The 988,392-nt window shown below is 39.9% G+C and overlaps 1 protein-coding gene, 2 long non-coding RNA genes and 1 pseudogene across 9 annotated transcripts; 1 reads left to right on the forward strand and 3 right to left on the reverse strand.

Moving 5' to 3' along the window:
- Nucleotides 1–170,678: 170,678 nt before the first annotated feature.
- Nucleotides 170,679–286,169, forward strand: LOC307179760. The gene is made up of 3 exons (XR_013825546.1): nucleotides 170,679–170,794; nucleotides 265,822–265,982; nucleotides 285,292–286,169. It is a non-coding gene; the product is annotated as an uncharacterized lncRNA (long non-coding RNA).
- UNC5D (unc-5 netrin receptor D) lies at nucleotides 197,193–794,537 on the reverse strand. Of its 6 annotated transcripts, none has more exons than XM_079909328.1 (18): nucleotides 794,128–794,537; nucleotides 463,810–464,028; nucleotides 449,933–450,076; nucleotides 442,237–442,305; nucleotides 418,123–418,226; nucleotides 317,086–317,266; nucleotides 316,084–316,251; nucleotides 314,147–314,311; nucleotides 296,261–296,293; nucleotides 278,699–278,884; nucleotides 274,254–274,631; nucleotides 269,087–269,171; nucleotides 246,114–246,282; nucleotides 244,225–244,452; nucleotides 235,358–235,507; nucleotides 227,965–228,129; nucleotides 214,403–214,581; nucleotides 197,193–202,177 (listed from the first exon to the last, which is right to left on the reverse strand). In XM_079909328.1, the coding sequence occupies exons 1-18, from the start codon at nucleotides 794,228–794,230 to the stop codon at nucleotides 201,973–201,975; spliced, it is 2,931 nt and encodes a 976-aa protein (XP_079765454.1). In that variant the 5' UTR covers nucleotides 794,231–794,537; the 3' UTR covers nucleotides 197,193–201,972. The 6 variants fall into 6 exon arrangements, with proteins under 6 accessions (XP_079765454.1, XP_079765458.1, XP_079765456.1 ...); XM_079909332.1 differs by lacking the exon at nucleotides 794,128–794,537 and adding an exon at nucleotides 546,195–546,264; XM_079909330.1 differs by lacking the exon at nucleotides 442,237–442,305.
- Nucleotides 497,840–499,244, reverse strand: LOC307179809 (transcription factor BTF3-like; annotated as a pseudogene). The gene has a single exon. The product of its transcript is annotated as a transcription factor BTF3-like (transcript).
- LOC307179694 lies at nucleotides 631,059–632,449 on the reverse strand. The gene is made up of 3 exons (XR_013825514.1): nucleotides 632,399–632,449; nucleotides 631,438–631,650; nucleotides 631,059–631,130 (listed from the first exon to the last, which is right to left on the reverse strand). It is a non-coding gene; the product is annotated as an uncharacterized lncRNA (long non-coding RNA).
- Nucleotides 794,538–988,392: the final 193,855 nt, after the last annotated feature.

The raw sequence follows: 988,392 nt of genomic DNA on the forward strand, positions 1-988,392 counted from the left end.
ATGATAATGTTGGAAGTCGTAGATGAGTTAATCTCTCTAATAACTGAAGAATTTCGATGCTGGAGCCTGAGGGCAGTGACTACTGAGACACACGGACACACACACAGGTAGAATTTACTTTATGGGTTGAAGGGTTGGTTTCTGCAGTAACTAGGTTATTAGTTAATTTAGAATTAGATATTGAATGTTCAGAATATTCAGGTGTTGTCGCTAGAAATGAAAAGTGGGTGAGGGCAGAAAATTTGAGATGCTGTTTCTACAACTCACAAATTGCATTTGCCAATTTCTCTAAGGAAATATTGAGACATGAATATGCCATGTTCCAGTTTACACAATTAACTTTGTACAACCCCAGATCTCTAAACTGACCTGCTTTTCTGGGGAAAGTACTTGCTAGGCAGCTTCAGGTATTTGGACCTCAGTTTCTTAATCTGTAAAATGCTGGGCTCTTTAAGGCATACTGAATATCTAAGATGCTTTAATTCTCTGATCTTTTATATTCTGCCCCCTCAAAGTAAATATAATTTAATTTTTTCGTGAAATCTTCATGACTATGTAGAATAATTGGGCAACCATTCTCTTTGATCTCCCTATGTGGATTACTTGGATTTGACTTTGAGATGATCTGCAATCCCTAACTCTCTTTCGTAACTCAATTTTTTTATCAAAACCTCAGGTGAAACTGATAGGTGCCTTTGGTCCGGGCTTCAGCCAAAGATATATCCAAGAAGAATTTGCTGAAAAGAAATAAGAAACTTTCTCGTCTGCCAAACTTTCTCATGCCTGCTGCTCTCGAAAGCTATTTCTACAGAGAAAAAAAATCTATAAACACAGATTAAAAAAAGCAACAGTTGCTTCTATTCAAGTTCTCATCACATGTGACCTGATTTTTCCATCCTCTGCGATGTCTGGACTCTGGTTTCCCAGCGAGGGCCAAAGCAAACTGCTTTCAAGAGTCTCCGTCTCTGTTTGCAAACCAGACCCCGTTTGCCCATTAGGCAGACATCTGGCATGGAGGCCCAGCACAGCTTCCTTCTAGAGTCTCAGTCTGAGGCAGGGGCCAAGCTGTACTCTGTCAGATCTCATCTGAAGATGCAGAGGTCAGTGTCGGGTAGGATAAATGGACTTGTTTCTGACACTAGGACTAAACAGAAAACATTTGGGGACAATGGGTGGCCTGGGGCTGATACTGTTTTCTGGAGAAGGGTAAAGAGGACTGTAATCTACCAACTGCCCTTGGAAAAGCTGTGACGGGGAGTGATTCTGTGTGTGGTGTGTGTGTGGTGTGTGTTTTCAGTGTGTGTGTGTGGGGGTGTGGTGTGGTGTGTGTTTTCAGTGTGTGTGGGGGGTGTGAGGGGGTGTTTTCAGTGTGTGGGTGGGGTGTGTATGTTAGAGTGAATATGAGTAATTAATATCTGCAAAGTATCATCAAATCATTCTCCAATAATTCCTCTGCTCTTTCAAATCCTTGTTAACATTTTTTTAAAAGACTTTGCAAGAAATAGCCGTGTATGACCAGTCTATTGGCTATCATTTATACCTGCTCTCTGCTGTAGTTGTTTATTGCTGCTACCTCCTAACATTTTGGACAAAAATAATACTTTCAGAGACAAATTAAAATTTTGTGTAAAGATGCTTCTATACTCTGAAAAAGAAAATTCTGCTGATCTCCTTCCTTTTTTTTTTTTTTTGCGGTACGCGTGCCTCTCACTGCCGCGGCCCCTCCCGTTGCCGATCACAGGCTCCGGACGCCCATGCCCAGCGGCCATGGCCCACGGGCCCAGCCGCTCCGCGGCACGCGGGATCCTCCTAGACTGGGGCACGAACCCGCGTCCCCCGCATCGGCAAGCGGACTCCCAACCACTGCGCCACCAGGGAAGCCCTGATCTCCTTTTTGTGCGTGAGAAAATTACGATGTCTGGAGTTGTTTTAACTTAAGGTAATGTCCTTGATCATTTAAACACTCTAATAAAAATACTGCTTTGTATCAGTTCATTGTTGCCGCCTGATAGATCATCCCAAAACACAGTGGATTAAAACAACACGCATTTTTTGGTTCACAATCCTGTGGGTTGGAAATGTAAGCCGTTTCATCTCCTGTTTTCTCTGGCCTTGGCTGGCCTCCCTCTGCAGTCAAATGCATGTTAGCTAAGCTGTGCTGCTGCTAGGGTTGTCTGGCTTTTGGATGGAGTGATGACCGTGACTGGGCTATGTTTCTGTCTCCTTCGAGAAGGCTAGCACTGGCATGTTTACATGTGGTTACAAGAGTCCAAGAAAGCAAGCAGGGGCCTTGATTCAAAACTGGTGTAATAACTGTTAACCCAAAGCAAATCACAGGCAGAGTCTCAATTCACCACGTGGCGAATTAGACTTATGGTTTGACAGTACCACAGCGAAGTTACCTCCCAAATGCTGTGGATTCAAAGAGGGGCATTTTTTCAAGCTACCTCACTGCTCAGTACTACATACGACACGCGAGGTAGCTTACATAATTCTCACCAATTATTACAAGAACTCAGTAAGTTAAATATCATCTTTGCATTTTAGAGTTGAAAAAAATAAGATTTAGAGAGACTCAGTAGCTTGTCCAAGATCATAAATAATAAGCGGACCAGCTCAGTCTTGGACCAGGACTTGGGTAACCTCAAATCTTTAATTTTTGTATTGCTATGTGACCTGTTTTTCTATTTTCACAGTTAACAAATTCTGTTAAATTCTGTTATCAAATTTTAGCATCTTTGTTCCTTCATCTCTTTTCAAAAGTTCATTTAACTGTATTACTGCAACTATACAATTTATTCCAGTGCTCTCTCATGAAAAGAAAATTTGAGAGTTGCTGGATTTGGTAAAGACTGAAATAAACATTTTAGTCTTCTTAAGTAAAACCTAGATAGTCATCTATACCAGGGGTCCCCAACCAGTGGGCTACTTAGATGGTTTGCCCACCCCTTTGGTGGTGGTGTGTGTAGGGGGCACGTGTAGTACCTACTTTTGCTCCCGACACCCTGTTTTTGTTCCCAGCTCTTCAGAAGTGGCAGTTGAGGTTTTTTGGTCGTTTCTTATCTTGTTGTCCAGAATTTGCCCCAACTGTGCATGCACGCAATTATTTTTAGTCCTCCTAGTTTCTTTGCATTTTGTTGCTCGTGGAGACGTTTGTCCAGGTTCAAGCACTGCAGCAAAGGGTCTGAATGGCACTAGGACACCTGGAGGAGGGGACTTCTAGGACTGAAATTCAGCCAGCCTGGCATATTGGGCTCTGCCTATCAGAATCAAAAGCAATCTTTTCCAAACTTTTCAGAGGCAGGTTTTTATAAGAATATGAGTGTTCCACGTACCTACCAAAAGGGATGCCTTTTTTAATTCTCGTAGATTGCCGTATGGTTAGCCTTTGTACTGCCCTAAATGATCTCTACTCACTGTCTCCAGCAAAATGGAAGTGAGACTGGTACATGTTTTATGTTCTCCTCTTGAACCGTGCATTCACATAATTACCACTTCCTTCTAATGGAATAAAAGCACATGGTGACAGCAGCCATGCTTCGTCCTCATAAAACCATCACCTAATGTTCACTAATTGTTAGTGACATCCTCCCCGCTTCTGCCTGATGTCTGAGATCAACTTCCCTTTGGAAGGAACAAGTCACGAGAAGGCCTGAAGGGGATGTTTAGGGAAACATGGGTCAGGCAACTTCTGCTCTAGTCTTCAGGAAAAACACTCTAGCCTCCATGCCTTTTCTGGCTTTTATCATCAGAGCAGTAAGAACTTAGCATTCCAAATGAAGGTGTGAGCTGGGGGACAAGACCATGAAGAGCATAGCAAGGCACAAAGAATCTTCATGCCCAGCAGATGCCCAGATTTGGATCAGGACTAGGGTTCCACAGAGCGCTCGGGACCAGAAAATCAGCTTTTCATAAGAATATTCATTTGCTGGCTCTGTGCCCTGTGCAGAACCCACTCGGGAGTCTGTGACAGCAGCAGACACCTGTGAGGTTCATGGCATCAGATCCTGGTCAGTTCGGGCTCAAAAAATATAAATAAGTACTCAGAGAGGATTACCTGTGTAAACCCTGTTTGGGTAAAGTCTTACTGCTGTGAGTCCTGCTAATACTGCACTTTGCCACATCTGTAAACTAAGCGTTTCCATTTTTTAATTTGCTTTAACCATCTTAAGTTACTGTTTTTCTAAAGTGGCTACAATCTATTAAAATAGCAATACAGAGTTGGTATTCTAGTTCTGAGTTTTGTGGTAATTTTTTTCCAAATCAAATGCTTACTTTTTAATAATAAGGATAATAATAGCTGTTACTGTATTAGTCTGCTAGGGCTACCATAACAAAATATCACAGATCGTGTGGCTGAAACCAGAGAAATTTATTTTTCCACAGTTCTGGAGGCTAGAAGTCCAAGATCTAGGTGTCAGTAGGTTTGGTTCTTCCGAGGCCCCTCTCCACGGCTTGCAGATGGTCACCTTCTCACTGTGTCCTCACGTGATCTTTGTGAGCAAGTGCCCCTGGTGTCTGTCTGTGTCCTAATCTCCAGTCGTATTGTATTAAGGTTCACTCTAAAGACCTCCTTTTAACTTAATCACCACTTTAAACACCTTCTCTCCAAATACAGTTATATCTGAGATACTGGGGCCTCGGGCTTCAACATATACATTTGAGGGGACACAATTCAGGATATTACAGTTACCAGTCTTCATTTCTGCTGGGTATGATTCTAGTTGCTTTACATAAATTAGGTCCACAGTTTCTCCAACTCAGCACTAGTGACATTTTGGTCTAGATAATTCTTTGTGGGTGTTGGATGGGAGGCTCCCCTGAGCATTGTAGGATGTTTAGTAGCATCCCTGGCTTGTGCCAGTGTCAACCCGTTAGATGCCAGTAACATCTACCTACCTCATCCACCATAGTGACCGCGAAAAACGTGTCCAAACATCATCAAATCCTCCCTGAGGGACAAAACAGTCCCCACTGAGTACCATGCATTAAACCTATTCTTTACACAGCAGTCCAAGTTAATGTTTAATACCCCCACTTCATAAAGAAAGATGCTGAGATCAAAACAGGAATCACTGGCCAAAGACACACGGAGACTAAGTGGCAAAGCCAGGATGTGAACGCTAGTTATCTTTTCCATGACATGAATCTACTCACTAATGGCTACCCTTCTCCTCTTTAGCCTTCACCTTTCAACCATTTCTAATCCAGTTAACTCAAGCTGTGAAACACTAGGCTCAAAATAACCAGTAATCAACCATGTGGTGACACCTTTTTATGTCTCTGTGAAAATCCAAAGCATAAATTGCTTGTGCCTTCCCCAAACACTGAATTATCAGTGTGGCTAATTGTCAACATGACATGGTACCAGCACTACCCTCTAAAATGGTCATGAATTGTTGAGCCCTGGATTGGAGGATATACTTCAAGAACAACAGATTATAAGCCTTAGCCTAATCCAACCGCCCATCCACCCCTAAAATGTACGACACCTCATTTTTAAAGAAGAAAATAGGAGCTAGAGAATTTGAGATATTGGCCGTTGACTATGCAAAGATGTAGGTACAGAACTAAAGCTTAAGTTCTGCCTTGAGAGAAATTGTTTAAAGATGAAAAATGCTTGGGCAAGGCACCCCGGAAAATGTGACAGCTTCAGAGTGACGCTCACCTTTTCTTTAAAGCCCATAGGTTCATCGAATACTCTCTGAACTTCTAATAACTCCCAGCGAGGAGTGAAAACTAAGTGACTGCCCAGGTGTGTATGCGGAGGGGTTCTGGGAAAGACGCCTCCCGAACTCTCAAGAGGTAATCTTTGCTTCCCCACCACGAAGCGCAGACTTAACTTTATCTTAGCATACCAATAAATGTTGTACTGGCCATAAAAACAGTCAGCTCTAATATAAATCCAACTCCAGTATTTAATTCCTTGACCTTCCGTGCCAGCGATTCCTGCAAGCAAGATACATGCCCTGTGAACTGTCTCCTTTTTATTGGCTCTAAATTTACTGTCTGATCACTTTGGAGCTCCTACACTCATCACACCATGAGACAACATAAAAAGGCCTGTTCCAGAGACCTTCATATTTTGGAACATCTTTATCCTACTCTGACTCTTCCCTCTGCCCCAACTCTTTCATACGGTAATGAATCTCCTGGGGAAGGCATGATTTTTTTCAATCCAGAGTTGAAGCAAATAAGAGAAAATCATCATTTCGATTGAGACTGAATCCTCTGGAAATTAGGAAATAATAACTTACCTTAAAATATTTCTAATTCCGGGCTTCCCTGGTGGCGCAGTGGTTGAGAGTCCCCCTGCCGTCGTGCCCCTCTCCGGGAAGATCCCACATGCCGCGGAGCGGCTGGGCCCGTGAGCCATGGCCGCTGAGCCTGCGCGTCTGGAGCCTGTGCTCCGCAACGGGAGAGGCCACAATAGTGAGAGGCCCGCGTACCGCAAAAAAAAAAAAAAAAAAAAAAAAAAAAAACCAGCCTGACAGACCCCATAAAAAGCGGAGTCCCAGGAGCTTATGGAGACTTCCCTTGCTTTGCACCGTATGACGGAGGCGGGAACGTTCTCTCCTCCTTTACTTTTATAACAGACTATTAATGCCAGAGCAGGACTCAGGGCTCTGCAGCCAATAAAAGAAAAGGCCAAATTCCTTAAATCTTATCTGACTTTGCAGATAATCACTTGCCCAGCTGCCCAAGGCGAGTGAAAATTGAAAGGGTCCTCACCTATGGTAAAGACAAGTTGGTTCCTCCTGAAAAATGCCTAAAATATATATGTGAACTTTCCTCCTGTGGCTTGCTACCCTGCTTCTCATCTGAATACCCTACTTTCATTCTTTGAGTCCCAGAGCTCTTAAAAGTCAGTGAAAAGGAAAGACAAAGTTGGCCAAGTCACAAATGAGGAGAAAGTTCTGTTTAGAGAAAGCCTTGGGTAAGATTACACACACCTGCATGAGACCTGAAATTGGAAAGCAGATGAGCGACCACAGGGAGGAAACACTCCAGTTTGGGAGGAGCGCAGGGAACACAGAAACCCAGGGAAAGTGAGAAATGCAGTTACCCAGTTGCTCTGGGGCTCCCTTTGTGGGTTCCCTGCACTTCCCTGGAAGCAAAGTGGGTACTGGGACTAAAATAGCAAAGGGGGGGCACTTTTTTCCCTTTCACCTACTAGAGCTCCTATCTACAAAATCACAGAACTGGGCAAAACACCTTGCTAGAATTTGTATTAAATTATGATCACAAAACTTAACAGAGCAATGACAAACTTACGGCATTGAGGTGTCCCCATCGGAACTCAAATTCCCAGATGTTGTCAAAGCTAATTTTGCTTCTCTGTTTTCTGGCTGCTTCTGAAATCCTCCTGAGAGAAGCTGTGACTTTTAGAATGACTTGGTGGATGGTGAAATGAATGGAATTTATGAATATGCCCTCTCTTCTAGGGATGTTCCCTATGCTGAGGAATTGAACAAACTAAATCTAAAATTGGGGCAAGGAGCGACTGCGGTCAAGAGTGACTAGTCCAATGGAAAGAGCACCCTGTGACGGCACATCCTGTGTTCTGTTACTGACTGTGGCAGTGACTGCCGTGTGCTCGCCAAAACTGGTCTCATTTCCCTCCTGGCCACAAGCTAGGCTACATTTGCCAGCCTCCTTTGCTGTTAAAAGCGGCCATACTACTGAGTGCTGGCCCATGGAATCATGGAATGTGAGTGGAAGTCATATTTTCCATTTGCATGCTTGGCTCATAAAAATGAACTTGCTCTTCCCCTATCTGCAGAATGAAGAAGACACTGTGAAGATCGTCTAGAGAAGGGTCAGGTGGAAGGATGCTGGGCCCCTGAATGGCCCCGTGGAATGCCTCTCCCGGATTGCAAACATATACGTTGAACTCTGTGTGAATGTGAAAGTTTTATATATTAAGCTACTTGGATTTAAGGGTCTATTAGCACAGATTGCCTCATATACCATAATGAAACTGAGTACTCATAGGTTGAACTTCATGGCTTCAGTTTCTTCATCTCTAAAAGAGGGCTACTATCCCCTTTAGCACAGTTTCTGGGGGCTATTAAGTGAAAGAATATAAATATCATAGTTTGGAAACATACAAAGTATGACATAAGGCATTATTGTTTTGTAAATTGAGGCAAGATAGTACAGTCTCCTAAACATTTTTACTATCCCATTTGCCATCCCAGTGTTCCTCAGCCACAGCCCAGACCTATTCTCTGCAATGGGGGCGGTTGACTTCCAAATGCAACCAGGAGGTAGTCATGGCTTTTTTGGTTCTTATCCCTGCCTAGTTTTATTTGCTTGTTTGTTTGTTCAGTGACCACAGTGACACTTAGTGGTGAATGCATTCATCGAATTCGTTCCTGAAAACAGGATTTGGTTTTGTTTGTTTGACTTTGGGTTTTGAGAAGAAGTAAGCAAGCAGATTACTGCAGACAGGTAACAAGGGCACTGTTGTGGACCGAGAAACATCTGGACCTGGCTGCTTGCCAGGACGACCACTTCGTCTTGACCAAGAGCAAGCATCCAAGAGAAACATAAGGCCAACCAGTCACAGTAGTAAGTGAATTAAGGGCAAACTTCTGTGATTTAATCCAAGGAAAGCAAAAAAAGGATACCTAGTTTCTAAAATGTTTCCTATGTTGGCAACAAAATTGTCCGATGCTTTCTCCAACATGCATGGTGGTTTTGAGCCCCATGAGTCCCTTATTGAAATGCATAGGTTACCTTTAGGAGTAGTCAAACTCTAGCCTATTCTCATACTATTCAGGCTGAAGAATCTTAGAAGTCATCTAGTTCTTTTTTCTCCCTCCCCTTTTGCACATGTGGCCCAATGAGAAATGCTTTGTGCAATATCACACAGTCAGCACCAGAATCCAGATCTCTAGACATCTTGTCCAGGGTGCTTTTCACTTCAGCACACTCTCTGCCATCCAGAGAGCAGTAATATTCTGAAAAGCAAAAATTAAAATAGTATTATTTATCCTTAACCTTGCAGATGTTGTTTCTGTGCCTGCAACTACCTATGTCCTTGAATGTCGCATATGTCAGCTAATATAGTTGCTCACTTTTTGTGTAAGTGGGGTGTGGAGATTTGGGGTAGATGTAGCAACAGAAGCTACCGTACATTCCCTTCTATGTGCAGTACATACGAACATTATAGAGGACAAAATTACCTTATGTATAGGGAAAAAGTAAGCATGTTGTAGGTTCTTACTGAATAAGAAACACATTCTAAAAAAATATCAGATCTGCTTGACAACAGTTAGCCTTTCCATCAGCCATGGAGAAGCAGTTGGAATAGGGTAAACTTTAAGTTACTCCACTGATGGGCAGATGCCTGGGTCCTTTGATGACATAAGACACAGGGAATGACATTGTCTCTTGGCTTTTGGCTGCTACCGGCTGGCTAAAGTTCCAAGTACAGACGCATCCATAACAGAGGGCTGAGTGTATGCTCAAACTTAAATTGCACTAACCTGTACACGTTATCTGCCTTCCTTCCCAAATACGCTCCTTCTAGATCTTCCCCATCTTGGTTAGTGCCAAACAGCAAAACTGCTCAAAAAAAATTAGCCTTGCCCTTACTCCCCTCTTTTTCTTACACTCCACATCCAGTCTATTAGTAAATCTCATCAGCTGTAGCCTTAATATATGTCCCAAATCTGACTAGTTCCTATATCACCTGTACCACAATCCAAACCATCATCATCTCTTTCTTGGATTATTTTAATAGCTTCTTCATTGGTCTCTCTGCTACTAATTTGGTCCCCATCCATCTATTATCTATTATCTACAATCAGAATCATCCTGTTAAAACATAGGTGAGATCTCTTCATCGCTTTTGGCTCAAAACCTTTCATCAGCTTCCTGATTCTCTTTGCTCACAAACCAAGGTACTTGCAATATAATCCAGGAAGCCACACCTGAGCTGGTGCCCCCCACCTCTCTAACTTTATCTCCTAGCACTCCTTCCCTCACTCACTCAGCTTTCATCACACTGGCCTTCTTCCTGCTGCTCAGACATGCCCCTCACTCTTCCATCTTCAAACGCTGTACCCTTGCCGTTTCTTCAGCCGCATAACCTTTTTCCTGCAGGCTCTCATAGCTTGCCCCCTCGCCTCTGGCCTTTTCTCTCTGTCACCTTCTCAGTGAGGTCTTCTCCAGCAATTCTATTTAAGATGGAAACCTCTTCCTGTCTTACCTCCCCTGCAATCCCCGTCTATCTTTCTGTGCTGTATTTTCCTCCATTCTTCTTATCTGATGTTCAGTATCATCCATCATCTTCTCACCTCATATTATTTATTTTGTTAATTGTCTGTCTCACCTCTCTAGAATGTAACCTCTGAAGGCACCAATTTTCCTCTGTTCTGTGTGGTGGTATCTCCAGCACTTAGAATAATACAAGGTAGACACTCAAAAAATAGCTGTTGAATGAATAAATGAGCGAATGAATGAGAAATTAATGAGTAGAGGAGAAGTTTAGGATACCTTGGGATTTCAGCAAGTCTTTATTTTTCTGCTGATCTTAGAGATTAATTTTTAGGGTAATGAGTTCTACAGTGGCAGCCTCCAGACTGAAAAGGTAAGCAGAATGGTCTTCTGTTCACATAGTATTGTTTCTGGTGTTGTTTCCATTGAATTTAAATGCCTTTTAGGCAGGTGATAGATGCTACTGTTCACCACTCTACCTGTGTTCCCATGTCTTATACTTGGCTGACTTACACATATCTTACCTGCCTGCCTGGTTCTTGAAGGCATTTGAGTTTGTGACCCTGTTAATTTCACTTTAAAGACCACCCTGTGGAGAAATATTACAGAGGCCAAAGCCATCCTCAATATTACAGAGGCCAAAGTCATAACTCATTGCTTCTTCTCTTGTGAATTGAGCATTTGTCATGAACTGGGCTCATGCCAGGGAACCAAAGATGAAGAAGTCCCTTCCTCAGAAGCTGGACATTTAATGGAGCTGTCACAGAAAGTCTGAGTCCCACATCCAGAGGACCCTTGGGCTTAACACAAACAGCTTTCTTTTCTCCCCCAGAAGGGTACATTTCAGAGATGCTATCATACAAACTTATCATTAAATATTTCCTTCTTTGTTTCTCACTCTCATATCTCAGATGTGTTTTTCCATCTTAACTGAAAAATAGATTTCTCTCTGAGGAGTGTGGCTCCAGGCCGATATCTTTTGTGTTGTGATCTTTTAGGCCCAATGAGGCTTTGCCTGTCAGGCCTCACAGAGAGAAACTGCCCTCCCCAATCCAGACTTGGTGCAGTCAATGCACCGTAGTTTCCTGGAGAGATTTGCACACAAGGACTCAAATATCTGGGCCTGGCCCAGCCTTGCCCATATGCATATCTGCCTGCCTAACCCGGGTACCTCTACTCAGAGGCTGATTTCCCAGGGGCCTGGGCTGGGACACTTTTTTCCACTTTGACTCTGTACCTTTCTACTCCTGGCCTCCCCCCGGCACATGGGTCCATACAGAGACAAGAGCCTTCTGTTTGGGGCTTCTCAACAATGAGATGATTTCCCTTACCTTCCACCTGACCCTTGCCCCTTGCCGTTCTGGGGAGAAAATGGAACACAAGAGGGCCAACGCCTCTTTCTGGCTCTGCTTGCACTGTTGAGATACATGAATAAAGGCTTGATTGTTACTGATTTTTTGACACTCTACATCCAATAAAGTTATGGGAAACAGATACTGACTCCTAATTTTCCCGTGTCTCCCCACTTCTCTCCCTTTACTCTCCCTCAATATCTTGTGACCAGTAGAAGGTGCAGCACTTTCTTGGCTATTACCTATCATTTGGAGAATATGACTTTTCACTTCTATTTGAATTTCACTTCTATTTAATAATCGCTCCATCCCATCCGCTGAAAGCCATTAATGAGTCCCAGTTGAACCTAGAATGACATTTAAATTATTTATTATGGATAATCATGCCCCCAAACGTCTGACCCTTGCTTCTTTTCGAGCCTTACCTGCTATCAGTTTCTGCCTCATTCATTACATTTCAGCCATGCTGGCCGTCTTCGTTCTTAAACACAACAAATTCTTTCCTGTCTCAGGGATTTTATACACATTTTTACCTCCTCCAAAAATACTTTTCCCCAGCTTTTAGCATGGCTGTCTTCTCATGTCTCAGCTCACATGCCACCTCCCTAGGGAGACGTTCCTTTTCTGGTGTGTCCCTCATTCAGTCCTTCTAAATTCCATTACCTTGCTTCATTTTGATAACAGTTGTCACTACCTTAAAGTATGTTATTTATTTGTTGACTTGTTTACTACTAGAATGTAGCTTTCCTGGACCTCATATTCTAGGGCCCAGGACAGTGCCCAGTACATCAATAAATGCACTTCCTTCCCATCCTCATAGTCAACATCCACCAACTTCCAGATCACTCACTGTGATCCTAATGTTCTGAATGTGTGTCCAGGTCACATTAATGGCCTATCCAGTGCTCTGTTGTATGCTTCTGTAAATTCCTCTCCTTAAATGTATTTCACCATTACTCTTATCTCAATGAGCCATTCTCAGAACCATAATTTTCCATCATCTCAAACTTCTAAAGCCTTCCTCTCTTAGACAACAATTACCTATCTTTCTACCACACCCCTTTCTCAATTCCTACTGTTTTTTTCCTTGAAGCTTTTACTGAGTTTAGATCTTGAATCCTGTTTCTTCTACTTCCTAGGAAATCCTTTAAATTCCATTTCCTCTCTCACTTGCTTGGAACTCATGACTAAACATTTCAGTGCATTCTCTCAGGCTTTTAAAAGATTCCTTTGTTACCTGACTATACATTGGGCTTACTTTGGCAATGTACTTGGACTTATGCTATCAATGTACTAGACCTTACAAAGACAATATTCTTTTCCTCTTCTCCTGTTCCAGGGTAGAGAGCACAGCTAGAATCTCAGCTCTGCTTGGTAATCTTTTAATTCTCCCCTAATGTGTTCTTTCTTACCTTTCAAAACAGATTCTCCTCTTTCCTCAAGCCTGCAATTATATCCTAGTGTTTAGCATAAGGCCACATATTTTCTATTGAAAATTTTAAAAAATATATAGATTCCATCAGACATGGATTATTTCAATTCCTTATCCACTTAACTACAAACTTATCAAAAGCATTTCCTGCCCTATTTATTTATTTTCAGTACCTAGTACACTTTCTGGTAGACATTTGTTATATATTGATTGAATAATGAACAACAGCAAATGGGCAGTTCAAACTTTATTAGCAGAAACGGGAAAGACTAATGTGAATGTACTCAACAGATCTGTGGTCTAAAATAGAACAAAGCTTGAGAAAGAAGAACAGAGCTGGGGGTATCATGCTTCCTGATTTCAGACTATACTACAAAGCTACAGTAATCAAAACAGTACAGCACTGGCACAAAAACAGACACACAGATCAATGGAACAAATACACCAGAAATGAACTCACACTTACATGGGCAATTAATCTACAACAAAGGAGGAAAGAACGAGGAAAAGGCAACTTCTTCAATAAATGGTTTTGGGAAAACTGGTTAGCTACATGCAAAAAAGAATCAAACTGGACAATTTTCTCACACTATAGAGAGAAATAAATTTAAAATTGATTAAAGATTTAAATGTAAGACCTGAAACCGTAAACCTTTTAGAAGAAAACATAGGCAATGCACTCTTAGACATTGGTCTTAGCAATAACTCATTGGACCTGTCTCCTCAGACACAGTAAACAGAATCAAAGATAAACAAATGGGACTACATCAAACTAAAAAGTATTTCACAGGGAAGGAAACTATCAACAAAACGAAAAGGCTGCCTACTGAATGGGAGAAGATATTTGCAAATGATATATTCACTAAGGGGTTGATATCCAAAATATACAAAGAACTCATGCAACTTAACATCAAAAAACAAACAAACAACCCAATTGAAAAATGGGCAGAGGATCTGAATAGACATTTATCCAAAGAAGACATACAGATGGCCAGCAGGCACATGAGAAGATCCTCAACGTCACTCAACTCACATCACAAGGAAAATGCAAGTCAAAACCACAATGAGATGTCATCTCACACCTGTCAGAATGGCTATTATCCAAAAAACAACAAATAAGTGTTGGTAAGGTTGTGGAGAAAAGAGAATTATTGGTAGGAGTGTAAATTTGTGCAGCCACTATGAAAAACAGTATGAAGGTTCCTCAAAAAATTAAAAATAGAACTACCGTATGATCCAGCAATTCCATACCTGAGCATTTACCCAAAGAAAACAAAAATACTGAATAGAAAAGATACATGCTATGTTAATGTTAATTGTTGCATTATTCACAATAACCAAGATATGAAAGCAACCTAAATGCCCATTGAAAGATGAATGGATAAAGAAAATGTACTTAGAATAAAAATAAAATGAAATCTTGCAATTTCTGACAACATGGGTGGACTTAGATGGTATGATGCTAGGTGAAAATCAGAGAAAGACAAATACTGTATGATATCACTTATATGTGGAATCTAAAAAACAAAACAAATGAACAAACATAACTAGGCAAAAACAGAGTTATTGATACAGAGAACAAGAAGGTGGTTGCCAGGGGAGAGTGTGAGAGAAGGAAAGAAATAGGTGAGGGAGATTAAGAGGTAGAAATATTCAGCTACAAAATAAGTGAGTCACAGGTATAAAATATACTGTGTGGGGGATATAGTCAATAATTATGTAATATCTTTGTATACTGACAGATGGTAACAAATTACATTGGTGATCATTTTGAAATGTATAGAAATATTGAATCACTATGTGGTATAAGAGGAACCAATATAGTGTTATAGGTCAGCTATACTTCAAAAACAAACAACAGTCTAATAAATAAGGAGATCAAACTTGTGGTTATGAGAAGTAGCAGGTGGGGGAGTTGGATGAAGGCAGCTAAAAGGTACAAACTTCCAGTTATAAGATAAGTACGTACTAGGGGTGTAATGTACCTAGTAAATAAAGTTAACATGGCTGTATGTTACAATATATATGAAAGTTGTTAAGAGACTAAATCCTAAAAGTTCTCATCACAAGGAAAAATAATTTTTCTAAAAAATAATAATAATATAAAATAAAATAGAACAAAGCTAAATACAAAATCTTTCTGACTTAGTAAAATTAGTAAGAGCACATAACCCCATTGTCGCGCTGGGTCATACGTGACTGCATCATTTAACAGATGCCACATTTGTCCTGGAGTTGCGACACATAAGTTCTAATCTTGACTCTGGTACTAACTGTCATTAGCTCTCTAGACTTTGACAACCTCATCTGAAAATGAGGGGCCTGATAGTCTAATTCTTCTTCTGGCTGTAAAAGTCTATGACTCTTTTACTCCGTTGCCACTGTATCAGATTGACAGCTGAAAGTGGGGACTTCATTATGGAATGGGTGAACCTAGGTGATAGGGAAATATCTCAAGTAAGATTCTGGAAGGAAAGAAAACACCAAGGACAGACTGAGTTTATCTTATTGTTTCATCTGGGCCTGCGCATGGAGTAGACATGAAAACTCGAGGCCTGAACCTCAGTCTCTGTACTTCTTTTATAAAGCAGCAAAGTCAACAGTCAAGAGGTGGATTCGGGGAGGAACATATATTAGAAAGGCTTTGCACGTCATGCAAGTGATCTTGTACTTTTAGTCTTGATGAAAAAGGAAAACATTGAAGGATTTTACACAATGACATAGATTTTCATTTTAGATATCATAGATATAGTCTGGCTATGGTGAATACAGGGAAACCTATCAATTTTCCAATGATTTCAAATGGACTATATAACAGAGCTAATTGTTGATTTCGAGTGTGAAAGCTCTTAATTTGCTATTTACTCACTCTTTAGTTATGGCTAAGAAACATGAAGGAAAGGAATAAGGATGGGTGAAGTCATCGTTCCCTATTTTTCTAAGAGTATTAATTAACGTTCTCACCCATCACAGACTCAAAAAAACATGATTTTAATTATTACTCGTAAAACTTGTTACATTTGACATTCTTTTCTGTCACTTAGTTCTAACCTAACGCTTCATATCAAGACCAAGAGAAATCTATTTAGAGCTCCATATACTGTTACTGATAAGCTCTGTTAGGACCAAGAAGATACAAATAAGCAGTAGTAGAAGATACAAATAAACTGTACTTCCCCCTTCTCAAGCATATTGTTTCTGTGTAGTTCTGAAGGCTGAGAGTAAACTCAATAACAAAGCTAGTGAGGAAGAACTTTTTCTAAGTTATTATTTCTGTGTGTGTATGTGTCTGTTTATTCAGAGATACAAGTTAATAGATTTTTTTGTATAATCAGATACAAAATGTTAGGCACCTTGTTTGGGAAAGGAAAAGAACGTGTGAGGACTCTAACTGGATTTGTTCATGCAAATGGTCAAATTTGGACAGATAGTTTCACATACCTATGAAATGCACTTAACTAAATACTACCTGGATTGAGCACAAATCAGGTCAACTCTGGATGAATAAAAGTGGTAAAAAGCAAACCAGACTTTGGTTTAAAAAAGGCGATTCAATCACCCTTTGATTGTCTCCTTAAGAGCACTAAAAATGATGTAACATGGATTTCCTCATTGTTCACTTGAAGGAACATTTGCATCATTATCCCGAGGTATTCCTCTCAAATATCCAGGAGCCATGTATTTTAAAACACCTATAAAATGACCCAATCCAGCTCCCTCCGGCCCACGGTACCTGAAATGCCAAATAAAAACAAAAACAATTTCCAGTTTCTTCCTTTCCCTAACAAGCAGGAAACCTATTCTAATTCAGTTGTAATGTGTGTAATTTTGTAGTCCTGCCGTAAAGAATATTTCTCCTCCTTGTACAAAGCCATAACAGATGCAATTAGAGGATATTATATTGTCATATGCATCAGAGGAATAGAGTTGATATTAAATCTTCCACCTGGCACTCAGGCAAGAAGGATCAGAAAAGGAAATGGCATTACTCAGAACCCCTTTCACCTTTCAACCCCAGGGGGCCTCATTATACCTGGGGGAAGGTATTTGCAAAAGTCAAATGCACAATGGGCTGTAAGTTGTCATGGGGAGTGGTGGGGAAGGGAAGAATGCTCACTTCAGAAGTAGCATCCTCTCAAGGACTGAGTGAAGTGCTGATTTTACATGCTTTGTTGCCCTCAGATACTGTGAGGATAGGATGGAAGGTTTGATAGATGAGACAGCCCATTTAAGATCGCAGATAATGGTAGGTGATGGCATTGAATAACAATGACCAGAGAACAGTTCACACACCGTCACCTGCAAATCCTGATTGCAGACAAGACACCTACCAATGACTCTGAGATTGGAAGGTACCACATTCCATGTTTGATCAGCAACTTGGAGCAGCCTCTGTAGGGTCATCAATGGCCAATCTTCACTGTATGAATATTCTAGGTTTCATATTCATTCAGCTGAAAAAGTGATGAAACTTCAGAACAATGTAATCATATGATGGTATGTCTACACCTACCTTCTAAGACACCCCCTGTGCTTTGGAAAATGCTTCGTGTCATTCAACAAGATGTTTTTTCATGCGACATTAGATTTTGTCAAAAGCCAGAGAAATAGCAATGTCTGTGCAACTTTTCTGATGGATGTTTCTCAAGTCATGAAATATATTCTTCTTGTATAGAACTTTCTTCTCTATAAAAGGGAAGAAAAGCTGATTTGAAAGGAGATTGACTACATTTTCTCTCACTTTGAACTGGTATCCCAAAATGTATTCTTTAATTTATTGAGCACCTACTAAATGCCAGATATTTTTACATAAGCTATTTATTCATTTAACAAATATCTGTTAAGTGCCGGACACTGTTGAAAGAACTAATGGTATACCTATAAACAAGGCAGACCAACTTCCTTCCTTCATGGAGCTTGTCTTCTATTTGTGGGAGGCAACAAATGAACAAGTAAGCAAATAAAGACAAACAGAGACTGTGAGATGTACTACACTGGAAATAAACTGAGTATGCCAAACATTCATTGAATATCTATCAATAAATCATGTGCAAAAAAAAATGTACTGGGTGCTTTCAGAACACAGTAATGAATAACAAAATCACATTCCTGCCCTCAAGAAGCATACAGAAGTGTAGGAAAATACAAATCACCAATCCCTCTGTTCATGTTAAAGTATTTTGCATATGATCATTTATGTGGTTTTATCTCTAAGCTCAATTCCATAAAATCTCTTCCACAAAAAGTTCGTATATGATAGTGTCATAATAAACAATAGCTAAATTTTAAAGGAGTTGCATGCAAATCTGAATTTAAATCCAAGAGAGGAATTATCTGAATTTCAATCTAAGAATCCAATCAGTTATCTGAATTTCAGTCCAGGAGAGGTGATTCATAGAAAATTTCATAAAGAATAATTTCGTAATGTCAATGTGTGTTGGGGGACAGTACTGTAAATTTCTCACTTGTTTCAAATGTTGATATGTTGCTTATCTAACAATCAAAAGTGGTGATTTTTCTGATTTTGTAAGAAAGGATAGAAGTTAAGTTGGTTGTGGCAGGGGTGGAGATGCATTATAGGTGGTTGAAATAGCTGGCATGTATAATGGCCCTGGGTTGATTGGTTTGGGGAGAGTGAAACTTTCAAAGAACTGAAAAAAGGGGAAAGTCAAACAAAATAAAGCTGCAGATGGAAAGTTGCATAAGAGCAGCACACAAATGACTTTGTTATATGTGTTAAGGATTTTGATCTCTCTTTTAAGACCAATAGGAAGGCATTATACTGTTTTAAGCAGGATGTCAGTATGAAAACATCACTATATTACAAAATAGAGAACTAATTGATGACCAGCACAATATGTACAAATAGAAGAATTAGGTGGCTCTTGAGGTCATCCATTCAAGGAATAATAGTAGCTTAGGCCAAGCTATTGGTAGTATACATGGAGAATGGTGAATATTTGAGCGATAATTAAGAGGTGGGGTTGATAGGATTTAGCGATGGATTGCACGTGGAGGATAGAGGAAAAGGAGATGCCAAAAAAGACATTTTTTTTCTTTCATTTTCTTGCAATGAAGTTTAACAGTACAGAAAAGTTACACGACCTTGGTGGGTCAGCATCTGGTTTTTAAGTTGTATAATAGGATAAATGGTATTGCCATTCACTGAGATGACTAAATTTGGGTGAACAATAAAAATTTCCAGGCCATGATGAGTTTGAACTGCCTTTTAAACATTCAAGTAAAATTAACAAATTAGCTCTGTTCCAGGAACTCTATCACTCAGGGTTTAACCAGAAAATCAGAATGAGTAGAAGATATATCTAGATATCTATATAATGTGTGTGTGTGTGTGTGTGTTAGAAAAAGCTGGCTAATGAAATTTAGGGAGCTGGTTAAGCAGTCAAGTCTGTATAAGAATGTTGTCTCGGGCTTCCCTGGTGGCACAGTGGTTGAGAGTCCGCCTGCCGATGCAGGGGACGCGGGTTCGTGCCCTGGTCCGGGAAGATCCCACATGCTGCGGAGCGGCTGGGCCCGTGAGCCATGGCCGCTGAGCCTGCGTGTCCGTAGCCTGTGCTCCGCAACGGGAGAGACCACAACAGTGAGAGACCCGCGTACCGCAAAAAAAAAAAAAAAAAAAAAAAAAAGAATGTTGTCTCTGTATCTGATGCTGGAACTTGAAATTCAGAGGACAGTCAGGAAGGGAAGATCACAGGTAGACTGGAATCCACAAGCATGAAGAGCTGGAACCCCATAAGAACAGACTGATTCCCATGTCTGTCTTATTCCTCTGTCCTTGTTTATAAGAAGATCTTATAGAAGTCAGTACCCTTCATCACAGAGCTACACACACACACACACACACACTGTCACACTCACACCTGGTCCAGGAGTCTAAGCGGCCGTAGGAGGATCCAGGGGAAGGTAGAACAATTACAGGCCCAGCGGCTGCTTCCCGCCAGCAAGGTGGGTCAGCAGGTCGACAATGTGTGTAAGCTGCAACATGGGTGCTGCTGCTCTTCTGCCTCCCAAACGTCCCAAGAATCTCCCTTGTGGCCCACCCTAACAGGAAATACACTAGAAAGAAAATTCTGGAAAATGTAGTTCAGCCTAGCCATGTTGACACACCACAAAGCCATCAGAGGCACGGTGCTATCGGGGGGGAGTACCATGAAGACTAAGGCCATCTTTCCTATCTTGGCATAACTGACCATTTTTATATCACGTGGTGGGTTTAACAGTAAAGGTATACACTCGTCTCTACGAGTGTAGGCTTTTCTCTCAGCCTGGGAGTCCAAAGCAAACCTTCTAGACTAAGTTAAGTCTTAAACAATATGTATGAAATAAGAACACAAAGAATGGTAAGAATGGAGTCTCAGACAAAGAAAGCATCAAACACACAGGGGGTATATATGTCAGGTTGCTATATAGGGGATGCTATGACAAATTGCAAAACCTCAATGTAGGTTGTGTTTTGCTCACATTAATGTTCAATGCATTTGGCCGCCATCTCTCTTAGTCTTCTTCATTCCAAGCCCCAGGCTGAAAAAGCAGCCTTCACATAAGACATGCCTGTCTTAAGGGAGAAGAAAAACACAAATAGCCAAATGACACAAGGGCTCTTAAAGCTACTTGTGAAAATTACAGAATTCATTTTCTCTCATATTTCCTTGGCCAAAGAAAGTCACATGGGCAGGCTTGACTTCAATGAAGGAATATATAATCATCTAAAGGAGGGGTAGCAAATATTTCAAACAAGTAAAACGTCAGTGTCTTGATCACAAATATTTACTTTCTTCACTTTTGTACACCAATTTCGCTCACTCTCCCTCCTTCCAAGGGAGACAACCCAAAAGTCTCAATTAGACTCAAAATCTAGGATGTTTTTGGTAGCCTTTTTGTTAAATCTAGATGTGGCTCTTCTTCATTCAGTGACCTGTAAACTACAAAGATAAGTGATGTTTCCTCATATGTGCAATGCGTAATAGTGGAACAGGAAGATGTAACTAAAATAGACCCTCCCATTTGGAAAGAGGCAGAAAGGAGACGTCCATTGGCTGCTGTTCAGTAGCAATCCAAAAATTCCACGGAGTAGATGTTGTAAGGGGTCCCTACCTTGGAGATCTGAAACTTTTCTTGATTTTGCCCAAGTTCTATAACCTAGGAACAGCTCTTCAGTTTATCATTGTCTATGACCTCTGGATCCACTCTTCAGAAGGTCCTTTTTCTTCCTTTTATCATCATTGGCTACACCTGAAGATCACACTGGAGAATGTGCCCATCTTAAAGGCTCAAGAGCATTTTAAGCCTGCTTCCTACCTATAAAATCTTTGGGGCCTAAAATTAACTAGGTTCTCCCTATCAATTCAGAAATGTTAACAGAAAGTTTGTTGGCAGTACCCTAAATTTGGACTGTGCCATTAGTCTGTATTAACTGGTCCTTGGTGTTCATAGACTTAGATTTTATATCTTACTAGTTGGAAATGACAGCCAGTTACGTCTTCAAATTCTGCAAGTCTCATAAGTTCTGAATTTTTTATATTTTTTAAAAATTCTGTGTAAATCAATTGGTTCTTTTCTGAGCTCACTTTTTCCCTACTGTACTTTGTCAAGTACAGCCAATAGCAAACATGTTACCAACATTCTTTTTTTCTCTTTATTTCCCTAAAGCCACAAATTCATTAGGTATATTATTTGCCTCCGGAGTTCATACAGGTGACGGTTTTACAAAACGGAGGCTGGAAGAATAATGACAGAACACTTTTCCTTCATTTCACCAAACCCCACTATGTGGCCTAGAAGCCAAAGCTATATATTTTAGTTCTCTTTTTATTTATTTTATTTATTTAGTTTTTTTGAAGCATGGTTGATTTACAATGTTGTGTTAGTTTCAGGTATACAGCAAAGTGATTCAGATTCTTTTCCCTTACAGGTTATTACAAAACACTGTATATAGTTCCCTGTGCTATACATTAGGTCCTTGTTGTTTATCTATTTTATATATAGTAATGTGTATCTGTTAATCCCAAACTCCTAATTTATCCCTCCCCACCCCCACGTTCCCCTTTAGTAACCGTAAGTTTGTTTTCTAAGTCTGTGGGTCAACTTCCGTTGGTATATAAGTTCATTTGTATCATTTCTTTTTTTTTTTTAGATTCCACATATAAGCGATGTCATACACTATTTGTCTGCTTTAGTTTTTCTTTCTCTCTTTTTTTTTTTTTAGTTTTTCTTCTTTAAATGGAGGCACCAATTTTCATATTAGTCTGATTTCCCTAGATTATGCTACATAACAAACAGCACCCACACTTTAATAGCTTACAACAATAAAGGTTTCTCCTCACATTAATGCTCATTGTTAATTAGCTAGGGCTGTGTTCCACATCCTCTTTTTTTTTTTTTTTTTTCCTGCGGTACGCGGGCCACTCACTGTTGTGGCCTCCCCCGTTGCGGAGCACAGGCTCCGGACGCGCAGGCTCAGCGGCCATGGCTCATGGGCCCAGCCGCTCCGCGGCATGTGGGATCTTCCCGGACCGGGGCACGAACCCGTGTCCCCTGCATCGGCAGGCGGACCCTCAACCACTGCGCCACCAGGGAAGCCCCACATCCTCTTTATTTTGGCACAAAACCTGTAGGAGCAGCCCCCATGTGGGACATGCCAACCTAATGACAGAGGGTAAACGAGCGAATGGTTACATGAATCAGTGACTCAAAGATTCTAGCTTGAAGTGGCAATTGTCACTTTCACCCACATTCTACCGACTAAAGAAAATCACATGATTAAGCCCAACATAATGAAGTAGGGGAGTCCTAGCCTCTCACAAGGAAGGGCGACAAACATTTTAAACAAATACTGCCATCTCCCATGAAATTGAAGTGGAAGAGGGAGACTCAGCAGCAGTAAATCATAAAAAGAGAGGACAGGAATGGTGAAGATAATACATTAGACGGCATTAGGTGAGACGCGTATTTGGAAGGTGCTATACGCAATGCTAAAGATGGATTTTTGTGTTGGAAGCAAAGGGGAATTATCGAAGGTCTTTAAGCAGTGACATAGTGATATGTTTTAGTTTATATGCAGTATTCTAGCAATGGTAAATACAGGGAGACAAGTTGGGACATTATTCCACAGACTCAGCGAATGATGATAAGGGCATGATCTAGAGCTAGGAAAAGATGGGGGTATGTTGTAATAAGAAAAGATGGGAAGGTGTTGTATTCTCATTCGGTCGATAGAAGATTCGTATACAGAAGGTAAGGATAAGGAAGGGAAGAACGTTGGCTATATCGAAAAGAGGATAATTGATCATCTTAGAGGAGGACATGGCTGGCAGTAAGTGCAGTTAAGGATACATTTCATAGGTGGTAGAAGGATCAGGCTGTTTGCTCCTGAAGGCTTCAACTTTCTATGTGAAATGTGGGATGTTCACTTCAATGAAAGGGTATAGGAGCTGGGTAGGGGGCTTGAATAGAAGGCCAAAGACACAGAGTCTCTGAGAGAAGTGGGAGAGAGAACAAATATGTTAAAACTGTGAGTAATTAAGAGCCTTGCTCACTGTGAGTTTGTAATGACTTGAAAAGCACATGTGACGCCAATGCTAAGCAGCAAGGGGGATGGGAGGGAATATAACGTCGGGATTATGAAGGAGGGCATAGTGGAAGTACTGGGTTTCAAGGTAATTGAGGATGTTAGTGAGAAAGTGATTGAATAAGGTAAGTAGTTTAGACTAGTTACTTAGAGAAATGAGTGAGCCAGGAGGCTGCTGGTAATCTGGAAGACAAGGACCCATCCCGGGGCCCTTACCCATCTGCAGTGGAAGAGTAGACATAGTTGGAGTGAGGACACAAGTATGATTGATCAGAGTCTGAGATTAGAGCATGGAATATTTGCATTAACGGTTTCTGATTTGGTCCAGTTATGATTTCTGGCTGGTAATGAAAATTAGGTCAAGCAAAGCATATGGCTTAAATGGTGCTTAGGAAAAAATTTTTAGAATTGAGTAAATGAAAGATGTGTGAAGATAGTTTGTTGACTCCAGTGACCCACACTCTGGTAGAACACCCCCCCACACACTGCACTCTTAAGTGTGGATGAGACCTATAATTTCTTCTGACCAAAAAACATGCAAAGGTATTGGGATATCATTCCCATGATTCTGTTAAATTATATGGCATAAATGAGGGATTTTACAGATGTAATTAATATACCTCATCAGTTGACTTTAAGTTAATTAAGAAGGAGATAATCCTGAGTGAGCCTGACGTTTCAGGTGAACCATTAAAAGAGGCTCTAAAGGTCAGGCATGGAGAAGTCAGGGAAAGTTTCTTGCTGGCCATTGAGAAGCCAAGAGCCTCCTGATGGATTTCCAATGAGCCAATGAGCGGGGCAAGGGTGGGGCAATAGCCTAATTTAGGAGCTAAGGACTGCCTTCCTACAAACACAAGGAAGTAAATTCTGCCAAGCACCATATGAGCTTAGAAGAATACTCAAGCCACGCGTAAAACGCCAGCCCTGGCTCATGCCTTGTTTGTAGAGGACTCAGCTAAGCAAGGCCCAGACTCCTTACCCATGGAAACAGATAAATGTAAGTTGTTACACAGCAACAGAAAATATTGTTGTTGTGAATAGTGCTACAATGAACATTGGGTTGCATGTATCTTTTTGAATTACGGTTTTCTCTGGGTATATGCTGAGAAGTGGGATTGCTGGGTCATATGGTAGTTCTGTTTTTAGTTTTTTAAGGAACCTAGAGATTGTCATACTGAATGAAATATCAGACACAGAAAGACAAATATATGATATTGCTTATATGTGGAATCTAAAGAGAAATGGTACAAATGAACTTATTTACAAAACAGAAGTAGAGTTACGGCTGTAGAAAACAAACATATGGTTACCAGGGGGTAAGGCGGGGAGGGATATATTGGGAGAGTGGAACTGATATATACACACTACTATATATAAAATAGATAACTGGTAAGAACCTGCTGTATAGCACAGGGAACTCTACTCAATATTCTGTAATGGCGTATATGGGAAAAGAATCTTAAAAAAAAACCAGTGGATATATGTATATGTATAACTGATTCACTTTGCTGTATACCTGAAACTAACACAACACTGTAAATCAACTATACACCAATTAAAAAAATATTGCTAATATACCATGTTCAATATGTTAAGAGACTAAAGTGTTTTCCTAAACCTTTGTAAGTTTCTATTTTTAAAAGTTTTCAAATATTTCTTTTGGCCTTAAACTTGTACTCACAGAGACACACATGAAATGGTTCCTAAATTAAGGCTGTAGATGAGAGCAGGAGAAGCAGGCTGTGCGGTATATGGCTATAAAACGATGGGACAGATCTCAGTTCTCATCACTCCTACTCCTCTTTAGCCAGCTTGTCTGCATGGAGCAGAAACAAAGGGAACAGGTGCGTCCAGTCAGAGGGGCTGGATCTGCTGACAATCAACGCCTCAGGAAAGGAAGCTGGGTGAGGGGGCGGGTAAAAGACTAAGTGAATTTGGCTGGGGACGCTGAGGCTGAGAATGAGAAGAAAGAGGCAGAAAGGGAAACAGACAAAGGAAGGAGAGGAGAGCCTCAGCTCCATGGCTACTCGATAGACACACGAGTTCAGGATGGCTTTGCCGTTTACTCTCTTCCAACCAGCCTGGGAGACCCTGCCTCGCCAGCAAGTGGTGACTATGCAATTTTCCCTCACATGCTGAGTTCCGCCCCTGCAAGGTTATTCAGCCATTTCAGGACACCAAATAGGTCTGTCTAAAACCTTCTTCTATTTTCTTTTATCCTATCGTGCCTTATGGGCTCCATTATAAGTGAGCAGGAAGGGGCTTAAGATCTGTTGGTTACAACAAAAATTAATGGCCCTGCAGGAAGAAAGCATTAAAGGTTAAATGGAAAGAAGTATAAAAACGTTTAGTAATGTATGAATTCACATCACTTCTACTTACATAAAACACATTTAACATTTCAGTTCTGTTCTAAAGGCTCGCTGTAGAGCCAGAATGCAAAACTTTATGAAATTGCTAAATGTTTCAGACTAAATTATGAGTAATACTTTGGGACATGGTGAAAGATTTGTTAAACACACCAGAGAGCAGTTTAAAGTGTGTGATGATTCAATAAGGTACAGGAGATACAGTGGGAATCTTGGATTTATTATTTATAGAAATCACTCTTGAGCTATGGCTATAGAGTGATTTTTCAATGGTAGGTATATATTTTTGACTGCTATGGCTCACGGTTATGGGTAGAGGGAAGGTGGAGTTGATTACCAATTCAAGATGGAAAAAAACGTCTTCATTGAACTCAAAATAATCTGGTGACCCACTGAGAAAAGGTAGAAATCTGGACCTTAGCCAGTATGAACTTTTCACCAGTAGGTGATTTGAGAGTAATTTGCATATTTAAGATACTACCTTTAAAACAGTCTATTCATTCATTCAACAAATGTTTTATAAATACATATATTCCTTTATTCAGAGTGATCTTGACACATCTTTCATTCAGTCAAAGAGATAATTAGTCTCTTTCCTTCTCCGTTTATAAAGCTATTTGACTAATTACATTATATAATGGTTTTGTCAAAAGACCTATACCTAGGAGAGAATTCAATTAGGTGGAATAGGCAGAATTAATCACTAATACTTTTTACAGTCTGTAGCTATCTCCTTGGCAAGAATAGTGAGGGAATGCAGTTGGCCAGTAAATTAAAGCTACTTTTGTTGCTTGTCTGCAGTATATAATATAAAATGAAGAACACTGGTGTTTATAAGTATATGGTTTGGACTGAGCAAGAATTCAGATTCCCATACTTTATAAAGCTCCATCAGATGTTTTAAATCTAATTTGTTAAGTAGATGTAAAATTAGTAAAAAAAAAAAAAAAATCCCCTCACGCAGGACTAGAAAAAAAATTATAATCCATAAGAGTCTGGTAGAGACCATGAATAAGTATCTGGAGGAAATTACACCAAGACTGACAAAAGGCCAAAAGTTAATTGTGGAGATGCCCCAGTGAGTACCAGTCCTGCCTCTGAGACCAGTGATTTTCAAACACTAGGGGGAAAATGGCATCCTTATCACCCTCAGCAATAAGGCATTTGAAAAACTTTCACACCAGAGAACACATTTTCCTTACCCTGTATCTAAACTCAGATATTATGTACTGTCTCCATGTACAACTTCTCAATCTACCTTTATAATATTTTGTCATGAAAAGGAAGATGATTTTTTAAAAAACTTTCCAGCTCCCATCTCCCTCAGAATAATAAAAAAAAAAATCCCAATCTTTTTAGATTTTTCTAAGAACTAGTATTTTCCCTACCATCTAATCATCGCTCTTGTTTTTGCCTCTGGACTCTATCCAATTTCCAGACATCTCTTTTAACATACTGAAATTAAAATTGGTGCAGTGTTCTGTTAAGGTCTTGGCCAACTTTGAATAGCATCTCTGTTCTGTGTCTTATTAAAACTTCAGAGTCATTGACAATGAGTCCTTTTCATGCTCAGGGTCAGTATAGCCTGGCTGAGCCCTCTTCAGACATGAAGAGTGGAAGTGAGAACTCTCTGTGTTCACTGACCGAGGAAGTTGCTGTGGGTTCTTAGAGAAACTCAGGCTCTCTCTAGATATCACTGACATTGTTCGCTCATCGGCAAAGGACCTTAAGCAGTGTTTATTTATAGGCTCTTCTTCAATGAAGTGACATGAGGCTCCCAAATGCTGCTCAAATCGCTGCATGACGAACTGTACATTAGATGATCTTGTGGCACTTTTGATATTAACTCCCAAGGATCACTTTAGACGTGTGTATCTTCTTTCGACAGACTGTGGTTAAATCAAATAAAGGTTGTTCGACTTCACAGGATTTAGAGCTGATCCACAGTATGATTTTGTGCCTTGTGGATATAGTCATTGGCTGGAATTTTCTCTGGCAAAATAAAGCTGCCCGGGAATATGCATTCACAGCCTAAAGGGGAAAAGAGATCCCAATTATAGGGCCTTTTACATGTGTTTTTACTTCTCTCTAATGGTCATCTGCATGCATTGCATATTGCTGTATTTTTTTTTTTAATCACAAGATGTTTACATTCCTTTTAAGATGTTCTGACAACGGATTTGGAAAGAATCCTTGACTCAAATATTGCACAAGTATGAAATGTTTTAAAGGGGTGATTACAGATAGGATTTGCATTCAAGCCATTATCCCCAAACAAGTTCTCAGCTGCAGAGGCCACTTAAGTGCAGTTAATTCATTAGAACGAGAACTTGAGTTAAATACATTAGCGTTGAACTGTTCATCTGTAATAAGACTGACTCATGCTGGTAATTTCTTGCATAGTTATTATTCAACGTGTGCTCTAGACTCCAGGCAGAAGGAGAGGGAAACAATGAGAAATACAGCTTGTCTTTTAGTATCTGGGTTTGAGAATAGTCTTTCCATGGCGCTAACCTAATTTGAGCACGGCGGTGTTACACCTCATAGGCAGGCCACAGTTAGAACAGGCTAAGCGCATTTCCATAATACCAGGCCACTCAGGGAAGGCTGGAGACCCAGGAAATTTAAAAAACAATATTAGAGGATGGGTGAAGGCATTTTTAAAGGCTCATGCCTTCAACTCTGGGTTTTGGAATCATCTCTTTACAACGAAGCAAGCCCTTCGTAGGGCTGGTGACTCACCAGCAGTCCCTCGTTCCCTGAGCAAATGAATTAATTGGGCAGTTGCTATTCCTCTCCCCAGACCAGACATGTGCTCTAATTGCCTATTTCCTCCTTCCCAGTTTGGAATGAAATATCTCCCCATCACTTCCCATATGAAATCGAAGCATGTGTCAGCATCTGGTGGCCTGTAACAAATGTTCCCACTTGTCCTACTCCTGCCCCTCCCCCATGCCTTCCACACTAGTCACTGGATTCAAGCCCCTCTCTCCTCATTTCATGCCCTGTCTAGAGACTTCGAATTTCCAGGGTCAGGTCTCCCAATCTCGTTATTTCTTCTCTAGGTACTGTGCCTACAAAACTCAAAGTTCTAAAGTAGTCATCAATAGAGATACTTTCGTTTTAAAAAAATAAACAAACCATGATTGCAACTTTAAGATCAGCGCTTTCCTTGCTAGGGGCTTAATAAGGCTCTCTAAATCTCTCTCCAGTCCTAATCAGATATTTAGAAATGTGTGCGTTACAGGATCCCTATTATCAATAGGCAAACCTTGCACTACCCAGGGTTAATCTCTAATTGTAAGCAAATCTTATCATTTCTCCCAAAATGTAACTTTAAGAAAACACTATGTAAGAAGTATTCAAGAATACTTCTTAATATTCTTGAATATTAAGGACTTAAACAGCATAACCAAGCAGGACTTAAACAGCATAACCAAAATGAATTAAAACATGTTTAGAGGGCTTCCCTGGTGGCGCAGTGGTTGAGAGTTCACCTGCCGATGCAGGGGACACAGGTTCGTGCCCTGGTCCGGGAAGATCCCACATGCCGTGGAGCGGCTGGGCCTGTGAGCCATGGCCACTGAGCTAGCGTGTCCGGAGCCTGTGGTCTGCAACAGGAGAGGCCACAACAGTGAGAGGCCCGCATACCGCAAAAAAAAAAAAAAAAAAACGTTTAGAAGGAGTCAGCATTCTCTAGTACAGTGGAGTCAAGTCAAGACCAAGTACCAAAATGCTATCTGGGATCCTTGTTTAAAAATATAGATACCGAAGCTCCACCCCGTAACCTACAAAAGCATGATCTTTGGGGCTAATACCTGGGAATCTTTGCTTTTACACCCTTCGGTTGACCATTTTGTCTGTCTCCATCTTTTAGGATATAGACTCTTTTTGTCTGTTTTGTTCACTGCTAAATCTGCAGTGTCCAGACCAGTGACTGACACATATTGTTTGTTCAGTATTTACTCATCGAATGAATAAACTCTTTTCTGGAGCCAGGTTTGGAAACTATTGGATCGGTGGATGAAACTTTAAAGTCAGATAGTCCTCAGTTTGAATCCCACCTCTGACAATGATTACCTGTGTGACCTTGGGCTAGTCTTTAATCTTTTGAGGTTCAATTTCCTCACTTCAAAATGGTGATCATAGGGGGCTTCCCTGGTGGCGCAGTGGTTGAGAGTCCGCCTGCCGATGCAGGGGACGCGGGTTCGTGCCCCGGTCCGGGAAGATCCCACATGCCACGGAGCGGCTTGGCCCGTGAGCCATGGCCGCTGAGCCTGCACGTCCGGAGCCTGTGCTCTGCAACGGGAGAGGCCATGGCAGCGAGAGGCCCGCATACCGCAAAAAAAAAAAAAAATTGTATGATTAAAATGGTGACGCTAAATCCTAAAATAAATATTTTTTGACTCAGTGAATGGAGCTCTCAGGTCAGTGTAGGATTGGGAATGGTACGTGTTACAAACAGTGCCACGCTCAGTAAAGGCAACCATTGCTGTTATTTGGATATGAAGGTGGAGAGGATTGGACAGTCAGAGGTCATTTTTATAAAGACATGGGGAAGCTCGTGGGAAGGCAAACTGGACATAATGAGGTAAATAACTGGCCCTGAAAACTGAGACTGCCATGTCTGGTAAAAGTCATGTAAAGAACCAAATAATCTGGTTCTCTCTAGTGGCAGGAGTGTAGTGTAAAGCCACGCAGGAAGTAAGAAAGGAGGGTGATCAGTCTCATTGGTAGAGCGATAGAGTCTCACAGAGACCTGGGACTTTCACACACCGCTGCGGCCCCAGGATCCCCACAGAGTCTAACCGTCCACCTTTGCCCAACTCCATACTCTCTGCTCTGCTTTCACTCGGCAATGGCCACGTGCTGGTCTACAGAGTCCAGTATTCCTCTTGCCATTCCGTTTCCCTTTCCGAATCTGTGCCTTTCTTTAGCACGTTATCATCTCTCTACGTGTCTCAGGTGTGACTGATAAAATTAGATCCTCTCTTAGAAAGTTCAGTCATTGTCTAGATAGACCACCCCTACTGAGTTAGACTTTTCAGGTCCCACTGCCTCAGACTTCCGGGCAGCCGCAAGAGGCGATTGCTTGTGACAGAATTTCAACCCACGGCATAATCTCTGGTGGGCAGCGTGGCAGAGTCAAGCGGCTCGAAGTTTGATAACGTGTGGAAGGAGTTAACTTTGGTCATTTTGCCAAGGAGAACTGAGGTTGTCAATTTGCTCTCGTGGCTTGGAGATGGTATTTAACATGTATCTATGCAATTCTGAGTCCTTATCAGCCTACTGGTCCCTTCAGGACAGTTTCTGCTGAGGAAAGACATTTTATATCCTTATAAATAACCATTTATGGCAATCCTAAACTTTATGTACCTTTCAAAGAAGTCGTCTGGTAAGATATTTTAGATCATATCACACTTTGCATTTATTAAGTTCTTAAATGTAAAAAATCTCTTTCCCCTCCATAGTCATATCGTTGTACATGTGTTAAGCTTGTAGATAACACACACTTAATTGGATTATTCAGAGAGAGGTGATATAGAGGCACCTGACCCGGTCAGTGGTTGTAAGCAGAGGGTAGAGAGGACACGAATGCCTTAGGCTGTGTTGTCTCTCAGACTATCTTCCAGCCTCGCCCTTCAGGAACAAACTGTTAGCTTCCTAGTAAAGAAGGGGCTGAAACCAAAAGCAGGTAAGTAAGAGTGACATTCTTAGAGGCCAGGATATAAATTAAATACATTTTAAAAATTGCCTTTCATGGCTTTAGGGATAGACTGTAACACAGGTGAGAAGGAAGAAACTTTCTCCAGCTCAACGTGACGCGTATTGACACAAATAAAAGAATATCACTATGACAGCCGCCTATGGGGTGTGGCGGAGGACAGAGCCTCCCGCAATCATAAGAGGAAAGCCAGATGGAAAAATGAGAAGTAGCACCATTCATGAGCCATGGAATTCTGCCCTATCCCCGTCCCACACGTGCACATACCCCTAGAGGGGAATTTAGAGGCCAAGTTTCCAGGGATCCTGCTAGAGGGTGAGGAGTCTTCTTTTAGTTATCTATGACTGTATATTTGCCCCAAAACTTTGTGACATAAAACAACATTTATTATCCCACCGTTTCTGTGGATCATGAATTTGAGTGGTTCTGGCTCAGGGTCTCTCATGAGGTAGAAATGGAAATGTCAGCTGTCTTCAGCCATCTGAAGTCTTGACTAGAGCTGGGCGACCTGCTTCCAAGCTCACTCAGTGGTATTTGCCTGGAGGCCTCAGTTCTCACTTCATAAAGCTGTTTGAGTGTCCTTATGAATTGGCCGTTGCCTTTCCCCAGGCAAGCAATTCAAGAGAGAGAAAGAGAAAGCTACAATGCCTTTTATATCCTCATCACAGAGTCACACTGTCATTTTCACTTAACTCAGTTCATTAGAAACGAATCACTAAAGTCCAGCCACACTCAGGGGGAAGAGTATTAAGCTCTACGCGTTAGAGACATATTAAGAATCCACAGACGTGTTTTAAAACCACCACAATTTATACTCTGGCCATAATTTATTTACATTTGTCCCACATTTACTGCCCCCTCCCAAGAACCCCAATGCAGTGTTAGCTTGAAATCCAAGATGATGTCATATAAATGAGATCGAGGCACAAATGCAGGTTCGCAGATATCGTCCTGTAAGATCCTTGAGTACAGTTCCTCTTGACTGAAGACCTGAAAACTAAAGAGACAAATTGTTGCTCTCTCCCCTTGCCCTACACTCAGTGGTGGGATAGACATGTGATAACCGCTATAGACATGGAAGATACCCAGGAGTCACTGGTCCATACCAATTCTGAAATCCAATCTAACAGAGTGGGCAGTTTGTTCATTGGGACTCAAAGTTTGGGAATAATTCTCCACGGCTCTTGGTCCTATTCTTGTTTTTGCCTTCTTAGCCATCTTTCCTTTCTCATGAAAGGCAACATGTGTTTGTAGCTGAGTGGTTTTCTAAGCCTGATTCCTGTCAGTAGAATTTGGGGATGGGGAGGGGCTCAAAGACCTCTTTTTATGTAGCGCTCTCTCTCTCTGTTTCAGTCCAAGCTGACCGTGTTTCTGCTGACATAATTCTTTAAACTTTGTGGGTCTTCTGTGAATGTTATTGGGCTTCAAATCATTAGATAAATCTACACCTATAAATCAAAATAAGCTCCTCTCTATCTAGGGCTTCTGCTGAGGGACAAAGTCCTTAAGCTTCTTGGAAGCCATATTGTTTGAGGAGAGTTATGAGACATACAGGTCTTCAGGGACCCTTTCTTCTGAGGTAGCACCGTTGATCCTTCTGAAATCTTAAGAGGTTTTATAGCCACATCCTGAGCTTCAACATCAGACCTGGCAGAGCCTTTGGCTTCATATTTATACAGAAGCTATTTCTTCGTTTTAACATCTTTCACCATCTGGAGAGGCTGGGAATTTTTAAAGCCAGAACGCTAGCTTCCTTTGGCTTGGCAGACCTTGCATAAATTTATGTCTCTCCTCTCACATTGTACTCTGAGTAGAAATAAAGCAAGAAGCACCTTCAACATTCCCTCTAGAAATTACTTTAGCTTATTCACTCAGTTCATTAAGTCATTTTCTACTTGCCATGTTATTGTAGGTGACAGTGTCTTTAACCTCCCTGACAGTACTTAACAAGGATCCCTTCCTTTCAGTTTCCAATAAGATAGTTCTCTTTCCTTTGAGCCTCTTTGACCGCCCCAACTTCTACGACAGTCTGTTTAAGGTACGTAAGCATTCACGAATACTCTCTTCAAGGTCTTTCTAGCTTCTGGCAGGGTAAAAGCCAAACTCCTTAAAATGACCCCCATGAGCCTACACTAACCTGATCTCATCTCTACAGAGATCTCACCTCATCTCCAGCCACATTCCCCTGCCCAATCTTGCTCCAGTACCACGTGTGATTGTACCTCAGGGCCTGACGCTCCTGCCTCAATACTCTGTTCTTAGGTTTCCATACGACTTGCTCCCTCACCTCCTTCAGATCTTACTGAAATATCATTCTAGGTGAGACCTACCCTAACTACCTTATTTAAAGTTGCCTTCACGACAGTCCCAAATCATCTTTTCTGCTTTATTTCATCCATAGCACTTATCTAACAGACCATTCCTTTTACTTCTTTTTATGGAATGTAAACTATAAGGGAAGTGATTTTTTTTTCTTGCTTTATTCACTGTATGGTTAGCACCGAGGACTACTTTTGCCATGTAGGCATCATTCAGCGTTTTTTTGAACGAATAGATGAACTGTCGGTTAGTTTCTTCATCCTTATCTGCATGGAATTCTCTTCCTTCTTGCCTCAGACCATCTAAATCCTGAATTAACTCCACACTTAGCCAATCAAGACTAGTCCCCCCCCAGAAGCCTTTCCTCACTAATTGAGACTCACACTGACCTTTCTTCATTTTGACTTTCCTCGGCACTCCTGGTCACAGCCCACATCACAGTATTGTATAGTTGTTTGTGTGCTCCATTTTTCTCCATCTTGCTCATATATTTGGGTCACATTTGTCTCATTAGATCCTTGAGAAACCATATTCCTTCCTCTTTTTGAACCATTCTTTTGCCCCTTTGTAATTATGCAACATGCACTTTATAAGTCCCTGCTTCGTAAACAACTGCTAACCCATATGACATTCCTAACCTCACACATCTGATGGAAGATGCTACTTCAGGACAACACAATGTTTCTGTAAAATGCATACAATCATTTTCAATTTGTACAGTAATAAGTTCCAGGTAAAACCAGCTGAGCTACACAAGCAACTCTGTTCTAATACTCACATACTTATTACATTCTCTTTAGGAAATAGAATCCACTTTTCTACATGGACTGGAAATCCTTAGACGTTAAAAAAATATTTAAAAAGCTCCACTGAGATTTAGATTCTTGCCATGATGCTCTAAATCATTTCAGCATTGTGTAAGGCATTATAAAACACTGTACTGTAACGTATATGCGCCTGAGCATGTGCCTCTTAAAAAGGTTCACCAGTCAGTTCATTTCAGAACCTGCTTCTGATATCCCTGAAGGTAAGTGAGAAAAATCCCTTCATATGCAACCTGAGTATAAGACAATATCAAAATTAGTTGTATCAGCTAAATATTGTCTTCAGAGCAGCTCTGAATTTTCTGATATTTTGAAATGTTAGTCCATTAAATGTATATATGAAGAATTATGCACATTTATGTGCATAATTATAAAAAAATTATGCACATTTTTCCCTCTGTAAATTTTACATAATCCTGTGTCTTTTTCTTACAACAGCATGACTCAGATGTTGCTTAGGAGTGAGATAGATTGAAACTGTCTTAATTAGCTCATCTTCATCTCTCTCACCTTACCTTTGATACCATGTGTGTCTGTTTTGGTTGCAATCAGTCTTCTTAGATTAATACACCCCTGCACACAATAAGTCTGAATCAGGAATATTATAACTTGTAACTAACTCTTTAAAGAAAAAATGTATTTTAAAAGGAAAAAGGTATTCTAAAAGGAAAACAAAAAGTTCCTCCACTATATTCACATATTGAATTAGGACTGTCATTTAATAGCATCTGACTCTAACTCAGAGTTCATTAAACTCTTTTATTGAGTTTATTCATAAATAAACTCAACTAGGTATTTCTTTTTTCCCATGAAGAAAACTCCTTAATCTGTTCTTTTATGTTGAAACATTTGTTAATTTAGTGTTTTAAATAATTTGGTGGAATATATGAAGCGAAACAACATGAAAAATATTGAACCTATATATCAGTTTAATTTTACTGTAAGTTCCTGGCATTGTCTCATACATAGAATTGGAATCTGTTACTCCTGTTTTCATCAAAGTCATTTCTAAAGCATCATCTCAGAGGCTGTTTTGGGGGGGGGGGTTGGTTTATTTCTTACTGACGTATAGTTGATTTACAATGTTGTGTTAATTTCTGCTGTACAGCAAAGCCATTCAGTTATACATATATATACATTCTCTTTTTTTATATTCTTTTCCATTCTGGTTTATCATAGGATATTGAATATAGTTCAATATATTCTCTGTGCTATACAGTAGGACTGTGTTGTTTGTCCATTCTATATATATATATATATATATATATATATATATATATATATAAAATAACTTACATCTGCTAACCCCAACCTCCCACATCATTCCTCCCCCACCCCCTCCCCCTTGGCAACCACAAGTCTGTTCTCTATGTCCATGAGTCTATTTCTGTTTCATAGATAGGTTCATTTGTGTCATATTTTAGATTCCACATATAAGTGATATCATATGGTATTTGTCTTTCTCTTTCTGACCTACTTCACTTAGTATGATAATCTCTAGCTGCATCCATGTTGCTGCAAATGGCATTATTTTGTTCTTTTTTATGGCTGAGTAGTATTTCATTGTGTATATATACCACATCTTCTTTATCCATTCATTTGTCAATGGACATTTAGGTCGTTTCCATGTCTTGGCTATTGTGAATAGTGCTGCTATGAACATAGGAGTGCATGTATCTTTCTGAATTATAGTTTTGTCTGGATATATGCCCAGGAGTGGGATTACTGGATTGCTGGATTGCTCTAATTTTAGCTTTCTGAGGAAGCTCCATACTTTTTTCCACAGTGGCTGCACCAACTTACATTCCCACCAACAGTGTAGGAGGGTTCCCTTTTCTCCACACCTTCTCCAGCATTTGTTATTTGTAGACTTTTTAATGATTGCCATTCTGACCAGTGTGAGGTGGTACCTCATTGTAGTTTTGATTTGCATTTCTCTAATAATTACCAGTGTTGAGCATCTTTTCATGTGACTATTGGCCATCTGTATTTCTTCTTTGGAGAGATGTCTATTTAGGTCTTCTGCCCATTTTTTGACTGGGTGTTTTTTTGTTGTTGTTGTTGAGTTGTATGAGCTGTTTGTATATTTTGGAAATTAAGCCCTTGTCAGTTGCATCATTTGCAAATATTTTCTCCCATTATGTAGGTCCCATTTGTTTATTTTTATTTCTATTGCATTGGGAGACTGACCTAAGAAAACATTGGTACAATTTATGCCAGAGAATGTTTTGCCCATGCTCTCTTCTAGGAGTTGTATGTTGTCATGTCTTATGTTTAAGTATTTAAGCCATTTTTAGTTTATTTTTATATATGATGTGAGGGTGTGTTTTAACTTCATTGATTTACATGTGGCTGTCCAACTTTCCCAATACCACTTACTGAAGGGACTGCCTTTTTCCCATTGTACATTCTTGTAAGGCTAACTGTTAAGACAAGGATTTACCACATGTAGCTACAAAATACATATCATACCTATGTATATGATAATAGAGCTAAGCAGACCTTAGAGATTGTCTAATCCATGGGTTTATGATGTTTATTTCGCTCAGCATACCTGAGAAACACGCTGACCATCAACAGAAACTCACCGTGGTAGTGTATTAGTTTCCTATTGCTGCTATAACCAATTACCACAAATTTAGTGTCTTAAAATAGCACAGATCTATTATTTTACAGTTCATATGTTAGAGTCTGAAATGAGTCTCATGGAGCTAAAAATCAACATGTTGGGAGTGCTGCATTCCTCCAGGAGACTCCAGGGGAGAATCTGTTCCTTGCTTTTCCAACTTCTAGAGGCTGCCCAGCCTGCATTCCTGGGCTCCTAGTAATGACATCCCTTGGACCTTCCCTTCTCTGACTTTGACACTCTTGCCTCCCTCTTATAAGGACCTGTGTTTACATTGGTTCACCCAGATAATCCAGGATAATCTACCCATTTAAAAATCCTTACCTTAATCCTATCTGTAAAGTCCCTTTTTCAACATTTCCACTAGTTTCAGGGATTAGGATTTAGACACCTTTTAAGGGAGGAAGAACGTTATTCTGCCCACTACAGATAATGTTCTCAAGAGAGGGGAGAGCATAATAGCACATGTTATTTGAAAAACAAGCAGTATTGCATCATGGTTAAGACCGTGGACGACGACGTGCCAGATGCCTGACTTCACATCCCAGTCTTGCCACTCAGTAGCTGTCAAATCTTAAGCAAGTTATTGAAACTCTCTGTTTTGTACTCTATAAAACCAGAATTGACAATATTAACTACCTCATACTGTTGTTTTTAAAAACTATATGAATTTACACATGTAAGTGCACTTAGAAAAATTCCTGACACATAGTTAATGTCCAATAAACATTTACTTTTATTATGTGCCCTCGTGGGTCTGAAAGGATTCATCCAATCCAAGGTCCTTTTACAGATGAAAAAATTAAGTCCCAAAGAACTTAACTGATTTATACAATATAGTGGCATTAGATTTTAAAACTTGTCACATTAAGATTATTTTGTATTGTTGAACCAGCATCTGATATATCTACGTTTTCAGTCGTGTCAGAATTTTAAAAGTACCTATTTTCTTATCACTAATAATTCTTAATTAACCTGATGATGTTATCAATAACACACTTCACTTTGCTTTAGTAATGGGAATCCCATGAACATACTTCTTTCTCAATTTTCTGTAGCTTAATAGGATTATATAACATCCTGTATTGGATAAGATATTTTGACAAACTCAAGGATTTGAGAGACCCCAAGGCCTAGCATTTCACATGATGAACTTGTCTTTGACTTTTTGTATGTAAATAATAGTACATATTGCCATTAAAATGATTAGATGATTTTAAACCTCTACTTGAAATGTTTGTGAAATGTTCCTATAGATTTGATGTTATCAATCTATTAATTCTGCAACACAATCAATTAACTGTTCCACACATCAAACTGACCATTAGAGTGTCTGATTAAACAACCATTCAAGATGATGAATTTTGATAATTTTCATTATGTAGAAATTCTCATTGTTTCTTAATTTTAAAATATCTTTGAGAATCCTTCCAATCTAGGATTAAAACTCTGAGAGTAGATGTTTTATCTTTTATACTTATGATCCTTCCACCTCTATCAGGCTTGAAATGAATTTTTTTTAATCTCTTTTTACTGATGTGTTAAGGAAAACTACAAAGAGAAAACTATTTTATATGAAGAATTACTAAGTCAAGGGCATGTTGTTTTATCTTTCGGTTGAAATAGAATTTTCCTACTAAAAGTTAAATCTCTCTTTTTCCCCCTTAACTAACAAATTGAATAGAGCCATGAAATTTAAGAGCTGGAAAGAAACACAGAGATTATTTCGTCAAAAGCCCTCATTTTGTAGATGACGAAGGGTACAGGGGGCGGAAAGAAAATTGAGCAAGTTAGTTTTCGGCATCTGAAAAAAATTCAATGACAGAATTTTTTTTTGGCTCTAAGCCCAAAACATTTCATTTGATTGTGAACAAAATACATTTTCATTCACTCTAAGCTCTCTCCTCTCACTGCTCTATTCTTCCAAAGGAGGCAAATAAGTGGTAAATGTCAGACAGGACTTGATGGTACTGTACCCTTTTTCTAAATGATTTTTGCTGTGGTTTTGCTGCCAGCTAAAGATAGCCTTGTGCTCTTGAGATATTTTCAATGACTGTTCTACAAGAAATATTTATATATGCCTAAACTACTGTGCTTATTCAGTTGTCAGGCATCAACTTTGCATTTTTCTCCTTTTAATATCATTCTTTTTTAAAAAATCAGCTCTGAAAGAAAAAGTGTAAGCCCTTCCTAGATTCTATAAACAGCTCTTTTTTTTTTTCCCCTGAGTGACCTTGACAGGTTACTTAAACACTATGTTCGACTTTCCTTCTCTGTAAGATGAGGACAATAACACAAACAAAATGGGGTAATTGTAAGATGAAAGTCGGCTGCATATGTAACTGTGAGTAGTCATTCCTATTAGTTCTAATTGCCAATTAGATATATTTACTGTGGGATGGCCTCTCCCCTAAAACCCACTGCCCAGTCCCCCATCCAGTTTTCCTTCCTTACTGAGTACCTGTGCTGTGTTCCCCACTGACCCTCCAGGAAGTCACTGGCTGTGGAATCACAGAATTAAATATTCCCTTAACTCTTTCTGTTCCTCTCTTTTTAATTTTTTTTAATTTTACTTTTTATTGAATTATAGTTGATTTTTTTATGTCCCTCTCTGTTAGGTCTTCGCACCCTTGTCAGCTTCAGTGAGGCCTTCCTGGACATCCTTTATAAATGTGTAATTCCCATCCCCAGAAAATGTGTCCACCTCCCTGATTTATTTTTCTCCATAGTACTTATCACCATCTAGTATGTCATGTATGCTTACTAATTCTGCACGTTGAGGTATCCTCCCATGAGAATAGGTAAGCTCCAATGGGGATGGGGATTTTCGTTGTTGGTTCGTTCACTCTTATATTCCAGAAATTAACACAGTGCTTGGCATATAACTGCTAATCAATCATACTGTTGGAAGGTGATTATGGGACATCTTTTTTTTAACCATGATCTGCCAGAAACTATAAATTTTATACATACTGTTCTGTTTCTTCCTGAACCATGATTTTATTCATTTAGCATTCATTCAACATATGCTTTTACGTGCCTTCTATGTGCTATGAATACTCTTTGACAGATAACCCCACACAAATTACTGTATAATTATGAATTGAGCTAAGTGTTTTGTAGGAAAGAGGATAGATTTAGAGGACATTTAACAAAGAAACCTGACATAACTTGAGGTAGAGAAAACTTAGTTAAAGACATGTCATTTGAGCTGAGATCAGAAGGATGAGCAGGGAGATGCATTTTCAGATGCAGGAAACAGTAAGTGCAAAGGTCCTATGATGGGAAGAGCACAGAATTAAAAGGAGACCTGGGTAGCTCAGGTGTAACACAGATGCTGAGAGGGAGAATAGTGTAAGAAGAGCCCAGAGAGGTTTGTAGGCACCCTAAAGACCATTTTAAGGATTTGGTTTTTATCCTGAGAGCAATGGGGAAGCCATTAAAGACATTTCAACATGGGAAAGCCCACACCAGGTTTGTGTTTTTAGAAAATAATTCTGAATATGATAAAGGATGAAAGGAGAGCTGGAAAGATACATGGAGACTATTGTAAGAGTTAGGATCTCCATATGGGAATTTCTCAGGACATTTGTTTTTTCTGAATCCCAAGAATAATCAGTCAAGAGGTCAGGAAAACAGGAAAAAGTCACAAAACCCAACTGATAGAATTAAAGCTCCACGATCCACGTAGATACCGCTGGGTTGAAAGAATCTATTGACATCAAGTGGCAAAGCCAGAGCAGGAAACGCTGACAGCGACACGCAGAGTGGAAGGCAAAGGGCAACATTTCTAGGAACTGAGACAGGAGCCCATGGGAGAGAAGTGGTCACAGTCTGATCAGTCAGTCTTGCTTGTAGCTCTTGTCACATTGCAAGGGTGTATCTGTTGCCCTGTATGCTGATAAGGGGGACTTGTTCTTACAAATAAAAACAATTAATAAATTTATTCACATAGTATCCTTTATACAAATCCTATGTTTGATGTTCCAAAAAATAACAAGTTTTTGATGCAAAGTCCTTAACTAAGCAATTTTGACACATGATTCCGAGTATTATTAAGCTTGCTAGGAGATCTGTAGTCATGTTATTTTAATACTCTGCAATAAATTATTCACTAGTGTTTTCTAGTGTTTGAATATTTACTATGGGTTACGGTTCAATGTAAATACTTTAACAGAGGCTGTGTACAGAGAAGAGGATGTTGAAGACACTTCAACACAAAATTAGAAACTGATCTAAAAGTCTGAACTAGCAAAAGCAATATGAATTTCATGGCAAAACCAAAATTGGGGCAAGCAACAGAATACTTTTATTGATAAAAAAGGAAATGAGTTTATAGGAAGCAATGTGTACCTTAATGCCCACCTTAAAATTCTTCTGGACAAACTCTTAAAAATTTGACTGCCAGTGAACAATGTAAGAAAATTGTCTACATCTGTAATATTTGTTATGAGTCAAAGATCTAGGCTAACAGGGCAATTCATGCTTTGTTTATTTTTAAATTTCACTTGAAGAATAATTTATTTAATATTTAAGATTTCATATTTCAATTTTTAAATGATTTTTATTTGGCATTTAATTTGTAATAATCATCCCTTTATTTAATGTTTTCTGTTACTAAATGTCTTTATCAGGCAGAGATCAATTTTATATATATATATATTTTTTTTTTTACATCTTTATTGGAGTATAATTGCTTTACAATGGTGTGTTAGTTTCTGCTTTATAACAAAGTGAATCAGTTATACATATATATATGTTCCCATATCTCTTCCCTCTTGTGTCTCCCTCCCTATCCCACCCCTCCAGGCGGTCACAAAGCACCGAGCTGATCTCCCTGTGCTATGCGGCTGCTTCCCACTAGCTATCTACCTTACGTTTGGTAGTGTATATATGTCCATGCCTCTCTCTCGCTTTGTCACAGCTTACCATTCCCCCTCCCCATATCCTCAAGTCCGTTCTCTTGTAGGTCTGTGTCTTTATTCCTGTCTTACCCCTGGTTCTTCATGACATTTTTTTTCTTAAATTCCATATATATGTGTTATCATACGGTATTTGTCTTTCTCTTTCTGACTTACTTCACTCTGTATGACAGACTCTAGGTCTATCCACCTCATTACAAATAGCTCAATTTCGTTTCTTTTTATGGCTGAGTAATACTCCATTGTATATGTGTGCCACATCTTCTTTATCCATTCATCTGATGATGGACACTTAGGTTGTTTCCATCTTTATATATTATTGAAATGTAGAATCCTGTCACAATATGTTGGCTCATAAAAATGATAAAGCATGCATTTATTATCATATTTTTGTAGAAAATCTCTGAAACTTTTAGTATAATCCTGTCACAGAAAAATGATGCATGCTTTATTAATATTACCATTCATTATTTTTAAGTACATACCAAAGTTGTTAAAAAGTATTATTACAACTCCCTTACCAAAAAACACATAAATTGTTATGAAAAATAAAGAATAATTTATGATTTCAGGATTTCCAAAGAATTCCCAGAATTCTGATTTCTTATTCCTAAATCCTGAAGTTTAATATCTGTCAGGAATTTAAAGCACTAGCAAAACTGCAAGAAAGAGATGGTAGTATCTTGAACTATAGTGGTAGCAATGGAGAGGGAGAAAAATAGACAAATTCAAGAAATATCCAGGAAGTAAATTTCATAGGAGCTATAGATTAGCTGGATGTGGGGAATGAGGTAGAGTAGTGTCATGAATAACTACTAATTTCTGATTTTTGTGGTGGTGGGTGCTAATATAAAGATAAATAGCACTAGAAGACCAGTGAATGCATCAGCTCAGTTATGCTTCAAAAACAAGCATCCAATTATTACTTATGTAGATAATGGAGGTTCTGAGATAGAAAGCAAATAAGTGATCCCCTGGAACTGGGGTTTGGGGTAAGTGGGGACAGGAAATAACGGCTGATGAATATGGAGTTTGTTTGGAGGTATTGAAAACTCCCTAAAATTACATTGTAGTGATGGCTGCACAACCCTGAATATGCTAAAAACACCACTGAATTAATTTTATGGTATGTGAAATGTACCTCAAAAAAGTTGTTAAAAAACTGGTTCATTTCTCATTCACACCACATGGCCATTTCAGGTTAGACAGGGGCTCTGTTCCGTGACATACTCATGTAGGAAACTAAGTTGATGACATCTCCACCATCTGAAATAGTGATTTCTTTGGCAGGATGGAAGGGAATATGACAAATTTTACAGCAGCTCTTAAAAGACTTGTACTTGGAAGTGATTCGTGTCACTTCTGCTCTTATCCCATTGAACAAAGCAATGTCATATGACCACACCAAACTTCAAGGGCACAAAGAAGTACAGTCTGTGCTTATCTGGACCAGGGATCAGAGCACTATGGCCCATGGGCTAAATCCAGCCCACCTACTATTTTTGTAAATACAGTTTTATTGAACACAGATACACTCATTTGTTTATGTACTTTTTACATCTTGTCTTTGGCTGTTTTCACGTCACATGCATGCATCCTCTACAAGTGGTTGTGCTTTTGTGTACTTTAGAGTACTGTGTAGAGTACAGTAGTACAGTATCTTTATTTCAAGCCCAGGATGTCCAGAAGCAAGCGTAAAAGGAGTGGTATATAGCCGATTGTGTTAGTTGGGTACCTAGGATAACTTTGTTGGACTCACAAACAAATTGGACGTACGAACGCACTTTCGGAACGGAATTCATTCATATGTAGGGGACTTACTGTATTTAAATTTCACAGACACGGAAGAGATTGCAAAAGTAGATGTCATCTGTCAGTATCCTGTAAGGTCCTATTTCTCCATGTCTCTCTCTCTCACACACACACACACACACACACACACATGCAACTATATCACATTCTATCATGACTTCTCTCCTGAGCCGTCTGGAATTATAACTATTCAGAGAGATAGAGAGGCTGTCAAAAATCTCCTAGGTGTCTTAGAAACATTGAAGGTAACTAGAAAGCAATTGGTATTTTATGTCTGTCAAACTTTATTTGAAAGGCTACCTGCTCAATGAAACCACTATTACATATGCACACTTTGCTTTTCAAATTCCATAACATTTTATTTAGATCTTTTTTATAATAAATTTCATACTCCATCACTAAATGTGTTTATATGCTTGCTTTACCCCTTCTACTAGACTGTAAGCCTCTTGAGTTAAGGTCAGTGGGGTTTTTTGGGGGGTTTTTTCTCAACAAATGTTCATTTTTATTATTCACTTGTCCTCTTGATCAAACAGAAGTCTGTCTCAAAACTGTTCAAAAGTTCATCCTGCATTAGATTTATTGAAAAGTGATATGATACAGCAATTTATCGGAAATTTTATTTGATAGTAGACATTTAATAAACATTTATTGAATAAATGGTATCCTCCAAGGGAAAAAGTTACCTTTCCTTTGGACAACATTTTCAGAAAATACCTCTTTAAACTTGAATAATTCAGCCTATATATTCCATAATTTCTATTCCTATTCACGTCCAAAATAATCAGAATCCTTATCAATGAGGTCCTGTGTTCCTAAGACTTCTGTCCTTCAGGCTAAACACCTACTGTCCTTTCAAATACTCTTTACACTACACAGGATTTAGCTTCACACTGATTATTACCCTTCCGAATGGCCTCAGCTTATCTAGCCACCAACAGGCTCCAGATGCCATGGGCATAAGGTCTGTGTTTTAATCTTTTTTATAGCCATCAAAACATTCTACATGGTAGTGCAAAACAAAACAAAGAAGTACATTGCATGAACTTTCTGCTTACCATAATGAATTCTACATAGTTGGTATTGATAAATGTATTGATGGATGAATTAATTCAGAGAAAAATCAAAAGACTTTAGTACATTTTTTGAGATTATTTGTGTTGCCCCCAGGTGAAAATATATGTACAGAAACACCTATACTTTCCTTTCACTTTTCAACAATTCAAACTTAAAGGGTCAAAGCTATTAGCTACTATCAGCACAGAATCAAAAATAAATTAGCCTTCTCTATCTCTGAAGTCTCAGGCAAATAAGTTATCGTTTTGTCAGATACTTTACTTCTTGGAAGGTATTCCATGTCCCTGAAATCCCATATTCAAAATTTTATAACAATGCTCATGTCATTAGTTCTCATAGATTAAATTTTTTAAAGTAAGTATTGAATATATTTATGTATTACATACACTTGTGCACATATATGATGAATAATATCATTATTTAAGGCATCACAAGTGACTTAATTTGTAACTACTTTAAAATATAACAAAATGCTAGAGTCACGTAGACTCAACATAATTATAGTGTAATGTAATTTTTTTATTGGGGTATAATTGCTTTACAATGTTGTGTTTCTGCTGTACAACGAAGTGATTCAGCTATATGCATACATATATCCCATCCCTCTTGACCTTCCCTTCCACCCCCTCATCCCACCCCTCTAGGTCATCACAGAGCACTGAGCTGAGCTCCCTGTGCTATACAACAAATGTAATTTAATTATATAGCACATAATAATTATAATTGATAGTAACAATAAGTTCAAGAATATAAAAATGTGAGAAGATAAATGCTCAAGTAAAACAACTCACCTTGTAAGAATTATTGTTGAAAAGTATCAATTTAACTGTGATACCAAAATGTTATGAAAAATGGCATAAAATATAAGAATAAAAAAATAAGCAAAGTCATAGATAAGGTATACAAAATCTAAACCATATAGTTAAGGCTAGGAGACTAAATTTTATTTGAATGTTTTATAGAATTTTGAAATAAAGCCAAAGTCTAGAGACCCAGTGGTATGGTCGTAATGATTTAAAACTAATCAGCTAACTTGTAATTGTTGCATAATCTGCCAAGCTTCTTGAGAAATTGGAAATTATTTCCTCCATAACAGCCTCCTAAGACAGACTTCCTTTTTGATTTGCACTGCTTCACTCATTGATTTATAAATGCAATATTCGTATAGCTGATTCACTTTGCTGTACAGCAGAAACTAACTCAACATTGTAAAGCAACTATACTCCAAATAAAAAAATTTTAAATAAATGCAATATAAATAAATCTTTATGAATTAATAATAAATTTACATTTATATAAATATTTAAAATATACAGATATTTAAAATATATAAAATATAATACAAATAAATGTATATAAGTAAAGATAGCCACCCAGAACAAGCTTTCCATTGTAAATTCATCCCTGTGGGTATTGAAGCACAGGGAGGTGGGATTGAATTGGACAGTACTGAAACAAGTTCATGGAACAAAATTCTTACAACTCTGAATTGTGATTTGGCTTTCTTTTCAAAATCATGCTTCAGTGAAATACTGCAAATCTTTATTGAGTACCTAGTGTGTACCAGTTACTCTTCTGTGATACAAAAATGAAAAACAGAATACAGTTCTTGCCCTCAAGGAATTTGGACCCTAATTCCATTGTAAAGGACAATTACTTTGAGAGTTGATTTCCTTTCACTAAAGACTTTGACATTCTAGTTCTCGCTTCCTTACAAAACACCAGCCCCTCACCTCCCTTGGATGGTGGGTTGATTGTAGATCTGTGCATTGCATTTTATTAAGCAAGATAGGTAAATGCTGACTCTTCCATTTGGCAAGAAGACAGTCTGAGGTGAGGCTGTCATCCTTAAATATGCAGAAATAACCAACTGTCATACTGATCCCAACAAAAGATTAGCTCTGTCAAGCTTAATTACCTTAGCTTTAGCCCAATGGAAAAAAATTGTGTCACTCCTCCCTTTTTACATATAAGCTATCCAGGCTGATATATCCTGAATGCCTTAGCAGGGCCCTCCAGGCCCCCCGAGACATCCAGTCACATATAATGAACTGTAATGGAGCTAGCTGCTAAACTAAGCCTGATAATCCCAGCCCTTGAGATTTATCCAGCTGTGCAGCATGGACTAACTCTCAGTCAGATCCCAGCTCAGCATTTGCTCCTGAAGTCAAATGATTTCCAATTACCAACCATGTCTAAAGAGAAGCACCAACAGTCACCTAGTCATACCCATGTGCATACATGGAACAGATGGAGCACACACATGTACACACGTTATTCCCGAGTCAAAACCTAGACCTGCAGAGTTTGAACAAGTCAACAAACGCCATGAAGCTGAATCTTGGCGATAGATGCTCTTGCTATCAGAAAGGCAGGGTTTAGGCTGACAATTTAAGGCTTAAATGCCTTTATTGCATTTGGCACATGCCTTTTAAGAAATGTTTCCTCTCTGTTCCACCTCCATTACCCGATCATCAGCCCCCAGGGCCTTCTACCAGCACCTACTGAGAGACTGCGGGTATCACAAAGTTAAATCTCTGGACAGGGACCACATTTTATTAGCAGGAAGCAACAAAGGGAGTTTGCACTCAAGGTCAGAAGTCCTGAGTATGATTCTAAGCTTCTTGCTTTACCAGTTGGGTGAACTTGAGGAAGAAATATAACATCACTGAGCCTCAGTTTTTTCATCTATGAAATGCCTATAACACTACCTAATTGGAGAAATTCTAAAATGGGAATATAGCCAAAGAAAATTTTCATAGAAAATATTTAGACTGCTGCAGCCAGGTCCCCATGAAGTTGCATTGTTATGAGAGTTACAAAGTCTCATTCTCATCTCCATCTTGCAGGCTCAGTGACAAAGAGAAAGACAGTTTTCCCAGTGAAGCTTCACATTAGCCATTCACACAGTGATGAAGGTGTAACTCCTGAAGGCCTGTGTTTCATTTAAATTTAAACTATAACTGCCAAGGGGCCCTGGGGTTCTCTGACCAGTGCACTCTCTCCCTGAAGGCAGGGTCTATCAGAAGCTGGATTATTATTAGAAGGGTGCTTTCCGAAGATGCAGAACTTTTAATTATCTGAGTCTAGATATTTTAGTGCAATACACTCAGATCCATGAACCCAACCTCATAACAAGGACGTAGTTGCCACAAAAATTGGATGGGTCAAGTTCTTGGGGCCTCTCTCTCCTGGATAGCGCTTAGCGGTCACTGACAAAGAAGGCCTCGGAAATGCGCCTTTGCCTCGGCTTCTGTCGTTGGTGGCAGATCTCTTCACAATTGGCAGATTCAGTCCTTAAGAAATTCAGTCCAGTTGATATTTAAAGTGCAATCAAGTGTTTCTACCTGGAAACATTCTTGATGCTGAGCGGGGATTTTGCATACCTTTGTTTTGATTATATGCTGATTTTAAAGACATGCCTCAGAGGAATCTCTTATTTCCAAGTTTTATATACATTTGTGAGATTTAAGATGGGGGAGGGTGTTAGAAACTAGATATACAGAATCTCATTGATCTATTTTGAAGATTTAATGAAATATATGAAACAGTTGTGAGCTCCTATGCGCTTTCTATATTGAAAGCTGTAGAAATACAACTTGATAATGCTGTTGTAGTGCTTAGGCATTTATTCTTTGGGATAAAGAAGCGTGTGTGTTTAGTGGGTTGTTTTTGGTTTTGTTTTTTGAATTGACAATTACCTGCATATATTTAAAGTATAAAACTTGATAGATTTGAACTATGTATATATCAGTGAAATAATTACCACATCAAGATAATGAACATATACCCACCGTCAACCAAAGTTTCCTTCCCCTTTTACCCCTTCCTGTCTTGCTCTCCCCCAGGCAAACACTGATCTTTCAATCACTATAGATTAGTTTGCATTTTCTCAAATTTTATATAAACCGAATCGTACTATATATGTTCTTTTATTTTCTGGCTTCTTTCGGCATTAATTATTTTGAGATTCATCCATGTTTTTGTGGTTATCAGTAGTTCATTTCTTTTTATTGTCGAGTAGCATTGCATTGTATGCAGATACAGTTTATCTAGTTACATGTTGATGAGCATCTGAGTTGTTTCCAATTTTTGTCTATTAGGAAAAAAGGTGTTATGGACATATGCTTTCATTTCTCTTAGAGAAATACTTACGAGTGAAATGGCTGGATTAATGATAGTTATATGCCTACCTTTGTAAGGAAAATACATAACTTTTCCAAAGTGGTTATCCTGTTTTACATTACCACCAGCAGTGTTTAGGAATTCTAATCCTTCCACATTATTGCCAACATTTGCTATGATCAGTCTATAATTTTAGCCATTCTAACAAACATGTAGTGAAATATCATTGGGTTTTAATTTGCAATTCCCAAAACACTAATGATGTTTCATGTGATTATTTGCCAGCTCTATATCTTCTTTGATGAAGTATTTGTTCCTATCTTTTGCCTATTCTATAATGGGGTTTTGTTATTAAGTTTTGACAGTTCTTTATGCATTTTGGATACAGGTCATTCATCAAATATGATTTGCAAATATTTCTCCCAGTTTGTGTCTTGTCTTTTCATTCTATTAACAATGTCTTTCACAGAGCAGAAGTTTTTAATTTTGATGCAATTCACTATATAAACTTATTCTTTTATGGATCAGGCTTTGGTATCATATCTGAAAAATATTTGCCTAGCCCTAGGCCATAAAAATTTTCCTCTATGCTTTCTTCTAAAAGTTTTGTCATTTTAAGTCTTGTATCTAGATTTATGATTCATTTTCAGTTACTTTTTTGTATATGGTGTGAAGTACGTTTCAATGTTTTTTGTTCGTTCTTTGTTCCTTTCCTCATTTCTTTCATATAGATATTCGGTAGTTTCAGCATTATGTGTTGAAGAGACTTTAGTTTCTCTGCTGAATTATTTTTGTGACTTTGTTGAAAATTAGTTATCCATATATGTGTGAGTCCACTTTTCAAATTTCTATTCTGTTCATATGTGTCTATATTTTCACCAATATCACTCTTTTATGATTATTGTAGGTTTATAATAATTCCTAAAATCAGGCAGGATTAGTTTTCCACCTTTGTTCTTTCTCAAAGTTGTTTTGGCAATTCTAAATCTTTTGCAGTTCCATATGTTTTTTAGAATCTAGAAATTACTTCTGTGACTGACTTGTGATTTAATTCCATTTTGGTCAGAGGGCAAATCTGTATGATTTGAATTATTTTAAATTTTTGAGGTTTGTTTTATTGCCCAGATTGTGGTCTACTTTGATAAATGTTTTCTGGCCACTGGAAAAATATGTGTATTCTCCTGAGTGGACTGTTCTATAAACGTTCATGAGATGAAGCTGTGGATGAAGTGGTTCAAATCTATATCTCTAGTGATTTTTCTGGTCTAATTGGTTGATAAATTATCAAGAGAGGGATTAAAATCTCTCTTGATAATTGACACTTTTATTATGAAATTCTGGAGTTTTCTTGGCTTGATATAAATGTGGCCACTCCAGGTTTTTTTATTAGTGTTAAAACAGTAGATATATTTCTATTCTTTACTCTTAAGCTCTTTGTGTCTTTATATTTGAAATGCATTCCTTCTAGAGAGTATATAATTAGATCTTACATTATTTTTAATCCTATGTGATAATCTCTGCATTTTAATTTGACCATTTATGTCTAATCTGATTAATTATATGCATGAGTTTAAAACTAATATCTTGCTATTTGTTTTCTATTTATGTTTTTGAATTTTTGAATTTTATTTTATTTTTTATACAGCAGGTTTTTATTAGTTATCTATTTTATACATATTAGTCTCTACATGTCAATCCCAATCTCCCACTTCATCCCACCACCACCTCCCCGCCCCCTGCCACTTTCCCCCCTTGGTGTCCATACGTTTGTACTCTACATCTGTGTCTCTATTTCTGCCCTGCAAACTGGTTCATCTGTATCATTTTTCTAGGTTCCACATATATGCGTTAACATACGATATTTGTTTTTCTCTTTCTGACTTACTTCACTCTGTATGACAGTCTCTAGGTTCATCCACGTCTCTACAAATGACCCAATTTTGTTCCTTTTTATGGCTGAGTAATATTCCATTGTATGTATGTACCACATCTTCTTTATCCATTCGTCTGTCGATGGGCATTTAGGTTGCTTCCATGACCTGGCTATTGTAAATGGTGCTGTAGCGAACATAGGGGTGCATGTGTCCTTTTGAATTATGGTTTTCTCTGGCTATATGCCCAGTAGTGGGATTGCTGGGTCATACGGTAACTCTATTTTTAGTTTTTTAAGGAACCTCCATACTGTTCTCCATAGTGGCTGTATCAATTTACATTCCCACCAACAGTGCAAGAGGGTTCCCTTTTCTCCACATCCTCTCCAGCATTTGTTGTTCGTAGGTTTTCTGATGATGCCCATTCTAACTGGTGTGAGGTGATACCTCACTGTAGTTTTGATTTGCATTCCTCCTATAATTAGTGATGTTGAGCAGTTTTCATGTGCTTCTTGGCCATCTGTATGTCTTCTTTGGAGAAATGTCTATTTAGGTCTTCTGCCCATTTTTGGATTGGGTTGCTTGTTTTTTTAGTATTGAGCTGCATGAGTTGTTTATATATTTTGGAGATCAATCCTTTGTCTGTTGATTTGTTTGCAAATATTTTCTCCCATTCTGAGGGTTGTCTTTTCATCTTGTTTGTAGTTTCCTTTGCTTTGCACAAGATTTTAAGTTTCATTAGGTCCCATTAGTTTATTTTTGTTTTTATTTCCATTACTCTAGGAGGTGGATCAAAAAAGATCTTGCTGTGATTTATGTCAAAGTGTGTTCTTCCTATGTTTTCCTCTAAGAGTTTTATACTGTCCAGTATTACCTCTAGGTCTCTAATCCATTTTGAGTTTATTTTTGTGTATGGTGTTAGGGAGTGTTCTAATTTCATTCTTTTACATGTAGCTGTCCAGTTTTCCCAGTACCACTTATTGAAGAGACTGTCTTTTCTCCGTTGTATATCCTTGCCTCCATTGTCATAGATTAGTTGACCATAGGTGTGTGGGTTTATCTCTGGGCTTTCTAACCTGTTCCATTGATCTATATTTCTGTTTTTGTGCCAGTACCATATTGTCTTGATTACTGTAGCTTTGTAGTATAGTCTGAAGTCAGGGAGTCTGATTCCTCCAGCTCCATTTTTTTCCCTCAAGACCGCTTTGGCTATTTGGGGTCTTTTGTGTCTCCATAAAAATTTTAAAAGATTTTTTGTTCTAGTTCTGTAAAAAGCGCCACTGGTAACTTGATAGGGATTGCATTGAATCTGTAGATTGCTTTGGGTAGTATAGTAATTTTCACAATATTGATTCTTCCAATCCAATAGCATGGTATATCTCTCCATCCGTTTGTTATCCCACTGTTTTTATTCCCTTTTTTCCTTTCATTCCCATCTCCTTTTGGACTTTTTTTTTTAATTTTATCTCCATTTTTGGCTTATTAGTTAAAAATTATTTTAATGTTTTTTAAGGGTTTATAGTATATATATTTTTATTTCAGCTTTACTGAAGTTTAACAGACATATAAAATTGTAAGATATTTAAAATGTACATCGTGGTGACTTGACATACATATACATTGACATGCTTGACATACATTCCTCCCATCTGATTAATTAGCACATCCAGCACCTCACATATTTATCTTTTTTTTTGATGAAAACATTTAAATTCTGCTCTCTTAGAAATTTCATTTATACAATACAGTGTTATCATTTATAGTCACCATGTTTTGCACTAGATCCTCAGACCTTATTCATGTTATAGCTTAACATTTGCACCCTTTTACCAACTTCTCCTAATCCCCCAACCCCTGGTCCCTGGCAACTACTTGTCTACTCTGATTCCATGAGTTTGACTTTTTTTTAACTTTTAAATTCCATATATAAGTGATACCATACAGTATTTATCATCCTCTGTCCGGATCACTTCACTTAGCATACTGCCCTTGAGATCCATCCGTGTTGCTGCATATAGCAGAATTTCCTTATTTCTCATGGCTGAATAATATTACATTGTACGTATATACCACATTCCTTTATCCATTCATCCATTGACAGTTACATTGCTTTCATATCTTGGCTGTTGTGAATAATGCTGCAATGAACATGAGAGTGCAGACATCTCTTCAATATACTGTTTTCATTTCCTTTGGATATATACCCAGAAGTGGGAATCCTAGATCATGTAGTAGCTCTATTTTTAATTTTTTTAGGAACTTCCATATTGTTTTTCATAGTTGCTGCACCAATTTACCTTCCCACTAAAAGTGCACAACAGTTGCCTTTCTTCCACATCCTCACCAACACTTACTATCTCTTGTCTTTTCAATGATAGCTGTCTATCTTTCTATGTGAGGTGATTTCTCCTTGTGGCTTTGGTTTGCATTTCCCTGATGATTAATGATGTTGAGAACCTTTTCATGTGCCTGCTGGCCATTTTTATGTCTTCTTTGGAAAAATGTTTATTCAGGTCCTTACTCATTTTTAAAATCAGATTGTTTGGGGTTTTTTGCTATTGAGTTGTATGAATTCTTTATATATTGTGGATTTTAACCCCTTACCAGATATATGATTTGCAAATATTTCCTCCCATTCATTAGGTTGCCTTTTAGCATAAAACTTTAATGTATCATAGTCTACCTACAAGTGATACTATAACACTTCACCTCTATTATAAGAACCTTACAAATGCAGACTTTCGTTTCTCCTGTCCTGACTTTTGCACTATTGTAGTCATATATTTTAATTTTATGTAAATTATAAAGCACACACTATATTGTTATTTTGTTTAAACAGTTAAAAATTATCTTTTAAAGATATTTAAATAATAATAAAATATGTTATATTTATCCATGTAGTCGCCATTTTAAGTGTTTTTTCATTCCTTTGTGTGAATATCATGGTTCCATTCTATCCTTTTCTTTCAGCCTAAAGGACTTCCTTTAGAATATCTATAGTAGTAGTCTGCTGGTGGTGAATTCTTTTAGCTACTGTATGTCTAAACTTTTTGGTTTTGCCATTGTTTTTGAAAGAAAGTTGTGCTGGGCATAGAAGTCTTTCCTTTAAAAATGTTGGTTCTGGGGCTTCCCTGGTGGTGCAGTGGTTGAGAGTCTGCCTGCCGATGCAGGGGACACGGGTTCATGCCCCAGTCCGGGAAGATCCCACATACCGTGAAGTGGCTGGGCCCGTGAGCCATGGCCACTGAGCCTGCGCGTCCGGAGCCTGTACTCTGCAACGGGAGAGGCCACAACAGTGAGAGGCCCGCGTACCGCTTAAAAAAAAAAAAAAAAAAGTTGGTTCACTGTTGTCTCACTTGCACTGTTTGCAAATAAATACCTTTGTTAATCCATATATAGCATCTTTTTTTTTTTTGCTGATTTGTTTTACAATTTTCTCATTATCACTGGTGTCTGCTATTTGATTATAATCTGTTTTGGTATAGTTTTATCCATGTTTCTTGTCTTGGCATTCATTAAGCTTATTGGATCTGTACTATCGCTTTTATAAAATTTTGTTCGTATTTCTTCAATTATTTCTTTTTTTGCTTACCCACCCACCCACCTGTCTCTCTTTGGGGGATTTTAATTACACGTATATTAGGTTGCTTGAAATTGTCTCACAGCTCACTGATGCTCTGTTATTATTTTTTCTTAATATTCTCTTTTCTTTCTGTGTTTCAATGTTAATATATTCTATCACTGTGTCTTTACTAATACTTTCTTCTGTATTGTCTAATTGGCCATTAATGTTCTTTTCTGTTAATTCTAACATTTGTGCTTGCATGGAGTTAACATTTTCTAGGCAATGATTTGGGACAATTGTAGAGTTTACCTCATCCCTGGACTTCGTTACATGTTGTTTCATATATTTTGTTCATTTTTTGGTTGATTCAGGCAGGAGGTAAATCTGATTCTTGTCACTATATCTTGACCAGAAACAGAAATCGTTGGCATGTGGCCTTTTTAGTAATATTCTTCATAACCAAAAAAAAATAGGTCAGATAAGGAAGATGAGGATTTCCTCTGCTGTGTATAGTAACTATAATTTTTATCCATGGCTTGAACTTTCCTAGAGTCCTGAATCTCTTCACTAGCATAGATGGCTCTAGGGCCAATGTCTATCTTCTTAGATACTAAGCCAACACTTAGGGAATTCAGATGATCTCTCTCGGTGCATTTTCAAATTACTTAAGTAACTCCATCATAAGCAGTTAGTGAATACATTGGTTGAGTTAGGTGTCACTGTGAAAATGTCATTAATTCTTAAGATGCTTTCTTCTCTACTTTCTGAAATGTAAAGTACATTTTCAGTCAGCCTAGTTTCATGGAAAGGGAACTAAGTTTTGGAAAGCACTAGCCACTTCTTTCCCTGCCTTTTCTCAGTCATAGAAGCTGGTTCTGTCAGCATGCCTATGTGTGACATGAGATGGACATGTACAAAAAATAAGTAGGTTGCAACTAAAACAACTCGTTCTTTGAACTTTTGAATGGACAACAAAAAAACCACTGTTTTGCTGAACAAGTTACTTCTTGGGCCTGATGAATATAAGGCATTCATGGAACCTGCACAGAATCTTATCAGAATCTGTTTCCTGGAAGTTGGTCATAGTCAATATGAATCTATCAAGTCTCTCTGGGGAAACATTGAGTGAATTCTTCATGCATAGTATTATTATTTTTTTTTTTTTGGTGGTACGCGGGCCTCTCACTGTTGTGGCCTCTCCCATTGCGGAGCACAGGTTCTGGATGCGCAGGCTCAGCGACCATGGCTCACGGGCCCAGCCGCTCCGCGGCACATGGGATCCTCCTGGACTGGGGCACTAACCCGCGTCCCCCGCATTGGCAGGCAGACTCCCAACCACTGCACCACCAGGGAAGCCCCATGCATAGTATTTTTTGTATATTCTTTTAACTTTAAATATAACCCTGGTATTATTATTCTCAGTTAGCAGATGAAGAAAGTGAATCTTGGAAAAATCAAGCAACTATTCCAATGTCATATAGCTGGAAAGTGGCAGTATGCAGGTTGGATTCCTGAAGTCCAATCTGGCTTTGAATTTCTCAGTCTTTCTGCTGGATCATGCTGCCTTCAAGATAAACATAACTTTGACTCAAAGCAGATGTTTCATTGTTTCACTTCTATTATATCATTTGGAAGAGGCATGGAAATTTCATCCAGCATATGTGTTTTGTACTGAATAATTACAGCTTTTCTTATTATGATTGATTAAAGCTCAGATATCATTTTTTTAATTAATTTATTTTTTGGCTACATTAGGTCTTCGTTGCTGCACGCAGGCTTTCTCTAGTTGCGGTGAGCGGGGGCTACCCTTTGTTGCGGTGCGCAGGTTTCTCATTGCGGTGGCTTCTCTTCTTGAGGAGCATGGGCTCTAGGCACGCAGGCTTCAGTAGTTGTGGCACGAGGGCTCAGTAGTTGTAGCTCACAGGCTCTAGAGTGCAGGCTCAGTAGTTGTGGCACACGGGCTTAGTTCCTCCACAGCACGTGGGATCTTCCCAGACTAGGGCTCGAACCTGTGTCCCTTGCATTGGCAGGCGGATTCTTAACCACTGTGTCATCAGAGAGGCCCTAGATATCATCTTGACAGTGATTTTTTTTAAAGTTGTTTGACTGTTTATTTTGTCTATGAACCTTATGAAAAAAAAGACTGTCGTGGCTTTGGTTACAACCTGTGATCCCAAAACATGCCATTCAAGAAACCACTACAATTTTGGTATTGATAGAAGCCCCAGCAATAGAAGAAACAAAGTCTTGTCCATGTGAGTGACTTCTTTTGTATAATATAAACTTTCATGCTGAGGATGAGGAAATTTTCAGTAATTTCAAAAGTTAATCAAATGTCAAATCTAAGGAAAGTAGGAAAAGATAGATATCTCAATATGGCATTGTAAGAGGATTTCATAAACTAAACAGAGCATTATATGCCTCCTTTTAAGGTCTGTTCTCTTTTCTAAAAGCAAACCACATAATGTAGATGGAAAAATATTTATATAAAAATGCAGATTTAACTGACAGTGCTTTTAAGGAGGTATATGACCTTGGAAAGTCACTTACCTAGTTGAATTCCTTCATTTCAATCAGGAAAATGAGGATAAGTGAGGTTAAATGGTGTCTTCCAACATTATTATTCTGCTCTTTTAAGGTAAAATAAAAACCTGTCAACACATAAATCCAGGAGATCAAGCTTGATGATATCACGTTCTTCAGTAGATACCAAAGCAAGCCCTTTATATAGAAAACTTATTTGGTTCCAACATGAGGGCAATTTTCAACTGATTGTCAGAAATATGTAGAATTTTCTTTACTCCACATTTTGTGGTCAGGTTATCCAAGAGCATCTAAGCATAATAACCAGATGTTTGGGTCAGTAATAACAAAATAGAGAAAGCAAGCAGGGCATCAACTATGTATGACTCAATTACTGAAAAAATTTTACTCTGGACTTCCCCGATTCTAAATCACTGTAGCATTCTGATACGTTCCTGTAGCATTTCTTAATTTCCTATATGCCTTCAAACACCCTGATATTCACAATTTCCATGGCCAAGAAGGATTCACAGCAAGGACATAATCTTAATTCTTACATAGAATATCCACTATATAAACACCAGACATGCATATGACAAACACATGGTGAAATTCTCTGTCTTCAAAATAGCTCTGCCAAATACTGGCTAGTTTCTGTTCTCTCCCCATCAATTTAGCAAGAGGCTGGGAGCACAAGCTAACAAACAAGAAACAAAACAAAACAAAACAAAACACTCTAATAGAAAGCCATCTAGGGGCTTCCCTGGCGGCGCAGTGGTTGAGAGTCCGCCTGCCGATGCAGGGGACATGGGTTCGTGCCCCGGTCCGGAAGGATCCCACATGCCGCGGAGCGGCTGGGCCCGTGAGCCACGGCCGCTGAGCCTGCGCGTCCGGAGCCTGTGCTCCGCAACGGGAGAGGCCACAACAGTGAGAGGCCCGCGTACCGCAAAAAAACAAAAACAAAAACAAAAAAAAAAAAAAAAAAAGAAAGCCATCTAAAAAACCACCAAAGAAATAAATTCCAAAAGGAGTGTGTTGTCACTAAAACCAAATAAAAACAGTACAGCATCAGTGACCTCTTCCAAGAACAGGCAAATCACTTCCAATATTTGTTCGTAAACATCATTCTTTAATTCTATTTAAGCCTCTATTGAGTAGCTACTGCATGGAAGGTACTGTACTCTTTGTAACGGGGAACAAACTGTGGTCTGAGATCCTAAGTAATTTACCATGTAAGAAGAGAGGCAGACATTTACATACATTATAAATAAAAACAAAATGTGATGGAGGAAAAATCACAAAAAGTATACTTAACATACGATAACTTTATAGACATGTTAAAAGAATTTGAGTCATAGTCACACAATAATTATTCGATAAATCAGTGGTTTGGAACTATAAGAATACATTATAGGGCTTCCCTGGTGGCACAGTGGTTGAGAGGCCGCCTGTCTCTGCAGGGGATGTGGGTTCGTGCCCCGGTCCGGGAGGATCCCACATGCTGCGGAGCGGCTGGGTCCGTGAGCCATGGCCGCTGAGCCTGCGCGTCCGGAGCCTGTGCTCCGCAGCGGGAGAGGCCACAACAGTGAGAGGCCCGCGTACAGGAAAAAAAAAAAAAGAATACATTATAATTACCTGAGGAGCTTTTTAAAATTATCAGTACCTGGGCCTAACACTTAAAAGAATCTGATTCAGTTGGACTAAGGTGAGGCACAGGTATTTTTTAAAGGCTACACAGGCTGTGCTAATAGACTGGCGGGGTGGAGGACCAGAGCATTAAACATTCTGTTGGTTCCTACTGAGAACCAGATGCTCTGCATTCCCAACATCTGGCAAAGATGAATAAGTTCTGGTCCCTGCCTTAAAGGTAATCACAGCCTAAAAGGGATATTTGGGCAGCTGTTTACATCTGTAACCCATTGGATAACTGAGCCCTTATGGACTTGAAGGGGACTTCTCATGGAATCGGACAGGCTCTGTCTTCTACAATGACCTGATTTAAAAAAAAAAAGTTAGGGCTTCCCTGGTGGCGCAGTGGATGAGGGTCCGCCTGCCGATGCAGGGGACACAGGTTCGTGCCCCGGTCTGGGAAGATCCCACATGCCGCGGAGCGGCTGGGCCCGTGAGCCATGGCCGCTGAGCCTGCGCGTCTGGAGCCTGTGCTCCACAACGGGAGAGGCCACAGCAGTGAGAGGCCCGCGCACTGCAAAAAAAACAAACAAAAAAAAAAAACAAAAAAAAAAGTTAACATCTGTGGATTATCTGAGACTGGTTTCTCTGGTGGTGCAGTGGTTGAGAATCTCCCTGCCATTGCAGGGGACACGGGTTCAAATCCTGCTCCAGGAAGATCCCACATGCCGCGGAGCAACTAAGCCCATGCGCCACAACTACTGAGCCTGTGCCCTAGAGCCCACAAGCCACAACTACTGAAGCCCGCACACGTAGAGCTGGTGGTCCGCAATGGGAGAGGCCACCGCAGTGAGAGGTCCGCGCACCACAGCAAAGAGTGGCCCCCACTTGCTGCAACTGGAGAGGGCCCGCGTGGCAATAAAGACCCAATGCAGCCAAAAAATCAATTAATTAATTAAAAAAAATTTTGTATATTTGGAATAATTTAAATCAAAATTCAAGAATATTAGAACACAATAAAAAATGAGATAAATCTTCAAAAGATCCAATAGGCCTAAAATCAACAGAACTAAGATCATATACCTGGGTCCCAGAAACCGACTGCATAATCACATCACAGATGAGACATAGCTTAGCAAATGCTAGAGAATCGATGGTGAACTCATTTGGAGTCAACAAAAGGCTGTGGCTACTGAAAAAATTGTGAAATCATAATCTGAATTAATAGAACTATAAAATCTAACGTTACTGATAACATAATCTCACCATCTGTCTCGTCAGACTAAACCTGGACCGAGGCCTCTGCTCATGCCCTCACTCTTAGAAAGAGATACAGATAAATGTAAGAAAAACAAATGGACATTAACCAAGGCTGTGAAAAGTTTTGCACCCAATTTAAATAGAGAATATTGAAGGAACTGGAGGAGAAGTGTAAGAGTTAGGATTCCTTTGGCTGAAAGTAACAGAATGCTCAACTAAAAGTAGCTTCAAGAATTGTCATGACTGAATGTTTGTATCCCCCAAATTTATATGTTGAAGCCCTATCCCCTTTTCCCCAGCATGATGGTACTTGGGGTTGGGCCTTTGGGAAGTAATTAGGTTTGGACGAGGACATGAGGATGGAGCCTCCATGATGGGATTAGTGTCCTTATAAGAAAAAAGAACAGAGCTCACCCTCTCTTCACCATGTAAGGACACAGCAAGGAGGTGGCCATCTGCAAACTAGGAAGAGGGACCCACACCAGAGCCTGACCATGCTGGCTCCCTGATTTCATACTTCCAGCCTCCAGAACTATGTGACAGTAAGTTTCTATTGTTAAGCCACACTGTCTGTGGTATTTTGTCATAGCAGTCCAGGCTGACTACAAAAATGGTACTTTATTATCTCCAAAAACAAGTCTAGAAGTTGGTACTTCATGCATTGGTTCAGTTCTTAAATGATGTTATCAGGGATCTAAATTCATTCTATAATTCTGCTCCATTATCCTCAACTTTCTGCCTTTTATCCTGTGGTTTGGCCCCTCATGGTTGCAAGGTGGCTGCTACTTTATCTCTTCACATACTCATGTCCAAATCAGAAAAATGACTTTCTCTTCATATGCCTTTATTTTTTAATTGGGAAAAAATAGCAGAATGCCCTGTATGTGCCACTGTCGGAACATGTGTAGATACCCCCCCTAGAACCCAGAGAATAAAGCAACCATGACGAGCTTGGAACAATCATGATTTGTTTCCAGAGACCAGGAAATTCCTGAATATGATGAAATCCAGTATCTAAATAAAACGGGGGAAAATGAGGAATGATTGTTGAGCCAGAAAATCACGTATTTTTTGTGATGTTACAGAGAAGAAGGGCCCAATAGCTGCCTTCAAACATTTTAGTGAAATACACTGTGAAATATAAATTGGCCGTATTCTCAAAGGTAGAACTAAGATCAATGGGAGAAACCCATAGAGGGAAAGATTTTCTTCATAAATCTGTGCAAATTTCCCCAAGTATTTTGGATTTGCTATCATCAGCGATGTATAAGGATGAAGAAATTCAAGCATTGAAAGGTTTGTTGATTCAAAAGGCCTTTGAGATAACTTTAAACCTATACTTCCAGAAATGAGTTTAACAAAAATATAAATAGATTTTTCAGCATGTGTATATGCCACTGAGCTCATGAGCACTAAATAGGTAAAGGAAATTGGTAATAGAAATTCTTCCTTTTTAAAAACACTTCGCATTAGTTTCCTCTTGCTGCTGTAACAAATTACCACAGATTTAGTGGTTTAAAACAGCACAAATGTATTTTCTTACAGTTTTGGAGGCCAGAAATCTAAAATGGGTCAGCAGGAATGTGTTCCTTCTGGAGGCTCTAGAAGAGAATCTATTTCCGTGCCTTCTCCAGCTTCTAGAGACTCTTCTTAGTCTCGGCCTCACAGCTCCACATCACTCTGACCACTGCTTTCCTCATCACATCTACTTTCTCCCTCTGCTTCCATCCGCAAAATCATCTCTGACTCTGACCCTCCCACCTCCCTCTTCTTATAAAAGCCCTTGTGATTACCCTGGACCCACCCAGATAATCCAGATAACTTTCCCATCTCAAGATCCTTAATCACATCTGCAAATTCCGTCTTGCCACATAAGGTAACGTGTTCACAGGTTCTGGAAATTAGGACCTTTACAAACCCATTATTCAATTTATCATGCACTTCAAATAATTTGATCTGTTTAGAATAGCCTAAAAATTCCTAATTTCACCCTAGACAGCCATCATATTATAACCACCCTTAATGTTTTACATTGATATTAAGGAACTGAATCAACATATTTTGAGATTTTCTATAATACGGATGCACTAGACGTTACTGGTTACAAAATAATTACTGTCACCAGAGAAACTGTATTTCTGAAATAATCTATTACCTTGTAAACACGTTTTCCTTCTTCGGGCCACACTAAAATATTAAATATCAGGAAAAATGTGTTCCGTGAGTGGTCACAGGAAGAAGCTATTTCAAATGTCTGTGTTATTACCTTGAACCATAGGAAATTGCTATTTTTCATGGGACAAACACAATTGAAGACAATGAATTCCGTATAATTCAACTTTAATATTATGATTCTTTCCATAAGCATCTTCTATAATATTTTATTATGAAATATTACAAAGATACAAAAAAAGGAAGATTATAATGAAAATCCATGTAGCTACCACCAATCTTATCAAATATTATATCAATAATGTAATATATTTCCTTTTGATAGTTTTTAAATAACCAGAACAATACAGTTGTACACTTTTCCCAATCCCAGCCTCTCCTGGGGAGCTACAGAAAATATTCTTTAGGATTTTAGAGCTTCTGAACGGGACACAAGTTTATCTTTCTTCCATGAAAGCAAGACCAATATGTAGTTTCTTTTTGTCCATTGTGCATCAGTTTTTTCATGAAAACTATATTTTGTACGCTGGCTTAATTAGATTCGACTCAAAACATGGAATAGCCTTAGAACAATCTATCATATGTGGTGGAGGGAAGGGGCAAAGGTCATCCTAAAGCCTGCTCTAAAGTGATCTGATTGAATATTCACACTGATCCAAACCACTCAACCATCTTTTGTCAGGTAGTCTCAAAAACTTGTGAAAGAAGGATTAAGATTAGAATGAAAAAAAACAGTAGAATGAGAACAGCGTCTTCAGATAAGTAGGTGATAAAATAGATCTAATATCATTAATTTGTTCTACTTTCTTCTCATTATTGGCTTTGTGTTTACATAAAGGTTTTCTCTTTTTATCCCTCTTGTCTACCTGGTATTTAACACACATTTGTGAGATTATCTGCTTTTCCTGGTCATGCCATTTGGGACCCTGGTTTTGAGATACACAATACTTCCTCAACACAAATGGAAAAATCAGTCATGAATATTAAGGGAAAGCATTCACAGGGCTCTGAAAAAAGTCAAACAGTTGGGGTTTACCTGATTTTATCCAGAATACAGTGTTCATATACAAATGTATGTCTGCATCTATAAGTACAGCTACAGAATTAGAGGTAGAATTTTTTTTAATAAAAGTTTATTGGACTGTAGGAAATATCTACCCCTTGGGCAGAAATAGTTCAAATATCCTTTTCAATCTTTAATTTTGATTAAAGCTCACATCTTTGCCTTAGGTCTGTGTGCAAGTAGCCATTTCATCCTGAATTATTCTGGCAGCCTTCAAAATTTAGTGAAGGATAGTGAGTTTCTGCTGGAAATGAATGAAAAATTGAAGTTCCCAATGAAGCATATTCTAATTGGAGTTTAAAAGTCTGCAAACTTTTCTTTGGTATTTGAAGTCTACAAACTTGTTTCTTTTTTAAAGCTTTCCTTGCCATAAACCTAGACACTATCACACTAAGTAAAGTAAGCCAGAAAGAGAAAGACAAAATATCATATGATATTACCTATATGTGGAATCTAAAAATAAAAACTGATACAAATGAACTTATATACAAAACAGAAATAAACCCACAGACATAGAAAATGAACTTATGGTTACCAAAGAAAAAAGGGGAGGAGGATAAATTAGGAGTTTGGGATTAACATATACACACTACTATATATAAAAGAGATAACCAACAAGGACCTACTGTATAGCACAGGGAACTGTATTCAATGTTTTGTAATAACCTAAAAGGGAAAAGAATCTGAAAAATTGTAATATACATACATACACACACACACACACATATATATATATATATCTGAATCACTTTGCTGTACACCTGAAGCTAACACAACATTGTAAATCAACTATACTTCAATTTTTTTTAAAGCATTCCTTGCCAAGGAACCCCTGCATTTCAATTGTGATAAAAAAGACTTTCAGAGGTCATGAAGTAAGAGAATTGGCTTTTGTAGCATAAGACAGACAAAGAAGAATATTTGGTTACTCGTGTTTTAATATCCATTTTTTAACTAGATTTGAGGGGAAAATGGTCATAGCTGCTTCTGATGCAAAAACACCATTTATTTCCACTGAGATAATTTGAAAACTGCTGAGCTAGTTATCACCAAACTTTTCAATGTAATTTGTCACCAGCACTGGAGCAAAAATGACTGTAGCCTTCACACTCTTAAGACTGTATATGTGGGTGTGTTTCAATGCATACAGTCTTCATAGAATTGTACACTGATATATGTAGAAAAGCTTTCATTTGGCAAGTAATTTGATATATGATGAGACTTTCTGATTGAGTGATTGAATCTTTAGAATAAATGGACATGTAAGGATCTGAGGACGAAGCTTTTCAAAATCTCAATTGCAAACATCCCACACTTCAAATGCCATCTTTTGTTATTCTAGTCTGTTACCTCTGATTTGCTGACTCCAGCAATCCATGGACCTCCTTAGGACCTACGATCCAGTGAACCACCACCTCTTCACCTCTTATGTCCTCTTCTTCTCATTACCTGTCTAAATTCCATGGTCTCTCTGAGCTACCTCACCCTCTCTAGCTTCACCTTTTCTCGCTGTAGAGCCACATCCAGATCCCTGCTTCAGGACACATGCATCCAGTCACCCAACTGCTAAGACTGCTGGCTGTTCTTGGCCCACAGTTGAGTTGCTCCCTGCAGGAATCGCCCTCTACCAAAGGGAGCTGACTTGCCCAATGTTACACCTTGTCCCCAGGGTCTTATGTCCAATGACTGACTGATGGATGTAGGGATACAAAGACCCAGAATGGTCTTTCATCTCTGAATGGCCATCCCAACTCTGTTGTCCCAGTGAGATCAGCTAAGGACTCTGCTCTGTTGCAAACACTTTGCATTTCCACTTCACCCTCTGCCTAATCCTACTCCCTTTACCCCCATGCAGTTTTATTCCCCAGATCGCTGCCCCAGAAAACACCTGCACACACATCTTCATCTCAGAGTCTGTTTAGCAGGGAAGGAGACTTAAACAGTTAGTGTGAGGAGTGGTGCTAGAGGGCAGATTCTAAATATCAGATCTTGGAATTGGAGCGTCAGTCTCCAAGTTGGCATGAAGGACAGAATCACAGGTAGAAAGTGCAGTTATTATGGGTCCTGATCATGTTGCCATGGTGCAGTTGTTAAACTACCTTTGATAGGGTATATCCATGGAAGAGAATGCCATGAAAGACAAAATTTCTCAAGCACTTGAGAGCTATAGGAAATACTAATTATAAGAATATAGAATTGGAGAGCAGCTACTTGGGGTTGTTACAGCATTGTAGAAAGATAATGAAAGGCCAAGGGTAATAAACCACCAATTTAAGGCAAACAGTGAAGGCTTCCTTGGCAACATGCAAAGAATCTCTCATCTGCTGCAGTTGGAGAAAAAAGAAAGCAAAAGATCAGGTCCAGGACTTAACTCGTAGTGGAGTATCATATAAGGTTTACTTCTGAAACCTGGCAAGTCTGCTACACCAAGGTTAAGACCTTGATTGGGAAATAATGTGACTCTGAGATGAGATGGGAACATATGGGCATTTGAAAATTTTGAATGTCCAGATTTCCCTGAACATTCTGGGATTGCAAACATGACCCATTCCTTTCTTTTAAAGGCTAGCACTCTCCCCTGGCTTGACCAGAGAAGAATCAGCTTCCAGACTGCACTGAGGTTGTTGGCAGGATTTATTTCCTTGAAACTGTAGGACTGAGAGCTTCAGCTTTGCTCTGTTATCAACCAGAGGCTGCCCTCAGCTACTGGAGACCAACCATAGTTCCCTGCCACAGTCCCGGATTGCCAAGATGAGCAGAAAAGCAAGAGTTTCTACTGGCAATACAGTCTCATATATTGTAATGAGTCTTTTTTTTTTTAATTGGGGTATAGTTGCTTTACATTGTTGTGTTAGTTTCTGCTGTACAACGAAGTGAATCAGCTATACGTATACATATATCCCCTCCTTCTTGGCCTCCGTCCTCCCCCCCACCCCCATCCCATCCCTCTAGGTCACCAGAGCCCCGAGCTGAGCTCCCTGTGCTATACAGCAGGTTCCCACTAGCTAGCTGTTTTATACACAGCAGTGCACATACGTCCATCCCAAACTTCCAACTCATCCCACCCTCACCCACAGTGGCCACACGTCCATTCTCTAGGTCTGCATCTTTATTCTTGCCCTGCAAATAGGTTCATCTGTACCATTTTTCTAGATTCCACATACATGCGTTAATATACGATATTTGTTTTTCTCTTTCTGACTTAACTTCGCTCTGTATGACAGACTCTAGGTCCATCTACATTTAGTCTTGAGCCCATTCCAGTAAGGCTTTTACCTTCTCCACTCCTGAGAAACTACTCTTTTCAAGGTCACCAAAGACTACCATGTTACTAAATCCGGTAGACAATTCTCATTCTTCGTCTTGTAATACAAGAAAAGTGGATGGACCTAGAGTCTGTCATACAGAGTGAAGTAAGTCAGAAAGAGAAAAACACCATATGCTAACGCATATATATGGAATCTAAAAAAAAAAAAAAATGGTACTGATGAACCTAGTTGCAGGGCAGGAATAAAGAGGTAGACACAGAGAATGGACTTGAGGACACAGGGTAGGAGGGCGAAGCTGGGGCGAAGTGAGAGTAGCATCGACATATATACACTACCGAATGTAAAATAGTTGGCTGGTGGGAAGCAGCAGCATAGCACAGGGAGATCGGCTCAGTGCTTTGCGATGACCTAGAGGGATGGGATAGGGAGGGTGGGAGGGAGACGCAAGAGGGAGGGGATGTGGGGGCATGTGTATGCATATGGCTGATTCACTTTGTTGTGCAACAGAAAGTAACACGGTATTGGGAAGCAATTATACTCCAATAAAGATCTATTTTAAAATTTTAAAAATTAAAAAAAGACATTTGACACAGTTAATCACTCTTTCTTGAAACACTGTATTCACTTGGCTTCTAAGACTCCATAGGAGCCAGGATTTCCTTCTACTTCATTGGACACTTTCTCAGTCTCTTCTACCAGTTCCGCCTCATCTTCATAATGCCTTATTGTTGGAGTACCCAGTGATTCATTCTGTTGACTTCTTCTCTTTTATCGACCCTTCCTCCTTTGATAAATTCACTTGTATGGCCCCCAAAACAATATAAAAGCTAAGGACAACCATATCTATACTTTTTACCCAGCACTTTCCTCTGGATTCCACACTCATATATCCAATAACCTTTGCAAAATTTACACATGAATGTGTAACAGACATCTCAAACTTATTATATCTAAACCTAAAATCCAGCTCTTCATTCCCCAATCTTCTCCTTCTACAGTCTCTCCCATCTCAGTTAATGACTGTTCTCGCTTTCCATTTTCTTAGTCTAAAACTCCTGGAGTTATTCTGGAATGCACTCATTCAGGCACTGTCTTAGTCCATTTGGGCTGCTATAACAAACTACCATAGATTGAATGGCTTATAAACAACAGGATTTTATTTCTTAAAGTTCTGGTAGCTGAGAATTCCGACGTCATGATAGATTTGGTGTCTGGTGAGAGCATGCTTCCTGGTTCACAGATGACCATCTTCTAGCTATGTCCTCATATGGTGGAAGGGGCCAGGGAGCTCTCAGGGGTATCTTCGGTAAGGGCACTAATCCCATTCATGAAGCCTCCACCCTCCATACTTAATCACCTACCAAAGGCCCCACCTCCTAACACCATTACATTGGGAGCTAGGATTTCAAAATATGAATTTTGGGGAGACACAAATGTTCAGTCTATATAACACACATATCCAATCTAACAGTAAATCTATCAATTGCTTTCTTTCGAGTATTCAGAAGATGACCACTTCTCTCCTCTGCCATCTCCCTGCTCCAAGCCACGAAATCTCTCCACTTGATTATGGCAACAATGGTCTCCTAATTGGTCTCCCTGATCCCACACTCACTCCTTTATAGCCTATTCTCAATACAACTTCTGAAGTAATCCTCTTAAAACAGAAGTTTCATATATTATTCTTCTGCTCAGTACTTTCCAAAGGCTCCCTGACTTACTCCAGTGAAGGTCAGTCCTTCTAACGGTTTATCTGCCCTGTGCATTCTGGCAAACGCCTTAGCTCTCTGAAATCACCTCCCAGAACTCTCCCTCCCTCTCATTTTATTCTAGCCACACTGTCCTCAAACATCCATGCATTCTCTGCCTTTAGGCCTTTGCAGCTTCTATTTAATCAGCCTAGAATGCTTCCCCCACTTATCTACCTTGGTTTTTTTCTCTTCTCCTAAATCTTTACCCAAATGCCACCTTCTCAGTGAGACCTTCCCTAACCACATTATCTAAAATCACATCATGTCTCTTCCTACACACACGCTTCCTACCCTTTTCCCTCCTTTATCTTCATAACACTTTCCACTTTCTAACATTTCATAATTCAGCTACTTCTTTTTGGTATTGTCTGTCTCTCCTGACTAGACCTAAGCTCCGTAAGGGCAGAGATTTCTTGCTGGGTTTTTTGCACAGTGTTTATACTCCTAAGGCACAGAATAGCATAGAATACACAGCACACAGTAGACATTCAATACGTGTTGAATAAATAAATCAATAAAGGATTAGATGAATGAGTAAATGAATGAATGAATATAACTAAACTCTCCTGTATCAGTCAGGGCACCAGCAGGAAGCATATGGAAAATTCAAATGGGGAAATTTAGGTAAGTTTAAAGAAGGGAGTATTTACAACATGGAAGGGACTAATAAGGATGGTGAAATGCCCAAGAGCCAGGAACCGTGGGGTGGTGGTGTTATCTCTGTACCTAAAGGAGCAAGGGCAGGAATCAGATGCTAGAATAAGAAGAGAGTAGCTGTAAGAAAAGTCTACCCAGCAGGAGCTGTGGACTTCAGTTGAGGGATGCAGCCAATCAGAGGTGACCCAGTAGAAATGGAGCCTGGAAGATAAACACCCAGACCTCTGCTTCCTCTTGCCTCATGTATCCTGTTGATACCGTCCATTGGCCAAACCCAACTGCAGGTCATGGACCAGGAAGGCTCTTAATATAGCCCCAAACAGTCAGTGCCCAAGCACAGAGCAGGGTAGGAAAGGTTGGAAAATGAACTGGAAAGGAAAATGGAAACTGTCCTGGACACCTGCTTTTACCCTCTGTCACAATATTTTATAGGATGGGATAGAACAAAAGTATTCTTTTGAAATTAGCATACATTTACTATACAAGGTAAATTTCATTTATGCTGGAAACTTCATCTCAGACTTTCATTTCCCATTGCCTGTTGGTCATTTGTTTCCTTTTGAAATAAAAATACTCAGTCCTTGGGTGATTTGGATTATCTTCCTTTAAATCACTACTGTTGAGACTGTTTTCCCCAAATCAAATACTAACCTTTAAAAGAACGTCTAGAGGCTACATTCTTTGGCCTATTGTATTTAGGTGACTAGGAAGAAATAGCATTGAAATTTGCTGAAAGCTTCTTTGGAAATTTTTTGAAATAAGCCTTTTTAAAAAAATGGAAGCAAAGTAAAAGCAACTGAAAGCAACAGCCCTGCTTGGAAAGATAAAACTCAGCCCTGGCTAAAAATAGAATCTATAACTGCTGATGAGCAAGAGGAACATCTGGTAGAAAGAATGTATTTATCAGGTGATACTTTTGAGAAAGTGCTTAAAATATTTAGGACATCGTAACCACACCAGTATACAATGCCCCTAAGAAGGTGGAACAGAAAAAGAACAAAGGTTTGGCATCACTCATGATACTGAAGGTATGATGTAAATGGCCTTAGCTTCCTGTCATGTTGTATTGGGACTTTCTACCTGTGAAAGGCTTCCTCTGTCTTCATTGTGCCTTTACTTTAAGGAACTTAAAAGAGAGAGAGGCGAGAAACATACAGAAACACATACAAAGAAAGGGTAATTACTGACACAACAAGGAGGTTAGGAGGCGAGGTAAGAGTAATAGTCCCTGGAAGGACTGCGACCCAGTTCTGGAGGCTGCAGTGTGAGTTCTCTAGACCTGAAGGGCACTGGCGTAACACAGAATTGAGTAATAAGTCTAGAGATCTCTAGGGATTTTGTTTGGGGCTATTGACTGTGGTGGTGCTACCTGGGGATGCAGATAAGCATGCATTTGCCATGGAAATGCTCAAGAGGACTCTTGTTTTCCTTCTGAATTTCATCACTCTGCAGTGTAGCTCACTCTTCTTTATGTCCTGAGCTCTGGGGATCTCTATTTCTCTTTTCTCTCATTTCTTTCTCACAACTCGAGCATGCTACTTTTTGCCCCCTCTTTTTGGATCTGTGATTCTCTCTCTACCATTTTTTATCAGCAAAGAACGTGTGCTCAGTGTGATGGCTACTACCCATTAATAAATGGTGGTTAATTTCCAGTAAACCCACTGCCAAACCACCAGGTCACTTTCTACCCTTTCAATGAATTCTTGGCCTCTCTGAATCAGTGACTTTACCGTATTGTCCTTCCCCATCCCAGTAAATCTTAACTGTAAATGACAAAGAAATGTATCCTTTCTCACTTTTTTGAGCCTCAGAACTCCCTTTTCTCCCTGCAGCCCAGACTCCTGCTTCTAGCTATCCAGGCCTTTAATTGGTTTGTATCTAACTTACTTCAAACCCTGTTCCATCTGTTCTCTGTAAATCTTAGCCAGATTATTTTCTCCATTGTTGTCTACAAAATTGGGTAATAACAGAAGACTAATTTAGGACCACTTTGGGGAGCTATTGAATTGGATGCCACTGCTTGTGTGCCTATGTAGACATGCATTTGCCTATGGAAACAGCAAGTTTTTTACGTCTAGGACCTGCTCTATTAAGGATCACATCTGACCTTTATCACTCTGCAAAGTAAAGTATTGTTCTCCCCATACCAGAGATAAAAATCCCGAGATTCAAATTAAGATCATAGTGTTGGTAAGTGGAAGAAACATATAATGAAACTCGTGATCTAATTTAGTGCTCCTCAACCCTCATTGCTCGTTGGAATCATCCGTATCAGTCTTTTTCAATATTGACTGCACACACATCACCTGGGGATCTTAGTAAAATGCAGATTATGGTTTAGTAGGTCTAGCGTTAAGTCCCAAGTTTCCAAATTTCTAATAAGGTTTCAGGTGATGCCAATGCTGCTGGTAGTCATGGGACATATCTTGAGTAACTTAGAGTGCTTGTAAGAAAATATTTTTGCCAGACCCCAACACACTAATTAAATCTTTGAAGACGGGGGCCAAGCAAGTCAATTAGAAGTGCATCAGAAATACGATAGATTGGCAACTGTACTCCAATTAAAAAAAAAAAAAAAGACAGACTGATGGATGGCTACATAAATATGTGATAAAGCAAGAATATAGCAAAATATAAATTTTGAGAGCTAGGTGGATATATGGCTATTCACTCAAGTTCTATACATTGAAATTTTTTACAATAAAATATTGGAAAAATGGGTTAGGAAGAAAACCTTTGGGGGAACCTTGAAACACTTTCTCCCCTATGGTATATATTAATTATCCCTCCTTCCCCTCAACAATAATCCTACCTGTTACACCTTTAAACAATGTTTATTTTATTTTTTCTGTAAAGTTATTTATTCCTGTTTCATTGATGGAGACAGTTCCAGTCTTTGAGATGATTTACTATATTGCAGAACATGAAATTTGGGGCCGGCAAAACATACCAGTATTTAAAATTTAAATCTACTCTGCCCTTTACTCATTAGTGTGCAATTTTAGCCAAATTAACTTCCCGTTCTTAGTTTTATAATCTGAAGTTTGGTATACTGATAAGAGTAATAATACTTTCTTCATAAAACCAATGTGGCAAATTGACATATTTTAAGGCATTTCTTCTTCCTATCTACTTTTTAAGACACAGAACCCAACCACATAGTCTTTGCTGTCCCAAACAACTAGGTTTTGTAGCACATGGCTTGTTACTGAACTACTACCACCCTCCCCAGCACACTCAACACAGAGACACGACTGGTGGACAAGTTTTAGACTAATAGCCAGTAACCCTGACCAGCCAGTGACATTTGGCTTGTAACCTGGTTCAAAAAGATTCACTAAAATCATAAATCTCTCTCTCAATAATATAAACCAGGAGACTCAGAGAGAGGTGACAGTTGGTAGTGGGTTCCAAGCTAGAAGATCATATGGACACGAAGGCTTGAGATCATCTTCATTTGGGTCAAATTTATGATTGCTACGTATAGAAAGTTTATTGAGGGAGGAAGAGAGAAGTAGCATGTAAGCACTGAGAAGCAGAAATGTGAGGCAGCTTCTAAGCTGTGAATAAAATAGCACCAGTCTCTGACATTTTCGTTTCTTGTTCCAGTGAAACCTAAGTGGTCTTGGTTCTAATCTAGATCGTGCCTAAGATTCCATGTTGAATCCTTTCACTGAACTCCCCTTTGTTTGAACTAGGCTGAATGGATCTCCAGCAATCAGGATAGACTGCAGTATGCTCATCTCAGTGGTTTAAAATAACAAACATTTCTATTCCTCACTCTGTTCAAGTTGGCTAGGGCTTGTTCCATGGTATCTGAGGTTTCAGTTAAAAGAAACTTCTTTTTGAAACATATCAATGATCAATTACATGGCAAGCCACCGTGCATTGCTTTGTAGCTACTGCATCAAAGTCATACTTGTCATTTCTGCTCTCATTTCACATGACCATATGTGAATGCACTAGGGCAATACCCTCAAAGGGGGCACTGAATATTAGCCAATAAAACAGTCTATCTATCACAAGATAATTGTTTTTTTAATTTTTTTCCATAAAAAGATCATTAAATGAGAGATAATGTACAGAAAATGGTTGTACATATGTTTTTGTTTTTGTTTTTGTTTTTTCGCGGTACGCGGGCCTCTCACTGTTGTGGCCTCTCCCGTTGCGGAGCACAGGCTCCGGACGCGCAGGCTCAGCGGCCATGGCTCACGGGCCCAGCCGCTCCGCGGCATGTGGGATCTTCCCGGACCGGGGCACGAACCCGTGTCCCCTGCATCGGCAGGCGGACTCTCAACCACTGCGCCACCAGGGAAGCCCGGTTGTACATATGGATAATAAATCAGTGTGATATTTGTCCTTGTGAAAGTCTTTGTCTATCGAAGGCCTTTCTCAAAGTGTCAGAATGATTTTTATTCATTCATTCTTCAGATATATGGAGTGTCTGCTATGTGATAGGCAGGGTGCTAAATGCCAGAAATAAAATGAAGAGCAAGACAGACGTGGATCCTACACACACGGTGCATAGAGAATAATGGATAATAAAGAACAAAAAATAGGCAATTCCAATGCCTATTGTGATGCCTTAGATAAGACAAATACTGGGTGTTTGAAAACATACGAGGTGAATCTCATTTAGATCTGGGACACACAAAATGTTTCTTAGAGGAAGTGGCAACTGTTGCAAACCAGAAGAATGGAAGGAATTAGGCAAAGGGCAGGAGACAAGGAGAGTTTTCTAAATAAAGGGGCCAGCAAATTTGTAAACCCAGATGTGAAGAGAGCATGAACAATCAAGGAACTGCAAGAAGGGAGAAGAGAGGGGACAGGCAGGTGTAAGCTGCGCTGTGGAAGTTGGGCTCTAACCTAGACAATGAGGAGCCATTCAAGGGCTTTAATGGCTTATAGGTATTTAAGGTTTAAGGAAAGGAACTGCAAATCTGTGTTTTTCAACACTGAGAACATAGTAAGTTTCTAGGGCCTAAGGCCCACTGTGAAAGCCATGCATTTTTAGCCCATGCGTATCTCCAACACACACACCTGTGTTGATTAGAGGAAAAAGAATGGACTCATGTTTCAACAGAACTATGTGTTCTCTCCGTTTCTCATGGTAACTATTTTGTAGGTGGGATACAGTGGGTGGAAGTGGGAGCAAAAGCAGTGAAATGGAAATCAGACAGACAGGTTCCAGCCCTAATTACTTCCTCAAAATGTGCTTTGAAGCAAGTCACTTAACTGCTCTGGAAAATGGTGATAAAAAGCTAACTTAAGGTCTTTGAAAAATATAAATCTATTTAATATGGGTGCCGTTATTGGGACGTTTTGAATACCATTAAGTTTTTTTAAAAAATCTGTGTAATAATCTATTTGTGAAACAAACTAGATTAGTGTGGCATAATATTGACTTGTATCTTATGGATACATTTTGTTACTAATCTTTGTGAAATAAGATACTCAGGTGGTACTCTTTAGGTATTACTATTAATACCTGCAGCGATACAGTAAAACAAGAACCCTGGGGAGACTTGACTAGCCTAACCCAGGAGCCATTTCAGAATCCTGAACTTAGTCCATTTACATGCATTGTCCTTTCCTAGTTTGGGTTGGATTTTCCAATTTGCATTTGAAATTCAAAATGTCAGGCCTAATACTCCGGCTTCATCTCTGAGGGCATGACACGGCCTTTATAACTAAATGTTAAAACATAACTCGATGCCTGATAGCTGCAATTCCATTTTCCAGTCCTTGGTGCTGTCAGAGGCACTGTGTGATGTGCTGTCAAGCCAGATTGGTTAAGCTGCACAGAAGGAAATCTCCTGTCTGGATACTATTCTTGAATAAGGAGCATCTCATAGGGACTCCACTTGTCTCACAGCATACCGGCAATGTCTAGGATTCATTTTTCTCTCTCTTCCTTTAGAATAATTCACCAGAGAAACCCTTCTGGACGATGCAGAGAATCAAGCTCCACAGAAGGTGCTAAAACTCATTTTTTTTAAAATTTTCCCTATTGAGCAAATAATTTCTTTTTCAGGTGAAGAATCTGCACAATAGAAAACTGTCCTGCAACTAGGTAGGTTCCTGCATTTGTCAAGAATGGCCTTCCAGGGCTTCCCTGGTGGCGCAGTGGTTGAGAGTCCGCCTGCCGATGCAGGGGACACGGGTTCGTGCCCCTGTCCGGGAAGATCCCACATGCCGCAGAGCGGCTGGGCCCGTGAGCCATGGCCGCTGAGCCTGTGCGTCCAGAGCCTGTGCTCTGCAACGGGAGAGGCCACAACGGTGACAGGCCCACGTACCGCAAAAAAAAAAAAAAAAAAAAAAAGGCCTTCCATAGTCTGCAGTGATTTGCTTGGGTGGGAGCAGAAATATAGTTAACATGTTCCAGTATAAAGGCAGCTTAAAGATTCAAGAGAAACAAATAGTTATCAAATGACTTTAATAAGAGATGTTCATGGAAAAGCTAGAATCAACATTATTTTTCAGTTCAATGACCTAGTTCACTATGGTGATTATCAAAAAGCTACCTTAGTAGGTGCTGAATAAAGACAAATATTTTTTTGTTTGTCTTATTCTTTTTTATTTTTTTATTTTTCTTGTTCTTTTTTAAAAAATTAATTTATTTATTTTTGTCTGTGTTGGGTCTTCATTGCTGCACACGAGCTTTCTCTAGTTGTGGTGAGCAGGGGCTACTGTTCATTGCGGTACGCAGGCTTCTCGTTGTGGTGGCTTCCCTTGTTGTGGAGCATGGGCTCTAGGCGTGCTGGCTTCAGTAGTGTGGCACATGGCCTCAGCAGTTGTGGCACGCAGGCTCAGTAGTTGTGGCACACGGGCTTAGTCGCTCCGCGGCATGTGGGATCTTCCCAGACCAGCGATAGAGCTCATGTCCCCTGCATTGGCAGGTGGATTCTTAACCACTGCACCACCAGGGAAGTCCATATTTTTCTTATTCTTCATAAGATTCTTCATCTTCTTTTTCTTAATATGAGTGATCTATGATGATCTTTTATTTATTTATTATTTGCCACGTGGCATGTGGGATCTTAGGTGCCCAACCAGGGATTGAACCCACGCCCCTTGCCTTGGAAGCATGGTGTCTTAACTACTGGACCACCAGGGAGATCCCATAAGACAAAAATATTTTTGCTGACGTATGATGAATCTTGATGAAACCAAAAACATAGTAGAGGTTATGGCTTCTCTTGAAGTAAAGAACACAAAGTGGGGAGAGGGGAAGTCAGAACAAAATGCATATGGTCCTGACCTGTCAGTGAAACTTAACTAAATGTGGAAAGTTAGGAAAATGGAAATAATGTAATGAAGAATTTTCCCTTCTGGTAGTAGCAGATTTTGTTGCAAACCAAACGTCTGTCTAATAAAAACTAGAAAAACCGGGCAAGTTTTAAAAATTGTGTTTGAAGGCTTTATGTCATTACCATGACAGCCAGGACCTGAAGGCGTGGGCTTCCAGAGAAAAGCCATTTTCTTCTCATTTCTTTCAGGCATTTATCAGGGATCCAGGACAAAAAGACAAAGAAGCTAAGGAAATATCAGTGGGTAAGAGGTTAGGAAACTTAGCAGAACTTTGGGAAGTCTCATGGAAACAGAGTAACAGAAATATATTTCAGAGCCTACCAATTTGTGGAAGGGCTGGTAAATATCACAGACTGCTAGCTAAGACCCAGAACACCTGAACAGACCAAGTATCACAAATTCTAAAACATTAACTTGAAAAAGCACAGTCCTCAACTCAAACTGCCTGCCCCAAAACAAAAGTAAGTCTTCTCTGGAGAAGGACGACCCGAGCCAGAGTCTCAAGACATCCACACAGTTTTTCATAATGATGTCTGGCATTCAGTCAAAAATTATTAGATATGCCAGGAGTAAGTGCCAAATGACTGAAAGCAAGGTCAAAAAATATTCAATACAAGGAGGTTCTTAGGTGATCCAGATAGTATAGTTACCAGGTGTGAGATATAAAATAGCTGTTACTAATATGTTCAAGATAATAGGAAACAAGTTAGAGATTTCACCAGAAAACTAGAATCTGTAAGAGGAGTCACATAGAAATTCTAGATCTGAAAAACAAATAACATTTAGAACTTAATAAATGTGTTTAAAATAGATTAGACCCAGCAGAAGAAGAGTGAACTCAAGATAGAACAAGAAAAGGACCTAGGAAAAAAAAAGAATGTAAAAGATACTTGTGACACAATGAAAAGCTTTGGTAAATGTGTAATCAGAGAGGAAAGCAGGGAGAAAGCAATTTATCAACCAAGATTTTTTCAAAACTGATTTTTAAAAAATCACGCCACTAAAGCAAAAAACTCTTTACTCTCCCCAAGTGGGTTAATTTTAAAAAGCTACACCTGGTCATAGTGTAGTAAAATTCCTGAAGGGCAAAGACAAAGGGGAAAATTTTTTAAGCAGCCAAGGAGAAAAGATATATATCCTTTGCAGAAGCAAAGCAATGGAAAGGAGTATTTTTATAAGGATGGAGGAAAAAATAACTATCAACATAGAATTCTATATCCAGTAAAAGTATAAAAATATACTTAAAGAATGAATACCCCAAAAAAATTTTCAAATAACCAGAAGTCAAAACCAGGTGATGTTTTTCACCAGTAGACTTGCATGAAAAGAACCTATTATAGTGACTACTTCAGGCCAGAGGAAAACAGTCCCAAATGAAAATGTGAAAATGCAGGAAAAATGAAGAGCAGCTGGAAGAGTAAATATGTGAATAAATATACATAAATACTGATTTTATGAGATCAGTCTTTGGGGTAGAATATAGGTGAAATACAAAACATGACAAAATTGCACAAAAGTTAAGAAGAGCAAAGAATTAAGTGTTCCTAGGTTCCTGCCTCATCTGGAAAATGGTAAATATTCCAACTTATACCAGATTAAATAAGCCATGCATTCATTCTGTCATCTCTACAATAACACAAAATGAAGAATTAAAAATATAACTTGCAAACTAATAGAGTGGGAACATTGAATCATAAAAAGAATACTAATTGATCCAAAAAAAAGATGAAAAGGAGAGGAAAGGAATAGGATGGGTGGGATAAAAGAAAACAGATAAAATGGTAGATTTAAAACCAAATTCATCAGTAATTAAATTTAAATAGAATGAGTATCCAATTTAAAAACTACAATTACCAAGCTAGATTCTTAAATACATTCAAGCATATGTTACCTATCAGAGACACACTTTAAATTTAAAAAAATATATATATATATATATGTATATATACACACACACACACAGAAAGATTATAACAGTAACCAAAAGATAACTAGAGCAGATCAATAGTATAAAAAAGTAGACTTTAAAGCAAGGGGTGTTACTAGAGATAATGAATGAAATTAATGATGAAAGTGGTAATTCACCCAGAGGCTGGATTTTTTATGAAGATAGAATAGTTGATTGAGTTTTGAGTTCCTGTCAAGTTTTTTCAAGAGTTCACAAAGTTATAATTTATTAAACATTTGTTTCTATAATTATCAGTTCATAATTTGTCTCACTAAGGATAGAAATTCTATTCATTATTGTATACTGAAGACCTAGCATAGAGCTGAGCACAGAGTAGGAACTCAATAAGTAATTTTTAATTGAATAAATGGGTGGATGGGATTGATGGGTAGATGGTCAGTTTGGGCCTCAGAAAAACATTATATATTGTCTACATGATAAATAAGAGTATACTGTTCCTAGACAATGACTACATAATTGCAGATTTTTTTAACTCTAATTATAGATTTTAATAATGTAGTGAGGAAATACCAGGGCATCTGAGTTATAAAAATAAAACAATAGATTTAAGAAATTATAACAACTTGACTTAATGAGTATGGCATGTTAGAAACTTTCTCAAACCTGATTAAACTTCCCCCCTCACCTTCTATTTATTTCACTTGCCACTAGTTCTTTGTATACATCTTTTCAGCATCTTCATGGGAAAACAGGTTGTTAGTAGGAAAAATGCAGGAAATCCTGGGTCCTCTAGCCAAATGCCATCAATTTCCCACAATTTCCTCTAACAGTTACTTAGTTAAATTTATTGGTTCTATGGGATATTTTAAATTATTTTCTCACTGCCAGCTGCTTCCCTCTTATCTCTTATACTGTTTAGACCTCGGTTATTTAGCTAATGAGGTAGTCAAACACAAATGATATATAGAATTAAGATTCTCTTTCAGTAGGAATCACAGCTTCCTATTTCAATCATTACCTAGGTTTTACTGTTGATCGTGTTCCTAATTCTTCTTGACCCATCTTGGTCCATGTCACCAAACCAAGTTGTTATAAAGAAAGAAAATCAAGACATTCGTTAAGGAAATCCATCCTGATAATGCTGTGTTCTCTAGAACATTTGAAATCTCTAAGCATCTGCTCAGTTTTAGTTTTTGCACAGAAAAGTACCTGCTTCGTAGTCATAAATACACTGCACATTCCTGCAGACCTATAATTGAGCTAGTTTGGTTTCCCTGGCAACCACCACGATTAATTAGAATACTTGAGCATGGTAAGTTTATAGATGCAGAAAATATTTCATGTATAAATAGTGCAATCTGTTTATGCTCAAAGGAATTTTCCCCTTCAGTTGAGAAATGGGTTTTTTAAAATTCTTTTTGTGTGGATTAATCACATTTTCTTCCTCATAAACTCTGTAAGTAATATTCAGAGATTAATGTTGATTGAACTTCTTCAGCCAGTGCTGGTACTTGGTGGGTGTTTTTTGGCCTGAGTCCTGGGCCCCTGCTGAGTGAGGCATGATTGTGTCCACAGTGCACTTAGTGACAAAGCTGATGAAAGCATCCTCTGGGTCCCATCGACATCCCTGTTCTTTTCATAAATTAGTTTTTGGTACAAACAGTTGAGTGTAAGAATGCATGTGTTAAAATTGGTTTCTCCCTATGATAAACCTTTCACAAAACCAAAAGAAGTTCATCCATCTGTTAAAAAAAAAAAAAATCCTCCAGGCAATTAATATTTGGTTCACATTAGAAAGTAAGATACAGAAGCTTTCATTTATTAAATATTTCCTTAATGAGTCAGTCATTTATCCCAGTGTACCATACAGGCTATTTTATTTAATCTTTGCAGTAATCCTGTGAGACTGAGACTGTGAACTTCATTTAGAGATATGCAAGCAGAGGCCTTAGTAAGTTAAGCAAATCACTCAGAGTCACTTACACATTAGCAAGAAGTTTGGTGTTTGAACCTATGGAAGTTCATCTAAATCAAAAGCCTATGGGCTTCCCTGGTGGCGCAGTGGTTGAGAGTCCGCCTGCCGATGCAAGGGACGCGGGTTCGTGCCCCGGTCTGGGAAGATCCCACATGCCGCAGAACGGCTGGACCCGTGAGCCATGGCCGCTGAACCTGCGCGTGCGGAGCCTGTGCTCCGCGATGGGAGAGGCCACAACAGTGAGAGGCCCGCGTACTGCAAATAAATAAATAAATAAAAAAGCCTAGGCATTCGTACCTCTGTGCTGACTACCACCACTTTTCCTCTGGAGTGGCAATGGAAGAAGGAATAAGAGAGATTCTGACTTTACATCAAAATAGGACACCCTGGCTCTTGGTTTACACAGAATCCATCTCCACCCTTCTTCTGAAAGGATGTGGAGTACATGTGTGATGTGTCAACATTTCCTTTTCCTGAGACATACCTGACCCCAAACTGACTTTTCTTAACCAGCTAACTTAAAATCCAGTTAAACTGGATTTTAAGTTGGCTCTCAAGCAATATTTTTCAGCATGTGTGAGTAAATCTTGTCCATCCACATGGCAGTGAGTAGAGTGGAAAACGCACTGAGCTGGTGGTAAGGAGTTCTTTCCCCAACCAGCTGTTTATTTTAGGAAAGTACATTTTTCCAATGTTAAAAAAAAAAAAAAGATAACATCAGCTATTACCACTTAGAATTTTAGAGCTGGAAGAGGCTCTAGGAATTTCTCTTAGAGGTAACAGTATAAACTCCCCTCCATTCAGTCTGCCTAGAAAATACTCCCTAGGGTTCTCCCATTTCCTTCCAAGCTTATAGGCACAGTGCTACCTGGGGAAATTCTTCTTTCTCCTGCCTTGGCTAAGTTCAGTGCAACCCTAAGAAACAATGGGGATTCTGAGCTATTGTTTCAATAATTTACATATTGGAACTAGCACAAAGACACTAGGAATGGTTAATCAACAGTCCTATCTCTGATCACTTTTCCATTTCACCATTTTCCTCTTGTGTTAATAATAATTTTACTATTTATCATATAATATCTAATTTAAAGATCTAGTTCATTTTATTAAATTCCAATATATGTTATTCTGAGACCTCCTGAATATTTTTTAAATTAATTTTTATGGGAGTATAGTTGTTTTACAGTGTTGTGTTAGTTTTTGCTGTACAGCAAAGTGAATCAGCTATACGTATACATGTATCCCCTCTTTTTTGGATTTCCTTCCCATTTAGGTCACCTCAGTTCCCTGTGCTATAGAGTAGGTTCTCATTAGTTATCTATTTTATACGTAGTAGTGTATATGTGTCAATCCCAATCTCCCAATTCATCCCACCCCTCCTTCCCCCCCTTGGTAGCTATGTGTTTGTTCTCTGTGTCTGTACTGAGACCTCCTTAATCTTAAATGGGATTCAGGATAACTAGTTTTTACCAGAAACTTGACAGAACTTCCTTTTATGTAAGCTAGTCTCAGTTGTAACTATACATTTCCTACTATTATATTTTAAACTAGGAAATGCATTCACAACATTTTATTTTATTTTTTATTGACACTAAGTTTATGTTTTTAATTGAGGCATAATTGACTTACAACATTATGTTAGTTTCAGGTGTACAACATAATAATTTGATATTTGTACACAGTGTGAAATGACCACCATAAGTCTAGTTAACATTTGTCACCATACATAGTTCGAAAAAAATGTTTTGCTTGTGATGAGATCTTTTAAAATCTAAGTAACTTTCAAATATGCAATAATACCATATTATTAACTATAGCCAAATATGCTGTACTATATGGCCACGTGACTTTTTATCTTATAATTGGAAGTTTGTACCTTTTGACCCCCTTCATCCATTTTGCCCGCCTGAAACCCCCTGTCCCTGGCAACCACCAATCTGGTTCTCTGTATCTATGAGCTTGGCTTTGGGTTTTTTGTTTTTAGAGATTCCATATGTAAGTGAGATCATACAGTATTTATCACAACATTTTAGACACTAACTTAACTGCTCCAACATTGTTGGTATTTCTTGTCTTGACATTAGATTATGTTTCTAGTATAGACAGATGCTCACTTTTAAGGTTATCATCTAAATTGACTTTTGCTAAAAACATAGAAAGTTGTGAAGGTTGTTCTCATTAAATATTGCCAGCACCCAGCATCTGTACAGTGCACAGAATATCTAGCCTGTTTGTCCCCTCCCTTCTTTCTTCCTTCCTTCCTTCCTTCCTTCCTTCCTTCCTTCCTTCCTTCCTTCCTTCCTTCCTTCCTTCAACAGATGTTTGTTGGATTGAAATACCAACATTTAAAAGAATACACTAAAAGTGTTTATTTCTAGGAAATTTAGAAGCATATTTGAGGAATTAACCGGATGAATTAATGTAACCAATGTGGTTTTGCTCAACAAGATGGGGCTTTAGTTTGCTTCAACAAATATATTCATAAAAAAGTTAATCCTTTGGACATTTGAAAGATTATGGGTTATTAAGATGGTTCTGAGAAAACAGTTTAAAAAATTGTAAAGACCAACCCTGATTCTTTCTGTGATTCATCCAACTAAGATTACGTCTATGACAATTGCGTCAGGCACAATGTGGAGAGAAAATGGTCATCTTCCATGGAATCAACCTTAGCCGTTAAGGACATCCTCAGATCATAAACATCTACACTCACTCATTACCTAAAAAAATTTTAACTATATTTTCAAAAATGACAAAAAATAATACTGGCTAAAAGCTCTATAAAGAATTTGGCATATTAGTTATCACTTCTTATGTCAAATGCGAATGAAACAAATGACTATGTATAAAATAAAAAAGCCACAAGGATATATTGTACAGCACAGGGAAAATAACCAATATTTCATAACTTTAAATAGAGTATAATCTTTAAAAATATTGAATCACTACGGTGTACATTGACTATTCTCTCTTATTTGTGTTTTTGTAATTTTAAACGATACCCCTTAATTCTTTTAGCCTATGCTTTGGTAGACATATGTCCATTTTATCCATGCACTTTGCTTTTTTATAGATATGTTATTATATCACCTTGTGCCTTGTCTTTCTATACCTAAGACTCTTCACCATCTATCTCCCTTCACACGGCAACCCCCAAACCTATGAACTCTTGTCAAATTTCATCAGATTTCTTCATATCGTGAATCTATAGTTTTTGACCCCAGAAAAAGGACTAATTTCACTCATGGTTCAAGGAATGAATCCCATAGAAGTGCTTATCAGCAGGTCCAAGGCAGGCTCCAGGTAGATAAAAACCGGTCCTGACAATCTAAAAGTCCTACTTAATGAGAAGCAGGATTTACCAAAGAGTAGCAATCCTTCTTCATCAAATAGGTGGCGGAACTGTGGCTCTAGGGCAACACAAGTTCTCTTGGGCTCAATAGCCTCCAAATATACAACAGAATGATATTTGTCCCCTCTGGTGTCATTAGTCTTGTTTTGTTTTCCAATAGTTTCCCAAACAGTACCTCAAATGTACCCAAAGATCATTCATTTGGTTATAAGCATCACACGACATATGCCCTTATGTACCCTGGCTCCCAGCTGTCACATCCATGAAGTGTCCCTGCCACAAGTGCTCAGACTGACTGTCATGAGAATCCCAATACACGAGACAGGCGTACAGCCTTCAGGGGTCCCAAAGCTGCCATTTCTCAGGAGCCAAAACAGAGCTGGGTTCTGTGTAGAAAGCAGAGGGAGCATCTTCCTTTCTAGCTCTGAGCTACATTTTGTCACCTGGTACCTAAATCAGCTTTGCTTAAGAATAGAGACCCAACATGTTCTCATAAATAGTGTTACAATTAACAGACCTTGTCTCTTAATCATGGAGCTCCCAACCCAGTCCAATGGACCAGAAAGAGAATTGGAGTTAAATGTAAGTTTTTCTCCTTATCCTTCAGCTTACATTAATAAGTGTCTCCCCAAAAGCATGATCTCCCCCAGATACCAATTTTCTGTCTCTCCTTTTGGATCAGAATTCTTAGATATCACTATTGTGGCATATCTTTTTTTTAAATTCAAGTATAGTTGATTAACAATGTTGTGTTAATTACTGCGGTACAGGAAAGTGATTCAGTTAAACATATATATACATACACATTCTTTTTTAAATATTCTTTTCCATTATGGTTTATCATAGGATATCGAATATAGTTCCCTGTGCTATACAGTACGACCTTGTCGTTTATCCATCCTATGCATATAAAAGCTTACATCTGCTAACCCCAGCCTCCAACTCCATCCCTCCCCCGATCCCCAACCCCTCCCCCTTGGCAACCACCAGTCTGTTCTCTATGTCCGTGATTCTGTTTCTGTTTCATAGATAGGTTCATTTGCATAATATTTTAGATTCCACATATAAGTGACATCATGTGACATTTGTCTTTCACTTTCTGACTTACTTCACTTAGTATGAGAATCTCTAGTTGCATCCATGTTGCTGCAAATGGCATTATTTTGTTCTTTTTTATGGCTGAGTTATATTCCATTGTACATATGTACCACATCTTCCTTATCCATTCTGTCGATGGACTTTTAGGTTGTTTCCATGTCTTGGCTATTGTAAATAGTGCTGCTATGAACATAGGGGTGCATGTATTTTTTTTAATTCTAGTTTTGTCTGGATATATGCCTAAGAGTGAGATTGCTGGATTCCATTTTTAGTTTTCTGAGGAACCTCCATACTGTTTTCCACAGTGGCTGCACCAACTTACATTCCCACCAGCAGTGTAGGAGGGTTCTCTTTTCTCCACACCCTCTCCAGCATTTATTTGTAGACGTTTTAATGATGGCCATTCTGACCAGTGTGAGGTGGTATCCCATTGTAGTTTTGATTTGCACTTCTCTAATAATTAGCTATTAAATATCACTATTTTAGCAGAGTCTTGGTTTGGGGGAAATCTACAATAACTGAGCCTCTTAGTTATACAGAAAAGAAAATTAAACTTCCATATTTGAAAAAGCAGGACATTTTCATGGAGCTTTTAAGCAACACATTTTTCAGTGCCTACTAATCTAGAATTCAAGAAAAAAATCAGAATCTAGAACAGGGTCACCTTGCAGAACAGGATCACCATGGAGAATTCTTTGAATCCTGAAGGTTCCATTTTTTGAACTGAGTTTAAGATACTATGAGCAGGATCTACTTCCTGTAAAGAAGAGAGAGAGGAGCTAAGTCACAACACTGGGCTGGGCTCCAGCCACTGAAGGGAACCAGCATACAAGCCTGGAGCCAGGAGAGAAACCCAGGCACAGAGACTGGACTCCTCCCCTGGGGAAGAGTGGGAGGGGCCATCCCTGGAAAGGGTCTACCCAGGCTCAGCATTCATTGACTCACACTTAAGACTGCAGATTTCTGATCCTCCTCTGTGACTATTGGTCCTTAAGCAAGGACTGACCCTCCAGCTGTGTCATACCCTCTTTGACATGTAGCAATCAGAATTGAACTTGTAATCACAGGTGAGGAGAAGCCCTCGCCAATACCCAGATGGTATTGTATAAAGACAGCAGTATTTGCTTTTAGGTTTTCAGCATGCCTCATGGTTGGACTGTGCCTCTGCTGGCCTGTAAATTGATACTTTCATTCCAAAGTCATTGGTTCTGTAACACCTCAGAGTGACCCTCAGCTGGAGGTCTGATACTGCTTTTGACGGGTTCCGAGGTATTTACTGGATATTAAGTATTAAATTAGTAATAAAATAATACTAATATAATCTTAAAATTAGTAATAATAAAATAATGGTAAAGTTAAAATACTAATAGATGTTACCTTTTACTGGGTCCCTGCTTTGTGCAGGTGCTTTGGAGAGTAGGGAGAGCGCTGGGCAAAGGGCGTCAAGACCAAGTAGCCCCCAAGCCACGGTCACAGGAAGGAGATTGTCCTCTTCAGTACACTCTCTGTGAGCAGCACTTACACCTGAGTCAACCTCCCACCTGTCATTTGAGTTGGCATTGCTCATGCCTAATGATTCATGACTAACGTGGGAAGCACACAGTTTACAAAGCCCTTGCACACACAGCATCTTCCTTAATACAGCAGTGCTGAGAAGTACACTGTATAACCATCTCTTATCGTTTCCCACTCCAGCTCTCAACACACACACACACACACACACACACACACACACACACCCCTTTTTTTCCAGAAGAGGTAACTAAGACTTAATGAGTAAGGTCACACAACACAATGAGTGTGGCAGCTGTGTGGTGACTGGAATCTGTGTCCTTCCTCACATACATCCTCTCCTTAACGTTGCTTCCTCCTTCCCCAGTATCTGCCTTTTCTTTTAATTTAAGGGTAGCTGATTTACAACATAGTGATTCAATACTTTTATAGGTTATAGTTCATTTAAAGTCATTACAAAATAAAGGCTAGAGCTTCTCTGGTGGCGCAGTGGTTGAGAGTCCGCCTGCCGATGCAGGGGATACGGGTTCGTGCCCCGATCCGGGAAGATCCCACATGCCGCACAGCGGCTGGGCCCGTGAGCCATGGCCGCTGAGCCTGCGCGTCCGGAGCCTGTGCTCCACAGCGGGAGGGGCCACAACAGTGAGAGGCCCACGTACCACTAAATAAATAAATAAATAAATAAATAAATAAAAGGCTATATATCCCTGTGCTGCACAATATATCCTGTTGCTTATTTATTTTTTAAATAGTAGTTTGTATCTTTTAATCTTGTATCCATATTTAGCCCCTCCCCCTCCCAACTGGTAACCACTAGTTGGGTCTCTATATTTGTGAGTCTGTCTCTGTTTCATTATATACATTTGTTTGTCTTATTTATTAGATTCCACATACAAGTGATAACAGAGAATTTTTCTTTTTCCATCTGACTTATTTCACTAAGCATAACACCCTCTAGGTCCATCCATGTTGTTGCTAAGGGCTGAATTTCATTCTTTTTTATGGCTGAGTAATATTCCATTGTATACATACCACAGTCTTTATCTATTCACATGTTGATGGACACTTGGGTTGCCTCTATATCTTGGTTTTGGTAAATAATGCTGCCATGAACATTGGGATGCATGTAGTTTTTCAAATTAGTGTTTTCCTTTTCTTTGGATATATACCCAGCAGTGCAATTGCTCAATTATACGGTAGGTCTAATTTTAGGTTTTTTTAGGAACCTCCATACTGTTTTCCACAGTGGATGCACCAATTTATCTACATTCCCACCAATGGTGTGCAAAGGTCCCCTTTTCTTTACATCCTTGCCAACATTTGTTACCTGTGGTACTTTTTTATGATAGCCCTTCTGACAGGTATGAGGTAATACCTCACTGTGGTCTTTATTTGCAATTCTCTGATGATTAGCAATGTTGAGCATTTTTTCATGTGCCAATTGGCCATCTGCATCTCTTCTTTGGAAAAATGTCTATTCATGTGTTCTGCCCATTTTTTTCCTTTATCTTTTTCTTAACTGAAATAGAGTTGAAGTACAATATTATATAAGTTACAGGTGTACAATGTAGTGGCTCATGATTTTTACAGATTATACTCCATTTATAGTTATTATAAAATATTGGCTATATTCCCTGTGTTGACAACATATCCTTGTAGCTCATTTTTTACATAATAGTTTGTACCTCTTAGTCCTCTACCCCTATATTGCCCCTCCACCCTTCCCTTTCCCAACTGGTAACCACTAATTTGTTCTCTATATCTGTGAGTCACTTTCTTTTTTTGTTATATTCACTAGTTTGTTGTATTTTTAGATTCCACATAGAAGTGGTATTGTATAGTGTTTGTCTTTCTCTGTCTGACTTATTTCACTTAACATAATACCCTCCAAGTCCATCCATGTTGTTGCAAGTGGCAAAATTCCCCCATTTTTTATGGCTATGTAGTATTCCATTGTATATATATATATATATATATATACCACATCTTAATCCATTCTTCTGCTGATGGACATTTAGTTTGCTTCTGTATCTTGGCTATTGTAAATAATGCTGCTATGAACATTGGGGTGCATGTATCTTTTCAATTAGTGGTTTTGTTTCTTTCAGATATATACCCAGGAGTGTAATTGATGGGTGATATGGTAGTTCTATTTTAGTTTTTTGAGAACACTCCATACTGTTTTCCAAAGTGGCTGTACTGACTTACATTCCCACCAACAGTGTAGGAGGGTTCCGTTTTCTCTGTATCCTTGCCATCATTGTTATGTGTTCTTTTTGATGATAGCCATTCTGACATGTGGGTGAGAAATCTCATTGTGGTTTTGATTTGCATTTCCCTGATGATTAGCTGTGTTGAACATCTTTTCATGTGCCTGTTGGCCATCTGCATGTCCTCTTTGCAAAAAATGTCTATTTAGTTCTGCCTGTTTTTTAATTGGGTTTTTTTTTTATGTTGAGTTGCATGAGTTGTTTATATATGTTGGATATTAACCACTTATAGGTCATATCATTTGCAAATATTTTCTCCCATTCAGTAGGTTTTCTTTTCATTTTGTTGATGGTTTCCTTTGCTATGCAAAAGCTTTTACATTTAATCAGATCCCATTTGTTTATTTTTGCTTTCATTTCCTTTACTTTAGGAGATGGATCCAAAAAATATTGCTGCAATTTATGTCAAAGAGTGTTCTTCCTGTGTTTTCCTTGAGGAGTTTTATTGTATCTGGCTTTACGTTTAGGTATTTAAGCCATTTTTAGTTTATTTTTGTATGTGGCATTAGAGAATGTTATTAGGCGTGGGTTTGTAATAAATGGCCTTTATTATGTTGAGATATGTTCCCTCTGTATCCACTACGATTAACATTTTTATCATGTGTAGATATTGAATTTTATCAGATGCTTTTTCTGTGTCTATTAAAATGATCATGTGATTTTAATCCTTCCTTTCATCAATATACTATATCATATTGATTGGTTTGCAAATATTGAACCATCCTTGCATCCCTGGAGTAAATCCCACTTGATCATAGTGTATGGTTCTTTTTTATATAGTGTTAAATTTATTTTACTAATATTTTGTTGAGGATTTCTGCATTTATATTTATCAGAGCTATCAGCCTATGATTTTCTTTTTCTGTAGTGACTTTGTCTGGTTTTTGGTATCAGGGTAATGGTGGACTCAGAATGAATTTGGGAGTGTTCCATCCTCTTCAATTTTTCTGAATAGTTTGAGAAAGCTAGGTATTAGCTATACTTTATATGTTTGGTAGAATTCCCCTGTGAAGCTGTCTGGTCCTGCACTTTTGTTTGGTGGGAGTTTTTTAATTATAAATTCAATTTCACTACTAGTGATCCGTCTGTTCAGATTGTCTATTTATCCATGATTTGGTCTTGAAAAATTGTATTTCTAGAAATTTGTCCATTTCTTCTAGGTTGTCCAATTTGTTGGATTCTAACTGTTCATAGTATTTCATCTGCCCTTTCAAGAAGGCATTCTTTGTTGAGTTGTAATGGGAATGGGGGGGATGCTTCTGACCATCTCAACACTAACAGACCATTCCTTTGCTTTCCTTTTAAAATCACATCTTTGAAGTCAAAAATAAACTCTTTGGCAGGTTTTTGTGTTTTATGATTTGTGTTTTTGATCCTCTATCCTGGGTAGGACAAGAAGTAGGCACTCTATGTGCATTTGCTTAATATACGCTTGACCAGCTGCAGAGATGCAGAAAGTTTGTGCAACGGATCAGCTTTAAAGGGCATATCACTCAGCCATAAAAAGAAACGAAACTGAGTTATTTATAGTGAGGTGGGATGTCATACAGAGTGAAGTAAGTCAGAAAGAGAAAAACAAATACCGTATGCTAACACATATATATGGAATCTAAAAAAATAAAATCAAAAAAAATGGTTTTGAAGAACCTAGGGACAGGACAGGAATAAAGATGCAGATGCAGAGAATGGACTTGAGGACACAGGGAGGGGGAAGGGTAATCTGGGATGAAATGAGAGAGTGGCATGGACATATATACACTACCAAGTGTAGAATAGCTAGTGGGAAGCAGCCACATAGCACAGGGAGATCAGCTCGGTGCTCTGTGACCACCTAGAGGGGTGGGATAGGGAGGGTGGGAGGGAGACTCAAGAGGGAGGAGATATGGGGATATATGTGTATGTATAGCTGATTCACTTTGTTATAAAGCAGAAACTAGCACACCATTGGGAAGCAATTATACTCCAATAAAGATGTTAAAAAAATAAAATAAAGGGCATATCTGTGGCAGAGCTGTCTGCTTCCTGTTTGCTAGCTTTCTGTGTTATCTGTCCGCATTATTTAATTTAAATTACCCAAGTACCCCTGCATCAGGTCCCATTTCCAGTAACTGTTGCTATGTGTTTATGCGCCATAGTTGTTATCAAAGCACAGAGCATAAACAAATTGCTTAGTAAATACTTTCTGAAACTAACACAAAAAATTGTTCAGCGGTGTGGAATCAGATGCTCATTTACTCCCTGAGAGCTTCTGAACACAAGGTTTAGTGCCCCATGATAGAAGAATGAGGAGAGGAGTAGCTATTTGGTAGAGGGATGCGAAGTGGAGTTACAAGTCTAATTGTCCCAAGTGTCCATCAACAGGGAATCAGGTCATTCCCACCACCTGGCCACAGGGCAGGTGATGCTGAGTTCATCTCCTCACTGCAAATGCTGGGATGATGCAGGACTGAATTACCACACTCACCCATGACACAGCCAGAAGTGGCTCAGTAGCATCGCAGAGGGGAGAAGCAGCTTGAGAGCTTCCAGCACCCTGGATAACATACATTTCCTCCAGGCCATTCTGGGTCACCTGCATGGGGACAAACACAGCCCTGGTGCCACATGTCTGTGTGAGTGATCACACACACACACAGAGGCATAAACCTCTTGACAGATATCAGCCAATGTGTGGCTAAGGCAGTCCTCAAACAACAGAGAGATATATTTCATGCCTGAAATGGGACAGATCTTCCTCCAGCTTACACCTTGAACCGATACCTTTAAGAGATTTTATAGGCCATGCAGTGATGATTGGTGCAGAACAGGTGGTAGAAACACGTTGTGCCCAATATCCCCTGTCCACCAACGACACTCCACAAGCATCAGGCCTTTAAGCATCTGTCAGGAGGGAAAAAAATTGAAACAGCAACCATCAAGACTCTCTAGCCCAAACCAGTAAAAAAAAAAAACAATAGTCCTCTTCCTGTAGCCACCTATGAAGGGAAAATCTTTTATTACCGTTCTTTCATGATGCTTAATGCTATTGTGTGTGAGATGTTCTACAATTTGCTTTCACTATTTAATACCACCTCAGTATAAAATTGAGCTGAATTCTTGACATTCGTTAGCACGCACAGATCCATTTATCTCTGTCCCCTTTTTTGCTTCAGGAACCAACCTTGCATTGCAAAAAAAAAAATGTACACAGATCCCATAAAGACCCACTGATAGAGTGATAGATCTTTTTTAAACACTGGGACATTACAGGATTTTATGAAGCAGTAAAACTTTCTCCAGGCATGAGAAGTACAGGCTGACAGAGACCATTTTATCTATAAGGCATTAAAGTGTAAGTGCCACATCGGACAAGCATAATAGAAGAGAAGAAAATAATAATTTCAGGAAAGGTGGCCAAGTCCTCAAGCAAAAAGAATCAGACCAGGAGGTACCTAATGATCTTCAAGAAACCCGAGAAAGAGCTACTCTGTACAGTGCCTGAGTTTTCAATCAGAGGAAAATTCGCTGCCGCTCTGCCCTCTAACTCATTGCAAAGAGCAGCAGAAAATTGAAGTAATTCCAGAAAGCCTTTTCTGAAGTGAATAGTTTAGACACTAAGAGAGAGGATACTATTTTCTCATCCCATCCTGCCTCATTCTCCGCATCACTTTAGCAACAATATATGTAGTTCTATTTTTCCACAAATATCTATTGAGCACCTACTATACACAAAACAAGGCATTATATGCTGGGTAGGTAATAGCCAGGTCTTTGCCCTCACAGATTGTACATTCTTATGGGGGAAGAGGCACAATACTAACTAAACAAAATAAACTAGATGATTTCAGATTAGCCTACGGACTGTCAAAGAAACGAAGGGGGGTATTATGGGTTATTGAGGAATGGTGGGGGAGAAAACTTCAGATAGTGTGATTGGAAAAGAAATGTAGGAAGTAACTATATTATGGGCTTACCTGGATGCCTTCATTCCTTTGTCTCATAAGAATCTCATTTCTGGAAGGAATCTCCAGTGTTTAATTCATTCTAATTCTCTCTCTTCAGATAGTTTGGCTCATAAGTCTTTGCTGTTACAGAGATGTCTGTCCTATTTTAAAGGAAACAGATTCCAAATACTATTTTTTTCTATTCTAGGTTTTAACTGTCTTTATTTGTGACCTTGAGTTTACCTTGAGTTTCCTCATTGCTTAATTTAAGCATCTATCTGGGTTTTTCAGTTTTAGTAGGGGACCTAAAAACTGTTATTATCTCCATAGCAGGACTTCTGTTCTTCAAATGTTTACTTTCTTTATTTAAACTTTAGATATCATTACTATTTTCTAAGCTTTGGTTTTGCTGAAGCGACCTCTTCTGAGACATCTCAAGTACTCCAGCTTGCCGTACGAGTGCTCCATTTGGACGAAACAGTAGAGTTCTTGATCCAAACTCAGCATGCAAAGCTCAGCCACTTGGAGATGGACTCAAATCACCACTTCACCCAAGGATACAGATCATATCCAGGACCGCCTACAACAAAACTGTTCCCTATGCTTCATTTAATCTGTGTTTCCCTTGATATGACACTAACAGATTGAAGTTTGAGTTGGGGAAGCGATTCCTTAAGACTTGCTTCGTGATTTCACTTCACTGTTCAAAATGTCCAATGACCTCTTCTTGTCTGAGATATTATGTCCCCCTGACCTCCAAACAGCCATGAGGCTATTCTTTTTTTTTTTAAACATCTTTATTGGAGTATAATTGCTTTACAATGGTGTGTTAGTTTCTGCTTTATAACAAAGTGAATCAGTTATACATATACATATGTTCCCATATCTCTTCCCTCTTGCATCTCCCTCCCACCCTCCCTATCACACCCTTCTAGGTGGTCACAAAGCACCGAGCTGATCTCCATGTGCTATGCTGCTGCTTCCCACTAGCTATCTATTTTACGTTTGGTAGTGTATATATGTCCATGCCACTCTCTCACTTTGTCACAGCTTACCCTTCCCCCTCCCCATATCCTCAAGTCCATTCTCTAGTAGGTCTGTGTCTTTATTCCCATCTTGCCCCTAGGTTCTTCATGACCTTTTTTTTTTCTTAGATTCCATATATATGTGTTAGCGTATGGTATTTGTTTTTCTTTTTCTGACTTCACTCTGTAAGACAGACTCCAGGTCCATCCACCTCACTACAAATAACTCAATTTCATTTCTTTTTATGACTGAGTAATATTCCATTGTATATATGTGCCACATCTTCTTGATCCATTCATCTGTTGATGGACACTTAGGTTGCTTCCATGTCCTGTCTATTGTAAATAGAGCTGTAATGAACATTTTGGTACATGACTCTTTTTGAATTCTGGTTTTCTCAGGGTATATATCCAGTAGTGGGATTGCTGGGTCGTATGGTAGTTCTACTTTTAGTTTTTTAAGGAACCTCCATACTGTTCTTCATAGTGGCTGTATCAGTTTACATTCCCACCAACAGTGCAAGAGTGTTCCCTTTTCTCCACACCCTCTCCAGCATTTATTGTTTCTAGATTTTTTTGGTGATGGTCATTCTGACCGTTGTGAGATGATACCTCATTGTAGTTTTGATTTGCATTTCTCTAATGATTAATGATGTTGAGCATTCTTTCATGTGTTTGTTGGCAATCTGTATATCTTCTTTGGAGAAATGTCTATTTAGGTCTTCTGCCCATTTTTGGATTGGGTGTTTTTTTTTTTGATATTGAGCTGCTTGTAAATTTTGGAGATTAATCCCTTGTCAGTTGCTTCATTTGCAAATATTTTCTCCCATTCTGAGGGTTGTCTTTTGGTCTTGTTTATGGTTTCTTTTGCTACGCAAAAGCTTTTAAGTTTCATTAGGTCCCATTTGTTTATTTTTGTTTTTATTTCCATTTCTCTAGGAGGTGGGTCAAAAAGGATCTTGCTGTGATTTATGGCATAGAGTGTTCTGCCTATGTTTTCCTCTAAGAGTTTGATAGTGTCTATTGAGCACCTACTATATACAAAACATTTAGGCCTTACATTTAGGTCTTTAATCCATGTTGAGTTTATTTTTGTGTATGGTGTTAGGGAGTGTTCTAATTTCATACTTTTACATGTACCTGTCCAGTTTTCCCAGCACCACTTATTGAAGAGACTGTCTTTTCTCCATTGTATATTCTTGCCTCCTTTATCAAACATAAGGTGACCATATGTGCGTGGGTTTATCTCTGGGCTTTCTATCCTATTCCATTGATCTATATTTCTGTTTTTGTGCCAGTACCATACTGTCTTGATTACTGTAGCTTTGTAGTATAGTCTGAAGTCAGGGAGCCTGATTCCTCCAGCTCCATTTTTTGTTCTCAAGATTGCTTTGGCTATTCGGGGTCTTTTGTGTTTCCGTACAAATTGTGAAATTTTTTGTCCTAGTTCTGTGAAAAATGCCAGTGGTAGTTTGATAGGGATTGCATCAAATCTGTAGATTGCTTTGGGCAGTAGAGTCATTTTCACAATGTTGATTCTTCCAATCCAAGAACATGGTATATCTCTCCATCTATTTGTATCATCTTTAATTTCTTTCATCAGTGTCTTATAATTTTCTGCATACAGGTCTTTTGTCTCCTTAGGTAGGTTTATTCCTAGATATTTAATTCTTTTTGTTGCAATGGTAAATGGAAGTGTTTTCTTAATTTCACTTTCAGATTTTTCATCATTCGTGTATAGGAATGCCAGAGGTTTCTGTGCATTAATTTTGTATCCTGCTACTTTACCAGATTCATTGATTAGCTCTAGTAGTTTTCTGGTAACATCTTTAGGATTCTCTATGTATAGGATCATGTCATCTGCACACAGTGACAGCTTTACTTCTTCTTTTCCGATTTGGATTCCTTTTATTTCTTTTTCTTCTCTGATTGCTGTGGCTAAAACTTCCAAAACTATGTTGAATAATAGTGGTGAGAGTGGGCAACTTTGTTTTGTTCCTGATCTTAGTGGAAATGGTTTCAGTTTTTCACCATTGAGGATGATGTTGGCTGTGGGTTTGTCATATATGAGGCTATTCTTAATTACAGAGCTTTCTTCACATACAGAGCTGTGTCTCCACATAGCCTACTCATTTCTCTCACCCTCTTTAATCCTGTATCCCTCTACCTGTCCTCTACCATGAAGCCATGGTTGTTTGTTTCACCATATTTTTCTCCATTTTTCTGAAATCCTACTGTGATTATTATCTGAATTTCTCTTTCAGAGTACTTCATGTGTAGCAACATAAATTCTCTTATATAACTGGGGATTGAAGATCCAGACAACATACAAACACCATGCATATAACTATATGAACATAAGTAACTATATATGGAATGCACCAAAGTAGCTATATATGAAATGCACCAAAATACAAGTTTAGATAATAACAGGTAACTATATTGTATATACTATATTATGCATTATATATTAGATGTTGCACATTATACATAACTCTTATTCTCCTGAATACATTCTGTGGCATACAGTAAGTATTCACCGAATACTTACTGAATAATAAAGATTTTCAATGTTATTTTAAAAAAAAAACAATGACTGGGCTTCCCTGGTGATGCAGTGGTTGAGAGTCCGCCTGCCAATGCAGGGGACACGGGTTCGTGTCCCAGTCCGGGAGGATCCCACATGCCACGAAGCGGCTTGGCCCATGAGCCATGGCCGCTGAGCCTGCGCATCCTGAGCCTGTGCTCCGCAACGGGAGAGCCCGCACAGTGAGAGGCCCGCATACCGAAAAAAAAAAAAACAACAACAAAACACAACTTATAAATACAGAGAACAAACAGATGGCTGCCAGAGCAGAGGAAGGTGGGGAGAGGGGAATAATAGATGAAGGAAATTAAGTAGTGCAAACTCCCAGTTATAAAATAAGCCATGGGGATAAAATGCAGCATGAGGAGTATGGTCAATTATGTTGTAAGAACTTAGTACAGGGGCAGCTGGTTCCTAGGCTTGTGGTGATCATTTCACAATGCATGCAAATGTCAAATCACTATGTCATACACCTGAAGCTAACGGAATGTTGTATGTCAGCTATATTTCAGTAACACAATGTTTCCACTGTTACACCTTATTTTGAAACTCTTGTTGGTTTGGGTTTAAACAAATGGGTACAAATCTTTTCACAGAAGACTTTTTCCCACTTGGAAATTGTTTTCACATAAATTCATTTGTAAAGGTTATACAAGAAAAAAAAGCCTATTTTAATGCATGTTGATTGGAAAAAATATATTACATAATATCTGTGTCTTACATAATATCTTCTGAAAAATATTTAGGAAATAGGGTACCAGAAGCACAGCCTAGTCTGACTATAAGACTTGTTTGATAAATGTCACAGAAGGAAACCAGAGGTCACCAAATTAATTACATAACTATGTGACGTTCACCTGTCCTGGACTCTGGCTAGACATACAAAGGTGACTTGTCCACTGCAGAGACCTGGGTATTAGCCACAGTGTTGGTGGTAGTTTGAGTGGGACCTCTGCCCCTAGACTAGCCATCTCCATCCCAGCAGGGCGCTTTAGTTACACCAGTGCCAGTTGGTGGGGAGCAACGTGGCCAGCGTCTGGCATAAACTTTTATTTTCCTAACACTCTTGTCGGTCCTCATATCATTTAGCCGTTGTATTCGTCATCCTGTAGTCAAACACACCAGGGAATTCTAAATGGTGTGTAAGGAGAGCATCTGTCCACTGCAGGATGGGCACATCTGCACCCATTAATTTTTCATCATTTCCTCAAATCAGAGGTCAGATGTTCACAATGTGCTAATGTCCTGGCATCTCTTCATGTCTCGGAAGCAGATCTTGCAATTATAAGAAAATGATGTAGCTGCAGCAGGGAACATGGAGAGCTGTAGGGAGACTACCTCCCACTTTCAATGGGGGGAAAAAAAACATTTTAAAAGATTATAGGAGGATGGAAACAAGGAATCAGCTCGCTGTTTATTAAACATGGGATAATCATCTTTGTTATTTCCTATATGCTTGTTTGGAATAAAATAGGCACGATTTTCTTGCTTGAAAGCTCCTTCTTTTGTATTGTTCTTAGATGTAATGGCCCATAACATTATCTTATTTTTCTTTTACCTGCTAATAGAACTGTCTTACCAACTATTATCTTTTTTCCTCTAGGTATTTCTTAGTTTTTTACATTTACATCATCTTTCATTTTATTCCAAGAGAGGAAAGCAATGATCAGGTGCTTTTGGACACCTACCCTTAGCCACTGTATTTGCTGAAGATTTCTGATCCCTTCCCTTTCATTCTGCCACTTGGGGTCGGGCACAAGGAAGGGAAACAATTTAGAGAAAGACAGATAATCTTGACCTTTGTAAGTGGCTGGCAGGGATTAAAGTCTTCCATGAGCTAACAATCATTTGCTGTAGGGGAGAAAAACCCTTATGCAAATATTACCTTTGTATATAGAAGCAAACTATTCTCAGAAACATCACCTTGGTTAATTACCAATCTCATGGTGTGTTAAATATCTAAAAATAACTGTTGATTGTCCTTCTTTGCAGAGAGTTGAAATCACAGCAGGAGGACCACAAAGAGAAAAGATGTTTTTAAAACTTGGATGACTTCCCAGGATTTTTTTTTTTTTTTTTGGCTTCTCACTTTCCAAAAATACAAGGTAACTTCAGAGATTTCCCAAGCTGTCATAAGGTTTGGAGAGCATGTGCCGGCTTGCTCATCGCCCCTCAGGAAACAGGCTCTCTGGTTTTCTTCCCAGCCTTGTAGTCCATGTAAGCATTTTGCTAACAGTAGGTCAGCTGTTCCAACTTCGCAGTGGCTATCAACATAAACCTCATTATCAAGGGTAAGAAAATGCTTTATTTCAAGCCTGGTTTTCTTGAAGTCTCCCCTTTGTTAGAAACCATAGCCATCACTGCTCTTGTGAATATATTTCATCCAACAACCTTCCTTCCTTAAATAAAATTGCCTGGATCCATTCCAGAATTTTCACAGCGACTCTAAACCACTGCCAACAGCCGGCCCTGGCACCCTCAAGGTAATTATCCAGTGGACATAGTTGGTACAGCACGTTTTTCTGTTATTAAAAAAAAAAAAGTAGTTTGGCATCCTGGCATCCATTGAACTGTTTGAGTACTTGCTCTCTTTGCTCTTTATCAATCAATCACTACAGACTTTCTGTTTGTTTCTGGGGAGCTAATGTTGATCCAGGTGTTACAGGATGCAAAAGGACACACAAGGATGGCATTTTAGATTCGCACAGCACTCTAGTTTGTGAAGCACTTTTATAGGTGTCGTGTTTTCCTTCCAGTCACAGATTAGACAGTATTAGAGACAGTAACCATCTATTTTGGGTGATAGGACTTATACACATTCACATTTTTTTAATAGGGAAGGAAGCTAATATTTACCTAACATTGCCCTAGATATTGTGGTAAATTTATATATACATATATATTATATAAATACATATAAAATTAGATATACATATATAAATATATAGTATAGTAATTATATATTTATATATACATATCTGTTTATTATATATACATATAATCTGTATTATATGTATATATGCACATATATTTATTACATGTATAAATTTACATATATATATTCTAATTTCTCCTCCCAACAGCCTTTCAAGATAAATTTTACTGCCCAAATCAGCCTCAGAGAAATGAAGTAACTTGTCCCAAGTCCAAACCAGCTCCAACATCTGTGTTCCCTCTACTAAATCATACAATTTATAACAAATATTTTCTGTAGGAATTTTTTAAAAAGGACTACTGCCACAGGGTAGTGGTATTTCAGTGCTCCTCGTACATAGTGATGTTTGTAAGGTCAGCTACGGGGAGGGCCAGATGGGGTTTCACAGAGCATGGGGATCTACTGGGTCATAAGCCCAGGTTTTGATTCTCCCCTTCATTATATGACCAAGTGCAAATGAAATTCCTGTCCCAATTTCCATGCCAGCTTCCTGTGTTAGTGGATGGGTTCAAGTTCCTGACCTACCCATGAGACTAGGCAATTTGTGTTAAGTACCAATTTAGATAACTCAAAGAAGATTCCAATTGGTAGGTTTTGACCAATGATGAATAATATAGATAGTCCTGCATATGAATCCTTTCTTTTATCTTCAATCCCATAAGCACTAATTCCCAGAACCAGACACTGTCCAATTTGGGAATTAGTTGGTTCTGTTCTATCTACTAATTTACCCAGAAAAGAATTGTACAGGTAAGGTGAGTTTAACTCACACTGGTATAAAAGGATGCCCAGATGAAAGTAGCTTCCCAATTGTCAGAAAACAAGCATACATGTATACTGCTAGTGGGACTCTAAACAGTAAGGACAGTTATACAATATGTGCTCAACTCCCTAAAAAGTTCATACCACTTTTCCCCCAAGAAGATAGCCTCTAGGAATATGTTAAAGGAAACAGAGTTTTGCAAAAATCAATTTATGAATTCAGTTGGTCATCCCATATCAACACATTATATTCACACCTAATTGTGGAGTTTTAAAATTACTGTGGTATTATATATGTACACTAAACAATACATAATTAAAGTGTACAACTCAATGAATTTTAGTTTATGTTTCCACCCATGAAACAATCAGAAAAATCAAGATACTGAATATTTCTATCACCTCCAAAAGCCCTCTCATGTCCCTTTGGAATCCATACTTGTCTTTAGGCAACCGCTGTCACTGTAGGGTGCTTTGTAGTCTATAGAATTTAACGTAAATGAAACCATACAGCACATGTTATCTGGTATCTGGATTCTTTCAGTCTGCACAATGATTTTGAGATTCTCCCTTGTTGTTTTATGTTTCAGTAGGTCTTTCCTTTTTATTGCTAAGTAGTATCACAGTATATGTATATATACCACATTTTGTTTATTCTCCTGTTGATGGGCATTTGGGTTATGTTCAGTTTGGGATATTACATATAAATCTGCTATGAATATTTGTATACATATAAGTCTTTGTATGGACAGATGCTTCATTTATCTTGGGTAAATATCTAAGGAGTAGAATGGCTGTATTATATGGTAGGTGTTAACTCATTAAGAGAAAATTTTCACACTACCTAAACAAAAAACAATTAAGTAAATTAATGCTATCTCCAAATGGATCACTATGTGATAATTTATAATTAAAAATGATGATCCTGAGGAATCTTATGAACATGATATAATGTTTACAATATATTGTTAAGTGAAAACAAATGTAGACTCAAATAATATATATGATTTTTAGAAAAAGGATTTGAACTATGTACAGTAATGTCAACAATGATTATCTGTAAGGATAATTTTCAGTTTTTTCCAGTTGCCTTTCTTTTCTAAATATTCTAAGACAGAAATGTATTATCAGAGAAATACATAAATATAGTTATAAATGTGTCTACCCTTTTACTGTTTACCAAGCGTTTTTCACATATATTAACTCTGGTTAATCTGTACAACCACCCTGTAAGTGGTCCCAAAGGAGTTTATTGCTGGAGTAAAACTATAAATTGTGAGTTTAAAATTTGCTAGCAGATAATAAAGCTCCCTCTTCAAGTGTTTTATTCAAAAGTATAAAATGTTAAAAAGCTCACTGCATCCTAGGCTTACCTGGCACAATCTGTGTGTACAGGTGCTTGAGGAGAAAAAACATCATGGTGTGTGCCCGTGAAAGAGTCGTTCTGAGATGCCTTTGTGTTGCTATGAGTAATCGTAGAGATGGAAGCAGGGGTGTAGGTTTTGGTCTCTCCACTTCTATAAATAGGCACAGGGGATCTGTACATAGAAGATGAAGGATGCTTTTTCTTTGTATACCTCCTCTTTTCCTTCAATCCAACATCTTCTGCTCTCTCCCCATCTCTTATAATGTTTTGCTCAATGAACGATGAGGGATCCCAACTCTAAGACCTAAGTTAGGTAACTCCAGGCCAGTGCCACGAAGGCCTGCTGGTGTTTAGATACTGTAATGAATGCTCTCTCAAGGTCCCTGCTCTGACCTTCCTTCAGAGAGAGGCTTCTTCATGAACTTTTCGTTGGAAGTGTGCAGACTAACGAGAGATGTGGAACTCACACAGATGGAGCCACAGTAAAGCAATGCACACACCTCACTTCCTTCCTCCAAAACGTCTAATCCCTTAGTACTTGGCGCCTCTTTATTTTTACAGCACTTATACAATTTATTTAAATTACTTTATGCAAATTGCAATATGATTTGATACAAAATGTTTCCCACCCAAAGTATAAGCTGCCTCATTTCTCTTCTTAGTCATCTCTGCGTCATTTGTAGAGCTCAGCATAGTGGCTTCGCGCCTAGTAGGTGTTCAATATATTTGTCGAACTGAATTTGTTTCACTGATTCACAGTCCATCTTACAAAATGCTAACGGATGAATGTACCTTAACAAACTGTTTTCATCATACTTTTTCTGGCATTATGATCTTCACAAGCACACCCGCCCCCGCACTGTCACCTAACGTCAGTCTTCTTAGTGCCAGCCCAACGCGGACAGTGGACTTCCTGTTTGCTCTGTAGGTTCACTCTATGTTGCCCCCCAAAATTCCTGTTCCTCCCACCCCAGCAAGAGAAGTACCTGCAGAGGCCTTAGCATCTTTAGTATCATAAGTCTTGGGTGTGATCTAGTTCTGGCATGGAACTCCTCCGAACAGTATCAAGAACTGAGAAATAGTACTCGCAAGCTAACGAGTTAACCTGCCACATTTTCGTGGATTTGCTGATAGAAAACATAAGTGTCTTGTGTCAGAGACAAAGGACATTTATTACTAACAGCACGTGCCAGAATATTAGCATTTTAGCATTTGTGCTGGTTCTCTGACACGGGGACAGGAGGAAGGCCAGATGAACCCATCACATGCAGTAGATTCCATTCCAAAAGAGGAACCCTGGGCTTAGGGCACTGGAGTCTTCTACAATGATCAGAAAGCATGCATACATACCCTTTGCTCCAGGGGGAGACACTATCACTGTCCTCCAAGACTGTAAGTCAATCTGTCCTTTGCTGTGGAGGGGAATACAAGCTCTACCTTTCAAGAATGTTTGTTGTGCAAATCTAGAATGAAGGACTTGCTTCCTGAGTTGTGCAGAAGTGCAAGAGACCCATGGAGAATTGTCTCCCAACAATATCCACCCCTCATTTCTATGTCATCCCTGCTTCTCATTTCTTTGCCATGCGTATCTCATGCCAATGCTACTCTGATTAATCTGACCAACAGAGTCTGGAGCAAAGTCCATTCAATTTGTATCATATAGCATTTAATAACGGCAACTGTGAACAGGACTCCAGGCAGCAGGATAAGGCCAACCTGCAATAGTAACCTCAACTATTCCTCCCAGGATCCCAGATCCAGCCAGCTGAACCCACCATATAAGCCGCCAGGGTCTACTTTAGAAAGTCAAGTAGCTTTCTTTCTTTCTACGTTTCTATATTGACGTTTCCACTTGACCTGAGACATCCAGGCACAGCAGGACGTATGAACATTTGCCCAGACTCTGTGCCTTGGCCCATAAGGAGGAAGACTAGAGCAACCGCATCATCTTATCAACTCTGGCCAGTGAACTGGGGTAAAATGTATACTTTCTAGGGTAAAGTTTTCATTGTTGATGACATCAGCCCATGTCAGAGACAAATTTCTTACCAACTTTTCTAATCGCATGGTGCCTATCCTATGAATAACTACATCATATGCATAAATGTCTACAGAGTGAGCATAAATAATGAATCGGTTATGCCTCCAGGAAGTCTCCCCCACCAATATCTAAGGGTACCTTTATTTTAAAGGCATCTCGCCATCACCTGGGGCTACATGATTTGTTGTTGGTGTTTCCTTAAATACTTGAAGGTCTGTTATGAACACCTGTAAAGTACAAGTCACTATGTTTTTAGAGAGAAACAAGTCAATGAATGCCAGGCTTTCTCACAATACAGTTCTGAGGTCACCCATGGTACCACTTGAAAGAATTTATAATTGCTAGGGCCTGCCAAGTGGAAACCACAAGTCTGATGGCAGAGGTTGACAGTCCCTTCAGTATGACCTCCTAGTCAGATGGCAGGTCGTGGGTCTTCCAGCTCAGTTGGAATAATTGTCTTGGAGGGCCTCCAAAGAGCAATCCAGCCAATCTGTCATGTTTATCCACACCACACACTGGGTAGCATTTGCCTGCCCTATGGAATGACGGAGAACAGGGTAGGGAAGACATCAGAAGGTGATGACAGGTGGACCCTGGGACCATCCCCTGTTATTTCTAGTAGGCTTGGCAGCAAGGTTAAGAGGAAATGTGATCAAATCATGGTCAGGACTGTCTGGTTGGGAATGGCAGACCCAACACTGGGTTAAATATATGGTACTTGCAATAGCTTGGGAGAGATGCAACAGGGTAGTTTTTTTTGTTTGTTTGTTTTTTTTGAGAAAGTCTCCAATGGTAACTCTGGAAGACAGAGGTCATTAATATCTGCCCGCCGTCACATCTCCCAGGGTCTAATGTTTTCCCTCCCCACCCCTACCCCCGAGATTGTTGTTCTCATTCCACTGCCACAAATGTGGCCTGGTCCCCACCTGCACTCAGAACTTTTGTCTAGGAGAGTCAAGTGCAAGAGGGAAAAGTGAATTTTTATAAATCTCACAGAGACTCATTATGCCCCCAGTTTTGGCCTGCGTGGGCCTCCATCAGGGATTCTGTGAGCAGTACACACAACCAAGAGGTAACGTTTTATCTTTACAGATCTTAGACCCTCTCAGTCAAACGAGACTCCAAAACCTGAACCAGAATTAAGTTTCAATCTCCTAGGTTCCCTTCAGGCTGGCCTGTCATCCAGCATATGGGCCAACCAGGCTGACCTGGGGCTGTCATCAGGGAAAAGGAAAAACATCATGCCCAAGAATAGTCAGGGAGGAATCCCAACTTTACAAAATAGGTCTATATTATTTTCTAGTCCTCTTATCCTAATCATAGGAAGCAGCTAAGAGAAGATGAACTCTCTCTGAGGAGAAGTCATTTGGGGAACAAATGCCTTACTAAGGTGCAAAGCAGGTAAGGGGGTGGATTCAGAACACCTTTTCTGGCAAGTTTTGAGGAGCCATTCCAAGCTTGGTAATAGTAGGTGCGTGTGTATGACAAGCAATGTGGGAAGTCCATCAAATATCCTTACTATACTATACTATACTATACTATCCTTACTATACTATACTATACCTTACTATACTATACTATACTTACTATACCATACTATATATGAAGGGTTGTTGCAATGCAATGTGTAACAACGCACCTCATTTTCAGTCTAAAAATGATCTGGAAAGCTGAAAAGATGGCACAATTAGTTTCAGAGTCCACATAGTATGGCCAGAGTCAGCTGACTGGACTGGTACACAACGTGGTTACCTGCATCAGCAACGTAAAGTCCTTTGTGCCCAGTCTATGGAGACTGGTGCATCACTGCGTATGGTGTGATGAGGGACCCAGGCAGATGTGTGGATTTGTGTAGTTCAGGTTCCATGAGCAGCTAGATTACAGTTGGTGTCATCAGAGAACAGCCCTTCCCATGGGCATCTTTGTGAGTGACATAGACGGTTCAATCAGCAGTCCCCAAAGTACCTTTAATCTGCTCCAAAGGGTGCCTTTAATTTGCCCAAAGTTTGTCTTTAATCTGCCTGCCTTTGGTTTTCTACGTGACAGACCAAACAGCCAGACTCTCGGCAGCAGCTCAAGAATGAGTAAAAATATACCACAGTTTACGAAGGCAGGCTGTGGCCAGAGCTAGGAGAACAAGGCTGTGTTCTGTTCACTCACTGGCACAACTGCATCCGTTTTCACTGCTGTGTAGCTGAGTGGACACCATCGAATATCAGCTTGGCCAAACCACCCGATAACCACTTCCCAGTATCCAGGAGAACCTCTGGAAATCGACGGTTCCACTGAGCCAGTGACTCTGCTACAGGTTGAAGTTGGGAATGACATTCCCCCCAAATGAAATAGCTGTCACTTTTTTGCAGACACTGCTGGAGCCAGGCCCTCTTCATTGTTGAATATGCCATTTTCCATTGAAAAGAGCCTTGTTGGGCCCTCCTACCTTGTCACTCGGTAAGTAGGAATTGATCCACCCCAAAATAGAAATATCAGGCAACAGAGTATCAAATCCTGCTCCAGTTCAGGGTTCAGTGTTGACGAAAGCCCAACAGCAAGTCAATAGCTGCTCTTCAAAAGGGAGGCAAGGAAAAAATCCCAAGGAGGGACTTCCCTGGTGGTCCAGTGGGTAAGACTTCCTGCTCCCAATGCAGGGGGCCCAGGTTCAATCCCCGGTCAGGGAACTAGATCCTGCATGTATGACGCAACTAAGAATCTGCATGCCACAATTGAAAAAAAACGATCCCGCATGCCGCAACTAAAAAAAAAAAAGCTTCCCGTGTGCCACAACTTAAGACCGGGCGCAGCCAAAAATAATAATTAATAGATAGATAGATATGTAAATAGATAGATAAATAAAATCCCAAGGAACATTTCCAGGTAGAGGCTTGGCTCCCTTTGCCAAAGGCTCCAACTGGTAAAATCCTAAATCATAGAGAATTGTAGTTCAAAGTGGTCTTCAGAATTAAGGACCCCAAAGGCATGATTACCTCTCGACATGCAACAATTTCTGATCAGAATAATCCTGTCTGGCATTTATGGGACAGAATTAAAAGCATATGACACATTAATGCTTCCTTTACATCAGATGTAGAAACAACATCAGTACATTGAATGTGCCCAAGGCCCCACCCACAAGGTCATGCTGGCTTTTCTTTCCCACTGAGACCCGTGGTTGGAGTTCAGGTGCCCCCTCCCTTCGCAAGATTGAGTAAGATGGAGACCTGGATGCCTATATCCAACAGAACCGTGGGAGTTTAAGTCCGTTCCCTCCCAGGAGTTCCCTAGCATGTTTATTCTGGTATATATGGCCTTTGGTAGTCTTTGGGGACAGGGAGATCTCAGCGCTACCTCTGGTCATCTTCTTAAAGTCTGGTCATCTTCTTAAAGCAGCTGAGGTTGGAGTAGAAGAGGAGGAAGGAGTCAGGTGGCACCAATCACAAGGTGTGTTTACTTTCAGTTTTGAGCAATATGGCGTCTTCTCGTGGCTCAAACAAATAAAATTCGTTTTGGGAACCATAGGCACATTATTGTCTGCCTAGGACCACAGGGTTTACATTTTTTGTGGACTTGGGCTTGACTTTCATAATAGCACCTTTTCTGTTTGTTTGTTTACTAGATAATAGGTATAAAGATTTATCAAACACTTTTATGCTTTATGGGTACTGGGTAACTTTCTACTTCTTAAATAGGTAAAATTGTTGTCCTTTTCATAGTACTTTGATTGAGATATAATTCACATGCCATAAAATTTACCTTTTTAAAGTATACAATTCAATGGTTTTTCTTATTTTCATACAGTTGTGCAACCATCACCACAATCAGTTTTAAACCATTTTCTTCACCCCTAGAAGGATCCTCATAACCATTATCAGTCGCTACCCATTTACCACCACGAACACCACTCCCAGCACTGCCAACCACTCACCTACTTTTTGTCTTTACAGATTTGACAGATTTGACCTTGTTATTTATCCATTCTCTATATAAAAGCTGACATCTGCTCACCCCAGCCTCCCACTCCATCCCTCCCCCAACCCCCAGCCCCTCCCCCTTGGCAACCACCAGTCTGTTCTCTGTGTCCATGATTCTGTTTTTGTTTCATAGTTAGGTTCATTTGTGTCATATTTTAGATTCCACATATAAGTGATATCATATGGTATTTGTCTTTATCTTTCTGACTTCACTTAGTATGGTAATCTCTAGGTCCATACATGTTGCTGCAAGTGGCATTATTTCATTCTTTTTTATGGCTAAGTAATATTCCATCGTATATATAAACCACATCTTCTGTATCCAGTCATCTGTTGATGGACTTTTAGGTTGTTTCCATGTCTTGGCTATTGTAAATAGTACTGCTATGAACACAGGGGTTTGTGCATCTTTTATTTATTTATTTATTAATTTTTTATTTTTTATTTTTTGCTGTACGCGGGCCTCTCACTGTTGTGGCCTCTCCCGTTGCGGAGCACAGGCTCCAGACGCGCAGGCTCAGCGGCCATGGCTCACGAGCCCAGCTGCTCCATGGCACGTGGGATCTTCCTGGACCGGGGCACGAACCCATGTCCCCTGCATCGGCAGGAGGACTCTCAACCACTGCGCCACCAGGGAAACCCTATGCATCTTTTAAAAGATAATTTGAACAAAGGCTGGTCAATGTGTCACTTTGCAAGATGTACAGAAATATGAAGGACCTATAAAGGATTGTCTTTCAACGAACAGTGAGTACCAAAGTTCAGAATGTTTTCCTCCTGCTTGTGGGATTTTTCTTAAGCTCTTACTGTAAAAACATGAAAAACATACATTCTCAGAATGGCAATAAACTATGGGGCTATAGATCCTACTTAGTTGATTTATCCTTTTAAGTTTCTCTAATAGAGCCTATTTAGTGCCTAAACCAGGAGATTTTTTTATAGCATTGGGCATTTTATAAGTGTCCTGGTTTAACTACCCCTCTCCTGTTAGATATTTTAGTGGATTTTTGTTTGTTTGGTGATAAAGGAGGGATTGTGAAAGGTGTGTGTGTGTGTGTGTGTGTGTGTGTGTGTGTGTGTGTGTGTTTTTACTGTTCTTTGACTTTATTATTTTTTTGACTTTATTTTTTAGAGTAGTTTTAGGTTTACAATGAAATGGAGAGGAAATTATTCACCCCCAAACATACATAGCCTCCTCCATTATCAACCTCACTCAACATAATCGTACATTTTAAAAGGATGAACCTACGTTGACATATTATAATCACCCAAAGTTCACAGTTCATCTTAGGGTTTATTCTTGGTGTTGTACATTCTGTGGGTTTGGAAAATGTATAATGACGTGCATCTATCACTATCATATCATACAAGTATTTCCACTACCTTAAAAATCCTCTGTGCTCCACTGCTTTTTATCATCTCCATAGTTTTTTTTGTTTTGTTTTGTTTTGGCTGCGTTGGGTCTTCGTTCTGTGCGCAGGCTTTCTCTTGTTGTGGCGAGCGGGGGCTACTCTTCTTTGCAGTGCGCGGGCTTCTCATTGCAGTGGTTTCTCTTGTTGTGGAGCACGGGCTCTAGGCACACGGGCTTCAGTAGTTGTAGCTTGCGGGCTCAGTAGTTGTGGCTCGCGGGCTCTAGAGCACAGGCTCAGTAGTTGTGGCACACGGGCTTAGTTGCTCCTCAGCATGTGGGATCCTCCCGGACCAGGGCTCGAACCCATGTCCCCTGCATTGGCAGGCAGATTCTTAACCACTGCACCACCAGGGAAGCCCTGTCTCCATAGTTTTGCCTTCTCCAGAATGTCACATAGTTTGTATTATACAGTGTGTAGTCTTTTCAGACTGGCTTCTTTCACTCAGTAATATGCATTTAAAGTTCCTCCATGTCTTTTCATGCCTTAGTATTTAATTTCTTTTTAGCACTGAATGATATCCCATTGTCTGGACATGCCACAGTTTACCCATTTGCCTACTGAAGGACATCTTGCATCCAAGTTTAGGCAATTATGAATAAAGTTTCTGTAAACATCTGTATGCAGGATTTTATGTGGACATAAGTTCTGCATCTATTTTCAAACTTAATCAGATCTGTATGCATTCCTCATGATTTTGCAGTCTTTGAGCTAAAATTGCAGCTATCTTTAATACTGTCCACTTACAAGGTATGGAAAAAGTAGGACCATCACATTAAAAACTCCAATATAGAAAAGTGGAACATGGGAAATAATATCTAGTCCCATATCCTGCCTTCTAGGAAAAGCACAAACTTCTTGTTGAAATAACCTGGTGCCCCTGAGTTTTATTCTTTGGAAGAATTTCTCTTGGCCACTATCTTTCATGGCTTAGAAGGGTACTGAGCAGGGCTTTCTGTTAGGGGCCATTCCCCATAGCAGACTCTTTACTGTTGGCACAAAAGTTGCCTGAAAGAAAGGGAAAGTTATAAACCTTTAAGTGTGGTGCTAACTGAGCCAGGGGTAAACATAAAAAGTGAGAGACAGTGTCAGGTATATTTCATTTACTTCTTTTTAAAAAGAAAAATTTATTTATTTACTTCTGGCTGAGTTGGGTCTTCGTTGCTGCATGGGGGCTACTCTTCATTGCGGTGCATGGGCTTCTCATTGCGGTGGCTTCTTGTGTTGTGGAGCAAGGGCTTTAGGCGCACGGGCTTCAGTAGTTGTAACACGTGGGCTCAGTAGTTGTGGTGCACAGGCTTAGTTGCTCCATGGTATGTGGGATCTTTCCGGACCAGGGCTCGAACACGTGTCCCCTGAATTGGCAGGCAGATTCTTAACCACTGCGCCACCAGGGAAGTCCCTATTTCATTTAATTCTGACATGGAACTCAGTCCTATTAAAGCACACCTTGGTTCATCCAAGCAATGGCTAGTTCTCTTCATAGTCTGTGGGAGATCATAGCCATTGAAATCTGTGATACGATAAATAAGAGAGCAGAAACATTTCTTAAATATTCATAAATTTGCCATGATGGATTAACTGTTCGTGAACATATTCCTACTTTCAGGCCTTGGATATAGATTACACATGGTGAAGAAAAGAAACTGTGTAAAGGGATCATTTTCTAAGTTTAATTGATCCCTTATTATAGGCCACTCTAGGGAGGAAAAAATTATCAGCAACTCAGGATCCTATAAAAGGGAAAAGAGAAAATGATCTACAGAATTTGATTCTAATAGAGAGCCTGGATAATTTTGTAAAATCCATGGTGCGCGCACACACACACACACACACACACACACACACACAAATAAATATATATACACACACACCCATATAGACACATACACAAACATACACATACATTTATGGTAAAGTTCATCTAATAATCCATCCAAATAAATAAGTGGATGTCCTTATGCCTCAACACCTAAAAATATATTTTCTTTCCAAGTGGCTATTTATTTAGATGTTGGCCAGTAGCTCTGATACTTCTTAAGCCCCTTAATCTTTTTCTAGTCCAGTGATTCTCAAAATTTGTAGACATATAATCATATTTGTAATAAAATACACAAAAATTCCCAATAAATAAATAAATAAAAGCATATTTATGAGTACCTTTTACATTTGCAAGTATTAAATTCGAATTTATAATATATACTTGTAAAGCTAATCAATAGGTAGTCAAGTTAATGCATTGTTTATCTGCAATGGGTTAATGTTCACATAACACATCTGCATGCGCATTTTTTTCTTTTTAATTCAAGTTTTTAAATAGTTTGAAGTAAAGAAGAAAAGGAGATTTGAAGCATTTGTGGAACCTAAAAACACCTCTGAGGAATAAACATAGCTTGAATGGCGCAGTCGATTTCACTTAAAGTTTCTGTGAAGCGGTGTCTGTAATGGTTTAACCTGACTGCGGTTACAACGTCTTCCTATAATTCCCTTTAGAGCAAAGTAACTTCAGAGCTATTAATTCACTTTAAAAAAATTATCCTGGCTAATTAAGTGACTCCAAAACTCATCAGTGAGTTGTGTCTAGTAGACGCTAAGGACCCACTGATCATAGGTCTATCATATTTCCCTTTGAGACACACTTCTTTGAAATTTGTCCACATGGGGATTGCTATTTCCAATTTCCCATTGCTATAATCCTATTAAATGTTAGCTTATAAGGGAGTGTATTTGATGTCCTATATGAACAAGCCAGCATACCCATGTTTATATAGGAAACTGGAACGCTGGGTGGTGTATGTGTGTAAGAAGATATATGGATAACCATTGATAAAATGAAAATCAAAATATCAATAACCTCCTAATATAGAAAAATTTGGATATTCTTTGGGCAAACATATTAGACAACTTAATATTTAGAATATTTTTGCTCTGTTGCACTCCCAAAGAGAAGTGATTGTAAAACTTAATTAATAAAATACAACAAAATAAACATGATTTAGGACTGGCTTAAGAAGAGGGTCGGAGTTCAAATTAGCTCTGTGACCTTGGGAAGCAATTTAATTTCTCAGGGCATCCCCTTTTTCAGTTGCATAATAAAATGGTTTCACACCCTGTGGGTCTCAATACGAATCACCTGGGGTTTCTTAAAGATCCTGACTCCTGGGGCTCATCCCACATCAAACAAATCAGAATTTCTGGAGCTGAAGCCTAATTTTGGTGTTTGATATTCTTCTCCTCAGTAGTTGTGATGTACAGACTGGGTTGAGAACCATTGCTCTAGCTTGGTTCTAGAATCTAGTTGGCCACGAAGATCCTCTTCCATGCTAAGTCTCTTCTATTATTTTAGCTCAGTGTCCCTCAAACTTTAATTTGCCTCAGAATCCAATTACCAAGATCAAGAAACTAGAAAAAATATACAATAAAATAAAAGAAGTAACAAGAGAAGAAATAAAGATAAAAGCAATTAGTGAGGTAGAAAAAACTAAAACCACAGACCTAATTAACAAATCAAAATCCTTTTAAAAAATATAATAGTCAAACTACCAGCCAACTTGGAAGGAAAAGAAAGGGGAGAAATCACAGTATGCAAAATACAAAATGAACTGGAGATACAGTCAGAGAAATTTTAAAACAAACTCGTAAGATACTACTCATAAGGTGCAGACACCTCTGCAAGTAAATTTGAAAACCTAGATGAAATAGATCATTTCTTAGGAAAATACAGATTACCAAATTTGAACCCATTGGAATTAGAAAGATTAGCCAGACTAAATTCCATGGAAAAAATAGAGAAAGTTATTAAGAAACTATGCTACCAAAACCACACCAGATTCAGATGATTTCATATTAGAAATTTACCAAATCTTTAAAGAACAGATAGTTCCAGTGTTCCATATATAGTTCAAGTGTATTCAAAGTGAAGAAAAACTCCCTAGTTATTCTTATGAAGCAACTATAATATTGATACCTAAACCTGACAAAAACAGTATAAAAGAAAAGAAAAAGACCAATATCATTTATGAATATTAATGCAAAACTGCTAGGTAAAATATTAACAAACAGAATTCAATACCACAATAAGAATTAACAGACTATTACCAAGTGGAATGTATTCCAGGAATGCAATTTAGGTTTAATATTAGGAAATCCATTGATATCATATATTAATATATCTAAGGAAACAATTACATATTTCCACATATGCTAAAACCTCCTTTTACAGAATTTGACACCCATCCATGGTAAAAACATTCAAGAAAATAGGGGTTGAAGGCTACTTTCAAAAAATCATGAAATATGTGTACCTCATCCTAAAGCCAGTATCTTTCTTAATGAGCGAACATTAGAGGCATTTCCACTAGAGTCAGAAACAAGTCAAGGAGGCTACCCTTGCCGTTATTCAACGTTGTATTTGAGATATTAGCCAATTCAGTTGGACAAGGGAAACCAGTTAGAGGCATAAAGGAAGGGGGTTTACAAGTAAAACTATCTGTATTTGCAGAGTGAAGGACATTCTACAAAATATCTGAACAGTACCCTTCAAAAGTGTCAAGTTTATAAAAATTAGGGAAAGAATGAAGAACTCTCACAGAGTTGGGGGTACTAAGGAGAATATCAACTAAATCGAATGTGAGACATTGAATTATATCCTGGGAATGGAAAATAAAAAGGACTGTAATTGGGGAAATTGGTGAGATTTGAATAAGGTCTGTATATTGGCAATATTATTATGTCAGTGTTAGTTTCTGTGTGTTGATCATTGTGCTTTGATCAGGGATAACTCGGAGAGTATAAGGGAACTATTTTTTCAACTTTTCTCTAAGTCTAAAATTATTTCAAAATAAAAATAAATAGCAGTAGCAGTCCCTCCAGTCGATTCTAATGCATGCTAAAATGTGAAAGTCAGTGCACTGGAGTTACAGTCCTGATCTCTTCCCTCTTGTTATTTTTCCCCATGGAGGTGATGTTCACTTGTTTCTATTTCTCAAGTGGGACTTTAAGAACCAGATGACTCTCCCTTTTGCTTCTCTCTCCGCCGTGGATCTGTGAGATGTCTCGCTCTATAGAACCAATCTTTCCCTCAGGTTGGCTTCCCCCAAGTCTAGACTTTGGATAAGGGTGGGAGGGAATGTTACAAAACTATTTTGACCAATGTTCTAGAGTCACATTTTCTAATCACCTTATCAGTAATAAAGCTAACACCTGCCTTCACCTGCTTCTGTCTTTCCAATGATTCTGAACTTGTGGAGAGGAGACCTCCCTATAAACCCAACACCTCAGTCAATCAGATGTGATCAAGGGCTGTGAAGTCACATGGTCAGTATAGAACATCTGGTTCAGTGCAGGCAGTAGGAAGGGCTGTTTCCTAAATTCATTCCTAAGTGCAGGTAGGAAGATACATTTACCAAGGGATAATAACTTGTCATTTAAAATAGATTAGGGAATATATCTAAAGCAATAGAGAAATGTCCTGAAAAATTCCACATATATAAATGCATGGTAGAAAGTTATATGCAAGTCAATGGGGAAAAGAACAGTTTTTTAATGTGTGCTGGGCCAACTGGATATCCACATACAAAAGAATGAAGTTGGGGCTTCCCTGGTGGTGCAGTGGTTGGGAGTTCGCCTGCTGATGCAGGGGACACGGGTTCGTGCCCCGGTCCGGGAGGATCCCGCATGCAGTGGAGCAGCTGGGCCCGTGAACCATGGCCGCTGAGCCTGCGTGTCCGAGCCTGTGCTCCGCAACGGGAGAGGCCACAACAGTGAGAGGCCCGTTACCGCAAAAACAAAAACAAAAACAAAAGAATGAAGTTGGACCCTTTTCTTACATCATAAGCAAAAACTAACTCAAAATGCATCATAGACCAAAATGTAAGAGCTAAAACTTTGAAACTTTTAGAAGAACACACAGGAGTCAGTTTTCATGATCTTAGATTAGGCAAAGCCTTCTTAGATGTGACGCCAAAAGCACAAGTGAATAAAGAAGAAAATAAATTATTTGAACTTCATCAAAATAAACAACATTTGTGCTTCAAAGAAAGTGGAGACAATGTTCAGGAAAGTAAAAAGATAGCCCATAAAATGGGAGAACATATTTGCAAATCATTTATCTGACATGGGAATTGTATCTAGAATATATAAAGAACTACAATTTATTCACAAAATGATACACGAACAAATGTTAAAAGAGGCAAAGGATCTGAATGGGCATTTCTGCAAAGAAGCTATATAAATAATCAACAAGTATATGACTTGATGCTTAACATCATTAATTATTAGGGAAATAGAAATCAAAACCACCATGAGATACCACTTCACATCCACTAGGATGTCTACAATCAAAAAGTTGGATAACAAGCGTTGGCAAGGATGTGGAGAAATTAAAACCCTCATACCTGGCTTGTAGGGATGTAAAGTGGTACAGCTTTTGGAAAGTTGTTTGACAGCTCCTTAGAAAGTTAAAAATAGAGTAACTATAAGCTACAGGAATGCTACTTCTAGGTATGTGTGTGTGTATATATATATATATATATATATATATATATATACCCAAGAGAATAGAAAACACATCCACACAAAAACTTGTACACAAGTGTTGAAGGCATTATTCATAATATTCAAGAGGTGAAAACAACCCAAATGTTCTGCTGATGGATGGATAGATAAACATAGTATATCCATACAATGGAATATTATTCAACAGTGAGAAGTAGTGAAGTACCGATATGTGCTACAACATGGACGAACCTTGAAAAAATATAGGTTAAGTAAAAGAAGCCAGTCACAAAAGAACATGTATCGTATGATTCCATTTCTATAAAGCATCTAGAGTACGTAAATCTGTGGAGACGGAAAGTGTATTCGTAGTTTTCCATGGCTGGAGGATTGGGTGGGAGAGGGGAGGGGATGGGAGTGACTGCTAAAGAGAAGCTTCTTTTGGGGTGAAGAAAATGTTCCCAAATTGATTGTGGTGATGTTTCCACAGCTCTGTGGATACGTGAAAAGCCATTGAATTGTACACTTTAAATGGGTGAATTAAATGGTATGTGAATTACATACTCATATGAATATATGAATCAATAAAACTGCTTTTAAAAAGAGACTTGAGGAAAAAGAAAAACTTACACAACTCTGTTAAACAAAAACTTAACCTCAAAATCTTTAAAATATTGACCATGATTATTTCTGGGTGATAAAACTAAAAGTTGTTATTTTCTTCTTTACATGGCTACTGTTTTTTCAACAGGCACAAATACTAGTTTTAAAATGAAAAAAATTAAACCTTTATTTTAAATGATTAAAATGTAAGAACAAACTGGCTAATATAACAAGTTTCTCAGCATGCCAAAGAGAGCCATTTGCGGTGAAAAACACCAATATGAAAGACCTATTCATCAGATCCTGGGATGACGATGTCTCTGGCCTGGAATACATTTGACCCAAGTTCTGGTTAGCTGTAAATGGCCTACTAGGGCCAATCTTGAGAAAGATCTCCTTTCCAAACACCACTTTGACTTGCATCACGTAGCCTGGAACTGGAATCACAGCTCCTGGAGCTGCTTATTTCACAGAGGCTTCTGTTTCCTCATCCATAAAAAGTGGAGAGAAAATAAATACATACAGTGTAATGCTGCACTTGGATTAGATCAGCCTGCAGAATCAGCATACCCTGTGAACTTGATGGAAATGTAAACTCCCGGCTTCACCTCAGGCCTCCTGAATCAGAAGCTCTGGGAACCTGGGGAAAAGTCCAGCGATCTGTGTTGAAGCAAACCTGCCCCACGATTCTGATGGCTGCTGGGTTTGAGAACTGCTGATCATTACAGATCTTCCTCGGTTTACGATGGCGTTATGATCCAATAAACTCATCGCAAGTTGAAAATATTGTCAAGTCAAAAATGCATTTGATACACATTAACTTACCGAACATCATAGCTTGGCCTCACCTACCTTAAATGTGCTCAGAACATTTACATTAGCCTAGAGCTGGGCAAAATCATCTGACACAAAGCTAGTTTTATAATGAAGTGTTGGATATCTCATCTAATGGATCGAATACTGTACTGAAAGTGAAAAACAGAGGGGCGGAATGGTTGTGAGTGTGTCAGTTGCTCACCTTTGCGATGGCGGGGCTGCCTGGGAGCTGAGGCTGCTGCCCTGCCCAGCATCACCAGAGAGGATCATACTGCCTATGGCCAGCCCAGGAAAAGCTCAAAATTCAAAATTCGAAGTACACTTTCTACTGAATGCCTATCGCTTTTGTACCATCATAGGGTTGAAAATTTTTACATCAAATCATCTAAAGTCAAGGACCATCTGCATTGCTAAGGGGTTGAGAAGGAAAATCATCAATTGGTACCCAGGGAATATTTTCACATCATGCATCTCCAAACCGCACGCATTCTGCGATGTCCTTTTAAGCCCTTTTATTCCCCGCCCTCCCCCCGCCCCCCGCTCGCGCACGCGCTCTCTCTCTCTCTCTCTCTCTCTCTCGCTCTCGCTCTCGCTCTCGCTCTCGCTCTCGCTCTCTCTCGCTTTCTCGCTTTCTCGCTCTCTCGCTCTCTCTCTCTCTCTGTCACACCCACACACTTGAACTGCTGTCATAACGAGTCACCATTACTTATGAGCTTGTGTCCCCCTCAGATGTCCAGGGATATAGTCAAAACAGTTCAGAACTTTCATACAGATTTCCTCTAATTTCTTTCTGGCAAAGGCCAGTAGGCATCTTTTCAGTTGGGAAGGCACTTGAGTGCCCCTGAATTCATACCCCTTTCTTTTTGGATATGCCCCTGTTGGAAATACCTACTCCTACCTTTCATTTTGGTTATTTCTTTTCGCACAACATTTTTCATTTCTTACACTTAACTCTAGATTTTTTTCAAAAACTTCCTGCTGACAGATTAAAATGTCCTTACCTCCTGCTTTCTTTCTCATCCAGCTCTCCTTTCCTTCTTGTCTGTTGTAGAGTTTGGAGGCCAGAAGCTAGCTGTGATTTGGAGGGAAGTGATATGTCATTTGAAATTGACTGGAAGTCTGAGCAGGGGGTCAGGGAGGAGTTAAGTTTTTTATTGTAACATTGGATAAAATACACACACATAGCCTCTCTCTCTCTCATGCACACACACACACATGCCCCATGTGCACACACACACTTAAAGGGAAAGGTGATATAAAGAAAGAAATTCCAAAACAAATTACTTTGCCCATCTGAAGGAATCTAAGTTCATATTTTGTTTGTTTTCCACCAATTCTCTCTCTGCTGAGAGACCTGATTTCTCTGCCCAGCACATTGGTGACGCTCAAGACCTTCTATGAGTACCTTGATGTGAGAACTACAGAAAAGATTTGCAGGCTGAGCAAAAAAGTGAGAATGGATCTCAAGTTAAATCTCTTCTCCCACCTTTAGAAAACAACAAAAATAAGCAGATGCACTTTGTTACACTCACCATGTTGACAAGATTACCACGAGTGCTACGGGCAAAGACAGCAGCAAAGAGCTTCCTTCGTTTGCCAGCTGTTCTGTCTTAAGGGAATGGGTTGACTCTGAATGACTGAACTAAGTCATTCTGCAGAATATATGAATCTCACCTCTGATCCTAGCGCTTAATGGCTGCATTACGGGAACGCATTCTCCACGTCAGACATGATCTGTAACATGATAGCAGTACCATCTCCTTTGCTCTCCTTATTTTTCTAAGGCTAACGAGAAAGATTCTGTTACCTACCACTAATGTTTGGATCTTTCACCAAGTTTTCTCAATTCAGCCTAGAAGAGGTTGATGGACCTTACCGTTTTGTAGGTTTTGGCAATAATTTCTCATGCTCAGAGAATTTCATCATAATAAGATGGTGTTTGTTTATTTGTTCACTCCTGTCAGACCAGAGAGCTGAAAAAATATGTCCATAACATGTACGAAATCAACTGGGAAAGGCAATCACATTCAAATACACTTATTTTGTTCTCTAAAATAATCTGGTAGCCCATTTTAACAAGGGACACAATGTGACGTTGGTTTGTATCTGAAATCCCTTTACTTCCACTTCCTTAGATCTTTCTGGTCTGTCCACTGTCCCCAGTGGAAATACTCAGGGGCCTCAACTCTATCCAAGTTCCTTGCTTTCTTCTGAACACATTTAACATACTCCAGGGATATTTTTTTTTTATTTCTTTCCGACCCAGAGCCTTCTGGAACCAAAGGACTGAAACAGCCATTTGGGGGAAGTGGAACCACATTGGGAGGGTTTGATGTCCTATCCTGTGCCCACAACTGAACTCAACAGCAATCTGTTGACCCGGAAGACTGGCCCAATCATCCACCTGGTTATTTAACCATCTCCTTGTCTGTCTTGGAGATTCCTGGATAGAAGTCCTGTATCTTTAGTAGTTTCACAGGTTGCCAAGGAATGTCTGCCTTCTGGATCTGTTTCTCTCTTTCCTCACATTTGCTATAGAGCATATCCTCATTTTTTCACTGTCAGCACAATCACAAGAGAAATGAAGCTATGGAGTTGCATCTCCCCTCAGGGATCCTGGATGGTCAGTTAGCTCTCTCCCTGCAGTGAAACGGAATGACATCAGGGCTTTACATCTTAGCTCCGCCCCACGGAAGCTTTATGAACCTCTCTGAGCCTTAGTTTCTCCCTATCTGTAAGACCCTGACGGTAATACCAATTCTAAGGTATTGCTGTTAGAATTCAGTTGTTATTTTTAAAGTTCCAGGCAGCACATTCGGTAAATATTATCTCCCTTTCTGTTCCCCCCAAAATATACCATTAATAAATATATTTATGGCATGGTATCAAACATCATAACAGAATTCCGGACCTCAAGGAAACTAACAATGGCATAAAATGAAACTTCTTTTAGTGGTAGAGTAATTTTTAACAATATAGCTCTAAGGAAAATAATTCATTTCCCCTTTCTTGCCTCTCTAAGCTTCCCAGAAAAAACAGCTAGCTGCAGGAGATGTGATCTGCATTCTCAACCAATCCCTGTTACCTGGTTCAAGCTTTTCATTATAGCTAAACGTGTGTTTCTTCTATCTAAGAAATTACTGACTCTCCTGGATATCTTTATAAACCTTATTTTGCCTTTTCCACCGTTAGTGTGGAAATTAAATACTTGTGCTACAGATGTGAGTGCTATTAAAACTGCAGGTAATTTTTTAAGCCTCATAATCCAAAGATTGAACTCTCCATCAGCTTATATATTCTCTGACTTTTGACCAGTTATGGGCTGAAATGTGCTTCATTATTGAATCTCAAGGCCAGGACTTTTCTCTGAGCATCTGCAAGGCTGCATTTATATACTGTGTCCAGCTCATCAGGGTAAACGTAATCATCAGGACATGGTTTGCAATTGTCAGAGCTAATGTTCCTCAACGTGACCAACTAACACACTTTTGACAGTTATTTAGTTGGAGTAAGTATAATACTGAAGAGCAAGAATCTACTTCTCTGGGTCCGAGAATAGCAACTATGCACTAAGATTTTTAAAAAGAAAAAGAAAGAAACTGAAGCTCTCCGTTGTTATAAAACCTACGGACTTAGTTTTTCAGAAATTAGTCTCATACGCTACTATATGTTGCCCCATATTTAAATTCGTGAGATCATTCATAGGAAACTTAAAACTCTGGCAGTCATGTGGGAGGCACCTGGTTGGAGAAACTTCCACTTCTGAATGACCAGCTTCTGTAACATGGCAGAGAACAGTGTGCAAAGCCCAGGGTTATCGTGTCTAGCTTGCACTAACTGGCCCTCTCTGCAACCAAAGCCACGACAGGCAGCACTTGCTGGTTTTCAGGGCCGCTGAAATACACACAGAACAATAAACACTGTTTGCCTGGTTCAACTCTCATTAGTCAAGCTTGGAGAATATCACCTCCTGTCCTAAGGGTCAAGGTTTATTTCTTTTCCAGTCAAATCTGCGGGCCCAGCAGATCGATTTTTCTCTGTGAATTTTTTCTGGAACGAGATTTATTTTTAAAGATAACATTAAAACTGTGTCAAGTTAGGTACGATACTTACATGTGTGACTGAATTCAGAAGAGTAGTCAGTTCTTCTAAGCAGTCATTTCTGACTGTCACGCAAGTCCTCTGTCCGCCATCTTCCTCCAGAAAGAAGTTGTATGTATGAGGAAGCAGAAAAAATCATTTAACTGAAAGGAAAGTTTGTCATAAAAAGGTACAACTTGTCATTGAAAGGCAGGAAGGGAGGGAGGGAGGGAGGAAGAGAAGAGAGGAAGGAAGGAAGGGACGAGAGAAGGGAAGGAGGGAGGGGGGAGGGGAGGAAGGGAGAAAAGGAAGCAAGAAGACAGAGAGAGAGACAGAATAGAAAAGAAAGGGAGAGTCACTCCTTCTGTTTGTATTCCATGAGGTTGTCAAGTGTCAGAACTGACAAGCCCTGTGCGACATTTAATTCAACCTTCTTTTTAAACTATTGGGCTTATATTGATGCAATGAATGCTCTGTCGTCAATCCTTTGAATGTAGATGGTGGATTTCCAGTGCTGAGTTCAACAGAACTATTAAGAAGAAAGTTAGGATGTTACAGGGTTCACCTATCACCTTTTCTTTATTGAGTGGCTGAAAGATGACAAATTTTCTTTTATTTCCCGAATTGACAGGATTATTCAAATTCTAAAGGCAGAAATATAACTTTAATTTGGACTGAATGCTAATGTTTTGTCTACAAGGTAATTCCAAAATGGTCATGTTAATGGGCATTCTCTTTCCTAATCTGATCAAGAAATGGCTCTTTGAATTTCTCCAGAGACCCTGTAACATTTTATACCTGCTTCATCATTCTTCATCAATATTCGTAGACATGTTTATAATTTTCAAGACACCAAACAGAGCCCTGCTGGTGATGCAGAATCGTCCCTGTAAAGGTAGTATCGTGCAGGAAGTAAAGTGTGCCCTTAGGGACCTTCTCCTCCTGCCCGCCCCTACCTCATCAACCAGGTGAAAGGCACCCTCCCCCCACCGCCCACTACTACTCAGAGCTGGCTATAACGTGCCATGTCTTCCGCTTCCCTTCCCCTCTCTTCCCCAAATATCTTGCTGCAATTCTCACATGATTGTAATAATCTCATCTGCATGCACTGCACATGTTAACAGTTCATCAGAGTTTCATGTGTTCCCCTCCCAGGCAACATGCTTACATACTTGGATGTTTGCTTGAACTTCCAGGGCTTTCATGTCAAGGAGAAACCTAACATCCTCAAGAGGGTATTTGCTGATTTTAATAGAGTTCAGGGCTAACTCACAGAAACCATTGAATATCCAGCCATTTGCAGGAAGAGCAACTTCTATTCCACCTCCTTTTTTCTGAAATATGAAAAAATCAATAACCAGCTCTTCAAAATTATTCTGCAATGGTGCGTCCACCTGGAGCAACAGAAGCACACTGTTCAGGTGACAGCCTCTGGACAAACACAGCATCCCTGCGTAGCACGACTGGCAGAAGTCTGGATGTATTTGAACTCTGACAGCTCTGCCGAGTGAGTGCCCCTCAGTCACTATGTCTGATGAAAGGTGCAGGTGTCCCAACCCAAACGAGGAAAAGCACCTTCAGTAGTTATTAATTCCAGGGGAGGAGGATTCAGAAGAGCGTGCACTCTCTGAGTGCCCTAAACCAAAATTTGCTGGGGCTGAGAACAGAAATATCTTCAGGGGTTCATCTGCCATTACTCTGACCCTCCCCTGCTTTGCAAACTCCCTGGTACCACCCCTTTACCCCTCATTCTCCAGGATCTTAACAGTGGCATGATAATAGGACCCGCAGTTTTTAAAGGTATCCAAGAAATCTGTCCTTTGTTATGCAGAGCTTTGGGGGCTAAAGAATGAGGTATTTGCAGGCCTGATTATTTTTCAAAGAAAGAAAGAATCTGCAACTACTTAGGAAGCTTGTCTTTTCTCCAAGTCCCCCAGCTTCAGATGTCCATTATATAGAACTATTTGGTGGCATCATTTTGTACCAAAGACTCTGTTTTGTCGATATCTGTCCATCCCCAAGTAACTGGGGCCATCTGGCACGCAGCAAACAGGCTTGTGCATTAACTGTGCTCAGGAAACCTAGCAGTTAGCAATTAACTTTATCCCTGAATAATGCAGTGGAAATGATAATCAATGGGACAAAAATGGACAGCATTGGAAAACAGCTCGGAAAACACTTAGTGTGTCCAGATATAGAGGTTCCTATGCATTCACTCAGATGAGAAATCAAATCCATGTCAGATTATCTTGCAGTTTATGGATCCTAGCTGGTTGCATAAATGGCAGCCCACTGGTCATAAATTCCACACCGACTTCCCTTAATGACCTTAGCGGGTTGCCGTTGTTTTACTGTGCTATCATTCAAAAAAAGCCCATCTGGTATTCATAAATACATGCAGAGGAGGGTGGACTTTGACATTTATAAATGCAACTGAAAATATCTTCAGTTCAGGTGGAATCAGGAGCTTCTCTGATAAAACAATTTTTTTTTTCCTCTGTGTTTCCATGATTCTTTCATTAGATGCGTGAACCCAAATGCCCAACATTAGGGACTAGTTAAGCAAATTGTCATTCTTTTACATCATGGACAATTATTTTACAATATGTTTACTTAAATTCAAGTGTTATGAAAATAGGAAAGCATGATACAAACTGCATTTGTACCATAAACTCTACTGTCTAACAAAACTTCATAGACCTATAGGCAAGTGACTTTTACTCTCTTGGTCTCAGTTTCCTCTTTTGATTTTTTAGTTTTAATATTTTTTATTGAAGTATAATTGATTTAAAATGTGTTAATTTCTGCTATACAGCAAACTGATTCAGTTATACATATATATATATACATTCTTTTTTAATATTCTTTTCCATTATGGTTTATCATAGGATATTGAATATAGTTCCTTGTGCTGTACAGTAGGGCCTTGTTGTTTATCCATTCTATATATAAAAGCTTACATCTGCTAACTCTAGCCTCCCACTCCATCCCTCTCCCAACCTGCTCCCCCTTGGCAACCACAAGTCTGTTCTCTATGTCTGTGAGTCTGTATCTGTTTTATAGATAAGTTCATTTGTGCTATATTTTAGATTCCACATATAAGTGACATCATATGGCATTTGTCTTTCTCTTTCTGACTTACTCCACTTAGTATGATAATCTCTAGTTGCAACCATGTTGCTGCAAATGGCATTATTTCGTTCTTTTTTATGGCTGAGTAGTATTCCATTGTATATATGTACCACATCTTTATCCATTCATCTGTCCATGGACATTTAGGTCGTTTCCATGTCTTGGCTATTGTGAATAGTGCTGCTGTGAACATAGGGGGCATGTATCTTTTCGAATTAGTGTTTTGTCTGGATATATGCCCAGGCGTAGGATTGTTGGATCTTATGGCAACTCTATTTTTAGATTTTTGAGGAAACTCCATACTGTTTTCCATAGTGGCTGTACCAACTTACATTCCTACCCACCATGTGGTAGTGTTCCCTTTTCTCCACACCCTCTCCAGCATTTGTTATTTGTAGACTTTTAATAATGGCCATTCTGACCGGTGTGAGGTGGTACCTCATTGTAGTTTTGATTTGCATTTCTCTGATAATTGATGACGTTGAGCATCTTTTCATGTGCCTGTTGGCCATCTGTATGTCTTCTTTGGAGAGACGTCTGTTTAGGTCTTCCGCCCATTTTCCAATGGGATTGTTTGTTGTTGTTGTTGAGTTGTATGATCAGTTTCCTCTTTTCTATAACGAAAGGTGGCCAGGTTTGAGTGCCTCCAGAGCACACCCTGATCAAGGGCTTAAATACAAGTAGCTTATTAGTGCTGTGACTCCAGGAAACACAGTGAAGAGTGAAAAAGTGAGATTCAGAAAAGAAAAAGGGTGTTAACCAATGAGCTGTAATTAACTCTGTAGAAAACTGGAGACGAGTCCTGCTGGAGACCCTCTGAGATGATCACTTCTCAGAATTATTCACCAGGGTATTTATTCATCAACACCCATCCCTTATTGCTTGCCAGTTACTCCTGGGACACTTCATCATATTCCATATGGACCAAGCATACTTCCACCACCAGAGAGTAGCAAGAAATCATCTGAGCATAAGAGAACTGCCTCTAGGGTGGGCCAAGGAGATGCAGGCAGGGTACCAATGGCATCTGCTCGAAGGTAATTGGATTCAGTGACCTCTAACATGCTTTCAATCCCTGAAAGCTTACTTAGCAGACAGGGATATTACTGAATGATCTTGCACTGCATCTTTAGAATTTTCTACAATAAGCTTAGAAGGCAAAAAAAAAGTAGGTGGTAGGAAGTTGGTAAAATTGTCGTCTTTGGGTTCCCCAGAGCAGACCCGTAGTCAGAGACTCAAGTAGAAGTTGTTCAGCTGGGAGGTTATTCCAGGAAAAATTATAAAGTTACAAGGAGATGAGAGAGGAGAAGGACACATCCAATAAACAGGGTGCTATTCATTAGTGCTTAGTTATCACCGTTATAAACTAACCCTCAGAAGTCAGCCAGCCTGTATGGAAATGTTGAGGACAAAAGGATGAACGGGAACACCGAGAGCATCTGCTGTAGAGGAAGTCATTTCTCTTATGGTAGCACTCGAGGGCCCTGTGACGTGTCATGTACACATCCTGCAGCTTGCGCATTAATCTAGGGAGCCACTGGGTGGAAGGGGACCTACCGCTTCCATCAGGGGTCTCCTCACCACCACAGCCAAGCATCTTCATCTTCTTCAAACCCTTCCCATGACAGTACTGTCTCTACCTCCCATTCAGAACTTATAGCACCCTTTTTGCTTCTATAAGGTAATGAATGACTTGTCTTCCTAACTATACTGTAAGTTTCTGTGGAACAGAGCCTCTGTCTTACTAGCATATTTTATTCTCAGGGCATAGTACACAGTCATGTTCCTCAAATACTTGTTGTCTTGAACATACTATAAAAATTAAGTACAGAAAAAGCTAAAAGGAAATATGCTCTTTGAAATGGAAACTGTGGCTGGTGGAATTGTTTTGTGTTTTTGCTTTTGCTTCCTTTTATTTTTAACTTTTGTTTTTCATAAAAGCAGTATGTGCTTTTTTCGAGAATTTGAAAAGTCTAAAAAGAGTCATGTTTTTAATCTACTTGTCTTACAATGATGAAAGCAAGAAAACAGACTCCTTCTTAAAAATCTAATTTAGCCCTATATCCATGACTGGATCTGTCTAATACCAGAATGTTTCAGCTCTCAGGGCACATAGTGTTTGGTTATTTAAGTGATAATTACTTTGTATGCCCACCTAAAATAATAATGCCATATTTCAGCACAGAAAAGAAATGGTAAGATTGAATAGATGACACAAATAACCCATCCATGTTAATTTCCAGCCTCTAACGTGTTCTTTATCTTGTTGCTTCTGGATCCCTCCAGATAATATAGAATACTTCCAGGTGCAAAGTTTGCCTGATTTAATTTAGAAGTCAGGATACAGTATAGTATAGTGCTCAGCTTGAGAACGCGCTTTGAACTGTAATGACCTTCCTTAATCTCAATACATCATTATAACTACCTATATAATTTCTCAAACCTAGAGAAACCTCGGTTTCAGTCAGCCCATTATTAACAACTAATGGTTAGATTTAGGATAGGTTATTCTAATATTCATAAAAGGCTTCATAGGAAAGGTCAGTGAACTCTACAGAATCAATCATTTATGAGCAGTCTTTGGTTTTCACTGAAATATTTATGAATGATAAAATTATTTTGACAAGGCAGAGTTCGATAGGGAGGCCATTTCTGACAACATGACATGGTTTCATAGAAATTCCTGGGTACAGTTAAAATAAGGCACAAGCTAAGCCAGAGGAAATGGATAATTCCATTTTTTCCTCTGCAAGGGACAGCAGGCACTGAATGTGAACATTCACATGCTCCTATGTGCCACACGCTGTCAGCATCAGACCAAAAGAGGCAGCCCAAAATAAAGCTTAAAATAAATATATGAGAAAATAAAGCTATTCTCCAATGTCTTAGCAAGCAGATGTTTGGATATTTCTACCGTATAAGAATGACATTCGTTATTACTCAGCCATAAAAAGAAACGAAATTGAGTTATTTAGAGTGAGGTGGATGGACCTAGAGTCTGTCATACAGAGTGAAGTAAATCAGAAAGAGAAAAGCAAATATCGTATGCTAACACATGTATATGGAGTCTAAAAAAGTAAATAAATGAAGGTTCTGAAGAACCTAGTGGCAGGACAGGAATAAAGATGCAGACATAGAGAATGGACTTGAGGACACGGGGAGGGGGAAGGATAAGTTGGGACAAAGTGAGAGAGTGGCATGGACATATATACACTACCAAACGTAAGGTAGATAGCTAGTGGGAAGCAGCCGCATAGCACAGGGAGATCAGCTAGGTGCTTTGGGACCACCTAGAAGGGTGGGATAGGGAGGGTGGGAGGGAGATGCAAGAGGGAGGGGATATGGGGATATATGTATATGTATAGCTGATTCACCCTGTTATAAAGCAGAAACTAACACACCATTGTAAAGCAATTACACTCCAATAAAGATGTTAAAAACAAAATGACATTCCATCAAAAAGCTGGTTATGCACATGAAGAATCAAGTGACTTGATTATTTTTTAACAAAGAATGGCCCACCCCTCCCGCGACCAAATTGCTATAACAGAAACCAACTGCATTGTGTATTCAATACAACAGTAGCAGAGATCACGGACGGTTCAATTAAGAATGTGTACATGATGGGCATAGTGAATTAGGGCCACCCCCCTCGGGGATCACTAGAAGAAAGAGCTGGCTTCCAAGCTCCTTTCTATAACATATGTATAAAATTAGTCCCTATACCCTGGAAGCATCGCCAAACAAAACAGTGGTTGACGTTTGTTTCAATCTAATTTCACATGTGTACAAACAGAAATCCAGGAGAAAGTCATTCATTCATAAATGAGTGAGCTCATGACCCTCCCTCCAACCCCAGGTCCCATGGTAGATCAAATCACAAGGCCTTAGAGTTCAGCAAGAACTGCCTTTTATTTGGGGAGCAGAATTAGCCATGCTTAAGTGACTTCAACAACCTTGCAAATCAACGGCTTGCTTTACTTTCTTTCTGTATCATCCCATAATAGAAAACATATCCAGACAAATTGAAATCAGTGAAAACTTTCCACAGTTAGTCTGAACTTGTTTAAACTTGTTTAACTTTGCTTAAACACAAGACCCCTTGAGTACGTGGAATGTTAGGAAAAATTAAAATATTTTATGGATTTAATCTATAGATTTACAGTGTCAGTAAACTCTAAACATTCTGAACATTAATTTAGAATAATTAGGCAGAAGGGAAATAACCAGAAAACAAAAATGTTCACGTTATTCAAGCACATGTGTATAATGTAGTATGTAATTAAACTATTTCCAACGGGAGGCTGTGAAATACTCTAGTTGTAACATTAATGAAACTTCTGTATTTTTTAATATTAACCACATGCCAGGGACTGTTGTTCTAGTGGCTTCAGAATACATGCAAACAATCAATTTCCTTGAGATATTTTTAAGGACAAGGCTGGCCTGCCTTTATTAGTAATCTGTGTAAGGAGTAATTATTTTCTACAGATGGTACAGAAATTCCTAACTAATAGAGATGGTACAGAAATTCCTAACTAATAGACCCTCTTCAAGTGATCACAGATTTCAAATTAGTAAAAATAGAGTTTATCAGAGTATTTATTCCATTGCCAAGATGATTTGTTTCTGGAGGAATAGAGTTCAGAGGCCATCATGACAATTACTCATGTAAGATTTAATTTTCTGAACTTATGGAAAATGAGTTTGAAAAAATGGAGGTGCCTCGAAAATTAAACAACCTGTTTCTGCCAACCTAGAGGGAGCTCCCCCTACGTTTCCCAGTGCCAAGCCCTCCCTCATCCCAAGCGGGTTCTTCTCCAGTGCATCTGCGCTTTCTCAATTGAAGTCAAAATCAACCATCCTTTTGTCTTCATGCAAAATCCCACTAGCTCAGCCTCCTGTCCCTCCCAGGGACCACCCCTATCTCCTCCATTAGCTCCACTGGGGATATTTCCCTAAGCCCAAATTCTCATCTTGATATTTCTCTACTCAGAAACCTTTTGCGGTCACCATGGCCTGAGGCGTAAACTTCCAATTCATGAACATTAAGTGAACACAGGTTGAGTAAGACAGTTACCCATTTGTGTTAGTAAAGGGGACAAAAATTGCTCTTGTTTTGGTGATTTTGCTGTGTGTTAGTATTCTCTTCTTTTAAAATGGGATACCAGCATCACCGGCTTTTCAAAGTAATTGGGAACATTAATTAAAAGTATGGAAGTGAAAGTACTCTGAAAAGTGTAACACTCTGAACACATTGGGTGGTCACTGTAAGTAGTTCCGTAAAGCCTGTTGGCTTCTTTCCTCACTGGTAGTAGCAGGTTTCTTGGGTTATCAAATACAACATGAGGTGACGTGCTTCCTTCACTGGTCCTTAATTTCTGTTCTGCCTCAGAGGTAAATAAGCTAAAATCAGACACACTTAGCCCCTTGCTGTGAAAACCATTACTACTTTTTGCATAATTATTGCGCTTACAGATTTTATAGTTCTTCCTTTGCGTTTGACATTTTACTTGGTACTCTGTATCCAATTGTCGTGTAAATCAATTCAATTTAATCTCACCATCAGCCTCTTGAAACAATGGTTTGCCAACACCAGGCTTCAAAGCCTCTCTCATTTTCTCCTTTCTCTGATTCTTTACTTGGTATTTCCAACATTCGTATGATCTCTTTGGAGATCACGGCATAAAAAGAAGGATGCAAAAAGCCCAACAGGAAACATTCCAAGATGCTTGTAAACCTAATTTTCTGGGTCCTTATTAAGAGTCACATTTATAAAATGTGCACTAACAAAATCTCAGTTACCTGTTATAGTGCATTAAACTTAATCCTCTGTGGACTTTTCTATTAGACCGACCTCCAATTTGATTAGGCAAAGGAGATCCCGAGACATTAAAGCTGTCTAAAATGGATGGACACACACACACACACACACACACACACACACACACACACACACACACAAAATCGAGCGGTTTGAAAACCTTGCAAAGCATTCTCAAGGTTTGAACTTGGCAGTTTTGACCTTCTGCATTTATGTGGATTCCCATGTAGCAGGTAATTTTGTTGTATTTTATTTTTTCCCCACCCAAGAAGAAAAGATGGAAGGAAGAAAGGAGGGAGTGAGAGAGGAAGGAGGACAAGGCAAGTGAAGAAATAAGGAAGAAAAGAAAATGGCAATGAGTAAATGATAGAATTTTTTAAAATTCAAGAATGAGATAAGAGCAAAGGAAATATCTCTTTGAAGGGTCGACTTTAATGCATCCCCTTAAAAAGGACAACTTAAGCAGTCATTCATTTCCTGAGTTCAATTCAATTCTGATTTTCATTTCCATTAATGAGAAAGAGGTTCTCTCTGCGGCTGAGAAATATAAGAAAATAATGAGAAAATAGTGCTGTTAACATGCATATTTGTGAATTAGCACAAGCCAACCCTGCTTTTGCATTAAGGCTCTGAGTAGTTCACCAGGTTTAAAATTTATTGAGGGCTTTCCTGGTGGCGCAGTGGTTGAGAGTCCGCCTGCCGATTCAGGGGACACGGGTTCGTGCCCCGGTCCGGGAAGATCCCACATGCCGCAGAGCGGCTGGGCGCATGAACCATGGCCGCTGAGCCTGCGCGTCCGGAGCCTGTGCTCCGCAACGAGAGAGGCCACAACAGTGAGAGGCCCGCGTACCGCAAAAACAAAAAAAATTATTGAAACGCAAACACTTAACCTTTGCTCCCTTCCGTTCCTCAAGTAGAGTTATTTGGTAGTTAGGCTAGAAGCATCAATATACGTCTGTATTTCCTGATGTTCACCTTCTCTGGCTGCTGCTAGCACTTTCCATTGCATTACAACGTAACGACAAAATATGAGTTGTGTTCAAAGTCTTGACAGAGAACATGAAATATAAATTTCAAAGGAAGGGAAGGGTTAGGACCATCTGTACTACTTCAAAAGGACCTTAGTAGGTGCATTTTGAAGTACCTATTATTAATTTGTTTGGTCTTTGCATTTGGATGATATATTAAAAGGGAGATGCAGTGATAAACAATTATCATTAAGATAAAGTATGTTTCTTCCCTAAAAAGAGTATTGAAAGTTATTCTAGTTTATTATGCACCTGAATGACACCATGAACAAAGAAACTGAAATCAACAAACAAAGGGAGGAAAGTGAAAACCTACTGAATTGCATTATAAAATATAATCTACATTACAGCAGGAGTACATTCATTTAGTAGAAAATTAGCAAGGTTCTGTTAACAGAATAATGAAGAGTTTCAAAGGTGTACCATATCAAAGAAAGCCCTAATTGTGTTCATTAATTCCCAGCCCAACATTACTGTGGGAAAACTAAATGTGAACAAAGCAATAAGATGCCTCATATTCTCAGAAACCTGCACAAATGCTTGCCATCCATTAAATTTACTTCGGTATGTCCCATCTTAATTATTATAGCAGTATAATGAAGGCAACAGTCTCTAAAGATGAAGACAGGCATTGATTTGAAATATGACTTTCAAGAGTTGTATGGGGAGCGGTAGGAGGGATATATGTGACCTTAGAGGTCAAGATAGAGTCACTGAGGAAAAAAAAACAGGAAGTATAAATGAAGAATTTATACCGAATAGTATATATAGATTTCAATACACTATTGAAATACCTAAAAATGCTATTGTACCCTAAATAGGAACAAGAATCTAGGCTCTCAGAGAAGAACTGAACTTATACAATTAGGTAGGAAAATAAAATCAGTCCAATTGGTAATTTAAAGACGTGGATGAAATGTCCAGATGAGAGACTGGCTTTTTCCCTTCTCAAACTTGTTGTCTGGGCAATAGTAGATGCGATATTTATGTCTGTGTTCTGGGGGAAATCAGTTTCTCTGTTGCAATTTTTCATTTTTAATAATATTAGTATGAATTTCTCCAGTGCCTTTCATTCCATTAGCTCAAAGCACTTTTCAAACCACTAATGAATTATGCTTCCTGAGATTCCAGCAAGGCAGAAAGCATCCCATCCATTTTCGAAGCAAAATACTTCACTTCTAGCAGCATCAGCCATTAGAGAATAGCCACAATTTTTTAAAAAATATTTTTATCACTTTCTCACTTCCCATTTTGTCTCCTGCTTAATAGGTACATCTGAGGCATTAAGAAATTTAACGAGATCACCCAAAGAGGGAGAGGTCAAGCCCTTGATTCTCACTAATGTTTTCTGTCCTACACCTTAAAGTATCCACAGGAGATGGATCTACTCAAGTTTCCAGAACTCTCCATGGGAGGACAAAGAGCAAAGAGGGATGCCCTCAAATCCAGTCTCTTATAACTAGGCATCTCCATTATCTTTTCAGTATTCATCAGCCTGAACCATAAAGCGCTGAAAAGAACAGGTTAGGTGACAAAAGTTTTTTCCCAAAACTGAGTGACTCATGGACAACATCATTCATTACACCCCGAGAGAGTAGGAAATTGCCAAAGAGAACGTTAATTTCAGGTCCATTTAAATTCCAAGTCACTTCTTTTTAGAAGTCTATCCTGAGTGAGTCCTTTTAGGTGTCTAAGCAAACAAATGAGATGATGAGAGAAACTGAATGAGTCCATTTGTTTCCACTTTAAACAATAAATTATGATAAGTTCTACCGTTACCATTTCTGAATTTTTTTATTTTTAAAACTTTTTATCAAGGGTAAAGGGTGACTTCTGTCTGTTCTGTGTCTACCATATTGACCATATTAAAATATGAAAAATAACCATGATATTGGTGCCTGCGACTTACCTCCCACAATTACTGCATTAGAATATTTAATTGTATGTTTCCATCACTTGAAAAGCAGACACTGTGTTCTTTTTAAAGCACATAGGCCTTACATTTTTCCAAAACGAGTTGGGAGAGGTCAAGATATTTCTGATCTGCACAAAGTGGAGCAGAAGAGAAGAACAGAGCGAGAGGACTCAGTGGGAAAATGGAACGACCTGCTAGAATCTTCTGAGGCAGAACTTTATGTAACATGGTCAAAATATAAATAAAATCTCAAATTATCAGTTATATCCATAGCAAAACGGTCCTTCAAACATATTCTGAAGTCAAATCTAAATCCTATAAAAATTATACCATAACATAATGAAAACAACACCAGAAAGGTACCATAACTGCACCCAGTTTGCAGGGATAAGAAAAGGCAGGCGTACAGACCTGTCTGGATGTGCAGAGCCCTTCTCAAAAAAACACACACGCGAAAGCAGAATGAGGTGGGAAACACATTTCCTAAGCTTCCACATAAGCCCATAGTTACTCCCTATCGACACCAGATGGCCTTCCATAGCCAAGTGTTCACTTATTTTATCCCCAACGTTAAAAAAAAAAAGACAGGCTGCTGCAATAAATACTATATATAAATGTGTTGTAAGCATTCTTAGATAAGTATATCAGCCAAATTTAAAACTATAGAAAAGCAAAGACTGTATAAAGTTGTTTCCTTTTGCATAAAGAGCTCAGCCTATTAGTTTATGGATCTAATTCTAGTACATCATTGATAGTTATAATAATTTCCTTTGGAAATAAAAAAATGGCTATAACTCTATATGACTAACATAGATCAATGAGATACACAGAAATCAAATTCAGAGCTAGAAGTCAGTAAAAGAAAAAAGAAAGAATTCGGGGGAATAAAAATTACTTGAACCTTGGAAATCTTAAAAAATGGATTAAAATAGAATAATAAAGTCACCAATATGTCATTTTCTATCTTCTTTTTGAAATCACCGTTCAAAGAAAGATCAGTCTCAGGCCTCAAGCAAAATAGGTTAAGATCCCAGAACAAAGCAGACTTTTTTTTTTTAATACAGCAGGTTCTTATTAGTTATCTGTCTTATACATATTAGAGTATACATGTCAATCCCAATCTCCCAATTCATCCCACCACCACCCACCCCCGCCCCCACCACTTTCCCGCCTTGGTGTCCATACATTTCTTCTCTACATCTGTGTCTCTATTTCTGCCTGGCAAACCAGTTCGTCTGTACCATTTTTCTAGATTCCACACATATACGTTAATATACGATATTTGTTTCTCTTTCTGAATTACTTCACTCTGTATGACAGTCTCTAGGTCCATCCACGTCTCTACAAATGACCCAATTTTGTTCCTTTTTATGGCCGAGTAATACTCCATTGTATATATGTACCACACCTTCTTTATCCATTCATCTGTCAATGGGCACTTAGGTTACTTCCATGACCCGGCTATTATAAATAGTGTTGCAATGAACATTGGCGTGCATGTGCCTTTTTGAATTATGGTTTTCTCAGGATATATGCCCAGTAGTGGAATTGCTGGGTCATATGGTAATTCTCTTTTTAGTTTTTTGTTTGTTTGTTTTTGCTGTACACGGGCCTCATACTTCTGTGGCCTCTCCCATTGCAGAGCACAGGCTCCAGACGTGCAGGCTCAGCGGCCGTGGCTCATGGGCCCAGCCACTCCACAGCATGTGGGATCCTCCCAGACTGGGGCACGAACCCATGCCCCCTGCATCGGCCCGCAGACTCTCAACCACTGTGCCACCAGGGAAGCCCCTCTTATTAGATTTTAAGGACTCTCCATACTGTTCTCCATAGTGGCTGTCTCAATTTACATTCCCACCAACAGTGCAAGAGGGCTCCCTTTTCTCCACACCCTCTCCAGCATTTGTTGTTTATAGATTTTCTGATGATGCCCATCCTAACTGGTGTGAGGTGATACCTCATTGTAGTTTTGATTTGCATTTCACTAATAATTAGTGATGTTGAGCAGCTTTTCATGTGCTTCTTGGCCACCTGTATATCTTCTTTGGAGAAATGTCTATTTAGGTCTTCTGCACATTTTTGGATTGAGTTGTTTGTTTTCTTAATATTGAGTTGCATGAGCTGATTATATACTTTGGAGATTAATCATTTGTGCATTGATTCATTTGCAAATAGTTTCTCCCATTCTGAGGGTTGTCATTTCATCTTGTTTATAGTTTCCTTTGCTGTGCAAAAGGTTTTAAGTTTCATTAGGTCCCATTTGATTATTTTTGTTTTTATTTCCATTACTCTAGAAGGTGGATCAAAAAAGATCTTGTTGTGATTTATGTCATAGAGTGTTCTTCCTATGTTTTGCTCTAAGAGTTTTATAGTGTCTGGCCTTACATACAGGTCTTTAATCCATTTTGATATTATGTTTGTCTATGCTGTTAGGGAGTGTTCTAACTTCTTTCTTTTATATGTAGCTGTCCAGTTTTCCCAGCACCACTTATTGAAGAGACTGTCTTTTCTCCATTGTATATCCTTGCCTCCTTTGTCATAGATTAGTTGACCATACATGCATGGGTTTATCTCTGGGCTTTCTATCCTGTTCCATTGAGCTATGTTTCTGTTTTTGTGCCAGTACCATATTGTCTTAATTACTGTACCTTTGTAGTATAATCTGAAGTCAGGGAGTCTGATTCCTCCAGCTCTGTTTTTTGCCCACAAGATTTCTTTGGCTATTTGGGGTCTTTTGTGTCTCCATACAAATTTTAAGATTTTTTGTTCTAGTTCTGTAAAAAATGCTATTGGTAATTTGATAGGGATTGCATTGAATCTGTAGATTGCTTTGGGTACTATACTCATTTTCACAATGTTGATTCTTCCAATCCTGGAACATGGTATATCTCTCCAACTGTTTGTGTCATCTTTGATTTCTTTCATCAGTGTCTTATAGTTTTCTGAGTATAGGTCTTTTGTCTCCTTAGGTAGGTTTATTCCTAGGTATTTTATTCTTTTTGTTGCAGTGGTGAATGGGATTGTTTCCTTAATTTCTCTTTCTGGTCTTTCGTTGCTAGTGTATAGGAATGCAAGAGATTTCTGTGCATTAATTTTGTATCCTGCAACTTTACCAAATTCATTGATTAGCTCTAGTAGTTTTCTGGTAGCATCTTTAGGTTTCTCTCTGTATAGTATCATGTCATCTGCAAACAGTGACAGTTTTACTTCTTTTCCAAATTTGTATTCCTTTTATTTCTTTCTTGTCTGATTGCCATGTCTAGGACTTTCAAAACTACGTTGAATAACAGTGGCAAGAGTGGACATCCTTGCCTTGTTCCTGATCTTAGAGGAAATGCTTTGTTTTTCACCATTGAGAATGACATTTGCTGTGGGGTTGTTGTATATGGCCTTTATTATGTTGAGGTAAGTTCCCTCTGTGAACACATTCTGGAGAGTTTTTTTATCATAAATCGGTGCTGAATTTTGTCAAAAGCTTTTTCTGTATCTACTGAGATGATCATATGGTTTTTATTCTTCAGTTTGTTAATAGGGTGTATCACATTGATTGATTTACATATATTGAAGAATGCTTGCATCCCTGGGGTAAATCCCACTTGATCATGGTGTATGATTCTTAATGTTTTGTTGGATTCTGCTCACTAGTATTTTGTTGAGGATTTTTGCATCTATATTCATCAGTGATATTGGTCTGTAATTTTCTTTTTTAGTAATTTTCTTATCTTTGTCTGGTTTTGGCATCAGGGTGATGGTGGCCTTTTAGAATGAGTTTGGGAGTGTTCCTTTCTCTGCAACTTTTTAGAACAATTTAAGAAGGATGGGTGTTAGCTTTTCTCTAAATGTTTGATAGAATTCACTGTAAAGCCATCTGGTCCTGGACTTTTGTTTGTTGGAAGATTTTTAATCACAGTTTCAGTTTCATTACTTATGATTGGTCTGTTCATATTTTCTATTTCTTCCTGGTTCAGTCTTGGAAGGTTATACCTTTCCAAGAATTTGTCCATTTCTTCCAGGTTGTCCATTTTATTGGCATAGAATTGCTTGTAGTAGTCTCTTAGGATGCTTTGTATTTCTGTGTTGTCCATTGTAACTTCTCCTTTTTCATTTCTAATTTTATTGATTTGAGTCTCCTCCCTTTTTTTTTTTGTTGAGTCTGGCTAAAGGTTTATCAATTTTGTTTGTCTTCTCAAAGAACCAGGCTTTAGTTTTATTGATCTTTGCTATTGCTTTCTTTGTTTCTATTTCATTTATTTCTGCTCTGCTGTTTGTGATTTCATTGCTTCTACTAACTTTGGGTTTTGTTTCTCCTTCTTCCTCTAGTTCCTTTAGGTGTAAGTTTAGATCGTTTATTTGAGATTTTTCTTGTTTCTTGAGGTACAATGGTATTGCTATAAATTCCCCTCTTAGAACTGCTTTTGCTGCATCCAATAGGTTTTGGATCATCGAGTTTTCATTGTCATTTGTCTCCAGATATTTTTTTAATTTCCTCTTTGATTTCTTCAGTGATCTCTTGGTTATCTAGTAATGTATTGTTTAGCCTCCGTGTGTTTGTGTGTGTTACGTTTTTTTCCCTGTAATTGATTTCTAATCTCATAGCGCTGTGGTCAGAAAAGATGTTTGTTATATTTCAATTTTCTTAAATTTACTGAGGCTTGAGTTGTGACCCAAGATGTGGATCTATCTTGGAGAATGTTCCGTTCGCACTTGAGAAGAAAGGGTAATCTGCTGTTTTTGGATGGAATGTCCTTTAAATATCAATAAAATCTATGTGGTCTATTGTGTCATTTAAAGCTTCTGTTTCCTTATTAATTTTCTGTTCGGATGATCTGTCCATTGGTGTAAGTTAGGCCTTAATGTCCCCCACTATTACTGTGTTACTGTTGATTTCCTCTTTTATAGCTGTTAGTATTTGCCTTATGTATTGAGGTGCTCCTATGTTGGGTGCATAAATATTTACAATTGTTATATCTTCTTCTTGGATTGATCCCTTGATCATTATGTAGTGTCCTTCTTTGTCTCTTGTAATAGTCTTTATTTTAAAGTCTATTTTGTCTGATATGAGAATTGCTACTCCAGCTTTCTTTTGGTTTCCATTTCCATGGAATATCTTTTTCCATCAACTTACTTTCACTCTGTATGTGTCTCTAGGTCTGAGGTGGGTCTCTTGTAGACAGCATATATATGGGTCTTGTTTTTGTATCCATTCAGCCAATCTGTGTCTTTTGGTGGGAGCATTTAGTCCATTTACATTTAAGGTAATTATCGATATGTATGTTCCCATTCCCATTTTCTTAATTGTTTTGGGTTCGTTATTGTAGGTCTTTTCCTTCTCTTGTGTTTCTTGCCTAGAGAAGTTCCTTTAGTATTTGTTGTAAAGCTGGTTTGGTGGTGCTGAACTCTCTCAGCTTTTGTTTGTCTGTAAAGGTTTTAATTTCTCCATCAAATCTGAATGAGATCCTTGCTGGGTAGAGTAATCTTGGTTGCAGGTTTTTCTCCTTCATCACTTTAAATATGTCCTGCCAGTGCCTTCTGGCTTGCAGAGTTTCTGCTGAAAGATCAGCTGTTAACCTTACAGGGATTCCCTTGTGTGTTATTTGTTGTTCTTCCCTTGTTTCTTTTAATATGTTTTCTTTGTATTTAATTTTTGACAGTTTGATTAATATGTGTCTTGGTGTATTTCTCCTTGGATTTATCCTGTATGGGACTCTCTGTGCTCCCTGGACTTGATTAACTATTTCCTTTCCCATATTAGGGAAGTTTTCAACTATAATCTCTTCAAATATCTTCTCAGTCACTTTCTTTTTCTCTTCTTCTTCTGGAACCCCTATAATTCGAATGTTGGTGCGTTTAATGTTGTCCCAGAGGTCTCTGAGACTGTCCTCAGTTCTTTTCATTCTTTTTTCTTTATTCTGCTCTGCAGTAGTTATTTCCACTATTTTATCTTCCAGGTCACTTATCCGTTCTTCTGCCTCAGTTATTCTGCTATTGATCCCATCTAGAGTATTTTTAATTTCATTTATTGTGTTGTTCATCGTTGCTTTTTTCATCTTTAGTTCTTCTAGGTCCTTGTTAAGTGTTTCTTGCATTTTGTCTATTCTATTTCCAAGATTTTGGATTGTCTTTACTATCATTATTCTGAATTCTTTTTCAGGTAGACTGCCTATTTCCTCTTCATTTGTTAGGTCTGGTGGATTTTTATCTTGCTCCTTCATCTGCGGTGTGTTTTTCTGTCTTCTCATTTTGCTTATCTTACTGTGTTTGGGGTCTCCTTTTTGCAGGCTGCAGGTTTGTAGTTCCCTTGTTTTTGGTGTCTGTCCCCAGTGGCTAAGGTTGGTTCAGTGGGTTGTGTAGGCTTCCTGGTGGAGGGGACTATTGCCTGTGTTCTGGTGGATGAGGCTGGATCTTGTCTTTCTGGTGGGCAGGTCCACGTCTGGTGGTGTGTTTTGGGATGTCTGTGGACTTATTATGATTTTAGGCAGCCTCTCTGCTAATGGGTGGGGCTGTGTTCCTGTCTTGCTAGTTGTTTGGCATAGGATGTGCAGCACTGTAGCTTGCTGGTCGTTGAGTGAAGCTGGGTGCTAGTGTTGAGATGGAGATCTCTGGGAGATTTTCACCATTTGATATTATGTGGAGCTGGGAGGTGTCTTGTGAACCAGTGTCCTGAAGTTGGCTCTCCCACCTCAGAGGCACAGCACTGACTCCTGGCTGGAGCACCAAGAGCCTTTCATCCACACGGCTCAGAATAAAAGGGAGAACAAGTAGAAAGAAAAAATTAGTAGAAGTAGAAAGAAAGAAACAAAGAAGGAAAGAAAGAAAGGAGGGAGGGAGGAAGGAAGGAAGGAAGGAGGGAAGGGAGGAAAAAAAGAAAGAAGGAAAGAAGATAAAGTAAAATAAAAGAAAGATAAAATATAATAAAGTTATTAAAATAAAAAATAATTATTAAAAAAAACTGATGGATAGAACCCTAGGACAAATGGTGGAAGCAAAGCTATACAGACAAAATCTCACACAGAAGCATGCACATACACACTCACAAAAAGAGGAAAAGGGGGAAAAGTATATCTTGCTCTCAAAGTCCACCTCCTCAATTTGGGATGATTCGTTGTCTATTCATGTATTCCACAGGTGCAGGGTACATCAAGTTGATTGTGGAGCTTTAATCCGCCTCTTCTGAGGCTGCTAGGAGAGATTTCCCTTTCTCTTCTTTATTCTCAAAGCTCCCGGGGCTCAGCTTTGGATTTGGCCCCGCCTCTGCGTGTAGGTCGCTGGAGGGCGTCTGTTCTTCGCTCAGACAGGACGGGGTTAAAGGAGCCGCTGATTCGCGGGCTCTGGGTCACTCCGGCCGGGGGGTGGGGGTGGGGAGGGAGGGGCATGGAGTGCGGGGCGAGCCTGCGGCGGCAGGGGCCGGCATAATGTTGGACCAGCCTGAGGCGCGCCATGCATTCTCCTGGGGAAGTTGTCCCTGGATCCCGGGACCCTGGCAGTTGCGGGCTGCACAGGCTCCCCGGAAGCGGGGTGTGGAGAGTGACCTGTGCTCGCACACAGGCTTCTTGGTGGCGGCAGCAGCGGCCTTAGCGTCTCATGCCCGTTTCTGGGGTCCGCACTTTTAGCCGCGGCTCGCGCCCGTCTCTGGAGCTCCTTTAAGCAGTGCTCTTAATCCCCTCTCCTCGCACACCAGGAAACAAAGAGGGAAGAAAAAGTCTCTTGCCTCTTCGGCAGGTGCAGACTTTTCCCCGGACTCCCTCCTGGCCAGCCGTGGCGCACTAACCCCCTGCAGGCTGTGTTCACACCGCCAACCCCAGTCCTCTCCCTGAACTCCGACCGAAGCCCAAGCCTCAGCTCCCAGCCCCACCCGCCCCAGCGGGTGAGCAGACAAGCCTCTCGGGCTGGTGAGTGCCGGTCGGCACCGATCCTCTGTGCGGGAATCTCTCCGCTTTGCCCTCTGCACCCCTGTTGCTGTGCTCTCCTCTGCGGCTCCGAAGCTCTCCCCCTCCACTTCCCGTCTCCGCCGGCGAAGGGGCTTCTAGTGTGTGGAACCCTTTCCTCCTCCACAGCTCACTCCCACTGGTGCAGGTCCCGTCCCTATCCTTTTGTCTCTGTTTATTCTTTTTTCTTTTGCCCTACCCAGGTACGTGGGGAGCTTCTTGCCTTTTGGGAGGTCTGAGGTCTTCTGCCAGCGTTCAGTAGGTGTTCTGTAGAAGTTGTTCCACGTGTAGATGTATTTCTGGTGTATCTGTGGGGAGGAAGGTGATCGTGTCTTACTCTTCCACCATCTTCCCCTTGTCCCTAAAAAAATTTTTTTAAGATAGAGTAGCAAAATCTCTAGGACATGTTTAAAATTTTATACTATCATTCAGCATTTGTCTACCTGTTCTTTATCACCAGAGAAGTACAGTGGATTCAACCAAACCTGGGATCAAAAACATTTGCGGGGGAAAAAAAGAGTAATTCCAGAAAGTTCCAAAAAGCAAAACTTGAATTTGCCGCATGCTGACAGCTATTTACATAGCATTTACATTGTATTAGGTATTATAAGTAATCGACAGATGATTTAAAGTATAAGAGAGAATGTGCATGTTATATGCAAATACTCCATAGGGGTCCAGGAACCAATCCCCTGAGGTTACCCAGAGAGTATTCTTTATTCTATGGCTTTCTTTTTTTTCTTTTTGGTGGTACGCGGGCCTCTCACGGTTGTGGCCTCTCCCGTTGCGGAGCACAGGCTCCGGACGCGCAGGCTCAGCGGCCATGGCTCACGGGCCCAGCCGCTCCGCAGCATGTGGGATCCTCCCGGACCGGGGCACGAACCCGTGTGCCCTGCATCGGCAGGCGGACTCTCAACCACTGCTTCACCAGGGAAGCCCTACGGCTTTCTATTTTAATAAACACAGTCAAAACCTTCCTGTTAAAAGACAGCCTCCTCTCACTCACTGAAGTAAATGTGCTATGCTCTGCTTGAAAATACACCATCCTTGTGCCATGATTAATGTTTACCCCTGGGCTTAGAGTGCTCATGCAGACTGCCAGGGCTTATAGGCACAAATCACGAAAATACAGCCACAAATCATTCTCCCTAAATAAAAAGGTCAACTGGTATTAAATTAGTTCATTTACAGAACTCATTGAAATTAGCAGCATGTTCTTAAATTGCTTCTTGTTTGAGGACATTTGCCTCATTAGTTCTAAACAACTTGAGAAGACTATTAAAGTCTCATAGAAAAAATTGACCAAAGGACAAGATTCACAGTACACTTTACCTAGAGGACAAATGGTAAATCCCAGAAAATGTATACACAGAGGGAGAAGTGCAAGGTGAGGGAGTTTAACTTCCACATTCTACATGGAAATCCTCATCTTTTTTCCATTTATTTGTGCTTTCATTTTTCCAGCCAGGGAGAACTTTCTTTTTTTTTTTTGAATGGTCTCATTGACTTCATTTTTTTGTTTTTTTTACATGTCTATTCTTTTTCAAATTCTTGTTACAGAATATTGAGCAGAGTTCCCTGTGCTATACAGTAGGTCCTTGTTGGTTATCTATTTTAAATATAGTAGTGTGTATATATCAATCCCACACTCCCAGTTTATCCCTCCCCTGACCTTTCCCCTTTGGTAACTCCGAAGTTTTTTCTAAGTCTGTGAGTCTATTCCTGTTTGCAGCAACATGGATGGACCTGGAGATTATCAAACTAAGTGAAGTAAGTCAGACAGGAGAAATAAATATTACATGATATCACTTACATCTGGAATCTAAAAAAAAATAGTGCAAATGAACTTATTTACAAAACAGAGAGAACTTTCTAAAACATAAACCCAGTTATGTAATTCTCCAATTCAGTGGTTCCCCTTTGCCTTTAAATTGAAGATGTGGATCTGGTTTCCCCTCCAGCTGCCCGGTTACTCTTCACCACACCAGACCCTTTCTGTTCCTTGAGTTTGCTATTCTCTGGCTCACCTTTGAGCATTTTTACAATATTTTCCTTCTGCTTCCTTAGCCTAGGCTAATTTCTACTCATCTTTTAGGACTCAGCTCAAGTACCCCTTTCTCTAAGAAGCCCTCCCTGAATCCATAAGCCTGCCATAGGTGCCCCTTTGCTGCACCTTACCGTAACCTGTCACCCTAACACGATTGCCGGCTAATTCTTCTGTGTCACTTACTCTAAGATTTGTAAAGATAGAGACTGTGTCTTATACACCATTTTATTCCCAGAAGAGTTGCCCGGGCCTTATTGGGAGCTCAATAAATAGTTAAGTGAATGAACAAATGAATGACTTGATTAGCTTGACACTTCTTGAGCCCTTTCCCTGTACAAAGCTGTGTTCTTGTGGAGGACTCGCGTATCACTCTCCTGGAACATACCCTCAGTAAGCACTCAGCATTTTCCTGGAGAAGAGTCACGCACTCAAGTTACTACAGTGTAAGACACCAAAAGTTTCTCATAATGAGAGTTCTAAGGAGGAAGCAGTTATTTTCACTTGGAGACACCAAGGAATCCTCTGGTGTGGGAGAAGGTGGGCAGTTCGATACAGTTCATTTGAATATCAACTGATGCTATGTAAGATTTGGATAAGAAAATGAGGGCGCTGGGAAGGGCATTCTGATTACAGAGAAGGAACAATAGGAGGAAAGACTCAAAGGGAGAGCATTATTCATACTTTCCTTCATTCATTCATAATATGCAAATATTATTCATTCTTAATCAATCATCAACAAATTATTAAAGGTTCTTGTCTTTTAATCCAACCTGCCACTCTATGTCTTTTGATTGGAGCATTTAATCCATTGACATTTAAGGTTATTATTGATAGATATGTACTTATTTCCATTTTTTTAAACCTTGTTTTCCAGTTAATATATGCAATGGAATACTACTCAGCCATAAAAAGGAATGAGGTAATGCCATTTGCAGCACCATGGATGAGCCTAGAGATTATCATACTAAGTCAAGTAAGTCAGAAAGAGAAAAACAAATACCATATGATATCACTTATATGTGGAATCTAAAATATGACACAAATGAAATTATCTATAAAACAGAAACAGACTCACAGACATAGAGAACAGACTTGTGGTTGCCTGGGTGGAGGGGGGCATGGCTTGGGAGTTTGGGGTTAGCAGATGCAAACTATTATATACAGGATGGATAAACAACGAGGTCCTACTGTACAGCACAGGGAACTATATTCAATATCCTGTGATAAACAATCATGAAAAGAATATGAAAAAGAATGTATATATGTGTAACTGAATCACTTTGCTATACAGCAGAAATTAACAACATTATAAATCAGCTGTACTTCAGTTAAAAAATTATTGAATACCTCCCTGCAATAGGTAAGACACTGTGCTAGGCACTGGACATTCAGTATTGAGTTAAACAAACTCAGTCCTTGCTCCATAAGACTTTTACTACGAGAAAAGAGAAACGTTATATGACTAATTTTATAATTATTATCTACCTATAATCATAAAGATATACTATAGGTAAGACGAATGTCATGCTTATCAGGAAAGTGAGATTGAGGGAGGGGATTTTTTATAATGGATGAAATCTAAGTGTGTTCTAATCCTGATAGCAGGGATCTAGAAGATAAAGTTAAGATACAAATGAAAGAGCTAGTAACCATAGGTTACTATCGCATAAAATGCAGAAGAGAATGGTGTCTGGAGAACGTGGATGACCTTAGATTAAAAAGCAAAAAAAACCAAAAAAAAAAAACCCAGAAAAGCTAAAGAAGGTGAACCTGAACATAGGGTTTGGAGGTTTCACCAGCGGTAAGTTGAAGTGACACCTGTGGTTTTTTTCTCTGTGAAATCGGAGACCAGATTTTTTCCTGATGGTAAAAAAAGAAAGTTAGAGAAAGGGAATGACTGAGAGGTTTGAAGAGCATGACAATGGGCACTTGTGGCAAGAAAGATGCAGTTCACTTTGGCTCAGGGTTTGAGCTGTGGGAAATTAAATTGGGAGGAGAAATCAGGGCAAAACTGTGCGGGCATCGGCTATACAGCTCAGCATGCCTGCCCTTCAGCTTCTGACTGCCTTACTGGAGAAGAAGTACGATAGGAACTGTAACCAAAAGCTACTTTTTTTAACTTAAATAAAGGAGATCCTTTTTTTTTTTAACACCTTTATGCGTCTTGGTTGTGCTAGGGGAGAGGAAAAGCTCTTGTCTTTCACTCTGTGCTATTTCTGGACTTGAGAGAAATCCTTGGAAGAAAGGATATCACAGAGCACCTCTTGCTGAAAAAGTACATAGACCACCTCACATCTCTGCATCATCAGTGATTGGAGATGGCCCTCATCAGTGTCCATCACAGATGATCAGATGGTACCATCACAACAGCTGGAACAGAACTTAGAGACCATTTCATTCATTGACCGCATATCCCAGCTCACAAGGCACTGTTGGGAAGTGAAAACCCACTGCAGCCTGCATCAGCGGATCAGGGTTCTGGAGCACTTTCTGTAGGGCATGAAAAAAGATCACTTAAATCCTGTCTTCCTCATTTGTACAAAGGAATCCTTTGATTCGTCCAATTTTGAGTACTTTAAATTGCAAATGTTGTTAAATCTCTGCTTTTATCCCCAGTGCAACCTCCAGTCAGTCATGTTTTAGCCATGACTTTCTACAATATACAGTTCAAAGAATTTTCCTTGGCCATCTTATAGCAACCTCTTAATTCTTCCAATCAATTTAGTGCCCTTCTCTTCATCCTATTAAGAGGTTATATCTATTTTGAAACATGATCAAGTCTATCATCCAATCCAGGAAAGGCAAACATGGTTTGGGAGAAATGTAGGATTCTGTTTTCTAGTTTCAGGCTAACCTAGCACCATGTCTTTCAGTCTACAGAACAGCTGTAAGCGAGTGTCTTCAAGGGGCCTATCTATTATGTCTCCAAGGTATCATTTTTACTGTCGTTCTTTGACATTCCCCCCCGCCCCCCCCGGGAGCCTTCCTCTAACATATGTACAACTGAAAAATACAGGTAAATAGTCAACCATATCTTTAACCTGACTTTGGGAAATTATCTCAATGTTCCTCGTCCTGAAATGCAAAGAAATAAAGTAAAAGAAAAGCACAGTCATAAGTCCAGTCAGCATCTTGCTCTGCTCCTGAGCTTTACCTAGACCCTAGCTGACACTGACTTTGCAGGGAATCATTTGGAGAGTAACTATAGAACAGATGCCTGTTTGTTTGCACATATAAATATGTGCAAGATCATTATTAATTTTTTAAGACAACACATGGGCACACACATCCTGTGGACTGAAATATGCAAGTACATTCTGGGCAAAATTTGAATAGTGGTTGTCTCACCAACCCCTTATTTTCTGCCCCCCAACAAAAGGTGATACTTGCAATGGAATAGTCTCAAACATTTTTTTCTGTCATATCTAGTGATCCTTTTATGTCAGACTACATAGTTTCAACCCTAGAGGATACAAACTTACTGTAAAACGGCAAATGTCGGGTTGAGTCATTAATTTAGCCCCAAATTTCAATTTCAGGCAGCCTGAGGCTAGCCTCCCTAGTTTCCAATGCTCTAATCACCTAAAAGCCCTTTGCGCCCCCTATAACCTTTGGCTACCTCATTACCCTCTTTTGCATAAATATGAACATCAAGTAAATGAGTTGGAGAGAAAATGGAGCAAAGCAATGCATGAGACAGCCTGGAAGGGGTTCTCTACTCCACCACCCGCAACTTGGTGACAAACCGGTCAGCATAACGTGAGTGCCAAGATAATAAGTGGGAACGCGCTTTGTGGCTGCATAATTTCTAGCTCATCTTAAAAAATATATCTCCACCTGACACTGTGTTCCAAGGTTACTTTTTTTAATGAGCTGGTATGTGTGAAATATTAATCCTGACACATAAAAATGGAACCACCGCTGACAAGCCCAGTGTGGTTTTTCAGATCTTTATTATTTTTAATTCTTCGTTTTTATATACATATCATGTGATCTGGAAACATAAAAGATGCCAAAATCCAAAACTACAAATTCAAAGTGTTCAGACCAATTGAGTGAGTTACATTTCATGGTTTAATCACAGCAGGATTTTATTCATGCACTGATTGAGAGTCTGAAAATCCCTTCCTTTTGGAGAACAACATGCTTCTGCTGCCCCATAATTTCCACATTTCTTCTTGCAAAGAAGTAGAAATACATAAAGATATGAGTCCCATCTACAGCTGATATGTTTTCTTCTTCACATGACCCAAGCATGATATTTAGTCAAACTACTAATCACAAAAGACAGTTGAAAGAAAACACTGAAAAAAAGAAACTCTAAAATAGTCTTTGGATTCATTGATCTAATTCCACCTTATGGAGATGTGGCACTTGGGAATGCTTCTGGTTGTATGTCTAAGAGTGGAACAAACAGTACATATACTATATGATCTCCTTTAAGTGATCTAGTGGTAGACACGCCTGGGCTGATTGTTACTTCACTAGGGGCAATGGGATTGTTTTCACCATTCTAGCTACTCAGCCTCATGTGTGTGGTCTCTTGACTGTATGACAGCTACCAAACGCCTTCTACAGTATAGTCAAGGCAGGACATAGGAACTGGGAAAGGCTTATTCCTAGAAAGGGTCTGTCTTTTTATCCTGGAAGTGAAGTCCCCGCATCTTCCATACCACACTCTATGTCTTGTTGGCCAGAGTTGGACCTTGAGCCCATACCTAAGATGATCACTGGACCAGGGGATGGGATCGCCATGCCTGAGTTAGACCAAGCATGGTTCATCCCCAGAACTAGGAACAGGGCTGACTTCCACTGGGATAGAGGGCCTCTTTCTATCTTAAAATACAGGAGTCTGTTGCCAGAAAATAAGAGAAGGTGGCTCTTGGGTAAACAATTGCGTCAGCCACACAGGGTAGGTATCGTGTCTCCAATCACTTGGGTCGTTAGGCAGTTCTTTCCTCCGTTGCACACTGGGTGTGTGCCTTCACCCAGTAACTTGAGCTTGCAGTTCGCTCCTGGCAGACCCTGGAGCTTCGCAACCAGGACCCTCATTCTCAAGACTTCCATTACTTAGATTATAACATCAAACGCCTTCTCACGACATGTAGTGATCCTCTCCCAAACAGCACTCACCGATAGAGCATCCAGGAGATGATGCTTGAGGTTCCTATCAACGATCCTCTGTGAAGATTTTCATAAGCGTTATTTCATTTTACAATGAAAAGAAAGAAATTGCAATTTAGGCGAGACCTAAACTCAGGGGAAGAAATTGGCTTGCTTGTCCAAGGTTAAAGAGCTGTTTTGTTACAGAGGAAAAGCTGTGGTTATTGGAGAGTTCACAGCAAATAGAATGACCTTATAACTTATTATCCTGATTAGGACATTTTTAAATTTATTCAAGTATAATTGATTTACAGTGTCATGTTAATTTTGATTGGAATATTTTTTTATATTTTATTATAGTTGACTTACAATGTTGTGTTAATTTCTGCTGTACAACAAAGTGATTCATTTATACATATACATATATATATATACATAGATCCTTTTTCATATTCTTTTCCATGTGGTTTATCACAGGATATTGAATATAGTTCTCTGTGCTCTACAGTAGGACCTTGTTGTTTATCCATCCTGTATATACTAGTTTGCGTCTGCTAATCCCAAACTCCTAATCCAACCCTCCCCCTCACCACCCCTTGGCAACCACATCTGTTCTCTATGTCTGTGAGTCTGTTTCATAGATAAGTTCATTTGTGTCATATTTTAGATTCCACATATAAGTAATACCATATGGTATTTTCCTTTCTCTTTCTGACTTACTTCAGTTAGTATGGTCTGATTGGAATATTTTTGAAAATAGAAGAAAGTGCTTTACTAAATTATATCAGGATAACACGTGTAAACAAGAATTGTCCTAGGAAAATAAGGACATATGGTTGCCTGAACTACAAACTATAAAAAATAAAAGCTTACAGAAAACAAAACCTAAGAAGGACAAAATCAAGAAATATCCAATTGAAGATTCTGGCATCGATGTTCACTTTCTGTGCTCCAATTCTATCTCTAAGAAACGATTTCCACTACTGCTCCATGTACAAAGTGCATCTGAATTGCTGTTACAGAGTGTAACTCTCCTTATAGGATTTAAGTCAGGGATGTTCTGGCTTTTTTGTTCTAGCAACTCTTGTTTATCTGCCTCTCCCATCTCCCCAGCCTCATTCTGCAGGACAAGCTTTTAGGGAGGGGAGGTTCCAGGAGAACCATAGGTTGAAAAGAGCTTTAACCACTGAAACTGTGGGAAGCAGGCACCATGGATCCGAAAGAGATTTTAAGAGTTGTGTTTGTGCTGGTTCAGTGCGCTCTGGGGGAAACTCTCTGGGCAAAAACTTGGCACTTGAGCCTGACAGGATAGTGGGAAGATCTTTGTTCAACTTTATAGAGCGTGTTGAACTATTTGGGGGGCTTTAAGGAAATCCAGCTGGAAGGGAGCTAGCGAAGAGCCCCTATCAGGTGTGATTCAAGAAAGATCTAAACCCTCGGGGGTTTTTTGTTTGTTCGCATTTTGTTTTTCATGTCTCACTGACTGTGTAGTGAAGTGAGTGCTTTCGGTCTTCTGGTTGCTGGGAAAATGGGGAGGGGACGAAAACATCTAGTGGTCTGACTTTCTGGAAATGCTGGAGAAAATCAAAGGTACCGGTGCCAAAGGCAGCTCTGAATCAGACTGTCCAGGATGGAAGTTGCTGGCTGAGGAGAGGCACGTGCGCCAAAGACAGAGGGATGATTGAGCTCTCTGGTCCCGTTCACTCTTCTTACGACTGTGGTGGCATCTCATATTCACGCCAGCCCTGACTGCAGAAACGGGATGCCTTGATCGGAACAGTCCAAGCCCTCCGTGGTCCTGCAGGGATGGACGAACACACTTAGGGCTCTGAACAGGCCTGCCGAATGTTCCACATGCTGCTTCCCTGCTCCTCAGCCCCTGACTGATGAGAGAAGGTGGTTGGAGGGGAGAGGGAGGGGGTGGGGAGGGCCTCAGGTGCTCCAAAATGGGCCTAGTGCAGCATATTAGCCCAATGAAGTCAAAAAGTTAATTTGTAGCTGCCAGCTGTTGAAAAGAAGGTTATAAAGCTCCCCAGTCCCGTGCAGCCCAGTGGGGGGGAACACTGAGGGAGAGCCAGACACACAGACTTTGAATAAACACAATCCACACAGTCAGCTGAGAAGAGCCGGCAGTGGCCAGGTGGCTTCATGGAAGAAGAGATAATGGAAATAATGACAGTAGGTGGCCAGAGCTCCAGTGGGGAGAGAAAGGAGTATTTCTCTGCCCTGGCACTGGATCAAGTCCCCGGCTTACAGCACACTGTTGGCAGTTGGTGCCAGGCTTAGAGGCCCTGCTACTACACGGGTAACAGTCAGTGTCAGTTCTTGGTCTCCCGCCTCCTCCGGCAATTTATATTCAGCTCTCTTATTCTCCTTCTATTTTTTTTTTTTAAATCCACCGACTCGATGCTTGTTTAAAGTTGGCTTATTCCCTGCACTGACTCAGGACATATGCATTCTAAGACAAAAGCAAATTTGCAGGTGTCTTGTAGGAAAAGAGAGTGGGTGCTTTCCTAGCTCCTTGTTAGGTTCGGGGCACTATGGCTCTTGGACTTATCATTCCCTGTCTCCATGGAAATCCTACAGGGCATCTAGGTGGACTCCTACAGAAAGCAATTATCCACCTTATTTTTGACCCTAGAGAAAACACAAGTGGTCTAGGAAGGTAGTAAGTGCACTATGCTTCACAAAGTGTACAGGGGAAGAAATTAAAAGAAAGCCTGCTTCATCTGTAAAGATGTATTTTAAGTCTCAACCCCTTCACAGCATTTGGTAAATATCACTAAGAAAGCACATGGCCTATTGTATTGAGTTTATGTGTCTATGCATGTTTCCCTCTAGTATATTACCATTTCCTCCAGGGAGTTCCAAGGGCCTGGAATTAAAAAAGAGGTCTGAATAAATACCTACTGAAAGATTTAAAAGAATCTCTTTAGATGTCTCTGTGTGTATAAGCCATCCCAATCAACCCTAGTCCTTATCTTTTACTACCTTCGGATATGGAAAGCTGTTCACAGCATATGTTTGAACATTTAATCATCCACAAAAGTTGTCTAATTGCCTTGTATCCTCCTCTGCCCTGAATACTGCTCCTTAAGAGAGTTGCAACATATTTGAATGCCTATTTAACTGTCCTGCTGACTCTGGACTGAGCTTGGGTCTTAACCTTAGATAAGAAAAATGCTTTTATTAAATCAGGGACTGGTCCTATGCAAAAAGATTACCCCCTTGCTTGTTGGAAAGTCATGTAATGTTGTGGTTATAAAAGTGGGTCTTAATATCTGGCTGGTGATTAAGTCTATAATTGCCCACTCAGTGCAGTGATTTAGGAACTTGGTAAACCTAACTGTTGAGGCTTTTTCGCTGGGGTGAGAGGCTCTGCCAGCTGCACTGCTTGTAATGGCAACTGAGAGTTTCATAATGCTTAGATCTGGCCGGGACTTGGTCTGTTTCAATTCATTAAGTCCTTACCATACTCCACAGTGTTGATTTTCTCATGTGAACAGTGAGAATGATCATCATTTTACAAGAAAGAAAAATGGAGTTCAGAAAGGTTGAGTAAATTACCCATGTGTGTGTAGCCTGTAAGTTGTGAAGCTATCATTTAAGCCCAGAACTATGTAGGTTCTAAAACCCCATTATATCTATGTCTTCTAATCTGGGGCACAGGACTCCTATTCCCTCAGGCCAGTGAGATCTTTAATAAAATTTGTTAAGTTGGGGATTAGTTATAGTGATCATCTACATGAAAAAACATAGACCCTTTTATCATCACTTTGTCCATCTACATAACCATGTGACTTCAAAGTCTGAGTTTCTGAGCATATTCCTGCCAAGTGATAATCAAATAATGTCAGGAAACACCTTACAAATGAGTATTTTACTTTGATTTAAATAGGGAAAAGGAGTGAACAAATGGAGCCGTCCCAAGCCTTGCAACTTCATACACCTGAAGCTGTACCAAAGCTGTGGGGACCACAGGCAGATGGATGGCCAACATCCTGCAGAGATGCCCATCTCTGTGTATCAGCACAGTAACGTAAGGTAGTAGTAAAAATGAAATGGTGATTATTTATGCCTAGCAAAAATTGATTATTTGAAAGTAGATTTCAATAATGCAGCAATGCTATGATTACCGGGATCTGTAATCGAATAAGACAACTCTACAAAATCAGATTTCATTAAAATTTGCAATCCTGAATTGATTGGTGGCAGTTTTAAGTATGTGGTCTGATGAACTTGAGCTTGCCAACAATACCTTAAAGGTATTAATACTCATTTGTAAAAACACAATTACAAATTAACATTTTTTGTACTACTGAAGTAAAAACACTCAGAGAAATTAAGTTTAGGCTCAAACTTGAGGCTATGTCATTCAATCATTAAACCAAATGTTAGTGATTTAGTTTCATCAAAATAGCACCATGCATCATATTAAATTAATGTTATTAATTTGAATTTTATTGATTTTACAGTGTTGCTTCTATATTTAATTTATAAACTTGCTTTGGTTTTACGTGGGAGTGATAAACATAAGAAACCCATAAAGTTATACATTAGTATATATTAAGTTACATTTTAACAAAATCACTAAAGTCAGTACTCAGGGTTTACAGTAATTGTATTTTTACTTTAAAATAGGTTCATAATACTCGAGTTTGAGAGAGATTGCACTGCTTCCTTCAGGAAAAACACAAATAAGCACTGGAATCTCAACTTGAAAATGAAGCAAACTGAAGAATGTTATGGATAAACTATTATATTATATACCAGATTAATACCCTGGTTAGAGAAGTCACGTTTTTGTTTATTTTTAAAGAGCTCCAATGATAAAGATAGCATTTATCATGCTATCCTCTTTCTGTAAAAAAATTATAATATATATATATATATACACACATACACATACATACACACATGTACAAATACATAAAGAGATACATCTAAGGATGATCACCAAAATGCTGATATGGTACCTTAGGTGGTGAGATTTTAATATCTCTTATTTTTCTTTTCATATTATATATGCCGTTCATTTAGTTTTCAAGAAGCATAATGGTTGGGGTGGGGGGAGAGGGGAGCCAGTTTCACTGTGGAAAAACTAAGCCAAAAAGTGAAACATAAATGTCATATCTATGTTATGTTCATGATTTTAAGATCGTATCTGCATATGAATAATGGTTGGGAAGGAACCTTGGATGTTGAGATCAATATGGGAAGGTTGAGCAGGTGAGAGTGGCGTTTGATTTTGTTACGTATAGATTTCTATTAATTTTTCTGTGCCATTATCAAAACGAACACTTATTTCAAGGGCCATCGCAGAGAGAAAGGGAGTGCGGGAGGGAGGGAGGAGAGGAATGATTAAAAAATGAAGCAGCAATTGGATTCCAGAACAGGTTCCCCAACTGTAAGTCCAGAGTACTTTTCATAAAGAACTATTATTCATTCAATAAGCATGTATTGAATGTCTGTGCTGTTGTAGGTATCCAGAGACCAAAATCCCTGCCCTCATGGGGCTTAATTGTAGTGGGGAGAGAGATGATAGGCAATAGTAAGTTATATAGTACATTAGAGTCCAGTGTTCTACAGATGTAGAGAACAAACGTATGGACACCGGGGGGGAAAGTGGTGGGGGGTGGGTGGTGGTGGGATGAACTGGGAGATTGGGATTGACATATATACACTAATATGTATAAAATGGATAACTAATAAGAACCTGCTGTATAAAAAAATAAATAAAATAAAATTCAAAAAATAAATTCTTCTTCTGCTAAAAAAAAAAAAAGGAATCCAGTGTTCTATGAAATAAAATAGCTGGGAAAGCAGGCTTGGGAATGAAGGAGGAAGGGGGATATAAAGTCTTAAGCGGGGACCTCATCTGGTTTTTGTTTGCGGTACGCGGGCCTCTCACTGTTGTGGCCTCTCCCGGTTGCAGAGCACAGGCTCCGGACGCGCAGGCTCAGCGGCCATGGCTCACGGGCCCAGCCGCTCCGCGGCATGTGGGATCTTCTCGGACTGGGGCGCGAACCCGCGTCCCCTGCATCGGCAGGCGGACTCTCAACCACTGCGCCACCAGGAAAGCCCTGGAATTATTTTGAAGTTGGACCCCACGTTGATTACAGATGAGTTGGATCTGGAGTTTGAGGGAAAGTGAGGAGGCCAGGATGCCTCCAAGGATGTAGGCCTGAGGTATGGGAAGGTGGGCTTGCCCCAAATGAGGCTGACCACAAGAGGAAAGCGGTTGATGAAGGGGTAAAGACAAAGAACTCAGTTTGGGATATGGGAAATTTTACATGCCTGCTAAACATCCAAGAGGTGGTGTCTATTGTTCAATACACAGGTCTGAAGTTCAGAGGCAAGCCCTGTATTGGAGAGAGAAATTGGGACTCATCGGCCTACAGATGATATTTGAAGTCCTGAGCCTACCCAAGACCACTATGGGACTTAGTGTAGACAGAGGAGCCAAGAGGTCTAAATCCCACTCCCGGCCATTTTAAGAGCTTTATACATAATTCATTCTCACAGTAATCCCATGATGTCACTAAGTTATTATCCCGACTTTATAGATAAGTCAACTATTGTTCAGAGGTCAGGCTAGTCAAGAGTCATGCTCCTATGAGTATTCCAGTTAGAATTTGAACTTGACTCCAAACTTCAGAGCCTATTTGTTGCCCTGTAAGGTTTGCCATTTCACAACCCCAGGCAGGACCCTCAGGGTCTGCGACTCCCCAGCCTCATTTCTTAGGTTCTCCCTGCGTCTCTTGGTGTTTTTTCTGCTCCAATATACACCTTCTGTGAGTTCTTCAGGTTGTCAGCTGAAGAACTGAGTGTGAAAGGAAGCAGAATTAATGAAAAGAAACAAGGAAAGGAGGCGAAAGATAGAAAACATATATTTGGTTACAATAGCATGCTCTCTAACTTACAGTAATAATGCTAATTTTTATAACATGACTATTAAAACATCTGTGAAGAGGGGTTCCAAAATGTGTTTGCATGGTCATCGGATGAGTGGGTAGCTTCTCAACTAAGCTATACTACAGGTGAAGTCAATTTGCATGTAGATGCCATACACACATATACAACAATATATATATATACTGAGACCTCACCCCAAAAGGCACTGAAGGATGACGATAATACCCAACTATACATCAACACGTAGAGTCTCTGTAGTTGAATTGGTAAGTGTTTAAAGTTATGACATCAGAATCAATTTCAGCACTGAACCCTTTGGAGATGTTTTGCTATTTAAGCTAGCAGTATGAGATCCCTCCATAACACCAGAGTGTGAGGCTAAGTATCTAACATAGATGAGATGACAAAGTAAGAAAACCAAAGGGCATTCCGTTCAAAAGCAGAAGAACCAACACAATGTCTAATACCTAGTTTTACTGCAGGATTCAGTAAAGTACAGAGACAATAAGATCTCAAAACAGAACTTTGTCAGATACTCATAAAGACATGATGGGGCTCTGAATATAACTGTCAAACTTCCTCAAAAACACCTGTGGAGATATCTAAGGAAGCCATTCATCAGTTCTGATAAACTTCTTCATTCACCTTCTTATTAACAAACAGTTTAAACTGAAAATTATTTTGGGGGGACTTCCCTGGCGATCCAATGGATAAGACTCCGTGCTTACACTGCAGGGGGCATGGGTTCGATCCCTGGTCGGGGAATGAAGATCCCACATGCCATGCTTCTCAGCCAAAAAAAAAAAAAAAAAATTATATTTAATAGACTGTCAACTAAAAAGAAAGCACAAACGAACAATAAGAATTGTATAGTGGTTCAGATGACCCTGTGTCTCACTGAATATAAAATTCTACAACTGCTTATGATACTGTCTTTTCTCACCAATTTATATACAATGTTTGTAACCCATACAATATAATATAAATTATATATATTATATTTTTAGATTATAATTGTAATATAAATGTGATTTGATGACAGTTCTGGAAACGTTGCTCCTTGGCCCCTTAGCCAGAGTAACGAAAGGCTAGTCTCACACTATATTAGAGTTTCTACAGGAAAACCATGTTGATAGAGAGCATGCTATGTGTTGGGGGCTCCTCTCTCTTTGCACAAGTGCTCCCTCAATCAGCATCGGCCTGTTGCAATAAAAGAAAGTCAGCCAGCTCAAGTCTGCCACCTCTACTACAAGGATATATGAAGACTCCTGCCTCCGGATCACCAATTTATGCTCACCAGGCACATAAGACTGCCTCCAGGGCTCTCACGCCCGGGGTCTGTGTGGGAGCAAGTGATGGCTGTGCACTCCCCTGTGCCCCGCCAGCCAGATTGCGTGAGGAGAAGTCAGCGGAACGGCTGCAGGTCCAGCTGCTTGGGCTGGTGTTGAAAAATGTTGAATAATCAAATTGCCCATTTCTGCTCAATTGCTCTAATTTATTATCCCAGGCATTGTGAATGCTAATGAAATCTGCCTATCCTGCCAGTCCATGTCACTCTACTTTATGATCTTATTAAAATCTCAGAATTCCTTAGCCCGGTGACATCAGGTAGAGAGTGGGACAGCTGCCCTCCTGACTCTGGTGTGGTTCAGACACCCGCCCTGATACCTCTAACGGCTGAATGATTTAGGCCCAATGAGCAGCCTTGGAGTGATATTTTTATACCCCGTGACAGGAGAAAGGCCATTAGTGAACACAAAGGAATAAGCAGGAGGGGGGAAGCAGGTGAAAAATGGGCAAGTAAATCTTTGGATTTGACTCTTCATAATAAAATGCCCTTCACATGTAGATTTAATGAGCTGGTTATCTCACCAAAAGGGAAGGGGGAAGCTGTCGCCTGGGCTTTCCAGCTTTCCTCAAGATATACCCAATTACAAAAAAAAAGGGGGCTTCCCTGGTGGCGCAGTGGTTGAGAGTCCGCCTGCCGATGCAGGGGACACGCGTTTGTGTCCCGGTCTGGGAAGATCCCACATGCCGCGGAGCGGCTGGGCCCGTGAGCCATGGCCGCTGAGCCTGCGCGTCCGGAGCCTGTGCTCCGCAACGGGAGAGACCACAACAGTGAGAGCCCCGCGTACCAGAAAAAAAAAAAAAAAAAAGATATACCCAATTACAAAGGGGAGATGCAGTAGACAATGGATGCCTGGCTCTTTCTAGTTCTGGGTGGCATTGTAGCCAGAACACAGCCCTGTGGGAACGTTAGCCGTCCTCGGATCTCAAGACGGTGACCGGGAGGGGACCCCGGAGTTCATGTGTGTGACCCAAATATGATATGAAGCTAATGAACTGTAGGCTGTTTAGGCTTTCACTGTGGTTGCCAGTTCTTTGTATCCGCTTCATTGAAATGGAAATAACACCATTTCCCTAGCAGCATATGGTGGGAGCTATTTGACAGAGAGTCCTAAAGCCATCTGACCCCAGGTGTGTTGCAAGGGTTCCGGCCCCCCCGCCCCCGACAAACCATTTCAGTATTAACTATGAAAACCATACGCTGTGAAAGCTTCCAGAGAAAACGTATCACTGCCATTCAAGTATCATTTGAATGGAAAGTATCACTTTCCATTCAGCAAGTACATGCATTTTGTTTCCTCCTGGACGTTCTTTGTCAAAGAAAGATAATATATTTGAAATTTATGTGCACATGTTACATTTCTCAAATTTCTTTGTTTTTTAGTTTTAGAGCAAACATTCGCCTTTGTTTTAGCTGAGGCTCATATATAAAGCTGTGTCGTTTTTATTGTAAATGATATCTAAGTAATATATTTATTTGTGTGTGTGTATGTATAAGTAATAGATAAAACTCTTTAATGCCCCCTAAGCTTACCGGCGTATGGGTCCTAAGTCAGATTCCTGTAGTCATCAGACCCTACGTCCATAATATTAATAATCTTCTCTTGCTGAATAGCTGCTCATTGTATTTCTCCAGGTGTTCAAAGACAGTTGTAAACAGGACATGGAATCTGACCTTTATTTGGGCCCTGGACTATACCTTGCTCTTCTTGCGAGCCCACTATGCTTTCGTGCTTGCCCCAGGTGATACCACCTACACCTGCTCAAAACGGGCAGGGCCAGTCTTCTGGCTTTCTATCCCCCCGGCCATCTTCACACTCCCTATTCACAGACCTCTGGCCTTCTGTGCTCACCTCTTTACTGTTTGGAATTTTTATCTCTTTTCTCCACATGTCTGACGTTCATCTCCTTCTGGCTTACAGGCAACTTCCTTCTTTTCTAGCATCGTCATTTTTACTGAGGACGTGGGTGATGGTTAAGCAGTAGGGCATCTCCCAGCACAGGTGCTTGCCACCACCTGCAAGGGATACAGTCTGAAGTTTAACACAGAGACCTCTCCTCCCAAGGGAGCTGAGTCACCTTCAGGGCGCTGAATTGAGATGCTTTCCAACGTAGTGTAGTCAGAAATACTCTTCCCTCCAAGTTGTGCCCCCGTTATTGGGCCAGGCTACTTCCTTCTTTATGCTGACGCTTTTTTCCTCAAACCCCTGTAGTGCCTCCCTGCAATCTGGTTTCTATCAGGCTCTATTTAATTTCTCATAAATATCTGTACTACACTGAATCCCAGTTGTGGTCAGGGTTTACATCCTTACCCATTGGCTCCTTGATCCCAGGCAAATCATGGGTTGTGGCTATTCTTAGGGGTGAGGCTTAAGAGAATGTTTCCTTAACTCCACACTCTTGCACATCCTAGACTGAGCTGTATCCAGCTGGAAGCATTACTAGATGGGGAGAGGGCATAGAGGAAAAGCAAATAGAGCGAGTGAGTCTAGAAGTAGCTAGCCCTGAAATTAAATGTTTTATCTGGACAGTCACTAAGTGATATATTAAGATCCAAGATAAACAAGGCGAAATGTGATCATGTTAGCTGTGTGATGTTAAACCTTAACCTAATGGTCATGTCGATATTGACTTTGGGGATGTTGCATTCTCAAATTTGTCAAATTTAACCAAAAACAAAGTGACCAAGGGAAATACAGGTTGTTTGTTTTCACCTGAAGATCCAACTTTGTTTTACATGTCTGAAGGTACCTAGGTGGATACCAGGAAAGCAAAACTGTTTTAATGTTAGACTTTCAGCTTTTTCATTCTACTAACTCACTACTGGAAACACTGCCATAGAAGGAGAAAGACAGGATACAGCATGAGTTCTTACTCAGCGGGCCACAATCAAGCCCCCACGTCTATTTCACCTCTCTTTGGGTGGCTCTGTGTGTGTAGAGGTATGTTTGTGTGTGCATGCATGAGTGTATTTGTGTGTATGTGTGTGCACGTGTGCATGAATCATCATTGACATTCACCCATGAAGAGAAATCTTCAAAGAGAGATGAGACTAATAATTGTGGCCTTTAAAGTCAAAATCCATTTTATTGTTCCTTCCAGAGGATGAGATGCCATAAATGTTACTCTCTTAAAACTGATACTCCCTCCTTTGCCTGGTGCTTCAACACGCGTATAGAGCCTTATGGTAGAGCTGGGCAGGACGAGTCTGCAATAGGAGGAGCTACCTTCCCTTTTTTTTTCTAACATCTTTATTGGAGTATAATTGCTTTACAATGGTGTGTTAGTTTCTGCTTTATAACAATCAGCTATACATACACATATATCTCCATATCTCTTCCCTCTTGCATCTCCCTCCCACCCTCCCTATCCCACCCTTCTAGGTGGTCACAAAGCACCAAGCTGATCTCCCTGTGCTATGCGGCTGCTTCCCACTAGCTATCTATTTTACATTTGGTAGAGTATATATGTCCATGCTACTCTCTCACTTTGTCACAGCTTACCCTTCCCCCTCCCCATATCCTCAAGTCCATTCTCTAGTAGGTCTGTGTCTTTATTCCCGTCTTGCCCCTAGGTTCTTCATGACCTTTTTTTTTTTTTAGATTCTATATATATGTGTTAGCATATGGTATTTGTTTTTCTCTTTCTGACTTACTTCACTCTGTATGAGAGACTCTAGGTCCATCCACCTCACTACAAATAACTCAACTCCGTTTCTTTTTATGGCTGAGTAATATTCCATTGTATATACGTGCCACATCTTGATCCATTCACCTGTCAATGGACACTTAGGTTGCTTCCATGTCCTGGCTATTGGAAATAGAGCTGCAGTGAACATTGTGGTACATGACTCTTTGAATTATGGTTTTCTCAGGGTATATGCCCAGTAGTGAGGTTGCTGCGTTGTATGGTAGTTCTATTTGTAGTTTTTTAAGGAACCTCCATACCATTCTCCATAATGGCTGTACCAATTCACATTCCCACCAGCAGTGCAAGAGGGTTCCCTTTTCTCCACACCCTCTCCAGCATTTATTGTTTGTAGACTTTTTGATGATGGCCATTCTGACCAGTGTGAGGTGATACCTCATTTTAGTTTTGATTTGCATTTCTCTAATTATTAGTGATGTTGAGCATCCTTTCATGTGTTTGTTGGCAATCTGTATATCTTCTTTGGAGAAATGTCTATTTAGGTCTTCTCCCCATTTTTGGATTAGGTTGTTTGTTTTCTTGATATTGAGCTGCATGAGCTGCCTGTATATTTTGGAGATTAATCCTTTGTCAGTTGCTTCATTTGCAAATATTTTCTCCCATTCTGAGGGTTGTCTTTTCGTCTTGTTTATGGTTTCCTTTGCTGTGAAAAAGCTTTTAAGCTTCCTTAGGTCCCATTTGTTTATTTTCTTTTTATTTCCTTTTCTCTAGGAGGTGGGTCAAAAAGGATCTTGCTGTGATTTATGTCATAGAGTGTTCTGCCTGTGTTTTCCTCTAAGAGTTTCATAGTGTCTGACCTTAAATTTAGGTCTTTAATCCATTTTGAGTTTATTTTTGTGTATGGTGATAGGGAGTGTTCTAATTTCATTCTTTTACATGTAGCTGTCCAGTTCTCCCAGCACCACTTATTGAAGAGGCTGTCTTTTCTCCATTGTATATTCTTGCCTCCTTTATCAAAGAGAAGGTGACCATATGTGTGTGAGCTTATCTCTGGGCCTTCTATCCTGTTCCATTGATCTATATTTCTGTTTTTGTGCCAGTACCATACTGTCTTGATTACTGTAGCTTTGTAGTATAGTCTGAAGTCAGGGAGTCTGATTCTTCCAGCTCCGTTTTTGTTTCTCCATATTGCTTTTGCTATTTGGGGTCTTTTGTGTTTCCATACAAATTGTGAAATTTTCTGTTTGAGTTTTGTGAAAAATGCCATTGGTAGTTTGATAGGGATTGCACTGAATCTGTAGATTGCTTTGGATAGTATAGTCATTTTCACAGTGTTGATTCTTCCAATCCAAGAACATGGTATATCTCTCCATCTGTTTGTATCATCTTTAATTTCTATCATCAATGTCCTATAGTTTTCTCCATACAGGTTTTTTTCTCCTTAGGTAGGTTTATTCCTAGGTATTTTATTCTTTTTGTTGCAGTGGTAAAGGAGACTGTTTCCTTAATTTCTCTTTCAGATTTTTCATCATTAGTGTATAGGAATGCAAGAGATTTCTGTGCCTTAATTTTATATCCTGCTACTTTACCAAGTTCATTGATTAGCTCTAGTAGTTTTGGTAGCATCTTTGGGATTCTCTATGTATAGCATCATGTCACCTGCAAAGAGTGACAGCTTTACTTCTTCCTTTCCAATTTGTATTCCTTCTATTTCTTTGTCTTCTCTGATTGCTGTAGCTAAAACTTCCAAAACTATGTTGAATAATAGTGGTGAGAGTGGGCAACCTTGTCTTGTTCCTGATCTTAGTGGAAATGGTTTCAGTTTTTCACCATTGAGGACGATGTTGGCTGTGGGTTTGTCATATATGGCCTTTATTATGTTAAGTTCCCTCTGTGCCTACTTTCTGGAGAGTTTTTATCATAAACGGGTGTTGAATTTTGTCAAAAGCTTTTTCTGCATCTATTGAGATGATCATATGGTTTTTCTCCTTCAATTTGTTAATATGGTTTATCACATTGATAGATTTGCGTATATTGAAGAATCCTTGCATTCCTGGGATAAACCCCACTTGATCATGGTGTATGATCCTTTTAATGTGCTGTTGGATTCTGTTTGCTAGTATTTTGTTGAGAATTTTTGCATCTATGTTCGTCAGTGATATTGGCCTGTAGTTTTCTTTCTTTGTGACATCTTTGTCTGGTTTTGGTATCAGGATGATGGTGGCCTCACAGAATGAGTTTGGGAGTGTTCCTCCATCTGCTATATTTTGGAAGAGTTTGAGAAGGATAGGTGTTAGCTCTTCTCTAAATGTTTGATAGAATTCGCCTGTGAAGCCATCTGGTCCTGGGTTTTTGTTTGTTGGAAGTTTTTTTTTTTTTTTTTTGTGGTACGCAGGCCTCTCACTGTTGTGGCCTCTCCCGTCGCGGAGCACAGGCTCCGGACGCGTAGGCCCAGCGGCCATGTCTCACGGGCCCAGCCGCTCCGTGGCACGTGAGATCTTCCCAGACCGGGGCACGACCCACATCCCCTGCATCAGCAGGTGGACTCTCAACCACTGTGCCACCAGAGAAGCCCTGTTGGAAGATTTTTAATCACAGTTCAATTTCAGTGCTTGTGATTGGTCTGTTTATATTTTCTCTTTCTTCCTGGTTCAGTCACAGGAGGTTGTACTTTTTTAAGAATTTGTCTGTTTTTTCTAGAATGTTTTTCTAAAATGTTGTTCATTTTATTGGCATATAGTTGCTTGTAGTAATCTCTCATGATCCTTTGTATTTCTGCAGTGTTAGTTGTTACCTCTCCTTTTTCATTTCTAATTCTATTGATTTGAGTCTTCTCCCTTTTTTTCTTGATGAGTCTGTCTAATGGTTTATTAATTTTGTTTATCTTCTCAAAGAACCAGCTTTTAGTTTTATTGATCTTAGCTATTGTTTCCTTCATTTCTTTTTCATTTATTTCTGATCTGATCTTTATGATTTCTTTCCTTCTGCTAAATTTGGGATTTGTTTGTTCTTCTTTCTCTAATTGCTTTAGGTGTAAGGTTAGGTTGTTTATTTGAGATGTTTCTTGTTTCTTGAGGTAGGATTGTATTGCTATAAACTTCCCTCTTAGAACTGCTTTTGCTGTGTCCCATAGGTTTTGGGTCATTGTGTTTTCATTGTCGTTTGTTTCTAGGTATTTTTTGATTTCTTCTGTGGTCTCTTGGTTATTTAGTAGTGTGTTGTTTAGCTTCCATGTGTTTTTATTTTTTACAGATTTTTTCTTGTAATTGATGTCTAGTCTCATAGCCTTATGGTCGGAAAAAGATACTTGATATGATTTCAATTTTCTTAAATTTACCAAGGCTTGATTTGTGACCCAAGGTATGATCTATCCTGCAGAATGTTCCATGACCACTTGAGAAGAAAGAGTATTCTGTTGTTTTTGGTTGAAATGTTCTATAAATGTCAATTAAGTACATCTTGTTTAATGTATCATTTAAAGCTTGTGTTTCCTTATTTATTTTCATTTTGGATGATCTGTTCATTGGTGAAAGTGGGATGTTAAAGTCCCCTACTATGAATATGTTACTGTCGATTTCCCCTTTTATGGCTGTTAGCATTTGCCTTAAGTATTGAAGTGAGGAGCTACCTTCTGTACCATTGCTGCTGGCCCCTTTCTTAGCCTATCCATGCCTCCCCACTTCCTCTGCCATAGAGGAAAAGGTATGCATAATCCAGTCATGCTACCATGTGGGTTATTCAAATTGTTTCTTCTATTAAACGTGCCCATATTTTCAAAGAAGGTCATCAGGAGAACTTAACAGCTAATAGGAGGAAAGCAAGTGTTGAAAGTAAAATCCAAAATATCAATAAAGATAGTAAGGTAGGCACCTAGAGGGGTGCAAAGAGGGACATGCTGCCATTCCTCCAAATTCCACTATGGAGGCTATCAGTTCCTTTGCCAACATCGATATGCTGGATGAAAAAAAAAATGGAGCTGATAGATTGTGAGTCTGACTATACTGAGAGGTTTTCCAGTTTTGGCAGAGAGCTTAGAGATAAAGCAGTGACATATATCTTAAAACAAAACTACACAAAGGAAAAAACTAAGATGATTGTGAACTCCAGGTAAAACAAGTGGTATAAAAAGACAATGTAATATATTGTCTTACTCAGCTCAGCTGTAAACACCAAATACTTATTTAATTAATAAATATATTGGGAAAATAGAGGTGGTGGTAAAAGTTGTGTGGAAGTTTGGTGTTAGAGTTATATCCTCATCTTTCATCAAGGGACTTTTAAAATGTCTAAAACTGAAAATTGAAGAAATAACAATAATATTTAGAAACATGGAAGTAAAGAAAAATTAAATGAGTTTAAAGAAGCTGCGTCCACTGAATGAATGAGTGGGAATGAGCGTGTAGGGAGCTTCTGTTTATCATTAGAATAATTGTTGCAGATCTTTTTCAAGTACCTACATGTATTTTGATAAAAACTAGGTTAAAATGTTTTTGGAAGGCCTCAAGGCAGGGAAGGCAAGGGTTTCCATTTACAAAATATGCTATAGTTCCAGAAATCCAGACCAATGGAAGGAAAAGGATTGTGTTTTCCTTGTGTCTCTTTTTAGGAGTGAGGAACGAGAAAGCCCCTTGCAGTTCTCTTCTCATATCATAGTGTCTAGAACCGGTCAGCTACCCATCTTTAAACCAGTTGCTGGCAAAGAAATGAGATACTATGATTAACTTGGACTAATCAGTTATTAGCTTTGGGTTATACGGGGGAAGGAGGAGGAACTCCCAGATGCAACAGATGCCCTGCAGGTAAGGAAGAACAGAGCCGAGTCAGTTGGGTGGTCAACTAAAACCATCTGTTGTCAAACAAAAAAGTTTTATAAGACCCCTCCTTCATTGCCTTTTCCTTTTTGTTTTTGTTTTAAATCAATGGAGAAATGCTGGAAGGAGTAAGGTATATTTGGAATCTTACAATTGTGAGTATATAAGTATCTGATGTTCATGGGCCTTGGACCTATACTCATAATGAAGGAAAGGTGTCACATACCTAATGCCAATAGGCCTACACCTGGAACTGTGTGTTATTCAGTTTTCTCTAGTTTGACAAAGGGCATCTGCCTTTTTTTTTTTTCTGGTTATATATTGGTTCTCAGTGTTTATAGAGTTAAACAGTCCTATGATTTTCACAACTAATATTAGTTCACCAACTGCTTGAGGTGTTTAAAGGATGTGTGAACCACTCATCTGTGATATGTACCTCGAGAGGATCTTGACTTTTAAAACCACACACTTCCAGGTAATGCTTTGCCGTAAATGAGGCTGAAAACTGGGCCACTGTGCATTGGTGCCAAATCAAATCTCAGAGGCAGAGTTTTGGGTGAAGTAGAAAAGCACAGCTCTATTGCTTTGCCAGGCAAATGGGAACACAGCAGGCTCCTGCCCTTGAAAACTGTGTGTCCTAACCCGGGAGGATTTGGTGAGGAGTTTTATAGCAACGGTTCCAGGGTAGAACTGCTGATAAGATTATTGTGTGTGCAGGGCCTGCACTCCTTTAATTTGGTTTCAGGTAATCTCTTGATGAGCTTCTCTGGTTCCTTTAATCTGGCCTCAGGTGGGCTTCTCTGGAATGAAGAATGCTGACATCTTCCACTTGTTGGGTTTTCGATCTATAAAGAGCTCAAAGATATCGTTATGTGTATCCCTTGCGGTGGAACCAGGACCCTGTCCCAAGGCTGCACTATTCTTTCTTGGCTACTTCTCCCTTTTCTCTGCATTCCCTCCCTTCCCTGATTAGCAACTGTTCAAATCTGCCCTTTAGAACTCAGGGAAGGTCATGGAGGCTGGAGCCTGTTCCCTACAAACAAGGAACGAGGGACACAGAAGGGCTTCCATGCCCTGGAGCCCCACAGGGTCCTGCTCGGTTTCAGAAACCACACTTCCTGAAAGACCAGGATAGTTGTGTATGAAGTTGCATGGCTTTGGGGCATCGTTCACTGCCTAGACTACACAGCACACAACCTGTGTAGCTATGCTCAGTGGCCCATGTGAAGGCCATCTCTTAGAGACTCATTGTAACCAGTGAGGGCGAACTTGAAGGCATGCTTGACAGTTACTTCATGCAACATAGAATTTTGATAACAGGCTCAAGGTTGGGTAATAATGCACATTTCTTGTAAATATTTTGGAAAATATTGAAGAATGTCAGGAAGTATATAAAAATCAATAGGATCCCACCACCCAGAGAAGACACCATTAATGGTATTAGCATGTTGAGGAATTTCCCTCCTGGTCTTTTAACGGTGTGTGTACTGCAACACTGGAATAGGAATTTGTAACCTGCTTTTGTTTTTTCCAGAACTACATGAACAGTTTTCAAGTCGTTAAAAATCTCTGACAACACAGCTTTAAAAACATAGAGCAGAGAGGAAGACAGCCTGATAGACTGAAATTATCCAAATATAAAATAAAACTTGAAATTGAGGACACCCAAGAAATTGACCTCGTAACTCAACTCATCACGTATCAGTATTAATTGTAAAAATAATGGGGTAATGCCTCACTTAGGAAATCAGATTTCAGGTGTCATCGACCATCTGGGACAGAAGAATGACATTTTTTGAAGAGAGAGAAATCCAAACACAATATACTGACTGTGTAAATGATTCTGTTTCATGAGGTCTGTAGAGATGCTTTTTTTTTTTTTTTTTTTTTTTTTTTTTTGCGGTACGGGGGCCTCTCACTGTTGTGGCCTCTCCCGTTGCGGAGCACAGGCTCCGGACTTGCAGGCTCAACGGCCATGGCTCACGGGCCCAGCCGCTCCGCGGCATGTGGGATCTTCCCTGACCAGGGCACGAACCCGTGTCCCCTGCATGAGCAGGCAGACTCTCAACCACTGCGCCACCAGGGAAGCCCCTTTTTTTTTATTATCATGTGTTATATGTATACTGAATTTCTTTTAGTAAACAGAAATTAACTTCTGTGTATATTATATGGTTGTCTCAGATCCTCTTAGTGTTCTCTTACACAGATGATGGTGGGGATATCAATGATGTCTCTAAATGTTTTTCATAGTATCTGATATATGCTAGGCATTCCATAAAGTGTACTTATTTATTTATTTTTGTATATACCATCCCAGTACTTGCAGCTGTGCTCAGTCGCCCATGTGTTTTCAGGTCTTTTAAAAAATATATTGTTAATACCAAGTCCTTACAACAGTCCGATAAGCAAGGTGGATCTCCTGACACTTCCATTTTGCTGATGGAGAAGTTGAGGTGCTAGGAGAGTGAGTAGATTTTATAAGCTTATATTGTTGGCAGGGCACATGGGTATGACAATAATCCAGGTTCCATGGCCTCTAGCAGCGAGACGTGCTTGGAGCTATAATGATCTCTACACGCAATACAAGACTTGGGACAAAAATTGTCCTTAGCCCTAATTTCACCCCAATATGATGCTCAATTTTATGTTATTAAAAATATAACTGTGTTAGAAAGCTCAGCCTCTACGTCATAGAGGTAATAATGTCTTTAAATTATACCTTGGAGCCACCAAACAGGAGAACGACAACCACGGTGCAATTCCTGGGTATTCTGTGGGCCTCATGGTAATAACAACTAACATTTATTGAGTACTTATTGGATGCCTATCACTATGCGAGGCACGCTATGCAAGGCAAGATACATCCTCTTAGCAGGTCCTTAAATAAAACAAAACCTCATGGAGGCATGCACTATTATTTTCCCCAAATTGTAGAAGAGAAATAGGGCTTTTAGAAAGGTTAAATAGCTTCCCCCAGGTGAGACATTTAGTAAGTGGGATGGGATGGGAACTCAGATGGAGGTTTTTTTCACTTACAAAAGCCAGGGTCTTAAAACAACTAATTTCTAGTTCTTCCTGCCTACTCTATTTCTGTAAGCAACATCCCCACTAAAAATGCTATTTAGGTTCAAATTTCTCTGCTAGATTTCCTGAACCTTGTCTTGATTTTCCACTTTTTTTGAGACACAGTCATCTAATCTTCATGGATTTGCTCTACAAAAGCTAACGAAAACACAGTTCAGGTGTTTTTAGGTGACCATCCAACTCCAAACCCACTGTCTAAAAACTCGATACTTCTTCATTTACACTGACTTTACCCTGCTTTGATCTAGTCCTGTTAAGCTGTTACTAAGGTGAAATGAGGATCTGCTTACTGTATTCCTTGTGATATTGTGATTTAAAATAAAAATAGTATATATCAATATTCGGTCTTCCTCCTGGTTTCTGGCACAGAGCTGCTAAAACCTTTGAAATTTCCTATGATGAATGTGATAAGGTGCCTTTTGTTACGTTAATGAGGCTATCTTTGGAAAGCACCTAAGGCTGGGGGCTCGTTATCAGTGGAGCCTACCAGGTGATTAGAGCATTGGAATTATCAGCCCAGTCCCCGACCTCCTGGGGGCAGGGGTGAGGGGCGGGGAAGGGTGGGAGGGACTGGAGGCGGAGTTCAATCACTATTGGCCAATGACTTCATCAATCGTGACTACGTACTGAAGCGTCCATAAAAACCCAAAAAGGAGCATCTGTGTTGATGAAGACTTGGAGGCGGAGGTGGAGTGGCTCGCTCAGAGAGAGCACAGAAGTTCTGCGCCCTTTCTGCAGACCTTGCCCTGTGCATCGCTTTCACTGGACTGTCCCTCTTTGTAACAGAAATAAGGTACGAAAAATGTTTCTCTAAGTTCTGTGAGATGATCTGGCAACTTAATAAGCCCCAAGGAGGGGGTCATGGGAACCTCTAACCTATAGCCAGTTGGTCAGAAGCCCAGGTGACAACATGGGCTTGCGATTGGCATCTGAAGTGTGTATCGGGTTGCAAGGGTGGAGGTGGGGCGTCTTGTAAGACTGAGCCCTTAACCTGTGGGTTCAGCCTTGAGGTAAACTGTCGGGACACCCAGCTGGTGTCAGAGGATTGCATGGTGGTGTGAGGAAAAACCCACCCACTGGAATTGGTGTCATAGTTGAATATCCCTCCGTGTTGGATGTTCCTTGTCGGGCGTTGCAGCATTTTGTGTATTTTGTGTATTATCGTCCTCGGCTTAATATTGGGCTTCTTCTCTGACGGTCTGTCTTGCTCAGATAGCTTGTACTGCTGCATTTTGTCTACCATGCAGCAGACAGTGTTAAATTCTTTGGAAAATCTACTTTGTTCCCCTGCTACCCCAGGTTTCCTTTACCACTAAATTTAGTAATTAAAACAATCATCATTATCCTAAGAATGTCCAGGTTCGCATTGAAAGAAACCCCATGTATACAACTTCCCCTTTTAGGTAGGAGTTCTTGCCAGAAACTTTTTAATTTTATTGAAGTATAGTTGATTTACAATGTTGTGTTTCTTCTGTACAGCAAAGTGATTCAGTTATACATATATATATATTCTTTTTCATATTGTTTTCCATTATGGTTTCTCACAGAATACTGAATATAGTTCCCTGTGCTATACGGTAGGACCTTGTTGTTTATCCATCCTATATATAATAGTTTGCATCTGCTAATCCCAAACTCCCATTCCTTCCCTCCCTTACCCCCTCCCACTTCTTGCCTGAAACTTATTAACACTTAATGTCTCTGGCTGTACCTTAAGCAGATCTGAGAACCTAAATAGACCCCTAAGGCTCATACCTAAATTAGCTTATCAACCTTACCTGGGCAAAGACAGGAATGAAAGTACCCGAGATACGCTGAGAGGCAGTTTGAGGGACTGTGTAGTTGAGAGAAGTCAAAATAAAAGTTACAATGACCACAAACTCCAGGCAAGTGTTTCATAGGGTCAAGATATACTCACCCAGTTAATAAGAAAGGGGTAGTGTGGGATGCCTCTCTCCAGAGCCCCTTATTTCCAGCCATCAGGAGACTTCCATGAAGCCATTTTATTTTTATCACTTGACTAATCTTTGCAAATATCTTAAAATCTCTTTTTTCAAATATCATAAAATTGGGTGTGACGGAGGGCAGAACTCTGAATCTGTATTATTTATAGACTAGCAGCAGATCAGTAGAAGTGTATCGTTTTTTTTCCTGTTTAGCTGCCACCCATTCTTAACTAATATATAGATGGTTTAAATAACAGCACATAGAATCGAAGAACAAGTGGATTGAAATGGTTCAGAGAAAGAGCTATCGTTCCTCTCTTTATTCAGCTTGTCTGATTAATCTGAAAATAGAACTACGCGTGATTTACTTCTATAGGACTCCATGATTTCTTCCAGTTGTCTGCAAATGTGAACAGTGATTGGATTCTGGAGAGTTCATGATGGCCCATTCGCACCTGCTAGGGTCTCAAAGGTCTAGCTTGTACAGAACGATCCCGCAAAAGGCCCAGGGGAGGTAGTACACATGTTGCTAATGGAAATAGCTGGACCTTGGAGAAGTGACATTCCCACATTGTGGTTAGTTTCCATCTATTTTGTTTAAAATTAATGGCTGAACACTCTCAATGCATTCTTGACTTTCTGACCCCCAACTTTCTCCTAGATGAACCATTCAGTGGTGTGTTTAAGCCTGTACAGTTGACCCTTGAACAACACAGGTTTGAACTGTGTGGTTCCACTCATACTTGGATTTTTTTCAATAAATATACAGATTTTTTTCAATAAATATACAGTTGGTCCTTTATATTTGCTCTACAAAAGCTAACGAAAACACAGTTCAGGTGTTTTTAGGTGACCATCCACCTCCAAACCCACTGTCTAAAAACTCGATACTTCTTCATTTGCACTGACTTTACCCTGCTTTGATCTAGTCCTGTTAAGCTGTTACTAAGGTGAAATGAGGATCTGCTTACTGTATTCCTTGTGATATTGTGATTTAAAATAAAAATAGTATATATCAATATTCGGTCTTCCTCCTGGTTTCTGGCACAGAGTTGCTAAAACCTTTGAAATTTCCTATGATGAATATGATAAGGTGCCTTTTGTTACGTTAATGAGGCTATCTTTGGAAAGCACCTAAGGCTGGGGGCTCGTTATCAGTGGAGCCTACCAGGTGATTAGAGCATTGGAATTATCAGCCCAGTCCCCGACCTCCTGGGGGCAGGGGTGAGGGGCGGGGAAGGGTGGGAGGGACTGGAGGTGGAGTTCAATCACTATTGGCCAATGACTTCATCAATCGTGACTACGTAATGAAGCGTCCATAAAAACCCAAAAAGGAGCATCTGTGTTGATGAAGACTTGGAGGCGGAGGTGGAGTGGCTCGCTCAGAGAGAACACAGAAGTTCTGCGCCCTTTCTGCAGACCTCGCCCTGTGCATCGCTTTCACTGGACTGTCCCTCTTTGTAACAGAAATAAGGTACGAAAAATGTTTCTCTAAGTTCTGTGAGATGATCTGGCAACTTAATAAGCCCCAAGGAGGGGGTCATGGGAACCTCTAACCTATAGCCAGTTGGTCAGAAGCCCAGGTGACAACATGGGCTTGCGATTGGCATCTGAAGTGTGTATCGGGTTGCAAGGGTGGAGGTGGGGCGTCTTGTAAGACTGAGCCCTTAACCTGTGGGTTCAGCCTTGAGGTAAACTGTCGGGACACCCAGCTGGTGTCAGAGGATTGCATGGTGGTGTGAGGAAAAACCCACCCACTGGAATTGGTGTCATAGTTGAATATCCCTCCGTGTTGGATGTTCCTTGTCGGGCGTTGCAGCATTTTGTGTATTTTGTGTATTATCGTCCTCGGCTTAATATTGGGCTTCTTCTCTGACGGTCTGTCTTGCTCAGATAGCTTGTACTGCTGCATTTTGTCTACCATGCAGCAGACAGTGTTAAATTCTTTGGAAAATCTACTTTGTTCCCCTGCTACCCCAGGTTTCCTTTACCACTAAATTTAGTAATTAAAACAATCATCATTATCCTAAGAATGTCCAGGTTCGCATTGAAAGAAACCCCATGTATACAACTTCCCCTTTTAGGTAGGAGTTCTTGCCAGAAACTTTTTAATTTTATTGAAGTATAGTTGATTTACAATGTTGTGTTTCTTCTGTACAGCAAAGTGATTCAGTTATACATATATATATATTCTTTTTCATATTGTTTTCCATTATGGTTTCTCACAGAATACTGAATATAGTTCCCTGTGCTATACGGTAGGACCTTGTTGTTTATCCATCCTATATATAATAGTTTGCATCTGCTAATCCCAAACTCCCATTCCTTCCCTCCCTTACCCCCTCCCACTTCTTGCCTGAAACTTATTAACACTTAATGTCTCTGGCTGTACCTTAAGCAGATCTGAGAACCTAAATAGACCCCTAAGGCTCATACCTAAATTAGCTTATCAACCTTACCTGGGCAAAGACAGGAATGAAAGTACCCGAGATACGGCGAGAGGCAGTTTGAGGGACTGTGTAGTTGAGAGAAGTCAAAATAAAAGTTACAATGACCACAAACTCCAGGCAAGTGTTTCATAGGGTCAAGATATACTCACCCAGTTAATAAGAAAGGGGTAGTGTGGGATGCCTCTCTCCAGAGCCCCTTATTTCCAGCCATCAGGAGAGTTCCATGAAGCCATTTTATTTTTATCACTTGACTAATCTTTGCAAATATCTTAAAATCTCTTTTTTCAAATATCATAAAATTGGGTGTGACGGAGGGCAGAACTCTGAATCTGTATTATTTATAGACTAGCAGCAGATCAGTAGAAGTGTATCGTTTGTTTTCCTGTTTAGCTGCCACCCATTCTTAACTAATATATAGATGGTTTAAACAACAGCACATAGAATCGAAGAACAAGTGGATTGAAATGGTTCAGAGAAAGAGCTATCGTTCCTCTCTTTATTCAGCTTGTCTGATTAATCTGAAAATAGAACTACGCGTGATTTACTTCTATAGGACTCCATGATTTCTTCCAGTTGTCTGCAAATGTGAACAGTGATTGGATTCTGGAGAGTTCATGATGGCCCATTCGCACCTGCTAGGGTCTCAAAGGTCTAGCTTGTACAGAATGATCCCGCAAAAGGCCCAGGGGAGGTAGTACACATGTTGCTAATGGAAATAGCTGGACCTTGGAGAAGTGACATTCCCACATTGTGGTTAGTTTCCATCTATTTTGTTTAAAATTAATGGCTGAACACTCTCAATGCATTCTTGACTTTCTGACCCCCAACTTTCTCCTAGATGAACCATTCAGTGGTGTGTTTAAGCCTGTACAGTTGACCCTTGAACAACACAGGTTTGAACTGTGTGGTTCCACTCATACTTGGACTTTTTTTCAATAAATATACAGTTGGTCCTTTATATATGCGGGCTTTGAATCGCGGATTCAGCCGACCGTGGATGGAAATTTTCATCCACGGTCGGTTGAATTCACAGGTGCAGAATTCGTGGATACAGAGGGCCAACTACGGGGCTTGAGCGTTCGTGGATTTTGGTATACCTGGGGGCTCCTGGAACCAATCTCTTGTGGATACAGAGAAACGAACGTATTTGCAATGAGCAGTGATTTTTACTGGGGAGATGCTTTTAATATTAAAAAAAAATCACCATTGCACTAAAGGAAAGTTAAAACTAAAACAACATTGACAAGTGCAGTGTTAACCTTGTGGCAGCTGGTGGGTATTAGGTAATTAACGCGGTCATTGTCTCCCAAATTAAAAGCTAAGGAAAGGGAAGGGAAATACATCCAAAATCTAGAGTAAATTGATAAAAGTAAACATGATACACTTGATTCTGACCACTTCTCTGTTTTCCCCAATCTCTCCCCCGCCTCCCCCCACAAACAATGTAGTTGCTTCTAATTTCTGAACTACAAATTCCAGTTTCTAAACTACAAATAATTCAAGCCTTTTCCGGTTACCAGCCCAAATCCCTAGCCCCTCCTCAAAGCCTCACCGAAAGCCACTTTTTCTAGGAACCCTGTTGCTCCTAATTCCCTTTCTCTGAGTCCTGTGTCAGACACATTTGCCTTTGAATTTGGTTACCTCTTATTCATTAGAATTTCCAAATCCTTTCTTTACATTTCACACATTCTAGTCATGTCTCCCCTGTTAGACTGCATGCTTCTTGAGGGCAAGCACCGTGTCTTATATTTCCTCTATTTCACAAAGAACCTAGCACAGGTAGAAAGAATATAGGTGATTTTTGCTGCATGATCCAATTTCTTGTATAGCTCATGTCTCTTGATTAGACTACCTGAGCATTCACCTTCTGGGGCTTGAAATACCTTTTTCAAATCATTCAGAACAGAGAGATGTTTGATGTATGATGGGATACTCGGTTGTTTTTGTTTCTGGTTTATAGCTCCATGTGATTTTTAGGCAATTTATTTTTCTTGCTGCTATTCCAGCTCTTATCTGTCTCGGCTCCTACAGCCAGAAGTAATGTTACATCATTGATCTGACTTGGGTTGAATCTTCTGTGTGTCAGAAAAAGCTATCTACCCCTAGAATATTTTTAATCAGGTTTAATACATGTAACAAATCCTAAGAACATCATGGAGATTGGGGATAATTCTAATTTTAATTGCATCTGTAAAAGTGGGCTTGGCATTGAGTGTGGTGGGAGAAGCATCTAAAACCTCAGCGTAAAGATGATCACACAGTTAATCTTTGGTCTCTTGTTGGTTTCTGCTTCGCTCAATCAAGATTAAGTGTATTGACATAATTGGAAAGCTCCTTTCCCCCCCAGTCTTTAAAGAGAACAAACACACATTGCGGCATTCTACTTCAATTAGGCACTCATTATTTCCTGCTACCATGAATTGCCTTTGCCATGGAAATTTGGTCTAGTCATGGTCTAGTCATGTATTAGTTGTTTTTCTTTTTTTCCCCTCTTTCTTTACATAGTAAAGTATAAATATAAATTTAAAAATGTTAAATAGTACTTCCAAACATATACTGAAAAATAAGTTTTCTTTTCCATCCTATTCACTCCTAATTCTCGCTACCCTGAGGAAACCCCTTTCAACTTTTTAAGCTATTCTTTTTTTAAATTTTAAAAAATAAATTTATTTTTATTTTAGGCTGCATTGGGTCTTTGTTGCTGCGTGTAGGCTTTCTCTAGTTGTGGTGAGTGGGGGCTACTCTTCCTTGCGGTGTGTGGGCTTCTCATTGCGGTGGCTTCTCATTGCGGTGGCTTCTCTTGTTGCAGAGCACAGGCTCTAGGCTCGTGGGCTCAGTAGTTGTGGCTCACGGGCTCTAGAGCACAGGCTCAGTACTTGTGGTGCACGGGCTTTGTTGCTCTGCGGCATGTGGGATCTTCCCAGACCAGGGCTCGAACCCGTGTCCTCTGCATTAGCAGGTGGATTCTTAACCACTGTGCCACCAGGGAAGCCCCCTATTCTTTTATATTTGCTTCTGTATTTGCAAATACTGTTTCTATACTATTCTTTCTTGAATGTTTTAAAGCTGTATATATTCTCCATTGAATGCCTAGTAGGAAGCATGAGAAACTAGTTCTCTTAAATACTTAACACACCCACTCACACACATACAGAATGATACGCACATACAATGCAATCCCATTCACTCATAAACTGTTCTCTGTATATAGTTATTCTCTTCTTCTAATATACTTACATCACATTTTTCTTGTGAGATTAGTATTATATGTTTATATTACTAAGACTATGAAACATTCACAGCTGAACAGTGTTGTACATCCCAATCACATTTTCTTTCTTGGAGAGTAAGTCCTTCTTGAGATCCCCTCATTATCACAATTTAATTTTTCTTAGTTCTTTCTGTATTGATTACAAATCTATTCCTACAGTCTCTAACAGATTTGACGATGTCCCCTGAATATATTCAAATATATTAGGTATTTTTTCTGTTTTGTTTTCTTACTGGAATTATTGCTTCTAGAACCCACAGATTTTCTCTCCACTTTTTAAAAATTGAAATATAGTTGATTTACAATATGACACTAGTTTTAGGTGTACAGCATAGTGATTCAAAAGAGATGATACTCCATTTAAAGTTATGTGTAAAATATTGACTATATTCCCTGTGTTGAACAATAAATATACCCTTAAAATTTATTTTATACCTGCTAGTTTGTACCTCTTAATTCCCTACCCCTACCTTGCCCCTCCCCTCTTCCCTCTCCCCACTGCTAACCATAGGTTTGTTCTCTGTATCTGTAAGTCTGTTTCTATTTGTTTCTATTTTTCTATTTTGCTATATTCATTCATTTTACTTTTTAGATTCCACGTGTAAGTGATAACATACAGTATTTCTCTCTCTCTGTCTGAATCACTTCACTTAGCATAATACCCTCCAGGTCCACTCATGTTGTTGCAAATGGCAAAATTTCATTAGTTTTTATGGCTGAGTAACATTCTATTTTATGGCTGAGTAACATTCTGTTGTGTGTGTGTGTGTAGCGTATGTGTATATATATGCACACATATATATTACATCTTCTTGATCCATTCATCTGCAGATGGACACTTAGGTTGCTTCCATGTCTTGGCTATTGTAAATAATGTTGCTGTGAACATTGGGGTGCATGTATCTTTTCCAGTTAGTGTTTTTGTTTTATTTGGATATATACCCAGTGGTGGAATTGCTCAATCATATGGTAGTTCTATTTTTAGTTTTTTGAGGAACCTCCATACTGGTTTCCGTAGTGGTTTCACCAATTTACATTCCCACCAATGGAGTACAAAGGTTCCCTTTTCTCCACATTCTCACCAACATTCGTTATTTGTGTTCTTTTTGATGATAATCATTCTGACAGGTATGAGGTGATATCTCATTGTGGTTCTGATTTGCATTTCTCTGATGATTAGCAGTGTTGAACATCTTTTTATGCATCTTCTATGGAAAAATGTCCATTCAGGTCTTCTGCCCGTGTTTTAATCAGGTTGTTGTTGTTGTTTTTAATTGAATTGTAGGAGTTGTTTATATATTTTGATATTAACCCCTTGTCAGTCATAACATTTGTAAATATTTTCTCTCATTCAGTGGGCGGTCTTTTTGTTTTGTTGATGATTTCCTTTGCTGTGCAAAAGCTCTGAAGTTTAATTAGGTCCCATTTGCTTGTTTTTGCTTTTGTTTCCTTTGCCTTAGAGACAGATCCTAAAAAATATTGCTAATGGTTTATGTCAAAGAGTGTTCTGCCTATTTTTCTCCTAGGAGTTTTATGGTCTCCTTTTCTTGCATTTAGGGCTTTAATCCACTTTCAATTTATTTTTATATATGGTGTTAGAGAATGTTTAATTTCACTCTTTTCCATGTAGCTGCCCAGTTTTCCCAGTACCACTTACTGAAGAGACTCTTTTCTCCATATATTCTTGCCTCTGTTGTTGTAGATTAATTGACGATAAGTACATGGGTTTATTTCTGGGCTCTCTAGTCTGTTCCATTGATCTATGTGTCTGTTTTTGTGCCAGTACCGTACTGTACTGTAGCTTGATTACTGTAGCTTTTTAGTATAGTCTGAAGTCAGGGAGCATGATAACCTCCAGCTCTGTTCTTCTGTGTCAAGATTGCTTTGGCAATTCAGGGTCTTTTGTGCTTCCATTACAAATTTTAGAATTATTTGTTCTAGTTCTGTGAAAAATGCCATTGGTATTTTGATAGAGATTGCAGTGAATCTGTAGATTGCCTTGGGTAGTATGGTCATTTTAACAATACTGATTCTTCCAATCCAAGAACACAGTGTATCTTTCCATCTGTTTGTATCATCTTCAGTTTCTTTCATCAGTGTCTTATAGTTTTCTGAGTTCAGGTCTTTGCCTCCTTAGGTAGGTTTATTCCTAGGTATTTTATTCTTTGTGATGTGTCTGAAGCACAGCAGTCATCCTAGAAGTTTAATCATCCTGGGAATCTCTTTCACTTCTCCTTTGTTTTCTAGATTCCAGATTTTTCTCTTTCTAGTTTTCTCTCTTGTTTTCAATGTGCATATCTCCCTGGATTTCCCTAAGAATGGAAAATTTTGAGACATTTTCTGTCTGAAAATGTCTTTTTCTATCCTCTAATTTATTTATTTTAAATTTTTTATTGAATATCCTCTAATTTGTTGATAGCTTGGCTACGTATAAAATTCCAGGTTATAAATCATTTCCCTTATGATAGAGAAGTCCAGTGAATTCCTTTCTGATGTCCTTTTGTGTTTTTTTTTACTCTGGGAACATCTAAGAACTTCTGTTTCAGGTGTTGTGAAATTTCAAAGTAATATGTCTAATTGTGGATCTTTTCTTTTATACAGTATGTCACAAGTCTTCTCAATTTATTTCACGGTCTGCAATCTGAGTTGTTTTTTCTCTTTTGTTCCTTTGGCAGTTCTTTTTTAATGTTTTATCTGCTTTCTCTGGAATTGCTATTCTTTGAATACTAATTTCTAAGTTTAATTCCTTAATGTATCTCTAATTTCTTGTCTAATTTCATATGTTTTGTTTGAGATTTGATGTTTTCTTAACCATTAGGTTGAAACTACAAATATTTCTATGGAATTATTTTAATTTTGGTGTATTTTTCATTCTCAGAACTCTTCTCTTACTTTTTTAATAGAATCTTTTTCATGTTTCATAGTTTCATTTCTTATTTCTCTATAAAGATTAGTCATAATTTTTAAAGTTTTCTTTTTAGTTTTAGTCTTGATTTTCTTCTCCATAGATTGTCTTTTCTTATTGTTATTCTATACTCTCTTTGACTTTTGGTGTTCCTCTTTTGGTATCTTGAGGCTTTCATCAAATGTCTGGTCATCAGTGATTTTCTGTTCATATTTTAAAATGAGGCAGACACACACACACACACAAACACACAAAACCCTACTCAAAAGCTTTCTGAATGGGCAGGGCTTGTCAACTGATAAGCTTCATGACCGGGTAATCAGGTTGCCCTTGCCTGTCTTGTTTGAGGGCCTCCAAATGTCAGTATCTAATGTTCCTTTCTCTCAGCCTTGTCCATTTCCCCAGCGAGGAATCCACCAATTTCCTGCCTGGGTGATATAAGTATTGTAGGAGGGGAGTGGGAGGGGTATATGGCTGTCTCACTATTCAGTATAGTCACTGTCATTCTCACTGTTCTAAGCATGGTGCACACTCCTTTCAGTAGCTGTACATGAACTCTTTTCTTTAAAGCTTGTTTGTTTCAGCTTCTTCAAAGTAAAAGCAACCTCTGTGTGGTGGGCACAAGGCAGCCAACTGGTGTGATGGGGAAGGTATCCAGGAGTCAACCTGCAATTGTTCAATCCTGTTTTAGGAGTTGTTTAAAGCCAATCCTGCTTGCTGATTACTCTGCATCCCCACTTTTACTCTTTGTTCACTGTGTATCAATACTCTTAGAACAGTACTTGACACATATTAAGCACTCACTAAATATTTGTTGAATTAATGAAATAAATGACTTTAAAAATGCTCAGCAATCAGAGGCAACAGTTATAATGTATTATTGTAGACTCCTACTTGATAGGTGCAGAGTTCAGCTTCTCAGATAGACTACTTCAATTACCACTCCTCTACCCAGAGTAATTTCTCTTTACTGCTCTTTGATCTTTTCTTGTTCTTCCTGTCTTTGGGGGTTTATAGCCTATTTATTCTTTTGCTGTCAGTTTTGTAGGCACTGGAGATAGGAGAGATGGAGAGTAATATGTATTTAGTCTGCCACATAGATACATAGATATTCTGCTTTAATTTTGTCATAATTATGTATATATTTAAATATTTCAAGCATCGATAAAGTATAGAAAATAACATACGTATCCACATCTTTGAAAAGTCTTATCATAGTCATCTTTGCTTTGGAGTTCTCTCTCTTTCTCTCCCTCTTTTATTTATAAAGAACCAAAATATCACACAGATGTATAGTTAAAGTCTCTTAACATTCTTCAATTTCAGTCTTTTCCCTCACTCCTCAGAGGCAGATACTCTAAACTCACTTGGTATAACTTATTCCTGTCCATGTTTATATCTTAATGTCCATGTATATACCCCTAAGTAATTTGTGATTTTATTTTGCTTGTTTGAAAGTCTGTGTAAGTAGTGTCATGCTGTATTTATTGTTCCATAAATTTTTTTCACTGAACACATTTTAGTGATGTATACATTTTGATGCACTCATTTTAACAGCTGTAAGGCATTCTGTGGGTATATTCTATATCCTTTATTTATTAAAAAAAATTTTTTTTGACGACCATTTTTTGTGTTGGAGTATAATTGTTTTACAATGTTGCGCTAGTTTCTGCTGTACAATGAAGCAAATCAGCTATATGTATACATACATACCCTCCCTCTTGAACCTCCCTCCCATGCTCCCCATCCCACCCATCTAGGTCATCACAGAGCACTGAGCTGAGCTCCCTGTGCTATATCACAGGTTCCCACTAGATATCTATTTTACATATTGTAAAATTCATACCACCCTCCCCTTCCACCCTGTGTCCACATGTCTTTTCTCTACATCTGTGTCTCTATTCTTGCCCTGGAAATAGGTTCATCTGTATTATTTTTCTAGATTCAACATATATGCGTTAATATACAATATTTGTTTTCCTGACTTACTTCACTCTGTACAACAGACTCTACATCCATCCACATCTCTACAAATGACCCAATTTATTTTTTTATGGCTGAGTAATATTTCATTGTATATATGTACCACATCTTCTTTATCCATTCATCTGTTGATGATCATTTAGGCTGTTTCCATGACTTGGTTATTATAAATAATGCTGCAGTAAACATTGGGGTAATGTGTCTTTTTGCATTATGGTTTTCTCTGGGTATATGCCCAGTAGTGGGATTGCTGGGTCATATGGTAGTTCTATTTGTAGTTTTTTAAGGAACCTCCATACTGTTCTCCATAGTGGCTGTATTAATTTACACTCCCACCAACAGTGCAAGAGGGTTCCCTTTTCTCCACACATGCTCCAGCATTTATTTTTTGTAGATTTTTTGACGATGGCTATTCTGACCAGTGTGGGGTGATAGCTCATTGTAGTTTTGATTTGCATTTCTCTAATAATTAGTGATGTTGAGCATCTTTTCATGTGCCTCTTGGCCATCTGTATATCTTCTTTGGAGAAATGTCTATTTAGGTCTTCCACCCATTTTTAATGAGGTCTCATTTGGTTTTTTGGTCTTTTATTAATTTACTTATTTTTGGCTGCATTGGGTCTTCATTGCATTGCGCAGGCTTCTCAATGTGGTGGCCTCTCTCTTTTGTGGAGCATGGGCTCTAGGTGTGTGGGCTTCAGTAGCTGTGGCACATAGGCTCAGTAGTTGTTTTTCATGGGCTCTAGAGCGCAGGCTCAGTAGTTGTGGCTCATGGGCTTAGTTGCTCCATGGCATGTGGGATCTTCCCAGACCAGGGCTCAAACCCATGTCCCCTGCATTGGCAGGCAGATTCTTAACCACTGAGGCACCAGGGAAGTCTCAGTTCTCATTGGTTTATTTTTGTTTTTATTTTCATTCTCTAGGAGGTGGATCAAAAAAGATCTTGCTGTGATTTATGTCAAAGAGTATTTTCCCTATGTTTTATAGTGTCCGGTTTTACATTTAGGTCTTCAATACATTTTGAGTTTATTTTTGTGTATGGGGTTACGTGTTCTAATTTCATTCTTCTATATGTAGCTGTCCAGTTTTCCCAGCACCACTTATTGAAGAGGCTGTCTTTTTTCCATTATATATTCTTGCCTCCTTTGTCATAGATTAGGTGACCATAGGTCCGTGGGTTTATCTCTGAGCTTTCTATCCTGTACCATTGATCTATATTTCTGTTTTTGTGCCAGTACCATATTGTCTTGATTACTGTAGCTTTGTAGTATAATCTGAAGTCAGGGAGTCTGATTCCTCCAGGTCTGTTTTTATTTCCCTGAAGACTGCTTTGGCTATTCAGGGTCTTTTGTGTTTCCATACAAATGTTAAGATGTTTTGTTCTAGTTCTGTTAAAAAAAAAAAAAAAAAAAAAAAAGGAAAGAAAGAAAATGCCACTGGTAATCTGATAGGGATTGCATTGAATCTGTAGCTTGCTTTGGGTAGTATAGTCGTTTTTACAATATTGTTTCTTCCAATCCAAGAACATAGTATATTTCTCCATCTGTTTGTGTCATCTTTGATTTCTTTCATCCGTGTTTTATAGTTTTCTGTGTACAGTTCTTTTGCCTCTTTAGGTAGGTTTATTCCTAGATATTTTATTTTTGTTGCAATGGTGAATGGGATTGTTTCCTTAATTTCTCTTTCTGATATTTAGTTATTAGTGTATAGTAAAGCAAGTGATTTCTCTGTATTAATTTTGTATCCTGCAACTTTACCAAATTCATTGATTAGCTCTAGTAGCTTTCTGGTGGCATCTTTAGGATTTTCTATGTGTAATATCATGTCATCTGCAAACAGTGACAGTTTTACTTTTTCTTTTCCAATTTGTGTTCCTTTTATTTCTTGTCTGATTACCATGGCTAGGACTTCCAAAACTATTCTGAATAATAGTGGTGGGAGTGGATATCCTTGTCTAGTTCCAGATCTTAGAGGAAATGCTTTCAGTTTTTCACCATTGAGGATGATGCTTGCTTTGTCATATATGGCCTTTATTATGTTGAGGTAGGTTCCCTCTATGCCCACTTTCTGGAGAGTTTTTATCATAAATGGGTGCTGAATTTTGTCAAAAGCTTTCTGCATCTGTTGAGATGATCATATGGTTTTTATTCTTCAGTTTGTTAATATAGTGTTTCACATTGTTTTGATTTGCGTATATTGAAGAATCCTTGTATCTCTAGGATAAATCCCACTTGATCATGGTGTATCATCCTTTTAATGTGTTGTTGTATTCTGTTTGCTAGTATTTTGTTGAGGATTTTTGCATCTATATTCATCAGTGTTATTGGTCTGTAATTTTCCTTTTTTGTGATATGTCTTGTCTGGTTTTGGTATCAGGGTAATGGTGGCCACGTAGAATGAGTTTGGGAGTGTTCCTCCCTCTGCTATATTTTGGAAGACTTTGAGAAGGATGGGTGTTAGCTCTTCTCTAAATGTTTGATAGAATTCACCTGTGAAGCCATCTGGTCCTGGGCTTTTGTTTGTTGGAAGATTTTTAATCACAGTTTCAGTTTCATTACTTATGATTGGTCTGTTCGTATTTTCTATTTCTTCCTGATTCAGTCTGGAATGTTTTACCTTTCCAAGAATTTGTCCATTTGTTCCAGGTTGTCCATTTTATTGGCGTATAGTTGCCTGCAGTAATCTCTCATGATCCTTTGTATTTCTGCAGAGTCAGTTGTTACTTCTCCTTTTTCATTTCTAATTTTATTGATTTGAGTCCTCTCCCTCTTGATGAATCTGGTAAAAGGTTTATCAATTTTGTTTATCTTCTCAAAGAACCAACTTTTAGTTTTATTGCTCTTTGCTATTGTTTTCTTTGTTTCTATTTCATTTATTTCTGCTCTGATCTTTATATTTCTTTCCTTCTACTAACTTTGGTTTTTCTTTGTTCTTCTCTCTCTAGTTGCTTTAGGTGTAATGTTAGATTGTTTGAGGTTTTTCTTGTTTCTTGAGGTGAGATTGAATTGCTATAAACTTTCCTCTTAGAACTGCTTTTGTTGCATCCCACAGATTTTGGGTCATCGTGCTTTTGGTGTCATCTGTTTCTATGGTTTTTTAAATTTCCTCTTTGATATATTCAGTGATCTCTTGGTTATTTAGTAATGTATTGTTTAGCCTCCGTGTGTTTGTCTTTTTTAGTTTTTTTCCTGTAATTGATTTCTAGTCTCATAGCGTTGTGGTTGGAAAAAGATGCTTGATATGATTTCAGTTTTCTTAAATTTACCGAGGATTGTTTGTGACCCAAGATGTGATCTATCCTGGTGAATGTTCCATGTGCACTTGAGAAGAAAGTGTATTCTGCTGCTTTTGGGTAGAATGTCTTATAAATATCAATTAAATTTATCTTGTCTGTAGTGTCACTTAAAGCTTGTGCTTCCTTATTTATTTTCTGTCTGGATAATCTGTCCACTGGTGTAAGTGGGGTGTTAATGTCGCCCACTCTTACTGTGTTACTGTTGATTTCCCCTTTTATGGCTGTTAGCATTTACCTTATGTATTGACATGCTCCTGTGTTGGGTGCATAAGTATTTATGATTGTTATATCTTCTTGGATTGATCCCTTTATCATTATGTAGTGTCCTTCCTTATCTCTTGTAACAGTCTTGATTTTAAAGTCTATTTTGTCTGATATGAGTATTGCTACTCCAGCTTTCTTTTGATTTACATTTGCATTGGATATCTTTTTTGATTTCCATTTGCATGGAATATCTTTTTCCATCCCCTCACTTTCAGTCTGTCTGTGTCCCTAGGTCTGAAGTGGGTCTCTTGTAGACAGCATATGTATGGGTCTTATTTTTGTATCCGTTCAGCCAGTCTGTGTCTTTTGTATCCATTCAGCCAGTCTGTGAGCATTTAATCCATTCATGTTTAAGGTAATTATTGATATTTATATTCCTATTACCATTTTCTTAATTGTTTTGGGTTTGTTTTTGTGGTTCTTTTTCTTCTCTTGTGTTTCCTGCCTAGAACAATTCCTTTAGCATTTGTTGTAAAGCTGGTTTGGTGGTGCTGAATTCTCTTAGCTTTTGCTTGTCTGTAAAGCTTTTGATTTCTCTGTTGATACTGAATGAGATCCTTGCTGGGTAGAGTAATCTTGGTTGTAGTTTATTCCCTTTCATCACTTTAAATATATCCTGCCACTCCCTTCTGGCTTTCAGAGTTTTTGCTGAAAAATTAGCTGATAGCCTTATGGGGATTCTCTTGTATGTTTTTTACTTGCTGCTTTTAATATTTTTTCTTTGAATTTAATTTTTGTTAGTTTGATTAATATGTGTCTTGGTGTGTTTCTCCTAGGATTTATCCTGTTTGGGACTCTCTGTGCTTCCTGCACTTGGGTAGCGATGTCCTTTCCCATGTTAGGGAAGTTTTCAACTATAATCTCTTCAAATATTTTTTCAGTCCCTTTCTCTTTCTTCTCTTCTTGTGGGACCCGTATAATTCAAATGTTGGTGCGTTTAGTTGTTGTCCTCGAGGTCTCTGAGACTGGCCTCACTTCTTTTCATTCTTTTTTCTTTATTCTGCTCCTTGGCTATTATTTCCACCATTCTATCTTCCAGGTCACTTATTCATTCTTCTGCCTCAGTTATTCTGCTATTGATTCCTTCTAGAGTATTTTTCATTTCAGTTACTGTGTTGTTCATCACTGTTTCTTTGTTCTTTAGTTCTTCTACATCTTTGTTAAACATTTCTTTTATTTTCTCGATACATACCTCCATTCTTTTTCCGAGATTTGGGATTATCTTTACTATCATTACTCTGAATTCTTTTTCAGGTAGGTTGCCTATTTCGTCTTCATTTGCTTGGCCTTTTAGGTTTTTGCCTGGTTCCCTTACCTGTGACATAATTTTCTGTCGTGTTTTTTTTGATCAGTGGGGCTGTGTTCCTGTCTTACTGGTTGTTTAGGCTGAAGCATCCAGCCCTGGAGTTTTCAGGCAGTTGGGTAGAGCTGGGTTTTGGTGCCACGATGAGAACCTCTGGGAGACCTCACTCCGATTAATATTCCCTGGGATTGAGGTTCTCTGTTAGTCCAGCAGTTTGGACTTGGCACTCTCACCACAGGCACTCAGGCTCAACCCCCATCCCAGTCGCTTGGGGGTTCCTCTCATCCCCTTTGGTGTCCGAGGTCCCCCACCAGCACCTGGTGGGTGCCGTAGTTCTCTGATGTGGACTATTTCTAAAGTCTTTTATGAATTTCTGACAATATTTTTTTGGTATTTTGGTTTTTTTTTTTTAATGTTTTGGTTTTTTGGCCATGAGGCATGTGGGAACTTATGTCCCCAACCAGGGATCGAACCCACACCCCCTGCGTTGGAAAGCAAAGTCGTAACCACTGGACCACCAGGGAAGTCCTCTGTATCCTTTATTTTTGTCTTAGATTAAAAGCTATCAGGCAGCACAAATCAAGTCCTTAAAGCTCATTGAATTCTACCACTACAAAGAAGCAGCATAGTTTTAAGAGCCTGGACCTTGGTGTCAAGTAGATCTGGAAACAAATCTTTTGTTTACTAGCTCTGTAATTTAGGGCAAGTTACTTAACCTCATGGGTTTTGGTATCATTTATAAAGTTGAAATACTAAGTAGTGCAGATCCTGTCATTGTGAGTATTAACTAAGTATGTAGATTTCAGTACAGTATTTTACAATATTATGTAGTCAAATAAGGGAGCTGCTATTATTATCATATTATCTGGCTAATAATTCATTGACTCAAAATCTTAGAACTATTTTAGTTGAGTTCTCTTTACAAAATCCCCTCCAAGTAGTAGTCTGACGTCTGTATGAACACTTTCAGTGACTTGAAATTCTGAGAGTTTATCCTAGTTCTAAAGAGCTCTGTAAAAATTATGCTCGCTATAAGGAATTAAAAACAAACAAACAAACAAAAAAACACCTCTCCCTGGAGTTTCTGCAGAATTGGTCCTATTTCTACCACTTGGGACCAGGCAGAACAAATCTAATCCCTGTTCCATATGACAGACTTTGAAATACTTGAAGACAAATATCAAGTCCCCTTGAATCTAATTATTTTGAAAATAAAAAAAAATAGAAAGAAAAGGAGGGGAATTGGTTCATGTCAGTGATAGATGAAGCCTTACACATTGAAACAGGTAAAAGAAGAGATAAGTACCTTAGAACTTCCCCTCTACTAGTTGCTCCAAAATGAAAAGCTGTCTCCAGAACCTCCCTTTGAAGAAATCTTGTGAGCATTATTGCAATACTTTGTCACTACATTTTGGAGACTTACCTTGACGGTAATAACATAAGTGCTACCAAATGGTCTGGGAAATAATCTTTAAACATATCTTATTACCAGAATGTTTATTTTCATCTATTATTATACTTTAAGCCTGAAATGGATAATAATAGGAGATGCTCTGTTTTTACAAGGCAATAATGTGGTGTCTGAGCAGTCAAACTTTATTGTGAGGGAGATAGCAGAGTAGGTTAGCCCAAAGCCTGCCTCTCTGACAAATGTAGACCTGCTAACCCTCTAGAGGTCTGATCAGTCTCAAAGTTTTGTTAACAGATTTAGTTCTTCTTCCTACTTCTGTACTTGAGTTTCTGACTTTTATTCCAGGTATTGTGTTCGAAACATGCACACCTATCATCATATCTTCAACTGAAACCACTTTTAAAACTACCCACTTAGATAAAAACGTGGAGCTATGAAGACTTATGACTGAACCCTAGGACTGGTCCTGTCCCCCAGCTCTCAGCAGATTCTCAGCCTGTAGGTTCTCCTTTCAGATCTCAATGCATCTGATTGTGTCCTTCCGACAGGTAGTCCCTCCTTAGGGTCTATAATGAGAAGCTAAGGCGGGAGGTGTAGACTATAGCCCTTGGGCCAAATCCAGCTGGTTACCTGCTTATGTACAACTTGAGCTAAGAATAGTTTCTTTCCTTTTTATTTATTTTTTTAAGGTTTAAACATTTTACTTACATATTTATTTACTGAAGTATAGTTGATTTACAATGTTGTGTTAATTTGTGCTGTACAGCAAAGTGATTCAGTTATATATATGTACATATATATACATTCTTTTTCATGTTCTTTTCCATTATGTTTTATCACAGGTATTGAATATAGTTCCCTGTTCTGTATAGTAGGACCTTGTTATTTATCCATCCTATATATAATAGTTTACATCTGCTAATCCCAAACTCCCAGTCCATTCCTCCCCTACCTCCCCTCCCCTTTGGCAACTACAAGTCTGTAATTTGGGGTGTGCAGGCTCAGTAGTTGTGGCACATGGGCTTAGTTGCCCTGCAGCATGTGGGATCTTAGTTCCCCCACCAGGGATAGAACCTGAATTAGAAGATGGATTCTTTACCACTGGACCACCAGGGAAGTCCCATTTTGTTCTTTTTTTTATGGCTGGGTAGTACTCCGTTGTATATATATGTACCACATCTTCTTTATCCATCCTTCTGTTATCGGACATTTAGGTTGTTTCCATGTCTCAGCTATTGTGAATAGTGCTGCTGTGAATGTAAGGGTGCATGTATCGTTTTGAATGAGTGTTTTGTCCAGATAATATGCCCAGGAATGGGACTGCTGGCTCATGTGGAAACTCTATTTTTAGATTTTTGAGGAACTTCCATACTGTTTTCCACAGTGGCTGCACCAACTTATATTCCCACCAACAGTGTGGGAGGGTTCCCTTTTCTCCACACCCTCTCCAGCATTTGTTATTTGTAGGCTTTTTAATGATGGCCATTCTGACTGGTGTGAGGTGGTACCTCACTGTAGTTTTGATTTGCACTTTTCTAATAATTAGTGATGTTGAGCATAAGAATAGTTTTAAAATTTTTAAATGGTTGCAAAAATTTTTTAAATCATTCTTATGTGATACATAAAAATTATATGGAAATCAAGTTTCAGTGTCCATAAATAAAGTTTTATTGCAACACAGCCACACTCACTTGTTTAAACATTGTCTGTGACTGTTTTCTTGTTACAGTGGCAGAGTTGAGAAGTTTTAACAGAGACCTTGTAGCCTACAAAACCTGATGTTTACCCTCTGATTTACCAAAATGGTTTGCTCATCCCTGGACTAGAGAATGAAGATCTGGTTAGTGAGAGGAGTCAAAAGTCTCGATCTAAAGGAAAAGAGAAAAAAAATCCAAGTGTTGCCTTGGGAGGGAGGGACTTACCCCAAACAAAAAAAGTGTCAACAAAGAGAGCATGACACTGTTTACATGTTTCAATGAAAGTCATGAATAAAAAATGACCAGAATCTTTAAAGATTCCTTAAAAGCTTATCCCAAGTTTAAACAGCTCTATGAAAATTATGATCCCTAAAAGGAATAATAATTTTAAACAGTCTCCCTGTATTTTCTGCAGAATTTATCCTATTTCTACCTCTTGGGACCAGGTAGAACAAGTCTAATCCCTCTTCCATATAACAGAGTTTCAAATATTTGAAGACAAATCTCAAGTCCCCCTGAGTCTAATTATACTGAAAATGGGGGGGAAATAGGAAAGAAGGAAAAGGAGGGGAATTGTACCTGTCAGTGATGGATGAAGCCTCACACATGGAAACAGACTCCCTCCCCCGCCACAGGCTCTCCACTTTATATTAACTGTGAAAAACAACCCTCAAATTCAGGATTGGCAACTGCTTAGATTTACACAAGGATGGAGATAGGAGACTTCTGTTTTTCCCTAGTGGCTTCAGATGTTGAGTTATTGATGTCAGTGACAAAGAAGGGATACCGGCCTGCCAATCATTTTCTATCCTTCAGTGCAGAAATAATGGATCCTTTCTTCACGGTGAAATGTGGAGTAAGTCTTTCCAGGAGCACCCATACTATTTGTTTTAATGCAGTGGCTCTTAGATTTTATTGCTCCTAAAGATCTCCGGGTAAGGTTGTGGAAATGCAAGATCAGTATGATTATTAATCTCTGGTATTCATTCTAAAGTGATTGTGAGATTCAATCTGAGGTGTAAGACCCAGAAACCTGCATTTTTAATAAACACTCTAAGTGAGTCTACTTCAGAGGGCTCATGCTTTGAAAAATACCGCTAAATTGCTTAGATGAAGAAGACAAGTTTAAGTTGCACCCTGGTTCCAAACTCACTGCCTGTAAACTTTTGTATTAAAATGTCCCTAGGTACATTTTAACATGGTTACTCAGACCAAAACCTTGGGGTCATCATTGATTTCTTCCTTTTCTTTCCCAACATCCATCCATTGTATAAGCACGTGCTGCCAGCTGTACCTTCAGAATATATCTGTAATTCAAACTCTTCTCATCACACCTAAGCAACCACTTTGAACCAATCCACAATCATCTCCGCTCCCCATCCTTCAACTAAGTGGTAATTGTCTTGCATCTACCTTTTCGTCCCTACAGTGTATTCTCAAGCCACGCCAACACTGCTCAGATCCCTCGAGTGTCTTCTCACTTCACATGATTACAAGCGCAAACCTTGTGGGATCATATGTGATCCACCCCCTGACTTCTCTGAGCTCATCTCCTCCTACTCTCACTCAGACTGCTCCAAGCCACCCAGACTTCCTTGCTGTTCTTTGAATAGACCAGCATACTTCCACCTCAGGACTTTGGAAGTGACATTTCCCCTGTCTTCAGTCCTCTTCTCTCAGGGATGATCTTGATTCACTTGTCATCTCCTTCAGCTCTTTAGTCAAAAGTTGCCTTCTCAGTGAGACCCTGCCTGACAACCGTACTTAAAAATACAACTCGAATCTCACCCCCAGAAATCCCATTCCTCTTTCCTATGTGTAACTTACTCTATATTTAGTTTTTATTCTTTGTCTCCCCCTCCAGAAGAATGAAACCTCTGTGAGAGTGGGGTACTTAGCTTTTATTTATTGTTGTAGTCCACTGCCTAATATAGTGTTTCCCTGATAGTTGGCAATAATAAATATCTTGAATATTTTTAAAATATATATTTTTCAATAAACCCAACATTTGGGTAAAGCAGTGAGCCAGTAGAAGGCACAATTTAATGGTAAGTTGTGTTTCCTTTTTTTGCCAAGATTGTAAAGGATGATAAAAAGAAATGATAGTTTGTGCCCATAAAAGACAGAAGAGAAGTATTAACCTCTTTCAGGGATGATAATAAATGTAGAGTTGACCTTCGCATTTTATATAATTTTTCACTTATGATGTTGTCAAAATACATTCATATTGATGATCCTTCCCAAAGTATTTGGATTTTGAGAGCAGTGATGCTAGGAGAAGAGATCATCTCTGTTTTTCTGGGCATTTTAACCAAATTATTTAACCCTAGGTATCAGCAAAGATGAAGGAACAAGTATGGGTCACTTAGAATTTTTTACCTGCATGTCTAACAATAATTTGGTCTAAAAACATTCATTTCAGATCTTTTATCATTGACAGTAAGTGTGCAGTTCTCATTCTGTTAAAATACCTGCATAGCATTTACTGGAATATAAAGTTATTTTTCACATGCGATATTTCTTTTGATCCCTGCTGTAGACATATATGGGAAGTGGGACAGGATATTCATGATGCTGATTTTACAGATGTGGAAATTGAGACTCAAAACGTAAAGTGAATGGTCTGATACTCCACTGGTAGGCCTGAGAGCTAGGAGTAGAATTTTCTTCAGATAGTGCCTTTTTTTTAAAAAATTGAAGTATAGTTGATTTACAATGTTGTGTCGTTAGCGCCTTCTTAATCTACTCTGGGCTCTGTCCGTTTAACTTCACAGCATCTCATCCATGGCTGGACACCAAAAACACCTTTTTTGAAAGGAAGTGTAGATTGAATTTTTCTCTGAGCTTAAAGAAACCAAGGTTATTTGATGCAAATCATTTCATTGTTTGTAAAGGTGCCTCCAGCTTTTAAAAGTGGTCTTTATAAGATTGAACAAAATAGAGCTCATCCCCACGAGTTTTAAGGATGCATTTTTAATTAGTTTTAGAGGAACTCAGTTAAATCAAGCATTCAGAGGCAAGAATGAAAATGTTAAAAAGGTTGCCATGGGTTTATCATATGTTTGGAGATAAGAAATTTTGCAAAATGCAAAGAAATGGGTTGATAGATGAGAAAAAATGAAAGATAATCTGGACTAAATTAATTTAAGATGGAGGACCCAATTTATTTCTTATATGTCTTTAGCAAAGTGGATCCCAAAATGTGAACTGTGAGATGTTACTACATATTCATTAAATGGGAGTTAGTAGTGATATATATTTGGAAAATGTTGTAGACAGTAGGCTTGGCTGAGTGATTAAAAATGCACATTAGCATAACTTCTTTCTTCAAGTTCCCTACTTCCAAAATGTGAACAAAACTTCATTGGTTGCTAGAGGATTAAATGCATGAATCCATGTACAGTGCCTAGCACATTGAAAGTATTCAGAAAGTGTTGATTACTGTTATTATGCAGAAACCTTTGAGAGGTCTCACAATAAAGAAACATCTAAATGTGATGAACTCAGCTTTTCCCGAACATGGCTAACCATAGGGTCAGTACCTAATAACAGCATAGAAGTTTGGAAAGTGCTATTGTAGAAAATCTAGTGGGTCCTGAGGACTAGAGGCATGAAAAACAGTATAACAGCCTCCTGAATAACATGCTTATTATATACTTATCAATGCTAATCTTCCTGTTTGAAAGCTCTCCCTCCTTTATCTTTTTAATGATTTTTTATTGAAGTACGGTCGATTTACAATATCATGTTAGTTTCAGGTGTACAACAGTGATTGAGATATACAGTTTTTTCCAGATTCTTTTACCTTATAGGTTATTAGAAAATATTGAGTATAGTTCCCTGTGCTATACAGTAGGTCCTTGTTGATTATTTTATATGTAGTCATGTGCATATGTTAGTCCCCACCTCCTAATTTACCCCCCATCCCCCATGCCTTCCCCATTTGGTAACCATAAGTTTGGTTTCTATGTCTGTGAGTCTTTCTGTTTTGTGAATAAGTTCATTTGTATTTTTTTTATTCCACATATTGATATAAGTGATATCATATATTTGTCTTTCTCTGTTTGGCTTACTTCACTTAGTATGATAATCTCTAGGTCTATCCATGTTGCTGCAAATGGCATTATTTCATTCTTTTTAACGACTAACATTCCATTGTATATATGTACCACATCTTCTTTATCCAGTCATCTGTCAATGGACATCTAGGTTGCTTCCATGTCTCTCCTCCTTTATTTTTTTTTTCCCCCTCCTTTATTTTTTGTCTGACAAATTCTTACTCATCTCTGATGGAGAAATTGAAACCATGACCCAAATTCTCCACCCCTTTCTGTATCCACACTCTTTGCACTGTGATTTTGCAGCAATTCTCATCAAGAGGTGGATTCTATTTCCCTATCTCTTGAATGGGCTGGTCTTGTGAGTTATGTTGGCCATGAGACTATTATAGAAATGGTGGTGTTTCAAGACGGGGTCTCCGAAGACTTGACATGCTTCTCTCCCTCTGCCTTTACTGTGAGAACATAGCCAGCCTCACCTATTGGATCATGAGACACATGGAGCAGAGTTTAGTTGGTTCTATTCTAGCCAAGGCCCAGACATGTCAGGAGTCCAGTCTGGAAGAGCCAGCCCAGCTAACCTCCCTGCTAACTGCACATACATGAATGAGTCCAGCTGAGATAGCCAAGCCGGGATCAGGTCAGTGGGACCCCCCAGCTGACACATAAACCTGGAAGAATGAGAAATGTTTATTTTAAGCCACAAATTGTAGGGATTTTACCAAGTATTATTGAAAGAGCTATATTAATACACCATCTTTAAATCTTAGCCCAGTAGCAACTTGACCATGGAATGTTCCCTCATACAACACACCCTGGTCTCCTCCCCCATTCTCCCTTAACAATCTACACTCACCTCTTTCATCTGATGGTATGATAATCTTCTGGATTATCAGAGAGTGTGAGCTTCTTGAAGGTCGAGTCAATGTCTTTCATGTATGAATGCCCAACTTGTAGAAGAGGGGTTGGCACATACAGGTGACAGTGCCCAGGTAACTCTTTGATGTTGAAATTGTGAACACCGTCATGTTTTTAAGGCCCTTGTGTTGTTTGAAAACCAGAAAATGGGTCATCTCACTGATGGAGCATCTATTCTATGCCATATTTCTATCATTTTAAACAAAATGTTATGTGTCTTCATGAAAGCTACCCTTTTAATATGGATTTGCCTCATTCTTTCCCGCCTCAAACCATTCTATATGGGTGGAAAATGGGACCTCAGTAGAGTTTTTTTTTTTTAAGCTCATTGTATTAAGCCTTCACGTTTATATTTGAAAACAAATTTCATTTAACTTACTTCAGGGATAGTTTAAGACATAGTTGTTTTTTTTTTCCTTAAATAGCTTTCAGGTATCAGAACGACACTACAGTTGAGTACGTCTTTGGCCCTTGTTGTTACTTTACTATGTTTATGCAGTTGGTCCTCTGTATTTGTGGGTTCCCCAACTGTGGATTCACTCAATCAAGGATTTAAAAAGCTCCAAAAACCAAAACTTGAATTTGCTGCACACCAGCAACTATTTACCTAGTATTTACATTGTGCAGTTGACCCTTGCATAACGAGGGGCTCAGGGGCTCAGTTGAAAATGTTTAACTTATAGCCGGCCCTCTGCATCCAGGGCTCTTCTGCATTCACGGGTTCAACCAATCACGGATCATCTAGTACTGTAGCATTTACTACTGAAAAAAACCCCGTGAATTAAGTGGGAGCCACACAGTACAAACCCATATTGTCCAAGGGTCAACTGTATAGATATTATAAGTAAGCTAGAAATGATTTAAAGTATACAGGAGAGTGCTCGTAGGTTCTATGCAAGTACTACGCCATCTTATATACGGGACTTGCGCATCCACAAATTTTTGGTATCTCTGGAGGTCCTAGAACCAAGCCCCGTGGATACCGAGGGACAACTATATAATGAACACTCTAGGGCATCTCTGTTCAGAACCCGAACTCGCCAGTGACAGGTGGACATGCTTTTATCACTACACTGTTTCTTGAACATTTACTTTGTGTCCAATGAGCTTGATATGATCATCTCCTTTTAATGATAGTTTCTTGATGAAGGTCATGTATCCAGAGAATGGCAGAATTCGGATTATTCCCCCAGACTGTGCTGATCTCAAAAACATTTTGTTGGGCTTCCCTAGTGGCGCAGTGGTTGAGAGTCCGCCTGCCGATGCAGGGGACGCGGGGTCGTGCCCCGGTCCGGGAAGATCCCATGTGCCGCGGAGTGGCTGGGCCCGTGAGCCATGGCCGCTGAGCCTGCGCGTCCGGAGCCTGTGCTCCGCAACGGGACAGGCCACCGCAGTGAGAGGCCCGCGTACTATAAAAAAAAAAAAAACCCAAAAACATTTTGTTAACTGCTATGCATACTGCCTCTCTAAAATAACACAAAACCTAACTCTCATTGGTTGCTTACTATTATGTAGTGCGCTAAGGGCTTTACATGTATTTTTTTCCTCTCATTTAATATTCAGACTTTGGAAAGAATCTAAACTTCTATTATCATCCCTGTATTATAAAGTAGAAATGCCAAGTGTCTTGCTTGATATCAAATGCTACTGGTAGAGTGAGAATTTGATCGTGGACTCTGTTATCTATAGAAAATGCTAAATATTTTTTAAATGAATGAGTAACCCCTATCAGAGTAAGTTTGATCAAATTCTAACAAATGAATATTGGCTACATCAAACAAACCTAGATTAGCCCAAAGTAGCTTAAATCCACTCAGAATTAGTTCTTAACTAGATGAAACATTTTTATAATTTTTAAAAATTATTTTGAACAGTTTATTACAGGTTGAAGCTGATCTGTTAAGTTTTCATCAGGATGAGCTAGTTATATCCGGATCTGTATGCCAGCCCACAGCCTCCATCTAGTTGAAACTTGTTCTGACCAACTCAAATTGGATTTATTTGCTCTAATGATACAAGTAATTCTGAAATTTTTGGTGTGGTTCTGCCTCATCATACTAATTTACCTAGTAAGTTAATTAGAATCACTTAACATTCTATCAGTAACTTAAATACGTTTTAATCAGCTTGAAAGCGCTGCCTACCTTAACACGGTCAGAAAGAACAGTTGAAACCACTCACAGCCACTCTGTGAATATTCATACCCATTCCTAAGTCCCATCAGATGATCCCCCAAAAGCTGAGGAAATGTTGCCTGTACTCCCCCCCTCTTAGAGCTCCATCATATCCAGTAGATCGATCATACACATAAAGGTGTTCAGAATCTAGAGCAGAGAATGATATTTTATTCTGTAGATTTCCAACTTGGGGAAAAAAACTGTTACCTTTCTGTGAAAATGGTTTAAAAAACCAAATTTGGAAAACACTTGGTTTAAGCCAACTTTTGACCTTTTCATTGATAACCAACTAGTTGAAGCAGATCAGAAACCATCTTCTAGTAAATCATACTGTTGAAAATGGCTCCAACGAGTTGTAAGTAGTTACGATTGAATTCTCGGGAACTTCTGGCATTTTAAAAACCATTCAAAACAGATTCGGTCTGTGAAGATGTATTTGAAATGTGCAGCACTGTACTTGTTTTCTTAACCTTTTCCCATGGAGAGGCAGAACACTTTCTAGAGTGTCTGTAAAAATAATGCAGGCATTTTGAGGAAAAAGATGAATGGTATCCCAGTTATGGTACGGCGGGTATCTCAGAGTACATTAAACTATATCCCAAGGATAGTGGTATGTGTGTGCATTGGAGTGGAGTAGGAATATTTAGAAGATCATCTCAAAAAAAAAATCATCTCATCTTTGCTTCCATTTGCCTCATTTTAAACTCCTTCTTGAGGACAGAAGGAGAAATTAGGTTCAATATATAGCAGGTATTAGGAAATTGACCTTGATGTGAAGGGCATTCCAGCCCCTGGCTGACTGTGGCAGGAGGTGTGTAGAGGGGATCCTCATTGGCAGTTCAAAGTTCCACTCTTGGAGTATCCTAAAATGTCAATAAAAGACTCTTTATTCATAAATAACTGATATGCAGTAATTTATGTCTGTACATTTATCTCGAAAAGTCTGTCATCATCCAGTTTTTTGCAAACTCTACATAAAACATCCAAACCGTCCATTTTTGTTCAATACAATATAACACAGCTGTTTGGCATTACCAAATATATATGTATATATATTTATAGATATGTACATGTGCTGAAAAAGAAGCCAGTGCAGCCTTTTCTAAGAAGTCCATCCAAGTATTTACTGTACAACATTCAGAATTTACATTGATAATACAAGGCACAAAAAGTGTGGTATGAAGCCAAGGCCATGCTTTATTCAAACTCTCTCCTCTGGCTTGTTCACTCCTTCAGCTTCATGTCAAATTAAGTATTCAGTTCTGCTTTTTTTTTTTTTCGGCTTTGAACACATCAAATGAAAGTTGAGAGTGGAATGGGTTTGAGATATGAGTCACTTGAAAGAGCTACCCTCCCCATCCCCGAGACACACACACACACACACACACACACACACACACACACTTTCCCAAAATAAAAAGAACAAAATGAAGTCTGTTTTTAAAATTCTTCCATACAGAAATGGAGGTAAACCATTACTCATATATATATATATATATATATATATATATATATATTTTTTTTTTTTTTTTTTTTTTTTTTTTTGAGTTTGGGTCAGGAGAATCAGCCAGTTTTCCTCTAACTGCTTATATTTGCAGTATTTCTAGGTCGAGACTTACTGGATTGCATGCACCAATTAGATCCAATTCTGAAGAATGGGAAATGTTAAGTCAGTCTTTATTCCAATTTAGAAAGGGAGAAAACTGTTTTCCTTACTGGAAAATTAATTCCCACAGATGGAGTGTTTCCCACCTTCTTATAGAGAAGTTTTGAATGGGAGTGGCCAGCATCATCTAGGGCGGGCCTTGGAAGGTGTTTCTGATTGAAATATTTTAGTCACCCTCTGTTAAGGCTTAAATGGAAGCCTCCTGGGAAGGGGTGAATCTCCCTTCAGTATCATCAGAGCTGCTAATGGAGGGATATTAGAATTATTAGATCTATTTCTGATTGCAATATCTGTTCCAGTAATGGGACAGCAGGCATGATATTCTGCTTACAAACTCCCCTCAAATATCATGATTCAATAGAATCACAGTCAAGTTTCTATCCTATATATCCAATTTTAATGGAATTGTATAATTTGTCCATTTTGGATGTAAGTAATGCTTGAGATAGGGAAATACTTTTGGGGTGAGCACAGTTTGAAGCAAAAGGACATTTTCACTGTAATCATGCCTTTTGTAAAATTATTTATCACACATTTCCATTCATGCAAAGAACTACATTACCAAATTTAGTTATGTATTTTCTAATTCAACTTTTTTTGGGGGAGAAAAAAGTACCCCTTGCTGAACTCAATAATAGGGATGGGGGAGGACATTTTTAAGCTTAGGCTTAAACATTGAAGCTTACTGCCTTTTTCATCTTTGGGTTCAGATGGAGGGTGGGTTCTAAGACTTAGAGCTTAGTGTTACTGTCTTAAATCCACCTCGTGAAGACATTCCAAATCCATGATCTTCACAGAAGAAGGAAAAATCAAAGTAGCTGCTTCAAAAACCACAATTATTCTATGTGAGTTAAATTTCCTACTTCAGATCACAGTACTACACACTAGTGACTAACGGCCAGGTCTGATTTCCATCCCCTTTTCTCTTTTGAAAAAAATCACAGCATACAAATTGTCATCTCGATTTTGTTGATGAGACCGGAGCTGGGGATGTGAAAAGTCCATGGTAGACACTGGCTCTCCTAGAATTACTTTTGCAAAAAACACCACATGCTGTCAACACAGCCAAACAGCTTTATAACTGCAGCTTTTGAAAGAGTTTGGAAAGTAAAAACACAAAATATGCAACACATCTAAGATTAGTAACATTTTCACTTTGTGACATTTGACGAAATACAGTTTTGCTTGTAGTTCAGGAAAATTCTATGCAGACGAAACAGTGGAAACGGCGGAAACGGTGGCCATTCAGCGTTTGGCTAAAGCAGCGATTTTGCAAATACAGTGCTATGGTAACTAACACCAGAGGGATAATAAAATGTGTCACTATCTGTAGGACAGTATATTTTGTTCTCCCATTTGCTGTAGATGTCACGCCTAGTCCAGTCAATGGGAGTTACCAAGGATTCAGAACTCTGCAGTGTTTCATGAGGAAACTTAATGAAAATGAGCCACACAGTGGGCTGGAAAAGCACGTTTCTCAGCTCCTTCACGGTTCCTGTGACCTTCAGGGCTCTGGAACAAAGACCCTCGAGAGACCTTCACCTTCAACACATCTGACTCAACACCTTTACAGAGGGACTAAGAAATTGAAGAGAAAATGGCCAAAAAGGAAAACCAAAAGCACATCAAAAGATTCTGTAATGTTTTGAAATTCACAGGTAGATTGGCCAGACGTTTGGCAAGTGGAGAATACCATCTTCAACCAACTATCTTTTTAACATTCTGCCTTTGCTTATCAATCCAGATGTTGAGAATTTCTATCAAGGGAAACAGCTGCAATAAATCCAGAACTTTTAATCCAAAGAGAACCCTGTTTTAGTGATTGGATTTCACATCCTCTCTCAAAGTCAACTGAAAGGAAAATGACAAGGGGTGTGGCAAAGGAGAACACCTGCAGCTGAAGATAAAAATAACAAAAAAAGAGAGAGAAGTTCCCCTCCTTAAGGAGAACTGTGTCAATTCCTATTCATCTCTTACAAAAAGACCCTTAAAATTTTTGTGGCAGTACATCTGAATTTTATGAGACTTCCTGCGCCGGTAAGGGAAGTTTGCCTTTAAATCCGTAGCGTGAGCTTCCTTTTGGCTTAAAGGAGTTTTAATGTAAACTAGGAGGACTGCACAAGCGACGCCGTAAAAACTATAAATTAACTTTAGAGACTGCAGTCTGGTTAAGCTGGGAAGTGCAACATTTTGGTGGCATCCTTTTAAGTCATGTTTAAAGCAGGACTATTAGACTTAAATGCTTCTGAGGATTGAAAGATTTGGCATTAAGTGGGTTATTCTGTAAAAATTTGAAGTAACCTACCAAGTATGAAAGACCACCTTTAATTTCTTTTTTCATTTTGCACTAGGACAATAAGACTTCGAAAGTAAGCGCTTGGGCTGATGAGTAAGTAAATCTCTTTCAAGAGAGGCATTTGTGTTGTGATATGAAAATATTAAAATTGAACCAGGGTTTAGGTTACAGTGAGTAACCGCAAGTTCAAGTGCCAGCTAAGTCTATCTGATCTGCAGTTTCATGCTCCCTGCCCTCCACCCTCGCACACACACACACACACACACACCTTGGTCTGTAAATCTCAAAAACATGGGTTCTCTTTGGAATCCTTTTGTAAAATACTGCATAATCCTGACATGCAATGGCCATAGAATCTCAAACTGTAGAAAACCTACAGAAATCCTACGTATGGTCCTAGCAGAAATAAGTAGGAGAAATGTAAAGAGGAAACAATGGACTGAAAGATGGATTTGAACCTTGGGCTGAAATCCGAGATGACTCATGTTCCTATGCTTCCTTTATCACTCAAAGGGATATGGTGATCAAGTGCATTTATTTATAAAACCCAGGCCAAAAAAAAAAAAGAATAAACACATGGGCGGAAATTCTAGACAGTCAGGGATTGATAATAAATTCTTATCTTAAAATAATCTAGATAGAATCTAGGGGAAACTTTAACATTTTTCATCTGTTTTAAAATATTAAAAATATATCAAAAATCTAAAAAAGATCTGTGTGGATTCACAGAATAGATAAAAACAATTATAAGGCCAATTAGAAGGGAAGAGGAAAAAAGGATAGGATGTTTAAAACAAAAATCCTCCAAGATGGACAACAACATATGCTCCACACTGTACTTTCTATAAGTTCCTATTCATTATAACAGTTTAATGCAGATTCTTTCTGCATACCACCCATGCCAATCAACCCTCTGGTTTATTTTGGGTGGATGACCATCTACTTCCACTTCTATCTCAGAAATTATATCCCATCATTATGTTAGATGATTAACACTTTGATGCTTTCTGTCTTTTGCTCCCTGGAAGGAATAAACAAGTTGAGTATACTAGCAAAAAGGGTATTTTCCTGATCTAGTTATGGTATTTTGAAAATATGCTCAACAGTTCTAAGAGGACTTTAATATGCCTTTGGTTCCTGAGAAAAGCAAGATGCTTTTTGAATTTCATGCAGCAAAGCCTTCCATCGATTACAGGGGACCTTCTATACCACACATTCATTAGAGAGAATGGCCAACACATTCAAGAGTTACTTCTTCAATGCCTTACCCAGGATGTTATAAATTCAACCTATTTTAAGTCTTTTTCACTTAGGTGGAGATTCACAACATTTTTTTAAACATGGGATCTACAAAAACATTGTTTCAAAAGTGGATCACATCCCTACTGCCAAGTACTCCCTACCTCCCCCATTCCCTGACTGTATTTATTCTAATGGGGCCAACCTCTAAGTAGCTAATCAACCTTGTGGTTAATCGAGGTCCTTGACTTTGGTTGTCCTGATTCTGGACAGCTAATTAAAACATCCACCAGAAGATATTCAGGAGTAAATCTGTTCATCTGTAGTCTACCAGGACATCCTGTCAAAAATGATTAAATAGGATAAAAGATGGAGTGAAGTGTAAAGATGGGGGTTGTGTATTATCTGCAGATTTCAATTCTCCACAGTATCACTGCCTCTCATTTAAAATGTAAAACAATATATTAATGGTCCTGGAAAGAAAGCATGCTTGGTGAGGTTGAATTATCAGAGCTTGAAGACTCCTTGAACAATGCATTTGGTTTCTCAGACATTGTGGTAGAGGTATCCCTCAGGTCTATGTACTCGGATATCATTTAGAGCAAAGACCATCGGCTAATTTCCCAAGAGGCAAAAGGAGGATGACCTATAGCCCCATGGAGAGATTCTGTGATAACATAGTACCAAAAGGCTAGAAAATTCAAGAAGTGGATTGTGAAGGACAGTAAACCTCCTAATCCCTTCGTAACAACTGCGCTGGGGAACTAAATCAACATCTGCATCCTAGAATAACAGCTTATTTGAGGCCTAAGGCATCTGCAGTTCATGTTTCCTTGGACCTGATTTGACCTCCCTTGTCTCTGAATCTGTATGATAAGCTGCGTTCTGATAGCTCTTGCAATTTGAGTGGCTTAGCTGGGAATAGAGATGGTCCTGCTTTGAGTTAGAAAATAAGAAATTTCCATATTGAAAAGTCTATGCTCCTTGAAACTTTCCCCCTAGTGTAATTCATAAGGAAGGGGAAGAAAGAATGTGGATAGATTTGGTCCTTGGAGAAAATGAAGGAGGGGTAGGTACGCTGCTAGAGCTAGCTTGTGATCTCTCTACCTCTTGATCTTGTTTCCATTAAGTGGCTAGGATAGATAGGGAATTGGTGCTGGTGTGGTGTACTCAGATTCGAAATTCTAAATGCCCTCCTTGACGTTGTTGAAGTCCTACAGATAGGTTGGCAACCGTGTTTCACTTCTAAAAGCCAGTTGACAATGATTGCTGGCATCCCGATGCCAGTTGGTAGAAAACTCAGACAATCTGGTGCCAGAATCAGCTGGTACTTTGGGGCACATCATTAAAAATCTGTTGCAAAACATGCACTTATTGAAGCTCTGCCTTCCCAGCTTTGCTGTAGCTCATCTTTTCCCACAGTTACTTTTATCTAGATACGCCCTCGCTTTTATCCTTGCCACTCCAAATCTGAGAAGTTCCTCAGCTGTGAACCTGAGTGTGGCTTCAGAGGAGACACATATATTTAAGAGAGCTTGTACTTTTCCCTATGAACATATTTTACCTATATAAAATGCAATTTCTTCAATCAGGGATGCTCACTGATTGTAAATGAAGGCTGAATTCCCCAAGTGCCACTGGGCAGAAACCGCCTCTTTCTTCCCCCTGTAAAACAAATGTCCCGAAGTTGGCCATCACTCTCTCATGAGAGGAAGTGGACTAGAGTCCATTTTGCCTGCTGTAGCTGAAGTCGGCTTCATCCAGCTGGGATTCCTTAATGTTCGAGAGTTTCGTGTGTGTCCTCCCAATCTCTTCAAGGGCACAGGCCAGGGAGTCAAGGTCACCATCGTGCTGATGACGAGCTTCCCACAGGTTCAGAATGACAGCAGACGGGCTACTTTGTGTAGCAAAATAAGATAAATTCCTGGACAGAGAGTTAAATAAACGAAATGACAAAAATAGAAATAAAGGAACAAATACAAATCACTATAAGGGAATTAAAAATGAATTGGAACAGATATTATTAAAATAGGAATAAAGAGCTCCACGAACGCAGGTCTGGGGACAGTCCAGTTTGTATCCCAACGCTAAACTGAAACTGTACTTTGGAGGGTTACCAATGACCTTCTTAATCCTCCATGTCTCTTTTAGTCCTCACTTTCCTTGAGTTGTGTGTGTGTACATGTACGTGTGTTTCTCTCTTGAACACCCTCTTGAAAAGCTCTACTTCATTAGCTTATGTGATGATAGAACTCATTCCTTTATTTTTTCCCCAAAATATCTGACCCCTCTTTATGTCTCTCATAGTAAACCTAAGGGCTGTGAAAATTTTATCTGTGTCTTCTTGGGTTCGTATACTAAATGGAGTACTTATCAGCTCCAAGTGGACAGTGTCTAAGTCGGCATCTCCTGTTTTATAGGTTAATAATGAGCTAGTCACAGATCTCTGAACGACCTTGGGACTGCTCCAGTTAGATATAGCTTTCCACTTCCTCAGACTCGGGGCATCAGGAATCCATTGGCCTCCATTCTAACTATAACAAATGTCCCAGTAATTACAACCATCCTTCTAATCTCTCACACTAGGACATTTATTTCTGAGTCTTCTCTTTGTTTCTTTTTGACAAACTCATCAGCTTCACTCTTCCTCTCCATTCATACTATTTGTATTTAGTTTATGCTCTATCATTTTACGACTGAATTCTAGCAGAAGCCTTACGGCTCTTTATTTCTCCAAACTCTCTACTATACCTTGCATTCTATTTCATAAATCATCATATCTACTCCACTTGTTTTCAGTGCCTGCCTTGGTCTGGCATCAAACTAGCTCTGGTAATATATATATATATATATTTTTTTTCCCCTCAATATTCTTTTCTCCTTTGAGCCATGAACACTGGCTTAGGTAATACTTTGTTCTTGCTTTCATCTAGTGTATTCTGTTCACTAGGAAATGCCCACTTTCCCTCTTTCCCCTCTGTTTATCAAGATCCTATACTCCTACAATGCCTGGATTGTAGATAATTCTCATGTCCTCTCAAAGTAATTTATTTCTTTTCTCAACTCTTTTTACGCTTCTGCTTAAATTTTCATGTGAGTAAAATGCTTATATATTCCATGTGTGTGACCTCTGCCTTCTCAGTGTGACTGCAGACACCTGAAAGAGAAGGGTCATAGCTAATCATTTTCTGATTCTACAACAGCACTTATAATACTATGACAGGTATTTATTCCATATCCATCAGCTGACTAGTTGATTGCTAGGAGCTTGTTTCAGATGATATGGGATCTTCAGTGAAAACAAATGATAACCCTTTGGACAATAACTTTGCTCTGATGAAGATTGAGACAACACAAAGGATTAAAAGGTCACAGCTTTTCACAGGTACTTTTGCAGCAGGGATAGAAATGTCACCTCTGGTAAAATTCTGATGAGTTGAAAAGGTTTTCCAGAGTCGACCAAGAATTGCCCATTTTGAGGATGGTACAACTTTGTATCACCAGACTCGGCATATAATCACAAAGCAGACTCATGTAGCCAAGAGCAAGTGGAAGAGAAGACAAGCTTTTAAGGGCACGTTATCATTCACAAGCAACATACACACATAGTAATTCTGAGTGAATAAAGTGCTATTTTATTCAAAGGTCTTACGACACTACTTAAAGCTAGTTGGTTGCCAGATAGCACAAACATCAGGGTATGATATATGCTTTCCACTGCGTCTGAATCTTTAATTGAGAGAGGGAGAAGGCCAGCTTAAAACTATTCTCTCCAGTTTCTTTTCCTTTTATCTTTCCTTCCTTCTCCCCTTCGCCGCCCTCTCCATAGCTGGCCTTCGAATCAAATATGGTTATTTATTTCTCCACTAATAGAAATGGCAAAGCAAATGTTGCTTCTGTAGTTGAAGAGATCCTCGTTCCTTTTATTCAAAACGTTGTTTTGAATGCTGCCACTTCCTTTTAGCTGTAGGGAGCTGTTTTGGGGGGACGTTGCTGTATCTCCTGGTCTGTAAATAGATCGGTACGCCCCAACCAACGTGCAGGCAGAATACAAACGGGAGGAATAGCTGAGAAAGAGGCAAAAACTGAGAGGCTGTGTGAGTGGATTCTGGGTGGGCTGTGTGATAATGTCTTTCCATGTAATTTATGAGAATAGACCATGGACACACATTGTTTCCTGGAGTGGGGAAATAATTCTTTATGCTCTCCATGGTCATTTCAAAAGAAAAATAATGCTGGCAAGCACAACAAAAAGCAGCACAGATTTCTCATAGTATTGAAGGTTTATATTTTGTATTTCCTACTGAACCACAATGGACTAGTGTCTGTTGGAGTGACTAGATCCTTGTGATCCTATTAACCCCAAAGCTACCCTTTATTCTATACCAGGGGTTGACAAACTCTTTCTTTAAAGTTCCAGACAGCAAGTATTTTTGACCGTAGGGGCCACATCTGGTCTCTGTAGCAGCTACTCAACTTTGCCATGGTCGTGTGAAATGGCCATAGACAATACATAAGTGAATGTGCATGTCTGTGTTCCAATAAAACTTTATTTAGAGACACTGAAATTTGAATGTCATACACTTTTCACATGTCACACCACATATATCACTCTTGTTTTGTTTATCCTCCTGAAACCGTTCTAGCTCTGGGGCTATAGAAAAGCAGGTGTTGGGCCAGATTTAGCACCTAGGTCATGGTGCTGACCACGTTCCATGTTGTCTTATAACCCAAACTAGATTTCCAGACATACTAGCAATTTCAGAGAAGATGAGATTGAACTTTCATTTTGTGCTGCATCTGAAAATAAGCACCTAGAGGGTGAACGTTGCTGGGTCCTCAAGCTACATGTCCTGCCCCAAGCACTCTGAGACCTTTATCCTTGGTATCATTTGGGGAGCTTTGACATTTCAGGACATGAGAAGAAGATCTGGGCATGAAAATGCAAAAACAAAACTTGAGGAGAGGCATACAGACTATGTTTTGGAGGTTGTGATGAATCCTTGTCCCAACATGCTATTCAAAATATTCATGAATCCAGTTGCAGTGTGAAGGTGTTTTAAGTGCACCTGCCTAGAAGAAGAAGAGAAGAGCTGGAGGATGACTCTTGCCAGCCACTTGGTTCTGAGAAGTCCTGCAAACGCCCTGATTTGTAGACTAGGCACCCAGGCCAACAGGAAGCTAAATGATCAAAGAGGCAGAAATAGAACTCTCCCTTGGCATGGTTCTCTGAACATACTGTAGCAAGTGAAATGTGCTCCCCAAAGCACGTTCCAGATTGATGCTCTGAATTTATACAAGTACACTCGGCAACACACACAAATCCCAAATTCCACTTAATGTTAGTAAATACGCGTAGGAGCATATCAGCCTTATTAAAAATGATTCAGTCAGCTTTGTGATAAACAGACATCCTATCAAACTACACTTACTTGTCTACACCAGAAGAGTTAATAGACAAAAGACACTAAAGTGCTAATGCTATAGGCTGTTTCTCAAACACAGTTGGGTTATTTTACTGCTTACATGTGTGCAAATGCATTATGATTTTTTTGAAAATTGGCATACCCTATATCCATTTGGTTCTCTCCATACCTCCCTTTTGAAATTATTTTGATCCCAATCTGTGTGACCCATTTCTCTTCATAATAATGCTGGTGCATTTGGACACCAGCAGGTAAATGCATCCACAATTCAGGGAACATTGTTAATACTAGAAAGTAGAATTCATAGCAATAGTTGATTTCCTGAGTCTTTGATTATTATTATGGTTTTTGAAATGAATAAAGAACATTTGGCAAAAGCAGTCATCTTGAAATTCCGGTGGATGGCTCAAAACAAAACAATTTTTTCCTTTCTCTTTGGAAAATGTTTAAAGAAGTAAATGTTTATTATGCTTGCCTTAGACGCTTCATAGTGTTACTTCTTTATGCACTGAATCTTTTGTCATAGCCTTTTCAAATTCTGATCGACTGAGGTAATTCTGAAAGATAAGATTTATTTTTTTGTGGTTCATAAAGATGCTGCATACTGTGTACATAAGGTTATTTACTCTCTAAATTTAAAGAATTTACTTTAGAATCATCCTGTGTCTTCAGTTTATTTGTCCTAAGTCCTGCAGACTCAGTGACTCCATCTTTTTCTTTGGAACGCTCACTGAAAAAGTCCAGATGAACTAAAAAACCACATGCTAAGACCGCTGAATAGATTTATCCGTGTAAATTCACTGAGTAGTAATAGTTAATTAAGTTTAATTTCGTTTTCTTGAGCCTACATGCTTTCTATTCACCTGAGCCCCTGAGGAGTTGTTTTATTACTATGATTAATTTCTTCTTTCTGAGACTTCCTTATCTGCGCTGCCCCCAGCCCAATTAAAATTCCATTCTTTTATGCGGAAGCCAGGGCAGAATTGGGAACATGAATCTTTAGCAATTTCACTAGCTAGACAGAGGCCAACTTATAATGGTGTATATGGGTCAACCACCAAATTTTTATATAGAATCTGTTTTCAAAATACATCTTCAAATGAATGGCCACATTAAACTAATAACGAAAATTAGGTTATTTCGAGAATTTCTGGAAATAGTTATTGTGCCATCTGTTTTCTTTTTTGGGTACAAAGAGGAAGAGAGAATTGAGGACCATGATAAAATTCTGCCATATAAGTCCTTATATACTGTTGCAGTGCAGGGCTCATGTTATGGAAAGGAAAGGTGTCTAGGTGGCCAGTGTGAATTGAAAGATACCACCCTTTCTTTAGTACTTGAAAGCAGTATTCAAATACAAATGTCTTAGGGAATAGTAACATCTAAATCCTCAGTCAGTTAACAAAAAGATTAGATAACAGTAACAGGACGGGGCATAGGTCTGAGACTCTGTCGGAGCCCTGGGGACCTGCACGCAGGAAGAGCTACCAAGGGCACGTGCGAGCTTAAAGCTGGAGTCTGCCTGCTTAGGGTCTTAGTTCTGTCTGACTATGTGTGGCCTATAAAGGACTCCCTTTCATTCTGAATTCCAGATAACAAAGCTTTTATCTTAGTTACTCAGAGCCATGCTACCAGGGGGCTGACATGCCTATTTGAAAGCTGTAAGCTCTTCTTTGTAACTAATGGTGAGAATGAATTTCCTCTGTAATAAAACCTAGCAGGGGACCACATCTGCACTGCAGCCTAACATCCTTAGCACAAGAAGACGCCTCATCCCAGGTACCTGCCATACTTTCATGCAGAATTTAGGATGTCACCCAGCACTTCCAAGTACAAGGGAGCACTTGCACCTGTAACATTCAGGCAGCAAGTATGTTTCTATTCTATAAGCTGTTGCCATTTATATCTAAGTCAACTTTTTTTTTTTTTAAAAAAAAGCATATTTGAAAAATATCTTCCTGGTAGGTTGGCAGCATAGAAGGTGAAAACTAAGTTAAACTGCCTATAATAAATTGGGAGACATCAATACAAGGACGGTGCATAGTCCTACTGTATAGTACCAAATAGGGAACTGAAACATAGTCATAATGAAAAAAAAATTAATATCCCCGCTATCATCGTAATTGTCTCATTTAATGAAAGCCTCTTATGTGACCAAAACCAACCCTCCCTATGGTTCTTTAAATGCAAATAGAAGAGAAAAGCCATTTATACTGGACAGCGGTAACTGGACCACAGCATAAGCATTTGGTCCATTCCTCAAGCTTTCATCCCCAAACTTCATCCTCACTGGGTACTCAACAGCAGAGAGCAGCTTTCAGGATAAAGCAAGTCTGTTTCATTTCCTAAAGATTAAGCAAAAGATGCTTGCCATAACGTCACCTCTGCCTATTGCCCCCCTGTGCCTTCAAGTGAAAGGAAGCTGGTATGGGAAACCCAAAAGGAAAAGATACAGGCAGTTGAAACCAGGCTGAGTTCCACTCTGCTGTGCCCCAAAGGTGGTACATTAATTCTTTTGGACCAATGAATTTGGCAATAAAATTCCCCTCATAGTTCTTCCTTTTGCCTATTTCATTATCTGGCTCCTGAAAGGGACCAGCAAGGATTCTTCCTTCTTTGGAAAATATATGTTAGCCCTGGAGCCTTCAGAACCCGCTGTGGGTTTCCAAACAGGAATAAAAACCAGTTGTAGACTCTCGTTTTCAATTCTCCAGTTTCATTCCTGGTAAGGCTCTGACAGTTTCTCATATTTGGCAATGAAAGGCAATGAAAACTGCAAAATCAAAGCTCAACTTTTCTTTGAATTGGGATATAGCATAGAAAAATACGTCTCCTTTAATGTTCCTCTTCAATCATGTTGAGACATTTTCAAGAATCCTGAGGGTAAAGGAGAATGACCACTATTTGTTCCAAGAGAAAAGACCAGAGTGCTAATCCTGAAGGGGGAAAGGGAGAAATATTGATATCTTTCCTTTTGCAAAATACTCAGTGTGTTTCAATAAAACCTCACAAATAATCGCAAAGAAATAGTTAAGCACTTTATCAAAGGACTCTCTAATGAATTAGGCAAAATCCTTCCCATAATTTCATTTTCTCAAATTATGAAAACATCACATCCGGGGATTGTGACTTTGTCAGCTTTTCCAGGTCTCTCTGAGACAGACCCGTGAAGGGGATTATTTTGGCTATAAAGGGGCTTGGGCATGTCCATCTTATCTGAAAACTACATTAGCTTAAAGGAGGGAAACCTAGTCCTTTAAAGACCAATGCAAACTTGCCCCTTGTCACCACCCCTGCAGCTTAGAGTGGGAGCGCGACTTTGGTTCTCTTGGAGGGATACAAACAGCTTCTCTCCCTTATTGCCTTTAGGAGAAACACCTGCCACTTATAAACTATATACAGTTTGTTCATGGCCAAACTGGCCCTAGGCTGTCTTCAGATTCATATTAGTAGGCAGTTTCATGAGTCCCTAACTTAAGTGGAATGAAGCCTGAACACCCACCACTTGGCTGTGTTGGGTCCCTCTGGCTTCACACTGAGGGCTCTTCAAATCCAGACTCTGCACAAGTCCATTGGGCCAGAACCAGAAAATCTGATTTGAGCTTTATCATATTTTGCCTCCAAGGATCTGTGTGATGAATGCTATCTTCCTGTGCATTAATTCTCCTTAGAAGAGTCATGAATATTGATTTTTGGAAATGGCAGCCTCACATCCATTTTTATTATTTAAAGGTTAGGATGTGTTTTCTAGCCTCTAGTCTGCAGAGCCCAGACAGCTTCATTTGGTGTAATCCTAGCAAATCCCAAAACACAAGAGTGAAAATATCTAGTCTCACGGGTCCCTGGGTGACCACCCTTGGCAGTCTGCCTGTGAAGCAGGCATTCTGTATATATTTTGTAATCACTTTCTCTCACTTTTTTCCTCCTCCTTCCTTCACCCCAAAAGAAAGCTGGTCCTGGGACTTCCACTTCTAGTGAATTCTCAAGAGTTACCCAGACAGATGAATAAACTGTCTTGCAACCTTCCTCTGTCCTTTCCCACTGCCCTCTGGCCATTCACTGTTCCTGTGTATCCAATTAAGAGGGTGGACAGAGGGAATGAAAGGATTTGACCTCAACTGAGAAGATTCTGCTTCTCATTAGAGGCCCTGTTAAAAGATTTGGTGGAAAAACAAGTTACTGCAGCACTGCTGATGAGCCATGAAGTTTGAGAAATTTCATTTGCTCATGATTTCTCTAGCATCACCCAAAAACATTAACATCCAAAATACATTTGAACTGTTTTACCCAACTGACCAATAATAACTAGGTTTCTCTGGCAGTGCTTACGCAGTTTCAAACAAGCGTACTATTATGAGAAACTGTTAATAAGGTGTGGTTCATCTGCTCCTTTCCATCTTGGAATCCTTTCTTCCATTTTGGTCACTTCCCTTCTCATCCTCTTGTATCTCATGCACTTTATCCAGCATCTGTTCCCACGGCAACTTGGTCAAGCTGGCTATGTTTTCACAAGGGTTTCTGGAATATGAAAATCGTGAGGCCTTAAAGAAGAAAGATTCAATAGTAGAATTTCAGGTGCCGAAGGATAGGAAGCCTCCACAGTGTCAGCCATGTAACCTGCTCTCTTTTGAGACCAACTTGCAAAATCCTTTGACACTTAATTCAGTTCTATTAGGAGGCAAGTTTTTTGTTGGTTTGTTTATTCGTTTTGTGGTACGCGGGCCTCTCACCGTCGTGGCCTCTCCCGTTGCGGAGCACAGGCTCCGGACGTGCAGGCTCAGCGGCCATGGCTCACGGGCCCAGCCGCTCCGCGGCATGTGGGATCCTCCCGGGCCGGGGCACGAACCCGTGTCCCCTGCATCGGCAGGCGGACTCCCAACCACTGCGCCACCAGGGAAGCCCCAGGAGGCAAGTTTTTAAGGTCAAGTATACTATCCAAAGAAAAAGTTCATGTCATTCATTCAAGACAAATTTCTTGAATTTCCCCGAACTAGACAGTACTATCTAGGTATGTCTAACTGTAATTAAAAAATAAAAAAGTATCATAAAAATACAAAGTGCTATGGAAGTTTAGATATGGAAGATTACTTCTAGCTGAAGCAGTTAGTTTCTGATATTATTTAATTTGTTTAGTTCTCAGCAAAGCTCCCCACCATCTACTCCTACATGATCAACTCTTTATTAGTCCCACCTACCTACCAATCACCTGTGACCAAGAGCACTGAAGAGGAGAGTTATTGCAGCTGGATCTGTAGAATAAGTGTGCAGTCTCAGCTCTAAAATGCAGCAAGCATGGACTCTGAGTAATCGTCAGTTTGCCCACAGAAACTGTCATTGCAACTGTTAACTATGACATTCTTTGCTAGGCTGTGTGGCTTATTTATCATGATCGATATGCCAAGCAAGTTGCAGAGCCACCTGCGTTGCTGCCTTACGTGCACCCACTGACATGTCTCACATTCTAAGCCTTTAACTTCCTATTTCATGTATCTTCTCTCCTATTCAGATCTAAGTAGAAACTTGTTAGGCAAAAAGGCAAATTATCATCAGTGACATTTGCATTTACCGAAAGGAGAACATTTCCACTGGCAACGCGATAACAGTGAATGTTTCCTTCCACTCCCTTTGAAAGTGCTTCCTTCATGGTTTGAGGGCTGTTGCTTTACTAGCTTTTCACTTTTGGAAATTGAAGGGAAGGGGAGAGTCAGGTAAAGGTGCTGTCACAAGATCACGGTAGGTGAATTCCCTAATAGCAGACCGACTCTGTGCTTTGTGATCATCTTTCTCTCGTGATCCCAGGGTTGATGAAATCTCAAGCTATCCAACAGCTTTCTTACCCAATAATACCGGCATATTGACAACGTCAGATTTCTGTGTTTTAACACACATTAATGATCACATTAGTGACTGATGATTATGTAGTATAATAAGTACGATATTATTTGTAGCCCTAAGAGAGCAAGCCCAGTGATTTGGGATTACACAATAAGTTGTGACAATTTAATTTAAAATCTCCTTCATCTCTGTCCCGTATGTTTCTTCCCATGTAGGAGAAGATACATTTCTGCTACAGTAGTGGAAACGTTTAATGAACTTGACAATTTCTGCAAAATGAGAATGGGGATTAGCTGACATGGTGCGAGGTGATTTTCCATCATCTTTCTCTTTTGGCTTCTCTGACTATCTTCGTGGCCATCTCTGCCGGAACAACACCAGCTTGCAGAAAGGGGCCTTATCTTGTGCCTTAGCTTAGCCGCAGGTGTAACTCTAACTGCAGCAATAGGTCCTATGAAAGTTTTACTAAATGAGAGCAGACTCGTTTAGATGAGGGGTCAGCAGACTATGTACTGTAGGCCAAATACATTGCTTCCTTTTGTAAATAATGTTTATTGGGACACAGCCCCGCCTGTTTAGATATTTCCTGGGGCTGCTCTCACACCGCAGAAGCAGAGTTGAATAATTGCTGAGTAGTTGCAATAGATCATATATGGCCTAAACTATTTACCGTCTCTGGTTCTTTAACAGAAAGAAGCCTGCTAACCCCTAGTTTGAATCGTTCTTACTCCATAATGAGTTTCCTATTGGAGAGTTAAGCTAGAGAGTAAAGAGGAAGGAAATGCCATTCACTGAAGGTGAATATGGTAACTAAGTAAGGGTTAAAGATGAAACCTTATTTAAATACAAAGATTCCGTGCATTCATGCTATTCTAACTTGCTGTTAATTGTGAACATTTCAAAGGGACTAACTAACATTTATTTAAAATGGACATTTTCTTAGAACCATGTTAGAAACTTTCCATAAAGTAGGTTGTTTGAATTTTGTATACGAAGGACGTTTAGGCTTTCCTGGAGAGAGGGGTCTTAGGGAGAAACAAAAGCAAGCAAAAGCAAACAGGCACATCCAATGGTTGCCTTTTTTGACCCCCGACATTGGAGGGGACAAGCTTGCTCCTGTGTAGCTATTTACTGCTCATTAGAGCCCAGACACAAAAGGATGCTAACCTTAGTCTCCCAGTTTGAAATGCGTTTTCCCTACTGTGCAAGGTCAGAAACTGATGGCTTTGGAGGCAGCCTGTGTAGTTCTCATATGTTTACTGGAAGTGGAGAATAAAATGAACAAGGCAGGAACGTGCACACGCTTCTTTAGCAAATGAAGGCCAGCAGCCATGAGTAGGTAGATACTCTGTGGCAATTACTTTCTTGCAAGTGGTGAATTAAAAATCATAAACTCTTATGGCCAGACTGGATTAGAGAGTTAATGTAGTTTGAATTCTATGAATTGCATCTGTAGAAAAAGTAACATAGGGATGGTAAGTGATGTGTTTGGGCAGACTGGTATTAGCTGTAGAACCAGAACAGAGCTTCTGAGTCCCCTGCCCAATGTTCACTTTCCTTTCTTTAGACCAAATTCTGTCCTCTGGCTTAGTTTTTCATTCTTGTCCCCAGGTTGATCAGAAAGCGAACCTGACATAGTCATGGTGTTCATGGGTTACACATGACACATCTCATCCTTTATCAAAGCTGCTGGGAAAAATTCAACTGAATTTTTTTTCCCCTATACCCTCAGACATTTTTGTATTCTCTCATTTTCACTACCTGCCTTTTTCAAGAATGTGTTCTTTTTGGGCCTGCCTGTCTGTAAATTCCATTTTCTCTTACAGCCATGCCTTCTCTCTTGATTTTCCTCTCTGAGTCTGACTGCTTTCTAGTTGGGCCCTTCGTTCTCGGCTTCCGGATCCCTTTTGAAACAGGGAGCAGCCCTCTATCCTTTCTTGGCAGACATCTACCTTCCTTTCAGAGAAGAAAGAGTCAGGTAGGATGTCTGTGAAAACAAAGAACAAAAAAAATGGAAATGACAGAGTAAGCCAAACAGTGAGAAAACTAAGGCTTTGTCTCAAAAGACATAAAAAGTACCAAAGGAAAGGGAAGGAAAAGGGTGCTGGGAAAACGTGTTCTCTTTTCATTCTGGGGTTTGCGGGGTGGGTTAGTGAGAGAGGAGATCCTATTTGTCAATGCCTTTTCCCCACCAGTCATCCCTCAAGCTGAGCCCTAACTGGCCTCCCCGTCAGTGCTGCTCTGAATAGCATCACCCTTGCTTTTTCTCATCAAAGTACGAGTGCCCACTATGAATCTCTCTATTCTCCTTTCAACTCAACCACAACAGTAGCCCAGCAATGAATAGTGTCGGTTTAAGCAGCAGACCGTTGCTTTTGCTTGTTTAATGCCCTCCGCCTTCAGACCTGAGAGGTATCATCTCAAACTTCCTTTTTTATATTCACGCACCCACTTCTTCAGGCTGAGCATATCCTTATTAGGGGTTAAATAACACTTAAGGTTACCCGATGGGAGGGAGGAGGTGTGAGAAACTTGCTTCTTTGTTTCTCCATCACTGTCTCAAGACTCTGGGATCCCCTCACCAGCACCAAGATGACCAAGTCTAAACCTCCATTATGGTGGCCCAAGTAGCAAACCTGGAGATGGGACCAGGACTCAAGTAGGACTTTTCCGTAACGTCCCCAAAGGCAGAGTGGGGTGGCAGGAAGGGCCACACACTGTGTCATATTTTTGTTCTTTTCCCACTTCCCTGTCCAGATTTCACATGAAATACAGCCAGAGAAATCCATACAGATATCAGGGTCTGGAAACCACGTAGATACACCCGCCCCATTTTAGTTTTCAAGCTCTTTTAGTAAAATCCTCTTTTTGAAGTTGCCCCCAGTTACCTGTTGATGCTGTTTTTCTGTGCTAACATCTGCCAGTCTTTGCCTTTGGCGTTGGGGGTGTCAAATGTAGCACAAATCCGCTCTCTGATGGAGTAGGGAATTTTGAAGGCTTTGGGGCCAGTCTGTGCAGGGAAAGTGCTGTCCTCTTGTGCAAAGAAAGTGATGGTCTCTCTTTCATTCTATAAACAAAATAAGGAAAGCAGGATCAGATCTAAGTAGAAGCCTTACTGGTCAACACTTTTATTTTTTTTAAGAGAAGTTGTGTTAACACACATGCAAAAAATGCTTGCCTGTTGTGATGGAGTCTATAAAATACACTGACAAGTTCCCCTTTCTTCTAAAACAGTAAATAATGTCTCTAGTAGCCTAGGAAACCGTGTACTGGAGCTTTCAAAAGCCTCTTCCACTCAGGGAAGTCACAATCTTCAGCTTCCTACATCCAAGGAGGTGTCAGGTGAGAGCAGAATTAGATTTTTTTTAATTCTCAAAAGAAAAAAAAAATCTAGAATCAGTAGGAAGAAGCTTCCAGATGACAGATTTCAGTTCACTGTAAGGAGACCTTCTGAGAGTCAGAGCTGATCAGAGAAGAATGCGCTGATCAAAGGAGCTGGCCGGGAAGCCACGTGTCGGGAAAGCTACAAAGGGGACCTGATTGTATGTTGATCATTTTCAAGTGTGTGTTTCTCCCAGGCCTCAAGTGTGATTCTATAGGAAATATTTTGGTTTTGTTTCAGAATTAAATTGCTTTTGTAAAATGGGAGGTAGCCGCGAGTCAGCGACGAGACCTGGACTAGCCGGCGGAGTGCTGCAGGCTGGAGAGCTTCTGCCTGCTGTCTGCCCACTCTTCTGACTTAAGAGCTGTCCAGTGAGGATTAGTTATGCATCATAACAATTAGATCATCATATCCAATGTGAAATCACACATCCATCCATCATATCAGAATAGCTGCTGAAAGTTTATATGGACTAACAGAATTTTAAGGCTTGAAAGGCAGCTGAATCACTCCTGTGATTAGGATGGGATACAAGGCAAAAGGGATTCTGCAAGTCCCTAATCAGTTGACTATGCATTGACGAAGAGAGATTTTTCCGGGTGGACCTGACCTAATCAAGTGGCTCTTAAAAGAGAGAAGATGCAGCTCCTATCTGGAGGTATCTCTCCTGCTGGCCTGAAAGAAAGCAAACAGCCACGCTGTGAACTGCCTGTGGTTGGGGGTGGGAGGGGCTGAAGCTAGGAACTGAGGGTGTCCTCTAGGAGCTGAGAGTGAGCCCTATCCAACAGTCAGCAAGACATTGGGGACTTCAGTCCTACAGCCACAAGGACCTGAATTTGTCAACAACCCTAATAAATGGGACAGACCTCTGAGCTCCAGATGAGAATGTCCTGCTGCCACCACCACCTTGACCTCAGCCTTGTGAGATCCTCATCAGAGAACCCAGTTAGGCCATGCCTAGGCTTCTGCCCTCAAAAAAGGTGGGACAGTAAGCGGGTGGTGTTTTTTTCTGATAGATTTGTGGTAATTTGTTATGCACGAGAAGAACACTAACGCAAAGGGAAATTAAAACACAAATCTGAGGTCGGGTTAAGGGACTAGTTAGCACTGTTTAAACGCCAAGAAACTATCCTTTGCATTAGGAACTTGTCGACTTGGGCGGTCCTTTAAGTCAACACATGCCCTTCCTGAACTGCCCCTGTGAGCTTCCCCTGATGTTTTTCTGACCTTTTACACATCTCCTTCTGTGGACACCACAGCCATGGAAGCCCTTCTTGGCTGGGGTCCAGGCTCATGGAACTTTAAGCCTTCAGACTTGGTGTGTCTTACATCTTCAAAAATCTGTTAATTGAGGAAACTAGTTCATACAAAGATCTTATTAATGAATGATAATGTGTTTTGTCTTTCTGTAAGCATTTAACACAGTTACATAAGGGGGGATGTTTTGGAAACACAATGCCTTAACCCAGTATTCCCACAGGGTATCTCAGATGTTCCAAGAAAGAGCAGTCATGTGGTCAAATACTTTCTGAGAAATGCTGCACGTTATATCTTACTCTTGGAACTTCAAAGTACATGTTATCAGATTAAACAGATTCTACTTACTGGTTTTAGTTCTATTCCCTGGACTATTATAGAACAACGCTCATCAAAATTCGTCCAGTTTTGGAGGTTAGGATGGACTAACAGAAAAAGTGTGGTTTTCAGAGTCAGAAATGTCTTGCTTTGGAGTATAAGTTCACATTTCGTAGCTCAGTGACCTTGGATGCTACAGGACTTCCCTCAGCCTCAATTTCCTAATCAGTCTTTGACATTTTTTATAGACTCCACAGGGGTATAAACTTTGGTAGAAGTTATCCAGGTAATTGGTGTCAGAGCTAAAACTAGAATTCCGATACCCTAATACCTTTACCAGGACTCACTTCACTACATTACCCTGCATCAAGACAAGTACCAAAAATCCACAGAGCAGGGTGGTTCAGAAAAACGCTCTCTGAGTGATATTGGCATTGTATTTCAAGAATTAAGAGCAGTAGAGCTTCATGGAGGAGGCATGTGAGTTGACCTTGAAGCATAGGTAGCTATTGAGTGAACAGAAATTGTTCTGTAATAAGCAGTTATTTTGGGCAGAGTAGTCAATTCCTTTCTTTTTTTTTTTTGCCTTTATTTTATATATTATTTTATACAGCAAGTTCTTATTATCTATTTTATACATATTAGTGTATATATGTCAACACCAGTCTCCCAATTCATCCCCCCACTTTACACCCTTGGTGTCCATACGTTCTCTACATCTGTGTCTCTGTTTATACCTTGCAAGCCAGTTCATCTGTACCATTTTTTTTGGATTCCACATATATGTGTTAGCATACAGTATTTGTTTTTCTCTTTCTGACTTACTTCACTCTGTATGACAGTCTCTAGGTCCATCCACCTCACTACAAATAACTCAATTTTGTTCCTTTTTATGGCTGCATAATATTCCATTGTATATTTGTACTACATCTTTATCCATTCGTCTGTCGATGGGCATTTAGGTTGCTTCCATGACCTGACTATTGTAAATAGTGCTGCAATGAACACTGGGGTGCATGTGTCTTTTTGAACTATGGTTTTCACTGAGTATATGCCCAGTAGTGGGATTGCTGGGTCATATGGTAATTCTCTTTTAAGTTTTTTAAGGAACCTCCATACTGTTCTCCATAGTGGCTGTATCAATTTACATTCCCACCAACAGTGCAAGAGGGTTCCCTTTTCTCCACACCCTCTCTAGCATTTGTTGTTTGTAGATTTTCTGATGATGCCCATTCTAACTGGTGTGAGGTGATACCTCATTGTAGTTTTGATTTGCATTTCTCTAGTAATTAGTGATGTTCAGCAGCTTTTCATGTGTTTCTTGTCCATCTCTATGTCTTCTTTGGAGAAATGTCTATTTAGGTGTTCTGCCCATTTTTGGATTGGGTTGTTTTTTTTTTTAATATTGAGCTGCATGAGCTGTTTATATATTTTGGAGATTAATCCTTTGATTCATTTGCAAATATTTTCTCCCATTCTGAGGGTTGTCTTTTCGTTTTGTTTATAGTTTCCTTGGCTGTGCAAAAGCTTTTAAGTTTCATTAGGTCCCATTTGGTTATTTTTGTTTTTATTTCCATTACTCTAGGAGGTGGGTCCAAAAAGATCTTGCTGTGATTTATGTCAAAGAGTGTTCTTCCTATGTTTTCCTCTTAAGAGTTTTATAGTGTCTGGTCTTACATATAGGTCTTCAATCCATTTTGACTTTATTTTTGTGTATGGTGTTAGAGACTGTTCTAATTTCTTTCTTTTACATATAGCTATCCAGTTTTCCCAGCACCACTTACTGAAGAGACTGTCTTTTCTCCATTGTATATCCTTGCCTCCTTTGTCATAGATTAGTTGACCACAGGTGCGTGGGTTTATCTCTGGGCTTTCTATCCTGTTCCATTGATCTATTTTTCTGTTTTTGTGCCAGTACCATATTGTCTTGATTACTGTAGCTTTGTAGTATAATCTGAAGTCAGGGAGTCTGATTCCTCCAGCTCCATTTATTTCCCTGAAGACTGCTTTGGCTCTTCGGGGTCTTTTGTGTCTCCATACAAATTTTAAGATTTTTTGTTCTAGTTCTGTAAAAAATGCCACTGGTAATTTGATAGGGATTGAATTAAATCTGTAGATTGCTTTTGGGAGTATAGTCATTTCACAATATTGATTCTTCCAATCCAAGAACATGGTATATCTCTCCATCTGTTTGTGTCATGTTTGATTTCTTTCATCAGTGTCTTATAGTTTTCTGAGTACAGTCTTTTACCTCCTTAGGTAGGTTTATTCCTAGGTATTTTATTTTTTTGTTGCAATGGTGAATGGGATTGTTTCCTTAATTTCTCTTTCTGATCTTTTGTTATTAGTGTATAGAAATGCAAGAGATAACTATGCATTAATTTTATATCCTGCAACTTTACCAAATTCATTGATTAGCTCTAGTAGTTTTCTGGTAGCATTTTTAGGATTCTCTATGTATAGTATCATGTCATCTGCAAACAGTGACAGTTTTACTTCTTCTTTTCTGATTTGGATTCCTTTTATTTCTTTCTCTTCTCTGATTGCCATGGCTAAGACCTCAAAAGCCACGTTGAATAACAGTGGTGAGAGTGGACATCCTTGTCTTTTTCCTGATATTAGAGGAAATGCTTTCAGTTTTTCACCATTGAGAATGATGTTTGCTGTGGCTTTGTTGTATATGGCCTCTATTATGTTGAGCTAGGTTCTCTCTATGCCCACTTTCTGGAGCGTTTTTTTATCAAAAATGGGTGCTGAATTTTGTCAAAAGCTTTTTCTGCATCTATTGAGATGATCATATGGTTTTTATTCTTCAGTTTGTTAATATGGTGTATCACATTAATTGATTTGCGTATATTGAAGAATCTTTGCATCCCTGGGGTAAATCCCACTTGACCGTGATGTATGATCCTTTTAATGTGTGATTGGATTCTGTTTGCTAGTATTTTGTTGAGGGTTTTTGAATCTATACACATCAGTGATATTGGCCTGTAATTTTCTTTTATTGTAGTATCTCTGTCTGGCTTTGGTATCTGGGTTATGGTGACATCATTGAGTTTGGGAGTGTTCCTTCCTATGCAATTTTTTGGAAGAGTTTGAGAAGGATGGGTGTTAGCTCTTCTCTAAATGTTTGATAGAATTCACCTGTGAAGCCATCTGGTCCTGGACTTTTGTTCGTTGGAAGATTTTTAAGCACAGTTCAATTTCAGTGCTTGTGATTGGTCTGTTTATATTTTCTCTTTCTTCCTGTTTCAGTCTTGGAAGGTTATATCTTTCTAAGAATTTGTCCATTTCTTCCAGGTTGTCCATTATATTGGCATAGAGTTGCTTGTAGTAGTCTCTTAGGATGGTTTGTGTTTCTGTGGGGTCTGTTGCAACTTCTCCTTTTTCATTTCGAATTTTATTGATTTGAGTCCTCTCCCTCTTTTTCTTGATGAGTCTGGCTAATAGTTTGCCAGTTTTGTTTATCTTCTCAAAGAACCAGTCTCTAGTTTTATTGACCTTTGCTATTGCTTTCTTTGTTTCTATTTCATTTATTTCTGCTCTGATCTTTATGATTTCTTTCCTTCTACTAACTTTGGGTTTTGTTTGTTCTTCTTTCTCTAGTTCCTTTAGGTGTAAGGTTAGATTGTTTGAGATTTTTCTTGTTTCTTGAGGTAGGATTGTAGTGCTATAAAGTTCCCTGTTAGAACTGTTTTTGCTGCATTCCAACAAAAATGTGTTTTCATTGTCATTTGTCTGTAGGTATATTTTTATTTCCTCTATGATTTCTTCAGTTAGCTCTTGGTTATTTAGTAATGTATTGTTTAGCCTCCATGTGTTTGTGTTTTTTATAGTTTTACCCTGTAATTGATTTCTAATCTCATAGTGTTGTGGTCAGAAAAGATGCTTGATATGATTTCAGTTTTCTTAAATTTACTGAGGCTTGCTTTGTGACCCACAGTATGATCTACCCTGGAGAATGTTCTGTGTGCACTTAAGAAGAAATGTAATCTGCTGTTTTTGGATGGAATGTCCTATAAATGTTTTTGGATGGAACGTCCTATAAATGTCCTATCAATTAAATCTATCTTGGTTTATTGTGTCATTTAAAGCTTGTGGTTCCTTATGAATTTTCTGTCTCGATGATCTGTCCATTGGTATAAGTGAGGTCTTAATGTCCCTCACTATTATTGTGTTACTCTCGATTTCCTCTTTTATAGCTGTTAGCAGTTGCCTTATGTATTGATGTGCTCCTATGTTGTATGCATATATATTTATAATTGTTATATCTTCTTCTTGGATTGATCTCTTGATCATTAGGTAGCGTCCTTCTTGTCTCTTGTAACATTCTATGTTTTAAAGTCTATTTTATCTGAGTATTGCCACTCCAGCTTTCTTTTGATTTCCATTTGCATGGAATATCTTTTTTCCATCCCCTCACTTTCAGTCTGTATGTGTCCCTAGGTCTGAAGTGGGTCTCTTGTAGACAGCATATATATGGGTCTTGTTTTTGTATCCATTCAGTGAGCCTGTGTCCTTTGGATGGAGCATTTAATCCATTTACATTTAAGGTAATTATCGATATGTATGTTCCTATTACCGTATTCTGAATTGTTTTGCGTTTGTTTTTGTAGGTGCTTTTCTTCTCTTGTGTTTCCCACTTAGAGACGTTCCTTTAGCATTTGTTGTAGAGCTGGTTTGGTGGTGCTGAATTCTCTTAGGTTTTGCTTGTCTGTAAAGCTTTTGATTTCTCTATCAGATCTGAATGAGATCCTTTCTGGGTAGAGTAATCTTGCTTGTAGTTTCTTCCCTTTCATCACTTTAAATATATCGTGCCACTTCCTTCTGGCTTGTAGAATTTCTGCTGAGAAATCAGCTGTTAACTTTATGGGAATTCCCTTGTATGTTGTCATTTTCCCCTTGTTTCAATTTTTCTTTGTCTTTAATTTTTGTCAATTTGATTACTATGTGTCTCAGCGTGTTTGTCCTTGGGTTTATCCTGCCTGGGACTCTCTGCGCTTCCTGGACTTGGGTGGCTGTTTCCTTTCCCATGTTAGGGAAGTTTTTGACTATAATCTCTTCAAATATTTTCTCGGGTCCTTCCTCTGTCTCTCCTCATTCTGTGACCCCTATAATGCGAATGTTGGCATGTTTAATGTTCTCAGAGGTCTCTTAGGCTGTCTTCATTTCTTTTCATTCTTTTTTCTTTATTTTGTTCTGTGCAGTGAATTCCACCATTCTGTGTTCCAGGTCACTTATTCGTTCTTCTACCTCAGTTATTCTGCTATTGATTCCTTCTAGTGTATTTTTCATTTCAGTTATTGTATTGTTCATCTCTGTTTGTTCTTTAATTCTTCTAGATATTTGTTAAACATTTCTTGCATCTTCTCGATCTTTACCTCCATTCTTTTTCCTAGGTCCTGTATCATCTTCACTATCATTATTCTGAATTCTTTTTCTGGAAGGTGGCCTATCTCCACTTCATTTAATTGTTTTACCTTGTTCCTTCATCTGGTATATAGTCCTCCGTCTTTTCATTTTGTCTTTCTGTGAATGTGGTTTTCCTTCCACAGGCTGCAGGATTGTAGTTCTTCTTGCTTCTGCTGTCTGCCCTCTGGTGGATGAGGCTATCTAAGAGACTTGTGCAAGCTTCCTGATGGGAGGGACTGGTGGTGGGTAGACCTGGGTGTTGTTCTGGTGGCCAGAGCTCAGTAAAAGTTTAATCCATTTGTCTGCTGTTGAGTGGGGCTGGGTTCCCTCCCTGTTGGTTGTTTGGCCTGAGGCAACCCACTGGAGGCTACAGGCTCTTTGGTGGGGCTAATAGCAGGATCTGGGAGGGCTCATGCCAAGGAGTACTTCCCAGAATTTCTCCTGCCAGTGTCCTTGTCCTCATGGTGAGACACAGCCACCCCCCACCCCCGTCTCTGCAGGAGACCCTCCAACACTAGCAGGTAGGTCTGGTTCAGTGTCCTATGGGGTCACTGCTCCTTCCCCTGTGTCATGATGCACATACTACTTTGTGTGTGTCCTCCAAGATTGGAGTCTCTGTTTCCCCCAGTCCTGTCGAAGTCCTACAATCAAATCTCTCTAGCCTTCCAAGTCTGATTCTCTAGGAATTCCTCCTTCTGTTACCAGACCCCCAGGTTGGGAAGCCTGACATGGGGCTCAGAACCTTCACTCCAGTGGGTGGACTTCTGTGGTATAATTGTTCTCCAGTTTGTGAGTCACCCACCCAGTGGTTATGGGATTTGATTTTATTGTGATTACGCCCTTCCTACCATCTCATTGCAGCTTCTCCTTTGTCTTTGGATGTGAGGTATCTTTTTTGGTGAGTTCCAGTGTCTTCCTGTTGATGATTGTTCAGCAGTTAGTTGTGAATCCAGTGCTCTAGCAAGAGGGAGTGAGCGCCTGTCCGTCTACTCCGCCATCTTGAACCAATGAGCCCAGTGCTTTTCTGATATATAAGATGTTCATAAAATAAACCACCTCAGGCTTATTACTGCATAAGATAGGTTACAAGACATGTCACTTTTCATCATGGTATGTAAAATTTCTTCTAACCTTTAAAAATACAAATCAAGTAAGAATCATTTCTTTAAAAATTTTCCTGACTTAAGGCAGGGTAATGTCCTTAAAAAGAATAGTAAAAAAACATTGAGAGAGAGAATAAAAGGAATTCTGTACAGGATAACATGGTAATTGTCATTGTAAAATGGCACTAAAGTGTGTTAACGTGAAAAGGTGGCTTGCCAATGAAACTGAAAACACAGTGTATCCATGTGAAAAGATGGCAGTAGACAGAGACAGATGCCCTCATGGCATCTATGATTTGACCAATTCGACCAAGCTCTGTCTTCCCTGTTGGCAGAAGAAAGAGCACCCTGATACACAAAGTCTTCAGAAAAAAATGGACAGAGTGGTATGATTTAAAGGTGAATAAAGTATTACATGAGACTGACTTGTAAAAATATGTATTTCTTCTACTTACTACACTTTAATAAATGGGCCCCCATGTCCCTCACAAAGTTTCCAAATTTAAATATTTCCCATGTGTAAGGATGACACTTTACATAACGTTTATGATACATTCTAAAAGACATCTGGGCCGAGTAATAAGACTCCAGTGGATGCATCACATCTTCTGACTGTTTAAATTAAATATGCAGAGGAACAGGAGATTTTCATGCTCTGAACACAGGAGATAAGGTGCTGCTACCTGGTTAACGTGGGAGCTGTAAATCAGTGAGGAATTCCAAGTATTCTGTCTACTTTGTAACAGACACATCATCCCCCAACTTCTACCACTTTTAGAAGAAAGATAAGAGAATTTCTTGAAGGGAAAGTTTTAACATGCAAGATTCCCATTTTAAGTTGTTTCTACCAAAAGATAGATTCTTTAATATTATTACATTCATAAGGATGAAGGAAGTAAATGACTTGGGGATTCTTCCCTTCTGCTCAATATTAGCAAACTTACTTAGCTTTAGTCCACAATACTGTCGCTTTATAGAGTATCAATTGGCTATCATCATTAGGTAATGTAGTTGGGTTAAATTTAAGGAGAACCAACCTGCTTCCAAAGATTGACGCAATAATGGCTACTCTAAAGAACAGAAAAGATATATTACTTTGATCACTGAAATAATTTTTAAATTTGAGAAGGATATGAATGATTATTTGGAAAACCATTTAGATAAGAGGCATGAAGGAATATGATGGATGTGGAGCTGAACGTAAAGAACCAAATGCCTTCACTGAGGGTGCTCACTACATTAATTTAAAATCAATGTTTTGTATTTCATATACACACACACACACACACACACACACACACACACACACACACACACACACAGACACATACATATTTTACCTCTCATGGTTCCATTGCTAAAATCTCGAAATATAGTGAGACTAAGGCAATCCATTTTAAAGTAAGGTAGGAAGGGGGAGCTCTGAGCCCAGATATGTGAGGATTCTTTTTTCTTTGGTGGGTGAGATATTAAACTACATATTTCAAAGATATCTATTGAACGTTTCAAAAATTTTAGTTCTTTATTATTATTAATCAATGACACCTTATTATTAACTTATTAAAACCACCTAAAGCAGAATCTTTCAGCGTAGTGGCCATGAAGTATGATGACCTTTAATAACTGATCTATTATTCTTGACTCAGTAATTGATATAGACCCATGTCTTGAATATATCCTGCCTCTTCTCTCCAGCTATTCCCAATTTCTCAGAACTTTATGTATCTTCAATTTTCTCGAAACGTCTACCATAAAAACCAAGTCAGTTTTAGGGAGAAGAAGATGGTTTTTATCACCAGATATATGCTTTTCCCAGGAATGAAACAATCCCAGGGTTGGAAGGGCCTTGAGTGATCATTCAATCAAGACATCCTTTTGCAGGCAGATCTACATGTAGGGAATCAATTCTATTTGTGAAGATGTATAGAATGAACACTTATTCTAGCCCAACACACAAACAGGTACATCTCATCCTTCTGCAATCTTGAGGAAAGAGCTCCCCAATTTTCATCTACTTTTAGACTCAAAGGCAAAATTGCTGATGCTGTGATGTTTGTCACTAGTGCCTAAGGCCCCAAAGAGAGGGCTTATGTTATGGACAAGGCCCATGGTTAGGACGAATAAATTAAACCTCCTCGGTTGGGTTCCTGGAGTGGTATTGAATAGAAATCCAGACTTTGGTCTTAAAGTTTAGTATCTCAGCTGGGAACTCTGGCTACCCATCTTATTAGCTCTATGATCTTGGATAAGAAGGTTGACTTCCTTGAGACTGTTACATCATGTAAAACTGTGATGATATAATACTAATCCACAGAGCTGTGATGGTTATATGTGAAAGCACATGAAGTGGTGCCTGAAACATAGTGGCTTTCAAAAGTTATTAATTTTCCTCTGATGTAGAAAATGATGGCCAACAAAATTTGCCTAAGAAATAGAGTTTGGTACAAAGAAATGGGGATGCACTGGGCCAAATTTCAGCAGGGACACTTAAAGCAATTAAATGATCCTTACAGGATCAAACAAGTTAATAAAGCTTCTAAAATGCAGTAGCCTACAACTTAGATTGCTGTAGTCCACCACTGAATGTCTAAATATTCTGCTAACTCTGCCTCCATTTACCAAGAGGTACTGTGATGTCATGTTCTTTAAGGCTTTCCAAAGTGATCGTAAACTTTGTTAAGCATTAGAAAAGGAACTGGAGAGTAAAGAAGATTATGTTTATTAGCTCATTTTCTATTTTTTTAAATTAATTCATTTTTGGCTGTGTTGGGTCTTTGTTGCTGCGCGCGGGCTTTCTCTAGTTGTGGTGAGCAGGGGCTACTCTTCGTTGCGGTGCACGGACTTCTCATCGCGGTGGCTCCTCTTGTTGCGGAGCATGAGCTCTAGGTGTGCAGGCTTCAGTAGTTGTGGCTCGTGGGCTCTAGAGCACAGGCTCAGTAGTTGTGGTGCATGGGCTTAGTTGCTCCGCAGCATGTGGGATCTTCCCAGACCAGGGCTCGAACCTGTGTCCCCTGCATTGGCAGGCATATTCTTAACCACTGCGCCACCAGGGCAGCCCCTATTAGCTCATTTTCTTTCCATGCACTTTATTAAGCAAGGAGCAAAGGTGCCAGGATGTGTCAACCTTATCACATTCCTTTCACACAAATATCCTGTAATAGCTGAAATTGATCCTCAATATCTGGGTACCTTAGATAGTAAAAACCTTATTTATTTATTATTATTCTTTTGTCGACCTGTTGACAGGTATTTGGGGCAATTTTCATCAGAGGCATCTTTATGTCCTGCCTTTTCACTCTTCCTTCTGAAGTGCAGCTCTTCTCAGATTTTCTTTTTTGTTTTTATTTTAAAACTCCCATACAATTTGTATTTTACTTTGAAATAAATTGTCTTAAATATGCCATGACTGTTCAAGAAAGAGACTCTAAATAAATACCTTGCCTGAGGTTTCTGGATCTACCTTCCCTGTCAGAACTATGTTAGCACATAATGCTAACTGGCAATAACAAACGCAAATATGGTAGAAACATGTCAGTTAAGACAGCTATCAATTTTGAGATACGCTTCTTTGGAAAGCCATCCGCACTTTAGAGAAAACTATTTGGGGAATTAGCCACACTCATTTTGCATAAACAGTGAACTGCAATGAGAAAGGAGGGAAGTGATAATGCTTGTAGGCTACAAGTTTTTGTTTGTTTGTTTGTTTTGCGGTATGTGGGCCTCTCACGGTTGTGGCCTCTCCCGTTGCGGAGCACAGGCTCCGGACGCGCAGGCTCAGCGGCCATGGCTCATGGGCCCAGCCGCTCCGCGGCACGTGGGATCTTCCCAGACCGGGGCACAAACCCGCGTCCCCTGCATCGGCAGGCGGACTCTCAACCACTGCGCCACCAGGGAAGCCCAAGGCTACAAGTTTTGAGGAAAAAACCGCACCTGAAATTGAGTTGTACGGATACAAAATGCATTAAACCTTCTGCTGAGCTTATATATTATTTATATATGTATACGTGAATATGTGTGTGTATGTATATATATGTATATATACACATACACGTTCTAAGGTGAACGATCCAGTATGTGTGTTTTTCTAAACTAGCCAGGGATTACCTTGGAATTGCTAAACAGTGCGTTACCAGCTCCCCTGATTCTCCCCCTCAGCTACTCTCTCCCTCTACCCTCAAATAACCATTCAGGAGGGAATGTCATTGTCTACTTGATAAACTCAAGTCCAGAGCCATGGAGTCATTCAGTGGTTTAGGGCCAATCAAAGCCATGGCATTTCAGGTATCTTTTTGCAAAAGTTGCCAAGTGAATTCTCCTCTGACTCCCATTCTAACCCTGCCCTTCAGTTATATGACCTTGGAGGAAGTCCTGTCCTTTTGCACTGCTGTGTCCTTACTGTGTAGAATGAGATTATTATCTACTCTGCCTTATATTATTGTACTGATGAAATCTAGGCTTAATGGAAATGAGGATGTGTAGAAACCCTGATCCTGGAGGGTAAGAGAAATTGTAAGGCAGTCAGGAACCAAGGCCTTGAAAATGAAATAACACAGATTGGGCAACTGACTTCTGAACAACTAGTCAGAACTGGCAGAAAAGCAGCCCACTGGTGACCTTGTGTCTTCTTAGGGTATGTGTCTCAGTTCAATAATAAATCTCAGCTGATATTCCATGTCTGCCATGAGCTGATAGATTGATTGTAGTTTTGTGTGTAGAAAGCCCTGGACAAATGCCTTCCCCAAAGGTCCCTCCACAGAGCCTATGCTCTGATGGGTTGCGTTTCCCCGCCCCAGTGGGCAGCTCAGTTCCATCCTCAGCCTGAGAAAAAGTTAATTTTCCCTTATCAGTAATGAGGATTGAAAGAGTGAGTGCCTTTCGAAGCTCTTTCATGCTATATGTATAGCCCAACCGAGACAGGTATACAATCCTTAATGTCCTTTAGAAACGGGGTCGGATGACCTGTAGACCAAGGACTCACCTCAAGGATTGACGTCTGCACTTGGAGGATCTGTTCATGGCCTTTGAGCTGCCGAATGCAGATTTTGCAGGACAGCTGGGTGGTGGTGGGCGTGTAGCGTTCCAGGGAGAAGGCACAGTGCAGGGGCTGCCGGTTACCGCACCACACGCGGGAGAATGGGACTTCCTGCGGGGGAGACGGGGGAGAGAAGAGGGCAATGGTGTGCAGAGCCCGGCTGAAGAGAGCAGAGAGCAGGAGGGACCTAATCACAGTAATTAGGATGATGATGATGGCGGTGATGGCAGGAGAGGTAATTGCCTAAGCGACTCCGGTGGAATTGTAGAAATCATGTTCCAGCATATGCCGAGCAGCACAAAAGTAATTAACGTCAATTCCAATGGATAACATTTGAATTCCAAAACCACACTGCAAGAGCTCAGCTTTCACTTGGTGACTCACACAGTTAGAAAGAATACCATCAAAAGTTAATCGTCGTGTCTTTCCATGACAGAAATATTCTAAAAGACTCCTATGGGTAGATTCCTAGGATTAGATGCCTACTCCGTCCTCCTACCTAAGCCCGGGGTAGGATGACATCTTCTCACTTAAATGAAAATTATGCTGAAGAACTGACTGGCCAGAACTTATGCCCATACCACAAACAAATGCCAAATCGTATAAACATAATGTTGCTAATGTATCCAGCATAAAAATTATACCTACTGCAGAATCATACACACACATACACACACACCCGAGAGAGACACACACAAACACAACAGGCTACCCCAGAACGGTGTAGTTTGCCAACTCCTCATTCATTCAGTTCATCCATTCTACAGTTACGTGTACAATGCCTACTAACAACCAGACACTGTACTAGATAAACAAGAAAAGAACAGTAAGAATTGAGGTCTGGTCCCCACTTTCAAGGGATTTATAGACAATTGAGTGGCAAAAGCAATTTTCACTAAATGAGGGGGGAAATTGTAAAATCTATACACATTCCCCTTTTCCCCATGACCAGCTGGTGCTTGCCACCAGTGGCTCAGGCACGTGGCTTTACACTAATGTGAAGTAGAGGTCAGTCACTGATAATCTTCCATGTACTAAAATGTCTTTCATTCCTACTCAGATCAGGCTGTGGTCCTTGGCAATGACCTCATATTTCCAGCCTATAGTAATCTTCATTCTCCCTTCTTTCTCTTTTCCGCATCCCATTCATTTGCTCTTTCACCTGTTGCTACAAATACAATTTTCCCCAATACTGATGCTGAAAAGCAGCAAAAGATGTATCAAGTCTGGAAGTCTGAGTCTCTGAAGTGTGACTGGCGATGGACTCAGCAGGTGTTTTAAGACCAAAGGCCATGATTAGAATTCAATCTACCCACTTTGAGGAACTATGAGTTACCTAGTTATCCCTGAGCTCCAATCTGTACACTTGTTGGTTTCCTCATTTTCTCTATAGGAAGTCTCACAGACCCGGATTTTGGATACTTGCTGGGGGGGTGGGGACCAGCAGGGAGGGTTGGAGTTTAGATTGTTGCAGACTTGAGTACGAGAGAGCCAGCTTTAGGGATTATGAAGGAACGAACTCACGCATTAAACCCTACCACACATCCCGGCAAGGGATGTAAGGGTGTCGTGCTTTGTTTTGTTTGTTCTGAAACCTGAACCAAGGGAAAGGCAGTGGATCTTTGTCTCAAGAAGTAGAGACAGGGACTCAGAGAAGGTCTATATGTTGCCACTGCAGACTTTCATCGACTTTATCCCCGTGCAGAATGTGCGCTGTTAGGAGGCAACTCTCTCTCCACCATCCTCAGTTCTCCCCTACATGGCAGGGGCTGGAAGCCTGAAAACTACATTTCACAGGTCTCTCCAGCAGGGAGTTCACATTTCCGTTCTGCCAGTGAGAAGTACTTGTTTCAAACTTGGAAGGAAGAGGAGGGAGCAGAAGCCTCTTCCTCGCTGCTCCTCTGACAGCAGCGAGCAAACCCAAAGGGTTCAGCTGACAGCACATGTGAGGTTTGCAGGGGCTTCTGAGAGCCATCTGCTTCAGGGGACTTGTGTTTTCCTGAAATCACCAAACTTGCTGGTTTCCTTATATCACTAGTGGCTTTCTCTGCCCTTGGCTCTCCTAGGCTTTCCAAAGGCTTTCTAAGCACATAAATCCTTTGATTGCATTTCCCCTTGATTGAAATATCTTTTCTTGACCCAAACCATTCTCCAATGAAACACCAGTGGCTTAGAAGACGTTCTCTTAGAAACTAAGATGAGCTGGGCAGCGCTGGAAGGTTCACTAGTGGGTTCCACAGAGAGGCTCTCATCCAGGGGCAACTCTGGGAGAAGCGTGAAGCTAATGGTCACTAAGGAGGCACGTGGCTGCCGCACAGCTTGCTTACGCCACCAGCAAGACAGCACAGGTCCAGCCCACTTTCTTCCTAAACTGAGAGTTTTTCTTATGAGCTCTTCCCTCTCTCTCCTAGCAGCAGAGGGCACTTCGGATCGGCGTGGGCTCCCAGCAGCCTTTAGAGGAAGTCATTCCCTAAAACACTCAAAAATGACTTTTCACCTGCCCCCAATCCTATACCAGAGAAAACAGTAATAATACGTATTTACAAGGTCTGCCGTTTCTCCTCATTGTGTAATCCGACGCTTTTCGCGCTCCTCCATGGTTTAGTAAACCACGGGTAACCCTCACTTCGTATCTCAGCCTCCAGCTCTTGTGTCTCTGTCTCCTGAACTCTTCAAAACCCCATCTGCTCACGTACACCCAACTGCCCATTTCTCTGTGGAGAACTCCAACAGCTACATCTTTGGTTTTTATTTCATTATCACCCATCACTGACATTATACCCCTAATCAATTATAAACATTATAAACAATTATAAACATTATACCCCAAATCAACCAACAATTTTAGCTGGCCTTTCCCTTCTCAGACAGGTCTACCTTTTGAAAACGGATCATCACCATCTCTGTCTCATCGTCATTCTCCTCCAATTTTTCTATCTCCACGCGTAATCTTCTCTGATGTCATCATAGCTAACTGGGAGTAAAGTGTTCAGCAACCTTCCTATCTTCAGTCTCTACTACACGAGTTAATGAGGGGGTTGAGGCTTGACTGGGGAGGAAACAGGAAGCAGTTGATTGGTATTCTTTAGGGAAGAGCTTATGGTCTCTCTTTTACCTGTAATCATGAGTTGGCGGGGGGGGGGGGCACTGATGTGACCACATCACTTGGGAACTCTGCTTTCATTACATGATTCCTCTGCTTGGGGGACCAGGATGGCCCCAGGATGCCTGCGTGATAAATACAGCCCCCTGGGACTTCCCTGGTGGCCCAGTGGTTAGGACTTCGCGGTTCTGCTGCAGGGGAACTAAGATCCCACATGCTGTGCGGCCAACAAAACAAAACAAAACAAACACAGTCCCTTGCCTGGCCTTCAAGGGCTTCTTCCATCCTCGATCACCTCATCCTCACTCTCTCCAGTCTCAGTGTACAGACCCTCAAACTCACTCCCTTCCCCAAGCCAGTACGTTTTGATAGAGTTACTCTGCACCATCCCCTTCAACGAAAGTAACTATAACAGAGGGCGCTACGGTTCACAGGTGTTTTTGCCTAACTAAGTTAACTAAGGAGGTTTTTGTTTTCTAAATCTGACATTTGAGTCATTACAGTGTAATATCAATGTTTGCGCTTCAGGGCTCTAGACAGAGCTGAATTCAAGGTCCAGATCTTAAACAAACCTACATTTTTTCTGCAGTAGCTTTGAATCCTAGGTAATGCTTACCTTCCTTAAAAAAAAAAAAAAAAAAGGCACTGACCACTTACTGAAAAGTATCTTCTGTGGTGTCCCTTGCTAAATTTTGTATATTTTCTCCTGAGAACACTGGAAAAACCCACCACAGAGATAATGTTTTCTTGCAGAAAGACGTGAGAATCAGCAAACACAAAAATTCTTCTCTTTTCTCTTTCCATTCTACCGCACACAATCAAAACATTTTAAAAATCTGATATTGAGACAGTGTCAAAAGAATATCTTTTAATTGTTGAGTAGCAGCTACCAGTAGTGCTCAACAAAACACTGAAAAATAACAGAATTAGAAGCACTGTGATTAGTGTGTTTTCAGGGCAATCACCTTTGCTTTCATTTATTCAAAAAAAAAAAAAGGCAAAACACCAAGCTGCTCACTGAGCTGGGAGGAATTATGTGGAAAGTAATACAAGAGGACAAAGTGTAGCAAAGTTCTGGGTGTTTAAAGAATTCCGGAAATGTTTTCATTTTGAGTCCCATTATAATTAGTTTCCTAGCAGATGGGGACCATGTAAATCATATCCTAGCAGGAGACAGACACTGGGTTCTCCAAGATACGGAGCATGCTGTAAGACAAGCTGCTTTTATCCTACAGAGGTGACAGCCTGGCTTGGTGTTTTGTAGGATTTAGAAAATAAATTAATATTTTATCGCATACTGTTTACTACAGCTTCTTCACCCCACAGGCAGCAAGGAATGAAGGAAACAATGATTAAGTAGCTCTCAGGTGCCAGTAACCTACTGAGAGCAGAGTTATTTCCCTCTAAAGGAGGGTTGCTAAGTCTTCCAAGGGGACAACAGCATATCACTAATTGTGGTAAAATCTTAAGAAAAGGGGGCATAATTAATTGTTTATTTTGGAAGGACTAGTGTTGTGGGCTTCATTTTTTTCTTTGAATCAAGGTTGGTGGGGGCTATGGTAACCAGATCTCCTAAGAACTCACATACCCTTCCCTTTCACCCATCATACCTGGTTTCACAAGCAATAAGGGTTGTGGCCTAGCATTTTATAAACTGTCGTCCTCCAGAATCGAAACCAACAAGATTTAAAATCTAGTTGGTCCTAATATGTAGGCTCTCATCACATAACTCTGGACCCAGTCTTGAACTCACATCATTCTAAAAACATCTCTTGGTTGGTGTCTGAGAGCGCAACTATTCTATGCACTAGATACCTCCCTGAGAAATTCCACCTTTCCCGGAAGAGAAAAGGAAGGTTGTTTTTAGGAGAGTAAGCTTTGGGTACCACCTGGAATATGTCAATTCCCAGATTCCTGATTTGAAGTTAGAGAAAGGGAGAGAGGAATAAGAAGACAAGAATACCAGAGGTCTTCTACCCACTGACTTGGAAGATGACAGGGACATTTACCAGTTGAAGGAGAGACCTATCAATGATGTCAGGAGTAGTGAGGTTTTCTGTCTCCACAATAGTGCTCTGTGAGTTCTTATCCACTAAGCCGTAACAAAAAGCCATTCTCTATTATCCACACTGAGTTTGTCAGCGCACATGATGTTCTCCATGAAGTTCAAGCATTCTGAACACAAACCCTCCCCAGAGTGTGAGAATCTGATGCCTGGGGCAAACACAGCATGGCCATTAAGACAAGCACAACATGTAGGCGTACTGCTGGGGGTTCAGTGATCACAGGAGCAAAGAAATTGGTTTTAAGGGTGGTGAAGAGAAAGGAAGAATAGAGCAGAAAGCCATTTGTGGGGAAGAAAAATGAAGTGGAAATGAAAACTCAGTGGCAAGCCTCCTGGTGCAGAGGAAATTAAATTGTTTCTCAGCCTTCCAAGACTCTTTCAAATGATGCTCAATTACAGAAGGCAAATGCTTCTAGTTGTTCACAACCTCTATGTAATCCAACCCATCCTGGCAGTAAAGCTGGTTGGGTTTTCTTGCTAGCCAGTGCCCTTTGCCTTTGGCCGTCCCTGTTGCATCCTCTGGGGTGGGCAGGCATTAACCTCCACCAAGCCTTTTCTGCCTGAGGCTCTCTTTGGAATCCCTGGTGTTGGAATTGTTGTTTAAGTGCCACTGAGAGGTGATGGTTCTTTCATCTGATTTTTTTTTTTTTATCTCCAAGCATTAAACTTAATAGTTACTTTGGACTGAGTCACTTGTACCAGATCCAGTGAAATGATGCCCTTAAATCAATAAAGATTAATACACAGAGGAATTTGCATGACTCAAGGGTTTGTTTTAATAATACCCTGAAGTCCAATTTGGACTAGAAACTTTGACTACTGCTTTCTGGGAAACAGAGACACCTAGGTCTAGAACATCATAAATAATACACTTATTCATAGAAAACCTATCTCCATAAAAAAAAAATATGGTAAAGTTTTCCAAAAAATTGTACAGGGCCCTGAGAGAGATTCTTGTTGCTTTGAATGTGCTAAAGTTATACACAGAGGGGGCAATTCCCAAGGTCATGAGAAATCTGAAAAGTAAATATAAAAATATGACCTGAACCAATTTGAAAATTCTGAAGTTTAGAAGTGTAAGGTGTTGGTGATACAACTTTTTTCTAACTCTCAGGGCATGGTCGAGGTTTTTCTCTTTGAGATTTGGCTTATTTCCATTCTGACAAGCCAGTATATCTTGTGCATGGTTTTTAGAAAATGAGTGCTGTAAAGGTGGAAAGGTCAAAGAACCACAAGGCTCTGCAGGTTATGCTGATGGGAAGAACAGAGAAGTCTGAAAGCGTCCTGTGAGTCCAGATCGATATGCATCTCCCAGAAGCTTACCCAGAGTGAGGGAAATGTCCTGTCACTTGAAGCACAGATGACTCTAGCTTAAGAAATGGTGGTAGACCAGCTGGCTGCTTCTGATGACAATACTTATCACTGGAAATTTTCATAGAATTCAGTGACAAGATCACAAGTTGATATCTTTTTGTGCTAAGCAACTACTCAAAATCGCTAAAAATGATCCAAGGAGACTCGTAAGTCATCCTGCAGTTCTTTTTAAAGTCTCTAATGATGAGGTGTGTGAACAATCATACGTAAATATTTTTATAGTTATAAAAAGATTCTAAGAGGCATTGACATTGCTTTGTTTTTCAATTTGTGATTTCTTCTTCCCATCTTGCTCAATTCATCTGGTAGCAAGCACTTCATATATACAGGACAGAATCTCTGGTTCCCATCTGGTTGGCCAGAGCTCTCTACAACTCAAAATGATCACCCTTAAAAGGTTTCTCCCTGACATCCGGTTCATTTGTACTTGAACAGGATTAAAACGGTGTCTCATAATGAACTGATCTGAATCAAAACAAACCCACAAACATCCTGCTCTAAGTTGTTAAATGACCACCTTCAACCTATCCCGAGTGGTGATTTAAGCAGGAGAGAGAAATGTCACATTACCTGACACACAAGCCCCTTTTTCCCCCACGTGTTAGAAACCCACGGATTTATGACAATAGGTTTCATTCCCTGGGTGTAGTCCAAACTGTTACATGTCTGTGACAGTTTTGAAATTAAATCCATAGTTTTAAAGGAGGAGGAAAGTCAAGAGTACCTTCACCGGGGCTTGTGATCTACTTGCTGGTTAAAGCAAAGCTATTTCTGTCAGAAACCCATTTGGCCAGTACCTGGCATGCAGTGAATGGTTTAATTCTCCAGAGGAATGGGGGGATATCAAGGACAGAGATCTGAAGACTAAAGGTATTCCCTTTGAAATGCAGCAACTTTGGTTCTTCCAGGAGTTGTCCGCCTTGATGCCTTTCATCTGAAACCACTTCCTAGAGGGCAAGAAAAAGAAAGAAGCACAACAATAAAGTACCCAATTTCCTCCACGTTTTCCTTCCACAGATTCGTATACTCCCTCTCATGTGTCTCCCAGGAATCGACAAACAGCGTGATGAGCACGCTCTACTTTTATACCCCACCCCCATCCTTGCAAGGTCAGGACTAAGGGGCTACATACAGGCTGCTGAGAAATAAGGATCTGGACACAAAGAAACAATTGTTCTTCATTACTGTATTGTTGAGGCTTTTACACACAGCGTGCCTGTCTTTAAAACTGGAAGACCTCCTTTGCCCCAAGCAAACTGTCATACTGTTGAGTTTCCAGAACTGTGTGAATTTCATCCTGATATCACCATAATCGAGGGATGTATTTGTACTTAACCTAACGCATCATCATATTTCGTGAGAAAGGGAGACACAGCCCCTCCTCCGCTCTGGTTCCCTTGTTTGTCACTAACACAGGCATCATCCAATATTTATCCTCTAGCTCAAAATAAATGTTGCAAATGCATGTATCATGTTTATTTGTAGTAATGTTCCCAGAAGTTATGCCAAAAGGCCAAGAAAAACTAAGTTGCCAAGTCAGTTTCAGCTCAGAAAAAAAAAGGAATCAAATTCCTGAGATAAATACTCCTTTATCTTTCACTGACAAATCTTTATATCTCATACAAACACAGTTCACATACATTCTATTAAGCAAACCATTTAACTGGTTTCAAATTTGTGGCGTTTAGAATCATCTCCATAAGACAAGTGAAATAACAGAACAGACATGAGTGCTATAAGATGTCAAACTACTGTAGGGGGTGAGGTTTTCGGTGTTAGTGGAGATGAAAGATTTCCCTAAATCCCCATTTAAAAAAAATCACCGTTAACTGACTTATAATTTCCTTGCAGAGCTAGGATAAATAGGAAAACTGAAATCCTTTAATGATGTCCTATAATCTTCCCAGAGTCTCAAAAAGGTTGTAAGAAGCCAAGCAAATAGGTTTATAAATACAATGAAACTTACATTTCAATTATCAGGGAGTGAAAACAGCTTCAGAAGTTATCTTTCCCATCTCTTGTCTATGTATAGATTAACATTAATGAAAATGTTTCTAAGAGGCAGCTTTCCAGCTTTTATCCTTCATGTACACACAAACTGTTAACAGGCTACTAGTGTCTCTTCTCAGGACTAAACGATTCCATTCCAGTGTCATTTTCTCCAACTCTTGGGGTGTGGAAGGGGTGTGCCTTGGGGCCCTGAGTCAGCACTGAACTCGCTGCGATGATGGAAGTGGTCCATACCTGTGCTTTCCAATATGGTATCCACTAGCCAGAGTGGTTAGAGTGACTAAGGAACTAAGATTTTCATTTTAGTTAATTCAAATGTAGATACGCACACATGGTTGGCAATTACTGCACTGGACAGGGCAGTGCTAGATGATTCATTACCTTGTGGGTCTAAGCGTTGGACATAATAACACAGTGGTCAGTGTCTAGTGAGGGCTGCAAGCAGTGGAAGGAAAGAGGCAGGGTGGGAGGGAAGGGAATTAATGCCAGACGCTGGCTTTAGGTCTTTACGGATCCTGGTCTGTTCCCTCTCTTGAGATTTAATGAGTGTCCAGTGGAGCAGTGCTTGAGCTGGGCACTGGGTGGACAGAAATGAAACACCAAGGAGCGCACAGTCTAGAGAGAGGGTCAGAACAGCAAGCATATGAGTATAATATAGTGTCTAACTATTACAAATATGTATATTCCCAAAGGTTAAGGCAAGACAGAGGGTGCCTAACCCAGATGGGCAGAAAGGCCAGGAAATGAATTGGGAAATTAATAGAGGAAGTGATATTTGAACTGAGCCTGGAAGTAAATATAGGGGCTACTCATGGGAAAGGGAGGGAGAGTGCATTCCAGACACTGAATGGGCTCTGCACAAAGGCACGGAGGCCAGACAGAGCTGGGATAGAAGGTTAGGGTGGAAAGTGTATGGCTGGAGGTGATGAATATTATAGGGCAGGGGCCAATCACGAATTCTCCCTTACCATGCTAGGGACTTGTATTTTTGTTTAGAGTAATGTTGTTCGGGTTTCAGGGAGTAGGAGAATTTTCTGAGGGTTATACATACTCAAGAGGGCACTCATCTTGTAAGCCAAAAATGGAAGCACAGGCTTCTAATCACATTTCTGCATGGTCTTGGGCAAGTCACTTAATCTTTAGGCATCAGTTCTTTACTTGGGTTTACCCACAGCCAAGCAAAATCATTAGCATGGTAATATACTACCTGCTTTTTGCCATTCAAGGTTAGAAACAGGGACACATAAGAAATTGGCTTATTCAAACCATATTAAAGCCATGGAATAACAACGATGTTGACTTGTCAAAGTATATTTGACTGGGTAGGCTCTCTGAAGTGTATCCCTGTTCTTTAAATCCGACTTGCCTGAAAGTACAGAGAAATAAACCGAGGTCAGGCGATGAAGTGACTTGTTCACTTGGTGAATTACTTGGTGTAGAGCTAGTCTATTTTAATATTTAGAAATGACATAGCATCATCACACTTGAAGGGAACTTAAGGTAGTTAGTGATTTAAAACTTGATTATTTACAGAGGAAACCATGGAGACCCTCCCCCTTACCCCCAAGAAAGTGATTTGCCTGAAGCCACATGGCTAGTGACAGAGCTACTGTATCAGTACCTGTTCATGGTCTAGTATTTTTTCTACTAGATTTCCCTGCATTTTCCTATACTGTGCTTGATTTTTTTAAGAGTCATGTGAAGGTCAGACTGCTATTAACACTGTCCCATAAGTAATTTTTCATTACTGCGAGATATATGTAAAGATGACATAAGTCAGTCTGTTTTTCAATAAATGCTGGAGAGGGTGTGGAGAAAAGGGAACGCTCTTGCACTGCTGGTGGGAATGTAAATTGGTGCAGCCACTATGGAGGACAGTATGGGAGGTTCCTTAAAAAACTAAAAATGGAGCTACCATATAACCCAGCAATCCCACTCCTGGGCATGTATCTGGAGAAAAACATGGTCCAGAAGGAGACATGCACCCCAGTGTTCACTGCAGCACTATTTACAATAGCCAGGACACGGAAGCAACCTAAATGTCCATTGACAGAGGAATGGATAAAGAAGATGTGGTACATATATACAATGGAATATTACTCAGCCATAAAAAAGAATGAAATAGTGCCATTTGCAGCAACGTGGGTGGACTTAGAGATTGTCATACTGAGTAAGTCAGACAGAGAAAGAGAAATATCGTATGATATCACTTATATGCGGAATCTAAAAAGAAATGATACAAATGAATGTATTTATAAAACAGAAATGGACTCACAGACTTCGAGAGTGAATTTATGGTTACCGGGGAGTGGGGGGTGGGCGGAAGGGTGGAGGGAAGGGATAGTTAGGGAGTTTGGGATTGACATGTACACACTGCTATATTTAAAAAGGATAACCAACAAGGACCTACTGTATAGTACAGGGAACTCTGCTTAATGTTATGTGGCAGTCTGGATGGGAGGGGCGTCTGGGGGAGAACGGATACATGTACATGTATGTCTGAGTCGCTTAGCTGTGCACCTGAAACTATCACAGCATTGTTAATCAGCTATACTCCAATATAAAATAAAAAGGTTTTGCCCTGTGGTTATATATACTATCTAAGCCATCCCTGAGGATATTAGGAATTTTTAAAATGGATATCCACTTACAATTATCACCGAGGAAAATGGCACCTCTTAAAGATTTCTGCTTTAGGGCCTCCAATTTAAATATAACCATAATTTATTTTTACTTTTTTTTTTGATTACTTTAATCTCCACATACTGAACCAGCTACATACAATTAACAGTGTCTTGTAACCTTGTACAAAATATTAAGCAATTATAGCTATTTTGTAACAAACCAATTACTTATTAAAATGAAGAAGCCCAATAATGAACTCATCACTGTATTTATATATTTGTAAAGGCACAACTGGCTTCAGAGTGCAAGCTTAAATCCCTCTCCAAATAGGATAAATTGTACTTAACGCAGAATTCCCAGTTACGCCCCTTAAACCTATTGTATTCCGCTCAGGGGCTGGGCCTAGACATTGTATTTTTAAATACTTCTCAGATGACGCCAATGTCCAGCCAGGTTTGGGAATCAGTGGTACAAACAACCCTGCTGAGCTCCTTTGGAGTCATTCACACGGACGCATCACCCTGAGAGTGGAATCTGATATCCATTTGACTTTTTCCTATCTGCCTCCTATGTGATAAGGGCCCTTGGCCAAACCTCTGAGTCTACTGTTAAATTGATATCTGTGTTAATTAAAGTAGAAAGTAGGGTCTGGCTGGTTTCTTGTATATAAGATGCACCTAAAGGCTATGGTTGGTGGTTTTTCTGTCTCTTCTGTTTCATCATTTCACATTGGCGGTTGCTAGTCAGCCAGGGCTAGGAGTTGTGGCCAGGAGAAACTTGTGCTTTGTGCCTCACTGAGCCATTTATGTTGATTTAATGAGACAGGCAGCGACATTCAGGTGTGCTTCAGGGATACTAAAACAAGCAGGCTGAATTTACATATTTATGAGACAAAACTGTTGAACTTAAGTGCGCACACACACACACACACACACAGAAGTTATGTCGCTGTGGTGTTTTCCTTTAACTGCTTTACGTGAATGATATTTTCCAAGGTTGTATTATTGATAAACACAAGAGCTACATCTGGAGGAAATCCTCTGAAATTAGATTCTAAATCTCCATTAATGCCAAGTAAGTAATGAGGACCCAGAGGTACTGAATAGCAGTGCTGGGAGAAATTGAGAAAAAAATTAGTTGTGTTTTTTTTTTCCCCCTAAGATAGGGCAAGTGCTTAATTCCTTGCTTTCCCTATGTTAAGGTTTGTTTGAACTGTGTGTGTGTGTGTGTGTGTGTGTGTGTGAGAGAGAGAGAGAGAGAGAGAGAGAGAGAGAATGTAATAAAATACAATAACAAAAACCTAGGTCTTAACATGTTACAACTTTGAAAATATATCACCGTTCCTCAACCTTTAGTTTGAATTCATCAAAAGTGCCAATGTCAAACACAAACATAAAATTGCAGCTCTAATTATTACAGAAATACAGGAACAGGAAGGACAAGAAGTCATTGGTCCCTTTCTCACCTTAAGGCAGATGGCATTTGTATTTTTTTAAAAAAGCCTATCTGAGCGGATTTAATTTTCCATTGAGATGGTTTTAGATGTATTTATTAGAACATAGCTTCAAAAATCTGACACCAAATTAATTATGCCTTACCAAGGTGCATGAGGCATTTTGCTTTTGTGATTCAAAGAAATTGCTACTAGGATTCAGATGAAACATCCCCAGAGCAAATGGGAAGCAGCCCTGCAGGAGGCAAAGGAGGGCATGGCAAAAAATGAAGAATGTTTGTTTGATTACTAAAATCCTATAAAGGAATATTTTTGGTGAGGCCACTGTCTTGCCAGGTCCCCACCTAGTTCTAAGAGGACAGGAGAGTTGGGTCTAGAAGCTGCCCTTCTTCCAAGCACTTCCAGTGAGAAGGTGGGCTTTTGCGGGGACATAGTTTCCCAGGGAGATGGAAATGGCGTGAAAATGCAACCATGTCCTTTAACCAGGCTTCCTTCTTGGTTACAAGCCCAGGTCTAGCTGGGCTCATAGGTATCATTACTTTGAGCTATGAAAGATGTACTACAATAAATACAGCAACTGTCACAGCCACGCTTGGTCTCTATTTCCAAATCATGACGAACATTTTCATTACAGTGATAACGGAACAGAGGCAAATTCCAGGGTAGGCAATTTCTGCAGAAATGCTTCATGAAAAAAAAACTACCTATGAATTTTGATTAAGAAGTTAGGGTTCTATTTGAGTTAAAGAAGGTGAGTCATCACTGCATACAAGATGTTCAGCTCACACCACACAAGTTGGGAGGAGCGGATATTAATGTGTGAAGTCTTTTAGAGGTTCCAAAAGTGTCCTGTTGCTACGGCTTTCTTCAAGTGGAACTGTTTTAGTGGGTTAGTAACTATATAATATTTCCCTCTAATTAGATACCATATATGAAGCCATGAAAAAATATGACATAGATGATTTGGGATACGAAGGACGTTTAAATGAACCTGGGGAGGAGGTCCTGAACACATTCACTTTAGCAAGATAAAAATCCAGAAAGCAAGATTCCTTTCTTGCACAGAACTCAGAGACTAAGACCGCGGAGTAAACGGCTGTGTTCAGAAAAGCTACAAGTTATGTTCTAATCTTTCTGCGGGCCAGAAAAGTTATTCAAGCAAGGCTGATGGTCTCTCAGAAGCCCAGGGGAGAAGCATACCCTTTGCTGTTCATGACAGCTGTCACATACATCCTGTCAATAACAAGTATAACCCAGCTCAACTTTAAAATCAGCTTTATTTGACATAATAGGAGAGGGAAGAATCACTGGAGGTAATCAGATTCCGATCAATGGGGCCAAAGGTATCTCCACTGGAGAAAACATTTCTCTACAGCAAAATTAAAGAATTTTAAGAAATCTCTCTCAGTGATGAAATAAAGACATTTATATTCAATACGAGGGAGCATACCAGTTTCTCGAGCATTGATTAAGAGGGGTCTACTACCCACAGGGATGGTAGTGGTTTGAAAAGCTGTGGTTTGAGCCTCACTTTCATGATTCCCACTGCAATTCAGCTGTTAACAGTTGAGCTCTTCTAGAATCTGAGAGCAGTGAATGGGAATGAAAATACATTATCTGCAAGTCCCTTAGAAGAAACTCCTTGGGCAAATGTCTAACTCACTGGTATATACATCAGCAGTGAGACTGTTATTCAAAGAAAATTCCAAACCGGTTATGATGGCTGACTTCCAAGGCAGTTGTGATGAACAGATCCTCAACAGTAACCCTAGTTAGCAGTGGGTTACTCATATGAGCCCAGGAGATTGGAAACCCTCCCCGCCCTCTATGTTTACTCAGCTTTCAAAACCTGTCCGAGTTACTAAACATTCAACTTGTGTGATGGTGCATTTTACAACTATTCAGTGGCGGTAGGAACCTCAATTTTCTTTCTGAAGTACAGTTGATTTACAGTGTTGTGTTAATTTCTGCTGTACCGCAAACTTTTTTTTCTTATTAGTTATCTATTAGTGTATACATGTCAATCCCCATCTCCCACTTCATCCCACCACCACCACCACACCCTGCTCTCCCCGCTTGGTGTCCATACATTTGTTCTCTACATCTGCGTCTCTATTTCTGCTGCCTTGCAAACCGTGTACTGCAAAGTGATCGTATATACATATATATACACACACGTTTTTCATATTCTTTTCCATTATGGTTTATCACAGGATATTGAATATAGTTCCCTGTGCTATACAGTAGGACCTTGTTGTTTATCTATTCTATGTATAATAGTTTGCATCTGCTAATCCCAAACTCCGACTCCCTCCCTCCCCCCATCCTCTTGGCAACCACAAGTCTGTGAGTCTGTTTCTGTTTCGTAGATAGGTTCATTTGTGTCATATTTTTAGATTCCACATACAAGTGATATCATATGTCAATTATTTTGATTACTGAATGTCTGTCAGGTATTTTATCTTGGAGAAATCCTCTGATTGGGGGGTCTCAGAAGCAGATGAAGAGTTTAAAATGCCATTCCTAGGATGAAGTTTAACTGCTTACACTGAAGTTCTTTACAGAGAGGCACCCCCTTATGAAAAAGGTCCCTTTTGTGAACAGCCAAGTATGAAGCGTGCCCTTTATAATGACCTGTGCTACTGAAGAGGTAGTCAGGGAAGATCTGGGCACATAGGTTGGCACTGTGTCACCTTCATTGGTTTATATTCAGGATTCAGGTCACTGTATCTCTTCTGTTGGTAAATATGAGTTTTCCAGCTCAGTGTCTTAAAAGCTAGTTCCTGAGGAAAAGCTCTGCATCATGGACTTAATGATCCAGAACTGGAATAGCTGGCATCTGGGATGTGTCAGGAGAGCTATTTATATAAGGGCAGAGCTTACACAGGCACTTCTGCATTATCTTTGCTGCTATTAATAAACTTGCAGTCTTTGTGAGTAGCTAATTTAAAAGGAATCATGCATGATTAAAAGGACCAAAAATGGAAAGGAACCATCTCTGCCCTAGTAACCCTAAAAATGAATAGACTGTGTGTCCAGGATGTCACGTGACAGCCTGCTGAGAGGTATGCTTTTTAATTGCTGTTACCCAACTACAACCTTCAGGTGACCAAGCACTTTTCTTACTGCTCGCCGTACATCAAATAACTCTTGTTCCTGTGGTTCACGCCATTCTCTTTTCTGGACATGGTATCCCTTCCTCTTTTGCTCTTAAATCTCATTCATGCAAGAAAGTACCCTGAGGGTCCGCCAAAACTCTTCTCCAATTCCTCTCTTGCAATTGGGTCTCTGTTTTCTGAATCTCAACTATACTTCTAGTCAATTTTCTCGTTTAGCACACAGTGTTCCTTATGTGTTAATTTAACTCTTCTCTCGACTGGCAAGTATCTTGTACCCTCAGCACATTGTTGGACACATAGTAACACAGCTCTTGTTTCGAGAGAGGTATCCCCATCTAGCCAGTGATGTGGGTTCATTTTCCAGACCCTCTGCAATCAGATTCTCTATTGATACCGATCTTCAGGAAACCCCATGCTTTCATGACACCACAGGAAGAATTATAGAGAAAAGGCTGACCTGAAATGCACAAGGGGTATTGTCCACACAGTAGACCCTCAAGTTGTAGTCCAGAGAGTTACAGGACATGCAGCCAAAAACCGCAACCTTGAGCTGCTTCACGGCACAGTCTGTGATTGGTTCTCCGGTGAGGGCGTATGTCCCAAAGCTGTCTAGGAGCACGTGGCACGCAAAGGGGTCCAAAAGGCAGTAACAGGATGTGGATTCATCCTCCACCGACATCACTTCCTGTTGGGAAAAGGTCTGTTGAATTCTCTCAGCTTGGGAAATAAAATGTGATTTAACAGTCACTTTGCAAGGACATAACATTTTTTTTCAGAATATTTTTATTGAACTCATTTTCTCAAAATAACTGCTGACATCAGGAACTGAATGAATGGCTATATTCAGGGTGTTGGGATTCGATTTAGTAGATTATAACAAACGTCACTTTCAAAGTTCTCCAATTTTCAGTTAATTTGTTCAAGGCCAAATTAAAAACAACAACAACAAAAAACAGCCCTGAACATTAATATCAACGAGCAAACTTTTATGTTTTTATAAAGGTCTATTTCTGAAAACCTCTTTCCCTATCCTTAAGGTAATATTTATTTTCTTTCAAATATTTTTTCCTCTTTCATTCCATCAAAATCATTCACGAGGGACCATTCAATAAATGGTTTGGATAAGACGTATCAGAATATTTCACCCTCCCTGAGAAGGTATGGGCGGCATGTGATAGGGCACGAATCTGACACCATCTGGATGTAAATGACAGTGCGGAAGTGCTGGGAAGAAAAACAAAGATGGTAAAAATCAAGGCAAAGCAAGACGTAATGGAAAAGAGAAAAAAACCTGGTCCCTTTAGGAAACTCATGGAACTTAACACCCCAGGAAATTTGCCTGTGGTTGTATCACAACTGAATAAATAGCAGAATGCACTTTCAATAAGAATAGCGACGAGTTTCAAGACATAGCCGGGCAGGGTAAATGTCATCCACTGACGCAACTGGGAATTTTCTTCTCCTCAAGAAACATGATTTTCCTTTGACTTCTTTTGCCTGAAGCACCGACTGGGGAGGTAGGATCCCAGGGCTGGACTAGGTCATTGTGTTCCAGCAAGATAATTCACCTGCTTTCATGCAAACGGACCTCAGACACCAAGGAATCCCAATCAGACAGACACATCAGAGGTTTCACTAAGAATACTCATCCCGCTGCCATCTTTCTTTGCCGTGGCCGTCTCCCTCGTCCTTACTCTCCTCTGTGGATTCTCATTCTGTCCCTTTTGTTCTCTCCTTGTACTGTTTCTTACATGTACTCATACACACAGGGCAAGATAGAATGATTTTCAATGCATTCATTAATTCATGAACATCTATTTAGCAGCTACTCTGTTTCTGAATACTTCAACATAGATTTGTTACAATCCCTATGATGGCAAAAACAGAGTGATTCCTTTTATGAATCCAGCTTGCTTGCCCTGGGCCTCTTCCCTAACCCCACAGAAGCCACAGAGGAAAGTCAGTTCAGACAGGGACATGGCCTGGGAACAAAGGCGGGAGTCACAGCCTTATGTACCAAAGGCAGATACACAGGGTACATGTCTATGAGGGTAATTACAACTGTATTCTAAAACCCAAAGAGAAAGCTCTGTATCCTCTCTGGCCTCTCTTTTCCATATTCTCTCTCTCTCTCACACACACACATGCACACGCACACACACCCTGCCCCAAAACACTAGCCAATACCTCGAGGATGCTGTGAACACTTGCCACCAACCCTCTGAAAAACAAGTAAATGCTCACAAATTTCACAGCTGACTTGTGTGAAGAGAGGGTAAAAGTTAAATCCATTCCACGGGTGGAACCCAAACCCCGTTTTTTAAAAAAGAAAGACTCAGGTCTCACCTCCCACTTGCCTTGCTGGGTCCTCTTCTTTAAATGGATATTCCAGTGCTCAGAACTGACGTCTGCACAGTGTGGAATGGTCAGGGCAAAGGGAGTGGTGACAATCATGTCAGGGGGACCACAGGTGACTTCCGGACTCAGGAGCACCTCAGAGCCATCTGACTGGAGGCTGTACAGTTGGGAAAGGATAGAAGAGAGAAGCATGTAAAGGAGAGGGGCATATTTGAGTGAGAATTTAGTTGCAGGTTTAGCAAAATCCTTTCCCGGGACTCCCTCCTGAGTAACATCACCTCCTGGAGGATGGCTCGTCTAGACCACAGCCATCTCTCCTGAACTGCTCAAGCACACAGGCTGAGGTTGAGCCTAGATTTCAAATCTAGGTTTTGAAAAACAAAATGACAAATGCTTCTTCAGAAATACAGGGCAGAGCAGGAGAAAGCAAAGACCTGGCCGGCGGGTCACACACCAGGCTGCTGAATCCTTATTCTCACTGATAACGTTATCAATGACCAAAGCCAAGGACCTCATAGAAATGACCGATCTGGTAATCTTACCATCATCACACTCCTTTCTCCCAACAACACATTCTATAAATATGTTTAATGCTACTTAGCAACAAAACAAATTATTTTTGTAAACAAAGCAATACTTCAAGTGCACCAGGATTGAGTATGTCTCTTCTGGTTTTGAAAACATTTATTTTCTGCCAATGCACAAATACACAAGTTATGTAGCAAGAGCACAGTAGACAGTTATAAACGGGATAATCAAATACATAAATATATATGATGTTTCATATCTTTCCTATTTTAGCTCTAAATTTAAAATCATTCTACCTAAACCTGGTGTTCAGATTTTTCTGTATTGTGAATAATTTACAATAGTAAGGCAGAGCCACGAAACAGATCAAAGAAATTTAACTAAAAGGAAATACCACCTTACTGAATGCCTCCCTCTTCCATTTTTGCATCTTTTGTTTTTAATCTCTGCCCCAAAGAGTAAATGGGGTAAGTTCACAGGACAGCAATCAGTGAGAACCCAGAAGTCTCCTCATTTTCCCCAACTGCTTGTATGTTTTTGAACAAGCCAGTTGATTTTTTCCCCCTTTATTTTCACTTGTAAGAAATATACTGATACAGAACATAGTCCATAAAGCAGTTTAGGACGCTCAGATGGACAATGGAACATGAGAGCTAGGACTGGTATTACTACCTAAGCTTTCTCTCATCTCACCTAGGAAGGACATTTAAGAAATGTCATCCCTGGTCAAAAAAGCAGCCCTTTGAGCAGGATGGAATCAGTACTGAAAGATACTACCTTGTCTGTGATCTTGTGTGAACAAACAGGTTTTCTATGAGCACGCCTAACATGTTGTTAATTTCTGAATTGCTTTTGATGACAGGACACTGCTTGTTCCCTCTCCAGTTGGTCATGGCCACACTTTAGCTCATTATCTATAATTCACTGTTACCATAAAAGGCACGGCCTATAAGCTAGAAGGAGCATCTTGTATCTACTGTATCTAAATTAGACCTGAACACCATCACAGCGTCTTCCTCCCTCCCCAAGAAGCACTGGAGCTGCCCTCTGAAAATTCAGCCTTCCACATAGGCAAACCAAAGTTACCAATTCTTCCCATACAGGCAAAGCACAGACTAAACTGAAAATGTCTTTTATGCATTTATATGTCGAAGCAGGGCAGGCAAGCCGGGGAGGTGGGTGGGTTTGGAAAGTCCTGTATTAGCAATGACAAATGCTCTATGAACAGCCTAGAACGCTATACTTGAGGTTTGAAAAAAATGTAAAATTCCAGCGTAAACTGTACCCAGCACGAGGTGGCAGCTTGCGTGTGGATGCCTGCCAGCGGCCACTGGAGAGGGTTAAGTGCTTTCTGTGTAATTGCCGCCTGCATCCTTCACAGACAGGGATTGCAGGGGTGCTTCTGAGTGACCAACGACAAGCTCTCCTAAAAGAACTATTTAATCGCTTTGAGAGAATGATCCCCCTTGTTGAACATATTATTCAAACATATGGGAATTGGGGGAATTATTTAATGCCACGTGAATGGAAAGTAGCTAATTAGGTGAACTCTCACACTCACTGTGAATAGCAGGGCTCCTTTCGGTAATAATGTAAGCAGCATTAGGAGTCGGAGGTGGTGCCCATGGAAACTTACGTGGGGACTGGGATGGGGCTTTGCATTAAGCAGCCGTTGGGCATTTCCGGAAGTGCAAAGGAAGTAAATGAAGACATATGTAATCCTCCTACTGTGAAAAGGGTGTCCGTGCACGTAGGTCTCTCTCTGGTGAAGGAACAAAATTTAATCTCTCCGTTTTTTTCCCCCGACAATTAATAATAATTTGCCCTTTTCTGCCACCTTCTATCTGTGGCAATCAGGGAGATTTGCAGATATTGATTAAAGCTCTCCACACGCCTGTGTGGGCAGGTGGTAACAATATAAGGTCACAGAAAAGTCAATCAAAGGGATGGCAGCCGAATCACCACAGATTTCTGACTTCCAGGCTCCTGACCCCTGTGAGCAGATGCACTTTGCTTCTCTGTTAGCACTAGGAGATTGCTGGTCGAACTGCTGGCTCTTGTGACATCCCAAGTGAAGATGGAGGAAGAGATGTAGTACAAGTGTAGCCATGAATACAGACCTAGGACATCTAGGGACAAGATAGCTGAGGAGAGGAGGCTTTAATTGGGCAAAACCAAAGATTTGGGAGGAAAGCATGGATGGCATTTAAGTTTGCCCACATTACATAGTATATGCCAAGGAAGTATTCCTGCTCTTGCTAGGTGTTAAAAAAAGAAAAAAGGCAACACATTTTTCTAAAATTGCTGTGAGCTAATAATAACTGGGAACTAATAACAGCAGCGATTTCAGGACCATGATATGAACAACGTCAGTGCATCACACACCCTCCTGTGTGAAAAGTCTGCTGGCGTGAGACTTCTGCTATTTAATTTTTTCATTGTGTCCCCACCCCCCCGTGGCCTTTTTCTCCATATATATGCTGTGCATGTTTACGAATGCTTACGGATACAAAAAGATCAATCGTTTAAGAGCCAGGTCTGTGTAAGCAGGTGGCTTGTTGAGTAAGTATATGGAAACATGGTTGTGAATTCAAACTTCTGCTCTCGCAGTGCAGCTGAGAATTCTGGAGAAAATTCTGCCAGCTTTGCAGCTCTGATGCCCCCAACCACAAAATAAATATACGTGGCAGGAAAGGGTGCTGGTAAAGGGCCTGGGAGCACCTTGCCTGGGAATCTGGCAAGACAGAAAGCCCCACGTGACTAACCCTGTTTAGTTACCGGCAGGGGAAACCAAGAGGAGCCGCAGAGAACACAGAATGTGGATGAAAAGAACATTCTTGTGTCCTCACTGTGCTCTTTGTGGCATCATCCCTGATATTACACCCCTCGTCTGACTTTTTCTGTGGCATGAAAACCAGACACGGTGGCAGAAGGGAAAGCCTTTCGGCGCCTCACTTGCCTCCCATGCAACGTAATACCTACTCTAAGATTGTTCTAGAGTTAAACGAAGTTAAGCCTAAAAAGCACCTAGTGTGTGCTCCATGCATAAAAGTTCTGCTTCTCAATTCTGAACTCCCACCTCTCCTGCCTTTTTATGAGTCTTATTTCTATAGCAACTGTGTTTTTGAGATGGCCGCTTTATTCACTAGATGGTTCTTATCTCAGCACGTGCCTTAGGGATGTGCACTATAAGAAATGAAGGCACCTTGCTAGTGCTTTCATGCTTCCCTTCCATGGTCTGTCCTCAACTCATGATATTGAGTTGAGGAATGCCACTAAAAATGCCAGCTTGTTCCCCCTCGAGGAACTGCAGCTGTTTCTGCTACTCTGGAATTTTCCTCCAGACGTCCCATGATTATCTCCCTCGTGCCCTTCAGACCTTTGCTGCAATGACACCTACTAACAAGGCGTTCCCAAATTATGCCTAAGCTGTGGAACTGCAACGTTCCTACATCAAAAGCTGATCTTTGTTTTTCTTTTTCCTCTTTCTTTTTTTTTCCTGCGGTACGCGGGCCTCTCACCGTTGTGGCCTCTCCCGTTGCGGAGCACAGGCTCTGGACGCGCAGGCTCAGCGGCCGTGGCTCAGCGGCCGTGGCTCACAGGCCCAGCCGCTCTGCGGCATGTGGGATATTCCCGGACTGGGGCACGAACCCGTGTCCCCTGCATCGGCAGGCGGACTCTCAACCACTGCGCCACCAGGGAAGCCCTGTTTTTCTTTGACTTCACACTCATTGCCCTCCAATGCACTATACCATTTGTTTATTTTTCTCTTCCACAGACTGAAATGTAAGCTCTATGAGGCCAGGGATTTTTTTTTTTTTCTGTTTTGGTCATTGTACCCATTTCCCGCACCCCAGTGCCTAATATAGGCCTCAAGCACTCACAAATATTTGTTGAAGCAAGCTTAGGAGCCAGTGGTTTCCACTGATCAAATCTAGAACATCTTGAGCATCAAAGTGAATAATGGTGGTAAAGGACGATAACCCACTGAATAACATAAGAACCCACGAAAGATACAGATATAAATGAATGGATGAGTGGGAAGGGAAAACTCTTCCATACAATAGGAAGCCAACTAATAAATGTAGGAAGTCATCATTTGACAACCAATCATATTAATAACTGACTCAGTTAAGAATTATGAACGGGATGCTAATATAATTGGTGAAATTTTTAAGAAAAGAACTATTTATGTGGTTTCAAAGTATCTTCCCACACTTAATAATTACAAAGGGTAAACATGACTTTATACTTGAGAACCCTGGCAGACGCCACCTAACCCAAGTTATCAAAGTTAATCTTGCCAGTAAGGGGATGAATTTTCAGAACATACTTGCCAATAAGAAAAAGTGAAAAGAACTCAGCATCGCTTCTGTAACGTTCCTGCCAATAATATATAACCTGAATCTAATCAAGAGAATTATCAGACAAATACCAGCCCAAACTGAGGGACATTCTGCAAAATAGCTGATGTGCACTCTTAAAAGTAGTCAGTATCATGCACTAGAGACAGACTCAGGAACTACTCCAGATCAAAGGAGGCCAAAGGCATGTGACAACAAAACGAAGTGAATGGAACTGGATTTTCATTTGCCATAAAGGACATTATTCAGATAAGAGGTGATATAGGAACCAAGTCTGCAGAGTAGATAATAGTATTGTATCGATGTTAATTTCCTGATTGTGATAATTGTGCTGTGTTTATGTAAGAGTTTGTGTTTAGAATATACACACTGAGGTATCTAGGGGGAAAAGGGACATCTTGTTCACAACAGTTAAAAAAATATATGTGGATGTGTATTTATTAATTCCTCTCTCCATATGTGCGTGTCTCTCTCCATGCACATGCGGAGAAAGAGTAGAACACGGTAAATGTAGTAAAACGTTAACATTTGTGAATCTGGATGTGGGAGAACTGGGAACTCTTTATACAGTTGACCCTTGAACCACATGGGAGTTTAGGGGCGCCAACGCTCTGTGCAGTCGAAAACCGTATCCGTGGTTCCACATGCGTGGATCCAACCAAGCACAGGTAGCAGTGTTTACTATTAAAAAGTGAACCCAGCCAGTTCAAACCCGTTTTGTTCAAGAGTAACCTGTACTATTCTTGCCACTGTTCCTTAAGTTTTAAAATTTCGTCAAAACAAACAAACAAAAATGAATGAATGAATGAATGAAGAGAGGCCCAGGGAGAATCTGTCCGGAACTCTTAAAATGAAGTCAGCAGGGTCGCTGACAGCTGCACACAATGTGTGGTGGAGGTGATGAACGTTCTGCACTTGGTGGTGGTGAGGTCACGGTCCAAACCTTGGCACACCGTGACTCACATTCTGCAGTGCCAAGGTCACAACATAAGGTCACGGTGAAGGTCAGCTACAAGGTGGCAAGTGCTAACCACAGCAGGTCTGGAGGTGCATCTGGGCACATTTTGCTTTTGCTCTCAGTATCTCTTGACCTGACCCTAGGCTTGTAGCGTGTCACTCTCTTCAAGCAAAACAATCAGCTCCATATTTAAAGACGAGATTTTCACTGTTGTCGTCGGCCATGCTGTGCTTGGTAATTATCGTTCCCTCCTTTCCTCCTCGTGGTCCGTATTATAGATGAACGTAGGTTTGATCACCTCTTCCCAGAGCATCACTCAGGAATGCGGGCAGGAGAGTAATGATAGTTTTACTATGCCAGGCCCTGGGTCGATCCATAATTAAAGCATATTTTAATGGAATAGACATAAAAGGCCGATGGATGGAAGCCGTACTTAGTTTTAAAATTGGAGCTCTGAAAGCAAGCTGGCTCCAGCCTCCTACAGTTTGGGGCCTGAGATGACACAGTTTTACTATTATTCTTCTCTTGTTCTCTTTTCATTGAAACCCTGGTACACTGACCTAGAGTGCTAACTTTGCTGTGGATAAAAATCAGTTTGCGGTTTATGATTTCTCATTTTACTCAAGTCAAGATACCTGTCTCACTCTGCAGCTCTGACCAGATCTTTGAGATCAGTCCCAGGAAACGATAATCACAGACTCTCTCGGAGATATGGGCCCTTTAGAAGGCAGCGTGGCTCATCAGTCCATCCCAATAGCATGACTAGGTTTCCTGGGGGATTTCTCTCTAGTAACTGCTATGTATGATTTAAGAAAATAGACTTCTGGAAAGGGAGAATAGGGGATCAGGAGAATAGAGGAGAAAAGAGCGAAGTTGAGCAAAATCTCTTCATCACAATTGATTCCTCTTTCAGTCTTTAAGTGGCCCTAAAACTGTAACGTGGTTTCAAACTCCTTGGGTAGCTTGTTTACAGTTATATTCGCGGATACCACCCATGACGATTCGGATTCAGTATTTCTGAGGTAGGAGCCGGGAACTCATGCTTTTCACTTGCATTTGTTGCTTGCAAGTTAGCCCTGGCGCTAACTTGTGAGCAAAGTTGTGTGGTTCTTGAGAAAATATCCGAAGCAGAGCCTCACGCGGCTGGGGCTGGGTGGTCTGTCAGATATACGTCGGGTGGGCTTCTGAAATGGGATTCAGATGCCGGTCAAGTTGAAATGCTCACGATTATGGCTTTGGATGATGCTACTATGGTTGAAAGTGCAAAGGCACAGGGACTGTCCCTACATCCTCTCTCTCTAAGGAGCACGTGTATTAATACGGAAGGTTCTCGGGTTGGGGGGTTGATGAGCAGTAACTGGAAATAACGTTACAGCTCTTCAAGCCATTCTATGCCATTCGTTGGGGCGGGCAGTTAGAAGGGTGGATTACAATAAGCAACAAGCCCAATTAACTGAGGATGGAAGCATACATCTCTGCTATTAAAGGGTTTAAAGATCTGTGTCACCCACTTGGTATTATCTGCAGTAGGATCACGGGAAGGGAGTTGGCACAAGGGGCTTGGGGTGGGAGGGCAGTTACATACAGGCTGGAATGAGGATTTGACCTTGCTGAAGTTTGAGTAACACCACACTGAGAGACTAAACTGTTTGCGGATGTTCAGGGCTTTAGTTTACACACACTTCACAGGGTGTTTACCAATTAATATACTAAAGGAATCGCAAATCATGTGTAAATCACCAGTTCCTAGACACAATTTAAACCTCATCTTTCATGCAGTGTTGGCGTTTTAGCTTTGTTTACTATGAGAAGTGGAATAATGATGGCTCAGGGAGAGTGCTTTAAAGTGCAAGACGGGGAGGGGAGAAGATCTAGGCGGTATGCTGCTATGACAGTTTTTATTATCTGCTAAGTGGTTTACTCATTGGCATTTTGAATGGGCGAAACAGGCTTCCCTGGAGGAACCTGAGTCCTGTGTCATAGAATCATTTCATTTCGGGGGCTGGGAAAGGACCTAAGGGTAATCAGGCCAACACCATCACCATTCAGATGAGGAAACAGAAGGGCATGCTGCGGGGTGGAGGGACGTGGCCGAAGTCACACCCACTTGTGACAGAGCTGGGATGAGAATCTCCTGTCCTGTGGTGGTCCTGGGGTGTGTGTCTGTGTGGGGCGGGGGCGACAGGCAGTGGGAGAGACGGATGTTCCCTGGGACATGGTCTCCAAACCTGGAACTTCGAAGGTGTAATGTTGGCATGAGAATTGCTAAGACTGTTTTCATAGACCTTGGAGAAAGCCTTAGGAAAACAGGGCTTTGAGATGCGGAGAGTGGTCACAGAGGCCTGTGTTGGTTTCCTATTATTGCTATTCCATAGACTTACTGGATGAAAACAGCCCAGATTCATAATGTTACAGTACTGTAGGTAGAAGTCCCATAGAGCTAAAATGAAGGTGTCAGTGGGGCTGTGTTCCTTCTGGAGGTTCTAGGAAAGGATCCATTACCCTGCCTCTTCCAGCTTCTAGAGGCTGCCTGCATTCCTTCCATCTGTGAGCGGTAATAACATGGTCTCCTTATCTGTGTCTGGTATTCCCGCCTTCCTCTTATAAGGATCCTTCTGTGGGCTTACCTGCATCATCCAGGATAATCTCTCCTTCTCGAGGTCCTTAACCTTCATCACATCTGCAAAGTCCCTGCTACTATGTAAGGTTCCGGGTATTAGGATGTGGACATCCTTGGGGCGCCACTCTTCTGTCTACCACCGGGACTTTCATGGCTTCTTCACTTTAAAGTTAGGACCTAAAGACCCCTCTGTCGCTGCCTCCTGACCTACTGCCGTCTCCCAGACACCACACGATCTTGGAGGCGTCGGTTGACTTTTGGGTTATCTTCACACTTCAGCTGCAGAAGTTTCTATGCAGAGTGAAGCTCCGTATCTGCATATAACTTTATGGGGTCCTGGGAAGTTGTTAAAAAGACCGTAACCAAGGGAGTGAGGCGGTTGACCACCCAGGTTTTCAAAGGGCGTGTTTTAGTAAGCAAGGCGGGCAGCCTCAGTGTGCGCTGGCATCTTCTCCCGGCATCTTTATTAGGCTATAACTAAGTGAAGTGGAAAGGATGATATATATTAAATATCTTAATAGGACAGGTTATTTCTATTTCCAGCATGGGCAATAAAAGAGATGGCACATACAAAATAAAAATAATTATAGTATGTGCTGTTCCTTTACAATGTACAATCAAACTCATGAACCAATGATTTTCCTCTCATTGAATTAAGGTGCCCCTTCCCTTCAGACCTATTAACCATGTTCACAAACCATTGTTATCTCGTCAATGGCATCTTTAATTAAAGACTCCTCTGGACCACTCTAATCACTTCGCATTGTGAGCTCACATGGGCTTCGAAAGCACTTTGATTAGAATGGCAGCAATTTTTATTTATGCGTGTTTGTTTGGGGACCAAGGGGGTGGTGTGAGGTAGAAGGATGGGTAAAGGCCTTGATATGAAGAAATTCTCCTTTCCAAAAAGAGCAGATCATAAAATGACAAAGTGAGAATCTCCCCCCGCCTTTTCTTTTCCCTGGTTCGCTATTTTTCTCTTCCCCTCCTCGTTCTGGGGGCTAATGGCATTATATTCTAACCTAAATGTGAAGAAACCACTATGATTTTACTGCGGAAAAGAGCACAATCTTCAGCTAAAGTTGCATTAACCCTTCTAGGCCATTAAGGTACCATTTGATAAATTGCCCCTTTTATTACACTGCATGACACTGGCAGCCTGAAAGAATTAATGTGTTTCCCAAATGGCAGCAATGCACTCCCTCTCGCTAGCACAAGTAGTACCTTTGTTTGTTACTTCAGAGCCTCTCTCCTCCTCAGTGGTCCCCTATGCCTGTTATAGAGTTAATTAATGCCAAATCTCCTCAAAGGGATAGGTAGACGCCACTAATTTGATTCTTCCAATAAAGATTTCTCAAACTCAAAGCAACAAACCCAATTCAAATCCATGACTGACTGCTAAACAGAAATAGTGACAGGGATAATTCGTTCATTTATATCCATCACTATCTAGCACGGAAAGCCTGGCAAAGTGGACAGGGACAAAGCTTGCTTAAGGTGGCATAAGCACCCACCCCAGCCTGACTGGTCATTCATCTCCTAATCTAAATACCAGCCCGCCCAGAGTCCATTGTTCGGACCCATAGGATATACCTCTAAAGTACCCATCATAGGCCAGAATGTTATGAGAAACAGAGGCAGACAAAGGAACTGATGCAGGATGTCCTTTGTATCATCACAAGGCTCTTGATTTTACTTGTAATTTAATTTTTTATGGAAGTATGGTTGCTGTACGATGTTGTGCTAATTTCTGCTGTACAGCAAAGTGACTCACTTATACTCATATATACGTTCATTTTCTTTTAATATTCTTTTCCATTATGGTTTATCCCAGGAGATTGCATATAGTTCCCTGGGCTATATAGTAGGACCTTGTTGTTTATCCATTCTAAATGTAATAGTTTGCATCTACTAACCCCAGACTCCCAGTGCATTCCTCCCCGCTAACACTCCCCCTTGACAACCACAAGTCTGTTCTGTATGTCTGTGAGTCTGTTTTGTAGATAGGTTCATTTGTGCCATATTTTAGATTCCACATATAAGTGATATCACATGGTATTTGTCTTTGACTTCACTTAGTATGATCGTCTCTAGTTGCATCCATGTCGCTGCAAATGGCATTATTTCATTCTTTTTTATGGCTGAGTAGTATTCCATTGTATATATGTACCACATCTTTTATATCTGTCAATAGACATTTAAGTTGTTTCTGTGTCTTGGCTATTGTAAGTAGTGCTGCTATGGACATTAGAGTGCATGTATCTTTTCGAATTATACTTTTGTCTAGGTATATGCCTAGGAGTGGGATTGCTGTGTCATATGGTAACTCTATTTTTAGTTTTCTGAGGAACCTCCATACTGTTTTCCATAGTGACTGCACCAACTTACACTCCCACTAACAGTGTAGGAGGGTGCCCTTTTCTCCACACCCTCTCTAGCATTTGTTACATGTAGACTTTTTAATGATGGCCATTCTGACTGGTGTGAGGTGGTACCTCACTGTATTTTTTTTTTTTTTTTTTTTTTTTGCTGTACGCGGGCCTCTCACTGTTGTGGCCTCTCCCGTTGTGGAGCACAGGCTCCGGATGCGCAGGCTTAGCGGCCATGGCTCACGGGCCCAGCCGCTCCGCGGCATGTGGGATCTTCTAGGACCAGGGTGCGAACCTGTGAACCCTGCATCGGCAGGCGGACTCTCAACCACTGCGCCACCAGGGAAGCCCCTCACTGTAGTTTTGATTTGCATTTCTTGAATAATTGTGATGTTGAGCATCTTTTCATGTGCCTACTGGCCATCTGTATGTTGTCTTTGGAGAAATATCTATTAAGGTCATTTTTTGATGGGGTTTTTTTGTTGTTGTTGAGTTGTATGAGCTATTTGTATATTTTGGAGATTAAGCCCTTGTCAGTTGCATCATTTGCAAATATTTTCTCACATTCCACAGGTTGTCTTTTCGTTTGTTTTTTTTTTAGTTAAAAAAATTTTTTTATGCTTTCCTTTGCTCTGCAAAAGCTTGTAAACTTGATTAGGTACCATTTGTTTATTTTTGTTTTCATTTCTATTGCTTTGGGAGACTGACCTGAGAAAACAGTGGTATGATTTATGTCAGAGAATGTTTTCCTACACTCTCTTCTAGGAGTTTTATGGTGTCATGTCTTGTATTTAAGCCTTCAAGACAAAGTTCTTGATTATAGAGTGAACACTTAGTATGTTTGCTATCACTGAATTAAACTTTCTGCTGAGTCTAGGCATGTGTTAGTAGTTAAATGGGAATGACTCAGTATCATTGAGTCAGAGCTCAAGCAAATTCCATGGATTTTGTATCTTTGTAATTAGAAAAAAAAGGGTAGACAAAATAATATCAAAATGTAGCATGTAGTTTGCACAGGACTTCTCATATTTAAAGTCACTTTACTGTCCTCACTCAAATCCTGGAATGCAGTTAATAATACACAAAATTTACAGATGATAAAATTGAGGCTTGGAGAAAGAAAGTGACTAGCTCAAAGCCACCCAGGCTGGACGTGGCCAAGGGGATTGGAACTCAAGCCTCCTGGATCCCTGTGTTGTCCTCACTCTGCTATATCATCTCATTTCTGATAATTCTTTATTTCTCACGCAGTGTCAATGACTAGGTCTGTACTACTTTCCTGACAAGTTACGTATGTCATTAGTTTACTTCAGGATTGGCAGAGTCTTACCTAGCTAGGAAGGCAAAGAAAACAAAAGGAAGGCAGGAGATCCCCCTGTGCGTGAGGCATACGAACGTGGTCCATGCCCAGTACTGGCACATTTTGCTGTAAGTAGCATTGTTGTCACGTGCTCGGGCCAAATGTGGGATTTCAATTCAGCAGTTGTCTGTTTTCTTGAATATATTACATATTATTTTTGTCTTTTATTTATTTATTCTTTAATCAGTTTTCTTCCTATCCCTTTTCTTGTTGAGTCAAAGAGCTGTGCTTATTCCCTGGAAAGAAATCCAGAGCTGCTCCCAGAGCAGCTGTTATCACAAACTCTCAGGTGACTTCAGCTGGCAAGTCTCTCTCTACTAATTAATCATCAGTTTCCAAGCCAGAATTCTGGGAATTATCTCCAAGTCCTTCATCTCGCTCACCCCACATTAACACACGCATGCGCACACCAGCGGACCTGGCCGAGTTTCTCCCCAAGTCTATCTCTCAAAGCTCCCCATTGGGTGAGAGCTCCGTGACCCCCAACTAGGTAGGGTCTACAAGCTCCTTGGCAACCTGAAGAAGCTACAGAAGACAGACCTTTATCCTTCCTCCTCCCAATAAAGATTTCTTGGGGTTCATGTCTCTCAGGGGGGATTTGAGGCAGGAGGTAGATGGACCCCAGGCTGAATAGTTTCTCCCTTGTGGACAGAAACTCCATAATAGCAGAAACTCCATAAAAGCAGGATGATGGAGGAGGCTGGGCCCTGCCCAGATAGAAGATAAGAGACCACATATTCCTCATTCTTGAAGTCAAGGAGACCTCCCTGACTACACATGCGCAGAAAGGCTCCCTGGAGGTCAAAAAGGGAAGGGGTGCCACCTCATAGTGAGTGATGAAAACTACCCGTAGGCTTCTTCACTAGAATCCATCTTGGCTAAGAGATGCGGACGCACACAGGGGAAGACCCTGATCACAACCTGGCAAAGCAAGATGATTGGTCAAAGGAAATCCAGAAGAAATGCCCCATAAAAGTGATTCAAACTGCCATGAGGGTGCGACTCACTCTCTCCCTCTCCCTCTCTCCCTCTCTCTCTCTCTCTCTCTCTCTCTCTCTCTCTCTCGCTCTCTCTCTCTCTCTCTCTCGCTCTCTCCCTGAGTCTGCCCGTGTCTATCCACACGTACTGTACTCTTTTTCCTCCTAATAAACACTTGCTTCACTTAAAAAAAAAAAAATCCCCATTGACAGCAACGTGGGGATTAGAGAAAGGATTTAAAACGTTCGCACCTAGAGACAAGGACACTCAAAAGTAGAGTGACTATAATTTACTGTCCAAATTGAGATACTTCTGAGTGTGAAAAGGAGGGCTATTAATATCTGTGCTAGGCAAAATGAGGCATCTTTTCACTGTGCTCAGAAGGAGACTAGTATGATGAAGACTTGAACGTGGCCAGTGGCAGTGGAGATGAAGCAGAAGATAGTACATCTCAAGTGTAAATATGACCGGCTCTCCCGAATCTTCAGCCTCGGCAATCCCTACCCATCAGGTACATTTCAGTTTCCCCTAGGCGGCAGCAAACAACACTCTACACGGTCAAACCTTTATTTTTTCAGCTGCATTCCTCATCACTCTTCCTTTCGTATTTTGTTCTGATTTGCTTAGCTCCAAAATACGTGATGCTATTTATTTTTTTACTTATTTATTTTTTAATTAATTTATTTCTGGCTGCCTTGGGTGTCAGTTGCTGCATGCGGGATCTTCTGTTGTGGCGCGCAGGGGTCTCTCTCTCTAGCTGTTGTGTGCGGGGTCCAGAGTGCGTGGGGTCTGTAGTTGTGGCGCACGGGCTTAGTTGCCCTGGGGCATGTGGGATCTTAGTTCCCTGGCCAGGGGATTGAGCCCGCATCCCCTGCATTGGAAGGCGGATTCTTAGGGAACACCAGCAAAGTCCCTATGTGATGTTACTTCTACCTCTGTGCCTTTGCACATTCTGTTCCCTTTGATTGGAATGCCCTTTACGCTCTGTCAGGTTTTAAGTCAATTGTCACTTCCTCTCTGAAACCTTCCCTGAGCCTTTACCCAGGGTTCATCCCTTCACTCCTGGTTAGTATTCGGGTATCTTTGTCGCCACATGTGGCACACTGCAACATCATCATTCATTTAACTGGGTTTGCTTTCAGGGTTTCATCTATTATGGTATGAAGTGGCTCTAGTTTTCCTAGTAGTCACTCTAATAGTTGTGCTTCATGGAATTGTCCATGGTGGCAGGGTACCCTGAAGATATTTAATTTTGAGTCCATAACTTTTCAGTAACATCGAATTATTAAAATAGTTTGTTTCTGGGACTGATTTTTGTTCGTTTAAAAACTTTAATCTCACATCTGATTCAAAATTCCACCCACACCCCCAGTAGCTATGCACATGGACACATCTGTGCCCACACACTCATGCATATTTGCATGAACACAAGGTTCTAGCTACTGGGTCTGAAGCAGAGAACTTGCTCCCTCATGCATTCCCTCTTCCACGAGCTTATCTCTGTGGCATTATGGTAGAGAAAAGGAAAGTATACACCATCTCCTACTTAACTGTGGTGTATTTTCCTTGGATGGCTTAAGTTTCTTAAGATAATCCTTAATGAATTCAGTATAAATAGGTGATGACTCCAAAAGGCCTCACTGACAGAGGGTGCAGGTGACTGGATTGCAAAGTTACCCCTAGGCATCTGTTGTTCCCTGTGTGTTTCAGGTACACCTGCCAACCAGCCCCCAGCTGGCAGCATCTTTACCTGCTCTCTGAGCCCCTGAAGTGGCCTCTGGCAAACCTGTTTTCCATCTCACTTAAGCTCTCTGGCTCCCACTTCCTGGCCCATCTTCTCTACCTCTTGGGAATATGGGGAACTGGAAATTACAGAAGCACACTTTCCCCCTCTCTCCTGGGCTTTCTCAAAGCTTTTTATTTTTTCCCTCTTCCCTGGAAGCATTGAACAAGCCAACAAACTGATAAGCAATGAGAAAATCAGGTATCCATATCCAGTTCCTGCAGATGACCTGAATTTTATGAGTAGTTCTCCTGGGGTTACTCTCTTTGGCTTTGGCGAGCAGAGGGACAGCCATCTTTGATCCCCATACTTCTCCAAAATGTGACTTCTCTTTTTCTCTCTTCACGTGCAATTCTTACATTGATAGGGAGGGATAAGGCATGATGTGTAGGTGGGCGGGGGAGTGGTGGTGCCCATTCTGATGAAATGATGCTTCTCTGCAGGTTCCGCAGGGAGGTGGGAAAATTAGACTTGACGTTATCCTGGCGAAATCTCTGAAATTAGAGAGATCTTCCAGACACGATATTCCTACATATACACAATCTGTCCTCCAACCAGCACCTCGGCCAGAGTAACCTCCTTACATATAAGGGCTCCTGTTCTTCTTGGTTCACAGCACTGAGTACATTTGGCCCTTGTCACTGACCGAACTGAGCTGATAACTCTTGCAGTGAGAAGGGGTAGTATTCTTTTGTTGTTGTGTTTTTGCCTGAGCTGCTGTAGGATGGCTTGAGACGTAACCTAGTGGGTAAGTCCTCCAAGCTGGAGAAGGCAAACAGAGATGCAAATCATCCCAGGGGTTTTGGCCAGGTCTCCTCCCTGCAGTAATGTCCTGATCAGTCACCTGGTGTCAGGGTAGAGCCAAAGGCAGGTGCCCTCATTTTATGCTCAAGAGGTAAGGTTTTGACTGGGACCCCTACATTAATTGCAGTAGCCTGATGGTAGGGGTTTCTTAGCTTCTGTGAAATCAGAGCCCTTGAAGGCTCTGATTCATAAAATATGAACTCAGTTTCATATTTTACTGGGCTGGGTGCTTTTAGAATGGCCTCAAATGTCTGCTTTGACATAAAGAGTAGTTTACTAGAAACAGATTCATTTCATGAAGACCATTTTTACAAGGAGAATGGCCATACATATCTGTTTTCTTTTTAGCCTTCTAGAAATGAGGTCCTCCCAAACAGCCTAAGGACATTTCTCAGTGCTTGTATCCTCTCTCAGGCATGGTATGTGAGCAAGTGTGTGTTTATAATTTTGTTTGTGTGTGTGTCATTCTTGCAACCATGGAGGAAAGGCCACATGAAGCCATTCCATAGACGTAGCTACAGTGCGGTGCTGAATGGTGAGCCTGTTACCAGAGAAGAAATTGTCTACTCCCTTCCATTTCAGGCCTACTTTTTCTGTCTTCCTAGTCTTATATTTGGTCTTATTTCATGCTTTGCTATCAAAGCTATTGTACCATCAAGGCACCACTCCCCCCAAAAGTTAATGTTTCCTACCACCACCGTGTCTGCCTTCTCACTCCTCACCCCAAGATGTACCCAGTGGGAAGACCATACCATTTGAGAGAAAATAAAAGCACAGGAGAAAAACAGTGGTTGAAATACTCCATCTAGGTTGAGCCCAAATTCCAAATATGTGTCCTTTTGTAAATGCTTCAGTAAGATGACATTTCCAACTCTAGTCTAAGCATTTGGCCAGGAATATCCACAGGACAGTGTAATTGGAAAAAGAAATGAATGTTTGTCTTTGGTTTCATTTTATTGCCTCTCAGAAGAAAACTCCATACAGTAATGTTCTGGTCCATTTCTCTACTCACCAACCATGGGTGGGAAGGGGGTACAAAACAAGAGCTGGGAGTGGGATGATTGTGCTACATCCGTAGCATCTTCTTATTGGGGTGTATGTGGGGGACATCTCTGAAAGGAGACAATTGATTTTTTAATCCTCTTGTTTAAACACCTTAATTTTAAAAAAAAAATTTTATTGGAGTATAGTTGATTTACAATGTTGTTTCAGGTGTACAGTAAAGTGAAATCAGTTATACATCTATCCACTCTTTTTAAGACTCTTCCCATATAGGTCATTACAGAGTACTGAGAAGAGTTCCCTGTGCTGTACAGTAGTTTCTTAATAGTTAATCTATTTTATATATAGTAGTGTGTATATGTCAATCCCAGTCTCCCAATTTATCCCCCCCTTTCCCCTCTGGGTGACCATAAGTTTGTTTTCTACATCTGTGACTGTTTCTCTTTTGTAGATTAAAAAAACTGGTACAAATGAACTTTTTTTTTAAGATTCCACGTATAAGTGATATCATAAGGTATTTGTCTTTCTCTGTCTGACTTACTTCACTTGGTATGATCATCCATCCATGTTGCTGCAAATGGCATTATTTCACTCTTTTTTATGGCTGAGTAATATTCCATTGTGTATGTATGACATCTTTATCCATTCCTCTGACACTTAGGTTGTTTCCATGTCTTGGATGTTGTACTGCAATGAACACTGGGGTGCATGTATCTTTTCAAATTATGGTTTTCTCTGAATATATGCCCAGGAGTGGGATTGCTGGATCATAGGGTAGTTCTATTTAACACTCTTTTTTTTTTTTTTTTTTTTGCGGTACGCGGGCCTCTCACTGTTGTGGCTTCTCCCATTGCGGAGCACAGGTTCCGGACGCGCAGGCTCAGCGGCCACGGCTCACGGGCCCAGCCGCTCTGCGGCATGTGGTGTCTTCCTGGACCGGGGCACGAACCTGCGTCCCCTGCATCGGCAGGTGGACTCTCAACCACTGCGCCACCAGGGAAGCCCTAAACACCCTTTTTAAATAAAAGTTACCAAAACCTGTTTAGAGAGGATGAAAAATCCACATCCCCCCAAAGCTCCTGAAGAAATGTTTGTTAGAAAGACCCAAATTCTTTCAAATTCAAGTTTGGGAAGAGGCAGCCTTGTTGAGAGTGATCACTGCTGGTTTCCTACCCTCCAAAGCCGTCCTCGATAAAGGTGGCCACATGTGGCATCGACCGAGCTTCTTAAATACACTTGATCCAGGAGAATCCTAAGGGCCTCTCACCAGCAAATACTCTGGCAGCTCCAAGTTTATGCCATTGCCTTTCGGTGAGGCTACTCTAGCTTCTGTGACATCACAAAGCATCCTCTATTTTGTGAGTGGAGCAGTGCCTGAAACTTAACCCTTCTGTCTGTCGGTGGCTGGGCCTGGGGCAGAGTTGGAAGGAAGCTGCTTAAGGCAATATTCGGGCATCAGAGTGACTTCAAAGCAGAGAATAAATGCTTGGATTTCATACCTACACCCCAATGTTCATAGCAGCACTATTTACAACATCCAAGACATGGAAGCAACCCAGTGTCCGTCAATAGACAGATGGATAAAGAAGATGTAGTACATATATACAATGGAATATTCCTCAGCTATAAAAAAGAATGAAATATTACCATTTGTAGCAATATGGATGGACCTAGAGATTATCATCCTGAGTGAAGTCAAAGACAAATATTATATCACTTATATGTGGAATATAAAATAACGGATTTATTTATGAAAGAGACTCACAGACATAGAAAACAAACTTACGGTTACCAAAGGGGAAAGCTAGAGGGAGGGATTAATAGATAAACGACAAGGATTTACTGTATAGCAAAGGGAGCTACATTCAGTATCCTGTAATAACCTATAATGGAAAAGAATCTGAAAAAATATATGTATAACTGAATCACTTTGCTGTACACCTGAAACTAACATTTTAAGTCAACTATACCTCACTTAAAAACAAAAAAGCCTGGATTTACCTACTGTTCTATACCCCCTTCCTACCTTACACTGTATAAATACTGGAAAATGTATCCTGGAGCTGGAAATCACTGAGTTAATAACCCTTATACCTTTCTTTGTCTGGTGAATTTCTACTGATCTTTTAGCCACCTTCCTTCCCTACTATGCCTCTCTGAATCTATCCTTAGAACAGATTAAGGGCCTCCACTATTTTTCCCATTGTTTTCTGTGAAATCCTCTACTGCAGTGTCGTTCCACATTGAAGTATAAAGTTACTGTCTTCGCCAAACCTGGGCCCCATTCTGTATGTTTCACGGTGTATTTCCATTATTAGGCATAAGCCCCATCTCTCATCAAACATGTCTTACTGGACTCAAGAATAATACACTTAATTATTCCTTAAAGTGGGGAGTGTGACATAGTCTAAAAGTACATTATTAGTCAGAAACTTTTGTTTTGGTGCCCGGTCCTGCTACCACCTAGGCAAACCTAACTTCTTTTTGGTCTTCATTTTCAAGTCTACAAAATTAGGGTAATTATTATTACTTACCACAGCAGGATGGATAAGATTAAAGGAAATCTTGTAGGTAGAATACTTTATCAAATTTAAATGTATCAATTAGGTGTTCTTATTTTATCTTTCAAATTGTAGTATCACTGTATGTCATGCAATCCTACAACATCCCTATGAGGTAGGTACCTACTATTGTTTTTCAGATGAGGACGCAGTCAAGGAGCTTCATAAACTTACCTAAGGTCACATGAATAAAACCAGCGAGTCTTAAGTCTGAACCCAGAGCTCAGATGCCTGAGTGCGCACTCTTAGCCCAAGTTTCAGCACTGAGGTGACACCTGTTTCCAGACCTTTTTCTCTCAACTATGATGATGTAATAACAACAGCCAGTTACCTCTGTCCAGTCCTGCCTAATTCTCGGTGCTCTTACAGAGCGATTCCAGGCGATGCCTCTTTACAGCGGCTAAACCTTGGCATGCAACGTCAGAAAGCTGTTTCCCTAAAGTCTCCGACGTCAAGGAGAGGTGGCATCCTTTAGTCCGTGAGCACCGGAATTGGAGTCAGATATCCTGAAGTCAAATCCCAGCTCACCGGTAAGTAACAGGCCCTCGCAAAGCAGCCTCACTTCTTTGAACCTTCATTTTTCAGATCTTTTTTTCTCATCTCAAAAATTGGGACAAAATTCCCTTCTTTTGAACATAACTGGGCAGAGACTGGGGAGATTAAATGAGTTAAGCACATGAGAGCACCTTTGCAAGTTATACTGAAACAGAGGTAAGTAATTACTTTTCCAAGGATGCGAAGTCCCCTTCTAGCGAACCATTTAAGGTGTATATATGTACAAAAAGTCAACAGAGTTAATTCCCTCAGCATTATAACCAACCAAAAGTCCAGATTGCTGGAGGAGGTTAGAAAAGATTCATTAGGATGGTTGTTCAAGTCTGAGAGCGTAGACAAAGCAGGGATATTGAGGGAGGAAAGTGACATCATTCCACTTAATAGAAAGTACAGACTTGCCACGTATGCAAGTAGGACATCCCAAGAGAGACAGAGCACATTCAATTCAAACAATGAACAACCTCCGTTGAAACTTACCAGAATATTAAATATATCCATCTGAGACTATTTGAATACGGGGGCTTGTTTTGAGTCTGTGGTTAACGCCACACACCCATACCCCTGGAAATCTGGTACAGAGTTTGGATCCTTGATATCCATTATGGTTCCACTAAATCATCACCCTGCTACACCAGGGGTGTGTAACTCAGAAAGGAGCAACAGAAATAAATCAGCAACAGCAAAACGGAACAGCCTTTCAACACAGCATAAAGATGGTGTTCACAGAATTCCGCTGTGATTCTGTGTGTGTGGAGGTGATGGACTCAGAAAACCCAGTTCTCACACCTGTGACCCGAGAGGGAGGGAACTCAGATGGCTCTAGAGGAAAAGGTGAAAGAGCCAGAGCAGTGCCGTACCAGCTCCACGAACTTTGAGGAAATGCGCCTTAATCTGGACACAAGTTCAGAATAACAGAGAGCATGAGATGAACGTGGGTTTACAAGTGGCCTTACAAAGAAAAGTTGACACTGAAGAGCTATATCAGTTGTCTTCTTCTGATTCATCACAGGACTAAAAGCAGAACTCGGATGCAAGCAGCCTCCTGGCAAGGATGGAAAAACAAATGTACCTGAGCTTTAGAAAAAGTAACTAAAAGGCATTTACTATTTTTAGTGTTTTTGTAAGTATGCAGTTTGGAGCTCCTCCAAAAGGAGTGAGACTAGCCGAGGAAGCGAAGTGGGCTGTAGTCTGGTGGTGTGAAGTAGGAACATCTGGGATGGTTTCAGCAACATGGAAAAAAATGTGTGCATTCTACAATTTTATTTCATCCTCTGTTAAACAGAGAACTACACGCTTACTTCATAGATCTGAAGTCTTGGATGAACTCTTCTTGTTTCCATCCACCTTCCTGAACAGCAGCAATGAACCTGCGCCTCAGATACAGATGGATAAACCAAACTGATTAACACGGAACTTACAAAGCTTAGCAGGGGGTGATCCCAGGAGGCCAAAGCCGTCTTTCAGAGTCTTGGAGCTCTGGTGTGTTTTTATGTATTTCTTTCTTATTTTTCAACTGCAGGATGTCCCAAGTCATATTTCCCTCATTTTTGAGCCATTTAATGTAAGTCCCTGTATGTTTGATGCCTTTGGACACATTCTAGCTCTGACCTCCTAAAAAGAAAGTTCTAGTAAGAGATGGGGATTGAGGTGAGCTGTGCATTAGGTGCCTTTGAAAATGTGGATGAGCCCTAGGCTGGTTCTTGCATAATGAGGTGAAAGACCCTGAGGCTGGGTTTGAGAGGAAGGAGCTGAACACAGGCTCCGTGGACTCGTTACCTCTAAACCACTAAGGGAACAGGATGCAGCGGGGAGGAGGGTTCGCAGGAGGCCATGATTTTCAGGCAAGGTTGACTGGATTCTGCCTCAAACTTCATTTTTGAAGGGTGATGCATTTAAGAGCATATGTATAATTGACCATGACCTCAATTTTGGACAGGTACAGTCGCTTAAATAAATCCACCATAGAGAGAAAAACGAGGTGACTCTCATCCAGAGAACTCCATTTTTAGGGCTGCTTAGTTGAGATTCTGAATAAAACCTCTTGCCCTTTTTGCCAAGTGGAGACATTTAAACACCGGCATGTTTTCAGGTAAAGGACCTAGGTCTACAGACCTGAGGAAATAACATAAGAGCCCGACATAGCACAGCTTATGTGCAAGTCCTCTGAAAGTCTCCCCAGCAACCAACTAGCGGAGCCTTTTCTTCCATTTTTTTCTCAAGCACCGTAGAGCAGAAAGTTAAAACCACTGGTTACCAACAAATCCTCTTATGGAGATAGCTATCAAAGTCTGTTCAAACCATCTGTTTCTCTGACTGTTTTTCCTTTCAGTGTTTTTCCTTCATGTGTGTATTTTTTATTTTTATTTTTTGCTAAGAATGACAAGATCTATTCTAAAATAACCAAGATGTTATGACTGAAAATGCCAGAGGTATACAGACCCAGTTTATAAGAGAAATTGCTTTCTCAAGAGGAGTTTGGTTTATCTTGTGTGGAGGCAGGCAGCATTTCTACAAATATTATAGTTGCACTAGGAAGATAACCAACTACTTTCATTAAGAGTATGTGGCAAGATTTGTATTTGTTCATGTAATTGAATTTAATGCTGCTGAAATTTGTCAGACCTGAAAGCTATTGAAGTATAGACTATTTTTTTCTTTGAGGAATATTGCCTAAGAAATTATCTCTCGGCTTTAGGGCAGGTCTTCTGTTGATATTAAAAGGTCACAGGTCAGTTATTCTCTGCATTTTCATAACGTGTGGCACCAAAGGGTACCTCCAGGGATGATATTTTCTTCTTTTGAGAGGAAGGCTCTGTGACCCAGTCACTGTTTGTGGAGAGACCCTGATTATGCCTTGCCTGTGGACTTACTGTTTCAGTGTCTGCCGTCTAGATGTTGGTGACTTGGGTTAGCTGCCTACAAAATGGACAGCCAACAGTTTTGCAACTACTTTTCGCCTCTATATAGTCAAGTAGCTCACACCACCATGTCACATTATCTTAATAACTTCAGATTTTCTGCAGAGGTTCCATTTCATACTTAAGATCTCATTAATATGCCATCCTTCTCTGTCTCTTACCTGGGTTCACCTTGGTTGATGGACATGTAAATCTCCCAAGAATTCTCCTCCGGGATGGCACTATGTGGTATCAGTAAACTCACCCCTGAAACAGAAAAAGCCAAGAAATCATTTGTAGATTCTCCAATTATCCTGAAGCACCTCAGCTGAACAGCTTACAGCTGCTCTCAAAGAGGGACCACCTCACAGCACTTTATGAAATTCCAATCCTGGCAGACATTGTTTCCTAAAGTGACATAAAGAACTGCATATTAGTCAACTGTGTACTCAAATTAGATTTTTATTTAAAGTCTTCCTCATGTAAATTGGTGGAGCTATTGTGGAAAACAATATGGAGGTTCCTCAGAAAACTAAAAATAGAGTTGCCATGTGACCCAGCAATCCCATTCCTCGGCATATATCTGGACAAAACTCTAATTTGAAAAGATATATGCACCCCAGTGTTCACAGCAGCACTACTTACAATAGCCAAGACATAGAAACAACCTAGATGTCCATCGACAGAGGAATGGATAAAGAAGATGTGGTACATATATACAATGGAATATTACTCTGCCATAAAGAAGGAAATAACGCCATTTGCAGCAACATGGATGGACCTAGAGATTATCATACTAAGGAAAGTAAGTCTGACAAACACAAATATATGCTCTAACTTATATATGGAATCTAAAATACAACACAAATGAACCTAGGAAAGAGATTCACAGACAGAGAACCAGACTTGAGGTTGGGGAGGGATGGATTGGGAGTTTGGGGTTAGCAGATGTAAATTATTACATATGGAATGGATAAACAACAAGGCCCTACTGTATAGCACAGGGAACTATATTCAATCTCCTGTGATATACATATTTATATTCTTTTCCATTATGCTTTATCTGAATCACTTTGCTGTACAGCAGAAGTTAACACAACATTGTAAGTCAACTATACTTCAATAAAATATGTTAAAAAAAGTCTTCCTAGCATTTAAAAAATTCTCTTATAAGATTTGGTGTCCTGAGACCTGGCACTATCAAACATATCTGAGAATATATGAGTTTATCAGTTAATCGACTCTAAAATTTCAAAAGGTACTTCTCTGTCTCTATCCATTCATTTCCTGAAAAGGTATCTGGGATGATGCGTGAGCCATCTAACATTTTGCTAGAGCCTGGTGTGTAACTGTCTTCTAAATGGCGCATCTTGAAGTCAGTTTAGGGAGGTGACCAATGGAGTAGTGCATTTTGTCAAGAAAACTGGAGAAGGAAAAAGCATGGCTAAGCTTAGGAACTTATACGTTGTTGCGTAGCCACTATTTGGCCCCATATTTGCGAACAGAAGCTAGAAAAGGGTAAAGGTGACTTAACCATATTCATTCAAGGTCAAACTGAAAAAAACTCAGTCGCCTTACTTCAGTAAAATCATATAATGAAGGGAAGGGGGGCACAGGAGGGCACATCACACTGCATTTGAAAAGTCCCCTCTTTCCTCCTGAATGCTGTGAACTAAATATTTTCACTTTGGCCAAGAGGGAAGAGTCTAGAGCAGGCAGAGATTCTCTTTAATGTACCTTCTTGTTTATAAAAAGAAATGAAATAGAGACACAGTAAGATCTTCACAAAATAAAATCTCAGGGTAGTCTCCTATCCTTTGAATAATGCAGCACTCACCTTTTCTCCTTTCATTAGAGCTAATGTAATCACCCAGGAAGCTTTCGGGTTGCTGATGATAATTTAAACCTAGAGATGGCAGGCTTTACCGATACCCTTCTAGGTGCCTGTTAGCTGCTATAGAATCAAGGAATGCAAGACTCGGCAGAACAAGTTATTTGTGATTCACATTTATGAACGTTATTCAGTAAGACGCTAGTTACCATCAGTATCCTTCACTAATACTAAGAATGAGGCCCATTTAAATCTTGCTTACAGCTTTTCAGCGAGGGTATTCATTTATGGCAATAGTAGGAGGACTGTAATTGTCATACTTAGTGGCCTCTGATCAGGCCCCTCCTTTAATGGCCCATTCTTCCTTACGTGTAGTTGCCAAATGACGTGGTCTCCATTACATCCTTCCCTGCTGGGGAGCAGAAGTTGTAATGCAGGATATTCAGTGTGTGTGTATGTCAACTTGAACACACACACTAGACACTGTGTATTTAGTCTGGCATCGCAGTTTCTCTCTGTTGCCTCTCTTCTAGACTATGATGACAACGGAGACATTTAGACCCTATTTTTTAGACACAGAATAGCACAGGAGGTTATCATCAAGAAGTAATGCCATCTTAGGCAATTAACCCAGAATAAGAGTTTTGTTGTGCTCCCGTTTCCCATTTTTCTTTTCCTTTTTTTCCCTTGATCTGGGGTATAATTCACATGCTTAAAAATGGACCCATGTTAGGTATACGAATTGATGAGTTTTGGGGCAAATGTATAGTCTCATGTAACCACCGAGATCAAGATACAGAACATTTCCACTGCCTCCGAAAGTTCCCTCATGCCCTTTAGAAGTCAGTTTGATCGCCAGCCCAAATGATCATTTATTTGCCTTCTGACATGTTGATTAGTTTGTCTTTTCTATAGCACAATGCCTGGCAGAGAGTAAGCGCTCAAAAAAGAAATCATGACTATATGAACAGGATTCAATATTTTGAGGGGGGGAAAAATAAAGCCAGGCTTTGAGACATGCTGTCTGTCTTCTGCAGACCATCAGGGCCTGACAATCAATTCCCAGATCGAGTCAGAATAAAGATGCGTGTGGACTTTTGAGAAAGGGCTGTTTGTAGAGCAGATCCTATCACGTTCCTTTGAAGTCGGCTTAATTCTTGTGTTTACAATGAAACATTATTCATAATACTCCTAAATTCAACCTGAATGTACGGGATCATTGGAGCTTTAAACAATTCTGCATGATTATCCTTTAAACATACTTCCGTCCCCCCATCCAAACATGTAAATTGTATACGGCAACTGCAGATAGTCACAGAGGCAAAGGTCATGGGAGGTTGGTACTGCTTGTGGCAAGTTACCCCTTATGAAGAGTGAATGGCTCTGCGAATCTTTATGCCTGTGGTCCCCTAAAGACGTATCTATTTTCAACATGGCATTCACGAGTTCTCTCTGATTAAAGAAAAATATACTTGCCCCCAAACTCCACCTGCTACCCTGACAGCCTTTTATTTGATAGGACAACAGAACCACCTGAGTTTTTTAGTTCATGTTTTGCATAATCGTTCTGAGAGTGTGGGGACCACTGCCAGGCACCCCACAATAATTTGGGATGGATGACATTCCAACAATTTAATTTCTGTGCCTTGCTTCTTTATACTTTAGCTCCCCAGGGCATATTTTACATTTATGTTCTGCAAATAACAGAGCATATGTTTCAATTCCCTACACTTATTTTTCCTCAAACTCATTCCCAGTGAACAGCTTCAGTCTTATCTAGGGCTTCTTGTTCAGAGCTCTGAAAATGCACCTTCACAGAGGAACCGTTTGGGAATCATAGAAGACGCTATCAGAACTTTGAGTTTTCCACCCAAGTGCCTCTCAAGTCAGAAGGGAAACAAGAAAAAAATCTGTTTCATCGCGATTTCATCTCACATTCTTTGATGAACGTTAAACAAACGTGGCCAATAAATGGGTTGATCTTGGCACTTCCTCCATGTGTGTGGAAATGTACACACAAAGACACACAAGGATGGGAAGACAGAAGAGTGGGCCAATCTATTCAACCAGTAACTACTGAGAGGCACCTGAGTGCCAAGCACTACGTAAGAAAGTGGAAATCAAAGTATTCACACTCAACATGCAACTTCATATAGTTCTGATGTGTATATATATACTCTTCTTTTTGAAAGGGCAGGGTTCGTATCTTTTTCAGATCCCACACTTGCAATTTACAGATGCTTACAAGAACAGTGTCTGTTAATACGGCCGCCTACTCATGTCCCATCAATCTCCTATCTGGCAAATCTCACCAGGCGGAAGGCATCACACATTGACACTCAGACATACTTAGACAACTTTCCTTACCACATCTGAGAACACTGACCGAGGAAGATTTAGAGAACTGGAAGTTTAGAAACAAAATCATCATTGGGGCTGTACTGGAGGGCTATTTGCCTGAAATGAAGTTTTTAAGGAAGCGATTGATATAGGAAAACCAAACAATCATCAGCTTGAAACAAATTGCAGGCGCAAGTCACTAAACTACTTAGAGGATCAGTTAGTGGAATGGTAGCATCAGACTAGTTCTACCACAGAGTTCATTGTATAAGAGAAGATGTTTGATATTTTAGGTGGGTTAGTTCTACCCTACAGAGAAATCTGCCAAGGCCCTGCTGGTCCTGACTCCACGCTAGCCAGCTCTTTAACACTTGCAGATCTGATACATTCCCTTTCCTCTCAGCCAACAGGGATGATTCAGAGCACTCCCTAAATCTCGTTGCTCAGAAATCGGAGGAGAGATGGCTCTCTTCCTCCATCCAGTTAGTTAGGTCTTAGATGGCAACTCTGAAGACTAATCTATAGGTACGGTGTCATTTTCAAAGTGACCTGGGCTGTACACCTTGTCAAAACATCAAGAAAATCTTCCAACCCAAAGGAAGAAAACACTCCTGAGAACTATATGGCCATGGATCTGAAGTTTGAATTCAAAAGAGCAACGCCATAAGGAACCCTCATCACTGCGCATCATAAAGCAACATTACAGTAAGGCTGACAGACACCGATGGTGTTGATTAGGTCAGTTACTGAGGAAGGTTGAGTGTCATTGCAGTAAATTATCGACTAGAGCGTAAACCATAATTTGCTATAAAAATGGTATTTTTCAGTCATGTCAAAGAATGTTTTCAGTGCTTCCTGATCATGTTCTAGGAACTATATTTCAAGGGGGCTTAAACTCTGGGAACCACCCGAAGCTTTTGAGCCAATATGGCTGTCAGCCCTAACAGAGCATCTGATGGAGTGTACGGTCCATGCTGAGATGAAGATGGCAAAATCTAATCTCAGTGCTGGTTCTGGTTCGCCATGTAAATCAAGCCAACTTATGGAGCCACGGTGTCTGTCACTCTGACATGGGAACAGTCAACATCTTATAAATGAAACTTACGGGACATCATTATGTAAATATAACACGTTCAAACAAACGTGAGAAAATACACAAACGCACACTTACCACCCACCTGTATTTGGCATTACTAAGCGTCCTCCTAAATGGCCAAAGACACCAGTGGTCCTCAGTTCTGTCCTTGTAGGAAGTGATGACAGATTTTGGATGTAGGGTGTTTTATTTCTGGGATGCACGGTAGTGAAGCTGCGGTTGTTTCCATGGGGAAAAGTCCCGGAATGATTCTTGCCGTGGTACTCAGCTCTCTCAGACACTCCCAGGGAAACCATGAATGAGCTCTGCACTTTGACTTTGATGTCCGACAGAGGGTTAAAGAGTGAGGACTCCGTCATGAGTTCCTTGTCCAGGGGGTCCTGTAGACAGATGGGCCCACTGTATGTTCGGCTTACTGTTAGGTCTGGTTGCATGGAGGAATTCAAGAGCAGGGAGTTACCTGGTTAAAGAAGAATTGATCTGTCACTCAGAAACCGGAAAGCATCACAGTTAGGACTTCACATCTGCTTCTCCTAACTGCACAACAAAGGCTCGCCAGCTGCTCCGGTCAAGCCTAGCCCTTCAGACCCACCCTGGGCATCTAAAGCACCTCTAACGGGCTGATCATGAGTGCCCAGAGCCTTGGAATCAGGAGCTCTGGCTTTCACAGTCAATTGCCTGAATGCCACTGACCAAATGCATCACTTTCCAGAGTTCTTTACATGCTATCGTCTTTTCAAAACAAGTATTTCTGGCACTCCACCAGGCAACTCACTCAGGTATGATGGTTTATGGGATTATTTTAACTGGCAAAGAGAAGCTTCCAAAAAATAAAAAAGGAAAAAAAGCTGTTTGGGAAGCCAGTTTGGAGCAAAAGTAACATCTGTTCATTTTAAATGGCAAGAGATGACACAGCATGGTGACGAGGGGCTGCTGTTTATAACCGAGGTGGGGTGGGTGCCGGCACATCTCACGTGGGATTCTGGGTAGTTTCTGGGGCTGAGGGAGGACATGATGTGTCCTCGGAGCAAAAGGGTCAGGGGACTTCTCAAACTGCTCCATGTCTGAGTAGCCAGTTGGCTCTAAGAGTATGTATGTCACTCTGAGAGGCAAAGAGGGTACCACACAGGGATAGGAGACTCAGATTCCACACGGGGAGCATCTTAGAACGGCTTCCTTTCTGACTCAAAACAAATGGAGAAAAATAATCCTTACAAAAACATGAGAAATTGGACCTTCTCATCTATTGGGACTTACCAATATTTTTTTTTTTTTTGCCAAGTATAAAAAAAGAAATGCTGTGACATTTTCTTGTGATGAAGTAATTTCATTTATTAGTAAATAACAAAATAACCCTCAGTTCCAAACTTCCCACCCATATTAGTCCGTCAATGTGATATCTCAAATTGAAACCCAAACCATATTAAACCCTTTTCCTCTGGGGCTTGACAAAACGGTTTCAAGTATGATATTTTTGAAAATGTTGCAATTGCAGGCCATAGTGTATTAGCCTCTTGTTTTTCCATTTTCATAATTTGTAACAATGCCAGCAGGAAATCTATAACCCTGACTTCTCCCACCTCCTTGTTCTGATGCTCTAGGAATCCAGAATCATAGAGGAGGTTTAAAATGAGATGAAATGACCTTATAGATCGAAAGGCACCTTGATGAGGCATTTTTTTCATGTTTGAGGCTCTTGTGCTAAGACACAGACATAATAAGGAGCTGAGGTTTGTAACAGAACTGCATTGAACTCTACAGGTACCAGCCTTACCCTGGGTTATGGTTTTCCCGGGCAAGAAGCGGGATTGAAGAACCCTCTCACATCTGCAAAGAGTTTGGAGCCAGACACCAGATACCTGAAAAAGCGTATCTCTGAGTCTCATGGCTGTTTTGTCTTACCTTCTGGAGTTGGCTACTTTTTTTTTTTTTTTTTTAAACATGGTATGCAGGCCTCTCACTGCTGTGGCCTCTCCCGTTGCGGAGCACAGGCTCCGCATGCGCAGGCTCAGCGGCCATGGCTCACGGGCCCAGCCGCTCCGCGGCATGTGGGATCTTCCCGGACCGGGGCATGAACCCGCGTCCCCTGCATCGGCAGGCGGACTCTCAACCACTGCGCCACCAGGGAAGCCCCCTGGCTACTTTTAAGAGTAAAGCCAAGAAGCAAAAAACATTTCCTAGAGTTAGACTCAAGTCTAAAATGCTTGATTACCATAATATATACATATGACAGAGTCCACGGTTGAAGAAAAGTTGGCAGCCAACTTGATTCAAGTTTGATCGGGGACAATCCCCCAGTGACCCCAGGTTCTTCTCTGGATGTCCTTCGAGGTCCCTGATCTGCTCTACATATACCATTCTATTTAAGCCTCACAGTTCGCCTTGCTGGGGCTCCATCCATATTTGTTCAAGAAGGGATGTCACTAAGACAACAGAGCAGCAGTGTACGGTGTAGCCTCACCGTGAATATGGGGGAGAGTAGAATTTTAATGAAGGGTTTCTGCTTGTATCACTAGTTTTGTGAATTCTTGGTCAAAGAAAATGGTAAAGTGGCTTTGGAAAGGTTACATCCTCTCCTAGAAATTCACAGTGCAAGTACATCCTGAGAAGCGTCACCCTAACGAGATGTGTTTCAACTTGTACAAGTCAGCCTTCCCCAAATGTTCAGGTCAGGGACCCACTCCTCTCACATGCTGCCTGGTGCTCTGTGGAACTCACTGGTGTCCTGTACCAAGGTAAGAGGAAACAACTGGCTTCTAGAACGATACTCACTGCATTTACTGAGTCCCTTCCATAAGCCAAGGGTTTATGACCCATGTTCTTCCAGGTGGTTTCATCCTTACAAGAACCCCCTGAGATAGATGTTAGTATCCCCCCTTTATAGCTATAAGAATGGAGGCTGAGAGAGAATAATTGATTAACTAGGTCCTACAGCAATTCTGGCTTCAAGTCTATCTGATTTCAAAGCCCCTGAAGTCGTGCACAACGCTGCCTCTTACACTATTGCATAGTCTCTATTTTTCAAGTGTTAGGGTCAAAGACATTGATATCTCATGATTTGATGGAAGTACAGTTCTAGTTTCTTACACACTACAAAGATCAGCTCTTGGGCTTCCCTGGTGGCGCAGTGGTTAAGAATCCACCTGCCAATGCAGGGGACATGGGTTCGAGCCCTGGTCCGGGAAGATCCCACATGCCGCAGAGCAACTAAGCCCGTGCGCCACAACTACTGAGCGTGCACTCTAGAGCCCGCGTGCCACAACTACTGAGCGTGCACTCTAGAGCCCGCGAGCCACAACTGAGCCTGCATGCCACAACTACTGAAGCCCGCGTGCCTAGAGCCCGTGCTCCTCGATAAGAGAAGCCACTGCAATGAGAAGCCCGCGCACCGCAACGAAGAGTAGCCCCCGCTCACCGCAACGAGAGAAAGCCCACGCGCAGCAACAAAGACCCAACGCAGCCCAAAATAAAAATAAAATAAATTTTTTAAAAGATCAGTTCTTCACTGGATGTATTTCTAATTAACTCCTATATACTAAGCTCTATAACCACATTGAGGGGATGTGTTCTCATCTGAGGTCAACCAGACTCAGACCCAGACCCGAAGCCGAGGTGCCAGAGGTGAGTGGTAAGCAGACACGCATCCTGTCTCTCCCGGCCATCTCCCAATTTCTAGTCTGCTTGGGTTCCTGCTTCGCCATCCTGTCCCTACTCCATCACTGCCAAGCAGTGAGACTTCTTGTCGTGTGCTGCAGGTGCTACTGACAAGCAGTAAACAGAGATAAAAGGGACAATGTTGACCACGAGGGTCAAGGTAGAAAACTTCATCTATGGAAGCGAGACAATTTCATTTTGTAAAATAAGCCATCCGTCTCACCCCCATCTCCCAATCAGGAATAGAGTGGTTCGGATAAGAGAATTAAATGACTCTGTGTTTTAAAAATGAATATTGCTGTAGTTTGACATGATACATTTTCTTTCCCCACAACAGAAGACCGCCTTAACTTGGCAACAGCAGAGTCACTGAGGCTGGGAATTTCATTTTTTCCCTGCCTAACTGGCCCATCAGAGATCCTTGAAAATCCTTTTACTTCTTTAAAATAGAAGCCACAAAAATAACTCCACCTAATAAGTGGTGTAATAAATATGTCTGGTATAGTCGTTGGCCCTTAGCCTTGAATAAGCAGTACTTTAGTTAACTAAATATGCATCCCCAAAGCAGGCTGGTTAAAATAGAAAGTTGGGTGATCTGAGATAAAATAACTTGTTAGGCTCACTACATATCAAAGATTTAAATGAGATGCCTCATATAAAATGTCGGTAGGAGTAAATCGAGACCCATTGATCCTCACAGCAGCCAAGGTCTCAGGCACACTCCTCCATCGAACCTGGAGGAGTGAAGACAATTTGGTAGCGGCTCCCAGTGCCAAGAGCTACCCTCACACAGGACCAAAGAGTGCCAGGGTCTTGCGTGAATGTAGTCTATGGTCCTGGGGACGCAGTGTTGGGGGGCCCTATGCCGCTGACCTTGACGGACTGTTTTGAAGTTGAAGGTCTGGAAGCCACCTGTCAATGCAGAAGAGTCGATGACGTCCACGCCGTAGTCACTCTGGCTCCGTCTGTAAAGCGTGATGCCGACGACCAGGACTGTGACGGCCACGACCGCAGCGCCCAAGCCTGAGTACAAAGCGATGTCGCTGGCATTCTCGATGCCTGAAAGACACAAGAGAAATTCTAAATGGCCAACATGGGCACAGGGCCAAAGACCCACCCCAGGACACAGAATGAAATGCGATCGGAATTTTGGGAGATACTGATCAGACGAAATGACAAATGTAGCTAGCTGCGAGCTGGACTCTCTTTCACACAATAATCATGTTTCTAGAAGACCTTGTATAAATCAAAGGGATGCTCGTCAAATAACGTAACTGCATTAAGGTAGCTCACCTCATGATGGAATCTGGAACAGAATCAATTTTGCAAAGAATATATTTTTCAAGGAAAAACAGGCAACTCCTTAATTTGCTTGTTTTAGGACGTCCTATTGCCCTGCCAAGTATTTTTTTATATTTTATTTTTGTTGGAAGACACGAGACCCACGTACAATGACAAAATACAGGTGAATTGCTCTGCTTGTCTATGACCTGGGGCGCATGCATTCACAGAGAGCGGTCTAGGGTGAGAGGGTTACGCAGAGTCTATGAGTCGAGAGAGGAGACCAGAGCTCACAAGTATGAACTTGAGCTTTGGCACGTCACTCAGTTCATTAGAATAGTGACAGACATCAGGGTGTTTACAATCATTATGAGCGACTTTCTGTTGTGAGATATGAAAAGGGTTTGGTCCCAGGCGCTCTTATGTCCACGGTAAATGTTTTCTGGTACCAATTAAATGCTCGACTCTAATGCTTTTTTTTGTGGAAGAGGACTGGTCTCTAAGAGGACACATGCTGTTTCTCCCATACCTCTCCTACTCCATCCTATTGAATGCATGGGCAAAGCAAAAATAAAAGCGTTAGTTTGAATTTAGATTGTGGGTGTCTCCCCATACCCCAAGGTAAGCTGTAGCTGCTTCCCAACCCTTTTGCTAGCTGTACACTGGGTGTGGTTCATTCCGGAAGAGATTCATAACGGCTACTGCAACTCAGCATGACATTTACCCAAGACCACATAATCTTAAAAACGTGTAAAAATGGAAGGTGGCAAGTACTAACTACATGATTGATTTCCCTACAGATTATGCAGTAGGTATACTTAACAGGTCCAAAAATAATTACTATGTCACCCCTTTTGGGCTTAGCAGATAAAATAAACCCATCATATATTTACCTTGTAATTGCACAGCACTCACTCTGCATTCACTGCACCCTAATACGGTACTTACGTTACCGACTGAGTAATACTAACCATACAAGTCCATTTATTTTCAACGAAGTTAGTGGACTATAAAAGAAGGTGCGACCAAATTAAAGAGGGAACAAGGAAATCAAGCAGAACCGGTTCAGTAACAGGGCGGTCAACACATAAAAATAATTCGTGAGGAGAAGAACACAGTCATCCCGAAGAACAGTAACTGAAAGGTCAGAGGATTATCAGACACTTTTCGTAACCACAACAGCCTGGGAGGTATGGAGAAACAGGGTGTGATTTAGGCTTTAGTTCAACTTCATGATGGACCAAATGGGAGAGGGAGAGGGATGGGGCACTGGTGGTGGTCTCCCCTAGACACTCAGAACCATGGGGATGATGATCGATACCAACCCCAAATGTCTACCTACGTCATGTGGGGAGAAAGGACGGCAGCTCTCACCCCACTTACAGTCTCACCCTCCCTCTACTCAATTAAGTTCCTTGGAGGGAATCGTTAGAGCAGGGAGAGGACACAGAACACAACAGGTGCAGCAAGCCAGGGTACCAGGAGCAGTGAGAGAACTTTGGATTGGAACCAATTAGCCTTCCCCCACCCCTCCCCTCCAGGTCCTTGGGCGCTGCTGACTGATGACACCACCATCTTAAAAGGTGTATCTGGGGAGAAGACACCTGCTCGGCAACTGAGCACACAGAGCAAGAGTCTGACAGTGGACTGAACGCAGCTGCTGTCTTGCAGAGTCGGCGAAGTAGACACAAAGGCATCTTTAGCTTCCCAGGTACTAAAATAGGACCAGGAGCCGGAGGATGACCAGGGTGAAAGTACTTCTGCTGAAAATGGACATCACTGGACACGAAATCCTGAAACAAAACTAAGTAGCAGGAACAAGCTGTCTTTGTTCCCCTGGATTCCTATCTTGTTCTTTATGTGTCCACCCTCTTGCTACCTAGGTAACCAGAATTCTCTGCCCTCCGGATACAAGTCCTGCTTTAGGAAAGGACCCTACTTATGCCTTCAGACGGAGGTATGGATGTTGGATATAGCTCATTGTGTTTCCTCTTCCAGGAATATGTGCAGAGTGTTTTTGACTTAAGAGAATGAAATACTGAATTACAGAATTTTTAAAAATGAATATGGGGACTTTGGGGATAGGGCAGGGAAAGAAGGGAGAGAGGTTTGTTCAGAGAGCACTGCTTCCTCATGAGGCTCCCCCTGGCACTTGGCGGGACAGTCTGATCTAAAAGCAGAAGTCCGTGGACTCCTACAGAACGATAAGCAAAGGGGGATTTATTTTACAAGAACAATCTGTCCGGGGAATTCGAAGGTTCAGGACCTAATAATTTCATTCAGTCAGCATACACTTGTGGAAGCTCAACCACGCAGCGGAAATGATACAGGGGTGAATTAACATGGGGTCCATATTCTCAGTTGTTTCTTGTTTAAAACTGGTAAAAGACAAGGTGGTGATGGGACCCTGGTATCCAGGTGCAGCTACAGAGGTAGACACAAGTCCTCAAAGCCACGTGTGTGCGTCTGAAAAGATGTAATCAGTCATCCTTATAGCTCAAATTCTTCTAAAGTTGGGTCACCCTGCTTCTTTCTCCTCTTTTTTTTTTTTTCTCTTCTCTATCTATCTGCTTTCACTTCACCTCATTCTTTCTTCTTTTCTTTTCCCTCTCTGCCCCACCATTTTCTAATCTATTTCTCCAGGACAGTAGAGTGGGTTTCCCTATAAGGGTTCCTGTGTGCTCACAAGCGTAATTGATTCCCTTTTCATGTGTGTGCAGGACAGGCCCCAGGAGAACCTGAGGTTTAGTTCCACGTTTTTTCACCACAGTCTCATGGGAGAAGGGGAGGGCTGGGTGTGGGTGTCTGTGAGCACATGGGCACTTGGAGGGGTGCCACTGCAGAATCACCCCAAGGGTGAGTGCGTGCGCGTACGTGTGCACATGAGCACATACTCAGCTCTCGTCAGAACATCAGAAGCCACTGCTGGCTCCTTCCCAGGGGAGCTGCTCCAGTCACACGCCCACAAGGTGCAGCCTCTTCCCAGGACTGGAAAGCTTTCTCTACGTCCAGCCCTGCGCTCCTGCGCTCCACACTGCCTACACCCCAGATTCAACGGTCATTAACCTACCGGCTAGGTGGACCTCTGCTAGCGAAAAGCCCCATTCACCTTTCAGATTATAATGACGGGTCATTGCCCTGTACCCCCCATACCACTAGGCATCTAGGCCCTACCCATCTCTATCTACCCATCTGTCAGGTGCCAGCACAGGGCCTCGTCCTCCAAGAAAGTGACTCTGTCCTGGCCAATCCAGCCAACCCTGCCAACCCATGGTTTTCTAAACTCTTCTATCACTTACGGTCCCTAGAACTCTTTTTGGATCTTCTGATGGTTAATGATCTGACTGCCAGCGCATTCTGTATAACTGCTTTAAGTTCTTCACAAGCAGTTCTAACTCTATCATTTCCCACAGAAACTTGCGTCGAATCATTGTGCGACTGTTTGTTGATCGCTTGCCTGGTCTCAGACTGCGGGAAGAAAAGTAGGAAAGAGATCCCGGTCTGAGGTGGATTGTAGAAGCCTTGCGCCAGAGACCCTCTTTTTCCTTTACGTCCACACACATACATGTCTATACCTGTCTGCTTGCTCTCACACTCATGTGGTGCTGGTTTGTTTCCTCCAAGTGATTTTGAACAAAAGCCTTGATACCCCCTGACCGATCAGGGTATTTTGTGGGCATAGGGTACTCTTCTCTGAATTTCTGTTTCCCTATCAACGTGTGATTGATGTCTTTCCTGTGTCTTCATCCCTATTTTCCTCTCTCCGAGAGTTGCGAAAGTTTTAGGCCAAGCTCAGAAGGAGACAACGTGTGGTAGAAAAACTTGTGTGTAATCTATAGGCTAAAGAAAACAAAAAGAAAAAAACAAGGACTGGGAAATCTCTTATATTCCAAGTTAGTCAGAAACTACAGAGGAATCTGTTCATTGCTGGAAGGAGTGTTGAAGCATCTACAGAGAAAGGCTACAAAGATTAATAGTTGGAAACTAGGACCCTGGAAAGGAAATGTTTACGGGTCCATTTGGCCTGGAGAAAGGAGAACTAGAAAGTGGCCTGTGCGGGGCTCTTTCACGCGTGAAGCGTTGCTCTAAGAAGAGGCCACAGTAGGTGCCCAGTGAACCTTCATTTTACGATGAAGCTAGTAACGAGCTCTCCACCAGCTCTAACAAGGGCTGAAAAGGAGGACATGGCCTTTTGTTACAGCACTTGGGACTCTGCTTAGATATTAAAATGACCTTTTCTACAAGGAGGGTTAAAAAAAGCCACACTGTATTTCTGAGGGAGCTTATGAAATCTCCTTTCACAGGCTCTCAGAACCGGCGTCACTTGACAGTAGCCTGCGGTTATTTCATTTTTGGGCAAAGTTGGCGAGAAAGGCTAAGTGACCTTTCAAAGCCCCTTCGAACTTCAGAGTTCAAGGACTGGGTATTAGCAAGTTCCTGTCTTCATGAGTTATAATCACACCTAGTCATTCAGTGACTTATGTCCCCAAAGGAATAAAGCGAAGGGCTCTTTACTTAGCTTGCCTTCCCCTCTCCACAGGACTCTCACTGGAAGAACATATTAATGCCACTTAGTTATGGAAATTTAGCTCAATTCCCATGTTCTGAGGTTAACTACGTATCAGATTAGAATCTATTTCACAGGATCAGATAGGTACATCAAATGAACAAAGGAGCACAACAAAATGCCTTTCAAGACGTATAGTTACGGAGTTGGGGACTGACATGTACACACTGCTATATTTAAAATGGATAACCAACAACGACCTACTGTATAGCACAGGGAACTCTGCTCAATATTCTGTAACAACCTAAATGGGAAAAGAATTTGAAAAAGAATAGATCCATGTATATGTATAACTGAATCACTTTGCTGTACACCTGAAACTATCACAACACTGTTAATCAACTATACTCCAATGTAAAATAAAAAGTTAAAAACAATATGCTAGGGCTTCCCTGGTGGCGCAGTGGTTGAGAGTCCGCCTGCCGATGCAGGGGACACGGGTTCGTGCCCCAATCCGGGAAGATCCCACATGCCGTGGAGCGGCTGGGCCCGTGATCCATGGCCGCTGAGCCTGCGCGTCTGGAGCCTGTGCTCCGCAACGGGAGAGGCCACAACAGTGAGAGGCCCGCGTACCGCAAAAAAAAAAAAAAAAAGCGATTCTGTTTTATCTCAATTAGATATTATAAAATGACCACTGCTCCCGTTTCAGGGAAAAAAACACCTCAGCAACTTGAATTGGTATACATGTGAGGCAGTGAATTACTAAGGAATTAACACAAATATTCACAAAGAGAGGGCTGAGAAAGGCAAAATAAATAGGAGGCTAAAGAACCAGCTGCTGTGCTGGGCTCCCGGGAAACAGCCATCTCTGGACCAGTCCCTCCTCATCCCAGCACAGGCAGTGCTACGTAGATACAGAGTGATGTACCCAAGTATTTAACTGCATGCGGAAACATAACAGAAGTTATTGTTCGAGTTGTTTATACTTGCTGTCATTGAGAAGCACCATTTTTTTCTTTAACACATCAGAAAATAGCTTTTAAATGGTCAGCTATGGTCAACCATGGTAAGCAATTCCGATTATACCTGCATTGCTTGGACTCTCAAAATCCCGTCACCAATCACCATCTCGCTTTTCCAACTTGCCATCCTCCAAAACCTCGGTATTGTTGTCATTAATAACAACAGCAGCACATTCTTAAACAGCACCTACTACGTGCAAGGCACTGTTCTACTACTTTACGCTTATTAACTCATTTTAATCCTTCCAACAACCTTGTAAAAATGTGCCCATTTAAATGTGTAAACTGAGGCCAGAAAATCACTTGCCTTGCCCAAAGCCTCACGATTCATAAGTAGCAGAGCTGGGATTCAATCCCAGGCAGTTGGCTCCAGAACCGATTCTCTGGCTCATTCTCTATTCAGCTGTTAACCACTGTCCTGGTCACGCTGCCTGATACTGAAACCGTGTACCAGCCCCTGTGTCCTCGTCTTCTGAAGTAAAAGTTTGACTCCAAAGTTAATGATTGGGCAATGTTAAGATGTAGAAATAAAGACTAGCTGTTGGGCTGGGGAACTGGTAACAATTTAGATGATGATTCTGCCACATAGCAGAACTCCCAGTTCCCTGAAAGATACAGATAAAGGCCTGACACACATTCCTAAATTGCTTTTATAGGAAGTAGACCGCCACCAGATGAAGACTGCTGCCCACAAGAACACAGACCCTAGACCGGTTGAAACCAGAAGGTTGATAATGCCGACTCCCAATGACCTCACCACCAGCCGATCCGAAGGACGTCCATGAGCTGATCACGCCCTGCTCCTTGAACCATTACTATAAAACTCCTCACTGCCCCCTCCAGGGCAGGACACACAGGCTTGAGGGTGTTAGCCCGTTGTGGTCCCCTTTGCCTGCCAAAGCAACAAGGCTCGCTCTTTCTATTTCATCCCAAACTCTGTCTCTGAGATTTCATCCGGCACCAGTGTACACAGGCCGAATTTCGGCAACAATACCTCTTGCTGGCAAGGGTAACCCAGTAAAGGAGCACTAAGCTTGTGTTTGCTTCTCTGAGAGCTACAGGTGTGATCACATTCTCATCCTCACAACCAAGTCTATTGAGGTAGGTATTATATTTCCTCTTTCACGATGATGACTTAGGTGCAGATAAGATAGAGACTTGCTCAAGGCTTTGCCATGAGAAAATGGCCAAGGCAGCATTTGGACACCCATCTGGCTTCACTCCCAAATAGCTTAACCATTAGGGTGGCTCCCTGCACTGAGGTCAACCTGCCCCGCTGGAGAAACTCACCAACTAGACTGGTGGGTATCACCAAAAATCCAATGCTTTGCAAACTCACCGGGGCCTTCCTTGCCCCCGAATAATTATTGTCTTCATGTCCTATGACCAAATAACGCTTTTCATCAACACAGTTACTCTGAACTTTGTTTCCTTTCTTCAACACCGCTGCTTCTCACTAGCCCCTTTTCTAGTTGAAAAAACAGAGGCCCTCCTATGTGAGTTCCTCCTCCACAACTCAGAATTCCTCTGCTCCTTCCCACATTTTTCCTTTCCTTTTCCCTGTTCCCTGAACAGCTGCTCCTCTGTGTCAGGCCAGCTCCGATCCGCCCTCTCCTGCGTCCGCGGGGGCCTGGCTTCGTTCATTATTCCCTTTCGGGCTTGCATCTTTCAACTCTGCCTCCACACATGAGCCTTGCCTTCTGCCTGCATACACAGCCTGGTCTCCCTCATCACCTCCCGCCCAAATCCTTCTCCCGACTCTCTGATAAACCTTGCAAAGATGCAGTATCTTTTCACATCCACGAAATCCTTAGCTCTTTGTTGAAAAGAACTTAAAGCTTTTTTTTTTTTTTTTTTTTTTTTTTTGCGGTACGCGGGCCTCTCACCGCTGTGGCCTCTCCCGTTGCGGAGCACAGGCTCCGGATGCGCAGGCTCAGCGGCCATGGCTCACGGGCCCAGCTGCTCCGCGGCATGTGGGATCCTCCCAGACCGGGGCACGAACCCGTGTCCCCTGCATCGGCAGGCGGACTCTCAACCACTGCGCCACCAGGGAAGCCCAAAGCATTTGTTCTTAACATTAAACCTTTCGTGATCCATGTTCCATAATTTCCCTAACCACTTAACCTCTGTCCTGCTGAAACAAAAGAATAAATAGAATACATGCATATGATGAGAAAATGTTTTAGGAACTATAAAAAGTTACACTACACCAAGAGAAAATTTATCCTCCAACTAAGCCAGACAGAGAAAGACATATAATACTATATGATATCACTTATATGTGGAATCTAAAAAAAAAAAAGGATACACATGAACTTATATACCAAAGAGAAATAAACCCACAGACATAGAAAACAAATTTATGGTTACCAAAGGGGGAAGGGGAGGAGGGATAAATTAGCAGTTTGGGATTAACATATACACACTACTACATATAAAACAGATAACCAACAAGGACCTACTGTATAGCACAGGGAACTCTACTCAATATTTTGTAATAACCTATAAGGGAAAAGAATATGAAAAAAACCCGATATATATGTATATATAACTGAATCACTTTGCTGTCCACCTGAAATTAATACAACATTGTAAATGAACTATACTCCAATAAAAAAAATAAATAAAATTGAAAAAAATAAAAGTAACCATTCTTGATAGTATCTTTCTTTGAGATCTTTCAGGGAAAAAAAAGTAAATTTCCTTTTTTTTTTTTTTTACCATTTTTACTCGAAAAATTCTATTATCCTTATATTTCTAAATTATATTTCCTTTCCTGTATGTTGCTCTTTGCCCCCACCATGTACAGTATCTTGTAGATCTTTCCTCTATCAGAACCTACAGACCTGCTTCACTTCTTTTTACACGTGTCTAAGCCCATTGCCAGGCTGTATAATGGTGTAACTCGTTCACTATTTCTGTCTTATTTGGTTGTTCTCTTACCCTTTTAGAGTCTGGCTCTTGCACAAACCACTGTTTCCTCTTGAAGACTGGTCTCAAACACTCCATTAGTAGTAATGTTCTTTTTCTTATTCTTTTCCACTGCTCTGCAGTAGAAACACAAGAATAGCCAACCCTCCCTCTAGGGGAAAGAAAAAGTCCCTTAAATTTGATTCTCCTAACATCTCTTTTCTTATTGTTTAGGAACTACCCTTCCTTCTCAAAGTTCTATAAAAGATCTTTAAAGCTCAGTTCTTGGCCCCTCTTGCTCATCTAATCGGATCATCACTCACACGCAGACAGCGCTAACTATTCCTCCGATGACAAACAGTCTCAAACCAAGATCTCCTGCCTCATCGCGTATGTGAAGACCTCATCCAACATTTCCTCCGGCTCGATGGATAATACCATCACGCAACTAGGTGTTGCGCTAACATCTCAAATTTGTCATCTGACTGATGAATTCACCATTCTTATCTCTTCAGATACTTTCTTTTCTTGAATTCCCTTTCTCTAGTAATGACATCACCAGAGACCAGGCTTGAGACGGAGAGTCATCTTTCCTCTTCTTTCCATCGACCCCTTCCCCAGACCACTGACACGCCTTACTGATCGGATCCCCAGTGCCTCTCACATCTCCGTTTCAACAGGAGGCACCCACATTGCACAGTCTCATCTTACCTGGTACCGAGGCCCCAGTCTTCGTTCACTCTGAACCACTTTACACATGGATTACTCTCTCCAAACACGGTTCTGGCACTGACCTTTCAATAACTCTCTAGTAGGTGTTGAGTTCACTCCAACAGGGACTTTCCTTACAGCTCAAGACACTTTCTGCTCTGCCCCATTCTATTTTTCAACTGCTTTTGCCCACTTCTCATCCATAGGGACCCTACTCTTTGGCTAAATCTGGCTACAGGCATAACTCAAAGATACCACTACAATAAAGCAAATATCGTAATAAAGTGAGTCACACAAATTGTTTGCTTTTCCAGTTAAAAGTTATGTTTACACTACACTGTAGTCTGTTAAGCGTGCAATAGTATTATGTCTGAACAAAACAATGGATATACCTTAACTAGAAAATACTTTATTGCTAAAACATGGTAGCCATCATCTGACAACACAAGGTGGCCACAAACCTTCAATTTGTAAAAAGAAAAAAAAAAAAATAAAGCAGTATCTGCGAAGCTCAAGAAAGCAAAACACAATAAAATGAGGTCTGCCCATATCCACTTTTTTCAAGTAGAACTTGTACTTCAGTAGACTTCTTTTTGTTCAGACTTTTTGCTTTCACTGAAAGGCTCTCTCCTCTAATATTTGTTTTAATTCTAACCGTCCTTCCAAGATTGACAGTAAAGATAATCTATTCTATAAAAAATATTTCCTTTAATTAATTAATCAATTAACTAATTTATTTACTTTTTGCTGTGTTGGGTCTTCGTTGCCGCAAGCGGGCTTTCTCTAGTTGCGGTGAGTGGTGGCTACTCTTCGTTGCGGTGCGCGGGCTTCTCATTGCAGTGGCTTCTCTTATCAAGGAGCACGGGCTCTAGGCGCACGGGCTTCAGTAGTTGTGGCTCGCGGGCTCTAGAGCGCAGGCTCAGTAGTTGTGGTGCATGGGCTTAGTTGCTCTGCGGCATGTGGGACCTTCCCGGACCAGGGCTCGAACCCATGTTCCCTGCATTGGCAGGCGGATTCTCAACCACTGCGCCACCAGGGAAGCCCCCAAAATATTTCTTGATAATGCACATTCACGTGTTTTATTCTTCCTTCTAAGTTGCCGGATCAAGCAAATACAAATACGACATAGTTAAATTTGAATTTCAGATCAAGAGTGAATAACTTTAGAAGAAGTATTTCTCATGCCATATTTGGGACATGCTTATGCTAAAATGTATTCAATGTTGATCTGAAATTCAAATGTAACTAAGGGTTCTGTATTTTATCTGGTAAGTCTACCTTCAGACTGCAAAAAGAACTGTGTTTTTTCCCGTCAGATACGAAGACCAAGGTAAAATGAGAAATAGAGTCAAAAAGCAGGATTTGAACTCCTGTCCTTGAGAAAATGACTTCACTTTCATTTTCTATTCTGGAAATTAAAGATATAAGCTCTAACTTTGAATACACTAAGACATGGAAAGATGGGGCCTGTGAATTCACATTTTTAGTGAGTACCCTGGGTTCCTCTGATGCTGATGGACATATTGGTCCGTCACTTATTCACTGTGTCTGTGCTTAGTTCCGAAGTATTGAATGAACGAAATCCCATCACATCCAGTAAGGTCAATGATATTCTTGAAAATGGTAATAAGAAAAGGTATACACTTACAATGGAATAAAAATTAGGTAATAAAAAGATTGAACGTAGTAAGAAAATGATAAATGTTGCACATATGCATGGGTTGAATTGATTCGCAGTAGGAGTGATTCTGAAGGACAAAGCAAGTCACGCAATTTGTGGGAAGTGCTGTTTATGTAATGGAAAATAATCAGCAGGAGATGAAGAAAAATGCTGGGTAAAATAGAAAAAAAATGTGCTTTACATCATGGCTAGAAGATTAGCACTGATGCCAGTTGCCTCATGTTAGTTTAGAAGAATCTAGAAGTCTATTGAGAACTTAAAGATATTATGGTTCAAAGTCGCAGATCGTTCTATGGGTTCAAGGTACCATTCAGGTCTACACAGCCTGAAAGAGAATGGTCCAAATTACCAGTGCAGACTGTGCATCTTCTGAGGAGTTCCCTAACCCTATGAGGATCATAAAGAATGTGTATTCCCAGAACCCACATCGTTCCACTATGGATGAAAGCAGTGTACTTGGGGGAAAGACGCAGAAGGGAGCGTTAGTAAGGAGACGAGAAATACCTAATTTTCAGACGTAAGGACACGTTTGGGTCATTCTTTGATAGAAATGATTCTGGGAAGCAGCCAGGTTGGACTTTAACCTAGCACCTGGCACAGAAGAGATGATTATTAAAAACTACCTGGCACAGAATAGATGATTATTAAAAACTATCTCCTTACTTCCCCCTCTTCTCAAATCCTTTATTATCTTCTACCCTGTATTGAAGTTGTGGGGAAGAAGCCTTTCTTACTGTTTCCTTCACACGTCACCGGGCCAGGACTATTTATATAGAATAATTGTGCAATAAATATCTACTACATGAATGAGTTAAAATAAATATAAAGAAGCAAAGTCTTTATTTTCACCTTAACAATAAAAGGCTCCGCGCAGGGTTAGCAGGAAGATGTAAGACCATAATAACAAGTATGAATTGAACATCTAATACATGCTAGGCACAGTGGTAAACGCCACAAGCATAAGGGTGAACAAGATCCTATACCATCTACCAGATGGCAGGAATTATGTCTAGCAGAGAGGGAATCCAGCCTGGGATAAAGGCAATGAACATATGGTGTAGAAATAGGGAAACTGCTTGATACTGAGCCAATTACAGGAGTAACTAACTCAGACTTGGGGGCTGGGGGGAAGATGGTGAATGCTTTGCAGAAGTGAGACCCAAGCCAAAACTTGGAGGAAGGACAAATTCAACAGGTTAAGATTAGGGGGAGAGAAAGTTTTCTGGCAGAAGTAACAGAACGTATAAGGAACTTTATGCCAACATGGGCCCAGGGTATTCAGACAACTAAGAATCTTTGTTTGGCTGAAGAATACGAGAAACGGTGAGAGGGTAGGAAGGAAAATACCTAATGGTTCAGGGGCTTGAGAGAAGCTGATATGCTTAAGAAAAGCCATCTCAGACCAGATCATAAACATTAAGTACTTTGGACTTTATCTTAAAAATAATGGTCAGCTAACGAAAAGGCTTGAACACAGAGGTCATGTGACCAGAACTGATGTTTTCAAAAGATCAGATAAACTGATGTCAGCCAAGACTGGATATAGGAAGCAATGGTAGAAATCCTGGTTAGGAAGAAAGGTGGCCTGAACTTTAAAACATTTTTGTCTGGGATACCCTTTTCTTTTCACTTGGTTTTTCTCTTACTACAACTGGCTGTTACTTTTCTGTCTCCTCTGCAGTGACTTCTGACCTTCTCTACGTCTAAATGTTGATGTCCTCCAGCGCTGAGTCCTCAGATACCTTCTCTATTCACACTCATTATTCGGTGATCTCATTCAGCCTAATGGCTTTAAGTATCATCTGGACAGTGACAAGCCCCAGATTTATGTCACCAGCCAGGACTCTCCTCTGACCTCCAGACTCATATATTCAGCTGCCTGTTTAACCTCTCCATTTAGATGTTTAAGAAGTATCTCAAATCTAGCATTTATAAGACTGAACCCTTGAGTCTCCCTCCAGATGTGGTAAACCAAGTTCTCCCCAGATCGGTGATGGCAAGTCCATCCTTCTAGTTGCGTAGCCCAAATTCTGGAATCATCCCTAATGCTTTTCCTTCTCTCAAACTCTATATCCAATCCACCAGCAAATCCTTTTGACTCTGCCTTCAAAAGATATCTATCATGGATTATGGCCCGTTTCTACAATTTCCAATGCATTCTGTCTGGCCCAAGCCACAGTCATCTTGAATCTAGGTTATTATAACAGCCTGGGTATTGTAACAGCCTAGATTATTTTAATAGATTATTGTTACAATAGATCATTGTAACAGATTTCCTTGCTTCTGCTCTGGTTCCCTGTATGTTTACACTCAACACAGCAGGTAGAGTTTATCCTTGAAACTATTCACTGTGAATAAACACCCTCAATGGCGTTCCATCTCGCTCACATGAAAGGTCAAAGTCATTACAATGGCCTATGATACACGTGGCAGCTTTTCCCTGTGCCCCACTTCTTTGACCTGAGCTATTATGACTCTTCCCTTTGCCGCTCTGCTCCAGATACCTGCCCTAATTGTTCCTCGGATACAAGCTCCCGCCACACAGCCTTGGCATCCTGCTGTCCCCTTGGCCTGGAATGTTCTCCTCTCAGATATCTAGAATGTTTGTCCTTGTTTTCTTTCAGGTCTCTTCTTAAATGTGATTTTATTAGAGACCTTCTCTGAACACCTTATACAAAAAAGCAACACTCCCTCCATCCCCGCCTGAGCCCCTTATCCTGCTTTATTCCTCTTCACAACACGTCACCACCTCCACAGCACTGAGCACTCTTATTTTCTGGTTTTTTCCATCTCCCCTCACTGTAAGCTTTGTGGGAGCAGAAACTGTATCTGTCTGGCTCAAGTGTTGATTCTCCACCACCTAGAACATGTCCTAACCCATGGGAAGCACTTGATGAATAGCTGCTGAATGAAAGGAGGGATGGATGCGCAAGAGGGAAAATGGAGAAAGTCGGTGAACTTGATCTATGTAGGTGGCAGAACGGTTAGACGGTAGTGATTCATTGGATACTGAGCTGGAGAAGGGAGAGGAAAAAGACAGGGGTCTAGGAGGCTGTCCAAGTGTGGGACCCAGCTGAGTTAAAGGCATAGTATTCACTGAACTAGAGAAGATGGGAAGAGGCCTGGGTTAAAAACAGGGACAGAAAAGGACCCATTCAATTTTGAAAAAGCTGAGATTCAGGTTATTGGGAGACATTCAACTGGCGAAGTCCTGGAGGTAACTGACTCTAGAACGATTAATGGGATTCCTGTGTAGCGTGCGTTTCTACTAGTCACAAAACAGCTACGTGGAAAGGAGATGGAGAAAGAATATGTTCTGAGTTATTTTCTAGGGGGAAGCTGAAGCCTTTTCATCCCTAAGGTGCACTTACTGAAGCAGTCGCTCCTTGGGGGCTCACAGCCCCTCAGACAGCCTCATCCCCAAGCCCCCAGGAGTCTGTCTGCACATGACCATCCATCTTCCAGCCTGACTCTGGGGGTACATGTTTGCCGTTCAGAACCTACTATATTTTACTGCACTTCCTGACATTGTTACACAACATTTATTGAAAGCACATTTGCTGGTAATGAAGTTTCTATTAACTATGATTAAATCTCCGAAAACACCTGAAGATAATTTAAGACGTGCAGAAGCAGAAAATGAAACATTCGGTTTAGTACATTAGGAAACGTAATTGATTAAATTATCTCATTTACAATAAGTGCTTTCAGGAGCGATGCTGTGCACATATTTCCCCCCGTTTGTCATTAAGATTTGCCAACAGGCATCTTAAGATTTCACTTTCTTTTCACACCTCCCCGCAACTCAAAGCCGGATCCTCAGCCCGCCTCACACGGATCTGCCCGGGAGGCTCCGAGGGATGGCTTCCAACCAACCAGCCTGGCAGAGGCTCATGTGCACAGCTATATATAGGAACAGGTTGCTTCTCAATTATCTTCATAATTGACTTTGATTTTGCATCAGTGATGATTCACGGAATCTTCAGCGAAGCCCCTCTCTTTCAACGAACCACCGCAGCCCGCCTTCATATAACGCACTCCTAACCGTGCAGCCTCCAGAACCCGGAGCCGATGCCTCTGGGAGCCTTTTGCAATCACATCGATTCTGTTAAGGTTTTATTTTTAGGAAATCACAAATTAAAACAGTTTAAGCGATTCCGTGGCAGTATCCAGCAATTAGGCATGGTGTAGAGGAGCGAGAACCCCAAGCAAAACCTCATTCACGAGTCCCCGAGGGCCAGAACTAGCCACGGTGGGGCTTATGGCTGGAATGTACGCAAATTTGCACCCAAATTAGAATGGCACAGGACTCACAAACTGAGCGTGGAATTAACGTTCAAAAACACACATGCATTTCTGAGGAACTCTCCCATTGGCCGCCACATGGATACCCATAATCTTGCTTGGGCGGCACACGGGGGCCAGCGGAGGGTGAGGGCTCTGTGACCAGGAAGCCCTGGGGGACCACTTACTCCAGCAGTCCCTCTGAGGCCTTGGCCCAGACACAAGCTGAACACCCAGTGCCCCCTTTTCTCCTCCACCCTCACATGCGTGCGCACACGCACACCCCCCCATCAGGCTTCCCCACCTTCAGTCTTCCCATGAGTTCCAAATCCAGCACGCATGACTCCGGAGGGCGACTGCCTAAGTCCCAATAACGACTTTATGGGCAGCAGACAGCAGGGGAAACAAGAAGGTTTGTTTCTGTTGTTCCGTAAAGTTCTCAGGCTCCAGAGTTATGGCATCTTTCTATCTCAAGCCTGCCTGAAGCAACATCTGAAGTATGAACATCACAGCTTTACTGCATCTTTCTCTCATGTCACCTGACCCCCATCCCAAGGCACCGATTTCTGTCTATTTTCACAGGGTCTTAATTCTTTCAAAGAAGGTGGTTGATCGAAGCTGTTAACTCTCCCATGCTATTTGAATTTTAATACCCTAGGATTTAAAAGATCAAAAGCCATTCATTTCCGACCCAAATAGGAGATACTGGTCAAGAACGTCTTTCACAAGCTTTAGAAACCAAACTGGCTAGGGAGCTGTCTCTTTCTACCATTGCTAAGAGCTGCAATGCAGATGCCCTTCTATATGGACTCTGACGTCTATATGATACCGTGGTATACTTTACACATTTCTGAGAATCATTGGGGGAACATATTAAAATGTAGATTCTCAGGAGCTGCCCCTGCACTGGGTGTTCAAATTAATTTGTTCTATTCTGAGGGGGGGCATATTTAACAAGCTCCCACCATAACTCAAGATTCTGATGCATGGGGTCGCTTATCTAAGTTTCGAGAACTATTTTTTTTTTTTTTTTTTTTGCAGTACGCGGGCCTCTCACTGTTGTGGCCTCTCCCATTATGGAGCACAGGCTCCGGACGCGCAGGCTCAGCGTCCACGGCTCACGGGCCTACTCGCTCTGCAGCCTGTGGGATCTTCCCGGACCCGGGCACGAACCCGTGTCCCCTGCATCGGCAGGCGGACTCTCAACCACTGCGCCACCAGGGAAGCCCCTCGAGAACTATTTTTCTAAGAAAAATAGTTCTCAATCCAAGCTGCACATGGAAATCACCTGAGGAGCTTTTGATACTAGGGATTCCTGTGTTCTAAATCCCCTCTTCCCATTTTGATTTCACTGGGGTACAGCCTGGGAAGCGGGATTTATAAACGGCCGCCGGTGGCCCTCAGTTTCAGCCGGGGCTGAGCACCCTGGGGTTGAATGCCAAGCTGCCAATCATTCAAGCTGTGCTCCGTCCCCCAAATCTACTGGATACGTAAGATGGAGAGAATGCAAAGGCGTCTCCAGGAAGCAAGCCAGGGGACAGAGACCTCGAGCCAGCACCCACCCAGCAGGTTCAATTCCTGGCCTTTTCACTGTGGAATACTGGTTCTTCGTCTACCCAGTTGCCATGGATTTCAGGGTTCTTCTCTTAGGCACCCCCTGCCCCTTCCTAGGTGGAGAGTCTTGTAATCAGGCTATTGCCCAAGGCTGCTCTCATGAAAGCCTGTACTGACAAATAGTTATTAATTTTAATGAGATAAATCTCCTCAGAAATAAGAGTCCTAGATGACATTTGCAGGTAAATGGACTGCTCTCGGCAGGCGGAATCAAGAGGAGAGGTTTACTTTTACTCTGAAGGAGGGGAGGGGGTGTGCATATTTCTGTTCCATTTAAACCTCTGATATGTGACTCCAAACCCAATGAGAAGCCCCCCGAAAGCCCTGGATCTTTCGAAGGAACTTCAATTCTCTTTGGCTCCTAAACAAATACAACAGCAAAAATATGAGAATAAGTGATATTCACAAGAGGAAGAATAACTTACTTTGGGGTTTTATTTCATGAAGAGGTTTTTTATCTAAAAGAAAGAAAGAGAAAAAAAGAAAGTTGCATTTAATAATTTACACGGAACAGATATATTTCCTATATCCCTTCACGTCTACCTCCATAAAGGAAACATTTTCTCTCTTTCTGCAGACAATACGGGTTATGTTATTCATATTTATCCTTTTCATTCTAATTTTTAAAATTTTTCTCTTTTGCAATATTTTTCTAGGATAACTGCTTCATTCCTTCAAAAAAAAAAATCCCTCAGGCTTACTGGTTTCTTTCTCTTGCATCTGTTAGATTCTTATCGGCATGATGAGAGCAGTGAGCTTGCCGCCTGTCCGTTTTTTATATACAGCCAGAAGACTGCTCAGGTAAGGGATGCTATTTCACTATATATGATGATAGAAAAATGAACCATGAATAAATATTTAAAGGGATCCTGCATTGGTTTGCAGTTATCACGGTCTGGATAAAATGTTCCAAACTCTGCTTTTCTTCCGTTCTCGTTGGGTATAGGTGCTACGGTATTGTGAGCGTGTTGAAGGTTTATTTTGAAGAAATCACACTTTTTTGTTTCAGATCTTGATCATCTGTTAAAATGTGGATGATCTCTCTTAATGGAAAGGTGTCCTTTTTAATCATGCTATTGAGAAGGGCAGCGGTCAGATGAGATGGATACAGAGAAAAGACACTTGGTCTTTTCGAAAGCAAGTCAGACATTCTTATCCATCCTCTTCATGGCTGGCCGTTCATCCACCATCCCCTGCCATCTTTCATCACCTAATATTTTGCAATCATCTTGCAAATCACTTGGAGACGTGGTGCCTGTGGCTTGCTTTGTCTTACACCACAGTCCCTCCACTAACCTTTCCTCCTGCCCCTGGTCCCATCCCAGGCCAACACAACTCCACCACCACGCAGAAACCTGGGAAGACCAGGTCTGACACCGTGTCAAATTCCAGAGGATTTGCAGGGTGCACCATCCCTCTCATTCGCGGCTTCTTAGGGTGTAGATGGAACAGTCTGACTACAAGCACGGGGGCTGTTGCTAAGCATTCACAGACTCCCATAAGGCAGGGGACCTTGAAAAGTCACCTTGTGTAGCCTCCTTCCTTTCTTTGCCTGAAGGCGAGCCAAGCGGGGTGAGATCCTGTCATTTTGGATTATGTTTTTAACTGAAGCAAATCTCGCACAGTACACATTGGAGAACTTCATAAATATTACCTGGCTGACTGCACCGTAACCCCTCGCAGGCAGACAGACACAGCTAGGTTCCGAATCCCTCACGGAATATCTCTTAGCCTAACCCACTCCCTGCACTTAATACTGATTTTGACAGAAAACCCTTGCCGTGTGCTCCAGATACAACTCTTGTGTGTTCTACCATCTGATTTGTGATGGAAGTAGCTTATAAAAGTTGTGTGTAGATCACACTTTTGCAAAGGGGCCACCATTGTTTTTTTTACAATGAGGGGAAGTTAACAGGCAAAGGGTAATATCTGACAAATCTTTCTTTAAAAAAGAAATCCTCATAAAATAGAATAATGTGTTCAAGTTGATAGGATCATATTCAGATTCTCACAGTCAGGTTTCTTAAAACCAAAACCTTGCATTTCCCTTACTGCACAGATTCAATGCCATACTAGTTTCCTTAGAGCAGGTGGTCCCGCCCGAAGTCCAGATGCTAATGCACTGAAGAACTAGAACAAAACGACTTTGGTGGTTTTAACCCAACTTCAGTTTTTGCTTATCGTATGCTCTAAGCATTGGCATGGGCAGAGCCATGCTGGCAGGCCAAGGCTAAGACATCTGAGAGTGATGCATTGCTAGGACAACACAAAGAGACATGCAGAACATCTGTTTAGAACTCTGGCTGAGCTTAACAATATTTTCTTCCTTCTAAACCACAGGAACGAAGATTATGCCAGGTAGCAAAATGAAACTCCATTAAAAACAGGTGAGACGTATAACTACTCCTCAGAAAAACAAATCGAATATAGCCAAGATGTGAAAAAAACTGGGGTAGTAGAGTTCTACCCGGTACAGCTCTGAAAAAAAGACAGAGTGAACGGAGCTGAAAATCCCAGGGCTAAAGTCCCCAGATAGAGGGCGGGGGCCACATGGAGGCACAGAGCAGCAGAAGAGAGCATCCTCCGCTCTGACCTGATGACACCCAGCTCCGGCGTCGTCATTACTGACACGGATTAGTGCAGACTCTCAGGATCAGAAATGGATTTAAATCTTGGATCGTCTTCATCTATCTCTGTGACCTCAGTGTTCCCCACAGTAAAATGGGAATAAAAATGGCCTTGAAGCTTGGTCCCGGGGGGTTAAACATGATAACCATGAAGTCATGCAGCCTCAGGCTAGCACATGTTCAGCCATCAATACATAGCAGCTGATGAATAAAAACTTGAACATGTTATGAATATGATCATCATACTTGTTCAGAGGACAACAGTGACTCACGTGCTACTGCGTGGAGACAAGGCACAGCTCCAAATCGGAAACTCTAGTGAATTTCAGGGGTCCTTGAACGAGAGTTAAGAAACATGTGCCTAATCCTGTCCTCTGCTTGCTGACACCAAGGGCAAGTCGAAACTTCCCTTTCCTGCCATGTAAAGAAGACCCCTGTGCTACCCTGCTTTCACTCCTATAAATCTTTAGAATAACTACCAAAGACGTTCCACAGAAATCCACCTGAAATGAATTCTGAAAGCAGAGTCAAAATTATTCAAAGGGCCGCTCCTCTACCATCGCGTGTGTTATGCTGAGATCCAGCACGTGTGTTAGCCTGCATCGTCTCACGGAAAAGGCTGGAAGTCTCTGGTGCCCAAGAGATTTAGTCCCCTGGCATCGGCATCAACATTGGGTTCTGCTGTATTTTCTGAAAAGCAGTATCTTGTCAGCAAGCTGCTCTCAGAGACCATTTTTCCCAGCTTGAAATGTCTGATTAGAGATTGTTCTACCGTGAGCTCAAGAGAGGGCTACCACCAACCTCGCTATGTTTTGCAAGAATGGCCCACCCACAGTTCACGTTCTTTTATTCTGTTTGCATAATCATTTTCTCACAAGGCTCAGGGCCATGCAGTCACTGGCCTTGGTCAACCAAATCCTCTCTGTTTTACTTTTACCTCTCTCCAAGGCCATGTTCAAATGGCCCCTTAGTAAATTAATTCATTAGGGCCATGGTTCTTCACATGGGCTGCATATTCAAATGACCTGGGGAGCTTTTTTTTTTAAAAAAAATACCCATGCTTAGGCCCCTCTCCAAGAACTCCTAATAGGGGTTTGTGTTTTTGTGATTACTGAGGGCACCGCCACTTCCTGGCAACAAATCTGGGGTTCTGTGTACTCAAGTCCAGTTCCTCTCTGCCTCCCAAGAGGCTTCGGGGTAGCTGGAGTGTACAGAAGGGCCCATTTTCTCTTGCAGGAAGAGAAATGTAATTCTGAGCCAGTGGCGGCTGAGCTGTAGTTTGGGAAAATCACAAGTTTTCCCAGGGTCTAACTTATACACCAAGAGGTACCTTCTGGGTAAATAGAAATTGATGGTAATTATAACTCAGTCCTATAGTGATTTTGTGTATTTACAGGCTAAAGATGTGCAAGTGTTTTTTAAATTTTATTTTTAATAGTGTTTTAAATTGTTTTCTTTAAAAAATCAGTTTTATTATTTACACTTACCATATCAAAAAAATACAGATAAGTGCAAACCACCCCCCATAATTCCACCACCAAGAGATAACCACTATTATGTTGTTATATATACAAGTCTAGGCTTTTTTCCTCTGTGATTTTATATACATATAAGGTTACGTGCACACATATATGCTTACACACATATTAGCAGGAAACTACATGAAATTGACAGTAATTGATCATTTTTACCTACAAAAACATGGAATTGTCTTTTATATACTGTTCGGCAATCTGCTTTTGTCTCAGTGCTGTATTGCAAATATTGCTTTGTGTCTGCCGTGCGTGTGGTGAGTGTGTGCATAGAGGTATATATGCTTATATATGAGGCAAGGGAAGAGAAGGGGGGGAGAGAGAGAGAGACAGGCAGAGGGAGAGAGAGAGGGAGAGAGAGAGAGAGAGAGAGAGAGAGAGAGGGAGGGAGGGAGAGGGAGAGAGAGGACAATCTACCCTTTTTTTTTTTTGTGGTACGTGGGCCTCTCACTGTTGTGGCCTCTCCCGTTGCGGAGCACAGGCTCCGGACGCGCAGGCTCAGTGGCCATGGCTCACGGGCCCAGCCGCTCCGCAGCATGTGGGATCCTCCCGGACTGGGGCACGAACCCGTGTCCCCTGCATCGGCAGGTGGACTCTCAACCACTGCGCCACCAGGGAAGCCCACAATCTCCGTTTTTATTTTTGGTGGTGATTCATTTCTTTTCCACCTCTCTTTAAATTTCGGCTTCCTTTTTACATGGCATGCTCCCAAAGCATTTCCATTGTTCTTAGAAGCTATTTATAGCTGCATTCCTACCTTCCCACCCACCCTCATCCAGCCTTATCCTTTCTCTGCCAGGGAAAAACTGTGGCCAGCTGCATGCAGCCCACATCCCACGGATCTGAGTGAGCCAGAATAAGGAGAGATGACACATGTGTAAGGCGAACGTGCTGACAACTACAGTACAGAAACGCTGCAAGATGACACATGTGGATGGATGGATTCAATCTCCAACCCACAGACTGGGCAAGGGGCTGCCCTCAAAACCCGTGCCTTGCGATTATTTGAAACCGGCTTCTATGGGTTTTGGATACCACACATATATGTCTCCTGAGACCCAGGCATCAAGCCACTCCGTGTGGACTAAATGCCCACCAGGACAGTAGCCGGAACAGCTCTCTCCTGCCGGGCAGCAGTTGACACATGTCATTAGAGTTCACGATCACCTTTCTTTTCACTAAACCAGACACGTCCCATGTTTTCATCTCCAAAGACCATTTTCATTATTTCCTTCTTCATAGATCATATGCTTTGGAACCTTTTTCACCTCCCCCCAAAATATATGTCTTGAATTCAGTTTTATTTTAATTTACCCTCCACAGTCTTTGTAATCACAAATTATTTAGGAGCTGATTCTGAACTGTGTGGCAGATTCAGTCTTCTCTGCCCATTCTCTCTGGCTAGTTCCTTGTTTGCTGGAAGAATTCTCTAGCATCATTACGTAGGAATCTACCATGATTCCACAGCCTCCATGTCATGGCCAATTTCTCTGTCTACCTTTATGGTCTTCTATTAACTGGTCCCACCACATCAAATGTGACTCAGTTTCCGCTGCACCTCAGCAAAAATCCGTATTCTAGTCTGATCAATCCGTGAACTCTCAGTGCTTTTGCCCAAGCTGTTTCCTCTCCAAGGACACCCTCCTCCCTCCAAGCCTCCGATATAAAAATGTCCTCTCTCCAATGCCTAGATCAATTTCTGATTCCCTCATGAAATCTTTGGTGATTACTACTCTGTTGGAAGAAATCTCCCCCTTCTCTAGACAGTTTATCTTACTTATACTCGCTAAAATACTATGCAATTTCTTTCAAAATATATTACTTTGTAAGTGTTCATCTGACTGATTTTATACTTTTGTCATCACCACTAGTTATGGGCTCCTAACATGAAGATCATATTTAAATGATGAGCTCACAAATAACTGGCACTGCAACAGAGGATCATGGCAAGAAAAAAAGTAGCAGGAGAAGTGAAATTAAAAGCTATTTGCTTGATTATTTACTGATTGGGAGAAAAAAAGTTGAAGTTATTGATTATCAGTGTGTTTCATTTACTCATGCTTTCCCTCTTCTCCCATAACCAGAAATAATTAAGAAGCCCTCTGAACGCTCTCCAAAGCTGCAGGAAATCCCAGGATCTGGTGGACCTGCTCTGTATTAGCACTAGCAGATAATTAGATAAACACGAGGTCTGCTTTCACTGGCAACACCACCGTGATTGAACGTGTCAGGCAGACACTGAAGATGACAAGCAGGGATTCTATTCTGTTCTCCTGTGGTTGGTGAGAGCTCACTACGGCTGTAGGACATGCAGGAACACAACCACCAGCTCTTGTAAAAACCATGAAATTCTTCCGGCGATGGAAAACACAGCGCATCTCTCGTTTTTTCACTCTTTTCAGTTGTTAATTTCTGCATTGCGGTTTTCTTTCGGGTTTTTTTTTTTTTTTTAAATTTAAAGATCCTGCTCAGAAATGACTCTTCAGAGACCGTATTTACCCCAAGTTACTGAGTTAATTCAATTCTTGCTTCCTCTCCCCACTTCCCAGCCTGTATAGACCATCGTAAGATCTACTGCCCCTTTTAAAATGCACTGAGCAGAGTTTCCTGTGCTCTACAGTAGGTTCTCCTTGGCTACCCATTTTAAATATGGTGGTGTGTATATGTCAATCCCACACTCCCAATTTACCCCTCCCCATGGGAGAAGAATTTGAAAAAGAATAGATACGTGTATAACTGAATCACTTTGCTGTACACCTGAAACTAACACAACACTGTTAATCAACTATGCTCCAACATAAAATAAAAATTTAAAAAATGCACTCTGAGCACATCCATCCATGCAGGACAAGTACAGAGAACAGGAGGTTTTGAGAGATTCCTCCCAGGGTTTTCCAGTTGGTTACGTCTGTTAGAGGAATCACTGGTTTCCTCAGAGATATCTGGGTAATTAGAGAAATTCCAGGACTGAATGGCAAAACCCTCCACCTGAATAAAACCCCGTAAGATCTGAGATATACATCAGTAAATGAAGATCAGCTGTATTAATATGTTCTACCAAAGAACTGTTCAAGATCCCATCGTATTAATTAGGGGAAATCAGATGAGTACTACAAGAGACAGCTCATGGATATGACTTATGATGACAAAGACCTTCCACAATGGCCCCTCAGTCAAATCACACAATTTGTGTGCATGAGATGATGTCGTCTTCCCTCTTCCTTCTTTCAAATTTGACGTCTCTTATAGGAATGTCTTTTGTATTTCCTAAACTCAGATGAATGAGTATCCACAATGACCATACTCCCAAGGGGCATTTGCATATTTCATTTTTGAACTCAATCACTTCAATGTCTAGATTTCTTACCACCTTTGTCCATTCCCACCGATTCACTGTGGGTTAGTTTGTTTTTATGATGGATATACAGGGTACAGTATGCTTTGGGGTTACAGCAAAGATGTTTAAGCATCTGTCTGCAAAGACTTTCTTATCGGCAATTGGCCTCAAAGTGATAAAATGCGCTGTTTCCAATTCTGCTCCGAGGGAAGATGCATATTAAGATTCTTCTATGCTGTAAATTGTTTTGCTTGGATTCCCTCCCTTCTATCCACAACAGGAAAATATATGTATGTGTATACAGACATACACACTCACTCAAAACTAACCATAAATGTTCAGGGTCTATAATTCAAGCTTAAGGGAATAATCTGTTGATAAACGTCATCACGATCACTTGCCTTACCTTAAGGGAGGAGTGATATTCAAATTATTTAAAAATAGTTTAGAAGCATCCTGTCAGTGTGAGCACCAGCCCTGACATAGGGTCATGGTGACTTTCTGCTGTGTCCAGGGCGGTCCCTTTAGTTGTTGGGTCACAGGGAGGTGTGGGTAGGGAATGGATTGGGGGTGGGGGGTGGTGAGACTGGGGAGGGTGTTACGATGACTATTCACTGACTGCTAAAGAAATACTTAGCAACTGATATACACAGGCCATCAGTCCTGTCTTATCAAAAAAAAAAAAATGCTGAAAAAGAAATTGAATTGTGAATCTTTGACTTGTAGATTTATTCTAAGCTTCCTCAGGCCTCAGGCATGTAGAGTCTATATCTGTGTTTTTCATCTATTCTCAGTGCCTGGAACAGTAAGTGGAATATGGTAGGTACTCAATAAATATTTGTTGAACAGATGAGTGCTACTCAGCCTTGTATGTACTTTCAATCACGATCATTACAAAGTCAGGGTCCCTAAATTTCCTAATTTCTGTATGAATTCCTAGGACATTGTAGCTTCTCAATGAAGGGAATGGAGCAGATGCTAGAGGCCTGCTTTGATGACTCAGTTCTTAGGGGTGGCTGGCAACCGGCTTTGCTGGGTAGGGGAGGGGGTTACCTTTGTTTCAGATCTAAAAGATGTCCCCCTATCACCCTGCATATTCATCATCCAAACGGTGAATTTTAGGTGTGACTGAACTAGAATATCTCCTCAAAGCTGGCTAAAAGACAAGTATCTGTAAAATCATGATGACTTCAAGTTTTTATACTGAGATGAAGCTTAGAGATCCCCAGCACCCCGTATCCCGCCCCCATTTGATAGTTATGGACAGAAGGCAAGGGATGGTGAGAGATCTGTCAAGGTCACATGCTAGTAACAAAACAACTGAACTAAGCCCTAGGACTCCTTACTCCCGGTGCAGAACCCTTTTCCCTACCCCATGATCTCTTTCTAAATGATCACGGCAATTTTCTATTCCACTGCACACTAATGTCGTCCTCTCCCAAACACAGGTATGCAAGGCCGGGGCTTTTAGGAGGATGCTGACACTTCTCTGGAAAAAGGACAAGGCCAGGGCTAAGGATAATGTATGCTGGTGATGTTCATATCATCTTCGCTTTCTGGATCACATGTCTCAATGCTCTTGAAGACACACACGTATTTGATTTGTAACGTAAGGAGAAAATATAGAATCAAAACAAAGACGTTTCCTCCGCCTCTATTAATTCACTTTGTTCAGCGCACCCCAGAGAGCACTGAATCCTTTACAGGAGTAGATTACTCTGTTTTAAATCACTTCCCTGGTTGGGTTCTTGCCGTTTCTTTTATGGCTGGTCCACTCTATGATCTCAGACATTAAATCTTTCTCTAATCCAGACTCATATTTCTTACCCAGGGTTTTGTGGAGTCCTGATTAAATAGACTGCAGAGGTAGGATCTGGAATACACAGAACTGCTGAAATGGGGAGAGTCTGTTTTATAGGACAGAAAGCCTAAATTTTGGAAACTTCCTGACTCCGGATATCATTAGTTACTGACCAAATCTATTAGATAGCTTTTAAAAATACAAAAAATAATGCCCAAATCGCTAATTTGGGGATGTGGGAATGTCGAATGATGGAAGTGTTGACATGTAACAGATACCATTGATCCAGAAGAGCCGGCACCAGGACGATAATCCTGGGATGTGGAGATTGTGTTATGGTCTAGTAGTGCGTGTGGGGGATTTTCCCCCCACCAGTGACAAAGGATCATTAAATGTGTGTTGACAAATTAGAATTTGCTTTATGAAAATTTATTTTCTAACACAATTGTTAGAACATGCGTATTTCATAACACGAGGGAAGCTCTCAGTATAATGAAGAATGATTTTCTCACTTGGGGACCATCCAGGCTTCTCTCCTGGGCCTTCCCCTTGAGTTATTTTTAATTAGTTGTTACAATCATAGAATTTTAGGACTTGTTGGGACCTCAGAGATCACCTGGTCTGTCTCCTCCTCATAACTAAATCCCCCCTGCAAAGGAAGACTGGAAAATCAAGAGCTGTTCTCTCAGCTACTTCTCAGACGTTTCTGGGAAAGGATATTGACACTTTGGTCTGACACCAAGTTGAAGAATCCTCATGAGTTGTTAGGGTCCTTGTAAACCGTGTTCCTCCAACCAACGGTATGTCTCAAATTACCCCTCAGAACTGGTTCATACAAAGAACACAATCTGTGTCCCATAGATTTTAATGTGAAGCACATTTTATTTCATTAGACACTGTATTAGTCAGATATATTAGGAAATGTTTCAACAAAATATCTAAAGTGTCACTTGTCAACTCTTCCACAGAACATGGAAAACACACTTTTTCTGCCACAGGAATCCCTTTACTAGAAGACACACACATTATTATTATTATTTACACAAATGGAGTGCTCACTACAGATGTCAAATGCTTTGCATGGTTTAGGTCATTTCCTCCTCAAAACGAACCCTTTGTAATAGACACTATTATAACTTTTCTTTTATAGAGGAATAAATTTAGGCGTAGAGAAATGAAGAAATTTGCTCATAGCATTGCAACCGAAATTCAAACTCAAGCAATCTGACGCCAGAGCCCGGATTCTTCAACCTGTTACCTATAGGATAAATGTTCAAATCCTATAGGCTCAGCTCATTCATTTCTCTCAATTCTAGGTTCATGTCCATTTCTAATTTTTCAGAAAGAGAATAACATCTCAACTCAGAATCACAGAGGACGCTGGAAGGCCATTCAGCCTTTGCTCTCAATGCCAGCTCAACCCAGGCCCATCCTGGGCCAGCTCTCATGGAAACTCAACCTCTGTACCCTCTCGCAATCCCCAATTAGGAGCCAGTGCCTTCCCTGTGCTTCTTGGGGATGCCATCTACAAAATATTTCTCTTTTCTTTGTAATGAATTTGTATTCCCATCAACCATCTGGCCCTGTGGCTAAAATTTCCCGTCCTTAAGAAATGTTTTTAAGCTTTCTACTGGGTTTTCTGTCTCCAGTGTACACTGTCACGGGGATCTGTTCTTATTTGTCTATCTGGTTTTCTTGGGGTTGTTCTGTTTTGTTTGGTTTTGTTTTAGTCTTCTTCCTCTCTCTCTAATGTGACGTGTGTACCGTGTGTACCCTCTCTAAGTAATGTGATATGGAGTTATGTATCCTGTTCTCCAGCTGCCCAAATTTAATGTTAGAGTCTTTCCTATTTACAGGAGAGATGTTTTATTTCAATTCCTCTCATAAAATGAACAAAGTTAACAAGATGCCTCAGAGATAAACAATCTTCCAGACATGTTTCTGGAGTATGACAGTACTTCCTGTCCAATTCCACCAGAAGAATGTAAGTCCAGTGTAAACGTTCATATGGAAATATGGTGGTGGTGGGTCAGGGGGAGTTGACAGGAATAGGAAAAAGAAGAAGAAAGAAACAGAATAATTGCATTGGTTTCTATTAGCTGAGAAGGAAATTTTTATGTAGGTTACTCTGTCATGACTACGTACATGTGGCACACGTCTGGGAAGAAATAAAGAGATGATGATGACAAAGGGAAAATTTCCTGCATCACAAAAGGCATCTTAGGGCTTCCCTGGTGGCGCAGTGGTTGAGAGTCCGCCTGCTGATGGAGGGGACGCGGAGTCGTGCCCCGGTCTGGGAGGATCCCACATGCCGCGGAGCGGCTCGGCCCATGGGCCATGGCCGCTGGGCCTGCGCGTCCGGAGCCTGTGCTCCGCAACGGGAGAGGCCACAACAGTGAGAGGCCCGCGTACCGCAAAAGAATAAAAAGGCATCTTAAGTCCTTGTTTCAGAGCTGGTTGAAAAGAAAGGCCACAGATTTTTTTTTAATTGAAGTATAGTTGGTTTACAATGTTGTGTTAGTTTCAGGTGTACAGCAAACTGATTCAGTTATATATATTCTTTTTCAGATTCTTTTCCCTTTTAGGTTATTACAGAATATTGAGTATAGTTCTCTGTGCTATTCAGTAAGTCCTTGTTATTTACTTATTTTATATACAGTAGTGTGTGTATGTGAATCCCAAACTCCTCACTTATCCCCCACCCCACTTTCCTCTTTGGTAACCATAAATTTATTTTCTATGCCTGAGGCCATAGATTTTCAGTGGTTTACTAAATACATATCAATCGTCAATGGGCCAATGGATGAAGGTCAGTCCTTACTTGGAAGGGGGATGATGCTCAAAAAGACAATCAGCTGTCTTTATCTTCTTGTTAACAAGGCATAAATGCAGAAAAGTCCACAGAGGGTGGATAACAAAGCGGAGACATTTTATGGTAATTTGCCGTATGTGGCTCATTCTTTTTCCTTTTTATGCTCAATTCCACACAGGATGTGGCACTAGAGTTCAAATCCTCTTACCACAAGGCACAAAAGTAAAAGTTTTCGCCTTGTAGAATTTAAAAAAAACGCTTTCACTAAGACATATGAGTATTGAGCTATCTCTATTTTCTTTTTTAATTAAGCACAACGGAAACTTCTGTTATGAGCCACTTCACTCTGTCTCGTTAAAGCGTGTTATTCACTGGTCTTCTTATTGGGTCTCATAACGGGAAAGTATTATTGGGGCATGGGAGAGAGATTGTGGCTAAGTTGCTAATGACACCACATATGTCCAAATCTACATTCTTATCACTCCTGTGGGTCTGCAATATTATATCCACATTTTCTATGCTGTCTACATAAAGGCAACTCTGAATTAATCAATTGTTTGTTATGCAGAAAGGCAGCTATTGGGTATTTCTAGGGAAAATCTTCATGGAAAAAGGAATACCTACTATGTACTACAAATGGAATGGAAATGGGTTTTTAACATTAAAACTACTTGGGAGAATTAACAAGCAGTAGGAAACTTCATGACAACTTAATGCATTGTGCTAGCATGTTATCTTGCTGATGCCATTTTTATTTCTTTGCTATATAGAATTTCACTGTGCTATAATTAACCAATTATGTAGTGCGGCAGGTCCTGAAATATGACCTTATCCAACAAAAAGTTTTCAGAAGAGTCCAATATGATTCCTGACTCTCTGCCCAAAGAAAGGACATGACGGTTTTCGTTTTGGTAAAGGGACATCCATCTGTTATAATCTTATATATGAAACGGATATTCTGTAAACCACTAGCAAAAAGTAAGAGTTGTTTCGGATGCACTTAGCTAACTCTGGAGTGAATATTCTCTTATTCAGTGCCCTAAAGAAATACAGGGAAGGGACCCAGGTAATTACTGTAATGGATAACAATGAGAAAATGCTTCCAAGGCAACCTGTACTCTGATGTGATTACAGGCTCATCTTTTCAGGTGCTTCCTTTAGGTCACTTAAGTAGATAGTTCAACAATGTGGTTAGATTATGAGATGTAGCTTGGGGATGTTTATTTGAACCTGCTATTGTATAGACATCTTTATCCTTGATGGGGTTTCCAAACTGTCACCTCCAACTTTTCTTATCAGTGTAACGCAGGAGAAATGAAAACAAAGCACGATGTAACTGATCTTTCCATTTCTGAACTGTCAATGTTGAAATGACCTAGCTCACATCCTGACAAGAAGGACTGATTAGCTATCAGGTAGCTCAGCCTTGAAGATTTCCTCTCTCTTTTGGGTCCCTGTGACATTTCTCTGGCTTCGTTCTCACTGCACATCTGGGCCCTAATCCCCTCTGAAGCAGATTCACTCAATCCTCTGAAGCCAAAGCCCTTAGTTTTTCATCTGCTGGAATAAAAAGGAGAGGGAGCAGGCTCCCCTTACTTCTCAGACTCAAACTAAACACCCCACTATTTTCACCCTTCTGTTCCTGCCAATGAGGAACGTACATGTCATTTATACGGACATTTCTGTGATCCTCCGGCACAGAAGCAGCTAAGTTCAGCAAGTAGGAAGGACAGCGGTCAGAAAACTACCTGATTTTGACGTTAATGCTTAAAAAACATGGATCCACGAGTTCTTGTCTCTCGACGGTCATCCCATGTAATTATCTTCCTCGAAAAGAACTGTTCTAGCGTAAAGGCCCTGGATGTTTAGTTTATGCTTGTCATTTGGAACCTCGGACTCACTGCTATTGGTACCAACTGCTTAATCCTACACTCCCCGGTCTTGGGGCATCTCTTTCCTTGTTGAGGGCATTTAGGTGTGGCCATCTGGGACAGCGTAACACTAAGGTCCTGTGCTAGTCACAACCGACCTAGCAACAACCATACCCCAATATTAAAGTGATCACTCAGAGCTGGCAGCTCCATCTCTAGGAGGAATGCAGCCCTCAGGGACAACAAAAGGAATCCAGATGCTTTGTTGAGAGCTAAATAAAAGCAAAGAACTGTAGGTCATCCAACAGCCGAGCAATGTCATTGTGTAACTGCCAAGAGAAGTTGGGAATTGAGGACTTGCTTTAGGGTCGTATCTGGCATAAAGGGAAGAAAATTTAAAAGAAGGAAATCCCCAAATTGGAACATGACCTAGATCTTTCAGGAAGCGACTGCTCCATAGAGCTGTTGCCAAATGCTATTTTAATCAAACCAAACCTTCACTGGATCTCTATCCTGAGAGCACAGCTAGTTTCACCAAGAGCACCCTGGCGAAGTACCAGCTAGAAGCATAGAGTGATGTTGGCATCATCTAACTAGACTGCTGTTCATTGATTCCCGCAGAGATAGTAAAATGCTATTCATTTTTGTTGACATGACTAGCCACTCTCTGTCTAAAAGGGCAGAATACGTCCCAGTGTTGGGCTCTTAGAAACATACCCCTTTCCCACTGATGTATAAATACATCTCATTCACCTCTATGATTTCACAGGCTTCACTCTTTTTCCATCACGAAGCTTAGTCATTGTAGCCATCAAGAGTCTCTGATCATGTCTGACAGACATCTTAATATGCATATTACAGAGGCAAAGAATGCTAGAAAAACTCATGCTTAAGTAGGAAAGGGAATAGGGGAACGAATAGATTGAACAGAAAGGAAAGGCTTACACAGCATTTTAAACTCAGGAGGGGATTTAACAGAGCTCTCAACCTTCAGTGCTGAACATATTCTAAACCTCACTGTTTCCCTACCCGTTTGATTTCCACTGTTGGAAAATGTAAACAGCATATCCACTAAACTGCACATGTGAGACTAAAACCACACATGGCAATGTCCAAAGAAGGGTTTCATTCAGTAATTAAAGCAATTTCCTGAACCTCGGCTTGACTGGCTCCAAGGAAAGAACTATGCTTTGGGACTTCCCAAGTACATATGCGTTTATGATGGTGAATTTTATGTGCCAACACAACTGGGCCATGAGGTGCCCAAATATTTGGTCAGACATTAGTCTGTGAGGGTGTTTTCAGATGAGACCAACACTGAAATGGACAGGCTGAGAAAAGCAGATTGCCCTCCGTAATGTGGGTGGGTCACATCTAATCAGCTGAAGTCCTGATCCTTCCCAAGTACGAGAGACTTCTGCCTGAAAGCCTCTGAACTGGGCCATTGGCTCTTCCTGGCTCTATAGCAGCCTGCCAGCCTTTGGACTTGAACTGGGACATTGGTTCTGCAGATTCTGGACTTGCCAGCCTCTATAATAACATGAACCAATTTCTCATAATAAATCTCTTTACATATGTATGTATGTGCATATGTTTATAGCCTGTATCTTACATACGTATCCTATTGGTTCTGTTTCTCTGGAGAACCCTGATGAATACAATATCTCAGATTTTAAAATTGGGATCTAGACTGGTCACTATCCTCTTAGTGCTGGTAATTCCTTTTAGCCCTAAACATAACTCTTACTCAACTAAAAAATAACTATATATTACAAGTGCAAATGAATAATATTTACATATTTGATAACAATTCTTTCTCACATTAGGAGCTAACCATTGTCTGTCTTCAATCAGTAACTCTAAGTGTCAGTCAACCAAGGTTGAAGCTTGACATTCATAGAATTTTCCCCAAGCTCAAGCTCAGTTGCTGGTTGTTAGGAAAGGTTATTATATGGTCATCTAAAATTCAACCAGTACTTTCTTATTTCTAATATTTCAAAAGTGTCTAATGATCATCTAAACTATAATCAGTAGCCACATAGTTATACTGTCAACAGCTTTTTAGAAGATATATGAGATTAGAGTCCTAACTACAGTCCTAATCAATGGAAGAATATGTTTACAAACATGTTAAAAATAGTCATACCTTAAAGGTATATTTCAGATAAATCTGGTGGTAGTCAAGGGTGGCCAGAGACACATTTCCTTAAACTTCTTGCTAATGAATTTGTGTTGTTTCCTTACATTTGAAAAGACTGGAATAGACACTTCATCAAAAAACATAGATGAATGACCAATAAACAAATGAAAATTTGCTCAATATCGTTAGCCATTACAGAAATGCAAATTAAAATCACAAATGTCCTTACTCATTAGAATGACTTACTTTAAAAAGACCAATACCAAGTGTTGGCAAAGATGTGGAACAATTAGCACAGTTACATCTTAGTGGTAAAAACTGAAATGATTACAGCTACTGTGGAAAGTTTCTTATAAAGTTAAATATCTAATTATGATATGACCCACCAATCCCACTTCTAGGTATTTACCCAAAAGAAACGAAAATACATGTCCACACAAAGATCTGTACACAAGGGTTCATAGAAGCTTTGTTCATGGTAGCCCCCAAATGGTAACAACCCTATGTCCGTCAGCTCATGAAAGGATAAACAAATTGTGGTAGATCCATCAAATGGAGTACTACTTAAGAATAAGAAAGAACTAATTACTGACAGAGGTAACAGCATGGAGGAACGTCAAAAGCATTATGTCAAGTGAAAGAAAGTAGAAGGTGGTTGGGGTAGGAGGAAAGGACTGACTGCAAAAGAACATGAGGAGACTTTGGGGATTAATGGAAATGTTCTCTGTCTTATTTGTGATGGTGTATACAACCGTACATGTTTGTCAGAATTCATCCAACTGCACAATTAAAATGGGTGGACTGTATCATATGTAACTTAGACATCAATACAGCTGATTTTAAACAAATGTTTCCTTACATTTAGGAAGGGGACGGGATGTATTTATTCGAGAGCAGGCCCTTTCATCACTGAGACTGGTGGGTAAGTTCCCTTTAGTTACAGACCCTTGTATTGTATCTGACACACGCAGGCTACTCAGCAGTAGTACCAGCAAACAAAGGAACTATGGGCTATGAGAAAGTGCTTCTTTCAATGTTTCAATGTATTAACCATTTAGACTTATTTTGAAAATACGACTGTTTGTAGAGGCTTGCTTTCAAGCACAGCTAGTCATATTGATACAGAAAAAAAAATGCAACTTAGATGTTTCCTTCATACCATAATCTTCCCAAATAAAAAGGACATATATTCCTGAAAAGATGACACACTATTGAACTACACTGTTTCTTTTTTGCTGGATGTTTTCCAAGAAGGCAACCTGGTTCTAGAGAATAGGTATGCCTTGAATCTCCTGTTTTTGAAGGATCTAAGAAAAATCAAATACACCTTAGCACATCTGAGTGGGCAAGTAGAGAAGGAACTGATATTTACTGAGCACCTATTCTGTTCCATGAAATATTCAAATACGTTATTTTATCACTGAGCCTTGACGATAACCAACAATAGGTACTTTTTTGGGACTTACAGTCAGAGAAGTTAAGCAGCTAAATGACTTGCCCAAGACCACGAAGCTAGTATAGGACAGCACCAAATTAAAACCAATCTCTATGTGGCTCTATTTGACCCTCCCATACTTTCATAACCAGGGAGACAGTCACTTGAAGATGGCTGTAATGTAATCTCGGGAATAAAGCAAAGGCTTGGGAGTTCTGAAATGAGCATTCTATTTCCTGCCTTGCCAGACCAATTTGATACAAAACCCACCCACCTCCTCAGGGCCATATTTTCCCCCCATCTGTAAGGCAACAGTCACAACACGTCCCTTTGTTCCAGAACCATGGTCCCTGAGGACCACGAAACACTTGATAGTGCTGTAAAATTCCTGGGAGAAATACAAGCATATGGTGATCTGTATCAGAATTTCACCAAACCAAAAAATGCTGGCCCCTAAAAGAAAAGACTTGCTAAGCTCAAAAGCCTAACTCATTTTCTTTCATCATGTATCTTCAGATCATATCCGGTTACGTCCATCATAAACATAGCATTTGTGGAACTGACAGTGATAACGATGTTTAAAATGACCCCACCTCTACTAAACATCTCTTTGTCTACTGTTCGACACTTTTCACCCATATTCTCTTGGCTCTGGGAGATTTTGTTTTCTGTGAACTTATTTCACCGAATTAACGGTCATGGCATTTCTTTTCCTATGCTGGACAGACACAGAAGACGTGCAACAGAAGGTGTTACCTAGGATGCAGAGACCGTCTGTGCAGTTCTCGGATTCCTGGCTTAGGCCTTCGCAGAATTTGCCCCCATTTCTTGGGGCTGGGGCTGTGCACTCGCGGATCCGCAGATGCTCGCACTCTGGGCTGCAGACTGACCACTCTCCCCACACCTCCCAGCTCCCGTCCACTTCAAAGGGAAACAGAGGGAACCATCGTTAGAATGAATCTGGCAGCTGTTGGGAGACTCACCCCAGGGCCGCTGTTGTTCTTAGAGCTGGACTTTAAACCGTCACCACCACCACAAAAACAAAATAATATACGTGTTTATCTTCTCTCCGTGGTTTCTTTCCTAAAGAGACAGGCTAACAAAAGCAGTGGCGTAATTCTCTTGCTATTTCAGGATGAGACCAATTTACTGAATTTGGGCAAATATTTGAATTACCCATGCCCTTGGGTTAGCTAATAATGTCATTATCCATTCTTTCCCCATCTTTCGTGCCCAAATGCATCTTAGATGGACAGATACACTATGTGCAGGAACCACTGGTAATCACCGCTTCCTTGTGGGTTCATGGTTTAGAACAGAGAGCAGAATAAATGCTCTTCAAGTCCTAAAAGCCCCTCAATAAGAAAAACTTAAACCCATATATACTGACAGTATTAAACTGAAACAGGTCAGCCAAACCCCAAGACGCCAAGACTTACACAAATAGAATTTCTTGGGTCGTGCATTGCTGCTGTACGTAGAAACGAACAAACTGAACCTATTTCTCCTAGAAAACCACCCTAGAGATTATGGCAGCTGTTGGAGACAAGTGTCCCACTATCTCCCAGGAAAAGGCCAACCATGCTTATGTGGGTTACTGAAGACACTGCCATTTTTAATCTAGAGTAGCTAGGCAAGAGCAGGGTAAAATACAAATACTGAACTTGAAGCAAAATGTCTGAGTCCTTATCTTGGTTCTGTCAACTTCTGGGTGAAGCACCCTAAGTAAGCACTTAGCCTGACTTCACTATTTCTGTCAACTGGGGGTCATAAAAATCACAACACAGAGCTAAACGACATTACATGTATACATGTATCTTGCACAGTACCCGGCACATAGTAAGCACTCAATAAATGTATACTGAATGCAAATTCAAAACAAAGCTCCAAGCATATGCTGCTGGTGAGAGCCTGGCCTTAGCTCTGAGTGGAACTAGACTCGCAATTTTAAAGACACGAGTCTCTGGTCCAGTGTCCTTGGAGCTAATGGTTGACCATGCATGTGAGACCCAGGATCAATTGATTTCTCAGTGGGAGGATATGCTTCTCATTCAGAAAGTCATCTTCCATCTCAGCTACTCCTCATTGTATAAATTGGGTGAGAGCCAGTAAGACGAGCAAAAGAACTCATAAAAGCCATATTTGGTAAAGGAAGCCTCTCTCTACTCAGAGAGGAAGGCAAGCAGAGCCCACATTCGAAATGGAAACTGCTGTGATACAATCTCTGCCAATTATATTGCCAATAAATACAAAGGTAAAACTGATGAGGTTAGTTGATTGGTGACTGATGATAAAAGGTCAAGGATTTGGTACCTGTTTTGTGCTCATAGACACCTCACTTAATCCCTATTATACAGATGAATGCTACAAAATGGGAGAACCCGAGGAGAGAAGGGGATGGCTTAGCCCAATCAAACACTGGTAGTATAAAAATACGTCAAAACATTTGGCTTATTGATGGTGAGTGTCTAGGGTCATCTGAGTATTAAGAAAAAAATTATGCCCCCAAACAGAGGTATTTCACCCATGTTCTTGCTATTACAATGAGTTCCACATTAGCACTTTGGACAAAGGCTCCACTCGAAGAACTTGGAAGATGGTAACTTTGGAAAGGAAGGTTCTACTGAGAGCTTCATACCAGCCCAATAATGTTGGTGGATCCGAAGGGAAAAGGGAATCTACGTATATCTCACCAGGACAAAGAGAGGTGCAGGTTATTTTCTGCACTGACATTCCCTCACAAAAGGCTCCACCATTGAGAGGAGCTGGGTTGGTGCAGGTCCGGGAACGTTTCTGCCATCCTCTACCACAGCGAACATTGCAGGCTGACCACTCTGTCCAGGAAGACCAGCCTCCATTCACTGAGAGAGAAAAATGGGGAGGGGAGAAAAAAAAGGAAAGAGGTATTTACTGATTGCCTACTATGTGCAAGCCACTTGTGAGTTGTGTTGTGAGTTGAGTACCAAGACACTGGCGGGGACCCTCCCCGGCTGCCCCATCGTGAGGCAACAGTAGGGCTGATCTAGTCTCCACCCCTCAATCTACTCTTCTGATACAGGAGGGATACAGAGAATTTGCATTGCAAGGAAATGATGAACCATCAACGTATCTCTAAAGCACTTGAAAATCCGGAGTATAAGAAGAAAATGTCAGCATTTGAATTTCTATTAACTTTAAATGCTTCAAAAATAAATCCCAGGGCTCTTCTATTGTGGAAGGGAGTGCCTTTACTTCAATAGCTGGGAATTTCATTTATACAATACCTGAGATATTCAGCAAATAGTCATGTTTGTTTTTGGTGGATTTCATATGCCAGGAGAGGAGGTGCCGACAGCAGGTCTGGGGAAGATGGGGGGGGGGTGGATGTTGGGTTTGCGAAGAGTGGGAAGCAGAAGTTGCCCACCTCATTTCGTTTCAAATATAAACACAATGAAAGAAAACAAACAATTTTTTAAATTATTTTGAAAAGAGATCGAAAATGTCACTGACTATCTCCAGAAGTCCAATTCTGGATGAAAGAGAAACAGGCATCTGCCTCCACCTGTCAAAGGGGTGAGGCAGGAGAGAACGCTATAATGGATAACCCCCAAAGTCCTTTCCGTTCTAAACATTGAAAGCTTTAATGAAATGCACCTCCCTCTACCTCTTTGCTTTCTGTCCTCTCTATCCATTCCTGGCCTTTGGGTTGGTCTTACCATAAACCACCACTGTGGCTGACAGGCTCCTCCTCTTGGCTACGATGTTGGCCGCCATGCACGTATAATTTCCGGAGTCCGAGAGCCGCGCCTGCCGGATGATGAGGTTGTGGTCTGCCCTGGTGTCAATGTTCTCATCTTGTTCAGAGTCAATGGGCTCCTCATTTTTCAGCCATTCCACCTATCAGAAGACAGCAATGTTCATAAGTCATTAAAAAAAAAGAACTTTCCTGGAGTTGGAAGATGAGCAGTTAGGGCATATGGGAGAGAGCTGTACCTAACATTCAGAGTAGCAACAATGATTTTTAAAAATCTTTATTCCATATCCCATCCTTTTTTGTATTCTCAGGACATGAACACTCAAGCTACTAAACTGGAGGCTGGAAGAGAACGTAAATATCCTATTGACTTTGACCTATTTTCTAAAACTGCAGTGGGAGAGAGGAAAGACTGTAATTAGGTCATTTCATTATATTTCATTGTGTTACAACTCTGACGACGATGATGATGATATTTTAATAACTGGCCCAAAATGGAGCTCAGAAAAATCAACACCTATATGTAGACTTTGTAATTTGTGCGGAGAGGATATTATGTTGTCAGACAGGGTTTGAAGTCAATATGTTTCCATTTGAACACATTTTAACAAAGGTGCGATGGTGTCTAAAGGCCACTGTAACACAGATTTGGGTAATCATAGGCACATAAATGAAACTCAGATCTCAATATTCCCTGCTTTTGGGGATATGTTTCTTCGGTGATCATTTATGTTACTACTTCAGGGATTCAGCAGACATTTAGGTCGGATCAGGCACCCCAGACATCTAAGCCTGTCTCCCTTCCAAAGGAGCTCACTTTTCACATCCTCTGAGCGTAGGCTAGTCCCATCTTTGGTTTGTTTTCTCTAGCTTGCTCCTAGAGAACCTATTTCCCTCTTTCCATCTCCACCCTAATCCTATCCTTGGTCCAAAGTTCTCTTTCCTTGGACACCTGAGGAAGACCCAGATGAGACCTTCTACTCCCTGGATTCTCATCCTCCCCACAGCTGGGCTGCACCAACCCTACATCTCTTATTTCATCAAGCAGACCAGTCTTCCCAGACCTAACTGCCTTCCTTCCCCATTTTGTCCTTTGCTACCCCATCTAAACAACGTCTCCACTCTCTCATGCCATCTCAGTAGCACCAGACGCAGCTCTTGTTTGACAATAACCATTTAGCTCTAGTTATCAGTATGTGTTATACACAGGAATTTAACAGACACATCAAAACGGTAATTCAGGGCTTCCCTGGTGGCACAGTGGTTGAGAGTCCGCCTGCTGATGCAGGGGACACGGGTTCGTGCCCTAGTCCGGGAAGATCCCACATGCCGCGGAGCGGCTGGGCCCGTGAGCCATGGCCGCTGAGCCTGCGCATCCGGAGCCTGTGCTCCGCAATGGGAGAGGCCACAACAGTGAGAGGCCCGCGTACCGCAAAAAAAAAACAACCAAAAAAATGGTAATTCAACACAAAAAGCAACGGCAATGACTACAACAAAAAGACACCACGTGGAAGCACATGCATCTGGGTTCTTTTCACCATACCCTCCCTGCCCCCCACTAGCATAGATAGTTGAAAGTTGGCTTTAGTTGGCTCGTTTCATGTTTGTATCTAAAGTCTTCTAATTTGTTGCCAATCATCAAGTAACGTCTGTTAGACATCAATTTGGTCTAATAAATATTTTTGGCTTCTATAAAAAGGGATTTATTGGGGACTTCCCTGGTAGTGTAGTGGTTAACAATCTGCCTGCGAATGCAGGAGACACAGGTTCGAGCCCTGGTCTGGGAAGATCCCACATGCTGCGGAGCAACTAAGCCCATGCGCCACAACTCCTGAGCCTGTGCTCTAGAGCCCGCAAGCCACAACTACTGAGCCTGCGTGCCGCAACTACTGAAGCCTGCACGCCTAGAGCCCAAGCTCTACAACAAGAGAAGCCACTGCAATGAGAAGCCCACACACCGCAACGAAGAGTAGCCCCCGCTTACCACAGCTAGAGAAAGCCTGAGTGCAGCAACGAAGACTGAAAACAACCAAAAATAAATTTTAAAAAAATTTTTTTAAAAAAAGAGATTTATTTATCAGAAGAAAACCTATAACGATCCTTCAATATTTATCCCAAGTACCATCCCATTAATGAGAGTATAGAATACCAAAAGTCATCAGCCATCCAAAATGTAACCTAGATAATCTGAGGTCGATTTTTAGAAGAGAAAATGATGCCAAAATAGCCAAAAGAGGTCTGAGAATTGCTGTAAAACATGAAGAAGAGCTGAAAAAGCAACATGGCACAGGACCACGAAGTAAGGAAGCAAGCCTGGCTACCCACCCCAGGAGCTCCTCAAGGCATCACCACGTGCCAGCCTGGTGGGTTAAGAACTAGTGATGACCCAGAGCCCAAAAGCACTGCTCTGTTTAACAAAGCAGGACAGTGGAGCCAATTTTAAAACACATCTGACCACCGGCCCATGACAAAATATCCTTCACTCCCCACTAACACTGCATATTTTCCAACCACTCATTCATTCATCTGACAAATATTCCAACCTTTACTGAACATTGGAGGTCGTCCTGAGAGTTGAGTAAAGTCAGACAAACAAAACCAGCATAGCCTCTTTTTTCATGGATCTTACTTTTAATGGACAAGATGGAAACAAAGAAGTTAAATCCACATCACCACCAGAAAATAAGAGCTGTCACCAATATTTGGGATGAAACACTGTAAAGCCAATAGGATTGGATTTTTTTTTTTTTTTTTTTTTTTTTTGCGGTACGTGGGCCTCTCACTGCTGTGGCCTCTCCCGTTGCGGAGCACAGGCTCTGGACGCGCAGGCTCAGTGGCCATGGCTCATGGGCCCAGCCGCTCCGCGGCATGTGGGATCTTCCCGGACCAGGGCACAAACCCGCGTCCCCCGCATCGGCAGGCGGACTCTCAACCACTGCGCCACCAGGGAAGGCCAGGATTGGATTTTTTAAACCACCATCACTGTTGTGTCACTGGAAAGAACAAATTGGTCAGCTTAAAGTAAGTCTGAGGAGCTTCAGTTCCACTCCACTCTCTTCCTGGTCCAGAAATTCTGAGTGTAAATTGCCTGACTTTCTGATTGTAATTTCCTATCCTTGTTACTTCTAGCACCTACAAAGCCGTTCTCTCCTGTCTCCACCTCAAGTCATCTTCTTTTTCCATACTTTCCCCCAAAACAGCTGGTCAGGAAGTCGGGAAAGTCTGGCCATGGTCCATAAGTAAATAATTCCTAGTGAGGAAATAACCAGAAAGAGCCCTGGGGGCAGTGACCCAGGAAACAGAAAAGGAGTCCCAGCAGCTGGAAATCAAAGAAAGCGTTCCTAAACAAATCTTGGCCCAGAGAAAATTAAAGCCACAATCATCAAGTAGAGGTCTGGTTTCAAATTGAAAACTTATACAAAAATACATCATACACAAAATTAAGTGGGCAACAAACTAGGAAGATATTTGCCAGAAATTTGATATATAAAACAATAATAGGGCTTCCCTGGTGGCACAGTGGTTGAGAGTCCGTCTGCCGGTGCAGGGGACGCAGATTCGTGCCCTAGGTCCGGGAGGATCCCACATGCCGCGGAGCGGCTGGGCCCATGAGCCATGGCCGTTGAGCCTGCGCATCCGGAGCCTGTGCTCCGCAATGGGAGAGGCCACAGCAGTGAGAGGTCCGAATACGGCAAACAAACAAACAATAATAATATGATGATCTGAGGGATACTGATCTGAATCACTCAAGCTCTTGTATCAGTTGATGATAAAATGCCATCCAAGATAAGACAGAGAAAACACATGCTAATTAAACAATCGAATATTCTATACCACTAATAAAAAAATTGAACAACAATAAATGACATTTTTCTACCCAAAGAGCAAAGATTAAAGTTACACAAGCATACACAGACACACACATATATATAGTATTATTATTATTTTTTTTTTTGCTGAACTTAAAGAGCATGGGGCATTTCTGTTATTGCTGCTCTACGATTATCTCCTTTCTGGGACGACACTAGTAGCCTCTTAACTACCTGGTCTGTCTGGTGTTTCCATTCCTGCCTCTACAGTTGATTCTCCACAAAGGGATCAGGTAGTATCACTTTCTGGGTCCAAATCCTTCAACAGCCTTGAACCCCACTAAGAACAGAATTGCACATCCTTACCGTGGCTAACAAAGCCCATCTTGGTCTGGCCCAGAGTTAATTCCCCACCTTAGATTCCCTACGTAACCTCTGCACGGTCTACTCCAGCCCTACTGGTCTCCTTCCTGTTCGAGAAAACTCAAAGCCAGTTCCAACCTCAGGACCTTAACACCTGCTGATCCCTCCACCCGGAAGGCCTTTCCTGCAAGTATCCCTACGGTTCAACCCTACTTTTCATTCAGGTCTCTAATCAAATATTTCCTCCTTAGAGAGGTCTTGTCTAACAATCCTTTCTAGTATAGCAATGCCCTTTCACTCCCGGTGTCCTGCTTTAATTTTCTTCCTAATATTATCTCCATCTAATAGGCTTAAAGATAGTAAAAGCCTTCTGTTCTTGTAATTGTGATCCCAGGAATTTACCAAAGGAAATTATTAGGGCTACAAACAAGGATTTAAACAAAATAAACTATTTTTTGTAGCAAAAAAGAATGAAAGAAAAAAAAAAGTATGCCAAAGCTACAGGCCAAATAACAGACCTTTGTTTAAATAAATGATTCAGTAATAAAATATAATATTATATAGCACTAAAAGTCTTGATTTCCACTAGTGAAAGCACTGAAAATGCTCATAATATATGGAAGAGTCAAAATGCAAAACTATGTTCATTGTTATCATAAATTTGTAAAAGCAACAAAAAAAAGAAATCACAAACTTACATACACTTAAAAAATGGTTGGAAGAAAATGCAATATGTTTGCAGAGGTTTTTAAGAGAAGACTTGGGGTAACTGTTGTTTTTCTTCTTGGTGGTTAACTGTGGAACATTCAAGGAAGAAGTATTTAGTAATCGGAAAAAAATCACTTTAGCTTAAAAAAACTCCTTTACTTATGTAGCACAGTGGTATTCAAATTTATATTTAACCATAGACTGTTTCCTCAATTTAAAGCTTATGTGATCATAGGATATATACGATATGTATCATATGATATCGCTTATATATGGAATGTAAAAAATGATACAAATGAACTTACATACAAAGCAGAAACAGACCTACAGACACAGAAAACAGACTTATGTTTACCAAAGGGGAAAGGGTGGGAGAGCAATAAATTAGGAGTTTGGGATTAACAGATACACACTACTATATATATAAAATAGATAACTAACAAGGACCTACCGTATAGCACAGGGAACTCTACTCAATATTTTGTAATAACCTAGAAGGGAAAAGAATCTAAAAAAGAATATATATATATCTGAATCACTTTGCTGTATACCTGAAACTAACACATTATAAATCAACTATACTTCAATGAATAAATTAAATAAATAAATAAAAATAAAGCTTTTCAGAAAGCCCCAAGTGAAAAACAGATAAATAAGGAAAGCTCTTACAACAGGTGCAGAAGTGAGGGTATTGGAGTTACAGAAATGAGGGGCCCTAAGCTGCAATGGCCCACACCCAGGGCCACTGTTTGTAAAATTCCAGGAGAGGTAATTCACATCCTTCCCTGTCTATGTCAATCATGCCCAATGGAGATGTTCAGCGCACCTGTACCATCATATAAGTTGACCCTGCCATACAATCTACCGCCACCCACCTACATGTGTACTATGAACACGTACAACGGTCTGCTACCTGGTCTCCCCAGATCATAGCTTGAAAACCATCAATACAGGATGAATGAGGTAGCCCAGGTACATACACCTTCTGGTCTACTTGGTGTTCACGCTGTCATGGCTCAGGTCCATCAACCCAATTATGTCTATAAACAATCGGCACATTAGGAGACACCTAACTGCGGGGCTGTTTTTTATTTGTAAACTAACAGTTTATCCATTTAACGGATGGCAGGATCTTTATGAGAAAATCAGTTTGGTATTTTCTGGGCTTATAAAAGTGACAAATTGCTCTTCGATTTATGCTTTTGTCACTTAGAGAAATGTTAAAACATTTTTGATGAGCTAAGTGCTCCTAATGTAGAAGAGTTTAATAAATAATAGAAAAAAAGCATTCCTACAGCAGCAGTTGCAAACTCGAATGTTCCTAGGGGCCAGGGAGGTAACGTAAACTACTGAAGTGGAGCTGGGGGCAAACATCCACGTGCGTTGCTTGCACACTAAAGACAAGGGGCTATTCTTCGTGCCCACGAAGGAATGAGCTCACGTTCATTTTTCTTAAAAAATGTTACTTTCTTTCTCCTTTTGTTTCCCCACTTTAGATAGAGACACGAGTATTTTTAAAAATTAATGATTGTGTAGGAAAAATGACCGTGAACTCATTTTTGCTTTAAAATTTCTGTTGCTTTTAACGTATCACAGTGGTCTTCACATTTACGGAGTATGCAGCTTCAGTATCAGGATGTAAGGCGACCTGGTGCTGATAATGACAAAAACGTAGATTCCATGGTGTGTGCAAATAAATATGCAGTCACCAGTTGGGTTCACACTCCTGTGACTAGTGTAACCAGATCCTTCCATCTTTCTTGAGAAGCCACGGCTGTGTATTTTCATGCACTATTTCTTGATTCTAACGTGATGGCTCATACGTTACAAAATATATTGTGAGGGTCAAACAAAACATATCCGTGAACTCCCTCTTCTCTAGACACTCCAACACACCAGCTTTCTGGCCCTTTGTGAGCGTTATCACAAAGCGGAGCTCAATGTCCTTCACTGAAGTTAATTCCTTTCGGGGTAAGTCCACTTCCCCCATCATCCTAGAATGTTCCGGTTCATATGTATCAGGGCCCATTCTCAATGCTTTCTCATGTCAAGCACCTAAGAATTTTTGAACTTATATACAGTATCCTACAAGTATCATAAGGGCATGAATACTGAGTTCAGAAATGATTTTATAAGAGGTTGTCAACACAGGAAAGCCCCCATTAAGCTCTTAACAAAAGCAATTCACATTTTCAAATTAGCATTATGGGATGATACAGTGATCACCTGAGGCCAAAGGACAATTGTTTTTATCACTGATCCAAATGACCTCATACTAACAGGTCATCTCTTTGACAGAGAAGCTTAACTTTCTGGAATGTCATGGGAGGCATTCACGCCCTGAGAGGAAAAGAATTCTTCATCTGGTTTCTACTTATTTCGTTTAGATGGATAATCCCAGTTAGGAGTGTGGGAAGAAACCAGCTACTTAGAGGTAATGAGCTAATGGATTTTCAGGATGCATGAGTTCATTAGCATAGTGTTATGTGCAGATGGTCTGCAATTTGTAGATTTTTCCAGTTTATAAACAAATCTGGAAAAGCAGACCATCAAAGACAATTAGATTTCATGCCCAGCAGCAGGTTCCTGATCAGTCATTCTGGTTAGCTGGGGACAGAAGGTATGTAATTGACGACCCTGTAGGTTTCCTCAACAATAGGCAGCATGGTGTAATTGGATGGGAGGCAGCCTCCTCTGGAAGAGCGATGCTTCATGGGAGATTATCTTATCTGAGACATGGGTTACATTTGAAAATCTCTGCATGAGTCCTGACATTTCGCTTCTTCTGACCTTTTGTCAAAGACGTCCTGTGCAGGTATACACATAAACTCTACACCTAAAGGTTTATTTCCATCAGACACATGTCAGGTTCTAATGCTCCTGTTCTTGTTCTTAATATTCCATAAGAGCATGAGAAGGTGAGTGCTGTTATTAATCATTTAGGAATGTAAAAGCTAGATGAGAAAGAGAAAGCCACTTTAATAGGCCAGCTCTCTTCCCATACAGGATCCCAAGCCTGTTGTCTTTTGAATTCTAGATACTATCAAGCTGGAACTCTCTCTCCCCTCCTATCCCACAGAAAATGCTAATGCGGGCCATTTGTTGGTATCATCTAACAAGTGTTCTTATCTCCCCCACCCCCAATTCCAGTCCTCTTGGGATTTGCTAGATGAAATATAAAATTGAGTTGCTCATATATATTAAAGATGTAACCTCAGATTTCTGACTTTAGAAGCTTTTCAATTCATCTACTCATTGCTTGGGGTCATTTTCTTCTTGCACAACTCAGTGGCAAGCTCCTTAAGAACAAAAACAGTATTTTAAAATGTTCCTGTATCTTGCACAGAACCTTCTTCTGAGGATATGCAATGACACCTGTTGAATAAATTTTTTAGCCCAAATTGATATACCTGCAAGTTTAGAGACTGGTATGATATATATACACACATACAATACAACTTCAAACTGCATTTTAGGGGTTGGACCAAGGGAGGGGATACTATTCTTTGCTTTAAATTCCAGGATCAAGCATAGATATGATCTAGAAGAGAGACATTTTTAGCGTAGTTGTTCTTAACTATAATCTGGGAACCACTAATATTTCATAATGGCTAAAAAGGGTCTCATGTTGAATTTCATGTATTTGCTCAAGATATGAGCTATGTAAGAGTAATAAATGCTTTTTCTCCTCACTACAACGAAGAATGGCTTGGGAAGGCAACCTTGTCTGATAGGACAGGGTGGAGAGACAGGGCTACACGAAGGTGTACGAGAGAGGTCGAGCTAGGGAAACACTGGAAAGTCACCATTCACAAGGTGGTCATTCCCTACAGAACCTCTCAAACTTTTTTGTAAAGTTACCACCTTACCAAATAACAAGTGTGATTGGATTTCTGCGGGAAAACAAGAGAAGGCTGTAGCATGCATTCTAGCTGTTGGGGACTAACCAGAGATGGTACACAAGGACACAGGGGTGGGTAGGAGGGGACCAGGCAGAAGCAAAGATGGGGCTCCATAGGACCCTGGGGAAGCCCCTGACTTCCACACCCTAGGACATGAGTCTAACCAATGTTTCTTATTTACTTAAAGCCACATCATGAATTTTGATCAAATGAGTATTTCCCAGCCTAAAAAATGAGACCTAGCATTTCTTGTATACTATGTGCCAAGTACTCTTTTAAACACTGTACATCTGTTAATTAATTTCACTCTTAAAATGTCTCTATGAGGTCGACACCATTTTCATTACCTCCATTTTGCAAATAAGAAAACAAAGATGTTAAGTACTTTGCCAAAGTCATATATTATATATAGTTAATGGTAGAGCCAGAATTTGAATCCAAGTTTCAACTCCAAGTCTTGCTTTTTTTTTTTTTTGGCCAAGCATCACGGCATGTGGGATCTTAGTTCCCTGACCAGCGATGGAACCCGCACCCCTGCCTTGGAAGCGCAGAGTCTTAACCACTGGACCGCCGGGGAAGTCCCTCCAAGTCTTGCTTTTAACCACTGTGTTCAGTCATCCGTATCATTTGCCAGATTTGGGTGGAATGACCCTGTGCCATTTGCAAAATTACATTAAACATAATTTTGAAAACGTATTTGGGGATTTTACAATCATTCCTAAGGACGGGGTGCAAAAAATATCTTGACAAAAGCAACATTGTTGAATAAGTATATTGTCTCCCAGAGGGTTGATTGAAAGGCCAGCTCTCATTTGAATGCACACATTTTGGTTATATTATATTAGCGTGTCAGCATGTTCAGCATGTGACCAGAACTATTTTAACATCAAAAAATTATTCAAACTTACTATCTGTCCCTGTATAGCTCATTAGAGGTTATGGTAGCCCTCACCAAGTTATCTGGTGTTTGATTTTGCTTTTGAGCAATGGGCAGAAATGAATGGAACAAGTAGTCCCTGAAATCTTTGTGATGACAGCCTGTAGTCTTAAAATACTAAATACTCAAGAAGGCCAATTGTATCTAAGTCTATTGGGTGACTTACAGGAAATCATTTGCCTTCCTGAGAAAAGGGATAGGTGTTTCTGGCCTTTTACCTGGTTGGGCATGGATGTGATTGTGAAGCTAGGGCGGGCATCTTGTGACCACGAAGAAAAGGCAAAGGGACCCACAGAGATACTGATCACTGTCCTTCCACTCTCAAATGAACACACTGCTATACAATACTTTATCTCATTTGATCCTCACAACAACCCCAAGACAGGCAAAGAAAATCTTATCCTTCCCATTTTACAGATTACATGATTCACCTAAGGTGACATACTCGGAAAACGGTAGAACTAGAACCGGTAGCGTTCAAATCATTTTCCTGCCACAAAACATCAGCCATTTTCTTGTCTCTTACTGACCCCACGAAGGGCCGGCCGCTCCTTAATCTTTCCCATGATTCGCCTCGGCATTCTAAAGCAAGTCTTAACTGAGACTTAACTATCGCAATAGAGGGACATGCCTCTACTCAGAACGGAGCCAATTACCTTCTCATGTTAGTTTAGGCCATCACTTGTTTTGCTACTTTCAGATTAGATGTTATCTGTCCTCTCTGCTCTCCTTGATAATACTTCCTTCAAGTTACTTATAACACTACTCTCGTGTTTCTCCTTTTGTCTTCCTTTTCTTTCCAGACTGGACAGCTTGACTTCAAAGCCACCTATACCGCGGTTGCGGCCATTTAGCTCCACTTATCTGATAATGCATCACAAAAGGAAGCAAAAATTCAGCTTAATTGTGAAGCCACAGCTGCAGAACCAGGCACACGAGAGAAACCTAATGATCACAGACAGAATCACACTCACTGATGCTGAATGAAATGACAGACAAGTTCCTTTGTAGAAGCCTGAATTCTGATTATGGAACTTTATGTTCCGACACTGTATGCCTCTTGTCAGATCAGTGCTGTCCTTTGACTTCCCCATTTCAGTTATGAAAGCCAGGTGCAGCCTCATTTTTTTGTTTGTTTTAATTCATTTTGACAGGTAAATGGTCTCGGAAAGTAAACACCCTGATCAACTGTTTACTGAAACTGTAACATTGTCATGAGTGAAAAATGAGACACGTTTACATTAACGTAAAGCATTTACAAGAATGATGATGAGAGGGAAAAGACAACACTGAACAGATGAAGCATGAATATAAAAATGGGGAGAGATTTGCAATCAAAGGATGATCCGTAAGGGAGGGTGTCTGCCACCATCAATTTTTCAGCTGTGCTTTCCCTAGTGCAATGGATCTTCCTCTTTGCTAATTCTACCTTTGCTCATTCCCATCTGCTACGGGAAAAGGAATGCTGGTTTTTGAATATTTGATAAAGCAACCCCTAGGAGATGCTTCCAAAGCTTCCCAGGCTTTGAATTGGATTGGATATCCCAAGGAGTGACCTAAAACATAATATCTTGTGCCTCTTCATTTTAAGGGATTATTTTAGGATGGGAAGAACTCTTTAACAACATTACAAAGAGCTGGCTTTCAGAGAGACTCAAAATAGTTTCTGCATTCACATTTCCTCCCGTAATTGCTGGTATGTAAATCAGGTTTTAAAGTGGTAGTGAGGGGATATTAATTAACAGTTCCCTTTTTCTGTTCCTTACAACCAGGTAACATATACTCAAGTGTTGAGAAAATAGCCATCTTAGTAAGGATTAAAGACTCAAAATGTTCATATTATAACTGGTTTTAAAAGCTGGTATCTTGAGTTACATTCGATAAAGAAATGCAAACATACCACTGACACGTGCATACACGCAAACCATTGGAGAAACCAGATCTGTTCAGAATAAAAATGTTTCTATCAGCTGCATTGAAAGGCTAATCATGTAATGATCTACAAAGGAAATGCAGGGACAGACATGCATGAGCTCAGCTTCCATATATTGGGTGGCTGAGAATGAATTAGCATAATCGTAAATTTGTTCCAATTACAGAAGGCAATTATCAGAGCCCAGCTTACAGCATTTTCAAAATGAAATCAGCAAAGTGCATCTACAGCCCAGGTATATGCCACTGAGTTAATGGTGCTTAAAAAAAAAGGCTCTATGCTCATTCACCTTTCATCCCTTTGATGACCGTATACTCCATGCAAGTCTCCTTTTAGCTGACAGACACACAAAGCCACCATGAAAGAGGAAAAAATACATGCTGTACAAAAAAAAAAAAAAGTCGTGCTTAGTATAATAACTCAAGTGCAAAAGAGCCAAATTCAAACTCTGAAGTCTTGTATGGACGATTTCTCTAGATCAGTGGTTCAGACAGTGCTTTTATATTTTAGACAGTAATTCACATCACCCCTTGTGTTCTCTCCAAAATGTTGATTAGGAATAAAACTGTGAGTAAGCCTGTCATTACCTGCTCCAAACAAAAGTTCTTTGTGCAAAAATGTAATGCTGCTGTTTTGCAAAGGTAAGCCCACCACTATCCCTGTTGTTTTCATGTTGCTTTCCTGTTATAAATAGAACCTGCTGCCTTGTTAATTAATCACTGCCAACCTGGAAGGAGTACAGGAGAGTCAAACATATTTTGTACAGAAGGCAACAAATTTAGCCTCCTAATTTTAAAGCTGAAAAGGCAATTCAATTTAATCAGTTAAGATTATGCTTATATATACTAGAATGTGCCCAGCACTTAGGAAGACACACACTAAAGAGGAATATTACTCAGCCATAAAAAAAGAATGAAATAATGTCATTTGCAGCAACATGGATGGACCTAGAGATTATCATACTGAGTGAAGTCAGATAAAGAAAAATATCATGATATCACTTATTTGTGGAATCTAAAAAAATGATACAAATGACTTATTTACAAAACAGAAATAGACTCACAGACATAGAAAACAAAGTTACAGTTACCAAAAGGGAAATGGGTGGTGGGAGGGATAAATTAGAAGTTTGGGATTAACAGATACACACTACTATATATAAAATAGATAACCAACAAGGACCTACTGTATAGCACAGGGAACTATATTCAATATCTTGTAATAACATATAATGGAAAAGAATCTGAAAAAGAATCTACACACACACGTGTCCCTGAATCACTCTGTAGTACACGTGAAACTAACATACCCTTGTAAATCAACTATACTTCAATAAAAAAATTAAAAAGAGATAGTCAAGAGATTGCAGATTAGTAAGAAAGACAAAAAAGAATTTCTACTGTAACTAAATGTGGTGGGTTTTACTCTTACATAGGATGATAGGCCCACTGGAGCTGAAGCAGGGGAAGAGGAGGAGAAGGGAAGGGAGACTGCCACATGTCAGAGGATATTCTAGGCTCTTTCACACCTTAAACCACTTGGTGAGGTGGCCATTGTTAACTACGTCTTTACAGTTAGGAAAATAACTAGCACGAAAGAGCTGAAATATTTGAACATGCTCAAAATTCTGCCACCTTAAACAAGTGAGCAAACACAAAACCCTTCCCTTCCTTGCATTTCAGGCATCTCTCTTGAATTCTTTAGCAATTACTCCTTATCATTACATTTCAATCGGGCTTCCACCCCACCAACTCACTGAAATTGCTCTTGCTGACGTCACCGATGTTCCCCATGTTGCTACATTCAGTGCAAACTGTTCTGTATTCTTCTTTGACTCTCAGGGGTAATGAGAACCATTCTTGAATTGTGTCTTCCATTGGTTTTGATGATGCCACGTGTTCTCTCTTTGTAGCCTCAGGTCACCCCTGCTCTGTCTCTGTGTTGGCATCTTCTCTATCCAAACATGAAGTGTTTTGGGGGGGCCCAAGAACATTCCCAAATTATCTTTAGTTCACTGACCTTCTTGAGTTACAGCCTCTTATATTTAGACATCTACTCAGCATTTATTTTTGTAAGCTTCATAGATGCTTCAAGTTCGACAGGTGGAAGTGGCTTTGGAATTTTTTCTTGCAGAATTCAGAAAGTGATAGATGATTTCCTTACCTATTTGACATTAAAATATATGAATCTCATCATCTGAAAATAGGGATTCACTGAAAAAGATTGGATGGTTGTTGACATAATAATTTCACATTAAAAAGACGACTCTGGATACGATGTATAGAATATATGGGGTGGGGCGGGGCAGGCAAAGTGAGGAGCAGAAAGATCACTAGGAGGCTGTGACCATAACCCTGGGGAGTGATTGTGGTGGGATGAACTGGAAATTATAATGGGTATACAGGCATACCTTGAATATGTTGAGGGTTTGGTTCCAGACTACCAGAATAAAGCAAATTTCACAATAAAGCAAATCGCACACATTTTTTGGTTTCCCGGTGCGTGTCAAAGTTATGTTAACATTATACTGTAGTCTATTAAGTGTGCAACAGCATTATGTCTAAGAAAACAATGTACACACCTTAGTCAAAAAATATTTTATTGCTAAAAAGTGCTAACCATCATCTGATGACACAGGATTTCCACAAACATGCAATTTGCAAAAAGAAAAATGAAACAAAACAAAACACACATTATCTGCAATAAGGTGAAGCTCAATAACATCAGGTATGTCTGTACAATAAAGAGTCTTAACAATAAGTTAAGGGGTAAAATAGAATGAATAGAAATTTGTGGTTGATTTGATAAAATATTTCAAGAGAAGGCAATCAAAATTTGGCACCCATATATCTGAATTGGGTAACTGATATAGAGAACACCAGATAAAAAGGTCATTTTTGGATGGTGTACTTATATTTGCTGACTGAATATCCCCTTGGTCCCTAATATAAAAAGAACATTCTGAAGTCAAAAGAAAGTGAGAAAGAAAAATCAAATAAACATGGCAACCGCAAAACAGGCTAAGTACTCGAATAATTAACTCAGTGACGCCTTTAGTTAAACTTAAGATGTATATAGTAACTGAAATAAACAACTTCAACCCAGGTCTCTCTTCAGCTCCAGACTTACACAGTCAACAACTTTTGGGGCATACTTACTCCAGTCTTCAGGATAATTTGTATCCAAAGCTATAAGCATATATGAAATCATGCAGAAAGATGAAAAAAAAAGTTTAAGATACAACACTGAAGACAAGTAGCAGAAAAGGGAAAAGGAGGCTGCAGAAATACATTGATGACATTGAGGTAAGAGGAAGTAGAAATGTATGTGTCATGGAAGTCGAGAGAGAAAAATATTTTATGGACTTAAAATTACCACTGAAGTAAAAGGTGAGTGTATGTCAAGTCCCAGGCTCCATTTCAACATGAAGCTCCTTCTACAGCATGTTAATAAAAGGACTCCACTTGTCTTTGTTACTTTTAATGTAAATAATAATAATAAACCTACACTGTCCCCCTCTGTTCAGTTTCCTCGATATTCACTGAAACTTCCCCAAAGTTAATTGGCCACTTGAAAAATAAAGTGGTATGTCTAGCTCACTCCTTACAGCAAAACAAACCTCAGGCATATAAAATATTAAAAATACAGTAAATGAAGACACAAAAGTACCATGAAAAAGCATGGGTGAATATTTTTGTAATTTTACAGTGGAGAAGGATTTCTTGCATGATATAAAAGCCAAAGCCATAAAGACTATTAAAATGTAAAACTTCAATATACCAAAAAGATGCCATACACACGGATAAACATAAAAAAACGTTTGCAACATATGACAAAGTATTGACAAAGTATTATTATACTAAAATCAAGGGAGATAGTAAATACATTTTGCAACTTATGCAGCATGATGCCCATACAATAGAAATGGATGTTGGTTATTATGTTCTACCAGAATGTACTGAATGAATACCAGCCTGGTTTCTAATATATAAAGATCATGATAAAATCAACAGAAAACCAGCATTGCAACAGAAAATGAGCTGCGTACTCAAGCAGATTGTTTAGAGGAGAAAGATACAAATGGAGGACTAACATATGAAAAGTTTTTCAACTGCTCTAATAATGAATATGAAAATGAGATATTACTGTTAGCCTATTACTTTGGCAAATAGTGAAACTATATAGGTTTGACAAAAGTGTAAAGAAATAGATGTTTTCAGTGACTTTAGGGTTACAGTAAAAATTAGTACAATTAGTAAATCCTTTTGTGGGACAATGTTGCAATCTTTACCCAAACTGAAAACACTGATATCATCTAATGTAAATTTCCATTGGTTGCAGTTGAATAATCATCAGTAAAAATCCAGAGATATGCACTAAGATGTTAATTACAGTCTTGTTTATAATAATGAAGAACCTGTAAACAACCTAAACGTTCATTAACAGATTAAATCAATTATGCACATTTACTAAGTGGAATACTATGCAACCATCAAAAGAATGATGCAGTTCCAGGAGACATAATTGAGTGTTAAAAGCAGATCATAAAACTATATTTTTATTATCTCTAGTGTCTACATTCAAAGACACTCATAACTATCTTGAAGGCAGTTCACCAACTGTTATTTGGGTACTGGAATTTTCAGTGATCAAAATTTTCTTTTTTACAGATTCCTAGATTGATTTAATTTTCAGTATGAGCCATTCACCAAATATATCTGGCCATCTCCTTTACAAGTATGGCTGTACTTCCAGAATCCTTCTGGGTTTGGTGGGGTTATGTGACTAGTTCTGGGCCAATGAGTTGTCAGTAGAAGTGACTTTGTCAGTTCCAGGCCTGAGTATTTAATTTCCTGCATTGAGATGCTCTCGTCTTTCCTCCTTTTCCCTCTGCCACAACAGCTCATAGGGTTTTGAAGAATGGCTACCCCGTTAACCTTGGAACTGCAGTAGGAGTGTCCATGAGCACCCAGCTGAGGTGTGATGGACACGTAAGGTGACAGAGAAAAAAAATTGTTGTTTTAAAGCCACTGAGATTTCCAGGTTGTTTGTTAACTGAACCATGATGTACATTACCCTATTTTCTACCATCTATATTATGTTTTTAAGCAGGGGAAAAAAAAGGCTATTTTCATTAAACAAACAAATATTTGTCCTCAAAAGGTTTCTAATACTCCTGGTCTCTGAGAGATGAAACAAATTGTCTTAAATTTCATCTTTCTTTTCCTAAACTAATACATTAACTAGAAAAACAATCCATTTCTAGATGGCTAGCAGACTAAGTGACTGTCCCATATCGTATTCTATCTTCACATCTGTCTTTACCCGGCTATTTTAGACAACTCCTTAACTTCTGCATAATCTCACACTGTGCAGATCACAGATAATAAGTCACTGTGTTAAAACTCTAACCTCCAAATCCATGGAGGGAAATTTAAATGAAATTGTTACTTTCATATGTCATACTTAACTTCAGTTGACTATACAATTTCATTAACAAAAGTGAGTTTTTCATTTGTTTTATTTTTTAAATAACATAAGTAGTTTCATGGATTACAAACATTCCAAGAGGAATCTAAAGAGAAGTGACTTTGTACATCCAACATTTTCTCATTTGGGGATGGTGTTTACGTTTCTTGTTTTAATCAGCCTGGTCAATTAAATTGGACAGTTTCCTATTTATTTTCTATCCAGTTTATCCTCCTTGTCTGTGCATGCTGGTTTTTATGAACTAGCTCAAAGCTGTTGTTTGGTCTTCATAACACTACAGGGAATGTTTAAAAAATAAACTAAATTGCCTTCGTGACTTTTTTTCAAACTTGCTGAAAATGAGATTTTTTAAAAGGTTTTACTCCATAACCCCTTCCTCCCTTTTTAATTTAAATTTTGGTACTAAAATGAGCTTACAATATTCCATTAATATCACTAGGGGAGACACTTGTTTCCTACACAATGTAGAGATTAGCCTGCAATTCTCTCCACTCCTATCTTTCATTGTTCTATCACCTTACAATGCCTGTATATAACATATTTAGCAGTTTATTTGCCTTAAAAAATCCACCTGTCCATCTTACTTATTGCTTCATGGACATATGTTTACCAAAAACCAAAATTACTCTGCAAGCCCTAGTGTACCATAAACTGTGTTGGGAAAGAGGTGGTGATTCTAGATTTATTTCCGAACACTTGGAGAGTTGATCCTATTAACACATTCAACAAAGGAAAACCATGATCGAAATTGTCAAAAAAGAAAGTACAACCTACTTGGGAATTAAATATTTGATTATTTATTTTGGGAAAAATAAATGTACATATGTGTATCTTAAATGGGTATACAGTTCATTAAAAAATCAGCTGTAAATTGGTGCAGTCACTATGGAAAACAGTATAGAGGTTCCTCAAAAAACTAAAAATAGAGCTGCCATGTGATCCAGCAATCCCACTCCTGGGCATATATCCAAAACTATAATTCAAAAAGATACATGCACCCCTATGTTCACAGCAGCACTACTCACAATAGCCAAGACATGGAAACAACCTAAATGTCCAACAGATGAATGGATAAAGAAGATGTGGTACATATATACCATGGAATACTACTCAGCCATAAAAAAGAAAATAATGCCATTTGCAGCAACACTGGATGGACCTCGAGATTATCATGCTAAGTGAAGTAAGTCAGACAAAGACAAATATCATGATATCACTTATATGTGGAATCTAAAATACGGCACAAATGAACTGATCTACAAAGCAGAAACAGACTCACAGACTTAGAGAACAGACTTGCGGTTGCCAACGGGGAGGGGGCTGAGGGAGGGATAGAGTGGGAGTTTGGGGTTAGCAGATGCAAACTATTATATATAGAATGCATAAACAACAAGATCCTATTGTACAGCACAGGGAACACTGTTCAACATCCTGTGACAAATCATAATGGAGCGAGTTCCCTGTTGGTCCAGTGGTTAAGAATCCACCTTCCAATGCAGGGGACGTGGATTCGATCCCTGGTTGAGGAAATAAGATCTCACATGCCGTGGGGCAACTAAGCCCGTGCGCCGCAACTACTGAGCCTGTGCACTCTAGAGCCTGTGAGCCACAACTAGAGAGCCTGCACACCGCAACTACTGAACCTGCATGCTCTAGAGCCCACGTGCCACAATGAAGGGCCTGTGTGCCGCAACAAAAGATCCCGCATGCCGCAACTAAGGCCCGATGCAGCCAAATAAATAAATAAATAATTTTAAAAATCATAATGGAAAGAATATGAAAAATGCCTATATATGTATAACTGAATAACTTTGCTGTACACCAGAAATGAACACATTGTAAATCAACTATACTTCAATAAAATAAATTTTAAAAAATCAGCTGAATGTAAGCTGCAGAAGACCAGTAGTCTGCTAGATGGTAAAAGCATACATCACACTTTCTCCACCAATCATTCAAAAATTCTATAATCTACATAAGTATTATCGAGAGCTGGTTCTGTGTAGTACCTATGATTATGTCAGCATGGAGTTAATGCTGTATTCTTACTCTGTAAAATGAGAAGGAAAGGTACCTTCTTTCCTCTGCCTCATGGGGATATTGGGAGTTTGAAAGTGAACCTGAACAAAAGGATTTTTGTGGAAGGGTGAGGAAAGAAATTAATGTAATGTGGTCGCAGATTCCAGGAACACATCATCTCACGTGGTTTCACTCAGGATGCAGAGTCAACAGTTCAAAAACATGAGACCAGAACAAATGCAGGTTGAACATGGGCCCTGCATGCCACTCAGAGAGGCTGAACTTAACCTTCAGGCACTGAGCGGCCACTGACGGATTCTTTTTTCCAATTGTTGCTTTTTAAATTTTAATTTTATTAGAGTATAATTGATTTACAATGTTGTGTTAGTTTCCGGTGTACAGCAAAGTGATTCAGTTATACATATACGTATATTCATTCTTTTTAAGATTCCTTTCTCTTACAGGCTATCAAAGAATATTGAGTGGAGTTCCCTGTGCTATACAGTAGGTCCTTGTTGCTTATCTACATTATATATAGTAATGTGTGTATGTTCATTGCAAGCTCCTGATTTATCCCCCCTTCCCTACCAGCCACGTGTCCCTTTTGGTAACCATAAGTTTGTTTTCAATATCTGTAAGTCTTTTTCTGTTTTGTAAATAAGTTCATTTGTATCATTGTTTAAAATTAGATTCCACATATGAGTAATATCATAAGATATTGTCTTTGTCTGACTTACTTCACTTAGTATGATCACCTCTAGGTCCATCCATGTTGCTGCGAATGGCATTGTTTCCTTCTTTTTTATGGCTAAGCAATAGATTTTAATTAAAGGAGTTTTGTTGAAGAAAAATCATTCTGGCATCCATGTGGAAGGTGCCAGGTGACACTGGGGATTAGAAAGTCATTACTCCACTAAGAAAGATGGAAAGTCATTACTCCACTAAGCAGGAGAAATGATGAATAAGGCAGTGAAGTAAAGATAGAGAAGACATAAAGCAGAATGAATAGAATTAATAAGTAGCCGTAACTGAAAATGAGAGGAAACGTGAATCAAGGAACTGAGGAAACATGCATAACTCACTGGGAACTCAAGTTCCCAGCTTGGGCAACTGGTACCCTTAAGTAAGACAAGGGGTCCCAGAGTTTTAAGGTCAAGTATCTGTTTTGTACATGTTATCCTTAAGGTGCTGTGGGACGCTTTAAAGAACTGATCACTGACTTAAGCAAATGGACCCATCCAGTGAAACAGACATCCCCAAAACATGCAACCACCGGTGTCTCTGATTTGAGGATAAAGTACTTTTTTTTTTTTTTTTTTTTTTTTTTTTTTGCAGTATACGGGCCTCTCACCATTGTGGCCTCTCCTGCCGCGGAGCACAGGCTCCGGACGCGCAGGCTCAGCGGCCATGGCCCACGGGCCCAGCCGCTCCGCGGCACGTGGGATCTTCCCGGACCGGGGCACGAACCCGCGTCCCCTGCACCGGCAGGCGGACTCCCAACCACTGCGCCACCAGGGAAGCCCTAAAGTACATTTTATACCAGGCACTGTTGAGTCCTCATCAATGAAAACAAGGTTTGTTTGTGGGCTTCAGGTTGGTAGTGATGACTTCATAGGTCAAACTATAAAATAACATTACAATTCTTGAGTGAAGATATATTGCACCCAGATCCAGAATACCAGCACTCCTTGAAGACAGCAGTCCATCAATCTCTGGACACAAGATAAAACTGGAACCCGTTTAATATAAAAAAGGTCAACAGCTAGCTGGTGGTCACACGGCATTTTCTTAGAACCTGTTCTTTTCAGTTTATAAATCATCCTCTTGTTAAAAAACTAAAAAGTACAAGGTTCTTTACCCTTTATTTTTCAACCAACCACTTCTCATCTGCATTTTCTAATGTAAGTAGGACACAGCCAAATAACCGCTCCGTACTTCTTTTAATCATTTTACAAAGTACATAGTACCTAGGATTGAAATGAGGGCATTCGACTGGACAATTATCATCAAATTCTTTTCCCCATTTTGAAAAACACCGTCTCCCCCGCCATCTCTGTCTCTCTCCCACATCTACACATATTCATCCTCAGCCCTACATACCGCCCTCTTGACAGCCACTGCCACCATCACTGGCACCCGAGTGGTCTAGGCAGATACAGATGTGACTCCCGAAAGGGGTACCTTCCTCATTTTCCTGTGGATTTTTAGCTTGTCATGAATATTCACTTTACCTTTAGGCCAAAAGGCTCAAACCACCAAATACATTACAGCTACCACTGCAATTAACAGTACCAATGTTAGTGCTTAAGACCAGCAAGAGTGCAAGCTGACTACATCTGTCTTCAGACTACAATGAACTGGAGTAAGGACAGGATGGCTGTTTGGCCAGGAGGTGCTAAAAAGATCAATCATTTTCTACCAGGCTCCGGCCGTCTAAAGACAAGGAATGTGTCAGCTGTTTTTCCTCCGCCCTGAGCTCTGTATCAGTACACGTCAATTAGCTCAGGCCCATCTTATTCATTGATGTATCTGTACACACTGGTTGGTAATAAGTAAATCCCCTTAAGGACACCCGAAAGGAGATGCGTGGTAACAACCTCTCCTCTTCCAGCAAACTTGTGGCTGCAGACTGACCGTTTATGACTTCTTTTCCTTTTTAGGGCTGTTCTTTTTTAGTCTGGATTTGCTTGTGTGAAAATGTGAGCAGGGGTGTGATGGATTTATAAAGGGAGGGCTTGGGGTAACCTGCTCTGGGTTCCTCCTATCCCCACCTCAGGACCCTGGAGCTATACGACCCTTTCCCTTTCTCTGTATTTATTTTGCTTTAAAGCAAGACTCATCTCTTAAAGGCTCATAATTTTTTACACAAATCACAGACCGAGGGCAGCTGTTCATTTTCTCATCCTCACATCTGCAATCCCTATCAACCTTGGCGGTAATGCAGTATCAACAGAGGGCATCACGTGCTTTAGGAACTACTGCAGGTTCAATAAAGCACAGGGCCTGCCTTCACTCCACCAGGCTACTCTGTAACTCTAACTGCTGGACCACATCTTATCATAGAACCAGATTTCACTTACATCAGTCTAAACTACAGTGCACAAGTTTTTTACGCGGGCCTCTCACTGTTGCGGCCTCTCCCATTGCAGAGCACAGGCTCCGGACGCGCAGACTCAGCGGCCATGGCTCATGGGCCCAGCCGCTCCGCGGCATGTGGGATCTTCCCAGACCGGGGCACGAACCTGTGTCCCCTGCATCGGCAGGCGGACTCTCAACCACTTGGCCACCAGGGAAGCCCCACAAGTTGTTTTCAAGGTTTTTTTTTAAGCTTTTGTTTTGTTCCCTTTTGGCTCTGCTAAAAGCAAGAGATACGAGGAAGCACGCCTCCTAGAAAGTTCATACAGAGAAAGTGCTGGAACTGATACAGGTCTATGAGGATCCTCAGGCCTGGCAGCAGAAAATGTGTTCTGCAACCCATTGTCCTTTTTCCTAGGAGAAGATAATGCTGACAGAATGATGCTAGGTCCTCAGCCACAGAATGTGGAGAAGAGGAAAGAAAGCACATACAGCTGGAAATGAGTGGCTGCCCCTCTCCCTCGGTCAGAGCAGCCTCAGGTTCCATTGCAGGGGGGCACTCAGGAGTCCCAGACTAGAAGCTTCTAGAGTGAGAAAATCATTAACAAAATACAGATACTGGTTTGAATGTTTGCTTATTACATTACATGTACCTTACTTGGGACTGAGGGTGGTTACAGGCTAGTAGTCACTGTGGTAAGACAGGAACAGAGAAGTGGAGATAAGCTCTGCTCTGGGCTGGCGGGAAGGCTGATGTGCCCTGTGTGTCTCGTGGATTGGCCAGGGCTCCTCAGAGCTCCCCAACCTGGCAGAGGATTGCTTTTTTTCTTTTTCTTTTCCAGTATGGTTTATTTTAGGCTATGGAATACAGTTCCCTGTGCTCTACAGTAGGACCTTGTTGTTTATCCATCCTATATATAATAGTTTGCATCTGCTAATCCCAAATTCCCCATCCATCCCTCCCCTGCCCCTTCCCCCCTGGCAACCACAAGTCTGTTCTTTATGTCTGTGAGTCTGTTTCTGTTTCATAGATAAGTTCATTTGTTTCATATTTTAGAGTCCACATAAGTGATATCATATGGTATTTGTCTTTCTCTTTCCGACTTAACTTTGCTTAATAAGATAATCTCTAGGTCCATCCATGTAGCTGCAAATGGCATTATTTCATTCTTTTTCATAGCTGAGTAATATTCCATTGTGTGTGTATACACACACACATATACCACATCTTCTTTTTCCATTCATCTGTCAGTGGACATTTAGGTTGTTTCCATGTCTTAGCTATTGTAAATAGTGCTGCTATGAACATAGGGGTGCATGTATCTTTTTGAATTACAGTTTTGTCTGGATATATGCCCAGGAGTGGGACTGCTGGATCATATGGTAACTTTTTTTTTTTTTTTTCGTGGTACGCAGGCCTCTCACTGTTGTGGCCTCTCCCGTTGCGGAGCACAGGCTCCAGACGCACAGGCTCAGTGGCCATGGCTCACGGGCCCAGCCGCTCCGCGGCATGTGGGATCTTCCCGGACTGGGGCACGAACCCGTGTCCCCTGCATCGGCAGGCGGACTCTCAACCACTGCGCCACCAGGGAAGCCCCCATATGGTAACTTTATTTTTAGTTTTCTGAGGAACCTCCCTACTGTTCTCCATAGTGACTGCACCAATTTACATTCCCACCCACAGTGTAGGAGGGTTCCCTTCTCTCCACACTCTCTCTGGCATTTATTATTTGTAGACTTTTTGATGATGGCCATTCTGACCGGTGTGAGAGAACAATGAGAACTACTCCTTGTGGTTTTGATTTGCATTTCTCTAATAATTAGTAATGTTGAGCATCCTTTCATGCGCCTATTGGCTATCTGTGAGGATTGGTTCTAGAACCTGACATAAAGATCAACCTACAAGTGGGGGTAGGGTCCTGAGCATTACGTCAAAAGCTGTATACGGGGGCTTCCCTGGTGGCGCAGTGGTTGAGAGTCCGCCTGCCGATGCAGAGGACACGGGTTCGTGCCCCGGTCCAGGAAGATCCCACATGCCGTGGAGCGGCTGGGCCCGTGAGCCATGGCCACTGAGCCTGTGCTCCGCAACGGGAGAGGCCACAGCAGTGAGAGGCCCGCGTACTGCAAAAAAAAAAAAAAAAAAGCTGTATACGGGCAGGAAGGAAAGCTAGTCATTGCAGATACAAAGGTTACGCTAGGAGAATCTCTCTTTCAGTGGTTTCTTTCCTTCATAGGCAGCCATTCAGGGCCCATTCCCAACCCTTTCCTTCCTAGCCACAAATACCTCCTTGGGGATTTAAACCAGAAACAAGGAACTTAAAAATTAAACTAGAACAGTGATAAATTCGGAGTTTGGGATTAACAGATACACACTACTACCTATAAATAAACGACCAACAATGACCTACTGTATAGCATAGGGAACTATACTCAATATTTTGTAACCCACAGGGAAAGAATCTGAAAAAAATAGATACATATGTAGGTATAACTGAGTCACTTTGCTGCATACCTGAAACCAACACAACACTGTAAATCAACTATACTTCAATAAAAAATTAAACTATATGTAAAAGCTTACATCTGCTAACGCCAAGCTCCCACTCCATCCCTCCCCCACCCCACTCTTCCCTTGGCAACTACCAGTCTGTTCTTTATGTCTGTGATTCTGTTTCTGTTTCATAGATAGGTTCAGTTGCATATTTTAGATTCCACATATAAGTGATATCATATGGTATCTGTCTTTTTGACTTACTTCACTTAGTACGATAATCTCTAGTTGCAGAAATTAACATAACATTGTAAATCAACTATATTCAATAAAAAATTAAACTCAAACAATATTTTAAAAATTAAATTAAAAAGTGTTTTAAACTAAAAATTAAACCAGAAACAAAGAAGACATTAGAACTGGCAAGCCTAACCCAAAATTTAGATTTAAGATCCTGAGTTTTCTCTATTCTCACCAAAAGAGGTCTCAGTATTTCAACCATTAGAAATGAACAACAGAATCATTCAGATAAGCTCCTCCCTACACCAATGATGCTCATAAACATTTCTTGTCTGAGGCAACTCTATGTGTATAACGCCATGCCTTGCAGTATTTAACCTGAGAGGAGTGTCAGAGGATTTACAAGTCATCCTTAGTCACCAAGTGATCAGAACTCCTAAATACACACCTTAGGCCTAGAATTGTATGGGGGAGGGGAATGGTGGCTTGGTCCAAAGTCAATTCATGGAATAAGAGAAATTAGAACCCGCAGAGTTGGGCGGTGGGCAGTAGGCGGTAGGTTATTGTTAGCCAGAATTTGATGTAAATAGACAGCCCTGGGGAGAGAGAATCCATCTATTCCCACCCCTCCTCTCTAATCCTCTAGTCCCATGGTGTTACTTTATCTCAATAGATTACTGTATATACCCAACTCTGCTTCCCTTCTTTCCCATTTCCCCTGTTTTACAACATAAACTAACTCGCAACAGAAGCAGAGTGATGAAGGGTGTCTTTGACTCTGCATACATTACAGGGATCAAAACTAAACGCTGGGTGATAACCACCACTGTAGAGCACAGAATGCTCCGGGAGAAAATGATCTTTAATGAAGTTGCTCTTAAAAGTATCTGTACGTGGCAATGCTAAGTACCATGACGTCTCGGTTACAGATCTCAGACCTCCAATGCATGAATATTAAAGTAGGAAACAGCAGCGGAGCAACTAGAAGTGAGTGCAGGAAGCTACCAAGAGAAAATCACATTCATCAGGCTAACTTCCTTTCACACAGCCAGCTCTAGGCAAAACTAAAACACAGATAAAACCTTTTGTTCTGGATTCACTGTTTCATCCTTTCTCTCTTTTTATGCTCCTTAATTGTTCCATTTCATCATGTTCTGCCCACAGAGATAGGATCTGAAAATAATTATTTAAAAAAAAATTTTATTGATGTATAATTAATTTACAATGTTGTGTTAATTTCAGGTGTACAGCAAAGTGATTCAGTTTTTTATATATATATATAAATTTCTTTTTTATATTCTTTTCCATTATGTTATTACAAGATATTGTGTACAGTTCCCCATGTTACACAGTAGGTCCTTGTTAATCACCTATTTTATATATAGTAGTGTGTATATTTTAATCCCAAACTGAAGATAATTATTTGGAAAGTACATAAATGACATACCCCCAAATATTTGCATTTTAATTGCAACAAAAAGCTTAATCTAAGAAACGACTCTCTAATAGTGAAATTTCAGGCAAGGATGGGAAAATGAAGGCGAGGTGGAAATGGATGGACATTTTGGGAAATGAATTCTCCTTTAACTCATTCCCCCATAAATGGTTTTCTTCATTCGTGATATTTTCCACAGGGCTGACTTCCTAACTCTATTTTTATCCTTTTCAAGAATGGGTGGTGTGGTGGGATTTACCAACGTTTTATTAGAGCTGGGATTTACCAAAGTTTTCAAGTATTGACCCTTTAGAAGTCCAGTTACTACTAAGACCTTTCACAAAACTCCCTCCGTTGCTCCAGCAACATGGAGGTACCATGCAGAACCTATTCTTGTTGAACTTGTAGTTGTGGTGAGGCCAATACCCATTTACATTGTCATCACCTTCAAGATAAAGCACGAGCTCAAGCTTCTGTGTATGTATATGTGGGTGTGCAGGCACCTGTGCACGCACACGCCTGCAAAAATGTACCTTGAACTCCAAACTCATGAATAAACAGAGGCGCACGACCAAACTGCTTTGAGGAAGTCAGCAGTCACCATAAAACAGAACACAGGTGATAAATCTATACAAACCTCCACAGTACCCACAGCACGTCACTCGGTTTACTACTTCCATCTTGTTCCTCTTTGCTTCTATGATCATATTGCTATGTCACTGGAATAATAACGGACATACATCTTCATTTCACAGAACTGACCACAAACCTAGGAGGAGAGGTCACTTTACCCGCTGTACTGTCTAAACAAATCCATCGCGGGATTTGAGTCATTTAATCACAGTGCTGTTGTTTGGTTTGGGTAAGCATATTTTCCCTTCCTTACATTTAATGTATAATCTTATTATAGAAATCTGACACTCTTACTGACTCTCAACTCATAAATCAGCTTCTACTTCTGTTACTAAGGCCCAAGGAAGAAAAAAGAAAAGCAACAAAGTGTGATAAAAATGCATAGTATAATTTTAGCCATTCAGATGATGCCACGGTACCATTCCACTCCTTATTCTCTTGTCGATGCCCCCTGGTTCTACTGCCACATGGGCTATCACCCTGACTTCCATTTTTCCATGCAATCAGACATTTAAAAAACATTTCACTCATGCGTCTTTCCAAAAGGTCACTTCCTAATTTCCCCCCCATCTAATCACATCAGCTATTCCTTTTTTATAACATCATGTAACATCTGGGCACTCTCAGACCACCAACATATCTATTTAGAGAGCATCTACAAGTGTGTCCTATACTTGGTCCAGTGTTAAACGGGATGGGAAAGAGCAAAAGATATGTTCTCTAGCTCCAAAGATGATGTAATACATTTGGAGAAAAAAAAGACCCTAGTTTTAATCCCAGTTAAAGTGATTTTCTAAATGTTGGTATGTGTATGCTGGTACATCTATAATGAATAGACATCACTTATAAAATACCTCTATAAGGATGGACGTAATATACTTCTAATTAACATTTTAAACATTTAAAAAAGTTTTAAAACTAATAATTTCCTAGACAGACAAAATAGTGTCTACTTTTTGTAATATTTTAACCCTTAAAAAATCATTAGTCTATCGAGGCCATGTCATGTTTCAGCTCCAAAGAGAAATAAAGTCAACCTAAGAAGATGTGAATTCTATTAAGGATTAGAAGGATGTTAAAAAAAAAACCACGTTTGCCAACTCACACATAATGTTAAGATGCCTTCTTATGTCACACGTATGTAGTCATTATGTCTTCGATGGTAACAAATTACAGAGCAACCGTTCTCGGCTTGCTGCCTGACTTTCCCAAGTTCATTTAAATTTCCATTTTACATATGAAGTCATAATAGTCTGCCTGGTTGAGTTAATAATTCTTTACAGATGAAAAATTCCCCTCTCTTGATGTCAAATTTGTAGAAATTCTGCTAATTTTAAAGTACTGTAAAAAGTAATCACAATCTCAGGCAAAATGCTGGAGATGTTCAAGAATTATAATGTGTAACTATTACTTAGCCCTTCAGGTTTCCTGGATAAGAACCATAAACCTTTGTACTGCCCCTCTTTTGCATATGGAGATTAGTGTAAGTACCTATTGTACCTGAGAATCTAATCCAGCCTGAGATGCATGCGAACAACACAAAATTCCCAGCAATTTCAAACTTTCAGCCAGATCTTTGTATGGACAGAGAATGGGTGTCAAAGAGCAACTGATTCTATTATTTTTTAAAACTACAGTATCATCTGTGCTGTGTGTGTATACACACACACACACACACACACGGCATTATTTCATTCCTTTTTATGGCTGAGTAATATTCCATTGTGTGTATACACACATATACACGACGGAATATTACTCAACCATAAAAAAGAATGAAATAATGCCCGTTGCAGCAACACGGATGGACCGAGAGATGATCATACTGAGTGAAGTAAGTCAGACAGAGAAAGACAAATATTACATGATATCACTTATGTGTGGAATCTAAAAAATAGTACAAATGAACTTACTTACAAAAGAGAAATAAACATAAACACAGAAAGCAAACTTATGGTTACCAAAAGGGAAAGGGGGGAGGGATAAATCGGGAGTATGGGATTAACAGATGACTGAAGTTGGGCCCAGCTTTAAATATTCAAACTTAGAATATAAAGTTACACCCAGCAAAGTCTGTAAATTCCAGACAAAAGCCTACATGTTATAGCTGTTTATTATAACTTGGTTGTTGGCACGTTTTCTTCTCTTGTTTGTACAAAACTGGCAAGAGGGACTGTTTTTCCTCATGATGATTTATTCATCTGTATCAGACTATTTTATCTTCCTCCTCAAAATTTCTAGAGCACTTCCTGTCCTACACCCCAAACTGGGCCTTAGCATCTTCTGTCTTCTATTGTTAATACTTTTTCATAAATTCTGTCTCCTCGACTAAATTAGAAACTTCTTAAAGGAATAAAATCGATCTCTGGGGATCCCTAATACCTATCTTTATTATGAAGTAGTTATTAGTAAAATGATGACCACGAGGCTTCTTTTTAAGAATAAGTACAGAAACGATCAATGTCATTCTAATAGAGCAGCTGGAATACACAAAGAATGAGAGAGTTATAAAGTCTATCATCTCTAGGCATGATTCCTTAGATACCAATTAAATACCTTAAAGAAATGGGCACTCACCCAATATCACCGACTGAGAAAACAATGAAGACTTGGTTACGTAACCAGGAGACTTTCATCTCAATAAGAGAAGATGACAATATTTTTGGCTAATATCCATGTGATAATTGGCTAAAACCGCAAGAATATGAAAAACTTAATTATGGAGAGAATGGTAGCTTGAACATTTTTAGGGTCCATGTGAAACAATTTATGATCCAATGAACTCCTAAAAAATGGCTATAGGAAGCAGGCTGGAAGAAACTTTTGTAGAATTATTACCATTTTTCTTTTTAGAAAAAAAAAACTGAAGAGGTTAATTTTATGAGCAAGCATATTCTATATGGCCACTAGTTTCTGTTGAATGTCACAGGACATAACAAAGTAGATTTTGTGCATCATTTTTACCACTGTCAAATCATAGGATTTTAGACATGGAAGAGACTTAGAGTTGATGTAGCTCAACTCCCTTGCTTTTGATCTGAGAAACCCAGGGGCAAAGGAGTGACACAAGTTACTTGAAATCACACAATCGATCTGTAATTTCTGGCCTCGTATATTAACTTAAGTTAGCTACTCACACCATGGAAAGATATACCAAGCTCTGTCCCCCACCCCTGCCCCCCCCAAAAAAAAGTTTGGAAATTCTGTTTCTGTAAATTAGACAGAGCAGATGTGCAAAGACATTCTTACTAGCACAGAATAACATGCTTGGTAGCATGTGGAAAAAAAAAACCTCTTTAAAAGCATGGCTAGACTGGTGATAAAGTAAGGTAAAAATTAGAGGCCAGACATCTCAAGATGTTTTCTGGGTAAGTGAGCCTAGGAGTAGGCATTTTGCATCAGTATGCCTTCCAATCCCTGGGGTAGTGAGAGACACACACAGGACAGGGAAAAATCCTGACATCTAAGTAGAACAGGAGGTCATCAGAGACCCTGCACAAAGACGGTAGCCACAGAGGGCAACAACTCAGAGAAGATGCACTAGAAAACAGTGCAGTCCACAGAAAACTTGGCTTTTCTTGGAATTGACATTGAGCGGAACAGGGAAAATAAAAGCCTCTCTTGAGAGTTCCTCACCCAAGGTCCATTTTCCAAAGAGTGAGGCCGGGATCCATATAAGAAAAATCTCAAGAAAAAATTCAAGTATCAAATAAGCAGTGTCTTGAAGTACGTAGCAAAAACAATCTCCAAATCCTATCTAGAGAAACATATTCCAAGCATAGGTCACAAAGAATTCCTTTTGATGAAATCCCACAAACACAAGCTCATCATAAAAAATACCTCTAGAGCACATGAGCAAACAAGTCCTATGAATCAATCTGCAGAAACAACAAAAAAAGAAGTATCAGATTCACAAGACTGATGATACGTAATTCACAAGTACAGAGTGTGTACTTCAAATAAAAATTATATGAATGTATAACACATGAAAATGAGTCTATCAGAATCGATCAGAAAACACTGAAATAGAAACAAATGGAATTTATAGAAGTGAAAATTATTCAAATTTAAAGCAAATGAATAAAACTCAAAATATAAAATTGACATAGTTGGAGAAAAACTTTGTAAACTGATACATGCGTATCCAGAAATGACATGCAAAGTAGTAGCACTGAGAGAGAAAAAATGGCATATATGATAAAGTGGTTAAGAGGCATGGGGAAAGAGAGTGAGAGGTTCTAACAGAGTTTGTTCCAAGTGTGGTCCAAAGACTGATAGCATCCTTACCGGCACATTCTCAAGACACAACGCAAACCTACCACGTGGTAGGAATTTGTTCCATACCAGTCATCCAGCTAACTTTTTTTGTAGGCTAAATATGAGAAGCACGGACCTAATGTAGCGCTAATGTAAGTTCTAACAGAGAACATATAAAATATTGGACTGGTAACATTGAAAAAATAATAGTTAAAGTTCATTAAATTAATGAATGATACCAACCCTCGTACTCAAGAAATTCAATGGATTCCAAACAGGATAAATCAAAAGAAATCCTCACAGTGAAAATGAATACCAAAGACAATAAGAAGATCTTAAAAACAGTCAGTGATGAAATTCAATTCAGAGTCATAGGAGACCATAAGAAGAAAGTCTAGCCCAGAAAGAGATCACTCCGGTTAAAAGCACATAAGGCTAGAGAAAAGATTTCTTCAAGATAGTAACATTCACTAAACATTCAATACCTAATATTCTTGAATATATAAAGAGAAGATTTTCATACCTGGCAAAAATTGGGGTGTGTGAATAGCTGATAACCACATAGAAAATTAAGAAAATGAAAAAAAATCTAATAATTACTCTCCAGGGAAAACAGAATATTGTGTAATAAAAGCAATCATGCTATAACTTGCACATTTGTGAATAGATTTTATATATTCCTACTCATATCCATCATAAGATGATCTAACAAAAAGTATACTGTAACTAGATTGGGGCTGGAAAGTACTTAACGAGGGTCAAAAGGAAAGAGAAAGGGAGATCCTCCTTTTCTATGAGTAATACAGTAAGCAGTATCTCCACGTGAGAAATCAAGACGGCAACCGAAACATGGATGGAAATAGCAAAAAAAAAAAAAAAAAAAAAAAATCTAAAATGGTTATAAGTAGTCAACGCCTCTCACTGTTGTGGCCTCTCCCGTTGCGGAGCACAGGCTCCGGACGCGCAGGCTCAGCGGCCATGGCTCACGGGCCCAGCCGCTCCGCGGCATGTGGGATCCTCCCGGACCGGGGCACGAACCCGTGTCCCCTGCATCGGCAAGCAGACTCTCAACCACTGCACCACCTGGGAAGCCCTATAGCAAGCTTTCTTAAACTAGTTGACTCTTTAAATAAATGCAAGCATGTTTAACTTCTATAAAAGACCAGTTTACCCTCCCGCTTGCTGGCAAAACATGGAAGGTTTGAAAATAAGAGGTGTCTGCCGGGTATGTGGAGCCACAAAGATCACGCAGAGCTGCTGAGAGTTTACTTTTATATAACCACTCTTAAAAATAATTTGGCATTGCATGGCAAAGGTGGATATGCACAAACTGTATTATCCAGCCTAATCTTACCTCCGTACCTTAGAGAAACTCCAGCACATCTGGACAGGAAGTCTGTCAAGAGTGGGAATAACAGCATTGTTTGCATGTATCTCAAACCTGGATACGATCCAAAGGTCCTTAAGTAGGAGAATGACTAAATAAACTGTGACATATTCACATAGGAAAACCGTACCCAGCCGTGAGCATGAATGAACCAGAATTACACACATCAACTTGGGTGCATCTCAATCACTTAAAATTACATTAGATAAGACATAGAAGAGTACTATTTCACTTACATAATATTCAAAACTAGACACAACTAAATAACACATCATTTAGGGATGTATCTTCCAGGTAAAACAGAAAAAAAAAAAAGAAAAGTAAAGGAATGAGTAGCGCAAATTTCAAAATCGAAATGATCTTTAGCAGGGAGAGACAGGGACTAAGGTGGGTAGGCGGGGTCCACCCAGCAGTGTTTCATATTTTAAACTGTTTTGGTGAATTTTCTTATTTAAAGCTAAAACTGTAAGTTATATACACTCTTTTCTAGTTCTCAAGTAAAGCATATCCTAATTCATGCCACATAACTAGAATTTGATTTCTCAAACCGTCTGGTTTCATCCTCTCCAAACCTAGCTTCCACTTCTGTTCCTGGCCTTGTTCTCTTCCCTTTTTTTTCCCATTTCCTGCTTCCATCCTTCTCGTCCTTTGTGCATCTTGCATGGTGACTCTTAGCTTCTAACCTTGGGTCTCTCCAGCCATGCTTTTCTTCTTCTTTGGTCCCCTCTATTTACACACAACCTTCCTGCTCTGGCCTGGCAACTGGGAAGTCCTATTCACATACACTGTTTCCATGGAAAATCCTACCTGGATTGGTCCACCTTATATGTAGGCACCAGAAACATAAAGATTGTGTATCTTTACTCCCCACCCAGGGCCATCCTTTAAACCACACTGGGACTTCCCTGGTGGCACAGTGGTTAAGAACCTGCCTGCCAATGCAGGGTACACGGGTTTGATCCCTGGTCCGGGAAGATCCCACATGCCGCGGAGCAACTAAGCCCTTGCGCCACAACTACTGAGCCTGCGTGCCACAATTACCGAAGCCCGCATGCCTAGAGCCCATGCTCCACAACAAGAGAAGCCACCACAATGAGAAGCCCACACACCGCAACAAAGAGTAGCCCATGCTCGCCACAACTAGAGAAAGCCCGCGCGCAACAACAAAGACGGAAGGAAGGGAGGGAAGGAGGGAAGGAAGGTAGGAAGAAAGGAAGGAATTAAAAAAAAAAACCCACACACTGACTCTGTTGTGTGGAACAGTAAATACAACAGGGGCCAGACCACAGGGACACCCCACTATCCCTGATAGATAAGGAAAGTTCTATGAGCAGACCTGTCACTTGACCACAGAGCCAAAAACCTGACAGGATGAGAATATAAGATCTTGAAGGGATTTAAAGGAACAGATTTTTTTAAAAGCCTATTTCTTGACAAGGTATCTCATTCTCATTAAAAATCATGATTTGCAAAGATGCTCATGAGTACTAAGCAATGCAAATTCAAGTTCTCTGGCTTCTTTGCCGCAACTGCCAGCCCGGTACTGCATCAAAACAGAACCATTTTTTTCTACAGTGCCTCCTCTTTGTAATCCAGGGTCGTGATGATTAAGGAGGAATAAAAATACTCCTGCTCTCAACAATCTACCACATTAGAAACTGCTTCATCTAAGGTAACGGAAGATCTGGACACCCACTGTAAGTTAACATTCCCTCAAAGAGAAAACCATAAGATGGGCTAAGTGACAAGATTCACATCAAGTCAGTAATGGAGCAGAAGCTAGAGTCTTAATCATCAACTAGTCTCTATTCTAAATGCCTGGTGCTATGGAATTTTTAGGTATGGGTTCAGTGGTTGCTTTTTCAAATCTCAGTCTTCATGGTCTGAGTTGCAGGTTTGCAACTTCTTTTCCCTGTTAACTACAAAGTTCTATATTATTTTGAGAACTTGTCCCCATTCCAGAAATAGTCTCATCCAACAATTCTAAAAATCTGATGCCTAAATGTGATTATGAAAATATGACAAGTTCCCTTTCCTTTGTTCTGTCTCTAAGAACGTAATCTCAAAGATAAGCTAAAACTTATGTGATAAAAATGCAAAATCACCCCCTTCTGATAATTCTTGTTCTTGACATTGCATTGCCTTATGAGATCCTAGAGAGTTGCTTGGACTTTCTGTGAACGTTGAAATTTGTGTTCGGTATTTAGATTATAATCTATTAGCTAGAGAGGCATTGTTCGCCTTGTTCAGTGTTCAGTAGACTTCCTCAGCACCACATCATGCCAAAATATAATGAACTCAATCTGTCAGTGACATAACTTTACATTATTAGATCCTGACTTGAATATTGCCGCAAGTTATCTTGACTCTTGTTCTCTGAAGCTTCTCTCACTACTGACTTCAGAAGGAGCCGGGGATCTTTAATTTCCCTTAAGAATTCAGACCTATGAGGATATTGTGGGAACAGGTACCCGTGTCCCACCTGTTAATGATGGTTAACAATCCTAAAATGTTATTTCAGGGTAAAGGGTTCAAGTTCTAGATTTAGGCCACATCACTAAATAATAACTTTGTACTTTAAAGATGAGATCAAACAGCTAATGGAAGACCACAGTCTATAAAGAAGAGCTATTCGACTTTTTTTTTTTTTAGTTGGAACACTCACCCATTCTTTCCTTTCTGTAGATGCTGTCCTAGGATTCACTGTTGGCAGAAGGGACTCCAGATGGTTCAGTAAGTGTATGTGATACACTCTGAACTGATGTACAACATACGTATCAGGTGACTTCAATTATTTTCTAGTAAGAAATAAATGACCCGACCATGGCAGAAACTCTGGATCCCTTGACTATATAGTTCATGGGAATGAGAACAGCAAATTATCCGAGTTGTCTCCGGGATACTGCTTTATCTTGTTAACTTGGGAAGTAAAGATGTAGAGAAACACGAAGCCTTCCTTTCCACAATGCTTAGGTAAGCAGATTTCTTGAATCTAGAGCAAAAGATAAAAGAATTCCAAACCCATTGTCTATAATTATTTCTAGTTCGCTTTCATTTCCAATTAACCAGGAAGCGCCTGCACGTTGCCAATAGATAAACCAGGCCAAATGACACCTGTAGATAAGAATGTGGCAACTGTATTTTTGTATAATCTACAAAGGGGGCATCTGTCTCTACAGCACTCATTTCAAACATTAGGATCCAGACAATAATCATAGAAAACTCATGCTATAAACCAGTAAACTTCTCCTTGCAGATCTCCTTTCCCCTAACATGAAACTGAAGTATTAAAAAGACTGAATAAAATTTAGAAAAAAAATGTAATGTATAATGTTGGATGTAAAGACACATCATTGAATGTACACAAACACAAGCTCTTGCACGCGCTCTCTCTCTCACACACACATACACACACACCCCACACAGGAGCTCAAAACCAGGATTTTTAATGATAATGAAGCACCTTGATAAATGTACCGTGGTCTCAAGAAATAAATTGTTTTTTACCGCTGGCTTATGTGGTCCTTATTTTTGATTACAGCAGCAACTTGAATATTTCTTCACGGTATATAAAAGCAATAGAGTCTACGTGTGATTATGTTTCGAGTTATAGCTAACCAGGAAGGCACAGATATCAGACATTTTCTCTTGATAAACAGTTACTTTCAAAGGGTACATTTGTTGTTTGTTTATAAGATGCAGGTGAAGTGAGACAGATAGAAACATCATTAAGATCTGTTAATGAATCATCCTCCTGTTTGCACTGGTAATAAGTGTTTGAACTCAATGCTATATCCATGTTTGAAGAAATACAATTATTGGTTAACAAATGTGTTACATTTAGATGGTAGGGCTGGATGAATACTAACGAGAAGCAAGCCTTGGCTCTCTGTGCTAGAAAAAATACAGTACATCAATGGTAGTATTCCATTTTCACCTAAGCAAATACATTTATATTGTTATGTTAAGTATATGTATCAAGTCAGAGTTATTACTTTAAAATTCATACTATTTTTCACTGGTAACACGTTTACTGTAAAAGAAAATGTAGAAAATAAAGGACAAATAATCATCATCAATGATCCCATCGTTCAATGATAACCACGGTTATAACTTTGCTGTCTATGCTATCTATCTTTTGTGACAGATACACAAACTCATTTATATGTACAGGTATACCTCCTCTTGCAGCAGCAGAGGAGGTATATGTACATATAGTAGTATTAGTCTTAAAGTACTAAATACCATCATTGAATTCCCCCCTCCCAGTGCATTACTGACAAATATCAATCATGAGACAGGTGACCATAGTTTTACAGTCCTGATTATTTCAATGACTGGGTTGAAGCAGTGTACTAGTAATACTGTCCAAACTAAAGATGACATCAGGAAAAAACAGAGACGACAATGGTGAGCTGATTTTAGTTGGCTCCTGGCCACCTTCCAATGTTCTTCCAATGCTCTCTCGGTGCTTCATTCCAGAGTCTTTCTTGATTCAAACTATTTCTCAACTTCACTTATCCCCTAATTATCTGAGTTTAAAGCATAGATTGTTTCAGCTACCTTTTCCAAACCCAACATGATACCTGACAGGTAGTAAGTGCTCAGAAAGTGTTAAATTTGCTAAATTGTAAGCCAATGCCCTGCCTTCAATAAAAACTTTACTTAATATTACTCTAATCTTAATCTTAATATTACTCTAATCTTTTTTTTCCCCACATGTTCTCACGTCATTTACGTTACATGGGTCAACAGTCTTTACCGAACTCAACAGACAGAAAATACTATTGGTTTAACTTGGGAATCCTTCAGTCAAGGAAATAGACACACACACATATCCAGATATTCTTAAAAGAAAACTCTAAAAAGTAAAATGATTTTAAGGAATTCAAGCCCGAAAGAACACAGACTTCACTCTTATCAAGGACCAGTGGGCTAAAGACAAAAGGGAGTTGGGTCTAAGACTTATCAATGTCTCATCTGTCTTGACCTTGACCAGCAAGAGTCTAGGAGGGCAGAAAACAAAAGTCTCAAGAGAATAATGTCATTCCTCTGCCTGTCATTATGAATTTTCCAAAGAACACCCATATGTACTTGGAGGTGTCCTAGTTCAGAGACCCTCATTCACAAGTAATAAGACTCCAGGATTCCTGCCCAGGAAAAACATTCCTCCTTAGGTGACATATGCTAACAGAAGGCTGGGAATACGAAAACAAGCAAGAGTTCACCCTTTTTTTTTTTTTTTTTTGGTATGGAGAAATGTTGCACATGGGTTCAAGGAATCTAACGATTTGCATGTGTTTCTTCCTCCAGTTTCTTTCACTGTTCTGTTAAAGGGTCACCTGGAGGCTAAAACTGCAAGCAGGCAGCATGCACGCATCTTTTCCACAGAACTCTACGCATGCCCAATGGATTCAATAATTGATTAATTAGGGAGACCAAGTGCTGCTTCAGCTTCCTCCAAAACAGTAAATTAAGCTCAAATAAGGGCTCTGTCACCCACCAAGCGGAAATTCCTCTATGTAGCTAGCGCAGGCAAGCTTGTCCAAGGATTCCAAAGTGCCTGCAAGAGACATTTATATTAAGAAAGTAAAATCAGATTTGTGTAGAATGAAGAGTTGGGGCGGTGAGTAGGTTGCAGTGTGTGTGTGTGAGAGAGAGAAGGACAGAACTCTCAAGAAACTAGATGTGGGAGGCATTAAACACAGCTAGGGGATATTGTACATACCCTGCCCAAAAGTCACTCTCTGATTGTCTGATTGCTCGGATTCTTAAATTGTTCAAACAGATCCATGGAATGGACCTTTTTTTAGCTCCAAAGACCTTTGTTTAGAGTCCCAAGGTATTATTATATTTACATCAGCTATTCTAAAAAGAAACCATGTCCAGAATTCCACTAGTTACTGTTCCAAGTCTCTCTGCTTGACATGTGTCTATGTCAAGGGAAATTCCCGGTGTAGAACATCTGACTGAGTGATTTCACCTCCTTTAGATTACACAAACTGAAAAGAAGAGGAATAGTACTAGAAGCGAGTGAGAATTCACTTAAATATATTTGTTTTGATGGAGAAATGTTACAAGTGGGTTCAAGGAATCTTGTGGTTTGCATGCATTTCTGCTAGCTAGGCACACATGTGATTAACCATAACCCTTCAAGATGATCCAAGAAGAACTTCCACAGGAAGGGGGAAAATGCTATGCTTTCTTGAACTAGAATCTCAGATGGTCTTCATTAACGAGGGCAGAAATAGGCTGGTACCGGGTGGACCACCTGAGTGAGGGTAACAGCATGTACCCACTGAGTGCTCACTGAGTCATTCTCAGTGTGATAAATTAGCCCAGAGAGCTTTAAAAACGCTCAAAATGGTTCTAGGTTGTGGACCCAGGAGCTGAGGGTGATTGAGAAGCCTTCCATTCTGAAGCCCATAATCAACTTTAATTCTCAAGGTCATATAAATAACTAGGGGGATGGAAGGAGGGAGAAAGAGGATGGTGAATCAGCATAAATCAACACAGCTATGGTGAAGACAAAGTTTTTGGTCCCCTGTGGATGGGTTACTGACATCAAAGGTGCTGATGAGAAATAAGGGTTTTCTTTAAATGCTCAGAGGATGGCCATAGATCTGTCTTCAATAGACCCAAGAGAAACCCCATCGCCCCTTTCTCTATTAACCATTTGCATCTCAACTTTTCTTTCCTATTCTTACAGAGAAGCATCAGGAGATCAAAACCCCTGATGCTATACCAACCTCAGTTTCATCCCTGCAGAGCTTGGATGTGTGACGATTTGTTAGCGATTACAAATTCCCATGATGCACTGCAGTTTCTAATTTGAAATGTGCATCGTGAAGCTGTGGGCAGGAGTGGATCTTTCAACTGGTGACAAACGTAGCAGATGGCCCAACACCTGGGACAGCTTCATTGGTCCCCCTTGTTTCCTGTAGGTACCATGAGGAAAATGACGGGCTGTGTTTGAGGTTGGGGAATGATGAAGGTCTTAGGATATTATTAGCCTGATAAAGACCAGGGGTTTATTCCTTATCATATTTCAATTTTGCTGATGCAGCTAAATTAAAATGGTAAAACAGTCTCTCCAGACCTCGTTCTCGTTCCCATTCTCCTTCCTTACCCATCAGCATGCCAAAACGTTTTTAGACAAGTAGGAACCATTCAATGAGTTTGAAGCTATACAAGGGCCAATCTGCTTCAAAAAACTCAACTGTAGAGCTTTGAAAACAGATATGGTCTCTATGAAGGAGAGTCAGGAGAAAAGGACAGAATCAGGGCACTGTTTCTCAACTGACGGGTAACTGTTTCCCCAGCCCCGCCATGGGACTTGGTAATGTCTGGAGACATTGTTAGCTGTCTCAGCCGGGGGGAGGTACTAGTGCCATCTACTGGACAGAAGCCAGGGGTGCTATTAAACATTCTACTGTGCACAGGGAAAGCCCCCGACAAACAGACTGATGTGACCTCAAATGTCAATAGCACTGAGCTTGAGAAACCCTGAATTACGGAGACTAAAAACTTGCACTTTCCCATAGCCAAGAATTAGCAGCATGACCAGAAGCACTGAGTCTCTTCCATTAAGTATTACTTTGTAGTGTCTTCCTCAACCTGAGATATTGAACCACTCAGTGGGTGTTACGCTAATTCAACAAAGGACACGTATTTTACCAGATTTGGGGCGGGAGAAGGGGAAAAAACAACAACAACAATTCCTTGTAACTAACGATAGGGGGAAAAGTCATTGGTAATTATGCAAAGATGCATCTTCTGTGAGCTTAGTTCATCATTAAGATGTCTTATAGGTGCTTAATACCTCATTAAAATTAAATCTGTACGTGCCAAAAACCAGTACTTCCCAGTAATCTGCAGAGTATGTACTAATTAAATTTAGCAAATGCTTTGAGATTAGCCAGGAGCCCAGCTAGGAAAGCAATCTGTTGATATGCCTCCTTTCCTGATGGATTTGATGACTTGGGGTCCAGAGGAACACTGTTAGCCAGGGCCCTTGTCTTATCAGGGAAAGTACAAGCCTACTGGTTAAAGCCTGAGTGTCAATCTAGGTGGACAACTAAGATGCGTCCACTGAAAGACCTGGAGTAAGTGAGAAGGCAGAAAAATCTCTAAAGACAATGCTGTTGTCATGTTGTTCCTACTGCTTTTGTATAATAGAACTGTGAAAACTCAAGAATATGATCTATACCATTAGCAAAATATGGGCAAAGAGCAAAGATACAGTAAAATAAAAATCTCTTGATCCCCGGTCCCGGGTTCTAAAACTGCTTTCAGTAACGCACGGGTCCCACAGATCACGTGTTTAATTTAACGGCCATAAAACAAGGCAAGGCCTCAGCACTCATGTTAATGCTTGCTATTTTAATTGAGCCTATCATGCTTAGATCGGCCGTTTCTGTAGCTCTGCAAGACTAAAATCAGCTCCAGGAGTAGCAGGGTCAGAATCTCGGCCAGAGAAGTCATTCTGAGGCCAGTGAGTCAGGGGAAAGGTAAAAGTCTCAGACAGCAAATATAAACTAATGGGAGTGGGCTTTACAGAGATGCCCCAGCTCTTTGCTGACCACAGGCTTTGGAGTGTTTGAGAGGATTATCAGGGTATTAAAATGTGAGCTGATGCCACCATATGTATCTGAGAAAGGACCTGCAGAAATAAGCTCCCTATGAGATTGTGCCAGCCCTTTATGTTTAATTATGAAAATCTTAGACAGCACTTGGAGCTGAGATCTGTTAGCCCAGAGTTTCAGATAAATAATACCGTTTTCAAGGTCTATCGCCTTAGAGGTCCCATTCCAGTTTTCCCAAGTAGCCTTGAAAATAGCACTGTTTTTGCACAGGCTCTGTGAATGGCACACAAGAATTTGAGTCCTAGCTTCTCCTTTCCTTTCTACCTATGAAATAATACAGAATGGGTTATACTGTCATAAGATATTTCAAATGATAATGTATGACACTCTCTAATGAAGGCTAGCATATCTTTTAAAATGAAAGCTATATGTGTTCTCACCAAGGGAGACATAATTACACTCCTGCAAGCCACTGACTTAAAAAGTTGGCAAAGGGCTTCCCTGGTGTCGAGTGGTTAAGAATCCGCCTGCCAATGCAGGGGACACGGGTTCGAGCACCGGTCCAGGGAGATAGCACATGCCTCAGAGCAACTAAGCCCGTGTGCCACAACTACTGAGCCTGCGCTCTAGAGCCCGCAAGCCACAACTACTGAGCCCACATGCCACAACTACTAAAGCCCATGCACTTAGAGCCCGAGCTACACAACAAGAGAAGCCACCGAAATGAGAAGCCCTCACACCACAATGAAGAGTAGCCCCTGCTCGACGCAACTACAGAAAGCCCGCACGCAGCAACGAATACGCAACGCAGCCATACATAAATAAATAAAAAAATAAATAACTTTGTTTAAAAAATAAAATAAAAATTAAAAGTTGGCAAAGATCTGATGAGGCCCACCATCCCAGTGACCTCTGACTTCCCAAATGTTATATTCTCTTGTTTCCGGGCCCACCACCCCAGTTATAAGGTACGTCATATTGCCACAAATCTGCTGGCCCAAAACCGAAAAAAAAGCATGATTAGAAAATATTAGCAGCTATAAAATATTGCTTAGTAGACATTGCTTTCATTACAGATGAGGAGATAAATACAAAAAATTCTGCTCATTAGTCATATATGTTAATATAGATACATGTGTCAGTTGTATGCGTGTGTATATATATGTATATATTTTTCTAGAAGTGTGTGATACTTTTCTCTTTAAGAAACTTTCTAAACCCTAAACAATACTTTGTGAATGTCTATATTAAACAACTTACAGCTCCAGGCTTTGACTGGGCCCAAATCTAATCCACTTTCATATCTCAAAAAGGCCATCTTACAAGGAAAAAGAAACCCAAACAAAGACATGCTCTCGGTGGTTAAAATTACAGTTCCAAGAATTATTAGAGAGAGAATGAGCCAAAGCGGGGGTGGTCAGAGAGGCATAAAGGACTAAAGACGACTAACAGAGAAAAAAAATTCTAAAAACATCTATTCTATAGAAAATATTCCTTTACTCATACAGGGGGACTTAGGCACATATATATATATATATATATATATATATATATATATATATATATATATATTTTTTTTTTTTTTTACATCTTTATTGGAGTATAATTGCTTTACAATGGTGTGTTAATTTATGCTATATAACAAAGTGAATCAGCTATAGGATACATATATTTGCATATCCCCTCCCTCTGGCATCTCCCTTCCACACTCCCTATCCCACCCCTCTAGATGGTCACAAAGCACCGAGCTGATCTCCCTGTGCTATGCAGATGCTCCCCACTAGCTATCTATTTTACATTTGGTAGTGTACATATGTCACTGCTATTCTCTCACTTTGTTGCACCTTACCCTTCCCACTCCCCGTGTCCTCAAATCTATTCTCTACATCTGCATCTTTATTCCTGTCCTGCCGCTAGGTTCATTAGAACCTTTTTTTTAGATTCCATATACACGTGTTAGCATACGGTATTTGTTTTTCTCTTTCTGACTTACTTCACTCTGTATGACACACTCTAGGTCCATCCACCTCACTACAAATAACTCTATTTCGTTTCCTTTTATGGCTGAGTAATATTCCCTTGTATATATGTGCCACATCTTCTTGATCCATTCTTCTGTTGATGGACACATAGGTTGCTTCCATATCCTGGTTATCGTAAATAGTGCTGCAGTGAACATTGTGGTACATGACTCTTTCTGAATTATGGTTTTCTCAGGGTATATGCCTCGTAGTGGGATTGCTGGGTCATACGATAGTTCTATTTTTAGTTTTTTAAGGAACCTCCATACTGTTCACCATAGTGGCTGTATCAGTTTACATTCCCACCAACAGTGCAAGAGGGTTCCCTTTTCTCCACACCCTCTCCAGCATTTATTGTTTGTAGATTTTTTTGATGATGGCCATTCTGACGGTGTGAGGTGATACTGCATTGTAGTTTTGATTTGCATTTCTCTAATGATTAATGATGTTGAGCATCCTTTCATATGTTTCTTGACAATCTGTCTTCTTTGGAGAAATGTCTATTTAGATCTTCTGCCCATTTTTGGATTGGGTTGTTTGATTTTCTTGATATTGAGCTGCATGAGCTGCTTGTATATTTTAGAGATTAATCCTTTGTCAGTTGCTTCGTTTGCGAATATTTTCTCCCATTCTGAGGGCTGTCTTTTCATCCTGTTTATGGCTTCCTTTGCTGTGCAAAAGCTTTTAAGTTTCATTAGGTCCCATTTGTTAATTTTTGTTTTTATTTCCATTTCTCTAGGAGATGGGTCAAAAAGGATCTTGCTGTGATTTATGTCATAAGAGTGTTCTTACACTTAGGTCTCTAATCCATTTGGAGTTTACTTTTGTGTACGGTGTTAGGGAGTGTTCTAATTTCATTCTTTTACATGTAGCTGTCCAGTTTTCCCAGCACCACTTATTGAAGAGGCTGTCTTTTCTCCATTGTATATTCTTGCCTCCTTTATCAAAGATAAGGTGACCCTATGTACATGGGTTTATGTTTGGGCTTTCTATCCTGTTCCATTGATCTCTGTTTTTGTGCCAGTACCATACTGCCTTGATTACTGTAGCGTTGTAGTATAGTTTGAAGTCAGGGAGCCTGATTCCTCCAGCTCCATTTTTCTTTCTCAAGATTGCTTTGGCTATTTGGGGTCTTTTGTGTTTCCATACAAATTGTGAAATTTTTTGTTCTAGTTCTGTGAAAAATGCCATTGGTAGCTTGATAGGGATTGCATTGAATCTGTAGATTGCTTTGGGTAGTATAGCCATTTTCACAATGTTGATTCTTCCAGTTCAAGAACATGGTATCTCTATCTGTTTGTAACATCCTTAATTTCTTTCATCAATGTCTTATAGTTTTCTGCATACAGGACTTTTGTCTCCTTAGGTAGGTTTATCCCTAGGTATTTTATTCTTTTTGTTGCAATGGTAAATGGGAGCGTTTCCTTAAGTTTTCAGATTTTTCATCATTGTATGAAATGATGTATAGGAATGCAAGAGATTTCTGTGCATTAATTTTGTATCCTGCTACTTTACCAAATTCATTGATTAGTCCTCGTAGTTTTCTGGTAGCATCTTTAGGATACTCTATATATAGTATCATGCCATCGGAAAACAGTGACAGTTTTATTTCTTCTTTTCCAATTTGGATTCCTTTTATTTCTTTTTCTTCTCTGATTGCTGTGGCTAAAACTTTCAAAACTATGTTGAATAATAGTGGTGAGAGTGGGCAACCTTGTCTTGTTCCTGATCTTAGTGGAAATGGTTTCAGTTTTTCACCATTGAGAATGATGTTGGCTGTGGGTCTGTCATATATGGCCTTTATTATGTTGAGGTAAGTTCTCACTATGCCTATTTTCTGGAGAGTTTTTATAATAAGTGGGTGTTGAATTTTGTCAAAAGCTTTTGCTGCATCTATTGAGATGATTATATGGTTTTTATCCTTCAACTTGTTAATATGGTGTAACACATTGATTGATATGCGTATATTGAAGAATCCTTACATTCCTGGGATAAACCCCACTTGATCATGGTATATGGTCCTTTCAGTGTGCTGTTGGATTTTGTTTGCTAGTAGTCTGTCGAGGATTTTTGCATCTATGTTCATCAGTGATATTGGACTGTAGTTTTCATTTTTTGTAGTATCTTTGTCTGGTTTTGTTATCACAGTGATGGTGGCCTTGTAGAATGAGTTTGGGAGTGTTCCTCCCTCTGCTATATTTTGGAAAAGTTTGAGACGGATAGGTATTAGAACTTCTCTAAATGTTTGATAGAGTTCACTTGTGAAGGCATGTGGTCCTGGGCTTTCGTTTGTTGGAAGATTTTTAATCACAGTTTCAATTTCAGTGCTCGTGATTGGTCTGTATATATTTTCTGTTTCTTCCTGATTCAGTCTCGGAAGGTTGCGCTTTTCTAAGAATATGTCCATTTTTGCCAGGTTGTCCACTTTTGGCATATGGTTGCTTGTAGTAATCTCTTATGATCCTCTGTATTTCTGCAGTGTCAGTTGTTACTTCTCCTTTTTCATTTCTAATTCTATTGAATTGTCTTCTCCCTTTTTTTCTTGATGACTCTGGCTAATGGTTTATCAATTTTGTTTATCTTCTGAAAGAACCATCTTTTAGTTTTATTGATCTTTGCTATTGTTTCCTTCATTTGTTTTTCATTTATTTCTGATCTGATCTTTATGATTTCGTTCCTTCTGCTGACTTTGGCGTTTTTTTGTTCTTCTTCCTCTAACTGCTTTAGGTGTAAGGTTAGGTTGTTTATTTGAGATTTTTCTTGTTTCTTGAGGTAGGATTGTATTGCTATAAACTTCCCTCTCAAAACTGCTTTTGCTACATCCCATAGGTTTTGGGTCATCGTGTTTTCATGGTCATTTTTTTCTAGGTATTTTTTGATTTCCTCTTAGATTTCTTCAGTGATCTCTTGGATATTTAGTAGCGTATTGTTTAGCCTCCATGTGGTTGTATCTTTTTTACAGTTGTTTTCCTGTAATTGATATCTAGTCTCATAGTGCTGTGGTCGGAAAAGATACTTCATATAATTTCAGTTTTCTTAAATTTACTAAGACATGATTTCAGACCCAAGGTACGACCTATCCTGGAGAATGTTCCATGAGAACTTGAGAATGAAGTGTATTCTGTTGTTTTTGGATGGAATGTCCTATAAATATTAAGTCCATCTTGTTTGATATGTCATTATTTATTTTTTTTCTTCTAAGTATGGCTTTGGGGATTCTCCGTGTGTGCCAGTGGGTCCCTCTTCAAGTTTTCCTGGGACGGGTATGTGGGCCTCTCACTGTTGTGGCCGCTCCCATTGCGGAGCACAGGCTCCGGACGCGCAGGCTCAGCGACCATGGCTTAGGGGCCCAGCCGCTCTGCGGCATGTGGGATTCTCCCGGACTGGGGCAAGAACCCGTGTCCCCTGCATCGGCAGGCGGACTCTCAACCACTGCGCCACCAGGGAAGCCCTGATGTGCCATTTAAGGTTTGTGTTTCCTTATTTATTTTCATTTTGGATGATCTGTCCATTGGTCAAAGTGGGGTGTTAATGTCCCCTACGTTTATTGTGTTACTGTCGATTTCCCCTTTTATGGCTGTTGGCATTTGCTTTATGTATTGAGGTGCTCCTATGCTGGGTGCATAAATATTTACAACTGTTTTATCTTCTTCTTGGATTGATCCCATGATCATTTTGTAGTGTCCTTCTTTGTCTCTTGGAATATAGTCTTTATTTTAAAGTCTATTTTGTCTGATATGGGAATTGCTTTCTTTTGATTTCCATTTGCAAGGAATATCTTTTTCCATCCCCTCACTTTCAGTCTGTATGTTTCCTGAAGTCTGAAGTGGGTCTCTTGTAGACAGCATATATATGGGTCTTGTTTTTGTATCCATTCAGCCAGTCTATGTCTTTTGGCTGGAGCATTTAATCCATTTACATTTAAGGTAATTATCAATATGTATGTTCCTATTATCATTTTCTTAATTATTTTGTGTTTGTTATTGTAGGTCTTTTCCTTCTCTTGTGTTCCTGCCTAGAGAAGTTCCTTTAGCATTTGTTGTAAAGCTGGTTTGGTGGTGCTGGCTTCTCTTAGCTTTTCCTCGTCCGTAAAGGTTTTAATTTCTCTGTCGAATCTGAATGAGATCCCTACTGGGTAGAGTAATCTTGGTTGTAGGTTTTTCCCTTTCATCACTTTAAATATGTCCTCTCACTCCCTTCTGGCTTGCAGAGTTTCTGCTGAAAGTTCCACTGTTAACCTCATGGGGATTCCCTTCTATGTTATTTGTTGCTTTTCTCTTGCTGCTTTTAATATTTTTTCTTTGTATTTAGTTTTTGATAGTTTGCTTAATATGTGTTTTGGCATGTTTCTCCTTGGATTTAACCTGTATGGGACTCTGCGCTTCCTGGACTTGATTATTTGCTTCCCCATATTAGGGAAGTTTCCAACTGTAATCTCTTCAAATATTTTCTCCGATCCTTTCTTTTTCTCTTCTTCTCTTGGGACCCCTATAATTCAACTGTTGGTTCGTTTAATGTTGTCCCAGAGGTCTCTGAGACTGTCCTCAGTTCTTTTCATTCTTTTTTCTTTATTCTGCTCTGCAGTAGTTATTTCCCTTATTTTATTTTCCAGGTCACTTATCTGTCCTTCTGCCTCAGTTATTTTGCTATTGATTCCTTCTAGAGAATTTTTAATTTTCATTTATTGTGTCGTTCATCATTTTCTGTTTGCTCTTTAGTGCTAGGTTCTTGTTAAACTTTTTTTTGTATTTCCTCCATACTATTTCCAAGATTCTGGATCATCTTTATTATCATTATTCTGAATTCTTTTTCTGGTAGACTGCCTATTTCCTCTTCATTTGTTAGGTCTGGTGGGTTTTTACCTTGCTTCTTCATCGGCTGCATATTTCTCTGTCTTCTCACTTTGCTTAACTTACTGTGTTTGGGGTCTCCTTTTTTTGCAGGTTGCAGGTTCGTAGCTCCCGTTGTTTTTGGTGTCTACCCCCAGTGGGTTAGGTTGATTCAGTGGCTCGTGTAGGCTTCCTGGTGGAGGGGATTGGTGCCTGTGTACTGGTGGGTGGGGCTGGATCTTGTCTTTCTGGTGGGCAGGTCCACATCCGGTGGTGTGTTTTGGGGTATCTGTGAACTTAGTATGATTTTAGGCAGCCTCTCTGCTAATGGGTGGGGTTGTGTTCCTGTCTTGCTAGTTGTTTGGCATGGGGCATCCAGCACTGGAGCTTGCTGGCCCTTGCTTGGATCTGGGTCTTAGCTTTGATCTCTGGGAGAGCTCTGGGAGAGCTCTCACCGATTGATATTACATGGGGCCTGGAGGTCTCTGGTGGACCAGTGTCCTGAACTCGGCTCTGCCACCTCAGAGGCTCAGGCCTGACACCCGGCCGGAGCACAAGACCCTGTCAGCCACACAGCTCAGAAAAAAAGGAAGAAAAAAGAAAGAAAAAAAATAATTAAAAATAAATATATATATAAGTACAAGAAATAAAATAATTAATACAAAAAATGTTTAAATTATTAAAATAAAAAAATTCGATAGTAATTAAAAAAAAGAAGAGAGCAACCAAACCAAGGAACAAATCCATTGATGATAACAAGTGCTAAAAACTATACTAATATAAAAATCAGAAACAAGTCAGTCGCAGGGAGGAAACCCCAAGTGTATAGTTGCTCCCAAAGTCCACCAGCTCAACTGTGGGTTGATTCGTTGTCTATTCAGGTATTCCACAATGCAGCGTACCTCATGTTGATTGTGGGGATTTAATCCGCTGCTCCTCAGGCTGCTGGGAGAAATTTCCCTTTCTATTGTTTGTTCCCACAGCTCATGGGTTCAGCTTTGGTTTTGACCCCACCACTGCGTGGAGGTCACCCTCAGGCATCTGTTCCCACCGAGACAGGAAAGGTTTAAAGCAGTAACTGATTAGGGGGCTCTTGCTCACTCAGGCTGGGGGGAGGGAGGGGCATGGTAGTTACACTTGGAATGTGGGGCAAGTCTGCAGTGGCAGAGGCCAGCATGATGTTACACCAGCCTGAGGCACACCATGTGTTCTCCAGGGGAAGTTGTCCCTGGATCCGGGGACCCTGGCAGTGGTGGGCTGCACAGGCTCCCGGGAGGGGAGGTGTGGAGAGTGACCTGTGCTCGCGCACAGGCTTCTTGGCGGCTGCAGCATCAGCATTAGCATTTCATGCCCGTCTCTGGGGTCCAAGCTGATAGCCATGGCTCACACCCGCTTCTGGAGCTTGTTTAGGTGGTGCTCTGATTCCTCTTTCCTCATGCACCCCGAAACACTGGTCTCTTGCCTCTTAGGCAGGTCCAGACTTCTTCCCGGACTTCCTCGCGGCTAGCTGTGGTGCACTAGCACCCTTCAGGCTGTGTTCACACAGCCGACCCCAGTCCTCTCTCTGGGGCCTGACCTCTGAAGCCCAAGCCTCAGCTCCCAGCCCCCGCCCGCCCCGGCGGGTGAGCAAAGCCTCTCGGGCTGGGGGGTGCAGGTCGGCACCGATCCTCTGTGCGGGAATCTCTCCGCTTTGCCCTCCGCACTCCTGTTGCTGCGCTCTCCTCTGTGGCTCCGAAGCTTTCCCCCTGCCCACCCCCGATCTCCGCCAGTGAAGGGGTTTCCTAGTGTGTGGAAACTTTTCCTCCTTCACAGCTCCCTCCCAGAGGTGCAGGTCCTGTCCCTATTCTTTTGTCTCTGTTTTATTTTCTTTTGCCCTACCCAGGTACGTGGGGATTTTCTTGCCTTTTGCAAAGTCTGAGGTCTTCTGCCAGCGTTCAGTAGGTGTTTTGTAGGAGTTGTTCCACATGTAGCTGTATTTGTGATGTGATGGAGGAAGATGATCTCCACATCTTACTCCTCCGCCTTCTTGAAGGTCCCTATCTTTATTTTTTTTACAGTTTGTTCTCTGTCCTCTAATAAGGAAAGGATGAAAACTTAATGTAATGTATCCTGAGACTAGCCTCAGTCACAGTACCATGAGGAGGTAAAGAGTACTGAAATGAACAATCTTTTTTTTAAAATTATTTTATTGAAGTATAGTTGATTTACAATGTTTCATTAATTTCTGCTGTACAGCAAAGTGATTCAGTTATACATATATACACATTCTCTTTCATATTCTTTTCCATTATAATTTATCCCAGGGTATTGAATATAGTTCCCTGTGCTATACAGTAGGACCTTGTTGTTTATCCATTCTATATATTATAGTTTGCATCTGTTAATCCCAAAGTCCCAATCCATCCCTTCCCCACCACCCTCCTTTCGGCAGCCACAAGTCTGTTCTCTATGTCTGTGAGTTTGTGAAATGAGCACTCTTAATATGGAAATGTATTTTCGTTAAGACAAGGTAAAAGCAATAGAGGGTATATGAGTTATACCTACTCTGGTTTATTCCATTTTTCCTACTAACATTTGTTAAGTCTCCTATAGGTCGGATTCAGGAAAGATGCTGCAGGTATCATGATAAACATGCCCTTCCCACGTTGAACTGTGTACCCAAAGCAAACTTCAAGTATAAGGGGAAATAAAAAATTTTCAAACACGTACTGGATCCAGTATAAGAGAGAAGTAAATTGAATTCTGAGAATTACGGTGAATGAAATCCAAACACCATGACTCAGGAAATCGTCTGTGCAGCAGGCCCTGAGGCAAGTATAGCCCTGACTAGAACTTAGGGAGAGGGAGATCCAGAAAGAATGTCTCAAAGAAGAAAATGGAACTGTAGGTTACTGTCAGGAAGGAAGAAAACTTCCCTCCACCCTCCTAGATTCTCCTGGCTGGTCAAAGAATGAAATTGACATGAGACAGATTAACAGGAGAAAATAAAATTTCATTGTGTAAGTCTGGGAATCCCATATGCATGAGAGGTTCAAAGACAGAAGGGTAAAATGAAGTCTGCCATTCTGAGCTAAGGAATGGACTAGGGGCCTGGGGCTTCCAAGGACAGAAGGATAATTCACAGGACAGTAAGAACAGCAGATGTGTGGTAATCAGATATCTGCCCTGCCACAGAGGTGGAGCCACTTAGATAAAATCTATCTCTGGTAATAAATCTTTCTTGGAGAAAAATCCCAACTTTAAATTCTTCTAGGTAATTAAGGGACAGCCTGTAGTTTCTCTTGAACTCACAGGATCTTCATTGCCTTTAGCCCAAAATAACCCTCTTACAAAAGGGCCACATTTAGGGGAGACTCGTTCTGAATCCTTACGTAACGTAATTCATTTGTACATATCGAGAGGTTTACGTTTCTTCTGGAACTGAATTTGGAAGAAAAATTGCCTGCATCAAAAATGAATGGAATTATTAACTCCAGGGGGAAGAAAGCATCAGGAAAGAAAAGTAATCACAGCAAATTAAGTAACTTAAGTGCAAACAGTGCTAAATATTTCCAATACTGTAAACCTTGAATATTAATTTAATCAAATGCGTAATATATTTATTACACGGGTAGGCTGGTGATTGAGAAACGTGTTGCTGAGGCATAGTATGATACTAAATCCTCCTCCTCAGTAGCGAGAAACAAATAAGTACTATAATCTAAAATCCAACTAATACCCAGAAAAGCACATTAATTTTACCTACTGATATAAATCCTAGAAGTTAAACTCAAAAGTAGGGAGGAGTTGGGGAGGGAAATTAGTCTTTTTCATTTAAGTCATATAAAATCTTTTGACTTCTAAAACTACGCACATTGTGCACTTCCTTTCTTTTTTTTTTTTTGCGGTACACGGGCCTCTCACTGTTGTGGCCTCTCCCGTTGCAGAGCAACAGGTTCCGGACGCACAGGCTCGGCAGCCATGGCTCACGGGCCCAGCTGCTCCGTGGCATGTGGGATCTTCCTGGACTGGGGCATGAACCCGCGTCCCCTGCATCGGCAGGCGGACTCTCAACCACTGCGCCACCGGGGAAGCCCCAGTGCACTTTCTCTTGAAAAATATTTAAGATATCACATAGAATTCATAAAATTCAAAAAAATTAAAGAAATTGAAAATAGTCCTATAGCAATTATACAAGCCCAGTTCTCACTTATACTTTACTTCCTATTTTGTATGTAATGAGGTTAAACCCAAGCTAGGCCAAATATTTCCAGCTCTCAAAGTTCCTCAGTTACACAAAATTGAGGATTCATTCACCCCCTGGCTTTTAATTTTTATATTCTGATCTAATTATGATGTCTGCCCTCAGGGCTGTGGAGTAAAAGCATGTAACCCTTTAAGAGTTCATGTGCCCACAAGAAAGTAACTGGAAATTAATATGAGGTCAAACTGCTTTTGCTCTATGGACTGAGTAGCTTAAATTCAGATTCTGGACTTTGATCTTGAGAGGATTACATAAAGCTGTCATGAGCCACTCTATATGAGTAAGAAGGCCTGGTGTTAAAGACCTTAGGCATCTTCCATTATCACAGACTTACCTGGAGAAAGAGGCCCTAGAAGGATACAGCAGTCAAAGTTGAAACTAACAATTCTGCTCATTCCAAATAACTGTGTCTTCCAAAATCTAAAATTTCTGGAAGCTCAGATGTTTTCAGACTTGTCACCTTAACTGGCATTTTTTCTAAATTCTGACCTATTGCATATTTTCTGTTTAGTAGATTACAGATGTAAAAACATGCCTGACCTGTGCCGCCCGCCACCGCCAAGGCCCTGTGATCCAGGGACAACTTCTCTGGGAGAACACACGGAGCGCCTCAGGCTGGTGCAATGTCATGCTGGCCTCTGCCACCGCAGGCTCACCCCGCATCCGTACCCCTCCCTACCCCGGGCCTGAGTGAGCCAGAGCCCCCTAAATCAGCTGCTACTTTAACCCCGACCTGTCTGGGCGGGGAACAGGCGCCCTCAGGCGACCTACATGCAGAGGTGGGTCCAAATCCAAAGCTGAACCCCAGGAGCTGTGCGAAAAAGGAAGAGAAAGGGATATTTCTCCGTGCAGACTCAAGAGCAGTGGATTAAATGTCCACAATCAACGTGACGTACCCTGCATCTCTGGAATACCTGAAGAAACAACAAATCATCCCAAAACTGAGGCAGTGGACTTTGGGAGCACCTGTAGACTTGGGGTTTGCCTTCTGCATCTAATTTGTTTCTGGTTTTATGTTTATCTTACTTTAGTGTTTAGAGCTTATTATAACTGGTAGATTTGTTTACTGATTTGATTGCTCTCTTCCTTTTGTTTGATTGATATATATATATATATATATATATATATTTTTTTTCCTTTTCCTCTTTTTGTGAATGGGTATGTGTATGCTTCTTTGTGTGATCTTCTCTGTATAGACTTGCTTTTACCACTTGTCAGAGGTTTCTATCAGGTTTTTTTGGGTTTTTTTAAGTATAGTTCTTAGCACTTGCTATCATTGGTGGATGTGTTTACTGGTTTGGGTGTTCTCTTTTTTTTTTTTAATTACTTTTTAATTTTAATAATTTATTTTACTTTAGTAACTTTATTTGGTTTTATGTTACTTTCTTTTTTTTTTCTCCTCCCTTTTCTTTTGTGCCATGGGGCTGACAGGGTCTTGGTGCTAGGGCCAAGGGTCAGGCCTGAGCCGCTGAGATGTGAGAGCTAACTTCAGGACACTGGTCCACCAGAGACTTCCGACCCCACGTAAAATCAATTGACGAGAGCTCTCCCAAAGATCTCTGCTCTCTTGGAGCTAAGACCCAGCTCCAAGCAAGGGCCAGCAAGCTCCAGTGCTGGATGCCCCATGCCAAACAACTAGCAAGACAGGAACACAACCCCACCCATTAGCAGAGAGGCTGCCTAAAATCATACTAAGTTCACAGACACCCCAAAACACACCACTGGACGTGGACCTGCCCACCAGAAAGACAAGATCCAGCCCCACCCACCAGTACACAGGCACTAGTCCCCTCAACCAGGAAGCCTACATAAGCCACTGAATCAACCTAACCACTGGGGGTAGACACCAAAAACAACCGGAACTACGAACCTGCAGCCTGCAAAAAGGAGACCCCAAACACAGTAAGTTAAGCAAAGTGAGAAGACAGAGAAATATGCAGCAGATGAAGGAGCAAGGTAAAAACCCACCAGACCAAACAAATGAAGAGGAAATAGGCAGTCTACCAGAAAAAGAATTCAGAGTAAAGATGATCCAAAATCTTGGAAATAGTATGGAGGAAATACAAAAAAATAGTTTAACAAGGACCTAGAAGAACTAAAGAGAAAACAGAAAATGAACAACACAATAAATGAAATTAAAAATTCTCTAGAAGAAATCAATAGCAAAATAACTGAGGCAGAAGAACAGATAAGTGACCTGGAAAATAAAATAAGGGAAATAACTACTGCAGAGCAGAATAAAGAAAAAAGAATGAAAAGAACTGAGGACAGTCTCAGAGACCTCTGGGACAACATTAAATGAACCAACAGTTGAATTACAGAGGTCCCAGAAGAAGAAGAGAAAAAGAAAGGATCAGAGAAAATATTTGAAGAGATTACAGTTGGAAACTTCCCTAATATGGGGAAGCAAATAATCAAGTCCAGGAAGCACAGAGTCCCACAGAAGATAAATCCAAGGAGAAACATGCCAAAACACATATTAAGCAAACTATCAAAAACTAAATACAAAGAAAAAATATTAAAAGCAGCAAGGGAAAAGCAACAAATAACATAGAAGGGAATCCCCATGAGGTTAACAGCGGAACTTTCAACAGAAACTCTGCAAGTCAGAAGGCAGTGAGAGGACATATTTAAAGTGATGAAAGGGAAAAACCTACAACCAAGATTACTCTACCCAGTAGGGATCTCATTCAGATATGACAGAGAAATTAAAACCTTTACAGACAAGGAAAAGCTAAGAGAAGCCAGCACCACCAAACCAACTTTACAACAAATGCTAAAGGAACTTCTCTAGGCAGGAACACAAGAGAAGGAAAAGACCTACAATAACAAACACAAAATAATTAAGAAAATGATAATAGGAACATACATATTGATAATTACCTTAAATGTAAATGGATTAAATGCTCCAACCAAAAGACACAGACTGGCTGACTGGATACAAAAAGAAGACCCATATATATGCTGTCTACAAGAGACCCACTTCAGACCTTGGGACACATACAGACTGAAAGTGAGGGGATGGAAAAAGATATTCCTTGCAAATGGAAATCTAAAGAAAGCTGGAGTAGCAATTCCCATATCAGACAAAATAGACTTTAAAATAAAGACTATTCCAAGAGACAAAGAAGGACACTACATAATGATCAAGGGATCAATCCAAGAAGATATAACAATTGTAAATATTTATGCACCCAACATAGGAGCACCTCAATACATAAGGCAAATACTAACAGCCATAAAAGGGGAAATCGACAGTAACACAATAAAAGTAGGGGACTTTGACACCCCACTTTCACCAGTGGACAGATCATCCAAAATGAAAATAAATAAGGAAACACAAGCCTTAAATAACACATCAAACAAGATGGACTTAATTGATATTTATAGGACATTCCATCCAAAGAAAGAGAATACACTTCTTCTCAAGTGCTCATGGAACATTCTCCAGGATAGATCATATCTTGGGTCACAGATTAAGCCTTGGTAAATTTAAGAAAACTGAAATCATATCAAGTATCTTTTCTGATCACAGTGCTATGACACTAGATATCAATTACAGGACAAACCTGTAAAAAAAAAATACAAAACCCATGGATGCTAAACAGTATGCTACTAAATAACCAAGAGATCACTGAAGAAATCAAAGAGGAAATCAAAAAATTCCTAGAAAAAAATGACCATGAAAACACGATGACCCAAAACCTATGGGATGCAGCAAAAGCAATTCTAAGAGGGAAGTTTATAGCAACACAATCCTACCTCAAGAAACAAGAAACACTTCAAATAAACAACCTAACCTTACACCTAAAGCAATTAGAGCAAGAAGTACAAAGAAACCCCAGCATAAGCAGAAGGAAAGCAATCATATGAGATAAGAAATAAATGAAGGAAACAATAGCAAAGATCAATAAAATGAAAAAATGGTTCTTTCAGAAAATAAACAAAATTGATAAACCATTAGCCAGAGTCATCAAGCTAAAAAGGGAGAAGACTCAAATCAAAAGAATTAGAAATGAAAAAAGAAGAAGAAACAAGTGACACTGGAGAAATACAAAGGAGCATGAGACATTACTACAAGCAACTATATGCGAATAAAATGGACTACCTGGAATAAATGGACAAATTTTTAGAAAAGCGCAACTTTTCAAGACTGAACCAGGAAAATAGAAAATATAAACAGACCAATCACAAGCATTGAAATTGAAACTGTGAATAAAAACCTTTCAACAAACAAAAGCCCTAGACGAGATGGATTCACAGGCGAAGTCTATCAGACATTTAGAGAAGAGCTAACACCCATCCTTCTCAAATTCTTCCAAAATATAGCAGAGGGAGGAGCACTCCCAAACTCATTCTACGAGGCCACCATCACCCTGATAACAAAACCAGACAGAGATGGCGCAAAAAAGGAAAACTACAGTCCAATATCACTGATGAATGTAGATGCAAAAATCCTCAACAAAATACTAGCAGACAGAATCCAACAGCAAATTAAATTGATCATACACCATGATCAAGTGGGGTTTATCCCAGGAATGCAAGGATCTTTCAGTATATACAAATTAATCAATGTGATACAGTATACTAACAAACTGAAGGAGAAAAACTATATGATCATCTCAATAGATGCAGAAAAAGCTTTTGACAAAATTCAACACCCATTTATGATAAAAACCCTCCAGAAAGTAGGCATAGTGGGAACTTACTTCAACATAATAAAGGCCATATATGACAAACCCACAGCCAACATCATTCTCAATGGTGAAAAACTGAAACCATTTCCACTAAGATCAGGAACAAGACAAGGTTGCCCACTCTCACCACTATTATTCAACATAGTTTTGGAAGTTTTAGCCACAGCAGTCAGAGAAGAAAAAGAAATAAAAGGAATCCATATTGGAAAAAAAGTAAAACTGTCACTGTTTGCCGATGACATGATACTATACATAGAGAATCCTAAAGATGCTACCAGAAAACTACTAGGACTAATCAATGAATCTGGTAAAGTAGCAGGATACAAAATTAATGCACAGAAATCTCTTGCATTCCTATACGCTAATGATGAAAAATATGAAAGAGAAATTAAGGAAACACTCCCATTTACCACTGCAACAAAAGGAATAAAATACCTAGGAATTAACCTATCTAAGGAGACAAAAGACCTGTGTGCAGAAAACTATAAAACACTGATGAAAGAAATTAAAGATGATTCAAACAGATGGAAAGATATACCATGTTCTTGGATTGGAAGAATCAATATTGTGAAAATGACCATACCACCCAATGCAATTTACAGATTCAGTGCAATCCCTATCAACTACCAATGGCATTTTTCACAGAACTAGAACAGAAAATTTCACAATTTGTATGGAAACACAAAAGACCCTGAATAGCACAATAAATCTTGAGAAAGAAAAATGGAACTGGAGGAATCAGGCTCCTGGACCTCCGACTATACTACAAAGCTACAGTAATCAAGACAGTATGGTACTGGCATATAAAACAGAAATATAGACCAATGGAACAGGATAGAAAGCCCAGACATAAACCCATGCACATATGGTCACCTTATCTTTGATAAAGGAGGCAGGAATATACAATGGAGAAAAGACAGCCTCTTTAATAAGTGGTGTTGGGAAAACTGGACAGCTACATGTAAAAGAATGAAATTAGAACACTCCCTAACACCATACACAAAAATAAACTCCAAATGAATTAAAGATCTAAATGTAAGGCCGGACACTATAAATCTCTGAGAGGAAAGCATAGGCAGAACACTGTATGACATAAATCACAGCAAGATCCTTTTTGATACATCTCCTAGAGAAATGGAAATAAAAATAAACAAATGGGACCTAATGAAACGTAAAAGCTTTTGCACAGCAAAGGAAACCATAAAGAAGACAAGAAGACAACCCTCAGAATGGGAGAAAATATTCCCAAACGAAGCAACTGACAAAGGATTAATCTCCAAAATATACAAGCAGCTCATGTAACTCAATATCGAAAAAACGAACAACCCAATCTAAATATGCGCAGAAGACCTAAATAGACATTTCTCCAAAGAAGATATACAGGCTGCCAACAAACACATGAAAGGATGTTGAACATCATTAATCATTAGAGAAATGCAAATCAAAACTACAATGAGGTATCACCTCACACTGGTCAGAATGGCCATCATCAAAAATATCTACAAACAATAAATGCTGGAGATGGTGTGGAGAAAAGGGAACCCTCTTGCACTGTTGGTGGGAATGTAAATTGATACAGCCACTATGGAGAACAGTATGGAGGTTCCTTAAAAAACTAAAAATAGAACTACCATACGACCCAGCAATCCTACCACTGGGCATATACCCTGAGAAAACCATAATTCAAAACGAGAAATGTACCACAATGTTCATTGCAGCTGTATTTACAATAGCCACTGCATGGAAGCAACCTAAGTGTCCACTGACAGATGAATGGATCAAGAAGATGTGGCACATATGTACAATGGAATATTACTCAGCCATAAAAGGAAACGAAATTGAGTTATTTGTAGTGGGGTGGATAGACCTAGAGTCTGTCATACAGAGTGAAGTAAGTCAGAAAGAGAAAGACAAATACTGTATGTTAACACATATATATGGAATTTAAAAAAAAAAGGTTCTGATGAACCTAGGGGCAGGACAGGAATAAAGACGCAGACATAGAGAATGGACTTGAGGACATGGGGAGGGGCAAGGGTAAGCTGGGATGAAGTGAGAGAGTGGCATGGACATATATACACTCCCAAATGTAAAACAGATAGCTAGTGGGAAGCAGCCGCATAGCACAGGAAGATCAGCTCGGTGCTCTGTGTCCACCTAGAGGGGTGGATAGGGACGGTGGGAGGGAGATGCAAGAGGGAAGAGATATGGGGATATATGTATACGTGTAGCTGATTCACTTTGTTATACAGCAGGAACTAAGACAACATAGTAAAGCAATTACACTGCAATAAAGATGTTGAAAAATAATACAGAGGATATAGTCCATCTTTGTAGTTGTCATTCATTTAGTCAAATTGAGTATTTATTATGTGCTGGATACCACTTGCTGGCATTGAATCCTTACTGAGGGCACTCTTTCTGTACCTAAACTGGTGTTCTCATGCACACACTGTACCTATATTAGCTGATTCCCATTAGCATCTTTCTCAAAGAACTACCATTTAAGCTACTCTGCCTTATGGTTTAATTGCTATAGAACAAGCATTTGGTCTTACAACAAAAATATGTGCAGGAAGTGTAGGTGAAATATCTTCTTTCACTGTTATGGATAAAAAAGCAAATAACTACCTTTTCTTAAAGATGAACAAAGTTTGCAAAACCTCACATTGGTACACATGTAGTTCTTGGAATAAAAATATATGAAGGAAAGAGTCTGTTCAAGGATGTACCACAGGCTTTTTCATTTTTTCCTTCCCATCCATCTCAAGACCTAGAGAACACTGTCTCAGAGACACACTAGATGGCAAAGACCATGAGTGACAGCTGGTCCCAAATCAGAGACATAATGAAGGGACTTCATCCACCATTTTGTACGTTGGTTGGTTGGTGCACGAGGCATAAAGAGCAGGGCCAGTAAACCCCAGTTCAAAAAGCAGCTCTTGAATAATATCAGAGGGTGAGTGTCTCTCAATAGCATCCTCATTACCAGGCAAGAGTGAAGAAGCTCTCTCCAGGGAAATAGAGCACACCGTTTCCCCACACCCTTTTGATTTAAACCTGTGAAAAACTCCAATTAGCATCAAGATACACCAGTGCCAACAGAGTAAGCTGAATTCTCCTGTTAAGATAGGATCTGTGTGTGTTTATTTCATCATCAGAGTTTAATATACTGGTACTGCCCAATCCTAGACTTCCCCAGACCAATTAGAGAGGACTATGAAAGTGGAAACCCTAATCCCATTGGTCACATTCATCTATAAAATGGGCTCAGTATCACCGGCTCCCTCTCAATTTTACAGATGTATTACAGAGATAAAAGGGCTATTCCACAAAGTGCTTTGGGGATTTTAGACAAAAGATGAGGCAAAACTACATACAAACTCATTTATTCTATGTACCTGGGAAACTTGACCTCCACATGACATCTAAATAAAACAATGTTTGTTGTGACGACTGAACCCGAGTTGAGCTAGAATACGTTTGTGATTCAATCTTATAGAAAATGTGTGATTATAACAAATAAGACGAAACAGGTAAACTCCTTCAGAGTACAATTCTGTTTATGGACTTCACATAAAAACAAAGAGTGCTACAAATTAGGAACCATGTTAGGAAACTAGTTATTGGACCTTTACTTACAAAACTAAGCAATTCATTATTTGATATGCTTGGGCATGATCATATTATAATCTAACCTTCTATGTTTCAAACATTTCTTCCTTATTAGTTGAATGGGAGAAGATTTATTAGAGCTTTCCCCATAGGAAATCAGAATGACTACAGGAACAGACCTCAGGCAGACATGTAGAACTGCTCCCACTAGGGAATAGAGTCTGTGAAAATGACTTGTGATTTGTCGACTGTCAAGAGTAAACACACAAGATGGTGGCCAGGGTTATTTTCAATGGTACTGGGGTTCCTTGCTGAGTTAGCGGGAGTGCAGCAGGGGTCTCCAAAACGTTTGGATGGGCAAGATACACAAAGACCTCCTGAGAACAGGAGGAAAGGATATCCTACTCGGGGAGCCAATGGGAATCTCCACACCTTGAGGCACTTTCCTTGGCAGTGTAATTCCCTCACTGGGAATGCGAGAGCCAGGGAAGGATTCTGTGGTGTCACCTGTCTATGGGGCAGTCTCTGTATACGTCTTTACCTAAATCAATGGTTATCCTGGGGGCAATGTTGCCCACCAATTAAGGGGAGACATTTGTCAACATCTGGAATCATTTCTGATTGGCTCAACTGAGGTGGGAGGGGGTTTTCTACTGACATTGAGTGGGTGGAGCCCAGGGATGCTACTAACCTTCCTACAAATCCCCCTGCTGAAAAAAATCACTGGGCTGCAAATTTCAATAGTGCTGGGGGCTTCCCTGGTGGCGCAGTGGTTGAGAGTCAGCCTGCCGATGCAGGGGACACGGGTTCGTGCCCTGGTCCGTGAAGATCCCACATGTCGCGGAGCGGCTGGGCCCGTGAGCCATGGCCCCTGAGCCTGCGTGTCCAGAGCCTGTGCTCTGCAACGGGAGAGGCCACAACAGTGAGAGGCCCGTGTTCCGCAAAAAAAAACCCAAAAAACAATAGTGCTGAGGTTTGGGAAACCCAGCCTAAGTCAAAAGAATGTATCCTTGATACAAATGAACTTATTTACAAAACAGAAACAGATCCACAGCTTAAAAAACAAACTTATGGTTACCAAAGGGGAAAGGTGAGGGGAAGGGATAAATTAGGAGTTTGGATTAACATATACACACTACTATATATAAAATAAATAACAAGGACCTACTGTATCACACAGGAAACTCTACTCAATATTCTGTAACAAATTATAAGGGAAAAGAATCTGAAAAAGAATGGATATATGTATAACTGAATCACGTTGCTGTACACCTGAAACTATCACAACTTTGTAAGTCAACTATACTCCAATGTAAAATAAAAAATTAAATTAAAAAAGAAATAAAAGGTGATATCAAATAACACACAGAAAAAACACTGTACCCTTTATTTGTTTAATTTTAGGTCCTTCACCATCTCCTTTGTGACAGATGCTCAGTTACTAAAAACTATTTATTTTTATTTATTTATTTAACATCTTTATTGGCGTATGATTGCTTTACAATGGTGTGTTAGTTTCTCCTTTACAACAAAGTGAATCAGTTATACATACACATATGTTCCCATATCTCTTCCCTCTGGCATCTCCCTCCCTCCCACCCTCCCTATCCCACCCCTCTAGGTGGTCACAAAGCACGGAGTTGATCTCCCTGTGCTATGTGGCTGCTTCCCACTAGCTATCCACCCTACGTTTGGTAGTGTATATATGTCCATGTCACTCTCTCACTTTGTCACAGCTTACCCTTCCCCCTCCCCATATCCTCAAGTCCATGCTCTAGTAGGTCTGTGGCTTTATTCCCGTCTTACCCCTAGGCTCTTCATGACATTTTTTTTCTTAGATTCCATATATATGTGTTAGCATATGGTATTTGTTTTTCTCTTTCTGACTTACTTCACTCTGTATGAGACTCTAGGTCCACCCACCTCACTATAAATAACTCTATTTCGTTTCTTTTCATGGCTGAGTAATATTCCATTGTATATATGTGCCACATCTTCTTGATCCATTCATCTGTTGATGGAAACTTAGGTTGCTTCCATGTCCTGGCTATTGTCAATAGAGCTGCAGTGAACACTGTGGTACATGACTCTTTTTGAATTATGGTTTTCTCAGGGTATATGCCTAGTAGTGGGATTGCTGGGTCATATGGTAGTTCTATTTGTAGTTTTTTAAGGAAGCTCCATACTGTTCTCCATAGTGGCTGTATCAATTTACATTCCCACCAACAGTGCAAGAGGGTTCCCTTTTCTCCACAGCCTGTCCAGCACTTACTGTTTGTAGATTTTTTTTATGATGGCCATTCTGACCGGTGTGAGATGATATCTCATTGTAGTTTTGATTTGCATTTCTCTAATGATTAATGACGTTGAGCATTCTTTCATGTGTTTCTTGTACGGTAGGTATAAAATCTATTTTTACACCCTGCTTTCCATGCCCTCCACCCCCAGAATCGATTTACACAATGAGTGTAGATCAATAGCTCCTGCATAAAGCCAGGCAAGTGTAATATAGAATTGGGCAGCAGGTAATCAGAACTCTAAATGACTAGGAAAAATGTAATCACTACAGAGTTTGGCTTATTCTGTGGTCTTCCTGCTATACACCTCTTCTCAGTCAAAAATACGATCATCCAAGATTTCTACTGTCTTCGAGCAGAAGAAAGAAGAACTACAATCCTGCAGGCTGTGGTACAAAAACCACATTCACAGAAAGATAGACACGATGAAAAGGCAGAGGGCTATGCACCAGAGGAAGGAACAAGATAAAACACCAGAAAAACGACTAAATGAAGTGGATATAGGCAGTATTCCAGAAGAAGAACGGATAAGTGACCTGGAAGACAGAATGGTGGAATTCGCTGTTGCGGAACAGAATAAAGAAAAAAGAATGAAAAGAAATGAAGACAGGCTAAGAGACCTCTGGGACAACACTAAACACAACAACATTCGCATTATAGGGGTACCAAAAGGAGAAGAGAGAGAGAAAAGACCCGAGAAAATATTTGAGGAGATTATAGTCGAAAACTTCCCTAACATGGGAAAGGAAATAGCCACCCAAGTCCAAGAAGTGCAGAGTGTTCCATACAGGATAAACCTTAGGAGAAAAATGCCAAGACACATAGTAATCAAATTGACAAAAATTAAAGACAAAGAAAAATTATTGAGAGCAGCAAGGGAAAAACAACGAAAAACATACAAGGGAACTCCCATAAGCTTAACAACTGATTTCTCAGCAGAAACTCTGCAAGCCAGAAGGGAGTGGCATGACATATTTAAAGTGATGAAAGGGAAAAACCTACAACCAAATTACTCTACCCAGCAAGGACCTCATTCAGATTTGACGGAGAAATCAAAAGCTTTACAGACAAGCAAAAGCTAAGAGCATTCAGCACCACCAAACCAGCTCTACAACAAATGCTACAGGAACTTCTCTAAGTGGGAAACACAAGAGAAGAAGAGGACTTACAAAAACAAACCCAAAACAATTAAGAAAATGGTAATAGGAACATACATATCAATAATTACCTTAAACATGAATGGATTAAATGCTCCAACCAAAATACACAGGCTTGCTAAATGGATACAAAAACAAGACCCATATATTTGCTGTCTACAAGAGACCCACTTCAGACCTAGGGACACACACAGACTGAAAGTGAGGGGATGGAAAAAGGTGTTCCATGCAAATGGAAATCAAAAGAAAGCTGGAGTAGCAATACTCGTATCAGATAAAATAGACTTTAAAATAAAGATTGTTACAAGAGACAAGGAAGGACACTATATAATGATCAAGGGATCAATCCAAGAAGAAGATATAAGAATTATAAATATATATGCACCCAATATAGAAGCACCTCAATGCATATGGCAAATGCTAACAGCTATAAAAGAGGAAATCGACAGTAACACAATAATACTGGGGGAATTTAACACCTCACTTACACCAATGGACAGATCATCCAAACAGAAAATTAATAAGGAAACACAAGCTTTAAATGACACAATAGACCGGGTAGATTTAATTGATATATTTAAAGGATATTCCATCCAAAAACAGCAGATTACACTTTCTTCTCAAGTGCACATGGAATACTCTCCAGGATAGATCACATCTTGGGCCACAAATCAAGTGTCAGTAAATTTAAGAAAACTGAAATCATATCAACCATCTTTTCTGACCACAAGGCTATATGATTAGAAATCAATTACAGGGGGAAAAAACGTAAAAAACACAAACACATGGAGGCTAAATAATACGTTACTAAATAACCAAGAGATCACTGAAGAAATCAAAGAGGAAATCAAAAAATACCTAGAGACAAATGACAATGAAAACACGATGATCCAAAACCTATGGGATGCAGCAAAAGCAGCTCTAAGAGGGAAGTTTAGAGCAATACAATCCTACCTGAAGAAACAACAAACATCTCAAATAAACAGCCTAACCTTACACCTAAAGGAACTAGAGAAAGAAGAACAAAAACACCACAAAGTTAGAAGGAAAGGAATCATAAAGAGCAGAGCAGAAATAAATGAAATAGAAACAAAGAAAACAATAGCAAAGATCAATAAAACTAAAAGCTAGTTCTTTGAGAAGATAAACAAAATTGATAAACCTTTAGCCAGACCATCAAGAAAAAGAGGGAGAGGACTCAAATCAATAAAATTCGAAATGAAAAAGGAGAAGTTGCAACAGACCCCACAGAAATACAAAGCATCCTAAGAGACTACTACAAGCAACTCTATGCCAATAAAATGGACAACCTGAAAGAAATGGACAAATTCTTAGAAAGGTATAACCTTCCAAGACTGCACCACGAAGAAATAGAAAATATCAACAGACCAATCACAAGTCATGAAATTGAAACTGTGATTAAAAATCTTCCAACAAACAAAAGTCCGGGACCAGATGGCTTCACAGGTGAATTCTATCAAAATTTTCGAGAAGAGCTAATACCCATCCTTCTCAAACTCTTCCAAAAAACTGCAGAGGAAGGAACACTCCCTAACTCATTCTATAAGGCCACCATCACCCTGATACCAAAACCAGACAAAGATACCGCAAAAGAAAATGAAATTACAGACCAGTATCACTGATGAATATAGATGCAAAAATCCTCAACAAAATACTAGGAAACAGAATCTAACAACACATAAAAAGGATAATACACCACGATCAAGTGGGATTTATCCCAGGGATGCAAGGATTCTTCAATATACGCAAATTAATCAGTGATACACCATATTAATAAATTGAAGAATAAGAACTATGTGATCATCTACATAGGTGCAGAAAAAGCTTTTGACAAAATTCAACACCCATTTATGATAAAAACTCTCCAGAAAGCGGGCAGAGGGACCTACCTCAACATAATAAAGGCCATATATGACAAACCAACAGCAAACATCATTCTCAATGGTGAAAAACTGAAACCATTTCCTCTAATATCAGGAACAAGACAAAGATGTCCATTTTCACCACTATTATTCAATGTTATTTTGGAAGTCCTAGCCACGGCAATCAGAGAAGAAAAAGAAATAAAAGGAATCCAAATCGGAAAAGAAGTAAAACTGTCACTGTTTGCAGATGACATGATACTATACAGAGAGAATCCTAAAGATGCCACCAGAAAACCCCTAGAGCTAATCAATGAATTTGGTAAAGTTGCAGGATACAAAATTAATGCACAGAATTCTCCTGCATTCCTATACACTAATGATGAACAATCTGAAAGAGAAATTAAGGAAACACTCCCATTTACCATTGCAACAAAAAGAATAAAATACCTAGGAATAAACCTACCTAGGGAGACAAAAGACTTGTATGTAAAGAACTATAAGACACTGCTGAAAGAAATTAAAGATGATACAAACAGATGGAGAGATACACCACGTTCTTGGATTGGAAGAATCAATATTGTGAAAATGACTATACTACCCAAAGCAATCTACACATTCAATGCAATCCCTATCAAATTACCAATGGCATTTTTTACAGAACTAGAACAAAAAAAATCTTAAAACTTGTATGGAGACACAAAAGACCCCAAATAGCAAAAGTGGTCTTGAGGGAAAAAAAACGGAGCTGGAGGAATTAGTCTCCCTGACTTCAGACTATACTAAAAAGGTATAGTAATCAAGATAATATGGTACTGGCACAAAAACAGAAATACAGATCAATGGAACAGGATAGAAAGCTCAGAGATAAACCCATGCATCTATGGTCAACTAATCTATGACAAAGGAGGCAAGGATATACAATGGAAAAAAGACAGTCTCTTCAATAAGTGGTGCTGGGAAAACTGGACAGCTACATGGAAAAGAATGAAATTAGAACACTCCCTAACACCATACACAAAAATAAACTCAAAATGGATTAGAGACCTAAAGGTAATACCGGACACTATACAACTCTTAGAGGAAAACATAGGAAGAACACTCTTTGACATAAATCACAGCAAAATCTTTTTTGATCCACCTCCTAGAGTAATGGAAATAAAAACTAAAATAAACTAATGGGACCTAATGAAACATAAAACCTTTTGCAAAGCAAAGGAAACTACAAACAAGATGAAAAGACACCCTCAGAATGGGAGAAAATATTTGCAAACGAATCAATGGACCAAGGACTGATCTCCGAAATATATAAACCACTCATGCAGCTCAATACTAAAAAAACAAACAACCCAATCCACAAATGGGCGGGAGACCTAAATAGACATTTCTCCAAAGAAGACATACAGATGGCCAAGAAGCACATGAAAACTGCTCAACATCACTAATTATTAGAGAAATGCAAATCAAAACTACAATGAGGTATCACCTCACACCAGTTAGAATGGGCATCATCAGAAAATCTACAAACAGTAAGCTGGAGAGGGTGTGGAGAAAGGGGAACCCTCTTGCACTGTTGGTGGGAATGTTAATTGATGCAACAGCTATGGAGAACACTATGGAGATTCTTTAAAAAACTAAAAACAGAACTACCATATGACCCAGCGGTCCCAATACTGGGCATATACCCAGAGAAAACCATAATTCAAAAAGACACAAGCACCCCATTGTTCACTGCAGCACTATTTACAGTAGCCAGGTCATGAAGCAACTAAATGGTCATCCACAGACGAATGGATAAAGAAGATGTGGTACATATATACAGTGTTATATTACTCAGCCATAAAACGGAACGAAATTGGGTCATTTGTAGAGATGTGGATGGATCTAGAGACTGTCATACAGAGTGAAGTAAGTCAGAAAGAGAAAAACAAATATCGTATGTTAACGCATATATGTGGACCCTAGAAAAATGGTACAGATAAACCGGTTTGCAGGGCAGAAATAGAGATACAGATGTAGAGAACAAACGTATGGAGACCAAGGGGGGGAAGTGGTGGGGGAGGGGTGGTGTGATGAATTGGGACATACATATATACACTAATATGTATAAAATGGATAACTAATAAGAACCTGCTGTTTAAAAAAATAAATAAAAATATAAAAAAATTAATCTGGTTGTTCACCCCACACTAAGTAATCATTCATGCTTATAATGAAGGGACCCTGGAAATATTCTGTCACTCATTAGCTCTTATAACTACCTGGATGTTTTTGACTTCTGAGGCTATACGACACTTTATGCTAATACATTTGAAGGAAAACACATTTCATCTAATCAGGCATTGTTTAGACATCTGCCACCAAACTGATTCCTATATATCCTTCATCACCCTGTCTCAGATGAAGCATTGGTTCTCAAATTAATTTGCTAGCTGTGTAGAATAGCACTGGTTCGGGGAGGAAGGAAATGGATGATTTCTTATGCCGTGGTAAATAAAATGTCATGGATGTATAATTAGCTTCAATCGAACTCCTTAAATCTGTATGAGAGGTTTCTTAGTCTGAGCAATTTAATCCACATTTTCTTTCTGACACTCCCACTAAGCCGGCTTTGATCCCTTCCCATTAAAAGACCAGTAATACAATATAAATGACAAAAAAAGAAGAAAGAAAAAAAGAAAGATTTCTACTCTCTTCTTTCTAAATATAATTTCCTTCCCTGTGTCCACCATATAATTTTACTGGGTTTATTTCCGTGAGGAATGAATTGCATGTCTCCTCTTCAGGGCATCTCAGTGAGTCTGAGAGAGGAACCTAAGACCATAACCTACGTCTATCGCCTTGATGAGGAGGAAAACACTACAAGCATAACTCTTTTCCTCTCTCTTTCCATATGATTCTTGATCTCCCATTTCTACATACATAACACTCTTACTGTATATGCATCTTTTATTATCAGCCAGCTCAAATCCTTCTGTGAATGTAAGCAGGGTATAAATTACAAATAGATAAATGCCACACAGAAGAACCCTTTACTACATGCATCATGTGCTATTTATTGCAGTTTTTACATAGCCTTCATCAATAAACTGCCAACAGTCAGTGTTGTTAAAATGATTTCTTACAACTAAGGAGCATTATCATGTTTTCCAAGCAGCCAAGGCAATGAGTTATTATAACTTCTGCTCGACTTCTTATTAAGAGCTGAACCACCTCAGAGCTAGAGCTTGTCTCCTGGGTAGGTGAGCAGACCCTAGATGAGTGACAGGTAAAGTGGAAGCCACACACTTAATGCATTAGGATAAAATGTGCATCAAAGTCAAAATATTTTTTTGTATGTGGATGTGGTGGGTGATAGCAACGGAGGTATCACTCTACAGCTGCATCGCTGGAACCCAAAGGACACACCTGGGTGCAAATACACCCTGGGACTGAGGTCGGGAGGGAGATTCAGGAGGAAGAAGTGAATGAGGAGGTAAATACTCCGCACAATGGGATGTAGATTATGGTGCCCAAGGACAGTAGGGAAAAAAAATAAAACGCTAGTGGACTCTTCTAAGAAGTCTGTACGTGTTTTGTGTAACTTTGTAGAAAAATCCAGAGAGGGAAAAAAAATAACCCATAAGAATTGTTCCTTTATTTACCTTATAATTGCACAAAAGGCACTTTGAAATCAATATATGCCGTCACGTCATCTGTTTTTTTCCCTGCATCATAAAGTGTAATCTTTCAAAACTAAATAACTTGTCTCTCTGTACCCTGGAACTCAGTATACTTCTTCTAATGCTCTAAATTCTCTCAAATAGATCCATTTAGGTCACCCAAGGCCCAGGAAATGAATTCACACGGCTCTACCAGGAGCTCTCTAGTCAGTGCCAGAGGACCTTGGGATGGAAATCATTCTCATTTTAGCGATCCCATTAGTAAGGATGTGTTTTGCAGTGTCTCTGTTCTGTAACCTTTGCTACTCCTTTGTGTGTTGCCTAGTTTAGTTTACAGTTTAACACTGAAGTAAAAATATGCAGGCTTCTTGCTTCTTGGGGAAAATGAGCACCGTGTACACAGGCCTTGATTGAATGGAAATTCTCTGTGATTCTGGAAAAATGCTTAAGAGCACAACACAAACAAAATGGTGAATGTTGTTTAGTTTTTTGTTTTAGTCTCACTTATGAGTTTATAAACCATTTTCCAAACAATCCTGATTTAAAATTTTAACAACAACATAGGGCGATAGATGTTATCTGGACTGAGATTCAGAAATCTTAAGGTCACATAGGTCAATGAGTGGTACAGTTAAAATGAAGTCCAGGGTTTTGTTTGTTTGAACTACAAAGCCTGTGTTCTTCTCTGTACATTCCAATGGGTGACTGGTTTGGACCAAACACCGGGCTTTGATCTGGCTTCTTGTCAAGATTCTACCTTCCACGTGATCGTTCTTGTGGATTCCTACCCGTGGGTAAAGTGACCCTGCCTCGTGCCTAACCCAGGCTCTGTGACACTACACTGCTGCCTGCACTCACTGCTCTGGGCCTCCGTGTGCCTGGAAGTGTGTACTGGACACCAGAAAATGTAGGTCTAGCCATTCTGACCAGATATTTTAAAGGCTATACCTGGGATCGAAACAGAAAATAATTCTTCATCTCAGGGAACAAAAAAAGCATAAAATAAATTGCTTAGTATTGGACTAGAAGGGATATGTGCACCTAAAATTACTGACGGTGGTCTAGAAAAAGTCTCTGTAAATCAGAAAAAGGTGGGACACGGGGGACCACCGACAAGAGAATATTTAGATTTTGAATCGGGCAGCAAGTTAACAAGCATGTAAAGATAGACAACTGGTCTACCTGAACACTGGGGAGTTGGGATTCCAACGTTTTGCACACTGAGTCATGTCCCCAGGGGAGCAGAGAATGCCAAAGAATACGGCAGGCAGCATGGCTGCAGGCTCTACTGTCAACGGTACTATTGGAGGGAGGTGGAGAACCCTGCAGAGGAGACCCCAGACTCCGTGGGAATTAACTGGGACCCAGACTATCCGAACTGCAAGTTGGCACCTGAGAACCAACTTCTCTTCTGTAAGGAGGGAGCCGATTATTAAAGCTAGAGGCTACTGGTGCAGCCACTGTGGAGAGCAGTATAGAGGTTTCTCACAAAACTAAAAATAGTTTCCTACTTGGAAACTACCATATGATCCAGCAATTCCACCCCTGGGTATATATCCAAAAAAACAAAACAAAAACAAAAACACTAATTTGAAAAGATACATGCGCCCCTGTGTTCATAGCAGCACCATTTACAATAGCCAAGATATGGAAGCAACCTAAGCACCTAACAACAGATGAATGGATAAAGAGGATGTGAGATACACACACACACACACACACACACACACACACACACACACACACACACACACATCATGGAGTACCACTCGGCCGTAAAACAGAATGAAATTTTGCCATTTGCAGCAACATGGATGGACTTGGTGGGCATTAGGTAAGTGAAATAAGTCAGAGAAAGGCAAATACTGTATGATATCACTTATATGTGGAATCTAAAAAGTACAACAAGCTAGTGAAGATAACAACAAGAAGCAGACTCGCAGAGAACAAACTAGTGGTTGCCAGCAGTGGGGGAGCAGCACAGGGGTGGCGGAGTGGGAGGTACAAACTATTGGGGGTAAGACAGGCTCAAGGATGCATTGTACAACACGGGGAATAGAGCCAATATTCTGTAATAACTATAAATGGAAAGTAACCTTTAAAAATTGTACAAAAATAGGGGCTTCCCTGGTGGCGCAGTGGTTGAGAGTCCGCCTGCCGATGCAGGGGACACGGGTTCGTGCCCCGGTCCGGGAGGATCCCACATGCCGTGGAGCGGCTGGGCCCATGAGCCATGGCCGCTGAGCCTGCATGTCTGTAGTCTGTGCTCCGCAGCGGGAGAGGCCACAACAGTGAGAGGCCCACGTACCGCAAAAAAAAAAAAAGAACCCATTTCTATGTCTATGTCATTCCATGTAACAAACAAAAGTAGCTGGTCTTTCAGCTCCAAGTTTTGGAGGGAATCAATGCCATGTTAAAGAGGTTTGTTTCCCAAATAATGTAGGTTTTCCTCATTCACATACTGAGAAGAAAGCATGAGTGGAAAAGAGACTGAAGCTTACCGCAAATAGGAGAAAAACAGAAAACTTTTCTGTCCACTATGAACACAGATCCAGGGCAGGTTTATAGATTTGCCACTGGTTGCATCTCCCATATGCAGATATCAGTCAGTCATCTGGTTTCAGCTGGGTCTTGGTTTTAAGTGCAAGGAGGCCCTGATTGCTCTGTGGCAACGCAACTGATTTCTGTGCTGGAGTCTGGGAAGCAAGGCTTTGATGATGAGCCTGACGGAACAGTGGGTGATGCAGACACGTGCAGAGTGCAGATGCCTACACGGACCCCAGTTAGGAACTCATCTTGTCCTTAGAGGACTGGATACATGATGCAGAGGAATTCTTTTTCTGGCTAATATAAAATCATATGACATAGGAAAATAAGTTAGTCATGTTAAACACCCTCTGAAGAAAGTCCAAGAGTGAGGGACCGTGGATCCCAAAGCTCTATCGCAATTACACATAATCCCTGCACATAATCATATAAGGGCAGGACTAAGGGTGATCGTCGTCATATCCTCATACTACAGGTGAAGGCACGAAGAGCTCTAAGCAAAATCAGAGGAAGTTCCTCTTCCTCTGCCCTGTTCAGACTACTGGTCACGGAAGTGAACAGCTTGAGCACTCTTCTGCTTCCATAAACTTGAACTCCCCTGGTCCGTACACGTGCTGGGGTGACAAAGTCGAACGAGGCTGAACACCTAACGATCTGCGGCCACCGGGTCAACAACTTTCCAACAGTGTAGAGTGGAGCCATCCAGCCGCGAGTGGTGCAGGTGATCGAAGACTTGACCGAGAGCCAGAAGAGGTGTGTGAAGCGGCTGCCGTCACACCGACTAGCTGTGTGACTCTGAGTAAAGCATCAGGCGTCTCTGGATCTCATGTCACCGTCCCTAAAGTGAGGCAGTCAGGTCAAATGGTTTCCGAGGCTCCTTCCTTCCAGATCAAATCGTCTGCCTTTTCACGAAGCAGAGATCAGAGACCCACCATCCAGAGAAACTGCTGTCATTCACAAATGAGGATCGCTGAGCAGAGATATCCAGGTGCTGTCTTGAATCCTTGAGACCCAAAATTATGCCCTTGGGAGAAGCCTGGCTTACAGTAGGGATGAAGTTGGCAACATTCTGGCAGATTCTTTTCTCCCTTGTAAACTATTCTGGCTCTGATTTAATCGTATCTTTGGTAGCACTTTAAACCAGTTAACAGAATTAGATGGGGAATATTTAACTAGCCCTTTTCTTTTTTCCTCTCTCTCTAAGAATCACTAGATGAAAGTGAAATTGGATCAGAAGGTACAGTCCTAAAATTCTAGAGAAAATCCTGGGAAATTCTACAAGACAAGAGTTTGCAAGGCAGTCCCTAGGGAGAGCCAGACCATTCTCAACACACTTAACTGCCACAATATTTCTGGCTTGATGACACAGAAACAGAGGACTCTGTTGCTTCTTCAGGGCTAATAAGACTTAGCTTTGGCTTTTTCTCTGCTCCTGGTATAACCAGGCTGGATGACTCAGCCAGCGTCAGAGGAATAGTAAACTATCCCTAATGCTAGCCTTATTTTCTGAGATCAGGACTGCTCAGAATTCAAATGAGGGCCTATTAATCCCTGATCATATACTGATCATACAAAGTAATTGCAAGCGGGGGGAGGGGGGAAGTACAGATCAGTGAATGCAAGAGTGTTTGTACATGCTCCAAGTCGCTGAAATAGCTTTACCACGAATTCCAATATCATAACCACCTTTCCTGTAAGTAGATAAAGTCCAGTATAAAAGGTCCAGAGTTCTGCTGTCAGGGAAGCAACTCATGACATTTACTTCATTGGATTCATCAACTTAAATCCAGAAAATAAAAGACAAAATTAAAGCCTTTTGCACATGTAACTATATTACATATTTCTTATTTTCAAGGTATTAAAAAAAAAAGTTGCCAGGTAAGAAAGGGTTCAAATAATTCAATAAGAAAGGGAAATCAAAAAAGCTGGGAAAACCAAAATCTTATGGCTACCCCCAAGTTAAAATAATTCTGGGTCTAGGCATCATACAGATGACCTCATTTATAATGATCTCAACACTTTCATGACTCGGAGGGGAACTTAAGACTGATAAACAGACAACACATTACAGCACAGAAGTTACAGCTGTGTGCTAAAATTTGTACGCACTTTTGTGAAACTAAAACATACCCCTTCCTAATTATGAGATGACCGAGTGATAGAAAAAGGGCCCATATTTAGGTAGCTTTTCACTCTTTGATTTAAAACAACAGAAAACATTGCCACCATCATTTAGGGGAAAATATAGGTTTGCTATTGAAACAGCACTGGCAGTTTGGGAGAAAAATGGCAAATACAAAAGGCAAGAGGATAGAATCTTTGGATGTAAACTGTACCCTGGGTCTCCTCCCCATTTCTGCACCAAAGAAATCCACAAGAATGTCCACAGCAATGATGGAGCACCAGCCTGGAATGTGACTGTGTTTGCATTCTGAGGTTGATTTCCTCATCTGTATAAACAAGGGGTTGGACAAGTCTGGCTAATCATTATGATCCTATCCAGATTTAACATTCGCTAATTCTATGATGTATACAGATATTTTCTAGAAGGGGCCACCCTGTGGGAAATCTCTAATTATTATATCATCAAGAGTGAGTCTCACACTGTAACACAGCATTAAGCCAGCTCCTCAGAGCGCTTATGATAACAAGCTTGTTCTTTATCCCCTTCATAAACCTAACTTCTGTTTGAACCTATAAAACCTATCACTCTAGGGTTCTGTAGGACACAGTCATTTAATACGTAATCCATTTCTGAAAACGTTAAGTTCAGAGTATCTTTTTAAAAGACAATTGTTTGTGCGTTGGCAAGTTTCTAAAGTATAATACCAAGGAAAAGCAAAGAAAGAAGGACAGAAATATTTCTCTGATTCTAAAATATACAAGCACACTTTGCACACTGACATCTTGGAAATCTGGTTGTGTTTATAGTTGATAACATCCTAAAATTAAACACTGGCTTTCAGGGGTATACAAAGTAATTGCTCTTCTTACAGTTGATGGCATCTCAAAGTCTATAAAATGCAGTATTGCCTGTCACCTAGACACCAGACTCACACCTTTCTTCCAACCACAACAAGAAAAGACAGTGCAGTAAGTACAAAAAGAGAGCCTTTTTTTTTTTTAAATAAAGTGCTATCAACTAGAGAATGGCAATGGCATTTGGAATTTTCTGCCATGATGACTACTTGAAAATCCTGGGTTACTGCCCACAGAAACAGGAGGGCTAGATTTTGCTAAGTAAAGATGGCTGCATTCTCAGACAGAAGACCCACAGACTATAAATTATTCACCAGGGGAAAAGACTGCATGCTTTGCTATGAAGGGAATGGTGACAAATCAATATAATAAAGGTGCCCTGAATGTACTAAGCGTCTCCCCCCAACGCCCGCCCCCAGCTCCTCTGTCTTCACAAGATGATGAATCGAACAAATTAGGGCAGAAATTACTAGATTAATTAAACCAGGTGATTACGTCTGAACGTTAATGTTTAGAACTCCATCTTAAAGGTCACTGGGTTTTATTCCGGGGGTGTGTACAAACCTGGTAAGAAAAATTGGGGAAGAGGCTAATATGATGGACTGTATGAAAAGCTTTTTTTCACTTGTTTCTGTTTTCTGTTTAAAAATCCCTGGGGAATTCCCTGGCGGTCCAGTGATTAGGACTCAGCACTTTCACTGCCATGGGCCCGGGTTCAACCCCTGGCTGAGGAACTAAGATCCCATAAGCCGCTCAGCGGGGCCAAAAAAAAAAAAAAAAAAAAAATCCCTGAATAAGGGGAAGGATAAATTAGGAGTTTGGGATTAACATACATGCACTACTATATATAAAATAATCAACAAGGACCTACCATATAGCACAGGGAACACTACTCAATATTTTGTAAAAACCTATGACGGAAAATAATCTGAAAAATAATGGGTATATGTATAACTGAATCACTTTGCTGTACACCTGAAATTAACACAACATTGTAAATCAACTATACTTCAATAAAAAAGAAAAAAGAAAAATCCCTGAATACATTTTGTTGACATCTGTGTTTAATTTGGAAAGATGAACGAAATGGTCACCTCTCTAACCATTCCTTAGTAGAGGGGTGCTGAGGTGTCGGTAGGAGAGAGGCATTGGTCTCTACAGACTAGCAGAGTTAGCGCATACTAGGTTATGAGTACTAAGTGTTCTGCAGTGTGGTCAGAGCCAGTCTAGAGTTTTACTAAGTGAAAATAACCTCCAGTACCAACAGACAAATGCAATGTCTGGCAGAAAACAAGAGCAATTACAAACTAGCAAAGCAGTTTCATAAGCAGATTTGGTCCCTACATGGACACACAGGTTTGCCTGATAGTATCATCCAAAATATGTTTGAACTAGTACAGAGAAATAATGCAACGTCCCTTTTGCTAGAGCACGGAGGCTGCCTGGATGATACATATTCCCAGTCTGTGCTCTAGGGAAGGTAACAGCAACACAGCAAGTGGAAATCGTACCTTGCTAGCTCTGCTTTAATCATTTTCAAGCACTTGTAATCTTTCATATGGCTTTGAACCCAAATGTGCTGAAGGCTACGTGTGCCCTGCTATCAACGCAATACCTTACAGCATCGAATTAATCATTTTCATTCATTTCTAGCCCAGGAGCATGGTTTACCAAGCGCCATCATCACGTCTATGCATATCGCTCATCACAGTTAAATTCCAAGGGGAGGCTATATTTTAATCTTTTGGTTATAATTACAATCTGAAACAAAGTCCTATACAAAACCCGTATGGATCTTTTATGAGTTTCTAAGATATGATGATTATTATTTTAGCATTTATAAGATACTCTGAGAGTACCACATAGAATTTATAACTTGAGATTTTCTTATACATTGAGATTTAATTCTTTTTTTGCATTTAAAAAAAATCTGAGTAGCCCAAAGGGGAAAAATCCATGTGGTATTTTACTGACACTGTGGGACATGGGGTCAGCTGCCCCTTTACTGCATACAGTTCCCATTAGTATTGATGAGAAGGCCAGACATACAACAAAAGGAAAAAAGAGAACCCGTGGGTTCTAAACCAAAGCCGAGAAATAGTCCCACTCTCCGCCAAGGAGCAATTTAATTAAACTCTTATTTACTGCTACTCACTCCGCTTTCAGGCATCTCAGCAAGAGCAGCAGCAGCGTCTGTGTTTGCTGATCACCAACCCAGCCTTGCTTACTTTCAACAGAGTTTCTAGATCAATAATCATCGGCATCGATTGCACACTCCGCCTTGAAAACTGAAGCCAGTGTGTCCTCAATGAAAAATGAAACACGCTTATTGTATTTGTAACTAACGTTCCCTGAAAGTAAAGTAAAGCAAATATTGATATTCCAGGCACACATAAAAACCTAGACGTATCACGAAGTGTAAAATGCACACGGCATGCATTTAATAATCATACTACATTTTCAATAACGGGGAACAAGGTACAACGACTGCTGTAATTCACCAACCCCATTTTTTCCTTCCGGGAGCACCACATTGTTTTATTACAATATAGCAATCCTGCCACATTATATCTTACAGTATGTGTACAAGAACCGTAAACAGACTAGCCCATCTACAAAGGCAGCAACGACTCTCCCAGCTTTGGCAATCCTTGCAACTTGGCTTTTATGGGAATTTCACATTTTGTTGATGGGTTTGCAATGAAATTCGGTACTGCCCAGAAGAGAAATTATTCTACATTTCTATTAAAAGCTATAGTAGTAAATAAACCGTAACAGTTTATGTAGATATCCACGGGAACATCAAGGGGAGACCATCTAAGTGCCAGACCCTGTGTTCAACATTTGATAAACGAGCACCTATAAGGCACATTTCTAACATTTTTTTTCAAATGATAGACTTTTAAAGGTATTTTAGAATACTGTACCAACCTCTGCAGAACACTCAAAAATCAAAGGAGGTTTATGTTTGTCAGAAAGCAGCTGTAGAGCTCATCCCCGTGGAATGCCCTGTGAGGGCTGGAAATGAAACAGTGTTATTGGAAAGCAGATAAAAAGCTACCATAGGGCTTCCCTGGTGGTTGAGAGTCCACCTGCCGATGCAGGGGTCATGGGTTCGTGCCCCAGTCCAGGAAGATCCCACGTGCCGCGGAGTGGCTGGGCCCGTGAGCCATGGCCGCTGAGCCTGCGCATCCGGAGCCTGTGCTCCGCAACAGGAGAGGCCACAACAGTGAGAGGCCCGCGTACCGCAAAAAAAAAAAAAAAAAGGCTACCTTAGGCTGCTGAAGTTCACGGACTACTGGGTTAAAACACACACACACGCATGCACACTCAAAATAAGACTGCAGCAGATTACAATAATTAAGGGTGATAATAATTAATATCCCTGTAATTGAAAAAGGCCCTATTTTAAAGAATAAATTAACAAGGAGGTGTATGTAGGCAAATACGTATATAGAACACGACCCAAAACAGGTGGCTGATGGAGGAGAGGGAAGAACCATAGCAATTAGTTAATTTAGAGAGAGACCATGAACGGTTCTGAGACGCCCTATTTAGGTTTTCCCTTTTAAACGGGGTTGCAGTGAAAAAGGATAAGGGAGCATCTCTGTATCCCCAAAGGCTTTGTGCCAAGCACTGTACCAGTCATTCTTACCACCTCCTTTCATTTAAATCTTAGGACTACCTGGAGGTGGGCATTATTAGCAACTCTTTTGTTTTTATAAGTGAGAAAATCAGCGGAGGAGGAAGTCGTCCAAGATCACACAGCCAGTGATCGACAGATGCAGGGTTTGAATTCCTCGCTGTTGATTCCAGAACCCAGGGCTTTTGCGCAGGAAGGTACAAATCAAATACAAAACTAAAACCATCATCATTGGTGCATGCATGCTGTGAATGGATGATATACGATAGCAATTTTCAAGGCCCATCCTGTTCGCTCATGGAGAGCTAGTGGGCAACACAAGGTCTGGCTGTTTCTCCATGTTCTAGCAAATCTCTACACAAAGTTTGATGCTTTACTCACGACTGTAGCTTCTAACGGAAATGTAAGCTCATTTCTCTTTTGGGCAGTACTGATTTCATGGCAAACACGTGGACAAAATGTGAAGAAAGGTATTCCTGAAAATAAGAATAACGCAGAGGAACTGATTAAAGAACTAAAGAGATCTTTGATGGTTCCTTCCACTATAGATAGCCTTGAGCACTATTCTTAACTCTAATCCACCAGCGTTGTCCGAGGGAAGGTGACAGGAGCCTTGTATCCCTCATTCACAAGATGCATGGACTACAGTGACTTTGCTTTCAGTCTTGTAGAGGAAAAAGGAAAACAGTAAAATTCATTATAAAGCTAATTTAAAATGTATAACTCTGAATGAAATAATGCCACTTGCAGCAACGTGGATGGACCTAGAAATGATCCTACTAAGCGAAGTAAGTCTGAGAAAGACATATCTCATATGATATCCCTTATATGAGGACTCTAAGAGAATGATACAAAGGAACTTCTTTACAAAACAGAAACAGACTCACAGACATAGAAAACCAATTTAAGGTTACCAAAGGGGAAAGGGGTTGGGGGAGGGATAAGTCAGGAGTTTGGGATTAGCAGATACACACTACTACATATAACATAGAAAAACAAGGACCTACTTGCATAGCACAGGGAACTATATTCAATATCCTGTAATAAACCATAATAGAAAAGAATATGTATATATATATATATATATATATGTATATCTAAATCACTTTGCTGTACACCAGAAACTAACACAACATTGTACATCAACTATACTTCAATTAAGAAAAATAAATGTATAATTCTGTGATTTTATGTTGTTAAATGCCCTTTTCTGAATGAAATAATATTTATGGAAAATGGCTCTTATGTCTTAATGTCCTTCCTTGAAAAAAACAAAAAAGTTGGCAACACTCGGCTAGCCCATCCTCTTACAGGGAGGGGAGGGGATTAATTTGATTGGTCTGTGAAATGCAGAAGTCCGGGAGCCACTGACTGCACTGAAGGAGGAAAGCCAAGCCGTGGCACCAGCTCACTACCATGCAGCTGGACTAAATACATGGGGAAGCCAAAAGAAGAGGGCACTGAAGAAAGCAAAAGGGAGAAAAACAATCTGGGGAAAAACTCACACATAAGGGAATAATGAAGTCATCACAAAAAAGAATAAGAATAAAATAGAATGTGCGCCTCGGGTGTTCACAGCACATTCTCTGTTCCTGAGCCCAAAGTAAGAGATTTTACTCAGCCAGAGAAAGTAATAAGGGGAACAAACAAACATAAAAATGACTCAGAGTTTGATGCACGAGATGTATTGACCAAATGCTTCCCAGGCTTGGTTTGTCTGACAGCTGCTGTGGCAAACACAACGCTGGCCATCACAGATGAGACAGTGAGAAATTACCATCCGAGAGGCAGGGTGACACTTTATCCTTTTTGCTGACTCTACCACTTGGAGCTCAGATCCCTTCCTCATATTGATCCTGATCTCCCACCTTGACTGGTACAGAGCACTTCCAACGACAAAATCAAGTTGTTCACACGTCGCACTGTTTTACTTTGAAAATAAATGAATTTGTCACTGAGAACACATGACTCCCACAGTCTCTACATCCTTAAAACTGAGGGAGATCATGATCGCCTGGCAAGAAGGCATTAGCCTGGATGGAAACAGGATGAGAACAGGTTAAGCTGGGTGGGAACGAAGTGGGACCACATGGTTCAGGAAGAGAGAAGAGTGGATGTAAACCTCAACACGACCTCACATCAACAACATATTAACAATGTGAGAACATCACAGAGGCAGATCTGGTTCCCCAATCATACACTATGGAGAAACAGTAAAAATAAAGCAATAAAGTGTTAATGGATTTTATTATCTATCTAACACGACTACTATTAACAATAACCATTTACTATGCTACGTGGTAGGAACTCAGGTAAATGTTATAACCACGTGATCTCATTTGAATCAATCTTCACAGCATCCCTATGAGACATTAGTATCCCATTTTGTTCATGAGGACCCTGAAGTTCAGAAATGTTACAGAATTAGCCCAAGATCAGACAGCGAATAAAAGGAGGGGCTTAGATTGAACTCTACCTGACTCATGATTCCAAGGTCCATGTTCTCAAATAATGTGATTTAGTAAATAATGCCTCCCTTGGATTTTAAGGCCCCCCCCCAAAGATTGCTTTTTTCCAGCCCCCTGTCTTTTCAAGTAGAAAAGGTAATGATGTCATTAAAGCAAAACAAAACAAGGGATTTAGCTTTTCTAATTATGAGGTAGAGAAAGGGGTCTAGAAGCCAGGTCTACCACTTCAACATGTGACAGTCCCGTCACGTGAAGCTGTGGAATAAGCATGCCCATCTTGGGTTTGCCCTGGTGGAGAATGAGGTACAAGCTCCAAGAATAGGTTGTCCCCCCAACACCCCCACTGTGTCTCTGTCAGCGTTCCGATACAGTTCAGCAGACTTCCTACTTGGAGACCACTTCCTCAGCAGGGTGGAGGTCTCACGTGATTCATCCATGGCATGCATCTTTGACCCACTGGTTCAAGGCCACAGATGCCGTCTACAGCTGTGCAATGTGGCTTATTTTTTCATGTGAGGCAAGTTGGGCCACTTGAGAAGTAGAGGCGGAGTGTAGACTAGGACCACCTCTTTTGGGAACAGAACTTCTGTCTGCCTGACTCACTCTGTTGCTCACACTGGTTTTCTCTTTATCCAGCTCTTCTTACATGGATTCATCACGTCCTTCAGAGCCCAGGTCATGTCCACCCAACACATGTAACTCCTTGATGAATCAGTCTATCATTTTTTTAAATTTTATTTACTTTTGGCTGCGTTGAGTCTTCGTTGCTGTGCGTGGGCTTTTCTCTAGTTGCGACGAGCGGGAACTACTCTTCGCTGCGGTGCGCAGGCCTCATTGCAGTGGCTTCTCTTGTTGCGGAGCACGGGCTCTAGGCGCGCGGGCTTCAGTAGTTGTGGCGCATGGGCTCTAGAGCTTAGGCTCAGTAGTTGTGGCACATGGGCTTAGCTGCTCTGCAGCATGTGGGATCTTCCTGGACCAGGGCTTGAACCCGTATCCCCTGCATTGGCAGGCGGATTCTTAACCACTGCATCACCAGGGAAACCCTCACCACCAGTTTTATTCTAAAGACAGACAAATTCACGAAACCAAGCCAGGACTGAAGGAAAACTCTGCCTGTGTGGGCTCAGCGGCTCCCCAGCACTAAGGACGAGCCTCCTTGGGGAGCTGGAGAGTCTGAACTAAGGAGATAGGCAGACACATGTCTGTGCCCAAAGGATCGTAGCTGTGGCAGGCAGGGTACACCCCAGAGAACAGCAGGCCAGAAGGGCAGCACGGGGCCTTCCCCTTCACCTGCTGCAGCAGCACAGGCCACAGTGGGATATCTGCACCCTCTGAGCCCTACAGAGGCCGACGCCCGGTGCAGCGAGAGCAGGCCCGTGCTCCCTTCTTCCACCACCATGCCCTCTGGACACGGGAGGCGTGGCTGCCGTCCACGTCCGTTCACCTGGAAGTGGGCCTGGGGCAGTCAGACATGCCCTGGGAACTGGGCCCTGGGAACATCTCCATCACAGCCCAGTGTCCAGGCTGGGGGGGCAGGGGCGGCAGCAGGGCCAGCAGAAGCCCAGAGTCTCATACGCTGTGGCAGCAACCACAGGGCAAGCCATTCTGGGCGCCACTGTGAGGTTAAACATCGCCAGCCAGTTGGCAGAGCGATGGAGGCAGCCCAGACGCGGCCCTGCCTCTCTGCTTCCCAAACAAGCACTGTGCCGGCCACATTCCCTGCAACACACGCACACAGGAAGGCGGCTCTTCACTGCCAAGGCACAGGAGGATGGACACACAGCCACGCACACCTCGGCCTCGGGGACGCCCTGAAGAGGATCACATGGGGACACAAGGCTGGGCGGGAACCTGGGCCGGAGCCCAAACTCTAGGTAATGCCCGAACAGCCAGCCTCTGCAGCCCCAAAACAACACCAGGAGCTCCCGATTCCACGCTGGCGTTCGGTGCAGTTCCTTGGAAATTCCCTTGGTGACTCCTGAGGGCCAGGAGGGAGGCTTTCATAGTGTGTCGGGAAACGGTGGCCTGAAGACGGGTATTTCCTACCTTCAGATAAAACAGACCCAGAAACGACATCTGCCATGGGTTTTGTAGTTTAACGCCCTCTTTGATCCACATTCCCTCACTTAATTCTCACAGAGCTGGGGCGGCGGGAGGGGGGTGCTAAGGACCCCCTGATACCCTTTCCTGGGGGCGCACGCATTTACAGAAAGAAAGTGTCCACAACGGCTGTATCCCCTACTCCCCACTGGACGCAGCGAGACTGTCTAAAAACATGCCAGTGGTCCCCTGGATGACCGCCCTTCCTAGGCCCTGCTAGGCCTCCGCTGACATACTACACTTTCCGTTTTCAAAGGAAGACTCCACAGCTCCGCCCACCATGGCCCAGTGAGTAGCAGAGGATGCCCAGCATGGAAGGGCCTGAATCTCCTTGTTTGCAGACATCACCCACCAAGGAGACAGGTGCAGAGAAAACAGAGCCTTTTCGTGACCAGACCCGGGGCTTCGTGTGTTCGCGGCAGGAATAAGGGGCCGCAGCCGCAGAGGCATGAAAGACGAGCTCCATCCGTTGGGCCCTGGGGTTCCGGCCTCGGGCGCCTCCTCCCTCCTCCAGCCTGATGGAGGCGTGGCCTCCCACGCGACGCCCTGGAGAAGATCTCCGCCAGTCCGCTCCCGGGGTACAGAGGTGCAGTTTTATCCTGACTGAAGATGGAGCAGAAACCTGGCCTCTGCAGGCTTCTCTCTGCTCCCCGAATAAAACCAGCACGGCGGGGCGCGTCTGCTGGTCACCGAGGTGTGCGGACCTCCCCACCGCCTAGAGTCGATCCTCGCGAGTCCAGCTGGTTGTATTCTACAAAGTCACCGCAAACACGGCGTTTGCTCATCATAGAAGAAACAGGTACACAGGTACGTACGCATCTCACGCAGATTAGAATCTTCATTCCTCACTCATCCTGGTACATTCTGTTTCCTTTATTTTACAAAACAGAAAACGAGGCGCCGCAAGTATGTACCATGTCTTAGAGGACAGGGGCCAGAGCTGGGTTCCATCCAGTCCCCACTGACCAGCCCCTGGACCGTGAGTGGTGATTCTGAGGCTACAAATAAAGTTACAGAGTAGGCAGATTCAGAAACACGGAACTTGCAGGTATTGGGATGGACGACGCGGTTTTCCCTGGGTCTCCGTGTCGGCCTGCGGGCCCGCAGCAGGCCCATCCCAGCCTCCCACCTGCTCGGTGCCGTCCTCACCACACAGCCCCACTCAAGCCACACACGCCGACCTGACGCCCGGGGACCATGGCTCCTCTAGGGGGAGGGCACCAGGCGCTGGCGTCCGGCTTCCTGCTCTACCTCCTCCCCGGCAGGGTGCTCTCGGTCTGGCTGCTCCCCGCGACCTGCCGCATCTCGGACCTCCCGATGTGCTCCCCGTAGGTCTGGATCACCTCGGTGTGCCGCTGGTGCAGGGCGTTGCACTCCTCCTGCATCTCTGACGCCGGCCCCTCCAGCCGGGAAATCTGATCTGCAGAGTTTCTGGCCTTCAATTCCGGCTGGCGGGGTCTGAAACTCGCAGTGTTCCACCTGGATTTGTAGCTCTTCCTTCTCTTGTTCCGAGGCATCTTCACACTCGATAAACTTTTCCTCGGCCTGCTTGCGCAGCACCTTCTCCGGCTACTACTGGGTGAGCAGAGGTGAGCTCGTCCTCGCACAGCGGCTCCAGCGCCGCCTCGTGCTCCTCTGCTTCTTGCTGAGCGCCGAGTCCAAGTGCTCGAGGACGCTGACCACGAGTGGCATCAGCTCCTTGACCACCTCCTCGGTGCAGCAGTGGATGAGGCGCTCGGACTCGCGGTAGATGGACACCCGCTCCGACAGCACCGAGCCAGAGCAGTAGTCGCCCTGGTACACGACCACGGCGCCGCCCTTGTCCGTCTGGATCTCCATCATCGCGGCCACCGCCGCCGCCAGCGGATACCGATCTTGGTCTCATTCTTGAGACTTTTCTGCAAGTTTGAAGTTACTTATTTACAAACACAGAATTTTCATAAAGTCACTTCCCATGATGACACAGAGACACACACATTTACAACTTCCTACACGCTTCCTTGTTGCCACCTAACTATTGGGTCCTTGAACTAAAATATATACGGACATGGAAAAATACAGACAGACACATAAATCTGGCATCTCACTTCTCTGATTCGAATCCTTCACTGGCTCCCTATCCCCTGCGAGCAAATAGGCCAAGTTTTTCTAAACAACAAAGATTTACTCTACAGCACAGGGAACTATATTCAATACCTTGTAATAAACTATAATGGAAAGGAATGGGAAAAAGTGAATATACATATATACACATATATAGGTATAACTAAATCATTTTGCATTTTGGAAACTAATACAATATTGTAAATCAACTATACTTCAATAGATTTTTTTAAAAATTTAAAAAAGAAGAAAAATCAAAGTTTTTTAGATGGCCAACAAGGCTTTCCATCAGTCTTCACTTCAGTGATTCTTCCCCGTGTCCTTTAGGGTCTCTCAAAAAGAAACTAACTGTGCTTCCTGGCCAACCATGCTGTTTGATACCTGCCTGCTTTTAATCAAGCTGATCCTGCACCTTGAGCTTTCTGTGTAACTTTCTACCATGGTGACCTCTTATTTATCCTTCAAAACCTCTATGGGAGAAATTGAGCTATTTGTAATGAGGTGGATGGACCTAGAGTCTGTCATACAGAGTGAAGTAAGTCAGAAAGAGAAAGACAAATACCATATGCTAACACATATATATGGAATTTAAGAAAAAGAAAAATGTCAAGAAGAATCTAGGGGTAAGACAGGAATAAAGACACAGACCTACTAGAGAATGGACTTGAGGATATGGGGAGGGGGAAGGGTAAGCTGTGACAAAGCGAGAGAGAGGCATGGACATATATACACTACCAAACGTAAGGTAGATAGCTAATGGGAAGCAGCCGCATAGCACAGGGTGATCAGCTCGGTGCTTTGTGACCGCCTGGAGGGGTGGGATAGGGAGGGTGGGAGGGAGGGAGACGCAAGAGGGAAGAGGTATGGGAATATATGTATATGTATAACTGATTCACTTTGTTATGAAGCAGAAACTAACACACCACTGTAAAGCAATTATACTCCAATAAAGATGTAAAAAAAACCAAAAACAAAAAAACCTCTATGGGAAGTACATTCGGCAGGGTCTTGGTTGACCACTCTGGCCAAAAGAAATAATCATGTCCCTCCTACTTTATTAATGTTCTATTATTAGAGGTAGCACACTCTGTTTTAGATAGTTATTTACACATTCATTTCATTTATTGGATGCTTGGGCTTGTCAGGAATAGAGACTGTGCCTCATTCCTGGGTATGCCTTGAGGCAAAGAAGCCATCTATTGAAGTAGTGACAGATTAAAGCTGTATTAGACCAAGCAAGAGACCTGTCCATGAGCTGTCTTTAAATCACGCTCTGGTGTCAGTTACAACTGACCCAGCACCAATGGGATGGTCGTGTGATGTAACACAAAGAATCCAACATGGGAATCAGATACAGCTCTGCTGGAATCACTACTTCCTCGCTTACTGGGCACAGGGTTAAACAGCAAGACACTATAGGGTTGTCTAAAGATGTGGGCTTTGAAATCGAAGAGAACTAAGGCCCCTCACTCTCACAGGAACTTTGGGGAAGTTACTTAATTTAAGCCTCAATCTCCACATCTGTAAAGTGAAAATGATAACAGTACCTAACTCAGCTGTGAGAATGAAATAGGACGACACATGGCAAGTGCCTAGCAGAGGGCCTGGCACGTGGTCCTCACGTGTAGGGCAGCTAACAACCACGGCCATTCGTGAGGATTCTAACATCGTGGCTCTGAGTGAAATGACCTATACACACAATCCAGCATTTGTCAGCTCCCATCTGCTTGGAGGTCTTTTCTCCCCATTAGCTTTGTTATCTTTTTTCTTTATCTGCCATTACCACCACCCCTCTACAGCGCCAATTCCTATCAATGATTATTTGAATGAGTTAATTAAAAAGGAGAATGTGAGTTCCCTGCCTATCAAGGAGGCACATTTTTCCGGGCAAATGCATGACGTTCATTCCCACGTAATACTCTACTCCTTCCAAACATACACGGATATGGTAGCTAAGGTATTTCAAGCAGTACACAGATGACAAGGAAAGGTCAAACGGACCACCTAGCCTCATACAGAACTTAGGTACCAGTGACTGCTCCTGTCCAGCTGGGGTGGCATTAGGCAGATCTGCTCTTCTGTTCCCCTGCTGTGGCACAGCTGCCTCCCAGAGGTGATCTCCGAATGCTACTGTGGAGCTGGCACACGAATCAGCCATCTGACACTTCCTGCACACAGAAATCGATGTTTAGACCATCACTTGTAACTAGCAGGGGCCAGTGCTGGTGGTGCACGGAGGATGACAGCTCTCACACATGATGAACGAGCACATCTAGACAGAGAATTTGTTGGGATGACTGACAGTCAGGTCTGTAAGGCAAGACTGAATCAACAATTAAAAGAACAGTTCCAATTCAGTTAAGCCCTAGCCAAGACAGACTCCGTTATATTTAAATCAAAAGTCACCACAGCAGGGGATGATCAGCTGTTCGGCTCTGAACGCTGGATGTTTTTTCTCGGAAGCTTAACTGACAGAGGCAAGTGAATTGGAGTTCTATGCAGATGTGAGCTATGCTAAGCTAGAGTGGCAGGCCTGTCCTTTAGGGTCTGGAAGCCACTGTGACTTGCACCAGCTAAAGCTCTGGGAGTTTCATGGAGTCGCTCTTGCACTCAATGTACTTACTGCGCTGAATCTCAGGTGGCTCCGTGGGAAGATCACAGCTTCTTAAGATTTTACAGAGTGAAGAAGCGTGAGAGCTGTACAGGGCGATGAAAGAGGCCATCTAGGGTTCTTGAAACGGACACAAATTCTGGATCTGAAGCTAACTTGTCATAAGATGAGCTGGGCGTATCTCCACAGTACCCGGAGGCAGGTGCTTATTCTGCGGGTCTCTAATGACCCCACGAAGGAGAAACGGGCACACTCTATTTGACTAGCAGTTACGTGAAAAATCATGCAGGGTGCTGGTGTGCCTTTCAGTTGCCCAAAGTTAACTAAAAACAAAAGCCATTAGAGAAGGCGGCATTTCTTCCCCAAGAGACCAGACAGGTAGCCAGCAGAATCTGGGAATCACAGCAGAGGATTACCAGGAGAAGCTGTGATGGCACTGGTTGGTGGTTTCTATTTGAATAAGTTCTGCCTAAAAAACAAAGGCAGTCTACATTTGCTAAGTGTATCAGGATGGCATGTGGTATGCTTCAGAGAAGCATTAAAATCCACGCTCCCTCAGCAGGGTCAGGACGGAGTTCTTGATTCACGCCCATGGAGCGTTACTGCTGACTTACAGAACGGCAGCTCTTTATGTGGAAGCCTCCCAGACTGCTTTTACGTCTGCGTGATTCAGGACATAAAGCCTGTTTCTGGCCGCTGAACTGTGTAAGGCGGCACAGGACAGAGAAATCGTTCTACACCTTCGCTTTGTTAACTCAGAAATTACGCATTTCCTTTTCTTATGTGTTTTTCTTTCAATGTTTACTACTGATTGATTGACTGCTGACCTTCTCGTATTTTCCTCCACACTGCCTTCCCTCTTGATCTGTTTGTTTGTGCTCCCAATTTGAGAGACCTTAAGCACAATACAAAAATTTTATATTTTGAAAGGATAAAGCATGTAATTTTCTGCCGGAGGAAAAAAAAGAGGAGGGGAAGAGAGGGCGGAGGATAAAGAGATATTCTGCATCCCATCAAAGTTTGTTCAAAGTGGTCACTGGCACGAAGCAACTCTGCCAGTGCATCTCTGGGACTTGAAAACAAGGCAGATTCCAAGGCCATCGAATGATGGGGCTTCATTGCAATTGGGGAACAGTAAGGCTCAGGCCTGGAATCACAGCCAAGAGTAAAGAAAGGGAGGAAACCGTATGATATCACTTAGACGTGGAATCTAAAATATGACACAGATGAACTTATCTACGAAACAGAAACAGACTCACAGACATAGAGAACAGACTTGTGGCTGCCAAGGGGGGAGAGGGGCGGGGGATAGATAGATTGGGAGTCTGGGGTTAGAAGATAAAAACTATTATATATAGGATGGATAAACAACAAGGTCCTACTGTATAGCACAGTAAACACTGTTCAATAACCTGTGAAAAACCATAATGGAAAGGAATATGAAAAAGAACGTGTGTGTATATATATATGTATAACGGAATCATTGTGCTATACGGCAGAAAGTAACACTACATTATAAATCAACTATACTTCAATGAAATAAGTTAAAAAAAAGAAATTGAGGAAAAGCAGTAGGCTTGCGTGTGTGCATATACACATATGCATTCACTTATGCCATTATCTTGTGTCCACACTCTTAGCTGCATATGCATGAAATAAGATGGTGGGCGAGTGAAGGACAGGCTTCTTATCTTACTCAGCTTGTGCTCAGCATACAACGTCCAACACATAAAGAAGCTTCATCAGGTCGAGTTTAAGAGAACAGGCTCGGAAGCCAGGCTGTCTGGATTCAACGATTGGCTTAATCATTCAGTAACTGTGCCCTTGAGTAAGCTGCTTAATTATTCTGTGCCTCAGTTTCCTTATTTATAAAACTGGCGTGTAACTGTCACCTACCTCAGAAAGTTGCTGTGAGAATTCAGTGAACAGTGCCTGGCATGGAGTGCAAATGCAATGAACTGTTAGCAACAGAGTAGTTTCTCCACGAAGTTATAGATGGAATCAATGATGCTGTAAAACAGAGATGCTGCTATATTTGGCTACCCACACATGGTAGCTTTAAGGACCAAATGAGTCAATATATATGAAAATCTTTGTAAATTTGAAAGTGATCATTTGAATTTAACAGTTTATTGTTATGTATACCACTAAGACGTAGAGGCTTCCAGACTATTCCCAGAAGCCTAGGTGTTATCTGCTAAGGTGGGAGGTGGGAGGGATGGGGTGGAAAAGGATACTGAAAGGTATCATTTGCATTTCCTATCCTGAAGGGAATTAGCTTGAGGAAATACGACGTACAGTCATAGAATTTAAATACAAGAGGTAGGGGGGAAAAAAATGAAAACAAACAAAAAAAGTGCTCATAGCATTACGCTATAAAAGTGTTTTGGAAGGGGCTTCCCTGGTGGTGCAGTGGTTAAGAATCCGCCTGCCAATGCAGGGGACATGGGTTTGAGCCCTGCTCCGGGAAGATCCCACATGCTGCAGAGCAACTAAGCCCGTGCACCACAACTACTGAGTCTAAGCTCTAGAGCCCATGAGCCACAACTACTGAGCCCGCATGCCACAACTACTGAGCCCGCGCGCCTAGAGCCCATGCTCTGCAACAAAGAGAAGCCACTGCAATGAGAAGCCCGTGCGCCACAATGAAGAGTAGCCGCCGCTCGCTGCAATTAGAGAAAGCCCGCGCAGCAACTAAGACGCAACACAGGAAAGAAGGAAGGAAAGAAAGGAGGGAGGGAGAGGGAGAGAAGGGGAGAGGGAGAGAGGGAGGGAGGGAGAGAGAGAGAGAGAGAGAGGGAGAGAGGGAGGGAGAGAGGGAGGGAGGGAGGGAGGGAGAGAGGGAGGGAGGGAGGGAGGGAGAGAGGGAGGGAGGGAGGGAGGGAGAGAGGGAGGGAGGGAGGGAGAGGGGGAGAGGGGAGAGGGGGAGAGGGGGAGAGGGAGAGAGGGAGAGAGAGAAAGAGAGACAGAGAGAAAAAGGGAGAAAGAAAAAAAGAGAGAGACAGAGAAAGAGAAAAAGAGAAAGAAAGAAAGAGTTTAGGGAATTCCCTTGTGGTCCAGTGGTCAGGACTCTGCACTCTCACTGCAGAGGGCCCAGGTTTAATCCCTGGTCGGGGAATTAAAATCCCACAAATTGTGTGGAATGGCAAAAGAATAAAATAATATTAGAAACAGAGTTACAGATATAGAAGACAAACTTACGGTTATCAGGGGATAAGGTGGGTGAGGGATAAATTGGGAGACTGGGATTGACATACCTACACTACTATTTATATATAAAATAGATAACTAATAAGGACCTCCTGTATAGCACAGGGAATGCTACTCAATACTCTGTAATGACCTATATGGGAAAAGAATCTAAAAAAGGGTGGATATATGTATATGTATAACTGATTCACTTTGCTGTACACCTGAAACTAACAACATTGTAAATCAACTATATCCAATAAAAATTTAAAAATAAAAAAATAAAAGTGTTTAGAGAAAGGGAGAAACTGTGGTCCTTACTTGAGCAGGCCACACCAATTAAATTAGGTATTTCTAAGAAAGAAAAATGAGTGTCACCTGGGACGGCCAGGAAGGAAATCAGAGATTGGCTGGGTTAGTACAGATCCTCCCAGACTGTGAAAATGACAGACAGATGGAGGATGTCAAGGACCTTCCAAAGAGAAATGGTTACGCGGACACAGAGATAGGACTGTAAGTAATACAGCCAGAGAGCAGTGCTTGGAAAGAAAGCAAGCTGAGCGTGTGAAGCTGACCTAGAAGAACGTAGGAAAAAAAAGTTAAGAGGCGGCAAGACCGGTAACTACATTCCCTTTGTCATCTCATTGTGTGTCTCTACCCTTGGCTTTGAAAAATGTAATTCTATCTTCCATGTTTCGCCCCCCCCCCACTCCAGGAATACAGAACAAGAAGAAAAAAGAAAATAAATACGAATCAGGAGCTTTACATGGCTTCTTTTCTTCCTCGGTAAGGAACCAGAGCTTCTCAGATCAGGATGTGGTAAAAGTTGGTCCATTAATAAGATTTACTTAAGGACCAGTATTAATGATGAGGGTATTTGGGCTGTAGACATTCACTTTTTAAATAACTTATATTAACCTCATTTTCCCATCTCTCTTAAGATAGCAAATTTCTTTTTGCAGGAATGTTTTTAGAGAAGTAATTTACGGGCACTTAATTACTAGCATTTAAACAATTCAACATTCCCTTTTCTAAGAGTCCATTAGGTTTCTGTTACAATATTATACATTCCAATCAAATGTCACTTTCTGTAAAGGTCTTCACTGTCAGTCTCCTCAAAGCAAAGTTTATCTGGACTATTAGACATTCGCTCTCTGCTTTGGCTGTACCAAATTAATTATTTATACCTGAGGTCCACCGCTTCAGAACTTGGGCATCTCAACATTTCTCCAGTGGATTATTAAGAGTCTGCTTTTTAAATACAGTCCTCATTTCATAGTCTGTTTGCTTGAGGTTAAACATAATAGTCTAGTGACTCTTGTATGAAATAGTTCAATGTCATAAGATGCTCTCCTGGGTTTTATGGTGATGAACACATTTGAAACAAACGAACCTTTAAGAATACCCTCACAGGGAAGAAGGGGAAAAGGCTTCTGACTTGAAAACTGTCTGGCACCAGTCTCGCAGAATTATTAAAACAAGTCAGGGGGCTTCCCTGGTGGCGCAGTGGTTGAGAGTCCGCCTGCCGATGCAGGGGACACGGGTTCGGGTTCTGGTCTGGGAAGATCCCACATGCGGCGGAGCAACTAGGTCCGTGAGCCACAACTACTGAGCCTGCGCGTCTGGAGCCTGTGCTCCGTAACAAGAGAGGCCGCGACAGTGAGAGGCCCGTGCACTGCAATGAAGAGTGGCCCCACTTGCCGCAACTAGAGAAAGCCCTCACACAGAAACGAAGACCCAACACAGCCAAAAATAAATAAATTAATTAATAAGTTTATTAAAAAAAACAAGTCAGAGATATTATGCAGATCCTACTGTTCATACATCAGGAATAATGAGAGATACGAAAGGGACCTTAGGGGGATTCTAGCCCCTCTCCTTATTTTATAGATTAAAAAAAAAACAGAGAGAGATCACAGCCCACAGACAGCCTTTAGCTTACAGTGACTCGCTTGGTTCCACTGGCCACTCTCAGATAGTCGTCAAAGGCATCCTTGAAAGAGTAAGACAGGGCGCAAGCCCTGTCATGCTCAGGATTCTTGATTGCTAGCAACTAACACTGCTCTGGCTTGTTTAGTTAGGAAAAGACTTTATTAAAGAAGATTAGCAGCGCCCGGAACCTCCAGGAGGGCCAAAAAGCCCAACCGGACTGCCAAGTAGCCAGGAACAACGACCAACCACATCGTAGGGAAAGGGACGGTCGCCTAGCAACACCCTCACAGTTCAAAAACCATGGCGCTGACACGGCTCGCAACCATGAGACCTGGGAGAGATAGATGGCAGTTCTTCTGGCTGCCCCTAGGAGCTGGGCATCTCCGCCACCACCATCCCTTCCAGAGAAGCATTTCCGTACAGGTACCACCTCACATTGCTCGTTTCTCCAGCCCATCTTGGGTGAGAACACCTGATGAGTGGGCCGAACCACAAAGACGACTAGAAAATTCGTTTTTCAGCTTTACCTTAGGGAGGTAAGACTTCAAAAGAAATTGCCTAAACATCAGAAACTTGGACAAACGTCCACCAAGTCTACCAAGACTAACAGAGCTCCTTTAACAAACTTTCATTTCCACGTGGGCATCCGGAAGGAGAATGATCATCTTCCCTTAAACTTCCCCCACCCCCAATAATTTGGCTTCTAACACGTGTGTGATTCTGACACACTTTATAAAACAGAAAATACATTTTTTCATTCCGCTCCTGGGACCTCCCCTTTTTACACAAGAATGCCAAAGCCCACTTGGTGGCCAGCAGAGAGAAGGGAACCTTCTCCAAGCTCACACTACATTGACTAAGGCTCTTGACCTTTTTTTTAAATTACTTTTTTACACTGAAGTATAGTTGATTTACAATGTTGTTAATTGCTGCTGTAGAGCAAAGTGATTCAGTTATACATATATACACATTCTTTTTTCGTATTCTTTTCCATCATGGTTTATCACAGGATATTGAATATAGTTCCCTGTGCTCTACAGTAGGACCTTGTAGTTTACCCATTCTCTATATAATAGTTTGCATCTGCTAACCCCAAACTCCCAATCCATTCCTCCCCCACCCCTCCCCCCTGGCAACCACAAGTCTGTTCTCCATGTCTGTGAGTCTGTTTCTGTTTCGTAGATAACTTCATTTGTGTCATCTTTTCGATTCCATATGTAAGTGATACCGTATGGAATTTGTCTTTCTCCATCTGACTTACTTCACTTAGTATGATTATCTCATGTTGCTGCAAATGGCATTATTTCATTCTTTTTTACGGCTGAGTAGTGTTCCATTGTATATATGTACCACAATTTCTTTATCCATTCACTATGGAAAAGAGTATGGAGGTTCCTCAGAAAACTAAAAACAGAGTTGCCACATGATCCAGCACTCTCACTCCTGGGTACATATCTGGAGAAAACTATAATGCAAGAAAATAACATGCACCCGTATATTCACAGCAGCACTATTCACAATAGCCAAGACATGGCCCTTGACCTTCTTGACCTTTCTAATTCCAGCACCGTCTTGACTCCTTCAAGAGATAAAAACAAGAAGATTGCCCGGCATGCAGTGGCTCAAGGCTAGAATCTGTCAGTTGCTTGGCTTTGGGCTTTAATTCTCAGACACTGAATGATTTTGAGGAGGCTGTTTCCCTTGATGTGTGCGGAATTAGTCTTAGATACTAAGCCTTTAGGGCAAGTTTTATTGTCCAAGGCAAACATAACCTGTTAAGATTTACAGACTTTATTAACAGCAATAACCATTTTACAACCAACATCAGTAAATCAGGGTTTATTGAGAACTCTACAATTTTAATCTGTGGAAAAGCATTAAAATGTCGGATTTTCATTGGACATAATTTCTAACTTTTATGAAAGATAGATTTTCCATTTAACTGGGGAGTATAAAAAAGTGCAGCGTGGGATAATGAATTGTTTTGAAAAGAGCAAATTGGTTTTAGCTAAACAATGGTGTCAAACACTAAAAAGCTTCCATCTTTAGTTAGAACTGCCCCAAGGTTAAGGTTAAAAGCAACTGTAGTAACGAATACGCTCGAATACATCTAGTGACAGGATGCGCTCACAGCATTTAGAAAAGCTTGAATTATCATCCGTTCACATTTCAGGTATTTTAGGAAAAGTGTACGACCAATTATTTCATCAAACCTGTGTCTATATGAGTCTGGTGAGAACCTCCGAGTTCCTATACCATTTTTCAAAAGTGTTTTAAGTATAACAATAATGCCATTCATAAGACTCTTTCATGGGATAAGCAAGGTGAAAAACATTGATAGTCACCAGCTTCTATAAATAACCTTTTATTTCCTCCACGCACAAGATTACAAGAGAGGAAAGCAGGAAACTTTACGGTGCCTTCAACCTCTGATGAGCTTCAAAGGCAAGAACAAAGGGCACAGGCTGGGGAGCCCACGGTGACAAGGGATGGTCTTAGCAGCAACCTTCTTCATGGGGCTCAGAATGTGTTAGAAATTGCAAGCGTTTTCGGCTTTAATCTGAATCCCCAACCATACGGAGCCCTACATCTTCCTCTGAGAATCAAAGGCTCATGATGCTTTAGAAAAGGAGGAAGAAAAGGAGTCACAATAATCTCTACTATTTATTTAGTATTAGAAACTGTGTTAGATGCTCTGCAAATTCTCGGGTTTCCTTCTTCTTTGAGCAATCCTACAGGAAAAGTACTTTTCCTATTTTCAGATGAGGACTCTGAGGTTCAGGGTGGCTAGTACTGCTGTAGGTCCTAGAAGTTAGGAAGTGCTAGTCAGTGTTGAACCCCAGTCCGTTCGACTCTGAAGTTCATACTTTCCCCCCGCGATGCCCCACTAACAATCCTCAGTTCCCTTTCGACCATTTCCAGACGCCATGGCTGTATCCCAGGAGAGAGAGCCCTGGGATACAGACATGAGTATGTGCTCATCAGAATATATCCGGGGCCCTTTACGACAAGGAGATCTGTCGGGGCCATGGCCAAATGTGGGGAAAACTGTAATGAGAGTAGAGATTACCCTTATCCTCTCCCCTTCATATGCCCCCTTTTCTTCCCCTCCAAGGCACCCTCTCTGGAACTGCAGACATTCAGTACTTCTCATTCGCTAAGACAGCATCCAACCCAGGTTCCTGGTCCTTGGAGCACAGAGACTCCACAGCGGCCCTGCTCCAGGCTGCTTGATTCCTCAGCTCCCAAAGCCTCTATTTTCTCTCAGTGTTCTGTTCTTAGTTTTATCACCAGATTACCTATTTCAAACAAAGAAACACAGCATTTATAGCAGATTTAGGATTAGCAAATTAGCTAGAAGAGATTTTAAACAAAAATCTCTATGTCTAAGGGTGGGTGGAATGTCAGGCAGCAGAACAAGCAGGTATGCCATCACTGGCCTAGGGGCTCCCAAGCTTCATAAAGGCTTTGGGGGAAACCAACTAAACCCACCATCTCACTAAAAAGAAACATAAACTATCAAAGAAAAGAAAGATCTGAGCTTTAAGGTTCAATTGGCTTCTTGGTGATCTGGGAGCTTGGACAAGTTCTGTAAGATGGACGAAAAGTACCAATAGCTTTCTAGCATCTCACAGCAGCCTTCTGCAAATTAAATGAAATAACATAGAGAAACTGCTAAACACAGTGCCTGGCCCACGGAGAGACTCCATAAATGGTAGCTCTTTCTGTTCTTATACAAACTACCTTCTCTGGTCATATAGATGGAGTTAGTTAATTGCCAAGTAAGTTCTACCTTGCAGAGAGAAGGCAATCGTGTATGTCTTGTGAAAGTAAGACTTGCCCCCGAGGTTCCTTTCAATGTGCCAAGTAGGAGACCTCCACCTCCTATGCCACTGCAGGTACAGCTGGTACATCAGTAGCCCTGCCAGCCACAACTCCTTCTACTGATGACCCCTTGGGTCCCACAGGAGGTGGGCAGGAAGGGAACCAGTGGTGCAGTGGAGATGGTGGAACACCGTCTGCTCAGGGAAGATAACTCTGACTGATGCTATTTCACAGTGACAATTTCACAACTAATCAATTTCCAAGCACAGTTCCCAGTTTCCGCCATTCCGAAGAGTCATTACTGTAGGTTCCTCACACGACTATGAGGTCAGTAAGCACAAAAACACTCTTTGAGACCTGAAGACCCCACGACAGGCACTGGCAGACATCTCCACCCTGCGAGACCCCGACCGTGGAAGGTATGAACATTTTCACCTTCCTTCCCTCTCTGTGTCTGTCTCTCTCACAGCTTTCTTCTCTGGGTCTGCCTTCCCTTCAACAAAAACACAGATGTTGGTGGTAATAACTAGCGTGTAAGCTATTGCTGAAACTAAAACAGCTGTAAATACTGGTGCACAGATATAGGTAGTATCCAACTCACAAATAAGTGAAATTTCAAAGTAACTCAAGTGTTTGGAACCCAGCTGCTTTCCCGCCTTAAGATAATGCTATAAAAAGCTTGTTAGGGGCCCACGATAGCCATTAACCCACAGTGTAGCTGAAACACTCTCTATTTTCATCTATTATACAAAATGTAGAAAGCAAAGCTTTCTCCTCCACCTCCCACCTCAGCTCAGAATTTCTGTTTTAAACCATCCTCCAGCCACAGCTGCTCCTTGAAATGGCCCTCTATCGACTTTCAGCCAGCCTGGCTCTGAAATTTATTTCTAATGACATCTACATGCCTAAAAATAAGAGTGATGTGATGTCAAAAGGGGAATGGGGAGCGGACTGAGTTCAAGAGTGGCCCCCTTCCAAATTTCATGTCCACACGTACACTGTGCACGTGACCTTACTCGGAAAAGGGTGTACTGTGACCCAGAACATTAACACGAGGCCTTACTGGGCTGAGGTCGGCCGTAATCCAATAATTCATGTCCTTATAAGAAGAGGAAAATTCAGACACATGGAGATACAGAGACAAGAATACCATGTGAACTGTCTGTAGTAATGTGTCTACTATCGGAAGCTTTTCACATCCTGATCTGCTCCCGTGGTTACAGCTGAAAAGCAGATGAGAAGCAAATAAAGACGGAAAATGAATTGCACCAACAGGCACGACTCATTTGCCTTCAAGAACAGGGTGCTGGGGCAAGAAACCTTCAGAGGGATGTCCAAAGAGCTGCGTCAGCTTCAACCCAAGTTCAGCTTTTCCCAGGTAGGTGAACAGCTAGGAAGGCTGCTTACTTCCTAGAGGCTAACCCCTTTCCACACAGGGCTCCTCCCTCCCGACCATGGCCCCAGAGAGCCTCAGAGTCCTTAGAATTCCTAAATCCTTGCAGCCTCTGGGAAGATGCTTCAATGTGCGTGTGTGGGTGTGCATGCCTGTGTACACACTCCTGCACGCATGTACACACCAAGTTTTATTTTCCCCTTTGGCTATTATTCTATATACTTTTCCAGACTGCACATTCTCTACCCTTCTCTCCTTTGTTCTTTGTTTCTACTTATGTCTTCAAAGACCGAGTGAAGAAGGTCTTACCCATTTTCTAGTACCAGAATAGGAGAAAAACAAGAGTCTAGTGGATTTCACAGTTTAGTCTGGGGCTAGTCCTGGTACAAGCGCAAATATTCAGGAATAAAGGCAGGAAACAATTTTTCATTCATATTCAACAGATATTTATTGAACACCTGGATGTGAAAAGCACTGTTTTATGTTCTGGGGATACAGCAATAAAAAATGAACAAAATTCCCCACATGGAGCATAAGTTCTAATAGACGGAAAATAAGCCAAATGAATACAGTATGTTTGTGCTAAGAGCTGAGTTAATATAAAGCAGAGAAAGGGGCTTGAAAGTACACACATAGGATAGGGAAGTGACATTTTCATCAGAGTGCCCTGAGCAGGCCTCACTGAGCAGGTGATACCTAAGCAAGCCCTGAAGGAAGGGATGAATCGATATAATAACTGGGGAAGAGTGTTCTAGCAGAGGGGCCGGCATGTGCAAAGGCCCTGGGGCAGTTGCATGGCTGGTGCAGCTGAGGAAGAGTGAGGAGGCCAGTGTGGCTATAGCAGGGTCAGAAGCGAAGGAGCAGAAGATGAGGTCAGAGGCAAAAGCAGGCTAGGTTATGCTGGACCACATAAGGTGCCAAAATAAAATAGACTCTTACTCTGAGTGCTCTGGGGATCTTTTGGAAGACCGAACAGTTATCACTTAAACAGGTGCAAGACCTTTGGTGGGGCTTGGGTCTGAGCATCAGTTTTCTTGCCTCTAAAGTGCAAAGGCTGTGCCAGGGCAATATCTAAGTTCTCCTCCAGTTGTAAAAATTAATTTCTAGACATCTAGAGAATGTTCAGTTCCCACAGGACAGCTAATAAAAACCATGACCTTCCTTCCGTCTTCACTCCTCTCTGATGCTGGCAAAGTTGACAGAGTGACCCAGCCCAGGCCTGGAAGGAAGCCTGGTTATGAGAGATGGTGGTGACTACAGCAAACTGCTGGTACCCAAGTCAGACTCCCAGGAGCACATGGGGCATCCTCAACGAGATTGACATTCACCTGGGCACTAACGCCCTGCTGCCTGTCCCCCTGCTCGGGAATCCAGGGCACACTCTCCATACAGAAGAACCCAAACGAACTTTTTGGCCAACCCAATACAAATCTAAAAATAAGCATTTTCCTTTCTCATCATTTCACATCAGGCATGGAATGTTCACTTTAATTTTCAAGTCCGTTTACTTCATTTCAAGGAAGCATTTGAGTTTTGAATAGTGTCCACCCTGCAGGCTTCCTGTCTAGATTGGCAAGTGTGTATGTTTTCTCATTCCCTTTGATACTTTCCACTCCTTTGTCCTTCCAAATGCACAATCCCATAGCAATGTTTGCTAAAAGGCGAGGCAAAGGATCCTTTTGTGTTGTTTTTTGTTTTTTAAATATCTCTACTTCTCAGTGACTAAACGACGGCTCTTCGGCCAGTTTCCTAGCTTCCCAGAGAGAAGCCACAGCTGGCCTATGGACTGCTTGACTCAGACCTACATTTATAAACACAGGATTCTACCAAGCATTCTTTATACTTCTGAGTACCCCCGCACAATACTGCCTTAATAACCATATTACTAATCCATGAGAACCTCTTTTAATAGCGACTGAAAGGACACCATCTCTACTACCACAATGTGTTATGACTAATAATTATATTCTAACCCTATGATAGAAGTTTCTAGAAAACAAGGAGCAAAAACCACAGTGACTCTGGATTCCTGCTGCCTCACTGTGAACAACGGATAACTGATCAGAGACCTGTGGCTTCAACACTTCTCGTATCCCTCATGCCAGCACAGCACCTAAAACACAACAAACACTCCTGGAACGTTTGTCCCGTAAGCAAATAAAGGGTGAGTAAGTGCAGACACCCATGAAACGTGGCACTAGGGCCTGACCTCCTTCTCTCTGCACTTTTTCACGTGAATTTGCCTATTAGATTGATCCAGAAGCCAAGGTCAGATGGAGGACACGGAAGATGCTGCCTGTCCCACTGAGGTCCCGAAAAGCAAAGGCACGGAACACATCCTATCCGGGCTGCCCAGCACGAGCCTGTGCCGACAAGAAATTAGAGGAGACACAATTGCCTCTTCCAACTTATTTCCGACAGTCTCTTCAGCATCTTTAGCAGCTGGGGCCAGGCAGCAACAAGGCCATACCCAGGCTGGCTTTCATCACCTGTAGCACACAGGACTCGGGCCCTCCCTCTCGGGAACAGGCCTGGTCTTACCTCGGCAGCAGGAACTCCCTCAGGCGGGCGGCAGTGCAGCACGATCATGCCTTCGATGGGAACCTCCCTTCCCTGCGGGTCCTGCTCGAAGTTTTTCCGTAAATCTGCAAAGAACGTGAAAGATGTGACACTTTGCTCTGGGGCCAGTAGGATCCACATTTGCTCCAGAGATTATAAAATAGTGAGCTGAACGTCACAACCTAGATACACACACAAGTCACTGGTTTCAGGGGTTCCTAAATATTCACAAGCATCTTTGTTCAGAAAGAAATCTTAACAAAACTGTCCCTAATGTTCTATACTGAGGCGAAGGATAAAAGATTTACTGGGGGAGCAGGAAAAGGAAAAACCTCATTATTTCATGAGTCTTTGCCAGCATTACCTACTTAGTATCTGATACATCACTTGGCCTAATAACTTGCCATCCACAGCTATTATGCAGTTGAGATGCACGTGATTTTTTTTTTTATTAACTAAAGAATGCATTATTAACCTGTAACCTCTGCCATTCCCTTAACCCTCTAGGGAGCTCTAGAAGATGGTAATAGAGTGAGATTACCTATTAGTTTTTTATTTGTAACCAGGGAGAAGAGGCAACGTTCAACCACAACAAAATCTATAACCTATCCAACCAAACATATAAGTAAAAAACACAACACCCTCCAGTCCAACGGCAATGCTGGGTATCCATGCAGTGCATTTCATGGAAGGCTCCAGGCTCTTTGCAAACAAGCTGCACCATTAACCTTTTACACACGGAAGGGTGACACTTGGAGAGGTTAATTGGCTTGCCAGTGGTCACGGAGAGTATTAGTGCCAGTGATGGGGAAAAATTCACCAAGTGTCTGGACATCAGTACCTGACTGCTCACCAGCAAAGCTTTCTCCGGGAAAAGGATACAGGGCCAGTTTGAAAGAGAGAAAGAGCATCATTGGCACAGCTTTCCACTTAAGCATATGCTTCATTAGCAAGAGTGGGAGTTGGCCTTTGCTTCTTTTTGAGGTGCCATAACAACACTTCTATAATTTTACAGCACGAGCTTAATTCCCACTGGCACTTGAAGGCCTGGGCTGGTGGAGCAAAGACAGTTTTACAAGTCTTTCGAAGATTTCCCCCTCCCTCCCGGACAACGTATTTTTCTTCAATCGAGGATCTCAAATTACAGGCTGCGGATTTATTGATTTAATTTTCTTTAGTGCTTACAATAACGTGAAATATGTCCTCTGGAAAGAGCAGAGCTTCAGACTCAGTTACATCTTTATAAATTGTATAAATACATTAAACTTGCTTTTAGCAAGTCAAAAACACGCCATGATTAAAAAGAACAGCGATCCATGTATTCACTTCCTTCAGAATTTTACTATTAATGTTTTCCCTCCCAGAGGCAACTGACGTCTTCTGTCAGTACTGCTGTCTATTCGGAGATCTTCGGGAGTATCCTGGAAGCAAAGGATCTTACAAGGACTCACACTGTAGGCAGGCGGCAGGATCTATTTTCCCATTTCTCTGCTGTCCCCCAAATTGGAAAGCCAAGCTTCCTTCTACTGGAGATCTGTAAACTGCCACAGCCTTTACGATTCAGAATTTCTGACTCTCAAGTGTGAGGAAGTTCACAAGACTGATGACAAAATTACAAGTGATGAAAATGTGAATAACCCCCAGAATGAAAAATCTCACATTTCCTGCAAAACGTGAACACAAATTCTCCTTTGCTCTCCCCCAAGGGATCCTTGAGTCAGGAATCCCCTTTCTGTATGACCAATATAGTCATCAGGACTATAGTAACCCCCCTTTATCCATGGAGGATACATTCCAAGAACCCCAGTGGAAGCTTGAAACCACAGATAGTACCAAATCCTATATATACTGTTTATTCCTATGATAAAGTTCAATTTATAAATTAGGCACAGTAAGAGATCAACAATACTAATAATAAAATAGAACAATTAAAACAATATACTGTAGGGGCTTCCCTGGTGGCGCAGTGGTTGAGAGTCTGCCTGCCGATGCAGGGGACACGGGTTCATGCCCCGGTCCGGGAAGATCCCACATGCCGCGGAGCGGCTGGGCCCGTGAGCCATGGCCGCTGAGCCTGTGCGTCCAGAGCCTGTGCTCCGCAACGGCAGAGGCCACAACAGTGAGAGGCCTGCGTACCGCAACAAAACAAAACAAAACAAAACAATATACTGTAATAAAAGTTATGTGAATGTAATCTCTCTCTCAAAATATCTTGTTGTACAAATTTAATGCTTTTCCACCTTAACGAAGTACTCATCATGTGTTCTGGCCATTATGGGGTATGACGGCAAAACGAGCATGAATTTCATTTTCCTTCTCACAATTTCACGGATACAAGATTTGTGCTTACTATAGATCTTAGCAACCTCAGCATAAAATTTTTTCTTTCTTTTTTAAGTCAAGAATTTTCACTTTTTCACTTAAAGAAAGCACTTTTCAGCACCTGTTTGACATATACGAATTTCCAGCATTACCACCCTTGCACTTTGGGGCCATTATCAATTTAAAGAAGGGTTACTTAAACTCAAGTACTGTGATACCAGGACAGTTAATGTGATAACCGAGATGGTTACTTAGAGATGAATGGGCGGTTTACTGTGGACAAAGGGATGATTCTTGTCCTGGGCAGGATGCAGTTGGATGGCATGAGATTTCATCATGCTTCTCAGAATGGCATGTGACTTAAAACTTATGAATTATTTCTGGAATTTTCCATTTAATATTTTCAGAGTAAGGTTGACCATGGGTAACTGAAACCACGGATAAGGGGGATGACTCTATATTGAAATGAATCTATTGGAGAGTGTGAGCGACTCTTACATGACACATCAGTTTGTTAATGGAAAGAAAGGGTTGTGTTTTTGTGGTTAATTTTGTTTGGTTTGTTTGCCACGTTTTTCTTTTCTTTGATTGCTTTGTTTTCTAAAGGAAGTCTTATCCAGTGTTGCTACATGATGACTGCAGTTTTGATAACACCAAATAATCTGCATTCACCCAAATGAAGCACAGAAAATGACTAGCGTGAATTTCTATTTTGTCTTATACTATTTCTATTTTATCTTCTGTTTCCTTTCTTGGCTCACCAGAAATGGAAAAGGTATAGTTTTCGGGTACTTCCACACTCCCCTACAGTAACTACATTGGCTGATGAAAAACTAGCGTGAAGTCGTTTTTCCTCCCCATTCCCACCTACTCAATGAACTAGCTAAGCAAATATGTATATAAAGAAGGAAAACCCCGTACTGACACTGGGATGTAGGAAAGGGTATAGTCTATAAACAAGAAGCTTTGAGAAATTTCTAGTAGATCTCATACTGCCAGGATCAGATTGAAGAAAGGACCCACACAACTTCTTGATCTTCCCAACTGACATTTGCCATCACCATTTGAAGGGTTCCAACAAGAAGTATATGGACACTTCTAAATGTGGAGATACAAAGATTAAAGGCAGGAGAGTAGGGGGTCAGGCAACAACTGGGGTGTCATATATATGGATCCAACTCATCATAGCAGCCCCACACACTAGATATCACACCAAATGAGAAACCCAAGTGACACTGAGTCCTGGCCTGTGCCTAACACTAGTGGCAGGAACACTGGCATTTTTGATTCCCAAGGAGGACAAACACACCAGACAAATTCCAGAAAGCTACTGAAAATAGTAAAAATTACGGAAATAAATTCTTAGACATAGAAGGAAATGCTTTCCATTCTACCTACGATTCTCACGATAGGTTACCCAACCTAATTAGTTTCTCTCCCTCTTTTTTTTTTTTTTTGGCCACGCTGCACGACTTGCGGGATCTTAGTTCCCTGACCAGGGATTGAACCCGGGCCCCTGGCACTGGAAGTGCAGAGTCCTAACCACCAGACCACCAGGGAATTCCCAATCTAATTAGTTTCTGAATTGGCAAACTAGATACTTTTATCGCCTATGTTAGTTCCAAGGCTTGAAAGATTCAGATAGGAACCTGTGTAACTTCTAATAGTAGGAAAAACATCCCCAGCCATATAAAAAGAATTATGCTACAAATGAAGGAGACAAACCACAGAACTGAAATTAAATGGCTTCCTCTAAGACTGGAAACAAGAGGTATTTTTAGATAACTTCTAATTTAAGTTCTTTAAAATCAAAAGGAAATAGTAACTGAGAATCTAGAGTAGGGATTTATAAATAGGATAACATCTGAGATCAAGAAAACTGCCACTATGCAGGAAGGAAAAAACAACATAACTGCTGAATTAGAAATATATATATATGTATATATGTGTGTGTATATATATGTGTGTATATATATGTGTGTGTATATATGTGTGTATATATATGTGTGTATATATGTGTGTGTGTATATATGTGTGTGTATATATGTGTATATATGTGTGTGTATATATATGTGTGTATGTGTGTGTATATATATGTGTATATATGTGTATATATGTGTGTGTATACATGTGTATATATGTGTGTGTTTATATATGTGTGTGTATACGTGTGTATATATGTGTGTGTATATATATGTGTATATATGTGTATATATATATATGTGTGTGTGTATATATATGTGTGTGTGTGTATGTATGTGTGTATATATATATATGTATATATCATGGAGATAGTAGACAGCATACTGAAGACTGCTGAAAACTGAACTAGCGAAAACAGAAGACAGATTTATCAGTCAGGATCCAGGCAGGAAAACAAAGCATACCAGATGTTTTAACAGAAAATATTAATGTAAAAATTGAAGGACTAAAAAGGCAAAAGGGGGAACTGCTAGGATCTGGTCCCACCCTAAGGATGGGGAATGGGGGAGCAAAGGGAAGAGGCTGGGGTTATAGAACTTTGAAGCTTAGAGGCGGCTCAGTTCCCCAAGGAGAGGGCACTGGGTTTTGGTGCTCGCACCTCAGGAACTTGGAAGAGGGACCCAAGGCATCAAGACCTAGACCTCTGAAGAAAGACTGTCCACCAGACTGGGGCTGGCATCTCTTGGGGGAAGGGGATGGAGCGGGAGAGCATAATAAAGCTGGATCTGGAAGTACTTAAAATAAGTGTGAAACAAGAAACTGCCACTTCTAACATAAAGCAACTCTGCTGGGAAGATGGTGACAAAGACAGAAAATGAACAGAAAGAAGTAGCCTTCCTCCCTATTTCACTGTCCAGTCTCCTGTGGCACCCCCTAATTGGTGGAACCTTACAGGGAGCCGGGATCTGGCAAGGAGGTCCCAGCCTTAGCTTCACAAATTACAAACCAGTGGTTTTCGAGATAGAAGGCAATGGCTTAGCATCCAGCAAAACCCAGTTTAAGAAACGTCCTCTAGGGACTTCCCTGGTGGCACAGTGGTTAAGAATCCGCCTGCCAATGCAGGGGACACGGGTTCGAGCCCTGGTCCGGGAAGGTCCCACATGTGGCTGAGCAACTAAGCCCATGCACCACAACTACTGAGCCTGCGCTCTAGAGCCCCTGAGCCACAACTAATGAGCCCACATGCCACAACTACTGAAGCCCGTGCGCCTAGAGCCTGTGCTCTGCAACAAGTGAAACCACTGCAACGAGAAGCCCGCGCACCACAACGGAGAGTAGCCCCTGCTCGCCGCAACTAGAGAAAGCCCACGCACGGCAACAAAGACCCAATGCAGCCAAAAATAAATAAGTAAGTAATAAAATAAATTTATAAAAAAAAAAAGATATGTCCTCTAGTAGGGCTCTAATAATTGCTTACTCCATATCTGTTTTCCTCACTAGATCATCAGTGCAATGAATGTGGGCTTTATGTCTGAGATGTTCACCCTTATAGTCCCAGTGCCTACTAACCAGCTGATACAGGGAAGGTTCTTAATAAACACAAGTTGAATAAATGAGCTAAGAGGAAAATGATAAAATGGTAATGAATTTACCAGAAGAAAAAGGTGAAATAAATAACAAAAGATAATGTTGAGATAGAGAAATATGATTTAAATATCATTGAAAATTTAGAAGGAGACAACAAGCCCAAAGAAAATAAATGATAATTAATATAATAATGGTAACCATGTCTTCTCCAAGGTGGAAAACAAACCAACTTCAGTTTACAAAAGAGCTCATTGCACACAAGGCAAAATAATTTTGAAAAGAAAAAAAAGTTCCTGGATATATCATAGTTGAAAGTTTGAATTAACAAAATTTTTAAAAATTGTAAAAATAATTTTACAAGTATTTTACAGTAAATAAACAGAAGTAACTAAAAATTTCACATATTGAAAGAATTAATATTGTTAAAATGTCCATATTGTCCAAAGCCAATTCAATGCAATCCCTATCAGAATCCCAATGTCATTTTCACAGAAACAGAACAAAACTCCTAAACTCAGCATGGAACCACAAAAGACCCTGAAGAGCCAAAACAATCCTGAAAAAGAACAAAGCAGGAGGCACTGCATTTCCTGATTTCACACTATACCATAAAGCAGTAGTAATCAAAACAGTACGGTATAGGTATAAATACAGACAAATAGATCAATGAAACAGAATCGAGAACCCAGAAATAAAACCTCATATGTATGGTTCAGTATTTGACAAGGGATACAAGTATACCAAACGGGGAAAGGACGGTCTCTTCAATAGTGGTGCTGGACAAACTGGATATATGTACATGTGAAAGAGTGAAATGTGAAAGAGAAGAACTCTTCCCTTACACCACACAGAAAAGTTAACTTGAAATGAATCAAAGATTTAAATATAAAGCCTGAAACTGTGAAACTCCTAGAGGAAAACAAAGGAAAAAGAAGAAGCTTCTTGACAATAATTTTTTCGGATATAACACCAAAAGCACAAGCAACAAAAGAAAAAAATAAACAAGTAAGACTATAACAAATTAAAAAGTTTCTGTGCAGCAAAAGAAATGATCAACAAAGTGAATGCCAACCTAAGGAACGGGAGAAAATATTTTGAAACCATTTATATGATAAGGTGTTACTATACAAAATATATAAGGAACTCATTAAACTCAGCAGCAAAAAAAATTCAAATAATCCAATTTAAAAAATGGGCAAAGGACTTGAATAGACATCTTTCCAGAGAAGATATACAAATGGCCAATAGGTACATGAGGTGTTCAACATCACTAATCGTCAAAGAAATGCAAAAATCAAATACACAGTGAGATATCACCTCACTCCTGTTAGAATGGCCAATATCAAAAGGATAAGAGTTAAGTTTTGATGAGGATGTAGAGAAAAGGGAACTCTTGTGCACTGTTGGTGGGAATGTAAATTGGGGCAGCCACTGTGGAAAGCAGTATGGAAGTTCCTAAAATTAAAAAAAAAGTAACAACCATATGATCCAGCAATCCCATTCCTGCATATATATCCAAAGGAAACAAAATCACTATCTAGAAGAGATATCTACACCCCCGTGTTCATAGCATTACTTACAATGATATGGAAATGACCTAAGTGTCCACAGATGGATGAACAGATGAATAAACTATGATACACACATGCACACACACACGCTAAGTGAAATAAATCAGAGAAAGACAAATACTGCATGATCTCACATAGATGAAGCATATAATGTATGATTCCACATACGCGAAATCTAAAAAGGCTCAACTCAAAGAAACAAGGAGTAGATTGTTGGTTGCCAGGGGTTGAGGGGTGAGGGAAATGGAAGATGGTGGTTAAAGGATACAACTTCAAGTCATAAGATGAATAAGATCTGGGGACCTAACGTACAGCACAGTGGATATAGTTCACAGTACTGTATTGCATATGTGAAATTTATTGAGAGCAAATTTTAAATGTTCTCACTACTATACATATAAAACTGTGTGAGGTGATGGGTGTTGTTAATTAACATCAGTGTGGTCCTCATTCCTCAATATAAATATATATCAAATCATCACACTGTGGTCCTTAAAGTTACACAATGGTATTTGTCAAATATATCTTCTCCGTAAAGCTCGATGAAGAAATAAAATCTGAAATAAAGGACTGACAATGAAACAAAAAGCAGGCTACAACTGAAACTTTTCCCTGTATTAGCCAATACCAGAGTATAATTATGTAACCAAATCTATGTTTTTGTTTTTTAGTGAAAAAGTATGGGTACTAATTTTCCATTCCCAAATAAGTTATTATTCATGAGCAAACTAATAATAATATAGTCTCAGACATGATAATTTCAAGAGATTGTAGGCAGCCACATATCCTTTCTGAAAACATTACATTTTTACATAAACTAACTAATGAGAAGACAAAGTAATGAATTAAGTATTTGAGTTATGATTTAAGAAGAAAATCTGGCGGTGGACAATAAAAAGCACTTAAAATTTTCAAATCCACTAGAAGGCTGTTTCGTCTACACTGAAAATTTTCAAATCCACCAGAAGGCTGTTTCGTCTACACTGAAGATCTGTTGTTTAGCACAGCCTCCCTCATTAATTATCTCAGCTAGATCTTCTGGATAACCTGCTGCAGCTTCTACCTCAGCACTTGCTGCTCACCTATGCTCTGAAAATGCCCTTCTTTGCTTATACCTCATGAATGAACCTCTGCTACTTCAAACGTTTCTTCTGCAGCTTCCTTGCCTCTCTCAGGCTTCACAGAATTGAACAGAGGTAGGGTCTTGCTCTGGATTAGGCTTAGACTTAAGGGAATGTTACGTCTGGTTTGATCTTCTATCCGCACCATTCGAACTTTCTCCACATCAGTCACAAGGCTGTTTTGCTTCTTATCATTTGTGTTTTCATTGAAGTGGTTTTAACTTCCTTCCAGAACTTTTCCTTTGCATTCACGACTTGGCTAACTGTTTAATGCAAAAGGTCTAGCTTTTGGCTTATCTCAGCTTTCAGCATGCCTTCCTCACTAAGCTTAATCATTTCTAGCTCTTGATTTAAAGTGAGTTATGTGCAACTCTTCCTTTCACTTGCACACTTAGAGGCCATGGTAGGGTTTTTAATTGGCCTAATTTCAATATCATTGTGTCTCAGGGAATAGGGAGACTCAAGCAGAGGAAGAGAGAGAGGGGAACAGCTGGTTGGTGGAGTAGTGAGAACACATACAAAATTTACGGATTAAGTTCAGCATTTTACATGGGCGTGCTTCATGGCACCCCAAGACAATTACAATAGTGACATCAAAGATCACTACACAGATTACCATAATGAATATAATGAGAAAGTTTGAAATACTGTGAGAATTTCCAAAATGTGACACAGAGACACAAAGCGAGAAAATGCTGCTGGAAAAATGACACTTGCTCAACACAGGGTTGCCAGAAACCTTCAATTTGTAAAAAAACGCAGTATATGCAATAAAGCGAACCACAATAAAATGAGCTATGCCCGTATTTGTTTGAATTCTTGGTCTGCCACTTATTAGCACCTTGACTTGATAAGAATCTTTATCTCTCTATACCTCATTTACTGTTTCAATCGGGCTTTTACTGGCTTAAAAAAATTTTTTTTTTTTTTTTGCCTATAGAGGCTCTCGTTTCTTTCTTCTAAGTCTATGCAAAATGCTTGCCTAGCTACCTCTCTTTCCATAAGTTATCACATCACATAAGGACACTCTTTTATTAGCCTTGGTCTTCTATTCATATATATTGAGAGGGTGGAATATAAATAGATTTCCACCTTCCGATCTCACTTATGCTCACGTGGTCTATGGAAAGAAGAAAAATAATAATTTCACATTATTTTGTATAAGGGAACTGAACCAAACTGCATACATACACATCAAGATTGAAGATTTAAAAATTTTTAAATAGCAACTGGTATGGGATTACTATACATATGTCATAGGAAAAGCCCTAAAGAGAAATCACTCAACATTTCAAAGATTTGCTACTGTATGAATATGGGTATATTCAGTATCTTCTGCATCTGTTTCTGTATTTTCTAAAATTTTCTGTGATGAATGTGGATTACTTTTATAGCCAGAAAAAATAATGGCCCCCAAAAAAACCCTTTTCCTACAAGTTGTCAAGATTCTCTCAACTAGACGAAACTGAATCAGAAGCCAGGGAAGAAGTACATTTTGTTTTATTTTATTATATCAAGTTTCACTCCTACGATGTCTATTAAAGGAAGCAAGAAGAACTATATTTTTCAATCTTTAGTAAGTGCTAAGATAGTCTTCTTTGATTTTACGTATGGGAAATCTCTGCACATGAGAAAAAAATCTTTCATCTGTTTTGTTCCTTGCCTTTCCTCTAGTACCTGGAAAGGTATACAGTAGTCACTTAATAAATATTCATTGAAAGAATAAATCAGTGAGTTTCCATTTCAGCTCATCTGAACGATTATAAGAAACTAATATACAACTAAGTCTCCAATAGTTAAAATGACTAGGAGAAGCAAAAACACCAATAGATAAATGTACTACGGCGATGTTAAAGTAACACTTATTCATTCTCATCTTCATTGCTAGTATGAATGATACTAACAGTCATCAACACTGACCAATTTGGAGAATTATCCTGTTTGCTTCTGCTCCCTCTTCACCCTGTCCCCCTGTTCAGTTCCACAGCAGAATGCCAACGAGGCACATGACGACTAGAAACAAAGCAGATGGCAAGAGGAGGGGAAGGTGATGAAGCCAGGTATTTGGCTAATCTGTAAATCATATAATCGGCAACAGGACCAACCAGAAGCAGTAGTACCTGCCAATAAGTAGTCCATCTGGGGCCGGGCCATGGGGAAGCAGCAGCCTCCCTTTCCTCACCCTATTCCCTCTTTGGCCTTTTTCTCATTTTCCTTTCATGCTACTATGTTAGAAAAGTCATTGTAGCACAAGAAAATCAATAGCAATTCAATTCCAAATAATAGTTCTTTGCAGCTCAGAAACACCAGGGAGTTATCGGCTCATTCAATGTTCTGGCAGTTAACGCAATGAAATAAAAATAATTTACTCATTCAAACCAAATCAGCCAGTGAAAAATCATAGTCATTTTTTTTTTCATAGTCATAGTCATTTGTTAAGATTGCAAGAGGACGGCACGACGTACCACTAGTGCTCAAATACACTGGTATTCAAATCAGGGTCAGATCCTTCCCAGCCACATATTACTAAAGGAACAACAGACCACATTTTTCATACATAAAAGGAATTTGTAACTCGGCCAAATACAGATCACTTGTTGTAATAAAAGCGCTGGTTCAAATGCAGAACAGCTGGATGCCCACAAAACGGAAGTCAAGGCTTGGTGCCCCCGTTTGGTTCTGCCTAAATCCTCCAGCCCCAGATGGTTAGAACCTGAGGACTCAGCTCCTAACTTTAGTTCCCAAAGGACACATAAAAAAGGCTTTCTGTCAGGTCAGTGCTTTCCTTGGTGATAACCTCCTCGTATTTGGTGCATTTACCAATGCTTCTCTTGCCAGCCTGGCTTAAAACCTCTGCCTCGCTTACGTCTACGAATTCTGCCCATTGCTTGACCCACTAATCCCTGTTGACGCCAGGCTGCTCGCAGCTCTCACTTCGTGGCTTTGCTGTGGATCCTCCAGTGCAGATGTTGCTGTCTCTTTGAAGGAATAAAGGACAATTCCACATGTAGATTTTTTTTCTTCTGGATTCGGAGAATCCCAGTTGTTTTTTTTTTTAATTTTATGCAGCAAATTCTTGTAAGTTATCTATTTTATACATATTAGTGTATGTATGTCAACCCCCATCCCCCAATTCATCCCACCACCACCCGCCTCCCACCGTATTCCCCTCTTGGTGTCCATACATTTATTCTCTACATCTGTGTCTCTATTTCCCCCTGGTAAACCAGTTCATCCGTTCCATTTTTATAAATTCCACATATATGCGCTAACATACAATACTTGTTTTTCTTTCTTACTTCATTCTGTGTGACACTCTCTAGGCCATCCACATCTCTACAAAGGACCCAATTCTGTTCCTTTTTATAGCTGAGTAATATTCCATTGTATACATGTACCACATCTTCTTTATCTATTACTCTTTTGACGGGCATTTAGGTTGTTTCCATGACCTGGCTACTGTAAATAGTGCTGCAATGAACACTGGGGTGCATGTGTCTTTTTGAATTATGGTTTTCTCTGGGTATATGCCCAGTAGTGGTATTGCTGGGTCATAGGGTAATTCTAATTTTAGTTTCTTAAGGAACCTCCATACTGTTGTCCATAGTGGCTGTATCAATTTACATTCCCATCAACAGTGCAAGAGGGTTCCCCTTTCTCCACACCCTCTCCAGTATTTATTGTTTGTAGATTTTCTGATGATGCCCATTCTAACTGGTGTGAGGTGATACCTCATTGTAGTTTTGATTTGCATTTCTCTAATGATTAGTGATGTTGAGCAACCTTTCATGTGTTTGTTGGTAATCCGTATATCTTCTTTGGAGAGATGTCTATTTATGTCTTCTGCCCACTTTTGGATTGGGTTGTTTGTTTTTTTGATATTGAGCTGCATGAGCTGCTTGTATATTTTGTAGATTAATCCTTTATCAGTTGCTTTGTTTGCAAATAGTTTCTCCCATTCTGAGGGTTATCATTTCATCTTGTTTATGGTTTCCTTGGCTGTGCAAAAGCTTTTTAAGTTTCATTAGGTCCCATTTGTTTATTTTTGTTTTCATTTTCATTTCTCTAGTAGATGGGGCAAAAAGGATCTTGCTGTGATTTATGTCAGAGTGTTCTGCCTATGTTTTCCTCTAAGAATTTTATACTGTCTGCCCTTACATGGAGTTCTTTAATCCACTTTGAGTTTATTTTTGTGTACAGTATTAGGGAGTGTTCTAATTTCATTCTTTTACATGTAACTGTCAAGTTTTCCCGGCACCAGTTACTGAAGAGACTGTCTCTTCTCCATTGTATATCCTTGCCTCCTTCGTCATAGATTAGTTGACCATAGGTGCATGGGTTTATCTCTGGGCTTTCTATCCTGTTCCATTGACCTAGATTTCTGTTTTTGTGCCAGTACCATTCTGCCTTGATTACTGTAGTCCCATACAGGATAAACTCAAGGAGAAACATGCCGAGACACATAGTAATCAAATTGACAACAATTAGACAAAGAAAAATTACTGAAGGCAACAAGGGAAAAACAACAAGTAACATACAAGAGAACTCCCATAAGGTTAACAGCTGATTTCTCAGCAGAAACGCTACAAGCTAGAAGGGAGTGGCACGATATGCTTACAGTGATGAAAGGGAAGAACCTACAACCAAGATTACACTACCCAGCAAGAATCTCATTCAGATTTGATGGAGAAATCCAAACCTTTACAGACAAGCAAAAGCTATAAGAATTCAGCACTACCAAACCAGGTCTACACCAAATGCTAAAGGAACCTTTCTAAGTGGGAAACACAAGAGAAGAAAAGGATTTACAAAACAAACCCAAAACAATTAAGAAAATGATAATAGGAACATACATATCGGTGATTACTTTAAATTTGAACGGATTAAATTCTCCAATCAAAAGACAAAGGCTCGCTGAATGGATATAAAAACAAGACCCATATATATGCTGTCTACAAGGGACCCACTTCAGACCTAGGGACACATACAGACAGAACGTGAGGGGGTGGAAAAAGATGTTCCTTGCAAATGGAAATCAAAAGAAAGCTGAAGTAGCAATACTCAGATTAAATAGACTTTAAAGAATGTTACAAGAGACAAGGAATGACACCACATAATGATCAAGGGATCGATCCAAGAAGAAGATAAAACAGTTATAAATATATATGCACCCAACATAGGAACACCCCAATACATAAGGCAAATGCTAACAGCTATAAAAGAGGAAATCAACATTAACACAATAATAGTGGGTGAATTTAACACCTCACTTATACCAATGGACAGATCATCCAGACAGAAAATTCATAAGGAAACAAAAGCTTTAAATGACACAATAGACCAGGTAGATTTAATTGATATTTATAGGGCATTCCATCCAAAAACATCAGATTACACTTTCTTCTCAAGTGCACACGGAACATTCTCCAGGATAGACCACATCTTGGGTCACAAATCAAGCCTCAGTAAATTTAAGAAAATTGAAATCATATCAACCATCTTTTCTGACCACAACACTATGAGATTAGAAATCAATTACAGGGTAAAAAATGTAAGAGACACAAACACATGGAGGCTAAACAGTATGTTACTAAATAACCAAGAGATCACTGAAGAAATCAAAGAGGAAATAAAGAAATCCCTAGAGAAAAATGACAAAGAAAACACGATGATCCAAAACCTATGGGATGCAGCAAAAGCAGTTCTAAAAGGGAAGTTTATAGCAATACAATCCTACCTCAAGAAACAAGAAAAATCTCTAACAATCTAACCTTACACCTAAAGGAACTAGAGAAAGAAGAAGAAACAAAACCCAAAGTTAGTAGAAGGAAAGAAATCATAAAGATCAGAGGAGAAATAAATGAAATAGAAACAAAGAAAACAACAGCAAAGATCAATAAAACTAAAAGCTGGTTCTTTGAGAAGATAAACAAAATTGATAAAACTTTAGCCAGGCTCATCAAGAAAAAGAGGGAGAGGACTCAAATCAATAGAATTAGAAATGAAAAAGGAGAAGTTACAATGGACACTGCAGAAATACAAAGCATCGTTAGAGACTACTATAAGCAACTCTATGCCAATAAAATGGACAACCTGAAAGAAATGGACAAATTCTTAGAAAGGTATAACCTTCCAAGACTGCACCACGAAGAAATAGAAAATATCAACAGACCAATCACAAGTCATGAAATTGAAACTGTGATTATAAATCTTCCAACAAACAAAAGTCCAGGACCAGTTGGCTTCACAGGTGAATTCTATCAACATTTTCGAGAAGAGCTAATACCCATCCTTCTCAAACTCTTCCAAAAAATTGCAGAGCAGGAAACACTCTGAAACTCATTCTTTAATCTACTTGTCTGCTGATGGGTGGGGTTTGGTTCCTTCCCTGTTGGTTGTTTGCCCTGAGGTGACCCAGCACTGGAGCCTACCCAGACTCTTTGGTGGGGCTAATGGCGGACTCTGGGAGGGCTCACGCCAAGGAGTACTTCCCAGAACTTCTGCTGTCAGTGTCCTTGTCCTCACGCTGAGACACAGCCACCCCCCACCACTGCAGGAGACCCTCCAACACTAGCAGGTAGGTCTGGTTCAGTCTCCTATGGGGTCACTGCTCCTTCCCCTGGGTCCCAATGCACACACTACTTTTTGTGTGCCCTCCAAGAGTGGAGTCTCTGTTTCCCGCAGTCCTGTCAAAGTCCTGAAATCAAATCCCACTCGCCTTCAAAGTCTGATTCTCTGGGAATTCCTCCTTCTGTTGGCAGACCCCCAGGTTAGGAAGCTTGATGTGGGGCTCAGAACCTTCTCTCCAGTGGGTGGACTTCTGTGGTGTAACTGTTCTCCAGTTTGTGAGTCACCCACCCAGTGGTTATGGGATTTAATTTTACTGTGATTGCGCCCCTCCTACCGTCTCACTGAGGCTCCTCCTTTGTCTTTGGATGTGGGATAACTTTTTTGGTGAGTTCCGGTGTCTTCCTGTCGATGATTGTTCAGCAGTTAGTTGTGATTCCGGTGCTCTCGCAAGAGGGAGTGAATGCACGTCTTTCTACCCCACCATCCTGAACCAATCCCTCTGTAGATTCCTCTTTCTTAAGATTTCTGAATACTTAGCCTTAACTCCTGCTGAGTAAATCTAGCAGCAACAGTGAAGGAGGGGCACCTTTGATCATAGCTGGATTGTGCGAGCCTTTCCATGTTCCCTCTGACTCCACTTGGGCGCAAGGCAACACGCAGGCTCTGTTTATTGGGACATCAAGGAGTTTGGATGACGCCAGGTGGGTCCTGTTGTGCAGAGTCTCCTCAAGGCTGTCTCTGTGAGCCACAGAATAATACTGGGGCTTTCTTAGATCCTCTGTGCTCGGCCATTCCTCTGCTGTTAAATTGCTGTCATCAATAAATCATTTCATAACTAGCACGGGGTATCGTTATCCCTTTCACAACAAGTAGCATAGTTTGTCAGGCAGCAGTGGTTGGGAAGACAGCATCCAGCAGCAGGGACACACAGGACGGTGGCAAGAAACAGCTGCAGTTTCACAAAATGCTTTGAGGACTAATTTCACCTGCTCTGTATCGAGTCATTCCCAACTGAATACATTCCATTGTATTTGTTTCTTCTTTTGTGTACAAGGACACGCAAAAATTCATTCAGATTCCATCAAAATTTGAGGATGAACTGAACATTCGGAAAACAATCCTAATTCTGAGGCCAGGATTGATTAGAAACCAAGAAAGGCCGCACGCCAGGCTTGGAGGAAACAGTAAGGATCACAAAGTAAGTAGATCTTAAAGAGACTGGAACATGGCCAAGCAAGGGGGTCAAGAGAGCCAATGTAATTCTTTGAAGTGGGTTATTTCATCGTCCTTTTAGCACACACGTTGCTTCTGTCACTTGTGTCCCTCCTAACCAATTGCCTCTCACTCTGTTCTGTCTTAATGGCCTCTGCTTATCCGTTACTTGCATTTACTCATGTCTTCTGATATCTCATGGGCACTACTGCCTGCTTCTTTGTGTCTTTACTTTCCTGGTGCCTCTATCAGCTACTGATTCTCTTTTAGGATCAAGCCATACTCAGAAGAGCAAGAATCCACAAGTACACAATCACTTCACCCTTCCTGGGCAAGTCTCACTGAGTCTACACTCACGAGCAGCTAACCCGCCTCAGTGTGTGTTCCTGGTCCGGTGGACATGCCAGTAGCCACGTGTGGTACACAGCATGGCCACCTATGCTTAAGAAGGCACTCAGCACCACTTCCCCCAGCAGGGACTATGGGTGGGGACTCCGTAACGAAACCATGCCTGCAGAAAGATTTCGAAGGTTGCTTTATCTCCAAGTTCCGTAAAAGGCTCTTCCTGTGTATTGATATTGATTTGGCTATGTCAGTACGTAAAGAATGGCTGAAGCATGACCTAAATAGCACATCTTGACAAAAATTATTAGGTGAAAATATAGGAATTCTCTGCTACCTTGTTTTCACGGTATTAAATCATATTAAAATAAAGTTAATAACTCACGTTCTGTATCTTTACATCACATTCCACTGAAAGCTATGGAAATAAAATACTCAGAAGTTCCATATTCTGTATGTTTGAGAATACTACTGTTCTACTTGTGATTCTAACAGGAAAACTGAGTTTTAGGTGAACTCAGAAAGAGCCACTGAACCAAAGGACTTTTTTTGTTCTGTTTGTGTGTTTGTTTTCTTTGGCCTCACCGCATAGCATGTGGGACCTCAGTTCCCCGACCACGGATAGAACCTGTGCCCCCTGCAGGGGAAGCACAGTCTTAACCACTGGACCACCAGGGAAGTCCCCCAAAGTGCTTTTTAACTGAAGTATAGCTGATTTACAATGTTGTGTTAATTTCTGCTGTACAGCATAGTGATTCAGTTATATATACATATATATATTCTTTTAAAAGCTCTTTTCCATTATGGTTTACCACAGGATACTGAATATACTTTCCCGTGCTATACAGTAGGACCTTGTTGACCCCAAACTCCCAATCCATCTCTCCCCTCCCCCCTCCCCCTTGGCAACCACAAGTCTTGAACCAAAGTGCTTTTGATGGAGAGAAAAAAAAGGAGTGCAGTCCGAGGAGCCATTGACTCGACTAGTCTACTCAGTTCTCAACAAGTATATAGAAAAGTCACACTCCTTATATTTCTACTGTCAGGATTCCCCATCTATGGTGTTGCCTAAACCCCACGTCCCCACAAGCAGCCCTAGAGCTTATCTTCAGCTTAGCATCCTGAAGAAGACTTGAATACCAACAAACTACACGCTCGGTAGAACAATTTTAAGAACACAGACGCGAAGAATCATTCTGGACTTGCATTCTGGTGTCCGCCTAGCCCTCCCCAGGAAATTAGAGGCGTGTGAACTAGAAATAAGTTTAAAAAGAAATGACCTAAACATAACCTTAAGCTTTCAACAGCCACCATCTCATTGTAATTCAGGGAGGAAGAGTGAAAAAGAAAAAGCCAACCTAGCAGCAGGAAGAAATATCTTTTATCCTGCATTGTTAGCTTTTTGATTCTCCCCTCACCCCAGGTCTCCTTGAGGCCAGGAAGGTCGATCAGGACAAGACATGGCCACGTGTCTTGAGCATGTAAAGGCTGGAATATGCCACTAACCAGCTAACACTCAGCCTACGGCTCGGCCCCCATGGCAAGTGGCTGGAAGAAAGGTGAACGGCATTTTGCCTGGCCTTTTAAATCAATCTTGCCAGAACAGGAAGAATCTAAGAGATCACTCCAACCACTCCGAGGTCTGGAGGATGCTTTCCAGGAAAAGAGAACGGCACAGGCTCTGAGGCAGTGACAACCAGGGATACCTGAGTAATAAAAGAAGTCACCAGGGCTGACACAGTGAAGGGTAGCATTCTGGTGCAAGGGAAGCTAAGAGGGGGCTGGTTATTCCTATGGGGCCAATATCATGGAGTTCGGAAATCCAATGGGAGAAATTCAGCCAAGAGAATAGCAGGATCTGATTTGTCTTTTGTTTCTTAAGTAACCTTTCTGGCTGCTGTTCAGAGAATGGATTTTAAGATGGCAAGAGTGGAAGCAGTGAGGAGATTATCACAGCAGAGAAAAAAACCAGATGGAGGGAAGTGGGCAAATTCAGGATGTGTTTTGGAGATAGATGGGGCAGGACTTGTTGCTGGATGGGATGTGACTGAAAGAAACAGAGGAGTCAAGGATGACACCTATGTCTTGTCATGAGCCCTGAGGTACCATTACTGAATTGGGAAAGGCGGGAATAAACACAGGTTTGCAGCAGTGCTGCTGGGGTGAAAACCAAGAGAGTTCTCTTTGGGACATATTATGTTTGAAATGCCTACTAGATATTCAAGTGGATATATCAGGTAGGCAGTGAATAAAGTCATCCGGAGATGAGGTACAAGGTCAAAGTTGAGAATAATCGGTATATAGCCAGTATTTGAGCCACGGAGTAAGAGATTTCACCTGGGGAGAACCTGTGCGTGAAGGAGAGACCTAGGGTATTACAATATTTAGAAATGGGAAGAGAAGGAGGAATCTGCAGAGAAAACTGAATTGTGGACAGTGGGAAGGAGAAGAAACAGAAGACAGCAAAATCACAAAAGCATCCCTGGACCCCACTCCCAGACATTATGATTCCACAGGTCTTGAGCAAAACCCAGTAACCTTAATTTTTAAAGAGCGCCTGGTGTGCTTCACATGTGCTGCGAGTTTTAGGAAACACTATTACAGAATACAAAGCTGATTATGAGACGGGCTTTGCTGCAGTGCCCGCACCTGGACAAATAGCTCCTCCACCAACAAAATACAAAGAAACTATACGGGACTAAAAATAACCATGTGCACGTGCAGTTGAGGCAAATTATGGACAACAAGATACAAAAAGAGCAAAAAAACCCAACTGCCACTTCTGAAGAGCCGGGAGCAAAAGCAGAGGGGTGGGATCAAACGCAGGGTACTGCGCATGCCCCCTGCATTCAACATCGCCAAAGGGGTGGGCAAACCAACTAAGCCACCCCTACCCTCACCCCATATAAGGAACCAGCTCGCCGCCCCCCGCCTTGGTGAGAACAAGCAAGGGAGCGTGTCGCTTACCTTTGCTCCCCACTGCTGCAGCAGGGGCGCCAGTAAAGCCTTGCCTGAATTTCTTGTCTGGCCTCTGATCAATTTCTATTGATTGAGGAGGCCGAGAACCCTGGTCAGTAACAGTTAGTTGAGCCCAGAACTCAAACCCAGCTCTTCTGACCTTTACTTGTTCACTCTTTCTGCTGCTCCTATTCCTTCACATTTAAAAAAATGAGCCCATCTAATTGTCATGCTGGTATTAAAATACCATCCATTCCCCAAATGGTTAACTCCAGCTAGTGCTCTAGACTTTTTGTCTTCTGTCAAATTTTTGGAAAGGGGTGTCCGTACCATCTCTGTTTTCTCATCTTCCACTGATTCCTAGACCTACCATTACCTCCTATCACCCCCTCATTACACTGCTTTGCTCCGGTCAGTGGAAGCAAATCAGTCCACTCTTCTCACTTCTTACTTTCACCTGGTGATCACACTGACACCATGGACCATTTATTCCTTCAAACAAATCTCCACTCTCTTCAATCTCCCAGTCCCTCTTCCATTTTTTTCTCCTTTATTTTCTTAATGGCTCCCCTCTGTCCACCCCTTAACCACATGCAGAATTCTACTCATGGTCTGTTGCTCTCTCTTCCCCAGCAGTTTGGGTGCTGGGGGTTGGATAGAAAAAATGTAGTGTGGAAAACCACTGAGAAATAAAATATTGCCTGCCGTATCAGTAAACAAAGGTTGTTACAGCCATCAAGCCATCACATTACAGCTGCCCGGACTGTGAGCCCTGAGGGATGGAGACAAATGGGCTGCCCACTGCCAAGCACATCTGGCCGTCAGCCGCTGTAGCCACCCACAATAGTGCACCTGAGGAAACTCAGGATGAGAAAACACAGGATACTGGGCCCAGAGGGCCGAGGTGCATAGCAAAGGAATGATTTCAGTCAGCCCAGACTCTTGCATCTTCCCATACATAGAAAAGCGCTGAATTCCTTAACCTGAAATATCTGGGGTTTTTTTTATTAACAGTAATCCTTTGATGTTCCGACTACCTGGTCTTTTGTTGCAAAAACTTCTACATATCCTGGCTTCCCCCTTGGCTCTTCAGAACACTTTTTTCAGCATTTATCTAAAGTCCTCAGAAAGTCTGCTGAATAAAACGTAACTCTCAACTTTTAGGTTGTGTATTTTTTTCAGTTGACACCATTTTAAGTATTTCAGATAAAATCCTCCTTTCTTCCTGATGGAGATCTATTATCCTAATGGGCACCTACTTGCCAATGACCTTTTTTTGTTTGTTTTTGTTTTGCGGTACGCGGGCCTCTCACTGTTGTGGCCTCTCCCGTTGCAGAGCACAGGCTCCGGACGCGCAGGCTCAGCGGCCATGGCTCACGGGCCCAGCCGCTCCGCGGCATGTGGGATCTTCCCGGACCGGGGCACGAACCCGCATCCCCTGCATCAGCAGGCGGACTCTCAGCCACTGCGCCACCAGGGAAGCCCCAATTCTAATGTTTGATGCTGATCCCTGGGCTTTAGGCTCATAAACACAACTGCATGATGAAAAGAGTTCGCTGAATGTTCCATGGGTAGTTCCCACATAACATGATCAAAAACCGTACTCAGTATCTTGTTTTGCACACTAGTTTCTTCTACTCTAATCATAACCTCATTTAATGGAATCACCATTAATTCAGTCACTTTAGCCCCAAATCAAGAAAGCCCCAAACGTGGGGTAATTCCTCAATTCCTACCTCACTTCTCCTCACCTCTGCATGCAAGAAGCCACACAGTCTTGGTAGTTTCACCTTCCTGGAATCTCCAATTTGCCCCTTCCCCTTTAACATATACCATCCCAGCAGAAGTTCAAGCCCCGTCAGCAGCTTCACAGGTTGGCATGAAGCTTCCTTGCCTTCAGTTTTACTTGCCTTTAAATCTCTGTGGCTGAATGGGAAGGTGGGGTGAGGGTCTGAAGATACGACCACGTCACCACCCTGCTATGACACTTCAGTGGCCCTAGACCACATCCTGAATAAATCTAAACCTTAGCAGAGAATTCAAACACCCTCTATAATCTGACCTACATCTCCCTGGGTAGCTCCATCTCCTTGTTTTCCCACATAGTTCCATGTAGTTTTTCCATTCTGTTCCATCTTTCTGTGCTTGCAACTCAAACTCTCCCTTTAACCTGAACATGGCGTCTTTAAGTTAACCCTCCTTCTTCCTAAGGAATTAGCTCAGGAAGTATACCACAGACCTTTAGGATCCACAAGTTGAACCTCTGGTGAACTCCTGAAACAGACTGTGCTTATCTAACCGTGCTCCCTCGAAAAAAACTTGTTTGATAAGTCTATCCTCTCGCGAGAGTATAAACTCTTCAAAAGAAAGGATGGGATTTTATTTATTGCTATGCTATCTAGAACATGTAGACAATTATTCATGGCTGTCCGGCACTTACACACCTTAGTTAGCATTTCTTTGACACTTAAAAAGTTTCTAGAATGCACACCCTTGTCCTTACTTATCCTGGTAGAGGAATATTAAGTTAAGAATAATATCACTAGGCTAAAAACGTCCTCAAAGACACGTTGTATTTCTGTTTTGTGTTTTTTCGTTTTGTTTTGTTTGCCTATCGTCTGCTCGTATTATCTGTCAGAAGATTTCTTCGGTGGAGAAAATGAGAGCTGAATTGAAGTAAAATCTATATCCTCTTCCTATTAAACTTCCACTGAGGTTTTTAGAGAAATGGCTATTTTCCAGGAAGTTTAAGGTTTATTTCACAAGAATGGCAGATTGAATAAACTGAGATTTCCTAAAAAGGGGGTGGCCATATTTCTACAAATTCTTCTCAGTAACTAATAGCTGGCAATCAATAACATGAAGGAATATTATTTGGAGAACTTTTTCATCACTGACTGCAGGATATGTTGTAAAGTAACGCACTACTACCCAGCAGTTCTCATCTTTAAGGCTGATGTACTCAACTGTGTACACGTTAGGCAAAAGTAGCATAATTTATACCAATTCCATAGAAATAACCCTACTCTGTTCATAGAATCACAATCTCTTATACTTCAGTGTTACTCATACTTTCGACTGAAGCGCCCCCACTGGCAGAGGAGGATAAATTCATATCCCCAAGGCATTTATATGATGGAGCCTAAAAAGATGTGGCATGCACAGAATGGCTTGGACGTTTCAAGTTGCATCTTCACAATTCAAGAAAGTTTTTTTCCATAATTGTGTTCATGTTTATATTTTACTGACCTCAAAGGGAATACCACTGACTTTCAAAAAGATGTAGCTTGTCTATCTTGTGGATTCTTATATCCACAGAACACCCCAGCCCCAGGCTGGCATTGTGAAAGACATGTGTAGTTAAAAAATGACCAATTATGTAAAATGTTCCTCATTTTAGGTTTGTCCAATGTTTTCCTGTGGTTAAATACAGACGAACTATATTTGGGAGGAATATCACTGAAGTGACGCTATCTTCTCATTCTATCCCATCAGGAGTAATTTGTGGATTTGTCCCATTGCTGGTGATGTCAACTGTGACCACTTGATTAAGGTGGTATATGGCAGGATTCTCTACTGCTAAATTACTAACTCCCCCTTTGTAATTCATCAGTATCTTGTGGAGAGATACTTTGCAATCCTGTAAACATCCTGTTACTCCTAAAACATTCAGCCACTGGTTTTAGCATCCAATGACACTTATCTTAATTAACTTTACGATACATGCTAAATAATTTTCCATTTCCATCATTCCTTCTACATTTATTCATTTATTGTAAGGAAGAGCTGCCTCTTTCCCTCCATTTATTTTTATATTCATTTAAAAAATATACCAGTGTAGATTCATGGATTCTTATTTAATGAGTTACAACCATTACGATGATCTCTTTGACCAGTGGCAGTCCCTTCTAGGTGACTGCTATTTCCTTTTTACATGTTCAATTTGAGGAATATATAAAATAACTGACTTTACACTTGAAAAATTCAGTGTAATGAACAATAAGGGAAGACCAAGCAATTATTTGGATTAAAGAAGGCTGAAGAGATCTCTCAACTGAATGTAAGCCATGATCTAGGATTTGTTACTGTTATAAAGGACTTTACTGAACAGTTGATGAAAGATGAATAAGGTCTTTAGATTGGATAATAGAATTGTATCAATGTTAATTTCTTGGTAAATATACTACAGTCATGTCAGAAGATATGTTTTTTAAAAACATACACCATAAAGTATTTAGGGGAAAGGAAGCATCATGTCTGCAAATTAATCTTAAGTCAAAAAATAAACCGTAATTGTCTACATACAAATACATATACTGATAAACACAGAAAGAGACGATGCCAAAGCGAATATGGTCAAAGGTTAACATTTGAAGATTGTCAGCAAAGGCCTGAAGGGAATTTTTTGGTACTATATTGCAATTTTTTTTGCAAGTCTGAATTATGTCAAAATAACTTTTTAAAGAAAACCCTATTAGTCACCTACTCACCCAATGCAGTAATTCCTTCTTCAGTATCACTGCCACCAGACATACATCCCTCGCTTGCCTCTGTACAGACTGAAGGAGAATGGGGCCATAGAAATAATGTTCCATAATGGGCATTTCTAGTTACCCCAAATATGCCATCTTAAAACTTACCTCCCGTGATGCTGCCTCTGGCTTTGGAGGAAAAACAGAATAATCTTGTCTCTAATTCCACGTGGAATCAGTTTGAATACGTCTCTAGCCTTTCTAGGCTAATTATTTCCTTTGTATAATAGCGTTACACATATAAAGTGATTTCTTGAATCATCACCATTACTGCCATTATGGCCACCTTCATGGGTGTGGGACCAGTATAGTCAAATGGGGCCCCATGCTTGATTTAATGGTCTAATACTGATGTCTTGAAATGCTTGATTTTTGAACAAGGGGACCCACATTTTCTTTTCTTTTTTTCGATTGGAGTATAATTGCTTTACAATATTGCATTAGTTTCTGCCATACGACGAAGTGAATCAGCTATATGTATACATCTAGCCCCTCCCTCTTGGACCTCCCTCCTCCCCCCCCACCCCGCCCATCTAGGTCATCACAGAGCACAGAGCTGAGCTCCCTGTGCTATCCCGCAGGTTTCCACTAGCTATCTGTTTTACACATACTAGTGTATTTATACCAAACCTAATCTCCCAATTCATCCCACCCTCCCCTTCCCCTCCTATGTCCACATGTCCGTTCTCTACATCTGGATCTCTCTTCCTGCCCTGGAAATAGGTTCATCTGTACTATTTTTCTAGATTCCACATATATACGTGTTAATATACGGTATGTGTTTTTCTCTTTCTGACTTACTTCACTCTGTATGACAGATTCTAGGTCCATCCACATCTCTACAAATGACCCAATTTCATTCCTTTTCATGGCTGAGTAATATTCCATTGTATATATGTACTACATCTTTATCCATTCATCTGTCAATGGACATTTAGGTTGTTTCCATGACCTGGCTATTGTAAATAGTGCTGCAATGAACACTGGGGTTCATGTGTCTTCGAATTACGGTTTTCATTTTGCACTCAGTACCACAAATTTTGTACCCAGTTCTGCTGCCACCAGCCTATGTGGCACCTTTCTGTAAACTGGACACCTGTGAGAACACAGGTCTTGGCTATAAAGCAGCAGCAAGAAAAACCAGTCCCTACCCTCATGTGGTTGTAGCCATGCTCTGCGGGGCAGTCCTGCCTAGTGGAATGCAGGCTGCATTTCAACACCAATCCCCTTCCTTGGCTAGATGCTCCTGTGTAGTGTGCAACCCCATCAGGAGGCCTGGACTCTCAGATCTTTCAGTAATATTCATAGAAGTTAATTTCAGTCCAAAGGGAAGAAAGATCAACCTTTGGCCAAGTAGATAGTATTTTCTCTTCACTCTGGCCACATTCTTCCAAGAGAAGAGGAAGGAGGATTTTAAACTTTTGTGCGATTGCTAGCCGGTGCTGAGAATTGGTCATAACATGTTTTCCATAACCTCTGAACAAATTCCATGTTCTGAAAAGGAAGGAAGGGAAAAGTGCAGATAAAGCTGGACGCCTTGGGGGCCACATGCTGCATGTCGCAGGGCTGTGATGACTCACCTACTCCCGATTCCCTTTAGACCTCTTCTTTACTGCAGTAAACATTAGGAGTACTTCGCAAGCCAGGGAGGACAAAGACGGTCCTTATAAGAACAGCATCCTTGTGAGCTATGGATTGGCTAAAACCAGTTGCCGTGTTAGTCCCATGGCACCATCATGACACACAGCTCACAAATGCCCTTTCACAGAACCATATCCAGCATTGATAGGGTTGCCTTTCAAACCAAACAAACATCTATAATACAAAGGTAACAGATAAGGCTCCCCACTAGGCTCAGAGGTCAAGACAATGAGAGCAATGCAACGGAATCTTACAGCAGGTTACCATCGAACAAGGGAAAATCAATCCACAAATAACTTCACGATAACCATGATTCTGGGAAAATGATAATAAGTACCATGGGAGAAGGGCTAAAAAAAATGCTAGGAGAGTTCGAAGATGGATATTTACGTTTTATCAATTTTGAAGCTGCAGATGCTGGAGGGGACCCCTTTTTAAGGGCTCAGTTGGTATGTCAGGCTGCTGAGGTCAATTAGTATTAAGGGATTTGCTAAACTAGGTTTCATAAAGGACACGGTATCCACAACAGACCTTGGATGTAGGAATTAGGTGGACAAAGGCAGGAGTGCGAGATGCGGCTGGGAATACACTCCAGGAAGAAGAAAGGATATGAGCACATCAAGGAAAAAGAAAAGTCTATGTCTCAGAATCTAAGCTGTCCTAACTCAGCTGGAGCCCCGTACGCTTGTATGGATATAATGGGTAATAAGACGAAAAACAGAGGTTAAGGCTGACTGAACACCAGACACACGTGCCGATGTGTTTTTATATTTATTTTTGCTATCAAGAGGGGGTTATGGACAGTTTTTAACAGGTGAAATTATTTATCAAAGCCATGAAGCCAAGATCCATAACTGAGGTCTAGTTGGATATCTCCTCTAAGTTCTCAAAAAAGATACCGCCCTCCCCCACCAAAGCAAATTAAAATAATACTGTTTTCGCTATGGGCCTGTAATTAGGTAGGGAGTTTCATAGCTTTTAAATGAGATTCTCTAAGTTCTTCACTCGTTCTTGGCAGGACTGTATAGATATTTTAGAAGTCTCTCAAATAAGCCATCTATTTAAATTATATTCAGGATGCATGTTTTATAGATTCCTTTTCTTAAAAAATCAGCAGAACAATGGGTTCCTGCTGCGTTTTATCCCAAGTGGCCAACTTGCTATGTGACTATAACAGGCCAAGGTTTCCCTCATCCCCCCAACCCCAACTCCCATATTGAAGAAAAGGCTCAGGTGTTAAGAAGAGTGTGCCGGGGACTTCCCTGGTCACTCAGTGGTTAAGAATCCGCCTGCCAATGCAGGGGACACGGGTTCGAGCCCTGGTCCGGGAAGATCCCACATGCCGCAGAGCAACTAAGCCTGTGTGCCAAAACTACTGAGCCTGCGCTCTAGAGCCCACAAGCCACAACTACTGAGCCCTCGTGCCACAACTACTGAAGCCCGTGCACCTAGAGCCCATGCTCCACAACAAGAGAAGCCACGACAATGAGAAGCCTGTGCACAGCAACGAAGACCTAACACAGCCATAAATAAATGAATAAATAAATAAATTTATTTAAAAAAAAAGAAGAGTTTGCCCGACCAAGGGGTGATGATAGAGGCCAAACATTCTGAACGCAGATGAAGAAGAGGGAAAAACGGCAACAGCTAAGCAGCCAAATGTTCACCCATGAGAATAAAAAACTACGAATAACTGAATATTCCTCCTTTGACAACTGTCCAGGGGCAGAAATAACAGATGCCAGAGCAGCCCGACTTCCTCCAGCGTGATCGAATCAGACAAACGAGAGGAGGCCAGTGGGAGCCACTCGCTGCAGATGGACTTCTGCCAACCTGGTGGGGGTGAATGTGGGTTGCTTTATTTATTTATTTTCCCTCCAGAAAATCACTTTGAAATGGAGCCTCAGCTATTTCCAGCCCCAGGTGATCGGATGGGCAGCCAGCAGACACAGGGTGGAATTATTAAGGAAAAGAAAATGGTTTAAGATGACAGGCACTTTGGCTACTACAACAAAATCTGTACTGGTTTTTTTGTAACCACTAAGGCAGCAATGAGTCATGATTTATATATAAAAATATATATTATATATATAATATATAATAACATACATATAAAGTATATATATTATACATATGTATTATACATGTGTGTATGTATATGTGTATATATATAATAACTTGACCATGTGGAGGAACTCAATTTCTTCAGAAACAGAATAGGAAAGCAATCACTGCTTTCCTCAAGGAAATGCTCAAAGGCACATGAACTTATCCTTCTATGATGGTTCTCAAACTCCCATTTAATAGAAAGCAATCAACACGGCTTGGCAGCAAGAGCACCCAGGGAGGGTGAATGGATGAATATAAGATCTGGTTCCGTGTCTGCCGGGTGACCTCTGGTCAAGCCACCTAACCGTTCTGAATATCACTTTCTCAGCTATTAATGATGACATTGGAGCTATGGGTTAAATCCGTATTTCCCAAATAGTGCTTCCTAAAGGTGTTCTAAGGGTCTTGCTACTCAAAGCAGGGTCCACAACTGGCAGCATCAGCATCCTATGGGAACCCTTAGACATGATAGAACCTCGGACCTTGGACTGGACATACCAAATCATGTCAACTGAATCATCTACATTTCAATAGGAACCCAGTTGACTTGCATACGTGTTAAAATTTGAGAAACACTGTTCCTGACCAAGCTGTCCCAAAGATACCTGATCATAGACTCACCTGGATAACTTCATACAAACACAGCTTCCCTGGTCCTTCCTCAGGTCTGAGGTAGAAGCCAGGAATCTGCATAGTTAACTGATACCCCAGGTGGGTCCATTTCAATAAAAATATGAGTGACATAAATAAAATAATTGTGTCTATATTGTTTCCCTTTAAAATCGAATGATCTCTAAGCGATACCTTGCCAGCGAGCTTCCTGGTGTTTTTATAGAGATAAGCTAACATGATCATGACAAGACATCCCTCAGCTGATGGCCCAGATGCCATGAAGGTTTTGCCCACTGCATTTCTGAAACTGTTAAATTCTTAATGGATCATTGGTTAAATGCAGGAAGCATAAGGAGCTCTGATGTTGGACTACAATAATTTAATGAATAATATAAAAATGATACTAATTTTGCAAAGTCCCCTCAAGACAATTGTCAGATTCGTAAGCTACATTCATATATCAAAATCCTTATTTGGCACATGAAGATGTCTTTAGCACTTCAAAAACCAATCTTAAAAAGTAGAAATATCATGACAATTATGTCCAATTTGGCTTTTCATTTATTGGGAATAAAAACCATCCTCATGGGCAATGTGTTATTTGCTGGGAAGTGCCTGCAAATAGCAGCGAGAAATCTCTTATTTAAATAAAACATGAAAGTTATACAAAAATAAGTGGTGTTTTTTTTCCCTCCTGCAAGCAAATCAAAAGACTTCCAAGCAAGGTCCTAAAGGCAGCTTTTCCCCTCCATTTTCAAGGCCAATAAACATAGTTAAAATTCAGTGTACATTTTAATGTATACTGGTCTCCAAGTCCAATGCAATATTTAATGACAAATCGTGTCTTGACTTGCATAAATAATTTTAAATAATCTGTCACTTGCTACATAGAAAGAGATTAAAAATATATTGTAAATATTAGAGCTTATATTAAGCTAACTGCATAATACAGGCTTTAAGGATATTCTTTTTTTTAATTTAAAAATCAGATCTTTATCATATTCAGATATGCATATCATACATAAGAATGACAAAATGATTTTTTTAAGCCCTGAAGAGGTTTGCAAGATTAGTACCACAAAAGTATCAGCTGACTCTAAAAAAGTAGGAAGTGATAGAAAAGTGTTTTCCATTTTTTAAAAAACATTCTGTGATCCTATCATACTTGGGAGAGTTGGATACCTAGGGCTGGCCTAGAATGGAGTTTGAGAGTCTATATAGCCATGAGCCACAGAAAAGTCACTAAGGCACTAGAAATGTAATTCAGTTCAATTAGTTTAAGTATTAACACACTTACTGGTGAATGATGTTCAGGCTACAGAGGATCAACTATGTCATAAAATAATAGCTAATGACTGATAAGAGTTAACACCGTGTTAGGTGTGGTTTCAAACACTTTGTAGTTATCAATACTTCTGACTCTTCCAGTAACTATGAAGTCAGTACTCTTTATAATATTAAGACACAGAGATGAATCGATTGTCCATCATCACAACACTAAGTAGTAGTGGATTTAGGAACTGGAAACCAACAGGACTTCAGTATCTGGGTTCTCAGCCACCAGGGTACACATTCATCCAACTGGAAACTCTAGGAGCAAAGGCCCACGGCAGAGAAGTGAGGGTGAAACACAGAACATTAAAGTGTTTAGAAGGATGAAGCAGACTGTACACGATCAAAGCCTATGGGAAATTAACAAACTGGGTCGGAGCCATTCTTTGCCAAACTTTATAAGCAGGGGGAAAATCTCTGGAGGTTTCTAGCAGGCACGTGACAGTCAGGAATGAAGTGAGCAAGTATGGAGATGACAAGAGATTGGAGACGGACGGATTAATGAGATGCTATTTATAGGAATTCATAGAATAGGTCACGTGGGGCTCAAAGAAGCAGAGGAAAAAGAGAAAGGGGAAAGTGACACTGACAAGGAAATCCAGGGAACTTGTGTTGAAATTCCCTGCGCGATTTGGCTTCTCCTTTCTTCAGGATCCGGAGGATAACCTGCCTCACCCTGACCAGGATCAAATACTGGGTTGGCCAAAAAGTTCGTTGAGGTTTTTCCATAAGATGTTACAATACAATACCTCGGCTAGCCTAGGCGAGGCCATGCCAGGAGCACAAAGCTGGACTTGTTAAGGAAGAATAAAATCAAACACATTCCCTTTCTCAACTGACCTGTCAGAAAGTATTCGTGGGCTAAAATTAACTAAAATAACAATAGGAAAAATATTTCCCATGGCTCTTACAACAAGAGCGCAGCTTGCAAGGTCCTCCTTGGTCTCCTAGGACCCAGGCAACAGCCTCCCAGATCACCAGGATAATGAAGGTGAAATGCCTATGCTGACAAGGAGATTTCATTTCCCAAGAAACATAAACGTCTCTGCAAAGAGCAATTCACTCCTATTCTTAATCCCTAAACCATCAACATCTGCTACAAAGAATTCCTTGAGTCCTTAAATAAATCCCCCTTGTCCCGTATTCTTGTCTTCACGGCACTCTCAAAAGCAGCATTAAAAAAAAGGAGACAATAACCATCTCTGCCCGCCATCTCTTTGCTGGGGGAGGGGTAACACTCCTGGGCTCACAAAGGAGATTTTATGGGGACCCATGGGGTGGGTAAGATACGTTTAAGGAGGAGAAAGGAAGTTGGTGTATTTCTAAACATGTTTGAGATGATAAAAACGCTGATGCTGAAACATGATAAAGAAATCTTAGACTCTCCTGAAAGGCAATCTTCTTTCTTTTTTTTTTTTCCTCAAGCATCTTTTTTTCAGTCCTACTTGGGTCAAAAAAATGCAGTTTTAAAGCCCATTTCCATGTTTTAAGATTCAGAGGAAAGAGGTTTAACAGGAGGCTATAAAACTCCCTTAATCTTTAATGTCTTATTTTCACAGATTTGCTGGCGAAGTAAACCGTCATCGCTCAACTTCTCTCATCAATGCCCCTTGAACTGTGTCATTCATGACGAACAGCAGAATCCATTTGCGTGGGTTTTTTTTTTCTTTTTCGGAAACCATTTTTCCCGGTATTGTGGAGGCACCTGCATTCTGGCAACCTAGGCAGAATCTCTTAGCCCAACTGATTTGCTGATTGTCTTCTAGGGGAAATTATCAAACATTTAAAATACAATTTTAAAAGAGTGAATTGAGTAGAGGTGGAGACAGTTCTGATGGTGTCTTGCTCTCCTCTCATCCCTGTTCTGCAGAAGCACCTGGCCTGTCCAAATGCTCTTCAGCTCTATGGAAGGCTAGTCTGTGCTCCTACACGACAAGAAGGTCACCGAGAGTATACTCACAGGCTATGCGCACGGAGGCCTTCCTGCTCTTGGAGGTCCCCAGGTGGCTCCACGCCACACACTGGCACCAATAGTCCTCGGGCCCATGGAAGTCCTCTACCTGCTGCCTGGTGACGTTGATAAACACCTCCCGGACCTTCAGGCCTGCAGAGGAGACAGAACCAATCCACTGAGGCTGGTGTATTTCTCAAACGGAAAGTTAAGGCCAGCCCAACCTCTTCCTGTTAATTAAACCATTCTGTTTTTAATCAAGGTGAAGTTTTAATTACTTTGACAATAATATATTACTACTAATTAAATTCCAACGGCTGAGTAGGCTGGAAAGAACAAGTGTAAAGTATCATCAGCCAATGTGGTTCCCATACAATAGAATCATTTTCACAGTACCTTGACACCATGCTTTTTCTGTCTTCTTTTTTAGCTCTTAGAAATATTTATTGTTCTTTTTTTGTTTGTTTTTTCTTAAATTTTTATTGGAGTATAGTTGATTTACAACGTTGTGTTAGTTTCTCCTGTACAGCAAAGTGAATCAGGTATACACGTACATACATCCACTCTTTTTAAAATTCGTTTCCCATATAGGTCATTACAGAGTACGGAGAAGAGTTCCCTGGGCTCTACAGTAGGTTCTTATTAGTTATCTATTTATATATAGTAGCGTGTATATGTCAATCCCAATCTTCCAATTTATCCCTCCCCACCGCTTCCCCCCCCCCTTTGTCTTTCTTGGTGTAAAATCTACCATGAAGAAAGTAGCACCAAATTAATTTCTGGGATTCCAGAGGCTAAACAGTCCTCAACAAACCAACCCCAGGGACATAGTTCCAAGTGCTTCGAAGTGTTCCCACCCCTGGGTATGGCAGCAGGAGAGGGTCACTCTGGACGTGTGGCTTAGAATAACAAGAAGACAGCGAACATGCATGGGACGGGTGAACGGCTGGGAATCCAAGGAAAAGCCAGAACTCCAGACAACAAATGGGATGCAGACAAGTTGAACTAAATTGGTCTTGAAGCCTTGAAAACCCTGGAAGGTCCCTGGAGCAACAGAATGAGGAGGTGAAGAAAAGAGAGGCTTTCACAGACAGCGGGGTTAAGGCTACACCTGGGAAATGAGATAAAAAATGCCAAGGTCAACGTCTTAGTTTAATCACTATATCTTTGCATTCCCATCTAATAGTTAAAAAATTTGCCTGGTGTTTCTGAAGAGGGAGTTTCTTCCAAACCTCCAGCCATAGACTATCAGCCTTTCTTTCTTTGGGAAGGATAGCCACCTCAGAGCAAGTGCCAAGGAGCAAAGGACGCCCTCCTCGACACCATCAGTTAAATCATCACAAACAGGGGAGCAGCCTTTATAATCGGCATGCTCTCTCCAGCTAATGGGCATCTGCTGAGGCTGTGCCCTGCTCTGAGACAGGCAGCATGGGAGAAGGAGGCAATGCTTACTGAGCTCCACTAAGTGCCCAGCATCATAAGCCTTTAGCCTATTCACTCTTTGCATTTCCGCAGTGCCCTAATGTAGCAGAGGCTACTGCACCCCCACTTTACGGAAGAGAGAACTGACTTAGAGAGTCATTTGTCAATCATCACACAGCCTATAAATGGAAGATCTAGGGTTTGAAGCTAGATCTGTTTTACACCCAAACCAGCACTTTGCACAGGTCCCTCATAAAAATTCGACTCTGTCCTCGTACTTTAGGTACTTATACATAATTATGGAAATAAGACTAATGCATGGAACATTTAAGGAAAAAATGAGGTGCATGACTAGGATTTTTCCTTTACGTTCAAAAGGAATTCAGGGGACAGAACCATCAGTATAGTCAAAAGGAGCCAGGGACTGTTGGTGGAGGAGGTGGAATGTGATTATATCCTGGGTGCTGGTAGGATTTAAAAAACAAGAACGGAGGTGGATTAGTCAGGCTTGGGAAACATTCCCCTCTACCCAATCAATAACATGTTATTTATAGTGTGTGATGAGAGTTTTATGGCCACATCAATCACCATGTACACAATCTGAGTTAGACTTTCTAAATTTGTAGGAGGTACCGCGTATAGAAAATCATCCTGATGACAGCTGATAATTCCCATTTCTTCTGTTTCTGCAGAATGCAGAAGCATGCCTTTTACCTGTCAGAGACGTAAGAGTCCTGAAAGTCACCTCCTACGTGGGATAGGAAAGAAGCCTTAGAGGGGCTTTTATTGTATTGTTGTGGCTGCTTTTTTAAATTTGCACTTAAATAAAAGAGAGAATGAGAGGACCTGGAGAAGGTGGAGCTGGCAGGTGAAGGGAAAGGGAAACGGAAGTCAGATTACAAAAAAGTTGGTGAGGACAGAAAGCAGACGGGAGCACGACACCCATACTGGACTTTTTAAAGTTAGGCTGCATAAACAAAAATAAGGAGCTAGGCTGTAGACAAGAGGACTTGGTTTATATTTCACAGCTTTGATTTGAGACAAATGGTGGAGGATCTACTTTGCATAGTGCAAGAGAGGAGAGAAAACCCTAAATCAGCACATCCAGGTTCCAGGTGGAGTAACTTTGATACGTCTGAGCTCCCCTGTCATGTGATGCGGAGACCTATGAAGCAAAATACGCCAATCATGTGGGAATCAGGTCTCACTGAAGAAGCACGATACGCTTAGAAGGTCAGAAATGTGTTCAAGCTCATGTGGAATTTATACATATATATATATACATACACACACAACTTATACATGTGTGTATATATGTGTATATATATGTGTGTGTATATGCATTATTTTTTTACTTTCTCCATCTTATAATATCTAAACCCATCAGCTTTCTCTAGGCTGCAAATGAAGATAATCACCATCTCAAAATGGTTCAAGATCATCATATTTATAAAGCAGAGAGTTCCCCATCCAAACCTTAAAATATGCTATGATTTAATCTAGGCATCATGGTGTTTTAAGGGGTACATGGGGCCTGTTTTAATGAGCTAAGGTAGGACACTCAAACAGAAATGCGCATCAGGAAAGAATAAGTTTACACTCACAGATCCCTAGAAACAAGAGGCAAAGCACCCGGGGCCACACAGGGAAGCACCAGGGTCAGGGGGGGAATGTGGGCAAGAGCCTTTATTGTGGTTTCCACGGAAAGGAATCAGAGAGGCAGGGGAAAAAGATTTAGAGTTGGCACGTTTGCATCATTTCAGTGGGCTCCGGGACAGAAGAGCTGTCGCTACTTGTCTGGTACTGGGTTAGGGCAGGGGGGTATGGGTCAGCAGTGTAAGGGCTTGATAAAAGAAGGGGTTGGGGATAAAGCTCTGGATCGGTTGGTTTGCATATGAAAGGCACGCTCTTGGGCCAGTTGTTTGCTATGTCTAGGAATTAGCCCGCCCTGGGCAGGGCAGTCCCTCCAGGGTCAGCAAGACCCTAAGATGTCAGAGCATCAAATACAAACACTTGAAAACATGGTTATTATACATGGACAATCACACAATTGTTTTGGAAAGCGTAACAGTAGGCCACAGACCCCCACCACGAAGGTCAAAATTGATCTCACCCCATTCATGTCAGGAAGTCTGGCAACCTCTCATTCAGACTAAACACAGCTGAAAGGAAAATGCTTAAGTCACGATTTCAGCATTACGATGGCTCAGTCTCAAGTCCCTCACAGAGGTTCCCCATGGGTTTGGAGAAGCAGAATGAATTATCAACCAAGTATTATCCAAACACAGTGTATTTCGCTTCGGGTAGCATCAGCGTATCAGGTTTCTTTAAAAGGTCACAAGTGACTTCACTACCCCCGCCACCACCATCCCCACTAGTACAGTGTCTCTCTGGAGTAGGCCTTTTTCTTCTAACGTGAGGTCTTTAGCCTTGTCAAACCATCCCCGCTAGGAAAACCTTTGGGAAATCATAAATATTTTGTCTCTATGATACTTTTCTCCACTATAACAAATAACTATTGATTAAAATAAAAATTTTAAATAGTATATTCTCTTGCAAATCTTCACTATTGCTCTCTCTAGTGATGTATTATATATATGCATAAATATATATATATATATGTAAAAATGTACGCGTGTGTGTATATACACACGAGAAACCACACCTGAGAAACATCCATTTAAAACGGCTCTATTTCAGGACAGCTCCCCCCACGCTCCTGCACTGAAGTTCATCCAACAGTGTTACAGAGATAACCATCTATTTCTCCATCTGAAGAGACGGCAGCTAACTTATTCACAGGAAATGCTACAGGGGAACAAAAATCCCAGGCAAATAGAAGACGGCAACTCATAAATAAGACTAGCATTGTACCTGATAACTTGTGTAACTAATGGGCACGGAAAAGTCCAACCCTTTAAATTATCGTGCGATTATAACTATCAGCCTTTGTTATGGAGAAGAGTCCTACAGAAGATGAAAATATGACTCTGGAGCTGAAATGCTAATAAGCTTTCTACGCGGCGGATGGTTGAGTTGTAGAGAGACGAATGTTGGCAACGGATGAATAATTGCTCTGCATGTACTAAACATAACAGAGCAGCACAGAACTTCATCATCTGTCAGCTTTATTTGTTTAAATGAGAAAAATGCTGACAGCAGTTATTGCTATAATCCCCTTATTTATCAGATAGGAAACACTAGTTACTCTTAGCAGGTCTAATCCTGTTGGGAGAATAAAAGGGAATTTTCAAACTAATTGAAGGTGTATGTTTCACTGTTCAAAGAAGAGAAATATGGAAGAAAGGAGGGAAGAAATGGAGAGAGAAAAAGGATGAAAATTATTTATTTCTGGTCAACGTCTAATAAAAGGGCTCTAGTTCTAGTCCTAACTTATTCTGTAGAAAAGAAAAGAGTTCTGGAGTAGAACTGAATATCCAGCACCATGCCAGCTGCAGACAGTGCCTACTAACAGCTGTCCCCCTGCCTTTGATCTACTGCCCATTATCACACTTCAACAAGGCTCATCAGCGACATCCTGCCGTGGTCACTGCTGCCCACCAGCTCTCAGATGCACCACTCAGCACAACTGGATGTCCAATCTTTGGAAGTTCTCTGTAGTAGGATACTCGGCTTACTAAAGTAAATAACTAGATTCAAGAAAAAAGATGAGAATCCCTCTTCCTCTTGTCATATTCCCAAACTACACCTAAGCAGTAAGAGGCTAGCAGACTAGGCTCTGGTGAATTGTTTCCTCATGCTAGTCGCTGTGCCTGTCTCCCCGGACCATTTTAGCCCAGTGTTATACCCACTCCGTGCCTGGTTTTTTTTTGCACTGTGATGTTTCATGATTGGGGATTAACCCAGAGAATAGGTCTATGTAATTAGCTTCCACAGACAAAGCCCCAAAGAACTATTCTAATACAACTTCATGAGTAGCATGGGGCCTTGCTCAATTTGAGGAGAGAGAAAAAAAAATCAAACAGCCCACGAAAAGCAACCATCTCCACGCTTCCCTGGTGGCGCAGTGGTTGAGAGTCCACCTGCCGATGAAGGGAAAGCGGGTTCGTGCCCCGGTCTGGGAGGATCCCACATGCCACGGAGCAGCTGGGCCCGTGAGCCATGGCCGCTGAGCCTGTGTGTCCGGCGCCTGTGCTCCGCAACGGGAGACGCCACAGCAGTGAGAGGCCCGCGTACCGCAAAAAAAAAAAAAAAAAGCAACCATCTCCTATTCAAGAGCCTTCTCTAATAGACCGTCATCTCCTTAGGTATCTCAGTACCACTGATGCCTGGGTTTGGCTCTGAGATAGGCCCACCTTACTCCACTGTTTCCTAAGAAGATGGAAAACAGTCCACTCAGCTGGAAGAAGTGAGTCCACCACTTACATAAGGAGATGTTTTTCATTTGTCTCTTACTAGCCCAGGTTTAGAGCCTAGAAAATAAGCTTGAACAATAAGTTTCCCCAAATTTTGAATAACATATTATCATTACTGATTATTATACCATTTGTATAGCCCTTTACTTTTATTAATGTCATCACATACCTTATCTTATTTCATCTTAAAACCACGCTATTATTATAATTATTATTTTGCTGCAGGTTCCGTATCAATAGGAAATAGATCAAAGATGTCATACAGTTTACAACATATATTATTTTCAAAAAGTTGTACTGAGTGCCTCATATGTGCTTGCCATTTTGCCAGGTGTTGAAGATACTGTGACAAAGTAAATGATCAAGATTCCTGTCCTCAAGGATCTTGCAGGCTAGATGAGGAGACACTTCAACCTGTGCCAATGTGATGTGACAGTCGCTATGACAGAAGCACAGACTGCTACAAGATCACACAAGAGGGGCTTCTAACCTCTCCACAGCATCACCAAAAGCTTCTGGGAACGGTTGCCATCCTACCTTTGACCTGAAGGCTCTGTCCTCACCCAATATTTATCTCAGTGTCTAGGGCAAGGCTCTGGTGAAGACACATGAATCTGATCCCTATTTGGAGTTTTAAAACTTTGAGATACAAGAAAACTGTTCAGGGAACTGTGCCTCCATTTCTTGGGGGAAGCTTAGATGTCTTCAAGCCAACATGCTACTGAAAGTAGCAAATTAAATGTAGATAATTAAAAGGCAGAACCATATTCCATTTTACTGGCAGATGCTTAATTAGGGCTAAATGTCGTTTGCCACTTCATCCTAGCAACAAGATTCAAATGTATTTTGATTAAAAAAAAATAGTCCTCCTTTGAACGGGCACAATGCCTAATGAATACTCTTTAGTTTCCCCTGGATAATAAGCACCCCACATATTCCTCAGAAGCACTGCAAGTTCAGTCTTAAGTACAGAAACTAAGAATACACCCAAGCTCTCCAGTTTCGTCCTCACTGGAGATTAAAATTAATCAGCACAGAGATGTCTGGCAGAGAAAAGCAAATTAACTCGGTAGTGTTGTCTGATAACAGAGAGAAGGGCAACTCAAAAGGCAGAAGTGGAGAGGGGAGGGTCAGTTAGAGGACAGCGTCCCCTGAATGACTCACTCAGACCTCATACAACTTGTGGGAACCACACTCATGATTTCCAACCCTGCTGTCCCAATCAATGGCTTTCCATTCCTGCAGCCACTAAAACTACTTCCTGTTAGTAGATCATCCCGAGATCAGGGCATACATCCTACCAATTCTATCTCCCATGGCAATACCAGGGGCTCCGAGAATAACAAAGACGAAATGTAAACTGAGGGAGTGAACCACAGGCAAATAAAATGTCATTCTATGAAAGACAATGATTTACCTGTTAATAGGACTAGCCCCTTTATCTTTCTGGAACTGTAATTACGTTCATAATTTTCTATTTGTTTTTGGAAGCAAAATCACCAGCCACTTACCTCATGTAAAAAAAATTGCAGTTTTATATTTATCATTTTGAAGGCTAACCTTGATAGTGTACTTGCTATACACCAGACCCTGAGCAAGGTATGTCATATATATTAGGTTCTACGACTCCTGCTATAGTTCCATGGGGTAGATATACTTGTAACTGCCATTTTATACATGGGAAAACCGAGGTGAAAGGATGCTAAGGAACTATCTACCTTTAAAAAGTCTGTAAATGGAGAGCCAGATCTCAAAAATGGAGGTATCGGGCTTCCCAATGGTTGGGAGTCCGCCTGCCGATGCAGGGGACATGGGTTCGTGCCCCGGTCCGGGAAGATCCCACATGCCGCAGAGCGGCTGGGCCCGTGAGCCATGGCCGCTAAGCCTGCGCATCCGGAGCCTGTGCTCTGCAACGGGAGAGGCCACAACAGTGAGAGGCCCGCATACCGCAAAAAAAAAAAAAAAAAAAAATGGAGGTATGATCTTGCACTAATATCCATACTCTTAATCACCAGACCATTTTTTTTAAAATATCCTTATAATTCCCACTTAAAATTAGAAAAAAAAACATTTAAAATGTTGTATGAACAAAGACTATAAAAAAGTCCAAAGACACTCTTTAAGAGTTTAGGGTTTAGAACAAATCTCTGGCCAATATTAGGAAGTTATTAAATTGCATAAATGGTTAGCTGCCTTCTATCTCTGCTATGAATGAAATGATAGTAAACGGTCTCTTTTTGTAGGAAAGGCTTAAATTAGACATAAGGTCTTCATGCTCTGTCACAAGTTTTTGGAAGGAATTCATAATATTTTCCTGAAAACCTTTTTAGAATATGTCAGTCCTCTCTGAGCAGCAGAGTGATGAACAGGATGAAATCTGGGGTGGGGTCGGAGAATGTTTCTATAGTTGTGGGTTTTAAACCCACAAACTGTCAAATGGAACACTTCAGAGATGGATTACTGCTGTGTTCTGTGGTCTCAAATATATGCTTCCCAAATGCACCTCGGTGATTTGTGAATCTTTGGAGGTAACTTCAAATTAATGGTTTTCTGGAGGATACTATATTCACATCCCCATCACCAGCAGAGCGAAGTTCTTAGATACAAACTTTAAAGATTTAATACATTTTTTATTCTACTCTTTTCCCTTTTCTCAACACAATCCATTAACCTTTTCTTCCCAGAGAGTGACTCCAGTTGTTTAAGGAAATCACACACAATGAAATCCCTGAAATGATATTCTTTAAGAAGAAAAATTAGTCTACTGGAGTTGAGACTTTTCCCATAACACATTGAAATACGCGTTATTTCGCTCATTAGACTTTGGTATCTCCGAGGTAGAATAAAAACCATGGAGGCTTGTTCAGGGAACTCCGTTTTTCTTGAACAGTAAAGAAGTGGTTTAGCTTATTGATAACTCAAGCTTCCCACAGGCTACATTATCCTGATTGTCAAGGATGGGTTTTGCTGGTTGCTGTTTTTCTCTCTCTCTCTCTCTCTCTCTCTGTGTGTGTGTGTGTGTGTGTGTGTGTGTGTGTGTGTGTGTGCGCGCGCGCGCGCGCGCGCATTTGTGCATTATTGAACAATCCACCCCTTTCCTTTCTCAGGGGCATGATTCCTGAATTGGGATTGCCTCTCAACTCCAGATGCTAACAGAAGAAAAATACAAGGAAGAAGACTTCCCATATTTCCAAATGAAATGAGGCAGAACAAATGGAAGACGATCGCTCGGCTTGTGCAGAGAACTAAAAGTGTACATTACTAAGAGGTATAGCCGTGTCTGTGCAAACACAGTAACTCACGTCAAATAAATTGTGCTTTCTGCAGGAAAGAACTCTAGCTCTGGGTTTTCCAAGCTAAATTGCATGAAAACATACAATCCTTTTTCTTCTTATTTGAACTGTTAGAGGACGGGGCCAAATTGCCAGAAAGACCAAAGGCAGTGTGCAGCCTTTAACAACTGAAAGGATTTATTGCTCCAATTTGGAAATACAAAAGATTCTGTGTCGACTCCCAGCACTCCCAGGTCCTATGCATTTCCCATTAGTTCTGTGAAGAAAGAAAACCTCTAAGTAAAAAGAATCAAAGTTCTCTAGGATTTTAGAAATAGAGACCACGTTGGCCAAAGATATTGAAGCAGTTACTTTCAACTTCTTAAAAGAGCATGGAGCATTCTCTATCTCTGGTCAAACGTGGTCCCATTATCCTTGGTCTCTCGGTATCATTCCCTCCCACTGGACTGGCAGGAATTATTTTTCAGACCCCATCAAAAGCCATTAAGGCTGTAAAGGTAGTCAATCCCTATGCTCCAGCTCCACGCTGAAGAACCCAGGGGAAGTAATGCATCTATTTTTCAATACCTGAGGCCATTTCGTTTCCAACCTTAATTACACTTATGCATTAGTTTTGGGTCTAATATCTCCACTCATCTTGCTCCAGTTTCCACTTTTCCACTATTACTGCAGAGCTTAGGAAACATAATTGCAGTGTGTGGTAGACAGTGATTTTCATTAACCACACAGAAGAAAAACAGTTTTAGGGAGAGACATTTCCTATTGATTCAGTCAAAATGACTTGGAAGAAATGGTTGTGCTTATTAAATTCTTTTCCAAAAAGTAGCTATTAAAATTCTTTCTCAACAGGTTATTTTTTAAATCGGTGTATAATCTCTTCAGATTTTGTCGTTCATGTTTTTTTTGTTCTTCCCAGTTCCTTTGAAAGTTGAGACTTTTATTGGTCTTATTTTATTTTTTTAAAGGAAGCCAAGAGGGGAGTCTTTTTCATGGAGGCAGAGAATGTAATCAACGCTGCTATCTGCAAGACATGGAGCTGCCCAGCAATGCTAAGGGAATTAAAAGGGAGAAGCAATAACAAAACAGAATGTTGTGAAATGACAAGAGGGGAGAGTGTTAAATTGGCCTGCAATACTTATCAAGAGGTCTTTAAATGAGAACGGATATAGGATTTTCTAGCAGTGGTATAAAAAAATAGTTGATCATTTTTCAATGTTCTTCCTATCTTTTATTTGGAGCAGTTTACCCTAAGGGGTTCTGCTATTTTAAGTTCATTACTGGGCAAAATCTAGGGCAGCAATGTCCGAGGATAAAACACACAGCCCCATGGAGCCACTAGTATTTGAGTCCCTCTGGTTGGACTAACTGAATACGAGACATAAACCTTTCATATTCTACCATTGTTCTATAGGGTTTTGCTCCTATGGGAAACGCTGTTCCCTTTGCTGCTCTCTTCCAAAACACCAAGTGTCTTCTTGGAAGACTGCATGCCAAGGTAAGTGAGATAGCTATTGTTTGTGACTTAACTCTCCAACACCAGGTCAATCCACCTAGGTCTCTCCAAAATCCCAACCTTGGGAGCACAGAAGCAGAAAGTTTGGTGGCACCAAGATTCAATTTGTCCTCTTCCTTTGCCTTGATTTTGCCAAATTCCTCTTTAAAGAAGGAAACTATACCTGGAATCCTGGAAATGTCTGCATACCTTTGGTTGTTATAAACTTTAACAGGGCCAGAAACACAACATAGAATAAGGGATTGGCCCTTAGAGAGATGGCTGAAATGGTCAGGAATAAAGAAACTCCAATGGAACAGTATTGGATTATATACTTGGGAAATTAAACACTGAACAGATTCATGACAGGAAATACTGAGCCAGGTGCTGAAACCCACCCTTATGTCAGTAAGGGAATGTGTCAATATTTTGACTGGGAAGGAGACCGCAGGAATAAGTATGTAAAGGTGGCTTACAGTGTCAAGGAAATGTATCTAAAGTGAAGATCAGGAGACTTGGGTTCTAGAAAGAACTATACCATGAATACTTGTATCTCCTGGAACCTTTTATTTCATGAATAAAATACGGCTGTTAGGTTTACCCCTGAGATCCCCTCCCATTCGCACACTTAGATTCCTAAGTTCTAAGCATGCTTTTGGTCTGAAGAACAGCATCTCTAAAACAAGCACTTTCGGTTTTTTCCTCATACTAGTTCCAAAGTGGAACGGATAGGGAACTGTGGTAAGATTTTAGGTGCTTCTCTACCTTTTGATGCGTTCATACTACAAACACGGATCAGCTCAGAACTGCATAATGCTTAGCACTGCTGATATATGTGTTTAGTTCTCTGCCTCCTTCTTCATTGATTCCTAAGTAGAGCCAGGGTAATTCCTGACGATCTCTATGAAATGGTTTTCTCCTTTTGCTTTGGAACGCAGCACACCCCGCTCACTTCTTTGCTGGCTGCTGACCTGTCTCCTTCCTGACCCTGAGGGAGGTGTTCCTCTACCTGCATTTTCTTGTCATATTACCCACTCTCTCTTGACAACTCCTCCACATCCATGGCTTCATTCTTTATTGATGATTACCTAATCTACTTTTCTATCTCTGAACTCTACCAAGTTCCAGATCTATATCTCTTCATTATACCCCGTAAGTATTTCAAGTGCAGTTTGTCCAAACAATGAGCTTAGACTTTTCTCCTTGCTACTGTGATGACTACCCTTTAGCTTCCGTTAAAAGATTAGTTTTTATTTCTCCATTCATTCATTTATTCATTCAGCTATTAAGTCTGATTTGTTGAAGTGTTTCTCACATCAGATATCTAGTTCTTATTTCTGTGGCCATTGCTCCAGAAGCAGACCTTACTTTCTCAACTGAATTATCCCAGCCTCCTAACTTCCCCATTCCTACTTCTCCTTACCATTCCAAAGGCCTCTGGCTAGATTCATCTTCTGAAGCATAGCTTCAAAGCCACTTCATTCCCATGTGTCGATATAATCAACCCCCACCATTAGCAAAATATCCATAAAATTAATTAAAAGACTCCTTGCTCTGGTATTTGAGGTCTTTTATGCCACTGATTGAGCTGTTTTCCAGCTATCAGCTGCTGTCTCCTACATCTATTTCATATTTCAAGCAAACCAAGCTGTGTGGAACATACACTCAGCTTTCTTTCATTTGCTAATGTTGACCTTTCAATTGCTAATATTGCCCATTGAGACTCCTCACTCCCCCATAGGGTTTAGCATCAATTATGCCTAACTGAATTACATATTCATCAATGTCCCTTTCAAATACCATAGCTTCCACCCCTTTCCTGAGAGCCCTAGTTAGACATGGTTTTTTAAAAAAATCCTCCCTAGTGCCATCTACCTCTCTTCAGACATTTATCATAACTTCATTTGTACTGCACTTACAGGCGTATTCGTCTTATACCTATTAGCTGCTATGAAGGTCTAGAGATCAGTGTTTGCCTCTTACCCTTCTTGGAATACTCTGAAAGGCCTAGCCTAGTGTATTGAACAGCACTGGTATACAGTTAATAAATTAAGCCACCTTGAAACTTCTTAATTATACTCAGGCTTTTTGATTTATTCAGAATCTGACATCTAGTGAATAAGTTCAGAACTAATAACATCAATAACCTAGGGTGACACCAGACTGGACTTAGGATGAGGCTAAATTTTCAGTTAGTCTGAGGAGACAAAGTTCAAAAGCATATACTCTTTCTGTTACATGTTAAAATATAAAAGTTATAAATTTTTAAAGTTGAGTCAAATGATCTTACTTTCAGATCCAGCACAAGCCCATAGTTTACTTAATTTCTTTGAGCCTCAGTTTCCTTATCTATAAGAACACAGTGACAGCATTATTTACCCCAGAGAGCTATTGAAAAGACAGTAAGATAATGTCTATCAAATGCTTAGATAAGGCCTGGTATATAGTAAGTGCTCAACAAACATTAGCTAGTGTGATCACTATTCTCATAACTCCTCATCAGCCAAAGTAGCCAAGCCAATAACGATAGTCCTGAAATTCTTTTATACTGGAGATCCTATCCGAATTTGGTCTTCTAATTTGGGCTCTATGACTACACGGTAATAAAAAGAACTTAAAGACGACACAGAAACCACCAACTGTGGAGAATGAAGCACACAAAAATAATATCCAGGAGGAAAGATGAGAGAAACTGAATTTATGCTGCTTAAAAAGGTGTTTGGTGGGGCTTCCCTGGTGGCGCAGTGGTTGAGAGTCCGCCTGCCGATGCAGGGGACACGGGTTCGTGCCCCGGTCCGGGAGGATCCCACGTGCTGCAGAGCAGCTGGGCCCGTGAGCCATGGCCGCTGAGCCTGCGCATCTGGAGCCTGTGCTCCACAACGAGAGAGGCCACAGCAGTGAGAGGCCCGCTCTGCAATGGGAGAGGCCACAACAGTGAGAGGCCCACGTACCAAAAAAAAAAAGGTGTTTGGTGAAGGATTTATGTCTTGAAAAAGTATTTAGAATTCAGAAAAATGAAAACAGTGAATGCCTGGTTTTATTTCCAATGAGAATATTAACTTCCATACAAAATTAGGTCTTAAAGTTATATAGAGCAGGAAAATAAAAAACTCTACCATACTGGAGTACACTAGGCAAGGGAGCTGTGGAGTCATGTAAAGATATGACTGTACATGATATTCCAAAGATGATGTTACTATGACCTCATTCAAATGAGGTAATGGGGGTGGCTTAAGCACTCATATAACAATGTGAGAATCTGAGAAGCTGCCGTAGGTGGTTCTGATTGCTTCCTGTTCTTACCTGAACTCTCATCCAGGCTCTCCTCAGAGACATGCTCATTTTGATGGACCCACTCGCCATTGCATTTGAAGAATATCTGCATGGCTGGCCTTGCTTTGCACCTCAGTGCAATGGGGTTGCTCTTGATGATGTAAGCATCGCCTGGCTCCTCTATGAAATGAGGCAGCGTCCCAGGAGCTGATGGGATGGATTCAGGGAGGACTTCGCCATTGTCAGTTCCTGTGAAATTGAAGAAGATATCAGAACACAGTCTACACTGGCAGCACGTACATCAGGCCAAAAAGAACCACCTGCTTCAATGATCTGTGCTGGAAAACTCTGTATCCTAACACAGCATGCTTGTAAGGCCTGTGCAGATGAATTATCTTCTAGAGACTGAATTAGCATGATACGGTACCTTTAGACACACACTCAGTATTACCGGACGAGTGAAAACAATGAATAGGAGACCCTCTCAAACTACAGTTTTGAATCTGCCTTTGCTGAAAGACCTGAGATAAACATCTGCGGGGTGACAGGCTAAATCTTAAGATTCAGTCTGGCAAAGTGTTCAATGAGGGGCCCAAGCTGCCTCAAAACTTTGAAATAATGGAGGGAATAGATTTGGTTTTCCCATAAATAAGTGTAAATAATGGTGACGTTGGTGGAGGATGGTCGATCATAAGACATGTCCCAAAGATTCCAAACTGTCCACTTTCTTTACCTATGAAACTTTGGAGATTGTCTGGTATTCTACTTTGGATAGCGTTTCTTCCCCAAATTTACTAAACCTTCTAAAAGGAATACACATTTCTTCTGCTTGTCTTTGACCATCATTCTTTACACCCAGCACTCCTGACCCCAAAAGCTACCTCACTTTTAAGGTTAAGAACTAAAACAAATCACTACAAGCTATAAGTTTTTAGTTTAATATCTATAGTTACATCTGTTCAAAGGGAAGAAACAGATGTGAGTCTCCCCAAGTACAGGGAACTGACGAGTGGAGAGAAACAATATGAAAAGGAAAAAGCATAAGCCAAGACCTGGCTTCATTGTCTCTTCACTCCATTTAGCAAGGACTTAAGTCCCAGGAAACTAGCACAAAGTCAAGGGAAGAAAGGTGTAACTGCTGAGCAATGGGGAGCATAACCAAGAGAAACCCTATCTTGTGCCTTCCCGTGGCCATTCCAAAGAACAAAGCAAGCAAAGATTTCAATAACCAGATCAGCTATGCCCCAGAGAGGATTACTCCCATTCAAAGCAAATCAGTCTTTAGGGCTAAGCTGCAGAAAGGGACCGAATGAAACCACTGGAACAACAATCTAGCTCAACAGGACAGAGCCTGGAGACCAGGTGCATCCTGTGTCCTAACCCGGCTTTCTGGGTGGCATCAATGCAATTCTGAACAAACAGAGCCTCTTATTATTCCCACTCAAGTCAATAACCTAAATGAGTAAGCACTGTCAAGGATAAACATATTCACGATATTAGGGGGAATGTCCTGCTGTAAGAACCTGTAGAGAGAATTAGTAAATGTAAAAGGGGGGGAACTAGGACACAGGAGGAATGACTGCCTATAATTATATGTTTGCGTAAGGAAGAAAATAAAAGACACTGAGTTATGAAAAAGACTGCTCGCCAACGGGAATACATAAGCACTATGTCATGCCACTGAAATGAATTAAACACAATAGTTTGATTCTCCAAACCTTTTTTTTCATTAAATGTATCAACTTGGGGGGGGGCAATGCCTCACATATTAAAGAGTTTGATATTTATAAGCTACAAGTGCATTTGTAATAGAAAAGTTAACTCATGTTAATAGAAAAGCTAACGCACGCCAAAAAAGCATCATAACACAAATATTCCAAATAATAAGAGAGCAAACAGTTTAAGTTATAAAAGTTAGATAAACTCCCTCAGAAAATAAAATGTGTACATATCACATGGAATAAGAAGGGTTTCAGGATAGAATCTGAGAGGTGCTTTTTAATGTTTTAAATTATATTTACAATGGACTTCATAATATGTATCATATATTAATTCATTCTGTTACTGACTGCTCACAGCAATTTCCATCTTCAATAAATACCAAGTCCCTCAGGCTTCTGTAAATCCATGCATTAGAGGAAATGACAAAGGTATTAGAAGACTTTATGTGGGCATCAAACAGCTCACACTCCCATCAGGGGCTTGAGTTCTGTCCAAAGTAATTCACTGTTGCAGAAAAGGGTCACCTGATAAAGAATATATGCAGACCCCCATGGTGGTAGCCTGAGTGAACAGGGGTGTAAGTGCTAAATGCTGTATGAGGTGTTTTTGCTTAATTAGTAACAATGCCTAAATGTCAGAAGTAACTACTGACATGGGGTGTGGGTCACAAAAAACCAATCTGTAAGTAAATAGTGAGACCACATTTAACCACTTTAAGTAAAATGACATACAAAGGTATTGGATGATAAGATAAATCAAGTTTTAACCATCTGAGTCACAAAACAGAGAGATCTGAAAGCAATTAGGTTACCTTCCTGCTATTTTAGTAAAACCCCATCAGATAAAATAACAAGTTGAGTCTTCATCTAAAACAGAGAGCAGGAGAGTGGAATGGGAAAATTGGCTGTAACCGTCCCGGCAACCTCGAGGCCCTGCATTAAGAATCAGTCAATCTAACAAAACAGAAAGACTCACTGACACAGGAAACAAAGTTATGGTTACCAAAGGGAATATGGGGTGAGGGGAGATAAATCAGGAGTTTGGGACCTACAGTACAGCACAGAGAACTATACTCAGTAACTTGTAATAGCCTATAATGGAAAGGAATCTAGGTACATAGCAAAACAAAACAAAAAAATATATATGTATAATTGAATCACTTTGCTACACATTTGAAACTAACACACCATTGTAAATTAACTATACTTCAATTTAAAACAAAATGAAAAGCAATTTACAAAAGAATCAATCAATGTTCAAAGGAAGAAGAAAAGGCAGAATGTAACATTCTATCTTAACTATTACTGAGGCCACGTTAATATCATGTATGTATAGGAAACAGGTCAGGGTCCAGGAAAGCAAAAAATAACAAAAAAAAATCAATTTATGAGGGTAAGAGTGGAAAGGTGAGACACTGTGGGTATACATTTCTATATGTATTACCATTTGTTTGCATCCTAAGAAATGAAATACAGTAAGTGAAAACAGAAAAGTTACATATTTTCCTTTTGTTGTTGTTGTTTGCTTTGTATGTATAGTGAAGTGTTAGGAGTGCTGTTTGCCATATACAGATCCCTCTCCCCGCTTCCCCTCCCCAGGATCCTCACCAGGCTCAGACCGGAATTGCTGGTATAGCAGTGCCCTGCCCTTTACATGCCTCCCTTGCAACAAAAAGGCTGCTACCCCAGGAAAGTAGCCCCTTCTTAACCCATCAGGCTGGGAAGATGCCAACAGAAGTTCCAAGCTGGGGCGTAGAAGTTGCTGACAACCAGATTCATTGGTTCGAGATCGAGGAGGAGAAGGACGTGCTCTCACTGCCTCTGGCGAGAGCACTGGAATCACAACTAACTGCTGAACAATCATCAACAGGAAGACACTGGAACTCACCAAAAAAGATACCCCACGTCCAAAGACAAAGGAGAAGCCACAATGAGACGGTAGGAGGGGCGCAATCACACAAAAATCAAATCCCCTAACTGCTGGGTGGGTGACTCACAAACTGGAGAACACAAACCACAGAAGTCCATCCACTGGAGGGAAGGTTCTGAGCCCCACGTCAGGCTTCCCAACCTGCGGGTCTGGCAACGGAAGGAGGAATTCCTAGAGAATCAGACTTTGAGGGCTAGCGGGATTTGATTGCAGGAGTATGACAGGACTGTGGGAAACAGAGACTCCACTCTTGGAGGGCACACACAAAGTAGTATGCGCACAGGGACCCAGGGGAAGCAGCAGTGACCCCATAAGACACTGAACCAGACCTATCTGCTAGTGCTGGAGGGTCTCCTGCAGAGGGGGGGCATGGCTGTGTCTCACCGTGAGGACAAAGACACTGGCAGCAGAAGTTCTGGGAAGTACTCCTTGGCGTGAGCCCTCCCAGAGTCCGCCATTAGCCCCACCAAAGAGCCTGGGTAGGCCCCAGTGCTGGGTCGCCTCGGGCCAAACAACCAACAGGGAGGAAACCCAGCCTCACCCATCAGCAGACAAGCACATTAAAGTTTTACTGAGCTTGGCCCACCAGAGCAACAGCCAGCTCTACCCACCACTAGTCCCTCCCATTAGGAAACATGCACAAGCCTCTTAGACAGCCTCATCCACCAGAGAGCAGACAGCAGAAGCAAGAAGAACTACAATCCTGCAGCCTGTGGAACAAAAATCACATTCACAGAAAGACAGACAAGATGAAAAGGCAGAGGGCTACGGATCAGATGAAGGAACAAGATAAAACCCCATAAAAACAACTAAATGAAGCGGAGATAGGCAACCTGCCAGAAAAAGAATTTAGAAAAATGATAGTGAAGATGATCCAGGACCTCGGAAAAAGAATGGAGGCAAAGATCGAGAAGATGCAAGAAATGTATAACAAAGACCTAGGAGAATTAAAGAACAAAGAGAGATGAACAATACAATAATTGAAATGAAAAATACACTAGAAGGAATCAATAGCAGAATAACTGAGGCAGAAGAACGGATAAGTTACGCGGAAGACAGAATGGTGGAATTCACTGCTGCGGAACAGAATAAAGAAAAAAGAATGAAAAGAAATGAAGACAGCCTAAGAGACCTCTGGGACAACATTAAATGCAACAACATTCGCATTATAGGGGTCCCAGAAGGAGAAGAGAAAGGACCCAAGAAAATATTTGAAGAGATTAGAGTCGAAAACTTCCCCAACATGGGAAAGGAAATAGCCACCCAAGTCCAGGAAACACAGAGAGTCCCATACAGGATAAACCCAAGGACAAACACGCCAAGACACACAGTAGTCAAATTGGCAAGAACTAAAGACAAAGAAAAATTATTGAAAGCAACAAGGGAAAAATGCCAAATAATATACGAGACAACTCCCATAAGGTTAACAGCTGATTTCTCAGCAGAAACTCTATGAGCCAGAAGGGAGTGGCATGACATATTTAAAATGATGAAAGTGAAGAACGTACAAACAAGACTACTCTACCCAGCAGGGATCTCATTCAGATTTGATGGAGAAATCAAAAGCTTTACAGACAAGCAAAAGCTAAGAAAATTCAGCACCACCAAACCAGCTCTACAACAAATGCTAGAGGAACTTCTCTAAGTGGGAAACACAAGAGAAGAAAAGGACCTACAAAAACAAACCCAAGTCAGTTAAGAATATGGTAATAGGAACATACATATCGATAATTACCTTAAATGTGAATAGATTAAATGTTCCAACCAAAAGACACAGGCTCGCTGAATGGATACAAAAACAAGACCCACATATATGCTGTCTACAAGAGACCCACTTCAGGCCTAGAGACACATACAGACTGAAAGTGAGGGGACAGAAAATGATATTCCACGCTAATGGAAATCAAAAGAAACCTGGAGTAGTAATACACATATCAGATAAAATAGACTTTAAAATAAAGAATGTTACAAGAAACAAGGAAGGACACTACATAATGATCAAGGGACCAATCCAAGAAGAAGATATAACAATTATAAATATATATGCACCCAACATAGGAGCACATCAATCATAAGGCAACTGCTAACAGCTGTAAGAGAAAATCGACAGTAACACAATAATAGTGGGAGACTTTAACACCTCACTACACCAATGGACAGATCATCCAAACAGAAACTTAGTAAGGAAACAAGCTTTAAATGACACAATAGACCAGATAGATTTAATTGATATTCATAGGACATTCCATCCAAAAACAGCAGATTACACTTTCTTCTCTAGTGCACACAGAACATTCTCCAGGATAGATCACTTCTTGGGTCACAAATCAAGTCTCAGTAAATTTAAGAAAACTGAAATCATATCAAGCATCTTTTCTGGCCACAACACTATGAGATTAGAAATCAATTACAGGGAGAAAAATGTAAAAAGCGCCAAAAAACGGAGGCTAAACATTACGTTAGTAAATAACCAAGAGACCACTGAAGAAATCAAAAGGGAAATCAAAAATACCTAGAGACAAATGACAATGAAAACACGACGATCCAAAACCTATGGGACGCAGCAAACGCAGTTCTAAGAGGGAGGTTTACAGCAATATAAGCCTACCTCAAGAAACAAGAAAAATCTCAAACAATCTAACCTTACACTTAAAGGAACTAGAGAAAGAAGAACAGACAAAACCCAAAGTGAGCAGAAGGAAAGAAATCATAAAGATCAGAGCAGAAATAAATGAAATAGAAACAAAGAAAATAATAGCAAAGAGCAATAAGCTAAAAGCTGGTTCTTTGAGATGATAAACGGAATTGATAGACCATTAGCCAGACTCATCAAGAAAAAGAGGGAGAGGACTCAAATCAATAGAATTAGAAATGAAAAGGAGAACTTACAACAGACACCACAGAACTACAAAGCATCCTAAGAGACCACTACAAGCAACTCTATGCCAATAAAATGGACAACCTGGAAGAAATGGACAAATTCTTAGAAAGGTATAACCTTCCAAGACTGAACCAGGAAAAAATAGAAAAAATGAACAGACAAATCACAAGTAATGAAATTGAAACTGTGATTAAAAATCTTCCAACAACCAAAAATCCGGACAAGATGGCTTCACAGGTAAAGTCTATCAAAATTTTCGAGAAGAGCTAACACACATCCTTCTAAAACTCTTCCAAAAAACTGCAGAAAAAGGATCACTCCCAAACTCATTCTATGAGGCCACCATCACCCTGATACCAAAAGCAGACAAACATACTACGAAAAAAGAAAATTACAGACCAATATCACTGATGAATATACACGCAAAAATCCTCAACAAAATACTAGCAAACAGAATCCAACAACACATCAAAAGGATTATACACCATGATCAAGTGGGATTTATCCCAGGGATGCAAGGATTCTTCGATATATGCAAATCAATCAGTGATACACCATATTAACAAATTGAAGAATAAAAACCATATGATCATCTCTATAGATTCAGAAAAAGCTTTTGACAAAATTCAACACCCATTTATGATTAAAAACTCTCCAGAAAGTGGGCATAGAGGGAACCTACCTCAACATAATAAAGGCCACATACGACAAACCGACAGCAAACATCATTCTCAATGGTGAAAAACTGAAAGCATTTCCTCTAAGATCTGGAACAAGACAAGGATGTCCACTCTCACCACTATTATTCAACATAGCTTTGTAAGTCCTAGCCATGGCAATCAGAGAAAAAAAGGAATACAAATTGGAAAAGAAGAAGTAAAACTGTCACTGTTTGCAGATGACATGACACTATACATAGAGAATTCTAAAGATGCCACCAGAAAACTACTAGAGCTAATCAATGAATTTGGTAAAGTTGCAGGATACAAAATTAATGCACAGAAATCTCTTGCATTCCTATACGCTAATGATGAAAACTCTGAAAGAGAAATTAAGGAAACACTCCCATTTACCATTGCAACAAAAAGAATAAAATACCTAGGAATAAACCTACCTAGGGAGACAAAAGACCTGTATGCAGAAAACTCTAAGACACTGATGGAAGAAATTAAAGATGATAGAAATATATGGAGAGATATACCATGTTCTTGGATTGGAAGAATGAACATTGTGAAAATGACTATACTACACAAAGCAATCTACAGATTCAATGCAATCCCTATCAAACTACCAATGGCATTTTTCACAGAACTAGAACAAAAAATTTCGCAATTTGTACAGAAACGCCAAAGACCCCGAATAGCCAAAGCAATCTTGAGAACGAAAAACGGAGCTGGAGGAATCAGGTTCCCTGACTTCAGACTATACTAAAAAGCTACAGTGATCAAGACAATATGGTACTGGCACAAAAACAGAAATACAGATCAATGGAACAGGATAGAAAGCCCAGAGATAAACCCACGCACCTATGGTCAACTAATCTATGACAAAGGAGGCAAGGATATACAATGGAGAAAAGACAGCCTCTTCAATAAGTGGTGCTGGGAAAACTGGACAGCTACAGGTAAAAGAATGAAATTAGAACACTCCCTAACACCATACACAAAAATAAACTCCAAATGGATTCGAGACCTACATGTAAGACCGGACACTATAAAACTCTTAGAGGAAAACATAGGAAGAACACTCTGACATAAATCACAGCAAGATCTTTTTTGATCCACCTCCTAGAGTAAAGGAAATAAAAACTAAAATAAACGAATGGGACCTAATGAAACTTAAAAGCTTTTGCAAAGCAAAGGAAACTACAAACAAAATGAAAAGACAACCCTCAGAATGGGAGAAAATATTTGCAAACGAATCAACGGACAAAGGATTAATCTCCAAAAAATATAAACAGCTCATGCAGCTCAATATTAAATAAACAAACAACCCCATCCAAATATGGGCAGAAGACCTAAATAGACATTTCTCCAAAGAAGACATACAGATGGCCAAGAAGCACATGAAAAGCTGCTCAACATCACTAATTATTAGAGAAATGCAAGTCAAAACTACAATGAGGGGGCTTCCCTGGTGGCGCAGTGGTTGAGAGTCCGCCTGCCCATGCAGGGGACATGGGTTCATGCCCCGGTCCAGGAGCATCCCACATGCCGCGGAGCGGCTGGGCCCGTGAGCCATGGCCACTGAGCCTGCGCATCCAGAGCCTGTGCTCCACAACGGGAGAGGCCACAACAGTGAGAGGCCCGTGTACAGCAAAAAAAAAAAAAAAAAAAAAATTGAAAAAAAAACTACAATGAGGTATCACCTCACACCAGTTAGAATGGACATCATCAGAAAATCTGCAAACAGCAAATGCTGGAGAGGGTGTGGAGAAAGGGGAACCCTCTTGCACTGTTGGTGGGAATGTAAATTGATACAGCCACTATGGAGAACAGTATGGAGGTTCATTATAAAACTAAAAAGAGAACTACCGTATGACCCAGCAATCCCACTACTGGGCATATACCCAGAGAAAACCATAATTCAAAAGGACACATGCACCCCAATGTTCACTGCAGCACCCTTTACAATAGCCACATCATGGAAGCAACCTAAATGCCCACTGACAGATGAATGGATAAAGAAGATGTGGTACATATATACAATGAAATATTACTCAGCCATAAAAAGGAACGAAATTGGGTCATTTGTAGAGACGTGGATCTATCTAGAGACTGTCATACAGAGTGAAGTAAGTCAGAACGAGAAAAACAAATACCGTATATTAATGCATGTATGTGGAACCTAGAAAAATGGTACAGATGAACCGGTTTGCAGGGCAGAAATAGAGACCCAGATGTAGAGAACAAACGTATGGATACCAAGGGGGGAAAGTGGCTGGGGGTGGGGATGGTGGGATCAATTGGGAGATTGGGATTGACATGTATACACTAACATGTATAAAATGGATAACTAATAAGAACCTAGTGTATAAAAAAATTTTTTTTAAAAATTTGATGACAACCGTAATCGAAAAGAATATGAAAAATATATATGTGTACCGATCACTTTTCTGTACAGCAGAAATTAACATAGCATTATAAATCAACTATACTTCAATAAAATTTTTTTTTAAAAGTTGCTGACAAATCCCATCCTTTGGAGGGGATTGGGGTGTGGGGTAGTGGTGATGACTTACTTTAATAAATGGTTTTATGGAAGACTGCATGGGTATTTTGGGCTTCAAGGTAAATTTACTTGTAATCGCAATACATTGGCCACTGCTCTATAATTCAGATTATAGTTTTAAACCTGGTGTGAGAAATGCTGCTGACTGACCTGCCAACTGCCTTCTCCCACCTGGTAGAGGCATGAAAAGTCACGGACTGAGTTTACTTTTCGCAGGTGGGAATGGCCACGTGACACCCCTCAATGGCAAATGCGTGATAAACAGAACTTTCTGAGATAGCTTTTATTTTCCTGATAAAAGGAATAAATGTGGTGGGTACCGACGTATTTTTTTGTTTCTGTCTTAACTGGGGAAGATCACAAGGAAAAGTTGAAGAAGGACACAGAGATACCAGCTCTGACAACAAAGAGGCTGAACACACACCAGGAGGCATATATCTCCAGATAATTTGTTATTTTTAAATCAGGTTTCCTGTTTTTGCAGAAAATACTCCTCACTGATACACCCAGATCTATGGTTTTTTTTTTTTTTTTTTGCGGTATGCGGGCCTCTCACTGTTGTGGCCTCTCCCGTTGCGGAGCACAGGCTCCGGACGCGCAGGCTCAGCGGCCATGGCTCACAGGCCCAGCCGCTCTGCGGCATGTGGAATCTTCCCGGACCGGGGCACGAACCCGTGTCCCCTGCGTCGGCAGGTGGGCTCTCAACCACTGTGCCACCAGGGAAGCCCCAGATCTACCTTCTTAAAGACAGAGCGCCAAGCTTCACTATTAAATCCCAATGCACTCAGTGTTAAGTAGTTTTGGGGAAGCTAAACAAACATGGAAACTATGTTAGCAGAGAGAAAAGTAAGAGCTGCCACTTACTGAATGGTTACAGGTTATGGTAATGAGGCTTCTACATGGATTAAGTCATTTAAGTTTGACACTATCACTCCGAGGTGGGGACAGCGAGGACCCCCTTTTGCATTTGAGGAAACACTTTATGTGTCTTGTCTAACGTTATGTAGCTTAGTAAGAATCTGAACACAGATCTGACTGAAACACCTCACAATTCCATTTCAGTTCAAGTGAATGGACCCTTAGAAGCGCAATAGGGTCATTTAGTGAGTGCCTGTCTCATGGCAATTATGTGCAGTTCATAAAACCAAAAGAGTGGCGAGGAACCACAAGATAAGTCTAATATTCATCTTAAAGATCGCTCAGTGATCCCTTTGGCTGGACTGTAATTCCAGGTCAGCATGGGTGTGTGATGGACACACCTAGAGAGGGTCTTGAGAAAATATTTTGGAGAGAATCGCACAGCAAGTACTCAACTAATTATATTCAACTGACTAGGCATCCTTTCTAAAGTCAGGAACAGAAAAAGAAGTCAAAGAATAAGCCTGTTTGAGAATAAAATAATGAGAAGGATTTTTCAACATTGCACTTAGAAATAGTTTCATCTCTTTTAAGCAGGAATATTTAACCACTAAAACTCCAATTAAAATACAAGGAATATATATATAAAATACAAGGAATTATATATATATATAAAAAAAATACAAGGAATATAAAATACAAGGACACAGTTCAGCAAAAATAAAGGGACTGGAACTGGGGCTTTTTCATTCCATCATGTTTTTAACCATATAAAACTGCCAATGTTGGACTGTCTGAAATGTGAAATTTGTAATGGGACTGGGTACACTGGAGCCCAAAGTCATTTCAAATTGGGAGTCACAAACCCTTGGACCATCAGTGAAGGATGCTGGCACTCCATGAGGTTAGAGTATAAATGATGTTGACCTTCAACAGACTTTGAGGAATTCTAAATTCTTTTCATACTTTTTTGCCAAGAGTACTTTGAAATACATTTCATTTCTTTTTTTCTCTTCTATCTCCAAAGTACTCTTATCTTCTCACTGGTACAAAACATGCAGATTTGTTCCCAAGTCCAAGCAATGACCCGGCCATAAAGCAAAGTCTAAATCCGGTAAAACCAGAGAACTCTAGGATCAAGTAACCTGATTTAAAGTCTGGTTCAGGGCTTCCCTGGTGGCACAGTGGTTGGGAGTCCGCCTGCCGATGCAGGGGACACGGGTTCGTGCCCCAGTCCGGGAAGATCCCACATGCCGCGGAGCGGCTGGGCCCGTGAGCCATGGCCGCTGAGCCTGCACATCCGGAGCCTGTGCTCCGCAACGGGAGAGGCCACAGCAGTGAGAGGCCCACGTACCGCAAAATAAATAAATAAATAAAATAAAGTCTGGTTCAACTCTATTACCTTGGGTAACTTAATACTGAGGTTCCATTTTTCTCATCCATAAAAGGGGTGATAAAAATGTATTAGTATTTTGTGATGGTAAAGTGAGATAATATATATAAAAAATATAGTAAATTATAAAATGTTACATAAATTTAATTTGCCACCACTACCAATGCCATCAGCATCATTGCCTAGATAAAGAACTGCAAACAAAGGAGAGAGAATTATAATTATGATCTAGATTTCCATTCTAAAACTTATTACCCTCAAATTTATATTTCAATTTTTGTGATGGTTATTATTTTCATCCCAGTGCCCTCATGATATGAACTGTTTATAAACTATCTTTACTCTTTGCTACCCATATGTATGTTAGAGCAATCGTGTTAGGTCAAAAACTCGGAAAACATGCTGTGAGGCATTTATCTATTCAGTAAACACGTAGTGAATGGTTAAACCATACGCCAGCCTCATGGTTATCCTGCAAAGCAGTGTAATAATACACAATGGATTTCCTGTTGGCCACATCCCAAAACTACTGGCTTTAACAGGCAAGCAGTTATTAAATGTAGGAAACTGCATAGTATTCCAGGGCCCCCCTCACTGCAATATTTAAATGAAGCAAGTCACCTTAGAAATAGCTCTTTAAATTCCATTCAATGTCTGGGAGCGTATTTGGTCTACGGCAATATCCAAGTCAGAGCAGAAAGCCATACCAGGGAAACCAAGTTACATAATCTAAGACAACACAATAGAGCTGGGTTCTCTGCTTTTGTTTATGTAAGTATGACTTGTCTCCATACGGTTACTTAATTAGATGGGGGATACACTGTATCCATTTAATGCAGAACAGCCGGAATTTTACACACCAAATATTTAATGCGATTTATGAAACCCAGACTCTTCCCCTAGGCCCCAATAAAACCTTTTTTTAAACTCAGAAATTATCTGCCTTCTTCCCAACCTCTAATAAAAATGGAAATGCTTTATATCACTGCATGTGCATAGTTCATGTCACCTGTGTCATTCTCATGCATGGTCTAAGATATTGTTCCATTGAGCAGATCTTAAATTCTGCAGAGTAGATGGTAAACAACACTTCAATGCATTCAAAGGAATCTGAAGAGACCTTCTTAGTTCCTCACACAAGAAACTTCAGAATTCAGTAGAGCTTATAAAAGCACATTCATCATTCCCCAGCTTATCACAATTTACCTTAATATATTCAATCTTTTTATTAAATTGACATATGGGTACATATGCACTCAGGTTAGACCGTGTTCTAGGTACTGGACATTGAGTTGAAAGATAACTGAGGGGACTTCCCTGGTGGTCTAGTGGTTAAGACTCCACACTTCCACTGCAGGGGGCACGGGTTCGATCCCTGGGTCAGGGAACTAAGATCCGGCATCCCATACAGCACAGCCAAAAAACCAACAACAACAAACACTAAGACATAGTTAATTTCCTCAAGGAGTTCTCAGATTAAATTAGAGACAAATAATTACAGAACAATGACAAGCATGCTACCAGTATACTGGAAGTATAAACAAAATGTCACAGGGCACAGAGGAGAGAAAGCCTAACTTTCCTTGGGATGGTCTGTGGCAGGCATCTTGCGGAGGGTTACATTTCAGCATAGTTCAGGTGTAGGAGTTGAAAAGGAGAACACTTGGGGAAGGCATTCCAACTGAGGTCATTGTACGTGCACACGTCTGCCATGAGTGCATGGAATGGCAGTTGAAGAGTTATGCAGAGTTAAATATCATTTTCCTTATAACTCACAGTTGGAAGAGTTGACTTTGACATTTGTACTAAACTATTGGACCTACTTGGCTCTAACATCTCTTATTTCTATGCACCTTCCTTTAAGTTTTCTGAGACGTAGACACAGAGTAATCAGCGTATCAAAGAAAGACGGATGTCTTGGTTTATAGCATGAGCCCTAAGGCCAGTTTAAAGTAATTCCATGTGCATGCTTTCAATGAGGAAGAAACGATGTTTGTTCTAATATGGAAGAAGGAGTTATTTTCTTTTAGCCACACTAACACAATTGACATTTCTCCCAAGATCACAGGGGAAGTTGTTTTGTTGTTTGGGTTTTTTAAATCATCCACTATTTCAGCTCTTGCTTGAGTCATCTGCAAAACTGAATTCTGAAATTGGGTCAAAGCCAGAGATTTTATACTAGTTCTGATGGTGCCTTGTCCCTTAGTGGAAACAAGCAACGTGCAATCAGATTCAGCATGAGACGCCTGTTCCCGTAATAACAGTTTGTCCAAAGGGATTCTAAAGTAAGAGGCCAAATTTAGCCCAATGGTTTTCTATGTGTGGTGGGATTACTGATGATTTAAATTTTTATTGTTTTGCTTTTTCAACATTTTAAAATGTGTTCTTAAATAAACAGTTTGAATCAGAACACACACACACACACACACACACACACACTTTTCTATTCCAGTGAAGGCATATAAAAGGCTCTGTAAACTAAACTATGGCAACATCTAGATTTTACTTCATGGTGTCTAACTTCTAGTATATTGAAATTAATCAATCAGGACAAAAACAAATAAATATGTCCCTGGGGGGGAAATGGAAAAAATTAGACTGTAAGGTTGATAAAAATTATTCATTTTAAAATGTAAAATTAAAAGGGTAATATTTTATTGAAAACGGTGTTCAAGATGGAGCTTAAAAATTGTTTAAATTTTCCCCCCATAATGGATACATTTAAGTATGAGTGTGGGCCATTGATTAGGTTTCAAATTCATCTGAAAACCTAGTGGGAATTGGGAAAGGCTTTGCTTTCAGCGTGTTATCACTTTTCACTTGTAACTGACAGTTTAAGAGTGAGGCCATTCATGGTTATGGAAGAATAGTTGTTTTAACGCAACACTGAATGACAGAAAACCAAACAATCCAACACCATTCTCATATTTTTCATTCTTGGAAAATTACCTTTCAGGAAGAGCTTGGCGTTTTATGTTCTACACGTTAACACAGCAGGGACTTTCAATCTTTTCATGACAAAAACGAGCAACGAAAGAGGGGAAACAAAAACATAAGGAACAGACACTAAATTCTCTCCGAAATAAATACACTTCCATTAGATGTCAGGTCACATTTAAACAAACACTCAGACTGTGACCATTTAGTCATATATCTGAATAAATATGGGCTGACTTAACGGGAACATGGTTTGATACAACTTTTTCTATGTGACCTTGACTCAGGCAAAATAGAGTGGGAGTTCATCTTCGATAAAATCTGGGCCAATTCTCTTATCCTAGAAGCAAGCGAGGCCCTCAGAGGTTCAACCACTTGCTAAAGAGCTCTAAGGAGCAGACTTGGTTGAAATCTCTCTACTGACATCTACTAGAGTATTTTCCCCATTATATATGCTGCTTTTGTCTGGGTGGGACACAAATGATTAAATTTACAACTACATTTTGTATCAATGTCTACTGAGAAATTCTACCGAGCAAACAATCTTGTAAAATCTCTTTTATGATGACACTGTAACTTGCAAATATTCTTGTAAAATCAAATACAATGCAAAAAAATCTAACATTTTATGATGTACTTTCTATTGAAAATCATGGCTTATTATACAATGCTACATTATAGAAAAGTACAAATAATATATGTATTTTAAAAAAACATTGTTATCCATAGTTACCAAGTTCCCAAAGACTAATACTATTAATAATTAGGTATCTTTCATTCTCTCATCTTTCTTTTTCAGATGTATATTTAATATTTTGGCTTTCTGTGAATAGGATATATATATATATATATGTATGTATACTTCAAGATAGTATCTCATTTTGTCTCATAGTATCTCATGGTATTATTAACTTTTCATTAAACCAATTCTTAATGACTGAGAGTAGATATGTCAGTTTTGTTCTTGGTAGTTCCTTACTTTTTAACATTTCGTTGTTTCCAAATGTTAGGTTTATAGCATTGATATTTTAATTCTCCACTTATCATCTATATCCTGATTACACATGAATATATATCTTTAGCAGTTCTCTCTGCAGCTTCAAACCTTTACATTAAATTGCCTCCTAATGTATTCACCTAAATGTCCCCATAGATCTCACAGACCTCTTATGCCTAAAACAGAACTTAGGGCTTAGCCCCTCATACCTACTATTTGGACCATATGCCCTCAGTCAAAGAATAGTCCTAATATTCACTAAGTCCCCCAAGCTAGAACCTGGAGGTCGCCTACTTTTCCTTTGCTCACCCTCCCACATCCAATTTAACACTAAGCTCTGTTGGTTCTGTCTCCTAAATTCAAGACCAGCTCTTCATCCCTATTCCCATTACGCTGGCCACCACCATCATTCCCCTCAATGACTACAACTGGTCCTGTCGTCATCAACATTCTTGATTGCCCTCCTTCAATCCACCCTACACGCAGAATGAGCTTTGCCAAATCCAAATTCAAACATGTCATTCTGTCGTAAAAACCCTCCAAATCCTTTGGATAAGATTCCTATTTTCTGACATGGCTTTCAAGCAAGACCTTTCATGATCTGGTCTGTGCTTACGTCTCTAGCTTCCTGCCAAATCACTTCACCACAAGGGGGCTAGAGGGACTGTTGCTCAGTTCTTTCAGGGGTCAAATGCTCTTCATCTGGGACTGGCATCCAAGTTTTCCCTTCTGTCCAAAGTACTGTTTTGGCCCTCTTTTGCTTAATAGCCCGTTCTTATCCTCAGGGCCCAGCTTAGTTGGCACATCATATATGAAGCCCTTCTGGAACAACAAAAATTCTGTGTTACCTTCCTTTTCTTGGTCCTTCCATAATGCTTTGTACTAATACATAGTTTTTCATATATATCAGTTCACCTTCCTCTCGATTTTAAGTTCCATGAAGGCAAAGAGTGTGATATTCTAAATAATTACATAGATAAATGAAACTGTGATGAAACTTTTGACCATTATCTTTGAAATAAATGTGTACTAAGTGCATATCACGTGTGACTAAATTTATTTTCAAAAGGACAATGCAGGGCTTCCCTGGTGACGCAGTGGTTGGGAGTCTGCCTGCCGATGCAGGGGACGCGGGTTTGTGCCCCGGTCCGGGAGGATCCCACGTGCCGCGGAGCGGCTGGGCCCGTGAGCCATGGCCGCTGAGCCTGCGTGTCCGGAGCCTGTGCTCTGCAACGGGAGAGGCCACAACAGTGAGAGGCCCGCGTACCGCAAAAAAAAAAAAAAAAAAAAAAGGACAATGCAAACTGACATTACCACCAGCATTATAGGAGTTTACCAATTTTCATCCTCACCACCAAAACGTGTTTGGGGGATATTTGTTAATTGATGGGTAAAACAAATACTGTTTAAAATATACTTTCTGATCACTAGCAAACTTGACTATTAAAGAATATTCAACTATTTTCATTTACTTTTTATGAATTGCATATTCATTTTTTTACCATTTTATGTTTTATAGATTTTTAGGAAGTTTAACTGTATAATCTCTAAAAGTAAAACAACTTGAATCTAAAAACTGTATAGCTTCTACTGTTTTAGTATCAAGTGCTAAGCAACACCAAACACCTTACTTTTTATGTTATTTCCTCCAATCCATTAATTCCTTTATTCATCTCCAATCTGGAGTTACAGCAATCAACAGATCAGTTTCACTACTCCAAAATCAACAACATTGACAAGAACGGCTAGCTCTAGACCAAAAAAAAAAGGTCTTATGCAGGAAAAAAACTGACATCTTAAAAAAAAAATCAGTATTTTATGTGCGAGATTCATAAAGAACAGCAAAAGGAACAGGATTTGTCGTCCATTTCTTAATGAGATGACCTTCTTTGTACAACAAAGTCCTTCTTCTGGAAATCACCTAAGACGTTGATAGAAGGATGAGATTTTGATGCTCACGTAAAAGCCTTTAATTCCTTTGTTATTTTTCCTAATACACAGATTTAGTTGAGCCTGCTGGGATGTGGGATTCAACAAAGGCTGACAATACAGCACATGGCACTAGTGACCAACAACAGAAGCTGCATCCTGATCTGATGTGACAGTTATCTGATTGGGAGGTGGAACTTGTACAATAGAGGGGGCTTACTTTTTTCATCCATCTTAGACAAGCTGCTAGACACCGTCGGAAACAGATTTATACCAAGTTGTATTGAAGCACGAAATATTGTTCCTCCTGATAACTTTTATCAAGGGGCAGCCTGATGCAAGGAAACTGATGTGGGCTTCGGAGTTAGATATCTGGCCTAAGATCATATAATTCATTAGGAAGAAAACCTGGATTTGAATCTAACTCTAAGCTACTTTATCCTTCATATTATTTCATGTAGAAAGAGAATAATATAGTATTATAAGCCTATTAGGATATTATATGGCATATTAGGCAATCAATAAATAACAACTTATTGTTAGCACACTAATATAATTATTAAACATAAACTAAGGGATGGATGGATGGGCAGAGGATGAAAAAGTAGATTTTCATCCTGAAGATTATTTTGTTTGCGAAGAAGAAACCGTCAGAGCAAGAACCCCGTCTATTCAGCAGCACTTCAAGAAATGTCTGAAAATTTTACATACCTTTTCCTTACAATGCTCTATCTAAGATGGAAACCCAGTGGCCAATACTGGGGACCTGGATGTTCTTGGAAGATTAAGGTCACTCGTCTTTGCTGGAATGCGTTTGGACACATTTAGAAGACCTGAAGTTGTACCTTGAGAACCTGACATCCGACTTAAGGAATTTCAGGGGGGAAAAAAAGCAACAACAAAAAAGCCTACTACATACTTGAGCAGCTTAGTATCACCTAATCAGCTTAATTGCACCAGGGTGAAGCCTGGTATGCATGCTGTCAGCAAGAAGAATGGGAGAAAAAGAACACTCTAACAGAGAAGTTTAATTGCTTTATGTGATTTAATTTAGCTGTCTCAGCTTCCTCCTCCATGCATAAATGAATATGAATCAATCATGTGAATATTGTTAGGCCGTTCCTGTTTGCTGTTTGTCATCAGTAGGTGGACAGCTTGCAGGTACCTAGAGCCTATAGCAAGCACGTAGCTTTCTTGGTACCTAGGGTCTGGGTGAGGAGAGCAGAGATTACCTGGGCTACTACGGAACAAGTTTTAAAACTAAAAGAAACAACCAACACTAGAGTCGGTACTTTGGCGGCAGATATTAAACCATCAATTAAATGCGGCCACGTGCTCTAGAAGGAATGAGACATTCCCCAACATTTAGAGGTGACTTCCAGAGCAGCAGTGGGCAGTCCAGGGCGGAACACAATGTTCTCGTTAGGTAAGTTGGGATAGGAAGGGAGAGGAAAGAATGGGTATTGATATGTTGAGACAGACCGGTACCCAGGACCCTTTGCTGCAGTGCTTGCACCTGGACAAATATCTCCGCTAGCGTCAAAATACAAGGAAACTCTAAGGGACTAAAAATAACTGTGTGCATGCACAGTTGGGGCAAACTATAGACAACAAGATACAAAAAGGCCAAAAACCCAACTACCACTTCTGAAGAGCCAGGAGCAAAAACAGGGTGTCTGGAGCAAAAGCAGTGTACTGCGCATGCCTCCTGCACTCAACACCCCCAAAGGGGTGGGCAAGCCACGTAAGCCACTCCTCCCGCCTGACCCCTGGATACATCCCTACCCTCACCCCATATAAGGAACCAGCTTGCCCCTCTCAGGGACGGAGCAAGGGAACCTGTTGCTTGTTTTCACTCCCCCCTGCTACAGCAGAAGCCTCAATAAAGCGTTGCCTGAATTTCTTGTCTGGCCTCTGATCAGTTTCTATTGATTAAAGAGGGCCAAGAACCCTGGTCAATAACATCACTGCACTATCATTTTTTTCCTCCTATCTCTATGTTTTTTGTAGCCCTAACATCCATTAAAACAAGCTCACAGACATAGAGAACAGACTTATGGTTGCCAAAGGGAAGGGGAGATGGCAGAGGGAGGGAGTGGGAGTTTGGGGTTAGCAGATACAAACTATTGTATGTAGGATGGATAAACAACAAGGTCCTACTGTATAGCACAGAGAACTATATTCAATATCCTGCGACAAACCATAATGGAAAAGAACATGAAAAAGAATGTATACGTATGTATAACTGGATCACTTTACTGTACAGCAGAAATTAACACAACACTGTAAATCAACTAGACTTCAATAAAAAAAACTCTAGCACCGTCAACCCAAAGGCTCTCAAAGGTGTTTACAGTCGATTAGGGTTAGGATTCAACATAACTGCAAAACAGAAATAAAGCACACTTAGTACCTCTATCGGAAGACAACAATGTCAAGACATTAAAAATCAGTGTTAAGACAGTGCTTCAAGTTGACAGTACGATGTACCCAAAGCACAGCAATGCCGGAGGAAGCTAACAAGCGACATTACAAGTTGCTCATTGGAAAAAACCCTAGGTGAGTGCTATGGTACCATTTCCTCACTAATATCTAATTCCTAGGATGCAAAACTGAAAAAGCAAATCTGACTGAGTCTCAGAGCAAAATATTTTTAAATGCTAATTTTTAGAATTCGAAGTATATAAGGTTATTTGGGTTAGTGGGGGGTTGTGTACAAAGTTTTAGGGGTGGGGAATGTGGCATCATGAAACCTACGTGGAAATGATTCTTTCCACTGAATGGATGATAACGTCAACTCTAAAAATGACTAGTTGATTCCAGAAATCCAGTAAACCTCACTGGACATTGTCCATCTTTTGGGAAGGAGCCACTGCAGTACAGTGATTTTCACCACATAGGAGGGATTCAAATCAAAACACCACCTCCTTGGTCATCGGCTCTATGCAACAGCCACTGGCACGACAACAGAATAGCTCTGGAGGTCCTTAAAGGGAAAAGAGAAGATCCTAAAAGTCTCAATTTGGAACAAAGAGAAAAAAAAGTAACCAAGGAGCCTATAATTGTTGACTACTCAAGGTCTCAGAGTGCAATTTACAAGGTGTTTCTTATTCTTTAAGTTTTTCTCCAAGTGACTTCCCGTTACAAAGAGAAACCCAGAATAAACTGTGATGAAAGTGAAGGTATACAAACTTTTGACTGATGGTGAATAAAAGTAATGAATTACTCTTCAGACTGAAGACCGAGCCAGGGAGAAAGCTAGTGTGCCTGGCCACATGGTTATAGGACGGAGGCAGACACGGAGCGTATTGAAAGATGAGATACATCACAACATGCAAACACTTAACTGGAGCAAACTGGGCATTCGCAGGTCATTAAAAAAGTGGGGGAGGGACATTTGAGTACTCAGTAAAATATCAACGTATTTAAGGTAAGCATTTATCTTTCCTGGTTAATTCCCACTTCCTGCATGGCAGAAAGTAGAAATATCTTCTTCATATGCGAAGACAAAATAAATTCTTCATCTCTCAACATTTAAAATTCTTAGAAATAATTCTGCAGAGATTAAGATGTTAACATTCCAGAAAACCAAAATAACTCACTCATCTCGCCTTCCACCCGGAGGTCCCCATCCTACCCCACACAAATCCCAGATGAAAGAGCTGTGACAAGCTCAACAACTCAGGTGGTGTATTCCTCTACCCAGGAGTCCACTTGGCTTCCAAAGTAATAAATGCTTCTGAGGCCGTGTCTTGTGTTACAGAACATGGCGAGATGGATGAGACAAGTTCCCGCTCTTATTATAACTCTGGTGTCCAAGGACTCAAGGAACCGCTTTCTGAAGAATGTACTACTCTCCCTATGACTGCAGGGAACAACACGAACCTTCAAGATCAACGTGGACCCCAGGTTTGGTTGAAGGTCTGGGCTTGCCATAAATGCGGATTATTGGTTTTCTATTAGTCAGTGGAAGACACTAGATTTCAGTGAGATTAGTTATACATCAAAGCAATGTTCTCAAATGACAACAATAGACTTAAAGGTAAAACTACTAGAACAGAATCGTGCTTTTTCCCTTTGTCTCACAGGCAACTATTTCATGGCTGGGGCATTGTCACGCTGCAGTGATTCACAGAAGAATGTAATGTTTAATGAGCCAAATACGGAGATAATTATGCCACTTATATTTGGGACACACACAAAGTAAGACCATATTTGTAGAGACTATGAACATTCTAGGGCAGGAGAGAAAAGATTTTCTTTTTTAATAGCTGAACTGGATTTTACTATGACTAAAAACTTTGGAAGTAACACATTGCCTCTCTGCCCAATTAAAACAAGTTAAAGAGCTGAAAGAGTACATTTTTAATTTTAGAAGTTCTTTGAAGTTGCTCTGAAACTCCAACTTGATTTTATCCATGGGACCCTCCAATAATCAGATCTGTCAGTTCTTAAAAATCATCTATTGATACATAATTATCTATTGACACAGACGTGATACATTTCTTCACGGCTGCTTTTCTTGATTGTGAATTAATGCTCTAGATAAGCCAAAAGAACGATGCCATTACAATTATGAGTAAAAATAGGTCTTAAATCACAAAAGTAAATAAAGAAGGAACTCTTTCTAGATCTGTTTAATATACTTTACTATCATAAGCTGGTAGACAGCAAAGAATCATTACTTGGTAAATGCTCTTAACCAGGTTTCTGTAAGTATTTAGAGCAAAGGTCAAAGTCAACATCGTGCTGTGTTTTTGAAAACACATGTCCTTAAGAAAAAAGCTTTAGATGGATAGTTGGGGTGTCTTTGTTATAGAAAAAGCAGAAAGGGGCAGAGTGGTCTAAATCTATCTTTGTGAACACTGCGTGTTAATGCTAGCAGGCATTCTAGAAATCATCCATTTTAACTCATACTTTACAGACGAGAAAAGTGCCAATCGTGGAATCTAAGTAACTTGTCCAAGTTGACAAATCTGGTTAATGGCAGAGTCAAGATTAGGGGACTGGAAACACCTCTCTGAAGAAACAGAGCTCTTTCTACCACGGAATACTGAGATTCAAGTGAAAAAATGTGACATTTAAACCCAAAGATGCCTTAAACTATTTCATTCCTTCTAGTTGAAACTTCCTCTCTTTGCATAAACAGCTTGCAGGGTAAAAATATCCCAAGGCATGTTAGGAATTGGTTGCAATCGCGGTGCTCATTGTAATCATCTTCGAAAACTCTTGGAGTTCTGTGAGGGCTCCACTGATCAGAAAAAGGGCGAGTGAAACGTCTCTCTTTGAGGGAATTGAGAGTTGGCTCCACATGAGAGCTCATCAAAGACTAGGAGAGTTGAGTTTGGATCAGATTATTGCCAAGTGGGTGCAAAACTGATTAGAGAAGTGATTCCTTGAATCTGATTTCAGGCATCCAAGTACCATGCCAGTTACCTAGAGCATTATCACGGCATTTATTCCAAAAATAGCCACAGAACAAAATAAACATTTTAAAATGTTAATTATCAGAATTAGCAGATATTATATGAGGATATTAGGGTTAGTGGGGGTGTTGGGTACAGTGTCTTGGGGGATGGGGAACATGGAGAATGGATTTAAGACTTTGGATACTCCAACAATCATGTGAAATGTTCCTCAGGGGACCTGAAGTTTTAACATCTGAGCTAAGCACACAGAGCCTGATGGTTGATCACTGCTCTAATTTTTAAAAACATTTCGATTAAGGCTGGGTTAATAAAGAGTTTGTTCATTAAAGTGCTGATGAGATGCAATTTAGATAAGTGTGTCACAACCTTAGAGCAGCCACTAAAAATGTCACGCAACTTTTACAATTTTGAAAAGAGGGCATATAAAAACAGAAAGACGTATAAAAGAGGTCAATAGGGATGTTTCAGATGGAAGGGTAGTCATGTAACCCAGGGATACACTACTATTTTTTAAGATTCAAAAGGGATTTCAAACGAGGTTCTCACCTACCAAACTGAGTGCATTCGTGGGGTTGGAAATCACAAATTAAGATCAACTACTGCTAATATCTGTAAGGAACCTATGGGAGAAGTCGGGGAGACTGAGCATTTTCTTAGCTCTTTTTCCCCCCTCCCTAAATTAGTTTATCAGCTAAATCTCTATGTCATTGATGCCATTCCTCTTGACATAATCAGTCCTAAAACAGCTCTTTTCCATGATTTCTTAAAAAAGAAAAAAAAAATCTGCACAGCAAAAGATACCATCCACAAAATGAAAAAGTAACCTACCAAATAAAAAAAATACTTGCAAATCATATATCTGATAAACGGCTAACATTCAAGATATACAAAGAACACATGCAACTCAATAGCAAAAAAAAAAAAAAAAAAAAAAAATCCTATTTATAATGGGCAGAGGACCTGAACAGACATTTTTACAAAGAAGACACAGAGATGATCAACAGGTACATGACAAGGTGCTCAACATCACTAATCATCAGGGAAATGCAAATCAAAGCCACAACGAGACATCACCTCATGCCTGTTAGAATGGCTATCATCAAAAAGAGAGCAAATAGCAAGTGTTGAGGGTGTGGAGAAAAGGCAACTCTTGTGCACTGTTGGTGGGAATGTAAATTGGTGCAGCCACTATGGAAAACAGTATGGAGTTTTCTCAAAACTTTAAAATAGATCCAGCAATATCTGGGTATTTATCAGAAGAGAACAAAAACACTAACTCAAAAAAATATATTTTTCATTAAAGCATTATTTAAAATAGCCAATATATGAAAACAACCTAAGTGTCCCTTGATAGCCAGATAGACAAAGAAAATGTGGCATATACGTATACAATGGAATATTATTCAGCCAAAATGGAGAAGAATCTCTTGCCATTTATGACAACATGGATGAAATTTAAGGGTATTATGCTAAGTGAAAATAAGTCAGACAGAGAAAGACAAATACTCTAGGATCTCCCTTGTATGCTGAATCTAAAAACCAAAGCAAACAAACAAAAAACTGAGCTCACAGATACAGAGAACACATTGGGGTTTGCCAGAGGCAGGAGGTAGAAGATGGGTGAAATGGATGAAGGGGGTCAAAAGGTACAAACTTCTACTTATAAAATGAACAATGGGGATGTAACGTACCACATGGTGACTACAGTTAATGACACTGCATTGCACATTTCCAAGTTGCTAAGACAGCAAACCTTAAAAGTTCTCATCACAAGAAAAAATATTTGTAACTATGATGGTGATGGATGTTAACTAGACTTATGGTGATCATTTTGCAATAGATACAAATATAAAGTTATTAAGTTGTACAACTGAAATATAATGTTATATGTAAATTATATCAATAAAAAACCATCAAAACATTAAAAATAAATGCTCAATCAAGTTTACTTACACAAAGTCTTTGTTAGACAGCAGGATAATATTAATGTCCCCAGAGCTGGATGGCATTTAAATTTCAGGAAAACATAATATAAATTGGGTATCAGATTTCCATTTTCATGAAAATAACTTGTCTTACTCCCCCAGGTAATTTTGTCATTTTTCTCTCACTTCTTACCCTCACCTATTCCTCCCCTGCCTATTCCTTCTTAAAGGGCAAAACAACAACAAAACTGACTTTTAGGAAAAACTTGCATTCCCTCCATTTTTTAATACGTAACAATTCAGATTTGTACAACCAAAAGCTCATTAATGTACCAGCTAAGCAATGGGCCACGTCTACTGGACGCCCACCCACAGGCCCTCCCTACTATCTCTCTGAGGGAACGGAAACAGTATAAACAGAGCACACGTTACATTAGTGGAACAATATAGGTTCTTCATAAGGCAGAGAAGGATGCATTCAGAATTTTACTATAAAGTACTTGATGCAGATAAAATTTTTAGTAATACACACTGATTAAAATGTATGGAAACATCAGAAATGAAGCATGACAGTAAAAGGAACACACGATCCAACCTAAGAAAACAGAATATTCCCAACACCATGGCTCTGTAATTTTCTGCTGTGATACCATCTGAAGCTCAGTGCTAACAACCACCATTCTGTGCTGTTGGGTTTTTTCCTTTCTTTTTTCAGATAATTTCCCCCTTTCTGTTTATGTTTTTACCATATGGGTATACACCCCTCGACAACGTATTGTTTAGTTGACTGGTTCCAAACTTTATAAAATTGCAAGAGTATACTCATTCTTCTGATTAAAAAAAAAATCTTTGAGATAGAATTCCCCTTCCATAAAATCCACCACTTGAAGTATACAATTCAGTGGTCTCAGTAAAATCACAGATTTGTGTAACTATCACTACAATCTAAGCTTGGACTATTTTTATCACCCCCCACAAAGAAATCTTGTACCCATTAACAGCTACTCCTCCTCTTCCCCTGACCCCAGCTCCTGGCAATCATTAATCCAATTTTTCTCCAAGTTTGCCTATTCTGGACATTTTACATAAATTGAATTATACAGTATGTGATCGTTTGTGTTGCGTGGAAGGTTCATCCATGTAGCGTATCTCTAGACTTCCTTCCTTATTATCAAGGAATATTCCATTGCATGGATAAACCATAGTTTATCCATTCATCAGCTGATGGATATCTGGGACATTTTCATACTGTAAATAATGTTTCTACGGACATTTATAAACAAGATTTTGCATGGACATATGTTCTCATTTCTTTCGGGTATATCTAGGAGTAAAACTGGTGAGTTGTATGGTTACCCTACGCTTAACTCTGAACAACCAACTCTTTTCCACAATGGCTGTATAATTTTACGTTTCTGACAACAATGTATAAAGATTCAAATTTCTCCATATCCTCTTGTTCTTATTATCTTTGTTATTGAATACAGCTTTGTTATTATCTTTCTTTTTGAATACAGGCATCCTAGTGTTAACATGAAGTAGTTTCTCATGGTTGTGATGTGTAGTTCCCTAAGGGCTAATGCTTCTGGCCACTTTTCATACGTTTATTGGCCATTCTTATTCTTCTGATTGTTTTTTGCCCTCAACATTGTTTTTAAAATTCATCATTGCCAGCGTATGTGGTTGAGGTTCGTACATTTCATGGAAGTATTCCATTGTGTGGCTACATCATGATTTCCTTATCCATTCTCCTGTTAATGGCCATTTTACTTTGTTTTGTTTTGCTATTGAAAACAATCCTGCTATGAATTTTCTTTATACATTTTCTGGCATGCTCTAGTCACCCCCCCTTTCTTTTTTTAATCAACTAAAATGCCTAAATAGTAAAAACTGTAACAACTGTCTTTGTGCAACATATCAAAAGGCATAACTGGCCAACCTAATAGGCCACATGCTAAGTATAATCTAGCCATGCAGTACTATGAAAGAGTGTGTGGGTGTGTGTGTGGGTGTGTGTGTGAGTATATGTGTGTTGTAAATGTGTAAGGCTTGCTAAGCAGAAGGAACACAATATATCATTTCCCGAATAAGGAGACAAATACATATATACATAAGTATAAACACAGAAGTCACATATAAAAGCTATGAGGTGATCCCATCAGTCCTGTTCAAGGCCATCATAAGTTTTTTTTTTTTTTTTTTAGCTTTAAGCACTATAAAGATATAAATAAATCTAAAAAAGGCCTGCATTAGAACTACCCAAATAATCTAGGGGAAGAAATCCTAGGAGAAGGATTTAAAGAGACCACATTCCTGCAGGCTAAGGGAAGAAAGAACTTCAAATCAGCATATTGGGATAGAAAGGGTTATTTTAAGACTGGAGTTAAGTACCTGGTCTTCAGTACTTCTGGAGAAAGCAAGAGGCAATGGGGCTTCAATGACAGAAGTAGGAATGTAGGTCAAATGCTACGAAAAACTTCTGAACTCTAGTGTTTGGAGAAACTAAAATATGTAACCAAAGGGATTTGTGGACCCATACTCTTGGTATTTTTTCAAAGGGTAGAGTAGAGAGAAAATCTGTAAGAGGACTTAAATTGAGCCCTGTTCATGGGCAGAGAGGTGAATTACATCAATGGCATCCAAATACTTTGACTAGTTCTTCCTTTGGAGTCTACGATTTAAAGGATTCTGCCTAGCAAACGACATTTGTTAAATAATTTCTCCCACTGCTTTTTAGTAATTAAAGAAATATAGAAACTTCCATCAGGACATGAGCCCAGATAAGCACACATTAAGTATGCTCTAGATGCTTTCTAGAAAAAAAATAAAATATATCTAATGAGAGTAGAACAAATCAAATAAGGCGCATTCATGGAATAAACTATTATACTGTAGTCAGCAGGGACCATCAATCGAGCTACCAACATGGATACGTCTTAATTTATGTTACATGAGAGGAGAAAAGAATGAAACATGTTACAGAAGGATGTATTCTGTAGGATTCCATTTCTGTAAATTTTTATAAATTATAGTCATAAAGCAATGCAATGAAAATTATGTACTCACAAGTATATAAATGTATGCTAAAATATGAAAATAAAATAGAAGGCTATTCAATTATTGAGAGCAGCTGCTCTTGGAAAGATGGTGAAGGGAAAGAAGACGGAAGGGGGTTTGGAAGAAAAAGCACTTTCATTTTATCCGTACTACTTATTTCTCTTGTTAAAAAAAATCTATCAAGCAGATATGGAAAATACTACTACTTATGATTAATAATTAAGAAACAGCAGGGTGAAAGATGGGTGTACAAGTGTTTGCTTTTTCTGTATTTTTAAAAATTCTCAGAGACAACAGTCAGAATCTCTGATTAATCCATCATTACCAATATAATTCTACCAAATTTCAAAAATTCCAGCCGAAAGCAGAAAAATGCATTGTGAGTAAAGGCACACTTTGCATTATGCTTTGTGACCTGTTGAAAGCAGTGCACACCCCCAACTGCTCTACAAATCTACAGCATCTAGGACCCTAGGTTAAAACTCAGCGGATGTGGCCATCATCAAAAAATCTAGAAACAATAAATGCTGGAGAGGGTGTGGAGAAAAGGGAACCCTCCTACACTGTTGGTGGGAATGTAAATTGATACAGCCACTGTGGAGAACAGTATGGAGGTTCCTTAAAAAGCTACAAATAGAACTACCATATGACCCAGCAATCCCACTACTGGGCATATACCCTGAGAAAACCATAATTCAAAAAGAGTCGTGTGCCAAAATGTTCATTGCAGCTCTATTTACAATAGCCCAGAGATGGAAACAACCTAAGTGTCCATCATCGGATGAATGGATAAAGAAGATGTGGCACATATATACAATGGAATATTACTCAGCCATAAAAAGAGACGAAATTGAGCTATTTGTAATGAGGTGGATAGACCTAAAGTCTGTCATACAGAGTGAAGTAAGTCAGAAAGAGAGAGACAAATATCGTATGCTAACACATATATATGGAATTTAAGAAAAAAAAAATGTCATGAAAAACCTAGGGGTGAAACAGGAATAAAGACACAGACTTACTAGAGAATGGACTTGAGGCGATGGGGAGGGGGAAGGGTAAACGGTGACAAAGCGATAAAGGGGCATGGACATATATACACTACCAAACGTAAGGTAGATAGCTAGTGGGAAGCAGCCGCATAGCACAGGGAGATCAGCTCGGTGCTTTGTGACCGCCTGGAGGGGTGGGATAGGGAGGGTGGGAGGGAGGGAGACACAAGCGGGAAGAGATATGGGAATATATGTATATATATAACTGATTCATTTTGTTGTGAAGCTGAAACTAACATACCATTGTAAAGCAATTATACTCCAATAAAGATGTTAAAAAAAAAAAAAAAATTCAGCGGATGGTAGCCCCTCTCTTAATCTCTCCCAGCTGTAGAGAAGCACAGATCCATACACAAACAAGTAAGTGTACCTTCCCGATCTTACTTCCCTCTCTTTAAAAGAGAATGGAAGCAAAAAAAAAAATCCCTATTGTCCCCCATGTTAAGATCTGCTTTATTACAGAACTGCCATGACACCAGCAAGAACCAGGTCCTACCCTTTCCACTCTTTTCCATCCATAAATCTGGGTCCCAAATTCTTTGATCCAAACTGCATGACAATCTAGACGCTCTATTAGCCTTCTGCTGCCTCAAACAGAGGAGTTTAAGGTAGGCACATTTATGACGCTGGGGCAGAACCGTTGGTTTGGGGGAGAAGTAAAGAAAAAATCTTAGAAAATAAGGCAAAGGGACTTCCCTTGTGGCACAGTGGTTAAGAATCCACCTGCCAACGCGGTTCGATCCCTGGTCCGGGAAGATCCCACGTGCCGTGGAGCAGCTAAGCCCATGAGCCACAACTACTGAAGCCCGTACACACACCTAGAGCCCGTGCTCCGTAACAAGAGAAACCTGCGCACCGCAACAAAGAGAATCCCAGCTCACCCGCCGCAACTAGAGGAAGCCTGCACTCAGCAACGAAGACCCAACACAGCCAAAAAGAAATAAAATAAATTTTTTTAAAGAAGAAAATAAGGCAAAGAGAGGGGACAAAAATCAATCAACTAAAGAGGCTAGATGACATGACAGTCTTCAATTATTGTACTGAAATCATCCTGCTGGCAGAGAAGACTGAATGTAGATCTCTAAAGAGTGTCGGCGAAAATAATAGCAGGACCGTGAACAAGACATCTCTCCGGTATCTACTGCATCGTAAAATTCAGCCAAATTTTGAGTTTTGCTTTATAATACAACTCGTGAATAAAACCAAAGCAAAAAAATAATGACCTCATATCTTCAAGTAAAATTCACACTCGAAAAAGATGTGGCACGTCCAACCTGGGACTCTTTATACACTTACACGCCGCCGCTTACACAGGATGGCACAGCTCTTCTTGGGATGCACAAAGTAAAGGTATCCTCAAGGATTTGTGCCCAGATAGAGGGAGGAGGAAGCAGCCCCTGCAGGGGCTGAGCCTGAAGGGGAAGGTCTGGGGAGGTGCATCTGGGGGGTGGGGGAGCAGCAGAGACAGAGCGAGGAAGAGAGCTGAAGGGTTGATTTACGATCAGCTTTTCGGTTCTGTGTCGGGTGTTCCTGGTGTGAATGCCGCTGTTCCCATCAGTTGAAAATATCATATGGGAAAGATTATGATCAACACAGTGGCTTTTTGCAGATTGGTGAAGCTCTGTTGGGGTGGCAAAACGCCAAATGACCAGTCAGCTGACACTAATGAGCTGTGAGAGGTACAGTTGAACCCTGAACAACATGGGGGCTAGGGGCGCCCAGTCTCTGTGAAATTGAAAATCCAGGTATAATTTGCATCTGCCTCCCACTGAAGCACTGCCTCTGTATCTGCAGTTTCTGCACCTGCCAACTCAGACAACCACAGATCACGTGGCACTGCAGCATTTAATATCGAAAAAAACTCTGTGTATAAGTGGACACACGCAGTTCAAACCTGTGTGATTCAAGTGTCAACTGTACCAACATCCAGTACAAACCCGAGCAGACTTTAAGAGAAACACGCAATTCCGTTTGGAGCAAGGCTATCATGTTCACGTTAACAACACAACAAAATGCTTTTAACGATGGAATCTATCTTATTGTATGCAACTGATAGGAATAAAAAACAAATGGAAAGATTTCATAAACCATGTCTATGAAGTGGTCCGAGTTCAGAAAGTAATATATTATCTGCAGCTGCATAGTTTTAGGAAGGCTTTTTGGGGAGAGTAGAATTTGAGTTAGGTAATGAGGGGTAGGTAAAATTTGAATTTGATAAAGATGAGAAACAGCACAGACAAAAGTATGGGGATTAGGAAATCTACAAAGAATGCGTAGGAAATAATAGTTCAGTTTCACTCACTTGTAAGGTAAATGGGAGCATAAGAAATAAGTGAAAACAGCTAAGTCAGAGCCTCATTAACCAGGGACAGGAATGCCAGCCCAAGAATTTTAGCCTTCCCTCTGTGGCAACTGTGGAGTCCTGACATGGCACAGTAAAATCTATGCTCCAGAAAAATTCTTCTGACAGCCGCAATATTATTACTTATGAAGTCCATAAAGTGTTGGAAGAAACAAGGGAAAAACAGTTTTATATTTATTCTGACAGCTTAAAAGGTTGCTGCCATTACGCACGGAATTTTGAAATCTGTTTCTGCTGATTGTACTGACTATGCCGAATATACCTATCCAACAACAGAGGAGTGTAAAACTCAACGGAGACAACACATTACTCGAACCTGAAATCAAATGACAATTTCATCTATAGCCATGGACCGGTGCTCCTTCTTGGTTCCATTTACCAGGAAGATGAACAACAATAATTTCAGGCAATTAATGCAGATCTTTGGCGAGGCCACACAAGAGTTCTGCTGAATACAAGAATATTGTTACAGCAAAAAAAAAAAAGTGAAATACATCATTTGCCACGCAGCCAGTTGAGAGTGTGTGTGTGTGCGCATCATTGAAGCTAGTCTTTCAGAAATTGCCCTAACCATCAGAAATCCATCCACAACTTCACAGACGCTTTAGCAAGCTGGACTCTGATATCAGGGTAGTAGTTTCATTAGACCTTCTCACTTCCGAAGGATCCACAGTATAAACTTTCAGAGGCGGCAACATAATCCTTCTCATCAAATATTTGGGCGACAGGTGGAAAATTGTTCTGCCAGCTGAAGAAGACAAAATCCATTCCTTCTGGCAATTTTCTGCAATGAAAACTCCAGGAATGAATGTGCAATAACTTGTGGAAATTTCAAATATTCTCACGCAAGAGCAGCGTCCTCCAAATCTCGAACTGTAAACGAACTCCAAACGAACTCCTTGCTTATCTGAATGTTAAAATGTTGATTTCGCTTTGTGTCTGAATGGCCACTAAAGAAGAAGAAAATACTTTCAGACTTTTGAAGCCAAAGAAATGTTACATTCAAACAAAGTAAAGGCATGTTAAAAGCTGTACTTGGTTAGTAGCATCTCCCAGGTCAGGATGCAAGAACCAAAAGACCATTTTCTACCACTACCTTGTTCCCAGCGACAGGAGCTTATCTGCTCAGATTGCGATACTGTGCACACGCCAGCCCGGAAATGGATGTCGGGTTTGACTCTTCTTGGTTGGTTGCAACAAGTTCCATCTGCTCTGTGACGCACAGCTGGGTCACTCTGGTGTTCTGATAATGTCTCTGCAAGGTTTCTCTCGAAAGCCCTCGTTTGCTCACTCCCTAAGTGCTTGGCAGGTGGGTAGGTGATGGCAGGGGAAGCTAAACGGTCTGCAGCATGTTGATGATGGAGAGAGGATTGCACACCAGCACTCTAGGTCCTCAGTTTTGCACATGAATTGTTCAACCGTTCTTTCCTGTGTGGGGTTTACACTTACTAGGTCACCTGGCTGCTCAGATGCGTGACGGATCCAGTTGAAGGACAGGTGGGGAATGAGGGTTCTATTAACACCATACTGAACAAATTAATACTGAACAAATTAATTCAATCTACTTTAATTTGGAGGCTCTTCCTACCCCCACACCCTTTGCACCAATAGATTTCTTATTTATGTGGCTTGTGTTTGTAATAAGCAATTGATTCCAATTTCCTCAAATGGAATTTTACGCAATCCGTCGGTGAAGTGTATTTTTGCAATGCTTAAAAATGTTAAGTGAATGATGGAAACAAAATGACCAGTTGCATGCATTATCTAGTTTTAAAAAGCAAACTCTTTTCAGAGGTTTTAAAAGAACCTATTTAACAGGTAAGTAACCATTATACACAACACCGTTCAGTGGCTCAAGGACAATTTCTCTGATGCCTTCTCTGCTTCATGCACCATGCCAGGAGTGAAATACTGAGTATCAGGAGACAAAATCCCTCCCCTTCAAGTAGTTGACGTTTTTAGGGCAGGGAGAGACAGACAATATACACATTTTCAACATCTTTAAAAATATATAGCATGTTAGATGATGACAAAGTTCTGTAGAAAAAATAGAGCAGGGAAAAGATTGCTGGGTAAAGAGGGAATTACAATTGATGACAGTGTGGCTAGAAGGGCTTAGGATGGCAAAGGAGGTAAGAAGGCAATGCATATCTAGGAAAGAACATTTCAAGCACAGGGAATAGTACATGCAAAGGTCCTGAGGTGAGAGTGTGCCTTTAATACTAGACACACCATAGGAAGCAAATGCGGAGAGAGGTATGTATGGGGGAGGATGGGGAGGTGGCAAAGGGTAGAGAGGAGAAGGAGATGAGAATAAGGAAGGGATGGGGACAGCACACATGCAGTCCCTTTTAGGTCCCTGGATTTTTGAGTTTGAGTCTCAGCGAGATTACGAACCTCTGACATTTCCAGACAGAGGAGTCATCATCATGATCTCACTTTCCCTTTTTTTAAAAAAAAAAAAAAAAAAAACTAGGCAAAGAACTTCATTAACCTTTGTTTCAAACTTTATTCCCAGGCTTCTTCACCTTAATTAATTAGTGGCGAAGAATGAATTGTATATAAGCAAAAACTGAAAAGAACTGCAGTGTCCAGGGGCTTGGGCTTAAAAATATTAGAGATCTAGATTTTATCAGATCCGCAAATAAAATTTTAAAAAGCAATCACAATATAAAATAGCAGGTCCCAGTAACTTCAAGATTTATCCCCTTCAGAAGCTGACTCAATTGTCTGCTTCGTTCTTGGAAGCCTCATCAAAATTCTCCACGAGATCGGGAACTTCATCAACCTCCTCCTCTCCAGTAGCAAGCGGTGCCTTTCCATCCAGAGACTGTTTGGGCAGAGCTCCAGCCAGTCTCCTTCAACTGGTCAGACTGTCTGCGCCAAGCTGGTTTAAGATGCTGGGTAGCACTTCTGTCAGCTGCTTTGTCTCAGCATGGCCTGTGCAGGGTGAAAGTGTTTGCTGCCAGAGATGCCTGAACTTTAGGGTTGTTGAAGTGGATCACTGTTCCTTGGTTTGTGAACATATGCAACCCCTTCAATACCAGAGATATCGTTTACCCCTAACTTCTTTAAAGAGGACTGAAGTTTTCTGTCCTCTGCTGTGGCTGTTCTATGAACCACCTTCTTTCTGCGAGCTGTTCCTTTCCCACCCACGCGCACTTGTGCCTGCAGTTTGGCGAGTCTCTCCTGGCGCATGATCGTTTCTTTCCTCTGAGGCTCCTGTCCTCGGGTTCCGCCGCGAGGTGGAAGAGACAAGAGACGGCATCGCCTGGCCCCCAGGGCGGCCACCGCTGGCCCGACCTCGACCCCGAGAGTCAGCCTGAGTGGGTGCGCTTGTCCGTAGCATCGCCTTCCTCTCCTGCCCTGTCTCTCCCTGTCTCGCTCCTTCCGGGCACTTCCCGCCCCCGTTCCCATCCTCCTCCCATGCCGGTGTCCAGAGCCTTTCTGTACCTTGCTGGAGCGGAAATGGGGCCACACGGGGGACTAGGGTTGGCACTCAGGGGATCTCGGGCAGACCAGCTGAGATAAGGCACACACACGTGGGGACGCAAGATGGCAGCTAGTCACTTTCTCTACATCGGCTCAGATGTTACCTTTTCTCTGAGGCCAACCCTGATGACCCTGTTTAACCCTGAAACCCATGTCCCTCTTCACTCCCTCATGGCCTGACTTTTTCTTTTTCCATAGCATTTTCACCTTCTAAGTTTCTAGATCACTTTTCTTATTTATGAAGCATAGTCTATTCCTGGTTCTCTACTAGGATGTCAGGTACACAAAGGCAGGGACCTGTCTCTAGGTCACTGGCAAATCCCAAGTACCTGGACGAGACTCTGGCTCAGTAAGGCTACAAACCTTATACGTTCTTCTTATTGAGTCATGAAAGCTGATATAAGGATCTGCTAAGGATGATTTCCAAACAGCTCGAGAAAGCTATTCTATCCTGAATGATAAAGGGAAATATGGGGAAAAGCAGGTACTAAGAAAAAAACAGTAGTTCTTAATCATCCAGGTTTGTGAAGTGGAAGACAACAAAGGGTAGAAAAAGGTTGACAGTCCTCACCTTAAATGAGTCACTATAAGAAAGAAACTAAAATAATTTGCCACTGTTTCTCCTCAAGATTGTAATACCTAAATGCCCATCAACAGACAAATGGATAAAGAAGATGTGGTACATATATACAGTGGAATATTACTCAGCCATAAAAAGGAACAAAATTGGGTCATTTGTAGAGATGTGGATGGACCTAGAGACTGTCATACAGAGTGAAGCAAGTCAGAAAAACAAATATCGTATATTAATGTATATATGTGGAATCTAGGAAAATGGTACAGATGTACTGGTTTGCAAGGCAGAAATAGAGACACAGATGTAGAGAACAAACGTATGGACACCAAGGAGGGAAAGTGGCGGCGGGGCGGGGGGTTGGTGGTGGGAGATTGGGATTGACATGTATATACTGATACGTATAAAATGGATAACTAATAAGAACCTGCTTACATGGGAGTGAGTGAACTGATGTGGATGATTATAATTTTTGTGACTTTCTGTCTGAATAAAAAATCTCCCCCCCAAAAAAAGAACCTGCTGTATAAAAAATAAAATTAAATTTAAAAAAAAGATTGTAATACCCTCCAAAGTTCAAGAAATTGCTCTTGGTCAGATTATAAGAATCCTACCGCATAAACTGCAAGGGAAGAAATGTAATTTAAGTTCTTAGTAAATTCAATTAGTTTTTTAAAATAGATAATCGTAAAACTTTCTAAGAACCAAGGTTAATGCAGCCAGGTAACGAAGTGACCTCAGGCCCAATTACTCTTTTAATATTTTAATATGTGGAGAGACAGACTTCCTTCCCTTATTCATTTTTTCTGTGTGTCTGAGTAACGAGTCCTCAGAATACATGGTGAATTGAGATACAGTGCAAACACATCTGCAATCTGCTCTCACATTCAATAACTTAGTAGACATACACATTCTGCAGTAGAGTATCCCTAATTTATACCCTAATTAGAAATGATGATACTTTATACAGATACACCTCTAAATTTTCTATAACAGGAGAGTTTGCCAAGTAAATTTTAAAAATGTAAATAAGACTGGAGGAAGAAACTGTTGAAACTAGTTTAAAAACTATCTTTCAAGGACTTCAGAAGCCTCCATTCTACATGAGGGCTAAGTAAATCCACTTAGTAATCTATTCAGAGAATTCAACTCTATTTGCATGGCTATGAATTGAGAAAGTTATCAAATGTCTTTTTAATTTATGCTATATGTTTGTAACTTGCCTTACCATAGTACATAGATAATAGTTGAGATTGTATGGGGGGTGAGGTGTTCTGGTCAGGTGTGATTTCCGGTTAGAATTACAGCATCTCAGAGTTGGAATGAAATTTAAATATAACCTTATCTCAACATCCTTCAGATGCTTGAACTTCTATCAACATATTGTCCATCTTCTGCCAAAGCACATCAGACGAGGAGGCAATCATTGCCTCTCAGTCTCCTTTTCCTTCTAAGAGTCAGAGGCCCAGAAGACTCTGGCAGTGGTTAAGCTTAATCAGCTCTGGAGTCAGAGAGCCTGGATTCAGATAACCCCATATCACTGTGAGACCTTCAGTAATTTATTTAACACCTAAAGCTCCATTTTCTTATATGCAAAATAGGGGTAAACCTAGAACTTCCTCCCTGCGGTGGCTGTGAAAACTAGAATTTAAACCATATAAAATGCTTATTATTGTATTCAGGGTATTGAAATCAGTGTTTCTGCTCTTGTTATGATCATCATTCTGCACACTGGGACAATGAGAATTAGCCAGAAATCATGTCAATTAGAATTACACAAGACTCATCTATTTTCTTGGCATCTCAGGGTCTTACAGCACCTCATGAAGCCTGGCTACCGAGAAAGATCAGAGTTCCGTGAAAGAGGCGCTGCTCATATATTGACCCTAAGGAATAATCTAGAAATCACTTCTGAGAGGCAAAGTCCCTGAAAGCTTGATTTTCCTAAGAGCTGTGAATTCTCTTACACATGAAGACTCAACAAGTGATGAATTGAGGTCTTGCTAGTCGGATTCCAGTGAATAGAGACTTCACTATATAATTGGCCTTCCTATCAATTAGTCCCAATTGGTAAATTTTACTGTACATTTGTCCCTGTCAAGAATGAATTAATAATTTAAGTGTGACATTACATAAATACCAGACATTAATGTATGTGTATCATCTTCGGTATACATCAATATTCCCGTTAAGTCCTTGAGAGTGGCAAGAGCAGGCCAGGTGATCAGGAGGAAGTTTTGCAGGACCTCTGTGAACCACACAGACCCAAAAACAGTGCAAAAATCACCTCCTGAAAAAAACAAGGAACTGGGTTCCAATCAGTAGACTGCAAACCTGACTTGTCTTGCCAAGCCAAGATGCTGGGCAAACTGTCTGTGTTTGAGTTCACTGGTGAAGCTATTGGGCTCCGGGCAACCACACGGGGCAGAGGTTGTAAGAGGCTATTTGTCACAGCCTCAACAATGAGGCTTTATTTTCCCTAAAGGAGTCAGAGCCAGGAGCTGCTAACTGGTCACAGGTGTGCACACACGCAAGCACGCAACCAATGATGCCCATTTCAACTCAGGAGCTGATGAGAAAGGTTGGGGAAAGCGACCAGCCTGGGGGAAGAATACAAGGGAAGAAATTCCGCATGTGCTATGTCCCAGGGTCTCCAAGAGCCACACCTGCCTCAATTATATACAATGGAATATTACTCAGCCATAAAAAAGAACAAAATAATGCCATTTGCAGCAACATGGATGGACCCAGAGATTTTCATACTAAGTGAAGTCAGTCAGATAAAGACAAATATCATATGATATCACTCATACGTGGAATTTAAGTTTTAAAAATGACACAAATGAACTTATTTGCAACGCAGAAAACAGACTTACAGATATTACAAACTTGTAGTTGCCAAAGGGGAAACATGGGGTGGGGGATACATCAGGAGCTTGGGATTAACTTACACACACTACTACATATAAGATAGATAACCAACATGGACCTGCTGTATAGCACAGGGAACTGTACTGACTGAATACTCTGTTGTGATAACCTATATGAGAAAAGAATCTCAAAAAGAATGAATATATGTATAACTGAATCACTCTGCTGTACACCTGAAACTAACACAACATTGTAAACCAACCGTACTCTTATAAAAAAATAAAGTTAAATTAAAAATTCTTAATTCCCCTAGCAAGCTAGCCAAGCTACAGATCTTTACACAGGCTCTGTATTTGGCACCGTGTTCCCTTTCTAACAGCAGGGCCCTACTCATCTGCACCCTTTCCTGGACCTCCCTTCCCACTTCTTGGCCCTGGTGCGTCACCCTATTTCCCATGAAGGCCACTTGCCCTTGTTCCTACTACTTTGATGCAATAAGGAATATATTTTCCTTGATCAATCCACAAGAAATGAAGCCGTGCTCCTCCTGGGATACTGATTACTCCCTCCTGCCCCCACACTCCACCCTACACTACCTCCCTGTGTCTACGTAATTTCCGCGTATAGACCTTTATCCTACGACACAGTATTAAATAGGAGGAAAGAGCATGTGTCATCAACCAGACACCACCTGAACTTGCACAATTTTAGTCCCTTAGCCTCCCTGAGGCATCATATCCTCCTCCTATTAAGATGGAGTTGATGGTATCTACCTTAAGGAACGGTGGCAAGAATCTAAGTAACTAATTCTGTATTTCAGACATTAGCTATTATTAATTCAAACTATTTAAGAGTTAAAAATATGCTTACAAAAATCTGAGGCATGCGTACTGCTCTATTTCATTTTCTGAAGGTGGCAGAATTCTGCCATATACCTCCGATTCATTGCTAGACTACAGACAAAGCCCCACATCTTGCTTTTCCAACGCTCTCCCTCTCTGCTCAGCCTAAGCTTATCATCAGTGTGTGTAATTAAGGGGCTTAGTGCTTGGCTGCCATTCTGAGAGGCAGAGCCCCTGCCATGGTGCCACCTGGCAGTCTATCAGAATTTGTTTTATGCCATTTCCTGCTCTGAAATCCTCTTTTTGAGAGGAAGTTGGAAAAGACATAGAACCATTTTCTACTTCCCAGTGGGACTTCAAAAAAAAATGTGCAATTTGTCTTTCTGGAGGGCTCACTCTTGACTTGCCTGTTTGGTAATTACAAGAGAAGACTCAAAGGCAGTGGTTCGGTAGAAACTCCCCGTCTTTGTATTTCTTTTCAGCGTCCAGTGAGTGACAATCTTTCTCATTAGAAAACTCCTGACGCTCCCTGGTCAAGTCAGAATGTCAGGCCCTAAGCAGATGAAGATAATTTTAAAAACTGAAACGATCTAGACCTCGGTCAGAGTTTCAACTTCTCTTCCCAGCTGCATATGAAAATAACCATTAACTTTAAACAGAACAAACTAAAGACCCTCCAAGGTCACTGCATTACAAATGCACTGCAGTCCACACAGTGAGGAAACAGAGTATCAGGGTGTCAAGAAGTTTCCAGATGGGAGTTTCAAGTTTTTAAAGCATTCCCCATTCCCACCTGTGTTAACCCACTGGTTTCTTATAACAGCCCCGGGAGATGTCATTATAAAGTTCATTTCACTAAGAAAATTTTAGTGCCCAATTTGCCATCTCAGGACCAGTGAGTGACAAGAACAAGGGCTTCTGGCTTCAACTTCAGCATTTTTCCATCAAACCAGAGCCCTTGCAACCTACTCAGTTCCAAAGGAAAGGTTCCTCTGTATTTTTCTTCTCGATTTGTGTTTTATCAATAACTGAGACCCATGACAATTTCTCCATCTGCCAGACTGCTGTCACCGTCCTCCAGAACCTTGTTCACAAAGCCATTCTTACACAGACAAGGACAGACTGCATCTAACGGCACCAATAAAGGTGGCATTTCACCCACACTGTAGGTCCGTCAACAGGGGCTGATGGGAAGGGAGGTCCCGATGGAGAGGTGCCCAAAAGGCTCAGCCCTCCAAAAACACCTTCAAAAGGGATGGGTTAACCTGAAAAACATGATTCTGAAAACTCAGGACAATATTAAATAAATCAGTTAAAGCCATGCAGCCCCTCATCTACTCCTGGAGCTTGACAGTCCTCTTCCAACAATGCCGATTCACAAAATCATGCCTGTCCCACTGGGGATCCGCAGGTCCCTTCCATCTCACAGTCCTTGAATGCCTACAGAGTCATTAGCCTGTGCTGGACCACAGCTGCCCTGTTCCGAATCCCCCTCTGATAATATCCCCTGCAATGACTTCACTGGCACTCTCAGACTCAACAGATAGGAGTCCTACCCAAAGCAAACAGGTCTCTGAATTAGGTTGTAAGTTATAATCTGTACTTTGTGAGCTCTAGAATCAACAACTGGCCCATCATTTCCTAACCGTGTGGCCTTAGGCAAGTTTTTTTTTTTTTTTTTTTAAAGCTGCGAGGCATGCGGGATCTTAGTTCCTCCACCAGGATGCAACCCGTGCCCCCTGAAGTGGAAGCTCTGAGTCTTAACCACTGGACTGCCAAGGAAGTCCCTTAGGCAAACTATTTACATCTTCAAACTTCAGACTCTTTGTCTCCAATGCTGAATAGTTCTACCTACATCTCTAGTGGATACCACTGCTTACGAGCTCCTTCCTCTTTTTGAGGAGGAATGCCGTCTACCACTCTCCTTTGCAAGGCTCTGCAATGTTTTATGCCCATCAGGATAATTCCAATTCCATTTGCCTTACCAGTAATAGGCATGGGAAACAATTTCGACCATTAAGATGTGAATGACAGTATGCTAGGGGACTTTGAGACTTAAAATGATACACTCACACAGAAAGGACCTTTCTTCTACTAGACGATGTTGTGTCTGGATGCGATGGCTGGAACGGCTACAGTTATCTTGTTACCATGAGTGGAGTCAGCCTGAGTATACAATTCAGCTAACTCACTGAGGATTATAATGTTCCAGAGTACCTGGTTTTCTGACATCCTCAATGAATGGCTGAATCAATCACTTCTGTTGCATCGAATAATAAAATTCTTATAATTTAGATCATCTGAGTCAGGGCTTTTTCCTACCACTTGAAGTTGGCAGAAAGCATATTAGCTGACAATATCGAACAACAAATGTCTCAATGTCAAGTATTATTTGAAACATGTCAGTACATTAGCTTATTTGATGATCACAACAATCCTTTCAGGCTGCTAGGAAACAGCACAGAGAGGTTGTGTTACCTGCTCAATTCACCTAGCGGGGAGCAGAAAAGGAGGCATTTGAGCCCAGGCGATCTGGGTCAGAGCCAACCACTGTGCAAAATCTCCTTCCTTCCTTACATGCATTATCTCAGAGGGGGATAATAGGCTTAGCTTTAAAATAAAGTCATCTAGACAACCTCTAATGCAAAGTTGGAGGAACTTAAATATGCTGGTAATTTTGTACTAATGATGACGTGTTTCATATGCTTCCGACAGTATCAGCAACCTCCTCACCCACTGTAATTTGCTTCATCTCATCCTCCAGTATCTGAGTTTAGTTTTTGCACTGACCCTCACCACAAACCTCCCAGTGGTTTCTTGATGGTCTACACCCCCAACATCAAACTGGTCACAAATGAGCCCCGACTTACACCTGATTCTCAATGCTGGCTTTTCTTCTCTCTGGAGCTTCCAATGTTACATGCCACTCGGACTCTCAATTTTTTCATTGATTTTTTAAAATTATTTTTTGAACAACTGATTTAGTCTCTTCAAGCCAGCTTAGCAGAGTAGCTTCTGGCCATTCAATGGCACTAGGACCCATTTTCCTTTTTGTCTTCTAAATATTCCCCTAATTTTCTGACATCCTTAGATCCAATCATTCCCAAGTAATTGAATCCTGAATACGTTCATATAATCCCATCCCTACCCAGTCTAGAACAATGACTCTTTTATCTCTTAGTGGCCTCTGTGAGTCTGGCTTAGTTGTTCCTCTATCTGCAGAGGGCACTTGAGGAGGGAAACAGGTTGCTGAATGGTGGGGGGAAGGTGGATTCCGCTTTCCTGTCAGGGAGGAAGAGCCATAACAAAACCACCATGACCAGAGTCCTTAGCTATATAGTTTTACAGCAACTATATGTAATACTTCTTGGTATTCCCAAGGTGGCTTGAAAACTAACAGCTAGCATTGATAGATCATCTATGATAGGCAATGCCCAAGCAAGGATGTATATCAGCTCTTTTAATCACCCTTACAGTGCTACCTTCCTGTTAGCTCTCCATATGCCAAAGGTCAAAACAGAAAGGTTATGTAAGTTGCCCAAGGCTGCACAGCTGGTCATGGCTAACCCAGGCTTTGACTCAGGTGTCTGGGTCCACAGCCAATGCCCTTTAACAACAGTGTCGTAACACCAGAACTAAGTGAAAATGTATCAATAACCATTGCTTCCTTCCAGCCAGAAACTTCTGTCAATGTGTGACCCAACCTCCCTCTAAACTTGACCTCATACCCTCCCCAGCCTAGGAGACCCTCATATCTGTTATCTTTCTGCCTCTTATCCATCTTTCCAGAACTAAAGCTAATTAAGATCAGCCGAACATGGCAACGGTTCCATGTGTTAAAAATCACAAGAGATAAAACTGTAAAGTAGGAAATACTGTTTCTTGAATTTAAGTCATATGTGTTCATTAATGAACACTCTGCCGGGCACACAGCTAGCATGCATGTGACAGGTAGCTATATTTAATGTTCTTTTCACTGTCCCACTCTCTTTCTTTAGATCTTAAGATAGCGCCAAACAAGGAGGCATTTTTAATATACACTCTTCTGTAATGATGATTCAGAGGGAGGGACACTAGGGGTGGGAGTGGAAATTAAAATTCTAACTCCCTTTCTATTAGGAAAACTTCCAGCACAGCCTTTAAGGATTCTAATTAACAAAAACTTATGGAGAAACTTATTAAGAATAATGAGTAGCATAAGAGAATACAGCTCTAACAGAGAGAGTGAAGTACACAAATTCTTGAGCTGAGGTCAAATTCTATCTCTGACATTTGCCAACGCTGATCTTGGGCAAGTCATTTCACCCAAGGGCAGATTCTGATGCCAGCTCTACCTCTGTTTGAGTCCTGGCTTTGCCATGTTATTAAGCTGTGTGAATTTGGGCACTGCTGCAAATCACCTGGGGATGCTGTTAAAATGCAGGTTCTGATGAAACCATTCTGGGGAAAGGCATGACATTTTGTCTATCTACCAAACTCCGAAGTAATATGCGAACGGCCTACAGATCCACTTTGAGAAGTTTAAGCAGTTTCCTCATCTGTTAAAAAAAAAAAAGAAAAATGAAAAGAGAGGTATCTACCTCATGGAATTCTTGATACTACAGCTGACCCTTGAACAACACGGGTATGAACTGAGAAGGTCCACTTACAGGCAGATTTTTTTCAGTTGTAAATACTACAAATCTACACAAGTCGCGGTCGGTTGAATCCGCAGATGCCCAGGGCTGACTATATGTTATGTGGAGATTTTTGACTGTGTGGAGGGGGGACACCCCTAACCCTCACATTGTTCAAGGGTCAACCGTATATGTGAAAGAAGGCTCGTTACTAAATATTATGATCACTGAAGCTCAGGGAGCTTTCACTTTGATCCAGGCTGGTAAGGGCAGTCCTGAAATTTGTCCCTGCTCACACGCGTATGTGACAATTCTGCTTAGATCTGAACAGTACCTAGTCTTTATATGAAAAAGGACTTTGGGGATTTCCCTGGCAGTCCAGTGTGGTTAGGACTCCGAGCTCCCACTGCAGGGGGCACGGGTTCAATCCCTGGTCGGGGAACTAAGACCGCACATGCCGTGAGGCGTGGCCAAAAATAAAATGAAAACAAAGATGACTTTGGCTCGTAGGAAGGATAACTTTATGGGCTGCCCTTATCTCCAAGTTCACCCCACCCTGGGACTCGTTATCTTGTTCTCTCTGCGCTTTAGGTAAGCTATGCCATGATGTCCTTACCTCAGTGAGGCTCTGCAGAAATGAAGAGGGGGAACGTCCCATAAAACATGTTTATAATTGGCTGTGTGAGACCAACACATTTATATCCACCAGTGAGGATTAATAAGCTCATAAAACACCAGTAGTAGCTGTCTCTCTCACCAGCTGAGAAGAAAGCATTATTCCACTGCAGTCTCTTTTGTATCTAAATCCATATTTTACCTACCTATATATTTACAAAACAAATTTTAAATATTAAGTAGAATGCAAGTTATAACAAATAATCACGTCTCCCATGCTTATTCAATGCCAAGGTTAAGAAAGGAAATCGCATCAATAACATGAGTCAGTCCCTCAAACACAAGGTTTTATTTGTTAAGACATCAAATAAAGCACAAGATGGTGTTTGCTCATAGGTAAAATACCAAAGCAGGAAGGCCATAAGCTCAGGGGAATTCTACATTCATTCAAATAGATTCTAATGATGGTAAGAATGGGGGTAATTTAATCCAAATTGTTTAATTCTGAATGAGAAAAGAGGTGACTAAACGTTTCTTTTTCCCTTCCTTTTTGTCTTCTGTCTGCCCTTGCACAGAGACTTCAAAAACCAAGACAGACGCAGTGAAGCTTTGGTTCTGGGTAACTTGAGCGGTTCCCCCCAAAGGGAGTTCATTTCTCTCTCCCTCACAACACTCAGCCCCTGCTACCTAGCTCAGCCCATTGTGATCTGCTTTTGAGAGCTCTCCTCTCCTTAGCCTAAGATCTCTCGTACAGACACCTAAATGCAAGCAGCCATCAGCACAAAAGCAACATCTAGGGGACAAGCAGGCTGCAGGCTAGCCAGGGAGGGCACCTTTGCTTTTAGCCTTTGTCAGGCAGCGCCCAGAAGTGATGGAGTTCTTCGAATTTATTTCTGACCCTAAGCCCCTCTATACACACGGACTTATTCTGTCTGCCTTGGTAATCACATTTTGTGAACCCTGTAAACTTTTCCGCAGAGCACTTTCATGCCTGACTGTCTTCCTGCTTCCGGTCGTCAGACATCACATTTACTGAGCGCCTACCATATACCCGCTAACGTGCTAGGCACTGGTGCGCAAATCAGACATGTTCCCTGACGTCACCGAGCTTATGGCAAAGCACCCACGGAGGCACCAAGCATCGCGGTCCTCTAAACGACTAAAGGGATCCTTCTCACTACTCCCCCGGCCCCACCAGTTTTTATAACAGTTTTATGAACCCCTATTATAGGGTTTTTGGTTTTATTTTTAACGAACCCATTTTTAAAAGGTCATATTTACCCATCTCCACTCCCCAAAGTAGACAATATCTGGTCAATTTCACAATGATCTTGCCCAATCGTTTGCTTTAATTTCATTCACATGCATGCATTCAATCAATCCCCAATCCTTTAACTGAGCAGCTGTGGTATGCGGGCTTTGTACGAAGCCTGAGGATAACCCCCGGCCCTCAAGAGGCTCCTAGCCTAGTAGGCAAGGTGGAGACACTCAGTAAGATTTGATGAGTAGTATAATGGGAAGTTCAGTGGCACATATATACAATGGAATATTACTCAGCCATAAAAAGAAACCAAATTGAGTTATCTGTAGTGAGGTGGATGGACCCGGAGACTATCATACGGTGTGAAGTAAGTCAGAAAGAGAAAATTAAATACCATATGCTAACACATATATATGGAATCTAAAAAATAAAATGGTTCTGAAGAGCCTAGGGGCAGGACAGGCATAAAGACCCAGACATAGAGAATGGACTTGAGGACAAAGGGAGGGGGAAGGGTAAGCTGGGACGAAGTGAGAGAGTGGCATGGACATATATACACTACCAAATGTAAAATAGATAGCTAGTGAGAAGCAGCTGTATACCACAGGGAGATCAGCTTGGTGCTTTGTAACCACCTAGAGGGGTGGGATGGGGAGGGTGGGAGGGAGGGAGATGCAAGAGGGAGGAAATATGGGGATACACATATATGTATAGCTGATTCACTTTGTATAAAGCAGAAACTAACACACCACTGTAAGGCAATTATACTCCAATAAAGATGTTAAAAAAAAAAAGATGCCCGAGACGACTTCACAGTGGAGTAGTTAAGTCATTGGTTCATGCATACACAGCTTGACTAGAAACATAATAGAAGCATTTCACATCTTACAAGCCTAACAAGTCAATAGAAGAGAGAAAGACAAATATCCTCGAAAACTAAGTAATACTATTAGAATACATAGCTTAATGCCACCAAAACATGAAATCAATTATAGTCAACCCTCGGGACCTGCGGGGGATTGATTCCAGGACCCACTATGGATACAAAGATCCAGAGGCTTGAGCCCCAGTGTCAGCGCTCTGTATTCACAGGACCCACGTCCACGGATTCAACCAACCACGGATACAGAGGGCCACCTGGTTTTAAAATGGAAGGTGATGCACTAATCTGTTGTTTAATGCTGTCTTGGGTTTGAGCGGTGCAAGATAACGTTCACGCCTTCCCAATTGGATATCTTCACTTGCACAAAAATTCAGTTAGAATATCAGATGTTTTGCATTTCCAGCATGGACATTAATGAAACATGGAGGGAGGGGGATGAGAAAATGAGATCTTTGAGTTGCCATGATTCACATTTTTTTTTCAAAATCATGCAATGTTCCCACTAATGAGTAATAGCTGAGAAGCAATATAGGGTATTCACTGTTACGTATTAATAACGCCCTGCTGCTTGAGAACAAAAACAGACCTTTTACATGCTGCTTATAAACAGCGTATAGGCTCCTGCAGCTTCTGCTTTGCTCCGTTCCTCCCTCCAAGCTATTCTTCTTAAAAGCTTTTCAACATTAAAACCAAAACTTTCAAGGGAGATGAAATGGGCTCCTGAAAAATTGCTTCCTCTGGCTAGACGGTGCCAGAACAGATATAATTAAAATATACTTACAACATTTATTTAAAAGTCTTCACCCCAGAGAACAAAGTTTTGCCAACCACTAAACTCAGTGTAGTCACTGAATCACATGTGGTTTCTTTAGTGGCAAAACTTATCCCTTTGGTCAGTTATGATAAATCAAAGAAAGAAACTTCCATGGGGGAGAATTAACCAACAGCAAGGCTAATACCCAACTTTCACAAAGGATAACTGAAACCAAGATTCCTCCCAAATGCAACTACAGACTTAAGATAGGTGCTTATCAGGCCTCTGGTCTGAATTGTCTGCTAATATATGGACTTGCAAACTGGCAGGAGGACAATATTGAATGAAAGTGAATCCTGCCCTGATCATAATTGCACCTGTGCTGTGTGGTGTTGATTCTTTGCTAGAGAAACACTTCATTTACCGAAGCTGTTGGTCTGAACCAATCCCCAAGCTCTTCCCTCAACTTGATTTGTAGATCAATTGTTGTGATTAAAGTAAGGGGATTTGAGGAAGCCAAATGCTGATTCGAACATTCGAAGTGCTTACAGCAGTGTTATACACATGCTGCTTTTAGACTAAGCTGGTGGAGTTCTTGTTTCCAAGCAAGGAAGTCTCAGAAAATTGCTCAATGCTTGGAAGCTACTGTGGGGTGGGGGTGGGGGGGCGGGAGAGGATCTACCCAGGGAAATAAGAGCATGTGGATGAAAGTAATGAGAATATAGAGGGTAAGTTCGTAAAAACTAAATTTTTGCCAACGATGGTGTGATTCACACACTTCCTTACGTGGCTGTGAGTTTCAAGCTAATGAAGCTGGGTTTGCGGAGCATCTATGTACACTCAACTACGACTCTGTGGTCATGCCTGATGACTAAATCCAGCCAACCACCTTAAGAGGAACAGACCAGCCACAACAATACGATGTGCGCCAACATGGCTGAAACACAAGTCCTGAAACCAAACATGTATCTGCTCACATCTCGCCCCATTTTCTTCCCGGGATACTGGAAGGGGTCCATCTTCTTCTTCCTCCAAGGGTGCATTTGATCCTATCCCTCCTGCTTTTCCAGGATGCTCGCCTAATCACATTTTCCTCTCTTTCCTACAGTATACAGCTTTCCCATTTCCCTGTAGTGATCCTTCTGGTCAAGATTTAGCTGTGATTAAATCTCTATCATGTTAACGAAAAACAGTATAAGATCTACACTCCACTATCTTTCTTCTCCTTCACGAGAGTGACCTACATTCACAGTTCCTTGATGCTCAATCTGTAACCTACTCAGTCTAGAAACAGTCAACCAACACAGATCCCACCAACATCACCAACGGTTTCCATGACGATAGCTCCAATGGACATTTTCGGCCTCCAACTTAATTTATAACATCTGACACATTTAACAACTCCCTTGTTCTTGAGATGTTATTTTGCTCTTGTTTGTCCTTAATCTCAAACGATGTTTCTTCATGGTTTCCTTCAAATCCATCCCTGACTCGATTATTAAAATGTTGGAACACCCCAAGGTCCAGTCCTAGGTCATGTTTTTTTCTTGTGTTCTTTCTATCCATGTTCTGAGCTTCAATTAACAAAAAAGGCACCTGACACTTGACATGTCCAAGACCTCCCTCATTTCTCCCTTCCTCATTGCCAACCCTGCCTTACCTCTGGTGCCGCCCCTCTAAAGGAAAGGTCCCACCAGGTTTCAAACTGGGTAGGTCAGCTACAATACGGATGCACCTCAAATAGTCTGGTGAGTGAAAAAAGCCAGAGAAAAAAGAACAGATTCTATGATTCCATTTATACGAAATGCCCATAAAAGGCAAATCTATAGAGATCAAAAAGTAGATGAGCTGTTGCCTAGGGCCAGAGATGGGAAAGGGGAGTGACTAAAAATGGTCATAAAGATTCTTTTTAGGGTGACGGAAATGTTTTAGAATTAGACTGATGTTGGCAGTGCAACTCTAAAAATACACTGAATTTTATCGACTTGTACACTTAAAAATGAATCAACTGGGCTTCCCTGGTGGCGCAGTGGTTGAGAGTCCGCCTGCCGATGCAGGGGACACGGGTTCGTGCCCCGGTCCGGGAAGATCCCACATGCCGCGGAGCGGCTGGGCCCGTGAGCCATGGCTGCTGAGCCTGCGCTCCGCAACGGGAGAGGCCACAGCAGTGAGAGGCCCGCATACCGCAAAAAAAAAAAAAAAAAAAAAAGAATCAACTTTGTGAGATGTAAATTGTACCTCCATAAAACAGTTTTTAAAAATTACATAAGTAGGAATTATATTTGCCTGTCCCCCCTTTTCTCTCTTACCTCCATGTTCAACCTATTCCTAGGTTCCACCCATTAGACTACTAAAATATTACTCAATTCATTCATTTCTCTCTATCGTGCTCTAACCTAAATGAGCATCACCTTTTCCCTAACTATTGCAATGGACTTTTCACCAGAGTCTCCCTTCAGTTCTGGCACCCATAACAAAGTGTTCTCCACACTTCAGCCAGAAAGATCTTTTCTGCTTAGAAATCCTTTATTGACTCCCAGAAGTCCTTAGATAAAGACCACACGCCTTAAGTGACCCAAAAGACCCAGTGTGACTGGCCAGCTGACCCCTCTCCAGCCTTTCACCCCAGTCTCTCCTCCCCACACCCTGCTGGGTCAGCTACATGTTTTTATCTGCAGTGTTCTTCCACCCCTCCTTCACCTGCTCAATTCCAACTCCCCCTTCTCTGGGTAGCAGCCCAAGAATTAGCCTGAGGGAAATTAACCATTGGTTACTGCCCTCATAGAACCATGTTTCTTGTCTTCAGAAAACTAATCCCCGTATTACTCAGCCATAAAAAAAGAATGAAATAAGCCCATTGGCAGCAACATGGATAAACCTAGAGATTATCATATTAAGTGAAGTCAGAGAAAGACAAATATGTCACTTATATGTGGAATATAAAAAATGCTACCAATGAACTTATTTATAAAACAGAAATAGACGCACAGACATAGAAAACAAATTTATGGTTACCAAAGGGGAAAGGGGGGAGGGACAAATTAGGAGTTTGGTATTAACATATACACACTACTGTATATAAAATAACCAACAAGGACCTACTATACAGTGCAGGCAACTAGACTCAATATTTTGTAATAACCCATAAAGGAAAAGAATCTGAAAAAAAGAGCTATGTATGTAAGTATAACTGAATCACTTTGCTATACACCTGAAACACAAGATTGTAAATCAACTATACTTCAATAAAAAATTAAAAAACAAAAAGAAAACCAATTCCAGTTTGTAATTAAACATTCACCACTGTGACAATTTGGGTTAATACCTGCCCCTTTTTCCACCCATGGAATTTGCATCAGAGCATGGAGTACATACGTATTTGCCCTTGTGGTCACCATCGTATCTTTAGCACCTAGACTAATACTTGGATGTAAACAATTAGTTCAAAGAATAGCTTCTCTGATAGTAATAGTTAATATCAACAACTTTTATTAATATATAATTCCTTTAAGACAGTCAACGGGTAGGACACGGCTATTACTTTTAGTATTTCAATGATATTTTCATACACACACAATCCTTAATACACCTGAGAAATAATCTAGTTTCCGGATCTTCACTGAACCCAGGTAAACCGAGGACTGAAATGAACAAGCTAGTTGGGCCCAGAGGCCCAGAGAGTAGCAGGCAAATGGAGATAGGACCAAGCACGTAAATATCAGGCAGAAATTACTTTTAAAGCTTGTCTCTAAATCATGGCTTTTCTTCTATTTAATAGAATGAGCCTCTGCCAGCCAAAGAGAAATTTCACACTCCTCAAAGTCTGCTAGGAAAAAAGTGTTTTGACATCCTTTCCTTATCTCTACATACACTGACTTCTCCTGGAGCTTCTGTATGACAGCACCTCCGGCAAGGCCAGATTCCTCAGCCTCTCTTTTCCCTGTGATTAAAAATAAGCTCCCAAACATCACTTGGCAATAAGGCTAGCTGTCAGGCGTCTGGTCCCAGCTCAGACACTCTTTTTATGCCCTGGGCAGAACTCTGAGCCTCACTGGGCCCCTTCCTGGAGCACCACCCCCTAATCCAAAAGCAGGAGCCCTTAAGAGACCAGACAGAGAAAGAAACCTGAGATGCTGGGTAGGAAAAGTGCCAAAACTATGTTTCTAAGATTCTTCTATCAGAGACTTTTTAAAATAAAATCATTAAAAAGTACAATGAAAACAGGACAAAGCAAAGTTCCTTTAAAAAAATACATGTGAAAGATGAACTAAAATCACAAAAATGTAACAAATTTTGATGTTGTAGATGGAGACAAAATTCTGATTTGTCAGTATCATTCTGGACAATTACATCTAAATAAATATTCCAAGCATTTGACTCAACTTATGCGAGGCTTACTTTAGAAATTAGAATTCTGCCAGTGTGTACAAACAGTTTGAATAGCAAATAGTGAATGGAGAATACCGCTTTTGACCACGGTCACTATCTACCTGTAATTCCTAGGATTCAATTCGTAGGAAATCAATTCTTTCCAGAGATTACAGATATTCTCCCTAAAATAAACATAACACTTGGCGCTCTCATAGGATTTTCGGAACAGTAACCAAAATATTGTAGGGTAAGTTTCTAGGAGTTTAGGAAAAATATATTATCAATATCATTTACCCATGCTAGGTAAACACACCTAGCATGTCAAAGAAGTTCACAGTAATGCAAGATATTGTTAGAGTATAACAGCATGTTTAATATACATTATTTCATTTTCTTTAGAAACATACTGAACTCAACTCTTAGGAGCTGTTCTGAAGAGAAACATTTAATTAGATTCTGTATTACTGGAAACCACATAATTTTATATTTAACTGTAAAATACTAAGGACCAATCATCTCACAGAGAAGGTAGTCTGTATATATGTTGAGAGTTCAGGAGAGGGAAAACCAACTACAGGGACACTTTAAGCGTTTAGAACAGACAGGAAAGAGAAGGTGAGAAAGGTCACTTTGAGAACTTGACTCTACTTGCCATCCATTTTACTAAAGGGACCCATCTACTAGTAAAAAGTGACTTAAATCATCTTTCAAAGTATTCAAATGTCAGTTATTTAAAAGCAAAATAATTAAAAATCAAGTTAATTTCTAAATATTTTCATGTATATTCCTTTTGCTTAAGAAAAAACTCACCTATCGTTTTCAGTAACTTTTTTCCCAGTATAAACTAGTAAAACCTAGAAATGCAGGGTCTCCTATTCACGGAAATATGGTAGAAAGTTTATCAGTTAAAGAAAGAAAATAAGTCTCCATTAAAACCCTTCTAAAGAGTTCTACAAACTTAATATAACTTAATATTCTGTTGAATTAAAAAATACCAAAATCTCAGTATTAATAAGAAAGAAAAAATTTAATAACACCCACAACTCTTTTTGTTTTAATGCCATTTGTGGGTTTGGAATTTTGTTGGTTTGTCTAATTCTTGTTTTGTGATTCAAACAACCTAAAGATACCTTGAAATTATTTGCCAACTGGAAAAGCAAATTCAGTAACTGTAAACATAGGACCAACAACGTAAGGAAATTCTAGTGGGTTTTAAAGCTTTTGGCTTCCAGACCCACTGTGACACAACATTTCATACAACACACAACCTAGACACTCCCTCTCAGAGAGACAGATAACAGGATTCCTATTTTCAAGACTAGGAACAGACGCCTAACTACAAAGTGAACTGCCTTTTCTTTTTGTCACAGGATTCCTTGACGCATATCTTAATTGTTAATGAAATTCGAGTATCGATAAAAGCAAATTTTCAGTCACGCATATGACAGCTTCTGGGACCCCAAGTTCTCATCCACTGATGGCCAACTCTAGCTTTTCTTAGATTAAGGATGAAAATGCTAGTAGTCCCTTTATATTTCCCTCCTTTGCACCCTGACAAGTTCATTTCTTTTACCTTACATCTTGTCAGTTAAAAAAGATGAAAGATCAGAAAAAGAAATCTAAGCTCTGAAGCAGAGTAATAACATAGCAATCTGTTTCCTTTGACCTAAACTTGAAGCTCTTTCTTTAACAATGACAAGAAAGTGTAAACTTATATTCAGACTCTAGAAAGCCAAGAAAGAAAAGTGCAGCATTCAGGAAACAATGGAAATTAAAGAAAATTAGCTATCAAAATATTTGAGAAGATTTAATTATTGTTTATCTAGTACTTGCTTCTTGCAAAGCCATCTACCAAAAGGAAGCTGATGGGCACTCTTGTCCCATTAAAGCATTACAAGAGCGATGAGAAGGAAACGGGTTTTTTTAAAAAGCTAAGGAACAAGGGACTTGATTAATAAGTATTCCCACATAAGCTAATGAGAGTAATGTACGTAGTCAGTGTCTGGCAAATAGAAGTCTGAGTGTAGAATAAATAAGAAAAAGGAGTTTAAATACTAGAAGCATATGACAAGCTGGGGGGGGGCGGTGGGAAATGAGACCAAAGGATACATATGTCACAAAGTAACATTTTGGAAGCGCTTTTTTCCCTTTCCTGTTTGTCTATTTCTGTTGCCCTTAAACCTTAGTCATAAAGATGAGATCACTAGGTAACATTTAACCTAACTCCTGATCTTTGCTTTACTGAATGTACGCAATGCCTTGCCCAACTTGTTGATCCATTTCCTGGATTAGAAGGAGTAAGAATGAAGAATAAGTAGTTAAAGAATGACTGCTTCTCTACCCCCAACTTTCCCCTTAGCAAATTTGCAGGTGGACCACACGGGCAAGACAGCATCCATAGAAAGATCAGGAGAAGCCAGGAGTCTGCATGCAATGGAAAAATGATGAAGAATCTGACCTCCTACCTTAATGATGAACTGAGATCATTTCCCCTTTTTCCCTTTAAAGACTGTCATGGCTAGAGCAGAATCTTCAGAGTTGGTCTCTGGACAAGAGTCCACCTTCTCCCCAGGTTGCCGGCTTTTCTGAATAAAGCATCTGTCCTTTCTACCAACACTTGCCCCTCCATGACTGGCTTTTGAGTGGCAAGCAGCCAAACCTCATTTCTGTAACCATTTTGTCAATCTCCAAATACCACTCCTAGAGGCTTCAAAACAGAAATAACGGAGTTGTGGATCTCCTCCCACAAGGAAATAATTTCTAAAGTGTTGCCTTCTTGGAGTACATTTTGAGTATGTTATGTTACTAGCCACCAAGGATGAGAATGCTGGGGTTCCTTATTTTATGGAAACAAACATATAAAACATCTAGTTTTTAAAAATTAATTAAAATGGAAGGACACTGTGATGGAATGATCTAGAGTGGAGGTATCTTTAAATGATGACATCTCCTGTTTAAGTGAAACAATTTATCAAGCCCAAGCCGACTGTTTAAAGCCAAGTCTGTCATAATAATGGTCATTAATAGTATCTCCCTAAGTCAGTTAATGTTTATTTTGAAAAATTACACATGGTAAATAAATGATCATACCTTCTCTAAAAGAGAGCATGCATCTCTATTTCACTATCACAAAGGCTTCAAACATCATAAAGAGATACTTTCCAGAAAGGTGTCCTTGCTTGATGATACTTATTATAAAGATACTTTCTTTACCTAAAGTTCACTCAGCAGTCTCAACTATCTGAATGTAAACAAGCAAATGGAAAGCACTGATAACCTCTTAAAAACTACTATTAATGCTGCAAAATTCATGAACTAAGAATCAGGCTATCACCACAGCCTACATGTGCTTAGTTTGCAAGCAACTATAGCTAATTCAACTATTTAAGCACCCAGTGATTAAAAAAATCAAGTAAGGAATGGGGAAAAGGAATGCTACAGGTGAGTGAACAGAAAGGAAAAGAAACAGCCAAAAAGTTAACAAAATTTTTGTTAAAAAAATAATAAAAGTGATAAAACTGTTCCTAAGAACTCCAGGTACAGAGAGCCACGTGAAGCCTTTTCATGAAATGACAAGCAGGGCTAAACCTTTTAATGTCTCCTGAGGGCCCCCCTCTCTTCCAGAGGCCAGCAGAATAATGTTCATAATGAAACCCTAAATCACCCAAAACGTCTAATGCAGGGCCACTCTCTGATATACCAAGCTAAGGATTCATATAATGTGCTTTAAAGACATCTCTATCCAAGATTATCTGGTGTTTCAGTTTTGGTACAAAGGAAACTTCGGTCATCTAGATATTTCTCTTCCACGAGCCTCCAAATCCTTAATAAAGCAAACGAATAAGGGATTTCTATACTCATGTTTCTGGTGGCTGCCAAAAGGGAGAACATAGAATTGCTAAGTAAGGAAATCTCTGGTTACAATAACAACCAACTCACAATTTTAATAAAACATACTATAACATCCTTATAATGGATCCTTTCCCCTGGGGTTATATTGAAGTCAAGTCGAAGCTTGCATGAATAGTGATCTTTTAAATGGACAATATTTACTAACTGTGGAAACTCAAAAATGATCTTCAACAACAACAAAAAACATAAAAACAATCAAAGCTGCACGTAATTTTAACTGAGCATAAATCTTTCACGCACACACCTCAGGTGATGTCTCATGATTCCAGAGTAGATGGAATACCCTGGATTGCAATGTTTAACTTTTGCAGTAACTCAAAGCATCATGTTTGTGGAAGCAGACATCAAAGATACAACTGACTCTTTAATAAGTGAACAGTTCAGAATTATATAACTGGAAAAGTTCCCAAGTGTATTAGATTCCTACGGCTGCCATAACAAAATTCCAGACCAAGATCATGGTATCAACAGGTTTGCTTTCTCCTGAGGCCTCTCTCCTTGGCTTGCAGATGGCCACCTTCTCACTGTATCATTACATGGTCTTCCCTCTGTACTGCACACCCCTGGTGTCTACTGTCCAAACTTCCTATTCTTATAAAGTCACCATTCAGATAGGATCGGGGCCCATTCTAATGGCCTCATTTTAACTTAACCTCTCTAAAGGTCCTAGCTTCAAATATAGTTACATTCTGAGGTACTGGGGGCCAGGATTTTAATACATGAATTTTGGAGGGACACAATTCGGCTCATAACACTTTGCCCTCTGGCCCTCCAAAATGCATGTTTTCGTGTGCAAAATAAATTCATGCCCACCTGAACAACTCCTAAAGTTTTAAACCATCCGATATGGGATGGGCATCATATGTAAGACTCTAATATCATCTGAATCAAATGTGGGTACAACTCGAGGTTTAATTCCTCCTAAGGCAAAATTCCCCTACAGCTATGAACCTCTGAAACCAGACACATTATCTGTTTCCAAAACACAATGGTGAGACAGGCATAAGATAGACATTTCCTTTTCAAAAGGGAGAAAAAGGAAAAGAGGGAGAAAAAAAAATCACGGGTCCCCAAGCAAGTCTGAAACCTACCAGGGCAAATTCCATTAGATTTTTAAGGCTTGAGAATAATCCTCTTTGGTTGGATGTTTTTGGTCTGGGTCCACCAAGATAGCAGCCCCACCTCCCAGGTTCACTGGGTTGACAGGGTTGACCCTGTCCCAGTAAACATAGGCAGTAGCCCTGCCTTCTGAAACCAAGGAGGGGACAGACTCACTCCCTGGGCCTGTGTCATCTGAGCCCACAGTGGCGGTGGCACCTCTGCCACTCTGAATCACCTTTGGAGTCATCCATCCTTCCCTTTTCTTGAAGGACAAGACATGGTCACTGCCAGACAGCTCTTGTTCATCCAGTAAAGACTCAGAAATCTGACAAGTCTTCCTTCATTTTTATCCCATGTCTGTCCCCTGTAGCCCAAGCTGGCTGTATTTCTGCTGGTCCAACCCCATCTCTATTCCTAACTTCTGCTGACATGGCCAGCTGGATCTATGAGTCGCACATGTCATCTCTTTATCAAATGACTGCCCAGCCACCCCCTTGGTGTTCTCTTCAGAAAATGCTTTCTCATTTTTTCCCCAACACGGATAGGCTGAGGATTTTATGAGTATCCAAGTCCTGGTTTCTTCTTGCTTCCCAATTCTTTTTTTTTTAAATCTATTTATTTATTTATTTTTGGCTGCATTGGGTCTTCATTGTTGGGTCTTAGTTGCTGCATGCAGGCTTTCTCTAGTTGCGGCGAGCGGAGGCTACTTCTCATTGCGGTGCACGGCCTTCTCATTGTGGTGGCTTCTCTTGTTGCAGAGTATGGGCTCTAGGCACACAGTCTTCAGTAGTTGTGGCACGCGGGCTGAGCAGTTGCGGCTCATGGGCTCTAGAGAGCAGGCTCAGTAGTTGTGGCGCATGGGCTTAGTTGCTCCATGGCATGTGGGATCTTCCTGGACCAGGGCTCGAACCCGTGTCCGCCGTATTGGCAGGCGGATTCTTAACCACTGTACCACCAGGGAAGTCCCACCAATTCTTTCTTTAATTTCTCTACTCTGGCATTTTACCCTAAGAAGTAGGGAGAAACCAAGTCATACCTTCAATGCTTTGCTTAGAAATGTCCTCAACTAATCCCCAACAACATGTACAAATCCTGCCTTCCACAAAACACGAGAACACAATTCAGCCAAGTTCTGTGCAATTTTATAACCAGGACTTCCTTTCCTTCAATAGCATGTACCTCATTTCTGAGTCCTCACTCATTAAAGTGAGGAATCACCACTGGAGTCATCCTTCCCTTTAATGTCCCCATTTCTACCAAGAGTCTCTCCAAGACAGTCTAGGCTTCTTCTAACATGTACCTCAAAAACTCTTCCAGCCTCGACCCACTGCCCAGTTCCAAAGACACTTCCGCATTTTTAGGCATTTGGTACTGCAGAACCCTACCTTCCCAGTATCACAGTCTCTATTAATCAGGGTTCTGTAAGGAACAGGATCGACAGGATGTATATGTGGTCTCTGCTGGTTTTCCCAGGTCTGCAAGGAGAGCGAGCAGACGGAAGATCCAGGGACAAATTGCAGTTTGGGTCCGAAGGCGGTCTGCTGGCAGAATTCTTTCTCGCTCAGGGGAGGTTAGTGTTTATTCTATTAAAGCCTTCAACTGACTGAATGAAGCCCACCTACATTATGAGGGTAATATCCGTCATTCAAAGTCTATCGATTTAAATGTTCATTTCATTAAACAAGTAAACAAAATCACAGAAACATCCAGAAAAATGATTGACCAAATATCTGGGCACCACGGTCCAGCTATGTTAACACATAAAACTACCCATGACACCAAGTATCATTTCAATTTTATAAGGCATAGGTGTCGGGTGCAGTGCTGTGATCCATCATGAGATCAGCAATGATGGTGAGGTTCCAAAGACTCTGATAATCTCTACCTTCTAAGAAGAGTAACTGGACTTTAACTGCTTAGTCATCGAGCATAATAAAAACCATCTGCTGAACCTTAGCTCTAACACTGTGACCTGGGGTTGGATAGTACGGCCTGGGATTCTGTCACTGTTCTCTGCAAGAGTCCTGGGCTAGCAATATTAAGACAAAGTATCCAACCTCAAAAGCAACTAGTTCGGGCTTCCCTGGTGGCGCAGTGGTTGAGAGTCCGCCTGCTGATGCAGGGGACGCGGGTTCGTGCCCCGGTCCGGGAGGATCCCACATGCCGCGGAGCGGCTGGGCCCGTGAGCCATGGCCGCTGAGCCTGCGCGTCCGGAACCTGTGCTCTGCAACGGGAGAGGCCGCAACGGTGACAGGCCCGCGTACCGCAAAAAAAAAGCAACTAGTTCTATAACCCACAGAAAGTCCCTTCACATCATTCAGCTTGGATTTCCTTAACTGCTCAAAGGGTGCATTAGAAGATAAGGCTTCATCCATCTCTACGATGCTAATACTGAGGGTAGCCTCTTCAGACATTTTGGGGAATCTCCACGAGTTAGAAACTGGACATGCATGACACTTTCATATTGACAATAACGATACTAAATTCACTGAAGTAGGTACTCATTTTGCATTTTTTTTTCTAGTTTTAAAGACAGACATTATTCAATCACATATCCTTACCTGATTCCTTGGTGACAAAGCATAGGCATTCTGACTACCGCTGGCTTTGATCTCATGCAACAAACCAGTCAATGATGACGATTAAAACAAAACCAAGTTAATAATCATTCTGTTGTTGTACCTCAACTCTAAGTTTGAATTTTTTTTTCAGATTCAAATCCTCTTACGTTTCCCATGGAGTAGGAAAGGTCAAAGACCATTCTCATATTTATCACGAGGAGAAGCTCCGAGTGAGAGTTCTGATGTCTCCACGTCTCCTTGGGTCCCGCTCTGAATCAGCATCAAAACAGGGACTGAACCTCTTCTGGCTCCCTGCCCCCCACTCCGTGCACTTGAGTTTGTGTTTAGGGGATGGGTCCCGTGAAACAGCATGCCCTGGATGAATCACTACAGCAGAAGGAATTCATTCTGACGTATGCATAACAGGAATTAGAATGTGCCCCTCACAGAGCTCAGCAAATGGTTTTTCTATCTGCTCATGCTAATTAGGAAACTACTGAAAATATTTCCCATATTTAAAACGGCACCTCTCCTCATTGAATATGGCAACCCTGCTATGAATCAAAGCTGAATAATAACCCATCACTGTCAAAGGTAAATTACTGCCTCAAAAAAATTAAAAAAGCAGTATGACATTTAAAGCATTGAGAAACAGCTAGTTCCCCGTGCAATCGCCAAGGTACACACAGTCCTGAGTGAAATCAGCACCATGGTGGCACCAGAGCTGGGGCAGGTCATGTGCAGCTCATACCTGCGACATCAATGCCAACAACGGGGCCCATGGAGAGCAGCCATCGTTTGATCATCTCCCGTGTCTACTATGGTTTTTACATATACTATTTCATCGGATTCTTGGAGCAACTCAGATTCTGATCATGTCCACTTTACAGATCAGAAAACCAGACCACAGCAAAACCAAAACTGTACTCAGGTTCTCATTACTAGGAAAAGGGGGAATCAAGATTGACGAGCAAAGTCTGTCTGAATTCAAAGACGTCGTTATTTTCACGGCTCATACCATCCACGCTACTTGGGAGATGAGCGCTATTTGGGTGGGTGGTACCACAAAGCAGCAAGGGAAGTGGGTCAACATACTGGACATTAATGCAGGATCTAAAATATAAAATTACCTGAAGCTTTCTATGCAGAGTACCTTACCATAGAATGGAGTAATTATTTGCCTTATGTTATAGAAATTAAATGATACTCTTCACATCAAGTCGGTGTGTAACCCACAGAAAGAATACGGTAAACCACAAGATTTCTTTCTAACTCTAAATTCTGAGATTAGAATATATTTCTCTTAAATATATCAATAATCCATTTGTCCATCTCTCAGTAAGGTTATCCTGAAGGTATTCTAGAAACAGGTACTGGCTCAGTCCTAGGGTTGTAGGAGAGATTACTATTGTTTATGACCATCAGCGCCAGGATGAACTTTAAGGCAAATAGCAAAATAGATGGTATCAGTCTTTATTTATTACATCACTAACTATCCTCCTGCCTACTCTGTTTTCTGTACATTCAGCTTCTCAGGGTTTTTCTCTCGTGAATTTATGGGTTTTTCTTGTCGTATCAGATAGTCATCCAATGAAATTACATAAAGTATTATGTTGGTGACTTAGAGTGCTACAATCCTAACATCCTTGCTTCAAGTAAAAACAAAACAATTTAAAAGAGGAGTCTCTTCCTTTAAGGCAAATACATTAATGAGTGCTGTTAAGATATGGAGAATTGGAATCAGACCACCTGGTTTTAATCCAGGGTTTGCTAGCTATATTAACATTGAGCAAGTTGTCCAAGGAACTCATAGGGTTGTTGTAAGTGTTAAGCAAGCGATTGAAAGTGCTTAGCATGGTGTCAGGCACACAGTACGTACCTGGTACCTGATACATGTTAGTTCTCCTCCTTGTAACACTAAACTCCATGTCAATTAAGTCAAGGAGAGCCTTTAAGATCTCTAGGGTCCTTGCCCAAATCATGCCTTACTGCAGGGGGGCCCAACCCCCGGGCTGCAGACCCGCGTGGCCTGTTAGGAACCTAGAGGAGGTGAGCGGCGGGCGAGTGAGCAGAGCCTTCACCTGCTGTTCCCCATGGCTCGCGTTACTGCCTGAACCGTCCCCCGCACCCCATCCGTGGAAAAATTGTCTTCCATGAAACAGTCCCTGGTGCCAAAAAGGTTGGGGACCGCTGCCTTACTGGCACCGTGTACCCATAAAACAGGCTGGGATCAAACACGCAACATGTGGCATCTGCTTAAGAAGCTGTACTAGGATTCTGCCATAGATTCTGAGGCAGGAAACAGAACTGCCCTGCCTTCTCGTGGGAGGTACCATGAAATTCATTCTTCTCTCTGGCTCCACCTGTAGATAAGAGCATAGAAAATCTCTACCACTGAAAAGTCTATCCATAAACATTTAATTTTATTGGGAAAGCGATGATTAAGACTGACTTGGTCCCTGATCTCACGAAATACATATACATATCCTATTGGGGGGGGGGGAGGACTGAAACAAAAGTAGATAAAGAAACAATAATTAGTTTGCAATGAATGGTGTGAAGGAAACAGGGTAGAGAGATGCAAACAAGGTAAAGAATGTTGGGAGGACCTATTTTAAATAGGAAGGTTAAGGCTGCCTCTCTGAATAGGTGGTCTTTCAAGTGAGACCTGAAAGACAGGGAAGAGGGAGATTGTTATACACAGTCGAGGGGAAAATATTCAAAGCAGAGGAAAGGGCACACTGGTCCTGAGGCTGGAGACAGGTAAGTGTGTCCAAAGCAATGAAAAACTAGAGTGATAATCAGGGAAGAGGAGTGACTCAAGAAGGGGCCATATTAGTATCCTAGAAGCCCAATCATGCAGCCCTGGAGGGACAGGGTATGCCTTTCACTGTAAGGTCAGGAGAAGCCCTCACAGGGTCTAAGCAGGGAGTGATACAACCCCATTTACCTTCTAAGAAGATCACTTTTCTACTGGGTGAAGAATGGCCCTCAATGGTGCCCAGGTGAGAAGAGGGAGACCAGTTAGGAAGCTGCTTCAATGACAGGAAAGAAGAGATGGTGCCCAGCACAGGAAATCAGTAGTAAAGATGAAGAAATAAAAAGGTAATAGAAATATATTTTGGAGCATAAGTGATAAAACTTACTGATAGATTGGGGTAGAGTGAAGAAAAGAGAAAACGAGGGCAACTAGAGCTTCTGACTTGAAGAGCCAGTCGGCCAGCCCCAGTGGAAGCCCAGGCAGTGAGCAGAAGCAACCCCAAGTTTTGGCTCAGTGGGAATGTTTTGACAAGAGCAGAGCAGTTCTGTGGGGTTGCAGGGTTTTTCCTTTATTTTTCTTTTCCTTCTCCCTTCTTAGCAGGCTTTTGACAAGGAGCTTGACACTGATGTCCTGGTGATTGAATATAAATATGCTTAATTCATTACAGGCAGAGATAAAGGAACTCAAGGAAAAGCTTTCCCTTAAGGGTCATTATCTAGATAAGATTATAGCGTAAATTGAAGCCCGGTCTCTGGAGGTAGCGATCGATTGGCTAGTTCGCAAGCCCCGCTCCACCTCCCCTCATCTGGAGGCAGTGCAAATTTCCTGCCTAGAATCTCTACTCCAGCTGCCCTGTCTTAACCACATTCTGAGCCTCTGATGTCAGAAAACCAGTGGAAGTGACTGCCTAAAGACAAAATTAATTAAAACGTTTTTATCTGTTCTTGAGACGCATCCTAGGCTAATATATTGATTTAACCACTGCTCCTGTGAATGGTGTTTATGAATCAGTATCTCCTGAGACCATGGAGGTTGGAGGTAGGTTAAAAAAAAAACAAAAAAAAAACAAAACAAAAAACCTTAATTTTTCTTTGTGCCAACTGACGTATTACAATTAATGGAGGGATAAACGTTCATTGGGTCACTCTGTCGGTAGGGAGTTAAACATTGGTGGAAGAACCATACGCTATATATTGCTATTAGGAGGTAAGTAAAATGCACTAGTTCTTAGATAAGTTTCCACCTTTCAAGCCAAACTCCCTCAACAAATGCTGCCTTAGGAGTGACCCAATCCAATCTATGATTCAGGAAGACCAGCCTGGTGTGTGACATAAGACTAGGACCTACGTCTGACAGGCACACATACACACACCCACTGATTGAGGATTATAAAGATTGACTATCTTGATCCCTTTATGGCAGGTAAACTTAGCAGGTAAACAAATGCTTCTCATTTGGCCACCCTCAGTAAACAGCACTAGTAGTCGGGGGTGAGATGTCTTTCTGAACTTGGGAAGGGTCTTTTGGAAACTGATTAGTTCACAAACCTTCAAGGAGATCTGTATCACCTTGGACTGTCAACTCATGAATCCGATATTTACAGGCCTGTCCACCAAGATCCACAACTCCAGATGAGCAGCAACTTTCCTAATTCTTGTAGGATTGGACGGCAGCCCTAAAAAATTGGAATTCTGCATTTACCAATGTAGTCACTTTGCAAATGACATTCATTTTTAGATTTGATGTTTGCATCTGTGGTCTCTCCTTTCATAAGGTTAGTTTCTCTATTTCATTATCTAGTACAGAGCATTGAATCTGCACCAAGTTCTTAAAAAAAATACTGCTGAATTAATGAATTTTTTCTTAGGCTTCATTTAGACAACTGTTTTCAATCCTAAGGTCCATATTTTAAGAGGATTTTTAGTGTGCCCAGAACTGGCAAACTAGAAAGCTCATTATACCAGCAACGAAAAAGTCAGCAGTCCCATCTAGGAATGGGATGGCGATGTAGCAGAGCTCTTTATGGATCTGAAAGTTATATTTTAGAGAAATTTGACTTATTCTGGAACTTTAAAAGGCACAATTCAGAAAAAATGTGGGGAAAGCAACCAAAGGCATTAACTCAAGGTTAGGAAGAAGATGGTCATAATCTGAATTATCTAAAAAGTTAAACCTCTCCCTTGGGAAGAAGTGCAGATTCCTCTAATATCTCTAATATCCTCTAATATCTCTAATATCCTCTAATATCAAAACCGCAGCTCAAAGACCACGGCCACCTGAGATGCTAGAGAGAAGATGCCTTGAAAGAATGTCGCTTCCTCCTACAACATCAGGATTCAGTGACTTTTCATCTGTAGATTAAAAGATGCATTTTGGCTTGTTTTAGGTACAAAGAGACATATATACAGCATGTTCTAACTGCTTAATTTGGTAGACGGTAGGATATATTGGATGGGATAAAGACAAAAGCACGGAATTAGGTTTGAAGTCATACATATTTTAACGAGGATGCTAGAAGTGAGGATGAATAGGGAAAAAAGGATTTGAGGGACATGGAACGAATCTAATCCACATAGTCTTGTGATGAACTGGATGTGGAGGTGAAGGGGTCAAAAGGTACAGGATGATAATCAAGTTCTGGGCATAAATGAGGAGACGTATATTGGAAAGACTGATGGAATCTTACAATGTTGGGGAGAACTAGCTTTGGAGGAAAAGCTCAAGTTTGATCTTGAAATCATAAGTTTAGTGTGAATACTGTGCATATGGAAATATCCACCATAAGGTAAGATGTTGCTCTCCAATCCAAGGGCGAGTTTGGAACTCAGTAAATGCTACAGCTGTTACAAAACAAGGAGGCAAGGAGAGAGAGGCAGCAGGTGGAGAGGTGTGTAGTAACAATGTTAGACCACAGGCATCGAAGATGGAAACTGTTCAAACCATGGCTCCGGCACTCACTGTGTCAACTTGGCTAACGATCCCACCAGCTAACATTTACTGCGTGCTTACTTTGTATCAGACGCTGCATAAAGTGCGTTATGAACACTACAGTCATAACCAAAAAAATCTGGACTGTCCATCCACAGAGGAACAGTTAAAACAGTAAATAATACGGAATATTGGGTATTAAAAACAGTGATTGCATCTATATCTATAGGCCTGGAGAGAAATTCGCTATTCAGTCTAGCTACAGAGAAATTTAGATAGTATGACCCTAAAACCACAGGTTTTATATATACTCTACCTACCTACCTACATATTTAAATCCAATTTTTCAGGAAATTCTTTTGACTTACTCTTTCACATATACCCAACACTATACATACAAGGTGTGATGGGCTAAACATCAGATTGTTAACACTGGTTATCTTGGAAACTGGAGGGTGCTGGAATGGGATATTTAAAACCAAACCAAACCCCAACCGAAAGAGAGACTCTAGTATATTCTAAAGTTAAATTAAAAAAAAACCCACAAACAAAATTCTATCCATATTAACATAAAGCCCAATTATTACATATGCATATGGAGGAGAACTAGAAGGTAGCATTTTTTTTTTTTTTTTTTGGCAGTACACGGGCCTCTCACTGTTGTGGCTTCTCCTGTTGCGGAGCACAGGCTCCGGACGTGCAGGCTCAGTGGCCATGGCTCACGGGCCCAGCCGCTCCACGGCATGTGGGATCTTCCCGGACCGGGGCACGAACCCGTGTCCCCTGCATCGGCGGGCGGACTCTCAACCACTGCGCCACCAGGGAAGACCGAAGGTAGCATTTTTTAATGAAACCTTTTTTTGTTTTTAAGAAGGTGGTGAAAATCCATTATTTTAACACTTTTTCAATATTACATCTTTCAAAAAACTATTCCTTATTTTATACTTGAATTCAGAGATCGACAAGGATATATGGGCAGTGAAGAGTTGAGTATTTATTCTCGAATTTAGTATCACATTATGCAGACAAACAAATATGTCATCAAGTGTAAAGTGTGTAGGGCTTGAAGGGCTAGTACAAATCTACCGCATAAGATGGGGATTTTGTTTTAATGTTTATGTTTTCATGGTAGTTTTCATTACGCTGATTGTGGTGTTAAGAGCACACACACAATGCCTCAGCGCTGATACCAGGAACCATATTACTCCATGCCTTCTGCTTCCTAATCCTCTGCCCGTCAGATGGGCTGCGAGCGCTTTATTCAATGTTAAAGGTCAATCCCCTTTTCTGGTAGGATATGTTTGCCCGACAAAGTGTGTGCACAGCTTTTCGACAAAGATTATTTAATCCACACAACCAGCTAAGAAACTTCGTCACAGATCTTATTAACTTCTCGGGCTCTCCAGTCACCAAAATTACAGATATTCTGACATAACTCCACATCCCCACACGGCATCTCTCCATCTGGAAGTCTAGTTGTCACCTTAAACATATCCACAACTGAAATCCCTAACCCAAGATGATACAAGATCCCGCATCCAACTTGATAAAAATGAACTTATTTACAAAGCAGAAACAGACTTACAGGCTTCAAAAATAAATTTGTGGTTACCAAAAGGGAAAATGGCAGGAGAGGGGGGCAAGGGGGGGAGGGATAAATTAGGAGTTTGGGATTAACACATACACGCTACTACATATAAAATAGGTAATCAACAAGGACCTACTGTATAGCACAGGAAACTCTACTCAATATTCTGTAATGACCTATATGGGCATAGAATCTAAAAAAGAGTGGATGTATGTATCTGTATGACTGAATCACTTTGCTGTACACCTGAAACTAACACAACACTGTTAATCAGCTATACTCCAATATAAAATAAAAATTAAATTTAAAAAAGCTGTCTGGAGTCACTGTTGGTAGACTTTTTTCTCACATCTCAAATCCAATTATCAGGAAATCCTGTGGGCTTTCCCTTCAAGGTATATCCAAATTGGATCTGTTTCTTACCGCGTCCACTGCTCCTACTCTGATCAAAGCACTCATAATTTCTTGCCTGGACAAATCATTGTAATAGCCTCATAACTAGTCCCACTGCTTTCTCCCTTGGGCTCCAACAGTCTGACAGAAGCCAGAGCGATGGTTTGAAAAGGTAAAGCACATCATTTCATACTCTGTTCAAAACCCTCAACTCCTCATTCCCATATATTCCCCCTACTTGAACTCTCCCCACTTACTTCTACTGTAGAGGTTCTGCTTGAGCTTCTCCTTAAGTGTTATTTGATATCTACATTGCTGACTTCCCCTTTCAGGTTCAAAGATTATCTTCTCAATAAGGGCCACCCTATCTACTCTAAATAAATGGCAGCCTCTCCTGATCTCCTTCACCTTGCCGTCTTTTTTTTTTTTTTTTTTTTAATAGCACTTACCACCTCTGGAGTTCTCTATAATTCACTTAGTTATGAGGTTTATTATATGTTTTCTGCCCTGCCTCTGCTTGAATGTAAGCCCTACAGGAACGGACATCTGTGTCTATCTAATCAGCAATGTATCCTAGCATTCTAGAACAGACCCTCAGATCTACGAGGTTGACAAAAAATATCGTTTAATAATGATCTGTTTTGCTTTACTATACCACCCCGAACTGAAAGAACCGAACAATGTGAAGATTTTGTCCTTCTTTCTCGCTACCAAGAAACCTCTTCAAGTTTCCTCAGGAACTCCAAAGAACAAGGATCAATCAGACCCCTGTAATGCCTAAACAAAATAATTCGCAAAATCTAGCCTGAGTTCTTCATCTAGCTGACGACTTGAACAAAACAAAGCCTTTCTTCTTCTAGAGATTCCAAAATGCCTCAGGGCTGCTTTCTTTAGTTTTGATTTTTCCCTAACTTAGAATTTATTTTTTAAGTGACAACATGTGTACTGCTATTTATAACTTTGGTTTCCCTATTCTTTGGAAGAACATTGTTTTGATAGTGCAATCACATACCCTCAAGCACAAATATAAAGAAACCTCTTGTCTATGAAGACCATGGGTTCAACATTCTACATTTAAATCATTAATTTATTATTGAAATAAAACACAATACCATACTGGAAGCTGAAATGATCTTGAATAGACTTTTAGCATTTAACTGATAACTTAGAAGAGACAGTAATAGTTTGTCAGGGATCACCTTTAGGAAACTACATGGTACAGGTGAGTCAGTGATTAGTGCCTTCCAGAGGACAGAGGAATGGATTCGCCGCATTTTAATGCATATGTTGTTAATGGAGGCTTCCAGAGCCCTGGAATTGACACGTCGGCCCCAGTAATCAGCTGATTTCAATTCCTTTGTATTCCTTCTCTAACAAAATACCTTAAGAATCAAAGCCTCTCAAAGACTAGCAACTAATTTATTAGAAATCCCAGGCGACTTTCTGTCCCAGGTTTGAGGCTAAGCGGGCTTACTGGTTTGTGTGTTTGTATCCTCATCATCAGAAGGCACAAGGAAAGCTTTTCGAAGCCTCTAAGAGCAAACAGTCTGAGTTTGATAGAAAATGCAGCAGCCCAGTACTGAAGGTGTTTCTATCAACAACATTCCTCTTTCTGAGCTACAAACACAAATACCATTTCTCCAAGTCTCTCATTCGAAAAAGACATTATGCTCTTCAAAGACTTGCCCTTTATTTCACTGCGAACATTCTCCAAAACCCTCTTCTACAATGACTAGTTTGAGATGTAATTTAAATAAACTCAATAGCTAAGAGTGAAGACTGCAGTGTAATTCAACCAACAGAGCCTTAACTCCCTAATGATCTCATTAAAAGCAGGTTAAAAAAAAAAGGGTTGTACTTGACTTTTTGCTTCCTCAGATACCTCACTCACACTTGATCAGAAATGTTTAATGTTATTAACACATCGCAATACCAGTACAGCTTCAGAGCTGCTTATTCAAAAACACTGAAAATAAAGCCAAACTAAGGATCAGAACTCGGTCTATCCTTTCAGAGACAGATATATGCCTATTAAGTCAAGCTCGGTCTTTTGCTTTAAGTGTGATTCCCTTATGGACAAATAACCTTAGCGGCAAGCAGTGAGGGATGGGGACCACAGGCCTTTGTAATAAGAATCTTACTAAGAACCGATGTTGAGGGCTAAGTTCGCTTATATATTTGTATCAGAACATTAAAGTACAATGTTGCAACAATTTTATGCTAACAAGTCACTTTTTGTAGAAGCTGCTAAAGGAAAGGGGGCTTTCATATTTGTGCTTCTAACCTGTGGACTGTTATGTGGATACAGATTGTACTTTTAGGCTGTATCTCAGCACGTAAACTAAGGCCCCTGTGCTGGCTTTCTCATGGCAGCTCACTCAGTTTCTATCACATTGTGCAATGAGCTAAATAAAAATTCAAACACTTTCAGTGGTGAACCCGTCTGTGTTGATTATTATAATAAGAAAAACTCCAAACTAGAGATTCTCAATATTGCCCTAAGATGTGTCAGTAGCTAAGGGCCATGGCGAGGAAGAGCACTACTAAGTGCATGAATTATGAAATCTGCGTCCAGGTCCTTCTTACAATGGAATTATCTGTTGATTAAATAAGGCCCTTTATCCATCTTCATTACTGATGTCAGCTCTGTGGCAGAGAATTCAAAATTCCTTATGAATATTTACGTTTATCAATGGTCATGTTCAAAGATTATCTTCCTACTTAAACCACTAGTTTGGGGGAATAGAAATATAAATAGAAACAATAGAAGTGGTTAATCACTTCCGTCTGTGTGGTCAGCAGCAAACATTCAGGACATAGTGGAGTAATGATTTTTATAAGCTGCACTGTGTATCCAGATGTTACCACTGAGTGTTGATAAATAGATGTTTGGTAAAAAGTACAGAGGAACAATAAGATATTGAATTTCTGGTCCACTGTGAATATAGCTAGTTTTTAGTTTTTACTATTCTTTTTCTTTCCCTGTTGCTTAATAGCCACCCATGACTATCTTTGATTGGGCATCAGAATACCCTGTTTACAGCTCCATTCAAATTTTCCCCCCCGAAAACACAAATTCAAGAATAATTCTTTCTGCGCAAAAAGCGACATCATTAGCAGCGGCATCTTTAAACAATGAGCATCATAAAAATCATCTGTGAAGAAAGAAAAGCAGCTGATTTTCAATGATGTGATACAGACTTTGAAATTATGCAGGTAAATACCCAAATGTTATGGAATGGATGAGAAAGAGGAAAAAAGACAAAAAAGATAAAAATACGATGAGTCTCAGTTTACGGAAGCAATATATACAGTAGGAATAATTATTATGGAAAGTGAAAAGGAAACTCTTAAACCTATCAAAGAGAAAAAGTAAAAGGCTACATTCTAAGATTTAACAAAATTAGGCCCCCAAATAACTTCAAAATTAAGTGAAAACAATCACAAACACAGACAAATATCCTTTTTTTTTTTTTTTTTGCGGTACGCGGGCCTCTCACTGCTGTGGCCTCTCCCGTTGCGGCGCACAGGCTCCAGACGCGCAGGCTCAGCGGCCATGGCTCACGGGCCCAGCCGCTCCGCGGCATGTGGGATCTTCCCGGACCGGGGCATGAACCCGTGTCCCCTGCATCGGCAGGCGGCCTCTCAACCACTGCGCCACCAGGGAAGCCCACAAATACCTTTTAAAGTACAAAGAAAATTATCTTAGAAGACTAGGAGGGTCTTGCAGCACTTCAGGTAAACCAGAAGGACCCACAAGAGGGCTGCCTGGTCAACGAAATGGATGTTGATAACCATTCAAATGAATGCCCTCCTAGAACGATCACAGAAGGAATGAGATGCAGACTTCAGAGAGATGGGCCTAATTCTAGCAGTAAGGGAGGAAAAATAACAAAAGGGGAGCAGAATGGAAGTCAATATTAATGCCAGAATGGGTGATCAAAGCATCCAGACCCTGGGCTGTGAAGCTTGAAAGAAATGAAAAGATACATACGTATAAGCCTTCATTTATTTTTCCAGCCTGAGTCTGTGGAGAAAAATAAACAGGAAAGAACTTCTATCAATGGAGCCTGTCTTAATTTTCGGGAGAAGGCATGAATTTCACATGAGGCTCAGCTAGAACAAGAGGTCTTGAAGAAGGCAGGGCGGGAGAAAACAGAAGGGAAACTTGGCTTGGTAACAAACTAAGGGAAGACAGACACTTGTCAGTGGTGGTGCTGAGGACAGACATGGCTCTGAGCCTGTGTCACGAGGTTCCAAGTTAAGACCAGAGCGTGTTCAAGTTCTGTCACAGGAAATACCCTCTCTCCCATCTGTCTTCATACACACTCCCCGAGTTACATTCCTGGGAAAATACTGATATAAATGAAAGATCAGATAGTCATCCAATTTTCGAGTTGGAAGAAAATTCTGTAAGCATTTTGTAAGACATGTTAATAGCTAGATGAATAAACTAATACCCAGAGAGGTGAGTTGTCTAGTTGATGTCACAGCAGAGCCAGGACTAGAGCTCAGGCATCACTTCCTCGAGGATGGGATATGTGGATCCCAGTATGCCTGCCAAGGCCCACGTCCCAACTCCCTGGTTCTCAACAGTTGTGTCTGCAGCAGAGTCATTTGGACGCTTGTCTAAAGGGGACTGCAGCAACACTGCTCCTGAGGCAACAGCAAGAGACAGCACGCAGCCCTGAGCCAGGAAGAACCACTCCAGCTCTCACAGCATTGTGACAGGCTGGGACGTGGGACCCTCAGCTGCAGCGCTGCAATGCCTGCACCTGGACAAACATCTCCTCATGCAACAAAATACAAAGAAACGGTGAGGGGCTGAAAATAACTGTGTGCATGCACAGTTGGGGCAAATTCTGGAAAAGATACAAAGAGACCAAAAAGCCCAACTGCCACTTCTGAAGAACAAAAGTCTGGAGCAAAAGCAGGGCACTGTGCACGCCCCCTGCACTCAACACCAGCAAAGGGGTGGGCAAAACACCTAGGCCCCCCCTCCAGCCCCACCCCTGGACGCATCCTTACCCTCACCCCATTTAAGTCATCAGCTCACCCCCTTGGGGAGCAAGCAAGCAAGGGAACCTGTTATTTGTTCCTCCTCCCACTGCTGCAGCAGGGGCCCCAGTGAAGCCTCGGCTGATTTCTCGTCTGGCCTCTGACCCATTTCTATTGATTAAGGAGGCCAAGAAACATGGTTGGTAACAGCATCACTACTTTAAATCCAACAGGAGAGATGTTAATTGAGGTCTCTGTGTGTAAGATGCTGCCTGATGATGGAGTCACCGATGAAAAACACTGCCTTCAAACAGCTTCCAATCTAGGAATACACTTATTTCAGGCCAAGCATCCAGTGCGTGCTCTATAAACAAGTTGAAAATGATGTTGCTAGAACCTGCCAACTGGTGCTCAGCACACGCTCCACAGTGGAAACAAAGGCTACCTCTCCAAGCATAACATGGGTTGCAAACCCCCTACATGTGCTCACAACAGAAATGAGGATGGGTCTGGTCGTAAGTACAGTGTCAACAGCATGAATCTATGCCAGTTTTTTAAAACCCTGAAGAACAAGAAATTAGGACCTAGACCAATTTGTCCCCACCTCCCTGTTAAAACAAAATGCAAAACAGAAGGTTCTGTAATTCCAGAAGAAGGTGCCCAACGTGCCTCCCCCGCTTCTCCCACACCCCTGTTCAGAGGGGTCAGGCCTGGGCTACGGCTGGGTCCTTTGGGGAGGGCTGTTCAAAGCTAGAGTCACGAGAAGCCTGCAGCTCTTTAAGAGGCTCAAGGCCCCACACACCAAGAACAGAAGCACAGACGAGCACGACGTTCGAGTCCTGGGACAAAGGCAGCGCAGGGAGGGAGGTGGCCAGGCTCTGGGTGGCTGTGGTCACTGCTCTTATGTCACCTTTGGGGCGTGCATGTGACTGCTGTGTGCGCACGCCTAGCAAATAGGAACAGGCCATGGAGAAAACTAGGTGTGCAGCCATCCCAGACTCACCCTGTTCTGTCTTATCTCATCAGGGTGCTATTTTTATTTTGGCCGTGCCCTGCGGCATGGGGCATCTTAGTTCCCCGACCAGGGATCGAACCCGCGCCCCCAGCAATGGAAGTGCTGAGTCTTCACCACTGGACCGCCAGGGAAGTCCCGGGGTGCTCTCATTCTGATGGTCACTGTTAGCATCAAGGGGAGACTCCTGAGTTAAACTCCTCTATTTAACATTTTTATGAATGCTTAGGAAACATAAAACGAAAGCAAATCCAACCACACACACACTCTACTCCTTACTCCTAGATATCCTTTCTTATTCCTCCAAATGTTGAAAGTCCAGATTCAGCCTCCCAAACTCCACTGGGGGCTGGGGGAGACGCTGACCTCAGTCCGTTTCTTCCCTACAGTTTAATCCCCCATGATTTAAGTAATTCACATAATGAATGACGTCACCCACTGGGGCTCAGATTATCAACTCCAACCACCTATGAAGATTTTTATGATTCATCCTTCTGGTGGGCCTCCTTTCCACCACTGTAAAGCAGTTTAGTTCACTAAAGCCTTATATAAAATTTTATTGGGCTTCCCTGGTGGTGCAGTGGTTGCGAGTCCGCCTGCCAATGCAGGGGACGCGGGTTCGAGCCCTGGTCCAGGAAGATCCCACATGCCGCGGAGCAACTAAACCCATGTGCCGCAACTACTGAGCCTGCGCTCTAGAGCCCGTGCTCTGCGGTGGGAGAGGCCACTGCGGTGAGAGGCCCGTGCGCTGCAATAGGGGGTGGCCCCCGCTCGCTGCAACTGGAGGGGGCCCACAGGCAGCAACGAGGACCCAACGCAGCCAAAAATAAATTAACTATTAAAAACAAAAACTTTATTAGTCCGGATAGTTTGTCTTAGCTACTGCAACAAACCATGAAATCTCAGGGACCTCCGACAATCAAGGGCTATTCCTTGCTCACAGAAAATCCAAAGCAGGTCAGTGGGGGTGGGCCTCCATCCAGGACTCGGGGACCCATAATCCTGCCATCTTGTGAGGCCACCATCTCAACAGGTGGCCTTCAAGTTTGCTGAGGCAGGGAAAGTGAGAAGGCATCCCACTGGCTTTTAACTACATTGACCCAGAAATAAGGTATCATATTTATGTTCAGGGGCCAGAATTAGTCCCATGGCTTTACCCTAACTGCAAGAGAGACCAGTAAAAATAAGGAAGCACATGGACTATTCAATGTGCACGAACCCTAAGAGAGCAGTAATTATTTGCATATAATAGTAGCATATACATCATATCTGGAAGGATCTTTTATCCATATTCCCATAACCCACATCTCAACAGTTGTCATCTCTCTTTTGGGAGCTAGGAAACATTTTCTTCTGGTGCTCTAATGAGGTGTGGGTAAGTTGAAAATCCTTTAAAAAATCCAAACCAACCAAAACAATGCCAAACAGAAAGAAATTCTTGTTCATGCATGTACTAAGGACCAGAAAGTAGAAAAGAACTGCGGTAAACAATCAGGAAAGGGGTGAGTAGAACATAAAAGGAAAAATCCCAAGTGGTAACATCTCTGATGAACAGATCACATGGATTTGCACCTGAAGGTCAATCTCCTACAGTCCAAGTACACACACACACCCCCAAAACACCACCGTTACACTGTCAGTTGTTTGCTCACATGGCAGGCTCTTAATACTCCAAAGCGAATGGAATCTAATTGTTATCCTGGTGGTTTCTCATCTCCACCAATCGGGGTCCTTAGTTGAGAATGCTGACTTAAAAAGCTCAGATGTCCTTCACATCATTCTTAGAGCTGTAGAGGGCTCTTGAGCTTGGGAAGGGAACTCTTTCAGCTTCTGGATGAGCACCCATTATTGTGCAATGGTTGGGAAACAGTAAGAATCTGAGGAATAGGCTTATCACCCACCCATCTTCTCATCGTCCATCCAACCATCCATCTAAACATTCAACAAACATTGAATGCTTGCCCTAGGCCAGGTACTAGTCTGAAGTTTGCTGATATAGCAGTGACTAAAGCTTACAAAAATCCCTGTTTTCATGGAATTTACCTTCTAGAATAAATCTGGATTCCATAATTTATAAGACACCTTTCTAGCCGGGCATTTCCTTTCATCTTCCTTTTCTTCCCGACCCCCCACAGGTGAACCAGATAGGCCTATTTCCAGATCCTACACCCTCTTATTCTTCCCATGTTGTCAGTTGAGATTGACCTTTTTCCTTGTAATCGAGGTCATCAGCACATTCGTTTCTTGGAGGCTCTGTCACCAACTGTCAGGGCAATCACACTGAAGGAAACACTACATTCTACAACAGACAACTTGAATATTATTTCCACATCCTGTTTTGCCTGGCTCATTGCTCTGTCAGCGTGACAGGAGGACAACTCAGTTTCGCCTCTAATTTCTGTTTGCTACTCACACACCTGTGCCATTGAACCTGCGTGGAAAAGTTGGCTTCCAACACTCCACCTTTATGCCACGCCTTCCATCCCGGTGTCATTATTTACTATCTTTTATACTTTCTTAAATCTCTACTCAGAGTTTCACGTCACGGTAGGTAACATATCATGGAAAGATCCAGGGTGAGAGGAAACTTGGGATCTATACTTATCTTGGCAACTAAATACTTGTTACTTTAAGCAAGTCACTTTTCCTACTTTTTTGCTTCAAGAGGAATCTTGGTGCAAATTTTGAGCCAAGAACATTTTCTCCCTCTTTTGTTTACCAAGGGGTGATGGAGAACACACGCTATTTTAATTTTCCCAGAATGGTCTATTTCCCACATCCCTTCCCATAAGCAGGCTTATCACTCTTGTTGGACTATGTCTTAGTTTCCATTAAAAACACAAGTTACAGTTCATAAGGTGCTTACCAGGGCATTCTATATTCAGATCAAAAGCTTCACACTTTTCTCAAAGTTGTTTTTTTTTTCTAAATAGTTCTTTTTCTAGCTTCTTCCCACTCCATTCATTGCAACTTAAGACCACGTACCAACTTACTGCCAATCCTGCCATCCTACTCATGTCTCCAGGAATTATTCATATTCCCTCATTTGTGGACTGCTCTCCTGGTCCGATGCTCACCAAATGCACTCTCTCTCTCTCTCTTATTAGTGCAGGTTTGAAACTACTGCTGCTCAACTATTATATATAGAATGGATTAACAGCAAGGTCCTACTGTACAGCACAGGGAACTATATTCACTATCCTGTAATAAACCATAATGGAAAATATGAAAAATATAGATGTATAACTGAATCACTTTGCTGTAAAGAAGAAAATTAACATAACACTGTAAGTCAACTATACATCAATAAATTTTAAAAAAATAAACTACTGCTACCCAACTGTTGTATACAGAATGGATAAACAAGGTCCTACTGTACAGCACAGGGAACTATATTCCATATCCTGTGATAAATCCTAATGGAAAAGAATATGAAAAAGAATGTATGTATACGTGTAACTGAATCACTTTGCTGGACAGCAGAAAATAACAACATTGTAAGTCAACTATACTTCAATAAAAGAAATGTTTAAAAAATAAACTACTGCTCACTCCTGCACTGGCACCCCCCAACCCCAACCACGCCCCCAAGGCCTACACAACACCGACATCCCCTCTCCTTCACTGTGAGGCTTCTCCCAACCTGTGGGAATAGTGAAGTGTTCCTTGAGGTGACCCTCTGGTCTAATTACACAAATCTCAAGACTCGTCTTGCTTCCTTATAGTAGATGCGATTCCTAGTTTCTGCTTCAGTGGAAAACTTCATTTAAACACTGTATACTTGAGGTCTGTCTTACGGTCTCCTTACACTTTGCTCTTGTTGCCTTAACTCCTCAAAGACAGAGACTATGAAAATCCGACAGCTCTCCTTGTCCAGCACCGAACCACAAAGCAAACACGGAAGCGTCTGCTTGTTTTAATTTATAGAGCCATCAAATGGTTGGCCGTGATCTACCATGAGGCTTCAATATATTTCACTGTAGTGGCAGCTTCCTCTTCTGATAACTCATTGGATCTTTAAATACTCCAACGCTGCAGTGCACCACAGCCATCAGGCCAAAATGTGTCCACCAGTAAATGTCTGTTTAATTCATTAAGTAAAACAAAAAAGCGGTTGTCTACTGCATCTCCAATAACATCCCTAGATCCCAGAATACTGGATGGAAGAAACAGGGATACTACTAGCAACAGAAAGATGTAATATGGCACTATAGGATAAAAGCATCAGTAGGATGTTTTTACTATGCTTCTTCTGGTATGAATTGCTTTAAGGTCCACTAGGGAACTTGAATTAATACAGTAAAAAACTACGTAGTGTCTTCCCCAATGTTTTTTATGTTGGGTTGCAAGGTTGGGTTGCAATTCATTTTAATTATAAGAGCTTTCACTGAATGCTTTCTTAACTAAAATATGATGAATTTTATGCAATGCCTTCCAGTTGCAGGGATGGGGATGGCAAGGAGGTGCTTTGCCTACTTCCTGAATTCTCTATTCCTGGTGAAACATTTTAATCAAATCTACTACAGCATAAAACAAATCAAGAAAGATTTGTTAACTTAAGGAATCTCTTGAAACGTCATTCCTTGGATATTGAGGGTTTGAAATAACTGAGGAGATGAGGGTGTTAGTGTCTAAACATTATCACCTTTAGATGCAGAGGAAGGTCACCAAATAGTCCTTCTCAAGCAAGGACTCCGAAGGAGGGGTGTGAGTTGGGTAGACAGCTGTGATCAAGGAATGGGCTCCATGCTACTAGAAACGGGAAATCCAGGTTCAAGTGCTGGGACCTCTATTAGCTTGCAGTGTGAACTTAAGCGTATTCTTGAAATCTTTGAGTCAGTTTTTGTAGTTGTGAAATGAGAACTCAAAGAGTTGTTGCAAACTTAAGTGAGATAATCTCTATGGAAGCACATTTTAACGACACACAGAAGATAAAAGTCCTTGAGGGGGCAGGGCGGGGGAATTGTTCTCAAAGCTGCCAAGTTGTGCTTCAGTCAACGCCGTACCAACGCCCACTAAGTCTTTACACTAAATATACGTCTGTCTGTCTTCCTTACCCAGCTAAACCATAACCTCCTGAATGAGAGTCACAGTTGATTTCCCAGAGTGCCCTAACCAGAAGAAAAGATGCTTAAAAAATGTCTGCTGTATTTATGAAAAGAATTACATAGATATGTTTTGGTCCCAAAAGCATATTTAAAAGAGTAGAGTCTTTCCGTAAGATCCTGCACACCACCTTGTGGTGTCTCTAAACCATTTTGTGCAGGCCTACATTAATACACGTCTCAGTTATAATTATTAGAAGTTTGTCTTCTCGATTACTAGCTACATGTATTTACCGTTTTGTCCTTAGCTCCTGGCTGATTATTTGTTCATGATGTTACTTAATATTCTGCTGGAAAGTCATTTTAAAATCAAATCCAGAACGTAGCTACTGAGACCAGTGATCTGCTCAACACTGTTTACAACATCCTTCGTCAATGGTACCCGGAAGACAAGAAGGAGTGGGCGAGCAGTTATGTAGCCATCACTCATTCAAGAAGGGCAGGAAGGTCCAACATTCTTTCCTTCATTCCCATTCCCCAAGAAAATGCCTCTGCATATTCCTAAATCTCTCCCATCATATTTTGAGATTTCTTCTTAAGGTGCAAAAACTGATGTATGTCAGGCATAAGTGTAATAATGGGGTTGGGAGATCTGATTTTGAGCTGAAAACCTTATATTGATCACTCAGGTCTTCTTGGGAGAATGCATTATAGTTTCCTTTAAATGCCCTTCTTCAGTTGAATGGAACTATTATGCAGACTCATGACATCTACATTTCTGGCTTCTCTGCCAGATAAGGGAGTAGTGAATGCTATCAAGCTCCTGGAATGGTAGGCAAATTAAGGTATAGAAATGATAAACAGGGAATCTGAAGTTGAGTTACTCCGAGTTATTAAATCAAGGCTGCATAGTTCCCCCCACCCCCAAATATATTTATACGGTCAATATGGGCTGTTCCAGTAAAACGTGACACTGTTTTTGGGAACTTATAGGTTCCTTAGCTTAGGTCCTGAAAACACTCTTTAATCACATTCTTTGAATACCACCTATGAATAGATACTAGCCCAACTGCTTTCTACGCATGATTTCACTGACTCTAACTTGCAAGATAATACAATTAGGCAAATATTATTCCTACTTCAAAGATGAAGAAAATGAGCTTCATGGAGCCTAAATGAATCGCCTAAGTTGAAGTCGAATCTGGTTGGCTCCAAACTTTCACCAAGTATATATTACCCTGATAATTAGAAGTTTTTACGTACGCCAGTCTGAAATTGAATGTTCATAAAACCTGTTTTCTCTGTGATCAGAATAGGTTAATAGCTCCCATCAGCTCCCATCACATCACTAGAGCATTTTTAACTTGCTGAGAAAGGTGTAATAATAGATAATATGAGATAATCAGCTACCACCCTCTACAACTCCCACCTTGCACACGAGGCATGCATATTTTCTTTTTCTCTCTGCAGAGGCCCCTTTGACTACTTTTCGCCCATTTCTAACTCCAATTAACAATGGCTCTCCCATTTCCCAAGCACTCCTACCCCCTCACTTTTCTTCTAGCCCACCTGTGAATACAGCGTGCTGAAGAGAAGAAACCTAATTAAAAAGTCCTCAGCACTATCCCGTGGAAATTATACCTACTTTGCCAGGAGGTGTTCAGAAACTGTGCGTTGTTCCTTGGGAATGACAGCAAAATGGGACTCTAGTCACTTTGCAAGATTAGAAGGCCCAGAGCAATTTGCTGCCACTGGCCAGATGAGAAGCCAATAGTGCTGGAAACCATTCTGGGTGGTGACGTAACTTGAAGGAATGAAGAATCTTGACTTCCATCAATACAATCCCTCTACAAAGGAGAGGCCACAGACAATAGCACTACCAACATGGGGAATCACAGCTGTGCAAAAGAGAGCTGAGCACTTAATATCCAACTTAAACAACTCGTTTTTCCTGTTTCCATTTATCTGAGGGTTCGTTTTCACGTGTTCTCAATGATTATTCACCACTCTAGCGTTGCCAAACTCTGTGCCTCCAGGTTTAGTTTCATCAACTATTGAGTTAAGAGCGCCATCTTGATTTTGATCCTAAGGAATTTCTGATTAAAATCAACAGCAGGTAAAGTCTGCTCTAAGACTAATTTAAATTAGGGTTATTATCCTTAAGGAGTAAGTAGGCACATTTCTGGATTTCTTTTAAAGAAGCTTACAAATTCATGAAGTCTCTGTGTGAATGTGTGTCCTTTTGATAGCATCACAGAATTTTAGATTTGGTAGAAAAAGAACAAAGGTCATCCGATACCACTTCCCACCCAAGGTTTTGCTAAAAAGGAACCACCCGGCTTTTGGGGGAAAGGCTTTGGTTATCAGAAGCTTATTCCATCATTACACAGCTCTTGTAAGATAACGCTTTGTGACAGTGAATGAATTCTTCCTCCTCACAACACCTGCCCCTACGTTCTACCTTTACCCTAAAAGGCCACACTGAAGGAGATGAATTTTCTCTGTTATCTATATGAAGTTCTTTAAATATTTTGATAAGGTTATTGATAGGTTACTCAAACAGCGTGATTTTTTTTTTTGACCCGTCAGTGTCAATATGGCTGGGATGCTTTCAGATATAAAATGGCCCTAGATGACTCGGAACATTAATGCTACTTACCTAAGGGGACGGACCTAGCAATCCCATGTGGTTCAGCTGAATTAAGTTATCTTCTACCCTGCCTTCATAGCTTAACCTGTTCTTTCAAACTGTCAATCCACCCAGTTTGAAAGAAACTAACTCCGTGTGTCCACACCCCTCCCCTTCTTTATCTTCCCAGACCACATTTCCCTGACCAAGTTAGTACTGGAAAGAACAGGTAGTCTCAGCTGGGTTCTCAGGTATCAGAGACCAGCCATCCATTACCTAATGGAAAGACAACTAGCGCTTGAGTTAGGGGCAATTTTTAAGGAAGGTATCTGAAAAACTGATGAGAGCACATGAACGTCTGCACTTAACATATTCAAAAGCTGCTTGTCAGAAGAAGCTTCGGAAGACACCGTAAGTGGCTTCACATGCTAATTTTATTCCAGTCCTACATGTTCACGCAACCTGGAATTTCACCCCTTGTCCAAGAATCTCTAGGAGAGAGCATCCTTGACTTTAATTTGTATTCCAATTGAAAAGGTGACATTCGATGGCAGTAAGCAAGACAATTTCCGCATTTCCTCCTGACCTCTCGCTAAAAGAAACACAGAAAACCACTATAATACAGCTATGCTCCATAAGACACAATAACCCACTGCACCTGTGAACGTGTGGTCACGCTGTTTACAGAAGTCCTGTTAGGCAAAGAGTTTTCTTAGTTTTAATGTATGTCCATACCGACCCTCATTTTAAAATGGTCGAGGACATTTTCGGTATATAAACTTTCTAAAAATCCTAAATTGTGACTGTCAATACAGGATTGAAATTCCAGCTAAAACGGACTGAATTTCTGGTTTTGAAAGGGGTCAAAGAGAAATGATCTCATGGGATAATGAAAATTTTTGTTAAGGGAATATCTCCATCTTGTGGGCATTTAGGACTCGTATTTAGCACCATTTCCAATGTGTTGCATTTTTACAGTCTGATTCAAGAAGTACTGACTTGAATGTGAAGCTTTTATGGGGGGACAGAAAGAAATATATGGGTCTTATTCTGAACACTCGCAATCCAAGTTCAAAGAGGGAGACACACATATCTAATAAAAGAGGAAAAGTGCTGATACAGGACATAAGGTTTTAAACAAGCAGGGTTAGAGAGATGAATTTTGACTACAAAGGCAGTTTTAGAGCAGGTGAGATTTATACTAGAACTTGAAGTCTTTATCAGACTTCAGTAAGTCGGTGTGAAGCAGCAACTCATTCCCGACATTACGATCAGCTTGAGCAAAAGCATGAAGGTGGGTGTATTAGCTTCCTACTGCTGCTGTTAACAAATTACTATAAACTCAGTGGCTTAAAACACACACTCATTATCTTACAGTTCTCTAATTAAGAAGTCTGACATGGGTCTCACTAGGCTAAAGCCAAGCGCCAGCAAGGCTTGCCTTCCCTTCTAGAGGCTCTGGGGGAGAGTCTGTTTCCTTGTGATTTCCAGATTCAAAAGGCTACTCACACCTCTTGTCTTAAGGCCCCTTCCTCCGTCTTCAAAGCCGGTAACAGCAGGCCGGGTCCATCTCACGTCCACCTCACCGAGATCTCCTCCCGTAACCACACCCACCCCGACCCTCCTCTTCCGCCTCCCTCTTCCATTTTTAAAGACACGTGATTACACTGGGCCCACCTGAGCCCTCCGGGATCCTCGCCCTAATTTAAGGTCAGCTGATTAGCATCTTCGATTTTTACCTGCCACCTTAGCTCCCCTTTTCCATATACCTTAACATATCCACAGGTTCCAGCAATTAGGACCTAGCGGGAGGAGGGGGAAGGGTATTATTCTACCTGATCACAGTGGGAGAAGAACTTAATAAGACAATGGTGGGGGAGGGTAGACTGGAAACAAAAAGGAGGATGAAACATAAGAAACAAAGGAAGGATGAAAGGGCAGATACAACAGGAAATGTGAGAACTGTGCCTCCTCAGCGGCTTTTGAGCATGGAGAAATATGATTTGAGCTTGTTCTGAAGAATATAACCCTGGCAGCAGTATGGACGAGGGGTCAAAGGCGGTATCTACCGGTGCTGGGCAGACCAGCTAGATGAGGTCAGAGAGCCCAGGTGGTTCCTGATACAGGTCTCAGCTGACACTGATTGTGTGAAGGAAGCATCAGATGTGAAAAACACTGAAGGAAGGACAAGATTTTGACTATAATCCGGGTTCTGGAGGGGAGAATGGAGGAGTCTAATAACATCACTCAAATTTCACATGTGAGAAAAATATTATTCTGTTGTCAGAGTTTGAACATAGTAGGTATTTCTTAGGTGGAGGGTCTGTGACTTAGGAGACGGTCAGAGGTAGGGATAAAGGGAGGTTTACTTAACGCTATAGACGCCAGGGAGATCGGCCGGGAAGGCTAGATGATGAACAGAAATAGACAGAAACGGATCTTCAAAGGCTACCTCCACTTAAAGGGTGCACAAAGAAAAAACACAGGAAAAAGGCTAAGAAACAGTCAAGGAAGGCTCAAGAACAAGATCACTTCAAGAAAAAAACAACAGGGAAAACTGAGAAGTGCGCATGTGCTGAGCAAGATAAGAGAGAAGACCTCCAAACCCAGAAAATTAGAAATAAGCTGTGGGCACCCAAGCGCTGGAGTCATGCAGCTTCCCCAAGGCTTTTCTTGGGATGAAAGTAACATCACAGATAAGTACAGGTATGAAACTACTGGCATGGGAATCATTAGTCAACAATTTCCGAATAAATCAGTACAAAATTAAGAATCTGCAAGTGACTAGGGGAAGTTGTCACCAAAGCATAATGGCAGCCAACGTTTATTGGACATTTTCTACATTCCAGTCACTGTGTGAAGCGCTGTGTACTTAGTGCAACAAATTGTTTTGAGCATCGATAATATCCAGGCACCTTTCTAGGTGCTGAGAGTGTATCAATAACCAAACAGACGAAATTGCTAACTTTGTTAAAGCTTCCATTCTAATGGATTTAATTCACCCAACAGTCCTCTAAGGCAGGGCTCGTTACTAAACATGTTAAATTTAAGAATATTCTGTGTATAATTGGTATTTTAAATACACCATTTGTATCGTTTGAGAATTCAACATTGTAGAATATACACGACACCCTCTTTATGATCTTTAAGTTTTAAATGGTTCATAACTGAGTAACTTTTAAAACTAAATTTAAGCCGGTAGCACTATGAAAGTTTTTCTAAAGCTACAAGTAATATTGTAACACGCAGAAGAATTAAGAACTACCATATTTAAAACTTTAACTTATGAGATTTACAAGTGTTATTTAAGCACGTGGGGAAGTTTATTTGTTCGACAATTTAAGTACTTAAAAAGAAAAATATATTAAATTTATAAGTGCAGTTTAAAATAAGTTGATTTCAGTAACTAGGTTGTAAAAAAAGAAACCCTTTCAAAGCAATTGCGAAAGTTGCTGGATTTAGTAAAAGAATAATGAGATTTGTAAATTGAATTTAAAGACTTAAGAAAGAACTCAGTTTTTAAATTTGTAATTTTAATAAGTTGAATATTACTATTCAAAATGAAAGTAGCCCTTAAATAATCTTTCTAAGCATTAAAGCCATGTTTAAGGACACCAAAAATCTTACCCAGACACCATGAACTACCCGGAGAGTCTGTTTCCTCATGTATTATGAAAGGTCTGGATTAAAGAACCTTTGAAATCCCTGCCAGCTCCTTCGAAGCATCTGAAGGTTTGTGTCTGGCCTGCTGAGCAATTTGTTAGCTTATCCATAGCTGGTAATATTTATAGTCTTCTACAAAAGGCAACCAGGTCTAATTTCAATTCTTATCACAGAACCATAGTTATGACCTTAAGCAAGATGTTTCTCCTACTCCCGCGAGAAGCAGACTTCCCAGCACCTGCTTACGGGGGTTGCCGTGAGGGCCAATGAGGCAAGATTCGTTCGTTTATGTAGTGACTGTATCTCTCCAAGATGTGCTCGTAACAACTTTCTGTTCTCTTGTTTGCTCCTACAATACTAAACAACATGTGTAAACAACGTCCAAAGGGCGGGATGTATGCGGGTCTTCTCCAGCAGGAATGGAACTGCTATCACTATGTGTTACGACCTATTAATGGTCCTGTATATGGGAGTTTTTCACCTCCTCCAGGTGATGGATGGGCGTGCCATCGCCTCACACAGCTCTGCTTTGCTTCAGCTCATGGAATCTTTCCAGACACAATGCTAAGCATTCATTCCTCTTCATCGGGGTGTAGCACAGAAGTAAGAGATGCAGAACGTAAAGCAACATGGAAGCGTGAGATATAAACCCACCGATCGAGAACTCTGGAATTCAAAGGCCTCAGCTTATCTACAGAAACGGTGGACTATGAATTTGCCCACAGATCTCCTGCATTAAACGTCTACTCTCAACCCAACTGGCCCATCACCACTCCTGTCGAAGAGTGTAATGAAGGCACCGTGACTTTGCACTAACTACCCAGGTCACTAACTCATCACATCAACCAAGTCAACAATACAGTAGCCTCTGCTGGGGGGGGGGGGGGTCTTGTTCTCAGAACCACCACAGCTCACACTCAAACCGCAGTGTCACGTCCGGCAACTCCCAAGCATAGAGAGCCCACCTGCTTGCTTTACTGGTACCTAAATGCAAAAGTGGAATAATAATAAGGCAAAGATCTGCTCAGGAACCAATAATGAAACTCATCCTGACCACACTTCCTGTTTTGCTTTCCAAATAAACAGACCACTGGGTGGACAAAGTCTGGAAAATATAAATAGTTTGACTCACTGCTGCTGATGGCGAGTGAGGACAAATGAGCCTTCCAACTGCGCTGAAGGAAAGGGAAGGGTGATCCAAATTAGCCTGAAGGGCACAGACGCGGAGCAGAGCAAGAAAGGGAGGAAAACAGCCGGAAAGAGACCGATAAGGAAAAAAATCGTCTCCAATATGGGAGCAAAGGCTTTGAGCAGCTTGCAGACCTTGAAAGGATTCTGAATCACAGGCTAAACAAAGAGGGGGAGGATGCAGGTGTGATAAATAAAACATAGCCTCAAAGATCAATGAATGAAAATTAATTGGCGCTGTGGCGCAGCATTGTAGCCATTGTATTTCCTTGGTTTCAACCTTATCTACCCAGGGGATTTGGAGTAATATGATGAAGCCATGTGTGTTTCAGAGGTTTTGTGGTCCTGGTGTCATTTCAAGTGAACAAATCCAGGCTTTTGCATTTCATGCTGCAGCATCTGGACTATTTCCTGATGGGGAGTTTGTTTTAACCGACATTTCCATGAGAAATCTTGAATCTGGTATCTCTCAAGCCGTCAAGACAGTCTCCCTGGGGCGATTATAACCTTCTTTAGGGAAAGCAAGCCTCAGGAATATTTTGAAAAAGGGGATACTTCCCCCTCTTTTGCTCAGAAAGCGGCAGAGCCAGCATTTACCATCTCACTGCCCAATTCAGAATTTTTTAACTTTTCTGGGAGTAAAAACAATTTGATAATCCAAGTTTTGTAAATTCGCAGTTTGTATATGTAAAAATGAGCTTATTTTTCCTATCCCTTCGCTCCAAACTTTCAAACTATTCAGAAACCAGCTCTCTTGCTCAGATAAGCTGGGTGGTATTACTAGTTACTCTCACCATCGGCAATGCTGATGAGCTACGGAGCTGAACCCTACAACAAAGAACTCTCCCATTTAGTTACACTTGTCTAAAGGCCATGGCAGGTCTAAAAATACCTAGCGAGACCTCCGTTCATGCAAATGTTTGTCAGTTACAGAAAGACTGTCCAATGGCATAAAGTCAAGCTAAAAATATCTGCAACAGTGTGTTAGAAATCAAAACAGAAGGCTCATTAGTGCAACAGGAAGAGTCTAGGTTTGAAATAAGATGCTTTCCCATTTGACAGTATATGTGGACACCATGCTCCCCCATTAATAAGCCCTGTTTAAAAAAAAAAAAAAGATAACATTTCCTTCACCTAATCTGATAAATAATGCATTGGTGACGGTGACAGTTTTGTAAAGACTCTGGTAGAGATTGTGGGGACCATGCGTCTTCTTAATTCCTCCCTGTCTAATACATGCCACGACCTTCAGTTTTGTGATTTGAACATTTGGCCTCAAATGTCAAAAGGCTTGTGCAGCGAGCCCGGCAAATTCAGCTACGTGTGATTGGATTCACCACAAATTCCAGAATTAATGTGTGTTCAACAAGCAGTTATACTTCAATAACATTTCAGCATGAAAGAATAATGGGACCAAGAATTTAAAAATTGAAATGTTATTACCCTGCTTCTCCTTGTTATTGGCAACACTATCATCTCTGGTTCGAGGCTCAGCATTGCTGCCTGAAATCCTCCAGCCTCAACTAACCAAGGAAGATGCCCCAAAGGAATGAATGGAACAGTGTCTCGTGCGCATAAAGAACCAAAGGCTGTCATTCATAGGGAACCAGATGAAGAATTAGCCTCTCCAATGTACCCTCCCCACTCCTCATACCACCCTGCAAAAGAGCTAGAAAAAATGAATTATTAATACATCAAGCAATGACTTCAACTGAGATACTCTACCAGCTCACGGACTTACTGAAATGTTTTCCCCACACATGCATGGGAGAGGAGGCCAAAGGGGGGGGGGGGGGGGAACAAGTACTGAAAACAGAAGGGAGAAAAGTTTTTGTACTTAGATGATGAAAGTGCTACTTATTTGGATAAGAGTAAGACATAACAGTAAAACCCAATAGAGTCTGAAGCTTGCATTAGGTACCTTGGCTTTAAAAAGGCTGCTCGTACTGTTTCATCCCACTGCTTTCCACTTGGAGCACACCTCTGACCCGGGATGAATACCAACCATCCCAGCATCCCTGGGCTCTGCTCTTGGTGCACCTGTTTTCATACATCTGGAAGTGTCTTAAGTATTTAAGATGGGCATCATAGTTTTCCTTAGTGCCATAAAGCAAGGGCTTTCCATGCCAGCCTTGTTCTCTTGTCTTCCTTTAAACTCTACTAAAGATTCCGTGTTGGAGTGAAGAGGGACCGAATCCCATGGCCAACAGGTCAGTGCTGGTGGCTTCAGGAAATGACAGCGCTATACAACGACCGCTCATGGTGTGCCCTCTGCAGCAAGCAACTAACTGCCAGGGTGGATAGCCACCATCAGCTGTGTTTCTTGCGGAACGTAACCCGATGATCAGTTGTGCTCAATGACAGAACTCATTTCTGGGTTCATTACAAGGTAGGGAAAGATATCGGTGGGCGTTCCTATGCCAGAAAATGGTCTCCCCATGAGGGCAGTGAGCTTCCTCTCCCGTACAACGAAGGGGTTGCACTGGGCACTCTCCAAGGCCCTGCTCTTGCTGACATTTTGTTCTGTACGAGTGGGGACTCTCCTGCAGCCACATTGTGAAGGCGCAGAGCAGGCAGCAATGCTCTTTAGCAATCCCCGTAAGGCTCAATGCCCAGTTCACCGTAGAGCTCATCAAAGAATAAGGCTTCACAAGGTCTCTACAGGATGCTCCGTGCTTTGCTGCCAATTTGAATAGGTCCTTGGAAAAATCGCTTGCCATTTTTCTTTCATGAGATTCCTGGATGTCTTGGGATTGTGTAAAAATTCCAAGAACATTGATATTTTAATAAGCTCCTTCATTCAAAAGTAATGACTGAGCCCGCACCGTGCAGACACTGGGTTAAGCACCGAGAGTAAGAAAGTAAATAAGACCCCGTCAGTGTTCTCACACCGATTCATTTTCCATTGGGCTCCTAAGGGACTCGAAAGATAAGTACCCAGGAAACTTATTAAAATGGCAGACGTGTCCCTTCCCCATGGACTTGGGACGCTAGACACCATTCCATCTCCAATTTACCCACTGAGAATCAGGCCCCAATTCCTGCCTGCAGGTAGCACCCAAACCAAAAGGATGGATATATTCAAACAGCTTGAAAGACTCATTTAAATGGGGAATGCTTGGTTCTTTCCAATAGAACCTGATAAGCTATCCGTACCTATCAGAACTGTGAAGGTATATTCAAACTTGTTACCTCGGGGATGATAAATAGTATGATAAGAATCAACAGTTAGACCCTGGCCACTGCCATCCTGTTAGGACAGAAAAGGAAAAACAAAGGAGGAAGAGGTCAAAAGTCAGAATTGGAAGTTTACCAATTCTTAAACTGGAATGGCCTCCGGTCTCAGGCTGGAAGAAAACTGAGACACCACGAGACTCAAGAATCTTTCCAATTATGACTAGAATCAGGAAACATCAATTCATTTAAAAAAATTTATTAGGCAAATGATGAAAAGAGAAAAGGGAAGAATTAAGTTTTTATTACTTGCCATTTTACAAGCTATACCATTTAATCTTCAGAGCAACCCTAATTAAGGGTAGGCATTACTATCCCCTTAAGAGAGGAGGAAAATGAGGCGCAGTCAGAGAAAATAAGAAAAAACTTCCTCAAGAACATACATGAATAACTCTGAGCCATAACCCAAACCCTTGTCTAAACGCACTACAAGTAAAACAGGTAGCGGCGTTTCAGGCATTACACAAATTATAGCTCCTAAGGACGCTGACAATGAGATATATGTCTAGTGGGTGTGATCTTGCAATACCCCCAGTGAGTGGTCGCCCAATAAGCGATGTTTCCCATTGTCCTTTGCTAACAAGCCAGAGAACATCACTAAGGAGTGCACCATGAAGGTCCAGATTCCTACGGAATGAAGCAAGGCGCTAATGAATTTAACAACTCATAACAAACATTCTGAGAGCTGAGGTCAATTACAGCAATAACTCTTTTTCTGGTAGCCCACTGTGGTTAGGCAGGTTCTGCCTCATCTGGCACATGGGTGTCGGTACTTTTAAGAAAAGTGATCCTGTCACAAGACACACTGAAAGTTTTCTGAAAGAGCATTACCCCTCCATTCTTAGAGTGCTTTAAGAACATGATGCTAAGTTTCAGGTAAAAGTGAAGATCTGCAACTAAATGCTAAACCCCATAGGGATCCACAAACAGAAGCTAATCTCACCCAAACTTATCTCATTGTTGTGACGCCTTGTGTCCTTGAGCAGTGAATCTCCAAGTGTGCGCCCTTAATCAGCAACCCCAGCATCACCCAGAAATGCAAATACTTGGCTCCGTCCTAGACCTACAGAATCAGAAAGGCTGGGATGGGACCCAGCAATCTGTGTTCAACAAACCCTCCAGGTGTTTTTGATACACACTCACGTTTGAAAACCACCAGCCGAAAGAGAACAACAGTCTAGTAACCCAGGTTCTAAATAGGAGGGAAAAAAAACAAGAAGATCCATTGAATTATAATACTAGGTAATTTTCTAATCAAATTCCTTCCAGAATGTGGAATCCTGATTGCCTATTTTAATAAATGGATTCTCTTTCTTAAAATAAAACCATATCTAAACTATGCAGGCCACTGGGGATTTACCTTAACTGCTAGGAAATTCAGTCTCTAAATACCTGGCTGTTTTGTGTACTTCCTTCACAAAAGCCACCCTGTATTTTGTACATGATATTAGAATGTCCATTTCTAGTGTAAAAGCTTTATTTTAGGGAATAAAATTATAGGAAGGTCATGCATTTATTACTACTTTATAAAATACAGTTACTTTATATCTGAAAGCAGGATGAGATGCATACTGACAGATACATCGATAGATAGGTAGATGGTAGGTTGATGGACAGCACTGTACCTTCTGTCTACATAGTAATTTTCACTGGAGCAAGTCTGAAGTCTCTATACACCCTAAAATTTTGCCTCTGCTACCTTGTCAACTACATGAGAGTAAGAAGTAAGCCTTGTTTATAAAGGTGCTCAATAAATGTTGAATGAAAGGATGAAATCCATGATGTGGGGGTATTTTTCATTTGAGACTCAGACTCATCAATGAGCTCGAGAAGGTTTCCTGGGTCAGAAAAGAGAAGCTGCCAGAAAGGACAGACGATTCTTCCCCAGGGTAGGAGATGTAGAACTTTCCCTATACACTTTTAAATCCTAAACTGGGATCAGTGTATTAAACTGACAAAAAGCCAGATTAACAGGACAGAAGGCCAACAAATCTTACTGATGTTTTAAAATTTTATGTGATGGGAGATTCACAGAAAAGAAGTGAAAACTCAAAGAAGCTGTTAGACTCGAGAGCTTATATACCATTTTAACAAAGGGTGATAAATTGTGTGGGAAGTGACTAGACAAAGGAAAAGGGGTTTGAGTGAGCTTCTAGATGCAGTAAACTGTGGAAAGGTAAGTCTATAAGGAAGCTACTGCAAGATAATAATTATTCAAATAACGTCTGTGCAGACTTCTCTCAGGGTTGACTTTCCATCTCTGGTTGATGATGGTGACTGTCCTCCTGGTTTGGGAGACGGGAGGAGGACACCTTCACACAGGGAAATCGATGCTCTGCTTTTAGGTAGACAGGGGGAGGGCACAAAGCTCTTCTCGCGTTCTCTTCTTCTCAACTGCCTTCAGCTCAGCGGCATATTTGCGGGTGGCCTAGTCTGATCCCCTTCACCTGAATCTTTGAGTTGGGGGAAGAGAATGCCTCTACTTGCTGATTCTCTTGTGTGATCCTATGTGCAACCTCTTTTAAAATCTAGAACCCTGCCTGTCCAGGCTGGAAAGGTTCAAGAACAACTATGGCTACTCCTTCCCACCCCTGTTCTATCTAACATGAAAAATGGAGACAAAAGAGGGAGGGTCTGTTGCTTGGTGGATCACACAGTAGGTCATAAACCCAAGACTCCAAGATCCAAGTATATCACGTGCAGTTAAATGTGCTATGCAATTATAAGGAAACAGTTTCCGTATTCACAATGTTCTTTTATGCTTTCATCTGTTTCTCTGATTCTGTATCTTTCTGCTATAAGGAGAAATGGCGGGGGGTGGGGGGGGGGGCGAGGGGAGAAAAAGATGGCTTACAAAAATCAAAGCCAGCCCTTTGTACTGAGTGTGGGCAGGAGGTTAATTTTACGCTCCAGCTAAAGGAGGATGAGGAATGTCCTGGTAGGCAGGAGAGTAGGCGGGTGGCAGATGTCTCACTCTGCCTTTTAGAAACACATGTTGGAAAGCAGAGTCCTGAATGTGCTACCCCCTCGGGATGCAAAGCAGCAGAGCCCTGCAAGGAGGGAACACAGACAAAAAAAGAACTAGGCCAAACCACAATTAGGAGAAGAAATTAACTGAGAAAATGCCAGAGGACTTTATCCTCTTTTTTCTCCGTTCCGCGAATAGAATTTTACAACTAAATACTAAAGAAACGATTATTCTCTTATTTGATTTGTTCCTCTCTTAACTGTTCTTGGGACTCTTTAGTCAAGATGGTCCCCATACGTCTCTCAAATTATAATTATCAGATTATATCAGACTAAATCAGATTGCTGGGACTAGAGGTTGCCAGAAATTGGAACTTTCACGGGCAATGCCACACACTTCCAAGTTAACTTTGCCTCTGTAATGCTCCCATTTTTCAAGACCCTCAAGATACAGTACATTTGCTTTATAAATCTCAAATCTCCATTTTGATGGAGACAGGACGTAGAATGGGCAACCCTGATGGTGACTCAAAAAGACCTCTGGAATTCTGGGATGATAATTCACTGTTCCCAGTACCAGCAAATGTTACTGGACACAAGAACAGAAATTCAAGTAGAAAACTGCAACTTCATCCTCATGCCCTTCATTTGAGGTCAGTAATTAAATAGATTTCCTCACTTTCCAATGAAGACATCCAGCATTCAAAAAAGTGGCTGTGGCTTTTCTGATTCTGCCAAAGTGTGAGAGCCAGCAGCCTGCAGGACAAATGCATTATTTAATTTTCCACTATCACACACTAAACAGCTTTTTTGGACCCTAGACATCAATTTGTTCCAATACTAAAGGCCCCAGTGGTAAAAAATATGAAAATATTCAAAGGAAACGAATGCCTCTGAAACTCTTGGATCAGAATACTAATGCCTCCATCTGAAGAGGCCATAAGTCATAAGTTATCTTTCCATTAGAAACCTTTCACATAAGTCCATCTGGACAATAAATACCTGTGGCTCACAGAATGGTAGTCAGTAATATCCATTAATTTTTCTATGTAATGCCCTTCGTTGTCTGCATGTTTTATACAACTTCACCAGCAACACTGTTTTTTGTGCCTTAAATCCTAAAGAATTCAAAGAAAGCTACTAGTATGTGTCTCTTCAGCTAACTTTGGGTGGTAACTAGGATAGCAGCATGTGGATTAGGAGCTTGAAAACGGTTAATGAAGGAAACTAGAATTCTCTTCTCTACACACACACACACACACACACTCACACACACTGAAACTCGAAGCAATTAACAAAATTGTATGATGCACTAGTGGCTCAGAGCATCGATTCACACACTAATTCATTAAATATTTAGTGGTTGCTATGTGCCAGGCACTGAACACTGCACTTTCAATTGGGTAGGTACCGCCTTGTCAATAAACAGCTTACCATATAGGGAGAAGTAACGTATATAATCTTGAATTAAACAAAGGTGTTAAACTAGTGCTCACTGCCTGGGAGTGGGGAGGAAGGAGAGAGAAGGGTTCACAGGAAGTGTGAGGGGCTTCACAAAAGAAAGCTCTAGTTTCGGTTTGTCTCCAAGCAGGAAATGGCTGTCCCTTATTTAAAGGAACTTCAGATTTCTTCTCTCAATCTCACAGTGCGTAGAGCGATGTGAATTTGCAGAGAGAACTCAGCTACCAGAAAGACCAACGGTACAGAACACTCAGTGATGGACCTAGAGAGTTCCAGCAACAACTGCAGACTTACAGTGACCTACGTTCAGTAATAACAGGAAAGGAGCATCGTAGCAGGGCCCAGATCCTTTAGGACACCCAGACAAGAACAGGGGAGTACCAAAGTTACAAAGCAGTGTACTGTTTAAGGGTGTGAGAGTGGATAAACAACCAGGTCCTACTGTATAGCACAGGGAACTATATTCAATATCCTGTAACAAACTATATGAAAGACTATGAAAAACAATATGTATATACATATAACTGAGTCACTTTGCTGTACAGAAGAAATTAACACAACACTGTAAATCAACAACACTTCAATAAAACTTAAAAAAATAAAATAACACCCCAGCCCATCTAAAAAAAAAAAAAAAAGTGTTAAGAGATGAAAACTCCAGAAGGTTTCTCTTGGGGTTGGAATCTTAGCTCAACCGCCTATGTGACCTTGGCATAGCATTTTGCCTCTCTGTACCCCGTAACTTCATTTATAAAATTGAGATAATAATGCCTACTGCTTTGGACCATGGTAAAGACTACCGTCTGAATGCATCTTAAGAACTTAAAATCACGCCTAGTGCCTAGAAAGTGTTTAGCAAGGATCTGCTAATAAATGAACTATTTACTTAGTCACCTAGGTTATACAGATTATTACTAGAGTCTTACTGAGGAAAAGCAGATTGCTTTCAGAAACGACTATAGTTAATCTTCATTTGTTTGTAAGGATATTTGATATCATTATATAGCTCTCACTAGAGAATGTATAGTACCTGTGTCATAAGCCATCATAAGAATCATTACTTTATCATTAGACATACTCAAAAGCATTTTTGCCTTCCTAAATTCTAAGCTGAAGAACCAACCGAGATATTATTATAGATATTGATATTATAAACAGGTAAGAGTAAGCCCAGAATAGGAAAACCCAGATAAGTACATGGTCGGCTATCTTATAGAAGATTATTTTCTTTATTTATAGAGGATAGTACTAAGCTGTTTTGGGCAAGGCACAGGACATGTAAACTAATGGTCACCAGAAATAACAAGGATGAAATGTTTAGCGATCCATCGAAGTGCATTAGTGTGCATTTCATCAATCCAGATTCACTCAGCACTAATCAACAACACACCTTACCAAGTGCTAAACATTTCCATTTTCTGCCCTCGAGGAGCTTAAATTTTAGCTGAGGTACTGTGTCTAGTATAATAGAAACTTAACAAAAAGGTGTCACTAAATAGTTCTAGAGAAAAACAGAGTAACATCCAGACTAGAGTATTTCATAAGAAAGAAATCAGTATGAGTCAACATGGTCTAAAGAAGCTTTGTGGAGAAGAAAGATAAAAGATTCCAGGACCAATGTCGATCCCTATGGATTTCTCCCCACACCACCAAGCAATTCTCCAACACCAGCTGGGTGTCCCACAGTTCTGACAACTACCTACCCCGAAACAGCACCAAATCCCACAGGGTAAGGGCTCAGTCCCACAAGGATGCCTCCAAGTCGGAGGGCCATCACGAGTCCACGTTGTTCCCTGTGCTCCTGATGAAATGATGATAAATCAGAGGTTCCCCCCAACACATTCCCTAGGTTCAACTAATTTGCTAAATTGATGACAAAAAGCGTTGCTGCTATAGCTGAAAAATTCTGAAACAAGCAAAAGGGGAGGTAGCAGGAGGGGGAGATTTTGGAGAATGTTGGCAAAGACTTTCAAATATGAGAGGACGTTTAAAGGGAACACTTCAGAAACTTTCAGACAGAGGAGTATTATTTCCTGGTAGAATATTGTTGAAGTTCCCTATCTTCTGAAGTTCTCCTGTGACTAGTTTAAGACTGTAACTATAGCATCAGAGAAAACACTTGGAGCTAGATTTTCTGAAAATCTCAACACTAGATGGAGTGGAGGGAGTGAATAATAATCCTCTAGGATAATTTTCTCTCTCCCTGCTATGTCAGCATCCACAGGTTAGCTCACCTGAACCATCTACTGTTTTAATTGCAAATGCCCATTTACTGGGTATTATTGCCTACAAGACACATTTGTAGCCACTTTAAATGTCACGTAAGCCTTACGATATCTCCAGAAAAAATATTAGTATTTTCTCCATTTTACAGATGAGGTAACAAGCTTAGAAAGACTTGAAGAAATGACTTGAAGATCAAAAAGGAATACATGTTAGTAAAAGGACTCAAACAACAGCTCCAAAGCCTGGACTCTCACACCTCTGCTCTCCTAGACCCATACCTTTATGCAGCTGATAAGAATTTTATAATCTGAACTTCTTGGTTGGACTTGAAGCTCTCAACCAACAGCTAGTGATTTGTCCTTGGGCAAAGCACATAACCCCTCTGAATGCCACAGTCTTCATATATAAAAGTTCATCAATTCAACAAGCATTTAGTACATTTTGCGATAAGCATTTACTAGATACTTATATCTACTAAACACTTAGCATCTCCACTTGTTTGTCATGTGACCTTAGGCAATTTTCTCCACCTCTTTGCTATTGTGAAAAATAAAGAGTATTTACTTCATAGAGTTTATATATATATATATATATATATATATATATATATTCAATGAGCTATTATATATAGAGCACTTAGAATTACCTGGCTGGCACAAACTAATCACACCATAATGTTCATTCTTAGCTCTAAGGATATTGGTAATAATAATGACAGTGCAGGTGATGGTGATGATGCTGTTATCAATCCAGCCCCAACGTCTCTGTGTAAAGATAAAAGAGACCCATGCTCGTGAAAGCATGAACTGCAGAACAGTACACTGATAGTAATTCCCATCTACCCTCAAGGTAAACCTTGTAGGCAATGGCAGTTCTGTCAGGGAAGAAGTGATCTAGCCAAAATGGACCATCCATTCACTGTCTTGGGCAAGAAGGCATTAGATATGAAGAACTAACTGGGCTTCCTGTGTAAGTTTAACCATTTTCAGTCATCAACTAATATCCTACCTCAGACTTTACAAAGATAGGAAATGAGGTAAGAAATAGAAATCTTCATTTAAAAAGATAAGAAATTCTTGAAATTCAGAGAGGTCGAATGAGACTCATTCATTTATTCAAGAATTCCACAAATATTTACTGAGCCAATCCAGTTATTTTGCCAAGGACCTTTAAAGAATTTAAAGAAAAAAAGAATTCCTCAACTGATGACATCGGGTTAATGTAATTACTGGTTTTTTTGTTTTGTTTTACTTTTTCAAAATTTGACCTTCTATATCTAATATCAAAATGAAAAATTCTATGGGAGTTAAAGAACTAAATATAACCATCCAATTCATGAAGCAGCTACTCGAAAATCTAAGTGAATGCTTATCTGATTTTGAGTTGTAGACTCTTTAGTGTAAAGACAAAGTAATATGATATGTGAATTACATGCCAATAAAAACATCCTCAAAAATGTAAGAACCTAAAAACAAACACATACAAGTAAAATTTCTGCATATTGAAAATGCAAGGAATCATTTATAATGGTATTTTAGAATTATCAATGACTGAAAAAAATGCTCACAGTATTCTACATGAGTGTAAGCATATTATAAAGCTGTAAACACAGTAATTATTACTGCTTAGATTTCAATGTTTTTACGCTTTGATGTATTTTCCAAATTTTCTAAATTAACTCTCAATTACAGAACTGTTAAGACTTTTTGTTATTGTTGTTAAAAAGCAAAGTAAAAATAATTGAGAGATCAGAGAGATCAATCAATGAAAGACTCTAAAAGAAGGCGAACGTTAGGGGGCATCTGAATAACCAGTAGGGTTTGCCACTGGGCCGCACCCAAAGAGTTTCTGATTTAGCAGCTCCTGAAGTGACACTGATGTTCCTGGACCACGCTTTAAATTACTGCGTAACAGACAAGATCATGGACTTCTGAGCCAGACTGTTTAGGGTTAAATCCCAGCCTTGATGCTTCCTAAGTGTGTAAAGTACTTAATCCCTGAACTTCAGTTTCTTCATCTGTAAAACGAAAATAGAGAGGGTACATAACAGTACCTACCCCTTAGAACTGTGATAAGATTTCTAAGATTTATAGCATTCATTTATAAGTAGAATGAATTAACAGACATAAGGGAACTCAGAATAGCATTTATTACAGAGTAAATGTTATATGCATTGTTTTAGAAGGAATGCAAATCTATCACTTCCTATTTCACTAACAATGTCAAGTAACAGTTTTAAAATTTCTATCACATTTTGGAACTTACTCATATTGATTAATAACTCCTTTTTTTTTTTCAATTCTTTTGTAAGTACTTGCCATAAAGTCATTCAGAATCTTCCAAAAAATTATGTTTACTGAAGGGCAGATAGTGAATAAGGTCAGAGGGAAGGCCAGTGGAGTACTGATCTATGAAGTACTGCACGGTGGCACAAGGGATAGGAAGCTGGAGAGCTGTGCTCTGAAGTCAACGGGAGAAACGTTTAAGGACTAATATACAAGTCACTGGGTCAGGAGAAACGTAAATAATTTAAATGATACAGTGTTACCCCAGGATGAAAACATCACCCATACCTAGGATGACTTCATAATTTCTCATACCAATTGGGACACTTAAAAAGTGCCCATAGGGGGCTTCCCTGGTGGCGCAGTGGTTGAGAGTCCGCCTGCCGATGCAGGGGACGCGGGTTCGTGCCCCAGTCTGGGAGGATCCCACATGCCGCAGAGCGGCTGGGCCTGTGAGCCATGGCCACTGAGCCTGCGCGTCCGGAGCCTGTGCTCCGCAACGGAAGAGGCCACAACAGTGAGAGTACCGCGTACCGGGAAAAAAAAAAAAAATGAGCATAGGGAGGTAATATGAATTGTTACAATGGGTCAAAAGGCATAAAAGGCATAAATGAGAGTTCTAGCTACAGTACCCTCCAAAATCACCAAATAAAAATTCCTTCTTTTTCCTATAGTCAAAAAGGATAGTTTTTATGAGGTTTGTGTTACTGTGGGGACTTGGGATTCTGATATAGTCTTAGGAAAAAGCATGCTGTATTCAAAGTGATGGGGTTCAGGGCAGGCCATCCTAAAATATGCCACTTTGGCATACTGATTATTTCAAAACAGAGTTACTACTTAAGAAACAGCTGATGCAAGAAGGTCACTCTGACCCTCCTCTACCCCTCTGAAGGCAGGTGCCGTTCATAGAGAACGCTGTATAAACAAACCTTGTTACTTCTTGACTAATTTTTAAAAAATTTTTAATTAATTTATTTATTTAATTTTGGCTGCGTTGTGTCTTTGTTGCTGCGTGCGGGCTTGTCACTAGTTGCGGCGAGCGGGGCCTACTCTTCGTTGTGGTGCGCGGGCTTCTCATTGAGGTGGCTTCTCTTGTTGCAGAGCATGGGCTCTAGGCGTGTAAGCTTCAGTAGTTGTGTCACGCGGGCTCAGTAGTTGTGGCTCACAGGCTCAGCAGTTGTGGCTCACGGGCTCTAGAGCACAGGCTCAGTACTTGTGGGGCACGGGCTTAGTTGCTTCGCGGCATGTGGGATCTTCCTGGACGCCACCAGGGAAGTCCACTTCTTTACTAATTTACTACCCCAAACCCACACTTTTTTGTCTTGTCAATTCTTCAGAAATGTATTGCTTATCTGTCTAAAACAGGTATAAAAGCTGCCTGCTTTGATCACTTCTTTGAGTCTCCTATATCTATGAGCTCCCACACATACAAATTAAATTTTTCTCCTATTAATCTGCCTTAAGTCAGTTTCATCATTGGACCAGCCAAAGAACCTACAAGAGAAAAAAGGAAAAGATTTTCTCCCCTACAAAAGAATAGAAACTTGGGAGTCAGAGACCTAGGTTCAGGGTGGACCAGGTCAGAAATTTATATTTTATATACATATAATTCTAAATTTCTGTTGTCATTGATCTTCCAAAGGCTGGGATTAGTTAAGGCAAGAGTTTCTCCCCCTCTTATTTGAGTTTAGAAATGAATAAATTGGGAAAAATACGCATTCTATGTGTTACTTGAAAGGGGAAAAGAAAATCAGGCCCTTCCACAAAGACTGGGGGGAAATCTACTATAACAGACTGATTACTTTCCAGGAGGTAAGCATTCTTTCAATGTTTCAAGCAATCTCAGATTGAATGTGCTTCCAAACTAAAATTAGCTAAGTCCCCCAAAGAGGTTATCACTTGGTTCAGTAGGAAGAACTAGCAGAATATGCAAAGGGTATGAAACTAAGCATAACAGCGAGCACTGGAACGCATCTGCACTTAAGTACGGCAGAAAGGAGAATGGGGAAGTTGATGTTTCTTCCAGTAATGCCTCCAAACTCAGTCACCTTCTGTCAAGAGGATGCACATTCAGAGGTGGGTTAAGAAAAGGTCCTCTCAAATGCCTTTGAACACTGGATAAGAGATAATAACAATTCAAATTATTTTATTAGGCTATATCAAATAATTTAACTTTTTTCAACAAAATATGTGTGTTTAAAAAAATGAGTGAGGAAAAATACATACAACACTAAATACCATCAATTTCCACATTAGAAGCAGTGACGAAAGTGATCCTTTTTCTCTGGCGTGACAACTTTTTAAAAATTTTATTGAAGTATAGTTGATTTAAAACGTTGTGTTTAATTTCTGCCGTACCCTTTCTTATATCTCTATTCTAAGAGAAACTACAAATAGCATACAACTCCACTTTCTCTCCCCATGATGAAAGATGATCAGCTTCTAATATAGCCCCTTCAGATACATTTACATAGAGACTTTTATATGCAAATCGAATTCTGTATTACATTCCAGGTCTTAACTTTATGACAACCATCAAACCTCAAGGTAATACTTCAGAAAGCACCAATTCATTAAAAAAGTGTAGTTTTTAACCAAAATTTGTTAGAAATGAGAATTATTTCTAGTGTGAAGCTATTACCATCAGCAGGCAAAGATCGCGAGCAGAATAAATGCATTGCTTGCTTTCTTGGTTAGAACTAGCTATTTACCACGTTCTCATGGGAATCCAGAATCTATATTTTGAGAATCACCAAAGAACTAAATTCGCCATCATTTGTACAAACCTGCATCATGATGGAGTCAGAACATGTCTGGCTGTGAGCTTTTATGCTCCCATCTCATCTTACTTTTTCCCATTTATTCCAGCCTGAGTCTGCCAGCTTCTGTGGCTTGCTTCCCCTGCCAGCAGTAATTTAGTAATCTGTTGAGACTGCACCCCCTGCTGAAACTTCTCCATGTGCTTCCCCTAGATAGTGTACCTCATTGTCATACACAGCGAACTGACTCACTAATACAGAAGTCTCTACGTGCCCCAAGAACGCAGATGCAGTAGGGACATATTTTACAAGTGTTCTTAGAATTTCCATCTTGGTAACAGGTAGTGGGTCGTTCTGAGTCAAATAAACAGAGATTTTGGTTTTTAGCACCCAGAGAAAATAAGCCCAAGATGTACAGTATGGTATAAAGAATATGTATGCATATGGAGTCCAAAGCCATGGGTCACTTCTCTCCTTTCCCAGTTAACAGTTGTAAAGCCAGAGGCGAATTGCTTAACCTCTCTGAGCCTAATGGTTTCTGTTACAAAATGGTGTTGTGATGTCTATAATACACTTTAAAATACTTAATCATAGTGTGGGGTGTGAGTGTGTGTGTGTGTCTGAATGTTTAATAAAGTTTTAATTTACAATCAAAGATAGTTACTTGCCTAAATTGTGTTGGCTCTCATATAATCTAAAGGTTACAGTAGCTACTGCAAACACTTTTTATCTCTGACCAGCAAAATAGGTTTTATTAAACATCATAAACTATTTTTGAAGTGGGTATTCATTGGCCAATGTTGTGGTCCTCAAATAGTGTGGATAGGCTAGAAATTTTATATATATTCTTGCATGAATAAGTTGTACGAAGACTTCCTTTGAAACGGGACCTGAACTTTGGTTTTTAAAAAGTCTTGAATCTAGTCCCTATTTCATAAGATTCTGGTAACCAAGGCCAATTATAAAATTAAAGAACCCTTGTCTCTAGAATAACTGTTGTGTTTTTAAAACACAACAAAAATGTGTGCATTTTTTATGCAAGCTGTGGATAGAACTTATACAAGAACAGAGCACTGGATATTATTATTGATGTAACATGATTATGATTAATTTCATACTTTCCTTCTAAAAAATATGTGCGTTTGTAACAAGATTTGGTCCAAAATATAACTTTGTATGTGGCAGTAAGGTTATGCAGAAAGATATATATAACCCTCACCTACCTATAATGACGGCAGGTTCCTGATATTTCAAAACAATAATAACCAGTACCAGAAAAAACCTAACGATTATGAACAGCCAAATTTGGTTAAGTCAATTTACAAAAAATAGGAGGAAAAATAATTAACGACAAAAATAACTTTATATTTTACTGGGAGATACAGGACCTACGGGATATATAGGACTGTAAGGACGACAGGTGATATTATGTACCTGGTAATAGACAATACTAAAAAATTAGTTTGTTATCATTCTGTAAATCAAACAGGTCCTAGAATCAGAAGTTTACTGGCACGTGGCAGGGTTCTTGACCAAAGCTCTTGAAGAATTTCTCCTTCCTGTTGGTTGCTCCCTTCTTTATTTTTTTCTGGTTTTCTTCATCCATTTTTTTATTGAAGTAGAGTTGATTTACAATGCTATGTTAGTTTCAGGTGTACAGCAAAGTGATTCAGTGATACATGTACAAATTCTTTTCCAGATTATTTTCCATTATAGGTTATTACAAGATATTGAATATACTTCCCTGTACTATAGAGTCTTTGTTGTTTACCTATTTTATATATATTAGTGTGTATTTGTTAATCCCAAACTCCTAATTTATCCCTCTCCTCCTCTTTCCCCTTTGGTAACCATAAGTTTGTTTTCTATCTCTGTGACTCTATCTCTGTTTTGTAAATAAGTTCATTTGTATCCGTTTTTAAAGATTCCACATATAAGTGATATCATGGGATATTTGTCTTTGTTTGACTTCACATAGTATGAGAATCTCTAGGTCCATCCATGTTGCTGCAAATAGCATTATTTCATTCTTTTTTATGGCTGAGTAATATTCCATTATATATATACCACAGCTTCTTCACCCATTCATCTGTCGATGGAAATTTAGGTTGCTTCCATGACTTGGCTATTGTAAACAGTGCTGCTATGAACACTGGGGTGCAGGTATCTTTTCAAATTAGAGTTTTTGTCTTTTCTGGATACATGCCCAGGAGTAGGATTGCTGGATCATGTGGTAGCTCTGTTTTTAGTTTTTTAAGGATCCTCCATACTGTCCTCCATAGTGGCTACACCAGTTTACATTTCCATCAACAGTGTAGGAGGGTTCCCTTTTCTCCACACCCTCTCTGGCATTTATTATTTTGTAGGCTTTTTGATGATGGCCATTCTGACCAGTGTGAGGAGATACCTCACTGTAGTTTTGATTTGCATTTCTCTAATGTTGTTGAGCATCTTTTCATGTGCTTGTAGCCATCTGTATGTCTTCTTGGGAGAAATGTCTATTTAGCTTTTCTGCCCATTTTTTTAAACTGTGTTTTTGGTTTTTTGATATCTTGTGTTTCTGGATTGGAAGAATTAATATTCTTAAAATGTCCACATTGCCCAAATGTTTCACAGATTCAATGCAATTTCCATCAAAATTTCGATGGCATTTTTCACAGAAAGAGAAAAACAATCCTAAAACTCCTATGGAACTACAAAAGACCCCAAATAGCCAACACGATCTTGAGCAAGAATAAAAGAGCTGGAGGCATCACATTTCCTGATTTGAAATTACATTACAAAGTTACAGTAATCCAAACATTATGGTACTGGAATAAAAATAGCCCAATGACCAATGAAACACAACAGAGAGCCCAGAAATAAACTCATGCTTCTATGGTCAATTAAATTTCTTCAGAGGCACCAAAATATACAATGGGGAAAGGACAGTCTCTTCAACAAATGTTTTTGCTTAAACTGTATATCCATAGGCAAAAGAATAAAACTGGACCCCTACCTTATTCCATACAGAAAAAGATCAACTCAAAGTGGATTAAAGACTTAAATGTAACATTTGAAAATGTAAAACCCCTAGAAGAAAACATAAGGAAAAAGCTCCTTGACATTGGTCTTGGCAATAACTTTTTGGACGTAGCACCAAAAGTACACGCAACAGAAACAAAAATAAAAGTGTGGGGCTATATCAAATTAAAAAGCTATTGCATAGCAAAGGAAATAACTAAATTAAAAGCTAAGCTATGTAATGGGAGAAAATATGTGCAAACCATATATCCGATAAGGGGTTAGCATCCAAAATATATAAAGAATTCATACAACTCAACTGCACAAAAACAAAACAAAACCAATAACCCAATTAACAAATGGATAGAGGATCTGAATAAACATTTCTCCAAAGAAGACATACAAGTGGACAACAGGTATATGAAAGGGTACTCAATGTCATTAATCACCAGAGAAAGGCAAATCAAAACCACAATGAGATATCACTTCACACCTATGAGGATAGCTATTTAAAAAAAATAAAAACATAAGAAGTACGGGCCAGATGTAGAGAAAAGTGAACCCTTGTACACTGTTGGTAGGAATGTAAATTGGTAAAGCTATTGTGGAAATTAGTGTGGTGGTTCCTCAAAAAATTAAAGCTGGCACTACCATACCATCCAGCAATCTCACTTACGGGTATTTATCCAAAGGAATTGAAATTAGGATCTTAAAGAGAGATCTACCCTCTCATGTTCATTGCTCTGTATTCACCATAGCCAAGATATGTAATCAGCCTATATGCCCACTGAAGGATGGATGGGTATAGAAAATGTGGCGCACGTATACAATATCCAGCCTTAAAAAAGAAGGAAATCCTGCCATGTGCAACATCATGGATGAACCTGGAGGACATTATGTTATGTGAGGTGAGCTAGACATAGAAAGACAAATACTGCATGATCTCACTTATATGTGAAATCTAAAATAGTTTCTCACAGGGGGAAATGGGAAGACGATGATCAAAGCGTACAAAGTTACAGTTATGCAAGATCAATAAATCAGGGATAGCTACTATACAGCATAGTGCCTATAGCTAACAATACTGTACTGTATACTCACCATTTGCCAGGGAGGTAACCTTACATTAAGTTTCACACACACACTCACACACATAAAACAATCATAATAAACGGATGCAAGGAAACATTTACTAGCAACGGATATGTCTATGGCCTTGATGTCAGTGATGGTTCCACAGGTATATACTTATCCCCAAACACATCAACCTGTACACATTAAATATATACTACTTTTTACATGTCAATCATGCCTCAATAAAGTGATTAACAAGACAAAGATATTCTTGTACAAGAAACCCCAATGCTCATGGAAGAGAGTGGGAAGTTAGTTATACCAACAGGAAATTGCATGTCCTGAAGACCCGCCATCTTTCCCCAGCCAACATTTTAGAAAACATCGAAACAGCAGACCCTTATTAAACATTAGTTAAGGGAGCAGATAAAATCTGGTCCTTGCCCTCATTTGAGAACATTTATAGTCTAGCCATGGAGATAAGATCACCATGTATGAATCACTGAACAACATATTAGAAAACGCACAGATCAGGAACAATATTAGGAAGATGAAAATAGCACCCATTAATCAAGGAATATATACAAATTAATTTGTGATGCATGTTTTATGTGGCGGAGCTGTTTAGGGAAGATAAAAATTGGCAACAGCAAGTAACATTTGCATACCACCTCCACAAGCGTTAATATTCCTTGTCTTTAAAGAGGACAAGAGTAGCCAAGGAAGGCTGTGTGGAGGAGGTGAGATTCAAAGGGCTTCGAAGTTCAGTGTGGTTCAAGTTTAACAAAAGGCTTGAATGCATCGTGAAGGTACCAACAGAAGCAGTCACTAGACTATTTGTGTGCCTGGATGGCAGCTAAAAATTCCAAAAAAAAACCCAACAGAGTGTACAAAAATCTTTAAATTCCTCTTTTATTATTATTATTAATTTTCATAAAGCAGGCTTCATAAAAAGCTGCCCAAAGTGAATGTATTTTCTGAGAGACACAGGCTGACAGAGTTTGGAAGAATGTACTTTCTAAGGGTGATTTATGTACCTGTGATGTGCTCCAAAGATGCAACAGGGACTTCAAAATGAGGTCAGCAACACACATTCAGAGGGCTTTTAGGATCTCAGATAAGCCCAGACGGCGGTGCTTAGTTTCTTACCTATCAAGAAACATTTCTCCAAGATGAAAAGATGGAGTTAGTTAGAGGCCTCTGGGGTCTGTTGCTACTGCTTAGCAATACAGGTCACCAGAGTGACAGAGTTGAACTTGGGGACAACTGTGGTAAGAAAACAGTGAGAATGAGTGAGCAGGTTGGGGAAAGAGTACTCGATCTGCAAATACCTGCTTTGTGACCTTTACATCCTTGTATCATACAATTGGATCTATCTTCTTCCAACTGAAAATAATTGCCCTATCTCCTTTTATTTACCTTTAAAAGGTAAATTATGACAGCCTGAGAGATTTCTGACACTTTGACTTAGGGAGGAGTTCAGTACAGTTATAGATTTCTTTTTGCAGCATAGCAAAGTGTCCTAGGAAAAGATACTTGCCAGAGCTAGCAAATGACACCCTTCCTGGGAATGACAGGGATCTCAGATATACTTCTGTCCAACCACTCCTAGTGCAGGTAGCAAAAAACGAACCTGAGAATTTAGGAAGATGCTTTCCCATGGCCCCAAGAGACTTCTGCTAAAACAAGCAGCATTACGTCATGGATACAGGGTTCTAAACCAGACATTGATTCCTAAACTTACCCAATCAGTGAAACACTTGGAATGCGTTGATTTGGGAAGAAAAGCAAGAAATATTGATACTGTTCATTCATTTGTTTTGTCATCTATTGCCGCCCACTGGCAGGCAGGAAGCAGTAAACACCAAAGGGTGAAAACATCGATCTCAGGGAAGCTGCCAATTGAGAATATCCCAACCAAATTGGGTTCCCTGCAAATTAAGAAAAGGCTACACCCTCGTGCTATTTTATTCACAGCGGCACACGGTGGGATCAGCGTGCAGAATGCAGCCACTGCACTGGGACACGATGACAATCACTATTTATTGAAAGCCTGCTGGAGAGCAGACGCTATTTTAAGTACTTTTCATGTCTTTAAAGCAATCTGTGAGGTAGGTATTATTATCTACATTACCCAAACTAGAAAGAGGTCTCAGATGGTTTAATTCACTTGCCCGTGGTCACTCAGCGTGGCAAAATCAGTCCTTGCACCTGGGCTGACTCATTTACCTCTTCAGATTTCCAGCCTCTGTCTCCTTTTCTCCCTAAATGGAGATCTCTTTACCCCCAAATACAAGCTTAGCCCCACCTTCTCTAAAGCCAGACCTGACCTCAGAATTTCCCAATATCTGATTATAACCTCATGCCCTAATTCTGGTATATGTACGTCTGTTAAATGTTCCCTACACTTGGATAAACTGATAACCCAAATTCTCTATCTCTGATTCTCTACCTTGTACGTTCTTGATCATTAACTTACTAGAGTTTTAACCTGAACTTCAACCCTGTACTTTAAATCTTGCTACTTGCTGAAGACTTTGCCAAAGGCAAATTATGCAAAAGCCAGGTTAAAAGCAAATCTCCCAGTAAAGGTGGTTTGTCTGTCTTATGTTAAATAGTCTCAGCAAAAAAAAATTTTTTTTAAGAAAACATACACACACACACACACACACACACACACACACACATACATATAGATACTTGATAGCATATGTGAGTAAAAAGGCATTTAGGGTTTCCTATATATAAGGTCACCGTACATCTTTGCCTAGATAGCACAGGGAACTATAATTAGTATTTTGTAATAACCTATAAGGGAAAAGAATCTGAAAAAGAATAACTGAATCACTTTGCTGTACACTGGAAACTAGCACAACATTGTAAATCAACTATACTTCAATTTAAAAAATAAAACAAAATATGCCAAGAAAACATAAAGCTGAAGAAATGAGAAGAAAAGTACTGAAAAATAAAGTAAGGACTTAAAAGGAGCCAGATATAACTATAATATCAAATAAGTTAACATATGATTCGGTATTCTGGCCTCCCCGTGAAAGAAAGATAATAAGTTTACAAACCAAGGATCCATAAGAAGATAAAAAAATCAACTGCTCAGAAGAAACCCAACTGTTCCTGATACTAAAGTTCAGAAAGCAGCAAACCATTTCTCCTTAAGGGAAATCATAAAAGGGGCACTGCAATCCCACGAACAAAGATCATAACATCTTTACAGTAGGCTTGAAATTTTTCTACAGGTCTCTTTCTTATAGCATCTTTTGATATTGGCTAATGGCACCCTCCAAAGCATAATTCAGAAGAGAGGAAAGTGTGAGTGATTTTACAGGAAGCTAACAACGTACCATTCAGGTATGTGAATGTTGGTTCAGTCTAATCCTGGGACAGATATTAGCACACTTAATGGTCTAGAGCATTTAATGGGTATTCATCAGGCAATCATCTATCAATGTTGTGCTAGTTCCCTTAACACTGATAGATCTGGGGAAGAATATCTGTTTGTCTATCTATTGCCAGAAAAGAACTTAGTTGATCATTCTACACAGATCAAAAGGATTACTTTTTTTGTCCACTGCAGCTATATCTTACAGATGTATCATCTATTTCTTCAATGCTGAAGAGGGAATGTAATACATTAACACATCAAGAAGCCACTGATAGTAGCAAAATGTGACAGTTTTCAAGGAAACACCTAACAGTCATGCCATATGTTTAGATTTTCATAATGAAAATGATATATCCAATATCCATCCTAAGACCACGAGGGCATGCTTTGTCACTAAGAATAACCAAGCATGAAAAGGAAATATTCTTAATGAAGTTCTGTTATAGTAACTGACAGTAGTAAACAGAACAACATTCAAGTATTGCTATTAAACATGTATTTTAAAATAGTTTCACTTGCAGCCACTATGGAAAACAGTATGGAGGTTCCTCAAAAAACTGAAAATAGAGCTACCATATGATCCAGCAATTCTACTCCTGTACATATATCTGGAGAAAACTCTAATTTGAAAAGATACATGCACCCCTATGTTCATAGCAGCACTATTTACAATAGCCAAAACATGGAAACAACCTAAGTGAAGTGTCCATCTACAGATGAATGGATAAAGAAGACGTGGTGTGTGTGTGTGTGTGTTTATGTATTATTCAGCCATAAAAAAAGAATAAAATAGTGCCATTTGCAGCAACATGCATGGACCTAGAGATGATCATACTAAGTGAAATAAATAAGACAGAGCCAAATATTATATGCTATTACTTATATGTAGAATCTAAAATATGACACAAATCAACTTAATTACAAAACAGAAACAGACTCGAAGACATAGAAAACAAACTTGTGGTTACCAAAGGGGAAAGGACGGGGGGATAAATTCAGAGTTTGGGATTAGTAGATACAAACTACTATATATAAAATGGATAAACAACAAGGTCCTACTGTATAGCACAGGGAACTACATTCAATATCTTGTAGCAACCTAAATGGAAAAGAATATGAAAAAGAATACATATTTAAATGAATAGCTTTGCTGTATATCAGAAACTAACACAACAGTGTAAATCAACTGTATTTCAAAAAAAAAAAAAGTTTTACCAAAAGACTGTTAGTACTAATAAATGAATTCATTCAAATTGAAGGATACAAAAATTAATACACAAAAATCTGTTGCATTTCTACACACTAACAACAAACTACCAGAAAGAGAAATTAAGGAAACAAACCCATTTACAATTTCACCAAAAAGAATAAAATACCTAGGAATAAATTTAACCAAGGAGGTAAAAGGCCCGCACACTGAAAACTTATACTGATGAAGGAAACTAAAGAAGACACAAATAAATAAATATGTAGTCTGTGCTCATGGACTGGAAGAATTAATTGTGTTAAAATGTCCATATCACCCAAAGCAATCCACAGATTTAATTCAATTCCTACCAAAATTCCAATAGCATCTTTCATAGAAATATAATGAACAATCCTAAAGTTTGTATGGAACCACAAAATATCCCAATAGCCAAAGGAATCTTGAGAAAGAAGAACAAAGCTGGTGGCATCATGCACCCTAATTTCAAACTACATTACAAAGCTACAGTAATCAAAACAGTATGGTATTAGCATAAAAATCAGACCTATAGATCAATGAAACAGAAAAGAGATTCCCCAAATAAAACAAACCCACACATCTGTGGCCAATTAATTTATGACAAAGGAAGCAAGGATATACAATGAAGAAGGGATAGTCTCTTCAAAAAAAGGTGCTGGGAAAACTGGACAGCCACATGCAAAATTATGAAAGTAGACTATCATATACCATGCACAAAAATTAAGGATTGAAGACTTGAATGTAGGATCCTTGACATTAGTCTTGGCAATGAGTTTTTGAATCTGACTCCAAAACCAAAGACAACAACAGCAGAAATAAACAAGTGGGACTACATCAGTCTAAAAAGCTTCTACACAGCAAAGGAAATAATAAAATGAAAAGGCAATCTCCTGAGTTGGAAAAACTATTTGCAAAATCATATATCTGATAAAGGGTTAATACCCAAAAACATATAAAGAACTCAATACAGTGCAATAGCAAAAACAAACAAATGAACAAAAAATCCAATTTTTAAAAAATGGGCAAAATATCTGAAGAGACATTTTACCGAAGAAGACATATAGATGGGAAACAGGTATATGAAAAGATGCTCAACATCACTAGTCATCAGGGAAATGCAAATCAATATCACAATGAGATATCACCTCACACTTGTTAGAATGGCTACCATTGAAAAGACAAGAAATAACACGTGTCGGCAAAGAAGTAAAAAAACAAAAGGGAACCTTTATGTACTGTTGGTGGGACTGTAAATTGGTGCAGCCACTATGGAAAACAGTATGAAGGTTCCTCAAGAAATTAAAAATAGAACTACCATATGATCCAGTAATTCCATTTCTGGGTGCATTTTTTTCAATAGCCAAGGTATGGAAACAATCTAAGTGTCTGATGATGGATGAATGGATGTGAGATATACATATATATATCTTGAAGGCATTACACTAAGTGAAATAAGTCTGAAAGAGAAAGACAAATGCTGTATGATCTCAACTATATGTGGAATTAAACAACAGCAATGAAAACAACAGAAGGAACCCATACATACAGAGAACAGATTGGTGGTTGCCAGTGGTAGGAGACAGAGGATGGGAGAAATGGGTGAAAGGGGCCAAAAGGTACAAATTTCCAGTTATAAAATAATTAAGTCATGGGGATGTAATGTGCAGGATGGTGACTATAGTTAATAATACTATAGTGCATATCTGAAAGTTGCTAAGAGGGGAGATTTTAAAAGTACTCATTAGAAGAAAAAATATTTGTAACTATGTATGTCAACAAATGTTATCAAGACTTATTGTGATGATCACTTCACAGTATATACAAATATTGAAACATTATGTTGTACACCTGGAAATAATACAATGTTATATGTCAATTATACCTCAATAAAAAAAGAAAGGTTTGAAAATATGAGTACAGAACTCTATTTTTTAATACAGATTTATCAAAGAACCAGAAGGAAGTTCCAGGAAAAATATACATAATAATTGAAATGGAAAATCCAGTGGATGAATTTATAATGGATTAGACACAGCTGAAGAGAAAATTAATGGACTAATAATTCTTTTTTTTTAACTGATAAATGGTATTATTCCTTCCACAGAAAACATTAGAGAAACTCTGAGCCAAAAATGTACGCTGACTTTCTGCACAAAGTGTAAAGGTTTTTTTTTTTTTTAATTATGTGTAACACAGACAAAATTATTTAAGTCAATAAATTTTTAAGGAATTTCAAATGTTCTGATTCTTTCCACTGCCAAGCACCTTAGTTCCTCCAAACTCATAACCTTCAAGATAAAATAGCCCTTTCAAAAAGAAGTTGTCATGTGAGTCAGCCCACAATTCTTTTAGTTAGGTTTCTTTGATCTCCAATGGAATATAGACACACTTCAAAATTCCCCACCTGTAACCTTCGGGATCCAATTTCCTCAAGCGATTTACTTTAGGACCATGTTTAGGGTCGGGAGATGGATCTGCCTGGTTCTGAATTTGACATCCTCTGAAAATGTATAAGATTCAATCAAATCATATTCACTCCTAAGCCATCACACCCTAGAAGAGTACAGATTATTGGGATATGCCAATACCTACGATAAAAAAAAGTTTGACTGTTAGGTTTTTCATAGTTTACTTAGCAGCTCTGTCTTGTACTTCTTTCCCACAGATCTAACAGGTAGTTCCATGAGTAAAGGAAAGTACGCAGTTACTCTGAGGCATTTCCCACAATGTAGGTTTACAGAAAAAGCCCCATCAGGATAGACCTCGACAAGATAATTCTTAAGAAACAATCCAATAGGAAGTCCTGACAAAGATATGGAAAACAAGCTAAGGTTAGAAGACATGAAAGATAGTGTGTGAAGGTCTAACATATAAAACTTGGAGTTCCAGAAGGAGATGATTGTAGAAATAAAGGGGCAGAGGGACCCTTCAAACAAATAATGGCTGGCATTTTCCAATAATTGCTAAAAGACACCAAAACTCAGTTCTAAGAAGCACAATAAATTTCAAATAAGACAGGGCTTCCCTGGTGGCGCAGTGGTTAAGAGTCCGCCTGCCGATGCAGGGGACACGGGTTCGTGCCCCGGTCCGCGAAGAGCCCACATGCTGTGGAGCGGCTGGGCCCGTGAGCCATGGCCGCTGAGCCTGCGCGTCCGGAACCTGTGCTCCGTAACGGGAGAGGCCACAACGGTGAGAGGCCCGCGTACCGCAAAAAAAAACAAAAGAACATATTACCTTTAATGGTGCTCTGGATAATGTTTATATTCACCATAGATTTAAACATCTTCAAACATTTGAAACTTTATTTATATATTTAATATTTTGAATACCTTAATAGTGTTACAGATAGACCTTAGTGAGCACTTAAATTACTGTTAACATCAAATATATTTAAATTATAATGTGAAGAAATAAAACATTTATATATTAAGCACTCTGATAATGTTTACAAGCTTACTAAGACTCAATTTAAAATCATGGTTCTCAAATGTAAAATAGCTAGCTAGTGGGAAGCAGCTGCATAGCACACAGAGATCAGCTCAGTGCTCTGTGACCACCTATAGGGGTGGGATGGGGAGGGTGGGAGGGAGACACAAGAAGGAAGAGATATGGGGATGTGTGTATATGTATAGCTGATTCACTTTATTATAATGCAGAAGCTAACACACCACTGTAGAGCAATTATACTCCAATAAATAAATTATTAGTCATAAAAAAATCATGGTTCTAAATTAATTATTAAAATTAAAATTTTGAATAATTAAGTTAGAATTAAAGTCACAGGCTAATCTATTTTTTATAATAATCCAAATGTTAAATATTGTAGGTACAATTTTTTACAAATCCTTTTTTATATAAATATTAATACAATGAGATAAATACCTCTTTTACTTCATGATAAAACTTTCTAAGCATTTGACAAATGCTTACTCCCAAGGAAATAATTATTTCAGTCCCCACAATGTAACCTTGGAGTTGACTTCCCAGTGTTCTACAGCTCTCAAAATGACCAGAAATTCAAGCTAAGAGGCTGACTGCACTGTTGACACCCTCAGAGGAACTCTGAACACTTTATACTTTCCACGTCTATGACTTTATAACCCCAAAGAGGCAAGTTCCAACACCTGAAATTCAAGTTTTACAGTATCTCCCCACTCACAGCTGTCTTAGATATATCATTTGATTGGATTTTAAATTTATTTGGCCCTTCAGACATATTTTCACTGTATCTTCAAAAAAGTTTGTTTCCCCTTGTACAGATTTTTTTTTTTACTGTTTCATAGGCTTAGAAACATTATAATGACACATTCAGTTGTATTATGGTCGTCACACATGGATCTCACACAACACACAACTGTGTTGTCACAATTTCCAAGGCCATTCTTCCTAAGTCATTGTAAGGCAATTTATTTTTCCAGTTTTCCCCAGAAATGCATGAAAGAAAGGACTAAAACTTAAGAGTAAAGTCAGAAAATACATTTTTACTACTGCAAAGTTATACCATTGCCACTCCTCTTATTCCTGAAGTGAAATGTAGTCCTTACTGTCTGTATTAGCATCTGGATCATATTCAATCGTTAATGAGTTTTTTTAAATTTATCTGTTTATCATGTTTAAGATATCCAGAACAAAATTAAGATAAAATGATCTGGAGATGCCCCCATAAAATCAAGTAAAAAGCATTTTTTGACCCAAATTACTGAACCTCCTTCAAAAAATAATACTCCACAGTCTTTCCAGTTTTAAAGGTCATTGACATTTTTTAAAATAAGTTTAGCACTAGCTAATGTAAAAGAATAATGAAGGGTACTGAAAAACCGAACAAAAATCACACACACACGTGAACACACACAGGTGCATGCACACACACACACAACTTGAAGAGACCAAGGGCTGATTCCCATCCTTTCATTAATAATTGACAGCATCATTGCTCTTGGTCTAACATTTGCCAGAGAAAATATTTTAACTCTGTAACATAAATTATAGGCTTTTTTATTTGTTGGAAATTGATCTAGTAAAGAACTTTTATGACAGTTCTCAGGTACCTAACTTGCTTTCGAATTTTGGTATATCATTAAAAATACATGGTTCCTAATGAATGGGTGTATGAGCCACTTCTAAGTTAAATGTGGCACTGTAGTAGATAATTACTACAATGAGGTACCACCTCACACTGGTTAGAACGGCCATCATCAAAAAATCTACAAACAATAAATGCTGGAGAGGGTATGGAGAAAAGAGAACCCTCCTACACTGTTGGTGGGAATGTAAATTGGTACAGCCATCATGGAGAACAGTATGGAGGTTCCTTAAAAACTAAAAACAGAGCTACCACATGATCCAGCAATCTTACTCCTGGGCATATATCTGGAGAAAACCATAATCTGAAAAAAATACATGTACCCCAATGTTCATTGCAGCACTATTTACAATAGCCAGGACACGGAAGAAACCTAAATGTCCATCGATGGAAGAATGGATAAACAAGATGGGGTATATATATACAATGGAGTATATATGGCTATATACTAAGTCATAAAAAATAATGAAATAATGCCATTTGCAGCAACATGGATGGACCTAGAGACAGTCATACTGAGTGAAGTTAAGTCAGACAGAGAAAGGCAAATATCATATGATATGGCTTATATGTGGAATCTAAAAATATGGTACAAATGAACCTATTTACAAAATAGAAATAGAGTCACAGGTGTAAAAAACAAACTTATAGTTACCAAGGGGGTAAGGGATAAATTGGGAGATTGGGATTGACATACACACACTACTATATCTAAAATAGATGACTAATAAGAACCTATAGTATAGCACAGGGAAGTCTACTCAATACTCTGTAGTGACCTATATGGAAACAGAATCTAAAACAGAGTGGATATATGTGTATGTATAACTGATTCACTTTGCTGTACGCCTGAAACGAATACAACATTGTAACTCAACTATACTCCAATAAAAATTAATTTTAAAAAATACATGGTTCCTAATAAATGGTATATGAGTCACTTCTAAGTTAGATAATCACCCAAGATTTACAGCAGGAGAATCACAATTATGCAAGGGGTGAGGGGCAGGGGGAATTGAAGAGGAGGAAGGAAAATGATAATTTTATTTCTGGGAAACACTTCCTTCTCAAAAACACCAAAATTATCTAAAAAAGCTAAAAGCAACTGTTCTATATTTTCATTTACGAAGTTAAGAGATGACATTGTTACATAGCTATCACTTAAAATTAAAATAATTTTAAAACCGTTCCCTTTAATCTTCCACAATTCCCCTGCCCCCAGTAAAGATATTTTCATTTTGGAACAATTCTAAGGCAACAACTGATGGCTTTTAAAATCAAAATTAAACCACTGATCCTTATTAGAACTTGCTATATTTTCACTAAAATGTTATTAAATTCATTTCTATATTTCAGTATTATGAGTCAGCTAATATACAAAAATCCGTATGACATTGTTTAGATTTAACTTACTATGAAATCCTAAAATTTCATAACAGTCATTATTAGGCTTTGCAATAAAAGTTAAAATTCTTCCTTTCTCAAGTCAGGTAGTAGATTTTAGTGTTTTATCCAAAGACGTATTTTAAATCCTTAATGAAAAAAAAAAAATGCTAGTTTAAGGGCTTCCCTGGTGGCGCGGTAGTTGAGAGTCCGCCTGCCGATGCAGGGGACACGGGTTCGTGCCCCGGTCCGGGAAGAGCCCACATGCCGCGGAGCGGCTGGGCCCGTGAGCCATGGCTGCTGAGCCTGCGCGTCCGGAGCCTGTGCTCCGCAACGGGAGAGGCCACAACAGTGAGAGGCCCGCGTACCGCAAAAGAAAAAAAAAAAAATGCTAGTTTAAAAGGTAAATTATCTTCTAAATAAAGTGAGAATAATAGAATATACTGCAAACAAAACAGACTAGAAGTCAGAAAAAAAAACCTGTTAAATAAAATTTAACTGATAAAGTTTCACTGATATAAATTAGAATATAGGGTGATTGTCAGTGAAAATGGTTCTCTTCATTAACATGAACCCAAGAATGATTTTATATTACAATATAAACAGTTTTAGGATTTTCTTTATCCTTATGGCATCTGAATACTGATGGTTTATAAACCAATTAAATTTCTGTTCATATCCTATGCTAATAAAATACACAACTATTATTTTTCTTTTTGGAATTATCTTGTTTTTAGTACAATAAGTAGAAATCTGGAGGGAAACAAAATTAGAATATACAAAATTCTCCTAATAGGAATTAGCATCTTTGGAGGAGCCTCATATTAAATCTGGCACCACTGCCTTTAGGACACTTGAAATAATAAACTCAGCATATGTGCCCCATTACACAACTATTTTTTAACACTAGTCTTTCACAACAGAGTTGAGTAAACTTTTATGATTATATTTTTGTTGAGAGGGATTGATAGAATTTACACATTTAAACATGTATAAACGACTATTTCCTTCTTTAGGAGTTAACTGGTGAGTTTTTCTTCTTGTCTATCATTCACATCATAAACCAAGAAAGAAATTTTAGAAAATCCATATGGAAAATATATATAATTTAAGGCTCTATGTTATATCCTTAACAAATGGACTAAGAATATATACATTTTGAGATGAAAGAGGAGATTCCAAGCTACCTGTGAATATTACTGACCAAGTGGAACAATCTCATCTCTAGCCCTCATCACTACATTAGATTATCCATCCTACAATTTGCTTATTGCTATTTTTAGAGAAATTTGACGTACCAGTAGAAATTTATCATCCAAATTTTCATGTGAAAAAGATAGTCAATGAAGATAAGTTTCAGCTTTCAGACAGCCTTGGAAATCAAGTAAGTCAATTCAATTACTCAAGAGTTTATGTGCCTCATACGTGCCAACACTATTGATTGTCAAGGATATAATAATGTATAAGACATGGACACTGACCTCCAGAAATCTCACAAGTAATTTGTGAATATCCTTTCTGTTTGTGTGTTTGTTTATTTGACTACAAACTCACTATTTACGTGTGCAACCAAGTGAAACATTCTTTATTAGAGTCGTGAGAAATTAATTGTTCCTGGCACTAGACAAAGCTGCCTTGGCCTTGAAAGTGATTGCAGATCAAAAGTACTTAGGCAGGACAGCCAACTATTTGGCAAATTAAACTAAAACATTGGGAACCTTTACTCTCATGTAAATATGAAAAATACACAAAATGTGGTTTCACTGCAAGTGAGATGAGAGATGGCTTGTTATTTAACTGACAAGTGACCCATTTTCCCACGTCTTTCCATCATCAGACAATTTTTCCTTGCTTTTCTACTACCAAGCAGACGTTAATTTCATAGAATTATGCACCAACCTCAGGATGCTGTAACCCAAGGGATTCTAGTTAGAATTAAAGTATTCAGTATAAAGGGTAGTATAGCAAAAAGGGACTGGGACTTTTCAGCATCTGGGACAGTACCATAGGGCCAGAAAGAGAGGAAATATTTCATAAGAGAATGAAAATGAGAAATCTCCCAGTGGAGTGTTTCCCAAATTTTTCTGAAATGTTGAACTGTGACATAATAATATATTATTTTTTCAAAACTGGGAGAATTAACTGTTTTGGGGAGGGATAATAATAATAGACGTCTTCCTGTATGTCTGATCCTATTTTAAACATTTTACATGGCTAAACTTGTTTACTCCTCCCAACAACACTATGATGTAGGCTGGCATTACTTTCCCTATTTTATAGATAAGGGTACTGAAATTAAATGACTTGCCCAAGATCACACACCTGGTACACCGCAGATCCAGGATTCCAAGCCAGATATCCTAACTCCAGAACCTATGCTCTTTTTTTTTTTTTTTCCGGTACGCGGGCCCCTCACTGTTGTGGCCTCTCCCGTTACGGAGCACAGGCTCCGGACGCGCAGGCTCAGCAGCCATGGCTCACGGGCCCAGCTGCTCCGCGGCATGTGGGATCTTCCCGGATCAGGGCATGAACCCGCATCCCCTGCATCGGCAGACGGACTGTCAACCACTGCGCCACCAGGGAAGCCCCAGAACCTATGCTCTTAATCATTCCTCTGTGACATAATAAGGAAGACAGTTTAAGTTACAATCAATATGTTTTTAAATATTTTATCATAAAGTTCCTTTTAATACTCTATGTATTTAAAGTTAATCGTAACTTGCACAGAAAATTACTTTCTTCTATTTAACAAGTGGTCCGTGCCACTTTATTTTAAGCATAATTTATTATGACTATTATTATTTGAGATAAAGCACAACTTATAAATGATTTTTAAATTAAATATTGCATTGTATTAAGTTTGGAAACCAAACGAACATTATAAAAATGTAAAGTGAAACTTAACTATGTACCACAGTCTCAAAATAGTGTAAACCTGTTTTCAATATCTGATGTTTAGGAGTCTTGTACTTTATTCATAAAGTATAAATTTGGTATAAATTTGGTATAAATTTGTAATGTTTGTGTGTTATTTCTAGATGATGACATAATAGAGATTTTAGGGTGTTATCTTCAAGCACGTCTTCACAAATAATCCATTATATTTACAGAGGCTTTATACCTCCCAAATGAAAAGCCAAACAATATAATTTTTACTATATTTTTCTTTCTACCATTGTTTGCCAACAGCACAAAAACTAGGTCTTGACATTTTAAAAGGTAGTTTTAAGGCAAATTCAAACAAAATATTAGGTTCTGTAGTGACAAAAAATAAGATCAGTAGTTGTCATAGGCTGGGGCTGGGATTGGAATAGACCAAAAAGTGATATCAAGAAACTTTCGGAGGTGATGGAAATGTTCTTTACTTGATTGTGGTGGTATCAAAACTCATCAAAGAGTACTCTTTAAATAGATATAGTTTATTGTACGTAAATTATACTGTGATAACATTGACAAAATGGGGGGAAATTTTTATTTTATAACGTGTAGAATAAGCTTATGAAAATCACTTCTCCAAGGAATATTTTCAACCTGAAAGGTTAAATAATAAAAAATCACAATGTCACAGTAAAATAAACTCAGGAAAGGTTAAAATTCAATACATTAGAGATACTGTGGCAAAAGTATCTAAAAATTTTGACATTGACATTGTAAATAACAATTGGGCTTGAATAAATTCACCTTGGTCATCACTACAGAGGCAAAACACTAAGTTAGTAATACTCTATCCACTAAAGTATTTATATAGGAAGAACTGGTTACATGGAGAAAAATCTAATTAATTGCTCAATTTATAACCTCAGTTTATTTATTATGAAAAATCTACAGTTAAAAATCTCTGGTACAACACTTTTTGACCTCTTAATGCCACTAACCCCCACTACACCCTATTCTGCATCACCAAAGAAGAAAGGGGGATACGTAGCTTTTGAAAAACACAGTCCATATTCATGCTGACAATCATCTATGATGTGTGTTTTATACAAGGTAAATGAAGCATCAAATAGCCAACAGATTTCACTTTCATTGCTGCCATATTTTCCACTTAACTAGCAAACTGGGGCAAAGAGATGGATTCGCTACAGTTTAGCAACATCTCCCATTCTCTCAGTGACTAATCAATTACCATATTAGATTCCTTTGTAAACTGCCTACTTTTCCAGTGATTATGTACTGCTTATCTGACGGCACTAAAGCCTTTAACAAAAAGTTAAAATGGTCAGGAGAGTAGCCACTATCTCCCCAGTGAGGGTTGGTTTCTGCAGTTGTTGTTTTTCATGAGTGAGCTACTTCCTCACTACTCCAGATTTTTGTTTTGTTTTGTGTTGCCCAAGTTAAGCGATGTTAGAAAACTGATAGCTGAGTCCTTGATGATCAAGGTTTCAACAATAACTTGTTAACTGACCTCAGGCATCCAATGAGATACATGGATATCCAACAAAAATTTTCTCTGTGTGTGTGTGTGTGTGTGTGTGTGTGTGGTCTATATGTGTGTGTATGTCATAGTTTCTGAACACCAGCGTGTTTTCCTTATATTGAACAACAGAAAATGTGTCCTAAGTGGGGCGCAAACGTGCCAGGAAGAAGCACCATCCATTATTCTGCAAGAAGTAGGATTAAAAATATGATGTGACATACCTTTGGGTCCCTCAGTCTAGTGTCAGTGAATGAGGAGGAAACCATATAAGCAAGTTTCTCAGCATATCATGCCATGGGATTCTGAACTACCCATCCTCAGTTCCACCTGAGAACTACACTTCATTTATCTATATCCAATATTGAGCTTCCAGAAAAGATTTAGTTTGAAAAACAAGTTGGCTGTTGCAAGTGTTTGTAAACTACAATTCCATGATACACTCACCAGACCCAGGGTACCCATGAGTTTTAGATGCATAGGTTTTAAGTTGCCCTAGCATAGAGTGCCTTGCAATTTTATTAGCAGGAAAGGGCAAATGTATCCCAGAAGCCTGTCACTTCTGAATGAGCATTCCAGAGAAAACACTGGTTTGATCAATTTGACTTCATACTAGAGATTATCAGTGAGGGCAAAATTGTCAAAGAGAACCAAGAATAAATTAATCCAGCCTGGTCAGTATACAGAAAGGGCAGGGGTTAGGAAAGCATAGTGCAGGAAGATCCTAAATGAAATAATGACATAAACAGTTTCTCCCCTGTCTACCCACATTTCATCACTATTATATCTAATATCCCACTCTTCAAAGAGCAGCATATGCCAAGGGGGAGGGGGGTGGGGGAGGGATGGAGTGGGAGTCTGGGATTAGCAGGTGCAAACTATTATACAGAGAATAGATAAACAACAAGGTCCTACTGTACAGCACAGGGAACTATATTCACTATCCTGTGAGAAACCATAATGAACTGAATCACTGTGCTGTACAGCAGAAGTTAACACAACATTGTAAATCAACTATACTTGAATAAAATAATTTTTTTTTTTAAAAAAGAGCAGCATAAATCCCTTTGTCTCTCAGGGTTGATGGCAGACAAAGATATCCAGCTCTGTTTGTCATCCATCCTGCTAAAAAAGATGAGAGGTTCTTTGATGATAAAAGCATTTCAGCAAGTAGAATTTAACACACAATACAGAGGTAGTCTGAAAAATCCCTGGACTTCTCATTCTGTTTACTGGCTGGGTGGATGCTACCCGAGGTAGCCACAGGTGGGTTTTTAGAGATCCATGTTCACCCATGCATGTACATGTATGTGTGTACTCACCTGTGTATATACGAACATCCACTAGAAGAGAAAGAAGGGACTTAGGTAAGCAGACGAGAGAACCGGGCACTGAATCCCAAGCATGCCAGCATCTCTTTATATGTAGTTGCATCTAGCGGACTTGACAGAATAATTCAAAAATGAAAAAACAAGAACAAAAACAAACCTTGAAATCTACATACTCTCTCCAGCTGGAGCTGGATAACCGCCAATTTCTACCATAAGCTGCTTTGTCAGTGCAAGAGGAATAAAGCAGGGAAGATGTATCTCATCTTTAGTGGAGCCACGTGACTGTAAGAATCAACTCGTCCATCATGTTCCATCACTGAGAAATTTAGTAAACAGTAGCAGAGTAAGAGTCGATAAATGGGCTTGCACAATACCTTGGCTTTTACTTGCTGTGCTTTTAATTTGGTAAATAAATGCCTTCCATTGGGTGCGCACCCTAGAGGCCAGGCAATGATGTGGATTAAGTAGTCTGTTGGCTCTGCACAGCGGAATGCATCTCAGAGGTCTAGCTCACTATAATGGTCTGGACCATTCAGCCGAAATCTCCCTGCTGTTTAATTTCAAACACTAAAAAGGGGCATGCAGGGGCAACAAGACTCAGAAGTTAAAAATACCACTTTTTAATAGTTTTAAGTCTGCTCCCTGTACAAGAAAGAGATAGATGCTTTCAAGGTAAGAATACAAGCATAAGGATGCTTATAGAAGACCTTCAGAGGATCGTTTACTTATTATATTAAGTTAACCTGAAAACAAGTCTGCTAGTGTAATACCAGAAAGCAATATTTAGCAAAGGAAAGATCCCACTGTTCTCCTACTTGGTTTCACAAAAGTAATACAAGAAGTTTTCTGCACGATTATTTTCTACATTGTGAATTCTACGATCACTCAGAGGAGAAAAGAAAACCTTCACAGAGGTTTCCGTTGCTCCTTTATTTTCCTTATTTCATCCATATTTTGTGAATCTGTGCTGGTCAGATTATAAAGTATCACATTTTTTTTTAACCCTTCCCCCTCCCAGTGTCCTCAAGTCCATTCTCTACGTCTGCGTCTTTATTCCTATCCTGCCCCTAGGTTCTTCAGAACCATTTTTTTTTAGATTCTATATATATGTGTTAGCATACAGTATTTGTTTTTCTGACTTACTTCACTCTGTCTTACAGTCTCTGGGTCCATCCACCTCACTACAAATAACAATTTCATTTCTTTTTATGGCTGAGTAATATTCCATTGTATATATGTGCCACATCTTCTTTATCTTTTCATCTGTCAGTGGACACTTAGGTTGCTTCCATGTCCTGACTATTGTAAATAGAGCTGCAGTGAACATTGTGGTACATGACTCTTTTTGAATTATGGTTTTCTCAGGGTATATGCCCAGTAGTGGGATTGCTGGGTCATATGGAAGTTCTATTTTTAGTTTTTTAAGGAACCTCCATACTGTTCTCCATAGTGGCTGTATCAATTTACATTCCCACCAACAGTGCAGGAGGGTTCCCTTTTCTCCACACTCTCTCCAGCATTTATTGTTTGTAGATTTTTAATGATGGCCATTCTGACTGGTGTGAGGTGATACCTCATTGCAGTTTTGATTTGCATTTCTCTAATGATTAGTGATGTTGAGCATCCTTTCATGTGTCTGTTGGCAATCTGTATATCTTCTTTGGAGAAATGTCTATTTAGATCTTCTGCCCATTTTTGGATTGGGTTGTTTGTTTTTATGATATTGAGCTGCAGGAGCTGCTTGTAAATTTTGGAGATTTATCCTTTGTCAGTTGCTTCATTTACAAATATTTTCTCCCATTCAGAGGGTTGTCTTTTCGTCTTGTTTATGTTTTAAAAATATGGAACGCTCCACGAATTTGCGTGTCACACTTGCACAGGGGCCATGCTAATTAAAGTATCACATTTAATATATAGTCCTTGAAGTCCATTCAGAGGAAAGTAAAGAAACTTAGAACCATGTTTTCTGAGGAACATGAAAGAACTTGAAAGAACTCAGAATCACTCAATCTAAAAAGAAAAAGCAGGTGGAATATATTGATGGAGGTGGGAGTGTCATGGCCAAAATCCTTATTTTCAAATACCTGAAGGGTTGTCATGTTTAGATGCTTCAAAGGGTAGAAGTTACAGAAATAAACATTTCAGTTAAATTAAAGGGGGAAATGAGCCATTTAGACATGAAATGGACTGGCTTAGGAGGTGGTGAAATTCCTATCACTGGTGTTGCTAAAAAATAAACTAGAGGATTAAATGTCAGGATATTCAAAAGGATGTGCAAAAATCTTATTAGAGGTTAACTAAATGGGTTTGAGGTCTCTTCCAACCCTGAGAGGGTTAGAAAACAGGTCATGGTAATGTCACCAGAAAGCAAATCTTCACTAGCACACAGCCTGCCCATCTAATCTCTCTGAAGTGGGGAGCAGGGGAAGGGGTAGAAGAAAAGGAAGCCGATGACAAGAAAAGTAGTCAACAGGAGGAATTCAACTGGTTCTGAGGCAGAAGAATCAGAGCCTAGAGAAACGCACTGTCCTTGAGCAAGTCAATCTGACCTTCTCAAGCACAGCCTTGTTCAAATTTCTATAAACACTTACTTAACTCACGGGCATGCTGGGTAGCTTACCATAATCCTGAGGGGACATGGTATACAGAGCACAGCAGTGTTTTAACCTGGGGGTCTTCGAGTGTATATACATCAGCATTTACCACATTTTGTGGCTGGATAAACAGAAGCACCAAGAAGCTTAAAAGCGTAGCTAAAAGAATAATGCATTTAGCCAGGGGCTGAAACAGAACCTTCCCAGATTTCTGCCTTTTTACTGACTGTTGCGACACAGAGAGTTAAACAAGTAATGGGCACCCAAGGGGGCAGAAGACAGAGTGAAGACAACTTCCCCGGCACTCACCTCTGCTAGAAGAGGGGCAGTTTCAACTCTGTACTTGACCACCCACACGCTAAACAAATAGCCCCTTGGGACTTCCCTGGCAGTCCAGTGGTTAAGACTCCGCACTTCCATTGCAGGGGGCGCGGGTTCGATCCCTGGTCGGGGAACTAAGATTCCACATGCCTCAGGGTGCAGCCCACCCCCCCAAAAATAGCCCTACTAACCACTATCCCACAACCAAGGGTTAAACGGAGAGAAAAAGTTAGCACTCCTAGAAAATTCACTGTTTAAGTTACAGCAGCTAATACGTCAATCCCTTGCTTAATATAAAAACAAATTTGTTATCTGCTGAGTTAAAAAAAAAAAGAGCAGTTAGAGTGGGGGAGAGGCGTGAGGACTAAGCCCCCCTCAGGAGGCTCATGTGCGAAGCTGAACCTGAAAGTCACTGCCAAAACCACGCACAGAACTTCGTAAACAGATGCTGAGACCTCACCCCAGGCTTACCAAGTCAAAGCCTCTACAAATGGGGTCTAGGAAAGCTTATTTTGTAAAAGCTTTATAAATGATTTTGCAGCTCACACAAGAATCCCGGGGTTTGTATCTCATTCCTAGACAGATACCCTAGGTCTGACAGGTCCAATGTGGTAGACACATGAGTTACTGAGCCTTTGAAACATGTTAATCCAAACTGAAATGTGCTGTACATGTGAAAGACACACCGGAGTCCCCAAACTTAGTACTAAAGAGATTGTAAAAGATTGATTGCACGTTGAAGTGATAATAATATTTTGGATATATCCTGTCAAATAAAATATATCATTAAAATTACTTCCTCTTGTTCCTTTTTATTTTTTAATGGGGTAAATAAAAAATTAAAAATTACATATATGACGCTGGTACTGTATTAATTACCTAATTATATAGGTGCCGTAGTAATTATCTCTTACATTCCTATAGACTTTTGCATTTTCAAAGTGTGTGCTTTGCCATCCACTGTCTCACTTGCCACGTTATCCATACAAAAGCTCAACCAAAGGAAATCACTCAAGCTCACCCAGAACTACTATCCTCTTTATTAACTTCTTTCAGTTTATAAACCCCTCGCTGCTATCTTACATCCTAACTGACTCCAGCTCGAGCTCTTTAGTTTCAATTAAAGCCAACAGCAGTCACCCTTCATACTTCTGTAGAAAAGATGCTACCTAGTTTTCCATCCTTCAGGAGATATTTTCCAATGGCTGTATCTTCAAAATAGGGCACCTATTAAAAATTAGTCATAATTACTAATCTGGAGATCAACCGCTACTTGCCTAAAGTGGTGTTAACTCAAGTACTTGTCACCTTCCTAGGTACTGTGCCCAATCATTGACAATTTGAGTCAATTTCTATGCCCATGGGTCTACTAATCAACAGAAGGAAAGAAATAAGTCATATGGTTTCTAACCTGAATGAAGAAGACCTCTGCTCGTATGTGTAAGAGATGATCTCTGTCATCTAGAGTAGGAGCAGTGACAAGACGGGGAGAGAGGACATTTCAGAGAGAAGAAATGTTAAAGAGGGAAGGTCAGGGGGCTGCTGTGATAATGGCATCTGTAGGGCACGACATGACCAGCCTGGCTCCTGTGAATGTACTTAGACACACGAGCAGTGACAGTGGTTCGTGTGTGAGTGTGTGCGTTTGTGTGTGTGTGTGTGTGTATCAGTACAATCTGAGGTGGTGCCCTGCTCAGTACAACCACGTTATATGTTCTTGCATCACCAACTGAACTATAAGCACAGGTCTCCATGCAGGTGGAATTACCTCCTGCCGTAAAAGTGACCAAACCACCAAACCACTGGCTAAGTCACACTGCGGCTGCTTCTCAGAAGCAAAAGTGTCATTCATTTCCACTTGATGGAGGTCAGTTTTTTGTTTTTTTGTTTTTTTTGGCCGTGTCACAGCATGCGGGATCTTACATCCCCGACCAGGGATTGAACCTGTGCCCCCTGCAGTGGAAGCACAGTCTTAACCACCAGACCGTCAGAGAAGTCCTGGAGGTCAGTACTGAAGGAAGAGTGACAAGACCTGGATTGCAGCACCAGCCATTCAAATAGTAACCGCCTAATCCAAAGCAAGCCACTAAAACATGGAAGCTTTGTGTCCACCTCGTGGGATATTTATTTGGGAGCCTCAAATAAGACATTTGCACTCTTCACCACTTTAATTTCCTAGGATCACAGCACAGCAGACATGAAGGAGCATGGACACTGGAGGTAAACAAGTAAATCATACATCACTGCTTCTCAGTCTCGGTTCCCAAACTTCAGAAGAGAGAAAACGCCATGTAACTCACGTAGTTATGCAAATTAAATGCGACCATTTGTATAAAGCACCTGGCACACAGTATCCACTCAATAAATAACAGGGCTCTTCTCCCTATTATTATTATTCCAAGTGATGTCAAGCCGCCTCCAAATTTATATGCACACAAAATTAGCATTGGTTTTAGTCAAATATGAACAAATAATTATCTGTGTGCCTATATACTGAAATTTATAGGGAAGCAGAATGGCAACATTCGTGGGAGCATCTGTCACTGTATATTATGGAGGCGATTCTTCCATTTGTGAGTGCTAGAGTCCAATGAGTGGTCTCCCACTAGACATGGCAACTAAGTTGCTAGACCGTCACTAACAATGGAAGATTGGTTCTTTAGAGAACAGTCAAGCCCCCGCTCACATCAGGACCACTTTGAACACCCTCTGTTCAGCAAAACAAAGAGTAACTGAGAGAATGGTCTCCCGATGAAACTCAGTCCGCTCCAAGTTCTTTCTAAGCATGACACGTGTTTCTGAGCTATTCCTCTGTTCTGCCGTTTCCACAGAGTTCTAATAACAGCGGCCCAACTGCAGCCATCGCTGTGTGTCACACACTCACGGGAAAGGGGCCATATTGAGATCTGTTGTAACTGGCGGTAACCTGGAGAGTGTAAGGGCATGGGTCGCTATACTCGAAACAGCTCCGACAATCCTGGTGCCTATACACTCAACCACACACAAGTAACCACTGCAAAGGTAAAACAACCAGAAAGTCAATGTTGAAAAAGTGTTCTTTTAATGGACATGAAGAAGGCGGAAGGTACATTACCCTGTTCAAAGTTTGATTTTTATCTTGTATCTTCCAGGGGTCTTCAATGAAAATTTCTTTATTCAGAAAGGCCCACTACAGATAGAGAGATAGGTAGAGAGAGATATATATAGGCCAAGTTTCAATCTTCTTTTTCACCATTTTAAAAGCTAAATGATGGTATAAAGAAAAGTTTAGTCAAAAGTGATCTAAAACCGAAGGGCAGGGTTATATACATATATGTGTATATCTGATAAATCTTTTTGGCTGTAAAAATACATGCTTATAAGAAACGAATAACTCAATCAATATTGAAGCGTATAAATTACAACACTAGTTTGTATACAGAGCTGCTGGCAAGTAACAAATGGATAAATGACAAAAAATTCCCAGTCTGAAAACATAATTTAAAAGTCTCTAAAAGCAGGAGATGTACTCATTCTATGAATTGCTTCAGTAGGGATCTGACGTATATTTGTCAACAAAGTGCCTTCCTTCCTAAACCCTATTTATTCCCCAATACTAGGAATTCTCTTCTCCCCTTTCCAGTACAGTTATTAGGTGAGGTCTTGAGGCCAATATCACAGCTGACTCTCCAGGCAAGGCTGGCAGATCGGGGGCAAGTCTCTCCTCCCAGTACAGAGGGGCGGAGGATACTGCATTTCAGCTTGTGCCATTTCAGATGTACCGAGAGGCCATGCTTGGTCCCCAAAGGCCACGGCTCTCTCACCTACTCCTACCGTGCTTCTGAGAGAAGAAAACACTGACGCATACTCAGATTAATGTCATAACCTTTCCTGAGAGCAAACTTTGCCCGGGGTGTGTGAGTGTGTGTGTGTGTGTGTGTGTGTGTGTGTGTGTGTGTGTGTGTGAAGTAGCGCTTGGCGGCAAATAGTCCCTAGATGGGGAGTGAAGAGGGACACAACATAGGTGGGAAAAGGGGACACTTTATACCTTCACAATGTCCTAGACCCAGCCTTGCAAAGAAAGATAGCAGCGACCAAGTTATAACTTAAGTCAGTCTCGGGTAATTCCAGAACAAAGGAGTCACACATCATTTCTGACCTGTATCCTACTTGACTTGTCAGACACTTTATATAATGGTGATTTTTATAGCTCTCCCGGGTCTACCCTTTCTATAAGGTGTGAGAGAAATAACACCCTTCCTTCCAATGTACTGAAATAGCAGCCTCTCCGGAAAAACCCACGGTATTAATGGATCTAATTAATATGGCATCAGTATGACTTTTCCACTCACTTACACCCTAAACTGTAGGCTATTACAGAAGGAAGGGGAGGACAAGAAGTACACCCTGCTCCCCAAGGGGGGAACTGGTGTCTTCACAAACACATATGCTAGTCTATTCTTTTTTTTTTTTTGCGGTACGCGGGCCTCTCACTGCTATGGCCTCTCCCGTTGCGGAGCACAGGCTCCGGACGCGCAGGCTCAGCGGCCATGGCTCACGGGCCCAGCCGCTCCAAGGCACGTGGGATCCTCCCGGACCGGGTCACGAACCCGTGTCCCCTGCATCGGAAGGTGGACTCTCAACCACTGCGCCACCAGGGAAGCCCCTGCTAGTCTATTCTTGAGTTGTGGTTTCTACCGACTCCAGACTAATTGTACTCAAATTGATGGAGCCAACAGACACTTCATCCTGGGTTCCATTTTCACATCTTGCTTTAAGATATACCACGAGGCAGCTGGTACAGTACCATATTGGCAACTAGCTTTCTGAACAGCCAGAAGGGCCTAAGTGCAGGTGAAAGAAATAGGAAGAGAAGATGCTGTGTCAGTTGATTCTAATGAGAAGTTTCCTAGGAGGTCAGATCTTGTTCTTCAATCTCCAGTCAAGAGGATATGTGTGAGTTACTCACCAGGTTTGTGAACGCTAGTGAATTATACACATAGTAATAAAAACTGCACAGCTTCTACAAGGGGGTTCTTTAATTTCAAATTCTTTTCTTATAGAAAAAAAAAAGAGGAAAAGGAAAAAAATAGTTGCTCAAATGATCCTTCATTAGCTGGCCACAAAGATGCAAAAGATTCCTCCCGGCAGGAAGTCCGGTCAGCTGTTTAATTGGCATGACTTGTGACATTGGAGCGTCCCGGCTACACAGAAATCCACAGGTGATTTGTATCATCCTCACTGCAAGGCAGTGATGCCGCTTAACTGCAAGGGTTTAAAAGTAGGTGCTAATGAGCCAGTTTGTTGTTTTACTCAAGGCTATATTTTGGGAACCATGCAGAGCTGTGAATTCTTCTACTAACGAGTGATTCTTGAAGATTTCTGGTTGCTTCTCCCACTGCACCCAAACAGGGGATGATTCAGATTTTCAAAGTCCCAATGCCTAGCAGAAGTCAGTAACCATCCCATGGGTTTTCAGACTGTGTCCACACAAAACTTATTTGCAAAGCACAAACAGAGTCACAGATGCAGAAAACAAACTTACGGTTACCAAGGGGGGAAGGAGGGGGGGAATGTATTGGAAGATTGGGACTGACATATATATACTACTATATACAAAATAGATAACTTACTGGAGAACGGACTTGAGGATATGGGGAGGGGGAAGGGTGAGCTGTGACAGGGCGAGAGAGAGTCATGGACATATACACACTAACAAACGTAAGGTAGATAGCTAGTGGGAAGCAGCTGCATGGCACAGGGATATCGGCTCGGTGCTTTGTGACCGCCTGGAGGGGTGGGATAGGGAGGGTGGGAGGGAGGGAGACGCAAGAGGGAAGAGATATGGGAACATATGTATATGTATAACTGATCCACTTTGTTATAAAGCAGAAACTAACACACCATTGTAAAGCAATTATACCCCAATAAAGATGTTAAAAAAAAATAGATAACTAACGAGAACCTACTGTATAGCACAAGGAGCTCTACTCAGTGCTCTGTGGTGACCTAAATAGGAAGGAAATCTACAGAAGAGTGGATATATGTATATCCACTATATATAGTGGGTATGATTCACTTTGCTGTACAGCAGAAACTAACTCAACATCCTAAAGCAACTATATTCCAATAAAAATTAATAAAAAATTAAATAAATAAAATACAACAAAAGAAAAAATACGAAAATATTAACACCTGTGCACCTTCATCCTTCCAACCTTCCAAATACTTCCTCGACTCAACCACGGAAGTTCTAGGAATGTGTGTTCAACAGTTTTGAACACCACTTTTAAGACACTGTAGAGACAGAGGGAAGAGTTGCATATTCCAGAGTCTGCTGGTGAGACTAAGCCTATTTACCATGTTAGCTTTATGTAGAACCTGATACTATTAATGAGATATGGAATGGCAATGGGGCGGGGCTTTCCTTCCAATCGGTTTCCACTTTTTCTTGACTTTTTTGGTTTGTTTGTCGGCCTCACAATCAGGAATCCTGACCAGACTGTGAATGGCATTCTGACAGATATTTTGAAGACAGGAGACAATATGCTTCTAGCATCTGTCCAATTCAACACAAGTACTTCTGTGTTCAATCAGCCTGTAATGGGGGTCTACAGCACGTGGAAAAGCCGGACTGCAATACAGGCTTTCAAATCATCATTAATGTATATTGAAATGAACAATATGCCCCAAATGCCTTTACATGTCAAGTATGAAACCAGCTTCTAGCCCCTGCAGATGGAACAAAAATGAAATGAAATGCTGGCAGCGACTCTCCAGCCCTGGGAGGGAACGGGTTGAATCTCTGAGAACAACTGCTCCCCGGAGGCTGCGAGATTGCAGTTAGCAAACCAAGGGAGGCCGCGGTGACTACGATAAACCTCTGAGATTAGTTCTGAACACCACTGATGGGGCCCTGGGCAGGGAGAGGCAAAAGGAACAGGACAGACTTTTTTTTTTTTAATTAAATAAAAATAATATGTAACAGCAATTAGCTTTAAAGTGGTTTGATCCCCAACTCTGTTCTCAAAACTCAGCACTCAACTCTGCAGCAGGCTCGGCACCTGGAAAGAGGAAAGCTCAGGGCTTTCAAAAAGAAATGAATGCGCTCACCTGACTGACACTAGCTCATCTAAGTGGTGTTCAGTGGAGTTGGAAATGCGCATAGTTAAAATCCAACAGTCAGAGTCAGAAGTCCCATACAGCGCGACACAAGTACGCTGCCTTGGACATTCTCACATCTGTGACTCTGGGATAATGATTCTTTTGTTGGATGGCTTAGAAATATAGAAGCAGAAACATGCCTGGGATGTCTCTTTGGCAAAATCACTTTTAAAATGAAGAGACAGTTTCCATTTCAACAGGGAAATTCAATAACCAAGAGGTGAACATATGTCATAATAAATAAGCAAATGAAAAGGCATTAGCATGTTTAAAAGAGGAAATTTATTTGGGTAACACTTAGACTCATGTCATTTAAAAAAAAAATCTCTATGTTTGACTTGTTACTTCAAGCAAAATAAGAAGGGTTGATTCATTCCATGTTATATTGCTTTCCTGCACACCTTTTTTTTCCCAAATGTTTCTGTTGGTGAAAATAAATCATTTGTACAGTCGACTCCTGAGCCACATCAATCCTACTTAAAATGTATATCCAAACCTAATACAAATCCCCAAACTCATTTTTTTTGCGGTACGCGGGCCTCTCACTGCTGTGGCCCCTCCCATCGCGGAGCACAGGCTCTGGACGCGCAGGCCCAGCGGCCATGGCTCACGGGCCCAGCCGCTCCGCGGCATGTGGGATCCTCCCGGACCGGGGCACGAACCCGCATCCCCTGCATCGGCAGGTGGACTCTCAACCACTGCGCCACCAGGGAAGCACCCCCAAACGCATTTTGCCCCACTGAATCTGATGTCAAAATCAGCTGGCACATCTGCCGAGTTCTGGATATTAACTCCCAGTCGCAGATCCTACCTTCAAACAGTTCATTTTAAAGAACCCTCAAATGGTCAAGTTCCATCTCGATAATCGTGGACTTTAAAAACTATACAGTTATATACCACATCTTCTGTTGATGGGCACTTGGGTTGCTTCCATATCTTGGCTATTGTCAATAGTGCTGCTATGAACATGGGGGTGCGTCTATCTTTTCAAATTAGTATCTTTATTTTTTCCAGATATATACCCAGGGGTGGAGTTGCCGGGTCACATGGTGGTTCCGTTTTTAGTTTTTACAGGAGCCTCCATACTGTTTTCCACGATGGCTGCACCAATGTGACTCACAGACATAGAATACAAACTGGTTACCAATGGGGAGAAAGAAGTCAGAGGGAGAAATCAGGGCTATGGGATGAACAGATACAAACTACTATACATAAAATAGAGAAGCAATAAGGAGTTACTGTATCACATGGGGAATTATACCCATTATCTTGTAACACCCTATAATGGAATATAATCAACAAAAATACTGAATCGCTATGTTGTACACCTGAAATTAACACAATACTGTAAAGCAACTATACTTTAATAATTTTTTTTAAACTCACTCTAAAACCTGTACAATCATTGTTATATATTCATCTGCTGCCTTTCAGATGAAGTTTGCGTACAGCTGAGACAAACCTGTACATGGCAGGTCATCATTAAATAAGGCCATGCACATTTTCTTCTCTCCCAGTTGGAAACTCACAAGAGTTACTTCGGACCTGATTCTTATTACGAGAAACGAAAGGTCATAAACTCAAATACTTGCTAAAACACAAAGCTAAACCCAGTGAGGCCACCTGTATTTTCTTGAGGCATTTATCCTAATTAGAAATTTGGAGGGCCATCATCAACTTTCCCTCTTATGGCTAACTGCTCATTTTTTGTATTTACATTGTCCAGGCCTTTATAGATCAACTTGCTTATGAAACACTGATTAAAGCAAACGCCAGGTTCAAATGTGCTCTCAATCAGTCATTTTTAAGCGCAAACAAAAAAGTCAGTAGAGTACGATACGAAGATAATTTTTTTTTGGCTGGGCTGTCTGCTTTTTTATCTTACTCTCTGCATTTCCTTTCTGTCCTAAAATCTGGTTCTGCTTTTCTGATTTAGTGATTAATTTAACGATGGAGCCAGCAGGTGCAACCCCTAGACCAAATCAATCTTCCTATGGTTATGCCTGAGCCTTCTTGGTACCCTGGAATCTCACATCATATAAGGGTGATGGCAACAGCAGTGGCGGTAACAAAACTCCACTTTGTTAAGTACTTTGCAGTTTGCAAGATGCATTCCCAGAGGAAATCAAACCCAAATCTTTTAACATAAGCTCAGTTGTCTTCCTATTCCATTGCTGTTCACTTTGATCCATTAAACAATTCCAAATTTGATGTAGCTTACACAGTTGATTTGGGTTTTTTTTCTTCTTTATGAATATGGGTGGAATAGTTGAGGCTTTCTTAAACCTGGGGATGGCTGGCTTTTTGGGGGGGTTTTTTTTGGCCGCTCTATGTGGCATGCAGGATCTCAGTTCCTTGACCAGGGATCGAACCCACACCCCCTGCAGTGGAAGCGTGGAGTCTTGACCACTGGACCACCAAGGAAGTCCTTGCTTACACAGTTGAGATTAAGAAAGTGGGGGGCATAGAGGGAGAGCTATCATGGCCTTCGTGACTAGTGATGTATCTTCTGAAATACTTAATGCTGAAATGGTATAACTAAAAGTGGACACAAAAATCTGGGGAGTAGCACAAACAGTTGATGATTGGAAATTCAAAATAACAACCTAGATAACTCTCCAGTAGCAAGTGAGAGGGTGCTGCATGCGTTCTCCATGATCAACAGGTAAGAGAAGTATATAGCTGCCTAGCCGAAAAGGAGTCAGACGGAGAATATTCAAGAAAGCGAACAGTGATTGCTTTGGGAGGTTAGGGAAAACTAAGTGGCCGGGGAACAGGAGAGAGGGAGACTTTCTCCTCTCTGCTAACCTTGAATAGACTTTAAATAATTCATGATGTGCATTTGTTGCCTATTTAATACATAAATAAAATTAAAAGGAAAAAATAAATAAGTCAGATGGATTGCATGGTCAAAGAGGGTTTGGGAATTTACTTTTCAACCCTGATTTCACATCAGAATCACCTAGTAATATTGAGTCACTTGACTATCCATTTAGAAGAAAAATAAAGCAATATCCTGAAGTTTGTCAGACCGTAAACCTATACAGTTATGTCAAGATCAATTACAGACTTAGAAACAAAAACAAACTGTAAAACTATCAGCAGAAAATCTAAAATAATTTTTGAAACGATATTGGGAGAAGCAAAATTTTTCTAAGCAGAACATCTCATATAATTTTGTTTTAATACACTCATCTGAATCCCAGACCTTCCCTTCCCCAAACAAAATTTTGATTTCGTTGGTCTGAGATGAGGCCTAGCCATATGTTCCTCGAAGAAATTCCTGGCTTAAATTGGATTCACAGTCCTAGTTGAGTTGCATAAACTGCACTGTGGCACTTTATTAGAGGGAATATTCTAATAAGTGACAAGAGATAGAGAAAAATAATGAGTCTTCCTGTTCAGGGCCCAGTGCATATTTCCATGTTCACTACTGAGATTGAAAAAGAGATCAAGTTTATTATGATTTGGAAAACTGACCCTTAAGGAGTTGGAGGAAAACTAGGAAAAAATGAAACAACCAGTGTGATGGACAAGAGAATTTCTTCAAAAGTAAGAGTTTGCACGTCTCCATCCAGGTCAGAGCTTGCATGTCTTTGGTAAGATGGGACAAACAAAACAATGTATTATTTTTCAAGAAGCTCAACTTCCTCTGCAATTATGGTCATTTTAAAGTTTGGGTTCTTAAACCCCTTTTTTAAAAAGAAATCTGAATGATAGTAACTCACAGTGTTTGTTTTCATTCTAGAGTTTTAGGTTGGTAAATAAGGAGTTGGAAGACCTCCATCAGATTCACAGCTAGGCTAGAAGATTTTTTAAATATGACAAATGAAGACTGTAAGAAAGATATAGACTATATCAAAGGTAGAAAAAGAAGGCTACACTTTGAGAATATATGCAGATATCATGTGCTATAGCTACATGACAACAAAGTCATCACCAATAAATTCTAAACTTTAATCACAACTAAAGTCTTGTACTAAGAAATGGAAGGGGTTCAGAATAAGCTTCCCCCAAAAGTGCCACTTTGGCATGTGGATTATTTTGACTTGAAGACAATTAAGGCTCAGAAGACTCAGGAAGAGCTTTTTGCCTCCCCTTAACTGCCTAAAAGAGTTTAGACAGGGGAACTGGTCCAGGAAGAGAGTTATCACCAGTGATAACCACAAAGACTGTGAGCTAGGTGTGGTGCATCAGTGGAGCTCACAGGGCCTGTGTGTTCAAATTGCTCCGAGTCCCACGGTCTCTACAGGGCATGGCAAACATCTGCATCTCCATGTGAATTGCCTTCCTCCCCCTCTGAAGGCCCAAACCCCTGCCCACTTCTCCTTAGCTCAGGATGGCATATAAGCCTCAACTGCCAGGACTGCCTGTAGGTCTCAGATTCTTATGGAGCTCCTATACATATGTAATTATATTTGTCTTTCTCCTGCTAATCTGTCTTAAATCAACTTAATTATTACACCTGCCAAAAGAAGTTAGAAGGATAGAGGAAAAATGTTTCCTCCCCTATAACACACAACATAAATATTCAAGAGGACACGAAGAAGACATAAGACACAGTTACCGCCATTGAGTAACTCAGAATCACAATTTCATCAAAGGTTCTTGGATTTCCATTGGAATCTTTACTGCAGACCTTCCAGTAAGATTAATATAATAGAGCTAAAGGGAAACTGAGCTGGTAGGATCAATTAATGCCACAACAGGTGATTCTCAACCTTAACAGTGCTTTAAAACAACCTGAAGAGCTTTACAAACAAACAACACACTGCAATCAGGAACCTGAGGATGGCTATGGGACTCAGGTAATTTTTAAAGCTCTCCAGATGAGTCTAATGGGAAAACAGCATTAAGACCCACTGATGTAAAGTTTATACTCTATGAGATTCTATACTTCAAAAAATGCATAGACCTTTTCTACTAGGAAGACAAAGAAAAGAACTCTCTGCTCCCAGCTTAAGAGATGGATTAAAGTGGTTCCACTTTTTGTGATTTCTTAGGCCGGCCTCACTACTTTCATAGAGTATTTGAAAAGATCTTAGCCATTCTTTACGTTGAATGGATGATTTGAAGAACTTGAAATAAGTATTTTGGGCTTTGCACACAATTACAAGTTCCCTGGGTACGGAGACCCTTTCATCAAGATCGGATTGTCTACCGTTGCATTTTGTCATGTGACTTAGATGATGGCAGAAAGTCAAAGGGTAATCATCATCATCATCATCATCATCATCAACATCACCAGCCCATTTAATGCCTGTTATCAGTACCTTGATAGCTGCTATTTTTGCACTTAGAATGGTACAGTCAAAGGCTCTTGGTAGCATAAGGCTTCTGGCTACATTCTTTTTTTTTTTTTTGCGGTACACGAGCCTCTCACCGTTGTGGCCTCTCCCGCTGCGGAGCACAGGCTCCGGACGCGCAGGCTCAGCAGCCATAGGCTCACGGGCCCAGCCGCCCCGCGACATGTGGGATCTTCCCGGACCGGGGCACGAACCCGTGTCCCCTGCATCGGCAGGCGGACTCTCAACCACTGCGCCACCAGGGAAGCCCTGGCTACATTCTTAATGAGTTTAAGAGGGAAAGGAACAAACAGCTGAATGGCTTGAGTTTTTTTTTCTTGGCAAAGTCTGTTAAAATTCTAGTCTCCAGACATCCATCTTCAATTCGCCTAAGACTGCAAAGAAGAGGGGGAAAAAAAATCACAGCCCCTAATTAGGAAACCTAAGAGGAATATCCAGAAATCTAGGAGGCAGGGATATGGAACGCGACTAATGTAGATTTGTTTTGCACTGACTGCACAGACTAATTCACGGTTGCTCCTCGAAATACACAAACCAGTACTGGCAAACTCTGTATGCAGCTCCTGGCACTAATCCACTACCCAGTGACTTTGCAGCTGCTCAGTGTAAACAAGAAACTACCTTGACAGTGAAATTCAACAGAACCAGGTCATTTTCTGTGCTGAAAAGGAATCCAGCGAGACCCATATGTGAGTTAAAAAGCTCTCTCTCTGTAGACTGCATACCTGCCTTCTTCTTAAAAGAGTTTTCTGCAGCTCTCAGTGGAGTCAGGGTTTGGTTCTATTTCTGCATTACTAGACATGGGAGTTGGAACAAACATCTAACTAGTTGTGCATGATAAACAGGAAGGGATACACCAGGACAGGTTCCAAAACCTGACAACAAGCAGTCTACGCAGTAGGAAAGGCTCATCAGAACTGAATGGCATTCTACCAATGTCTTGTCTTACTGTGAGACTGTCCTTTCTAAAAGGCTCAGAGTGCTTTATTTGCATGGATTGATTCATTATTTTAGGATGTCTATTCTGGAAAAAAAAAAGATGTCTTTTTGCCATATTAAAGATGATAAAACCATGGCAGGGAGAGGTTAAGTATCCTGCCTGGGGTCATAAAGAACCCTTGGTGTTTGGGATTAGACGTCAGATCTTTCTGATTTTTGGTTCATGTTTTCTCTGTTATTGCATACAAAAAGCAGAGGATGTAGGCATTGAAAACAGGGAGCATCCTTAGCCCAAGGGAACATCTCTGATGTTTCTGCCAAATCATTTTGTTTTCACTTAACGCAATAGTGCTTATAATTTTAGCATAAGATCCTATCAGAAGAGGCAGTACCACCCATCTGAGCCAAACACTTTGTCCCTATTACTGTCAGTGTGGGCAATTTAAGGATATTCCTCACTGGTGCCCACTGGAGAGTTCTAAAAATAAGACACGGCAGGAGCTCAGGGAACCCTAGGAGCCAATACTGCATTCAATATTGAAGCATTTATACTGAAGTAGATATAAAATAGAACACTGACATTTATCAGAGGCTGTTTAGACACCAATAAAGTAACAGAGGTATAAAAACCATCAGGAAAAACAGAGGTAAACTACAGCACATGACAAAGTTTTTTCAATAAAAGATGTTCTGGGATTGTGAAAGACCACCCCCTTCCCTCTCTTTAATACTTTCCTAGCGTCACAGGGATAGGACAGGACATAAGGTGACCTGTGATCTATTCTTTCATTTTGAGTAGAATCATTCCAAGCAGGTAAGAATCATTAGACTCATTCAGTCAAGGAGCACCTGTGGCACACACTTTAACACACCACGCCAAGGACTGTTCCAGGTACTACGGATACACACTGGTAAACAAAACAAACACAGCTCCCGCCCTCTACATTCTAGAGGAGGAAGAGAGACAATACATAAATACTGTCTATTATAAATTATAATATAATTTATTATTATTTAATATATTAAATATTGATATCATTTTATTATTTATTTATTTTAATATATTAAATATTAATATTATTTAATATAATTATAAACATTCTAGAGGAGGAAGAGATATAATAAATAAATATTGTCTATTATAAATTATAATATAATTTATTATTATTTAATATATTGAATATTAATATTTTATTATTGAGTTTATTAATTTTAATATATTAAATATTAATATTATTTAATATAATTATAAATATAAATAAATAAATAGCACTACAATGCCAGTGCTATTTCTAAGATGAGATTTAAAGAAAATAAAGTTGGTTAATGGAATAGTGACAGCGGCTGTGTTTACAAGGTAAGGTGGCCAGGGAGAACTTCTCTAAACAGGTAGCATCTGACCTGAGATCTAAATGAGAACTATTTCATTCACTCAAGTCATTCAATTCATCAAAAACTTGATCACTGTCTACTACGTACCCAGTACTGCGCATTAGAAAATGGCATTCACAAAGCCTCTGCTCCGTAAGAAATATTTCGTGGTCGGAAAAGAAAGAGATGATACTGCTTCTCTGAAATCAGGAATGGTATTTGCAGTTTTATGGAAGACTTATCCAATGTATGTCTGTAGTTCTTTTGTTTCTTCACAAAATATCAAGAAAGTCCAATTTACACTGTGGCAAGGAGTGCCACCTGCCATGTCAGCAAAGGATGTCGCGGCCATCAAGCCATCAGCTGCTACAGCTGCCCCTGACGGTGAGCCCTGAGGGAACTCAGGAGGGAGACAAACAGGCTGCCTGCCACTAAGCTGTCAGCCTCTGCAGCTGCTTCCAACGGTGCACCCTGAGGGGATTCAGGATGGAGAAAAGCAGGATGCTGGCCCTAGAGAGCTATGGTGCATATCAAAGCAATGATTTCAATGAGCCCAGACTCTTGCATCTTCCCATACATAGAGAAGAGCTAAATTCGTTAACTTGAGATGTCTGGTTTTCTTTAATTAACAATAATCTTTGATGTTCCAACTACCTGGTTTTTGTTGCAGAAACTCCTATATATCCTGGGCCCTCTATATCCTCTACATCCCTTTCCTCTTGGGAGCAGTCCCTCAGAGCGATATGAGAGGCTGCCTCCGGGGCTTAAGCCCTCAGAAAGTCTGCCGAATAAAACACGATTCTCAACTTGTAGGTTGTGCATTTTTTTTCAGTTGTGATTGAAGAATCACAAATGCAAGCAGTTTAAATAGCTTAACTGGTAAATCTTAAAATGACCTTTCATCCATTCAGAGATAGCAGGAGACCTTTTAGTAAAAGGTAAAAACAAACTTTGGAAGCCCTGAGGCACCAGCACTGCTGCCCAGGGTGCCAGGGGTCCCGGCTGGAAAAGCCCTGTCCTATACCAGGAAGGGTCTTTAAACTATTCTGACACCTAGTTTTCAGTAATCTCTCTCCCAAGCCTGTCAGTATTTTCCACCTGGATCACAGGAATAACATAAAATAATAAAATACTAATCATGGAGACTTAGCCATCAATGAGGGCTTCTTCGCTATGGGGGAGGGGCCTCAAGACATCCTCCTCTCGAATCAAATACTGAAGCTAAGATCAAGTCCAGTCACATGTCTCACTATAGCGGACAAAGGAAGTAAAAAACAGTTTCCATAGAAACATATAATCCAGTTTGAGTAAAATCTAAAAAGGCAGTCATTTGGAGCTTTGTCCTAAGAATCAGGAGATGGCAACTCTATTTAAGCTTCTAAAACAATCTGTTGTGTGACCTTGGGCAAGTTACATAATCTCTTTGAGGCTCAGTTTTCTCCTCACTGCAGTCATTCTATGAGGCTTTCAAATATCTCTGCAGAGTCTAGTTCAGCCTGAGCAGCTCTGCTTTTTACCTGTTTTGACTGCACGTCTGGGTAAGATTTCATTGGGAAAACAGGTGCCCCGATCAAATAAGACCCCCTCTTTCTTCTCCAAGATACCACTGACAGCCATGTAAATGAACAGCCAAACACTGTCAGAAAGCAGTATCATTGGGGCTAACTCCCAGTGTAACTGTAGATTAACACAATGTGACCAATGACACAGATACACGCAGGCGCACACACACACACATACATACACACATACACAAAGGTTGTTGGTTACTGTAATGAACTTTTACACTCTGTCATTTTTGCCTGATGAGGTATGACTCTATCATTATTAAAATAAGAATGCTTACTCCTAAATTGTCATTTATACATGGCATATTTTTTTAAATACATGAAAGAATTTTCAGGAACACAAGCAATTACAAAGAAGGAAGGAGAACAAAATAGCTCTTTAATGCTTAAAGGCTGAGTGAATTAGAAAAACACTGAAAACAAATCATTACATGACTTCCCTGGTGGCACAGTGGTTAAGAATCTGCCTGCCAATGCAGGGGAAACAGGTTCGATCCCCGGCCCAGGAAGATCCCACATGCCGCGGAGCAACTAAGCCTGTGCGCCACAACTACTGAGCCTGCGCTCTAGAGCCCATGAGCCACAACTAGAGAAAGCCCGTGGGCAGCAACGAAGACCCAACATGGCCCAAAATTAATTAATTAATTAATTAACTAAAAAGAACCCAAATCATTACATGTGAACACGCTTAAAATAGATTCTGTTGGTTTCTTTCCAAATAACAATTTTTTAAATATTTTCATTAAAAGTTTGTTAAAATGATATGAATGATCACAAACTTTCCTAGCCAGAGAGTAGATGCCAAATGACCTAAAAGTGGAGGCATAATTATAGTTTAGTGTTCCATTTTAAAACCTGTATTTCTATCAGGTGGCCTTGGGATTTTTCTCAGAAAGTGATCAATTCAGCGTAATGGTTTGTGTGTGTTTGTGTGTGTCTGAAAGTATCCCACTGGACAATCAAAAATAGTTTATGCTCGGGGCTTCCCTGGTGGCGCAGTGGTTGAGAGTCCGCCTGCCGATGCAGGGGACGCGGGTTCGTGCCTCGGTCCGGGAAGATCCCACATGCCACGGAGCGGCTGGGCCCGTGAGCCATGGCCGCTGAGCCTGCGCGTCCGGAGCCTGTGCTCTGCAACGGGAGAGGCCACAACGGTGAGAGGCCCGCGTACCGCAAAAACAAAACAAAACAAAACAAAAAAGTTTATGCTGAAAGATATTACTAGGAAATGTTTTTAACTTATATATATGCTTTTTACATATATATACACATACATCCATATATACATGTTAATTCATACACATACACAAACAGTACATAAAATATACCATATGTTCCATGTAATGGTGGATGTGTAATTTTGCAGTGCTATGAAAATAATATTGGAACACAAGACTAACACACTAGAAGACTAGGATCCTAACTGCCACCGACCAGTGTAGACAAGACATTTGTTTTCCTTACCATTCAGTTTCCTAAATCTAGAAGGTCATCTCAAGTTCTGAAATCCTATCAAAGTCCTGACAAAACGCTTCAAGGGGACTGAAGCACTTCCTGCTCATTTCTCCTGCCAGCCTCTCTCTCCTCACCCAGCACCAAATGCACGCTGCGAAACACAGTCTCAGAAGCTGAGGCTAGGAGTGTCCTTCACACTTAAAACTTTTTTATGCCAAGTGACTCTACACTGATCTTTCAGGACCAGCTCGAAGGACTGGAACTGTCTTGGAAAATTAAGACAGCTAAGTTTTATCACAGTAAAGATATCCTTGAAAATAAGTATTTCTCATAATTCTTAAGAACATATGTAACTTATCAATACCCCAGTACGCAATGTAAAAATAATTAAGGTTTACCAACTATTGTCATCTTTTGTATAGCCTTCAACTTACACTGTTGAAGATTCAGTGTTTTTTTATTTTTTGGTTGTTGTTTATTTTTTAAATTGAGATACAGTTGATTTACAATGTTGTGTTAGTTTCTGGGGTACAGCAAAGTGGTTCAGTTTATACATATATACACACACACACACACACACACACACACACACACACACACACATACATATACATACATATATATTTTTTTCAGATTATTTTCCCATATACGTTAATACAAAATATTGAGTATAGCTCCCTGTGCTATATTCAGTGGGTCCTTGTCGTTTATCTATTTTATATATAGTAGTGTGTATCTATTAATCCCAAACTCCTAATTGATACTCCCCCTCTCTCCCCTTTGGTAACCATAAATTTGTTCTCTACGTCTGTGTGTCTATTTCTGTTTTGTAAAAAAGTTCATGTGTATCATTTTTTTAGGTCCCACATACAAGCGATATCATATGATTGTCTGTCTGGCTTACTTCACTTATATGATGATCGCTTTTTTTAAAGAAATGAAAGGTAATTATAATCTGGAGGATCAAAGTTTGTTACCCCTACTCTTATTGGAGGCACTATTTTACTAACAAGCCTAAAATATAGTAAAATGGAAGGAGAGGTAAACCCTCACTGAATTAATTTGTACTCCATAATTAAACTAAATGAATGCTCTATTAATAAATATAGAATGCTCAGAAACATTTAATTTTGCATTTGTCTTTTTAGTCCATTTAAATCTGCAAACCTAGAATACAGCTACATCTCTGAGTTACGTATGTCAGAATTCTAAATTCAGCAAATTATATTCATACGGATATTATTTTTATATACTCCAGTTCAGTACACCAAAAGGAAAGATACAGTCACATGTAATATTTTCCTACAGGAAAGCAGTGCTAAAAGCTGGTCAGAGTTGTAACTAGAAATGAGGCTGAAAATTAGAAGATGAATCAACTGTCATATTGTGATTTCAGGACCTATGAAAGAAGTTGTGAACAGAGAATGTCAGCTCCTGAAAACAGTTTAACATTAGGGGAACCTTCATTACCAAAGTGAACATGCATCTTTATAGAAGTAAAGAACGTGGGGGGAATCTTTTTTAAACTTTTTGCACATCTAACATTGGTTATTTCCAATTATCATAAAATATATACAGTCATCGCCAGGTCAGCTTTCTATGCAATTTAAAGTCAGCGGCTCAAACTCCACACTCAGCGTGAATCCACAAGCATCTCTGAGATTTGGTCCATTGGATCGCTAGAATTTCAGAACGACGCAACATACGAATTAGGGTCTAGGGTATATTTTCGTTGGGAGCCTATATACTCTCACCATATACTGCCTGATTTCTATTATGTACACCACCCACTCACTCCCAACCTTGACTTCTAACGATTCCTCTTTTCTCCATCATCTGGGTGAAATCAGCTACCATCTCTTGGGTTGGAATTGCCGCCGGGGTTGAAAATGAGATTCCTTGTAGGAAGTCTCTGAGCTCTTGACAGCGTGCTGTTCAAATATTGCTTTTAAAAATGCTTCTGGTTGTATAAGTTCTTTATCTTAAAAATATTTACAACAGTGGTAAAGCAGCTACTACAATTCCCATTTTGTAGATAAGAATATGGGCACAAGAGCTTAACATATAAAGTCACTTTAGCCACTATCAGTAAAGACCAGTGTGTATCAAATTTGAAAGTGTCTTAGAGTCATCTGGGAAATCTTGCTAAAATGCAGATTCTAGATTTAAAAAAAAAAAGGATACGTATATATGCATAACTGAGTCACTTCGCTGTATACCTGAAACTAACACAACACTGTAAATCAACTATACTTCAATAAAAATTTTTTTAATGCACATTCTAATTTGATACAGTTCTGGGATAGAGCGTAAGAATCTGCATTTCTGAGAATAATGATGACAGCAATGACAACTGCTCTTCTCAGGTCACAGTTTGAGGAGCAAAAGACAACACTGAACCCCAGTTTTCTCCCAAGTCCAAGCACCCCAGAAGCCTGCTGTTCCCTTTATACCTAGCATCTATTTCTCCTCTTCCTTCTCAAACCCACTGCTGGGCATCAGGATGGTAGGGCGTACCTCACATAGGGGACTCAATCTTGAACGGCTCTCCTGGCCCCTTCCCCAAGCATGAAGAGGCCGATTCCTCCAGAAATTTCTAACCCTGCTGGACAAACCCTCTCTTCCACGCCCCCTCCACAAACCCTTGTGTTTTCTAATAGACCTACCCAAAGTTACCATTTATCTGAATGATTGTCTTTCTGTTTTCAACATGAGAGAGGCTATAGGGACTTCACGACCTCTCCCAGGCTGTCTCAGGCCCGAGGGGGCCACGCCTGGAGGAGGGAACACCATCTGCAGGACCTCATCCAGCAGAACAAGTGCAGGCAGTACACGGCAACACCCACACGGCAATCTCCGCGCAAGCGAACCAGAGAGCTGGCATGAGATAAGATCCGGTGGGAGGAACGGAGACAAGCCAGAGGAGGGAACAGAGGGCGAGATGGTCCGGGAAGCACTGTCCCAGAACAGGGTATGCTGCCCCACCAGAAGTGACCATCCCGATTTAGCTTGGTCCAGTCATTCTGAGGATGGTTGAAGATGGTGATGACTACCCTTTCTTAGATCATCTTCCACAGAAGCAGCAGAATGTTCTTACTGTAGCTGAACTCAAGGCACTGAAGCATTCATACTGCTTCAGTATTTCTTCTGCTTCCAGTACCTCGCAAGACTGTTTCCAGTGTTTAGTTTACTGGCAACCACAGTAGATGCAACAAGACAGCTCCTGGAATGGCAAGAAGGAGGAAGCTACAGGCTGAATCCAGAAGCTCCCTCCTCCAGCTGTCCTCACTGCCCAGAACGGGCAGCAACCCAAAGGTGTTAACACACAGCGTCTTTGCTGAGGAGGTGACCCGAATGCAGCTTGTACAAACGTGACACGGTGACAAGGGGTGGCTGACCAACAGGCTTCGGCAACAGGGGAGAGCATTACAAATGGCTTACGCTTTCACTTCCTTGATTTACACAGTGCAATGTGATGGCCCGGCCTGATTAATAAATACAGGCGACAGGGAGCAGCGACAGCAAAAACTTTACAAATGTTAACTCATGTATCCCCTGCCTCTGAGGATCTGATAATGCCAGTGTTCAATGACCCTGCAGGATCTGACGATGACACTGGAAGCAAAGAACAGATCTATGAGGCAAAATAAATGCCCACACGGGTGTGGCTTTCCAAGGGTGGCACTAGAATTGAGCACTGGACCCTTAAAATCCAAGGGGGATACACACATGGAGAATCCCTAAGTGAACAAAGAACAGGGTGGGATAACTTGAAGGGCGTCAAACTGCCCCCAATGCCTTATGGGTCATAGTTCTCAACCTCTCACTATTATTTGGGGGCAAAGAAGGGGTAATTATAACAAAGATAGAAGCGTACGTACTAGGGAGAAAGGAAGGGTAATCATACAGGCTCCTGATGGGGAATCCTAATGCAGCCTCCATTTGGAGAGTTGAAGATGGCAGCCATTACCAGGCAAATGCAAAGGTCAAGTTGGTGGATGGCCCACGAAAACCAACCTCTTAGGGTCTCATGAGAACAGAGAGTTTGCATAAATTTCAAATTCCAACTTAGAAGGATAGGAGATAATGACAGACCCATCAGATAAAGATTCAGTTTTCTCTAAGCCACTCAACACGACATCACCAGACCAAACTTCTTGCAGGTTATATTTTAACATTCAGAAATGCAGGGGCCTTTCAATGACCCACCTGGAAGGAGAATAATGGGGCAGAAATGCAATCATACAAAGACCAATCAGAGAGTGCACAGGTATGCAACTGAGCAAAAATTGTCCAGGTCAAATCCATAATTGACAAGGCAAAATTAAGATCAATATTTCTCGGGCTTCCCTGGTGGCGCAGTGGTTGAGAGTCCGCCTGCCGATGCAGGGGACACGGGTTCGTGCCCCGGTCCGGGAAGATCCCACATGCCGCAGAGCGGCTGGGCCCGTGAGCCATGGCTGCTGAACCTGCGTGTCCGGAGCCTGTGCTACGCGACGGGAGAGGCCACGCAGTGGGAGGTCCGCGTAACGCAATAAAAAAAAAAAATCAGTATTTCTCGCATTTCACTAAGAGGACAGTCCCGCAATTGAAAGTAAACATAAAGATGGCAGTATTTGCAGAGGATAATGCCAGCTTTGCTGGTTTCTTTCGAAGGCTTCTAAGAGGGTCTTTGCCATCTATTTTCATTCAAGGAAGTAAGCTAGAAGGCTCATAAACATCAGGCATGTTTTCTCTTTAATTTCTTCTAGAATATGAACTCAGGTGATGATCTTAGCCTGCACAGGGATTTAGTAAGACATCTCTCCCTTCTCGCCCAATGTCTGCTGTACCACCTTTCAGGGTAGGAAAAGAGAAGAATGAGGTTGGAACGAGCAATGCCTCTGCCCCTCTTGCAACTTATTTTAAAGAAAATCTTTGATGGTGGAAAGGCTTAATGGGAGATATGCAAACAGAAATGAGGTGCTCCTGGCTGCTGGGACTTCAAAAGAAGTAAGTGTCGCACCTTTCAGCCCTAGAGTTAAGAAGAGCTCTGCTGGCAAAGAGGAACCCTAGTGGGTAAGCAATCGACTGTGTCTACACCCCGCTTTGATGATTAAAATTTAAATCGTTATATTGAATTAGGATCAATGAAAAGCCTTTATTCTGTAATTAAAGCAGTCTCAGTTCCAATTCTCATTCATTTCTTATCTTTTAATGGGACACAGATGTTAAGTATACTAACTTTTGACATCCGTATGCATGTAAATTTGTGATGCCCAGATGTGGAAATCAGTGTCTAAACAAATTTCCAAAGATAGTGGAAAATACGTGGCTTGAAAACTGATGGGCGAACCCTTCAGTGTGGGTTGAATCTGAACCAAAATAGAAGATCTCACTCTCTAGAGAATATGGTATCATAACAGAAGGTCGATAGTAGTTGAGCCAAATTTTTAGTTTAACCCACAACTTGTAAGACCTATTTGACTATTAAGGCCTTTGAAGAAAAAGAAGCCATTGTCTGGCTCACCCCCCGAAGGGCTGGAAATGCCAGAGGGTCTTCCTAGCATCTGGAGTACATTGCTTTGTTCATAGAAACCTATTTTGTGCTTGACCGCTTCCAGGAGATCAGAGCAAATTCATTCCTACAGGGTGAAATGAATTAATTGATATAAAGAGAACTGTTTTTTTTTTTTTATTAAATAGTACTCCTGTTTTTTAAAAAAAATGAATGAAATGAAATTCGCAGCATGCCCTTTTAATTTAAAAAACACACAAATCACTAGCAAACCAATACGCCTGAGAGTTTTTGCACAAGTGAAACATTCCAACACATAACCAAATTAATTCTTTATACATTCAGTAAGGCAGCAACTGAAAGAGAAACCCAAGAATTTAACGAAGAGCTTCCCAAATACAACAACAGTGACGGGAAAAAATAAAGCAAGTAGAATGAATCAGAGACAGATCAAAAAATGCCTGATGGGATGCACTGCTATTATGTAATTATGAATTTAGGGACTATTTATAAAATGTCTACTGGCCCTGCCAAATGCTGGCTATATTGTCCATGAACTTATGAAACTTCATAGCATTATGGGGTAAAAGATATGAAACAAATAATCACATAAATTAGTATAAAATTAGTGATTATGAGATGAGCAGTAGGAAAGAAAGTGGCAGGTTGTTATAGAGACGGTGATCCAATTTAAAAAGATGTGGTCGAGAAAGGACCCTCCGGGGAGGTACTGATCAGCAGGATGGTTACATCTCCAAGGTTACACCTGTGGACCACAAATAATTATAAATAACACCCCTTTTCACACTAAAAAGTGTCCTGGTTTGGATGATAAATTATGTGGCTGTCCTCCTTTGAAAGTAAGCTCCGAATAATTAATAGGTGTTAGTCTAACAATAAGAAAGAAACACTGGTGTTCCTGGGGTCTGAAGGAGCTTGTTCAGAGCCTGAGGGTGGAGAGAGCTCAGTGAATTTGATAAAATCAGAAAGGACCCACACAGCTGCAAAATAACAGACGGAACGGTTCCAGATGGAGCTGGATGAGTGGGGACTCGTGGATGTCATATTCCAGACACAGGAGTTCATCTTAAGAACAATGTGAAGTCAAGGAAGAATTTTAAGTAAAGAAGTAACACCCTCCAGTTTTAAGAAACAGTCTCAGGCTGCCCTGTGGCGTGTGGATTAGCAGAGGGCAAACACTGAACAGAGAAGGCAGTTCGGAGGTTACCATGGCAGTGTCATCTAGAGATGAGAGCGGCATGAACTAGGACAGGGCAGGGAGAGAACAGAGCTGGGTGAACCCTGGTTGTCTTTTAGATGATTGTGTGTTGGGACAAGGGAGCAGGCAAGGAAAGCAACTGTTAGTTTCGGCAAGATGTTAGGTATCACCTGAGTTTTCAAGAAGTACCTGCTGTGTACCAGGTGGCAACTTGATATACAGCTGCCACTCGGTACACAAGTTGAAAAGATTGTATATTATTAACACATAGATTGTGCAGAAAAGGGTTCACCTCGCAGGCCAGATTACTCATCCTTTAAAAGGCATGTTTACAAAGTTGGCCTTTAACTGGCCTCTGGGAACCTGGATTTTAAGAGGGTTTCCGACACTGCCAGAACTGATACAATGGCTCACTTGGACTAGACTGTTAACATAAACAACATGGTTTATGTTGAACATCTACTTTCCTTATGGGAGTCTGGAATCTTGGTTCATGCCAGGCAGAAGGTGCCCACCTTACCAGCCTCCAGTGAAAACCCTGGGCACTGAGTCTCCAATGAGCCTCCCTGAGCAGTAACACCTCACACATGTTGTCACAATTTGTTTCTGGAGGGATTAAGTGCCTCCTCTGTGACCCCACTGGGAGAGGACTCTTGAATGCTGGTGTCTGGTGGCCCTGGACTCCACCACGCCCCTTTCCCTTTGCCAGTTTCACTCTGTACATTTCACTGTAATACATCACAGCCATGAGTACAACCATAGGCTCAGTCCTGTGCATCCTCCTAGGGAGGGTGGACCCCTGGCACAATGATCAAATGCCAAAATGTAGACTAAAATACAGTAAGTCCCCTACATACAAGAGCGTGTTCATAAGTCCAATTTGTTTGTAAGTCCAACAATGTTAGCCTCGGTACCCAAGTAACACAATCGGCTATCTACCGCTGCCTTTACGCTTGCTTCTGGACATCCTGGGCTTGAAATAAAGATTCTGTATTACTGGACTCTATATAGTACTGTACAGTAAAGTACACAAAAGCACAACCACTTGCAGAGGTTGCACGCATGTGACAATGTACAACTGACACGCGAACTAACTTATGTGACTGGACATGTGAAAGCACATTTGCATTTTCGAAAGTCCACAACTTGAAGGTTCGTACGTAGGGGACTTACCGTATAACAGCAGATCAAAGAAGGGAGAGTGGATAATACAGGATGAATACTTCACGGATATGACTGCAGGGACCACTTCATCTAATGACTATCAAAGCTACATGCTCTCCAAACAGGCGTTCACATGGCTTATGTTCTGGGGCTTTCTTTCCCTTCCTCAGGGAGATAAAGTCATCATACCAAGGAAAGAAATAACCGGTAACAATATATTCTTGTCATTCAGAGTAAATTTCCCAGTGTTCCTGTGCCTTGGCCACTCCACGGAGCTGAGGAGTCAAGTTTAAATTCTTCAGCTGTGGGCCACAGAGAAGTGACAGAAGGGAGAGACTGGGTACTTGCAGACGTCAGAGGAAAATAATGTCAGAGGCTGAGGAAGTGTTTGTGGATTTTTTTTTTCTGACTAAAAGGTGCTTTCTTACCTTGTGGTAAAACAGAATTAGCCATCACCTACCTATTCTGGAAGGAAGCACTGAACACAGAGATGTGAACACTGTGCAGATCTGGCGGACGGTGTGTTGATTATTCACAACCTCTCCGACCATTTGAAATGACTCACTCTCTAGGATCAGGTATAAAAATACATTCTTCACAGAAAATCTTCTTTAAATACAAAATAACAATTCCAGCAACAAAAGCAAACAAGAATCCACAAAAACTTTAAGGTAATTATCTTGAGACACCGGGAGGGCTCACGCCAAGGAGCACTTCCAGAACTTCCGATGCCAGCGTCCCCGTCCCCGCGGTGAGCCACAGCCACTCCCTGCCTCCTCAGGAGACCTTCCAACACTAGCAGCCGTGTGGCTGACAGGGTCTTCGTGCTCCAGCCGGGCATCAGGCCTGAGCCTCTGAGATGGGAGAGCCGAGTTCAGTACACTGGTCCACCAGAGACCTCCCAGCCCCTCATAATATCAAACGGAGGAAGCTCTCCCAGAGATCTCCATCTTAACGCTAAGACCAGCTGAACTCAACAACAGGCAAGCTAGAGTGATGGATACCCCATGCCAAATAACTAAAAAGACATGAACACAACCCCATCCATTAGCAGAGAGGCTGCCAAAAATCATACTAAGTTCACAAACACCCCAAAACACACCACCAGACGTGCTCCTGCCCACCAGAAAGACAAGATCCAGCCTCATTCAACAGAACACAGGCACTAGTCCCCTCCACTGGGAAGACTACACAACCCACCGAACCAAGCTTACCCACTGGGGGCAGACACCAAAAACAACGGGAACTATGAACCTGCAGCCTGCAAAAAGGAGACCCCAAACACAGTAAGTTAAGAAAACACAGTAAGTTAAGAAAATGGTAATAGGAACATACATATCAATAAATGAGAAGAATCAAAATGAGAATCAAAAAATGAGAAGACAGAGAAATACACAGCAGATGAAGGAGGAAGGTAAAAACCCAGCAGACCAAACAAATGAAGAGGAAATAGGCAGTCTACGTGAAAAACAATTCAGAGTAATGATAGTAAAGATGATCCCAAATCTTAGAAATAGAATAGAGAAAATACAAGAAACATTTAATAAGAACCTAGAAGAACTAAAGAGCAAACAAACAATGATGAACATCATAAATAAAATTAAAAATTCTCTAGAAGGAATCAATAGCAGAATAATGGAAGCATAAGAACGGATAAGTGACCTGGATGATACAATAGTGGAAATAACTACTGCAGAGCAAAATAAATAAAAAAGAATGAAAAGAATTGAGGACAGTCTCAGAGAAATCTTGGACAACATTAAACGCACCAACATTTGAATTATAGGGGTCCCAGAAAAAGAAAGACCTGAGAAAATATTTGAAGAGATTATACTTGAAAACTTCTCAAATATAGGAAAGGAGATAGTCCATCAAGTCCAGGATGCACAGAGAGTCTCATACAGGATAAATCCAAGGAGAAACATGCCAAGACACATATTAATCAAGCTATCAAAAATTAACTACAAAGAAAATATATTAAAAGCAGCAAGGGAAAAGCAACAAATAACATACAAGGGAATACCCATAAGGTTAAAAGCTGATCTTCCAGCAGAAACTCTGCAAGCCAGAAGGGAGTGGTAGGACATATTTAAAGTGATGAAAGGGAAAAACCTACAAACAAGATTACTCTATCCAGCAAGGATCTCATACAGATTCAACAGAGAAATGAAAATCTTTACAGACAAGCAAAAGCTAAGAGAATTCAGCACCACCAAAACAGCTTTACAACAAATGCTAAAGGAACTTCTCTAGGCAGGAAACACAAGAGAAGGAAAAGACCTACAATAACAAACCCAAAACAATTAAGAAAATGGTAATAGGAAAATACATATCAATAATTACCTTAAATGTAAATGGATTAAATGTTCCAACCAAAAGACATAGACTGGCTGAATGGATACAAAAACAAGACCCATATATATGCTGTCTACAAGAGACCCACTTAAGACCCAGGGACACATAAAGACTGAAAGTGAGGGGATGGAAAAAGATATTCAATACAAATGGAAATCAAAAGAAAGCTGGAGTAGCAATTCTCATATCAGACAAAATAGACTTTAAAATAAAGATTATTCCAAGAGGGCTTCCCTGGTGGCACAGTGGTTGAGAATCTGCCTGCCAATGCAGGGGCCACAGGTTCCAGCCCTGGTCCGGGAAGATCCCACATACCACGAAGCAACTAAGCCCGCGAGCCACAACTACTGAAGCCCACACACCTAGAGTCACAGGCTCCACAACAAGAGAAGCCACCACAACGAGAAGCCAGAGCAGTGCAACGAAGAGTAGCCCATGCTCGACACAACTAAAGCCCACACACAGCAATGAAGACCCAACGCAGCCACAAATAAATAAATAAATTTATTTTTTAAAAAAAGACTATTCCAAGAGACAAAGAAGGACACTACATAATGATCAAGGGATCAATCCAAGAAGAAGATATAACAATTGTAAATATTTATGCACCCAACATAGGAGCACCTCAATATATAAGGCAAATGCTAACAGCCATAAAAGGGAAAATCGACAGTAACACAATAACAGTAGGGACTTTCACCAATAGACAGATCAACCAAAATGAAAATAAATAAGGAAACACAAGCTTTAAATGATACATTAAAAAAGATGGACTTAATTGATATTTATAGGACATTCCATCCAAAAACAACAGAATACACTTTCTTCTCAAGTGCTCATGGAACATTCTCCAGGATAGATCATATCTTGGGTCACAAATAAAGCCTTGGTAAATTTAAGAAAATTGAAATTGTATCACGTATCTTTTCCAACCACAGCACTATGAGACTAGATATCAGTTACAGGAAGAACTGTGTAAAAAATACAAACACATGGAGCCTAAACAATACACTACTAAATAACCAAGAGATCACTGAAGAAATCAAAAAGGAAATCAAAAAATACCTAGAAACAAATGACAATGAAAAGACGATGACCCAAAACCTATGGGATGCAGCAAAAGCAGTTCTAAGAGGGAAGTTTATAGCAATACAATCCTACTTCAAGAAACAAGAAACATCTCAAATAAACAACCTAACCTTACACCTAAAGCAGTTAGAGAAAGAAGAACAAAAAAACTCCAAAGTTAGCAGAAGGAAAGAAATCATAAGTATCAGGTCAGAAATAAATGAAAAAGAAGAGAAGGAAAGAATAGCAAAGAACAATAAAACTAAAAGCTGGTTCTTTGAGAAGATAAACAAAATTGATAAACCATTAGCCAGACTCATCAAGAAAAAGAGGGAGACAATTAGAAATGAAACAGGAGACGTAACAACTGACACTGCAGAAAGACAAAGGATCATGAGAGATTACTACAAGCAACTATATGCCAATAAAACAGACAACCTGGAAGAAATGGACAAATTCTTAGAAAAGCACAACCTTCTGAAACTGAACCAGGAAGAAATAGAAAATATAAACAGACGAATCAAAAGCACTGAAATTGAAACTGGGATTAAAAATCTTCCAACAAACAAAAGCCCAGGACCAGATGGCTTCACAGGCGAATTCTATCAAACATTTAGAGAAGAGCTAACACCTATCCTTCTCAAACTCTTCCAAAATATAGCAGAGGGAGGAACACTCCCAAATTCATTCTACGAGGCAACCATCACCCTGATACCAAAACCAGACAAAATGTCACAGACAAAGAAAACTACAGGGCAATATCACTGATGAACACAGATGCAAAAATCCTCAACAAAATACTAGCAAACAGAAACCAACAGCACATTAAAAGGATCATACACCATGATCAGGAGGGGTTTATCCCAGATTGGCACGGACATATATACACTACTAAATGTAAAACAGATAGCTAGTGGGAAGCAGTCACATAGCACAGGGAGATGAGCTCAGTGCTTTGTGTCCACTAGAGGAGTGGGATAGGGAGGGTGGGAGGGAGACGCAAGAAGGAGGGGTTATGGGGATGTACGTATACATATAGCTGATTCACTTTGTTATACAGCAGAAACTAACACACCATTATAAAGCAATTATACTCCAATAAGATGTTAAAAAAAAGATAATTATCTTATAGCCTTGACTACCTAATCTCTCCTGGCCACCTTTCTTTTTTCCTCTTTTTTTTTTCTTTTTTCTTTTACATGATCTTGAAAAGGCTGGTCAAATGAATGCTGTCTTTTACTCTATCAGATATGCCAATACTTTATTGGGTTAAATCCTCTATTACTGATAGCCATATCTTTAGGGAAAAACAATATTTACTGCATTTTCATAATTAAGTAGTATTATGAACTGTCCAAGTATTCAAGTGAGAGTGCTAGATATTAGCAGAAAGCAGTAAAAATAGAAATAGTCCCTGTTCTGTAAGATTTTCACATAGGACCACCACTGCTTTGAATAAAAGGTCTCCCTTCTGATTTGAGGTTCCCAAAGCACTCAAAAATATTATCCATGTAATTTCCCAGTAGTTCTATGAAGAAAGAAGAATAGCTCTATATTTTGGGGATTTTGTTTTTGTTTATAAATATGAATACCTAAAGCACTTGAAGGGGAACACAAATGAATATTTTGCCAAAGAAAGCTGAGGGTAGGCTGAGGTACTCCCATTTCTCCATCCACCTATTCATCCAAGTGCCAGGTTCTCACCTAGATTTTGGAGATACAGAAAGAATACTTACCCAACTTACATTACTCTTGATCTAAATAGAGATTGGCCCCTGTGCATTTCTCATTACTACAGTGACCTGATAATTATAATGACAAGATTTCTTGCAATGGGAGAAATAATACCTCTTCATACTCACATAAAAATTCTTCTATTTCCTTAATGTTCATAATCTATGGATGACACAGAAGCTGGCATTAGTTTGTCTTTTTTGGTGTAGGATCTCATCATACTTTTTGCTTTTATGTTTGCTTTAAACAGCTTTATTGAGGTGTACCTTATAAACCATAAATTCAGTCTCCTTAATTTTCATTTCCTTTAGACAGTAAAAATAAATGCTGTTCATAAATTTCAAGTTATCCAGATGTATAAAAAGTAGGAAATAAAACCCCCAAAACTACTTCAATACTATTCTTAGTTTTTAATATATCATTCCGTATTCTTCTTCTCAGCACAGAGATACATGGTTTTTTGAATATTATTTCAAATAATCTGTATATACAGAGAAGTCACTTGTCATTAGTGGACAAACTGTTTGTGTTAGTGTACAAACTCTGTAAATAGTTCCCAGAAGAAGAAACATAAATCCACCACAAATCCGATTCTACTGTTCTATAACTTTCCATGTCAGCATATAGTGACTACATTGCACTGCTTTCATAAATTATTTAACTCTATTTGGTGAGTATTTAGGTAATGTCCAATTTTTCATCATGTAAAGAATCATAAAATAAATATTCTTATACATAGAATTTTCTTCTGGATAGGGAGAACTAACTAGTCCTGTGACAAACCTCATTAGTTCCATGACAGAATGGTCAGGTGGTTTGCTTAAAATATACCTACATCACTTAAACATCTAGGGCTAAGAAGAAAAAGAGAGAAAACAATGAGAAAGAGAGAGAAGAAAGGAGAAATGGAGGAGAGAGAACACAAAGAAAGAAAGGGAGGAGGAGAAGGAAAAAGAGGGAAGGAAAAGAAATTCCTAAACCAGATATATATTTATTCCTTTAGCCATATGAAAGTTGAAAGCTGAGATCAACTTTGTTTAAGTTCTACAGTGGATTATTCCAATCTAATGCAAAACTTCTATAAAACTAGAAAAATGCCTCTTTGGACAGTTACAATTCAATTTCTTTCCCCTTCCCTTAAGTACTTCCCATCAGAGCCACAAAATTGTCACGAGGTGGTTTGAGGTGAAAATAGCATCCACGTCTGAAAGACCCTATGGTAATGAAAGGGGGGGGGCATGTCTCCCTTGAATCACAGGTGCTCTTCATTTTCAGTAATTAAAGTCAGGCACTCAAATCCATGCATTTCATTGGTGCTTTTCATATTATGCAAAGACTACACTGTAGAGGTCTTTAATTCGGTGAGTACTATTTGCAATGTGACAGAAAAGATTCCTAATTTACATAAAACATTGCTGAGAATGATCTATATGACGGTGTGATATAAAAAGCTAAATGCAAGTCACTCCTCACTGAAGATGATCTGAAATAGTACTGTGTCAAGGGAGTCATTAGATTACAGAGGATAAAAAGCAGGAATAGGTATTCGATATTTATTATATTTGTATAATCACCTTAAGTGTCCTGTTGGAGCTAACTAGTATACAAAGAACAGTAGTTTCCTCAAGAAAAACAAAACAACACAAAACTTTTTTTTAAAGAACAAAATATATAAATGTTATCAAATAGATCTCATTGACATCCATCTTATTACAAGGAGAAGCTCTACAATTCTTGCTTTTTATGAATGTAAATAAATGCTTCAAGAATTACTAAAGAATTATCTGTACCATGAGGTAACTCTGGTAGCCAAAGGCTGCAAGAGGACACAGTTTACCAATTTCTGTGGAATCTATCTCCCATGTGGTAGGCCAAATAACGCAGCCTCTCTACTCCTCAAGATGTCCTCATACTAATCCTCAGAACCAGGGAATATGTTACCTTTCATGGCAAAAGGGACTTTGCAGATGTGACCGTGCAGTAGGAGGAAGATCTTGCATTATCTGAGTGGACGCAATGCAATCAAAACGTCCTTAAAGAGGAAGATGGAGATATATCAATAACTTTGAGAAGAAGGGTCAGAAAGATGAAACTTTGCTGACTGAAGATGGAGGAAGGGGCCACTTGGGAAGGTTTGTGGGCAACCTCTAGAAGCTGGAAATTTCAATGAAACAGATTCTCCCTGGAGAACCTCCAGAAAGAAAATATAGCCCTTCTGATTCCATGAATTGAGCCTAGTAAGACCCATATTAGAATTCCCACCTTCAGAATGGTAAACTAATAAACCTGTATTTTTTAAGCCACTAAGATTGTGGTAGTTTGTTACAGCAGCAGTAAGACACTAATACATATCATTTCTCCATCATTAAGTTTGAGAACTGAAACCATGACATACTCCAGTTCCTATGGTAATGAACACTGGAACCAGTCAAAAGGAAATGCTTTTTTTGTTTTTGTTTCTGGAAAATAAGATTGTAAACTATGTAAAATATGTGACTCAACAGCAAGACTTGTTCACCAATACTCACACCCTGATCTCACTGTGCCCTCCAGACCAGTTTATACACCCAGAACTGCCCAATCCTGACCAGTTCCTCACCTTGCAAGACCTACCTCAAACTCACCCACCTAACTAGGTCTTCTATCTTACAAATATTCTCCATCACCTTCCCCCTCTTGCAAGGGTACTCCCCAAGTAGGTATTCTTCTTTACTACAATAAGTCTACAAAACTTATTTTGCTTAATCAACAGATTTTCCTATTTTGGAGAAGGATACACACAGATGGGGTATTTCTTTCATGGGTATACCTGGAAATATCTTTATATGGCTGTAAAGGCAAAGACACGTGTATCTAGAGTACACTTTAGACTCCTACTAAGCTGAGAGGGGAAATTTAACAATGGAATTCCAGAGATGAAAATGTACATTGATTAAATATCACATTTTTTCATTTGTGTGTTGCTGTATTTTTTTAATTATACACTCAAATTCTGGATGTATTTGTTTCTCATATTGGGACAAGACCATTTCCAAAGAATAATTTGGTTGGCCTGTGTTGGATAGAACGGATCTGGAGCTGAGGAATGATGAGAAGAAAACTCCCGTGAATCCACCTGGGGGAGCATATGAGATGGCTTTTTCCTCCCCTTCATAACCTTGTATTTTACAACACTAAGGTTGAATGAACCTCAACAGAACGAGGTCCAGTTTCGTCAAAAATGTCTTTATCAAGACGGTTCCAACTATGCCTAAGGCATATGACATGCTTAATGCCACTCTCCCAGCTTTAATTCCCTCCAGTCTGTGCCTGGTTGCCAGTGACAGATGAGTGGACAGAGACTGAATCCATATAAACTCCAACTTCTCACAAAGCAAAAAGACTCATCAAATGTCTTAAAGCAGTTGGACATTGTGGCTAAAAGCAATTGTGTTTCTGCATATGGAATTTAGTTTTTGTTCTTGTGCTGTTTTTTTTTTAAACTCTCTCATAACAATAAGGAGAGGAGGTTAATGCATTAGTTTAACCAGTTCAGATGACAACGAAGAAGACTTATCATCCATTACATCCAAGTTATCTGTCAGTTGGAACTTGATTTTCCCTAGAAAACATGACCATTTAATCAATAAGGAGGAACTAACGAGATATTTGAAAATGGAATACATGCATCAGTACATTTAGAGAGACTTTGCTAAGATTAATAATGTGCCAGAGTGTTATCAACGAACAGGAAAAATATTTCTTTTGCGTGTTTACTTAACAAAAAGAGCACTTTTGCTTTTTTTTTTTTTATCCCTTTAAGATTCTGATTCTCAGAATTCTTCTCTTCGGAATTATTTTTTCCTTATATCGTACCCAACACCAAGAGAGTTCTCTTAAAAGGATCTTATGTAAAATGAGCACTGCCATCATTGATGATAACGCTAGCCACAACAATAGTAATATTGGCAATAACTACAGTTATGGAGGACTTACTATGTATGGTGAGTTTTTCAAACCTACTTTAAGTTAATGCTCTTAATAGGTAGGTATAACAACTAAGTACCTTCCTTTAACAGGCAATGATGATTATAACTGTATCTAGACAGCCACATACATATTCTTTCTCATTTCCTTTAACTTCTCATTGTTTCTATATATCGCCCTAAAAGACTGATTTTTTTCTTATCAGTCAGAACATTAACTTCTAGAATTACATTAAGGAGGTGAACCGTGGTTGCAAAATCCTTTCTATACCACAAAGTAGTTTTCAGGCTTGGTAATATATATATTTCATCTTGTAAAGGAAGAAAGGGCAACTCATTTAGCAAGTCATAATATTCCTTTCTGTTTATTATAAAATAGGCAGGGGAAGAACATGGGGGTTTTTGCAGGTTAAACAGTGGGCATCAGATTCTCCTAATTACAGTCATGGTATGGTATCCACAGTACAAATCTTGACCCAGTTCTTTTCTACTCAAAATGTGGGTCAAGAACCTACAGCAAGGGAAGAGATATGGGAACATATGTATATGTATAACTGATTCACTTTGTTATAAAGCAGAAACTAACACACCATTGTAAAGCAATTATACCCCAATAAAGATGTTAAAAAAAAAAAAAAGAACCTACAGCATCTGCATCACCTCCAACATCTTAGAAATGCAGAGCTCTAGGCCTTACCCCGTTCTAACAAGATGCCCAGGTGATTTGCATGCACATTAAAATTTGATAGCAAAGCCCTAGTTCTTTTCTCTTACAGCTTGAAAAAGCCATAAGTAACAGGAATCAAAAAAAAAAAAAAAAAAAAAAAGGCAGGGCCACTCAATCCTAGCATTAGACACCGGCAGAACATGACCTACAAAGTCAGAATCTCCATGATGGACCCCGAGTTTCTGTATTTGTAAAGAAAATTCCACACAGGTGATTCTGATGCGTCGTTACTGTTGAAAACCACAGGTAAAAGTTTAAAGAATCTTATTTCCACCCAGTTAAGAAATAATCACTCTCACACACACACACACACTCCAAATGTTCCTCTGTCTACTTATCAACTCTGGAGTTCATGAAAAAACATAAAAAGCAACCAAAATAAACTATGAATGGATTCAGTGAGAGGAATCACACTAGTCACCCCAAGAGATGCTGACATCTATTTTTAAAAGTGTGTTATTCCGTAGAGAATGGACTTGAGGACACGGGGAGGGGGAAGGGGAAGCTGGGCCGAAGTGAGAGAGTGGCGTGGACATATATACACTACCAAATGTAAAATAGATAGCTAGTGGGAAGCAGCTGCATAGCACAGGGAGATCAGCTCGGTGCTTTGTGACCACCTAGAGGGGTGGGATGGGGAGGGTGGGAGGGAGACACAAGAGGGAGGGGATATGGGGATTTATGTATACATATAGCTGATTCACTTTGTTATACAGCAGAAACTAACACAACAATGTAAAGTAATTATACTCCAATAAAGATGTTAAAAAAGAAAAGCGTCTTACTCATTTTTACTCAGCTGGGAAACCTGAGGTTTTCAACATAAGAGTGTGTTTTCACTTCTAAATGTTGACTCTCTTAGCAATGCCCAAATTTTACCACCAAAGATAATTTATTCAAACACATTCTGGAACAAATCAGTCACTCTCAATTCATAAAATCAGACAAACAAACAAAAGAGAACAGCCACTGCAGAAAATAACATGTTAGAATCTTGATAGCATGGGCTAATTTTCACGTATCTTTGTATCTACAGTGCTGAGCATGGGGATTACACATAGGAAGAATCTCTGTGTTTAACTGAATTCACTAAAAGCATGCATACAGATTGGTATGAGTACTAACTCCCACCGAAACACTAAAGTCACGCCATGCACTTGCCAGGGACCTATTTGATCTTACAACCCTTTTATTTGGGCTACTCTTCCAAGGCTGTAGGACATTGATTTAAACCTTTGAGGCTGTGCAAACGAGGAAACACCTGCTCAAAGTACGGCGGACAGAAGATTCAGTGCTCAGCATCTTAGGGAAAAGGAGACAATTTAAAGAGTTTTCAATTAGTTTCCATTTCCAAATCTTCCTTCCCTCTTAAGAGAAAGCTGATTCCTGAACAGGACTTAAGAATTTCCTTGTCAGTATTATTCCTTACTCACTCTTGGCCCTTTCCTCATACTTTTGTGTGCTACTCTTTTGGAAATCTGGTATTCTTTCTCTTTCCAACTACTTATCCCTTCACAGCCTGCTTTCAGAAAAGAACTCAGGTAGCATTCATTTACACACTATTATATTCCCAAATACATAGAACACCCCTTCAAAAATTATTTTTAGTGTTAGTCATAATGAAAATAATAGCTGACTTCTATTGCATACTGACTAGGTCCCAGTCACCCTCTCTAAATATATGTACTCAGAAAATCTACTGAGATGGATCATCTAATGATCACTGCATCATCCTCATCCTGCCCACGAACACACTAAAGATCAGAGATGCTGAGGAAGTTATCCAGACTTGCACAGCCACCATGTGGCCTAGCTAGAGAATCAGCTCCAGGGTCTTCACACTGAATCTCAATTCCGCTTTTCTCTCTACTGTTTTTTATTTACTGAAATTATTTATTTAATATTGAAGAACTTAGCCGCATTAGCAAATAGAAGCTCTTTTTTTTTTAAAATAAATTTATTTATTTATTTTTGGCTGCACTGGATCTTCGTTATTGGGTCTTAGTTGCTGCGTGCGGGGTTTCTCTAGTTGTGGCGAGCGGGGGCTACTCTTTGTTGCTGCGCGTGGGTTTCTCATTGCGGTGGCTTCTCTTGTTGCAGAGCACGGGCTCTAGGCGTGCGGGCTTCCGTAGTTGTGGCGTGCGGGCTCAGTAGTTGTGGCTCGCGGGCTCTAGAGCACAGGCTCAATTGTTGTGGCGCACGGGCTTACTTGCTCCACGGCATGTGGGATCTTCCCAGACTAGGGCTTGAACCCGTGTCCCCTGCAATGGCAGGCGGATTCTCAACCACTGTGCCACTACCCAAGTCCCAAATACAAGCATTTTGAGCAGGCAAAGAAGGTAATTTCAGAGAAGGGACATATCTCTGAAAACTGCTCAGGCCCGAGGTTCTCATACATCCTTCTGCGTCATTCTCCCCCGCTATGGGGGAGGGGCAGGTTCTTTCTTGCTATCGTTTTGCAAATTACAATAATCACATTTTACAAGTGACTTCTCACTGTCAGTATGACTCCCCCTCATCATCTCCTTTAGAAGAGTCTCAGTGTTAAAGGGGGGAAAAAAAAAGTAAGCCCTGCCCGTATCATTTTCTACCAGAACTTTCAAAAATAAAAAAAGAAACTCAAATTGTCCCTTCTCCACAGTCACAGATTTAGCCACTTCTTATGTTTAAATTTCACGTGGAAAGCCTCCCGCGTGTCACTTTTGATAACAAACAACCCAGAATACTCTTCAATGCCATTTCTTCAATTATATTTTCTTTACTGCTCAAACACGATAAATGAGGGGAATCCAAAAAATTTTTCATACGTCACAGATTCGATGCAGCCAGAGTTTGGTTAAAAATACAGCGAGAGCTCTTAAAAATTATAACCTAGACGATTTTTTTCCCTCCTCAGGCTTTTTGTCGATTTCCCTTTCACAGCACTGTCTCCTTTTACAAAAAAAAAATAATTAACAGAAGAAATCACTCAATCTTCCAGTTAAAATACAATGAGGAACTATGGTTAGAAAGGCAAGCAATTAATTTACTGGCTCTCAGAGCTGAGTGATTTCCCTATTTAAATCGTGTGTGTGTGTGTGTGTGTGTGTGTGTGTGTGTGTGTGTGTGTGTGTGTGTCTAAAGAAAGATATACCCAATTTCTGCTTTTAGCTAACGATTGTAATAATTTCTATTGGAAAGTCCATCTTTAAATTTGAACACATGATGCTCTTAGAGAGTTTGGGTTAAATGGCTTGAAAATCAGTGATAGCTAACTTTCTTCTTCTTTTTCCACTTAGAAATTTTTGCTAAAAAAGGAAAAACTAGCGAGAAAGAAGTTAAAAAAGTCATATTAGGCCTTAATGTTGACATTTCAAATACAGAATAATCCCTTTTATAACTCTGAGTACATACAACAATTGTTCTATGCTACCAGACATGCCTGAGAACTAAATTAATAAAATAAACCAATTATAGACATCATTGAATCATGGTTAGAAGGGGAAACTGAGGCCATCTACTACAACCAAATACAAAATTGTTGCTTGCATATGGTTAGAGATGTCAGAAATTCTTGTGAAACATGAGAAAAATTTTCATCTAGAAAGACCATCCCTTTGTATTTAATTCAACAAAATCCCAATCCCAGCAACTTTTTTGTCAATATTGACACACTGAATTTAAATTTGTATGGAAAGGCAAAGGCACTAAATAGTCAACAATTCTGAAAAAGAACAAAGCCGGAGGACAACCAACCCAGTTTCAAGACTTACTATAAAAGGACAGTAATCAAGAGAATGCAGTATTGGTAAAAAGGTAAGATAAGACCAATAGAACACGAAAGCTGAAAAGGGTACCTACTGTTGTTGTCTTTGTTGAGAACAGGAAGACAAAAGGATGTGAGCACAAAGCAACTAGGGTGACCCTGTCTAATAGAGTAACCGTCCCGCCGGGAAGTGGCATGTAGGTTTCAGGCGGTGCGGAGCTACAAGAGTTTGTGTGCAGAATGACAGCTTGAGCAAATCAAAAGAAATTCAGAACCAGGGAAGATCGATACCTTATCACTTGCATTGTTTAAAAGTGGACTGGACAAAGAACTAGAGGCTCGAGTGTCAGGAGCAATTCCCTAGGCTGGCAGGCAGGGAAGGTGAGGATGAGACTGCGCAGACCCTTCCCATCTTAATTTCTATGATTCCACAGCACTGGCAAACCCAATTTCACTAGGGAAACAGTGTGCTGAGCCGTGGCTGCTACCCAAGGTCTCCTCTGATCTTACACCGGCGTTCTCAGGAGACCGCTTGGGGCGCATCTTCAACACATGGCTCTTTTCACCACCTCAGCTTCAGTGCCTCTCCCAAAGGGCTCCCATGTAATTTACCATTCTTTCCCACAGGTTCCAAAGATAAGCCCCGTGCCTTTTGGGGCATCTAGACTGGTCTAGCTGCTGCCAAACTATAAACCCCACAGACCTAAAAAAATGTAAACTCCAGTCAGACCAAACTCCAGGGCTACATTTATGGTAGGTAGAGAAAAACCTTCCTTTGGGGGCGCAAATATCTCCAAGCACCTGTCGAGTTAAAAAATCGGAAAGAAATAAAGTGTCCCTTTTACCTGATAATTAATTGCATGATCTGTAAATGTGGGTCAATGGCTCACCTCTTTCTTCCCCTTGTCCCAGTTTGGGTTTGTGCAATGGCCACCATCAGTAACTTTGATGAAGAGCCCTGCATTTCATGAGGCAGTCCCAAAGCACTTAAGGAACAAGCAGACTTGTTGGAAAGCAAAATTCCACCAAATAAATGGGCATTGACAACAGAAGGGGCTTTTAGAGAGTTGATTCTGCCACCATGGACTTGAAAGACACAAAATGCTTCCAAGCTAACTAAATGGCGAGGAAGGAGAGAGACTGGGACACAAGCAAGGCGTGTCTCAATGTACAGATGCAGATGCCCCTACACTGACGGTATACCTGTGTGTCTAATCAAGTATTCACTGAATCCCTATTCTATGTGCCCAGCCTATTCTAAACACTGTGGGAAACAGAGCTAATTTATAAACACACCCATAATTTTCTAAGACAACATTTTTCTTGTTGTTGGGTGCTTTTGCTGTCATGCACACACGTATATTTGATGGACTTAGCTTTATGAAAAAATCAGGACATTTGGGATTGACATGTATACACTGCTATATTTAAAACAGATAACCAACAAGGAGCTACTGTAAAAAATTAAAAAACAAAAAAAATTAAGAATATTTCAAGTACAAAACAAGGTCATAACTCAGAAGCTAAGCTTTAGTCTATAATTTATTTTAAATCCCACCTGTTCAGCCTCAGTTTCTACTTCTCCCTACAATCAGCCACAGGCTACACTCTCCCATGCCGCCAATGTTTTTGCCCACACCATCCCCCTTCCTGAGATGTCCTTTACCTACTTATTTATCCTTTAGTTCCTATGGAAAGATCTTTTCTCCCAGAAACCTCTCAGGTAACATACGTCAGTTCTCCCTCTATGAACTCAAAGGAATGGGTATAAAATTATCTAATTCTAATAGCACTTCTCAACCTGCCCTACAATTTTCATCCCCTCTATATGACTGCAGGCTCTTCAAAGGCAATATCTAATTACTATAATATGTATACAGATTTTCCCCACCCTTAACTAGCACATTTAACTGGAACACTTGTTTGTGACAGGCGTTGCAGGAAATGGTGCAGATTAGTGAAAGCAACACTAGTCCTAAGTTAAAAGGCATGGGGGTCCCAGCCTGGGCTCTGGTTCTCCAGGGGGTGAACTGCTGGTCAGGTCACTGTGATGAAGGTCCTTGTCCAGAAAATCATTATGATAATAAACTGCCCTCTTACTGAATTGCTTAAATCTGATCATTGATATGAAAGTGTTCTTTAAATTATAACGGGCTATCAAACCACCACGAAATGCATGTTCTTCTCCGGTACTTCCCAATGGGGAATATTTTAAGCGAGGTTCCATCCAAATCTGAACTGACTGGGCCTGTGCAGTCTTATGGCACGAAATTCCTGGCACGTTCAGTCAAAAGGAGATGATGTAAGTATTAACAAAATGTCTATAATATCTATAAACTAAGAGAGTGGTTATGATCAAGGATATAAAAGTGAGACACAAACTTTCACAAGAGCTTCACAGTCACAGTCATAGCACAGGGGCACAGACAACCTCCCCAGTATACTGGGCTCTGTAAACAAGCAATGTTTAAGCTGGCGGGTGTGAATGTCCTTTCTGAGATGTGACAGTAGGAACCAAGTCCAGTCACCATCACTATAAATCTACAAAGCAAAAAACTCCTTTGCAATTCTCATTCATCTTTTAGAATTATTACCAATAAAATATCAAAGCTCAGTCTCAAGACAACACAAAAGATAAAGTACTTTAGCCAGTAAACTCTAAGTTGAATAAAAAACTGTATATTTTTAAGTAAATAATAGATCCCGCAAAATCTCAAATCAACAAAAGGAAACGTTACTTTTTCAAAATCAAAAAACAAAAAGGGGCATCTCTGTTCATAATTGTGTAAGCTAAGGACCCCGAACAAGTTCTGTCTTCTCTTAGAAGAAGTGACTTGAGGCAATTCTGGAAGTCTCGCCAATGTTCTTTTCTCTTCTCTTTAAGGACATCACAGACGTGTAAAGGAGAATAAGAAATACAGCTGTCTGGCCTGAGTTACATATCAAAAAATGCCATCAACTTCCTGTAGGGGAAAACACAGAACCTTATATTCGAAGCTTCTAGATGCCTTTTAATTCACCTTGACAGATTTTTATCTTAGCCTCTGCAGAGCTGTGAAGAACTCCTCAAGGTTATTTGAGATTGCTTTATGTTGGGCGTATGGTGTCAAGATTTGCAGGAACTTGTTACTTAAAAACGTATTTGCAAGGGCTTCCCTGGTGGCGCAGTGGTTGAGGGTCCGCCTGCCGATGCAGGGGACACGGGTTTGTGCCCCGGTCCGGGAAGATCCCACATGCCGCGGAGCGGCTGGGCCCGTGAGCCATGGCCGTTGAGCCTGCGCGTCTGGAGCCTGTGCTCCGCAACGGGAGAGCCCACAACAGTGAGAGGTCCGCGTACCAAAAAAAGAAAATATATATATATATATATTTGTACTGAAATAATCCATAATTACAAAGTTCTATTAAAATCCCAAAGGCAAATGAATCCCTTCAAAGCGCTACAACATTCATTTTTGATATCACATCCAACCTTCAAACAGGTGGTCCTGCAGGTGTGGCTGAACGACATCCACTCACCTTTTAAGTTAATGAAGATTTAATATGAAATGAAAACTCCGGCACAAAACAAAAGCAGCAGAAATCTGTGACAAGAAAGCATGAAAAGGAATCAACGGTTCTGTCAAATCAAGCCCAGGCGAGTGTGCAAAGCACAGGGTGACTATATGCTTTGTGATAAGGCTTTAGGCTAAAATCAAAGGAGCAAAACTTCAATATTTCATGTTATCGTAGTGGCTTGGCAGGGCTAAAAATTTAATAAGCGCTATCTAAACGCATGGCACTGCTCCAGACTGGAGGAAAAAAAAAGATGCCTGAGATTAAGCATTCTAATGACTACTTACTGAAACTTAAAAGAATATAGATCATCATCTCTGGAATTAAATTACTCACTCTAAGTAATAATAGTTAAAAAACATCCAAATGGCCCAGAGCTGAGTCTGGTGGAAGATAGGGTAGCAGAGCTGGTGATTAGGTGAGGATCTCACGAAGCACTGAGTGAGGGGCTTGTGTGGGGCAAATAGCTGGGAGACATCTGTTAACAGAGCTGGCACCGCTGGCCCAGCTCCTAAGTCTGCAGTTATAAGTCACCTAGGATTCAGGGCCCTGCAACAGGCAGAGGTAAAAAGAACAAGATAAATTATTTGGACTCTAAAGGCAAAATTTAAGTGTCATTTGCTCCGTAAAATCTTTCAGGATCACCCCAGTCAACCCACACAGATCTCATTCTCATTCCTAGAAGTTTTCTCTTCCACTCCTTTGGAACATTCAGGAAGCTGATTTTTAATGCTGATTATCATACTGACTTGAATACCTATAAGGTACTCTATTTAACTAGATCAATAATTTCTCTGGCAGAATTTTTTTTCATGTACACACAGCTCTTTGTGTCTGTCCACAGAGTTTAACACAATACCTTCCTCTACTCATTATCCAGTGAACATGTTTTGGTTGATTAGAAGGTAAGGTCTAGAGCAAGGCGATGGCATACATAATGTTAGATAAATCAATAATCTTCAGGACTTTTTTATTTCTCTTGAAAATGGTCATGAAAACTGCTATAGGTTTAAGAACTTTGACACAAATATAGACATACTATCAGTTTCCACACAACAAACACAGATGAACTGACATATTGCTGTAACTGTCAGTGTACATCACTCCTAATTGCATAAGATCCCAAATCTTCCTTCCTCATCTAATTTGTAATTTTACAGTAAACTTTTTGCTGTCTCTGCTTTATGAGCTCAAGTTCAAATAAGCCTCCCTTTCAACTTTCTAATCTAGAAGCCAGATTCTTACAAGCATGAAATTATAATTAAAAAGTATAATCAACATTAATAAAAAATCATACCCAAGGAATCCTTCAGTGGTATTCCTCCCGAAAAGCTTTCAACATTCCCCTAAATAAAAGATCACGCCTTAGAAAGCAACATCATTCTTTCAGACAGGATGGAATGTTCGTGTGCCCCATATTATATTTTTTAACTTTTTTTTTTTTTTTTTTGCGGTACGCGGGCCTCTCACCGCTGTGGCCTCTCCTGTTGCGGAGCACAGGCTCCGTACGCGCAGGCTCAGCGGCCATGGCTCACGGGCCCAGCCGCTCCGCGGCATGTGGGATCTTCCCGGACCGGGGCACGAACCCGCGTCCCCTGAACCAGCAGGCGGACTCTCAACCACTGCGCCACCAGGGAAGCCCCCATATTATAATATATGCAAATATATTCAGACATATTTATGTGTGTGTGTATATATAAATATAGACAAGTATACAACATGTCAAAGTGTACATTGTTCAGGCTACTAGAAGAGGAAGCCTTAACCTTATGAAGCCCCGATATGCCCTGCGTCTCTCCTCACAGAGCCTTCGTGTAAAGGTGAGCCGCAGTGTTTGTTTTCTCCTCACTGAGTCGCTGGCTTCCCTAACTTGGGATCTCAGATGGAGATTCTAAGGCAACAGAGAGTCCAGGGACACTCAGATGGCCGGGGATGCAGAAGATAGATAGGATTGCAGCCATGCAATCGGAGGTGGGTCTGGCAGACAGATGTTAGGGCAGGATGCCCCCCAGGAAGTCAGGAAAACCCACTGGGGGCAATGGCGGGAAAGGGTCAGGCAGACAGAAGTGCCAAGCACAAAGAATACAAAGAGAAGGAAAGGAACAGAACAGGTAACATCAGATCCAGAGATGGTGGAATCCACCAGGCTTAGTGACGGACGGTGTGAAGAGAAAGGATAATGAGGTTAAGATGCCCATCCTGGGGGCCTAAGGAATTGGTGTGACGCCATTTACACAAAGGGGAAAAGAGGAAGGTGGATTGTTTCATGGGGTTGGTGGGAGATAAGCTGAAATGGAGCTAAACAAACTGGGCAGTGTCACTCTCAATGGGAAGGACACTGGAGAGGCAGTCAAGCGCCCTCACCGAGCGGCTGTGTGACCTTGGCAGGCACGTAAACCACCACAGGCTTCGGTTATCTCCTGTCAAATGAGCAGGCTGAATTAGATGACTTCTATTCTTTCCTCTGCTCGAGAGACTACAGCTCAAATGTTATCACTCCCATTTCCACAATCAGCAATATAGGAAATCAAAAGAAACATCTATTCTCCTTGACATGGAAGGGAGCACTAAAATAAGAGCTCTAAAATAGAGAAATGTCTTCTATCCCTTTTCCAGGGCTTTCCCCCAAATCCAAAGAGCAGCTCCACACCTGCAACCTGACACCATCAGGGGCTTGGCCCTTTGCTCTTTAGCGATGCCAGTGAGGCACAATGATGGGAAGGCGATTTGACTGGGACCGCGGTCGGAAGCCCCCAGCCCAGAGCTACGATTCCAGGCTACACCTGAGCCATTCCTCAGCCTTCCTTCCACAGGGCTCTACCATCCTCAGCACCTTGAAAAGCCAGGTGTGGAACAGAAATACCCAGATTGCTCAGCGCTCTCCATCACTCCCACTAGCCCATGTAGAAGAATGAGTTCAAAAACTTAGGGACTTAGCAACAGACTTGTGGTTGCCAAGAGGCAGGGGAGATGGGGGCGGGATGGATGGGGAGTCTGGGATTAGCAGACGCAAACTATTATATAGAGAATGGATAAACAAGGAGGTCCTACTGTAGAGCACAGGGAACTATATTCGATATCCTGTGATGAACCACAGTGGGAAAGAATATGAAATAGAATGTGTGTGTGTGTGTGTGTGTGTGTGTGTGTGTGTGTAACTGACTCACTTTGCTGTACAGCAGAAATTAACACAACACTGTAAATCAACTATACTTCAGTAAAATAAAATAAATAAATAAAGTGAGAAAAACTTAGGGACTAATGGTATAAGCACCGTGTCCTGGGTGGTCACAGGGCTTTCCAGAGCGCTGGGAACCAGAAACCAGGCCGGGATCAGGCAGGTGCAGCCCAAAACAGGGGCTGGGCACTGAGGTTGGGGGAGGATGCTCCCCACTTTTAGCAGGAGACTTTGAATGTGCACCCTTACAGGGTAGGACAGGGTTTGGATATGGGGCAAACTGGAGGGGACGAACCTTTCGACACTATCTGGGGCTTGGAGTTCAAGGGTACGAGCAGGAGTCAGCCTCAGACAGCCTGGGTCATGGGGTCGGCAGGCCAGGGAACCTGAGACAAAGAGCACACCCGGGGCCTGCCGAGTGATTCTGAAGTACAGGAACCTCTGCTTCCAATGGGATGTTTCCCATCCTTTTCAGCCTGACATGAAATGCAAAGCTTGCCTTGCTCTTCAGAACTATGCCAAAAATAGCACTAACCATACGACCCAGCAATCCCAGTACTGGGCATATACCCTGAGAAAACCAGAATTCAAAAAGAGTCATGTACCACAATGTGCATTACAGCTCTATTTACAATAGACAGGACATGGAAGCAACCTAAGTGTCCATCGACAGAGGAATGGATAAAGAAGACGTGGCACATATATACAATGGAATATTACTCAGCCATAAAAAGAAACAAAATTGAGTTATTTGTAGTGAGGTGGATGGACCTAGAGTCTGTCATACAGAGTGAAGTAAGTCAGAAAGAGAAAAACACATACCACATGTTAACACATATATATGGAATCTAAAAAAAAAAAAATGTCATGAAGAACCTAGGGGTAAGGCAGGAATAAAGACGCAGACCTACTAGAGAATGGACTTGAGGATATGGGGAGGGGGAAGGGTAAGCTGGGACAAAGTGAGAGAGTGGCATGGACATATATACACTATCAGATGCAAAATAGATAGCTAGTGGGAAGCAGCCGCATAGCACAGGGAGATCAGCTCGGTGCTTTGTGTCCACCTAGAGGGGTGGGATAGGGAGGGTGGGAGCGAGACACAAGAGGGAGGAGCTATGGAGATATATGTGTATGTATAGCTGATTGTTATAAAGCAGAAACTAACACACCATTGTAAAGCAATTATACTTCAATAAAGACGTTAAAAAAAAAAAAAAAGAACTGTGCCAGTTTCCTCAAATCCTTTTGCTCTGCCTGGAACCCATGCAAGAGGCTGGATGCTTCAGGGAAATACTACAAGAGACCTGGACGGTTGAGACCAAGTGAAAAGTGAGTCACGAGGTAAAATTCCCTGTTTGGGCAGAAAACGGCATTCACACAGGTCATTCTATCTGCATTTAAGGAGGTGTATTTAAGGACCACGTGTGCACGCCCTTGTGGAGAGGGCTGTCACAAGACATCACAGGCGAGGAGACAGGGGACAGGATTAGGAAGGCAGCCTGTTTAACCTCACAGTAAAGTTTTTAAAAAACACTAGAAGTTTGGCGGTAGAGATAAACAGGAGGTGAGTGAGGAGACAGCAGCTGCTGGAAGTGATTCGTGATCACCTCATCACTATGTACCAAGTATTACACAAGGAGTTCTGCGGAGGATGGCACAGAGGCAGCAAGAGCCCTGATGACAGTGGAGTGTTTGCAATATGGTAAGAAAATAAAGGATGCACCGCATAAAAAGGAAAACACAAATATATGTAATAGAAACGGACGACTTCTCTCACAGGAAAACTGTAAGCTCAGAGCAAATGGATGGGCTCAGAAGAAGAGCACATTTTAAAAAAGGCCAGATGTGACCCTTTTGCTAAATCCTTCAGAAAAGTGACCCGCTGTGTCTCAGAGATCACAGATATGGAATGTCTCCCCCATGGCTCACCTGGAGACTCTGCTAGTAAATATCACCACCTTTCTATGTAAACACAGATAAACCAGAGGAACAAGGGCAGATGAATCAAAGGCACTCCAGCTGTCCCTGTGGTCCCACAGAGGTTTATTAATGTGTTTGGAGGCTGCCCAGCAGGAGGCTGGGGTCAGCAGCCAGGAAGGTGACATGGGGAGCTTTCCCATTGTGCTGCAATTACAGCAACACTCTGCTTTAATAACCCCAAAGCCAGGAGCCACAGAGGCACACCACTCGCTCTCTGCCCTCGCGCTCCCGCTGTGCTCTGCAGGAAGCTGTTCCCAGAAGATTTCAAATGCAAATAGGACACCTGTGCTCCCCAGCACAGGACAATAGTCACTCCACACCTGAGTCAGGGCAAAGTTCTAGCAGAAAGCATCTCCCTAACAAACCTAAAAGGACTCCTGTGCCCCACATAAGGATGGTAGTATTGTGATCAAGGTTTGCAGTGATCCGTGTGGCCGAACAAAACATATGTGCTGGACAACAAAGTTCCAGGCAGCATGTGATCTGAGAAGAAGACAAATGATACGGCGTGTCATGCTTTTACGGAAGAGCCTCACATCTCGCCAAAGACGACGACACGCACATAAAATAAATATATTAGGAGAGGTAAGGACACGATGGATGGCAACCCCAGTTTACCAAAGGCCATGTAGAAAAGAGGACTAGCATTATGAGGCAGTTGGGACATTTTTATGAGAGAAATATGGTTTTAACTGCCCATAGAAGATGGTAAGTACAGGCATTGACGGTGGGTTGGGAGCGATTGTTCCTGGCTGATGGAACAGAGGTGGAGGAGGAGGGTGGCTGGTTACAGAGCACAGATACATTGGAGAGCAACTGGATACTGTAGAAGCAGGTTGGGACCACACTGTAGAAAAGGTTTTGAATAAACTCCGTAACCTGGTTGGATCGTGACTTTCAAGAAGAACCAGAAGAGTCTTCTCATCTATTTCCATCAACTGTCTCTCTTTGTATCAATGGCATGAACTTGCAAAAGAGCATCTGCCTTCCCTCCTTCCCCTCCAAAGAGCCACGCTCCCTCACACACATCTCACTTGAGCTTCTTAGTCCAACATTCTTCCCAACGAAGCTCACCAGCCACCATCCCTTGGGTCTTACTCACTTACTACGGTGCCCTACGTTTGTTCTGTCTCGCAAAGGACATCTCACAGGCCAATGTCATTTTCTTCACCTAATACTTCATTCTGCAGAAACTCTCTCTGGCCTATTCTCAGAAGTTATGATAAGCAAAGCCTTTTCAGCAGAGGGCTTTCAGGAGAGGCTTAAAATTCACATGTGCCCGTCTTCACCTCAATCACTGGCATCTACATGTTTCCTAGTGCCAGGAGAAAGTGCACAGTACCATGGATCACACCAAATCAGAGTCCCCCAAGAAGGTGGTACTCAGCATGCTTTGCTTATGCTACTTCAGTGCCACTCAAGCACATTTTAATTCATTTTTGTAACCTCCATCTTACTGAAGACAGAAAGTGGTCATATTTTTTGTGATTAAAAAATTACACAATCCAAGAACTTTTTCAGCATAACGAGATACAGACGATAGTTGGCACAAACGAACTTCTGATAATGTCCCACATTTCTTCTGAGCTTCAGGAGGTGGGAGGGTATAAAGAGGTGGTTTGAAATTTTCATACGGTAAGAGAATCTAAAAGTAATCGGCATTTGGGATTTCAAATACCGCCCTGGGCTCCTACTCTCAAGGGATTAAAAATATAATTCCTCTTTTCAAAAATGCAATTTAACAAATGGGACAAATTCAATTACCCAGCCATTTCTCTATAGCTTTAGGAACTGCCGACTCCATGAAATTCAGATGAATCAATAGTTTGGATTAGAGAAGAAAATTCTCCGTGACCTTTTTCTTTATTCTATTGCTTTCTCTAAAATGTTGGTGATTTCTAGCAAATGGAATTCCCACGGTTAAAATTAAATATAGATTGTAAAGCCGCTGCCATTAATCTTATTTGTTATTATTGTTATTGTATGAGGATTGGTTTGCCATCACTGCACGTGGTCTCAACTGTAACTTTTATTTTGTGTGTGCACGTTGCCTTTTTTCTTAGATAAGAGCTCAACTGTGGGAGGAGGGTTTCTTGACCATCTCTAATTTCTATAGTGGAATTCATCACAAACACTTTCTTCTTCATCCCTCTCCTTCACCAGCACCCAGCAAGTGTGGCAATTATCAAGGTATGAGACATGAGTAAGGCATACTTCAGTGACTCATACTAATCATCGCGGTCCCTTTAACAAAGTGTCGGCAACAGACACCATTCACTTTAAATACTTTGTGGTTCCTCCGTGGACAGTCTTACACTGAAAGTAAACTTACAGAGCTTTGATTCCCCTCACCTCTCCAGGTGGGAGAGATGGCATAGACTGATGTATAAATAAATATTATTTTTTTCATTCTAGATTGTAGTTAACCTATTTCCTCCATAAGACAACCTCACTAGTTTCAACTGTTCATGACAGTCTCTAATAATTTAGGTACAATCCTTAGCTGAATTCCATCTTTATAATACACGATTAAAAAAAACAAAACTCAACTACGAAAATAAACAATAAAAAGGTTATAAAAGTTTATAAAAAGAACAATTAGCTCCTTAGGGTAAAACAAATTCTCTCATTCTTCTTAGGTTAATTTCTATGCGAAAATGTGATCTGCTAAGCTAAGTAAAACACGTCTTACCTCCGTATTAAAACAGAGCCTCAAAGAATCTCAGACAAAACAGGGAGCATTTAATTTGCAATGTATTACACAGCAATAAAAATGTGTTTTTAAATTCTGCTATCCGAAATTGTCACCAATGCCACTTCCTTCACAGAGGGTCTGAACCAATGAAGATCCCAGAGGTACGTCTGTAATCTCTGTTAGAAGGTAGAGGAAAATTAAGTATAACTGAAATGAGAATTCAGTGTGTCCTTTTGAGACAGTAACAAAAAGCACTTGGGAGTTTGCTGATGTTCAACAGGGATGTGAATGTGGGTGGAAGGAAGTGGAGAGGGACCAAGGTTGCTAATTTTGTTTTTGGCAGTGCCATGCGGCTTACAGAATCTTAGTTTCCCGACCAAGGAGGGACTGAACCCACACCTCCTGCAGTGGAAGCTCGGAGTCTTAACCACTGGACTGCCAGGGAATTCCCTAATTTTTAATAGCATCTTTTAGTTTGGTCTCTTTATAGGCCCAACCTAGCTCTACCATACTTAGTCCCTTCTTTATACATAAAAGCTTTGTGCCTTCTCTAAGCTGTATACTACCTTCTTGTAACCCCTCAGAAGACTGTTTTCAACTGGAAATGGGGGAATACCCTTCACAAAATCATTCTCACTTGTATGTCTTTCCTCCAACTTCTTTTGACCAGTGCAACTTTCAACCCCTAACATTACATCCCCCTCTTTGGACACCTGGCTCAGAAAACCAGACAAACTCTATTTAAAACACATACTTCTGTTATCATTTAAGTGAATTACTTCTTCTATTAAACAGCAAAGGAATGGTTTATGTTAAAAGCCAAGTACAGGCATGGTGGTAATTTCTCCGAGTGAAATGCAATATCATCAGTACACATCGAATACGTACATAAAACGACGAGCATGTCACCAAAAAAACCCACGATTTCTCTGCAAATTTCATAGTATTGTTTGAAGCTAATCCATCGTATAAAAAAAAATCGGCTTTGTAAATCTATATCATTCACATACTTGCTTATCCCTTCCCTTAAGACAAAATAACTCCCAACCCATTTTGGAAAATAAAGCATGCCGAAGAAAGGAAAATCAGTTTGGTTTCCAGAACCCTGGCGCTCAAATGAGATAAAGATGGGTCTGTACTGATGTATTCATCCATGTTAATTTTTTCCCTATAATGATATCCAAAAAAATGAAGAGGAGTTTAGACACATGCATTCTGAGTTAACTCTGGGATTTAAACTTTCAAATAATATACAGCTGCCAATAGTTGATTCTGGCCTCTTCTCTCTCAACTCTCAAAACCCCTCCTGGGATAAGCCAACTCAATGTACTGCTGATACATTCTCAAGACAGGGTACGTTCAAAATAACCACATCTGCCTTATCAGTGGGCCCCTCGGCTGCATGAACTGTTGGCTTTCTTGCACTAGAGAGAGGAATTAAACCTTCACCAGCTCAGGTGTATAGCCCAGTGCAAGCAGGACAAGTATGCAGCTTCATAGTAAAGGATGCTTATTAACTAGAAAATAAAAGCCGTGTTATAAGAATATGCGTGGGACTCCCCTGGTGGCCCAGTGGTTAAGAATCTGCCTGCCAACGCAAGGGACACGCGTTCGATCCCTGGTCCGGGAAGATCCCACGTGCCATGGAGCAACTAAGCCCACGCAACACAACTACTGAGCCTGCGCTCTAGAGCCTGTGCTCTGCAACAAGAGAAGCCACCGCAATGAGAAGCCCGCGCACCACAACGAAGAGTAGCCCCCGCTTGCCACAACTAGAGAAAGCCCGTGCATAGCAACGAAGACCCAATAAAGCCAAAAATAAATAAATAAATAAACTTATATTTTAAAACAGAAGAATATGCCTGACAGGAAAAGGATAAGTATGTCCAGGCTTTATTGCTACATGTAGTTTTTTAAAGAAATGCCTATTGTACTGTGGAGTAGGTAACATTTCCCAGTATGTTTGGAATCATTCAGTGTAGCACCATATGGTGTGGTAATGTCACTAAACAGTGGGGCACAAATAACACACAATTCATGACACTTTGCACTCTTATTTGTTTAAAAAGTAAACCTGTCCTGAGATGCAGCACTGCGATTTGATGTCCCTCAGAATCAGGACAGGCTGGGTACTAGTGAAATTATTCTTTGTTACATATGAAGCCACTGAAGAAATACAAAAGGAAAAGATATCCTTCTGGAAGGATATCTAAGTTAGCCAATGTGAGAGAAAGGGAGTGGACCAGGCAGAGAGAACTGAGATTCTGTTTACCTGGCACATAAAATAAAGCAAACCATGGGCTCTGGGACTAAACATCTTTTGGCACTCACTGGGGTGGTGAAAGAGACTATTCAACTAAAGGAAAGATGAGTGGGATGCGGGAATTAAAACACTCAGCTCATCTGACCCATTATGAACTCAGGGGCTTATTCCTTTTCATTTGGAAGTTTCAGCTGCAAATATCAAACAATGGCTATGGTAGAAAAGCCCATCTGCTTCCCTGTAAAAGTATATTAACCCCGAAAAATGTACAAGATTAACATGGTATCAAACAGCCAAAAACTAGTGGTGCACCAAATTAAATAATACATGTTATCATGTCATTATCAAATGGTCTGGGAAGGGGGGAGAGTGAAACAGACACTATCCAGAAATATTCACCATTATACACAGTGAGGCAAAAAAAACTATGAATAAAAATACCTCAAGGACCTAGAATTATAAAAGGATGTATAAGAAATATCCAGAGATACAGACTTCAAGAATTATGACCTGGACCAATTTTTCTTTCCGGTATGAGTCTTCCGAAGTGACGACAGGGACTTCTCTGGTGGTTCAGTGGTTAAGAATCCACCTGCCAATGCAGGGGACATGGGTTTGATCCCTGGTCCGGGAAGATCCCACATGCTGCAGAGCAACTAGCCAAATAAATAAGTAAAGAAAGAAAGAATTGCTTTGCCTGAAGTGACGACAGCTATCAAGACAGCACTCTGTAACTAGATTCAAGTTCCTCTCACCAAACCAGAAATGGATAGACCTTCAATCAGTGTTATTCCCTCTTATAACAGGTATTTACTAAACAAAGGCTTGATTTTCAAATATAATCTTCAATAAACTCTGCATGTCTTTAACATCTCCTAAATTTTTTTAAAAAGATAATATCAACCTAACACTTGCCCCTATAGAGAGTATCATCAAATGCAAGGGAAGAAACAGTTTAATAAGTATTGGCCTGGAACACAGCTTTACATTCCTCTCTTCCACATTAATGGGACCAAGGTGTTACAGTCATGATCAAGATGTAACAATCCAATGGAAAGTAACATGAGGTATAAATCAGAACACATCTTAATTGCTACCATTTTCATCTTTACTGTCTAATACACTTTTGGAAAAAAAATTAAAAATGAACCTTGTATGAAATGTTTTAACAACTACATTATAAGTAACTCTACAGACTTTTTCCTTGGGTTTCTTTAGATGTGATTGACTAGGCTGTTTCACCACTTACGTCGTGATGTATTTATTCAGATTATCTCCATGAGACAGCAACCATGATTATACTACCACCATAATTTCTAGTACTGTTAGCAAACTATTGTAGTATGGTTCCGTAACAACAAACAGAATGGATTCAATGGCCTCAGCGTGGCTTTCGTGTATGTTTCATTTTCTTGGCCAAAAGTTCCTTTCATTATTTGGCTCCATTTTTTTCAGCAAACAGAAAATAAAGAAGAAGCTGACAGACTGTTAAAAAATATATACAACAGTCTACACAGCACAAATAAAAGGGAACTATAAAAAATCTCAGGAAAAACTACTGTTTTTTTTTCCTTCGAAGACAGTTTTAATTTTAAACACTCAATATTCTTATGAAATTTTCTAGACACGATTACATTGAAAAGGCTTCATACATTTAAAAAGAACGTGACAGAACACTCAGTTAAATGTTATATTAAAGATTCATCGTAAATTAAATATTAAAAAGTATTCAACAGATCCAAGTGTGGTTCGAATCCATCTGTTACTACAAACTATATTTTTTCTTTATCTTAGCATTGCCATATGTCATAACAGAAATCCAAGCTTTTTTTTTTAATTTTCCATTTGAAAACCTACCTTGGACATGAATGGCCATGGTTAATACACAGCATTTATACTGCACTATAGATTATCACAGAGTCATATTTTGCTAGGTCATTTTAGGAAGACCACAGATATGATTTAACTAGAAACAGTTTTCTCCCTCCGAAGGTGTGTTAGCTTCTTAGAAACTCTGGATTAAAAGTTTATCATGAGGGGCTTCCCCGGTGGCGCAGGGGTTGAGAGTCCGCCTGCCGATGCAGGGAACGCGGGTTCGTGCACCAGTCCGGGAAGATCCCACATGCCGTGGAGCGGCTGGGCCCGTGAGCCACGGCCGCTGAGCCTGCGCGTCCGGAGCCTGTGCTCCGCAACGGGAGAGGCCACGACAGTGAGAGGCCCGCGTACCACAAAAAAAAAAAAAAGAAAAAAAAACTTTATCATTAAATTGGTCTCAAGTTATAAGAAAAATGAAGAAAGGGAAACATACCTGGAATACTCCTAAGAATGGGAAACAAAAAAGTAGGAAGAAGAGAGATTCCAAATGTAAAGCAAAAAGATAGAAAATTGCCACCCAGAAACTGTGTCCTTATACTACTGACAATATAATTATTGAACATACAGGGAAAGCATGATAAGCAAAGTCCAATAAAATCTTTACTAAACAAAAGCTCCAGAGACATAGGTCTGCTCATTATACTCTATTCTGAGGGAAAATAAAGAAGACAATTATACAGGGAAAAATTGGAATTGTCTATATACCATCCCACAGCAACTATCATGCCTATTGCCAGGGGAGCTGTTTGCAAACAATGAAAACAAACCAGAAGAGAAAGAAAAGCTCTCCAGGACACACCTATACATGGACATAGCCAACCAGACAAACTCTCAGTACTACTTGACCATGCCAAGAGGTGGAAACATTTGAGAAATTAAATTTATACCCTTAATGTGGATAAAGCCTTCTCTGACAGAGGCAAGAAAAATCCGAGGGAACAAAAGTACCTGCCCAACCCCCTTCACAAATATCCCGTATTAGGGTTTTCCACTTAACTATAAAAGTGCTATCACCTGAAGTGTGTATACACTTGAATTCTATTTCAAAGGTCCTAAAGCCTTACTATTTAGGGAATACCATTCTACCTGTTAATTTAGATAAAACTAGCTGACCCTTGAACCATACAGGTTTGAAATGCATGGGTCCAATTATACATGGATTTCTTTTTTCAATAAGTATTGATACATACTATACTACTACACAATCTGTGGTTGGTTGAATCCAAGGATATGGAACAGAGCCAGATATGGAGGAAGCTCGGACAGAGGGCTGACTGTGAAGTTATAGATGGATTTTTGACTGCATGGGGGTCGGGGGCCCTAACCCCAGCAATGTCCAAGGGTCAAATGTAATTCAAAGTATCGCTCAACTTACGACGTCTTCTGCACCCACTCAGTGTTATCTAGCTGCTGAGAACACAAAGATAAAAAGCATGGGAATCCTGAATTACACATGACTCTTGACGTTTAAGACATCACCCTCTAGGGAAAGAGACAACGGGAGAGATGGGTCTCGTCATTACTACATGCTAATTGCCAACACCGCTTTTCTGAACTTTATATCCCTACATCATTACATAAAACACGTTTAAAGTAGGACTAAGATATATCTTAAACATATGATTCTTTTATACTATAATATATTATACAGTATATTGTATAATACTGCCTCACTCAGCTCTAGCTGCTGTAACAAAATACCATGGGCCAGGTGGTTTAAACGACAAGAGATTTATTTTCTCACAGATCTGGAGACCAGACGTCCGTGTCTATGACCAGGTTACCAGCACAGTCAAGTGCTGGTGAGGGCGCTCTTCCTAGTTTGCAGAAGGCCACCTTCTTGCTGCTTCCTCACATGGCCTTCCCTCAGTATGTGCACATGGAGGGAAGGCCATGTGCACATACTGAGGGAAATGACTGTAAATGACTCGTGAACCGCCAATCTTTTTGTTCTGTCCCACACCGCACGCCACACAACAGAATGATTAACTGCTTTGGCTCATTTGGTCGGACAAGCCTGTGAGAGCGAACTTCAAGGCTTCCGCAGCCCAAAGTACCACCAGTATAAATTCACACTTCTTGCCTATTTTGTTTTATGGATATGTCTGACTAATGTCATATTTTTTGCTTTCATTTTTGACTTCACTATTTTTCTATTTGCTCTTTTATACTGTTATAGAATCAGAACTGAAGTATTTTAGAGTTTATAGTTGAGATATGCATATTCATTAGTTCTATTATGTTCCTAATAATTATGAATGTTTCTCCCCTCTGGGAAAGTGTAGGGGCATATTCCCACACACATGGACCCCCAACATGATTTATTTATAATCAGGTTATCAGCTGGGGAGGGCGAGGTTCCTGCTGTAGTGAAAGTGGAGTGTATCTGAAATATTTCTTTTTTTATATAGGGAAGAAATGAGAAGTTAGAAAAACAAACAAAAAAAGTATAATGGCAGAAAGGAATTGTGGAATGGCATAAAAGCAGGGGGAGAGGGAGGAAGAGGTAAGAACTCAATAATCATTCTCTCAATAGGTAGGTAGGTGGGTAGATGGATGATCAGTTGACAGATGATAGATATAGATAGACAGATAGTAATAATCATTAATTCCATTTTTTTTTTTGGCTGTGCCATGCAGCATGTGGGATCTTAGTTCCCCAAACAGGGATCCAAACTGTACCCCCTGCATTGAGAGCATGGAGTCTTAAGCACTGGACCGCCAGGGAAGTCCCAATAATCACTAATTCTAGAACATGTTCATTTATGGGGAGAAAGAAAAACTACTCCATAATCATTTTGGAAATGCTGTATAATATATCCTCTGCAAGATTCACAGTGAAGAGTAGTATATGACAGGCTCTAAGAAGTTCTACAATAAAAAAATTACTAGTACCATTAAGTCAATAGATCTGCACCCTGTTGTTACTTCTGCTAACTAAATTATAACCACTACAGACATGTCAAATAGTTCCACATTTCACATTATTTTATTATATCCCACTTGGAGTTGTGCAAAAGAAGACTGCACCAGGCTGATGATCTCTATTATGACATGAGCTAAGAAAATAATTTCCATTAATCTTAGGTGATGACGCTTTTTACGAAGCTGTCTATCAAGAGATAAAGTAGAATATGTACTATATCCTAAATGATGGTAATCACACTTTAATAACCCTGTTGTCTTTTATTAACTGTTTTTCAATGCATTTCCAATTATATTTATAGCCTCTAAACAACTCAGCGGGAGGAGAACCCAGGTTTTACATTACCTCGCATCCTGGATTGCTGGACCACGGATGGATCCATTCACTTAGTAAGTATGTCGTGGGTGGTAAATACTGCTCTAGGGGGATATAATCAGAGGTCGATGACAGACTAGCTTTATTATTCAAAGACCTTAGAGGAAGGGTAAATGAACACTTATGTAAGCAAACCAGTAAGATTTCTAGATGCACAGACAAAATAATACATAAAAGAAAAACCTCACCAATTCTGGATGGTCAGGGAAAAATTACCTGAGAAATGACATCTAACTGAGAGCTGAAGACTGAAAAGAATTAGCCAAGATAAGGGTGATTGTGTGTGTACTGGGGGGAGGGAAACAGGTAAAGTGCCATGAGCTCGAGCCTATAGGGAGGTGGAACATTAGGGAAAACTGGAAGAAGTTCATTAGCATCTCTATCAAAGAAGGGGCAAAGGTAAGAGGAATGAAGAGTGAGAAAAGTATACAGCTGGCCGTCTGTATCCACGGATGAGGAACCCATGGACATGGAGCCCGCAGATATGCAGGGTCCACTGTATACCAATATGCATATCCTTACACACTCCACGGTGTCTGCCTGCTTTAGGGGGAAAAAATGCAATTCGTTAATTAAAATGGGATTCAATTCCAAGCATGAGTACGTTTTGGTCAAGCGCCCCAGGAGCCCATATAAGATTCCCCTCTGCTTTCCTCTCTCTCTTCCCCACTCTACCTAAAATCATGACATTTTGGCGGTAGTCAATAAAGTGTGAAATGATACAATTTTTGTTTCAGTGGCTTATTATGGCTAAAGATTTAATTACATTTTGTTATGTTGATATTTTCTTCCCCAAACAACTGAGGATAGTTCTTTCATTGCCTAATTAATACCAACTAGTTTTAGGTTAGGGCATCTGCACAGTTAAGTGTTCATTAAACTCTTATTTTTCCCAGTAGAGTACATGCAAAGCATTGCCTAAGACTAAACCTAGCTGGCATCTAGAAAGAAAAACTGTCAACACTTACTACCAGGATTCTATTCCCCTCCAGGGATCCCATTCCCCATTTCTCCAGTGCCTGGTACCTGTAGGAGTTTTTCCTTCCATCTTTGACCAAGGCAGTTCTCAAACCCTCTATCTCCTCAACTGTGAGTGACTGGTAACTGTGTTACTGTGTCATCGCTTCATCCCTCACATTTGCTTTTTTTTTTTTTTTTTTGTATGAAAACTACAAGCTAAAGAGAGAATCCTCCAAGGGGAAAATTTGGGTACAAAAAGTGGTAGGGAAAGAACTGTGTTGGAGACACAAGTGCTCTAGGGGGTTCCTGCTGGGGCCCACTCTTAAGCTATTCCTTATGTTTTTTTTTTTTCAGTTAACAATGTGTCTTAGAATTATCTCCAAATCAGTTCACAGAGATCATCTTCATTTTTGTTACAGTTACACAGCGTTTCACTGTGTGCATGTACAATGTGCAACAGTTAATTCTGTCTCTCTCCTCTGTGTACACGTGGAGCTTGTTTCCGTTCTTTTGCAATCACAAACAATGCTGCACACACAAAAAACTATATATACATATATACATACATACATACATAAGTGTGCATTTCCTATTGCTGGATATAGAAGAATGTATAGAAGAATGTATGAAAATATCCACATATCTGCTCAACTGTATACAATGAAACATAGGAAGGATATGAGGCTATGCAAGGAACTAATGAGTTAAGTTACACCAAAGGAATAATAAGTGGGAATAGAATGGAAAGAAATGAGTAAGTGGGATTGAGGTGCAAGGAATAGGGGAAGGACATTTCTCTGAGCATAACTTTTCGTACACTTCTGACTTTAGAACTATGACAATGTTTCATGTATTACGGAACAAATAACTAAAATAAATATGGGAGAATGGTGGACAGACATTAACAAATGAAACTAACTTTATAATAAATGAATAGCATAACCACACTTAAGCATAACCTAAGCAACCTAGGAGTGAATATATTGACTATATAATCCAAGGCTCAAGACAAAAGGAATTGCACAAAAAGCTACTACGGAAAACAGTACGGAGATTCCGCAAAAAACTAACAATAGAGTTGCCACATTATCCAGCAATCCTACTCCTGGGCATATACCCAGACGAAACTATAACTCAAAAAGATACATGCACTGCAATGTTCATAGCAGTGCTATTTACAATTGCCTAGACATGGAAACAACCTAAACGTCCAACGACAGATGAATGGATAAAGAAGATGTTGTATATTATACAATGGAATAGTACTCAGCCATTAAAAAAAATGACATAATGCCATTTGCAGCAACATGGATAGACCTAGAGATTATCATACTAAGTGGACTAAGTCAGAAGGCGAAAGACAAATACCATATGATATCGCTTATGTGTGGAATCTAAAATATGACACAAAAGAACATACCTATGAAACAAAAACAGACCCACAGATATAGAGAAGAGAGTTGTGGTTACCAAGGGGGAGGAGGGGTGGGGAGGGGTGAATTGGGAGTTTGGGGATAGCAGATGCAAAACTATTATATACAGAATGGATAAACAACAAGGTCCTACTGTACAGCACAGGGAACTATAATCAATATCCTGAGATAAACCATAATGGAAAAGAATATGAAAGAGAATATATATGTATAACTGCGTCACTTTGCTGTACAGCAGAAAGTAAACACAACATTGTAAATCAACTGTACTTCACTAAATTTTTTTTTTTGGCCACGTCGCATGGCTTGTGGGACCTTAGTCCCCCAACCAGGGATCGAACCCACGCCCTTGGCAGTGAAAGCGCCGAGTCCTAACCACTGGACCACCAGGGAATTTCCAATAATTTTTTTTTTAAGCCAAAGAATTGCACAAAAATAAAAGGTTTGCTTTCACAGGAGTATAGGTTAGCAATTTCAAACGTACCTTGTGTTATTCTAGGATTGAACAAAAAATTAAATATATCATGGATAATGAGAGCCAGCTTTCTCACTGGAAAAGAAGATTGTTACAAAATAAGGAATAGGGAAAGGTTGAATTCTGTTATGTTGGATGGATACTAGAGGCAGTGGTATACTCTTGGATTTTAATATACACAGATACATAGATACAAATGTGTGTGTGTGTGTGTGTGTGTGTGTGTGTGTGTGTGTGTGTACACTTTGTGCATACACTGTCTTGCTCTGTTCACTGAGAGGGCTTGGAGCCAATGGCGCTCCAGGACAATACACTGCGTAACTCTTTTGCTCACGGTTTCTGAAGATTATTCTTTAATAAAGGGAACCGGAACTCTGTGATAAAATGTCCTGATTCCAGGACTGCGACAAGCAAGGCACAAGATGAGCCAGGAGCATCTTGAGGTGCAATATAAGAAAGCACTTAAAGAAATGACAGGGACGTTCAAAACACAACTAATTCAGGGGCCTCCCAGAAGCCAAACTGGGGGTAGTTTTGAAAACCAACATAAATCATGACAGCAATGGAACTTAGCCCAAAGTATAAAATAAGAATCCATGAGCTCATATTAATATAAATAACAAACAAATAAGGAAAAAGCAAATCTTTACTGTAAAATTTTAACCGATAAATGTAGATGGAATAATGGAACTAAAGTGTCACCATATGGGACACAACAGATTATTAACTGGTTAAGGAAAGAATCATTAATGAACACTAATGAACACTAAAACTGATGGGCAGAAGTATGAGTAGATAGTCTCAAAGTATGATAATTACAAAGGTAAAAATAGTAACAATTAAATTACAGTTGGAAGAAGAATAACCTTAAAGGGGAAAAATGTGGCAGATAACATGCTAATAACCAAATGACCCATGTTAGCATCACCAATAATGGAAAAAATGGATATAACATGCCTCCTGACATAACGCACAGAGAAGGTCACAATATCATCTCTGTGTTGCTCTTAAAAATGGTACAGAGCAGGAGCTTCAAGATGACGGAAGAGTAAGACGTGGAGATCACCTTCCTCCCCACAAATACATCAGAAAGACATATACACGTGGAACAGCTCCTACAGAACACCTACTGAACGCTGGCAGAAGACCTCAGACCTCCCAAAAGGCAAGGAACACCCCACGTACCTGGGTAGGGCAAAAAAAAAAAAAAAAAACAGAGACAAAAGAATAGGGACGGGACCTGCACCATGGGAGGGAGCTGTGAAGGAGGAAAGGTTTCCACACACTAGGAAGCCCCTTCGCGGGCAGAGACTGAGGGTGGCGGAGGGGGGGAAGGCTTTGGAGCTGCGGAGGAGAGCGCAGCCACAGGGGTGCGAAGGGCAAAGTGGAAAGATTCCCGCACAGAGGATTGGTGCCGACCGGCACTCACCAGGCCGAGAGGCTTGTCTGCTCCCCCGCCAGGGCGGGCGGGCGGGGCTGGGAGCTGAGGCTTGGGCTTCGCTCGGATCACAGGGAGAGGACTGGGGTTGGGAGCGTGAACACATCCAAAAGGGGCTAGTGCACCACGGCTAGCCGGGAGGGAGTCCGGGAAAAAGTCTGGAGCTGCCGAAGAGGCAAGAGACTTTTCCTTCCCTCTTTGTTTCCTGGTGCACGAGGAGAGGGGATTAAGAGCGCTGCTTAAAGGACCTCCAGAGACGGGTGTGAGCCGCAGCTAAAAGCGCGGACCCCAGAGACAGGCATGAGACGCCAAGGCCGCTGCTGCCGCCACCGAGAAGCCTGTGTGCGAGCACAGGTCACTATCCACACCCCCCTTCCGGGGAGCCTGTGCAGCCCGTCACTACCAGGGTCCCGGGATCCAGGGACAACTTCACCAGGAGAATGCACGGCGCGCCTCAGGCTGGTGCAACGTCACGCCGGCCTCTGCCGCCGCAGGCTCGCCCCGGACTCCGTGCCCCTCCCTCCCCACAGCCTGAGTGAGCCAGAGCCCCCGAATCAGCGGCTCCTTTAACCCCGTCCTGTCTGAACAAAGAACAGACGCCCTCAGGCGACCTACACGCAGAGGCGGGGCCAAATCCAAAGCTGAACCCCTGGAGCTGTGAGAACAAAGAAGAGAAAAGGAAATTTCTCCCAGCAGCCTCAGAAGCAGCAGATTAAAACTCCACAATCAACTTGATGTACCCTGCATCTGTGGAATACCTGACTAGACAAATAATCATCCCAAATTGAGGAAGTGTAGTTTGGGAGCAATGATATATATATATATATATATATATATATATATATATATATATATATATATATATATATATATATATATATATATTTCCCTTTTTCTCCTTTTGTGTGTATGTGTATGCTTCTGTGTGAGACTTTGTCTGTATAGCTCTGCTTTTATCATTTGTCCTAGGGTTCTGTCTGTCCGTTTTTCTTTTCTTTTTTAGTATACTTTTCAGCACTTGTTATCATTGGTGGATTTGTTTTTTGGTTTGGGTGCTCTCTTCTTTCTTTTTTTTTTTTTAATTACTTAAATTTTTTTTAATAATTAGTTTTTATTTTAATAACTTTTATTTTATCTACTTTCTTTCTTCTTTCTTTCTTCCTCTCTCTCTTTCCCTTCCTTCCTTCCTTCCTCTCTCTCCCTCCCTCCATCCCTCTCTCTCTCTCTCTCTCTCTCTTTCTTTCTTTCTTTCTTTCTTTTTCTTTCTTTTCTCCCTTTTATTCTGAGCCGTGTGGATGACAGGCTCTTGGTGCTCCAGCCAGGCATCAAGGCTGTGCCTCTGAGGTGGGAGAGCTAAGTTCAGGACACTGGTCAACAAGAGACCTCCCAGCTCCACGTAATATCAAACAGCGAAAACCTCCCAGAGATCTCCATCACAATGCCAATTCCCAGCTCCACTTAACGACCAGCAAGCTACAGTGCAGGACACCCTATGCCAACCAACTAGCAAGACAGGAACACAACCCAATCCATTAGCAGGGAGGCTGCCTAAAATCATAATAAGGCCATAGATGCCCCAAAACACACCACCAGACGTAGACCTTCCCACCAGAAAGGCAAGATCCAGCCTCATCCACCAGAACACAGGCACTAGTCCCCTACACCAGGAAGCCTACACAACGCACTGAACTAACCTTAGGGACTGGGGGCAGACACGAAAAATAATGGGAACTACGAACCTAAAGCGTGAGAAAAGGAGACCACAAACACAGTAAGTTAAGCAAAATGAGAAGACAGAGAAATACACAGCAGATTAAGGAGCAAGGTAAAAACCCACTGGACCTATAAAATGAAGAAGAAATAGGCAGTCTACCTAAAAATGAATTCAGAACAATGATAGTAAAGATGATCCAAAATCTTGGAAACAGAGTGGAGAAAATACAACAAACGTTTAACAAGGACCTAGAAGAACTAAAGAGCACACAAACACTGATGAACAACAAAATAAACGAAATTAAAACTTCTGTAGAAGGGATCAATAGCAGAATAACTGAGGCAGAAGAACGGATAAGTGACCTGAAAGATAAAATAGTGGAAATAACTACCACATAGCAGAATAAAGAAAAAAAGAATGAAAAGAATTGAGGACAGTCTCAGAGACCTCTGGGACAACATTAAATGCACCAACATTAGAATTATAGGGTTTCCAGAAGAAGAAGAGAAAAAGAAAGGGACTAAGAAAATATTTGAAAAGATTATACTTGAAAACTTCCCTAATATGGGAAAGGAAATAGTTAATCAAGTCCAGGAAGCAGAGAGACTCCCATATACGATAAATCCAAGGAGAAACACGCCAAGACACATATTAGTCAAACTATCAAATATTAACTACAAAGAAAAAATATTAAAAGTAGCAACGGAAAAACAACAAATAACATACAAGGGAATCCCCATAAGGTTAAGAGCTGATGTTTCAGCAGAAACTCTGCAAGCCAGAAGGGAGTGGCAGGACATATTCAAAGTGATGAAAGGGAAAAACCTACAACCAAGATTACTCTACCCAGCAAGGATCTCATACAGATTTGACGGAGAAATTAAAACCTTTACAGACAAGCAAAAGCTAAGAGAATTCAGCACCACCAAACAAGCTTTACAACAAATGCTACAGGAACTTCTCTAGGCAGGAAACACAAGAGAAGGAAAAGACCTACAATAACAAACCCAAAACAACTAAGAAAATGGTAACAGAAACATATATATTGATAATTACCTTAAATGTAAATGGATTAAAGGCTCTAACCAAAAGATATACACTGCCTGAATGGATACAAAAACAAGACCTGTATATATGCTGTCTACAAGAGACCCACTTCAGACCTACGGACACATACAGATGGAAAGTGAGGGGATGGAAAAAGATATTCCATGCAAATGGAAATCAAAAGAAAGCTGGAGTAGCAATTCTCGTATCAGAAAAAATAGACTTTAAAACAAAGACTATTACAAGAGACAAAGAAGGACACTACATAATGATCAAGGGATCAATCCAAGAAGAAGATATAACAATTGTAAATATTTATGCACCAAACACAGGAGCACCTCAACAGATAAGGCAATACTAACAGTCATAAAGGGGAAATCGACAGCAACACAATCACAGAAGGGGACGTCAACACCCCACTTTCACCAATGGACAGATCATCCAAAATGAAAATAAATAAGGAAACACAAGCTTTAAATGATACATTAAACAAGATGGACTAAATTGATATTTAAAGGACATTCCATCCAAAAACAACAGAATACACTTTCTTCTCAAGTGCTCATGGAACATTCTCCAGGATAGATCATATCTTGGGTCACAAATCAAGCCTTGGTAAATTTAAGAAAATTGAAATCGTACCAAGTATCTTTTCTGACCACAACGCTATGAGACTAGATATCAATTACAGGAAAAAATCTGTAAAAAATACAAACACATGGAGGCTAAACAATACACTACTAAATAACGAAAAGATCACTGAAGAAATCAAAGGGGAAACCAAAAAATACCTAGAAAAAAATGACGATGAAAAGACAATGACCCAAAACCTATGGGATGCATTAAAAGCAGTTCTACGAGGGAAGTTTATTGCAATACAATCCTACTTCAAGAAACATCTCAAATAAACAACCTAACCTAACACCTAAAGCAATTAGAGAAAGAAGAACAAAAAACCCCCAAAGTTAGCAGAAGGAAAGAAATAATAAAGATCAGATCAGAAATAAATGAAAAAGAAATGAAGGAAACAATAGCAAAATCAAGAAAATTAAAAGCTGGTTGTTTGAGATGATAAACAAAATTGATAAACCATTAGCCAGACTCATCAAGAAAAAAAGGGAGAAGACTCAAATCAATAGAATTAGAAATGAAAAACGAGAAGTAATAACTGACACTGCAGCAATACAAAGGATCATGAGAGATTACTACAAAAACTCTATGCCAATAAAATGGACAACCTGGAAGAAATGGACAAATTCTTAGAAATGCACAGCCTTCTGAGACTAAACCAGTAAGAAATAGAGAATATGAACAGACCAATCACAAGCACTGAAACTGAAACTTGGATTAAAAATCTTCCAACAGGGCTTCCCTGGTGGCGCAGTGGTTGAGAATCCGCCTGCCGATGCAGGGGACACAGGTTCGTGCCCCGGTCCGGGAAGATCCCACATGCCGCGGAGCAGCTGGTCCCGTGAGCCATGGCTGCTAAGCCTGCGCATCCGGAACCTGTGCTGTGCAATGGGAGAGGCCACAACAATGAGAGGCCATCGTACCGCAAAAAAAAAAAAAAAAAAAATCTTCCAACAAACAAAAGTCCAGGACCAGATGACTTCAGAGGTGAATTCTATTAAACATTTAGAGGAGAGCCAACACCTATCCTTCTCAAACTCTTCCAAAATTTAGCAGAGGGAGGAACACTCCCAAACTCATTCTACGAGGCCACCATCACCCTGATAACAAAACCAGAGAAAGATGCCAAAAAAAAAAAACTACAGGTCAATATCACTGATGAACATAGATGCAAAAATGCTCAACAAAATACTAGCAAACAGAAACCAACAGCACATTAAAAGGATCATACACCATTATCAAGTGGGGTTTATCCCAGGAATGCAGGGATTCTCCAATATATGCAAATCAATCAATGTGATACACCATATTAACAAATTGAAGGAGAAAAACCATATGATCATCTCAATAGATGCAGAGAAAGTTTCTGACAAAATTCAACACCCATTTATGATAAAAACTCTCCAGAAAGTAGGCATAGAGGGAACTTACTTCAACATAATAAAGGCCATATATAACAAACCCACAGCCAACATCATTCTCAATGGTGAAAAACTGAAACCATTTCCACTAAGATCAGGAACAAGACAAAGCTGCCCACTCTCACCACTATTATTCAACATTCTTTTGGAACTTTTAGCCACAGCAATCAGAGAAAAAAAGAAATAAAAGGAATACAAATTGGAAAAGAAGAAGTAAAGATGTCGCTGCAAATACCTATACAGAGAGAATCCTAAAGATGCTACCAGAAAACTACTAGAGCTAATCAATGAATTTGGTAAAGTAGCAGGATACAAAATTAATGCACAGAAATCTCTGGCATTCCTATATACTAATGATGAAAAATCTGAAAGTGAAATGAAGAAAACACTCCCATTTACCAACAAAAAGAATTAAATATCTAGGAATAAACCTAACTAGGGAGACAAAAGACCTGTATGCAGAAAGTTATAAGACTGATGAAAAAAATTAAAGATGATATAAATAGATGGAGAGACATACCATGTTCTTGGATTGGAAGAATCAACATTGTGAAAATGACTATACTACCCAAAGCAATCTACAGATTCAGTGTAATTCCTATCAAATTACCAATGGCATTTTTCACAGAACTGTAACAAAAAATTTCACAATTTGTATGGAAACACAAAAGACCCCGAATAGCCAAAGCAATCTTGAGAAAGAAAAACGGAGCTGGAGGAATCAGGCTCCCTGATTTCAGACTATACTACAAAGCTACAGTAATCAAGACAGTATGGTACTGGCACAAAAAGAGAAATCTAGATTAATGGAACAGGATAGAAAGCCCAGAAATTAACCCACACATATATGGTCACCTTTTCTTTAATAAAGGAGGCAAGAATATACAGTAGAGAAAAGACAGCCTCTTCAATAAGTGGTGCTGGGAAAACTGGACAGCTACATGGAGAAGAATGAAATTAGAACACTCCCTAACACCATACACAAAAATAAACTCAAAATGGATTAAAGACCTAAATGTAAGGACAGACACTATCAAACTCTTAGAGGAAAACATAGGCAGAACACTCTATGACATAAATCACAGCAAGATTCTTTTTGATCCACCTCTTAGAGAAATGGAAATTAAAAAAAATAACCAAATGGGACCTAATGAAACTTAAAAGCTTTTGCACAGCAAAGGAAACCATAAACAAGATGAAAAGACAACCCTCAGAATGGTAGAAAATATTTGCAAATGAAGCAACTGACAAAGGATTAATCTCCAAAATTTACAAGTAGCTCATGCAGCTCAATATTGAAAAAATAAACAACCCAATCCAAAAATGGGCGGGAGACCTAAACAGACATTTCTCCAAAAAAGATATACAGACTGCCAACAAACACATGAAAGAATGCTCAACGTCATTAATCATTAGAGAAATGCAAATCAAAAGTACAATGAGATGTCATGCAACACCAGTCAGAATGGCCATCATCAAAAAATCTACAAACAATAATTGAGAGGGTGTGGAGAAAAGGGAACCCTCTTGCACTGTTGGTGGGAATGTAAATTGATACAGCCACTATGGAGAACAGTATGGAGGTTCCTTAAAAAACTAAAAATAGAACTACCATACGACCCAGCAATCCCACTACTGGGCATATACCCTGAGAAAACCATAGTTCAAAAAGAGTCATGTACCACAATGTTCAGTGCAGCTTTATTTACAATAGCCAGGACATGGAAGCAACCTAAGTGTCCATCAACAGATGAATGGATAAAGAAGATGTGGCAAATATATACAGTGGCATATTACTCAGACATAAAAAGAAACGAAACTGAGTTATTTGTAGTGAGGTGGATGGAGCTAGAGTATGTCAAACAGAGTGAAGTAAGTCAGAAAGAGAAAAAGAAATACCGAATGCTAACACATATATATGGAATCTAAAAAAAAAATGGTCATGAAGAACCTAGGGGCAAGACGGGAATAAAGACGCAGACCTACTAGAGAATGGACTTGAGGATATGAGGAGGGGGAAGGGTAAGCCAGGACAAAGTGAGAGAGTGGCATGGACATATATACACTACCAAATGTAAAATAGATAGCTAGTGGGAAGCAACCACATAGCACAGGGTGATCAGCTCGGTGCTTTGTTACCACCTCAAGAGGTGAGATAGGGAAGGTGGAAGGGAGGGAGACGCAAGAGGCAAGAGATATGGGAATATATGTATATGCATAACTGATTCACTTTGTTATAAAGCAGAAACGAACACACCATTGCAAAGCAATTATACTCCAATAAAGATGTTAAAAAAAAAAAAAGGTACAATCTGGAAATTCCCTGGTGGTTCAGTGGTTAGGACTCGGCTCTTCCACTGCAGGGGGTCCGGGTTTAGTCCCTGGTTGGGGAACTAAGATCCTTCAAGCCGAGAGGCACAGCCGGAAAAAAAGGAAAAGTACAATCCGAATATGACCATGAAGAAATACCACAGAAGCCCAAATTGACATCTAAACTACAAAAGTACTGGCCAATATGCTAGTTCTGAGGTCACTAAATATAAAAACAGATTGAGAAACTATTCAAATTTAAGGCGACCAAGAGATTTAATAGTTAGATGCAACACCTGATCTGGGATTGGACTCTGGACCACAGAAAGGTCATTCGTGGGAAAACTGTCAAATTTTTGCAAAAGGTTAGGATTAAACCTTTTGAAACACGTTCATTACCATTCATTTAAGTATAGTCTACGGCTGCCCTTGCCCAGTGGCAAAGATGAGTAGTAGCTGCAGAGACCTTATAGGCAACACAGCCAAAAATATTTATTCTTTGGCCCCTTATTGAAAAAATATGCTAAACTCTGGATTGGAAAAGAATATTGGATCTATAAAATAAACAAGGACGTACTGTATGGCACAGGGAACTATAGTCAACATCTTGTAATAATCTATAATGGAAAAGTATCTGGAAAAGAATAGATATTTATACATATATGTATAACCAAATCACTTTGCTGTACACTTGAAAGTACCACAACATTGTAAATTAACTATACTTCAATAAAAACATCGTTAAAGTAAATAAATAAATACATTTTTTTGAAAAGAAGGAAATAATATTGGATCAAGGCTAATGTCATGATTTTGATAATTGCCCTGTTTTTCTTAAAAATGTTAGTTTGAGGAATCTGAGAGAAGGATTTATAGGAAACTTGTTTTTGCCACTGTCTTGTGAGTCTGAAAATGTTTCAAAATGAAAAATTCAAAAATAACGTATACCTTAGAGCTTAGTTATTTCCACCATCAGAGCAGTCCAGTCGTTTATAAGATGGATTCTTCCACGGCTTAATCCATTGAAGTTTGGCCCTTCATTGCCTCTGGTGGCTACCCTCAGAGAGGACTAAATATGGAAATGCAAAATCCATGCACTTAGCCAGAAAATGCTCTTTTCCAGAAGGCACTTTATGGTTGCCATTTATTCTGTGTCCGTTTCTGGGCTAAGTGCTTTACACCTATTTTCTTGTAAAGAAGTGTATTTGCAAAAAGGAAAATCCATTTACTTGGAGATTTCTAATTCCATTAAAAAAAACCGTTTTAGTAGATAGTAAAGTAAGCAAACAAGGACTACAGAGGACCAACCTCAGATAGCACTCAACTGCAACTTGTAAAAGGGTTATTTTTAGCGAAATTCCTCCATGCCCAGCATCTCAAACACATTAATGGAGGTTTTCTGTCTCTACCTTATTATGAATATTGCTTGAATAAAGGGACTGATATCATGGCTGAGGATAAAGGTTAATACCATAATCCAGGGGTCCCCAACCCACCAGTCCGTGGCCTGTTAGGATCCGGGCTGCACAGCAGGAGGTGAGCAGTGGGCAAGTGAGCGAAGCTTCATCTGCCGCTCCCCATCGCTCACGTTACCGCCTGAACCATCCCCCCTCCCCCTCCCCCCTCCCCCCCACCCCCCCTGCCATCATGTCCATCTGTCCATGGAAAAACTGTCTTCTACAAAACCAGTCCCTGATGCCAAAAAGGTTGGGGACTGCTGCTATAATCCATGAAATCATAGATATCATTGATTGCAAGACGCACCAGTATTTTATTTTCCCCTAAAAGAAAACGTTTTGCCCATTTTAGCTGGAAAATGTCATCAATTATAAACACTTCAAATTCAGAGATTAAAATGTATGCCTTTGAATGAAATACAATATATAACGTGTACTCAGTATGTGGTCAGCAACACTTTTTTTTTTTTTTTGCTTCTGTTTTAATTGAAGTATAGTTAATTTACAATGTTGTGCTAGTTTCAAGTGTACAGCAAAGTGATTCAGTTATATATATATATATATATTCTTTTTCAGATTTTTTCCATTATAGGTTATTACAAGGTATTGAGTATAGTTCCCTGTGCTCTACAGTAGGCCCCTGATGTTTACCTATTTTATATATAGTAGTGTGCATATGTTAATCCCAAACTCCTAATTTATCCCCTGCCCCGACCTGCTATCCCCTTTGGTAACCATAAATTTGTGTTGTGTCTCTCAGTCTCTTTCTGTTTTGGAAATAAGTTCACTTGTATCATTTTTTTAGATTCCACATATAAGTGACATCATACAGTATCTGTCCTTCTCTGTCTGACTTACTTCACTCCATATGATAATCTCATATATTTTTGGAAGTACCTTTTACTAATTTAGATTGTTCTATGTAGAATGATATCCCAGGTCTGACTTAACCAAGAAAAAAATGACTAAAATAGATGGCCAGTTAAAACTGTTACTAAGACTCATATTAATGGGAATGCTGGTCAAGATTGGAAAATTCCAGCTCTGTCAAAGGAAAGAACCTTGCACAAGTGATTCTGAGAACCCAAATGACCTCCTGCACAGGTGCTGTAAGGCCGCAATCTACTGACCTTCTCACGTCTCTGCATTTGTATGCGTGCTCTGCTCCTGGTATCAATGACAGTCAATATCCCAGCTGAAAGAAATCAGTCCATTATGCTGATTTCTTAACATTCAGAGTTGGCATCTTGAAGACACTGGAATAAGTGGCTAATTCCTTGTGACTTCTGTCCTGAATGTTTGTTGTTCCCTAGAGCTTACACAGTCTGATAACATAAGGTCCAATTGCCCTATTTATTGCCTCAATTGCTTACTGTCCACATTAAAATCAAGGGTGGCCATGAGATTTCATATCTTCAAGTCTAGCTACTTCGGACCACAAAGGAGATAGAAGCAGTGAGAGGTGAGAACATGTGCATAAGAAAAGGAAGTGAGAAAAATATACAAATGAACTTATTTACAAAACAGAAACTGACCCACAGACATAGAAAAGAAACTTATGGTTACCAGAGGGGAAGGGAGTAGGGATAAATTGGGAGATTGGGATTGAAATATACTCACTAGTATATATAAAACAGATAACCAACAAGGACCTACTGTAGAGCACAGGGAACTATATTCAATATCTTATAATAACCTACCGTGGAAAAGAATCTGACAAAGGATATATATACACACACACGTAATCGAATCACTCTGCTGTACACCCTGAAACTAACACAAAACTGTAAATCAACTAAACTTCAATAAAACAATTTAAAGCAATAAAAAAAGAAAAGGAAGTGAGGGAGACTCAAGCAGAGCCCAAACCAGAACCCAGGTATTCTAACTCCTGGTCCAATACTCTTTCCATTTCATCGTGTAGAGGACTGAAGCTCGTTTAATATTTGCAACCACCCTGAAACTCCTCCACTGTCCACATACCATTATCACAATCCTGGCACAAACATGTTAGTCTTCAGATATTTGGGCATCCATTAAATTTATTTTCTTTTTGGAAAAAAAGAGTCCAAATGTGTTTTTGATGTTTGAGAGTGTATATATTTTAAAATATTTTTAAAGCAACTTGTATAAAAATAAAGCTGTCTGAAGCAACAGCAATTCGGCCACCGTATCCCAATCACAAGTCTCCCATCTGGGGAGACCAACCAGAACACAGTAGGAGTTTTAAACTACTGTCAGTACCTACAGTTGGAGCTTTTTAAAAACTCTACTGTCAATTTTATATCAGTGCTTGGAATATATATTCCTATGAATATAGCCACAGTTTATATCTACCACCATGCCCACACAGTCTTCCATACTCCTGAAATATGTACTCAGAGAGCAGGAATTATAGATTGAATTCAGAAATGCACGTACTTGACTTCTAACAGACCTGCAGTTAAAATTCAGATATGTGGAACAGAGAGGACAATTTCCTTTCTGAGTAATGACCGGTAACCTATCGACAGTGCACTAAACAAGACAGATTACAGAATCCTCCAACACACTCAGCATTCCACAGAAAACGCCAAGAAGCACACCAAGCCAATCAGCAGTTCAGCAAAGCCCAAGATCAGAGACCACATCTTCCCTAACTCTGATTTAATGAAGTTCACAAAAGCTGCTTTACAGGAAGATGCATTCGACAAAATTTAGGGTACAGAGATCCTCTAATTAAAACACTTCCTACAGAAGAGAAAGCTTCTGGTGTGAATTACAGGAATGCAACATGTTACTACTGTTTGGAAGGGATATATACATTTACATGTCAGAGGAAACAGGAAACAACGCTGATGTAGGGACCTGACGAGATAAGCTTAGCCACTGACCCGGCTTGAAAAACGGGCAGCAGAGAGAACCTTCAAGGACAGGGCAAGAATCTGGGAATGGTGCAGGGACATGGAAACAAACAAACAAACAAAGAAAAAAAAACCACTAGAACAAATCAGATTTCTAGTGCAGTATTATTTGAGTTTGCATACGAACCAGAATAATTTCAACTAATTCAGAAAAAAAAAAAAAGGAAAGTGATCAGAGAGTCAGCTAATGTACAGAAACTCTCCACTAACCCTCACTTCCAAGCTTTTATGATATAATGATAATTGGTATTCATAATTTTAAAACCCATACTGCTCTCTGAATCATCACGGAAGATCCCAGAAGCACATCCACTTAATGAATGTAATGTAGGGCATACTTTGAATAAGCTACTGAACTCAATGCTGAGGGACCAGAAGATTTAAGGGTCATAATGTAGGAATTAAAAGAAAGGAGAGACCTAGTGATATTGTACTGTATTTTTTTAAACCTGATGATCCACGTATGGTATAAATGGTACCTTCATTAATCAGGATATTCAATTCACCAGAACAACTCATATCAAAGAATAGGGTTTACAGATGACTGCCATCTGACCTACAAGGACTTCAATAATGTTGTAAATGTCCACAAATAAAGATACATGCAATGGGATGTGTAATCTAAAGGAGTAACGAAGGATTCTCCTTATTCCATGAGTTGGCAAAAATATGGAAGTTGGTAGCTATGTAAAGAATTTCTGTTTTGAGAGCACTGATAGCCCAAGTGCATGAAGAAAAAAACAAACAACCCCCCCCACAAAGGGTCCCAGACGTGTTCAGACCGTGTAAAAGCAAGGATGTAAAACCAAAGGAAAATATGTGCATTCAAAAAGAAATACAGTTTCTGCTTAAAGAGACTTATAATCCCTAAGTCCATTTTGCAAGTGTATCTTACATATTCATAAGAAATCATGATTTAATATAGGTTAGTTTTTGACTGATTCCTGTAAAAATCCAGTTTCCACTTAACCCAATAAAGGCTTAAGGTATTACCAGCGCCACAGAAATACCAAAAAATAGATGTACTGCCAGCTCCTAAAATTTTATTATGTAAAAAGGAAAGCAAGAATGACTGTCACTGGACATAACTGTGTGTATCACAAACTTAAGAATGTTTCATAAGAAAATGATAGTTGAAATGGAATGATTCAGGGTTAAAACACTTCTTGAAGAAGAGATGGATACTGAATTCTTACTTAAATACATGACATAGCAGGTACAGAACAGAAGAAAAATAATGTTCTAAAATATCTGGATGGTAAGCAAAGATCTGGGTCCAGAGAAAAATTTCCCAGTGCTTAACTTTGACATAAATATGAAAAGGTGTTGTTACAAATTACAGTAACATCCCATTCATCTGGAAGTCAGTCATATGAAAATTTCAATCATGTAGATTAAAACATGGATGGATGGATGGAAGGAAGGAAGGAAGGATGGAAAGAAGGGAGGGAAGGAAGAATAAAAGAAAGAGAGAGAGGGAGAGGGAGGGAGGGAGAGAGGGAAAAGGAAAGGAAAGGAAAGGAAAGGAAAGGAAAGGAAAGGAAAGGAAAGGAAAGGAAAGGAAAGGAAAGGAAAGGAAAGGGAAGGGAAGGAAAGGAAAGGAAAGGAAGGGAGGGGAGAGAGAGAGAGAGAAGAAAGAGAAGCGGAGGGGAGGGAAAAAACAGCTAGCTAGCTTCTGGTCTGCAAAAATCATGTTGTCAAGATAATGAGCTAAATTGCTTTCCTCAAAGACCCACAGCATATCTGCCATCAGATGTACTTATTCGCACAACTGATCTTTATGTGGGGCTCAGGATGCACCAGGCACTGTTCTAGGCATCGGCAATAACACTCAAAAAACTCAGTCTCTATCCCCCCAAGCTCCCAGACTAAGAGAAGATATAGATGAGCGAGTGAACAAAGCGAATATAGTAACATGGAATGATATCTATTGTGGGGAAAATAAGGGGGCAGAAAAGGAGCGCACAGAAGTGGAATTAACCCAGCTTTGGCGGGTCAGGTAAGGCCTTTGGAAGAACTGTCCTTGAACTCGGAACTTAGGAAATTGTAGAGGGGACAGAAGGAAAACGGGAAGGGGAGAGGGATGTGAGCAGAACATCATCATGGGGAAAGCCTTGCCGTTAAGGATAAGCAGAGCGTACTAGAGGGCCAAAAGGAGCCCCTGTAGGTGGAACATCAGGTGAGAAGGGGAACTGGGTCACAGTGAGGTCCGAGGAAAGCAGGGGACAATCACTCAGAGGCTTGTCAGTTATGTGACTTTGCTATTGCGGCAACAGAGCCATTACAGAAATCCAAGCAGAGAGATCACCTCGTGAGACTTTCACATCCAGATGCTCACCTCGGCTGCACCGAGAAGGGAAGAATAGAAGGGAAGCAAGACTGGTATCGGGGAAATCGATTGGGAGACTTTGGATGAACTAGATAAGATATAAAGGTAGCCAAAATACAGGTGGGGCATAGTAAAAGGGAAAGGGACAAAAGGGTGGGTTAGGATCATAGGAGGTTAAAGAAAGAATAATTGGGCTTCCCTGGTGGCGCAGTGGTTGAGAGTCCGCCTGCCGATGCAGGGGACACGGGTTCGTGCCCCGGTCCGGGAAGATCCCACATGCCGCAGAGCAGCTGGGCCCGTGAGCCATGGCCGCTGAGCCTGCGCGTCCGGAGCCTGTGCTCCGCAACGGGAGAGGCCACAGCAGTGAGAGGCCCACGTACCGCAAAAAAAAAAAAAAAAAAAAAAGAAAGAATAATTGTCTATCACCGTTCATTTCCATAGCTAATATAGCCAGCACTGACCATATTCTTAAGAGCTGCGTGGTGCTGGGGAAACAGACACAAATAAGATACAAAGCATACCCATACACTGATTAAATAACAAGATTTTTTTTAAAAATAAATTTATGTATTTTATTATTTATTTTTATTTTGGGCTGTGTTGGGTCTTCGTTGCTGTGCGCGGGCTTTCTCTGGTTACGGCGAGCGGGGGCTACTCTTCATTGTGGTGCGTGGGCTTCTCATTGCGGTGGCTTCTCTTGTTGGGAGCACGGGCTCTAGGCATGTGGGCTTCAGTAGTTGTGGCATGTGGTCTCAGTAGCTGTGGCTCGCGGGCTCTAGAGCACAGGCCCAGTAGTTGTGGCGCACGGGCTTAGTTACTCTGCGACATGTGGGATCTTCCTGGGCCAGGGCTCGAACCCGTGTCCCCTGCACTGGCAGGCAGATTCTTAACCACTGCGCCACCAGGGCAGCCCCAACAAGATTGTTAAGGAATTGGAAACAAGCCTCCTGGTCCTGTTGATGGGGACACTGCATTACAAGGTTCTCAGGGGCTACTTCAATCTGCTTTACCATATCAAAATGGAAGACGAAGAAAGCTGTTTTTAAAAGGCTTTTTATCAGGAAAGAAGAATCAGAGCTTTGCGACTGAGGGTCAGGTTACATGCTGCTGGGATGAAGAAGAACAGAGGCTGACTCAATGTTCAGAGTCCCCATCTGGGCAGGTATTTCCTAACGAGATAAAGAAAGTTAAATTGCTTTGACTTGGCCCAGAAGCTCAGGTTAAGGAGGAAAGAAGGCACACTTTGGGGTTTGAGCCAAATGATCTCATTCAATAAGTTCCCAACAGAGTCCTCAGGATCTTGTCCAAGTTTTTCAAAAATAAGGAATTGACCTCAAATTCTTTGATGCACCTCCTATCTAGAGCTTGGGTCCATGTTCCCTCCCCTTGAATCTGAGTAGACTCTGTGACCTCATTGGCTAACAATTTAGCAGAAGTGACTCAACGCCTTTTTCCAGTCCAGCCCTAAAGAGACAGGCAGCTCTCAGTTCTGTCTCTTGGAAACCAGCTGCCAGAGAAGAAAAGTGACGCTCCTGATACCACCGTACTGTGGGCATCACGAGCCACGAAGAAAGGCCCCAGACAACATGCTGTGTGGGGAGAGAAGCCACAGAGAATTGAGATGCCACGCACCTGAGTGAGGAAACCATCTTAGAAATGGACCTACCAGCCCCAGCTCTGGATCCAAACCAAACTACACTCCCTACCATCCTTACCCAGAAAATCATGAGCTACATAAAACGATTTAGCTTCGAGGTAGTTTGTTATGTAGTAAAGAATAATTGGGAGGAAATTATAAGTGAACTAAGAAAACAAAACCACCATTTTAGGATCCTAAGTAAAAAACTGCCTCTATGGTCTCGAGAGAACCTCTCCTTCACCTTGGTGAAAGCGTACTGGCAGGATAAAAAGTGACCAGGCCGGTGATGGGAGTTACTATACAGACTAAGCGAAATAAAACAAATTTTGCATAACAGAAAGGAAATCCTCCGTTACCTTGAAAACACGTGCATATGAAATAGCTCAAGTTGCACTGGAGTTCACTACATCCCTCTGTTAACATCTTGTAAGATGTTAATTTTAAGTGCTCATTAACAAAGATGTCATAAACTCATAAAAATTCCCACAATGAACTTTTCCAGTGACAAGCTGTCACTCATGTATTTGAGTATTGTTCCTGCTTTGCCTAATATATCAGGAGAAAAAATAAGAGGAGGAAAAAAAAAAGAATAAATATATCGACACCGAAAGACATGACTCACTTATTTTATTCTATCTGCAGTGTAAAACACGATTCAGACTTTAAAAAAGAAAAACTAATAGTGCTCTGTGATTCCAATAAATTTTCCTGTATTCAACACAACTTTGAAAATAATTACCAAACATATCCGGAACAAGCTGCGGAATCACATTAATATTTTATTTATATGGTATTTAAAATATACATTTCATTTGTTTTCTGGCTAAGTAATATATTTACATTATCCAAACTCCAAACTTTGTAAAGAGAATGGAGAGAAAAGTCACCCTCCCAACCCTACCTTTAGCCACTCAGTACTCCTCCCTGGAGATGACAAGTATATTCAGTTTCCTGTAACATTTCTAGAAATATTTTATTCAATGAAAGTACATATGTTTTTATATAACTGTACTTAAATACATGCCACATATATCTGTATATATCTGTACACTTTATTTAAAAATTTTATGCACATGAGTAGGGATGTGCAGATGTGTGTAATTTTTCCCCTACTCTACACAATCATTACGCACTGTCCTGCACCTTCCTATTCCCAATATATATTCCGGAGATTTTTCAGAGTTAATACATAAAGAGGTATCATGTTCATTTTTAGAGTAATACCTAGTATACTGCTCTATATTTAATCCGCACCCTATGCGTGAACATTAGGATGCCTGCAGTCTTTGCTTCTTACCAGCAATGCTGTGATGACTAACCATCATTTGCTTGCACACATGACATCTAACATTTCTAGGATGTAAAAGTTCTGGGTAAGAGGGTATTTATAATTTAGATAATTCCTCTCAATTTTGCCTACATAGGGACTGTATAAAGTTACAATACCAAAGGCAATGGTTGATTTTATTCACAGATATGACAACAGTATTATTAATACCATTTAGATTTTTGCTAATTTGATAGGTGAAAAACTGGGTTTTGGTGTGTTTTATTTTATAATTCTTTTATGTATTATGTTTAAGAGCCATTTGTGCTTCCTATTCTGTGAATCATTGGCTCACAGTTTTTGCCTACTTTTCTAATGAGTTATTGGCCCTTTTCCTATTGATTTCTAGGAATTCTTTACTTTAAAGAAATTATCACTTTGGCTCTGCTGGAGCTCTGAAAATCATTTTCCCAAATCATCTTTGAATTTGATCATCGAGGTTTCGCCATGAAAATTTTCTTAACGCAGTTGAATTTCTTAAACTTTTCCCCAATGGCTTATGCATTTAGGGGCATAGTTGCAAAGACTACTTTGTTGATCTATTTTGCTGTAATGGGTCCAGCATCCTGCAAAAAGATATTAGTCAAGTGTCATTAAGAGCTATCATCATTGAGAAAATCTTTATAGGATAAAAATGTCTTCGAGGATCCTTATTAGTGAATTATTTATTTCCAGCAACATCTGAATCAATGTAATTATAGTGCAATTTAAAGAAAACAACAGGGACAATTTCTTGGCTTTCACTAGACAATAAAATTTTACTTATAATTTTTGATGTTGACAGTTTTTTACTTCTAAAACTATTAAGAAGGTGATGTCAGCAAGGTGGAGGGCTAGAGGATCCCAATGCTTATCTCTCCTACAAAAACAATAAACAAACAACTATAAATCAATGAAAATAGCTCTAGGAAGGCTCTGGACTACAGCAAAAAGCAATCAAAACCCTGCAGAGCTCAAAATGCAAGGATTGCTGCACAGAAAAGTGTAGGAAGCATTTTACATGCATCACCCCATCCCCGAATCCAGAGCAGCTTAGCACCGGGAGGGATCCACTCAGAGGGGTTTCACCCCACAGGGAAAAGGAGGTCATGAATATTTGCAGCCTTTGCTACCAAGGACCCCACGGTCTTAACTAGCACTGAACCCAGCTGACAGAGCCACCTGGAGTCCACAAAAATGTGTCTCCTCCCGGGACCAGAGCTGCTGCTGCTCTGGACCTGCTCTCTGGGGCTCAGCTGGGCTTTGACTCCCAATAACCAGGCCTGCACTGCTGATGCTTATGCATTTAGGGTCATGGTTGCAGACCCCAGGTCCTAAGTCACTGGCTGCTTTGACCCACCGTCACTGGGACTGAGCTGCTGCTGCTCTAACCCCATCTCTGGGTCCTGACGTGAGGCTTTCATGGGCCATCACCAGGTCCGTGCTACTGTTCTGTGACTGCCCACTGTGCATCCTAAGTCACAGCTTTGCCCTGCCATCCTTGGGCTGTGCTGCTGCAGTTCTGTGCCCCAACCCAAGGGTTATAAGGCGTGGCTCTGACTTGTCATTTCACAGGTAGGGGGTGGGGCACTAAGGCTGCTCTGCAACCCACCCTTGGTTCTAACTCCTGGCTTTGTCCTGCCATCACTGGGCTGTGCTGCAGTAGCTCTGTGCCCGCCCCCAGGCTTCTAAGTCATGGCACTGACCCGCAATCATCAGAGCCAAGCTGCTGCTGTCTCCAACTACCCCCTGGGGGGCCAGAACTGGGACTCTGACCCACCATTCCCAGAGCCTACTACTAGACCCTGCCCCTGAACCAAAGCCGATGTTGCACCCTGTCACCCCAAGGCCTGTGCTACTGCCAGTCTCCCCAACACACACACACACACACACACACACACACACACACACACACACACACACGGCCCAAGTTACTGCCCTGAGCCCTGGAGATGCAGGTCCTGGTTCCACAGGAGATATGCACAGGCCTGCACCTCAGATACCAACACCACCACCATAAAAAGTGTATCTCTGTCCCAGGACCCAGGTGCTCTGGTAGCTCTAAAAGCACCTGATCCCAGGATCCCAGCTCTGCTGCTTCACTGACAGCCAGCACACCAGACCTGGGGACAAGGGAGATAACCTCAAATAAAATATCCTCCCCAAATAAAAATGTAGAACAAAAAGAGCCCAGCAGCCTTCACCTCTGAGGATGACAATAGCTCTAGCTGCCACTGCCCCTCAGAGAACCTCTGCAGTCTTCACCACAGAAAACTCCTGTAGTTTTATCAGAAGATGATCTCAGCTGATGGAGACACTCAGAGACTATGCCTCTGTGGTCTCCCAGACACGAGAGACACTGAACCCCAGCCAGCTAGTGCCTTTGTACCCAACTTAAGGAAAAGTCTTTCCCCACCAAAGCCAATCCAAAAAAGGCTGGAAGAGCTAACTGTTCCTTTAAATGCACAGGCATGAATGCAAAGCCAAGAACTCAGAAAAAAATTGTGAGAAGTTCAACAAAGAGACATAAATGATTAAAAAAAAAAATACCAAACAGAAACTATAGAACTGAAGAATATAATGAATAAAATGAAAAATGCAATAGAGAGCTTCAAAAGCAGGCTTAATCAAGCAGAAGAAAAGAAAATCTGAGAACTTGAATACATATCTCTCAACATCATTCAGCAAAGAAAAAATAAATAAGAATGAAAGAGTTAGGAAAATTGACATGAATTATGGGATACCATCAAAGAAAACAATATTAGCATTATGGGAGTCCCAGAAAGGAGAAGAAGGAGGAGAAAGGAAATGAAAACTTATTTAAAGGAATAAGAGCTGAAAGCTTACCACAACTGTGGAAATATACAGCCATACAGATAACACGAGGCTCAAAGATCTCCACATAGGTCCAACCCAAAGAGATCTTCACAAACACATTATAATCAAACTCTCAAAAATCAAAGACAAAAACAGAATTTCAAAAACAAGCAAGAAAAAAATATTAATCACATACAAGGGAACCCTGATAAGGCTAGAAGCAAATTTAGCAGCAGTAAACTGTAATAAATGAAAAAGAAGGTCATTATACAATTATAAAGGGGTCAAGTTATTAAGAGGGCATAACAAGTGTAAATATATACAAACCCAATATCGGAGCACCTAAACGTATTAAACTATTATTAACAGATCTGAAGGTAGAAACAGACAGCAATGCAATAACAGGGGACTTCAATACCCCACTTTCAACAATGGATAAATCAGGCAGACAGAAAATCAATAAAGAAATAATGGACTTGAGCTACACTTTCAACCGAATATGCCTAACAGATATATACAGAACATTCTATGCCATAGCAGCAGAACACACATTCTTCTCAAACACACACAGAACATTCTCCGAGATAGATCATAGGTTAGGTGACAATACATATCTTAAAAAAATTTAAAATATTACCAAAACCACAATGAGATATCACCTCACATCTTTTAGGATGGCTATTATCAACAAGACTTGAGGGACTTCCCTGGTGGTCCAGTGTTTAAGAATCCCCCTTCCAATGCAGATGATGCAGATCTGATTCCTGGTCAGGGGACTAAGATCCCACATGCCACAGGAAAACTAAGCCTGCACGCCGCAACTACTCAGCCTGCACGCCACAACTAGAGAGAAGCCCGTGTGCCACAAGAAACAGCCCAAACACCGCAACTAAGACCCAATGTGGCCAAATATATAAATAAAATAAAACAAAATAAAATAAAATAAAATAAGAACAAGGCTTGAAGTAGTACGTTTTGGCAAGGATGCGGATAAAAGAGAAACACTGTTCACTGTTACAGGAAATGTAAATTGGTGTAGCCACTGTGGAAAACAGTACAATGGTTCCTCAAACAGTTAAAAATAGAACTACCATAGGACCCAGCAATTCCATTTCTGGGCATATATCCAAAGGGAATGAAATCAGTATCTCAAGAGATATCTGCAATCCCATGCACAATGCAGCATTACTCACAGTAGCCAAGATACGGTAATAAACTAAATTTCCCTCGAGGGATGAATGGATAAAGAAAATGTGATATACACACACATATATCTACACACATACACACATGTGGAATGATTCAGCCATTAAAAATAAGGAAATCCTGTCATCTGCAACAACATGGAAGAACCTGGAGGGCATTATTCTAACTGAAATAAGCCAGAAAGAGAAAGACATATAATGTATGTTATCATCACACAAAGAATATTTTTTTAAAGTTGATTTCACAGAAACAGAAAACAGACTGGTGGTTGTAAGGGGCTGGTATGAGGGGAGATAGGGATATGTAAATTAAAGTATATAAACTTTCGGTTATAAGAAAGTTACACTTCAAGGATATAAGCACCAAGGACTTCCCTGGCAGTGCAGTGCTTAAGAACCTGCCTGCCAGTGCAGGCAACAAGGGTTCAAGCCCTGGACCAGGAAGATCTCACATGCCACGGAGCAACTAAGCCCATGCGCCACAACTACTAAACCTGCATGCACTCTAGAGGCCGCGAGCCACAACTACTGAAGCCCACGTGCCCAGGGCCTGTGCTCCGCAACAAGAGAAGCCACTGCAAAGAGAAGACCGTGCACCACAACAAAGAGTAGCCCCCACTCACTGAAATTAGAGAAAGCCCGCGTGCAGCAACGAAGACCCAGCGCAGCCAAACATAAATTTAAAAAATAAATAAAGGATATAAGCACCAGGGTTTTTTTAATTTATTTATTTTTATTTATTATTTTTATTTATTTATTAGTGTTGGCTGTGCTGGGTCTTTGTTGCTGTGTGCGGGCTTCCTCTAGTTGCCGCCAGCAGGGGCTACTCTTCGTGGCGGTGCGCGGTGGCTTCTCTTGTTGCACAGCACGGGCCCTAGAGTGTGCGGGCTTCAGTAGATGTGGCGCATGGGCTCAGCAGTTGTGGCTCGTGGGCTCTAGAGCGCAGGCTCAGTAGTTTTGGCTCATGGGCTTAGTTGCTCTGCAGCATGTGGGATCTTCCCTGACCAGGGCTAGAACCCGTGTCCCCTGCACTGGCAGGCAGATTCTTAACCACTGCGCCACCAGGGAAGCCCTAAGCACCAGTTTTGGTCGAACTTCTAAGGCTCTAAATCTTAAAAGGGGAAAAATGGCACTTCCATATTTCAACTTGAATTTTTTTTCTCAATAATATTAAAAATAAAATTAAAGCCTTATCATTTATACTTCCACTAACACAAACAACTTCTCATATTAGGCAACAGCTGAATGAATGCTCCCTGGGAGCAATGAGATTACTAAGTTTTCTCTTTTGAACATGATATTATTTAACGCCATATTTTCTAGGGGATAATGAGTTTCATTCTCCATGAGCAGAAGATCAGTTCTTTGCTTCTATAATCTTGAAAAACACCAGAGGTAGGATGGCTCTGACTACAATTTATCAAGGAAGATGCTACCCTGATGGTGCCATTTTCAATAATATATGAGACTTAACAATACATACACGGGCATACGTGAACTTGTCTACCTTTATAAAATGCAATCAAACTGTATAGATATATTTAATACTATGAGTTCAGGTGCTTTAAATATCACTATCAGGGATATTTTAGAAAATCTTCTATAAGATCACTTATAACTTTTCAAAGTTTATAATTGTGTAAATGCTTCATGAGCCATGTGGGGACTTGGTGGGCAAGAAAAAGAAAAGGAAAAAAGGATTTTCAATAATCTTTTGGGAAAAAATGAGTCTCGGGGATTTGGAATTGGGGTCTCTGTTAAGAGTACTTGCACACTTCCTATACACTAATGATGAAGAATCTGAAAGAGAAATTAAGGAAATACTCCAATTTACCACTGCAACAGAAAGAATAAAATACCTAGGAATAAACCTACCCAGGGAGACAAAAGACCTGTCTGCAGAAAACTGTAAGACACTGACGAAAGAAATTTAAGATGATACAAACAGACGGAGAGATATATACCACGTTCTTGGACTGGAAGAATCAATATTGTGAAAATTACTATACTACCCAAAGCAATCTACAGATTAAATGCAATCCCTATCAAACTACCAATGGCATTTTTTACAAAACTAGGACAAAACTCGTAAAATCTGTATGGAGACACAAAGGACCCTGAAGAGCCAAAGCAGTCTTGAGGGGAAAAAACAGAGCTGGAGGAATCAGACTCCCTGATTTCAGACTATACTACAAAGCTACAGTAATCAAGACAATATAGTACTGGCACAAAAACAGAAATATAGATCAATGGAACAGGATAGAAAACCCAGAGGTAAACCCACGCACATATGGTCACCTTATCTTTGATAAAGGAGGCAGGAATGTACAGTGGAGAAAGTACAGCCTCTTCAATAAGTGGTGCTGGGAAAACTGGACAGATGCATGTAAAAGAATGAAATTAGAACACTCCCTAACACCATACACAAAAATAAACTAAAAATGGATTAAAGACCTAAATGTAAGGAAAAACAGTGTAAAACTCTTAGAGGAAAACATAGGAAGAACACTCTTTGACATAAATCACAGCAAGTTCCGTCTTCACCCACCTCCTAGAGAAATGGAAATAAAAACAAAAATAAACAAATGGGACCTAATGAAACTTAAAAGCTTTTGCACAGCAAAGGAAACCATAAACAAGATGAAAAGACAACGCTAAGAATGGGAGAAAATGTTTGCAAAAGAAGAAACTGACAACAGATTAATCTCCAAAATATATAAGCAGTTCATGCAGCTCAATATCCAAAAAAAAAAACAACCCAATCCCAAAATGGGCAGAAGACCTAAACAGACATTTCTCCAAGGAAGATATACAGATTGCCAACAAACACATGAAAGGATGGTCAACATCACTAATCATTAGAGAAATGCAAATCAAAACTACAATGAGGTATCACCTCACACCGGTCGGAATGGCCATCATCAATAAATCTACAAACAATAAAGGCTGGAGAGGGTGTGGAGAAAAGGGAACCCTCTTGCACTGTTGGTGGGAATGTGAATTGGTACATCCACTATGGAGATCAGTATGGAAGTTCCGTAAAAAACTAAAAATAGAACTACCATATGACCCAGCAATCCCACTAGTGGGCATATACCCTGAGAAAACTATGATTCAAAAAGAGTCATGTACCACAGTGCTCATTGCAGCTCTATTTACAGTAGCCAGGACATGTAAGTGACCTAATTATCCACTGACAGATGAATGGATAAAGAAGATGTGGCACATATATACAATGGAATATTACTCAGCCATAAAAAGAAACAAAATTGAGTTATTTGTAGTGAGGTGGATGGACCTAGAATCTGTCATACAGAGTGAAGTAAGTCAGAAAGAGAAAAAAAAATACCGAATGCTAACACATATATATGGAATCTTTAAAAAAAAAATGGTTCTGAAGAACCTAGAGGCAGGACAGGAATAAAGATGCAGACGTAGAGAATGGACAAGAGAACATGGGGAGGGGGAAGTGTAAGCTGGGATGAAGTGAGAGAGTGGCATGGGCATATATACACTACCAAATGCAAAATAGATAGCTAGTGGGAAGCAGCTGCATAGCACAGGGAGATCAGCTCGTGCTTTGTGTCCACCTAGAGGGGTGGGATAGGGAGGTTGGGAGGGAGACATAAGAGGGAAGAGATATGGTGATATATGTATACATATAGCTGATTCACTATGTTATACAGCAGAAACTAACACACTATTGTAAAGCAATTATACTCCAATAAAGATGTTAAAAAAAAAAAAGAAAGACTTAGAATGAAGATGAAGGATAGGAAATTTGACTGTTTTTAAGTAATTATGTCAAAAATAGTTACTTGGAAAATGTAAGCTCACTTTTGGGGTCCATTTTAAAGCTAGAAATAAGTTTTGAAACCACAAGTGGTGAAGGAGCTTATTATTCCATTATTGTTCTCTAAACATTATATTGTTGCGTTTTGCACAGTCTTGGATTTTATTAATTAAAATTTCTCATTTAGGGCTTCCCTGGTGGCACAGTGGTTGAGAGTCCGCCTGCCAATGCAGGGGACACGGGTTCGTGCCCCGGTCCGGGAAGATCCCACATGCCGTGGAGCGGCTGGGCCCGTGAGCCATGGTCGCTGAGCCTGGGCATCCGGAGCCTGTGCTCCGCAATGGGAGAGGCCACAGCAGTGACAGGCCCGCGTACAGCAAAAAAAAAAAAAAAAATCTCATTTTAAAAAGTACTTATTGAGTGCCTATTATTTGCTAGGAATTTGTATTTATTTACGATCCAAACGTGAATTAAATACACAAAGACACTCGATTTCACAGAGATCATATTTTAGAAGAGGCATATTTAGTAGCGTACCATAATTGTTTCATTTTTCTTTTTTCATCTAACATTATGATCTTGAGATAGAACCCCATTGTGTGACCAAAGGAATACCTTGGAGGTATTGTAGGTTCAGTTCCAGATCACCATCGTAAAGCAAATATGGCAATAAAGTGAGCCACACAAGTTTTTTGGTTTCCAAGTGCATATAAAAGTTATGTTCATAGTATACTGTACTCTATTAAGTGTGAAATAACATTATGTCTAAAAAATGTACATACCTTACTTTAAAATACTTTAAATCTTAAAAAGGCTAACCATCATCTAAATCTTCAGCAAGTCATAATCTTTTTTTGGCTGGTGGAGGGTCCTACCTCGATGTTGCTGGCTGCAGCATTTTGAAGAAGCTGTGGCAATTCCTTAAAGTGAGACAACAGTGACGTTTGCACACTGATTGACTCTTGGATGAAAAATTTCTCTGGAGCAGGCAATGCTGTTTGACAGTATTTTACCCACAGTAGAACATCTTTCAGAGTTGAAGTTAATCCTCTCAAACCCTACTCCTGTTTTATCAACTAAGCCTGTATAATATTCCCAATCCCTGGTGTTTTTCCAACAATCTTCACAGCATCTTCAGCCTGAGTAGAGTCCCTTTCAAGAAACCACTTTCTTTGCTTATCCATAAGAAGCAATTCCTCATCCTTCGAGGCTTTATCGTGAGATTGCAGCAATTCAGTCCCATCTTCAGGCTCCACTTCGAATTCTAGTTCTCCTGCTGTTTCCCTCACATCTGCAGTTACCTCCTCCAGTGAAGTCCTGAACCCCTCAAAGTTACTCATGAGGGTTCGAATCACCTTCTTCCAAACTCCTGTTAATGTTGATATTTTTACCTCTTCCCATGAATCATGTTTTTTTTTAAAATCCCATGTTTTTTTTTTAAACATCTTTATTGGAGTATAATTGCTTTACAATGGTGTGTTAGTTTCTGCTTTTTAACAAGGTGAGTCAGCTATACATATACATATATTCTCATATCTAATCACAAATGTTCTTAATGGCACCTAGAATGTTGAATACTTTCCAGATGATTTTTACTTTATTTTGCCCAGAACCATCAGAGGAATCACTATCTCTGGCAGTAATAGTTTTACAAAACTTGTTTCTTCAATGGTAAGACTTGAAAGTCAAAATTTCTCCTGGATCCATTGGCTACAAAATGCTGCTGTGTTAGCAGGCATGAAAGCAACGTTAATCTTGTTGTACATTTCCATCAGAGCTCTTGGATGACCATATGCTTTGTCAATGAGCAGTAATATTCTGAAAGAAAGCTTTTTTTCTGAGCAGTAGGGTCTCCACAGTGGGCTTAAAATATTCAGTAAATCATGTTGTATAGAGGTGTGCTGTCATCCCGTCTTTGCTGTTCCATTTATAGAGCACGGGCAGAGTAGATTTAACATCTTTCTTAAAGGCCGTAGGATTTTAAGAATGGTAAATGAGCACTGGCTTCAACTTGAAGTCACCAAATACATTAGCCCCTAATAAGAGACTCAGCCTGTCCTTTGAAGCCAGGCATTGACTTTTCCTCTCTAGCTATGAAAGTCCTAGATGGCATCTTCTTCCAACAGAAGGCTGTTTGGTCTATATTGAAAATCTGTTGTTTAGTGTACCACCGTCATGAATGATCTTGGCTAGATTTTCTGGATAACTTTCTGCAGCTTCTACATCAGCATTTGCTGCTTCACCTTGCGCTTTTATGTTATGAATATGGCTTCTTTCCGTAAACCTCACAAACCAACTGCTGCCAGCTTCCAACTTGTCTTCTGCAGCTTCCTTGTCTCTCTCAGCCTTCACAGAATTGAAGACAGGGTCTTGCTCTTGATCAGACTTTGGCTTAAGGCAGTGTTGTAGCTGGTTTGATCTTCTAACCAGAACAATCAAACTTTCTCCATATCAGCAATAAGGCTGTTCTCCTTTCTTATCATTTGCGTGTTCATTGGAGTAGCACATTTAATTTCCTTCCAGAACTTTTCCTTTGCATTTACAACTTGGCTAACGGGTACAAGAGGTTTAGCTTTCCGTCTATCTTGCCTTCCTTACTAGGCTTCATCATTTGTAGCTTTTAATTTAAAGTGAGAGACATGGGACTCTTCCTTTCATCTGAACACTTAGAGGCCATTGAAGGGTTATGAATTGGTCTAATTTTAATATTTTTCCACCTCCCAGAAAAGAGAGGCTGGAGGAGAAGGGAAGAGGGGAAAAGCCAGTCAGTGGAGCAGTAAGAAGACAAACAACATTCATCAATCAAGTGTGGCCTCTCATATGGGTGTGGTTTGTGGGTCCCCCAAACAATGACAATAGTAATATCAAAGATCACTGATCACAGATTACCATAACAAACAGAATAATAATACAAAAGTTTGAAATCTAATGAGAATTACCAAAAATGGGACACAGAGGCACAAAGTGAGCAAAGGCTGTTGGAAAAATGACGTCAACAGGCTCGCTTGATGCAAGGGTGTCACAAACCTTCAATGAAAAAAAATGCATTACATACAATGCACAATAAATTGGAGTGTGATACAGTGAGGTATGCCTGTGCGCTGCAGTGTATTTCTCCATCCTCAAGTTAACAGGCACTGGAATTACTTCCAAGTATTTTTGTATTACACACAAACGAAAACATACTTGTACCTATAATATGGTGAACACATGCAAGTTTTTCTAAGATAATTATTCTCAAAATGTGATCCACAGAACCCTGAGACTTCCCCACAACCACAGGACCAGGAAGAAAACTCTAGTCTACTAATACTACTAAAGTGTGATATTCTTTTTTCACTGCATTGACATTCAACTGATGGTGTAACAATGGTGAGTAAACTGCGGGCAAAACTGATACATCGGCACCATACTCTACTGCATCTTTTACTGCCACACACTTGCAACAGAAAAAAAAAAGAAGTGTCAGCCTGAGGACTTCGATGAAGCAGTAAAAACCGTTTATTTTATTAGGTCTCCATTCTTCAGTCCATGCTTTTTAAATAACAGATATTACGCATACAGCGCTCCTCTTGCATACTGAAGTAGAAGAGCCCTTGTGTAACTGAGTTATAAACTAAACTAACTTTTTTTTCATGGAACACTGTTACACTAGAAGAAAGACTGAAAAAAACTATTATTCAAATTTGAGTATTTAGCAGAAATTTCCTTGAAAATAAACAGTGAGATTATCATTTCAAACAAAACTAAAACACTGACAGTACTCATTGCCAATAACAAAATTTGTGCTTTCGTTTGAAAATTAGAATTGTTGAAAACTTTTATCTGCCACTGTGAATTTATAGCTTCCTAATACTCAAAGACCGTTCAGATGAAATTAGTAGTAATATGAATGAAAGCAATTTTTTTTAATTTTTATGATTTGTATTGAAACTGGATGTAACATAGATTCATCTTTACTGCTAGAATTTTTTTTTTCTTTTACTCCTTCACTTCTCAATTTTTTTTTTCATCTTTACTGGAGTATAATTGCTTTACAATGTTGTGTTAGTTTCCACTGTATAGCAAAGTGAATCAGCTGTATGTATACACATATCCCCATAACCCGACCCTCTTGAGCCTCATCTCCCACCCTCCCTATCCCACGATTTTTCTACTGCATTATGAATGCATCCACATTTGGAAGATCTGCAGAACTCGGTGAATCAATATTTTCTAATTAACTGTTGCATGATATCACAAGATTATTGTGGATGAACACCCAACCAAAATGCAAGCTACCAGAATAGAAACAGTATAAATGTTCTTTGACATTGTTTTACATTGCCGCTAAACTTTACAAAACTAGCACATGTCAAGTTGCACGTAGTATCAAAAAGAATGTCCATAAATATCTAAAAAGGCTATTAAAACACTCCTTCCTGAGGGCTTCCCTGGTGGCGCAGTGGTTGAGAGTCCGCCTGCCGATGCAGGGGACACGGGTTCGTGCCCCGGTCCGGGAAGATCCCACATGCCGTGGAGTGGCTGGGCCCGTGAGCCATGGCTGCCGAGCCAGCGCGTCCGGAGCCTGTGCTCCACAATGGGAGAGGCCACAACAGTGGCCGCTTACCACAAAAAAACACAAAAAAACCCACTCCTTCCTTTGTCAAATATACATCACTGTGGAGCTAGACTTTCCTCATATACTGGGACCAAAACCACATAGCACAACAGATTGAATCCAGAAGCAGATATGAATTGTTTCCTATTTGGCCAAACGTTAAAAAGATTTGCAAAAATTAAAAAGCAACATCATGTTTTTTAGTAAGTTTTTGTTTTGCAAAGCATAGCTCTTTGTCATAAAAATATGCTGTTTACGTACTGGGTACATTTTTGTTATTCTAAGCATAATAATAAATACCTGAAAATGGTCTAAAATTTATATTGGAAAAGATGGGTAAATTGGTAAAGATTGGTCATACTGGTAAAGATCCACAGATAAAACCTACAGAAACAAAAGCTCTCTGGGGTTCTCAATACATTTTAAGACTCTAAAAGGATCCTGAGACAAAACTATTTGAGAACGTTTGTTCTCAAGTACATTTCTAGAACGAATATGCGGGATTTGGATACACATAACCTTCAACTTTATTAGATAATGAAAAAAATATTTTCCTATTTTTATAGCTAGCAGCACATGTGTTACTCTTCTTTACATCCTATCCAATTTTTGGAATTATCAGAATTTTTTATGTTTGTCATTCTGATCACAGAGAAAGAGCATTTCATTGCCGTCTTAAAGTTCCTTTTCTCATCGATAGATGAGAACTTCTCAGTGTGGTAACTCCACAGTGATTTTCCCAGGCTAATCTAAAGCTCCAACTAGCATGTCTGTATCTATGAATGCTAGAAATAAAGAAACTAATCTTTACTGATTAATTAGTATTTGGTACATCTATCTTATCCTAGAGCATGCAATAGCCTTTGTAATCACTGAACTTGCTTCTCTCCCAACTGTGCGTTACAATATTCCAGACACTCCCAAACTTGCTCCCCTGACTGCATGCCTTGTACTCACAATTTGTTCACTCCATGATATATTTCTTTAGTCAAAAAAGCAAATTAATGTGAACAGAATGATTTTTATTTTGGTAAAACACCACCAATGATATGGGGATTACATCTGCTTTAATATATTTGTATAAGCAATTTTAAAAGGTGTAAAGATAGACACTGGGACTTCCCTAGTGGGCCAGTGATTAAGACTCCACACTTCCATTGCAGAGGGCATGGGTTCGATCCCAGGTCGGGGAACTAAGATCCTGCGTGAAGTGTGGCGCGGCCAAAAATAAAATGAAAAAAAAGATAGGGGTGAGGCCAGGGGATGCTCAGGAGGCACTCGGCCAGTCCGGCCAGCGCACGCGTGAGCCACCTGCCAGTAACCTTCACAGGAGAGCTGGGCGGGAGGGGAAATAAGGGGGTTTAAATTATATTTTGAAAAACAGAGAGCGAAATCTAGAGGCATCGTGACCCAGGTGTCGCTGCTTCCTGCTATACAGGGCTTGGCACCCAGGTCCATCCCTCCGCACACCCCCACCCCTTGTGCCCTCCCCTCTGGAGCCATGTGGCTCTTAAGAGGCAGCGGTGGAGGATAGCATGGCTGCTGCAGCCCCAGCAGCCTTGGAGAAGGAGAGAGGGAAGCACAAAGCCGGCTTCGCACTGCAAGCCGTGTGCTGACAGAGTCTTGGTGCCCCGTCCTGGTGTCAGGCCTGAGCCTGAGGCGGGACAGCTGAGTTCAGGACACTGGACCACCAGAGACCTCCTGGCCCCATGTAATACCAATTGGCAAGAGCTCTCCCAGAGACCTCTGTCTTGATGCTAAGACCCAGCACCACTCAACGACCAGCAAGCTCCAGTACTGGGCGCCCCATGCCAAACAACTAGCAAGACTGGATCACAGCACCACCCATTAGCAGAGAGGCTGCCTAAAATCATACTAAGTTCACAGACACCCCAAAACACACCACCGGATGTGGCCCTGCCGACCAGAAAGACAAGATCCAGTCCCACCCACGAGAACACAGACACCAGTCCCCTCCACCAGGAAGTCTACACAACCCACTGAACCAACCCTACCCACTGGGGGCAGACACCAAAAACAACAGGAACTACAAACCTGCAGGCTGAGAAAAGGAGACTCCAAACACAATAAGTTAAGCAAGGTGAGAAGACAGAGAAATATGCAGCAGATGAAAGATCAAGGTAGAACCCCACCAGACAAAACAGATGAAAAAGAAATAGGCATTCTACCTGAAAAAGAATTCAGAGTAATGATAGTAAAGATGATCCAAAATCTTGGAAAAGGAATGCAGAAAATACATGAAATGTTTAACAAGGACCTAGAAGAACTAAAGAGCAAACAAACAATGATGAACAACACAATAAATGAAATTAAAAATTCTCTAGAAGGGATCAATAGCAGAATAACTGAGACAGAAGGATGGATAAGTGACCTGGAAGATAAAATAGTGGAAATAACTACTGCAGAGCAGAATAAAGAAAAAAGAATGAAAAGAATTGAGGACAGTCTCAGAGACCTTGGGGACAACAGTAAACTCCTCAATGTTCGATTATAGGGGTCCCAGAAGAAGAAGAGAAAAAGAAAGGGTCTGAGAAAATATTTGAAGAGATTATAGTTGAAAAGTTCCCTAACATGGGAAAGGAATAGTCAGTTAAGTCTGGGAAGCACAGAGAGTCTCATACAGGATAAATCCAAGGAGAAACATGCCGAGACACGTATTAAATAAACTATCAAAAATTAAATACAAAAAAAAATATTAAAAGCAGCAAGGGAAAAGCAACAAATAATATACAAGAGAATGTGTATGGACAAATTCTTAGAGAGGTATAGCCTTCCAAGACTGAACCAGGAAGAAATAGAAAATACGAACAGAACAATCACAAGATTTCAAATTCAAACTGTGATTAAAAATCTTCCAAAAGACAAAAGTCCAGGACCAGATGGCTTCACAGGTGATTTCTATCAAACATTTAGAGAAGAGCTAACACCTATCCTTCTCAAACTCTTCCAAAAAATTGTAGAGGAAGGAACACTCCCAAACTCATTCTATGAGGCCACCATCACCCTGATACCAAAGCACACAAAGATACTACAAAAAAAAAAAAGAAAATTACAGGCCAATATCACTGATGAATATAGATGCAAAAATCCTCAACAAAATACTAGCAAACAGAATCCAACAACAAATTAAACGGATCATACTCCATGATCAAGTGGGATTTATCCCACTTGTGTATATCTTCAATATACACAAATCAATAATGTGATACACCATATTAACAAATTGAAGAATAAAAACCATATGATCATCTCTATAGATTCAGAAAAAGCTTTTGACAAAATTCAACACCAATTTATGATAAAAACTCTCCAGAAAGTGGGCACAGAGGGAACCTACCTCAACATAATAAAGGCCATATATAACAAACCCACAGCCAACATCATTCTCAATGGTGAAAAACTGAAACCATTGCCACTAAGATCAGGAACAAGACAAAGCTGCCCACTCTCACCACTATTATTCAACATTCTTTTGGAACTTTTAGCCACAGCAATCATAGAAAAAAAGAAATAAAAGGAATACAAATTGGAAAAGAAGAAGTAAAGATGTCGCTGCAAATACCTATACAGAGAGAATCCTAAAGATGCTACCAGAAAACTACTAGAGCTAATCAATGAATCTGGTAAAGTTGCAGGATACAAAATTAATGCACAGAAATCTCTTGCATTCCTATACACTAATAATGAAAAATCTGAAAGAGAAATTAAGGAAACACTCCCATTTACCACTGCGACAAAAAGAATAAAATATCTAGGAATAAACCTCCCTAGGGAGACAAACGACCTATATGCAGAAAACTATAAGACATTGATGAAAGAAATTTAAGATGATACAAACAGACGGAGAGATATACCATGTTCTTGGATTGGAAGAATGAACATTGTGAAAATGAGTATAGTACCCAAAGCAATCTACAGATTCAATGCAATCCCTATCAAATTACCAATGGCATTTTTTACAAAACTAGAACAAAAAATCTTAAAATTTGTATGGAGACACAAAAGACCCCGAATAGCCAAAGCAGTCTTGAGGGAAAAAAAACGGTCCTGGAGGAATCAGGCTCCCTGACTTCAGACTATACTACAAAGCTACAGTAATCAAGACAATACGGTATTAGCACAAAAAGAGAAATATAGATCACTGGAACAGGATAGAAAGCCCAGAGATAAACCCATGCACCTATGGTCAACTAATCTATGACAAAGAGGCAAGCATATACAACGGAGAAAAGACAGTCTCTTCAATAACTGGTGCTGGGAAAACTGGACAGCTACATGTGAAAGAATGAAATTAGAACACTCCCTAACACCACACACAAATATAAACTCAAAATGGATTCGAGACCTAAATATAAGACCAGACAGTATAAGACTCTTAGAGGAAAACATAGGAAGAACACTCTTTGACATAAATCACAGCAAGATCTTTTTGATCCACCTCCTAGAGTAATGGAAATAAAAACAAAAACAAATGGGACCTAATGAAACTTAAAAGCTTTTGCAAAGCAAAGGAAACTACAAACAAGATGAAAAGACAACCCTCAGAATGGGAGAAAATATTTGCACATGAAGCATCTGACGAAGGATTAAGCTCCAAAATTTACAAGCAGATCATGCAGCTCAATATCAAAACAACGAACAACCCAGTCCAAAAATGGGCAGAAGACCTAAATAGACATTTCTCCAAAGAAGACATACAGATGGCCAAGAAGCACATGAAAAGCTGCTCAACATCACTAATTATTAGAGAAATGCAAATCAAAACTACAATGAGGTATCACCTCACACCAGTTAGAATGGGCATCATCAGAAAATCTACAAACAACAAATGCTGGAGAGGGTGTGGAGAAAAGGGAACCCTCCTGCACTGTTGGTGGGAATGTGAATTGATACAGCCACTATGGAGAACAGTATGGAGGTTCCTTAAAAAACTGAAAATAGAATTACCATATAACCCGGGAATCCCACTACTGGGCATATACCCAGAGGAAACCATAATTCAAAAAGACACATGCACCCCAATGTTCATTGCAGCACTATTTACAATAGCCACAGATGTAGAGAACAAACATATGCGGGGGGGTGGGGATGGTGGTGGGATGAACTGGGAGATTGGGATTGACATATAAACACTAATATGTATAAAATAGATAACTAATAAGAACATGCTGTATAAAAAAATAAATGAAATAAAATTCAAAAATTAAAAAAAAAGATGCAGATGTAGAGAATGAACTTGAGGACACAGGGAGGGGGAATTTTAGGTGGGCCAAAGTGAGAGCGTGGCATGGACATATATACACTACCAAATGTAAAACAGCTAGCTAGTGGGAAGCAGCTGAATAGTACAGGGAAGTCAGCTCGTTGCATTGTGACCACCTAGAGGGGTGGGATAAGAAGGGCAGGAGGGAGATTCAAGAGTGAGGGGATATGGGGATATATGTATACATATATATCTGATTCACTTTGTTATACAGCAGAAACTAACACAGTATTGTAAAGCAATTATACTCCAATAAAGATGTTAAATAACAAAAAAAAAAGATAGACACTGAGCTGTCAATACTGCTTTTATCAGGTGGGGAAATTAGGATAAAGTCAGGAGGAAAGGAAGATAATCAGCTTTGCCTTTATACATCTTTCCATCGTCTTGTTTCATTTGACCAGACAAGGAGGTACCACTTTTGTAATCTGAAGAACTCCAAATAAAGAAAGATAAAATATTAATATTTGTCCTTTGCATTTAGTTCCCAGGTTATCCTTAGCTCTGCTCATGTTAGACTTTCATTAGTCTTTAGTCAACACCCTTGGTCTCCCATCATGTGACCTCTTTGGCTATACATTATAAATTTAAATTGAATTCTAGAGAGTGCTACAGAGTGAAATTCACCATACACAAATCACAAATTAGGAAGGCCATGATAAAGTGCTGGGAGCACTGACCTTGAGGCCAGGTCGCCTTCTCTCTTTGCTACTTACGACCATGTCAAGGCTCCTAGCGGTGAACTTAGCGAGGAGGAATGTGTTGGAGCATGAACAATGCATGATGGCACTCATATACCTTCCAACCAAATCCTAAACATCATGTCACAGGTTTAGGAGAATGAGCTCTAAGCATACTTGGGGAAAAAATGATACCGATGATGATGACTCTAACAAAAACTTTCATCAATATTCATACGAGAACTCTCACTTCATCCCAGAGAACGCATGGCAGTTGCAATGAAAGTGACCACATGTTTTTCGGATTTAACTGAGAAGACTAAAGACGACTGGGTGCATGCCACATTTCCATCACACAATTTAAGCAATCTCCTTCTCAAAATATCTCAAAAATATATGGGTTACAAATCCTCTAAAGGAGACTGGCTGAATATATGCCCTAAAAAAACTACTCCATAGGTAGGTAGGTTACTGTCTCCTGAGTTACCACAGCTGCTGCTCAAGGGGTCAGCCTCTGTTTCGGCTCTTCGCACAAAGAACCTACTTCTGGTCCAATGAGTTCATTATTTTAAATTGTCAACTGGTGCGATCTGTTGACCACACTCACGCCACAACCCTCAAAGGACATTTTCCAAAACATTAAGTTGTTCTTCACTCTCCTTTTAATGGTGGTGAGCATCCCTCTCTTATATTTGCTTCATTTTAGTTCAACTTCTTTCAAGCTTCAATTAACATAAAGAAAAACGGCTATTGTGCTCGAATGCATGGATTTTCTGGTCTGCAGTGATGTGCTGTGTTACTCTGAAGAGGTCCAGTGTGGTTTTACAGAAACAAACACAAAGACAAAATCATTGCTGTGAATGCCAACATCTGACACATGGAATCATTGGAAATCATAAAACTGGGTAAATGAAGGAGTAGTGAAGTCTTTCTGCCCTCTCACGATAGCTAATAAAGAAATAAATATTTAGAATGGTGACCCTCCATTATCTACTGTCCAGATGAGCCACTGATTCCATGGTACATTGAAGACCACTATACAAATTTTTATCTGATTTTTTATTGTATCAAATGATGAATATTTATGCTTAAAAATTCTTGGTTATATGAAAATGTAATAAAATATTTATGCATAGAAAACTGTACATATATACAAATATCTATACAAATTTTACATATATTTGTAATTATATATGACTCTTTTCATTTCATGGTTTTATATTTTCCCTGAAGTTAAGATGTTCTGTGAAAATTCCCCTATTCTATATTTTCCCTCCATTTTCTTTCTGACAATTAACCCTGCTCCAGTTACAATCCATACATTGATCCTGAAACTATATACTAAAACAAAAGCAGTAAAACAGCACATATGATTAACGAGGAAAATACACTTTGAAATTCCATATATCACCAATGTTTAAATTGACTCCTCAAACATATTTATGAAAAAAAATCTTTGCAGCCCTAATGAGTTTTCATTACTCTCTATATAAATATATATTTAATTAGTCACTATGATTGAAAGTCTCTAATCTGATTTGCAACTTCTCACAAAGACAATGATTATTTCTACACAGTTCCTGTCATTTCCTATTAGTCTAAATAATGATAATATCATGGCTTCCACTGACAGTTTTTACCTCCCATACCCCAAGCTAGAGTTCATTTCCACTTTTTCCCCAGGAGAATATGCAAAGTAGAAAGAGAGAATCAGGTAAAGCCAAAGATTTTTTCAATTTAGAGAATTTTTTTTTCTTTTAAGAATTCCAACATGATAAAACTGACGTGGAAATCCTCCAGAGAAAATAGACATCATGAACCAAAAGTTATACACAGTCAAGTCCACCAGAAATTAAATGTGCAAATCTTCTCCATCTTTCCACTGGTTAGTGATGCTCCCCACAAAGGGATTGTTCTGCTTTTTAACCTAATTTTTTCTGTCAGGTCTGTACCAGATTCATAAAATTCCTCTTCCTTCCTTTGGACTTTATACATTTTATTAGGCACTTCCATGCATGAGTTTTTATTCAGTGTTTGAGGGTAAAAAAAATGTAGTATGTGTTTCATATCCTCTAAATTCTTGTGAGCACACAGAAAAACATTTAAAATAAAAGTTTACTGTAAAGTCCCAGAGACACATAAAGTTGGGATATTGTGTTTCTGAGCACAAACCTAGGTGTACTTTTCCTCCCATGCCTTACACCATCAGAGATTATGAAAATTACTCTGCCGAATAAAAGAAATCTCTTCCTGTAAATAAAAATGAAAAGTGGAATCAGAGAAAACTTACTAACATCGAGATGTGTGATTCAAATGTACTCAGAGCAGAATACAGCAGAATCTTCACTTCTAAAAATGTTCCATACGAAAAAAAGAAAACACAGTAGGAAACTTCTTTCTAAGTCCCTTTAGAAACATTCAAGTGTTTTCTCGCAGGTATTTTTCTCTAATACTTCTGTTCTTCTTATTAACTTATTTTGTCATCTGATGCAAGCAAAGGGGGTTCACTGGAAATTCTAGAGAAACTCATTAAATGAAGATATAGCAGGTCAGAAATAAACATAGGCATTAAGAAATGTAAACAGCACTGTCTACAGTCAAATATAATTAGATTACAAGAATTATTTTCAGCTCACACATGGAGAAAAATGTGCATTGAAAGGGAAATGTCTGGGCTTCCCTGGTGGCGCAGTGGTTGAGAGTCCGCTTGCCGATGCAAGGGGACACGGCTTCGTGCCTCAGTCCGGGAGGATCCCACATGCCGCAGAGCAGCGCCCGTGAGCCACGGCCGCTGGACCTGTGCGTCCGGAGCCCGTGCTCCGCAACGGGAGAGGCCACAACAGTGAGAGGCCCGCGCACCGCAAAAAAAAAAAAAAAAAGTAAATGTCTATAATTTAGCAAATACAGAAGTTAATATACAGATTAAACTTTGCCATATTTGAAAAATTAAAAAAAATTGAGTTGCACAGTGTAATCCTTCTGGCATTTACCACTGCACACCCATTACTCAATAGAGACATGTGTACATTACCACTATATTATTTCTATGCAAGCACACAAACCCATTTATATAAGTATTAATATTTATCTAGGATATAAAACACTATAGAAGGAAACCATCTCACATGTTTAAAACTTGTACCTCTTAAATTTTGTATCTATTAACAATACCATATTTCAGCCAAAATGACATGCCCTACCAACCCCCCATGAAACATTTCTAGGTTTTAAAAGATAAAATATAAACAGTTTGAAGCATCAGAGTACTGGATAACCATTCAGAAAAGCAAAAGATTTTGTGTACTAAACCTCTTTATGAGACTGTAGTAGTCAGAGATAAAATTGTAAATGGGGAAGTGTAGATTGCTTTGATTTAGAAAATTGTTGCCATTAAACAGTTTACAAAGAGCCTACTGTTTCTGCATCATTATCCCCTATGTGTCAAAGTCAGCATTTTCACAATATTTAAAGCACTCCCAACTTCCCCATAAATATCATTTATATTCCTGCACAGCTATTCAGCATATCAAGGAATATCATTTACAGTCTTCTATAGTTACACAGTGTGACTATTTGAGCCCACGCATGTGAACCTGAAATAAAGATACAGAACAGAACAAAATTCTCTCCAAGCAGAAGCATGGAGATCATGTAATTTTGCTGCCAAGTTTGATCCAAGACTCAAGGCCACTGTGTGCTTGGCGTGTAGAGAGTAGTCCAGAAGGTCATCTGGGCTTACACAAGCAGCAGAATCTTGCTACTGGGCAATTCAATTGTGGGTGCGCAGCTGGCCCAGGTACTGACATTACCATTTATTTTTATTTACTTGCTCTGTGTTGGAAGAGGCTTTTCTTGCTTCTACAAGAATAGAGCAAGACCCACAATGTCTTTTTCTCTCTCTCTGCCTGTTGAAATCACAACAGAGCCATTTCAAGTCAGGGCCTCCCACAAGCAGCAACTGCTCAGGCTGACCCTGGTCACAGCCTTCTCTCAAATTCTCCAGCATTTGTCAGTAACACCACTTTGGATAGGCAATCTCATATACCCTTCAGATGGATCCTTCATGAAATTCTTGTGCAGCCTAGTAACTTTAAGCCATGAGAATGATAAATGCAATCCTTAAGTGGAATTTGCAAACACATTCATTTATATTCAACACAGCAATGCTACAGAATTATATAAAGTGGTTTCTTGTTTCTGAGGCTGTGAAAAAGGGCCACCCCAGGTGAGATGGTACCACATGTGCTGTGACTTAAAGAAGTGAGGCCTGTAGCAGCCACAAGGTAAAAGGGAATCATTTAGCGAAGAACATTTTTAATTTGTTAATTAAGACTGTAATTCTTCAAGTAGCCAATGTAACAGCTTCATGTTTTACAAAGAAAACACTACCCTGGGAAATATTTCCCAGACAAATGGCTAACATATTTTATCTATCAAACGCTCCTGCAAAACATCGAGACTAAAACCTCAATGAAAAAAGTAAACTACAGAATGAAAAGCAGTTTATGGAATGAAAAGAGGATTTTGTAACATACAAAACAAAAAAACCCCTACCAATATTAAGAGTGATTAAAGAAACCAGATTTTCCCACTCAGTGGTGAAAAACTGAAGGCTAGCACTCTAAAATTAGGAACAAGACAAGGATGCCCACTCTCACCACTCTTATTCAACACCGTATTAGAAGTCCTAGCCAGAGCAATTAAGCAGGAAAAAGAAATAAGAGGCATTAAATTGGAAAGAAGAAGTAAAACTGTCACTATTTGCAGATGACATGATTTTATGTACAGAAAACCCTAAAGACTCCATCAAAGCACTAATAGAAATAATAGACAAATGCAGTAAAATTTCAAGGTATAAAATCAACATACAAAAATCTGTTGCATTTTTATATGCTAACAGTGAGATAGCAGAAAAAGAAACTAAGAAAACAATACCATTTTCAACTCGAAAATAAAGGAATAAAATACCTGGGAATAAATCTAATGAAGGAGGTGAAAGACTTGTACACTGAAAACTGTAAGACACTGTGGGAAAAAACTGAATAAGACACAAATAAATGCAAAGATAGTCTGTGCTCATGGATTGGAAGAATTAACATTGATAAAATATCCACATTACCTAAAACAACCTACAGATTCAATGCAATTTCTATTAAAATCCAAAGGACATTTTTTACAGAAATAGAACAAAAAAATTCTAAAATTTATATGGAATCACAATATATTCCAAATAGCCAAAGCAATCTTGTGAAAAAGGAACAAAGCTGGAGGTATCACATTCCCTGACTTCAAACTATATTACAAAGCCATAGTAATCAAAACAGTGTAGTAGTGGTGGAAAAATGGATACTTAGATCAAGTGAGCAGAACTGAGGGTCCAGAAATAAACCCACATATGTACAGACAATTGATTTACAACAAAGAACATAAAATGGAGAAAGGATAGTCTCTTCAATAAGTGGTGCTGGGAAAACTGGAGAGCTACGTGCAAAAGAATGAAACTATGCCACTATCTCTAACCATACACACACAAAAAATCAACTCAATATAGATTAAAGACTTGAATGTACAACCTGAAACCATAAAATTCTTAGAAGAAAACACAGTCAGTATGCTCTTTGACACAGGTCTTAGCAATATGTTTCTAGATATGTCTCCTCAGGCAAAGGAAACAAAAGCAAAATAAATAAATGGGACTACATCAAATTAAAAAGCTTCTGCACAGCAAAGGAAACCATCAACAAAACAAAGAAACCTACCAAATGAGAGAAGATATTTGCAAGTCATATATCTGGGGTTAACATCCAAAGGGGTTAATAACCAAAAGATATAATGAACTCACACGACTCAACAACAACAACAGCAAAACAAACAACCTGACTGAAAAGTGGGCAGAGGACCTGAGCACACATTTTTCCAAAGAAGACACACAGATGGCCAACAGGCACATGAAAAGATGATCCAGCTATCCCCCACTTCTGGGTATTTATCCAAAAAATATGAAAACACATTAAAAAAAATATGCACTCCTGTGTTCACTGCACCATTATTTACAATAGCCAAGATATGGAAGCAATCTAAGTGCCCATCAATGGATGAATGGATAAAGATGATACACACACGCACACACACACACACACACACACACTCAGAGAAATACTATTCAGCCATAAAAAAGATGAAATCTTGCTATCTGTGATAATAGCAAGAGATTATTATGCTAAGAGAAATAAGTCAGAAAGATAAATACTGTATGATTTCACTCATATGTAGAATATAAAAAACTAACTAAATAAACAGAACCAAACAAAAATAGACATGTAGATACAGAGAACAGAGTAGTGGTTACCAAAGTGCTGGGGTTGGCAGGGAGGGAGAACAAAATGGGTAAAGGGGATCAACCATATGATGACAGATGGAAACTAAATTTTTGGTGGTGAACATGCTGTAGTGAATACAGAAGTAGAAATACAAGGTTGTACACATGAAACCCACATAATGTTATAAACCAATGTTACCTCAATAACATTTAATTAACAAAAAAAGAAACCAGATGTTTCACAAGATGCTATTGATGTATTTATTTGTTATTTGCCTATAAATTGACAAAGATTAAAATAGGATAACGACCTCTTGGGTTTTTGAAGTCCTGGCAAAATCACTATACCCATATATTGCTGGAAGATAAGACAGCAACATATATCAGAAGATTTGAAAATTGCTATCTCCAACCTAGTAATTCCACTTCTGTGAACGATCCTAAGGAAAGTAGCAAGTTAGTACATAAATATATACACACAGCAACATATAACAGGAGAAAAAGTGGAAATACCATATATATTCAGGAATAGCGGACTAGGCAAATAAATTATACTCTTGAATTGAATCTATGAAATCCAAAAGTAATCATGACTGTGCATACATAATTATTAAAGAGCAAAGTATATGTGTTGCTAAGCGAAAAAAAAGCTGTCAAAGAAAAATAAGGCATGGTAAAAATATCTGTGCAATAGGACACACATTATTTATTAATGTCTTTAGATCTGCCTTCCCCCAACCTGCTAAGGGAGGCCGGGGACCAGTTCCTGCATTCTTTCTCTCCTAAGCCTTCTAAGGAGGGACCCAGAGAGTCAGGTTGCTTTTAGGTTTCTAATATCCTGTAACTTAGGAAGAAAAAGGAAGGAAGTGGAGGATAAATGATACCCATCTGATATGGGTGGGGAGTTTTATTTGGGGAGAAGTTGTATTTAAAAAAAAAAGATGCAGGAGCTGCCCCAGTATTTGATGGGTGTGAACAGGAGACACCTATAATATGTTAGAGGTAAATGACCATGCTTCACACACTTAACCTTTAAATACTCCAAGAAATTAAAGAATCTGTGCTACTCTGAATTTCCTCTCCATTGATGGATGTGTTCTCTTCAATACAATGCTACTCTGAACCTGGATGGACCCTGTGAGTCATGGCTAAGGATGCGTGTTGGTGCAAGATTTTACCCTACGTTTACCTCTAGATGCTAGATAACTTGAACATTTAGGTTTGGGTGACCTGAACTGTCTAATTCTTCTGCAAGAACACTCATCACTAATAAAATAAATACACTTGACAAAAAGTTACTAAAAGCCCGAGTTGTTATATAAGTGCTCCCTGGATGGATGTTCACTTGAGTTTCCCAGTGGTACTCAAGTTTCAGCTGCACTGGTTGTCTTTCCTCCCACCACGCAATGCAACCCATGAGACAGGGATTTAAGTGAAAGTTGGTTTCTCTGAGACATATTGCTAGGAAGTAATGGGCCGTGAATGGACGATGTCAACGCCTGCAGGTATAGCGTGAGCAAAGAGATACAGGGAAGGGAAGGAAGTCTATACACGGAACATACCTGAGCACGTTACCCTGACCCTGGGGCCCAGTCCTGCCAGAGACCCGTGGGAGAGGCTGTCAGGTGCTCTCAGAGCTCTCCCTGTCTCGGAATACTTATTCACTAACTCTGGCATTTCCATTTCCAGCATATCTGCCCCTCAGGTCCAGTAAGGTCACCAGAGAATGCCCCCGTGAGCAGGTTGCAGGGCACAGTCTTCCCATTTCTTTGGAGATGATGATGTAACAGCTACATAGTAACAATGCCATACACTGTCCTCAAAGTTCCCTCCTTTGCTATCCCATCCCCATAGTAGCACTCAAACTGAAAAAGAAGTGTTCTAACACTAATCTCACCCAACACAACTGGGTCCTACATCTCAGGCCCTTAGAACACAAGCCTTTGGAGAAGAACCAGAATATTACCCACTGTACTTGGTCTTAATTGGTGTTGTCATCCAGGATATTTGGTTCTCATCTGATGACCTTAGGAAGCAACAAGAGAAGGAACACATTTGATGGGAATAAAAACTTAGAGTGTAACTGAAAGTGTGACCCTCCCCCCTTCTCATTCAGTTAGAGAAACTTGAGGCAGGAAAGAAAAAGAGGAGAAACTTGATAGACTGGATAAGAAACAGGATTTTTGGACTCTTAAATAAAAACAACAATTTGTATCTCAACACACTACAACAAGCGATTCTCTTCTCCAGGTGTGGTCCCCAGACCAGAACCATCAGCATCACCTGGAGCTTGTTCAAAGCAAACACTCATTGGCCTCACCCAGAGGTACTGGATCAGAAATTCCAGGGGTGGGGCCAGAGTCTGTGCTTTAACAAGACCTCCAGGCAACTCTGATGCATCTTACAATGTGGGAACCACTGCCTGGAGGACTGGTTTCTAATGTATGCAATAAAATGTTGCTAGATGGTCCTGTACAATATACATACACTAATATGTACAGAATAGATAACTAATAAGAACCTGCTGTATAAAAAATAAAATAAAATTAAAAAAAAAAAAAAGATGGTCCTGTACAGAGGTGAAGTGTCATACTGTCTGCAGCTTACTTTGAAGCATCCCCTCTATATCAGACACACACAGATATAAAGGAAACCTGGCAAATATTAACAGTTACAGAATCTAAATGGAGAGTATATGACACGCAGTCTCCCCAGAGACTGTGTTACAATACTTGTTTTTGCCAAGTATCCTGTGTTTTCCTTAGGATGATGGTTTACATCACTTTAAAAAACACTGTTAAAAAACACTGCTCTAGACATCTTCTGTATTTCTTAGTAAACGATGGATTTTCCAGAGCAGCCCTCAACCCCTCAATTTCTTCTTCTATTTGACAAACCAAACCTGTGGATGGTTTGGGGGTGTTGTTTCTCTTACCCACAACGCCCATTATCTGCAGGTACTGGGTTACAATTTTCCTGACGGTTCCTGTTTTTCTGCATATATCACAGAAGATATTCAACATCTTTTTTCTTTTTTTAAATTTTATTCAAGTATAGTTGATTTACAATGCTGTGGATTCAACATTTTTTGATTCAGAAGGCAACATGGCAAGCAATTTTATAAAGCCAGTGTGTGGTCACTCAACAGAGCATCAGGCCTCATACAATGAATAAGAATGAGTACTGGGATACAAGAGCATCTTTCCTTCTTTCTGTCTGTCCACAAGACAAGATCGAATCTACTTGGGATTCTGAGGTCACAGGGAAAGGTCAGAACTCATAGATCTGGATGGTTGAATTTTATATCATTTATAAGACTCCTATCTGTGAGCTCCACTGAGCCCTAAAACTTCCATGAATGGATTTGTTTGGATTGCAAATAACCTGGGACAAAAATCACTTCAATGCATCAGTGGCAAGTTAAATTTTTCAGAATGAAGATTGATAGCCAAGAGTCTTGAATATGGGGAAAAAAAGAAGAAAATAAAACCTATATTCTACAGAAAATATTTAGGCTACTGTAAAACTGCAGTGTTCGACTGCAAATATATTCTCCCCAAATATAAAAAATTGGAAAGAAACTGCATGCTATTGCATAAGACATCAATACAACATCTTTTTAATATGCATTTGTCTCATAAAGCTCAGTTAACTATGATATTCTCATTTTTAGAATAAAAGCTGGCTGCTGCATGTTTCACTATTAATTCCATTTACACAAAGTATTTGTCACATCACTGGCCACTTGTTAATGACAAGCTTTGCTATTAATTCTCCTATCAAAGATGTGTCTGTTCTGCCTAATTTGCATGATTATTAAGCATCTCAACTTTATTCTGAGTACTTGTGTAAAGGTTATATCAAGATGACAGGCCCAAAATGTTTTTAAATGGGTCAAAAGAAGAGGAAGAAATAAATACAATGGCTGTTAGTTCAGTCAGCTTTAAATGTGTCTCCTCTAAAAATGAAGGCTTCTCCCTCATCACCCCCACTGCCCCATTTTGGGTTTGGCCGCTCTGTTTACTATCTTTCTACGTGGAAGGCTATCTGGGTAATAGATCAAGTAAGAATTAAAATCCATATAACACGCAACGCTACTGAAAGAAAACAGGTGTGTAAGTAACCCTCACCTTAGGCATATATCAAAAGTGGGTGATGCTTATTTACAAGAGCCAGGACATGGAAGCAACCTAAGTGTCCACTGACAGATGAATGGATAAAGAAGATGTGGCACATATATACAATGGAATATTACTTACCCATAAAAAGAAACAAAATTGAGTTATTTTTATTGAGGTAGATGGACCTAGAGTCTGTCATACAGAGTGAAGTAAGTCAGAAAGAGAAAAACAAATACCGTATGGTTACACATATATATGGAATCTAAAAATAAAAATGGTTCTGAAGAACCTAGGGGCAGGACAGGAATAAAGACGCAGACGTAAAGAATGGACTTGAGGACACAGGGAGGGGGAAGGGTAAGCCTGAACAAAGGGAGAGAGTGGCATGGACATATATACACTACCAAACGTAAAACAGATAGCTAGTGGGAAGCAGCTGTATAGCACAGGGAGATCAGCTCGGTGCTTTGTGACCACCTAGAGGGGTGGGATAGGGAGGGTGGGAGGGAGATGCAAGAGGGAAGGGATATGGGGATATATGTATACATATAGCTGATTCACTTTGTTATACAGCAGAAACTAACACACCATTGTAAAGCAATTATACTCCAATAAAGATGTTAAAGAAAAAAAAAGTGGGTGACACATGTCCAATATTTGTCATAATTAGCGTTTAGTACTTATAAAATCATGACTAGATTATAATGGAAAAAATAGGAATCATTCCAATATGATGTACACAGTAGAAAATTTTAAGGATTTTGCTCTGATTGTTCCTGAAAATTGCTATCTTTGTGATTACTTTGTGTCAACACAGTTATAACAGGCGACTAATTACAGATAACCCCTATTACAGTAGTCACAAGTCAGGGTATGTTCCTCGGTTCTGAAATCAACCATTTTTAAACTTAGAATATTAGATTCAGAAAGTCATTCTCTTCCCCTGAAACTATACTTTACTCTTAGGACAGTAAGTGTCAAAGAGCAAAGTTTTGACCAAAATACTTTTCACCCACCTAACATCTGACTGGAAATTTTTGGCCCCTGAGTTTCAAGCCTGGTAATAAGTCAACAAATCTTTGTTTCCTCGTGTGGCTATTATATAAACCTCAACTCTGGGGTCACCAAATCAGAGTGCTACTTGTTATCCACACACAGCACACAAAAATACAAATTCAGTTTTTTCTCCCAATTATACATCCCAAATGATCAAACACATTGTGAAGACGGGACCTGGGTACCAGAGACGAAGGAGAGATTAATTCTCTGTAAGCTGCAAATGGAAGATCCCAGATCATCGCAGTGACCACCCAGGGCTCTTCACTTTCTCCAGGCCCATCTACTGCCTTAGTGTTTCTACCCGCATATTATAATGCCCATGGAAACCCTCAAACATACCAAACGAGTGACCACACTGCGAGTAAAGCAACTACTTGTAAAGCAAGTAGTTACTAAAAGAAAACCCACGGAGTGAAAATTACTTTGGTCCATACACAACAATTTGCTACTTGCTGTATCTGTCATTCAACAGTTTGCTGTATTTGTCCATGATCTTGTACAGGGTATCCAGCACCAAGGCATTCCCAAGAATATTTTTATTTAGAAACGTATCGCTGCTATCACACAGAGAAGTATCTGTACTATCGTGATAAAGTGCTTTGTGAGTATTTTGTGGGAATGGAGGTTTGAAAATTCCCTCCCCATCATCTGTCCCTGTCTTCCGGTCTAGACGCATTCTTCCATCTGTCACCCACTCTCTGCTCCGGCAGCTCACAACTACCCCAGGTTTCCTACACCCTCCATGTACTTTTTAGAAATTGAAGTACAGTTGATTTACAATGTTGTGTTAGTTTCAGGTGTACAGCACAGTGATAGTTATATATACATATATATATACGTATATGTGTGTGTGTGTGTGTGTGTATATATATATATACACATTCTTTTTTAGATTTTTTTCCATTATAGGTTATTATAAGATATTGAATATAGCACCCTGTACTATACAGTAGATCCCTGTTGTTTATCTATTTTATATATAGTAGTATGTATCTGTTAATCCCTCACTCCCAATTCATCTCTCCCCCCCTTCCCTTTTGGTAGCCGTAAATTTGTTTTCTATGTCTGAGTCTATTTCCTTTTGTAAATAAGTTCATTTGTATCATCTTTTTAGATTCCACATGTAAGTGATATCATATGGTATTTGTCTTTCTCTGTCTGACTTACTTCACTTAGTATGATAATCTCTGGGTCCATCCATGTCACTGCAGATGGCATTATTTCATTGTTTTTTATGGCTGAGTAATAAGTCCATTGTATATACACATACATCTTCTTTATCCATTCATCTGTTGATGGACACTTAGGCTGCTTCCATGTCTTGCCTATTGTAAATAGTGCCGCAATGAATACTGGGGTGCACGTATCCTTTCGCATTATGGTTTTCTCTGGATATATGCCCAGGAGTGAGATTGCAGCATCAAAAGGTAACTCTACTTTCAGTTTTTTAAGGAACCTCCATATTGTTCTCAATAGTAGCTGCACCAACAGTGTATAATTAAACCTTCCATGAACTTTTAGGATTTCATTTCTATGCACGTTTTGTTCCTTCTTCCTGGAATTCTCTTTCACCTCTTGATGCCCCGGAGAATTCCTACCCATTCTTCAAATCCCAAATCAAACACCACGTTCTCTGTGCAGACTTCACTGCAAGCATGGATAATAAACAGAAGGAGAGGAAACTGGGAGTCCCACCATCATCTGTTACTCAAAGTACCGCTGTGGGCACAGCCTCACGATATGAAAACTGGTCGCACCTTACAGTAATGTTTTGCTTATATCTCTTTCTGTCACACTATTTTATTAACTCCTAGTAATGGGTGGTAATGAGGAAATAAATGTTTTCTTGTCTTTTTACTCGTTGATCTAGCACACTATTAAGGACACAGCTGGCTCTCAATAACTACTGAAGGCAGGAAAGAAGAAGGGAGGGAGGGAGGAAAAGTAAGCAAATTCCTTTATACCACCGCACAGCACTCTGGAGCTCAAAGGTAGAGTTAGGGCCAAATGGCAAAATGCTTTTCACTCTATGACACTATTACATGGATCTTGTCTCTTCCTATGTTCTCTTTCTTTTCCCTTACAACTAGTTTATCAGAAAGCCATTTTAGGCATGAAAGCATCCCTTACAAAATGATGTTCAGTAAAAAGCCCTAAAAGAGTGAAAACAGCAACCCCAAGGTACATACAGACTTCTATCAAGGGAGCCTAGAATGGGATGCCTGTCTGGTGGCTTTCAAGGGCTTGATCCTGTGAAGGTGGGTAATGGGACTTGGGGCAGAAGTAGGTCACAGTGCATTTAACAAGGCAGGACAGGGCTGGGGCATGGAGACAAAGGACTGGAGCAGAGGCCAGAGGAGGGTGAATAGCAGGAATGAAAGCAGTGAGGAAACTGCAATGTCTTTTCTAAATGAGCCAGGAATAAAATCGTATTGAAGTCAGAGATGGGAAGAGAACCTCTTTTCCTCCAGAACTTTTCCTCAGCCCCATTGGCCCAAAGCTAACACTGCAATGCGTCTCCAGTAAGCTGGTCTCTAACAGAAAATCTCCAGGGTTGCTGGAAACTCTGAATACGAGTTACACACCCACTGCTCTTTAGCTCAGATGATCCGGTTCTTAAATCTGTCCTAGGGAATCAAATGTTGTTCTTTGGGAGATCATCTCACTGGCTTCTCTAGTTTTACAAGCAAACAAAAAGCCAAACTGGATTAAAATGAATATTGCTAAAGATATCACTACATTTTAAACACAAAGTCACGCCTGTGAATTGATATTAGTTGCTAAGCATTAAAAAAAAAAAAAGAAAAAACCTAAAGAATAGTAAATTTGAAAATGTGGGCAAATTTCCCCTTTGGAAGACTGGCCTTTGGCAGCCTATCCTGTGAGAATATATTCCAGAGAAATTTCTACATTCTGAAGGAGAATATATTACTTCTGTGTTACATGATCATTTAACTCTTCAGAAATTAAATGGAAAAATATAGAGATTCAAGAACAAAGGGATGAATGTTGGGAGGTTTCCTCTCAAGTTTCCTTTTAAAACACTGAACTAGAACTCCGATTATGAATGCTGCACAATAATTTGAATATAATCATTTGCATTCTGCAAACATTTTAAAGCAATGAGACAGCAAAAGGCAAATTAAACTTTTACCGCAGGCCAGTCAATTTGGATAACGCAGGAGTGAAAAATAATCACAAACACAAACTTTTAATAATTTAGAACTTTGACAGTAATAACTAAAAATATGATTACCACTTGGGAAATGTTGAAATTAGACCAACAATTGACTTTCTTGGCTATCTGATTTGCTTTTTTTTTTTGCAGTACGCGGGCCTCTCACTGTTGTGGCCTCTCCCGTTGCGGAGCACAGGCTCCGGACGTGCAGGCTCAGCGGCCATGGCTCACGGGCCCAGCCGCTCCGCGGCACGTGGGATCTTCCCGGACCGGGGCACGAACCCGTGTCCCCTGCATCAGCAGGCGGACTCTCAACCACTGCGCCACCAGGGAAGCCCTGATTTGCTTTTTTTTTCCCCCCCAGAATATAGAAACATAATAGTTTTTCCATATTTGCATAGAATGAGCCTTTCACAGTTTTTCCAACAAAGACAACTGCAAGTTGAGTTTGTCTGAGAGAAACCATTCTAGCGGCTTACTGAAGGGAGTAAAATTCAATGTGTGCTGTGTACCGCACCAGAATGCTAAGAGGAACTGCCTACAGATTGGGGCAGATTCTCTTAACTCAGTAGAAAAAGCAGACTGCTTCCTTGATGATTGAAAACTGAAGTAAATACACATGCTCCATCCCAGCAGACCCACTGAATAGGCTAAACGCCTAAATAAAATGTCAGTAGTGACCCAAAACATTACTTCCTTATGTCAGAATGGAAAGAAAGGACTTCCCTGGTGGCACAGCAGTTAAGAATCCACCTGCTGATGCAGGGGACATGGGTTTGAGCCCTGGTCTGGGAAGATCCCACATGCCACGGAGCAACTAAGCCTGTGTGCCCCAACTACCAAGCCTGCGCTCTAGAGCCCGCGAGCCACAACTACTGAGTCCACGTGCCACAAGTACTGAAGCCCGCAAGCCTCGAGCCCATGCTCTGCAAAACAAGAGAGGCCAGCACAATGAGAAGACCGCGCACCACAACGAAGAGCAGTCCCCGCTCACCGCAACTAGAGAAAGCCCACGTGCAGCAACAAAGACCCAATGCAGCCAAAAATAAATATAAATTTATATATATAAAAAAAAAGTGGAGGGCTTCCCTGGTGGCGCAGTGATTGAGAGTCCGCCTGCCGATGCAGGGGACACGGGTTCGTGCCCCAGTCCGGGAAGATCCCACATGCCACGGAGGGGCTGGGCCCGTGAGCCATGGCCGCTGAGCCTGCGCGTCCGGAGCCTGTGGTCCGCAACGGGAGAGGCCGCAACAGTGAGAGGCCCGCGTACCGCAAAAAAAAAAACAAAACAAAAACAACAACAACAAAAATCCTCTCCTGCATACTACTAGGTGGTGATGTTGAAATGAGGGGGCAGGGAGATTGAAATTTATTAAAGACACTGACGTCTCCTCAAGTGTAAGTCTAAAAAAGACAACATTAAGATCACGCAGCCCGTGATGTGCTGTATCAGAATTTATAACCACTGCAGTATTTCTAAATCATTACTCTCCTATGATGGGGTCAGCATTTCGAATATTACGGAAAAACAGCTAAACACATAAATAAATAAATAAATAAATAAATATGAAAAATGCATGTGATCGTCCTGACAAAGTAGTTCAGGGGGGTTACTGAACGGCAATGGCTCCCAGGCATCTGTTCATCCAGCTGTTAGCTGAAAAGACGGAAAGCAGGTGTCAATTTCAGGGCAGCACTGAAGTTAATTTCACATAAGGCAGTGCTGAAAAGAAAAGAATATCCAAAACAATAGTAGAACTAAAAATAAAGTCAAAGAAATATCACCATGTCCTTGAATCTATCTGGCCTTTGTGTCTGAAAAACCACATGCTCAGGAAAGAGTCCTTTCTTCAAGTACTCCTGGAAGGAAAGCAAGAGGTCTCCCTACTACCCAGGTCCAGTCTATTTTCAAGCAGACATGGAGCGGGGCGGCGGCTACCCAGCTCTGACCCTCTCTATAACCTGAGAGCTCGGCTACATCACTTGGGATATTTGGCTGGTCCTCAGCATTCAGACCAAAAAGATAACAGCACGGAATCTGGAGACCAGTGAAGACTCCTGCATAAATGCGTTAAAATACTACGCGCCTCCGTAGCAATCGTAAACGTCTCCATGGGCATAATTAACAGTGATTCAACTCGATATTTAGATTTTAGGGAGTGCCAGAATGGTTAAGGAGGTATCTTGTGACATCATATGTCACAGAATCATAGATTTTTGAGCTGGAGGCTCATTCTTCTAAGTGGCAGAGAGGTTAAATGATGTCCCCAAAGCAACATAGCTGATAAGGAAAATGGTCTTAGCCCTCAATCTAGAGATCACTCCTCAATTTACTACACACTAAAGAAGAAGCTTCAGAATTGCATTTTCTTTATCTTAGTTCTTTTATCATTGACTCTCCATATATAATAGTCTTTTAGAAACTGAAATTTCTCATTTCAACCTGTCACTTCAAAGGTCGATTGCCTATCATTCTCTGTATGTTGTTAGCTGGTAACCATGCACATACTTCATGTTCTAAGCAAATATAGCTTTGAAATATAGTTAGACCCACTATGATGCAGCATGATGGAATAATCACTTTACACATGAACAAACTTTCCTAAGAAAAACATATTTCAGGACTGAAATCTTATAAAGTTTTTAAATTGTTAAAGTTTAAAAAAATAATTATTTAAGACTGTAAATGCTTACGACAGGCGAGGCACAGTGCCAAGTGCTTTGCATGAATCATATCATTGAATTCTTCCAACAAAATTGTGCCTTAGTTACCATCTAACAGGTTAAATGACTAACACAACGTCATAAGGTAGTTGATGGTACAACGGAGATTTAAATCCAAGTAGTCACCATACATCAAACATATAACCCAGCCATTCCACTCTGACATATTTACCCAAGAAACTGAAAGCATGTACACATGAAGACCCACACGGGTAAGTTCTTAACAGTTTCACTTGTAATAGCCAAAACATGGAAACAATCCATATGTCTATCAACGGGGTGAATGGATAAACACTGTCACAAAGACACACAAGGAGATACTTACTCATTGATAAAAGCAACAAACACTGATACACACAACATGGAAAAAATCTCAAATCAATCAAGATGAGTGAAAGAATTCTGACAAACAAAAAACACATACGGTATGATTCCATGTATATACATTTCTAGAAAATGCAAACTAATCTATATTAACACAAAGCAGATCCAAGATTGCTTGGAAAGGGAATGCAGAAGAGGGAGAGATGGATTCGTAAGCGGCATGAGGAAATGTTCGGGGGTGATGGTTATGTTCATTATCTTTACCGTGGTGATGGTTTCACGTGTGACCATATAGGTCAAAATTCATCAAAGTGGACACTTTAAAGATGTGCACGTCACTGTACATTAATTATACCTAAGTTTTAAAATATAGGCAGTCTAACTCCAAAGTCTGTGCCCTTAACCACCAGAGTATATGGCCTCAGATATTATAAAATGTCCTACTTAGAAAAAGAATATTGACTTTAATTCAGCTTTACTTTAGTGCAACATCACTTATTTTAGTCTATAAACTATAAAGGGCTAATTGACGCCTATTGTTCTAATTAGTGATTTTGTTACCTCCCTGCAAATTGAATCCTGAAGGACAAATTTGGTTTTGATCCCTGTTCCCCTACAGTGAATGGTCCCACTTTCCTGCTGTTTCCATTGAAGCGGCTTCTGTCTTTTCCCAGCTGTCTCTGATCTTACCAGTTACTTTTTGCTTGTTTAGGTAAGACTCTTTTTTTTTTTTTTTTTACTTATTCTTTTAATCTATTTTCTTCACTGTCTGCTATTCTAACCCCTCGGGCTGTGAAGTTAAATGAAAGTGGCAAGCATACACTGCATATAAAATTAAGTAAAAAAATATCAAAAAGGTTCTGTGCTGAAAGAGGGCTTCTGCTACACCTTTTCTATGGAGGAAAATGCTCTGTTAGAGAAATTTTTATTGACACTGACGGTTAATTCACTTAGAGCACTTAGAGCTGAGTCTGAGACACTCCCAAATTTTCTGAGATCTGAACGCTGGGTAATTGGTAATTTAGTGATACAAGTTATAGTATTAACATTTTAAAACATTCCAGTAAAGCATGCCATGTTCTTTTTTTTTAAGTTCAAATACATATATAATTTTTCCAAGTCTCCAAATATTTTTTTTGTTAGTTTCTGCTTTATAACAAAGTGAATCAGCTATACGTATACATACATCCCCATATCTCCTCCCTCTTGCATCTCCCTCCTCCCACCCTCCCTATCCCACCCCTCTAGGTGGTCACAGAGCACCGAGCTGATCTCCCTGTGCTATGCAGCTGCTTCCCACTAGCTATCTGTTTTACATTGGGTAGTGTATATATGTCCGTGCCACTCTCTCACTTCGTCCCAGCTTCCCCTTCCCCCTCCCCATGTCCTCAAGTCCATTCTCTACATCTGTGTCTTTATTCCTGTCTAATTTTAGTTTTGTAGGAAAAGATTTACCCTGAAGTCACGATTGAAACAAATACTAATTTTCCGGTTTCTGAGAGACCTAAAAGACACAAATCAGAATTTGGAAGGCGGCGCATACAAGGAAGAGCTTTAAAGCTTACATGTCTTTCGCTACATGGAAAAACCCACCTCTGATCTCAGAGCAGCTTATTCATAAGGGCATCAGAGACTTGGGACATTTCCTCTGCCCGGCTGACTGGAAAATTATGCAGTCAGCAGTTGATCAGGACTGTGTATGAACCCCAGTCAGAAGCAGAACCAGGGCTGGGAGCTCCGAGGGTGCCTGTGTCAGCTCAGTTAATGCTGAACTGAGGACCCTTTCTCTTCATGATCTCCACACTCCAACTGCCCAGACCTCAAACTAGACTCCCCCCGCACCTTCTGACACCACTGCAGTTAACGTGTGAGGGTGGGCAGAGGGGAGCATTTGGCACTAATCACCCGTGGCCCCATCATCAAATGCCTTGGCCCAGAAATAAACTGTCTAGAACCTGTTTGGTCTTAACCATGACTAATCTGCCTCTATATAATTGACAGTTGATTGGGTATAATTATATTGTTTAATTACCAATATTTTATGTTTTAAAAAAGAATGAAATAACGCCATTTGCAGCCCTATAGATGGACCTAGGGATTATCATACCAAGTGAAGCCAGAGGAAGACAAATAATAATATTTTATGTTTTAAAACCGCAAGACCCTCTTTATAACAATGTTCTGACCACCAGAATTCAACATATTTAACTGTAGCAGCAAAAATAAAAGAGCTGTCAAAATCCAACAGGAGCTCAGATGAAATCTTTGCATTTCGAACAATCCTTCGCAAGGTATTCCTAAGAAACAAAGGAAAGAGAGAGCTTCTCACTGTGGTTGTTAAGGCCAATATCCTCACTTGAACCTGAAGATTTGCATTTGAGAATATCAGACCAAGAACTTTGAACTTGAGCTTTTAATAAACCCGCTGTGCTGCATTAAAGTAGAATACTAAAAGCCTCCAAAGTGGATACAGACTGAAAGCTAAACGTTGATCTAACATTATTATTTCAAAACACTGCTAGGTTAGTATACGCCTAGCGTCCACTCTAATTTTAGCAAATTTTGGTCTGAATCAGAAAGCTTATGATTTTATCCTCCATAGAGGGCACTCGCCAAGTCATGCTGAAGCCTGACCATGTATTAGATGGGTCAATGGACAGCATACTTACAGGAGAAGAAAAGTTTACTACCTTCAGGCAAGAGAGAAAACAAGAGCAATCAAAATCATAATAATGACCATCAAATACTGAACACGTGCTTTATGCCAGGAACTATACCTTCTACACCTGTTACCACCACCTTTCCTGAGATCTGGGCAAAGGAACTGTTGGTTTCCTATTTTCAGTTGAGGCACAGAGTAGAAGCATTTGGCAAATATCCTACAGGTCGTAGTGATAGAAGCAGGAGGCAAGGCTGAATCCGTAGCCCAGACTTATTTTATGTCAAGCAGTTTGACTGTGTTCACTGCACTTTCATCATCCTTCTTGACAAGAACTGGTTCCCAATACAAAGGAAACATGAGAAGGATGTATATGTTAAAGTTGGTCAACGTTCAAAGGCTAGCGGACCCGACTGGTAATGTAAGCTCACGCTGCTTTTTCTCTCTGCTTAACTCCTGAACCAGCAGACAAGCAACGCAAACGACAGGAGAGATAAAGATAAGACAAGTGGACACAGCGTTCGCCTGCTGCATCAGTCCGAAGGTCCTGCATGGATGAAGCATTCCACCATATGCAGGGAGCATAGGAATCTGCGAATAGTCATGCCATTGGGGCTGGGGGAGGGGCAATGTCAGCGCTTTGGGGGAGGTCTGTAAACTGCTAGAGGAGGCAACTGCACTTTTGTTTTAATTTTTTTTGGATCATTGGACTCAAAGGCCTCCCCAGTATAACTGCCCTGTGTCTTTAAACTGTTTCAAACATCTATATAGGCTTCTGAATTAATCTCTCTCTCACACACACACACACACACACACACACACACACACACACACACACGTCTTTCTTTGTCTCTGGTCCTTCTCTTTTTCTGGCTCTTTCTCAGTTTCTCTTTAAAAATCCCTTTTGGGTAACAATTCCTCAGAAAAGAAAAAAAATATCAAGACAAGGATGATCTTAACTTGGCAAACAACAAACCAACCCACCCAACCATGGCAAGCCTAAGCAACCCAGAAAGTCCTTAAAAGAAAGGAAATGAGGTTGCCTTACATTTCTGGTCTCCCTGGGGCTAAACACTTTCCCACGCGACAGTGCACTTCACTTTATACAATCTTTTTTTTTTTTTTTTTTTTGCGTTACGCGGGCCTCTCACCGTTGTGGCCTCTCCCGTTGCGGAGCACAGGCTCCGGACGCGCAGGCTCAGCGGCCATGGCTCACGAACCCAGCCGCTCCGCGGCATGTGGGATCTTCCCGGACCGGGGCATGAACCCGTGTCCCCTGCATCGGCAGGCGGACTCTCAACCACTGCACCACCAGGGAAGCCCGCTATACAATTATTTTTAAACTCACTTATCACTTTATCCACATTTTGTATAATACAGTGTAAGAATCCACTTGCAAGCCAAAGCATCTGTGCATTAAGGAGGCCTGCCATGGTTCAGATCAAGTTCAATGTTATAGGTTTATTTATTGCAGCCCCCAGCTAGGCCACTCTATGGTAATCAAAGTCAGCCTCCTTCATACCATCTTATGTATATTTCAGATTTCCAAACTCCGGGTTAGAAGCCTAAATGTATTTTGTTTTTCAAACAGTCTGAAAAATGAAAGAGGCCCTGCGAAAACATATCTAGATCGGATCTAAATGGAATTATACCACTACAGCTGAACTGAAGAGCAACTGCAATAACGCAATAGCTATTCGCCCAGTAACTGGTGCATCAGCGAGCGGCTCTGAATTATTTGCTAGTCACCACTTGTGGTTTTATTCACCAGAGTTTAGAGGAGATCTTAGGGCTCATTTAACCCTTTCCCTCTCATTTTACAGATGAAGAAAAAACAGTCCAGACAGTGGATGTGAACTGTTGAGGTCACGAAGCTAAACGCGGTATCCATCTAACTCAATCCTTCATCCACTAATTATAAGTCTCGTGTAGTGTTTCAGGAGCTTACAGCCTCTCTCTTACTTTTCAACACGAGAAGCATTTGTTGAGCAATCCGTATGTGACAAATACTGCATTCGATCATGGAAATCGAGTATGAACCAGGGTTAAGGACTTGGCCGATGGAGTCAGAAAAACTAAAGGTTTAAATCTGACTTCACTCCTTGCTATCTCTGTGCCTTTGAACAAATGACTTAGCAGCTGTAGAAGCCCAGACGACTTACTAAATTTCCAAATGGGATTTAGTTCTCTCCTTCGTAAGTGTGAACACTTTAATGAGATAATGTAACTAAAGTGCTCAGCCCAGTGCCTGGAATTTACTAAGGATTCATTATGATGATGATGATGATGGCAAGTTGAAGAAAGCATTGCTCATACCTGCTCAAGTGCTAGAAATTCAAATCTAGAGACATGCAGGGAAACAGTGAATAATGATGGACTGAGTTCAGTGCAATCCTGGAGGCCTGTATGAAGGGCACAGAGCCACCGATTCTGTTGATGGAAATGCCACCCTTGGGCAAGCTGGGCTGGGCCTCAGGTACAGACTTTTTGTTTTTATAACTTTTTTATTTTATTTAATTTTACTTTATTTTATTTTTTACTGATTCAGTTTTACAGCAAACCCGATCATGGCCTAATACAGGGGAAGGAGTCAGGGAGGAAGAAATATCGAAACACAACTAAAATAACGGGCAAGGGACTTCCCTGGCGGTCTGGTGGGCTAGACTCCGCACTTCCACTTCAGGGTGCACAGATCTGACTCCTGGTCGGGGAACTAAGATCCCTCGTGCTGTGTGGCACAGCCAAAAAAAAAAATGCAGTAAACATTAAAAAACAATAATAATAACAGGCAAGACGTCGGCCATTATTAACAGAATTTAATATGATGTTCAGCATTTTCCTGGTGATTTATTCTCTGGTCTTATTAGAACTCCAATCTAATTTAATGTTTTTAGGATTGGCATCTCATGTTTCTTTTCTTTTTTTTTTTCAGATATAAATCACCCCAATAAAAACCAGGAAATTGGGAATATTCTCTACCTATACAACTTTTATATGCTGAAAGAGTCCTAACTTTTTTTTTTTTTGGATCAGAAATATGCCATCTTCCTATATGATGGAAAAGGGGCCAAAGCACTGGAGACTACAGCATTGAATACAAAAAATAGGACTTGGGACGTGAACAATTCCAAAATCAAATTTTGGCTCCGATTTTGAGCAAATTACTTAACCTCTCTGAGTGCACTTTCCTGTACAAGACAGGAATCATATCTACTGTATGGGGACCAGTGATGATTAGAGGATGTAATACACAAAAGAGATTAAAAAAAAAAGTCTATTACCCACAAAATTAAAAAAGAAAACCTGGAGAAATAGATGACCTTATGAGTAAAGGAACGCTACCAACTCACTCATCAGTATCTCAGAAAACACAGTTGAGATAAGAGGCCAGGGCAGGAGTGTGTGCTTTAAAGCAGGGATTTGGGGCAAGGAGATGCAAAAAAGACAGAGAAAGACAGTGTAAAAAGGATGTGGGTGTGTGACTGGGGAAGAAACAGAAATAGAATCCTTCCAAAATGTATTATGAAAGAACCAATTCACTTCAAGGGTCACATGCGGAAGGATACCCCTGCGGCCTCCAAGAGTAAAAGGCAGCTCCTGATATAGACGGCCTGCCTCAGAAGAAGGAGTTTTCACATTGGGCCAATCTAACTTTTTCAAATTTATATGTGATGTGTGAGTTAGCACATTAAAATTTTCTCTGAAATCCGAGTCCTGTCTGCCTCGGGAATTACTATATTACATTAGGAGGCCCAATACCAGCTAGAGTTTACAAGAAAAGAGATCCGTTGACATATTTTTGAAACGGAATTTGGATAATTATTTACAGTGGGAAGAAAAGAAAGCACTTGAACCTTTGTCCTGACTGAAGGTATTAGCTCACAAGAATCAGGTGAACCTCGGTCCCTGCCAGGAAGTGAGTGAATGTCTTGCTGAATGCCAGTGTTTAGACTTGACAATACAAAAACAAACAGCGTTGCAAACGATGATTTCCTTTTACTTCCCTGTGGAGGATAAACGTATTCGTTGTCTAAAGCACAAAATTGTCAGGGAGTCTACAGTCTGTGACTAAAAGAACTGGGCCCACTACTACCTGTGACTTTGTACAGGGATTATCTTCCCACGGCTAATAACAGCACTAGGTACATACACAAAAGTAAATCTCTGTTAAAAAAAAAAAATGATTTCCAGGGTATCTTTTCCAGGCTTTTAAATTTATTTACAAATACATACTACATACACTATATGAAGGTTCTATCAGCTGAGACTTGAGGTCACCCACATCTTTCCTGGCACTGAAACAGTAGAAATGTCCATGGAGACCTTTCCTTACCCTGATTTCCCAGTCACACAGACGAAAAACCAAAGACCTTCTTATCCTAATCTTCCGTGAGTTATTTCTCTAAGTAGTGTGTCTAACAGCTGTCACCTCAAACATCCAAATCTCTGGGTTCACACTTCTGGTAAATGACTCTTGCAACATTGTACTTGTGAAATCCACTGACCAGCTGGGAGCTTAGGACTTTAACTCGGGCTGTCACCTTCAATCTATCATTGTGGATTGGAAGAGAATCACAGCTCTCAAACCGAGGAGCTTGCCAAACTCAGAAAGAGCAGTGGCAGTCAATTAAGCAGGTAAGGAATCAACTTCCCAGGTTCCTCCTCCAAAAGATAAGCCTCTGCTTAAAGGAGACACACGGAGAGTAAATGCAGACGACGGAGTTCGGACACTCGCCCTGGCAAAGGAGCCCTGCCAAGTCCCGCTTGCCATCACAGAGGTCTGGATGAAGGGAAACGGTCTTCCTGCCAAACACAGCCTATGTGGCAATTTCCATAAGTTGGGAATTCTCTCTTCGATCTTGGGATGTTGGGATGAACTGATGCCAGTTGTATGTCCAGGTCACCGGCAGGAGATGGGTCCACAAACATGCCCCACATGGGAAGCACACGTGCAGAAAGTGCATTCCAGAGCCAAGAGCATCCTTGTGATCACCTGGAAAGGCCATTTGGTCCATGAAAAACTTAACTGATATGACTTACATAGTTTCAAGTACGCTCATCACTGAAATATCCTTTGGGAAACGTGCTTTAGAAAATATCATTACGGCTGTATGTTTCAGAACTCAGTGGTCGTCTAATTTTCACGGCCATTCCTCCCGTTGATCTCTCTGCTGAGGCACCGGGATAATGCACCTTCGTGGCTTTGCCCTTCTTAGAAATACATATTTGACCATTTCCACTCATTCAGAGAAATTTCCCCCTCCACAAGTCAATCCAATTGGGGGCAATGTTCATTACAACTCTACTGCAGCTGAACCTTAAAAACAAATTAAAATGATGCTACTTCTGGGAGGTGAACACGTTTAGACTGGCCATCAGCCAGGGTCCTGTATCACACACGCCCCCCTATGGTGCCTGTCACTGGGGTGGGGGCGGGGGGGCTGATTCTGCAGAACCTCACCTCAGGATCAATGTTCTAAGGGTGCTGATGGCTTCTATCTTATTTCTTTTCCACTTGAAACCCTGATCTTTGCGGTCCCACGGGCTCTCCTGCGTCTTAACGACCAGCTGAGCTCTCCCTGCCTTGCCTTTTAAGGGAGTCTTCTGGTTTCTCACCCCCCGCCACTTGACTTTCCCTCTTTAGGGATATGAGGGATATGTCACTACACTCTGATATTCTATCAGTTTATTCATAAAATCAAGACACACATGCTTTCAGGGTTGGAAAGAATCTTAAAGGACATCCACAATCACCCTACAACATTTCAGTCAAGGGACACCCTGCTGAGGCCTGAATACCTCCTTTCTCCTACAAAAACCTATTCTACTGTAGAAGAATATAGCAGAAAAGCATTCATTATACTGAATATAAATCACTGTTAAAGTCTGTACTCATTGGTCTCATTTCTAACCCTTCAGGACAGAACAAAGTGGAGGAAAAGGAATATGGACTTTGATGACCAAAAGATCCAACTTGGGATCCCAGTAATACCATGGCATTGGGTTGGCCAAAAAACGTTCGTTTGGTTAACGAATGTGTTGTTCAATAAAGTACTTGGTGAAAATGAAAAATGTCTTTTATTTTTACTTGAAACCGAACAAACTTTTTGGCCGACCCAATACTTGCTGCATAAGTTTGTGCGTAACACCCAGACTCGACAAGCATCATTCTCTTTGACTATATACCGAACCACCAAGCTACGATTTGAGGGGGTGAAGATTAACTGCAGTATTTTAGTATCTAGTCCAGGGACCAGAACACAGAGGACATTAAACAGATGCCCTTACTTTTCTTTTTCTCCTCCTTCCACATGAAAGTCAGTCTCTCAGATGCGTGAAAGGCCATGATGCCTTTCTTGAACAGTTTCTTGGTTCCAAATTCCTTAATGCTAGTGGTGACTCTCCTTGAACATGTTGTTCTAGTTGATTCTGTTTTTAACATGGTACCCAGAATGAAATGCATTGTTGCACGTGCGTTCCAGTGTGGAGCAGAACCGTGCTGACTTACACACCCCATGCCTGCTCACTTAACACACACTCAAGTTCAATCCTCTCTCTGCCACCACCTGCTTGCCAGGTTATTCTAAGTTTTTTCAGTCTTACTTTTCTGCCTGTATTCCTTGTCCTGGTGCTTGTATCTGTCTCCCTTTGTTACAAAACCACGGATATTCCCGTTGAATTTTCACTGGTGGGCTCAGATTTTCAACCTAGAAGCATCTGAGGAGCATTATCAAGGTAAGGTCCTTTTAAAACAATCACTAGAAAAGATTTTTTTTCATCTCCAACCTCCAGCCTTTTAATGTACGTGCTTTAAATGTATGTGTTTGAAGAATTAGTTGCTTTACCATTAACCTCAAAGGCTGACAAGACTGCTTGTCATTTCCCTCCTGGATTCTACGTACTTGCTTTAGGCCTGAATCCGAGAGTCTCCCATCTCTTGGTCTTTATCACTTTCAACTTTTCATTGGCTGGGAACAACCTACAGTCTTCCTGAGGTTTGCTTCTACTTCAAGAAATATGACTATATCAGATGCCCATAAAAGAGGTGATGGGTGGTATCACTCAACACAGTGCCCGGCACACGACACTGGTCCTCCCCTGCCGTTTTCTCATGTCAGTGCCAGAAAAAAGGGGCCAAGACCTTAAAGAAATGAGACTGCTTAACAAACACTGTCCTGGGACAAGTACAGGATGCCTTCTGCAGCACAGAGCACTAATTAGCATTCATTTTCTGTAACAAGCAAGTTTCTAATTTGATAGAAAAACCTAAGTAAATTTGCAGCTTCCCTTCATCATATCATATTCATTTTCATTTAGCAACTCGGCCATCACATGCTGAATATTAGTTTTGAAATTTTAATTGACTATGTGTCTTTTACTCAGTAACCACAAACACCAAGTTGAATTATTCGGCTGGAATATAAATGAAATTAACAAATGGCTGAAGTTACCTCTTAGGGCACATATTATACGTTATATTGTTGTTCAATATAACAAGCAATGATAAAAATAAAAGTGAAAATTTGCATAGCAGTTTAGAATTTATGAAGTGCTTGTCTAATATCTACATTACCCATTTTAAATACTTGAAAACAGCAGGCAAACAAAAGATGAAAATGATGTAAGGGACAACTTAAATGGCACAGGAAATTGGGAAAAGGATTTTTATTATTCCTCTTTTTGTCTCCAAGTGTCTTGTACTGTACCTGGTACATAGTAAGTACTCAATAAACATCCATTAAATGAATAAATGATGGAATGACTCATCATTATTCTCATGTTTACCCAGAACCTGTGTGCACATGACATGCTCTTGAGAGACTGAACAGGGACTTTGCCTAACAAAAATGGACAAGTTGACAATCTGCGAGCCTGAGGAAGCCGATGACTTTGCTGTCAATCATCTTTGTACAAGTGGTTAAATGCATATTGAGTTTGAAAGAAGATTCTGAAGATATACTGCTTGGGTAAGATTCAGCTTCACCACTTAGGAGTACTTTGGACAAGTAACAAATTTTCTGGGCTTCAATTTATTCATCGCTAATATGGGAATAATAAGAGTACCTGCCCCATACGGATGTTCCAAAGAAAACTATATTAATATGTGGAAAGATGCTTAGAGCTGTGCTCCATACACCATAGGCACCACATATGTGTCTGGAGTTAACAGGAGTAATACTTCCAGTTCCGTTCCAGCGCCTAGCAGAATGCTTACCACAAAGAGCTGATAATGTAATATTTGTTGGACAAATGAATGAACCTTCAGACTTGTTTCTACTTGGAAGAAATGTCTATTTTTCAGAGTCTGTAGTCTCTGGAATCACTCAAAGATGATAAAGGACAGAGTGGAAGGTGAGCACACAGGTGATTTTGAAACTCATTAAAGGTGGTACACAGCATTTCCCTAGAAACCAAGTGACTCCGAGGAAAGGTGTGTCAAGGAGAGTCAACAAAAACATAAAGCCAAATTAGGCAGCCCATTCCCCTTCAGAGACCATGTATAGTCTGTGGAGGCTAGGTTTAGTACTGATTACATCCTCAAGATGGTCCCAGGTCTCATACCGACTGAAGAAAGGCTTTTCTAAACTGTAATCCATGTAAAAAAGGAAAGTAGAAAGAGAAAACAGTAAAATGTCAAGTTGTTTTTTTTAATGTCAGAAATGGAAATCATGTAATGAATTAATATCCACTTCCTCTGATGGAGAGTATCAGTTCAGCTTTCAGGTTTAATATTGTCTGATTCTGTTCTGATATATGTGAAGGTCATATTAGCCCTACTGTTAAATCTGGATTGCCAAAGCAGAGATGTCTGGGCTGAAATAAAAAAGCGTGAAGATAAATGATTTAGAAACACAGCTTGCTTAATGGAAAGACTTGCCGCTACAACTAGATACTAGGTGGCAAAAAAAAAAAGTACTATATGATTGCTCTCTTTAAACCTGTCAATCCAACCTCTTGGGAGAGTAGTAAACTCATCATATCATTACAGTGATTTAGAAAGATCATTTAAGAAGTCATAGTACTGAGCCAAAACCTTGTGCCATGATTAGAAAAAATTAGAAGCATTAAGTTACCTATAAATAGGAAATCAACATATTAACCTTTACTTTATTTAAAGAGGCAGACACAACATGCATTGCAAATGAGGGACGTTCGCATACACTTATTGCCTGTTCCCATCATGATTAAATCCTCTAGAGAAGGCAGGATCAGAGAAGGGATTAAAGCATAATGTTTCATTTAGTCCCCAGGGGGAATCCAAAAATATTATGTGAAAGCAACAGATTGACACAGGGAGTATCAGACCAGGAGGAAAGGGATGTATCCAAAGCAGATGCAAATCGCAAGAAACTAAGAAGGTGAGTTTGTAAAATGAAGATTTACACATGTTTGTGTCTTAGTCAATTTAAAGGGGTAGTCTTGTAGAAGAACAGTTTTCTAACTTCAAGGAAAAGAAAGAAAGAAACAGAGAGAGAGAGGGTGGCAGTGAGGCAGGAAGGGAAGACGGAAGGAAGGAAAGGAAGGAAAAAAGAAAACCCCTATCTGTTTTCAATTCTTTACGTGAGGAATAAGAACCATTAATTTTTTGCAATTTAGCATGTCTACGAAATGAGCGGGTAATAAATATTAATATGTGCCATCTTTAAAGAAAAAAGAAACCCTTGACCAAGTAGTAAATAAATAATCCCTTCAATATGCATAACTCTTAACACCAGAATCTGCTCCTATAATGATATTACGCACTTCATTCATAGTTGTCATTAAAAATATTTGTCCTCCAACAACCGATTCTTGTTCATACATAGGATAATAAAAGTTACATCTGTGATGTTTACGGTGCTGGGCTGAGGGTTTCACATACACGTTCCTAACATATTTCTCATAAGAAACTTGTGAAATAGGTACTGTGGGTTTTAGGTTTGTCTATAAAATGGGGATAAAAATATCCACTGAGCAGTTCAAAAGACTTTCTTAACCTGGACCACGATGTTTGTTCATCAGCATAAGGGATGGTGAAAGAAGAGGTGACCGAGGCACAGAAAGCAGGGCTTCCCTGGTGGCGCAGTGGTTAAGAATCCACCTGCCAATGCAGGCGACACAGGTTCGAGCCCTGGTCCGGGAAGATCCCACATGCAGCGGAGCAACTAAGCTCGTGCGCCACAACTACTGAGCCTGCGCTCTGGAGCCCGTGAGCCACAACTACTGAGCCCTCGTGCCACAGCTACTGAAGCCTGCGTGCCTAGATCCCGTGCTCCGCAACAAGAGAAGCCACCCCGGTAAGAGGCCCAGGCACCACAACGAAGAGTAGCCCCCGCTCGCCACAACTAGGGAAAGCCCACGTGCAGCAACAAAGACCCAACGCAGCCAAAAATAAAATAAATTTAAAAGACACTGAAAGCAGCGGCTTTCTAATAACTTCTAGGCAGCACTTCCAATCTGAAACCCTGGTCATCCAGGGACCCCCAGCTTCACGGGAGACTTTGGCCCCTGATCTGCCTTTGCAGTTGGCTGGTCCTAGGATCAGCATATTCTTTTTTTAAAATTTATTTTATAGAAGTATAGTTGATTTACAGTGTTGTGTTAATTTCTACTGTACAACAAAGTGACTTAGTTATATGTACATATTTACATACTTTTTCATATTCTTTTCCGTTATGGTTTATCATAGGATACTGAATATAGTTCCCTGTGCTATACAGTAGGACCTTGTTGTTTATCCATTCTATATATAACAGTTTTGGTGTTTTTTTTGCAGTACATGGGCCTCTCACTGTTGTGGCCACTTCCATTGCGGAGCACAGGCTCCGGACGCGCAGGCTCAGTGGCCATGGCTCACGGGCCCAGCCGCTCCGCGTCATGTGGGATCTTCCCGGACCGGGGCACGAACCCGTGTCTCCTGCATCGGCACGTGGACTCTCAACCACTGCACCACCAGGGAAGCCCCTCTATATAATAGTTTGCATCTGTTAATCCCAAACTCCCAATCCATTCCTCCCCCACTCCCTACTCCCTCCTTGGCAACCACAAGTCTGTTCTCTATGTCTGTAAGTCTGTTTCTGTTTCGTAGATAAGTTCATTTGTGTCATATTTTAGATTCCACATATCAGTGATATCATATGGTATTCGCCTTTCTCTTTCTGATTTACTTCACTTAGTATGAACATCTCTAGGTCCATCCGTGTTGCTGCAAATGGTATTATTTCATTCATTTTAGGCTGAGTGGTATTTCACTGTATTATACACCACATCTTCTTTATCCATTCATCTGTCGATGTAGATTTAGGCTGTTTCCTTGTCTTGGCTATTGTGAATAGTGGGTCAGCATATTCTTGAACCTGCTACAGAGTTCACCTTTCAGGTACAATGCCCGTTGCAGTCATGAGGACAGAATCAGGTTCTGCGTGAGCTTATGGAAAGGCAGTACGGCAGTTTGGGTAACCTGCTAACAAACATTCATGTACTGAACACAGTTTGGCGTAAGACCTGCTATCGCTATAGCCCACTTCCCAAAGCAAACTGTGCTGCCGAGAATATACAGTCCTCACTTCTCTTTGGTCTTCAGATGCTGCTGCTATTTCCCGGGAGGACATGACAATTGTGATGGAACATTTTGTATGTGGTCACTTTACAGAGTTTTGATCACGTCAGAAACTTATAGCCAAAATAGCGTCTCGTTCTTTTCTGCCTTCCTCGCTATGGAAATGGAAATCAATGTATTTCAGTCTAGTGATTCCCTTAGCAAAACACTATTTTAAAAGAGAAAAAAGGCAGAAGCTCGTGGAAAGTAAGCGATAGTGGAATGATCTTCACCAAAGAACACATTTCAGAGAGACAAGAACCTATTAAGTCATAGGGAAAGAGACAATCCTATTAAGGAATACAGATTCATCTGACCTTTACCCAAGTGCACACTGGATCAAGGATTCAGACAGCCTCACACACAGCAAAGGGAGATATACCCCATGTTTCCATAAATGAGAAGTTAAGTTGGCCTGAAGGGTATATTTTAATAGGCAGCTAAAATGTGGTTGTACCCCGCATACGGGGAGAAAATCCAGACTCTGTTACCATACTAGTGCAGCCGAGCTCGAAGATGCTTTATCAGCTAAAGCATGGCATGCAGACAAGTCATGATTATGAAATGCTACCATGGGAGAGCCCAGAATCCCTTTTTCTTTTTCCAAAGACCTGAAGGAAGAGTAGATGCCTTGTTTGGTGAACGCTGGTGAGATCCTTCTCTAAGATTCTATGGACTTGGCTAGATTTTCTGTTACATGAACCTCCTGAGGGAGTATTCATTTTTGTGCATTCTAAGGATACACACTCGGGTACACTCTGAATGAATAGGTGACAGCTCTTCCGTAAACCCACACATTTGCTGCTTTGGTATCCAAAGGTCACTGGTCAAATCTGTGTTCTTACTGAGAATATGCCACAGTGGGGCCCAGCCTGACTGTGTTCAGGCTATTACGACTTGCTTAGGATAATAAAGTGTAATCCAATGAGAAGTGACTTTCTGCACCTTTAAATACGGACAATCTCCAGTTCTCAGATGGAAGAGAAAACACATAATTACTAAACACCTATGTGGTAGTCACATCAATAAAGCATTAAAGGTACAAAACTGCTTTAAATCCTAAAACAACCCTAAAAGGCAGGTATCATTAAAATGTAATGGGTGATAAAACAGAACCATTCGCAAAAAGACCTGCCCCAGATCCCACAGCTGGTAAGAAGTGAGGCTCACTTCAAACCCTGAATCTGATTTCCAAGCCTATCCTTTCTGATTCTACCTTAGGGATTCATGCATTTCTCATGAGCTCACTTCTTCTACTGCTTACAAGTGACCTAATCCGTCTGTCTCGTTACTATTAACGGGTGAAAGACAACTAGTATTTCTGGTTCTTTACTGGGCACCAGGAAAAAAAACCTGCTCTTTATAGATCAGTCCATCTAAACCCTGTCAAAGTATTCTGACACAGATGTAGAATTTGGACTCCAACCTACAGGCTGGACACAGGACATGGAAATGACAGTGAGGTGATGTGATATCTTCTAAGAACTGTGAAATAAAGGGAACTAGGCTGTCTTCTGCGAGTGAAATAGTAAAATTAGACCAGAGATATGTAAAATCTCCTTTCAGAGAGAGACTCTCTTCTGCCCAACAAGACTTGAAAATGTATTAATATATATGGTGGTCGGGATGTGGACAGAGTATCAACCACAAGAGAGGACAGTCAGAAGTTGAGTAAAAGGAAAGAGAGCCACCAGAACAAGCTTCGGCAGTGCCTGTCCTCCTATTGACCAGAAGTTGTGTCACACACACCCCAAAGCTAAGCTGCCTTGTCCCAGCAGGAGGCGTTCCTACAGCGAACATGGACACGATAGGCAACATTAGCTTGGAACCATGAAATATCTGTCCATTATCAACACCTACCCTCAGTCTAACTCCGAGCTCACCAAGTAACCTGGTTTTCCCAGCTCAGGAGAAGCAGAAGAGCACACAATAGGTGGAAGGGAACGTCTACTTTGACAGATTGCTCACCGTGCTTCTCATCGTTGACTGATGGGCACTCTGCGTTCACTCTGTTAGTCCCCTTCAAGTACTTTAACGTGATTCAGCATCCTCAGTTGTGTTCATCCTGATAGTTATTATTTAATTTTTGGCTGGTAAGCTAAAAGTTATACCTTTGACCATGATAAATTTACCAAGATATTGTTATAGTGTCCTTTGTAGCCAGTGGAGTCAGCTGGTCATTAGCTGGTGACCAGAACAACCAAAAACCCCGTACTTGCAAACATCTTCGGGCCCCATGGAGCAATTCAAGAGATGTTCTCTATCAGTGGATGGACAGGTTTGTTTTCTTTTTAATTACAGTAGTAACAGGTACACCAACCCCCTTCTGACACATACTATCTGGGGATGAATTACTCATAACTATTACGCACCACTGAAATAGCAAATGATGACGGACGACGCATTAGACGGGAACTAGAAAGTTGGGTTATTTTCCCAACTCTGCTGTTAATTAGCTACATAAGCTTAGAAATGTGACTTAACTCTTCTGAGCTTCATGTCTTTATCCATAAAATGGAGGAAGTGAAATATATGCTGTCTAAGGACTTTGCAAGCTCTAATATTCCTTTACTATAAGTTTAGCTATGAGCTTGTCCTCTAAAAGTCAGAACAATTATTTTATGTTGTATGATTTGACTTTCTTTCAAAGATTAGCTTTTCGGCTGTCATGGCTGCTCTCACTGATTACATGAATGTCCTCTGGTGGCCCGTAACGTCGCCAACCCATCTGACGGTATATTTCCTAAAAATGCAAAGTATTGTAAGCAATGAGGAAAACTCATCTCCACAGTTTCTGCATTATCTGTGGCCTTACTTACTCATCACAGCGAACTGCAGCCTCGATAAAAACTTAACCTAAATAATTATACTCTCGATTAAATCTGTAATCATTCTCATTCAGGCTCACACGAACCATTCCAGAAACCAAGAGGCCAGAAATCGCTAAATCAAATAAGATAACAGAGTCCTCCTTCCATTCTCAAATAGTTAGGGCAACGTATCTGATTTTTCTAAGCTGCTGAGTCAGTCAGTATTCTGTAGAAATATTTGTTTCACACCTTGTGAGTTAGTTTCGCAGACAGACAATCACAGAGGAGTTTTGTGTTCACTGAATAAGTACCATCTATACATCTCACTTAAGGAGACAGAATGGGGACAGGCATCTTTACAATGCCAATTAGCAAATGTATTCATTAAAATCCCTTTCACACCTCTACTGTCAAGTCCAATCATTTATTTATATCAACTAAAATCATCTGCCTCTATTACTCATTACTGACTAACAAATGATAAAGAAATTGTACTTCCCTAAATGTGTTACAAGCTCAAAATTCTACTTTCCCCAAGCTACTGACACCCAGTCAATAGTGTCATATTTGTATGAAAAAAATTTAATGTTTCCTTAGTTTAGGTAAAATTATATAGCTATTCAACTACCACTACCTTAGAGCAGTGTTCTATCAGTCAATTTCCAATATTACCCTCCTATAATTTATTCTCCATCATGCAGTTCAAGTGAGCTTCCTAAGCAGTAAAGCTGATCGTGTCAATCTTCTGATCATCATTCTTCAATGGCTCTCCAGTGCCTTCAGGATAAAATCCCAGCTTCCTGCAATGGCACACAGCGTTTCTCATGGTCTGTACCTATCTTACGGTCTGCCCCAAGGAACCAGCAGAGCAGAATGGGTAAGAATCAGACTCCTGAATCAGACTGTCTCCTTGCAAAATCCCAGACCCGCCTGCCATTCATACGCAGACCTTGACCAAGTTAAATCTCCCTGTACCTCACTGAGATTTTTTAAGTTGTACAGATGACAAACTTGTTCACACATATTTTCACTCTTCTGAAGATGTTCAGTCACTTATATCTCACTTACATCTCTCTGGCCATGTGACTTCCTTTGGACCTTAGCAGAGGCTTGGCATGTGCTTGAACACCGAGATTTGTCCTCTTGCTAATTGTGAGTCCCTGGGACAGTCACGTGAACAAGCCTGGCTGACGTGCTGAATGACCAGACACAGGGCCACGTCATCTCCACTGCCCCAGCCAAAAGCAAAACACACGCCAAACATGTGAGTGAGACCATTCTAGACCATCTACACTAGATGAACCACCAGCTGAGCACAAATGAATGAGAAAATCCAGTCAAGATGGTCCAAGCCTGGTCCATTGCAACAGAATTACCTTTCTGACTCCTAGACTCATAAGGAACAGTAAATGATTGTTATTAACATAAACCACTAAGTTACCGGTTGTTAAGTAAGCAAAAGCTGGGCTTCCCTGGTGGCGCAGTGGTTGAGAGTCCGCCTGCCGATGCAGGGGACACGGGTGCGTGCCCCGGTCCGGGAAGATCCCACATGCCGCGGAGCGACTGGGCCCGTGAGCCATGGCCGCTGAGCCTGCGCGTCCGGAGCCTGTGCTCCGCAACAGGAGAGGCCACGACAGTGAGAGGCCCGCGTACCGCAAAAAAAGAATAAAAATAAAAAATAAAAAAATAAGCAAAAGCCAATGGATACAACAGTAGTAAATGAGTTAATATATGTAAAGCACTTATAAAAGTTTCAGTCAGGCATATATGAACATTAGCTATTAGAACTCAGTGGTCTCTGCCTCACTTGCCATTGTCACTTGCATCACTGGTACAGACAATTGTGAAATATACATGTTCTCACATCCCCATCCACAATTTATCAGCCTGGAATACCACTGTCCCTACGCTCACATGGCAAACTCCTAATCCTCTTAGCTTAAACTATAGCCTTTTTTGAGAATCATTTCCTGTCACCATTACGTGGTGTTCAATACAAATTGAACACCTGACACAAATGAACTTATTTACAAAATAGAAATATACTCACAGACATAGAAAACAAACTTATGGTTACCAAATGGAGGGGGAGAGGGATAAGTTAGGAGTTTGGGATTAACCTATACACAGTACTATATATAAAATAGGTAAACAAGGACCTACGGTACAGCACAGGGAACTATACTCAATATCTTCTAATAACCTACAATGGAAAAGAATCTGAAAAAGAACTATACTTCAGTTTTTAAAAAGGCATTAAACAGGAAAAAAAAATGTCCCTTCTGTGAATTCTCAAGAACTCTGTGCTTACTCTGTTGTTACTGTTTCCACAGTGTACAGCTATCACTCACTCATAGATTTATCACCGACACTAGTTTACAAGCTCCTTAAGGGTAGGGGCTATGTCACTACTGGGTGTTAACTACTGCTTTACTTTTGAGTCTTCCTTAGCATAGTGCTTAAGTCAACCTTATCTAACCCATCAGAGGTGACTCTCCAAAAGAAAACTGTTTCAAGGTTCAAAATGTGTTTAAATAAACTTTCGTTAAACCTAGTCCACTTTACTACTGTGAGTTTTTAAAAATATACTAATGTGATTTGACATACACTGTATTCCTATTAAATGTGACCTCACTTGTTTCAACCATTGTTCTTACTATATTTTTGAAACTTATATATTTTTTTTAATTTAAGTACGGTTGATTTACAATGTTGTATTAGTTCCAGGTGTACAGCAAAGTGATTCAGTTATACATACATACATATATCTATATATCTATATCTGTATCTATATATCTCGTTTTTCAGATTCTTTTCCATTATAGGTTATTACAAGATACTGAATATAGTTCCCTGAGCTATACAGTAGGTCTTTGATGTCTATCTATTTTACATATAATAGTGTATATCTGTTATGAAACTTACATTTGTCACCAACATTAACTACCTCTCCAAAATGTGTATCATTCACACATCATGCATATTTTCCAAGTCTTCTCGGAAACCATGGATACAAATGTTGAATGGAAGCAGATGAAACAACCGTACTTTTTTAAGCTCTGAGAGACCTCTCACGAGAATAAGTCACTCTTGTGGTATTCAACCGATGAAACAGTAACTCCACTTGATTAAGCTTATGTTTCTTCATTTTGATCAAAGTACATAATGAAAGAATCCACATACCTTGCAGAGATCCAGATAAGGCATCTCTTATTCCAACAACCCAGTAACTCTTTCCAAAAAATGAGATCAGGCTAGTTCGGAATGACTTGCTTTTAATTAACACATCGTGATGGTTAGTGACCATCACAGTTTCTTCTGAGCGCTCAAAAGCCATCTGTTGAGTAATTTTGACCAAAATTTTTCAAAGGAGAAACTGTAACGATCTATTATTTTCGGAATCCAAATGTTCCATCAATTTAGAAAATTAAAGCATTTCCATTCTCCTGATACCTTTCTCGTGCTCAAGAGAAACATTTTAACAGTACTTAACTTCCACACATCAATTCATATTAACAAAAGTTATAATAATAATAATAGCTAACATAGCGCAGGGAGATGAGCTCGGTACTTTCTGACCACCTAGAAGGGTGGGATAGGGAGGGCGGGAGGGAGACGTAAGAGGGAGGAGATATGGGGATATATGTATATGTATAGCTGATTCTCTGTGTTATAAAGCAGAAACTAACACACCACTGTAAAGCAATTATGCTCCAATAAAGATATTAAAAAAAAAATTACACTAAAGTTTACTCAGCTCTTACTATGTGCCAGGCACTGCTCTGAGCTTATTAGGTACATAAACCCATTCAATCTGCAAAACAATCCTATGAGGGGTGTACTATTATTATGTCTATGCAACAGATGAAGATGGAGGTATAAAAAGGTTGTAACTTGCCAAAGTCACTGAGCTCCTAAGTGGTAGAGCCAGGATCTGGACCAGGGTAGCCCTATCCTGCATCCATCCTTTTAACTACTGTAGGGGGCAACAAAGAGAGACAACTCAAGTAAGTCTCTGGTGTAATCAGTCGAGCCTCCCATCTGCATTCTTCCATTTGGAAGAAATGTCAGTGGAAGACCAATAAGAGAATCTGCCCACCTCTGGCTTGAAAGGTTCTTCGGTTTCCTTTCCGCGAATAATCACAAAACTTCCACGTGGAACGGGATAATCATAGTAATTTTCTATCACATGCGACACGGCTCCAGAGAAGAGAATAGTTGACGAGCGGTCTCTAATCTGCTCAAATGTTTTCTGTATGTCAGTTCGGCACGGTCAAATGCAAGATCACAGGAACAAGTCACCAGGATATTAAAGAGCATTATGCTCAATGTCAAAGAAACGATTTCCATGAATTGTATCTTTCCAGATAAATATTTGAATGGATGCATCGTATTTGCAATTTACAGGAGCTTGCACTCCTTGTAGTTTAAGAAATGCACAGTTCATACTAATGACAGACATATCATGGGTGAGCTCTAATCAAATAAATGTGGACTCATATCTATTCCGGTGGTGACGGCTGTACTCCTTTAAGTAGAAATTTCCATTGAATTTGAACCGATTGTTCCTTTCAAAGGACCTGCTGAATGATTTTAATGCGGTTACCCAGATGTCTGACAGAACCCTCTTGTCATCTGACACAGAGTTGCCAAGTGAGTGCATGTTGCTATAGCTAGGGATGCTGCTGGTGGGGGGAGGAAGTTGGCCGCAGTGCGGGCTACTAATTTGACAATTTAGGTTATAAAGCAAAAGAGTAAATAAAGGCTAAACAATGGTGACAATTTAGTGGGAGTTTATATCATGGAATACGGCCCTGAATTGAAACGCTCAACGCTAAAACAGAAGAAAATTCAACACCAATTCAACACTTCCCCTGACATCCGTGAATCTGTGCTCTGATCTGATGTCCCTGCTAACACAGAGGGTCACCAGAGTCCATAAAGTAGTCTGAGATGCTAATCATGTGTTATGAAGCCTACTGAACATGTCAAAATTCATTCCGAAATATGACCCAGTATGACAAACCCATCCCTACTCCGTTCAAAAGATCCTTGTATCCAATTTCCACACCTAATAATTCTTCGTCGCACTGACAGGGCTGGACTCCCCTGCACTCTTCCCAAACTTGAAATGCCAGGTGAACACACCGAAAGACACTTCCTGATACTCAGGGCATTCAACTTTAAAGACACCAAGGCGTCACGATGCTTTTAAATCTCAGCAGGGGATTGCTTCTAGACCTGGACCTAAACGTTCCACGTGCCTGCAATAGTCATTCCTGACATTTTCCAGTAGTAGTGAACGCTGCAGGCAGTAAAAGCACAATTACAGATTTGACAATTATGTCATCCTGGTTAAACATTTGGGATATGACTATAAACTGTGTCAGCTCTTGCCACGAGAGGTGCTTTCAGAAGCAGGTTGCTAAAAGCAAAGCATCACAGTGATTTATGGTGCTGGTGACAGCGTTCAATTAAATTGTTCTTAACTGACTTTAATTAATTGAAAAACAATGTTAGCTTGGGAAACACGACTTTACCTCCGAGGAGGAAATACTGATTGAATGGAGTACAGGACTAGCATAAAAGCCCAGAATTTTAAAAAGAATGAGGGAATTAAAAAAAAAAAAAAAAAAAAGCTCTAGGAAACAGATGGAAATAGATGATGCTGACATGGAGTCTGGAGTGCTGATACAAGGAGTGTAGCTACGACAGGTTAAAACATATCCCACTGGGACTTCCTGGTTGGCGCAGTGGTTAAGAATCTGCCTGCCAATGCAGGGGACACAGGTTTGAGCCCTGGTCCGGGAAGATCCTACATGCTGTGGAGCAACTAAGCCCATGAGCCACAACTACTGAGCCCATGTGCCACAACTACTGAAGCCCGCGCGCCTAGAGCCTGTGCTCCGCAACAAAGAGAAGCCACCGCAATGAGAAGCCCGTGCACCGCAACGAAGAGTAGCCCCAGCTCGCTGCAACTAGAGAAAGCCCGTGCACAGCAACGAAGACCCACCGCAGCCAAAAACAAATAAATTAAATAAATAAATTTTTTTTAAAAGGGAAAAAAAAAGAAATAAAACATTTCCCACTAATTCTGGAGGACCTAACAGAAGGTTCTCTTCCTTGTACTTTTCAAATAGCTTTGATCTGTTCTTTGCCTCCAGCACTCCCACTAATTTTTCCTCCCCCCAATTCCTCAAACTACTTGCCATGCAGGTTGGTGCTGACGGTATGACAATGTATTCTATTTTATTTTTTCAATTTTATTGAAGTATAGTTGATTTCCAATGTTGTGTTCATTTCTGCTATACAGCAAAGAATTTCAGTTATACATACATGTATATTCTTTTTCATATTCTTTTCCATTATGGTTTATCACAGAATATTGAATATAATTCCCTGTGCTATACAACAGGACCTTGTTGTTTATTATTTTAAATTCTTTACACTTTTCATCATTTTGATACTATTAAACCCCAGCTCCAGCACCAAATCCATACTACACATCTGCTGAGTTATTTGAGGAATGAAATAAATACTGTCCACTCTAGCACAGGTTGAAAGTCTGCAGTATAGCAAGCACTTCGTGTGCATTACCTTATTCAGTTCTCTCAACAGTCCAGTGAAGAAGGGGAGAGTGTTATCTCTGTTTTAGAGATGAGGAAGCAAAAGTTTCCTGAGGTTCGGTAACCTGTCCAAGCAAGATCATACAAAACCTTGGCCTGCCCAGCATCTGAGTTGGAACTTTTGACTATCATCACTGTAGGACCTACCATTCAATGAACAAAAAGAATACAAACATCCATGGTCCAAACTCCTGCGCAGAGAATTGACAACTTTTCTAATATTCTCTGAAATAACCTTTCCAGTCTCATGAGCCACTACTTCCCTCTACATATGCTTGCATGCTCACTTCTGTATGCCATGCATCCTGCCTCAATCCCCCACCTCTCCCCTCCTTTCCCGTAATTGGGTTCAGCTCCACAGATCTGTAGCAAACATAATCTCCACCGTGAAGCATTTCTCCCTGGGTCCTATCATTCTTCCCCAGGCTTTCAAAGGCTCTATTTTTCACATTATTTGCTAGAATGGACATGGCCTTTAGTCCAGTTAGCCCATTAAATTATGTATCTGTACCTCTGTCTTACTCTTACCTTTGTACCCTTTGTCACAGAATAAATTGTGTACCCCCCAAAAACTCATGTTGAATTTCTAACCCCCAATATGACTGAGAGACAGGGCCTTTCAAGAGGTAATTAAGGTTAAATGAGGTCATAAGGATGGTATCTTACTCCGACCTGTCTGGACCTTCGAAGAAGATTAGAATTCACAGAGACTTACGGAGGACTGGTGGGTGGGCCCCCAGAGGAAAGGTCATGCGATGATACAGTGAGAAAACATCCATCTGCAAGTCAAGGACAGAAGCCACAGGACAACCAACCCTGAAGGCATCTTGACCTTGACCTGCCGGGCATCCAAAACTTGGAGAAAATAAAGTTCTATTGTTTAAGCCACCCAGCCGCGGTATTTTGTTATGGTACCTCTAGCAATCTAATACATCCGTGGTAGTTTGTCCCATTCACGGTAGATACTTGTCAACGTTTAGTGAATTAAATCAGCAACATATTCATGACATACTCCATATACAGTGAGAGCCAAGCTTCTATGCAAATATATTTGCAGTATATAATTATTTAATAGTTTTTTCCCTTCCTTTCCCTTTTTCTCCTTCCCCCTTAGTGTCTTATTCACTCTTTATCTAAATTATTATTAAAACTCTGTGAAGAATGCTGTTCTGCTACCTACGTAATTCTCTTTTGCCGTAGAGTTTGCAAATTAGCAGCAAATTCTTGAAGGCCTAATAATTTCATGTAATTTAAGTATAGCTCCCCCTCTATTACTCATCTTTTGTTTATTTTATGTATTTACTGAGACTTCTTTAAAAAGATGTAAAACAGAATTTTACTTTCACAATGGATTATATACTAGAGCATAACCAAAATTTAAAAGTTAAGTATTAATGGCTATGGCATTGTGGTCCTTCTAAAAAAAAGACACTTGTAACTTCCAAGAAATATGTGAATAACATGTCTAAGTATAAAAATCAAGTCATCAAAATAGAGGCAGAGACATGACAAATCTTCAATAGCACCCAAACTACAGAAACACCTATGTACAGTTCATTCAAAGACAATACCTTTAATATATAATTTCTCAAAAAACAATGACTAAATTAAAATTAATCAGAATTCAAAATCAGCACACTTCGTTGATGAGAACCAAAATGTCTTCTGATGATCTGTAACCGAACCACCTGGAATCTTTGAACATGCAACTTCTTGGGCCCCAGAACTGCTCAAAAGCCATCTCTGGGGATTATAACCATAGTCTTATTGAAGAATCTGTATCTTCAATAAGGTCCATAGAAGAGGCCTATGTCTTTTCAAGTCAAAGAACATTCTAAATTATTAGGTAAAAACAGTATGTTCTATTGACAAAAATGTGAGACAAATGACTTATAGGAATTCTGCTTATTTCAGTCCCGAACAAATAATTTTAAAAAAATATTTATTTTCCTTTTTTTTTTTTTTTTTGGCTGCGTTGGGTCTTAGTTGTGGCACACGGGACCTTTGTTGAGGCATGCGGGATCTTTCGTTACGGCGTGCGGTCTGCTCAGGTTTCTCTCTAGTTGGGGTTGTGTGGGCTTCTCTCTAGTTGCGGCGTGTGGGTTTTCTCTCTCTAGTTGAGGCGAGTGAGCTCAGTAGCTGTGGCGCGTGGGCTTAGTTGCCCCAAGGCATGTGGGATCTTAGTTCCCCTACCAGGGATCAAACCCGCATCCCCTGCATTGGAAGGCAGATTCTTTACCACTGGACCACCAGGGAAGTCCCCCGAATAAATTTTTTTAACATCTTTATTGGAGTGTAATTGCTTTACAATGGTGTGTTAGTTTCATGCTTTATAACAAAGTGAATCAGATATACATATGTTCCCATATCTCTTCCCTCTTGCGTCTCCCTCCTTCCCACCCTCCCTATCCCACCCCTCTAGGTGGTCACAAAGCACCGAGCTGATCTCCCTGTGCTATGCAGCTGCTTCCCACTAGCTATGTGTTCTACATTTGGTAATATATATATAAGTCCATGCCACTCTCTCACTTCGTCTCAGCTTACCTTTCCCCCTCCCCATGTTCTCAAGTCCATTCTCTACGTCTGCATCTTTATTCCTGTCCTGCCCCTAGGTTCTTCAGAACCTTTTTTTTTTAATTTTTATTCCATATATATGTGTTAGCATTCGGTATTTCTTTTTCTTTTTCTGACTTACTTCACTCTGTATGACAGTCTCTAGGTCCATCCACCTCACTACAAATAACTCAGTTTCATTTCTTTTTATGGCTGAGTAATATTCCATTGTATATATGTGCCACATCCTCTTTATCCATTCATCTGTCGATGGACACTTAGGTTGCTTTCACATCCTGGCTATTGTAAGTAGAGCTGCAATGAACACTGTGGTACATGACTCTTTTTGAATTACGGTTTTCTCAATGTATATGCCCAGTAGTGGGATTGCTGGGTCGTGTGGTAGTTCTATTTTTAGTTTTTTAAGGAACCTCCATACTGCCGAACAAATAATTTTTGAAAGCTACTATTAATAAGTATCCACAATCAAACTTTCGGATTAATATTTATGTTTTAGTGTTCTTGGTTTGTTCCAAAGGGGATTCACGCTTAAACAATATTTATACTGACAAAGAAAAGTTATTTTTCCAGATGCATATTTCCCGTTTAATGTAGTCCAAGACCCACAAAGGCTAAGAAGAACCTGAATGCGCTACGGGGGAAAGACGGGACATGCAATGATTCTGGGCTTTGTCCCCAAGCAAATGAAACTGTGACCACACCATCTAACGCTCAGCTTCACTCCTCTGCACTCAGTGTCTCATCTGCAACACGAGTGTGCAGGGCTTTTCACCGCAGCTCCTTCTAACCTGAAAATATGACTTTGGGTAGCAAGGTCATCAATTTGAGTCATGCCTCAAGTTTCTAAATCTATAGGCTGAAACAGAGCTCGGTTCACTGGCAGACATTATTGCTTGCTAAGACCAAAAACTGCGGGGGAACTTTCCAAGCATTCCAATGTCCCAGAATTGTTCCCTGTTGAGGAAGGAGAGAGAGCCCAGCTGAGCAGGGACCAGCTCTCGGCCAGTGTCCTTGTGGAGAGCACTTGTTCCAGAAGCACAAAGCATAAAACAACTGATACACAGACACGGTTGTCTTGCCATCAGTACCCCTGTGTTGCTGGGGGCTGTCATCTATCCAGCCTGGCTCTCTCCCTCCTCTTTTTCCCCCTTCAAGCACGAAAAGCACAGTTTTCATGTCCTGTAAGTTTTATAGCATAATGGCTCTTTCCTGATAAAGATGAAACATCCAAGGCATGGAATAATTGTTATTGATTGGCAAATCATGGCTTCTGTGTGTAATTCTAGTATCAACTTTAACGATGCGTTCACTTAAGTTGAAACCATCCCTTCTCAGGAATTGTCATTTTGTATGTATAAATATTGCTGGAGTTTTGGTTCCTACGACCAGATGGCAGACCTGTGAAATGCAAATACAGCTGAGGAGATGCAAACAGATGATCGTTCACTGACAGGCGCCAGAGACCCTAGTGAAGGCCAAAGTTTTTATTTCGAAAAGAAGTAATTAGACTTGACAGCAGAAGCGTACATAGGGCCCAAATGAATAAATTTGCTAATTGGACTTCCCTATGGTAGTTGTTAACCCAGGACTATTTGGCCATAAAACATGTCTATAGTTTCATTTTAAGAATGTCCTTGGATTCATGTCACAAAAGGTGGTCCCAGGTGAGAATATAGCATTATATTAACCAATAAGAATTTGGTCCTGCCTGTCTACTCAACGGAAGGCTTTGTTAATTACTTGCTGACAAAATGTCCTTTTGATAGAGACCCATGATACTCAAAAGTCACGTGCTGGAATGAAGCTGCCCTCTCTAAGCTGATATTTAGAGATGCATGTTCTCCATTGTTATGTAAAAAAGGCTTAAGGCAGGTAACTCTATTGCTTCCATCTCAAACAAGGCCTTCTTTCTGAGTAAGAAATATCTAAGGCATAATGGAAGTGGTACAAAGGAGCTGCCGCCATAGCAAATGAGAAGTCAGTAATCACAGGCCTCAGCAAACACCCTCGATATCTCCACCAAAGTCAATAACGCGGGCTTGCACTTCTACACATCCCAAATGAAAGCTTCAGGAGGTCCCCCGCCCCTGCTTCCCCCCACTCTCCCCCCGCCCCCCGCCCCCCCCCCCGCCAGGCTTTTCCATCGCAATCAGTGTTGTGCTTCTGACACGGAATCAATATTAATTGTAAAGCCCCTGCCTGACATTTCCATATGCATGTGGAGGAAAGCAAGGTCAATTTTATCCCAGAGCATTCTCTCTGCACCTCCCCCAAAAGACTGCACAAGTGGAAATGCAAGGTTAATTAAACCAGGTACATGGCAGATGATGGTGCATTGCCTTTTCCTTCTATTTCAAACTCTCTCATTTTAATCTAAGCCAATTTACATGATTTTACACTACTGGGGACTTCCCTTCCCCCTACTCATCCCTTCTTCTCACTCTCTTGAACCTCTCCTCACTTCACCAAAGAAGACCTTTTAGGTCTCCTGACTGTCCCATTAGTGACTAGTACCAGGCAAATGGCAGGGCCACAACCATCTCATGGAATACTGAAGAATACCTACAGCTTAGATGAATGATGCCTCCTCACCTGAGTCCCCTGGGAAAGAGCAGAATCTACATCAAAGAACAGCAGGCAGATAAGGAATCTTGTCCAGATGATCTGTAATCACTTAGTAGTAACGAGTCAATGCAAAGGACATCATTCACCTCAAGATAAGTCCTGGGCTTGAATTCTATGCTATGGTGTTAACCATCATTTTTATTTTCCCAACCATGAATACCTTTTGCTAACAAAATTTGCGATTTGCCAAATTGTCTTTCAACTGGAAATGTCAAATAACAAAAAACAACAAAAGTGACAACAGCAGAATGAATGTGATCAATACTGTTTTCAAATTCTCAATTAAACAATTTGAAACCATTCGAAACATAAATGATGGAACTTTAGCCTTGGAACAACGTCTATTGATCCCAGAAGCATATTCCAACTTAAGCAGATACGGTCTGTGGAAATACCTCAATGTCAAATTTCAGAGATAATTCATTACGGTGATGATGTATTACAGAAGGTCTCCTTCCTCCAATCGCCCTATATAAATCTAACTCCCTTCCAAAGGTAGTTCATAAAAGTTACCAGGCTGGTTAGTAACAAGCGTTACTAACATTTCAATAAGAACTTAAAAACCTAAATAATGAAGAAAGCTCACTAAAAATAATCCCTCAGAAGGAATAGTTCTCCCCCTGCCCTGTTCTGTGTGTGTGTGTGTGTGTGTGTTCCTGTGTGAATAAATATTTTTCTTGGTATGTAGGTAAAACCTCACCACTTACAGTATCTCTCCCTTGAAGAAATAACTAAAATTATGCTTAAAATTTTTTATTTCAAATCTAACAATATAACTAGTAACCTTGAGAAACTGAGTAAAAATTCAGGGGTTATTTTTAAGCAAGAAAGTCATAGGGTGATCCCTAGGTAAGAACATATGTAAGTCATCTCACAAATGGAAAAAAAAATGTAAAAAATCTGTCACCCGTTCCGAAGTTCATAATTTTATATATATTTTTTGCCTAACTTGCATCATGCATTCACTACTCCATGTAAATTAAATCAACTTACTATTATTCTTCATTGCCAGTAAAGAATGAAACAGTTAATTATCTGTATGTTGAAGTAGGATTTACTTATTTAAAGTTCAGTAAATAGATCAATACATCGCACAGAAAGCCATATTAACCTAATCATATTTGTGCATGTAAAGGGGGTAAGTATCATCATCGTCTCCATACATATAAATTCAGAAATCGTGGCAGGAGGAATTTTCCCAAATTTTCCCAAATCATGACACCTAGGTGGCTCACTCACAATTCTATAACATTTTGCTACAAATCCAGGCTCCTTCTAGTGTTCTGACTTCATGGGTCTCTGGGTTGGAAGGAAAAGGACTTCAGATGCTTTTTTTGTTTGCTTTTTTAAAAATCCACCGACCTGACTCTGGAGCGTCTCCAGGAAGGGACCTACAAGTAGGACGTAAGACTCTAGAAACTCACCATCTCTCGAGGAATTCTCTTCTCTTTTAGATAATTCTGTCCAAGATCATTTCTTCCTTATGTTCAGTTGAAATCTATCTTGTCACTTCCAGCCACTGATCCTATTTCTCCCCACCTGAAGTCATATAGACCAAATATAACCCCTCTTCCATACATCTTCAAATATTTGATGACAGCTATCATGATGTGCTTATATCTCAAGTAAAATGAAAAGGCTGAAATTATCACATTTCATGAAGAGGACCTTCAGAGGAAAGCCGGATGACCAGGGGGAAAAAAAAATCATCAATGGCCCTGCCTCAATTCTTCAGCCTAAAATAATACATTTCTGTGGCTTTCAAACTAATATAAATGAATATAATAACGTCCTTTTGTTCATGGCCGATTATACTACAACAGCACGACTTCCAGGGTTAGCATACAAAAGTAATTTATTTTTCTCCCACATCTGCAACTATTTAGGAGAGCAGCTAAGTCTTCATAATCATGCTGCAGACACAGTAAATGGAGCAAACCCAATAGGTCACACTGTGACTATAGTTCAGGGAGAGAACAATTATTTTATCCCATATAATATGCTTCCAACACTTCATATAGAAAGCTAAACAGAAAAATAAAAACACTGGCTTACAAGATTACTATAGCCTTTTAATATTCACTTTTTTTTCTCTTTAACAGCTTTTCTCTCTGAAACAGGCACAGACACATACACACACAGTGTAAATGACACGTCTGAACAATTTTCATTAAAAAGTCATTTCCTTTTACCTTGTGACTCATTTTACTTTGTCTGACATAGGTTAAGTTATTATGAAATTAACTAAAATTGCCGGCGTGTCAATTTCTCTTCTTTTACTCTTTTCCTTCCCTCTGTACAAAAACAATTAACCACCAACTAAGAAAGAATGGTCAAAGTCAAGAAACAGGGTCTTCTGCTTTCATTGACAGATACTGCCCAGCACATTTTATTTTTCCTAAGTAGAGGAAAACGGGCTCTGAAAAATGCAAATCACTAACAAGCAAGCGTCTTACCTGGGAACCATGTCTGGACCAGGCCAGCATTAAGAAACGAAATCAGTGTGTTTACGGTTTTCTTAATATATTATTAGTGAAAAATATGAAAACATCAAAACGATTCTCTAGTGATGCTGAAGGAGAAAAAAAAAAAAAATTAAGCCATGGCAATGTTCCCTGCCAATCAAAGGATTCTGTCTAGATTTCTCTTGTTTTAGAAGCCAAAACCCCTCTTTGGGGAGATCAATGTGAGTCCCTTGAGAAAAGCAGTCTAATGGCTTTTGTTTTTTTTAACATGAGAAAGCCCCAAAATGTACAAAACAAAATTAAAAGCACTATGACAAGGACAAACAATTCAGACTGTTAATGAAGTACAACTAGAGAATGCTGGTACAAACAGAAACAGCCTCAGAGTAAAACGGCTTCAGCTGACCATTGGCATTCCCATCCCCATTTCACTGTGGCAATGACTGAGAATAACTAAGAAATACATTAGCATTTTGGCCTGTGAAGTGTATACGCTGCTCTCAAGGCCAGCTTTTTCTCAGGCTTATAAACAAGCTGCCTCACCGGAGACAACTGATTTTAGGCATTCAGGCCCATCAGCTTAAGTACAATTATCAAAAAGCAGAGGAGACATGCATTCAACTAATTCATTCGAAGCAACCACATTTTCATACTGGAAGTCAGAGTTAAGATCACAGAATTCTGAGTCGTGTTAACTCAGATTGAAATGTCATTTCCAGCACTTAGGGGCTCTCAGGCCGGGGGTAATTAAGTTTAATTCTCTAAACTTGCACCATACCCTATGATAGCCACCGGTCAGTCACAGGTTACTCCTGAGCTCTTGAAAAGTGACAAGCGTGACTCAGGGGCTGAACTGTTGGTTTTATTTCATTTTAATTAATTAAAATTTAAATTTAAAAGCAGATACTCAATTCAATTATTGAAACAACTTTTAAGCACGTTGGAACAACTTGGGTATGTAAATTTGTACATTTCATGAAATCTAAATACAGACCAAGTATTTCCAATGAAAATCTAGCATCCAAATTGAGATGTGTTCTCTGTAAAAATACGTTCCAATTTAAACACTTAGTATAAAAAATGTAAAACATATTTCATTAATAATGTATATTGATTACATATTGAAATAATATTTTGGATGAATTGGAGTTAAATAATACATATTACTAAAAGTAATTTTCACCTGTTTCTTTTTACCTGTTTTAACATGGCTACTAAAAATTAAAAGTTACATATGTGGGGCTTCCCTGGTGGCACAGTGGTTGAGAATCTGCCTGCAAATGCAGGGGACACGGGTTCGAGCCCTGGTCTGGGAAGATCCCACATGCCGCGGAACAACTAAGCCCGTGCGCCACAGCTACTGAGCCTGCGCGTCTGGAGCCTGTGCTCCGCAACAAGAGAGGCCGCGACAGTGAGAAGCCCGCGCACCGCAATGAAGAGTGGCCCCCGCTCGCTTCAACTAGAGAAAGCCCTCGCACAGAAAAGAAGCCCCAACACAGCCCCAAATAAATAAACTAATTAATTAAAAGTTACATACGTGGCTTACATGCGTGGCTTGCATTATGTTCCTATTGGGCAATGCTGCTTCAAACCTTAGATTCCTTATCCGTCAAATAGTAAAGAACTACACTGTAGGGTTTTGTAAAAGTAAAATGCACATAAATAAATCATATTCCTTAGCGTCTGGCATACCACTCAGAAAACGGTAATTTTTATTAATTCTACTACCCAGTATAGAAGAAGGCTTACTTACTTTTAACTTTTTTTTTTTTTTTTTTTTTTGCGGTACACGGGCCTCTCACTGTTGTGACCTCTCCCGTTGCGGAGCACAGGCTCCGGACACGTAGGCTCAGCGGCCATGGCTCACGGGCCCAGCCGCTCCGCGGCATGTGGGATCTTCCCAGACCGGGGCACGAACCCGTGTCCCCTGCATCGGCAGACGGACTCTCAACCACTGCGCCACCAGGGAAGCCCCTGAACATTTTTTTTTAATATTTTTTTATATATTTATTTATGGCTGCGTTGGGTCTTAGCTGTGGCACGCGGGTTTCTCTCTAGCTGCGGAGTGTGGGCTCTAGAGCGCACGGGCTTAGTTGCTCCGCGGCATGTAGGATTTTAGTTCCTCAACCAGGGATCAAACCCGTGTCCCCTGCATTGGAAGGCAAATTCTTAACCACTGGACCACCAGGGAAGTCCCTTGAACAATACTTACACCTTAAAATCTTAATAAACTATCAGATTTTCTGAATTCCCTAGACCATTATTTTTTTCTCTTTAATATTTGGCAATATAAGATCTTCATGAATGCCTAATGTGTGTTCTCCAAAGAAGTAAAAGAATTAAAAAAAATTATCTCATCTTCCCTCCTGCCTTCACATAGCATCCCTTGAAAATTTCCACTCTCTGTTCTACTCTGTGTATTCTGTCTCTGTCTCTCTCTCTTACACATACTCATATACGTAGAGCTACCACTATTATATCTGGTCATGAAAAGAAGGTTCTTTATGCATTTCTCTAATGATTAGTGATGTTGAGCATCCTTTCATGTGTCTGTTGGCAATCTGTATGTCTTCTTTGGAGAAATGTCTATTTAGGTCTTCTGCCCATTTTTGGATTGGGTTGTTTTTTGGATATTGAGCTGCTTGAGCTGCTTGTACATTTTGGAGATTAATCCTTCGTCAGTTGCTTCATTTGCAAATATTTTCTCCCATTCTGAAGGTTGTCTTTTCGTCTTGTTTGTAGTTTCCTTGCTTTGCAAAAGCTTTGAAGTTTCATTAGGTCCTATTTGTTTATTTTTGTTTTTATTTCCATCTCTCTAGGAGGTGGGTCAAAAAGGATCTTGCTGTGATTTATGTCATAGAGTGTTCTGCCTGTTTTCAAAGTAAGTGAGAAAGAGAAAAACAAATACTGTATGCTAACACATATATATGGAATCTTAAAAAAAAATGTTCATGAAGAACCTAGGGGCAGGACGGGAATAAAGACGCAGACCTAGTAGAGAATGGACTTGAGGACACGGGGAGGGGGAAGGGTAAGCTGGGACAAAGTGAGAGAGTGGCATGGACATATATACACTACGGAACGTAAAATAGCTAGCTAGTGGGAAGCAGCCGCATAGCACAGGGAGATCAGCTCGGTGCTTTGTGACCACCTAGAGGGGTGGGATAGGGAGGGTGGGAGGGAGGGAGATGTAAGAGGGAAGAGATATGGGGATATATGTATATGTATAGCTGATTCACTTTGTTATAAAGCAGAAACTAACACACCATTGTAAAGCAATTATACTCCAATTAAGATGTTAAAAAAAAAAAAAAGGTTCTTTAAAGCAACTTCTGAAAATCCTCTAGAAGTCCGGGTGGCACACAGCACCCAAGGAAAAGAAAATATGTAGAGAGAGCGCCCTGCCGTTTTTCCATCTGGTAATAAGGTCATTTGGTTGCGCCACATTTCAGTTGCATTTGGGTTAACTTTCCCCTTTTATAACACAAGAAACATCCAGAATCCTAAGAAAAGGAAATAGTGGAGAGACTGAATTTCTCCCAAGACAGGATTTTCCAGCCCATCTCCACTAGAGAGTCAGGACTTCTCTCATTCTTTGAAACCCAATGGCACTGCTGAGCCGCTCAATGGCAAATAAATATTTCAGATAGAAGGGTGAGCTGCTGAATTTATCCAAACTGGGTTAACTAGAGTCAAATTCTACCCTTTCCTCTGACCCCAGCCCCAATTATCTCTCACCCCATACACTTAATCAGGCACATTTTATGTCTCTCAAACTCATGGGTTTCTCACCATTGCTGAATTTCTCAACTTACCACTCAGGCTCCATCTCCCTCTCTCTCTCTCTCTAATAATTTAAGCTTACATTGCACTGAGGGCTCTTCTACACTCCTCACTCATCTTTCCCTAGTGTTAATATCTTACAAAATCATTACACAATTATGAAAGCCAAGACATCAACACTGGTACAACACTAGTCACTCAACTACAGGTCTCATTAGAATTGCACCCGGGATCCCCATGATGTCCTCTTGCTGTCTAGAAACCAGTTCAGGATCCCCCATTGCACTGAGTTGTCATGACTCCTTAGTCTCCTACAGCCTAAGACAGTTCTCAGGCTTCCCTTACACTTCATCACCTTGACACTTTTGCAAAAAAAAAAAAATCCGAAAAACAAAATTGGTCAGTAATTTTGTGAATGTTATGATTAGATTTGAGGTTACATATTTTGGGCAAGAATGGCACAAAAATGATGTTGGGCCCTTTTCAGTGCAAGGGATATCAAGGCACACATGATGCTAATGTCTTATTACTGCTGATATTAACTTTAATCACTTCATGAAAGTGGTACCTTCAGGATTTCTCCACTGTAAGTTTTCTATTTTTCCATTTGTAACACAATGAATACCCTGAAGGAGATACTCTGATATACTGCAAATATCCTGTTTTGACTCAAATTTTCACCCACCAATCTTGGATCCAAGCTGCATCCATTATTACTGTGTTGTGTGCCCAGTGACAATTTTCTATTTCCCTCATTCTTTCTATATTTATTAAATGGAATTCTCTGAAAAAGTCCCTTCTCCCCCATTTTTCTTTTTTTAAATATTTGTTATATTTGTATCAGTATGGACTTGGGGATATTTATCCTATGGGTTATAATGTAATATTGTCATTGTTCATTTATTTGCTGAAGTTGTTATGGCTTTGGCCATTGGGAGTTCTTTCGGGTTGGCACCTGTGTCTTTTCAACATATGCCTTTTCTTTGAAAATTCCTTACTTTCTGGCACTATAAGATATTCCAGGGTCATTTCTCCAGTTCTGGGATTTAGTTTCTTTTATTGAAAAATGGTATTTAGCAACCAAGATCTAGGTGCTGAGTGTGCTCACTGCTAGCCGGCGGTACTGCTTCTGTCTGTCCCTCTCAACGAACAGAGCAAGTAAATATACCTATGCACATACACACACACACATATCTATGTTTCAGTGTGTATCTATCTGCACATATATTAAAAACCACTAATTTTTCCTTGATTTTAATTGATATGGATGACATTAAAATTTATCATCTCTTTTACCCTCCCATCCCCCAAAATGTGCTCATTTTGATACCTCCAATTCCAATCCAATACCACGGCATTTATTCTATCCTTTGTCCTTTTCTTATTTGTAACTTTTTTGCAATACTGAACAATCCAGCTCTCCAGTATCTACAAAATAGTCACCTATTTTTTCAGTCCTAGAACACTCAAAGCAGTTTCACAATCGCTAACCATACCTCTATGGGAAACAAATTCACTAAATGGAGCATAACCTTTGTGTACACTTCTTTTGACTTTAGTCTTACAGCATCCAGTCAAAATGCTGTTCTCCACAGTTACACAGGTTAGTTGTTTTTCCTTCAGGTGGCTGTTTAAGTCATTTATGATGGTTAGGTTCATTTACTATTGCTTGTATCCCCTTTGGGTTCCACCCACACCCTGGTTAATTTTAATTATTTTTTAACATATGAAACATTACTCTGGTTCTAAAAGGCAGAACCAAACTAAAAATATAATCAGACGAGTGTCATTTCCTCATTTCTGCTACCCCATTCCTGTTCCCTTCTTTCTACTCTTCCCTTACCCCCTCCTACAGGAAATTCATCTCATTGGTTTCTGATTTATCCTTCCTATATTTCTTTGGCACAAATTGGCAGATACATGCATGCATCGTTTTCAGTATTCTTTTTTTCTTGAATGAAAGGTTCCACATAGATGACCTTTGTATTTTGACTTTCTATTTAACAGTATATCCTGGGAATTACTCAATAGCAATCAGTTCACAGAAATCATCCTCATTCTTTTTTACAGCTGCACTGCACTCCATTGTGTGGCTGTAATATAGTTTATTCAATCATGCTCCTCTGTGGAAATTTAGGTTGTGCCCAGTATTTTGCGCTTACAAACAATACTGCAATAAATAATCTTATTCCTATGTGTCTTCACATTGTTGGAGGTGGACCTTTTGCATAAATTCCTGGAAGTGGGATCCTGAATTACCAACTTCATCTCCAGAAGGGCCATACCAGTTTGCATTCCCAGCAGCAATGTGTGACAGTGCCAGGCTCCATATACTTTTTATTCTCCTTCTATCACATACTCCACAAAGCACATAAATCATCTAGAAGGAAGAAAGGGAGGGAGGAAAGAAAGAAGTACTGATACAGAGGTCTTTCCAGCTTAAAAATAATAGATAATTCCCTACTGTCTGTGAAATGAAGCTCCCACGCTTTTGGAAGTACCTACAAGGCTCCCTCCAGAGAGCTCTGAGACTAGCCTCATCTTCAGCAACTTTCTCTTGATGCTCATTCCATCAAGGGACTTGCCATTCCTCAAACATTCCATGATCAGTTCACAATTTCATAGCTTTGCCCATACTCTTTTTTTCACTTGCAATTCCAGGCTTTCACCCATACCACTTAGCTGATATGCCTTAGTTCCATTCACCCTTCAAGCTGAAATGTTAACCCTGCTTCCTCAAAAGTTTTACATTTAACACACCCCGTAGTGTTCTAGGAATTCTTTATTCCCACCATCTCTTTTAAATTTTTAATTTATTTTATTGAAGTATAGTTGATTTACGATGTGTTAATTTCTGCTGTACAGCAAAGTGATAGTTACACATACATTTTTTCATATTCTTTTTTTCCATAAATTTATTTTTGGCTGCGTTGGGCCTTTGTTGCTGTGCGAGGGGTTTCTCTAGTTGTGGCGAGCAGGGGCTTCTCATTGCAGTGGCTTCTCTTGTTGCGGAGCACGGGTTCTAGGCACGTGGGCTTCAATAGTTGTGGCACGCAGGCTCAGTAGTTGTGCCTCATGGTCTCTAGAGCACAGGCTCAGTAGTTGTGGCACATGGGCTTAGCTGCTCCGCGGCATGTGGGATCTTCCCAGACGAGGGCTCGAACCCGTGTCCCCTGCATTGGCAGGCAGATTCTTAACCACTGCATCATCAGGGAAACCCCTATGTTCTTTTCCACTATGGTTTATAACAGGATATTGAATATAGTTCCCTGTGCTATACAGTAGGACCTTGTTGTTTATCCATTCTATAAATAATAGTTTGCACCTGCTCATCCCAAACTCCCCATCCATCCCTCCCCTACTCCCCTTACCCCTTGGCAACCACACGTCTGTTCTCCATGTCTGTGAGTCGATTTGTTTTGTAAATAAGTTCATTTGTGTCATATTTTAGATTCCACATATAAGTGCTATCATATGATATTTGTCTTTATCTGACTTACTTCACTTAGTATAAGAATCTCTAGGTCCATGCATGTAGCTGCAAATGACATTATTTCATTCTTTTTTATGGCTGAGTAGTATTCCATTGTATGTATGTACCATATCTTCTTTAGCCATTCATCTGTTGATGCACATTTAGGTTGTTTCCAGGTCTTGGCTATTGTATTCACACCATCTTGACTGCACTGAACCCACTATGTTATGATTGGCTCTGGGCAAATCTGGCTTCTTTGCACACTTTGACAGTGGGGACAATATCTTCCTCAACCCAGAAGGGCCAATATGGCAGGTGTACAAGTTTTCAAATGGATAAAAATGAATAAACAAGACACGCAAATAACATTGCTCTTTATTCAAAAGCATCCTTCTCTTTCTCATAGCTCTTCTAGCCTAATGGTTTTTATCAATGTTCAAGTACCACTTCTCTTAACACCTTCACTCTGGAAGAGTGAACACTGATACTTACATCCAGTGTTGCCAAGTCCTTCCAAGACTTCCTCCTGACAACATCTGGGAATTTGCTCTATTTTCTTTGCTTTATTTTCATTAGGATATTCTGCAACCCTTGCTGCTGCTGAATGCACAGGTCTGAACCCCAACTCCACGTACATATATTTTGTCAGCATTTCTCATTACCTCCTCAAAGCATTCAAAGAAACCAGGACAATCAAAAATATTACAGGTCTAAGCCATTTTGAAAAATGTTATTGTAGTTGATTTACAATGTTGTGTTTAATTCCTGCTATAGGGCAAAGTGACCCGGTTATACATTTATTCTTTTTCATATTCTTTTCCATTATGGTTTATCACAGGATGTTGAATACAGTTCCCTGTGCTCTACAGTAGGACCCTGTCGTTTATCCATCCTATATATACTAGTTTGCATCTGCTAACCCCAAACTCCCACTCCATCCCTGCCCCACCCCCACCTTGGCAACCACAAGTCTGTTCTCTATGTCAGTGAGTTTGTTTCTGTTTCGTAGAGATAAGTACATTTGTGTCATATTTTAGATCCCACATGTAAGTGATATCATATGGTATTTGTCTTTCTCTTTCTGACTTACTTCGCTCAGTATGATAATCTCTAGGTCCATCCATGTTGCTGCAAGTGGCATTATTTCATTGTTTTTCATGGCTGAGTAGCATTCCATTGTATACATATACCACATCTTCTTTAACCATTCATCTGTCCATGGACATTTAGGTTGTTTCTATGTCTTAGCTATAGTAAATAGTGCTGCTGTGAACATAGGCATGCATGTACCTTTTCAAATTACAGTTTTTGTCTGGGTTTACGCCCAGTAGTGGGATTGCTGGATCATACAGAAACTCTATTTTTAGTTTTTTGAGGAACCTCCCTACTCTTTTCCACAGTGGCTGCACCAATTTACATTCCCACCAACAGTGTAGGAGGGTTCGCTTTTCTCCACTCCCTCCCCAACATTTATTATTTGCAGACTTTTTAATGATGGCCATTCTGTACTGGTCTAAGCAATTAATATTCACTCTGACAAAGAGTTCGGGAACAGTGTCATCTACTGAGATATTAATGTGTGTTCTGTTGTGGTGCCACAGGACCCCTCCCGATGCCCTTGTCTCCAACACACACTCTCAAGAGAATACCCAAGCCTTTGGATCTAGGAGAAATGGACCTTCTCTGTTCCCAAGTGAGAACTAACAGTTGTGGGTTTTTGTTTTTTGGGGTTTTTTTTTTTTTTAATACACAAAGAGGCCATGGAGCCAAGTTTAGGGGCGAGTTGGGTAGGGAATGTCTAAGGGTGGGAGATGGCCAGAGGGGCTCAACCTGTAAGAAAAGGTTGGCTTTCCTGAGATTAGGAAGGAGCCGGGGGATGTGCGCGTGTTTCTGTTACAGAGCCTGGACCCTGCTTATATGCAGAGCCCCCATCAAAGAGAAACGGCTCTAGACAGTGGCGTATCTGCTCCCTAGAACTGCACTTTCCAGAACAGCAGAGGAGGGCCCTATGGATTGCAGAGAAGACCCATGTGAAAGGCAGCCCTGCGAGCAACATCTCTGAGACTGACCGGAAAGAACACCAGTAACCAGTGCTGACTGTACAGCTAAGGGGGAACCCCATCAACTAAAGACCAGGCTCATCTACACTCTGTTCCAGACACCAAGGAAGCTCGCCAGTTTCTGAACTCTCCCAACGGAAGGCATGGGACCCCTCCAAACTTGAATAAATCCAGGGTCTTAGTACTCAGCATCTGCTGATGCAAAATTAGAAAAACTAAAGACATCTTACAGCAGAATACTAGGGAACACAATTCACACCTGTCACAGTTATTAACCGCTAAAGCAACAAGGATTGGGACTTCTCTATGTCCCTCATCAATAAGTCCTCTAGTTACGAAGGGAGGTGAGATTAGGCCTTGGGGAGGACAGTCTGGGACTATGTCCTTAGTGGGAGGACAGGGGACTTGCTGGAGTGAATTCTAGGTTCCTCTGGCTCTTCAATCACCCAAGGTGGCCTCAGCCAGCCTATTAAGGGGAACCATCTCCTAGAGAGATGTGATTCCAGTATTTAACTCCTTCTATCCTCCGCTACGCAAATCACTGAAAAGGAAGGTCCCAGTAACCGGACACAACATCATTTCAGAGGCACCTCCACCCTCCTACTCAAATTATTTTCTGCTATCTAGATGCCTACAATTTATTGAAAAGTGGAAAGGCTGGTTAAGCCACAACTGAGAATAAATTGTTTTCTTAAAAATTAATCCAACAGCCCAAAATTATCTGTATGATTAGTTATGAGAATATTTTCTAAGTACAGAAGGAAAGTGAGAGAGATAAAACATTTATTTTTGTCGGAGGCATAAAAGAAGTGGTCAGATAGAAGCAGTTACTGATATACTTCACAACTCTGTCTGGGGTCAACCCTGTTGATTCAACTGAATGGAGACGAACATAAGCTTCCCAGGGATGGTCATCACCTAGACATCTGTTTTTCCCATGACCTATAAAATATTTTTGTGTTTTTAACTGAACTAGTTTCACTATAGGAGTCTCAACTCTAAGGAATTTACTAATATCATTATTATTATGTGGCTGACTTTGAATATCACAAATTGGTATGACATTATTTGCCAAATTCCCATAGACTTAAAAAAATGGGTATTACAGTATACTGTGTGGGGTATGAGGGAGTGGTGTGTCATACTTATTTTTGACTCTAGAATATAATCAACTCATTCATTTTAAAGTAAATTCCAGTTGTTTATAACCATCTCTGAAAGCTTTGACCGATGTCCAACATTGCAATGCTACCATACTTAGAACATTTTGCCGCTAGAACTGAATTAATAACTAAAGTTCTGAATATGCAGCAGGCACTAATCCTGGTTTTAAAATCCCTAATGGGCTTTGTAGCAATGCAATTTGGCAAAGTGAGTAAAATCCTAACATAATAGATAAAGGTAATTAGAGATGCAGAACAAATTCTTTTTAAATGCCCTGCATGCAATTCGGACACTTTATTTCCTTCTTCAGAAATGGAAAATTAGCGAAGGGAGGAAATAAGACAAATCAGGAAAAGAATATGAGAAAAATCAACTTGTATCAATCATAAAGGGGTTTGGGGCTTGAGAGTTGTTAAAATCCGTCCAACTATTTTGACTTTCCAAAATCTCCCAAGAAACTGGCCAACTTACAATTTAATGAATCTTCACTGCTTAGAAAAAGCCTAACTTCAATTAGGTAGCCAAAATGCAGAAGACAACTGATGGTCTCAGGAACTAAAAGAAAACCAGTGGATAAATGTTTTAGGGAAAATGTATCCTTTTTGACATGGCTGCACAAATCTTTCCATAACTAACAGCCATCATTTCAAGTAAGTACATATTTCTCCTTGGAACATGAAGAATAAATTTGGTTTTATGACATTTTATATACATATATAACTATATACAATATAGATATTTGATTTATTTATGTATTATGTATATTTAATTACATACTTATATTTATTATATATTATACTATATATAAATATTTACTATATTATAACATAATTATATAATTAAATAGGTTACATAATAAATATTTATAGTATTATAATGTTTTATATATATACTTCTTGTGTTGTTAAACTTCAGCTAACCAAATATAAAAGTGATACATTTGCTATAGAGATGAGGTTTAATTTAAAGTCTGAGTACTGATTTTAGATTTTATATATGTATACCTATGTATATATTAAAAATATTTATATTATAAATAAATATAATGTATCATAAATAATGTAGTGTTATACATGTTTATTATTTACTATATTAAATATAATACTGAATATCTGTATTACAGTATATTAATATAATATTTAATACATTAAGTATAAAATAAGTACCCAGTTAGACTTCAAATTGAACCCCATCATTACAACAAATGTGAACTACACCTCTAACTGATTAGCTGAAGTTCAGCGACACAAAAGGTAGAGATGGAAGAATGGAATGGAAGAAACGGAATTTAGAATCAAGGCCTATCAGAGGTCGGATGGCCTTAAAGGTCACACGATCCACCGCCCACCTCATTAAAGCATAAAAAAGAAAACAGCCCGGAAGTCACCCAAGTGTCTAAGAGCCAACCACAGGGACAAGTGAAGTTGGGTCCAGAGCCAACTCTTCAGTTTCCCAGCTCAATGATTTTTCTGCTGCAAAAGCCGGTCTGTTTTCCCACCAGCAGCTCCAAGGCCACCAGATATGCCCATTTGGGGCTACAAATGAGCCTCAGGCCACCAAGGATGCCACGTGAACTTGTAGAGATGTTTCCTCCATGGTACTTATTTTTAGAATAGTTGGTAGACTGACTTGTACAACAGTAAAGAAGTGGTTGCAAATTCCTTCACTCTCTTTGCTCTCAGCTTATGATCATTCTGAGCAGCTTAGTTTCCACTTAGGGTCCTCAGCACTGGTTTGGGGGGCGTTATTCTAAAACCTCTCCCCAAGGGTAGCCAGAAGTAGCTGATCTTTGGTGATTTCTTCCAATTCCTTTGACACACCTTATTGTCACACTTTCTTCAAGTCCTCTATGTGGGTTATATTTGACAGACAGTGAAATGCAGCCCTTTTTCTGATTATAATGACTTTTAACAATTGTCAAAACAGATTTAACAGAAGGCTACAGGAATTCGTAACTCCCAAACAGCTTTTTCATCTTTATATAAAACTTTGGGGCCCCATGAATAGTTATCACTTTGAATTTTTTCCTAAAAAAATGACATGCTCACTAAATTGTGACTTATGTTTCTAACGTTATTTTTTAAGTATTGGATTGGCCAAAAAGTTCGTTCGGGTTTTCCATGTTACAGAAAACCTGAACGAACTTTTTGGCCACCCCAATATATACTGTCATGTAAAAGTTCCTAACTGCATAATCACAAGACTTTTACCTCTGTGGTCTACAAACTCCAAACTGCAGGTAGGCAGATGTGAAACTTCTGGACAATGCCGGAAGCCTCACTGCCAAATTCATGGATGAAGGAATAGATCTGTGATTCCACCAGTCCTCAGTGTGGTAACTTCTGCTGGGTTTTTCCCAGGAAGGTTTCCTCAATAAGAAGCTTACTTTGATGGGGAACAGTGATTTTCTTTACCATTCTGTCATTGGGAGCAAAAGAACAAATTGCTTACTCCAGGTTCCTAAATAAATATAATTGATCAACTAGCTTGATCTTTTTTTTTCTCCTTCATTTCATATAATAGCAAAGTGAATGCTACCCAGAGGCTCACTCAGATTCATCTATCAGCTCCTATGGAGAAATTTTAATATTATTTACAGAGTCATAGAACACTACGAACACATAACTTACTCAAAGCTTCATGTGAAACCAGTAACTACTTCTAGAGCCAAACAATAATGGTTATCTTCCCTATGCTACAGAATGTCCTAGGATGAATGCTATAATCCCCCTAGGAAGGCCCAGGGAAAGGTATTTGCCTAAAGATAAATTGGCCTTTTCCTGCAGAGAAGGAGCTGGGAAACCCACTTTTCCTCATCCTTGAACGAAACCCACAGGCATTTTCCTCATCCTTGAACCTGACAATGAGGCTATCAACACTGTCAAACAGTTTCATGTCTGCCTGGGTACAGTTTGGGGCTTGTAGGCACAGAGGTGAAAGTCTTATGATTATACAATTAGTGCCATTACATGAGAGCAAAAATGTAAAAAAAAAATCAGAAACGTGAAGGTCACTGTTTAGTGAGTGTATCACTCAGCTGTTAATAACGATCTCAAAGCCAACCAGAATGGGTCTATTTTAAACTCACTGGTCAGGAAGGTATCAAAAAGGAAAAATGCGATCCGGGTCAGGGGAGGCAAACTGATTAAAATAACTGTGTGGTATCTAACTCAGAGCTAGAAATGTTTTACTATAGAAAATACACATTATATTTTTAAATAATTTTCCCAGACGTTTTCTACTGCTACATCGAAAATAAATAAATAAACTGCTTGCTTACCAGAGAAAACTGGTAAAGGTAACTGAAACTGCCAGAAGGTCATCTACCTCCAACTCACTGCATTAACCCTAAAGTTTAGACGGACGATGCTCGTGGTGGCAAAGAAAGGTGGTATTTTTGCTATTTTTGTGCAAAGAAAATCTCTACCACCAAAGCAGTGAATTTTTAAAAATTAGTTAAAAGAAGGTTTTGTAAACTACATTTTAAAGAGATAAATATTTGCTATTAGTTTAATAAAAGCTCCTTATACCTTCTGTAAGTCTGTCATAGTTTTGTACGTATAATTTCTAAACTCAGTATGATTATTTCAGCAAAAAGTACACACAAGCATAATATAGTTTGATGTAGTTTCCTGTGGTCTTTGTCTTTTTCTATTTATTCGTAGAATTGGCCAATACCAAGTTTCTATTGGTACTGTCACTAAATCCTTTCTCAATTGAAAATGAATTCATCCCCAGTAAGACTTCCTTTCTACACCTACAGAAATTACTTCTGTTAAAAGGTTTCAGGTTTTTTTTTAAGAGTCTTGGTACTTGAATGATTCTTAATATAAGTAGTTCTCAACCTTGGTTCTGCTAGAATTATCTGGGGAACTCTTAAGAAATATTTATTCTGGGCCCCATTTTAGCATAACTGAATAAAAACCTCTGAAGCTAGGGCCTGGGAATCAGTAATCAAACCTCCCCAAATGATTTCAACCCGCACCTGAAAACTTGGCCCCAGGCTCATTTGTGACTTGACATGGCACATCTCAGGAACAGAGTTTCTTGAATGTTTCATCTTACATCCCAGACCGTATTACAGAGAAACAGACTACTAAATGCTGATGGGCAGACACTGACTTATTATGAATAGTTAGAAATCAACCCTTATATTTGTATACTGGGGACAAAGGGGGTCCAATGGATCCCCGAACAGATAATGCTCTATTAAAAAAATAAAGATTACACGAACATATCTTCTCATGTAAAAGTTATTCTCCCTTGCACATGATGAGGTAGTTTCGCGTTAATGTGTTAAATTAAAACTATCTTCAGAAACATTTTTACTGAACTATTTTGAACTTTTATTTAGAAATTCAATTTTGTTTGTAAATAGATTTTGTAGTTAAAAGGAACACAAATTAGTTTTACCTACTCTATCTTAATATTTTCTTAACTGCAGACTATTCCATAGCTTTGTGAAATACATTTTCTTATTCTCTGCCGTTAACAACCAACCTCAAGAGAAAAACCTTCCCCAAACAACCTCCCAAGAACATTAAATCATCCAATGAGTAATGTTCGTGTGGGCCACATGGAAAGTGACAGTATTAGTTTTGGTCAACCTAAGAATTCGTAAAACATCGAAAGCATGTATCAAGACTGAAAGTCTACTAAGATTAACATACTAATGTTTCCATATAGTAAGATTTGCCAAAAAAGAAGGGAATCCTTTATAAAGTGCTTCACTCTAAATTTCAAAATAAAACTCCATAATCAATATATTTAAACTTCCATTAGGATTATTTCAAGTAGTTTATTTTATGTTAGCTGATGAAAACTATTACTCCAGGATGAGACGCCATGGGGGAAATATGTTGTTGTTGTTTTTCTGACCCGTTAAGCAAAATAAAGTTCAGTACAGAAATAACACATTTAAAAGAACATGGGGAGCATCTTTCCCTCAGAAATTACGATGCTGAGTCAAGTTTTGTAAACTTTCTCGTATATCAACTTCAGTAACATAGAGGTGTTTACACAAAATCATATACATGGGACAAAAATTGAGAAATCCTACCCTCTCCCAACAACCCCTCCTCCTTGCTGAAGAAACCTCACATGTAACCAAAATGTCTGATAATCCATTTAATGGAAGTCATTAGAATTGGTATCAAGGAGGGTCATGGAGTTGTATAGTCAAGTTTGAGCTGTTGGCTCCTATAAGAGGAGGCTACTTACTACATTTACATAATTTGCAACTAAATTTTAGCAGTAAACAGTTATAAAGGAAAGAAAATTGGACTTCCCTGGTGGCACAGTGGTTAAGAATCCTCCTGTCAATGCAGCGGACATGGGTTCGATCCCTGGTCCAGGAAGATCCCACATGCCACGGAGCAACTAAGCCCGTGCGCCACAACTACTGAGCCTGCGCTCTAGAGCCCGTGAGCCGCAACTACTGAGCCCGCGTGCCTAGAGCCCATGCTCCACAACAAGAGAAGCCACCGCAATGAGAAGCCCACGCACCACAATGAAGAGTAACCCCTGCTCACCTCGACTTGAGAAAGCCCGCACACAGCAACGAAGATCCAACACAGCCAAAAATAAATAAATAAATAAATATTTTAAAAAAGGAAAGAAAATTATGCACCAAGGTTATTCAAAAGGGCCGGTAAACAGCAAGCCCAGAGCACACTGTCCTGGGATTTGGGTGCTGCAGTAACACTGACAGCAGCGATATTCAGAGACTGGCCACCATTTCAAGAGATATTTTAGAAAGAGACCAACTATGCCGAGGTTTGTGTTTCCTACTTATTTTAAGAAAGCAAAAGAAAATTGAGACCAAATTCCTGCCTCTGCATATTGCTCTGAGCCTTTTGGAGATTTAGAACTGTTTTTTTTTTGTTTAACACTGGAATCCTGCTTAGGCGAATATTAATAGAAAATAATGTAATATTTTAGTACCTAAAAGAATAACGGAGCACATGTGAGGGGACAGGTCACTAAATGCGGATATTCAAGAAGTGATACAAGAGCAATTCATAAAACGGAGAATATGAAAGTGAGAAGGATACCTAAATTTAAGATACTATCATGACACCATTCACCAAACGAAATGAAGCAAGTAGGCGAGAAATGGAAAAATAAAATCCACTGAGAGGCATAAAGGCACAGCAGGATTTATTTCCTGTGATAATTTAGATGCAGGTCACAGGGGGCAGTGGAATGGGGTTATCCTAGACCTCAGCTAGAAGGCATGCCCACAGGGGAACACTCTAAAGAATCCTGTACATGACTCGGAAGAGTGTCTTCTAGCTGGATGGTATAGCAACGTGAGAGTTTCAAAAATAAGAGAACTTTGGCCAAGAAAAATATTCCAAGGAAAGAGTTGTAATTACTCACTTAGTGCAAGAAACATTCACACACAGTGACAGAGGGATGGGTCTTTGATAAACGGTACCCCAGAGCAGCTGTGGAGCTGGCCATGGAAAGATCTCTCCTCCCTTCAATCAGGGCACTGACAGCCACGAGAAAACGAGGAAATGCAGCAGTGTCAGGAAAGGGGTAAATTTTCATGAAGGCAAAGAGTCGGAAGGAAGATTTGAAACAAGGGCTTCAGTATAGAGAGGAGTTTGCCCACAGGGAGAAGGATACACAGAAATATGATCACAGAACAGAGATCTGAGGCAAAGCAAAGAGCTGCTGAAGAGCTGAGTGAGCTTTGGCTGGGGAAGCAGAGGCAGGAGGCTTTGTGCCTGGAGTGACAGGTAAAAAGAATCCAGCTGAGAGAGATAATGAGTGGGGAAGAAGGACACACATATGCTTTAAATAAATATCATTTGGGAATTTTATTTGTTAGGCAACAGAGAAATGGAGAGGGAATCTACGAAGGGAGAGACATTATTCGGGTTGAACATTAGGAAGATTAACCTGGCAACCCAGGACAGAATGGATTGATGGGGGAAAGCACCAAGGAGAGACGTCCACTTAAATGCAGTCTTTTGGGCAAGAGAACACTAGATGCAATGGGAAAGAAAAGAAAGGGCAGTGCTAAATTAGAATGTGCAGATTTCTAAAGATATAATTTGTATAAGAAGCATAGGCGTGTTTCAAGTACTGCCTAGCCAGTAGGAACTCTGTTCTGCGTGACAGCGGGTAAAGAGAGTCACCAACTAGAGAGACGCATTCCTTGTTACTCTGCCCACACTCTCACATTAACAATCCCTCCACCCACACATGCGAACATGCAATTTCACAGATGGATGCAGATGCAGGAAAAAAGTATTATTAGTAAGGTCAACTCTGGATCTAACACATAACACGGGACACGGACTCTCAATGAACACTAAATGATTAAATATCAAGACTTCTCTATAGTCTTTCCCAAAAGATCCTCTAGCACCGGTATTTTGCAGAGTAGATAAAGTACAGCTCAACCTCTATAAAGAAAAGGTAGCATTTCTTCATACACAGTACTTTCGGCCCCCTACACTTGCGGCTTCTGCATCCGCATTTCAAGCAACCGCGGATACAGAACCCCCAGCTACAAAGGGCCGCAGCGCGATGCCATTTTGTATTATAAAGGACTTGGGCATCCGCAGATATAGGTCTCCATGGCGGTCCTGGAACCAATCCCCCACGGACACTGAGGGAGGACTGTAGTATGTTTGAGTCTTTAACTACTGAAAAGATAATGTTCCATTTCCATTATAACAGTACCCAGAATCCTGCATTTTTCTTGATTCTACAAGGCAGAGTGTATAGAGTCTGTCTTCTGTTTCTGTTTTGACTCCAATTTGCTGCAGCTAATGGGAAGCTGAGGATCTTTTGCCTATGGGAGAGCCCACTACAGCTACCACCTGGGCTTGTCTCTATGCCAATGTCTTTCAGAAGCAAAGCATGGTCATTTCAGGAGTGTTTAATATCAGAGAGAGAGAGAGAGAGAGAGAGAGAGAGAGAGAGAGAGAGAGAGAGAGAGAGAGAGAGAGTGTGTGTGTGTGTGTGTGTGTGTGTGTGTGTGTGTGTGTGTGTGTGTGTGTGTGTAGGTAGCTGGAATAAAGGTAAGAAGGAAGAGTCACCATCATCCCTTGAGGTTTACTGTGGCAGGAGGCCTGGTTACTTACTGGCCATGGAGGACTGATTCCTCCATATTTTACATTTGGGAACGATGTCCATTCATCACCAGTGTGACCTACAACGAAAATAAAATGCTGACAAATTTTCTCTTCACTGCAAAGGGTCATTCGGCTTGGGAGCAATTTGCCACCCACATAAAATTTATATTATGTTTATGTTCTCTGAATAGTTTACAAGTTCATCATTAAATCTCACAAACAGCTGGCCCTCATTCCCAACACCATCTCTCCCCATGGTAAATACGAACACACCAAGTTGTCAGTGGAAGGACAACTGAGTGAAGTCCCAAATATTCCTCTTGAGTTTATTTACCTTCCTCTTGCGGAAATAATGCCTTAAGCCTGCAAGCGTGAGTTGCTATTTACAAAATGACTGAGCACACAGGCATTGAATCCACACAGCATCATTAGAATTCAGGGGCTACTCCTCTTCCTCGGTGTATCTCGGCAAGGTGTGAGGGATTCTGCTAGGCTCTGCAGAGTCTCCCAGGCTCACAGCAGGGAGCCCAGGATAGAGCAGAAATTGGATTTCTTCAAGGCTGTAAAGCCTGTATCTTTCTTAGGGCAGATAATCACTCACTACTGGTGCTAATAACTGGACCCTATCATATTGCACAAAACTTAACATTTATTGAGTTCCCTGTGCTATACAGTAGGTCCGTGTTGCTTATGTATTTTACATACAGCAGTGTGTATATGTTAATCTCAAGCTCCTAATTTATCCCTCCGTCCTCCCCAAGTTTCCCCTTTGGTAACCAGAAGTCTGTTATCGAAATCTGTGAGTCTGTTTCTGTTTTATAAATAAATTCGTTTGTATCATATTACAATATTCTGTAACAACCTATATGGGTAAAGAATCTGAAAAAGAATATATGTATATGTATAACTGAACCACTTTGCTGTAATCACAACATTGTAAATCAACTGTACTCCAATAAAATAAAAATTAACAGTAACAACAAAAAACCTTAAAATTTAGTGGATTTTTTCCAAAGACATTTGGTTCTCCAGGTAATATACAGCCTTGAACCCATGAAACTCCATCCCCTAATTCACACACCCACTGAAATGACCATCAACTGGATTTTTTAAAAATAAAGAATAATCTGCTTATATTTTTCACACCAGAAACTTCAAGGACTTCATAGCTATAATGCAGACGGATCCAAATTAAGGAAAGCACAACCTGATGAAGACATCTTAAACGTGAAGGAAGGAATATGCCTGGGAAGGTTGTAGAAATGACCCTGGAAAATTAATTTTGCTAATGCCCATTAGGTAACAGTGGCAGGGCGGATAATGAGTGTGGGTGTGGTATGAGGCACAAGTGACTTTCCCAGTGTATCTGGGGGACACAAGGAGCTGCAGGGCTCTCTGAGATCAGAAGTCACTGCTAGACTAAACCTGGCTTTCACTGGGCATGAAGAATGGAGTACAGTCCTGGCTGGCTGCTAACTGGAAGAACTAGACGAGGCCAAGGAAGAAGGCAGTAGTCCAGTGAATTCCTGCAGACCACTCGAAATACAGAAACTAGCAAATAGGTCAAGCTGCCTGGGGTACTTCCTTTGGTTTGGGTCATCCCAGCCTCTGATGCTGAATCTCTGAAAACTTCCCTTCTTCTTTCATAAGAGACTGAGAAACTGAAAAGTATTCAATACCGTCTCTAAGAGAACACATTGCAATTGCCCAACCTTTGAAAAGAATAGATCTTTCCACTTGTACATAAGCAAAATTTTGAAGAAACAAAGTGTGTCTTCCTCAGAAACACAGTTACAACAAGATATGGGAGAACTTCTTTTAAATATATTCTCTTAGTAGAACTCAAAAGGACACCACATCTCTGAAATGACAGGAGAGGGTCATGAAAAGAAGCAGTCGAGAACAGGGGAAAAACAGAAAGCCCAGCCTACATAATTAGAGACAGCAGTGAAGGCAGTGAGTAGCAGTCAGGATTGCGGAAAAAATCAAATCAGTTAAGTAAAAGCTCAAGGAAGGTCTCTCAAGACTCAAGGGGAAGGGTAAAGAGATGAAGATCAAAACAGAAAAGCTAAATGACAAAGCAAACAGGTACAGGACGGCCAATATGCATTATAGCAATACCAGACAGAGACCACAGCAGACATGGAAAAAGAATTACCAAAGCAGAAAGTAATTGAAAACGCTTCTTCACTGAGAAAAATCTCTGAAAATACACAGTCCATTGACCAGTCTTTAAAATACAGTCCTAAGGATATATTCCTGCCAATGGACAAACCAATAGCTCCAGTGCTTATGTATTAATTAAAAATGATAGATAACTGGCTCAAGCACGATCTCATGAAAAATTCACCCAGCATCTCCTTGTTATATCAGAACTCAGAAAATTACTTGGCGAGTATGGGATCAAAACAAGTGGGAAAAGCTGGATAAATCAAAGCTTTAATGGCATCTGCTTAAAGTGGCTGGATATGGCCATCTCAAAATATGCAGAGCTACACCAATGGCTCAAAAATATTTGAATCCACTGGCCAAAGCTCACCCTAGCTTGGAGAGTGCTTGCACTGCCAGGGACCATGTGGGTCTTCTTGACCTCACTTGTCTATGCATTGGAGTCTGACTGTCACTCTGATGTGTTATTTATTACCTGTGTTAATTTAATCAATCAGCTTCCAGTTAAATCTTGCTGGCCCAGAAGCAATTCGCCCCCCAGCCCTGAAGCAACCTTCCACATACGTAACCTTTGTTCTACTATATATCAATATTTAGAGATAGCCTCATCCGCCAGAGGGCAGAAGAAAGAAGAACTACAGTCCTGCAGCCTGTGGAACAAAAACTACATTCACAGAAAGATAGACAAGATGAAAAGGCAGAGGGCTATGTACCAGATGAAGGAACAAGATAAAACCCCAGAAAAACGGCTAAATGAAGTGGAGATAGGCAACTTTCCAGAAATAGAATTCCGAATAATGATAGTGAAGATGATCCAGGACCTTGGAAAAAGAATGGAGGCAAAAATCGAGAAGATGCAAGAAATGTTTAACAAAGACCTAGAAGAATTAAAGAACAAACAAACAGAGATGAACAATACAATAACTGAAATGAACACTACACCAGAAGGAATCAATAGCAGGATAACTGAGGTAGAAGAACGGATAAGTGACCTGGAAGACAGAATGGTGGAATTCACTGCTGTGGAACAGAATAAAGAAAAAAGAATGAAAAGAAATGAAGACAGCCTAAGAGACCTCCGGGACAACATTAAACACAACAACATTCATATTATAGGGGTCCCAGAAGAAGAGAGAGAGAAAGGACCAGAGAAAATATTTGAAGAGATTTACAGTCGTAAACTTCCCTAACACTGGAAAGGAAATAGCCACCCAAGTCCAGGAAGCGCAGCGAGTCCCATACAGGATAAACCTAAGGAGAAACATGCCAAGACACATAGTAATCAAATTGACAAAAATTAAAGACAAAGAAAAATTATTGAAAGCAGCAAGGGAAAAACAACAAATAACATACAAGGGAACTCCCATAAGGCTAACAGCTGATTTTTCAGCAGAAACTCTACAAGCCAGAAGGGAGTGGCATGATATACTTAAAGTGTTGAAAGGGAAGAACCTACAGCCAAGATTACTCTATCTGGCAAGGATCTCATTCAGATTTGATGGAGAAATCAAAAGCTTTACAGACAAGCAAAAGCTAAGGGAATTCAGCACCACCAAACCAGCTCTACAACAAATGCTAACGGAACTTCTCTAAGTGGGAAACACAAGAGAAGAAAAGGGCCTAAAAAAAAAACCAAAACAAACCCAAAACAATTAAGAAAATGGTCATAGGAACATACATATCGATAATTACCTTAACTGTGAATGGATTAAATTCTCCAATCAAAAGATAAAGGCTTGCTGAATGGATACAAAAACAAGACCCATATATATGCTGTCTAGAAGAGACCCACTTCAGACCTAGGGACACATACAGACTGAAAGTGAGGGGATGGAAAAGGATATTCCATGCAAATGGAAATCAAAAGAAAGCTGGAATAGCAATACTCATATCAGATAAAATAGACTTTAAAATAAAGAATGTTACAAGAGACAAGGAAGGACACTACATAATGATCAAGGAATCAATCCAAGAAGAAGATATAACAATTATAAATATATATGCACCCAACACAGGAGCACCTCAATACATAAGGCAACTACTAACAGCTATAAAAGAGGAAATCGACAGTAACACGATAGTAGTGGGGGACTTTAACACCTCACTTACACCAATGGACAGATCATCCAAAATGAAAATAAATAAGGAAACAGAAGCTTTAAATGATACAATAGACCAGATAGATTTAATTGATATTTATAGGATATTCCTATACTATAAATTAATTATAATTAATTTATAATTAATGCAGAGAAATCTCTTGCATTCCTATACGCTAATGATGAAAAATCTGAAAGAGAAATTAAGGAAACACTCCCATTTACCACTGCAACAAAAGAATAAAATACCTAGGAATAAACCTACCTAGGGAGACAAAAGACCTGTATGAAGAAAACTGTAAGACACTGATGAAAGAAATTAAAGATGATACAAACAGATGGAGAGATATACCATGTTCCTGGATTGGAAAAATCAATATTGTGAAAATGACTCTACTACCCAAAGCAATCTACAGATTCAGTGCAATCCTTATCAAATTACATATGGCCTTTTTACAGAACTAGAACAAAAAATCTTAAAATTTGTATGGACACAAAAAAGACCCCAAATAGCCAAAGCAGTCTTGAGGGAAAAACACGGAGCGGGAGGAATCAGACTCCCTGACTTCAGACTATACTACAAAGCTACAGTATTCAAGACAATATAGTACTGGCACAAAAACAGAAACATAGATCAATGGAACAAGATAAAAAGCCCAGAGATAAACCCACGCACCTACGGTCAACTAATCTATGACAAAGGAGGCAAGGATATACAATGTTGAAAAGACAGTCTCTTCAATAAGTGGTGCCGGGAAAACTGGACAGCTACATGGAAAAGAATGAAATTAGAACACTCCCTAACACCATACACAAAAATAAACTCAAAATGGATTCGAGACCTAAACATAAGACCGGACACTGTAAGACTCTTAGAGGAAAACATAGGAAGAACACTCTTTGACATAAATCACAGCAAGATCTTTTTTGATCCACCTCCTAGCGTAATGGAAATAAAAACAAAAATAACCAAATGGGACCTAATGAAACTTAAAAGCTTTTGCACAGCAAAGGAAACCATAAATAAGACGAAAAGACAACCCTCAGAATGGGAGAAAATATTTGCAAACAAATCAACGGACAAAGGGTTAATCTCCAAAATATATAAACAGCTCATGCAGCTCAATATTAAAGAAACAAACAACCCAATCCAAAAATGGGCAGAAGACCTAAATAGACATTTTTCCAAAGAAGATATACAGCATTGCCAACAAACACATGAAAGAATGCTCAACATCACTAGTCATTAGAGAAATGCAAATCAAAACTTCAATGAGGTATCACCTCACACCAGTTAGAATGGCCATCATCAGAAAACCTACAAACAACAAATGCTGGAGAGGGTGTGGAGAAAAGAGAACCCTCTTGCACTGTTGGTGGGAATGTAAATTGATACAGCCACTATGGAGAACAGTATGGAGGTTCCTTAAAAAACTAAAAAGAGAATTACCATATTACCCATCAATCCCACTACTGGGCATATACCCAGAGAAAACCATAATTCAAAAAGACACATGCACCCCAATGTTCACTTTACCACTATTTACAATAGCCAGGTCATGGAAGCGACCTAAATGCCCATCGACAGAGGAATAGATAAAGAAGATGTGGTACATTATATACAATGGAATATTAGCCATAAAAAGGAATGAAATTGAGTCATTTGTTGTGACGTGGATGGATCTAGAGACTGTCATACAGAGTGAAGTAAGTCAGAAAGAGAAAAACAAATACCGTATATTAACGCATGTATGTGGAAGCTAGAAAAATGGTGCAGATGAACCGGTTTGCAGGGCAGAAGTTGAGACACAGATGTAGAGAACAAATGTATGGACACCAAGGGGGGAAAGCTGCGGGAGGGTGGGGATGGTGGTGTGATGAATTGGGCGATTGGGATTGACATGTATACACTGATGTGTATAAAATTGATGACTAATAAGGACCTGCTGTATAAAAAATTAAATTAAATTAAATTCAAATACTCAAAAAACAAAACAAAAAAATAGTTACCCATCAGCTGTAACTCTCATGCAAACTGCAGATTTCATTTGCTTCTGTGATATTTGATTATTGTCTACCTCTCCCTCCCGATTTAAAGTTTCATGATGGCAGGGGCTGCATGTATCCCCGGAGGCGGGGAAAAATAATTTAATGTTCTGGGAGCAAGCTCACTGCCATTGTAACTATGCTGTTAGGGGGCAAATCAGTATAACCCCTTGTTCTGACAACTTATCCAGAGAACTTGAAAAATTTATTAAGAGGCGTGATTAGATGGGTATACACGAAAACCTTCATAAGCTGCCAATAACAAATACGGAGAGTATTTTTTTTATTTCCATGAAACCGTCAACAAAGAATTGATCATCTATTAAACCAAAGGAAATCTTATTATATCTCTATCTATCCCATCTTCCAAAAATACAATCAGACCTTGAACAGATCCCATTTCTCTGGCCATACTGCCCCTAATCCCTTAGAAATTCTGCACTGTTTTGCTTACAAAAGGGCTGGGTACTGTGACAAAAATTTTAAACTACAAATGAAAACTATCTGGAATCTAGATTGATTGATAGATACAGATGTGTGAAAGGTAGGACATGCAAACCAAACTGCAGTTAGAGGCAAATCGATGGTACTTTATATCCTATCTCAAGCCCTAGGAAATAAGTATCATGATACTCATTTTACAGATGAGAAAACCATGGCACAGTGATTTCCTCCAAGTCACACAGTGAGTAAATGTTGAAGATGAGATTATATCTCAAAAGCTCACACTTCTTGTCACCTCCGACTCCAAACATAAAGAAAACAAGTGAAATAGGCATAATTTCATGGAGCTGAAATACGAACAAAGAAAATTAAAATATACTAAGTGAAGGAATACCAATTTTCAATTATATTGCCCCAGGGAAAAGAAATGCAGATCACATCCTTCCGTATGAAAGACATCTTTGCCACATTGATTTGTCACAATAATATTGATTTGTATTTATGGAACTATTTTTCCAAAGCACTTTGCCTGAAATTAGGATACACTAATTTACTTATAACAGATGGGGACATATGTTATGAACTTTCGATCCAAAATATTAGATTTCTTCTACCCTAGGTCTTTGGGAAGAGTCATGGCATGAAAAACAGAAACCAGAGGATGAGAATCAAGAGAAATTTGGTAAAAATGTGAAAGGCAAAATGAGAGAGAAAAGTGAAAGAGGAGGCATGCAGATTTATTTTCCTATTTCATTATAATCAAAGAGAGGTTTTTAGAATTGATAACTATACATTACTTTTAACACTATATTAAGCCATTTTGCCTACTAAAATTTCCTCTGGCGGTGGTTACCTTTGGTTCATATACATATTCAATGTTTCAGACACAAACAAACTTTGAAGTGGCAGAGCTGCTGCTCGGCCCACCTGTTTTAGGGGACATATAATGAATTAAAGTTGGTATCAAACTCCGCCACCAAAGGACAAAATGGGGGTGTCTCACAAAGCAATGAGATTTGGAGGTTCTCTTCTAGGCTGATGAAAACACTTGTCATGCATCCACCTGTTACTGTCATCTAAGCTGGACACGTGCATCCCTGTACACACGTGGACACGCACACGCTGTACCCCAGAGGTGCTGGACCTCTTCCAATATTTGCTGGGTAAACAAGTTACAAATTCAATTTGGCTAGAGAATCATTTTCTCTCCCTTGTGAGACAATATAGTTTCTTAGGACATGATCGCTGCTATGCTCAACTTAGGCAATGGAGTCTTAGGACAAATCCTGCTTTAGAGATCTGCTAAATCATCTGAAGAAACTATTTTGCTCTTAGCTTTTCACTCTGGTGGTCCTTTTGCATCATGGTGTCTTTATTTTATTTTTATTTTTTACAGTTCCTTTAAAAAATTCACATTCACACCGTCATCGGAGGAAACCTATATATTATGATGACTAAGAAAAGATTTTACTCTTTAAATGCCAGCTGGGAATGAGCAAGGTCTTTTGAACTTTAAGAGACAAGATTTGGGGTTCTCAATGGTAAGAATGAGCTCCATTCAAACCATAATTACGCACAGTCAATTGAAGTAGACAAATGCATACTCCTTCATGAGTACATTAAAAAAAACGACAATAAGTTGATTAAAAGTCCATAATAGGCATAAAAATGGTACCAGGAAACCCATGAAAACATGAAATGCTGTGGGTTGTTAAGGCCTGTGTTTTTCCCAGAGTTATAAATAAAATTTATGTGGAAGATATTAAATTTAACAAACTTTTTCAGGCTCTGTGGTCACTTGGTAAGAGTTTTCTGACCCCAGATTACAATGGAAAATCAACTGGATTTACATAAACCAGTAAGTACCCAACAGTCACATGGAAAATTCTCAAATATTACCTATCTGGAGGGGTTATGATGTGGAAGTGAAACATCAAAATTAAGTTGGTCTATGTTTTTGCTGAGTCTTCACCATTTTTTTTTCCTCTAACTTCCCTGGGGAAAAATATTTCTGAAATCAACATTTTGGGGAACTTTCCAACATACAGGAAACTCTTTAACACTGTGCTTCACAGCAGAATTCAGATAGACCCCAATCAAGGGAAGTTGGATTCCTTAAGTCCAAAAGAAGCCTGGCTATAAGCTTTTTCATCCTAACAAGATCCGACACACAAGCTGCAGCCAGGAACTTCAGCACTTAATCACACCTCCCGATTCCATCTTGAAACGCCTACATGTTTCCTCACCGTTAAGTGTGTGTTAACATGATGGACAGCAACCAAAGGATCATCAAATACACGAATCTCCACACTTTCATGATTGTTTTGAATGGCTCCAGTAGATTAATTTAAGAAGTGGTATTTTGTTTGATGTGGTGTCTACAGACTTTTAAGACTTGTATCTGGCAGGAAAGTTACTCAGTATTTATTCCCTGTAATGAACGCTACGGGCTGCATCCAGGTTCCAACTTTAGGACAAAACACTTTTTCTCCCAGCTAGGAGCACTGGTGGCTGACAGCTTCCAGCTGAGCCCTTTTCTCCCAACAACTGCTCTCGGCCCAAGTCCCTCAAGCATGATTACTTCTGAGAGCGCTTCATGGCAGTCAAATTAAAGAGAAACCCGACCTTCCGTTTATAACTAGGTCAAACAACTTACTAAGTATTCAGGTCCACTTAGCACCCATTGGGCACTACGATTTCAAGTCCTGGACGATTAGACACCACCACCCTCCTTTTCTGTTTTGCACTGATTTTTACACGGTACTTGCTTTTTCTCCTACTGATTGCTGAAAACCTGGGCTTGAAGGGAAAATAGCAATGCCGTGTGGCAACTGTGAATTATCTTGAGCTTGTAGTTCAGGCAGAGTCCCTGTGAATCCACCGGGGAGCCAAGGGCACTTAGTGCATGGTTTGGAAACCAGCCCTGAGCTGATTTCTCACTCAAGTCTTACTCATTCAAAGTAACCCCCCATCCCCATGGGCAGGCCAGATCTGGTGACTGTCAGAGGCGGAAGAGGGACAGAAGGGTATATTTAAAGTGGTAGGCACTGCCCTCAATCTGGGACAATTCTGAGGGCCCATTCCAGTCTCAGAGCTCCGTGGAATCTGTGAGGCCTCTGTCACAGCTACATTGCCCTTCAATTTCTCCCTCCACCACTCCCACTCCCCTTCCCCACCCCACAGCTGGTCCCCAGAAGCTTCATCCCAGGGCATCCAACCTATGATGGTCACTTAAAAGGAAAAATGTTTAAATGGAAGAAAAAATCACATTCCCCAGCTAAACAATTGAAATCACACTTTAAGTAACATTTATTTTTTTAAACATCATTTTCAGTTTTGTTTGGGGCTGCACAAATACTCAGCAATTCAACCTCACTTCTTTCCTGAAAATCCAACGATTCCCAGAACAGCAGAGCACTAACTTCTTTCCACAGCTGCTGTGTGTTCTGGACTTTTATTTCAGTGGTAGGTAGACTGACCATATGACACACCTAACCACGGCTACACTGCACACGCAGCTAAAAAGAACTTCCATTCTTATTATGTTCACTACAATATTCTTATCTATAGCGATGACATGAAAGCGTGTAAAAAGCAACCCTTACAGTTATAACTCGTTTTAAACATATCCATGCAAAGGGAAACCCCATGAGGGGAGAAACCTGTCCAGCTTATCCCAGTGCCTACAGCAGCACCTAGCAAATTACAGGCACTCAATACATATCTTTGTTGAATGACAGAATCTGAAATTCAGCTTCACACTCTTTAAGAACAGTGACTTTCCTACACTCTAAGTACAGGACAGAAGTCATTAATCTCTCTTAAAAGCTCAGTGGTGTTTCTTCTATACATAAAATAGATAATCAACAATGACCTACTGTATAGCACAGGGAACTCTACTCAATACTCTGTAATAACCTATATGGGAAAAGAATCTGAAAAAGAATATACATATGTATATGTATAACTGAATCACTTTGCCGTACACCTGAAACTAACACAACATTGTAAAATCAACTATACTCCAATATAAAATAAAAATTTTTTTAAAAGATCAGTGGTGTTTATTGTGACATTTGTGTATTTCAAAAACAAAGCTTGCCCAAACAGATGTGCTCTGATGAGAAATGGCGAGAGGCCGTCCCCAGTAGTACAGTAGTAGCTTCATAATGTACCTTAGGGGTACGTTTTGATGTTAAAAGTTAATGAAATAAACAGTGATTTTTTTTTATTGCAGTCACAAGTACAGTACCAAAAGTTGGCAACGGCAAGAAATGACTGCCTATAAATTTACTGTATGTTACGAGCCACTGTTTTAAATGGCCATGAAGCAGGTGTCTGCTGGAGACTTGTACAAAGCTAAGAGGTTCATAAAACTATAAATGAACAGTGCAGCTCTTCGATCTTATAATTTGAGATCTGACAAGACACAAGGTTTTACTTTTAATTTGAAGAATATACTAACCCACACCACCCACTCCTCTAAAGATAATTACATACAGTCTATCAATGTGTCATAACTAATTAAGACGACAGCCTGTTATTATTATTGTTGTTATTATTCAGGCTATTTATAAGAAAAAGGCAAAAAGGAACTCAATATAGCCAGAACCAAAATCAGCAAATTCATAAAGTTCGTCTCCTGAGAAAAGGAGGAAAGAATGAGTCCCTGTAAAGACGGATGGCCACTGGGTGAATTAAATCAGTGTTTTGGATGGAGCAGGTACGGTGGCACCCAGCACCAAATTCTACAAACCACTACAACCACAGGCGATCTTGCATCTGAAGCCTGAGAAATGGACTGTCAATCACATAATGAGTTTACCTGGCCACACTCAAGCATCCAGTAGGCGACTGATTAAAATGAGAGATGAAAATCACAGGAGGAAAATAAGGAGACTTTCTTACCAAAGGACACTGAGCTAAATCCCAGGGCTGGTGGAAAGAAAAGCATCATATCTTGGATTGCCTCTGTTTCATTTCTTGCTCCCCACTCTTAAGATTCTTACTTTATCCGGAAGAGAAAACATTCAATGTCAAATGATAGAATAGAGTATCTCTTTCCATCCAAATCCCAAGTCTTAAGAGTCCTCTTCTGCACCTCTAAAGATTTCTCAAACTTTGGTGGTTGGAAGGTGCTATGAAAGCTGACCTGAAGAGGGACTTTTATCTAGCACAGGGGATGCAAACCTGCACATCAGTCACTGACCCATGTTTGAATCTCCCCATCTACCTGGGTGACTCCGTCTCCCACGAGATCTGCCTCACTGGACTGTTGTTCAAATTAAATGAAATAATCTACTCAAGAGCTGAACACGGTGCCCGATGCATAAACGGGCAGCGGGCGTCAAAGCAGCAGCACAGCAACGGTAAAAACAGTGACAGAATGGGCCTGGCATTGTGCCAACCAGTGAGGATTAGAATTAGACATGGTTCTTGGCCTTTATAAGCTCACACTCTTAAAAATTTAAAAACAATAATACAGGGCTTCCCTGGTGGCGCAGTGGTTGGGAGTCCGCCTGCCAATGCAGGGGACGCGGGTTCGTGCCCCGGTCCGGGAGGATCCCACATGCTGCGGAGCGGCTGGGCCCGTGAGCCATGGCGGCTGGGCCTGCGCGTCCGGAGCCTGTGCTCCGCAGCGGGAGAGGCCACAGCTGTAAGAGGCCCGCGTACCGCAAAAACAAACAAACAAACAAAAAAAACCAATAATACAGGAATACACCGACACTACATAAAAGAAGTGGGAACAGTAAACAGTAAGAGCTGTGAATTTTGCAGAGGTAGTCAAGAAGGACATCCTGGAGAACGGGCATTTGAGCTGGATCTCAAAGGATGAGTGAGCACAAAGGGATGAGTGAGCACAAGTAAGACTGGAAAGGCCAGTATAGGAGCGAGTACATCCCCGATAAGGAGGCATGAAAGAAGATGGGTATTCAGGGCCACTTAGGGCTTGACTAGACCAGAGGAGAGTGTCACTGGAGACTGGAACCATGCTGCAAAGAGGCCCAAGGTTGTACATCACGCTCTAGGTCAGTGGTAGCCAAACTTTATCTCTGCATACCTATTCTCAACAACAATTTTTAATGCCCTAATAAATATACATTTATTTATTTATGAAATATTTACAGTGATACGTCATAGCTTAGCTGTGGGACCTTGCATCAGATACTTCTCTATGCCTATTCTCCTCTTCCATAAAACAGAGATAACAGCATCTTTTTCAAGCAGGTGTTAACGAGGATTAAACGTGTTCATATAAACAGTATATTTTAAAAAGTGCCCAGACCCTAGGAAATTCTAAATAAAAGTTAGCCATTAGGATTATATTATAAAATACATCCCAAAACAGAAAATTTTAAATAATTAGAAAACAGGAAGTAAATATTTAAAGACATAGGTGATTTTATTAAGAGCACAAAAATGTTTCTCTCACAAAATATTAATTACTAATAATTTTAGAGAAATGTGATTGAATATGCTTTTAATAATTTGGTTAGCTCAGTTTACTTGGTGATGAAGGAATTCATGGCTCTGGATTTAAATTCTGTTTATCCCAATGCTAGATGACGGCCACTGGAGTTCCAACAGATCTCCCAGGGAAACAGGAGACCAAAAAGAAGAGTTACGTTTCTGCATACACTTACCAGGTCGTTTAATCACTGTTCAGTCCTATTCACGTTTTTCGGTCATTTCTTTGTTAGTTTCATCCAGTAAATTTTCGTTTTCACTGACGTCATTCAATTGTTCTTAAAATAAATTGAAAGACACTAAAATTTTTTACTTTTAACAGAAGTTTGAAATCCACTGAACATGTTACCATTTGGAAAACGTCAAAGCAGGTTTATAAAATCCTGCTTTTAAGTTTTTTAAATGAATAGATATAGGAATTTATAGGAAACACAAATTGTATTTGACAACAAATCATAAATTAATACAGTCACTTCCAAAATCTTATTTTTAAATGTTCTGTGTGTTGTAGAAGTTTATTTTAAAAATCACCTCTGCCTGAAAAAGAATGTGTGTGCTTGTATAACTGAATCACTCTGCTATACACCTGAAACTAAGAGAACATCGTAAATCAACTATACGTCAATATAAAAAATTTTTAACAAAAAAATCACCTCTGTTTTCACTCATTTTTATAATGATGAAAAACATCAAATGGAATTTTTCAAAAACTTGGCTGAAAATCTGGTGACACTCATTTGTCCCCACAGAAAAGGTCAGCAAACTTGGAACAATCTTCTTTTTGGAAAAAATATGTGGTATTTATCTTCAAGCTTGACAACTCTTTAGATTACTTTGCTTAAATAACCAGAGAATCTCTATATGGTTCAAAAAATACACCATCACTTCCCAACTCAGCACAAAATATTGTCAAGATTCTACAATTTAACAGTCTTGTTCTTTTGTCAATAAGCCGTATCAAGGCAAGATGCCACTCTTAGTGTCTGTCTAGTTTAAGGTTCTTCATTTGTAAAGAGCTCAGTCATGAATGATGGGGAAATACACTTCACATGAGGTGCTTTCTCATTAATCTTACCCTAGAAAATTTTTTAGCCCCATCAAAGTGGCTACTCCACCACCAGTGATTATACTCACATAGGTTTATTTATTTTCTACAGTTGATAATATATCTTTTCTCCTACAACTTTCCCTTAATGGGCCATCAAAGGAAAAATTCAGTCCTTGTGGCAGTTTTATACATGGCCCCTAATACCCTAACGCTCTTCCCATCTAGAGGTGAGGTCTATGCCCCCTCCTTTTTAATCTAGGCGGGATTTCGATGGCTTCCATCCACACAGTCTGGCAGAAGTGACTTCTGAGGTTAGGTCATGACTTCTGTCTGTTCTCTTGGAACACTCACTCCGCAGAGGCCCCATCTGGGATGCTGTCTCTCACAATCTAGCTGCCATGCTGCGAGAAGTTCAACTACTCAGAGGCTATGTGTAGGTGCTGCACGTGAAGGAAGAAACCTCCGGATGATTCCAGCCCCATCCATTCTCCTCACTTCCAGGCATTCAAGCCTTCCCTGATGAAGCCCCAGTCATCATGGAGCAGAGGACAAGCCACCCCCATTACGTCTACTGAATTCTTGACCCACAGAATCCAAGAGCATAATAAAATGGTGGTTGTCTTATGCCACTAAATTTGGGGAGGTTCATTATACAACAATAGTAATTGGCATAGATCTCTATATATTTCGCTACTGGAATGCAGTCTAACAAACGTTAGCTCTGAGATGTTGAAACCTCTGTACTTTTATCTAACACTTTGGCCAACTTCCCATGTGGTCTAGTTTCTTCTAATACTTGTTCCTTCAAGTCTTCATCAGTATTTACGATCTGTTTTACAAAAGCACTTGCAAACAAAGGAATGCATTTCAACTGAATGCCATAATGTTTCGGGCACATAATTTTGGCCATTTTTACCAAGGAAAAGAGAAATAAACTTTTCTTCCAGTGGTATATAGCAAACTACCTTTTGTCTCAAAAACCCTCAAATAAGCTTCTAAGCATTTATCACCAAAAACAGTGAAATTTTATAAGCTACTACACTGAAGCCTGATTTTAAACATTCCAAGAAGAAAAAAGAGAGGTCTATCATAATGTTCTGGGGGTTTACTTTATTATGGAAAATTTAAACACATACAGTCAGAAATACATAGTTAACCCTCATACGTCCATCACCCAGCTCCCACAATTATCAACACGTGGCCCATCTTTCCTCATCCATACCTCTATACATTTTCCCCATACTTCCAGGGTACTTAAATGCTAATCCCAAGCAGCCGCATGGCACAGGGATATTGGCTCGGTGCTTTGTGACAGCCTGGAGGGGTGGGATAGGGAAGGTGGGAGGGAGGGAGACGCAAGAGGGAAGACATATGGGAACATATGTATATGTATAACTGATTCACTTTGTTATAAAGCAGAAACTAACACACCATTGTAAAGCAATTATACCCCAATAAAGATGTTTAAAAATAAATAAATAAATAAATAAATAAATGCTAATCCCAGACATCATATCATTTCCAGAAGCATTTCTATATGTATCTTTAACACAAGGGTCAGCAAACTACACTGCAGCTCAAATCCAGCCTGCTGTGGCCTAAAGCCTATGGCAAAGCCTAAAATTTTTTTACTATCTGGCCCTTATTCAGAAAATGCATGCCACTCCTGCTCTAAAAGATACACCATCTTTTCAAAAAAGAAAAAGAAAGAAAAAGACGTAACATAACATGTCTTGCTAGTCATTATGGCTCCATACATAGATTGGGTGATACGATTAGGTAACAGCTTCATACTATGATGAGGTAGTAGTCTTACTACAAACTAGGGGTGGAATTTATTATGAGCTGGAGTCAAAATAAGGTCACTTTAAAATGATTGGCCGACTTCTTGTCAAACCTGACGCGACTGTTATTGTTTTTCCTCCCAATATGGATGACGGGGAGGTATGCACTCAGACCTGGAGAAGCACATCTCTGCCATTTTCTTCGAGTTTCCTCTGTGGTTGCCTTATTAGGACTGTTCCCAATGTACCATTTGTACACAGGAACATTTACAAACCGTCTTCCCATTTTGTGCACATCAGTTAAGACCGGAACATCACTTAGCCATCCAGGGCAAGCCCTTTGGACCTTGTCGCCCCACTTCTCCCAGGCTATCTCCTGACCCCAGGATGGTCCTGCTTATAGGCTGAGTGGGCAAAAGGGTCAATTTATGCTTTATAAATTTTAAAAAAACTTAATTTTTAAAATTAATTTCTAGATGCAAAGGTAAGATATTTGATGAAGCTTGGAACAGACATATATGGATTAGTATTCTCTATGTCATTCTGTATACCTGCAACAGTTCACAGAAAAAGGTATTTTGCTCCTGCAGCCCGAGAGATCACATTGCAAAACCCACTTCAAAGGCATGTGGAGGAACTTTATCACTCTATTTATTTGCACTTACAACATCTGCAGTGCTGAGCAAATAGATCAATGAATTGATAAGCTACAGCGTGTGCTGTAAATCCGGTCTGTATAATTCTGTGGCTGGGTATAAATGAGCCCATGCTTTCACTCTCCAGAATGCCACCAGATCTTAGAGATCACATAACCTAGTTTGATTATGTTTGTTCCTGGACCAAACAGAGGATGACCCAGGTAAGCTCAGTCTCAAAAATTAAAACGCGGCTTTTTTCTGGGAAATGTATTAAAATGAATACTGGTATTAATTATAGCCAAGAAACCCCACATGTGAACATCATTCAGTTAAATTTCTGTCAATTTTCTATCATTGGAATTTGCATCCGGTACAGTAGGAAAGGATAATATTATTTACTCTCATTTATCAAATGAGAGTTACAGGCTAGGAAATCTGCTGACAGACACAAGGCAAGTGGGCAAAGGACGATCGTCCAGAAGAATGTGAAGAACCGAAAAAAATAAACCACCTAATTCTCACTCCTAACGTCACTTCACTTGTTCTGTTCGTATTCTTAAATTTACTGTCCCGTGATCAAGGCTTAATACTCAAATGCTCTTTTAAAGCCTAAAGGCGTAATGTTCAGATACAAAGCCACAGACATGGAGTTTCATCACCACTAGGCTGAATGAAAGAGTCCATTTTTCAACACAAAGAAAAATAACAATTTATTAAGTAGCTATGACGGGCCACACACAGATGAATAAAACTCAATCCCTTGAAGTTTAGAAAAAACTTACAGAAAGAGGCAATCTATTCAGTGCCATTGAATACCATCAATGCCTATTTTAAGGACTGGCTTCAGAGAGGAAGTAGAATTATTAGAATTGCCAGTTGTGCTCACCTTTGAAATGGGCTTAAAGACTAAGTAGGAGTTCATCAAGCTGATAGAGAGGTCAGGCAAACGTGTCCTGGAAAAAATCATATGCAAAGGTGCACAGCTGTGAAAAGTTCATGATATGTTTTTGTGGCTGGAACGCAAAGCACCCTGTGGGCAGTGGTGAGCAATGAAGCTGGAAGAGTAGATTGAGGCCACACTGCCACATCAAGGAGTTTGTACTTTATCATAAAGGCAACAGAAACTGCTGTCGATTTAGGGGGAATAATAAAAATGAGCGTTTTAGAAACAGATTCCTGGTACTGAAGATTAATTAGACTATGGGACATGGGAGGGTAGACAAATCTTACTCCAGTACCTAATATTCAGGATTCCATCTTCAATTTATGAAATGATTGTTCTGCTAAGTCTACAAATCACTTTGGCGAACAAGAGTTATTTTAAACATCGTGCTGAGAAGTGAAATTTCTAGAAGAAACCTCAGTGTGAGGGGGACATTTGGGTGCGAGGCTGGGATGCAAAGCAACCGTCATTCCCAATCCCAGAAACTAGCTCACACTGGCTTTCCAATGAAGCCCTTCTTAATTCTTTCAACAGAGTCTTAGCTGCTCTGATTTGGGTGAAAATCTGTTTCCTGCTGAATACAATGTTTTGCATTTAACTGTGCTTGGAAAGGCTTTCTTTTTTTAAGCTGGTATGGCTCTGTTCAATAGTTGAGTAAGCTTTTAAATCATTTCAAATTGAACCTAATATAAAAGGCCAAATATTTAAGAAGGTAGGGCTGTCTGTTGGGCAAATACTTACACAATCTTTAAAACATTCAATATTTATTCAGCTGACTATAATTGTCATTACCGAGACATGAGTCAATGTAAATACATGCTACCTGGAAACAGGAAGGAGAAATGACTCCAGAAGAGAAGAAGCTCTTATTGTGGTTACCGTTCTGGTTTTTGGTTCCCTGAAGTTTAATAGACTACAACTGAAGAATTTATTAATTTTAAAAAGTTACATTATAATCTCTTGTTTGTTGCATCAAAACCAAAGAACGCTTTTGATGCCCCTTAAAATTCGGTGTCCAGGAATGCAACTTTAATACCGTCCACTGGCTGTAAACATCCCCTTACATCATGAAAGAATTCTGGAGTTTTCAATGCTGTACCTTGGAGGGATTATTCGTACAGGTCAATAAAAAGAGATCAAGAAACCCAGGCAGCGAAATTGAGCTATTTGTAATGAGGTGGATAGACCTAGAGTCTGTCATACAGAGTGAAGTAAGTCAGAAAGAGAAAGGCAAATACCATATGCTAACACATATATATGGAATTTAAGAAAAATGTCATGAAGAACCTAGGGGTAAGACAGGAATAAAGACACAGACCTACTAGAGAACAGACTTGAGGATATGGGGAGGGGGAAGGGTGAGCTGTGACAAAGCGAGAGAGAGGCATGGACATATATACACTACCAAACGTAAGGTAGATAGCTAGTGGGAAGCAGCCGCGCAGCACAGGGAGATCAGCTCGGTGCTTTGTGACCACCTAGAGGGGTGGGATAGGGACGGTGGGAGGGAGGGAAATGCAACAGGGATGGGATATGGGAACATATGTATATGTATAACTGATTCACTTTGTTATAAAGCAGAAACTAACACACCATTGTAAAGCAATTATACCCCAATAAAGATGTTAAAAAAAAAAAAAAAGAAACCCAGGCAGCTACAATAAACCCACCTTTCCTTTTGCTAGCACTGGCTTTAGTCACATCAGATATACTCTTGCTAGGGATATATTTGGCTTCAAACAGTGAAATAAAAGCAGCTGAATAGCTTAATTAAAAACAACCTCCTTTCCAAACCTAGCAGCACAGGAACTTCTAAATGAAACTTCTAAATATTCCCTATTATCAGCCTCTAGAAAACAACAGAACACTTAAGATTTTCCTCATCAGTTAAGAAAATGTCTGAAAACCATTTTTCCCTCCATGGTGAGAGCAACAATCCAGATTCTGAACCAGTAATGAGCCTCCATTACACACACACACACACACGCACGCACGCACGCACGCACGCATCATTGTTAAGCCAGGTTGTATCTCCCTTAAAAGGAAGTGCGTGAGGATGAGTGGCGGGTCCTCCACTGAGGAACAGCTCCGGCTGGCTCCAGCATAATAAACTGCTGTTTACCTTTCGGATTCTATTTATGCCACACGCACATTGTTCATCATTATTAAATGATCCTTTTTTATCTTTCTGTGACAGTTACATATTTTAACAGGTGACAGTTTGCCTTTATAAGCAGCAAAACACTGGTCTATTAGTATTCTTGTGTGGCATAAAATAGAGTTCATTTTTTATTGAAATAACTGGAGGAAAGAAACATCAATTGTGCAGAGTTCTGAAGAGCTCAACGGGTAGAGAAGGTCCTGGCCGTAAATTAAGGTAGGTTTGCTTTATTTATGAGTCTTAGGTATTCCTTCACAGTTGCTACTGTGCATGAATTTTAATGGCGCTTTCATGGGCAAGTCTATCTGAGGCAGCTTCATGAACTCTCACATAGTTCCACAATTAATCGCTCCTCTGCAGTAAAGTCAAGGAAGAGTGGGACTCTACCACTCAGAAGAGTCTCCCTGTCTCCGGACTACAGCAGTGCAGGCTGACTTAAAAAAACAAAAAGAGTATCATCACGATACCCCTGAGTCACTGAAATGGCAAAGTATCTTCTTTATTGGCTTTAAAGTCCAGCAAACCCCCAACCCAACTCATCCTGGAAACAGCCAGCAGTGTCCTGGGTGTCTTCTTAGAACAAGAGTCTGGGACAATTCCTCAGCCTGCTGGTTAATGCTGTAACCCTCGGGGTCTCCAACAGAAGACACCATCTCTGGCAAATGGCATTTGAGAATCACAACTGCCACGAACGCCATACGCCATTGTTCATGTTTATATTTAATGATAAACATAAATAAGTAAAATCCTGCCTGCCGATAACACTTTACCTGTGCTTTGGGGAGGCAGAGAGGCCCATCTAGCACAGAATGCCATCACCCAGGACTGCCAATGAAGCCTGAGTTAGTAGATCATTTCTATGGCCCCTCACAGTAACCACCTCATTGGATAAAATATGGCCCTTTTGAATGCTGGACCTCTCCAGAGGTGTCTGCTGTGTGCAGGTGTGGTGCAGGGCTAAGACAATGGGCCTGGCTGGTAGCTTGGTTGTTTGTTTCTTACCTGACAGGTTAACTGTTCTCTCTGCATCTTCGAGGTGACATAACTATACCTGTCACTCCGAAGGCAAAACTCACTCAGGAATAACACAGCCAAGTTCTTGTTGGTTATGAGTTCATCCTCAGGGGTCAGAGATTTGGCAAATCAATGTCAAAGAAGGAAGCCATCGTTTTCTCAATTAAAATATTGAGGCATATCTTAGCATGCACTTGGGGGAAAATGATAAGGATTGTTTCTTCTCCAGTAAGTTAAAAAGGAAAAGAATAAAATCCCAGCAACAGAGAAAGCCGTATCACTTTCCAAATATGCATCCTTCTCTGCCTTCTCCCCTCCCTACCTTGGGCACCTTTTAAACCAGTGTCCGTACATACAGACCCGGAGGATATGTCTTATACATGTTTTCATTATAGCACTTAAAAAAAAAGAATCAGTCGGCTTTTTGCACTCTTCTCTCTCGCTGAAGTTGTTTCTGCCCTTTGGAAATATGAAAGCCCTTGAGTGATTTTATATTTTCAAAGGGTAAAAGTACTAAAGAGCACTTCTCTATTTCAGAGAGGAGGAAAAAAAGTAAATCAGTCTGCCTAAAGTGTTCACTTGGAAAAGGTAAAAATGAACAACCCATGTGCTGGGGAGTAGTTACAGCGTCTGGAGTTACATATATAGCACCCTGGAGTCCGTGGCTGGAAAACAAAACACGAGGCATCGGCTGCCGCTCAAATCTTCATGGTATCTGTTTCCAAAGGAACCAGTTCTTTTCCAAACTATGAGGATGATGAACATCTAGCCTGCGTTAATTTCCACCCTGGACAATAAACCAAGGTCCACTCCCGACCCCTCCCATCCTGTCCACCCGCCAGCCGCCACCAAACACCAGCTCTCCCTTCCCTGATGACTGACTTATCCTTGGTGTGAGCCTCCTCCTTCCTTCCTTTCAGAAGTCTTGCCTTTAATGCATGGCTGCTGCTTCTCTCTGCCCTCCCCACCCTACTATTAGAAACTACTTTATAGGAAGGATTGGATTTCAGAACTTAACACCTCAGAACAAGCCAAGAGAACCCTCTTCCAAGGACATTTCTCCATGGAATACAAGGTTTTATCTTCTGTTAGATGCCTAGCCAGCCACGGGGAAGGGCATTTCTTAGTGGAAGGGATCTTGCCCTGATTTGCGCTGCCTTGATTGAATGCCCTCTGTCTCCCAAAACTTCCTACTCAAAATTCATCCCTCAGCTAGCCTGGTTATCGCTTCCTCTGGGTAAACTTCCTCTTCCAAGATTTGGGGGCTCTTGGCTGTGCTGCCAGAGCCGCCTGTGATGTTTCACTCCCTGCATTTCCCACAATGCCTTGTAGAGTTTATTCCGGCATCTCCCTCACTCGACTGTAAGGTCCCTGCTGGCAATCACAAGAGCTTTTATTTCTAGACCCCAGTTTCTTGCACAGTGACTCAACACGGAAGTAGTAGTAATAAATATAGATAAAATATTACATATCAGAATTATAATAAGTACTTTGCATATACGGATTTACCCCTATTTACTCACAATACCCCTAGATAATAGGTACTATTACTGATCCCCATTTTACAGATGAAGAGACGGCACACAGAAAGGTTAAGCAATTTTCTTATGGTCACACAGCTGATTAGTGCTAAAAACTGAATTCTAACTCAGACAGTCTGATTCTAGAGACTGTGCTTTACCACTATATTCTTCATTGCCCCTTTCAAAAATAATATGTGTACACCTTAAATATACTCAACAAATGTTTTTTGGAAGAAGTTTTTTTAAATATTCAGATGCATCACTTAGAATCTGTAATGACCCCAGAAAAGCTAGTTAATGCCTTCCAACTTTATTTCCTTCTCTATAACCTCAACTTGTTCCCCTTGAGGACTAAATTTAAAAGGTCCTATAATCTGGCCAGCACGATACATGGCTGTGCTGAACACATGTTAGTTCCCCTGCCCAAGTACACACCAATGGGGTTAATTCTATTAGTGAATCTCAGCCATGAAAGCCCCGTTGGAAACGCAGGTTACTAATTTTACCTGAGGTGATCATTTGGCCTATAATTAATATTGCCAACTATTATTAGTTTGTACATCAACGCATGCACACTCTTTGCCCAAAGCAAGGTCAGTCATACATAATACCATATCCACGGCAGGGGTCTTACTGCTGCAATTTTCCTTTCAATGTACAGGAAGCAACAGATAGGCCCTGAGGACAGCAAGGACCATATGAGCTAGGGTCCAGTCCCAACCAGTATAAGACCAGCAGAGTGGGTCTGTCATCCAGCCAGGCCCCAGAGAGCCAGATGCTGTCATTTCCAGGCTCACCGTTTAAACTATCAAAGGTGAAAGCAAGACTGATATTCAAGGACATTAACACATTAGGAAAAAGCGTAATCTATAAACTGCTGATACCAGAGACAGGAGCCAAAGACAGAACCAAGAAGATGGATTTCAACACACATTTGCTTAGGAAACCCCTGTCATATGTGGTGACGAAGAAGTGGCCTGGAAAGCTGCTTTGTTGCTGTTGTTTATGGAAGTATAGTTGATTTACAATATCATGTTAGTTTCAGGTGTACAGCACAGTGATTCGGGAAAATTACTTTGGAAAACCAACCGTAGCTAGCTCTAAAAGAAGTATTATATCCAAAGAATCCTGGATATTCATGTACATCTTCTTTGTTATCAAGTGGGAGGGCATCATTTTTTTAATTTAAAATTTATTTTAATGCATTATAATGACAAAAATCTACTTTGGGGGATACAAATAGTATTTCTTGTACTACTCATGTAATACTTTTTTATTGAAGTATAGTTGATTTACAATATTGTGTTAAAGTTTCAGGTGTACAGCAAAGTGATTCGGATACATATTTTTTTTAGATTATTTTCCATTATAGGTTATTACAAAATACTGAATATAGTTTTCTGTGCTCTATAGTATGTCCCTGTTGCTTATCTATTTTATGTATAGTAGTTTGTATCTGTTAATCTCATACTCCTAATTTATCCCTCCCTCCCTCTCTCCATTGGTAATCATAAATTTGTTTTGCATGTCTGTGACTCTGTTTGTTTTGTATATAGATTCATTTGTATTACTTTTTAGATTCCACATAAGTGATATCATATGATATTTATCTTTCTCTGACTTACTTCACTTAGTATAATCATTTCTAGGTCCATCCATGTTGCTGCAAATGGCATCTTTCATCCTTTTTTATGGCTGAGTAATATTCCAGTGCGTGTGTGTGTATACACACTACACACACACACACACACACACCACATCTTAAAAGTTAGAAGGTACACTGACATGATAGTAGGAAAGAATCTACACGCTAGAATGAAAACTGACCTGGGCCCAAATCGCTACTCTCCCACTTACTGGAAGTATGGACTTGGATACGTATATTTGACTTTTAATTTCCTTATTTCTAAAGCAGGTAATAACACCTACTTTAGAGGACTGTTGTAGAAATTAAAGCACATGTATGTTAAGCCTCTAGCATGATGGATGGCACGCAGCAAACATTACCATTACCACATATAATTATCAAGCCAGAGCTCATCCAACACACAAATACCCATTGTAGTTGGTAACGATTCATCCATTCATCTATTCATGTATTCTCTGAATTACTAAAATGGGCCAAACAACAAGTATTCAAAGATTCAGAAAACTAGCAGCCCCTGTCATCAAGGTATTTTATGAGGAAACACAAACAGACATTCAACTCACTACAAAAACAACTACCAGCAACAGAACTCTGATACCATTACATATACACACATCTAGGGGGAAACACTTTTGAAAGTTAGGAACTGTCGACGTTTTCACTTTGGAGGTAAGTACTTTGACCAGGAGATAGGGTAGGGATGGAGGGATGGATGAACTGAGAACATGTGAAGTCATGGTGTACCATAAAACACGGTCTTCTGATTTTAATTTTCTACATCTTAATTATATCAGATGCATTTTATTAACAAATTAGAGTAAGAAGAAGGTGGAAGGGGACCTGGCAATGACTAATTGCTCTAATCTTAATTTTGCCTAGGAAAATTCCATACAATTGTTTGTTTCTATCCAACTCCAAGAAAAAAAAATGCAGAATATAATTTGAGTCTATGTAATGCTATTGTTGCCCTTGGCTCCCTAGAGACAAGGCTTTAGCACAACTGAGACAACCTCCATACACATAAGAACAATAAATATTCTAAAAATCGTATCCCTATTTGTTCAAGTCTACAATAGTCAGAAGAACACATATTGGCCAAGGTTTGATTCATTCTGACGCGGAGATAAAACCAGTATGTGGTAACATACAGAGAATAGGAAAACCATCCTTCAAAGCTATCTTGGGAGAGTTAAAAACAAAAAAAAAAACAAAAACAAGAAATTTTAAAACTCTGTTCTGAATGTCAAAGTAGCGCTTCAATCCGTGCCCTTCTCATACTGAGGGATAAAAAATAATTGTGCATCTTATTAAGTTGGCTCAGTTAACACAAAGCTCTGCTATGTAACTCTTCTGAAGAGCCTGCTGCCCGTGATCTTGGGCACTACAAAGGGTGTGTGTCCACTAGCTTTGGTCAGTGGTTGAAAAATAACAAATATGTGATCATTTCACATTTTCCAAAGCACTGAAGATATGTCACAGAGGTACTCAGAGTCTGCTACCAAGAAGTGAACATTCCGAAAAGACAGGAAGAGCAGAATTAAAATATTTGGTTTAGTACTTGGGTAACTGGTTGTTCCTCTTTCCAAAAGATGAAGGATAGGAGGGACAGCAGACACCTGCTGACAACGAGAGGCACCATGAGAACTCCCCTGAGGTGGAAGCACCTTTCTGGATGATCTGTTGGGGATTTCCGTTCTCTTTAAAGCTTTCCCAGAAGACGGTTTTTTAGGGACACTAGTCCGCCATCTTCTCAGTCTGCCGGCTTCCTGAATACGCTATTCCTTGCCTCAGCAACAAAAAAGACCTTCCTGTATTTTCAAACTTCTTACAATGAGCATATAATATTTTTATGTCAGAAAAAAAACTTCCATCCAAAAAAGCTATTTGGAGTAGATGCAAATAAAGCTCCCCTGGGCTCGTTAGTTGTGTTCATCTAACCATGCAGCCCACATGTGAGTAAAAGAGTGGAGAAGAAAGCATCCGCTCCAAGAAGTTCTGCTGTCAGCCCTGCTGGCCCCCTGACTTAGCTTCTGGACGTTCTCCTGCCCAGAAGCTCCCAGCAGTAAACAGTCAGGTGAAATAAACATTGAGAGTCCCCCATGCTATTCCTCCTTTGGAACGCTCACTCCAAAAGTGTGATCATCCCAAGATGCGCTTGCCAGGACCAGTCATTGGGCCAAAGGGCTATCTGTAGTTGGTGCCCTCTTCTCTTCATTTTTTTTTCCTATAATTATCCCTGTTTTGGACCCTCAGTCCAAATACCTAGGGCCCTGAAGTTCTCTTCTGATTATACAAATTCCCAACTGTACAGCCTCATTCAATCACAAACCTAGCATGCTTTTTTTCCCCAGCAATATCTCCCTGACAAGGAATCTTTGAAGATGTGTATCAAGTTCTTTAGCTAATTTGGACTACTGTGATAACAGCTAATACTGTGGAAGTGGGTTATCCTTCCTATAGTTTTTATATTTTATTAGGCGGGGGAAGCACAATGATTTCATCCAGATTACACATCTAAATGGTGGAATGACAGGACTTATTTGTAAGCTCACTTGAAGGCTTTGGTTTTTTGCTTGTTTGATTTTCACATATAGAACATCTTAAAAACCTAACTTAGAGCAGATATAACCCTGTGCTAGGTGCTGAGGAGACAGAGTAGAATAGAAAATAGTCTCTGACCTCAGGTGATAAAAATCAAGAGTGAAAGACATAAAAAAAGAATTAAAATATGGTCTGACTGGTGCAGGAACAGAAGTGATGTCAAAGTATGGAAACAGCATTCAACAAGAAGAGATTTACCTCTAGGAGTACAGAGACTCATGGACAGTGGTCCGTAAGAACAGTTCTGTTGAACACGAAGGGTGAACAAAGGCCCAGGGATGTGAGTCAGCAGAGCTGCTTGGGTGATGCTCGATATTTCCACGTGATGTGAACATCGTGTCCGTGCATGTCCGAACATCACTGTCTGACTCAACCAGCCAAGGGGTCATGGACCTGCCACGTGGGTGTCTTCACCTGTTTTCCAGTATCTTCATGTTAGTTCCTACTTCTGGACAGCATCTGATATTATCAGTTCTATGGGCAAAGAACTGAAGTGAAAGATGTTCTGGAATAAGCTCAAGAAAAAAAGTCAGGGAGCCACCAGGGTATATGACCTTGGGCGTTGCATTTAAACTTTGCAAATCCCAATGATCATAGGTGGGCAAATACAGTGAGACTGGCTGATAATTTCTAAGATCCTTTCAATTCCAAACCCCAATTTAGGTCAATGATTTATCATATAGCTATTCAGTAAAAGGCACCAGTTTCTGCTCAAAAGTATCAAAGATGAACAAAACATAAAGCCTGCTTTCAAAAACCGATATACAATGTGAAGCAAAAGAGAAATAAATATACCTGAAACAATAGCATAAGGCAGGATATGAGAGGTATAAGAAATGCACAAGATGCACAAGACAAAGGAAATCATGGGACAATTTTGAGGCACAGCATGGAGTCCAGATGAGTAGAGGCTACATGAAAAAGCAGTAAAAAATAAAACCAGAAAGGTTTGCTGGAACTATTGCAAGAACACTTAACACCAGACTAAAAAATCCCCGTGCATCTATGAAACCTTCGCACGTTACAAAGGTGGCACTGCAGATCATTAGAAAAAGGAGGGAGACCCCTCAATGGTTCTGTGACAACTGGTTATTCACATGAAAGAATGAAATTAAATCCCTAACTCAAACTCCACACGGAAAAAAAAAAATCTATCCTAGGTCGATTAAAGGCATAAATACGAAAGACCAAAACTAGAAAATTTTATAAGAAATATAGGAGAATATAGTTCATGAGATTCAGGCAAGATTTCCTAAGCATGACACAAAAGAGCATAAAACCATTGATAACATTGATTACATCGAAATTAAAACTTGAGTTCATGAGAACTTAACATTAAAAATTCAAGTCATCAGAAAATACCATTAAGTTAAAAAAAAAACTGAGGGAAGAAATTCCAATCACACATTAACACATTAAAGCTTACTAAAAATATATATATATACACATATATACACATGCACATATGTGTATTTAAAGCTCCCTATAATTCAATAAATTATTAATTTAATAATTAAATTATTATTTTCTATTAACAAAGAAAAAATGAGCAGAAGACTTGAGTAGGTGTTTTGTAGAAGAAATATAAATGGCAATGAAATAAATGAAACAATGTTTAATTTCATTAGTAATCAGGGATATGGAAATTAAGTCCATGTGGAGATAATCATATTATACCCACTAAATAAGCAGAAATCTCTAGGCCTGGAAATATCAAATGTTGGCTGATGTGAAGTGATGGGAACTCATACGGCTGAAAAATGCTTTGGCATTATCTGGAAAATTTAACATGTTCATGCTCTGGGTCTTAGTAATCTACTCTCAGATGTACGAGAAACACTTGAAAAGTGGGTGCCATTGACGTGTACATGAATGTTCCTAGTAGCGCTTTTCATAAGAGAAAAAAACAACCTGAAAACAAGGCAAATGTCACTGAGAGTAAAATAAGTCAATTATGGTTTAGTCACAGCATCAAATATTGTACAGGAGGGAAGTGATTCAACAATAGTACATCCAATAACATAGCTGAAACCTAATACTGGGTGAAAAAAACAATTGCTGAAAACTATAATATATGTCAAAAAGAAGCAAAAGTAAACGCTGTTTAGGAGTACATACGTATTTGTGTAAAATAGTTTTAAAGACCAGGAAACGATAAGCACAAAATTCAAGCAATATTACTTTTGAAGGAGAACCAGAGGGATGGGAGTTAAAGAGAGACATACAAATGAGTCGTGTTGATAATGGTTTATTAATATGGTGGTAAGGGCATAGATATCCATTTTAAATTGATTTTTTTAAACTAAACTCATGTGCAACAACTGGTCACAAAATGTCTTGCTTTTGATTTCACAGACAAATAGGGAACCGTTGGCAGTTGTGAACAGACATATTAGAAACATTTGCTTTATTTGGAATTCCTATGCCACATTTCCTAAAACAGCAAAGAGGCATCAGCTGTCCCCGCCCAACTCCTTAGTCAACAACAACGGTGCTGACTCGGGCCCTGCCCTACACTGTAAGGAGCTATACTGCTTTCATCCTTCCGACACCAAGACCAGTACAAAGTTATTAACCCACTCATAAATGTGATCACTTATCATTTACATCCTGGACCTAAGACATATTAGATGAGAATTAATAGGAATGTCCATTTGTGGGCCCCTGTGCTTTTGTTCAGAAGGGAAACATGGTGCAACCTCCAACCTTGGGTTCTTAAAACTCTTCTCCATGATTATGTAATGTTTCTTATTTCATCACATCTCTTTCATGAATATCTAAGTTCTTCCATCCTAGCAGAAAAAGTCTAGCTCCTAAAGACTGAAATGTTGAGTGCCATTATCCAGTTTCACTCATCCAAGTCATCGGAGATCCAACATGGAAATATAACGCCTAACGTGGAGGGGTGTGCAAGGGAGAAACATGGGTGGTCACCTTTATCCCTTACACTTTGCTGTCTCTAAATCTCAAAAAAGAAGATCAGTTTCTACATTTGCTCACAATCAATCCACCCATTACACCAGCGGCTCTCAGGCTTTGATTCCCAAACTAAGAATAACCTGAGGAACTTAAAAAAATATATATCAGTGGATCCTGTCCCCTGACATTTGGGCTCAACTATTCTGAGATGGCTTAACTGTTCTGTTCTTGGCATCAGCTTCTCTTCGAAGTTTAAATTACAAACACACGTATTTCTCTAAATGGGGGTTACATTAAACTTTTGGTGCTCATTTTTCAATCTACTATGTTTCAATAAAACTGTTTAAATATTAAATATTAAACATTAAATATTAAACATATTGCCCTTCCCAGCAATATTATTGTATGATTCTTCTTTACAAACGGGATAGAGAGGCACACAGAAACTCAGTGATCAAATTAGTGTTTTTCATATGTTAAATAAAAGGCCACTCAAATACTTTTGATCTTTTGATCTTCCGCTTTTAGGCAACGCTCCTCAAATGCTAAAGGAACTTCTCTAGGCGGGAAAGAGACCAGCAACTTAAAACAACCTTGTACCTACATAGACTACCAAACCTCATGGAAACAGCAAACCCCAAAACTACGATACATACACAAAAAGAAAAAGCTACCCAAACACAACACTAGAGATGGTCATCAAATCACGAGGACAAGAGAGGAAGGGAAGACAATAGACAGTGTGCTCCTTCACAAAGGTAGAAAAAGCTTTATAGGCAGAGCTCAAAGACAATGATTGAAAATGAGGACCAACTGACTCCCTGATCCTTTAAATCTCTTAACAAAAGGTGGAAAAAGTCACTGACTTGAGACACACTGGAAGGTTGAGTGCTGTATCTTGTGACTCTTGCTTAAACTAAAGGTGTTTTATTAAAATGATGTGAGAAGAGTTCAAATCTGGAAATTTACCATGAGATAGCATAGAGGTGGTTTCTGCTAAAAAAGAAAAAGTCAATCGAGCAACCATGGGCCCACGCACCCAACTGGGCAACACTGGGCTGCCGTGGAGGATTCCAGCCCCCGCGGTCCTTTCCCACCCATCCCACTTCTGCTGCTGTAGCAGCATACGTATGCATTAGTGTACAACCACTGATTTAAGAGAAACCGATACATAAAATTACACTTCTTTTATTGAAGATGCATTCTTAAAAACGCTAAAGCCAAGGCTCACCAGCATCATTCTTGAAGTCCTACAAACTTGTCCTGAAAATTCTACTTTCAGAGTATTTGTTATCGAAGGTTTTGATGCCTATTTAAAATGCCAAGAAATGCTTCCTGAAATGATTAAAAAAAAATACCATGAATAAAGGGTACTGAAAACGATACACAGCATCATAAAATGTTAGAGCAGGAAGGAGCTTTCACGATAATTGCGTTACTTCTTCTCATTTAAGAAATAAAAGGAACCAGAAAAAAAGTGACATGTTGGAGGCCATGTAGCCTTGAACTTTGCAGCCCACCACACTGCTGGAACGGGAAGGCCGTTTTGACTTGAGGAGACAGGAAGCAAGAGCAGACTGAGAGTTGGGGGTTAGATGGGAGAGACCAGGGAGAAAGAGAAACGGGAGCGCTCAAATTAAGAAGCTAACTTTCAAGTCAAAACTGTGTCTCCGTCTCGAGTTTAAGTGTTACTAATGGCATTTAAATTAACAGCATGGAAGTTTAATGATGTAAGTTTGCCATAATGATGATATATGACATTCTACTAATACATAATACATACACACAGATATCCATGCATTAAGCACTTATCCCCTTGACAATTATTAGTAACTGGCTGCACAAGTAATGGTGTTGTCTGCTGCAGGATATGACACGGGAGAGCTGTCTTTTCACATTGCTATCCGAGACGGATGTACATTTCAAGCTGTCTGCTAAACTTGAGAAAACAGCCAATGGGTTTTAGTTTTCATTTTTGTATTTGGGGTGGGTGGGTATGTTTTTGTTTGTTTGTTTGTTTTCTCCAAGGTGAGAAAAAAATGACATTTTAAAAACCTTTCTTTCTTTAAAGCAAACCCCCAAACACTTACATCCCACCCACACACCTCACACTGACAAAACCTGTGAACCTCCTGACTTTGCTTTTTTTTCTTTTTTTTTTTTATGGGAGACAACTTTGGAAATTTCCTGATGCAAGCTGCCGGCAATCACTGTAGCTGCTGGTGCCTAGGCTGAGAGAGATACAGGGGTCACCTATTCGGATGAAGGACAGTTACAATCTCCTCAGCTCCTTTCAAAAGGCCTACAACACACATATTTCTCTGGCAAAGAACTTTATTTTGAGGTCTGTATTTTTTTCTATTTCTTTCTAAAATAGGTTAGATAATTCTTAAAGACACTTTGATGAAAATTATTATCGCAACTCCAAATGCACTGTGCCACCACACACCTTCCAAATACCAATTAAAATACTTTAACCTTGTTCCGCAACTACATACAGAAAGAAAAAATAAAGCACAAAGTTAAGAATAAAGACAGGGCTTCCCTGGTGGCGCAGTGGTTGATAGTCTGCCTGCCGATGCAGGGGACACGGGTTCGTGCCCTGGTCCGGGAAGATCCCACATGCCTCGGAGCAGCTAAGCCGGGGCACCACAACTCCTGAGCCTGAGCTCTAGAGCCCGGGAGCCACAACTACTGAAGCCCACATGGCTAGAGTCCGTGCTCCACAACAAGTGAAGTCACCGCAATGAGAAGTCCATGCACTGCAACGAAGAGTAGCCCCCGCTCGCTGCAACTAGAGAAAGCCCACACGCAGCAACGAAGACCAAATGCAGCCAAAAATAAATAAATAAATTAAAAAAAAAAAGAATAAAGACAAAGTATTTAGAAAGTGATGCAGATTATGAAGCCAGTACCATATTTCTAAAGAGTGTCTGTAATGACAACTTTAAAATAAAACTGCAGAACTAATTGTGATTTTTATTTAATGAACTAAATTTTAAATCCTTTGTTGTTTTTAAGAAAACATGGGACTCCCCTGGTGGCACAGTGGTTAAGAATCCGCCTGCCAACGCAGGGGACACGGGTTCAAGCCCTGGTCCGGGAAGATCCCACATGCCGCGGAGCAACTAAGCCCGTGCGCCACAACTACTGAGCCTGTGCTCTAGAGCCCGTGAGCCACAACTACTTAGCCCACGTGCTACAACTAATGAAGCCCATGCGCCTAGAGCCTGTGCTCCGCAACAAGAGAAGCCACCGCAATGAGAAGCCCATGCACCGCAATGAAGAGTAGCCCCCGCTCGCTACAACTAGAGAAAGCCCGTGCAGTAACGAAGACCCAATGCAGCCAAAAATAAAATAAATTTAATATTTTTTTTTAAAAAAAGAAAATACTATAGCTCAGCAAATTCCTCAGAACTTTTTCCATACCCCTTAGGCCACACCGCAGTATACCATTTTTCATATACTCACAATTTTACTTGCCTCAAACCACTGCTGCCACATTTCCTACCATCCCCTCTTCCAGATGACGCCACTTCTGTTCATAACCATGAGAAACCTACCACCACATAAACCCAGAAGCCAACACGGTATCACTGAAATTTTTTACTCGTTTCTTTCTCTGTCACACGTGTTCATGTACCCATGCCCTGTCTCAAAATACAAAGTGAGCAGAATGTTGTATGGTCCAACTTAAGTGCAACCAATCTATTTGGTAATAAAATAGAACGACCTCATAGTCAAAAAGGCCCAGAAGCCATCTGGACACTCAGCTGCTGGTCCTAGTACTAGTTGTGGCTCTCTGTCTAGCCTTGGTTGAAAAAACCTCTAAACCTTAATTTCATCCTCTGTTCAACATCAGGGTGAATGTAAAAATCCAAAACAATCCAAACTGTGAATGCACCTGAAAAATGTCGAATTCCATGCAAATGAATTATTATGCAAAAGAGCCATCCATGATAGTGTCACATCTTACACTTAATCGTCTTTGTAGAATAATCTACCTAGGGACGTAGGCTTTTCAATCTGTTGGGGGGCGGGAATGTAAAACCCTCTTACAGTTATTTAATTTCTTCTGGCAACTAATTTTCCTGAATGTTTCAGCACCATATTGAGTAAATTTTAGCAATGTTATCCTCAATATTATTTATACCTTAACGCAGTAAGTTTAGAGTAAAAATGATTGTTTAGCATGTGTTATGGGACCAGCACCTCCAGGTGCTGGGTAAGTTAACAGTAAGCATGATGGGCATTGCCAAGTAGACATAAGTGTCCAGCAGCAAGGAAGGACCCCAAACCTAGTCCCACACCATGTTGAGACAACAAGGATCCAGCTCCTTGGCGAGCATCCCTAACCCATGTGAACATTCCTCTGTTTTTGTTTCTAACCAACTGTTTTTGTTCTACCTCTTCCTTAAGTGTAGCCTCGCTCTCTCAATATCCTGAACTCGGGATCGTTTTTAAGTGCAGCGCCAGGAAAGAGATACAGGAAGATAAAAGGGGGTAGAAGCTTAGCAAAAATCTGACTTTGGGCAAACTGTTCAACTTCTGGGGGACTCAGTTTCCTCTTTCTTACAGAAATGAAGTAGATGCAGACGTAAGTCCTCAATTACTTCAAAATAAAATCCAAGCCTTTGAAAATACTGCATCCATCTTTACGAATGCTGGAAGCAAGACGCTATATTACATCAGAATGGTACTCCCAGAATGTCTATTTGTTTTATGAGTAGCTCTAGGTTTTTGTGTGTTAAAAGTGACATTTGTCTTTGCCTATTCTTCTGTCACGTTTACAATATTGTTACATAGAATTCCACTTCGTACTGGCTTCCAAGTGAAAATCAATATTAAAAATCAAAAACAAACCCCCAAAACTTGAATTATTGTCATCCATGACCCTGCTACTCAAAGTGTGGTCAGATGGTGTCATCTAGAAGTTTGTTAGAAATGCAGGCTCTCAGGCCCCTCCCCAGATTTACCAAATCAGAATGTGCATTTTAACAAGATCTACAGTGATTCAAATGCACATTAACATCTGAAAAGCCCTGATTTGTATGTTTCAAATATTACCAGCTTAGCTTTCATAACCCAAGATCATTGGGTTTCCCTTCCTCTTCCAGTAGCTTTTATTAAATTAAATTCAAATAAAGATGCTAACTACTAAATAAGTACTGTGACGAGGCAGAAACCACCAATCACCTGCAAACAACTCTAAAAGGCATGCCACAAATTTCTTTACAGGCAAATCTTCTAGTCCAATATTTAGTAAATACATTTGCTTTTATAGTAAGTGAGTAAAATCTATGAATGATATTAAGCGTAGTTATTCCAGTGTTGGTTGGACCCTTGAAGTAGTCAGGATGACTTCACTTTAGCCTCTAGTACCTCCTGCTTCCTTTGCGTGTGTGCCAATCACTTACCTTCTGGGACGTCTGCAATGTCATTTTCCCTTGGACTTACCTGAGGGAGAAATTACACCATTCAATCAGCAAAACAATGCATCTTGTAAAGTCCATCCTGAGCCAAGTTCCTCGGTGTTGTGGTGAAATTACCCCATATTATTCCTCCCAGCCTTGCAAGGCCAGGTTCAAGTGGAAACATACACTTAAGTGCCAAGGTCTCCCTTTCTGGGGAGGAAGGCTCTTTTGCATTTTATGAACCAGAAATTTAGGGGCAGAAAGTCAGTATCTGCATTAAGTGAGGCTGTTACTGACTTCACTTGGAAGACAGCTTTTGGCTTCCAGCTTTCTTAATTAGGAAGGAAACTGTCAGAAGAAACTGATCATATAGGAAAAATACAGGCCTCCCTGTACTCTTGTCCTCTTGGAAACAATATTAGGAAGTATTTTACATCCTGTTGTGGTCCCACGTAAGCCGAGAAGAGTACTACTGTTTTGGTTTCTACTGTAGCCCCATCAACACAACCCGAATACTTCTGCCCCTAATTTCTCAGTCCAGTGAAGTCCAGAGGTGGCAGGGGTGCTGAGAACAACATATGCGGTCCACACTGTCCTGCACACAAACCCACTTTCCAAAGAAATCCTCCAAAGGCACAAGAGAGTGTGCAGTGGATTTCTCATGGGGTCCAAACTGAAATACATTAACATCCGCCTAATTCTGAAAACTATCTACGCACAGCATGTGTATGCTCACAGTAAGAGCATACACCGCAATGTGGTACAAACAATTAAAAGTTCGTTTCAAAGTGGAAATGCAAAATAGAACGAATATCTATTTTCTGGAAATGAATCTAGCCATCTGCCTTGCAAGAGCCGCAGGAGGAGTACCCAAAACAGCAGAAACAGCAGCCTCTGGTGTTAACAATCTATTCTCAAATCTCATGCTTCACATTTCCCCGGCAAACAAGGCTAAAAATACAAGACAGGCAACAAATAGTCTCTCAGGTTCTGCCACTCCATGGATGGCGTATTCAGAGTAATATTTTGTGCTGAAATTCAAAACCGGGGGGGGAAAGCAAGCTATCATATTAGAAGCTGGCACTCAGAATTTTAAGTGTGAATCTGATCCCAAAGTATATTAAGCTGAATGGTGAGAGGGTGGCTGTTTGCGCACAACATAAATCTCTGAGACGTATCTGAATACATTTATAGATTTATTTAAGCTCCTCTAAATTCTTCTCCAAGTCTCAGAGTTATAGAGATATAATTTTAGTACTTATGTCACCAAAATACCAGACTCATTTTGTTTCGGCACAGTTTAGAAAAGCGTCTTTATCGTGGGCTCTGGAGTCGGATTGCATAGGTTCAAATCCAGGCGCCACCACATACTAACTCCGTGGCCTTGAGCGAGGTACTTACCTTCTCTGTGCAGCTCTTCTGCTATCTTCAAAAGGAGGATAATAACAGTGCTCACCTCAAAGAGTTATTTTAAGTTATGTTAAGTTACTTTAAGGATTATGTAAGTTAATGTGTGTAAAACTCTTTAGAGTAATGAATGGCGCCTGCTAAAGACAGTCATTACTATTATTATCTAATAGTCAAGCAAGACTGCACAAATGCCTTCTCTTAAGGAACAGGCATAACACAGAGAGTGGCAGCAACACGATGACAGGTCTCATGCCAGTGGTGGCCATGAAGCGAATGACTGGGTGCACAAACAAGCGTCTTTACCTAGAGTATGCGGCCAAGAACGACAGAGGTAAGTCCCCCTTGGTTATTCGGTCATGCTGTTAGTTCATGAAGGTGGCAGAATAAGGAGGACAGAAGACAATGACACGGCTGGTCAAGGAGCACTGCCCAGTGTACGGGACAATCAGAATTAATGGCAAAGGTATAATCAAGGAGGGGGACACATCCGGGCTCTCTGTGAACATCTGTGCCTGCCGCTTAAGAGGACATCCTGCATCACCACCACCACCTTCCTTAAGAGAATGTTATGGAATAAATCTTTCTTCATACACTTGGTCTTCGGGATTAAACTGTAACACGTATGGTCTGGGTCCCCAGCCTCCATATTTTAAAAAGAAAGAAAGACCCGAGGGAGTGATATCAAATATTCATTATCTCCTGAACAACCAATTTCTTGTTAAACCTTGAAAGTTGGCAGTATTTCAAGTTGGGTCCTTATTTGGTAGAAGGAGGATGATAAAACATTTACAAGCCATTGAGGCAACGGACAGAAAAGTGCTTCTTCCCTAACTACTAAGACAGTGGGGTCTAGAACTACGAGACCCGCTCAGTCACAGAGTTTTGATGGAACTCACGGAGGATTCCTGGGGTTCCATAGGTTTCCCCAACCTATGGGGTACCACTTAAAGAACCAGAGACCCACAGATGGGTCACTCAAAGAGTGAGGAAGAATGGAAGGCTGACATTACTATTTTTCCTGGTAAGATTATGAAAAGCGGTGACAGATGCTGCCACTATAGGGTCAGGTAAGAACAATGAATCTCTTCTTATCAGCTGAGATACTTAAGAGATTTCTTGAGCAGAACCCTTTGTCAGGCAGGAAAAAAAGATACCACCGGACTGCTCAAACGAAGAGTACAACCCAAGAGTCACAAAAAGGAAAACCCACCAAGAAATTACAAGAAAAGGCTCTTTTCTTATAGCCCTTTGGAGGGGAAGATTCTGGAGGAAAAAGAAACAGAATGCGGGGTGGTGGAGGCAGTCATTATGTTCGTTAAGGAGAGAGTGAACATAGATATAAAACTGCAGGAACGAGGTAGGTAGATGGATTTAAGTATGCGTGAACCATGCGACCCTACTGTGCCTATAAAACAGATGTATTTCTCTTGCCCTTAATGCATCGCTATGGTTACCATAAGGAAGATTTCATTGTCCGCGAAAATTTTTAAAAGGAGGACTTGTGTGAAAGCTCAGCCCAGCTGAGATCATCTTCCTCCCTGCCTTCAGGCTGGGATATCTGTGTACAGTATCTAATAGAGGAATCACAACCGGATCCACAGCAGCGCTCCCTTTTTTCAAAGAACAAAAACAAATCAGTGTGACATGATGTGGATTCAATTAGCACTTGGCAGGTCATGAATAACTTTTAAACCCCCTTCTTTTAACTTGGAAAGTGTTAAAATATACGGTAATCATGGTACCCAAGCGCTTTCCTTACAGTAAGTATGCTATCCATCAAGTACATAAATCTCAAGAATTAAGTCTAGCTTACAAAGGAGGGAACCAGAACATGGCTCCTTGGGCCACTACTAGTTTCTGCAGGCAGTCCCTTGCCCCGTGTATTTTCCTCGCTGAGGACATTCAAAGCCAAAATCATCTGAAATCTCGTTGCAATTTTCAGAGGGTTTTTACATTAGGTATGGAGGGAAAGAAAAGGGGAAAAAAAGGAGTTGGTACAATGATCTTGGAAACAAATAAATGATAATTGTAAAGAAATGGCTACTGAATTGTTCAATCTTCTTAATATAATCAAAGCAAATGGCATAGTTCTGTCTATCCTGTTGTTTCGGGAAGGCGGAGTACCTTGGTTCAGACCAACATGAAAAGGCTTGTAGAACAAAAAAACTATTTACTTGGATAAGTAAGAACACTGTAGAGCCAACCCCAGAGAATGCGGTGAAACTACTCAGCAAACATGTCCCCTGGGTGCATCTCATCTTGCTTTTAATGAGGGGGCACCTTCCTGAGCTGGGAGAACTTAAATAACTTTGAAACGCGCCCTTTGTTCTGAAAACCCTAATTGTACCCACCTGTCCCAAGCCAGGTTATGTGGCTTCACAGATTTATAGCCTGTTTACTGCTCATTTCTTGGGGAATCTCTGACAGGTGCTAAAGGTAACAGGCTTTCTGCCCCAGAAAGTAAAACACCACAAGGGAAATATTAGTCAGATGTACTGCTCCACTCCATGTGTCTTGAACATTACTATGATCTGTGCAAGACATTTGTTGTAAATAAGCCTGCGGAGTGTACAGTGTGTTTTCCAGGAGTCCTTTGAAGAACAGCTTGCAGACAGGAGGTGCTAGCCTTAGTTTCACAGCCAGCAAAACTCCATCCAAGAGGCTTTTGGCAGGTCCACACCTCTTGTTTCAAGCTGGCTTCAAGACAGCCCCACCAACCAAATTCCAAGGGTCAGTATGTGGAGTCAGTCACTCTTAGGTATTCAGCATAGAACAGCAAGTGGAAACTCAGACATTTACATCAACACTCAGAAAAGGCCCGCTTTCCCCCCTAATAGTGTATTAAAAACAACTCAGAGCTGACTTTGCAAGGAGGCATTCTCTGTAGTAAATTAAATGGCTGAAGCTTGTGTTTCTCCCAGCGAGGAAAAGAACTATGCTTCACCATCACCTAGTGTGTGCAATCACTTGAGGCTCATTTTTAAACCTTTCCTGCTTTTTAAAAAGCCTGCTCCATTTAAAAAAACACAAAAAACAAAAACTTTTCAGGAAATGAAATGCAAATAGTCACTGAACAAGATCATAAAAGGGAAAAACCTCTATCCACTTTTTTCTTTTTTTTATTCTTCATTCCAGACAGCACGACTGCTTTTAACACACCGTTAGCTTTTATAAAAATGAGATTACACTGGTTTTTCTGTGATCGTCCTCAACCCTTTCCACCCTTTCCTGTCTCCCGGCTACTCACAATACGTTCAAGGTAGAGGTAAGGTGGGCAGATCAGTTTCACCCCTCACCAGTCAAGCGTTAGGTAAATCATTTAAGGCAATTACAAATTCTAAGCCTAATGGATGACACCTAGGAATAAAGAAAGAGCGGGAAGGAAGAGCTTCCGGATGATTTCAAGGGTAAAGCCACAGTCCTCAAGCTACGTGTAAAACTGCCTCTGATCAGCTTCAAAGCAAGTCCGCGGTTTTAGGTTCATGCTTCCAGTCCTCGCTCAAGGTGGAGCTGAAACCAGGTGCAGAATGTCACTCTGCCGGAGTCCAGAGGATCCAGGAAAAATGGGGTCTACGTTTCTAAGTCGGAAAGAAGCTGCGGCTTCCCAGCCGCTCAGGGGTCCCCGCGCTCACGAGCTCCCGGACTGGAGCCGGCACCGGGCAGGGAGAGGAGGCGCCGGGTGGGCGGCCTCGGGCCAACTGCTAACCCGGCGGGGCACTGCCGGCGCAGTTAAACGCGGAAGGTGCACGCCGCTCTCCCGAGCTCCCGCACACCGCGGCCTCCTCGAAAGCAAGCCCACTGCTGCCCAGGACCTCGGGCTGCTGTCGCCCGAGAGGTGTCGAGCTTCGCGGACTTCAGCCTGGGCGCTGCTCCCCCAGAGAAAAGGCGCCCTCTCCATTCAAGCGCACCCTCCAGAGACTCTCATCACCCGGCGCCCCTCCCAAGGAACTCTCGGACACCCCTACGGGCGCCCACCCGTGAACGATCTCGCCACGGAAGGAAGAGGACTGGGGGGAGCGAGATTGGAGTGAAGAGGTGGGGACTCCAGTCTGCAGCAATTGGGGAGGGCTCGGAAAATACAGCAAACGACGAGAGGAAAAGAAGGGTAGGGGTCCCGGTCCCAGCAACCTGTAGGGCTGCGGCTGATCGCGAACTTGGGGTGGGAGACAGTGGTCCCCTCGGAGGTCCTCCGCCCGAGTCCCACCCCGCTGCGCTCAGCGCGCGGAGAGGTGCAGGGAGCAACTTGGGAAGCCAACGCCATAGGTGCGGGTCCCGCTCGGCCGCCTCGCCCCCGGCTCCGCCTCCCGCTAGACCCCGCGCTTACCTCGGGCAGCCGCAGCCCCCGCCGCCCAGAAGCAGAGCCCCAGCCAAGGGAGCCACCGGCGCGCCCCTCCAGCGCCTCCTCTTGCGGCGGCCGCTCTCCGCATGCTGCTTGCCCCGCTCGGGAGTACGGATCCTCTTCTGCGCGCCGGCAGCCCGGGAGAAAGGCACTGAGAGCCAGGGGCCAAAGCAAGTGGGTCCCGGGGGGCTTCGGCGAGTGACTGCTCCACCGCCGCTCCCTACAGCAGCAGGGCAGGGCGCTCCGAGCCGCCGCGCGCTGGGCACCCAGAGGATGCGCGCGTCCCCATAGCCTCCCACGGCGGGGCGACCGCTGCCGCCACGGTCACTGCCCGAGTCACCCGCCGTCCCTGCCGCACTGCCCGCTCGCGGTGTTTCAGCCGCCGCCGGGTTCCGGACTAGGGAGCGGAGGAAGGAGCCCGCAAGGCTAATGAGACCCCCCCCCCCAGAGGCCGCCCCTTCTCCTCCCCTCCGAGAGGCAACCAATGAGCCGGGCCGGGGCGGGGCGGGGCGGCGGCGGCGGCGGCGGGCGGGCGGGCGGCGCGGCGCGGGGCGGGGCGGGGCGGGGCTGGCGGCAGGGAGGCGCAGGTGAGCCCCGCGGCGGCTGCGCGCGACCCCAGGTGCCTCCGCGATCTCGGGAGCAGGACCGCCGCTGGGCTTGCGGAGGTCACGCTCGCCCCAAGATGGGAGCAAAGCCTGCGGGCCTGTTGGAGGCGAACCCAGCGCAGAAATATGTGGGCATCTCGGCAGCCTGAGTCTGCTGCTTCCTGCAAACCACTGTTTCGTTCAACTTTGAGCCCTTTCACAGCCCTGCCCCTCTTGCTTCCATTTTTTAAAATCAGACCAGACACCACTCCAGAAAAATTCAAAAAAAAAAAAAAAGACAAATGCCAAGTGGGAAAAAAATAGCACCGGAATAAACCCATTATTGCCACTAAGCTAAATGTGCATGCATGTACATAAAGAGGTGGGGAAGTCACGGGTGCATGAGGGGTATGTGATCGATTTTTATTTTTTCTTTTTTTCCCCAATTCCCTTGTCTGTGGTCCTAATCACCCAGGAAGCGCCCAAATTTTCAGAAAAGCTCTTTCGTTTCTGATGGCTTCTGTTTCGTTTAAATCTGGGCCCTGGCAATTGCCTTCCTCCTAAGTATCTGGGAAAGGAAGTCGTGCTGGGCCTTTGTCATGAGAAGGAAAGACTTTTCTTAAAAGTGTGGTTTGTTTTGAATGGGTTGTCAAATCTTCATTTCCCTGCTTTTGAAAGTACCTCCCGGTTGCCTCTTATTCTCCCATTTGCAGAAGGAGTCATTTAAGAGAGATTGCCTCGGGCCACACAGTTTCAGAGCAAAGAACACACTTGGGGGGTTGGCCCTGAGTTCAAGGCTCCATAGAGCACCATATTCGAGCCCCCAGAATGATGCCAGAACTCAGCTGGTCAGAATATGTGTCCCCTTTTGCCTGGTGGACCCCAATAGAAAATGAAATCTTGGTTTGAAAGAAAGACAGCGTTCCCAACACCTCCCCACGGCCCACAGTCAATATCAATACAGTACTTTCAAAAAGTCCCTCTCTCTGGTCAAAGTACCGCCTGACCCGAAACACGTTTCTCTGGAGAATAAACAGTTTAAAGTGAGGTAATAGTTCTGGATGAGGTAATTGCGCTAAGTCGCTTTCTTCCTAGGAAAAAGAGGATGATAGGCAGAAAGACTGATTCCCTGATAAGCACATATGCCATCCCTCTCCTGAGTGCCACCAGACATGTGACTGTCAGCAATTGCTTCCTCTGGTCTTCTTAGCCTCAATAAAAGGTTTGGGACCTGGTCAAGGAAACCAAGCTCTGGGGAATGAAGGCTTCAAAGCAAAGACTGATGTGGGGTGGGCTAGGGACTCGCCTGAAAATCTCTTTAGAATCTTGGTAAATGAGAGTTTTGTCCTTTTCCTCTGAGAAGGTGAACTGGGAATTAATCTACCAAATATGCTTTACCTGTCCTCTGGAAAATAGTCATTCATCCTCTGACTTTCTTTATTCTTCAAGACCATGTGGCAGTTATATCATAAATGAGTATTTTCTTAAAGAAAAAAAGAGAAAAGAAAGAAAAGGGAATTACTGTGTTTCTCCAAAATAGTACTTAAGTATTACTACTGTCTCCAAAGGGGAGCAAAAGTAAAAACAATTTTATTTTGAAAAAATATCTAGGAAATAGATGAGCTAATAAGGTTAATAAGTGAGATTAATAAGTCAAGTAAAATTGTGATGACAGTTAAGAGAGAAGGAAGGAAACTAAGAACCTTTGAATACATACGCTGCTCAAGGAATGGGATATATATACATACACACACACACACACATATATACAAATATATATTTTGTTATGCATAGAAATATTTGTTATATGTAATTGTTGTTGTTTTTTAGAGCAGAAGCGAACCCAGGAAGTCAGGTACTATTATCCCTGTTGGGCAGATAAGGAGAGTCAGGCTGAGTAGAGAAGTGATTCGCCCAAGGTCACATAACCAAGGGGCTGAACATTAAGAATGAGGCACCAGGGACTTCTGTGGTGGTCCAGCAGTTAAGATTCCGTGCCCCCAGTGCAGGGGGCCCGGTTCGATCCCTGGTCAGGGAACTAGAGCCTGCATGACACAACTAAGAGCCTGCATGCTGAAACTAAAGATCCCGCACACCACAAGGAAGATCCCCTGTGCTGCAACTAAGACCCAGCACAGCCAAATAAATATTTTTTTAAAAGAGGGGGGGCTTCCCTGGTGGCACAGTGGTTGAGAATCTGCCTGCCAATGCAGGGGACACGGTTCGAGCCCTGGTCTGGGAAGATGCCACATGTCGTGGAGCAACTAGGCCCGTGAGCCACAACTACTGAGCCTGCACATCTGGAGCTTGTGCTCCGCAACTGGAGAGGCCACGACAGTGAGAGACCCGCACACCGCGATGAAGCGTGGCCCCCGCTCGCCGCAACTAGAGAAAGCCCACGCACAGAAGCGAAGACCCAACACAGCCAAAAATAAATAAATTAATTAATTAATTAATTTAAAAAAAAAGAATGAGGCACCAGCTTGCACAATCCTAAACCCAAGATGAAGTTTGAAGTCCTGTCCGTTCCACTGAGCTTTCCAGAGATGAGACATTCTGCCTCATCCTCCTCAGTACTGTTCAGCAACTGGGTTGGGAGAGGTTCGGTCTTCAGTATTACCACACCTATTACAGACCACATATTCATTATACATCTTGTACTAACTGTGTTTCACATATCAATACACCCTGTATTAATCTAATTCTGGCTATTTTAAAAGATGCAGGAATTGTACTCCATTGCATTTGGAAAAATATCCATATCCATCTGGAGACATACATTGAGTAGTCACTACCTGGGATCATAGTCTCTGGCCAAGGAGCAGCCTGGAAGAACTGACCTGAGAATCAGGAAACCAGGTGCTAGGCCCTGACACTGCCAGGGACTGTGTGGCTTAGGGCAAGTCAACAGCTCCTAGTCTCAGTTTCTCCATCTGTAAAATGGGAGTGTTTCACTAGATGAGCTTAAGATCAACCCTATATAAGATCCATCATTTTCAACTTTAGCACATTATAATTTTGAATGCTCAATACAACCAAGTTGGAAATTAAGCCACTTCTTCTGAAATTGGGACAATTATGTGACAAATGCATTGTGTTCTAGAGAAATGATTTTGGATTATAGCCAACCTATAAGTATTAGCTATAACCAAGTAATATTAATTTAATGAATAGGCTTAGTAAAATGTTCTTCTCCATTCTTTGCTGCTTGAGTTGACTATGACTGTTTTCTAACAATTGATACTTAAAGATCAAGAGGTAGAACATTTCTACGTCCATTGTCTTTTTTTACTGCATAAATAATTGACATATAACATTATATGTTTCAGGTGTACAACATAATGATTCGATATTTGTGTGTATTGTGAAATGATCACCACAGAAAGTCTAGTTTACATCCGTCACCTTACATAGTTACGATTTTTTTCTTGTGATGAGAACTTTTAAGATCTACTCTTTCAGCAACTTCACATATACAATATAGTATATTAACTATAGTCACCATGCCATACATACATCCCCAAGACTTATGTATTTCATAACTGGAAGTTTGTACCTTTTGACCCCCTCCACCTATTTCACCCACCCCTCCCCCTGGCAACCACCAATCTGTTCTCTGTATATATGACTTCGGTTAGTTTTGTTGTTTCTGTTTTCCTTTTAGATTGCACATATAAGTGAGAACATATGGTACTTTTTCTTGTCTGACTTACTTCATTCAGCATAATGCCCTTAAGGTCCATTCATATTGTTGCAAATCGTAGGACTTCCTTCTTTTTTCATAGCCTTTTGATCATCTCCAACCAAACTAGTCTCAAAAGATAGAAAATGTTTGAGTCTAATTTGGAGGAGGAGAGATACAGACTTTGCACGGTGAGATATGCCCTTCCAAATACAGTGAATTTTTTTTTTTTTTTTTCGGTACGCGGGCCTCTCACTGTTGTGGCCTCTTCGGTTGTGGAGCACAGGCTCCGGACGCGCAGGCTCAGCGGCCATGGCTCACGGGCCTAGCCGCTCTGCGGCATGTGGGATCTTCCCGGACCGGGGCACAAACCCATGTCCCCTGCATTGGCAGGCGGACTCATAACCACTGCGCCACCAGGGAAGCCCCAATGAATTATTTTTTAAGTGGTTTACTATAACTCCTTATGAAAACCTGTGTATTTGCCTGGAAAACATATGTTAAATGATTTGGCCCCCCTGTTTGGTGTAAGTGGTAAAACTCCAAGGGACATTAAAGGAGGTACAAATATTCTACAAGAGTAAGAGGAAAGAATTTGTCGTTCAAGGAGATGGGGAAGGAGAGGAGTGAAGGAGTGGGTGGAAAGCCACACCTGCCAGCACATGGCCTTTCTCCCGGGAGATCCAAATCATCATTAAGGCTATGGAGGCAAGTGAATTCTTCATGAAAACAGAGCAAAGCAATTGTAGTTTGAATCTAGATAACTAAAGACAAAACAGACACTCAGAACAGAGAGAAAGGACCTTAGACAAGGAAGCTTTCAGAAAGTATGGAGACACTGTGGGGCTTCCCTAACAACAGAACTGAATTCTCTTTAGGCCCAGGAGGTGCCTATTTAAAAATCTGAAGCCAGGTGTCAGAAGTCAGTGAGCTCAAGACCCCTGGGAATAGAACACAGCTGTAGCTACAAAGGAGAGGCAGTAGGCTTAGAAACATTGGGTGAAGACTTAGGGGGAAAGAGCGGGAAAAAACTCCACCATACAGTTGTACATCTTACTTTTACCTAACCTTCTGGACTGAATAGGTAGTTTTAGTTGTAACCACTGTAAGAATCTTTCTTTTAATGTTTGTAGGGCCTTTGTAGGCTGCACATAGATCCTTTCCTAAGCATGCGCCATAGAGGGGCAATCTTCCCACGTTCGTAGCTTTCCTCCTCCGGACACCTGACTGCTATTCTGAAGACCCAACTATTTCTAGCTCTGCCACTACCGGATGTTTCTGATAAAAGCCCCTGTCTCTATTAATCATACAATTATGATAATTAATAGGTGAAGACCAAAAATCAACCGACAAAAGAGCAACAGTTGGCAACCTCAATTGGTGAACTTGGCAATCCAATTAAATGAGAGAGTCTACAAGCAATATTGCCATTGGAAATACTCTGTGTCAATCATTACCCCAGAAAGGTCACGTTCAATCAGAGCAGCACATTTCAGAAAGGCATGCAACTTACAGAAAGCAGGCAGAATTTAATTCACCACTATGTGCTCACGGTCTCACTCATAATTCAGGAAACTGCTGGAACAGGGGGAGAAAATGATGCTAAGAGCCGGAAAGCCTTGAGTGCTTCCCAATGTGATGTTTATCCAGATACAATAATCCAGGTTAACAACCGTCCCTGTTAAAGGTAATATGGGATCATTTGCTAAGGAAACTCACACACACAATATTAGAGAAGTCTATTTTGGATATTGGGCTATGGAGCAGCAATAAAGTACAGAAATCCAATACATTTGTTTAAAAAGGACAGCGGGCACCAGAATAAGACTCTAACTAAACACAGTTTTCCTGACACCGCAAGTGTGCCTTCCTCATTTTCTACCCTGGTAATTACTTCCCGGAATCAGGTGTCTAGGAGTTTCGGCTGTAGCTGCTGACACAGACAAAGGAAAGAACTTAAAAATAATAACAAGGACTTCCGTGGTGGCGCAGTGGTTAAGAATCCGCCTGCCAATGCAAGGGGACACGGGTTCGAGCCCTGGTCCAGGAAGATCCCCCATGCCGCGGAGCGACGCGGCCCGTGCGCCACAACTACCGAGCCTGCGCTCTGGAGCCCGTGAGCCACAACGCTGAAGCCCGGGCAACTGGAGCCGGTGCTCCGCAACAGGAGAGGCCACAGCAATGAGGGGTCCGCGCGCTGCAACAAAGAGTGGCCCCCGCCTTGACGCAACTAGAGAAAGCCCACGTGCAGCGACGAAGAGCCAACACAACCAAAAATAAATTAATTACAAATTTTTTTTTAAAAAAGTTAGGTTTTAAATAAATAAATAAAAATAATTACAAGAAACACAATTCTTTGGCAGTAAAATTAATGTGTTAGTGCTTTAAAAAATAATAAACTGGGATGAGAAAAGACAAGATGTGTAAACTCATAAAAGATGTAGCCTCTGATGACAGTGTAACATGCAACCCCTGACTTACCTGACCTTGGCACTGAGCATCAGAAACGCGACAACTTACTCCTCCCAGCACTTTATGGTAGCTCAGGGACAGCCTGGTATCTTTCCATATTGGGAGAAAATGCTGTGATTCTTAACCGTCAAGTGGAAGATGCTGCCAAACCTTCTGTGGGGTATGTGTTTTCATTTGTTCCTCTTGATCTACTCTGGTGGGTACTATGCCTGCTGGTGAATAGAGAAAACAAGGCAAGAGATTTCCCGAGATAACTAAAGTAAATTTATAGTTCAAAGTCACATGACTGCCATGCCATCATCACTACACCACACATAAACCACACAGCTATCTCCTGTCAACAGAAAAAAATGCACAATCTAGAAGTTGAGAATGATGTTTTATTCAACGGTCTTGTCGAGGACTCAAGCTTGGGAGGCAGCCTCTTGGATAGCTCTGAGGGACTGCTCCGAAGAGGTAAGGGAAGAACCAGGATATATAGGAGTTTTTGCAACAAAAACCAGGTAGCTGGAACATTGAAAGATTACTGTTAATTAAAGAAAAAACAGAGGTCTCAAGTTAATGAATTTAGCACTTTTCTATGTATGGGAAGATGCAAGATTCTGGGCTCATTGAAATCATTCCTTTGATATGCACCTAACTATCTAGGGCCAGTATCCTGCTTTTCTCCATCCTGAATCCCCTCAGGGTGCACAGTCCGTGGCTGATGGCTTGATGGCTGCAATGTCCTTCATTTATTGACCTGGCAGGTGACATTCTTCCTTCACGCTCCAAATAGAAGAAGACTGAAGGCAGGAGGAGATAACTGCCCTGTGGGTTCTGGTCAAGAATAGAATCAAGAATCAAAAATACAGCAAGTGGAACAAACTTGTATTCCAACCTCTCCATCTCCTCATTAGTATTACAAGATCCAGAGCTGTTTCATTTTCCTGGAACTGGAAAATCTACCCAGAGCCAATTGCTGGGGAAACGTAGGTGCACAGTTTCCAGTCTATAGACATGAATAGAGCCAGTGGCTTTCTTTTTACTGAAGCTGCCTGTTTTCCTGCAGAACAAGGACTAAGGAATACATGGATGCAGTCTGTATGTCAAAGTTGGAGATCAGAAGGGCCTGTATTGCCTGTTTGGAGTACCAGTACCAAGAGAAGAAACAGGTGTCTGGCCTCTGGAAAAAAGTATGACAAACAGAATGGTAGTGTATACATTTAGGGGGTGGATTATGCTATCGAAGGAGTTTATCAAAGAGCCTTTAACCATAAGAAGCCACTCATGCAAATGCCAATCACTAAGAAAAGAATGCTTCTCTGAGAAGTAAAACAAAAGGAGTAAGCAGCATAAGTTTTCTTTCTTTTTATTTTTTAATTTTCTTCTCTCATTTCCATTTTTCCTTCAGTTCCCTTGATCTCTCTTCCGGAATAAGATATCATAAATGACTCCCTGTCACTAAGAGGAGGATGACAACTCCTGTGGATTCTTCAAAGCAGGACTTAAGTAACTGTTGCATGATTCCAATCAAAGTTGTAAAAAGAGAAAATGCTAGCTTAACAAACAGGGTCGTTTCCAATTTTCAAATAAAGCTTTGACTTTCCCGACCCAAATCCTACCATATACCTGCTTCCTTTTATCCATCTTTACAGGGAAAAAAAAAACTATGAATTTATAATTTGTTATATCTTAAGGCTCAGGCAGTAGATTTAAAAGCATTCATTAGTAAATGGCTGTCACGCATTTTGAAGGAGAAAAGATCTGCTTTACATGTTAAGTATTATTTTACCAAAAATAAAATTTAAGAGAGTACCATTTGCAGTTTAATTCAACCACATATTCCACTCAACTTGTCAGGTATAAGGATGACTTTAACCCCATTCAAGTACCAGCTTCCCTAGAGACAGACAATCTAGTTCCAGAGTAGATTTTGGGGATCACTAGAAGGCCATGATTATTATTAGTGCTTATGTAAGAAACTAATCCAAACAAAATAAATGTAGAATTTCTTTGACTCCTTTACACTCAGCCACTGACAATATACTCCTGTTGAGAAGATAAAGCAAATTACACATGTACGCGCACATACGCACACACGCACGCGCACACATTCACACACATACACACACACTGGGCATCTGGCTGGTTGTGCCAGTTCATTTATTTATATAGATTGTCCCCAATTTACAATGGTTTGACTTACGATTTTCTGACTTTATGAGAGTGAGAGTGTGAAATGCATTCAGTAGAAACTGTACTTCAAATTTTGAATTCTGATCTTTTCTGGGGCCACTGGAATGCAATATGATGCTCTCTGGTGATGCTGGGCAGTGGCAGCAGCCACAGGTTCTGTCAGCCACATGGTCACGAGGGTGAACAACCAACACACAACCATTCTGGACCCATCAGCCATTCTGTTTTTCACTTTCCATACAGTGGTCAATCAATTACATGAGATAGTCAATACTTCATTAGGAAATAAGCTTTGTGTTAGATGATTTTGCCCAACTGTAGGCTAATGTAAGTGTTCTGAGCACTTTTAAGGTAGACAAGGCTAAGCTATGCATTTTGCATATATATTCAGGCTACAAATGATCAAACTATAAAGAGTAAGACACTCTTCTGATTGACTATTCCAAACCCAGAGCCAAAGTTATAAAGCAAAGTGCACGTCGTTCTCATTAAAACTGTGAATAAACTAGAATGCTATCATTCTAATTATTTAACAGTGTTCAGGATGATTCAACCATTGCAATACATTATTTTAAAATTATACTTATCTGAAAGGAGTGTAGTGAACAAACATTGTTTATATGTGTGATATCCTACTTAGAAAATCCCAGAACTAAACTCTAAATATTACCAAAACCCCTACAGAGATTTCTGCCTGTGGCATCTGAAAAACAAACAAAAAACTAGAAATGCTGTATAAAATAACATATACTCCTCTATAGTACATAGTTCCCTTCAAATTACGGAGAAAATGCACAGGCCACAAATAGACCTGGAAAAGACAAGCTTACTTTGAGGCTGGAGTTGTCCTGGGGAATTTAACAAAGTTTACAGCCTACAGGATTGCATTTTAATGCTAACTCTAGGGACATGAGGCTAACTCTTGGTTCCTCAAAAGGGGAGGAAGTAGACTTGAGATCTGGACACAAACCAGGGACCCATAAAGTACTTCAACAAAACTGAAAATGTGAACCAGAAATACATCCACTTAACAAAGAGAGGCCACATGAAAACTCATTTGTCTTGGCCTAAGATCTAGGTTAGAAAAGTTTTTAAGAATTTTACATGAGGCTTTTCCAAATACAGGTTTCAGGGTCGAAAATATATTACCTATGTGGTCACAGAAAATCGAAACTATGAAATTAACTTGTGCAAGATGGGTAGTGTCCTGGGCTATATAGCAAAGGAAAAGAATGTCCTCTTTGGAGAACAAACCCTTGAACACAGGGATTTTCCTCCATAAAACCCAGACAAATACCTGGAAATGAGCCTCAATAAGAGTGCATTACCAGAATCAACAAGCTAAAGAATCATTTTACTAAGGAATTCAGATATTGCAATTTTTAAAATAAAATTTAAACAAGGCTTCTGTAGTATTAGTGAAGCAAAATAACTGAAAACACGGGCAATAAACAAGATGTATACCAAAAACAACTAAATAGATATAAAAAAAGAACTAAATATATCATTTCCTTCACGAGGGTCACAAGATATTCTCTTTCAAGGAGTGTGTCATATTTTTCTCCGTATGACTACAATCCAGCGTAAAATTAGTAGACAGGAATTGTTCCATAAGTGTTTGTGGTTGATACAGCTGCCCCAGAAGCAGCTGAAGACAGAAGTTTGCAGGGGAGAATTTATGAAAAAAAAAAAAATATTAAGAAGCAAAACAGAAGAAAACCTACAGAGATGCTGCTTTATCTAACTTACTTTGGTGGGCTATAGAATACAATAACTGTTTCAGACTATTCCAAAGTTGATAAAGAAGACAAACTTCGGCCTGTGGAGGCATTGAGTGTCAGTGAATCCTACCTAAAAAATGAGAACTGTAGCTTTACCAGCATAAAACTGGCCAAAAATCCTAGCAGATTTGCTGCGAGCGGGAGACTCAGTTTGGGCAGAGGTGACATCTTGTAGCTTTGCCAGCTTTAATTGGCAAACTCAATAGGAAATGAATGGGAAACACCTGCAACCATGCTACCCCAAGATTGAGGTCTCAGTGTGGCAAGCAGGCAATCAGGAAGAAATTAATGCGAGATTCTGGAAAGGTGAGAACCACAGAAGTGCTGAGTTACGTTCTCTGTATTTACCTGGCTGAATGGGAAACTACATACAGGAGCAAAGTAGACCTGAGAGAATGCAGCAAGAAGTAAAAGTCAAAGGAGATGTGGGAACAGGCTCTAAATATGAATGTGTTCCCCAAACCACAGAGACATCTAACTGCCTAGGATGGCAGCCTTATGGGCTTCAGGTGTTTGAATATAAGCTCTTCTCAAATTATTGGCTAACCACTAAGCTATGTAAACACCAGAGCAAACCCTAGAGAGCGAGGCTAAAAACTAAAATGGAAAAATCAAAGAACTAAGCAGAAACATCACTTGCACTGAGTAGGAGACCGATTCCACAGCTTAAGTCTAGGCAAGATATTAAAAACAAAACAAAATAAAGAAAAAACAGAACAGAACCTAGGATGTTGCTATATTATGTTAAATGTCCCATTTTTATTAAAAAAAAAAAAATTATGAGCCATGCCAAGAAAAACAGGAAAGTTTGACTTGTACTCAAGGAAAAAGACAGTCAATGGAAACTGACTGAGTGGGCCAAGAGGTTGGATTTAGCAGAAAAAGCTTTTAAAGCAGCTTATAAAATTATTCAAAGGACACAAGGTAACTGTGTTTTAAATATTTAACTGAAATAGAATAAATTGACTCAGTAAAGAGGCAACTGAATGCCAAAGGAGAAATAGAAACTATACTGAAAACAAACATTGGAAATATAGTTGGGATAATAAAGCTACAAGACATACAAAGAATAAATAACAAAATGTCAAAAATAAGTCCTCATTAGTAATTACTTTAAATGTAAATAAATTAAATTATCCAGTCAAAACACATAGAATGGACATAAAGACAGAATCCAACTATGTATTGTCTACAAGAGACTCATTTTATACCTAAACAACACACATAAGTTGAAAGTGCAAGGATGCAAAAAGAAACTTCATGCAAATAGTAACCAAAAGAGAGTAGAGGTGGCTAACTAATATCAGAAAGGATAGGCTTTAAGTCAAAATCTGTTACAAGAGACAAAGAAGGACATTATATATTGATAAAAGTTATCAGTTAAGTAAGAAGATATAACAATTACTAACATATATGTACCAAACAGCAGAGCTCCAAAATATGCAAAGCAAACATCAATAGAATGTAATGGGGAAATATGCATCTCTACAATAATAGTAGGAGACTTCAACACCCCATTTACAACAACAGATAGAACAATCAGACAGAAAATAAATAAGGAAATAGAGGAGATGAACACAATAAACCAAATGGACCTAACAAACATATACAGAATACTCCAACCAACAACAGCAGAAGGTACAGTTTTCTCTGTGCATATAGAACACTCTTCAGGATAGACCATATGTTAGGCCACAAAACAATTTTATAATTTAAAAAGATTAAGATCATACAAAGTATAATTTCTAATTATAATAGAACTAGACATCAATAGCAGAGGAAAAGCTCAAAAATTGCAAATATGTGTAAATTAAACAACTCAAACAAACAATGGATCAAAGAAATCATAAGTGAAATTAGAAAATATCTTGAAACAAAGGAAAATGAAAACATAATATACAAAAACTTATGCGAGATGAGCATAAATGAAACAAATTCCTAGAAAAACACAATCTACCAAGACTGAATCATGAAGAAATAGAAAACCTGGATAGATTTATATTTAGTAAGAGATTGAATCAATAATTTAAAGGAGTAATTTGGGAAAATAAATTTTGGAGATGCATATGGTGATGGTTTAATAACAATATGAATGTACTTAATGCCACTGAAATGTACATTTAAAAATGGCTAAAGGGTAAATTTTATGTTTTGTATATTTTACTACAATTAAAAAAAAGAAACAAAAAAAAGTCCAACATTCATTCATGATCAAACATCTCAACACTTTAGGAATGAAAGGGTACTTAAACTGTTAGAGAACAGCTAGAAAAAAACCTACAGATACCATCATACTTAACAGTAAAGGAATGAACTCTTTCCGTTTAAGATAAAGAACAATGTAAGGATATTTACTTCTTCCATTTCTATTCATCATTGTAATTAAGGTTACAATTAGTGAAATAAAAAGAAAAAAAAGAAAGCATACTGATTGGGAAGGATGAATCATTCAGATAGCATGATCTTGAATGCAAAAATCTAAGGATTTTACAAAAAACATCTGCTAGAACTAACAAGTGAGTGTAGAAAGTTTGCAGGATACAAGACCAATAAACAAAAAGGGAATTGTGTTTCTATATATAGTTGACCCTGAACAACATGGGTTTGAACTGTGCAGGTCCACTTATATGCTGATTTTTTTAATAAATATATTGAAAAAATTTTCTGAGATTTGCAATAATTTTAAAAAACTTGCAGATGAACCACATGGCTTAGAAATATCAAAAAAATTAAGAGAAAGGTATGTCATGAATGCATAAAATTTATGTAGATCCTACTATCCTGTCTATCCTTACTTAGTCATAAGGTGAGTGATATTTAATATAAAATTAATAATGTGTTAGTGTCTTTAATAACTTTGCTTTCAAAAAATTACATTATTGTACAGTGTGCCTTTCTTTCTTTAACATGTAACTATCATTACAGGTAAGTATTTCAATAAAAATATAACAATGTTTCCAATACTGTATTACAATTATGACTGTAATACTGTATGCCATAAAAATTTTATAACGATTCATCCATTAGTGTATATGTTAGGCTACTGTGAAGCAGTTTTATCGATTACTCTAGGCTCCCATAGTGCTGATTCTTCAGTATCAATGCATAAGTTGTTATAAATAAAGATGAATTTTTCACATTATCTTTTCATTTGTGATGTCTTTGTATTAGTATTACATTTAACCTCTACAGTGTTTTGTATCATATAAGACAATATTCATGTAGGCACTGACAGACAGATGATTCATCTTATAAACAGAGGATGTAAACTTACAGTATCAATAAACACAGTACAATACTGTAAATGTATTTTCTCTTCTTTACGATTTTCTTAATAACATTTTCTTTTTTCTACTTTATTGTAAAAATACACTATATTATATATATAACATACAAAGTATGCTATAATCTACTGTTTATATTATCAATAAGGCTTCCAGCAAGCAGTAGGCTACTAATAGAGTTAAGTTTTGTGGGAGTCAAAGCTTATTCATCGATTTTTGACTGCACAGGGGTTGGTGGCCCTAAGCCCTGTGTTATTCAAGGGTCAGCTGTACAATCAGTGAACAACCTAAAATCGGAATCCTCCCCAAGTTAATCTACATATTGAACACACCCCCGACAAAAATTCCAGTAGGTTTATTTGTAGAAATTAGCAAGCTAATCCTAAAATATATATGGGAAGTAAAAGAACCCATAAAAATGAAACAATTTTTTTAAAGAAGAACAAATTGAGAGAACTTAAACTTCTGGATTTCAAAAGTTAATATAATGCTACTTTTCAAGGCAATGATACTGGCATAAAGGTAGACATACATACAGAACAGAATAGAGAGTCCAGAAGTATATACCAATTGATCAATTGATCAATTTTGATCAATTGATATTTGACAAAGGTACCAAGAAAATCACATAGGAAAAGATAATAATTTCAACGAATGGTGCTTTAACGATAGGATATACACATGTAACAAACAAACAAAACTTAGTCTATCACCTCACACCATACATAAAACTGGACTCAAAATGGATTATAGGGCTTCCCTGGTGGCGCAGTGGTTGCGAGTCTGCCTGCCAATGCAGGGGACACGGGTTTGTGCCCCGGTCCGGGAAGATCCCACATGCCGCGGAGCGGCTGGGCCCGTGAGTCACGGCCGCTGAGCCTGTGTGTCCGGAACCTGTGCTCTGCAACGAGAGAGGCCACAACAGTGAGAGGCCTGCATACCGCAAAAAAAAAAAAAAAGGATTATAGAAATAACTGTAAGTGTTGAAACTCTAAAATTTCTAAAAGAAAATAGAAAAAAACGTTGTGACCTTGAGTTAGGTAAAGAAATCTATGCTATAACACCAAAAGCATCATCCACAAATAAAAATTGCCAAAGTTGGATTTCATCAAAATTTAAAACTTATGTTTTTCAAAAGACACCATTAGAAAATGAAATAAATTACAGACTGGGCGTAAGTTATTTGCACATTATGTATTTGATTATAGACATATCCAGAATAATTAAAGAACACTTATAACTTAATAATAAGAGGACAAAAAGTCCCCAAGAATGCACAAAAATTTAGTCACTTCACCAATTCAAAAGTTAATTAAGGGACTTTCCTGGTGGTGCAGTGGTTAAGAATCTGCCTGCCAATGCAGGGGACACGGGTTCGAGCCCTGGTCAAGGAAGATCCCACATGCTGGGGAGCAACTAAACCCGTATGCCACAATTACTGAAGCCCGCACGCCTGGAGCCTTGCTCCGCAGCAAGAGAAGCCACCGCAATGAGATGCCCGTGCACCGCAATGAAGAGTAGCCCCTGCTCTCCTCAGCTAGAGAAAGCCTGCACGCAGCAACGGAGACCCAGTGCAGCCAAAAATAAATAAAATAAAATAGGACTTCCCTGGTGGCGCAGTGGTTGAGAGTCCGCCTGCCGATGCAGGGGACACGGGTTCGTGCCCCAGTCCAGGAAGATCCCACATCCCGCGGAGCGGCTGGGCCCGTGAGCCATGGCCGCTGAGCCTGCGCGTCCGGAGCCTGGGCTCCGCAACGGGAGAGGCCACAGCAGTGAGAGGCCCGCATACTGCAAAAAAAACAAAAACAGAAACAAACATAAAAATAAAATAAAATAAATTAATTTTAAAAAAAGTTAATGAAGACAACCCAAAATAGAACAGAGTCTATTTATTCAGAGCTTACTATAGCAAGAGTGTCAGCCACCATCCCTTGAGTCTGGAAGAGACTCAAATGCAGGCAAAGGAGTGGGAAATTTTTAGAGTAAAAAGAGGAAAAAGTTTCAGCTATGCTTTAATGAGAGAGTATTGGCACAGAAAAGCTGGAGGTGGGCTAACTGAAATGGGGCAGCCAATGTGATTGATTTGGGAGAATATCTGGCTTTCTCTGATCCTGATTTGAAAGCAGAGGCAAAAATACGGAAAGCTGACAATTATTGGCCAATTCCTGACCTTTCTGAGCCAATTGCTGCAGAGGTTTTTCTTTGCCTTTCCTGGACTTGTTGCTGCAGAAGTTGTGGGTCAGGGTGTCATATGTGGTCAGGCCATGGTCCATTTTCATGTTCAGTCTTTCACCAAAGAAAATATCTGAATGAACAATAAGCATATGGAAATGTATTGAACATTATTCGTCATTAGGGAAATGCAAGTTAAAGTTACAATGAGATACCACTACCTAATGACTAAAATGGCTAAAATAAAAAAGATGGCCGATACCAAATTTTGGTGAGAGTATGTCGCAACTGGAACCCTCACACACTGCTGGTGGATACAGTGACTTTGGAAAACCGTTTGGCAGTTTTCTCAAGAGTTTAGCATACACTTAGCATCTAATCTAGCAATTTCACTCAAAGGTAGCAGGTAGCTTTCTCAGTGTTTTCTTGGGGCTGGAGGTGGGGAGGGAAGGGTGGGAGCAAGAATTGCTTGTAAACCTGTGTGTGGTAACACTTTGAGGTGATAAGAATTGTCCTACAACTGAACTGTGATGATAATTACACCATGTCATGCATTTCCTCAAAAGCACTGTTTATTTAAAATAAGTGGATATTGTCTTATGTAAATTATAAATTTAAAAGGACTAAGTTGGGACTTCCCTGGTGGTGCAGTGGTTAACAATCCTCCTGCCAATGCAGGGGACACGGGTTCGAGCCCTGGTCCGGGAAGATCCCACATGCCGCGGAGCAACTAAGTCCACGTGCCACAACTACTGAACCTGTGCTCTAGAGCCCATGAACCACAACTACTGAGCCCGAGTGCCACAACTACTGAGTTCATACACCACAACTACTGAGCCTGTGCTCTAGAGCCCGTGAACCACAACGACTACTGAAGCCCATGTGCCTAGAGACCATGCTCTGCAACAAGAGAAGTCACCACAACGAGAAGCCCGCACACTGCAATGAAGAGTAGCCCGCGCTCGCCGCAACTAGAGAAAGCTCGTGTGCAGCAACAAAGACCCAACGCAGCCAAAAATAAATGATAAATAAAATTAAAAATAAAAAAAAAGGATTAAGTTGAATTTCCAGAAATTTACGTTTAGTAATGAAAATTTAAAACTCAGTAAATAGCTTAAACCACACAGTAAGTGATCTTCTTGACTTCAGAGTCCATATCCTTAACCACTGTCCTATATCCTATATCCTGAACGTGTTTTAATTTTACACATTTCCGAATTGTCCATAGTTTAATGTCTTGAATAAAGACTCCCTTTTTAATTTTCAATAAAAGATGCACAAATAATTATCGGGGTCTTTTTTCATTCTTGTTTTTTATTTTCCTGGACAACACAACTAGGCTGAGCTCTCATGTCTTTACGGCATGATTTTGCCCATGTCTCTCTGCCCTCCTGTATCCTACAAACTGGCAGGTAAATCAAAGTCTCAATTACAATCTTCCTTTCTGGCCTCAAAATATACAATGGTTTCTTGCTTCTTATCCAGTGAAAGTAATTCAAGTTGGTATTTTAATAATATGTGCAATGCTCCAGGTTCTGGAGGATTAGTAATAGGATATTACATAAAATAATATAAAACATATATTAGGCTCCAGTTCCCAAAAATCCATGAATTCATAAATTTGAATAGTAGGCATACTCCATTTTGGGGGGATAAATAATCACCTTCTCTGAATTTCTTTCCTATGGGTTAAAAGACGGAGGTGAAACTTTAAAATAATTTTTATGTCTTTAGTACAACAACTAGTGTACCCCTCACAAGCCCTAAGAACCAACTACATCTTTCCTGACAGGGCAAAGAGGCGCTTCATGCTTTGATAGAGCCAATTTATCTAGGTATTTAAAAAGTATGAATAGTCACAGCACACCTCCCATGACATCAGTCCACTGGTAAATTCCAGTGCAAGAATCTTGAACTCTGGAGGTCAATTATTAAACAAAATAATAAGGACTATGTCTAATATGTAGTTAACATTTTGATTAAAACTCATTTGAAAAATTATATTTTATTTCTTTTTATGTAAACAACATCATTCTATTGCCAAACAAATTTTTAAATATTTGAGGCTGTATCATTGGGTAAATTACCAGTCCTTGGACTTATGGTCATTCTATTAGAGATAAAAAAATAATGCCTTGGGCTTCCCTGGTGGCTCAGTGGTTGAGAGTCCGCCTGCTGATGCAGGGGACACGGGTTCGTGCCCCGGTCCGGGAGGATCCCACATGCCGCGGAGCCGCTGGGCCCGTGAGCCATGGCCGCTGAGCCTGCGCGTCCGGAGCCTGTGCTCCACAACGGGAGAGGCCACAACAGTGAGAGGCCCGCGTACCGCAAAAAAAAACCAAAAAAACAAAAAACGCCTTGATTCCACTGCTGTAAAGGGAAGTACTTCTTTGCAAGTATTTTTTTTCTTTGCCTGTGCCTTCCTGAGTGGGCCCTGTTGTCTGTATAAATGTGATGATGACAACTTTGATAATGATCATGATCATAAAGAAATATAGGGTATTAGAGAAATTAGAAAAAAAATTAGAGAATATTTTTTAAAATTTTATTTTATTTTGGAGCATAGTTGATTAACAATGTTGTGTTAGCTTCAGGTGTACAGGAAAGTGATTCAGTTATACATATACATGTATCTATTCTTTTTCCAGTTCTTTTCCCACTTAGGTTATTACAGAATATTGAGCAGAGTTCCCTATGTTATACAGTAAGTCCTTGTTGGGAAATTTCTGAATATTGACATAATTTTAGAACAAGTGAATTGAGGACACAGAAACTAAAATCTGCCTTGGCTTTGTAAAAACCATGTTATGTGTAAGTAGTTCCATTAACTGCTTACTAACTAGCATGTGACAAAAATAATAATTTTGCTACATTGGACAGAAAGAACTTAGCATTCAATTCAAAGCATGGCTACAAGAATGACCTGCAGTTTATTTTTGTCACTGCTAATCGAATCTTGTCTCGCCTGGATGGGTTCAAGAACATATTCTCAATGGTTTGACCTGAAATGATTTGGCTGTTTTGTAATTCCAAGCCCATAGGAAACTGACAGACAAGAATCCTCAATTATTACAATGTACAGGAATATCTAAATAAATAATCCTTCCCGTCACTGTGGGATTGTGGTGTGTGGTGTGTACGTTGGAGAATTCTGAATAGTAAACCCCATGCTGTAGGCAGTGGTTGTTTTGAAGGCATAGAACTGAAGATGAGGGAGCCCCTTGAGAGACGTCTCTGACACGTTATCGTTACATCATAAACTGCCACTCTTCATTTTAGGGTCTTTCCACTATATAATCAGGGCTGGTCAATAGACTCAGCCTCTACACCAGGTACTTTGGAAAATATATAATGGCAAATGTTTTAATTCACAATGGCATTCACAATGGCAAATCATTTAATTCATGGATTTCCTTTCTTTGCTGTTATTTGAGCCATCAAAGTATTCTGGTCTTACGACATTACCAAATAATGTGTATATATATATATATATATATATATTTTGAAGGCATCCCAAATGTCATCAGTCTCAGTTGAACTGTTTTCTTTTGAAAGATTTATTTTAATGGTTAATCTAAAATAACTGTTGACATAATTCAAAAAAAGTCATGTACCGCAATGTTCACTGCAGCACTATTTACAATAGCCAGGACATGGAAGCAACCTAAGTGTCTACCAACAGACGAATAGATAAAGAAGATGTGGCACACATATACAATGGAATAGTACTCAGCCATAAAAAGAAACGAAGTTGAGTTATTTGTAGTGAGGTGGATGGACCTAGAGTCTGTCAAACAGAGTGAAGTAAGTCAGAAAGAGAAAAAGCAAATACCGTATGCTAACACATATATATGGAATCTTAAAAAAAAAAATGGTTCTGAAGAACGTAGGGGCAGGACAGGAATAAAGACGCAGACATAGAGAATGGACTTGAGGACACAGGGAGGGGGAAGGGTGAGATGGGACAAAGTGAGAGAGTGGCATGGACATATATACACTACCAAATGTAAAATAGATAGCTAGTGGGAAGCAGCCACATAGCACAGGGAGATCAGCTCGGTGCTTTGTGACCACCTGGAGGGGTGGGATAGGGAGGGTGGGAGGGAGACGCAAGAGGAAGGGGATATGGGGATATATGTATACATATAGCTGATTTACTTTGTTATACAGCAGAAACTAACACCATTGTAAAGTAATTATACTCCAATAAAGATGTTAAAAATATATATATATACACACATATATACATGTATATGTATAACTGAATCACTGTGCTGTACACCTGAAACTAACACAACACTGTAAAGCAATTTTTAAATATTCTAAATAAAATTTAATTTAAATTAAAAAAATCAATATTTTAAAGAAAAAAATGTTTAAAATTTTAAAAAAGGCATAAGGAGTAAAGACATGTCCCATGAGCTAAACCCTCACTCAGCACTGACTTTCTGCCTTGGTAGCAACTGATATTTTGAGTGTATTCTCCTTCACAATCCCATTATTATGATCCAAATAAGACCTGAGAGCAAAGCTCTGACAAAATAATTCAAGAGTATGCATGACTTTTTGGTGAACAATCACAATTGCTGGTGCAAAACTTGTCAGTGTGATAAACGATCATGTATGATGGGGAGTTGAACTGAGTTGAATGGTAGTGTTGCTGCTAAAAAGATCTGCCTTTTGGCTATGGTGAGGTTTTCTCCAGCCTGTGTTCTAGGGATGTGGGAGTAACTGGGCCTTGTCTGAATTTAGTTCACGTCTCCTTGTTAATGCTGGTTTCAGGTTGTTCTCATAGAAAAATCTCTCCCATATGTGGTGTCCTGTTGAAGAACCTCAAATACAATGACGCTGTGCTTATTCCATGGTATAATAGAGGTGGATGGAATTCCATGACAATGGACCCTGTGCAACTGGTAATTTTTAAAGACCAATCTCACACTATTCATGCTTCCTGAACAATCAAATAAAAGGCAAGGAGTTAAACCAGACATAATTTGATACCTTAACATCCAAGAAAACATGGTTTAATCTTAGCAGGATCTTGAGGAATTGAGAATTTGCTGACTTGAAGGTTGTTCAATTTTAAGAAGCCATTTTAAGCATAAGATCAAAATCCTTACTTGAATAAGTAAGCAAAAATAGATTGCAACCAGAGTCAAAATATTAGTGACACCATAAGCACAGAGTCTGGGTTAGGTACTCCAAATAAACATCCTAAGATGAACAAGAACTTCTTACAGTGATTATAGATTATCTCAAAGTATAATTCAGCTTGATGAATCAACTGATTTTGTAGCTGAGTCAGATGTACGGGTTAACACCATACAACAAGGAGAAAGAATGATTCTGTGAGTCACTGTAACTAGTTGAAAGGGGAATCACCACATTCAATCTCTTTAGAAATTTTTTTTAAATTAACCTAAAATACAGCTTAGTATATGAGGATAAATTTGCACCTGCTAAGCTGGTTTAAAAAAAATCAGATTAAGGGCCTGTTAAAAGAAAATAGCTTTCGTGAGCATATAGCATCATGTAGCATCAAGAACTTGCCACAAAGATTTTGCCCCCAAATTAAAAGACCTTGTTTTCACTGATTTTCGTCAGTACAAACAGCATCAGAGGCAATGCTCAAAATAGTCATGCTTCTTCTGTGATTTTTGTGATAGTTTTGCTTCTGTAAAGAGTTAACATTTTTGCTGAAACTCCTGTGTGAGCAAGAGCTGTCCCTTTTCAACACCAGCAGAGAGAAGAATGTCCAAGTACTAGGGCAAAGCACCCATGACCTTGCTGATCTGAAACAGCAGGTCCTGATACCATCAACTACTTCCAACTGATAATGAAATATTTACCTCTTTCACACATCACATGCTTGCTTCCGTGTTCCTGCTTTCACCTGATCAGTCTGTAACATATAAAACTCCTAACTATCTGAAGGTAGGACAGATCCTCCTGCTGGCAGCAAATCAATGGTTTCTTTTTATCGGTCCACTAGGTGACCTATGTTTCAAAATGTTCCTTCATTTCTGAGCACACTGTTCCTCTTTTCCACATAGAAATGAAGGGGTATCTCATGGCCACATAAATATACATATTTTTAAACTGAGAAATTGAGTTTTATAAGCCTGAGAAAAACTAGAGATTTTTAAGTTAGCCCTTTAACTGAATCCACAAGTAGGAAAGCCTGAGAAGAGTCTGCTTATTTAAATACATTTTTCAATCAATTTCTTTTTTTCAGTTGATTGGTCTTGCAGGCAGTTCCACTTCCGGTTTTGTGTGCTTACATGTCCCTGCTAACTCAGAGTGAATTTGAACAGATACATTAGTGATGCGAGAGATAAGATTATTTGAAAATAAAATCGGGGCTTCCTCTAGGTAGTCTGGACAATGAACTAGTACAGACTAACTTAGGTTTTAAAATCCTTGATATGTACAAAGCACTTTGACATATATTATTACTTATTGACCCTGATAATAATATTGTAAAGAAGTTTTAACATTCCCATATTATGGCGGAGGAGACAGAGTTCCCTCCGCAATGCCTGCTGTATTAAAGTTTGAAAGAGACAGTGAGTGATTTTTACTATGATGCATGGGGGTGGAGGGGCCTCCGTGTAGAGGTATCTGCTACAATTAGAGTATTCTCCTCCTTATTCATAGCATACAACCAAAGCTTTCATTGGGGTTCAGAAACAGTGAAATACAAAGATCAGCCACGCGTTAATTCAAAGCTTTGGGCAACAAAACTGATGGCTGGAATTCAAAAGATTCTGCTCATGGTTGCATCCATTCATTTACTTATTTTTTCTTCAATTCATCCACCCACCCATCGATCCATCCATCGATTCATCATTCTCTGCCCCACAAATATTGAGTGAGTGCACACCACGTGCTGGAATTTCCAAAGGGACCATGACAGAGCATCTGTTCTCATTAAGATGAAGTTCTAACAGGGGAGAAAGAGACATTAAAGAAAGGTATGTTTCTTACACAGCTGGATTTGTGGACTAAAATCATAGCGGCTGTACATATTATATAACATAAAAATAATGAAATCACAATTGTGACATAGGGTACTGTTTATGTATATGAAATGAGGACTTAGTCTGGGATTGGAAATTGCTTCCCTAAGGAAGAGGAAATTGCTTGTGCTAAGGTTTTGAGGTGGGAAAGAGATTGACAAAAATGAAAAACAGAAATGTTTGGGGCATGTTGATCAAGTTATAAGAGCTAAAACTTGAGAGATGGACACAGATGAGATCCTGTAGGGACTTTTAGGATGTGTTAAAAGATTTTGGTCCTTATGTTTAGGTCAATGGGTTACATTTGAAAGATTTTTTGCAGAAAACTGCTGTGATCAATCAAACTGCTTTTTACTTTCTCTTCTAAATGCTGCAGCTTTATTATTATATATAACATTTTTTTCTATTTTTTGAAAATGTAATACTTTCTCTTAGTCCAGCTTTAAAGGATTAAAAAAATTATACATTGAAAAACCTTCCTCCCACCATATTTTCCTACCCCCTTATTGCTCCTTACCAGAGGAAACAATTTTACTACTTTCTTTGAATCCCTCCAGAGATACATTTAGTGTGGATGTAATTTCATAAAGCTTTTTATTATGTAAAATATTAAACGCCTATAAAACGTAGTGATAACAGTGTAATAAACCCATCACATACCCATCACATAACTCCACCAATTATCAAATCAGAGGCGATCTTGCATGTCTATAGCTCCACCCACTTGCCCAGCAACCCTCTCATAAATTATTTTGAAACAAACCCCAGGCATCATATACTTTTATCTGTAAATGTCTTAAAGAGCATCTCTCAAAGGACCCCTTTAAAAAGCATAGCATCAACCCTATAATCACCCTCCAGACAAATAAAAAATAAGTTATTATGATAAAATTCCCAGGGTGTTAGCCTGCAGTCCCCAAAATAACAGACCCTGAGACAAAGACTTGGATGTCACTTTGGAGGGTGACAGCAGTGGGAGGAAGTGGGCAAGTGGAGGGGACAGAAGTCGAGGAAGAGTGTGTCAATGGAGAGGCACTATTGTGTGAAGGAAGGATTCAACTCCTCTGGAGACCCTCGGAGACGTGTGGGGCAAATGTCAGAACAGTTCCAAAGCAGGTCAAGGAAACAAGGCATTTATCCTCTGTCACATCTCACAGTTACCTCCTGGGACGTCTGGTCTTTTACTCAGGAAGACCCAGGTAAGAACTACTGCCTCTGACCGCCTGGATAGACTGAGGGAAAGTTCCTGGGGCAGAGTCAGCAGCCCATACCTCACACAGATTTCACGAATTCTATATTATTTTCACTCTTTGCCTATTGGATTGGGATCCAAGCAAGAGCCATGCATTGTGATTGGTTAACATCTTTCCTTTTTTTTTTTTTTGAAGTGTTTCAAACTTCAAAAATTTTATTTATAAATGTTCTGGAGTTTATTATATATGCACATGTAATTTCACATAAATGTTTTTATGGATTTGTTTGATAATTTTGATATCCTATGAGAATTCTTAATAGACTAAATTTATTTTCTCCCTAAATATCTCCAGTCATATTTCAATTGATACCACATTTTTATCTTAAAAAATATTTATTTATTTGACTGCATCGGGTCTTAACTTGCGGCACTCAGGATCTTCGCTGCGGCTTGTGGGCTTCTTGCTAGCGGTGGCGTGCATGCTCAGTAGTTGTAGTGTGCGGGCTCTAGAGCACGTGGGCTTAATTGCCCTGCGGCATGTGGGATCTTAGTTCCCCGACCAGGGATCGAACCCACATCCTCTGCATTGGAAGGTGGACTCTTAACCACTGGTCCACCAGGGAAGTCCCAATACCATGTTTTTAATACAAAATACATTCCTTGGATTGTGTAGAGATTATTTTTTCTGTTTTTTATTTTATTTATTTTTAAAATTTTTATTGGAGTATAGTTGCTTTACAATGTTGTGTTAGTTTCTGCTGTGCAGCAAAGTGAATCAGCTGTAAGTATACATATATCCCCTCTTTTTTAGATTTCCTTACCATTTAGGTCACCACAGAGCATCGAGTAGAGTTCCCTGTGCTATACGGTAGATTCTCATTAGTTACCTATTTTATACATAGTAATATATATATATATATATGTCAATCCCAATCTCCCAGTTCATCCCAGCCTCCTTCCCCCCTTGGTATCCATAAATTTGTTCTGTGTAAAGATTGGTTTTTAAATTCTATTGGAGTATAGTTGATTTACAATGTTGTGTTATTGCAATAACTTGTTCTTAAGTGTCTTCTAATTACAGATTCATCCTCCATTTCTCTTTGTTTTTACATTTTTTTTGTTATTGTTATAGAATTGTCATTTTTCCAGTAGAATTTCTTGCAGACTGTGCTGTGGAGTTCATCTCCATAACACTCACATGCTCTGTCGTTCCCTGCATTTCATGTACATTGGTAATTATCATATTCAAGTTTGATTTTTTTCCAGGCCAATTTATACACAGGTGGTGGTGTATTCCTCCAACAGAAGGTGTATAGTTTCCAGTTTTCCTTCCCGTCATGATAGTAGTAGCTACTGAAAATCATTAATTAGATGCATTAATTCATTAGAGGTTATAGAAGGGTAATAGTCTAATTCTATCATTCTTTCTTCAATCATTACTGTGAATACTTCTATAAAGAGAAACTTGTCTTCATCAACTATTTGGTTGCCCTAAGGTATAGCTCTTAAGGGTTAAATGCTTGGTTATTTTCTTTTATCTCTGAGTTTTCAAAGTAATGAGTTAGTCTTAATATTTTCCAAAGGTGATGACTTTTTTTGCATCATTATAAACTCATGGATTTAAATAGTTTAATATTTTTCAAGCCACTGCAATTATTATCTTTACTGATGCTCAAATTGGCTCATCTTGGACCCATGAGTACCTGTTTAAGTTGGCTCCTAAGCTTTTTTGACCCAGTATGGTCCTATTCGATAGCTTCCTTGCTTTCTGGTGTAGAAATGTTCATTTTGTTTCCTTTTATCCCCACTTTTCCAGGTACCCTCTCCTTGTTTATTTTGAAAAGTATCTAAGATATATTTTCCTGCCTGTGAGAAGTCCGGGGTTTTTTTCAATTGGTTTTGGTATGTCAAGGCCACAGTTAGGCAGTAGGGGTTTTAATCCACTATTTGGTCATTCATTGTTTTTAGGCCTTTCCAGTGGGCAGAACTAGAAAATACACATTAAAAAGTGTAAGATGTGGGACTTTCCTGGTGATCCAGTGGTTAAGACTCTGCTCTTCCACTGCAGGGGGGGCACGGGTTCAATCCCTGGTCAGGGAACTAAGGTCCCGCATGCCTCGTGGCACGGCCAAAAATAAGTTAAAAAATAAAATAAAATAAAGTAAAAATAAATAAATAATAAGATGCGTTTTGAATTTATACTGTTTTTCCAATTAAAAATCAAGACTATAGGGCTTCCTTGGTGGCGCAGTGGTTGAGAGTCCGCCTGCCGATGCACGGGACACGGCTTCGTGCCCCGGTCCGGGAAGATCCCACATGCCGCGGAGCGGCTGGGCCTGTGAGCCATGGCCGCTGAGCCTGCGCCTCCGGAGCCTGTGCTCCGCAACAGGAGAGGCCACAACAGTGAGAGGCCCGCGTACCGCAAAAAAAAAAAAAAAAAAAAAAATCAAGACTATAGAGATTTTACTTAATATCATTGAACTTACATCAGTATCTCATTTATCCCATGCTTCAAATCTTAGTTCTCAGTTATGCCTTAGTTCTCAGTAATGCCTTAACTACTCATTTGCTTTATCTCACATTATACACACAAAGGCCTCATAAGAATAATATAACATTACCACCATGATATGGTTACTGAAAACAACCACATTTTTTATTTTGCAATTTGTTTTCTTTGGGATCTATTCCACTATGGATGTGTGGCTAAATTATAAAGTCCCTTGAAATATTTATTCTCTGACTGGCTATGCCAAACTTTGAATCACACAATTATTTTTTATTTCACTTTAGTGTTTATTTCTAAGGTTGTTTTTTTAATTATGTAATACATGTACATGATTTCAAAGTCTAATTTCTAAAACAAGGGATAGTCAAAGAAGTTTAGCTTGAATTGGTGTTCCCTTTACCTTATTCTCACCTACCTACCGCAGGCACCCTTAACAATGTAAGCAAAGATATATATGTGTGTGTATATATATATATTATATACATATGTATATAGTGTATACCTACACAGATATATACATTCACACACACACACAAGTATTTGTATTCCCTTCCTCCTTAGATAAATGATAAACTGTACATACTCTTCTGTACCTTTGAGAATGATTCTTTAATTGGCATTGAGTCTGTACCTAAGAAGCTGATGTGCAGTGAAGGGCAGGAAATGTATGGATGTGAGGTGTCTGGTAAACACAAAGCTGAAGTTCATTACATAGTATAGTGAACAATTTGTATTGTTTTATGGCTTTTTCTAATGAAATTCCTAATTGCTATTTACTTGCTTGTCTTTGTGCCTGGTTTTGCCAGATAAAAATGCTTCTTTGATTTGCCTGAGATAAAGATTACTCTTTTGAATTTTGATAGAGTTTCCTACAGGTTTTTATAAGAACAGTCTGCAAAATTCCCATTTGCACACACATCCCTTATTGCTACATGCACACCCTAGCAAAAAGACCTAGGCTTTCCGATGTATTAGCAATTTCAATTTAGAAACACCATGTACTCTTTTGTTATTTTCAATTCAATGTACTACTTTTTGCATTTAACAGAGTTGGTAATAAGTGAAACTGGATTAGTCAATTTCACTATGGATTACTGTTCAATTTAAGTCAGTTTCTTTTGCTGGCCCTCTGGAATTAACACAATGAAGTAAGCTCTGGCACGGAAAGGAAAACAAAGGCCATTTTTCAGGTTATATGTTCTTTTTTTACTTTTAAAACCCATTTTCTTAAAATTGTGTCATGAAAACGAGTGTTCCTCTATTACCTTAGACAAAATACAATTTCAGATTCTTTTACAGCACACTAAGTCTGGAAAATGGAGTTGACATTAACCAGAGGAAGCAAGTACATACCAATGAGCTTGTGGATTTAATAACATTTTCAAAACAGGTGGGTGTATGGGTGGGGAGGTCTAAGAAGAGACCCTGGGATGGAAGATGAAGGAGCTTCCATGAATGGACACTATGTGGTATGTAATTGAGGTGGCTGAATTGTAATGCATGAACTGCCGCCCTTGAACTAGAGTATGAACACTTTGTGAAGCCTTGTGTAAATACACACCTACTTACAGTCACAGATCTTTTTAAAATAATGTAATCAAAAAGTCATAGTCTTCCTGAAATTTCATTTCAAAAATCAAAATCATTCCATCTAACATTATTTTAACAACACTGAAACTACCAAAAATTGCAACATGAGAAAAATAAATGAGGAGTTAAATATCACGTACTAAGAAAAAGATTCATTTCTGGTTTCCTCTAAATAGCAAGCTTCCCTAACATTCTCAATTCACCAGCATTTGCTGTAGCTGTAGCATTTACACAGCTGTTAAGTAAAAGTAGGTATATTAATGATAGTAATTTTTATAGCTTCATCCACATAAGATCATGGGTGACACTGGGAAGTCAACTGCAAGTATTAATGTGGTAAGCAGAAGATGGTGAGGAAGTAGAAAAAAGCTGATATAATTTACTCACTTTTATTGAAATAATATTACTCTGTTAACGAGTCCATGTGTATATGAAAAAGAAGTAGGGTGGTAGTATGAAGGCACAACAGGATCAAAGGACAGTTTCCTTTTTTGTTTTTTTGGGCCACTTGGCTGCACCACTCAGCTTGCGGGATCCTAGTTCCCCCACCAGGGACGGAACCCGCGCCCCCTGCAGTGGAAGCGTGCAGTCCTAATCACTGGACCACCAGGGAAGTCCCAAAAGGACAGTTTTCTGATGAAATTTTCCCGTTTAGAATGCAATTTATTTTATATCTAACTATTTAACATGTTTTAAACTTTTATTTTAAATAATAAAAATGCATTTTTTTGCAGGTAAGACATTCATTTTGGTTTAAAAAAAAATGAAACCAATATAAAAGGGTCCTGTCTCCCTTTAAGGCAAAGCCTCATTTATTCTGGTTTTTGCCTGTTGGCCTCCAACAGGTAACCACATGTATCATTTTCTTGAATATATTTACTGATTTTTCTTTATGCAAATATAAGCAACTATGAATATATGTGTTCACTGCTGTAAGTAGGCTCTCAGTCACATGGTGTGAGGTATGGTGGAAGGAGAAGTATTCTGTGGTCCTTGATGAGATTTCAGGCTTTTCCTGACCCTATCTATCCCTCCAGACTGTGAAATTCACAAGTGTTGCTCAGTTTTTTTCTCTCCCCATGGGTGGAGGAGGATGGGAGAGTTGGCTGGAGTTGGGTATTTCCTTTCCCCCAGGTCAATTAGGCTCTGATAACTACCCCAGAAGATTAGGCTCTGGTTCACCGGTTTCTCCTGAGAGCCGACTCTACTATGTTGACTTTTATTTTTAAAAATTGTACATCCTTCAATATTTAAAAAGTTCACATTTTCAGATGATCACCACTATGATCATACCTGGTATCTATTATTTTAGTTTCTTTGTATGTGCATTAGAAAATGTATATCGTCCTATGTTCTTCATCCATCTTCCTCTCCCTCCTTTCTGCTCCCTGTCCCGCCAATGACTCAACAGTATTTTCCCTTTATGTTCACCAACGCACCCTTAAGTATGCTTATATTTCCACTATTTGATTTGCCAGCTCTAAAGGCTATCTTTTGCCTCCCAGCTACTAACGATGAGGCATCTGCAAGTTTTTACTTGCACCTCTCACTTTCTTTCTTTTTTTTTTTTTTTTCTGCGGTACGCGGGCCTCTCACTGTTGTGGCCTCTCCCGTTGCAGAGCACAGGCTCCGGACGCGCAGGCTCAGCGGCCATGGCTCACGGGCCCAGCCGCTCCGCGGCATGTGGGATCTTCCTCGACCGGGGCACGAAGCCGTGTCCCGTGCATCGGCAGGCGGACTCTCAACCACTGCGCCACCAGGGAAGCCCCTCACTTTCTTCTTTTTGTTAGCTGTTTTCTATGTTATCAAGCCATCTTGTATTTCCAATTATTCTGTTACCATTATTCTCACATTGGTTTTAATTTTAATTGTAGCAAAACAGAGTCTTTGTTCACCACCAGTCTGCTGCTAATCCTTCCCCAGTCATTTCTAGACTGAGTAAAATTCCTATAATTTTTCTCTTCAAGTAGAACTTATGGAAAAAGTATTCTCTGAATTTTTCCATTTTAAACTGTTAGTTTGTAGTTATTGTATGTGGCTTTTAATCTTTTATATGCTTAAAGGATAGCTTGCCTAGATAGAAAATCTTTGACTCACACCCTGTTTGCCTTTAATATTTTCCAGGGGCTACTTCACTGTTTTCTGGCACTGGGTATCATGGTAGAGAGAGAAGTCTGATGTTAATTTAATTATATAAAGGACTTTTTTTCCTTAGAATTAAATTTTTTTTTTTTGGTGCCCTGTATCTGGAAAATTCTTTCATTATCGTTAACATTCAAAAACTTTACTAGTATGCATCACAGAATTGACTATTCTGGTCCAGTTTTTTTCTGGGACCAAAAGGTAGGTTCAAAGTTTCTCTACTTTCAGAAAAGTTTTTTTTGAATTACATATTAAAACATTTGTTTCATGCCATTGCTTTTTTTTCGTTTTTAAGAATTCCAATATATATGTATAACTGAATCACTATGCTGTACACCTGAAACTAACACAACATTGTAAATCAACTGTACCTCAATTTGAGAAAAAGAATTCCAAATATAACTATGTTGCCTGCCCTCTGCCTCTCTTCTCTGTATCCCTTCTATCTCCATCCATTTTCTTTCTTTTATTTTCTCATTTTTACTCTGTCCCTTCAGTGGCTACTGACAGCCACAGTCACGACTCTCCTTGCACTCTTTCCAGTAATCTTCGTTTCCGTGATCCTCTTGTCATTCTTCTCTTTTTTCTCTGGGTTCCATCAGCTCATGCTCACCTCTCCCTGTCATGTGGCCATTTCCCCCTGCGTCCTTATTTTTCTGCCTTGTGGTCTTCCTTCTTGCAGTGAGTGCTTCATAACTCATTTTAATGGTGGGATCTTTGGCTAGATCTTCAGCTGCAACTTGGCAATATTTTTCTGGTGACTGTTCTCTTGTCGGAAAGCTTAACTGCTTTTTTACACCTTTGTAATAGTATTTTTGTATGGATTCTGTGCCGCTGTTCCTTTACGACTCAAGGATAAATGGATTAGATGTTTCCGGACCTGCTGTTTGCAGTTTTCCATGGCGGGTGGGACGGAGGATGTGTGGGGCAAGGAAAAATCCTTACAAATCAAGGGTTTATCTTGTGCTGCTAGATATGCAGACTGTTGACTCCAGTATTACATTTCCTTGTGTTTCTCTATGTGACTTCTCAAGAAGCCTCCACCCTTTTCCAAAATTAATTTGGTCCAGGAGGGTTTCTGCTACCAGCTCTGGGCTCACAGGTGGCTCTTTCCATGGGATTTATTTCAGGGATATTTCATAAAATACTTTCTCACATCAGCCATGGCTTGTCCCAGCCTCCCCTGTCACTTTTCTTGCCATCTCTGAAGCTTCTGGATAATCCCCAGCTCTGTTCTCAGCTGTTGTACCTTAGCGTATGCTGCCCTTTCTCTTCAGGAAGTAGATTGTTACCAGTGCTTTCTGGGGGATCCCACACTCAGATTCCTTACCATTTCCTTCACAGCTCACTGCTACTCTTGACGCCAAATACCATGCCAGCTGCCTTACAACCCTGCCCCATCGGCTTTCCATATTCGTTTCACTTTAGAGTATGTGAGCCTTTTTGCTGGCACTTTTTCTTTCATCATTTCTTTCTGTAGTTTCCAAGACGAAAGGGGGAGATTCTAATTTAAATTCTTACCAGTATATACTACTGTGTTTTTAATTTGTTAGTTTTTAGTTATTTTTATGTGACGAGACTTGAACACAGTAAAAAGCAAAAGGGAAAGAAAAGCCAACGGAAAGCTAGAAACTAAAATTGTTTTTAAAAGAACTAGAAAGAAGTTCTTGAGAGATGCAAAAGACTACAGTGTCAATAATACACACAAAGATGTCTTGTCCTCCAAGACAGGAGGGAAGAGAGATTCGGGCAACATCCATGGGGATGGAGGATACTGAGATGGTGGGAAGCCTCTGTTGTTAGGTGAAGTGGAAATGAGATTAGGAATTGATGCTAGATGCAGTGGAATTTCTCACCAAGGTAAAGAAGAAAACAAACAAACAAAAAGGTCACCTCTTGAGAGTCAGGCATAGAGAGATGACTCTGGGCATCCGAAGGCTACAGAAAGGATTTAGAATCACCTCCTGTGAGATATTAAAGGTGTTAACAAATGATAAATAAAAGTTTTTCTGGGCAGTCCACGCACCTAAGTGAACTTGGATAGATGAGTGAGGAGATGACAGAAAAGGAAATTTCACGACTTTCCATGTTTAGCAACTGGGAGTAAAAGATTGGGAGAAAAAAGAAAGATGAAAGGCTCAGGGATAAGAATTGGTACAGGAATGGCAGAAGTTCATGGGGAGGTGTTGGTGGTGAGAGGTTCTATAGTACTCAAAAAGGCTGTAACTACAAGGTCTGCCACTGTCTGGCACCTTAGCCTTCACCTGAAGCTCTCTCCATCAATCACAGGTCATTCACAGCTCTGTTCAGCCTATATAGTAATAAAGAAGAAAGGCTTGATGTAATGCAAAGAAAAATAAACTTCTCTGGCTATTTTTCATAGTTATGAGCATCCACATAAATACTACCCAAAGTCTAAAATTCTACATAAGACATTATGGCCAATAATGTTCAACTCATTCTTTAGTTAAGTGCTCTGATTTATCTCAACATGAAGATCATTTCAGGTATGTAAAAACCAGGGAAAACATTTTGGTTGGAAGGAATCACTTTATTTGAAGAATATATTCTAGTCCTTTCTAATTTAATCTGAACAAACCCAAATTTTGTGTGTGTGTATGTGAGAGAGTGAAATTTGTTCATATTTCAAGTTTAGGTTGTGTATGTAACAGAAACGCATGTGTGTTTACATCGGAAATTTCTAAGTATGTTACCGAGTCCAAGCTGGTACTGTTCCCCACACAACAGCACAACAAATCGAGAGGCTGGGTGCTGGGGCAAGGAATAGGGACTTTATTCAGAAAGCTAGCAGACCAAGAAGATAGTGGACTAGTGTCCCAAAGAACCATCTTACCCGAGATAAAATTCAGGCTTCTTTTATTCTAAAAGGGGAGGGGTTGTGGCTGGTTGTTACAAACTTCTTGGTGCTGGAATCCTTTTGCAGCTATCCAGGCAGGTCTGATCACAGTGTTCCTATAAACCTCCAATAAAACACTTGCTGTTTTCTGTTCTGCAACTTTTTATCTCTATGTGAATGGAAAAGTGTTAACACCTTTAAGGGTCAAGCCTGTGAGGCAGAGCCTTGAGAATGGGCTACCCTGTATATTTCAGGCTACAGGCAACATTCTATTACAAAAAGTGCAGAGCCAGCATGACTCAGCACAGGCAAGGGGCACAGGGTTAGAACTAAAGGAACAGATCCTGTATGAGACACGTTTGCTCTTCTCTGTTACAACTAATCTTTGTTTTTATTCACAGAAGTGCACATGTTCTGTTTTTTTTTAAACATCTTTATTGGAGTACAATTGCTTTACGTTGTTGTGTTAGTTGCTGCTCTATAACAAAGTGAATCAGCTATACTGTATACATATATTCCCATATCTCCTCCCTCCTGCGTCTCCCTCCAACCCTCCCTATTCCACCCCTCTAACTGGTCACAGAGCACCAAGCTGATCTCCCTGTGCTATGCGGCTGCTTTCCACTAGCTTTATATTTTACATTGGGTAGTGTATATATGTCCATGCCACTCTCTCACTTCGTCCCAGCTTACACTTCCTACTCCCCATGTCCTCAAGTCCATTCACTACCTCTGCGTCTTTATTCCTGTCCTGCCCCTAGGGTCTTCAGAACGATTTTTTTTTTTTTTAAGATTCCATATATATGTGCTAGCATATTTGTTTTTCTCTTTCTGACTTACTTCACTCTGTATGACAGACTCTAGGTCCATCCACGTCACTACAAATAACTCAACTTCATTTCCTTTTATGGCTGGGTACTATTCCATTGTATATATGTGCCACATCTTCTTTATCTATTCATCTGTTGATGGACACTTACGTTGCTTCCATGTCCTGGCTATTGTAAATAGTGCTGCAATTAACTTTGTGGTTCATGACCCTTTTTGAATTATGGTTTCTCAGGGAATAAGCCCAGTAGTGAGATTGCTGGGTCATATGATAGTTCTATTTTTAGTTTTTTAAGGAACCTCCATAATGGCTGTATCAATTTACATGCCCACCAGAAGTGCAAGAGGGTTCCCTTTTCTCCACAACCTCTCCAGCATTTATTGTTTGTAGATTTTTTGATGATGGCTGACTGGTGTGAGGTGACACCTCATTGCAGTTTTGATTTGCATTTCTCTAATGATTAGTGATGTTGAGCATCCTTTCATGTGTTTGTTGGCAATCTGTATATCTTCTTTGGAAAAATGTCTATTTAGGTCTTCTGCCCATTTTTGGATTGGGTTGTTTGTTTCTTTAATATTGAGCTGCATGGGCTGCTTGTATATGCTGGAGATTAATCCTTTGTCAGTTGCTTTGTTTGCAAATATTTTCTCCCATTCTGAGGGCTGTCTTTTCGTCTTGTTTATGGTTTCCTTTGCTGTGCAAAAAATTGTTTCATTAGGTCCCATTTGTTTATTTTTGTTTTTATTTCCATTTCTCTACAAGGTGGGTCAAAAAGGATCTCGCTGTGATTTATATCATAGAGTGTTCTGCCTATGTTTTCCTCTAAGAGTTTTATACTCTCTCTCCTTATATTTAGGTTTTAATCCGTTTTGAGTTCATTTTTGTGTATGGTGTTAGGGAGTGTTCTAATTTCATTCTTTTACACGTAGCTGTCCAGTTTTCCCAGCACCACTTATTACAGAGGCAGTCTTTTCTCCATTGTATATTCTTGCCTCCTTTATCAAAGATAAGGTGACCATATGTGCGTGGGTTTATCTCTCAGTTTCTATCCTGTTCCACTGATCTATATTTCTGTTTTTCTGCCAATACCATACTGTCTTGATTACTGGAGCTTTGTAGTATAGTCTGAAGTCAGGGAGCCTGATTCCTGTAGCTCTGTTTTACTTTCTCAAGATTGCTTTGGCTATGTGGGGTCTTATGTGTTTCCATACAAATTGTGAAACTTTTTGTTCTAGTTCTGTGAAAAATGCCACTGGTAGCTTCATAGGGATGGCACTGAATTTGTAGGTTGCTTTGGGTAGGATAGTCATTTTCAAAATGTTGATTCTTCCAATCCAAGAACATGGTATATCTCTCCAACTGTTTGTATCATCTTTAATTTCTTTCATCAATGTCTTACAGTTTTCTGCATACAGGTCTTTAGTCTCCTTAGGTAGATGTATTCCTAGGTATTTTATTCTTTTTGTTGCACTGGTAAATGGGAACGTTTCCTTAATTTCTCTTTCAGATTTTTCATCGTTAGTGTATAGGAATGCAAGAGATTTTTCTGCATTAATTTTGTATCCTGCAACTTTACCAAATTCATTGATTAGCTCTAGTAGTTTTCTGGTGTCATCTTTAGGATTCTCTATGTATAGTATCATGTCATCTGCAAACAGTGACAGTTTTACTTCTTGTTTTCCAACTGGATTCCTTTTATTTCTTTTTCTTCTCTGACTGCTGTGGCTAAAACTTCTGAAACTTTGTTGAATAATAGTGGTGAGAGTGGGCAACCTTGTCTTATTCCTGATCTTAGTGGAAATGGTTTCAGTTTGTCACCACTGAGAACGATGTTGGCTTTGGGTTTGTCATATATGGCCTTTATTATGTTGAGGTAAGTTTCCTCTTTGCCTACTTTCTGGAGAGTTTTTATCATAATGGGTGTTGACTTTTGTCAAAAGCTTTTTCTGCATCTATTGAGATGATCATATGGTTTTTCTCCTTCTATTTGTTAATATGGTGTATCACATTGATTGATTTGTGCATATTGAAGAATCCTTGCATTCCTGGAATAAACCCCACTTGATCATGGTGTATGACCCTTTTAATGAGCTGCTGGATTTTGTTTGCTAGTATTTTGTTGAGGATTTTTGAATCTATGTTTATCAGTGATATTGGCCTCTAGTTTCCTTTTTTGTGACATCTTTGTTTGGTTTTAGTATCAGGGTGATGGTGGCCTCGTAGAATGAGTTTGGGAGTATTCCCCCCCTCTGCTATATTTCGGAAGAGTTTGAGAAGGATAGGTGTTAGCTCTTCTCTAAATGTTTGGTAGAATTCGCCTGTGAAGCCTGTGAAGATAGAATTTGCCTGTGAAAGTCCTGGGCTTTTGTTTGTTGGAAGATTTTAAATCACAGTTTCAATTTCAGTGCTTGTGATTGGTCTGTGTATATTTTCTATTTCTTCCTGGTTCAGTCTCGGAAGGTTGTGCATTTCTAAGAATTTGTCCATTTCTTACAGGTTGTCCATTTTATTGGCATATAGTTGTTTGTAGTAATTTCTCATGATCCTTTTTATTTCTGCAGTGTCAGTTGTTACTTCTTTTTCATTTTTAGTTCTGCTAATTTGAGTCTTCTCCCTTTTCTTCTTGATGAGTCTGGCTAGTGGTTTATCAATTTTGTTTATCTTCTCAAAGAACCAGCTTTTAGTTTTATTGATCTTTGCTATCATTTCCTTCATTCTTTTTCATTTATTTCTGATCCGATCTTTATGATTTCTTTTCTTCTGGTAACTTTGGGGTTTTTTTGTTCTTCTTCCTCTAATTGCTTTAAGTGTAAGGTTAAGTTGTTTATTTGAGATGTTTCTTGTTTCTTGAGGTAGGATTCTATTGCTATAAACTTCCCTCTTAGAACTGCTTTTGCTGCATCCCATAGGTTTTGGGCCGTCCTGTTTCCATTGTCATTTGTGTCTAGGTATTTTTTGATTTCTTCAGTGATCTCTTGGTTATTTAGTAGCATATTTTTTAGCCTCCATGGGTTTGTATTTTTTACAGTTTTTTTCCTGTAATTGAAATCTAGTCTCATAGCATTGTGGTTGGAAAAGATACTTAATACAATTTCAATTTTCTTACATTTACCAAGGCTTGATTTCTGACTCAAGATATGGTCTATCCTGGAGAATGTTCCATGAGCACTCGAGAACAAAGTGTATTCTGTTGTTTTTGGATGGAATGTCCTATAAATATCAATTAAGTCCATCTTGTTTAATGTGTCATTTAAAGCTTGTGTTTCCTTATTTATGACCATTTTGGATGATCTGTCCATTGGTGAAAGTGGGGTGTTACACTCCCCTACTGTTATTGTGTTACTGTCAATTTCCCCTTTTATGGCTGTTAGTATTTGCCTTATGTATTGAGGTGCTCCTATGTTGGGTGCATAAATATTTACAATTGTTATATCTTCTTCTTGGATCGATCCCTTGATCATTATGTAGTGTCCTTCTTTGTCTCTTCTAATAGACTTTATTTTAAAGTCTATTTTGTCTGATATGAGAATTGCTACTCCAGCTTTCTTTTGGTTTCCATTTGCATGGAATATCTTTTTCCATCCCCTTACATTCAGTCTGTATGTGTCTCTAGGTCTGAACTGGGTCTCTTGTAGACAGCATATATATGGGTCTTGTTTTTGTATGCATTCTGCCAATCTGTGTCTTTTGGTGGGAGCATTTAATCCATTTACATTTAAGGTAATTATCGATATGTATGTTCCTATTACCATTTTCTTAATTGTTTTGGGTTTGTTATTGTAGGTCTTTTCCTTCTCTTGTGTTTCCTGCCTAGAGAAGTTCCTTTAGCATTTGTTATAAATCTGGTTTGGTGGTGCTGACTTCTCTTAGCTTTTGCTTGTCTGTAAAGGTTTTAATTTCTCTGTCAAATCTGAATGAGATCCTTGCTGGGTAGAGTAATCTTGGTTGTAGGTTTTTCCCTTTCATCACTTTCAATATGTCCTGCCACTCCCTTTTGGCTTACAGAGTTTCTGCTGAAAGATCACCTGTTAAGCTTATGGGGATTCCCTTGTATGTTATTTGTTGCTTTTCCCTTACTGCTTTCAATATTTTTTCTTTGCATTTAATTTTTGATAGTTTGATTAATATATGTCCTGGCATGTTTCTCCTTGGATTTATCCTGTATGGGACTCTCTGTGCTTCCTGGACTTGATTGATCTTTCCTTTCCCATAATTGGGAAGTTTTCAACTATAATCTCTTCAAATACTTTCTCAGTCCCTGTCTTTTTCTCTTCTTATTCTGGGCTCCCTATAATTCCAATGTTGGTGTGTTTAATGTTGTCCCAGAAGTCTTTGAGACTGGCCTCAATTCTTTTTATTCTTTTCTTTTTTATTCTGCTATGTGGTAGTTATTTCCACTATTTTATCTTCCACGTCACTTATCTGTTCTTCTGTCAGTCATTCTGCTATTGATTCCTTCTAGAGAAATTTTAATTTCATTTATTGTGCTGTTCATCATTGTTTGTTTGCTCTTTAGTTCTTCTAGGTCCTTGGTAAATGTTTCTTTTATTTTCTGCATTTTATTTCCAGAATTTTAGATCATCTTTATTATCATTACTCTAAATTCTTTTTCAGGTAGACTGCCTATTTACTCTTCCTTTCTTTGGTCTGGTGGGTTTTTACCTTGCTCCTTCATCTGCTGCATATTTCTCTGTCTTCTCAGTTTGCTTAACTTACTGTGTTTGGGGTCTTCTTTTTGCAGGCTGCAGGTTCATAGTTCCTGTTGTTTTTGTGTCTGCCCCCAGTGGGTAAGGTTGGTTCAGTGGGTTGTGTAGACTTCCTGGTGGAGGGCACTGGTGCCTGTGTTCTGGTGGATGAGGCGGGTTCTTGTCTTTCTGGTGGGCAGGACTACATCCAGTGGTGTGTTTTGGGGTGTCTGTGATCTTATTATGATTTTAGGCAGCCTCTCTGCTAATGGTGGGTTTGTGTTCCTTTCTTGCTAGTTGTTTGGTATGGGGTGTCCAGCACTGGATCTTGCTGGTCGTTGAGTGGATCTGGGTCTTAGCATTGAGATGGACATCTCTGGGAGAGCTCTTGCCGATTGATATTACGTATGGCTGGGAGGTCTCTGGTGGTCCAATGTCCTGAACTCAGCTCTCTCACCTCAGAGGCTCAGGCTTTACACCCTGCTGGAGCACCAAGACCCTGTTAGCCACACGGTGAGTATGTGGGGATTTTCTTGCTTTTTGGGAAATCTGAGGTCTTCTACCAGTGTTCAGTATGTTTTCTGTAGGAGTTGTTCCACATGTAGATGTATTTTTGATGTATTTGTGGGGAAAAAGTGATGTCCACGTCTTACTCCTCCACCATCTTGAAGGTCCTCCAGTGCACATGTTTTTAATCACTAATATATATCTCATGTAAACTGATGAAATACTTACTTTTGAGGTTCTGAAACAGCCCAAATCAGACTGCATAGATCAATGCCAACATATACTTCAATCATTAACCCACCTCGAGAGTGAATAAGCAGAATATTCTAAAATGAAGGTGAACAGACATTCAAAATCGGACCAAATTCTATAGAGAAACTTCTGACCAAAGCAGAACATAATAGGAGGTGCTGCATAGTCAGCAGAGTATGTACAGAGCTGGGGTTCTAGTCACAAGCACATAATCAAATTCAAGCTCTTGAATCATTGGATTCAGTTATTTAAAGAAGTAGCGTAAATCCTTATAATACTTACTTGTTGTGTAACTGAGAGAAATTATCCCTACGTGATATTCTCTTGACTTAATTGTGTCATGATCCAGTTTCAGGGAAGGAACTGGTCATTAACTACTTGCTTTCTTCTAATTTCGAGTAACTCTGATCTACAGAAAGCAAGAGTTCAAATGCATCTTTTCCGAAAGGAGTGCCACATCTATGATAAATTTTCAAAACACAAAGGTCTATATTTTCTCATATTGACTCATTACCACATACAGAAGTTAAAAAAAGAAAAAAACAAAACCAAAAACACCTGTCTCTGGTTCTTAAGGGATATCTTTAAGGCAGCCTTATAATAGCTGCTTGACGAACAATAGCCACAGAAGCATAGAAGGAAGACAAGGATGCCAACTCCTGGCTGTTGTGATTGTTTGTTTGTTGCTGCCCTTTTGATTTTAACCTGGGTTAGAAAGTTCTTAAAGAGGCTTAAGGATGCTGATTAAATTATTAGAACACATAACTTTTCCCCATTTGTTAAAAGTTAAAATTTCTGCCAAGTACTTAATGTTGAAAATTGTCTAGAGTTTTAGAAGGGAGGAGGGAGACATGGCAATAGTGGTGGGATTAAAAAGAAATTGGTAATATCTTATACTTGCTTAAGAAAACAAAGGAAATCAAATCAACAGAGTAATTTATTTCTCTCAGAGAGGCAATTTAGCAGCTTGACTGTATGGAAAATTGAGGGTTTAAGGGCTTCCCTGGTGGCGCAGTGGTTGAGAGTCTGCCTGCCAATGCAGGGGACACAGGTTCGTGCCCCGGTCCGGGAAGATCCCACATGCCGCGGAGCGGCTGGGCCTGTGAGCCGTGGCCGCTGAGCCTGCGTGTCCGAAGCCTGTGCTCTGCAACGGGAGAGGCCACAACAGTGAGAGGCCAGCGTACCGCAAAAAAAAAAAAAAAAAAAAAAAATTGAGGGTTTAGGGGAAAATATTTCAGATTTAAACATTACAGGAAAGTTACCTGAGGTGGTCTTTAAAATATCTTATACACTGTTTTGCACAGCACTGCATAGGGTGAAATAGGAGTTGTTAAGTACAAAAAGCTGCAGAGTCTCTATAGGAGAAAGCAGGATAGAGAAATTGTACTTAACATGTAAGATGTGGAGAAAGAAATTATCTGGGAGAGTTTAGAAAATAATTCTTCATGTATCCACTTTATTTCCTCTCTACCAGCTGAAATCACCTTTACACACACATGGGCCATAATAAATATTTGTTCAATACATGAATGCCTTATGCCACAATGAATCACAACCACCACAGTCCTTCTCTACAATGCGGAGAAGGGAAATTAAGTAATGGAAAAAGATAAGTGTAACTAGAAAGATGTGAGGTCAGTGTATCATCTGAATATAGTGGTTACATATAGAGACTGGAATTTGGACCCACCGAGGTTCAAATCCTGACTTTACCATCTCTTCTTGTCTGTCACTTGGCAAGTCATTCAACCCTCTTAACCTCATTCTTTTTTCATCTACATAATGAGGATAACAATAGCATCTACTTCATTCTTCTATTGTGAAGATTGAATGTTATAAGACATGTTAAGCAATTAGCATATTATTACCATACAGTAAGAACAAATAAACATTAGCTATTATCATTATTATTTTATTAATAAAACAATAGTCCAACTTCTTTATTTTTGCTCTTGTTTCAAGTGTTTTAGGTGTCATATATAAAAAGTATCATTGCCAAGACCGATGTCAAGAAGGTTTTTCCCTGTGTTTTCTCCTGGGAGTTTTATAGTTTCAGGTCTTACATTTAAATGTTTAATTTTGAGTTAATTTTCTGTGAGTTGTGTAAGATAGGAGCCTAGTTTCACTCTTTTTCATGTGAAAATCCAACTTTCCCAGCATCATCTATTGAGGAGACTGTCTTTTCTCCATTGACTATTCTTGGCTCCCTTGTCAAATATTAGTTTGCCATATATGAATGGATTTACAGCTAACAATACTGTATTGTATATTTGAAATTTGCAAAGACTGTAGATCTTAAACGTTTTCATTACACAAGAAAAAAAGTTGTAACTATATGAGGTGATAGACGTTAACTAACTTATTGTGGTGATCATTTCTTAATATATACATGGATCAAATCACTATGTTGCACACCTTAAACTTATGTAATGTTATATATCCATGATATCTTAATAGAACTGAGAAAACAAACAAATGAAGAAAAACGCTTGATGGTGATATAAGCTGTCCTGCATAGAGGGAACCAACTGAAACCTCATTATTTCAAAATCACTTAAACCTTGGATTATCTATCAACTTGTACCTCAGACAAGGAATGTTGACTGAGCAAAATAAGTAGCAAAAAAAATAAATAAATTACTAAGTGCATTTACATGTTCAATATAAAAAACTGCACAGAAATCTCTTGTATTCCTATACACTAAGGATGAAAAATCTGAAAGAGAAATTAAGGAAACACTCCTATTTACCACTGCAACAAAAAGAATAAAATACCTAGGAATAAACCTACCTAGGGAGACAAAAGACCTGTATGCAGAAAACTATAAGACACTGATGAAAGAAATTAAAGATGATGCCAATAGATGGAGAGATATACCATGTTCTTGGATTGGAAGAATCAATATTGTGAAAATGATTATTCTACTCAAAGCAATCTACAGATTCAATGCAATCCTTATCAAATTACATATGGCCTTTTTTACAGAACTAGAACAAAAAATCTTAAAATTTGTATGGACACACAAAAGACCCTGAATAGCCAAAGCAGTCTTGAGGGAAAAACACGGAGCAGGAGGAATCAGACTCCCTGACTTCAGACTATACTACAAAGCTACAGTATTCAAGACAATATGGTACTGGCACAAAAACAGAAACATAGATCAATGGAACAAGATAGAAAGCCCAGAGATAAACCCACACACCTATGGTCAACTAATCTATGACAAAGGAGGCAAGGATATACAATGTTGAAAAGACAGTCTCTTCAATAAGTGGTGCCGGGAAAACTGGACAGCTACATGGAAAAGAATGAAATTAGAACACTCCCTAACACCATACACAAAAATAAACTCAAAATGGATTTGAGACCTAAACGTAAGACCGGACACTATAAGACTCTTAGGGGAAAACATAGGAAGAACACTCTTTGACATAAATCACAGTAAGATCTTTTTTGATCCACCTCCTAGAGTAATGGAAATAAAATCAAAAATAAACAAATGGGACCTAATGAAACTTAAAAGCTTTTGCACAGCAAAGGAAACCATAAACAAGATGAAAAGACAACCCTCAGAATGGGAGAAAATATTTGCAAATGAAGCAACTGACAAAGGATTAATCGCCAAAATTTATAAGCAGCTCATGCAGCTCAATAACAAAAAAACAAACAACCCAATCCAAAAATGGGCAGAAGACCTAAATAGACATTTCTCCAAAGAAGACAAACAGATGACCAAGAAGCACATGAAAAGCTGCTCAACATCACTAGTCATTAGAGAAATGCAAATCGAAACTACAATGAGGTATCACCTCACACCAGTTAGAATGGGCATCATCAGAAAATCTACAAACAACAAATGCTGGAGAGGGTGTGGAGAAAAGGGAACACTCTTGCACTGTTGGTGGGAATGTAAATTGATACAGCCACTATGGAGAACAGTATGGAGGTTCCTTAAAAAACTAAAAAGAGAATTACCATATTACCCAGCAATCCCACTACTGGGCATATACCCAGAGAAAACCATAATTCAAAAAGACACATGCACCCCAATGTTCACTTTACCACTATTTACAATAGCCAGGTCATGGAAGCAACCTAACTGCCCATTGACAGACGAATGGATAAAGAAGATGTGGTACATATATATGATGGAATATTACTCAGCCATAAAAAGGAACGAAATTGGGTCATTTGTTGAGATGTGGATGGATGTAGAGACTGTCATACAGAGTGAAGTAAGTCAGATAAAGAAAAACAAATATCGTATATTAACGCATGTATGTGGAACCTAGATAAATGGTACAGATGAACTGGTTTGCAGGGAAGAAGTTGAGACACAGATGTAGAAACAAACATATGGACACCAAGGGGGGAAAGCAGCAGGGGGCTGGGGATGGTGGTGTGATGAATTGGGCGATTGGGATTGACATGTATACACTGATGTGTATAAAATTGATGGCTAATGAGAACCTGATGTATAAAAAAATAAATTAAATTAAATTAAAAAATTTAAAAAACTAATACTAAACTTTCTTTGGGTTATTTGTATGGAGATATGTTAATATAAATGTTTCAGACATTACATGAAATTTCTAAAAATCTTATATGTTCTGGTACAATGTTATAAGTCATAATTCTAGTTAATATTTTAAAATGTATATCTCAGAAATAACTAAATTTCCTTGTCAATTGCATTATTATGAACTTTCCTCAAATCTTTAACCATGGTCATTTTTAAGTCTTTTGTCATTTACAGACAGTTCTGGGTGTACTCTGATGCTTTTGCAAAAATGTTCCTATAAAAGGGTTTCATCTTCAAGGAATTCATGGAAAAGACTGACAAGTACAGGTTTCTGGTAACTGACTATACAGCTGAGCTGAAGGAATAAGCATTTTCAGAACCCTAATGGAAAACTGATGAATTCGTAACAGTGCTAACAAAAGATCAAGATGAAAAAGAAATTAATTACATGGGACTGAGTGAACTGATGAGGATGATTATAATTTTTGTGACTTTCTGTTTGAATAAAAAAAAAAAAGAAAAAGTAATGCCAAAAACCAAAAAACTGTGAAAGTAGAGGTGACCTTGGGGTGCCCTGCCTACTTAGAGTAAAACAGCCCTGGGAAGGAGAATCAGGCTGAAGAGCACCTCTGGGGATGGGTGGAAGGAGACTCAACAGTTCTCACAGAAGCGGCTCATTGAACTGCGGAAGAGATCGCTTCAAGTGTTAATGATTACGGAGATTGCGAGTCAGGAGATGTTAAGTGAAGAGAGAAAAGGAAAAATGTCTTCCTTTGTCAACCGAAGTCTTGTTGGGTGGATAAAGTTGGAGGGGTGGGTATACAATGCAAGGTTTGAGTCTAGCTGCTTTCATCCACTATGTCTGAATCAGCTTGTTTTTACTACAATGAAATGTTTCATTGAAGTCCCATGAGCACAGACTCTCAACCACCATCCTGTGACAGCTACGGTTAGTCCAGTGGGAATAGAAATGCAAGACTTCACTCGCCCCATCAGTCCAAGATATTGAAACTTACAGTATATTGATGGTGTCATAAGATGGGCAGTACGTAAGGAGCCCTATCCTATAGGAACCACATGCTGACTGGATGCAAGGAAACCACTCTTGCAGGTCTAGAGCACACCACTCACCTAGCCTGGTGTTTCTTTTGATGGGAAATCAACCATTTAAGCTTGCAAAAATGACCCAGACGAATGGAAATGTGTAGTAAAGTGCGAAGTGAAATAGAAATCATCACCACTGTCACGGGTAACGCTCACTTAGGGCTTACTGTGTTGTGGGCACATGGGTAAGTGCCATTTGTGGATTAGCTCATTTAATCATTATGACAACCCTAGGAGATAGGAATATTATTATTCTCATTTGAAGATGAGAAAGGAGGCTTAGAGGGGTTGGGTCAGTTGAGGGGTGGATGGCAGGACACACCTGAATAATAGGCAGAGTATGGAACCTCAGTCTCTTACTAGTCAACAATAACTACCTACTCATCTAAGCCTCAGCTATTATTTTCAGGACTTTAGAAGACTTGTCTTTAGATCCCTTTAGAACATATGTAAAGTATAATATGTTACCTATGCATCAGGCAGTTTTTTATGGAATTGGGTTAATGTAGGCTAACAATTGGAAGTGACAAGCCAAAAGACCTAACTCAGAACTTTTTTAGCTGGTTTTGTGATTCAGAACATTTTACCACTAACCCAGTCTTTTATGCAGAATGAGGAGGCTATCAGGAAAATGTGTGAGTGTCAAACTGGAGACACTACCAAGTACAACCCAAAGACATCAGTGTCAAAGCAACAGAAGATGTGGTTCATCACGCATCACGTACATTGTGGAACGTGTTGGTCCTGCTTGAAGACACTTTACTGGACTCGGTCTTGCTCATTGCTTTGGAGGAATCAGGCATGAACATTTTATTTCATCCTAGCTAACCAGAATATTGACACTTGCTAAGAAATCACGAGAAAGAAAAAGCTACATTTTGGGCTGACCTTTGTAAAATTCTCAAGAGTTTGGAAACGTGCCTCCTCCCATCATTAACCTGCTTTCTTCCGCAAAGAAATAGCACAGCCTTAAACCTATGAGGAAACTGAAAGCAATTTTATATTTCTTACAAACCACTGATCCAGAGACCCTGTCTACCCTGGTCACTAAGAAGCTGACCTGGGCTTCCCTGGTGGTGCAGTGGTTAAGAATCTGCCTGCCAGTGCAGGGGACACACGTTTGAGCCCTGGTCCAGGAAGATCCCACATGCTGTGGAGGAACTAAGCCCGTGTGCCACAACTACTGAGCCTGAGCTCTAGAGCCCACGAGCCACAACTACTGAATCCCATGCACCTAGAGCCCGTGCTCTGCAACAAGAGAAGCCACCGCACCACAATGAAGAGTAGCCCCCGCTCGCCGCAACTAGAGAGAAGCCCGCGTGCAGCAACGAAGACCCAACACAGCTAAAAATAAATAAAATAAAATTAACTAATTAAAAAAAAAAGAAGCTGACTTATTCAAGGCTCATGTGACGTGTAACAGGAGGGGCTTTTTACAGCCAGAGAGCAGGGAGGGACCAGTCATGGTTCTCCTAGATGGAAATTCCTCCCAAAGTTTGCAGAGAACTTTTTGATAGGGGGGGACACATCCATCACCCAGCCGAGTGGAAAAATAAGAGTACCGCTGAATCTGGATTATACTAAGGTACAGGGAAGCTTCTGGCTAGAGAAGAGGAATTAAGCACAAGCAAAATAACTTGAAGTGGATGTATCAGTTCTTTCTCCGTATTAGCAACACACCTACAGAGAGCTGGGGCGGTGTGCTTGTCACCAACAGTGGACATCCTTCATGTTCACTGCTAAGGCAAGATAGCCTCCCATTAGCTACACAATGAGTTTCCTCACGTTTTCCACAGCACAAAGTAATATCAGAATTTGTGTCGGGGTGACAATGGTGACAAGATGTCCCTAACGGGGTCCTGTTTGAGGGTGAAGAAGGGTTATTCCTGTCATTATCTCTTTCTCGTCAAGTGCTTACTACAAACTAGACACCACATGGGATGGTGAGTTCCTCCCCATCCTGCCAGGGCCAAGCGTGATCCTGCACAAATGACACCGGATGGGGATGCTCCCGGGGGTGGCTCAAGCCAGCGACGGCTTTGATGCATTTCGGGCTGACAATGTGATTTTCAGCTGTTCTCTGTGATGCCTCAGAGACATTTCAAATGTTTGTCAGATGCCAACCCAGTGGGGACAAGCTGACTTTGGTCTCTTTATTTGTTCCTTTGGGAAGCTCAAAATTCAACCCCTCTGGAATATTTCCTGAGAATTCAGATCAACACTGGCTTGAGGGGAAGGGCAAGAGATAGGAACAGGCATTCCCTGATCCCTTGAATTAAACGGAACTTCTGGCCCTACAATGTTGCAGACTTAAAAACGTTGGGCATAAGATAATACTATATAACATTGATCAGATACTTGTGTTATAGGTGTTTTTGAGGCACATTACAGATGTTATCTCATTTAATCCACAATCGTGTATTCCGTATAGGAGGGATGACTGTCGCCTTCGTTAGACCTGGGACATAAGGACAGGGTCTAAGTAACCTCCCTGTGGTCACATAGCTGGTAAGCTGTAGAGGCAAGCTGTGAATCCAAGCCTTCTGGCTGTTTCTAGAGTCCACCAGATAATTTGTGGCTTCTGTAGGCTTTGAACATCTTGGAGGCTATATTTTTGTGGCTGAATTAATGGAACCTCAATTTCATAAATAGTTTTCAATTAAATAATGACTTTTCATCACACTCTGTGCAATAAATGTCTTGTCATGATGTAAGAAAATTCAGGGACCCTCCTGTTGAAATACTGGATCTGACCTTATTACAGAGCCATGGCTCATAATTTTTTTAAAAGCAGCTCTATTCCTCCAGACATCACAATCTGTATTTGAGAGGCTGTCTGAAAGAGCCTTATTATGGCAGCTTGTTGCTGACAAGTAATGCACTATTGCCATCTATTGTAATGGAGAGTAAGCTGATTTACTGCAAAGGATAGTGAGCTAATAGGAAACATTCAGTATGCAGCTAGGAACCGCAATTCATCACTTCTGTTCACAAGAATCTCTAAATAGCTCAGGGCAACCTCCATGCCTTGTTCTCATGGACAGTATTTGACCTGAAGAAACTAAAACCTCACTCACTCCAGGGTCATGAATCCTATTCGCTGATGATGAGGCTATGGAAGATGAAACAATTCTTTGATTCTTTCTTCTTTAAACTCAAGGGGAAACACTAGTAGCATCTTTTGCAAAAGCAGCCTTTTGCAGAAGATCTAATTCCAATAGCAGCATTGGCGCAAGGAAGGCTGGGACTAAGCTCCTAGGGGCTTTCCAGTGTGACAGTGAAGGAAATGACCTCCTGTCCTTCCATGTCGGCACCACCTCCTATTTCCTAAGGAGATGCAAATAAAGGTTCACTGATTTTGGAAGACTGTCTATGGTATCTCATTGCCTTCTTGGCTTCCAAGCTGATCAGAAAGACTTAGGGGGCCATGACACCCACTTCACTTCCTGCTGGTCTTAAATAAATTTGTGATCTGCTGGTGGGCGCTGGGATCATTCACAGCTGACATCGCAGGGTTCCTCATTTCTGATCTGCCATGGAGCCAGCCAGCGTATGCTGCCGTCTCTGGAAAGCACAGCCAGGCAGTCAGCATTGCTATCCATTCAGCCTGTGGCTACTGAAAATCTGGCACGTCCAAGCCAGAGCCACGTCTCAAATAGTGTCAGTTCTTCTAGGAAATTAACTTGAATTCCTTTCCATTTATGCTTGACCCCTTTGGCTTGCTGCCTTTTCTCCTGTGCCAGGAGAGCATACCACTTTACTTTGGTATCACTCCATTCTGTCCGCTTTCCTGGATTTAGTGCCTCTCTGGGGAGAATCAGAAACTCCCACTCTAGCTCTGAGACCATTTGAACCCCTCTGGTTACATCAGTTTCTACCTCTTTCCTCTTGGCTCTTCCCATGACTCCTAAGGGAAGCAGGATAGAGTCAATTAATTTTTAGAACCTTCCAATTGTGTTTTCCATAGCAATTTTGAACTTTAGAAACTTAAAAATTGGAGTTACGCCTCTGTGAGGTAACATGGAGTTAATTTGAACAAAATTCCTGTACAAGTGACCCTTTCTAAGGGATGCAGAGGACACTGCTGGTGCCTGGGACATCCAGCTCCCTGGTTTGCCTTGTTGAGTACCTGTCTCATCCATTCTTTACTTCAACAAATACTACTGAGGTCCAAGTACAAGTCAAGCATGGAGCTGGGCACGGAGGTGCAAAGATGAATAAGAAATGATCTTTATTCTCCATAAGTTTATGGAGACAGACATGATATACAGATGCCTCCAGCGGACTATTTCTAGGACATGACAGAAATGTTCATGACATGGAATGGGGCTTTGGAAATTTTCCTGGAGGAGAAGATATTTGAGCTAGAACTTGAAGCTAAGCAGTAGTAAGAGAAGTGAAGGATGACAGAGCAAAGAACTGAACCAAGTTCCAGAGCCCAACTTTGGTATGAAGCCAACTGCAAGAGTTTGGTATCACTTGAGTGTAAAGTGTGCAGCAGGCAAACATTCAGAAGGTAATTGTTTCTAAAGGAAATACAATGTGTACAGGCACTACCTTAGATGCCTAGAAGAATCTGGTTGTCTTGTCTACATCCCTGCCTCCAGTGTCTTAGTCTAGATGCCTGATAGTTTCATTGGATTCCGCTTTTTACCAAACCCAAAGACTCTGGGTGGTGGCACAGAAGTCTTAAAACACTTGGAAGCCTAGGATTAGAAAGAATAATGAGAAAAAATAAAATGATTGGGACAACTTGTATGTAGCCTTTATCCAGGCAACTTGATTCCCCCAGCTCTAGCAAATGGTGTCAGCTCTTACAAACTCAACAAAGGGTTCCACTGCCCAATTTGCCAGGGATCCACTTGACTTGATTTGGGCAATTTAATCAGCATGAAGATGAATCTCCTGCATGTCCCATCTGGGTATGTGTCATTTCTCTCCCTCTCTGGAACCGGTATTTGCTTGAACAGTCTCTCAACGGGGCTCTCACTTGGGATGGGGGTACAGTAGGAGATAAGAGCCAACATAGACACGAAGCTCTAAACTTGGTGGTAACATATTTAGTGGGCATAAGGCGAAGTGTGAAGTGCATTTTAGGATTTCACAAGGCCAGTCTCTCTCTGTCTGCAACCAGCAGAGAAAATATCCCATCAATTTAGTATCATGATCATCATTCTTCCCATAAAGAAAAGTACAACTGCCTCTTCTAATGAAATAGACCTTTCTTCCTGCTTTAGTTAGTGGATTGGACTCCCTTTTAGGCTTAAATAATAATGGTCTTATAGTCTAATACAGTAAAAAGGAAATCAGCAAAAATATCTAGATGACCAAGAGTTATTATCCAAGCCACTTAAAGAAAACCGTATCTGCTCCGCCTTCTACAGATCTGGAATTTTAATATCTATGTAAGGGAAAAATAGTTACAGAATGTTTGAGGTAAGCAAAAATATCTGATGAAAATAAAATGTAAACCTTGTCAAATTATCTTCAGTTTGTGGACTAAACTTTGTAGCACTTAGATCACTTAACCCCTTCAAGGAAAGCACCTCAGAAATCCTACTTCACAGGAAATCTTGCCTCTGCTGAAGTCCTAGAGAACTTGCAGACCATACTTTAATTTGGCTACTAATCCCATATGATTCATGACATTCCGTGTACTGAACTGATACTTGTCTCTTGTATTGCCATTTAACTTTTCACGGTTTGATAAGAGGTGGCTAGCAGAGGAGGAAGGGTGCGGGTTTTAGAGACAGCAAATCTGGATTCGAATGGGATAAAGCAACCTGGATTGCCCATTTTACAGCTATGTGGAGTGGTGCAATTAGGTACCAATTTGGACCCTCAGTTCCCTCATCTTTACTTTATTTTTTATTTTTTTAAATGATTTTATTATTTAGTTTGGCTGTGTCAGGTCTTAGTTGCGGCACATGGACTCTTTTGTCCACGCGCGGGCTCTCCGTTGTTGCGCATGGGCTTCTCTCTAGTTGTGGCGTGTGAGTTTTCTCTTCTCTAGTTGTGACGCACAGGCTCCAGGGCGCCTGGGCTCTGTAGTTGTGGCACGCGGGCCTTAGTTGCCCTGCGGCATGCAGGATCTTAGTCTCCTGACCAGGGATCAAACCCGCATGCCCTGCATTGTAAGGTGGAGTCTTTACCACTGGACCACCAGGGAAGTCCCTCATCTTTAATATAGGAATAGTGATACTCACTTTCCTGGGTTGTTATCAGAATGAAATAAAATATATTCATAGTATCTGGCATGGGGATCAGTGTTCATTAAACTATTATTTTATTTTATTTTATCCATTGAAAATGATTTTAAGCTCTTGGTCCACTTGCTTGGGGGAAGCCAGTTGCCATGTGAGAAGTTCAGCTATGCTGAGACTGCCATGTAATGAAGGAAGCCACGTGGAAAGGCTGCATGGGGAGAGCATGAGAATGAGAAGAAATGCCCAGCCAGCCCCCAGCTACTCCAGCCGACCCAGCCCAGACATGACATATGAGGGAAAGAGCCTCCAGATGACTCCAGCCTTGTTGCCATCTGACTGCAACAGCATGGGAGACCAAAAGAAAAACCATCCAGGTGGGCCCAGTCAATTCCCACAACCTAGAGGGACGATAATAAATGTTTGTTTTAAGCCACAAAAAGGATGGTGATTTCCTTTAAGTAAGTGTTACTTATTACATGTTTTGCACTTCCCAAGATCTAGCCCCCTACCTTATGCAAAAATCACTATTTACAGGTGGACTATTATTTCCCTTTTATATTTTTATTAAACTAAATACCAATATACCATATCAATGGATCTCTACAACAATATACAGATTTTGAAATGCTTGATTTTCTCTCCGTGCATTTTCACCAAGGGCTTCTTTTTTTTCAACACGTGTAGAGGCATAATCACATACATTTTAAAGTTGTGATTACTTATTGAGAATGTATGGTACGTTAATACTATGACCAATTCATCTACGAAACATAAGAATAAAAAAATCAGAAAAATCTCATGATAAAAAATATGTATCAGTCTTGGTGATGATTTTTTGAGTCTGACTCCAAAAGCAAAGGCAACAAAAGCGAAAATCAACAAATGAAACTACATCGAAGGAAATAATTAACAAAATGAAAAGGCAACCTATGGAATGGGAAAAAAATATTTGCAAATCATATATCTGATAAGGGGCTAATATCCAAAATATATAAAGAGCTCATACAACTCAATAGCAAAAAAACCAAACAATCTGATTAAAAAATGGACCAAGGATCTGAATAGACATTTTTCAGAGAGCACTTACAGATGGCCAACAGGTACATGAAAAGATGCTCAACATCACTAATTATCGGGGAAATGCAAATTAAAACCACAATGAGATTATCACCTCATGCCTGTTAGAATGGCTATCATCAAAAAGACAAGAAGTAACAAGTGTTGGTGAGTATATGGAGAGAAGGGAATGTAAACTGGCGCAGCCGCTATGGAAAACAGCATGGAGGTGCCTCAAAATTTAAAACTAGAACTACCAGATACATGATCCAGCAATTCCACTACTGGGTATTTATCTGAAGAAAGCAAAAACACTAATTTGAAAAGATACATGCACCCCAATGTTCACTAGAGCATTATTTACTATAGCCAAGATAACGAAACAACCTAAGTGTCCATTGATGGATGAATGGATAAAGAAGATGTGAAATGTACACACAGACAATGGAATACTATTAAGCCATAAAAAAGAATGAAATCTTGCCTCTTGTGACAACATGGATAGATCTTGAGGGCATTATGCTGAGTGAAATAAGTCAGACAGAGAAAGACAAACACTGTATGGCCTTATATATATGTAGACCAAGCCCATAGATACAGAGAAGAGACTGGTGGGTTGCCGGGGGTGGGAGGTGGTGTGGGTAGGTGAAATAGGTGAAGGGAGTCAAAAAGAACTGACTTCAGCTATAAAATAAATAAGTCACGGGAATGTAATGTACAGTATTAACTATAGTTAGAAATACAGTAGTTCCCCCTCATCTATGGGGGTATATATTCTATGACCCCAGTGGATGCCTGAAACCTTGGATAGTAGTGAACCCTACATATGTTTTTCTCCATGCATACATACTTATGATAAAGTTTAATTTATAAATTAGGCACAGAGATTAGCAACAATAACTAATAATGAAACAGAATAATTGTAACAATATACTATATTAAAAGTTATGTGAGTGTTGTCTCTCTCTCTCAAAATATCTTATTGTATATATTTAATGTCTTTTCTATCCTAACGAAACATTTATCATGCACTGTGGCTGTATCTTTTGCAGTTTGAGGTGTGAAGGCAAAGCTGGACTTTCACCTTTTTACTTAAAGGAAGCACTTCATGACTTCTCTTTTTTTTTAAAACATCTTTATTGGAGTATAATTGCTTTACAATGGTGTTTTAGTTTCTGCTTTATAACAAAGTGAATCAGCTATACGTATACATATATCCCCACATCTCCTCCCTCTTGCTTCTCCCTCCCACCCTCCCTATCCCACCCCTCTAGGGGGACACAAAGCACCGAGCTGATCTCCCTGTGCTATGCGGCTGCTTCCCACTAGCTATCTATTTTACTTTTGGTAGTATACATAAGTCCATGCCACTCTCACTTCATCCCAGCTTACCCTTCCCCCTCCCCGTGTCCTCAAGTCCATCCCTAACACCATACACAAAAATAAACTCAAAATGGATTAAAGGCCTAAATGTAAGGCCGGACACTATTAATCTCTTAGAGGAAAACATAGGCAGAACACTGTATGACATAAATCACAGCAAGATCCTTTTTGATCCACCTCCTAGAGAAATGGAAATAAAAACAAAAATAAACAAATGGGACCTAATGAAACTTAAAAGCTTTTGCACAGCAAAGGAAACCATAAACAAGACAAAAAGACAACCCTCAGAATGGGAGAAAATATTTGCAGATGAAGCAACTGACAAAGGATTAATCTCTAAAATTTACAAGCAGCTCATGCAGCTCAACATCAGAAAAACAAACAATCCAAAAATGGGCAGAAGACCTAAATAGACATTTCTCCAAAGAAGATATACTGATGGCCAACAAACACATGAAAGGATGCTCAACATCACTAATCGTTAGAGATATGACTTCTCTTGGGCATATTCGAATTGCCAGCCTCCTTACGCTTGCACTTTGGGGCTATTAGTAAGTAAAATATGGGTACTTGAGCACAGGCACTGTGATACCTCGACAGTCAATCCGATAACCTAGAGGACTATCAAGTGACTAACAGGATGGCATGAGATTTTATCAGAACTGTGCACAAATTAAAACTACAAAGAGTTTCTTTTTGGAATTTTCTATTTAATATTTTTGGACTGCTGTTGACCATGGGAAACTGAAGCAGTGGAAAACAAAACCATGGATGATAAGGGGGATAGCTGTACTGGGTTTCATATTTTAAAGCTGGTAGAGAGTAGATCTTAAAAGTCATCATCACAATAAAAAATTTGTAACTACATATGGCAACGGATGTTAACTAGTCTTTTCGTGGTGATCATTTCACAACATACACAAATGTTGAAATATTATATGGTACACCTGCAACTAATATAATGTAATATGTCAATTATACCTCAATTAAAATGTGTCTGCTCAAAATTGAGAGATTCCATAGCTTCTACAGATCCCTGGTCACAGTGAAATGAAACTGCCTCACCTTGAGGAACTTCAGTAGCCATGGTATTTAATAATACCTAACTCCACTCTGTAAATGGTGCTTAGTTTGTTCGTAAATGTATATGCCTCCCCTCTTCCTACTGTCAAAGTTTTGGACAATCTGTTCAACTAACATTCCAGGAAAATTCAGGATGGCTAATAGCCACAGATATACCTTCATCACTTCACTAAAAGTTTAAGTGTAATGATTAATTCTAGGATTCTGTTCAGAAATCATGGCATGCAAAATTTTTTAAAAACTGTATTTTGGGGGGTTGTTTTCATATTTCTCCTAGGTTCCCAAAAGAGATCTGTGACTTCATAGAAAATCACAAAAATTCTCAGAGAAACTTCGATTAGGCAGTAATTACATTCAAATGTCATATTTAGCCTGTGCTTCCAGTTATTAAGCCAACAGATAGACAGTTAATAGAAAGAAAAGTTTACAGTGCCTTCATAGTCTGAAAAAACCACACATTTCAGTTATTTAGAAGAGAAAGTGTCTGGCGTTAAATTGTGTGCAAAACAGTCTAATACAAATCCTGCCATCAGAGTTCCTGATTAATAATGGACGAATCCTTCAAAAGAAAACTTGTTAGAAGATGCAAAAACATACTTCATGTAGGCATTTCTTATAGTGACCCTGAACAAAAATAAGGATGTAAGGTTAGATTTTAATTCAGTGAAAGTATTTTATTCTATCTGGTGTGATACCAGCAAAGGGATGAAGGTTGGTGGGAGCTGGTGGTGAGGGCTTTGCTGGAGAAGCAGCAAATTAATCTTAGTCATTCCCTGTGGTGAAGGAAAAACAGAGTTGAACACTGAGATCATGAAATATATAGAAGGTGACAAAAGCCATATAAGAGAGAAAACAGAGATAGAGCCAAGAAATTAACACCGGGCATCAGGAACTCAAAAATCAGGTGGAGCTGATGAGAGAAAGAGGTACAAGGAAAAAACAGACTCCAAATGACATTGGACGGACAAAATGCCCAATTACAGCAATTTCATATAGAGCTAGGCTACTGTTTGTGATGCCCCAGCCGTCCTCCCTAGCACCTGATAAATTGATGCCAGGTGAAGGAAACATATCCTAGATGATGTTTTCTCTTCACTAGCAAACTTGATGCTAAATAAACTTTAAAAAGCCTAGAAGAATGGACGGTTAGTGCTTGCCTTATACTGCCCTAGGTATGTTCCAATCATCCTGAGTTTTCCTTTTGCATGAGTAGAAGAAGAGCTAATCTAGATTAAGCTCTGACAAGAATCTGGAGTTCAGACTGTCGGCACCTTGATAAGGCACATCTTTTGGTTTTCATACGGTTGATGGCAAAGCTAACATTCTGATAACGACTTGTAATCTTCCCTTATGAAAGGTCACATAGCTTCTCTCAGAGATAGAGGTGCCTCCTTGTGGGCAAGGACTGTCAATAAAGCAACTTCAAATATTAGTAACTTACATTTATTAAGTGTTTACTCTGTGCTTGGCACTCCGTTCAGCACTCATTTCTTTAATCATTATGGTAATATTATGCTAGTACACAATAATATAACAATTATTATCACCATTTTACCAATGGGGAAACTGAGGCCAAGAAAGGCCAAGGCGGGGTTCCCTGGTGGTGCAGTGGTTGAGGGTCCACCTGCCGATGCAGGGGACGTGGGTTCGTGCCCCGGTCTGGGAAGATCCCGTATGCCGCGGAGCGGCTGGGCCCGTGAGCCATGGCCGCTGAGCCTGCGCGTCCGGAGCCTGTGCTCTGCAACGGGAGAGGCCACAACAGCCAGAGGCCCGCGTACCGCAAAAAAAAAAAAAAAGAAAGGCCAAGGCCTCACAGGTAGCAAAGAGCAACTTCAAGTCTTTTGGAGAGTTTATATGAACATTTGCCTGCATGTGTGAATATCTGTTTATATGACACATCTCTATGTATACTTCTAGGATTTATATATGTCGGTATATGTTATATATTTATACATGTTTATACATGTACTTAGTTTTATCATGCTGAACAGAAACATAATCACAGAGTTTATCCAAGTATATAAATTTATGTGTTCATCAATTAACTTCAGAATTTGTCACTGCAGTAAATCCAGGAAAGATCCTTAATGAAAATTAATTCCACAAAAACTAAGTAGTTATGTATGAGATGTAGATCAGTGACTGGCAAAGGATTTTCCGTAAAGGGCCCCAAAATAAATATTTTAGGCTTTGCAGGCTAGACTGTTTCTGCTGCAACTACTCAATTCTGCCATTGTGTGGGCGTGAAAGCAGCCAGAGACAGTATGTAAACAAATGAGCAGGGCTGTGTTCCAATAAAACTTTATTGACAAAAACAAGCAGTGGGGCACGATTTAGCCCTTGAGTTTAGTTTACCAACCCCTGATGTAGAAGCAATATACATACACGTACATTATAACCAGATATATGCAATATATTACTACTTCCTTTCTTTTTATATAGTTTATTTCTCACACAGGTATGATATTCAGCTGGTTTTTGTAACAGTACTCTGATATTCACTCGCTATGACAAGTATTATAATTTAAAAAATAATAAATGAGAATTCAGTTAAATATTATGTATTCATTATTGTATAGATTTTATTGTATACAATTACTGAGGTTTCTTCCTCAATAAATGAAGTTTTAATTCACACTGTCAGTAAATTAAGTTGGATGAGTTGGACTTTTAAGGGAAAGATACTGAGATTATTCTTATATTTGTAGGTAGTAAGTGACTCTTTGCCTTTTGATCTATTTGTAGATGCCTTACACAAAGAGTTTAGATTTTAAAAATATTTCTTGCTGTTGTTAATAATACAAAATATAAAATTTCTTTTCCCAACAGGAAAAGGAAGATTTTTCATCATTCATGATGTGCTTCTAAATTCCACTTAGCTTGAGTAATTAAAGGGTCAGATTCTTTCTATTACGTTTCTGGCTTTCAGCACTGCCATTTGTCTTTTCTTGGCACTTTTTTATAAAGATCCAGAAGATGCTTAAAAGGGTGAAATTCTATTTTTCTTGGCATTAAAAAACATACATTTACTTGTTGCTAATATTTTATATTTATTTAATGAATTAATTTATTTACTTTGGCTGGGCCGGGTCTTAGCTGTGGGATCTTCCTTGCGGTATGCAAACTCTTAGTTGTGGCATGCATATGGGATCTAGTTCCCCGACCAGGGATTGAACCTGGGCCCCCTGCATTGGGAGCACAGAATCTTACCCACTGAACCACCAGGGAAGTCCTTGTTGCTAATATTTTAGATTATTTTACATTAACTGATTCTTACTACTGTTCAAAAAAAAACAAAAACAATAACAAAAACTCTTACAACACTAATATTCAATACTGAAGCTTAAACAATTCAAATGCTGTTTTTAAGGATTTAATATTTCATTGGAAAGGAAGGCAAATAAAAAATGCCTAGTTTCAGACATCCTAGATCTTTTCTGCTAGTTCGCACACACCTATTTCATGACCTTGGGAAGCTTCACAGTGTAGGACAGGGAAGTCAGAATCTCAGATGCTTGGATTGGAGTTACACCTCTTAGCTGAGCTGTGCCTGAATTATAAAACTTTGTGTACCTCAGTGTCCTCACCACTGACTTGAGATCAATGATGAGGAAAAAGCAAAATAAAACATGATGGAGTGTGAGTGGGGTATGTATCTCTTCTCTTCCTTTTAAAAAGTGGTGTCTTCCTCCTTCTGGAAGTCCCTTTTTCATTTTAAAACAAACACCATTCTTTGAAAATGAGAGTGCTAGTGAAGAGAACATCACCCAAGTACAGAAAACAAAGCAGAAAAGGATGAGAGGTTGCATACTGAAAGACATGTTTGAGAACAAATATCTTCATGGAGCGTGAGAACCCTCATTCCTCTGACCTGAATCCTTTAGCTGTAACCCAAGATAGAACTAAAGGTTCAAAGAAGGTAATTACTTATTATTTAGAGGGTAATTGTAATGAGCCGAGATAACAGAACGATGGCATTTCAAAGCCTGACACTGCTTTTTTTTAAGCAAAGAAAATGACTTCATTAAGGAATATTCAAAATTGTTCAGGTTGGCCTTGGGCATGATGTTTAGAGAGAGACAGATGACAAAATCCGCTTGCATGGTCTTGCATGTATTTGCTGAGGCACCCAGGAGAATGGAAGGGGTATGCATGAGGTAGGAAGATACCATCTTATCAAAAAACAAATTGGACATCATATGCCCTCAACTTGACAGGGGGAGCTTTCGAGAACAGCAACTGAGCTGCTTCTCAGTTTTGCAGCAGAAATTGAAGTCAAAGACAGGAATTTTTCATCTGCAGAGTTCCTAATTCACAAGAAAAGCAAGAACTTTCTTTGTAAATTGATTTTTGAGTTCCTCATCTGAGGTGTGAAAAAGACCAGGGTATTGTTTTCCTATTAAACAATTTTTTTGTTTGACTATCTTTTTCTTTAGAGATAATCAAATCCCTTAACCTTATCAGACTTTCACTTTGGCATTTGGGGATGCCAGAGAATGATTTTCTTAGTAAAGAAGGTTAGGGATCCAGAAATGTCTCCCTGTCCCTCTCTGCTGGGTACAGTTATTTTCCTCCGCGATTTCTCATCCTGTGTATCTATTTATCTAATGTCAAGCTAGCACGTCAGGACACCCTGTGACAAGCTGGGCTGATGATGTGACCGCATGGGGACCAACTAACCCTGGTCAGTACTCACACGTTTTCTCTCTTGGGGACTGAAACCAGGCTTCATGCTGATCACTGATGGCTCTTCCAGAACGAAGCTTTGCCAGTTTCCATCGCCTGCTAGATACAACCAGCAACTGCAGCTTTCCTGAGTGGGTATCCTCCTATTGATCATGTGCTGAAAGTCGGAACATTTCTGGGAGTGGATGTGTGTGAGTGTGTGTGCGAGAGAGCCAGAGAAAGAGCAGGCTTTCTTGTTGCAATGAAACAGAATTTATGAGTAGGGGCAGACAGCTTTCGCTCCTGTTTGGCACTGTGCATAAAAACGAGGCCTGTGTCTCCGTTTTCTTAGGGACTCAGTTCCAAAGAGTTTTTGTGTGTGTGTGTGTGTGTGTGTGTGTGTGTGTGTGTGCGCGCGCGCGCACCAGGGAAAAAGGATTTGGGCGCTTGGGGAGAGCTAAGGGAATTAGTGCAGGCAAATTCATAAGCAGGGCAGAGCCAGGAAAAATCAGGACTGGGGCACAGTCCTTTTTCCCTTCAGAGTATGGGGTGTCCATGGGATGAAAACCACTTCTGCAAAGAAGCCTTTGAATTTCCACAGTGATGTCGAAGTCTGCATGAGCATCATACTGCTCTATAAAATGAATGGAGCCCCTCTGGGCCATGGCCAAGGTGCCAGGCAGGTAGGGAAAAAATGGTGAGAGCCCTTGATTACAATTACCTGGGCTTTCTCTTGGCCTCTGGGACTCTGGCTGGGATCCCTCATTGCCATCAAATTCACAGTCTTTTGCACCATCATCTTCTGCCTGAATTAAAGCTCTCCCCCCTTTTTTTTCCTCGCTGAATCGAACCACACTGTGAATCTAAGGTTTTAACCTCAACATTCTATATTTTCAGTTTAATTAAGTTCGTATCCTAGGAAATGCTTTCCTGCCAACCTCTACAGTGAGACACTCTTGTCAGGCAAGAGCTGATCCTCAGTGCTCTGTGGACCAGCCCATAATTAATTTTAAGAACAAAAGGAGAATTATTAAGAGTTATCTATGTTTGATCATGTTGTCGGGAGGTGCAAAATATATGCTCACTTTCCAGGGTTACTGTGTCACATGCTGTCCAGATTTTGCATGGAATTGGATGAAGACACCTCCAGCCATGCGACCCCTAACCCCTACCCAGAATTTGTTATCAGAGAAATCTTGGATTGAGCAGCAGTAAATTCCTAGGAGACAGAGGTTTTTATGGGTACCTTTTTACACTTTTCATTACCAGCAGAAAAGACAGAATTTTCCTCTCCCAAAGCAAACCGTTGTTTCCAGGCTTGATTCTCTGTTGTAATGAAAGCTAAGTATGTGTGTGAATCTATGGGGTGTGTGTGTGGCTGGCGGGATTGATACTTCAAAACACATGGCCAGTGGCATTTAATGATCGTCAATGAAACAAAGAGAGTGAAGGGAATTAGCTTCGGTGCTTCATCTGCAGTTCCTATCATTAGTCGAACTTCAGCTAAATAGCATGCCGACGTCCTAGAGGACCTGGCTTCGTATTTCTCCCATAAAATGTCTCCCATAAAATGAAGTGGAAAAGATGTTGCCCATCAATGAAGACCACAGAGGGCTGTTGAATGCCATAGAAAGCTTTCTAGATGGGGATTATAGGGGATGTGACAATACACAATACCACAGTCATTCCAGGCAGACTCCTTAACTAAAATAAATGTTAAATCATATAGAAACACTACTAACATTTCCAGTAAAGATGGCTCAAATCCCTCAAGCACAAAGATGACAAGACTTTTGGATAGGGGCCGCCTTGTGGTGGGAAATAGCCAGTATCTGAGTATAGCGACTCAGGAGCACTTGGGAGAGACTTTGACAATTGTTAAAGAAAAAAAAAAAAAAAAAATAGTGATCCAGGAAGCCTACATCATTTCTCAGTGTTCTAACCCACTCATAAGAGTTCAATCAGATGCCGTGACCTAACGTCTCCTCCTAAACTCCCTCTGAGACACTGACTCAAATAGATGTTTCATCAACTGTCTGGGGCAGTAACAGGTTAACTGACAGCTGAAAAAAATGCCCCAAACCAAATCATCACAGGCGCACTTTTACTAGTCACACAAGTTGATGAGACAATGTCTGGATGATAGTAACGAACTCATCCTTTTATCTAGGAATAAAGGCAAAGATATTTTCATTTAAAAAAATAAATGTTGCAAGTAATTAAATCATGTACCTACATTGCAAAGCCATTATTTATACAATAAGAGAGTCCTGCTAACTCTGCCCTCCGTTATTCTCCAGCCCAAGATTCAGCTGGACTTGTTCACTCAGGACTTTCTTAACCAGCTGTGAACTTCTGCTGCTGCAATTCTGTTGTTACACCTTCCTCTTACTTTCTAGATCTCTGAATCGTAACTACTCCTCCAACACCCAATTTCTAATCTGTTCCCTTGTTGATAAGGTCCATACTCAACAGCGCTATCCTTTATCAGTTTTGGTCTTTATTACTCATTTGACATACGTTACTAGCTAACTTGTTTTCTTTCTGAAGTTTTATTTTGAAATGATTTCAGATTTACAGTGTTGTAAATATAGTACAGAGTCCTGTATATCCTCCATCCATTTTCCCTTTACGTTAACATCTATATAATCATGGCATGTTTATCCAAACTAAGAAATCCACATTGGTTCAATACTACTATTAGCCAAACTGCAGAGTTTCTTTGGATTTCTCCAGCTTTTCAAATATGAAAATATGACCTTTTTCTGTTCCAGGATCCAATCCAGGATCCCACGTTGCATTTAGTCATCATATCGTCTTGATTTCCACCAATCTGTTTCTTTTTTTTTTTTTTTTTTGGTGTGTAACCTTGCCACTTTTGAAGGGTGCTGTACAAGTATTCTGTAGAATGTACCTCTGTTTGTGTTTGTCTTGGGTTTTCTCCTGGTTAGATGGAGGTTATAAATTCAGGGGAAAAATATTAAGGAGATGAAATGCCCTTAATTATCACATTATACCAGAGGGCACATGACATCATTGTGACTTATTAGTAGTGATGTTAGCCTCAAACACTTTATTAAGCTATTGTCTGCCACCACGTTTTTCTGTTATTTTTTTATTTTTCTTTTCAGATTCTATTCATTAGAAGCTAGTCACTAAGGTCAGTCCACATTTCAGGAGAGGGGAATTAAGGTCCACCTCCTGTAGGGAGGAATACCAAAGACTTTCTGGGAACATATTAAAAACCACAATGGCAATTAATAAGTTATGGGAGAGATGCTTTCAGGCTATTCATTTATCCTATTTCTCCTTCACATTTTGCTCACTAAATTTTAGCATCTATCAGTGGATTCCTCAAGAAGCAATTATTACTATGGTGGTCCAGTGGTGCTTTTCTATCTCCTTCATTCCTTCTATATTTATTATTTGGGATTCTTCTGTGAGGAATATTTGCCCATGTCCCCGTTTATTCATTTACTTAATCATCTATTTATATCATCATTTCATGGACTTTTATATTGTTATTTGTGTTATGATCCAACACCCTCTCTCTTTATTCTGCTCCAGTGTTGGCCATGGAAGCTCATGTGTCTTTCTGACAGGCCTCTGCTTGGGGAGGGGGCACTTCTTTAATTTCATGGACTTTTATATTGTTAGTTGTGTTATAATCCAACACCCTCTCTCTTTATTCTGCTCCAGTGTTGGCCATGGAAGCTCATGTGTCTTTTCGACAGGCCTCTGCTTTGGGGAGGGGGCACTTCTTTAATTTCATGGACTTTTATATTATTATTTATGTTATGATCCAACACCCTCTCTCTTTATTCTGCTCCAGTGTTGGCCATGGAAGCTCATGTGTCTTTTCGACAGGCCTCTGCTTTGGGGAGGGGGCACTTCTTTAATTTCATGGACTTTTATATTATTATTTATGTTATAATCCAACACCCTCTCTCTTTATTCTGCTCCAGTGTTGGCCATGGAAGCTCATGTGTCTTTTCGACAGGCCTCTGCTTTGGGGAGGGGGCACTTCTTTAATTTCATGGACTTTTATATTATTATTTATGTTATAATCCAACACCCTCTCTCTTTATTCTGCTCCAGTGTTGGCCATGGAAGCTCATGTGTCTTTCTGACAGGCCTCTGCTTGGGGAGGGGGCACTTCTTTAATTTCATGGACTTTTATATTGTTAGTTGTGTTATAATCCAACACCCTCTCTCTTTATTCTGCTCCAGTGTTGGCCATGGAAGCTCATGTGTCTTTTCGACAGGCCTCTGCTTTGGGGAGGGGGCACTTCTTTAATTTCATGGACTTTTATATTATTATTTATGTTATGATCCAACACCCTCTCTCTTTATTCTGCTCCAGTGTTGGCCATGGAAGCTCATGTGTCTTTTCGACAGGCCTCTGCTTTGGGGAGGGGGCACTTCTTTAATTTCATGGACTTTTATATTATTATTTATGTTATAATCCAACACCCTCTCTCTTTATTCTGCTCCAGTGTTGGCCATGGAAGCTCATGTGTCTTTTCGACAGGCCTCTGCTTGGGGAGGGGGCACTTCTTTAATTTCTGGCACTTCAAGATGCTCCAGAGTCATTTTGTATTTCCTGGATCCTAGAATCAACTATTTCCCCAAGGAGCCCTGGTTTCTATTATCAATGAATGGCTTTTAGAAACAAAGATTTGGGCACCAGTTGTGCTTGTTGCTGCTGGCCTGTCACTGCTTTTAGGTGCTCTGACTGCAGAGAACTAGGTAATATATATGTATGGATACTATATATTCCTTCTGTATTTCAGTACCACCCCTCTCTTCTCTCTTTCTCTCTCAGATACTACAGCTCTTACTCAAGCCCACCTTTCATTTGCTTTTGTCACTTCTCTCTTTAGCAGTGAGACACCTGGCTCCCTATTCACAACCCACTGACTGACTTGTTCAACTCTAGTATACATGTAAAGCAGTTTCAGAATTGCTAACCTGTACCCCTGAAAAACACACTTACCAACTACAGTACAATGTTTAGGTATAGGTTTTGGGGTTTTTAAAATTTAATTTATTTTTGGCTGCATTGGGTCTTTGTTGCTGTGCGCAGGCTTTTTCTAGTTGCGGCGAGAGAGGGCTACTCTTCGTTGCGGTGCGCGGGTTTCTCACTGTGGTGGCTTCTCTTGTTGCAGAGCACGGACTCTAGGCGCATGGGCTTCAGTAGTTGTGGCATGTGGGCTCAGTAGTTGTGGCGCATGGGCTTAGTTGCTCCGCAGCACGTGGGATCTTCCCAGACCAGGGTTCGAACCTGTGTCCCCTGCGTTGGCAGGCAGATTCTTAACCATTGCCCCACCAGGGAAGCCCTAGGTATAGGTTTTTTTGTCTTTAGTATCCTATTTTCTAGTCACCACTGCTTACTCCATTAACTTAGGTCACCTCATTTTTTGCCCCATTCTCTCCAGTGAGGTTTTCTCCCATATTTGTAATACAGTTAGATTCATTTGTCCGAGTCTGCATTTTATCTGGGATCCTCCAACATTTTCTGTTTGTTTGTTTTAATTTGTGTGTAATGAAGTTCACTCCTTGTGGTGTATAGTTTTGTGGGTTTTGACAAAGGTACAGAGTCGTGTATACCCCATCACCGCACCGTACAGAATTGTTCTATCACCCTACAATTTCCTCTGTGTCTCCCCTGAGTCAATCACTCCCCCTCCTCAAATCCCTCAAACAAATACTTATCTCTTTTCCACTCTTATAGTTTTGCCTTCTCAAGAATGTCACATAAATGGACCAGGGTATATGTAGTCTTTTGTTTTGGTTTCCTATACTTAGCAAAAATGAATTTGTTTCATCAATGACTCATTACTTTTTTTTTTTTTTAAATATTAACTGAGGGATATAGAAAAGTTGGATATAGCAAAATTGGGGTGCTTACTTAGGGACAAATGACTGTGAAGCTTTTATTTATTTGGTAGTTGGTTTGTGTGGGGGGGGGGTTTTGCAGTTTATTAATTAATTTTTGCTGTGTTGGATCTTCGTTTCTGTGTGAGGGCTTTCTCTAGTTGTGGCAAGCGGGGGCCACTCTTCATCGTGGTGTGCGGGCCCTCTCACTATCACGGCCTCTCTTGCTGCGGCGCACAGGCTCCAGACGCGCAGGCTCAGCAGTTGTGGCTCACGGGCCTAGTTGCTCTGCGGCGTGTGGGATCTTCCCAGACCAGGGCTCGAACCCATGTCCCCTGCATTAGCAGGCGGATTCTCAACCACTGCGCCACCAGGGAAGCCCGATGACTCATTCCTTTTTATTGCTGAATAACATTCCATTGTATGGATGCACCATGGTTCACTTATGCATTCACCTGTTGAAGGACATCTTGGTTGTCTCTAATTATCAGCAATTATGGACAAAGTGGCTATAAACATTTTGTGCAGTTTTTTGGTGAATGTAAATTTTCAATTCATTTAGGTAAGAACTAGAAGTGGGATTGCTGAGTCCCACAGATGCTGAGTCATACAGTAAGGGTATGTTTAATTTCATAAGAAACCAACAAACTGATCTCAAAAGTGGCTAAACCACTCTGCATTCCTACCAACACTGAATGAAGGAGAATTAACTTTTTATATTGTTTCCACCTGTAACACCAGAAGGTGTGGGACATTATTTACTCATCACAATTACTTATTGAGTCCCTATGGATCAACCAGTATTCCAGTGTACTTTAATAAAGAGTCACTCAATTGGAAGAGAAAAATAAATGGGTATACAAATAAATAATTTTGGAGAGTGATGAATACTATTAAGACGATTGTTCTGTGATTGAGATGAACCACTTTGAAGAATTACAGAATTAAAATTTCATTTGCCCCACTGACTAAGAATTTAAAAATTCACTGAGACCAATGGATATGTCATGGGTGTTCTGACATGATGCTTTGGAAATGTGCTGTTCAAAGAAAATTCAATAAACTAAATCTTTCACTGGATCTCTGGTTCTAAAATCTCTTCTTTGCATGCAAGTGAACAAGGATCTCTTGAAGTGGGCTTGAGCATCTGTTTTATGTTTATTTGTCTGTTTTTTAAATGTAATTTGGAGAATAAAGAGTAGAGGGCCAGAGGAGGAGGGATATCAGAAGTAGAGGGAATTTCTCGACTGTCATCTAAGACAGACTCTGCATTGACTGAAAGGTGACTTAAATACTATTTGTATTATTAAGGAAAAATAATTCAATTGGGTTATGAGTATTCTTGTCTTTAGAAATGGATGATACAATGTTTTTTTAAAAGAAAACTATGAATTAGTTTAAAAGACATCCTTTGGAGAGACGTATAGTATCGTGCATGGAAGCAGGAAAGAACTTAATGTTTAGCTGTAGGGGGTTTAGAAATGGATTTTTATAAAATCAAATTTATGATTTAATAATTTTCCATTTGGATGGAGGCCAGGGTGTCAGAGCAGTTTTCCTGATACCATCAAACTTCTCTTATGTAGAAATGCATTATTTATCTAACCTAGGAAGAGACAAACTTCCTGAAACTAGACATTTTAAAATGTTAATCATGGAACTTTGGCCAATAATATAACTTGAGAATGTCCAGAAATCTATGATGGTGCCCAACTAAGGTTCTAGATGCACTGAACACTGGGTGTGATAAATGTGTTTCTGGGGGGTTAGCCCCCCCTTAGAAAGGCTGAGCTTGACAGGGATAAATGAGCTTCACTGGTGATGAACATGGAGTTAAAACCAACTGAGTTCCAGTAACTGTAATATGGACGATTGCTACTGATGTCTGCTCTGCAGACATTCTGATCACTACCGTGCTACCCAGTTCCTCTAAGCTCAGGAAACTAACAATTGCCGGTTCTCAGTCAGGTAGGGAGTATGTAGCTGGCTTCCGGAGACTATTCGGTTTAGTAGGTTCTTGGGGAAGGGAATCATTTGTGCGGGAAGTTGTGTTGGGTGTCACTGGAAATCGATGCTTTGCCAGAATTATGAGCAAAAACGTTCAGAAGCCGTTTTAGAAGGCTTAGAGTTATTTTTCTGTGAAGCAAAAAATTCAGAAATGTCTTGTGAATTTGGAAGAGTTTGTACAGTTCCCTATTACATTCTCTGTGGCATCATAATTCCAGGAAGCTGAGCTCTGAAATCACTCACTGGCTAATGATCCCCAGAGCTGTGAAGAAGAGGTGGACAGGCATAGGGTGGGCAGGACTCTTGGCCTTGTTTAGCATTTATTTCCTTGCAGCGTCTCTTTAGCTCATCAGCAACTCATTTCAGATGGATAGGAGTGATTTTCAACTTGTTGCTGTTGTTTTAACCTCACTTTATCTTCATGCACATCCTTTCAATGAAATAACTACATTTCTTCAGTCAAGATATGAAAAGACATTAATGAATAAAACATGGATGAATTCTGTAGGGAAGATAAATACATACATATACACATATATATATGTATATGTGTATATCTCTTCTTGATCCAGTTTTGATTTTCTTCCTTGTCTCTGATGGACAGATTTCTGAAGTTAGAGCTTCTGTTCTTGTCCGTGGTCCCTGCCACCCTTAGATACTATTTCTCTCAAAGCCAAGAAAGACAGCACGAGGTTAAGGGAAGAAAAGGCGGGAAATGAAGTCTGGATTCTCATATATTAAAACAGACAACAACAATACTCTCGGGGCTTACCGAGGGAATTGTAATGTAATGAATATATAAAATATTTTAATGAGGTAAACTAGAGTTAAGCTCATTTAAGGAAAATAATCTGACAGTGATTAAATAAAAGCCTAGATTTATTTAAATGTAGGTCAAAGTTTGGGTCCTGTGCAAATATGCTATTTTAATTTGTGAATGAATCACCTGCCTAGTGATGAGTAAATATCATTTCTGGTGAGAGAACGAGGGCTGGCCCCTCTGCTGTCTGCTGCGGTGACACCCGGCCCCCAAAGCCGCTGGATACAATCCTGCAGGCACTCCCAGCCTACTGATCCGCTTTGCAGCAGCGCCACCTGTCGGTAACGCCGGGCAGGGGACGGACCAGTGCAAATCAACCTCAAGGCAGATTTCATTCCGCTCGGCCTGTATTGTTTCCTCACTGCGAGGGAACAGGCAGAAGGACCTGGGACTTTCATTTTCAGCCTGACGCTGCATGTTCCCCAGACTGAGCTGAGGGAGAATCTGTCATCGCGTGTCAGTTTAGTGCTGGCTCTGGGAATTAACTCTGTTACACATAAAAGGACAGGGAGGGGATTTGCGGACTCAGTGAAGGGAAATGCTGTCTGAGGATTCCAACCTCGCATTACTAACAAATATGAATAAAGATTTTCATCCCTTGGAAGCCCTAGCAGGAGGAGCTTTCTCCTTTTTCCATCTGTCAGATGGCTGTGGGGCAGGAAGTTGGGAGCTCCTCAGAGGTAATGAGCTTTGAATATTCGATTAAGGAATTCCATTCCACAAGCAGACTTTCTGGCTTAGGGGTTTCAGAGGCCTTGGAGAGAGGGCTGCACTGACGTTCAAGATATAAAACCGTCCATCCTCTGCATCCTGGGCAGGGTGATGCCAGTCTGTTAAATGGTTGCTTTGGTGGTTGCTTGGGAAGGCATTATGGCCATGTTGATGGTAGAAACGAGCTACTTCGCAGAAATTCAGAAGAACACTGAATACCAATATTTCCTTAATTCTTCATTCCAAATGTAATTGGAATCACTGGTAATTTTTGTTGTTGTTGTTCTTATGGGGAGAAGAGAAAGAAGGATTCCTAGAAATGAAAGAACACCCGTGTTCTACTTTTCTTATGAACAGCTTTAATTATACCCTCTGCTACTGATTGATCACTTTCTCTTGTTTTCCCCTCCAAATTCAAAATGAGAGGTGAAGAGAGACAGAAGGGTCATTTTGGTTTCAAGCAGGATACAGTCAGGGTTGAAGGTTAGGCGCAGAGACACCATTTCTTTTTTATGTGCTTTCAAACCCTAAGTTGGAGCAGGTTTATTGCTGCCATATAACCATGACTCCCATGATCATTTTTTTATGTTGACTAAATAGCCTCAAGGATCCAGCCTCAGGCCCTCATTTGATTCCAGTTCTTCCTCCTTGAAATAATATATGAATCTAAGAATCTGAAGTGGGTGTACAGTCATGAAGGAAGCAAATTCCTTCCCAACAGTATATATATAGTAAACACAAACAATGAAATGGGTGAAACCATAGCGACTATACCAGGGCATGAAAGAGTAAAGATTGTGAGTTAAAATCAGACTTGGCATTTAAACTCCATTGTTATTAACACAGAGTAAATCTTGTCCTCTCTGTCTTGTCATTTCTCAGAACCAATTCTAGAACCTTGTATGCTTCAACACTCAAGTCCTGAGCAAAATGATGTGAATGGCAAGATGATTCCTTTTAATAGCATCCCACCAAACAGTCACTGTTCAATTAAAATACACCAGGTGAGCCTTGCTGGACTTAAGTGCCTTGATCATCATCACAAAAGTAAGGGACAGCAAAGGATGAATATATAATCTACAGTTAAATTAAACAAACTAAGCAAAAGAAATGCACCCCTTACCCCAAATGAAACACAATAAGCATGAATATTTCACTGTGTATTCTAAGGGTTAAAACAAGTCAAAACAAAACTGGAGTGATTATTTGGATAATATGAAACAGAGCATTAATTTCCAAGGGATATTTTATGCCTAAAGACTTTAAAATCCAGCAAAGAGATAAAGGTGTGTGTATATTAAAATTAAATAAGAGAAGCATAAGCTACAACATGGAACATTACATAAGGCAGTGATTAATTAATTAGTAAATCAGTTCTATACCATCTTCTATGAGTTTATAAGAGGGAGTGATCTCTAATGGTCTGGAAAAGCAAAGAAGGATTCTTTGGGCTTTGAAAGATAAATTGAAATAACTATATGGTAATATTACTACCCTTTCTTAGTTCTTAAGTGTACTCTTCAGAGGTACCTTACTTTGAATCTCTTATGCATTTTCTAGGGTAAGTGGTTTATGCTTCTTAATCCAAGAAAAGCCTAAAATATGTCATAAAATATAAGAAAAAGTTAAAAGGCAGCTTTGAACTCCAACCTCTTCAAAGAGTTGAGATAAATGAACAACCAGAGAAAACAACAACAACAAACCTTTGATGAGCTGGAATATAGAGAGAGAAACCGTAAGACTTTGATCTGAAAGCAGAGTGGACATGAGCCATTTATCTAAACACCAGTACCTAGCAACATGTTTCATAAATGAAATAGTTTGCCCTTGCATTTGTACTTCCATTCATTTTCTCAGTCATTTGCCAAATCTTTTTTTTAAAATTAATTAATTAATTTTTGGCTGCACTGGGTCTTCATTGCTGCGCACAGGCTTTCTCTAGGTGCGGTGAGCAGGGGCTACTCTTCGTTGTGGTGTGCGGGCTTATTGCGGTGGCTTCTCTTGTTGCAGAGCACGGGCTCTAGGTGCGCGAGCTTCAGTAGTTGTGGCATGCGGGCTCAGTAGTTGTGGCTCGTGGGCTCTAGAGCGCAGGCTCAGTAGTTGTGGCACACGGCTTTAGCTGCTCTGTGGCATGTGGGATCTTCCCGGACCAGGGCTCAAACCATGTCCCCTGCATTGGCAGGCGGATTCTTAACCACTGTGCCACCAGGGAAGTCCCCATTTGCCAAATCTTTACTGGCTCCTTCCTTGAAGAACAAAGCTTGCTCTCATGAAATAGGAAATAAACACTGGAAAAAGACATTGATACTTGGCTTTTAGAATCCCTCAAAATAATGAGGAGGCAAAGGGTTTTTAGAGCCAAGGTTAACACTGTGATGGAATAGTTACATACACAAAGGGTACAGAAATTAAGTCTGACCTTGGGATTAGAGAAACTACCACAGTACCACAAAGTCTTTGGGCCTTGAAGAGTAAGTAGAATTTTTACAGCAGAGAAAAAATATATAATTCTCTACCATTATAATTATATACTTATAAATAGAATAAGTAAAGTGAGGGAAGAAGGAAGTGAATAGTTTTGAGTAAAATGTGAAACGTTGGAGTGGCAAAAGTATAGAGAAGAAAATTGTCAAAGAGACTTGGGGGGCTTCCCTGGTGGCACAGTGGTTGAGAGTCTGCCTGCCGATGCAGAAGACACGGGTTCGTGTCCCGGTCCGGGAAGATCCCACATGTCGCGGAGCGGCTGGGCCCGTGAGCCATGGCCGCCGAGCCTGCGCGTCCGGAGCCTGTGCTCCGCAACGGGAGAGGCCACAACAGTGAGAGGCCTGCGTACCGCAAAAAAAAAAAAAAAAAGAGAGAGAGACTTGGGTACCATAATAGGAAATTTGGACTTTACCCACATAGCAATGATCCTCAGGCCATGACATCATTCTAGGCACTGATATTTTAGATATTGGCTGTGCTTAAGAAGTAAGGCAGCAGAAGAGAGGGCTGAATTTTACAGGATATTTGAAGCAAAGTATAATTGAGAATAAATTACATTAGGTCTAATAAAAGCTATGAAAACATGAGACTAAATGGGTACAATTACATGGGGATAAGAGTCGTAAAAATGGAGAGATTAAAAAAAAAGATACACAGGGAGAATCCTGGGCATTGTGAATGACTGGGTATGCAGAGAAAATAAAGACAAGAGGGTCACTTGTGAAAACATTATTCACGTAGGTGATAATGTTGGTCAGGGTAAGCTAATTTCTGTGACAACTAACTCCAATAAACTGTGGCTCAACACAACAAGGATGTATTTTACACTCAGTGACATTCTAATGAGATCTGACAGAGGACTGACCAGCTCTGTTCTGTGAGGTAACTCAGGGACCCAGGCTCCTTCCATTGTGAGCTCCACGACCCTGTAGGATCTTGAATTCCTACCCCAGAGCCTCTGCATCTGGCCAACAGGTGAGGTAAGAGACAAAGACAGAAAGGACTATTTCACAAGGTTTAGCATCACGCCCAGAGAGGGTGCCATCAGTTCCACTTCTATCCCATTAGACACGTCTCAGTCACATGATCCACTGAACCACAAGGGAGCCAGGAAATGTAGTCTAGCAGTGTGATATTAAGGAATAGGACATGGATATTGGTGAACAATTGGCCAGTTTCTGTTAAAATGGTCAGTGGATGGTAATGCCATGAACCAAAAAAGAAAATGACAAAACCAGTCTGATGGGAAGCAAAGAACGTGAGTTCAAAGTTGGACATCTTGAGTTAGTGTGGTATGTGTAACTTCATGATGGTTGAAATATTCTGCAGAGAGTGTTCAGTTTGAGTTTGAATATCAGGGTGGAATTGCTGTTGTGGAAATCATGAGTATATAGGTGATGGTATAAACAACGTTGTGATTGAGATAAAGAAGGGAAAACCCTAGATGAAGCATTAGGGACCATGCGTGATAAGGCATGGTCGAGGAGAGGAAGCAAGCAAAGGAGACTGAAAAAACCAGTCAGGTGTGTGGAGAGAAAATATGGAGAAAAGGCAGTCAAGGTAGCCAAAGCGGACTAGGGCAAGGAGGAGGAGGACTTGAAAACCATCATGTACTTCAGGAGAGAGGCTGAGGAGAGGAAAGGTGGAGAAATGAGGATGAGTGAAGATAGAAACATTTGCTGAGAAGTGCAGGAGAGGTAAAAGGACAGGAAAACAGGGAAAGGATGGAATCAATTAGCAATGAATATAAGCATTGGCAAGGAGTATTTTCTTGTCAAATTGAATTATATAGTAGATTGTAAATTCTAGAAATGTGAAAAGAGCAATAGATGAGTTTGGATTAAGATTTCTAATTCAGATCTGCTTAGCCTTGAAACCTGGGGCTAAACATTTAATCTCACTTAGGCTTCCCATATGTGAAATGAAGCAATTGGACTCCGTGTTTTTCAAGTTCCTTCTCTCTTCACAAATATGAGTCATATTGTTAGTGAAGGCAATAAGGTATTACTGTGAAGGTGAAGAAATGAACTCTTCTTAGTTTCATTCCTATGATGCAGCTTTGATCAAATCATTAAAATTCTCTAAAGTTCATTTCTTTTCTGTAAAATGATACTGATAGTTCTGTTCACAGCAGCACTATTCACAACAGCCAAGAAATGGAAGCAACCTGAATGTCCATCAACAGACGGATGGATAAAGATGTCATATATACACACACACACACATATACACACCATGGAATATTACTCAGCCATAAAAAAGAATGAAATAATGCCATTTGTAGCAACATGATGGACCTCAAGATTTTCACACTAAGTGAAGTAAGTCAGACAAAGACAAATATGATATCACTTATATGTGGAATCTAAAAAATAGTACAAATTAACTAATTTACAAAACAGAAACAGACTCACAGACTTAGAAAACAAACTTATGGTTACCAAAGGGGCAAGTGGGGGAGGGATAAATTAGGAGTATGGGATTAACAGATACATACCACCATATATAAAATAAACAACAAGGATTTACTGTATAGCACAGGGAACTATATTCAACAGCTTGTAATAACCTATAATGGAAAAGAATTTTAAAAAGTGTATAACTGAATCACTTTGTTGTATACCTAAAATTAACACAATATTTTAAATCAACTATGCTTCAGTAAAAATGACAATGATAGAATTTACCTCCTTGTTTTAAGATTTTTAAGTTATTGATTATAAAACACAGAGCACAATGCCAGATATTTAGTAAATAATTCTAAGTGTGAGTGCTAGTAAGACAAAAGAAGAGCAGTTAGGCCATTGGGATGCATATGACAGAGAGTGAATTCAGAGAAGGTTTTTGATGTGAAATTTTGGAAAAAGAAGAATCAGCTTGTAGTATCTAGGAGTTGCTTGATTCTTACTGATTACACAAAAAAGAACATGTGTAGGCTTAAACAGATTAGAAAACAAGAATGGAAATTTGTGTAGTCCCTCAAAAAAATTCGTGAGGATTTATAATCTATCTGGACTCTGTTTTTGGTGCAGGGAGGAAAAGAGAAGTAGATAAATAGAAAAAAAATCTATTTTCCATATTTATCTTGTATAAATGCCTAACTTGCATCTAGTTTGTTTCCTAGATGTCCTTAAAACAATGGAGAATGATCTTGTTCTCTAAATGACTGTGTGAGCGTTTAAAGGCCAAAGACTTACTAAAATAGAGAGGAAATAAAATGGGAAAAAAGTTTTGTTCCTTTTTTCTGTAACCTTAAATGGGCACCCTGTAAAAGACCAGCAGGAAGCACTTGAAATATCCACTTTTAAGCATCCCTGGTAATTTTTCACACACAAAAAAGACACTCTTGTTTATCTGAGTAGGAGAACTGAAAAAAATATATGCGCCAGCAGCAAGATAAATCAACGTCCTCACTATAGTAGAATTAGTTGGCTACAGACAGTGTTTTATGGGCTGTTTCACTACCACTTTAATTAACTTCAAACAAGGAATACATTCTAGCTTTGCTCTCTTTTTCAAGTATGTGAAGCTGTAATCCGTGTGCGATGATTATAACACTGAATTCCATCCTTCGGGAAATCAACCTGACATTGCTCTGAATTGCGCATTGAGTATACAAGACACTCAAGTTCTTTAAATGATAAAGGACAATGTGAAGAGAACCTTGCCTTCCATGTCCTCATTGGCTGCTACCTTGTTCCTCTGAGCCAACAGCATTAGCAAGTTCAATTAGCAGAGCTAAGTTGGAGTCCGGATAAGGACTGAGCAGATTGAAGAGATGTAAGGAGGACTAGAAATACAGTACGATAACTATTATAGCTATATGCAGATTTCTAAAGTTATTAAAGCTTTTCAGAAGGACATTAAAAAAATTAGAGTTCAGTGGTGCCAATCTTTGTTTAAGGATTTTTTTCTTTAGCTCATTTTATTAAATGCATGATGTATTCCTTAATTTTCTCTGTGGTATACATACATTCCTATGCTATCTGTATAGTTACTATTTATTAAATTTAAGTGCTAGGGAACATGATAAGTGCTTTGCATATATTACTCTTGTAATCTTCACAATCACTCTAAAAGGTAGTTATTCTGATCCCCACTAAACATGGATAAAATGAGGCTAAGAACTGGCAGAGCTGGAATTTGAACACAAACTTACATCCCAAGCCAACACATTTTATAATCACCAGGCTATAGAGCCTACCAGTGACCACATATTAGGAGACTTAAAGAAAAGGCCCAGGGACTTCCCTGGTGGTCAAGTGGTTAAGAATCCGCCTTCCAATGCAAAGGACACAGGTTTGATCCCTGGTCGGGGAACTAATATCCCACATGAGGTGGGACAACTAAGCCCGCACGCAGCAACTATCAAGCCCACGCGCTCTGGAGCCCACACCACAACTAGAGAAGCCGTCACGCTGCAACAAAAAATCCTGCGTGCTGCAACTAAGGCTCGACACAGCCAAATAAATACGTAGATAATAAATAAATAAATGTTTAAAAAAATGATTAAAAAAAAAAAAGGCCCAAAAAAGGATTACTCTTAAAGGGACTTAGACTCAGGATGGGCTGTATCATGTGTCAACAATTAGCTGAGCTTGTCTTTGGAAACTTCTGTAGGATCCATCCAGAACAGCTTCTTCTAAAGTTTCAAGGGAGTTAGAATAAAGATTTTTTCATGCGGCAACTTGGCTGGAGAATTCTTATGCATGATGGATAAAAGATTGGAAGAAGAATAGGGGCCTGATTGTGAACTAGAAGAAATTCTTTTTACTTCTCAGCTGCGGGATGGACCAGATGAGGGTGTGGAGTTCCTTTCTCCTTTATACCTTCTGAGTCTGTTGTCAGCTTGTGAAAAAGAGGAAGAGAGATGGTCCCGGTTGGGTTTGGCTGCACCTGGAAACTCCCTCAGCTGGGAAAGCAAAACATTTCTCTCCCAGGTACTTTCACCTGGAAAGCCAGCTTTTCCTGGCTCTGGAATACTGTGTCACTAGCATACTGCATGAGAAGCTCAGAAATGGCCACGGCCTGGCCAACTCCCTGTTGTAAAATCAAAGTCCCTTCCCCCCCATCCCCGCTGTAAAGAAAGCTGTTATGAATTCTCACTGTGACTTTTCTAAGGTGAAACACACATGCATACAGCTCAGCGCTGTGTGTGGCTTCAGAAAAGTCAGTCATCGTCCCACCTAGCAAAGATCACTCACAAATAGGAACGGTTTTGACTCTTTGTTTTTTTGAACGGTTGTTTGTGGGCATAAATTCATCACCGTTCCTCATTCTCCATGGATACAAGAGACAACTGTCACATACCCAGGCTACTGTCTCTGGAGATGTCCTGCCCTCCTCCCTTTTGAGATCCAGCACCTAGGATTTGTGAGTGTGTTTGAGTGTGTATCTCTGGGTCTGTGTACGTTATCTGGAGAGAATTTGTGATACAAAGGAAGGAGAAATGGCAGTTTGTTCAACCCTGATCCTTTCTGACCCTTCACTGTCATTTCAGTGAGCCACATCCTTTACTCTGGAGACAAAGAACTCCTCGAACTGGACATTGAAGACCGAGTTAGAATTCCAGTTCCCGCACACAACGTGTGTGCACTGGGTACTCACTTGACAAGTCTGAACCTTAGTTCCCTGGGCTATGAAATCAATGCTATAATGCTTGTGTTACAGGTTTGTTGTGAGGATGAAAACGAGATGATGTAAGGAAAATAGTGTTGTGACGGGAAGGGCATCACGCAGCTGCTTGTGGTATTAATAGCACTGTTCTGGGTAGGTGTGATCAGTCCTGCTTTTCCCTTGCTATGGCGGGGTTACCTGGACAGGGATTAGATGCAGGTGATGGGCAAGGAGATGGAGGGGAGAGGAGAGAGCCAAGGCTGATCTGTTAACTGCAGCTAAAACAAGCCAGGGCTCAAAACTGTGCAAATATTTCCTTAGCTTTCCCACAACCTGAAGGCCAAGCCTTGATATTGGGCCCTTTTCCCTTTAGATCTCTAAAGCTAAAATGTTCTGCAACTTATTATAACTTCTAATGTTCTTTGGGTTTATTTAAAACATAACTTATATAAATGTTAGGGATGGAATGAAGTGTAAGGGGAGATGCAAGAAAAGTTAAAAATTTCCTCTGACCTCATACTTCCTAGGGAAATCTCTGGGCCCTAAATCAACTTAAGACATCCTTAGGGATAAGATAAAGATTATGACCATTGTTTTCCTTCCTTCTTTCCCTCCTTCCTTCCTTCCTTTCTTCCTTCTTTCTTTTCTCTTTATTTTTTTGTTTTAATTTTTATTGAGGTATAGTTGATTTACAATGTTGTGTTAGTTTCTGGTGTATAACAAAGTGATTCAGTTATAAGTATATATAAGCAATAAGGCTAAGTTAATGGGAGCAAGTTTCTAAAATTTTGGCACTGACGTAACTAAAGAGATTCTGATTGTGAACTACTCACTGAGAGTCTGGCATTACTGTTGGTAGGTAAATTTCCACATTGACATTGTACTTGGACAAGCCAAGGGTTAGTAAGAGATTGAGTTATAAAACAGGTAAAGATCTTTGATTTACAAGTAGCTTATTTTTTTGTGGATTGCAGATGTTTCACTGAAAGGGAGTCAAAATACGCTCCCTTAAAATAAGACTGGAATTGATGTCAGAAAGTGAGTCAGACTTATTAACCCAAAGAGGAACACAGATTGTGTACAACTCCAGTGTACCAAGTACAAATCAAAAGAGGCTCATCACACATTTTTGCAGTTTTAGAATTTATATTGTTTCTCCTTCAGTACCGAGAAGAGTCCCTTGCAGAAAGCACTTCCCCATTAGTCCTTAACTAGCAGGGAAAGAGCCTTCTTCAGGCACTGAAACCATAGAGAACATCTGGTTGATTAACAGATGTTAATGCCAGAATAGCTTTGGTTTGATCAACGATGTAATCAATCACGACAGTTATAATTTTCGCAAGGTTTAGACCGTTCCATTAAATAAAGATGGAACATGTCTGGTGTTCCAGATTTTTAGAAAAAAATCTATTTCTCTAAAACCAGTATTTGTGCAACATCTGCATACATATAATTTTAGATGTGATTTTTACACGTCCATATGGCAACTACCTTATGTAAAAGTGATACAAGTGGGGGAAGAGGTGAAGGTTTATTTTTCTCTTGTAGGTGGGGGAGGATCTAAATTTAGTTTGATTTTATGAATTAAAAAGACAACAGAGAAAATATAGACTAAAAAAAAGAACTGAGATCCAATTAATTTATTTACGAGGGAATTGTTTAATGGATAATTATGTTTTATATGCTCATATTATGGCATCTGAATGTGGGTTTTAGTTTTATCTTCTGCCCCTAGACAAAAGAGAAAACAACACAACAAAATGAAAAATTAAAGTAAATCAGAGTAAAATGACAGTAAAGCATTTAATGCCCATTCTTCTACACAATAGGACATTTTGAAGTCAAGGCATAAACCAAAAAAGAGACGTAATCTACAGCAAAGGAAGAACGCAACTCATCAGGGATACAACAAGGGAGAGGGACTGGAGGTGGAGGAACAAAGAAAAATAATTCAAATAATCCATGGAAAAGTTTTCCGAAATGAATTTGAAGATAAATTACTTGCCTACAAGTGGTTGCTAAAACAGCAGAAAATGAGACTAAAGCCCAGGGGCATGGTTTTCAGAAAATTTCTCAGAAGGGCCTCCAGTATCTAAAAGAGCTGATGATTGCCACCATCATCAAAAATCTGAGGCCTCCCATCGAAGGGCTGCGTCCACAGATGAGGTCGTAACAGGGATAACTCTGTTGCATGGACGCACAGAGCTCATATTTCAATTAGCTGAAAAGCACAAATATATGTAGCGAACAAAAGTTTTGAAACCAAATAATGAGTAACTAGTTCCTGTTGTTACACTGGCCTCAGATGTGTCTCTTAATCTCAACTAGTTTTATGTGTAGACACAAATCAGAAATATAAACTAGAACCTCTAATTATACATAAAGACCAAATGGATTGAGAGTTTCTTACATCTTAAGGGTTCTACATGCATTAAATTGATTTAGGTGACACAACAGCAAAAGGGAAGATACAACTATTTTCTTTCTTTGTGGATGAGAAACAGGCCCAGAGATATTAAAACTTGCCCCACATTACACGGCTATGAAATGGTAAAATTAGGATTCAAACTCAGACATTTGTAACCATGATGCTATACTGATGGGTTGTGTTTTGTGTGAAACTGTGACTCAAAAAGGAATTTAAAATATTTTACACATTATTTTTTTATCTTATAGTTCGGCTGACAGCAAAGCAGGGGATAGCCAAATCTGATCCCCAATGGTGTAAAAGACAGTATTTCACCCAAATAAGCAGTTCACTTCTCCCCACCCCTTCGGTTCAAGCACATTAAACATGTGTTGACATAAAACTATCTATTTTTCTTACGTTACTTGGAAAAAAAAGGCCTTTTGAGAATAAATTTTAAGCCCAACTTCTCAAACATTTTGACTGAGAAAAGTTTTCTACTGTCAACCAAGGGTTGTGTTCTTTATAACTATTCTGATAAAAAGATACTTAATAGCCTATACCAGTAAAGAGAAACTTTTAAATCTATGAAATATAACACCATGGAAAGAGTTATATACTACCCTTTTGTAATTCAAAATTAGGAAATATTTTCCTTCTTAGAAGCACTGATATTTAAAAATAACCAAATAAATAAGCTTCTTGGTTTACTGATACCAAATTTAGTTCACCTTAAGAAAAAAGGGGAATGGAAAACAATAACAAATTTTAACGTTCCTTCCTATTAATTTGGAACTTTTTCCTTAGTGGTCTTAAACATCATGTGTATTTGTCAGGGTTCTCCAGATAAGCAGAACCAGTAGTCTCACACGATTGTGGAGGCTGGCAAGTCCAAAATCTTCAGGGCAGGCCAGCAGGCTGGAGACCCAGGGAAGAGCTGATGTTGCTGGTGAAAGCAGACAGAAGGCAGAATTTGCTCTTCCTTGGGGACAACAGTCTTTTTTTCTCTTAAGGTCCTCAACTAATTAGATGAGGCCCACCTATATTATGAAGGGTAATCTGCTTAAAGTCTATTGATTTAAATGTCAATCTCACCTAAAAATACCTTCACTGTAACATCTGGACTAGTGTTTGCTCAAATATGTGGGTACCATGACATAGCCAAATTTACACATAAAATTAAACATCAAACGATGAAAAAATTCCTTCTAAGGATTTTTCCCCCTTTGGCAAAGTGATGCTTAACTTCTGTATCTAAATTCAGTGCCAGTAGATAAACATTTAAGGTATAATGTCTGATTTCACCATTTATTTCTATTACACATAGCAAGGTACATTTGTCAATTACATATCTCTCAGCTTGGGTGACGAGAGAGAATGCTGTTACTCAAAGTAGAAGAGAACAAGAGTTTCTTGTTACACTTGAAGGCTACATTCTATGCCAGATTTGAGGCCTGTCTGTGGGACTGCAGCCTATATGAGATCCCTTTAAATAAATATTGTTGCTCGTTGTAGAAGCAGAACATGGAAGAGGTCCAAGATGGATATCACTCTAGAGCCATTGTAAGGGATGGGTATAGAGCACTTCCTGTTGAGGAGGTCCTTTCATTACTTGTGGTGTTTTAGAAAGTTAACGCCCAACCTGCAATCTTTTATTATCTTTATGTGACTTTAAAAAGCTGCACTTCTGTGGAGCTGCAGGGCTTTTGAAAATGAATTCAGCTGACACACGGAATTGGGATGTATCAAGAGGGATGGCAGATTCATATTCCAGTACATCACATGATGTGCGTTAGCTGAAAAGTTTAAGGAGAGGGGAAAAAATCAGTTAAAGAAATTTTATCTCTGGCAAACCTGGTTTAGGAAACCTGTGGTTATTAAAGAAACTTTATATTGTGAATTGGCTCAGAGGTTTTAAAGCCTGTAAATATGGTGATATTTCTGTTTAAATTTGGATGGCAACACAATCAGTGGCTGAGATGTTGGACAGCATTTTGGAGTCCAAAGGGAAAAGCAAGGAAGCGTGAATGGCAAGTGGTGGATATAAGGGGGGTGGGGGGAAACGTGAAGATGGCGTATAGTTTAAGAGAAGAGTATCTGGGTGCTATTAACTGGAGAAGTAAAACTGCAACAATTTTATACGGCAGATAGTTCAGCTCAATCAATAAAGAAATTAAGATTGTGTGGATTTTTCTAATATTTAGGTAATATTTTTAAAATTAAAGAATAAAAGCACTTATGGTGTGAACCAGTATCTGTTACCTACTATGTACCAGACACTCTTCTATGGACCTAGAATTCAATCAATGAACAAAGCAGACAATCTTGGAGGTTGTATTTTTGCAGGAGCAGATAAAAATCAGCCATAAATATAAAAAAGAAGTAAATTGTGTAGTGTGCTCTAAGGTGATTAATGCTGAGGAATCATGAAAAAAATTCATCAGGACTGCAGAGATTGGGAGCACCTTAGTGGGGGTGGGAAGGGCTGGTTTCTCAGGCAACTCTCACTGAGAATGCGATGATGGAGACAGGATATAGGGTGGGTGTAGGAGTTCGCACCACTTGGCTGACTGGGGGAGAGCACTCCAAGCAGAAGGAATGTCAAGGCTGGAGCCCCATGAGGGAGGGGGAGCAATGTGAGGTTATAAAGTCAGAGGAAGCCAGGTTGGTAGGGTTTTCTAAAGATCAGTGCATTGAATTTAGCTTTTATTTTAAGTGACATGGGAAGATGGGTGGTTTTGAGAAGGGAAGTGAGATAATCTGACATATGTTCTAAAAAGATGACTCTGGCTGCTGTGCTGAGAATAGAGTCTTACAGAGGGTAGAGGTAGAAGCAGGGAGACATAGGAAGTAACTGCAATAAGCCAGGAAAGGAATGATGGTGACTGGTCTCAAGATGAGAGCAATAGGGGACTTGAAATTCTAGATGTATTTTTGAAGGTAGAGCCAATGGGATTTTTGGCAGCCTGGATATGGGGAACAAAAGAAAGAGAGGGAAGAACTCAAAGACTTTTGATTAGGGTCACTGGAAGGATGGAGTTGCCATCAATTTAGATGGGCTATGCAGAAGACGGAATGGTTTGGTGGAAATGAGCAGGAGGTCAGTTATAAACACTCAAGGTTTGTTATATCTGTTAGCTTTGGGACATGCTGAGTAGCATCTAACTACACTGACTGGGATGGAGAGGACACATCTGCATTGAGAGTGGCACCATATAGATGGAATACAGGCTAAACCATACACAACTGACAAGACTTGATGATTTTTTTGATGGGAAATAATAGCAGTTTCATATGATTCAACCTAATAAAAATCTCTGGAACTGGAAGAGATCACCAAGGTTGATAGCACAGATAGAGAAGAGAACAAAGGATGGGGACTTAAGACAGTCTTACATTAGGAGGTAGAGGAAAGATGAAGAACTAGCAGAGGAGACTGAAGCAGGGCAGTGGAGAGGAAGAAAGAAACTGTGCTAATAAGCCAACCTAAAAAAAAAAAAAAAGAATCAAAGCAGAGGATGTAATCATTGAGTCAGATGCAGACGACAACATAGAGGTCATCAGTGACATCGATAAGATCTTTTCTTGCTGGAACGTGGGGGTTGAAGCATAACTGGAGTAGTTCCAAACAGAATGGGTGGGAGGAGAATTGGCCATCATATATGCAGGCAACTCCTTTGTCACAAAGAGGAGCTGATAAATGGGGTGTTTGGTGAAAGTGGCCTTCACATAACCTTAGGTTATAAAAGAACGTAATATGTTCTTAATATGGGAAAAGTTTGTATACTGACTGGAATGAGTCTATAGAGAGGGGAAATTTTGTGATGTGGGGAAGATAGGGGACATTTACTGAAGCAGTGTCTTTGGGTAGGCAAGAGGGAATGGAATTCAGCTTACATTTAGATTTATATTGCCATTGTGTGGTCTTAGAAAACCACACAAACAGCTGAACTCTAGAAATGGAATGGAAATATGGGCACAAACACAGATGAATTGAAAGTTCTCTGACAGGAGCATGTGAAAGTCCTTTTTCAATTGTTTCTACTTTCTTAATGGAAAAAAAAGCAAAATCATCAGTTGAAAATCAGGAGGAAGGGCAAGATGATTAGAGACTGTAACAAAGGTAAGAAACAGTTACTAGGTGATTTGGAGATAGAATGGAATAGGGAAATGCGGTAGGATTGCCAAGGGGCACTAAAGGCCCTTTGAGGAGGATGGTCATGAATCTAAAGTGAGGATAATTGCAGGGTTTATGCTTTTCTCCAGCCACATTCTGCTGCATGTGTGCTGGTATGAGTTGGAGGGGAAATGAATTTACTCAGGGTTAAAGTTTTCAAGGTGAATAGGATCAATGGAGAGAAAAGCAACTGAGTTGAGTGTACCTATAAAAGAGAATAATCATTAATATAATGAGACCATCGTATCTAAGGTGTGTTAAGAAATTCAGCGAGGATGTAGGGAGCGTGAGAGGAAAGTGAAACAATTATACGTTCTAAGGACTTAAGGACTTTGGAGTTGGAGTCCTAAATGCAGTGAACTGGAAAGGTAGGAGGTGGTACTTGAAATTGAGAATGTAGGAGAGATGTGGTTATTGACATAGGAGGCCTAGGATATGACTATAGTAGTGGGTGAATGAGGCCAGGGAGAAGATGAGATCACTGGAGGAGAAAAGGTTAAGTAACTGAGAGCCTTCATACTGGAAGTATCATCAGTGCAGATATTGAAATGATCGAGAATTAATCCAGTAGGCTCATTTCATTCTTGCACAAGACAACTGAATATTTTAAGGATGCCAACTTACTCTATGTGTTTAAATGCAAATGCATTGAAAATCACAAAAGTTCTTTTTTGGAACTTGCAAGCATAAGTAAAGAATTCTGTGAAAATAAAATGAGAATCCTTCAAAAATTTTGGTTCATTATTCCAAAATTAATATTCAAAAATCTGAATATTAAAAATCATAATGAGGGATTTATATTACCAGGTATTGCAATATAGTATAACTTAAAAAAAAACCAATAGAATAATGTGGTAATGGCCCATGAATTAACAGAAAGACCAGTTTAACAAAGTAAATAACTCAGAAATAGGCAAGAGCATATTGGATTTATTGAATGATAAAACTGACATCACAAATAAAGATGTTTAGAAAGTCTTAATTAATAACTGAATCTAGGACAAATAGTTAATTGTTTGGAGGAAAAATAAACTCCATAACTTATATAAAAATGAAAATTTAAAAAGTTAATTGTAAAAAGTAAACCATAGGAAATAGAAGGTATCCCAAAAGAATTACATTTTTTTGTATTTTAATATAGGAAAGGGACATTTTCAGCAACCTGACAGGATTGACATTTTAAAAAGGTTACTCTGGCTGTTGTGGGAAGAGTGATTGGGAAATGTAAGATGGAATCAGAGAGGTGAGTTGGGAGGCTATTGCAATGTTCAGGTGAGAAATGATGGGGCCTTGCATGAAGGTAGCAACTTCTGATGGAAGGAAAGTGTAGATTTCAGATGTTAATCAGTAAATTACACCCCTAATTCCAATTATCAATCTCACTCAAAAATCACTTCCCTAAGATGGAAAAAACAACTCTCAAAATTTGAGTTTTTCCTGAATCTATGTTGTTTTTTGGCTTATTTCTGCTGTATCATTTCTTATTTTGTGTATTTTAGTTTATTTCTTTTTAAAAAAATTTTATTGGAGTGTAGTTGATTTACAATGTTGTGTTAGTTTTGGGTGTACAGCAAAGTGAATCAGTTATACATATACATATATCCACCCTTTTTAGATTCTTTTCCCATACAGGTCATTACAGAGTATTGAGTAGAGTTCCCTGTGCTATACTAGTCTATTTCTTTATTTCTTTTTATTTCTCTCTTTTTTATAGATTAAGTTATTCCCTTTTCTCTCACCCCATTCCCACCCCTAGTTTATGAGTTACAAACCCACAAGAAGTTGTAAACATAGTCCTGTGTATTCTTCATCTAGCTTCCCCAGATGGTACTTATTTTTTTAAATAACTGTAGTAAAATACTAAAACCAGGAAATTTGTGTCTGTGCATGTGTGTGTGTGTGTGTGTGTGTGTGTGTGTCTGTAGTTCTGTGCAGTTTTATTCCATGTGCAGATGCATGTAACCACCATCACGATCAAGATGCAGAACCGTTCCATCACCACAAAGGGACCCCTTGTGCCTTTCCTTTTACAGTCACCCTCCCTTCATCACTATCCCCTGATAACCGTTAATCTGTTCTGCATCTCTATAATTTTGCCATTTTAATTTTTTAACAGCTTTATTTGGATATAATTCACATATCATGCAATTCACCTATGTAAAGTATACAACAGTATTTGGTATTTGGTATATCACATTATTTTTTTAAATCGTGGTAATATATATTACAAATTATATGTAACACAACAGTTCCTTCTACCCAGTACATCATAACTGGCTATCAAAAAAATTATAAGACATACTGAAATGCAAAAAAACCCACATTTTAAAGAGACAGGGCCAACATCAACACCAAACCTGGATATGGCAGGGATATTGGAATTGTCAGACAAGGAATTAAAACAACCATGAATAAAATGCTGGGGGTTTTCATGCATAAAGGAGACAGCATGTAAGAACAGATGGGAAACGGACGCAAAGAGGTGAAAATTATAAGAAAACTAAATACTAAAAAAATAAATACTGAAGATCAAAAGCCCTGTAACAGAAATGAATGCTTAACTTTAATGGGCTTATTAGTAGACTGCACATGGCTGAGGAAAGAATTTCTGAGCTTGCAGATATATCAATACAACTCTGAAAAACTGAAAAGCAAAGAGAAAATAGACTGAAAGGCCATAACAGGCTATCCTAGAACTATGGGTTTCAAAAGGTATAACCTGCTTAATGAGAATACCAGAAGGAAAAGAGAGAGAGAAAGAAACAGAAGAAATATTTGAAACAATAATAACTGATAATTCTCCAAGATCAATGTCAGACACTGAACCACAGATTCAGGAAACTCAGAGAGCACTAAGCAGTGTAAATGCCAGAAAAATATACACCTAGGCTTACCATATTCAAAGTACAGAAGGTAGAAGATAAAGAAAAAATCTTGAAAGAAGTCAGAGGAAAAGAAAATCCACTTCAATTATAGAGGAAAAAATATAAGAATTATATCTGACTTCTCCTGAAGAACCATGCAAACAAGATGAGAGTGGAGTGACATATCTGAAGTATTGAGAGGAAGAAACTCACCAACCTAGAATACTGTACCCTCAAAAATTATCCCTCAAAAGTGATAGAGAAATAGAGATTTTCTCAGAAAAAATTAAGGGACTGTGTTGCTAGTAGATCTGCCTTGCAAAAAATGTTTTAAAAGTACAGTTAACTTTTGAATAACATGGGTGTTAGGGTGCCAAACTTTCGTGCAGTTGAAAATCCAGGTATAACTTATAGTCAGCCCTCCATATCTGTGGTTCCTCTGTACTGAGGTTCCACATCTAAGGATTCAACCTACCACAGATCATGTAGTAATATAATATTTACTATTGAAAAAAAATCTGCATATAAGTGGACCTGCACAGTTCAAACCCCTGTTGTTCAAGGGCCAACTGCACTTTACAGCAAAGGAATATGATGTAGGTCAGATACTTGGATCTACAAAAAGAAAACAAGAGCATCAAAGAAGGAATAAGTAAAAGTAAAATAAAAACTTCTATTTTTTTTATTCTTGATTAATCTAACAGACAGCCATTTATTTAAAATAATAATAGCAATGATATATTTAATTATATGTATGTACATGTGTGTATATAAATATGTTTATGTATAAGTGAAATTAATAACAGCAATCATACAGGAACAGTAGGGAGGATTTAGGATCATTTTAACACTATGTATGAAGTGACACAGTATTATTTGAAAGTGGAGTTGTATAAGTTGTAAATGTATATTGCAAACTCTAGGGAGATATAAAAATACTTTAAAAAGTAATAAAGTAAGTATGAATAATATGCTAAGAGAGGAGAGACACACAAAATGCTCGACTAAAACACAGAAAAAGGGAGAAACCAAAAAAAAAAAAAGAACAAGGGCAACAAACAGAAAATATATGAATATTAAACAACACACCCCTTAATAACACATATACCAAAGAAGAAATTTCAAGGGAAATTCAAAACTATTTTGAACTTTACCTTCACTTAGTGAAGATGAAAGCACAGCTTACCAAAACTTGTGAAATGCAGGGAAAGCAGTGCTTAGAATCAAATTCATAGCATTGAGTGCATATATTATAAAAGAAGAGAGGTCTAAAATCAAACATCTATGCTTTGACCTTAGAAAACTAGAAAAAGAAGAGCAAATTAAATCGAAAGTAGGCAGAGGAAGAGAAATAGTAAAAGTGAAAGGAGAAATTAACAAAATTAAAAATAGGAAACCAGGGTTTCCCTGGTGGTGCAGTGGTTGAGAGTCCGCCTGCCGATGCAGAGGACACGGGTTTGTGCCCCGGTCCGGGAAGATCCCACATGCCAGGGAGCGGCTGGGCCCGTGAGCCATGGCCGCTGAGCCTGTGCGTCCGGAGCCTGTGCTCCGCAACGGGAGAGGCCACAACAGTGAGAGGCCCGCGTGCCGGGAAAAAAAAAAAAAAAGAAAAAAAAGGAAACCAACAGAGAAAACGAATGAAACCAAAAACTCAATCTTTAAAAAGATCCATAAAAATTGATATGCTAGATCTTTAAAAATATCCATAAAATTGATAAGTTAGGCTAACTAGGAAAAAAGAGAGAGAACACAGATGACTAATATCAGAAATGAAAAGAAAGATATCGCTACAGAGCCCATGGATATTAAAAGGATAATAAAGGTATACTATGAACAACTCCATGCCCACAAATTTGATAACCTAGGTGAATTCCTTGAGAGATACAATCTGTCACAACTAACACAAGAAGAAGTACACAATCTGAATAGGTCTCTACCCACTAAAGAAACTGAGTCTATAATTAAACTTCCAAAGGAGAAAGCAGCAGGCTGATAGATTTAATGTTGAACTCTACCAGTCGTTTAAGGAAGAAATTATACCAATTGTCTACAACCTCTTTCAGAAGACAGAAGCAGAGAGAACAGTTCCTAATTCATCCTATGAGTTAAATTTACCCTAATACCAAAACCAAATAAGACAGTACAAGAGAGGAACACAATATCTCTCATAAACATAGATGAAAAATTCACAACAAAATATTAGCAAATTAAATCCAACAATGTATAAAACAAATGATACACCATGAACATATGGGATTTATACCAGGAACGCAAGGGTGTTCCAACATTCCAAAATCAATTAATGTAATCCATCACATCAATAGGCTAAAGAAGAAAAATCACATAATCATATCAATAGATGCAGAAAATGTAGTTGACAAAATCTAACACCTGCTCATGATAAACTCTTAGTAATCCAGGAATAGAGAAGAACTTCCTCAGTTTGATAAAGAATATATGCAAAATACTGACAGCTAACATCATACTTAGTGGTGAGAAACTTGAAGCTTTTCCACTAAGATCAGGAGCAAGGCAAGAATGTACCTCTCACCACTCCTTTTCAACACTGTGTTGGAAGTCTCAGTTAATGCAACAAGACAACAAAAGGACAAATATCGGAAGAGGTACATGTTGGAAGGGAAAAAATAATACTGTGTTTGCAGATTTCACGATCATCTATGTTTAAAATCTGAAAGAATCAACAAAAAAACTCTTGCTAATAATAAGTGATTATAGCAAGATTGCGGGATACAAGGATAATACACAAAGTCAATTTTGGACAAGTGGGATTAGAAATTTAAAACACAATACCGCTCTACCACCTCAGCTTCCCAAGCAAGCCCTGCGGCTGCTGGAGCAGCTCCTGCGGCGGAGCAGGAGCCGGATGGTCAGAGGAACCCAGAAGCCCCAGCAGCCACGGTGTCACCTGGCCCCCCAGACTGACTGGCACAGTGGAGAAACCACCTCGAAAACGGAAAAGCAGAGAACAAACTGGTTTTTAAAAATATTTATGGGAGTTCTGGGGGGTTGGGCACAGCTGTGCTGCTCACGCTCCAGATCCAGTGCCAGGGCAGCATCTCTGCACATGGGCCTGCCCCCACTATGCCAACTTGAATAGCAGTGTTGTGCACAGAGCTCTTCATAGGCCCACCAAACTGAGGTATCTGCACTGCTGTTTAACACCAGGAAATCTGGTCTGAAGGGCCGGGTGCAAGGCCTCTGAACTGGGCACCTTCTGAGCGAGTGAAACTGGCCTACGCACAAGGAAAAGAAAAAAAAAGGCAAAGACTGCCACGTAAAAATGTTTATTACTACTGCTGCCCAGACCATAGGAAGAATTATGTGATGCCCTTTGCATTTTGTTTTGACGGAGAAGAAGACATTTAGCAGTTTGCTTACTGCTATGCATATACATACACTCGCTTTCAGCATTACCTTGACAGCCTGCAAAACAGAAACATGGATGACTTCTTCCGGGAGCAGCACGGTCAGAGCATGGGTCTTGATGCTCCAGCCGGCTATCAGGTGTGAGCCTCTGAGGTGAGAGAGCCGAGTTCAGGACACTGGTCCACCAGAGACCTCCTGGCCCCACATAATATCAATTGGCGAGAGCTCTCCCAGACATCTCTGTCTCAATGCTAAGACCCAGCTCCACTCAACGACCAGCAAGATCCAGTGCTGGACACCCCATGCCAAACAACTAGCAAGACAGGAACACAACCCCACCCATTAGCAGAGAGACTGCCTAAAATCATAATAAGTTCACAGACACCCCAAAACACACGACCAGATGCGTTCCTACCCACCAGAAAGACAAGATAAAGCCTCATCTACCAGAACACAGGCCCCAGTCCCCTCCACCAGGAAGCCTACACGACCCATTGAACCAAACTTACCCACTGGGGGCAGACACCAAAAACAACAGGAACTATGAACCTACAGCCTGCGAAAAGGAGATGCCAAACACAGTAAGTTAAGCAAAATGAGAAGACAAAGAAATACACAGCAGATGAAGGAGCAAGGTAAAAACCCACCAGACCTAACAAATGAAGAGGAAATAGGCAGTCTACCTGAAAAAGAATTCAGAGTAATGATAGTAAAGATGATCCAAAATCTTGGAAACAGAATGGAGAAAATACAAGAAAGGTTTAACAAGGACCTAGAAGAACTAAAGAGCAAACAAACAATGATGAACAACACAATAAATGAAATTAAAAATTCTCTAGAAGGAATCAATAGCAGAATAACTTAGGCAGAAGAATGGATAAGTGACCTGGAAGATAAAATAGTAGAAATAACTACCACAGAGAGGAATAAAGAAAAGAGAATGAAGAGAATTGAGGACAGTCTCAGAGACCTCTGTGACAAAATTAAATGCACCAACATTTGAATTATAGGGGTTTCAGAAGAAGAAGAGAAAAAGAAAGGGCCTCAGAAAATATTTGAAGAGATTAGAGTTGAAAACTTCCCTAACATGGGAAAGGAAATAGTCAATCAAGTCCAGGAAGCGCAGAGAGTCCCATACAGGATAAACCCAAGGAGAAACACACCAAGACACATATTAATCAAACTATCAAAAATTAAATACAAAGAAAAAATATTAAAAGCAGCAAGGCAAAAGCAACAAATAACATACAAGGGAATCCCCATAAGCTTAACAGCTGATCTTTCAGCAGAAAATCTGAAAGCCAGAAGGAGGTGGCAGGACATATTGAAAGTGATGAAAGGGAAAAACCTACAACCAAGATTACTCTACCCAGCAAGGATCTCATTCAGATTTGACGGAGAAATTAAAACCTTTACAGACAAGCAAAAACTAAGAGAAGTCAGCACCACCAAACCAGCTTTACAACAAATGCTAAAGGAACTTCTCTAGGCAGGAAACACAAGAGAAGTAAAACACCTACAATAAAAAACCCAAAACAATTAAGAAAATGGTAATAGGAACATACATATCAATAATTACCTTAAATGTAAATGGAATAAATGCTCCAACCAAAAGACATAGACTGACTGAATGGATGCAAAGACAAGAACCATATATATGCTGTCTACAAGAGACCCACTTCAGACTTAGGTACACGTAAAGACTGAAAGTGAGGGGATGGAAGATATTCCATGCAAATGGAAATCAAAAGGAAGCTGGAGTAGCAATTCTCATATCAGACAATATAGACTTTAAAATAAAGACTATTACAAGAGACAAAGAAGGACACTACATAATGATCAAGGGATCAATCCAAGAAGATGATACAACAATTGTAAATATTTATGCACCCAACATAGGAGCACCTCAATACATAAGGCAAATGCTAACAGCCATAAAAGGGGAAATCGACAGTAACACAATAACAGTAGGGAACTTTAACACTCCACTTTCACCAATGGACAGATCAATCAAAGTTAAATAAATAAGGAAACACAAGATTTAAATGACATATTAAACAAGATGGATTTAATTGATATTTATAGGACATTCCATCCAAAAACTACAGAATACATTTTGTTCTCAAGTGCTCATGGAACATTCTCCAGGATAGATCATATCTTGGGTCACAAATCAAGCCATGGTAAATTTAAGAAAACTGAAATCATATCAAGTATCTTTTCTGACCACAATGCTATAGACTAGATATCAATTACAGGAAAAAAAGGGTAAACAATACAAATACATGGAGGCTAAACAATACACTACTAAATAACCAAGAGATCACTGAAGAAATCAAAGAGGAAATCAAAAAATACCCAGAAAAAAATGACCATGAAAACATGACAACCCAAAACCTATGGAATGCAGTAAAAGCAGTTCTAAGAGGAAAGCTTATAGCAATACAATCCTACCTCAAGAAATAAGAAAAATCTCAAATAAACAACCTAACCTTACACCTAAAGCAATTAGAGAAAGAAGAACAAAAAAAACCTCAAAGTTAGCAGAAGGAAAGAAATCATAAAGATCAGACCAGAAATAAATGAAAAAGAAATGAAGGAAATGATAGCAAAGATCAATAAAACTAAAAGTTGGTTCTTTGAGAAGATAAACAAAATTGATAAACCATTAGCCAGACTCATCAAGAAAAAAGAGGAGAAGACTCAAATCAAAAAAGGGGAGAAGACTCAAATGGACAACCTGGAAGAAATGGACAAATTCTTAGATAAGCACAACCTTCTGAGACTGAACCAGGAAGAAAGAGAAAATATAAACAGACCAATCACAAGCACCTTGCATAGCCAAAGCAACCTTGAGAAAGAAAAACGGGGCTGGAGCAATCAGGCTCCCTGACTTCAGACTATACTACAAAGCTACAGTAATCAAGACAGTATGGTACTGGCACAAAAACAGAAATATAGATCAATGGAACAGGAGAGAAAGCCCAGAGATCAACCCATGCACATATCGTCATCTTATCTTTGATAAAGGAAGCAAGAATATACAATGGAGAAAAGACAGCCTCTTCAATAAACGGTGCTGGGAAAACTGGACAGCTACATGTAAAAGAATGAAATTATAAGACTCGGTAACTCCATACACAATAATAAACTCAAAATGGATTAAAGACCTAAATGTAAGGCCAGACACTGTAAAACAGAGGAAAACATATGCAGAACACTCTATGACATAAATCACAGCAAGATCCTAGACAAGTGGGACCTAATGAAACTTAAAAGCTTTTGCACAGTAAAGGAAACCATAAACAAGACGAAAAGACAACCCTCAGAATGGGAGAAAATGTTTGCAAATGAAGCAACTGACAAAGGATTAATCTCCAAAATATACAAGTAGCTCATGAAGCTCAATATCAAAAAAGACAAAAAAAACAAAAAACAAAAACCCAACCCAAAAATGTGCAGAAGACCTAAATAGACATTTCTCCAAAGAAGATATATAGATTGCCAACAGACACGTGAAAGGATGCTCAACATCACTAACTGTTAGAGAAATGCAAATCAAAACCACAATGAGGTATCACCTCACACCAGTAAGAATGGCCATCATCAAAAAATCTACAAATAATAAATAATGGAAAGGGTGTGGAGAAAAGGGAACCCTCTTGCACTGTTGGTGGGAATGTAAATTGATACAGCCACTATGGAGAACAGTATGGAGGTTCCTTAAAAAACTAAAAATAGAATTCCATACAACCCAGCAATCCCACTACTGGGCATATACCCTGAGAAAACCATAACTCAAAAAGAGTCATGTACCACAATGCTCACTGCAGCACTAATTACAATAACCAGGACATGGAAGCAACCTAAGTGTCCATCGACAGATGAATGGATAAAGAAGATGTGTCACATATATACAATGGAATATTACTCAGCCATAAAAAGAAACGAAATTGAGTTATTTGTAGTGAGGTGGATGGACCTAGAGTCTATCAAACAGAGTGAAGTAAGTCAGAAAGGGAAAAACAAATACCATATGCTAACACATATATATGGAATCTTTAAAAAAATGGTCCTGAAGAAACTAGGGCAGGACAGGAATAAAGACGCAGACATAGAGAACGGATTTAAGGACATGGGGGAGGGGAAGGGTAAGCTGGGATGAAGTGAAAGAGTAGCATTGACATATACACACTACCAAATGTAAAATAGATAGCTAGTGGGAAGCAGTTGCATAGCACGGGGAGATCAGCCCGGTGCTCTGTGACTATCTAGAGGGGAGGGATAGGGAGGGTGGGAGGGAGATGCAGGTGGGTGGGGATATGGGGATATAAGTATACGTATAGCTGATTCACTTTGTTATACAGCAAATATTAACACAACAATGTAAAGCAATTATACTCCAATAAACATATGTAAAAAAATTAAAAAATAAAAACACAATATCATTTACATTAGGACTTCCAAATTTAAATGCTTAGGTAGAAATCTGACCACAATGGTATGAAACAAGACATCAATAACAGGTAGAAAGCTGGAAAATTCACAAAGATATGGAAATTAAACAACACAGTCCTGAACAACAAATGAGTCAAAAACAATCAAAAGGAAGAAAATCATGAAATAAATAAAAATGAAAACACAACATACAACAAATTATGGGATGCAGCAAAAGCAGGGCTAAAAGGGAAGTTTAGAATGATAAATGCCCACATTAAAAAAGGAAAGATCTCAAATAAACAATCTAACTTTACACCTCAAGGAACTAGAAAAACAATAAACTAAGTCCAAAGTTAGCAGAAGGAAGGAAATAACAAAGATCACAATGAAAATAAATGAAATAGAGAATTAAAAAAACAATAGAAAAGTTCAACAAAAATCATAGTTTTTTGAAAAGATAAACAAAATAGGCAAACCTTTTTCTAGACTTACCAGGAAAAAAAGAGGACTGAAATAAATAAAATTACAGATGAAAGTGGAGACATTACAACTGATATCACAGAAATACAAAGGATTATAAGAGATTACTATAATTATATGACAACAAATTAGACAAACTAGAAGAAATGGATAAATTCTGTAAAACATAAAATCTACCATGTCTGAATCATGAAATAGAAAATATGAACAAACAAATTACTAGTAAAATGGTTGCATGATTAATTTAAGAACTCTCAACAAAGAAGAGCCCAGGAAGAGATGGCTTCACTGGGGAATTCTAGGAGGTATTTAAAGAATTAACACCAATTTTTCTCAAACTATTCCAAAATATTGAAGAGAAGGGGCCACTCACAAACTGATTTTATGAGGTTAGCATTACTCTGATATCAAAGCCAGATAAGATACTATAAGAAAAGAAAATAAAGGTCAATATCCCTGATGAACACAGATGCAAAAGTTCTTAACAAAATACTAGCAAACCAAATTCAACAGCACATTAAAGTGATAATACACCATGATCAAGTGGAATTTATCCCTGAGATGCAAGGATGCTACAAAATATGAAAATCAACAAATGTGATATACCATATTAATATATCACATGAAAGATAAAAATTATAAGATCATCTTAATAGATGCAGAAAAAGCATTTGACAAAATAAAACATTATTTCATGATAAAAATGCTAAATAAAGAGGGTATAGAAGGAACATAACTCAACAAAGGTTGCAAACTTAGCTAACATCATACTCAACAGAGAAAAGTTTAATGCTTTCCGTCCAAGATCAAGAACAAGACAACGGTACCCACTTACTACTTCTATTCAACATAGTACTGGAAGTCCTAGCTGGAGGAATTAGGCAAGGAAAAGAAATAAAAGGCATCCAAATTGGAAAGGAAGAAATAAAGTTGTCTGTTTGCTGGTGATATAACATTGTATATAGAAAATCATAATGATTCCATCAAAAAAGTGTTAGACCTAATAAATAAATTCAGTAAAGTTTCAAGATACAAAATTAAGGGTTTCCCTGGTGGCACAGTGGTTGAGAGTCTGCCTGCCAATGCAGGGGATGCGGGTTTGTGCCCTGGTCCGGGAAGATCCCACATGCCACGGAGTGGTTGGGCCCGTGAGCCATGGCCGCTGAGCCTGCGTGTCCAGAGCCTGTGCTCTGCAACGGGAAAGGCCACAACAGTGAGAGGCCCGCATACAGCAAAAAAAAAAAAAAAAAAAGATACAAAATCAACAAACAAAATCAGCTGTGTTTCTATACACTAACAATGAACTGTCTGAAAAAGAGAATTTTTAAAAATCCATTTATGATAGCATCAAAAATAAATACTTAGGAATAAATTTAACCAAAGATGAGAAAAACCACACTGAAAACTATACAACATTGATGAAAGATACTGAAGAAGACACAAATGAATGGAAAGATATTCCATGCTCATGAATCCAAAGAATGAATATTGTTAAAATTTCCATACTACCCAAAGCCATCTATACATTCAAGGCAATCCCTATCAAAATTCCAATGGCATTTTTTACAGAAATTTTTAAAAAAATCCTAAAATTCATATGGAATTATTAAAGACCCTGAATAAATAAATCAATCCTGAGAAAGAACAAAGCTAGAGGTATCACTCTTTCTGATTCTAAACTATATTACAAAGCTATAGTAATGAAACAGTGTGCTACTGGCATAAAAACGGACACACAGACCAACAGAACAGAATTGAGTTGTGAGAAATAAACTCATACATATACGGTCAACTAATATTTGACAAGCAGCCAAGAATACTCAATGGGGAAAGGATAGTCTCTTAAAGAAATGGTGTTGGGAAAACTGGATATTCACATGCAAAATAATTAAATTGGCTCCCTATATTATACCACTCAAAAAAATGAATTTGCAATGGATTAAAGATTTGAATGTAAAACCCATAACCATAAAACTCCTAGAAGAAAACATGTAAAAAGCTATTTGACACTGGTCTTTGTAATTTTTTTTTTGGATATAACACCAAAAGCACAAGCCACAAAAACAAAATCAACAAACTTAAAACTACATCAAACTTAAAAGCTTCTGCACACTTTCTGCATCAAAGAAATGAAAATGTAACCTACAAAGCGGGGAAAAAATATATGTAGACTATATATCTGATAAACATTAACATCTAAAACGTATAAGGAACTCATACAACTCAATAGCAAAAAACCCAGATAATCTGATTAAATCATGGCAGAGGACTTAAATAGATATACAACTGGCCAACAAGTACATGAAAAGGCACTCAAAATCACTAATCAGTGCAGGTAATGCGAATCAAAACCACAATAAGCTATTACCTCACACCTGTTAAAATGGTTATTCATCATAGAAACGTGAGATTAAAAACGTTGGTGAGGTTGTAGAGAAAAGGAAACCATGACATTGCTCTCAGGAATGCAAACGAGTGCAGCCACTATGGAAAACAGTATGGAGGCGCCTCAAAAAATTAAAACTAGAATTACATATGACCCAGCAAACCCATTTCTAGGTATACATTCAAAGACAATAAATTTACCGTCTCAAAGAGATATCCAGACCCCCATGTTTATTGCAGCATTATTTACAATAGCTAAGACATGGAAGCAACCTAAATGTCCACTGACATTTGGGTTAAAAAATATGATCTATCTATTTACCTACCTACCTACTTACCTACCCATCTAATTATATTTATCTGTGATGCGGTGTTATTCAGCCATAATAAAGAAGGAAATCCTGCCATCTACAACAACATGGGTGATCCTTGAGGATGTTATGCTAAGTGAAATAAGTCAGACAGAGAAAGGTAAGTATTGTACGATCTCACTTTTATGTGGAATCTAAAAACATCAAACTCATAGAAACAGAGAGTATAATGATTATTTCCAGGGGCTAAGGAGTGGGGGAAATGGGGAGATGTTTGTATGGGTACAAACTTTCAGTTATATGAGTAAATTCCAGGGATATAAGGTACAGCATGGTGACTGTAGTTAACAATACTGTATCGCATAGTTGAAAGTTGCTATGTGAGTAGAGCTTTAATGTTCTCACTATAACACCACCACCAAAAAAATTGTAATTATGTGAGGCGAAGATGTGTTAACTAAGTTTATTTTGGTAAACCTTGCACAATGTATACATGTATCAGATTATGACAGTGTACACCTTAAACTTATGTGATATGTCAATTATATCTCAAGAAACCTGGGAACAAAAGACAATGAAAAGATAACCCATAGAGTGGCAGAAAATGTTTGCAAATCATATATCTGATAACCGTGTTGTATATAGAATATACAAGATATTATTACAATTCAATAATAAAAAAGGCAAATAACCCCATTAAAGATGGGCAAAGACCTATTCAGACATTTTTTTTCCAATGAAGACATAGAAATGGACAATAAGCATACGTAAAGATATTCAACATCATCAGCCATGAGAGAAATGCAAATCAAAACCATGATGAGACGCCATTTCTCATCAGTTAGGATAGCTGTAACCTAAAACACAGATAACAAGGTTTGGCAAGTTTGTGGATAAGTTAGAATTTTCATACACTGCTGGTGGGAATGGAAATGCTGCAGCCACTTTGGAAAACAGTTTGGCAGTTCCTCAAAAAGTTAAACAGAGAATTATCGTTTGACCCAGTTATTCCACTCCTAAGTGTATACCTCTACAAAAGAACAGCTGCATTATTCATAATAGCCCCAAAGTGGAAACAACTCACCTGTTCACCAACTGATAAATTAATAAACAAAATGTGGTATATTATTTGGACATAAATAGCAAGTACTGATACATGCTACAACATAAAACATTATGCTGAGTGAAAGAAATCAGTCACAAATTATATGATTCCGTTTATAGGAAATGTCCAGAACAGATAAATCTACAGAGGCAGAGAGTAGACTAGAGCTGTCTACTTGCCTTAGAACCGGAAAGGGGGGCAATAGAAGGATTGGGGATAATATATGTGGTACAGAGTTTTTTTGGGGGTGGTGATAATTTTCTAAAATTGTGGTGATGGCTGCACAACTCTGTGAATGTACTAAAAATCATGAATTGTACACTTTAAATCGATGAATTACATGTTGTGTGAGCTATATCTCAATAAAGCTGCTAACAACACAAAAAAAATTCCAGCATTAATCTGCTGTTCCCTTGTGTTTAGGGAGAGGGATGTCATGTCAGACAGCTTTTCTTTTTTTTTTTTTTAAAGTGCATTTTATTTTATTTTTATTATTTAATTTTATTTATTTTTGGCCACGTCGGGTCTTAGTTGTGGCACGCGGGATCTTTCGTTGGGGCGCACAGGCTTCTCTCTAGTTATGGTGTGTGGGTTTTTGCTTTCTAGTTGTGGCGCACAGGCTCCAGGGCATGTGGGCTCTGTAGTTGTGGTGCACGGGTTCCAGAGCGCGTGGGCCCTGTAGTTTGTGGCACACAGGCTCTCTAGCTGAGGCACGCGAGCTCGGTAGTTGTGGCACGCGCACTTAGTTGCCCCGTGGCATGTGGGATCTTAGTTCCCTGACCAGGGATTGAACCCACATCCCCTGCATTGTAAGGCGGATTCTTTACCACTGGACCACCAGGGAAGTCCTATGTTATTTTTTAATTTTATTTTTTAAATTTAAGTATAGTTAATTTACAATGTTGGGCCAATCTCTGCTGTACAGCAAAGTGACTCAGTTATACACATATAAACATTCTTTTTTTTAATATTCTTTGCCATTATGGCTTATCACAGGATATTGAATATAGTTCCCTGTGCTTATACAGTAGGACCTGTTGTTTATCCATCCTATATATAAAAGTTTACATCAGAGGGCTTTTCTTAGTGTTTGTGTTATATTCCTACATTCAGCCTTTCATGCCTGTCCACACATGCACAGACGAAGGGCTGCTCCAAGTTCTTTCCCCTCTGCCGCTGCTAGGCTATGGTTCTTATTATTCAGTGCTCTGCCAGGCTGCTGGTGGTGGTTCTGGCCCAGCCTCACTCTTAGGCAGGCCTTAAAGGTAGGGCTTTCTCAGCCTTCTTGTCTCTCCTCTCCACGGCAACCAAAGCCTTCTTTGTGGAAAATATTGTTTGGAAGAAAGTTTCCACCCTATTCCCCAGTAGCAAGTGACCTCCCATGGCGTTGATATAGGGTCTAGGACCCAATGTTGCTTTTTTACTTTTTAGTAGGGTTGTTTTATTTTATTTTTCCTTCTATCTCTCCATCAGCCATCATGAGTCTTGATGTGCATCCTGCAGGTAACAGCATTTTTTCAGCCCTTCTTAGAAGCTTAAGGCTTTGGTTTCAAATGAGAAAAATGTCTGTGGTAGGGGACTGGGGGTGGTGAGGCTCTGTGCCTTTTCCTCTGTGGCTCCTAATCTCCTCCTGCCTAAAAAGCACTGTGTATGGGGGGTGCGTCTGTTCTCCTGTCCTGTCACCAATATTTCTTGTAAGCATCTGATGAGGTTCCATGAAAAAGAGCCTCTAGGTGAACCCATCTGAGTAGCTTGAATAACCAGCTCCTCTTGCTCTGTTCTGTCACAACCAAGTCCGTCTGCCTATCTTGTCTCTCCTGGAAGGGGCCTGTCCATCTCTGATTATTCAAGCTACCCTGATGATGTCAAGAAAAGTTGTGACTTTTTTAGCTGATCCAGGTTTTTCTCATTGCTAGTGTGGGATCCATGCTTTTCACATCTTTCTTCTTCTCAATGGAGGAGAAACTCATTTCGTTTTTTGTCTCCACAAATAATTCTGCAATAATCATCTACGTGCATACATTTGTACACACTGAGGATATTTTTTCAATGGGAAATATTACCAGGAGCAGGAATTAAGTATTAAATAGTGTATATTTACTTTACTTGCTCTTGCCAGATTTCTTTCCACATTCTACAATGACAGTATCAACTAATGTTTCAATCTCATATTTCTTCCAGCAATAAATAGTTTTTTAAAAAATATGTGCTAATCAAGGTAACCATAAAATATAAAGTTATAACTTTATATTTGAATTTATCTATAAATTGGAATTTTTATCCTGTGAATTGGAATTCACATTGGAATTTTTATCCTGTGAATTGCCTTTTTCTATTTTTGCCAATTTTTCTCTAGAGTTGCTTGTATTTATCTTGTATTCATAATGAATCCCTGTGCATCACAATTATAAGCACTTTGTCATCTGCATGGTTTTCCAAAGCCAAATATTTACCTATTGAATTTTAATTTAAGTTTACAATATTTGGTTTACAATATTGTGTCAGTTTTAGGTGTACAGCAAAGTGATTTATATATACATTTCAGATTATTTTCCATTATAGGTTGTTAAAAGATACTGAATATAATTCCCTGTGCTATACAGGAAATCCTTGTTGCCTATCTATTTTACATATAGCAGTTAGTATCTGTTAATCCCATACTCCCAGTTTGTCCCTACCCCTCTCCCTCTCCCCCTGGGTAACCGTAAGTTTGTTTTCTTTGTGAGTCTGTTTCTGTTTTGTATATAGATTCATTTGTGTTATTTTTTTATATTCCACATATAAGCGATATCATGTAATATTTGTCTTTGTCTGGCTTACTTAGCTAAGTATAATATACTTGATTAAGTATAACTGTTGCTGCAAATGGCAATATTTCATTTCTTATGGATTAGTAATATTCCATGGTGTGTGTGTGTGTGTGTGTGTGTGTGTGTGTGTATTTTCTTAAGCCAACTGTCTCTTAATGGGCTCTTGGGTTGTTTCTATGTTTTGGCTATTGTAAATTGTGCTGCTATGAACACTGGGGTGCATGTATCTTTTTGAATTATATTTTTGTCTGGATATGCGCCCAGAAGTGGGATTGCTGGATCATACGGCAACTCTATTTTTACCTTTTTAAGGAACCTCCATACTGTTCTCCATAGTGGCTGCACCAATTTACATTCCCACCAACAGTGCAAGAGGGTTCCCTTTTCTCCACACCCTATCCAGCATTTATTATTTATAGACTTTTTTAGATAGCCCTTCTGACTGGTGTGAGGTGATACCTCATTGTAGTTTCGATTTGCATTTCTCTAATAATTAGTGATGTTGAGCAGCTTTTCATGTGCTTCTTGGTCATCTGTGTGTCTTCTTTGGAGAAATATCTATTTAGGTCTTCTGCCCATTTTTGGATTGTGTTGTTTGTTTTTTTGTTATTGAGCTGCATGAGCTGCTTATAAATTTTGGCGATTAATCCTTTGTCAGTTGCTTCATTTGCAAATATTTTCTCCCATTCTGAGGGTTGTCTTTTCATCTTGTTTATGGTTTCCTTTGCTGTGCAAAAGCTTTTTAAGTTTGATTAGGTCCCATTTGTTTATTTTTGCTTTTATTATTATTATTATTGCCTTGGGAGACTGAGCTAAGAAATATTGCTTCAATTTATGTCAAAGTATATTTTGCCTATGTTCTCTTCTAGTTTTATTGTGTCATGTCTTATATTTAAGTCTTTAAGCCATTTTGAGTTTATTTTTGTGTATGGTATGAGGGAGTGCTCTAACTTCATTGATTTACATGCAGCTGTCCAGCTTTCCCAACACGACTTGCTGAAGAGACTGTCTTTTCCCCATTGTATATTCTTGCCTCGGTGTGTGGGTTTATTTCCGGGCTCTCTATTCTGTTCCACTGATCCATATGTCTGGTTTTGTGCCAACACCATGCTGTTTTGATTACTGTAGCTTTGTAGTATTGTCTGAAGTCTGGAAGGGTTATGCCTCCAGCTTTGTTCTTTTTTCCTCAGGATTGCTTCGGCAATTCTGGGTCTTTTGTGGTTCCATATACATTTTAGGATTACATGTTCTAGTTCTGTGAAAAATGTTATGGGTATTTTGATAGGAGTTGCATTAAATTTGTAGACTGCTTTGGGTAGTATGTCCATTTTCACAATATTAATTTTTGCAATCCAAGAGCATGGGATATCTTTCCATTTTTTTGAATCATCATTTTTTGGCTATTCTCAAGCATTTATTACTAAATATACATTTGTAGATAATTTTATACAATATTAAATCAGATGATTTTAATGTTCTTATACTCTGGTGAATTTCCCACAGTGAGCATGAATTTGTCATTTATCACTAGCAAAAGATACATGGTATATAAAAGAAGAAAGAAAAACAAGGGTAAGAGTATTGAGGGTGAGGTTCGTGGTGTCTGCTCTGGGCTGTATGAAAGCAAGATTACATAATCATGTTGTACAATACAAGCTTTGAGGCAGACGAGGAGGCAAAAAGAATGCACACTCCTTGTTTCTGCACAAAGATATGCACCCTAAGTGACAAATCATATCAGACTCATATTTGGTGGAGCATTTTTGCAATGTGGAAGGAGAAATGAAAGCAATACTTTTTTGTTTCACACAAGGATTCCATGAATTATGCTTTGATATTGCAGCTTGACTAGAGTGCCTAGGATTTTGGTTCCCTAGTTATGTTTTGAGGAACACTCGTATCTCTCTTGGTGCATAAAGGTGTTCTTTGCTCAAACAGATGTGGGAAATGTAGCTCATTTTCGTAGAGCTCTCAAGAAGATGTACATGTAGCTTTATTTCATTCAACATTTCTCAAATTTAACTTAATACGGAATCGTTTTTTCTGAGATATATTTTGAAATTATAATGGAACTCACAGAAGATACTCTGGAAGATGTTGGTCCTGGGAAAGGTAGACTGGGGATTGTCAGGTCAAGTGAGCTCACTAGGCAATGAACAAGGTGGGGGATATCACTGGACTCAGAATATGTTTATTTAAAATTACTTATGGCCAAAGTAGAAAATTTTTTTTAAATCTCAGAAATGTGAATTCTATCTGAATTCTTGCTAGATTCCTATGTTTGGCCATAGATTATGCCTTGATTCTGGGAAGGAGAAAAATTTATAAGTGGCATAGTTAAAATTCTCAGTGCCCTTTCCAATAATGTCCCAATTAACTCATCATTCATTTTTATTTCTCTCTTGCATATTCTTTTCCTTTGAGGCTGACAGTTGGTGTTTGGATCACTTAAAAACAAATCTCTTCCATGCTTTTCCCACTTGTCAAGTCTTATTCTTCTCTGGAAAGGTGCTCACAATTATCTGAAAAAGAAAATGCTCTATGTGTCTCATTTTCCCAAGGCAATTACTAGTTAACCATCTCTGCCTTCAGCAGAGGTAGGAATACTTATGGAGGTAGAAAAGTACTTACAGTGCTTGGCTTCATCTTCTGTAACATTAACATTTCCTTGGATACGTATAGTTGTTATTCTGAGGAACTCAAAACACTTATGCAACTATTTTTGTACATGTGTTTAAAAATGTATATAGATTATGTTTACAAATACTGTATCACACATGTTGACTGATTACTTAGCGTTTATTCTAGTTTAAATTCCTGGCAGCTAAGACAGGGCAGGTTTATGTATAACAGCTGTGAGTGGATCACTGGCGAGTGGAGGTTGGAAATTGGTGTATACCCGGTTTTCTGCTAAGAGAGTTGTGCCACTGAATCTCTAAGGTCTTTTCTACCTCCAAGATTTTTATTCTTCAGGGGAGAAAAGAATAGCTTCTCAAGTAAAGGCAATAGCCCACACACATAAAAAATGAGGCATGGCAGAGTTAGGATTGGAACCCTGGCATTTTATTCCCAGCCTGCAATTGTTTCATCAAAATGCTCCTTTTCATTTAGTTCCTGCCCTTGTGACTTGTGCTTTGGAGACTGGACGAAGTAGAAAATATTATTGTTTTTAGATTTTTGAATTCAGATGGAATGGGTAGTCAGCTAGTGACCAGAGGCTTCTGCAGTGTCAGGGGAAATGGTGTTGCCAAGTGTCCTTGAGGCTTGACCACCTTCTGCTCGAGCAGATGGTAGGCAGAAGCAGCATCTTGAAAAGCTGAAGAAGGCCAAATGGAAAATGGTCCCTGGAATGGACTTTCAGAATGTGACGGGGCCATTCTCTATACCTCTTGTGTCAGTTGGTGATGTAGTCTTCTTTCTCTTTTGCTCTTCATTGCCTAGAACACTCTTTATTTCACTCTTTGTAGAACTGACTTCTTTCTGTTCCTTCGAGTCTTTCCTCCTCAGTACAGCCTTCCTTGGTGACCCTCCTAGGTTGATTTACCCTATTTTTCTCCACTGTTTTATGTTTCCAAGCCATTTATAAGCATCCACCATGCAATTACTGGATATTTTTGTTTGCTTCCATATTAGTCTCTCTCTTACTAGACTGCAAAATCCATGAAGGCAGAGGCCATGTCTGTTTATTTTTCTGTGTAATCAGTATGATTTATGAATAAATATGTTTTATGAAGAAGTAACTCTAAAATCCGTTTTCTGGTTCTGAAGAGCCTAGCAGCAGGACAGGAGTAAAGACGCAGACAGAGAGAGTGGACCTAAGGACACAGGGAGGTGCAAGGCTTAGCTGGGACGAAGTGAGAGAGTGGCATTGACATATATACACTACCAAATGTAAAATAGATAGCTAGTGGGAAGCAGCCGCATAGCACAGGGAGATCAGCTTGGTGCTTTGTGATCACCTAGAGGGGTGGGATAGGGAGGGTGGGAGGGAGATGCAAGAGGGAGGGGATATGGGGATGTATGTATATGTATAGCTGATTCACTTTGTTATACAGCAGAAACTAACACACCATTGTAAAGCAATTATACTCCAATAAAGATGTTAAAAAAAAAGAAAAAAATCCATTTTCATATCATTTAAAAATTAATAATTGTAGAGTCACTTAGTAAAACATGTCACCTGTAAAACACTTAGTGAACACTAAATAAATGGTATTGCAAAATGAGAACTTATTTTAAAAAATTAAGCATCATACTAGGTAGGATGAAAATATGCAAACCTCTGAAAATTCTAACAATAAGTATAGGTATTTAAAATTACATTAACAACCATAAGACCAAAAAAGGAATAAACCTGCTGCCCAGAGGGGCGAGGGAAGTTGTCAATAATGTAATGTTGATGTATGATAAAGAAAGTACAATTTAACTTTAATTTTTTTCTCTAACCTTCGCTACTTTGGATATTGCTCTTCTGGACTAAATATGCTATAGTAGAAACAGGAGAACAGAAATCCAAGTTTAGTAAACAAACTATGAGAGCATATAAAGCTGCTGTGCAACTATTAAATTCTCTTGGCTATATATTATATACGTAATATATTTTATAAACATATATTTTATTCCTGGGGCAAGAAGACTCAAAAGGAAACTAGGAAACTTCCACTTTGAGGAAGATGGAGTAGATGAACTTTTCCCTATTCTTTCCACTGAGTACAACTAAACATGTTGGAGAGTATGTATAAACAAACAGGAAGACTCTGATAGGCTGGAAAGAAGAAGGCAGAATGTCTAGGGTCCTCAACTTGAGAAAGAACATGTGTGAGTTCCCTGGATTTTCATTTTGCCTCATACATCCCAGACTGGAAGTAATCAAAGTCTGCTTTCCCTAGCCAAAGGTCCAGGAAAGAAGGACTACTACAAGATGAAAACATTGTGGACAATAACCACTCTTCTCCAGCCAAACACCACAGAGAACACTCCATCCCCATCCAATCCAACAACAGCCAAATCAGAAGCCTAGACTTCCACTCTCACCAGGGTAAAATGAGGCACCCCAACCCCTTACCACTGTGGTGTTGAATAGCAAGCTGAGACTACTATCCCTCTAGATGGTAATGTTATCCCCCCGCCATCCCACAGTGTCACCTGAGACCATATGGAAAGTCTCACATTTCCCCCCACCTACACACCCAGCAGTAATAAGGAACCCCACTCATTCCTTCTGGGATGGTATCAGACGAGTCCTAGTGGAGACTCAGGACTTTCACCACCATTCAGTGATAGCTAAGTCACCCCCTTGTGGTATCAGTGGAAGCTACATGGGGAGCAATATTAAAGCACTCCTTTTTTATGGCTGAGTAATATTCTATTGTATATACACACCACAACTTCTTTATCCATTCCTGTTGATGGACATTTAGTTTGCTTCTGTGTCTTGGCTATTGTAAACAGTACTCAGCCATAAAAATGAATGAAATAATGCTATTTTCAGCAACATGGATGGACCAAGAGATTATCATACTAAGTGAAGTAAGTCAGACAAAGACAAATATCATGTGATATCACTTATTATGTGGAATCTAATTTTAAAAAGATACAAGTGAACTTATTTACAAAACAGAAGCAGACTTACAGATATCGAAAACAAACTTACGGTTACCAAAGGGGAAATGTCAGCGGGAGGGACAAATCAGGAGCTTGGGATGAACGGACACAAACTACTATATATAGGATAGATGACTGACGGGGACCTACTGTATAGCACAGAGAACTCTACCCAATATTCTGTGATAACCTATATGAGAAAAGAATCTGAAAAAGAATGAATGTATGTATATGTATAACTGAATCACTTTGCTGTACACCTGAAACTAACACAACATTGTAAATCAACTATAATAAAATTAAAATATTAAAAAAAAAAATAAAGCACCCCTTCCATCCCAGCAGGAGTGGTATAATAACGGAGTACTAGGGAGCTGGAACTCCCAGCCCTGCCCAGCAGTAATGAGAAGCCTCCACCCCCAGTTAGAGGTCAATGAACGCCAAGAGAGGGATGCAGATTTTTATCCAATCTGGCAGTAACAATGCAGTGCCGTCCCACCCCACTTTTCCTTGCCAGAGTGTGTCATAGAAAGCCAGATAAAGAAGAAGTTGTAAATAGGATCAAAAGTTTCATAACAATAGAAAAATACCCAGGTTTCAATGGACAAATACACACATAAGTTGAAAATAAAATGATGGGGAAAGATATATCATGAAAAGATAAACTGTAAGAAAGCCATCATTTTGTCATTCCAAGAATGTTATATAAATGGAACTGAGTAAGCGTTGAGATTTTGTTTCCATATGCATAATTATGTGGAGATGCATCCAGGTTGTGTATGTCAATAGCTTGTTCCTTTTTAATTACTGCGTTGTATTCGATATTGTGTATGTATTACAACAGCTTAAGTATTCAACCACTGAGGGACGTTTCCAGGTTTTGGCTACTATGAATACAGCTGCTACAAACATTCACCTATAGGTTTTTGTGTGAACACAAATCTTCGTTTCTCTGAAATAAATACCTAGGAATGGAATTTCTGGATATAGTAGTTGAATGCTTAGTTTTTAAAAGGAACTTCCAAACCATTTCCTAGACTAGCTATACCATTTTACATTTCCACCAAGAACGGTTGAGTGATCTACTTTCTCTGCATCCTCACCAGCATATAGTGCTGTCATTTTATATATGCATATAAAAAATATATATATATTAAATGTTCTGATAGATGTGTAGTGATATCTCATTATGGCTTAAATTTGCATATTTTCATATACATATTTGTCATTTAAATATCTTCTTTAGTGAAATTTCCCTTCAGGGGCTTTGGCCCATTTTCTAAATAGATTTTTGTTTTAAATAGTTGACTTGTGAGAACTCATATATTTTAGGAAACAATCCTGTGCCAGAGGTGTGGTTTGCAAATATCTATTCCCCCCTGTAACTTTTTAAAAAATCCTTTTAACAGGGTCTTTCACAGAGAAAAAAATTTTGATGAAGTCCAGTTTGTCAATTTTTTCCTTTTGTTGTCAGGCATGTGATGTCAAGTTTAAGAACTCTTTGCCTAGCTCTAAGTATTAAGGATATCTATTTTTTCTAGAATGTTTTATTTTACATTTTACATATAAGTCCATGATCCATTTTGAGTTAATTTTTATTTTTTAAATTAATTTTTAAATAAGGAGTGAGATTTAGATCAAGGGTGGTGTGTGTGTTTGTGTGTGTGTGTGTTTTGGTCTATGGATGTCCAGTTGCTTTAGCACCATTGGTTGAAGAGCCCACCTTTCCTCCATTGAACTGTTTTTGCACTTTTTTCAAAAATCACTTGGGCATATTTGCGTGTGTCTATTCCTGACTTCTATATTTTGTTCCACTGGTCGATTATGCCCTTCCACCAATACCACAGAGTCTGGATTATTATAAATATCTGAAAGATCTTGAAATCAGGTAGGTTGATTCCTCCTACTTCGGTCTTCTTTACCAAATTATTTTTAGTTTATTTGCATCTTCATTAAATTTTAGAATAATCCAGTCTATATTTCCAAAAACAATTTGCTGGGATTTTCATACACATTGTGTTATACCTATATATCAATCTGGGGAGAAATAACATCATTATGTTGTTGAGCTTCCAATCACTGAACCTGGTATATCTCCCCATTTATTTAGATCTTTAAGTTTTTTCACCTGTGTTTGGTACTTTTTTAGAATACTCATCATGTCCATTTTCTCCTTGTTTACACCTAGCTATTTCATATCTTATATTATTCATTATATTATAGTATATTATATATTATATAATAATATATAATATACAATATATAAAATATAATATATAATATATATTATATACATTATATATAAAATATATTATTATATAATAATATATATATACAATATATAAAATATAATATATAATATATATTATATACATTATATATAAAATATATTATTATATAATAATATATAATATACAATATATAAAATATATGTAATACATTATATATAGTATATTAAATATATATTATATATAATATATATCATATACCATATACATTATATAATATATACAATATATGTAATACATTATATATATTATATATTACATATCATATACATTATATATTATATATAATATATTATATAATATAAAATATATTATATATAATATATATCATATATAATATAATATATAATATATATTATATATAATGTATATAATATATAATATATATTATATATTATATTATAAATTATTCTTATATTATATTATTCTTATATATATTCATATCTTACATTTCATATCTGATTATAAGTGATATTGGATTTATAATATTGGTGTCCACAGGTTCATTGCTAGGATCTGGAAATATAATTGGGTATTGTATGTTTATCTTATATCCTGAAAAATTACTGAGCTCACATTAATTCTAGGAGATTTTGCTAAGTTTCTCGTGAGGCACTACATAGGCAATTATGTCACCTCCCTACAGTGTCATGAGGATGGAGCACTAGGTTCCCATCTTGGCCTTTTCTGATGTGGGTGAGGGTTTGCTCACAGTTTTTTCTGTTGTGTTTGACTGGAGTAGAATGGTTATTATCTAACAATGTTCTGTTTTTCTAGCTTGTCACTCTCCTGGTCCTTTGAGAACACAGAACAGGCTTTTGGGGGGCTCCTTTTCTCTGTACTTGTGGTATTTCTAGGTTGGTATCTACTTCAACTCTAAGCAAAGTGGACTATGCAAAGTAAAAAGGAAAACTCAGGGAAGTCATCACTGTAACTGTTCCTCATGTTCTGAGATCCTCAGCCAATCTGCCTTCTCTCCAGCTTTCAGAGTGTTCTTATGAAAATTTTTATTTATAATGTCCAAGTTTAAATTGTACTTAGTGGGAGGAATAGGGAAAACAAATACTCCATCTTCTTAGAAATGTAATTTCCAATACTGATTTTATAATATACATGGATTTATTTCTTCCATCTTATTTGTTGCTATTTTCCCTGCTTTTTGGTGCTTCTTGTTTCTCTTTTTTTTTCCTATCCTCTGGAGTTTATTTCTTTTTCCCACATACCACCACTGATTTAACATTATACCGTCTCTATTTTTTTAATAAATATCCTTAAATTTTTAACACACATACTTGACCTTTCAGATTCAACAGTTCACGTATACCTCACTTTCCTCTAGAAAGATACAAAGATCTTAGAGTTCTTTACTTTCAAAAGCTCTCTCTCTCTCACTTACAGTAGATTATTTCCTTATATGTTTTATATTTTGGTTCATGAAATGAATTATTAAGATTTGGGGGGGTAATTTCTAGGTGGCTTCCTTTGATATTATGAGAGGTTATGTGTTTTATCCTAACATTTTTTATTAATTTGGGGATAGGTGTTCTTAACCATTCAGGTATGATAAATTTAAACCTCAAATGCACATTATAAATTCTTAGTGAAAGGGACCTTTTCCAAGAACAGAAGGTAGGCCATAATAAAGTAAACAAACAAAAGAAGACCCCAAACAAACTTCTGTGATTCTTCCTATTGTGATGTCTAGACTTTTTTCTATTGTACCTATTTGCTAAGTCTGTAGTTCTACAGAGGTTCTGGTTTTATATGGGAATCTCAGTTTCACCTTTCCACCTTGAAAAGGCCAAGCTTTATTTCTAGCCTTTTCATGCATGTTAATATTCTAGTTCCTGTACAGCTTCAGAAACTGGCTTAAGTTAGTGAGTTACCTAATGCTGGAGATATTCAAGCATCTTTGAAAGTGGTATGGTGATTCCTCAAGATTCTTTTAACTTTAAGACGATCAAAAACTGCATAAATAGTATCTAACACTGTATCATTTGTGCTGTTTGTATGAGACAATTATCTAATGAACAATGCATGTAAAATGTTTAGAGATCATACTTGATGTTTGATGACACGGCATGATAACATGATATGGTTACAGAGCAAGTATACAGAAGGCAAAACGAGAAAGTACTGCATGACCAAAGTCTACGTGCAACATAGGAAAGAATCACATCTTTTCCTTGGAGATTACTATAAGCAAATACTTTCCAGTCTTGCACCAATGACTGACTGTGTTCTTCTGAGATGATCATAAATATAGATGTTCTGTTCCTATCATTAATGACTCAATAAATAAAATCCCCAGATAATCTTCAAAAGTACAGTGTGATATCCAGAATGTTATAGGCAGCTGTGCCTCCTGGTGATGTGTGGAAAATTTGATAAAATGCCTCAAATGTTCTGAAGATAAAAAGTGCCAGGCACCATAAATGATAAGTGATGGTCATAACTGTAGAGAATGGCCACAGGAAGAGACACTATTGCTACCTAGCAGAAGTTGCTTCCTCTTTTCAAACACAGTAACATTGTTATTTCTTTATAAAGGACTTTAAGAAACCTCATATAAATCTGGTTCTCATAAAGCTGGAAATGGTGTAGACTCAATGTACTATCCAGAGAGCATTTAGTCCACTCTCTGCCTCTCTTAAATTAATTGACTCTCTGGATAAGTCAAGCCAGGAAAATGTCCTGTATCCTCACATGGGTATTATTTTAGCATATAAGACAACCTAACCTAATCTTCTGTTCTCCTTCAGATTCACCTGTACTGGTTAACTACTTTCATGGAAGAACAACATAGACAAAATATAAGATGGACTAAAACAGCTGACATTTTAATTCTATATTTGCCAGCACATTTCATTGGTTAAAGGACCATGTATTTTGTCCATGTGAAGTCTGAAGGGTTACAAAAGTAGGAGTTAATTTGGTTGATCCAGCAATGAATTATGCCAATGTATGTAAATGGATTTATGTTCTGCTTAATAATGTAAGCAGTTGACCATATAGCGTGACTCACCAGGCTTTTAAAATTCAGAATGGAATGCATTAGTAAAATTACTGTGAGCAATGGTTCAGCTTGCACAGCTGGATCACCTTCAAAAATGCTGGTTTGGGCACGTTTTTTTCAGTAGGAGGTTGCTGTCATCTGGTGCTTAACCTGACTCTCTTCTCTTTGGATTTGAAGACATATGGCAACATTCATTTCCCTTGGAAAGACCCAGTGTTACCCTAGGTAAACAGTGGATCACAGAAAACACTGCAGGTGTTCACAGCTAAAGGTATCAATGCCTAATTAGCTTTACAAATCCAGAAGAGAGGAATAATTCCATTAAAAATAAATTTCACATAATAAAGTGTGATCCACAAACTCAGCAAATCTGCAATGAATATGAAAATCGTCTATATTCCTAGCACTTTGATCATAGATCTGCAGCATACAGGAACAGGTGTCCTATAAAAATATCAGTTCTAGCTCTTAATTTAAATGAGTTTCTCTCTTGTAATGCTCACTGATTCACTTAGGTTTACTGCTCCAGTGAGTAATATGCCAAGAGGACAACAAACACCTACTTTCTTTAAAGCCTACTTTTTTATTTGAATGCATCTCAAACAGGAAGCACTGTTAGGCCAAATGGCCACATTTAAGATCCATTCAGAGTCTCTAAAATGAAAAAGGTGAAATATTTTGGAGGTATATATTGAAGGCTATGTTATTTTTTCTGCTGACTCATCTCAAAATGGTTCCATATATGGTCGCGAGTCCAGAGCAGAGAAATTGAAGTATGTTCATTTCAACATCACTTCCAGAAGATAATAAGTAATGTTTTCAGATTTTAAGTTTCTATTTTCTGGGAAACTTATACAGAGAAGCATTTCAATGTTATGTGCGTTCATAGCCAAATAATAACATGGCATTTAATATTTGTTCATGAGAACAAACTTTATTGCACATTCTGGATCACAAAATTTCCCCAATTCTCCATCCTTTATTTAAGACAAGAGTTATTGAGAGTTTGATGTGAATGAAGAAAACATTTCCTTACACATTGAACCTTGGCCACATTTCACATTCCTCTTTTCCAATCTTTACTGAGCAACGAGAAAAGGCAAATATCAAGAGGGACTTCCCTGGTGGTGCAGTGGTTAAGGATCCGCCTACCAATGCAGCGGACACGGGTTCGAGCCCTGGTCCAGGAAGATCCCACGTGCCGCAGAGCAACTAAGCTCGTGCTCCACAACTACTGAGCCTGTGCTCTAGAGCCCACGAGCCACAACTACTGAGCCCGCGCACCACAACCACTGAAGCCCGCGTGCCTAGAGCCCGTGCTCCGCAACAAGAGAAGCCACCGCAATGAGAAGCCCGTGAACGACAACGAAGAGTAGCCCCTGCTCGCCTAAAGAAAGCCCGCATGCAGCAACGAAGCCAAAAAATAAATAATACAAATAAAATAAATAAATAAATAAATAAAAATATTAAGAAGAAATAAGGAAAAATGAGAAAAAGATTTGGAGAGAAGGAGATGAAAAGGTTAAGAGGAGTGAGAAACCCAATATATGAATGGACAATAGCCAGACCATATAGAAAAACAGAAATCTGACCCACAACCTACAGCAACTTGCTCAGTAAAGCAGGCCCTCTCTCTATCATGAACAGCCCAGGAACCGAGCCTGTTGTAAGTCAGAATGGTACAAAGTCAGATTGCTATCTCTAGTAACAATCTGGAAAGAATGAACAATAACTTCCGTAACAATTGTCTCTTAATGGCCAGGAATTGATTAATAACTGACAGCATCCCTAATTTTTGTCTTTGGTTCCAACTTAGCACCAAGCAAAGGAAGTCAAATATAAACCCATAACCAATCACATGGGATGTCCCACTTCTACTTAGCCTGCCTACAGCTTCCCATGCTAACAGCCTCTAGTCAGGCACACCTGAGCTTTCCCTCTTTCCCACTATAAAACTTTCCTTCTCTCTGCCTGCCTTTAAGTTTCCGTCAGAACACAAATGACAGTGGCTGACTCCCTGGCTGTAGCGAGCTCTGAATTGGTCTCCTTTGACTGTCTCATTTGATGGTCTTCATTTATTTTGACAGGACAAATAAAGAAAGGGAAAAAGGAAGAGGAAGAGAAGACAAAAAGGAAGGATGAGGAAAAGGAAAAGGAGGTTTATAGAAAATGAATAAATAGGGACTTCCTTGGTGGCACAGTGGTTAAGAATCCGCCTGCCGATGCAGGGGACATGGGTTCGAGTCCTGGTCTGGGAAGATCCCACAAGCCACGGAGCAACTAAGCCCATGCACCACAACTACTGAGCCTGAGCTCTAGAGCCCATAAGCCACAAATACTGAAGCCCATGTGCCACAACTGCTGAAGCCCACACGCCTAGAGCCCATGCTCCGCAACAAGAGAAGCCACTGCAATGAGAAGCCCGTGCACCACAATGAAGAGTAGTCCCTGCTCACCACAACTACAGAAAGCCTATGCAGCAACGAAGACCCAACACAGCCAAAAATAAATAAATAAATTTATATATTTTAAAAAAAAGAATAAATAAAACAAAAACCAAAAAAAAGGGGAAGAATCCCTGCCATATCATTCCCAATTCCACAATCCCCACATATGCTCAACCTCTCAGAAATGTGGTCATGGAAATGAGGTTACCAAGTTCAGTTTCCTTTTACAATGTCGTTTACCTCAGCCTCTTAATAATTTATGTAACTAAATTTTAATATAAAGCAGAATCCATGTGGTCTTGAAAAGAACTCTCTAAAAGTTCTTTTTAGAGAGCTGATGAAAAGATCATCTCTCTAAAAGTTCATGCTAATGGTATTCAAATTTTGAACGGGATTCATAATAGCAAAAATATCAGAATAGTTTTTAGCATTTTAAATCAATCTTTTTTTTTTTTTTGGTCAAGATTGACATTAATACTCTCCTAAAGGAATGGTCTCTATTGCTACTTTGACTTCCTATTAGGCCTTTGAATCACTTCAGATATAAAAAGTCAATGCTGTGGCAAAGAAGGGAAATCTTGGTAGTGGAAAGATTCTCACCTCTACATTTGGTTTCTCGTGGATACAAAGACCTTGCCTTGAAGTTAGCAGTAGGATTCAGATTATATTTGAATAGAAAAAAATAGCTTTTTTCCAGTGGAGAGGTGGAGAAGAGACTAGTTTTAAATGGAGATGATAAATGAAAGAAAGTCTATTTGGCAGCCAAATTCCTGTTTTGAGAAGAGACTTCTATTCGATATCAGAATGCACAGTCAACCAATGACTTTTTGAAACGAAGAACCTTTTTCAAATTTGACTACTTAGGATTCGGGTGGATGTGCTGGTCTGCACAGGAAGTAGCTGCAGCACAAGGAAAGATGGGATGAAGGTCAAGATGGCTTATTTGTATTAATACTATATCAGTGTTTTGGAACAAACAGTCTCAAGAAGGTTAAAGCCTGATAAACTCAAGGTAAAACAGTCCATCTGCTTCATTTTAGAGATGAGTAAAATGAGGCGCAAAAAGGAGAGAGAGGTTCTGTGTCCAGTGTTGCAAAGCCAGGGAGTGTTAGGGCCAGGATCTTGACCTCCTGGGGTTTGCAGCAGGCTACAGCAAACTGCAAGAGAAGGGATAAAATAACACCTGCAGCTCCATGATGGGTCAGGCACATCAGGCTTCCCTGGCTATGAGGTCTAAGGAAGCTCATCCAGGTGGGACATTGTAATCAGAGACAATGAGCACGTAAAACTTGTGTACTGAGACCCAAAATTGGTGTCCGGGAATTGTGGAGTGGTCCGTGTGGATACAGGCTGGATGTAGCCTCCTGTCTGACAGATGGCTATAGGCTGTGGATACGGGCTGCCTGACAGATGACTGGTCACCATCAAAGACGTGAAATGTAGGCATGCAGACCTCAGACTCAAGTCTACTTTTCAAAGGTGACAACAAGACTTGAACATGTTGTTGCCAGTTCTAGAGATTTACAGGATTGAAGCAGTCCTGGTCCTAAAGTAAATTTACAACTGGGTAAGGAATACGCCACAAAACAGGGGCCCTGTGTCCAAAGCCAGAGAGTGAGTTGGGGTTTGGGCTTCAAGAACTAGGCAGAAGTCCTATTTTGAAAGTTAGGCATCAGGTTCAGAGAAGTTCTAGTCCTCAGGTGAAAAGGTGACCTGAGTCATCTGACTCCTGACTCTTTAAATTCCCTCCAGTAGGGATCACATTCATCTCACCTAGAACTTCAGACAGGACTGGGCTTAAACAAGGATCAAAGAGTTCTAACTCTTGTAAGACAAGCAGGTGATGAGGCTGGAATCCAGAGAAACAGGCATGATGTCTCATTTCTAGGCAGTTTGTTTTTTGACTATTTCATGCTACACCTCTGATTCTTTTAATAATAAATGGAATTCATTTGATGTCAACATTGTGTTTTTCCACTGCTGAACACCTATGCACTGGAAGTTAAATTTCAGCAAACACTAAGAAACCTGTAAGGATCTTTCATTTTTTAAAACAAATATTTACTTTGTGTCTATTTTCCTCAGTGCTGGAAGCTAGGGTGATGACAATACAAACCTTGCCCTCAAGAAGCCTAGATTCCAGTGGAAAGACAGATATTTAAATCAAAAACCATTTCATGTTAATTCAGTGATCTGGTAGCTGAAAAAAACCACAAAAAACAGAGTTTCCTACATCCTGTTTGCTGTTTCTGCACTGTTACTTTTGGAGTCACAGAAGGAAAGATTTCATGCTACAAGTGGAATCTGACCCTGGTTGGGCTTAAGCAGCCATTGGTCAGTTGGCAGAGCTACAGAGCCTTAGAAGTGTATGCTCTTTCTAGTTCCCACTTATTTATCTGACCTTCTGCTCCATCCCTAATACTGACTCTCAATATCACCTGTATGCCTGTCACTCCTTCATCTATTATCTCCAGTCATAAATTATCTTTGGAATAGCCCCACTGCCTCTTAAAGGAATAAAAAACTCAGAGTAAATAAATCCAAGTTCTTGGTAACCCCTCAAACTTGCCCAATCTTCTGCTTTTCCCATTTTCCTATTTCACAGGTGATTAAAGCTGAGCACTAGGAGAGTAACTAACTTGTTCAATTACATAAGTTGCCTAACTTGTCTCAGAACTAGTAGTGGGACAGGCAAAGTATGAACCAAGGCAGTAGGGTTCCAGAGGCTGAGTTCTTAACCACAATGATCTACTACCTTCTTTTCAATTTAAAGTGATTTACATTTTATCTTCTAAAATGTAAAGTTTTTGTCAGAATATTCCTAATTTCAGAAAGATTAAGTGACTCGCTCAGTGACACAGGCTAATAATTTGTAGATCTAGGATTCAAGCTTGGGATTGTCTGCCTTTGTCTTGCCTGCATGAAGGTTATTTATGTGTTATTTCCTCTCTCTCACTGATTCTAGTTCCTTGATTCAAGTTCCTTGAATATTTCATTAATTATTACTTCATTATTTGTACTTCATTTGACTTCTATCTCCTAAAATATTTTTTATGCACAGTAAATATTCATGGTGTATGATCCTTTTAATGTATCACTGAATTCAGTTTGCTAATATTTTGTTGGGAATTTTTACATGTATATTCATCAGGGTTATTGTTCTGTAATTTAGTTTACTTGTGGTGTCCTTATATGGCTTTGGTATCAGGGTCAAGTGGGATTTATTCCTGGGATGCAAGCATGGTTCAACATATGCAAATCAACAAATGTGATACACTACATTAATAGAATAAAAGATACAAATCATATGATCATCTTAATAGATGCAGAAAAAGCATCTGACAAACTAAAACATCCTTTCGTGATAAAAATGCTTAACAAATTGAGTATAGAAGGAACATCCCTCAACACAATAAAGCCAGATATGATAAACCCACAGCCAATGGTGAAAGCTTGAAAGCTTTTCCTCAAAGATCAGGAACAAGACAAGGGTGCCCATTTTCACCACTTCTATTCAACATAGTACCGAAAATCCTAGCTAGGGCAATCAGGCAAGAAAAAAGAAATAAGAGCCATCCAAAATGGAAAGGAAGAAGTAAAACTGTTCTTGTTTGCAGTTGATATATATAGAAAATTCTCATGACTCCACCAAAAACAAAACAAAAAAAACCCTGTTAAAACTAATCAACAAATTTAGTAAAGTTGTAGTATACAATAACAACATACAGAAGTCAGTTGTGTTTCTATACATTAACAAAACATCTGAAAAATAAAGAAAGAAAACAATTCCATTCACAATAGCAACAAGATAATAACATACTTAGGAATAAATTTAACTAAGGAAGTGAAAACTCTGTACACTAAAAACTACAAGACTTTGTTGAAAGAAAATGAAGACGACACAAACAAATGGAAAGATATCCTGTGTTCATGGATTAGAAGATTATTGTTAAAATGTCCATAATACCCCAAACCATCTATAGAATCAACGTGATCCATAGAAAATTCCAATTGCATTTTTTAAAAAACAGAAAAAACTCCTCAAATTTGTGTTAAGCCACAAAAGACCCTGAATAGCTAAAGCAATCCTGAGAAAGAATCACAAACCTGGAGGCATCACATTTCCTGATTTCAAACCATACTACAAAGTTACAGTAGCCAAAATAGTATGGTTCTGGCATAAAAATAGGCACATAGACCAATGGAACAGAATCCAGTGCCTAAAAATAAACCCTCACATATATGGTCAATTACTTTTTGAAAAGGGAGCCAAGAATGCTCAATGAAGAAAAGGTAGTCCCTTCAATAAATGGTGTTGGGAAAACTGGATAACCACATGCAGAAGAATGAAATTGGACCCCTATCTTACATCACTCGCAAAAAATAAATTGGAATGAATTACAGACTTAAACATAAAACCTGAAACCATATAACTCCTAGAAGAAAACAGGGAAAGATATCCTTGATGTTGATCTTGGCAACAGTTTTTCTGGATATGACATCAGAGGCACAAGCAACAAAAGCAAAAATAAATAAGTGGGACTACATAATAGATGTTCAGTAAATATTTACTGAAAATATTATTTTAAAACCTGAGGAATGGCCAAAGCCAGAACAATTGAGCAACAAAACACAGAAAGTAGTTTTGGATAATATCTCAAGTTCCATAAATATCCCATAATATCCACGAGTCCATACTGCTAAAAAGACATGATTTAATAAATAAATAAATGGAGCAGTATAAAAAAATCTCTCATGCAAAATTTAAAATAATTTATGCAAATACTTAACCCTCAGGGAGAGGAGCATAGCCCCCCATTCCTTAAATATGGGCTGCATATAGTGACTTGTTTCTAAAGCAAGCAGTATGGGAAGAGTGAAAAAGAGTAATTTTACAGTAGAAAACCTGACAATCACTACTTCAACCAGGTAATCAAGGTCAAAATCAATAGTGATAAGTCACGTTGACAGTATTATCCTTGATATGATATGATGAAAATGTCAATTTACCCCAGTGGTCTTATCCTCCAAACTAATAACTCCATGAGAAAAACACTAGGCAAATCCCAACTGATGGACATCCTACAAATTACAAATGGTCAAGGTCATCAAAAACAAAGAAAAATATGAGAAACTGTGCCAGCCAAGAGGAGCCTAAGGAGACAGGACTACTAAATGTAACGTGATAACCTAGATAGGATACTGAATGGACAGAATACATTAGGGAAAACTGAGAAAATGTTAATAAAGTATAAACCTTAATAATTATATATATTTAATATTAATAAATTTACATTGATTTAATATAATTTATATTAATATTTATTTAATAATAATGTATCAACATTGGTTTGAGTGACAAATATGCCACACTGATGTAAGATGTTAATAATAGGGGAAACCGGGTGTGGAGTATAAGGGAACTCACTATATTATTTTAGCCATTTTTCTGTAGACCTACAACTATTAAAAAATAGGAAGTTGGGCTTCCCTGGTGGCGCAGTGGTTGAGGGTCTGCCTGCCGATGCAGGGGACGCGGGTTCGTGCCCCGGTCCGGGAGGATCCCACGTGCCGTGGAGCGGCTGGGCCCGTGAGCCATGGCCGCTAAGCCTGCGCATCCGGAGCCTGTGCTCCGCGACGGGAGAGGCCACAGCAGTGAGAGGCCCGCGTACCGCAAAAAAAAAAAAAGAAGAAGTTTATTTAAAGAAATTATACGACGAAGTCACGCCTCTAAGTTGATTTGTTTTCATGATTCCTTTCCAAATATCAGATGTCTATCTCCCCAAGGCCAGAAGCTCCTGGTCACCTACTCTTCCGTTTTTACTCCAAATGTCCAAAAGTATCTGGGTGCAGGCAATACACGGAAGAGTGGCAATGAAAGAAAAATGGTAACTAGCTGGTTTCTATGAAACTGAGCACATTCAGAAGACTTCAGGATTTCCAGGATCATTTCAAAGGTTACCACATCTTTCCAACTCCATGTCTAAATAAATATATTTTCAATGCCAATTATATTTTATTCCAGGACTTGGAAAGAAGAACTGTAGGATGTAATCCAAAGAAAGGTGAAGTTGAAGAGGAGAGAGTTTAACCAGGGGTTACAAGAAAAGCCATGTTATACCTTAAAAGAGAATAAAGATTTTACTAGGGCACTCTTCCTGTTGGCAGTGCCCGGGGAAAGTCAAAGAGCAGGTGTACAGAGGGACATTCAGGAGCCTTATATAATATCCTGCTTGGCCAACAGAGGGCCACCATGTGTTCACTCTAGAATCAACTTCATGTGTTTATTGACCATATCTGGCTGAAATAGAGAATGCTTGGAAATGAGATGAGCTGCACACAGCCAGTGAGGGTGTGGACAATGGCGTCCACCTCATGCACTCAGCATGAGTCCACTCTATTCTATGTGAGTGCCCTATATATGCATGACAACTGGGCTATGAAACTGCAGCCACTGTCCTGTCTCAGCTTTAGGCAAACATATATTTATTCACATCCCCTCTTACATAACAGCTCAATTAAAGGCCTGTGGTCACTTACTAGCTGCATGTCTTATTTAAAGGGGAATGTAAATTCACACCCTACCCTTCCACCCTTGCTTAAAGGAATCACAGGCAACACTGTACTTCAGCAATCTGACTTCCGTCTTCTATATTATACAAGGGATGACTAGAGCTTCATGGACCGAGCCACCAGCCATCCACATGCTTTTGAAACCATCAGTAAGACGGGATATAATAAAGACATTGACCTACCCAGGGAAAACATTGACTGTAGGTAACCTTAAGCATCTCAGTGGTATGAAGAAAGATATCTCTGTATACTTCGTTTACAAATTAATGACAATAATCGCCTCTGTTTCATTTACATTTTGCAGTTGCATTTCTTCATAATCCTATTATGTCAATAGTATACCTGACTTAAATTAGTTCTTGTCAGATTGGATTGTGGTTATTTCTGAGACCCCATCATGGCTCATCATGGATTCCCTTGGAATTTGCTAGGGAAGCACAGGTATCCCTGAACAGGAGAGCTTGTGTTTATCTTATACTCTAGCACAGCAGTCGCCAATCTTTTTGGCACCAGGGACCGGTTTCGTGGAAGACAAGTTTTATACGGACCGGTAGCGGGGTGCGGGGAATGGTTCAGGCGGCAATGCGAGCGATGGCGAGCGGCAGATGAAGCTCTGCTCTCTGGCTGCTCACTGCCTGCTGTGCAGCCCGGTTCCTAACAGGCCGGGTACCGGTACTGGTCCGTGGCCCAGGGGGTTGGGCACCCCTGCTCTAGCACGTGGAAAGATTTAGCATTGATTTGTGATGCTGGATACACACTGTGTTGATTGATGCAAAAAATGTCTGATTTTATTTTCTCAGAAACATATCCCAAATATGTCATCTTCTTTGTCTATAATTAGAGCGTAACCGTATGCCATTTTGCCCACCTCACAGAGCTATAATAAGACTCAAATGAGATAATGTATATTAAAAAAATCCCTGGAAATAATAAAGTGTCAAATTACGAGGGAAGACAGGAGAGAAGTAACCTCTATAGAATGCCTACTGTTTTTCAATGCTTTACAAACATAATCCCATAAATCTCATTTACCTTTTACAATATCCCTTTTAGAAAGGGACATCCAGATGAGTTGAACAGCAGCTCAGGCAGACAGTTCATATTAGCTGAATAATTCCACAAATAGTGGGAGAACCAGAATTTTAATCCTATGCTGTTTAAATTCCAAGATCTTGTTCTGTTTGTTTCTCATTTCTATAAAGATGAGATCCAGTGTCATTAAAAAAAAAAGCACCTAAGTCTTTTCAACACTTTATACCTTTTCCAGATGTATCCTGATAAAATGAGAAACATAACAGACATAGCCAATGCTTCTACAATCTTTGAGTCAATATAACAAAGTATAATAGAAATAGTACTTAGCAGAATAGAGTTAACACATACACAATGAATCAGTGGTGCTTCTTAATGGCTACTTGTGTGACCTCAAGCAAGTCACTCAGATGACTTCTTTTCAGTAGCTTCTCTGTACAATCCATTGTAGTTGGAACTGAGAATAAAAAGATAATTAAGACACTGCCCCAAAGAGATAAACATGCAGACAATTATTTAATAAAATATTATTAGACTACAGTAGACGTACATCACAAGAAAAAAGTGATATGGACTTGCAGCCTTGAGTTGAGAATTTAGAGTATGTAGAAGCTGATCAAATGGAAGAACGAGAGCTGAAAGTTCCAGGTAGAGGTAGGACAAATAGTCGCTGGAAAGTGTGGTGTATTTGGAGAGCAGGGACACTTTTCTCTGAACCTCATTTTCCTCATCTGTAAAATGAGGAGATTCCACACTATCGTCTCTAATCCCTATTATACTTTACTCTTCCAAGATTCTGTTTTTGTGTCTTTGACTTCTTCTCATATTCCCATATTTGGTGTAAAAGCAAGTCATCTGCATGAACTAGCCCACTATTCTGCAAAAGTAATACAATTAAACTTTAACGTGAGAAATATACTGACAGATTTATCTACTCTCAGCTGTGAGCTTCCAAAAACATTAAAAACAGGCTACTTGAAGGCTAAGATTTCTCTTAACAAGGAGTGATTACATTCTTGAGCACATTTGATTCTCCCATAGGCATTAAAACAGCAGCGGCCTGAATTTTCACCGAGTTGTAAAAGGGTTAAGTGTCAGACATGACATGTTACCAGGGAATGTCATCTAAAATGGACGAGGCCACTGCCCTTAGAGCAAGGCTCGTCGTTGGCCATGAAAGAAATAGCCCTGACATTCAGTTACCTCACTGCACTTAAGGGAAAGGATCACTTTAGGCAAGTAGAAGACAAATTGTAAGTAATTATTTTAAGAAATTGCTCTCATAGGTCCTAACGGATACCTTCTGTAAATGTTGGTCAAGCAGTTAATCAATTCAGGAGCCAAAAATATTTCCCATTTTTATTTTAGATTTCAGAGGAAAGGAACATATAGGAGCTGGTGGTTATTAAGAAGGGAAACATCTTCCTGTTAATTCACACAGGCAGTTGGGGGTTGAATTTAACGAATTACAAGGTCCTCATTCCACTGAGCTTTCATACTTGGTTCCCTTAGATACTAGTATTAGAGGGCTTTGTTTAGTGGACTGTGTATACTGGGGGGTTCATTAAATTGTTTGGCAAAATAGATTTTTAAATTTTTTTAAGTGAAATACTGTACATAATGTAACAGTTCCCCCACAAAATGTTTACAAAATACAAATTTTGGATTTGATTTTTGCAGTAGGTCTATTTTTTTCATATGCACTAAGGTGCAATTCTGATCACAAATAGGGTACGTGGCATACGGAGCAAAGTTAGCCATGTGATATACAGCTGTTTGGCCACTGACTGAACGATCACTGGTTTCCTCTTGGGATTTAGGTCTTCTACTGATCAAAAGTGGAACTTTGGGGGACTTGATAGCAGTGACAACAAAACTATATCAAAATGTGTTGGTATGCCTTGTAACCTTAAGTAAAGAACAGCATCAATGAGAGGCATTCTTCCCTGGGATTTTCAGGCCATAAAAAAATAGAGAGGAGAAGGGTACTGTTTTGAGTCTGCAGATCACCAGCAGGAGATGGCTCATCTTATCACCTTGAATAATCTTGGTGATCTCATTGGAGATGTGTGAGATTTTGACCACTAGAATGGATAGATCTAAGATGTTAGGAAACTTCACCTTCCTGGGAACTTGCTTTTAAGTCCCTCTCTACTCATTAAAAATGAGACTTCCCACTGCAGGGCAGCCAGCCCAGGCACGGAGACGGAGGCATCATGGGCCTGTGGTGGTCTCTCATGTTCCATCCTCTTTTGTTCTCCAGCTCTTCTCGGAACCTAAGCCCACATTGGTATTTGGCAGAGTACAGGCTAGGGTTATTCCTAAGCAACGTGCCCTGCAAACTTGGTCATTCTGGGAGCATGTTTCCCAAAGGCTGGTCCTTGGAGCACCTACATAGGAATCAGCTGAGTCATTGTTAAAAAAATTAGTTTTCAAGACCTCACCCAGAGCTACTGGGGACAATCCCAGGAATCTGTATAAATGCTTCATCTCACCAAGTAATTTTCATATTCATTAATGTTTGGGAATCCCTAGTCAGACCAATGACAGAAGAGCCTAACAGATAAGAAAATTGTAGATTATAAAACCGATTGATATGAAATATCTCCTTTTTCCCCATGAAATTGATGGATAATCCTCTAAAATTGCCAAAAAACCCAAAAACACAAAAAATCAAAAAAAACCCCCGTAAGTTGATGAAAAGGGGCCATTACTGCAGTAGTTAAAGGCTCACAACAAGGGCTGTAGTACTTTGTAACTTCTCAAATGAGAGCCCAAAGTGTAGACTCATGGAGTCCGTACCTCTAAGGTACGGAAAGGGTGACACAATGTTGCACAAGAAGCTTGTCCATAATTTCAGTCTTCAAATTTTTAAAAAGCATGTTGACTTTACTGGTAAAAGGCAAAGTGAATCGTATTCTCAGTGGCCTCCATTTGTGAACATCTTATAGACACATTCATCAACATTATGTCCTTTATCCCAACCTGGGTACTAAACTTTGTGTTCACCTGTTACTAGTAAGGTATTCTCTATATCCTGCAATGATTCTGACGAGATTACTTCTAGATGTAAGGATTGGAGCAATCACAAGCGTTTCTCCCTGCCGGGTCACTGACTTGTTTCCCACTGCCTAGAATACAAGAAATGTTGTTTTACCTCCACATGAAGTGGGGGCCTGAAAGCACTGTCAAGCCTCAGCACTTTGCTACGGGGCATTTACCATGTCCTCATATAACAATTTATTCCAGGTGATTTTCTTTCCGCATTCTCATTACTTCTGGCCCTTTAAATCTGATCATTTTTATTTTACCTCTTACACAGCCCAAGGTAATAAGCACCGGCAGGTACCATGAGTCATGCTGAGTGTTTCCCATGAAGGAACGGAGTATGATGGAGGTAAAAAAAAAAAAAAAGGTGCTCTGTTTAATGCAGGGGATAAAAATCAGCCCCACTTCACAAAATATCCGATGTCTCTTGTCAAGGGGGAGGAAATCAGAAGCATGACTTGTGGCAGTATCTGTGCAGAAATCTGTTAGGTAGCACAATGTTTAGTCTGTACCGAGTCTGGTAATGAAGTGCTGGAGACTAATTCAACTGTTGGAGTTACCTGATTATAAAATTATAAAAAAAACCTCTCTATTATTTATTTGTTTAATCTTCGCCAGTCAGTACTCAAAGTTTATTAGCAATAGAAAGGATATAGTTCAAAACATTTGAATCAGTTATGTTCTGGGGAAAGTAAAACCTTGCAGAACCTAGTCACTCAGCAAATGATTCATGTTTATAAGCTGGTGGCTTAATTTATAAACTCTTGAGACGCTAAAAGGCAAGAGCAAAAGCAAAAGCAACGCTCTTACCTCCACCGGGCCCAGCTTTCATACTCCACTCCACACCATTGCTCCAAGCAAGAATGTCAGCAAACTTCTCAGGCATTCAATGGAGTGTTCTGATCACTGTATGCTAGTTCCTGGCATCGCCGGATCTCATACTCTCCCATCACCCCAATGCTTCCTAGATGTCTTATTCTGGAGGCTCTCTACTTTGGAACTTCTCAGACCTACCATATTCTGCTTTCGGCGTTAGTGAATATAAACCCAAGCAGAGAGACACCAAGAGCTATTACCTCCAAAGGCTAAAGCACGTGCTCTAGAATCAGACTTCATAGGTTTTGTAACAGAGAAGAACAAGCCTGACTCCATATTGGATCTATTCATTTAGCCCTAACCCTTGTGCTCTCTTGCCTGTGCTGAGTCATGCTGGCTCTGCACTTTGTGTAAAAGAATGTTGCCTGTAGCCTGAAATATACAGGAGAGCCCATTCTCAAGACCCTGACCTTTAAATGTGTAACACTTTTCCATTCATACAGAGATAAAAAAGTTGCAGAACAGAGAATAACATTTATCTTGTTGGAGATTTATAGAACATTGTGACCAGAGCCACATGGACAGCTGGAAAAACAAAGGATTCTGGCACCAGGATTCCAGCACCAAGAAGTTCGCAACAACCAGCCACACCCCTTCCCTTTTAGGATAAAAGAAGCCTGAATTCTAATCTGGGTGAGATGGCTCTTTGGGACACTAGTCCATCATCTTGGTCTTCTGGCTTTCCAAATAAAGTCACTATTCCCTGCCACAACACCTCATCTCTCGATTTATTGGCCTGTCGTGTACTGAGCAGTACAAACTTGGACTCAATAATGGTTTGAATCCTGGCTGTGCCACTTATTAGCTCTGTGATTTTGGCAGGTGATTTAACCTTCCTGTGCCTTGGTTTCTTTATTTGTAAATTGGGATAATATTAGCAACTCTCTTAGGCAGTGGTGAGGATTGAAGAATTGATAGATATAAAGTGCTTAGAATAGTGTCTGAAACATAGTAAGTGCTCAAAATTGTTACCTGCTATTATCTGGCATATGCCTAGTGTCTTCATCAGGGATAATTTGGTTTTAAAGGGACATAAAGGTATGGAAACTACTTTAAGCAAAACAAACACCTGAAAAGCTACATTTGTTTTTCAAAGTTAAAGCAATATCTTAAGGAACCCAGAGATGGCAGTATAGTTGGTTTTCAGGGTATTCCTGAGCCAGACTTGGAAAGCCCTCAGGAGCTCCAAGGCATAGACTCTACCTCTTACTTTTTTGGGGGGGTCACATGATTCCTTGTGCCTGGTCCAATCAACTGTGGGTAAAGGACCTGAATCATGAGTCCCACTTGTCCACTTAGCAATCATTGTGGGAACATAGTATATGAGAAAGGGCCTGGGAAAGGCATATAAATTGATTGTTTAGTCTACTAACTTCACCATGAAGCATTCTGGGAAAATACCCATTGTGTCTTGGCAGGCTCCTGGTTAGGGCTCCACTCTCCATAGATAAAGTGCAAATCAAGGAAAATAAAGAGGCCAGTGGTAAGATACATCTTCAGGAAAATCCCAAAGCATAGATCCAGACATCCTATTTCATTTCAGCCTAATTGAGTAAATTTGGGGCAATTTTGTCACATAGGTGGTGAGAACTCCAAACTTTTCACATGTGATATTTATCTTGCAATTCCTTCCTAATTCCTTTTTAATTACTTTTTGTTTGTTTGTTTTTGCAGTATGCGGGCCTCTCACCGTTGTGGCCTCTCCCGTTGCGGAATACAGGCTCCAGATGCGCAGGCTCAGCGGCCACGGCTCACGGGCCCAGCTGCTCCGCGGCATGCGGGATCCTCCCGGACCGGGGCACGAACCCATGTCCCCTGTATCGGCATGCGGACTCTCAACCACTGCGCCACCAGGGAAGCCCCCTAATTCCCTTTTTGAAGAGTACTGCTAGGAACATTTTCTTTTAATATAGGACTGGAAAAACAGGCTAAGAATTGTATCCTTAAATTATTGTACTGGGTAGGCCAAAAATGCCTTCAGTTTTTTAAATAAAAATAAAAGACACATTTTTCATTTTCACCAAGAACTTTAATAAACAACGTATTCACCCTTTTGTTCCACTACCTTCTGCCATCTTTCAGGCAACTTCCTAATTCCATCTTCCCAAAACTTTTTATCTTTTTGAGGAAAGAACTGTTCCAGGTGCCTTTTACAGTCTTCCAGAGAACTGAAATTTTTTCCATTAAGAGAATTTTGTAAAGACTGAAATAAATGGAAATCCGAAGGTGCAATGTCTGATGAATATGGCGGATGAATCAGAACTTCCCAGCCAAGCTGTAATAGTCTTTGCCTGGTCATCAAAGAAACATGTGGTCTTGCATTATCCTGATGGAAGATTATGCATTTTCTGTTGACTAATTCTGGACGCTTTTCGTCAAGTGCCACTTTCAGTTGGTCTAACTCGGAGCAGTACTTGTTGGAATTAATCGTTTAGTTTTCCAGAAGGAGTTCATAATAGAGGACTCCCTTCCAATCCAACCATATACACAACATCATCTTCTTTAGATGAAGACCAGACTTTGGTGTGGTTGGTGGTCGTTCATTTCACTTGCCCGATGATCTCTTCTGTTCCACATTTTTGTACAGTATCCACTTTTCATCACCCGTCACAATTTGTTTTAAAAACGGAACGTTTTCATTACATTTCAGTAGAGAATCGCATGCAGAAATATAGTCAAGAAAGTTTTCTCGCTTAACTTACATAAATTTGATCGCTATCAACTTCAACTGGTCTACCAGACTAGGAGCATCATCCAGCAGGAAATCTCCAGCATGAAACTGCACAAACCAGTTTTGACACGTCCAATCAGTCACAGCACCTTCTCCATATACTGCACAAATCTTTTTTTGTGTTTCAGTTGCGTTTTTACCTTTCTTGAAATAATAAAGCATAATATGCCGAAAATGTTGATTTTTTCCTTCCATCTTCAATATTAAAATGGCTACATAAAAATTCACCAATTTTGATGTCTTTTATTTATTTATTTATTTATTATTTTTACTTTTTTTTGCGGTACGCAGGCCTCTCACTGCTGTGGCCTCTCCCGTCGCGGAGCACAGGCTCCGGACACGCAGGCTCATTGGCCATGGCTCACGGGCCCAGCCGCTCCGCGGCATGTGGGATCTTCCCGGACCAGGGCACGAACCCGTGTCCCCTGCATCGGCAGGTGGACTCTCAACCACTGCGCCACCAGGGAAGCCCTGCTGTCTTTTTTTTAATGCACGCTGATATGACAGCTGTCACATACAATCTAACAAAATTGTTTCGAATGAAGTTAAAGACAACTAAGTGCTACTAGAGCCATGTTACGGAAAAAAACGAATGAACCTTTTGGCCAACCCAATAATTATAATTTTAATACAAAAGATTTCCAGATTGGATAAGTGACTTTTAGATCCTACATATTTTTACAGACTAAAACAAAACAAAACAAATAAAACAAACAGAAAAACCCAACTCAGGGGCTTCCCTGGTGGCACAGTGGTTAAGAATCCACCTGCCAATGCAGGGTACACGGTTTGAGCCCTGGTCCAGGAAGATCCTACATGCTGTAAAGCAACTAAGCCTGTGCGCCACAACTACTGAGCCTGCGCTCTAGAGCCCACGAGCCACAGCTACTGAGCCCACGTGCCACAACTATTGAAGCCCGTGCACCTAGAGCCCGTGCTCTGCAACAAGACAAGCCACCGCAATGAGAAGCCCGCACACTGCAGCAAAGAGTAGTTCCTGCTCGCCGCAACTAGAGAAAGCCCACGCTCAGCAATGAAGACCCAACGTAGCCAAAAATAAATAAATTTATTTAAAAAAAAAACCAACTCAGAAAATAATAAAACACCCAGAATTTGAAAATGTACACAAAGAATTAAATTCATGGGCACTAATGGTTTAAAGTTCATAAATCTCAAATAATTTTTGTTTATAACCATTTTGAAAGCAACCAATTTCCTTACGCTAGTGTTTAAACTAAGACAAGAGCACCTGTACATTACTATAAACATTTTAATAGCATGTTAATACAAGAACACCTAGAATATTGAATTATTACTGGCTATTGTGAGCACTTAAACTAGGGAAAAATGGAATTTAAATGCTACTTTTCTATTTCATGTGGGTATTTCAACTATCCCCCATTAGCCCGTTCTTTCATCAGGAAACATTAGGAGAGTTGCATTTCCCTATCCCTTGAATTTCTGCAGAGCCATAGGACTTGTTTGTCCTATAAAATGTGAGCAAAAGCACTACATGACACTTTCTTGTAAAGCACTTTGTTTTCAATGCTTGACTCTCTAGTTCACCCAGAGATCTTGATAGCATGTGCTGCTGTGGAGGTGTCATGAGATTAGAACAGACTGGAATGCTGAGTTTTCATGTGGAAGAAAATTAACTTGGAATTCATTCAGACTCACAGCGGACGTTGTATGAATGGGTAACCTTTACCTTCACCTTTAATTGACAAGTAAAAATGGTATACATTTGAGGTATACAACCTGATGTTTTGATATACATGTATGTTGTCAAATAACTGCCACAAACTAACATATCCATTACCTCATTTAGTGACCTTTCTTCAACTTTTTTTCTTTTCTTTTGTGGTAAGAACACTTTAGATCTACTCTCTTACTAAATTTCAGGTATACAATACAGTACTGTCAACTGTATAGTCACATTGCTGTACTTTAGATCTGCAGAACTTATTTATCCTGCATAACTCAAACGTTGTGCCCCTTTGGATACAAATTGCAATTTTGGGGCTATTTGTTACTGCAGCATGACCTTAGGGTAGACACTGTCTGCTATACATTTCAGAACTAAACAGAATTCTGAATCCCTGGAAGTTGGGGAAAATCTAACACTTTGAGCTTTGGTGGGGAAAAGGAACAGTAAATAGGATAGATGAAGGTTTTCACAGCAAATTCTTACATCTTCTTTTATGACTTGAGGAATAGTGTAGTACAATTTCCTCACTTCACATGTAAATGACTTACGGACCAGAAAGAGGAACTGACTTTATTAAGTTTCAACATTTGTCAGTGGCAAAGTCTATTAATGTGTTACATGCTATTCCTCAGGGGAAGAATATGAGAAATAAAAGAAAAATAGCAGGCCAGAAAGAAAACCCCACAGCTGTTTGCAATTTTAATAAAATAATGTGTTGATCAAAAATTTAGTGGAAATGTGAGAATACTGAATTCAAAATCAAAGGTTAACCTCACCGTTCTACTTGAGAAAAGAAATGAAACTCCACGCAGTATTGCTAGCATAAGCTCCCAGGTTGAATTTACACTACCACCAGGAGACACAGACAGAGGCAAACACTGCCTTTCTGTGTGACTTATATGTAAAATAATAATAAAAGGAAAAAAGCATGTAGTGATTAAAAATAAATCAAAGAAAGCTAGCTCATAGCACAGATGGGGCAAAAATATGAGTCTTTTGATTGATAGTTAATTAGGAGCAGTACAGTTAAAAGACATGAGTTCTATTCCCAAGCTGAGGAAGTTTAGACAGGTTATTTAACTTCATTAAATTCATTTTCCTTATTGTAAAAATTGGTTGAAATCTAAATTTCTTCCTCACTTTCCTTTATAACCTTTTTTCTCTACCAACCCTCAATGATTTAGTTTTCAATATTAAAGTATTATCTATGAGTAGTGATATGAAATGAATTTAGCAAAGAAGAGCTGAATAGAGCTAAGATATCTAGTTCTTATACAACACTTCCTTCATGCCAATTATCAATACTTAACTATTGTAGGAGCAAATCCTTTCCTTCCTGTTCACTCCCACTTTTTTTTCGGGTTAGACTTCCTGCCTTCAGAGCTCTCCACATTTTCCATCTCTCCTCCTAGCTCCTTTTAGTTGTGCTATAGGGAAACCTTGTGGTACTTTAAGCAATGAAATTTCCCTATGATTGAAACTTTTCCATTAGTGCTCTTTCTATCTCTTAATTTTCATTGAAAATTGGCTTTCTCCAAAGGTTTACTGTTCCTGCATTCCTTACCAAAGTCTTCTGTGTTCCCTCACCTTGACAATTTTTTAAAAATTTATTTATTTTACTTACTTATTATTTTTGGCTGCGTTGGGTCTTTGTTGCTGTGCGTGGGCTTTCTCTAGTTGCGGCGAGCGGGGGCTACTCTTTGTTGCAGTGCACAGGCTTCTCATTGCAGTGGCTTCTCTTGTTGCAGAGCACGGGCTCTATGCACGCAGACTTCAGTAGTTGTGGTGCGTAGGCTTCAGTAGTTGTGGCTCACGGGCTCTAGAGCGCAGGCTCAGTAGTTGGGACACATGGGCTTAGTTGCTCCGTGGCATGTGGGATCTTCCCAGACCAGGGCTCAAACCCATGTCCCCTGCATTGGCAGGCGGATTCTTAACCACTGCACCACCAGGGAAGCCCTACACTGTCTTTATTACTAAAATTTTATAAGTCTACAAGACAGGTAGAGAGGATTTCCAAGTTTCTTCTTATTTTAAAAAGTTGTTTACTATGGTCATTTCTATTTTCTAAAGAATGTGTATAAGTGAACACTATTTTTTTAACGTAATTCTAAAAGAGTACAAGGAGGAAATAACTAACATGACATTCTCCAGAACAACTGAGAATCTGGAATTCTTTTCTTTTGTTCTGATTTAGTTCAGAATACAAAAGTTTCCCTCATCCCAAAATGAGGATCCTACTTCTAAAGGCCAACAGTCTAAGTCTCTGAAGCCATGTTTCACAAGGTCTGGTCTGTAATATTACATCAGTTGATCCAAAACTTTTATTTCTAATGATCATTCATTGTGCATATAGGATGTGACAATGTATATAAATCTCATCTATTTATCATTTAAATAATATAATTTTTCTTAAATTTATAAAATTCTTCACAATTACAAAGTACTTTTTACAAATTGTTTCATTTGACCCTTACAACCATTTTTTAAAGAGGTTGTGTAAGCAGCATTAGTAGTATAATTATTATAATATGTATATCACAAGACTGATAGTAAAATTGTGGTATACCTATGACATATGTGATATAGTATATTACGTATACCTTCATAGGGTATAATCTATAGTCTTCAAAAATAATAACTTACAAAAGACATAAAAAATACTTGCACATATATTATGAATATGTGCATTAAATTATACATTTATACAAACTGTTATAAAATTATAAATTAATACTAACCAGGATATAAGTAACTAATAGTTGAGACAGATAGTATATCCTTTAGGAATTCAAAACAAGTAGTGATAATATTTAGTGTAACTAAATTAGCCATGAAACGATTCCTAGACTAAGAGAGACTTGGGTTTATTTTAAAGGAAAAATAGCATATTGAAAGTCAAGAAGGAGGAAGAGGACTTTTTAGGAACTACCAATAGTATGAACAACGGCATGGGGGTAAAAATGCATACAGTTTGTGTCAAGATAATGACAAGAATATGCTCTCTGTAGGAAAGGAATTGCTTAGAGAAACAATGATAGGGGATTCTGGAATTGTATGTTGAGGTGGGTTGGTAAGGATCCTGAATACTTTCTCATACCAAGACACAGCTTCCATTAACACCTCTCTGCTGATGATCCTTGCATCCAAGTTTCCAGACCAGAACTCTTTCCTGAATTACAAACATATACTTAAGTGCCTGATAGGTTCAACGCCTGAGGAATCCCACAAATACCTCAAAATCAACATGTTCAAATCTGAACAGTATCTCTTTCACTCAAGCTTGCTCCTCCTCCTATATTCTCAATTTTATTGACGGCACTGTAACTGATGCAGAAGCCCAAGTCAAGAACCAGGAAGTCCCTCTACTACACTTTTTCATCTTTCTGTACAACTCTATTATGTGAATTTCAATTTCAAATGTCTCAAACTGTTTACTCTTTTTCATAACCAGTGCTATTGACTTCACAAAAGGTTTTTGTCTTCTTTTTTTCGAACCCTTGAGATGATCTTCTAATTAGTTTCCTTGACTCTAATCTTACCGACACTTGCCCATCAGAATAAGCAATTACATAATTTTCTTTACCAAATCCTTCTTCAGGAGCTTTCTATCAGTGATAACAATCTTTTCTCATGGTCTGTGCCCAACCTTAATTTTTTAATAGTTTCAATTGTTGCAATCCCTGCCCTTCCCTCATGTACCCTGCACTACCACTATCCCAACTCGGTGCTTTTTCTTGGCTGTACCATTGACTCTGATGCCATTGTGCATTTGTTCTTGCTGGTCTCTCTAGTGGGGTGTTTTACTTATCATTTATTGTATCAAACTCAAACTTTTTGTGTCTGTGATGCTTTTGCTGGTTTCCCCATGTAGAGCTGGGTATTATTTCTTCTATGTTCCAGTGCATTTGGTGCAGGCTTTAGTTTGTTTATATAAATGTGTCTTAAGAAGACTGAACCTTTTAGGAAAAGGACAATATGCTATTTCATTTTTTTAATCCTCTTTCCCCAACACACACACACACACACACACACACACACACACACACACACGTGTGGTTGAAGTGAATAGATAATTAAATCAAATACTTCAAAGTACTAACTTAGAGACGGTGAATTAGAAAAGCACAGATGGTGGTAGTGCGTTATGCTGGGGGGCCTGACATCAGAGGAGCTCCTTCAGAGTAAGAGGTATGATGGGGAGCACCTGCTCTTCAAACCTCGAACTTAATCTGCATATCAAGTTTTACCCTACCCTACTATCGATCTAACACTTTTGAGTCATTTCTACCCCATTTACCCAATCACCCACACCATTTTTTTCAGTCCATTAAGAATGTGAGGCAGAGAATTAGGTGGCTGAAAACTCTTAGGGCTAAAATTCCTATTAGAAAGATAAACCGGGACAGAACATTCAAGTGTTTCATTGTCAAATCGTAATTACGTAATTTTTGAAGACTTACCTCTGTTTCAATAGTGAGAAACTATTTGGGAAACTGTATTGGAGGCCTTACTTGCCCCAAAAAGAAAGGTGATGGTGGAGAGAAGAGACACAATAAACTGCTTGAGGAAATCTATTAGTATATTTTGGGAAAAGTAATCGACCACTGGCAGGGCTGACATTTTAATCACATTTTCTCTTCCATTCACTTACATTCTTTAAACCCAGTCTGCTGCTCATTGAATTGGAACACTGTACTGCCTAATCTTGCTACTTTTCTGAAATTCACCTGGTGGTTAAATATTTTCAATGCCTTTAACATTCTTTAAAAAGGGTAATTAAATGATGCTTAGCCTTTGACACAATTAACATTTTCTTCACTTTTAAGAATGGAGATAGCACAAGGTACTAAATATAGCTGCTGTCATAGAACAGAATAACAAAAGCAAGAAGAAAGGTTCAAAAGAGGTGATGTTAGGACATGTCAAGTGAAGTTTTTAGGCCAACTGCCTTTAGTTTTCCCTTTTGGTTTTTGTATAAACTACATTTTTACAGACTTGGCATTTTACACCAAAAAGCAACACAAAATTGTCTTCAGGGTGATTTTTTTTTGGGGGGGGGGTTGGGAGACAGCAAAGAAAGTCAACGTAAAAAACAGTAAAACACCAGTGGTAGCAGTTGGTGATGGCGGATGAGAAACAGATGTCAGATAAGTAAAGCAACAGGGAACGCATGTTTAGCACCGCAGGGATATTGGAAATTCCAGCTGTGACAGAGAGCTTTCTTCATTCCTGGGTTCTCTGCCCACTATAAAATGTGTTTTTACAACTAACCAATCCCTCAATTATAAATCTACTCATTGTGTTGGATGTTACAGAGAACCGTAAATCAAGCATCAGATAGTACTTACCTACTAGGAGCTTATGGCTTTTCTAGGAAGGAAAGACATGCTGGCATTTTTTCCAAAAGGGAGCAAAATCCCCAGCTGCTTTTTTGTTGTTGCTCATGGAGTATTCTGGAAAAGCAGGGAAGAAGAGTTAACTGAAAACTAGTAGGAACTTGCGTTCAGAATTTGGAAGTTAGAAGATTAAACTTGGTCTTAGTTGGATGCCTGAGATAAAAAAAGCTTCAGAGAAACACTTGGCACTCAAGGTAATCATATAAGATGGAAATAGTGGCCCATTCTGTTTTCCCCTTGGAGTTCCTCTATGAAACTGTCACCTGCTGTTGGTTTTACTATTATTAGTAACAGTAATCTAATTGTTATGATCTAATTTGCTGGTTAATATCAAATGAGGTTACTTTTAATTTAACTTTATTTTTTACTGAAGTATAGTTGATTTACAATGTTGTGTTGTGTACACCAAAGTGATTCAGTTATACATATATATATATATATATATATATATATATACATACATACATACCTACCTATACATTTAAAAAAATATATTCTTTTCCATTATGGTTTATCATAGGATACCGAATATAGTTCTCTGTGCTATACAGTACGACCTTGTCATTTAGAGGTTACATATATTTTAAAGTTTCAAATTAAAAGTGACTTCAATGCCTACTTGACAGTTGGGCAGAATTGTCTGTGAAATGATGGAGGCCTAGTCTGCTCATTATGCATCATAACAAAGGCATAATGAGTCCCCTAGAGGGCTTCCTCTACTGATGCTTCTCATACTCCTGCCAGTTGGTAAAGTACTGGGCCAAGCAGTTTACAGCTATCTCCTTCACTGATATGCTGCTGTTCTTTCTGTTCCAAACACTTACAGAAGCCTCACTGGTTAGTGGTGGGTCCACTCACCCACTGTTGTTTTTCAGTTTGTCTCCTCCTTCAAAACTCATCCAATGAATGTGACTGGCCTTCTTCAGCCTACAAAAACCTTTTGATCACAGTCTTTTCCCCTGTTTCCGTGGGTACCTATGAGTCTCACATTTATATTATAATGGAATTCCACTCAACTAATTCTTCCATGATCAAAATATAGCCCAAGGTAACTTGTGGTCTTCAACTAGACAAATTTCAACATCAACTTGACTTAAAATTAGGAATATAATATATACGTACTGGGCTCCCTAGCTACAATTTATCGAATGCCCACTATATATTAACTTTGATATGGACAATAATATTTTATTTAACATGTGATCCCAGTGTACAGACATAAGACATGTGACTGTTAAAACAACATTCCAAATAGGACTGTAATTTCTTTCTTTTTTTCCTTTTTAAATAGGAATCCTGATTCTTTTTCTTTTTTATAAATTTATTTATTTATTTTTTAAATTTTTGGCTGCATTGGGTCTTCGGTGCTGCGCGCAGGCTTTCTCTAGTTGCGGCGAACGGGGACTATTCTTTGTTGTGGTGCGCGGGCTTCTCATTGTGGTGGCTTCTCTTGTTGTGGAGCACGGGCTCTAGGCATGTGGTCTTCAGTAGTTGCGGCACATGGGCTCAGTAGTTGTGGCTCGTGGGCTCTAGAGCGCAGGCTCAGTAGTTGTGGCACACGAGCTTAGTTGTTCTGCAGCATGTGGGATCTTCCCAGACCAGGGCTCGAACCCCTGACCCCTGCATTGGCAGACGGATTCTTAACCACTGAGCCACCAGGGGAGGCCAGGACTGTAATTTCTAATGACAATTTCTCTGATTTCAAACAGTGTTGTCTTCCATGTCAGAATTATTCGTGCCGACAGTATGCTAGAAAGTTGAAATATCTGCCCTAAGATACAGATCAGTGAAAAGACTATTTCCAAATCTGAATATTTACAGGGTGTGAGCTGTCAAACACTCCCTAAAAGACAGTATATTTCTTTTTTAATTTTAGAAGGAAGAGTATTCTGGATATAGGTAGATAATTGGGGCTGGAAAGGGTTCAAGGACTAACATGATACACATTCAACACATATATATGTAAAAAATCAGCAATATACACAAATACAGTAAGGTTCTAAAATATTTATTGATTTGGTAAATATTGCTTAAATGTCCACTGTGTGCCAGACACTGAAATAGGTGCCAGAGATACAAATACTTTTTGTTCTCCATAAACGGTACAGTGGCAAAACTGAGTCTTTGAGTCACCTTAGCAACAGAGAAAATATTTTGAGATAACCAGATAATCAGCTAGCTTGGTAGACAGTTCCTATACACAACATAGCTCATTATAATTACTAGAGTAATAGAAAAAAGTAACACCCTCCTATAAAATGTTTCATAGCTTCTCCTCTCTCTTAAATTCTCTCAGTGCATAATTTATTTCCTAATTATCTTAGAAAATAGAAATAATCAGAATAAAGCTTCCACAATGTCCAGCTACCTCATTTACTATCCTGGGCACTCTCAGAATTAGAATTTATTCCATCTCCTCAAGGACATAACTATAGTAAGTCACCTTCACCCAACATCATTAGTAATTCTTTCTATTTTATTTTATTTTTTACAGACTTATTTTAGAGCAGTTTAGGTTCACAGCAAAACTGAGAGGAAGGTAGAGAGACTTCCCGTCTATCCCTTGGTCCCAAACATGTATAGCCTCTCTCATTATTAACACCATTTTAATACAATTATAACAGCTTCTTTAAAACACTTGTGTGCTAAACCCAATAACTATGTCACCTCAGAGTCCCTTTTTTTTTTTAACATCTTTATTGGACTATAGTTGCTTTACAATGTTGGGTTAGTTTCTGCTGTATAACAAGTGAATCAGCTATACATATACATATATCACCATATCCCCTCCCTCTTGCATCTCCCTCCCACCCTCCCTATCCCTCCCCTCTAGGTGGTCACAAAGCACCCAGCTGATCTCCCTGTGCTATGCGGCTGCTTCCCACTAGCTATCTATTTTACATTTGGTAGTGTATATATGTCCATGCTACTCTCTCACTTCGTCCCAGCTTACCCTTCCCCTTCCCCGTGTCCTCAAGTCCACTCTCTGTGTCTGTGTCGTTATTCCTCTCCTGCCCCTAAGTTTTTCAGAAACTTTTTTTTGTTTTTTGGATTCCATATATATGTGTTAGCATATGGTATTTGTTTTTCTCTTTCTGACTTACTTCAATCTGTATGACAGACTCTAGGTCCATTTACCTCACTACAAATAACTCAATTTCATTTCATTTTATGGCTGAGTAATACTCCATTGTATATGTGTGCCACGTCTTCTTTATCCATTCATCTGTCGATGGACACTTAGGTTGCTTCCATGTCCTGGCTATTGTAAACAGAGCTGCAATGAACATTGTGGTACATGACTCTTTTTGAATTATGGTTTTCTCAGGGTATATGCCCAGTAGTGGGATTGCTGAGTTGTATGGTAGTTCTATTTTTAGCTTTTTAAGGAACCTCCAAACTGTTCTCCACAGTGGCTGTATTAATTTACATTCCCACCAACAGTGCAGGAGGGTTCCCTTTTCTCCACACCCCCTCCTGCATTTACTGTTTCTAGATTTTTTGATGATGGCCATTCTGACCAGTGTGAGGTGATACCTCACTGGGTTTTGATTTGCATTGCTCTAATGATTAGTGATGTTGAAGAGCCTTTCATGTGTTTGTTGGCAATCTGTATATCTTCTTTGGGGAAATGTCTATTTAGGTATTCCACCCATTTTTGGTTTGGGTTGTTTGTGTTTTTGATATTGAGCTGCATGAGTCGCTTGTATATTTTGAAAATTAATCCACTGTCAGTTGATACACTTGCAAATATTTTCTCCCATTCTGAGGGTTGTCTTTTCATCTAGTTTATGGTTTCCTTTGCTATGCAAAAGCTTTTAAGTTTCATTAGGTCCCATTTGCTTGTTTTTATTTTTATTTCCATTTCTCTAAGAGGTGGGTCAAAAAGGATCTTGCTGTGATTTATGTCATAGAGTGTTCTGCCTATGTTTTCCTCTAAGAGTTTTATAGTGTCTGCCCTTACATTTAGGTTTTTAATCCATTTGGGGTTTATTTTGTGTTAGGAAGTGTTCTAATTTCATTCCTTTACGTGTAGCTGTCCAGTTTTCCCAGCACCACTTATTGAAGAGGCTGTCTTTTCTCCTTTGTATATTCTTGCTTCCTTTATCAAAGATAAGGTGGTCATAGGTGCATGGGTTTATCTCTGGACTTCCTATCCTGTTCCATTGATCTATATTTCTGTTTTTGTGCCAATACCATACTGTCTTGATTACTGTTGCTTTGTAGTATAGTCTGAAGTCAGGGAGCCTGATTCCTCCAGCTCTGTTTTTCTTTCTCAAAATTGCTTTGGCTATTTGGGGTCTTTTGTGTTTCCATTCAAATTGTGAAATTTTTTGCTCTAGTTCTGTGAAAAATGCCACTGGTAGTTTCATAGGAATTGCATTGAATCTGTAGATTGCTTTGGGTAGTAGAATCATTTTCACAATGTTGGTTCTTCCAACCCAAGAACATGGTATATCTCTCCATCTGTTTGTATCATCTTTAATTTCTTTCATCAGTGTCCTATAGTTTTCTGCATACAGGTCTTTTGTCTCCTTAGGTAGGTTTATTCCTGGTATTTTATTCTTTTTGTTGCAATGGTAAATGGGAGTGTTTCTTTAATTTCTCTTTCAGATTTTTCATCATTAGTGTATAGGAATGCAAGAGATTTCTGTGCATTAATTTTGTATCGTGCAACTTTACCAAATTCATTGATTAGTTCTAGTAGTTTTCTGGTGGCATCTTTAGGATTCTCTATGTATAGTATCATGTCATCTTCAAACAGTGACAATTTTACTTCTTTTTTTCCAATTTGGATTCCTTTTATTTCTTTTTCTTCTCTGACTGCTGTGGCTAAAACTTCCAAAACTGCTGAATAATAGTGGTGAGAGTGGGCAACCTTGTCTTGTGCCTGATCTTAGTGGAAATGCTTTCAGTTTTTCACCACTGAGAATGATGTTGGCTGTGGGTTTGTCAATACTTAATTTTGTTGATGATACACTGTAGAGACTCTGAATTCAGTTATCTTCCTCTGAAAAGTAGTCATTTTTATTCTAGTAGCAGTGAAATTACTGGTTGAGTACCTGTTTTTGACAGATGGGTTATACTTTGTGTGGGGGATCTAATGCTTTGCCATTCTTTTTAGGTATATCCTTAGCCCTGGGATGTAGTGTTTACTCTTAAGATATGAACCTAGTGGGCTTCTACATAACTATGAGGTCTTTTCTAAGCTCCTTTTGGCACAATTCAAACTCCAAACGCTGCCTGATGCAAAGGGCATCAGCTGAAATCTCTTCTCAGACTTCTTTCAAGGGTTAAATCTTCTCAAGTTCGCCTGTTTTGGGTCATTCCCCAGCGTGATCCAATAAATGTATGTATATGAATGTGCACATGTGTATGAGTGTATATACTCATGTATATATAGTTACATATCATTTTACAATTGTTACAAACTACTCTACTATTCCTGAAACTGCAACTAGGTGAAGGTTTTTCTTGAAGTTTACCTCCATCTATGTTAGACATCCTATCATTAAGTTTTTCTTCACCTTTTCAGAAAACATTTCAACCTTGCCATCATAAGTAATCACCTGCAGCCATCTTTCACCCATCTTTGAAACTGGACCTTTCTTTGTATTAGTGATAAAGAATTGCTTAGGATAATAACTTGAGTGAATATGAATCATAAGTATGACTGAATATGACTTTGTATCTTATTGCTCTTAAACACTGAGCACAACTATAAAATAGACAGCTTTATAAAGTACAGATAATTGTATCCTCTCTAATTTTTTGGAATAATCAGAGTTCTTTGCATCTATTAATAAAATATTATTAAAAAATCAAAACACAGTCATAAGATTATCTTCTCTCTTATGTGCATTTTTTGATATTTTCTTCCATCCTTTGAATTAACTTATTGAACAAATTTATGTTCTACTGAACATATATATTTAGGTACTGGAGATTAAACAATTTATTAAAAAATTCTATCAGAGGTCATAAAGAAGTAGAGTAGAAAAATCTGTCTTTCTCTACTTGTATTTTGCCTCCTGACATGTATTTAATTGTTGCTTTATCTAATGCAGTGTTTCAAAATGGTTTTGGGGCCAGCTGGAGCAATTTACAAAGAGCCTATTTAATTCTTTTAAAGCCCAAGTACATGATTCAGCCCAATTAAGTACTCTTAACTCCAGACACTGAAAACATAAATGAAAGGAAAGAAAGAGCCACCTTATTGGGAACATTAGAATAAAGGAACAGTTGAAATTAGTGTGAATCACTCCCTAATTTCCCACCCTGTATCAGGGGTAGAATTATCTCAGGGTAAGGGCATTCTGCACTAGTGAAGTATGTATCTTACAGCAGATGTGATGCTTGTTAAAAGCTCCTTCTGAAACTCATGTGGTTTGGCTCTGTGCAGAGTTAGATCTTTAGGGTAGCTTCTGAACAGGATGGAAATAATGATAATCCCACAAGCTCCAGTGTATAAGTATGGATTTGCTGCTGTGTACATCCCTTAGCAGCCATCACATACACATACACACAAAAAGCTCCTTTTTGTGAAAACAATTTGCTTCTTCTTCCATGCTAAGACACCTCAGAAACAAGAACTTACCTCCTCATTGGCTTATGTCCTCTGAAGTGGAGTCATATTTTCAATGGGGAATAAATAAGTTTAAAAAAATCTAATTATTTTTCTGCATAAGTTTGGTTAGCCAGAAGAAATTTACTATCAAGCAATCAGCATGCCATTTTGACCATTTCTTCTAGTTCAATAGGGAAATCCATGTTAGATATTGGAAAACTGTTATTATAAATTGCCCTGGCTTTATCTTTTGCATCTCAAGTCTCAAGGTTGAACATATCAAGTAGTACTTGGTATTTCTTAGTTATTACATCATTGTGTAGTCTCTCCCAGGGAGATACACCTCCTCCTTCTTTGAGACAAATTTGAGGAAGAAACTTACATAGTTTTGAGACAAGAATAAACCAATCAAATTGAGGCAGGAGGGAAGAGGCTATAATTATAATTTAGTATGCATCCTAGACTTACATTTTGAGGAAGAAAAAGGCATTTAAGTAGAGACAGGGCCATCATTCCATGAGAGGAGCCCAGATTCCCAGGCCTAACTGGATCTTTGAAAATTGACTCCATTCATTCATGAAACTTCACTTCAGAAGTGAAAACAAACAGTTCTCATGTCCTTTCTTTTTTTTTTTTTTTTTTTTTTTTGCGGTACGTGGGCCTCTCACTGTTGTGGCTTCTCCCGTTGTGGAGCACAAGCTCCAGACGCGCAGGCTCAGTGGCCATGGCTCACAGGCCCAGCCGCTCCGCGGCATGTGGGATCTTCCCACACCGGGGCACGAACCCGTGTTCCCTGCATCGGCAGGCGGACTCTCAACCACTGCGCCACCAGGGAAGCCCTCATGTCCCTTCTTGATTCTAGTTCCTCAAATCAGGACTTTGCATTCCATGGGCTCTGTCTCAAGACAAGGATTTCAGTGGTCCGCTTTGCCAACAGAATTCAACAATTCTCATCAGCATTTCACTTAATCTAGTTCATTAAGCATTCAAGGCAATCAGAAAGTTAAATTACACAGAACAAACACCAGTGACTGGTGTACATGTAATAGGAGGAGGAGGTGTCCCCGGAGGGCAGAGAGTGGCAGGGCTGGTAATTTTGTGAATTGTATCATTAATAAAATATACTTTATTCTATTTGATGCTGACTTTAGGAAGGTTCCTGTGTGATCATTACATTTTTAAGCAGGCAATTTTTTTTATGGCTTTACCCAAGGCTAAAGGGAAATCTAATACAAAATTTAAAAAGACTTAGCTGAAATGCCCATTAAATTTTTAGTTGTGTCCTTTTAGCAGTTTTTAAGAGCTATAAATTCGAAGCTACCCAAGACAGAAAAAATGTTACTTTATCAACTGCATAATACATAATGGGGCATCTACCAAAGAAAAGTATGATGGTTCTATATTTTTAATTCAAAAACATTTTAGAAGCTTTTATTTTCCTGATTAAAAATATTTAAAGAAAGTTTGTGTTTAAAAAGAGATAACCAACTTTTTTTTTTTTTTTTTTGGTTGTGCTGTCTCCGATCAGGGATTGAACCTGTGCCCCCTACAGTGGAAGCGTGGAGTCCTAACCACTGGACCACCAGGGAATTCCCAAGAAAACCATTTTATTGGCATCTTTAAAAGTTAATTGAAAGACAATTTATTTATATCATCTTTTTATATCTCACAAACCTAGAAGAGTGTATTGGTATCAATTAATTAGTTATGAAGGTCTTAATCTGCACAATTATAGTTTTATTGATCAAATGTTAGTGTGGTGGCTAAGAGTACGGGCTCTAGAATCAGAATGCCTAGGCTCAGATACTAACTGACATTGCCAACATGTTGTTTGACTTTGGGGAATTTATTTCTTCTCTCTTGCTTTAGTGTCCTCACCTGAAAAATTGGGGAAGACCAGTTTTACCCAAATGGATTGTTGTGAAGATTTAATGAGAGAGAGAGGACATGTAGAACTCCTAATCTAGAGGCTGGCACATTCTAAAGCCTCAACAAACAACGGCCATTTTATTATTTACATTTCAGATCCATTTTCCATTGCATACAGAAAGTAATACTTTGCCATAATGTATATTAATTTTAAATGTGTAAATAGAACAAGCAAAAACCTATCCACAAATAGAGCTGAGTGAGGGGGAAACAAAAAATGGAAAGATAGATAGATAGACTGATAAATAGACAAATGTAGCATGGTGAGAGGTGATAAACTCTTAAAAGAAAAATAAGGAAGGGAAGGGAGTTAGAGAAGTTGGAAGATTCCAATTATAAGATGATCATGGGAGACCTCACTGATAATATATTTAAGTAAAGATCTGATGGAGGAAAGGGAACAAGGCACACAACTATCTGAGGAAGGCATTTCAGGAAATAAAAACATGGCATGCAAAAGTCCTAAATGTGTATAAAATGTAGAAAAATAAAAAGCAAGCAGGTGAGTGTGGCTAGAACAGAATAAGTGAGCAGAGGTAGCAGGAGATGACATTTGAGAGATAATGGGTGAGACTGATTGTGCTGGACCTTCCAGGCTCTTGAAAGCTTTTTGACCTTTACTTTGAGTTGGGAGAAAAGCCATTAGAAGGTTTGGTGCAGAGAAGTAATAGGATCTGACCTACTTGGTTGCATGTTGTGAGTAGATTCAGGTTTGGCAAAGATAGAAAAAGTTATGAGACTATGGCAATAATTCACAGAAGAGAAAATGGCTGCTTGGGCAAGAAGGTTATAGTAGGGATTTTGATAACAGAGGATTCTGAATATATATTTAGTGGAAGTAAGAAGCTTTCTTAACCAATTTCCCGACAGATTTCCCTAAGCAACCAGATGCATGCACTTGCCATTAACTGAGATGGAGAAGACTGGATGGAATACGTTTAGAGCGGAAAATCATAGATTCAGTTTGGTTTAGGTTAAGTTTGAAATGTCTATTTCCTGAAGGATGTGCTGAGTATAACAGAGTTGGGGAGTTGTAAATACATAGGAATTCATGAGAAAGGACCAGTCTTGACGTGTAAATGTGAGAGACATCAGCATAGAGCTGCTATTTAAAGCTAGGTTCTTTGATGAGATCACTAAATAATAAGAGTAAATACAAAAGGGTGGAGGTCTAAAGACTGAGTCCTAGATTACCTAGAAGACAAGGACATGAGGAAAAACCAGATGAGGAAATGAACAAGCAGCAACCAGAGAAGGAGAAGAAAGAAGAGAGTGTGATACCCTGAGACTCAAGTAAAGGAAATAGTTCCAAGGGGAAGGAGTAAATAATTATGTTAAGCGTTACTGTTACATTAAGTAAGATAACTAATAATTGACCAGTAGGTTTACCAACGTGGAGTGCTTATGTGAATTGGATAACAGCAATTTCAGTAAAGTGTTATAGGCAAAAACTCTATTGGAGTGGACACAAGGGAAAAGAAAGGAACCTAATTTGAAGGCAATGCATATGTTACTTTAAACACGTTTTCTTGTAAATGGGAACAGAAATGATAGCTGAAATGGATTTTGGGTTAACAGGATGACAGAATGTGTGTATGTGAGCAGGGATGGTGCATTAAGAAAATTATGAGTCATGGTTTCTGGTTCCACATATAAGGAGCTTGAAAGTTGCCACTCCTTTCTAACAGCAAGTAAAAAGCTGAACAGGCTACAAAACTCAACAGCTCTTCTAGGCTCCATAAGTGAAATGAGAACACAGGGCAAACCACTGGCCTCACACTGGTGAGACAAACAGGAAAATACAGAGAATAACACCTTACTGGAAAAGGGACTCACAAGCAGAAACCGCTGCTGGCACCAGCAGCACATTCCCTAACTTCAAACTATACCTCAAAGCTATAATAATCAAAAAGTACAGTGCTGGCACAAAAACAAACACATAGATCAATGAAACATAAAAGAGCACCCAGAAAGAAACCCACACACTTCTGGTCAATTAATCTACAACAAAGGAGGCAAGAATAAACAATGGAGAAAATACAGTCTCTTCAACAAGTGGTGTTGGGAAAACTGGACAGCTACATGTAAAAGAATAAAACTATATCATTTTCTCAAAAACTGTACAAAAATAAAGTCAAAATGGATTAAAGACTTAAATGTAAGACTTGAAACAATAAAACTCCTAGAAAAAAGCATAGTATGCTCTTTAACATCAGTCTTAGCATCCTATATCTATAGGATCTGTTTCATCAGCAACAACAACAAAGCAAAAATAAACAAATGGGACCGCATCAAACTAAAAAGTTTTTGAACAGCAAAGGAAACCATCAACAAAACTAAAAGGCAAACCACTGATTGGGAGAGATATTTGCAAATGATGTATCTGATAAGGGGTTAATATCCAAAATATATAAAGAACTCATATAATTCAATATCAAAACAAACAATTTGATTAAAAAATGGGCAGAAGACCTGTATAGGCATTTTTTCAAAGAGAGGAGAGACATAAATTATCAATATTGTATCAGCAATGAAAAATGGTATATCAGAATAGATGTACAGATATTAAATGGTATTAAGGGAATGTTATGAACAATTTTATGCCACCAAATTTGACAACTTGGACAAAATGGATAAATTCCCTTGAGATTTAAAACCTATGCAAAGTGATAAAGATAAAATCTGAGAGTCATATACTCATTAAAATACTTTAATTATTTATCAAAAATCCTCCCATGAAGAAAATTTCAGGACCATATTGCTTCAGTGATGAATTTTACCAAACATTTAAGAAGGTAATACTAATAATCCTACACAAATATTTTGAGAAAGGAGGGAAGGAAATACATACCAAGTTGTTTTATTAGGATAGCAAAATACTGATTTCAAAGCCTGACTAAGATATTCTGGCAATAAATATGTTACACACAAATATGTCTCATGAACACAGATGCCAAACTTTAAAAATATGTATTTGCAAATAAAATCCAGCAACATATAAAATGATAATATTTTACGAGCAAGTGGGGCTTACTCCAGAAAAGCAAAATTGGGAATACTATTCAGCCATAAAAAAGAATGAAATAAAGCCATTTGCAGCAACATGGATGGACCTAGAGATTGTCACACTAAGTGAAGTACGTCAGACAAAGACAAATATTGTAAGATGCCACTTGCATGTGGAATCTAAAAAATAGTACAAATGAACTTATTTACAAAAAAAACCAGATTCATAGATATAGAAAACAAACCTATGGTTAGAAAAGGGGAAAGGGGGAGGGATAAATTGGGAGTATGGGATTAATAGATGCACACTACCATATATAAAATAGATAAACAACACGGATTTACTATAAAGCACAGGAAACTATATTCAATATCTTGTAATAACCTATAATGAAAAAGAATTTGAAAAAGAAAAAATATATATATGTATAACTGAATCACTTTGCTGTACACCTGAAACTAGCACAATATTGTAAATCAACTATACATCAAGAAAAAAAAAACCAAAACAATGAATGTAATTTGACATATTAACAGAATAAAGAAAACTCACATTGCCATCTCATTAGATGCAGAGAAGTCTTTGGCACAAGCCATCACTCATTCCAGTAAAAACCTTTGGCAAACTGGAAACAGAAGAACGCTTCCTCATTCTGACAAAGGGCATCTATAAAAAGCCCACAACTAACATCATACTTAAGGATAAATCATTGAATAAATTCCATAAGGGCAGAGGTCATGCCTGTTTTTTTTTTCCATGTAGAAATCTTTATGACTTTTTATAACAGAGAACAAAAATATAAAATAAAAATGTTTTGATAATATATACATAAATTAAATACATTTAACTAGAAAAATTAGATTGCATCAAAAACTAAAATCAAATTTCACGCTGAATTAAACAGCTTTCTAAACTTTAAATCAACATTTTTCAGAAATGCCAAGATAAAATCGTGGGAGGAAACAAAGCAAGTCAGAGAAGATAAAAGGAAAGTGGAAATGAGATTATGAATGGAGAAGAGAGGCTAAATTGGGAGGCAAAATCATTAATCATGAAGGAGAGGGGGTACTTTTAAAGAGGTCATGCCTGTTTTATTCACTTTTATATTAGCCAGTATTGGGCTCAGAAACTACACGGTGGACGCTTAGCTCATTTCTTCATTCCTTCATCCATTTATTTCTTGAATATTTAATGAGTGTTCACCATGTGTCACATGGTGTCTTAGGTACCGGGATATGGCAGTGAGCAAAACAAAAACCCAGCTTTCATAGACCTTAAACACCTGTCAAATGAAAGAATGAGTGAAAGAGAAAAACACCTCCTAATAATGATGCCAATAAACATTCATATTTTTACATATTCCATGCATATCATTTCATCAGGGTCTCATAACACTGATGCAGTGTAAGCAGAGTAAAGTAATATTCCTATTTTGTAGTTAAAGGAAACTGAAGATCAGAAAGACAGTGGGTTGCTAAAAGTCCCACAATGATGAATCAAGGACAGGCATCTAGGTCTCCAGAGAGGAAATCTCACTTCTGTTCTTCCTTTAAAATGAACCAGAGAAAGGATGAAAACAGACAAGCCCCACAATTTAGGATTTATGAAGGCTGCCGCCTTTTTTTTCCAAACATAGGAAAAATGGGTGCTTGAAGCACTTGCTTATTGTTCCACAGCAGCAGCTGTGGCTGCTTCAGTGAGGATGCCTTGTTAAAAGGAGAAAGAAGCATGGCTGCTTTGACAGAAGTTTTCTCTTGTGGCCTACAGAGGATCAGACATTCATCACGCGCTGTTATTTATTTATCATATCTTAGACACTGCCCTCAATAACACAAATGTGAAAAAGCAGATTCCTTTTCCCTGGGGAAGGCCAAGGCTGATGAGTCAATAATTAAAAACTGCCTCAACAGCTGACACTTGTGCCTCTCTGAGAAGCTGCAAAAGGGCAGGGGAAACGAAGAAAAGGTTCTTCTTCTTTTTTTTCTTTTCAAAAATTTCTTGTGAATAATTTTTTATTACGGTAGGAAAGTCCTATGGCCAAGGGACTTTCTTTGTTATTATTATTTTTTTTAACTGAAGTATAGTTGATTTACAATGTTGTGTTAATTTCTGCTATACAGCAAAGTGATTCAGTTATATATATAATATATTCAGTCATATATATTATATGTATATTCTTTTTAATATTCTTTTCCCTTATGGTTTATCATAGGACATTGAATATAGTCCCCTGTGCTATACAGTAGGACCTTGTTGTTTATCCATTCTATATATAATAGCTTGCATTTGCTAACCCCAAACTCCCACTTCATCCCTCCCCAACACTCTCTCCCCCTTGGCAACCACAAGTGTGGTCTCTATGTCTGTGAGTCTCTTTCTATTTCATAGACAAGTTCATTTGCATCATATTTTAGATTCCACATATATGAGATATCATATGGTATTTGTCTTTCTCTTTCTGACTTACGTCACTCAGCATGATAATCTCTAGGTCCATCCATGTTGCTGCGAATGGCATTATTTCGTTCTTTTTTATGGCTGAGTGGTATTCCATTGTATATATGTACCACATCTTCTTTCTCCATTCATATGTTGATGGACATTTAGGTTGCTTCCATGTCTTGCCTATTGTAAATAGTGCTGCAATGAACACTGGGGTGCATGTGTCTTTTTGAATTATAATTTTGTCAGGATATATGCCCAGGAATGGGATTGCTGAATCATATGGCAACTCTATTTTTATTTTTTTATTTTTTAAATTATTATTATTATTTTTTGTAGTACACGGGCCTCTCACTGTTGTGGCCTCTCCCGTTGCGGAGCACAGGCTCTGGACGTGCAGGCTCGGTGGCCATGGCTCACGGGCCCAGCCGCTCCGCGGCATGTGGGATCTTCCCGGACCAAGGCACGAACCCGTGTCCCCTGCATCGGCAGGCGGACTCTCAACCACTGCGCCACCAGGGGAGCCCTATTTTTAGTTTTTTGATGAACCTCCATACTGTTTTCCATAGAGGCTGCACCAATTTACATTCCCACCAACACTGTAGGAGAGGGTTCCCTAGAAAGGTTTCTTCTTATGAGGTCAAACCAAAAATCATCAAAACAGGAAGAGTTATGTGTAAATGAAAGGGAGAAAGACTGAGGCGGCATGGTAGACTGTTAGCCTAATGTGAACCAGAAATGCAAAGGGTCCATTAAACAGTAAGCCTGATGTGAGTGAGGGTGTATAACCACAGACGTTCTGGGAGATCACCCTGTCACAGTATTTGCTGCCGGGAGAGGACAGAAAGTTTTAAACTGTGCAGCTTGAGTTAGAGATAAAATTCTAAGGGAAGTTTCTGATGACCCACCTACAAAAATGACAAAGCAGATAAAGGAAAATACAGTATTTAATTTGAAAATCCACAGTGAACAACACTGAAACCCAGAAAAAGATGATAAACTTTCATTTCCACTGTACACAAGAGAAAGAAGGGAGGTTATACTGAGCAGAGGAACGTTAAGATAGTCCAAAAAAAATAGCTAAAGATTTAACTGATAGTGTGTGAAACAGCAGCAGATTACCTGGGATTGAAGTAGCATCTTTCTCCAAAAAAGGATCTGACTATTGCCAGTGAGGGCTTTATCAATTATTATTGAATTGGGGGTGGGGGGAGCAGTGGATGGTGGGGTCTTGGAAATCTCTTCTAAAGCCCTACGGTCTATCTATCTTCATTCTTTTGGCTCCCAAGGATGCTACATTTCTCTTTTAGCTGATGGTCACTGGTAAGGGTCATCCATGCTGGTTTCATTCCACAGACCTCCAGATACTCCTGAGTGGTGCTGAGTTAATTTAAAAACATCCCCGTATGGCGTTTTGTTCTCCCTCTCTAGTCACTACAAAAAATTCCCAGAAGAATATAGGTAAGCTTTTAAAAGCATGTTTTCTCTGGTTGTGTTTTTCTTATTGCTTTTTCTAAGGCTTCACAAATGTCTTGTCTGAAATTTTAAGTATCTTCAGCATTATTTTAGATGAAGAGAAGAAAAATTGCCAAAGTTCATAAAAGGTTTGAATAAAGTAACATAAATGAAAAAAATAATTATTTGAACTTATTACTTTCCTCATAACAGTGGCCTTAAACGTCTTTCATCTATGAGGGAGAGAAAAAAGCAAACTAAATGTGAAAGTGTCATTAAACCTACCCAGGTTAGGCAAGAGGACCTTCTTGGAGAAATGCCAGCCTTAACGGCCCCAGAATTATAATGCAGAGGATGGAAGTGTAAACCAGGGGCACTCAAGAGCCAGCCTCAGAGGGAGGCATGACCAGCCCCCCCACACGTGTCCTGATTTCAGGGTACTTGAAAATCTCTTTACATTGACAAATGCTTCTCCAATCTCTTCCATTGCCTTAAATTCCACCATTAGAACTTTTGCTCTTTTGCTTGAGGGTTTTTGCCATTGTGATGAAGTTTCTGCAGAACGTGATGTTTCCTAGGGGTCATAGCATAAGGAAGGCTTTATACAAGAACATGAATTAGTTGATAAGATCCATTCATAATAGCTTATTTGGCTAAGGGGTGAAAGTGTGTAGGGCATAACATCAGACTTCAGTGAGACAAATAAAAGCAAAGTAGAAGTAAGAGTCAATATTAGAAATGATTTTTAACTCCATAGTATTATATCCAGCTGGGTCTGCATGAAATGCTTATGATGCTGCGATTTTTATCTAGTTCATACTTTGAGTTTGAAACCATGGCAAAGAGAAGAGATGCCAAAAGCCTGGAGGTGATCAGGTGATGCCTTCGGTTTCAGGAAAAGAAGAGGAATTTCAGCATATAGACAACCGAACAGTGAAAATAATAAGCTCATTCAGTTTTTACAGCTTTATTGAGATATAATTCACAAACCACATAATTAACCTATTTAAACTGTACAATTTAATGACTTGATGTCTTTATAAAGTTGTGCCTCCATTGCTGCAATGTATAACATTTTTCTTATCCCCAAAGGAAACTCCACACCATATCACTTAGCCTCACATCTGATCTCCTCAGCCCCAGAGCCCCAGGCAACCACTGATCTATTCTCTGTCTCTATACATTTGCCTATTCTGGACTTTAAATGGAATTTAAACTGATTCTTAATGATCAGCATTTTATTTTTTAAGAATAAATCTTGCCCAAACATACTGAATTCTTTGTTGATTAAATTACTCTAATCTCCCTTAAAAATGTTAAGCACGTGCTTCCCTGGTGGCGCAGTGGTCGAGAGTCCGTCTGCTGATGCAGGGGACACGGGTTCATGCCCCGGTCCGGGAAGATCCCACATGCCGCGGAGCGGCTGGGCCCGTGAGCCCTGGCCACTGAGCCTGCACATCCGGAGCCTGTGCTCCGCAACGGGAGAGGCCACAACAGTAAGAGGCCCGTGTACCGCAAAAAAAAAAAAAAAAAAAAAAAGTTAAGCACAAGATATATGTAAATATCAACAAGGATCTCACTTTTCTGGAAGAAAGAACATTTGAAACATTCCAGTCCACCAAAAAGAAACTAGTCAAGATAAGAAACTCAAAAATGGACAAGTCGTGGTATAAAATATCTCAACAATCATTTACACATAGAGTTAACAGTCATTAAAATGTTTATAAAATATAGCAAATGTCTAAACTAATTCTTTAAAGAATATTTATGATGAAAAATACATTATAATTCATAAAATCTGAATCAGTTCAAAACAGCAACAAATTTGATAAAGACGGGGCAACAGAGAAGGAAGGAAAAAGTACTTTCTCATCTTAACAAAAAGAAGAGTTAGGAAGAGTTAAGGCACCATAATTAGAGGGAAAAAATAGGTTCAACATGTTTTATAAAAACTTAAAGTCTTCTGGAATTAAAAAGTAAGGATACAGTCTATTTAGAGAGAGGAAAAAAGTCAAAGAAAGATGTTACCTTTAGAAGTGACAGAAAAATGGAGATGATGAGAAAGTATAACTAAACGGTCCCCATCTGATCCCAGGCCCACTTCACATTGCTATGCTTCATTTTAAACTTCACTTCCTTCCACAGTGATGCCTAAACTAGATCTCGAGTTTATCTCAAGATTGAGATAAATTCTCTTAAACTACACTCCTTTATCTCTCTGAACTTCAACATTATTAAAATTAATCACACATATAATTATTTAACTGCCCTCCTAGGGAGGGCAGAGAATACTTTCATCCTGCCCACAGATGTATTACACACAATAGACAGCTTATAAACATGTTGAATAAATGGACGTGTGCTTGATAATAAATACAGAATGAGCCAGCAAGATTTCAGAAGAAAACATGTATTAATTCAACCATTACATGAAATATATACGAATCTATTAAAAGTCATAGTTTTTGGTGAACGTTTGTTGGCATGGATAATGCTCATGATGAAATATTAAATGAAAATACAATCCGACAGTCCAAGTTTCCAGAAAATACACCTGGAGAGAGAAGGAATGGATGGGAGAAAGAGAAGGAGAGAGACAGGGTTGGGAGGGAGAGATTGGAAAGGATTTTAGTTAACATTGACTATTTCTGGGAAGTTAAAATAAGTGTGTTTTTTTCCACACAAATTTCTTTGCTTTTTTTAAAAAAAAATGGGTTTTATTTTGTTTTGTTTGTCCTAGAAAATGTCTTTTTATATTTTCCTTTGGTAAGCACCCTAATCCCCCTTTTTTACTTTCCCTTTTATTAGTTGGTTTGTCAGTTTTAAATGATTATCTTTTTTTTCCCACTTGAACAATAAATGAACTTATTTTACTTTCCCATTTTTAATCCCCTTTTTTCCTCCATTTTAAAAGTTGAATTCTTTGTACTTTGTGAGATCATACTTACACACTACTCTTTCAACCTTTTCTTCATCTTTGTTTTAGTCTTATATCTATAAGTAAACATACTGAATGCTCACCATCAGTCCTTTCACCAAAAATTTCACATTATCTCTTAGTTGGATGAAGACCATTCCCTGGCAGCTTCCTCCAGAAAGACTCATGAGAATAGCCTGAGTCTTTTCAGGTGTAAACTTATTACCTGTGGTCTTGACAGCTGAACAGTAGCTTAGTTGAATATACTATCCTTGGATCATTACCTTCTTTTCTTGAGTTTCTTAAAACTGCTGCTGCATTCTTGCCTTGCTTTGTATGCTGACTTTGAAAGGTCTGATGCCAATATTATTTTCTTACTTTGATCTTTTAGTATCTATGTTCTGAGAATTTTTGTCTTAATCTTTAACTTGGAATAGCTTTAGAAGTGTATGTTGTAGAGTCAGAATTTCAAGTCGATTATTCCAGAGGGACCCAGTGGATCTTTTTATTAGGTAGATGCAGTTCTTCTTTTATTTCGAGTTTTCTTTGATTACAATTTTTTCTTCCTGATTCGGTTTTACTAATATGTAATTAACATACATTGAGTCAACCATTTTAAATGTAGAGCTTGATGACTTTGGTTAAATGTATGCTTATATAACCCATGTAGCCATCATGACAATCAAGATACAGGACTTTTTCATAACTCAAGGAAGTTCCCTTGAGACCCCTTTTATTCAATGCCTTTCCTCCAATACACTTGCACTACCTCCAAAATCCATTTCTTGGCTCTAAGGAAGCACAGATTTGATTCCTATCACTACAGATTAGGCTTTTCTAGAATTCACACAAATGCAATCACACATTATGAACTATAATATGTCTGGCTTCGGTTTTGTCTTGCTTCTCTTTCTCAGCATCATTTTGGAATTTATCCATACTACTGCATGTGTCACTAGTTTATTCCTTTTTATTGATGAGTAGTATGCTGCTGTATGTATATATCACTATTTGTTTATGAGTTTACCCATTGACACACATTTGTGTTGATTCACTTTTGAGCTATTAAGAATAAGCCGTATATGAACATTTGTGTACAAGTCTTTGTGTGAACATACATTTTTGCTTCTCTTGTGTAAATAGGAGTGAAATTGCCACATCACATAAGTGTACATGTACATTTAATTTTATAAGAAACTACCCTACTGTTTTGCAAAGTTTCTGAACCATTTCACGTCACCACCAACAGTGTGTTGGTGTTCTGGGTGCTCTACCTGCTTGTCAATACTTTGTAGTTTCACTTTTTTGTTGTTCGTTTTTTATTTTAGCCATTCTAGTGGGCATGTAGTGGTATTTAATCGTTGCTCTAATTTGCATTTCCCTGATGACTAATGATATTGAACACCTATTTTTGTGATTACTGGATACTCATATAGCTTCTTTTGTAAAGTTTCTGTTCAAATCTTTTGCCAGGTTTTTGGAAGCTGTTTGTCTTCATGTTATTGAATTGTAAACGTTTTTAATGTTTTCTCCATACAACTCCTTTATCAGATGTATGTATTGTGAATATTTTCTCCCCGTGTGTGGCAGCCTATTAGTTTTCCCTAGAAGTATCTTTTGAAAGGCATTTTAAAATTTGATGAAGTTCACTTTATCTACTTTTTATTTTGTTTTATGCTTCTAGTTTTCTAGGTCTTGTCTAAAGAATCTGAATCCTGCCTAACCCAAGATCACAAAGATTGTCTTCCATGCTATCTTCTAGAATTTTTATAGTTTTAATCTTTATAATAGGTCTATGCATCTATTATGCATTATTTTGAATGAATATTGTGTATGATACGAGGTAAAGCTTGAGATCTACTATTTTACTGATGGATATCAAGTGGTCCAAGCACTACTGGCTGGAAAGTTAATTCTTTCCCTCTTGGAAATACCTGTGTGCCTTTGTCAAAAATCAATTGTTCTTTTAAAATTTTTTTAATTAATTAATTTATTTATTTTGGCTGCAAAAAATAAATTAAAAATTTTAAAAATCAGTTGCTCATAAATCTATGGGTTTACTTCTGGACCCCCTTTTCTTTTCCATTGACGTAAATATCTTTTCTTAAGTTAAAACTTCACTCTTTTATTGCTTTCGCATATCTCAAGATCAAGTGCACCAATCAACTGTTACTCTCCATCTACTGGGTTTTAACTTTGTTATTGTAGCTTTCAGTTACATAATATGCATTTTGTTGAAGTTTTTGTTTCTCTATTTATATTCCTTATTTGTTCACTCACTTTTATAATTTTTCCTCTCTTTGAACATTTTTCTTTTAATTCATTGAACATATTTATAATAGATGATTTGAAGTCTTTGTCGGCTACATCCAACAGCTGCTCCTGCATAGAATATGCTTGAAGTGACTCCCTTTCCTGTGTATGGGGTCACACTTTCCCTTTTTCTTTCCTAGTCTTTTGTTTTCTTAGTTTGATTTTTTCGCATGTGTTGTAGCTTTTTCTTGTTAAGCACACATTATAGATAATATGTTACAGTGACTATGGATTCCGTTGTGTCTTTCTGAAGAGTGTTGGTTAACCTGCTTGGATTCAAACTGAAAAAATGACTTCCTGACATGAAAAAGTGGGTATCTCAGTGTTGCTCCTAAAACTCCCATCTGCTGCTTTTAAGCTAGGTTCCTTTGGTGATCTTGGGCGTGTCTCCTAAATTTGTGGTCAGCCAAGAAATTAGGCAAGTGTTAAAATCTCTGCCGCCTCAGCTCAGCTGAGGCCATAGCACTCTACTAGAAACATCCCAACACATCTAATCATAAGGTTAATCATACGGCTCACTGCATTTGCTTTTCTTCTCTCATGGACCGCAGTCCTTCACTGTGTAATCTTCAATGTTGAAAAACAGGTTACATAATTTTTCTCCAGTTTTCTAGTTGTTGAGACAGGAATATAAGCCTGGACCTTGTTTACTTTATGTGGCCAAAAGCAGAACTCTCTGGATTATAGTTTTATATACAAGGTCCATTACATTACATTGTTTGATAATCGTCTTCAGGGGTTTTATTTATTTTTATGTTAGATCTTCTTTGCCTATATTCCACTTTAATCACTTTCTTTCTCTTTTTTTTCTTTTTCTTGTTGTTTTGTTTGTTAATCTGTCCCTATTCAATTCCCCTTGTTACATTTTCATCCATTCTCAATTATCTTTTCCCTTAATCTTCCTTTATGACCTTTTCTTCAATTTCTTTCCTGATTTCAATCAACTCTTACTTCCTTTCTTGCTGTCCTATCTATTTTTGTTCTTAAATTTTGCATTTGTTATATAAATGTTATCTTCAAACACTTGTTTTAGGATATTTTATTCAGTTGATTCTTGTCTTATAGTTTTTTCCGCTTCACGGTTGGTTCTTTTAGGGGAATTTTTATCACATATACCATTTATCATTTTCTGTCTTTATCTTACAGGAGCTTTATATGGAAATAGGCTAATTTTATTCAATCCATTTCATAAACAAAGTTTCTATTTCAAAAGTACATTTTTTGTTAGTTTAATGAAGTTACTTCTTTTAATGTATATCTTTAATGTTGGTGATGATAGTGGGAGGAAATAATTCTTATGTCTTGTTGTTTATTTTTATTTTTTCAAGAGCCCAATGTTTTCTCTTAATTGCTTCTCTGCCTCCACAACTACAAGTTAAAAGAATGTCTCTCCCTTTCTAATTATCTTCTTCTCCCCCAGAAATAATGTCTGTACAAGACCGCCACCTATATATTTTTGAATCCTTTACTCGCACCTAGTACTTACAACAATTAGGTTTCAGACCTGTGTTCAGTGTTGGATTTTTCTTTGGTGATTTTATGTTGGCTTTGTCTGTGTCTCCTTTTCTCTTTTCCCATTTTCCATGTGTTCTCCTCAGACTTAGCCCTACTGTGCACACACAATGTCTTGAAGTGACAGTGAGAAGTCTAATAGTAGCTATGTTGGCCTGTAAGGTTGATTTCTCTAGGTACAGGTGATTTAAAGCTTGTAGGATTATCTGTTTTTTAATAGTACTAAAGATGTGTGTTCTGTGTGTTTTCATCTTCACTTCTCTGTTTATATGTATGTTTTTTTGCAAGCTATGTGCACCAATTCTGATTTTGACAGTCACCCTCACACTAGGGTCAACTGAACTCTCTAAATTTTCTGTGTGATTTTGAAATTTTCTACAATAAATAGTTATGCATTTTATAACAAAAGCTTAATCAAAATTTTTTTTCAAATTTCAGCAAGACACATTAAATTTTCTCAAGTCATTGTAACTTTGGGAATAATATATGAATCCTAGCTGACAATATAGTAAGGTAAATTTAAAGCCTTTTAAATAATCACACATAAAAAATACAGATCTTTAGAATTATGTCAATTATGAGAGGGTGCTAAAGTTAAAGATCACAGAGTTCTGTTACTGGTCCTGTTCTATCTGATGTTTTAATCAATAACTTAAATAAAGGATAAAGGCATTTGTTTCACGGTTTTAAAATGATGACTCTTGGAAAAGTTACCAATGGTTTTGATTGCAGAAAAAAGTCAAAAAGAATCCTAAGAGGACGGCAATGGATTAAAATCCACCAAACTAATTTAGCACAGTGCATATAGATTACTTTAGATAAAAGGAAAAAATCAATTGCTGGAATTTAAAATGTGATGAACCTGATTTGTCAGGAATTCATATGAAAAAGACCTGATGCTTCCAGTTAACTGTCAATATAATATAAATCAACAATATGATGCATCTGCACAGAAAAGACCAATACAGTGTTGAGTTTTACCATTAGGTTGTTGTGTGGAAAAGCACATATGAATGCATTTTAGTATGGATTTTGCCAGAATATCCAAAGATTTTGAAGCCATGCCATTTAAAACATAATTGTGGTAATTTGCTAAGTTTAGTTTGGGGAGGAGATCGCTTATGATATCTGAGAGAGGACAGATAAAGTCAGTGGTGGCTCCAGGGGATGGGTCTAGGACTAATGGTTAGAGATGATTAAGATAACTGATTTATGATTGTATAAGCAGACATTTCTAAATATTAAATAAACTCTATCATGATAAGCATTGACTGTGAATTCCATCAGCTCCCATCACTGTAGGTTACTAAGCAACGTCTGCTTACACTTGTGTATCTGCTTTGTGTGGGAGGTTGCATAGAGATGACTTCTAAGAACTTTTTGATCTTTAAAATTATTTAAGTCTATAATACTATGCTCACATAAAACGAAATAAAGTAAAATAATTTGAAGTCTATATATGACCATAGAGATGTAATAGGTAAGGAATCACTACCATCCTCCTTCCTCTACAACTGCCTAGGCAGCTGTGGTGAAGTTGATGAGAGACATTGAGAAAATCAATCATAAAATCAATGGGAGAGTATGTTTTCGTTCAGATTCAACTGGGAAGCTGCTGCATATGCAGAGGCCATTGTGGGGTAAAATGCCAACCCTTCCCTCCAGAAGAATGCATTTCAGAATTCTCAAGAGAGACAATGTAGGCCAGTGTAGACCTGGTAAAAAGAGTGATCCTGTGTGTGGAAGTGTTTTCAGTGTTGCTTTGAAGATGAAAAAACCTCCTGAAATCTTATATTACCAACAGAGATAATTAGAACTGCACAAAGTTTTCGAGGACTTGTTGCTTAGTCTGAACTTTTAGGAAGTAGAGAGAAATTGAAAATGTTATGCAATTAACTATCAAAACTGTAAAGCCTCTGGGATTTTACTTTACCTTCAAGCTAGTAAATTACCCCACCATAGATTATGGAAGAGGATGCTGACAGAAGATACACAACCTCTAGATTAGACACAAAGGACAAATAATTACTTACAGTAGCCAGAGAATCAGTCTTTTCTTACACTGGAGTCCCAAGCCCCAATTCCCCAAGGTGATGTGAAGAGGGACAGGTGATGCCTGTACACGTGATCGGCTGTATTACAGGAGAGAACCCTTGGGCTTAGAAAACCTGAATCTTTATACTGACCATTAAGCCAACCCTCCTGTTGCTCTGAAGGAAGACACCATCTCTATCTTCCAAGGCTGTTTGCATGCACACAGCCTTGAAAATATAGCTCAGAACAAAGGCAGCCAGTGCCTCTGCTTAGAAGACAGGCAGAAATATGAGAAACAAATGGAGAATTGTCTCCCAACTTTGAAATGTCATAGCTGCCGTAATGAAGCCACCATTGCACTGAAAATCAGAGATAAAGAAGAGTGACCCAGGATGACAAAGAAAGAAAAGAAAGAAGATGACCAAGCAAAGATATATTTTAGACTCATTTGGTTAGGATTATTAGTAATTTCTAGAAAGAAGGGATTAGGTCTTACAACCAGAACCATGTTAAATATCACTCTAATTATTGTCTATTTCAACATCTTCACTTCTATCTCTTTCTTATCCATACACATATATTCTAAAGTTATTCCATCGTGGACATGAAGGCATTTTCAATTAATCCTTTTGTTTCTTTTTAACTCCCAAGTTCAAAAGGTCCACAGGTTTTAAAAAAAAAAAAAGGTCCACACGTGTTCTTATGAACAGCTACCTCAACTAGCTGGACCCCAGCTCATAATTGCAATCAAGATTCTCATGCCAAGAATAAGCATAATTGGTATGAACACTGTGATTCTTAAATTTTGTTGACTGAAAATATCTATACCTGTATCTATATAAAAGATTCTGGGCACCATCACACAGAATTCTGTTTGAATAGTGCAGGTTCCATAAACCTGCTTTTAAAATAAGCCTCCTAGGTGATTTTCATGCAGCTCTATTTGAACAAGTATTTGAGAACTAGTGCTGCAGACATTACCTTACTGAGTCTTAGTGGGCTTTAAATTACTAAACCATATTGAAATGTAAGGCACTAGGTGAATGAAAGGGCACTGATGTATTATTATTGGAAAATACTTCTTCAACATTACCAGGCTATGTCTGTGTGCATTAGTGTGTGTGTGTATTTCACTGAGGACACCATGGAAGTGGAATAACAGAGAAGCAAAAATGGGAAGGGGTTCCAGAAGGCTTCCAATTTAGAAGAGATAATCGAGTCCTTGTTTGATGATAATAGGGAGTGTCTATGGTCAAGTTCACCATAATTAGTACAGTTATTAACATAGTTTAAGTCATTCTGACATAGGCAATGTTTTTATTTCATATCTGAAATTGCCATTGCAAAGTTAGAAGAAATTTTACTATTTATTTTCCCAAAAACTTAGTTTGCAAAATCACTGCCTGGTTGGTACAAGTTGCTATTAAACTTCTGGTAGAAGTCAGACCTTCATTTTCCTATCAGGGATAAGACCAAAGGGTTGATAGGTATCACTCCTCTTCTACCTGAAGAACTCTGAGCCCTTCACCTAGAGAATTCTACTGATGCAAAGGATGCTTTGTTATCAAAGCTTCAGTATAATGTGCCATGGCTCCTAGGTCTAGAGTTCTAACAGCAATAGCAATAGTAACAATACATTTTAGGCAGGGAGATAAAAGCTTCATGAACCTTCTTTTAAAATTCTCCCTTTCATGCCTGGTTGAAGGGAATAATCACGTGGATTTCCTCACAAGCAATGCTTTAGTTTTTATTATAGTTTGCTTCTGCTCTACATTAAGAAATGGAATTGAAAGAGGTACATGAAAAATTTATTATAGCTTTTCTCTGTAGAGATTTTCTATTTAAATGTAAATTAATTAGAAAAGTGTGTTTTCATTTTTACCAAAAAGGGGTCAATTATGCTGAATGTATTGAGAGATAACTTCTAAAAATTTTTACTTATGTTTTCTTTTTTCCCAACATTTTATTAGAAAAAGTTTCAAACATAGAAAAACATAGAAGTGTACAATGAATACCCATATATCTACCACATGGCTTACATGATTAACTTTACTATGCTTTCTTTCTCACACAACTATCTCTTTCTCATTGTTTATCCACAAATCCACTTAAGTTTCTGATGCATTTTAAAGTAGGTTGTAGACTATAAACAAATACTAAACTCTATTTCATAATATGCATGCTGAATTAAGTACCTCTAAACACTTGAGCATACACACTATAAAATAGTATTCAGCATTTGTTTATTGTAAGTTAAAATTTTTATTAAGTATATGCAAAAATTTTTAGTGTACCATTTGATAGGTCTGGCATCTGCATATATCTGTGAAAACCAAATCCCTCTTAAGATACAGAACATCTCTAATACCCTGGAAAGTTTCTTCATGCTTTTTCCTCATCGATACCTGCCCCTAGATTCACCACCATTCTGATTTTTTCCACTATAGATTAGTTTTGCCTGTTCTAGAACTTTATATAAATTGAATTACACCTTATACAGTAAGTTCCCTACATACAAACCTTCAAGTTGCAAACTTTCAAACACACGAGCGTGCATTCGCACATCCAATCATATCACGTGTCTGGCGTACACTGTCACGTGTGTGCATCCTCTACAAGTGGTTGTGCTTTTGTGTACTTTACTGTATAGAGTACAATAGTACAGTATCTTTATTTCAAGCCTAGGATGTCTGGAAGCAAGCGTAAAAGCAGCAGCAGTATATAGCCAATTGTGTTAGTTGGGTGCCTAGGCTAACTTTGTTGGATTTACGAACAAATTGGACTTCTGAACGCGCTCTCGGAATGGAACTTGTTTGTATGGAGGGGACGTACTGTATGTTGTTTTATGTAACTCTTTCTTCATTCAGATTAATGCTTTCGAGATTAATCTATGTTGGAGTGTATCAGGAAATTATTCCTTTTTATACATGAGTAGTATTTTACTTTATAAGTATATGACTATTTATCCATTCTCTTACTGATGGACTTGTCTATTCTGAATAAAACTATGAGGGCTTCCCTGGTAGCCCAGTGGTTAAGAATCGACCTGCCAACGCAGGGGACATGGGTTTGAGCCCTGGTCTGGGAAGATCCCACATGCCGTGGAGCAACTAAGCCCATTAGCCACAACTACTGAGCCCGCCTGCCGCAACTCCTGAAGCCTGCATGCCTAGAGCCCATGCTCCAAAACAAGAGAAGCCACTGCGATGAGAAGCCCGTGCACCGCAATGAAGAATAGCCCCTGCTTGCTGCAACTAGAGAAAGCCTGCATGCAGCAATGAAGACCCAATGCAGCCAAAGTACATAAATAAATTAATTAAATAAATTTATTAATAAAAACTGCTATGAATTTTTGTACAAGACATTTTTTGGATGTGTGTTTAATTCGTCTTGGGCAAATACCTATTATGATGGTTAATTTTATGTGTCAACATGGAGGAGTATTTTAGGATGAATTTAACATTTAAATTGGTTAACTTTGAATAAGCAGATTGCCCTTCAAAATCTGGGTGGACCTCATCTAATCAGTTGAAGACCTGAATAGAACAAAAGACTGGCCTCTCCAAGCAATAAGAAATTCTCCAACAGATAGCCTTTGGATTTCACCTGCATCATCAATTCCTCTGGAGTTGCAGCCTGCTGGGCTACATTGCAGGTTTAGACTTGCCAGCTTCTATAATCATGTGAGTTGATTCCTCATAGTAATTCTCTTGCTCTCTCTCTCTCTACACACACACACACACACACACACACTTTTTTTTCCTGTGTCTCTGGAGAATTCAAATTCATCTGTAAGTGTAATTAATGGATTTTATTTACTTTTAATAGGCTATACATGCATATGATTTTTAAAAAATCAACAGGAACAAAGTATATTCACTGGAAAATAAGTCCTTATATAATGCTGATCCTCACTGGTGCTCTAGGGTCCCTTTTATAGACAACTACTTTTACACATAGTTTTGTGTCTTTGAGAGAAATATTCTATTCATACTTTAAAAACTTCACAAAAATTGTAAAATGCACATTGTCCTCTACTACCTTGACCTTCTCACTTATGAGGATTTAGTTTTTAAATATGTACTTTCTCATTTTTTCCACTTAGAATAGGAAATATAAAGTTTAAAAATTTTAAATGTACACTAATTCATTATAGAATATTTATAATATGTGCCCATCACTGCTTGTTGTACTCATGAAAAGTATTTACTGAGATCCTCTTGAATATCAGGTGTTTTACATGTTACTAATTTAATTCATACAATCAACTCTGAATTGACAACTCATTCAAGAAATATTTAATGACTGTTTACTATTTGCTAGATGCTTTTTGAAGCACTGGGGATAGAGCAATGAAAAAGAGAGACAAAAATTCTTGTTTTCTTCTTTAATGGGAGGAATGATAACAATAAGCAGAGTAAATAAGTAAAATATGTACTATGGTAGAGGTGATAATTATATACTCTGGGAGAAAGTACTATGAAGGAAAATTAAGCAAAGTAAGAAGGACAAAGAGTGCTTACTGGAAGTGGGTGGGTTGTTATTTTGAAAAGCTGACATTTGAGCTAATATTTGAAGGTGAAGGAGTGAGCTCTATAGATATCTCGGAGAAGAGAGTTCCAGTGAAAAGGAAAATCCAGTGCAAAGGCCTTGAGGTGGGAATATGCCTGGCATTTTTGAAGAACAGTGAAGGGGCAAATGCAGCTGAAGTTTGTTATTTTAGTAGGCTAGATTATTATTCATCTCAGGGAGTGAGGGGGAAAGCAGTAAAAGATGACGTTAAAAAAAGGGAGGTGCAGAGAAAGAGCTTGTAGTTTGTTGTAATCCTTTTGGTTTTCATTCTGACTTAAATAGGGATCATTGGAGGGTTTGGGGTAGGAAAGTGACATGATCCGACCTGTATTTTCAAAATTCACTCTTAATGCCATGATGACAATGTACTGGGGCAAAAGTGGAATGAAGATGACTGGTGAAAAAATTCTTACAGTAAGCCAGGCAACGGATGATGATAATTTAGTTGCAATAATTAAAGTGGTTAGAATCCCTTTTCTCATACAAAGTATAAATGCTTTAAGGTTCCTGGGAAGGGGCGGTGAATCCTATTTTTCTGAGGAATGAATAGAAGAAAAATTCCTCTATTTCTGAAGGAAGAACAGTAACGAATTTTAGGTTCAAGAACCTATACTGGAGGTTTCCTACTACTGAGATAGAAGCAAGAAACTCTTTTGCATAAGATCCATCACAGACATAGGGCAAATTTGGCTGTCACATGGAGGAGAAACAGAAATCCTAAGAAAGCTCTATATCTGAAGCCCATTATTAGAAGACCTGCCTACAACAGAACAACAGAGCATCTTCCCTGTCCCTGCCTCATGTATAGGAAGCATAGAGTGACAGTCAGAAAGCACCTGCCCCACTAAGGTGGGGGAAGAGTGTGGAGAGAGTCCCCCTGTTATCCAGTCAGTCATGAAAGGAAGGCCAAATATTTGGGCTAATTGGGAACACGGAGAAAAACTCTTCAATACCCTAGGCCAGACTCTCAGCAGAAGTCAGTGACAGTCCTTAATTAGAGGGATTTGAGCTAATGGTACACTTAGGGTAACCATAGCAACAACGAAACCCAAACAGATCAATTCCTGACTAGATTGACTCACCCTTTTCTCTAATGGCCTAATAGAGAAACAAACAATCCTATTTTCAGGCATAAATATTATTTATCCCTGTATCTACTGCTCTACATAAAATGCCTAAGATTCAATAAAAAATTATGACACACACACAAAAAAGCAAAACAAAACAAGACACAATGCACTGTCAAGATAAAAAGCAATCAACAGAACCAGACTCAGAGTTGTTTCAGATTTTGGAACTATAAGACAGCAATTTGGGCTTCCCTGGTGGCGCAGTGGTTGAGAGTCCGCCTGCCGATGCAGGGGACATGGGTTCATGCCCCGGTCCAGGAAGATCCCACATGCTGTGGAGCGGCTAGGCCCGTGAGCCATGGCCACTGAGCCTGCACGTCCAGAGCCTGTGCTCTGCAACAGGAGAGGCCACATCAGTGAGAGGCCCGCGTACTGCAAAAAAAAAAAAAAAAAAAAAAAAGACAGCAATTTAAAAAAATAACTGTGACTAATATCTTAAAGTATCTATCTAGTAGAAAATATGAACAATATTCATAAACAGATGAGGAATTTTAGCAGAGACATATACTATAGGAAAGAGATAAATGAAAAGTGTAGAAATTAAGAATGATATCAGAAGTAAGAATTCTTTCAAAGTGCTGATTAGTAGACTTGGCATAGCTGACAATTAGCGAAGTTAAAAATAGATCAATAGAAATCACTCAAATCGCAGAAAGAGAAAAAACATAACTGAGCACCCAAGAGATCTAACTAGTAGCAAGTTATCTAACATAATAATGCTTGGAATCTCAGAAGAGAGAGATAACAGAAAAGAATAAGTATTTGAAGAAATAAAGGATGGGAACTTTCCAAAGATAATAAAAGACATCAACCACTGAACAAAGAGTGGAGATCCCCAAACGGAGTACAAAACAAAGAACAAAAAACCAAAATGCGGGGCTTCCCTGGTGGTGCAGTGGTTGAGAGTCCGCCTGCCGATGCAGGGGATGCGGGTTTGTGCCCTGGTCCGGGAAGATCCCACATGCCGCAGAGCGGCTAGCCCGTGAGCCATGGCCACTGAGCCTGCGCGTCCGGAGCCTGTGCTCCGCAACAGGAGAGGCCACAACAGTGAGAGGCCCGCGTACCACACACAAAAATAATAATAATAATAAAAAAATAAAAATAAATTAAAAAACAACCAAAATGCACACATATGTAATTAGATATACACATTTTCCAATTTCTGAAAAGCAAAGCTATAGAAAAATTCATAAAGATACAAATGAACAAAGATAAACATTACAGTAGACTTCAGATTAAAATCTTTTTAAGCAAAACAGTGGAGTGATATATTTAAAAAGACTGAAAAAATGTCAGCATATAATTTTATACCAGAGATAAAGTATTTGTAAATTGATAGTAAAAGACTATTAGAAAAAAAAAGTAGGAGATATATCTGCACTATAAGAAATATTAAAGGAAGTTCTTCAGGTAGTAGATATATGATATTAGACAGGAACATGGATCTAGAAAACCTATAAATAACAAAAATAAAGGTAACTTTAAAGAGTCATTTTGTTCCTTATCTTTAATTACTTGAAAATACAACTGACAGAAACAGTAATGACATATCTTGGGGTTTACAACATATGTAAAAGCAAAATGTATGACAACAATAGCAAAAACCAAGAGAAAGAGGAATTATAATTACACTGATTTAAGACTCTTACACTCTACATGAAGTGGTATAATACTATATGAAGGTAAACTGTGATAAACTAAAGCTGTATGTTATAACTGTAAGGGTAACCAACTACAATATTTTTAGAAAGATGTATACCTAATATGCTAATAGTGGAGTTAAGATAGAATCATAAAAACAATTCAAAAGCAAATAGAAAAAGGAACAAAGGAATCAATGGAACAAATAGGAAAGCAATTGCAACCATATAATTGATTATAATCAATGAAACAATGATCAATAATGGTAAAGAGCAATAAAATTTAGAATCTTCTAAAAAAGAGTGGAGGAACATTAATTAGCAATATTAGAAATAAAAGGAGAAGCATCACTAGAGGTTCAACAGACATTAAAGGGCTAAAAAGGGAAAATTACAAATATTTTATGCCAATATATTTAACAATTTAGATGAATAAATCAGGAAAGATACAAATTGCCCAACTCACCTAAGAAGTAATATAGAAAAGAACAGTCATATATCTATTTAGATAATTGAAACAATTTAAACTCCAGATCCTGATCGTTTCATTCATAAATTCCAGTAAACTTTTAGGAAGTAAATAATATCAATTTTATATAATTTCTTCCACACAACGGAAGAAAATGGAACACATCAGAAATCATTTTATGAGGCCACCATTTCCCTAATGTCAAAACTAGACAAAAACATTAAAAGAAAACTACAACTCAATTTCCCTCTAAAACATAAACACAAAAATTCTCAACAAAATATTAGCCATGGAATCCAGCAATATATAGAAAGGATAATATATTATGACCAATTGGGGTTTACCCTAGGATGGCAAAGATGATTCAACATTTGAAAATCAATGGATATAATTCACTTTATTGACAGGCTGGAGAAGAAAATTAATATGATCATGTCGGTGAATGAAAGGGGAAAAAAGCATTTAACAAAACAACATTCATTCAAGATAACAGATCTTGGGACTTCCCTGGTGGTCCAGTGGCTAAGACTCCACACCCCCAATGCAGGGGGCCCAGGTTTGATCCCTGGTCAGGAAACTGGATCTCACATACCACAACTAGGAGTTCACATGTCGCAACTAACGAGTCCACATGCCGCAACTAAAGCTCCCGCACGCTGCAACTAAAGATTCTGCATGCTGCAACTGAAGATCCTGCAAGCAGCAATGAAGATCCTGCGTGCGCAACTAAGACCCAGTGCAGCCAAATAAATAAATAAATAAACAAACTAACAAACAAATTAAAAAGATAACAGGTCTCAGAAAACTAGGAAGTAAAGATAACTTCCTCATGAAAAATCTATAGGTAAATTCTTTTTTTTTTGTCCGCACTGTGTGGCAGGCATATGGGATCTTAGTTTCCAAACCAGGGATCGAACCCGCACCCCCTGCAGTGGAAGTGCAGAGTCTTAAACCCTGGACCACTAGGGAAGTCCCTATAGGTGAATTCTTAATAGTGTAAGATTCAATGCTTTTCCCTTAACACTGGGTACAACAAGGATGCCCTCAGCAATCCTATTCTACATTACATTGGAGGTCATATCCAGCACAGTATTGGTAAGAAAGAGAAATAAAGGCCATACAGATGATAAATTAAAAAAAAAAACTATCCCCAAATATGCACCAAAACCTACTAGTCAGTAAATGTTTCAAAGTTGCAGGATTGTATACTAATGTATAAAAATCACTTGCATTTTTATGCATTAAGCAATAAAAACTGGAAATTAAAAAATTATTATTACAATACCACTAAAAAACATTAAATGCTAAGAGATGAATCTAGTAAATTATGTGCAAGGTTTGTAGTTGAAAACTACAAAGCATTGCTGAGAGGACTTAAATGAGATCTAAATAAACGGAGAGGTATACTATCCTAATGGATCAGAAGGCTCAGTATTGTTATAGTGTCAACTATCTCCAAATTCATCTATAAATTTACACAATCTCAGCACGTTTCTTTTGCAGAAAGTGACAAATTGATTCTAATATTTTCTTATATGGAAAAGCAAAGGAGCTAGAATATCAGGAAATAATTGTTTTAAAAAGAAGAAAAAAATGGAGGACTCATATACTACTTGATATCAAGGCTTTTCAGAAAGCTACAATCAGCATGGTATTGGTGAAAATATAGACATATAGATTAATACAACACAATTATTCAGCAGTTGATCCAAACTTATATAATCACTGAGTTTTGGCAAGGGTACTGTGGTAGGCAGAATTCTAAGAGGACCTCCAATTACCTACACCCTTGTATAATCCCACACTTCTAGTGTAGGCAAGACCTATAAATACAATGGGATATTACTCCCAAGAATATGTCGTGTTATATGACAACATTGGTGCTGGAATAATTGGACATCCATATGCGAAGGAATCACCCAAATCTCACAACATAAACAAAAATGAATTTTAAATGTATCACAGATCTAAATATAAAACTTAACATGTTAAAATTTCTAGAAGGAAACACAGAAGAACATTGTTATTTTGGTTTAGGGAAAAAAATCTCAAATAAAATAGGAATATCATGAATCATAAAAGAAAAAATTAATAAATTGGACTTGATCAAAATTAAAACTTCTGCTTTTCAAAAGACATTAAGAAAATGAAAACACAAGTCTGGGAGAAAATATCTGCAAAATACCTATCTGCTAAAGGGCTACTGTCCCAAATATACAAAGAACTCTTACAACTCATTAATAATAAACCCAATAAAAATAGCCAAAAAGTTTTAATATACACTTCACCAAAGAAAATATTCAAAAGGCAAATAAACACATGAAAAGGTGTTCAACATCATTAATCAAGGAAATACATATTTAAACTACAAAGTGGTACCGCTTGTCTTGGTCAGTTCAGGTTGCTATGAGAAAAATACCACAGACTGGGTGGCCTGAAAAACAGATGTTTATTTCTCACAGTTATGGAGGCTGGAAAGTCCAAGATCAAAACACTGGCAGATTTGGTGTCTGGTGCAAGCCCACTTTCTATCTCAATGACAACTATCTTCTTGCTTTGTCTTCACATGGCACAAGGGAGAGGGAAATTTGGGGGGTCTCCTATATAAGGACACTAATCCAGTTCATGAGGGCTCTACCTTCAAGACCTAATTACCCCTCCAAAGGTCCCATCTCCTAACACTATCAAATTGGGGGTTAGGATTTCAACATGAATTTTGGAAGTACACAAACATTCAGTGTATAGCATTCTGCCCCTGATCCCCCAAATTCATGTCCTTCTCACACGCACAATACACTAAAAGTCATAACTCATTCCAGTCTTAGTTCAAAGTCTCAGCTAGATATCGAAATCAGATAAGCATGAGACCCAAGGAATGATTCATTCCGAGGCAAATAATTCTCCAACACTGAACCTGGAAACCAAACATGTTACGTGCTCCTTAAATACAATGGTGAGACAAGCATAGGAAAGACATTCCCATTTCCATAAAGAGAAATACCAAAGAAGAAAGGAAAGGCAGGTCCCAGATAAGTCCAGAACCTAAGTGGGAGAATAATACCTTAAACCTTAAGGCTCAAGATTAATCCTCTTTGGCTCAATGCTCTGCCTTCCAGGCCTACAAAGGTGGCAACATCACCCCTATACAGAGTGGCACTGTAGTGGGTAGAGAGTGGCCCATGATGGGAGGTGGCACTGGGCAGCCTATATTCAGGTCCACAATTGCCAGCTGTCCCTCCTTTGAAATGGCTCTAGGCCTTGCACTCTGGACCTGTGATGGGCCTATTGATCTCTGAATTGCCTTCTGGGAATTCTTCTGTTGTCTTGGAGAATAGCTGCTGGCTTCCTGCAGCTAATATCCAACTTCCTCGCTCGCACAAAATAGTAGAACATGAACACAATTCAGCAAAACTATTTACTACTTTATCATAAGGATCATCCTTCCTCCAGTGTCCAATAGCATGTTCATCATTTTTGACTGGTACCTCATCAGAAAGACCTTTATCATCCATGTTTTCACTGACATTCTGTTTAGGATTACTTAAGTATTCTCTAAGAAGATGGAGGCTATCTCTGTAGCTCTCCTCTTTTCTTTCTGAGCTCATTCGGGTTGCTGTAACAAAAATACCAGTAGACTGGGTGGCCTAAAAAACAAACATTTATTCTCACAGTTTTATTTTTTAATTTTAAAATTAATTTATTATTTATTTTTGGTGGTGTTGGGTCTTTGTTGTTGTGTGCAGCCTTTCTCTAGTTGCAGTGAGCGGGGGCTACTCTTTGTTGCGGTGCGTGGGCTTCTCATTGCGGTGGCCTCTCTTGTTGCAGAGCATGGGCTCTAGGCGCACGGGCTTCAGTAGTTGTGGCACATGGGCTCAGTAGTTGTGGCTCGCAGGCTCTAGAGCGCAGGCTCAGTAGTTGTGGCTCGTAGGCTTAGTTGCTCTGTGGCGTGTGGGATCTTCCCGGACCAGGGCTCGAACCCTTGTCCCCTGCATTGGCAGGCAAATTCCTAACCACTGTACCACCAGGGAAGTCCCTATTCTCACAGTTTTAGAGGCTGTAAGGTCCAAGATCAAGGTGCCAGCAGATTAGATATCTGGTGAGAGTCCACTTCCTGGTTCATGGATGGTCATCTCCTTGCTGTGTCTCCCCATGGTGGGAGGACAAGGAAGCTCTCTGGGGTCTCTTTTATAAGGAAATTAATTCCATTCCTGAGAGCTCCACTTTTATGATCTTATTACTTCTCAAAGTCCCCATCTTCTGATACCATCATGGGAAGCTTGAATTTCAATATAGGAAATTGGGGCAGGGGGTGGGGGGGCACAGACATTCAGCCTATTGCACTAGTCCTTTCCTCTTAGAATGCTTTTTTAAAAAATGGACAATATCAAGTGCTGGTGAAGAAAGAGAGAAACTGGGACTCATACACTGTTGTTAGGTAAGCAAAATGGAAAAGGGATTGCAGAAAACTTCTAAAGTTAATCAAATACTTACTATACTACTCATCAACCCCATTCCTAATCCCAAGAAAAAATGAGAATTTATGTTCACACACAATCTTCTACATGAAAGATTATAGCAGCTTTATTTATAATTACCTCAAGCTAGAAATAACTCAAATATTTATCATTTTGTGTATGGTAAACAATCTGTGGTACACTCATACAATAGAATATCACACTATATTAGTACTCAGCAATCCCATTTGCATTATTTTAAGTGACAAAAGTCAGATTCAAAAGGTTACCTACTGCTTGTTTCTAGTTATATTACAACCTGAAAAAATCAAAAAGGACAGAAGAAAAGATCAGTGATTTTCTGGGACTAAGAGTGTGTGAGGGAATTGACTGAAAATGGGCTGAAGGGAACATTTGGGATGGTGAAAATTTTTTATGTTTTGAATATGATAGTCATTACTCAGCTATGCATTTGCTCAAATTCACAGAATTGTGTACCTAAAAGTGGGAAAATTTTTATGTTAATGAATTATACATCAATGAACCTGACTTTTATTTTTTTTTTAATTTTTTTTAACATCTTTATTGGAGTATAATTGCTTCACAATGGTGTGTTAGTTTCTGCTTTATAACAAAGTGAATCAGTTATACATATACATATGTTCCCATATGTCTTCCCTCTTGTGTCTCCCTCCCTCCCACCCTCCCTATCCCACCCCTGAACCTGACTTTTAAAAAGAAGAGAATGGAAACAACAATTGCATTGGCAGACTCTGTCTGATGTAACTATATTGGAACTCTACTGAAGGCTTACAACTTGCAGGGTAAGGCTTAGACAGTAAACTGCAGTTAATTTTGGTCAATTTTAGTGTTTAGCTCATTACTTGCTGCCCTGTGACAGGCAGCTGTGCACTTGTTCCTGGAGAAGCTTGCACAAAGCTTGAGAGAGCCAGGGTGGGCAATAAGGACCCTGTCCTCCAGTATTGGGGATCCATGTTCTGACTGCTTCTTCTGATCACAGAGGTGCAGACAATGAGGTGAGCAGATATTTTTGTTCTCCCAACCTTGTTGCAAGCCCCTCCTTTTCCAGCTAAAGTGACTTCCAGTGGAATTAAAGGGCTAGTGTGCGTTTTTTGTCTCTTCATCATTTACTCTTTTTCTCCTTTTTGGAACCAGATATTAAAGGCTAGTACATTCAAAAGCAACCATATATATAGGGGAAATTAGGAAGTCACCATACATGCTCAGGGGAAGGCATAGAATCAGAAGAGACCTGAGAAGGCCTTAAGTTTACACCTCAGGCTGATCCTCAGCATGTAGACAGCCTAAAATTAAAACAAAACAAAACAAAACCAAAAAACAGCAAACCCCAGAAAATGGGGAGAATATTATTTCCAGAGTTATCATATCATTATATATGAATGTCAAATTATCAACAAAAAAATCACAAGCCATACCAAAAACAAAATCAGGAAAGTATGGCCCATTCAAAAGAAAAAAATAAGCCAACAGAAACTGTCCCAGAGTAAGACCAGACGGCAATTTTCTTAAAGATGCTCAAAGAACTGAAGAAAGTTGTGTAGAAAGTCATGAAAACAATATAAGAACAAATGCAAATATCAATGATGAATTAGAAAACCTAGAAAGAAACCAAAAAGAAATTCTGGGGTTGAAAATTATAACTGAAATAAAAAATTTACTAAAAGGATATAAAGACAGATTTGAGCAGGCAGAAGAAAGAATCAGTGAACTTGAAAATAGTACAATTTAAACTACTGAGTCCGAGGAACAGAAAAAAAAGAAGAAAAAAAAGTGAACACAGCCTAAGGACCTGTGGGACACCATCGAGGAAACTAACGTATGCATTGTGGGAGTCCCCGAAGGAGAAGGGAGAAAAGGAGTAAAGAGATTATTTGAAGAATAGTCATAAACTTCCCAAGTTTGATGAAATACCTAAATATACATCCACAAATTGGATGCATGAATATACACTGAAGAAGCTCAATGAATTCCAAGTAGGATGAACTTAAAGAGACCATTACCCAGACACATTATAATCAAACTTTCAAGTGGAAAAGAAAGACTTTATATATTATTAAAAGGTTTAGTACAGCAAGATGATATAACAATTATAAATATTTATGCACCTAATAGCAGACCACCAAAATATATGAAGCTGGCACATGGATGAACGAGGACAATATTCTAAGTGAAATAAGCCAGTCACAATTAGAGTAGCCAACATCATAAAGACAGCATGTAGAATGGGAGCTGCCGCGGCCAGGGGGAGTGGTAAACAGGGGAGTTATTACTTACTGGGTATAGAGTTTCAATTTTGAAAGATGAAAAGAGATCTGGAGATGGATGGTGATGATGGCTGCACAACAATATGTATGTACTTAATGCCACTGACGTGTACAAATAAAGATGATTAAGTTGATACATTTTATGTTGTATATACCACAAAAGAATTAAAAATAAAAAGACTGAGAGGAGAAAAACTGGCAATAACACCTTTTAAAAGGAATGTTGCTATAACAAAGAGCAGAAACAAGGGCCTGACAGCTGGGATGGAAAGAGGATAAAGAGTTACATTTTTATATGGGAGAAATTATGTTTGAATACTGATTGGAATGATCCAGTAGAGAGGATGGTATAGGACAAAGAGGGAGGAATTCTGGGAATGAACACTTGAGTAGGTGAGAGAGTTTATTGCAAAGTGGAAAGGCTGGCCTTAGGTAGCAATAAAAATATTTACTATTTAGAGCCATATAATAGTAGTAATATCTAGAGCAATATAATAATAACTGACAGATTTAGCACATACTGGGTGTCAGGTGTTATTCAAAGCATTTCATACATAAATACATGTTTCCCTGATAACAATAATGAGGATATGAGATAGTTGCAATTCCTATGCCCCTTTTACAAACAAGGAAATTAAGGCACAGAGAGGTTATGTAGCTTGCTCAGTTATGCAGTTAGACAGTATGATTCCAGACTCTGTTCACTAACAAGATAGATGCACTTATAATTTTGATCAGGAAATTGAGGCTCAGATAGGTCCATGAACTTGCCCAGGGTCACAGAGCTATCAAATGTGGAGCTGGCTATATCAGACCAAAGACAAAGTCCCTTCCAGGACCCCATGTTGCTTTACCTCTGCAAATAATCCTAGCACACGTCAAACCCTAACTTACCACACTTCTCTAGACTGTAGTTTTATTGGTGTAAAACTGACACCAGAGAGCCTGAATATGCACCCTATCTCTGCCGCTTCCCTGCTGTGTGTGCTTAACCTGAGTTCCTTGATCTCTACGTGTTTCCTGTTTTTTATCTGAAAAGTGAAAATAATAATAATACTTAACTCCAATGGTTATCATGAGGATTAAATAATTTATAATAATGTTCTTCATACAATAATAAATTTATGCGTTAGCATTTAAAATTTTTATGCCATGCATTTTCAATAATCATTAATTATCTCATTCATGCAATGCATTGTTAACAAAAGCCTACTGAATTCTTCATAGTTATAGTGCCGTGTGCTAGGACACGTGAGATATAAACATGAATTATACTATATATAAACAAAGAAATATAAATGTATACACACATATGTAAAGAGAGCCATATAATTTTTAATTTGGAAAACACAATTTGAATTACCAACTCCAAGCTCTTCGCTTCCCCCCATCTTAATGAACTCTCAATGCCTGACTGCACAAATGACTCAAAAGTGTCATAGTCAGGGTTGTACTTCCCACATTGCCTAGTACAAGCCCAGTCCACAGTAGGTATTTAATAAATGTTTGTTTAGTGAAGAGATCTGAAAGTAGCAGTCCTGAAAGGTAGAATGATCTGAGTGCCACAGGAAGAGCTGCCTGGGATGTGCTTCACGCCCCAGCTGAGCAGTACAGCATCCCTAAATTAATGCTGAGCGTTAAGCCTATCTGGACATTGGGGATGCTGATGCCAATAAGGAAATGTCAGGCAGAGAGGGAGGCACTCATCATTTCCAGAAAACTGCATGGATGCAGAGTGTGAAAGATGCATCACGAGCCACTAAAGCACCTTTTGTTACTGACTATTCACAGGCTTGTCATCTGGCTTCTGACAAGAGAGTATAGTTTTCCAAAGTGGAATCATTTTCCTAGGTAAATGTATTTGTGATCTATTCCACTTTGATGGAACTGACGTAGTACTTGCTGTTGGATGCCTTCCACGTGAAGATTTATCATTTAATTATAACTAAGAACACTGACTAAATCCCAGCTGCTTGGGGAAATTACTTACCCAAAATGCAGGATTCTCAGTAAAAGGCCAGGAGCTTATTTCTGATCCACAGACTCAAGATTTTGATTCTCTAAAAGTGACAAACGTTTCAGGCTCCAAGAAGGAGAGAAGCCCTAATTATGAGGTACATAATATATTCCAAATTAGAGAAGCACAAACAGGACCCACTTTGAAAGGCATTTTAGTGGTTTGAAGAGATCAGATGTATTAATTCCTCCCTCCACGTGGCTAGCACAAACCTCTATCAGCCGTGACCTATAGCATCCTGGAAAATGTATCTCTCAGTGCCATGTGGGTAACCACACTGCTTAATTATTCTGTTCTGGTGAAAGGAAACACAGAATGTTGCTTCTGGGCTTTTCATCTTTTGCTCTCATAACTTCAAAACAGCATTAAAGGGATGGAGCTTCCAGGCAGCCTATTTCATTAAGGAAATTAATTCAACAGAGAGGTTTGGGGCTTTCACCATTCGTTGCTACGATGGATTCCTCAGATCTGGATGCAAGCACTGGAGGCAGTTTCCCACAAGGAAGCATTCGGTACTGTTTTACCATGTGGAATTTTGAGCGGTGGTTGTCAAATCTGGTTATACGTTAGAATTCTTGGGGATCTTTTAAAAAATACCAAAGCGGGACTTCCCTGGTGGCAGAGTGGTTAAGAATCCGCCTGCCAATGCAGGGTACATGCTTTCGAGCCCTGGTCCGGGAAGATCCCACATGCCGTGGAGCAACTGAGCCCGTGTGCCACAACTACTGAGCCTGCGCTCTACAGCCCATGAGCCACAACTACTGAAGCCTGCGTGCCACAGCTACTGAACCCCGCGCACCTAGAGCCCGTGCTCCACAACAAGAGCAGCCACCACAATGAGAAGCCCGTGCACCGCAACGAAGGGTAGCCCCCACTCGCCGCAACAAGAGAAAAGCCCACCCGCAGCAACGAAGACCAAACGCAGCCAAAACTAAATTAATTAAATAAAAATAAATTTAAAAAAATAAATAAAATAAAATAAAAAATACCAAAGCTTTGCTCCCCACCACATAGATTCTGATTTAATCAGTCTGAGGTATAGTCTGGGCACTGGTGTGTCTTAAAGGCTCCCCAGATGATTCGTATGAATAGACATTGTTGAGAATCACTGCACGCTGTAAGATTTTCCAAGTCAATGTTGAGCCATGAGGAAGAAGAATATTGAATGGGGAACATCTCTGATGGAAGCTGAACTTTCTCCTTGGCTCCAGCTTCAAATGGACATGTGACCTCACCTTCTGCAGGTGATCCTAAATTTTGGACTCTAGCAACATCTTTCCCCCACACAACATTGTTCTTTTGGCCAGAAGGAATTGGTGGCCTACAGGTGCTAATCCTGGGCTCCTTCATCTGCCCCTGTTGGTGTCTCATCTCAGCTCTGGTTAAATTACCTTTATTTTAAATACTTAGAGAGATTCCTTTTTACTGGATGGCCTCTGATGGCTATATCTCCCATCTTTAGAACATTCTGCCCCAAACACTACATTCCTCTCAAGTTGCAATCACATTTCCTTATTCCCATTACAATTCATCAATATTTGTTTTTATTTCCTCTTCTCATATTTTGCCTTAATCTTTCCTGATCAATCTTTTATCTTCAATCCAACGAAGCTGTTCTTCTCATAGAATCAATTATGAAATGTAATAGATACTCTGTCACATGTCACTTGACTTCTCAGCAGCACTGGACAAAAGTTGATTACTCTCTCTTTTTGAAAGGCTTTTATCACTTGGTTTATGGGGTTCCTCTTTTTCTATTGGTCACTCCACCTTAGTCCCTTTTTCTGGATCCTCTTGAACTTCTAAACTCTAAGTAGAGTCAAAGCGCCAAAGGGATCAGTCCTTGATTCTACCAGTGATGCCACCTGAGACAGAGGGCCTGGGAGAAGCATCTTGGTTTTCATTCCTCTTGTCCTCCACTCTTCCACCCATTTTCTCTCATTGGCCAAACCCAGCAGGAAACACAGCCCATCAGGGCCAGACCCTGCAAATCCAGGGAGGTCGAAGCAGTAGATAGCATACGGGAAATGTTACTGTACATTTCTTTACTTCCAGGAATGACCAGTAAAAAAGGACAAATTGATGATGCAGAAGAAAGAGAACAAGGAGCAAATATGGCTTATTAGCAACTAAAGGTGTCTACACCACTCCAGATCTACTCTTTTCCACCTTGGTAAAGGTACCAACATACATCTCATTGCCTGGTCCCCAAATACTTGAGTCTCTTTACCTCACACCCACATCCATCTGATCCATCAGCAAGTCCTATTAGCTTTATGTGATAATGTAGCTTAAATCCAATCACATCTCACTATCTCTTTGTTAGGCTTAACCTCGTCATCCATTGCCAGATTACTCCAATGGCTTCTTATAAGGTCTCTGCTTTCATTGTATTGCTTGCAATCCCTTGCCTACATAGAAGCCAGGGTCCTTAAAAATAAAATCTAAACAGATCTTGTTATTCCCTTGTTTTAAATGTTTAGCCTCAGGCCCACAGCCCAAACTCATGCCTCTGTCATTAAGCAACGCAGAGGCCCTGCAAAGAACACAAGCAAACAAACTCATTCTCCAGAGCCCTATGAGGTTGATCCGACTGCCTCTTGCTTTCCTGTCCCCTTGATCACCACACTATAGTCACACTGGCCTTGTCTTCTTGGACATGTCCACCTTATTTAAATCTCAGAGAATCTGCAATTGTTGTTCCTTTAACCCAGCCTTCCTTCACCCACACCTGTCACGTCTTGTCCGCATAATTTATTCAGATTTCTTTTCAGAAGTTATCTCCTCATAGAGGCCTTCCATGCCCATGTGTGTAAAAGACAGCCCTGAAGTTAGTCTCCTTTTCATTTGGTTTACTTTCCTTGTTATCATATTTATCTACCTTGACATTACATTGTATATTTAGGGCATATCGTTTCTTTTTCCCTCTAAAATGTGAGCAAATTTTTCTTATCTTGATCTCTGTTATTGATCCCAGTAACATGAGCAATAGCTAGCACACAGTACGGGCTTAATACATTTTTGAATAAATAAAAGAAACAATCAATGAATGTACGGTGGGAATTTGCTCTTGCCAGAGCTGAAATTGCCCCTCGTGTAAATGCCTAAGACTCTGCCAATGAAGTTATTTCCAATCACTCTATAAATCTCGCCATGTCAGAGTGTTGCTGAGTTCCATGCAGAAGGCAGAAGAGTGACTTTCTGCCAACCCCCATCTCACACATGGGCTCCTAAACTGTATTTATTTTGATCAGTGTTCTCAAAGTTTCCGAAAACGACTCCTCCAGACACTAGCCCTAACCCCACACTCAGACTCTCAGCCTTACGTGGAAATTGTTCCATCTGCTTTCTGTCCTTTTCCAAATCATAGAGATTAAACTCAGCCCGAGGGGCCAGGCAAAAAACAGTTACCATACCATCACCATGTCTCTTGTCTCTAATTGTACCTCCCGAGCTCCCAAATCAGACACTCTTAGATTTCATCGTCAGTGGAGGAAAGCATTCTTGGCACAGAGAAGAGGGTGTGCTAAGAATGCAGCATCTATCTCCAGCAGAGCCCCCCGACTTATTCTGTACCAGTTAAATACATCTCAAGAAATACAGGTTATACAAAGGCAAGGCACACTGGCCTATTCATGACAAAATGATATGATGTCTGAGATTTGCTTTAAAATAACACAGTGGAACTACAAGAGGCTGAGATGAAACAAGATTGGCAGATAATTGTTATTTTGCATCTCAGTGATGGGTACCTGAATGTACCCATATGCACTCTTTTCTTTACATTTATGTTTGAATCCTTCCACAGTTAAAAGCCAAAAGAAAGAAAGAAACAGGCAAAAGAAAGGAAGTATAAGTTTAGCACCAGCAGAACACCAAACACCTTGCAGCTTTGTATATCAGAGTTGTCTGGCATTATATTTCTGATGAAATCCCCCAGCAAACACAGACTCCAAAGACTACATCTTCTCTCCTTTTTGACAAGTGATTCTCCCTTGAGAGACACAAGTTCTCAATTCTAAATGAAATGGCACCAAAATGTACCCAAATCCATCTTTCTTTTTGTCCTCTTTGAGACAGAGTTTGTAAATGTATCTAGACTCTTTCTGAGGAGCTGTTAGTGGTGATGAAACGGGGACTCTGAGTGAGAATGGCAGGCCAGGCACGCACAAGATCGACTTGTCAAAGTCCTCACATGGAGGGTGCCTTTTCTGCAACCAAATGATTCAATTAGAGGGTCATTGGCAGCAGCAGCTGCATGCAGTGATGCTCATGGGATCTTCCATAAGCAGAATGAATAGGTCTACTCTCATCATTTGTGGTCCTAGATTTCACTGGCTGGAATTTATACGAAACTTGGAGGAAAATGGTTTCTTACTTAGATGCAACGCATCAGCCTTCCTGGTCCCTTCTCTTTGATATTCTTTTCTAAACAGCATGCACTCACCCAACTGGCCACCTGCCCAGGCATGGCCTTATTAAGCTTTCCCTTTGGGCTGTCCAGAATGATTCTTTTCTACTTTCACCCAGGGTCTAACCTAGTGTTCCTAATCAATTTATGGGTGAAAAATTCAGGCAGCCAAGCTAAGCCATTCTGGGGCTGTCTCTTATGAGAGAGCTTGTGCTCTTGTTAGAATTTCTTCTGGTCTTAACAATTAAAAAAAAAATCCTTTCTTAAGTGCCCTTTCTTCCTGCTGATGTTTCTGACCCAAAACAGGGAAGAGCATTGCAATCAACACTGGAAACTCTTTGTTCTTTGGGCTCCAGAGTGGACACTCCTGCAGTCACTGTGTTAATCAGCAGCAAACTTCTGTGTCATGGTGATTTTTCAGTAGGTCTGCCTACTCATGGGCAGAAGGATGTTCATAAACCACAGGGAGAACTTCTGGCAGAGGAAACAAGGGCTCAGACTTCAGCAAGCTAATTACTCCACTCTGAAACAGGCCACGTTGGCCTGAGGTGAAGTCGTGAGGTAGCTGGCATCTGTGTGCCTCGGGGCATCACCTAGATTTTTCCTTCCTTCTTGCTCCTTATTCTTGCTTTTTATTATCTATTTCCCTGCTAGGTGCCTAGAATTTCCATGCCGCTCCCATTTTTTCCACACTTAAAAAATAATTTATTCTACAGTACTACAGATTTTAATACTAGTATCTTACTTCTCACAGGAGAATTTGAAAGAGAAGGGCCCAGAAGGAATGGATGGTGGAATTTTAGTACTGAGGATGCTCTGGAAAGGGTAAACTTTTCCTTTTAGAAAATTTCACCAGACTCTTCACAGCTCGACAATGTAATGAAGGGGTTATCTCGGAGACCTAACTTCTCATCTTTACTCTGGTGATAATTAGCTTAGTGACTGAGGAGAACTGACTCACCCATCTAGACCTCTTTCTTCACTTGCATAAAATGAAAGTCTGGAGCCATAATGTCCCAGAGCCCAGCATTACACCTGCACACAGTAGGTGTGCTTTCTAAGTGTGTGCTAAATGAATGAAGGGAAACTACTTCCAGCCTTATCATTCTATGACACCAGTTCACATCTTAAAGCGACGATCTACTGATGTGTCTGCCTTGGCTTGGATCACCCACTTGACCAATGTGCTTACAAATTCCATTTGCTTGGTTGGAAACTTACAGAAGATGGGGCCACATTCTTGGGTAGTTCAAATTCTTATAGAGAAATTTCAAAGGGAGCTTGCAACTGAAAGACAGTTGGTCCAAGATTTGTGCCAGGAATAGGACAGGTTTATAGTAAACAGTATAGGTGAGTTATAGAATATAAAGTATCCATATAAAGTATAAAATAATAAGGAATACACAATATAAAGTAATAAAGGGTCATATCTACAGCTTAGCATACATAGAATATGTGCTTTAAAGCTTCAGACCCTTCACCGAGGTGGTCAGTGGGTGCTTCTACAAGGCATTTCTTACAAGAGTTTGCATTTTCTGGAATATTGCAGGAAATAATATCAATGATGTTAACTTTCTGTGGATTTTTAGGCCATTGAGAATCACACCTGCTAGAGCACTTTCTTTTCTTTCACACTGTATTCATATTCATTCATTCATTTACTCAATAAGTTTTCATTTGAAGACATATTAAGTGCCAACTACACTATGAATTATGGTAGCTATAAAGATGAAGAAAATACAGCCCTTATTACTGTGAGTCTCACAGTATGGTCACAAAGATGGATAAGTAAACATAATTACTTCAATACAGTATTGCAACAGTTATATTTAAATAATGCGATTCAATACTTTGAAATGATACGGAAGAACAGGGGAAAAGTACCTAAGTCTTACTAGCTGGGGTGTTAGGAGTGACCGGCTGAAGTGCTTTGAGCACTTCTAAATATGGAGAAGTAGGGAAGAGCATGGAAATCCATACCCCGCCCCTTTTCCCCCAAATAAACTGAATTATTTCTCCTATTTGGGATGCAAGAACATCAGGGGATAAGACTGAAGCTGTTGGCAGAATTCACTTTGTGAAGGAATTGAAGAGTTGGGATTTTATATTTTAGTCATTAGGGAGTTTGGAGTCCCTTTGGAAAAAAAGATCAGTTAGCCTTTGCCATTCCTATAAATGTCACGATTGTAATTGGTTATACACTCCAGAAACTGGTACTAGTGATAGACATACTCTTGGGCCTGAAAACACATCTCGGGGCACATCACTTATGATTTTTAAAATTTAACTGCCACATACATTAAGCCTAGAATTATACTCAAGGTTGATTACCATATAAAGGAAGTTTACAAAGACATATCTGCTTACCTTGAGATCATTCAAGAAGCTAAGATAAGGATACAAAGAGAATAAGGAGGAAAGTCATAACATATAAATAAGGGCTACATTGTATGACACCTACTCTCACACTAAGCCCTTAGTGGGAGAGATCACTGGAATTTAGAATAGTAGTCCCAGGATCGGTGGAAAAGGTAGGCCTCCAGCTTAACTTCGAAGAATGAATGAATTCAAATAAGCAAGGGAGGAGGCTATAGCATTCACCTTGGGAGATTACATGAATAAAGACTTAAAAGTGGAATTTACTATAACATTTGTTGATAAGATTAATCATTTGCTTGCTTTGCATTAATTAACCAAAGTCCATACATTATTCAGATTTCTTTAGTCTTATCTGAATGTCCTCTTTCGTTCCAGGATTCCAACCAGTATACCACATTCTATTTGGTCATCATGTCTTCCTGTCTTGTGAGAGTTTTTCAGACTTCCTTGTTTTTGACAATCTTGATAGCTTGGAGAAGGATTGATCAGGTATTTTGTAGAATGTACCTCAGCTGAGATTTGTCTGGAATTTGTCTCATTAGATTTGGGTATAGGTTCTTGAGAGGAAGACCACAGAACTAAAGTGTCATTTTCATCACATCACATCAAGGGTACACACAGCAACATGACATCACTGTTGATGTGAACCTTGATCACCGGGCTGAGGTAGTGTTCATCAGCTTTCTTCACTGTAAAGTTAATGTCCTACTCCCACCCCCACTTTCCATATGGTGTTCTTTAAAACGATGTCACCATATGCAACCTAAATTTAAGGAGAATTATACTCCACTTCCTTGAGGGCAGGGTATCTACATAAATTATTTGGAATTCTTTCGCCTCATTTACTTATTTGTTCAATTTATCATTTAGCTAAATCTGTATGCACCCATGGGTCTTGATTTTATACTTTTGGTTATAATCCAATGCTTCTCAATTATTTTGTTACTCAAATTGTTCCAGCTTTGGCCATTGGGAGCTCTATCAGTTGGCCACTACTTCCCTTTCCCATATCCCTTGTGTTTTTGGTTTTTAGTTAGTTTGTTTGTTTTTAACAGTTCCTTATTTTTGGTCACTTCATGATACTCTGGGCTCATCTTGTTTATTTCCTAGCCTAGTTCTAGATTCAGTCATTTCTCAAAGTTGCCCTCATTCCTTTAATGGAGAATGGTATTAGAAACCAAGGTCAAGGTATTAGGAGTGCTCGCTGCTGCTGGTGTCTCCTTGCTTCCAGGTCCTCTTAACTGATAGAGCAAGGGAATATATGTGTGTATGCTAACCCATGTCTAGACACATATCTAAAAATATTTCTATATGTAACAATCTGTATCTATATTAAGCTAAACATGAGTGCATACTGATATCTCCAATTCAAATCCATTTTCACATGAATCATTCCAGTCTCCTCCCCTTCCTTACCTGTCATCACTTCTCAAGCAATGAGAAACCTGGCTTCCATTATTCATTGCCCATTTACTTATTTGTTCAATTCTAGTATACAAGAAGAAGTATCAGAATTATTAGTCCATATCCCTGTGGGACAATTTTATCAACTAGAACACAATTCTTATGTAGAGTTTCTTTTGCCTTTAGCTTAACAGATTCCACTCATTTCCAAAGTTAGTTAAATCAGCAATTTCCCCCCATCCCCTATAATGAAGTTGTTTTATACATTTGTAATAGTGTTAGATTGTTTTGTCACTTTCTGCATTCCATCCTGGGATTCTCCTGACCTCCTAAATGTTGTTTATGTAAGTTGCATCCATTAAATCCTGTAAAGTTCTACGGGTTGTGACAGATGTATATTGCCATGTATTCACCATTACAGTATCACACAGGATAGTTTCTCCACCCTAAAAATTCCCATGTTTCACTTATTGAACTTTCTCTCCCCTGTTCCCAAATCTCTGGAACCACTGATCTTTTTTATTGTTTTTGCATCCTTTTTTGGTTTGCCTTTTCCAGAATGTCAAATAACTGGAGTTATACAACATGTAGCTTTTCACACTAGCTTCTTTCACTTAATAGTATGTACTTAAGATTCATTCATGTCTTTTTGTGGCTTGATAGTTCATTTTTTATTATTGCTGAATAATATTCAATTGTATAGATATATATCACAGTTTGCTTATCTATACACATATGGAAGCACATTTTGGTTGCTTCCAGTTTTTGGTAATTACAAATAAAGCTGCTATAAACATTCAAGCACAGGTTTTAGCGTGGACATAAGTTCTGATCAGTTCGGTAAATATCTAGGAGCCTGATTGTGGGACTGTATAGTAAGATTATGTTTAGCTTTGTAAGAAATTATCAAACTATCATCGAAAGTGATCGTACCATTTTGCATTTCCACGAGTAGTGACTGAGAATTACCGTTGCTCCACATCCTTGCCAACATTTGGTACTGTCCTTTAAAAAAATTTTTTTTTGAAAAATTTTAGCCATTCTAGTAGGTATTAGCGGTATTTCATTTGCTGTTTTAATTTGCAATTCCCTAATGAAAATGATGATGAACTTCTTTTCATATGTTTATTTTACAACTGTATATCTTCTTTGGTGATGTCTCTGCTCAGGACTTTTGCCCATTTTTTAATTGGGTTGTTTGTTTTCTTACTGTTGAGTTTTATGAGGTCTTTGTATATTTTGGATAACAGTCCTTTGTTACATACGTGTCTTGCAAATATTTTCTGCCAGTCAGTGGCTCATCTTTTTATTCTCTTAACAGTGTCTTTCACACAGCAAAAGTTTTCTTTTTATTTTAATAAAGTCCCACTTACTTTTTCTTCAATCTCACTTTTTGTGTTGTACCTAAAAACTCATTGCCAATTCTAAGGTCACTTAAATTTTCTCCTGTGTTTTCTTTTAGAGATTATATAATATTGCATTTTATATTTAAGCCTATGATCCATTTTGAGTTAATTTTTGTGAAAGGTGTAAGATATCTCTTTAGGCTATTTTTTTTCTTTTATATTTGGGCATCCAGTTTTTCCAGCATAATTTGTTGAAAAAACTCTCCTTTCTCCATTGACTGTCCCATGCTCCTTTGTCAAACATTAGTTTGACTATATTCAACTGGATCTCTATCCTGTTCCATTGCTCTGTATGTCTGTTCTTTCACTAATATTATACTCTGTTGATTACTCTACTTTTATGGTTAATTCTTAAAGACAGTGTGAGTTCTCCAACTATGTCTTCTTCAATATTGTGTTGGCTATTCTAGGTCACCTGCTTTTCCACATAAATGCAAAATCAGTTTATGTTAATATTTGTAAAATATAGGGACTTTGTTTGGGATTGCATTAAATCTCTGGATCAAGTTGGGAAAAATCAAGATCCTAATAATACTGAGTCTTCCAATATGAACACAAAATATCTCGCCATTTATTATCAGGTAGTCTTTGATTTTTTTCCCAATCACAGTTTTGTAGTTTTCTACATACAGATCCTCTACATATTTTGTTAGATTTGTACTTAACAATTTAATTTTTTGGGTGCTTTATAAATGGTATTTTTCTTTTATTTAAAAATCTAATCGTTAGGCTTCCCTGGTGGTGCAGTGGTTAAGACTCTGCCTGCCAATGCAGGCAACACGGGTTCGAGCCCTGGTCCGGGAAGATCCCACATGCGGCAGAGCAACTAAGTCCGTGCACCACAACTACTGAGCCTGCGATCTAGAGCCCGCGCTCTAGAGCCCACGAGCCACAACTGAGCCCACATGCCACAACTACTGAAGCCCATGCACCTAGAGCCCGTGCTCCGCAACAAGAGAAGCCATCACAATGAGAAGCCCGCGCAATGCAACGAAGAGTAGCTCCTGCTCGCCGCAAGAAGAGAAAGCTGGTGTGCAGCAACGAAGACCCAGTGCAGCCAAAAAAAAAAAAAAAAAAAATCGAATTGTTCATTGGTGGTATACAGTAAAGCAATTGACTTAAGTATTAATCAACACTGCACCCTGCAACCTCGCTCTACTTGCTTATTAAGCGCCAGGAGTATTCTTGTTGACTCTTTGGGATTTTCTACATCAACAATCCTGTCATCTGGGAACAAAGATAGTTTTATTTCTTCCTTGTCAATCTGTGAATCCTTGATTTCTTTTTCTTATCTCACCATTAAGGATGAGGTTAGATGTAGGTTTTTTGTGGATGTTCTTTATCAACTTGAGGAAGTTTCCTTCTATTGCTAGTTTGCTGAGAGTTTTTATCATGATGGAGTGTGGTGGTAAGTAGCAAAGAGAAAGCATTTTACAATTTTATAATTTAATCTCAGTCTTTCAAGGACCTGGGTCTCTGGGCTGTGACCTTCTTAAGTATTTCTTCATTTTTGTAGCTTTGTTCCCCTTAGATGAGACAGGAAAGCTAGAGGTCCTGGAGTGGCAACAGTCCCTTCCCTCATTTTGGATAAGGCTTTGCTGAAGTCTTTTTCACTGGAGAGTAGGCTTTGTTAGAGAACATTCTTAGGTATGTTTCACAATGACTACTCTGCCCCTGGCATGGCAAGAGTATCTTTCTTGCATCTTCACCTTGAGAAGCTAGTAGGCTCCTGGAGGTAAAACCCACAGAAGTCTGGGGTGGGGGTGGGGTCCCTTAAGAGTGCAGCACCCAGGAGGTTCTGGCTTTAAATGTTTCGACAAGGTTTTGACTCCAATGACCTCTGCTCTAGGTAAGCAGAGACCCTCTTGTCTTCCCCATCTCTCCAGATTTCACCCTGGAAATCTGTCCTGTAAACTCAGTTCTCTGATGGGTCCAAGAAAATTCACTGATTTTTAGTTTGTTCAGTTTTTCTTGTAAAGAGGGGAGTGACAACTTCCAAGCTCTTTACATGTTGGAGTTGAAACCTAAGTCAATGTATCGCTTTTTATCTTTTAATTTGGGAGCCCAAAAGCTTTAGATTCTGGTTTGTATTCCATGTATCATCATGTATTCTATTTATCCTGTAAGCTTCTGTTGGTCATGAAAATAAAGAAGCATTTACCTCTGGAGCAAATGGGGTAATTTGAATTTAATTGAGAAAATGCGGGAATATGCTGAATGAAAGCAGGACAGAGAATGTAAATGAATTGTCAATCTTCTGCTATGCAAAACCCTTTTATGAAAAAAAAAGTTCAAAGGTAACATTTTTCTGGATGGAAATGTTGAGAGCATGGATCATTTATTCCAGGTACTGATTAAATACCTATCATATGCCAAGCTCTATGACAGGTGCTGGGGGTTAGAGGAGGGTAGGAAGGATGTATTCATTGTACATACTGAGCTTAAAGTTTGGGGATGGATACACAATTACAGTACATTTAATAGTATGATTGGAGGATAATCTTCCAGGCAAGATCAAAGCCTAAGTAAACCCTGGAGGTAAGAGAGAAGAACTGAAAAGAAACAAAGAATTCCAGAATTGAGGGAGCACGGAATTTGTTCAAGTCAGAGTCACAGCAGAAAATAAATGGCACATTTAGAAGGTATAACTGAAGGTAATTTAAGGAAGGAACTGTTTGCAAAGATGTTGACAAGGTTACTGGAAACTATCAGGAGATGATAAAGTAGTTATCACCCCACCTAAAGGGTTATGGGAAGGGAATGGTTACTGAAGCCACCAGAAAGATATAACTGTAGGAGAAGCTTGCTAAAGAGATATGACCCTCAGCTGAGGAATGGAGCTTCTACCAATCCTGGCTTGACAGGCAAAGGTCCAAGGGCATAAATCTTCTGCCTTATGATGTCCCATAGTTGCCTATCCTTGGTTGAACGCAAGCAGAGGCAAAAGGGTTCAGGCAGTCCATAGAGTCTAGCCTTCTTGAGCAAAAAAACAGGGTAGAGAAGATGAAGGGTGAAACTGGTGGGGATGAATGTGGTAGAAATTGAGAGTATGTGGGGTAGTCCATTCATTTTTTTCCCCTCAGAATCTATTCTTGTTTCTTTATATAGATAACAATGTGTGTCCCCCACAGAGGGGACAGAGTCCCATCGGCGATCCTATATCACAGAGTGGTGTAATTTCAGTCATATTTCCACATGAAGCCCCAAATATTAGCCCTCACTAATACATTCTGTATTATGTAAAAAATGGGGAAAAGAGGAGTTATTGAAAAAGCAATTAATTAAAATACTATATAGCTGCAACAATCTCTGCCCCATAGCTGTTCATAATGCCTAAATTGAAAATCAAAGTTTTCTTTTTCTGTCATCCATTTCATAATCCTCTTGCTCTCTGCTAACACTTCCTCTGGAGGAAGTTCTTTACTGGGTGGAATGAACCAAAGCATAATTTGCACAGCAACTGAGTCCTTGGTGATCCTGATTTTATTAGTGCCTCACTGTCTACTGATTGACCTCCTTGATTAAGAGGAATCTAAATTAATTTGCTACATTTCAGTGAAGTCCCTGATTTATCAATTTCTCTTTTAGTAATGTGGATGAATCATCACAGACTTTTATACCTTTTGGTTGAATGATTATCTTTTCTGCCTATTGGTTAAGCAGCACGAGAATTCCCAAATGGCCAGGGGCCAGCCTCAGCTTCAGTTTAACAGAAAGATAACTGTATTCCCCAGTGGAACACTTCTTTCTTGAGTACTAGACTCTCCAAAGCCACTGTCCACAAGCTAATGGGTAAGGGAAATAGAAATCTTTTCAGTGTGAGGTGTTATCGTGAGAGTGACCTCTTCCATCCGCAGCCCTCAATTCCAGGACTAATTCACTTTGCCAGTGGGTAGACATATGTATATATATATATAGCCCACATATGTAAGGCATATGCGGTGCCTTGTAAAACAACTCTCTAACCCTGGATCCTATTAGGAATAAATAACTGCCTATTCCATGATGGGAAAAGATCGAATGTAATCAATCTGCCACCAGGTAGATGTCTGCTTTTCCTAGGTAATAATGCTCTACTGAGGCTTAGTGTTGGATTCTACTGTTAGCAGTTCGGGCACTCAAACTGGGGCACTCACTAAATGGCCATAATGTGATCAACGCTAGTAAAACAAAGTCTGTGTTGTTGAGCTCAAGATTAGTCTCCATCTCTGTCGTCATGACCACTTTTAAAATAGATGCCTTGAGCAAAAAGGGGTCGTTAGGGAAAGAGGCTGACTGACATTTAGCAAATGGGCCATTTTGTCCACCTCCTCTGAAACAGATGCCTTCTGGTGGGCATTTACTAATATCTTTACATACTCTTCCCATTCTAAGAAACCCAACTACATACGTCTCCTCAAGTCTCCCATATCATCCATCTTTCAGTCTTGTTCCAAGTCCCTGACCACTAAATTAGCCACTGTCCATCAATCAATGTTTATCTATACCTCAGATCAAATCTTCTTCAATGAAAGTGGACAACCAGATCGTTCTGCTTGAAGTTCTTTATACTGGGAGGATTTCCTTTCAGCATTGTTTTTTCAGAGCCAATGTTCAGTAAGGCTGTAATTCACCAACTATCCACTTCTACTGGTACCAGCATACTATTCATACCTGTTCATAAACCAGGACCATGTTTTTTTCCTCCTCTGTTAACTGATCATATGTGTGGGCTGAGGGAGAGGTGGTAACAGAGAATACTTAGGAAATCTGATCACCTGATAATGCAACTTTATCAGGTGGGACCTTTGGGAGCTTCTTAGATTTGTAACTTTGGGGGCTTCTTAGATTTTCCATTTGAAAACAGCTTCACCATCCGATTTTATGATTCAGTGTATCAAATAATGCCCAGTTTGGGTTGCAAAGTTACTAGTTGTCCTCATGGTCAGGTGTTTAGTCTCTACCAAGGCTCAATAGTAACCTAAAATTTGCTTAACAAAAGAAGATATATCTGTAGGATCAAGCATTGTTTTACTCCAAAACCCTAGGAAGCTCTGCCAGAAGCTCTGTAAGTCACTGCTGTTCCACAGATAACTTCCAGCACCATTGGGTCTCCTGGATCATGAGAAGTGGCAGGGCAAACTGCACTGCAGCCTGCTCTTGGTACAGAGCCTCCGCTTCCTCCAGACTCCATTCAAACTAGGTAGACTTTTAAGTCACTCACAAAATGGACAGCACAACACATCCAAATGTGGCATATGTTACCTCCCAGAATCCAAAGAGACGCCCCCAAATTTTGTGCCTCTTTGTATTGTGTATTGGATGGGTAGTACATGGGTAGAGACTTGTCTCCCACTTTAAAAGGGGCCAACTGACCTGCCCCCTCTTAGTGGGCCATTGGAAACTTCGACAATGTGGCAGGTCCTGCACTTTTGGGGTTTAGTTTTTGCCTTCTGATGTGAATGTGTGTTACTTAAGCATTTACAACAATGGCTAGAAATAACTAGGACAATTTAGGAAAATTACCCTTAATGTAATGAACCAGTACAGCCTCCTATGGGATATCAAGATTTTCAAGGTCCTCCAGACAATTGACTGAAGAGTTCATTATCTCTGAGCATAGCTATGAAGCTGAACTGCAGTCTTTGCCTTCTGAAGGCAAGCTGCTTTTGATTATCTTTGTTGATGTGGACTGAAAAGAAAGCATTTGTTGAGTCAATACCTGCATTATCCAGTACCAGGAGCTGGGTTGATTTGAGCTAGTAGATCCCACCTCTGAAACTATAGCCCCCACAGATCACCACCCGATTAAATTCATAACAATCTATAGTCACTCTTTATGGTGCATCTGAGATTTGTACCTGGCAAACAGGTGAGTTAAATGAGGCAGAAACCACCTACTTCTAAACCTCTGAAGCCCTTGATGGTGGCACTAAGAGTCACTGCAATCTTCCCAGTGAAGGGATCATGCTCCGGAGTTACGATCCTGGAGGATGTGAATGCAGCAGTTCCTAGCTTTCCAGGCATCTGAGTTCTGGCTTTATTCATCCAAAAGTAGTGGATGCCCAGGACTGCATGTAATATGATTCACCAAGCTTGTTAGAGTCTATCTTAGTGTTAAGCTTGAACAGCATTCTCCAGTGATATTAGCCTACTTTGAAGTGAAAAGTTAAAAAAAAAAAAAGATTAAGGGAAAAGAAAAGATTTCTCTAAGGTCAAGGTCCAAAAGAATGATATATAACCACTGAAGTGTTGTTAGACAAATAGGTCAGATTGTTTGGAGAAACTCTTAAAGTTTCAGTTGAGAGGGAAAAAAATGAAGCATGAAACATAAATACAATCCATTTACCAGCCATGGAGGTTTCCAAGGGTGACTTTTTGCTTGTTTGGATTTTCAGTATAGCCAGAAATATTGTTTTTTTCCCAGATACTGCCTCTTTCTCAAAATTAGTAATGTAATAGATATGGTATTTTTCTTTGTACACAATAAAATGGCTCATCTCAAAGTCAGTAGGAAGAGTGAGAGTCTTGTCTTAAGACAAGAAAGTCTTGTCTTAATGGGTCTTGTCTTAATGGGTAGGTAAGCTTATTTCATAAACTATTAAAGAGGCAAATATGCATCTGGAGGATAATTTGGAGGGGCACATTTCTTTGTCTGATGATGCTATGCTAGTGGCCTAAGACAAATCTGGGCAATTCTTCGAATATAGTTTCATCAGAACTTATTTATAGGTGGTGCTCTTCTTATAGGAAGTTTATAATAAATTCAATCTAGACTACTACTTTTATCTCTTTGTTTTAAAACTTTACTTGCTTTTATGAACATAAAGTGGTTTTTTTCCAAATAACATTGGGTTAAGTTATCTAGGGATATTAACATCCTTTATTTGTCTTATGATTTTGTCACTCTATCTTGTATGATCTGGGCTCTTGATAAACCAGTAAGTTATAGTGATTTCTAGTGAAATAAGGATGGGTTAAATAATAATTAAATAAAATAAAGAGTGTTAACATTCTCTCCAATTCCAATAATCTGTCTTGAAGATGACGAACTGTCACTAGTTCACTCTTGGTCCCCAACACAGAAAATAGGCATACTGACAAAACACAGATTGTGAACTTTGCCTGTTGACATGAAGAATATGTATCTATTCAAAAATATTTACTAAATGCCTAACATGCACGAATATGATGGCAAATATAAGAGTAGCGGTCTCTTCCCACAGAACTTTTAAATGTAAAAAGGGAAAGAGGTAAAACATCTCAGAAAAATGAACTAAATACAATTGTGATGAGTGTTTTACCGGAGAAGCCCTTCTGAGAATGTGTAACACAAGACTTGACCTACACAGGGTGTCAGAGAAGTCTTTTTCTAATAAAGTGAGCTTTAAACTGAAACCTGCCGCATGAGTAAGATTAGTAAAGTGAAAGATGTGTGTGTCATGCACGCACATGCCAGTGAGTGTGTATCAGGAGGAAAGTATTTCAGGGAGAGTGACATAATGCAAAAAAAAAAAAAAAAAGGATGTGAAATGGAAAGTAACTTGA

The sequence above is a fragment of the Stenella coeruleoalba genome (assembly GCF_951394435.1).
Source record: "Stenella coeruleoalba genome assembly, chromosome: 21".
Taxonomy (NCBI): Eukaryota; Metazoa; Chordata; class Mammalia; order Artiodactyla; family Delphinidae; genus Stenella; species Stenella coeruleoalba.

What these genes read in the sequence shown, in the direction of transcription:
- UNC5D (XM_079909328.1), bottom strand. Translation starts at nt 794,230, where the DNA reads ATGCGGAGAGCGGCCGCCGCAAGAGGAGGCGCTGGAGGGGCGCGCCGG. An exon ending in GGGGGCTGCGGCTGCCCGAG is followed by an intron (nt 464,029 to 794,127) that starts GTAAGCGCGGGG and finishes TCAATTTCACAG; the next exon opens with GAACTGACAATGGCGAAGTC. An exon ending in GGCCTCCGTGCGCATAGCCT is followed by an intron (nt 442,306 to 449,932) that starts GTGAGTATACTC and finishes ATTCTCCTTCAG; the next exon opens with TCTGTACAGAGGCAAGCGAG.